This window comes from Alligator mississippiensis, chromosome 6 (genome assembly GCF_030867095.1).
Source record: "Alligator mississippiensis isolate rAllMis1 chromosome 6, rAllMis1, whole genome shotgun sequence".
NCBI lineage: Eukaryota > Metazoa > Chordata > Crocodylia > Alligatoridae > Alligator > Alligator mississippiensis.
This window is the reverse complement of record NC_081829.1, coordinates 68,947,825-69,921,023: the sequence shown is the minus strand read 5'-3', so window position 1 is coordinate 69,921,023 and position 973,199 is coordinate 68,947,825. Positions and strand designations below refer to the sequence as shown.

The following is a 973,199-nucleotide window of genomic DNA, read 5'->3' as shown; positions in this document are numbered from 1 at the left end:
CTTGATGGGTTTATTGCCTTTTTGCCTGGCCCCCTTTACCTCTCTACCTTCTCTCCCTCCCTCCCTTCCCTGTCTTCTGTATTCAAATTTCTTATTTTATATGCTGCTGTATGCATGTCCATTTACAGCAACTGATGAAGCTGGACTCATGAAAGTTCATGCAAAACATCTCTAACGTAGTTAACCTGTAAAGTGCAAATCTACCCTGCTTTCTGCCTGACTTCTTCCTGCAAATCTACCCTGCTTAGTTAACATGGCTAACTACCTTTCTTTTAAAACACTAATTAACATCTCCACATTAGTATCCCTTCTAGGCCAGACAATTTCAAATGACTGACTATCTCAAAGTGAAGGCAGTGTGATTGCATATCCCAAATCTTGTGATAAAGTGAAACATTCTAATATTTTAAATAATATTAATATACTAGCTGAAGTACCCATTCTTTGCCCAGGTTGTTATTTTTGTAATTGTAGTGTTTGTTTATTTTTAAAGAACATAGTACAACTTATTTAATATTTAACATGGAGCAAAAGAAAAAAGATAAGCATCAATATAATAATGACAGTTGACTTGAGAAAAAGGCAAGTGTCAATATAATAATGACTATTGAACTGAATTCACTGCATCCAAAATGGAGTGATACCAGTTTGTTATCTGAGAAGCAACGCAATCACAGTCAATGGATGCCCCAAACAGGATCAAATGAAAATTACCCGCCTATAATTTCCCTTGGGTGTGGCATTCAGTGATTTTGGAATGTTTAGAGTAGATGGGACCAGCCATTCTCAAGTTATAAGCGAAGATACATACATACAGACATACACAACATTTTATATATGTACACATCAATATTCCTGTTAAATAATCTGAGAGGTTCAATATGAATTGAACATTATATTTGTACTTAAATATTTTAGTTAGTTGATCTAAGGAGCTTTTATGATTTAGTGCAAGTAATAAAGACCATGTTCTAAAAGCACTGGTAATTGAGCATCTTTATGTTAGCTGAAGATCAAAATTTAAGAATACTTTTAAAATTTAAAAAAGTTTCTAATGCAAAATGATGTGCAATTGAAAAAGCAGCTAAAACTGTGTACATTAGTTCTATATATATCAGGACAGAAATTACAGTATGTTTTTTAATGAGAGCCACATAGCAACCGCAACTGTTTTCAGATGCCAAGATGGCACCCTGAACCCTGTCAACTCCTAACAATTTGCTTCTCTGTGCAAGTCTATTACATTCTTATTAGGGGGGTGTCTCTGGTAGGTGTTGTAAGGCCAGTTCCACTGCCCCTACCCAACTCTGCTGCCTGTGTCTCTCCGCCGGTGCTCTGCCTTTCCCCACTTGGCTCCGTCGCCTGTCTCTTGCTGGCAGCGTCCTCCCCTCTGGGCAGCTGGGTGTTTCCCCAGCTGCCTTTTAAGCAGCCTGTGCTGCTTTTAGGCCCCACCCCCATGGCTCGCCGATCCGCAGACTCAGGCAGTTGCAGAACTGCTGAGCCTGCATCGGCGTGTTCTCGCAGCTGCTGCTCGTCCTGGTCCCTGCGGTGAGTATCAGGGCTTGTCAGGCGGGATCCCTGGACAGGTTGGGAGGGGGGCTTCTGCCTCCCCTCCCACAGGGTGTGTGAAACAGGCTGTATTCGATTCGGATTCGGCCTGAATCAGGGACAGTGATTCGATTCGTTGATTCAGATCACTGTCCCAATTCGATTCAGTGAAATCCGAATCTGAAGATCTGATGCTGATTTGGAGAATCAATGATTCAGCCATAGATGCAGCTTTAAATGCTTTTTCTACATACCTGGAGGTACCAGGCACAGCTTATGAAAGCTGCGATGCTGGGGCGGATGGAGAGTCCCACAGGATGCACCTGGAAGTACTTCTGGTCCACTTCTGGGTCCACTGCCGAGCCCATGCCCCCCCCCCCCCTCGGCAGTCTGTCACGGGGGGAACCTGGGTGCCCCTCCATACCCAGGAGGCACCAGTCATTGAGCTAGGGGGCAGGTCCCCGCATGTTCCGTGGCAGACCCAGAATCGGACTGGAAGTGCTTCTGGTCCACTTCCAGGTCTGCTGCAGAGCACGCTGGGGACCCCTCCACCCCCACACACACTCCCATGGGACGCTCCATCTGCCCCATGTTCACGACTGCCTGGTACCCTGAGGTATGCAGAAAAAACATCTAAACCTGTGTCTAGGTCTGAATCAGTGAATCTCTCTGAATCAATTTGGAGGGTTCCAATTCGATTTGGAGACATGAAAGGGTCTCCTGATTTGATTTGGATTCAGAGTTTTGGCCACCGAATCGGGCCAAATCTCCACTGAATCGAATCAGTAACCGAAGCTTTGCACAGCCCTAATTCTTATCCATCTAAGCTCATCTTCGGTGAAACCTCCTCATTGTATTACACAACTGTCTTATTTGCCATATGCAAATAGGTCTTTATGAATGTTCATGCAAGCAATACAATAAATGCCTTGTGTTCTGTTATTCCACTGAAAACCATCAGGGACACGCACATTGTTATATTATAAAATGTGAAGACGACAATTACCCTGAACCACACAAATATTTAAACATAATCATGTGTCACTGAATAAGGAACACAGAAACAAAGAATGCTGTGTCTTTAAAGCATCTTATAGAAAATATATTCTCCCTCCATCTACAGTATAGCAGGAAGGAAAGTTCAGTATAAAAAGATTTTAAAGATGGTCTAAATATCTTATCAGTTTGGACCTGTCATATGCTATAAATTGTATTTATGCATCTTATTTTGGTATTGTTCAAATGACTATACAGGCCAGAAAGTTAAGCTATATTGAACAAAATGAAAGACTGAGAACAAAAAGCATTATGAGAACGGAGATTTTACCTTAATCAAAGTATTTTTACAGAGTGTCAGAATTAATGTTAATACAAACTACTGTCATAACACAATGGGACTACATAGATTGATTTCTATATATGTAAAATATCAACTTTAATGTGGCCTTAACATTTTATTTCTCTTCTTTGGTAGCAGACACATCTGCCCGGCTACGTGGACTTTCATAGGTACTATTCATAGTGTGTTCTACTAAAAGGAAATATGACAAAAGGCTTAAACCAATGACAGGCAAGCTTAGTTACATTTAATAAAATCATTCTGCACTAATTCACTCTGTCTTTCCTGAACATTGAGTGACATGTGTAAAACAGTTTGTTCACAACATTAAAATTCAACCAAATGTGATATGGATGCCCATAAAACAAAGATTATAAAATTTACCTTTCTGTGTGGGAGATGCTTGACATTACTGAAGAAAATTAACTTTCTGTCTGGATCTCACCAGAGTAGTAGCAAGCAGTAAGACACGATGCATTTGTCTTTGCATGTTCCTGCCTTTACTTTGAAATAAAGCCATAACAATTGACAGCCACCTACTTCTATATATAAAGGAGACATTTGCAGAACTACTTTGCTCTTGATCAATGGAGCACATATTATCAATAAATGTTATGTGAGAACAGTAGAGATTTCACAGCACACACGGCAGACATTTCCATTTTAAAATGGATGCCAAACTGACCTATATCAGCACCCACTGTTTTCAAAGAATGATGTCAACGATCCTTAAAAATCACTACCTGGATGATGACGTAGTGCTCATGGAACTACAAAGACCATCAAAAAACCCCACTGCACTACAACACAGCAGCGCGCAGGTACTGCAATGGAACTGAGCTAAATGTTGCTGCAGACAAGATTTGTCCTTCCTTGGTCATGTAATTTCACAAGATGGACTAAATCCTGATCCAGATCATGTCACTGAAGATAAACAACCATCATCAATGGCAATCCCTTGATTCAAGCATGATCTCTACCACTGCTTATAGATGGGTCTTCAGATCACTTATTAAGAGTCCAATCCTTAAGCCACAGACCATCCACAGAATTTATAGCTCTTTCTGTAGAGAAGAGTAGGCTGCAGACTGGCTCTTTTCCCTTCCTCAGCTCTTTCTTCTCTGATGCAAGACCAAGATGCTTTAATCAACCACAAAAAGGTTATATAAACATTATATTATTTTTTTGTGCCTTACATCAAGCTGTGCAAAATAAATCCCTGCTTTAGTTATAGAACTGCTCAGAACAATATTTTGTGGAACCTCATGTTTGTCCTGCTCACCAGTTACACAGTCCAGTTTTAAAATTGAAAACTTTTGCTATGAATAGCACAGTGCTTATATTGTTTGATCTGCATAACCTGCACTTGTGACTATGAATAACTCAGACTATGGACCTGAAACTGTACTTACTCAGATCCATGATGACAACAGGGACTATTTAGAAAAGCTGAATGTGTACAAGTCCATGGGGCTGGACAGGATGTACCCAAGGGTGCTGAGAAAGTTGGCCAATGTGACTGCAGAGCCACTGGCACACTGGAGTTCTTTAAAAACTAATGGTGATTGGGAGAGATGCCATATGATTAAAAAAAGGCAAATATAGTGCTCATCTTTAAGAAAAGGAAGAAGGAGGATTCAGGGAACTACAGACTGATCAGCCTCACTGCAGTCCCTGGAAAAATGGAGCAGGTCCTCAAGGAATCCATTTCTAAGCACTTGAAGGAAAAGAATATGATTAGAAACACTCAGCATGAACTCACCAAGGGCAAGTCATGCTTGACCAACCTGACTGCCTTCTATGATGATATGACTAGCTCAATGGATGTGGTGTACCTTGATTTTAGCAAGGCTTTTGATACTGTTTCCTGCAACATTCTCGCAAGCAAGCTAAGGACGTAAAAGGACCAACTCAGAGGATCATCATAAAATTCTAGTTTATTAGGCAGGTGCAAAAGTCAGATCATAAACCTTGGGGCTGATCCCCTCAAACACACACATTCACGCACATGCACCCACTCATAGTTGCTAGCTATGAACACTAAGCACCGATGTCAAGATATACCTATCCCCAAGTGCTGGAGTCCGCCGTCAATGGCCAGTCAAGGCTTCTTTCAGTGTGATGTTGCTTCAGAAGGGGGTTACCAGCTGGTCCTTCTGGCTGGGCAGTCAGGGTGCTGGTCAGGTCAAAGAGGGCACCATTGGGGGTCATTCTTTGCTGCCTTTTATCCCTCTCTGGCAGACTTTGGGGACTCCCCAATTCTCAGGCTTACCCAATCCAGGGTCGTTGACCTCGTGGGATGTCCCCCTCAGTGGCTGTTGGATGGCGCTGTCGGCCCTAGGGGTCACGTCCACAGGTACATGCAGTCTCAGGAGTCCATTGATGAAGTTTGATTAAGTCACTGCAGTGATAAATAGAGCTCTGGAAGTGGTTGATCAGGGGAGGGAATGGGGGGAGGGGGGTAGTATTCAGTCCCAAGAGTCAGTCTTCGGTGTTGATTAGTTCAAACTGGGGCTTCTGTAGCTTTAACAGTGAAGTTTCAGGGAGCTCCTGGCTCTGTATTGATCCTTTCCTCTCATTAGTCCGTGGTTTCCTAGGTGCTAATTGTTGCCCCTTAACTTGTTATCCTGGCTAGCTATTGTGTTACGGCAATCAACCATAATTCATTCAAGGACCCGCTCAATACAGACAAGCTGTGGTTTGATTCCTGCCCTTGGTAACATTGTTACATGGTACAACTTACCTTTAAAATTAAAGTACATTTGTTACAAAGTTAAAAAGCATAGAATATAAACACAAAGGGTGAAATGCCATGGCACACACATCGAATAAACCAAATACAATGAAGGGTGGGGACATACTGATGTAGAATACTATTTTATACCCATAAAAGCATCTATAAACTATATTTTAATTACAAGTACACCTTATATTTTATAATAATAATAATAATAAAAATAAGAGGGAGGAAGGAAGAAAAGGTAGAAAAGAGAAAGCATCCCCAAAAGGGGGCAAATACTGCAAAAGGGGGTTTTGCCATATGGATGGGGCTTCACATGGGGGGGAGGCAGGCAAAGGAAAAAAAGGTTTCTTGCTACAAATGGACTGTAAAGGGGATAGAAAACTGGCTGGATCATCAGGCTCAAAGGGTAGTAGTCAATGCCTCAATGTCTAGTTGGCTGCTGGTATCAAATGGAGTTCCCCAGGGGTTAGTCCTGGGGCTGGTTTTGTTCAATATTTTCACTGATGACCTGGAAGATGGGATAGAGCGCACCCTTAGCAAGTCTGCAGGTGACACCAAGCTGGGGCAGTAATAGAGGGTAGAGCTAGGGTTCAGAGACACCTAGACAAATTGGAGGATTCGACCAAAAGAAATCTCATGAGGTTCAGTAAGGATAAGTGCAAAGTCTTGAGCATAGGAAAGAACAATCCCATGTGCTGCTATAAACTGGGGACCAACTGGCTAAGCAGCAGCTCTGCAGAAAAGGACCTGGGGGTTACAGTGAACAGTAAGCTGAATATGAGCCAACACCATGCCCTGGTTTTGAAACAGGCTAATGGTATACTGAGCTGCATTAGTGGGAACAGTGCCAGCAGATCAAGGGAAATGATTCTTCTCCTCTATGGCACTCTATGGTGAGGCCACATCTGGAGTACTGTGTCCAGTTTTGGGCCCTACAGTCCAGAAAGGATGTCCACAAATTGGAGAGAGTCCAGCAAGGGCAACAAAAATGGTTAGGGGGCTGGGGCACAATTTCTGAGGAGAAGCTGAGGGAACTGGGTTTATTTAGTCAGAAGAAGAGAAGACTGAGAGGTGATTTAATAGCAGCCTTCAACTACCTGAAGGATTGCCTGGAACAGCAAGGGAAGTTTAAGTTAGATATTAGAAAAATTTTCACAAGGAGGGCAGTAAAATACTGGAATAGGCTACCCAGAGAGGTTGTGAACTCTCCATCTTAGAAAAAGCCTTGGCTGGGATGATTTAGTTGGGGATGGGTCCTGCTTTGAGCAGAAGGTTTGGACTAGATGACATAGGTGGTAGAAGGGGGTGGGGGGAAATGGGTTTTACCCCCCCAATGCAGGGCAGTTGTGGGGTCACAAGGCAGCCTGGCCACAGGCTTCCGATGACTGCAGCAAGGGTGAAGAGGGGTGCGCGTGCAGCAGTGAAGGAGTGGGGATAGGGCTAGGCAAGGGGCAGGCGCTGAACAGCTGGGGGGGCACAGGACTAAGCTGTGAGTGGCTTATCTGGGGGGGCATGGCTCCTGCTTCTATAAGCATCCTGGGAGGCATGGGGGGCGTGTGCCCCCGGATTTGCACGAGGCAGGGCAGGCTGTTGCTGCAAGCTGGGGCTGGAGCTGGGGCTGCACAGGGCTCTTTCTGACAGGGGGGCCTGGGCTGGGCTACAGTTGGGGAGGACAGTGGCAACACTGGGAGGGGGGCTATGTGGTGGGGGGGCTGCAGCCACCCGAAAATTCACCATAGTCCCCCCAACCCGCCCCAAGTGCAGCCCGGCCTAAGCGCCCCCCCCCACCAGGAAGAGCCCAGTGCAGCCCCAGGCTGCCCAGCCTACACCCTGCACAGATCTGGGAGCACCCCCCCATACCCTCTTGGGGCTTGTGCAGCAGTGGGAGCCGCCACCCCATCCCCACACCTCCCAGATGAGCCACGGCTCTGTCCCATGCCCTATGCTTCCCTGCCCTTGCTGGGCAGTGCGTGCCCCAGCCCCACTCCCTCCCCCCACCCCGCAGCCCTTTCCCTTTCTCCTACTCCTCCCCCCAGACTTGCCTGTGCACACACACTCAGACCCCTCCCCCCAAAAAATTTCTCCCTCTGCCTATGCTGGATGACCTCCTGGGGCCCCTTCTAACCCTAGTTTTTTATGATTCTAAAATGGAAAGAGATGACTGCATTTGCTTCAAAAACACTTGCAGAAACTGAGAAAAAGTAGTTACCTGCTGAAAGGAAAACATTTGCTTGTGTATGGACTACACATGCACACACACACAAAAAAGAACTTATCAATGGGGACTAAGACTCAAATTGCATGTGTAAGCCATAGCCCTTTGACAACACCACTAACAACAAAAGGACTTGGATGAGTGGGACTGTAAATTGCCATATGGTCAGCAAGTCTATCATCATTTACACATGACATGAAGTAGACTAGGAATAAAAAATGTGACAGCCAGCATATTGCTCGTCTTCCCTGCCATTATTTTCACCAGATTCCCAAACTGATGATTATGAAGAAATAGTTGCACTTCTCACAGGTACACTTTCTACAGTTGCTGAAGAACAAGCTTCTTGTTTAGTATGTCTGATTCAACAAAATGTTTCACAAAGTGATGACTAGACATCCTACCAGGGACGTCCCTTGAGGGGGGGGCAAATTGGGGGCGACTGCCCCAGGCTCCGTGGAGCTGGGCGGAGCACCGGTGATGCGGAGCTGGGTGGAGCCGTGACTCCACATCCAGCCGCTCACTACCTCCCCCACTGCCCCAGCTTCTTTGGATCACTACCCCCAGCCCCAAGCTTCTTTGGGCAACTTCTTCAGGTCCATGGCCTGCGGGATCGGAGCAGGGGCAGGGCCCCACGTGGGCTAATTTGCCCCAGGCCCCGCACCCTGCTCGGGTCGGCTCTGCAAACTATCAAAAATGAATACCTAGAATGATAAGACACACTCACTGATTTCTTATTCCACAGGAGCTACAGGCAAAATGTATACATCTTATTCATGATACGAACCAAGAATTAGAACCCAACCAAGAATTATACTATTGCCCAGCACAATATCTGGTGTTACATGTCATCGGTAACAAGACAGGATTAGGAAACCTTACAACCTGTCCCTTTTCCCCAATTCAGCATGGGAAAAGCTTGCACTTGATATTGGGGACAATGCTCCAGTTGACTGATGTTATGCCATCACCCTTAGAGACTACTTGGGTAAATCCTCAAAGGTAATGGCTACGTCATGTCACCTCTGCTACTATAATTTTGTTCCTGTCTACTATTTCCAGCAGGAAAGAAACCTCAAAGAATTAGTATTTAACAACAGATCACAGTTCACCTTAGAATCTGAAACTTTTCCTGAGAGAAGAACATCATAGGTTCATAAGGAAGTAGGGCTGGAAGAGAGCTCACAAGTGATCTAGTTCAGTCCCTTGCTTAAGTTAGAATTAGCCCTGACTAAACCAACCTAGCCAAGTATTTGTCCAACTGGCTCTTGAAAATTTCCAGGGATGGAGATTCAACAATTTCTCTAAGTAGCCTGCCTCTGTGCTTGACCACCCTCATAGTCAAAATTCCTCTTAATCTCCTACCTCAATTTCTTCTACTGCAGTTTATGTCCATTTCTCCTAGTCCTGTCCCCTATGGCCACTGAGAAAAGCTTATCTCCATCCTCTCTATAATCACACTTCAAGCACTTGAATATTGTTATCAAATCCTTCCCCCCTCCCCCCAGCCTTCTTTTCTCCAAGCTGCTTAACTTTGGCTCTTGCAGCCTTTCCTCATAAGTCTTGCTTCCCAGGCCTCTAATAATTTTTGTCACTCTCTGCTGGACTCTTGCCAGTCTGTCCACATCTGTCTTGAAGTGTGGGGCCCAAAACAGGACATGGTACTCCAGGTAAGACCATGTCAGTACTAAATAAAGAATCATTTCCCTTGATTTACAAGGTGCACTCCTGTTAATACAACCTAGTATACTGTTGATCTATTTTGCAACATAAGCACAGTGTTGGCTCACATTCAGTTTATGATCTGAAAATCAAATGTAGTCTATTTTGTGTGCGTGAAAGATTGTAAAGGAAAAAAAAAAAGCATCTTACATTTTACAAGATGTCAGAAGGACAGATGTAAAATGTCACTCACTTCACATATATTTACTAGGGGTGTGCAAAATGGGCCCTATTCAATTCAGATTTGGCCTGGATTGGGCACAGTGATTCGATTAATTGATTCGGATCACTATCCACAATTCAATTCAGCTGAATCCAACTCCGAAGATTCAATGCAGATTCAGAGAATCAGCGATTTGGACATAGACACAACTTTAAATGTTTTTTCTACATAACTCCAGGTAACAGGCACAACTCATGACTGTTGAGATGCTGGGATGGATGGAGTGTCCCACAGGAGCATAGGGAGGCCCCCCACATGCTCAGTGGCAAACCCAGAAGTGGGCCAGAAGTACTATCACACCAGAAGTACTTCTGGACTAGAAGTACTTCCGGTCCACTTCCAGGTCTGCCAAGGAGTGCACCGGGGGGCTGCCCTGCACCCCCCCCCCCCGGGCTCAGTGATTGGCTACAGGTGAACCCCAGGTGCTCCCCCAGACCCAGGAGGCACCAGTCACGGAGCTGGGGGGCGGAGGCCCAGCATGCTCTCCAACACAGCTTCTGGTCTACTTCCAGGCCTACTGCTGAGAATGCTGGGGAGCCCCCTGCGCTCCTGTGGGATGCTCCATCCACCCCAGCATCGCAGCATTCACCTGCTACCGAGGTATGTAGAAAAAACATTTAAAGCTGTGTCTATGTCCAAATCTCTGAACCTTTCTGAATCTCTCCAAATCAATTCAGAGAGATTAAAGGGTCTCCTGATTCGATTCCGAGATTTGGCTACTGAATTGAGTCAAATCTCCGTCGAATCAAATCAGGGACTGAAGCTTCACACAGCCCTAAGATTTACCAATGGCAAAACAGAGACACTGAATGATATATCCTTAACCAATGACTTGACTTTACCATCCCAAATACAAGGCACCATCCAAGAGGCTCTCTTTGATAGATGTGCTAAAGGAACTAGATAATCACCTACATGGTTTGGAGACTAAATTGCATGAATACTGGTACTGAAAAAAAAAAAAAGAGTTTGGTCATTAGCAGGGATCCTGGTTTTCTTTGATTTAAAAAAATCCCAAATTTTCGGATTAAAAAAAGTAACCTCAAATCCACATCGTTCCATGTTTAAAATGAAACACCACTACTATATACCTATGTTTCATTTAAATGGCAGAAAAATGTGGATTTAGGGTTACTTTTTTTAATCTGAAAATTGGGGATTTTTTTTAAATCGGAGAAAACCAGGATCCCTGGTCATTAGTCATAATTACTTTTTTGGTTCCTCATTACTGATTACATTAATATAACAGAAAGCCATTTCTTTTATGCTATTCTGTAAAATGGGGCTGTGCTTTCCTTCAAGTATAAAGGAGGCCTATGTGTTAACACTGCCAGGAGCAGAAATACACAAGGCTGACACTTCTCTTAAGTATTTTGAATCTCGCATGTTGCTGTGTAAGCTCTGCCCTGGTCTAGCTTAAAATAAACAGTGTGTTAAACTCATCTGGTTGCTGTTTCCTCTCTTGACTCTAAACACATCACCCTTCAGGAGAAATTAAGTGTTTGGAGACTTTAAAAAACTACAGGAATACATAATAGATTAAAGCACACCTCATGGTGGCCAGTTAGCACCTACATATTGGACTTATTTCCTTAATTCAGAATTTCTTCCAGACCCTTATAAATTCAATGGGCTATTCTGAAGTTTCTAATTCATTGGCAATTGATTTCCCAAATAAAGAGCTGCAAGAGAGTGGGACTATGTATTTCTGAATGTCACATTTAAAAGTCCACAATGATCATCACATGTGGCATGACAAACATCATTTAACTTTCTGAAATGTAAAACATTAAAGATGGCAGGCTGAGTCACCTTGACTGGGCACAAATTAAAACATTCTTGAGAAAAGGTTTTCCAAATACTCATAAACAAGTTGTAACAGAACAGATCATTGCAATATAGCACCTAATGCTTACAAGGATAACATCCCTTTTGTAATACTGTGCCTTTGGCTGGGACTCCAGAGGTATCTTTAGTGGCATTTCTAGCTGGAACCCCAGCTATCTGTACAGCATTTCAAAGAGGTTTCATCTGTTCAGGGGAATTTTATCTTGATTGGAATCCACAGTTGCCTCTGTGCATGGTTTCCAGAAGTACATGGGGCTCTTTGTAAATCATGGCCAAACTAATTTACATATACCATGCTTCTGTAGTAGCCTCAGGCACAACCCCAGTGCAGCTTTTCTTAGTAAGCTTACCTCCTATGAACATTATCAAAGATCTTGTTGCAACAGAATTTCAAGAACCTCCAAGACAAAAATAAGTTGACTCAGGTGCATCATTGGAATGTGTCCCAGACACAAACACATAGAAATAAGATGCATGATGATGATTGTAATCGACCTTGGGTCTCTGAACTTGCTATGAGGTACAGTTGCAAACAAATGTTCTTGTGTGTGTGCCAGCAGTTACACAGATGGGAAAACACAGGATGACAATACCCATAGAGTAGGCAGATCAATCTAGATGTAAAGCAAAACACTAGGAAAGAGCAGTGAGAGGGCTACATAAATCAACCTATGCAATTCTCTGTGGGGAGGCACTAAAACCTCATAGAGGTATAATTCTATTTTGGAATTAATCTGCTCTGGAAGCAACATGATTACAGAAGACCAACAGACAGAGGAGAACAAAAATAATTTGTGAAAGATTTTGGGCATCTTTCTTAAAAAAACTGAAGATAGAAGGTAGACAAAGCTTCAGTAACCTTGGAACCTACTAGCTTGGAAATTTACTGTAATGATAAGGAGTCAACATTCCTAATGCAAAGAACCCAAAGCACTTAGCAAACACTGAACACATACAACACACCTGTTAAGTCAGTAAGTATTATTTACTTATTGTAACACAGATGCACTAAGTGACTACCTACAGTCCCAAACAATCAAGCTTTGCACTAGACGATAAGCAAACAAAACTAGATGACAAGCAAACAAGTCTTTTACTAGGTCAAGTTTTTACCAGGAAAATGAGTACCCCCAACTTCTCACGTTACCCCATCCAGGACATCCTCCATCAATTTATTTTTCCATAAAGTAAATAAACAGACCTATCCACATCTTCATTGAAACAGTTTCTGGTTGTCAGAGGAACATAAAACAGCCCCTGTCTTCTGGCATAAACAAAGCACATTCCCTATCTACTAGAGAGAAGACAGACAAAGACTCGTGCCCTTGCTTCAGAATAAAACAAACACAAAAGCCCCATTTTGTCCCGAAACTAACAACACACGCTTGAAGTCTCTCCCCAGTTATTTTACGGGAGCTAATGGATTTTCCCTTACTGATCCTAGGCTTCGTCCATTTCCAGATGACGAAATCTAAGTCTTTCTCTGGGACTAAACATGCAGCCTAACCTCGTGTTCTGTGTTCCCAAGACACCACAACTTGGGTTGTTTCTCTTTCCCCTGCCCAAAGACTATTAACCATTTCTGTCAAGGCCAAGTACACATTTTGCATAGCTCACAATATCTATATCAATATAGTGAAGCAGTAATAAGCCAAGGGTTGACCAAGTTAGGTTATATAAAGGGTAAGAATTCTGGTACCTTGTCTCCATCAGAATTTTACTTTTTTTTATTTTTTTCCACTTCAAAGGGTTAGCGAGCAGGTGGATGAGAATACTTATTGAGCTGAATGGATCAGCTAGATATCTGCCACACTGATTCATCTAATAACATCCTACTGAGATGAATTAGAAACGTCACACTTCTGCAATCCTGTGCTATGAGAGGAGTTAGCAAAACCTCTTCTCCCCACTTTGACTCCTGGGCTAGGTATGGACAGTCAAAAAATCCAAGGCTGAATTGATTCAGTCTTTGCAGGTTAGTCTAAAATATACAGGCTAAGTTGAAATAGAAGTGAACAAATGTTTTATCTTTGATTCAGGAAATACAGTCACATGCCTGCAGTGGCTCAAGCCAGCAAGGGTGGCGGGGCTCTCTGGCTGTGTGTTCACTTCCTCTTCATGCTACCCGAGAGGTCTCTGGGATTTGCAGTCCAGAATTAGAGCAGCAAGACTCTGCAGGGTTGCTCATCATCACTTTCTCTTCCTGCTTCCCAGTGCCTCTGGGAGTTGTAGTCCACAGTCACAGTCAGCAGTGAGTTTGAGAGGGGGAAGCAGTGTTTAAGCCAGAAAGTGAGGGGGGGGCTCCCTGGCCCCAGATTCTAGCTGGGGTTGGCCTGTGGAGGGCAGTCCCCTCCACAACTAGGATGCATCCCCAGCTGGGCTTTCTTCCCCTGCTTGTCAGTCAGCCCTCACTGCTCCAGCTAGGGAGCAGAGGGGTGGGACCAGCCCTGCTCTCTGAAGCAGACAGCATAGCTCAGCCCTGAGCTGAAAAGCATGCTGGGGGTCTGTGATTTAACTTGAACCAGGAAGGGGTCTGGGACAGAAGTTTCATAAACCAGTTTGACCCAAATCAGTTCAGTCTGATACTACATTCAACCAGGTTTAACTTCAGCCTGTTTCAGCCATTTTGAAACTGGTTTATGTGTACTGAGCTTCTGTTCTGTTACAGGCTTAAATCAGTTTCTGATCACTTAAATCAGTTTATGTGTAACTCCTGTCCCTAACCCTGAAGTGCAGCACAGCATCTGTGGTTTCCTCCACTTCCTCTTGTCTCTAACTAGCACACACATTACTCACATCCCATCAGTTACTACCTTCCTTATTCTTCACAACCCCTCTATCTCTACTGTGGCTATTGACAGTCTGCAGTTATACTGCAAAGCAGAACCATGCTGAGACACACATCAGATACCCAACTGAAAGGAACGTAGCTGCCTCCATATGGTGCTACATGCCCCACTAAGTTGTAGTGCTGTGACCAGAACTTACTGGCATGCATGCAGCACACCTCATATGGCAGCTTCCCAAACAGAAGCAGTGTAGTGGCACATGTGGACCAGAACAGCATGTCTCAGAACATTGCTTTAGGCCATACCCAGAGACACCAGGAGAAGAGCAGAGCTAACTGCTGAGCAGCAGTGAGGTGTTCCTAGAAAAGCTCCTTGTGCCCTTCCACAGTCCCCTCATTACCACCACTTCCTCATAAGGGAACTTCAGTGCCAAAAGCATCATTAACTCTGGATGAACCATAGGTAAACCCTTGCAAAATCAGGAACTAGAGCTTTAATATATACACCCGCCCTGTTCTGCAAACTCAGTCTTCTGGGAAATGCCCCAACACACCCCTGAAAGGAGCTGTTGCACTCTAGCCTACCAGAGGGCACACAAACTGTCAGACTACATTAAGGTAAAATTTGTGTTTAACTCAGGTTTAGTGAAAGTACCAATACTTAACCACTTCAACTACTCTGAATAAATAACTCCAGGGCTGCCTGCTGTTACAACCCCTGAGCTTTCCCCTAAAGATTCCTTCTAGTAGTGCATGTATACTACCAGTCTGTTACAGAATCCCACAAGAACAAGCTGTTGAACACCTCTTCCTGAGTGAATGACAAAACTCAGTGCAGAAATGAGAGTCCTCCAATACATTTGGGTGAATGAGCTCTGGCAACCTGCTCCAAATAAACTCTGTACCACCAAATCAGTTGTCCTTAATGCAGTGAAAAGAAGTTGGGGTGTATACAAAGGAGCAAAAGGAACACAAGGCACTGCCAGGCAGCCCTCAGTCTGCATTAACCAAGCACTTGGGCAAAGAAAAAAATGACTACATTAAGGTCTAGAGAATCTGGCTTTCTAAGGTGCTTGAGTAAGTGATTCTGGGCAAGTAAATGTTTGAGAATCTTCACCAGGGAACTGATCTGACCTGCCCAAATTCACACAGAAAGACAGTGACAGAAGTGAAAGGTACACAGTCTACAAGAAAGGACTGCACTAGAAAGAGACAGTGAAGCATGCTATTCCCACCTGAAGCAGGGACAATGTTACTGCCTGGGTGCAGAGCTGGGCCAATACGCAAGCACTGATGCAATGATATTACATCTCTTATGGGTTGCTGTGCATAGAGCAAGTGCAGGGCATCTCATTGCCATACTCCCTAATTTAGACATGCCTAAAGACTCTCCAACAGCCATTACTTCCAGGTCCTTATTCTAATTCCTAGACTACATTCTATCCTTCTATTCCAAGGGCTCATCTCTTCACCATTCCCCCAGACTCCTCCTCATGGTGGATAAAAAAATACTTCACTTTCCTCTTAAGTACTTTTCTTTTTTTGGAACTATAGTTGTTGGTGTGTGTTTTGTAAATAGCCATATAGTTAGACAAACCACTTATTTCCTTGTGCAAAATATTTTTCCAGGGGAGTCCCACCATGAGATCCTGTGAGGTGGTATGCAGTGAATAACTCATGTCAGTATTCTGTTTTTTCCAGGAAAAATATGATCTTCTTTTATATCTAGGGACAAGGTGATATTCTTTAAAGATGAATAGAGAGCAATTCTGTCACGTTTCCCAGCACCTGCTTTTCTTCAGTAAGTATTCTAGACAAACAAAAAAATAGCAATAGCCAGTTGTTCCCAGGCCTTTCTCTTTTTCCATTGTGCGTTTTCATTGTGTTCACCTTTACTTCAAAGGGGTGAAACACAGAATCTTACCATCCTCTAAGGTCAATACATGGAGATGCTTTATACTTTTCTCCAAATAAGATTTTTATCTAGACTCTCACTGTAACTTGTCAGCTTCCATCCAACTTCCACTTAATCAGAGATAAAAAGAGCTAGAAAGGCCCTCAGCAGACTATCTAATCCAACTCTGTGCTCATCCATCCCAGACAGATGTTTAATGAACCTGCCTTAAAACCCTCCAGTGACAGAGATATCACAATCTCTCTAGGTAATCTGTTCCACTGCTTAAGTTTTTTCATACTGAAAAAGTTCTTCCTAGTATCTAACCTCATACTGTCTTATTTAAATTTAAAATCCTTGCTTCTCATCCTGTTAGTTGACACGGGACAATTGAGAGACATCCTCAAACTCATAACCCTGTTTGCCGGCTGTGTACACTTTCCCCAGGCTCCAAGGGTGACAAGTGGTGACCATGACAGAGCCCTAGCACCTGCTAGTCTGCCTGTGATCCAGAAAAAGTTGCCTACCTCTGCTTGCCAGAATCAGGCTCCAATACATTTAGGATAAATCCTGACCGCATGTCAAACTTTTTTTCACTATGCTTGTACCTAAGACAAACCACTCTTAACACCATGCCTGTTTTTATGACGTGGATATCTGGAAGAGGCTGCACAGAATTTACCCTGATAAATGGAAAAGCACAAAACTTGTACTTCTGTCCACTTGATATCTGCAGCCACCTGTGCTGATGGCTGGCAAAATCTCAATGCAAGCTGATCTCCTTTGGTATTCATTTGAGTCTCAAGGCAACATCTCTTTTGGTATTCATTTGAGTCTGCAATTAGGTAGGCAGACATCTGCTTTAAACAATTCCAGCTACCAGTTTTATCTACATTTCACAACTTTATACATTGTAAGGCCACCAGGATCTTCTAGTCTGGCTCTCTGCATATCCAATGTTATGAATGCCATGCACTGATTTCTGCACCTAATCTGAGAACAGCTGAATAAATTGTCTTGTCCTTGTACTTTATCTTTACAAAGTACAGCTGGAGCTACTTGAAGATCACAGATTATTTCATGTGAAGAAATTTTAAGTAAAACTGATTTAATTTCCTTAGTGGCAGGGAGAGAGTCATTGATAGCTTCTACATGAAAACTGACTCTTTTTGCCACACTTAATTAACAGGCATATGCTATTAAAGGCCAACATTTTTGGATTCCTTGTATATGCCATTATTAGCAGCTTTGGTTGCCTGTTTCTCTGTATGCCTCGACTACTCATGTCAAGTATGAGGTACAGGAAGTACGTGTATGCAAAATCCTACTGTGATTGCTTCCAGTCCCCAATTAAGAATATATTGGTAGCAAAAATCCTAATAAAAAGGAGTCACTTCACATGCACTTCTGCATGTGGAAACCTTAACTGTTTCCAAAGCAAATATGATAGCATATAACCAAGTCCATTTGAAGCCAACTCAAATGATATAAAGCTGTTTACATACTTTGAGGAAACATTTTGTTATCTTTTATGATGTTCTCTTATCTGTAATTTATACACCTCACTCCCAGTGTACCTAGATCATCTCTGAAGAATCAGGAGAGCATCTTCACAGAAAGGGAAGTGGTATTTCTTCCCTAGGTTTAATCAAGAGCCTTCAGAAATGTCTATGTCCAGAAAAAATCATTGGATGGTTTTGTTCCCTCTGCACTACAGCCTTTTTACCTGAGTTTTAAGAGTGTCTTGGTGTGAAGAGGCATGTGCTGCCTGTGGTCACTTAGCCAGGGGTGACCAGAAATGTGTGCAGAGCCTCATCCCTATGGCATGCAGGAAGAAGCCCAGCACACCACGGGCTCAGGTGGGGACCAATGACCACATTCAGCACTGCACCTAGACTCCTGGCAGCCTCAGGGTGAACTTTTAGTATCAGGCTCCCCTTCACCAGAGATACTGATAATGATAATAATAAATCATTGCCTTCACCATTTTCGGGCCCCCTTTCTGTCCAGGCTGCAGGTGACCCCCCAGTTTGCCCATGCCTGTGTCCGGCCCTGCCCACACTCCTCTATGCCATGTCAGGCTGAGGGTGGTCGTATTTACAGTTGTATGGGCCGGGTGGAGAGGGCAGGGGGCCGGACTCGGTGACCTCCCGGGGTGTCTTCCAGCCCTGCTTCTCTAGGACTCGAGCGGTGTAAAAGCAGCCCCGCTCAGCCGGGACCTGTTTGTGAGGCAGCTCCGGGGATCCCCGCGTCAGGTCCCGGCATGAAGGCAGCGGGAGCCCCCACCCGCTGCCGTGCGAGCCGCCCCGGGGCAGAGCGGGAAGCCCGAGGCCCGGGGCGGCGCCCCTCAGCCGCGCGGGCGGGAGCGGCAGCGGGAGCGGCAGCGCCGGGCGGGCAGCGCGGGCCGGGCTCCCCCGCCCTCCCCCGACGGCGTCACCTGCGGCACCTCGGGCGGCGCGGCCACCGCCCGCCAGGGCTCACACCCGCCGCCACTTCCTCGTTGCGCGGCCGGCGCCGCACGGACACGCGGGGCGCGGAGGCGGCCGCGATGCGCAGCGCGCAGGGGCCGGGCGGGGTGGCGTCCCCGCCGCGCCGCGGCTAGCGGGGCTCGACGGGGCGGGCCGATGCCCGAGGCCGGGAACGGCACCCGCTTCCCCTTCTTCTCGGAGGTGAAGGGCGAGGCGCACGTGGCGCTGAGCGCCCTGGAGTCGGCCGTGCTCGGCGGCGTCTTCGTGGCCGCCCTGCTGGGCAACGCCCGCGCCATCGCGCTGCTGGTCCGGCGCCGCCGCCGTCGCCGCAGCCTCCGCGCCGCCAGCGGCCTCGTGCTCAACCTCTTCTGCGCCGACCTGCTCTTCATCAGCGCCATCCCGGCCGTGCTGGCCGTGCGCTGGACCGAGGCCTGGCTGCTGGGCGACGCCGTCTGCCACCTGCTCTTCTACGTGATGAGCCTGAGCGGCAGCGTCACCATCCTGTCCCTGGCCGCCGTCAGCCTGGAGCGCGTCGTCTGCATCGTCCGCCTGCGCCGCTCGTCGTGGGGCCGCGGCCGCCTCCTGCCCGCCGCGCTGCTGCTCATCTGGGGCGCGGCCGCGCTCGCCACGCTGCCGCTCTGCCTCTTCTTCACCGTGGTGCGCCAGCCCGTGGGCGGCAAGGTGAGCCGCGAGGGGCTGGGGCTGGACGGCGGGGGCGCTGCTTGGCCCTCGGGGCCGCCCTCCCCCGCCGTCTGCGGGACAGAGCGGACTAGCCAGCAGTCGCGCCTCCGCGGAGGGCTCCGGGGCTCGGGCCGCCACTTACTCTCTTACTTATCCCGCCCTGCCCGTGCCCGTGCAGTGCCTCAACTGCAGGCAGAGGCCTCCCACAGCTCCCCCTTCCCGCACGCTGCCCCTTGCACAGCTGGTGTCCCGGCCACGGCAGAGGAAACGCGTGGGTCCGGCTAGGAATTCATGGAAAACCCACGCAGGCATTGAGGCAGGTGAAGCTACAGCGAACAGCAGCTGCCTGGCTGATTTCTGGTCCTTCCTGGTCTAACCCCATATTTCGCACAAGTGAATCAGAAATGAGGGTTGGAAGGGACCTCAGGAGGTCTAGTCCAACCCCCTACTCAAAGCAGGAATTTCCATCTGAGTATCATCCCTAGCATAGCATTTGCTGTGTAACTACAGCAGGAATTCAATTTTTTGCATAGCATAGCTTGCCAACTGTACACCTGCCACTGTGTTAAAAGAAAACATACCACCCTGAATGAGTCTTTTGTTCTGATTAGTAATAGTTTCCATAGCTCCAGTTACTCAATGGCCAATTATTTTAATGGGACGAGGGGCTAACTTCCTTGATTTACATTTTAGCCTTGGTGTAAAGTTCGCTATGGATTGCATGCTAATTATCTTCTTTTACTCTTCGCAAACAGGAAATACAGGTGTGCACCTTGGTTTGGCCCAGCGTTGCAGGAGAGATATCTTGGGATATAACTTTCAGCATCATCATCTTTGTAATACCAGGATTAATCATTGTGATCAGTTATTCAAAAATTTTGCAGGTATCGTTTCCTTATAGTTTTCTTACACAACTATTAGAATGAAGCAGTGTTTAAATAACAAGTATGATATCTGAGTGCCCAGTAATATGGGGAAAACTGAACAGAATAGACTGTATTTGCAGAAAGAGAAAAATACATAACATAAATAAGCAGACAAGGTTCCTTGGGTGAATTTGATAGCTTTTATTAGACCAACCTAAATAGTTGGAAAATAATTATTAAGCAAGCTTTTGTGTTCAAAAACCCTTCATCAGGCTAAGGAAGTTACAGCAGTTGGTGTGTGCTTTTCCTGGATGGAATGAAAAGTAAAGAAGCCAGTGGCTGGGCTGGCACGCATACAAGACAGGTAGTCAGTGAAAATGTAGATTGAGGAGTCAATGGGTGAGAGACAGGTGGGAGGGGCGGGGTGGGGGGGAGAGAGAGAAGGGGATGAAAGTGGTGAGATACCTGGGGAGTCAGCTGTCAGGCAGGTTATAATGTGTCATAAATCCAATGTCTATATTTAGTCCATAATTTTTAGTATCCAGGAGGTTGATGAAGTGGAGTTCATAGGCTCGTCTCTGGGAAGTGTTTTGTAAGTTTCCTTTGCGGATCAGGACTGAGAGATTGGAGAGAGAGTGGTTTTCTTGTGAGAAATGTGCCCCCACAGGCAATTAGGTATTTCTGTCTTTGATAGATTTCCAGCATGCGTTCATTCTGGTGCTCAGTTGTTGTTTGGTCTCTCCTACGTATTTTCCATCAGGGCATTTGGTGCATTGGATGAGGTATATTACATTTCTGGAGGTGCAGCTGTAAGATCCTGGGATGCTGATGGCTCTGTTGTGGGGTGTAGTAATAGTGGGGGTGGTGATGTGTTGGCAGGTTTTGCATTTCTTGTCATGGCACGGTCTGGATCCTTTTGGTGTGTTTTGGGCTTGAGGAAGTTTGCTTCTGGTGATGAGGTTAGCGAGGTTCGGTGCTTGTTTGAAGGCTAGGATGAGTGGCTCTGGGAAGACATTTTAAGAATAGGGTCTCTTTCTAGTATGGGTTGCAATTGTTTGAGGATGTTCAGTACAGGTTCAAGGGAGGGGTGATATGTCATAACCAGCAGTGTGCGATTTGTGGGGGGGTTTCTTCTGTACTACAGCAGTTCTTCACGTGGTGTCCGGGTGGCTCTTTCAAACGTGCAATCTATCTCTCTGGAGGAGTATCCTGGTTGGGTGAAAGCCTTTTTAAGATTGTTGAGGTGGCAGTCCCGGGTGTTCTCTTCAGTGAAAATTCGGTGGTATCTGAGGACTTGGCTGTATATCACTGCTGTAACTTCCTTAGCCTGATGAAGGGATTTTGAACCCAAAAGCTTGCTTAATAATTATTTTCCAACTATTTGGGTTGGTCTACTAAATGATATCAGATTCACCCAAGGAACCTTGTCTGCCTATGTCCTTAGAGCAACACGGCTACAACCTACACCCTGTAACATAAATAAGGCACTTCCACCTGTACCTTAAAATAAAGTTAGTTTCACATACACTTTGGGGCATCTTATGTATCACAATTTAGGGCCCATATCAACCTGCTAAATGCTACTAGAGATTCAAACATCTTGAACAGCTGAAAACTACTGTTGGCCATATTCTTGTACCCTGAATGCCAAATGGCTTTAATAGAAATTGTAGGACAGCAAAGGAATTGGGACAGGGACCTAAAGGCCTTAACTATGTCCCCTTTCTCTATTCTGTCCTTCTCCTGCTTTTGTTTTGCATTTCAATGATGTGCTTTTTGTTAGTATGTAGTTACTTCCCCCAGCTTTCTCAACAGTTAATGGTGGTCAGCAAACAAAAGCAGAAGACAAAACATTTGAATCCTACTTGTAATAACACGTTTGGTTATCTGTAGGGCTGTGCAAAACGCTTGTGTTTTGTGTCGGTTTTGGATTTGGTGTTTCAACAGGACAGCAATTGGTTTCGGCATTTCGAATCGCTGTTTTGTTTCATTTTGGCCGAAACCGTTTCAAGTTTCAACACTGTTCCGGTGTTTCAGACATAGGCTATAATGAGGAATGACTAAAATGCCTATAACTTTGTCATTTCTTGTCTGACTCTGATGAAAATTGCAGGAATGGGAGCCCCTTCTGAAGGCATGAAGCCTGCCAAGTTTCAAGGAGATAAGTACAGGGATTTCTGGGAAACTACACCTCAAAGTGCTGAGAGCAAAACTCGTGTCACGTGTGTGTGTTAAGGCAGAGTGGGGTGAAAACAGCAGGGATAGTAGCCCCTGCTGAGGCCATGAAGCCTGCCAATGCTCTGCATGACCTCGCTCACCTTAGGAACACGCCCCGCTGTGTGCCCGCCTTTCCCCCACTGGTCAAGGGTAGCCTGGCTCTGCTTTGGAGGGAGGAGTGCTTTCAAGTGAGATGGGGACTTCTTTTTGGGCACGCTTCCACTGGTGCCAGGCTGAGGAGGACCAAGCACAAAGGGGTGGTGCCTGCAGAGATGCATCAGCATCCCCATGGTGCTTGTGCATTTTGCTCCCTGGCCCCAGCTTGTCTTGGCTTGGCAGTGCAGGCAGATAGCATATGTGGGATCATCTGACACCTGAAAATGATCCCAGACCACACTACCCGCTCGCTTCTGGGGTGCGAGTGGGGCTCCTGCCTTATCCCCCTCCTCAGCAGGCAGAGGCACAACAACAGGAGGGGCTGAGTCAGCTGCCCCAACAGCCTCCTCTGCAGTCTCTTCCAGGGAAGGGGACTTGGCTCTAGGGGAACTTTGAGGGGGTGGAGCACAAACTCTTCTTCCCCTCCTGCCCCAGAATTTCTTGTGCTATCAAGTTGAGGTCCCCTACTTCAAGACTGAGCTCCTCTAAGACTGGGAGTGGGAGGCTCATGCTGGGACTTGCAGTTGGGGTGGAGGAGACTGCTGCTGGTGCTGCTTGTTGTCATGCTGCTGGTCCTGGGGTTTATTACCACAACTGGAGTCAGAGCGGGTGCAGCTGCAGGCACTGCTGTGACCTCCTTGCTCCCAGTACCAGCAAAAGCCTCATGGTTGGTTGAAAAGAGGCTTTGTCTCAGCTTGGGCAGTGGGGAACTGACACCTCTCCCTCTGCCCCCCCTCGCTCTCCTCCCAGACTTGGCAGCACTGGCCGTTCCAGCACACTTCATGTTTTCCTGTGTTGGAAAAGGTGTCTGACTGTGTGTAGTGTGTGTATATGTAGGTGTCTGTGTGTGTAGTCTATCTATTCTATGCTGTGCTTTTCTGAACAGTGCCTAGTGATCACACTGTCAGGCAAAACAGATTTTTTTTTCTTCAGGTAAAAAAAAAATAATAATTTTAAAGGAATGGATATAGAAAAAAAAGAAATGATATAGGGATAACAATACTAGTTTTGAAGTTAGGCTTGTATAGCTAAGCTGTGAGTGTAAGCTGTATCCTATCCAGTCCTTAGCAAGTAGAACACACACTCCCCAGGTAGACAGTAGCAGCTAGGAAGCAGTCGGAGTCAGTGCCTTTTAGATGCTGCTCTCTGGTGAGAGACAGGCTGACAGTTTAGGAACTCACAGGCTTATATGCTGTTTTAAAACTTTTTAAGTCCCTCCCACAGAGCACAAGGATTGGAAGGGACCTCAGGGACAGTTGGCAGACACTGGCCAGCTGCATATGTCAGTCTGTTTCCCTCTCATCCCCCTCCCTCTCCTTACTTTCTCTTTCCCTGCAAGCCCAGGTGTGAAACACCTTTGAAACACTGAAACATCTTCAAAACATCTTTCAACTTGTTTAGTTTCATTTTGAACATTTTGACATGTCTCCTGTTTTGTTTCGGATTTGGGATTCTGAGCATCTAAACGCTTGAAACACTGCTGAAATGAAACGGCGGTCGAAATTTTGCACAGCCCTAGTTATCTGCTAAAAATGGGTCTGGGAGTCAGAAGCTGGGCAGTATCCAGCCTAGCATGAGTGGTAGATGCCTAAATACTTTTAAAACTGGGACTAGATTAAAAAAAGGACTTGAGAACCTATAACTTATTTGCCAAGTCACCTAACCTCTTTAGTCATCTGTTCTCCCCTCCTTCCCTGAGTAAATTCTGGAACTTTGGTGTTAGGTGCTTCTGCACAGGGAGAGTAAAGTATTTCAGAGTTGGATCCAAAACACCAAGCACTGGGCCACATCATGTTAGCCAGTGTGAAACACTGAGCACAGATATCTGAAATCTCAGAAATGTAAGCATGTGAATTGGAGCAGGAAGATTATCCAGTAGAGAGCCTAGAACCGTCTCCTACGTCTGTTTTTTGAAGATGGAGGAGGGCTCACTGTGTTTGTTTGGGGTTTTGTTTGTTTGTTTTTTGTAAAAACCCAAACCAAACAAAAAACGCCCACAAGCAAAGGAAGAGGTGTTTGTGCTGCCACTGCTCCTTTTTATTACAATAAACTCTCGAGTATTTGTCCAGGAAATGGGAGATCTGAGTTCAACACCCTCCTTAGCCAAAGGAATTTCAGATTATTTCTATTTATTATCCAGCGACTGTTCAATGTAAAATAGCTTATAACTTGGTGGTTATGGCCCTTTCCTAGGAAGCAGAAGATATGGGGCAGTTCTATGCATATCCCAGAACAGAAGATACCTAGGGATCTCTTAGATTGGGGTGGGCAAAATATGGCCCGCAGGCTGGGTCAGCCAGCCTGTGAGGCCATTCTATCTGTCCTGCGGGGCCCATAAAAATTTTTTGAAAATTAAAATGTATCTGTCCTTGGTTCCTGTCAAAAATGACAGGAACCAGGAGCAGTAGGACCCAGGAAAATCTTCGGCGAGCTCCTGCAACAGCAGGGCCTGCCTGGCCCTGCCCCCGCAGCTGGAAGCCCCAGCAGGGGCTTCTGGCCTGGGACCACGTAGCTGTCCCAGTGCGGGAAGCTCAGGTAAGTGGGGGGGGAGGGCAGGGAAGGAGCTGGTGCAGAGTGTGGGGAAAACCAGCCCCTCGCCCGCCCCAGGGCTGGCGCTCCCTGCTGCAGCTGCTCTCAGCCTGTGCGGGGCTGTCCTGAGCAGGCACAGGTAGTCCCACACAGGCTGTGAGTGGCTGCAGCACGGGATGCCAGCCATGGGGCGGGGGAGGGGCCGCTTTTCCCCCACACAGCACCATCTTGTAACCCAGCCCCGCGCTGGCTCCAGGCTTGCCTGTTGGGGCTGCGCCGTGGCAGTAGCAGCTGCGGCCCCCCGACTTGTTGCGCTTGGCAGCATTTGCTGCTGCTACTTGAGACCTTGTGGTACACATGCTGCAGGTTAGCTACCCCAAACTAGTTTCCCTGTGTGGCCTGCTGTTGAAGAACCAGTCTGGTTCTAAGGGCCCACTACTACAAGGTGTCTATTGAAGTTAAAAGCAACTGAGAATACTCAGAACCCATTAAAAATCATGTCTTAAGTGCTAGGGTCTTGATCCAAAGAAGACTTAGGTGCCTAAAACAGAACTTAAGTGGACTTAGGCATCTAAAGTCCACAACCTGTTATCCAAAAAAACCCAACTCTGCTTGCAAGCTGCCAACATCTGAAGATACCTATTGTCACTAGGTGCCTTCCTATTTGATCTAAGACAAGGGCAGGCAATTATTTCGGGCAGAGGGCCACTTACCCAGTTTTGGCAAGCTGTTGAGGGCTGCATGGGTAGCCCTGCCCCTTGACAGGTGCCCCGCCCTCTGGTCACCCTCTCAGGACCAATGTCCCAGGGTCAGCACCGGTGGGGCCCAGAGCCCCGTTCCGGCTCTGGTCTTGAAAAGAGCTGAGCACAGCCCAAAAGGGGCAAAAGTGAACAGACGGGTAACACCTGGGAGGCTTGGGCATGGCTATGAAGGGAGAGGAAGAGGCCACGTAATAAGCCCTTAAGGTGATGAGTAGTGGAATGTGCTAATTAGTACAAGACCTGGCTCCAGAATCCCTGGGGTCGCCTCCTTTTTGACAAGTACACATTATATCAAGGTGTGGCAGGAAGCAGAAGGGGAGGATCCTTAAAGGGATAGTGAGAGACAAGGGCCGAGTGGCAACTAGAAGGCATCACAGCTATTCCTGGGGCCAGGCTCCACCTACACTTACCTTCCCTAAGGTTTTTTCTATTCCTGGGGGCAGGCTCCACTTACACTTACCTTCCCTAAGGTTTCTTCTTTTCTTGCCATTCTCTAGGTTTCTTCACAATCCCATTTCCTTTTGGGTAAACACTCCTTTTTTGTCTGAGAAGAGATACTGGGTCTTGTGACTGGATACTTTCTTCTGATGAAGGTTTAGTCCTTGGCATCGTTTCCATCAGCCCTGGGAGCTCTAAAAAACAGCTGACTTTGTCTGTATCTTCAAAGCTGTGGTCTACTTAAAATGCTGCATTTCTTTTATGCTGTACCAATCCATGGTTCCTTGTGCCCCACATTCCTACTTGAAGTACAGATGTCTGTGTGGATGCTGCATAATGGATGATGGATTTCAAAGACTGTGTCCCAAAAGAGCATGATAGCAATTCAGGTGTTATAGTTTCAAACAAGAGATCACTTATAAACAGTGATAGACAGGAGACGTAGCATTGTTTTGCAATGGGAAATATTTCTTTCTGCCAGAGCCCAGTTTTAGTTCATCAAACAGACCAAAACATTTTCAGTATCCCAAGCACTATGGATTTGTCAGCACCAGGGATCCAGGTTTTCTTTTCATCACTGAAAAATGTGGTAAAACCTGAATTTTCTCATTTTAAGGAGATAAACCTGGATTTTCTTCTGCCTTGTGGCCATGTGCATGCGAATGTGCGTACGTGCACTTGGCACCCCCTGCTGACTGCCCTCTATGTGGGGGCCCTGGGAGCTGGGCTACAGTGAAATTTGGGGTGGCTGCAGCTATCTCCGTAGCCCCCACCAAGAAGAGCCTGGTGCAACCCCAGCTCCAGCTCACAACTGCAGCCCACCCGCCCTGCCCCAGGCAGATCTAGGGGCACACATCCCCACCTGCCTATGCCCTCCAGGGTGCAAGCAGCAGCGGAAGCCACCCCCCAGATGAGCCGTGGCTCCATCCCGCGCCAATCCCCACCCCAGGTGGGCAGCGCTTGCCCCTGCCTCCCCCACCATGGGGGGTGTTGATTTGCCCCCCCACACCCCTTCCCTCCCCTTCCACCACAATGGACCTACCAGCTGCATGCAGCTGTATTGGAAATCGGACGGTGTTGGCTGATATGCCTCCTTAAAAATCGGCTGTCATTATCGGCCCCCGAAATCTCTATCAGTGCACCCCTATTAAGCAAGGATGCCTCTGTTTCTCCATGTATGAGTAACTGGTATGCTATCTAGTTAAACAGGAGTTATTGGTGTCCTTATATTGGGAAAAGATGGTTCTAGGAAAGCATTTCAATAGGTTTCATTTCTGAATATGCCTTCTCTCATCCTTAGCGTGAAAAAATAGATAAGTTGCTAATACAAATGCAGGTCCTCACAGTTAACACATGCATGCTGTATTAACTTCTAAGAAAAAAAACATTTTTAAACCAGATGCCACCCAGGATTAGAAACTCCAGACTAAACATTGTTTTATATGAAATAGCAGCCTGGCCTTTGAAATAACCTGATTGTAATCATTCCACAGCTGGTGGAGGAGCAGATCAAAAGCAAATTAATACTGCAATGCTTCATCAATCAGCCTTGGGTGTGTGCACATCAGTGATTTAAAGCAATTATAAGGAAGACAGAAGTATGGCCTGCATTTACAGGCAACTTTTTATAACCAAGGATTCCCTAAAAAAATCACCATTTCCAACCCTTGCGCACAACCATAAGGCACAGAAACATTACCAACACCTTACAACATGCTACTGGTGAAAAAGCAGGAGAGACGAAGGGTACCACCAGTGCCCTGCTACTGGTGATGGAGAAGTCATTGGTTAATGTATGTTCAAAGGACATGATGAAGAGAATAATTCTGACAAGGCAGCTTAATGTATGTACCAAGCTACTGAAAAAACCCTGTGTATAGTGTCGTGGAAACACACACAGAGTACTTTTGGGTCAGGTCAGCAGAAGCTTTTATTCAAAAGAAACTACAGCTGTAGGGGGAGTTCCAAAGTGACATGGATTTCCCAAGCACTTGGAAGGGGTCCCCCCCCAAGAGCAAAATCAGGAGGCTTATATACTTTTTAACAGTCGCTTACAACTCACCTGATCATATAGTGAAATTAGCATGAAAAGCGGCTATAATATTACTTCATTATTTCTTTGCTGTTATCAGGATGGGAATTATGGGGGAGATAGGGTTAGTTCACAAACCTCCTTCTTGCACCTGGAAATCTACTTTGTACATACTTTTTTTTTTTCTTCTACCTCCAAGGCCGCGGTGAGCGAAGCATTTGCAGAAGAGTTACAAAGAACAAACACTTGCCCTTATCTGTTCTACTGTACCGAGCCAGCAATTCTACACAAAGCGGTTATGTCATCTTATAACTAAAATAATCAAAGTTTAAGGCATATATTTTTTCTGATTCCACAGCCCCCCCCTTTGAGACTATTTAGTCTCACTTTAGCCTTAAATTTCCATTCTCATGAGCCCCTCTATTTCATCATGCAGCCTTTCATGTTTTCTTTCAATCTGCTCACACTTTTGTAACACCATTATTCTAGACTCTGCTGTGGGTTTTCTTGCCTTGCTAAAGCTTCCCCTGCTGGCTTTCACGCAGCAGAGGATCAGTTGCATTAAGACATAGAACATTATCAGAACTATCAAGACAAACAATATTCCATACAGGATTTTCTTGCCAAGGGCCCCGAAATCTGGGAGCCAGGAGGTTAGCCAAGACCACATTTCTTCTAGACCCCAGTCAGTATTTTCTGAGGCCACTTGATGTAGGACCCTTAACTGATTTCGGATTTTGCGAATGTCAGTTTCGATTCGCATGTCCTGATTGACATAGACACAACAGGTGGAGTTTACTAAGGCACATACTCCTCCCTGGGATACCAATAGGTAATCTAGGGCTATGCAGTGTTGTATAGTTACTTGTGAGATCTGGGAGATCTCTTTTTGCAGAGCCTGAATTGCATCCGCAGTGGCATTTCCCATAGCTTCCATTGTGGCTGAAATGTTAATTATGGCTAGTTCCAATTCTCTTACTCCAAGCCACGGTATGAAGGTTCTCACAAATCGATGGAACCCTGTGTTTCTGGTAGCTAAGGGGTTAACCGCCCTTTTCATGTGATGGTTGAAATTTTTTACTTGTTCCAGATATATTGCACTATGCATTTCGAAACCAGGGATAACACGTCCAAGAGTGCATGCCCCCACCCAATTCCAGGGCAAGATTTTATGAGCCCTGTTTCCGCAGAGCCAGTAAAGGCCTGGGGCAGAAAGGGTACTCAAATCTCGGCAGTTGTTGTGCCCTATCCGGCACTTTCGATTGATATGCATCGTATAGGACGGTCCACGTTCAGCTGTTATTCTGCTGGACCGAGATATATTACAAGAAGTAAAATTGGAGTGAATGTAAAATTCTGATCTGTTTGCAATGAGAGCAACATGAGGTTCCTTAGAAAAGTTGTAGACCATGAATCCTGTACAATTGAGAGAGGGTACGTTACCCAACAGGATTCCACTGGTGCTACTAGGGCTATAATCTAGAGTAGTTAGGCAATGAGGGTAGTGTCCTACAGGTGTGGCTTTATTATAAGCTCCGGTGTTGTTGGATCTGTAACAGAAAGGCGCCTCTACTCTTGGGGAGATTATCCAGTTAGCAGGGGCGGCCCTCCATTCTTTAGGAGCGGACCGATGGGCAGCTAACGAGTAGTGTCTAACGAAGCCGCCGTTTATTGTTCCCCATTGCTGGAGGGATATTGGTACTCCGATCATTGGGATTCCTTGGTGTAGGTGTGCTGGGCTGTGAGAGCATATCCAGCAGTCACTTTTATTTCCAGCTTGAGCCACCGCATGGGAGATCTGCAAATACAAATTTTTCTCCCACCCCCCTTGGGTGATACTGAGATACCCAAGTGTGATATATAAGGATATCAGTGCCATTTTTAGATACAGGAGGGACAAAGAATCTTAACAACAAACATAACCAGCACCAGTAAGAAAAAGAACACTACCAGCCAAACCCAGGATGGCAGCCAAAGTCTTTCTTCGTCCTCTGGGCTCAAGTTACCTAAAGGACTGATAATGTCGGCTCTTGGTCTTGATCGAGGTGGTGATCTTCCGAATGGGAGCATTCACTTTCTTCGAGGCCGAAGATGATATCTTCGTTCTTCAACTGATGAATCCGGCTGGGCTGAGGTGTTGGGTGCAGGGGAGAGGTTACTAGCACTTGCACCCTGATGCTCCTCACTTGCCTGAGTGAGGTCCTGAGGGTCTTTGTCCTTGGCCTCAGGGAAAGATCCCAACCTTGGTTGGAATACAACTGCTTCGGGGTCCAATGGAGGTGATACCTTCTTGCAGTGTGAGGCGTGAGTCCACGTTTGGTGACCTTGGCAACGAACAGCAGAATTAGTGGTTAGAAGTACCTGGAAAGGTCCTTTCCATCTGGGTTGAAGTGCGTTTTTCCGTTGATAGACCTTTACGTAGATCCAATCCCCTGGTTCGAGGTTGTGACAGGGAACATCCGGTGGTTGAGGTAAGGCTTCTTGGACCTGTGAATGAACAGACCTGGCATACTTCATTAATGCCTTGCAATAATTTAGTACAGTTTCATCAGTTAATTGTAGGTCTGTTTGGTGAGGGGCAACAGGTGGTGTAGCTGGCATCCTCATGGGTCGTGCCATGAGTATTTCATAAGGGGTTAGGCCATGTTTTCTGTTAACAGTGTTTCTAATGTGCATAAGAGCAATGGGCAGTGCATCAGGCCATTTGAGGCCTGTTTCAGCACAAATCTTCGAAATGCGCGTTTTTAAATCAGAGTTTTTACGTTCTACAGCACCACTTGACTGTGGATGATAACTACAGTGTAGGTGTTGCTGTATATTGAGTGCTTGGCAGATGTTTTTTACTATCTGTCCTGTGAAATGGGTGCCACGGTCACTATCTATTGTGAGAGGCAATCCAAATCTAGGGATGAATTCTTTGAGCAATTTCTTTGCTACAGTGATGGAATCAGCACGTACGCATGGGTAGGCTTCCACCCATCCAGAGAACACATCAATAATAACAAGAATGTACTCATAAGAACAGCACTTAGGTAGCTGCACAAAATCAATTTGCAGATTTACAAACGGTCCCCATGGAGGGGGATGGGCTGCGGGTGTCGTTTTTACCCGTTGCCCAATGTTGTGAGCTAAGCAGATGGGACAGGAGCTACAGTACTGTTGTGCCATGGAAGGAAAATTTGGGGCAAACCAATTTCTTTGTACTGTAGCAATCATTCCTCCCTTGCTCGTATGGGCCACAGAGTGGGTTAAACGAGCAAGATGTGGCAAAAGCTCTCTAGGCGCCACCAGGCGGCCGTCCGGGGAGCGCCAGAGAGAGTCGGGGTGCAGTGAACATCCTGCACGCAGCCAGTCATTTATTTCCTTTTTTGGGGCCTGATTTTGAAGAAGGGCCAGACTTGAAAGGCTAGCCAAAGGAGACTGGTCTGCTGAAAAACAAACAAAAACAGAGTTAGGAGCCTGTGGGCCAGAAAGGGCCGCATTTCTGGCAGAACGGTCTGCCAGATCATTTCCTCGTGTGACATCATCAAACGGTTTCTCATGAGCTTTACATTTAACAATAGCAATAGCAAGAGGCAATTGAACAGCTTCTAAGAGCGCTTTTACATAACAACCATGACTGATTTGGGTCCCTGATGAAGTGAGGAACCCTCTTTGTTTCCAGATTTGTCCAAAATCATGAACAACACCAAAAGCATACTTAGAGTCAGTATAAATGGTTGTGGTTTGATTTTTTGCAAGAATGCAAGCACGTGTTAAAGCAATGAGTTCAGCAACTTGAGCAGAACGAGCTTGGGGTAAAGAATAGGCTTCCAAAACAGCATACTGAGTGCATACTGCATATCCCGCAACTAATTTGCCTGCATCATTTCTAAGACAGGAACCATCAACAAACAAAACAAGGTCAGAGTTTGGGATAGGAATGTCCTTGAGGTCAGTTCGAGGGGTTAACAATTGAGTTGTGATAGACAGGCAATCATGAGGCTCACCATCAGAGGCAATAGGCAGAAGTGACGCAGGATTCAGAATTGAACAGCGATTTAAGGTTACATTTGCAGCTGACAGTAGAAGTTTCTCATATTTAGTAAGACGGGAATTGGAAATGTGCTGAGTTTTGCCCTTGAGCAGAAGGGCCATCACAGCATGTGGAACTGCAACGGTTAAAGAGTGTCCCAAAACTAGAGAATCTGCCTTTTCAACCAACAAGGCAGCAGCTGCAACTGAACGGAGGCAAGGAGGAAGTCCCGCAGCTACGGGATCAAGGGCAGAGCTGTAATATGCAATTGGGCGATGCTTTTCACCATGCAGCTGAGTGAGTACTCCTAAAGCGATTCCTTCCCGTTCATGACAAAACAAGGTAAAGGGTTTCTTATAATTAGGAAGTCCAAGAGCAGGAGCAAGAGTGAGGGCTTGCTTAAGGACCACAAATGCTTGTTCGGCTTCAGGAGTCCAAGGGAGGGGCTCCGGGGTGGTATCATGAATGAATGCTTGCAAGGGTTTTGCGAAAGCAGCATAACCCAGGATCCACTGTCTACAATAACCCGTTGCACCTAAGAATCCCCTCATCTGTTTTCTAGTCATAGGTTTGGGAATGTTGAGGATAGCTTCAACTCTACTAGGGGAAAGGTGTCGTTCTCCTGCTGAGATATCATGCCCTAAATAATGTACCTTAGACTTGCAGAGCTGCAATTTAGATTTTGAGGCCTTGTGGCCTTTCTGAGCTAAAGCTGTGAGGAGTGTCAAAGTATCTTGCTCACAGGCCTCTAAAGTGGGTGAGGCTAACAATAGATCATCAACGTACTGAACAAGGGTGGACCCCCCTTTGAACGTGATAGGATCCAAATCTTTTTTTAGGATCTGGGAAAACAGGGTTGGGGACTCTGTATATCCCTGAGGGAGTCTTGTCCAGGTATATTGAAATCCCTGATAAGTAAATGCAAACAGATACTGGCTATCCTTATGAACGGGGATAGAGAAAAAAGCAGAACAAAGATCCACTACTGTGAAATATGTAGCATCTGAAGGGATACAGGAAAGAATAGTGGCAGGGTTAGGGACCACGGGGAAAGCGGGTAACACAGCGGCATTTACAGCTCGAAGATCTTGCACAAAGCGATACGTATCTTTACCAGGTTTTTTGACAGGTAGGATAGGTGTGTTGCAAGGGGAGCGTATTGGGACAATAATCCCTTGCTCAAGGGGTGAAGAAACGACAGGCTTGATCCCTTCCTCAGCTTCCTTTGAGATGGGGTACTGTGGGACACGAGGAAGTGGCTTGGCAGGGTTCAGGATGATACGCACTGGTTCAGCACTCAGCATGTGCCCCACTTCATTCGCATGGGTGGACCACAGCTGTGGAGGTACTCGTGCCAACAGTTCCTCTTGCAAGAAGGAAGTGTCAGAATCAGAGTACTCCTGGGTTAGCAAAGCCACAAGCTCGGTTTCCCTATGTTCCGGTACCTCAAGGTAAACACCATCTGGGCTACAATAAATCACGCATCCCAGTTTACACAGCAAGTCCTTACCAAGAAGGTTGACAGGTGCACAGGGGCTAAGAAGAAAGGCATGATTCTCAGACAAAGGGCCAATAGAGATGGAGACAGGTTCAGAGACGGGATGTGGGATAGGTTGTCCGCCTATACCGACAGCATTTACAGTTTCAGGAGAATAAGGTAGAAAAGGAAACTCAGCAGCCTTTAGCGTGGAGCGGGACGCTCCGGTGTCGACAAGACAGGAGACAGGTTTACCAGAAATAAGGCATTCAACAAACGGACCAGATTGGTCAGTAGCAAGCAAAGGAGCAATGATGTCACTGTCCCTCAGGCTGTCCTATTCAACACTGGGAAAATTGACAGGAAGTGGAGGTGGGGGCTGGGGTCTGGGTCCTTGGCCGGGGCGGTTGGGGCATTCTGATTTCCAATGTCCTTCTTGCTTGCAATAATGACATTGGTTCCCATAGCCTGGGTTTTGTGGGCTCAAGGATCTATCTCTTCCCCTGAATCTACCCGGGCCTCCCCTTCCCCGTCCTCGTCCCCTTCCTCTACCTGGACCCTGCAACTGAGAAATCTGTAAGGCCATTAACTTAAACTCGGCACTGTCTTTAGACCGTTCCAATTTGTTATGAAAATGGTTAGCCGCAGCAAGGACTTCGGTCAAATCTTTAGTTTCCCAGCCAATAATTACTGTTTGAATTTTCTCAGCAATTTTAGGGTTAAGTCCCTGGACGAATGCTGCCACTATTGCTTGTTTAGCATTTCCGACTGGGTTATCCATTCCTGAGTATCGTTCAAATGCCTGTTTGAGGCGTTCTAAATAGTCACTGGGGTGTTCATTTTTGTTTTGTTTACAGGTATTTATTTTGGTCCAGTCTGCCTTTTTTGGGCAAATTGTGAGAACTGCCTGAACCAAAGCATTTCTCTTGTCAATAAAGTCTTGGCCAATCCCTGGGTTTTGATCTGGCCAAGTACAGGCAGCGTACAGACGTAGCATAGTCTCCTTGGGCAAAATGGATCGCATGAGCTGATTAATGTCAGCCCATGTTGGATTATAACAATTTATAACAGTCTGCAATTCTTCCTGAAATTTTTCTGGGTCTTCCCTGATTTTTGGGAACTTTTGAGTTAAATTGTAGAGATCACCTGGAGTCCAGGGTGCATGCACAGTTACTATATTTTGTCCATCAGTGCCAATGCCTGGCATTTGTCTTAGGGGGTAAACTTGTGCAGTTCGGGATCTCAGATTGATGGGAGATCTTTCCATGCCTATTCCCATTCTTCTAAATACACCTGTGGTGGGTTGTGACCCAGGAGTAAATTGCCACACTGGTGATGATCGAGTGGCAGATATGGTGGATGAGTCCGGACTATTAAGCTCCGTGGATGGATTTACTGAAGGAGCTTCAGCTAATGGGTCACTAGCCTGGGCTGCAGCCTGATGTTGAACCGGTTGTTGCTGATGTGGGAGTCCCAGGAGAGCGGGGTTCGAACAAAGGTCAAGGATATCCTCTGCTGGCTCCAGTGGTGGGGGCGCCTCGGGCAATGCTGGATACATTGGAGCGGTGGCCAGCGTGTAATTTGGGGGAGCAGCCAATTTCTCCCGAACAGCTTTTAACTGCTGTTTTAATTTTTCTTGAGAGTCTTTTAGGCTCCTAGTTTGAGATTCTGTCCGCCTTTTGGACATCTCATCATACCAATAAAAGAACGCGTCCCACTGGTTTTGTGGTGTTTTGGATCCACGGGACTCTAACGCCCCTCTCAAGTGCACTATTTTATCCTGATCAAATGTTCCTTCCTGTGGAAAATGTTTCACAGGATCATCCCTAGTATACCAGTTCCACTTATCCAGGTACTTGCAAGTCTCGGGAGAATAGTGTGTGTACATAAAGTACGCCGGAGTCCCCTTAGGGGGGACAGGAACCTGTTTAGACTGACTTGTTCCCATTTTCAGTCACACAGGGAGACGTAGGAGAGGCTTATTTAGGATGTCCGGGCCGCTCAGTGCCTTGCCCCGCAGTTTTTCACTGCCCAGACAAAAGGCTTCTGACCCGACACCGGCTCATAAAATGGAAATGGGGAGGGAAACACTAGAGGGATCCTTTCACTCCTGCTTTCGGCAGAAGCTACTGGGACGAGGGGTTTGGAAAAGACAAAATCACTCAGACGCCCTGTCCACTGGGTCACGAGGTTCCAGTTGGGTCCCCTTGCTTTCAAAACTGCCCTGTCAGGCAGAATTGGGGCGGCTGAACCCAACCGTAGTCTCAGTCCTGGTCAGTGGCTCATATTTCTAAATACACACACACATTCATTCAATAAGCCCTGTCCACTGGGTCACGAGGTTCCAGTTGGGCCCCCTTGCTTTCAAAACTGCCCTGTCAGGCAGAATTGGGGCGGCTGAGCCCAACCGTAGTCTCAGTCCTCGTCAGTGGCTCATATTTCTAAATACACACACACATGCACATTTATTCAGTCAGCCAGACCTCCTAACCCACACCGCCTTAGTTAATTAACTACAAGCCCGATGTGCTGTTGGATGAAGGTGCCTCAAACAGTTTCTCCCTAAAACGTACGTTACCAGACACAAAATGGGATCCTTTACCAGACAGAAAATTTTAGCCGGCAGTAAGGTTCAGACTGACCTGTTTTAACAAGGTTCAGATCCAGTTACCACGGCCAAGTTGGGAGCCTACAGGCAGTCCTCCTCCGAAACCCCAATAGAGATTTTGAATTAGGTCTCTTACCTCTCAAGTTTGGCGCCTCAGGGTTCGGGGGGGGGGGGTAGCCTGCGGTCCTCCTTCCTCAGCCTGTGTTCTGGATCCGAGTCACGGCACCAGGAATTGTCGTGGAAACACACACAGAGTACTTTTGGGTCAGGTCAGCAGAAGCTTTTATTCAAAAGAAACTACAGCTGTAGGGGGAGTTCCAAAGTGACATGGATTTCCCAAGCACTTGGAAGGGGTCCCCCCCCAAGAGCAAAATCAGGAGGCTTATATACTTTTTAACAGTCGCTTACAACTCACGTGATCATATAGTGAAATTATCATGAAAAGCGGCTATAATATTACTTCATTATTTCTTTGCTGTTATCAGGATGGGAATTATGGGGGAGATAGGGTTAGTTCACAAACCTCCTTCTTGCACCTGGAAATCTACTTTGTACATACTTTTTTTTTTTCTTCTACCTCCAAGGCCGCGGTGAGCGAAGCATTTGCAGAAGAGTTACAAAGAACAAACACTTGCCCTTATCTGTTCTACTGTACCGAGCCAGCAATTCTACACAAAGCGGTTATGTCATCTTATAACTAAAATAATCAAAGTTTAAGGCATATATTTTTTCTGATTCCACAATAGGGATGGGCTTGGCCCAAGTCTTCAACTGAAAGACTTGGTAAGTGATAGAATCTGAACTGAGAACCACATTTTGAAAGCATCTAACCTTTACAATAGGATAAACATGGACTCTGGATTCAAACAGCTACATGCTTCAGGCATTAACAGCTGGATCCACATTTTTCATTTAAGCCTGGAATCCTGAAGTGCAGCTCTGTTCTGAAAAGTAACTGCAAAAATGGCTCTGCCCACTCAGCAGATGTGTTCCCTTAGTGTGTCATATTTTCTGATTAAAAGAAACTGCTTCTACTTTTTTACTCCGCAGAGCCAACATGGCTACACAAATTAACTGGATTCTGTACCTTCTTGTGAATCATCAGGCTCATTAGCTAGTTTCCCATTTACACATGTGTAAAAAAAAAAAAATCGATGGGTGTACACAGATGTCATAACCCAAGTCATAATTTGAAGGTAATGGGATTTCAAGGGTAATTAAGGTCTTAATTTGGCCTGCAAAGTATTTATTGCTGGTGATGAAACATGGGGGATGGGGGAAGAAGAACCAATCTTAACTACCAGATTGATGTTGAGCTTCACAGCTGGCACTTAGGACAATATCTTTATGCTTGTAAATTGAACACATTTGAAATGGAATCATTGAGGGGCAATAAAGATGGAACTCTGTAATGTTTTTTTTAATGATCATTTCTTGGGGTAGGGATATGATATGCCAACATTTACTTCAGCAGCTTTTAAAACCTATTGTTTCAATTAAAATAATTTTGTTTTCTCAATGCAGATTACAAAAGCATCAAGAAGAAGATTAAATGCTGGTTTAGCCTACTCAGAACATCATCAGATTCAAGTTTCCCAACAAGATTACAAACTATTTCGAACTCTGTTTGTGTTGATGATCTCTTTCTTCATCATGTGGAGCCCAATAATCATCACTATTCTCTTAATTTTAGTTCAGAATTTCAAGCAGGATTTGAACATTTTGCCAACATTTTTTTTCTGGATAATGGTCTTCACTTTTGCCAATTCTGCTGTCAACCCAATTTTATACAATGTTACCCATTTCAGACATGAATGGTACCGAGTTTTTTTCTGCTGTGCAACATCTTCAGAAAGGACAGCAGCCGGTACGGACACGATAGTAAGAAGACATGACCACGAACAACCTAACGTGTGTGTTATTTCTAAATAATTATTTGATGGAGGTACAGTGATTGAAAAGTAAGAGCAGAATTGTACTCTGCAAGGCAGATTTTTACCTAGTGAAAACTGTATTGACTTTAATACAGCAAAAACAGTTTATAGTGCAGACCCTTAGCTAGTATTTTTATTATTTATTTTTTTACTAAAGATAGAAAGCAAGTTTTTACACCCCAGTTAAAGAGTTACATGGATTTGTAGTATCCTAAGCAGCAAAAAGAAAAAGTTCATATACATTTTCGTGCACAAACTAACTTGTGCATACCTGAACATAAGTTTGTGTAGACTAGTCTGTTTTTTGCAGCAAATTCTAATCTTAATATTCAAATGTGGATTTTTAGAGTTCATGACTTTGCTGACATCCCAAGTTTGGAAATGTGACCCTTGGTGTTACTTAAACTCAGGCACTATTTTACTAGATCCCACAAATAAAGTTACAGCAGGCAGAAATGTTTACTGTTTTTACAGTTATAACAATCGGTTCTTTACAAAATCGGTTCTGTGTCAGTCCAAAAGAAATCTAATAAATTAAAGCTATTTTGTGATGTGATTAATAAACATCTTTTTTTCTTTAAATATTATTATGCTTTCCCGTCAGTCCAATAAAGGAGGCAGAAGTTATTTCAAGAAAATTTAAGATATTTTAATAACTAGCAGATTTTTTAAAATTTGTCTACAGGGCTCTTAGTAAAAAAAAAAAAAAAATCAATAACAAAATTGAAAGATTAACACAATACACGACCATTCAAATTCCTAATTTTAACTGTTGTACTATAATAATGTTTTGCCAATAAAACTATCATCCACATATGTACAAATTTGCACTCCAGACGATATGTACTCCCTGTAATTCAAGTTTATTAAAAGGTTTCACTGCTTATTGACAAGGTGAACTGCAGAGCTCAGATAAATATATTCAAAATTGGAAAGTTGCTTAAAAGATTTAACGCTTGGATGGTAAACTTTTTATCCATACTGCTATTACATACTTTGCTCCCAATACTTTAGGATCTCCTTAAGAGCAGTATCCTGAAACAAAACAAAATTATGTTAATATATTTCATGAGCAGCACTAGGAAGTTAAAAAGCTTGCACACATGTACTGATATATACTTATTTCTTTTCAAATTTTAATAATAACTAATAATATCAGTCTATTATTAGGGACCTACCTAATTCGTGGCAGAAGCCTGCAGTGCAGCACCACCTTGAATCTCACTCTTTTTGCTGTACACCCCCATGTGCTGCTGAGTGGCTGAGGGGCAAAGCCCACAGCATTAACTGCCACTCGGCAGGGGGGAGGAGGGGTGTGCAGTGAAAACAGGGATATTAAAGGTGCCACTGCCCCATGAATTTCCACTGCAATTTAGGAAGGTCCCTGTTTATTATTAGTAATGTTATTCTGTTCTGTAGATCTGCCACACAATTCCAGAAGAATTTCAACTTAAGTTAGGACCACATTTAATTCAGTCTGTGGCAAAGAACATGCTGGCTCTTGGTTTAGGCTCTCCCAGGATACATTTACTTTAGCAAGATATAAACTATTTTTAATTTAAAACTTGTCATTGGAAATACCCTTGCCCGTTTAACCTGTAAGATGTCCTATTAATTTGAAATTTCTACAGTGTAAACTAACTGTGCTCAATAGTGGCACTATCTAGACTGCTGTGCTGTTCCACACAAGAGCCTCCTAAACCAGAAGCAGTGTCATTATTTCCACATGGTGCTTATGGACAGACTAATGAGCATAAGGCAGGCAGGGTTCTTTGAGTAGACGTGATATCTTTTATTAGACCAACTGAGCAGTTGGAAAAGAGTTCTTGGCAAGCTTTCGGGCACAGTCACCCTTCTTCAGGCATAGGGAGTCTCTGCTGTTCTGAGACTCCAAGGAATGAGAGAAGCTAAAAGTGTGACAGGATGACAGTGAGACTGTAAATAGATAGAAATTAGGAAAACAAAAAGTAGAACAGTGAAGGGAGGAGGGAAAAATAATGAGCATGAGGGCACCTAACTGGAATAGTTGCTCAATATTGCTAATTAGCACCCCCAAAATACCAAACAGATGTAGCTACACTGCTACTGGTAGAGGCAGTACACCCGAAGCAGCACAGCAGGCCTAAGAGTGATGCTTCCATGCACGATAAATTTACTGTGCAGACATTGTCTTAATTCCCTTAATGACCTCCTAGGAAAATTCCCAAAGGCTTTTTAAAGTCTCAGAGTATCTAAAAGTTCTCCATTCTCTCCTGTATCACTGACATACTTGAGAAATTCAAGTAGATTAGAGACACATACTGGATTTACTCCATTAGACCATTTTTTCTTCCCCTTTTAACAGGGGGTGGAAAAAGCCCCTCACCTTAAAATCGAGCCCAAGGATGCAGGGGGCAGGCAGCTGCTGTGGCTCCATCCTCAACCCAGAGTTGGGGCTGAAGCTGGTGCTGAAGCCACAGCTGCTGCCTGCCTCCTCCCCACAAACCACCTTTGCACACCCGGTCGTTCCTCCCCTGAAGCCCCCATTCTCCTCCCCACACCATGCCACTTCTTCTCTCCCCTGATCTGCCACCCTCCTCCATACTTTTTCTCCCTGCTGGCAGGCTCCATCCCTGCTGCAGCCTGGCTTGGAGCATGGCTCTGTACCACTGCTATGAGGGTGGGCTGGAGCCATGCTCCATGCTCCAGCCAATGCAGAAAGGTAAGGGGAAGGAGTGAAGGAAGGTGGGGCGGGGACCTGAGCAGGGTGGGGGAGAATGGGAAGGGGGAAATCAAGACAGCTTGAGGCTGAGGGCAAGAGCATACACAATGCGGGTTAAGTGAGGTATGGGGACAGGCAGCAGGGGCCAAACTGCCTGCCTCTCATTGCCTGCCTCACTGCTTGTTCCCTACTACCTTCCCTCCTCCCCTCCACTGCTTGCCTTATTACTATCCCCCTGCCTGCTCCACTTCATGCCCCCCCACTGCCTGCCTCACTGTCTGTCCCCACCTGCAGCCCCATTACTGCCCCCTCATCACCTCTCCTTCAACACCTGCAGTAGTGGGGGGAGGGTTTGAATTTAAGATGATTCTTAAATAATCAGAATCCATACATGGAAAACTAATACATTTATACATTTTCCATGTGTAGAATTTAATTACATCTTACATTCAGGGTAATCTAGTATTCAGGTAAATGGGGTACTTTTCCTTTAAAGGAGTTGTGATCACTGTTCCCTGCCATATTAATTTAGGGGTTTCACAACTCTCTTCTCAGGATTGTATCAACTCATGTGATGGGCTACTATGGAAGCTGTACCCACAGCTCTCCTTTAGCTGGATGAAAGGAAAGGAGAAATCAATATATACAAGACCTGGAGTTTTTACTAAGAAAAGCAGATAATATTGCAGGTTCCAAATGTTGTGCTTCCTACAATCTCCCTATAACAGAGGAGTTTCCTAGCACCAGTCATTTCCTCCCCCCAAATAAAATTTCTGTAAGAAGGAAAAAACTTACCGTTATGAACAATAAGTCTGTATTTTCTGTCCAAGCAAAGCTCAACTTGCCTCTGCCTGACAATTCTCTGTGCCTCTGGGGATAATCCATTAATGTCCCGGGAGAACACGAATGAGTAGCTATCAGCACAGGTGCCGTCATCATTTAGTTCCCGGCAGGAGTAATGAATTGCATAAGTGTCATAATCTGTGTCCACTATCCAGTGGTCATCATCTGGAAGTCAATACAGAGAAAGAGCAAAGACGTTATGGGGATAGAAGGAAATTGCACTTAGAGAAGGAAATCTTCACTTGCAGCATTAACGATTCTAGAATATCATACAGTTCAGTACTAATGACAGAAAGTAGTTCACAGTGGGAACAATCCTGGAAGTCAGTGGTTCTCAACCTTTTTTTCGATTCAAGGCACTCCTCAGAAAATTCCAGCTCTTAACTTTCATTCATTTTTTTTTAACTTCAGAAAAATAGAGTAATTCTCCCGCTATAGAAAAACCACAGAAGGTCAGCATGTTTTTAACTTTGTGGACTCTTATTACAACCTCTGAGTTTATCTTGTGAATCATGTTTGCAAACCTAATAGTGCAACATTTCATGACACTCTGCAGCACCCTTGAAAGGATCTCAAGGCACCCCAGGGTGCCATGGCACCCTGGGAGAGAATCACTGCTGTTAAGGCATAGAACACCCACAATTCTCACCTGAATAATGAGGAGTTGCAGTGTCTCCTCATCTTGGGATCAGAACATGGACTTTTAACAAAAACAAGTTTTGGGACATATTTAGTCATTCAGAGGAAATAAATAAGCAAGAGTGAATTGGACAAAGGAGCTGTGCACTCTGAAAAGGCATTTGTTCATGGACTCTTTTTGTTAGACAGGAGTGACGCTGTCATTCAGGGCAAAGAATCATCTTAGAATCATAGAGACCCACTAAAAAGTATTCCTGATTGACTGACATTCAGTTGAACCTGCCAGCTACATTAGGATTCACGGAGCATGTCTGCATATGCAATTAATGGGCATTTTTATATGCGTCTTGGGACACAGTGCCGGGTGCTTTAATTAGCAAGCTGTGCTAATTAAAAGCGCCCGTCCATCGCATGCATCAGTATCCCTGCACTGAAAAAAGTGGCTGTGGGGCGCTTGGAACTAAAGCTCATCGAACGTGTTTTATTTCAAAGCGCACCACCATCATTTTGTCAGTGCAGGGACACACAGGCACGTTGATACATGCAACGTGGAATGCTGCTGGAATGTGTCAATTTTCATCTGCCAGCAGACTCAATTAATCGTGCTGGATTTCCAGTGCACTAGAGCAGGCTCCCTGCACATCTATAAGAGCCAAATGCAACTAACTAAACTCCTGTGCAATTTGAGCCAAAGTAAACTAATCCTTGCTTCACTTTAAAGGCATGTGTAGACAGTGAAGTTATTTGCTCCACCGTTGGATAGTACCCGTGTCTGATGAGATTATCTGACAGTGCTGTAAATTAGTCTACACCGGCCCAATTGCTGCACATGTGTAGACAGTAATGCTTTATTGCTTAGTAAAAGTAGTCTACTGTTCAGGAAAGACACACCCATGGAGGTCCTCAGCATCATGAATGACGTGTGCCCCTGGTGGCTGGGCGGGCATGGCAGCAATGGGAGCGTGGAGCTCCCGCAGACACCACCAGCACTGATGGCGATGGTGGGGAGGGAGTGGGGGTGGCAAGCACTGACCAAGAGTCAGCGACCACCTGCAGATGCTGCTGGCAGCATTGACCGCAGCCAGTGGCAATCACTGACTAGCCGTAGATGCCATCACTCGTGGCAGCGTGGGGGTGGTGAGCAGCGACTGCCCACAGGCGCCGCCAACAGTGTCATGGCACCTTTTCGTAGAGGATGCACTGCCACGCTCAGGGGTGCGTGTGCACCCCCTACACGTCGACAGCGCTCAGCATCATTCCAAATGCTGCATAAATAGCACCAGCATACTTCCACCTTTTGGAAATGGGACAGGCTTAGACAACAGCATACTTAGGAAACAAGCATCATCGGTACTAAAAGAGAAATTCAAAGGCCAGCATTAATGCCCATATCAGACAGAATAAATCAACAGTCTTTCAGACAATACAAGCCCACAGAAGCTGAAAGGTCAGATTCTGTGGCAAGCTGACTGATCCAGGACAAAGGGACATCCCTTTCCTCCAAAAAATGCTTCCCATGAGCGAGCTGTCAATTTGGCAATATGAGTACAAAAGAGGGGGAAAAAAATCATTATTTCACAACTAAGAAAATAAGGCTGATTTAGTGAAGCATTAATATCACTCAGGGTGTTAGACAGGAAATTGTAGTAAAAAAAATTGAGAGCTTCCTTTGTACTTCATAGCAAATAATCTTGTATAATGGTTCTTATTTTGTAGCTGTTTTGTCTATTTATAGCAATGCTCATTTAAACAAAAAAAAGTTTTAAAAGGTCAAAGACAAAAAAAATGAAGGAAATGAATGCACTCCCAGTGATCATGCACCATATTACACAAGGATCTCCTAGTCACATTGCTTCTGGACAGTTCTGTTTTCCTACCACAGAAATATTTTCAGCTTTTCTTCAGCATGGAAGAAAGTTATCATCCAGTTACCACATGTATTTATTATAAGTGACCTTGCTAACTATGTCCAAAAAGAAAAAAAATAGAAACCATATTCCCTATTCCACAACTAGAATTTCAGGTGGGTCTCAGCCGTTTAGCATCCAGCTCTTGCTCTCAGGACTGTGTGTGTATTTTATGTAAGTCAGTCACAGAGACGACACATTTAGACCAGTGCATCTCACATCAGTATGCATGCTAGTGTAAATTACACCACTGTTTCTAGCAGAGAAACAACCAGCTCTCTGGAGGTAGCTATCTGTGGTAGGTACTATTAAATGACTTGACACTAGGTGGCAGGAAGGCTGGTAATAGCATGTTTGCAACTGAGGTAAAATCCAGAATGGAACTGATTAGTGCTGCAGCTACATAACCCATACAATAGTTACCCAAATCCAAGGCAACCAGAAGCTCCTGCAGCATGGTCTAATCTTGGGGCGCGGGGGTGGAGTCTGGATCCACCCCTGGACATGGGAGATACAGGGTTGAATCTCTTCAGACTCAAGAAGGCCTAGAACCCAAGCACTGAGAACCTACTTCCTGAGTGATTGCCCTACCCATAAAGCTACTATGCAAAAGGTGGCCACTATCACCCTGCCATGTTTTTGAGTAAGAGTCACCACAGCTACTCTACTTTATACCAAACTCAGTGTTGCCAATGTGAGTTAGGTGCTCTGTATGTACCTAGATCAAAAAAAAAGCTAAACAGGCGGTAGTCATGGGGGACCTAAACTACCTGGGCATCTGCTGGGAGACACAGACAGCAAAGTCCCACCTCTCACGCAGGTTTCTAACCTGTGTACAAGACCTCCACCTGACACAGGAGGTACACGGTCCCACTAGGGGGAATGCCATACTGGATCTGGTATTGGCAACGGGGGATGACATGGTAGGGGACCTCCAGATCTGTAGCCATCTGGGGGACAGTGATCACCTAATAATAGAATTCACCATAAGACGTCGAGTGGGTAAGGTAACTAGTAGGGTGAAAATGCTACACTTTAGGAAAGCTGATTTCAATGAACTCAGGCGATTAGTCAAGAATGCACTGCAGAGTAGGAGTTTTGAAGTGATGGGAGCCCAAGAAGGGTGGCTGTGCCTTAAGGAAACGATCCTTCAGGCACAAAGCAAGACGATCCCCGAGCGAAGCAAAAGAGGGAAAGGGGCCAGGAGGCTTCCCTGGCTGACCGCAGAAATCCAGGGCAGCCTAAGGGACAAAAGGGGAGCACATAAAAAGTGGAAACAGGGAGAGATCACCAAAGATGAATATACCTCCTCTGCTCGTGCTTGTAGGGAGGCAGTTAGACAGGCCAAAGCTACCATGGAGCTGAGGATGGCAACCCAAGTAAAAGACAACAAGAAATTGTTTTTTAGATATATAGGGAGTAAAAGGAAGGCCCAGGGAGGAATAGGAACTCTGCTAAATGGGCAGAAACAATTGGTGACAGACAGAGGGGACAAGGCTGAACTCCTCAACGAGTTCTTTGCCTCAGTGTTCCTAAGCGAGGGGCGCGACAAGTCTCTCACTGGGGTTGTAGAGAGGCAGCAGCAAGGCGCCAGACTACCATGCGTAGACCCTGAGATGGTGCAGAGTCATTTGGAAGAACTGGATGCCTTTAAGTCGGCAGGCCCGGATGAGCTCCATCCGAGGGTGCTGAAGGCACTGGCCGACATCATTGCAGAGCCACTGGTGGGAATATTTGAAAGCTCGTGGCGCACGGGCCAAGTCCCGGAGGACTGGAAAAGGGCCAATGTGGTCCTCATTTTCAAAAAGGGGAGGAAGGAGGACCCGGGCAACTATAGGCCGGTCAGTCTCACCTCCATCCTTGGCAAAGTCTTTGAAAAAATTATCAAGGCTCACATTTGTGAGAGCCCGGCAGGACAAATTATGCTGAGGGGAAACCAGCACGGGTTCGTGGCAGGCAGATCGTGCCTGACCAATCTAGTCTCTTTTTATGACCAGGTTACGAAACGCCTGGATACAGGAGGAGGGGTGGATGTCGTATACTTAGACTTCAGGAAGGCCTTCTATACGGTATCCCACCCCATACTGGTGAACAAGTTAAGAGGCTGTGACTTGGATGACTACACAGTCTGGTGGCTGGCAAATTGGCTGGAGGGTCGCACCCAGAGAGTCGTGGTGGATGGGTCGGTTTCGACCTGGAAGGGTGTGGGCAGTGGGGTCCCGCAGGGCTCGGTCCTTGGACCGATACTCTTTAATGTCTTCATTAGTGACTTGGACAAGGGAGTGAAATGTACTCTGTCCAAGTTTGCAGATGACACAAAGCTATGGGGAGATGTGGACACACCGGAGGGCAGGGAACAGCTGCAAGCAGACCTGGACAGGTTGGACAAGTGGGCAGAAAACAACAGAATGCAGTTCAACAAGGAGAAATGCAAAGTGCTGCACCTAGGGAGGAAAAATGTCCAGCACACCTACAGCCTAGGGAATGACCTGCTGGGTGGCATGGAAGTGGAAAGGGATCTTGGAGTCCTAGTGGACTCCAAGAGGAACATGAGTCGGCAGTGTAATGAAGCCATCAAAAAAGCCAATGGCACTTTATCGTGCATCAGCAGATGCATGACGAATAGGTCCAAGGAGGTGATACTTCCCCTCTATCGGGCACTGGTCAGACTGCAGTTGGAGTACTGCATGCAATTCTGGGCGCCGCACTTCAGGAAGGATGAGGATAACCTGGAGAGGGTCCAGAGAAGGGCCACTAGTATGGTTAAGGGCCTACAGACCAAGCCCTACGAGGAGAGACTAGAGAAACTGGATCTTTTCAGCCTCCGCAAGAGAAGGTTGAGAGGCGACCTTGTGGCTGCCTATAAGTTCATCACGGGGGCACAGAAGAGAATTGGTGAGTATTTATTCACCAAGGCGCCCCCGGGGGTTACAAGAAATAATGGCCACAAGCTAGCAGAGAGCAGATTTAGATTGGACATTAGGAAGAACTTCTTCACAGTTAGAGAGGCCAGGGTCTGGAACGGGCTCCCAAGGGAGGTGGTGCTCTCCCCTACCCTGGGGGTCTTTAGGAGGAGGTTAGATGAGTATCTAGCTGGGGTCATCTAGACCCAGCACTCTTTCCTGCTTATGCAGGGGGTCGGACTCGATGATCTATTGAGGTCCCTTCCGACCCTAACATTTATGAATCTATGAATCGAGATCAAGCCTCTGTGGGATTTCTGTAGGGTTTTGGTATCTCACTAGCTCTGAATGAGACTGGAGCAGTGTTTAGGCAGAAACGAGGTGCCCAGAAGCTCAAGATATATTGCTTCTGAACTTCACAAACATCCAAGGTTCGGTATCTAGGGAGCTTTCCAAGTAAATTTAGGTGCCTAAGTGGTTTTGCTGCTGCTGAAGTGGAGTTGATCTGGATCACTTTGTGACTCAAAATCCTAAATTCTGCTTACCTCCCATTTAAGAGCCTAATCTACATCTGAATCTGGCCCATAGCAACCCTAGTCTAAAGGCACAAACAGAAATGCAGCTCCCCAGTCTAACTCATGATGCTTTATAGAAAGCACCATGAGTTAGACCAATCCTCCTGACCCAACAGATGTTAGCTTTTTTAAGCTGATCCAGAGAGAGAGCTGCATCTCTGCAGCCTCTTCCCCTAGCTCTGTTCCACCTCTCCCAGCCACCAGTGGTGTCAGCATGGCAGGGGGAGAAGGCAAGTGAGGAAGGTCCATTTTAGGGTTTGCGGTGGTTTGGGGGGTGGACTGGAGGCCCCCCCCCCCCAAATCAGGGGTGTGCCTGTCTAGTGCTGGCTGGGCAACCCTCAGAATGAGCTCCCTCTGCTCCCTTCCCCACCTCCCATTCTGAAAACAGCACCGGGAGCAGGCCTGGGCTGATGCAGCCCAGGCCTGCTCCCAGTGTGCACAGACACAGATTAGTTAAGGTGCTCCGCTTTGGTTCAGATTATTGCAGGATCAGGCCCTTTTAAAGTGCTCTGCAGCCATGCACTCATGTTAGGTCATGGATGTAGACCACTTACTGGGGCCAGATTGAGCAAAATTTGTCACTTCTGTCTGTGCCTTAACATTACTAGATAAAGAAGGAAAATAAATTATGTTTGGTGAACAAAGTCTTGCTTTCACTCAGAAAAAAAGCTTCAGTAAACTAACACATGCCTTGTCTACCCTAGGATTTCACCATCTGATTGTTACCATCTAGTAAAAGACAGAGAAGCAAACAAACCTTTTCCCTAGTGTGGAAACAAAGTAACAAGGTCTGTTAAGCAGTTCTGGGTCTTCCATAGCAAAAACATGCCTCAAGTGAATACTCACTTCCCCTCTGGAGGTATGCAGCCACTCCCCAGTATTTCATCTTGAATTTGGCAGGATCTTCAGTGTCAGTGAAAGAACCAATCATGTCAGCACATATGTCCCAGTTACTGCAGCCAGGAAGAAACAAAAATATGATCAATTCAAATGTGACAGCCTAGACTTGGGTTCCATGAACACATGGTCTCAGGAGTAGGAGCAGAAAAGAGAGCAAACCAGAAGCACAGGGAGATAGAGAGATAGAAGCGAAAGAAAAGGGAGGATGCTAGGGAACTGACTTGAAAAGTCGGACTCTGCCCTTTGCAGTCGCGCTCATCTGCCCGTACTCATCTACAGAAAACTCGGCTACCACATTATCTTGCAGAAACAGCCCTTCAGGGTCTTTCTTGGCCATGGCGTACCAGATGCCGCTGTACTACAGGGAAAGGAGAGAGGTTCTGGTGAGGCCTGGTGAGCATGGGAAGCAGGTAAAAGATGGATTTATGTGGATTATGCAGGATGAACCCTTCTGATCTTTTACCCTAAGGGTTGCACACAGCTATTGTCCACAATTAACAAAAAAAATTACAGTCACAAGTTACAAGCAAGCAGACATCCTAGCCCCTTGCATATTTGGGCACTTGGTGCCCAAATATGCTGTTATGACTGACGGTAGTTCTAGTCTGTGATGCCTTATAGGGGAGGACACCTATTTGCTTATTAAGCGCACCCAGCAATTCCCCTTCAGGGGATTCCCATGGTGCCTGCATCAGGCTGCCTCCCCGCAACTCAGGGCATGTGTATCATACTGCCAGGCTTCAACCTAGGCACAGGTCTGCAAGTGAGGGAACCCTGACTGAAGCAGGGACCCAACACAGCAGCATAATGGCCCCAAATAATGTCTGTAAAAACTAATGAAATGGCCCCAGACAATGTCTGTAAACACTAATGAAGCGGAACAACTGTGCCAGGACACATCCCACCACAGATGATCCTGCTCCAAAGATAACATCAACTGTACCCTCGAAACAGAGAACAAGTCCAGCTGCTCCTACAGTACAAAAACATCAATGCATCCTGGAGCACAGGCACCACAAAAACCTGGATCTGCCATCTGGCTCTTCCTAGATTCAGTTAGTTGCAAGCCAGTCTTTTGTAATGATGAAACAGGAACTTTATTTCTCCCCTTAACTAATAGAAGCGTTTACTCTGATATTTAATACTAGAAGGATCCTAAAAGACCCACTGATGAGTCTGGGTTTTCATAGGCCAGTTTGCAGCCGGGCCTAGAGATTTTGATGAACTGAGAGCAGCTGGAATTTTTCACTTCCTCTAGTGCTATCAGCCTACGGTGCATGAGGTGCTTTTCCTTCCAACAGATCCCTGGGGCAGTCACACTCCCTCCTCCGCTGCTTAGAGTCTACTGTTTGGAGCCCAAAGGTGCGAAGAGCCCAAGGCCCAGGCAGGTTTTTTGCACCACCCCAGAGCCTGGATCCAGACGCGCGGGTACAGCAGAAGTGTCCGACTTAGGTCAGGTCTGACAGCCTGGGTCTAGCTCGGAAGGCCCCGCAGGGGAGCCGCGGGCGGCTGGAAGCTCGGGAGGCCGGAGCGGGCAGGAGCAGGGCGGGCGGGCAGCACCTACGCGAGCCTTGTCGAAGTTGTCCTGGACCCTGAAGCCGCTCACTCTGCAGTCCCGCTCGGCTCGGCCCCCGCGGGGCAGCGGCGCCAGCAGCACCAGCAGCAGCAGCCCGGCCAGCGCGGTCCTCGCCCCGGCCATCTCGTCCTGCAGCGACAGCAAGCAAAGCCGTGAGCCCCGCGGCAGGGGCAGGTCCCGCAGCGCCCGCCCGCCCGCCCGCAGCCCGCAGCCCGGCCGGCGGGGCCGAGGGCGCCTCTTACAGCAGCGCGGTGCCGGCCGCGGGTCGCAGCGCAAAGCCCAGGGGCTGCGGGCAAGGGCGCCTTATATAGGGCCCCCGGGCCGGGCCGGGCCGGGCCGTGCTTTCGTAACGCCGCGGGCAGCGCCCGCCCGGGCCCCTCCGCGGCTCTTGCACAAGAGCGACCCGCGGGGCAGCGCCGGCGATCTTTAACCCGGCCGGAGCCCCCGGCTCTGCCCTGGCGCCGGCGGAAGGCGGGGCCCTGCCCCTGCCCCTGCCCCTGCCCCTGCCCCGGGCCGTGCCTGGCGCTGGCGCTGGCGCTGGCGGGCTCGGCGCAGCTCCACCCCAGCTAGGAAGCAGAATTCCCAGCGATTCCTCCTTCCTTGGGGGTTTGGGGTTTGTTTGGTTGGGGGGCGGGGGGTGGTTATATAAGAGCCGTGTTGTTGTCCTGTCCGCGTGGGGCCTCTCGGTCAATATTTGTTCAGTGGTTTCGACATCTTTAGAAGCATCTGAAAAAGCCCGGTTAAACATTTTCCAGAGAGGAGCCCACAGAGGGGGGTGATCATTGGCAGCACAACCGGCTCCCCCCATTCTTTCTAGGAAGTATTTTTGAAACGTGGGGGCCATGCTGTTAGTTGAAGCCAGCTTCACGTTCTCATAAGTTCCTGCGTTAAAAAAAAATCCAAATTCGGAGCAGTCGAGAAAAAGAGACGGACTTGAGAGAAGCATTTGCTAGACTGGAGTTAGCCCCCAAATCACAGCCTTCCCCTGAAGCTTATTGGAAGTCTTTCCTTTGCCTCCTCTCCTCTCTTCTCCCATCATTTGCTCCAACTGGGTCCATCTCTGAGACGTTAAATGTGCTCTATTTGTTTTACTGAGCAAATCCCTTCATGTATTAACTTCTCTTCCCAGTTAAATGGCTTGTCTGGATTCTAAATGTATTCCCCCTTTCCTGGGCATCAGGCTATGAGACCTGCTGCCCTAAACTTCTATTCTTAGTTTTTAGTTTAGCTCCTCAAATCCTACATAATTACAACTATGCAGGTCAGTTGCCAATTTTCTCTGGTGAGAATAAGCTCAAACACTTGAAGTCATTGCTCATAAGACCTGTCTCAAGGGTTTTATATGAAACATTTGATGTAAACAAATATTTGCATAAAGTACATGTAAAACTTTTAAAGAGTTGGTGCATGTTATTTTTCCTCATGTATTTTAACAGTGAGCAAAGACTGAAATTTTCAATGCTGAGTGCAAGAACTGGATGGGTAAATCCTATTCATATTAACGAGAGCTTGGTAGTCAGATCATCTGGATGACTGAAAAATCTCACAAGGATTCCTGTTAATGCAGGTGGGAGACAGGCACATACATGTAGCAAGATGGTTAACCCTACTAGGCTCTATCTCCGTGTTTAAGTTCAGAACCAAAGTTGGTTTGCTTTGTCCAGCTGACTACAATATCAACAGTAAGAAGGAGAGTTATAACTAAATTTATATTCCTTAACAAACCTTGAATGCCTCCTTAAAAACAGAAAATATTTCTATTCTTTCCCTCTGAACCTTGCTAAGCAGTATTACCACCCCTCACCTTGATTTTGACCTATGCAAAACCTTTATACTTAGTTTTAATCCCAAGTAATTTTCCAGGATCAAGTCCACGCCTCTTAATATCCCACTAAAATATAGCCTTGCAACCATTGTGCCTGGCATCTCCAAAAGGGTCTAAAAGGGTTGAGTACCTCAGTCAGTAAAATTGAATGAAATATGTGCCTCCACTTACCTGGGCTCCTTTAAAAATCCTGTTAGTCCTATTACAATTATTAAATGAATCCCTGGCATTTTTGGAGATGCCCAATGCAGCTTTCTCTGAAACTGAGTCAGACTAATGTCATCTGCATGAAAGAGGTACATAATCCTGTATGAGCCACTACCTCATTTTCTTAATTGTACCTCCTTCGTGGGTGCACCTACATGAGACGCTGACTGCTCTCACTGACACATAACTGGCCTAACTGACCTCTTGTGATCTCTGGACCCTCTGCCCGCGAACCGAAACTCTCTGGTTCCCTGCAGGTGTCTCTCGAGCCCTGGCTGACCTACTAATGTCTAGCTGGCACTATTCTAAGCCAGTGGTCAACATCCTTGGCCTTATTGGCCCTAATTAAGTCTTGGGGCTCTTAATTATGGCTCACTGGCTCTCTCAGGCCTGGGAATACCTGACATGGCCCATAGCCCCCGCTCCTTGCCAACCTGAACTGGCAGGAACGCTTCTCCCTGAACAGTTAGGGCTGTACTGCCCCTCTGTCTCAGGGACCCAGGCTTAAATCCCCTGGGCTCCTCCCCTTCCTGTTAGATGTACTCCTGACTGACTGTAGATGTATCCTTTTAGCCTCTAGAGCAGCCTACTGCTGTTTCTTTGGCCATTAGTACAGCATAGTAGCATTGCGTGGCAAAAACTGTGATGTGACGTTACTGCTCAGTAGTATTAGGCTACTGTGCAGTAGCATCACAAAAAAGCCATTCACTGGCAGCATCTCCCATAGATGCAGCCAGCAACTCCTATACTGTAACATTAGTCAATAGATATATTTTGAAGGTGCCCAATCATGACTTCTTAGCTATATTTGTGCTCCAAATGTCCATTCAGTCCCTTCAAACCTGTACATCTTATATGCTATATGTGCCATCTGTTTGAATGGAGAAAGTTTGTTTGCCTGTGCCCTACTGCCACAATCCTGCCTTCTGTGGAGCCAGGGTGCCAAGGCATTCTTCATTAGCTACTGGGTTGGTCAAGCCTCAGGCATAGCAAAGGGGAACCTTGTGTAAGTTAACATTGACTAAAACCCATCACACACAGACTTTCTGTCAAAGCTATACTATATGCAAAGTCCTCAGGCTGAAACGCAGCATATACAGGGAAAAAGGTGTTTTGCCGACGTAGTTATACAAGCTACCTGAATGACACAAGCAATATAGGCAAAAGGTCTCTTTTGCCAGCACAAGTTTCATCTTCATGAGTAAGCCTGTTTGTTGACATAGCTATGTCAAATAAGGGCACAAGTTTCGTACACTCCTAACTGCCACATGCGTGTCAGGTAGACCTGGACTTAGTGAGATTTATCATTGGCCTGAGCCATGGGTTTGGCGGCAGGTTGATGCCTTAGAGCAGTGCTTCTCAAACTATCTGATGTGGCGGACCGGCAATTTTTTTTCCAGTGGGCCAGGGACCGGTCGGTGCCCGGTTCAGCCGGTGGCAGCAATTGCGTGTAACAGTGCTACACAAATGCATGACTGGCTGTTTCTTTCTCTTTCCTCACCTCGCATGACGTGACTTCACCTGGAGTGTTGGAACGTATGAACTGTGGCGCTATGACATATCAATGTTATGCTTCTGAAAATATATTTCTTTCTTTCCTGGCAACTCACTGCGCACCAGCGACCGGTGGCTCGCAGACCGGCACCGGTCTGTGGACCACCACTTTGAGAAGCACTGCCGTAGAGGATGACCATCTTCCAGCTTCACTGAATCTAGATCCTAAATATATAGCAGGCTTGTACCTCCCCTTGCTGCACTACAAGTGCAGTTTCATATGCTGATACTTAAATGTTGACAGCATAGGGTGGTGATTGTGGACATCTATTTGAAACCCATTATGTGTTTGTTTCAGGTGCACTTAACTAAGGGAAAAGCTATTCTATTTTAAAGTTTGTAAAGAGACCAAATAAGGAAGAAGTGTCTGGCACTAATTTTCCAATAAAATGTTTTTATATGAATGACCGGGAAATGTAATTAGTCTTTTCCACAATGAACAGAAATAGAAAAATATAATGAAAAGGTCAGATTTTAAAGGAAATGGGAAAAGAAAGCTTCCACTGTTGGACTTATTTAGCTTCATTTATAACTTTATAAGGAAAAACTTAGGAAAGGAGAAAGGCAGAAAATTATTATTTAAAACATGTCTGACACTGGAGCATTTGAGTTTAATATTTAAGAGTTAGAACTTTATTTATGGGGATAATGGCAAGATTCTAGTTCTTAGAAAAGCTGTCTCAAAGGATTGGCAGTAGGATATGGAGCATTTAGTGTAAGTCTGGATAATTTTGACAAAGATGACTTTTTGTTACCACGTTATGAGTCTTTGGGAAGGAGGTTTATTTATAGAAAGTTCTTCATAAGCACGGGTGTCTTCTAAGAGGCTGAGCAATGTCCTCTGAGGCCACAGCAAGACAAGCAAGCATGTGCCTGTTGTGGCAGCTTAGAGCAGTTTGAGACACCACAGGAGGCATGCTAGGGATGAAAAAATGATCCCCACGCTGCATATTTGCAGCATGGACTCCAAGTTTGATACTGGCAAATTCTGGTATCCCAAAAAAACACGCTAGAAAAACGTGGTACAGGGTGCACTCCTGGAGCATTCCCTGAAGCAACCAGAGGCTGGGTCCTCCAAAGAGCCACTCTGGTATTGACTTGGGGTTTTGCTACGCTGGCACCTGGCCAGAGCACCTCTATGCCTAGCAGGTGCCCCTGCTGCTCCAGCATGTTGGAACAAATAGAAGCGGGGCAAGGCTTGTAGCAGTCTCCCTGAGCTGTCTGCGCCCAGGCTCTGTCCCCAGTAAGCAGGAACATGGGGATGAGAGTGGAGCTGTGTGTGGGGAGGGGGACTGTGTGGGAGGGGTGGGTTCTCTGCCCACCCCCACGGCACACAGCCCCCGCTGCCCTGCAGTAGCAGCCAGCAGCGGGCCGTCGGGGCTCTCATGGCCCACTGCTGGCAGAGACCCCCAGCAGCATGCAGCACCACCTGAGACCCAGGGGCTCTATGTGGTGCATGAAGCCAGCCGGGCCCTCTGGTGCTCACATTCGAACAAGACCAGGCCAGCTCCTGCAGTCACCTGGGGCTCCTGGCACTGCACACAGGAGCCGCAGGCCATTGGGCTGGGCCAGCTCCTGCCTCCATGGACACAGAAGCTGGCCCCATGGACACAGGAGCTGGCCCAGCACAATGGCGTGCAGCTCCTGCCTGCAATGTCAGGTGCCCTGGGTGACTGCAGGACCTGGCCTGGTTCTGTGCAAAGGCATGCACCAGTGGGCCTGGTCAATTCCGTGCCTCACGTGGAACCCTTGGGTCTCAGGTGGTGCTGTGCACTGCCAGGGGTCTCTGCCAGCAGTGGGCCATGAGCACCCCGATGGCCCACTGTTGGATGGTGCTGCTGTACGTGGGAGCTGTGCTGTGGGGGGGGGGCAGGCAGGGGACCCCCTTGGTCCTCCCCATACCTACAATCCCCATACCTACAATCCCCAAACCCATGAACCCCACCACAATCCACCCACAAACCCCACACCTTCCCAACCCATGCCCTCATCCCCCCACAATCCCCACACACACACATCCATAAATCTCACACGCCCTCCACACCCCTTCCCCACCAAACCCCTAGAGGGATGGCAGTTGCTCCTGCGGCTGGCAGGAGCCACAGCTGCAGGAGCAACTGCCACATTGTAGCCCTGCCCCATCATCACACCAGTGTTGGGACATGCAGCCCTAGTTTGGGGGGGGGAAGGGGGCTCCTTGTCTCAGGAACCACTTGGGGGTGTAATGGGGAGGGGTGAAAATGGCAGCAGGTGTGTGTGTGTGTGTGAGAGAGAGAGACAGAGAGAGACAGAGAGAGAGAGAGAGAGAGATGGGGGTCAAGGATGCGCTCTAGGTAGTGCACCAGAGCCCCCGTGCCCCGCTAGAGCAGCCTGCGCAGGGGGAGGCCAGCCTGGAAGGGAAAGGGCATGCCCAGCCTAGTCCCTGAGCCCTGTTCAAGGGCTTCTCAGGAACAACATGGGGATCACTGGGGCCTGGGCACAGGCACAGGGAACAGAACAATAAGGACCGGCACTGCCACAAAGCAGCAGGTGGTACAGCTGCAGCTGGACTCATGTCCTGGTGCAGGGACAGAGCTGGTGGGGGGCAGTCAGGGGCTGTGGGTCAGGAGTGAGGGGCAGGGGCGGGCAAGGTACTGGCATCCCTGAGTTGCTCAGTGCCCCACAACCTGGGGAGTGAAGGTGGAAGGGGTTGCTCTGATTTTTCTATGAGAAAAAAAAACAAAAGCAAATGCCAAAGTGTATAGATATTTAAAATGTGTTTTATTATGATGATAGAGGCAACGGTAGGCTTCTACATTGCTTTAAAGTGATAAATATGTAAATAAAACATTTCCTGACTGATCTCTCTCTATATAGTTCATTTTAATCATGGAAGAACATGGATTTTGGGAAGTTTAATAACATAATTGGGGTTTTTTTATCAGAACATTTGCAATTTTTAAACAGGGAACACCAAGATCCCTGCTGGTGAGGGAAGTGGCAAGACCCAGGTAGAGGAGCCTGCCCAGGGCCAGCATCAGGGATCTATCTGAGAGGCAGCAAAAGTGACTGACCTCCTGACCATTGGCACCAGGAAGACACGCTTCAACAGTTCAAAGCAGGCCACCACAACAAGCACAACAAGCACATCTTCAGGGCGATAGCTGCCCAGATGGCAGAGCAGGGGCACCAGAAGACTTGACAGCAGTGCCACACGAAGGCCAACTGTGCAGCTATGTCCCAGTGGCAGCTGGCCCAGATGTGTAGGAGGTTCTGCTACAGTGCCCATACCACAGCCCAGGTAGTTGTACAGTCCCCATCTGGTTCTGGCAGGCGCACAGCCGTGGGGCCACAGGTCCAAGGGAGTGGATGCTGTTGCAGGCGGCAGAAGGTCACAGCCAAGCAGCAGTCCCCACTGCCAGACTGCTGCAGTGGGTAGAGGGTGGAGGGGCCACTCCAAGTTAGTGCTGCTTCAGCAGTCCAGCTGGTACAGGGGGTAGTGTCCCCAGATACCAAGTGGCCAGGCCTCAGAAGCTCCTGAGGGCAAGTAGCCCTGAGCTGCTGAACAAAGCAGCTTTTTATACTGCTGGGTGCTGGCCCCAGCCTTCAGCTCCTCCTGTCTGTAGATCCGGAAGGAGCTGGGCATGTTCAGTTTGCCCCAAGTGGTAAAATTTGCCCCACAGCAAAGTGTATGTTCAGGCATGTGTACTGAGGCACAAATCTCTGGCACAAATTTGTGCCACTGCTATTTGAGCTGCTGCAAGTGCATGTGCCTGCATGTGTGGACACACCCTAAGGCTGCATCCACATGTGGTGTGGGTGTTTGGTTCCCCAGGAACAACTAGCGGCAGCGCACCTTGTATCGCCGCTACTTGTCCCCAGGAATGTCTGTGCCATGCACGGTCTGGCATGCAGCAAGTTACCACGGGGGCAGTAAGGGAGGCTGGGCTGGCCACAGCAGCCTTACCTGGGAGCCTCCCAAAGCGGCAGCAGTGGCAAATCTGTTGCACAGAGCCTGGCTGGCAGCCACAGTGCAGCTCTAGGAGGCCCGGCTCTGCTTTTGATCAGCGCGCGCTGCCCATGTGTGCACTGCTCCGCTTTTTTCTCCGCAGGTTTTTTTGACCCCTGAATATCCAGGGGTCAAAAAAACCCTCCACAGTGCTCCCTTGCAGCACAGAGAACAACTGAATGTGAGGAATGTGGCACCACAGATGTGTCTACAGCACCACATACCGCACGACTGCACTTGTCTGGACACAGCTTAAGAGGCTGACCCTGAAGTGGGGCAAGTACTTCTTTTAAAGTTCAGTGGATTTGAGGGTACTCACTATCATATAGGAATGGGTCCTTAGTAGTCAGAGGCAACAAAATGACAGGAAATGAACCAATAGATCAGTGTACGTTGTAGGGGACACAGCCATATCACACTGTCACCATCAGGGCTGCTCCCTTTGGTGGCAGTCTGAGTACACAGGCCAAGGACAGAATGAGATAGAATGTTCTGCTAGTTCCAAACTTGTTTTGTGGTTAAATGACTTCATCTTCCAAAAATGTGAGCCCAACATATTGTTTGAGCAATACAGTTGTTTAAACTCTTAAAAAGAACAATTAAATAGACTTGTTTTAAACCATTCACTTCCTTATCAGTAGCAAGGTGGTCCCCTTCTAAGGATGGTAATTTTGTGTTCACAAGTTTCTCATCTAAACTTTTTTTTTAACAAAAAAGAGAAATGTACATCTGCCCTTACATATTATTTTAATGAGGTCTAATATCTCCTTTAGATTCATTTCTAAAATGAAACCAAACTTGAGACAATTTATTTGCATGAATGTTCATTTGAATTCTTATGAATATCAAACACCCCACACTAATTTGTTATGGTTTGTCAGATACACTAAATCTGACTACTTTTTTAGTGGATGGAGTACAATGGTATCTGTACTGGTGTAAGTAGAATTTTCAGGACGGGCTACCGTGGCAGGACGGGCCCTGGGGTGGCCGTAGTGCCACTTCGGGGACACCCTTATCCTGCCTGCACTCCCAGTCCTCTGTATAACCTCCCTTGTTTATCTCACGCACCACACCTTGATGTTCTTTTGGTAAATTGAGAGGCTCCCCCTAGGTCATGGAGCACTCTCACTGACATATAACTGACCTAACTGACCTCTTGTGATCTCTGGACCCTCTGCCCACTAACCAAACCTCCCTGGTTCCCTGGGGGGTCCCTCGAGCCCTGGCTGGCCTACTGGTGCCTAGCTGGCACTATTCCAAACCAGTGGTCACCATCCTTTGCCCTATTGGCCCTAATTAAACCTTAGGGCTCTTAATGATGGACTCCCCCATAGTCATGCCCATGCCTCACAAGTGTTGCTCTGTTGCGTTTTGCTTTCCTGTATAGGCTTCAGCCCTCTTGGCCTTGGCCTACAGGTTACTCTGGCAGTGAACTTCTAGCTTGGACCTACTTGCTCTGGCCTGGCCTTTCAGTCTCAGCTGCTCATCAGCCACAGCCTGCCTGTGTCACCCTCTTGTGGCTCAGGCTCTGACCCTCTTGGCCTCAGACCACCTCTGTTGGCCCCTCTGGGATCTGGCTGCCAGTGTCTCACTCTTGGGGTCAGGTTCTGGACTTCTTTGCCTCAGTCTGCTTCTGTGTCTCCCTGTTCCTGGCAGGGCTAGCATGCCCATCAGGCACCCCTGTGTGGCCTCCTTACCTCTCCTATCAACCAAACCTGTTCCTCCAGACAAACTAAAATAGAAATGGAATCAACTTCTTTAAACTCTACACAAAGCACCCCGTCTGGGTTATCATACCACTGCCAGCCACTTCCCCACTCACTGGCTCTCTGAGCCCTGGGAGTACCTGACATGACTCATAGCCCCCAGTTCTTGCCAGCCTGAGCTGGCAGGAACACTTCTCCCTGAACAGTTCAGGGCTGTACTGCCTCTCTGTCTCAGGAACCCAGGTTTATATACCCTGGGCTCCTCCCCTTCCAGTTAAATGTACTCCTGACTGACTGTAGATGTGTCCTCTTAGCCTCTAAAGCAGGCTACTGCTGTTTCTTTGGCCAAGCTGCAGTAGTGCCCTTTCTGCCTAACCAGGGCTCTCTGCCTTACTGTCCTATTGCTAGGCAGCTCACTATGCAATAAGTGGGTCCCTAGCAATAGGTGGCTCACTATGCAATAGGTGGTTCACTATGCAACCTATGGATCTCTAGCTGCCCACTCTCTTGCAGCTAGCCCAGAATCAACTGTCTTCCCATGCCTGGGGATATACATGCTGCAGTTTCTCCCCTAAAGTAATAGGGGCCTTTGCCTTCCTGTTACAACTACTAGTTGGGAAGAAACTAAATCTATTGTGAATTAAGTGGAAAGAGGAACTTTCAGAAGATTTTGATTTCACTTAGTCTTTCTCACCAGTATTTTGATTGCCTGGGTGAATCCTTAGAACCTGTTTAGAAATCCCAAGCATGTCTCCAGTTCCAGTTAACTCCCAGAGGCCACATCCAGCTGGGCAAGCATGTGCCTGTTGCAGTGTTTCAAAGCAGTATGAGACACTGCAGGAGGCACACCAAGAATGAAAAAATGTTCCCCACACTGCGTATTTGCAGTGCAGACTCTAAATTTGATACCAGGAAATCCCAGTGTGGCAGACCCATGCTCACCATGTTGCTGCTGGACTGCTCTGCCTGCCTAAGCATGTTGCACCAGTGTCTACTTGCCTGCCATGACTTGATGTTACCTGAGGTTCCACTGGAGGATGTTGTTCAGAGTTTTCTAAAACCCTGGGCACCTCCACTGGTGCTTCTTCTGTGGGGTTCCTCACCTCCCCTTCACGCACTCCTTTCCACTCAGGTCTTATAGGTTGGGTCTCAGTGGGATCTGGATGTGCCTCCTGGGTGGTCTGTATCTGTCCCGCTCACCCGGCTGGTGGTCCAAGTGTCTCCAACCAGAAAATGAACAGCTCAACAATACTCAAACTGAAATTCTCCCAGGGGTGTGAGTGAGCAGGGTAATGATGCTCACCACATCAGGTGCCTCATCTTTGGCACTTCCCCCCACCCCCATGTATGGGGTGCACTGTGTAGCTGTAAGCTAATTCCTGCATCAGGGTTGTGTCCCCAAGAGCACTGGGCTCTGCATTGGCTGGCACCTGGCCACGTCTTGCAGCACCCCGTGGGGCAACTTTCCATGCCTGGTGCTGCCCAACCATGGGTCTCAGGGCCTGAATGTGTATTATCATGGTAGGTTCTGTAGCCCGGCTCCCTGGCAGGATTGTTCCCCTGGCAAGATCCACCAGTGCTTCCTGGACCACCTCTGTCCTGCCTCGGTTTCCCCGTGTGTACCTGAGGGCTGTGTCCGGCACAGGTGTAGTCTTGGTGGGTTCTGGGACCCTGGGTGACTGCCCTCTGCTGAAGTCTGGGCTCTTTCGTTCCACATTCTGGTCTGGTTCATGTGGGCTCCACGCCTTCAAAGAAGTACAGCTCAGATGTGGCAGGGAAACCCTTGCCATGGTCTAAACTGCCAGCTGCCCAGTGCCCCTTCTGCTTGCAGAACCACTGGCCCATGCCCACCACAGGGAAGGCTTCCAGAGGCACCATGGGTGCTCCCTCCTTTCTGCTTCTCCCAGAGCATGGCCATCTGGCTCCTTTTGTCCTGGGAACCTCAAGGGGCTGGACCAGTAGTGTGATGAGGTTGCCAGAAGGGCAAACAGAACTCTGGTGTGCATCAACCGATGTATTGCCAATAGATTTGGGGAGGTGCTCCTTCCTCTCTGTTCGATGTTGGTGAGGACACAGCTGGAGAAGTGTCCAGTTCTGGGCACTGCACTTCAGGAAGGATGTGGATAAGCTTGAGAAGGTACAAAGAAGGGCCACCTATATGATTAGAGGCATGAAGGCCCTATGAGGAAAGACTGAGAACTGGGCCTGTTCAGTCTGAGTAAGAGAAGGCTGAGAGGCTTTGATGACTTAATAGCTGCCTACAAGTATGTCAGGGGTGAGCATCAAGATCTAGGGGAGCACTTTTTCAGCAAGGTACCTCAAGGGAGGATGAGTACCAATGGGCATAAGCTAACAGAAGGTAAATTCAGGCTGGACATGAGGAAAAACTTTTTCTCTGAAAACGTCATCAGAATCTGGAACACGCTCCCAGCAGAAGTGGTGCAGTCACTATCCTTGGAGGTGTTGAAGATGAGACTGGACAAGCACCTTGTTGAGCTTGCCTGAGCCCAATAACATCCTGCCCATGGCAGAGTACCAGACTTGATGATCTTGCAGGTCCCTTCTGGTCCTATGATTCTATGATTCAATCCATGGTCCTGCTTCTGGCCGTGGGGTGCTGCCCTGGCCAGTTGCAGACCAGCCACCTGGAGCTTGGAGACACGGTGAGTGGGGAGCAGACCTGCCACACCCAGTATGAACACCCCCCCCGCATAAAAAAGTGGCACAGGGCATACTCTAGGAGTGTGCCCTGAAGCAACTGGAGGCTGGGTCCTCCACAGAGATGCTCTAGCACCCGTCAGAGCATCTCTATGGCTACTGTGTGCCCCTGCTGCTCCAACACACTGCCTCAGCATGCTGGAGCAAATAGAAGTGGGGCAAGGCTGCAGCAGCAGCTGGGACCCAGGCTCTGTCCCCAGTAAGCAGGGACTGTGGGGGTGGGGAAACTGTGAGGTTTGTGGGGGGGAAGTTGTGGATGTGGGGTTTATGCGGGTAGATTTGAGCGGGGGCTTCCACGTGTCTGCCCCTCCAACCCCCTGCGGCACACAGCCCCTGGTGCTGGCAGCAACAGCCAGCTGGGTCATCAGGGCACTCATGGCCCACTGCAGGCACAGCCCCACAATGGCATGGCACCACCTGAGACCTGGGGGCTGCACATGGTAAATGCAGCCAGCCCAGCCTGCTGGACCACACCTTCTAACAGAACCAGGATGGCCCCTATCACCATCCATGACTCCTGCCACTGCATCCAGGAGCCACAGGTGGTGGCAGAAGCCATCCTGGTTGTGTTTGAAGGTGTGGTCCAGCAGCAGGCCGGGCCAGGCTGGCTCCATTCATCATATGCAGCCCCTGGGTCTCAGTTGGTGCCACAGCAGGGGGGCTGTACCTGTAGCAGACCATGAGTACCCCGACAGCCTGGCTGAATGCTGCTGCCAGTGCCAGAGTCTGCATCACAGGGGAGTGTAGGATATGGTGGGGTGGGGGAGGTGACGGCCTCCCCCTTAAACCTCTGCAACAAACCCCACTCCTATAAGCTCCTCACAAAGCACACATACCCACCCACAAATCCCACATCCCCCCACACACCCACCCACAAACCCCAAACCTCCCTCTTACTCACCCCCCCAATCCCCCCATACTCACCCCCCCACACACACACCCATGAACCCCACACTCCCCCAAACCCCTTCTCACTCCCCTCCTGTAAACCCCATATCCCCCCCACATCTCACACTCTGCATGGCCAGCCTCCAGACAGGGAGCAAGGGGCAGGCATAGAGACAAGGCTGGCTACCAGAGCATCTCTTTGGAGAACTCCAGTTGCCTCAGGGCACAGTTCTGGACCATGCCCTACTCCACTTTTCTTTTAGGGGGTTGATACCTGCATTTCCAGGTATCAAATTTTGAGCCCATGCTGCAAATATACAGCATAGGGAACATTTTTTTTATTCCCAGTGTGCCTCTTGCAGGATCTCAAACTGCTTTGAGATACGGCAACAGGCACATGCAGGCTCATCTGGACACACCTGATGATTTCAGAATCAGGCAGAAGGCAGGGTAGATACATCCCTTACAAACTACTTAAATAAAACTTTTTCAGAATCAGGGCAATAAGTGTTGGCTGAACAGAGTTATTCTGGACTTACACTACTGTATCCATGAGAGTTCATCTCCCATTGTGCACTTAAGAATGATTCATATCACTGCCGAATAGTCTATGGTTTTCTTTTTGGCAGCCCTAAGAATGGTATACCAATATGACTCATGAGATCAGAATGTATTTCAGTGCCTGTGCACTGACCATTTTAGGGGGGAAATTTACTGTGTCAAATTAGCATCCAGACTAGAAAAAGTAACCAAGAGTAACCACTAGCATTTACAGATGCCAGGATAAATCAAGGATGAATTTCTTCCTGGAAACCCTTTTTTGTTTTCCAGGTTTCCAGTCCATTTCCATCTGGTGTACTCTAAATTAAGCACAAACATATTCCACATGTGAATTTGTTAACACACAATACTGTCCTTGCAATGTCCAGACAATGAGAACTTTTTATCAATAATTATACTTGTTGCTTAATAAATCATTGCAACTCAATTTTCTATGAAGCTTCCTATGGGGAGCTTTGCAATTACTGCCCTGATTAACTAACTGGTCTAAGTTCTACTTTTTTCAGTTAAGTGTGAGAGAGAGCGAGAGAGAGAGAGAACAGGTGAGAAATTATTTGCACATTGATTTTAAAATCATAATATGCATCACCGCCATAAAACTGTTTTGAATCAAGAGATTTATTATAGATTTTAAATGTTTTTTAGATTAGATAAGCGAACATGCTGTTTGCAAGATAAGAGAAAGAGACTGAGAAAGAAAGCATTAGATAAAAATGGTAAAATAAATAGATGTTTTTGTCCTGCCCATTCCCTCATGCATACTGAGGTGCTAAGACCTTCAGTATAGTATTATAGATGCAAATTCACCAACACCATATCAATAGATTATAATATCACTCATCCATTGTATGGTAAGCCTGTATAAGTAGTACAAAAGTACATTAATCTTTTGGTTGCCATATCTCAATGAAAATTCATTTTTAATTTCCTTGTGATCATATAGAGATCTTCCTTAGCATTATTATTTTCCATATACCTCCCTTTACTGAATGGCTATGTTTTAGATAATTATTTTCCAGATGTATTTTTTCATTATTTGTGGATGAATCTGATTTTATTTCTTGTCCAGGCCTCTGACCTATTGAGAACCATTTGTATTTTTGTCCTAGGTTGTGTTCACAGTGCATCCCAATTGAGTCATCTGCATTCAGTTAATTCATTTTTTTATCCTTTTATGTCATGAATAATGTTAAACAAAACCACAGCTAACATCAATTATTGTAGCACTATTCTGGACCTATTGCCCTTTCTCTGTACATTATCTGATATCAATACCTTTTATTTATCATAAGTCTACACGTCAGCCTCCATATTAATGATCTCACGTACTTCCTTTCATTCACTGATTTCTTGCCTTGGATTGTTCTTCATTTCATTTTTATAAGAATAAACTATATTAGAAAAATAGATGGACAATGTTATGATATTATTCTTATTGTGTTGATGCGTTCTGGACCATATTCCAATAATACCCAGATTTCACAAAAATGTGACTCTGGTGGTACTTTGTTGCATTAATATTCTGCCAAATTATTACTAACCATTTTGAAAATTGTATTAACAATTCTGAATATTAATTTCTTGGCTCAGGCACATTACCCTGCTATATCAAGACAGTTGCCTCATAACTACACATGTAAGAACTTTTGTAAATGAAATGAACAAATTGCATCTATTTTTCCCTTGAAAATTGGAGATAAATTAACTATATCATGGGTGTCAACATGGAAAGACATGCTGAGACACAAACACTAAGCTGAACTGGGAAACCTTATAAATACGTTGCCATTTATGTGCTACATTAATCTATTTAAATAACCACAAGTCTATCAGTTATCCTTCTTAGGAAATTTCATGCATCACAAGAGCTCAGGGTTGGTGTACTACTAAGAAATATGCCATAAATAGTTGTATTTGCTGTAGTAACGGTAAATGTCAAAGGTAGACTACATCATGTGTGTTAAAATAACAAATCCCCCCCCCATGTCAGTACTACTCTGAAATAGCAACAACGTCAAGAATACGACAACTAGCTCGTCAAGGCTTTAAATCAAATTATATCAGTATGGAAAAGGTTACAAGTCAAGCACAGGTACTATTTTTTCCTTTAAATGTGCAGTGAAAATGATTATGCAAAGTGAGCTTTTAATGTTAAGCCTTTTTGTATAACAGCTTCTACATTAAGCCTCATATTTACTAAAAATGAGTTCCCCCTTGACAATTTTTAAGCAAACTGATATTCAAATTTTAATCAGCATATTGGATTGCTGGGAACATCTAAATTGGTGTCTAAGATCATTTTTAGATACAACTTGTTGTGATAGATTTGTATTTAAATGTGGAACTGTATTATTAAGGACTTTTTAAAAATGCAGAAATGAAGGAAAAAAGTGGTCATTCTGTAAAAGAAACAGGTGGCTCACTGTGGCATAATGAAATTATACTCATCTAAAACATTTGAGTGATTTTAATTTATAGATCTCAATAAAAAACAGTACATAAGCAATCACTTTTTCTAAGTTTTTTAAAACAGTTAACACAAATGTACAGATACAAAAGTGAATGTTAATAACATTACTTTTAAGTTATCAAATAATTTAAAGAAAAATGCAAAAGATCAGCCATATCACATCTGAAATGAAGGATGACCTGTGAATTCACCCTGTAGGCAACATGATTCATTGTAGAGAAGCAGGTATACAACACCAAATTCAGCAAAATTAGCAAGCCAGTTTACATGCACTTAGTGAATCTTCATAAAAATAGGGATATGAAATTATTACACAGCTAAGAAAACCTTAACTGCTGTGAAACTAGAAGACGCTGCATGCATCTCTAAAGCCAGTCTAAAAGAAATATTAAGATTTGCGCTCTTTTCCTATGCAAAGGAATAGCAAATGAATCCTAGCAATTCTCCTATAACAAATGGTGTAATATTCAAAGAGCTTGAGAGTCACAGAAAATAAAAGCTCATAAGGCAGGGGTGGGCAAAATGCGGCCCGTGGGCCAGATGCGGCCTACCAGGCCCACGGGGCTCCTAAAAATTTAGAAAATAAATATTAATCTGCCCTGGGCTGCCTGTCATCCGGCCCTCTATGGCTTGCCAAAACTCAATAAGCAGGCCTCCACCCAAAATAATTGCCCATCCCTGTCATAAGGTCATAAATCAGAAGCAGAATAACAAGCTAATACTCAACCCTTCCAAATACTGATCTCTCATACATAAAACTGATATTCTGTATATAACAGCAACACCACAACGACTCTTGGTCATACAAACAGCATATTCAACTACTACTGCAAAAATATTTGTTCTACTGTACTGTGTAGCTGCCTCATAAAACCTAAAAAATGATAAGAGTAACTAGGATACTCAAGTGTTTAATATTAGTAGATGGCCCAGGATTTTTACTGAAAATAATATTAAAATATTTATATTTTATATTAATATAACTAACTAACACTTAGAACATTCTGTGTCATACAGAAACAGTAATATTATAGGTCAGAAGGAGGGTTGGGAGACCTTTGAGTTCACAACTGTCTAATTTGAGAGTGACTGCAGCAATTAATCTACAAGAGTGATTTTCAGCCAGGGAGCTGTGATAAACCCAGAGATTTTAAATAGGACTCTATAATGTCAAAAACAGTCTGACCTGCTGTTGTCTTTCTGAGCTCTTTGCAACAGAAGAATTGCTTTATTATTTTTCCACCACCCCAGTCCTGTTTGTTTTACTGCAAGTACTAAGCTAAATCCTAAAGCTTGATTTATGTTATCTTTACACAGGTAAAAGCCTATTCGCTATACTCTGTTTTCTATTCACAAAACATCTACAAACATGTTTCTGTGTGCATGTGTGTGTGTGCACGTGCATGTGTCTGAAAGAATAATAAGCATGTGTATGGCACAAAGATATCAGGACATTCTCCATGTTAATGTCATTGGAAGCACTTAGAACATTTAATAGAGCATTTGAAAATGAGAGTCTATACTTGCACCTACTTATACACTATTACTCTGTTGCATATAGCCTAAGAATTGATTGGTTAATTTAAAATGATAAAGTGATTCCCTTAGGATTTATGAGCTAAAAGTGCTCAGGGGTTTAGTGTCCTGACATCTCTTTAATTAGCAGTCTCCAAGATCCCACACTAAGAAGACACTAAGCCAGTGCCTTCTGTCATATCTCAAAGGTTTCAGAGGCTTGGAAGCTACAGAGCAAGAGTGCAGTACTATCCATATGAGAGATACAGTATGTGCAGCGTGTCATTTTCCTGCTAACACCAAATTAGGACTCTTTGTTTCTAGGGTGATGCAATTTTAAAAAGCCACAAGAAAGATCCATACAAAAATGGGAGAGATAAGTAAGGATGATGTTGAGAAATACTTAGAGAACAACCCCCAGTTTGCCAAGGAATACTTCGACCGAAAGATAAGGGCAGAAGTGCTGGGAAGCATCTTTAAAGTCAGCCCTGGGAAACTGAAAGCTGGAGTTTCTTTCAAAGAGATGTCTCAACTGGAGGAGTCTCAATTGCTCTTTGAGCTGCTAACTGAAATCCAGGATGACACAAACAGCATGGAGAAAATAGTGCACAAAGCCCTGCAGAGGCTGGCACAGCTGCTGGCAGCTGATCGGTGTAGCATGTTTATCTGCCGCGCCCGCAATGGCATCCCTGAACTGTCTACAAGGCTTTTCAATGTTACCCCTACCTCTAAGTTTGAGGAGAACCTAGTGGTCCCAGACAGAGAGATTGTTTTTCCTCTGGACATTGGGATAGTGGGATGGGTTGCTCATACCAAGAAGTTTTTCAATGTACCTGATGTGCAAAAGGTAAGTGAGTAATAATTGAGACTTGTTCTGGGGACTGGGACTCTGTCCATTCCTATGTGGATTTTCCTGTATAAACTTATGGCACAGCATGAAGTAGTTCTGAAACAGAGTTGTGCTTCAAAGTACCAAACCCCAAACAAAGGACAGAAACCCTGGACCAGAATATGAAGTTTAAAACCAGGTGGGCTTACTTTATCTAGTATGATTTGTTACTTCAAATATCCTGATGCAACTTTCACAATGTACTTACTGTATTATGAGGAGGAAAACATCAGATAAGTATGGTGCTGATGCAAAACCAGGCCCATAATGAACAAAGCAGGATCCAGCTCTGTTGTCCTAGGCCTTCTGGCAAGGGTTCTCCCTTATCATCCCATAGTCATCTTTACAGGAGATTCCCAAATTGATCTCTAGGATTTTATTGCTACTGGGCAATGCTTGTCTGACATCAGACAAGAAGCAGAAGAACTCCCTGTAAGGAGGTAAATGAGCTGAAAATAAAAATGGGTTTAGGACACGGTATTCAGATCCATAAGTGGATCTAGGATTTTGAAAGGGGGTGGGAGGGTGCAGATGGTGTGGTGCATCATTACATATACATGTAACACAACACACATTTCTCCAGGTAAAAATAAACTAGAGGCACTACTAATATACTAGAGGCCTAGGGCTATATTATTCAGTTTACAATCAAAGCAAAAAAAAATAACTTTATTGGAATGTGCATTAATTAGCAGCATCATATGTATTGCAAAGCACAAGGAACTAGGCAAAAATAATCAAAAGTTGTTGTTTCTCTAGTCCTGTCATCATTAGAATTAAATGTACATTTCTTTCCGGGTCATAAACCAAAATCAAGCCTTCTTGAGCATCTTGATGGTGTATCCAATGCTCAACTGAAAATTATTTCCATGCCTGAGTTAATGTTTTTAGCTAGAGTTAAAAATAGTCTGCAGGGTTGTGAAATAAGAGCTATATTACCTGGAGCCACTAACAGACAGCAGAATTGTAAAAGAAAGAATTTCTTCATTAATGGAACATTAAGACTGTTAAAAAAGGAAAGAGGGTCATGAACACCTGTGGAATGGTGAGTTTAGAAGGAACCAGGCAGATTATAATGAGCCACTAAGTCAAGCAACTCCCTCATTGCTAACCGAATAAAAATGTTACTGTCATTGCTGGGCAGTTTAGTTTAAACTTTGAGTGGACCAGGAATCAAAGGGGAAAGGGAGTACAACTTCACCACTGCACCCACCCCCATCCACCCCTGTTCAGATCCAGATTCAATACCCTCAAACCTCCAGACTGAGATTCAGAGTGTTGATTCAGATGCATCTCTGAGAAGTGACCAGTTTTCAAAGCACCTGAACTACTTTCACAAACTCATCTTTTAAAGTTTTGCAGAGCTTCTATCCCCAGTACATAATTAATTAGTTATAAATATAATTACATTATCCATTAAAATAGCAAGTTAGAATTCTTGTAACTAGCATGACTCCAGTTCCAAAGGTGTGAATGAGGACATTTTTAGAATGCTTGCTTTGAGGAAACTGAGAACGATTCAGCATTTGACTAACTGCTAAGATGCTTTCTTCAGCTGCTATCTTTGTGACAAAGTGCATCTGACTTACTGCCTCTTACTACCAAATGGAAAGATTGGGGATAATCCTTCTAAATTCATAAGACTGATTACATGAGAAAAGATCAAGAGGATCAAGAAAGATGTGCACTTCTTCAGACAATGCCACCATTCATTTAATAATATTATGAGTGAAGGCCAACTGACAGAGAACTGCCCATTGAATTCTGTTGTTGCAATAGACTAAATTTATTCAATGTCTAAAAAAATTGTGGCAAGTTAAAAACAATGTGAATTTGTTTAATTAAAAGGACTCTGACCTTTTTGCACCAGTAATGGTGCCATGTGTCTTTTGTACATGCATAAGAAATAAAATCTGCTAAATACCTATCCAATGATGATCAAGGCGTCTCTCAAGGAACTTAATACAATTAATGAATCATTGTATGTCTACTTATACATGAATTTATTAGAACAATAGAAGTCTATCCCAATAGATGCAGTGCATAAAACTTTAGGTCTAAATCCAGGTGTTATTGAAGTCAATTGCAAAGTTCTCATTAAAACCCCAATGTTCAAGATTTTAAGTCTTTAAAATAACCATGCACTTCTAGAAATTGTTGGTATTTTCTTTCTCTTAGAAAAATAGTTAGGAGTCCATATCCATGCTTCTTACTCAGGCGAAACTCCAACTGATGTCAGTGGGAGTTTATCCTTATCAAGGATTGTGGGATTGAGTCTTCAACATGTATTAGGTGATGGGTTATTTATATTAGTGAAATAAACATGCCTGCTGTTCTACCAGAATTCTTATAACATTCTTAAAAAGGGAGCAGTTCTCATTCAAAATATATTGTGTGTGCTTCATGGCACCATAAATACTTTTATCCTTAAGTGCTAAGCAAAACAATTCTGAAGCTAGGGGCTTCAAAAAAAATAGCAAAGTAATTAAAATGTATAAATTGATATAATTCATTAACTGCATTGGCATAAAATCTAGCAGTCATGTTTTCTGGGGTATGCATATCTTGATTCATGACTCTGCCCACTCTGTACTTCTGGATTACTTGAACTTTTGTTAAATTATATTTTCCCACTATAAATAATTGGCAATACATTTGTGGAAAAGTATTGGATTTCTACTTTATATGTAAGTTTATTAATGGTAAATCATTTATACCTATAAACAGTTTAGTTTTCTTTAATCAGTACTTCTAAGGAGAAATATGTATTAATGGAATCATTCCATTCTGTGGACGTAACCATGGAAAGCAATGAACAGACATTTTCATTTATTGCTCATTTATGAGTACTTATTTTGTGACTTAATAGGCAATGAACAAGAACTGAAACTGGTCAGCACTTGAGAATCCCTCTCTTAAGCACTTACCTGTGTATCACTGTTCAAGAGAAAGGGGCTGACATCATTCCTAGAATAACTTTATTAGACTTAAAGAAGTTACACCAGCAATGAATTTGGCCCACATTATCTGTTAAAAGTACAAACTCAACAACTAATAAATCAAGGCTGCCACATAGCTTCAGTATATTACATCTAACAGATTCCAGTGATCTCACAAATCATGTATCAAGAGCAGAATATTTTTAAAATGTCATGTGATCACTACAAGAAATCACCAATATTTTAAAAGTACATTGCACTAGCCAGTGCTACATAAAATGGAAACCAAAAAACATAGGGTAATACATGATTTCCTGGCCATCACAGAATGAATGGAGTCCATTAAGTCGGTATTTCCAGTTCAGTAGTAACACAAGGCTGGATTCTATCTCCTGCAGTAGATAAGGAATAATCCCACTGACACTGGCTATTTGTGGAGTAATTTATGTTTCAGCCGGACAAAGGGATACCAAATCATTCCCCAAGGTTTAGATTCTTCTCCAAGACATGGTTTTCCCTTGTTTTTGTTTTTAACCTTTCTTTCAAGATGGGGATGACTAAAATAGCAAATGACAATATGCAAATAGGGAAAGACACTGATTTAAAAGTGTTGTGAGAGTATGTATAAACACACACTAATTTTAAGTGTTCATTGCTTTCTGAATTCATATTGATTTACATAATATTAGTATATCTTTTTTTCTCCAAACAAACTGGCTTGGTGCTAGATAGGAGGCAGCACAACTATAAGAGGGACCATGGAACACAATCACAGCAATAAATGATTATTTAATGCATGGGATTTTTGAAGGTTTTTCTTCATCCTAGAATGGTATAGGTAATGTGAGGAAACTTCTCATTCCAACGGTTCGGGGGAAAAAAATCCCAAAGGAAATCATTCAGACCTTCTATAATTAACTTAGTAACAGCAGCAGTTCCCTCACCCAATAGGATTAGAGACCTGTTAATTGCAGGCTCTTAATAGTGCTTAATCTAGTATTTAAAAGCAGCAAGAAACAAGAGGTGAGGCAGGTCTGATGTTCTGATAAATGGTATTTTGTTCTTCTCACTGACTGGTAGGCCATATTGATTTAACACAGAAATACAAAATAATGTATTGTAATACATTCTTGTCTCTTGAGTCCCCCATTTTAACACAAGCCAAGAAAAAATACAGCAAGTATATCTGATAATATTGACACACAACTGAAAGGCAACACAGTGCCCAATTATTTATCTTAGACATGCATGTCTCAGTGCCAACCAATCAATACATCTGAATGCTGGATGGGAACAGCTAAGCAACTAGAGCAGCTGTGGCAATTTACACATCCTCAGGGTCCCAGCAGACAATCAATACATGAGGAATTCTGGCATGATACAGCATGTACTTTAATTCTTTAATTTAAACAAAGAAATATTTAAGATAAATTAGTGGTTTTTTATATAATTTCATAGCTAATTGAAGACAACATTGTCCTGGGAATTAGCAACTCAAGAAATAGTTCCATATCAGAATACAGAAATACACACACACACACACACACACACACACGATTGAGGTCAGGGTGGTCTTGGTTTTGGCTGGGAGTCAGCTGAGGTTAAACAGCTTACCATCCATTTGATAGTTTAGCTCCATTCCGGCTGGAAGCTTGCTGGTGGTCAGATGTAGCATTGCAGCAAGGAGACAGATATATATATTCTAAATTCTAGATATATATATTCTAGATATCTATCTATCTAGAATTTAGAATCCCCTGAGTGGACCTTGTGGCGGCATACAAATTCATAAGGGGAGTACACTAACCTACTCTACCAGGGGCTGGTTGGGCCACGAGGGATCTTTAGCATAGAGCTAGCCAGCATGTAGCCCCTGCACTTAAGCACCTTCATGCCCCAGCCAGCTTCTCCAGCTCCTCAACATGCGTTGCTGAGTTTTTTACTCTGCTCAGGGTAAATTAGTTTACTCTAGTCTAATAGGGGCACACATGTAGGCACTGAGACATTTACTGCACAGCTAATTAGTCTACTGTGCAGTAAACATCTCATTTACACATGTCCATTGTATAGTAAACAGGTAGTATTAGGCCTCAAGGGTGCCTAGACATGAGCAGGGAGGCAGCTCTGATGCACTCTAATTACAGTGCGTCAGAGCAGACTCAATTAATCGAGTCTGCTGGAGTGTGGTAATTACTGTGCTCCAGCAGCCTCCTGCGTCTCATGTAGCAGTATCCCTGTACTTTAAAATGGCAGTGGGGGTACTCATTGAAAGAGCTTTAGTTCAAATGCCCCTGCCACCATTTTTAAGTGTGGGGATGCTGGTACACAAGACACTGCCACGCTTTAATTAAAGCAGCTCTCAGAACTGCTATAATTAAAGAACCGCCTCCCCCCCACCACCACCCCAGAGCATATGTAAAACTGCCCCAAGTTATTTAATTAATCTAAAAATGAACCAAAACTTTGTAATGTGTGCATCATGCAGAACTCTACCATCCAGAAGTCAGGGGGCTATATCACCATTTCCAGAGTCCATAGTTTAGCACTGAATTGCACTTGTTTACACAAGGCTTGAATTCCTCCATGACTTCACTTGGTTTTCTTTCTTCCATCATTAAAACAAAGACATTGTCTTCACTGAGTTTAGATCTGTACCAGATTCCATTCAGTTCCATACTTTCACACCATCATAGACCAGTTCAATGTTTATTTAACAGCAATAGGGGGCAGAAGGCTGGGGCTAATGAGGCTTAGCCCCTCTCAAACTTTCCGCAGCAGCTGGCAACAGCAGCAGCACCATGGCACTACTGTCCCACAGTGCCTGGTGCTACTTGCCATGCAGCTGCTCCTCTGCCACATACAGCACTAGCACACACTGGGCCCTGCAATGGCCCTGAGGGAGGGTGAGGCGGGGGTCAGGTGGGGCTCAGCCTCCCCCCAATAATATTTTCCCCCACCACTTATGTTAATAGCTATGTAAGTTGAGCAGAAAAGTAAGTGAATATAAATATGTATGAGAATAATGGTGATATAGCATACCAGCTTGGTGGACCTTAGTGCTTAAATTTTTATTTTAAAAGTCTGAATCACTACAAGATAACACTGCCAGTCATTGGGAACATAAACTAAGTTATCACAGAGATAAAATGGGGAGAATGTATATCAGAAAGAGGAACTAACAAGAGGATGTAATGTAAAGGAAGTAGGTGCTATCAGGATAGAAAAAGCCAAACAGGACTCCTGAAAAGAGGACTCATATATTCTTGCATTATTGTGAGTTGCTTTTCCTGCTACTACCTTTTACCTTCTCCCCTCTGCTGTAATAAGTTAACTCTTTTTCAAAACCCCTTAAAAGTTAAATTAGTATAGGTGTCAACACACTGCCACTTACAACCATTTCCTCATTTTCTGATTTGGGTTACATCCAATAAATAATTTACATCCTGAATTTTGAAAAACTCTTCCCTTAGCTCACAACCTTGATGTGATGAAGAGGCTTGTGTGCTACCAATGACCTTCAGAGTGATGCTGTCCGGAGTTTTGTACTCCTGGTAGGGTCACCCATGGTGATAAGGTCAAGGGTGAAGTTTCTAGACTAGCAGTGATCCAAAACCAAAAATAAGAGTCCTCAATAACAGAGCAAGCAGATGAAGCAAGAAATACCTCACAAGAGCAGCAAAGCAAGATGAAAGACACAGTGCAATATGCAGCCTTCCTATATCTAGGTTTTCCTTGTCTTTGGATCAAGGAATCCTTTGTCCAAAGCATTGTGTGGTTGCTGATGCACAAGATAATCCCCATGTTTTAAGAAGACAAGTGCAGGCATCTTCTTTCAATTGCAACTCCTATGGCAATAGGTATGTGGTGACAGGGGCTGGTATTAGTGATTACCAGAAGCCCCTAGTCATGAACCTGCATGAAGGTGATGTTTGCATGATAGCTGTTTTGTGCTTGGCACTGAGACAGGTACGCAGTTCGGCAACTGCAACCATGACTGACCAGGCCTACTTAGGATCCACTCTGCTCACCTCATATGGAGAGGGGGCTAGAAAAGGTGCCTTAAACATAGGGCATTTCTCATTTCACCTGACTGGAAAATTGCAACCAGTGGGAGCACTCTATCTGGGGTCCAAATCACGTAATGAAGTTTACAACCTGGAACATCCATACTATGATGGACAACACTAACAGTGACCGAGTGTGAAGGACAGTATTAGTGGCCAGAAAATGGGAATGATTTGATATTGACATTAGGGCTGTGCAGAATTTGAAAGGGTGTTTCATTTCAAAGCTGTTTCAATGTGTTTCAAACTCGAAACAACAAAACAAAGGCTTTGAAAACAAGGACACTCAAAACATTTTGAAACTTTCAAAATATTTCAAGTTTTGAAGCTGGGCTTGCCGCAGCTAAACAGAAACTAAGGAGAGGGAAGGGGAAGTGGGGAGAAGAACTGCTCTCTGATATTGACATCTAGCTCCCTGTTCGATTCCCCAGCTCTCTGATTGCTTCCCCCAGCTCTCTGATTGCTTCCCCCAGCACTCTGATCATTTCCCCAGCTCTTCAGCCTGCTGAAACCCAGTGCACAGATCCAGGGGCCTGTTCCCCTGGGAAGAGCTGGTGAAGCAATCAGAGAGCTGGGGAAAGTGGTCAGAGAGCTGGGGAATTGAACCCCAGGAACTGGTTGGATTCCTCAGCTCCCCAATCTTTCCCTCAGCTCTCTGATCACATACCTCAGCTCTTCCCGGATCTGTGTGTGGGATAGCAGCAGGCTACTGCTGCCAGCTGGAGCCAGCACCAGCACTGGGTTCTTCCCAGTGCTCGGTGCAGGCTGCACTGGGCAGACTTGGGTTTTGGCATTGGCCCCAGCTGGCAGTGGCAACATGCCATCATCTCACAAACAGGCTTGGGGGCCTGAACCCCCCAGGAAGAGTCTGGCACAGCCCTGCAACCCTCCTGGGGGTCGTGGGCCCCCAGATCTGCACGCGGGATGACAGCAGGCTGCTGCTGCCAGCAAATGATACAGGTTTTGCTTTGAACAGTTTGAGGTGCAGTTTCCCAGGAACCCCTGCACCTATCTCCTTGAAACATGGCAGGTTTCATGCTCTCAGAAGGGGCTACCATCTCTGCAATCTTCATCCAAATTAGTCAAGAAATGAGAAAGTTATAGGTATTTTCATGATTCCCCATTATAGCCTATGGGTGAAATGTTGAAACGCATTGAAACAGTTTCAACTAAACGAAACAGAACAGTACTTTGAAACTAAATGAAATGAAACAACGAAATGAAACACTGTCCCTTTGAAACAGCAAAATGGAAGTTGAAATGAAACGGTGCTGTTTCACACAGCCCTACTTGACATAGCTGTGCTTAGTAAGACATGCAGGAGAAAGGCAGCTCACAGAGAACAGTGGTGGCTATACCTTCTTTTAAAAAGGAAAAACTGAAAGGCAGACACATCCAACAGTGCTGGTTTTGTTATCAAGACTAGGATTGTTATTTGGATGCTGAAATGTACAGTTGGCATTAAAGAGCATCTCATGACCCTTCATCTTCAAATGACCAACAGACAACATGCAACAGTTATCACTGCATACGCCCTAACCCTAAGTTCTATTCTAAACTCAACCAAATCCTGTCGTCTGTATCCCTTGTAAATCAGAACCTTCATATCTATTGTTTTTTGAGCCTCAAACACATTAAGAAAACCCATGAAACCCCTGAAAAAATTTGCAAGCCTTTTTGTTTCAGTTTACTTAAGGAGTTACAGGAAGATGTCTAAAAGCAAGCAAAGAAGGGGAAGGAGTGTCATAAAAGCCAAGGCCTGTCAGAAGTGTGCTGCAATGTTAAGAAAAACAAGCAAAAGCCTCTCGTCAAAGAACCTTTCCCTTGAGACAGGAAGAACTGCTCCAAACCAAGTCTTAAACTAAAACTGGATTTGATGGAAATGGTTGTATAATTACAATTGTTCTGGAAAATTCAAGTATAGATTTAGGTTTTTTAATTTATTTCAATTTCTCTAAGAAAATCTGGGAGCCAAATTATCTTCTCACTTATACTTATTGCCCCAATGGTGAACCTACTACAGTACTCCTAGAATTAGAGAGATTAGAAAATAGTCCCACGTATGATAGCCAAGCCAGAATATAACTTCACAGGTTGACTCCAGATTTGCAGCAGTCTTATGACACCCATTTTCAGAAATAGTAGGCCTGACTTTCCTGTCTGGTTTTATCAGGGTGTAACTGAATTTCTTTCAATATAACAAGTGATTTACATTGGTACAAGGAAGAAGAACATTGGGCCTATTGGCCATGTCTGGATGTGTGTGAACATTTGGCTCCCCGGGGACACACTTTGTACCGCTGCTAGTTGTTTCTAGGGAAGACCCATGCCATGCACACTCAAGCAAGCGGCAAGTTACTCCAGGTGGGGTAGGGGAGGCTGGGGCCTCCTGGAGCTGCAGCCACGTCATTCCTGCCACATGGAGCCTAGCCAGCAGCAGAGTATGGCTCTGGCTTTGGGCTTCCAGCGCAGAGAACAACAGAACATGCGGTGTGTGGCACTGCAGACATGTCAGCTGTGCCACATTCCTTACAGCCACACTCGTCTGGATGTGGCCATTGAGTCTATAGGAATTTAAAACTTGAGGCTAAATAATTGGTACATAAATTTATAGCAATATAATGAAATGTTCTAATTTTAGATGATTTAAGGGTTTTCCCTATTAAAGTATGATAATTGTGTTTCATGATGCCATGAACTTTCCATGAGGTAAAACTGGGATAACGACATAAAGAATCAGGATAACTGACTTGGCTATTGATTTTAGTGACACAATATAGATATAGAATAACTTCACTAATGTATCATGTTTAGTAATTTATATCTGTGTGACAAAGAGCTAAATCTGTCCCCTTGGCCCCAGTGCATTTGCTATTCCAATTTTAGCATGATGAAATTTAGGTTATATTGACACTGAAGTCAGAGCAGGGACTGCAATGTATTGTAGGGTACCACTTTACATTAGCTAGCTCAGACACAGATAATCATTTAGACACAGAAACATGAACTCTATACTAGCTAATTTACTCCAGTAAGAAGCAAACAAAGGCTGTCACAGTAAAGGACTCAGGATACAAAATAAAACCAGCATCATCATCTATCAAAGCTATATTTTACCATGCTGGACTTCTCATTATATCTGTGTATATATTTGGCATAATATACTGTATTTACTGAAATGCAAGATGAGGTCCTCCCATCAATATGTGGGTAAAAGCCTCATCTTGGATTCAAGTACCAGCTAGGTAGGAACAAAAAAGTTGAGTATGTACTCTAATAGTGGCCGAATTTATACAACATTGTGTCTTCTTCTAGTTACCTAGAAATTTATTTTTAACCTATTACCCATGATGCCTGCATGTCTTATTTAGCAAGTGTCTGTAAAATAATGGATATATGTCAGCTGTGCAGATATTCACTTTTTACTGCAACTGCCAGATTTTAAAACATTTCCATTATTTTAATAGAATTAAAATAGCACATAGCACCCCCTTATAAAATGCTGAGCATCTTGCTACTCGCTTCATGTGGATTAAGCATTCACACCCCATGTAAATGCTCGGGCTTGCATCATGAAGGTCTTTCTGTTTTCATAGAGCACGTTTCCAAATTATTTACCTATTTCCACAATTCTGTAGTTTTTTTCAGGTAGGAGTCACTGAACTTGGGGTTTGTAAACCCAGGTTTGCAATCTTTTGCACTCATATGTTCCACTGTTAAACTGATATCAGCAGAGAAGCACTAACACTCTTTTTGGCTTGGAGTAGTTATACTAACTTGGGGTCTACCTCCTACAGGCAGCAGTATGTGAAATGTTGAACTTTGGTGTTTGTCTTTGCCATGCCCTTTTTGGGAGGATACTCATAGGCCTCTCTACACATTACAGGTATCACACAATTAACTGGTTAATTGAGCAATTACCTTGAGAGCAGCTGCACATGCGAAGTAGCTATCATGCCATAAAAAGATCCAACAAGCTATAAAGCTAGACCTCAAAAATGTGCAGTAACTTTATAGCTGATTGCTACAGAGCTTTAATTTGTGTGCATAGCAGGGTCTCCCCTGAATCTGGGAGCCGGTTCCCAGCCACAGGGGTGTACCATGCCCAGCCAGGGCTGGGAGTCCTGCAACTGAGGGGACACATAGCCCCAGCTGCTGCCGACTCCGGTTCCCGGCAACTGGGGTCCACAGCTGCCCTGGGGGTGCGTAAAACCCCTGCAGCTGGGGAATCGTGGATCAACTGAGGGGATTCCCAGCTGCAGGAGCTTGATTATGCAGATTGTGCATTAAATCCCATCGGGGTGTACTTGGTAGCCATGTTGGTCTGAGACAAAAAGACATACAAAAAACTAGAACTCTTGGTTCCAAAATGATACCTTTTATTAGACCAACTGGAAAATGGCAAGAAAATTGTCCTTTTCTGCAAGCTTTCGGGATCAAAGTCCCTTTGTCAGGCTCTGGGAAAAGTGTAGATGGTACAAGATGGTAAAAAGTCCCCATAGGTCGGAAATAAACTTCATTTTTGCAGACGGAGCTGAAGATAGAAGTCTGTCCCTCTGGGTCCATGAGAGCGCCTTTACCTGTGCATGTAGAGAGGATAGTGGATTGAGAGACCAGGCATATCCTTTTGTTTGGTGATTTATTTGTGGTAACACCTAAATGCTTAGATAAGCAGGGTCCTTATTCTGCTAGATGCTTTGCAAACTTACTGAGTTTCACATAGGAACTCAATTAGGACCAAATTCTCCATATGTTTTCTTTATTTCAAATGGCTCTGGATAAGAAGCTTGCTCTGCTCATCATTGGACTGCCTCAGTCTGGCCCAATCTCCATTTTTAGTTTCTTGAACAAAGCATCACTCTTTATGACTGGCCTCAGACAACTCTCTCAGTCTTTCACTTTGGGGTTTGCCCTTTCTCTAGCATTTGCCAACTGTTGGCCTTTCCTGAAGTGTGAACCCCTTTCTAGCTCCCTTGACTATCTAGTTCTCCACACTCAGTGGGTCCCTTCCAGACCTGCAGTCTTCTGTCCCCTTTGTTGTGTTGTTCCCTGGGCTTACTTGGCCCTCAACATAGTTCACTGGGCCCCATGTCAGTCATGCCTCAAGCCTATTGGGCCCCCTGTCAGCTCTGCTCCTCATTCACTAGGCCTCTTGTTGGTCTTACCATGGGTTCACTGGGCTCTCAGGGGGGGCACATAGCCCCCTGTGCCACCCCTATGCATCACCTATACAATTAGCAGTCTCACACTGGGCCCCAAGCCCGCAACTCAAAATCAGAGTACCTTCCCAGGCACACACAATAGCTTTCCTTCTTCCCTACAGCTATACCATGCCTTGCAGCCCAAATGGTTAACAAGATGCTCCAAACTAGAGCACTTGCATCCTCTCTCTGTCAGCTGGTTTTCTCCAGCTCTCTGGGGTACTAACATTTGTCTAAATGTTCTTTTAGCAGCCCATGTTCACAAGAACTCAAAGTTCAAAGCCAGCCCCCATTGCCTGGTTCAGAATCCCTGCTTATAGTACCCTGGGCTTCACCCTATCCAGTCACATGGTCTCCTGAACTGGGCATAGGGGTTTACTCTCAGTTCATTAATCAGTCTGCTCCTCTCTGCAGCAGTCTGCTCATCTGCACTTCAACACTAAGTTACCTGCTTGTAACACTGCCCTAGTAGTAGTTTATTGCAGGGCAGTTTGCTCTCAGTCCATCACTTGCAATTCTGTAGCTTCTGCCCCATATTCCCTGGGCTGCTTACTTGGCCCCTAACTCCGTTGCCTGAACCAGCCTGAAGCTCCATGCTGCCGTCTCACTCTTAAAGTAACAGGAGTTATGAGCCTCTGTTACAGCACTCAATTCAAAACAGTGGCAATTCCTAGTGTTTTAATACTTGAGTTTACAACCTTAACAAAATTATTTTAACATAATTTGTGTGTGTAACTTCCTAGGTTTTAAAAAAACAAAACTAAACTAAAATACCCCAGAAACTCCATGTGACAACAGCCTGACACCTGCATGATTAATTATCATGGCTAGGGTTAGAAATTACACAAACTAGAATTAGTGATTTAAAACCAGTTCAGATCTGTAACACAACAGAAGTTCAGTACACATAAACTACTTTCAAAATGGTCAAAACCAATTTAAGATAAACCTGGATGGATATATTATCAGACTTAACTGATTTAGGTTAAATCAGTTTATTGAACTTCTGTCCCAGATCCCCTCCAGATGCAAATCAATTCGCAGTCTCCTAGCATCCCAGGATGCTTTGTACCTCCCCTGAAAGTGCCCTCACACAGGCTGGGCAGGCTAGCCTTGGCCAACTGTAATGTCTCCCTGCTTCTGGCCTGGGCCCCTGTAAGCGTTGGCTGCATTTCTGGAATCAAAAGTGAATGTCTATGCACTTGCTTGTTGGTTCAATCTACACAATTTAGACTAACCTGTGAGGACTGAATCAATTTAGCTTCTGGCTTTTTGAATGGCTGTACTTAGCTCATGGGTGGAGCCTTGGGTTCCATTCCAGCTTCTGGATTGGTACTGACTCCCTTCTGTCCCTTTCCCTAAAGGTTAATCTCCAGCCTGTCTCCAACCTACATGTAATACAGGTTAGCCTTCCAAATACTTGCATAGTCCTACTGTTTTCTTTCTTTGTTCATTATCTGTTTGTCCTATTGTTACTTCCTTCTGTTTGTCACAGTGCTAATAAGAGCCTGCATGCATCTCTGATACAAAATTAATATTAAAATTAAAGGTAACTGTATGCATAAGTACTTGCAGGCTTGTGTTCATATGCTCTGTAATGCTTGGAATTTATCTTTAACTGTACTGTAAAATTCCATTCATATTTATGGAATATATATATCTATATCAATAAGAAACAAATATTAAGAACAGTAACCTAGCCTTATAACTAAATATGATGTGGGCTTTTGTGTTTCAGAATAACCATTTTTCTGACTTTGTGGACAAACAAACTGGCTACACAACTATCAACATGCTGGCAATGCCTGTCGTGCAGGGTAAAGAGGTTCTTGCTGTTGTGATGGCAATTAACAAATTAAATGCCCCTGAATTCTCTAAGGAGGATGAAGAGGTAACTGCAGACAAAAAAACCAAACAAACCAGGAATACAATTGTTACTGTAATAACTAATCTGACAATCTCATTCTTGATTTCCTGTGTTTTGTCTTATTTGTGTTCTCTATCAATTCCAGGTCTTTAAAAAATACCTCAATTTTGTTTCTCTTGCCATAAAACAAAATCATATCACATATCTTCACAGTTTTGAATCCCGAAGAAGTCAGGTAAAGAAATATTTAATTATAGCCTTAATTTGTTTTTCTTAAATGAAATTATTACTTTTATAAATTTTCACACTGTTCTAGAGACAACATATAAAAACAAACAGTATATATTTGTTAGGTGAGAATGGTGTCAGCATACATTAATCATTCAACCTTTAATAGCTGTGACTCATGAGGTTATGTTTTCGCTTTCATTCTATTCCCCACTTAAGTATTACCCCTTTTTTAATTTATTTTCAACAGATGCTTTTGTGGTCTGCCAACAAAGTATTTGAAGAACTTACAGATATTGAGCGACAGTTTCACAAAGCTCTATACACTATCCGAATGTATTTGAATTGTGAAAGGTATTCTGTTGGTCTGCTGGACATGACCAAAGAGAAGGTAACCATTATTTTACATGTTACTTTAATATGTTTAAATTATTTAGCTAATGATCATCATAAAAATTTACTTCTCTACATAATCTGTCTGTCATGGATATTTATAACATACCTCTCAAAATGATCACTGTGTTATGCTTTCTAAGTATGATACCAGACTGCAAGAGGCATGTTCTGTGCTAGACTCAGAAAAATCACAAAAATTACATGGGAGACATATAAAAACAGGGTAGGTATCTATCCAAAATTAACACAAGGCTTAATCCTTTAGCCCTTATTCACATGAGTAATTTCATGTGAATAGAGTATAGAGATTAGGCTCCATGTTCTTTCCGGCGGTTTTCTATCTACATTCAATCCAAAAGTCAACATTAAGCACTGGATTTTACATTATTCTCCAACTTGGAAAATTTTTGCCTGATATTTATTCATCATTGCTTTCTTAATACTAAGCATACCACATATGGCTAGGGAAGAGGAAAGGACAGCATTACAGCCATGGATTTCAGGTTACCTGTCAATATATAACTGTATTGTAACTTCTTTTATTAGCTTGTGTGTGGTTTTATTCTTAGGAATTCTATGATGAATGGCCAATCAAGCTGGGAGAATTAGAGCCGTATAAAGGCCCAAAGACACCAGATGGCAGAGTAAGTATAAAATATTTCTATTTATGAAGAATAACATTTGGAATGCCTTTGTATAGGTTTCTACATGCAAAGGTTTCTATATGTTCTCCTCTTTTATTTAGGAAATTCACTTTTATAAGATTATTGACTATATTTTACATGGAAAAGAAGAAATCAAAGTCATTCCGTAAGTATTCATTATCAGCTTAATTGTGTAGTAATTAGCTACACTACTTAGACAAAACAACATTTATGTCCATATTGCTAATTTACTCTCATTCCTTTTCTAAAGGACACCTCCTGCAGACCACTGGTGTCTAGTCAGTGGGTTGCCGACATATGTTGCTGAAAACGGATTTGTAAGTTAAATGCAAAAATAAAAGTGACATGTTATGAAATATTTTAATCATAGAGCATGTATCTATACATGCCGTTAAGATGATGTGATAAACACTGGCACAGTTTGCACTAGAGTTTATCATGACACCTTAATAGCACGTTTAGATGTTCAAACTGCTGAGGTCCAGGGCATACATGCAGATGCTGTACCCCAAACTGCAGCAATTTGAGCTGGGGCAGAACAGCCCTGAAGGGCCAGCCCTGGGCTCCGAGAGGCAGCAGCAGGCAGTGGAGGGGTTGTCTGGTGCCCCAGCATCCAGAGCCCTATGGCTAGGCAGCAGGCAGGAGTCTGGCCCCTTGCTGCATAGGCTGACTGGGCACAATATATGCCCAGGTCAGCATTTACATGTGCATTTGGTGAAGTTATTTTCATTGCAGTAAGATAATACTGTCCCTGACAGTTCTGTTTTACTGTGGCAAAAATTAGTTTGCTGTGGTCTAATAGCTTCACATGTGTAGACTGATTTTTACAATGCAGCAACTTGATTTACTGTGCAGTTAAGTGCATGTGTAGATTCACTCAGAAAGTCCCAAAGCTGTTAAAAACTTTTGAAAGCCAAATGATTGGAAATACAGTAAGTGCATACATGGGAATATCATGCCAGCCTTAGCATCATGCAGCCCTGGAGAGTGGTTGAACTAATTAATGACTGGAAGGAACAAGCCTCTGTACAGATGACCTGGGACCCGGGGCGGGGGGGGTGTTGTTATACTCATTGCTTGAATTCAGTTTAGACATCCTAACAACACAACAATCAATCAGCAACTTAGCAAACAAAAACTTGTAGAGCTTTCTGTTAAGTCCTCGTATGGGATTATAACTAAAAAGATATGGTTTGGCCCCAAATCAATACAGAACCAAGGCTCCTAATGGTGCAAGTTATTGTCTATCAGACAAGATATAGGCCTCAGCACATCCTAGTTACTCCTGTTCCTAAAGCACTTTTTGTATCACGAGGATTTAATTTTTTGCTCATGTTTTTCTCTTCCCAATATTAACTGTGCAGTTTTAAGTTGCATACAATATCTTTACTTTTTCCCCACCACTCACATGAAGTCTTATTGCACACTCTTAAATAGCTACTATGGTTAGTAAAATGCATTATGAGGCACTATGAAAAAGGACGGGTACGGTCAGTGCTTCAAAATACATACAATAGAAGAGCTAATTATATTATAATAACAACATTGTGATATTTGTAAAATGATGTGGTCCGCTAGAAAATAAATGTGCATTTTTAAAGTGGACTCAAGTGTGTATACACCATCTAAATGATGTTCTTCTCTTTTTCTTCATACCATAGATTTGTAATATGATGAATGCAGCAGCAGATGAATATTTTCAATTTCAGGTAATATCTTCATAGTTCTTTTACTGTAATTATTATAAAGCAAAAAAACGTAAAAACGTATATTTTTTTACTTACAGTAAAAAAAGGATTATACATTCACACAAATTCATTGCCATGGCCAATAATTTTGTTATTGTATTTTATTTATGATCTTTTTGTCCCTACTATTGCATTTGCAATGAGTATAAAACATTGTATTACTATTTTTAAAGAAATATGCAGTATTTACTGCTTTTCGGCTTTGTTTGCAGAAAGAACCTGTGGATGAAACAGGCTGGCTTATCAAAAATGTCCTTTGTTTGCCCATTGTCAACAAAAAGGAAGAAATTGTGGGAGTAGCTACATTTTACAATAGGAAAGATGGGAAACCATTTGATGAATTTGATGAACAGATCACCGAAGTAAGTTTAAGAAAATGAAATATATCCAAGTAATCATGTGTTGCTCAGCAAAATCTGATTTTTATAAATGCTCAGTTTGATTTATTAACATATTTTTACACTGAAAATTTGATACATTTTTCATTACAACAGTTATGATAGATGATTTTTTTCAGTGGTGAACAGAGAAATCTGATACAATATAAAATCATTCCAACAAACAAAACCCCCCATAATATTAGATTTTCTACCCATAGTCAATATCCTTTTGTTGACCCAGAAAGGTATTATTATATCAATTTATACCAATAATATTTATCATTATGTCACAAGTATAAGGCCAATCAATGCATCCCACTTCAAAAGTCCAGATCCTGTGAAGAGCTCCATGCAAGCCAAGTCTATACTTGTGGTATCAGTGGGCTCCCGCATGGGTGGAAAAAGTCCATCCTTATATTAGGAAAAAAACTTAATTTTTAGGGTTCGCATTCCTCTCTTCAAAATGGGGATAATGCTACCCCCATTGTATGGATGCTGAAAGGAAAAATGTAGTAATTTATGAGGTGTTCAGAAACTGCATTAATGAACAGCACATATATACCCTTCTTCTAATTCTTTATATTAAAGGGTGCTCTATCAAAAACTGATTTTTCTTTAAAAAATTCCAGCTGCCAGTTTCCCTTTAATATGAAAACAACTGTGTTGCCACTTTATTATCCTTCCTCTGCTTGGTTCCAGACTCTTACACAGTTCCTGGGATGGTCCGTTTTAAATCCTGACACATATGACAAAATGAATAAGCTTGAAAACAGAAAAGACATCGCTCAGGAAATGCTCATGTACCAGACAAAAGCCACACCGAATGAAGTTGAATCCATACTAGTGAGTGTCTGCCGCAGTACCACGGAGCAGAACTAGGAATCTTACCTCACTGAAACTTAATTTTTCTTCCATTTTCAATTTTAGAACTACAAAAAGAAATTAAATGAGGATTACATTGAAAACTGCGATGAGAAAGATCTCATCAGAATTTTGGTAAGTAGTTAAATCTTAAAGATCCAAATAGTATATTTACTTTAGATAGTGAGAGATTGCCAGACACTATATACTATAGCAGAGTAAAGTACTCTGCCACAATGCTTGTGTAGAGAGTGATGGGTTTGGCTGAGGCATGAGGGCGCTATAGTGTGGGGCTGCCTGCCAGCTAGCCCTGCACTGTAACACCCTTGTGCCCCAGCCAACTCCTCCATACCACAATAAGCTGGGGCAGATCAGCTTTGGGCTGGCAGGTTGACCCTGGGCTCCCTCCCAGCAGGGGCTGCGCCACCCTGACTCAACATGCTGTGGTCATCGGCACATGTGTAAACGCTGTGCCTGGGAGCAATAAACTCTGACATTTATTCAGGCATATGAATTTCACATGTAGATGACCCTTTATTGATCAAGTGGAATTGAACCAGTCAGGCAGAATTATATTAATATTCTGACTCAAAGATAATGTAACAAATTCTGCATTTGACTGTGTAGTGATATCCCCTAACTGCTTTGCTTGCTCTACTGATCTTCAGATGTGGATAAACAGGACATACAGCAACATCAGAAACTAGTATAAACTGAATGTTCACAAAGTAAAGAACACAAATCTGTAAGTGTAGGGCACAGGAAACAATTGCTAACAGTAGAACTGCTTTACATGATACCTTTGAAAAATCTAAATCAGTTAGAGAGAGGAGAACAAGGATGTTACTGGAGAAATTTGTTAGAGGCTCCAGAATAAACAGTGACTAAAGATGTAGGACAGGGCAGGCAATTATTTTTGGTGGAGGGCCACTTCCCAAGTTTTGCCAAGCTGTTGTGGGCTGCAAGGGTAGCCTGGCCCCTTGACAGGTGCCCCGCCCTCTGGTCACCATCTTGGGACTGGAAGTCCCACCCCTTAACTCCTGACCTTTGCCACCAAAAGTCCCTCCCCGTGCCCCTAGAAGTACTCCTTTCAGTAAGGGGGCTTGCCATCTCAGAACCAGAAAAATACCAAATTATATTCTAAAAATCAAACGTACTACAACGTTCATGAATTTGATTTAAAAAATATTTTTGTCCTGATTTACATGTTTGTGTAGTATACATAGAGGTGATTGTATAATAGCTTAAAATGAAGTCTTACTCTTATATATCGGGGGAAGGGTGTGGGGGTATGGCTGGGTGGGTAAAGGTTTGTTGGGGGCTGTGGGTGTGTGAGGGAGGGTGTGTGTGGGGTGGATAGGCATGGAAGGGGGGTGGGTGGGTGGGTGTGTGTGTGTGTGTGTGTGTGTGGTTAAGTAAAGAGCTTGTGGGGGGGGGGAGGGTGGCTGAGGAGGGTTGTGGCATGTGTGGAGGGGGAGGGTTTGCCTCCCCTGTCTATCTCTGCCCCCCGTGGCAGGCAGAGCCCTTGCCAGCACTCCTCCAAGCCCAGGCTCCACACTTTTGCCAGTTCTGGCCCCAGGTCACCAACATGGGCCCCGTGCTCCCACTTGCTGCCCCTTCCCCCTCCTGTCTGCCACTGATGCCCTTCTCCTGCCACTTCCCCATCCCCGCCCAGCTCTCCACTCTGGCACCATGTCCCAGCTGCAAGGCCAAGACCAGAGGACACAGCAGGAGCTGGACCAGCCCAGCCAGCACTGCATGGGGCCAGCCAAAAATCGGAGGCCAGACCAGCTCCTGCTGAGTCCTGCAGCCCAGCAGTGCAGCTGGGAACCATGTGGTGCCAGAGAGGCAGGTGACCAGATGGAGAGGAACAGCATCAGGCAGGAAAGTGAGAAAAGGTGGAAGCAGGCAGCAAGGGAGTAGCAGTGAGCAGGCATGCAGGAGCGCAGCAGCAGCTAGGCAGGAGTACGGGGCCCACGCTTATGCACCAGGCCAGCACCGGCAGGGACCCAGCGCAGGGTGGCAGGACTGTGGGGCCCAGACAAGCAGGAGCTCTGGAGCCAGGCTGGGCTGCGCCAGCAGGGAGAGGTGGGAGCCAGTTTGGTTCCATAGAGCCTCTCCAGGCCATGCCCGGCCAGCGCTGACCTTGGCTCACCAGCACAAGCCCTGCACTCCTGCCCAGCTGTTGCTGTGCTCCCATGTGCTCGCTCGCTGCCACTCCCCCACCACCTGCCACCGCCATTTCCCCATTTTCCTGCCTGCCACTACCACCGCTCCTCTCCACCCTCCCACCCACTGCTCCAGCACCTCATGGTTCCCAGCTGCAGTGCTGGGACCTCAGGAGCCGCCCCAACCTCCCCTACCGTGCACAATTGCCCCAGTCCTTTCCTGCCTCTCCCCCTCCCCCTTATTATCTGAAATTTTCTCACCAGTGGAGGGAGGCAGGAGCAGCCCCAGGGGCCCAGGCCAGAAGCCTCTGCTAGGTGAGGTGGGGGTGGGGGCAGGAACGGGACCCAGTGGGGCTTGCTGCTGTGGCTGCTGGGTCCTGCCACTGGTTCCCACTGGGTCCTACTGCCTTGTCATCTTGGGTCCAGACAAATATTTATTTTCTAAATAAATAAATAAATATTTTTCTAAATAAACCTGCAGGCTGGGTAGAATGGCCTGACAGGGCAAATCCAGCCTGTGGGACATATTTTGCCTGCCCTGATGTAGGAGACAATGAGGCTAATAGCACAACTCTTATTTTGCTAGACAGATAGCACAGATGAGTTGCACCAGGAATTTAGTATTTTTATTTCTTTGTAGTGTTGTAATGCCTAGTCACCTTAGTCATGAATGTGTGGTACAACACACAACTGTATAAACATGAGCTATTTTATATCACAGTGGGCATGTTTACACATGCATGTACTGTGCAGTAAGTTACAGCAAATCTATTCCCACTTCCCTGCACATGTAGATGCCTGTCCAGGAGTGTTTACCGTATTTTCACACATATATCCCGCGGGGTATACACGATTTTGCAAAAAAACTGGATGGGTGTGGGCTATACGGGGGTGCGGGCTATCCACAAACTTTCTTCCCCCACAGGGCCAGGGCCGGGGCCCAGCTGCGCTGCCACCGCTGTGGTGGCTGGGGCCGGGGCCGGGGCCAGGGCCAGGCTGTGCCACCCCTGCCACTGCTGTGGGGGCCGGGGCTGGCTGCGCCGCCGCAGGGGGAAGGGGCCAGGGCCAGGGCGGGCCAGGCTGCAACACGCCACTCCCCGCTGGGCCCCGGGCAACCCGGGCTGTGCTGCCACTGCCGCCGGGGCTGCTGAGGGGGCCGGGGCCAGGGCCAAGGCGGGCTGCACTGCCTCCCCACTGGGCCCAGGCAGGCCGGGCTGCACTGCTGCTGCTGTGGGGGCTGGGGCCATGGAGGGCTGGGCTGCGTAGCCTCCCTGCTGGGCCTGGGCAGGCCGGGCTGTGCCGCCGCTGCTGGGGCAGGCCGGACTGCGCCGCCTCCCCGTGTATACACTGCCGCGGGAAATACACGGGTGCGGCGTATACCTGGATTTATTTACAAAAATACAATTTCCCACGGGTTATACGTGGGTGCAGCTTATACCCGTGGGCGGGGTATATGTGCGAAAACACGGTACTCACAAGCAAACTGATCCTGCATCCAATACACATGTAGACACACCCAGTAATCATGAGTAATGGCATGAAGACAACAAGAAAAACAAACAGCATTGAACATCTTTAGTGTCTGGACAGATTAATTATTTTGGCTTTGATCTTGCACACATTCTAGGCACAGACTTAGCTAACAGAACTAGCTCCATAGAGTGTTTTGCAGATGCTTAAGTGTTTACAGAATCACGGTCTGACTTCACAAAAAGATGGACCTGTTTAACAAGGGACTGCATATGTTACTGCTGGAGTGTGAAGGAGATTCACTGCTTTGTTAAAATGCACTACTATTTGCTACTCTCAAAAAAACTGATTTGATTCCATTTGGATTATTTTACAATTATTTGATTATCCTTATTCCCTATGCAGTCAGAATGAATTAATACTATACCATATTTTACATGTGTATCTACTACATCTAAGAATGCAAAAACTCAGTATAACACATTTTAAATGCAAGTATGTTTTGCTATAAAAGGAGGAAATTTGTTAGAGGCACCAAAATAAACAGTGACTAAAAATGTAGGAGATAATAAGGCTAATAGCACTGAAATGTTTCAGCAATCTGTTGAGCGTTTGAAAAGTTAAAGTTAACTGGTATTTAATATCTCTGTCATGTAACAAAACTCTATTTTTACAGTCATAATTATATGGAGAAGTAACTCTCCTCCCCTCTATCACTCTTTCCACTAAAAATGTGCAGACATCAATTTACATAAAACAACTACATGCAATTATAGTTTTTATAGTTAAACAATCTTCTTAAACTACATTTGGTTATATGTACACACACACTGGTGTATGGTGGATACAGTGTAGGGTCTTCAGTTTGGCATGACTGCATTACTCAGAAGTCATGTACAGATCCTCATATAGCCCCTTATATACCACATATTTTAAGATCACATTTTAAAGTAAATGTTTTTTAAATTAGTTGAGTGTTAAATATTTAAATTGCCATTAAATTTTAACATCTCTGACTGTAAAACAAGGTGCCTTATTGCTTTCTGTGGACTTCTGAGTGGAAAAAAAAATACTGAAAAGGATTTTTTAAATGGGTAGCAACTAAACTAAACTAAACTAAACTAAACTAGTTTATTTAGATATTGTGGCATACTGGATATAAGGTTTAGTATCTCATTTAGTGCAAGGGCTATATACAAATGCTTTATCCTATTTTAAGGCCAGGAATACCAGCTCACTAATGGGATAAAGCAGGTGCATCTAGAGTTGATGGTTCACAAAGCATTGGACCTTAAAACTGCAAATACTTCACATTGAAAATTCCTTTGAATTTGATCTCAAACCAGGTAAATTTGAAGGGAAATTCCATTTGGGAGAAAAGGAGGAAATACATTTGCGTGAATGTTAATTCACAGATAATCTCCAACCAACCAAGGTACTGCAATGTAACCTTAGCACTAATCCTGATCCAATTCATCTCCATGAAGTGGGCCCCCTGATTTGCTTAAAAGCAGAGAAATGAAATATAAAATTACAAAATTAATACATTACAATGGATCTCTTTTTAAAGAGCCATTCAAATCAATTTTCATCATAACATCAGTTTACTAGTTAGAGCAGTAATGGTGAGTGACTCCAGGATGGATTTAGAGTTGGCTATAGTAATCTTTATAAACACTATATGTTCTGTTTATTTGTCCTACCATCCTAAAGATATTTACTTTATGCATATATAGGGTTAATTCAACAACCAGGTGGTCAGGAAGCTACCCAGGAAGATAAACAATAGCTTAGATAAGAGTTCCTCAGCAAACATTCAAGCTATTAATTCTCATATGCAACCTCTGTCCCTACCTGGGGCTTTCTTGATGGTTTTTCCAGGACTCAATTACCCCCACTGGAGAGAGGGGAATATCAAAACATGAAAGAGGAGTTAAAGAAACAGTCCCTGAGAGAGAATGACTTTGTGAGATGCTCATGGAGGAGAAACCCCGCATCATCCACAGATCTCCATATGTTAAGGATATGTCAAGAAAGCTTAGCCTGGCCAGGGTCTCTGACTAGGAAAGGCAAAACAAACAGTGTACATGCAGGCATTTGTTGTTTTAAAAACCTTGTATCTTGTTATGTTGTTTTCCTACTGTTAAGATAAAATGATACTTTATTTTAAGAAGATTGGTTTCGGTCACTGTACTCAAAACTAAGCACAAACTCCAAAAGGGGAAAAGAACGTGTCAAGTCTATTCAGGTCTTCTGAACGGTGTACAGGGTACTATAGAGAGGTAGTTAGCCATATTAGTATAGAATCAGGCAGAATGTAGGGTAGATTTGTACCTTATAGACTACTAGTAAATCAAAGATGCATAAGCTTTTGTAAGCAGCAGCTGACTTAGCATTTGGTGAAGTCACTGCTTAAGCAAGCTGCTGCTTACAAAAGCTTATGCATCTCTGATTTAGGTAGCGTATAAGATGCAAATCTACCCTGCGTTCTGCAAAGATACTATAGCCCAGCAACTGAACTAATACTGGGAGAATCACAAGTTTCCCAACTAACAGCAGAGAACTTGAGGCTTAAAGCTTGGAACGGGGTCCCCTCAAAAGAAACTAAGAAAAGGATCAGAGAGTCACAGAGATGTGCATCATGAGAGAGAGACTTTTGCATCCTCATCTTTACACCCTCCCTCAGCTGCACTGGACTTACTGGGTGAAGTTGATAGTTTACCCCAATGGTTTACTAAAGCCTCACAGATGAGGAGTCCAATAATAATCTGAACTACTTTACTAATGATGTGACATTCAAAAATAGACTCTAGAAAAAAACCTATTGGTTTACCCTGTACATAATGAAACAAACCAGAAGTACAACATGGATTTTATTGGATGCATGGGAGGAAAAAGCACCAGTTTGCAGGAAGCACCGAATGTTATCTGTTTCCTTCATTTGAGAAGAAAAAAGTAGCAATGACCTACAGCAGTGGTTTTCAACATTTTCATTTGCGGACCCCTTTGGAAATTTTGAATGTAGGTACAGACCCCTTTGAATTGTAAGTGTGGGTACTTACATACTTCTGATTGATCATAGACATCTTTCATGGGTCCTTTAGACAAAGTCTGCAGACCCCCAGAGGTCTGTGGACCATAGGTTGAAAACCACTGATCTACAGTACAGCATAGTAGTTTAATAAACACTAATGAGAGTAATGATGGGCCTGATCCCACCATTTGTATGTAGGCAAGTAAAAACTGAATGTAGTCTTCTCTTACAAGAAAAACTGTTAGTCTTTTCTTTCTTCCTAAAAGAAAGAAGAATTACCTGATCCAAAGGAATTAGAACTTTATGAATTTCACTTCAGTGACTTCCCTGTTACAGAAAATAACTTGATAAAGTGCGGCATACGATTATTCTTTGAGATAGACGTGGTTGAAAAGTTCAAAGTCCCAGCAGAGGTATGATTTGTTTTGTCCTTTTTATGTTTTTTTAAAAGCCCTGCACCACAGTTAAATGTTTGAAGCAATATTAGAACATTTCCATCCCTAGCTAATTGAATGTAAGCCGATATACTTTTCTAGTATTATATTTAAGTAGCTATTTTTATATATTTATACATTTTAAAAACTAAACAGTAAAATTGTTTGAGACATAACTAAGAAATTAAGCCAATATGAATTTAAGATTGGTGTCTTGTTGTTATATTTATTTTAATTACAAGTAATGTTTCAGCTTTGGAAAAGTTGCAAGTCTTCCTGTAAATGGATGAAGTTCCATCTTAATTTTACTTCCAGATTTTGTTAAGGATTAATAGCACTAAGTCTCAACTTCTTTTTATTTGTACCAGGTACTTACAAAATGGATGTACACAGTCAGAAAGGGGTATCGGGATATAACTTACCATAACTGGAGACATGGATTCAATGTGGGACAGACAATGTTCACGTTATTAATGGTATGCTTTGTTAATAAATATATCTTACATTTTTAGTGATTAAAATACTTAATATTTTTTTGTCAACCTGATTATAATATCCAAGCAATTATATACTCAACAGAGTCTCTCCTCCTATATAGACAGGTAGACTAAAGAAATACTATACTGATCTGGAAGCCTTTGCCATGGTTGCTGCTGCTTTCTGCCATGATATTGATCACAGAGGAACAAATAATTTGTATCAGATGAAGTAAGTTTGGATATAGTCATATCTGTACACCCCCCCGCCCCATATATCTATAAGATTTATATTGGTAAATACAAGATGTGAACATGTTACCATCTGCAAAGAAACAAACTACTTATTTATCACCTAAACATGGACAATTCCTTTAGAACCAAGCAAAACAGGGCTAGCAAGAGAATCTCTGTCCCAGGGTATTTATAATCAATATGAAACGATATGAGAAGCACCTCAGAAGGAATTCACATAGCTAATGCTTTCACAAGTTAATTCTCAAGAGAGGGAAAACTTCTGTCAAGTATGGACATTCAGTTCTAAGGGGGCAGCATAAAAGGTTGGATGATAGTAATAGAAAAAAATGTAGTAGAGCTCACACTGTTGACAGAACAAAGCAGGTGAGCAGAAGCACAGCAGGATACACGATGTAAGTCAGACTAGAGCTATGTAAAATGCTCTCACTAGGGGTTTATATTGGCTCTCACTGAAGTCAGCAGCAAAACTCCCGCTGACTGTAAAGGGGGAGGATCAAAGGTGAGAGTTTTCCCAACCTCTTCTAGTCCTTTCATGTCAGACAAGAGACCCTACAAGCCCCATATCCGATCCCAGGCCTAAATTACATCAAGGGCCTCTCCAGGCTTAGAACTGTCCAGGATTTGGAATTAGTTTGTCTTCTTGCTATGCTACAAGGTTTCACTCTAGAAGTATAAACTGAATGCTTTGTCTACACAAGACGCTACTGTGCAGTAGCATCTGAAAAAAACCGGTAGGGACGGTACTGCACAGTCTGCCACTAGTATAGACGCTGCCTAAGGGGAATTCAGTGGAGCAAGTCTAATAGGGCTGAGTCAAGATAAGATCAGTAGCCAAAGGGGTAATATTGTTGCAAAGGGGAAACATTTCAATGGCAGGTATGGCAAGATGAATATCAGGAAGGCTGAAGCAATTGAGGATCTAGTTGTTAGGGTGGAAGTTTAAAGCACTTACTTAGAGCACCATGCTTCATAATTGTCAGGATGGACAGGAAAAATGGATTTTCAAAATATTGCAGAGAAAACAATGGCAACATTTAATGGTAACCTATATATGCAGGGAGCAAATTCCTAAGGACACTGTACTGACTGGAACACTAACAAAACCTCACTGACTTATTTTCTTTTACAATCTGCCAATTCATTGTAATATTTTGTGTGTCCCTTTTCATGTTACTGCCATCAGCATTACCTTTCAACAGTAATAAACCAGCATGATATGGAAATACAACTAAAGAGATTTCAGATTCTTAATGTTAAAAGATGACTCAAAACTGCAGGTGGTAAAAGATTAATTTTGAAGACGAGCAAAAATATTGTCCTCGTTGGTATGCTACCAAAATCTATTTTCCCAAAATGAAATGAGCTAAACCAAGTTGGTATAAATTAAGATAGCTCTGCTGCCCTCACTCAGGCTGTATCAATTTGCCTGAATGAGGTTCTGGCCCTAATATTTTTGGGCCAGATTAAAATGGACTTTGGAAGAATTTACCTATCCAAATACACACCTCTAATCTTGAAAACCCCCACTCAGCTGGAACCAAATGCATAAACATTTTAGTTTTTAACACAAATGTTGCCCACATGCTTACATTTCTACTTCTGCACATGTCCAAACTGTTTATGTCTTTCACATTTAACAGTCAATGTATAAAGGGCCATACTTACTGGAATCCAAGACAACTTCGCTTTTCAAGACAACCCCAAATGCCTAGAGTCTATACATGGAAAATTATTACATTTTCTGTGTAATTTTCCACGTATAGAATCTAACTACTGGAGGGTTGTTTTAAAATTCATCTCCCTCAACTGTAGCAGGGAAAGTAGCAGTAGTGGGGTAGACATCAGTAAATCAAGTAGTCTGATCTCTTGCCCCAGACCTGAGCAGGACCGGAGCTGGAGCCATGGACAGTAAGCAGCAGCAGGAGGGGCAGAGGAGGTAGCAGGGAGGCAGGTAAGGAAACAGAGACTACAGGGGCAAAGCAGCTTCTGTGGCTGTTGCTCCAACCCCAGGTCAGGGCTGGACTTGGAGCCACAGCAGCCACCTGTACCCATCCTCCCCCATACTCATATCCAAGATGAGGAGCTTTCCACCCCATGTTAAATGGGAAAAAATTCCCTTGTGTTGGACTTTTTGTGCTTATTATAGCACTATATAGAATAGAAGCCTCTATTTTCATCTATATGTCAACAAACCTTTCAGGCATGTTTTCACACAGTTTGTGCTGTGCATTCCTAGAGTTTACTTCTGTGCCAAAAGAGTCCCTAAGCTGTCATCTGTGGCAAGAGGTTATAATCATAATCTTTTAGAGGATTTCCCCCATACTTAGTATCTGCAGAATAACCCTACCCCCTGCCCTCTTCCATGAATGGAGTTTCAGATTGTAGTCTGTGGCTGAGACATTAGGGGATTTTCTGATTACTGTTGGGGATTCTCTAAATGACGTAGGGAGAGATACTGATTCTTCTGTAACTGGTTGTCACTTCAAGGAGATGAGGCCAAATCTTCTTAATACAGCCTTTCCTGATTGAGAGGTCCATTCACAAGATCAGCGAGAACAAGTCATCTCTAATAGTTACTGGGATTTAATATCGTGTACACATTATTCTTTGATTAACTTCAGAAACCGAACCGTTAACCAAGGAAAAGAAAGAAGATATGCATAGCCCACAAATTCAGAACAAACTAGAATAAAAGTACCATTAGGATTATTTGCCTTTCCTCTCAGTACTGTAGTCTAAAATTGGAATGATCTGTTTTTAAAACTTAACCCAAGGTAGCTGGAGCAGGCTGACCATGTCTTCTAAGATTTGGACAGTCCATAAAACTAAGTGTTTTCTTCTGGAGAGGGCCCAAGGAGCACTATCCTGCCGCACAGTTAATTAGATGACTGTGCCCTAATATCAGTGCATGCATAGACTGTGACGCTTTACTGTGGAGCTAATTAGTCTACTCCATAGTAAAATGCACATGTAGATGCACCCACTAAGTCAGAAAAGCAATGGCATAGTCCACATTGATTACCAAGCAGAAGAAAGGTCAAAAGCCATACAAAGCAATAAATACTAACATTGTGAATATAAGTACTTCTCTATACGTGGAAGGCTCAATGATTAAAGCAACACCACCAACAAAATAAGCATACAGGATAAAATAGGATAAATGTTCAGAAACACAAATGAGGACTAGGCATCTAGCTCCCACTGATTTTCAGCAGAAGTTGGAGGCATAGCAGCTGTTTCTGAAAAACTTTTAATCTTCACCCAGTGATAACACTGAAGTTGTGCAAATATTTTATTGTTTTACTGGGTATTAGTCTCATTTATATTGTTTTATTGTTAACTAATTTCTTTGTGGAATATGCAGCTCAACTTTAATACTACTAATTTAAAACAACAATCATGAAAAAATATGTACTTTGAAATATTGTAAACATGGCCTATTTTTCAACAGGTCAGGTTCTCCACTGGCAAGACTTCATGGATCTTCCATTTTAGAAAGACATCATCTAGAGTATAGTAAAACTCTGCTACAAGATGAGGTTTGTATATGTATACCATCTATTAAAAAGAATTCAAAAGCTTGCATAGGTTTTGACCTGTCAAAGCAGCCTGGGTTGACTTTTTTTTTCTCTCTGACTCATTTCTTATTCTTAGGTTGTAGGCTAGATATTGTATTTGAATTATATCTCCTATAAAGCACTTTCAATTAGCCATATTAAAATAGTGATAAGACTAAAACTGACTATAGCTACAAAGTTCTTTAGTTAAAGACGAAAGATTTATGCGACTTGAAGAGAAACCAGAGTATAAACTCTCGCACAACACCATATAAACTCTCACACAACACTCTCGCACAACAGAGTATAAACACTAAACTCTCGCACAACACCGAGGCAAATTGCAGTCACTCACACTCATCCAACTCCATTGATAACAACAGGATCTTTGCCTGAATACTAGGCTGAGTAAAAGCTTTCCCTTTATACTTTTTCTGCTTTCATGGAATGGCTAACGCTGAATGTCAACTTGAAGTAAAAGGAGGGCTTTATGATTAAGGTGGGGTAGAGTTGCACTTTATAGACTAACCAAATCATAGATGTAGCGTATAAGCTTTTGTAAGCAGAGGGCCTTATTCATCAAATGCAGCATCACAGTATAATACAATTCAAAGATAATTTTGAAAGGGAAATTGAATCTCTAAACTTTTCATCTTGCAGAGTTTGAACATCTTCCAGAACCTGAATCAACGCCAGTTTGACAATGTAATACATTTATTTGAGGTTGCAATAATAGCAACTGACTTGGCTTTGTATTTCAAGTAAGTACTAAATTCTATATAATTTTCTACTGAAAAAATAGTAAACAATTTAAACTGCTTTCCCTATTATAAACACCATATGGAATTGTTTTTAAATTAGATTGTGAAATAAGCTGAATTTTTTAAAGCTTCATGTAAATAGCAAAATATATTTTTTATGTCAAGACATGAATCATGAATTTTCCCTCATGTCCCGTACTGATGTTAGAATACAGTAAAAGCTTTGTTATCCAGCACCCATTGGGAATGCGGGGTGCCGGATAACAAAATATGCCGTTTAACTGAGCAGCCTGAATAGGCATCTTTGCCTGTTTGGGCCACTATTTCTCCTGCCGCGTCCGGGGCATCGTTACCCCTCCTGAAGGCCCTGAGGGACAGGGAGGCGGCCCCGTGCAGCCTGCTATGCCCTGGGCTGTTGGGGCTCAGAGAAAGCTGAAGTGCCATGGTGGGCACTTCCGGTTTCGTTTTACCTTACAAGCCAGCATGCCGGGTAACAGAACGTGCCAGCTTGTAAGGTGCCGGTTAACGGAGCTTTTACTGTACATTAATTTGGCCATTCAAATGCACTCTCTTTTGCCAAGCATGCAATGCATTAAACAACATTAAAACATTGATATTGTAAGACCAATCGTAAAGGTGTGGGCATGGGCGTGGTTTGATATTCCAGGTACCCTATTAGAATCACTCATACTAACGTTGTCAAAATGCTGTCACAAAATTCAATATGGTATGACTTATGGCATGGAAACTAAACTGATAAAAAAGAAACCAGAAACATTAAAAGTTTCCAGTGTAAAATGTATGAAAAATTTGTGTGTTTACTACCACACTAAGCTGATTTAGCACCCATTGCATTCAAGAGAAAAATTTCAATTTACTAAAACGGATGCTGGATGAAACCCTAACAGCAGCTACATTTTTCTAGAAGTCACGATCTTTTTTTCTTTAGCGGTCTAAAGGACTTTTGACCTGTTAGAGCTAGTAGATCATAGGAAAGTCAATTATCCATATATAATGCACTTTTTATAATGAAGAGTAAATGCAATTTCTAATTACATTAGAATGTTTCATGTATATTACTACTTTTTCCAGTGAGGTAAAATCTCTAACCACAGGGGATGAGACAGAAATGTCTCTATAACACCTCTCATGAAAATTACACAGCATGTTACTTCAAACAGTTTATATAAATGATAATCATTTCAATATTTTCCAGTTCATTACTTTAAAGAAACAATTGAGAATGAAGATATATAAGCCCAGTAATATTTAGATAATATCCAAGAAACAAAAATATCACAAGATAATTTAAATATACAGATTTGAGAAACCTGATGCTTTTCACAATGAAATGCAACACATATATATATGTATTGCACAGTGAGAATCTATGGCAAAAACTGTGTGTTATAGAAAAGCTAAGTATATTGAAGTCAATAAAATACTGTCTTTAATTTAATTCAGTGGGATTTAGATCACAAGCAAAACAAATCTGCTCGTTTAGGAAATCATTAACATATGAAATACCATTTTTGGTAACAGCTCAAACATATTTGTCTACCAATACTTCATATATATGAAGTATCTACATGTTTTTACAGGAAAAGGACTATATTTCAGAAGATTGTGGATGCAGTTGAAAAAATGGAAACAGAGGAGGAGGCAATAAAATACATATCTATTGACCCAACCAAAAAAGAAGTTATTATGTATGTACTTAATATTTTACTCTTTTTTCAATAAGTTATCTAGGTGTATTTTTTAGGATTTTCAGGTTCCCACTAATTCTATATTGGTTGGGTGTCTAATTGGTGTTTAAAGGCATTTTTTTTAAAAATGGCTTTAAGTACCTATTAGACACCCAACCAATCTGGAATTAGTGGGAACCTGAAAGACTTTTTTTTATATGCCTTTAAGCACATATCTAAATATTTAAGTACCTAAAAATTCACAGTAAATAAATTAATAAAAATTGACCCCTTATTTCCTTCTTCATTCTGACATTTGTTTCTGTTTCCTGAAAGGGCCATGATGATGACTGGATGTGACTTGTCTGCTATAACCAAGCCTTGGGAGGTGCAAAGCGAGGTAAGTATTTTCAAGAATACTGTATAAGCATATAAACTATTTTTATTCCATGTACATAAAATTGTATTTCTATCTGTCTCATTGTGAACATTATTCAAAACAACTAATTGTATATTGCAAATCTATAGATACTTAAATATAAACCAGAAAGTCTATAAATGATCCCTGAGAACTGGAAACCATTTTCTGGTAGTAAGGCCAGATGAAAATAATCCAAGGTTTAGGCAAGCCCTGCCAAAGGGTATCCAGTGGCACCACCCTCCTACTTGTGAAACAGTCAGGAGAAATCCACACATTTGTATGTCTCTAGTGGGTTATGGAATAGAGAAAATCCCACACAATTTACTGATTCGTTTGATGCACTGGCTGGGGGAGTAGTTAGTTGATTGCATGATTTCACAATGATTACACACTTAATTCATACAACACAATTTTATTTTAAAATTCTTTGCTACGCATATAACACTGCTTAGCTTTAAGAAATACCACAAACATTAAGAACACAATAATTACATATATCAGAAACAATGCTCCAAATGCACTTCCTTCCCAAACAATGCTATAAAAATTAGTAATACAAAAACAACTACAATTACAACTAAAAGTTAAATTTGAATCAATGCTATTATTTTTCATAATATACTTACAATCCTAGAATTCTGAGAAGCCAAACACCTAAATATGGTTTCATTCCTCAGCAGTGCAATTTAATGGGTTGGCCTCAGTAGTACGGTTCAATGGGCTCGCCTCAGCAATACGATTCAATGAAGTGGCCTCAGCAGTGATAGGACTAAGTCCCCTTTGAGCGCTCTGCAGCTTCAGCGTGAACTAAGAGATTCGTGTTCATGGAGAGGGTGGTTCAGGTGATCAGTCTGATCCGGCCTACACTTGCGATTCTTCCTTCGTTGTTCTGCAAGTGAGGTTACCTCCAAATTGGGACAGTAGGTTACAGTTTTTATTGAGTGAGTTGCCATCTTAGGCCCCTCCTACCCAAACCTGTCAATACTCCCAAATTTGGGCTCGGATCTTTCTTAACAGATTCTTTTGCTTGGTAATTAGTTTCTTTTGTTGACCATTTTAATTACTTTGAGGAATTTCCATATCACTGAATTGATTTTTTATTTCCAATCTTGTCAAAAGGCCCTAGGGTTTGATCTCTCGGAATTTGGGATATTTGCTTAAGGGTCATTTTTAGGTTCTCTTTGTTAAAGGCCTCTAAAGATAAAATTCAAGAGTTAAGACTTTGAGCGAAGTCAGGACCTTCCGCACATAGACCAAAACAATGGCCTAAATAAGAAGATAAATCTTGTCTTCTTCCTGAAACTGGCTAATGGGCAACTATTACAAACATTCAAACTATTTCATTCAATATGACATTGTAGTTAGTACAAAGTTTCCTTAAAATGAGGTTCTCTGTTGCATGCTCTTATTTTTGTTACCAAATCCTTGTTTTCCTTCTGACAATTTCTAATGGCAGGTTTTCAATTACGTGATTTGAACTAATTTGGTAGGTCATAAATCAAACTTTAAGCACACAGACAATAGAAAATCCTTGCTCTATTTCAGTACAACCAAAGCACTCTAAAGTAGATTCTATAATATGAAATGCTTTGAGTGCCTAGTTTTCTACATCAGTATTTAGAAATGTTGCCAGTGTTTAAATAATGTATATTCCTACAGGCATTATGGCTTTATCACAGCTGATCTCTTAGGGTATTTCTTTGAGCTATTCTAAGTATAGAATTTGAGTCCTTTTAAGATTCTGCTGGTATTGAAGATATTCTACATTAATTCACAGTAACACATCTTTCAAGCAAAGAATAAAACCCTGTGTATTTCCCAAAAGGCATCCAAGCAAGTTAAGAGTTTAATGGTCAGGAAATCCACTAATAGCCAGAGGTGAAGGTAAATAGGTAAGCAGGTAGTGTGGATCTTTGTGAGACGGTCTGGCTCATGGACATCCATTAACCCATAAATGGCTGTTTTATTAAGATGTCATTGGGAGACCACTGCAGGAGGCTCAAAGGAATTAATGTAATGTGCCTTACAAATTATTAGGAGATTTTATGATGCTGGCACTATTTCTTTGGAACATTATGTGGATGCCGCTTTCAACAATCAGCCCCCAAGTGCCATCAAAATGGCAGATATGATTTACTAGCAAAAGCCTCACAAATGTAGAGTACGTGCTCTGTAACTTGCCTTTCCAATCTGTTGAAAAAATGTGCAGATCAGCTTCATGTTTACACCTCTGCAATATATAAAATGTGGTATTCTCTCTTCCTACCAATCATTTTTAAGCATATTGTATGGTTAGCAAAAACACTTGCAGGAGGGGAGCTGGCACCAGTATTTAAGCAGCTTAATAGGTTGCCAAAAGCACTCATCTACTAGTTTACACACACTACTAGTACTCTTTGCTTCTAGAAACTTGATATTCCAAAACCTAGAATGTGAAGAGTGCTTCTTTAAATATTTTCTTTCAATCTTGGGTAATTTGCTTCAGTTGATACCTTAATCAGCTGCACAAACAAAAGTATAAGCATTGTAGCAACAAGATAGACAATTCAGTTAAAAATAATTAAGATAATAGGATTTTATTTTTTTCTGTCTGTCTGACAGATCTATGTTATTGGATGAATCTCTCTCCTGTCTGAGAGACCAGTAATACTCTAAGATTGATACTTTGTAAGGAAATTAGGTTTTTTTTAATGATGTATTTAAAATAACTTGCACTAGATTTCAATTAATTTTCATTTTCATTCAATAGCTTCTAAAAAAACTTGAATGAATTCCAGCTTTGTTCTAAACATGTACTGTTTACTATTACAATGTCAGTAACCCAGCATATTTGCATTCTCAGGTTGCCCTCATGGTTGCAAATGAATTCTGGGAGCAAGGTGATCTAGAGCGAAATGTGCTGCAGCAACAGCCAATTGTAAGTTTTTTTTGATATTATAAGCTGTATTACATTCTGTATGTGATAACTACTGAAGCCAGGCTGGTCAGTTAAAATAATTGTATTATTAAGTCAAAACGCGTAATGTAAATGCTGATATTCTCTTCTAGCCTATGATGGACAGAAACAAAGCAGATGAACTACCCAAGCTTCAAGTTGGTTTCATTGATTTTGTATGTACATTTGTATACAAGGTAAGGAAAACAATTTTTATTCTTTCTTGGTAAGGTTCTGAATGACAAAAAGGTCAAAGAGCAGGTTTGATTAAAATATTCTGGATATTAGCTGGGCTGTCATATTCTTTGACTAGCTACTATTATAAGGGCCATAATTTTAAGCTTTTCATGCATAGAAGATTTTGCTCTTGCAAGTGCTGGAGTTTGTGAGCACCCTCAAGCTCCAATGAACACTTCAATGGAATCTGAGAGGCTCAGCATCTCCTAGCAGTTGCTCAGTACCTTAAAAGTTTGAGTTAACTGCTGTCTGATTTACACAAACCCATCTAATGTGAAGACAGAACATGCGGATATATATGGAATTAATTAAAATAATGTCCTAATTAGCAAAGGGAGTAGGAGTCCTGAAGTAGTCTGCATCATCTGAAAGGCACTATAGTTGCTTCAGTTACTGCACCATACGGCTAAGGCTCTTCCAACAGGTCAGGTAAAAGAATTAGATGGAATAAAGTAACCCCAACAGGTAAATGTACAAGTCTCAAGATATCAGGACAGTTATTCTAAACAGGAATAAAGCCAGACTGGGAAAGTGGTTAAGGACAGGGGAAGGAGTAGGAAAGAATTAATAATTTACAGCACATAATTTAGCATGTATTAGTTTGATACACTGAGGTATTAGTATACCAACTTGGTGTTTTTGATAGACGCCCACTAGTAACATGACAGAATATGCTACCAGTCATGGAATGGTACCAATGGCTGTGTCTACACAAGTGTGGATGTTTGTGTCCTGGAGGAACACCTGTACCACATGCCCTTTAGTGTGCAGCAGGTTACCCCAAGTGGGGTAGGGGAGGCTGGGGCCAGCAACTGTGCTGCCCCAGCAACCTTACCTGGGGTTTTGGGAGCCTCGGGGAGCTGCAGCCATGGCAATCCTGCCACTTGGAGTCTGATTGGCAGCCGGAGTGCAGCTCCAGCTGGCCAGGCTTCGGTTCTGGGCGGTGCACACTATCCATGTCCCCCCTCCACCATGTGCTGCATCGCTTTTTCTACGTGGAGATCCCAGGGTAAAAAAACCCCACTGCACTGCTACCTTGCAGCATGGAGAACACCTAAATGTTGCGGTATGTGGCACCACAGATGGGTCTGCAGTACCACATAACGCACAGCTGTGCTCATCTGGATGTAGCCAATGGGTGCATCTATACTGCTTAACTGTGCAGTAGACTAATTTGCTGTAGTGTAAAGCATGACAGTCTACACGTGTGATGCAATTAAGCTGCAGCAAACTGATTTTTGGCACTGTCTACTATCTTACTGCAGTGAAAATAACTGTGCCTAAATGCATGTGTAAATGCTGACCAGGATGTACACTGCGACCAGTCAGCCCAGGCAGCAGGAGGTCAGATGCCTGCCTGCTGCCTAACCACAGGGTTCCACATGCAGTGCCCCAAACCAGCCTCTCCGCTGCCACCTCCTGGGGTCCAGAGCTGACCCCACAGCTCCCTGCCAGTCCGGAGCTGCTCCACCCCAGCTCAAACTGCTGCGGTCCTGAGAGCAGCACTTGCGCATGAGCTGTGGACCAGAGAAGTTTGATCATCTACACGTTCCGTTAAGGTGCCATGCTAAACTCTGACACAAACTATGCCGGAGTTTATAATGTTACCTTAATGGCACCTGTAGATGCACCCAGTAAGTACTGCAACTGCATTTAAGCTTTTCCATGCAGTAGAAAATACATCTAGTTAGACATATACCAATGAAGCATGTGCATAGCACATAAAGCAAAACAAATCTCTCACTATATGTGCCACATGCTGAAATGTCAGGAACTACAGAAAAGTGAAAGCACAAATGGGTTGCAGGGTTGTTACACCTATTAATAATATTTTATTCATCCATTTTTAAACTTTAAAAACATGATGCGTTATAAATAGGTAATTTACTTATTCAAAAATTGTTTGTTTAGGAATTTTCAAGGTTTCACAAGGAAATTACACCTATGCTTGCCGGTCTTCAAAACAATAGGGTACAATGGAAAACACGTGCGGACGTGTACGATGAAAGGATGAAACTTATCGAAGAAGAAAAGAAAAAACAGGAAGAAACAGCACCCAAAGGTTAGGCATGTTTAAGGTTTCCATTCCCATGCAAGGCAGCCACTTGACACATTTCTATTCCTATTCTACAAGTATGTGAAATGCACGTTTCTTTCAGTATTTATGGCAACATTCAACTGAATTGCAGCTAGTGCTGTGCCAGTCAGAAGTAGCAAAATTGTCTCTATTTTTAGTGAAGAGATGAATAATTAATCAAAGTTACACAAAACCAGGAGACACTGCCCTGATGATTTAGGCTGCTATGCTGGAACAAAGAATCTCCAGTCATGGTTAAAGTCAAACTCTTTCAATAGCACTTAACAGAAGATAAAATGTTGCTTACTTGAGGAAGAAGCAGCTATAAGCACCAGAAAGACTGGAGGGGCCTTTAAAGCATAAACAGCTTAAGTTTCTCTGGCTACCCTAAGAATGGAAAGCAAGCTTGATGTGGCTGGGCATACTGGGCGTGTCTACACATGGGCATTAAAGCACAGTAGCCCAGTTTACTGTGCATTAAAGCGTCACATCAAAAACCATGCTAATACCCAGTAAAAATAGGCTACTGCACATTAAGCACAACTAAAAGACCATGTGCTTTTCCTACTGTGCAGTAGGGCAGCCTAATGTGAGTTTATTTAGTACCTCACATTAGAGGTACTAAATTTAATGCACATTAGAAAACCTGCATTAATGAATGTGTAGACACGCCCACTGTCTGAAATCTTAGTTGTCAACATTCCCTTATAAGAAGCTTGGATTGAGCTTCTTTCCTGACACCTTACATTAAGTTTCTTGTCTAAAAAAATTATATTCTTCAACCATAAAGTCTAACACATTCTTCAGTCTTCCACGACAACCCGATTTTGAAACTGAAAATACATTCTTAGGTGTAAGAAAATGGTGCTACATCTGAAATCTCTTAGCCTTCTATTTTTGAAATTTTACAGGCTACCTAGGAAAAAGTCAGGAAAGATACCTGTAATGAAAACAAGTTTACTCAAAGATATTGATTAGGCCTAGTAATTAAATATCTTGATTATTAGAGCAGCTGAGGATTTTTCTTCTTATGAAATAACCTTTAAAATAATCTTTCTAGGAACATCTGCCTAAAAACTTTACTTTGTTTAGATCCTTCCAAATATGCAGAACCAGTAACCTCAGAATACTTTACCCAGAATACCCATAGAAGTTGGTTATGTTTATTTGCTGTTGGTTCACAATCTGTACTGGCATTGGTGACAGCCAATAGGGGGTGCACATGGGTGCATGTGCATCCCCTGAGCTTGGCGGTGCTGCCAACACTGCTGGTGGCATCTGCGGGTGGTGGCTGTTCACCACCTCCCGTCACCGCTGACACTGCCAGCAGTGTCTGTGGGCAGTCCCCAATTGCTCCTGGCTGCTGCCGATGCTACCGGCAGTGTTTGTGGGTGGTTGCAGACCACTGGTCAGCGTTTGCCACCTCCCCTGCCGCCAACGGCACCACAGCTGCCTGCAGGAGCTCCCTGCTCGCTGCCACCATGCTCCCACTGCCAACAGTGCTATCACCACCTGCGGGAGCTTGCCGTGCCTCCCCAGCCTCTGGGGGCACATGGTGTTCATGTGTATTGGTCAATGCCGAGTGCTGGCTGGTGGTTAATTAACCTGGCAACCTCAGGAAGTGCCAATGGCTTTGGGAGGATGAGTATCTGAGGAGGGTAGTGGAATCCTTGATGGAGGAAATGCCATCAAAAAGTGGATGAGCTTAACCACTCTGATTTTGCCAGTGGTATCCAGACAGGGAAGATTGGGCTCTGCCGCCATAGCTGGCAACCAATCTAGGGGTGGAGCCCTGAAAGGCAGGCAGATGGAAAACCTTGTCTGTACTGGCAACTCCTGCATTGTAGCTGGTTCCAAACATATTGACTTCCATCCTTCCTTTGGAACAAACCAGTAAAGCTGAGGGAGACACTAATACAGGGGCAAAGCAGCATCTCCAGATCAACTGCTCAGGCTATTGCAGCCACAACACACAGAGAGAATACTCTATCCTTGCTGGCATCGTGGACACAACACAGAAGGTGGCAGTTACAGGTTAGAAGCTCTCACTTGATTGGTATAGAGGGCACCATGGGTCACCTTCAACAGTGGGAGGAATCATCATGTTCCACTTGTCAGCTACCTCCCACCATAATACTGGGCAGCCCCCAGACAGTGAGGTGCTGCCCCGCCGCAGTCTTTCTGCCTCATTGAGTGCCTGGGACTAGGCTAGAAGCTGAAAAGCAGAGGGAAACCTCGCACCTGGCAAAAAGAAAAAACCAAGAACTTTCCGGCTTGGAAGCTGGAACATCAGGACCATGTGGCCTGGCTTGACAGATGATGACTACCTACAGTACATGAGCAGCAAACGGAAGTCAGTCTGGATTAATCCTGAGCTATACAAACTCAATGTTGATATTGCAGTGCTCCAGGAAACAAGACTTTCAGATGCTGGTTCTATCCAAGAAGACGTTTATACCTTCTTTTGGAAGGGTAAAAGCGCTTAAGAAAATTGTCTGCATGATGTCAGTTTTGCCGTGAGTAACAAGTTGGTAAAGCTTATAGAAACACCCATTGGGAGGTCAGAGCACTTCATATCACTTAGACTTCAGATGATCATCAGTTCTGTGAACATTATCAGCTCCAGGCCTGAGAAAAAGAATACATTTTACAACACTGCACCAAGTCATCAAAGTGATACCATCAACTGAGTGATTATTCCTCCTTGGAGACTTCAGTGCAAGAGTCGGCACAGGCAACAACTCATGGCCAGATTGCCTAGGACAATTTGGCATCATTAAGATGAATGAAAACAGCTAATGACTTCTTGAATTCTGTGCCCAAAACCAACTATGCATTACCAATTCATATTTTGCTGGAAAAGATTGTCACAAAGTGTCATGGCAACATCCATGATCAGGCCACTGATACCAACTAGACCTTGTTATTCTTAGGTTGAAAGACTTACCTTCAGTGCAGAAGACCCACACGTTCCACAGTGCTGACTGTGACATGAACCACTCCCTAATCATTAGCAAAGTGAAGATTACAACCAAGAAACTATATAGAACAAAACCTAGGAGCAAGCCCAAAATCAATACTACTAACACCATGAACCAGAGGAAGTGAGGAAAGTTTGTGAGGACTTTTGAATTCAGCATGCTTGGAAAGTCACTACCAGAGAAGGCAGAGGAAATTTGGGAAGGTTTAAGAACTGCAATCTATGAAACAGCTAAAGCTACATTTGGGGAATACAGACCATCCAATAAGGACTGGTTGAAAGAAAATGTAGAAGAACTATTACTTCTTATCAACATCAAGAACACAGCCTATCTGGAACACAACAAGAAGAAAACAGTGAACACCAAAGCAAGACTTTAACATGGAAAAAATGAGGTACAGAGAGTGTGGCAGTGCACTTGCAGTGCCTGCCACTTTAAGGGCTGAGTCAGAAAGCCAGCAGGCGCTTGGTTGTGGCAGCCATTTTAGAACACTGGCTGCCTATATAAACATAGCAGTTTGCTGCTGCTAGCCCAGGCAGAAACATCACCTGGCTGAGCTGCATGGAACTTCTAGCAGGTAGGAACTAGAGGCTCTTAGTCCTGGGCATGACCTAAAACTGCACCCTGCCAGGGAAGGGTGGCCTGGTGGGGCTCCTGGTGGCATTGGAGTCCCCAGGAAATGCCAGGCCAGTTACCTCCCAGTGAAAGGCAAGGAGGTGTGCCTTAACCTCAGCCCCCATCTTTGGGTGGGCTTTGGAGGCAGGAGGGGGGCCAGGCATGGCTGTGGCCACCTGAGCCCATAAGAGGGGTGTAAGACCCCTGGGAGTGAGTGCAGTGGGGCCAGGCATGGCAAATGGAGTGCCACCTGAGACTATGGGGGTGGTCCCCCCGAGGCCCTGAGAGAAGGCAGTGTAATGAGGCCCAAGGGAAGAGGGCAGAGTTGTGTGGCCACGCACAGAGTAGGGCTGAATGGGAGTAGGCCTGAAGGAGCACGTTGAGCAGGGCCAAACTGGGACTAAGCTTGAAAAGCAGCGCAAGGCCCAGTCCTGTGAGTAGTTGATTGGGAAGATGATGAGCAGACCTCAGGGTGGGGTGTGGTGCAGGGGCCCTAGAGAGGGCATGATAGGAACCCCATGTGAGGGGAGTAGGCCAAGGTATGTCTTCGGATGCCTTAGGCCATAGTTTGGGCCAGAGGCCAAGTAAGGGGGCTCAGTCAGAGATAGGGGGCAAGTCCTGACCCTGATAAGTCCTCTACCACAAGGAGGCTGAGTATAGGTCGAAAGTAAGACCTGTAGTTGAACACAATGACCTGCTGCTGGGGGGGGTGGGGGGGGGAGGCGGTGCGGAGAGGAGGGAGTGAGAGTCCCTGTGAGACCCTGGAGCACTAGTGATGGTGTGAGTTAAGAATATCATGTGGATGCCATCTGTGAAGCCTGGGCTATGGTGTAGGCAAGGTCAGAGCCACAGATATTGCCCCCTGGCATCGGGGCATGTAATGGACAGTCTCCCATATTTACCATCTGTTTATGGGAACACCAAAGTTGTGGCAGGAGAGACAGGGTGGACTGCCCCATAAAGACAGATGGGCAGGCCAGCATGGGACCTGACCCCTAGCTTGCCCCTTGTCACAGAGAGCAACCAGGCATTGTGCAAATCAGTACTGGACTAAGCTCTGTGAAGAGATGCAGACAACCTGAGACACAGGAAACCTAAAAGTCATATATGATGGTCTGAAGAAAGCTCTAGGCCCTACTGTCAACAAAGTTGCTCCTCTCAAATCACAGAGCGGTGAAGCCATTACAGATAGAAGCAAGCAGATGTCTCATTGGGTTGAACACTACTCAGAGCTATACTTACAAAAAAGAAACATCACCAGCGAATCACTGGACCAAATACCAACTCTACAGGTCATGCCAGAGTTAGACGTGGAGCCCACTGTAGAAGAGCTAACCAAGGCCACTGATTCATTATCAAGTGGCAAGGCTCCTGGAAAAGATGGAATTCTCAAGTGTGGGAAAGAAAGCCTACTACCATATCTTCATCAGCTGCTGCTCAAATGCTGAAGAGGGTGAGGTACCACAAGACATGCATGAAACAAACATTGTCACTTCGTATAAAAATAAGGGAGATAAGGGTGAATGCAACAACTAAAGAGGTATCTCACGACTAAATATAGCAGGAAAAGCTTTTACAAGGGTCATCTTGGTGCACCTACAACAGCTGGTGAGTTGTGTCTACCCTGAATCTCAGTGCAGATTCAGGGCCAGAAGATCAACCATAGGCATGATATTTTTCCCTGCATCAACTTCAAGAAAAGTGCAGAGAGCAAAACTGACCATTGTACGTTGCCTTTGTGGATTTAACCAAAGCATCAGATACTGTCAGCAGAGCAATCCTATTTGCAGTCCTAGAAAAGATAGGATGCTCACCAATCCTGCTAAGTCTTACACATTCCTTCCACGACAACATGAAAACAACTGTTCAGTTTGATGGGTCCACATCAGACAGCTCTGAGATGCAAAGCAGAGTGAAGTAAGGATGGTTTCTTGCCCCTATGCTCTTTGGAATCTTCTTCTCAGTACTTCTGAATTTTAAGCACGTTTAAAGATATGGAAGGTGGAGTGTACCTTCACACAAGATCAGATGGTAAACTCTTCAACCTATCATGACTCAAGGCAAAGACTACAGTTAGAAAAGTGCTTATCAGGGAGCTTCTGTTCACTGATGATGCTGCCCTTATAGCCCACGAGGAAGATCTACTACAATAACTCATGGATCGCCTGTTAAGAGCTTGTTGGGCATTTGCTCTCACTATCAGCATAAAGAAAACAGTTGTGCTAGGACAGGGAGTTCCACAAGATCCATCAGTCACCCTTAATGAGAGCCAGCTAGAAGTAATCCAAAAGTTAAGATACCTAGGTTCTAGTGACCACAAACCTCTCACTGGATGAAGAACTTAATGTTCACATTGGAAAGGCGGTAACCACCTTCAGCAGACTAACTAAGGGATCATGGAGCAACTCAAAGATTACCATCAAGACCAAAATGCTAGTGTACAAGGCTTGCATACTCAGCACTCTCCATGGTGGGAAAACATGGATAACTTATGCACACGAAGAGAAAAGGTTTAACAGCTTCCAAGCTTACACCGCATATTCAACATCAAATGGCAAGATAAAGTTACCAACGCAGAGGTTCTATAAAAGGGCAAATTTACCAAGTGTGACAGTCCTACTCAGACAAAGATGACTGTGCTGGCTAGGCCATCAGAGCAGATTGGAAGATGGACATATACCCAAGGACATGCTATATGAGGAACTATTGGGGAGAACAATAGGACACCCCAAGCTTTGCTATAAAGACACATGCAAAGAAGATATGAAGGCATTTGGAATTGATCCTGGCCAATGGGAAACCTTGGCAAATGATCAGAACAAGTGGTGGTGCTGTCTCCACCAAGTCATTAAAGTCCATGAAAGGAATTGGCTCCAACAGCTTGAAAAGAAAAGTCTCCAGCACAGCCAGAGGTAAGCGGGGCCCGTGGAGAGAGAGGGCTAACCCTTAGTGAGTGATAGGAGGCGGCTGAGTGGAGCCGGGCTGGGTCAAGCCCCGCCCAGGCCCCTACTTTGCCCAGCCCCCCAGGGAGCCATGCGACCGGAGCCACGTGAACAGGCTGTGCAAACAGGCGCACTTCTCTGCCGGCGCGTGAGTTAGCGCGGAGTTTGCACAGGAGGGCATACGGGAGGGTCCAGGACCCTGCCAGCGCACCCCCCAGGGTAGACAGTCCCAGCCATAGCCAGCCTCCAGAGGCATGACATGGATGGGCACGCGCCGCACCACTCGGGTCCCCTCGGGCTCCACAGCCCCCCCTTCTAGCACCTCAGAGATGGCCACCCAGACGGAGCCCCTGGTTCCAGGCTCCACGCAGATGGAACCCCTGGCTCTCGGCTGCGGGGGCTGCCTGCCCCTTTTTCAGGCTCTGGGGCCTGGGAGCATGGTGACCTCCCCTTGTGGGGTCTGCTCCCTTTTGGGGTCTCTGGCGCGCCAGCTGGAGGAGCTCCAGGCCACAGTCCACAGACTGCGTGCCATCAGGGGCTGCGAGCAGGAGATAGACTCCTACTGCCAGGCCCTTCTCCCCCGGGAGGCGGAGGGTAGACCACAGTCTCCCTCCAGGACAAGGGAGGACTCCAGGACCTCCCATTCTGTCCAGTCAGGGGGATGGACCAAGGTGGTCAAGGGACCTAAGGCCTGCCGCACCAAGGCCCCTCCCCCGCCAGAACTGAGCAACAGGTACGCACCTCTTGCTGCTCCAGCAGAGCCTGCTGAATTGCCGGCTCCCGCAGGCAACATGGACCCAACTGCAGCTACTGCCTCTGCTCTCCCCAAGACAAAACGTAAGGTGTTTGTTGTGGGAGACTCCCTCCTGAGGGGGACTGAGGGGGCAATCTGCCACCCCGACCCCTTAGCCCGGCAAGTCTGCTGCTTCCGGGGGGCCCGCATCCAGGACATTGCAGAGATGATCCCAAAACTCCTCAAACCCACAGACCACTATCCCATGCTCCTTATTCATGTGGGCACCAATGACACAGCTCAGAGTGCTCCCAGCCGGGTCATGAGGCGCTACAGGGATTTGGGAGCGGGGCTAAAGGGTCTGGGGGCACAGGTGGTGTTCTCATCAATCCTCCTAGTCTCAGGCTATGGGCTGAGGAGGAAGAGGAGTATCTACGTGGTCAACCAAAGACTGCAGCGCTGGTGTCGTCGGGAAGGCTTTGGCTTTCATGACCACAGCCCGCTCTTTGGTGAGAGAGGCAGCGAGCTGCTGGGAAGAGATGGCCTCCACCTCTCTCCCCTAGGGAGGAGGCTCTTCTCAGCCAGACTGGCTGACCTGCTTCACCGGGCTTTAAACTAAGCCCACTGGGGGATGGGGGGACTACCGCCACTGCTGGCCCACTGAGCAATCCTTGCAAAGCCAGCGGATCACGGCACTCAAGGGAGCCCACCCCAGCCCCAGCCCTGGTAAAATCTGTGGGCAGGGAAGGAGCCCCCAGGGGGCACTTGCCTGCCTGTACACTAATGCCAGGAGCTTGGGGAATAAGCAGGAGGAACTCATCCTCCTGCTCAGTGCAAACAATTATGATGTCATAGGGATCACGGAGACCTGGTGGGACTCCACCCATGACTGGACCACGGGTATAGATGACTATACCCTGTACAGGAGGGATCGTGTAGAGAAAAGGGGCGGGGGTGTAGCTCTCTATGTTAAGGAAAGCTACACGTCCCTGCAAGCTGATATTGGCAACCAGGGTGGACGACTGGAGACCCTCTGGGTTAAAATCCGTGGGGAACACGGCACAGGGGACACAATGGTGGGAGTCTATTACAGACCTCCCACCCAAAGTCCTGAGCTTGACCAGGAGTTTGCCCGGGAACTGGCTGAGGCAGCATGCTCCAGGACCATGGTTGTCATGGGTGACTCCAATTACCCAGACATCTCGTGGGAGGATCGCTCAGCAAAATTTGAGCGGTCGCAAAGCTTCCTCTCATACGTGGATGACCTCTACCTGACTCAAGAAGTCTGTGGGCCAACGAGAGGCAAAACGCTGCTCGACCTGGTACTGGCTACTGGGGATGACCTAGTCGGCAACCTAGTGATCGATGGGAAGCTGGGTGACAGCGACCATGAGCTGATCACCTTCACCATCCGCCAAAAAGCTGGCAAGTCAGTCAGCAACACGGAAGTCCTTGACTTCAGGAAAGCCGACTTTGACAAGCCCAGGAGGCTTGTCAGTGAGGCCCTAAGGGACCGTGACCACAGGGAGAGGGGAGTTTCATAGGTTTCATAGGCATTAGGGCTGGAAGAGACCTCGGAAGATCATCGAGTCCAGCCCCCCGCCCAAAGGGCAGGACGTCAGCTGGGGTCATAGGATCCCAGCAAGATAAGCATCCAGTTTCATCTTGAAGGTGTTCAATGAAGGCGCTTGAACAACCTCCGGTGGCAGGCTGTTCCAGACCTTGGGGGCTCGGACAGTAAAGAAATTCTTCCTTATGTCCAGCCTGAAACGATCTTGTAGTAGTTTGTGACCATTCGTCCTCATCATCCCTTGGGGCGCTCTGGTGAACAAACGTTCCCCTAGATACTGGTGGTCACCCCTGATAAACTTGTAGGTGGCCATCAGATCACCCCTGAGCCTGCGCTTTTCCAGGCTAAAGAGTCCCACAGCTCTCAGCCTGTCACCTGTTTTCCTGATCTCTGATCATGCACGTGGATCTTCTCTGGACTCTCAAGCTTCTCCACATCCTTTTTGAATTGTGGAGCCCAAAACTGGACGCAGTACTCCAGCTGCAGCCTCACTAAGGCCAAGTACAGGGGGAGAATGACATCTCGGGATTTGCTTGAGAAGCATCTATGGATGCAAGCCAGCGTTTTGGTCGCTTTACTAGCCGCAGCATCGCATTGCAGGCTCATGTTCATCTTGTGGTCAATGATGACCCCCAAGTCTCTTTCTTCCATAGTGCTAACCAACATAGCACTGCCAAGCCTATAAGGATGCTGCGGGTTTTTTTTCCCCAAGGTGGAGAACCTTGCATTTATCGGTGTTGAACACCATCAGATTCTCATCCGCCCACTTGCTGAGCCTGTCCAGGTCTGCCTGGATCATCCGCCTGTCTTCTGGTGTGGATGCTTTGCCCCAAAGTTTGGTGTCATCGGCGAACTTGGCCAGTCCGCTTCTGACTCCAGTGTCCACATCATTAATGAAGATGTTGAACAGTATGGGTCCAAGGACAGAGCCCTGGGGGACCCCACTGGTCACAGGACACCACGATGAGTGACTTCCATCAATTACTACCCTCTGGGTCCGACCCCAGAGCCAATTTTCCAGCCAGTGGATCGTGCTGGACCCAAGGCGACAATTGGCCAGTTTCTCCAAGAGACAATCATGGGACACCAGATCGAAGGCTTTTTTGAAGTCAAGATATATGACATCAATCTCATCTCCCTTGTCCAGGTGATATGTCACCTGGTAGTAGAAGGAAATAAGATTGGTCAAGCAAGACCTACCCGCAACAAACCCATGCTGGCTATCCCTTAAGATGTTGGCGTCGGCCAGTCCATTAAGGATAGCCTCCTTAATAAACTTTTCTAAGATCTTCCCCAGGATAGAAGTCAGGCTGATGGGCCTATAGTTAGCCGGATCCACTTTCCTCCCTTTCTTGAAGATAGGCACCACGTTGGCCTTCTTCCAGTCTTCGGGCACTACACCAGAGCATGTCATAGGGACATCAGAGAATCTGATGGTGTTCAACGCCGATAAATGCAAGGTTCTCCACCTTGGGAAGAAAAACCCACAGCATCCTTATAGGCTTGGCAGTGCTATGTTGGCTAGCACTATGGAAGAAAGAGACTTGGGGGTCATCATTGACCACAAGATGAACATGAGCCTGCAGTGCGATGCTGCGGCTAGTAAAGCGACCAAAATGCTGGCTTGCATCCATAGATGCTTCTCAAGCAAATCCCGGGACGTCATTCTCCCCCTGTACTCGGCCTTAGTGAGGCCGCAGCTGGAGTACTGCGTCCAGTTTTGGGCTCCACAATTCAAAAAGGATGTGGAGAAGCTTGAGAGAGTCCAGAGAAGAGCCACGCGCATGATCAGAGGTCAGGGAAGCAGACCCTACGATGACAGGCTGAGAGCCCTGGGGCTCTTTAGCCTGGAAAAGCGCAGGCTCAGGGGTGATCTGATGGCCACCTACAAGTTTATCGGGGTGACCACCAGTATCTGGGGGAACGTTTGTTCACCAGAGCGCCCCAAGGGATGACTAGGTCGAATGGTCATAAACTACTACAAGACCGCTTCAGGCTGGACATAAGGAAGAATTTCTTTACTATCTGAGCCCTGAAGGTCTGGAACAGCCTGCCACCGGAGGTGGTTCAAGCGCCTTCATTGAACACCTTCAAGACGAAACTGGATGCTTATCTTGCTGGGATCCTATGACCCCAGCTGACTTCCTGCCCTTTGGGCAGGGGGCTGGACTTGATGATCTTCCGAGGTCCCTTCCAGCCCTAATGTCTATGAAATGTATAGGACGCAAGCAGCTCCCAAACCACCCAACCAAGATGCATACGTTTGCAACCACTGCCACAGATCATGCAAATCTTGGATTGGACTATTCAGTCACATGAGATGCTACAAACCATCTACATCATAGGCTGCAATATCCACCATCTCTTGCAGATGAAAGTATGCCATTGATTGAATTGAGGATAATTATTGCCAGATCTCTTTAACCAAGGGGTGCTCAATCTTTTGACCCCACAGGCCAGATGAGTGGCCCGGAGCTCATATGTGGGCTAGACCAGGTCTTGTGGCCTGGCATTGCTCTCCCCTTGCCCCGCATGCTGAAACTGGGTCCTTGGGGATCTGACACTGCCCCTGCCCAGCCCCTTACACTGAAAGTGGACCCTGGAGATTTGGCAACAGGAGAGTGGTGCCACTGCTCTCCCACCACCAAATTTCCAGACCTGAGGGCCAAAGGTTGAGTATCCCTGCTTGACCAACCCCCACCAATTCTTCATTAAGAAAATCATCTTGCCTTTTTCCCTCCCTGAGTATGGAAAATATCAGTATCTCCCTGCTGCTGGAAAGAGAAGCCAAAGAAATAATTCAGTATATGGTCTGAAACAGGTGAACTCCCAAATGATAATATCTGAATAGCTTGTTTTTCTCTCTGGATAAACAGAAGACAGTTCTAACTCAGACTAGTGCTTTTTCTTCAAAGTATGACCTACCTGAAAGGACTTCTGATTTTGTAGAAGCTGGTCCCACCCTAAAAGGGGTACAAGTGTGAAATAAGGCACCTATGGGGAAGTTACTCGCATCTTATCCAATGATAGTGACTTGATGGGTTATCTTAAGGAGTTCCTGATGCCCTGTCTAATCCATAATACAAAAATAAAACAAAATTCATAAGACTTTAGTGTAAAGATGATTAAAACAGTTTGTAAAACACATAAATTATTCAACACAGATTTTTTAAATGAATCAAGGGTTGCTTAGGAAGACCATGCATATAAATATGTTAAAAAATTACCTTTTCAAAATAGAGTTTCAAACGTGCTATACTTTAACTTACCATGCCAGGTTTAACATAATCACAAAAATATGTCACCTTGTGTGTAAACATGCAACGATTACTTCAAGAATAATTCATTCTTGTACCTTACACATCTTTATAGGAATGGAATGCATTCAATTTTCTCCCAATTTCATTAATGGAATAGCTGTATATTTTCTTGTACTTTCATAACAATTTTGTTTCAGTTCTATTGAAAAGCACTACAAGATGAATGGAACTATAAGCAAAGTATGAGCATATGGAATCTATAAACAAAGTATCTTCTTGATGTGTTGGGATTTAAGTTTTAGAAACTACTGACAAGATTGTCACATGGTGTAAACTAGCAGAGTTCCCTTGCAAACAATAAAGGTATATAGCATATGCCCTTCCCAAATAACAACAATATAGCACTATAGCCCTTAGAGCAGGGGCAGGCAATTATTTCAGGCAGAGGGCTACTTGATGAGTTTTGGTGAGCGGTCGAGGGCCGCATGGGTAGCCCCGCCCCTTCACAGTTGCCCTGCCCCCTGATCACCATCTTAGGACCAGAAGTCCCTCCCCCTAACCCCTGACCTTTGCCACCAGAAGTCCCTCCCTTTACCCCTGGAAGTATTCCTTTTGGAGAAGTGGCCTTGGAACTGAAAGTTACGCCCTGTCATATGGTCTGTGTCATAAAGACCCACCCACCCAACACCAAACTGCCCTGCTTGCCATATCTGTCCCAGAATCCCCTGCCCTCATCACATGATCCCTGACATCAGAAGGTGTACCACTTGACTGGGAAACACTGCCCAACAACAGGGCCCACCCTCACAGTGCGTAGCCTGCTCCTGGGGTCCCAAGAGTTCTGCCCGACGGGCCATGAGGCACAGGCACAACTTACCAGGGAGCAAGGGGTTGTTACCCCTCTAGCATCCTGCCCCAGCAGTGGGGTTTCAGGGGCATCAGACCTCCCCCAGAATGGAGCCAAACCAATTGAGTCAAGGACTGCACACACAAAAGCTTTTTTGAGGGCCCAGAAGGTAGAGGAGATGGGAGTCCATGAGGGGTGGTTGTAGCTTAAGTGGGCGATCCTCCAGGCCCAAAGGGTAACAGTCCCTGAGAGAAGCAAGGTGGGTAAGAGTGCTCAGAAACCACCTTGGCTCAGCTATGGCATTCAGGAATGCCTGAGGACTAAAAGGGTAGCATACAACCAGTGGAAGGGAGAAGCTATTACCAAGGAGTACTCCTCCTCTGCCTGGGAGTATAGGAGGGCTATTAGGAAGGCCAAGGCAGAGATGGCACTCAGGCTAGCATCCAGGATTAAGGACAACAAAAAGTCCTTTTTCAAGTACATTGGGAGCAAGAAGAGGGCACCAGGCAATGTAGGGCCCCTGCAAGACTCAAATGGTAATCTTGTGGCTATGCCAGATGAGAGAGCTGATATTTTTAAAAGTTTCTTTGCCTCTGTTTTCTTGAACAGGGACCAAGACATCCCTCCTACCAGAGGTAGGGACAATCTCAGGGATAGCTCTGTCAGGCCTTCGGTCAGCGATGTAGTTAAGTATCTTCTGGAAGGGCTGGACATTTTTAAATCTGCAGATCCAGATGCCCTCCACTCGAGGGTGTTGAGGGAGCTGGCAGGGGTTATCGCGGAGCCCTTGGCCTGGCTGTATGAGTATTCATGGTCATCTGGCCAGGTGCCCAGGAAACTATAGGCCAGTCAGTCTTACCTCGGTCCTGGGTAAGCTTTTTGAGAGAGTTATCCTGGCGCATGTCCACAAGGGACCAGTAGCATACCTACAGGCTGGGGCACTCCCTTCTCGTCAGTGCAGAGGCAGAAAAGGATCTTGGAGTCATTATTGAGGCCAAAATGAACATGGGCCGACAGTGTGGGGACGCGATCAGGAAGGCCAACCATACCTTGTCATGCATCCACAGATGCATCTCAAGCAGGTCCAAGGCGGTCATCCTCCCCCTTTATGCAACACTGGTCAGGCTGCAGTTGGAGTACTGTGTCCAGTTCTGGGCACCCTTCAGGAGGGATGTGGACAACATGGAGAGGGTCTAGAGGAGAGGGTCCAGTTCTGGCTGCACTTCAGGAGGGATGTGGACAGCATTGAGAGGGTTCAGAGGAGGGCCACCCACATGATCAGGGGGCAGCAGGGCAGGCCCTACGAGGAGAGGTTAAGGGACCTGAACCTGTTCAGCCTCCATAAGAGAAGGCTGAGGGGGGGATCTAGTGGCCGTTTACAAACTAGTCAGAGGGGACCAGTGGGCATTGGGGTAGTCCCTGTTCCCCCGAGCACTACCAGGAGTGACAAGAAATAATGGTCACAAGCTGACAGAGGGTAGCTATCAGGAGGCGCTACTTTCACTGTCAGGGCAGCTAGGATCTGGAACCAACTTCCAAGAGAAGTGGTGCTGGCTCCTACCCTGGGGGTCTTTAAGAGGAGGGTGGATGAACACCTCGCCGGGGTCATTTGACCTGAGTACTCTTTCCTGCCATGGCAGGGGGTCGGACTTGATGATCTGCTCAGGTCCCTTCTGACCCTACCAACTATGAAACTGATTGGAAACTAGCTAATGTGGTCCCAATTTTTAAGAAAGGGAGGAAGGAGGACCCAAGTAACTATAGGCTCGTAAGCCTCATGTCGGTGCTCGGGAAGATCTTGGAGAGAATCATCAAGGACCACATCTGTAGGGGGCCAGCATGGGATATCATACTCAGGGGCAATCAGCATGGGTTCATCAAAGGCAGGTGCTGATAGGCCAGAGTTGCAGCCCAGCTGATGATTCCCCTCCCCAGTGCCAGCCCAGCCTGACCCTGCACGGCCTGATCAGCATGGCATGGGGAAAGCCTGCCCAGCAGCCGCTTTCCTGAGCTTACCTGCAGGGCAGGGCTCTTTCTAGTCCTGTGCAGGAGGCAGAAGCTGGCCCAGACATGGTCTCCACCTCTCTCTGCTGGGAAGGAGGCTCTTCTCAGCCTGCTCCACCAGGCTTTAAACTAAGCCCGCCGGGGGATGGGGGGGTCTACCGCCACTGCTGGCCCACTGAGCAACCCTTGCAAAGCCAGCAGGCCAAGGCACTTAAGGGAGCCCACTCATGCCCCAGCCCTGGAACAACCAGTAGGCAAGGTAGGGGCCCCCAAGGGACACTTGCCTGCCTGTACACGAATGCCAGGAGCTTGGGGAATAAACAGGAGGAACTTATCCTCCTGCTTAGCGCAAAAAAGTATGTCATAGGGATAATGGAGACCTGGTGGGACTCCACCTATGACTGGACCATGGGTATACATGGCTATACCCTGTACAGGAGAGATGGAGTAGACAAAAGGGATGGGGGTGTAGCTCTCTCTGTCAAGGAGAGCTGTGTCCCTGCCAACCGACATTGGTGACCAGGGTGGATGGCTGGAGACCCTCTGGGTTAAAATCCAGGGGGAACACGGCACAGGGGACACAATGGTGGGAGCCTACTACTGACCTCCCACCCAAAGTCAAGAACTTGACCAAGAGTTTGCCAGGGAATTGGCCGAGGCCGCATGCTCCAGGTCCATGGTTGTCATGGGAGATTTCAACTACCCAGACATCTCATGGGAACAGCGCTCAGCTAAATGCGAGTGGTCGCAAAGCTTCCTCTCCTGCGTGGATGACCTCTATCTGACACAAGAGGTCTATGGGTCAATGAGAGGTAAAGCGCTGCTCGACCTGGTACTGGCAACCGGGGATGACCTAATCAGTGACCTAATGATCGAACAGAAGCTGGGTGACAGTGACCACGAGCTGATCACCTTCACCATCTGCCGTAGAGCTGGCAAGTCAGTCAGCAATACAGAAGTCCTTGACTTTAGGAAAGCTGACTTTGACAAGCTCAGGAGGCTTGTCGGTGAAGCCTTAAAGGACCATGACCCCAGGGGGAGGAGAGCTCAGGAAGAGGGGTTGCTCCTCAAGGGAATGATCCTCGATGCACAAGCTAATGCTATTCCATCTTGGAAGAGAGGCAGCAAAAGGGTACAGCAGCCACCTTGGCTCTCCAGGGAACTAGTGGACCTCCTGCGGCTAAAAAGAAAGGCCTACAAAAGATGGAGGACAGGATCCACCTCCAAGGAGGAAAATTGCGCCCTGTGACCAGTGGGGTCCCCCAAGGCTCTGTCCTTGGACCTATATTGTTCTACATCTTCATTAATGTGGTGGACATTGGAGTCAGAAGTGGACTGGCCAAGGTTGATGATGATACCAAACTCTGGGGTAAAGCATCCACACCTGAGAACAGGAGGGTGATCCAGGCTGACTTTGACAGGCTCAAGAAATGAGCAGATGAGAACCTGATGGTGTTTAACACCGAAAAATGCAAGGTTCACCACCTTGGGAGGAAACACCTGCACCATCCTTATAGACTCGGCAGTGCTACGCTGGTTAGCACTACGGATGAAAGGGACTTGGGGGTCGTGATTGACCACAAGATGAATATGAGCCTTCGATGTGATGCTGCAGCTAGTAAAGCAAGCAAAACGCTGGCTTGCATCCATAGATGCTTCTCAAGCAAATCCCAGGACGTCATTCTCCCATTGTTCTCAGCCTTGGTGAGGCCGCAGCTGGAGTACTGCGTCCAGTTTTGGGCTCCTCAATTCAAAAAGGATGTGGAGAAGCTTGAGAGTCCAGAGAAGATCCACGTGCATGATCAGAGATCAGGAAAACAGGTGACAGGCTGAGAACTGTGGGACTCTTTAGCCTGGAATAGCGCAGGCTCAGGAGTGATCTGATGGCCACCTATAAGTTTATCAGAGGTGTTCACCAGGATCTGGGGGAACGATTGTTCACCAGAGCACCCCAAGGGATGACATGGTCGAACGGTTATAAACTCCAGCAAGACCGTTTCAGGCTGGACATAAGGAAGAATTTCTTCACTGTCCGAGCCCCCAAGGTCTGGAATAGCCTGCCACCAGAGGTGGTTCATGCACCTACATTGAACGCCTTCCCCTCACGAGTGCTACAGGTTCTGCCCCAGCCCCTCTGCCCCTCTCAAGCTGCAAATGTGGCCTGAGCCAAGGGCAGGGCGAGGCCAGCTGGGTCAGGCTGAGGTCAGGGTTGGTTCCCTGGGGTTTAGATTAAAGGAAAGTTCCATTTCCCATCCCCGTTGAAAAAAAAAAAAGTCTCAAAGATTATCTTGTTTGGAGGGGGAGGATTAAATATGTATAATTGCTGAAACTGCAGAAATATGGGTTCATTGTATTTACCCTTTAAAAATGCTGAGAGTAACAGCAGCAGCATTAATTAATTGTATGGGTTTTCAATATTCTTTTACCAATAACGCATATATAAATGCTGAAAGTATGTTCAGTTTTCAGATTGTCAAAGTTTTTATTTTAATGCGTGACAGCCATACCACAATATTAACACTTGTAAAAACTAAGACTACTTATTATAAGAAAAGAAAATATTTATGTTTGTTGTTTTTTTTAGATGGACCAAATACAGGAAAAGGTGCTGGTGGTGGAGCTGCAGATGATGGCAAATCAAAAACATGTATGATTTTGTAATTCTCTTTAATGACACTAAAATGGCTTTTGATACAGACAAAGGACATCTAGAAAGAACTTCAACAATTCTTAGTGGATTTCTGTACAGTATAGAGTAGCATAGATTAAGCAATCCCCTTAAACATCTGCCATCTGTTGGGTGTCAATTTGGAGTATCCATTGAAGACTCGGTATCCATTGAAAACTAATAATCCAGAAGGCAAAATGGAAAACAAAAATATGAGTTATGGTGCAAAGCTAGTTGTGTGTTAATTTTCTGGCATTATTTCTTGTCATTCATAACTTCATACATAGTATTTTTATTAAAATGTATGAATGCTGAAAACTCTAAAAACTATGCTTTTTACAATAATTTATGCTTTGTGTGATAATTCAGTCACTTCAGTCCAGATCAAAGTTGTGCAGACTATAAACCAAAAACCATAGTTATTATAACTGATAGGACTAGACTTTTAAATAATGTTTCTTTCTTTTACAATATATATGCTCCTCTTTTTCTTCACTCTCAATATCAGGTGCAATAGCAGAGTTGTCATTTTCATTATTTGGGAAAACCTAGACCAGTGATTCTGTACCATTTAGGGCCAGGACAACCCACAACTTTTTTGAATGTGGTGTTACCTCTGGTAGAGAACCACTGTTGTGCTGCCTCAGTGATTCTCAATTGGGTAATGCTGTTTCCAGATAAAGCTGCATGCCTTCTGCATAGTAAGACCAGGGAAGGCTGTGACATGCACACATGTCCTGATTTATTAGGGTTCTCCAATATGCTTAAAGCAGGCTGGAGAGCTGGCTCATGCTTCTCTGAGTGACCTTGCACAGTGTCTCCTGGAAACAGAAGCATGCAGGGCAGATAGAAGTGTCCCAGAGACTTTCCCAGAGGAGTATGGGGGTGGGAGGGTGAATCAGGAAGGGCTGCAATACAAACCAGCTCCCCCGCCTACTTTGTAGTCATCAGAGAATCCTAATGCAAGATGAGCATGCACACATGCCGCAGCCCTGTGCAGAGGCTGGTTTTTCCTGGCCTTTGCGGCACCTCAGCTGAAGATCACTGAAGTAGACACTACCACCCCTCTTGGGCCTACGGAAAATTCCACCTGTGGTGTACACATTGGGTGCCTATATACGTGCAGTGAGGCTGCTCTGATGTGCTGTAATTGCAGCGTGTTAGATTAACTGAGTTTACTGGAATGTGGTAAATTACCGCACTCTAGCAGACCCCAATGTCTTGTGTATCAGCATCCCTGTGCTGAAAAATGCTGGTGGGGTGCTCTAACTAAAGCTCAAGTGCCCTCATTGTCATTTTTCAGTGCAGGGACAGTGATACAAGAGACACTTCTGGCATTTTAATTAGAGCAGCTCTCAGAGCCTCTCTAATTAAAAGTTCCCCTCCCCCCCTCCCAGAGCTTGTGTGTAAATGCCTATTCTTTCTAAAGCTACCAAAGAACTTGTAAGTTACAGAAATGGCTCAATCATCTTTTCTCCATCGACCAATTATTCCGTCTCAGGCCCATGAACTAGGCATCTGTTAAAAGCAAACCTCTTTCTCAATGTAAAACTACAATGAAGGCAACAAGAATTATAATAATTTTAATTTAGAATGAGTAATTTATCAAGGAATCTAGACCAGGATGTCAGAAGTAGAGGTATACATTCAACTGTAATGTAACAAGTGTACAAAATGCTAATACAACTTTTTCTGAACAGAACAAACAAGCAGAATTATGTTATTACTACCCAACAAAAGATATGCCAATTGAAATAAAGGGAAAAAGCCTCTTCATGTATTTGCCTCTAGCCACAGCTTGAAAAACAGACTGTACTAATGGCTTATTCCAAAGAAAGAAACCAAAGAATAGCAGAGGACTTGCTCCACAGCCACTATGCAAGGTCTTGGGCTGCAGTACACTCAGAGGAATCTGTTCCTTCCCTACATGGGGAAAAGAGAATGGCCAGCATTATTTATGAACTGAATATATGTATATCACTGAACTGAGCCCTAAACCTAAACACAGAGGTGTAAAGAGTAGTTCTTAAATGCACTGAAGTTACCCACTTTATGTGCAGGCTCCTCCAAATCCAAACACCCTTCCTTTTCCCTACAATACAGAAATATATATGTCCTACTGAATGACAGGCCCTAACACCTCCTAAGGAGGGTAAAAGATTTCCTCTACTATAAATGTTTTAATTGTATGTTAAATTTTCCTCCAGAGTACAGAAGGAAAGAAACATTTCAGAATTCTTTCATCAATCCTGATCTGCAATAAGTGATGAAAACCGCATTATTAAACTTGTTGCATTTATTTTTATATGTCTATTCATTAACAACTTTTACCTCAATATGCACAGGTAGCACCCATATTTTTCTGTATGCACATTATGGTGCTCTATATCTCCCTCCACTCTGACCTCTCCCATCACATTCTAGGACTCACTTAAGAAGAGGTAACTGAAGAATGTTCTAATATAAACTATGTACGAATACTGTGCAACTATAACAAGAAATAAAACATTCTTCCATAAAATTTCCTGTTTGTTATATTCCCACTTATATAGGTCAAATATAGCAAATGTGCCATGAAATTCACTATTATATATAATTTTCCCATAGTAAATGCAAATATAAGGAGGATATTCCAAGGTTATTTTTATCAATTACATTTTAAATTTAAACTGTGTTCAATAAAAATGTATTTAATATGTATACTATATACACATGCCAACTGTATTTGCAGTAGCAAACACAGCAACAAACTCTACCAAAGCTCCTACAGACAAGTTATAGAGTTGTAATCTGATTGTTGAAGACTAGATTTGGCTCTCAGCCAAGCTTGCAAGATAAGACAATTAACCTTGAAATCCATCTTCTTTCCAAAAAAGGTCTTTGCATTCACAAGCTACCTTTATTTGTTATTAAAGAACACCTTAAATCTGTCTATCTACTGTCATCTATTATGTATGCATGTACTGTTAAAATATAATTAAGTAATATTAAATGTAAATAGATATATGTTGACATCCATACAAATTGTGCACATATATTATAATGTTCACAATTATATTATAGCCATGTCTACAACTCTGTTTTCTATATCAAGTAGTTTGTCACATCTATTGTGCCAATTCTTACCTAAAAATACAGATCCATTAATTCTCCCCACATTACTTAAAATTAAAATTTCACTAAATTAACACAAATTGCACATATCTGAAGTAACGTTCCTTTATAAATCAGCTGTCATTGCAATTATTTTTGTGCAAACTGTTTCTTTGGAAACAGGATAAAATTTGTTTAAAAATATGCTGCAGTTGAATAGGAAAGAACAGTAAGATTCTCAACTGCATGTTCTCATCTTGGGTGCTCAGGATTATGTTTTAAAGCAAGATAACCATTTCACTGTGAAGGAGATCAGAAATTAAAGATGCTAAAAAGTATGCTTTTCTTAGTTGTAACCTATGTATTTTACTTGTTATAACAAATATTATAAACTGAAAATTTCAATTAACAATTAGAATGAAGAACAGAGTGACTACAGGGATTACTAAACATTCATTTGAAAGTAATTTTTAAAATAGAGGTAACAATAGGATAAATTTTATAAAACAAATAAAAAAGAAAACACATTTTACTTCTAGGACGAAAACAATTACTTTATCCAAACAAAATGTGTTCTACAGAATTTGAAACTTTTCTAACGCTATTTCCAAAACATTTACACAAACAGACACCTGAATATTCAAGGTTGCATGATTGAGGAATTTGTTTTAAATCCATTAATTTCAGGTAGTGTGATTTAAAAAATATATTATTTCCTTTTCAAATTATTGAAGTGTTTTGTTGTAAACGGATTTGGGATGCACCTAAATTATGGTTTAAAACATCTGTTAAAAAGCCCAATATGGAAGAAAGTGCTTCAAGTATCTGAAAATTGATAAACACTGGGAATGTCTACATGTGCATTTGCTGTGGCACCAGTTTACTTATGAATAAATTACTCGCAAGTAAACAGTGCTGGACAGGCATCTACACGTGCAGGGAAGTGGGAGCAGATTTGCTGGTAATGGTAGTAAATCTGCTTCAGCTTCCTGGGGCCCTGCAATGGGCCCCAGCTGCCATCGAGGAGCACTCCAGACTCTGGCTGCAGCTGCCAGCAGCCCTCTTCAAAAGGCAGCCCCACTCGCTGCTCTCCGGTCAGTCACTTCTCTAGCCAGGAGCAGCATGAACAGCACAGGCACAGCACGCAGCAGTGCTCTCCTCATTGCCTGTGCCTTCCCCCCATGCCATGGCTGCTCCTGCCCCTGCCCCTGGCAGTGACAACCAGTGCCCCATGTTCCTGCTGACCGCCATGCTGGCCCTGCTTCACTGACTGCCAGCTGGTCCATGGCCATCTCGTCCCTCCTGGCTCCCCGACATGCAGTGATGGCCTGCCCACCTGCTACATGCACCTTCCTCATGAATCCTCATCCACCTGGCTGGACCCAGGCACGGACACCGACAACAGACTCCAGGGCCACCGTCACCCTCCTGGATCTCCAGCCCCACCACCTCTGGCCACCAGGTAGGGGCTTGGGCTCAGGCAGGCTGCCCATGTTGCTGTATACAACACAGCTGTGGCCTGGGTCCTGGGGTGCAAGCATGTCCATCAGCTGTCACATAAAGAGTATGGACTTACAGGCACTCCCCAGCCAACAGCTGTGGTTGGTAATGGCAACCCACTGTCCCCACAAGGCCTTGACCTTTATGTGGCACTGCTGCACCAACTGGTTGTGCCTGCACTCTCACATCTGGCCTGACAACCCCACATAGACATGGGTGTTGGAGCCCCACTTGAAGTGGTACTGTGAGAAGAGGTGGAGATGCAGTGCCATGAGGTCACCAGTCTCCTTCTGCAACCAGCTGGGGCCCTGAGTGGTGGGCATGGACATGAGCATGGGTGTCAGTGAAGACGTTGCCATCAGGGCTCCCGCACCAGCTCTTTGGGCCTCCAAGCAGCTGCCCCTTTACTGCTGGCTCTGGGCAGCTGCCTGAAGCACCCAACACAGAGCCCAGCATGGGACTGACAGCTGCATGGCTGAGGCAATACCCTGCAGCACCTGCAGGCCCCAGGCTGACTACTGGGTTTGGGCTACAGGCAGGTGGAGCTAGCCCTGGCAGTCAAAAGCTGCCTGCAGCTGAGCCTGGGTGCTGGCAGGTCTGGCTGGAGCCTGCAGCAGCCTGCAGGCCTGGACATGGGCCTGGCAGGCGCATGGCACTGCAGTGCCAGGCAGCAGCGCCAGGGTGCAGACAGGCTGGTGCAGGTAGTCACAGGGCCAGTAGTTGCCTAAGGCTGCCTGCCGCTGTGCCCCAAGGCTCAAAATGCCTGCAGGCTTTTAAAGGCCTGAGGCAGGAGCTGCCATAGAGGCAGCCCAGCCCTGGGTCAGGAGAGGCTCTGAGCCCAGAGCCCTAGGGCTAGCCTTAGGCCGGCTCCCTGCTGGCAGGACTGACCTGGGAACAAATCTGTTCCCAGGTCGTGTCTACACGTGCATTACTGGGCAGTAACTAACTGCAAGTAAATTTGATACCTGCATTTGCAGGTATCAATTTACTTGCGATTAAGGGTTTTTACTGTGCAGTAAGCGTGTGTATGTATGGAAGTGTGCGTGTACTGTGCAGTAAATTACCCTACTGCGCAGTTCAGTGTTTCGTGTAGACATGCCCTCTGGTAAGGAAACCCAGTTGAACAGAAATTACATTTCCTTCTTCATGAACATATAAAGGTATCATATTCAATTGTTTAAGCTCCAGTCCTGCAATTGGCTATACCTGAGCACACCCCAGTGTGCTCTACATAAATGAAAGTGTGCATCAATGCACAGTGAGTTGCAAAGCATAGCCTTTAATGGTACTTCAACAGAAAACCAAAAAACATTTGGAATCCTACGTCTGCCTTGTTACCCATACTAGAATAAGAAAATTCAAGGAGAAATCTACCTAGGGTTCCGCAGGAAGTTTCAGAGAAACAAGTCTTGAAAGTACTCATCAAATTCTTCCTCCCTATAAGAAAAAGGAAAATAAAATCTGTCAAACAATGAAGTGCTTTAATTTGTAACCGCAAAGCATCTAACTCCTTTTACTGCAAACATTTAAAATATGTGGTTATAAGATGAACCATACACATGAGGTATACTTAGTTCCATATTTCCCGTTCTGTGAAATCAAAGCTGTTTTTGCAACTAAATCACTGCTGAGTTAAGTACATTATATGATATTACTCCAGGATTGGGCAAACTCCACCAGGCCATTCTATCCAGCCCGTGGGGCCTCTCCAAAAGACAATCATTACTGGCCCACAATTGCCCCTCTGAAAACCGGTGGGAGGAGCAGGCTTCCAGAGGTTGTATGCTGCTAGGCCGGGCTGGCTCTGTGCCTTCACTTCTGGGAACCGGCTCCGTGCCTCCACTTCTGGCAGCTGTGCACCTTTAGGCCAAGCTGGATCTGTGCCAGCACGTGGGGCTCCCAGCACTACAGCCAGGAGCTGCATGCCACTGTGCCAGACTGGGATGGCTCTGTGCTTCTATGTGCAGTTACCTGCTAGTGTTCTGGGAGCCCCACATGGAGGCATGGAGCTGGCCCGGCCTGAGGGCACACAACTCCCTGCAGCTTCTGGCACTCCAGTGGGGAGCTGCACACCATTGAGCTGGGCTGGGTTGGCTCCGGGCTGCCACATGTAGCTCCCACAACTCAGATGGGGCTGTGTGCCACCAACGGACTCCACCTGCTGTGGACCATGAGCACCCCAAGGGCCTGCTGCTGCCGGTGGCCCGGGCAGTGGGCCATTGGGGGGGGGGGGGCAGAGCATGTGTTGGGGCCCCACATATCCATACCCACACCCAGACCCCCCACACAAACTCCACCCCCCCATCTACCCACACCTGCTAAACAAACCCCACACACACACTCCTCACACCTTCACAAATGCCCATGCCCCACACAAACGTCACCCCACCTCCTTAGCCACACCCTGCATACAATATACAAGCGAAAGACTTTATTTTGAGCTATTATGCAATCACAGTTATATACACTATGCAAACACATAAAACAGAACAACATTTAAAAAAATAAAATTATGATATGCTATTTGTTTGATTTTTAGTATGGCAAGCCCTGCCTCCCAAAAGGATTGCTTCCGGAGGCAAGGGGAGGGACTTCTGGTGACAAAGGTCAGGGGTTAGCATAGGACTTCTAGTACCAAGATGACAACCAGGGGACGGGGCACCTGTCAAGGGATGGAGGTGCTTCGACCCTCAACAGCTCACCAGAAGTTGCTGAGCAGCCCTCCAGCTGAAATAAATGCACACCCCTGTTTTACTCTTATCATATCAAGTATTAGGTTGCATGGTACAGAAAGGATAAAACATTAGAGCACCTTCTCTGAGTCCACCATTTGCTGATAAGCATCTGTGGGGAAGTACAGATATGGGAAACAATGTATCTATCTGGGTTCAGGTGGCTGTTTACGTTTCTATTTATTCCTATTATCCATAACCTGACATTTCTTGACTTGCCACTAACCCAGATTAGCTCTCAAAATAGATCTCTTAAGGCTAAACCCTGCTTAGGCATGCTTACCTTAGTGGCAATCATGTAGCCACATAACTGTAATGTTTTGCTCTTACGCACAGTTAGGATTCCATGAAGCTTGCCCTGAAAGTCCCAACATTTTGGTTGCAGAAAAGCCATGACTAGCAGTTGTTTGACCTTTTAGCCAAACAGTGCAGAAGCTAAAGCACTTGCCCAGGGAGCAGGAAACCCAGATGTTCTGTCCCTCGTCCCAGTACACTCCCAGATGGGGTCTGAATCTGCATCTCTTGCTTCCCAGCAATGTACCCTAAACAACAGATTACAGAACGCCACAACATTGCCCAGAAGGAGACCAAACCAGAGGAAGGGTGGCTCAGTCAGGTGGCTGTTGCACTGGAAAAGAAGCAGCCCTAGGTTCTGACCTTAAATGGGGCAAGAACAGCAACATTTTATTCACAGCACTCTCTAGCCCACTTCTTGAGGTTGGCCCACTAGGCAGCCAGGAGGGGAGGAAATGTGGGACCAAGAGAAAGAGAAAGTCAGAGGGAGGCTGGCTCAGCAGTATGGATGCTGTGCTGGCAGGAAGAGGATCCTGGGTTCTACCCTGGGCCCCTGCTGCCAGTAAGGCAGAAATTATTCCAATACTATTTATCCATTTATCCAATGACTGCAAGGTGCAATGGGCCAGTTTCAATACAAGGGCTTGGTTATGGCCTAGTAGTTAGAACACTTTGGTGAAATACCCAGAGGGGGCTTGAAGCTGCAATTCTGGCAAGGGAAGGGCTAGAACCTGGGTTTCCCACTCTCTGGGCCAGTCCTCTAACCACTAGTCTATTCAGCAAAAAAAAAGTAGGAAGCCTTTTTCTTCTCTACTACCACTAATTTATTTTCAGAAAGTACACACACAAGTTCAACCTACTCTACCACAGATAGAAAATTGCTACTCCAAGGTGTGTAAGGATACTAAGGTGTGTGAGGATAAAACAAGACTTATCCCTTATTGTTTGTTAACTGCTAAGGCCATCAGGTCTTGTATATTATTCTACTGATCTCTGTAGGCTGGAGCTTCTACTGCAGCCTCATCACTGGGAGATAGGAAGATTTCTCCAAATTTCACATGTCCCCTCTTTCCCTCTCTCCAGGAGTACATTACTGTGCTTGGTGAAGGGAAGAGGATTTGGCATTGACTTTAAAAGTTGGAATAGTTATAATAAAAATCTGAAGAAATGTATAAATAAAGCCACATTTTTTAATAAGTATAATTATAAGGTATAGAACCTACTGGCATCAGAACTTACTGTGATTTTTCATCTGTTTCTTGCAAAGGACCTTTCCAAAAGTCAGCATCTGAAGGACCATCTTGTTCATCACTGTTGTCTAGATCTATTAAACATTTAAAAAATACTTTAAGAAAACTAATTTTCAAAGAACTGTTTAATCTGATTTTACATTGTGCCACTAGAAAATGTATGTGAAACAAAATATATTTTTAAACACAATTAATATAAAAAACTATTTGCAGCATGCGTGTACAGTTTCCCAGTAGATGACAACAGCATGTCTACCTCAAAAATTAAATAAATGAAGAACAAAAGAACTTATTTCCTACATTATTAAATTCAACATTCATTATTCAAGATACATGAAAGACATCAAAAAAAGGTTCAGTTAAGTTTTCAGGGCTCAATTTCCTTCTTGCATATTTTTTGGACCAGCATGGCTACAATATTCCAGGCCTAACATTGTAGGCTTTGTAAGTTTTTAATTATCTCGTGTTCTTTAAATATTAAAGCTAGGGCTGGACCGATAATGATTTTCTTGGCGGAAACCAATAGCTGATTATTAACCAGCCATATCAGCTGATACTGCTCCGATAACCGATTTACAGGAAAGCAGCCCAGCAGCTTGGAGACTAGCATTCTGCCAGTAAGTCTGTAGGGGTGGGGGGGCATGGGAGTGCAGCTCAAGGCTCCCACAGTGAGGTAGGAAGTAGGGTAGGAGCAGGCACTGCCCAACCAGGGCAATAAATGCAACTCCAGGGCCAGGAGTGGGGTGGAGCCACGGGCATCTCATCCAGGGAGCACAGGCAGGAGTGGCTCCCCAACACTGCATGCACTCCTGAGGGGGGCATGGGGGGCATATGTGCCCCCCCCCCCCCCAATTTGTACATGAGGCGACAGCAGGCTGCCCATTGTGGGCACAGGGCCAGGGGCTGTGCCACCCTCTTCCCAGCAGGGGGGCTGGGCCAGGGCTGCTCTCAGAGCGGGTGGGACCGGTGCAGGGCAGGTTCAGCTGTGTAGGGTGGGCAGCAGCAGCACTGGGAGAAGTGACTATGGGGGAAGCTATGGGGAATTCTGAGGTGGCTACAGCCCCCCCAAGCTCTCCTCTAGTGCCGCCCCTGTTCAGGGCACTCTGCTCTGTCTTTTTCTCAGGAGCCCCACACTGAAGCAGGGGGCTCCCAAAGGAAAGGCAGCAGACCAGAGTGCCCTGAGCAGGGGCAGCACTGGGGAGGGCCTGGGGGGCTATAGCCATCCCAAAATGCCCCACAGCCACCCCTCCCAGTGCTGCCAACACTGCCTACCCTGCACAGTTGAGCATGTCCCACTCCAGTCCGCTCCAACAGCAGCCCTGGCCCAGCCCCCCTGCTAGGAAGAGGCTGGCACAGCCCCTGGCCCTGAGCCCACAGTAGGCAGTCCACCCTTACCCCACACAAATCCAGGGAGGCCCATGCCTCCCCCAGGGTGGGCACAGAGACAGAGAGTCCCCCCTGGAGCAAGCCACCCATGACTCCATTCTGCTCCCAGTCCTGGGGTAGCATTCACCATCCTGACTGAGCAGTGCCTGCCCCACTCTCTCCCTCAGAATGGGGGCCTCGATTTGCCCCCCCACCACTTCCCCCCACAGACTTGCCAGCAGGACTCTGCTCTCCAAGCTGTCAGGCTGCATTCCTGGCTGCATGCATGCATGCGGCATTTATCAGCGACATTATTGGCTACACCTGCCAAAAAAAGCCAATGGCTGATCATGTTAATTTTTCTTTTACCAGTGCCCATTCAATATGTGACCAATATATTGGTGCACCTCTAATTAAAGCAACCTTACCTGTCCTTTTCTACAATAAATGGAAGTATTTGCCGAAGTCTACTACTTTATTTCCAGTAGGTATACAAAGGATATACAATACTGCATAGAAACAATGCCGTATCATTATTCATTGATCTCCATCCTAAGGACAGCAACAGAGATACAGCAAAAGTATTTGACAAGCTAGTTGCCTGACAGCCAGAACTGTTACTTTAAGATTAGCTATTTAAGAAAAACATTACTGCTTTGACATGGCATCGCCATGGACTCTGCTCCACAACACTGAACCTTGTGTCAACAGCTGTGTCAACACTCTGTTCCTAAAATTAAACAAAGTAATGCTGCACCTAGTCTGCATTGGTGCACACAGCCTCATAAGATGAGAGAGAGAATTATGTGTCTAATTATTTAAAAACAAAGATATGATACATAAAAATCAGACACACTGGCAAATGCATCAAGACTCTCAACTGATCTGTTTTACTCCCACCAGTAGAGACCAATGTAGGTATCTAGAGTTACTGTATTTTGAATCGGGATGATAAAAGAATGAAATAAAAATGCAAGATTTGAGTCAAGTGCTGATTTATATCAACTGAGTAAAAACTGTAATATGGTAGAAAAATTCTCCTGGCTTACATGCACCTACAGTTTTACAATTTAAAGCTCAAAATATAATAATAGTGAGTGCATCTATATGAGATGTGTTAATGAGCATTAGCTTAACTTAACGAGCATTACGGGCATGTGTCTACATGTGCACGCCCTTAATATGCATTAAAAATGGCAAAATTAGGCTAATTGTACCTAAATTTGATACCTGTAAATGCAGGTATCAAATTTAGGTACATTTAGTTAAAGCACATTAATGCCCAGTCCCTGCACGTGTACTTACCAAAAAATATGTAATGTGTATTAGCTTAATAACCATTAAATTTAGTTGCACTTAAATGAACGTGTAGACATGCCCAATAATTACAATCAGACCCCAATAGGGGTGGAAGGAAGATTAGAGTTCTTAAACCAAAACTTCCATCTAACATACTTAGGAAAGAGACCCCTATGGTTCCCTCCTGGCATCACCAGGTGCAGCCTAAATTCTGACCCTGAGGAGCAAGGGAACAACTTCAGGAATCACTGGGTACACCTACGTGTGAAATTAATGTGAAGTAATAAACTCCAGAGCAGTTTGAGCTAAAGTAAACTCCTCCTGGAAGCAGCATTTACACATGCACTTGGGACAGTAACAGTTTGAGCTGAGGCAACAGAGGCTGTAGGCTGGCGGTCTGACTGGGTGTAATTTACACCCACGGTCAGCATTTACACATACATTTCAGCACAGTAAATTACTCCACCATGTGATAGTACTATTTTACAGCAGAGTTAATTAGTTCACTGCACCCTAATACTGGTGCATGTGTAGACTGTGACACTTTGCTATGGAGCCAATTAGTTTCCTCCACAATAAAGCGTGTGTGTAAAAGCACCCACTGTGTTTAGCAGAGTAATAAAAAGCATGGAGAACACCCAAAATCCTATATTAAAAAAGAAGATTAGGTAAATAGGAGGTATCAGTCTTTTTCAAATACGCTGCAGCAAGAAATTAGGAGACCTAGGAGGGCAAAGTTCCTTTAGCAAAAACAGCTATTAGACAGCAGAATTAGTGGCGTGCACCACTGCCAAAATAGGCACTAGGACCTATCTTTCTTCTTTGTACCAGAAGGCTCTCTGAAATAGATCAGGTACAAACTATATTGGACTTTGGTTTAACCTTAGATCATATTGAGCAAGTCATGTCCTTACACAGTTCTCTTATCTATTTTGTGTAGCTATTGTACATACTTTTTAAATTTCTGAGAATTCTACTAGTGTATGCTTAATAGTACAGTATTATTACTATTCTACTACTATTCTGCTATTACTAGAAGCACAGTATTACTACTATAAGATAGTATGTGCATGTATATATAAACAAAACCCCTATAGTCAATAGTGTAATATTTCCTTTCATTTTTCTACTCTTTCTTCCATAAAATTAACTATGATTTTACACGCATTTCAATTCTATTGCATTTCCCTCAGACTTCACATTTTTCCTTTCTGTAAATTTCAATAGGGTTCCAGTTTTGAAATCTCCCTAAGTTTACAATTGATCCTTCCCATACATTTAAATGTCATCTTTTTGTCATAAGTCTCAGATGTCTGTTTTCACACAATATTTTTCATGTCACTGTAAGCTGACTGTAATGGCTGATGAACTAAATTTAAACCAAGGACAAATCAATTGTTATTTAAAAAAATTAGAAAGCCATATAAAACCATTTACCTTCATCACAATGATCTGAATCTCCTGAGGAAACTTGATCTGAAAAGAAAAAGGCATTTACATATAATTTGCCTTTTTTGTATGTGTTTAAAATATTTTACAAGGGTATATTTATGACCACATAAATATAAATTATGCACATGTGGACACACACAGAGTAATAATGCAAACACTGAAGTAAAGAAGTATTTTTCTACAAGAGTACAAGGGTCATCAGTTTAAAGCAAAGCAGGTTATCCTGTGATCTGTGATGTCAATAGGGTTATCCAACATTATCAAAACTTGCAACCACAAACCTCAAGAGATTGATCGTTTCAGCATTCTTTCAGATATACAGGGTTATGTCCCCATTCTTTGACAGCTCTTCCTTCAAAACACTAAAGGGTACTAGACGTTTTCCCCTTTTACGTTTCCCAATACAATCCAGTTAATGAAGCAGTGAAATCCAGGTACATACATAGATTCATAGATGTTAGGGACGGAAGGGACCTCAATAGATCTTCGAGTCCGACCCCCTGCATAGGCAGGAAAAAGTGCTGGGTCTAGATGACCCCAGCTAGATGCTTATCTAACCTCCTCTTGAAGACCCCCAGGGTAGGGGAGAGCACCACCTCCCTTGGGAGCCCGTTCCAGACCTTGGCCACTCGAACTGTGAAGAAGTTCTTCCTAATGTCCAATCTAAATCTGCTCTCTGCTAGCTTGTGGCCATTATTTCTTGTAACCCCCGGGGGCACCTTGGTGAATAAATACTCACCAATTCCCTTCTGTGCCCCCGTGATGAACTTATAGGCAGCCACAAGGTCGCCTCTCAACCTTCTCTTGCGGAGGCTGAAAAGATCGTTTCTCTAGTCTCTCCTCATAAGGCTTGGTCTGCAGGCCCTTAACCATACGAGTGGCCCTTCTCTGGACCCTCTCCAGGTTATCCGCATCCCTCTTGAGTTGCGGTGCCCAGAATTGCATGCAGCACTCCAACTGCGGTCTGACCAGCGCCCGATAGAGGGGACATATCACCTCCTTGGACGTATTCGTCATGCATCTGCTGATACACGATAAAGTGCCATTGGCTTTTCTGATGGCTTCGTCACACTGCCGTCTCATGTTCATCTTGGATTCCACTAGGACTCCAAGATCCCTTTCCACCTCTGTGCCACCCAGCAGGTCATTTCCTAGGCAGTAGGTGTGCTGGACATTTTTCCTCCCTAGGTGCAGCACTTTGCATTTCTCCTTGTTGAACTGCATTCTGTTGTTTTCTGCCCACTTGTCTAACCTGTCCAGGTCTGCTTGCAGCTGTTCCCTGCCCTCCAGCGTGTCCACTTCTCCCCATAGCTTTGTGTCATCTGCAAACTTGGACAGAGTACATTTCACTCCCTCGTCCAAGTCGCTGATGAAGACATTGAAGAGTATCGGTCCAAGGACCGAGCCCTGCGGGACCCCACTGCCCACACCCTTCCAGGTCGAAACCGACCCATCCACCACGACTCTCTGGGTGCGACCCTCTAGCCAATTCGCCACCCACCGGACTGTGTAGTCATCCAAGTCACAGCCTCTTAACTTGTTCACCAGTATGGGGTGGGATACCGTATCGAAGGCCTTCCTGAAGTCTAAGTATACGACATCCACCCCTCCTCCTGTATCCAGGCGTTTCGTAACCTGGTCATAAAAAGAGACTAGATTGGTCAGGCACGATCTGCCTGCCACGAACCTGTGCTGGTTTCCCCTCAGCATAATTTGTCCTGCTGGGCTCTCGCATATGTGAGCCTTGATAATTTTTTCAAAGACTTTGCCAAGGATGGAGGTGAGACTGACTGGCCTATAGTTGCCCAGGTCCTCCTTCCTCCCCTTCTTGAAAATGGGGACCACATTGGCCCTTTTCCAGTCCTCTGGGACTTGGCCCATGTACCACGAGCGTTCAAATATTCCCGCTAGTGGCTTTGCAATGATGTCGGCCAGTGCCTTCAGCACCCTCGGATGGAGCTCATCCGGGCCTGCCGACTTAAAGGCATCCAGTTCTTCCAAGTGATTCTGCACCATCTCAGGGTCTATGCATGGAAGTCTGGTGCCTTGCTGCTGCCTCTCTACAACCCCAGTGAGAGACTTGTCGTGCCCCTCGCTTAGGAACACTGAGGCAAAGAACTCGTTGAGGAGTTCAGCCTTGTCCCCCCTGTCCGTCACCAATTGTTTCTGCCCATTTAGCAGGGGTCCTATTCCTCCCTGGGCTTTCCTTTTACTCCCTATATATCTAAAAAACAATTTCTTGTTGTCCTTTACTTGGGATGCCATCCTCAGCTCCATGGTAGCTTTGGCTTGTCTAACTGCCTCCCTACAAGCACGAGCAGAGGAGGTATATTCGTCTTTGGTGATCTCTCCTTGTTTCCACTTTTTATGTGCTCTCCTTTTGGCCCTTAGGCTGCCCTGGATTTCTGCGGTCAGCCAGGGAAGCCTCCTGGCCCCTTTCCCTCTTTTACCCCATGTGGGGATCGTCTCGCTTTGTGCCCGAAGGATCATTTCCTTAAGGCACTGCCACCCTTCTTGGGCTCCCATCATTTCAAAACTCCTACTCTGCAGTGCGTCCTTGACTAATCGCCTGAGTTCACTTAAATCAGCTTTCCTAAAGTCTAGTACTTTCACCCTACTAGTTACCTTACCCACTTGACATCTTATGGTGAATTCTATTATTAGGTGATCACTGTCCCCCAGATGGCCACCGATCTGGAGGTCCCCTACCATGTCATCCCCCATTGCCAATACCAGATCCAGTATGGCATTCCCCCTAGTGGGACCATGCACCTCCTGTGTCAGGTGGAGGTCTTGTACACAGGTTAGAAACCTGCGTGAGCGGTGGGACTCTGCCGTCTGTGTCTCCCAGCAGATGTCTGGGTAGTTTAGGTCCCCCATGACTACCGCCTCTTTAGCTTTTATGGCCTCCGTGAGCTGCCTCTGGAGCCCCGCATCTATTCCTTCCCCTTGATGTGGGGGTCTGTAGCAGACCCCTACCACCAAATCCCTTTCTCCTTGCCCCCCATGTAGCCTAACCCATAATCCTTCTACTTCCTCATCCTTGGATTCCATCTTGATGAGGGTTGACGTATATTGCTCATTGACATAGAACGCAACCCCTCCCCCTTTTTTCCCCACCCTGTCCTTTCTGTACAATCTATAACCCTCATAATGTACCGCCCAGTCGTGGGACAAATCCCACCAGGTTTCCATTAGCCCTACTAAGTCGTAGCTGTTTTGTGGAAGCAGGAGCGCTAGTTCATCCTGCTTGTTTCCCATGCTCCTAGCATTAGTATATAGGCACTTGAGCCCTACATGTATTCCAGGTAAGATCTAGCTAAACATTCAACTATATTTGTATTAAATATTTCAAGAATATAAATAGTTTTAAACTTTATTTTACCGTTATGTCTCTTTCTCTTAGACTTGTGTTTTTCTGTATGTGATAATCTAGACTTCTTACTATTTGGTTCTTTAGAGTCTTGTTCATGTCTTTCTCTCTTCTTGTTTGGTTTGACTTCTCTCCTCCTTTATAATAAAAATAAAAACAGAAGTGTATTCCTTCCCCAACAGTAAATAGATCAGAAATCAGAAAGTTTACACTCTTTTCAAAATGTTTTTTTTTGTTTTTACAAATCAGAATAGTAAAAACTGCATGCGTATTGAATGCAAAAAGCGTTACTGCAACATCAAGACTTTATTTATTTTACACAAAAAAGCAAAAAAAGCAAAGGCTAAAATTTCCTGAAGAACCTTGATGCATCCTCATCGCAGTTTTTACATTTAATAATCAAATATATCAGGTGGGCCATGTGACCAACATAATATTTCTACTGAATACTTACATATTACAATACACAATCATAAACTATAGTTTCCTTTATTTAAAAAAAATAGAAATTAAAATATGAAAAGTGCCAATAAGCATAACTGATTTCAGCAAAAATGTGTTTTGCAATTCTCTATATTAAAAATGCTAATGAGGAGGAGGATAATCTTATGAGACCTGAGAGAACAATGTCCAATTGCCAGCTTTGCTAAAGACTCCCAACATGACCATGGTCAAAGCACTTGAGGTCTGTCTACATAAGGACCAAATTAAAATTAATCCACATTAACCAAGAGGGTAGACAGAAGTAACTACTGAAATGTTTCCAAGTGTAACAGACTTGGAAATGCTGCAGACGGGTAGTGTTTCAGTCAGGGGACATATGCACAGCTCCTGTCATACTCAGAGCTAAAGTGATTCCAAATCACTCTGGCTGCGTGGAATTGCTTCCCCTCCTGCCAGGGCACTACAGGAGGCTGTAGAAAACTGGATATGCAACCAGCCCCCTCCCTCCTAGACTGAGAGCCAAGTGGACTGTCAGTGCCACTCCACTCCCAAATGTTAAGCAGAGTACTCAACTTCCCCCACCAGAACTGAAGAGGTATGATGGTTGAGGGATGAAGAGTCAGAATTCCAGTGGCAGTGGGGAGTTTGCCAGAAAGGGCAAGCAAGGGTTTGGCACAGGGCATGGGAGTCTAGAAAGAGGTCTGAGAAGGGCAGCAGAGGTGCCCCACTGCCAGGATAGCCAGCTGTAAGGCTCCCAATTCCCAGCCTCTCCTCTTTCTCCTCTCCCCAAAGGAGAGGTAGAAGGGATGTGGGGCTGGAGTAGTCAGAGTGAAGGGAGTGCTCCATTACCTGGGAACCCCAGCACACGGAGCATTCCCAATACTGGGAACTCCAACAGGGGCTGGCAAGGGAGGGCAGGGTTCCCCAGCCACCGGCAACCAGGATTCTGACTCTTCAAACCCAAATCCCCTGAACTGAGCCTCCCCACCCCTTGAAAGAGTGAAGAAGCAGAAGCAACTACAAGGAGAGGCTCGTACTGGCAGCAGCAGGGTGCCCATGAATCAGACCCACCACCTGGACTACCTGGCAGGCTGTCAGTCTACCTGTTAAACTGTCTACCCCCTTCTGGTTCCCCTATTGTGATATATAAAACAACCATCTAATATAATAAAGGGTTTAGTGTGTCTGTCTGTCTGTAATGCATTTGGGCAACTGCATATGTGCTGCCGGGAGGGCCAGTGATGACTGGCTGCATGGGCTCTGCCTCCTCAGGCAGGGAAGGAAACCGCTGCTGCCTCAGGCAGGGAGGTGGGAGCCCTGCTGCTCCAGGGGAGGAGGTGGAGGTGGGCAGGGGGGAGGGAGCCACTGCCACCACCTTTGCAGGAGGAGGTGAAGGCAGATGTGTGGGAGGGAGCCACTGCTACAGAAAGGGAGATGGGGGAAGCCCCGCTGCTCCAAGGGAGGTGAAGGAGGGTAGGGAGAGGGAGCTGCCGCCTCTGCCTCAGGTGGAGGGAAGCCCCGCTGCTCTGCAGGAGGAGGCAGAGGCAGGCAGGGGGGAGGGAGCCTCTGCGCTGGAGGAGGCGACGGCGGTGGTACAGAGACTGTTTACATGGCCGGCCCTGAAGGGTGAGTGGGTGGGGGGGGGGATGTAAACGCTCCCTAAAACACTCCATCATTCATGAAGGGTAATTAGCTAATAATATATAAAACCACAAAAAAGTAGATATATGATTACAGATGTGCAATTCAATAATGTAGCAGACAACAACAGGTCTAAAAAAGAACTATTCTTATATAGGGGTGTACTGATAAAGATTTTCTTGACAGATACAGATGGACAATTATTAACCAGCTATTTTGGCTGATACCCAATTTACAGAAATGCAGCCCAGCACTTGGCAGCGTGGAGAGCAGCCTCCTGCCTGTAAGTCTGGGTGGCAAAAGGAGCAAGCGTGGCAAATCAAAGCCTCCGTGGTGAGGGAGGGAGTGGGGCAGGAGCAGGCACTCTAAGGGGTGGCTATGGGGTGGGCTATAGCCACCCCAAATTCCCCATAGCCACCCCTCCCAGCACCACTGCCCACCCCGAGCACAGCCCTGGCCCAGCCCCTGCACTGGGAAGAGGCTGGAGCAGCCCCTGGCCCCAAGCCCTCAGCAGGCAACCCTCTCTCCCACCATGCACAAATCCAGGGACTACACGCCCCCCATGCCCCCCCCCCCATGGTACGCAGAGCAACAGGGAGCTGCCCCCACTCCAACACCCCCACAGCTCCATCCCACTCCTGGTGGGGTCACATTCACCACCCTGGCTGGGCAGCGTCTACTTCTGCCCCTGCCCCACTCCCTCCTTCACCATGGACAATGAGTTTATACCTTGCTTATTTCAGGGGGGAAATAATTTTCATATAAACTTCCTGTAAGGAGAATTTTTTTTTCCTTTAGACTGAAATATAGCATGGGAAAGCTCAGTCTAAAAGGCAAATTTAAGATAAATTTAAGCAAGCATTATAGTTGTACCTCCTATTATGTTTTTAATTAACACATACAAGCATAAAATACTCAGGAAATCTAAATAAGATGTTTCATGAAGATATTAAGGAAGTAAGTATAAAATAACATTCTAATATGCATTTTTCCAAGCTGCTTACTAAATCTGTTAAATATATTTATTATTTATTTAATCTGCATGTTTTCCAAAATCTCCATTACCTGTGATGAAAATTTAATTTGTACGAACATTCTGGACACAGTCCTAAAAAATAGAAGAGTAAAAGAAAAGAACCTTGAATATCAAAATCTTGCACTTAATAAAAACAGTTAATAAGATTTATCAATGTTGCTGTCCCAATGTAATTTATAAATTCTCCTTTCATTTTCTTCCAGCAGAATAATTTCAGTACAGTCAGGTGTAACTGAAGGAAAAATAGCATGAAGAACAGGGAAATTTGGAGTCTCAATACTGGCAACTGCTCACAAAAAATAAGTAATATTTACTCTATATGGTGATTATGTAAAAATATGGTTTTCATGTACTTTTCTGAACAGAATTAAGACAGGATTATATATATATATATATTAAAAAAAATCACAGACAAACCTAAGGCCTCTCCACAGAACGTATATTACTGCACAGATGGACACCTAGTTGAGGAAAAATGTTTATTTCATGCTAACTGTTTATTATCAAAAGTTTCTTATTGGTTGCACCTATCAGTATGGTTTTAGATGCACGTATTTGGAGGGATGATCTTATTTACGAGATTCGGCTTGGTAGCATTAGGATTAAGCTGAGCGCTAGTAAAGACTTTTTTTGAGGAATATATCAGTATTAAAAACAAAATGTCTCCCATGCCAAAAATACCAAGAAGCTTTATTTCAGCCATAACACAATAGAATGGAATTAAAAACTAGATAGTAAGAAGTGTTAAAACAATAAGCTATTTTTTGACAATAATTATTTCTACAAATCAAGGCCATTATTATAATTAATCCACCGAAATGGCATCACATCTTCCCCCTTTGTCTACTGTGGTTACCTAATTACTGTTTCTAGTCCTTCCTTTATAGTCTTTAAAGAGTAAGATATTTGCCTTTAAGTTTACATTAGAGTGAAGGCCAACCATAGTAAAGGCTGACTTACTCAATTTTACAAGTGCGTTCCTCTTTTCACCATGTTCAATATAACCAAAATTCACTTCCCAGCTCTTCAGTCCTTCTCTCTCATCACAGTGTTTATTCCCGCAGGAAAAATGACCTAAGGAGGTCAAAAAAAGCAAACCATGGTTAAATCATTAGCTCATGTGGATTTGAGGTTGTTCTTTCCAGTTCTTCTCAGTGTTAAAAAAAAAAGCTAGAAATTAAAGTCTAAATAAAGTAAAGTATTAGGAGCAAGTAATACTTTTAATGACATAACAGTATTTGTTTTATTTGTACCAAAAAATAAACACACTGAAAAACTTACGTATGTCTTTCATCTTTGCCGGTATTTTGGAGGACATGAAAGGATAAAACTGACAATACCGAACTTTAGAAAAGTTTCCATTCAGGGTGCATACAGATGTTTGAGGAGGTCAGATTGTGTTAAAAATGGCCACCCTATCTAACTTAATTCACCCAGGTGCCAACCTTGCACTTAGATCCCTAGTTAGGTCAATGTAAGTGAAACCTATATAGAAATTCAAAACAGTTAGATAGGTCCAAAAATAGCTGAACTGATCTAAGTTAAACCTACCTCCACAGTGGTCTAATTTAGATTGGGTTGGACATTTTTATACCAATCTGTCCTGAACTTCTGTACAATTCTCAGTGCATCCCCAGGGTTAGGAAAGCGCAGATATAAGTTGAGATGGGGGAGGAGGGGCAGGCAGGATACGATAGGGAGGTAGGTTCACTAAGGTGGATTGTTTGTCTGAGAGCAAGGGGCAGTTGGGGAGCTAAAAGTGGAGCCCCCCATCCCCTCCTCAATCTCTAACCCCCACTCCCATGGACTCTGCCTGCCCAAGGACTCCTTGTCCCATAATCCCACTTGTGGATCCCATCTGCCCCCCAAATCCCCTAATCCCTCCCAGCAGACCCTGCCTGCCCTCCTAATCCCCCTTGGAACCTGCTTGCCCCCCCGATTCCACCAAGCCTCCCCCACTGGTGGCCCCCATCCTGACTCACCTTAGATCTATCTAATTTCCCCCTAGCCTCCCCAAATGTCTGTATGCACACCTAATGATCAACTGAACATCATTAAGCTATTAATAATTATATAGTTAGTGGAGGGTAACAGATCAGAAAATGCCAGTCAGATAGATGTGTGTATATCTTATATTATTATTACAAGATATGTTAAATAAGTTATATACAAAAATAACATTCCTACTACTGATTAATTTACAAGCCCATCTAATCTCATGGGCAAAGAATATGTGCTCTAAAACTCTCAGAATCTTATTTCTTTCCTTAAAGTGGTATAAAAAAATTAAGACTCAACATGTGAAAACTAATTTTTCTGCTTGAAATAAAACTACAGAGACACTGTAAAAATCGCTGCTGTTGCTTTTCTTTCTCTCCCCCTCAGCCAGTCGTATGTAGGCAGGGGCAAATTTGGTCTACAGCAGCAATTAGTTTTAACCTTTTCACACACACTGCAGAATTGGCAACAGTTTTTGACTAAGCAGCCAAGAACTGCTGCAATTAAGCAGCAGCTCTGAGAGTATTAAAAATGTAGCTTTTGCCTGAGTTGGAAAGGAAGGGTGAAAGAACTGAAGATTAGGCTCTGTCCCGGCTCCATGCAGCCATAACTCTGGAAAAATCTTTTCTTCTTCATTCTGCCTTCCCAAAAAACAAGGCATGTATCTTATTTGGGGACACGTGGTATGCAAGACAATACATTGTTGCTTTGGTGAACTTGTCAATACTACTTATACACTTTTAATAACAGAAGTAAAATAAGGAAAAATCTGCATGTTAATCTTTCCTTTTACTGTATATTAATGATATATTGAAGTCTGATCAACTCTGCCAAGGAAATTATGTTACCTATATCTTTACAGAATATATACTTGAAGTAAAAAAAAATTCTATTTCTAATATCTTTGTAAATTGCTTTGCATAATAAATTTTTAAACCGTAGTCTAGCATTTTTTGTGTTTTAAAAGTACAAAAGAAACTCAGTTAAGGAGTTAAAACACTTTTTTTTTTTTTTTTTTAAACACACAGAGTACAGAAAGCAATGCATTTCAGAAAATGTCTAGTGCTTAGCTCATTTTTGCACTTAAATCTTCTGTGCATACAAACTTTAAAAGCATTACTTCTTATCTCTACATGATCTATCTACATTATATTTATGTAATTATACATGCTAAGATATGCACTTATATTTCTTCACAGTTAAGACATGTAACCATTTCTCTTAACTATGAAACACTCCTTGGGGATTTAAGCACTTTCCCTTGAAATAACATACTTCCACTTGATTTAATGTGCATCTAGGGCCTTCTCCATCTTAGCTGCCTAGCATGTACCATACGGTATCTAAAACTTGGGCAATAATTAAAGAAAGTGAAAAATATTAATGTTTCCTACTGCACAGCATAGTCAAAAAAGCTCTCTCATTTCTTGCATTGCAAAAGGTTAGTGAGAGTTTAAAGCGGGGCTGTCCAGCTGGCTGCCAGTAAGAGGCATGAGGCTCGGCAGCACTTAACATGCAGCCCAGGAGCCCCAGAACCACCTCTTCTGCTACCATACAGAAGAGCAGGGCCCAAGGATCCATGTGCTGCCTGCTCAGCTTGCTTGACAGAGGGGACTGCAGGCTGCAGGCCACATGCTGCTGGCACAGCTCACATACTGGGGAAAGGTTTTGGGGAAGGCGGCTGTCCCCTCCACATGTGCCAATCCGTCAAATACCATTTGTGGCCCTTGCCTCCTGTGAAGTTGGACAACCTTGGTTTAAAGTACAAATTCTGCCCACATATATGGGTCAAAAGAGTATTTTTTTTTGTGTAGTATATCACTGAAACTGGGCATATAAATTACAACTATTAATAGTAATCAAGGCTACATCTTTGTCTGATTTAGCTGAAGACGTATTTGGGGCACCAAACAATTTTCCTTCTCAGTACCCAATGAAGGTGACTGAATTAAAAAAGGTACAGTCATGGTTTTCATGGGAGAAATGTAAGTTATATTGAAATCAGGGGAAAATAGGGAAAGATAGAAAGCCTCAACAAATATGTTTCTGCCCCTCACAACCCCCTCCCCCCACTTCCTACTCATAAACCATAACCTTAGAATAAATTATCCTTATCGCTACTATTTCCGAGGTCTTAATAAAAACCCATGTCAAGCTGATGTTTTTGCAAGAAACGACCTTTTTAATGCCAGTTAGCAAATATTCATAACTAATCATGTTGATATGAAAAAGTTATAGTCCAATTCAGTTACTTACCTAATATTACCAAATTAAATTTGAGAATCCTAATAAAATATACACTGATCAAAGTTTTTAGAAAAGAGCTGTTGAATGACTTCACTTGGAAAAAAAATCACTACTACACTCTGTAATGTTGAATTCTTGTGCCCCTTAGTGGTGAACCACATTTCTGCTCAATACATCTTAAATTATTGTCTTTATGGAAGCGGTTCTCAACCTTTTCAACTCAAGGAACCCATTAGAAAATGCCAGCTCCTAGCTTTCTTTCATTTTTTGAATACAGAAAAATACTAATATTTTAAATTAATTAAGTATATTAATTTATCAAATGCTTAAACTAAAATTCCTATAGATTTAAAGTTACTCTTAACATAAAGCTGGAAGTAATAAACAGTAATACTTAAAGTTGTAAATGCCTCAAATTCAGAGGTATACACATTATAGTTGACAGGTATATACATTCTAAAGGCAAAGTACAATGTAATACGAGTTCCTAGACACTAGGGGTGTGCAAAGCTTCGGTATCCAATCCAATTTGGAATAGATTTGGCCCGATTCAGGGGCCAAATCTCTGAATCCAAATCAAATTGAGAGATACATTAAAAGGTTCGAATTGAATTGGAAGCCTCCAAAACAATTTGGAGATTCAGGTGGCCCCCGTTTGCTGCCGCAGGGAGATGGACCTGGGCTCCATGCCGGTAAGTAGGGGGCAGGGGGATGGAGGAGGAGGAGAAAACCATGGGGGGACCCCCACCTGGCCCCATCCCCTGTTGGTTCCCCCAGCCCCCTTGAGCCTCCCCACATCCTGCCCCGCTGCCCGCTTGTTCCCCCAGCACCCCCATGGCTGCCCCAGCCAGCTCAAAAATATATATTTTTAAAAGCCCCATACTCACTGGCTGTAGCAGCAGTGATTGGGGCCTCTGGGGGTTCATGGCAGAGCCACCCCTCACACCACCAGCAGTCGCGTGGCAACTGTCGGATCGTGAGGGTGCAGCACACCTCAACAGGGCTCCTCGTGCTGTCTGGGAGCTGGGGCTGCAGGTGACTGTTGGAGCCACCCCAGCTCTGGGAAAGTGTGCGACGCCCTGCCAAGCTGCGCTGCACCTGCACTATGTGACAGCTGCTACATGGGACCCAGGTGGGGGGCGGCAATCCCTGCTGCCACCTGCTGCATGGGGGGGGCTCTGTCACAAGCCCCCAGAGGCCCTGATCACCACTGCTGCAGCTGGTGAGTGTGGGGTCTTCTTTGGGATTTTTTTTTTTTGTTTTTTTTAAGTGCCAGGACTCTGGGACCCCGCTCACCGCCACTACACCCCTGCTGCCACCACCTGTTCGATTCAGAGGAGATTCAGAGGCCAAATCTCCAAATCCAAATTAGTCAAATCGAATCGAGAATGATTTGAATCACTGAATCAAATCACTGTCCCTCTGAATCAGCCGAAGCCGAATCAAATACTTGCTGATTCGCACAGGCCTACTAGTCACCACATATATTTTGAAAATGAGACAATTTTAAATGTTCACTAACACATTCTGTTTATTGTCCTTGTTACTGGAAACACTGAGTGATGGCAACCACTGGCTACCCTTGGAGCGATCTATTATTATTTAATTAAATAATTATTATTAATTTTAATTAATTAAATAATAATAGCATCCTAAGAGAACTCAGCTACAAAATAAATAGTTCTATTTGCTGAATTATACTAGTCAACAAGAGTTTCAGTTCAATCACTCAAACTAAAAAGATAGCAATAACTGAACCTGTGTAAGCATGATTTCTTTAAATGAAACGAAAATGCTGCACTTTAGGACAGACTTTAAAGGGCAGAGGCAGGTAGCTACCAGGTGCCTGATGAAGGCAGCCATTTTGGGAACCCTAGGTAGCAGTTTGCTGCTGCCAGCCCAGGCAGAAACATCGCCTGGCTGTGCGGCATGGAACATCTAGGAGGTGAGAGCAGGAGGCTCTTGGTCCTGGGCATGACCTAAAACTGCACCCTGCCGGGGAAGGGTGGCCTGGTGGGGATCCTAGTGGCATGGGAGCCCCCAGGAAATGCCAGGCCAGTTACCTCCCTGGTGAAAGGCGAGGAGGGGCACCTTAGCCCCAGCCCCTGCCTTCAGGTGGGCTTTGGAGGCAGTTGTGGGGCCAGGCACAGCCAGCGGAGTGCCACCTGAGCCCAGCAGTGATGAAAGATCCCAGAGACCCCAGTAGTGAGCAGAGTAGGGCTGAAGTCAGAGTACACCTGAAGGGCTGTGCGTGTGAGGGGGCTGAGTAGGGCTGAAGTGCGAGTTCACCTGAAGGACAGTCCCAGGGGTGCGCTGAGTAGGGCCAAATAGGAGTAAGCCTGAAGGCCAGCTCAAGGGCCAGCCCTGTGAGAACTTGATTGCAAGCTTGAGACAGACCCCAGAGTGGGGCATAGTGCAGAGTTGCCCAGTGAGGAGCTTGGGGTATAATCAGCCCAGGGTTTGGCACAAGGCTGGACCACACAGAGTAGGGGAACTAATGGGAACCCAAGGACTGCGTGGCAAAACCAGTATGCGAGTAGCAAAGCCTGATGGCCCAAGAGGGGCCACTCGAGGAGCAAGGGCAGTGGAGCATGGCCCTGTAATGGGCTGTATGCCAGAGGCCCCGGTAAGAAGGGAGCAGAGTGTAAGAGGCCTCCTGTAAGAGGGGTATGAATACATGGGTGAATGGAGCCCAATTTTGAACTGGATTTGCTACGGTGTCAGACCAGGGAGCAATACTAATCTGGATGCCATATGCAAGGCATGGGCTGCAGCGTAGGGGAGGTTTGGAGCTGCAGATAGCGCTCCCTAGCCTCAGGGTAGTCTCCCGCATGATATCATCAGTTTCTGGAAACAACAAACTCGTGGCAGGAAAGATTGGGCAGACTGCCCCATAGAAACAGGTGGGCGGGCCGGCAGAAGATTAGGCCCCAAGAGCTGCCCCGTCACAGACAGCATTAGATGAAGTTCTAAAACATCATTAAGCAAAATATCTAAAACTTCTGGAATCACAACTTATTTTATAAAGTTAGTAACACTTTATTCCTATTCCTCTGCACCCTCTACTATGTTTGCATAAAGACAAAATATAAATTATTCACATATACAACCTGATGAGAAAAAAAAAAATAAAAAAAAAAAAATCACACATTGAGTAGACTCCAAAGAAATTAGTCGCTTGCAAATGACAGGATTCCTGATTTTTCTTTCAGACAGAGAATGGAGAAATTAAACTCTGAAATTCACAATAGCTCCTTTAGAATGACTGTGCACAAGCCCCAGTGGAGACAAATATCCACATTAATTCCTCAAATATATGCTGCTGCTGCTGGTAACGGGTGCAGAACCATCTGCCCTGACAGCTCCCAACTCCTGTCCCAGTGTCCCAGAAGTAGCAGCTGTCTGTGTCACTGCTGCAGATGGGTGCCAGCTGTCTCCACTGTCCCAGAAGCAGTAGCAGCCATCTTTTCTGCCACTGCTGTGAACAGGGCAGGAACTGTCCCCAAAGCCCCAGCAGTAGCAGCAACTGACTTCTCTGCCACTGCTGCCTCAAGGAGCAGCAGTTGTCAGAGCAACATCAGCAGCCCTTTCTCTAGTGTTCCAAATATAAGGTGTGTCCATGACCTTAGTTAATTAAGGTCAAATAAGCAAATAAGGTTCCTCAAACTTTCCTAATTTTCAGTAACAATTTACATAATGTTTTCATTGTTTCAAAGGACACAGGAAGAAAAGTATCTGTAAGTCTCAGATCCTGAATAAAATAGGTTTTTGTGGAGGAAAAACAAGGCAATGAAGTAGTAGACTAGACTAGGCTTTTACAGCATAGAGAGAGATAGTGTTTAACATCTGAACCACTTTTTAAAGAAGAAAATTTAGTTTTGAACATTAAAAAAGTTTAAGGAGAAAACAGTTGTCTGCAGAACCTCATATAACAAATATTACTGCATGTTAGTTATCAACATCAGTCTCTTCACCACACAAGATACAGAAGATATCCCCTAACTTCTTATCATTTACTTCTTACTGTCCTCTCTCAGGCCCCCTCTGCACATGCAGGTAAAGGTACATCTGGATCTAATGCATGATTCACACAATTGTGCCTCCTGCCAAGCCGCATTGTAGGAAGTGCAATTGTGGGATTGTGCATTAGATCTCATTGCACCTCCCTGCTGGTGCAGGGGAAGCCCAATACAAGCTCTCACAGCTGGAAGCCCCCTCAGCTGAGGGGACACCCAACTTCAGGGGCACCCCATGCACCCTCCATTGCTGGGAAATCACTGCTGTGGCAACCTCCCTGCCTTGAGGGTGCAGAAAATCACTGGGGCAGAGAGATCACCACAGCAGCCATCTCCCTGGCCCCAGGGTTTTCAAGTACTTCTCAGGAAGAGACAGCCACTGCAGCGATCTTCCCACTTTAGGAGATTTCAGGCACCCCTGAGGCTGGGAGATTATAGCTGCACCCTGCCGCTGTACCACTGGGAAGCATGCTGTAGGCACCCAGAATCTGCAGCTGTGTGACTCTGGGCAGACCCTGCTACACATGCCAATTAAAGCTCAATACCAACCAGCTTTAAAGTTAGGACACATTTTCGAGGTCTAACTTTAGAGCTGGTTGGAGCTTTTTAGTATGGTGATAAGTACTGTGCACATGTAGCTGTTTTCAAGTACAGACATTCTGGGGCATTAGGGTGAGGTTAAATCAGACCAAAATGGCTGCCCAATATCAGGTGAGTCAGGATGGAAGGACTAGCAGTGGATTAGGGGTCCATCAGGCTGGAGGAGATTGGGGCTCCATCAGGGATTTGGGGGGGGGGGGCCACGACCCACAGGTACGGTGCGCGGAGCAGGCACAACACACGGGTGGGGTGGGTGGGCTGGGGTTCCCCCCCAATGAACCTACACCCCCATCCCTTCTGTCCCTCCCCCCACTGGGACTTATTTGCTCGGCTCCAACAGTAGCAAACACTGATAAAAGTGGCTGCACCCAGACCAGCTTGTAGAATGGGGGTTGAGAGGGTTGGCTGGTTGGGGGGAAAGGAAGCAAGGGGCTGGGGGGGGGGGGGGGGGAGGGGGGCAGGGCAGAAATAGCTCAGGTGTGGGACAGGGTGTGAAAAGAGCAGCCCCAGGGTTGAGGCCAGTGGCTAGGTTTTCCCAGCCCAGGAGCTGCACAGAGAAAGTTCCATGCACTGGTTGGACCTAAATCGAATAAGTTTGATACTACGTAGATCCAGATTTATCTTAAACCAGGTTCTGCAATTTTTAGACCAGTTTGTTTTCATGGAGCTTCTCTACTGTTACAGTTTTAGACTGATTGTTGGTCACTGAGACTGGCTCTGTAAGTGTAAGGTCAGCACCAAAATGAGCCAAGTTTAAATCAGGAAGCCATTTTGCATTCAGTTTAATCTCCCAAAATGTCTGTACTTAGCCAAGGTAATTGCGCAATTAATGAGTTAACGGTGTGATACCTGTAATGTGTAGAGAAGGCCTCAAACAGACAATTCCAGGTTACATTACTTTATATCAGTGTTTCACAACCTTTTTAAACTCAAAGCACTTCTCAGAAAATGCCAGCTCTTAGTTTCATTTGTTTTTTGACAATAGAAAAATAACAGAGCAATTCTTCTGGTGCAAGGAACTCAGAAAGACCATAACAGGTCAGGATGTTTTACACTATAAATTCCTATGTGAAATCCCTGGGTTTATCCTGTCAGTCATATGTAGGTGTTCATCCACTTAACAATGCTAATATTGAGTAGCATCTTGCAGCACCCTTAAAAGGATCTCACAGCACCCTACTTAAGAATCACTGCTCTACATCCAAGTTCAGTTGCTTCCTCCTTCCTATTGCCTGGATGCCAGCAGAAGCAGCACTGGGAAAACAGAAAAGATAGTCTGCCCTTAGTTCTTGTGCATGACATCATCATGACCTGAAGAGCTGGAAGAGCAATTGAAGGGAAAGTTCTTAGCCCCTACAGTCCTGGGCTAAAGCAAATTCAGTTCAGACAAAATCTTCAGAAAATAGAGCTACTATAATTGCTAGCAAGTCTTTAGTAGAGCATAGCTAAATTAAGATTTATAAATTTTGGCTGAACTTGGTGGAGAGGCAAGGTTTACAGGAACTGTACATGGTATCACCAACAGCCTAAAGCCTGGTGAAATTTTAGAAACTGAAAAAAGGATCTTAAGATGGGAAGTGCTTGGTAACCTGAATTTGAGTGCAAAGTAATAAAATAGTGCAGAATCAACTGCTATTCACTGACTAGTCTCATGTAAGAGCCATACTCATGAAATTCCACACTGGAAAAAGCATAATGAAGTTTTTTTGCTACAAAAATTTTGCAAAGAAAGACAATACTCATTATTTCTGTATTCCTGTAGATCAGTAAGCATCCTGAAGTACAAAATGATATGAAGAAGGAAGTGCTAAGTACGATTAACTATTAAAATTTCCAGGATATGGACAAAAATAGGTATACTAATGATTTAATCTTGTCATACAAGAAAGCCAAAAAGCAACAGAAAATAATCAAGTATAATTACAATACCAAAAGAAAGGCAGTATTACCTTTTCCAGAAACTACTTCTTTCTCATGTCTCCATCTAAATCCAAACTGTTAAAAAGATAAAAACTGAAATTAAGTTCTGAACAGTCAAAAACATTCAGAAACACAAAAATTAAATTTCAATTGCTTGATGTCCCCTCACAGTCATTCTCAATTTAGCGAAATATTAATCTCTCTCTTGTTCAATAAAAAACTCCCAGATTTTGGTTATCTTATTGTCCACTGAAATTAGATCCCATCTTCATGTGATTCAGTAATCAGCACTGAATCAATGGTGTCCAAAATTTCTTGTTAGCAGGGAGAAATTAAAAGAAATTACAAGAAAAAGATTTTAATTCTTCTTTGCATTTCTACATGGAGAACAATGTGGAAACGACTGAAACTGGAAATGGAACTCTGTTTCAGCAGTCTATTTTCTACTTCTTCCACACAAATTCAAACAAAAATAAATGTATCTAACATATTTATTTTTATTTCTAGATTTTATCTATATGAAGATAACCCAGACCCCTTTTCCTGTGCCCCGTTGCCTGTTTTTCAGCCTGCTTTCTTAGACCAAACCGGCACTACCACCCAAGGGAAGACAGAGTTCAGCAAGCAAGCCAGACTGAAATCAGAAAAGGAGGTAACACAGAGAAAACAGTCTATTTTAAATTTAAAAAATTGGGAGTGAGGACAGAAATCAAGAGCATATCATTTACCTAGAAAGAAGGAATTAATGTGAAATTCCTAGACACTTTATGACAAAAAAAAAAAAAAAGTAAAATTCTCTTGTGCCCAGAGCCATGTTTTCACATAACTGGATGACAAAATCCTCATCTTGACTGGGCCACTCGATGGGCATTATGGTGTAAATGTTTACTGCTAATAAGTCAGAACATACACACTCTGTATTATATGTATGCATGTACATGTACACACACATGAATGTACACATATACATGCATGCACACACATTTAAACATGCTATAAATCATCAAGAAAAAAATGCATGGCATTTTGAATACAATATTTCCAGTACATATAAGTTGATCTGCACAGTATCAAACTCAGATTCCATAATCTGTTTTCTCTGGCCTTATTTACAGCAGCATACTTTCTTTCTACCATAATTCACTCTGACTATAGGATCAGTAAGGCTTAGGCATTTTTAATTTTGTATCTTGTTATGCTGTAGAAAAGAAATACTTTAGACCTGGCTGTCTAGAGGTTTCATGGTTAATATCAGTGGTCCAACGAATTATGAATATGAAACAGACAAAAAATAATAGTTACCAACAGAAACGTCTGGAGCAATAGTTGGGGGATGTGTTATCCCCCTCTATTCAAAGGCAATGCCTGTCTTTCATAGCTTTAATTTTGAAGTGTAAAACAGGGTGGCCTACTCTCTCTATAGTTATGGAGGGTCAGCAAATCCTATAGAACCAGCTAAGAAATGATCAGGTAGAGAGAGCTGTGATAGGGGTACAAGCTCCTGCAGTAAAGCCTGAAGCAAAAAAAGGGAAAGGAAAGGGCCTCTGAGAGCAATATCACAGGGTAGACACAGCAACCCTTTTAATTGACATTTTTACATTGAAAAATACAACTTTGCCTCAAAAGAAACTTGGCCAGGGCACCGAGTCCTTTCTGGCCCAGCCACTTACAGAGTCCTAATGCACCGATTCCTGTTCTATGTAGTAGCTACTTATGAAGACCACCAAGAAGTTTCAGTTCAGGGTTGGATGATCTGTGTCACAGATCCCAAGTTAAAAACCTCTCAATTACTAAATGTACTCTTTCATTCAATACCTTTACAGACATTTTTTTCCATATAACCCTCCACTTGAGGGGCAACAAAACTTGCAAAAAACACTGTGTAACAAGATTACTAGAATTATTTAGCTACTCTATACTAGGCCAGATACTATACCACTTTACATCACAATGATAAATGTGGGTCAGCTGGCCCAGGCCTGGAATACTATGTCCTCCAACAATATTTAACCAGTGGAACAACCTCCAAAGGAGCCTGCTAGTCAGAATAACTTAAGAGCAGTTTTGTCCATTATCTTGATTAATTCATCATAGGCCAGTTCAGTTGTCTAAACTGGCCCAAGATTTAAAGAGGCATAACGGTAGCTCAACGCCATGCTATTGACATTCCCCAATTTTCGCTTTATATATCTAAAGATCGAGTATACAATGCTTGCGTTCAGGTGTAACAGTGCAATCTCAAAATATATTTAGATGTTCCTTGTTTCAATAGAGAAAATGCTGTAGAGAAGTACAGGTTTGTTTTTTTTAATTGATCAAATGATTATGAACAATGATTAGCCAAGAGGATTAGAAGTCAAAACGATATTAACAAAATAGAGAAATGGATCTCAAATAGAATTGCTAAGTGCAATTGTAATGAAAGGGGCCTGAAAGACCCCATAAGCAAGACCCAGATCAAGTTGGGAAGCGCCAGGCTGATGACATCAGTCCCCGGTGCCACAATGAGAGATTTAAAAGACCCCTGGAGTGCCAGGCGGGAGAGAGGAGAGCCTGCCTCTGTGCCAGTTACAGCAGAAGCTGCAGCAGGTGCAGGACACCAAGGCAGAGAGGTGTCAAAGCCCCAAGGCTCAATATATACCAAGCAGTATAGGCTTCGTGCTCCCAAGGCTAGGGAGCAAAGTTTCAATTACTAAAGAAATCCAGCAGCTCGAGTGAGCTGGGAGTGTTGCCAGCAGGCTGAGACGGACATCAGCCACAATAGAGGCAACCATCCTAGGAATTAAGTTCCTCTTTGTTTCTTTCTTTTTTGGCCTTTTTTTTTTTCTTTTTTTGAGAGAAGGCTGCCTGGGACTGGCAGAGTCTTAGGTCGGGGCTTAAGTTCAAGATTAACCCCTTGTCAGCAAGGGAGTAATAGAGCAATCTGGACAAGGCTAGGAAGTGCCTTCAGAATTGCCCCCTAGATCAAAACCTGGATCAAGCCAGGATCCTGCATCAGTCCATCGTCTCAACACCAAGAGCTGGATTGTGGCTGGGGGTGTAGGGGAGGTGGATCCCCCTTCATCAGACACTCTCAGATCCGTGAGTAACCCAAGTGGGACCCCTGTATTAAACAACACTGAACCCCTCTTATCAAACTGTGTATCATCAAAGTCATAGCAGGCAAGTTGAGGGGAGGCCTAACTTGGCAGGAACTCGAGAAAACCCCACCCTTGGATAATTGGGAGCATTACAGCAATGTACTCCTTTTAGGAAGGAATAATACACTGCAGAAACACAAGATGGGGAACTGGCCACACCCCAATTCTACAGAAAATAATCTAGGGGTGACACTGAATCACAAACTGAAGATGAGTCAACCATGGAATACTGTTGCAAAAAAAAGCAAACTCTGTGCTGGGATGTATAAACAGAAGTACCAGACAAAAGGCATGTGAAGTAGTGCTGCGTGAAGCTTCACCAGCTGTTTCATTTCAATGCTGTTTCGACTCGTTTTGAGCTTGAAACTGTGAAACCGAAACAAAACAAAGCCAAGAGCTTCAAAACAGTCTCTAAATGAAATGAGGCCTGTCAAAATGTTTCAAAAGTTTTGAAACATTTTGAATTTTGAAGCAGCCTGGCGGTGGGAGGCAAGGGAGAGCCAGGGCTGCGCTCTGAGCAGCTCTGCAGCCCCAGGTGGCTCAGCTTCACAGGAAGCGCAGACCTGACTCTCCCCGCCTCCTCGGATCAGCTCTGGTGCAGGGCCCGGGGAAAATCAGCTGGTGTGGGGACCCACCGCCGCCTCAGGATCAGGGCAGTGGTGGGTCCCCGCACAAGCTCATTTGCCCCAGGCCCACCAGCTGCTGGCCCCAGCCAGCAGCACCAGCCTCCTGTGATCCAGGAGGCAGACTGGGGACTTGAACCCCCAGGAGCAATCTGGCACAGCCCCCGCAGCCCTCCCGGGAGTGCGGGTGAGCTCCCGATCTGCCTGCCAGATGACAGGAGGCTGGTGTTGCTGGCTAGACACAGCCTGTGCTGGGAAGATTGGTGCTGCCACTGGCCCCAGCCGGTAGCACCAGCCTCCTGTCATCTGGCAGGCAGATCAGGAGTTCACCCGCACCGCAGGGAGGTCTGTGGGGGCTGTGCCAGATTGCTCCTGGGCGTGCAAGTCCCCAATCTGCCTCCCAGATCACAGGAGGCTGGTGCTGCTGGCTGGGGCCAGCGGCACCACTGATCTTCCCGGTGCTGGCTATGGGCAAAACAGATCAAAATAGCCAAAGAGTTTCAACAAAACAAAACAGAACAGCGCTTTCGAAATGAAACTCAAAACAAAACACTGTTCCATTGAAAAGGAAGTTGAAGCAGAATGATGCTGTTTCGCACAGCCCTAATGTGAAGTAATCCTTCTACTCTACTCATCAATGATAAGGTCTAAACTAAATACTGTACCCAGTTTTAGGCACTGCACTTCAAGAAAGAAATTGATCAACTAAAGGCAGTTCAGAGGGAAGAAAAAAAATTCTCTCGAAAACACGAGCCATGTCAAAAGACTGAAAGAGTTGGCTTTAGAGGAGACTTGAGCCATGGTAAAAGTCTTCAAATATACACAAGGTGACAAAGAGGGAGGTCATTAACTATTCTTCATATCAATTGGGAAGCAAAATGGGGGGTAGGAGGGAGAAGGGGAGGGCAGCTCCTTAAATTGCAATAAGGGAGATTTAGGTTAGATATCACCAGGGGCAGATCTGGGGGGGTAGGGGTGCTGGATGCTACAGTTATAAATCTTTTTATTCCTCCTCCACCCAAAGTTTAAAACAAACTCTTTGGCAGGGACAGTTACATTTCTATTTAGGGAGGGAGTCAATTGACTTCATTATTATGTCATTATTATCTACTTGGCTTCTGCTAATCTCTTTACTCCATAGGTATTAACATCCCTATATATTCCACTACCCAAGCTATCCTTTCCTTCTACAATTCTTAGTAATGTTTCTCTGCTCACTTGCTAGGTTAACCAATAAAGGTTTGCCACTGTTTAGGAATGTGTATTGGGTGGCTCTATTCCTAGGGGGACTCAAACCCACAACAAATCAGAGAAAGTGAGGAGGGTCAGAGCTGAAAGCCTGCACAGCTATTTAGTGGCAGTGATGCATGGGGCAGCATGAAGGGCATTGGCTGATGAGGCAGCATGAAGGGCAGTAGACAAGATGATGGCTGCCCCTTTATCGCTCTAGCCCCCCCCCCAAGATGGGGCATCATGAAGGGCAGCCATAAATCAAAGTGGCAGCCAACCCCTCATTCCTCCTTCTCCACATGACATCTCTGCGAATCAGTGCTGAGGGGCGGGGCCAACATGAAATGCCCATGAAAGTGTCTCTGTGCACAGTGAGCAGGCCATGAAAAACACTGTTTTAGTGTGATTTAAGTAGGTCCCTAGTTATTTCAGTGACCCTTTCCTGGATTATTCATTGCAGCAAATGATGGAAGCTGAGCCAGTGGTGCACCCAGGGCAGCAATAAGCCAGGCATGGGCAGACCCAGAGAGGCTGGTCTGAAATGAGGTGCAAGGAGGGTTGGAAGCAAAAGTGACTGTAGATAAGGTGGACCCCAGGGGGTGTGAGGGACTTCAGTAAGGTTTGGATGCTTAGAGGGGCAGGGGAGGGCTCACAGGGGTGTTAGGAGGATGGCAAGAGGTCAGAGGGGCTGAGACATGATGGGGATGAGTCTGTGCAGGGTGCAGTAGGTTCAAAGTGGTATCAAGGGGGAAATGGGGTAGTAGTTAAGTATGGGGGATGTGTGGGATAACAGAAGACAGAGTACAGCCAGGAAGCATTTTTTGGTGGCAGGGCAATACATAAAGAGCAGTAACGGGCACTTTGGGGCAACCATAGAATGTCTGGGGGACCCATATGTTGGGGTGCAGGGAACAGCTCTGTCCAAGGCCAGGTTGGGGATTACCAGCTGTACTCCCCTGGCACAAAGTGCCTATTCCACTGTAGTGCTAGTAGTCAGCCATCTCCAAACTCAATTATATTTGTTTTTCCTTGGATCTTAAACAGGATAATATAGCCCTAAAACTCTACCTACCATATTAGTAAAGCTTCTAGTTTCTTTTCAACTGGAAAAAACAATGCATTGTGTTATATGATGATTCACCACAATACCTGCCACCCACCTTTCCAAAATCCTAGATCCTCCCGAGGCCATCAATTAAAAAAAAAAAAAAAAATCCTAACATTCAGGTCAGTCTTAAGCACTGGAACTGAGTACACTGTGGGATCTCTATTAGTGAAGGCATTTAAGGTGAGGTTATACAAATAACAGCCAAGAATGCACTGCCAATTGATCCTGCCTTGGTGCACAAGGATGAACTGACTGAATGATCTTTCTAAGTTTCTTCCAGCCCTATTTTCTACAATTACATTATTACCATAAGAGAAAAAAAGCATGATGTTCTCATGCAAAAAATGCCGGATCCTAACTAATGAAAAGCCATATACTGAAAACCTGATCTTTGGCAAGTTGTTTAAATTCTTTGTACCTTAAATCATCCCAGCTGGAAAATTGGGCAGAGTGACATAATCAATATTCAAATGTTCCATCTGTACTGAATTTGCCTAAGTAAATGCTTTATAAAGAAGTTCCTTAACAGTGCCAGTTTAAGTGAATGTTTTCTCCTTTTAATTATCACATTATGGAATTTAAGACAATATAAATTTGAACAATAAACATGCTTTTCTTTTGGTATAAATAGAACAACTGTATGATAAACAAAAGACAACGTTACATATTATACTATTTATACTGACAATTTGCTAGGGAAGGAACAGCTTGCACTTGGCCTACTCAGCAATCTGCAGTGCAGTCTAAGTAAGTTTCATTTGAGCTGCTTATGCTTTCAGCTAGCAAAAAAAATCAATTGCAAAATGCAGAAACTGCATTAAACAGTTCATTAAAACAGAATGGAAAAAATGTTTTTAAGTTTAAGATCCCTGAAGAATCCTGGATTTCATGGTTTTTAATCTGTTTTAAAATAACCACAGTCTAACTAATGTACTGTTGCCTATTTAACACAGGCTTGCAGAACACTGTTTCCAGATAAACAAGTGGTAGTAAAATGTCTGAATTATAATCATCCTGATGTCCTAATTGCTTCCATGAAATGTTAGCTACAAAGCTCCATTGTAATTTGCATCTTAGTGTTTAAGTTGTTATGTCCTTCTGTATATCAAATAACTCTCACTGATTTCATTAAACTGCTTCCAGAAAACCAACAGACAAGCTAGGTTCTAGGCTGCTTTTTTATTCCCATATTTGTAAGAGTTTGGACCCTGCAAAGTTAACTACTGAATTTCCAGTACAGGAGTTCAGGCCTACTCTATTGCTTCATAGTAACCTGTCCCAAGTAATTTGTGTAGCAATTAAACAAAGAGGGCACATCCAGACAAGCGCGCACGTACCTGCTGCCCCGCCTCAAACCCCTTTGAGGCGAGGCAAGAGGCACGTGTGGGAATGAAAAAATGTTCCCTGCACTCCAAGTTTGCAGTGCAGAGAGAAAATTAGACCCCTGGATATAGGGGTCTAAAAAAACTGCTCTGCAATAGAGTGGAGCAAGACACGGTTCAACACCGTGCCTGGAGCCAGTCCTCCAAAAGAGACGCTCTGGTTTGGTGCTCCCCGGCCCAGGCCAGCATGCAGGGACCATGCGGAGCTGAGCTGTGTCCCGCTGAAAGTATCTTCAGACCACTGTACAAAACTATCGTATGTTCACATTTTGGATACTGCATACAGTTCTGTTTTCAGCATCTCAAAAAGGATGAATTAGAAAAGATACATAAAAGGGAAACAAGATTATCAGGAATATGGTGTAGCTGCCATACAATACCTATTAATAGAGCTGTCAGGGATGTATTCTTTGGCATCTCTAAGCCAGTGATGCTGGATGCCATGGAGGGTCTGACAAGGGATAAATGAGTGTTGATCACAGGGTTAGCAACCTTTTACTCAATGTGGGCCACTCCTTTCAACCAAGGACTTTCCATCCCCTACTGTGCCCAGTTGTTCCTGTTATGTACAGAGGGGCTACTCTCTTACTCCCCCACCCCCTCTAGCCTCCTCTAAATTGTCTCTTGCTGTGTCTTTCAGGGTAGCTAATTCAGTGAGCAGAGGCTGCAGTGTGGCAGGGAAGAGAGCTGTCCTCTTCATGGAGCCAGAGTGGAGCCAGAGCCGCAATGGGAACCAAGATCCTATAGAGGCCTTTGGGCAGACAGGGGTTTAGCTAGTTGTTAATAAAATGCAACATACTGAATCTGGACCAGATCCCATGGGTAAGCTGCAACAGGGCTTCCATGTGAAACTGGTAGAACATGGACTGGATTGTGGGCCAGATCTTATCTCTGCAAGAGGGATGCAGTTCATAGACTGTAGATTGCTAACCCCTGCTCTATGCTTTCCCTCTCACCAGCTGGACACTCCTGCTTTGTGTGTGGGCTGCATGCAGCCCACATGGGGTTAAGTTACAGCCCTTGGGCTCCTGCCTAGTGGCCACTCCCCTCATCACCAGCTACAATAGCAGCTGAAGTCTCTATGTTTCCCCTCTCTTCACCAGCTGCAGCTTCCTGCCTCCGCACCAGGGGGCATGGCAGTCTGAAACACTAAGGGTGAGCCTCAATGGAGGTGCAATGTTGGGGTTGGAAGAAGTCAGGAGGGATCTCAGATTCATGGTGCAGCGGTGGGGAGGCTGCACGGTAGGGGTGTGCAAAGTGGGCTATATTCGATTCCGAGTCGGTCCAATTTGGGGGACAGCAATTCGATTAGTTGATTCGGATCACTATACTGATTCAATTCGGCCAAATCCAAATCTGAAAATTTGATGCCGATTCAGAGAATCAGCGATTTGGACACAGACAGCTTTAAATGATTTTTCTACATACCTCAAGGTACCAGGTGCAGCTCGTGAACACTGAGATGGTGATGCGGATGGAGTGTCCCACAGGAGCATGTGCTCCACGACAGACCCAGAAGCGGACTGGAAGTACTTCTGGTCCACTTCTGGGTCCGCTGCCAAGCCCACTGAGGGACACCCCCCGCTATGCTCCCGTGGGACGCTCCATCCATCCCACCATGTCAGCCAACCTGATACTTTACTGTGCTTCCATCATGGGTCAAATATGTTGAAATTATATGGGGCACATAAGGGTTCTCTGTCCCTAGTCACTACCATTTATACCAGTAATTAACTGGACTGAGTATGGTTTCTAAAAAACATGGTTCCTCTTGACAAGACACCAGTTGAAGAATCTCAGTGCATAGTGCTATAGAAAAATTAGTTGATTAAGGCCTCAACAGAATAAGGAAATTTTTTAATAGACACGAGGTGATAAACCCCATCTGCAACAACAAATACAGGAAGTCATCTCTACATTGCATCTTACCCCCCCCATCAGCTGGAATTCAAAGGCAGATCCAGAATGAAATGAAAATCTACCTTCTTTTTGGATATCATAAAGCAGCAAAGGAGTCCTGTTTCCACCCCCAGTTCCTCTCTGCGCTCAGAACGGAAGCAACCGTTGTTATGCTAAGCAGATTATGTAACATATGAAAAAGAGCCTGGCTCTTGCTGGCACTGAAAATGACTGTAAATCCAGGAGAGAATTCTACTTCGTAAACTGAGTAACCATCCGAAAGAATATTGTAGGTGTTAAAGTCATGGTTTGCAAGCTGCTCCTTTCTAGAATATTCCACTATAAATGCCTGTCAAAATAGCTAAGGCTCTGGAAAAAAATTCATGTGAAGAACTAGTGCAGGGGTGGGCAATTATTTTGGCTGGAGGGCCACTTAACAAGTTTTGGTGAGGCACTGAGGACTGCAAGGGTAGCCTCGCTCCCAGTAGCCATCTTGTGACCAAAGCCCCGCTCCCCCAACCCCTGACCTTTGCCACCAGAAGTCTATCCCCTTGTCCAGGAAATACTCTTTGGGTGGGTTGCTAGTATATTGTGTAGAGGGGTAGGAGGGTGTATGCGGGGCGGGGAGCGGAGGAGGGGGGAGGGATGTGTGAAGGTGTATGCATGGTGCGGGTAGGGTATGTGGGGACGTGGCAGGTGTGTGTGGCTGAGGTGTGGGGTATGTGGAACAGTGTTGGGGGGGGTGTGCAAGAGTACATATGGGGTGTGAGGTTGGGGTGTGGGTAGGTTGGGTGTGCATGTGTGGGGGCTTCCCCCCTACCCACTCTTTGTGATGTGGCTGAGCCCAGCCCTTCTGCAGGTGGGGGGAGGGGGAAATCAGCACTTCCTGCCCGGCTCGCAGCACGCTGCAAAGGGCAGGAAAGCAGGTGCTAGCACTGGGCAGCAAAAGAAGTCCCTAGGAGAGGGGACAGGGAGCCGAGCCTGGCACACTTGGTCTCTGTCCCATGCCTGCCCAGCAGGGCTGCAGCCGAACCTGCACAGGCTCCTGCTGCTGCTCCCACCCCACCTTCCTGTCCCATGCCTGCCCAGCAGGGCTTTGTGAGCAGCCAAGCTCCTTTACGCCCCCCTTCCACCCACATACTCCCCCATCCTGCCATGCATAAGCAGGACCAAAGTGAGCTGCAGGCAGAGCCCACCCTGCTCCCCTCAACGCTGCAGCTTCCCCTCCCTACCTGCTGCCCAGAGCACAGCAGCAGAGACAGGAGGAGTCATTGCTGGAGCCTGGAGGAACCCAGCAGTTCATCACTGGGCAGCTGCAGCAGCAGCCCTGCCTGGAAGCTGTGCCTGCTGACCAGGGTTGGCACCCTCCGGCAGAGGAGGCTAGGAGCGCAGCATGCGCTGCCCCAGGCAGGGGAGGATGGAACTCAGCCCCATGCACACCCCAGCAAGGGCAGTTGACTGAGTCTGCTGGAGTGTGGCAATTACTGCACTCCAGCAGACTCCAGTGTCACATGTATCAGCATCCCCATGCTGAAAAATGGCAGTAGGGTGCTTTAAACTAAAGCTCATTCAATGAGCTTTAGTTCAAAGCACCCCACCACCATTTTTCAGAGCAGGAATGCTGATACACGTGAGGCTTCGGGCGTTTTAATTAGTACAACCCTCAGAGCTGTGCTAATTAAAGTGCCGCTCCTTGTCTCCCAGAGTACATCTACAAACACCCACAGCCCTTGAATACCCTTGGAAGTTTTCATGAACAAATTAAACTAATACTCATCCAGATACAGATGATCCTGCTCTGAGTAGAGGGCTGGACTAGATGGCCTTTTGATGTTGCATCCAGCCCTATTCTTCAATGATTCTAAGATTATTTTCTGTAGCAGGAAGGGACTGAAGAATATAGTATAAAATACAGAAAGATAAACTGAAGATCCACAAACAACAACAACAAAAAAAGCACTTTTCTGTTGTTGAGGTTTTTAAAGAAAGCTGTTGTTCTGCACGGAGCAACAGAAAAAATTAGGTTAAATCCTGCAAACATTTGCTATTTACCAAATATCTTGAAGTGCCTGACAGATCTGAATATAGGTTGTATTTGAAGGATTGATCCATTATTATGCATTGGCCTCTATCAGCTTATGTCCACATTTAGCATAACTTTTATACAGCCACAATACAAAAGCTGGCATTGATACCAGTTCTTGACTGAATGCAGGAAACCAAAACTTCTACGACTTGCAGACTACTCCAGAGGGTGTACTGGTGATATTGTCTGGTTGTTTATTTTAATGAAATCCTCCTTACTTACAAAAAATGAAAAAAGCTTTGTCTCTAGGCTCAGGCAGGTGGTAGTATTCTAAAGTTCATGAATCTTCTCCACTTAGATTTTTAAAGTAAGTCTGAAACCTCAGTCTTACTAATTAGATTCTCTTAGGTTCCTTAAATATGGAATTACCATAGTGATACAACTGGTACATCAAGGCCATATCTCCAGTGCTTGTTCAGGCTTTACCTAGTATTGGTTTGCAGCTTTCTCTCTCCACTTCTCTGCTTTTCTTACACAGACACAAAAATCTTTTCAAAACAACAGAAAGCATGTGACTTTCAAGCCTTCATTATGGCCAGTGATGTGTTTGTGCTTGGACTGTGAGCCTGTTTCATAAAAGCATTTGATTGTTTCTTACTACTGCCTTAAATGAAAGATAATGGTTTAATCAAAATGATTTATAAAACATACCTTATTCTCTTTGTATCTACTCAGATCTGCTATGCAGTACTCTTTGAATAATTTATCACAGTATTTCTTTGCAAGCCTCTTCTCCCTGTAACCAGAAATGCATTATTTTGATTAAGTACGCTGAATAATACAGAGTGCAGTCAAATAATACAATCCATTTTAAATAAGAAGATAAAATGAGTATCTAATGACAGAATACAAGAAAATAAAATATAGTTCAAAAATATATTTTAAAATCACTACAACATAAATTATAAGTTTATTTCTGAAGTTGTAGTTGGAGTTTTGGGAATAGTAGTTTAGTTCAGACAGACTGCACAGACTAACTATGTTTGTTCTTCACTACTAAATCACCATTTCATTCTAATGCAGAGCCCTATCACAATATTTCCTACATTTCTTTCATTTTTAAATGCATCAAAATTTGAAAGCACAAAAGTAAATATGCAAAGCAAAGTGAAACAAATGAATAAAACATTAAAAATTACATGCAAAAAGATCTAAAAATAATGTTTTATTATATCCCAAGTTACCAATTCATGTCCACTTCATCATTCTCTTTCCACAGGAATCTATGGTTTTCTCTTATAACATCAAGATCGGTCTTATCATTTGCTCTGTGAAAAGGGATATTTTTATTAAAATACCATTATAATGAAGTTTTATACCGCTGTAAATAAAAGAATCGGATGACGTTTGGCAAACATTGGTGTTTTTAACTGCTTCTTTCATTCGTTAAGTTGGATATTGCAAGGTACTGTGACACATCAAAAATTGTTCATGATAACAAGTATTATAACCTGACATATTTTTTCTTTGGATGGGTGGTTGGCAATATTCCAGATTTCATTAGTATCTTCAGCTGAGATTTTTACAGTAAGTTGTTACTCTGAAATGTTCAATTCTAATAACAAGACACTCATAAATTAGTTAAGTTTGGTAACTATCTTGTAAAAATTATATTATGTTTCAACTGGCAAACATTTGCCAGAAACTGTTCCAGCACTTTGTAGTACAATGTAATAAACTGAATATAAGAATGCTAATTTCTACCCTCATCACCACAGGAATGAGAGATTAATACTTAGCAAACACCATATTATGTTATATGCATCATCCACATGCTCTCTCAACATAAAAATAAAAACTTCCAATTAATTTTATATAACTTTTTATGTCAGCCATACAAAGTTAGGACAAAACAATTGTCTGCATCAAAGTCACAATTTTCCAGAGTCTGTACATGTCACTACAGAGTTAAAAAATTGATACAAGAACAAAGATCTGGTCAGAGTTCACAATTTTAATAACCCAGAGAAATGATCGAGAATATATTTAATAGTTTTATATAACAGATTGTGTTCCAATGGTTCTCACCCTGAACGTTGGAAGTCCTCCTTTTTGCCACCGTAGTATAAAATGTAGTCATTCACAAACTTTTTGTGTCTCTCATACTGAATAAAGCAAAATTAAGGACTCATTTTCAGTATTTTCTCTCACTATAGAAAATAGCTGTTTTCTCTCTCTACTCAGTTTTGATAAGCAATACAACATAAATTTCTAACTATAAGTTATTTCCAAAAATTAATCTTACCAGAAAAAATATATGAAGGGCAACTGTTACTTAATAATCTTTTATAAATTAAACAAACAAGACAAGAATGTTAACACAACTTTCAAAATGCTACCCCAGCCACATCCTCAGAAAACCTTCTTTCTTCTTTGAAGAAAACTCTATAAATGGGCTTGAACCTAGCTTTTATTGTGTACTCAACTGTAACTCAGACTAGAGTTCTATGACATGATAATTTTGGTTCAAAATATATCTATGTAATGCATAATGCAATCTATATAAAAGCATACAATAGCTAATGCTTCTTTAGCATAACCTTATGATCAAACAAGAGGCACAGATCATGAAGAAGAAGGTGGTCTTGCATTCAAAAGCTTGTCTAATTCTATCCCAACTATGCAGTTTGTCCAATAAAAAAAGATATCACCCTAAGTAATCCTTGCCTCTTGCATTATTCTTGGACCAAGACAATTACAATATCACTCTAAGATTACCTTAACAAAGAAAAAACTAAAAGACTTTTGTTTTGGACAGCGATACTAAGTCACAGGAAATTATGTTTCTGCTCGGACATTCTGTCTTAGAGACATAATGTGAAACATATTTTATAAAATAAAGCAAGTAGCAAAGCAAACACATGGGGACAAATACATCGCCACAGATCAACTTCAAATAACAGTATAACAATGGATATTTAAAAGTACATAAAATTTAGTTAGTGATATTTATAGATGTTGAAACTTGGGTAATAAATTATCTCTTGGTATGTCTCAAGCAATACGTTGAATCTAGTTCACTAAGAACTTATTTCTATCAATATACTGCCTTCTCTTACAGTAAAAGGATTTTATGGGCAATACATTGTATTTTTGTTGGAAGGTTCCAAATATTAACTCAACCTCTGCCTGTTTCTTTTAAAAAAATGACAGACTTATGTTCAAGGATGCAGTGAGGAGCTTTTATTTTACACGGGTAAAGGAAACTACTTAACATGACAAAACTAAGGTTGATTAATTTCATGGAACCTCACTTTTTTCTCTCACTGTTCTCCACTTCTATCACTCTAGTTCAGTAATTCTCAACCAGAGTGCTAGATCCTGTGGTGTGATGTGATAAGCAGATAAGCTAAGCAGACCAGCCAAGCTCAGGCTTGTCCTTGCGTGGACAATCCTCTACCCCTACTGCCCAGCCTCTGTATAAGGAGGTAAGCACTATAAATGTATAAATTAGTTTTTGAAATTGGCTGCCACTCAGTTCACAAAAAAGTTATGCAGAGGTAGTCCAGTGGGGGATACCTCAAGTCCAGAAAAGTTGAGAACCACTGCCATAGATAAATGACTTACCCTTCAAACAGAAAGGAAAAAGCAAAACCAAAAACAGTGAAATGTCCAAGAAAGTAGAAATAAACCAAAATCAGGCTAACTATACAATCAGGCTAACTATACTATATATATGTTCTAAGAAAGCAAAAGAAAGTATAGGGAGAATCAATTCTGCTACAAGCTTTTTAATCAGCCTTTGCTATTAGTGTTACCAAATGATAACCGCAGACACATGACAATATATGGAAAACGTGCAGGAAAAATAATGTAAGGACAGAACAGCAGTGTTAATTCCTTTGGTAGAGCTCTTCACTTTGTTATATAGCATAGCTCTCTCCTCTAGGACTTAATTATCATCTCATGGTCAATGCAGCAACTGGCCTTCAGCCAGGACATCATATTATTACAAAACATGGATTCATAGAAGTTAGGGGCTGGACGGGACCTCAGAGATCATCAGCTCCAGCCCCCCTGCTCAAGGCAGGAAAGACTGCTCTGGTCAGATGACCCCAGCAAGGTGTGCGACATGTAGAGCTTTGTCAACTAACACAGCACTTAAACATATGGCAAAACCCCCACCCCAAAGAACTGACAACCTAAATAATATAGGACAGGACACAACTTAAAGTTCAAGAGAGTTCAACTCAGGACATCTCTACCATATAAAGTTAATGTTACCTTTGTTTCAGTTTGATTTATAAGAGAAACATGACTGAGATCATTCCACACATTTAATCTCACGTTCTAATTTGTGTTACTTCCTGAATAAAATTTGGTAGAATTACCATATCAAAATGGTTGAAGTCCTAATGTCTCAACCTAAAAATTCTTCATTAAGAAAATAAAACAGAAATCAAATCAAAGACTCTTATAGATTTTGATAACATAAGAAGGTATTTCAGAGCAAATAAACGTTTCTGTGGCTAACGATCTGTCCAGAAGTTTGTGATCACACTGCTTTTCATAAAAATGGGTGGTAGACTTACTGTTCAGACCAAATTTGACCTTTTTGCTTACCCACAACTGAAACACAAACATTCTGTATTTCTATGCAGCCATTCTGCAGCAACAAATAGTTCCATTATGTATTTCCCTATAATGTAAGTAAAGAATAACTTCTCCAGTTAAAGAATCCAGAGATGAGCTGTAGATCTAATTTTTTTTTTTTTTTAAACACACTTTTGGCTAAACTATATTCAAATTTCCCTTTTCAAGACCGTCATTGTCCACAGTGAAAACTGAGCATATTTATATGCGTTGAGCAAGTTAAAGTAAAATGACCTGTTCCGCACCAGCAGCCTGTACTGCCAGCCCAAAAGGAAAATTACAGTTATATTTAGGGACCCACCAAAATCGCGATTTTGCCATTTTTGCAGAAAATACCATTTTAACCATGCCCCATGAAAAAGCATGGGGTCCACACTTTTGGCAAGCTCCCTAAAAACCTCACCAAAATAAAATGTTGGCTCCCTCTGGGGAGCCAACAGTCTTTGTAGCCACTGCGGTACAGCCACGCAGCCTGCCAAAGAGGGGTAAAGGGGAGCTGCTGGCATGGTAAGATGGCTGCCACCCCCCTGCCATCTCTTGCTGCTGACTGTAAGGGCTGTCCATCATATGGCCCTGCCCCTGCCCCTCACCACCAGCCAGTGGGAAGGAGTGGTGCCATATGACAGTCCTTGTAGCTGATCAGCAGTGAGGGGCAGGGCCACTGAGGCTCCACAGCCAGTCAGAGGAATGGTGGGGGCCTTATGCACTCTGCCCCTGAAAATGGCTACCAGGCCTGCAGTCTGCCCGTGAAATCAGTTTCAGCCGCCTAGTAGACCCCTAATTATACTAGTAGTACTAGTAAACTACTAGTAAATTCAGTACTAGTCCTGGAGAACTGTCCAACTTTCAGAATTCGTGTTTTGCAAATTCACTTAACATAATCCTCAGTATAGTTTGCCAAACTGGACTTTCCTTAACTATTCTGAGAACAGATGCTCAGTCCCAACAGAATAAAAATTAATTTGATTGAAGGTTTCAAAGCTGGGTAATAGGTGGCATTATTTTTCACTTAAATTCACTAGACCAGATACAAAAGTACTGACAGCACTGTTTTCAAGAGTTCATTGTTTTTCATGTATACTGTACATGTATTAGGGACAGGCATACTTAATCTTTGAGTCTGGCCGTAGTGAACAGCCTCAAGAGACAGTTATTAAACAAGAACAGTGTATACTCAGAGAGACTGGCTCCCCAATAATGTAAACAGCCATTGCACTGACATAATAAAAAGTGTTCCTGATTCCACTAAAGAATAAAATATTAGGGTTGCACTGATAGAGATTTTGGGGGCCGATACTGGTGGCCAATTTTTAAAAGGAGGTATATCGGCCAATACCGATCCGATTTCCGATACAGCTGCATCCAGTTGGTAAGTCTATTGTGGTGGAAGGGAAGGGGAGAAGGAAGGGGCATTGGGGGGCAGATCAATGCCCCCCGCATTGAGGTAAAGAGTGGGGCTGGGGTAGGCTCTGCCCATCAGGGGCAAGACGGGGTGTGCAACAGAGCCGTGGCTCATCCAGGCAGCGTGGTGGGGGGGGGGGGTGGCTCTCACCATTATGCGCATCCTGGGAGGGCATGGTGGGGAAACGAGGCTGCAGCTGCCCATCCCACCCATGCAGATCCAGGGACACACCCCCCTCCATGCCCTCCAGGGGTGCACATAGCAGCAGGAGCCACCCCCCTCTCCTTGCATGCCCCTGGATGAGCTGCAGCTCCATCCCGTGCCCAGCCCCAACCCTACTCCCTCACCACAGGGGTGTTGATCTGGCCAAATTATTGGCTACATCAGGCCGATTTCTGATACAGTTAATTTTCTTTATGTGGGTGCTGATTTGATATCGGACCAATGTATCAGTGCACCTCTATAAAATATGTAAAGAAAAAATGAAAACTGCCTTGAGTTTAAAGTATTGTCTGTCACAAGAAAGATTTGAATAGACACTAGTTTCTTGAAAATGAAGAGTTGGAGAAAGGGAAAAAAAACACACCAACACTTGTCAAATTAGTTGATGGGTAAATATCAATTAAGTGGCAGAAACTGATGAACAACAGTCACTTCAGCTACTGGGAAGCTAAATTATGATAAAAATCAATAATACTATACTTACATAGAATTCTTTCAAATGTTGACAAGTAACAAGGAAAGATTTCGGTCATTTTTCTGTGCTTGTGAGTCGGTGTCAAGCAGTCTGGCTGGGTTTTTAATACATGTAGAAAAAATATAACTCTTTTCAAAATCTTCCTATTCTATTTTGTAGGATCCTGAAACGGATCCATATATGCTGATCATAAAAGACCAAAGTAACCATAACCATAAACAAGTCAGAATGTAAAGACCATCATAGACAGGTCTTGTAGTATATATTTACCAAGCAGACTAGCAACCCATAAAATACAATACATTACTAACAACATATTCCAGTGTGACAAATCACAAAACCATGTTTTGTGGGTCACATTCTTCTTAACTCAGGTGAATGGGTGTAATGGACCACAAAATGCTGCATTCTCTACTGCTAAATTTTCACTTTCCCCCCTGGCAGGGGCCTGCAAGCTTTTTCAAGCTTCAGGCTGGAACAATCCAGCCCCTGTCCAATATGGGCCAAGTGGCTTTAGCAGCGCAGCAGCAGGGCTCTCCCTGCACCCCCACCAGAGCCATACAGCTGAGAGTTGCACTTGTGCCACTGCTGATTCCCCAGCCTCCTTCTCCCTAGCTACAGCATGAGCATAGCTTCTGGTAGAGGGGAGCTGCACCAGAGCCCAGCTGGAAGCTGTTTCCATACTGCTGCCACTTCTTCCCTTCTGCACCTCCTAAAACCAGCTCGACCCTGGCGCACACACCACTGGCTAGAAGTGTGCTCAAACAGCAGCCTTTGGGTGGAGGAGCAAAGAGGGGGAAAGGTTGCAAGAAGTGTCAGCAGCACAAGCACAGCTTCCAGCTCCCCTCCAGCTGGAAGATGCACCAGTGCTGCAGCCTTGGAAAAGGACAAAAGAGAGAGGGCAGAGAGAAGCAGCAGCAACATGGGCATAGCTTCCAGTTCCCTAGCCTTGGAGCAGCTCCTTGCTGTTCAGCCCCAGCACAGGCCCTGTGGCTCTGTGTATGTTGCTGACCCCTACATTAGAAGATGGTTTCATCACTGAAATAATTATTTCTGTGATAAACTTCATACAAAGAGAAATTATTTTTACAGGAGACATTTTGTAATTCAGCAAAATAATAGTTGAAGACTGAAGTACAAAAATAATCAGACATGACAGTCTGGCTCAAAAATATTGTTAAATTGGTCTGTAGCATAATTTGTGTAAAAGGAATTAGCTAAAATTATGCTTTGTTGAATAGTTTGAACTAGATACTGGGTTTCTGGTCTTCCAGGACGAATAAGTATACTTAGATAATGTTCGCTTCACATGAAGTTACTTTCTGGGTACATTCAGAAGAAAGGGAAATTGAAGGACCAAGGCTGGTTGTTACAACCAAAATGAAACCTGTTCAATGCATGTAATAATCTAGTCAGAAATATGCTGCGGCTTAAGCACTGATTATGTTAGGGTGAATTTAGAAACACCTTACATAGGCAAATATGAAATACCTAGACCAGGGGTGGGCAAAATACAGCCCGGGGACCAGATGCGGCCTGCCAGGCCATTCTATCTGGCCCGTGGGGCCCCTAAAAAATTTAGAAAATCAATATTAATCTGCCCTGGGCTGCCTGTCATGCGGCCCTCAATAGCTTGCTGAAACTCAGTAAGCGGCCCTCTGCCCAAAATAATTGCCCGCCCCTGACCTAGACCATAATGGCAAAGAAAAAGTTATTTGAAACAACACCCAAGCTCTGCAACTGCACAAAAATTTTCCAGGTAACTGGGAGACTCGCATTAAATTTTTCTGGCAAGAAGATTTACCCCCAAGTGAAAAACTGAGAAAAAACTTGTTTTTGCTCTTGTAAACAAAAAAATTAAAGGATACAGCATCCATGGATATCAAATGAAATCTCCTGTTTCTTGCTTCTTCCCTAGGAGCAGAAATAGTTATTTTGTTTGAGTAAATGTTCCGTTTTTATAAAAACAGTCTCTGATAAAAGTGACCAGTACCTATCCCATTCTTCTGCTGCAACTTGTCGGTGTGCCACCTTGCACTGTTTTACTTTCTGGAATGGCTTTACAAGAAGAGCATCTTCATTACTTGTTCTATGGGGGAGGAAAAAGCAAAGAATTAGTCAATAATTTCCATATACGATATATTCTAACACACCATATGGAATTTTGAAACCCACCAACTTGAACATAAAAAGTTTTAATGATATAGCATTGTTGTACGGTGTAGCATCATCTGTCTTATTAATTTCTGTGTTAATAAAATCAAATTGAAAGACAGTGGTGAGTCTGGATTTACGTCATTAGGTTCGTATTAAAAATCAAGTCTAGAAAGGCACCCGCTTCTAAGTGGCAGATACAGAATCCCTTAAGAGATCACCTTTTATTTTCCAACAATATTGTCTCTTTCAGAATCACTGCCTAAGAGCCACACAGCCAGTGAACCATATGGAGCATCTGCTGAGATAGCAGACCTGTCCAGTTCCTTCAAGATCTATATTACATAGGCCAAGGACAGAGCATCTCATTTAATACTCCCTTGCTTCTCTCTACCTCTGAAGTCCCTATATAGACCTATGTTCCAAAACAGAGAAGAGAAAGGAAGGTTCTAGAGAACTAACATGTTTAGAGACAAATTACTGTCAATAACGCTTTTTTTCTTCCTCTTATGGTATTGTCCCCACAGAACTCCACAGTAGCAGATTTACTAACACTGACCCCTCTGAAGCTGTGGGCTGATAAGCACTGCTAGTTCCTAAACTGAAAATGTTTTTAAAAAATTAACAAAATAGTAAAAAATAATAAAATGGAGGCCTTTTTAGCCTAAACCTTACATATTTAGTTAGACCTATTGGTCCATCATTTTGGGCAAAGGAGTAATTAGTTTTATCCTGGCCCCAATTGTTGGGCAGAGAGGAAGTCAGAGACCCATGAAGCAGGAAGCAGAGTATTTGTATTTTTAATCTATGGAATACAGAACTTTAGAGAATTAGATGCACCAATTGCTCACAAACATCTTGGACTATGTGGGTGGGCAAACAATTCCTACTGCAGGGAGGGATGGAAGCAAGGAATGGCTCCACAAAGGCAATGCCATAAGGGAGATTTTATAGATACTTTTGCAAACATGGGAATACATTTCAACACAAGGCAGTGAACCTTCATTAGAACATTACTGAGAGCCAGAAAGAGTATGCCAGAACAAATGGTAAAGAAGATGATTTCTTTGAAACAGCTCCCAGTGTTGAATATTTAATTTGGCAATTTGCATGATGTAATGCATAATGGCACTTACAAAAAAACAAACTAAGACTGAACTAAAACCTTGAATATTTTTAATAGAGAACAGCTACAAAATCTAAAACAACCCATCACAATGGCTAAATTTCTTCTAGTGAGTTAAGCACTTTGAAGGTCAGGCCCAAAATGAATCCAACATAAAACATTTCCCTTCACCACCATTAAAGAAAAAAAAATGCATTGTGCTCAAAACCTTATTGTAATCGAGTCTGATAAGCAAGGAGAAGGCTTGAAGAATAAAAGAGTCCTTGAGGAAAAATAAAGCTCAATACAACCAAAAATTTTAGTACTGTGGACAAATGGTTAGGGAAGCACACTTACATAGCACCAAAAGTTTCCCCAATAAAGAAGGCAGTAAAAATGCAAAGTTCAGTGGCAATTTGTATAAACCATTGAAGAAATTAACAAGGAATTGGATTTAAAGAAGGGAATTTTTTTTTATTTATTTATTTTTTTTACATCTCAAGGGCTAAGTACAATTTGATCAATTTCCTAGGTCTCTTGAATTCAGGTTTGTCACAGAAAATGGGCTGGAAAAAATGAAGTAACAATCAAGCAGCATCAGCAATAATTCATTTTCTTCAAGCAGGTGTTTTATTCCTACAAAGCCTGCTGCCACCTGGCCTTGGCTGCTTTGATCTCTCCGAGCAGTTCCACAGGTCCTGATGGGTGTAGAAAAATGATAGGAAAGTAAACAGAGCAGCCAAACCCCAGCAGTTGATGCTAATGCTTGGAAAATTAAGCACTCAGCTGTGAGAAACAAGAGGCATAGAGACACCAGATGGATGTAGCAAAACTGATATTTCTCAGTTGCTCCTTGAAGACAACAGGCTCTGACAAGCCTGAGGAGCAAGAGACACGGGAATCAAACGTTTCGTCTTATTTTTCATAAACAGTTTCAATATCAGAGTTGACCCACTATGCCAGGGTCTCTGGTTTACAGAAATGTCTTTTTGAAAAAACAAAACAAAATAAAATACAGGGTCAATTACCTTTTGACAGATTTCTCTCCTTTCTCATCATCACTAAAATCAGAATCATAGCCATCCCGGCTCTGTACCTGAAAATAATTTAAAACAACATGACCAGTAAGCTTAATGAAGAAAAATGATGACAGCATAATAATCACCATGGTGCTTCACTGCCAATTTAAGAACAACAACAAAAAATAATGCAGTTGTTACTTTCTAAACAGGGCTAAACTCATTGGACAAATACATGTATTTCCCCTCCCATACACACACACAATATAATGCGAAATGACTATATCCTCTTACAGACCTCTTCATTTTACCACATCCTCCAAATCATTTTATACATGGATTTATTTAATCTTCCCATACACCTAGAGTATTTAAAAATAAAAGACATACTTGCCCCATCAACTCAAGTAGTCTCTCCAACCCAATAAGAAAGCTGACTACTTTCCCCAAATTTTACCTACAAGTGACTACTCCAAAGAAGTGTTCTACCTATATTTAAAAAAACAGCTTTTGGGGTGAAGGGAGTTTAGAGGCCTGTAAATTCTATACCTGTTCCCGGCTAATTTTTTGAAATGTCAATAAAAATGGTAAAAGGAGGACATCTGAAAGATTCTGATGTAACCAAGTCTAACTAGCAGTTTCTGCAAAGGAAAAGCATGTCTCACTAATGCCTTAGTATTCTACAAATAAGCCAAGAAATAGTAGAGGAAGGAGAACCAGTCCACATATTTAGATTTCCCACCCCCCCACCCCCCCCCCCCAAATTGACCAGATTCATGGAAGAGGCTACTAGAAGCCTAACTAGTCATGGGATGAAAGACGAAGTATTTTCATGAATGAAAAATTAGCTGAGGCAGAAAGAAAATACAATTAAATGGTGAATTTAAGAACCTCAAAGTCTTTTACTACATTCTGGGTATTGTTCAATACATTTATTAATAATCTGGAAAGGGGAGTAACCAATAAGGTAGCTATATTTAGGGACAATGACACAGAATCAATTGAGGTTAGCTAACTCTAGTACAGTCTTTAAAGACCTTCAGAGGGACTCAGTCAAGCTAGGTGAATGGAAAAGACAACAGCAAATGACATTCTACATTGATACATGTAAATTAATGGGTACTGGATGGATAAAATTAAGCTATGCATATACATTAGAGGATTTTAAATTAATTTTATCATCTAAAAAAGGAAGCTGGAATCACTGTGACCACTCAATGAGACCTCTGCACTGTGTGCAATTGTGGTCAAAGACAGCTAGAGGTGTTAGGATGCAAAGGCACAAGATGATGAATAATAAAAACAGTATTACAATGCTTTCATATAAATCAATGGTGTAGCCACAGCTAAGATAATGTGTTCAGAACCAGTCATCACATCTCAAAAAAGATACTGCAGAAAAGATAAGATTTAGAGAAGAGTAATCAGAATGTTCAAGAACATGGAAAAAGGCATATGTAGAGACTGAAAAAGCAGCAATTTAGAAAAGAAACAAAGTAAAAGTATATAAAACAGTACATGGTATAAAAACAGAGACTGACAACTTCTGATCTCCCTGTTTCATAATGCAAGAACAAATGGACATGCATAGAAAATGAAAGATTTCTGAACTGAAAGAAATTAAAAACCTATCAAAGGAAACATTTTTTCCATACAATCTGGGATTAAACTGTGAAATTTGCTCCTACAGAAACTCACTAAGACCAAGACCTTAACAAAATTAAAAAAGATACTGGACATTTGTATAAATGTTAAGGAGACCCAAAATTCTCAGAATTAGTGACATCCCATTTTGGAAGAGATAATAAATCTTGTTCAGCCAACCTCTAACTCATAGAAATCAGAATGATACTTATGTAGGGACAATTTTTTCCAAGGTGTTTCTGTACCTCCTTTGTAAGCATCTGATACTGCTTACTGTGATATACAGGATATTGGACCGGGTGCCAGGTCCTACATCCTGGGTATGTCTACACATACAATTTACTGCAGAGTAGACTAATCAGCTCCTCAGTAGAGCATGTGCTGGGATTAGGGAGCAGTAAATTAACTCTGCCATAAAATAGTATGGCAAAGTACTTGCATGTGATCAAGCACGCATGCATATTGTAACAGGAACTGGCTGGGGCACAAGTGTGCTAAAGTGTAGGGGCTGCCTGCTGGCTAGCTTCAGCCAGCCCCTCTGCTGCCCAGTGCAGCCACCCAAAGCCTGGGGCTGACCCCCTCAGTCCCCTGCTGGACTGGGGCTGCTCCACCCTGGCTCAACATGCTGAGGTCCCAGGTGCATGTGTAAACACTGCACCTGGGAGCAGCCAACTCTGGTACAGTTAACTACATTGTATTAATTGCACATGTGGATTCATCCCCCTACAACAAAAACCTGAGAGAATAATTACTGAATTGAAGAAAATTACTGAATCTGGACTCTTCCACCAGTTTGCAAATTCTTGTTGTTTTCATCAACCATGGCAATTTTGCCAGGACAGCCTCTTAAAAAGACAGAAACAAACCACAGAAGAGTTTATAGACCAAAAATGACACTGCACCAAGTAGTAAGTTGGAGGTGAGCACAGGCTTCAGAGTAGATGTGATATTCTCCCTACAATTAATACAATAATAAGACATTTGCAAATGGTCACTCTTCCTGTATCTTAAAACCCTTCTCATATTCTCTCTCCTCTACTGAAAATTCTTTGGAGCAGAGATTGACTGTGTGGTGCCCAGCTCAATAAACCCTGTAATAATATATTGCAAACAACTAACAGAAATAGCACCACTTCAAAAGGAGCAGGAAGGCAGGAAGGTACAACTTACCCTAGCTGTAAAAAGAAATTCCTGCCTACCAACATTACTTCATGAAGATTATGATAATGTGTGAGGGCTATGTCCTCACACTTGCAAATATGATACTGGAGAGTAAAAAGTATCATTTAGAAGTTTTGCCAAGCCATTGGTGGGCTTATATTTTGCTGAATACTGCTATCTCTACATGGTTACTCAAAGTTGTTAAAAACCTTAATTCCTTAGGAAAGGAAAGCTGGAAGAGACCTCACAAAGTCATCTAGTCCAACCCTCTGCTCCAGGCAGGATTATCACTGACTAAACCATCCCAGCCAACTGTCTGCTCTTAAAAAGTTCCAAGGATGGAGATTCCACACATTCTCCCGGTGACCTGTTCCAATACTTGGCCCATCTCGTATTCAGAAAGTTCATCCTAATCTCTAGCCTCATTTCCCTGCTGACTCTTGAGGGACTCTGTTCCTAGTTCTGTCCCCTACAACCACAGACAAAAGCTTAGGCATTAGCTGCAGCACTGCTGTAAATGAAGTATACCAATGAGGTATATGCACTGGGGATGTACATAGTGTGTATGAATTTCCTGAAGAGCTATTATTTCCATCCCCACTATAATTGTCTTTCAGGTATTTGAAGACTTTTATCAAAGCCTCCCTCAATCTTCTCTTCTGCAGACCAAACCCCAGCTCTTTCAGACTTTCCTCACAAGTCATGTTTCCCAGGCCTCTAATTATTTTTGTTGCTCTCTGCTGGATTTTTTCCAATCTATACACATGCTTTTTGAAGGGGGGGAGAGGGGGAGGCAAGAATGGACATAGCACTCTGGGAAAAGCCTCAGTGCTGAAGGGAGTGGAAAAATCACTTCCCTTGATTTGCAAGTGACACTCCTATTAATACAACCCTGCACATAGTTGGCTTTTTTTGCAACAAGATCACACTGTTGGCTCATATTCAGCTTATGGTCCACAATAACCTCCAAGTCCTTTTCTGCAGCCTAACCAATCATTCATTCCCCAACCTGTATTTGTGCATGCATGCAAGTATTTTGTCCCATGTATATGACTTTGCACTTGTCCTTGCTGAATCACACTGACCTGATTGTGTCCAAATTTCCAAATTATCTAGGTCATTCTGTATCCTAGCTCTACTCTTTAGAGTGTCTGCAACTCCACCCAACTTAAGTGTTGTCTTCTGGCTTTTTTTTTTTTTTAAAGCCATTCGACTTTTTACTTTTAATGTTGTTTTTTCCTCCTGTTCTTGTTTTGAAACTAGTTTGTCTCTTGTCTTTCTCATGCTTCTTTCTAAGAGAAAGAGGAAGAAATATGCTGGAGAGATCACATCCCTCCAAGATTTTCTATACAACCCAGTGAATTCCCCCTTCCCTTATTCCCTCATAACACAACAGATCTCCCACAGATGCATCACTTCTTGGGAGAGAAACAGAAGCTTACTGAAATATTACCAAGAGGTAAACAGATTTACCAAATAATACCAGGTGGTATGAATGATCGCCTTTCTATTTAATCAACTTCCTAATAATCTTGTTCTTTTCATATTGCAGAGGCATAGATGTTGCTTAGGCATTAGCTGCAGCACTGCTGCAAAGCCCAATGAGGTATGTGTATTGGGGAGGTACATCATGTGTATGAATTTCCTAAATAGCCATTATTTACATCCTTTATGTAAGGTGTATGCTCAGGAGGAGGGCAGATAAAATGCTTCAAGGACATCCTCAAGGCCAACTTAAAAAAACGCAACCTATGTCAACTCGTGGGAGACTATCACACAGGACCGCTCTAAATGGAGCTGCATGGATCTCAGTACTTTGAAACCCCATGACAATAACAGGAGATGGAAGAGTAGGAGTGGCAGAAGCAGGGTGTCCCAGACCTACACTCAAGAATCCAGTGTCACCCACCCCAGACATAAATACATCTGAGCTGCAGTAGAGACTGTTGAACCCGGATAGGCCCTATCAGGCATCTTCAGACACGCAATCATGGAAGACAGTCATCTTCAACTGTGAGGGATTGCCAAAGACATCCTTTATATTTTTCAGAAGAGTCCTCAAGAGACAAAGGAGTCAGAAAAATATCACAGATACCAATCTGCACTGCTGTGGTGCCCAAATGGTGCCACAGCATGCCCTGATATAGAAGCAGCAGTAGCATATAAATCCTCCCAACACAATCCCATCACTCTAGTCCACATTTTGTTGGCAGTTTTGATAGCTCAGAGCACAGGTTCCATCTCCTGTCAAGCTGCTGACCGAATGGCATACGCCAGACCCACAAGAGCTAAGATGATTCATAGATTGTAGAGTCGGAAGGGACCACAACGAACCGTGTCTGACCCCCTGCCCCTGGCAGGAAAGAGGACTGAGATCAGATGACCCCAGCCAGGTGACTAGCCTCCTCTTGAAGACCTCCAAGCTAGGTGATAGCACCACCTCTCTTGGAAGCCCATTCCAGATCCTGGCCACCCTTACAGTGAAAAATTTCTTCCTAATATCTAACCTAAATCCACTCTCAACTAGTTTACACCCGTTACTCCTAGTCACTCCCTGGGGTGCCTTTGGAAACAACGCTTCCCCTATTCCCCACTGACATCCCCTAATAAATTTATAGGCAGCCACATCTCTCCTCAGCCGTCTCTTGTGAAGGCTGAAGAGATTCAGCTCTCTCAATCCCCCCGCATAGGGTCTATCACAAAGGCCACTAATCATGCGAGTGGCCCTCCTCTGGACCCTCTCGAGATTCCCCGCATCCCTCTTGAATTGAGGCGCCCAAAACTGGACACAGTACTCCAACTGCGGCCTGACCAGTGCCGCATAGAGAGGGAGCATCACTTCCTTTGTTCTATTAGTCATGCACCTGCTAATGCACGACAAGGTGCGATTGGCCTTGTTGATGGCCTCGTTACACTGCCGGCTCATGTTCATCTTGGAGTCAATTATGACTTCAAGATCCCTCTCTGCCTCCAAGCTGCTGAGAAGGACACTCCCTAACCTATAGGTGTGCAGGGCATTCCTCCTTCCCAGGTGGAGTACCTTACGATATTCAGCTGCAAAAGGCTGTGGCATTTCCAGGCCACTTCCTGAACTCTTTCTAGGTCGACCAAAGAAGGGAAGCAAGCTACACTACCCGGCCAGCAGCCCTAAGATTTAGGCACAGCACACAGGTGGCACTCACACGGACAGTGCCTGATGAAGGACTGGCCAAATAAAAATTAAGTCTTCATCCTTTTAAGTCCCCAGCTGGCTGTGTTGGTGGGGGTCCAGCCCCCAGTTTCACTAAGCTCAACTTGCCCAGGCTTTTCCCCAAGGTGCTCAAATGAAACACAGCCAGTATTTCTGTGACAAGAGCAGCCTGGCTAAGGAAAGGCATCGCTTGGGGTGGCTGTGCGGGTCAGACCCAAGGGCAGGGTGTCAGGGAAGGATGAGGGGAGGAGGGCACGGGCCCACAACCACCTCCTTCCTGAGCCAGCAGATGCTGAGGGAAGAGCAGGGGGCCCTGGTGTAATGGCTGTGCACGGGCCGGGCCTCGCGCCGCCCTGAGACCCGCAGCGCCGCCGCCCCCGAGCCGCACAAGGCGGCGGGCGATGAGTCCCCGGCCGCGGGGAGGGGAGGGGGAGGTCGGGTACTCACGGCCCCAGCGAGCAGCAGCTGGGCCGGCCCCATGGCTGCGAGGGGGGTGCGGTGCGGCGCGGCGCGGCCCACCGGCTGCTGCAGCCCGGAGACAGCGACTAGGGCCGGCTCCCGCCGCGTCCCCCAGCGACAAGGGCCCGCCCGGAAACCGCGGCCCGCGAAGCAGAGGGCCGAGCCGAGCTGGGTCTCCCGCGCTGCAGGGGGAGGGAGCGGGATCCTCCCTCGCTCAGGGCAGGCGAGAGCGGGCGGCCCCGGGATCGGGGCTGCCCCCGGCAACCCCGCCCGGGCCTTGGCCGAGGGACAGCGGCCGGGTGCGGTGCTGCGGGCCTGCCGCCCGGCCTCGCGCCGCCGCCGCGGGCACTGCTCGCAGGGCAAAGCCGCAGGTTTGTCCGCGGTTTTCTTCTTTAATGGCACGGGGCGGCAGGGCCCCCTCTCGGGCCGCACAGCACCGCACCGAGGAGCCTCCGGGGACTTCTTTGCAAGTCCGCCGAGCAGGTGAGGCTCCCCTGCCCTTCCCCTCGGGGCTCAAAGGCACCTCCCTCTCTCCCCTCCCCTCCCCGCTCCGCTGCTGCTTTCTCGGCTGTCCCGGGAGCTCGCAGCTGCTCGGTCCGCTCCAGCCGGGCTGCGTCGGAAGCGTCTGACAGCGGTGAGCAGGGGAGCGGGAGGGAGGACGGGACGTGTCTCTGAGCTGGGAGGGGGGATCCGTCGCTGCTTTGGGGTCTTGGAAAAGTCCTCGGAGGCGCCCAGCCTGCGCGCACCAGCGGGGGGAGGCTGGGACGGAGGTGCAGCCACCCTGCAGCACCCCCTTTGCCAAATCCTGGATCCGTCCCTGGTGACTCTGTCTTCAAGGATGACAGTAATCTGCTGATACCGTTTGGGAACTTTGGGCTAAGAGGTGCATTGCCTTCCATGTAGGTGGCTCTTTAAAAAAACATCTTTTCCCTCTACAGCTAATTGCATGTCATCTCAGGGGGGAATCCCTGGTCCCCAGCGTTTTGACACAGCTAGGACATGCTTGTCCAGGTGCTGACTTTTCTCTTTCCAAAGTGGCTATGCAGTGCCTCAGCCAGCACCTACCATAGCACAGCCAACCCAGCCAGCCCTGAACCAGAATCAGCCTTTGGTTGTAGGAGTGATCTCCACGAAACCCCTGGGAATTCCAGCTCCCCCCAGCCTTCTCTTGGAATAGATCCTTGTTTCTACCCGAGATACTGATTCTTGGAGTTCCAGATACAAATGTCGAACATAGAGTGACTTTCATTATCAGTAAAACACGCTGATCTTTATCTAAAAACAAAATACATTTTAACTGAATACTATAGTGTACACTAGAAATATCATGCAGCCTTGATAGGTATTCTGTACCTAACTCCTAGTTTATGAATTTCATTTAAAAAAAACAAACAGGAGCACTTTTCTCGAATAGATCTGACTCTGTCGTTTATTGTAAGATATAATTCTGAAAGGATATGAGGGTGATGCTTATGTATCCTAAAGAAAGAAATGACAGACTAAATTCTCTCCTCATTTATATGTATCCAGTATTTCATTGAAAACTTACTGAATGTGGCCCATTTCGTTTAAAGGGCAATGACTATCCCTTGCAAAAATGGCATTGTCTTAATTAATAATTTAAATATTTCATAATAAATAATGTATATATACCAAGCAGTAATAGCAATCATCTTCTTTTCATTGTTCCACTCTTAAGGAAATATCAGTCTGTTTTAGTATGAATGAATCCTGACATGATTCTGGAAACTGGGCCAACATCATCATTGATTATGATGATAGAAAATGGGGAAAGGCAAAAAGATGCAAGATTACAATTCTTGAAACTCTCTTCATTGTACTGTGGCCATAAAAGTTTGCACAGGGTCAAGATAAAGTTCCCAGGATAAAGGAAAATTCTATCATGATGAAAACTGCCGTTGCTATTCTTATTTATTAAGCTATTTTAGAAATTAATGTAGTAACCAATTTTTTCTAAGAATAACTAGAAAATTTCATTTTAAAAAGGTACACTTTCTGACTGATTTCCTTGACACTGGGCCTGATTACTTTTCATATTAAGGCTTCTGTGGCTCTAAATAAACATTTTATCACAGGATAAGGTACAGTCATTCAGACATTTGTGTCTGTTGTCCTGCAATAAATCCTAAGAAGTCTCACAGGATAAGAAGTACTAACAATTTATGACAAAGTGCATATGAATAGTTGTCTCAGGATTTCATCATTGAGTCAAATAAAAGCAGTGATGCATTCAGCTGCTCACTAAACCCCATTTAGAAGGGTGATGCATATATGTGCCAATCCCAGGATATTTTTTTTCTAGGACAACCATAGGCACAACTTGTCCAGGGACAAATGCAACATCTGTTCCTAGCCTATGAAACTGACATAGCATTAAGAAGTCTTGAATTAAGTAGAAATAGTCTCTTCGGGCTGTCTTCTGTATAGGAAGTTTCCATAACCAAAAGGAATGCATTATGATTTAATAATGTAGGGTTATGGCCACACCCCGCTGCATTTTTTCTTTAACGTATGGGAAGCAAAAAGGTAACTCTGAGACACTTTGGGTCTCCATTTATTCCTGCCCAATGAGGAACAGAGAAATTGAGACTCACTGCATCCAGAAAGCATAATTCAGATGTTTATTTAAAACATTTAAGGGAAAAAAGGCTCCTTTTGGCTTAGTTTTTCAAATCCTTCACAACTTCTGTGTACACAGGCAGAAGATCAAATAGACCTAGACTGTCCTTGACGCATGCTTGTTCTTAAAAGCCTCCTAAAATGGAGATTCCTCCTGTTCCCAAAGTACCCTGTTCTGGTGTTTTACTACCCTTATGGCTGAAAAGTTTTTCTTAATATCTCATCTAAACCTTTATTGCAAATTGAGCTGATTTATTCTTGCTGTACCTGCAGTGGATACAGGAAATAATTTATCACCATCCTCTTTACAACAGTATTTTTCATATTGTAAGAATCAGCATGTCATTCCGTCTATCCCCCCGTTTTCTCTTTTCTAGACTTAGCAAACTCACTCCTTCTGTCTGAACCTCTATCATTCTTGTTGCTGTCCCCTGGAATGTCTCCAGTTTGTCTACATCTTTCTCAAAGTGTAGTGCCCGAAACAGGACACAGTTCTTCAGTTGATGCCTCAAAGAGTGCTAAGTAGAGCAGAATAATTACCTCCTGTGTCTTACATACGACACTCTTGTTAATACACCACAAATGAGACTGGCCTTTTTTGCAACAACATCACACTGTTAACTCATTTAGTTTGTGATCATCTATATTCCTGGTAGCCCCTTTTCTGTAGTACTGTTGTCTAGCCAGTTACTCCCTATTTTTGCATGTGCACATTTCCTTTGGTTGTGTGTCTCTTCTTCCCAAATGTAGTACTTTGCACTTGTGCTAACGGAATTCCAGGTTTTTCATTTTCCCCTCGATTTACTGTCTGCAAATTCTGTAAGTGTACTCTGTTGCATCTTCTATGTTAATAATATAATAAATGGAATATAAATGAATATAATAAATGGAAACATGCCCAGGACAGACCCCTTTGGTAGCTCAATTGAAATGCCATCCTAGTCTGACAGTGAACTAATCTTAATTTGGAATTTTCAATCCATTTCATACTCACCTTACCTTGATTTCATGTAGACCACATTTTCCTAGTTTGCTTATGGGAATGTTGTATGGGACAGCATCAAATACAGATGCAGATGTATTTGTTTGGCTGATACACATTTAATAAAAGTTCCCCTTTGTACTTCTTTTTTTTTTTTTGTAACAAAATGTCAGGCAAATATCAGGTGTATTCATTGCTTCTAGAACATTTGTGCTGTTTTTTATGTTATCTTGAACTGGCATTTTTTACCTATTTTAAAAAGTGTTTATAGTCATAAAAGTGACTTTGTAAACATCGCAATATCTTACTCAACAAACCTGCCCTCTAGTCCAGAGACCAATTTCCTTGTTCTACTGACAAAAATAATTTGTACAGTATTGGCTTTTACTTCTATTAGTGGTATCAAGTCAATAAAGCTACAGCTGAGAAAATGAGCCAGGTTCTATTCTGACTTAAATACTGCTAACAGAACTGATATCCAAGTTCCAGTTGCAGTCAGATTTTTCTCTGAGTTATTCCTGTTCAGCACCTGAGAAGACAGAAATCAAACATACTGGAAATATAAAAAGCCCAATATGCTAATGGCCAAATTTTCAAAACAGTTCAACACCCATTGTGCTTATCGTGCCTTCCATTGTGACACTCAGGAAAGATGTCAGACCAGCTGTGTATCCAACATGCTCAACAGTATTGAAAATTTGGCATCTTATTCTGGTCTCTGAAAAGGAAGACTTTTTTGAAAATCTGTATGGGTCAGAGTTGGAAGACAATAGTATTGTGTAGGGATGCTTGAGGCAGAATTTGGCTCACAGAATCTTTTTTACAGATAATGCAAAAAGTATACAGAATATACTGACATTCCAATTCCAGTCCCTGTAATGCCAATTGTTAGGAAACACCATTTTTAATGAAAAATTAGTAAATTTGATCTCAGAGTAGCTGAGAAACAAAAATGGAACCGACTTAGCCATTCTTAGTCAATTTAAAAAATAGAATCACATTTTTGGGCCAGGTCCTTATCTAGGGCAAACGGGCTTAAAGATTCTGCCCATATAACAACAGTTCATAAACCAGATATTTTTTCTTGCTGACAGACTGGCAGTTTTACTCCTGAATATCCTGGATTTTATTATAAGTTACATACTTAATGTTATCATACTTTTTTCTCACAGAAGCATCACTTTTATAGGACATTTCCTTTAACACAATAAGGCAGGTGTATATGAAGCATTACAGTTCTACTTCAGAGGAGCTCTACTTAGGTTTCTCTTAGTCTAATATGAATATGATGGTGTTTTGGAAGCCACTTTATTTAGTAAGCATACAGTTGAGTCTGCTATACTCAACAGAACTATCCTACATATTCCTAAAAGTTCTATGAGATTTCCACATCCCAGCTAGAATCATTAAAATAAATTAACAGAGCCATGAGCTAATGCCATTTTTATACAGTAGATAATGGCAGGATGGCCCAATTCAGATTATTTCAGCTGCAGTAATGATGGTCCCTTTTTATTCAACAGTAGTTCTTGAAAGCAGTTACCAAAACAGTTTACAGTGTTATAAAGTTGATATTTGTATATAAACTTATTCAATAAGAAAAAAGAAAAGTATCTATCTATTATGTACTGGTACCTAAAAAGATGTAATGGTTGTTTTGTCACATAAACGTGTCTAGCATCATTGCACTGTCACCCTATCTGCCATGTTTGTTCTGTGACAGATTATTTCAGTCTCCTGAGTTTTCAGTCTGGTACTTAAATTAGTATTAAATCCAGTAAAATTATACAGAGGTGTATGCAGACACAAAAAATATAGTGGATTTAGCCAACTAAGAATTTAATTAAAAAGTAATTATGAATGTGCATTAACTGCTCTTTTTTATCAACCTACATTGAAATCAAAGGAATTCAAGAGCTAACACCTCCTGTGTATCGGGAAAAGAATTAATTAAAATTTCATTTGGAGAGACTTTAAAAGTAAATTATGTTGAAAATACCTAAGCTATTAAAGTTCTCATAAGAGAGCAAGGAATGTGTAAATATATTTTTATGTGTAGAGCCGCTTTGCTGGAAACCGGCTGATGACAATCCCCCTGATAAAAAAACACAGGGGGAAGAATTCTGCTTTCCAGTTCTGTATCAGAAGTTAAATTGTAGGCAAAAGAACAGCAGAAAGTAAGCTATAAGCACAGAAGCCATTAAGGCACGGTCAGGTGAGAATTCCAACAGCGCAAGCATTGTAGCATAGTTTATGTTCTCTCTAAATCGTATTGTACTGGATTTGCTTTGTGCAGGTGGCACAAAGCATGTGAGCACATTTCACTATTAAAGCGCAGTGAAAAAATACATACAGTCATTTCCTTGTTTCTTGATATAAAGGTAGTTTTGTGTATAATGGCTACAATACAGATACGTATTAATAATTTACATTATGAACATTGAGAGAAGCTATAAAGCACTGGCTATCAAGTGTATGCAATCTAGAAATCTTACATAAAAAAATAGAATGACAGGTCACTATCTTTTCAATAGCCCAAGGATGTGTCAGTATTTTTGTTATATTTATTATTTATTTGTTTGGCACTCAGTGCCCTTAACCTTGAATATAGTACATGGAAAAGACATGGTCTCTACACCAAAAAGTTTACAATCTAAACAGCAATTCAGCCAAGTAGATTCTAAGGTTCCCAATTGGCTTAGTGGAGACTAAAGCAATTACATTTGTTCCAGTAGATGCTTGTGCTTACAGCAAGAAGTTAAGGTACAAGAAGTTCCTTAAGAAGTTAAGGAATTACTGACTTACTTTCTAGGGCCTGTGTTATTAAGATTAGACAAGTTAAATATAATATTTTCTGGCTCTTTTCCCTTAGATACTACAGATTTTTATAGCAGTGATGATTTTGTAGTTTGTAATAGCAAATGAGAGTGTTTGAGATCAGACACATAGATCACTAGAGTATTTTTTTAAATTATGCAAAATAAAATTTTACCTTGACCCTTTTCCACGTTCTGGTTTCAATGGGATTGCTCGGAGGTTAAAGTACTACTCAGCGGGTGCATCTATGCAAGACTGGCTAATTAGTTGCGCAGTAAACATTACATATCTAATTTACGCTGTAGTAGTGCATGAGTAGATGCTGCCCTGACTTGCAGGGGCATGATGGAACTTTAGTGCAAGGGCTTCCTGCCAGCTAGCCCCACAGTGAAGCATCCTCGTGTCTCAGCTACCCCTCCATAGCATGTTGACCCAGGAGGAGAAGTCCCAGGCTTGCGGGTTGTCCCCAGACCCCTTGCTAGCCAGGACAGCTCTAACCTGGCTCATCATGCTGCACACAAATAAACTCCAGAGCTTATTGCAAATGTTCAAACAGTGTACCCAGGAGCAATAAACTCCGGAGCAATAAGTACATTAATTGCTTATGTAGATGCACCCAGCATGTATAAAGTTGGCAGTGGTCTGAAATGACCAATAGCTTGTCGCAATTGAAGGTCAGAGTTATGAAGACTATTCAGTGCAGTGAAGTGGAATGAATGAATAAAATTCCTTCCTGCACCTACTTATAAAGCTGCTTATACAGTACTGTACTTGATCAAGCCTTGATTTAATAATACTGACTGCCAACCAGACTACAATTGATTCTGTGCTAGAACGGTGCACCACTGATTGCCAGATAATTAAAATAATAATCGGTTATATTTCAAATAAAATACAATTTAATATTATTTCATGACAAAAATAATTCAGAAATTAAATATTGGTATTATCTATCTGTGCAAAGGGTTTTGAAGATGCCTACCACATGATGGCATTTTAGGTCAGTGTAGGTATCTTATAAAGGGGACAAGACAGTTAAAACTTCTAATATAAAAATATCAAACTATAGTCTTTGTACACAATATAAATGGATTCCACAAGGTCCATAACTGTGTAAGAATTAAAATTACATTCCCATGAATTATATTGTTAATGAAAGTATATATAGCACACAAAAATATTTCAGACAGATACTGTAGGTGAAATCCTGACTCTGTTGAAGCTGCATTCAGTTTTTAAACAAAATACTCAACTATTAAGGAAGGATTGCATACCATCCTGCCTACCCCAGCCTCTTCCTTTGTGGGCACTATACAGAGGCTATAAGATCACACCACTCCCATCACTCCACTTTCACCTAGAAAGCGAATCTTCTGTATGTGGATCTCAACCAATCTGTGATTTATTCTAAACCTTCAGCATACTACCCTAGTCTGCGGAGCCATGGATGACTGAGTAGGAAGGAAATATAGCATGGAGTACAACATGAAAGGATAGATGCACTTGTTAAGGTAATTGTGTGAGAACCAGGTGCTATAGGTTCCAGTCCCTGTTCTGTCACAGACTTTCTATGTGATATTGAGGATATGCATACCCAGCACAGTACAGTGCCATTTACCCATCCAGCTCAGGTACCAGAAACAGCATAGGCAAATTAGTGCTTTGCTCATGGGCATAAACAGATTTAGGATTTTTTCGAAGGGGGATGTGGATGGTGTGGCACTTCACCGCATATAACATAACATATTTTTCTCCAGAGCAGAGGCTTTACTAATATGGTAGGGGGGCTTGCACTATATTATTTAGTTTAAGATCAAAGCAAAAAACAAATATAGCTATTAGAATGTGTACTAATTAACTAGAGTATATATAAAAGTTTAAAAAAAAACACTACAAACCAGGCAAAAAATAGTCTATTAGTTCTTTAGTAGTTGTACTTAAATGTACATCTCTTATTCAGATTCATAAAACAAAACCTAGCCTTTCTGAGCATCTTTGTAGCAAAAAGCCCCCTTTTCCTCTTGCCTGCATTTGCTCTCCCTTCTTTGGATATGTTTCTCTTTTTCTACCTTTTCTTCCTTCCTCTCTTTCACTTTAAGATAAGGAATTGTGTTTTAAAATTTGTGTGTGTGCATTTTGTATCTCCCCTTGTATTTTGGTATTTTTATCTATTTGTGTGCCATGGCATTTGTAGCTTATATTTTATACTCCTCACCTTTCGACTTTCAACTAAATGTGTTTTAGTAAGTTATACATTGTAACAATGTTAACAAGGGTAGGAATCAAACTGCCCTTCCTTGTATCAGGTTGGCCCCTGAAAGAGCGAGTGAATCAGTGATTGAATGTGTAACATGATTGAATGTGTAACATGGAAGCAGGCAGCAATTAACACCTGGGAAGCTGCAGATCAGCCAACGGAAGAACTCAATAGAAGACAATGTAATAACCGGGAAATCTCTAAACATCACTGATCAAGGGCTAGAAGCCCTGGCCTGAGTTAATCAATGCTGGGGACCAACTTTTGGGCTGAATATCTCCAGATCGACCACTCCCAGAGCCCTATTCTAAATTCATCAATGGACTCCCAAACCTGCACGTACATGCGGACGACCCCTGGGGCTGACAGATGCTGTCCAGTAGCCACCGAGGGGGGAAGTCCCACGAGGGTCAATGACCCCTGGATTGGGCAAACCTGAAAACTGGGGAGTCATCAAAGTCTGCTAAGGACAGATAAAAAGCAGTGAAAAGTGACCCTCAGTGGCGCCCTCTTGATCTCCAACTCGACCAGACCTGTCCAGCCAGAAGGACCAGCCGGTGACCCCCTTCTGGAAGATAACACCACGCTGAAAGAAGCCTCAACGACAGACTCCAGCGCTTATAGGATAGGTATACCTGACTCTGTAGCCTGCTACTGTGTGTGTGTGTATGTGTGTGCATGCGTGCATGTGTGTATGTGGGGACCAGCCCCAAGGTTTATGATTACAGTGTTTCAATCCGCCTAATAAACTAGAATTTTAAGGATCCCGAGTTGGACATTTGTAGCCAACATCTTGACAGTGCATCCAGTACTTCAGTGTCAGTCATTGCTGCACCTGAATGACTATTACCACACTTGAGTTAAGGCTTTTAACTAGAGCTAAAAACAGGCCACATGGCTGTAAAATAGAAGAGAGACGTTACCAGGAATGCCTAACAGATAGTAAAATTGCGGAAGAAAGAATAGTTTGAATAGTGAAACATAAAAAATATTTAAAAGGATAGAGAGTCTTTAATACTCATGGAGTGAAGTGAGATTAACAGGAATCAGGGAGATGATAATAAGCCATGAAGTCAATTGACTGTCTCAGTACTAGCTGTATGCTGCTGCCCGTCCCAGCCAGTTTAAATCTTGAGTAGATCAGGAATCAAAGAGGGGTGCAATTGCACCACTTAACCCCCTCACCCCCCTCCCCGATTTGCCCATAGAATCATAGAATCATAGAAGTAGGGTCAGAAGGGACCTTGTAGATCTTCAAGTCCGACCCCCTGCCTGGGTAGGAAGAAAACTGGGCTCAAATGACCCCAGCCAGGTAGGCATCAAGCCGCTTCTTAAAGACGCCCAGGGTAGGAGCCAGCACCACTTCCCTTGGAAGTTGGTTCCAGATCCTAGCCGCTCTGACTGTGAAGTAGTTCCTATGGATGTCTAATCTAAACCTACTCTCCAACAACTTGTGGCCATTATTCCGTTACCCATGCTCCTGGGTAAACTAGCCATAGGCATTTTCTTAATCTTCTGTGCTTTGGTTACTTTAGCCATGCACCCTGTGCTTATTCAGGTTCTCTCTTTCTTCTTGTCAGTCTCTGATGTTTCTAGTGCTACTTTCCTCTCTCATTGACATGCCTACAGATACACCTCTACTCCAAACAACAGCCAGCAAAGCCCCTCCATCCATGTGCCTCTGACTAACACAGCAATATGTGTTAACTTCATTTTATAGTTACCTTTGACCAGCCTGCCACTGTCCATGACATTTTGCACAATTCACAAGAAAGGCTACGGTAATAAACTTCCTGAGACTCGCATGGCCACCAAAGTATGATTTAGCACTAGGTATCCCAGGCACAGTTAGAGTGATTGTCTCATGGAAGTGATTTGTAGCAAGCAGTTTAAGTCCAAATATTCACCTATTTGAATACCAACCTATTCAAGAAGGAGAAAATCCTTTGGCTTTTTGAGTAGCCATAGCTTATATCCCTCTGTTGCTAGACAGCTTAGCATTGCATTAAAAACCTAACCACTGCTTAGATATGACTTTGCTTTAGTTCCTTTACTGCAGAGGAAAACAGCCGGCAGAAAGATGAAATTTACTAGAGATTTGCAAACTTTTTGCTGGTTTATAAGCAAGCAGAGGCATATAATGGACTTATCTCAGTCCTTCCCTTAAGGTGGATCTCTAGCGCAAAGAAGAAAGGAGGGAGGGAAGTCATGCAGCTTGGGAGGTCTAGTATTTTCTGGAGACAATGATTGTCCCTCCCATTCACAGCCTGAAGGGAACACTGTTGTGGAAACCTTCCAAACTATAAAGGGAGGATCACTGCTTTCTAAAGGGAACTGGAATGCATTCATAAGAAAGTAAGGTCTTTTTTAAAGCTTTCTTTAGGGTGTTCCAAACACTGGAGACCACAATAATATACTTGAGACTCCATCGACAGAGCCTCATAAAATTAGCTTACCCTGTTCGAAAGCCTATCTTCTGAAGTCAGACAAGGTTCTTTGGGTAGATGTGATATTTTTTATTAGACCAACTACATGGTAGGAAAAATTGTTCTTTGCAAGCTGTCAGGCACAAACATCCTTCTTCAGGCATATAGAGTCTGCTGGTGAATTGTGTGCTCTCCTGGGTAGAATAACAGCCAAGATGCAACTTCCAAAGTATCATTTTTATTCATGAGACAACATGTGCCAGATGAAGCAGGTCCTTTGCAGTGGTTAGTTCCGTTACTTCAGCTGCCTTTCAATAGTCTCTGACTTTGACTAACTGAGTGACTTATACTGAGCCAGGATTTCTCTTGCTGTGTCTTATTCAGGACATAATAACCCTGTTCAATTTGCATGTAATATTAATTACACAGTCACAAATATGGAACCTTTTGTCCATATTTTTGACAGAATAAAACTGAATTTCAGAATACTAATTTTTGGTTTTAATGACTGGAAAATATTTCCCCAAAAGCTGCTAATTCTGCTACAGAACAAACCAAACAACAAAAAAACAGAAACTAAACTAACATGTAAGACATTTTATGGAAAATGCTAAAGAAAGACTATAAATTCCATACAAATTTAACAATAAACAATAACAATAAAAATTATGTCAATTTTGCATGGATTAACCTAATATTGTATAGAAAATGCACATAGTCAATAAAATAGCAGAGTCAGGGGAAGGATTTTTCATTATTCTTGGCAGAATTAAAGAGTTGGAAAACTTTAGACCATGGACTGTTCTTGACAATTAGATGGTATTTAGCTCTAATGCCACTGCTCAGTTGTTTTGGGCTATGTATAAAGCATTGAATTTTATGGAGGAATTCTGGTATATTTTATATGACATTCGGGGTCCTTATGGGATTTGATTTCCATCAATTCTTTATTTGTATTGCAGGTGCTAAAGATATTGCACACCTCCCTCCTGTAAACACCTAATAAATTCATGGATGGATAGGAAGGGTGTTGGCAGAGTGAGGATCATGGTTACCAGTCTCTGGTTAGTCTTATGTAAGCTGTCTGAGATTTTGTTCTCACACTTGGGGTTAACTATTAAATAATAAAATATAAATGTTAAAAACTTTTATGATCATGTTTTTCCATGTTTACTTACAGAAACCTGTTTGATCTTGAGTAAGACATTTTGCCAGTAATGCTGTGTTGTGGTACACTTGAGCATGTGTGAACATTTTTTCTGCATGATGCATTTCACTCCAACTTTTTATGTTTGCAAACCTGAAGCAAAGCTGAATCAAAACAGAGCTTCTCATTTCATTGTGAAATCACGTGTATCCATATATACACAAAACTGGGTGCAAGTTCATAGATTTTAGCGAACTTAAATTCAGACCAGCTGGTTGCCAAGTTAAACTATGATATGAGCAGTTAACTTGCTGGCCATTTCATCTCTTGCTCATATGTCCTTCTGTGCCACTGAATAAGAGATGTGAATGCAGCTTTGTTCTAACCTCACAACCAGCAATCCAGTTTCATCCACAGCACTTCTACTGCCTCTAGTAAAAAACTATAACTTTCTCTTCAAAAGTCACCAGACCATTTCCAGTTCTGAATTAGCTATAGCTTTATTCAAGCAAATCATATCTTAGTATCTAATTATGCCACTTAGAAAAAAAATAGAAAAACAGTTAAATATGTAAATACACCATTTCACTCTCCAGAGAGTTCAAGAGATAACACATCCATCTTTCAGTAGAGTGCTTATTATTTCTCAGAGGGTTAGAGCCCAGTCCCATTGGAGTCAGTGGGCACACTGCCTGACTGGAAGCTGCTTCCTCTTTAATCATGTGGTCATGTGGTGTATTAGAGCCCATGTGAGGTATAGGTAGATGCTCTTAGAAGATTTTGAGAATACAGAAAAAGGCAACCTGACATATTTCTTTGAAAAAGCTTTCCTTCCTCTCAATATATTTTCATGTACAGGCTGTGGCTGTGAAAAAATCCCCCTCTATCTATCACATTGCACTGGGTCATTCCGGTTGCACCCCTTTCTCTTTCACTTGCTTGCTATTTGGTCCTGGCTGGTCAACCAGGTGACCTGGCCAGATCAGTTCCTGAGGGAAGAGGTCTTTATCTCCTTGGGCGGATTCTAGAAAAGCCACAAGATGCATGCCTCCAGGTACTGCCTGGGTAAATCCTTATGATTCACCCAGGTAAAGACCTGGAAACTAGATAGTAGGTTAGAACTAAGTATAGATAGACACGTCTTAAAAGGGTCACCATACCCAATATCTGTAAAGGCTCAACTTATTTTGATTTTCTCAAAGTGTATTCTGACTCCTTTGGTCTACCCTCCCCCCCCCCCCCCCCAAATAAAGGTATTGGGTTACAGCATGACTGACTGAATTCCTGAGGGGAGAGAGAGACGCCTTTATTGCTCCCTTTGCTAGGCCAGCTATATTGGACTTGGCTTTCCATTTTTCTCCAATGCTGGTGGCAATCTTTGGATGCTTCAGGTTGAAAGAGGCACCCCAAAATATTACTAGTGAGCAAAGCACCCCCAAGGCTTGCAGGGTCTGTGTACCCCAGGCTACATGGAGCCCTAACAGATACCAGTACCAGGGTGGTGGCAGTGTTACCCCAGGCTTGTGGGTGTTCTCCAGGAAGGGGGATGACTGGCCATAGGCTCCCCAGGGGAGACTCCCGAGCGTGGTTTTGGGCCTGACACAGTGAGGTGGGTGGCTCTGCGTGTAGCGCTTCCTACCGTGCCGCCAGTGGTCCCATCCATTTACATTTTGTGAATTAATACAGATTCACACAGGGTCTTTGAACTCTTCTGAACTCTATGCTTCTACTTGTGGGCATGTATATCTGCTGTGTACCATTTAAAACAAAGCAAAACAGAAATCTTTCTTGTCTCTGAATGTTCATTGTTGGGATTTTTAAGGCAAAACATCATTAAAGCTACATCTGGGTAAGAATAATTAGCACTCAAGTAGATCAGCTAATCTTGTTTTACAGGACCGTGTGGGATATTCCTTTGAGCCCTGACCCAGCAAAGCACTTTTATACATAATTAACTTTAATGGTATTGCCAAGGCCAAGCATTCAAAAATCATGAGTTAGGCCTCCAAAATCCATATAATTTTTTAAAAACAGTAAAATATTGGTTGTTTATACTTTGCTTTTGCAGCTCTACAATTCACATTTTTTACTTTTTAATATTAAAATTCCTATTGTTAAAAATAAAACTAGGAATCATGTCTTAGTTGCACCAGTAACAAAACCTGAACATAGATGAATTTTGCATAGTTTCAGTGTTGGTGCAAATGTTATATAGATTTGCACAATTATTACTAAACAAACTAAAAAGAAGAGTGTAGGTTACATGTTTCAGCATTTCTTTCCTGTTATATTCAGATATATTTCTGTCAATGATAAGAAGATCAGACTGCAATATACCAAATCAATCTGATAACATTAAGGCTACCTGTGTACATATTAAGGTAACCAGTACTCTGCTTCACTACACAGGTTTGACAACCAGAAGTAAGGCACATTCTTCTTTCATTTACTTCACTTATAGGTGAGTTGTCTTCATTTACACAGTGGAAATTAAGAGTCAATCTACTGTATCATTTGACTTATTTAAGCATATAACTGGTTATCATCGTCAGCAGTCCTTCAATATGAGGATGACAGTCTTCCAGTAGATAGGGAAAGTTATCCGTGAGTCCGGAGATGGCTGAAGAGGCTAATCTGAGATCTGCATGTTCAATTGCAAACATGGCATATAGTTTCAGAAGGATGAAGTGGATCCTGGTGAAGTTGGGTCACAGCTCTTTCCTTTCGTCTCTCTCACCCATTTGCCTCCGTAGCGAGACAAGTTTGTTCAGAATGGTCGATGCTTTGTTGTACTTCAAAGTGCCATTGGGAACGATTCAGTGCTCAAGTCACCCAGGTCTTGATATTAATCAGAATTGTTCTTTTGCCTACCTCTAGACCAGTGATCACTTTCCTTTCCTGTTTCATGTCATTGTGATGAGGTATTTAGCAGGATTTGGATTCATTGGAATCTGACAAGCCATACCATGAGCACTTCTGCTATGGCCTCAAACTTGCAACCTCTGGGCTGTTAACCATGCACCTTAGTGCTCCTTAGTGCTCATGCCTCTCCAGCCCCCACTGATTTTATTGAAATACACGCAATTCTTAAAGTGACTGCTATTTCTTTGAGTGTTCCTATCCTGTTTTTATTCTCTTTCTGAAAGCATAAAATAACAGTTAATGAACATTTGTTTTTCACAGCATGCTCCCATCTAAACTTGGTAGACATCCACTTGGAAACATGGAAGCAAAACATGTTACAACATTTATACTCTCCATGCAGCTTTTATCCTCTTCAGAGACAGACAAACAGGAAGTTAGAGGATGCATGACACATGAGTGATACCAAGGCCGTCCCTAGGGGTTGCAAATCAGGGTGACCACCCCGGGCCCTGTGCTTTGGGGGCCCCGTGGAGCAGGGAAGAGCAGCCGCAGTGATTCCACACTGCCGCTGGCTTCACTTCCGGCCACTGTGGGCACCCCCCCTGCGCTGCTGAATCCGCCGCTGGTTTCCTTGCATTCAGGGGCGGGGCTCCGCACAGGTTGATTTGCACCGGGCCCCGCACCCGGCTCGGGTCGTCTCTGAGTGACACTAATGTAAAGGGAGTGACAGCCCCATTCCACGTAATCTGCAGGACACTATTTTCCTGTAGATGGCTAATTCCTTGGCCCTATTCTCTGCATGCCAATGACCATCTTCACCCTGAGTGACGGTTCCTGTAATATATTACAAGTTATCTTACTTTTCAGCTTCTTTCACATCTTCCCACTGGAAATGTTAAAATATTCTAAATTAGAAACAAACTGGATCCAGTGAAAAAATTCAAATGATATTTCATACAATACATGCCAAGAATTGTTTTACAAACTTTGAAATACAGTATTTAATAAAATGTATTGTAACTATGTATACTATTCCTCCAGAATCAATTCAGAGTTTGAAAGTGGGTACACCTATATTTCCAATGGTTTCAGATTTAAATGATGTATAATGGCAAAATCAGTAAATACAGGGCCTCTCAAAACAGTAATTTATTTCTAAAAAAACCCTAAAAAACAAAAACCCCACAAATATGATAAGGTTAATCAAAAGATGTATTCTTTGTACTGAACACACTTCTTTAGGAGCAAAAGACAAACATTATTAAATCTTATATTAATAGAAGCACAGTTATATCAATATTGTAACAGTGTAAAGCTTGCACACTTGTAGGTGTGGAAGGATGGATGTGCCAACAAAAAAAGTCTCAGTATTTAAAATGACTTATTTGGAAACTATTTTATTCATAAAGCTTTTAAAAATGCCCAGCCAATGGCTTTGGATGCCTGTTTTAAGGCGTTCAACATAACATAACCTAAAGGGACGTGGTTTTTTTAAGATTTGGTGTCTGAAAGATCAAACCCTTGTATGCAGTTTCAAGGTGCATGTTGAAATAGGTCATGTGGTGCCCAGAGAAAACCGGCAAGAAATGAGTTTTCAGGTTACAAATCATTCACAATAAGGAACTAAGGGCATATCTCAATAATGACCACTGGCAAGTTGGAAATACAGTAGCTTTGTCAGAAACTGGTTGTCAGGCATCCTAATGATGTGTACTGTCCAATGGAGCTGGTGCTATATATACATGGCTTCAAAGCTGGTTGTGTTCGCTTGAGCCAGAATGCTGGTAATTGTTCTTCTGCCCTTCCAATTCATGTGAAGGATTTTCCAAAGACATCACTGATAGTAATATTCCAAAACTTTTAGGGTTTCCAATATATTGTCCAGGTTTCACACCCATACAACAGAGTTGGGATGACAACATCCTGGTAGAGGAGAAGTTTGGCTTAGGTCCTGCCTTCCATTGAAGACACGATTTTGGACACATCCAAAGGCAGCACCGACAGATTTTCTTTGGTGTTGAATATTATCATCTACATTTACTTTTTGGGAAAGATAACTAACTACCCATGTAGGGACAATACTCAACCTTCTCCAAGGACTGCCCTCTAATTGTAATATTTAGGGGAGCAGCTGGCTGGTTTGGGGTAGTTTGAGTAAAGTATTTTAGTTTTTGAGTTGACAGTGAATCAAATCATTTCATACACTTCACAGAAGCAGTCAAGAATAACCTGCAACTCTCTAGTTGAGTCGGCACACATGACACAAGCATCAGCATATTGAGAATAATTAATGGAGGTGTTTAGTTATCTTGGCTTTGGAACATAACTGGTTGGTATTAAAGAGATTCCTGTCCATGCAATGGACTGACTCTTAACGTGCCAGTAAATGAAAGAGACTGACCTAGTTTGCCTTTCTTCTCAGCTGGCAGCAGATACAGCAGCAGCTTACTCAGCCATTAGACCCCAGGATTGTCCTGGCTGTTCTGCAGTTAGCACAATGCCTGGAACACAGCATCAATCAATCAGTCAATCCTAGGATGTTACTGAGATGGGAAAACTGGGAGTAAATAGGGGCCCTGCACAGAGGAACTCTCAAATCATAAGTCAGAAGCATCTTTGTGATAATCCCTGGGCTACTGTGTTATGGTGTAAAAATAGCTCAAGCCTAGTTATATTTACCCTACAAAAAGAAGAACAGCTTTTTAGAGTGGATGTTGGTAATTGCACCATCAGGAAGAGCAACCCTTTCAGAACTGGTTGAAATGCAAAGGAATTTTCTGTTTATTGAGGGTGAGGTAAAACAGACTCTCTGCTGGTTTGAATTTGGCATTTGCTGTAGAATTTGTTAAAAGGACAACACAAAGAACGTAAACCCAGAATCAGGAGAGAATCATAGGAGTCTTCAGTTTTAAATTTTTGCATTCTGGGTACAAGTAGAACACAACCATGATAAACTGCTGCTTAGTAGCCCCTCTAGATCTGGGTATTATGGTATTTTGTGAAATAAAACATGCAATAATTGCTGTTTTCTATCTGCCTGGCAAAACATGATGAGCCTGATGTAGAATCATTAAAATAAATCAGAAACTTGACACTGACATTGGTGAGCTTTGGATCAAGTTTTACATGCCCAAATTGAGCACAGAAGACAGACAGATTTTCCAAATGCAGAATAAAATAAGTGACAACTATAGTAGTTCTCATTTCTGCCAAGAGAAATGCAATCACCATCAAACCACAGGAAGCGTATTAGAACTTTGCGGCATGTCACTATTAACGACATTGTGCCAATGTGAAAATACAAATATAGTCAGTTGAGCAGAATTAATCCTCCAGAAATGTATGAAGTTTGGTAAAATCATAACTCTGGGTATACTTCCTGACTTTTTGCATTTGGTTTCCTCAAATAGTCTAGTAAACAACTATGATGATAAAAGCATGGAATACAAGTGAAAAATGATTCTCTTACTAGCAGAGAGGAAAACAGAAGCAGAAAACACTGTCACAAGCTGGTTCAGGTCTCTAAGGACTAGGCTGGCCTCATTCCACCTTCTTATTTTTTAGGGTTGCTTCTCTGTCCTGCTTTAGCTGCTGTCATGAAGCTAAAATAGAGCAGAGTACAAAAGTAACCACTATATGCTTCCTTCAAATGTGTAAGTTAAGGCAGGTGCAAAGCAATTGCTAAAGGAAAAACTACCACCAGGAGTTAGCAGCTAAGCCTTAAGTGGTTGTGCAGAGTGTAGATTACTGCAATTCTCCGTGTTGCCAGGCTACAGTAGCCACCTAGCAGTAGTGGGAGTGGAGCAGAACACAAACGGAATACAGTGAAATTCAAATCTCGCAATCACTGACTGCTTAGGAAGCTCCGTCAGTTTTAAGAAACATTTTCTAGAAAAACAAGCAGCATATTACTTGCCCACTGGTATATATGGTTCTGCAGTTGATCAGCTGCTTCCATTTATAAATATCACACTGAAAACAAATTAGAGGGAAGAGAAGCCAGCAGCATAGTGCAAGCTTATCCCTGCCCATTCTGAAACATGTCTGCCAGCCTGCACTGCCATTGCACAGCAAGGTGAAGATTTTTCAAAGTACTGAAAACAATGCTTACGTGATCCGAGAGAGCTCTGATAAAACATTTCATAACTCTTCAATTTATTCTTACAAACCTCATGGAAAACAAGGAAACAAATTAGGACTTTGTTGTCTAATCAGAACCTGAATGGTAAAGAAAAACATAGTATTAAGGACCTAGAAGGAGATCAGGCGCTCTGATGGAGACGCAGCAGGCAACTGCATGTTCTGTTGAGCCAGAAAACTAACAATGATTGCAGTGGTAATGGATAAGCCAAATACGACAATCAATGAAGCGTGAGTATACTACTGAAAATCCACAAACCACTTTGTTTTTAAAGAATTTTATGGTAAGAAATCAGATAGCTTGGTGCAAGTGAGGTCTGGGAAATGTAATTTATCCCTCTCTTTTGACAGAACTAACAAATATCTATCATTTATATAACTGGTGAAAAGTTGTTTTGGCACATCATTTTAAATGAGAAGCCAATGTTCAAGAAGCCCACCGTGCGTAAAAATTGGTCATGTTACTGCTCTACTGCAATATATCTAAAACTAAAAGAAATCTTCCTGAAAAATCTGCAACATCAGCATGTTTAATGATATTACCAATGTGGCTAGAATATAGACTCCAAAAAAAAAAAAAAAAGCTAGGCTATTCAATGGTTGAGTTCAGTGCAGGAGTTCAAAATATGGAACATAAAGCTTCATTGTTAAGGGCAAAATATTTGGAATGGATAGCTTTTCTCTTACATAACACTTGAAGAATGACAAGTAAGGGTGAATCTTTTTGGCTTGCCTACTCGCCCCTATAAATGTTTTTGTGTGATGACTCTCCATTGAGCAGGTTTGACTCTCCCAGAGCACAGGGTGTGTAAACTACCTTAGTAAGTTCCACAATTCTTGCCTCCATCTCAACCACACAAACTTTGCAAGCAGGAGCCTCTATCCCTGATACAACATTTGACTCATAACAATCCAGGGCTATGTTCTAGAGTAATCATGCCAGTTTTTATTGATGGTAGTCTTTTTTTCAGAATTAAAGCAGCTTTGGGTCACTACACACTGAATTGAACCCTACTTCAAAAACAGCTGTTGATACTGAAGGTTTGTTGTAGAAGTAAATACTTGAGCCTGTCCTTGGCATGCATCAGTTGTATAAAAGAAAAACATAACTATCAAATTTTAAAAACTCTAGTTGTCAAGGAGCACATTTATAACCATCTGCCATGTTGAGAATTCTCAACCATCTTGTGAGTCAAGTATATAGAAACTTGACCCCAAAATAGGATAAGATGTTTGTGAGTCTTAAGTAGAATCTTCTAAACAGACTGCTAGTTTGAGGACTCCATCATCAAGAACAGATTCTCCCTCTCTTGTTTTTATGAGTGATAGGGTTAAAAGAGCACCAACAATTTAAGTAGATAGATCAGAGATTGGCAACCTTTTGGGCCAGAGCTTGCAACATGTACCCCTTCCACAGATATTCACCTCCCAGAGAGTTCAAGACACCTATATTTATCTTCGCTGCAGGCACCCAGTCTGCAGCCAGGGTAAGCATAGGCACAAGAGAGCACGTAGGAGGACTGTGGAGAGGGTGGGGAGCTCAGTACAGCTGCATACTGCCTGATCTCCATGCCACCCCAAGCCAGGGCAGACCTTCCTTCCAGGCCTGGATCCAATCTCTTTGTGGTCCAGATCTAGTCTCTGGGCTGTAGGTTGCTGACCCTTGACCTAGGTTGCTTATTTCAGTCTTATATTGCTTAAAGGTAAGATCCATTGGAAAGGACCATGGGATCACTGCTATAGTTGCTCATACTGAGAGAGACAAAAAGGGAAAGCGAATTCAGCCATATGAGACAGACATGCGCCTTTCCTTTCAATAGATGCCCCTGGTTATCACTTTGTAATTCAGTTAGCTTTATAAAATCCATTGTATGCTATATATCCATTCTATAAAATGCACTAATGAAAGGTAGTCAGCAGAACTTTGCTTTTTCTCCTGGGTTTGGAATAGCCAACAATAGCTTTATGCAGATTGGATCAGACATTGTTATGCAGTACAGAGAATACTGGATGCTAAAGGCTCGTTGCTTTAGCAGAGAATAGCATAAGAAAGAATAGTAGCTGGAAATTTAAAGACAGATACATTTTACATTAGAACTAAAGAATAATATTAAAACCATATCTAACTATTGTGAAATACTACCAAGTGAAGTGATGGATTCTCCATCTCTTAAAAATGTTTATATACAAGCTGGCTACCATTCTGGAAGATGTGTTAATGAAACATAAGGTTAACACCCCCCTCCCCCTTCCCCCCACGCTGGTCCCTTCTGGTTTTAAAATCTATTAGTATTATACACTAAAAGAGGTAAGATTACATGAAGGAACTTAAAAAACCTAAGTGTTCTTTCAACCTTAGTTATCTAGATTAGCTATGAACTAATCCTGGTGACTAGAGAAATACAGTTGTATTAACTTCTCTAGTTTCGCTTTTTCAGCCATTATGTTAACTGCTATATTTTCCTATGTGTAAAATGGAGATAATTGTATCTATGTCACATACATGGGGGGTAGGGAGGAAGTAAATGTATCCTGTTTCCAAAACCCTTTGGGATCCTCATATAGGAGTGCTGTCACTGCAAAGCATAGCCATCAAATAGGTCCTTCTAAATGTCTGACAATTATTTTTATTTTACTATTCTGTATAACTAAGCTCTTTTATTTTAAGATTCTCTAGTGTAAGCTCTTTGGGGCAGAGACCATTTCTTACCATATGTTTGTGCATGTGTTACATATGTACTGAGCACTAAAATTTCAACAGGAGACTCCAGATGCCATTGTAACATTATTAATAATAATAAAGATAGGTCTCAGTCTTGCTTTTACTGAAATATGGTGTTTTCCTATTTATAATTATAATATATCTCAGTGTTGTAAATAATCTTTTCCTCTTCTAAATATGATCAAATCAGGCACTACCCAAATACATTTTGAATTAAGCAGTACTGGATATATTGTTTTCTTAAACAGTGGCTAATGCACCTTATTCATCAAGCTCACAAACAGGTACGGGTGTTCTTTAAAAATGCAGCCTGGAGGCTATTTTGTATGATTGTCATTTCTAAACAAAATAGTCAGTTGTGAGCAGTCTCTTATACATAGTAATGCTTTCCATGTGTGCCTGCTTGTTTTTCAGTGGTACAAACATGTTCAATAAAGGCTGCGGGTAGAAATTAATCTAACAGTTTTTCTAGTAATTATTTTGATGATTTCACTTGATTTCATTTTCCGATATTGGCTTGTTACTTCTCTTGTCACTTGCAATATGTAAAGCACAATTCCCAAAGGTTTATGAGGTTGTAGGGATCCAGTAAAAGATGACTGATTTCTCCCCATACACACATGAACACTCCACCCCACACCCACTCACCCACCCACCAGCAAAACATAATGCTGTACTATTTTTGGTAACAAGGAAAGGGCCTCCCTCGGAAAACAGAAAGCAGTGTATTTTCTCAGTTACATCACTTCACAATCTAATGCTGTGTTGTGCTTGGTGTTTTTGTGGTGATGCAAGTCTTTTTTTTTTTTTTTTTTTTTTCTTACAGCCAGTTGGATTTTCCCCATCTTACAGCACCTCGCAGGTCCCTTCTCTGAGCAGTACATTGCCTGAGTGAGTAGAAACACACAGATCAGCTGCAGGTTTCTATCTACAGAAACAGAGTGAAAGAAAAAAAAAGGGTTGGAGAAGGAGAGACAAATATTGACTTGGCCTTATAAAAAAGACATCCAACGGCTGAATAAAGAAACCCTGTTCATGTTTTGGGATATTCTTTCAACTGGCTGGAACAAGAGTGGATCAAAAGAATGGGAAATGCCAGCAGACCCTTTGGAAGAATTGCTTATTTCCTATGCCTTTTATCTGTGCTTTTGCTGACTGAAGGGAAGAAACCAGTGAAGCCAAAATGTCCTGCCTGGTGTACTTGTACCAAAGATAATGCTGTATGTGAAAATGCCAGATCTATTCCACGCAGCGTTCCGCCTGATGTTATCTCAGTGTAAGGGCTGTAAGCATTTGGTTATTCCATTTATGATTTAAAATTAACTGGTATGTTTGACGTTTTCGGTACATGCTGAAGAATGCTTGCAGTAGGGAATCCCTCCAGCATTCGGAAACATCAGATAAAATGTTAAAATTGTGTTGCATCTCTAAATCCTGTTTTTACATGTTTTTTTTTAATCTCTCTATGCCTTTTTACATGTTTTTCTGCATTATATGAAACCTATGACTGCTTGATTTGTTTTTGTAGTTAATAGTAATTATGTAAAGACATTATATTGTGATGTACAGCTCAGTGTTAAATGATGATTATATCGGATCGCATTAACATAAGCTTGTGTTTTTTCTCCTTTCTTTTCAGATCCTTTGTGAGATCTGCTTTTACTAAAATCCCAGAAGGGAGTTTTTTGTTCACACCGTCTCTGCATCTTCTGTGAGAAATATTTATATGATACGATTATTTGTTACGAAACGTGTATCTGCAAGCCCTACACTCAGGGTCCCACTGTTTATTTTATAAGAAATAGCAAGTGTGGTTTCATTATATCACTACTAGTATCTGAAGTAAAGGTAGTTTTGAAAGATAGATCATGATTAATGTTGGTTTTTAACTGTTTGTAGTTACTTCATGGCTTAGGTTTTAATTTTTGCTGTCGATGCTACTTTGTATAGATTAAATTCTGAGGACTGTTCTCTGTGACAGTGCATCTGTTATCCTTTTATGTATCATACTTTAATGGATGTTAGAAAAGGCATCTCAGTGTTGCAACAACTATTCCTGTATTGTTTCTGCAGTCTTAGGGCCTGATCCCAAAGTGTGCTATACACTTGTAACTCTTATTGCTTACGTACTCAGGACCTGTCAGGATCAGATCCCTAATTTCAGTAAGAAAGATCCTGAAGTCTTTACTCGGGCAAAACTGCAATTGACATCAATGGAAATGTAGACCCTTCAATGGGATTTTGTTTAGCTGGGGGTTGGATTTGACACATCATTTATTATTCCTCATTCTCTTAATCTACATTTAATGTAACAAGTTTTTTAATAATCAGAAATTCTTGAGCAGTCATTCCAAAGTCAAATATGGTGACAATGTATGCACTGACCTTTTTTTTGAGATGTAGGTTCATTGCTCTGTAAAATATTACAGGTCCGTAGCAGAATTGGCTACTTAGAAAACCATGGAAGTGATTATATAATGACTTGCTATACAAAGATATTGGAGAGAGAAATCTGAACTGTTCATACTTTGCTTGGTAGCTGTTTGAAACGTATCCAAATTTGTTTCAGAAACTTGACAAAAAAGACTTTTCAGAAACCAAAAATGAAATCAGACACCTGTCTGTGGCTGAGTTAACATATACAGTGGATCTGGTCTGAAGTGTAATCTTGATTTATTGGAGCCTTAAGGCTGTTACATTAAACTGTTGGTGCACTGATAGTTGAAGGCATGACCCGAACTGTACTCTGCTACCTCAAGTGGAGCTGATAAGGAGGTGCAGGCATACGTACAATTTCAGATACAGGATGAATAGGTAAATGTAGTTACTATGGAAACCTAAATGCTGTTCCATTGTGCATTATCTTTGACAAAATTTTCCCAGGTGGTAACATCACAAAAAGATAAATCTCATATAACTCCTGTGCTGGGCCTTCCAACAGGAAGAAAATTAAAAGTAGCAGCATTTGTATTGTGGAGCTTGTATATTAGTAAATGAAAAAAGGATACCACAAGCCTCTGTCTTGGCTATGACATGCTATCTACATTTAACAGTTCTACTACTCATGTAAGACAGACAGAACAGGTTAGCTGAAGAAGAAGCAGGGACTGCCTTTCATTCAATATTTATCTAGTATGACTGGGTTTCCTTTCATTTGTGCCTTTCACTTAGCTGCCACACATTCCTTGTGCTGCTGCTAATAAACTGGTGCACTAGACATGCCAAACTTAGAAAAACAGTTTTTGTTCCAGCCTGGGCTTTGACAGGTGATGTGCTAAAACAAGTGGTACAAACCAGCCACAAATATCTCATGTAAGAAACCTAGCATTTCTAAAAATAGTGCTGAATAGCTATCCAGATGTCTTTCTCTATGTAGTCTACCTGGGAGCTGACCTACTTGCCATGTTTGGAAAAGTCAGACTTTTGGTCTAGGACAAGTGAGAGCAGTTTCTTCTTATATAACAGAGAACACCCAAGCAAACTTCTACAATGTAGGCCCTGTGCTTTAAAAAAAATCTGCCACTGGTTGAAGAGGTAGGACAGAAAACAAGAACAAACAAAATAAAAATAACTAAAAATATAAACTAATTTAAAGCTAGTTATGGGTTTGTATGTGACATCTACACTGGTGGTTTCAGTTTACCAGGTATGTAAAGAGTAGTACATATTGCTACTGGTTAAACAAAAGATCACGAAATTATACATCCAAGGTCCAACTGTAACTTGATCTCTTCTAAATGTCATGTGATTTCTGGATGTGATGCACATCTGTCTGTATTGTAATCATTTATCATTATTTGAGTTGCACATAGCAGCATAGATAAGAATCTTGGTCCTATTCTCCGAAATGCTATGCTAAGCTCCCATTTCTCAACTCTAAGAACAGTAATATGGAGGGACTAGACATGGAGAGACTCTAATTTGAGGAGACTTGTGTTTTTTTGCTCTTTATATAACCAGAATATTATGAAGAAAAATACAGGTGCAGTGAAGTCCAAATAATGGATCATAGCAAAATATCCCCATTACTTCTTTGGCCAGGTTCTGACAATTTTAAAACATATAACAGGATGACTGCCACTAGAAGGCCCACAAACTACTTAAAGAGATACTACCCTATTCCTTTATGCTACCAGGAGGGTAGATTGTAATAAGATGATAATTATCCTGAGAAGTCTGTTAACAGAAAAATAAATTGCAGCCAGGCTATTGATGCAGATATACCATGTGATTTTTATGGCAGGATTTGGCCTCAAGAGTTTGAAATAAATATTATTTACTATCAATAATAATTAAAACAATAAGGAAATTTTCTAATTTAAACCACTTCTGTAGCTACATATCAAACTCTTATGTGGAAGAAACATAACCTACTGTAGTAGAGCAAGAAATAATTGAACTAGAGATTAGGAATACAGGCTCTTGAAAAGAAAAGGAAAAAATTAACTCATTAAGTAGATTAATTTAAGCTTTAAAATTTCAAATCCTTGAATGCCTGAGGATATTGGCATATAAGTTCATGAAACATTTCACGAATCCAACTGACTGCAATGTACTTTGCAGCTACAATTCCATTTGGAAAAGCAGAACTCATCTTACTTGGAAAATACCTAGTATGAGAGATGTGATTAACTTTGAACAAGCAGGTTCTAGTCCCTCATTACTAGCAGAATTAAATGCCAACACAGTGCCCTAGAGATGCGTTTACATTTCAGTCTACAGGAGATGTTTTCAGTGACACTTGGGGAGTCCCATTGTTTTAACAATTAGTTTGTGCTCGCTGCTGACACCACCAGTGGCGCCTGTGGGTGGTTCACGATCGCCACTTGGTGTCGCTGACACTGCCAGCAGTGTCTGTGGGCAGCACTCGCCATTCCCCGCCCCTGCCCCCCCCACCTTGCCTCCACCATGTGCCATCGCCGCCTGAGGGAGCTCGTCATGCCCCACCAGCCTCCAGGGCCACACGGCGTTCATGGCCTTACCTAGTGTCTTGGGGAGCTCCTGGGGCTGTAGCAGCAGCAATCCTGCCATTTGGAGCCTGGTCGGCAGCCAGAGAGTAGCTCTGGCTGCCGAGGCTCCGGTTTTGAGTGGTTTGTGCTGTCCCTGTATACACTGCTCCACTTTTTTTTGCACAGGTTTTTTTGACCCCAGGATATCCAGGGGTCAAAAAAACCCACTGCACTGCTCCCGCACAGCAAGGAGAACAGCTGAATGTGCAGTATGTGGTGCCTGTCTGGACGTGGCCAAAGAGTTCAGTTTAACCCTATGGTACCCCAGTCTTTATACAAACAATTCCTTCAGGCACTTGGTGGGAATCTGGCCAACCTGGAACTGCTGGACCATGTTCAAAAGAATATAATAATCAAACAGTTTTTAAATGTTGTATCTTTTCATGCAGGTTGTTTACATCAAACTCTTTTGATGTTATCAGTGATGATGCTTTCATGGGCCTTCCTCATCTAGAATATTTGTAAGTGAACAATGTTTTTTCCTAGAAGTACTGAGTAGGGTGGGTAGGTTTTCGAGTTACAAGCGTTGCATTGACCAAAATGAATTTATTACCCATTGCAGATTTATTGAGAACAACAGCATTAAGTCAATTTCAAGAAATACTTTCCGAGGACTGAAATCTTTAATTCACCTGTAAGTACAGTGGTTGCATACCTTATGTGGACTGTTTAATTTAGTAACTGAATCATGCAATGTTGTTTAATTTAGTATCTCATGTTATATAATCATTGATGATTGTTGTATAAATAGAGTTAATATAGATGTTAATCTTTGCATGTAACCTATTTTCAGCTGTTTAGCTTAAAAAACTGTCTATGTACTGTGGCATGTTTGATCACAGATTCACATAAGTTTAGGAAGGGACTTTGTGAGGCCATCGGGTCCAGCCCCCCTGCTCTGGGCAGGAAACTGTTGGAGTCAAATAACCCCAGCACAGTGTGCGTCCAGTCTACTTTTGAAGATCTCCAGGGTAGGTGCCTGCACCACCTTCACTGGGAGTCTATTCCAGAGTCTGGTCACACAAAATGTGAAGAAGTTTTTCCTTATATCCAGTCTGAAATCTTCTAGGAGTTTATGACCGTTGCTCCTGGTTTTCTCCTGGGGTGACCAATTTTTCTTCCACTGAAATTGATAGTCAAATAACTGTTGACTTCAGTGGAATCAGCATCAGATGGTTATGTTAAAATTCTAGCTGTTCTAAGCATCCAAGTTAGAATGAGACATGACAAGGGCCTGTAACTCTATCAGGCACTAATAATGTGGTCCATTTAACACTCGCAATTATGGCTGCTCAGCCCTTCAGCTGTTTGGAAACATGGTGAGGACCCGGCCCTCCTACAAGCTTTAGGACACGAAGCCAAAGGTAATGGGGGAAGTGTATTTTGTTCCTTTTTAGAACAATAGTGAGAAGCACTCCAGAGTAAACTGGATTGAATTTTTTCTATAATTTCACCCATGCAACCACACTGAAATTAACGGGATTGTACCAGTGTAAATGAGGATAAGATCTGTTCTGTTCTCCACAGTTCATCTTAACTTATTATGTCCTACATAGGAAGAACAACCCACCTCTGGCCATTTGCCCTGCATGCCCCAGCACTGATCAGAAAAGTCCATTCAGATTACAGTCTTGCTGTTCAAGAATAACTTTATGATAGGCAATCGTCTGAAAACATGCTGTACTTTGAAGCCAAATTAGAAACAAGAATATAGAAGTAACAACTAAAACATGTAGGGGAAGGACCTTCACACACAAACAAAGTATGTCTAAATTGCCTAGGGCAGTTAGATATGTTTATACTAAATTAGCTTTAAACAAAATAGCTCAGATCTCAAAAGCAGTACAACTGTATTAGCTGAGCAAGGCAAATTAGTCTGAGCAGGCCTCTGTGCTAACACAACTGTAACTGCTTCCAGTACCCAAGTTAGCATCATGTACTGTAGATAAAGGGACATACACAGTAAACTAACATCTGCAACAGAGTACTATTTGCATTGTCTAACTTATCAAAGATAAGCTACTTTCAATTTAAATCAAAGTGTTTTTGTTATTTTCAGCCAGTTTTTGTTATACATACCCATGTATCAAGTTTAGTTACTTTATTATTTTCTCTAAATACTGTCTTTAAAAATACAATTACAGGGGAAATCTTTTTCTTCTATAAAATAATGTATGGAAACAAGGGTTTGTTATGTAGACTTTCATATCTATAAAGACTAATTAATTTTAATTGGCTAAAATATATTGCTGTGCCTGACACATGCATTAATGCCCTACTTTATCATATTAAGTTACAGGCATATATCTTGGAATATTTCTTATAGGCAAGGGGAATGTATTTTGACCTTTTGGCCTCAACATAATAGATTCTAAAAGGGGTCTGAAACAGGGTCACTTGGTTTTTTGGTTCAGATATGGTCAGCCATAAGGGAATGTACAATTGCAGCTATATATTTTAAATGTAATTCCAGTTAATCAAGTTATAAACTGTAGGATACTTTGCCATTCTCTACTTGCATGATGTAGACCATATCCCCAGTTGGTTTAAAAGGAGTTCACAGTGACTATTCATATATAAAGTAATTCACATAACGTTCACAAAATTAAGGAAAGAGAGAGCAGGAGCAACATAGAGTACATGTAAACATATTGTAAAAATCTGTATTACATTTATAGGCTAACTATAGCATAGTTTAAAATACCAATATTCTACAAAAAAGTATGCAGATAAATAGCCCCATTCAATTTAATATTATTATTTTATTATTTTGTCGCTGTAGTTGTCAACGTACAAGCTGCTTTTTTCAAAACGGAAAAACACAGAGCATACTATGTATCTGTGCACATCATACAATCAAAAACAGCATCACGTTTGACTGGTGTGCTGGCTTCTGGGGCCCACTCAATAGTTTTGAACGAGTAACCACATGTAGAATATGGGACAATAAGCAGCCATTGTTGTCTGCCTGTAGTTGCAAGAACACTTTAGAACATGGATTTATACATTCTACAGTATATATTTTGGGTTTTTTTCCCGCTTGCAGAGCTAATTTTGAAGACAAAAGCAGAATAACTAGAGGTCCATAAACTACTGAATGTGACGCACTCGGTTGGTCATCCATCCTTAACCTATAATATGTCTATGTCTGCATACTGGGGGCATTTGCATGTGCGCATTACTGCAAACTTGACTAATTAGCTCTGCAGTAAAGTGTCACTGTGACACGTGCACTGCTATTAGGCAGTCCTGGGCACACGTTTAAACTCTTCACCTGGGAGCAGCACGAACTGTGCCAGAGTTTATTCAGCCATGGTAACTGCAGGTGTAGATGCACCCACTAAAAAGAACAACTAGACTCTCTGAGGCAGTTTAACTTGAAGAAGAGCAGAATATTATTGTTGAGTAAACATATAAAAGAGATTAACAGTAATTATGTGTACTAATGAGTTGCATAAAGTGATGGCAAAATATCACCTTTGTTTTTCTGTATAATCTGCCCACCTCCTTTTCACTATTGTATTTTTACATTGCAATAAAATTATCCAAATAACCACATTTTTATTTATACAATAATTTAATTGTGTCCTCACTAAAACATAGAGGCATTTCATGAAATTCATAAAAAAGTAGGTCTGGAAGGGACCTTCATCAAGATAATTCATTTTTGATTTAACGTTGAAACTAAATACATATATGTATGATTGTATTTTGATTTGTTTAATGCCACAATCCTAAATTGCAGAATATTTTAGCATAGGAAATTATTTCAGGCCACCAAATGTAATTCTGAATGCATCTTTGAAGGTTATCATAAAAGCAGAGCATCTTTCAGAGTTTTAAAATATCTCTCTTCAATCATAGTTACATATTTGATTCAACATTTACCCCCTCATGAGCTAAATTAAAGTTTTCTGAATGGGTATCACTAAGAGTGCCAGGTAGAGGTAAGAAAATAAAATGTTATTAGGTGTTTTCCAGCAATGGAAGGTATAAAATGTGAAGCTTTCATCCAAGAACTGGATTTAGATCCTTCTTTAGATTCTTTTTTGTCCGTTTAATTCCCACTGCAGTAGGAACTCGTATCTCTATGTCCACCATGTCTATTTGCTTGAAGTAATCAAGCTCACATATGGCTCTGATACTGCAAATCCGGGCTGTCCAACTGGTGGCCCACATACAGCATGCAGAGGGTTAATGTGCAGCCACTAGGCTCATACCTGATTGCCACTCCCCCTTTTGGTTTGGCTGCTGGCACAGCTGGGCTCTCTGGGCCAGGGATTTTCAACCTTTTTTGAGCAGTGTACTCCCAGCAGCCAGTCAAGGGGCAGGGGTGCAGGAGGGGAGCAGCAGCCGGTCGCAGAGCGGGGCAGGGATAGCAGCAGCCAGTCATGGGGCAGGGTGGCAGTGGTCGTGCACTTGAGCAGCAGCGCAGGGTGGTGAATGGTGGTGGCAGCCGCCACATAGAAGCTTCTCCTCCCACACCCATCTGTCTGGGCAGTGCTTGTTTGGCCTGCAGAGTGGCACTGCTGCCCTTGCCCCCACCACTAGCCCTGCTCCTGTGAGGTGGTGGCACTCTGTCCCCACCTGCCCGTGTGTGCCCCCTGGGACCTTTCAGAGTACCCCCAGTTGACAACCCCTGCTCTAGGCCTTTCCCTCCTTCCCTCAGCTTTCACTTCCTGCTTCTGCACCAGTGGGCAGGGTGGAGAGGCATACCCCTCGCAGCTGGCAGGGTGCAGCCCAAGGGGCCATGGCTCCCACTCATGCAACTTCCACAAGCTTTGTGGCCTCAAAGTGCTTAGAAGTTGGAGAGCCCTACCGCAAACGATCATAAATCTCTTTATATTCATCCATCCAAGCGGTTGCTTTAGCTTCTATAAAAATACTCTTCTGCATAAATGTAACCTGTGCAAAACCTTATGTTTATGTTTATACATTGGTTGCAGTAGGCCAAATATGTATATTATACATACACAAAAGCAATATTAAGATGCAGTTCTTTAAGAAGTAAGTAAAAAGCAAAAATGGTATAATGAGGTTCTATGTTTAGTAGAAGCAATTAAAACGCCTCAGTAGATGCTTAACTTTAAGACTGGAGGTAGTCCTATTGATTACAGGAAATTTTGTCCCATGGTTTAATTTAAGCACATGCTTAAGTGCATTTTGAACAGAACCATTGTGACTAAATATCTTCTTGTTGGATATGCTCAAGTTACAAGGAAAAAAAAACAGATGGGAATTAAAAACAAAAAAACCCCCCAAAAAACAAAAAAAACCTAACAAGGATCTGTCTGAAGGACAAGTCAGTTTTTTTTTTCCTTTTTTTACGCATCATAACTAAAACAGAGGTTTTATTCAGAAAGTGAATAAATGAAGTGAACTGCACCCCAAAGTAAAAGAGAAAAGAAAGTGTGAATATATTTTATCAGAAGGAGTCACAATGTAAATGAGAGAACCTATAAAGGAATCCTGTAGAACTAAGTGCTAAAGTGCATTATTGTTCTTAACCAGAAAAAAAACAATATCACATTTTACTGAAAAATACCATCTGATGACTGACATAAAATATCTTCTCTTACAGGAGCCTTGCAAACAATAATCTCCAAACACTTCCAAAAGACATCTTTAAAGGCCTGGATTCTTTAACAATTGTGTAAGAAATCAGCAATTTCTTTGCTTCCTGTGTTACCGAGTAGACAGTAAGCCAGTATAGATAGTGGTGGAACCTATCATTTTGGTGGGGCAGAGGTAGCAGAAGTAAGGGTGGATCCAATTTATGTCAAGTGTTGTTAATACTTTGTTTTGATTGTGTAATATTTTTCCAAGCTATCAAAAACAGTGAAATATTTAGAACCAAGATTAAATTATAATATTAAATATTAAGAAATAAGAATTCAACATGTTCATAGTCACTGTGATACTTGTGTATGGTTCCCTGAAATAAGAAAAATAGTTATCTTAAATCTTAAAATGTATTTTTAAATATAGAAGGGGAATAGCATGAAGGTAGGGAGAAGACTGCTTAACCTAAAATGTTCTTATTTTAATTTCCAAAATAATCTCAGATGAGTCTCTATTGAAAGTAATTATCATTTTAAACCTCTTACTGAGTACTGTACATGAGATGCTAACTCTAATTGCAACTAAAAAAAAAAGGAAGTAGTTACATTTAAATAGGTAAAACAAAGAATATTTCATGTTTGTAAAAGTACAAAGTATATTTTGAAATATATATTCATTCATTCTACTGGAACAGCTCCTGTTAGCAACATACAACATTCTGGCTGCTCCAACATGAGAAAGCAGGTACAAAAAAAGGCTCTTCTCACTTCCTCCACTACAGCTGCTCAGGCGTTAGTTTTAGGACATACCCAGTATTTCCTGCTATAGTAAATGTTGGAGCTGACTGCACATCCATTGAAATGCCAGTCACGCTAGGCATAGCCCAGCCGCAAGACGAGACCACTTCTGCTAGTACCTGGCTGCAGACACCTTGGGAATTTTGCACCGCTAGCATGTGCAGGTGTATTTCAGTACTACAAAATAATTCTTTGTCCACACCGCTAGCACTCTCCTACAAAAATTAAGAGAATGCTCTACAGCACTTTTAATTACCCAGTACAGTCCCACATTTGCCCCGTGCTCTTCACAGGGGTGTTTAGTACAGGAAGACGCTTGACACCTCCAGATGGGTGCCAAACCTTATAAATTCCATTAACAAGAACGGTAGTTGAGGGTCTCAACTGCTCTTCAGGAGTAATCTGAATTTTGCATAATTAGGCCCAAGAGCAAATTTTGATAAATTTGATCTGAAGGGAGTTCTACTTGTATCTACCGTGGGCCTAATTGATTGCATCAAAATGAGAAAGGAGAAAATAAACCAACTTTATCACTGTTATTTCCTACCCTGATCGTGGGTAAACAGGGAAAATCCATGTTTTGGTTCAATGACTGTCATGTTGCAATATTTGCCATTTTGTCATCTGTAATGTCTTCCTGGAAAATGCTAAACTGAGAAACGAACCAAAAAAGGGCCAAGCAGTTTGGCAAGGATTTGGGTATCTGTAAATTTGGGAATATCAGCAAAGAAGAATTGGTAGAGGAGATAATCCTTCCCACTGATTATCTGTAATGAATGGTAATCTATTTATACTGAATCTATTTAAATTAATGCAAAGAATTTTAATATTTTTTTTAAAGTAAGTTCAGGACAAATCAATTTAGGGAAGCAGCAGCATGAAGGTTGACATTTCATAGAAATGTTTATTGTAGCCTGTCATGTCATGGAAAAAACAGCAGCTAATCCATGTATTTCAATGAGTGGTTTATTTGTTATAGGGATCTTAGAGGGAATGCATTTAATTGTGACTGCAAACTAAAATGGTTAGTGGAATGGCTGGGCAGCACTAATGCAACAGTAGAAGATATTTACTGCGAAAGTCCACCAGAATATAAGAAGCGTAAAATCAATAGCCTCTCTCCAAAGGAATTTGATTGTATTATTACAGGTAATGTGTTCCAAATTTATTTAATTTTGTTTCCTTACAATCAAAGATACAGTCTCAAAATTTAGAGCCCCTTTGTATTCATAGCCTATATAAAGACTGCATATACAGAGCCCCTTTCTATTTATAGCCTAAATAAGGACTGCAACAGACCTATAACTGTTATAGGTAACATTTTTAATTTTAACAGAATAAAATAAGACTTTAATATTTTCTCACACTAACAAGAAGATCAGCTACTGTTTAAATGTATTTTTAATGAAAAGGTATTGATTAAATAGCTCTTTTTAATACAATGGAAACGCATAAGAAAAGAAATGCTACCTTTGGTTACCACGTGTTGTGTGCACTTTTGCAGAATTTGCTGTTTATCAGTCCCTCCCATATCAGTCTCTGTCAGTAGATACTTTCTCATATATGAATGATGAGTATGTGGTTGTTGCCCAACCTTTTACTGGAAAATGCATCTTTCTTGAATGGGACCATGTAGAGGGGACGTTCAGGAATTATGACAACATTACAGGTATGAATAATGCATGTCAAATCACATTATGCTACCTGATCTAAAGGCCGGTGCTAATGTTGTCTTTACTTTACTTTTCTTTTTGTAGGTACTTCAACTGTGGTGTGTAAGCCCATAGTTATTGAGAGCCAGCTATATGTCATTGTTGCTCAACTTTTTGGAGGCTCCCATATCTATAAGAGAGATATTTTTGCTAATAAGTTTATAAAAATTCAAGATATTGAAATTCTTAAAATCCGAAAACCCAATGACATAGAAACGTTCAGGATTTCAGAAGACTGTTTTTTTGTTGTAGCAGATAGTTCAAAAGCTGGGTTTACCACAGTTTACAAATGGAATGGAAATGGATTCTACTCTCATCAGTCTCTGCATGCATGGTATAGAGATACTGATGTGGAGTATCTTGAAATAGCTGGCAAACCTCATTTAATTCTATCAAGTAGCTCCCAACGACCTGTCATATATCAATGGAACAAAGGAACAAATGAATTTGTTAAGCGTTTTGATATCCAAGACATGGAAGATGTGTATGCAGTAAAACACTTCACAGTGAAAGAGGATGTATACATTTGTTTAACTCGATTTATTGGTGATTCTAAAGTAATGAAGTGGGGAGGTTCCACATTTCTGGATTTACAAAGAATGCCATCCCGAGGATCAATGGTATTCCAGCCTCTTCAAATAAACAATTATCAGTATGCCATTCTTGGAAGTGATTATTCTTTTACTCAAGTCTATTATTGGGATGCTGAAAAAGCAAAATTTGTGAAGTTTCAAGAATTAAACATACAGGCACCAAGATCTTTCATACATGTTTCCATTGATAAGCGAGATTTTCTCTTTGCTTCAAGTTTTAAGGGAACTACATTGATTTATAAACATGTCATAGTTGACTTAAGCGCATGACATCCATAATTCTGAGATTACATCAGACTTTCTACCATAAGTGGACAAAATGAACTAAATGCATGACGATTCTCTTTATCCTGCTTCCAGATGAATGCCTTTAAAAGTTGAGATTGCTAGAACAAAGTATTACTAGTATCTTCATCTTTAATTGTCAAGTCTAGTGGTGTTGGAAGTTGCATTTTTTTAACAAAAATAAATTAAATGATTAACTGTTCTTTGCATCCACAGTATGTAAATATGTGTGCAACTGCATCTGTTGCTATGGAAAAAAATACTAAGATGTAATTTTCCATTTATTTATTCACCTGTTTGAAAACAACTGCCAAATAAAATGTTTACATTTTCTGTCTTTCACATTCCAAATATGATTATTTGCAGGTGATACTTTTCATTTGTGTATATATTATACACACATAAAATAAACACAAGCCGTGTATTGTCCACGGCAGTGTTTTGGTTAAATGTTTCTCTTACTATTATAAACCACAGCAGCAACGCGTGAGTGGTTTATACATACAATCAGAACTTCATGATTAAAATCCACTATCACACCCTGATCCTATAAATATTCCTAGGTGGACTGACTCTTGCACTCATGTGGTGCTCTTCTGGCTTATACAGTAATGCACACAGGCATAAGGTTCATCCATATTGATCCAAGTACAGCATGGGGCTTTATGTTTGTACCGTTGGAAGAATTTGATTTTTTTTTTTAATAATGTATGGAAAAATCAAGAGAATAAAAGCTTGTTGTTATAGCCTTTCTAAACTTTCTAATGACACATCAGGACAAGTGTATCAGGTGTGTACAGGTGGTGAAAACTCGGAGCATATCTTAGTTTTTAGCTAGCATCTTTCCTATAGCTGAAGTTCACACACCACTATTTCAGATTCCTATGTAATTCTATCTCTGCCAAGCCTTTCCAGCAGAGTTGCAATTATTTCCTCTTCAGTAAATGTCTCCTTTCCTCTGGATGTGGCTAACTGAAGATGTTTTTCTACTATCCTGCACTAGAGATCAGTAACCAACATCCTCAGGGAGTTTTAACAGCACCAGGACAAACACAAAGCTGCTATAAGCATTTGTAGCACAGTAGAATTGACTCTCCTACCTGAAGTTCTACCAGTTCTAAATTATTAAAAAGGCAAAGATAATATAAGCTTTTCTGTAAATATAGTGGATATTTAGTTTGCAAGACATCAGGGCCCAGGTTCCATTGCTGAAGAGTACAGTTGAGCAAGAGAATACAAATGGGTTTCAGCTATTCCACCTTTACATTCCTTTTATGCTGGATCAAACTACATTAGGCCAGTTCCCTCTGAGCCACTGTAACGGCCCAAGAAGCCATTTTGGCAGCAGGAGATCACTAAAGCATAAAAAAGTGCTAAGACTATTCCCCTTCTTCAGCTACACCCATTACAGTGAATCTGTTACCCAAGAATCTAACCAAATTGCAGAATCTTCCCAAAACAAAAGCTGTAAATTTTAGGGCAGACTTGCATTGACAAAGTTGCAAATAACAACAATGACAATTACTCTAACACAAGAATTGTCAAACTGGTTTGAGCACCTGGGCCAGATCTGGACTTTGGGGCTCCAGTCAGACCTGATCCGGACCCACCTACAGTGGCAGGGCAGGCAATGGCAGCTGCAGGATAAGTAGCAAGAGGGAGCCACAGGGGCTAATGCTTGCTTGCCTCCTGTCACCAACATGCATCCCCAATAGGATGCTGTACCCCAGATTTCATTGGCAGGCCCTGCCCTGCTTCTTCTGCCCCCAAATTCCCAGCCCCTCTAGGAGCCTTCTAGGCTAGATGACATGGCTCTGTGGGCCAGATCCAGCCTGCCAGGCCATATGTTCAATACCCTCTACCCTTGCTCTAATAAATCTTAGGCCGTGGCCTTATTTATCCTTATCCTAGCTCTGAGTGTTTAATACATTAGTTATAAATCCATGAAACTTTATTGACTTCTGTGGGATTTTATGACTATAAGTGAAGAATTGGACCCTGTAATTTTGTCCCTTGTTTAAAAACATTACCTCATGCTTGTTTTCAGGCCCAAGCATGTATAGTGCTGAGTATTTCCTAATGTTGCAGGATTGTGCTCATCACCCAGAATTCCTGTAACATTTTAAAAGCTGAATTCCTGTAATGCTTTCCATGCAGTATTCCATCTCCCAGATAGTTTCTGCTAAATGACAAAGTAGTGTCATAATCATGTTGGGAGGCTGCTGTAGCTGATATGCGAGACACAAGGATTTTTAGGGGTGGTATCTTCTATTTGGAGCCTCTGCATAGGTGGGAGAGATTGTAGACAAGCTTCCAGGCACCGGTTACCCTTCCATACCTGAGGATATTATTTCTTTGTGTAGAGTTTCTCCAAGATCTGAAACTAACACTACTGAAATAATGATTTAAATTTCAGATTTACTCAGCAGTTTGTAAATTCCAAAAGCCGTTTTTGTCAAATATCCTTAACTCTGAAGATCTGGTAAAGGTTTCACTTTGCACACAACAGAGTATTATTTTGGTTTAGCATTTATGGCATTGGAAATAGTTTAATTCCACTGACATTTGACTGATGCTGACTGGTCACAAATAGTGTTAGTTCTAGAAAACAGGCCAATTTAATCACAATTGTAACTCGGTTGACTTCAGTAGAATCAGGCTAGTACTGGACTTTGACTAAGAAACTAAGAAATTAGAAGTGGAATTTCATGGGGTGGTATCAAACCAACATATTACAGCTAGCATAGATTTTTGTTTGAATACCTATAGGGAGTCATGTGGTCTTGTATTTTAATACCCATCTCTAAGATATATACATGTATATATCATTTATAGAGTAGACAGAATCTATAACCTGTGCAATAGGAAGCATCTGACTGACAAGACTTTTCATGTTATGTGTCTTGTTTAATCCCATGAACTGAGACTGCAAGTGTTCTGGTCTCCAGCATCCATGGAGCCCAAAGGAATGAAGACTGAAGCAGCTTGCAAGATTGAGGGCTCAGTCATGTTCTCTTCCTTGTGTACTGATGCTAATAGAAGGACCTGCCAGTACAGTAAAAAGCAATCTTTAACATTGCAGTATATTCTTTAAGAATAAGGCAATATATGTATGTTGAAAAGGAAATATTTTATGCTTCTACATTTAAAACTATCACTTTCTACATTAAAAATGGCTTGATTTTAAAAGTAGGAAAGATTAGTCTATGTAAACAATATCACTGAACAAGTTATGATATATTGGAACCCTTTATTTCTCTAGTGACTATAGAAAGATGACTGAGGTATGCTCAATAACAACTTCGCACCTGGTTCTGAATTATTCCTTAACATATCCACAGTATTTGGAAATACCATAAACTATCTTTCCATGTTTAGAATATATTCAGATATTAAAATATTTTCTTAACAACTAGCCATTATAAATCTCATCTTGATAGGTAAATGACTAGTTTACCAGATTTGCTTTTATTATTTTTTAGCTTGATTACCAGAATGATGGTATTTTTAACCACAAATGTAAAAAAGATGCTTGATTTCATCATTGCAAATATTGGCTGGTACATCTCTAATTGAGGATTCAATACATGATGCTTTCCTTCAATCCACCACAAGTGGCAAAGGAGCTGATTGGAAGTTATGAGACTGTCTAGCAAATTATGTAATAATTTCTATCACATCTTGTCTTGTGTTTTTAGTAAACCCAAGTTCCAAGATATGGAACTAAACAGTACTGAAATAATGACTTAAATTGGTAGAGTTTCTCAGCAGCCTGTGGATTGCAAAAGGGAGTAGTCTTTGTCAAATATTCAGCATTTAGTCACCTCTTGTTAGAACTTTTAATCAAGATTTGATTAAATGATAAGGTGATACATAAACAAATATTACTTAGATTTTTCCCCTTATTAATGGTAAATAAATAATGTCACATATTGTAATATTTTATGCTCCCTACTATGAGTAGCATAGCTGAATTTAACAGAGCTGGGCAGGTGTGAATGTGCCTTTATTCATAGGTACTTTATTCATTACCCAATTATGAGCTGGCCTGATGTCTTGTCATGTAATTGTGCCTTCTGAAGAATGTGTTTTAGAGAGTTATATCTCAAAACTAGTCAGCCACATTGTCAGTGCTGAAGTGGTATAGCTGTATTCTCAAGTTAGCACTTCCTGGAATGATATAATGGGATCTTACTGTTACGCTTTTGTTTAGGGAGTTTAGAAAGAGTGGAACGGTTTGAAAGACATCTCTGTGCAATATGTTGCAATTTTAAAACTATAGGAAACCCTCACTATTTGCGAACTCTGGGTTCATGGATTCAAATATTTGCAGGGGAGGGCAGAGCCGGGAGGTGGGCAGAGAGCGAGCGCTTGGGACGTGGAGAGAAGTGGCAGCGGCGGTGGCAGCATCTTCTCCCCTGGAGAGAGCCGCCACAGCGATCAGGGGGAAGGGGTCGGTCCCCAGGTGCTGCTGGGGAGCCCCAGGGGTGGGGAGGGAGGCGGCAGTGGCAGCAGCATCTTCTCCCTCACCGCTGCCAGAGGCAGCTGCGGTGACACGTGAGGAGAAGGGGTCGGTCCCCAAGTACTGCGGGGGAGCAGGAGATGGCTGTGGGGCTTGAAGGGGAACCTCATCAATCTCACAGGGAGCCCCATCAGTATTCACGGATTTTGCCATTTGCAGGGATCTCCAGAAAGTATCCCCTGCGAATGGCGAGGGTCGCCTGTACTTGCTTAATAATCCATCTGCTAGTCATGTAAGTTTGTTGTTGATCTGACTGTTCCTTTAAGAATTTTACCTTTAGTCAGCACTGGTGATTTGGAAGATTTTAAGTAATATCTGAGAGTTTCCAGCAGTTAGATGAGTCAGCTAGTTAGTATAGAACTCCAGCCAAAATTGATCTCTTAGGAAAAGCATTTTCTTTAACTAACTTATGTCAGATGGTGTTCATAGACATTACACTTGGTTTCTTACTGTACATGGGACATTTCACTGCACCATGTAGAAATGGTGTATTTTTAGCACAAAACTCACAGTACCTGGGCAGCTATTAAAATGCAGGAGAGTAAAGGCTGAGTAGGTAACTCCTGCTTTATACTCATAACTTTAAGGGACAAGACACCTTATAGGACTATTCTGTTCTGGTCCTTGCACAGAAGGGCCCTTGCATTACCAGTGATGTCAATGGGAGTTCTAGAATAAGACCCTTTGCCAAGTAATAAATATGCTTGAGAAGAGCAGGGATACTGATAATTACTGATGTAACTAGAGATCAGTTTTCTTATATAACTCTTAACCCTTGATGCTACTTAGTCATTTTAAAGTCTCAGACACAAGACTATTGGGGGCACTGTGTTGAATACCTATCATTGTTTTAGCATAACTAAATTTTAAAAAGTGCAGAGCTATAAGGGAATACACAAAGCACAATCTCCTTACCTCTTTTGGAAGGGAGGTTGATGTATACAATACTTCCAAAATATCTGTGGTTATGCCATGATTTACCTTTATTTGATATAAACCTGTGACTTATCTCAATTATAGGGGAAATAATGAATGATCTGACCAACTACTCATTTTAAACTATTTTCAATTTTCAACACTTAACAATTTCAATTTTCCCACAGAAAATTCACTTACAAGAAGTTCTTAAGGAAGTTAAATGAATTGACATAAATAACAATAAATTGTATTCTTTGGAAAGCTCTGTGTAAATCACATTTTCATTAGAATTTTCTTCAGTTCTTCTCTTTTATTTCTTCTCTTTTTCTCTGAATAGGTAATGATGACCATAAATCTAAGTATATTTCAGGTTTGAAATAATTATTAACTGTTGATAAAATGTGTAGTATGTTTTGATATGTTCTAATGGGAAGCTAATGTCTGTTTAAGGGCTGTATTTATGTACATATTCATTACAATATGTTGTGTTAGTACTTACTGGAAAATAAAGAATATTTAAACTATATAAATATCATTAACAGTCTTTAGGCTGTTATTGGACATTACTGAGAATGGCACAATGAACAATCAGAAAAATTATGTCCAGAATTCTAGAGCCAACAAGTGACAGAACATGAATGTGCTATTGAGAGTCAAGAACTCTGGTATTCATCCATGTCAAAGAAATGCTTTTCTCAGAAGCAAACAACAAAATGTTTGATACATTTCCAGCCCAGCAATATTTCCCAGAAAACCCCAAATATCAGCAGTGCACAAGAAATATGGTAAGACATGAAGATACACAGTCCTGACAAATCCTATCTACTATATGTAGGTTTTATCAAATTCTGATAGTGATACAAACTCTGTGAGACGTTAACTCTGTTACAATGTTCTCTAAAGCATAGCAGGTGCCTTGTAGAGTACCAGAAATGTCAGGCTTCTATCAGTAAATGGTAGAAACTGGAATCTGCAAAAGGAATTCCAAAAGGAAGGCTGCTCATGGTGTTATCTCCCAAATCAGAGTCTGTTACACAAATCAAATCATTGTCTAAAGGCAGGGGTGTCAAACATCTGGCTCGCGGGCCAGATCTGGCTCACAGAGCCATGTGATCCAGCTTGTTGATCTTGAACTGACCGTGCTGGAGCCAGCACATACAGCCAGTGCTTCCACGTGCCATATGCAGTGTGCATCCCGTGCTGGTCCCCTGTGCCAGGTACAGCATGCCCATGCCAGCCCCAAGGCTCACTGTGTACATGACACAGCGGCTCAGCACAGGGTTTGCATGGCATGTGGTACATGGGCTGGACCCAGTACTGCACACAGCACAGGAGGTTGGTCCGGGTTGTGGACTGAAAGTAGAGCCCTGCAAATTGGCTCTGCGTGCTAGCTCTGGTGCTCTTGTGAAAGGAAACAAAGAGTATATCTATGTGGCTGCATGAGCCTGGCCTCCTGTGCCTCCTCTCTAGCCCTACCCCACCAAACCATCAATATTGAAAACTTCACCCACCCTCCATTTGTTAACAGCCAAGTCCTAGAACAGGGATAGGCAACCCCTGGCATGGTGACCACCTTCTCAAAATGGAAAGGCAAGACACATGCCTGCCTGTCCTCCCTACCCCCCTCTCCTGTGCCTCTGCCGGGGCACAGCCAGATCAGAGCAGAGCAGGGTGTGGGTGGATGTGGGCTGCCTGCTATGGCCTCATGGTTCCCTGCCCTGCTGGCCTTCCCATGGGAGCCCAGATGGTGCCCGCTCAGCAGCACAGGGGGAGGGGCACAACTCTCCACCACTGCCCCTGCTGCTGCCAGGCAGGGAGAGGGCACCTCGCCATGGCAGCGCAGACAGTGTGGCGCTCCTGGGGGGATGGCAGCAGGGCAGGGAGCTCTGAGGCCACAGCGGGCAGCCCACCCTGCCCTGCACACAAATCTGGGGGATATGTGCCCACCATGCTTCCCTCCCCCACAAGAGCTGCCCATGGGTCTGTCCTGCTCCCTGCCCTGGTCCTGGGCCCCATGCACTGTCCTAGCTGAGCAGCACTCACAGCCCCAGACCTATTCCCTTCCTCACCGTGGGGGCCTCCATCTGCCTTCCCTTCCCCCTTATGCCCCCCCCCATAGACTTACCTGCGTGGAGCTGCTCTCCATGCTGCGTTGCTGTGTTCCAGGCCATGTGCATGTGTGCAGGTGTGTGGCGCCCCCCATTAGTGATGCATGGGGGGGCATGGGGGTGCACATGCACCCCCTGAGAACACCGGTGCACCCTCTGATCGGCTGTGCTCACTGCTTAGGCAATGGGCAGGGGGGGCAGGTGGGAGCACCAGTACCCTCCCTGCAAGTGCTGGCCGATTGCTGCGATAGCTGCAACTGCTCCTGGGAATGGCTGCAGCCGCTTCTGGGAATGGCTGCAGCGATCAGCTGGTGCTTGCTCCCAGAAATGGCCACAGCCACTCCTGGAAGTGGCTGCAGTGATCAGAGCAATTGGCCACAGCAATTGGCCATTGTGGGATCACCCATGCAGGATTGGCCACAGGGGAACTGCCCCCCACCCAGTCAGCAGGACTGGTCGCAGGGGGGGCATGTGCTCCCCCTTACTAAGGCAGCACCAGTCACCCATGGCACCCACTGTGTCCCACTCTCAGAAGCCCCAAGCAGCCTGTAAGAGTGAACCTGCCACTTCCCAAACCTGGACCCCTGCATGACATTACAAATCTGAGACAAATGCTGTCCTGGAGTTGTGCAGCCTGGGACCGGGACTTGAGGTTCCCATTCCAGGACTGTCCTGCCCTGGTAAAGATGGGCGGTCAGCCTACAGCATGGGTGCCAGAGCATGACACACAAAGGCATTTTGCTTGGCGCACACACCTTGAGGCAGATGGCAGAGAAGGAGCCACAGTTGTACTGCCATAAGGATCAGGCCCTTTGCAGATCTCCTGCCATCCACCTCAGCACAACAATATCTTACAAGCTGAGGTTGCAGGTGTTTTTGGCACTCTGCCCAAGAATGTTGCCAACTCCTGTCCTAGAAGCTCTCCTGAGCACTAGGTCTTGAGACTGAGCTTGCCCCTCACCCTTACCCCAGGCTCTCCAGCAGTGGCAATGCATAGGGGGCGCATGGGGGTGTATGTAAACCCCCTGAGAACACCAGTGCCCCCCCTGCAAGTGCTAGCCGATCACTGCAACCACCCTTAGAAGCGGCCGGATCACTGCAGCTGCTCCAAGCCACAGCCGCAGCCACAGTCACAGCCACAGCCACTCCCAGAAGCAGCTGCAGCAATCGGCCACCACAGAATTGGCTGGGGGGGGTGGCCCTGGGAAGCAAGATCAGCTGTCAGGGACTCCTCCCTGGGCAGTGAGATCGGCTGTGGGGAGACCGCCCCCCAATTGGTGCTCACCCAAAATGAAGGAAGAAGATGTAGTCTGTCTATGGGCCTTCAGCACTCCTTTTCCTGTCACTACAGTTTCACAGTGAGAGCAAACCAAAAAGGAGAGACAATTAGGATGCTGGCTGACATGCAGCTCCCCAGTGGAAACTCAGACATTCACTATTGGGTCCAGAGGGAGAGGGAATTGAGCTTCACTTTGGAGCTGATCCAAGAGAGGCTGTGTGTCTGCAGCCTCTCTCCCTTATTCCCACCTCCCTCCTCCCAGCTCCAGTGCTATCTGGAGGATGGGAGGGGGAGAAGGGAGGAAAGGGAGCTCCAGTCTGGGATTTACCCAGCCTGTGCTGGGGGGGGGAAGTGGACTCCAATCCACTCGTCCCCCCTTCCAGCACAGGCTGAGCAAACCTTAGACTGGAGCTCCCTCCCCTCCCTTCTTCCCCTCCCATTCTGCAGACAGCACCAAGGGTAGGGCTGGGCTGAATTAAGCCAGTTCTGTTCACGTGCAGGGACAAACAGAAGTTAATGAAGGTGCTCTGCTTCAGAGTGCCTTCATCTGAACTCTCATTTAATGAGGGTTAATTTGTTGCACAATCAGGCACTTTTAAAGAGCTTTGCAGCTATGCCTTTGTGTCAAGGCACAGCAGTACAGCACATTCAAGGGGCTGATTGCATGACAGATATCACTTCTAGGCCTGTGCGAAGTGGCTAGTATTCACTTTGGATTCAGATTCGGCCGATTTGGGGGGCAGCGACTCGATTTGGTGTCCCAATTCAATTTGCTCAAATCTGATTCGGAGATTTGGCTGCTGCCGAATCTCTGAATAAACCAGGCCCATCCCCCACCCACTCCCTCAGCCCGGCAATGGCTGCCCTGCCCACCCCAGCTCCTGGCACTTAAAAAAAAAAAGCCCCGACTCACTGGGTGCTGCCAGGCAGGGGTGGTAATCCCCGCTGCCCCCCACTGCCTCATGCTGCATGGGGGGGCTCTGCACAAGCCCCCTGACCCCCCCCGGTCCCGCAATCCCCCCACAGGTGCCCCGCCTGACCCAACTCCAGCTCTTTAAGAAAAAACAAAAATGAAAAAAAACCTCAGACTCACCATTCCTGCCGGCAGAGGAAAATCCCCACTGCCCCCCATTGCCCTGCACTATGAGTCAGGGGCTGTGCATGAGCCCCTGAAGGCCCAAGGCCACCACAGAAGTGGTGAATCCCGGGGCTTTTCTCAGTGTTTTTTTTTTCTTAAAGGGATGGAGCTGGCCTAGGCGGGCCACCTGTGGGGGGACTGGGGGAGCGAGGGCAGTTGGGGGGCTTGTGCAGAGCCCCCCATGCAGCATGGGGCAGTGGGGGGCAGCAGGGATTGCCCCCCCTCACCTGGCAGCACCCAGTGAGCACCAGGGCTTTTTCACCCCCATGATCCCCTCCTCACTTCCCCAGTCCCCCTTCCCCCCTAGTACTTACCAGCTCAGAGCTGCCTGCAGCTCCCTGCTGCAGCAACTGGGGACTGCCCAAAACACCAAAGCTCTCCGAATCTTTTCCAAAGATTCAGAGAGCTTTAAATTGATTCAGACCTTTAATTTGGTCCTCTGATATGATCTGGAGATTCAGCCACCGAATCGGGCCAAATCTCTGAATCAAATCACCACCCGAAGCTTCGCATAGCCCTAATCACTTCTGTCAGTGCCCTTAGTGAAGGATTCCGAAAAGGATTTTGTCTGAGTTTCATATTCGTCTCTAGCCCTTCTAGGAATCAATGTACCTACTACTTGTCTTTCTTTCCATGGTTTGTGTGTGCATAGTAGTAAAGGAACGCAGATTGGAATGGAAAACTGTTGTAGGTCTCTATGGTCAAGGGTGACCCTTGAAGTTCCTCCAAACAGTGGTATAAACATACCTGAAGTGAGGGAATAATTTGATCTGCTGTTTTTTAATATATTTATACATGATCTAAGACAGGTGATGCATAGTAAATTGGCAAAAGTTCCAGAAGAGACAAAGGTAATTTAAGTTAGTCAAGTGAAAGTCAGTATTCATAAAAGCAAGAAAACATCAGCACATTTGAAGGATACATATAAACTATTCATACTCTTTACAGGTTCTGAATTAGCCACATTAACTTAAGAGGGTGTTGTGGCATTGTGGTAGATAGCTCAGTTTAAAACAAGTTCAGGTCAGTTTGCAGCTGCAGCAAAAAAGCCAAAAATGTAAAGATGCATTCAGAATTGCATATAACGTTCACTGTATAATTCTCTACTACCTTTATATAAATAAATGACGCTGCCTCATCCTGACAATACTAAACATTCCAACTCAAAATAAAATATCATAGAATTAGTAAGGCTATTTAGAAAGGAGACAATTAGGAGGGGATATAATAAAAAGTATATAAAATAATGACTAGTATAGAAGAGTGAGATCTTGGGGACATTCCATTAAATTGAAAAATGGCAAATTCAGAACCCATATAAGAAAATATATGTAGGGTTAAACTGTAAAATTAATTTCTATGGAAAACTGTTGAGGCTAAGGACTCAAATGAAAAAAGGGATTGGACATTTATGTGAATATCAAAAATATTATAGTTATCATTATTAATTACATTGATTTTTTAAAGTTATTTTAAACTTCATTTTCAGGTCTTCAGATAATCTCTAAAATGGACTAGGAGATTTTAAAATCATAATCTTAAGTACTTGGTGCTGGCTACTATGGGAAACAGGACAAAACTAGAAGGAATATATGTTTGGCCCACAGTAATGGTACCAATACTTATTCTTTGAAAAGATGATAGTTTGGTCAAACTTAGTTTAATGTACTACAGTAAAACTCTCTGTGCGATATATATAGAATGTACATATGTACTGTATTTCTATCTGTATTTATAAAACATGCACCCATCATATAAGCTTTCAACAGAATTTATAACTTTAAATACTCTGTGAATCTGGAAGGTGCTAGGAACATATGCTTTGGGAGTGACAACAATTAGAACATTTTGGCAAACTTTTCACAAATGCTTGGAAATATAATTATACAAGAACTTCATTTGGATTCTGCTATGTAAATCATGCTAGACATAGCATCCCATAAGAACAATAGAACCATATCTCTTTGTAACCAATTGTTAACAGAGTTATTCTTAGATATTGGATAGAAATTGCTCATCTGTAAATCAATTTATTACTGATAGGTTAATGATAGTATCCCTTGAGAGGGTAATTTCTGAAACACCATACAAGCTTGTTAATTATGAAAAAAAAGGGAACATTTCTTAGAATTGTGAAACTCGTATCCCCATCCCCAACACACACACAATAAGAAAAAACATCAGTAAATAATAATGCTAAGTGGACAGAGTCAGATGTTGCCATGGTGTGCATAAATTAAGGAAGAAATGAACACAAAGATAAAACATTAATAGACAGTTCAGTCAGGGATTCTATTTATTTTGAGAAAGTTTTATTATACGTGAGAAAGGAAAAAATGCCTTGTATACATGACATTACTTGGGGGGATATACATGCTTTCAACACTGTAATTTCAGTTATCATAAACTGTATTGATTATATTTTGTAAACCTCAGTAAATAAAATATAAAAAATATTCCCATACTGTCTTTTAAAAAGTGCACATGCCCAGATACTATTCCAATTTTAACCCTTCCTGGAATATGCCTTTAGTGATACTGAAAATATCACCAAATAGTCTAATTCCAGGCTTTCTCCTGAGCTTAGCAATTCCTAGAATTTTCCTCTACAGGGTTTTCCTGCCCTTGCCTCCTCTGCTTCAGAGACTCCTCTGAGTTGAAATAAATAAGGCCCTCTTAGTATGGATTCAGGGATGAGTCTATGTTAGAGTTTTGCATTTCTATGCAGTCCTAGCACACAACCACCTGTTACAAAGGTAAGATAATTACATTGACCAGATTGATGTGCATGTTTGTTCCGGAACTGAAGGCTGATATTACAGAATTCCTATATAATGATTTTGAGAACAGTGGCATTATTAAATTAACTAAGGAAAAGCAAAAAAATAAAATTGATAATGCTTCAGACTAAAAGCTTACTACATAAGTGGGTATTATTGTTGCCTAAAAACACATCTCTCTTAGCATTAAAAAGCTGGAATGATGAAAAAGATATAATTCAGTAAACCACAGAGCCACCTTACATATTTAGTAAAAAATCTATAGTTACATATATGAGTCTTTTAACAGATATTAATTATATTGTGTGAGACCATTGACTATAATAATAACTGTATTTAAGTCAACCTGCTCTGATATTACTAAAAATAAGCAGAGGTGGACCAATACAGTAATGCTTTGCACCTTATGACTGCATACCAATAGAGAAAAGCATGCAGGTACATGTGGCTCAGGAATGGATCTTGCAACAGGTGTTGGTATGAGCTCCACATGTGAACAGATAATAGCTTTCATGAGGTACAACCAAACACTTTGGGTATTCTCCACCTCCCCAAGGGACAGTTAAAAGCACCCTTAAAATTCACTTGCAAAATGTTCACTTAAAAATGTTCCTGGTTTTGCAAACATCTCTGTGGCAGTGATCATTTTATTAATGAAGGGTAATGAGATGTGGCAGAAGTGGTATCTGAAAGTATGTCTACACTGTAGTTGAAGCTGTGACTGCAACTAGTATAGACATACCAGAGGTAGTTTTAAACTAGCCAGTTCAAATACCAAAAATGATATAACCCACAGCAGAATGGAGATGCGTGAAATCTCCAAACACAGGCTCTGTCCACCTCTCGTGGCAGAGTTTCATTGGGCAGCCTTCGATATAGGCTCCCTAGATATATTCAAGGAATAGTGGGCATTAACTAGTGTACTCTGCTTGATGCCCCCCTTGGAACTCTAATAATTAACCTCTGACCCACACTTCTGTTGCTGTTTTTTGATGTTGCCCCAGTATTCAGTTGTTGCAGTTAATGGCCTCCCTCTAACCACTGGAGGGGGTTTGTCGTTTCCTGCTGAGCTTAAGCCCACCGTTTGAGTGTAACAAATAAGCCAAACTCATCAAACACCTTGAGTAAGTGCAGAGGTGGCTAGTTCATACTAAGAGCAGTGTACTTACAGCAGCCCAGATATTAGTATTTGAGCTGTAGTCATACCTTTCACTGCAGTGCAGATATGTGATCATAAGAAAGTAGAGCTGCAAGGGACCACATCCAGTTCAGCTCCCTGTTCAAAGCAGGATCATTCTTGACCAAACCACCCCAGCCAACTGTCTGCCCAACCTGCTCTTGAAAACTTCCAACTACAGAGATTCCAGTTTCTCTTAGGTAGCTTCTTAGAATGCTTGACTATCCTCATAGTCAGAAAGTTTATCCTAATCTCCAACCTCAAGTTATCTCCACTGAAGCCTGAGTCTGTTGCTCTTAACAGTCCTGTCCCTTATGGCCACAGAGAAAGTCCCATCTCCATCCTCTATATTATCATTCTACAGGTATTTGAAGATAATCAAATATCCCCAGAGTGTCTTCAACTCCACCAAATTCGGTACCATCCATAAATTTGCTAAGTGTACGCTTGATCCCATTATCTAAATCATTAATGAAGATATTGAACAATACTGGACCCAGAATAGAACCCTGGGAAACCCCTATTGACACTTTCTCCCAACTACACATTGAGCCACTGATGACTACTCATTGAATTCAATGATCCAACCAGTAACGTATCTACCTTACAGCACTTTCATCTAGTCTGTATTTCCTTAGCTTGTTAATGAGAAGGTCATAAGAGTCAGTGTCAAAAGCCTTGGTAAAGTCAAGGTATATCACATCCACTGCTCATTACCCATTCCAGAGCCTGTCACCTTATCATAGAAGGAAATCAGGTTGGTCAGGCATGACTTGCTCTTGGTGAACCAATGCTGGCTGTTCCCGATAACCTTGTTTTCCTCAAGGTACTTCATTGTCAGCTTCCTTGAGGGCCTGCCCCTTGATTTTTCCAGGTGTGGAGGTCAGACTGACTGGTCCGCAATTCCCAAAGACATAGACTAAGTCTCTTACAACACAGACATAGACTTGACTGGAGCTGGAAAAATGTGTTTATATGTTGGATAAGACATAGCTGGCATTCTCTGGGCACATATCTGCTGATGCTGCCTTCCACAGTCCTTCCCTAACACACTGCCTCTGGGACTGCAGTTCACATTGCTGGTAGTAACACTACCATCATTATCCATCATTGTGGCAGTCATGCCACATGACTGCCACAAAAATAAAGCTGCTGGTTGTCCATATGCACTTGGGTAGGGCTCCTTGTAACTTTTCTCTCTCTAATGAGCAGGGCCAGACATAGTTAAGCTTCAAAATATGATGTGCACATTGCAGTTCCTAAGAACAAGGAAACTGAAATTCTTGTTCCAAGGTTAATGGGAATTTTGCTAAGAACTTCAAGAAGATCAAATTGCATTTTACAGTAATTTATTTTTGTTTTCACAACAGTAACAAAAAACTTACTATCAGGACTGCTGTTCTTGCAGATCTGAAGGATGTTCCATGGTAATTTGTATTTATTTTTAACTGAAGGCTTGATTATTGATAAACAGAAGGGATGTTAAAGCATCTATATATTGCTGGACATTCTTTTCCTCATAATTGCTAAAAGTATATTCCACTTTGGACAGGCCATTGTAATTGTATCAAGGGAATGGATACTGTACAGAAGTGCTAGAAGAAGATTAAAGGAGCGCATGCTGATTTTTAATGCTTTTTAAGCAACCATATATACATTATAGATTCCCAATGGACTGAAGCTGGCACATTATCAGTGACTATGTAACACTGTACATTGCTTGCAATATTTGTTCAGGGGAAGAGAGAGGTTATAAAGAATGGTTCTTTCTAAGTAAAGCATATGACTGACTACCAGATAGCTTGGAGAAATGCAAGTGAGAAAATCAGCCACACCCACTTCAGGTGCCTTATGTAGTTGCCTCAGGTGATCAACTTGATGTATGTTATATACTATTTAATTGCTCACATGAGGATTAGGGAGCAGATTTGCACCCAGTTCCCTGCAGCCCTGCAGCGGGCCCCTGCCACCAATGGGAGAGCTTCAGGCTTCCTCTGGGTGCTAGCCCAGGTTTTTGCAGTGAGCACTGGGCCAGGAGACAATGTCCCCCTGCCCCAGCAGCAGGGAGCTCCTGGCCCTGGCTCCCAAATCAGGGGCACAGGGCTTGGAAAGAGCTGCAGGGGAGAGGCAGGTCCCAGACCCCTACCCCAATCCGCCAGTGGTGCAGCTAACAGCTGCTTGCTGCCCCACTGGTAGATCAGGGCAGGAGGTGGGACCTATGCCACCCCTGCAGTTCTTTCCAAGCCCTGTGCTTCAATCACCTGATCGAGGCACAGGGCTGGGACCTGGCCCTCACCAGGACAATTCCCAGCTAGCCCCCAGCTGCATGGGGAAATCTGCATGTGCAGCTTGGAGCTGGCTGGGGACTGACTGAAACAGGACAGTGCCCAGCCATCTCCAGGCTGCTCATGCTTCCCTACACAGCCTAGGGCTGGCTGGGAACTGTCCCAGCCAGGGCCAGATCCTAGCCAGCTCCAGCCAGGGCAGGGAACTGTTCCCATGCAGGGAGTTTCCCTGCCTCTGCTCTGCAATCACAATTGTGATTGTGTAGCGGAGTCTGGAAAGAAGCTCCCAGCCTGTTACTAGCCCCAGCTCCATGATTGCAGAGCAGAGGCTGGGAACAAGCTCCCAGCCCCTGCTCTACAACTGGGCAGTGGGAGCTGGAAGCACCCTGCTGCAGGGGTAGGAGGACATTGTCCCCACTTGGGCATGCAGGGTGGGGGCTGCTGAGCTTGTTCCCTGCCCAGGTCTATGAGCGTGACGATGGGGGGTGAACAGGCTGACGATCTTGTTATCCTCTCAGCTCCATGCTCATGGAGTTGGGTGGGAACAAGCTTCACAGCCTGGTCAGCAGGGAGTTCTCAGTGTTGGCTCCACAACTGTGGGGCCCATATTGGGAAACCTTTATCTCCCAGCCTGAGCTCCACTGTCATGGGGCTTGGACTAGGAAATAAGGGGCTCCCAGCCTGAGTCCTGCAACCGTGGAGCTCAGGCTGAGAGATAAAGATCTCCCAACCGCCGCTCCTTGATTGCGTTCTCAAAGGAGGGGGCTTGGAATTCCCTGCTGCAGGGACAGGGGGCTAGAGCCCACCTGGGCTCCTCTGGGAGAGGCTGCCTTGGCAGAGGCAGCTCCTGGGGGCAGGGAGCTATCTCCTGTCCCCTGGTGGACGGCTCACCAGAAGCAGATTTTGCTCCCAGTCAGGTGTCTCTGTGAGCGCTACGGTGCCATTACTAATCCTGAGTAAATGTGCTACCTGCATTTGCAGCAAATTTACTCAGGATTACAGAGGTTTACTGTGAAGTAAGCATGTGCACGTGCAGAGACACATGCATACTTGCTAATGTAAAGTTAAGCATCTCATGTAAACGTGTCCAGTTCCCATCAACAAGCCATACAACTGAATGCAGGGGAGAATGCATGTGTAACAAAACCACAGAGCAATACAATAAACACAATCTTCCTAAACATGCACTGCATTTGAGAGTCTTTGCTGTTGCAATGAGAGCAATCTTGCTGTACTAAAAGACAGGGTTGTTACTGATTCTGTTTAAGATAAGCAGTTTTATTTTACTTTCATTACATTCACTCTTTGGCATACTCTCTGCAGAAAAACTCAGACAGTATGATGATACCACAGACTGCTGATCAATCATTGCTATTGCTGCACAAACCTGAACCAGGACTTGGTTGACAATCAGACAAGAATTTGGATATGGAGTTCAGAAAACCATGTCTGAAATTATTCTAGATATTTTAGCCTAGCTTCTAATGAGATGCACAGGTTCAAAGCAATTCTTCATCAGTTATTCTTACTAATTAACCTCTAAATAAAAATGGAATGTATAGGAATTAATAATAGAAACAAAAAGAATAAGAAAACATGTAGGAGGAGGAGAAAGTAACATTTTGCCTAGTGTTTTCTCACTAATTTATACATATTTTTCCCCTTTTTAAACCTCTATGCAAAAATAAATAGGCACACGAGAAAAAAAATCTGATTCAGCCAGTCTTTATTTTTACTATTTGTTCCTGTACTGTGTCTATTCTTAGTTCTTGACAATAGATGGTGCTAACTTTAAACACCATAAGTATTCAAGGCACAGTTCTGAATGTATTAAATATTCCCAAGCTGCAGAGGCCTACTCACAAAGTCCTGATAAGGTTCCCAATCACATGAAGACATTTGGTAGAGTCACAATTATAAAGAAAGTCACATGGTTATTGCTAACAGAAAAGATTATGTAATACTAATGTAGGGTTGTATTGAACTTTGCACTTAAACAGGATAAAATCGTTGTGCATAGTAAAGGATAAAGAGTCACTACCTTTCACCGAGGAAACATTTCAAAATACCCCGTACTTTGTCCATGTTCAACCTCCTTAAAACCCTATCCCTGTTGTGCTTCTTAGAAATGTTCCTATTCCCTATCTCTGCCTACTTGTCTGTTTTATACTGTGAGCTCCTCAGATGAGGTGTGATCCATTTTTCTTATGTTTGGAAATTACCTAACACAGTAAAAATTCAAAGGTTCTCCTATGCCTAATAGCCCATCAGGCCTGTGTAGCTAAGACCCAATAAAATCTTCTATAAGCAATAGCCCATGAGAAAGTGACAAAGGTTGCATCACAACTCACTGCCTTTGACACATCAGTCTAAATGACAAGATATCCATTTACAGCTGGGTCAACCATGGGCACCCTTCCATGTAAATCCAGGGTGAGGCTTTAAACTCATGCCTTTTCGAGACATAGCAGGATACCTTAACCATTCTGCCATCCCATATATGTACCAGGTGTGGCTGACTACCAGATGGTTTGGAGTGTCTGTAGACTTGCTGAAGGCTACAGAAATCAAAGTTTATAATACTTTTCTGTCAGAGCAGAGTTTCTCATATATGGAAACTCTGTGTTAACATGATATAGATTTTTCCTATTAATTCCAATACTGGGAGAGTCACAAACAAATTATTTCTGTTAAAAGGAGTTAAGGTTGAATGTAGGTTTCACTGGAGAACAGCTAAAACCCCCACATTACATGCCATTTATGAAAACTCTGTATCTTTAAAAAAAAAATCTGTTAGAATGTCTGCAGATAAACAGTTAAGGGATACTGCTAATTTCCAACTGCTTTATAATGTTGTCAGACAATATTTTCTTAGCCTGAAAACACAGTGTAGGAGCTCACTACTGCCATCTTTTGGTGAGCAAGGAGATGGATGGTCCAAAGCAGCTTAAGAATTCCCTGTAAGCAGGGGAGAGGAATGATTGATGTGGGAGCCCCAAGGTAGAAGGTCTCCTTTCATAGATTCATAGATGTTAGGGTCGGAAGGGACCTCAATAGATCATCGAGTCCGACCCCCTGCATAGGCAGGAAAGAGTGCTGGGTCTAGATGACCCCAGCTAGATGCATTTCCAACCTCCTCTTGAAGACCCCCAGGGTAGGGGAGAGCACCACCTCCCTTGGGAGCCCGTTCCAGACCTTGGTCACTCTAACTGTGAAGAAGTTCTTCCTAATGTCCAATGTAAATCTGCTGTCTGCTAGCTTGTGGCCATTATTTCTTGTAACCCCCGGGGCCGCCGTGGTGAATAAAACCTCACCAATTCCCTTCTGTGCCCCTGTGATGAATTTATAGGCAGCCACAAGGTCGCCTCTCAACCTTCTCTTGCGGAGGCTGAAAAGGTCCAGGTTCTCTGGTCTCTCCTCGTAGGGCTTGGCCTGCAAGCCCTTAACTATACGAGTGGCCCTTCTCTGGACCCTCTCTAAGTTACCCGCATCCCTCTTGAAGTGCAGTGCCCAGAATTGCACGCAGTACTCCAACTGTGGTCTGACCAGCGCCCGATAGAGAGGAAGTATCACCTCTTTGGATCTATTCGTCATGCATCTGCTGATGCACGATAAAGTGCCATTGGCTTTTCTGATGGCTTCGTCACACTGCCAACTCATGTTCATCTTGGAGTCCACTAGGACTCCAAGATCCCTTTCCACTTCCGTGCCACCCAGCTGGTCATTTCCTAGGCAGTAGGTGTGCTGGACATTTTTCCTCCCTAGGTGCAGCACTTCGCGTTTCTCCTTGTTGAACTGCATTCATTGTTTTCTGCCCACTTGTCCAACCTATCCAGGTCTGCTTGCAGCTGTTCCCTGCCCTCCGGCGTGTCCACTTCTCCCCATAGCTTTGTGTCATCCGCAAACTTGGACAGAGTACACTTCACTCCCTCGTCCAGGTCCTTTACTTGATAGTAAGAGCTTTGTTGGGGTTCCTGTGTACCACTGATCCTTTTCCTAAGACTAAAGCAGTGCAAAAGTAGGTTCAGGATGCTGACCTGAGTCTAGGATGGCCATCAAAGAGGACATTCCGGTTTTCTGCTACTCTGTCCTCTGTCCTCTATTGATACGAAACTTGACGCCTTTATGTTCTCTATTTTTCATTGAAGAGAAAAATAGAGGACATAAAGGTGTCTGGTTTTGTATCAGTCAAGGACAGAGGACAACCAGACTGTCCTCTATGATGGCCAGCCTAGCTGAGGTAACTTTGGAAAGATAGCTGAGATGGTGCATTAGCAGCTGGCACAGCTGTGCATATGGAGGCTACTTTTAGCTACTTGAGTTGAGCTCACTTGGATTGAAGTTACAGAGACTTCAATAGCCTAACTAAGGAATTCAAGTGTGGACCTCTGTTGTTCCAGCAGCAGAACTATAATCACCTCATCTGGAACAGGTGATAGAGTCCATAGACGAGTAAATCCCTTAAGGGTGAGAGATGGACCTGCTCAAATCTGGATTCTGCAAATTCCAGGCAGCAAGCTGTGAAGGGAATATAATGGAGGAAGACAATAGCAAAGTGTGTCATTGCTTGCTTGCAGTCATGAGAGGAAGACCTGGGTTAAGACTATTGCTAAGATACCTTGTAAATGAGAAGTTTACCTAGTATTGTGGATTTATTCATTGCAAACTTTCCCAAGTTTATTCAATATCTCGCTTCCTGCCCTATAAAATTCTCTTTGTCTAAACCAATGATTCTCAACCATAAGTAGATAAACACTGTCTCAGACTTACCTCTGACTGAACGTTCCCCCAGTCCCTCCGGAAGGAGGCAAGTGCTGCAATATATATGTTAGTTTTTTAAATAGGGTGCCACTCATTTAAAAAATGTTAGGGAGGGATGCCTCAAGTCCAGAAAGATTTGAGCCCCACTGCTTTAACCCCTTGGACAGGTTGGTTGCAGGTAGGTAAATATTGCTCATCATAGATACTCAGATTATTTAAATTAGTGTCCCATATTTCTGGGTGGGAGTTGAGCTGATGTTACTTATGCAGTCTTCAGGAAGAACCTTAGCTACTTGAGCCTGGCCCCTTTTCTGCCAACAGTACCTGGCAGAAGGATTTTGTGAGTTAGTGTGTTAGTTTAAAAGAAAGAAACTATCATTTTTTTCAAGCGATGTGTGGGGTTTGCTTTGTAAGAGCAATATATTGAACAAATTAGCAGGAAGGGACCTTTCAGACTAGGTAGAGGGATTCAACTTTACTTTTAAAGATACTGTACACAGAAAACAACTTCACAGCTATATTGCTATCTGCACCTCAAACGACATTAATGAACTGGCAAAACCACAGTACAAGAGCATTTCTGAAATATTTGCTTTCATAGTTTCATAGTTTCTCGGGTCGGAAGGGACCTGAACAGATCATCAAGTCCAACCCCCCTGCCCTGGGCAGGAATGAGTGCTGGGATCATAATACCCAGCCAGATCCAACCTCCTCTTGAAGACCCCCAGGGTAAGGGAGAGTACCACCTCCCTTGGGAGCCCGTTCCAGAGTCTGGCAGCCCTAACCATAAAATAATGCCTCCTGATATCAAGCCTGAACCTACTCTCAATCAATTTATGGCCACTGTTCCTTGTTATCCCAGGTGGTGCCCAGGGGAACAAAGCTTCACCTATTTTCTGCTGGTCCCCCCTGGTGAGTTTATAGATGGCCACCAGATCCCTTCTCAGTCTTCTTTTGTGGAGGCTGAATAGATTCAGGCCCTTTAGTTTATCTTTGTAGGGCCTGGTCTACTGCCCCCTGACCATGCAAGTGGCCCTGCGAGTGGCCTTCCTCTGGACCCTCTCAAGGTTAGCCACATTCCTCTTGAAGTGCGGCGCCCAGAACTGGACACAGTACTCCAACTGCGGCCTGACCAGTGCCACATAGAGGGGAAGGATCACCTCCCTAGACCTGCTTGTGATGCATCTGTAGATGCATGACAAGGTGCAGTTAGCCTTACTGAATGCTTCCTCGCATTGGCGGCTCACGTCCATCTTAGAGTCAACAATGACTCCAAGATCCCTTTCAGCCACTATGTTGTTGAGAAGGGTGTTCCCCAGCCTATAGGTGTGTTGCAAGTTCCTTCTCCCTAGATGCAGCACCTTGCACTTGTCTGCATTGAATTCCATTCTATTCTCACTTGCCCATCTCTGTAACCTGTCTAGATCTGGTTGGATTCTGCCCCTCCCCTCCAGTGTGCCCACTTCTCCCCACATCTTTGTGTCATCAGCGAATTTGGACAGCGTGCTTTCCACACCCACCTCCAAGTTGCTGATAAAGAAGTTTTTTAAAGATTTTTAAAGATGTCTTTCTCTTTTTTAATGTGCTGTTTACATTGGTGTCAATGCTAGCATTATGCCCTTTTCATACATGTACAACACAATTCCATTAAGTTGTTTTGCTGTGGACTTCTAGTTGTCTTTCTCTGATTTGTTTTTCTTTTAACTCACTGTACACTTTTTTGCTCACTGGATGATTTGACTCTGTTGAAGTAAACTTCTTCAAAGGGAACAGAATTTTATAGTTTCATAGCTAATACCCACAATGTTATCACACTCCAATCACTAATATAGAGCAGTCATATCAGAAAATACAGCAAGCAAAAAAGAACACTCCAAGGTTGTACACAGTTGGCTGCTGAAATGACCTCATTAAAACTAAACAAGGAGAGAAGACAGTTGCTGAGTGACACTTGTAAGTCCAAGTTATGAGAGTAGAAAAAAATGCATGTGTTGCTTTCCTGGAAAATCCTTTTAAGCAAGATATATTCAACCAATCAAATTAAACAATAACATCCAGTGAAAAACTTCACTTGCCAGAAAAGAGAATGATCTACATTTTACTATTATAGCCTACCTGACTGCTAAGCCAAAGTTAGCATTCAAATCATAGAGACTTGTTTGAGTAACTTAACAACTTACACTTAAGCAAGTGGTCCCAGGACTTTTAAACTTTTATGAGTTCAGTTCATTACATTCACAGTGGGTGTGTCTACATGAGCCGCCCACTGTGCAGTTGTTACTACACAGTCATTTAGTACTTGCATAACCAAGTACTAAATGATTGTGTAGTAACCAGCATTACTGTGCAGTAGCATCCCAGCACGGTTGCCTAGCGACACTTACTGTGCAGTAGCTCATTTCTACTGCACAGTAGCATCACTTTACAGTTCATGCCCAGCAACGCTATTGTACGATAGTAATGAGCTACTGCACAGTAAACGTCTTGTGTAGACACGCCCAATGTTACCTCCTGGAAAGTAGGATTTTAATCTGAGCTGTCATTATATTACTACCAGAGTACTTCTTTCATCCCTACCTATGTGCGTACAGGTTTCCACTGCATCATTTAATTTTAAGATGGTATGTTGCCATTGCCAAACTAAATTGCTTTTGCTATGGGTGAGTGACTACAACTTTATTTATAAAGTTAGATTCTTCTGTACATACAATCATGATTCCTGAATTCTTGTACACACTACAGCCATTTTCCCCAAAGATCTGTCACAAATGATTCAGCTGTATTGAGATTATACAAATGCACCGTTACATGATGAAGTGACACATTTTGGAAAGTATTTTCAAAAGAGCATGTGCATATTGCCATGCTTTATTTGTATGTATGTATACATTTCTATATATGTATGCCATGTCTGTGATTGTGATGATTGATTTTTGAATGTTCAATTAACTATTATTAACTATGCATAACTGGCTAGTTACTTATTTCTTATCTTAATCTATTTGGATTTTTACTAAATATAATAAAAAAGCACCCATCCACTGGTCTGTATGCAATCTAATATAAGTAAAATTTTGTACAATCACTGTATTTATGCATACAATTAAGAGATTGAGGGACATCTACGTTATTAAGCATGTGAATAGGTAGTCATCATTCCAAACATCTGGCTTATGAAGCTGACGAATACATTTTACCTTTTTTAAACAAAGTATAATACTAGCTTTACAAAAACAGTGACCCTGTGTGTGCAGTACAAGAAATGCTATTATTCTCTCCTTAATTAACAGGAAGGGACCTAATAGGCATAGATAGTAGCAATGCACAGGTAAGGTTGTTGTGGCTCTTATAAAAGGTAACTTGCACAAGAGAAACAGAACTTCAATGCATTCTCCTCTCTGCCAAACAGTTATCAAAGTGTATTGATAATGATTCACCAAATATCTCTTTGGATACAAAATGGTAGTAAGACTCAAGTCTTTTAAATATCTCTTTGGGCATTAATTTAATGTGTACTTTATAAAAGAGCTGACAGTGAGAGAGAGGGGGTAAATTCCTTTTTTATTTTGAGGATTTGAGAGAGTTATTTTATCCAAAAAATACTAGCAATAACAGCTTTTCCAATCATGTTTGTTTGCTTGCTTGGAGAGGACCCAAAAGTGAAAGGTTTTCAGTTCAAAAGTAAAAAATTAGATCTGTGCAAACTGTTTGAACGTGTCTGCCCAATGTAGACTTAAATCTCTTGCAAAATTTGTGGCTGCTTACAAACATAGGACCCCTCCCCCCCAGTGGCGCTTTCCTTTAAACTCCATGCAACCCCATGCCGAACCCAGCATGTGCCCAGAAGAGGCATCACATTAGTTGGGCCTGGCTTGTTGTCTGTATAGATTGGGTGCTGCAGCAGGAATTTTTTGGCACTTTTACCTAATAGCTGATTCAATCAGCTATTAGCTAAAAGTCCCCAAAAAGCCCCACTGAAACTCCTGACCTATACAGACACTGAGGAGCTGGGTCGAACTAACATGCTGCTTCTTCTGGTAAAGTGGGTTTGTTAATTTGTCTTCCATGTTTGTCAGTGCCCTGAAATACATAAACCACATTCTCACCCCTTTTGTATCTGGTTTGCGTGCAAATATCTGAATGAAACAAGAGCTTGGAGAAAGAAAATATTAAGTTGTGGTCTCCAGGGTACACAGAAAATTAATTTAAAGAATCTTTCCATGAGCACTAGCTATAAAAACCTAATTAAACAGTAAGTGTTATGCTTATTCAGTCACAGACTAGAAGCAATACTATGTGATTTTGTGGGATCAACAACTAGTAAGCAGCTCAGCTTGAATATTAGATTGAGACCAGAATAGCAGGAATGGAGGAAACACTTGAATCACTTTTTAAAAATTGTTCAGTTCTACATGGGTCAAAAATCTTAGCTCTTATTCCAATTAAAACCCCCTTATTCCAACTTAACTTTTCCCTGTCTCGATATTTTCAGTCTCTGAACAGTAAGTGCTAGTAATGCATTCTGGAAAATACAGTTAAACAGATCCCCAGGATCTCTTCTCTAAAATAATTACTATAATCATGGGATTCCCTATTATTATAGTGTCCTTTCCTATCTCCTATTATTATAGCATTATTTTGCACCAGCTCCACAGGGAAGAGAGAGGCTGCACTGCTCACATGCTCAAAACACCCCCTTTGAAACTAATATTCAATGCTGCCAATACAATGATATGCACACATATGCAGTAGCATTTTGAGGGAACAGCAAAACTAAACGTTACTGTTGCTCTGGTTTCCTGAACATATTTACACATTTGCTGTAGTAGTGAACCTGAATAGTAATGTTATGGGAATGTTTTTACACATATCTTTGGAGGAGAGAACTGCCAAGGAGTGTAGTGGAGTTCCAATGCTGCTGACCAGTTCATAGAGAGAAGCAGGGAATCTGGACTTCATTTCAGAGAGGACTTTATTTGTCTTGATTTCAAAGGAACAGTTACTGTATTTAGCCTAATTTCTCTGAAGCAAAGTTTGAAATCCCTCCTCTCCTGCTTCCCTTGCTACCTGGAGGCACAGAGAAGGGGCAGCTAGGTGAAAACTGCATTAAAAAAAATTAGTGTTACATACTATATTAAACAATGTTTCAAATAACTTCTTTGGTTTCCCTTGTATGTTTTCATTCTTCATTTTTGCCTTTTCTGAATATCTTCTTATCTTATTTCTCCTAGTCATTTTCTCCTTTCCCATCTAAGTCTCATTTCATCCATTCTTTTTCCCCTTACAAAACTTCCCCACTCTTTCTCTATCCCTCCCTCTTTCCTCCTTTACTTCTCATGTTCTGTCCCACTTTCTCCTTCTTTTGTTTTGGCTCCCACCTTCCTCCATCCAAACCACATTGTATGACACTTATGACTAGTCTTCCCTTACCTAACTTACCCTCTTTATTCTCTCTCTCTCTCTCTCTCTCTCTCCTTTGATGGCTTTCCTCTCCTCTGGATGTGGGAGAGCACTCTAGCAAGGCTTTTGGCATTGTCTCTCATAACATTTTCATCAACAAGCTAAGGAAATACAGACTAAATGAAAGTACTTTAAGGTTGATACATAATTGATTGGATCATCATACTCAACAAGTAATCATCAATGGCTCAACGTGTAGTTAGGAAGAGGTATCAAATGGAGTTCCCCAGGGGTCTGTCCTGGGTCTGGTATTGTTCTGTATCTTCATTAATGATTTGGATGATGGGATCGAGTGCATGCTTAGCAAATTTGTGAATGACACCAAGTTAGATGGAGTTGTAGATTCTCTGGAGAGTAGAGCTAAGCAGAGATGATGGTGGGTGTAGGTGTGTGTGTGTGTGTGTGTGTGTGTGTGTGTGCGCGCGCGCGCACGCGTGTGGGTAGGGGGGTGAGGGTTTGTAGGTGGGTCTGGGCCCCCCCACCATATACCCCCTTGCTAGCAGCAACATGGCCCATGGTAAGCAGAGCCTCCCAGTGGTTCCAGCTGAATCCCGGGAGCTGAATCCCCTTGTCTGGCCTGGCCCGCTGGCACATGCCTTCAAGCCAGACCTGGCTGGCTCTCCATGGCAACATGTGGGGCTCCCAGTATTTCAGGCAAGAGTCTCATGTTATCAGGCTGGGCCGTGTCCCCACGTGGGGCTTCCAGCAGTCCAGCAGGGAGCCACACATGGAGGCATGGAGCCTGCCCGGCTCAATGATTTGCGGACTGGGAACCGCAGGGAATCGCACACCATCAGGCTAGGCTGGCTCCATGCCTCCACATGCAGCTCCCCGCTGGAATGCTGGAAGCCCCATGTGGGGGCATGGAGCTAGCCCAGCCTGGCCCAATGGCATATGGCTCCTGCCTGCAGTGCTGGGAGCCCTATGTGCTAGCATGGAGCCAGCCCAGTCTGGTTCGAAGGCACACGCCAGTGAGCTGGGCCAAGTGGGCTCTGTACCACCATGTGTAGCTTGAACACCCCAAGGGCCTACCTTCTGCTACTGCTGGTACAGCTGGTGTGGGGGGGAGAACTGTGCACCATGTGGGAGAGCATGTGGCAGAGAGCACCACACCCATACCCACCCACCCCACAGCCACCTACACACACTCCCACACTTACACCCCCCACCCCACCCCCACACACAATATACAAGAGTAAGACTTTATTTTGATAGGCTTGCCATACATCTGGGTTTTCTCAAAAATGTCCTCTTTTTGAGTCCTCTCATCTCCGTCTGGGTGGTTTTTTAAAATATGATGAAATATTTGGGATTTTGGTCAGCTCAGCTTTTAAGTTTTTCCTGGCTTGCCCTAGCAAGTTGCTGCCTAGGGCTAGGAGAAGCAGGGGAGGACAATTTGGAGGCAGGGTGCACATGCATGTAGCCAGCATGCAGCCAGGCAGGGGGGTGGGAGCAACCCTGGCAGGTAAGTCTGTGGGGGGAGAAGGTTGGAGGGCCAGGGCTTAGGGACTGTCCGGGGAGTATGTGTGCGCATGTGTTCATGCACATGAATGCATGTGCATGCGTGCTTGTGTGCGCGTATGTGAATATGCGTGTGTGTGTGCATGTACATGTAGGGATGGGTGTGGAGGAAGAGGTACCTGCCTGCACTTCGGAAAGCTGTCCAGTCACTGGGGCTGCAGCAGGGGAAGGGAGGCAGGGGGGAAGTACCTGCCTTTCCAGGAGGTGAAGGTGGGGGTCCTGTCAGGGCAGCAGGGAGCTGCATGGCCAGGCCAGCAATACCGGGGTCAGTGCCCTTGCTTGCAGTGTTGGGGCAGCTGGGAGATGCTGCAGGGTTGGGGGGAGCGGGGGGCTGCAGGTTGGGAGTGAAGGGCAATGGGGGGACAGGGGACCATGGGTTGGGAGTGTGGGGCACTGGCAGTGCCAGAGAGCTGCAGGAGTGAGAGGCACCAGCATGGCCAAGGGATGTAGGGTACTGTGGGTTGGGCATGAGAGGCACTGACAGGACCAGCAGTCTGCAGGCTGGGAGTAAGGGACAGTAGCAGGACTGGAGAGGGCTGTGGCTTGGAAGTGAGGGGCAATGGAATGGGCAGGGGCAGGGCATCGGCATATCACTGCCTCACACAATCATATACCCTTCCTCCCCCCACCCCCGCGTGACAGTTGTCCACTTTTTTGGAACTGGAAATATGGTAACTCTAATTTTGAGCCATTATGCAATCACCTCTATATACACTATGCAAACACATGTAAATGAGGTCAAAAATATATTTAAAAAAATTAAAATATGTTATAGCAGATGTTTGATATTTAGTATATGATTTGGGCTTTTTTCCAGTTCTAAGATGGCAACCCCCCCTCCCAAAAGGAGTACTTCTGGGGGCAAGGAGAGGGAATTCTGGTGGCAAAGGTCAGGGGTTAAGGATGGGACTTCTGGTCCCAAGATGGCAATCAGGGGATGAGGCACCTGTCAAGGGGCAAGGCTAGCTTTGTGGCTGTCAAGAGCTCACTAAAAGTCATTAAGTAGCCCTCCGAATGAAGTAATTGCCCACTCCTGCCATAGGGGAAGCACTAGGAGTAATGGGGTCAAGCTACAGCAAGGGAAATTGAGGTTGGAGACTTGGAGGAACTTTCTGGCTATGAGGATGGTCAATCATTGGAAGAGACTACCGAGATAAATTATGGAATGTCCATCCTTGGAAGTTCTCAAGAGCAGGTTGGACAGACCATTGCCTGGTTTAGATCGAGATGATCCTGCCTTGAGCAGGGGGGCTGGACTACATGACCTTGTGGGGTCCCTTTTAGTCCTACTTTCCTACAATCATTTGTCCCTGTCTTGCCAGTTCCCTTCCAAGCTATTCCCATCCCTACTTCATACCTATCAATCTCTTCTCTCCTTTCTCCTTCCTCTTCTCTTGCAATGCCCAAGTATTCTCCCTCAGATTCTGTCCCATTGTTACTTTCTGGCTTTCTATAACACCAAGTTGTTTCCTCCCCTGTGAGATATTCTAAGTAGTCTGGTATCTAGAACAGCACCTGAAGTGAGTTTAAGAGCATATGTGATAAACTAGTTAGCACTACTGTTAAATGGTCAAAGATCTTCCAACAAAAATCAGGGTACTTGCTGCTACGGCCTCCAATTTTTCCATAAACAGCCATAGCAGAGATCATAGATAACCACAGTTCCTCTAAGACAATCTATGTTATCTTTGCAAGTAAAAAGCTAAGCCCTTTGAAAAAGATTAGCTATCTGGGGACAATGGCAGGATGGCCCTTTTCTACTATTGTCTCTGTCCCTAATGTTTCTAGCATCCATGATATTGATGTAACAACATATACAAACATACATTTTTGCGCAAAAGAAAATGACTGGGCTATGTTGATCCCTGAAGTAAACTCATCTTTAGTTGTGTTACACTAGAGATTAAGTATCCAGTCATCAAAATGCATATATTGCACTAGAGGTGCACCGCTATATTGGTGACATATCAGATCGGTACCAATAAAAGAAAAATTAACATTGTCAGCAATTAGCTTATTTTGGTCTGTGTAGCCAATACATCACTGATAAATGCTGTGTCCCATGTGTGCAGCTGCAGCATGTATGTATCCAGGAACGCAGCCTGGCAGCTTGGAGAGCAGTGTCCAGCCAATACGTCTATGGGAGGAAGGAGCATGAGAGAGGGAAGGGGTGCTGGGGGGGGGGTGTAGATTGATGCCCCCATGGTGACAGAGGGAGTGAGGCAGGGGCAGGTGCTGCCTAGCTGGGCAGTGAATGTGACCCTAGGAATGGGATGGAATTGCAGGCGGCTCGTCCAGGGGGCGTGACGAGGTGGGAATGGGGAGGAGCTCCCCACTGCTGTGCACACCCCCAGGGGAGGCACTGGGGGCATGTGCCCTCCCCCCCCCCCCGGATTTCTGTTTGGGGTGAGGATGCGCTGCCCACTGTCATTTCAGGGCCAGGGGCTGCGCTGGTCTCTCCCTGATGGGGGGCTGGGCCAGGGCTGTACTCAGGGTGGGTGAGGGTGGGGCAGGCAGCAGCGGTGCTGGGAGGGGTGGCTATGGGATGAGTCATAGCCACCCCAGAATTCGTCATAGCCACCCCTCCAAGCACCTTGGTGCTCCCCCCAGGATGCACGCAGTGGCAGGGAGCCACCCCTTCCTCTCCCTCTCCCCCCCCCACCATGGCCCCAGGACAAGCCACCCACAGCTGCATCCTGCTCCCGAAGAGGTTGCATTCACTGCCCTGTCTGGGCAGCACCTGCCCCTGCCCCACTCCCTCCCTCACCATGGGGACCTCGATCTGTCCCCCCATACACCTTCCCCCCCACAGACTTACCCACCAGACACTGATGTCCAAACTGCTGGGCAGCATGCCTATAAATTGGCTATCAGATTGGTATTCTCTGATATGGTTGGTTAATAATTGGCCATATGTATTGGCCAAGAAAATCTTTATTGGTGCACCCCTAGTTTGCACCAGTGGCTTGATCCAAGGGCCACTCTGGCTAGTGAGAAGAGTCTCCAGACTTCATGCTGCTAGACTTCACTTCTCAGCTTTGACTTATTTCCCAGAGGAATAAACGGAAAATCTGTAGATAAGTTGTTCTCAACCTCTTAGGCTCAAGGCACCCCTCAGAAAATCCCAGCTCTTAGCTTTCACTCTTTTTTTGACTATGAAAAAATAACAAAGCAATTCTTCTGTTGCAGAGAATTCAGAAAGCCCACAACATATCAGAATGTTTTTGAAACTGTGATTCCTGTTTTAAATATATGGATTTATCTTTAGAATCATGTTCAGCTGTTTGCATACCTAAGAATGCTAATATTAAGTAGCATTCTGTGACTTCTCCCCCTCCCCCTTTAAAAGCAGTGGTCTCCGACCTTTTGAAGTAGATCACCTTTGGCATTTAACAGCAACCCAAGATCTACCATGCGCCACTGCCACCAACACCTCCCAGCAAGTAAGTCTGTGGGGAGGGAAGGGAGGGGGCAGATTGGGGCAGAGGGAGAAAAAATTATTTGGGAGTGTGCCTCCCCAGCAGGTAAATCCCACCCAGCTGGGGCCCCACTCAACTAACCCTTGCTCCTCCCTCTGCAGCACAGTCCCTTACTGTGGGGGCCTCGATGTAGCCCCCATCCCTTCCCTCCCCCATGGACTGACCTGCTGGGCTGGGGTGCACATGTGCATGCATGTAGGCACTCAGCCCCCCACCCCAGCCTCAGATCAACTCCAAGAGAGAGATCTACCTCAAGAGGCTCCAAGATTTACCAGTGGATTGAGATCCACTGGTTGGTGACCACTGCCTTAAAAGGATCTCACAGCATCCTGGTTAAGAATCATTGCTGTAGACAAAGCTAGAACTTGCTGCCAGGCTTTGTGATTAAATAATTAGAATTAAGTTGGCTAACTAGTTTGCCAACTAAAATGTGCAGTTTGCTGGCCAGACAGGTTTTTCCACCAGTCATAGCACCTGTCCTAACATGGAATTTCCAGTTCTAACTGGCAGGAAGAATATCAGATTCTTGACTAAGAAGCTATCAGTTAGGAATTCAAGTTTTGTCCATTAAACGAAATGTATCTAATACTTTCTTTTATGAATATAACCGGGGAACACAACAAGAGACATCATTTGTAACCTTGAAGTGTTTGACCACCAACCTGCACTAAAATCCCACAGGATTATTTGAATAGTTAAGAGTGTCAGTTTCATTGTTCTGACCAAATAGGTGGAATTCCAACTTGGGTAATTATATTTTTTCTGCTTACCTGAATTCCCATCTAGTTACATCTGGATATAGTATTCTCAGTCTTGCTTTGTGCTGTGCTGCCTCTCGTGCTGAAGAGGAACTTCCCATAAACATCTGCAAATAAATGTGCCTCATTATCCTCTGCCAAAACTCTTTTTGCCATAATGCTTACAAAATCTGACTTCTAGTCTGCTAGTGTGGTAAGGTGCACTTTATTATGCTAACCTATAGTATCTCCTTGTGACTTATATTTTAAATTGTAAGCAGTTTTTAGCCAGGGTTCTTTTTGTTTCATGTTTGTACTGGCAATAGCAGTGTCTAGAAGGAGCCACCACCACTGGGGCTGCTGGGAAGCGAGTCTGGCCACCATGTTACCTCAGCCCCACTGTGCACCCAGGGGTGGTGGGACCAGCTGCACTTTCATAGATTCATGGATTCACAGATTGCAGAGTTGGAAGGGACCACAATGGATCATAGTGTCCAAACCCTGGCTGGAAAATTGGCTCCGGGGTCGGACCCAGAGGGTAGTAATTGATAGAAATCACTCATCATGGTGTCCTGTGACCAGTAGGGTCCCCCAAGGCTCTGTCCTTGGACCCATACTGTTCAACATCTTCATTAATGATGTGGACACTGGAGTCAGAAGCGGACTGGCCAAGTTCGCCGATGACATCAAACTTTGGGGCAAAGCATCCACACCAGAAGACAGGCGGGTGATCCAGGCTGACCTGGACAGGCTCAGCAAGTGGGCGGATGAGAATCTGATGGTGTTCAACGCCGATAAATGCAAGGTTCTCCACCTTGGGAAGAAAAACCCGCAGCATCCTTATAGGCTCAGCGGTGCTATGTTGGCTAGCACTATGCAAGAAAGAGACTTGGGGGTCATCATTGACCACAAGATGAACATGAGCCTGCAGTGCAATGCTGCGGCTAGTAAAGCAACGAAAACGCTGGCTTGCATCCATAGATGCTTCTCAAGCAAAGCAAATCCCGGGATATCATTCTCCCCTTGAACTCGGCCTTGGTGAGGCCGCAGATGGAGTACTGCGTCCAGTTTTGGGCTCCACAATTCAAAAAGGATGTGGAGAAGCTTGAGAGAGTCCAGAGAAGAGCCACGCGCATGATCAGAGGTCAGGGAAGCAGACCCTACGATGACAGGCTGAGAGCCCTGGGGCTCTTTAGCCTGGAAAAGCGCAGGCTCAGGGGTGATCTGATGGCCACCAACAAGTTTATCAGGGGTGACCACCAGTATCTGGGGGAACGTTTGTTCACCAGAGTGCCCCAAGGGATGATGAGGTTGAATGGTCATAAACTACTACAAGACCGCTTCAGGCTGGACATAAGGAAGAATTTCTTTACTGTCTGAGCCCCGAAGGTCTGGAACAGCCTGCCACCGGAGGTGGTTCAAGCGCCTTCATTGAACACCTTCAAGACGAAACTGGATTCTTATCTTGCTGGGATCCTATGACCCCAGCTGACTTCCTGTCCTTTGGGCAGGGGGCTGGACTCGATGATCTTCCAAGGTCCCCTCCAGCCCTAATGTCTATGAAATCTATGAAAACCCCTGCCCCTGGCAGGAAAGAGGACCGAGGTCAGGTGACCCAAGCCAGGTGACTATCCAGCTTCCTCTTGAAGACCTCCAAGCTAGGTGATAGCACCACCTCTCTTGGAAGCCCATTCCAGATCCTGGCCACCCTTACTGTGAAAAATTTCTTCCTAATATCTAACCTAAATCCACTCTCAACTAGTTTACACCTGTTATTCCTAGTCACTCCCTGGGGCGCCTTTGGAAACAGCGCTTCCCCTATTCCCCATTGACCTCCCCTAATAAATTTATAGGCGGCGACAACATCTCCCCTCAGCCGTCTCTTGTGAAGGCTGAAGAGATTCAGCTCTCTCAACCTCCCCTCGTAGGGTCTATCACGAAGGCCACTAATCATGTGAGTGGCCCTCCTCTGGACCCTCTCGAGATTCCCTGCATCCCTCTTGAAGTGCGGCGCCCAAAACTGGACACACTACTCCAACTGTGGCCTGACCAGTGCTGCATAGAGGGGGAGCATCACTTCCTTTGTTCTATTAGTCATGCACCTGCTAATGCACGACAAGGTGTGATTGGCCTTGTTGATGGCCTTGTTACACTGCCAGCTCATGTTCATCTTGGAGTCAATTATGACTCCAAGATCCCTCTCTGCCTCCGAGCTGCTGAGAAGGACACTCCCTAACCTATAGGTGTGCTGGGGGTTCCTCCTTACCAGGTGGAGTACCTTACATTTATCTTTATTAAATTGCATCCTATTTCTCTCTGCCCATTGATCCAGCCTGTCCAGGTCAGCCTGAATCTGCTCCCTGCCCTCCGGTGTACTAACTTTGCCCCATAACTTGGTATCATCAGCAAACTTGGAGAGGGTGCTCTCCATGCACTCGTCCAAATCGCTGATGAAGATATTGAATAATATCGCTCCGAGGACCGAACCCTGTGGGACCCCACTGCCCACCTTCCTCCAGGCCGAGAAGGAACCATCCACCACCACTCTCTGGGTGCGGTCCCTAAGCCAGTTGGCCACCCACCTGACCGTGTAGGTGTCCACTCCACAGTCAGCTAGCTTCCCAATGAGGATAAGGTGCGAAACTGTGTTGAAGGCCTTCCTAAAGTCCAGGAAGATGACATCAGCCTCGTCTCCTGCATCCAGGCAGTGTGAGACCTGGTCATAGAAGGCTACAAGGTTTGTCAGGCAGGATCTACCTGTGACAAACCCATGCTGGTTTCCCCTCAACATTGTTTCTCCTGCTGGGCCTGCACAAATGTGTTCTTTGATTATTTTCTCTAGCATTTTCCCAGGAATAGAGGTAAGACTGACTGGTCTAAAGTTACCCAGCTCATCCCTTCTCCCTTTCTTGAAAATGGGCACCACATTGGCCCTTCTCCAGTCCTCAGGGACCTGGCTGGAGCACCACGAGTGCTCGAACAGCTGTGCCAGCGGCTCAGCTATGACACAGGCCAATTCTTTCAGCAGCCGTGGATGGAGGACATCCAGGCCTGCTGACTTGTACCCATCCAGCTCCTCCAGGAGCTCCTTAACTATTTCAGAACTAACCACAGGTGGACTGGTGCCATGTGGACATCCGTCAATGATCAAGGTGGGGGAATTGGCTTGGTCGGTACTTAGAACCAACTTAGAACCACTTGTCATGGCCCAGGCTGCCCCCACCCCTCAATGCCTGGACTGGGCAGGGCTGAGGGACCCATCGTGGGCCAGACAAAATTACTGTCTGGGCTGGATTCAGCCTGCAGCCCACATTTTGTCCACCCTGGCATTAGATGCTATGAATGCATTTGCAGAGAGCAAGGGTACTAAATAAAAAAATAAGAAATTTTTGCATGGCAGGGGTAAGGAACACATAGTCTTCAAACTAGATCTGGCCTACAGACTGAAGGGCTTTACCTGTGCCTGCACCCATGCCTATGCCAGGGCCAACAAAGAACTGTGCTGGGGCTGTGCTGGGGCTGTGCTGCTTCCAGCTGCTGCTGCTTCTCCCTGCCCTTCCAATTCCAGCCCAACACAGGCCAAGTGGTTTTGGTGGTGCATCAGCAAAATGGGGATTTGTCTGCATCTGTGCTGGGGCCAGTGGGAAGCTGTGCCCATGCTGCTGCCACTTCTCCAGCCCCCTGCTGCACCACAGGTATAGCTTCCAGCACAGAGGGAGCTGCAGAGACCAAGTACCTACAAACTGCATTTATACTAACACAGCTTCTTCTTCTCCCCAAACCAGCCATGGGTTGGGCGCAGCTTCCAGTTGGTGGGAAGCTGTGCTGGGGCCAGGCAGCTTCCAGCTGTGTCCACACTACAGCCAGGGGAGAAGGGAGATGAAGCAGCAGTGCAGAATGCAGTTTGCAGATACCAGATCCTGGTGCACCTCCCCACTAACTGAAGCTGCACCTGCACTGCAGCTGAAGACCAGGTCATGGAAAAAGCAGTGGTGGTGTGAGCATAGCTCTCTCCTGCCTAGCTCCTGTGTGCACACAGGGAAAGCACCTGCCACTGACACACTGCTAGGGTGGCCATCATAGAGGACAGTCCGGTTGTCCACTGTCCTCTATTGATACAAAACCTGATGCCTTTATGACATAAAGGCATCAGGGTTCGTATCAATAGAGGACAGAGGACAGAGTGGCAGAAAAACAGAATGTCTTCTATGATGGCCACCCTACATGCTGTCTAAGACACCTAGTCCATGCTGGATTAGAGCTAGGTTGTTCCGGCCTGTGCCTTATAAAAGATTGCCAGCCCCCTTTGTGTGGTATTCTTACATGGTGGTAAGCATCTGTAACTTTGCAGCTGTAACTTTGCAACAAAGAGATGTTGAGCATACCGACATTTAAGTGTTTGGTATTAAAAGACTTAAGAATGATGGAATCTGTGTAATTATATGGCTGTTATTTATTGTAAAGAAATGTCAGCTGACTCAAGGTCAATTGTTTATAAACAATTATAAAGAAGTAGATCTTTTTCACTGGAATTAATACATTTCTATTATTTTTAGAATTTACACGGCATAATTCTGCTGTCACACAAGAATGTGAAACTAAACTTTTTTCATGGTCAAGTCAAATGAAATGCAAAAATTAATCCAGCTGCAGATGTGGTAAAAACACATTCGTTTTAAAATTACCTTTCATTTTAATAATCTGAGGTACTAATGACAAACAAAAAAAATACGGAAAAATCTTTTTGAATTTGACATAACATTTTCAGCCTTGAAATGCTTCAAAATGCATGTTTATCATTTTTTTGCAATTTAATTTTGACAAAGCATGCATCATTCATGTATACAACTTGAAAAGCACCTTATACAACATTTGTGTCTTAATTAGAGAACTAAACTGTTTCCAGTTCAACCTGTTTGACTGTGTAAGTGGAAATAATTCACTATGTCAACATGAGCCCTGTGAAAACTGTCTTTCCTTGGTTGCTAATAGCAACAGGGAAAGCAATTTGGGGCAAAGAAGTAAATGTTGTGGTAGTAAGGGATTGCATGGCAGTAAGCTATTAAAACAGGTTATCAATCAACTAATTTACACCCATGGTGGAAATTAGAGTAGGGCCCTGCTGCTTTAACTTTTAACAGGATTCAATATGTGAGGGTCAGAAGGATGAAGTTCTGCATAGTCTCATGGTTTTTAAAGGGTTTTGTGATCAAGCTGGCAGTGGGTTGAGGTACCAATCAGTTCTTAGATCAGTCAACTTCTCTAAAGTAGGCAAGGCTGAATGTGAACTTGAGAGGTTGCTTATAAAGCTCTCTTGTCCTGGTTATGTTCATACATCTACTAGCTTTTCTGGTCTAAGGCACTCTGCCCACAAGTTCCATTTGACTCCTGGTTACTTTAGGCACCTACAAACTACCCTGACAAATCTCACACCCTGCATACCCAGCTGGCCATGTGGGATGGGAAGGGACCTGCTGGCGGGAGCTCAGGCTGCAGGAACACCTGCCATGCTGCAGCCCTTCCCCGTGCCCATACCAGTGCTGGGACATGTGGCCCCATCCTTGGGGGGTGGGGTGCTCCTGGACCCAGGAGCCACTTGGGGGTGTGATAGGCTGGGGGGAGGAGGGGAGGTGGCAGCAGGGGTGTGTCAGAGAGAGATGGGGTTTGGGGGTGAAGGAGTGCTCTGGGTAGGAGAGGCTGTCAGAGCCAGGCTTAGAGACCTCCACCCCCACCCCCCAACTACAGTAACCTGTGCAGGGGGAGGCTGGCCTAGGAGGAAAGGGGCCAGCTCAGTCCCTGATTCCCAGTTAAGGACTTCCCAGGATGGGGCAGGAAGCAGAACAGCAGGGGCTGGCTCTGCTCAGAGCCACAAAGCAGTGGGTGAGACAGCTGCTGGACTCATGTCCTGATGCTAAGACAGAGCTGTGCTGGGAGGGAGCTAGTGGGGGCAGGCAGGGGCTTTGGGTCAGGAGTGAGGGGACTGGGGCAAGCAGGGGGCTGGGAGAGGCTGTGGGTTGAGAGTGAGAGGCAAGGGCAGGGGCAGAGCACTGGCATATCAGTGCTGCTCAGCGCTGCACATTTTGGTGAGCAAAGGGGGTAGGGGCAGCTCTGCTTTTTCTATGACAAAAGACCCAAAAGTAAATGCCAAAGTGTATAGATATTTAGAATTTATTTTATTATGATGATAGAGGAACTGGTAGGCTTCCAAATTGCTTTAAACTTGTAAATATATCAATAAAGCATTGCCCAATCGATCTCTCTATATATACTGGAGTTTCATTTAAATAGCGGAAGAACACTATTTTAGGTTTTTTAATGAGAGAATGTAAGTTTCTTATCAGAGAATTTTCAAGAGGACATGCTTTGACAGTTCAAAGTGGGCCACTGCAAGAAGCACATCTTTGGGGCAATAGCTGCTCAGATGGCAGACCGGGGGCACCCTATCCAGGTCTGGCAGGCATGGGGCTGCAGGTCCAGAGAGGCAGATGCTGTTGCAGGTGTGCAGCAGGTCACAGCCAGGCAGCAGCCCCCACTGCCAGACTGCCGCAGTGAGTAGAGGGTGCAGGGGCCACTCCAGGTTAGGGCAGCCTCAATAGTCCAGCTGACACAAGAGTTAATGTCCCCAGATACCAACTGGCTGGGCCTCAGGAGCTCTTGTCTATTTATCCATTCAAAATTGCCATTAAGGCCCTGCTTGGTAAACTAGTAGTCCCCAGTATATGGGGGCTAATAGATGAATAGAACAACTGATTTCATGGGACAACTAAGGAAAAAAAAAACAGGATAGGAGTGACATGGGGGTAAAAGGGTCAACATGCGAAAGTAAGTGCTCTGGAGGGGGACACCGAGCAGAGCCCCCTGGGCCACACCCACCGGTCCTCAAAGGCATCCAAGGAGCTGGTGGATGCTGCCCACTGGTGCTCCACCCGGAAATGTGCACAGACAAGTGAGAGGAAAGTGGCCCACAGTCTCTGGGCACCTTCCCAGCCACAGCCTCCTTCTTGGTCAAGTACAGGGCGCACTTGGCCAGGGCCAGGAGGAGGTTGACCAGGAGGTCCTGGGACTTGGTTGGCCGTGGTTGGGGTGACCAAAAACAGAAAGGTGGGGGGTGAAGTTCAACCAGAATTTCAGGAGGAGGTTATGGAGGTGGAGGTAGAGGGGCTGCAGCCTGGCACACTTGAGGGTCATGTGCACCAGGGTCTCCCTCTGCCCATAGAAGGGGCAGGAGACTAGGTGTCCATGAAGCCAGTGGCAGCTCCACAGAGAAGCCAGCAGCCAAGGTCTCCAGTGGTTCGTAGGATGAGGGTGGAGTACAGACTCAGCCACTGGGGTTCCCCAGCCACACCCTCATGGAACAGCACTTGGTGTTTGGGCAAGATGTAAGGGCGGCATGATGGATCATGTGGCCCATGAGCATGCAGAGGTGGCAGTGATGGATGATGGAAAAGCAGTCTGGTGTCCTCCAGCCAGTTCGGGTGATGGAGCAGGGAGCGCCATGAGGCTGGGTGAGGCGCTGGCCCCACAACAAACTCCCATGAGTTGTAGGACATGGGGGGTGGCAGGGAGAGTCACCATGCAGAACCTGGTCAACAAAGGCAAGGGTGTCGGGAGGTAGGGCAGATTTCACCTCCTGGATCAGACAGCAGGTCACATGTGTCACGGGTAGACACATGTGCTGGGCCAGTGCAGTGGGGTCCACTCACTCCTGCCTATCATAGTTCAAGAGGTCTCCAATACAGGTGACACCAGCCAGGATCAACTTCTGTTGCAACCAGGGTGCCTCTGCTGTTGGCACCTCCAGCTGGGGTTTCCAGAGGAGGGGTTCAGTGAGCAGGTCAGTGCCCTGGGTGAGTGTTGCAGGGAACCTGGAGGCAGAAGCCAGCTTCCAGGCCCAGAGGAGGTCCTGGTAAAAGTCTGGCAGCCCTCGCATGTCCTGAGGGAAGAAACCCCATAGGCCGAGGAGCTGACAGTCGTATCAGAGCCCCCAGAAGTGGCAGAGGAAGGTGCACCCCAGGTGGCCCCATGCCGCATGGCTACCAACACTGTATAGCAGTCATTTCAGGGCCTGAAGGCGGAATGTCAGGACCTGGCTGTGCAGGCAAACCAGGTCCCGGCTGCCCTCCGCAACGGGAGGCTTAGGACCTCCACAGTGATCCAATGCCATCTTGGCCAGAAAAGCTCCAGTGCCTGTCTCTGTAGCCCTGCCAGGACCTCAGGGAGCACAGGCATGGTGTGTGTGTAAGTGGTGCCAGAGCATAAACAGGACCAGCTGGTTCAGCACCAGCACTCTCCCACGCAGGGAGAGACACCTCAAGAGCCCTGGCCATGCCTGGAGCTGAGCCAGGCCAAAGCTCTTGACCCAGTCGACCTGGGCAGAGGAGGCTGCCAAGTACAATGCCTCCACCTGCGCCAGGTGATCTGAGTCCTGGACTACAAGGAGTATGTTGTCAGCATATGCCTACAGGACCAGCCACACTGCCAGCTCCCAGAGCATTAACCCTGCCACCCGCCTTCACAGGGGGATGAGGAAGGGCTTCAGGGCCAAGGCATACAGCTGGCCCGACAGTGGGCAGCCTTGACACACTGAATGGGATGGGCTCCATCAGGGTCCAGTTGAGCTTGACCAAACACTGCAGAGGCATACAGCACCTGGAGAGCCTGCTTGAAGCGGGACCTGAAGCCAAAGGCCGGCAGCATGCCCGTGAGGCACCCGTGATCCATTCTGTCAAATGCCTTCTCCTGGTCCAGGGGTAGGAGGGCAAAAGACAGGCCCTCCCAGCGTGCTAGCTCTAGAAGGTCCCGAATCAGATACAGGTTGTCGAAGATGAAACATCTGGGCACCATGTACGTCTGGTCAGGATGGATCACATCTGTCAGCATGGGCTGCAGGTGCAGCGAGATGGCCTTCATTGCTACTTTATAGTCCATGCAGAGGAGGGAAATGGGATGCCAATTCCTCAAGTCGTGGGGATCCCCCTTCTTTGGCAGGAGGGTCAGCAAGGCCCTCTGGCATGACAGGGGGAGTTCCCCACTTCCCTCAGATTTGGCCCCAACCATGGCAAAGTCCGGGCCAAGGATGTCCCAGAAGGCCCGGTAGAACTCCGTGGTCAGCCCATCAATGCCCAGTGCCTTGTTGCCAAGCATCAGGTGGAAGGCGGCCGAAAAACTCAGCCAGAGTGAGTGGAGCCTCCAGCTGGCCCTGGTCACCCGTGCTAACCTGCGGGAGTCCCTCCCACACAGTCTGAAAGGCTTCAGCATCGGTCGGATCCAGGGGGAAGAGCTCTTCATAGAAGGCCCTCACGCATCAGTGCATCTCACCTGAATCTGTGAGGGGGTGCCGTCACCAGCAGAAGATGTACTTCTTGGCCCCCTGCCTCCTTCTAAGGCATAGAAGAAGTGGGAGCCACGGTCCATCTCCTGAAGGAACTGGACATGTGAGTGGACAAATGCACCATGGGCATGGTGGTTGTCCAGAGCACGAAGCTCTTCCCATGTCTCTCAGTTCGCTCCACAGAGGGATGGGTTGGTTGGGTCAGTGGCCGGATGCCTCTCCAGCTTTAGCACTTCCCGCTCAAGCTGCTCCCAGATCGCCTCCCTCTGCCAGGTGTACCCCTGAATGTAGCTGCGGCAAAAAAGCCAAATGTTCACCTTCCCCACATCCCACCATCTCTGAGCCAAGGGATAAGATGCCTGTTGCTCCCGCCAGGCCAGCCAGAACTCCTGGAAGGCCTCCCAGAAGCCCACATCCTCCAGCAGACTGGCATTGAAATGCCAATAGGCTGACCCTGGATGCCCAGACAACATGGTGATTGCTGAAAGGTGTCAGCCAGGTGCCAGAGGAATGGGCTTGGGCAAAGTGCAGCAAAGAGATATAAACCCAGTCCAACCGGGAGTGGCATGCCTGCTTCTTCCTCACCCTCACATAGGTGAAAGCAGGGGGTGGGGGGACAGGGGGCAGTTTTGGTGGCAGGCATGCCAGACACCCACCACGGAGTAGTCTGTCAGGATCTCCCAAAGGACACCCTGCTTACGCTCCCTGCCCAACCAGTCTCATGCATCTAGGGTGACATTAAAGTCTCCACCAAGGACCAGGCATTTGCAAGGGCTGAGGATGCCAATGTAAGTGGCTGCCTGGCAGAAGAAATCCACCAACTCTGGGTCTCTCGCAGGGCTGTACATGTTCAGAAGGTTCGGAACCAGCCCTTGCACTTGGACCTGGAGGTGCAGCAGGTGGCCCAACACCATCTTAGTGTCTTGGAGAATCTCCGTCTGCAGGCCTGGGGAGAATGGGTAGCCATCCCGCAAGAGGTGTACGAGAGGTGACTAAAAAAGACCTGCCTCCCCACTCCAGCCACCAATTAGGCTCGTTGGCCTGAGTCATCAGGGTCTCCTGCAAGAATACCACAGGGTACTCTCCCTCCTGAAGGAAGGAGAGCACCTGGCATCTTCAGAGACCCTTGCTGCAACCGTGGACATCAAGGGTCACAATCTTAAATGATCTCATAGTGGGGGGTGTGGAGTAGACAGTTCAGCAGGGGCCTTGTGCATCTCAACACCCAGTGTGGGGCCCGGCGGCTCACACAACACCTTCCCTTAAGTATAGAGGGCATCTACGAAACTGTGGGCCCACCTATAGATCCGGGCATTGCAGCTTTTGGGCCCCTTGCCTTCCCCTGCCAGTGCCTTCGCAGTGGCAAAGACGCTGTCAAAATCTCCCTGGCAGTCCAAGGCAAGCTGTACCTTGCTGGTGGACCAGCAGATGCAGTTGCGGTCAAGAAATGCAAGTAGCTCACCCCTGGGGACCACCAAGATTGAGCGGTCAAGCCTGCCAGTTCTCAGGCATCCTCCTCCTGGTCCTGGAATTCAGTGGGCTCCTTAGGTACCAACTGAACCCCTTGGTCAACTAAGGGGTGGGATTGGAAGAGCTCTGCAGCCCCTTGGGATGGGGGTGGGGAAAAGGGGGGGGGTTTCCCTCACAAGATGTCAGGGCAGAGCTGCAACCCTGGGGGGTCTGCATGGGGTCCCTGACAAGATCAGACTGTTGGTCCGGGGACCCCACCCCAACCCTCTCTGGTGTGGAATCATAGGGTGGGCTAGTAGCAGGGTTTGACTGGGAGGTGGGGAGAAGGAAACCTGTCAGGAACCGGGGTGGTATTAGTGCTTGTCTCAAGGTCCTGGGAGAGGGGATTTTCCCCCTCAGAATTCACCAGGGTGAGTCCCAGGACCCCCATCTCCCCTAGAAAGTTGGAGAGGGAGGGCTCCACTGATGGACCTTTCATTGGGTCAGCCTCGGCACCCATGGTCTCAGGGGATAGGCCCTGGCCAGTGGAGTGAGGGGCCTCCTCCATGGGCTCCTACTCAGGGCTGTCCAGCAGCCCCAAAACCTCCTCCATGGGGACCATTCATTTGATCTTTTCTGGGGTTGGGGTGTCAAGAACAACTGGGGAGGCCCCTGGAAGCTGGGCTGCTCATTTCCCCCATGAGGTGGTCTTGGGAGGGGGCAGGAGTCTTCCATGTCAAAGGGCTCCAACTGTGCCTAGGCCTTCCTTTTGGCTTTGCACCCAGAGGGGACCTGCACCCGCTCAGCCATGGGGTGGTCCTCAGGTGGACAGGCTCCAGTAGGAGAAGGTGAGGGTTGTCGGGGGGGGGCAGCTACAGCAGGGGCATGACTAGGGATATGGGGGCCCCCACTCCCTCTCTCCCCTTGGTGGCTGCTGCCCTCCCCAGGACTCTGCCAAACTTTGTTTGGGGGTGGGGTCCCCTGATCTCACAGGGGGGCTGGATGATGTGGCTGGGGTGCCAGAGGTTCCCAAGAGGGGAGGGGTACTGGTGTTAGGGGCACCCCTCTCACCAGCAGATGCCCTCTCCTCCTAGCCCATGGGATACTCATTATGCAAGTGCCCCAGGGCACGGCACCGGAAGCATCGCAGGTCCCCCAGTGTAGAGAAAACCCTCACCAGGGCCCCCTGAAAAGGAATTGTGAGGCACCCCTGAACCTCCAGCCGCATTCCCGCCACCAGCTGGATCATAACCTGGCGACAGAAAGAGCACTCGTGACGGAGGCTAGGGTCTCGGCACCCCAGCTAGAGGGCCTCCACTGGGGAGATAACTCTCCTCAGGGTTTGGAGCTGGGGGACCAGGGCCCAATTAGGAATATAGGGAGGGATGGAGCCAAGGACCACCCTGGTCTCCAGCTCTTCTAGGGGCTCAAGGGAGATGTACTCACACTCCACCATGAGCCCTCTCTCCACTGCCTTTTGTGCAGTGGCCTCTGAGGCAAGGAAAAGGTCCCCCTTGCCATGAAAGCAGGAGGCCACCACAATCTTGGGGGCCCCCACTACCCAAGCCAGGGCCTGCACCCAGGTCTCAAAGTGCAGGTTTCCCACTTGAGTAGTTAGCATTTCACCCTGTGCCTGTGGGTGTGCCAGAAAGGGGGCCTTGCTGCCTGAGCTGGAAGAGCCAATGGTGGAGGGTCCAGGCCCCACAGCTTCAGGTCGCCCCACAGCTGTCTATGCATAACTGTAGTTCCCCTGCTGGAGGGGTGCGTTGGTGGGGCTGGGGCTGGGGCTAGGGCCAGGGTCAGGCTGAGTGGGTGTGCTGGATGGGGTAGCGCACCTGGTCCCCTCAGGCACTGGTGGTCTAGGCTTGGGGTCAGGGCCCTTGCCCTTCCCACCCCCAGCTGTGGAGGCTGAAGAGGAGCCCTTCCCACTGCCCTTGCCCTTGGTCCCTGATAACGGGAGATGGCGCTTAGAAACCCCTCCAGGGGGGAGGGGCCTGGCCAGGGGAGATCCCCTGGCCCTGTTGGCTCCCTGCCAGAGTCCTGCCTGCCCTTGCAGTGGAGGTTGCAGTCTTCTCTACCCCCAGAGAAGGTTGGTCAGACTCTGCCTCTGGGTGGGGGCTGCAGGGGCATGTATCCCCTTGGGGGCTTGGTTGAGATCTGACCCCATAACTGGGCCTGCAGGAAGCTCTATGGGGGCACCTGCCCCCCCCCGAAGGTTCCTGCCCTGCCATTGCTTCATGTGAGGGTGGGGAAGACAATAAAGTAAACCAAATATCCAGTGGGGCTGGTGTATCTATTAGGGGCAGGCTGGGGTTGTGGGGGGAAAGGAGGTAGGGAGGAAGGGGGTTGAAGCTCACTGAGCTATAGCCCCACGGGAAATAAAAACCTGAGAGGGCTATGTTTGGGGAATGTGGGGGAGGGGGAACACACAAACAAGGGCTGGGGAAACTCAAGCTGGCTTACTCAGCCACACGACAAACACTAGGGCAGGGATAGTGGACCACAGAACTTACCAAACAAGGGCAAAACCACACTTTTGTGTGGCCTTTAGGAAGGCCTTCAACACTGTCTCTCACCCCTTTCTCATTAAAAAACTAGGGGACTGTGGCATCGACACCTACAGAGTCAAATGGGTCACTAGTTGGCTGGAGGGCCGCACCCAGAGAGTGGTGGTGGACGGGTCTTATTCAACCTGGAGGGATGTGGGCAGTGGGGCTCGGCAGGGCTTGGTCCTCAGGCCCGTGCTGTTCAACATCTTCATCAGTGACTTGGACGAGGGAGTAAAAAGCACCCTGTTCAAATTCACAGACGACACTAAGATGTGGGGAGAAGTGGGCACGCTAGAAGGGAGCAATAGGCTGCAATCAGACCTAGATAGGTTATAGGGGTGGGTGGATGAAAACAGGATGGGTTTCAACACTGACAAGTGCAAGGTACTGCACCTGGGGAGGAAGAACCAGCAGCACACCTACAGGCTGGGGAACTCCCTTCTCGTCAGTTCAGAGGCAGAGAAGGATCTTGGAGTCATTATTGAGGCCAAAATGAACATGGGCCGACAGTGTGGGGACGCGGTCAGGAAAGCCAACCGTACCTTGTCGTACATCCACAGATGCATCTCAAGTAGGTCCGAGGAGGTGATCCTCCCCCTCCATGTGACACTGGTCAGGCCGCAGTTGGAGTACTGCGTCTGCTTCAGGAGGGATGTAGACAACATGGAAGAGGACCACCTGCATGATCGGGGTCAGCAGGGCAGGCCTATGAGAAGAGGCTAAGGGACCTGAACCTGTGCAGCCTCCACAGGAGAAGGCTGAGGGGGGATCTAGTGGCCATTTACAAACTAGTCAGGGGGAACCAGCAGGAATTGGGGGAGTCCCTGTTCCCCCAAGCACTACCAGGAGTGACAAGAAATAACGGTCACAAGCTGGTAGAGGGTAGGTTCAGGCTAGATATCAGGAGGCCATACACTTCACTGTCAGGGCAGCTAGGATCTGGAACCAACTTCCAAGAGAAGTGGTGCTGGCTCCTATCCTGGGGGACTTTAAGAGAAGGCTAGATGAACACCTTGCTGGGGTCATTTGACCCCAGTACTCTTTCCTGCCCAAGGCAGGGGGTCAGACTTGATGATCTGCTCAGGTCCCTTCTGACCCTACCTACTATAAAACACACAAGGAAGGCTGCCGAGGTAGATATAAAAGATGTCTGGAGCGGTGGAGGGGCTTTGTTTGTTGAAGATCAGTTCAGGAGCCCCTCAGGTCTTTAGCCAAGCACTGAGTAGCAGAGCAATGGGCAGGAAAAACAAAGCAGGACCAGGTGCAGTGAGGCAGCTGCGGGGGAGGGCAGGAGCAATAAGTCAGTTAGGGAGTAATCCAGTGCACATGTGGTGTCAGGTGGTGAAGGAGGAGGGAATCTCTGTCTCTCCTGAGAGGAGGTAGCAGCAGAACAACATCAGCAGCAGTGGTAGTAGCTCTCTAGTTCAGCCACTTCAGGTGAAAGTGGAGGTGAAGGCAGGGGGTGGCCTGCCAAGGCAGCTGGGGCACCCAAGGAACCTTGAGGCTCTGGCAGTGATGGTGGGGGAGGGGCCCACAGACAGCACGGGCTCCCTCCCCAGGCTGTCCCCTGACCATGGCTTGTTGGTGGGATGGGCTGCAGGCCAGAACAGGGGTGCAGTGCTGGGGTGTGGTGCAGTGCAGTGGGCTCCTCCCCAAGGGGGACAGCGGTGTGCAGCAGAGGATCCCTCCTGGGGGGTGGGCAACAACAGCAGCAGCTCAAGGCAGGAAGGGATGTGGTCAACTTGACCCCAAAAGCTCTGAGACCAAGCCAGCAGGTAACAGTAGCCAGAGGCAGGAAAGGGCCTGACTATCTTCTCCCCAGAAGCTCCTGAGACCAAGCTTGCAGCAACAGCCTGCAAGCCTGGGACAGGAAGGTGTGTCCCAACAGCATGGGACAGGAAGGTGTGTGGCCAATTTCCTCTCAGAGGCCCCTCACCCAGAAGCTCCTGAGGGCAAGTAGCCCTGAGCAACTCATCAGGACAGGTTTTTATACTGCTGAGGCCAGCACAGGTGCTGGCCCCAGCCTCTAGCTTCCCCTGGCTGCAGATCCAGGAGGAGCTGGGCAGGGTCAGTTATGCCCCAAGTGGCACAACTTGCCCCACACCAAAGTGAATGTCCAGGCACGTGTGCTGAGGCAAAAATATCCAGCACAAATTTGTGCTGCTCCTATTTGAGCTGCTGCAAGTATACATGCCACACATCCACATGTGTGGACGTGCTCAGGGAGCCTATTTTGCATAGACATTCTATATGATAAATGTCTATGTCTGTATTATTAATAAAATGTAGACTCTGGGCCTTTGTACACTCCACAAAATTGGCCTTTAAAGTGACTTAAATGCCCTTTTGCCCTGCTTTAATGGCGTTCCTGTTTGCACATTCGGCAGCATATTCTGCTTTAATAGTGTTCCTGTTTTCACGTTCAGCAGTGTATTCCGCTTTAATGGCATTGCTGTTTGCACACTCGGTGATGTATTCCGCTTTAAATGATTTTGGTATGTAACAAGATAAAACACCTCTGAGGTATTTTAGTTTGCTACCTAACAAAGTGCAACAGTACACAGAGCGCTGGAAGCCTATTTGCTCAGAGCTTGGTGGGCCCCACATATCTCAGAGGCAGCCCGTGCAGGCAGGCTCCACTGAAGAAAAAAAAAAAAAAGCAGGGAGCCTGATCTCTTTTTTTGTTTTCCTCCTCAGAGCCTGCCTGCCTTCCTGTGTTGTGTGGGGGCCCGGTGCTTCCCTCCGCAGCTGTGGGGGCCGGTGCTACCCTCCGCAGCTGCAGCACCCCACCACAGGCCTGCCTGGGATGGGTGCCAGCGGGCGGGTGTCATCTGCAGGGCCCATGCGCAACTCAGGGACCACTCGGCCCGCCGGCAGCTTGTCCCCCTCACCCCCACCACCTAAAGTCAAGTAAGGATCAGGCCCCCACCCTTGTGTACACGCCACAGGGGTTTAGTTTGGTTTAATTCTCCCTAAATTGAAGTGGTGTTTTTAAAAACCTACCATTTCAATTTAGGGAGAACTAGACTGGATTAGACCCCTGTGGTGTGTACAAGCAGCCACTGTTCCTATACATTGTAAACTATAGAATAAGGTGGTGATCCTGTCCTCATTAAATGCATGTGAAGCAAGTTAGCAAAACAGAGGCATAACTAGGAATTTTGGTATCCTCAGGGGAAAAGGGCTGTGGAGCACCAGAGAGCCTGGGCAGGGGAGGGGAGGAGGAGCACTGCCAGTGCTGAGTGCTTACCCATATTGGGGCCTGTAGCTCAGGCTACTGTTGCCCTGGAATTAGTTCTCCAAACAAAGTGCAGGCAGCAGCAGTGGTGGCATGGGCTCCCTGGGGGCTGCTGTTTTGGTGTCCCTTTGAAATCAGTACCTGGGGATGGTACCCCACTCATCCACCTCTAGTTACGTTTCTAGGGACAAAAATTTTATTCAGTGAGCTTTTCACCAGTTTCTATCGAGAGTTACACCAAAATAATAACATGCATTTGGTTTGTCAGTAATCATTATAGCGTCAAAGCCTGTTTCTAGTGTTGTCTCAGCATCCAGATTGCTGAGGTAAAATGCTGGCACTAATGTCTTGGCAGGATTAAGTTTTAAACACCAGTACTGTAAGCATTTCTCAGTCCTTTTCAGATCTTAGTTGAGAGAGGTTTCTATTTCTTTCAGCGTGAAAGCTTGTGGTGTTAGTGCCAGATCATCCATGTAGGCAGATTTATGACTTACTGCAGTGGGCCCATATAGCTTATATGCCTGTTAAAAAGGGCAACACTAGACCTGAACCATGTAGAATCCCATCAGGCAAGGTTCATGCTTTGTTCATCTGATTGCCAAAATTAATTCAAAATCAACTGCTGGTGAGCAGTGTCTTAATAGGTTGAATTGTCTGGGTACACTACAATATGTTTGACATGATCAGCAGGAGTCCTTTATGCCAAACAGTATCAAAGGCAGATGACAAATCCATAAAAGCTGCCTCAGTCTTTAATTTATTTTGAAAGTCCACTTTGATGTATTATAAGCACTTAATCATAACTCCATCCTAGTATGAAATCTGCCTGCTCTGGGGGGTATTCTTTCTCAAAGTAAAAATGTCAATTGGTGATAGCTTGCTGCACTAATGGCCAGTTTATCTGGCTTGAGTATGACCATTAATTCTGATTTTCTCCAAAAATCTGGCAATGTGCCAGAATTTGTAGTAAAAAGTGTTGCCAGCAAGTCTTACCTTTTGGGTTTAGATGTCTTATGAAGACAAAGAATACCATCCACACAACTGCTTTCACCCCTTTTAACTGAAAGAGCAGCATCAGCCCTTAGACCCAAGAATAGTTTCAGTTAGTATGAAGGAAGGTATACTTCATTAATGTTTTATGAAAGAATTTAATCATTTCTCTCTTTATGGTGAAGCTATGATTTTAAAGTGACATAACAGGTGGCCAACAATGCCATTTGTAGTAACTTTAGGTTTCCAATGTTGTACTTGCACATGATCTCCAAGATGTCTTTTAAAAACTCCATGTTTTCAGATTTGCATGTTCAAAATCCATATTTTTCCATAGTCTTGGGTCATCGTAGCTGTCTATCAGAATCCAGGTACTCTAAGGGCATGTCTATACTGGAGCAGCAATGTGCATTGGCCTGGATGTTTCTAAGTGTGCCCTGATCGCCTGTTACATATTCAAATCCCAAAAATGCACTAGCAAAGGTTTGTCCCCAGCTATTGCCCTCCAGCACACAGGAGACTAAGATTTCAAGAGCAACTGCAGAGGGATGTCCTGGGGCACCTTGACAGCATATTTATGGGTCTTTTCACCATCACACAGAGCAAAAAAATCTCTTTATTTTGTGTTGAAAAGTGCATGAAGATATTACATTAACAAGTTGCTTCATCAATTAATGAGCAGCCCCAGTCACTATTCTGATGAGAAAGGTCTCTTGGTGGGTAGATTATAGTCAACTTGGAGAAGCCATAGCTGATAGGCTGCTTATAAATATTATTTGTTGCAAAGTCATGAACCATTGGTGATATGGTTTAATATTAAAAATTATGGATGGAAATACCATATTTGGGGTGGCTTTTGGTTTATAATAAGGCCATATCTAGGTATGTTAAGATGCAGTGGTTCTCCTTCAAAAGCAAGCTTTTCTTGGGGTGAGAAAGAACATCAATATTATGTAAACCATCAGGAAGAAATACATTGTTATCTGTTTTCAGGTACAGCTGTGGGTAGACCACTACTGAAAGAAGTAAGAGACAAGTCTACAGCCCAACTTTTTACTGTTTGTGTGCCTGCCTGGTCTCAAGGAGGCACTCTCGTGCCACCTTGGAGCATGTGTCCATGATTGGCTGTTGCACTTGTTCCTGCGGTCTCAGAGAGGGCCCACCTTCTCCTTGAGGGAAACCCAGAAACTCTCCTGCCACGACTTTGATCTTTCTTTTAGTGGTAAGGGCCCCTCCTGTGGTCCCTCATGGATCAGTCACACTACCTGGTGGGTATTCATGGGGCTCCACCTCCCCTACGTCCCATCCGTGCACCAGCTTCTAGGATGGCCACTTGATGGTCGGATGGCTCGCCCTTCAATGTCAACTCCCATTCTCTTCTCATCGGCTGGGCTCCAGATTACCTCTCCCAGCCCTATGTCTCTTTGGGACACTAAGCCACCCCTGCTCTTCAGCCAGGTCTTTCATTATGGCTTGGCTCCCTGCCATGCTATCCTGGCCACTCCTAACCCTGAAGTGCTGCCCGTAGCTCTGACCCTCATCTCGGGGTGCCTCTGGCCGGGGAGGCTGGGCAATCCATGAAAGTAAAAGAAAAGGAAGAAATTAACAGAAAGGACAAGGGGGTAGGGCCTTGGCCCATCCCCACTCACTGGCTCAGCATCTGTGGCTCCTGCAGTCCCTCAATGACATCCTCGCTCCTTCCCCTTGCTGTGGACCCTTCCAACGGGTCTGTCCCAGAGTCCCTTGATGGTTGCCAGCACCGTCCATGCCCAGCGTGAGAAGCACTTTCGCCACCTGCTCCCTGCAGTGCTTCCACCATGGTCTTCTTGTCCCTGGCTTTTATTTCGGCCAGGCGGTGTCCTGAGATTATGTCATCCATCTGTGCCGCTTTTAACCAGAAATAAACATGGCTCACAAACTGCATGGGTGCTCCGTCCTAGTGCAGCTCGCCCGTCTCTTCCCAGTTTCAAACATACACTTCAGTTACATTTCAAATGAGAAGTCTTATAGGGAAGATGAAACACATTGGCAGCAGACCTCAATGCTCTCTAATATCCACCCCCCCCACTCATAGTTTATCTAGCAAATATTTCCTATATTTCCTCCCAAGGTACACATGCTATATGTGACATGAAAACTGAAGTAGACTTCTAGATGGTATAACTACAACTTGCATTTGCTACTAACAACTAAACTTAACAGTTCCCAACATACTACATTTTGCTTAAACATCAAGACCATACATTATAAGCATAAACAATTCCCAGACACTACACCTAGCAAAGTATTTGCCTATATGCTGTTTGCTATGGACAAACTCAGAGGTGAGTATGAGGGCAACAGTATGTCAACCATGACACTGAACCCAGTATTTAGCTAGACTTGTGCTACCTAGAAGACATCCCAAATCCTCCAGGTAGGCAACAACATGAGGGCTGCTAACACCTCTCCTCTCAAGTCAGACTCAGTAGAAGTTGTAACCATCAACAGCATATTAGACAGTTGAGCTACAGTTATAACCGCTAGTTAGATGGTACTAGCTCAGGTTATGATACTATCGTCTTTGAACATTGTGGTTAGCCTTAGCATTAATATGTCTCTTATCAATACCCAGTGTAATGCTATTCTGCATTTTGTTACTTGAATGTTAAAATCAACTCCTCTTCCATGGTTGCAAATGCTTGCACATAGTCCCCCCTTTCCGTTAAGAAATATCACCTTTGTCAGAAAATAGCAAAATTTTGGCTAACCCTACATCTCAAATTTATCAGGAGCATGAATATATACCTTTAGTTCATCTCAAGACTTACTGACCTTTTTGGATCGTGGCTGAAATATTAATGCCATCTAATATGACTACAGCAGAAATATTGTGGAAGTAATGAACGGATGTGAAATTAAGAACTATAACTCTTGGTACTGGCCCTACAGCTGAGGCTACTGGTGTCTCTGTATCCCATGGAAGCAGTGGGTGATCATTACCATCAAATGGCAGATGTGCATACCTGATACATAAATGAAGGTTTAAAAAACTCCATTATGTGACTGTGACAAACTTCAAACAAATCACTGAGAATTTTGCTTCAATGTTGCCCAATGCATCTGTCACAGGGCACCTTAGTGCCTGCTCCTAGAGAAGAGAAACTGCCAGGGAGAGAGCCCTGGCAAAGCTAATTGAGCACAGCTGTGGGTTGCCGGAACAACTAAGGGGAGCCAGCTGCCTGTAGGGGGCAAGGCCTGGCCCTTATAAAGCCCAGGGCCGAAGCCAGGCTGGCAGTTCTCTGCCAGCAGCCAGAGAGGCAGGAGCTCCCTCAGCTGAGATATGGGAAGGAGACTGAGTTGCAGGTACAGCTCGTGATAGCCCTGGAGGCTCGAGCTATGATAATGAGTTATGGCCATGCGGCTTGTGGTTATGTTACAGCCTAGGGGCTTGTGGTTTTGCGTTGTGTTTGTGTTATTACGCCCGGAGGCTTGGGTGAGGCTGTAGGGGTTGGAGGAGGCCTCAATCACAGGGACCCCAGAGAGTGTGGGGTGCCCTAGCGCCAAGGGGGCGCATTATTTTCATAGCACCAGGGAAGGCGCAACTCGCACGCCAGTGCGTGAGCAACTGGCGGTGAGGAGCGCGGCCAGTGGGTCGCGGGTGCAACCCGTAGGTTGTGGACGGGGATCTAGACCCCGGATTGCGTGTGGGGGAACATAGACCCCGGCCCCAGGAAAGGGGCGGTATTATTGAGTAGCCCAGAGTGGGCACGGCGAGCCCCAGAGAGGGGAGAGCGCCATTGTACGTTATTGAGTAGCCCAGTGTGGGCACGGCGAGCCCCAGAGAAGGGGGAGCGCCATACTGAGCAGCCCTAGAGAGTGGGGCCATACTGAGAAGCCCGAGACGGGCATAGCGAGTCCGGCCGCAGGCTAGTGCGGCAACACCCCTCAGACTGAGGCAGGGCGCTGCGGCTGCCCCGAGAAGACAGGGAGTAGCAGCGCGGAGAGCCAGGGTCAGAGAGGGTGCCCGTGCGGTTGGCCCATAGGACTGGGGCCCGCTAGGGAGTCCCTGAGTGGGACCATACCATCAGGGGAGGCCCAGCGGGAGGCTGGGCACGAGAGAGACAGACCGGACAAAGTCCATTACATCTGCAAGGCTTGGGGCGTGGTATTGGGGGTTGGTAGGAGCCACGCATAGCCCATAAGGCTAGGGTGTCCGAGGAACACCCACTGTATCGGGAGACCCCCAGCGGGTCCGGAAGAACCACGGGGACAGAGGTCCCGAGTAGCCGGGCCCAGAGAAGACACAAGGCAGCCTCCCAACATTATATTGACCAACAAGACGTGGCGGGCGAGAATTAGAGGGTGTCTTGGGCCGGCCTGACACGGAGCGAGGGACCTCAAGGAGATCACGGCCCTCCGTGAGGACCCCACCGTGACAGCATCCTTTACCCGGAAAAGTAACGGAATTTCATGAGGCATTTGCTGCAGCACTTGACTGCTTATCAAAACTCAATCTTATTGTTTAGTTGTTACTATTCTCCATGAAAGCGGGGTAAGGGGAGAGCTCTCACTGGCAAAGGGAAGTATACAGTGCTCTTCCCTGAGCCACAAGGGATCACCATCTCCATCACCAGGAAGGTAGGCAGTATTTCCAGTACTATCTTCCCCTGGAAATTTCACTGGGAGATGGCAGTCCTATCTTATGGCTAAGGATCCTTAGAAACATAAATAGTGAAGACTGCTCAGGTGATAAAAGGAGTTATAAGCTGTTAGGAACAGAACCATATTTTGTATAGTACTTATCAACATGAGGCCAAATACTGCTAGAATAATTTACAGTAAATTAACTAAATTAGGAGTCAAACTCATCTGGTCCCAGATCTATTGCATGCAGCACCCCTGTGACCAGCCTGGGACCCAAACTGCATGAAGCACCTGCTCCAGCCAGCTCAGGAAATGTGCAGTATTGGTCCCAGACTAGCTGGAGGGGTGAAGCACAGGGTGAAATCAGCCCCCATGGGCAGTGTGGTCTTGAACCAGCTTAGACTGATGCCATGTGCAGCACGGGTCCCAGACTGGTGAGAGACTTCATGTGCAGTGTGCATCCCAGAACCTGTATAGTGGGTTCAATGGCATTTGGAGCTACTCTGAGACTCAGGGGCAGCCTGGGGGTGAGATGAAAAAGCTTTATGGGGTGTATTTGGCCTGAGGGGCACATCTTTGCCACCCTGAACTAAATAATACTAATCTTGTGCCTGCAGCCATTTTTGGGGAAGTTTGGGGTTGTGCTAACTTCCTGCTCTTGTTTCCCAGGCAGCATGTCTCTTGATTTACCACAGCTTTCCTCAGGACAGACTTGTTATCACAAGTGACTGCACTGATCTATGTTGACAGCAGTCACTATAATGCCACCCTTAACTGGTCCATCATATACTGTATTTACTTATTTTTGTGTGTTAATAACAAAATTATTTTACATAGTATTTAAATTAAAAAGTGAAAGAGAAACCCTCTTTTAAAACACACTATTTCTACAAAATTCCTTTGAGATCATTCTCATTAATGATTTATTTGATAATGTATGTAACTTGATAGGAATAGTCTGTGAAAGAATTCTCATAATAAATTAATGCTAGATCCTAGATGATGAAGTATACCCTCTGAATAGGCTAGCTTAAAATAGATCATGTGCTAATTCAGAGGCCAGGAAAGCCTGAAATATTCTGTCTGTGGCATTTACCAATGTAGTGGTATTTTATAATTTTTTGGCTAACCAGTAGGGTTCATTTCCTGATGCTGTGCGATCACACAGCATGTAAACTGTGTAACATACACAGTTTAAGGGTTACACTGTGTAACATATGCAGTTTAAGGGCCACTGTCACATACATTTCATATCTGAAGAATAGTTCCTTCCTACATCTATTACTGCCAACATCTTAGATTGTGCTAAATTAAAACACTTTTAAATTAAGATTTATGCTGTTTATTTTTTTAATTGTCTCTTTGTATAATGCAAAGAACCAACTCCATTTCACTTCTGTTTTAATTAGTTTCACCTTCTGATTCTCATGCACTGGCAAAATGGTGGCATCTTGATTCAAAATACGACAGGGCATTGATTAAACATCTCTTGTACTCCACTAAGAAGCTTTAAAATATTTTAAAGCCATGAAAACATTTCTCCTTCCATTTAAATTCCTAGTGTCAGAGAGAGAGAGGGAGAGAGATCAAATTGAAGGAAATGTACGTATATGAGAAGCATAGGGTGAAATCAGCCCATAAGTGAAATTTGAGAACAGGTTCTGGTAATTTTCTGTGGTAGCAGTATATGAAGTGGAGTGATCATCAACATGGGAAAGTCTAACAGTACACAGAAACTGAGGCTGAGAATAGAATAAAAAATGAATCAGGAGACACATGGACTAAACCAAAAGCTAATTAATATCATAGCATCTTACCCTTGAATTTATTGTATTTTTATCAAGCCCATTTTGACTTTTGAGGGGGGGAGGGGGTCAAACACTTGCATCTCCCAACAACATGTCTGTCAGAATCATATTTTGAACTCCTTATTGCTTGGAGTTCTGCCAAAGAGGGACTGAACAAACTGTACCTGCTGTAGTGGGCCTTGATGTTGCATCAAGAATCACATACTGGTTGGTGATTAATGTCCCCGTAATGTAATCATTATGTCCTTTCACAAACTGTCTCTTTGTGTCATGCTCTGTTGATAACAATGCTCTCCCATTCTCTTAATTCAGCAGTTGCTTAGTATTTGATGTGTATCCTGTTTTCTTCTGGATTATTTAGCAGGTCAGGATGTAGCTCTGTGTTCTTATATTCAAAACACTGAAACATTATTGCTAGATGGTTGATCAGAGGTTTTGTCCAGCTTCATTTGGAACTGAGGGAAGCAGAGATGAAAAAAACAACTCTGATGCATAATTTGTAAAGATTTTGTTATTGGGTGCATGCCTGATAGTGCCTGCTTTGCTGCTGCCATGTTGCTGGTGGTCATTCATAATGCACAGGAACATGCTGATCCAGATAAAAGCACTGTCTAACGTTTATAGAAGATAGTTGCAGCTGATATCATTGTTCAGTGGCATGGCAATTAAATTGTAATGTGACTGTGGAAATAAATATCTGCTACTTGAATTGGTGCAGAAATTGGATTAGCTGGTGTTTGATAGGCTTCCTGCTGTGATACATGCTCCATGGGGGGATCCCCCCCCCAGATAAAAGCCAGACTATCCCCTCTTTCTGACTACAAAGGTTTCTCTCTCATGGGCGGATTGTCCTGTGGCTGCAACTGGCATCCAAACAGGTACAGCCTGCATGAAAAATAAATGAACTGGATTCGGTCCCGGGGAGCATATCTGAGTGCCTCACAGCTACAAGGCGCTTGCAGATGGGAAAGGCTTTATCTGGCGGAAATTGGCTGTCTTGTTTGTAGGGGCTTTCCCGCGAGGGAGCCCCCAGTCCCCAAGCGGCGGCGGACGAGGACCCTGCTCCGCTTCACCCAGCGCCCCCCGAGACAGCCTCGCCCCTCGCAGGCCCCGACCCCCTGGGCTCGCGTGGCACTGCTGCTGCCTGTCGGGCGCCGCAGCCGGGCTCAAACCAGGGCCGCCCCGGGGGCGGGGCGGGCGCGTGCGCAGGCGGTGCCGGCCGGCCGGCGAAGAGGCAGTGCTGTGCCATGGAGTGCCCGGGCGGCGGTGCCGAGGCTGCTCCCCTTGCCGGCGGGGGGGAGCCGGGGGCGCCGCGGGGCGCGGAGGATGCGCGGGGAGCAGAGCCGGAGGAGCCCCGCGGCTGCTGGTGCTGTTGCTGCCGGCGGCGCGGCGGGACGGCCCCGGGTGAGGAGCGGGGAGCGGGCAGCAGGGCCCGGGCCCGGCGCGCGGGGAGAGGGCACTGCCGCCCGCCCCGCCCCGCCCCTTTGCATCCTGTTTCCAGAGACCCTGGAGGTGCCCTCGCCTCCCTCCGCCCGGGGGGTGCAAGGGGCGGGCGGCTGGCGGGGCTTGGCCGGGGCCGCGTAGCGATGCCCGGGGCGCCCAGCCTGGTCCCGGCCAGCATCCTTCCTCTCCTTCCCGGCCGCCTCCAGGAGCGGCCCCGGTAGGGTGCGGGACTGGGGGCAAGCAGGAGCGAAGGGAATTTGTTCTTGGATTGTAAACTGCAGGTGCCACGATTGAACTTTGAGCAGATGAAAATGGCTCTGGACTAGCAGCCGAGGAACTTTGGCCAAATGAAGGCTATTTTCTAAGGAGGTTATTCATCCTGCTGGTCATAAAGAACTATAAGAAAAAAAACACACCCTTGCCAAAGGGCGTAATGGTGCCCTAATCCGAGTATTTTACTCTTGTTGCTTTGTTTCATCTGTTAATCTTTGAGATCAAATATAAAATAAAATGCAATAATGCATCACATTGAATTTGGAGATGTATGTAGTTGCCGTGTTGCTCTTAGAAGAAAAGAATTGCAAAAGTCTAGAACTCTTGGTTCCAAAAATGATCCCTTTTATTAGACCAACGGAGAAATTTTAAAAACACACACACACGCACACACCCTGGCAATTTCTCAGCTGGTCTAATAAAAGGGATCATTTTGGAACCAACATGAAATGCGAAAGTCTAGAACTCTTGAAGTCAACATTTTTTTAAAAGAATGAAATGTTCATAAACATGCAAACACATGTTTGCAGTTGGCTATTTGGGATTTATCTTTGAAAAAGGCCACAGGTGATAATAAATAATCTCTAATGCCACAATCCTGTAAAGATTTACCTTAAATTTACAAGTAATCTTACTGTTAGTGCTCTTGTGCATCCATGGCAAAGATGAAAGAGAGCATTTGTCATCTAAAGCAGTGTTTCTCAACCTGTGGGTCATGACCCAGAAGTGGGTTGCAACAGTATATGAAAGGGTTGTGAACAAACTTTAAAAATGGATCAACAAACTTTAAAAATGAATGAAGAACAAAAAAACCCCTGGGAAACAGTGGCGTTTCCCTTGCAGGGGTCAGAGCCCCAGCCTGCAAGGGGCTGCTTGGGGCTCCCCATGCCCCACACACTGGGCCTGGACTGGCCATTAATCTTTACAAATAGGTCCTGGTACAAAAGAGCTAAAAGGGTCCTGCTAAGCTTAAAAGGTCTGTGCCTAGAGTTGGTTCTATTGACTTTAGGAAGTTACAGTTATGCTTGTTTAAATGTCCTGATATCTGCATAAGAACTTTCCTCCTGTGTACATCCAGAAAATTAAAACATAGAGGCTATATTCTGGGCCTGGACATTATACATTTTCAGTGTAGCAATTATGTATATAAAACTTCAAATATTTAAAGGTAAATGCACACAGTTTAAAAGAAGAAAACTAGATGGGATAAGGAACAGGATCTATTTGTCTAGGCCTAAAAAAAAAAAAAAAAAAAGGTGGGGGGAAGAGAGACTGAAGTGCTTGAAAAGACCTGGTCATGAAATAGACCCAGGGAGACCAAATAGCTGCTGAAACACTGTCTGCTCTGCTTAAATCTTTATACACCCAGCAGAAAAATCTTAAATGAGGGCCAGGCTTGCTTTCTGTGGTACTTGGATCTTTTCAGACCGCTAGTACAATCATATTTTGTACTGAAAGCACAGGTTTTTGGCTGAGTGTCCTGATGGCGATGGGCTAATGCTTAGAGAGTTATACTTAGGGATGTACTTAAATCGTGGAGCCTGGGGCCAAATGTCATGGACTTCCCACAGCCCTGGGCTCCAATTTCATGGGCAGATCTGGCTGCCCTTCCCCCATGTATCTGATTGGTCTGGGGCAGCTGGCAGACGCATGGGCTGCCACTGCTCCATACCCAGCTCTGGACTGCACAGTGGGGACAAATGAGCCCCCAGCCCCTTGTAGGCATGGGGATGGGCGGCTGCTGCCCCCCAGCTGGGCCACACTGCATTCCCCCGCCCCCCCCCCGGCCTTCCCCGACTGTGTTGGGATGGGTTGCTGCTGCAGGACCAGGCTCCCCACCTTCAGCCGAGCTCCACTCCCTCCCCCAACGTGGCCTGGCCATGCTGCCCTCCTCCCCTTCCTGACCCCACACAAGTATAGGGATGAGCCACTGCTGCCCCCCAGCTGGGCTCTGCTACCCCCTCCTACCCCCAGCCATGCCATGCTCCCCACCCCTGCCCTAGTCCAGCTCTGCTTCCCTCACCCTCCACCCTACACAGCACCCACTTCCCGCGAGATGTGCCCAGCTGGTCCACACAGCTGTGGCTGCCGATGGGGGTGGGGAGGGGGAAGAAAAAAGCAGGGCTGGGCCTGTCCCTGTCTGCCCAGGCTGCAGGGCTGAGAGGCTGCATGAGGGCAACCCTCTTGTCCAATCAGGAGCCAGGGGCAGGGAAAGCAACCATCCTGGCTGCTGCCCAGAGTGGGAAAATAAAAACTTTTTATTTTCACACGGAGCCCCACTTTTCCCCACTTTTTTGGATACTTTTTTTCTCAGATTCGTCTGATTTTTATTTTTTTTCCCCACAGAAAATGCCTGATGTCATGATTTTCGCAGAAAATGAGAAGTCTCTAGTTATACTTTATGAAGTGAATATATTAACTTACTTATTTCTTTTTAAAGTTTACTTTGAAGGAAAGGTCTCTTGAGCAACTTCGTTAGAGAAAAGATATATTTTAGAGCTGCACCAATACATCAGTCCAATATCAGATTGGCACCAGTATAAAGAAAATTGTCTGTATTGGAAATCAGCCTGATATGGCCGATAATTTGGCCAATAAATGGCCCGTGCATGCGCACAGCCACAGCACAGCACATAGGCAGCAAGGAGCGCCGCTGGGCAGCTTGGAGAGCTGCGTGCAGCTCGTAAGTTTGGTGTGGGGAGAGGGAAAGGAAGGGGTGTGGGTGGGCAGATCAAGGCCCCTGCGGTGAGGGAGGAGCGAGGCTGGGGCAGGCATGGGACAACTGCGGCTCATCTGGGGCCATGGGGAAGGGGGTGGGGAAGCTCCCACTGCTTCGCACTGCTCGTCTGGTAGTTGCTGGTCCAGCAGCCCATCCAGTGCTCGCCCTCTTGTCTGGTGGCTCCCACCACTCGTCTGGGAGGGCATGGGGAGAGTGCGCCCCCAGATCTGCGCAGGGTAGGCTGGGGCTGGAGCTGCACCAAGCTCTTCCCAGTGAGGCAGGTAGCGGTGGCACTGGGAGGGGGCTATGGGGAATTTTGGGGTGGCTTCAGCCCACCCACCCTCGCAGGAACCCACTCCCAGTGCCACTGCTGCTCACCCCGCCGGGAAAAGCTTGGCACAGTCCCAGCCCCAGCCTGCCCTGCGCAGATTTTGGGGGACACGCCTCCCCCATGCTCTCCTGGATGAGCAGCGGGAGCAACAGCAGGGGCCTCCAGACGAGCCACTGGACCAGTGGCTCCCAGACGAGTGGCGCGCAGTAGCGGGAGCTGCCTGCGCCAGCCCCACTCTTCCCTTGCAACAGGGGCCTTGATCTGCACCCCCCTCCCCCCACACCCTATATCTTTCCCCTCCCCTTCCACCACAAATGACTTACTGCTGCATGCAGCTGTTCAAGCTGCCAGGCTGGTGTCGGAAATCAGATGGGTATTGGCTGATATGCCCCCTTAAAAATTGGCTATTGGTATTGGCTCCAAAAATCTGTATCAGTGCAACTCTAATATATTTTATTTTTAATAGGAAATGTAAGTCCACTTTTCTCATTGCACACTGTACTTGCGTGGGCAATCTGAGATACCAGTGTTGTCAATTCGATACCTTTTTTATTTTCTGACAGGTCGTTGTTAGGACATAAATTACGCTTCTTGGACATACCTAATATATTGGGTATTTTACAAAATTTAGGAGTTCCCAAAATTGTATTATTTTTCCAGTCTCTTCAGCCCCTGCTATGCATTACATATATTATGCAATTCACTAGTTAATCTTGCAATAAATTTAGTTCAGCCCACATGTGCAATGTAATTAGCACATAATAAAAATGACTACTCAGCTATAAAAAGAGCTAACCAGCTATAATGTTAATGCTTGAAAATGCATAACAACTCTATAACTGGTTTCTATTCAGTTTTAATCTGAAAGTGTGACAGGGCCCCAAGTCAAAAGTCGGTGTCATCGTTGCAGTCCTCATTGGATGTTATTGATGTGTTGTCAGTGTTGAAGTCTCAGGGACTTCAGTGCCAGCAAAAAGTTGTATCCAGGAGATCCCAGTACCAGTCTTGTCTTAAAGAATGACCACAGACTTGGTTCATTGGCAATGGCTCAGCCAGGTTTATTGCCTACGGGGGCGTGGCTGTAACACACTTGTGGTCTGACAGACAAGGTGTTAACACATGTATGTCTATGACAAAGTATTGGCACAATACCATGTAGGCTTCCCCAGGCCGATACAAAGTTCCCATAGTATCCAATCTCCTTGTATATTGTGGTTAAAATAGATTGTATATTACATTGCACCAGTATTTTGACTGTCTTAAGCCATCCTGAACCATTGGCTTGTTCCACATCCTGATCTGGGTGTTCCCATTCTAGCCTTATCACCCTGTTACTGAACTATCCTACACCTTGTACAGGCATCTCCCCCTCCCATCTTCTGGTAGGAGTGCACATCTGGCCCATGGGCCAAGCTTTGCTTGTGTAAGGAGTTCACACATTGGTCAGGTCAGGCCTACTTTGGCCAGTGCTTTAGTAAAGCCTTTTTGCGAGTGATATATATATATATATATAGAGAGAGAGAGAGAGAGACTGATGTTCCAGTGAGGTCTACAGTCAGATGGTGCTGAATGTACAATGCCTTTTATCTCTCTATTTCTTTTATTTAATTTTATTGAATATGCACTTCATTTATTTAGTTTGGCTTTATACTGTAGTACTCAAACAAGGAAGCATGCAGGCAATAAGAATTCATTCTTCTCTCTGTGTGCTTTCCTCCATAAGCCTATCCATGTCTAGTTTTTTAGACAATGTTTTTGTCTTTTGGCATTTAATAAGATGCCTTATGTTGCATGACAGAAAATTATATATGCTAAATTCTGATTTTTGAGCAGTGTTAAAAAATGCTTAATTTTCTTTTAGAAACCTTCTAAAGTATGACCAAATGTTTCACTGTTGACTGAAGGTGTAACCCACCTCAGCTAATAAAGAAAACGTGATTTTCAAGAGGCAAGATGATGATTTGATATCCATGCCATACTGGATTTCACATCGATAGCAAAGAAAATATTAAATATGAAAGTCAAATATACTTTCAATATGTTTACAATAAATACAAGGGGTAAGGGTTTTTTGCTTCCTTTACCTTCTTTTTCCTTATTACAGGAAAAACTACAACAATTGGATACACACATGTTCTTTCTAGACCCACTTCAAAAAGCTTCCAGGAATTAAATGAATTACTAACTGGCATGTATTATATGTTACAGGAACAAAGAAGAAGGCTGCCTGTCCAGGACTTGGCCTGTTTTATACCTTATTGTCTGCCTTCCTTTTCTCAGTGGCCTCTTTATTTCTAAAAAAAATTGAAGATGTACATTCAGTAGAAGTCAGTGCATTTCGATGCATTTTCCAAATGTCATTTGTTCTTCCTGGTTTAATATACTATGAGTAAGTATTATGCCTGAAAATTTTTTTTTATGAAATACTAGCCTTCACCTGACACCTTATAGCTAGTATTATATCTGGTTCTCTCATACACTAAATTTGAGACTAAATTGGACATCAAGTATTTTAATTTAGATTTTAACTGGATCAGAACATGCTCTTGAGCAATATTTGTAACTTCTACTTAAAGAAATCGCATTGTTTTATTAATGAATTTCAAGAAACTTTTTTTGAAAAAAAGGGTCTCTGTATCACAAGAGAATGAACTATTCTAGAAGTACTTAGAGCTTTGAGAGAGCCTTAAAATCAGAAGGTAATTAGGTGTTACTTGCATTTTTCCTTGGGATATCTTCCAAGCAGTAATTCAATGAGTCCTTAATTCTAATTTGGATGTCTAAGTGTTAATGTAATATAAATACGTCTTTACTAAATCAAGTATTTCAGACAGTTTCTTGATGAAAAGTCTCTTACTTGTAAAGAGTACAGTTAAGTGTAATTAAACGTTTAGTTATAATGTCGCCATGTCATGAAATTAATATGTTATATTTGTTGTTCTTAATATTCAGAACAGGTTTTTTGGGACCAAAAGGTAAACGAGTTTTTCTTTTCCTCCGAGGATTCCTTGGCTCTAGTGCAATGATTCTTCTCTACTACGCTTTCCAAGTAATGCCTCTGGCTGATGCCACTGTTATAACTTTCAGCAGTCCAGTTTTTACATCATTGTTAGCCTGGATATTTCTCAAGGAAAAATACAGTCTTTGGGATCTTCTTTTCACGCTCTTCACAATCACCGGAGTGGTGCTTATTGCTAGACCACCCTTTCTGTTTGGATCCGTTGTTACAGGGATAGAAGGCAGCTATACAGATCATCTTAAAGGGGCAGTAGCAGCTGTCACAAGTGCAGTGTCTGCAGCTTCGACTTTTGTTATACTACGAAAGATGGGGAAATCAGTGCACTATTTTTTGTCTATTTGGTATTATGCAGTAATTGGATTAATTGAATGCATTATAGCACTGTCTATAATAGACGAATGGAGCTTACCACATTGTGGTACAGACAGACTTCTTCTAATATTAATTGGAATCTTAGGGTTGGGGGGTCAGATATTTCTCACAAAAGCCTTGCAGATAGAGAAAGCTGGTCCTGTTGCCATCATGAAAACAATGGATGTGGTGTTTGCTTTTATTTTACAGATTCTTTTCCTTAATCATATACCATCTTGGTGGACAGTGGGTGGTGCTCTTTGTGTAGTAGCTAGTAGCTCTGGAACTGCTGTTCGTAAGTGGCAACAAAATTCAAAAAAAGCTAAACAAAATAAAGTCTAGCAAGCTAAACACTCATTACAAGAACAGAGATTAGCGATCTTGGGAAATATTTACCATAAAATATTTATTTTATTTATTTAAAATAATGTTTTTAACTATATATTATTGAGTTATCCCCAAGAAAAAGAGTGAGCTGACTTGTGTGGAGTACTGAAGATGTTTTAATTAGTTGGTTTTATATGTGCTTTTCTGTGGTGTAGAATCATAGAAATTAAGGGCTGGAAGGGACCTTGAAAGATCACGGAGTCCATCCCCTCTGCTCTGGGCAGGACTACTGCTGAGATCGAAAGATTGCAGCAAGGTGCCTGTCCAGTCTCCTTTTGAAGACTTCCAAGGTTGAGGATAGCAGCACCTCCTTGGGAACTCTGTTCCAATTCTGGTCACCCTTACCTGTATTTAATCAGGAAAGATCTATGAAAAGTTTCCTCTTTTCTGTCTTAACAGGGAGTAACTTTGATAGAAGCTTTTATTTTCCTTATGCAGGAACTACTATTGTTCCTTATAATCCTGATTCACCACTTATACATGTAGTCATTAGCATGTCTGCAAAATGGGAATAGAAGACTACCATTCTAATTTGGGAGTCTTTTGTACTCGTTTTGTAGAGGGAACTGAGTGAAAGATTGAAGACAGTGGAGAATTAAGTTTTTCGTTCTCTTTCCATCACTAACTACATAAGCTTCTATTTTTTTAAATGATGTGGTGACTGCTTTATAATTACGTATACTCAATAAAGTGTCAGCTCTGTTCAACAAAAGGAAACCAAAAATTCTCCACAGCACAGCAGACTGGATCACAAGGCTGACACACTTAGAAGCCTTTGACATTTTTTTGCACAAAAATAAAGCCAGGTGTGTAAGAATTTATTTTAATTTTCACTTTGGTCTTAAATGAATACAGGCCATTTAATCTTTCTGAATTTTTTTTTTTAGGGAAATGTTGTGGTTTTCTAATCAGATTTCTTTTTTACCAATCTAAAATCTCCTTTCAGTAGCTTAACTCACACTGTGTCAATTTAATGTTACACTTGTGAATTTTTTATGGTATGGAACATTATGCTGTAGTTGCACTTTGCTTAATTCTATGCAAAAAGATATCTTATATTTTGATTATATAAGTATTTAAAAATAGATTATTTTAAATGCTGTACACCAATGATTTTATTTAAATAATTTTATAAAAAAATCGTACGTGCGAAACAGTTGCATTCTTCTTTGCAGTAAGCCATATATTGATGCTTTTTCATAAGAAGCCCTCTCATTTTTTATGTTTTTGCTGGCTAAGATATGAGATTTTGAAATTCCAGAGAAAACACTGGTTAGCCAGGATCACAGTGGAGGTTGTACAAAATGTATTCTGCACTCATTGCACAGTCAGTCATTTTGGTAGACTACTTATTGATAGAGATATACTAAAAAAAGGCTTACATTGTGGAGCCCTGTCTTCCACATGTTTGAGCAGGAAGAAAATGTTAGTATAAAATATAGAGGGTCTGCAAAATGAGTTCTCTTTTGGGTCTCAGTCTAACAGCGATTAAAGAAGTTTTATAAGGCCCTTTACTCTGGGTCCTGGGGCATTTTCAGTCATTTACAGTGCTTCCTCTAAAAGAGGAGAATGTTGTATAACTGTGTACAGAATATATCTCACTAGTAGATACGTTTTACTAATGGCTATGTTCTTATTGTTAGGCATGGATACTTGTGTGTGTAACATCACTGTGAAATAATATTAAACAGCTGCTATATACCACCTTGGTATAGTTTGGGGATAAAGTGCTTTGACATGCTTCTCTGGAAGGAGCAGTATTTATTTTCCTAGGTTGCTTTTATTGAAGCCAACATCAAAACTCTAGGAAAGGGAATTGGAATTATAATTAAAAAAAAAAAGCAAAATATAACAATTCCTTTCCAAAGTAAAGAATAAAAAACAGTATACAAGTTTATTTCTTATAAATTATGTTGAAAATATTTTTGTTTAAATCTGTGCACTATAAAAAATCGCTCTTTACACTTTAATTGCCTGCACTACTTGACTGAAGAGAGGTCTTTTGTTTTATTATTTTATTAGGCTATTTATTCTAGTGTTGAACATATGCAGATTTAAAACAGGTGACTTGATTTAGTAACTTTGGAAATGCTTTTTCTTGAGTTCTTTCTCATTTAAAACTTCATCCAGTCTTAATGGAAATTTCATGAATACTTTTCAAAAACAACATAATTCTTGCCAGTTAGCTAACAGTTGAGGGAAAAGGGTTTTTTTTTTTTGTTTTGTTTTTTAAATCAAAAGTTGCAGGATTTCTTCAGTATTCTGCCCAATAAAAAACTCAGTGTGCTCTCTGTTTTGTTAAACCAGGTATTTTGAGATCTGATTCCTGAATATCATTAGCTGCCATTTAAACCTGTACCGGTTTAGGCCATGTAACACCTTGTTAGATAAGGTTTAACTTGATTCATAAATTATGTAAAATAATATGAGGAGATTTCAATTTTGTATTACACTGTATTATTATTTAAAGATACAGTACTCATATTTTGATTTTTAAACATACTTTAGATCAAATAAAGTAATGATGAAAACCTTAATTACAGTGATATATATAATATTGATGTAGTTTGTTCTGTATATAAAATATGGTTTCTAAGAATTTACAACCTGCCTTTCCAGAGTCATTTTTAAGAATGGAAATTACTTCAGCTGGGTATGTTTTTAAGCACCTCAAACTGGATTTTAAAAAACAATTTTAAATGTTTTCCTGCATTTTATTGTCATTTTAAAGTAATTCCTTTGATTTTTCTTAGCTTATTTTAAAATGTAATAATAATTGAACATGTTTTTCTTTTATTGTTGTGCTGGATATGCAGGCATCTGTTTTTAACGGCTTATGTATCAGAATTTTAGCCTGAAACTTGCTTTGAATTACCATATAATTTTGTCCCAAGTCTTTTTTTCTTCCTCGTCTTTTCAAAGAAACTGTTACTCTGGAATGGCAGAAAAATTCTCAGGGTTTTGGGTTCTGTTTCAGTAGGTTTTGAGTTACAAACATGGTATTCATTTTTAATTATATTAATGTCCTTTAAAACATTTTTTTTAGAAAATTGGACATTGTTCTGTCATTTTTAAGAGTCATTTTTCCTTTGGTATGATTTGTAGTATTGCTGCATATAATTTTTAGTAAAGAAAGTTATGTTATAATTAACAGAACATTTGGAACTACCGATTTCAAGAGCTTCTCAATTGAAAAAATAATATATCATACTATGTTGCATTGCACAAAAATACAGGGTAGAAACTTAAATCATTGCTAGTGCATCAGGATTGATGTGTATTTTACTATGCAAAACCACAGTGTAATCAGTTGCAGTAATGTCTGTAGGACTTGACAACCTCAGCACCTCATCCACCTGAAAAGCCTTATCTACCACCTGAAGCTAATGGCCCAAACATCATAACTCTAGCAAGCCCAACCTGTCAGGGGAAATTTGGTTGCCAAAACCCCAAGTAAATCAAATATTCCTATAACAAGAATTTAAGAAAGTGCATGGGAATGTCAATGAAACTTCTCATATGAATTGAGGGCCTGGCTGTCTTCTCCAAATGTACTTCTAGCACAGCACAGGATTTTGAAGTTAGTGCAACAGTAGGGTTCACTAAATCCCTGCATAGCACAATTGGTCAGATATTTGTGTTTTCCAACTTCTGTTGGAATCCTGTATTTCTGTATCTGAATGCTTTTCTAAGATGAAGAGAGAGCTTCTTCTTGAGTTCACTGGTGATGTAGAAGTACATTTTGCCACTTCTAATAGTTTGACAGGAGGAAATGTCTCCATTTTCCTCTCCTTTGCTGAGCTTTATTCAGTAATGACCTTCAAAAAATGTTAGTATCTAGCTGGAATAGTCTCTTAAAATGTCTTTATTTGATGCCTGGCATGGGTCAGACAGGAAGATTCTGTTTCCCAGCTGCATTTTAACATCCCTAGTAATATTATAAAACGCATCAGATAAGATGTGTACTCATAGGTTGCATAAGATTCCCAGCATCAATCCCATGAGCACAACTGCAGGTATTCAGGGAGGTAGAGTTAATAATATTGATATCAGATGTGCAGTTCGGACTTCTGCATTGCATAGCTGCTATCAGTAGAGTCATTTGCTAGACTATGACTATGTTCTAAGAGAAAAGAGGTATGTTTGTAAGACTGTAGTCATGGAGGTGATATGGGGACTGTATATACCCTAGGGCCAATATACTCATATACTGAAGTATTTACACTCATGCAGTTTTTTAGTAGGTAATTTTATATTTTGTACTGTAGTTTGACAAAAAATCTGAGAGAAAATCAGATATCTCCCTTTACAGATTTTAAGAATGTCTACAATGTCTAGATTTATTATGTAGCTTGTATTGTTAAAGGTATGTGAAATTATGTCTTGTAGAAGTTACTGTTTTTGATGCATAGCAGTATATTTTTAAAGATAAAGTAATTCCTATATCTTGAAATGTTAAACATATTTTCATAAGAGGTTTATATTTCATTATTGCTAATAAAAATAATTATGAAGAATACATGTATGGTTTTAGTTGATTAGCAGAGCAAATCTGAATTAAATAAGCTTTCCCAAAAACAATGAATCAATTATAATCTACACGGGGTATAGATAAACATACTTTTTGACACTTTAAACTAAGGGTGGGCAAATGTGGCCTGCGTCCCAGATATGGCCTACTAGGCCATTTTATCAGGCCCATGGGGCCCCTCTAAAATTTAGACTATTATTACCTGCCAATGGCTGCCTGTCTGAAAGCTGACGATGTGCCAGTGGAAGGAGCCGCTGGCTGCAGCAGGCACCAGTTGTAGCAGCAAGCAGCTTGGGCTCTGGTTGCTGTGCGACCACCCTGGCCCCGCCCAACCGCACCTCCAGCCCCCAAAAGCTTCTGCCTAGCTGAAACTTCTGCCCTGACGACCCTGTGGCTGTTCCCTACCCCTCCCTCCATCCAAGAGTGGAAATTCAGTTAAGAATGGGTGGGGGGCCGTCGGTGATCTCCCCACTCCATGGGGTTTGCAGGCCTCTGGCTCCGTGCCTCCACGTACTGCTCCTGACTAGAATGCCAGGAGCACTACATGGAGAAACAGAGCCAGCCCAGCGGGGCTTCCCACACCTCCTGGCACTCTAATGTGCCACCAGGTCAAGCCGGGCCGGCGCTGTGCTGTGCTGTGCAGGTCCTGGCCTTGCAGCCCAGAACCACACACTGCAGCTGGGATGGGATGAGTGGGTCTGGCACTGTGCAGGTCCCAGCCATGCAGGGGGGTGGCAGAAGCATGGAGTTCAGATGGGCAGGGTGTGGGTGTGAAGGAAGGTGGGGTGGTAAGGGTACCCCCAAACCTCCCTCCCCCACCCCACTAACAGCAGCAGCAGCAGGTGGGGGCATTCGCGGCCTGTGCAGGCACTGCTGCCTGGTGGTACATGGCTCTAGCCAATGCTCCATGTGGGGCCAAAGAGCACAGCCAACCCAGTACAGAATGGTCTCCTTGAGGTCACAAGAATTCAAGTATTGTCACTTAAGAAGTGCAGCAGGTGATAGACACTAAGGCTGATACTCCAAGCCGTTCAGGGACCTAACTCCAATTAATATCAATGCACTAACAGTTAAATGATGGAAAATGCTAGAATGATTGTTACTTCTGCAACCCTGATATGACACCTTTCTGCCTTGATTTGTTCAGTGGATGATATGCAATTAATGAGCAACTGTTCAATACGTTGTTTTATCTTTATTGTTCAATGCCTTATTTTTCTACCCTGTTCAAATGCTTTGAAGACAAAATTATTATATTCCCGATGGGCTTTCTATAGTACTCTACCACTTTTTCTCTTCAGGTCTCTGCCTTACTCAGTATACTCTGTAATTCTAAAATAAAGGAGGCAGACACCAGTCTCCTTCATTACACTGCCACAGTTTATTCTCTATTCACATTAATCTTATACCTAAGCACAGACATCCTTAAATCTGTGCACAATATTTATACTGCTATGTACTTGCTTTGAGCATGGTCAAACGGTGGAACTGGTGTACGAGATACAATGAACCAGCACATCTTAACTGCCTACTCTGCCGCTTCCCTTCACTGGCTGCATGCTGGCCTAACAATGGAGAAGGTGGTGGTCTATTCATCCTATCGCTGCCCACTACTTGGTACCCTCAACAGTTACGGTAGTTTCTAAACTACCAATAATCTTTGGTTGGAAAACCGAAAAAAAAATACCTATTATTTAGTTTCCTAAACTAAGACAATTACTTTTGTACATGCTTTCCAATCTCTTGCTATTTATGTAACATTTAAGAAAACATTTTTATCCTAAAAGTTATTCTTAATTTTACAACCATTCTAAAATATCATTTTTACTTGTTTCATAGTAGCTAGGGTCAGGAGGGACCTGAACAGATCATCTAGCCTGACCCCCTGCCACAGGCAGGGATGAATACTGGTTCACAAGACCCCAGACAGGTGATCATCCAACCTCCTCTTGAATTTGCCCAAGGTAGGGGCGAGGACCACTTCCCTGGGAAGTTGGTTCCAGATTTTGGCCACCCTAACTGTAAACTATTGCCTTCTGATCTCTAACCTAAACCTATTCTCCATCAGCTTATTACCATTGTTCCTCGTCACCCCAGGTGGTGCTGGGGAGAAAAGGGTTCTGCCTATTTGCTGTTGATCTCCCCTGATGAGCTTGTAGGCAGCCACCAGGTCCCCCCTCAGCCTCCTCTTGCTGAGGCTGAACAGGTTCAGGTCCTTCAGTCTCTCCTCGTAGGGCCTGTCCTGCCCTCTCACCCAGCAGGTGGCCCTCCTCTTAACCCTCTCCAGGCTGGCCACATCCCTTTTGAAGTGCGGCGCCCAGTACTGGACGCAGTACTCCAACTGCGGGCTGACCAAAGTCGCATAGAGGGGGAGTTTCACTTCTCTGGACTGGCTTGAGATGTACCTTTGGGTGCATGACAAGGTATGACTGGCCTTGCTGGCTGCGATCTGGCATTGGTGGCTCATGTTCATCTTGGAGTCAATAATGACTCTGAGATCCCTTTCCGCCTCTGTGCTTTCAAGAAGGGAACTCCCCAGCCTGTATGTATGTTGTGGATTCCTTCTCCCAAGGTGCAGCACACTGCATTTGTCTATGTTGAACGCCATCCTATTCTCGTCTGCCCACTTTTGTAGTCTAAATCTATTTGCAGCCTCTCTCTCCCCTCAAGTGTGTCCACCTCGCCCCACATCTTAGTGTCATCATCAAACTTGGACAGTGTGCTTCTGACCCCCTCGTCCAAGTCGCTGATGAAGATGTTAAACAGTGTGGGCCCGAGGACAAAGCCCTGGGGTACCCCACTGCTCACATCTCACCAGGTTGAGTACAACCCGTCCACCACCACTCTCTGGGTGCACCCCATCAGCCAATTTTTTACCCATCCAACTGAGCAGGCATCAATGATGCAGTCACTTAGTTTATTGATGAGGATGGGGTGAGAGACAGTGTCAAAGGCCTTCTTAAAGTCTAGAAAGACTGTCCACAGCAACACCATCATCCAAGGATTTAGTCACTTGGTCATAAAAGGCAATCAGGTTGGTCTGGCAGGACCTGCCTTTGATGAACCCATGCTGAATGCCCCTGAGCATGATCTCCCCTGCAGGCCCCCCACACATGTGCTCCTTGATGATTCTCTCCAAGATCTTCCCAAGCACTGAGGTGAGGCTTACAGGCCTATAATTACTTGGGTCCTTCTTCCTCCCCTTCTTGAAAATAGGGACCACGTTAGCCAGTTCCAATCCCCTGGCCAGATGACCACAAATGCTCATACAGCCGGGCCAAGGGCTCTGCGATGACCCCTGCCAGCTCCCTCAACACCCTGGGGTGGAGGGCATCTGGATCTGCAGATTTAAAAATGTCTAACCCTTCCAGAAGATCCCTAACTACATCTACGCTGACTGAAGGCTTGACAGAGCTATCCCCAAGATTGTCCCTACCTCTGGTAGGTGGGATATCCCGGTCCCTGTTCAGGAAAACAGAGGCAAAGAAACTGTTAAAAATATCAGCTTTCTTGTCTGGCATGGCCACAAGATTACTGTTTGTGTCTTGCAGGGGCCCTACACTGCCTGGTGCCCTCTTCTTGCTCCCAATGTACTTGAAAAAGGACTTTTTGTTGTCCTTAATCCTGGATGCTAGCCTGAGTTCCATCTCTGCCTTGGCCTTCCTTATAGCCCTCCTACACTCCCGGGCCGAGGAGAAGTAGTCCTCCTTGGTGATAGCTGCTCCCTTCCACTGGTTGTACACCCCCCTTTTAGTCCTCAAGCATTCCTGTATGCTCTTGCTGAGCCAAGGGGGTTTCTGAGCACTCTTACCCGCCTTGCTTCTCTCAGGGACTGTTATCCTTTGGGCCTGGAGGATCGCCCCCTTAAGGTATGACCATCCCTCATGGACTCCCATCTCCTCTACCTTCTGGGCCCTTAGTGCCTCCTCCACTAGGCTCCTAAGCTCATTGAAGTTGGCCCTTCTGAATTCAAGGGCTTTAGCCTTGGTGTGAGCCCTAGACGCCATGCGTTAGATAATGAAATCCAGCAGCTGATGATCGCTATTGCCCAGGTGGTCAAGGACCTGCAGTCCCCTCATCAGGTCATCCCCCGTGGCCAGGACCGGGTCCAGCAAGGCGTTACCCCTAGTGGGGCCGTGCACTTCCTGGATAAGGTGAAGGTGACAGGAACCTACGCGAGCGGTCAGACCTGGCTGTCTGCTCCTCCCAGCAAATGTCTGGGTAGTTTAGGTCACCCATGACAATACCATCCTTTGACCTAACTGCCTCCATAAGCTGACTGGAGAAGTCCTGGTCTAGCTCTTCCCCCTGATTGGGTGGTCTGTAGTAGACACCCACCGTAAGGTCCCTTTCGCTACTCCCCCCTTGTAGTTTGATGCATAGTGTCTCTGCCCGACCCTCCTCTAACCCAAAGCTAATCCTTGATGATGTGAGTTGTTCCTTGTTTCTCCAACAGTGTTTCTTGGTGTTGTAAAGAGTGAGTGGACAGTTACATGGCCGGGCACATGCTTGAGTATGTACTGGAGAGTAATGTACATCCCTTCCTGGGTGTGGCTGTACTTGGCAGCTATGAGAAGGCATGTCCTGAGCTCTGGAGACCTAAAAGAGAGGACAAGGGAAGAGACAGTGAGAGAGAGAAGGGTAGTTACATAACAGGAAATTATTAATAGAATCATTAGTCTAGCTACTCAATACCACTCTTTCATTACCCTGCCAAAATTTATCACATGATTTCTTGTTACCATTTGTCTCCCCCTACTTTTTGAGTGTGCAGCATAACCCCCACGGAGATGTCTGCCATGAGTACAGGCATGAGGAAACAACCTAGGTCATGGATCCACTTGAGACTTACTCATTTTGCAATCCGCCCTTTGGAGCTGCTCTTGCTACAGTCTATGAGCCAATCATAACAACAAAATGTCTTTTGAAAGTAAATCCAGAGCCATACAAAACACTTGTCAGATATCTGGATAATTTGTAAATAAGGAAGATTTTATTAAATTGATAATGATTATATAAGAAGATATTTTGAAAATTTGCTTTTCACATGCTTTTATCAGCTGGTTTGGATGATGTGCAATCTAGGAAGTAAAAGCATTTGCAAATTCATTAAACATGGATAGTTATTTTGGACAATCCTGGATAACAGGGAACTGCCAAAAGGTTAAGAAAAAGTAAATGTGGCAATTTTTTTTAGGAAAGAAATGAGATTCTTCCAATTTTACAATAAAACCAATTTCTATCACAAAACGAAAGAAAGACTTTTAATAAATAACGGGACTGTGAGCAATACAGTTTGTAAAGAGCAAATCATATCAAACAAAACTGATTTTTTTTTTTGGTGGAGAGGTGGAAGAGACAAGGTGTGCACAGTATTTCAACAGTAGTAGAGGAAGTCGATGTAATAGATATAATATGCAGGTAAACCCTTTGAAGAAGCATTTAGTTGGATCTTCTGTTTAATGACATAGTGGGTTTTTTTTCTGACACTACTGTGCAGTAGCAACAAGCTACTGCACAATACCATCACTGAACAATTAGTGCCTAACAACATTACTGTGTGGTAGCTACTTCACAGTAGCTTGTTGCTACTGCATAGTAGCATCCCATGTGGATGTGCCTACTGTCTCTGACCCAATCCTCACAAAATGCCTAGTAGCTTCCCCATGTTCTTCCACAACAGAACAAAGATTATTACTATTAAATTAATTGTGTTGTCCTCTGTAGTTCTATAACTCTTCAGCAGATTCATCATGCAAACTCTATTTCAGCAAAATGTTTAAACCTTGCCTTTCTGTTGAGCCTAGACAGGGGATTTCTCTGGCTGGATGGTTGGGTAGTTAGGTAATGTCAACACTATTAATGAAAACTGTGAAAAATGATGTAGTAAATGAATGTGAATGCCAAGTGGGTTTGCATCATGTCCTTGGCTGATCTGGAGGTGGGGAGCTCAGAGCTGCTCCTCCCCCACTAGGAGCCACAGGGATCAGCTGCATGGGGAGCTGGGCTCAGTTGGGGACAGCAGTGAAGGCATGCAGTTTCCTCCTTCCAGCCCCTTCTTCTTAACCCGCTCCGTGCAAGGAGGCCCCACTGGCTGGGAACATGTGCTAGAAGGAAGAACCTATACACTGCTGCTGCTGTCCCTCGCTGAGCTCAGCTCCCTGCACAGCCATTCCCTGAAATGTGGGGAAGTGGATCTGGAGTTCCCCTGTGCCTGCATCAGCTAGGGACAGCAGCCACAGTGAGCAGGCTCTTCCTTCTAGCACCTGCTCCTGGTCAGCAGGGGACAGTTGTGGGGGGGATGAAGGGGGGCAGGCAGGAAGCAGGACCTGGAAGGAGGAACCTGTACACTGCTGCTACTGTTTCCTGCCAAACCTGGCACCCTGCAGAGCTACTGCCCATGGCTAAGAGCAGTGCAGGAGCTTATCTGAGGTTTCCCCTGTGCCTAGATTAGCTAGGGACAGCAATAGAATGGGGATGCCTGCAGACCACTGCACCCACCTGGCTCTGCTTTTGGACCTCTACCATACATTTATTATATTGACTGAAGTTTAATTATTATATTTGCAATCAACATGCATTATTTAAAGAATAATGAACTAATTCTTTAAGGAACTTGTTTATGTTAAAATGAGAGAGCTGTCAGAGCAGAAGAGAAATGCTTGAAAAGCACCTTATGGATTGTGATGAAGACAAGCCTGCTTACTGGCACCAGCAGGTGTCACTATAATCAATAGAAATTAATTTGGGAGTTGGGAAGCAAAAATTCATGAAAGAATAAAATCAGTAAATTCTTTGATCATAATCTCTTGCTCTGTCACACAATGTGTACTGGGAGACAAGCGCAAAAACAAGCCACTTTAAATTTTCGTTTCAAAAGATAAATTACAAGAGGAAATAAACACTATCTCAAATCTAATCACAGTCAAGTTCTTAACAGGAAGTGAAATAAATGGCTTTATTCTTTAAATAAACATATTGATGAAATCACATAGTAATAAAATGGCTTTATTTTGTACAATATTTTTTAAAAGTCTAAATTTTCAGTCAAACTTTTAATTTTGTTCAGAAGTCATTATACGTCAAAGGAAAAGTTAAAATGCTGCCAGTTTCAGTATTTTTACAATCTTGGTTTGATTTAAAGTTATGTTTTTTTACTGTCTTCTGCAACAGGAAAATATCTAAACCAGAAATATTTTTGCACTAAACCAGCTCTGTATAATGCTTTGATTCAGACTGTGAAATGTCATGTCATTAAATAATATTCTATTTCAAATAATTGAATATAATGTATAATACATAATCATGTAAGGTACATTGGAAGCTTATATGAAAACACTGTTAGACAAGATTCATACTCTTGGCATATGGCAAAACACTCTTCATTATTAAAGAAGTAGAATAGAAAAACATTTTTATAATCATAAGAGCCTATAGGAGAACTACAAAGAAAGACAGTATTTTCATAGGTCCCAGAAGCCTAGTTCACTCACTAGTCAGCTATCAATCTCACTCTTTATCTTTGCCTGCCAGAGTTTTATTTTCACAGCAGTTCATTAGCTTCCACTCTATTCCAGAAAATGTACCTATTTCCTTCTCATCAGGGCCAGGCTCAAGAATAAGCAATGCTAGTACTAAGAACCATACTATATTGTGGGCTGGAGGGGCAAAAGTGTAAAGGGGAGATATGTACAAGGTCTAGAGCAGGGTACCATGCAATGTTAGTGTTAGTTATGCAAGCATGAGTCACAAGATAAACTCAAGAGATTTCAAATAGGAATCCACAGTGTTAAAAATATTTTGAATTGTCATCTCTCTGAGCTTTTGCACCAGAGAAACTGTCTACTTTTCCACTGTAAAAAAAATGAGTAAAAACTAAGAGCTAGCATTTTTGAGAGATGCTTCAAGTATGATGAGGGGCGGCTGGAGTCTTAAAAAGGTTGACAACCACTGGTGGATAAATCTGTTCTCCTTCTGCACCAGTAGGTTTTGAGGAGGAGCTTAGAATTTACTGTGCGTTTCCCTTTCTCTGCAAACTTAGAACTTTCCAACTTGTAGGATCAGACTTGCTTTCCTAAATTTAATTGGGAAAGGTTTCTGTTCCTTTGTTGGGAAACATCCCTCTCTGAGTTGGTTTTCTTGTACCCTGCATGTGTGATTAGCTAGAGATTTGGGAGGAGGAAGAACAGTTCGTTCTCTTCCTGCTTTGTAGGAATATTCTTGAGAGCTTGTTGCTCACTTTTAGATGACAGCTCCTGTCCCAGGAATAGGACAAAAGGAAAACCACAATTTTATTTCCTCAATGTTTGTGAAGGTTGGAAAATCTATTCTTGTTTAATTCATCTTAGTGAATTTGAAGGTTTAGGATTTTATATGTCAGGGTGTCAGTCAACCTATAAGAAGCTCTTTTATTTACTGGTTTTCCCAAACTAAATATACTTTGAAACACAATCCATTCTGGTAGTGTTCTAGATCAGTGGTTGTCAACCTTTTTTGTACCAGGACCCATTTGTAAACTTCGATGGCCAGTCCCGATGCAGTACCCCTCACACCTGACCTGCTGCCTCCTGCGCCCACGCTCCAGCCCCACAGTGTGCAGGGCAGGGGGTACGTGTGTGGGGCAGGGGGGTTGTGTGGGGTATGAGGAGCCCCAAGGAGCCCTTTACAGGCTGGAACTCTGCCAGTCTGCAAGGGAAAAGCTACAGTTTCCACATTTTTTTCCTTTAAAGGAGAATCTGTTTTTAATGTTTGTTTGTAACCCTTTCATATATTCTTGTGACTTACTTTTGGGTCATGACCCACAGGTTGAGAAACGCTGTTCTAGATTACAGTTATGCTGCCCTTCAAAAGTTTACGCTGTCCTCAGGGTAATCTATAACGCATTTTCTAATTTGCCTTTTTTCTTGCACACAGTCCTTTTACCAGACTTAGTGGGCTGCATTTCAGGGTTAGATTATCTTTCTGCAATTTTTACCAGCTTCGGTTTTAGTGGAAAAAGATCAGGTTTTCTTCTTTTATATGATGAATTTCCTATTATAGTAGATATCATGTATTAAGTACTGGACAGGTAGTACCTATTAGCTATGCAGACTGAATCTCACATAAATGCTTATTTTCAGTGCGACCTTCTAGGCAGAAAGAAGAATCACAGAAAAGTAGGGCTGGAAGGGACCTCAGGAGGTCATGTTGTCCAACCATCTGCTGAAGGCAGAATCATTCCTGGGTAAACAATCCTATTTAAGCATTAATCTAGCCTCCATTTAGCAACTTCCAAGGATAAAAATTCCACAGTCTCTCTGAGTTGCTTGATTCAGTGCTTAACTACCGTCATGCCCCCAGAAGTCCTTTTCTGCAGTGACACAGCCAAGCCAGTTATTTCCCCAATCTGTGTTTGTGCATGCAGTTATTCAGTTTTTAGTACAAGACTTCGCACTGGTCCTTATTGAATTTTACTTGATTAATTTCATACCATCATTTGTCCACTTATCTAAGTCATTTTGAATCCTAATCCTGCCCTCCAGAGTTTCTGCAAATCCACTGGGTTTGTTGTCATCCATAAATTTGTTAAGTGTGTGCTCAATTCCACCTTCCAAATAATTAGCAATGATATTAAACAGTACCAGGGAAAGACCCCTACAGAACCATGCTCAGTACCTCCTATCAACTGGACACTGAGCTGTTGCTGAATGCTTTTTGAACACGATGAACAGTTATGTATCCATCTACAGCAGAGGCATAACTGGCCAGGACTGCACCTGGGTTAGTCCCTCCTCCCCCCTCTGCTTGTACCTTCTTTTAAAAGCTCTTGCTCTGGAAGCTCTGATAGTGAGCACTACGCAGGAGCAGCATGGTGGGACACTAATGGTGAAGGCATCTAGAGTTAGAGCTGGGGGAGGAATTGCATGGCCACCAGGGAGCATCATGGCTAACCCTGGGACCTGAATCTGTCACAGTGGGCTTGATTACCCAGCTTTTGGGCTTCATGGCTTGGTGCCTCCTACCAGTGGAGTATGCTCTTTCTCCTTTGATGCTACAGCTTCATACCTAGTCTTCACTTGAATGGCTATGGGTTCAGAAGAGGAGCACTTTCTATTACCAAAGATTACCACCTTCCAACTTCCTGAGTATCTAGCTCATTCTTACACTCTAATACCTTATTTAGCTTTCTCTCCTCCACAGTCCTGGAGGCCTCCTCATGCATCATGTTGATGAAGTCCTCATGCTCTTGAGTCGAGCCAGTTCCTCCTGCAGCTCTCTTACCTGGTTCCTCATGGAATTGTCTAGAAGGCTCCTCTCGCACCACAATCACTCCCCCACTTGTCTGTCTTTGGCAGGGACATACAGGCCACAGTCTCCACAAAGCCAAACTAGGACTTGGGTGGAAGCGTCAGAGCCTAGTGGCCCTAAACATAGTAACATGGATAGAGCCCACATTGAGTACAGAGGAAGTGGCTTTAGCATTGCGACACCTTCCAGTCATCTCTCTGATTGTTCTTCATCATAGAAATTTCTTCCTTCTCCCTTGCTTGCGGGTACATACCAAGCTTACACCTTTTTGTTAAGACACAGTGTCCAATTCTATGTTCACTTAAGCCAGGAGGAGTCTTCAGGCCTAAAAACCTGAAGGAATCATAATGAACTTTTATAGTTTTTTGCAAGTGTCCTTGAATCTGTGCAATACTTGTGCATATCCCTATGTATACATGTTTTTGAATATATATCTACTAACCTTCATGGCTTTGCAGATACACATGACAATTGGAATTGATTACATGCAAATCCAAGGATTTACAATTCCAAACTACACATGCATGCATGTGTGTGTGTGCAATTTTTCATCTGCACAAGTGGAGATTACGGGCTAAACATTTACCTCTATGGGTCCTATGCTCCCCATGCACTGTAAAATGCAGATGAGTGCTGAAAGAAATAACAAAAGAAGATAGCCCTCTGATTTTGCAGTAGAAGTTGGATGGACTATTCCCTTATTGCCTTAAGCAAACTGAAATTGCTCCTCTATGGCAATTTCATATAGGTAGGGCTGGGAAGCAGCATCTGTATGCAACAGGTTTCTGTTGCAGCCTTATGAATATGCGCATGGGAGCTAAAGTAGCTATTAGAAATGCATCTTTATAGACAAAGGAGCATTGTGTGAGTGAAGGGGCCACTGGTAGTACATTTAGTAAAGGATCCTTGTAGCCAGTCCCCAAGAAAGGCCAAACTACATTGGGAATTACAACACTCTTGTATATTTGGAATTTTTTGTCCCTGAATATTATCAGGATCAATAAGATTTGGAGAACTTATCTCTCACCTTCTACATGCCTCCAAGGCACCCCTCAAAAGTGAACTTTTCTCTGGAAGCTTCACAGGTTAAAAGAAAAGGAACCAAAAAAGGAACTAAAACATCAGCTAACCAAAAGCAAACACTGTCAAAGGCCAAATTGGAACAGAAAGTAACAGATGGACACTATACAACCCTCTAGAAAATGTGCTTCAGGGAAAAATACTGCATTGGCTGGACAGAAGACAATTTGCCGTGCTAACAACTTGATTCTATATAAAATGTTTAACTGAATATGGTATGCAACAACAAGAACATCTTTGCATAAAAAGTAAAGCAATCCATGGAAGTTGGTTAATTATTTTTATAAGTTATAGTTATGTTAAAAATACATTATAACATTATGAGGAATATTGACTGTGTCAGGTGATATTTCCTGTTAGTGTATTAAACTCCTCCTAATCTGTGTGTAATGGGTTGTTTAGCTTTAGTAATTGTTCCATATTATAATCAGTACTTCAGAGTTATAATGTAATGAGAGATCCATAAGAAAGCATTTCATATAAATATTTTGATGAAAAGGAAATCAGGAGCTTTTTGTAAAGCTGAAAGCTGCTCAGCAGATGTGGAAGGAATTACTGCAAAGGAACCTCAAAAGACTTATAAAACAGGAGCTACAGTTTTTTTTTATTATTATGAAATAGAAAGAGACCATTTTAGTGGGATTCTGTTCCATTTAAAATGATCTGGCTGCACAGTATTATTGGAACAGAAGAAAATGATCCAAAATTGAAAAAAATAGGTTGGATTGTCTGGGTCTGAATATAAAATTCTGTGCAGTAATGGGACATTATAAATAGAACAAGACAAGTTTTCTTTAAATTAATTTTAAAGTAAAACATTTTACATTTTTATGTTCATATTACTTGGGAAAGTCTTACTGGAAAATGGATTGCTGGTAAATCAAATGATGGGGGAGAGGGTTATTTTTTTTGTACACGTGGTGATGACTTCTCATAAATCAAAGTTCTTTTTAATTATACTAGCAATGTGCAACACAGGCATTGTCCTTTTCTGCAGAATGACTCTTTGGCTAAGTGTATGGAAAGCCCTGATCGTGTACACTTATTCTTGAATAACCATTATAAGTAACTGAAAGTACTCCATATTCTCACATTCTAAACACCTAATCAGCCAACTGGACTTGGGAAAAACAATCGGTTCTTGGAATCCAGAGTGGAGAAGGCTCAGGTGACTAGTAGAAAAAGTTTGAACACCCTTACATTGTTAAAAGCTGCATTTTACAATTTATTTTCTTTTATTTTTTTCTATGGTAAAACCATGTTGGAGTTGTAGAAAAGCATGAGTTACTATTCATCACCCTTTATTTTCTATTCTTCCCTGAATAGTCAGGGAGATAATAAACCCTTTCTGCTGCTAATATTTGATCTCTTGTCCATAAAACATTGTTGTGTAGAGTAGGCAGACAAGGTTCCTTGGGTGAATTTGATATCTTTTATTAGACCAACCCAAATAGTTGGAGAATATTTATTAAGCAAGCTTTCGGGTTCAAAAACTCTTCATCAGGCTAAGGAAGTTTCAGCAGTTGGTGTAGAGTAGGGCATTCTATATTGTAAAATCTTTGTTCAATAATATAAATAAATTGTGGGGCACTGAATGCTGAAACCATATGACCAAATAATGGATTTCTTATGTACATATCCTGTATTTGCAATGATCAAAGGGAGATTGTTGAATTAATGTATGACTTGGGTGCTATCATAAATGTAATCATGTACAGTATACATGCCAAATAGCAGATACTGTACAGGAATACAGCAATCGTAAATGATAGTCTACTGCATGTCATTATGCTCAGTTGTAATTATCTTAATCTAAAAGGTCTACTGCCATTAAAATATAAAAGAACAAAATATAGTCTTCCAAAATTGATGAGAAAGGTACATTATTGGAGATATCACTTTATAAATTATTAAATTTATTCTGAAGATTCTTTGAACAGTAAGAATGTGGAACAGTGATTATTGTTAAGTCACTGGTCAGAATGAGTTCTTTTTCAATGCTTCCTGAATAAATGTGTTAGCTAATGCCCACCAGAACTGCCAATAGTAAATAATAATTCTTTGTATCTGCCAATCATGTTTCTTAATAAAAATTGACTTGTTTTGTTCAATTTGCAATAAAGCATCAGTTCAATAGCTTTTAGTGAGAAAAATAAAAGTATTATGCTGTCTTTCAAGAATCAGATTAAAATAAGACTTTCATCGGTTCAGACTTTTTACCACTGTGCTATGCAGCCAGAAACTTTCGAGATCTCTGAACTTTGTCTACACTATAGCTTCCATTGTAAAGCTAGCATTTGGATCTAGCACTCTAAAGACACAAAGGGCACATGTACACGTGCCTGGAACTGCATATTTGGTACTGCGCAATCCTGGCAGTGCACAGTTATTTTTAGACACTATGTCGCAGAAGCGATGAGTTACCGTGATGTAACTTGTGACTATGACAACATAGTGTTGGCGTCACAGTTTGTGCCCACTGCTACATCGCCATAGCGATGAGCTATGTTGCCAGAGTGATGAGCTACATCACTGTAGCTCATCGCTATGGTGACGTAGCATCTCGTGCAGATGCGCCCAAAGAGTAACAAGGCCTAATCTATTTTTGAGCTCTGCGATATTAGAGCTAGATTTCCAAGATTAGCCTTCTCCATGCCCCAGTTAAATCTTGGCAAAAGACATACCATGTACAGTGTACATCCACAAACTGCCCGCTAAAAAGCCTTATGAAAACTGGGCCAGGGTGAGTATTGATTCTGGGAATGTTACTTACCTTTATGGGTCACCTATCATTTTTACATTGTTAATGTCCCTCCATTCTTCTTTTACCTGGTGACATAATTCTTTTTAAATTTTATTGCTGGTAGTATAGTACTTTACTATGAGGTAGGTGGGAGATGTTCTCATATTGTGCCATGGTACAGCTTCCCAATGACGGTAACAAATGTAGTGCACATAGTTTGTAGGATAAGCATATGTCTAACAGCAGGTTTACAGCTGTACATGTTCATTTGTATACTGCTAGTAAAATTAATTTGTATTGCCAAGAGTAATTACATTTGGGCACACCTTTTATAATAGGTAGTTCAGCTCTTAGTACAATTAGTTTGCATTGTCAATAGTAAATCAGAATTAAAAAAGTTTACAGGTAATGCCATTCCTATTTACTCACCATTTAACATTTTGCTAAATCTTGACTTACTGATTCATTTAGAACTTTAGAAACTTATTAGAGAATAGCCTTAGCTTTGAGCTGCCATGTTGTATATGCCATCATATACAGGCATGTTCTTCAACACACAGCACTGAAAAAAATCTATAAGTACTATCCTGTGTTCGTCTACATGTTCATTAATGCACAGTTGTAACTGCGCATTTAGTTTAGTATTTGCTTTATTATCTACAGAATCAACATCTTGAGAAACAAACCAGCAACCAGCACAGAGTATAGAGCACTGTTGTTCTGCTTCTCTCAGAGTTGCCAACTATCCATAAATTTATGGGCAGTGCATAAAAAGGGTCTGTACCTGTCTGTAAAGTCCATAAAAATTGGAGCTCAAACAAGGGGTTGAACTAGATGTCCTCTGAAGGTCCCTTCCAGCCTTACTTTTCTGTGATTCTATATGATTGTTTTCAAAGAGGTATTTAATGTTCTAAATCCAATGTCTCTATAGCACATAGGGCACCTGAAGACAGCATCTTTGATAAGGGTCTTACTAGAGTTGAAGTCAGAGAAATAGACATAACTCCAAAATACAACAGCCCCTGAAATCTCCGTCTTTGGTTTCTCTAAATTCTTGTTATTCTTAGTAAATTAATTATTGTATTGATTGGACTGGAGTACGTTGTTGTTGATTACTCTTAGCAGTTAAACATAATCTGTTTGTGGGATTCTGCAGGAATCTGCAAGGGTTGTCAACATCCTACATCCTTTTCAGGATGATGTGGTAGAAGTCCCACAAGGAAATTGTCACTGAGATTTCCTGCCCAGAAGCTCTTCCCTGCAGTAATACTATAGCTGAAATAGAGAACACATTATCTAAGACTTTTTTTCATATGCTTTTAATTTTATTAAAAAATTGTCATGTTCATGTTTAGTCTTAGCCAAAGGATAAATTTTGGAGGAAAGCCTGAATGAAGAAAATCACCTACAGTGTTTTTGAAAGATAGGAATGTAAAAAAATGAGTTTTTAATTAATTAAAAAAGTTAAATTGTTTGAAAATATTGTTATAAAAATGTCATATTGAAAAACAAATCTTAAATATCTTTCTTTATACTTCAAGCTGAACATTTTAGACAAGTGATGGGTAATTTAGAAAGGCACAGGACTCAAAGTCAGGAGCTCCCACATTCTAATCCAATTTCTTTACTTATTTCCCCCCCGATATTGAAAAAAACATTAATGTAAACTCACTTTGCCTTAATTTTCTGACCTGTGTAATGGGAATAACTATCCACATTGTAAGGGTATTGTGGCACTTAATTCATTAATATATATCACATCAATGTTGATGTGCTTACTTGGACGATTATAACTGCAACAAGCCAAAGTGACATTGTTGACATAAGTCACATTTATCTAAAAATGTTCCTATTAGTACTATATATAATATCTAAAATTCATAAAACTGCAAGAGTACAGTTAATTTGAGTCTGCAGTTTATTATGTTTTGCTATGTGCTGCTAGCATTTTTCATATGGTAAACCTGAGTTTAATCTTTCTACATCCTTGGGCCTCTTACAGCATGGAACATTGAGCTGGCAGTTCTAAAGTTTGTCACTTTTAGTTCACCCATGAAACAGTGCCTGTGAGGTGAGGTTTAAAGAAGATAAAACTGAAATATCTTCAGTTCTGTGAGGGATTCCATGGATTTACATGGCAGAAAAATTGTATTTAAAAATGGTGATCTATGAGCCCAGTCCAGCAGAAAATAGTTTTCACAGCTGCATAATGCTGGATTAGAAGCTGTCAACCAGAAAAAAAGAGCTCAGGCAGCCTAACATACTTTTTTTCAAAACTTACCAAAGAAATCCAGCACCAGGAGTAGAGGAATTAGAGCTGCTGAAGGAAATGAGTAACTGCGCAGTGCTCCCATTCCTAGTAACAGATTACTCTTAGAAAGAGCCTGGAGAGGCAAGTTTTCCCAGATCTCTTAGTTCAGAGGTTCCCAAAAGTTTTCTTGTTGTGTACCCACTTCCAAATTTACCACCTGCCCGCATACCCCTACAAACATGGAGTTTATATTTCAACCCCTTAAATGCCAATTATTATTATAATGAAAATTAAATCTGCCATTACACAATTCTCCCACAAACTCCCCAAAGATGTCTTGCATACCCCCAGGGGTACATGTACCACAGTTTGGGAACCCCTGTCCTAGCTGATCAAAACCTTTTTCCTAATCTGGATGATAAGAGGTTAAATACAGAGTGAGGTTTCCCCAGTGGATGTTGTGGAGGGGAATTATTCCTGTCATACATTGGAGAAATTCACAGGACTATATAACCAACTGGTAGAGGAAGAAGCCATCCTGAAAAACTCCAAGTGATGCTGTATTGTTGTTAAACTGATCTTTTGAACACGTTCTTCTCTCTAGGCACATTTATAACTTGCCACCAAGAAGCTGATGATTATATTTATAAAGAACCTTTTCTTGGATAAATCAGCCTGAAACAGCTTGTGCAGTTCAGAAGGCCATATATACTTTTATTTGTGCTTTCACTGCAAAACTTGTCTTTTTCTTGACACAGCCTCCAAGCTATTTTTTCCCCTAAAGAAAAAGGATGTGAAAAGCATAAATGAACATGGAGTTACAAGAACTTAATTTGTAGACATATGTATGTTATTCTTGTATATTACTATATATTTTTAATTTGTAACACTTTTCAGAAACCTTATTTTTGAGCTAACAGACACATAAAAGCAGTATGGGGAAAGGACAAGGGGGACTCAGGATTCAATAGTTCTACAACTTCAGGGAAGTTAAATAGTGAGGAGAATGTGTCCCAACCCAGTGGATATACTTAATCTCTTGTGTTTATAGTGTAGTGTGCATATTACCATGGACTCTGACATAGGAATGCCACTATGTTAGCAATTTTCCATTTATTAAGGTACTTTTGTGTCCCCAATTGTCATTGCATCTAAGAACCTCATAAATATTCATTAATTCATCCTCACAATGTTCCTGTGAAACATTGACATTTTATTAGCCTCAATTACAGATGAGGAGATAGGTCCAAGAAATATCATGTTTCCAATCAACAAAGTTTTTAAGCATATGCTTAACTTTAAACTTTGAAGCAACTTCACAGATATTTTATATACTTAAAACCAGACACAGGCCTAATGGCTTGCTGAATCAAGCAGTAGTTGACTGGCCCCACATTTCCATTTTCTTAAATGTATCACCTAATATTGCTTTTCAGTATGATATACATCATATTATTATGCTTTTGTCAAGTTATTCAACATCAAGAGCTAACATGATGCAAGAGATAATAGCAAGTATATTTTTTCAGTGGAATAATGTGATAATTTTTCCTGCATTTACTGAAACACCTGAAAAACTAGAAAGGCACCGTGGTAAGTTGTTTCATAGAGCGGCTGTTATTACCTGTACAGTATAATGTCAACCCACTGTTGCTTTAGTATTTTTGAAGCAGCTATCATTCCTCCTCTAATAAAATGTATTTTAAATGTAAATTGCACAGTTTTCTTATTAGTTTCAATTATACACACTATTACTATAGCTGCAAATATGAATACACTTGCATTCCACATGCAACACAGTATTGAAACAGTATATGTGTGATATTAATACATTTTGAGCACAGAAATGATGGGAACAGGAACAAGAATAACTTTAATATTTAGATGTTACCTATTGCATTGTAGGTTGATATGGTATTATTCTTACCATATGCAGTACATGAACTCTGAGTTGCAAAGAGCTCAGAAAGACCACAAGAAGTCATAATGTTTTTGACACCATTGGATTCCTATTTGAAAACTCTGGGTTTATCTTGTGAATCATGCATAGCTGTTTGCACAACTAATAATGCATGGCAACCCATGGCACCTTTAGAAGATCTCATGGCTCCCAAGGGTACTGTAGCACCCTGGTTGAGAATCACTCCTCTAAATATAACATGCTTTGACCTTATACTATTAGGAAAGATGAGGTGGTCTTTTGTGGCTTGCATTATTTTATCTTTTTCTACTCTCTATCTCTAAGGTGATAATCATACACTTTAATCTGTTGGAAGTGTCAAGTAAAATAGTCAATATTATGTATCTGCAACACAGTGTTAACTGAGTACTGTATTACAAATGTCTGGTTGCAGTAGTATAAAATAATCAAGCTATGCTTTCTAAAAAATATACATCTTAAGCTTTTCTTTGCTAGACAACTACTTTTATTCATTTTTAAAATATTTTAATAACACTTAAAAATCTTATTACACTTTGATTATTTTCTAAGTTATACTTCATTATAGATCCAAATACAAAATATTTACCTCTGTTATACTCTTTATTTTTTTTAAGTAACTGTGTATAACAGATGTCATGAATCTATAGCTATAGATATATAATAGTAACTCTGACTCTCAGGAGTGCAGATTTTTTTTCCTTAGAAAATGTTATGATGAGTTCCCTAGGTTGGAAGGGAATGAAGTAAATTAACTGCTAGTTTTACAACCAAGTACTGGACATGAACTCCACATACCTTAGTTATGAGAATTGGTGTTCTTTATATAAAAAATTCCAAAATAAAATTGCATATTGCCTACAGCCAACATTTGCTTCTTTGAAAAATTAAAACGAAAGTTCCAACAAAAATTATTTTTATGAGCCTGTTTTTCTCTTTGTTTGACTTCATACAGAAAAGACTGTGAAGCCTTGCATGCAAAGACACAGGGCTGGGTTCACTGAAATTGTATTTTTCCATAAAGTAGATGGAAAGCGTACAATATTTCCCCCCCTTTCACAGACTTTCGTGAACAGTCTTTCTTCCCATAGATAATGGTTGGCAGCCATGCACAGTGCAGAGGTTGTGTGCTGCACTTCTGAACAAAGTCCTGAATCGAGCCATTGTTTCCACTGAGATAGCCCGCATTTTTCACTGGACAGAGAGAGCAGGGTGTAAAAAAGGCACCTTGTGTGCAACTGTTGGCAAGGCTTGGAAGTGAATTAAAATGTGCACAAGGTCTGGGCAGCGCAGCGCTTCCCGGGCCGGAGCGGCGAGCAGCACGGTTAGCTCAGACATTCCAATGCAGTGAGGCAGCAGCGGGACGCGGCTCCGCGCCGCAGCGCCCGGCAGAGGCGGCTCTTTCACAGCGGATTCGCCTCCACACTGAGCTCCATTCACAACGCGGCGACACGCGATGGCGCGGCACCAGCTCCCGCGCTCCGCACATGAGGGCTCCGGAGCGCGGGGATGCTGAGGCGCGGGGCAGCGCCGCGTGGGGAGCCGGGCTGGGTGCCCGAGGTAAGGGGCACCGGGCACTCCTGAGCGGAGGGAGCTCCCCGTTGTGGCGGGGAGGGCGGTAGGGAAGGGGGCGTGAAAGGGGCTCCTTTGGGGCTTGCTTCCTACCGGGCGCTTCCCTCCCCCCCGCGCCTCGGACCTCTCCCGGGGCAATCACAAGTCCAGAAAGACCCAAGCCCGCGCGGCAGGCGCGCCCCGTGCTCCGCCCCGGCCTGCACGAGACCGGAGGGGCCGAGCGGCGGCGGCGGGAGAGCAACCCCCTCCCGTGCCAGGGCCGGGCTGAGCCGAGCCGAGCCGAGCCGGGAGGCAGGTCGGCGGGCGGCGCGGACGGGGCCCCCGGGAGGCCGCCGGGCGAGGGCGGAGCCGTCGGGGCAGGCCCGCGCGGGAGGACGGCGCCCCTGGTGCAGGTGAGCCGCGCTGCCCCGGGGCTGGGGCGGGGGGCACGAGGCCGGCGGCGAGCGCCCCCCACCCGGGGCAGACAGGGCCCCCTGCCCCGCCCGGGCAGCCGGTGGCCAGCGGAGCGGCGCCGGGAGGATGGGAGGGCAAGACACAGCAACACCAGACACAAACTAAAACCACCCGCTTGATGCTATTGGAATGGGTCATGAGTCTGATTGAAAAACGGGGAGACAAATTAGAGCGGGGAAGTCATAAGAATAAAAAGAAAAGCAAAAGAGCAGGCAGTCTGCATAGAAGTTAGCAAAGAATTGCTAAATTCTTCCATTCGTTTAGTCATCTCAGTAGAAGGAACGTACTCATATTTTGCTGATTTGAGAACACACTAACGGCATCATGTTTTAGAGATTATGTTTTCACTTTCTCACTGTTGAGATAATTTTGCAACTGGCTTTGATCCGAGAGGTCACCACACTTTAGGCTAAATCTGACATAATGGCAGCTGCTCTCAGCTCCTCTTGGACTTTTCTGTGATGTGCACTGAGCAATTCCCTTCTGTTGGTTCAAGCCAAGTGAATGATGCTTAATATATTATACATAATATTTTGTAATTAAAATTATTTTTACGTAGTTTGCTCACAATCCTGAAGATATGTAAATAAAGGCAAAGTAAAATCTATTTTAAGTACAATAAAAATAAGAACCCCCCCATCAGATAATAAATGATTTCCCTAAAATGTTCTCATTAGAAGTAATGGAATGGGCTTAGAAAAGACTGATAATGGAATGATACAAGTCCTGAACACCTGCTTCAGTGAGGGGCTGAAGATGCTTGACTTATTTAGTTTATCCCAGAGAAAGTTATGAAATGACTTGAACGTGATTTACAATGAAGGGGACCACACGTCCGGATTTGGCTAGGACACTCATGGATTCCATAGCCCAGTCCTGGCTGGTTGGTCAGAAGCCCTGGGCTGGAGTCTGGCAGGGAGGCACAGTGGCATGGTGCACCAGGCAGGTGGCCAGACTGGCACCGCCACTGCGGGCAAACTGGAGCAGACACCACCTCGCCCACACGGGGCACGTCCTTGCTCCCGCCCAGCAGCAGTGAGCCTGCTTGGCACATCATGCTGCTCCACTTCTGTACCGGATGCCAGCTCGGGACTTCTGACCAACCGGTTGGACCAGGCTATGGAATCTGCGAGTATCCTGACCAACCCGGCAGTGTGCTCCCCTACTTTATAACCCCAAAAAGGGAGATGACTTCTGATAGCAGAGAGCTGTTTAATTTAAGGGTGCAGACAGAAAACAGTTTTAGTAGGACAGATTGTTGTGAAGTTTTTACTGGATCCAAAATGTATGGCTTCAGATGCAGACAGACTTGTTGATTTCAAATGCTATTCATTGAGCAGTGGCATGCAGTGCTACTGCTTCACCACTAGGTGGTTGGTGAGAGCACACATCCCAGCATGTTTTGCCTTGGCCTGGTCCCCAGAGAGTCCCAAGGTTGCCTGAACATGGAAGAAAGCACCAACTGGGTAGCCCCCCAGGGACCCCACCCCTGCCCTTGTGCTGGGAGCGCCTGCTCGTTTTATGCTCTGGGCAGCTTTTCAGTTGTGCCTCTAACCCTGAGAATGCTGGCCCCCTCTAACCCCTTTGCTGCGGGCCCCCGGTTGCCCAGCACTGGGAGCTCCTGATCTTGCTGCACTGGTCAGAGCACAAAGCAGGCTCAAACATGGCTTCAACCATCTGCGCTCTGTATGAGCTGGCATGTTTGGGAATGTGGAAGACCACGTGGCCAGGGACATGGGAAGGTGTCTCCTTAACCTCCTTTACTTTTTTCTTCTCTGGCGACACCATCAGATGAGCCTGAGGCCGTATGACACACCATTGTGTCTGGGCTGCTTTAGAAGCAACTCCAAACTGTGTAATGGTATTTCTGGTCCAGAGAGATGAGCAGGAACGTTCTGGGGGAAGTGCATTTGCCTGGCCACCTGGAATGATGAACATTGGTGGATGAATTTCTGCATGCCTTGGGCTACCTCCAGCTGAAGCAGCAGGCCTGGAGATCTGTGTTAAGTTGTCCCACAGCCTGGAGCAGCAAACCACTGGAATGAGGGAGCCCCTGACTGTGGAGAAGCATGTGACCATTGCTGTATGGAAACTTGCAACTCCCAACAGGCTCTAGTTTGTGACCAGTCAGTTTGGTGTTGGCAAGTTTGTGGTGGGATTGGCAGTGCATGAAGTATGTTTGCTGACAAATCCAGTGCTGCCACCCCAGACGCCCCCACCTCCCTTGCTGATTGGCAGGAGGTTAAGGTTGGTTTGGCCCTTATGGTATTTCCAAGATGGCACCCACATCGCCACCCTATGCCCTGTGTAGACTACATCAGGCAATTTGCACACATCAGTGCTGGCTGGCTGGGCATGATTCAAGATATCAGGGTTTTCCAGAACTCTGCCCTGTCTATCCTGGTGGAATGGGGAGAGTTTGTCCATAGGTGGTTCCTACCATTGAAAGTTATGAGGGGTGACTGCCTGTGACTTGTAATTGAGAACATAGAGATAATGAGACCCAGTGACTAGAAGCAAGAAAAAATCAGGCTAGTAATTAAGTATAAACTTTTAACAGTGAGGGTCATAGGCACCAACTTTTATTTTTATGAAGGTCTTAAGATGATGCCCTTCCCATGTGGCATGGCTGGAGCATAGCTGAGTGCAGCCCATGGTGGGGAGTAGGGCAAATGTGGATTGCTCACTGTGGGCTTGGGGCTCCCCACCTTGCTGCCCTCCCCCTGGAAGCTCTGTGCTGGCCACGCTATCATGCTGTGGCACGCCCTGCCCACTGGACAACAGTAGGGGGTACAACTCCATGCCACCTCCCCCACTGCTGCTTGGTGGGCAGGGGGGCGCCTTGCTATGGTGGTGTGGATAGCATGGAGCTCCTGGGGGGAGGGCAGCAGTGTGGGAAGCCTCAAGCTCGCATTGGCCCCTGCCCCATGCACAAATGTGGGGGGCATGTGCCTCTCCATTCCCCCCCCTCCCTGGGAGTTTGCACAGTGGCAGGGAGCCTCCCTGCCTCCTGGATGAGCCAACCTTGGCTCTGTCCTGGACCCTGCCCTGACCCTGGTCCCCATGCATTGCCCAGGCCAAGCTTCTGCCCCTCTCCCTCCTTCACCATGGGGGCCTCAATCTGCTTCCCCCTCCATAGACTTACCTGCAGGCAGCTGGGGGAGCTGCTCTTCACTGCTGCCTGAGGCTGTATTCCTGGCCATGTGCATGTGCGCACATGCACATGCATGTGGTGCCCCCTGCGTCCTGCTTCCTGCAGCCCCTTGAAGGCTGGAAATCTGCCAGCCTGCAAGGGAAAACCCGCTGTTCCCTGCAGTGAATGGAAAACCTGGATCCCTGCACCATACTAGGAATCCAGGACAAATGCTGTCCCAGAGTCATGCAGCCCAGGACCGGGACTTGATGTTCCTATTTCAGGACTGTACTGGTCCCACCCAGTTAGGAATGGGTGGTCACCCTCCTCTCTTCCTGAGAGGGACCAGGGTCCTTGGGCCCCCATGTACTTGGCACCTAAGGTGAGAGCAATTAACTATTGGTACAATTGATGAGATCTTGTGATGGATTTAATATCACTGAAAACATTTAAATCAACATTTTATGTTTTTTTTCTAAACGAGTTGCTCTAGTTCAACAATTCCTGTTGGAATAGAAACAGTAATTAATTCATCAAGGTTCCATGGTGTGTGTTACACAGGAGGTCAAATTTAATTCTCAAGGTGTTTCCTTCCAACTCTATAAACAATGAATTACTTCATTAATAAACCAACTGCTGCTGAATAATCACTTTCACTGTACATTAATAATCTTCCAATTAAAAAGGTGCTTTCTTCCTGATTTCCACGCTTGCTTTACAAACAGGAAACTTTGGAATAGGGAATATCTTTTTTGTTCTGTATCCATGTAATATCTAGCATAATGGATTAGGGTTAATGATTAGGACTCAGGTTTAATAACATAAAGATGACTGCCTTTTTATTATTATGTGTTGAAAAAACTAACTCTTAAGTAGCTCAACCATGTAACTTCAGCATGAACAGAATTTATTTATGTATATATAAGTAATCATGGTGCCATCACTGGTACTCTCAAAGTCAGGATTGCAGAATTGGATCCATAATCTTTTGAAATATGAAATATGAATTTGTAACATATTGCAGTTGATTTCTTGATTTACTTTCATTATAGAAAGCTGGTAATGTGCAAAAGGCATGTTTGTCATTAGTGGTCAAACTTTACCCTTTTTAATCCCATTTAAATTAGTGTTTTTGCAAGTGTGTACTTGAAAGATTAAGTGACTGAACACACATTATTGAAGAATAGTATAATTTGCTTTGCTTGCCTTGGCAGCCCTTGTGCAGATCTGAGTGTGGGTGGGGTTTTCATAATTGGGGTTTTGCCAGATGTCAGTTATATTTCACTCTTGATTTTTGAGCAAAACTCCCATTTAGGTTTATGAGAATTGTATGGAGGAGATGAGGGTAATGTTGTTTCCAGGGTGATTATTTTACCATTACCTACAAAGAGGTAATACATTTTTTTATTCACTAGGGACAGACTGGTTCTCTCTCTTGAAGAAGGCAGGGTAGATTTGCACCTTGATGGACTAACTAAATCAGAGATGTATATAGCATAAGCTGCCGTAAGCACAGAGTGTACTTCATCAGATGTGATGAAGGGACTGTAGGAAGCAGAGTGGCTAAATAGAAAGCAGTGATTAGAATATAAAGGGTAGGGAGGGAGGGAGGAAAAAAGAGGGGGTACAGCTGAGAGGAATGGTGGGTAGGAGAGAGAAGAACAAAGCAGTTAACCCATTGAGGGACATAGGTCCTATAAAAGCTAATCCAGGTAATGGGATAAGAATCCATAGTCTTGGTTTAGACCAGGAGTGGGCAGTTATTTGTGCCCAGGGGCCACATAGGGAATTTTGTTGAGTTGTTACGGGCTGGGTTAGTATGCCCCTCACCTCCCTCCCTTGCAACAATTCACCAAAGCTCCCTATGTGGGAGTGGGTAGATAGCGAGAGATGTTTAGGAATGGGATGGGTGGGCGAGACTGGGATTATCATGAGGCAGGGTTGCAGGGGAGGAGGGGGTGACAGCATAGGGCTGGGGCCTGGGGCAGAGGCACAATCTGCTCCCTGCATGCCCCTGCCTGTGTGTGTGTGTGTGTGTGTGTGTGTAAGGGGTGGGGGCTGCCTGGGTGCTAGGTTCTGAGAACTGGCAGGGGTGTGGGGAGGGAAGAGGGGGCAGGGGGCACATGTAGCAGAGCTTACCTAAGTGGCATGGTATGCAGCTATCCCCATGGTGCTCTGCATGGGGCTGAGCCCCTCCCATTCCTACCCAGGGCAGCCAGCCAGCACCTTGCTCCCACCTGTGACCACTGGACCAGCCCAAGCCAGCGTGCACAGCTTACTAGTGGGGCTGCTCCCAGTGCCTAGGTGCTGCTCAGCTCCCCTTGCTTCCAGCAGCAGTTCTTCCTTCTGCCCCTTCCAAGCCACTCCAGGCAAGAAGGAAGCTTCAGCCGGATGTCTTCTGCCCCATTGTGTGGGGCTCCAGCTCCAGCTCCCAGCTGCCTTCTATCCACTTTGCCCACCTGGCATGGACAGCCAAGCAGGTGGGAGGCAGCCGGGAGCTGAAGCCAGAGTCCCACACACTGGGGCAGGATGCGCCTGGCTGAAACTTTCTCCCCACCTGGAGCGGTGCGGTAGGGGCAGGAGCAGGAGGAGGAGCTGCCACTCAAGTCAAGGGGAGCCAAGCAGTACCCAGGTGGCTGCAGCTGCACTGGAGCTGCCTGCCGGGAGCTGTCACGTTGGCCTGGACTGGGACCAGTGGGCATGGGCAGGAGCACAGCACTGCCTGCCCCCAGTGCAGCTCACCATGTGGGGAGCTGCAGGCAACTAGGACCTGGAACCAACTTCCAAAAAAAGTGGTGCTGGCTGCTACCCTGGGGGTCTTTAAAAAAAGGCTGGATGAACATCTGGCCGGGGTCGTTTGACCCCAGTACTCTTTCCTGCCACGGCAGGGGGTCGGACTAGATGATCTCCTCAGGTCCCTTCCGACCCTACCAACCATGAAACTATGAAACTATGACCCGACCAATTGTTGGGAGCCCCCACCGTGGGTCAGATCCAATCAGTAGGCAGGCCAGATCTAGCCCGTGGACCATATTTTGCCCACCCCGGCTTAGACCATATTGAACCCATACTTAACACAAGCCAGTCTGTGGATGATTTCTTGGTCCACAGTTTCCCATTCAAGTTTGTTTTTAAAGGTTTGTTGTCTAAGAACAGACACTCTGAAGTCAGTGATGCAATATCCGGGGAGGTTAAAGTGTTCGGTTACAGGCTTGTCTGTCTTCTGTATTGATGGCAGCTTGGTGTTCATTCTTATATGTCTGTCCAACGTAGATAGCAGAGGGACACTGTAAGCAGGTGATAACATATATGATATTCATAGGGGTGCAGGTAAATGAAATCTAGGTATGTAATTTGGTGCAGTGATGATGTGATCTGTGTTGATGAGGGGGTAGAGCTGGCAGCTGAGCTCAGAGAAAGATCTTGTGCTTTGGTGAGAAGTGTAGTTAAGTAGTGTGTTGTTGGAGAGATATTGTTTGAAGTTGGGGAGCTTCCTGTAAGCCAGGATATGTTTGTCCCCCATGGGTATCGTGAGATGTTTGTAATTTTCCAGGAGGGGTTGGAGGACATTAATAATGTGTCTGAGGTGTTCAAGCTGGGGGCTGTAGGTGACAACTAAGGGGATTCTGTTGCCCTTGTCTCAGGGTGGGTGTTGTGACAGTTTGGAGTGGGGTCTGGATCTGGCTGTGTTGATTTAGGATTGCATTGCGATTGTAGGAATCCTGCTTCAGATCCTGTTCGTGTGCATCATGATAAGTGGGATTAGAGCAGATACAGTTGTAATGCAGAGCTTGACTGTAGATGATGGATCCAGTGGTGTGCTTGATGGATGGGAGCTGCTGGCGTGGAGGTAGCTGTAGTGGTTGGTTGGTTTCCAGGACAATGTGATGATGATATGGCCATTACAACATTTCACAGTGATGTCTAAGAAATGAATTTGCTAGGAGGAATATTCCAGAGTCTATTTGGTGGAGGAATGGAAGTTTTTGAAGTCCTAGTAGAATTTCCCATATGTCCATGTAATGAAGAAGTCATCAGAGTACCTTTGTATGCCACAAGGATGAGAGGGTAGCTGTGGAGGAAGCAGACTTTAAGGTCTGTCACAAAAATATTGGCATATTGGTGGCCCATAGTAGTACTGTTCGTTCATAGGTAGAGAAGCGTGAGATGGAAGCAGAAACAGTGTCCTTGTTGGGGATAATGTTCTTTATGGCTTGTAATCCATCCTCATGGAATATTGGTGTATATAGAAACATCCATAGTAGCTAATATGGTGTTAAGTGGAAGCTTGTCAGCGGATGCTATTTTCTTTAGGAAATTTGTGGCATTTTGCAGATAATTGGCAGTTCCTTTAGCTTATGGAAATAGGATTGAATCAACATACCTAGAAACGCCCTCTGTGACGATGCCAATGCCAATGCCAGAGACAATGGGACACCCTAATTTGCCAGATTTGTGTATCTTGGGTAGTAAGCCCTCTGTGGGAGGACCCCTGGGACCCTGGGAAGTGGAAGCTTTAATCCTCTCCTTTGTTTCTAGAGGTAGTTTCTTTAAGAGTTTTGGTTCTTTTGGTATTGTGCCACGGGAGCCTTGGTTAGGAGTTTGTAAAACTCAGTGTTGGAAAGTTGCCTATCAGCTCCTGTATGCATGCTGTATTATCCATAACAACTGTGGCACCCCTTTTATCATCCTGTTGTATCAGGATGTCAGTATTGTTTTTTAAGGCTGAGCATAGCTTTCCATTCTGCAGGACTGTGGTCATAATATAAGCATTATTTTGGGGAGTCTCACTGGGTGTGGAGGTGGAAACAGTTCACGTACAGGTCCAGAGTGGGGCTGCTGCCCTCATAGAGTCCAGGAGCTGTCCCTCTTGTTCTGTGTAGGGTTCAGGTCTTTAGTAGGTTGATTGTTGTTTGGCTCCTTGTCATGGAAATATTCCCTTAGTCTTAAGCAGCAGAAAAAAAGTCTTGAGGTCGTCACAGAGCTGCACCTTATTGAGTTCTGTAGCGTGGCAGAAAGAAAGACCACAGGATAGTACAGACATCTCAGCTGGGCTGAGGGCATAGTTGGATAGATTGATATTACCTTGGATTGTAGGGCTATTGTTGGAGCATGTAAGTTGAGAGAGTTTTGTCTCCTTTATCTTTAAGGTTTGAAGGTGTTTGTGATAGGCTTTATGGCTGGATGCAGAGATGTCCTCTTGGTAAATGGCTATTATGTCTGGGTGGCTCAATCCTGTTAGTTTTCCAACTCTGGTGTTCATCTCATTTGCTTTTACACTGGTAAGGTGGTGGTTACTCAATGAGTAAAGCACAGCTTATCAGAACAGGCTGTATGTAGAACAGAGAGGTTTGGTCCCTGGAGTCCCGTAGGTATGATATTCATCTACCTGCATCTGGTAAGAAAGAAGATATCGGTACATATCCTAAGGAAGTTTGGTTGCGGCCCATTTTATTCCGCTGTGTGGTGCTGTCCATTAGCAGAAAGAGGTAGTTATCTGTGTTAGTCTGAAGTCAGGCAGAAAGCAGGGTAGGTGAGGGTAATGTAGACTCTGTTTACATTTCTTTATTCATTAGGAACAGAATGTTGATACCTCCTTGAAGAAGGCAAGGTAGATTTGCACCTTTATAGACTAATTAAACCAGTGGTGTATAACAGAAGTTTCTGTAAGCTGAGCGCATGCTGCATCAGATGCTGTGAATGGACAACAGGAAGCAGAACTGCTAAATAGGAAGCAGTGATTAGACTACAAAGGACAATGAAAGGGGGAGGAACTGCTGAGAGAAGCAAGGTGGGTAGGAGACAGAAAAACAAATCAGGTAACTAATTAGGGGACACAGGCTTTATAAAAGGTAATCCAGGTAATGAAATAAGATCTCACTGGAAGTCAACAGAGTTAGTTCAGTTTTATGACATTATGGGACCAAGATCTGGCCTTTAAATATACATTCTACTCCCTCACTCTAGCATTTAGGTGCATGATATAATTGGATACAACTAGATGTTAAAACAAACCATTCACAGAACTCCTTCCTGAGCTATCCTAACCATTCATAAATAATCTGCCATAGTCAAAAAAGTGCTAAAGCAATGCAACATCTTGCAGCAATGTCTGAACATCTGTAAAGATGAGCTGTCAGATGAGTTTCAGGATCAAACTCTTTTCACCAAAATCATACTATTTCAAGACTCTCAGAGTATGCATTTAGGAACTATCAGCAGTGGTATTTCAGGTGACTTTTACTGTGATGGTGAGACATGGTGTTTAAACTAGCCAGGACCTAGATCTTACAGCATATTATGATATATGTCAAGTAATTGCATTCTGTGTTCTTTTGTATGCAAAACTCTAATTCAATTCAATGTAAATTTTGGGTGTACAAGAAATCCAGGCTGGCAGTTCAGCTGTGACATTTTACCCAGAGAAGTCTGTGGCATGCTTTTGTAGACTAAATAGGTTCTGGACTCTGGAATGCATTTCACTGTACATTGCTATCAATAGAAAAGCAATTTTTAGTATTTTGGTAAGATGTGCAATGGAAATGCTTGTCTCTTGAAAAGTAGATGCTTCATTTAATTTTTCAGTTGCTCTGTGTAATGTTTTATAAATGTTAAACCTAAATTTTAAAATATTTTAGATATATAGTTAGCTTTTGAATAATGTTCTAGCTGTGATGTTTTAGAATTTTTAAGTACTTAACAACTTTTGTTTTAATTTTTGTTATTCTTAACATTCTCATTTTAGGTTAAACAGAAAAAGTATAGATTTTGTATACCCAACTAAAGCTACAGTTTTAACATTTATTTTGGGACAATGTTTTAATTCCATCAGTGCGCACAAGTGGCACATAACTTCATCTAATAATAGTATGTTTTGTTAAGCAGATGACTCTCCAGTTGCATGTGACCTTGCCTAGTGTTGCTGTCTGTTGTTTCAGACAATACTCTGAAGTGGGATCTTTCCTCCCACTGTACTTTTCTACATCTGTGCTGCAGCATACAGCAAGAATGCCATTGAAGTGAACTCTGGTTTTCTGAGGTTTTTGTTACAGTACATCTTTATTCTAACATTTTTATCCTGCATTCCTTTATTCCAAGTACAAAACTCAGTGCTCAGATTGGCTGATTTCCTCTCAGAGCAGCACAAGTAGTTTCAAGCAGCATTAACACCTGATTGAATTTCCGCTTGGAATTCAGCAGGGTGTGGAGAGGATTGTGGCATAGAAAGTAACTACTCCTCCTTGGTTCTACTCCATCCTCACTACACTTACTTCCCTTATGGAGCTGCAGTTGAGAAACTTCCATGATGTCACTCTTTCATTTCTCTGACTAGGATGTGCTTGTTTTGGATCCCACCTGCTTACCAAACTAGAGGAGAGCAAATTGTCTAATGGTTTTAATATCCATGCTAAGAACCCTTCTTAAAATAATATTTCAGTTTTTTGTCTGACATTTTTCATATTTCTCAAGGACATATTTACAACTAGACTTGTTTATTCAGATGAGTGAATTGATAAAGATATATGCTTTACAATGGTCTATTTTAATAAACATATTACTAAGAGGGAATTGTTTAATAATTGCAGTTTTACCAATTAAGATTCATTTTCAATGGCTTTGAAATAAATTAAGCACAGTTTCTCTAGGCCCATAAGTATGTGGAGGGAGCAGCTAATCTAAACATTATTTAATACTGTAAAAACTGCAGGTCAGCGCATTCTCAGCCTATAAACCAAATGAGATGAAGGTCTGGGGTAAGCAAAAAAAATAGGGAAGCCTGTATCCAAGGCTTCAGCTCAGATTCCTAGCTATTACCTCTACATTCCTCTTTAGGTCCTGCCAAGCCTGTAAGTCCAGACTGGTTACAGGTGTGTTCTGTGAACTGTCGGGTGCTGGTAGGTCAAAGAGTAAACAGGGGGGATAATATCACTTACAGTCCTTTTTCTGTGGTTCTTCCATCATTCTTAAGAAAAAGTGGATTGCCTAGTGGTTCCTTCAGAACTTTTTATAGGATATGAACTATTTAGTGCAGCTGCCATTCAAGTTCTCTTTTTTATGCAGTCTGTTGGTTGCAGTTTTGAGTTTGTTTTTAGTTTATATGTGCTTCTGTTTTGTTTCTTTTGTAGAAAAGATTGAGGTGGATATGCGGAAGGGGAACATGCAACATTGCTTGTCTCCTCTGTGTGTGAGGTTGTACCATGTTTTTTCTGTACTCACTTCCCTTCACGCAAGCAGGTTGAGGAGATGATGAAAATCTGAGCCTTAGAAAGTAATCCAGATAAGTGTATTAAAAATGTCATACAGTGTAGAATCTTAATGAGGCTAAATAGTTACAAGTATGGAGGGAAGAGTTTTTGCTGTATATTCTACATTATGAATGGGAAAGCTCACAGCTTCTGTTGTTGTTGTTGTACTCTTGGGCAAGCTCCCTGGCAGCTGCTTGCACCAACATTATTGTAGGTTTAAAATATCTACATTCCGAAACATCATTAACTTGTTTTGAATAAAGGTCTATTTCTCTCCTTTCTGCAATAATTGAGGACTAAACAAGAAATCCCACTTACATTTTGTTGTCCATTCAGCACACATACAGACTGAACATAGAAATGTTTAAGCTACAGCCTTTGTTGTACCATAACTCCCAAACTGCATGGCCATGCCTTAAAACAGGTTGTCAACCTTTTGCAAACACAGACCACAGCTTGCAACCTGGCTGGTGCCATGGGCCACAATTCCCCTCTGGCTGCTCCAGCAATGGGGACAGGGACTGCAGTGAGGAAGAGCAACCGCCCATACTGGCTGTACCAGCTTGCTGGAGAGGTCAGAGGTGATTGGTGTGCCATTAGCAAAATGTGGATTGGATCAAATGGCTGGGGAATGGTCCCCTAGTAAAATGCAGACCAGATTGGACCCTAGCAGGTTGAATCCAACCACTTTGTGGCTGGCATCTGACCCACAGACCATAGGTTACTGACCCCTACATTAAAAGTTATTTTTACTCACGTTAACGTGGCTCACTTGAATATTCATAATAATTAGTCTGTAGGACCTTATTTTTTTATGAAATGCATTCTAAAGCAGCTGTCATCATATTAGTTAAATATAATTTATAATTAAGTATGATATACTATTCCTTCTTATACTCTATATATCCTCACAGTATATAAAAATATTATTTTGGCTAGTTCTTTGGTAAAGGCCATTGAAGTAGGTCATGGTCTCTCACTTTGCTGGTGTCCCTTTTTGAATGATTTGAATATCCAGAACAAAACTACAATCTTTGTAGACAGAGGTACTAACTGAGGGCACTCCGTTACAGGTGTAGTGTAGGGAGTGGTTTTGGCTGGCATTAAGAATCAGAATCTCTTGGGAGGGGGTAGAAAAAAAGGCTTTTTAAAATGGATTTGATGCATAAAATGTTCCTTGCTTTGCTTATTATCCTTCTCCAAGGTCATTTAGAAACCAAACTGAAGGAAACCTGCTGAACAAAATTTTTAAAGTACTGATTGTAGGAATATTTTTCTTTTGACTAGATTCCAATAACCCTGGATACAGCAGGCAGCCATATGTCATGGTCTTGGATTGTTGGTCCCAAACTGAATTATAGTTCTCTTTTTCTGACTAAGCAGCCATATATGGCAGCGGTTGGCAACATTTTTGAGCAGTAGGACCCAGGTTGGTTCCAAGGTGGACTGGCATTAGGACCGCAGTTGTCAGTGCTGCTTCTCCCAGAGGGTTGGCTTCAGCTCAGGCAAAGCTTCCAGCAGCCCAGCCATGGCAAGGGTGAAGCTCCTCACCACTGGAACACCGCTGAAGCTCCTTGCTGCCAGAACACCATTGAAACCCGCTGGTTCTGTGGGCCATATCCAATAGCTCATTGACAGGATCTAGCCTGCAAGCTATAGGTTGCCACCTCCTGATCTATGGAGACGTAGATGTTATCTAATAACGTCTCTCCTTATACCTATGTCCTCATAATATCTGTGTAACCTAAATCTTTTCCTTCAATTTCCCTTCCAAACATCCTTAAAAATCTCATTTCTAGGTTGCTAATAAACATCTTACCCAATATCCACATCCTATTCCTCGTTAATCTTCTGCATAATGATACATTTTAATTTTGTTGTTTGATTTTGTATTCTTTGAGCTAACTTTAAATATCTGTCTGCATTACTTTAGAATAAATTACCTGGGACCAAATTTTTGAAAGCAGTTACATGGACATCTAAAACATCAGGTAGCCTCGTTGACCAAGACTTTTAGAAATTATTCTATGTGCCTTGGTTTTTGAGTGGTGAAGTTGATCTTTGCCTTGTTTTTGCCTCTAAATTTGGGAAGAATAAAACCCAACAACAGGGTTTCGTACCCTTTATTGTAATTGTAAAGCATTTTGAGTTCTTGGATGAGTGGCATTATATACTATAAGCACCAACTGAATGTGAACACACATACATTTGGAGCTGTTTCAAAAGGAGTGGAGAGACTCTTGTTTTGAACTGTGCAACAGCTGTTACAATCTAACAGTTACACCTAAACAATCTGGGAATGCTATAAACGTAGCAAAACAGCTTCCATTTTAACACTGCTTCATCCAGGTTTAAAGTTGGAGTAGTTTTGCTACTTTTATAACAGCGCTCTGGGCTTGTCCACATAATTATTTGAAACTTAACAGCTACTGCATACTCCTGATCTACTCCCCTTCTGAAGCAGTTCACTTTTGAAAGAGCTCGAAATTTGTGTGTGTCCATACACTATCAGAACTATGAACTTAAATCACATTAGAAATATATTAAATTAGATCTGATTTAAATATTAATTGAAGAATATTGCAGGATAGGAAAATGAAGAGTATTAGCAATATGTTTTTTAGAACTAAAACTTGGAAGCAGATATAACAGTTATATTCTATGGAGCCAAAAGGTCCATTTGCTTATGGACCCAGAGTCCTGCAAGAGGATGCTAAATTCACACTGGTTGCCTGACTTAGATTTTTTTTATCTATTTACATGATTTAACAAAAACAAACAGAAATTCTATCTCTGTTTAGTGTGTAACTGCCTATTTTTTGAAGAGACTGAAGAATATTACTTTAGCAGATTCTTATTTATGCTGAATAAGGCCTCAGTCCTGCAAGTTACTCTATAGAAGGGGGCTCTTGAACCTTTTTTGTTAACTTGCGAGATCCAAGTTTCAGAGCTGACACAGACTCTTATGGGGTGACAGGATAAACTTCCAGTTGCTCTTCTAAGACAAGGCTCATTGTTTTATATATATATATATATATATATATATATATATATATATATATATAGGACCATATTTGATCCAACCATATAATTGTTGTAACCATTATATATACAGAAAGCTTTTGGAAGACTAAGATGGCTCTCAGTTCCTCAGATGGTTCTTATTGTACTTTTTGGAAATCTGTAGCATGGTTTGGAAATCTGTAGCATGGCTTATACTTTGCAAACTATAAACATGCTGTTGATTTTAATAATGTTTAGAACAGCATTTCTCAACCCATGGGTCTCAACGCAAAAGTGGGTCACAAGAATATATGAAAGGGTCACGAACAAACTTTAAAAGTGGATCAAACTTAAAAAGGGGTTATCCTTTAAAGAAGAAAAACGTTGGAAATGGTGACTTTTCCCTGGTAGGATGGCAGAGTTCCAGCCTGCAAGGGGCTGCTTGGGGCCCCTTCTACCCCACGCACCTATCCCCTATCCCACACACTGCAGGGCTGGGGCCTGGAGACAGGGGGCAGTGGATCGGGAGTGAAGGGCACTGGGTTGAGAGAGGATGAAAACCATTGGTTTAGAACTAAGTAAAAAGCTCAAGAAATAAATACTAAAATATTTGGAGATGCTTGTAATTACTATAAAGAAGGTTAAAGTTAATACTGAAAATGTACTTGCAAAGTGCTGAGTGCCTCTGATTCTCATTGGCCTTAACAAGCAGCAATAATAAATATGAAAACCTCTTATGAGACACTTGTTAGTTTGTCGGAAGAGGCCAGATTATAATAAATCAGGATTACAAATTGTCTATTTTTGTTTTATTGGATGAGGTGTGGTAACAACAGAAAAAAAGGATAATTTTTAAATTAGAAAAAAGGACTATTTGTAAACATGGGAAACTTCAAGATAGTTTACTGAGCAGTAGACAACCTTGGATTTAAAAGATCTGACTATTCTGCTGTGAACTGTGCTTCATGTATATGCTCATTTACATGCTGCTGTGCCTACACCTTGCTCTAGAGTTTTGGATACCAATTTTACCCATTTGTTAGATTTCTTATATTCCTTGTGTTGGTTTGCAGTGACCCAGTCAGTAATACGCAACACTTGTAATCAGAAACAGACTGGGGTAGAAGGCTTCTGACAAGATGTGCATGGTGTGGAATGCCTGAACTGAGAAATTTCCCTACCCCATTTTTCTCAGTTGCTATCAATTTTTCCTCTTCTTTTTGCCTGTTTCTCCCTTAGTCAGTTTTCTAAAGCTTAACATTAAATTCTTTGTGCTTCTCAATATTACGCCCCAAAAACAAATCCACCTTTCCCCCTCAAACCTAACTTATTCAGTATTCCATTTGTTTCAAAGTCTTCAATAAACTGTTTTTTCTATCTATTGAAGAAAGGAAATATTTTTCCATAAGTATTAATTTTATATGTTGTATACTATATTTACAAAATGTCATCTTGTTTCTTTAACCATGTTAGCCAACATCACTTAAGCTTACATTTCAATTTTATTCTTTCAACTTATCATTGACACTGTATAATGTAGTCTCTTTGCTTCAATCTTTTCTTATTTAATGTTTGCTCTCCAGTTTAAACAAAAATAATCTTACATGTAGATTTAATAAGTTACTTTTATTGTTTCTTTAAGTTGCAGTAGTCTATTTTTTTTATAGGTCATATACAGCCTATAAATTTAATGTGACTAGATAGGATCAGCAGAGGAATAATTTCTTAGCTGTAAATTTGTCCTTTGTGGCTGAGTTACATCTTTCTGGAACCTGTCCTTATTTCTTGAAGTCTGTTTGTAGCCGTTTGTCTCTTTTCCCTTATAAAGGAAGGAAAAATTACTTTATTTGTTTCTTTTATTGATAGACAGCACTATAGACAATGTAGTAGTTGGAAAACATGAAACTTGTGTAGTCATCTTTCTAGTTCAGGGGTGGACAAAATATGGCCCATGGGCTGGATGCAGCCCACGGAAGGACTTTGTCTGGCCCACAGCGGGTCTCTTGGTCCTGCCTGGCCCACACATTGTCCCACAGTGGTGTGTTCTGCCACCTCCTGGGCATGCAGTGAGGCTAGGGCAGCTCCGCGTTGGACTGACTTTTTAGGCAGCTGCTGGCCCCAGCCCTGTGGTACTCTCAGAGGCCTGCACTCAGCCCCACCCCGTGCCTGCTGCAGACTTGCTTGCTCACACTGAGCAGCTGCAGCAGCAGCAGTGCTGATGGAGCAGAAGTGTGCTTAGCACAGGGTAAAAGCACCCTCCCCCCTTACCACTGCCCAGAACTTCTTGCAGCAGCTGTGCAGAGCCCATGCCAGGCTGCCCTGCAACTCCTTTGTGCTGCTCTTGCTGCCCTGCGGGGCAGTTTGGAGGTGGCGGTGACAGCGCAGGGCAGCTTCACGTGGCTGCCACAGGAAGCTCTGGGCAGCGGTGAGGGGTAGCGGCTGCTTTTCCCCTGCACCAAGCCCACTTCTGCTCTGCCGGTGCTTCTGCTGCTGCAGCTGTTCTGCGTGAGCAGGCAAGTCTTCAGCAAGAATGGTCAGGTCAGGGCTGCGTGCAGGTACCTGCTAGTACCATGGGGCTGGGGCCAGCAGCTGCTTAAAAACATAGTCCAGCGTGGAGCTGCCCCAGCCCCTCTGCGTGCCCAGGGGTTGGCAGGGCATGCCAGGGTTAGCAGGCATGGGGCCTGGCTTGGGGCTGTGCGTGTGTCTGGCTGATCCACTCCTGCTGGAGTCAGTCTGGAGCGGGTGGATTTTTATCAGAGAAAACCAGGATCCCCAAATCCATAACACTGCTTGACAGTGTCCACAGTAGAAGTATAGACATACATCATAGAGAGGCTAAAACATTTACTTTTAAAACTAGGCTGTGAGGATCCCCAGGCTGTCATAAAAATGCTGACCTTTGAACTGTAGCTTTGTGCTGACGCTGTTATGATCAGGGAGATTGCACAACACCGGGTCAGTTTCAGCTCCAGTATCCTAACTGCAGATAGCCCTGAGGATTTCAGGGCCATTGCCTATAAATGACATGTTATGCGCCTTCTCAAAACATTGAGTTAAAAAGACTGATTGAGTTTAATAAAGAACACTGTTAAAGGTTACCAAAATCTATGTGGTTGACTGGGGGTGCACAGGTGTGTGTGTTTGTGTGTGGGAGCATACTTTGCATCCGATTACTGGAAATGAACCCCACTCAGTGGGGTACCATGCTCATGTGGAGTGGGAGTGTGATGGAGGTTGGAAAGGTTGCCAGATTCTGTGAAGGGCTGGGTGACCCCCTGCTCTTGGTTTCCAAGGCAGGGCTGGGTGCTTTAGGGGAATCCCCCCAAAACTCCATTGCTTTTCAACCTCTGTCCTGAAAGCCATTTGAGCAATTTCACTTCCCTGTACAGACCCTATGCTGCCTTCCTAGGTTCAAGTGAGGCAGGATGTGGTGGGAGTGGAGGGTAATCCAGGTTGCTGAGAGGGTTGTGACCCTCTGCTTGTGGTACCCAGGAAGTTGGGTGCTCTGGGGGCTCCCCAAGATCTTTGCTTTTTTTTTGTTTTTGCAAGATTTGGATTGGAAAGCATGTTTGCCAATTTCATGTCCCTGCACAGACCTTGTACTGTATCCCAGGCTCATTTGGGATAAGAGGTGTGAATGGAAGAGTAGCCAGATGCTGGGGAGTGGTTGTGTGCCTGCTTGTGATGTCCGGAGGCATATATGATCTGGGTCCCCCAAGTTCTTTGCTTTTTTGCCTGCACTGGAGAGCATTTTGTAAGTTCTAGTTCCTTCATGGATCCTCTGCTTTGAGGTTTAAGGTCCAAGGTTCCAAGTCTGGAGCAGGAGGTGGGGGTTTCCTGGTGCTGGGGGGGTGGTATGTGACCTTGCCCCCTAACTCTTGGTTCCTAGGCAGCCTAGATGTTCTGCTCCCCCTTCCCCCCCCCCCGCCCCAGGGCTTCTCAACCCCTGCCCTGAAAGGTGTTTGTCAATTTTAGCTTCCTGCTGTAGGCCCTGCAGCTGTGCATGCCAGGCTCATTTGTGATGCAGGTGGGAGTGGAGGGGTAGCTAAGAGCTAGGAAAGGCTTGTGGTGCCCAGGGTCTGTAGTGGGGAGGTGAAATTGGCATGGTTTCTGTCCAGGGCAGGAGTTGCAAAAGTCATTGAGTTCTTGGGAGTGCCGGAAGACTCTGGGAATCATAAGCAGGAGGTCACACACATACCCAGAACCTGAAACCCCCTCCATTCCCACTACTGTCTACCCCAAAAGAGCCTGGGACCCTTGCCCAGTGTCCCTAGCAGGGAAGTGAAACTGACACAGAGGCCTCTACTTTGCAGACTCTGGTTTCTGTAGGTCATAGATTCCTGGCTGCATTCCAGAGAAGCCCCCTGCCCTGCATGTGTTAGGTGGGGAAGTGAGGAATGGTACAGTTTGGGATGCTTGGAGGATTGACAAGATGCTAGGCATTAACTGCTCTTTGTCTGCACATAACACTGCTGGTTCAGGAGGACTGGCTCAAAATAGTGCTTGATTTTTCCAGATGTACTTTTAAAATGTTCCAGGAAGTTTAAACTGGTCTTAAATGGTACGTACTGTGCGGGCCGGGGGCGAAGCGGGCCCGTTTTGTGCACGCGGGCTGTGGCCAGCAGCCCAGGCACGCAGGGTCGGAGAAGACCGGGGGCGAGCTAGAATTAGTCACGGACGCGTAGTGGTTGATTTAAAGATCGTTTCCTTACACCAAAGGTGGTCGTGGTGTAGGCTGGACAGTTTTCCGGGCACAGCTCTGCTTAAATCCTCATTTGAGGATTACGACAAGTTCGCTCTCTCCCACGGAGTTGTTGAAGCTCCGTGGGCCCGTCTCTTTTGTACGCAGGAAGGGATACGTCTAGGAATCTATCGGCGATGGGGAGAGGCCAGAGGCTGGTCAGGCCCCTGTTGCCTTTTAAGAAATGCGTTGGGTCCGTAAGGATCCGCAGCACTTAGAGATCTTCACACAGCATGAAGTCTCCTCCTCCTGATGTTCGTGGAGTCCTCCAACTTGGGCGGAAACCACACAAGCTTTTTATACGGCTAGCAAGCCAATCGCTAGCTGCCACGTGTGCATAATTTCACGTGAACCAATAATGTGGCTCGAATTTTAATACAAATGGCGGGAACTCTTTGCACCGAGCATTTCTTAGATGCAAAAAGAAATGCACCATGCAAAGATACAAATTGGCAGGAAATTCTCCGTTGCGCCGGGGTTCTCTTCTGCAGCAGAAAACTCCACCGTGCAAAGAAGCTGCAATTTAGCAGGAAAATAATTTAGCAGTGCCGAAGCACACACAAAACAAAAATCACAACTTTGGGTTGTGACACGTACGTCTAGGCTCTTACATTTCAAGTGTTTTTAGAATGTTCTAAGTATTATGTCTGTCCACACCCTGGCTGTAAATGGAAGGAGATTAGCAACAGTTCTTGTTAGCGTAGTGGTCCAGTCAAAATAATTTAATTCAGAGGTTGGCAAGTTTCTGTCTCCAGAGCATCCAGCTGCCTGTGCTCACCCTCACTGCTGATCCCCAATACCTGTGCAGCAAGAATAAATGCAGATATGGCAGAACAGCAGGCTGTACAGTGGAGGGAATGGGTAGCATGGCATAGCTCTGTGCCACTGATCCCCAAGGCCACAAAAAGGTCCTGGATCTGGCTCAGAGGTTGGAGGTTGCCAACCTATTATTTAATCAATCCTGTTCTGTTAAACTAACAATACATAGTAGGGGTACACCAATAGAGATTTTTGTGGCTGATACTGATAGTTGATTTTTAAGGAGGCATATCAGCCAATACCAGTCTGATTTCTGATACCCAGCCCAACAGTGTGGAGAGCTGCCTCCAGCTGGTAAGTCTAGTGTGGTGGAAGGGGAAGGAAGGGGCTGGGGGGCAGATCAAGGCCCCCACAGTGAAGGAGGGTGTGGGGCTAGGGCTGGGGCAAGCGCTGTCCAGCCAGGATGGGGTAGGCACAGTACAGAGCTACGGCTGGTCTGGGGAGGCACAGGGAAGCAGGGAGCAGCTTCCTCCATTGTGTGCCGCTTGGCTGGGAGCCACTCATCCAGTGGCTCGTGCGGCAGCATCTGCTGCTCATCTGGGAGGGCACTGGGGGACATGTGCTCCCGGATCTGCGCAGGGTGGGCTGGGGCCAGGGCTGCACCAAACTCTTCCTGGCAGGGCGGGGCTTCACTGTGAACATGCTACGGGGGGAGGGGAGGAAAGTACTGCAGCCACAAATTCGCTATGGCCCCTTCCCAGTGTAGCTCTGCCCCACCAGGAAGAGCTTGGTGCAACCCCGGCCTCAGCCCACCCCGTGCAGATCCAGGGGCACACCCCCACCCGTACCCTCCTGGACAAGTGGCAGGAGCTGCTGGACCAGTGGCTCCCGGCCAAGTGGTGCGCAGCAGCGGGAGCTGCCTGCCCCCCACCACGCTCCCCAGATGAGCTATGGCTCCGTGCCACGCCCGCCCCTCCCCAGCTGGACAGCGTTTGTCCTCACCCTGGCCCTAGCCCCACACCCTCCCTCACTGCAGGGGCCTTGATCTGCCCCACCAGCCCCTTCCCTCTCCCCTCCCCTTCCACCACATCAGACTTACCAGCTGGAGGCAGCTCTCCATGCTGCTGGCCTGTGCTCCTTACTGCCTGTGTTGCGCTGCAGCTGCATGCATGCATGGGCCATTAATTGGCCAAATTATTGGCCTGATAAGGCTGATTTCCGATATAGTAAACTTTCTTTATATCGGTGCTCATACGATATCAGACTGATGTACGGCTGCATCTCTAATGTGTAGTTCATACAGGGTGCTTGCAGACATTTAAACCCCCACTTCCCAAAATGGCACTTTAGTTAAAATCAGTGCATTCCCGTGCCAAGCCCTGCATGTGCCTAGAAGAGGTAGCATGTTACCTCAACCTGGCTCTGCAGCATCTGTAAAGATTGGGCACTTCAGTGGGGCTTTTCGGGCACTTTTATCTAATAGCTGATTTAATCATTTTTAGCTAAAAATGCCAAAAAGCCCTGCTGAAGTGCCTGATCTTTACAGACACAGCAGAGCTGGGTTGAAGTAATGTGCTGCTGCTTCTGGTAAATCACATTTTTTTTTAATGTCTGCAAGATGCCACAATGTCCTAATTTCCAGGCGTATGTATACCAGACAACTTTCATTAAAAAAAAAAATGCCTTTGCTAGTCTTTCAAATTTTACTGTAATAATGCTATTTCCCTACCCCTTATTTCCAAGCAAGACAGGATATTTGAAAAGCAAAGATTCACTCTCGAACTGTACTTTTGTGTGTCTATGTTTTCAGAGAGATAACATCCAATTATCTTATCCAATTATCTTATCTTATACCATCCTTAATGTACGCTAGGGTGCTGCTTAGCCCATCCTAAAACTGGCTGCCTTAGGAGACTTTTGTCTCATAATTTTACTGTCAAATTCACTGCATGTTCAAAGGTTACTGGAACTGCATTTTTCTTTTTCAGCTAAACATATTTAAGTGTAATGTAATATATTTTAAACATAACACATAACACTGTTAGCTTTTCTTATTCCTGAAACAGGAGCTGAGGATGGCAACCCAAGTAAAAGACAACAAGAAATTGTTTTTTAGATATATAGGGAGTAAAAGGAAGGCCCAGGAAGGAATAGGACCACTGCTAAATGGGCAGAAACAATTGGTGACGGACAGGGGAGACAAGGCTGAACTCCTCAATGAGTTCTTTGCCTCAGTGTTCCTAAATGAGGGGCAGGACAAGTCTCTCACTGGGGTTGTAGAGAGGCAGCAGCAAGGCGCCAGACTTCCATGCGTAGACCCTGAAATGGTGCAGAGTCATTTGGAAGAACTGGATGCCTTTAAGTCGGCAGGCCCGGATGAGCTCCATCCAAGGGTGCTGAAGGCACTGGCCGACATCATTGCAGAGCCACTGGTGGGAATATTTGAAAGCTCGTGGCGCACGGGCCAAGTCCCGGAGGACTGGAAAAGGGCCAACATGGTCCCCATTTTCAAAAAGGGGAGGAAGGAGGACCTGGGCAACTATAGACCTGTCAGTCTCACCTCCATCCTTGGCAAAGTCTTTGAAAAAATTATCAAGGCTCACATTTGTGAGAGCCCGGCAGGACAAATTATGCTGAGGGGAAATCAGCACGGGTTCATGGCAGGCAGATCGTGCCTGACCAATCTAGTTTCTTTTTATGACCAGGTTACGAAACGCCTGGACACAGGAGGAGGGGTGGATGTCGTATACTTAGACTTCAGGAAGGCCTTCGATACGGTATCCCACCCCATACTGGTGAACAAGTTAAGAGGCTGTGACTTGGATGACTACACAGTCCGGTGGGTGGCGAATTGGCTGGAGGGTCGCACCCAGAGAGTCGTGGTGGATGGGCCGGTTTCGACCTGGAAGGGTGTGGGCAGCGGGGTCCCGCAGGGCTCGGTCCTTGGACCGATACTCTTCAATGTCTTCATCAGTGACTTGGACGAGGGAGTGAAATGTACTCTGTCCAAGTTTGCAGATGACACAAAGCTATGGAGAGATGTGGACACGCCGGAGGGCAGGGAACAGCTGCAAGCAGACCTGGACAAGTTGGACAAGTGGGCAGAAAACAACAGAATGCAGTTCAACAAGGAGAAATGCAAAGTGCTGCACCTAGGGAGGAAGAATGTCCAGCACACCTACAGCCTAGGGAATGACCTGCTGGGTGGCACGGAAGTGGAAAGGGATCTTGGAGTCCTAGTGGACTCTAAGATGAACATGAGTCGGCAGTGTGACGAAGCCATCAGAAAGGCTAATGGCACTTTATCGTGCATCAGCAGATGCATGACGAATAGGTCCAAGGAGGTGATACATCCCCTCTATCGGGCGCTGGTCAGACAGCAGTTGGAGTACTGTGTGCAATTCTGGGCACCGCAATTCAAGAGGGATGCGGATAACCTGGAGAGAGTCCAGAGAAGGGCCACTCGTATGGTTAAGGGCCTGCAGACCAAGCCCTACGAGGAGAGACTAGAGAAACTGGATCTTTTCAGCCTCCGCAAGAGAAGGTTGAGAGGCGACCTTGTGGCTGCCTATAAGTTCATCACGGGGGCACAGAAGGGAATTGGTGAGTATTTATTCACCAAGGCACCCCCGGGGGTTACAAGAAATAATGGCCACAAGCTAGCAGAGAGCAGATTTAGATTGGACATTAGGAAGAACTTCTTCACAGTTCGAGTGGCCAGGGTCTGGAACGGACTCCCAAGGGAGGTGGCGCTCTCCCCTACCCTGGGGGTCTTCAAGAGGAAGTTAGATGAGCATCTAGCTGGTGTCATCTAGACCCAGCACTCTTTCCTGCTTATGCAGGGGGTCGGACTCGATGATCTATTGAGGTCCCTTCCGACCCTAACATCTATGAATCTATGAATCTATGAATAGATTCTTTGACTATAGTAAAGGTGGAAGCTTGATTAAGATTCTTTGTTAATTTGCAAAGTTTCGGGTGGGGACCTCATATGTAGTTTAACTTATTAACTGGATAGTTGAACCTATTTATACACATATTTTTCTTTCCTGCCACGCACTGGAGATCAGCCACTTCCAAAGCAGACTTGATTAATTGAGTCTGCTCTGCACATGAGCTGAAGCGAACTGCGCCACGCCATATTCAGTTGTGTGAGCGGCAAAATGTGTATTAGCGTGCAGAAAATGGCGGCAGTACACTTTTGAACTAAAGCACCTCCGATGTGTTTAGTTCAAAAGCACGCTGCTGCCATTTTCTCAGCGCTGACGCACATTTTGCCACTTACACAACTGTATGTGTCACAGTGCTGGGTGCTTTTCAAAGCACCTGGCAAAAGGGCCTGGTGCTGCAGCACTTGCATGTGTAAAAATGCCCAGTAGTGAGAATAGAGTAAATAAGAATTCTAATTATTTTTTCATTAAATAATATAAATTACATGTTGCATAATATTTCTGATGCAGTTGCTGCTGCTGTTTTAAGTGCCATTAGGTAAGTGCTTGGTTAAAAAAAAAAAAAGTACCAAAAGAGAGCCAATAAGTGCTACTGAAGCTGAAAAAAGTGCTTATAGATATCCAAAAAAGTGTAACGGCAGGGGTGGACTAGGGATAAAACCCCCTTATGTTACTTATGAAACCTGTGGATTAATATCGCAGTGAATGACTTACTATTTTTTACCTCTGTAGGGCTCTTTTGCTGCCATTTTCTTCCATTTCCTAGGTGTCTTTTCCTGTCCTGCTAATTCCTGTATTTTAGCTGAAGAAAGCATGGATTCATTAGATAAAACTCATGTTACCCTTCTTTTTGCTAGGAGCATAACAGAAATGGTAGATTGGTTACAGACAGACATTTAGAATGGGAATTTAATAATCATGGCAAATTGCTGTAATGTGAGTAGCTTTCAGCCTTGACTGAGAAAAGAAATAAAAAAAAAATGCAAATTGTGGTGTATTTTTAAATAATTTTGCATGGGATTTTTTTTAAAACTCTGTCTCTAAGTTTAAAATAGAAGATCATGGTATAACAACTTTGCAAATGCAATTGAAATAATTAAACTTAGTAGCCTTCTAAAACAGATTTAGTTTGTGTATGTCAAATTCCTTACTACACTAACACAAGGATAAATTGTCAAATACAATTTAAAAGTGTTATTTTGTTCTTCCGTAGTTAAATAAATTATCTTTAAGTTGGGTAAAGACAACTGGAAAAAAAAAGCAAGATGGAAACTGGCAAACACATTGGGGCTTCTTTGGGGTTTCTGTTGTCCTAGAAAGAAATGCTTACAAGGCAACTTATTAATTGTGATTCTTGGATATCATGTTATTTGCAGGTTCTATGGATTCAACAGATCTAATTGAATTAAGCATGTTTATGATTTGAATTTACACAACTTACATGAATTTACAATTCCTACTAAAGTTGTACATGCTAAAACTCTGTCTCATTTCATTTAATCCACTAAAGAAAATTGGTCTATGGTTTGTCTTGATTATTGTCACTTAAGTTAAACCAGAAAATATCTTGCAACAGAACTAAACTATTACTTTCAGTTTTACAGTGTTTTGCTGGTTGAGTATTTACCTCTAGCAACAGCAGATCTCTTGGAGATGACTTAATGGCTGAATGAGTCAGATGTCAGGGTGGGCTTCTTCCCAAAGACTGATGCAACTGATAAAGCTATCCTAGGCAAAAATGAGAATAAGTTTTGTTTGCTGTCCATCTATTATTTTCAGTAATTTAAGCTGTGCTGCTGTTAATAGTATAGTACATGCAAATGCTTAAAATCTTCAGAATTGATTATTATTAGAATAATTATTTTAAATATAATGTTGCATAAATGACACATATTTCTCACTTAAATTCTTAAATCTCTTGTAGGGAAAATTAGTTTTGCTTCTTGCATCCTTTATCAGGAATAGTCATGAATAGTGCATGCCCCTGGCAACTGGGGGGGCAGAGCTGCGCTGGTAGCAGTGGGAGCTTGGTGGCAGTGAGCAGGGAGCTCCCACAGACGCTGCTGGCACTGTCGGCGGTGGGGGAGGGCAAGCGCCAACCAGGAGTTGGCAACCACCCACAGGTGGGTGCACTGCCACGCTCAGGGGGTACACATGCACCTCCTACATGTCACCCCTGGGAATGGTGATAAAAAGCAACTAGAGGCCAAAATTCATAACAAGGGGAAGAAAACAGTTTAAGAGAATCTGAATGAAATGATTCAATTTGATTAAGTCAGGGCTGGCATACAAAAAATGTATTCTAAGATTTGTTAGGGTCTGGACATAATTATTTATCTTGTAGGGGTGGGGATTTACTGAAGGCCAACTGCTCTCCAGTAACTGTCTGTGCATGTATTCTTCCCTCGCTGTAGCTGAGAGCTAAATAAAGTACCTTAGCTTCTTTGGCAATTGGAAGTGGATATGGGGAAAAGTATTCCCTAAGGAAGCTGGGGAATAAAGATTTGGGCTCAGAATGTCTGACACAGCAAGGAGACATCACCCTTAGCCTTTTTACAAAGGGAGGGAAATGCTATCCTGCTATCCCAGATATGTTCTGGGGATCAACTGTGGAAAGGTAGAAGGCTAATGGCACCACTCCACCATGTGGAAATGATTAGGGATACAATCATGACTTACTCTGTAGGACTTATTGCCAATAAATCCCAGATGAATCAAGTTAACAAAGGTGTGGCCTAATTAAACCAGGTTCCATGCATCTTGTTTATCTTCCTGCATGTCTAGTACAAGCTTCAGCTGCTGTTCAGTTTCTTGACCTCACATTTGGCTTAAAGGCGAATATTCCAGTAAACTCCTCAGAGTGGAAGAGAAACTAATAGCCTGCTAATAAAATGATCTTAAACCCTAATGACTACAAGGGACCATAGACAATTATGGTGTTTTGACTAAGGCTTTTCTGAACAGTACAGTCATTTCCATGTTTCCTGTGTGTATGTGCTATGTAACTGGAAAAGTGATAATGTTGAGCTTATGATGTTGAGTTTATATTGCTGATGCCTTTAATAAAAGCTTATTTCCTGGGATACCATGTTTAGGAACTGGAATGGCTTTATCTTTGTGTTTTTTTGCCTTCAGGTCTCCTAATTGTTGCTTCCTGATTGACTTATATACAATTGTACTGGATACTGATGTGGTGCCCATCATAGTGCTGTATGTCTCCCATGTCCTTGTTATGGGATAAAACTGGTGCCAATTTGAGAATAGCTATGAAAGGGTTAACACTGAACTATGCCCCTTTTTGCTTCCTGGAAGAGAAAGAGAACTTAGCAGCAATCTTAAAACACAGTATCCTTTTGTGCCTTGATGCAGTGAAGTTCTGGTGAAGATCAGCTTCTCCACTTAAGATGCACCCTCCAATTTTGGAGGAAAAGGGTGCATGTCATATACCCCAACTCTAGTATTGTTGTGTACACACATGCTCTCACTCTCTCATATACAAATAATTGTTTAATAACTGTAGTTATGTAAATTATTTTAGTAAAGTTGAAGCATTTTGAAATTTGTTTTGATCCTCAGGAAAGAAGTCTTTGGTGAGATAAAGCATGTGGTTACGTAAAGAGGAATGTAGGTAATGATGCACTCTATGAAAGCAGTAGGATTTGCTTCTGTGCTCAGTATGAAACATACAGCAAGCAGAATGGAATAAAGAGGTGGTTGTGTTAGCTGTCTGAAGTCCGGGAAGTGTAGCATCTCTGAGAGACTGTAAGTGCTTCAGAGAGACATATGCTTTTGTAAGTGACAGCCTACTTTGTCAGAGGCTATGAATAGATTGCAGAAAGCAGGGGTTCTAAATAGAAAGAATCCAGATATAAAGGATAAAGGGAGAGGGCACTGCTGAAAGAAGTAAACATGAGTTGAATAAGTCAAACAAAGGATAAACAAAGTAAATAATCCATTGAGGGACAGGATAAGAATCCACAATCATTTGTGGCCACATTTAACACATTCCAGTTTGTGGACGATATTTTGTTCCACAGTTTCACGTTCAAGTCAGTTTTTAAAGTTTTGTTTAAGAATGGCAACTCTGAGAGGTAGTTAGCCAAGTTATTCTAAAGTCAGGCAGAAGGCAAGGCTGCGTGGCATCATAGAACTACCTTGAATCAGTGATAGACTGTCCAGGGAGTTTTAAGTGTTTTGCCACAGGCTTTTTTGTATTTCTGGGACTGATGTCAGATTAGTGTCCATTCATTCTTTCACGTATGGATTCTTTCATCTATCAAATGTAAATAGCAGAGGGGCACTGTAATCAGATGGAAAAAGTATGGATAAGGCTTACACCAGTTCATTTGTCATCTAAAAACTATATTATGTTACTGATTCCTGTGAAGCAAATGGTAATACTTAAATCCTGCAAAATTGTTGAATAATAACTAATCAGGATCCTAGTGGTGCATAGGTGATTAGCAATGAAATTGACATAGCCTATCAGCCTTCTGTAAGTAAGGGTAATATTCATAGCTGTGTTTAAAATTAGAGAATCAGGTGAAAAGGAAGAGAGTTTACAGTATCTGTGTATTATGATAATTTGGGGGGGCTGTTATGTAAAATCAGAAATATACAGTAAATTCCATTCTGAGGCTTCTTCCCTCTGTGTGGAGAGGCATCCAAAAACAAAAAAACAAAAACCAAACGAAATGTCTTAGCTGCAAATCTTGTTGTGAGGATGGCTTGGTTGTCCTCACCAACTAAATCCAAAGGGGTTCAAAATACATCTAGTGATCTTGGGTCAGTTGTGTGAGAAGTTGGATTTCACTTACTGGATTTATCCATATTATATCAAAGAGTTTCAGAAATACAGGATTGGAAAGGACTCCAAGAAGTCACCTGGGGCTTGTCTACCCTGATGCTATAGGGGTGACTCAGCTGGGACTCGAACTCCCTACTCCCCAGCTCCCACAAGCATATATTAATCCTGGAAATATGCTAATGAAGCCCTGGGAATGTGTGAGAGGCAGGAGGGAGTCCTTCTGTGGTTGCTCTCAGTCTCATGCATGCTCATGAGTGGCTGCTGGTGATGATCCCAGAATAAATTCAACAGCATATTTTTGGGTTTGGAGTAAGTCTGGGCATGGATGAGTTGCTGCACTTACAGCAGGAAATGCTGCCATCACAGTGTCCTCAATCTGCTCCCACTTCACTGAGGCACTATTTGTATCTCTAGACCAGTCATGCTCAATTTTCTGGCCCCATGAGCCAGATGGGTAGTGTGGAGTCAGTCTGCTGGCTGGATGGGGCACTGCATGCCAGAATCGGACCCTGGGGCCTCATGCTGCTCTCACCCAACCCTACATGCTGGGATTAGGCCCGGGACCCCACACAATGCTACCCCTGCCTGCTGGAATTGGGCCCTGGGACCCCATGCTACCCCTGCCCACTGTAATTAGGCTTCACCTATCAGGAGCAAGTCCTGGGCCCTACTATCACCCCTGCCTAGTCCTGTGCTCTGGGAATTGGCTCAGTGCCATCCTGCATACCTGGTCTATTGTATAGGACCATACTATTCAGCCCATGGGGATCCCCATGGGTCTGGAATTTTGGCAGGAGGGGAACAATACTACTGCACCCATGCTATCAAATGTTCAAGCCCAGAGAGAGCCCTGCAGGCTGGATGACCCAGTGCCAGTGGCTGAATCTGGCCCACAGGCTGGGGATTGAGTACCCCTACTCTAGACTCTCACTGGAAATTGCTTGACTACCATGTTCTAAAAAACATAATATTCCTCTAAGAAGGAGATTCCTCCTTATATAGTCTGTTCTAGGGCCCTGAAGGACCTTTTCCTGTTGCCTTTTATCTAATTAATAAATTAAGTCCCATCTCATTAATAAATGAAGCGATTGTGGCATTCATGCCTACACAGTTGGATGGGTAAAAAACTGGCTGATGGGGTGCACCCAGAGAGTAGTGGTGGACGGGTCGTACTCAACCTGGCGAGATGTGAGCAGTGGGGTCCCCCAGGGCTCGGTCCTTGGGCCCGCACTGTTTAACATCTTCAACAGCGACTTGGACCGGGGGGTTGAAAGCACGTTGTCCAAGTTTGCTGATGACACTAAGATGTGGGGCAAGGTGGGCACACTTGAAGGGAGAGAGAGACTGCAACTAGATTTAGACAGACTACAAAAGTGGGCAGATGAGAACAGGATGGGGTTCAATGTAGATAAATGCAGGGTACTGCACCTTGGGAGAAGGAATCCACAGCAAACATAAAGGCTGGGGAGTTCCCTTCTTGAAAGCAAAGAGGCGGAACAGGATCTCGGAGTCATTATTGACTCCAAGATGAACATAAGCCGCCAATGCCAGACCACAGCCAGCAAGGCCAGCTATACCTTGTCATGCATCCAAAGATGCATCTCAAGCCGGTCCAGAGAGGTGATACTCCCCCTCTATATGACTTTGGTCAGGCTGCAGTTGGAGTACTGCGTCTAGTACTGGGCACTGCACTTTAAAAAGGATGTGGTCAGCCTGGAGATAGTTCAGAGGAGGGCTGCCTGTTTGGTGAGAGGGCAGCAGGACAGGCCCTACGAGGAGAGACTGAAGGACCTGAACCTGTTCAGCCTCAGCAAGAGGAGGCTGAGGGGGGGACCCGAGAGTGGGGCTGAGGGGGGATCTGAGGGGTGGGGGGCCTACAAACTCATCAGGGGAGATCAACAGCAAATAGGCCGAGCTCTTTTCTCCCCAGCACCACCTGGGGTGACAAGGAACAATGGTAATACACTGATGGAGAACAGGTTTAGGTTAGAGATCAGGAGGCAATATTTTACAGTTAGGGTGGCCATAATCTGGAACCAACTTCCTAGGGAAGTGGTCTTCGCCCCTACCTTGGGTAAATTCAAAAAGAGGTTAGATGATCATCTGTCTGGGGTTTTGTGAACCCAGCATTCCTTCCTGCCTGTGGCAGGGGGTCAGGCTAGATGATCTGTTCAGGTCCCTCCTGACCCTAGCTACTATGAAACTATGAAACTGTAATCTGCTATCTGTAGCTAGCACACTAACCTTTCTGATTTTTTTTTAAGTCTCCCCACAGTTTTGCTGTTCCTTTGTATTCTTTAATCATGTGTCCTTGTTTCCACTTTTTGTACAATTTCAGTTTTGATTTTCAGGTCCTTTGAGAGATCCTAATGCATAATAAGATACCTGTCTTCTTATGATTCCATCTGTCCTGTACTCCCTATATCTCTAAAAAATTGTCTCTATAGAGCCTTCTTACTGCTTTCCTGATTTATTTCAAGTCTGCCTTTTTGAAATCCATTGTCTTTAATTTGCTGCTCTTGCTCCTTTCTTCTCTTAGATTCATGAACTCCATTGTTTTATGATCAGTTCTTTCAGCAACTGTGGGGAAAAGATGTGCAGTAATAAAATATATATTTGCTCAACCTTGAGATTGCATGTGGCATTTTCTTGGTTCTGTGATGAAAGATAGCCATAGAGAATGGAGAAGGAGACTACTGATTTTGGTGGCCATGGATGACTTAGTACATGGATATTGTTCAGTTAGTGATAGAAAGATCCTGTCTGTTACACTAGAATATATTTAATATAATAAAATTTAGTACTAAACTACAATTTGTGGATCATGAAGTTCAATTAAAAGTGCATTTGAATAAATGATTGTAACTCAGATGTTAAAAACCCTCAAGAACTTCAGTTGTGTCAGGTGGCTGGTGCTGCCAGACCCCTTCCGCCTCCTGGCTAGGATGGGAATGCATGACTTCCCATGACTCAGCAGCCCTGCTCCCAGCCTGCATGAGTCCCCCACCATCCCTGACTTGATCCCAGTCTTCCCAGGAGAGGGCAGTGCTGGGAGGCTCATTTGAAGAGGCTGGCATGGGGCCAGCTGGCTGGGTTTGACTATGGGGCTCCCCACGACCTAGCCCTCTACCACTACCACTATTCATTAGCACATAAGAGAGTCTTCATTTTTAAAATTTCTTTTATATAAAGAAGATTGCACCTTTGCACCTTTACCTGCATGTGTAGATGGGCCCAAAATGCCATCTGGCTGGCCCCTCCCCATCAGTGTCCGCTGGCCGTGTGCCCTCTCCCCCGTCTGCTATGCTGCGGTGCTTGTTTATGTAGGTAAGCGTGCCATGGGATGAAAAAGGTTGGGAAAGGCTGATGGGCTATTGGTGCCTCTCGAGTCTGGGGGCGACCCAGATCGCCAACCGGGGGGAGGGTCCTCCAGCAGCTGATCGCGGAACCACCAGTGGCAAAACTGGAAGTGCACTTCTGCCAATACTTTTGGTTTTGTGGCTGGCGCTTCCACAGGGTTCACGGCCAATCTCGGGGTGCCGATGTACCCCCTATGCTTCGCCAATGGAAACGCTATCTTAACCATTGTGGATCAGATTTGTTTTGCCCATGTGTTCTCATTTGAATGAATTATTTCAATTAATTCAATTTGACTTTTTCTGTGTTTGAATTTCATTATGGTGTTTAAGGTTACCAGCTGTGACGTGGTTGGCTCTTATGCCTGTGGACTAAAGAGGCTGACAGTTTCAATGCTATGTGTCTCCAGGCTTTTATTATACCACCCACTCAGCTTCCCTTCACACTTATCACTTGTCACTTAGCTTTTTCCTTGACCGGGCTGAAACCTGTATATTATAAGACAAATCATATGACCCATGTACTTCCCCTGAAGCTTTTCCTTATTATAAATAAGAGGTCCAGTCCTGAAAACTTACTGAACATGTCTACAAGATATGCTTTATGGCACATTGGACTAATTTAATGCATGAGCAGGACTTACTGCCCAGTAAATTAGTCTAATACACTGTTTGATAGTACCAGGAAATACAGGTGCTAGATTAGTGGTGCATTAGCTACTGCACAGTAGCACATGTGTAGACATTGACCAGGAGTAATTTGCTTCTGGTCAGCCCAGGCATCAGGGGGCCTGCTGCTGCCTGGCTAAGCCTGATGCAGGGGGGCTGTGCTGGTTGCAAGATGAGCTGTCTCTACCACATGGGGATCAGGAGTGTCATCCCAAGCTGGGGCTGCTGCATCCCAGCCACACGGAGCTAGGGTTGGGACCCGTTTTCTACGTGGCTGGGACAGCTCTCCTGGCCATGTGGAGATCAGGACCATCCACTGTGCCCCCTGCCAGCCCTGGGAATCATGTGGGGCACCCATTCACATATGTGTGGGGGGTGGGGGGCACAGTTTAAAGTGCTTGAATTTTCTGTGAAGAAAATTCAGGCACATTAATTGCACTTGTAGGTGCACCCACTGATTCTTAACCAAGCATAACTTCTACTAGTTTTAATAAGAATTTATAAAGAATTTAATATTAGAGACTCCTGTCAGCTTTGTGGAATTGTCTGCTGTTAGGTTGTTAGGGGTACAAACATATTATACTAAGGCTCATTTTGAGCCTAGTTTTATGTTTTTACCTGTTAAATGTGAAATTACTAAATAATAATACCATGTAGCACTAGCTGGCACTTTAAATCTTCAATTTTGCACCAGATAAGCAAAAGTAAATGAAGACATTGCATAGTTATATTGGTTTCATTGTTCTATGCTTCTGACTTAAAATATTGTGTGAATACAAGTGCTGAATGATTTCCAACTGTTTGTTTTCATTATATATTTGTCTTTCTTGGCCAACTTTTGTATCCAGGGTGATTCATCAATGCTGGATCTAGTTCACCACTTGTTTACTTTTCTGTACTGATAGAAAGAAAATATTACATTTCCGATCTAACTTAGTTTCATAAAATGTAGTTACTATTGGATTTCATTAGGATATTTAGTAGCTTTAGAAAATGCAAGTATGTGTTGACTATAACTTCAGTGAAAACTTTTATAAAGTGTTCCATGCAGTTTTATATTGTAAATTATTTGCAAATCATAATGTTTTGAGTGTGTTTTTAATAGAAGAAAATGAAAGGAAATAATTTCAACATTGTTTGCATATTTCTCCATAGCTTAAATTGACAGAGAGGATCTAGCCCAGTGATTCTCAACCAGGATGATGTAGCACATTGGGGTGCCCTGAGATCTTTTCAAGGTTGCCATGGAGTGCCACGCAATGTTAGCATTGTTAGGTGTACAAACATGATTCATAAGATAAACCCAGAGATTTCAGATGGGATTCATAGTGTCAAAAGCATCCTGTCCTGTTGTGGGCTTTCTGGGTTCTTTGCAAAAAAAAAGCGGTGTTATTTTTCCATAGTCAAAAAATGAGTGAAAACTAAAAGCTGGCATTTTCCAAGGGGTGCCTTGAGTCTAACAAGGAATGCCTTGAGTCTAAAAAGGCTGAGAATCACCATTCTAGCCCAAAATAATTACTTTAATTAAATATGTCACTTGGTGAAAATTTTCTTATGGTAATGAAGTTGGTTTAATGTATTAAAAAATTCCTGAGCTAAATAAACATATAGGCAGCATTTTAAGAGCAAGCTAATTGTAAGCAGGAGTTTTAAAATATCAATTTAATTAGGGTATGTCCAGCAATAAAGCTGTTGGTAATTTAGAAAGATGACTTTTTTTTTTCAGAAGTCAAGATTTCTAACAAGCATCCTCTTTTTGATAAATATCAGGGCTTATACTCTGCTGCTTTGGATATATAGATCACTGTATATTGCCTTAGTCACTATAAATTACAGTATATTGCCTGTGCCAGGGGTTTTCAACCTTTTTTAACAGGTGTACCCCTTTTCTCTCAAAGTTGCAGCCCTTTATATTTTTTTCTTGTTTTTAAAGAGGAGGTGGGTGGGTATATCAAGGCCCCTGCAGTGAGGGAGGGAATGGGGCTGGGGCTGCACAGCCGCCATTGGGTGGAGAGCGGGATGGAGCCACAACTCATCTGGGAGGCATGAGGGGGAGGAGGTGGCTCCTGCTGGTGCACGTACCCCAGGAGGATATTGGGGCATATGCCCTCTGATCTGCGCATGGGGTGGGGCAGGCTGGCCCAGTGGGGGTGGAGAGGAAGTGGGGCTGGGGCATGGGCTGCAGAGCCAGGGTGGGGCGTGGGACTGAGCTACATGGGGTGTAGCTCCCACAGCTACATGCACCCTGGGAGGGCATGGCGGGGTGTGCCTCCGTATCTACGTGCAGGTCAGGACAGGCTGGGGGCTGGGCTGGACTGTACTTGGGGCGGCCGGTGGTGGCACTTGAAGACAGGGTTGGGGGGGCTACAGCAAATTCTGGGTTGGCTGCAGCCTCTCCCAAAGCCTCCCCTCCTGCACGCGGCATTTATCAGCCACATTAGGTCTGCATACCCCCGAGGACCTTTTTAAGTACCTCTAGCGTTACATGTACCCCCAGTTGACAATCACTGGCCTATGTTACTGTTATTGCTGTGACTAGTTTGAATAGTTAACATTAAACTAGTAAGTTTAGGTACACTAGCAGTGCAATTGTGAAAGAATGAAACTCCGTACAGACTACAAAATCCACTAGAAAAATATTCAGACAAGTGCTAAACTCTGCTACTGCTGCTACAATCCTAGCATCTGGCCTAGTTAGTTTAAATCTAGTACCTGTATACCTATCCAAGCTGCATTTCTGATCCTCCCTTAGAATAGCATCTTCTGGACATGTCCATCAGGTGTGTGTGAAACAGGCCTTATTCAATTTGGATTCAGCTCGAATCAAGGACAGTGATTCAATTTGTTGATTCAATTTGGCTGAATCTGAATATGAAGATTCGATGCTGATTTGGAGAATCAGGGATTCAGCTATAAAAACAGCTTGAAATGTTTTTTCTACATGCCTCAAGGTACCAGGCATGGCTTATGATCACTGTGATGGTGGGGTGGATGGAGCATCCCACAGGAGTGTGGTGGGGCCCCCTATGTGCTCGGTGGGAAACCTGGAAGTAGACTGAAAGTACTTTCGGTCCACTTCCAGTTCTGTCTCCAAGTGTACGGGGGGCCCCCCTGCATTCCCCCAGTTCGGCAATCAGCTGCAGGGGGACCCCAGGTGCCCCCCAGACCCAGGAGGCACTACTTGCCGAGCCGGGCGGGGAGGGCCCTGGCCCGTTCCCTGGTGGACCCAGAAGTGGACTAGAAGTGCTTCTGGGCCACTTCTGGGTCTGCTGCTGAGTGCACTAGGGACCCCTCCCTTGTTCCTGTGGGATGCTCCATCTGCCCTACCATCTCAGCATTGATGAACTACCTTGTACTTTGAGGTATGTAGAAGAAACATTTAAAGCTGTGTCTATGTCTGAATCTCAGAATCTTTCCGAATCTCTCTGAATTGATTTGGAGGGTTCCAATTCGATTCAGAGAGATTAAAGGGTCTCCTGATTTGATTCGGATTTGGAGATTTGGCCACCGAATCCAGCCAAATCTCCACCGAATTTAATCAGCAACCAAAGGTTTGCACAGCCCTAATGTCTATTTCTTTGACAGTTTTTTAAGTGTGTCTCCTTTTCTGTCCTGTTTGCCAAGTTCCTTCCATTCTCTTTTTATGCATCATATCATCTGCTGTGCATGGTTTTGTTTAATAATTCTGTTTTGATAACTCTTCAATATGATATTTTGCCCACTAGACCTATGCACCTCCTGCTCAGCCTACAGCATGCACCATAAGGGCCAGGGTCATATATTTCCAGTACAGCTGATCTGGTGGGGGGTTGCATGCTATTGGCACAGCCCAGGCAGTAGAGGTGGGGGCCCTCTGGCACCACCTGCGTGGCAAGGGGAGCCCAGGGCACTGTCCCTCAAGCATCTGGTCCCCAGCTGTGCCAAAGTAATCATTTCAAGAAACTCTGATTCTACTTTTCTAGACTGACTATCCAGTTCTGTGTGATGGCTGTCTTTAAAACTATAGCAGTAGAAATATCTATTTTGAATAGAATTTTTACTCAATTTAAGCAATTAATAGATAACCATTTTTACTTGATTCTAAGATGAAGTTTGTTTCTCCCATTTAACATGGCAGGGGAGAAGCCCCTCATCTTAGAACTGAGTATGGGGGCGGTGGGAGGGGCTGGCAGCTACTGTAGCTTGGACCTCAGCCTCTACCCAGGGCTGGGCCCTTAGCACAGCAGCTGCCTGCCCCGCTACATCTGCTGCCTCTTCATGCTGCATTCCCCCTCGCCATATAGCTTCTGCACCCCTGCCTGCTTCTCATTCTTCACCCTTACCCTTGCTCCATGCCAGCAGGCTCTGTCTACGTTGTAGCCTGGGGCACTGAGTCTGGCCGCAACCGAGCCCCATAGCAGTAGTGTGCAGCTTGAATGACTGCTACAGGGGCTAGGCTAGAGCTGTCCTCTGTGCCTCAAGCTAGAACAAGGACAGTAGCCTGCCAACAGAGATCACAGGAGTGAGGAGAGCAGAGGCTGGTGGGGGAGGGAAAGCAGAGGCTGAGAGGGGAGCAGAGGCAGGAGGGGAGGAAAAGGGGAGAGTAGAGAGGGAAGGCACAAGACAGGCACAAGTACCTGCTCCCCCACTGCTTGCCCCCCTGTAGTGGTGGGGGGATGAATTAAAGATGACTCTGCAATGATTACATTCTATATATGGAAAATTATAATAAATGTATACATTTTCTGTTTGTAGAATCTAATTATTGAGAGATCATCTTAAATTCCTGGTCATCTTAGATTTGAGTAAATACAGTATATTAAGTGAATGTTTTGTTGTTGGCTGTCATGATTTCAAATTCAATTTAAAATAGGCTTATTTTTAAAAATAAAATTAATAAAAAGGCAAATTTAAATAAAAACTTATTTTTTAAAAATTTCTTTTGAAATCATAAATGGTTATCTGCCCTGATACATCTAGTCTTTCTTCTCTTCTTTGCTTCTCTATCTCTTTTGTTGCACTCATGGCAGCAACCTTGGCATAGCTTTTTCTGTATTTCTTTCCATGACAGTCTTTCTACATAAAGGGCATAATTTCTGAGCTTTTCCAAAAAGCCATCACATATACTCAGATCTCCTGTCAAGGCTCACTTCTCTCGTGATTTCTCATGAAGTAATGAACTAATAATGGTAAGGTTGAAAGGCATTTAACCTAACTGCACAGTCTTGTTAGTCTCTTTAGATTGATGAAGGTGCTATGTACCTTCTTCATGATTACACATGACCTAACATCACAGGAGCATCTGAAAACAAAATATAAAACTGTAATCATGATAGATTTTATTCTGAAAACAAAAATTATCCTATTTACTTTTAAAATGGGAACATCAGTTTAAACCTGACCTTTTCTATCCCAAAATATGTCATTCTGTCCTGGTTATAAGTAAGAAAACCCAAGAACAATTATATATTTAAATATATAAAAAAGGATTTCCTCTTTTCTTTTTGATTGCATGTATATTTTGTATATTTCACTAGTTTAGTTATTTTCCCTGTTCACATAGCTTTCTCATACTTCTGTACTAAAACTATTTTTAACTTGGGGTCATCAGGTCATTAGATTGTAATCTGATTACACTTTATCTTCTGTGGTCTCCATAAATTGCATGCTATGAATTCTCTTTAATGGATTTTTTTTGTTTGTTTTTCTGCAGAGAAATAACCTCTTGGATCTTATGTGGTGAGATGCATCTTTGGGATGGATTATCATTTCAAACATGGTCTCTGTCTACAAAGTGGCAACAAGATATACCCTGCATATGACAGAGATGTTAACTGTAGGAAGCACATTTTGAACGTCTGTATCGCACTACAAAACTGCTTTAAGAACATCTAAATTTCATGCCAGTAATCTACAGGCAGGAAAACTTTATAGCCTGTTAATAACATACATGCTTTGTATTGTTAAGAAAAAAGGATTTTTTTAAATGTGGTTGTTTTCATTCAGCACTGACTTTCTACACTGAAATCATGAAGATCAGTGAAGAAAAACAGAACAGTCTCTAAAGCCTGTGTGTCAAGATGACCTCTGAGGAAAAGGCAGCTTCTGTGCTTGTGTCTGTGGCACAGGGTAAAGTGATATCTGATCAGTCAGCTGGAGATGAAAATAGTGAAAATGCTTTGGACACCAATGTTATAAAAAGACATATTGCTAGTCAAGGAAGGCAGACTACACACAGTCTCTCGTACTTACACAGACTTGAAGAAGAAAATCTTCGGGGCTCACTGCCCAAAATTTTTTCTTTGGCAAATGAAAAAATGAATGATAACAGAAGCAATGAAAACTTATGGGAGAGAAATGCATGCATCCCAGGTTCAGTGGAGTTTCTTAATATTAACTGTAACATTATAGAGAAAAGCAGCAAGAACAGTATTCCATGTAACCAGTTATATAAATCATGTGATTCTTTAGTAGGGGAAGACATGTGCTTGGAAACTGGAATTTCTACTTCAATGGAAAGAACTATGTTTGCTGAAATTCAGCTGAAAATGGATGGACCTTCAGTAGAGATGAAGTCATTAAGAAACCAGTCAATAGTAAATAAAAGTGACACAGACGATGCTGATAATGTAGCAGTTTTCCACTTTCACTATGCTAATGAAAGAAATATATCAAGAGCTCTGTGTGCATTGCACAACAGCTTCATTTTGGATGACCATTTACAGCCAGTAGATCTTGGCAAAGATCACATGAGTGATTCTGCAAGTTGCACTTGTAAGTTAATGGAATTGGCAAGTAATTCTAAATATAAAAATGGACAAATGCTTTGTGGTAACTTTGACCCTTTAAAAGATAAGTATTTATGTTTAGGAAGAGCACGAAAAGTTAAAGTGGCATGTTCAGATCACAGTTTCTGTGGAAATAACTTTACTGGAAGAATGCTCTCAAAGCCTTTTCTGAGTCATTTTGAAGATTGTAGTGATGACTGTGATGAAGAGTTGGAGGAAGATTTCTTTAGAAATAAAAAGGAGCGTTCTACCTTACTAATAAGACGGTTTTGTAAAAATGATAAGGAAGTTAAAAAATCAGTGTATACTGGAACAAGGGCAATTGTTAGGACTTTACCCTCCGGGCACTTAGGAGCTATTGCTTGGAATTTTGTTGAACAGAGGAGAAACAACAATGGTTTGAAGCATTGTAGGAGTACAACGGAAAGTTTAACAATAGTTCAAGCCTTAATAAGACAGAAATGTAATTCCCATCTTGTGAAATCCATATGGTGTGAGGTAAGCTATTTTCATATTATTTTTTCCTTCTGTAATCATATTCTGTTCCTGATGATCTCTTATTTAACAAAACTTTTATATGTTTTATTCATGAGGCTCTTGAAGCGTATATTGGAAACTACCTGATACAGAAAGCTCTGAAAAAAATTGTTATAACACTACTATTACTACTGCAAGAACAAATTTTAATTGAGTAACACTGAGATGTATTTTATACATACTGGTTTTCTCTCTCATCCTAAGAAGCTCTATTATTGTTTAAAAATTGTCATAAAAATTCCTAATTCAGGGGTGAATTAAAAGGATAAACCTTTTATTTGTGTTTAAAGGCTTTTGTTTTAAATGAACCATTGATATTCTTAATATATTAAAAATATTATGAATAAATAGTATATAATTTTGATGTATTAATATTGATTTATACATTGATCATTTCCAAAGTTTGAATTGATAGAGGATGATGTTATGACAATACAGTGAAGAAATACTGGTTGGATCAAAAGGTTTCTCATGTTAGGGCTTCCTTTTGCTTTAAAAATGTTAAATATTTGACCTGCATTATCAACATTTATAGACTGATTCTTCAGATATAAATAATACTTATTTTTATGATTTACATCATGACAGTTGCGTACTACATATTGACATGATATAATTGTCCTAACTTAGGTTCTCTTGAGTAAATAATTCCATGCATACTTAAAGCTTCAAAATGTTGGTGTCGAAGTGATGTCCCATGTACCAGATTATTTTGAATAGAAACACAAAGTGCTTCTAGATCTTTAAAATTCTCCTGTTCCATGACAGTAGAAATGGAATGAGAAATTACCCTTGATGGTGGAATTTATAAAAAATAGCTGTTTTTCATATTGACAAAATAGCAATTTAGAATTACACTGCTTTTCTTTGGTATCAAGTGCAAGCAGCCTCTTATGTTTGTAGGATATTTTATTTTAATTTTACAACTATATGCTTGCCATGACATTTAAAACAGTTGTACATAAGCATGCTATAAGAGCTTGTAAATTAACTTGTACTTTATTGATGAGGGCATTACACTAGTCTGTTTAGAATAGGCTGTTTTCATACCATTTAATTTGCAGTATTTTGTAACTTGGAAAATATATCAAAGGTGTAAGAACTTTTATGAAATGTATTCTCCATTTTGAAGTACTTCCTGACTCTCCTGTTTGCCTAGACAGCTGTCATTTTAACATTCATTTTAGATAACTGATTCTGGCAGAATGTCAGAAAGCAATGTAAGCAAGAACAGCAAATGTATCTGAAGATTTGTGGAACCCTGCAACCAGACACAGATGCAATAGGGGCAGAACCATGACTACTCAAAAGATAAACAATAAACTCTTGGTAATTCACCTATGGGATAATTTGTCACTAAGATTTAATTCTTTCCTCTTCCAGTTTCTTACTAGTGTTCTTCTCCCCATTTCCCATATATATTTACTTTCCAAATTATATATGTCCATACATACATATATCTATCGATCTATATCTATAGATCGGGGGCAGGCAATTATTTTGGGTGGAGGGCCGCTTAATAAATTTTGATGAGCTGTCGAGGGGGCACTAGAAGACATGACAGCAGTGCTGTCCAAAGGCCACCTGTGCAGGCATGGCTCACTGGCAGCTGGCCCAAAAGTACAGGAGGCTCTGCTGCAGTGCAGGTGGCTGTGCAGTCCCTGTCTAGGTCTGGCATGTGTGCAGCCATGAAGCGGCATGTTGTCACAGGTGACAGCAGGTCACAGTCAGGCAGCAGCCCCCACTGCCAGACTGCTACAGTAGGTAGAGGGTGCAGGGGCTACTCTAGTTTAGGGCTGCTTCAGCAATTCAGCTGGCACAAGGAGCTAGTGTCCCCAGATACCAACTGGCCAGGCCTCAGAAGCTCCTGTTTATTTGCATCTTCCAGAGATCATGCCAGATACCAACTGGCCAGGCCTCAGAAGCTCCTGTTTATTTGCATCTTCGAGAGATCGTGGGCCTTAAGGCCCACCTAGTTAACAATAGCCCCCTAGTTAATAATAGCCCCCCTGCCATGTGGGGCCAAAGTTTGAAAGGTACAACTGATATTTTTAAAATTTTTTTTGGTGAGACAACTAAGGAAGAAAAGGGTAGGAGTGACATGGGGGGGTCAAAGGTTCAAATTATGAAAAGAAGTTCTCTGGAGGGGTACACTGAGCAGAGCCCCCCGCCCCCTGCCCCCTGCCCCAGGTCACACCCACTGGTCCTCAGAGGCATCCAAGGAGCCAGTGGATGCTGCCCACTGGTGCTCCACCCAGAAACATGCAAGGATAAGTGAGAGGAAAGCGGCCCTGCCATCTTCGGGCACCTCCCTGGCTAGAGCCTCCTTCCTAGTCAAGTACAGGGCCTACTTGGCCAGGGCCAGGGCCAGGGCCAGGGCCAGGGCCAGGGCCAGGGCCAGGAGGAGGTTGATCAGGAGGTCCCGGGACTTGGTGGGGCTGTGGATGGGGTGACCAAAAACAAAAAGGTGGGGGTGATATTCAACTAGAACCTCAGAAGAGGTTATGGAGGTGGAGGTGGAGAGGCTGCAGCCTCGAGTGCAGCCTGGTGCACTCGAGGTACATCAGCTCCTTTTCCATCTCTGTTGTTTCCATCTGATGAGCTACCTCCTAGTGTAGAGCAGGTAACTAAAGGCTGGCCAAAACTTGTTTTTCATTGGAAAGGTAAAGATGTAGAAACATTTGCATTTATTTCTAAAAATAGAAACACCCTAGGCAACACTCCAAAACTTTAACCTTCTTGAAGTTCTTCTCAAATAAAAGAATCTTACAGTACTTCTGGAAAATGTCCAGACTTGGGCTGTGATGGAGCACAAGGGGGAGGAAGTTCCAGAGCTGAGGAATGACTACAGAGCCAAGTCAACTTGTTGCACAGTTGGTGTTTTAAGTGGTTGTTCTCAGCTGACCTTAGGAATCACAAAAGAACAGGGAGAAGGCAGTCCTGTAGTTATTCAGGGTCTTATAGGTCAAAACCAACATCATGAATTATACCCAGAAAGCTATTGGAAGCCAGTGCAGACTAGAATACCGGAGTAATGTGCACCTAGTGTGGGTCTCCCTCCTCTCCCTAAAGTTAGAAGGTTATCTGCCACATTCTGCACCACTTGCAGCATCCAGACAGTTCACAAAGGCAGCCTGACATAGAACACATTGCCCTAGTCTAGCCTTAACGTTAGGAGATCATGAATGATGGTGGCAACATCTGAATCTAAAAGAAATGTTCACAGTCTTCTCACTAGTTGGAGTTAGTGAAAAGAGTTCCTAACTGTTGCAGCTTCCAAGGACAGTTCTTCTAGTCTCGCTGCTACAGGTTCACAAATGAGTAAAAGGAAACAAATAGAAATCAAATATCTTTTTTTTTACCGTCAGTTGGCCGACCAGTCCAACTGACAGGAGATAAATCCCAGGGTACACAAATCCAAAGCTTTCCTGAAAACATATACCCTTATCTGTACATTATTTTTTGACTCACACAGTCACAGGCCAACATATTGATGCATACAGCTAAATATTATTTATTTTTCTTGCATATCAGTGCATTACCATTTCAATCCATTTTCCATGTTCTTTGGCTGTCTGGTAAACTCCCAAGTTACTCAGGAAGTTGCACCTTGACTGAGAATATTTACAGTCAGTCCTAACCATTTAATGTTTGGACATCTCCCACTCCTTCCAGGATATTCAACACATCCTCATTACGTTCACAGGGTGGGTTTGACCATCCTAAGGCAATCCATACTAACCACTGATGCAACCTGAGAATCCAGATGCAGTAAAGGTTTCAGGATCACCTCAAGGCTGTAAACATGAGTGATGAGGGGAGGCTGAATCTCACTGGTGATGTGTGTCCCACATGACTTTCTTGTGAGTAAATTGGATAAATGTGGGCTAAATAAAATTACTAAAATGTTGATAGATATTGTTTCAATCACCATGGGCAAGGGTCATCATAAATGGATAAATGTCAAAATGGCAGAAGTTTTGAGTGGGGTTCCACAGTGGGTTGTCTTGGCTCCAGTGTTGCTTAACATTTTTATTAATAATTTTGATGCTGAAATAGAACTTCTGAGCAAATTTTCAGACAACGTAGAACTGGGAAGGATTGCAAATACATTGGAGGGTAGGAATGGAATTCTGAAGGCTCTAGAGAAATTAGAAATCTGGGCTGGAGACAACAGGATAAGTTCAGTGAAGTGAATTGCAAGGTGCTACATTTGGAAAGAATAATCAAAGGCACAAATACAGAATGGGAGGAAACTAGCTGGATGGCAGCATTGCTGACAAAGATGTTGGTATTTTGGTGGATCATGACTCGGCAACAATCAGCAGTGTGGTGTAGTTTTAAAAAATCAAATGCAGTTTGGGCACTAACTTCAACTAGTGAGAACTGGAGTATTAGGTGTAAGACACGGAAGCTGAATGCCACTATACATCTAGAATGCTTTGTCCAGTTCTGGGCTCCACATTTAAAAAAAGACATGGATAGGTTAGAGAGGGTCCAGGGGCAGGTGACAAAAATGATCAAGGGGTTGAAAGGCAAGCTGTGTGAGGAAAGGCTGAGAGAACTAGGCATGTTTAGCAGTGAGTAAGGTAGGGATGTGATAGCAATCTTCAAATATCTCAAAGGTTGCTGCCATAAAGTGGGAGAACAACTTTTCTTCCTTGCTGCAGAGGGTAGGATGCAAAGCAATGGCTTCAAATTACAGCAAAGTATATTTAGATTAGATATCAGGAAAAAGTTCCTATCAGAATAGTAAGGTGTGGAATAGATTGCCCAGGAAAGTTGTGGAATCTCCTTCATTGGAGATTTTCAAGACGATGTTGGATAGGCATTGGTTAAAAATGGTTTAGGAGGAGCATTTTTGCATTTGTGCAGGGGGTTGCACCAGGTGAGTTCCCTTCCAACCCAATGATTCTGTGAATAACAGGGTACAATTTCCCCTTAGAGAACATTGGCACCCCGCCCTCCTGAAGGGAGCTGTTGGCAACCCCCACCAGCAATGGCCCCAATCTCTCTCAGCTGGCTTTTCCAAGCCAGGATGGGTACCGGTTCAGTTCACAATGGATGCCCACATATCCCTGATCACATTCCCTGGGCCAGTGGGTGACAGCAAGTGAAACTGATCCATGTAAACTTGATGAGACCAGGTTCCCCCAACACCAAACTCTGACTGTTCAGCTGAACTAGCAGTTCCTAAGCTGTGGCAGATATGAGTGATTTTGTTATTACTAAGTGCTGCAGTGCCTGACTTCTGAGAACCTGATTACAATAGCAGAAATGTTAGCCCTGAGTCCAGATTCTTTAGGCCCAGTATTCAGTTCTAGAATAATATTAGGCACTTTATGTACGAATCCAGAACTGATATTTTCATTATTATCAAATTCTATATTTGACTTATTATATAGAATTTGCATCAGTCGTTTTCAGTATTATTTTTCTAAAACAGTCTAAAATATAATAGACTTTTAATACAAGATGTGTTTTCTTTAATAATGCTCGTTACGACTTTTAAATGTGTGTCTAGTGGATGTTTTTGCATATTTGTAAATCTTCTCTGTATATTAATCAGGTGCTAAATATGTGCTTTGAGTTAATGATTTTGGGGAATTTAAAAATCTAAAATCGTCTTTTTTTGGAACAGTTTAGCAAACAGTGGTACTGTTATCTATACCAAACAATTCAGTTCTCATGGTTTAATAACTTTATCAGCGAGCATAGTACTTTCTCTATTGTGTAAGAAAGATGCGGATACCACGGGTATACATCTTTTGTTATGATTACACTGCCAGTTTAGAAAAGGCACCAATTTTTTGTTGTTTTGCTAAGATGTTTTTCTGTTCGCTTAGAAAGATGATGGAATTGAGGCTTCAGATGAGCTGATCCCAAACTTTTTCTGTTTGTGATCTTACATAAAGTCTGATGATTTGTCTTCCCTCTACATACTAACATAAACAACACTGATGCCATAAAAATAACTAACTTTGACAATCAGAATGCTTTATTAAGTTGTTTCGGAGGTGTTGGTTATAGCTGTGTTGGTCTAAGGACATAGGTAGGCAAAGTTATTTGGGTAAATGTGATATTTTTTATTGACCAACTGAATAGTTGGAAAAAAATGTTCTTTGTGAACTTCCAGGTACAGGCACCCTTTTTAAGGCATAGGGAGAGTCTGCTGGTGTTCTTTCTGGGGTCGAATAGAAGCTTAAGCCAATCTGCAAAATGCAGGTCTGTGAAAATGCAAATGCATGGCCGGGAAGATCAGAGGTGATAGGAGTTAATGAGTGTGAGACAGGTTGGCAGGGAGGGAACAAAAGAGGGAAATGTTGACAGGTGATAAAATGTAGCTGGTAAAATGTAGAGAGGTTATGTGGGGTTATTGGGTGGCAGGTAGGTTATAATGTGCCATAAATCCAGTGTCTAAATTTAGTCCATGATTTTTTGTATCTGGTAGATTTATGAAGTGAAGTTCATAGGCTCATTTATGAAAGGTGTTTTGTTAAGGTCCCTTTGAGGTTTGGAACTGAGAGATTGGAGAGAGAGTGGTTGTTTTGTGAGAAATATGCCCCCACAGAGAATTGGGTATTTTTGTCTTTGATACATTTTGGGGGTGTGTTCATTCTGGTATGCAGTTGGTGTTTGGTTTCTCCTATGTAGTTTCCATCAGGGCATTCAGTGTGTCACAACCCAAAGTTGTGGTTTTTTGTTTGTATGTGCTTTGGCACTGCTAAATTATTTTTCTGCCGATTGTAGCTTTCTTTGCACGATAGAGTTCTCTGCTGCGGGAGAGAACTCTGGTGCAACGGGGGATTTCCTGCCAAATTACAGCTTCTTTGCAGGGTACATTTCTTTTGCATACTAGTAATGCACGTTGCAAAGGAGTTCCCGCCATTTGTATTTGGATTCGCGCCACATTATTGGCCAGTTCCAAATGTAGGCACACGTGGCGGCTAGCTATTGGCTTGCTAGCCGTACAAAAGGCTTGGGTAGTTTCCGCCCAAGTCGGAGAGGGAGAGGGAGAGAGAGAGAGAGAGAGAGAGAAAGAAAGAAAACTGGAGAGAGCTGCGTGAAGATCTCCAAGCGCTATGGACCCTTGCGGACCCAACGCGCCTCTCTCAAGCTTAATAACCGAACCCGCGGAGCTTTCGCTTCTAGCCTCTCCCCGTCGCCGATCGCAATCCAAGACGTATCCCTTTCCTGTAAACCCAATTTTCGAACCCACAGAGCCTAAACAACTCCAGGGGACCAGGGAACCGAACCGAACCCGCGGAGCTTAAACAACTCTGTGGGAGCAACCGAATTAGTCGTAGTCCTCTAGCGAGGATCTAAGCGGGAGCTGCGCCTGGAAACCTGTCCAGCCTACACCACTACCATCTTTGGGTGTAAGTAAACAATCTTTTCAATCAACCACTACGTGTTTGTGACTAATTCTAGCTCACCACCGGTTTTCTCCGACCCCACGTGCCCGGGCTGCTGGCCACAGCCCGCGTGCGCAAAAGACGGGCCGCAGATTGCCCCCCGCGACTCGCACTTGGCGGCGGGATTGGGGCCCAGCCCACACACAGTGCACTGGATGAGATGTATTACATTTGTGGAGATGCAGGTGTAAGATACAGGCGCAGTGATTGTTCTATTGTGGGACGTAGTTATTGTGGAAGTGGTGGAGATGTGTTGGCAGGTTTTACATTTTTTGTCAAGGAATGGTCTGGATTCATTTGGTGTGCTTTGGTCTGCAGGAAGTTTGCTTCTGGTGATGAGGTTGGAAAGGTTTGGTGCCTCTTTAAAAGCAAGGATGGGTGGCTCTGGAAAGATCTCTTTTAAGAACTGGGTCTTATCATAGTGTAGCAGGCTCACCTTTCAGAGCTTGGGTTGAGTCCCAGGCTTGAGATCCTGCTGTTTTGATTGGTGGAGCCCATCCACCTATCAGGAGGCAGCAAGAGAAATAAAGTCACACCCCTTTCCTGAGGGGAGGGGGACAAGAGCTCCCCCAGACCTGATTGAAGACTGTAAACTGCCAGATCCTTGTCTTCAGGGGCGGAGCCCTGGAGCGTATAAAAGGAGCTGCAGGCCCAGTACGAGGGTAGATGCTGCAAGGGACTCAAGAAGAGTGGAGCTAAGAAAAGCTGGGGAGCTCTTCCCCAGTGGGCAATAGGCCCAAGGCTCCTGAATCTGCCACTGGAGGGGCAGCCTTGGGAGCAGTACGAGACCACTCAGGCTGTTGTCGGCACACAGGGATGGTGTGCAGAGACCTGGCCTTCGGAGCGGTGTGAGACTGTTCGGGCCCATCACGGTGTGCGGTTTGGTGCACGGAGCCTAGGCTTTGGGAGCTGCAAGTGGCAGCTTGAGCCTGCAACCCTGGCAGGGCCAGCAGGCCACACAGTGCATGGGGCAGCACACGGGGGAAAGGCCTTGGGGCTGCAGTGAGACAGCTCAGGCCCCATCTCCTGGCAAGCAGCCAGGTCCCACTGTGCTCAAGGTGGTGCACGGGCCCGAGCTTTGGGAGCCCGGGAGCAGTGGAGGCTGCTTGGGTTAACCACCCAGCCTGAGGACAGCTGGCTGGAGCCTGAAGGGCCTGGACTGTGCTAAGAGAGCCCTCAGTGCTGAGCCAGGGCACAGGAAAATGGTAGTGCTGCAGTGCAAGGCCCAGCACCCAGGAGCCAGCAGCAGTGGTGCAGCAGTGGAGAGGAGCTGAGCCCTCAGTGCCCAGAGCTGGGCACAGGGTGGGGAGGAACCCAGCAGTGTAGAAGAGGCCTGGAGAGGCGCTCCAGCAGAGGAGACCCCGTCAAGGTGCACACTGACCACCACCACCTGAGGAAGCATGAGTCATTGGGCCCTTGGGTCTCACGGGGGAAATACATTTGGGGCAGGCAAACCCAGAGAAGGGGCTGGGTGAACAGCCCCCTGTCTAGTCAAGGTTCTAAGGGGAGGGGCCCTTGATGCTTTCTGGACACCCCCAAGGGACCCCATTGGAAGAAGAACTATCTTTTGCCATGGGTCAGGGACTATATTAAGGAATAGATGATATTAAGATTATTCATGTTTGTGCCTTGAAATTGAAATGTTGAAACTGAAATGAATTGAAATGAAATTGAAATGTTGTATTGTGATGTTCTAAATAGTGTTATTTAAGGGTTTCACCTTGGTTATTGGTTAGTGTTCACTGTGTAAATATATGTATATGATATTTAGTTTTATGTTTATGGATATTATTACTTAATAAATTGTATATAGTTAAGAACTTTGGGCTTGGGCTAGCTCTATAGAGGAAAGAGGAATCTGCTTGAAATTCTGTCATCCCTCTCACAGCACCCCCTCCTCCCTACCCATCCCATTCAATTGAGAATAGGGCACATCCTTGGGTGTACCCATCTTACAACAGAATCATATATAATTAGGCTCGGAAGGGACCTCAGGGTCATCTAGTCCAGCCTCCTGCTCCAAGCAGGACCATCCCCAACTATATTGTTCCAGCCAGGGCTTTGTCCATCTGGGCCTTCAAAACCTCCAAGGATGGAGATTCCACCACCTCCCTGGGTAACCTGTTCCAGTGTTTCACCACCTTCCTAGTGAGAGTTTTTTCCTTATATCCAACTTAAACCTCCCTTTGCTGTAACTTGAGACCATTGCCCCTTGTTCTGTCATCTGTCACCACTGAAAACAGTCTAGCTCTGTCTTCTTTGGAACCACCCTTCAAGTAGTTGAAGGCTGTCAAATCCCCTTTCAGTCTTCTCTTTTGCAGACTAAATAAACCCAGTTCAGCCTCTCCTTAGAAGTTATATGCCCCAGCCCTCAAAATATTTTTGTTGCCCTCTGCTGGATTCTCTCCAATTTGTCCACATCCTTTCTGTAGTGGGCGACCCAAATCTGAACATAGTACTCCAGATGTGGTCCCACCAGTGCAGAATAGAACAGAATAATTACTTCCCTTGGTCAGCTGGCAATGTTCCTACTAAATGCAGCCCAGTATGCTATTAGCCTTCTTGGCAACAAGGGCACACTGGTGACTCATATCCATCTTATTGTCCACTGTAACCCCCAGGTCCTGTTCTGCAGAGCTACTGCTTATCCAGTTCACCCCCAGGCTGTAGCCGTGCATGGGATTCTTTCGTCCTTAGTGCAGGACTTTGCACTTGTCCTTGCTGAACCTCCTGATATTTCTTTTGACCCAATTCTCCTCTTCTAGTATGAGTTTGTTAGGGTAACTTGTCATATTTTATGCTTTAAAGTTGAACCTTGTTTTGAGGATTTTCCTTATAGGTTCTATTGACACTGGTTTTTAGGAACCCAGTTTATACCTTAGTTCCGGGTGGGCACAACTCTCAGACCAACCACAACACCAGCAAGTTGATACTAGGCGAATCTATTGAAACAGAGTGATAACAAAAAAGCAACAATACAAGCAATCAAACAATTCTACATCAACCAATCCTAGGGCTTTTGTCAGAATCAAGGTACATGTGGCCAGAATGCAGGCTTCACTTCTGAGGCTGTTTCTTCAGTGTCAGATGTCAGCATGCCATGTCAGCAGTCTGGAGGTGGGATGCCAAGGACAAAGCCCCCCTCCAGTGGGGTGCATGAGATGGGCTGGTGGTATGCCCTTTGTCCATGGAGGCCTTGGGAGCCCTTCCTGGGGGATGGGGATGGGGGTGGGGACTCCTCTCAGGGAGCAAAACGGGGAGGGACCCTTTGTTAATCTCAAGTCTCTTCTTTTGTGTTCTCCTTCCCCCTTGATGAATCCTGATGACTCTTCATCCATGGCTATCTCTGGTTGGCTGTCTCTCTGTGGTCACATTACCACGTAGCCTCCTGGGCCTTCTCCTAATGTGGTCTGTTCCCCACAAACCAGGACTCAGCCCCACTGCTGCTCTGGGGCCTTGTAGCTGGTGTCTTTTATCTCATGTTATGGGACAGTATGGAATATACTTCTTCAGTTCCCAGGCTATATGTCCTTGTTGTGTTAGACAACCTGTCCGCCTTGAAGGCTATGACCTCCTGTTATGGCATGCCCCCTCAATATATTACAGCTTTCTTGGTGTGTCTAGGGTGGTTGCTGGTTCTGTGTTAATATGTATGTTGGTCTGTGGGTTTCTTGTATATGGTAGTTTGTATTTCATCATTCTGGATATTGACCATAATGTCTAAAAAGGAAATGTTGGTGCTGTAATAGTCCAGAGATAGTCTGATAGAGGGGTGATGGTTATTAAATTTGTGATGGAAAGTTCCCTGCCAGACTGTGCCAGCCTGGAGCTAAACAATAACTGGTAAGCTAACCAGTTATCACTGGGGTTATCAGTTAAACCAGTGGTTGTCAACTGGGGGTATGCATACCTCTAGGGGTACTTAAAAAGTTCCTAGGGGGTACACAGACCTAATGTGGCTGATAAATTCTTCATGTGTGCAGGTGGCCAGGAAAGCAGCTGGGTCCAGCTGATAAATGTGTTTGTGAGGGAAGGGGCGTGGGGGTCCAGATTGAGGCCCCAGCCGTGGGGGAGGAAGTATGGCTGGGGCTGGGGCAGGGGCTGCCCAGCCAGGTGGGGCCCCAAATTGAACCGCGCGGGGGGTGGATCCTTCCACTGCATGTACCCCAGGAGGGCCTGGGGGGGGGTGTGTGCCCCTGGATCTGCGCGTTGGGCAGGGTAGGATGCCGCTGTCAGCTGGGGCCAGGGATGCATCAGGCTGTTCCTGGCGGGGGGACCAGGCCGGGCCGGGCTGTGCTATTCTATGCTTGGGGCAGGCAGTGGCACAGGGAGTGGGCCTACAGGAGGGGCTGCAGCCACCCCATCATTTGCAGTAGCCCCCTCAACCCCTCTTCCCAGCTCCACCATTGCCTGCCCTAAGCACAGCCCAGCCCAGCCCCCACTGGGAAGAGCCTGACGCTGGCCCCAACCCGCCATGTCCTGTGCACAGATACGGAGGCATATGCCCCCCATGTGCTCCTAGGGTGCATGTAGCTGCAGAAGCCACCCCCTCTGTACAGCTCAGTCCTGTGCCCCGCTCTGGCTGTGCAGCCCCTGCCCCAGCCCCACTCCCTCCCCCACTGCTGGGCCAGCCTGCTCCACCCTGTGCACAGATCAGGGGGCACATATCCCCATGCCCTCCTGGGGTGTGTGCACTGGTGGGAGCTCTCTCCACCCCCCTTCGTGCCCCCCAGATGAGCCATGGCTCCATCCCATGACCCACCCTGCCCTGCCCCGGCTGTGCAGCCCCAGCCCCACTCCTTCCCTCACTGTGGGGGCCTCGATCTGTCCCCCCCCCCGGGCCCTTGTAAAAGCAAGAAAAAAATATACAGGGGTACATGAGCTGCAACTTAGTAAGAGAGTACACTAGTTAGAAAAGTTTGAAAACCCCTGGGTTAAACAGTTAATCATTTAACCTTTCACATTCCTACCTTGAAGTATAATCAACTAGTATGGGTGTTTACACAATGTAAACTGCAGTTGATCTTTTTTCACATTAATTGTTTATCTCAGTGGTGCTCAACCTATTGTCCCTGTGAGCCAGATGAGTGGTGCAGGGCCAGTCTGTGAGCAGGGCTGATCCACAGGCCTGATCCAGCATGAGGTTAGCCCAGGAGGGTAGATCCACGGATGTGATCCTGCCTACTGTCTCATTTTGTGTGCTGGATCTAACTATTCGTGTTTGCCTGATGCTATGTGTGGGCTGATTTTGCATGCTAGGTCTGGCCTCATGCTGGAGTGACCTTGCATGGAGGCCCCACCATGCACCAATGTGATCTAGCATGTAGGGCAGGGGTGGGCAAAATGCGGCCCACGGGCCAGATGCGGCCCGCCAGGCCATTCTATCTGGCCTGCAGAGCCCCTAAAAGATTTAGAAAATTAATATTTATCTGCGCCTGGCTGCCTGTCATGTGGCCCTTGATGGCTTGCCAAAACTCAGTAAGCGGCCCTCCTCCCGAAATATAATTGCCCATCCCTGATGTAGGGCCATATGTTCTAGCTCACAGGACTCCCTGGAGGCTCAGAAATTTGACATCAGGGGAGTAACAATTAATGCTGCTGCCAAATTTTTGGACTAGTGGGGAGATCCGTGGGCCAGATTATATGGCCTCATGATTGTATATGGGTTGTGGGCAGAGGTTGATCACCACTGGTTTATCCCATTTGAAATAGAGCTGTGAATTTTTAAAATCAGTGTATATACTAAAAATAAATATTTAAAAAGTTTAGTAACTGGTTTGCAATTAAAGTGTACTCCAGTGAATAAAGATAGCTTGTGTGCCAAAACTTCAGTCACAATGCACAGTTCAAGTAAAATTAAGGAATTTACTTACATTCAAGGAAAGATGTTGAGGAACAGTTGCATGGCACAACTTCATGTGGCCTGCTGACTGCAGTGTAGATATATCACTAGTCTGGGAAAAAGAGTGTTATGGATTGGTGCTATCTCCTTACATCAGCTCTGAGGTTGGTGTATCCTTGTTATGTGTGGCCTTGATAGGTATAACTCTGAAACCTCAATGATTTGTTCACTGTTTCCCCTTTCAAACAGAGGGGCAAAACTCCCCAAATGATTCTCATGCTGCTGATTTCCCACAGGTTCTAGAAATACTGCGTTTCTGAACTTGTCAAATTACAGATGAAGCTGAAGGATTTGATCTTGAACTACTCATGTTTACGTTAAAATCAGTTTAGAACTATAAAGTTAATCTTCTTAGTTAATCACCATTTATATGTATAATACTGTGGGTTACAGCTTTTTCTTGTGCTTTCACACTTTTGAAATACAATTCCTTCCCAACACTCTGAGAATCATTTTCCCTGAATACATGGAGTGAAGCAAATAATGTACAGGGGTATTTCTGTCTCTGTTGGGAAATAATCATCCTTCTCTAATTTTTGTATTACTGCGTACAAGTATCTTATATGTTATAAATGGTGCTTCAGTTTCTAAGTTAAAAAGGCTTCTATTCAAAAGTTTAACATATAAGGAATAGGCTGCTGTTGCATTTTTATCGTCTTGAACATGGTGTTTTATGAATTTTGTTTACTTGTGCAATATTAGGAATGCTGAGGTGTCTAGGACAAGTTTTAAAACACAATTTCATGAGCAAATGTTATTAATTGGGGGAAAAAGGCAGTAATGTTCAAGGCAGCGACAGTGAAGCCAAGTAAGCATGAAATGATATTTCCCTTTTGGTAAATGTTGTAAAAATTAAATTGCTTAAATGCTACCTTATACCTCTGTTTGCTTTAGTATGACTTCCTCCCTTTTTTGACTTGAATACAGACATTTTATACTGTGTTTGCATAAAGTAGTTAGTTCTACCATCATGTGTGATGGACTTAGCAATAAATGTATTAGCACTTTGTGTGACAGTAATTTAGTAGCATTATAGCTTCAACAAAAGATCTGAAACCAAGTTATGAACAAAAAATATTTAGCTGTGAGCACATATATGCATTTGGAGCCAACAGAGTGGGAGTCTTGGCAAGAGCAATATGATATATTTTCAGTTTTTCCAGCTTTTCTGATTTTCTTTCTAGTGGTTATTTCTTAGCTATAAAGAAGCATAGAGCTCTACTTCAGATAATTTCCCTTGGTCCTTCATTATTATTTTTGTTTAAAACTTATTTGTGTAAAAAATATTTCACCTGCCTGTCAGAAACTATCCAGTCTATGCTGCTCTGTGTAAAGACTACTTTAGAGCAAGGCTGTCCAGTCGATGACTTGCAAGCTATGTGTGGCCTGTAAGGGATTAAATTGTGGCCCTGGGTTCTTGCCTGGCCACAGCTCCCCCTATCACTCCAGCTACAACAGCAACTAGTTTTCAGGTTCCCTCTCCTTCCTTCAGTTTCCACATATGTGCCTGCTGTGGACGTGTTGTGGCACAGCATGGCATAGCACTGGGTGCTCAGGCTGACGTTAGGGCCATATGGTGCAGTAGTTGGGGGTGGGGTTTTTGCAGTGCTGGTGATAGGGTGTCTGCATGGGAACACACTACAGCAAGGGGGATATGGCACAAGAGGGGTGAGCATCTGTGTGATGTGCAGCTTTGGTGGTCTGTGACCGTTGCAGGGTGTGTGGATATAGGTAGCACAGCCTGCAGAGCATGCAGCCCCCAGCTACTTAGAATTGGACAGCCCCCCCTGGCCCTGCCAGTGCCCCTCACTCCCAACCCACAGCCTTCTGGCCCTGCTAGTGCCCCTCACTCCTGACCTGCAACCCCTTGGGCCTGTCGATACCTCTCACTTCCCACCCACCCACACCCCATCCCCAGCCCTGTCGGAGGGGGCACCCTGCTTTCAGGGCTATGGGGCCAGGGTCCAAGAACTTAGGTCCACAACCTCCTGCCCCCCGCAACAGAGCCCAAGCCCCAGCTTTCGCCCATGGGAGGCAGTGGCTGCTGCAGCCTGAACAGAGCATGAAGCTTATCTCCTTCTCCCCTGTGAGTGGTACAGCTGGAGCAAAGCCCAATGAGGGGGGGTGGATGTGGGCTGGCAGCTGTGGGCTCCGGCCCTCCCCCCGGGGGCCCCCGTAACTCAGCAGGCAGGACTTGGCATAGGAGGTAGAGCAGGGTAGGGAGGCTTGGTGCTGCTGCCGGGAGCCCTACGCTGCCATGGCAAGGTGCTCCCTGCCCACCCAGCACCAGCAGGGGGGCACAACTCCTTGGTGCCACCCTTGCTGCTGCCAGGTGGGCAGAGGGTGCCTTGCCATGGCGGCGCAGAGTTCCTGGCAGTGGCAACGAGCTTCCCCACCCTGCTCCATCCTGCTATGCTGGGTCCTGCCCACTGGACTGTGGACAACCCCGGGAAGCAGGAAGCAGGGCAGGGAGCCCCAAGCCCTCATTGGGCAGCTGCATCTGCCCCTGCCCCATGCACAAATCTGGGGAGCATGTGCCCCCCATGCCATCCCAGGAGTGCGTGCAGTGGCAGGGAGCTGGCCCCCCCACTGCCCCTCAAACAAGCTATCCATGGCTATATCCCACTCCCCAGCCAGGCCCTGTGGCCACAGATTCCTGTCCTGGCCTCAGACCAGCACTCTCAGCCCCAGCCCTGCCAAACTCCCTCACTCCTCTCACTGTGGAGGCCTCAATCCTTCCCCTCCCACACTTAGCTGTGGCAAGCTGCTGTCACGCTGCCTGGTTGCTATGTTTATGTGTGTGTGCATACATCCATGTGGTGCTCCCTGCTTGATCGCCTTCCTCCTGCTCCTCCTAGCCCCTTGCAGGCTGGAACTATGCCAGACTGCAAGGGGAAACCCACCATTTCCCATGTTTTTCTCCTTTAAAAAAGAAAATCTGCATTCTTCTTAAAAGAAAAAAATCTACATTTTTCTCCTTAAAATGAGAAAAGCTATGTTTTTCCATGTTTTTCCAAGTTTTTCCATGGTGAACGGAAAACCTGGATCCTTGATGATGACTAAGGAGGGCATGGCAACTTATTTCTAGCATTTTTAATGCAGGATCTAAGATTGGACTAGGAAAAAATTCAGTCTCTGGCACTCATAAACTCACTTTTTTTTTTCCTGTTTATGCCTAATAACTTATCCTAAAATTGGTGTGATTAGAGGCTGTTATATATGCATAAGACATGTTTACAATACAGTTGTTATTATTTGGATAAAATACTGTATTATAATTGGCCATTTTCATATTTTAAAAGCATACCCAGATATTCTTATTATTAAACTGAAGCTCAGATTTTGAGGTACGTTTCAGATCCTTGTTTAAACCTCTAGTTTTAATAGACTCTTATAGTCATGACAAAGGATCTGTTTGGCTGGTATCTGATAATTCTTATTTATGGTTGATATTATTATTCTCTTTCACATTCAAGTAGATATTGGTAGTTAAGATTTGTTCTAGACGGAGTACTTAATATTAAATGCTATTGTTCTGTCATTGTAATAAATGCAGGGTTTCTCACATACCACATACCCCCCAAATAAGACACGCACCTTATATTTGGTACTTTTGGAAGGCAGAATGTAGAAATAAAGATATTTCCAGAGCTTATGGCCTATGTAGCAGGGAGCCAGGTTCCAGCCCTGCTACACTCACCTCTGCTGGTGAGCTTGACCCGGAAATCCAGCAGCAAAGAGTCACTGCTATGGACATAGGCCTGGCACTGCTCAGCCTCAGTGACCTGAGCTCCCAGACAGTGTGCAGCGCACTGCTGAGCTGCGCTGCACTGGTGCCATGAGGCAGCTGCCATGCGGGCAGGGGGGTGATCCCTGCTGCCCCCCACTGCCCCGTACTGCACAGGAGGGCTCTGCCATGAGCTCTCAGAAGCCTTGATCTCCGCTGCTGCAGCTGGTGACTGCGAGGCTTTTTTTTTCTTTTCTTTTCTAGGGGCTGGGAGGCTGGGGCTGGGTGGGGGCTGGGGATGGGCAGGGCAGCCATGGGGGCTTCTTCCACAGCTCCCCCCACCCAGGGAGAGGCAGGCACAGCCAGAGGAGCTGCAGGAGAACATGCCGCCGCCCAGCTGTACCTGCCTCTCCAAATCTTTCTGTATCTTTTCTGAATTGATTCAGAGGCTTTGGATTCAATTCTGACCTTTTAATGTGTCTCCTGATTTGATTCAGATTCAGAGATTCAGCCACCAAATCGGGATGAATCTCCTCCAAATTAAATCACCAACTGAAGCTTCTCCCAGCCCTACTTTTCACTGACTCTTAAATTGGCAACAGTTTTTGGCTGCTCATTTGGCTGCTTGGCCAATATTTGCTGCCAGTTTTTAAGTGGCTGTGGAAGGGTTAAAAATGGGCTAAATCTTTCCTGCTTCTTGCCTGAGAAAAAAGCTGGAAGCCATTTTGCAGCACTGCCTCTCCATGCTTCTTTTCCAGCAAAGAAAAATCTGTGTTTATACTTAGACCTTGCATTCCAATTTTGGAGGGCTGATTTTGGGGGAAAAAAGGTCATGTGTGGTATGCAAGTAAATACAGTATTCAAACATAAAACACAAAATTTGCAGTTATATAGCTAATAACTACTCTAAATATAAGCAATATCGAAATCTATAAACAGGTACAGAAATGTTTTTTATTCTCTATCTGTACCAGTTGCAGATCTTATTGACTAATTGGATTTTCACAATAGTGAGCTGAAGAGATTCTTTTAATCTAATTTTGTCCAGTAAGTGCACTGTTGATTCTTTATATCTTCATTATATTCTTGGAACTTTGATGGAAATAGAACTTGAGCCCCATTGGAGATGACCATGAGGAACAGGCACTAAAATATTTATTTGGATAATTATTCTTTTTTTTCTTCCTTTGGACACTGTGTGTGGCAGGGCACCTTTGGTGCCTGCCACTTTAAGGGCTTAAGCAGGCAGCAGGGCAGCCTGCAGGTGACTGCAGTGCCTGTCGGGGGGGGGGCCACATCACCATCAGGGGGCTGCCTGATTGGAGGAGGGCCTGGCTGCTGAAGAATAAGAGCAGGCCCTGAGTAGTAGAGCTGGCATTTGCTGCAGGGAGCCAGAGGGATAACATTGCCTAGCCAGAGCTGCTGCTCCCATAACACCTGGTTTTTCAGGGTAAGAGCTATGGGGATGGAGGAGGTTCCTGGTTTTGGGGAGTGACCTAAAAACTACACCCGGCTGGGGAGGGGGCTGTTTGTGGCAGGGCAGTCCTCAGGAAATGCCACACCAGTGCCTTGCTAGTGAAAGGTGATTATAGGGCACTGGAAAGCATCAGCCTCTGCTGCCTTGTGGGTACCCTGTGGAGCAGAAAGGCTAGGGGGGCACAGCCTGACAGAAAAGCATATGGGCCCAGGCTCACTGAGTAGGGCCTGAGGCGGGGCCCAGGCCTGTTGAGTGGGGCCTGAGGCTGGGTCCAGGCATGTTGACAGACACCTGAGGCCTGAGTGGGCTGTAGGCTGAGTTGGGGGGCCCAGGTAGGTCAACAGATGCTGGAAGCCCTAGGAGCATAAAGCCCAGAAGCCCCAGTGAGGGGGCGGAGTAGGGCCTTAGGGGGTCTGACGTACTGCACATATGCTGACCGGAGTAGCCAGAGTGGAGGCCCTAGTGAGGGGGTGTGAGTTGAGGCCCCAGTGAAGGGACATGAGGCCCAGGCATGTCTGAGGACATCTGAGCCTAAGTTTGGGCCAGAGACTGAGTGGGCTTCATTGACAAAGCATGCAACCTAGGCATGTCTAAAGATACCTAAGGCCAAGCTGGGCCAGAGGCCAAGTGGGGCCCAGTTAAGGGGCCGGGGGCGTAATAGTAGATTTTGGATACCATCTGCAAGGCATGGGATATGGTATAAGGGGAGGTTCGGAGCTGAATATCATGCTCTAGGCATTGGGGCATTAAATGAGCATCCTCCCACATTGTTACATTTGGTATTATTACAGCAAAGCATGGTAGGTGAATCGGGCAGACTGCCCTAGACCGGTGGGCGGGCCGACATTGTGACCGACCTCGAGATGGCCCCGTCACACACTGCTTAAATTGTTTCCTGGGACAAATCCAAATGGAAACACAACTGCATTTGTAAGAGCTTCACAGAAACAATGATGTCCTTGCTACTTCTAATTTTCCTACCTGTTATGATCTTACTCTTGAATGCTATTAGGAACACAAACTAATGTCCAGTATAGCAGCATTAATAAAAGTCAAGAACTTCTTAAATGGAGTACTTGTACAAAAATCTTTTCAAAATTCTGAGTCCAGTATTTAACTCAAAATCACTTAGGATATTATTGGTTAACAATCTAGAAGTTTATCAGTCCAGAGAGTCAATACCTAAATACAGCAATCTGGGATCTTTTTGTTCTTTAGCAGTCCGAAATTATAGGGTTTGTCTTTTCTTACCAGCAGATTAAAAATAGCTATTAAAAGGATCTGTATGCTGCCCTTGTGCAGTAAAGTTAATTACATTTTCATCTTTAGGAGACCTCTCTGGAGCATTTCAGGTTTGTTCCAGCTTGTTCAGTGTATCTGTATCTTTTCTGTGGAAAGACTGTAAATTCAGTGTTTGCAGGTGACTGATTAGTTTTGTGTCACTTTCAAATTTTGGAAACATTTATCTCAGCACTTTTTCTGTAGCCAGCTGTTTCCTGTTTTTCCTCTTAGTGGCTCAGATGCTGTAGAGATAAATGCAGTAGTGGTGTGTTTTATAATTAATATTACTCACTTTTGCATAACGATGGATGATAAAACATAAAAAATGGACCTCACAACAGTTTAGTTTGTAGAGAAATTCAGGAGAGAAACAGTCATTCTTGTTTCACTTATAAGATCTCGGAATGATTCACTCAGCTGTTACCCAGTACCATATTATAAAATTGTTTTGACTATGGTACAATCTCTCCTGATGAGGTGAAAATTACTACTCTTCAGAAAGGCTCAATTAAATTCTGGGCTTGGAGCTCTCAAGGTGTTAATTCGATCCTTTTCAACTGGAGGTTTCAGGTCTTAAAATGTTTCTATCTGCATGGCAGAATTAGAGCCTAAACTTGAATTTGCTACACCCTTTATTTATCACTCAATGGCCTATTCAGAACCAATGTGAAACTCCTTTTTAGAGAACTAGGGATACAGAGTACCATCATCAGGACTTGGTTGACGAAACAGCTCATGTCTTTGTCTCTGTGTTAGCCTTGCCAATGAAAGTTAAATTCTTTAGTGATCTTAACCTTTAAGCTTTTTACTCCATGCTTAAAAGGGAATTTATCACCAAGAAAAATGGCTTTATATAAAAAACAAAATTAGTTGAGAACATTAGTGTGCATTATTTATTTGCTAATAGTGGACTGACTATTACTTAATGTGTATAACACACAGAGGGTGCACCTATATGTGTAATTAATGTGCACATGTGCCCGGAACCACAGCATGTTGAGCTGGGTTTGAAGCAGCCCTGACTGGCTGGCAGCCTAGGGCTGCTCTGACCTAACTCAGTGTGTTGCAGAGGGGCTGTCTGGGCACAAGGGTGCTCCAGTGCAGGGCTAGCCGGCAGGCAGCCTCTGCACTGAAGCACTCTCATGACCCAGCCAGCCCTGTCAGCTCCTACACATGAGCTGCTGCACCCTAAATAATGCTGCCATGGGATAGCACTTGTATTTACAAGTACTAACTTCTACGGCGGCATTTATTGGTTTATTGCGACCTAATATGGCTGTGTGTGTAGATGCAGAGACTTTACTGTGGAGCTAGTTAGGCACGTCCACAGTAAATGTCTTGTGTAGATGTGCCCACAAATAAGGGCAAATCCTTCCTCAAGGAGCTTAGTTTGACAAACACTGGAAAATGTAGAGCATCCATTTACTATTAAAATAGTAGCAAATTTCATGGAGTTTGGTTTTCTGATTCTTAAAATTGTTTTGGAAATGTGGAAACTAATTGGAACATTTTACTTATTTTAGACTTATTTTACAACTTAAGCCACTTTTCAACCTTTTCAACCTTCTGGTGGGTACACCTTCTGGCAGGTACCCCTTCCAGATGCGGAGCAGAGTGGGGAGGGGTGCTGACAGATGGCTGGGTGCAAAGCTGGTGGCACGGGGAGCTTGCATGCAGTCACTGCCACCATCTATGCAATCAGTGTCACTGCTGGACGTTGCTTTCCTGCACCCAAGTACCCCCCACTTCTCCACGCCATCAGCTTCATGTCCAGCTGGCCGGGGAGCTAGGGGAGTGGAGGTTGCTGATGGCTGGCTGGATGTGAAGCTGGCAGCATGGAGAAGCGGGAGTACCTGGTAAGCAGCAGCACGGGAGACTTCGTTGCGCTGCCACAGTGCGCCGGTGGGGGGAGGAGGTGCTGATGGTTGGCTACATATGAAGCTAGCGGCGTGGAGAAGTGGGGATACTTGGGCACAGGAAAGTGGTGCCCGGTAGCGGCATGGAGTGATGGATAGCAACAGCCGCCCTGCCCCCCACTTTCTAGTTACCCCCGCTTCTCCACACTACCGGCTTCACATTCAGCAATGCCCACCTTACTCCCTGGCTGGCTGAATGCAGAGAAGCAGGGCTACTTGGGCGTGGGGAAGCGGCGTGTGGCAGCAATACGGAGTGATGGATGGTGGCGGTGGGCCCGCCCCCCGTGCCACTGCTTCCCAAGTACCCCCGCTTTTCTGCGCCACCACTGCGTACCCCCTGGAGCTTTTCCAAGTACCCCCAGGGGTACGTGTACCCCCAGTTGATAACCCCTGCTTTAGAAGATACTTCATTTATGAACATTAAAAAGAGTTATTTACTAACTAAAGAGAATCTTATCCTACATATTAAGGCTAGCCTTCCCCCCTCCTTGGGTGGAAGTGAAGCTACTATAAATGGGACCCTGCTATTAGATAGAATAGTAGAATGTTTTACTGCCCTATGTGGCATATTAGGCTACCTTTCTCTGATATCCTGTGCTAGTTACTGCCCAAGACTTGAAGTCATCTGTTTGTCTTGTGACTTAGGCCTCTGGAGAGATCACATTCAATCTCATTTATTTCAGCATAACAAGAGTCCACAAACAGTAGTCCCCTAACTTTAGATTCAACCTTTGTTCCCAATTCTGGGCCCAGTTGTCTTTACATAACCCCCCTTGAATCAAGGCTTTCAATATTCCTTCCTCCTTGGATGTGAGACTTTCACATAACTTATTTCATTGGCAGTGCAGGAATATTGGCCCTTCTTTTACTCTGGGCCCTATTGCAAGCATCCAAGGTCTGTTTCTCGTACTATCAACTGGACCAAAAGTGACCTAGACCTAGCTGGGGTCATCTAGACCCAGCACTCTTTCCTGCTTATGCAGGGGGTCGGACTTGATGATCTATTGAGGTCCCTTCCGACCCTAACATCTATGAATCTACGAATCTATGATGAACTTGTGCTCACCCTTGAGACTTCACTGTATGACAGACCATAGATGAATTTGTAACACTAAACCACTGAGGGAGTACTCTGTATGGCTGAAGATAGCCTGTTGGTCCAAAAAATGTGACCCTGTGAAGGGAGGTGGGGGAGAGGGGTTCATTTTTCTGGTTATGATATAAGATTGATGAATGATTTTCTGCCCAGTGCCTTGTGGGACCATGGATGCTTATTATCTTTTTGTTTGTAATATTTTTATAGTAATGGTCTAAAAAAGTGAAAAGTCTTTTTTTTCTTTTAATTCCTCTCTATCTCTCTGTCCCCTAAAAGTGTGACTGCATGAGGGTTGCGGCTTCATTCTCTGGTTATGATGCAACTTTGATTTGATGAATGCTTTGTGGCCCGTCCTTTGTTGGGTTACATGATTTTTACCTTTTTGTTTTTAACATTTTCATAGTAAAGATCTAAAAAAAAATCAGTTTCTTGGCTTCTCTGATATTTTTACTGAATTTGAATATCCTTTTCATCACATTAAGCAGGTCTTGCCATCACATTTTGAAGCTGTTTGGTTTCAGTTCTACCGATTAGGAAAAAAGATACTGGTGTGCTTGCTTCATATGTCACTTCAGGAGTTAATGACAAGACTCCTTTGACTGTTTCTTAAATTCTCTAGTGTGCCAAAAAGCACAAAGACAACAGCTGCCAAAATGAACACAACTGCAAAGGAAATGTCCACATGGTTGTGATTCAGTGGATCCAAGAAATTGAAAAAAGGGAAAAAAATAAGTAAAGGACACAGAAATTTATTTAGCAGCATTGTACAGAATTTGCTAATGGGACATGAAAGGTGGTGATTAACTGAAAGAACTGGTGAATAGAAGCCAGTATTTTCAGGGAGGAAAAATTGGAAGAAAAATAAAAGAAATGATTGACAAGAGTTCCTTGATTTTCAGAACTTGAAAATGAAGAGAAAACAACACAATTTTTATTTTCAATTTAAGAAATAAATGAATTGTTGTTTCTTTATTTAAATGAAACCTAAATAGATCAGCATTCTTGCAAGTTTAGGAGGTTGTCCCACCTGCTAACACAATACCTTAATTTTTCTATAAAAGATGCATAAAAGCAAGCAATTGAAATATTAGGAAAATCAGAAAGAAATGAATAAGAGTTGTAACTACCCATCAGTTGCTCAGCACTGGTGCTTGGCTCCTACCTCTGGCTAGTGCTGTGAGGAGCACAGACCCCACCGGGCCGTTTGTTTCCCTGCTGCTCCTCGCACTCATGGGGCACAAGAACGAAGCCCCAGGCACTGGAGCAGGCTGGGGTGGGGAAAGCAGCTGGCTCCCTCCTGTGCCCTATGAGTGCGGGGAGTGCCAGGGAAACAAACAGCCCGGCAGGGGCGGCGCTCCTCACTGTGATGTGCAGTACTTACCAGAGCCAGGCATCAGCGCCCCCACCTGCTGTTGCACCATAGGGGGAGTGTGTGGGGGGGGCCCACACCCCTCCCACCCTCTCACACCCCACACACCACACAGACACATACCCCCCCACACATACCCCAGTGTTGCCTGTGTTGACTGCAGGAGAGGACAGTGTGTTCCAGAGACCAGTGTGTTCCAGCACCACACGCCCACACCCGACAAATGCCACAACCCCCCAATATACCCTATGTCCCTCCACACCCAGCCACACCTCCTCACAAACTCCCCCCACACTTCACCACACACACACACACACCACCCCACCATTCATCCACCACACATGCACATGCCCCCCAACCCCTCCCACACAATATAAAAGACTAAGAATTTTTTATTAAGTTGTTATGCAATCACCTCTATATACACTATGCAAACACAAATCATGACAAAAATATTTTTTGTAATAAAATTAAAATACGTCATAGTAGGTATTGACTTTAAGGGTATGATATGGTTTTTTTCTGGTTCTAAGATGGCGACTTCCCTTCCCAAAAGGAGTATTTCTGGGGGACATGGGGAGGGACTTCTGGTGGCAAAAGTCAGGGGCTAGGGGTTGACCTTCCAGTCCCAAGATGGCAACCAGGGGGTGGGGCACCTGTCAAGGTGTGGGGCTACCCATGTGGCCCTTAACAGCTCACCAAACCTTGTTAAGCGGCCCTCTGCCCAATGTAATTGCCTGCCCCTGGGCTAGAGCCATGCAACTGCTGCCAGGTAGGCTCTGCACACTTGAATTGCTGCTGCTGGAGCCCCAGTGGGCCCCAGCACCCCAGGTAAGGCGGCTGAGGTTAGCCCAGGTGCTGGCTCCAGCTTTCCCTACCCTACGCAGACCATTTTTATGCATGCTAATCCCAGGCAAAAAGCAGGGGCACAAATTTTTGCCACTTCTTTTTTCCCCACAGCAACCACATGCCCCTGCTTGTGGGGATGTGAACATAGAGAGCAATTAGAGCACATTCTGTCTTCCATTAAAGTACTGCAGTCTCAGTGGAGTACACAGGCTTCACAGAGCTCAGAATACAGCTCATTATTTGTCACTTAAAGTAGCTATTTACAGCTTGAGCAACTAGAGTAAATATTGTGATTTGCACTGCTACAATACTAAAGTTTTTCAAAGAAGAAACTGTAAAAGGGAATAAAATTTATCCAGTCCAAAAGTTTTTGCTAACATAAACACCCAGACAAGTTGATCTGTCTCTCAGTATGATAATTTTGTTTTAAAGATTTTTAAAACATTATTTGACTTAAAAGCTTAGCAGTAGTATATGATGTGTCTATCACTCATTTGACTTGTGTTGTTTGTGACCAATATTTTTCTACAATCTAAGTGGACTATGTGAAATGGTTATGGCCTGTCAGTTCAGTTTCTTTTGCAACCATTTTTCAATGAATCCATCATTGTAACTGACGTTACTTCTTGTTCTTGGTTACAGTGACTACACTCCTCCTCTCACCTATAGAAGAGTTAGGGTTAGGGTTGAAGCACATTGGCAAGATACAGTGTGTGACTGAGATGGGATTAGCTGCTGCATGTTCTGAGCCTCTGTATCAAGGAGCTTCTGGAAGTTCTTAATACTTGAAAAACTGTTACTTTTAAAGAAATATTAGGGGTACTATTGCAGGGAAAAATGTATGGCTTCTTATGGCTGGGAGGTAATAGAGCGGTTAGTCAAAGCTAATAAATATATAGTAGCAGGATATTTTTGTTTTGCAGTGTTCACTCCTGTATACTGTTTATTTCTTTTTTGATCTTTGTCTCAGAAAATGTTTAGCTTTCTCACTATCTTTTATTGTAAGGAATAGAAGTCTGCCAATGTAGAAACTGATTTAATATTGAAAGATTTCCAACTTGAGATTGAATCTGCAATATCTCCAGGTGTTAACCACTGGATGTGCCACAGGTTTTTTGCTTTTTTTCCCCTAATTGTATTTGATTTTTAATCTATAAATTAAAGATTATACCAAAACCACTTTATATTTGACATGAAACATATGCTTAGTGAAGAACACTAAATCTTTTTCTCTATCTCTTGGCCTGTCATGATATGAAAACTTTAATAATATGGAGATTAACAGATGTGGTCCAGCTGTTGCCTTTTTAGCTTATTCACTAATAACATAAATAAGGACAGAGGATATAAAATAATTCTCTTTTATCTTTGCTAACTAGGTCAAGTTAACTTTTAGGTTAAACTTGGACCAACTGGCTCTGGGGATTAGTAATGGGCCACAGAACCTTCATTATTATGTTTGATTTATATGCCGCCCCTCTCAACAGTAAGAAAACAGAATAACTTACAAACAGGAGAGCTATGAGAGGATCAGAACAACTTAAAAGGGAATTAAAACATCAAGATAAATGAGACACCCCCTAAACAGTGCCTCATCCTAGTGCTGGTTGGTAAATGCCTGCCTAGGTTGGAAAGTTTTACAGCACTTCCTAAAGATGTCTAGGCTCAAACTCTGGCGAGCCCCAGGAGACAGGGAGTTCCAGTGCTGAGAAGAAATTGTGGAGAACAACCCATGTGCTTTTGCCCAGCAGACTTGGTGTACTTGTAGGAGTTTGCTCTCCACTGACTGGATCACAGTGGGTATTAAAGAGAAGGCAGTTCCTTAGGTAGGTAGATCATTTAGGATCTTACACGTCAAAACCAGCATTTAATTGTGCTTGGAAAGCTGTTGAGAGCCAGTGCAGACTCTGGACTACTGGAGTTGTGCTCCTAATGAGTGACCCACTCCTGCCAGAAGGCAGGCTGTCACATTCTGAACCAGGTGCAGCTTCTGGACACTTTTTAAGGACAGCCTGACATGGAACACATTACAGTAGTCTAGTCTTGAGGTTACAATGCATGGATGATGGTGGCCAGATCAGAATCTGAAAGAAAGAGTTGCAGCTATCTCATCAGATGGAGTTGGTGAAAAGTCCTTAGTTACAGCTGCCATATGAGGATCCAGGACCACCCCAAGGCTGTCAACCTGAGTGACAAAGGGAGGTTAAACCCCACCAATGATACGTGTTCCAGTCCATCCCAAGCCAAGTGGTCTGCCCATCGCCATTACCTCTGTCTTGCAGATTATTGCTTGGCCAGTTTACCAATAAATGCAAGTTGCTGCCGTATGACTTGCTCTGGATTTTACATCTGGCTACTGCTCGCCATCAATTTAAATGGACAGATACCAACTTTGTGTTTGGTAGAAGTCAAGGAGACATGGAGTTTTTAACTACAACCCTTGTGCACTGAATCCAGTTATATGAAAATATCACATCCCTAATAACTGATATGCTGGAAAACCCTAGTGTAGACATAGTCATTTTGCCAGTATAGCATATTTTATTCAGGTAATGTGAGATAATGTATACTGGTAAAAGAATTCTTTGACAGTGTAAATTCTTTCCAGTAAGAGTAGAAACAGATGTCACCTGATGTCACATTTATGTCACCTTAAAAAATGTTATGGTGGCACAAGTGGGAAGTAAATAGATGTCCCTACCTTTTGTCATGCCAAATCAGTAGTGTTATCACTTTATTGCAACAGGTGTCTTTTTGCTCTGTGGTGGGGGAGTGTGGGCAGCCCAGAGCAACCCAAGCTCTGGGGGCTTGAGGTGCCTGATCCTGTGCACCTTGGGTCCCCTCAAGCCTTGGGAGCACATGCCCTGGTTTCTCCACTTACAGAGATGCATCCCAGAGAATCTCAGGGTGCCTCTCTGTAAGCAGGAGAGGTCAGGGTTCCTTGCTTACAGAGTCTTGGGTGTCTCTCTAAGCAGGGAAAGCCCACATTGGTCCCAGCATTGAGACATTGGACTTGGGGATCCCCGGTGCCCCATGCTTCTAAGCTGGGATCCATGCCTGTGCCTTTGTGCTGGATCCTGTGCAGACCTATGCATACATCCACATGAAACATGGGTTGGCGCAGGGCAGTGAGGGATGCAGGGAATCTCCAGGCAAGGGGAACACATCGCCCATTGTTTAAGCTGTAGGAGAATCTGCTGGTGGTGCTCTTCCAGCAACCACTTTATGTGGTAGAAAATGTTTGGATTTCAAGTCAGTACACAAGTTGTTCTGTTGCTTTCAAAGGTGAAAACACATGCGTAATTCTGTCTTTATCACAGCACATATTTTTTTCATCTCATGTTACATTAAAATAGCATAGTAACATAATCTATTCATCGGTAAAATGTTGAAAGGAGCAGAAAAAGAAACAGGCAAAGAATCTGATATTCTTCTTCATCTGTCCTATGAAAATTTGTGAATATTTTCATTACAGCTGGAATACGTGTGCCATCTGGTGGATAAAGTTATTCATGCAATGGTATTGCAGATTTTGCTGTGCTTAATGAATCATTTCTTTTAGCAACATTTTTGATTATTTTTGTTTGTGTTACCCATTATAAGTAGATCTTAACTGATACCTTTTTTTGTAATTAGGAGTAATGTAGAATGAATTCAGCAAATTTATTTTGTGTAGGCATTCAGCAAATGGCACCTAAATGCTGCATGCCTTGATATATAATGATATATAGTGAATTTAGCATGCACGTGTTATGATCCCAGCCCATATTTCTAGCATATGTTATGATCCCAGACTTGTTTCTTTCTTATATGCCAAAACTAAATAATTTTATATTGTGTGCTTCTGTGTTATAAACACATTACTGTAGGGATTTATTAGAACTGCACAGTACACTTGAAACATAATACTATAAATTAAAATATAGTGACTTGTCTACTATATTCCTTAGCCTAACACTTGAGTACTGCATTTTAAAAAATTAATCCTCTTGTTAGCAGGACAAAGCAGGGATAGTTTTAGGTTTACTCCAAACCTATGTTTGAATCCTCTCATTAAATTACACCCATGTAAATCCAATATAGTCAGTAAGGGGGAGGTATCATTTGGGACAGGATTTGATCCTACATGTGCATTCTTTCATGTTTCAGACACATGTACCATGCAGTTCATTCTGTTGTAAAAAAAGATGTTCTGTTATATCACTTTATGCTGTAATAGTGAGGTTTCAAACAGCATTTTAAGAGCCTTTTAATGGTACTTTACTAATAAGAGTCAGATACTAACGGCAGACTGCATTAATCCCTCTTTTCTTTTAGTTGCATTTAGTGCTGATGATAGATACCAGATTGATAGTCTTGGAAACCAAAAGGATTTATTCTACATCAGCACTTCTTCCATTTTAGAATTGGAGGATTCAGATACACAAGAAGTTCAAATATTAGGCTATTGATTTGAAAAAAAAAGTTTTTGAATGGCATTATCCCTAGTGGCTAAATTGTGAATATGGACTCTCAAAAACTTAGGGCACTTTTACACATGCTCCGTCCGGGGGTAGGGAGTGGTGCTTTACAGCAGCTCTGAGAGTTGTTTTAGTTAAAGTGGTGCAGTGCCTTGTGTATCAGTGTCCCCATACTTCAAAATGGTGGGTTTGACAAGCTTTAGTTCAAGCACTGCTGCTGCCATTTTGAAGTGTGAGGTCACTGATACACAAGACACAGGAGGCTGCAAACTTGATTAACTGAGTCTGCTCTGATGTGCTGAAATTACAGTGCATTGGAGTAGCCTCCATACTGGTGTACAGGCACCCTTAGTGTTCTTAAAAGTAACCTGGTCTAAAATTCAAACTCAAAATAGCTGATCCAGCTTCTCAGCCAGTAAGGTCCCAATTCAGGTCAGCACTTATTCAACACTTTGGTTAAATTGTGACAGACAAATTACACTTGTGGGTTGCAAACTTCCAAGCTTTGCATTAGCTAATCTTAACTGCTAGACAATTGCCTGGATGTCTCCAAGAGCATATGTTTATGGCTCATGATAGTAACCCCTCTGGTTCTGGCCACCACATGTAGGTGTCAGAGCCCCCCATGGCCCCCCTAAATTCCTTCCAGACATGGCTTTTTAGACTGGGCAAAGCCCAACCTCCTTCTTACTCAGAGACCCTTGCCTTTCAGTACTTGACCCTTCCTGGTCCTCTACAGCTCTTCTATATGGGAGGAAAGGGACATGCCCCAGCCCTAACCTGGCTGCATGGTGAGATGGGGAAATGGCCCAGCCCCAACCTGGCTGCACAAGGTATGCAAAGGGGCATGGCCCAGCCTGACCTGACCTGACCTCTCCCCCACTACCACATTTCCTGACCACGGGGAGCCTGTGGGCTAGCTGCCATGGCCCTACAGACTGGATTTGGCCCATGGGCTGGGAATTAAGCACCACTGTTCCAGGTTACTGCCTGCCACCCTGTTTTCTGGCTACTTCATCCATTGTGATGCCCTTAGTTTCCCTAGAGGCCTCCCATCTCACCTTGTTGAAGTGTCAGCAAAGCTGTTTAGCTCCTTGTAGATGGATGTGTCTTCAGTCATGTAGGCCAGATAACTCTGGCTTCACTGTCTCTTACTCTCCTTTTCCTCTCCTGTACAAGTAAGGCAGTGTATCTACTTCCATGCACTGTCCTTTCACTGTGCCTTGACCCTGATGGACTACTGTTATAGACTGACTGGTAGTTTATATTCTGTTGATTGTCCTTAGTCTGTCTGCTGAGATTGCCAACACTAATGTTAAGTGTCCTGTTAGTTTTCATGATGTGCCAGCTTCTCAACGGAGTGCTATTTAATGGCTATAATTTTAGTGGACAGTTTGTTTGTTTTTTTAATCAGTACTGGGTGTGTCCACATATGACGCTATGTTGCCTTAGCAATGCGCTATGGTGACATTGTGTCAGCAGGCACAAAATGTGATGCCGCAGCTACATAACTGTAGCAACATGCTCCCTTGGTATAGTGCATCACTATGGTGATGTAGGGGCTAAAAATAACAGTGTACCACTGGCAAGGTGCAGTAATGGCTTTTACTTACTGTTCCGTCATTTATATTTCCAAAAGGAAGTACTAGATGACAGTACAGTAACAACGGCACTGTAGGGGTACATGTAGATGCACCCACTGACATGGACCTTTGAAAAGTACCAAGCCTTTGAGCCATCCAGTCATGTGAAATGAAATTGTCAGCACCTTACCACATATTTTTGATGGAATTAAAAGGCTTATTATACAATCACCTTTAATAATAACTAGTCAACTACTTTAAGAGTTTTTTTAAAAGGCATATTTTTCTTGACAATAACTTTTTCAGAGGAAACTTGAGACATTACATTTACTGTCTTTCTCTCCAGTGTTGATGACCATATTATTGTTCTTGATGCTGATTTATTTCAGTTTTCAAAGATAAATGAAAACAGAATTCAAAAGAGCAAGAGTTCTTATGACTTAAAAAAAAAAAAAGGAATTAAAAGATTTTGAGCCTGAGTGCAACAAAGACACAGAAATCCTTGAGACGGCCTGAAATAAACTGTTTTACATACTTTGCTTCAATTCAAAGCAGCACGTGCAATATGTTTATTAACTGCTTTGAATCCTTGCTGAACATCACCTAAATAACTCTGATGAACTTCATTTGATCCTGTATTCTTTAAAATGAATAAAAAAAGGTCAAAGGTCCATCCAAGCGTGGTAGCCTGGCAGCCTTATGTGGGTAAGGCATACCAGTGGTACACACAAGGGAGTAATATGTCTAGTGTTTTCTGGTTGACTTTTGACTCCCCCATTCTGAATGACCATTTCCTATTTACAGCTTGATTTGACTGGAGGTGGTCTTAAGTATGTCTAGAACAGAACTCAAATTCAAACCTCTAGAGTCTTAATGAGAGTTAATTGCTCTACCACTGTAGCCTGCCTTTAAAAGGAATGCTGAGAGACAAGGTATTTTGCATATTGATGGACCTTATAGAGCTAAAAAGATTATTTATCTTCTGAAATGCACCATGTTTGGGTTAATGCTTCTTCTGAAAAGATGCTTCCACTTCAGTAGTGGTCACATAATATTGCTTCAGACATTATAACAGTTACCAGTTCTTTACAGGAGATGTTCATTGAGCCCTGTTGTAATACAAGGAACAGGTTGTCCCAAACCTGACTGAATTTTGGCCAGCCACAGGAGAAATATAAAGGGGATCCAGTATGAAGAAAAGTACTGCATTTTCTCACATACACATGCTTTAAGTGTATAAGTGTTTTCTTTATTGGAAAAGAAGGAAGCCTGGAGACACTCTGCATTCCATGAAGCTGCCAAAATGGGTTAACAATTTCACAGCCATAGGTATTGGCTGAAAACTGTAGTTTATGGCTGAAATAGCAAGTGAGCTGATGGTAGTATCTTGATGAGGGTTGTGATGCAGAAACAGCACCATAGAACTTCATATAAAGAACTTTCTTGCTACTACCCTTACAAGGGTCTGGGACCTAACTTTGTGAAATCAAGGCTTCATACAGACATTACAGATAGCAGTTTGGGGTATTGGATTGGGCTAAAAATGGTCTCCAATCTAAGGTAAGTCAGGGTAGGGGGAGGGTGGGTGAGATGGGGGGCTAGTGGGGTGGCTTGGGAGGATTGGGGAGCTAGTGGGAGGGTTTGGGGAGGATCAAAATCAGCCCTGAGGCAGGGTCCACTGGGGGCTGGAAGGGATTGGGAGGATTAGTGGGACATGTAGGGGGATTGGTGGGGTCTGGGAGGGTTTGGCAGGAAGGGGGGGTGCTAATGGGGTCCACATGGGAGGATTGGGTGGATTGGAGGGATCAGAGAGGCTCTTTAATCCTGCCAGCCCCCAGTCCCTCTGATGCCATGAACTGCTCCTGGAGCTGTTTTTTTCAGCATTTACCAGTCCCGGGAGCCTAGCTGAAGTAAGTCTGGGTGGGGGGAGTGGAGGGTGCATCAGGGGGGCTGGTGGCTCGATGGAAAGGGGCTCGGTGGGATGTGGGGGACTGTCTCCCACCTTAGAATTAGGGGCTATTTTTAGCTACCAGCCCCACAACCCCCAGATGAACTACTCCCCCTGGGAACCAACCCTCCCCCAATCCTGCCCACCCTTCCCCCCACCCCTACTTACTTCTCCAAGCTCCTGGCACAGGTAAACACTAGTAAAACTGGCACAAGGAGCGACTTGCAGGATTGAAGGTCTTGGTGGGCTTGGGGGGGTGGCTGTTCTGCAAGGGGAGTAGCTCATTTGGGGATGGGGGAAGGGCCAGGGATGTTAAAAATAGCTCAGTGCTGCGGGGGGGGGGGGGGGGGGAGGAGGGGATAGGAAAAGGTCAGCCCTAGGGCTGGAATGTATATGGAGGTTCAGTTAGTTTGGTTTAGCTACCAACTTTGGTTTAGTACATGATCTAACTTAGTGCACATCTGAGATAAAGTTAACTTAGATTGGCTTGGGCATTTTTTGACCAATATAACCTTTCTGGTTAATTTTTTGTACACTTCTCACTTGGACTGACTGTAACAGGTGCCTGCTCTGGGCCGATCTAAACGTGGCCTGCTCACCTGTTCCTGGGCCAACCGCCTGCCTTCTCATCTGCCACGGCTTGTTGTTAATTGATTAATTGATGTTAACTAGCGGGAGGCTGCCCTTTTACTGCCCCGATGCCAGGGGGCGCTATCTGTGGCTCCATTTCCTCCCCTACACCGCAGCCCATGCCTTGCCAATGGTACCACTGTTGTTGTCCAGGCCTTGTTGTAATCTGGCCCCCTCATCCTCACTGGGCCTTCTGCAGCCCTGCCTCACTCTGTGCCTTCACTGGCATTTGGGCTCTCCACAGCCCTGTCTGGCACTGCCCCCTCTCTCTGGGGATTCTCCAGTGCTGCCCCCTCTCTGGGGCTGGGGTCAGTGCACCCTGAATGCTGTGCCCTCACTGGCACTGGTGTCCCCACACTACCGTGAGTCCCCTTCAGAGGCCTCCTTCATCCCCCTATAGCCTCTCCCAAGCCACCGGTAACAAACAGCAAAACAGAACACAAGCCCTTGGGCTATAACATAAAATCTAAGCCATCTGGCTCCAACCTCATCTTGCCACACCCAAGTGGCTTCAGCTGTCCCCAGATCTCAGGCCATACCTGCAGTCTGGCCCTTTCTCTTTGGCTCATTCCAGCAGGGCTCCTTGCCCCTTGGCCACCAGCAGGGAACTGCCTCCTGGCCTCCAGCCTGTGGTTTATATAGGAGCCAGGCCCTGCCCTTCCGGTCAGCTGACCAGGGAGGTGAGAGTCAGTAGCTCCCTCTGGTTACCCTAGCAACCAGCACCTGCATAATTACTCTGGCTCTACAAGTAGCAGGCACCTTAGTGCCCTGCTACACTGACCTAACTAGGGATCTAAGTGTAAGGTCTGCACATGGTCAAATTAAGTTAGAACAGGCAGTCATTTTTAATGCCATCTAACCTCACTGTAACCTCTGTAAGAACACATAGAGTAAGCATAGAGTGTCCAGGAAGTGAGGCATCCTTAGAGATAGTCTGAGTGAGGCATCTGGCACCAGGAACTTCCTGGTGCCACACTTGTTAGACATGCTGTGTTTCCAGAAGGACTTTGTCAAACACTAGGCCATGACAGGAAAAATAGTTTTTTCTTTATTCTGCCTTCCAAGAACAAGGTGTGTGTTTTATTTGGGGATGTGTTATGACATTTAGAAGGCATTCCCATCAGCAGACAGATGATAAGTGAAGCCCTTCATGATTGCTAGTACAGAATTAGGCAGAAGTGTCCTCTCATTCTTATTCCCAGATAAGGAGTTAAGGCATAAGAACTAGGTCTGTGCAAAACAGCGTTGTTTTGCTTTGACTTCCATTTCGACGGAACAGTGTTTCAGTTCGAGTTTTATTTTGTTTCAAAAGCACTGTTCCATTTCGTTTTGTTGAAACTGTTTTGCTGTGTCAGTGCTATTTCAACATTTCGCCCACCCGGTGCTGGGAGGATCGGTGCTGCTGCTGGATCAGCCTCCTGTCATCTGGCAGACAAATTGGGGGCCCACACCCCTGGGAGGAGTCTGTCTCAGCCCCTGCAACCCTCCTGGGGTTGCGGGTGAGCCCCCGATCTGCCCACCAGATGACAGGAGGGTGATGCTGCTGGCTGGGGCCAGCGGCAGCACTGATCTTCCTGGCATGGGCTGCATCCAGCCAGCAGCACCAGTGTCCTGTCATCCGGCAGGCAGATTGGAGCTGCCTGCACACCCAGGAGGGGTGGGAGGGCTGTGCCGGACTGCTCCCAGGGGTGCAGGCACCCAATCTGCCTCCCGGATTGCAAGTTCTTATTAGGGCTGTGCAAAATTTCACCCAGTGTTTCATTTCAAAGCTGTTTTGATGCGTTTCAAGCTCGAAACAGCAAAATCTAAATGAAACAAAAGCCTTTGAAACAGGTTCAAAATGAAATAAGGGCATTCAAAACGTTTCAAAAGTTTCAAAACATTTCAAGTTTCAAAGCCAGGCTTACTGGCTTCAGTGCCAGTCCCAGCTGGCAGCAGCAGCCTCCTGTCATACAGCAGGCAGATGGGGGCCTGCTTGCACCCCTGGCTGGTGCTGCTGGGTGGGGCCAGCAGGAGCACTGATCTTTCCGGCTCTGGGTGTGGGTTACGCCCAGCACTGGTGTCAGGTGGCAGCAGCAGCCTCCTGTCATCCAGCAGGCAGATTGGCAGCCCGCACCCCTGGGAGCAGTCCAGCACAGCCCCTGCAGTCCTCCTGGGGGTGCAAGCAGGCTCCCGATCTGCCTGCCAGATGACAGGAGGCTGGTACTGCAGGCTGGGAAGATCAGTGGCAGCACTGATCTTCCCAGCACCAGCTGTGCCCAGTCAGCAGCACCAGCCTCCTGTCATGTGGCAGGCAGATTGGTGCCACCCACACCTCTAGGAGGGCTGCGGGGGCTGTGCCGAACTGCTCCTGGGGGTGCAGGCCTGCAGTCTACCTCCCAGATCACAGGAGGCTGGTGCTGCCTCCTGGGGCCAGGAGCAGGCAGGCCCGGGGCAAATCAGTTCATGTGAGGACGTGCCCCACCCCTGGAGAGGGCTGCAGGGACTGTGCCAGACACCTCCCGGGGTTATGGGCCCTCAATCTACCTGCCAGATGACAGGAGGCTGGTGCTGCTGCCTGGGGCCAGCAGCAGCACCGATTTTCCCAGCTCTGAGTGTGGGCTGCGCCCAGCACTGGTCTCAGGTGGCAGCAGCAGCCTCCTGTCATCCAGCAGGCAGATTGGGTGCCTGCAGTCCTAGAAGGAGTCTGGCACAGCCCCCCAGCCATCCCGAGGGTGCGAGCAGGGCCTGTTTTGCCTGCTGTATGACAGGAGGCTGCTGCTGCTGGCTGGGACCGATGCTGAAGCCAGTAAGCCTGGCTTTGAAACTCAAAACTTTTTGAAACTTTCGAAACGTTTTGGGTGCCCTTGTTTCATTTTCAAGCTGTTTCAAAGGCTTTTGTTTCATTTTGATTTCATTGTTTCGAGCTCAAAATGCATCGAAACAGCTTTGAAATGAAACACCAGGCGAAATTTCACACAGCCGTAATAAGAACTTGTCTTTTATTCTAGCGAATGGAACAAAAATGTTTTAGTAGAGATTGTAACTCATGTATAAATTATAGCTACTCCCACAGAATGCAAAACCTCAAGGGAATAAGATGAGCTGGTCCAGCCCAGGGTACTGTAGCACAGATGAGAGTGAGCTTCTTTTTATGACTTATTGTCCTCCTGTGCCTGCCTGTGCGTCTTCACGGAAAGGTTGTGAGTTATTGGGTATCAATCAACCCTTCCCTCTCTCATTATGAAGAAGGGGAAAAAGGGATAAGGCCTAAGAGAGAATTCAGGCTGGGAGGTGCCACCCAGGTAGGGATGTAAGAATGGGAGACATCAAAGAAAAGGCAGAAAGGCTCCAGCAATGCAAGGGGAGGAGCTCCTGCTAAAGAAGTCTTGACCACCAACAGTATGGTTCTGGGATATGAAGGTAGGAGACTGAGTAGTCCTCGTGAAAGACCAGGGGCTGGAGGAGACCTAACAGGAGGACTGCAAGGAAAGGCTGAGGCTGGAAAGGACTCAGTTAGGAGTGAGTGGGTCTAGGGAAGGCCAGGGCCCATGGGGCCCCATAATGGATTAGAGATATTGGGAGGCATGGGACTACTGTGAAAAGGAGATAGGAGACTATCTATAAAAAGTTGTTTTAGAGCTCCAGACAGCAAATGCACCTCATCCTAAAGAACAAGGCCTTCTCTTAGTGACTCAAACACTGAAGGAATAAGGCAAGGTAGGCAGGGATGTTAAAGGTGGGCCCTTGACTGAGGGATGGGCCCCAAGGGCTTTGCCTCAATTTGAGGAGGTTCCAGTCAACACCTACACTTGGTTTGATATTTTCATTGCTTTTCTATTACAAGCCAGACAGAATCTTTTCCTGACATGCATATGCCAGTCATGGAGTCAAAATTCATATCATTCCAGTGGCTTGGAATGGCTTGGAAAGACAGATATTTTCTGCTGAAAAGAGCATATAGCTCAGGAAAGTTGAATTATATTAAAATAAGTCAAAAGGAAGATTTACCAAATTACTGTCATGTTGTTGCTTAAACTGTACTGTTTTCCTTTATTTTATTCATTTATATGAAATGCATGCAATAAAATATAGTTGCCTATATATAAAAATGTTGCTCAGGGTGAAATTATAAAGATTACATTTTTCATACTATGGAAAACATTCTTAGTATGATAATGGAAACACCAACAGAGCTAAAACATATTTTATTTATATAGATTTAATAATAAAATTTTGACTTTTCAGTCTGCATTATTATATTTCAAGTAACTTTAGCAGATGCAGTAGCCCTTAAAAGGGCATAATCAGGTCTTGACAAAACTGATATGTAAAATATGTTTAAATTTTAAATGATCAGAGAGTGACTTATGTTATAGTCTGTACCAATCTGGCCATGGGGTAAAATTTCTTCCTGACTGCAGATATAGCAATCAGTCTGACTCTAAGTGGAGGGACAAGACCCTCTAGCTAGGAACCTCCAAGTTTTTTAGTCCCAATAGGAGTATTGGCACACCCCAGTCAAAAGCTTTGGCTTACAGGAAGGGGAAAAAACCCCAGACTTGTATAGTCATGTACCAATACTGTCCTTTAAATTAAATAACTCTTCTCCTTTCACTGTCCCCTGCCCCCCCAATGTATTTATAAAGAGAAAAATTATCTCCTCTACCTTTTTTCTGTTAAATTAAACAATCTAAGCTCCTTTAATCTCCTTGTAAATTCTCTCTGCACTTTTGTTCTAGTTTATTTTAATTTTTTTTAACATAGTTGACCACCATTCTAAGCAGTGGAGGCATAGCAAGGCAACTTTGCATCTGGGGAAGCATTGATGCCATAGTGCTAACTGCTGTGACACAATCTTCTGCCATTGTGGTGGTGACTATTTTTGCACCTCTTTCTTGCCCCTCTCCCCTCACCAAGCCTGGTTATTTTTCCTCAGTTATGCTATGGCTAAATTGGGTCTTACCAGTGCCTTGTGCAACGGTATTGGTACTCCTACATCTTGACCAATGTCACCCTGCTTACTACACATAATAATTGCATTAGTTTTTTTTCAAAGCCACATCATACACATGCCTCACGATAAATCAATACATTGGATTAAATAAAGTCAAATAAAATTTGATTGTATTTTCCTCAGTGTACTAGCTAGGATGAAATAGGGAATCTTGCATATTGACCTGTCAATATGCTGAACAATAATTTAAATAAATATCATTTAGCAGCCTTTAGTTCCATTATCAGCAGATTCTTTAACTGTTGATTACCAAGTTTCTTGATTTCTATTGTGTGAGGATAAGTGCTTTTTTGTGGTGTTTCCTGTACCATTGCCAGGATTATAGAAGTTAATTTTTCTTACCAGCAGATGGAAACAAACTAAAATCTTAAGTTTTCATTCCATAGTTGAACTTTGTTTTCTCGGCCAAGGGAAATAGTTTTAGAGCACCTTCAGGTTTAAAATTCTCAAGTAGTACAGTGGCAGCTTTCTTAACCTCCCTCTCCTGAAAACAACTGTCAGACATACATAAAGATACCATATCTGTTTAAGGAGGAGACAGCTTTGATTTTGTGTATCAGCAGGTTTTGTAAAATACAATATATACCTACTTCAGTTTATGGTGTTCTGTAATTATGTGATGATTACTGTTTTAGGTTAAGAAACATCCCTTCATCTGCTTGCTTATTACAGTTAGTTTCATATTTTTCTGAAGTTTCTTATATTTACAGGCAACACTCGCTTAGAGCTCTTAATTGATTCCAGAATAACTGAGTGCTAAGCAAAACAGCGTTAAGTAAAACCCATTTCTCCATAGGATTTAATATAAATAAATATAATTGGTTCCACACAACCTACTGGCCCAGACCCCACGCTTCTGCTGCCCTGCCCTGGGCCCCACCGGCCAGAGATTTACAGAGAGAAGGCAGCAGGGCTCTGGCCGGCATGGGGGAAGCAGTGGGGCCACCTGCCCACCAGCACCTGCACCCTTCTCTGCCCAGTGAGGGCTCCTGCCAGGGCACCCAGCACTGGGATTATCTGCCACTGCCTGATTCCTGCAGGCTCAGAACAGTGTCCATGCCCTGCAGGTGAGTGAGTGACTGGAATGGGTCATGGGCTGCAGCCCAGGGGCAGGGGGAGCTCTGCAGGCTCAGCCCTGCTGTAGCTTGGAGCAGGGGACAACGCGCACGTGTCCTTCCACCCTGGGCCCTGAACTCCTGCTGCCACACCAGCCCAGGCCCCATGTTCATTCCCCTTCCCCACCTGCCCCTTCTTGCTGCCACCACCACTCCTCCCCACCTGTCTGCTGGCCACAGGCTCCTTCCACGCTCCTGCTGCCCTGCCCTGGGTTGTGCTGGCCTTGGCCCTGGGCACTAGCTGGGCTCCAGTCATGCCGCTCATCCCCCTCCCCACTTTTCACTGCCGCTGCTCTTCCTTGCCAACTCCAGCATCATGTGCAGAAGCAAACCCCACTCTCCTGCTGCCCTGCCCTGGGCCCCCACTGACTGTCACTCACCTCTTCACTCGCTGCCACTGCCATCGCTGCTTCTCCCCAGCCCTGCACTGAGCCTTATAATGAAACGCTCTGAGTGCTAATTGAAAACAGGTACATATTTTAAATGAGTGCTATAGTGAAATCTTGGTAAGCAAAACTGCGTTAAGTGGGGGTTGCCTGTATCCCACTTACAAATTTTACGTGAGTGAAAGAAAAAAAATTAAATATGACAGTAAATCAGATCTACTTGCTAGGCAGCAGCTCCTTCCCGGTTAATTTTTTCATCACAGAATATTAAAACTGACATCATTACAGCTGCAGATGTTGACCTACAGAACCTAAAACCAAAATTTCAAAAGAGCAGCACAAGGAGTGAACTTTTATAAACAATATTTTAGTAGCTGTGGTTAGGGACAGACATTCAGAAAGCTCAAGCCTGAATTGATTCACTCTTTGCAGGTTAGTCTAAGCTGCACAGTTTAAACTGATTAATAACGGGACAGATATTCTGTTAAACAAAAAATGCAGCCACATGCCTGCAGTGGCTCAAGCCAGAAGCTGGGGGGCACCAGAGCATGTGTGCCAGCCACTGCCAAAGGGGAAGGAAGAGAGATGCCCTCCAAGGCTCTTACCCCTCCCTTCTGAAGTGGAGGGGGCATGGCCAGGCACCAACAGAGGCTAAGGCAACATACAGGATGTCAGCCACCAGCCAGGGGTTGTGGGGAGGGGCAGCTGCTGCCAGACTGAGGAGTGGGGATAGGGACAAAGTCCTTTCTTTGAAGCTAGCATGTATTGAACACAGCAACTTGCAAAGCATACAACAAGGAACTACCAAAAATCTTCACCTAAGATACAGCCCAGTAAAACACACTATATGCAACTTAGTCTAACTGAAAATGTAAACCAGGAAGACAAGAATTAGCTTTACTAATTCTGAAGGGAGAGTGTCTCCCTACAGCCAGGCATTCAGAAAGGTTTTGTTCAAGTATGTAGCTGTCTGCATTCTTTGGTGAAGCTATCTGCAGCTTGCCTTAACTACATCTCTCGCATGTGTGATGATTGTCAGGTCTTTACCAACACTTCCCACCTCTCAGTCTGGCTCTGCAGGTCTTAGCTCTGGGCTCACAAGCGCAGGGCTTGGATCTGCACACAGGGGCCTAGCTTGCTTTTCTCCCCACCTCTCCCCTTCATGACACACTGTGGAATAATCCCCTCCCAAGCTGCAGAGACTGAAGCCAAATCCCCAGGGATTCTGGGGGAAGAGGGAGGAATTAACTCCATCCCCGCCTGGCTGCAGGCAAGCCATGGTGGTGCAGCTGGGGCTGGCAAACAACAGCTGTGGTCCCTAGGGTTTGCCAGTGGGGCAGGGGGGCAAGGAAGGTGGGGAGGAGAGGGGATGGAGGGAGGAATTTGCCTCAGGAGCCATGGCAGGCCAGCATCTGCCACACCCGGCCCCCGCTTCCACTAGAGAACAGAGGGGAGGAGGCAACCCAGTTCCCTGGACCAGAAAACAGAGCTCTGCCCAGCCCAGAGAGCATGCCGGGGAGCTGGGGAGTCTGATTTAATTTAAACCAGCAAGGGGTCTGGGGCTGACATTGCATAAACTGGTTTGAGCCAAATCAGTTAAGTCTGATACTGCATTCAACCAGCTTTATCTCAGACTGGTTTTGGCCATTTCAGAACTGGTTTACGTGCACTGAATGTCTCTTCTGTTACAGATTTAAATCAGTTTCTGATCACTTAAACCGGTTTATGTGTAATGTATGTACTTAGCCAGATGCCATTCTAATATTAATTAATATTAATTTTCTAAATTTTTTAGGGGCCCCGTGGGCCAGATAGAAAGGCCTGGTGGGCTGCATCCAGACCCCGGGCCACATTTTGCCCACCCCTGCTTTACTGTGTAGCTAATTAGTCAACTTTGCAGTAAAGCACATGTGTAGAAGCACCCACTATATGGCAATCTGTGGCATCCTTTAAAGGGTGATCTCAGGGCATCTCAGTGTTCTGTGGCACCCTGGTTTCTTGGTCAAGCAGCAAGGTAGACCACAGTCATGACCTTCTAGCGCAGTGTTGCCCAAAATGTAGACATCTACAAGCAGAATTGCTGAACTTTCTAGTTATTGGGAAGCCCTTGGAATGTTGGAAAGATGTGACTTCTCTTCCAAGGATCAGAATGATAACAAATGCCAGTTGTAGGGTTTGGCTTTGAGAAACAAACCTACAGGTTCATTAAATACAGATGAGAGAGATCCTTGTAGTAAATGTGCTTAGTCTTCACGCAGTTTGACTGACACATTAACCTTGAAAGAGCAAGTTGGAAGAGGGTTTTTATATTAAATGTCTCTTCTGGGCATATGCAGTGTGTGGAAACGTGTCAAGTTTAAAGTAAAGCGCTGTGTGGGGTTTTTTCATGTCTCCAAGTGACTTTCTGAGGAAGGCTGAAAATGACTTTGAAATGATAGGCATCAGCACTGGAACAATCGTAAGGATGGATAAGGAAATCAGGAGCTTTTGCTAGGTTTCATGCCATCATATCAAAACTCATGAGAATCTGAAGATTCTGACAGCTGAATATCTGCATATTGTACAGAGATGTAATTTTGTCCCGCCTCACATTAAGCTGTTGCTTACCTTGTCCTTTGTTGCTTTCAAAGTAGTCTATTTGGTGGTTTTTATCTCTCCCACAAGGGTTGGAGAAATAAGCTGCTCTGACTTGTTATCCTGTTTTCATTTTCCATAAAGATAAGTCCTTAAATCAATTCTCCATTTTGTTCCCAAAGTTAATTAGGAATTTCAAAGGGAACAGACATTTAAACTTACTATCTTTCGGCCCAGCCCTTTCTTTGGCAGGTTCTGGATTTAGTTAGAATGACAGGCGTGTAGGCTGAAAGAAGAATATGTTCAGGTCCTTAGGGACACAATGATCCTGAATACAATTGATGAGGTCATTTCCAAACCAAACACAGAGTTTCATAGGATCTTGGATGTTGTTTTGTAGTCTTTCTGTTCAAACCTAAAGTCCCCAAAGAGGAAAGGGAATTTCATTGTTTATATGCCAGAAATGCACTTAAATTGTGTTTGAACAAATCTGATTGACTTTTTGTTTTGCTGGGGCTGCCAAGAACAGATTGGCTGCCTTGAAATCTTTCATTGCAAGGTGGATCATACTGCACAATAAAGAAGCTTAGAAAAATAAAGCAGTTTTTGTACTAGGTGGTATCAGAGTTCACTCTATAAGGATAATAGTGTGGTCATAGGCACTCAGAGTAAAGTTTTTATTACTTATCTCTGCAAGCTTCCAATATATAGCTCGAACTAGACCTTCTGTTTAGATACTTTGGCGTATATTTTCAAGGAATACATTGGAAGTCAGTTATTACTGTAATGCATTTTAGTGGTATGGCAGCTCAAAGAATGCAGTGTATCTTGCTGAAAATTTAGAACCCATAACAGGGATATGTTTCAGGTTTCCATACCTGTTCAGTTCTTCCTACCTTCCTCATGAGTTTAAATTAATTGAAATGGGATATTTTAAATGTATTGTTCTTTGTGTCTCACCTTTTTGATAATAAACAAAATTACCAATTGTCATTTTGGTAATAAACAGCTGGTTTTATTCTTTAAGCTTTCTGTATGTATAAAACTCATTGAAAACCAGTGTCAAAGGTATACTTGAAAACAAATAACTCACAATTATTCAAAGTTATTAATGACTTATATTTTAACTTAGTAATTACATTCATATGTTTATTCAAAATGGCTGCTTTGACTTTAATTTACAATAGCATTGTTGTTTGTAGAGGTGCACCTCTACATCGGTCTGATATCAGATCGACACTGATATAAAGAAAATTATCTGTATTGGAAATCGGCCTGATATGGCCAATAATTTGGCCGATAAATGTCCTGTGCATGTGTACAGCCACTGTGCAGCATGTAGGCGGCAAGGAGCACAGCCCGGCAGCTTGAATAGCAATGTCCAGCTGGTAAGTCTGGTGTAGTGGAAAGGGAGGAGGAGAGAAGGGATGTGGGGGGGGGGCCAGATCAAGGACCCCATGTTGAGGGAGGAGTGGGGCTGGGGCAGGGGCTGGGGCAAGCACTTCCCAGCCAGGATGGAGTTGCGGCTTGTCCAGGGTTGTGGGGCGGCTCCCACCTCTGTACGCCGCTGAACTGGGAGCCACTTATAGTTTCATAGTAGCTAGGGTCAGGAGGGACCTGAACAGATCATCTAGCCTGACCCCCTGCCACAAGCAGGAATGAATGCTGGGTTCACAAGACCCCAGACAGGTGGTCATCCAACCTCCTCTTGAATTTGCCCAAGGTAGGGGCGAGGACCACTTCCCTGGGAAGTTGGTTCCAGATTTTGGCCACCCTAACTGCAAACTATTGCCTTCTGATCTCTAACCTAAACCTGTTCTCCATCAGCTTATTACCATTGTTCCTTGTCACCCCACGTGGTGCTGGGGAGAAAAGGGCTCTACCTATTTGTGGTTGATCTCCCCTGATGAGTTTGTAGGCAGCTACCAGGTCCCCCCTCAGCCTCCTCTTGCTGAGGCTGAACAGTTTCAGGTCCCTAAGTCTCTCCTCATAGGGCCTGTCCTGCTGCCCTCTCACCAAGTGGGTGGCCCTCTTCTGAATGCTCTCCAGGCTGGCCACATCCCTTTTGAAGTCTGGCATGCAGTACTGGACTCAGTACTCCAACTGCGGTCTGATCAAAGTTGCACAGAGGGGGAGTATCACCTCTCTGGACCAGCTTGAGATGCACCTTTGGATGCATGACAAGGCATGGCTGGCCTTGCTGGCTGTAGTCTGGCATTGGTGGCTCAAGTTTATCTTAGAGTCAATAATGACTCCAAGACCCACTTGTCCAGTGCTTGCCCATTCATCCGGCGGCTCCCTCCGCTGCTCCTGCCACTTGTCCGGGAAGGCATGGGCAGGGCATGTGCCCCCGGATCTATGCGGGGAGGGGAAGGGTGGGATGGGCTTCTCTCAGCTGGGACTGGGCTGGGCTGTGCTTGGGGTGAGTGGTGGTGGCTCTGGGAGGGGCCTATAGGAGGGGTGCAGCCACCCCAAAATTTGCCGTAGCTCCCTGTGGCAGAGAAAATGATCCCACCATGAGATGAAACTCACCAAAGAGGCTGAAATGCTGATTATGTGGGCAGCTGACCATGGGATCGGCACAGGCTGTAGAACATCTGTCGCTGGCATGGGAACACTCTGTAAGTGCATGCTGGGGGGAACCCACATGACAGGTTAAAGCTGGCCCAGACCAGCAGAGCAGGGGAACCAGAAGTTAGTTCCCCTCATCTACGGATGCCATGTGGTGAGATAGATTGCCCCGGCAGGGGCGACTGGTGAAGGCCGGAGATGAGACGGCTTTACACCAGTGATGACTTGGAGGAATCAGTGTACTCACAGGAGCAGCAGACGTGGATGCCAGGGCCAAATGACCAGAGTTGGAGTGACAAGGGCACTGGAAAAACAGACAGAAAAGTGGCAAGACCGTGAGTAAAAGGGGTTGTGTAGCACTCTTGTCAGGGTGCCTATACCCTACTTACCATGGGAAGGGAGATTTAAATTGGATTGAGTGCAGTGAAGGGAAGAAGGGCTATATGAACATTATAATAGAAGACAGAGCCTTTACCCCCTTGTCGGACACTAGTTTGGTTAGAGATACCTGAGAAGAGCTGGTTGGACCATACTTATGAGAAGTGACTTTGGAACATCAGGTTGGCGCTAGGCGGGGTGTAAGGGAGGCAAAGCCCCAGGTCTGACAGCACTATATGCAATGCCAAGAGCCACCAGGGAAGGCAGGGACAAGATCTTCCTCCCTTACCTATAACATTAAAGACGTGGCAGGAGAGAACCCTTGGTATCTTTAAGAATGTACATAGCAGTCCAAAGTGTTGGCTTGCAAGGGTGTAGGTTGCAGCCATGTTGGTCTAAGGATGTAGGCAGACAAGGTTCTTTGGGTGAATCTGGTATCTTTTATTAGACCAACTTAAATAGTTGGAAAAAACATTTTTTAAGCAAGCTTTTGGGTTCAAAAACCCTTTGTCAGGCCGAGGAAGTTTCTGCAGTTTGTGTGTGCTCTTCCTGGATGGAATGAAAAATAAAGAAGCCAGAGGCTGGTATGCATACAAGATAGGCAGTCAGTAAAGATGTAGATTGAGGAGTCAATGGGTGAGAGACAGGCTGGGTGGGGGATGAATAGTGGAGAGGTACCTGGGGAGTCAGATGTCAGGCAGGTTATAATGTGTCATAAATCCAATGTTTATGTTTAGTCCATGATTTTTAGTATCCTAGAGGTTGATTTCATAGATTTCATAGACATTAGGGTTGGAAGGGACCTCGTGAGACCATCAGGCCCAGCCCCCTGCCCAAAGGGCAGGAAGTTGATGCAGCAGTGTGGACTGCTGGTTACGCATGGTCCAGGTCTGGATTTCACAATGATGGGGCAATGCTTCAGCTCAGTTCCAGAGGCTGGGGCCCTGAGCACAGGGGTGAAGGATAGCCTTACCCCCTCCTTGGGGAGCCCCTGTGCCATTAACTCAGCCTCTGAAGCTCCTTATTGTGTAAGTAGCACAAGGTGCAGTTCCATTCCCTGGTTCACCCTTCCTTCTCTCACACTCATTTGGCATGGATTCCTGGGCCTGCTGTTTTTGCTTACAGGATTTTCTTGTAATGCTGTTCTCAAGCAACATCAGGCATTCTCCCTACCTGCATTTTCCCCATCAGTAACTAGGGCTGGGGGGTGACTGAATGCCCCATATGTTTACAAAATGTCAAACTTTCCCAGTATGCTCATGGAGGTGACATGCTATGGCCCAAGGACTGCACCTGGTATGTGGCATAGCCTCTGCAAGATCTGAATTCCACCTGGTCCTGCAGAGTGAGCAAAGGCTCTAGCAGCAGCTGTTGTACAAAGGCGAAGCACCTGCTTGTTGTTCAGAGAAGGGGTGGGGGGGAAGGTTTAGAGTCCCAAATGGGGCAAAGTGCCTAAACCCTGCCCTGCACTTGGAATGGGAGTCAGAGCAGGCTGAACGTGGAAGCACCAAGGTGTCAAACTTGGGGCCCCTCAACATTTGATCCAAAGTCACTGTGTGATGTGGTTGGGGCATTGCAGCAGTGGAGCAACCTATCCTACGAGCCAGTTTCCTTTCCCAGAAAATGGGCAGTGAGACAAAGTTAATCACTTCCACCTGCTCTCCTGATTCTCACCTAGTACATGCACTAACCAACCTGCTCTGCACATCAACAATTCAATGGAGAAAATGCCAAATGAGTCTAGGACTTGCCCAAAGAGAAATATGTAGTAGGCTTGGGAAGTGCTGCTAGGGTTATGGTCTTCATCTCCCTCTCCAGCCACTGACCACATTTAGTCCCAGAAGCAGACTTGTTCAGACTTCCTACACAAGCTGCAGAGGACAGGGCTGGTTTTCCTTCCCTGTGGGCTTGGTGCAGGACTTCCTGCCTCTCCCCTGTAGGCAGGACAGCTCTGGCAGTCGTAAGCAGGAAGATAAATGGTGTGTCATGGAAGCTGCACAGCTGGTTGCACTTTAGGCCATGACTCCAGGCAAGTACCAAGCTCCCCACTAGATCACAGAGCTCTGACTAGGCCCCGCAGGCTGCAGCACTAGGCCTGCTGCATGGGCGGCTCTTGTAAAGGATGAGCCTGCATTGCCTGTGTATTCAGTACATTACGTGCACTGGTGTTGGCTGCAAATGTCCAACTCGGGATCCTTAAAATTCTGGTTTATTAGGCGGATTGAAACACTGTAATGAGTTAAATCATAAACCTTGGGGCTGGTCCTTCCACACACACACACACACACACACACACACACACACACACACACACACACACACACACACACACACACACACAGGCAAGCTACAAGAGTCAGGTATACCTATCCTACAAGCGCTGGAGTCTGTCTTTGAGGCTTCTTTCAGCGTGGTGTTATCTTCCAGAAGGGGGTCGCTGGCCGGTCCTTCTGGCTGGACAGGTCTGGTCAAGTTGGAGATCAAGAGGGCGCCACTGAGGGTCACTTTTCACTGCTTTTTATCTGTCCTTAGCAGACTTTGGTGACTCCCTAGTTTTCAGGTTTGCCCAATCCAGGGGTCATTGACCCTCGTGGGACTTCCCCCGTTCGGTGGCTACTGGAAGGCATCTGTCAGCCCCAGGGGTCGTCCTCATGTACGTGGAGGTTTGGGAGTTCGTTGATGAATTTTGAATAGGGCTCTGGGAGTGGTCGATTTGGAGATATTTAGCCCAAAAGTTGGTCCCCGGCATTGATTAACTCAGGGCAGGGCTTCTAGCCCTTGATCAGTGAGGTTTAGAGATTTCCCAGTTGCTACATTGTCTTCTATTGAGTTCTTCCATTGGTTGATCTGCAGTTTCCCAGGTGTTAATTACTGTCTGCTACCGTGTTACACATTCAATCACTGATTCACTCGCTTCTTTCAGGGGCCAGCCTGATACAGGGAAGGGCAGTTTGATTCCTGCCCTTGTTAACATTGTTACAATGTATAACTTACTTATGAAACTAAACACATTTAGTTGAAAGTTGAAAGGTGAGGAGTATAAAATATAAGCTACAAATGCCATGGCACACAAATAGATAAAAATACCAAACTACAAGGGGAGATACAAAATGCACACATACAAATTTTAAAACATGATTCCTTATCTTAAAGTGAAAGAGAGAGGAAGGAAGAAAAGGTAGAAAAAGAGAAACATATCCAAAGAGGGGAGAGCAAATGCAGGCAAGAGGAAAAGGGGGCTTTCTGCTACATTATTCCCCCCCCCTTGACATCGACCTTACACAAGGGTGATGTCACTATGCTATTTGAACACCATTGTTCAGCTATATAGACAGGAGGTGTGTCATCTTCAGCTGGTTTGAAGTTAAAACAAAACTTAGGCAGTTAAAAGATATTGAAAGAGAAAAGCCTTGGGGGATGGAGAGAGAAAATAACATAACGAGGTTGATTTGAACAGTTACAATGGTATAGTTGTCTCTTTGCTTACTAAAATATGACTTCAATGCAGTTTTTTTACACACATCTTGTTATACTGATATTCTAAATAGCATTTAAATCCTTAAGAGAAGTACAGAGAAAAAACAAAAACAAAACAAAACCAAACCCAAAAAACAAAGTACACATGACCTTTAATAAATATCCTTTTGTTAACCAAGTGGAATATAAAACCTTTTGAGATTTGCTGCCCTTGTTTCAAATATCAGAACAACTTTCCAGTCCAACCAGACAGAAGTGTTCTGGTCTGGGATCCACAGACAGGTTCAATTTTTAGAGGGGGGTATTACCAATTACTCTTATTATATTTTTATGATATCATATGTATTTAAACTGTGACAACGTAAAACAAACCAAATAAAAAAACACAAAACATATAACAAGACAACACAAACAGACAAGACAATTTTTGCTATGGCTGTGATGAGGAAGATGCTGCTGGTGGTAGTGAGGTCTCATGGTTTGTCGGTCACCTTTGACTACACTGTGGTTTCTACAAAAAAAACCAAACACACACAAACCTGCCAAGGAAAACTCCTTGCAGTGGCTGATTATTCATATTTACAAAGTGCAATGCTGATATGTGCAGTGTCAGTGCACACAGCATTTTCCATTCTTTGGGTGCTTTTCTTTTATAGAGAAAAAGTGGAGCAGTTACCTACAGGAGGGTGGCCATCCTAAGTTGAGGATTTTTTTTGGCCTTTTCCTGCCTCAGCATCGGGGTGGGCACTGATCAGCCTGTCCGATGCGTATTTTCCAACGGCTCAGAGCTGTTCCTTCCTGCTAGCCAAGAAGGGTGGCCGACAGGATTAAAAGACTGGTTACCCTGTTTCTCGAGGGTCAGGTGGTTGGTGGCTCACTTTTTTCTTTTTTTTTTCTTTTCTCCAAGCTGGGTCACTGGGATGCTCTCCTCATGACACAAGGAATCCTATTAACAAGGCTAGATTCAGGGTTAGATCTATTCTGCCCCCTTAAACAGTTTCAGTTTGGAAACATGTACCCATTTTCCTGATTTAGGTCCCATTTCCTCCCAAATACATTTAGCGCAGCTCTGGTGTCCAGGAGTGCACTGGTGTGCCCTTGAGTTCCCACTGTAACAGGTATTTGGGGTCTCCCTCCTGGATCCCAATTGAGGGTCCCCAATTTCTCCCATGAGCCAGGGCTTTGCTCAGGGGTCCCATTACGGGGGCTCCATCAGTGCTCTTCGGAGACCGGGGCTGAGGCTGCTACCCTGTTAGAAAAGGGAGGTGCTGCTCCCTCTCTAGTCAGCTCTGCCATTCTGATAAGCAGCTCGGCTACAGGCTTTCCATGCCATCTCCCTTTCGGTTCCCCATGCTGCATTAAAAACTTCCACACTGCTGACCGAATCCCGTTTTCCCCCTCTCTTTCCTTTGATACCCTCGGGTTAACCCAGTGTGGGCTGGGGCAATAATTTGGACCCCCAACCCCCCTATCAGGTTTGGGGTATGCACTTTCATTAGAATAGGTAACCATATAATTTGGTGTATCATTAAGCTTTTCTCTGAACTGGGTGGCTGCAATCGCCCCCCCTTGACATCCAATTAACCTCTCTGCATCCTGAGCCCGGGCTAGGACTTCTCCCAGCACATATCTCCCTGTCTCTTGGAGCGGCCCCATCAGTCCAATTATGGGCTGATGCATGCTTTCCTTTACCTCCTTCCAAAACCCAGGAGGGTAATCTATACTTCTTATGTCCGATGTCCGTTTGTTCTCCTGGTCTAGGGGCAGAACCGTCCCTGATAGCAATCCCAACATAACACACCGAATCACATAGTCCCTAGCAGGTTCCCCAGGTGTCTGGTGGCTAGCCCCAAACTGTCCCTTAAATGTCTTTCTCCCCAAACTGATCCCCAAACTCTCTATGCTCCGGAGAATATTGTCTCCCCCAAAGCTGTCCTCCTGATCCATAGCTGCCTGAATCTCTGGGGTGGCGCAAGCCCTTAGTAGGCGGTGCCATTCCCGGACACTCAGGGTTTCACAGTCCACTACATTCAGGGATTTCTGCAACCACTGTCCCAAATTCCTAATGTTAGCAGATCCCAGGGTCTTGCCCAGGGCTGCTAGATCATCTCCATTGAGGGGGACCGTTACCTGTGTGGTTTCTGTGGGTTTTCCCTGAGCATCCTGAGTGACTGAGGTCCGCGTGATTGCACTCACCTCAGGCACCAGGGTCCTTTCCTGATCTGACTTAGGGTCTTCAGGAGAGGGCTCCCCTGCATCCTCTGGATCTCCCCACATCTCCCCACCCCAAATCTCTCCTGGATTGAAGGGGTGTCTGGATCCCTGGCTTGGTATTCCCAGATGACAGCTGCTACTTGTAGGCTGCGCTCCTGGAGTTCCTTTTTTAAATGGTTAATGGTATTTAGATAGGGGCCATGGTTGACCTTGGCTCCCTTCTCGGCTTGGTCTTTAGCCGTTGTCTTTACCAATTTTTGCAAGGCTTCTCGGCTAGCATTTTCTTGGTCTAATAATTCCAATTGTTGGGCATTGTCTTGATTTATTTTTCTCAATTGCTCATTTTCATTTTCCAAGTTCAGAGACAACCCCTTTAGAGTCTGATTACTGGTTTCCAATTGAACACATCTATCTTTTAGAATTTGGATTAGCTCCTCCTTTTCCTCAATTTCAGAGGCTTGCTGAGCTTTTTCCTCAACTGCTGTTTTTACAGCATGCCATAGTAGCCAAACCAAGGCACTGTGTTGCCTTTGAAATGAGGGTTTTTCACAAAGGCAAAATCTTTCAAATTGGGATTCAATGTCCCCTATGGAAAAGCCTGGGGTGCATACATCCTCCCTCCATGGACTGGGTCCACCCTTCAGAATCTCCCTATGGAGAGGGGAAATTTCCTCCCTCCGTACCCACTTATCTTCTTGGCCTCCTGCTCCAACCTTAGGGGTTTTTTTTCCTAAACAAAGACATTTTCCTCAACATGCCTCAAGCCTGTCAGTTTACTTGAGCCCTTGTGCTCCCAACCAACTCTGCCTCTGCACCTGCAGTTCTACAGCCAAATCCCTTCCTTGGGATATGCCCACCCCCTTGGGTGACAACTAAATCCAGACCTTCTATGAGTCTGCCCAACCCCTTGGGTGAGTCTAAATCCTAATCCACTCCCTTGGGTGACTATTGCCCACCCATCTCCGTGGACATGGGTTCTATCTGGAGACACAGTCTCCCCAGTTACCAATCCGCTAATAAGCCTAGAATAATGCCCGCATTCTCCACCAAATAATGTTGGCTACAAATGTCCAACTCAGGATCCTTAAAATTCTGGTTTATTAGGCGGATTGAAACACTGTAATGAGTTAAATCATAAACCTTGGGGCTGGTCCTTCCACACACACACACACACACACACACACACACACACAGTAGCAAGCTACAAGAGTCAGGTATACCTATCCTACAAGCGCTGGAGTCTGTTGTTGAGGCTTCTTTCTGCGTGGTGTTATCTTCCAGAAGGGGGTCGCCGGCTGTTCCTTCTGGCTGGACAGGTCTGGTCAAGTTGGAGATCAAGAGGGCGCCACTGAGGGTCACTTTTCACTGCTTTTTATCTGTCCTTAGCAGACTTTGATGACTCCCCAGTTTTCAGGTTTGCCCAATCCAGAGGTCATTGACCCTCGTGGGACTTCCCCCCTCGGTGGCTACTGGATGGCATCTGTCAGCCCCAGGGGTCGTCCGCATGTACGTGCAGGTTTGGGAGTCCGTTGATGAATTTTGAATAGGGCTCTGGGAGTGGTCGATTTGGAGATATTCAGCCCAAAAGTTGGTCCCCGATATTGATTAACTCAGGCCAGGGCTTCTAGCCCTTGATCAGTGAGGTTTAGAGATTTCCCGGTTGCTACATTGTGTTCTATTGAGTTCTTCCATTGGTTGATCTGCAGTTTCCCAGGTGTTAATTACTGTCTGCTACCGTGTTACACATTCAACCACTGATTCACTTGCTTCTTTCAGGGGCCAGCCTGATACAGGGAAGGGCAGTTTGATTCCTGCCCTTGTTAACATTGTTACAATGTATAACTTATGAAACTAAGCGCATTTAGTTGAAAGTTGAAAGGTGAGGAGTATAAAATATAAGCTACAAATGCCATGGCACACAAATAGATAAAAATACCAAACTACAAGGGGAGATACAAAATGCACACATACAAATTTTAAAACATGATTCCTTATCTTAAAGTGAAAGAGAGAGGAAGGAAGAAAAGGTAGAAAAAGAGAAACATATCCAAAGAGGGGAGAGCAAATGCAGGCAAGAGGAAAAGGGGGCTTTCTGCTACACTGGGGGTGCACAGGCACACCCCTGCACATAGGATAACAACACTGTCTCAGACTGCTCTGCTTCCAAAGGAATGAAGTGGAGTTCATAGGCTTGTCTCTGGGAAGTATTTTGTAAGGTTCGTTTGAGGATTAGAACTGAGAGATTGGAGAGAGTGTGGTTTTCTTGTGAGAAATGTGCCCCCACAGGTAATTGGGGATTCCTGTCTTTGATAGATTTCTGGTGTGCATTCATTCTAGTGTGCAGTTATTGTTTGATCTCTCCTACATATTTTCCATCAGGGCATTCGGTGCATTGGATGAGATATATTACATTTCTGGAGGTGCAGCTGTAAGATCCAGGGATGCTGATGGCTCTGTTTTGCAAGGGAGCAGAAGGAGCCAGCCAGTCAGGAAAAAGCAAGCGATTGACCAGAGAGTGGCATGGCAAATTACACCCCCCCCGTACCCCCTCCCAGTGCCGCCCACCCCAAGTGCAGCACAGCCTGGCCCTCACCGGGAAGAGCTAGACCTGCCCTGCCCTGCCCTGCATAGATCCCGGTGCACATTCTCCTCCCCCCCAACCCCCCATGCCCTCCCAGATGAGCAGTGGGAGCAGCGGCAGGAGTTGCCAGATGAGCTGCACAAGCAGTGCACAGTGGTGGGAACCACCCCCCTCCCGTACCCCAGGACAAGCCATGGCTCCATTCTGCACCTGCCCTGCCCTGCTCTGGGCAGCACTTGCCCCAGCCCCTGCCCCAGCTCCACTCCCTCCCTCACTGCGGGGGCCTTGATCTGTCCTCCACCTTGTCCCTTCCGTCCCCCCTCCCCTTCCACCACACCGGACTTACCAGCTGGACACTGCTCTTCAAGTTGCCAAGCTGGTATCAGAAATCAGATTGGTATTGGCTGATATGCCTCCTTAAAAATCGGCTATCAGTGTTGACACCCCAAGTCATCCAAGTCACAGCCTCTTAACTTGTTCACCAGTATGGGGTGGGATACCGTATTGAAGGCCTTCCTGAAGTCTAAGTATACGACATTCACCCCTTCTCCTGTGTCCAGGTGTTTCATAACCTGGTCATAAAAAGAGACTAGATTGGTCAGGCTGTGCCTTAAGGAAACGATCCTTCAGGCACAAAGCGAAACAATCCCCATGAGAGGTAAAAGAGGGAAAGGGGCCAGGAGGCTTTCTTGGCTGACCACAGAAATCCAGGGCAGCCTAAGAGCCAAAAGGGGAGCACATAAAAAGTGGAAACAGGAAGAGATCACCAAAGACGAATATACCTCCTCTGCTCGTGCTTGTAGGGAGGCAGTTAGACGGGCCAAAGCTACCATGGAGCTGAGGATGGCATCCCAAGTAAAGGACAACAAGAAATTGTTTTTTAGATATATAGGGAGTAAAAGGAAGGCCCAGGGAGGAATAGGACCCCTGCTAAATGGGCAGAAGCAATTGGTGACGGACAGGGGGGACAAGGCTGAACTCCTCAATGAGTTCTTTGCCTCAGTGTTCCTAAGCGAGGGGCATGACAACTCTCTCACTGGGGTTGTAGAGAGGCAGCAGCAAGGTGCCAGACTACCAAGCGTAGACCCTGAGATGGTGCAGAGTCACTTGGAAGAACTGGATGCCTTTAAGTCAGCAGGCCCGGATGAGCTCCATCTGAGGGTGCTGAAGGCACTGGCCGACATCATTGCAGAGCCACTGGCAGGAATATTTGAACACTTGTGGTGCACGGGCCAAGTCCCGGAGGACTGGAAAAGGGCCAATGTGGTCCCCATTTTCAAGAAGGGGAGGAAGGAGGACCCGGGCAACTATAGGTCAGTTAGTATCACCTCCATCCTTGGCAAAGTCTTTGAAAAAATTATCAAGGCTCACATTTGTGAGAGCCCGGCAGGACAAATTATGCTGAGCGGAAATCAGCACGGGTTCGTGGCAGGCAGATCGTGCCTGACCAATCTAGTTTCTTTTTATGACCAGGTTACGAAACGCCTGGATACAGGAGGAGGGGTGGATGTCGTATACTTAGACTTCAGGAAGGCCTTCGATATGGTATCCCACCCCATACTGGTGAACAAGTTAAGAGGCTGTGACTTGGATGACTACACAGTCCGGTGGGTGGCGAATTGGCTGGAGGGTCGCACCCAGAGAGTCGTGTTGGATGGGTCGGTTTCGACCTGGAAGGGTGTGGGTGGTGGGGTCCTGCAGGGCTTGCTCCTTGGACTGATACTCTTTAATGTCTTCATCAGCGACTTGGACGAGGGAGTGAAATGTACTCTGTCCAAGTTTGCAGATGACACAAAGCTATGGGGGAAAGTGGACACGGTGGAGGGCAGGGAAAGCTGCAAGCAAACCTGGACAGGTTAGACAAGTGGGCAGAAAACAACAGAATGCAGTTCAACAAGGAGAAATGCAAAGTGCTGCACCTAGGGAGGAAAAATGTCCAGCACACCTACAGCCTAGGGAATGACCTGCTGGGTGGCACGGAAGTGGAAAGGGATCTTGGAGTCCTAGTGGACTCTAAGATGAACATGAGTCGGCAGTGTGACGAAGCCATCAGAAAGGCTAATGGCACTTTATCGTGCATCAGCAGATGCATGACGAATAGGTCCAAGGAGGTGATACATCCCCTCTATCGGGCGCTGGTCAGACAGCAGTTGGAGTACTGTGTGCAATTCGGGGCGCCGTAATTCAAGAGGGATGCGGATAACCTGGAGAGGGTCCAGAGAAGGGCCACTCGTATGGTTAAGGGCCTGCAGACCAAGCCCTACGAGGAGAGACTAGAGAAACTGGACCTTTTCAGCCTCCGCAAGAGAAGGTTGAGAGGCGACCTTGTGGCTGCCTATATGTTCATCATGGGGGCACAGAAGGGAATTGGTGAGTATTTATTCACCAAGGCACCCCCAGTGGTTACAAGAAATAATGGCCACAAACTAGCAGAGAGCAGATTTAGATTGGACATTAGGAAGAACTTCTTCACAGTTCGAGTGGCCAGGGTCTGGAACGGGCCCCCAAGGGAGGTGGTGCTCTCCCCTACCCTGGGGATCTTCAAGAGGAGGTTAGATAAGCATCTAGATGGGGTCATCTAGACTCAGCACTCTGTCCTGCCTATGCAGGGGGTCGGACTCAATGATCTATTGAGGTCCCTTCCGACCCTAACATCTATGAATCTATGAATTAAGTAACGGGACAGGCCACTCTCATGGACAATCTTGGGACTATGTAAGTGAAGGTGTCTGAGCCATATCTTATTATTTCTAACAGTATTGAAGCCAGGATGAGTAAGGAATGACAGCTGCCCTGTGGCCCTTAGTTGCAAGACTGAAGAGAAGGTGAGGAGTTGATCTATGTTGCAACTCTGACTTGGTTGGAGGAGTACCGGCAGTGTTCCTTGTAAGAAAAGAGCTTTGAACTGCTTTGCTGGAGGTTTCCAGGAGATCCATGGCTTGGACGTATGTTCCTCCAGTCTGAGAATTGATAGCTGACAATTAACATGACAGGCTCTCTTGCCTTAGACATACAAGTGCTAATGTTCTTGAGTTAACCTCCCTTTGAGCCTCCTTCCAGTCTTATGTTTTCACCCCCCACGCACCGTTCAGACATTAATGTCCCATTCATCTTCCCAAGTAACCAAGGAAATTTGTGTGTGGAGGAAAATATAGGTTGGGATATCTTTCCATACCCTTCTGTACTTGCCATATTTAAAGTATAGGAAGTTCCATAAACAAAAACTCTTGTTTAACAGAATTATTTTCAGTTAAGTGTGATGATTCCCAGACACAAACACTTAAAACAAGGAAATAAAAAATTGTGGGATACCTCTTAACCATATCTTAGCATCCACATAAAACATTTTTAGTGACAAACTATTTTCACAAGAAATTTACTTCTACTTCCAGCTTATGGCCTCTACTTGTTCAGGTTGTCACAGTGAATCATTATGTATTGACAAAGGAAATGCTTTACACTTTGTTTTCCATTTTATATTATTGTAAATTCCACAATCAAAGGTGTTTCTGGGATATAATCTGTAACATTTTCAGAATGTGTGTTCACTAGAAGTGTAAAGTACATTAGATGACCTTAAAGCTGTAACAGGATAGTTTCAGGTCTTCAGTAGTGTTGATGTAATCTTGTAGCCATGATAGTCCAGGAAATAAGTGAAGCAGGGATTTTTTGGGGATATTTTTATTGGTTCAACTGTATAGTTGGAAGGGATCTTAGATAAGCCTTTGGGCACAAGGTACTTTTCCTCAGGTATGGCAAAGAAAAAGACAAAAAGACACAGTTTGAGCTGAGTAACAAATAGAACAATGGCATGTGTATAACTACATATGTAAATAAAAACAGTCTGCTTAAATGGAGTTCTACACAGGCCTGGCCCCAGCCTCTCCCCTCCCCTCCCCTCCCTGCCTGCCCCCTCACCCATCCCCAACTCCCCCACACAGCCCGCACTCACTGGCAGCAGCAGTGGCTGTTAGGGCCGCTTGAGTCCCCATGGCACAGCCCCCCCCACATGGCACAGGACTTGACCTTGGCCACTTGGTACCTGCACTGCTGCATCGCACAGGTCTGGCCTGGCTCAGCAGGATTCTGTGTGGCACCACACGCTGTCAGGCAGCTCAGGGCCACTCAGGCTCTCACCTGGGGCCCAGCGGTGCTCAACCTGAGCCGCCCCAAGGTGTCCAACAGCACGCGGCACCGCGCAGCACCCTGCTGAGCCAGGCCACACCTGCATGATGTGGCAGAGACAGCATGGGTGCTAGGCGGCCCGGGCTGAGCCCTGCTGCCCTGCACTTCACGGGGAGGGTGGGCTGTGCCCTGAGGCCCCAAGAGGCCCTGACGGCTGCTGCTGGTGAATGCAGGGGGGCTGGGTGAGAGAGGGGCTAGGTGAGGGGGCTGGGGCTGGGTGGGGGAGGGGCTGGGCTGGGGCCGAGCGGGGGGCATGTGGGCCCTGCGGAGGGCCAGTATTCTTTCTTCCATGCTTGCTATCAGGGGAAATGGCTATCCACAGCATGTGACATGATGCAGAAGAGCCAACAGAAACTGTGAGATCAGAAATTGAGAGTGTTTATTTTTCTTAAAGATCTATTTTCCTAAAATAAGATTATTTAATATCTATTTTCTACTGCTCTTTGCAAAGTTTTCTAAGGATTTCTTTTTTCTTTTTGTCAGAATTGGAACAAATTAATCCAGATACCCTATTCAATAGAAGAGTGAATACCAAGTTATTTTTGTTTCTGTTTTGGAATAGTGATAAAACTTTATAGTAACATTATTTGTAATGCAACAAAATTCTACATCTGAATGCTGCATTTAAAATGGTCATTAACTATTGTATTCCTGAAATATTTAATGATAAATATCTGCTACTTGAAGGAGGAAAATTTTGTTTAGAATAGTTCTGGAAAACACTTCTAAGGTTAATAATACATATAGGCATTTTGACTCTCTTCAACACATGCATGCTTCTTATATTCATGTCAAATAATAGTCTATAAATATAAAACACTAATATAGTTTTAAGCATTGAAGTGTAAAATTAAGTTTATAAGGAAAATTAATATGAAAGAAAGAAAAGTAATATTGCAGTCATTAACAAACTGTTTTCAAATAATCTTTAGAATACAATCTTTTAATTTTTTATCTTGCTCATAAAATGTAGCAAATAAATGTCAGAAGTAAATGTTCATTCATGGAGAAATGGACTCTGTTCTGTATTTCAAGTTAGAACATCTCTCCCAAAACATACCTTATACTTGAAGTGTGAAGAACAATCCAAGTGTATTTAGCTTACACAAAGCCACATTACAAAACAGTAATTTGTTCATCCCACACCATCCTGCAAAAAAGGACAGTCTCTCAAAACTGCCCATTTTTCAAATAGTTTGGAAGTCTATTGAATATATTGGAGTAATTTAATATGGGGACTATACTGGAATAATCTAATCTATCATCATCTTTCCCACATCCTAGGCCAAAAAACTGTACAGATCTTTCAAAGCAATCTGGAAGGCCACATGGTTATTGACCCATGTATTTGCTTAATGCTAAAAGTAGATTGAAAAGCTTTCATGGATGTGACCTTTGGCAGAAAACTTCTGCAAGCTATTTTACCTTAGCAGATAAAATAAGATTGAGAGCTGTATAGACCAGGGGTAGGCAATGTTTTTTGGCTGGAGTGCCAAAACCCCTGACAATGCCTACCTTGGAAGGTGCCGGAGTGCCGGCATGCCAGAAAAACAAAATGAGGGTAGGGGGTACATGGCAGGATGCCCTGCTTGTGCCCCTTGCCTTCCACCCAAAGCCCCAGCCCCCCAACCCTGCTGCCTCTGCCCCCAGTCCTGCCGCCCCTTGCCCTCCACCCAAAGCCCCTGCTCCCCAGCCCTGCTGCCCTGTGCCTCCCACCCAAAGCCTCTTCCCCCAGCCCTGCTGCCCCTCACCCAGAGCCCCTGCCCCCCAGCCCTGCTGGCCCTTGCCCCCCACCCAAAGCCCTGCCCCCCAGCCTGGGCTCTGTGGCTGTCAGCAGCTACCCCAGCTCTGGGTAGCTGCTGGAGCCCGGGCTGCTCCCAGCAGGGCTTGCAGCATCCCAGCTGCCAGCTGGGAGCAGCCTCGGCTCCCGGCTGGCAGCAGCTACCCAGAGCCAGGGCCGGCTGCAGCCGGGAGGCTGCAAACAGCTGTGCTGGGCTCCAGAGCCCCGACATCAGCTCTGTACTGGCACATGCAGGCATGCCTTGGAGTGGGCAGTGGGGGAGAGGCCTGAGGCAGCACAAACCCGGTCTCTCCCCCGCTCCCGGCACAGAGCTAGTGACTGGGCTCCGGAGCCCAGTGAAGGTGTTTGTAGCCAGGCTGGGCTCTGGGCAGCTGCAGCAAGCAGTGGGCAGGCTGCAAACAGCTGCACCAGGCTCCACAGGTCCAGCATCAGCTCCATGCATGCGCAGTCGCTACAAGCCCTGCTGGGAGCAACCTGGGCTCCATTGTTGGCAGCAGCTACCCAGAGCTGGGGCTGGCCATGGCATGCTGAGTAAAATGGCCTCATGTGCCATGCTCGGCACATGTGCCAGAGGTTGCCAACCCCTGGTACAGACAGATGCAAAATATAATGTTTCTGTCTGTCAAAGGCTTCATGCACTGCTTATAAAATCAGCAGTTTTAAGCAGATTGAATCTTGTCTCACTGAAAAATAGGAAACATTTTCTGTACTTATGTGAAAATCTCCTTTCTTCAGATAACAAGACCCACAGATAAAGTATACTGTGAAGAGTTTGGAACTGTTAAGGAACAGCTAATAAAAAGCGAGAAACTAATTTTTGTTGCTTTTACAGTAAGAATATGTTCTTTAATGCTCATTTAAGATAAGTAATTGAAGTTAAAATAACTAAAACCCTGAGCTTGGATGGTATCAAATTTGCAGGCTTCTTTCTCAGTGATATAAGAAGGTTGAGGATCTGATATTTGGATCTGTACACTTCACTATTTGGAGAAAATAGAATATTCAGCTCCAGAGAACAGTCTGTTTAAAAATTATTCTTCTATAACTTTCTGAAAGCATCAGAATGTTCCCAATAACAAATCTTTGAGTGGAATCTTGACTGCGATGAAAGATAGTAACCACATAGAACACTTCTTTTGTGGAGGATATATGTAGCTAGCCTTAGGTGCCAGATGTGTTTTTCAGTTAGGAAATACATTTTCTTAGGAAAATCCTTAGGAAGTACAGCTTCTGAATTTGTATAATTTCTTTACATTTGAACAACCAGTTTTCTTTTCTGAAAAGATAGCAATTTTAGTACCACCATTGTGTATAAGCCACTCAAAGATTGTAAAACAATGGTGCTCAACCTGTTCACCCCACAGGCTGGATCAGTGATGCAAGGCTGGTCCATGGGCCAGATCAAGCCCAGTGCACCAGGGTCAGGCTTTGTACTGCATCCTTCCAGCTCCAAATGCCCAGATTGGGCCCTCCATATCCAGACTGAACCCCACCTACATGTTTAGATTGGACCCTGCATGCCTGGAATAACTCCCACACTGCTTCTGCCTACTTGTGTGTGCTGGGATTGGGCCCCATGCCACCTTGACTAGCCCAAGTACCCAGATTAGCCCTGTGCTGCCTCTGTCCAGCCCTGCACACCCAGATTAGAACCCATGCTGCCTCTACCCAGCCCTGCACACCCAGATATGGCCCTTTGTTGCCTCCGCCTGGCTCCACAAACCCAGATCAGGCCCTGTGCTGCCTCTGTCTGACCCTATACACCCAGGTAAGGCTGTGCATGTCAGGGTTGGCCCTGTGCTGTTTCAGTTAGCTCTGCACTGCTTTTGCTTGGATTGGGCCCTGTGTGCTAGGATTGGGCCTCACAGTTACTCCTCTAGGCTAAGTGTAGACATTCATGGGGGTTAGGAGGATATTAGATTGGTTTAAAAATGGCCACCTGATCTAATTTAGTTTACCCTGATCCAGATCTTACACTTAGACCCAGTCTCAGTGATTGGAAATCAGTCTAAACCTGTAACCGTAGAGAATTTCTGCACGTACAGACAGATCCAAAAATGACCAAACCCAGTTTTAGATAGACCTAAGTCTATGTACACTCAAACTTAATCTAAGTTAGACCAGTGAATTGAACTTCTGTACAGTTACTTCCGCAGCCCCAGAGCTGTGAAAGCTGCAGCCCCAGGCCTGAATTTTTCCTACCCGCCCCTCTGGCACCCAGCTATTTTTATCCCCCCATTTCCCTCCCCATGCCAGCTTCCCCCAACCACCCTTTCTACAAGCTGCTCCAGGTGCTGGTTTTATCATTTTTCATTGCTGCTGGGAGCTGAGCAAGTAAGTATGAGTTGGGGGGGGGGAGAAGGTGGGGAAGAGACGTGTGGCTAGGTTTGCTTGGGGGAGGTTGGTTGACTAAAATAGCACCTGGTCTCCCCAAGTTCCCCTGTGGGCCCTCTGAGCCCTCCTGATCCCGCCAAAGCCTCCCAGACCCCAGTAACCCACCATGGATCATGCCTGCCCCCTCTATCGCTCCCATAGATGCCACCTGCCTCCCAACCTGCCTTATAACCATGTGCTTTAATCCTTCTGTTTAATGGAAAACTCCTTAGTTACAGAAAAAGAAAATGCTATAAAGTGAATTTAGTTATACATCACTCTCATTTCAAAGCATATCCATTCTCTGCTGTGTTCTGTATAGCATGTTATTTTAACCTCTTTAAAGCAAGCCTATGATTTCAGTGACAAAATGTTCTGTTAATTGAGATGGATTAGCATTAAGATCTGTAGCTGTAGGTTTCTTCATTGTAATTTATGATAAAGATAAATATAATTTTGGAAGGCATGAACATTCATTTAACCAAAGCCACATGCCCAAATTTGTTATCAAGTGTTTGTGTCAGAATTCATTGAAGTTCACTCCAATTCACACTGAGCATTGTGTTTAAGTAGGTGCTGGACTTAAGTCCAAACTTAACATAGTTTTGTTTCTCATGGAGGTTGAGGGTAGTTAGCTTAGTATTTTAAAAGCAAAGTTTTCCCTCTTAGTAGAGTAATCAGTTGACAGAGATACAGGATTAATTGATTATTCTGGTTTATCTTATTGACCCCATCTCCCCCGCCGGTGCATAGGCAACAGACTTGCTGGGTTGCCTCCCACCATGCTGCTCTGCCCTAGAGACTCTGGCTGCTGTGGCAGGTGCAGCAGGAATAGGGGAATGGCAATTGGGTGGGGGCCTGTGGAGTCCTCATGGGCCACCAGTTGGACAGCCCTGACATACACTGTTTCTCTCCTGTTCAGGTTTAGTCTTTTTTTAAACTATTTCTGGTAAAGCTATCACAAAAGCTCTGAGTCCTAAATAAAACTGGTTGGGGATTGCTGCTTTGAAAGGCACTAATTTCCCACTTACACTAGTGGTGCCGCTGTTCCTGTGTTTGGGCATTGTGCTAAGAAATGTCTATGAAATCTATGAAGAAGCAAAAGTATGGAAAGTGTCCTGGCAGTCTGAAGTACTAAATTCAGGCAATTCTTTATGGTAAAATGTTTTAGTTTTCCTTATTCTGTTGCCTCAGAAATGAGCTTTCTATATTTTAATGAACATTTTCCTAATATAACATTGCTGATGGAATGAGCCATGATTTTTGCTGTATTCTAATTGCTGCAATTAAACATACTGAGTTATCGTGGTACAGTAGAACCTTGATACATTGTGTGGTTAGGGTCTTTAACATTGAAGATAAAGGTTTGTGAAGTGTGCATGGGTATTTAGAGCTGTGCTGGACCTCATTAGATGCTGCACTGTTTGCTGAAGCTTTTATTTACAAACAGTGCCACTTCTCTAATCAACTATGTGGACTAGAGCTGTGCTTCAGCTGCTCACAGAAGTGGCACATTTGGAAGTAGCTTATCATTCATTTGGCAACCCACTGAAAATTAAGCAGGTTGTAAACCAACTGGACACAAATGATCTGGCTTTTACTGTATTTTCTATTTCTTTTTACTGAGTTTGCTAGATTAAATTTATATACTTGTAAAATAAGCTTGCAAAATAGTTTATGTTATTGTCTTATACTGTGTTAATGGGGCAAATTAGGAACAGTGATGCTTGTAACCATTTACCTTTTTTCTGTACTGTTGCTTGTGGCTTATTCTTCTTGGTCCAGAACAGAAGTTCCATTAACCAGTTTGTCCCAAATCAGTTGAGCCTAATCCTACATTCAACCAGGTTTATCTTAAACCAGTTTTGGCCATTTTGAAACTAGTTTATGTGCAATGAACTTAAGTTCTGTTACAGGTTTAAGCCGGTTCTTGTCCACTTAAACTGGTTTATGTGTAAACTCTGTCCCTAGTCCTTATGTGAACATTGTCTTAAGCTTTCAAGTTGTATTGACTCCTGAGGTCTCTGTGTTTCACTTTAGTGCAAACTGAAACAATTGTAAATAGCTATAGCTTATCTGTCTGTAGAATTTCTTCTCAATTTTCTAAAAGCATAGCCTTTTTTTTACAATAATGATGGTTAAAGACAGTCAGCGACACCTAGTATTATTTATATAAAAAATACTTTCAGTGATTTGGATCCATCAATCTTTGTACATCTTTTTGACCTTTAAAGCCCATCACAGATGTTAATTTGTGTGATGTGATCAGAGGAATTTTATCCTAGAGTCCAAAAATCATGTTTTTCCATCTCAGATGTTCAAGGTCTAGTGCGCCAGAATATCTGATAGTTGGGGCTTGGGATAAATTTCCTCATATCCCATTACATGTCCATTGAGTCATGCAGCTGGCTGCACACATGGCAGGCACAGGGAGCTCTTTAGTCCCCCCTGCTCCCTGTGAAATGGACCTTTAATTACTGTACCTGCAGCTGGCTGCACTGCACTGGGTGCAGGGAGCTGGGAATTGGGGAGTCCCATGCCACATGTTCGAATGAAAGCATGATGCTATTTTTATTGTTTGATAAATTGGTTGAACATGTGGCATGTTACAGTGTATCAGATTACTAATACATTAGTCATGAGATGAATGTAATGTCTGACAGGAGCCAGATACTTTTATCCTTGTTCTCCATGTACAGCTCTTTCCTCTCACTTTTTGTTATTATTTGGTGCATCTTGCTTATAGCTAGGGGTTGTCTACACATGAAAACATTCAAAGTAGTTTTGTGGGTTAAGCTAAGCAGGAACATGGTACTCCTAATCTGGAATAAATGTGTCTACACACTGATTTACAAAAAAGCAAATTTAGTAACTCTGGAAATGGGCTTGTAGAATGTAAGCTCCTCAGTGGGATTGTACAAATGCATAATACAACAGGGTTATTATACATTGGGCCTTTGGATGACATTACAGTACAAATATAGTTATTATTATTGATGATGAGGAAGTTGCCAACATCTTTGTTGGTATAGGTTGATATTTCCTTTCAGTATTCTTTGAAGGCAGCATCCTAACTACATCTCTGCACTACACTGGTGGCCTAGCATGGATGCACTCTGTAGACAACTGTCAACCAGGGAACTAGTCATTATTTCTCTACAGAAGAATTCTTTGTGTATGTGTTCGTACTTACCAAATTTAACTAAGATTTAAATCAACAAAGAGGAAAACTTGATTTAAACAATTTATTATTCTGCATCAAGAAAGATTCCTTCTCATTGGCCTCATCTACATCAAACGCTATGGCAATGTAGCATTGGTAGGCACAAATCATGACACCACCGCTACTGTGCAGGAGCTTACTGTGCGGTGCCGGGAGTGTGCAGTACCAGTGGTACTTTACAGCAAGTACTAAATGATTGTGCAGTAACAACTGTGCAGTCAGGCCCATTGATTGATAGAACCATTATAAAATGTGTTGATTTGTAAATGTACCCGCCTCCGCTCTAGTAGGTGTTCCCGCGCCACCTTCGCCCGAGCCCTAGATCTTGCAGGCCCCAGGCTTACGGGTGGACCCTGGAGGCTACCCCTGGTGAAGTCAGGAGGACCCCTGAACTCGCCTGTCATGACTTTGAATGTAACTTCAGTGGGGGGTCCTTCCTTGGGGTAGCTCCTAGAGTTGGCGCAGTTCCCCGCGGGTAGTCTTGGGGCTCCGTCCTTCCCTACACCCCAGCCACTCGCCATCTATAGCTCTGCCTCTCCTTGGCTTCCACGGTGTCCTGGGCCTGCCGCTGTCTTACCCCCAACCTGCCAAGCATCTGTAAAGGTCCTCGGCTCAATGGGCCGTCTGCCGGGGTTGCCAGCCCAGACCTTCCACCTCGGCTCCTTCTTTAACCTGGCTGCTGGTTTCTTCACCGGCTCTGCTGCTCATGAAGCAGCCAGTTCCTTCACCGGCTCTGCTGCCTGAAATGCGGCCGGCTCCCTTGCTGGCACTTCTGACCACAACGCAGCCGGCTCCTCCACCGGCTCTGCTGCTCAGGTTGCCACCGGTTCTCTCTCTGGCTCCGCTGCCTGCAATGCAGCCAGTTCCCTCCCTGACTCCGCTGCTCCCAACGCTGCCGGCACCTCCACCGGCTCTGCTGCTTGCAGCATCGTCAATTTCACCCCTGGCTCTGCTGCCCCCAACGCCGCCGGCTCCTCCACCGGCTCTGTCGCCTATAATGCAGCCGGCTCCTTCACCGGTTCTGCCGACAGCTTTGGAGCCGGTTCCACCGTCAGCACGGCTGCCGGTTGTGCTGCCGGCTTTCTTGGAGCCCGCTCTGGCTCCGCCCCTTGCACTCACTGCAGCTGGGTGCGGCGGCTGATCTGCTCCCCGCAGGAGCTCACTCCCCTCGTCTCTCATCAGCCGCCCCGCTGCCTCGGCGGGGCCGCTTTTTGTTTGTTCCGGGAGGCGTCCTCCACCCCTGCTGCTCTGCCGCAGCTGGATAAACGCCCAGCTGATCACCCGCGCCGGCGTCCTCGACGTATGCGCCTCCCCCGACTTTTCCGGCTCTGCGGGAGGTAAGTATGACTCCTTGCTGCCCCGGGGTTCCTTCGGTGTCCCAGCTCCCCTGGGACAGTAAACAAATACACTCTTTATGCTAAATCTGGTTCTCTTTTATGCTCATTAGGATCAAGTACACTATATGTATAAAAACAGTTATATAATTAAATATACACTTATTCAGATTAATATATTTATTTTTTTATATTTTTATTGTTAGAAAATCTTTTACTTTTCCCCAGTTTGGTTCCCAAGACTTCCAGAAGCTGGAATGTGAAGGCACAATGGAGTTTAAGGTGTTGGTTATAATTATAAAGCTCTCACTGTTCTGGGGCCCATATACCTGAGGGGTCACCTCTCTCCACCTGTCATACCATCACAATTGTATTTAGCTAAGGTGCATGAGATGGATCCAACCTCAAACTGATAGCTCTGAGACTCTGGAACTTACTTGGTTTGAAACATTTCTCTTGGACTCAAATACTGTGATGTTTTGGACATTCTATAGAGGATATTTGTTTGATGTGGTATTATTAAGAAAGCTTTCTATTTTGATAAAAGGGCAGAAAGTACTTACACTACCCATGGTTGTTTTTGGTCCTTCTGAATTTATAATGTCCATGCCGCTGAGATTCAGATATATTGGTAATAGTGTGTTAGGGCACCTAGAGACTAAAAGAGGTATCTTTTTGTTATTCAAATAGAAATAAATAGACTAGCTATAGTATTCCGTAATTGGTGGCTTCTATATTTATTCTTATGGACAACATGCAAGGATGTTATATGTTGCTTCTTTGAAAACACAAGCTGGATCATCTCATTAGGTCTCTGATGTCTTCTTTTGTCCCTGATTTGTTGATTTTACTATTTATGCTGTTGCCTCACAATCCTGCTCATTTTATCTCTTACCGAAGATTATTTTTTTGATTTTCTGCATGGGGCTTGACCTGCAGTTCTTTGTTGTAAATGGCTGTCCCAGGCTGTTGCCTAAGGATCTGCAAAAGGACAATTAATGAACATCCTTATTTCCAAATATAGTAAACATGGGTTGGTTATTGGAAAATTCAAATAAGCAAAAAAAAAGATAAGGTTGGGGGTTGAAGTGCTAACTTTCTTCAATGATTTTACTTTTTAGGAATTCATACGATACCATAAGTCTGAAGCTACTTTCAGATAAATTTTACATTACATCATTTAATTTGCAACAATGTAAGCATTAGCAAACATGCAAGTTTAAATAAGTACATTTCAACAAAACGATATATTCCAGATTTCTGTGTGTGTATTTTGACTTTTACAAGGAGTAGATTTAAAATAGATTATAAGAGAAATAGGAACTGAAGAGGTGAGGCAGCACCATGTGAAATTCAGCAAAGAGATTAAGATTTGGCACCGCACTTCATTTCTCTGCAGCCTCTTAGGCATAGCCTCTGTAGACGAGAACAGACTGTCATCTTGTACAGCTGAATGCTATTTGCTTGTTTTGGGTGTCTGTTTTTTTTCGGACTGCCATACTAATGCATCAAGTGGATGTGATATGGATATAGATGCTATGCAGAACAAGGGAAAAAGGTATGTTTTATGTAGTATAAATGATCAAGAAAAATTTTCTTGTTGTATAACAGAAGGACCTTTCTGTAGAGAGGAGTGAAATGTTGAAGAATAACATTCTTCTTTTGCAACATGAAACAGGGCATTTCTTCTCATTGAAACATGCTTTTGTTTTTTTCAGTCAGCAGTTACTAATCTCTGAAGATGTAAGCAATTAATAATGTCCTAATGTCTTTATGTTTATTTTTTTAACTTTAAATTGTGGACACAGCGTTGCTGGAGGATTTCCTAGCCTCTGTCTGGTTAATTCATTATAAAGGAACTTGTAGTATTTTAGCATTTACAGTGATAAAACTTGAATAAAATTCTAAATGCTTGTATCATTTGGTTAGTGAAATGTTTTATCCTAGCTATATAAATCCTCATATAGCTGCTGAACTTACTTTGTCCATATTTTTGTTTTGGTAAACAAAGTTCTTGATCTCAGAACATGGTTTATAATGTCAGCATTAAAATCCCCAACAGATACTTTACTGATATTTTAGACCTGTACTGAAAGTTAATCAAGCAATAATGCATTTACAATTAGTATTTGGTAACAGAGATATGGACTTTATAAGTAAAATGTATAAAACTCATAAAGTGAATTTAGGGAGTCATTTTGTGTATTTTCAGCACCTCCACCCAATAAATTCTATCCCTGATACTACACACAGTAGTTGATAGAAAAGATTGCAAAAGGGACATGATTAGGACCCACACTTTTTTATTACACATTTCTTTATGAATGCTAAAACCAGGTTTTTGGCTAACTGTCCCAACGTGTAAAATTAAAAATATTGTTACTCTCTAGTAATCATTATTTCCTTTTCACTGCTGTTAGTTAAAATTGTTAAATAAAACTTGAAAATTGTGTAGTGTTTCAGAGTACTTGGCTAACCTTGCAATAAAGTACTGTATTTCAGGAATTTAAACTATGAACACTTCTTTTGACTTGGTCCAGACAATTTGCTTCGTAATTTGGTTAGAGGAGCAAGAATACTTACTTTTTAAATAATGTGATCATTTTTAAAGTGAAGGAGGCTGTGACGACTGTCATTACAGAACATAGATGCCGAATCTATGTACTACTCTGTCTCATTTTCATTTGTATAGCAGAGACTCTTGTTTTTCTAAAGCCAAAGACTTCTAGTACACTTTAAGTACAGCTTTATTAATTGTGCTACAATTGGGTAGGCTGGAAATGCTATTACAAAACTTGGTGGTCTTTGGTATAGGGTTAAGATACTGGCTTTTTTTTTTCTTAGAATAACTGTACAGTCATAAAACCAAGAAGCAATTTCAAAACAAGACTATTTTATACTAATGCTAAATTAGTGTTATTTTAACAAATTATTTATGTTGTAGAAGTACCCAGAAGGCATTAGTATCTGGGATTTGATGTGCTGAGAGCAAATGCATAGGGTCAAAACATTAGTCTTGCAAAGAGCCTTCCGGAAAAAAGAACAAACAATGGGATATATAGACAAAACATGCACATAAATTATCATAATGATTAGTAGGCTTATAGGGATTTTCGTTGATTAATAGATTTATTAAGGCCAAAGTGTTGTGTCCAGTGGGAGTTTTAATGTAAGTGAGGAAAAAAGAAGGGGGAAGAAGGAGGCAATTGAGGGGAAGGTATAATGAACTGAGATCAAAAATAGGTTGGTGGCAGGAGAGTTGCAAGAGAAGAGAGAGGACTATCCAGATTCCAAGTGGTACAATGTAGTAATCTGACTTCGGGCTATTGTGGGCTATGAGGCTATACCAGCAGTCCTAGTCTTAGTGCCATCAGTTTCCATCTTTGCTTCTTTGTTCCCTGTCTTTTACCTTTGGAAGCTATTATTTTTGGTTCCAAGAAATTTTTTAATCAGTTTTATGAAGACACCAGCCTATTGCTTACATTCTGAAAAGACTCTGTACTACTAATCTTCCTTCTTTTCTTTATCTTTATTTTTCTTAAGCTTCAACAGATCCATAGTCACAAATTGTGGACCGCTTACATTTAGAAGTCATTGTAGAGATTTCAGGTGAAATATTGAAAATACTGGAATTGTGAAATAGTGTGCTTTCCATCAAAGATGTTGACCCCTAAATCCTGCTGTAAAAGCAGGTCTCAGTTTCAATACAGAACTGACCTTTGCTCATTTTATGGAAGTGTATGTTTTTGCTAGAAGGTTTCTGTAGGTACATGAAATAGCTTGATGTTTAATGACATTTCTATAACTGACAGCATGTAGAGCCTTTGGGTTCACTGAGATTTGATATTCTTGATATACTATTTGTGAAATAAAGAACTGTAAAAGTACATTTTAAAACTCTGAACTACAGCAAGGAGCAGTGGAATCCATGTTACCTCTGTGGGTTATTCTAATTATTTTGGTCACAGATGAGACAAACCCATATTATAAACTCCAGTGTATTCTATTCACATTCTTGTACCTCTTTCAGCATAGTGTTATCTAAGGGGGTAAGTTTGTTTTCAGTTTATTCTTCGGATAATGATACTGGGAGAGAAATAAGGTTGTTTCACTGATCATAACTGTATTTATGTACTTTAGGATAGCTGGGCATTGTCAAATGAAATTCTAACTTGCATTTCCAGGCAGCCATTCAGGCTTCATGAAAAAATGGAATGTTCTTAAGGGTTTTCTGCCCTTGGGCAGCTAATAATGTTTTAAATTTAAACTGTGAGGTTAATTGTTTTTACTTGGGATTTAGTTAGATTAAAAAATAAACACAATGTCAAAGCACCCACCAGCAGTTCTCTCTGTCTTTTCTCAGGCACAGCTGGTGAACTCCATAGACGAGAGTTCCTAAAGCTGTGCAAGGGAAGCCGAGGAGAACCTTTAGTTCTGTAGGATTTGGAAACTACGCAGGCATTATTAATTCCTAATTCTCTCCTCCTTCTCAAGTAAATGTTAAACATGCATCTTTCTCATTCTTGCTTTTAGTGGTAACATGAGCCACACAGGCTTATTATGTGCCTGAAAATTATGTGTAGTTAATAATAGCTAAAGAATTCCATACCAACCCCCCCCAACCAATAATTCCATATCAAAACTAGTCTATCAGTATTTCTGTCTAGAATCAGGCTTTTAAAAAGATGCATCCCAATTTTCATGTGTGAAAGTTCACATAAATCTAATTTGTGACACAATTAAGGAAGTGGTGTCAAAATGTTTATTGTTGGGAAACCAGTTTTAATCTTAGACTTGGAGAAATCAACATTTATACATTAAGTTATTCATGTATTTACTCAATGTAATATTTTTGCCATTTATGAAGATGGTTGCATTGCAACAGAAGTGGCCATGAATTTAGATAAGGAAGTTGTTTGTATATACGAAGTTCAGCTGAAACTAACACTAAAGCAAAATAAATCTCATGGATGCCTAAACTGTAGTCCCTGGGTCTATAGCAATCCCCAGAGAATAAGGATATTAATTTAAAGTATTTTTGTTCTTCTGGTCCTAATCCAGATGTTTTAAATTCGGAAAATAAAGCCTTAAGTGACATTCCACTCCAATGGGAAATGACAGAAGGACATATACTTTAGTTCTTTACTATCACAGTGCCTAGTAAAAGTTAAATTTCACAATTTATATTTTTTCCAGAAAACCATGTTTACTTTAAAAGTCTTTATAGAAGTGATGAAAGAATTGGAGTCTGATAATTTGCAAAATGTTAAGTTGGCTATTTTATGTGCTATGGGCTATTAGAGTGTCACTGGCAATAATATTAATGTGTGTATTGTTTTCCTCACTTCTCTGGATCTCAGAAGAGTGATCCTATGATTTCCATTGGAGATAGCAGAACCTGATAAACTGAGCAATTCCCTCTTAACCTGGCAGTTTTTACCACTAGTTAATTGTCTTGGCAGAATTAAACACTAAACATTCATGACTCCCACTGCCAACCATTTCTGGAATTACAGCTTTATTTTGATTAGAAGGGTTTAAATTATTTGTCCTTATGTTAGTACCAATATGGGTTCCTGACCTCTGTTGACATATTTTCTCAGTATACATGGCAGTCAATGTATAGTTGTAGTCCACAGTCTGTGCTTTGTGTCACTTGCATAAGCAATGTAGAGATATGGCATATATGACAGTTGAATATGCTTCCTCTCTTTACTCAGAAGTTTTTTTTCCATCAAGTACAAGGTTAAAGAACAGTATTTTTACCTGGTCCCAGCTGCTGCTTCCTTACAGCTGCAACTCTTCAATATTCAGACCTTCTCTTTGGGCATAGAACATAATCTTATACAAATGTTTATGACAAGGACAATGTTACAATGTAGATTGAATAATATTTATCTCCTATATTGCTGTGCATGTTCAAGGTGCTTCGTAAGGTTAAGTAACGCATAAGGCCCCTGCAGCATGGTGCCCCCACCATGGCACACTGCAGACTAATTCAGAGAGGCATTGGTGCCTGATGCAGGGATCCTGGTTTTCTCTGCTTAGAAATGGTAAATTCTCCAGTCAAAAAAAAATCCAAATTCTCTGATTAAAAAGCCCCAAATCCGCATTTTTCCATGATTAAAATGAAATGCCACTATATAGATATCAATTTAACACAATGGTGTATTAATATCTTTAGCATTTTAAAGCAATTTGGAAGTCTACCAGTGCCTCAATCATTATAATAAAATAAATTCTAAATACCTATATATTTTGGCATTTGATTTTGGTTTCTTTTATCATGGAAAATCAGAGCTCTTCCTGCCCCCTTTGCTCTCCAGGATGTGGGTCCAGCTGTGGCTGTCTCTCCCCCTGCTGCTTTGTGGTACTGAGCAACCCATATATGCCAGTGACTTGTCCCTGCCCTTGCTGTTGTCCCTCATGCCCAAGCCACATTCCCCCAGCCTTGCTAGTGCCCCTCAATCCCAACCCAGAGTCTCCCACCCTTCCAGGCCATACGGGTGCCCTTCACTCCCAAACCCCAGCCCCCCAGCCCTGTCAGTGCCCCTGCTGGTAATCCTCACTTCCAAACCACAACCTCTCAACCCCTTAGCCCTGCCAATCCTCCTCACTCCCATCCCACAGACACCCGCTCTTCTGGTGCTCCTCACTCCCCAGCACCCCCAGCTCTGCCAGTGCCCCTCTTTCTCAACCCACAATCCCCTAATCCCCCCAGCCCTGCCAGAGGGGGCCCCCAGCTACCCCTGTTCCACCCAGATCAGAGCGTGGCAGCTGCAGTAGCTCTGACTTGTGTCGGTGACAGCGGAGTGAATCCAGCCCTGGCATGGGTGGAAGGAGAAGTTAGAAGCTTGTGGCACCCCCTGCCCTGGACTGGGGCTCCCACACTGTGCCAGGTAACCTGGCCATGGTGCACCCCACCCCCCGGGCAGCATCTTCTGCCCCCGCTCCCACGTGAGCATGGGCAGTGACCCCGATGCTGCCGGCCTGGCCACACAGCTCCCTGTTGCCCATGAAGGGCACCCCCCTTCCCCTGCTGGAGGGGAATGCGCCTCCCACCTCCCCCAGCCTGCCCCAGTGCCCAGACACCTTCCATCCGTGCCAGCAACTCCTGCCCCTCCAGACTCATCCCTCCACATACCCCTGCCACGCGCACGCACACACACACACACACACACAGATACTCACATGTATCACATAGTTCTCTGGACAGTTCCCAAGCCCTGGCCCTCCAACCCCCGCCCTGCCCCCGTCCCCATAGACTTACCTTCATCCAGCTGCTAGTGCTGCTCCCACCACCCTGCCTAACTGTATGCTGGCAACACGCATGTGCATGCTCACACACAATGCCCCTGGCCTCCAATCATCCTCCCACCAGCCCAGAGTGGCTTCTTGCAGGCTGGAAAGCTGCCAGCCTGCAAGAGGAAACTCAGTTTTCTTCTTCAAATGAGACAATCCACATTTTTCCTCAGCAAACAGAAAACACAGATCCCTGCTGATGAAGTATACAGTGCCCAGGGATGTCAAACATACTGCCCATACAGCCACTCTGTTTGGTCTGCTGAACTACTAGTAGGCCAGCAGAAGTGATGGGCATGACTAGGAGGTGTTGCCTGCCACAGAATCTAGGACCATTAATCCTGGTGGACATGGTAATTGGTGGCAGGAAGGTGAGCCATGCACTTTGTGTTGGAGCTGGAATTGCCACTGTGGCATGGGGCATGTGGCAGTGGCAACTCTGACTCTGGCATGGGGTTCATAGTGGTGGCAACTCTGGCATAGGGCATGTGGCAGGAGTTGGAGCTGCTGTTGCATGCTTCAGGTCAGAGTTGGAGCTTCTGCTGCAACCACATGCTCTGAGTCAGAGCTGGAGCTCCTGCTGCTGTCGCATGCTTGGGGTCAATTGGAACTGCTGCTGCCACTACTTCCCCACACACCAGGTTGAATGCAGCCTGCAAGAACCTCCACAGTCCAGATCTGGACTGGGGCACAAGGTGAGTTTGACACCTCTTCTATAGCTTAAGAAAGCTCATGTCTCTATGAATTAATTAGTCTATAAGATACCATACTGCCTTGCCTTCTGTCTAACTTCAGCCTTACATGGCTTTTCCACCTTTTTCTAGTCAAGCTTAAGTAAATTAGCACATCATTTGCTATGTGAGGCTAAAACCCTTATTTGGATATTTGAAAGTATGAAACACTTATTAGCAAATACTGAACTGAATAGGCCTAATAACATAGTCAAGTGCTTTGCTGAGTTGGAGCCAGAATATGCAGCTTCTTCAAGATTCAGCTTTAAATGAGAAGTGGCCTAGTAAGGTGAAAATGTTTAGGGTCAAATTTAACCTCCATTGAAAGCTTAGTATTATAACTACAATATTATAACATTACTTACTGTAGTTAGTGCGCTGTAAAAAGTGGGGAGGAACTTCCAATTCAATAAGGGCTGAATATTAAAAAAACCAAAACAATTGCATTACCCATTTTGGATTTTAGTGTGCATAATGTTATGCAGCTGTACAGTTTTATTTATGCTTGAAACCTATATTGTGTTCAATTTGTTTCTTTACCTAGTTTTCAAAGGTTAACATGTAAAAATAAAAAATACAAACTTTTACATGGAATAGTAGGATCATTGATCCCTGAAATGTTCGATTTGAGAAGTACTAAATGTAAAATTGGGACTGAAATATCTTTGTGCTGTTCCTTTAAATATTGAAATCTAACAACAGTAAGCATTTTAACTTTAAACATAAAATTCTTCTCTTGAAAAAAATCAAAAGTAAACAAGGTATTTTTTCCTGGAGGTGAGAGATTGTTGGGAGGAATTTTTAGTAAGTGTTCATAATCAACAATAGTGAATTGGAGGCTTGAGGTCATCTTGTAGAATTATATGAGGACTAAAATATAATTTGAGTATAAATTTATGTGAGGTTATTGATATTCTGATATTAGTTTGGGGTGGTACTTTTACTATTTCTGGTTAATTAAAAAAAAGAAAAAGAAAAAACCTTTGAGTGGAAAATGCCTCTTTATAGAACAAAGTTATTTTGTTTCATGAAATCATGTTCTGTAGCCTGACCTAAAAGTCTATTAAACAACTCAGTCATGAAAACTCTGAGAATTTCCTGGCCCCTAAGTACTAACCAAAATAATCTTATAATTATTCATGTGACCCTATGAACCCAAAAGCTGAAGAACAAGCAAATAAATAGACATGGATTCAGAGTCCACAAAATTAGAAAATGAAAACTACATTTCCTGTGTTCAAGAAAATGATCTGTGGTGCCTACTTATTATAAATGTTCTAAGATGATTGTTCGTAAGCTTTCCAGTAACAGTATTCTGCCTAACATTTGCACATTACATAATTCATCATAAACCAAAATATTTTGAGCATTAAGCAATTATCATATGACTTTAGTTTTGTATAGTATTTTATCTCTCTAAGTTTGCACTGTACTACTATACAATAATGTGTTGACTTAGAATAGACTGCAAACTGTTTGAGGCAAGAATGGTTTTTCAGTATATGTGTGTGTTTAGTAGAACCCCTCCCTAGTGGGGTAGGATACCACTAGTATGAGCAGGGCCCTGGGCCATGCTGGTAGTAGTAAAAAAAAAAGAAAAAATTCTGTTGCATGTAAGATTAGGCTGGAAAAAGTTGACTTGGGGGAATTTGTGGAAACACTTCATTTTCTTATTTATTTCTAGTAGAGAGGAGAAGATGCGTGTATTTGAGTTCGCTGTCAGTGTATTAGAACTCTGTCCCCAGGGTGGGATTAGGTAAGATTTAAGTTGTTACAGTTAGATAAAATGCAAAGCTGGAAACAGTCCCACACAGGGCCCTAGTACACAGTGCATAGCACTGTGGGGCCCAAATATTGGTATTATTGTAATGTTAATAAAATAGTAATAATTGATGATAGTGAAAGTCTATGCAAATGTAAAAATCCTTTATAGCATGTGCCCATCTTGGTATTAATTCACATATTAATTATTACATTGTAAGGGGAATGTATAAAGTCCTGTACGGCTTGTTGATTGCAGTACTAGTGTTTAAAACACTGACATTTTCAAGTATAAAACTGAAATGCTTTGAAGACTTGACTGCTTTCTTACAGTGCACTCACCTTTCACTGACCTCAACTAATTTAACCTATCCTGCAACATGTAGCTTAGTGAGATGCAAGGTTTGACTCCTACATCCTTACTTAGAATTTAGAGCTTGATACATTTAAGAATCCTTTCATAAATACCTTTTAAGTTGTAGCATTAGCTCCAGGGTGCAGAATAACATCTGAAATTATCCTGTACTGTGATAAATGAGTCCTAAACCCTGATTAAATTTGTGTGCTGCCAAAGGGAGTAAAATCTAATAAATAGGCTCTTCTGCATATCCCACCACAGTTATAATAGTGTAAATAATGAAACCATGATTTAAAAAACAAACAGATAAAGCCACAGTTTTGTAGAAATAGTGAAATAGCTAAAACTAACTTTGGTGAATAAAGAATATTTAAAGTAGTAGAAAACAGAGCTCTTTAGCTTTTTGACTTTTAATATTGAATCTGTTAAAACATTAATAGTAAATAATAATATGTTATTAAAATGTTTTATTTTGCCATATCCAGAGCAAAAAAACAAGATTAAAGAAGCTTCCAGGAATCTAAGGTGGCAGAATTTGTGTAGTTCCAATCTACTGATGTTAGCAAAGAGCTGGGTCTGGACCTCCTGGCTAAGTACAGGCAGTCAAAAAGCCCAAGGCTGAATTGATTCAATCTTTGCAGATTGGTCTAAGCTACATGGACTGAACTGATAAGCAAGTGAACCGACGTTCACTTTTGATTCTGGAAATGCAGCCACATGCCTGCAGTGGCTCAGGTCAGAAGCTGGGGGGTGCTAGAGTATGCCTCCCTGCTTGGCTCAAGCAGACAGCTTGGGTAAAGGCTTTCCTGCCCACCCTACGATGGGGTAGTGGGGTTTGCAGGGAGGTGCAAAGCATCCTGGGATGCTGGGGGACTGTGAGTGCAGATAGAAGTGACAATTTTCATTTGATCTGGCCACAAAAAGCAGTTTATAGTTGTGACCAAACACAAGTGCACAGATGCAAACAGCTTTAAAATGGCCAATTGGGTAAAAAAATCTGACCTTATTGCATTGAGGTATCAGATAAAGATGTTACAAACTGTAACATCTTTTGTAACTTGTGTTTGCAGAACTCCCAGCCTATTATGGTTTTCAGAATGGGAGGAGGGAAAAGCACCAGAGGCAGTTCAGCCTGTGGGTTTTCAACCCCCCGCCCAAGGGTGGGGCTCATGTATTGGAGCCATGGGGGGAGGGGGAGGGTTCCAACTCACCCACTTCACCCTTCAGCACCAACTGGGGAGCCCCAAGAATGAGCTCCCTCTGCTGCCTTTCCCCCCTCCCATTCTGAAAACAACAAACACTGGCAGAGAGCCCTGGCCACTGCTATGGGAACCTGGCTCCAGGCTCCCAGCTGCAGCTAGATTCCCCTCCCCTCTGGAACCAAGAGTGAACTTTTGTTTGGTCTGGGGTGATGTTGTAACTCGGAACACTTTGCAAAAAATCATTCTGAGTTACAGCTGGGAGCTGTACTTCTGTTTGCACCCTGTGAGTTAACTTGAATATGGAGGGGATCTGGGACAGAAGTTCAATAAACCAATTTAACCCAAATCAGTTAAGTCTGATGCTACATCCATCCAGGTTTATTTGAAACTGGTTTGGGCCATTTTGAAAGTGGTTTATGTGCACTGAACTTCTGTTGTGTTACAGATGTGAACCGGTTTCTGATCACTTACATTGGTTTGTGTGTAATTTCTGTCCCTAGCCACTGTGTCTGGGAGCACCAGAATGTGACGCCAGGAGTAGGAACTAGAATATCCTATGGAAGAGTTTCCTTGAATGGGAAGACTCCTCATAAGCTAAAATTACATGTAGATTGTTGATAATAGGTAGGAAACGGTAGGAGAAAAACAAAAATCATCTGCATTAATGCTGCAGGTATGGAATAATGATAGTAAATTGACATAAAAATGTCAGGATATGGACATTCCAAAGACTCCCTTAAAGGACAAGACTGTGACCTCCTCATTGAAAACTAAGTATGTTTTAATGTGTCTTGAACAGTGCCCATCACACTGTTAGTATTTAAAAAACACTTAGTAATAAATTATATACGGTGAGATGTATATACCTAGAACTAATTCCAAAAAGTCATCAATGCTAGTTTGCAAAGAAAGTATGAATATTATAGTTAAAGATAGAAAGCTGTGAAATCAATGTTGTCCATTCAAATGATTATTTATAATTCACATTATAGGGCAGACAACTCCCTTTTAAAGTTGGTGGAACATGTTGCTAGAGTGTGTACAGATGTAGACTAAAAAGAGGATTTTGGCCAAAAACTTTATTCAATGGTGCATCTACACAAGATGCTGACTGTGCAGAAGCTGAAAAATACTGTGCAGTAGCATGTCACAGCACGGACAGTGCTAATACGCTACAGCATAGTATTATTAGGTTACTGCACAGTAGCATCATGTAAAAGACATTTGCTGGCACTACTGTGCAGTAACTCTGGTTACTGCGTATTTATTTAGTACTTGTATTAGCAGTACTAAGTAAACGTGCAGTAGCATCTTGTACACATGTGCCCACTGTGTTAATCTTGTTTTTCATTCAGTGACACAAATGATAGTTCATTGTATAAGTATCTTTACTGCAATGTTTCCTACCAGTTGGCTCTCTGAGATAGCATGGAATTTTGCTAAGTTAATAAATAACATGTGAAGATCTGGAAGTTTTATCATTCTCCTCATGAAGGCTAAAGCAAATAGTCTTTTGAGAAAGACTAATCTGCAGGTCCAGATGGCCTCCACCCAAGGGTGTTGAGGGAGCTGGCAGGGGTCATCACGGAGCCCTTGGCCCGGGTGTATGAGCATTCGTGGTCATCTGGCCAGGTGCCGAGGGATTGGAAACTGGCTAATGTGGTCCCAATTTTCAAGAAAGGGAGGAGGGAGGACCCAGGTAACTATAGGCCTGTAAGCCTCACCTTGGTGCTCGGGAAGATCTTAGAGAGAATCATCAAGGAGCATATCTGTCGGGGGCCTGCAGGGGAGATCATGCTCAGGGGCAATCAGCCTGGGTTCATCAAAGGCAGGTCCTGCCTGACCAATCTGGTTGCCTTTTATGATCAGGTGACTAAATCCTTGGATGATGGTGTCGTCGTGGATGTAGTCTTTCTAGACTTTAAGAAGGCCTTTGACACTGTTTCTCACCCCATCCTCATCAATAAATTAAGTGACTGTGGCATTGATGCCTACACAGTTGGATGGGTAAAAAATTGGCTGATGAGGCGCACCCAGAGAGTAGTGGTGGACGGGTTGTACTCAACCTGGCGAGATGTGAGCAGTGGGGTACCTCTGGGCTCGGTCCTGGGGCCTGCACTAATATCTTCATCAGCGATTTGGATGAGGGGGTGGAAAGCACACTGTCCAAGTTTGCTGATGACACTAAGATGTGGGGCGAGGTGGACACACTTGAAGGGAGAGAGAGGATGCAACTAGATTTAGACAGACTGCAAAAGTGGGCAGATGAGAACAGGATGGCGTTCAACGTAGACAAATGCAGGGTGCTTCACCTTGGGAGAAGGAATCCACAGCATACATACAGGCTGGGGAGTTCCCCTCTTGAAAGCACAGAGGCGGAATGGGATCTTGGAGTCATTATTGACTGCAAGATGAACATGAGCCGCCAATGCCAGACTGCAGCCAGCAAGGCCAGCCATACCTTGTCATGCATCCAAAGGTGCATCTCAAGCCAGTCCAGAGAGGTGATACTCCCCCTCTATGCAAATTTGGTCAGGCCGCAGTTGGAGTACTGAGTCCAGTACTGGGTGCTGAACTTCAAAAGGGATGTGGCCAGCCTGGAGAGGGTTAAGAGGAGGGCCACCCGCTTGGTGAGAGGGCAGCAGGACAGGCCCTATGAGGAGAGACTTAGGGACCTGAACCTGTTCAGCCTCAGCAAGAGGAGGCTGAGGGGGGACCTGGTGGCTGCCTACAAGCTCATCAGGGGAGATCAACCACAAATAGGTAGAGCCCTTTTCTCCCCAGCACCACGTGGGGTGACAAGGAACAATGGTAATAAGCTGATGGAGAATAGGTTTAGGTTAGTGATCAGAAGGCAATAGTTTACAGTTGTGGCCAAAATCTGAAACCAACTTCCCAGGGATGTGGTCCTCGCCCCTACCTTGGGCAAATTCAAGAGGAGGTTGGATGACCACCTGTCTGGGGTCTTGTGAACCCAGCATTCATTCCTGCCTGTGGCAGGGGGTCAGGCTAGATGATCTGTTCAGGTCCCTCCTGACCCTAGCTACTATGAAACGATAAGCAAAACTTGAGAAAGAAAATGAAAGAAGAGACCTAGGCTCTGGGAATATTGCTGGTATGAATGCTTGGCCTTTGGTCTGCTGTAACTAAAAGAATGCAATTTTTTTTCACGAGCAAAATTACTGGCCACAACTCTACCTACTGTTGGGAAAGTCCAGGGCCAGGGCTGCACTTTTTGAACCCCTCCCCATACTATTTTTAGCCCCCTAACCCCTCTGCCTACCCCTTATCTCCTACCCCAAGATGGACAACACCCCCCCCCACGAAACCAGTTAGCCCCCCAAGCCTGCCTACCCTCCCCCCCAATCCTCCAAACTGCCCCAGTGCTGGTTTTGGAGGCATTCACCAGTGCCGAGAACTCTGGCTTGATTAGGTCAAGGTGCGGACAGGGTCATGCAGGACAGGGGGTATACAGGATTGGGGGGGAGGGTGCGGGTAGGGTTGGGGGGCTACAGATAGTCCCTAGTTGTTGGGAGAGAGCCCCCCTGATCCTACCACCCCCCCAACCCTATCATGCCCCCTCCTCGGAGCTGCTAGCCCCCTGATTTCGCCAAACCCCTTTGCGGAGCTGCTAGTCCTCCATTTGCCTGCTTTTTCCCCCACCCCATCTGACTTCAGTTGGGCTCCTGGGACTGGTGAACATTTGTGAAAATGGCACCAGGAGTGGTTTGCAGGATGTGGGGCAGGCTGGGAGGACTGGAAGTGTTGGGGAGCTGGTGCTACAGGGGGAGGGTTTGGCTGGATCAGAGATGTTCTCCAATCCCATCAAGCTCTTCCCCCCCCCCCCCCAGGACCCCACTACTCCTCTGAATCCCCCCCACCGATCCCCCCTCTCCGATTTACTTCTGTTGGGCTTGTGGCACTGGCAAAGGTCTGTAAAACTGTCACCTGATCCACAGTTATGCAGCTTAATGCAAGTTGCATGACTTTAGATCAGATTCTGGGAATGTCTGTACAGTTCAAGTAAAGAATCACTCAGATGGGACAGCCATTTTTTTACCTCATGTGTCTCCCTGAACTTCAAAATATAACATATACTCACTTACAGGCACTACTTGCAGTATGTCAGCATGGTGAAGGAGTGACCTGCCCTGAATTTGATTGACATAGTCACAAAGAACAAATCTAAAACTGCTGAACCTTTCCACATTTTATAGATAAAGTGAAGGATTTTTTCTTTTTCATTAATGCTTTGTTAAAATGTTAGATTTTAGACATCTATGTTGGCATAAACCAGAAGTAATAGTTTGGTTAGAACATGGAATTGATAGTCAAGAGTTCTGTATTTGATTTTCAGCTTTACTTTCAACTGTGACTTGGGACAATTCTTCACTCAGTAAGCTACCTGCAGACTGGGAGAAAATAATACCAATCTTCAATACTTACTGAGGTGTTTCAAAACTTAATTGATTTTAAGCACTGTGATATTCAAAATACATTACCTTCTCCTGTTCTTTCTTGGTCAATAACAAACTAAACCTGTGTTGCAATTCTTATTTCTTGTAATGAATATTTGTTTTTAGAATCATGCTTTTTAACTTTTTTGGAATGGTATTAAGACAGTTTAACAAAATATATTCTTCTATTTTAACCATTGCAGGTAGTAAATTTAAGTCTTTTTTACTGACCTTCTTATCTCTTTAAAAACCACTTTTTGCACACCAGCAGTTTTATGTGAATAGAATTTGTTCCACTTTATTGGAATCAGTTAGAAGTTGCTGAATGGCGGGCAGCAAATATCTTATGATGGTATATATGTTAATAACGATGATTTCAAAACAAGAGTGCTTGTAATATTTATGACATTGTGTAAGGACTCTGCACCATTCTAAAAACAAACAACAAGCACTTCCTATCCACATGATCAGCTGTTCTAACAGTAAACTATGTCACAGGAGTAAAACTGTCATCTGTTCAGTAAAGAATGTGTGTATTAGGCTAGCACTTATTTTTAGAATAAGTTTCAAATATCTCAGTTGTATAAATACAGTAGATTTCACCTAACATATTGATATAATACATAAATGTAATTTGCTATAAAAATTGAATAAATAAATTACTGAGAAGTAAACTAAATTTTAAAAAAATAATAAAAGAAATAAATATCAGCAGGATGAAAGACCAAGACAAGCAACAGAATTAGCTACCTAAGTTTAAGCATAGGAAAAATTTAAAAAAAAAATCTATAGGAGAAACATGGCTATAGGTAACTTCATTCTGAAGGAGATTATAAGAGAACTTTGTCGAGCAGTGGAATAACTTGTATTTACAATAAAAATAATACTAATACAATGTTTATTGTTTTATTTACATTTCACAGATAAACTTTGTGTCCGTTAAAAATGAGACAGAAAAAATAGGCTCCTTAAGTCATGAGCATTTTAGTACTGGTACCTCCCAGCTCTATAGACCCCAGAGATCTTGGTCACTGTCATAATTTGTCCTGACTTTGTCAGGAATGTGTTTTTACCAGGTTAGTAATTCAGATTAAGAGTTCTTAAGTCTTGCTTAGTCTGATACCTGTATCTTCTCCTGGGTCTACTTTAAGGTGAAATACCATAAGACATCTTCTAAGAGATGCTTAAAATTTGTTCTTCTTCTGCTTTCCTAACAGCATATCCTTTCCACCAAACGCTTTTAGATTTCTTTACATTTACTTTAAGTATTTCTTTAGAGACATTCCACAGTTCCTTAGTTCATCTTGTTCTCTACAGATCGCTTTCCCTTATTGGTCCCCAAATGCATCTCAGTACTTTATTTTCAAAAGTATTTTTTTGATCTTTTTTCTTCTTAGGGCCTTGTTACACAGTAATTTCACGTGACTCCTGCAGCTCTTAACCCCTGGATTGTCCACATACTAACACCTGAAATTGGTTTTAAGCACTTGTTATTAGGCTTCAGCGAATAGGGAAGTATTTGATTTGGATTCAGCCGATTCAGACAACAGTGATTCGATTCGGCGATTTGAATCACTGTCTCCATTTGATTCGGCTGAATTAGAATCAGAGATTCTGTGCTGATTTGGCGCCGATTCAGAAATTCAGATCAGCCGGGGAGAGCCAGGCACAGCTGGGTGGCTGCAGGTTTTCCCACGGCTCCTCCAGCTGTGCCCGACTCTCCCCAGGCAGGGGCCAGCCTCCTGGCACTTTAAAAAAAAAAAGAAAAAGAAAGCCCCACACTCACTGGATGCAGCAGCAGGGATCAGGGCCTCTGAGAGCTCATGGCAGGCCCCCCCCCAGAACAGCATGGGGCAGTGGGGGGCAGCGGGGGTTGCCCCTCCCACCTGCATAGCAGGTGCCCCATGGTGCCAGTGCCATGCAGCTCAGCAGGGCACTGCATGCCGTCTGGGAGCTGGGACGGCTCTAGCAGTCAGCCGGAGCCTGGCACCACTCAGCCTCAGTGGTCTCAGCTCCCAGACAGCATGCAGTGCCCTGCAGAGCTGCGCTGCATCTGTGCCATGGGGGAGCTGCTGCATGGGTGCCAGGTGGAGGAGCGATCCCTGCTGCCCCCCACTGCCCCATGCTGCATGGGGGGGCTTTGCCACAAGCCCTCAGAGGCCTTGATCCCTGTTGCTGCAGCTGGTGAGTGCAGGGCTTTAATTTATTTATTTATTTTAAAGTGCCGGGAAGCTGGGGCCAGACAGTGAATGAGGCCGAGTAGGGTAGCCATGGGGGCTTCTCCCGCAGCTCCTCCTGCCCAGGGAGAGGCAGGCACAGCCAGAGGAGCCATGGGAGAACCTGCAGCCGCCTGGCTGTGCCTGCCACTCCCTGGCCAATCTGAATCCTTAAATCTCTCCAAATCTTTTCCAAATCAATTCAGAGGCTTCAGATTTGATTTGGACCTTTTAATGGGTCTCCCTATTTAATTCAGATTCAGAGATTTGGCTGCTGAATCAGGCTGAATCTCCTCCAAATCGAATCGGTTACTGAAGCTTCACATAGCCCTACACATTATGTGGCTTAAAGTTATACCACTTCAGGGCAGGATTATCTCTGAACTTCATTACCCAGCCCACATTGCACTAAGTTGTGACCAGTCTAGGCTACACCTTAGTGTAAACACCACACTCACACCCCCTCCTCTGCTGGCTTGGATTGGGTCCACTTCCCCACCTACCCTCTCCAACAGCCCAGTTCCTGCCTGCCCCCGACCTCCCTCCTCCATTTACTTGTGGCTGCCAGCACGGTCTGTCCTGGGAGAACTCTTTTGCAATCCCCTGCCTCCTTACCATCCCCTACAGCTCCTCCAGATGATACCAGCAGCCCTCCAGCCAGGCAATGTTGTTGCCTGACTTCCAGCAGCAGAACTTCCCTGTTTATATGCGCAGCCCTAGGTTCAAAATGGCTGCTCTCATCAGGCACCTGGCAGCTGCCTGCTCCAGGCCCTTAAACTGGCAGGCACCTGCAGTGCCCTGCCACAGGGCTCCATTCCTTTTGCAATGGAAAATTAGTAAATTAGCTGTTGTAAAATGGAAGTTTATAAAAGTGGGCCTGAAAGGGTTTGTAAAAATCTGGACTTGGCTTTAGTGGTAGTCAAGTCAACTTTCAGTCACATTTGGGGAGGATGCAGTGGTTTTTCATTTTCTTTCAAAATTATCTCATAGTTATTTACTTTTAGGTAGAAACAAAGTTTGTCTTTTTTTTTTTCCTCAGGAAAAATGTGAGAAGGAGATTTCTTTTATGATTCTTGAATACTTGATTCTTTGATTTCTTTTTCAGGCTCTGGGGCCTGGAAGCATGGTGACCTCCCCTTGTGGGGTCTGCTCCCTTTTGGGGTCTCTGGCGCGCCAGCTGGAGGAGCTCCAGGCCACAGTCCAGAGACTGCGTGCCATCAGGGACTGCGAGCAGGAGATAGACTCCTACTGCCAGGCCCTTCTCCCCCGGGAGGCGGAGGGTAGACCACAGTCTCCCTCCACGCCAAAGGAGGACTACGAGACCTCCCACTCTGTCCAGCCAGGGGCATGGACCACGGTGGTCAAAGGCCCTAAGGCCCACCGCACCAAGGCCCCTGCCCCGCCGGAGCTGAGCAACAGGTATGCACCTCTTGCTGCTCCAGCAGAGCCTGCTGAGTTGCCGGCTCCCGCAGGCAACATGGACCTAACTGCAGCTCCCACCCCTGCTCTCCCCAAGACAAAACATAGGGTGTTTGTTGTGGGAGACTCTCTCCTGAGGGGGACTGAGGGGGCAATCTGCCGCGCCAACCCCTTAGCACAGGAAGTCTGCTGCTTCCCGGGGGCCCGCATCCGGGACATTGCGGAGAGGATCCCAAAGTTCCTCAAACCCACAGACCACTATCCCATGCTCCTAATTCATGTGGGCACCAATAACATGGCTCGGAGCGCTCCCAGCCAGGTCATGAGGCGCTACAGGGATTTGGGAGCGGGGCTAAAGGGTCTGGGGGCACAGGTGGTGTTCTCATCGATCCTCCCAGTCTCAGGCTACGGGCCAAGGAGGGAGAGGAGGATCCACGTGGTCAACCAAAGACTGCGGCGCTGGTGTTGTCGGTAAGGCTTTGGCTTTCATGACCACAGCCCGCTCTTTGGCGAGAGAGGCAGCGAGCTGCTGGAAAGAGATGGCCTCCACCTCTCTCCCCTAGGGAGGAGATTCTTCTCAGCCAGACTGGCTGACCTGCTCCACCGGGCTTTAAACTAAGCCTGCTGGGGGACTGGGGCACTACCGCCACTGCTGGCCCACTGAGCAATCTTTGCAAAGCCAGCAGGTCAAGGCACTTAAGGGAGCCCACCCCTGCCCCAGCCCTGGCAAAATCTGTGGGCAAGGAAGGAACCCCCCAGGGGGCACTTGCTTGCCTGTACACAAATGCCAGGAGCTTGGGTAATAAGCAGGAGGAACTCATCCTCCTGCTCAGTGCAAATAATTATGATGTCATAGGGATAACGGAGACCTGGTGGGACTCCACCCATGACTGGACCACAGGTATAGATGGCTATACCCTGTACAGGAGGGATCGTGTAGAGAAAAGGGGCAGGGGTGTAGCTCTCTATGTTAAGGAAAGCTACACGTCCCTGCAAGCTGATATTGGTGACCAGGGTGGATGGCTGGAGACCCTCTGGGTTAAAATCCATGGGGAACATGGCACAGGGAACACAATGGTGGGAGTCTATTACAGACCTCCCACCCAAAGTCCTGAGCTTGACCAGGAGTTTGCCCGGGAACTGGCTGAGGCCGCATGCTCCAGGACCATGGTTGTCATGGGTGACTTCAATTACCCGGACATCTCGTGGGAGGATCGCTCAGCAAAATCTGAGCGGTCGCAAAGCTTCCTATTGTGCGTGGATGACCTCTACCTGACTCAAGAAGTCTATGGGCCAATGAGAGGCAGAACGCTGCTCGACCTGGCACTGGCTACTGGGGATGACCTAGTTGGCGACCTAGTGATCGATGGGAAGCTGGGTGACAGTGACCATGAGCTGATCACCTTCACCATCTGCCGAAAAGCTGGCAAGTCAGTCAGCAACACGGAAGTCCTTGACTTCAGGAAAGCCGACTTTGACAAGCCCAGGAGGCTTGTCAGTGAGGCCCTAAGGGACCATGACCACAGAGAAAGGGGAGTTCAAGAAGTGTGGTTGCTCCTCAAGGGAGCGATCCTCAATGCACAAACTAAGTCTATTCCATCTCAGAGGAAAGGCAGCAAGAGGGCACAGCAGCCCCCCTGGCTCTCCAGGGACCTAGCAGACCTCCTGAGGCTAAAAAGAAAGGCCTACAAAGGATGGAGGATGGGAGTCACCTCCAAGGAGGATTATTCTGCACTGGTCCGGTCCAGTAGGGAGCAGACCAGGAAAGCCAAGGCTGCAACTGAACTGAACTTGAGCATCAAGGACAATAAAAAGTCCTTTTTCAGATATGTGGGGAGCCAGAGGAAAAGCAGGGGCAACATTGGACCCCTGCTGAACCAGATGGGGCAACTGACAACTGACGCCCAGGAAAAAGCCAACCTATTAAATAGGTACTTTGCGTCGGTCTTTCATCAGTCCCATGGGACACCCATGCCCACTACGGGACAGGGAAGTCCGGATGAGGGTGATCCTCTGCCCTCCATTGATGCTGACTTCGTGAAGGAACATCTTGAGAAGCTGGATACCTTCAAGTCAGCCGGCCCTGACAATCTTCACCCCAGGGTACTCAAGGAGCTGGCGAGCATCATAGTCCAGCCTCTAGCACGGATCTTTGAAAACTCTTGGTGCTCTGGTGTAGTGCCCAAAGACTGAAAGAAGGCCAATGTGGTGCCTATCTTCAAGAAAGGGAGGAAAGTGGATCCGGCTAACTATAGGCCCATTAGCCTGACTTCTATCCCAGGGAAGATCTTAGAAAAGTTTATTAAAGAGGCCATCCTTAATGGACTGGCCGACGCCAACATCATAAGGGATAGCCAGCATGGGTTTGTTGCGGGTAGGTCTTGCTTGACCAATCTCATTTCCTTCTACGACCAGGTGACCTATCACCTGGACAAGGGAGAAGAGATTGATGTCATATATCTTGACTTCAAAAAAGCCTTTGACCTGGTTTCCCATAATCACCTCTTAGAGAAACTGGCCAATTGTCGCCTTGGGTCCTCCACGATCCACTGGCTGGAAAACTGGCTCTGGGGTTGGACCCAGAGGGTAGTAATTGATGGAAGTCACTCATCGTGGTGTTCTGTGACCAGTGGGGTCCCCCAGGGCTCTGTCCTTGGACCCATACTGTTCAACATCTTCATTAATGATGTGGACACTGGAGTCAGAAGTGGACTGGCCAAGTTCGCTGATGACACCAAACTTTGGGGCAAAGCATCCACACCAGAAGACAGGCAGGTGATCCAGGCTGACCTGGACAGGCTCAGCAAGTGGGTGGACGAGAATCTGATGGTGTTCAACGCCGATAAATGCAAGGTTCTCCACCTTGGGAAGAAAAACCCGCAGCATCCTTATAGGCTTGGCAGTGCTATGTTGGCTAGCACTATGGAAAAAAGAGACTTGGGGGTCATCATTAACCACAAGATGAACATGAGCCTGCAATGCAATGCTGTGGCTAGTAAAGCGACCAAAACACTGGCTTGCATCCATAGGTGCTTCTCAAGCAAATCCCGGGATGTCATTCTCCCCTTGTACTTGGCCTTAGTGAGGCTGCAGTTGGAGTACTGCGTCCAGTTTTGGGCTCCACAATTCAAAAAGGATGTGGAGAAGCTTGAGAGAGCCCAGAGAAGAGCCACGCGCATGATCAGAGGTCAGGAAAGCAGACCCTACGATGACAGGCTGAGAGCCCTGGGGCTCTTTAGCCTGGAAAAGCGCAGGCTCAGGGGTGATCTGATGGCCACCTATAAGTTTATTAGGGGTGACCACCAGTATCTGGGGGAACGTTTGTTCACCAGAGTGACCCAAGGGATGACGACTAGGTCAAATGGTCATAAACTACTACAAGACCGTTTCAGGCTGGCCATAAGGAAGAATGTCTTTACTGTCCGAGCCCCCAAGGTCTGGAACAGCCTGCCACCGGACGTGGTTGAAGCGCCTACATTGAACACCTTCAAGAGCAAACTGGATGCTCATCTTGCTGGGATCCTATGAACCCATCTGACTTGCTGCCCTTTGGGCAGGGGGCTGGACTCGATGATCTTCCGAGGTCCCTTCCAGCCCTAATGTCTATGAAATCTATGAAATCTATGATACTGTGAGGAAAAAATTAAAGAAAGCTTCAAGATTAAATGGACAAATATCCACTTCATTATCAGAATATTTTTCTTTCTGATGCTGTCTGAGTTACAGAGCCCAATTTGAAAGATTAATTGATATTTTTACATTTTTAGTTCTATATTGTGTCTGTATTCTGTGCTTAAGTCAAGTCAATTCAAGTCAAGTCAGTCCTGAAGCTGCACTGACCATTGAGGCATCTTTGATGTAGCGGTAACTTTTCTCCATTCTTCCTGCTGTTTAGTTTGTACTGTTAGATTAATGTGTACTGAAAAAGCCTCTTCCTTCATAAGATGCAGTTCTTAGTACATATAAATTTCTAGGATAATATATATTCTTTACTCTTGATCGAAACTATAAATGTTCTTGATGTGAAATTATTGTATACCAGTATTGATTTGGGTCTATTTGTACCACACTCTGCACAATACTTTAGCAGTTGTTCAAATGCTATTTACACTGCTTTGCATCCTGCCAAGGACCACTATTCTACTTACCTGTGTACCTTCCTCAGCTCCCACTGGAGCAACTTTCATTTTCCCGCCTCACACAAAGTGACTTGTTCAGTGGCCCAGATCTAAAACTTTATGGCTAGGGACAGACATTAGACATAAACTGGTTTAAATGATCAGAAACTGGTTTAAATCTGTAACAGAACAGATGTTCAGTACACATAAACCAGTTTGAAAATGGCTGAAACTGGTTTGAGATAAGCCTGGTTGAATGTAGTATCAGAATTAACTCATTTGACTCAAACCAATTTATGCAATGTCTGTCCTAGACCCCTTGCTGGTTTAAGATAAACCAGACACCCCCAGCATCCCAGCATGCTTTCTGGGCTGGGCAGGGCTCTCTGCTCCCCTCTGCTCCCTGGCTGCAGCCCCAGACACTGCAGTCTGCTTCCCCACTCCCCTCACCACTTGCTGCTAAGCAGGAATTCCCCCCCTCCCCTCTGCCTTGATGAGGAGGTGTCTGTATATTAGCTAGTAGACCACATGCTGGCTACAGTCTGTGCTGAATCAACAGGTAGAATCAACAGGCAGAATCAATAAGTAGCTGGTAGTGTCAATCTGTTGTTTTCTTAATTGGTTGATAAATACTGTTATCGATTCCCTGCTGGGCTAATCACAATGTCCTGCCAGAGCCTGTTAAATATTATGTTCCATTTAGTAAAAAAATATTATATGATTCCTCGCTTCCATTCATTTCCATTCCATTGCAAATCTTCAAACCAAGAAATAATGTTGTAGAATCTTTTTGAATTAACTACACCTTCTTGTTTTTAATAACTCACTGGGAACATTATCAACTTCATGGTTACCAGTACAATTTCTTTAAAGTTAAGGATCGATTTACAAATGGCTCACACAACTGGAATATGGCTATTTGTTTGCACTTGTCCATCTTAGTATTTAAAAGAATACAAGTAGTCCCTCCATCTTTCTATAATTGCACTCTTTGTCATTAGGGATTCCATTCCTTTTTCAACAGAAAATTAGTAAATTAGCTGTTGTATGACCACAGCTCCCTCAGCTCAGTGCTGTGGAAGGCCTGAGCCACTTCAGGCATATGCCTGCATTTCTAGGATGTTTGTCTGGTTACAAAACTGACTTAGCCTAGCCAGGTTAGACTAACCTGCAAAGATTGAATCAATTCAGACTCACGCTGTTTGATGACCTATCCCTAGCCCAAACACACATATACACATTAATACATAAAAGTGTGTGCACAATATTTCATATTAAATATATTATAATTTAATAACATATTATAGATGTGAAAATTGAGGAGAAAATGTAAAAATCCATAAACATTTTGAAAAATATACTTTTATTTAAATTTAGACATAATAGATTAAAACAGATTGCCATTCCACAATGAGTATAGCCTTAAGTGTCACAAAGAAAAGACTATAAATTTAAAATATGTTTATACTTGGCTTCTGTCTATTGCCAGGCAGTCAGTTTATTTTAAAAAATCCGGTGTGTTGAGAGTACTATCAGAGCAGCTATATATTAATTAGCTCCCACCGTGCTGCCACTGACTCCTGCATGCCTGTTCATTCCCAGTGCCCTCACCCCAGCCTTGCTATACAGGCAGGGATGAACATGCAGCCCTGACCCTGCATGCCCTGCACTCGCCTGTCTGGACTAAGCAGCAGTGGTGGGGAACGAGCTGGTGCTCAGTGCAGGGAAAAAGCGCCCCCCCCCCAGGGGCCGGCACTCCCTGCTGCAGCTGCTTGCAGTCCACGCAGGGCTATCCTGCATCTCTGCTGCATCTTGGGTGGCAATGGAGAGCAGGCACAGGCAGCCCTGCGTGGACTCCAAGTGGCTGCAGCACAGGGTGCCAGCTAAGGGGTGGGAGAGCGTCCACTTTTCCCCTGCACTGAGCACCATCCCCACTGCTGCTGCTAGCCTGGGCCCCATACCAGCTCCAGGCTTACCCATTGGGGCTGGGCTGTGGTAGCAGCAGCTGGGCACAAACTGCTGCTCGGCACAGAGGAAAGCAGCCCCCCACTCATCGCCACCAGGCAGTGTTTGCTACAGCTGCCTGCCTGGAGCCCGGTTGCGCTAGGCTGAAGTACAGCTGCTTCACCACCACCTCTGTGCTGCCCAGGAGCTGTTTCACATGGCCATTGTTGCTGCACTGGGCAGCGCTGATGGGTGAGTGCCAGGCAGGCAGCAGCAGCAAAAACTGCCTGGTGGTGGCGAGCAGGGGGACCACACTCCTCCGTATCAAGCAGCAGTTTTCACCCAGCTGCTGCTGCCATGGCTAAGCCCCAGTGGGTCACCCAGAGCCAGTGTGGGGCCCAGGCTAGCAGCACCAGCAGGGATGGTGCTCAGCACAGGGGAAAAGCGGCTGCTACCCCTCCTCATGGTCAGCACCCTGTGCTGCAGCTGCTTGAAGCCAACACGGGACTGCCTGTGCCTGCTCTCTGTTTCCACTGCTGGGATAGTGGTGACATGTCAGAGAGGCAGGACAGCCCCGCATGGGCTCTGAGCAGCTGCACAAGAGAGTGCTGGGGGGGGGGAGCGCTTTTCCCCCACACTGAGCACCATCCTCCAGACTGGAGAGCACAGGGTGCATGGGGTCAGTTGGGGCCTCATGCTTATCCCCATCTGTACTACAGGGCTGGGGTGGGGGCACTGACAGTGACTCCCACATGGGAACCAGTAGAAACTAGGTGGGAGCATGGGGCTTAAAGCAGGGCAGCAGGAGCGCAGGGTCCCAGCCAGCTGGGGCTCTATGGAGGTGGGTCAGCTCCCCTCTCTCCCTGCTGTTGCAGCCCATCCTGGCTCCACAGACCCTTGCCAGCCCACAGCCTGCACTTCTGCATGCCACTCACTTCCACTTCTTCCCCCGCCACTTTCCCCATTTTCCTGGCCTCCCACCGGCCACTCTGCATTACATGGCTCCCATACCCATGTATTGACACATCCCCACAAACCCTCATATGCAATCACTTCTGCATAATAACACAAGCACACACAAATCAGGACAAAAAATATTTTTTAAATTAAATTAAAATATATTATTATGGGAGTTTGATTTTTAGTATGTAATTGGTTCTCCCCCCCCCCCAAGATGGCAAACTGTCTTCCCCAAACGAGTACTTCCAGGGGCAAGGGTTGGGACTTCCAGTGGCAAAGGTCAGAGGTTAGGGGCAGGACTTCCGGTCCCAAGATGGTGGCCAGGGGGTTGGGCACCTTTCAAGGGGCGGGCCTACCCACGCAGCCCTCGACAGCTTGCTAAAACTTGGCAAGCGGCCCTCCACCTTAAATAATTGCCCTCCCCTGATTTAAACATGCTATTTTATAATTGGACACTGGAAAATTTTATCGTCACAGCTTTAATATCACATAAGCATGTTTTATATACTTTTTATCTCAAAGTAATTGTTTTTACTATTTATTTATGTTGTATATAGACAGATAGTCATCTCATGTATGCAAAATTAGAGACTTTGCCAAGCAAAATTTATGTGGCGTTTATATGTTTTGATATGTTTCCTAGAAGTCAGACTGAGAACATAAGCTTTTTTGCAAAATATCTGCATCGTTTTAAGCAAAATGAGCAAGTAGTCCTCACTTAAAGGAATAGGGACAAGAGAATTCCAAGAGAAGCACCTGTACACTGAGTTTGTCTAAGGTGTTCTCCCTTTCCTGCACTCTTTTCCTCATTGAGACTTCATAGCCCCAACTGGTTCCTGACACAGCTTGTGAGCTCTAGGGTACCAAAGACTTAGTATGAAAGCATTATACTGAAGACCTGATAGTTATGGCATGCAGAAGTGTAACTGGCCAATACAGTATCCTGAATAGCATCAGAAGATGCTGGAGAAACTGCAGCTGGAGGTTCATTGCTGCTGGGGGAGATGTCACCTTCTTCTTTTGCTGCTGACATGCACATCAATCGGCCAAAAAAATACTTGTTTTCAGCAGGAAAAAAACTGGTGACATCTCCCTCAGCAGCAGCAAGCCAATGGCTGCTGCTTCTGCACTGCACACTGCTGTTTCCCTGCCCTCCCTACTTCTGGAGTTAGAGCCGGAGCCACTGCAGGGAAAGTGTATGGGGAGGCAGTACAAATGGGACAGCAGACTGAGAAGGTGAGGCACCCCCTCCTAGCTTCATTCTGGCACCCCTCCCCTCACTCAAACAGCACCTGGGGCCCATGCCCATCCATTATTCTTCTTGCCCATCCATTATTAAATTACCAATAGCATGGTACCAACTCCTTGATTCCAGAGGGTTTAGCTGGCAATTTCATTGTGGCCATACTGGAGTCCATGGGCCCCCTGTGTCCAAGGGGGCCCACAGCTAACAATTACCTTAAAAGGCCTAATTGAAAGTGGGCTTCTCAGTCAGCTACCTCTTCCACCCATGCTACTTCACAATCCATGCTTCTCCACCCATTCTCTGGCCCCTACAATAGGACAGACCATTTGAAATCCTGCTCCAGCATACAGATGCGAGGGCCCTACTCCAATGCCCTTGTTCAAAGAAGATGATGATGAAGAAGATGATCCAGCTGGTACTCCATAACTGAATGACTTTAGCTGACTTCAAGACCTTTTGAAAAAAATGGTAATAACTCTAAAGGTCTCTAGAGAGGAAGCTGCATATTGTTCCCCAAACTATAGGACATTCTCCAGCCTAGTCCCATGTGAAAAATAGTGTTGCTCATAAGAAAAGTGGCTAGGCTATTCTAGCTAGGTCCCCAATCCAACACAATCACTGGCTACACCCTACCTATGCAAATTTGAAGAAGAAACTGTATTTATTTGGTTGTAAGGAATATTCTCTGCAAATTTTTAATTTACAGTTGCCAATTACCAGGTGTGTTCCAGCCATGACTTCTTAATCTAAAAGAAGTTATCTTTATTTGCTGGGAGTATACCACCAGATGTTAGAGAGGAGTTAATTTTCTTGGTGGCAGAGAGCCAAATGGTGATAAAAAGCAGCTTGAAAGTTGGCTTTGATATAATACACTTGACTTCTTATTTTATGGTTAAAGAAGTATATCCCAACCATGGCTGCTGAGATCTGACTGCTCTATAGGAAATGTAGAACAATGTGGAAGACCTGCCATTCAAGGGAAAGGAGTTGTTCAATGTCAAAATAGATAATGTCCAGATTGGTTCAAGAAGGACTAAGAGTGATTTTTCACTCTGTCAGCGAATAAAACCTGGCACTTAAAAGAAAACCACAGCACACACAAATTGTATACCCCACAGAAGCCAGAAGGACTGTGGATCTACAATCAACCTCAGCATTTCAGTTATACTGGCCAATATAGGAGACACAAGCAATGGTTTTGATAAGACTATAAATAGTTTGGAATGAAACCTTAAGAATCCAGAACAAATATCATGTTCTTTCAGGAACTATGTGACCCACTTCAAGCATGAATGTCACAATAGGGTGGGGCGGGTGAAATGGCATATCCAACCAGCAGCTTGACTCCATTTCCCAGCAGCCCCTTCCTGCATCTCTGCAGCTGGTTTCCCTGGTGACACCAGGGGTCATGGTTTCCATGGAGACTGGCCCCAGCAGCACTGGCAGGGCACGTGGCTGGGCAGGGAGCTGCTCTGGGGCCAGGGCTGGGATTTTGCAGTGGTGATGGCATGATATTGCACACCCCTGTCTTGGGCATGCAGGCAGCAGATCACAGCTGTGCCCTGGCTCTGGACCATGCTGTCATTGCCACAAGATCCTAGCCCCAGAGCAGCTCTCTGCCCAAGAGTATGCCCTGCTAGAGCTGCTGGTGCCAGTCTCTACGGACACCCTGGTCCTACTGTCACAGTGCCATCGCTCTTGGAATCTCTGTGGAAACCAGCTGCAGCAATCCAGGTAGGGGAAATGGAGTCCCCCACAGGCCCAATTCAGCCTGCAGGCCAGACCTTGCCCACACCAGCATTAGGGTCACGCACTCCATCACAATAAAGTACTTAATCTAGTTTCACTCAGTATCCTGCTTCCTTATGCTGCTTTAGGAACCCTTCTCAGGAAGCCCTTCTGACAAGAGGTACTCTCATTCCTCTCAGTAGGGATGATAGAAGAATTTCCTCAGTAGGTAGGGGGGTTCTATAGCAGTTATGTGTTAATATCATAAAGTAAAGCAGCAGAAAAACCCACTTGAAACACAAGAAGCTTAACACATTCAAATGCAAGTTGAAGTTCATAATTGTTACACCCAATAATACCCTCGTGCCTCAGGGGACTGGTTCACATCACTCAACCTTTAGAATACATGTCTGAGAAGAAGTACACCAAGAGTTGTAAACCTGAGAAGCAGCAGTTTTTTGGTAAGGGTGCACCAATAAATATTTTTTGAGGCAATACCAATGGCCGATTATTAACAAGCTATATCGGCCAATATTGATCTGATGGCCAGTATGCAGCCTGGCAGCTTGGAGAGCAGTATCTGGCTGGTAAGTCTGGGGGGAGAAGGGGCATGGGGGGGCAGATTGAGGCCCCTGTGGTGAGGGACAGAGTGGGGCAGCGGCAGGGGCAGGGGCAGGTGCTGCACAGATAGGGTGGGGTGTGAGACAAAGCTGCAGCTTGTCCAGAGGCTTGGGGAGGTGGGCAGGGAGTAAGAGGCAGCTCCTGCTACTGTGAGCACCCGCAAGGGAGACACGAGAGCCATGTGCCCCCCTGGATCTTTGTGCAGGGTAAGGGCAGGCTGCCGCTGCATGCTCAGGGACAGGCTTTTCCCAGTGATGGGGCTGGACCAGGGCTACACTTAGAGTGGGCAGTGGCAGCACTGGGAGGGCACGGCTATGGGGGAGGCTACAGCCACCCCAAAATTCACTGTAGCCCCTCTTCCAGCACCACTGCCATTTGCCCTGCCTGCCCTGAGTGCAGCCATGGCCCAGCCTTCTCCAGTGCTGGGAAGAGTCTGGCCCTGAGCATACAGTGGTATCCCGTCCTTGCCCTGTGCCCAGATTCAGGAGGGGATGTGCCCCCTGTGCCTCCCCTGGGAGTGCGTGCTATAGTGGGAGCCTCCTCCCCCACATACACCTCCAGAATGAGCCTTGTCTCCATCTTGCGCCCTGCCCTGTCCCACCCTGGCTATGCAGCACCTGCCCCAGCCCTAGCTTCATTCCCTGCCTCACTGGGGGGCCTTGATTTACCCCCCTCATGCCCCTTCTCTCCCTCTGCCCCTTCCCTCCCACAGACTTACCAGCCTCAAAGGGAATTTACAAAACACCTTTTGCAGACAAGCCTACAAACTTCACTTCATCAACCTACTGGATACAGAAATTCATGGATTCAATATAGACATTGGACTTATGACACACTATAACCTGCCTAGCATCTGATACCCCAGGTAACCTCTCTACTGTTTACTGGCTATATTTTTATCAGCAGGTCTACATTCCCCTTTCCCCCCTCCCTACTCCTCCCATTTGTCTTTTACCCATTGACTGCCTCAATTGGTATTCTCACTGAGTGGCACTCTTGCATGCATACTGCCCTCTGGCTTCTATTCTATTCCATCCAGGAAGATCACAGACCAACTGCAGATGCTTCCTCATCCTGATGAAAGGTGTTTGTACCTGAAAGCTTGCAAAGAAGATTTTTTCCAACTATTTTACTTGATCTAATAAAAGATATTGGATTTACCCAAATAACCTTGTCTGTCTAGATAAGACAAGATACACTTCAGGCAGTTCTGAATCCTAATAAGGATCTTATTAACCTTTCTTTCTAGGAGTACAAGCTAGTCAGGGAAATTGAAGCATGCAGCATTACAACATGAACACATTTAAATCAGAAATATTTCAACAAAACAATCTGCCACATATAACAACAGAAATGTATTAATGTTTTGATAATGTCATGTTATTTGTCATCAATCAATAAATCAATCTTAAAATGTAGAGTGCAGACTGAGTTTAGAACTATTATATTAGAACACTTCATTTTGAGCACTTTAGGGCAAGCTTGACAAATACAGCTTTTATGGACTGTATCTGGCTTGTAGAGCTATGTCATGTGACCCAAAAGGCATCTAGAAGGGTTGGGAATTTGGGGAGAGGGCAAGCAGGGGATATAGAGCCTGCCATGAACAGCGTGTGGAGCTCCATTGGGAATGCATGTCAGCCGCATAGCCAGCAGCATAGCAAACAATAGCTGTGTTAATCCCTGCAACTCCTTGACATTCTACCACCCCTGCCCTATGGGCCAGATCCAGCTCCTGGGGCTGGGTGAATTTGACACCCTTGCCTTAGGACTGGGGTTCCCAAACTTTGGTGCCTCTCTGAGGGGCACACAGGAGAGATTGTGTAATGGCAGATTTAACTTTTATTATAATAATAACTGGCATTAAGGGGTTAAAATATAAAACATATGCTAGTAGGGGTATGTGGGAAACTGGTAAGTCTGGAAGGGGTACGCAATGAGAACAAGTTTGGGAACCTCTACCTTAAAGATATTAAGCAACTTTTCTACAAAATGTGTCATTGAGACTTCCAACCAGAAGATTTTGCTTATTCATCATATAGTAGTTAGAAACATTTTTGTATACTCCGTTTTACCTGGAACTTTGGTATATACTATGTACCCTTATGAAATTAGAAAAAAGGTGCCCTGTGTTAAGCTACAGAGTCATCTTGGACTACTTCTTGTTTCAGAGCATTCTGGGGTTTACACAAGGACCAGCTGTTAGATATTTGGCAAAATGATTGCCTTCCCCAAGGTCCTAAGCTAAATACCTGAGCTAAAACAAAAAGGAAAGAAAAAAGAAAACATGAAAAAGACACAGCTAAAAACTTATTTAACAAACATAAGTTGTATGGAAGCTTTTTAAACAAGAAAGAAATACAAGTATTCTTAAGAGCATAAACAGGTCACTGACCCTACTGCCTTAGATAGACAAGTCAGCTTTGGTTTCAGATTCTCAGACCAGTTTATTCTACACACAGTAATTTTGTTTCCATAATAAGCAGAACAGGCAAGCAAACCACATCTCTCGCTCTTACTTCATGTATAAGATAGGAGACAATCTTAACACTAAAATTCTATCTCAGAACAACAATGTACCCTTTCCTCCCTTAGCACTTTCTCCTGGAGTACTTAAGCTTCCTGGTGGCTCCATCCTCATTAGTGAGTTATCACGTACAGCTGGCTCCCAGCCAGGAACACTGTCATCTGTTGACTGCCTGCGTCTGGGTTCCCAACTGTTGAAATTTGGAGCACCTCCTTACAAGCCTCAATATCTATATTCTGAATATGGCAATGCTTGTGACTTTCTGCATAATCTTGGAGGAACATCGGTTGTATCACATGTTGCTGGGTTTTTTGTTGTAGCTGTGTTGGTCTAAGGACATAGGCAGGCAAGGTTCGTTGACTAGATGTGGTATCTTGTATTAGACCAACTGAGTAGTTTGGGAAAAGTTTTTTGCAAGCTTTCAGGTGCAGTCACCCTTCTTCAGGCATAGGGAGCCTCTGCTGTTCTAAGATTCCAAAAAAAGTCTCCAAGACACTCAAATCAGCAGAGACTCCCTATGCCTGAAGAAGGGTGACTGCACCTGAAAGCTTGCTAAGAACTTTTTCCCAATTACTTAGTTGGTCTAATAAAAGATATCACATCTACTCAAAAAACCTTGCTTGCCAGTTGTATCACATAGCACTAAAGACTGAAACACTATTTAAGTTTCTGCTTCTCTTGTATGGCACACCTACAATACCATGTCTGTGAAAAAGTAAGAATCTTCATAATTTTATAGCCAAATAGATAGAAAAATAAGAATTAAGAAAAAGATACTCAGTTCTTTCAAGCCCAAGATAAAATGAATTTGTAGTTATAGTTAATTTTTCAAGAATAATTTAAGGAAATATGTCTGTCACTGTAAAGAAGTATATCAGTATGCTCACTTGCAAATGCCATTTTTAGTTACTGGAAACAAGGCTGAGTTGTTTAAAATTTTTTTGGATACATTAGTAACAGCAGAATGATCTTTTTCTTACCAGTTATTTTCCAGATATGGATTTGTTTCTGTGACTGTATGGGTAGAATTCCTGACTTTTATCACTTTTTAAAAATTCAGTTCTATTTTATAGTGGGAAATCAGTTTTCCTTTTATGTTTTTTGGTAATTTTATATTAAAATTGTTTTCTCTACTATAGAATCATAGAAAAATAGGGCTGGAGGGGACCTTTGGAAGTTATATGGTCCAACCCCTTGCTCAAGGCAGGACCATCCCTGACTAGTGTTTGTCTAATGACACCTGAGATCGACCAGGCTCTTTGGGTAGCCTGTTCCAATGCCTAAGCACCCTCATAGTGAGAAAGGTCTTTCTAATAACGAACCTAATTTTGCTTGCTCCAGTTCAAGAGTATTGCTCCCTTTCCTGTCCAATGCAGCCACAGAGAATAGCTTATATCACCTTCTACATAGAAGAGTAGGGCAGCATGGCACCTTAGAAACTCATTCAGAGAGGCCTAAGTAGGGGTCTACTTAAATCATGGTTAGACTTACCAATTTTCACAGATTGGTCACAGCATAAAGAACAAATTCCTCAGGTATTCTGTGGATGTGCCCTGGTGGTCCCACCCCTAGAGCTGATTCGCATAGGGGGGGAGAGGGGCAAAGGGTCTGCTGCCATCTTGACTGGTGGCTGCCTTTCATGTGGCCCTGCCGGTTAGTTCTGATTAGCAGAGAGGCTCTGGTGGGGAAGGAGGAGGAATCTGCTTCCCTTCATGCTGCCCCTCCAGCCGGCACTTCCTCCTCTAAACAGGCTGCAAGGCTAGGCTGCAGTAGCAGTGAGGACCTCTGGCTCCCACTGGGGAGTCAGCATTTTATTTTTATTAAGTGGTTGGTTTTTTTATTTGCAGACAATCCTGGATTCCATGGTTTACGCAAAACTGCAATTTAAGTAGACCCCCTAGGCATAAGCTTTGGTAGGTTATTGCCAACTTTAGCTTCTGCCAAAGGTATAGATTGTTACCATGAAAGCTTATCCTCTTCTCTAAGATGCCACCTTATCTTGCTTTTTGCTTAAATTCAGACTTACATGACTAATTATCACTTTCTCCTATAATCACCCTTCAGGTATTTGAAGATTTATCAACTCCCCTCTCGGTTTTTTGTACTCTTGACTACATAATCCCTGCTCTTTCAACTTTTCCTCAGAAGTTGTTTCCTAGACTTCCAGTCATTTTTGTTGCTCTCCACCGGCCTCTTTCCAGTGTTCCACATCTTTCTTGAAGAGTGGTATCCACATGAAGTGTCAATAAGGTTATTCAGTTCTTTGTTGTTAGAGGTCTTGTCTAGCATTTAGGCAGCTCTAGCTCCTAGTAAGAACCCAATTAACTAGGGCAGTGGTTTTCAACCCTTTTTATTTGTCGACCCCTAAAACATTTTGAAAGGAGGCACAGACCCCTTTGGAAATTTTGAATGGAGGTACAGACCCCTATGAATTGTAATTGTGGGTATTCACATACTTTTGATTGCCCATAGTTATCTTTCACGGATACCTTAGACATAGTCTGGGGACCTTCAGGGATCTGTGAACTACAAGTAGAAAACTACTTAACTAGTGTGGCCATATTATTTTTAAGGAAATCTGAGACACTGCCTCCCCCCTCGAATTTTCATCCAACTAGCCAGGATGCTGAGATGGCCTACAAAATCCAGGACTGTACCTGCCAAACTGGGATGCATGGTCAACTGCCAATTAACCCTTCTTTCCCCTGTGTGCAAGCTAGTCAAGAAAATTGAAACATGCAAAATTTTTACAACATGAATACATTTAAACCTAGGGTTGCCAACCCTCCCAGATTGGCCAGGAGTCTACTGGAATCGGGATCAAGCTCCCAGTGATTAATGAAAGCAATCTGGGAGATTGATATTGTGAACAGTTGAGCGGTACAATTAATGACCAGGGGTGCACTGATACATCGGTTCCATATTGGATTGACACTGATATAAGGAAAATTGACATTATTGGAAATCAGCTTTTTTTGGCTGATGTGGCTTATAATGTCACTGATAAATGCCCCGTGCAGGCTTGTAGTCTCAGCGCAGCATGCAGGTGGCCAGGAGCACAGCTTGGAAGTGTGGAGAGCAGCCAGGTCTGGCTGGTTAGTCTGTTGTGAAGGAAATGGCATGGCAGGGTCAGATTGAGGCCCCCACAGTTGGGGAGGGAGTGGGGCTGGGGCAGGGATAGGGGCATGGCATGGGACAGAGCCATGAGTGGCTCATCCAGGGGGCATGACTCCCACTGCTTCATGCACCCCAGGAGGGCATGGGGGGCATGTGCCCCCAAATCTGCATGTGGGGCAAGGGTGGGCTGCCACTGCAGGCTGGGGCTGGGGTGGTGCTGGGCTCTTCTCAGCAGGGGGGTTGGGCTGGGGCTATTCTTGGGCTAGTTATTGATACCTAATATCAGCAACAGAAAAACTATCTAGAAGAAACATGCAAACTGATTACATAAAATGCACAAACATTTTCGTATTACTAATGATCTGGTCCTAGAAATGTACATGTGGACAAGTCAGTGACTGTGGCCACTGCCCCAGTTCAAATCTGGCCCACAAAGAGCCCCTGTGATCCAGATCTGTCCTGAAGGCCAAGGTGAGTTTGACACCCCTGATGTATATATAGTACCAGTCAGTATTTTAAAGCAGGAGTTATGCCTCCAGTGCTTTAACACATCAAAACAGACAGTATTTGAAAATGTTGTATGAAGCGCAGAGTCTTTGGAGAGTCACTGCCCAGAAGTCTACTTTATACAATAGAGATTAACACCATTATTCTATATATAATCTCCCCAACAAAACACTGTCGCCTGTTTCTGTCAACAAATGGCTTCTTTGCTTTGGTAGCTGAGAGAAACTTTAGTTTAGTATAGGCAACAAAACATGCCTTTATGAATTGCAGACCTATTTTTAAAAATATTTTGGAAGGTGACTACAGTATTGAGATATTACATTATTTGAATTAACTAAACATATTTTTAAAACAAACTAGGAAGATGAGGTATGTCTCTGTGGATCCAGCATTTTTTGGGAATGGTGTGGTATATGCTTAACTCCTTCTTCCATACCACCACTGGAGTACGGGGGAGGCTAGGGCTATTTTGAACATATCCTATCCAGACAAAGCTCCCTCTTGGGTTTCTTCCCTGATTTCTTTGATTCTTTCTTCCTCGATAGAGACTAAGACAAGTTGTAGACTGGGACCTGATGTTCAAGCTTGCCACGATTGAACAAACTAACTTTGTACTATTATAGATTGCATAAAGTTCATAAAAGCTGCTGTTAGAGTGACCCTGTTAAAACCTAAGTGCTGCAATTTACTTGTTTAAAAAAAAAGTGAAAAATGAGCTGAGGGAGAATACATTATGGGAAGCTGACAAGCTTTCATGCTTGTGTTTCAGTATCCTATTACAGTCATGCTGTTGTGAAAAAGAGGAAATCCATGGAGAGAAATTTGTAGTTTATATTTTGTATTAATAAGCATAGCAGTTTCTGTCCAGAAGTTATTAATTATATTACTATTTAAGTGAATTTCTGTAATTTAATTCAAATTGAACTGCTTTCAAGAAGTTGTAATGCTGTGGATAAAAATTTAAGATCAAAATATTTATACTCCTATACTAGCAAATTTCCCATCAAGAATGGCAGGGGGGTGGGGGGCGAGGACAGAGTGCCGCCACCCACAACCTCATGCTGCTGCTGTCTCCCAGGAGCAGAGGAGGGGGGCTTGCCCTGCCGTCCCCTCTGCCACCCTCTGCCAGCACCTTGCACCGCCTTCAGAGCCAGAGGGAACAGTGGGGATGGAGTGGGGCAGTGGAGCACCACTGGGATGGAAGGGATGGAGCAGGGGCGGGGTGAGGCCAGTGCCACTGGCCTCGCCCCCCCACTCCATCCCTGCTATCATGGCAGCACTTTGCTGTCGCACTTTGTCCTGACTGATCCCTTTGTCCCCCCCCACCAGCACCCTGTGGCACTGCCACCTCCCTAATCCATCCCCACCGTCATAGCGGCACTTCGCAGAGCACTCTTCTGTGTGGAGCATGCTGGTTGTTTCAGTAAACATTGTGATTGGCTGCTGAGACAACCAGTCAGAGAACTCCAAGAGCATTACAGGCAGACAGACAGACACAGACAAATGGATGAATCCCCTTATATATATAGATATTACATTATATTTGAGTCCCAAATGTTAGGACTCAAAGTGAATTCTATCATATTAATTGGCTCCTAAATTTTACAGCATGTAGCCAAAACTTCTTTTGCTTTCAGCATATATTTTTGCCTGAGTGAAGAACTTGCAGGACTGCTTTCAGGTGTCAGAAAAATACCACCAGATTAATTTATATCTTTCTATGCATGTCTTCAAATCACTTTTAGACTGACTTTTAAGCATGTTATAACCATGCACATAACTATCAGTTGAGTCCAGTTGTAATATTATAAAACTGTGTTCATAATGCCACATGACAAGGTGAATGGCAATAAAGAAATAAAAGGCAGATCATTACTGTTTCATTCCTCGTTGTTACAATATATTTAAAGACAAAATGGAGCATGAGATGCCATTGAAGTAAATCAAAACCTTGTGCACACATTTATTGGCAGAATTTTGATCAGTAAGTGTAACATGAAATCACAGGTTAAAAAATGACACACAAGGGCAGTTCAAGTAAGCCATTTGTAGAAGTCATCTAGAGCAGTGGTTCTCAATCTTTTTTGTACTAGGACCCATTTGTAAACATCGATGGCTTGTCCTGACCCAATGCCCTTCGCTCCCAACCTGTTGCCCCTACCGCCAGGCCCCAGCCCCACAGTGTGAGGAGCATGGTGTGGGTGTGGGTCGGGCAGGGGGAGCCCCAAGCAGCCTGTTACAGGCTGGAACTCTTGACAACCTGCAAGGGAAAAGCCACAGTTTCCCAAGTTTTTCTCCTTTAAAGGAAAATCTCTTTTTAAAGTTTGTTTGTGACCCTTTCATATATTCTTTCAACCCACTTTTGGGTCGTTAGTCATGGGTTGAAAAACAGTGATCTAGAGCTCATCTAGTTGTGGCAGTTGGGGGGAGGGGAAAATGTGAGTCACAGCATCATCATATTTCTTTTGTACTTCTGTAGCATTCAAAGGTCTTTATCAAGGTTTGTTTATATATCATTATTATTTCAGATTTATATAACTGTATAAAAGAGAAAACAAGAGGAAGAGTTAGGCCCAGTATAGCTCAGAGGGAAGCAGCCACTTTGCCTAAGATGGTAATACAATAAATAAAAAAAAAATCTGAATAGATCTGCTGGTAAAAAGGGGAAACAAAGTGTCAAGTACCTGACCTCTGTACTCTTACACTGAAACCTGAAGGTAATGATGGAAGATTCTGGTGAGAGTAATATGCAGGAAGGGGGGCCTGAAAAAGTTGTCTCCAGGCTTATCAAAATTGACCATCTGAGAGGGCGGAGGGGAAGGAGAACCAAAGTTAATGTAATAATTTATTAAAAGGAAAACAACTAAGTCTGTATCAGTCTCATACTTGTAAAACTGCCTCCTTAGTCTATATTATGTTTTTATTTATAAGATTATATTCAATTGATTATAAATTGGCTAAATGTGGAATTTGGAATTAACGATAACAAGTAGAGTAGATTTCTTAACTAGCAGTACTAAGTTAACTGCAAAAGTGTAAATAGCACATGTTGCTATGTGTTTTGTATCTTACCATCAATACAGATAAGTATTAAATTGAGCTTTTGCTACATAAACTTTTGGTTATCTAATTCACAGTATTTAATATCAGAAAGTAAATCATTAAAGTAAATTGTTAACATTAATTAGCAAGCTAACCATATAAGAAAGTAAAAGATCAAGTGTTTCCTTACATATTACATAAAAAGATTTCTGGCAGCGTTTTGCTTTGACCATTATTAGCTCTATAAACTAAACAAAAATTACTTAGTTGTTAAGCCACAGACTGAAGTTCATTACTATTTGAACATGACTTGAAAAAAGAGTACCAAATCAATATTAGGGAACTAGTGCATATGCTAGGTGTAGGCTAATAAGCTGGAGACTAGATATTTTGAAATATTTTTCATATTGATTAAACTATTTGTCTTAATCCATTTTAATCTCACTTCAAATAAAAAGCAAACTTTTAACTGCTGTGGTGTTGTTGTTATTGATATCTGTAAGCCTTTATTGATAACATAACATAATGTCTAGTCTTATATAATAGTATACTTAATAATATTAATTATATTTCATTTAAATGCTGATTGAATTTGTGTCATACTTTAGCAATATAGCAGTCATTAAAACCTGTTTGATTAGAAGGCTTTAAAGCACTATTTTTAAAGCACCCTGTTAGAAAACACCTTTATTTAAGTAGCCAGTTTAAGATCCCTAATAAAATGATTACAAATCAATTATGGATTCTTAAAATTTTCCATTTAATGCATAAATGTAATGTTTTAATAGAGTGTTTGCTCTTTAAGCCCATTGAACTTTTATAAGAAATCGTGCTGGTATTTTTTTAGCAGGTTCAACTTATTGCCATAATTAACTGGACTAACATCTACTACATTTTTATTTTTTACAGATCTTCAGTGCAGTGAGAGAAGAAGAGGAAGCAGGAGATACTCTTAAATATTTTCCTTATCCTCTGAGAAAGCTTCCGACGTTAAATACAGTTTGTAGATGCAAAGATGATGGCTATTGTGTAAAAACATGTGTACAAGGTGCTCACTTTCAATACCGTACCACTTTACACAGGACTTCACTCTCTAACAGTATTACTGGTGCTCTACTAGAAGCAACTACATTACTGGGAGCAAGAAGTGGACTTCTAAATATATTGGGAGGATCAACTGGAAGGGCAATGCTTAAAGGTAATTAAGATTTAATTGTTTTGAATTTTCACACGATCATTTAACTACAGAAATTATATATTCTACAGCAGGACTGTCCAGCTGATGAGCTGTGAGGTGACTTGGCCCGCCTCTTCTCCCACTATTCTTGCTGCTGCTGCACCCCTTCCATCTCCCAGCTTCTATTTCCTGTCTCCATCCCTGTGGGACTTGTGGCTTGACCTGCAGAGGCACAGGGAGCCCGTGGCCCATGTGTTGTAGGGGTCATGGCTAGGAATAGGGAGAGCCCACACTGCCCATGTGGCTCAGGGGTGGGGGCCTGATGGCCTACATAGTGTGTGGTCCCAGGCATTCAGAAACTGGACCTCCCTGTTCTATAGAATGCGGATCTTTGTACTGTACTTTATATTCTTTTATGTGGAACAGAGAGATACAAAAAATACTACATGCTTTCTATATGATTCAGTTGGTAGAGAAATTACAATCTGTTCTACTCTGGTGAAAAGTTAAAGGTACTAGTAATATTGAAATATTCTATTTTATAAAAGAAAGCACAACAACTTTAATTTTTCATTTTCTTTAGAAGTATTCCAGTCTCCACCGAATGATTCATGTTTATGACATTGTGTCAAGAAGATAAATATTTCTTTATATTATAATATCAAATATTTAGATAAGAGCTCCTATTTATGAGCTGAATGGACTCATGACTTTGGACAAGTGTCTGTAATATTTAATTGTTATTGTTGTCCTTATTATTTACATAGTACTGCAAAGTAAGTGTATACAGATCATTATTTATTTACTGATTTTTTTAAGGCCTTCCTCTATGTATTGTTTAAGCATGCCAGATATATCAGGGCTTGTCTGCATGGGAAAGTATCCCAGAAAAACTGTTCTGGAATAGTTGTTTCACACTGGCTTCCCATTTTGCCACACTGGTTTTACAGTAAGAAGGCCTTAGGTTTGGAACTGCATTAAGGTAAAACACAGAAAGGTACTCTTACCATTGAATATGCATATACACATGAGGAGTTAGTATGAAATTGTTATTAGATTTCAAATTCAGACCCTAAAAGCTTCCATATGTCCACAAGTCCTTAGTGGCTTTATCTTCATGTTGTCGTATAAGAGAAGTAAGTATTATTTTTAATGGAGATTTGCAACACTGAAGTACACAGAAACTGAGGCTTACCCAAAATCATGCAGGAATCTGTGACAGAATTGGGAGCAGAACCAGAATCTTCCAAACTCAATTTACCGTATTTATTTGAATATAAGATGACTCCCCAATAATTAGATTTTAGATATGAAAAAATTATAAATGTGTTATAATTTTCCAGGTGTCATATATAAGAGTTGCCTTAAATTCATCCCCTCCCGCTGCTACAGCAAGGAAAATAGTGGCTCCAGGGGTCAGGTGGCCCCCTTGCCCTTTGCCCTCCCCACTTCTTTCCCCTGCAGCCTTCCTCCCCCCCTGTCAGACCCTGCTCAAGATCTTTTCCCTCTCCAAGCACAATGGAAGGAAGTGAACTGTACATGATAGTAAGCCCAGGGGGAAGAAGAGAGGAAGAGGAAGAGGTGGGCCTGACCAGCCCTTATCTGGAGTCAGAACCACAGCAATAGCCTACTCCCCCTCCCCCCCTTGTTAATTTGAAATGCAAGGGGCAAAAACCCCCCTGACTTCACAATAAATGTATCCATAGTAACTTGCATATATGAAAATTACTATGGGTAAGTTCATCCAGAATTCATGCATTTTAACTTGTTACAAACTGCTTCAAGTTTCAACATAGGCACTCCATAAACACACTGCTGAACAGCATTTTTGTACCTACCTATACATAGTACAAACTATGCATGATAATCTTTGGCAATCCCTCACAGTTGAGGATGGTTGTCTTCCATGATTCTTATCTGTGTGTCTGAAGATGGCTGATGAGGCCTATCCAGGATTACAGTTTTGTCATGTGTTTCCATGTTGGGGGAGGAGGGGGGTGCTGGATTCTTGATTTGGTTCATGACATGCTGTTTTTGCCGCTCCAACTTTTCAGTCTTCTGTTGTTGGGAGGTTTCAAAGTACTGAGATCCCTGCAACAGATTCTTCCTCCGTTTGGAGTTGTCCTATGTGATAGCTTTCCCTGAGTTGACACTGATGTTGCATTTTTTTACGCTGGCCTTGAGGACATCCCTGAAGTGCTTTCTCTGCCCTCCCATTGAGTGTATGCCTTGGGGGATGATATTAGTCCAGAATCAAAAGGCTCATGACTTACCATATAGTCCATTGGGCTGGACCAGCAGAGTCAGCAGCAGTTCAAGCCATGGTAACCCCACAGCCTAGTGCTGCTTAGTACGAGTCTGTACTCCAGATATCCCACAAAGGATCCACTTACAGCTGGAGCCAGGTGTTCCATCACAAGTCCTGGGACTCACCAAAACTTTATATGTAGTTGAGGTGCAGGGCTGTCTGGTCTGTCTCCACCCTATAGAGGGCAGGGCCACACTAATCACATGCAGCCGGCTGTGAGAAGGGGTGACAGAGTTTTTTAGCTACATGGAAGTTTGGTGATGTTTGCTAAATAGTTAAGCTGGTGAAGAAACAAGAATCTTTGGAAATGGGAAAGAAAGGCACAGCTCAGCCATGGGAATGAAGAGAAAGTTTAAATGTATTTGATATAGTGGCTCACCATGACTTGTAAAAGAGATGGTGCTGCATGGGACTAAACACAATGAACATTATATCTTAACTAGATGGGCTGCACTAACCTATCCTTGTGCTAGACTCCCAATCAACATCTCAAATGTAGCATTTTTGGCACCAAGAGGAGGGTATCAGGGTTGGCTGTGGCCCTCCCTGTGCTGGCCTGGTATTGCAGTACCTCCAGGCCTGGTGCCAGTTCCCTGCAGGGGGAACACCCACCTTTTTTTTTTTAAGGATCAGAAAAAAAATGTTTCCCATTAGCATCTCGGCCTTTTGGCCAGGATTAAATCTAGTATTTTTTCACACCAAAGGGAGGGTGTCAGGGCTGGCTCTGGCTATCTGGTGCCAGCGTGGTATTGCAGTACCTCCGGGCTTGATGGCAGTTCCCCATGGAGGGATTTGTTTTAAAGGGACATACAAAAAAAAAAGTTCCCATCACTGTGTTTGCCCAATGTGGGCCAGGTGTTTTATGGTTATGCTGCGCATGGGCTGCATTCAATCAACTTCAGAGTTGTTTTCCATGACTGAGCACATACTGCTTCTAGCAACAGTTTAGTGATAGACAATGTATTTAAGGGATAGGAGACAGGGTTTGCTGGTATGTGAATATAAGATGAGGGGCTCCCCCCCACATGCTGAGTGAGGGAAAAATGTAATCTTATATTCAAGTAAATACAGTAGTTACTTAGTTCAGGGACCATCCTCCTTCTCTTTCCAAACAAGTAATGACACAGTTCCTACAGAGAGGCTACCCCTGATCTAAGTTGCCACCCTGGCCTGCCTTCTATGTGTTGACTGCTGTACTTGGTAGTGAATTCTGTACTGTTGTCTGCATTAGGCTTGTGATTGTAAGGCTCAGGTGCCTCTGGGGACTTAGGTGGACTTCAGATACCATCCCACCTCCATTCTTGATCACCATGGAGCTTTTATAGGAGTTTGGCATTCATATCCTCAAAGTGGGGCACTTCATGTGTACATAAGCCTAAGTTTTGGTATCTTGGGAGTGTGCAGTAAAAAGGGTAAGAGTTAAATTAATTTAACTGCCAAAGATATTTTTAGTTGCCTAAGAGAGACACTACCATTTGCATTTATATGTATTCAGATTTCTGATAAATAAGCAGGAATTATTGGGTATTAATACATTAGACTTTAGAGGACTTTTGTACCATTTTTGCAGATGATATTAGGTCATACAAGGTGCATCTACACGTGCGCGTTTTTATGCAGTTGACTAATTAGCTCCACAGTAAAGCATCACAGTCTAAATGCACGCCCGTATTAGGGCACAGTAAATTAATTAACTCTACTATAGGATAGTACTGTTAGGGACAATACTATCCTATGGCAGAGTAATTTACTCTGCCCAAATGCATGTGTAGATGGTGACAGAGGCTGGCGGGGGCACAAGGTGCTGAAGTGCAGGGGCTGCCTGCTTCCTAGCTCTGCACTTTAGCACCTTTGTGCCCCAACCAGCCCCTCCACTGCTCGATGCCATGTCCCAAAGCCCAGGGCTGACTCCCCACATCCCCTGCCTGCCTAGTCTCAAAGGCTGCTCTGCCTAGACTCAAAGTGCTGCGGTCCTGCGCACACATGCAGATGCTGCACCCAGGAGGTTTTTTCCAGTGTGAACTGCACCAGAGTTTATCACATCAGATTAATTTCACATATAGATGCACCCACACAGATTTTCCTCAGTAAGTTTTTCCTCTCGTGGAACCAATGTATGTTTTTCTTCTCCTGTACTAAGGTTTGTTTGTTTGTTTTCCTGTTTCAGCTCTTTATATATAAAAGGCAAAAATAGTGCAAAAGGAAACTGCTACTTTGGTATATGAGGTTGTTGGTTGTAGCTGTGTTGGTCTAAGGACATAGGCAGGCAAGGTTTCTTGGGTAGAAGTGATATCTTTTCAGAGTCTCCCTATGCCTGATGAATCTTATGCCTGAAAGCTTGAAAAAACGTTTTTTCAACAATTTAGTTTATCTAATAAAAGATATCACATCTACCCAGAGAACCTCGCCTGACTTTGGTATATGAGTCTCTATAAATGTAACAGAGACAAAAAGTTTTATAGAGTTCTCTTGTAAAAGATATGCTGTTTGTCTCTTGTATTAATTAATAATGGTCAGCTAGTGCATAGATATGAGACCATTGGGTACATGCATGCACGGATGGATAGCTGTACTAGGGATGAAGTGCAAAACACTTAGGCTAGGGACAGAAGTTACACACAAACCAGTTTAAAGGATCAGAAACTGGTTTAAACCTATAACAGAACTGAAGTTCAGTGCACTTTAAACCACTTTCAAAATGGCCAAACTTGTTTAAAATAAACCTGGTTGGATTTAGTATCAGACTTAACCGATTTAGGTCAAACTGGTTGATAGAATTGCCATCCCAAATTCCCTCCCAGTTCAAGTTAACTCACAGTGCCCCTAGCATCCCAGAATACTTTGCAGCCCTGGCCTATGCTGTCTGCTCCAGAGTAGTAGGTTTGCCTCCACCCCTCTGCTCCCTAGCCTGAGCACTATCACTGCTCCAGCTGGCTGAGAAGGGGGTGGAGGGAGGAAAACCCAGCACCGGACCCCAGCTGGGGTCTGTCTGGGGTGGGGAAGCAGCCCCTTCCAGGCTTTTCCTCCACTCCCTTCGTGGGTGGGGTGGGGGGTATGACCAAGCCCTGGCCAGGGCTGGCACACTGAGGCTGGGAGGGGGGAGCTTAAACCCTCTCCCTGACCACCACTGAAACCCAGCTGGGGTCTGCCTGATGGGGGTTTGGGGGAAGGAAAGCCCTCCAAGACTTTCCCTCTCCTACCCCTCCAGCTGGGAGTCCCAAACCCCATCCTCAGCTTCCCAGCCAGCTGGCTAAGGAGGGGGTGGGAGGAGCATCAGAGAGTCAGAGAGCAAGCTGACTGTCTGGACCACCCAATTGACTGATGGCATGGGCAGGCATGCCCCAACCCCTGACCCTTCATCCGAGACCCTTCCTGATGCAAAGCCAGAGACTTGAAGGATAGACTCAGAGTAATTGCTCTCATTTGTGAGTTGTACTGGCCCCTTTGTCCTGAACTGCCTGCACCCTGCCATACTGTCCCACCATCCACACCCAAGAATGGAGACCCAGGACATATGACATGTCTTGCTTGTTACCCGGCTAACCTCTCACCAGAGACTGGGACATTGTGCACATACACCTGGACATGATGCAGCTGCTTGTCACCATGGCATACACCTTCATGTCCCTAACCCAGCAACCAGCCATCCCATGTGGGGCCATCTACCACACCCTGCACCCACCAAGCATCTTGGACTATGCCACTGACTTTCACATGGCCGATGAGGATGAAGTACCATGGATACCATGGTGCTCTGGCACCACCTCCAGACTATCAATTGCCAGTTCTGGCCCTGCATTCCCAGCACCAGTTGGTGGGAGTGGATTGTCTTGGGCACCTGGGGTGATGAACAGTGGCTCCAGATCTTCCGCATGCATTGGGTGACCTTCCTGCACATTGTTGCCCAGCTAGCCCTGCACATCACATGCCAGAACATCAGCATTTGGCCATCCCTCACTCATGTGGCCAACACCTCACTGTTGTTGGAGGCACTGGCACCACACAGTGGCATGCAGTCCAGACCCATGAAGCCTTGGCCAACTATCTCCTAGCCCTTGAGGACCAGAAGCCCTCCTCAGATGAGTAGGACCAGAGGGCATCGAGGGCCCATGTTCTTGCAACAAGCCATGGTTCTCTCCTGCCCTGGGCTCCTCTGGTCCTGCATTCTGGGCCTTGCTGCCCACAACCAAGGCTGCCTGAATGCTGTTCCCCTTCCCGTCCCCTCCCCCACTCACCCCAGGGGCACACACCAGGGTGGGTGGCAATAAGGTGTGAGAAAGTGACGTGTCATGAGTTCAGATATTGCAGATGCTGAACTGTTCTTGTGTTTAATAAAGAAAACCTGTTAAACATTACCCATAGCAGAATTTGGTCTCTCTTCCCATATAATAAAAACCAGCAAACTGGTGGGGGTGGGCAAGGGAGGTTTGGGAAAGGGGCAAATCAATCTGAAAGGGGTGGTTAGGATGATGAGATGAGCAAGGACGTGTTTTGGTTCTTTGGTTTCTCCAGCTAGCTTGAGCATCAAGGACAATAAAAAGTCCTTTTTCAGATATGTGGGGAGCCGGAGGAAAAGCAGGGGCAACGTTGGACCCCTGCTGAACCAGATGGGGCAACTGACAACTGACGCCCAGGAAAAAGCCAACCTATTAAATAGGTACTTTGCGTCGGTCTTTCATCAGCCCCATGGGACGCCCGTGCCTGCTACAGGGCTGGGAAGTCCGGGTGAGGGTGATCCCCTGCCCTCCATTAATGCTGACTTTGTGAAGGAACATCTTGAGAAGCTGGATACCTTCAAGTCAGCCGGCCCTGACAATCTTCACCCCAGGGTACTCAAGGAGCTGGCGAGCATCATAGCCCAGCCTCTAGCGCGGATCTTTGAAAACTCTTGGCGCTCTGGTGTAGTGCCCGAAGACTGGAAGAAGGCCAACGTGGTGCCTATCTTCAAGAAAGGGAGGAAAGTGGATCCGGCTAACTATAGGCCCATCAGCCTGACTTCTATCCCGGGGAAGATCTTAGAAAAGTTTATTAAGGAGGCCATCCTTAATGGACTGGCCGACGCCAACATCTTAAGGGATAGCCAGCACGGGTTTGTTGCGGGTAGGTCTTGCTTGACCAATCTCATTTCCTTCTACGACCAGGTGACCTATCACCTGGACAAGGGAGATGAGATTGATGTCATATATCTTGACTTCAAAAAAGCCTTCGATCTGGTGTCCCATGATCATCTCTTGGAGAAACTGGCCAATTGTCGTCTTGGGTCCCCCACGATCCACTGGCTGGAAAATTGGCTCCGGGGTCGGACCCAGAGGGTAGTAATTGATGGAAGTCACTCATCGTGGTGTCCTGTGACCAGTGGGGTCCCCCAGGGCTCTGTCCTTGGACCCATACTGTTCAACATCTTCATTAACGATGTGGACACTGGAGTCAGAAGCGTACTGGCCAAGTTCGCCGATGACACCAAACTTTGGGGCAAAGCATCCACGCCAGAAGACAGGCGGGTGATCCAGGCTGACCTGGACAGGCTCAGCAAGTGGGCGGATGAGAATCTGATGGTGTTCAACGCCGATAAATGCAAGGTTCTCCACCTTGGGAAGAAAAACCCGCAGCATCCTTATAGGCTCGGCAGTGCTATGTTGGTTAGCACTATGGAAGAAAGAGACTTGGGGGTCATCATTGACCACAAGATGAACATGAGCCTGCAATGCGATGCTGCGGCTAGTAAAGCGACCAAAACGCTGGCTTGCATCCATAGATGCTTCTCAAGCAAATCCCGGGACGTCATTCTCCCCCTGTACTTGGCCTTAGTGAGGCCGCAGCTGGAGTACTGCGTCCAGTTTTGGGCTCCACAATTCAAAAAGGATGTGGAGAAGCTTGAGAGAGTCCAGAGAAGAGCCACGCGCATGATCAGGGGTCAGGGAAGCAGACCCTACGATGACAGGCTGAGAGCCCTGGGGCTCTTTAGCCTGGAAAAGCGCAGGCTCAGGGGTGATCTGATGGCCACCTACAAGTTTATCAGGGGTGATCACCAGTATCTAGGGGAACGTTTGTTCACCAGAGCGCCCCAAGGGATGACGAGGACAAATGGTCACAAACTACTACAAGATCGTTTCAGGCTGGACATAAGGAAGAATTTCTTTACTGTCTGAGCCCCCAAGGTCTGGAACAGCCTGCCGCCGGAGGTTGTTCAAGCGCCTTCATTGAACACCTTCAAGATGAAACTGGATGCTTATCTTGCTGGGATCCTATGACCCCAGCTGACGTCCTGCCCTTTGGGCGGGGGGCTGGACTCGATGATCTTCCGAGGTCCCTTCCAGCCCTAATGTCTATGAAATCTATGAAATCTATGGAAATGCCACAGGGGCTAAACTCAAGAAACACAGAACCTTGGAGAGGAGGCATGGGTAGCGGGGTAGGAGGCTATACACCTGGCACAGTAAGTCCTGGACTAAGAAGTGAATACCAGGGACTTATCTGTGTAGAAGCTAGACAGATGTGTGATCCCAGACCTACTGTCTGCCTGAGAGGGCTGCACGGTGGGTGTTGGAGGTGGCTGCTGGGCCAGGGAGAGGAGAGGCTGTGGGGAGGGATGGATCAGCACAGTGGGGGCTGTGGACACCTGGCTCCCCCTCACGGGACCCCCTGCCCTTTGGCCCCTGCTCCTGGGGCCCAGTCTTCCTGTTGGGAACCCTGGGGCCATGACACCCAACCAATTCTGGGGGGCTCACGCCACCCAGAAAGATCAAGGCTTGGGGGTGCCTATCCCCACCAAGGTGGCACTGCTACCTCATAATGGGACCTGGGCCATAAGGGGGGCCATGGGAAGTAGAAGACCCCCTTCCCTCCTGGACATTCTGCCTTGCAGGTGGATGAGCCAGGGCTGTCAGGCTTTGTTGCCAGATGCATTCCCAGGGGCAGCCTGGTCTGGCAGGGCTGGTGGGTTTCCCCTGTCCACCCTTTCTGAATGCTCTTATGCTTCTTTAGGACTTTCCTGGAACTCTTGCGGGGGGCCTGCCTCCATGGGGTGACTGCCAGAGTGGGGGGAGAGGGGGGAGCAAGATGGGTCAGCACTGGGAGAAGGGTGATTTATTCCCTGGCTCTGGCATTGGAGTCCAGCCTGCTTGGTCCCACTCCCCTTGCCCACCTCTGTCTGCTGGAGTGAGGCCCACCTGGTGAATTTCTGCCTCCCTGGACAATGGGTCATCAGCTCCCTTGTGACAGCCCTCCCATCCTAGGTCTTTCTTCTGCTTCCAGAGCTCCTGGCCAGGGTGAGGTGGGGAGTGTTCCCCCCTGGCTGGCATCCTCGGGCCCCTCCCATGGGATTTCATGGGGAGAGTACCTGAACTGGGGTACAGCATGCTGTAGGGGGTTGGGAAGCAGGGTCTCCCACCATTCCTGGCCATGAGGGCTACAGGCTCTCCATGGGAGGCCATGCTGGCACCAGTCAGGGGTGTCACAGCTGTCCCTAAAGTTTCTGTTCTCATGCTGCAACTCTTCTCAGCTCAGCAGTGCAGGTTTCCATCTCCAAACAGTGGGTGGCCATATCAGCCCCCTGTTCATGCACCTTGGCAAACTGAGTGCAGGCATCCCCTAGACTGTCTATGTCCCCCTCTAAATCTCAAGACTGTCCTCATGCTGGTCCCGCAGCTCCTGGCACCAGGAGTCAGCCATGTGTGCCCAGAGCTTGGAGTCAGCAACCAAGGCCTGCAGCATCTCCTTGCTTTTTCAGTATTTACTGTGGGCATCCCACATGCATTCTTCAGTTGTGTGGTCCACTGGTCTTGGACCGCCACTGTGCCCTCTCTGCAGAAGCCTCCTTTGCACAGGTGATGTATCTGAAGTCAAACAGGGCCAACAAAGAGCCTTTGAAGGAAGTTGTTACTCTTGCTTCTAAAAATAAACTACAAGGGGAGATGTTTTGGACCCTCTCTGCTCTCGCCTGGGTATTCACATGGAGACACTGAGGCAACTATGGTGAGCCCTTGTCTGAACCCTTGCCCTGTCAGATTCATTTCATTCCACCTAAGACAGCAGGGACCAGGGTCCTGTCTGTGGGCCCTAGGGGTTGTGCTGCAGCAATGGCTTCTGCGCTGGTAGTGGTGTGGCTGGGAGGCATTGTGTGCACCTGGAAGCAGGGCACTGAGGTGTCTGAGGATTGTGTCCATGGCAGTAGTGTGAGGAATGGTGTCCCAGGGTACATGTGCTGGACTGTGGTCTATGAGGTTGAGGACCAGGGTGAGGGGAGTTCCCTTGAGATGGAAGGCACGGGTTCAGGCTCCAGGAATTGGGTGCCAGTTTCTGTGTTTTCAGAGCTTTCCCATACCTCATGGGTGCCGTGCCCCCTACTCTCAGCCATGCCCAATGCTAAGTCAAGGGTGCTCTGGTCCAGATGTAGGAGCACCTCTGCTCCCACATCTTGTGATGATGCAAGGACCAGCTCTAAGGGGACCAACTCTTTGTGGGTCAACCTCAGCAGCTGTGGTCTTGACCAGTGGTCCCTGGGAGCCAGCTCACAGACATCTGTTTGTTTTGCTGTCCCAGGGCCCTGCTGCACCTTCTTCTTTGATTGGGTCCCTACCAATGTCTCCTGTCCTCCCCACCTGGTGGTGTCTTGAAGACCCTGTACTTCATGGGAAGTAGGACAGCTCCTCATAGAAAAGCATGGCCTGCCTCTGGGCCCCAGACTTTTGGTTAGCATCATGCACATTCCTGTACTGAATCTTCAAGTTCTTGGTCTTAGCACAGCACTGCTCCCAGTCTCTTCTGTGGCCCCATACCTGCATTTGCTGGGCAATGTACTCAACAACACCTTTGTTGTGGTGGACTTTCTGGAGCTGTTATTGGACCTCCTCCTCAACACAGATGATGAAGAGATCCTTCACTTCCCCATACTCCCAGTTGTGTGATTGTAGTCTCATGGAGGAAGATAGGATAGAGTCATCCATGGTTTGTGGTGGTGCCTCTGGCATCTGGGTGTTGGTAAGTGTGTGAAGGTCAGGCTCCGAGGGGGTGGATGGAAAGATGGAAGGCAGGCAGGTCCACATGTATGGTTTTCCCTCTCTCTGCAGCTATGTGTGGTCCCTGATCCAAAGTGATCTGGGCTCTGCTGGTCAGGCCACCCCCACAACCTGGAATCTTCCAGGCCCTGCAAGCAGGCTGGGGGCCAGCATGAGTCCAGCAGGCTCCACCCCTCCCATCTCTGCCAGTGACTGAGGAAAGCAGCTGACAAGGGGAGGGCAAGGGGACATAATTCCCCTCAGCTCCCCCAGACTGTGGGGGAGGGGGAAGAGGGGACCGCCTTCTGACCCTGGAGACCCTGGGCTGGAGGGATTGGTCCCCTGCCATCTGTAAGCATGGGGCCAAACTCTGCAGAACCAGACTGAGAGGTGGGGGTTTTTGGCAAAGACCTAGCATAAACATCACATTTATGTGCTAGAGATGGAGCTAAGGGAATAGGAGAGGGTCCCAGACCTTTGTGACCAAAGAAAGCAGAGAACTACATTTACATTATAAAGCAGAATCTGTAAAAGGTGAGAGACTGGAATGCCTAAGAAGAGACAAAAGACACTGAATGCATGAGAGTCCTGCTATAGGTGATATAGGTTACAAGAATACTAATGTCAAGGCACCCAAGGGGGACAAAGGAGTGCAGGTTTGCCTATAACAGGGGTCGGCAACCCTTGACACACGTGCCAAGCATGGCACACGAGGCCATTTTGCTTGGCACCAGTTGGGGCCGGGGAGGCAGCAGGTTTTTGCAGCCTCCTGGCTGCAGCCGGCCCCAGCTCTGGGTAGCTGCTGCCAGCCAGGAGCCCGGGCTGCTCCCAGCAGGCAGCTGGAATGCTGCAAGCCCTGCTGGGAGCAGCCCGGGCTCCATGGCTATCAGCAGCTACCCGGAGCCGGGGTCAGCTGCAGCCAGGAGGCTACAAACAGTTGCTGCCTTCCTGCCCTGACCCCGGCCCTGGCCCCAATGGATGCAGTGCCAGCACCTGCTTCCTTCCTGGAGCCCAGGGCCAGGAGACACCTGGGGCTGGGGCTGGGGCTGGGGCCGGGGCCGGGGCCAGGGCCAGGGCCAGGGCCAGGGGTGGGAGGACAGCAGCTGTTTGTAGCCTTCCGGCTGCAGCCAGCCCCAGTTCTGGGTCACTGCTGATAGCCACGGAGCTGGGCTGCTCCCATGGAAGCCCTGCTGCAAGCGGCCCTGGCTCCGTGGCTATCAGCAGCTGCAAACATCTGCCTCTCCACCCCAGCCACAACTCCAGCCCCAGCTGCCTCCCAGCCCCAGCCCCAGCCCTGGCCCTGGGCTGAAGAGGCAGCACATACTGGCAATGCTCCCCACTGTGTTGCCCTTGGTGCTTCTGCAAAGCAACATTGGAACCTGGTGCGGCAAGGCACAGCAGGGGGCACAGAAAGCTGCCTGTTCCCAGCTCCCCGCTGCACTGACACACTTCCCCTGCAGGCAGGGGCAGCAGCGAGGGGCACAACCCTGTGCTGCTTCCCACACTGCTCCCGTGCAAACAGGGAAGTGTGGCAGGGCAGTGGGGAGCTGGGAGCAGGCAGCTTTCTGTACCCCCTGCTGTGCCCTGCCACACCAGGTCCCACATGCTGATTTGCAGAAGCAGTGAGGGCAGCACAGCAGGGAGCATTGCTTGTATGTGCTGCCTCCCCAGAGCCCAGGGCCAGGTCTTGGGCTGGGAGGCAGCTTGGCCCGGGGCTGGGGCAGAGAGGCGGCAGATGTTTGCAGCTGGCCCAGGTTCTGGGAAGCTGCTGACAGCCACAGAGCCTGGGCTGGGGGACAGGGGCTTTGGCAAGGGGCTGCAGGGCTGATGGGCAGGAGCAGCAGGGCTGGGGGGCACAGGGCAGCAGGGCTGGGGGGCAGGGGCTTTGGATGGGGGGCAAGGGGCACAAGCAGGGCATCCTGCCATGTACCCCCTGCCCTCATTTTGTTTTTCTGGCATGCCGGCATTCCGACACCTTCCAAGGCAGGCATTGTGGGGGTTTTTAGTACTCTGGCCAAAAAACGTTGCCTACCCCTGGCCTATAAAAACCCAAGTAGAGATGAGGCATATGGGATCTCCCCTCCAACACCTGAGACCACCTGCTGATTCTCCCGGAAGGACTTTCTGAATACCTGGCTGTAAGGAGACACTCTGCTCTCAGGATTGTGTAAGACTTGTGCAAGGCTTTCTCTTATATTTTTGGTTTATTATATTGCTTTTTAAGTTAGACTGAGTTATGTATGCTGTCACTATGTCTACTGGGCTGTGTCTTATCTTAGGCAAAGGTTTTCTGTTGTTCTTTGTCATGTGCTTGAGGTTCCAGATTGCTGTGTTCAGTACATGCATGGGTATTTGGTGCCTTTTGAGTCGGGGGGGGGGCACATGTCCCCCTGACACCGGTCAGCGACTGGGGGGTGGTCCCTGGCAGCCAATCCCACTGACCAGGGGGGTGGACAGAGGACTCCTGTGGCCACTTCCGGAAGTGGCACTGCCACTTTTGCAGGCAGCCCCACTCACCAGGCAGCGCTCGCATGGGGGGCACCAGTGCTCTGGCCTGCCTCCCTGCCCACCAGCTAAACAGGGAGCGCGGCCTGACAAGGGGTCCACTGGCACTCTCAGGGAGTGCATGCATCCCCATGCACTCCCTACGCATTGCCCCTGAATACATGCTTGCTTCAGAGAATGGACTGTTCTTGTTCAAGCTTGTAATTCAGTGCCACCACCTTTTTTCCCCACTCACCCCCTCCTTAGTCGGCCTGGCTCAGCCTGAGCCTGGAGCCAGGGGCAATTACCCCTGGCTACAACCCTGACTCCCTGATCCCATAGGGTCTGGTGTGGGCCAGGGCAGGGATTTAAGTCCCACTTTGCCTCAGTATGCCAGCTCAAACCAGAGCCTGGCCATGGCCCTGCTCTCCGCTGGAGCAGGGTGCAGGGAAAAGCCTGGGAGGAGATGTTCTCCCCCCAGGCAGACCCCAACTGGGTATGGCGTGGGCAGAGAGGGGGTTTAAACTTTCCTCTCCCACCTCTGCCTCAGTGCACTGGGGCTTGGCCATGTCTCTCACTCTCTGCTCCTGCGGGGAGCTGGAGAAAAGCCTGGGAGGGCTTCTGCTTTCTTTTGGAACAAACCCATGGTTTTTTCATTGTATTTTTATGTTTTGGTCTGCCACAAATGGGCAAATGTCTTTCAGGCAGCATAAATTACTTCACTTGTAGTTATCTTGTACCAGTGTAATTTTAATGTTTGTCTTGTATGTCTTATACAAATGATCAGTAAGAAGCAAAGTAGTAGTAAGGACTTAGAAATAGAATTGGCTGCAAAAAAACTCACGGATTATGCAATTTTCCCTATTTTTAATATTATTCCTGTTAAACTTTTACTTTTGTGAAGACCACAAACACTAACTAGCATCTGCTGTTAAGCCTTGTGGCTTTCTCTCCAAATCTACTCCAAATGCTTAGGACAGAATAATTATAATAAGAGTCTTGACTCACATATGAAGAACATGATTCTTGTGTGATCTGGATGATGTTAGGCAGGTTTGTCAGCTTTGCTTTGCTGTTCTTCCAGTTATAAAGCTCCATTGTTTTACTGATAGCATTTACTGCACTGCTGATTCTGTGCAGAGACCAAAATAAAGAATCAAAGAAATAAAGAGAGTAGAAAGAAGAAAAGAAGCAAAACTAAACATAAGAGCGATAAAAGGAAATCTGCAAATCTGGTAATGTCTTGGATCCAGTTGATGGTCCTCCTTTCAGTTCCAGGATGCTAGTGGGAAACATATTCAGTATAATTTCACCTGGGCTAGAGGCCGAAGTTACACATAAACCAGTTTAAGTGATCATAAACTGGTTTAAACCTGTAACAGAACAAGTTCAGTGCACATAAACCAGTTTCAAAATGGTCAAAACTGGTTTAAGATAAACCTGGTTGAATGTATTATCAGACTTAACTGATTTGGGTCAAACCGGTTTCTGGAATTTCTATCTTAGACCCCTTCCTGGTTTAAATTAAATCAGAGTCCCCCAGCATCCCAGCATGCTTTCCAGCCCTGGGCTGAGCTATCTGCTCCAGAGAGCAGGGCAGGCCCCACCCCTTTCCTCCCTAGCTGGAGTGCTATCACTGTTCCGGTTGGCTGAGAAGGAGATGGGGGACTGCAGTGTCTGGCAGGCTCCCCCCCTCCCCCCCCCCCTCCCCAGCTCAAGCAAGGATACCCCCTCCGGCCCCTCTCTGATGGCAGGGACCCCAGCACATGGACCCTGGCATTTGACCATGCCTCCCATGCTAGCAAATGCTAAGAGGTGTCTGTGTGGGTCTCCAATTTCATTGGACCAAAGGCATACAGCTAGTAGCTTGCAAATGCGCCCTGAAGATAAGAAGAGCTTGAAACTAATGAGATAGATGTTTTCTTTTGTAAGGCTTGATGGGCTGATAAACTTTGTTTTCTGATAAGCACCCTGCTTGCTGTTGGCTGCAATCTGTCAGTGTTCAAGAGGGGACAGAGAGAGATGTTAGAAATTACCTGGCTTGCAATAATTTGCTGCAGACAGTATGAAGAAGCAGGGAGAGGGAGATTGAAAAGCTCAGTATCATCAACATTCAGTGCACACAAACAGTCCCCCCCACCCCACTTGCCTCAGGGTGCTAGTTGAGAGCTGGGGTCTGGCAACACTACCCACTTCTTGAGCAGCAACTAGTGGGGAAAAGCCTGGTGATGGCTGCTTTCCCCTCCCCCTCCAAGTACACCCCATCTGGGGACTGTGCAGGCCAGTGTGGGGGTTTAAACCCCTACCTAATCATAGCATCCTGCTAGGGCCTGGCCATACCCCCCCTCAGCTCAGGACTATGGGAGGGAAGAGAGGTCTGCTCTAGCATCACCCGACTTCTAGCCTGAGCCACTGCAGGCATGTGCTTGCATTTCCTGAGTTAAAAGGGAATTTCATAGATTTCATAGACATTAGGGCTGGGAGGGACCTTGGAATATCATCAAGTCCAGCCCCCTGCCTGAAGGCAGGAAGTCAGCTGTCTATTCACTTGCAAATTGGTTCAGTCACTGCAGGTTAGACTAACCTGCAAAGATTGAATCTATTCAGGCTCCGGCTTTTTTAATGTCTGTCCCTAGCCCCACTCTTTCTACTCCTCAGCTTTTAAACTTTACTGTGTTCCTCAGATATGATGCTCAGAGCATCCAGAAGTTGAAATATTTACCAAAATACAAACCTTCAACACTGGTACATGGTTGTGTTTTTTTATGTAATGGAGATAAGCACCTTTATACCACCTTTATATGTGAGTTTGCTGTTCTGAAGGCAATATAAATGACTGATTTTACAGTTTGGCAGCCAAACACAATTGAAATTTAAAAAATTGAAATAAAAAGTGCCTAGTTGAAATTGAATTTAACCTTTATTCTTTTTTTTTTTGCTCCTGTTTAATCCACATTTTGTCTTGAGCTGCTGTGACAAAAGCAAAAGAAATGGTAGATTAATAATACTGCAGAGGGAATTATCATCCCTCTTTTGTCTAATTCATATTCCTTAGGCTTAGAGTAATCACCAAGGATGTGGAAAACCCAATCAAAATCACAAGGCTGTTATACAGTGGGGACTTTTGATCTTTCCTTTTAGGTGTTACACTTTGCATAACTGATTAAACATCCATGGTTAAGAGTCTCTATGGATTTGTCTACATTGTGGTGGTGCCACTTTTCATCAAAGACAGGTTTGAACTCTGCCTACTTGGATCCACAGGCATATTCTAAAACTGAAAGTAGGCCAAAAAGGCTGCTCCAGGCTCATCCCTGCATTCCAGCACATTGGAAACTGAGGGCTTGAGAATGACTTCAGTGAGGCAACTCAGGGGCATTGCACTGATGAACTTCTGCTTTTGGGTGTCCTAGTCACGATATCCGCTGGGCTTGCCCCCATCGATTTTTCAGCAGAAACAGGCTATTTTCAAGGCATAGGCAAGGTAGGTGCTGTAGTCAGTTTGTATAGCTGAGCTCCTGCTTCAAGGGAATTTTTCTGTTGATGTAGTCTCTAGCTCTTGATTCCACTGATAGAAAGTGGGTTAACTCAGGCCATAAATCTAACCGATAGATTAGCTCTCTTGTAGGCAAGGGAATGAAGTGTGTGCTGATGTGTCAGTGGTGGATCGCTAAGAGATCTGCAGCTTGTGTGCAAACAGTGATGCTAGCTTTAAAACTAAACCTTGTATGTTTTTATGAAGATTAATTAGTCTTTGAAAAAATTAAATGGGATTTTAAGTGCACATAGTTAATCCTTCCAAGTGTGTTTAACTAGTTTATTATTTTAAAAGCTTGAAAATTTGTTTGAACAAGCCTTATAAAAGTAATGTCCATGGGAACAGTTATAGTGTAGAATGGAACTTGTTTGGTGTGTTTATGTTAGCGTGTCAGTCAGAAGAAAAAACCCCCCAAGGACCTTGAGAGTCATCACTGAAGATTTCCTTGAAGTTTTGTTTCCAGCAAGCAACTATGAAAGAAATCAACACTATAATTATAATAAAATGCTCTTTTACTTATGATTTGATGTAAGACTAGGATTATTAATTTATTGCCTTTGGGTTAAACTCTAAGACAGTCTATATAGTTTTCTTTATTAAAACAAATGAAATTCTGAATTTGTCTTTATTCTTTCAATTGGATATTTGTTTTCAAAGTGTACTTAAATTCCCATAATTTATCCTGTGATCATGAGAAATATTTGCTTTGATTAACTATTTTATAGTTTCTATTCATAAAGAAATGATGAGTAGTAAATTCATATTAATTGATAAAATACCATTAATAAAATATATCTATCGTGTCCATGATGACTCTTAGATTATAGTATTTAATCTGAATGGTTCAAAAATGTAGATTTAATAGTTTTTCATTGTAACTTTGAAACTGCACCAAATGTACACGTTTCAAGTCAAAGAAAAGGAAGTATGACAAATTTATTAAATGGAAAAAATGTAGCATAGTCATGGCCAGACTCCATTTCCAGTTCCCCAAGAAAAAGTCAGCAGAGCATTGCCAAACAAAAATAATATTCAGTGTATAAACAAAACAGCCTGAAGTACAGAGTTTGCATTTCAGATCTATATAAATAGTTTCATCAATCTTCCTGAACAAAAGGAGGGAGGTTTCTTATGGCAGCTTTTTCTTAAGTCTTGTCTACCATAACATATTTCCTACCCCTTATTTTTTAGTGGTGTAGCTTTGCTGCTGTTAGCAATGGCCAGGGCTGTCCAGCTGGTGGTTTCCAGGCCACCTCTAGCACTCAGGGGCTTAATATGAGACCCACAGCTGCCCGCCCAGCTGCAACTCCCTCTTGTTGCTCCTGTGACATCTGGGGTGTCTGGGGCAGGGTAGCATGGCAAGAGGGCACCTGGTGGACTAGATGCCCATGCAGTGGTGGTGGGAGTTTGTGCTGCCCGTGTGGTGGCAGCAGCATGGGGTCTTGTGCTACTTATGTGGTGGCAGCTGCAGTGGGGTGTCCAGCTGGGGTGCAGTTCAAACTGCCTGCACTGCTCGGCGGTTGGACCATCCTGATGTAAGCTATAGGATAGAGAGGATTGTGGTTAAGGTGAGAGGAAAAAGTGATACAAGTGTGGAGTCTGGTATTAACTATTTCTATTATCTAGGGAAGAATTATGATGTCAATGAGCTTGCTAACATAAACTCTGTCTATGATCAGCGTTGTCATTATAATCCCATTTATTATTTTTTGCAGTGAATCAGACTGCCTGAATGATTAGGAGTGGGTTTTTTTCTGCTTTTTTGAGCCATGAAAAGAACTCCTTTTGTCTTAGCTTAGGCTTTAGCCATTTCTCCCAGTATATAAGCTAATACCACCTCACCTTATCAGTGAAACAAATATAGGAGTGCATAATGGCTCCATAGCTAGGAAATTAGTTATAAAGAAACCCAACCAACAGTTTTTGTAGTTTCAGGTAAAATTTCCTTAAGCAAAACTAACTCAGCTTAAAAACACAGCTAAAACAGAATTTCACTTAGGTAAAAGGTCACGTGTAGACAAACTTGCTTCCTATATAAGACATTTAAAGACAAAAAATCCAACAGAATTACAGTTTTTTGTATTTGGGTTGCCAAAATCAAATGCTTTTAGTTTGACCACAGTGTTTGCTACTCTTCGGGTGCATCAACACATGCATATTATTGTACTACAATAAACTCTGGTGTTTATTGCACCACAGTTTATTGCTCCCAGGCACATGTTTACATATACACCCAGGTTCACAGGATGTCGAACTGGGTTGGAGCAGCCCCAGCTGGCAGGGGGCCCAGGAGGTTGGCCTGCCAGCCCAGGGCTGCTCTCTCCTCAGCTCAACGTGCTGCAAAGGGGCTGGCTGGGGTATAAGGGTGTTTCAGTGTGGGTCTAGCTGACAGGTAGCGCCTCTACTGAAGCACTCGTGTGCCCCAACCAGCTGGGGAAGTGTCTACACATGCACTGCTGTGGAGTAAATTAGTTTACTCCAACCTAATAGAGGTGCACGTGTCAACATGCAATGTTTACTGCGCAGCTAATTAGCCAACTGCACAGTATATGTCTTGTGTAGCCACACCCTTTAAATGCTAAACTTCTTCCCATTTGAGTCCCAGTGCTTCAACTTTTTATCTTGGGAGGTGGGTAACCTGACCTTTTAGCAAGCAAGCCAAATGCATGTCTTCTTCGTGACTTACACAAAGCATGTCAGTTATGCATTTTGCCGCAGTTTGTTGCTTTAAACTGAGCAGCTGCTGCCTGACAGTTAGTTTGGACAAATGCAGCATGCTGTCATTTTGTGGGTCTGAAGTACCTGCTCTTCTGGCATTTTAGAAAGAAACAGATTAAATGAAAGATACTTTTGCTGGTAAGATTTGTATTTCTGTGATTTGTAATACATGGATCTAATATCCTTAGAATTCTAAAGCAAGACTATGATTTTGAGACCTAGTAGTTGTACCGAATTACTTTTTAATCTCCTCTCAGATCTTGAGTATCTACACTTTAATAATCAGGCTTTGAGGACACTCATATTATTGCCAAGGTGAAAAATAGAGAGATCATATAAACAATGTTAAACGTGAAGACTCCATTCCTGTAAGTGTATATTTTGTAGTTCAAATTATATTTGAAACGAACAAAATAGAAAACTTTCTGTGATTTAGAAATAAGTTGTATTGGTTTGGTTCCCATTTAAAATAATTTAGGTTGACAGTGAGGGATATGTCATTATTTGCTATTCTATCAAATCAAGTAACAATTATGAAAATATTGGAATAAGTACATGTCAGTTATCAGTATATTTTTCACACTTTAAACAAGTGTTTATTTCAATCAGATGTCAGAACAAGCAACATATTTGCGATATACACATTAACTTCTGAGTTTGTTTAGTAATTGTGGCCTCATTTTAGTTCTTTATAATAATACTAATTATGGCTTGCAGTAAGTTTGTTAGTTATGACTGCCTAATACAACTAACAATTTTTCCTTTCCTTATGATAAATACCTGACTGCAAAACAGCATGTAAAATATGTATGGGTGGGTTTTTGGTTTTTTTACTGATTTCTCGTATAAGCAGAGAAAAACATCTACTGTTATATGATTAGAAATGCAAGTATTAGTACATAGGTAATATAAATACATTTTAATATGATTTTTAAATATATACATAGTCCAGGCACCTTTTATATTTTTCCCAACACTGACTGTTAAAGACTATGTAAAACACATACCATTGAAAGAAGTAGTATCCTATTGCAAAAGGAAAATTATAAGTACTGTCAACAGCTGCATTTCCACTTTAATGATTTACAGTGCACAATATAAAAGCTCTGATTTGAATAATGTTTGTATTAATTCCAGTGTAATGAACTTATGAATAAACTTTAAAATGTTCTTGGGGTTGTGATTAAGGGGTACTGATGTGACAGAGATTAATTTTTAAACAGCATATTAGATTTTTCTTTTAAATTTGCCTACTCTGCTTACTTTGTAGAAGAGATTATATTGCTTAATTTTGGTAGTCCTAACCCAGTTAATTTTATCTTTCCATTGCCAAAGGTACCTATATTGCATTGAGCAGATAGAAAATGATACATATCATTACTTGAATGACAAAATAAATTTTCACATAAATTACATCACAAAGTTGTTTTAAGGTAAAGAAACTGAGCAATGATCAGAGATCTACAGCCTGAAAGCCATAGCAAAATTTAATCCCAGGTAACTACCATATTTTCTCTCATATATTCACATTTTAGAATATAATACATATCTTGTTTTTGAAAGGCAGAATGAAGAAAAAGACTATTTTTTCCAGAGTTATGGTTGCATAGAACAGGGACAGAGCCAAATATTTAGGTGACTCACTTTCCTTTTCCTGCTTAACTAAAGCTAAAGTCTTAGCTGAAATCTGGTTTCCATGGGTAGACCTATGGTACTGAAAAGAGCCAAAGGGTCTCTAAGGCTGTGAAATAGGAGGAGAGAGACCAGGACCAGGTAGCAGACAGCAGAATTGCCTTAAGAAGGGTTAGCTTGATTAGTAGAATATTAGTACCGTTAAAAAGGAGAAATAATCATCAGCACCTGTAGAATGAAGAGCAATGAGCCATTAAGTCAGTTGATTCCCTCAGTTGCCACAACTGTGGCATTTGCCACTGTGAAGCAGGAATCAAAGCAGGGTGCTTCTATTCCGGGCAGAAAATCAGTTTCTCCGTTTCATATACATACCCCATGCTGTGGAGGAGAGCTGGTTTTGAGGAAAAGGATGTGTTGCATGTGAGAAAATACAACAATTCAGAGAGCGACAAAGAATTTCAGCTATTTTACCTGGATAAACAGAAGGGGAGGGAGGAAAAATACCTTAAGTAGAGGTTGTCCAACTTCCAAGCTCCTAGGGGCCACACCAGCAAGGGCCACATGCTATATGGGCTGCACCAGATGAGCCATGGATCATTGAGCCATGTGGATGCTGTTCCCTGCTGCTTTGCATGCCCACACAAGTGCAGTACCCCTCATTGTAACACGTGGACACCTTCCCACTGCTGCACCAGATTGCACCACTTGTGGTGCAGTTTCTTTCTCCCCGATGCGGCTCCAATCCCCTCATTCTGCCTGTGCCCCAAACTAACCTTCACCTCTTCATGCTGGAGTGGAGGCAGGTAATGATAGCTAGACAAGAGAGGTGGGGAGCAGTGACTCAGTGAGAGCCATGGGGAGGTGAAGGGTGGGGAAGGGGCATAATTTAACATCTTGCACCAGTTGAACAGCCCTGCCTTAAATTTAAAGAAATTTAAATTTCTAAAGTGTAATTCAGGAATTAGATACATGTCAGATACATTGCTACTGCATAGCTTTTTATTTGAAAGGCTGCCACATTAAGCACAGATTGTTTAATGTTTATGTACTATTTTCTGTGCAAATAGTTGTACGTATCTATTTTATACGTAAAACCTTATGTTAATAACTTCAACATAAGTAAATAATGGATGTTATTTATCATATCCAAACTACCAATAACATGGTGCTCTACTTATATAAATATCTGAGCCTCAACATGTGTTTTTAGTTCTTTTGTTGTTACCCAAGTGCTTCCAGAAGTTCCCTGAAATTATTGTTAAGAATATTGGGATTTGCATGATCAGGGCCCAGTTCTAAACTGAAACTATTAGATTTATTCGTATCTGATTTTATATGGATACAAGACTACAATGGTTACAAAATTACATATACATTCTTTTCTAATTCAAATAATGTAGATCTTCTCCAAAGCATTTTAGATGTAATGTTACTGCACTAGCTCTTCCATCTTTCTAAAATTATCTTTTGTGTATGTAGCATTACTGGCCATAGTGAAAAAACCTGCCTTGTTATTTCACACATTCCCCAAAGGCAAAGGATATATTTATGGTGAAGGTCAACTTACAAAACGTTACAAATATTTGAATGCTAAGTAATTTCAATTTAGTAAATTATTCATGTGCACATGCACAACCATACATAAATTCTAGTTTCTGTATTGAGGGATTAATGAAGAAGAAAGTTGCTTTTTTCATTGCAGCTCTGGCCCAGCCCCACCAGCCAGATGTGGCTCTGTGACAGCTCGGCCTGTTGGCATGGGTGGCAGCTGGCTGGGCAGTGGCGTGGAGGCAGGCGTCTTGCAGGCAGGCGCCTTGGCAGCCAGACTGGCTGCATGGGATGTGTTAATCAGGCCGGTGGGCTCGTATGCCTGCAGCTGCTCCCACATACCCTGTCCATCACAGTGCAGCACCTGGCTAGCTGCAGCCACACCAGAAACTTAGAGCTGCCTGGGGCCAGTGGGGCTGTTCTGCCTCCCTCACTTCCAGCTGTTGCTGCTGTTGCCACCTCTGCCCCTGCTGCACCACTCTGGAAGCTTCTGCCCGGCAGCTTCTACCCAGTGCATGCAACTCTAGCTCCAGCTCCTGGCCACCTTCCATCCACTCCGCCTGCCCACAGTGACACACGGGGGTACCCCGCAGTGGCAGCAGTGGCGGTTGTGGATGTGGGCACACGAGCCCCCACAGTGGGTGGCTGCTGGGCTCTGGGCCTGCTGGTGCCTCTGAGCCTGCCTGGGCAGCTGTGGGCATGATTAACACATCCTGTGTGGCCAGTATGGCTACCAAGGTGCCTGCCTGCAGCTGCAGCAAGATCGCCTCTGCATCACTGCCTGGCCAGCTACTGCCTGTTCATGCCAGTCCAAGCAATCATGGAGTCATAGGTGGCTGGGAACGGCTTTGCCCCCATGGTCTGGTCCAGGCTGGCCCCATTGGACCCTTCTCAGCTGGCTGTGGCTCCATGACAGCCCTGCCCAGCCTGGGCATGGGGAGCTGGAATCAATCTGGCTGCACAGCTCCCACAGCCCCAGCCTGCTAGGAAGGGCCCTGCCCCCACGGCCCAGCCCAGGCTGGCTCCTCTGCATCTGCCCTCAGCAGTGCCCACAGGCCAACCCAGCTCAACCCCCCCACCCCAATCCTGCAGCCCCAGCCTTAGCCCTGGGCGGATGGCGGGGCCATGCTGCCTGGCTCTAGCCAGGCCTCCCACCACATGAGTGGCTAGCAGAGAAGAAAGCCAGGCAGACCCTGGCTGGGGTCCCCATGACCATGCAGAAGAGGGGAAATGTGGGAGTTTAATCCCCTTTCCTGCCCACCTTTGCCTGAGGCACTGCTTGGGCCACTGTCTGGCCACAGCCACCCTTAGGGACAAGCCTGGCAAGAACTGCTTCCCCTTCCCCCCTCCAGGCACACCCCAGCTGGGGTCTCTGCAGGCCAGGGTGTGAGTTTAAACCCCTCCTCAGTCATACTTAGTAGCCTGCCAGGGGCCTGACCACACCCCGCAGGTCAGCTTCTCTCCAGGCTTATGGCTGCTGTGGAAGGGAAGTTGGGGTTCACTGTAGCGTCCCCCTGGCTTCTAACCTGAGTCACTTCAGGCATGTCCCTGCATTTCCGGAATCAAAAGTGAATGTCTGTTCACTTGCAAATTGGTTCAATGTACGCAGGTTAGACTAACCTGCAAAGATGGAATCAATTCAGGCTCAGGCTTTTTGAATGTTTGCCCCTGGCCTTGCACTTCATTCTTTATTTTACAACATGTTATTTAACAGTAAAACTATTTCATATTATGTTTTTAAAAAAGAGTGCATTAGTCTTTTGATACAAGTTCTGGTATAGAGATGTTCAATCACTGACTGAAAAAAACATAAATGCAAAAAAGTGTTACTTACTCTTTTAGTAAAGTAGATTTAGAAGTAGCAGGATGCTCAAAATGACTGTTAACTCTTCAAATTGAAATGAAACCAAGAGAGAGAGAAAATCAAAATTTCTTTCTGGTTCTTGTAAGTATTTTGGACTAAGTTATAATTCCCAGTGGCTGCATCTACACAAGACATTGACTGCACAGTAGCTCATTACTACTGTGCAGTAGCATTGTGTGGCAGGAATGTGATGTGACGCTACTGAACAGTCATAATGAGGTACTGCGCAGTCAGTGTCACCTGAAGGCAGTTTGGTGATGCTACTGCTCAGTAACTCCAGTTACTGTTTATACAAGTACTAAATGACTGTGCAGTAACAACTGTGTAGTCAGTGTCTCATGTAGACATGGCTAGTTTGTGCTTCAAAAACTTCTCAGCAGTGGATCGAGGGAAGAGCTCTTTCAAACACACATACAAAAATGCAGCCAAATTCTGGTCCATAGGTGACAAAATTTGACAAATTGTGGAAACTACTATAGATTGAATTGAACTCTCTGTTCTACTACTAATACACCAAGTTTAGAGGGATCCAGCCAATATGTATTTGGAATACTGAGGGAAGAAGGGTGCTTGCTTCCACTGGCTCATTAATTATTTTATTACCTTTACTTAGGAAAGGCAATAGCAATAGAATGAGGATTTTGCTTCCACACAGCTTTTAGAGTCAGGGGAAAAAATGTTTTCAGCAATTTATTGTAATATTTTATGCAATTAATTTCTTTCAAAAAACAAAATGAAACTCTTAAGATATGCCTGAGGTGCTAAATTAGGTAATCATGGAACCAGAGCTGTATGACTAACGTATCATTTTTTGACCTAAGCTAAAAATTGAGTGTCGGGGGAAAATATTTTGTTTTGAGCAAAACTTGTTTGATCCAAAAGGAAAAGTTTGGTTTGGTTTGATTTGGTCTTTTGCTTTAATATAAATCTCAAAATAAAACATCATTTCAGAAATACAAATTTAAATGTTTTATTTTGAAAATGTCAAAATGAAACTTCTCTTTTTTTGGTTCTTTTTCAGTTTTTTTTCAACCAAAAGTTGAATTTAACACATATTCCATAATAGTTTGTTTAATCCAAGCATGCGTCTTTCAGTGAATTTGTTTTATCCATATATATCACCCAGATTTGCATGGAGCTTGACAGTTATTTTAACACAGGAGTGTCAGATTCATTTGGAACCCAGGGTCAGATCTGGACTGTGAGGCTCTTTTGCAGGCCTGATCCAGACATACCTTCAGTGGTGTGGTGAGCAACTGCAGTGTTTGGAGCCCTGGGCTGTGGGAGTTAATGCACCTGTCATTCATACCCCATTCATATATGTCCCCAGCAGAGCTTCATATGTTGACATTCAGCAGTGGGCTCTTCCCTCACTTATCCTGCCCCTGAAATCCCAGCCCCTCTGGGAGCTCTGCAGCTGGATGATATGGCTCCATGGGCCAGATCTTATCTTTGACATCTCTGGTTTAACACATTCAGTTTCTCAGTCAGACCTGAGGAGGAATGTCTTGCATTCAAAAGTTTGCCTAACTTTAACCCAGTTACATAGCTGGTCCACTAAAAGATATCACCCTAAGAAATCCTTGCCTCTTGCATTCAGTTTTACAAACGCTTTATCCTTTTATGAGCTTAAGAAGCAAAAGCCATGCAGGAAACTGAAAATGGCCATGTGTGATTTTAATTTTGTGTTTGAATGAGTGTGGATTTTTTGGGGTGTGCAGTTCTGCATATTTCATAGTGCTTAGGGTCAGAAGGGACCTAAACAGATCATCAGGTCTGACCCACTGCCCTGGGCAGGAACATGTGTGGGGTCATAACACCCCAGCCAAATATCTGTCCAGGTTCTTCTTGAACACCCCCAAAGTAGGAGAGAGCACCACCTCCCTTGGGAGTCCATTCCAGAGCCTGGCAGCCCTAAGTCCTTCTCCCTGTTGCTGGCTCCTTCTCCCTCAATTTCTCAATCTCTCATTGATTTTAACTCTTTTAACTCTCACATTGAACCCATTTTCCTTAAGATCTATTCCTAAATGATTTAACATTTATAAAATTTCAGGACTTCTGTTCAGGTAGATTGTATCTTAAAGTTAGATCCCATTAGAGAGGGTCAGGAGAGGACATATTTTGGCTGGAACCCACAGATATATTCTGGTTAAATTAGCAGGAATTCTTTATGGAATCTTAAAGGCAACATATGCTCTATTGGTGGCTCTGCAACTAGGGTACAGATGCTCTATCTGATATAATGGGTTTTGCTCAGTACTTCACAAAAATAGTTAAGAAGAGATGGTCCTTTCCTCAAAAAGATTTAAGATTTAGGACAAAGCATAGGTGGATGTAACCAACAAGTAGGAATTGGGGATGGACAAGAAAGGTGACAGTGATAGGAAGATGTGCTTACACTGCCTGACCAAGTGTACAGTTAATTGATTTCAGTTAGTTTTTTTAAGAAGTACATTCAGGTGAAAAAGTAATTATACAAATAACCTGTACTGGCTACTCTACTTGCATCAACATCCTTTTTGAATAGCTTTGTCTCATATGGGAATGTAGTCTCTCTCAAACCAAAATCTTCAGTTTCGCACCAGTTGGGCAAGTAGTGTTCAGTTTTTCCTTTGCTTGCATATGAAATCAGAAAGCTCTGCAAGACATCACTTGGATTGTCTGTCTAGTAATATTTTCACTTTGTATAAGCAGCATAACATTCTGTTGCCCCTGTGAACTTTGATTTCTCTATCCATTCTTCTAGTATAGAGAAGATGATATGAATGTTTGAATTCTTAAGATGATTGTAGAGCTTTGGTGGTTACTTGTTTCATATTCTGAGGGCACCCATTAGGTATGTCCCATTTAACTTTTTGTTCTGTTTCTTTAGAGACAGGTTCTTTGGTAGTTGATTTTCTGAGTAACTAATGTTGATTTGATACTTTTAGCTACTATAACAGTGGTTCTCAACCTGTTTAAACTCAAACCCCTCCTTAACTTCTCTGAATTCGGCAGCAATCTCTGCAGTAAGGGAGATGTACCCTGCACCCCCTTCTGGCTTTTGCCTTGATTCATGAAACCCAGAGGGGCTCCAGATGAGAATTGATTTTCCACAAATGCTGAGCCTGTGCTCCACAGATCAGGGCTCCTGTCTTCAATTAAGGATAGTCATGCCTCACTTTACTATTTTTTAAATCATTGGTAACAAGGTGCAGACTCCCTTGCCTGCCTGCCCTACATGCACTTTCTCATCCTCTGTCACGATGGATTGTGGGACACTTGGGGATCAAGATGGCAACACGGTCAGGAGGAATGGGATGGATCCAGGGACAACCTGGATCAGGAGCTAGGAGGTCAATCCAAGAACAGGGTCTAGCAACAATCCAAGTCAGTAAGCTGGGATATCAGACAGAGAAAAGAGTCAGAGAAAGCCAGGTTGAGAAGCTGGGAGAGCAAGCATAGAGAGGAATCAGAGCTCAAGCCAGAGGGAACAACAAAGCAGTCTGGGATCAGAGTGAGTCCTGTTGTCCAGGCACTTTCTGTTCCTGCTCAGGAGCTTACATGGAAGAAATGGAGGGTCCTGATTGGCCACTTCTGGTACAGGGAGTAGACAGAGGGATAAGCTCTGATGGAGGCTTCAGGCCAGCCTTGGCCACTCTGCGTGGTCAGTTGTAGGTGGCAGACCCCGGCCTGAGACTCTCTCCACCTGATACAAACCCATTTTCAGCTACATTTCTGAAATTACATAACAGAGCAACAGGCAGGGAGAGCAGATAGGGAAGGAGGTCTTCTGGAGCTGCCTTCTGCTCTAAGTGCTCCTGTCCCTTAGGAACCCTCCATCCCTTCATGGACTTTGATTAATGAACAGGGAGGCCACCTTTTAGCAGCATTCTGCTGCTGAGGCCCTCTGCTGTCATCCCACCCAGGGTTGTTCCTCCCTGTGCTTGGGACCACAGCACTATTCAAAGCGTAAACCAGCCCCCAATTGTCCCCACAAAGCAGCCTCCCTAGATTGCCATCAGACTCTGACTTCCCTTGCAAGGACATGCCTCTCTTCCTGCAACTGCCACTACTCTGTTGTGCATCCCACTCCTGAGAGCCATCCACTCCAGGGACCAGCCAAGGCAGATAGCCCAAGTTGTTCCTCCACAGTACCAAAGCAGGTATGTTTGGGGGTAGCAGATTCAGGGACCTCTGGGGAGCCAGGCTGTCCAGCCCATTGAATGCCAGTTGCAGTGTGGCTCTGGGATGGAGTGAGCCAGCTCAGGAGCACACAGACTCTGTCCACAACCTATCCAGTCTGTCCCCAACCTATCCAGTCTGTCCTCACTGTACTCTTCCTGAAAAGAGAGACACTTCATGGTTTCACGTGCCCTATGTGCTTCTGGTTCCAGGGGTTACTGTGCAGGGTCATACTGGGAAGGGCAGCAGCCAGACTAGGTGCTTCTGACTTCTTTAGGTTTATCAGGTAATCCTAATGCAGACAAGATTGTGTGCTGCTGATGCAACTGCTTCCTGATCAGCTTGTGTATGAGATGCACAGTCCAGTTCCATGTGGCTGCTGCAGCAGCAGCACCCATGCTACAGCACCCTGAAAGGGTCTTGCATTACATCGGGGACCACAGCACCCATGTTGAGAGCCATTGTATTGGAAGCTTAAATACGATTATGACTGTTTTATCTGATAGAAAAAAATCCTTGAGGAAATTTCAGATAGATAGGTGAAGATGTGGGAATACACAGAGGGGGACAGATCTGGAGAGGGTAGATATGTGAATATTTTGAGTAGAGATAGTTATGAACATTCTGACAGTAAGGCAAATACATAAAAAATTGTCCAGGACAAAGCCTTGTATTAGCCCCATCAAAGGTGGGAGAGAGAAAGAAGAAGACATACCCTGTCCCTAAGAAGACAGTGTCAGGGGGATAGACTTTGAAGGAACACTGAGAAAAATAGCATTCAAGCCTGCCACTTTTTAAGGGCAGTACTGTAAGTGACTCTTGAAGTGTCACAAACATCTTGTGTTCTAAGCATAAATGCCATGAATGAGCTACATGTTGGCTCATTGTGGAAATACTAGAGTAGCATGAAGTATGTTGGGAGTGGAGTGCAAGGATGGTACATACCTGAGGGTAAAAGATGCAGTGAAAAAAACCTTAAGGGAAAAGGAGTTCTGGGGGTATAACTTGGGCATGATAAAGACCAAATGGTTGCAAGGACAAGAGAATATATATGAATATACAGTCTGTTGGAAAAAAGAATGAGAGGGAAGCCATTCTGCTGTCACTGACCTGGAATGCAATGAGAGACATAAATTCATACCAAGAAACTAATTAATCTCATGGTTCTAATCCCGTATTTGTACAGTTAACACACAACCTCATGTCACGTTTACAGTATAGTAATGTGCTGGTATAGTTGTGTCAGTTTAGGAGTGTAAAGCAAATTACCTCTAACTGACACCTATGACAGCAGAACCCTCTGTCTAGTCAAAATCTGTAACTTTCCAATTGACCACTAGGCTCCATCTACCATGGAAAAAATGAGTTGTTTTGAAATGTGTTAATTAGCCCCTTAACCACAAATAGCTCATACATATTTTTAATGGAAATGCCTTTTACTACATTGCATATAGATGGCATTGAACAATGAACTCACCAAAATTGTTAGTTAACCTCTTTTCTAATACAGTTAATTTTCCCGTGTTAACATCTTAATTACCACATAAATAATTTTGACTGAGAATTTTGTAGAAGAAAACAACTGTTTAAATTGTAAGTTAGTGCAGCTTCTACTTTCTAAATGTTAAACCTCCAAATTTGTAAACAGCTATAGCAAAGAGAAGTGAAAGCTAAGTCTTTTTTCTTTCTCACATTACGTTTTTAGACTTAACAAAACTACTATTAAAATCAGACTTTGGCATTGATTATTTTGGGATAACAAATGGGGTTTAGAACTAATTGAGAAAGTTTTCATGGTAGTAGTTAAGAATTGCAATCACCTTTTCTAAAATAATCTGTTAAAAGCTTGCAACAAGGAGACAATTCACTTACTGTAAATCTTGTGACTGTTTAGGAGAATTCTTAAGTAGTAAATTTATTAATCCTATGAAAAATGAAAGAACTAAATACTTTCTATAAGAGCAGCTGGTGTAATCAGATAATAATCCTATGTGTCATACCACTATTACACAGTGTTAAAGGAAAATGTAATCTTTGCAAATGGAGCAAGTGAAGCTCCCTGAATTTCTTGGTCTGGACAAGGAATCTGGCACAGTTCTCAATCTAAGACTAAGTCTGCTGCCAAAAATGTGTATTTTTACAGCAAAATAACTCTTGTGATTTAGCTATCCTGTTGTAAATTATATCAGAGACAAGGATTTGTTGTTTTTACTGTGATATAGGTAGACAAAGTCAATGGGGGGGAGGAGGGGGGTCATAGCACTGACCTCCCTAGCTACATTGTGGTACAAACTATTTGTACCTTGTCTTCATTAGGCTCTTATACTGAGATAGGTTGCAAGTTATTTAACCTTGCTGTACAATAAACCTGTTTGGGGAGTTTCAGGAATTGTTTCTACAAAAAAATGTATCAGTTATGCTGGGAGAGTTACATCTGCATAGTTATATTGGTATTTTCATTTTATTGCTGGAAACAAGTGATAAAATGAAAAATTAGAGAGGCTAAAATCTTGACTGTTCCTTGTTACAGACCTAGCAATATGGTTAATATACAATATACTCCATTTGGTGCAAGAAGAAGATTGCAATCTGCAAATCAAGTCAATAATTAAGAACAGTATAATGCAGGTGTAGCCAATGATCTTGCCTTTCATGGCTTTCAAAAATGTGCCTGCCACAATTTCCCTACTCTGGCCAACTTGCTGTCTTGCTTTGCTGGTCTTTCTACCCAAAGCATTATAAGACATTAGTTCAGATAAGGCAGAGCCCTCTGTCTAAGACTCAGAAGTCTACCCCCTCCACAAGTGTAAGGAATACAAAGAAACAAAAATCTTCCAATTCTCACCTGAATACTTAAGATGCCTATACACATGCTTGGAGGCGGACAGCAGTTCCCAGAGAGCTGCTCTAATTAAAACAGATCACTGTCACATGTATAAGCCCCTAGTTCAGTCTCTGGCACAGACCCCTGTAAAAAAGTCAAAACTGACTAAGGTAACCACCTGTATTTAAGAAAACACATGTGAAAGGAGAAAAAAAAACCTTGGGTAGACTTCACCATTTGCTGCACAAGCATAGGAGGGCACCATCTTTGAACATGGCAACAATCACTCTTTGATGGCTGGTATCTCATCTTCTAAGTATGGTACAAAGGTAATCTTGGTGTCTAACCCAATATTTTCAAGGTCAGACAATATAATAAAGATGTTTCCAATGTCATAGTAACAAAAAAGTAGGGTTCACAATTCTCTAAAGGCAAATTATCTCAACTTTATTTTATTTATGAAAATTGTAATTACAGACCAGTTGAAATCTAAATGCTGTACATAAAACTGGAATATCAATATGGAATTAATAAGAAGTGCTATAACATACAACATGATATTAAACAAAGTAATGTGATTATTGAAAGAATTTTTCTTTTAATGTTTTAGGATGACCCAACACATCATCCATTAGACTACTTGGTTTTCCTTATAGAGTTTTCACCACATTTGCAGTATTCAGTATAAGAAATGTAATTTTTTGACACTTGCATCTTGCAGTTTTGCATGTTGCACAGTTACATGTCAGCAATAATTCATCAGGAATAGAATGCAGACATTTGTCTAGAAAAAGACCTCCACTTGGGTCTTCATACCAGCCAAAATCTTTCCATTTTAACTTGCTTCTGTAACTCCTATCACCCAGGCTAAAGCATTCACATGGCACAAAGAAGCATCTCTTGAGATGTCCATTTTGAAAAGAAAAAACAGTGGGAGAAGCTGTGAGACTGCCTTGTGGAAGGGGAGGGAGGGCTGCTCTAGCGCCCTCCAGCTTCTAGTCTGAGCTGCTGCAGGCATGTCCCTGCATTTCTGCGATGTCTACCTGGGTTATAAACTGATTTAGCCTAGCCAGGTTAGACTAACCTGCAAATACTGAATCAATTCAAACTTAGGCTTTCTGAATGTCTGTTCCTAGCCATAAAGTCTACAATTATCACATTTTTTTTGTTTATGTTCTGATAGAAATTGTAACCAGATGGCTGCAGTTTCTTCTCAAGCTCCCCTAAAAGGAATGACTTGGTTGGTTTAGTAAGAAGGCCACAATCATCAAAAAATAACGTGTTAGATGGCAGTAGGTCATTCTTCAATGTGTACTTAACAGACTTTCCTCAATCCTTTGCTATGTGTAGGACTTCCTCAGCTTCAGAGGAGGATTTCTTTTCAATGCTGTAGTTGGTTTATGTTTTTCTTCCTGTTTGTCTCCATCAGAAACAAATCCTAGACATTTTACCTTCTTAATGGTAATCTGAAAAGATTCTTTGTGTTCTTAATGAAACATTTGTCTCTAAACAGCATATAAGCCTCCTTTGCATGTTCTGTGAATGAAAGCAGTCTTTCAGCTTTCCTCTCCTGGGACACATTGCTTGCTTACAAAATTGTGAAGTTGCATCAGACTGGATGTGTTATGTGGGTTCCTTCTACCCCCCATGAACTAGATCACACAAGAAACATTTGATGCAATATTTGAGGCCAAACTCCCAGACAACTCATGGTGAGTGGATGTCTCACGATATCTAGTTTTGTCAGATCCTGTTAATTTCTGGAATGTATTGGTGATTGCAAGAATTTCATGATAAACATGTTCCCATTCATTAACATATTTTTGTTGCCCAGTCCCTCCAATTATACCTCTACCAGGGCTTTTTTGGGATCTCTGAATAGTTTGTTCCAGCTTCATATCAGTAGAAACTGTACAGAATGACCTGTTTTGTTATCAAACAATAAAATGGCCATCTAAATTTTTTTTATACACATCTGCATGTCGTGCCTGGAGATCTCTCATAAGCCCATGCTAAGTGCCAGGCTGCTGTGTTTAGACTGCTACTCTAGACTATGCTATAGGCCCTGGTAGTATAGATATACCTTTAGGGCGCATCCCCATGAGCAGGAACATGCATTTCCCTGGGGACAGCTAGCAGCGGCATATATTTGTGCCATTGCTAGTTGTCCTCCAACATGTCCTTGCACACATGCTGTGGCACACAGCAAGTTGCCCTAGGTGGGTTAGTGGAAGCTAGTTTCAGCACTTGGGCTGGCCCCAGAAGCTTTACTGGGGGCCTCCCAGGGCTGCAGTGGTGGCGATCTGGGTGTGTGGAGCTTGGCCAGCAGCTAGAGCATGGCTCTGGCTAGCCAGACTCCAATTTCGGGCAGTGGATGCTGTAGTTACATATGCCACACTGCTTTTTTTTGGTGTGTTTTTTTTACACTGAGAACACATGCACATGCAGCACGTGCTGTTTTTGGCACTGCAGACATAGCTCCGTTAAAGTCAAGGGATTATCCTGTATAGTAATTGTGAACTTGATTTATTGGCTAAGTACAGAAAGTCAAAAAACCCAGGACTGAATCAATTCAATAGATTGAACTAATAAGCAAGTGATCAGACATTTGCTTTTGATTCCAGAAATGCAGCCACATGCCTGCAATAGCTCAGGCCAGAAGCCAGGGGGCACTAGAGGATGTCTCCTTGTTCAGCTGGAGCAGACAGCTAAGGCCCAGGCTAGCCTGCCCACCACACAAGGTTTTTGTTTGGGGGGGGGGTTGTGGGTGAGGTACAAAGCATCCTGGGATGCTGGGGGACTGTGAGTTAACTTGAATCTGTAGGGGATCTGAGACAGAAGTTCAATAAACCAATTTAACTTAAATCAGTTAAGTCTGATACTACATCCATCCAGGTTTACAGTAAACTGGTTTGGGCCATTTTGAAAGCGGTTTATGTGCACTGAACTTCTGTTGTGTACAGATTTGAACCAGTTTCTGATCATTTATACTGGTTTATGTGTAATTTCTGTTCCTATTAGGTAGGTGTGTGTATCTGTTCACTCATGAAAGAAGGAAGGAATAAAGCCATTACCACTGTTCAGTCACATTATCCTTAACAGTATATGTCTTTTACTCATTTATGTTTATGTTTCTCTGTATAAAATGAGCCTCTGCATCCTGTAAAGTAAGTCTCTGGCATAGTCTTTGTGTTTCCAGAAAGGCAGCTAAGAATAGCTTCCTGGTAGCAATGCTTTTCTAAAGAAATATTGGCATGATATAATGCTTATATAATATCACAAACATGAGCTTCTGTGATGGAAAGCTGTAAAATATGTTATTAAAATAATATATAGATTTTATCTACTTTCTCAGGAATCCTCTCATTCCGAACTTATAAGAAAACCATCTCAAGTAGAAAGCCCTTCTCTTACCATTAATAAAAATGTTTTCTTTTAATTGCTTCAGTTAGATTTTTACATACCTCCCCTATTAAAATCTTCAGCAAGCATGCTTTAAAAACAGCTTAAGATCAGAGGACTTAGCTGTTGTATAAGAAAAAATTTCATTTAATTTGCCATGTCCCAATGTAATCTTGCATTTAAGCTGATAAATTTAGCTAGTAGTGTTGTTCAGTACCAAAATATTGTTTTGGCACAGTGGAAACTTGGGTTCAAATTGCAGCTCAGGAATAAACCTGCACCAAGAATGGTTAGAAACATTGTTAAACTGAGATAGGAGAGTGAGCTTTGCCTCCCCCAGCACACCAGCATTTTAGTACCGGTTCAGCTTCTGCCTTGGATTTATAATTTTGTAAAAACATTATCATTTTGTTAGTATCATGTGTCATTTATAGATTGCTCAAAACCACAGAAACATGTGCCTTACCTTTATTTAATTTTGTATGAGTAAATTTTTACATATGTTCCTCCTTACAGTCAAATTGGAACTCCACTGCAGAATTGTATATTGTACTGTAAAATATATTTCTTTACAGCAACACAGAGTTCATTAGTTGTGTGAACCATCTATTAGGTTTCTAAACATGTTTTAAATCAGGTGCTATATATAGCAACACTTCAAAATTCTAAGTTTTTTGAGGTTAGTTTTGTATTTTTGAATGTTACAGCCATCAATGACACAATAATTATAACAGCAATTTAAAAATATTTTAAATATATTTAGAATAATTTTAATAGATTTGAACTGATGCCTGTAGTGTTCTGAACCTACCATTTGTTGTTCATTCCAAAAACCAAACCACTTTAAATTCATATTCTATTCATATATAGAGACATTCTTATTTTTTTCATTTGAAACAAAGTGCCTCCTCATACAGCAAAATAAAAATTATAGCTCTTTTAAGAATAATTCTACATTTAAAAATTGCTCACATCCATAAAATAAATGAAGAATCCAATAAAATGATCACTAAAGAAGACGTTAAAGTAAAACAGTAAGGATACATGAAAAACTTCTCTGCCCGTTATGAACAAGTGAGGAGTAACAATTGGGAGAAAACTCTGGGTTTGTATCAGAGATGATAGAAAACTGAACATAGTTCCTCTTCAAAACATGCACTGAGATCTAGGGAACAAAAACACATCAATCAATTTTATTTTCTCCAGGCATCTCTATCTCAGATTTATATTTTTGCAGATAAATCTCTTCAGAAGTGCTTGTCTAGAGGACAAATCCCAAAATGGAAAATGTTATTTATTACCCAAGTCATTACCAGAAGTAGGATAGAATGAGACAGAGACCTCTGAATTGACAAAAAGTGTTTTTAAAACTTTTCAAATGTTGAGTTAAAAGGCTCAGATCATGAACATTTAGGCTAAGTACAAAACAGTCAAAAAGCCTAAGGCTGAATCAATTCAGTCTTTGCAGGTTAGTCTAAGCTGCAGATATTAAATTTAGAAATAACAAGGAGACATTCACTTTTGATTCAGGAAATACAGCCACAGGCCTGCAGTGGCTCAAGCCAGAAGTCAGGGGGCACTAGAGCACAGCTCTCTGGCACATAGCCAGGATGGGCTGTGTGTTTGCTTTCTCTTCCTGCTGTCCCCCAGGTGTCTAGCATTTGCAGTCCAGAATCACAGCAGCAGGACTCTACAGGGTTGCTCATCACTTTCTCTTCTTGCTTCCAGGTGCCTCTGGGATTTGTAGTTCACAGTTATAGCCAGCAGTAAGTTTTTAGCATGGCAGGGCAAGGCAGCTCTGTACTCAGGGGAAGGGAAGCTTAACTCCCCTCCCTGGCTGCAAACTTCAGCTAGGGTTTGCCCAGGGGGGGAGTTCCTGCCTCCCCCTCCAGCCCTTCTCTGCTGGAGGAGACAGCACAGACCAGACCAGGGCTAGAAAGCATGCTGGGATGCTGGGGGACTGTGATTTAATTTGAACCAAGAAGGGTTCTGAGACAGAAGTTCCATAAACTGCTTTGACCCAAATCAGTTCAGATTGGTACTACGTTCAACCAAGTTTGTCTTAAACCAGTTTTGGCCATTTTTAAACTGGCTTATGTTCACTGAACTCATAGGCGACAGCAAGCCCCTGACAGCAAGTTCTCCGGATGGTAGGGGAACAAGGAGAATGCTAGTGCCCCTGCTAAAATTGGCTCCGGTGGAGGCACTTCTGCCACTGCCATGCCGCATGCGGAAGTGCCGGTACTTCCACCACCACCGTGTCACATGTGGAAGTGCTGGCACTTCTGCTGCTACCGTGCCGCTGGCACGCTCGGCAATCGGGTGCTGAGGGACCCCCTCCCTTTCCCCGGTCACCAGCTGGTCGCTGGCGGAACCCCCTCCCCGGTCATGCCCTGCTGGTGCCCCTCCAGATTCAGGAGGCACCAGTCACCCATGACTGAACTTATGTTCTGTTACAGGTTAAAACCAGTTTCTGATTACTTAAACCAGTTTCTGTGTAACTTCTGCCCCTAACCTTAATCAGATGTTGTCATTTTTACTGAATGCAGCTTGTATTAGTTTCCTGTTCCAGTTATCAATAAGTATAACAATTGAAATGCTTCCTGTGGCAGATATTCCACAAAATTAGCTTCTGTAGCATTTATTATCATGCATAGACAGACTATGGTTGATATTCAGACTCAAAAGATAAGATTCACTTTTTTTAGAGGAACCAATAACTATGTAGGATCTCTTCCATCTAAAATTCCGAAGGTTTTCAGCTTTTCAGATCTGAAGTCTCAAGTTATTTTGTGAAACAGCTGTCATTGTCATACATGAGTCTTTTTAATTCCCAGTCTTCATAATTTTTTCACATGCCGTAGAGATAAGTACTTGGCCCTGATCTTGAACAACTAAAGTCAGTGGGAGCTTTGCAATTGAGTTCAGTGTGCATGGAATCAAGGTCAAAGCATTACACTTTAATGCTTATTGTTTACCATGATTCTGAAGTACTTCCTGGAGTGAAGGAAGTTGCAACATTTAGATAGACATACAAGATGGAAGGAGAAGTTCCTACCCTTGTCCCTTGCCCTTGCACAGTCTCTTAGTTGTCATGTGTAATCTGGCTGCCAGCATGTATTGTACCAGTTTAGGAAACTGATTTTTATACATTGAAGTAATGACATTATATGGTATGGTAACCTGTTTACTTACTCTACTCAAAAGGCTAGAAACATACGGTCTGATTCTCTGTAGCCTTGCACCTAGTTTAGTCATTTGCATGTATGCAAAACAAGTGTAAAATGCTACCACTCTGATGTAATAATATTTTATGTCCACTTTGCATCCCTTCTGCCTGAGGTAAACCAGGTCCCTAGTTTCAGATGCAGGACTAAAGTAGTAGGGCTGTGCGAAATTCGACAGCTGTTTCATTTTGGAGGTGTTTCGGCCCATTTCAGCACCCAAAACACCGAATCTGAAATGAAACGGAAGGCTCTGAAACATCTCTGAAATGAAACAAAACCATCTGAAATATTTCAGAAATGTTTTGGATTTTTTGGATGCTTCAGAGCTGGGTTTGTAGGGAAACAGAAACTAAGAAGAGGGAGGAGGAGAGGGGCAGAAGGATTCCTCTGATATTGACATCTGTAGCTGGCCAGTGTCTGCGATTTGTCCCTGAGGTCCCTTCCAATCCCAGTGTTCTGGGGGAAGAACGGCAGCCTGCTGTCATCCCATGCACAGAACTGGGGACCTGCACCCCCCGGGAGGAGTCTGGCACAGCTCCACAGCCCTCCTAGGGGGCAAGGGCCCCCGATCTGCACGTGGGATGACAGCTGGGCCCCAGCATCCCAGCACTTAAAAAAAAAAAAAAAAAAAAAAAAGACCCGCACCCACCATCTCTGGCAGTGGCAATGGGGGCCTCTGAGGGCTTGTGGCAGTGCACCCCCATGCAGCATAGGGCAGTGGGGGGCAGCAGGTATTGCCACCCCAATCTGGCACCTGCATGGCAGCTGCCCCATAGTGCAGGTGCGGTGCAGCTTGGCAGGGCGTTGTGCACTGCCTGGGAGCTGGGGAGGCTTCAGCAGTCAGCTGGAGCCCAGCACCCCTAATCCCTAGCAGCCCCAGATTCCAGCCAGTGTGTGGCACCCTGCCAAGCTGAACTGCACATGCACCATGGGGCAGCTGCCAGAGCCAGTGAAAGTGTGGGGCTTTTTATTTTTTTCATTTTTTTTTTAAGTGATGGGACTAAGCTGAGGCTGAGTGGTGGATGGGGCCAGGCAGGACAGCCATGGGAGCTTCTCCCATGGCTCCTCCCATCCAGGGAGAGGCAGGCACAGCCGGAGAAGCCTCAGGAGAACCTGCAGCTGCCCAGCTGTGCCTGCCTTTCCCTGGCCAATCCAAATCTCTGAAACATTGTCAAAACTCCACAGCAGATTTGGTCGAATCGAAATGGAACAGTGATCCAAAACACCAAAACGAATCAGTGTCCTCTGAAACAGACGAATCCAAAATCGAAATGAGACATAGCCATTTTGCACAGACCTATAAAGTGGCTCTATTGGTTAAACTTTGCTTGATTTTGTGTTGAATTTATGAGAGTTCCAAAGCCAGAAATACAATTTGGAATTATGCTTATAATAAGAAATAAATCGGTAAAAGTTATGCTGCCAGCAGCAAGCTGCAGCAAATCATTAAGTGTGTGCATCTGTAACATGAAAGAAGTGTGCTTTATGACTGACGACAAGGCACTTTAAATCAGATTCAGACTTTCAAAGTGATTTGAGCACTGCTTCTTTTGCAATTTTAAATAAAAATTATAATAAAGTAAATTATAAATGATGGGGTTTTTAACAGCCACTTGCAGATTGTTTATCATCTTTGGATTTTATAAAACTTCTATAAAACATAAAAAAGGTGATGCTACCTTGAATAGTCCCCTCCCTTTGACTTCCATAGGACTTTTCACACTTTTAAAACCAAATATGTGCATTGGTGTTTAAATTATTTGTATTTTTAAGGAAAATTTGTCTTTTAGTTGGATAAAATCTGTCTTAAAAAAACAATAGTGCTTAACTGGTAAAAGTTATTTAAACTTCTGGCATAAAAAATATTGTGAATTTTGTATCCAGACCAAAGGTTTAAAGAATAGGCTGTGTTCAGATGAGCATGGGTGTTCGGTTCCTTGGGGACAATTAGCGGCTGCAGAAAATGTTTCTGGGTAATGCCCATGGCACCACTTGGCTGCCACTACTTTTCCCCGGGGAACGCCTGTGTCATGTATGCTTTGGCTCATAGCAAGTTACCTCAGGTGGGGTAGAGGAGGCTGCTGGCCCCAGCAGCCTTACCTGGGGTTCTGGTGGCCTCCTAGGGCTACAGCAATGGAGACTCTGCCACACAGAGCCTGGCTGGCAGCCGGAGCATAGGTCCAGGCAACCCAGTTCCGCATTTGAGTGGTGCGCACTGCCTGTGTGTACGCTGCTCTGCTTTTTTTTCAGAAAAAAGTGGAACAATACACACACAGGCAGTGCACCCTTGCAGCATGGAGAACATCTAAATGTGCGGCATGTGGCACTGCAGATATGTTTGTGGCACCACATGCCTCACAGCTGCACTTGTCTGGACACAGCCATAGGAGCCTGAGTGTAGGCTCCTAAGCTCATATTTAAGAACCTGTTTCTCTGCAGAATTAACCTAGATTCTTATCTTCGTTTTACTCAGTTTCCCCTACTGAACATGTAAAAAAGCTGTCTTGGATGTAGTATAATGTTAAAGCTCATGCCATCTTGCCTAACTAAGGATAGAGGGCAGAGTGTGGGTTCTATTTCAAAATGTGCCGTAACCTGCTTCTTTGCACTGTGAATGCAGGATATTTAATTTGAGTGCTGGTAGTCATCTAGCCCCATAAAGGATTGTATTTTCTACCCTTTTGCCTACTCACCTCTCCTGCACTCATTTCTACTGTGAACATGTCACTTTAATTTTTACACTGTTCATTTAGTATGGAATAATATATTTCAAACTGATGCTTCAGTACTTCAGCAATGATACTGAAAAGGAAAATCTCCCGCTGCTAGCTGGCCAGAGGCTTATACCAATGTTTTGTTGGGCCCCTTTGTTGTGAGCTTAGTAAGGAAAACGATCTGGGGAGATGCATTTGAAATCACCACATCTATGGGAATATGTCTGAAAAGGCTGAGAGAGATTCATCAGGTAGGATTTCAGTGCTAGGGAAAAATAAGAGCCAGAAGAATGTGTACCACAAGATGAAAGGCTCTAACTTTGTCTGATAACATACAGAAATCTGTTCCTGGGATTTGACCAGATAATTGGTACTATCCTAAATACAGGTTCCACTCTCATGCTGCAGGGTCTTTGAAACCATGTGGCAATTTTACCTGAATGGACACAGTCAGGATGGAGTCAACATCTTTGTTATTGTTATGTGCCCTATTGTAACGTAGCCAGAACTGCAGAAATGACCAATCATCAGGCCCTGTTACATGGTTATTTTGGGTGGCTCCTGGAGCTCTTAACTGCTGGATTGTCTGCACATTAACACCTGAAACAAGTTTGAAGCACTTGTTAGGTTGCTCAAAGTTATGTCACTCCAGGAAAAGATTATCTCTGATTCATGTTACATAGCTTGTGTTACACTAACATGTAGAAACTCTAGGCTACACATCAGTGTAAAAAGCCCACCCACCCTGCCTCCCCCGCTGGCCTGGATTGGGCACACTACCCACCTCTTCACCAGTACCCCAGATCTCCGCTCCTCCCTGCCATCGCTCCACTTATTTTTGACTGTCCATGCTATCTGTCTGTCCCAGGGGAGCAGGTAGGGAAGGGTTAACGTGCTTGCCTGGTCCCCTACTGCCACCACTGTTGGGTTGCTCCTCTTGTCTTGTTTAAGCCCAGCCCAGCCCAGCCCAGAAAGCAGTGGCAGTGATGGTGGTGACCAGGAGGTAGGTTAACTCTTTTCTGCCTGCTTCCTTGGGACAGATAGACAGCATAGGCAGCCAAATGTAATTGGGGGGTGTAGGGGGTAGCCCTGGGGACAGGGGGGAGCCCTGGGGGTCAGAGGGAACTGCAGGAACCCTGGAGGACAGGGGGGAAGCCTGGAATGGGGGGGGGGGGGGGATTTTTTTACCTTTCATTCCTCCGGGCCCTTTCTTACCTGAACATGTGACTGCTCCACACTTGAGTTGGCACTAACACTGACCAATGTTTGTGTGGCATACCATGTAATAAGGCCCTAATTTACTGTTAGGCAGCTATTACATGCTTTGAGATAGGTCTTCTGTTCAGTTTCCCTGTGCTCCACTCATGGCCAAGATGGATTCTAAGTAAGAGTATGTGGGCAGGGGGAGGGGAGCGGGGCCAGGAAATTAAATTGATATCTTTTGGTTTAGTGTGGCTAACACTGTTACGTATTAGTATGAGCACTGGGGCTTATGCAGCAGCAGCACATATGTTTATAACCTTTATTGGCTTGAGCAGATACATAAATAATGCAGTGAATACACACATACATGGCAGTATTTTTGTCACTGTACCACTAACATTAAGACACTGTGGGCACAACTACACAACATTAATGCGCCAATTACGGCACATAAAGTTTAGTACCTGTAATAACAGGTAGTAATTTAATTACCTATAATTGGCGCTATTGTGCATCAGCACAAATGAGTACTTTTTTATGACACTTAATGCTCATTCAACTAGTCTACTGTGCATTAGTGCATTAGCAGTAGAATTAGTCCAGTGGACATTAAGCATCTCATGTAGATGCGCCCTGTCAGAGCTAGCCTGGCTCTTGAATCCCAGTAGGCATGACTAGGGGTAATATTAAATCCTGAGCAATTACAAAATCTCTTTGTTCTTCTGATTTTCTGTTTGATTCCTTCAAATGGAACTGCAAACAGAAGATATTTTACAAAGATTCCTCAGTTGTAAGGAGGGCTGTTTGAATAACTGATTTTTGTTTTGATAGCCAAACTGAAAAACTGGGAAAAAATTCATTTTGGATTGATGCAAAGTTATAGATAGATAGATAGATAGATAGATAGATAGATAGATAGATAGATAGATAGATATCCAAAACAAGACAACAATATATTTCATTTCAGTTTAAACAAAATAAATTTTTCCTTTGAACAAAAAGGAAATAATATATGAGTAATTGTAATTAATGTCAAGGAATTAAACAATCACATTCAGAATATGAAAGAGGTGGTAGAGCAGGGGTGGGCAATTATTTCGTGTAGAGGGCCGCTTACCAAGTTGTGGCAAGCTGTCGAGGGCCACATGAGTAGCCCCACCCCTTGACAGGTGACCCACCCCTTGCCAGGTGCTCTGCCCCTGGTCATCATCTTGGGACCAGTGTCCCAATGTCTTGGGACCAATATCCCAGGGCCAGCATCGGTGGGGCTCAGAGCAGGGTGCAGGCTTGCAGAGATCTGTGGAGCCAGGCTGGGCAGCACCAGCAGGGTGAGGGGGGATCTGGCCCAGCTCCATAGAGCCCCTACCAACCAGGACCCTGTACTTCTGCTGCCCTGCTCTGGGCCCTACTGGAGCTGGCCCTGGGACATGGGTGTGGGCCCTGCTCCCAAACCCGCTCACTCCCAGTGCCCCTCCAGCCCCGCGGTACCAGCGGGGGGCAGCACACAGCCCTGACACCCTGCTCGCCAGCACGGAAGGAGCTGGTGCAGAGTGTGCGGGAAAGGCGGCCCCTCACCTGCCCCGTGGCCAGCGATCCCTGCTGCAGCTGCTCGCAGCCTGTGTGCTGGGCAGCAGCAGCAAACGCTACCCAGTGCAGCAAGTGAGAAAGCTGCAGCTGCTGCCTCTGTGGTGCAGCTCCAGCAGGCGGGTCCAAAGCTGGTGCAGGGCCCAGGCTGGCAGCGGGGCGGGTTACAAGCTGGCGCTGAGTGCACGGGAGGGGAAAAGCGGCCCCTCACCCACCCCGTGCCTGGTGCCCCACACTACAGCTGCTCTCAGCCCCATTGGGCTGCCTGTGCCTGCTCAGGACAGTCCCGCATGGGCTGCGAGCGGCTGCAGCAGGGAGCGCTGGCCACAGGGTGGGGGAGGGGCCGCTTTTCCCTGCACTCAGCACCAGCTTGTCTCCTGTCCTTCCCCCACCCCTTACCTGAGCTTCCCATGCCGGGGCAGCCACATGGTCCCAGGCCAGAAGCCCCATCTTTGACAGGAACCAAGGACAGATAAATTTTAATTTTTAAAATTTTTTTAGGGGCCCTGCAGGCCAGATAGAATGGCCTTGCGGGCCAGATCCAGCCCGCAGGCCTTATTTTGCCCACCTGTGTGGTAGAGGATGCAGAGGAGAATGTGTTCTGATACCTCCACTTTCTCACAACTTTTGTGAATTGAGCCCTAAAAAACTTATTCTCATTATAAAATTCTGCATTCTAAGTTAGGATTTTTTTTTGGCCTTAATTTTAGTTCATTCCTGTGTAACAACATATGAGAGCTTTTCACAGAGGAGGAACTCCAAACAGTCTGTCAAATTTCTAGACAGAGCAGACTTTGCTTGGCCTTTCCTGTAACTAACTGGATTTCTTCAGTTTTATATTTGTTGCTTTGTTGATCAGTCACTAGGTGATGGCATAGATAGATTGTCGTCTATCCAAATCCTGGAAAAGTTTTTCTCCCTTCAGTCTAGAGGTGATGGCATAGATGGATTGTCGTCTATCCAAATCCTGGAAAAGTTTTTCTCCCTTCAGTCTAGATTCTTGAGCAAAAAAGCACCTTTCACTGCCTGAAATAATGAGACCCAAATCATCACTAATAAAATGTCTCTTCTATATACAGCTTTCTTGTGAAGATTAAAATCTATTGGTGAGCTTTTATTTAAATTAAACTAAGCATAGATAATTTACCACGGTCCTAATGAGTGGGAGCTTTGCTGAAACTGCATGTGAGCAGGGAAATTCAGAGAAATGGGAAGGAAGGCATACCCAGGAAGATAAAAGTTGTAACTTTTGACCTTGCTGTTATACAGAAAGTTAGAGCAGAGATCTTTTTTTCTCTTTTTCTTTTTTTCCCCCTTTGGCACTGAAAAATAATGTGCTCCTACATTGCGTTTATCTGGTGGGAAGCCCCCAGCCTGGCCTCTCAACAAGTATCCTGAGCTAATGGGAAAATGAAAAAAGGTGAAGGATGACAGGCTTCAGATAATTTTGCAGATTTCCTTCTCTTTATTTTATGTTAGCTACCGGCCTGTGGTGTTGGTGTTTCAGAAATTGTTTTATCACATGAACCATTAGAGAGTAAATGCTTGGGAAACAAGAAAAAAACACAAGGTTCAGACCAAACATTTGAATAATGTCACAGATTAGTAATAAAACAATTCTACAGTACAGCTAAATCACATTATATTGTTTGATCTGTGAACCAAGATGTGGGCACACAAGACATCCTTTTCTTTTCCTGGACCCAGCCCAGTTTTCAGAGGTACATTTTCTGTAGGGAGCCTGAAAATGAGCACTGTCTTTGACCCACTGAAGGTGAAAGTTCTCTTCCTTAGTAATGTAGTTGTCATGCCACATACCAATAATATTACAATGTTATATTATACACCACTGGGTGCATTACACATGTGCTTTACTGCACAGCTAATTAATTAGCTCCACAGTAAAGCAGCACCATCTACATGTGCTAGGGTTCTGTAAACGAATTAACTCTGCTGTGAGATAGTACTGTTGGGAATGTTACTATTTTACAGCAGTCTCAAGTGCGATCAAATGCATATGTAGATGGGGACTGCCAGGCACAAATTGTGCCAGGTCAGCCCCTCCAGCTGGGGGCCAGACCCCCAGTTCCTGCCATCCCCTCCATCACCCCCACCCAGAACCTGGGCTGACCATCCACCCCAGCTCAAGTGCTGCAATCCTGGGTGCCTGTGTTGACACTGTGCCCAGGAGTAGTGTACTCTGGCTCAAAGACCTCTAGAGTTTATCACATCACATTACTTGGATGTGTAGATGCACCCACTGACATCCATGCACAGATCTAGGATTTTGAAAAAGGGGTGTAGATTGTGTAGTGCATCATCACATATAGCACAACACATTTTTATCCAGTTAAAAAGGAACTGGAATGTTGTCTCCTGAAGAATATTGCCTTGAAAGCTTATCTAAATCTCTTCTAATATGCAATATAAGATATCACCCACAAAAATGCTTGACTCTTGCATGTTTCTCAGGCCACTGCAGCTACAACGTCACTCTGACACTATCAAAAGAAAGAATAGTTTGATTAGTGGAACATCAAATCCATTCAAAAGAAGGGAGGGTTGTTAATACCTATGGAGTGAAGAGACATTAGCAGGAATCTTGTAGATTATAATGAGCCATGAAATCAGCTGAGTCTCTCACCACTGCCTGAATGGAAATACCAGTGAAGGGCAGTTGGTTTTAAACTTTGGGTGGAGAAGGAATCAAAAGAGGGTCCACCCCCTCCTGCTCTGCCTTGTTGACATTTAAATGAGTTTATACACAATACTATTGTGCCTTCATTGTGCCAGATGCATGTCCTTTATTATGCCAAATGTACCACCGTCCTGCAATTGCTTAATGGGTATGTCTACACAAGATGGTTTACTGTGTATTAAACTAATCTAATGCACAGTAAAGCATCAGCTTCTACACATGTGTAGGATTTTTAAAAAGCCTTCATATGGCCTGATATTTTTACTCTATAGGCTTACTTTCCGCCTTACCCAGGTTTTACTCAATGCCATATGTCTGTCCTCACACAAAACTCTGGACATACATTCTCTGAGCAATTGTTTGATTGCCTGCCTGCTGTGAAGCTGAAAGTCCAGCTTTTGCATTAAGCCTGTGTACACATGTTCAAATGATCTGAGAAAATTGCCTGGTTTTGTTCTCCTGGTAGAAGAATTTACCCAGGGACACCTGAGCAGATGTTCAAATGCTGATCCCCTTAAGTGCAGAGAGTCCACTCTGCAGTGAGGATGCAACCAAAGCTGGGAAATGGAGTTTAGGCTTAGCCAGCCATCCTGTGCTAGCTCGTTGTTCACCAGATCTTTATTTTTCTGAACCTTTCTTTTTATTCACTTTCCACTTGCCTCTTATATGCATTTACCCTTGCATTCTATACAGTGTGCTCCTTTTCAGCTGTACTCAGATCTCAGCTAAACCTCAGACCTCAGCTAAACAGCCCTCAAAGATACTGTCCCAGTGTGCGGCAAGCTAGCCAGATGATCAAATGGTTAATCTTTGGTATGTCTACAGCAAAGAACATGATTTGGGGAGATGAACCTAGTATAAAAACATCCCAAAGAGTCTGAGACAGGGATCAAGTAGGTAGCTGTCTTCTGTGGGAAGTACATTAAAAACCTAAAGGACATCTTGCAAAGCAAAGGTTGGCAACCGCACACCTGGCAACTCCCCAAATTCCTACCCTTACTAGGAGGAGTCCTACTGGATGCTTTCTACCACTCCAAGTACCAAGCTCACAGTCTTGCATTCAGGCCTCTGAGCAGAGATTATCCGATTTTTAGAGTGGTGGCAAATGGGTTTGGAATGTCACCCAGTGGGATTCCAGTGAAAAGGTACAGAATCAGGTCCTGCTACAGACTACAGTGCTGGAACAGGCTGAATGAGCTAGGGGGTCTTCTGGGGCCATGGTCCAAGGATCTGTTCAGCAGTAGCCCTAGGAAAGCCTGGAATGGAAGTATTGCCACAGCTGCAACTACAGCTAGGTAAGTGGCTATCACCTTTATTGTTGTTATTAAAGGGGAAATGGAAGTGTAAGTGGGAAGGATTTCTATACTATTACCGAAAAGGCTTGTTATGAAGGACATTATGAGCAGTGGAATGGCTTTAGCATCAGTTGATGATGGAATCCTACTACTTTCTTTTCCCCTTGTCCTCACCTCTCATCTCTTTCATTATGTGTTCCAACAAGGATTCCAAATGGGAGGGAAAAAACCTTTAAACATGAAGCTGGTGATTCATTATTACTAAGGTTGAACTGATTAAAATAGCATTTGATTGCAATTACAGGTTTAGCAAGGGAGTGCATGTTTCAGCATATATTGTGTCTTTGTAACCCTGTCACACTGGTGACCATTACTGTTACAGAATTAAACAGTTACTAGTATTAAAGCATTGTTCCAAGCAGCCTGGAATATAAATTGCAGTAGCTGTATTTAAAAAAAAAAAGGCCCTTTGAAACAGCATTTTTTGGCTTCCTGGTTTTCTTCATTCATGGCAGGTTGTTTGTATTGAGGAATGAGTGTTAGGAACCAGTTCTGTTGTTAGCAAGCCTTTTCATCCTAGTTCAGCATATCATTAAACACAAGCCAGCGGTGAGATTCCTGAGGAGGCCTAATTTCCAACAGCCACTTTGTAGTTTATAAACCCTTTCCATTCCTTCATATACTGTCAGTCAGTACACAGGGGAAAACCTCTTTTGCATTTATAGATGGCATTCCAAACTAGCCTGGAAAAATTGTTTCCTCTTCCAGTCAGGGATGTCCAGCAGATTAAACTTGTCTTCAGAAGATTAATATTAACATTAAGACTTCCCTAGCCTGAAATAATGTTAAAAACAGTACTGGTGACAAGATCTGAGTCTGATTTTGTTAACTCCTTCCGCTCAATAGGATCCAAAACATTCTTATTTTTTAAATTAATGATACCTAAAATCTTTGCTTCCCAATGGCATGCCTATGGAACTAGCTTCTTAGTCAATGGGTACACATGAAAAAGAGACATACCAATATGAGGCTTTGCCATTACACCGAATGTAGAAGGGGATTCTTTTCTTTCTTTCTGTGAATGAAACTAATTTGCTTTTTTAATTTCGTAGGTAGGATCTCTTATTTCTACAGGACTGAAGAAGCTACTCAGGCTTGTTGGGAAGAGAATGTGAAATGGCCTGGTAAAAGAAACAGGTGCAGGGAAAACCTGCAGTGTGAAATGCATAGCAACCTTTAATGCATATCAGATAACAGCTGATATGTATTAAAGTAGACTACTGAAAGGGAAAGGAAGAGCAGAAGAGGAAAGAAAAATGCACTAATTTGTACATGATCAGCAGACGAGAGGGCAGCACCTGGCAGCTGCACAAGGAGCTTCTGTGAGTGTCTGCTAACTCTCATGGCCTCAAGGGTACTGCCACCAGCCCCTGCATCAGTCCCAGCTATTCCAGGAACTGGTATAGGCAGATGCTTCTTGTTCAGTCTACCCCCATTCAATTCTCTACCCCATTCTTGTTCAGTCTTTGCTTATTGGCACGGGTTTTTACGTTTCCACTTTTTTAATTTTAATTGTTGTTGGTGATCAGGCGGGATGCCTACAGTGGTTTTCAAAATACCTTTTATAATTCTAATTTATGTTCCTCTTAATGAATTGATTTTTGTTGTATAGTGGTATGCAAGCACATGGGGAAGGGGAGTAAGAATGAGGAGATTGTATCTAAAGCTTTTAATAAAATATCAATTTTTCTTACAAACACATGATATATTGCAGCTATATACAGTATTGCATCATACTCCTCCCATCCCATCCTATTATGCAAGGATCTGGAAGCATAAGGCATCTCTTAAATCTTTTGCTCATCAGGACCTACCTCTAGTGATGACAAATACAATTTTTGTGTGCCAGTACTAAGCCTGCAAATCAGCAGTGTCAACTCTCTGTGAAACTTATCTTTGTCCTTGCAGATATTATGCAGGGTGAGTCTGATCACCATAAAACAGAAGGCATTGGCCCCATTGGCATTCAGTATTTTTATAGGCAGTGCCATCTTGCCTTTCACATCCCAAATAAACACTCTACCACTGTTCTGCAACTTCTAAGTTTGTATAATTCTGCCAGGTTTTATGAAATAATGATATGGCTTCATGAGCCTTGGTAGTAAATGGTATTTGAGGTCCCTTAAAATAACTGGAGACACACATCACATAAGCATTTTACTTGGAGGGAATAAGTTCCCTTGTTGTTCCAGAATGTAAAAGCCTGATCCTCCCAGCATACTAGTGTGAAGTACTGTGTTATTACATCCCTCATCAGTGGTCATAAACCTGCCTTTATGATCAGCCAAGTCTTGCATAACAACTAAATAGTACTTTTTCAGTTGTCCTCCATTGATGGCCCCAGAGCAGTGTGGAATGCCCATTCTCCCAAAGACAACTATTATTTTGGAAGCATTAGAAATTTTAAGCTGTAAGTAAAACCCAGAATTAATTACCTCACATACCTCCCCTTACAGCACCAGTAGTTGGCCCAAATGGCAATTGGTTAGCTGTGGACCTGAAGAGGTGTTGTGTGCCATTAGCAGCCTGCTTTTGGATTGACACAGCCTCCCTAATTTGGTAATGTAATATCCTTGTAGTGGAGGGTCAGGAAAAGTTCCTCCCACAGCTCCTCATGCAGAAGCTGTTGAGTGATTTCTAGTTTTTCCAGGTCTGCATGATGATGTGATCCCACCAAAAAAAAGCTAGCTTTTCTGAACCAGAAAGGATATAGGGTGCCTATAGCAACTATTTTTATTTGACTGTATCAGCATCCAGAGAAACTCTAAAGAGTTTCCCTCTGAAATTCATCACTACCTTGCAAGGCTCAGAAGTTGCCACTGACATGCTTTCCACTATCTTCTACACCCTCTATTTTTATGCCCAATTAGAGTGCATCCACAACCCAGAGTAGCCATCTACCTGCCTTAGATCCCATGAATATTGGGCAGAACTGGAAGAGAGCTAGAAGTGCTGTGACTAAACCTTTGCACACAGTTTGAGAAGAGCAAACATATTCTCCCACAACACACTTCAGAATAATTCCTGGAGTGGCTCAAGTTAGTAAGGTGCTAGAAACCTTGAGTACATACCCAGAAATCTGAGTGCAAACAAGAGCAACTATGTATGTTGAATTTGCAGTGTAGAGGCTCATAGACAGGGTTGGCATTCTCAGATATTTATGCTTGGGAGCTTTGACTTAAGTACAGTGTGTAGTATAAACATACCCTGGGTGCATCTACATGTGCAGTTAATGCACTGCAAGCTTACGGTGCAGTAAAATACTGTGCAGGGGGTGCATCTACAAGTGCATTTATGTTGCACTAAATTTATTGTCCAGTAAGTGACTGCGCAGTAAGCAGAAATAGGCCGATGCTACACATGCTGGCATTAAATCACATTAGCACTGTGTGTGGTCTGACTTGGGACTAAAGTTAGTCCCAAATCAGTTATGCATGAACCCGTCAGGAGCAAGTTTACTCCAAATGGGACCAGTTCAGGGCAGGGCTAATCCTGCCCTGCTGTGCTCCCATATGGCAGCCAGGGGGAGCTCTAGGCTCCTCTGGGTGCCAGTCCCAGGGTGGCAGGGGGCACCAGCATCAGGCCTGGGCACCAGAAAGTGGGGGGAGCTGTCTGCTGCCCAATCCCTGTTCCCATCTCATAGTGAGGGCTGGGGCATTGTCCTCTGCCCCAGCAGCAGGCAGTTGCCAGGCCCCAGCTCAGAGATTAGAGCTGGGGCTGGGATATTGTCCCCTGCCCCAGCAGCAGGCAGCTGATGAGGCAGGGGACAGTGTTCCAGCCCCATCTCTGATCAGCCAATTGGAGTGGGGGCTGGGAAGCAGGCAGCTGCCCTGGGGAGGGAGCAGTTCTCCCACCTCCTGCTGCCTGGGCTGACCAGGAGCAATTTGCTCCCGGTCAGCTATGTACCTGTGCACTACTATGCATTAGCTAACGCACAATAAATCTACTACCTGATTTATAGGTAAAACTATACATTATCCTATTTTAATGCACAATAGCTGCTGCACATGGTTACAAAGTGATGCTTTACTGCACAGTGGATTAGTCTATTGTGCAGTAAAGCATCTGGTGTACATAGAGCCCCTGAGGACCACAAGTTTTGTTTTCTGCAAATGCAGGTTCTAATGGAGAGGTATAGCTTGATTGAAGCAGACTGCTGGAAGTTCAGTCTATTGAAGGATAAATTTGTGGATTGTTGGTGGGTAGAATAGTAGTTCCTCCTGATATTTAACATAGGATTAAAGTCTTTCTTTAGGCTTACTTGTAATTCAACTTGAAAGTAGAATGGAATGGATATTTTTTTTCATCCTGTATATGTTATCCTCAGTGACAGCATTTCTGCACACCTGTTACAGTGAAAATAAAATGTTTTTTCATGCTCATATGTGTTTTCTTTGTAAATCTCATGAACTTTGACCTATTCATATCCTGATATGTAGATCATGTTAACACTTAGTTTGTTTTAAGTCAGAAATAGTGTGGACAGGTTGTCCTTCAAATTATAGTTACATTTCACATACATGCATTAAAGGTCTTTTCATGGAAATGGGTCAAAGATATGATTGCATTAACAGCTCTAAAGAAGGAAATATGTTCAAAGACTGGTTTTTAGAAAATGAACACATTTTCTATCCTTAAAATAAATACTGGTTTTAGAAATATAAAATTGTTTGTAAATTGCTGTTATGTTTACTAGTGCTCCCAATCTTTCCATCTGCTGAAATCCTGTATGCTGGTCAAAAGATGAAACAGTATTGTTTGGCCTACAACAAGAACCAAATCACTGGCAACATATAAGGGGGTGTACATGGGTGCACATGAACCCTCTGAGTTTGGCAGCACACCCCATACAATGCTCACTATCCCTGCCATGGCTGGCAGCATCTGCGGGCGGTCAGCGATCACTGCTGGCCACTGCCAATGCTGCTAGCAATGTCTGCGGTTGGTCGCCAGCCTCTGGTCAGTGCTCATGCTCACCCCCCCTTCCTTCCCCCCCACTAACAGCACCAGTGGCATCTGCAGGGGCTCCCAGCTTACCACCACTGTGCTCCCGCCACCACTGCCGCCACACTGCTGCCGCCCCCAGAGCTCCCGTGCCCCCACCAGCTGCCGGGGCACACATCGTTCATGAAATTAATTAAATGAAATATCAAATTGATGGTTGCTTTTTACAAGACTCCGTCAAATTTCGTTTGAGAGAAAGGCATAAATTTACATAGGTATAGTTTTGCAGGGCTTCTGATGGTGATGTGAGGTTCAGTAGGTAGCCATCATAAACACCAGTTACTTTATTGTTTCACTCGTCTGTTTGGCTGTATAATTTTATTTAAAAAGCTTTTAATTTGAAAATGTAAATTCAACTTTTATCTAATTAAGCAAATAATGCTAAACTGTGAAGTAAAGAAATACATGACGGTATATCAGAACTGCAGAAGAGTCTAGAGTGCTTAGAAAAACAGGTTGATCTTGGTAGATGATATTTTTATGTATCAAACTGTAATATACTCAGGCACAGATAACTCACAGGACAGATATTAAGCAGAACACTGTTGCTTTATAAGCAATGGGAATTATGAAACATAAGCCAAATGAGATTGCATTATAACACTGATTATGAAAAAATTACTGCCATTCTTCTGTGTATACATATATGAGTACTGTATTTCTTGTGAAACTGTGGGAGTGATTACTAAAGGTCAGCTCTCTTTATTATCTGCACCTAATTCAAAGTTCAAAATCCATTATTTACAGTAATCCTTTCTTCTATTCATTTCCCTCAATGTCTAGTCAAGGCATTGGAGCCCCTCAAAACCTTCCCCCATTTGAATTCTGCTTTGTAAGCATGTGTACACGTGCTTTTACACTCACCTAAACTTATGTGCATTAAGCTAATGTGCATTAAGGTTATTTAGGCGTGTGTCTACACATGCACATGCTAAGGTGCATTAATGTGGATGTGCAGACCAACCTGGGACTAAAGTTAGTCCCAAGTCAATGGACACAAGTCACATTAATGTGCATTAGCGCATCTATGTGTTCAGTAATCTGATTTAAGTATTTGTGCATGAATTTAATACCTGCTTTGAGCAGATATCAAATTTAGGCTTGAATAGCCTAAAATTGCCATTTTAAGGTGCATTAAGGGCGCGCACATCTAGATGCACACTCTTGATGCACCTTAAATTGGGCTAATTCACATTAAATTTGCATGTGTAGAGATGCCCAGTGAGTCTCAATTTATGTTAAGAATGAATTTTATTTATTCTGAAATAACTCAAGAGTTTCCTTCTGTAGTAGTCTGTGGCTTATCTTGGTACTCAGAGCACTGACAGATGTGCAGCACCCTGCTGTAGCTCATGACACTTCATAGCATTCTTCTGGACCCAAGAGACGTTCACTGTTCGGTCCAGGAGGTTCATAGATTCATAGATGTTAGGGTCGGAAGGGACCTCAATAGATCATCGAGTCCGACCCCCTGCATAAGCAGGAAAGAGTGCTGGGTCTAGATGACCCCAGCTAGATACTCATCTAACCTCCTCTTGAAAACCCCCAGGGTAGGGGAGAGCACCACCTCCCTTGGGAGCCCGTTCCAGACCTTGGCGACTCGAACTAAGAAGAAGTTCTTCCTAATGTCCAATCTAAATCTGCTCTCTGCTAGTTTGTGGCCATTGTTTCTTGTAACCCCTGGGGGCGCCTTGGTGAATAAATACTCACCAATTCCCTTCTGTGCCCCCGTGATGAACTTATAGGCAGCCACAAGGTCGCCTCTCAACCTTCTCTTGCGGAGGATGAAAAGATCCAGTTTCTCTAGTCTCTCCTCATAGGGCTTGGTCTGTAGGCCCTTAACCATACGAGTGGCCCTTCTCTGGACCCTCTCCAGGTTATCCGCATCCCTCTTGAATTGCAGCGCCCAGAATTGCATGCAGTACTCCAACTGCGGTCTGACCAGCGCCCGATAGAGGGGAAGTATCACCTCCTTGGACCTATCCGTCATGCATCTGCTGATGCACAATAAAGTGCCATCGGTTGGGGGGTTGAGCTCCAGTTCAGAGTAGCTGCAAATCAGCGGGCACTCTCCCCTAGCACCACCACTCCGCCCCCCCCCTCCGATCCAGTGCTGCCTTCAGAATGGGAATGGAGAAAGGGAGGGGAAGGAGCTCAAGCTGGGGTTTGTCCAGCCTGCACTGGAGCATGGGGCAGGTGGCTTGGAGCCCCCTACCTCAGGGGATGGGGCTCCAAGCCAGCCGCCCCACCCCCTAGTGCTAGGCAAATGCCAGACAGAACTCCCTCCCCTTTCTTCTCCCCCTCCTATTTTCAAGATAGCTCTGGGGGTGGGACTGGGCTACATTAACCCATCCCTGCTCCTGGTGCACTCTGACAGAGGTTCATGAAGGCGTTCCACTTTGGAGGTCTCAGATTGTCTCACGATCAGCTCTTTTAAACACTCTGCAGCCAAGCAGTTCTGTAAGAGCAGGGCTGTAGAGTAATATCAAAGGGCCGATCACGTGACAAATTCAACTTCTGTTTGTGCCTTCAGTTTTCAGAGGTGTCCCAAAACACAAAATTTTTAAATAGAAATTGGTCTAAACTATGGAGAGAGAATGTGCTGGGCTGATGAATCCTTCATTATTTTAATAAAAAATGGTTTTAAGAGGAAGTCGGACCTATCAATTTCAGTTGTGTCTTCAGTGAAGTTTACTCTTCCAGTTGAAGTCTTTGGTGCACTTTCCTTTGAATTTAGTAGGGCCAGGATGAATCCTTTTGATCCTTTTGCCTGCAGTGAGGTTTTTTAATTTGAAATTGATAACAGTAGATTCAAGTTCATTAAAAGAGAGAGAGAGAAGTGTTTTAATTACATGGACAAGGAAGAGGAAATTAATATACACTTCTTAGTTATGTTACTATGGTACTGGGTGATTTAACATCTTAGAGACAGCAAAAACCTCTTTCCTTGGTTATTCCATTCTTCCTCTGAAGCCAATGTTTGGGTTATCCATCACACACAAAAATTATTTTTTCTGGATGAAATGCTTTATATTGGATCAGTTCCCCAGATAGTCTGAACAACAGTTTCATGATATTCCTGTTAATATACAGTGTTCAGGAGTGTCTATTCAAGGTTATTACCAAAACTGCAAGTAGAGACATTATTTTTCTCAGAAGCAAAACCAAGTTGGAATTAAAGGACACAGTGAAATTTTGCTTGATAATAATCAGGAGTTTTGCCATTGACTTTAGTGTAGCTGGGATTTAATTACAGCTTTCTGATAACCTTTCACTGTAAACATTTTATATAAAATCTCCTAGGTCTTTGGGCTGAAACTTAAAGCATATAAATAGGTTGGATAATATATATAGTATTGCTCAGTAAAACTGCTATAATTATTATATTCTTTCTACTGTGACAAGGGGCTGATTTTTTAGTAAATCCTTTTTTAGTGTAAAATGCTAATGATTAATGCACATGCTGCCTTTTAAGAACAGTTGAGAAACAGAGCTTACAGATTTTGTATTATGTCATTTAGAGTAGCAGAATTTAGTAGATGCAGGGCACATGTACATGAGATACTAACTGCTCAGTAACCTAATAATACTGCGCAGTAACGTGTCACAACACAAACAGTGCTAATATGCTTCTGGGTAGTATCATTAGGCTACTGCGCAGTAGCATCACTAAAAAGATGTGTACTGGCACTACTGCGCAGTAACTCCAGGCTCATTACTTTAGTACTTTATTATACAAGTACTAAATTTAATGCACAGTAATCATTGAGCATTAATGAACATGTAAACGCACCCACATAGTCTGCTATTAACCAAGAGAGTTCTGTTTGATGATTCTGTTACAAAGCTTTATACTGAATCAAATTATTACTTTCATTAACAAGTCTATGGTAATCTTCCTGTTTTAGTTTAGAACAAATAGTTTGTCAAAATCACAAAGCCTTCTACAAAGCAGCCTTCTTAGAAAATAGGCTCTTTTTGGGGATTATAAATTTCTTGTTTTTTCTGTCTTTGCATTACTGTTTTTATATTTGAAGTATTGTTTGTTCAGAATAGATGTTAGCATCAGCAGCAATTTAGATAGCAAAGCTAAGATATAAATTGTATGATCTCAATTAGGAAGTATACACTTGTATAAACTTATCAAATCCTGTTGCAGAGTAATTTTCACCTCTGCATGAGATTCACTGTTTCCAAGTTATACTTATTTTTTCAGTATAGTTGCTTTCCCCTAAACATCCTACCTCATTATGATTCTGCCCTGCACCTTCTTTAAAGAATAAAATGTAGGAGTTATTAAATTGGAGTTTGGACAATAAGCTCTTATTTAGATAAATCTCACATGGGAGGCAATGTGATTTGACCAAAATAAGAAAAATACAGTTGGAGACCTAACATTTTAAGTAGGATTAACACTATTGATACCAAGTGCACTCATGATTTGGACTGAGCATCTATTCTTTCTATATTTCTGTAAAATCCATATATGTTATAACATTTTTCAAAACCAACTCTGAAATTTAGTTTGCAAAAAATTTATGCCGGGGGCCCAGTACTTATGACAGACCATACAATGATATGTCTCTGTGTGTAGATGATAAAGCAGTTTTAATAGGCAAATGGATTTTAATTTCAGGTTTACAAACATAAGATGTAACAAAGAGATAATTTATCTTATGTTTGGTAAAAAAAAGATTCAAATAGATTATGTAGTTACAGTCATTAATAGAATATATGAGCACAGAAAATGATAGTCAGTAACCAGTAGTTAACAAACTGGTTCATTTTCCTTCTTATCCACAATTTTTTAATTTATTTTTTTAAATGTGTTCTTCAAACACAAAAATTATACAGAGCTCAACACGAAAAATGAAGTGAGCCAAAATGAACTACATTATGCCTTTTCTGTGGTATTTAGTATGTCTGTAAAACCTGTCAGATATGTATGCTTGGGTATATATATGGGGGTGTGTGTATATATTTTTGAGGTGTGTACATATATTAGTGTTATGTTCCTTCTGTGAAATTTCTTGTATATATCTTACATCTACAAAATGTTTGGAAAGTTTAAATGATACGATAGAAACGATTGCCTGCTTGTTCAGTTACCAGGAAAGTAAACTGTTGTTGGAATGACTTTAGCTATTTTTATTAACGTCTGATGATATCATTCAGAAAAATCATCTGCTACTACTGTGGTGAATGTTCTTTGTTGGCTGAGAACAATTCTAGGTAGAGGCATTTCCAAAGGCAAGATGCTTTTTATTTTGCTCTCAGTTCTAAGTAAAGAATTCCTTTAGTCGAACAGAAAAATAATATAAGCCTTCCCCTCCCCAGGTTTGTCAGCAAAATTTTAACCCAGGGATGTCAAAGGTATGGCTGGTGAGCTGAATCTGTCCCAGAAAACTTTCTCCAGCCTGCTAGGCTTCTGGCAGGCAAGGGAATTTGGGGGCAGGGCTAGTGGGAAGGGGTTGAGGGCACAGAATCTGAGGCCCTAGGGCTCCATTGGACACGGTTGTTGGCAGCAAAAGAGGATGCAAGGGCTGTGCTGAAACAACCCTGCTCCTCCCTCAGCTGCTGGGTCTACTGCTGTTCACTCTGCCTCAGCTAGCCCAGCTGCAATGAATGACTGCTTGCCCCATCACCACTGTCACAACTTCTTCCACAGTCACTAGCCCCACTGTGTCTGCCACTTGCCTTGTGGGTCTGGCCCATGAAGAGACCTGTCATCTAGATCTGACCGAAGGCATAGAGTTTTGATATTCCTTAAGCTAACCAATGGGTTCTCTTTAAAGCTAAGAAGTTACCTTGTTTAATTTTTTTTTAATTGAACATTTTCATTCTGTTGTTGATTAGCAACAAAGAAGATGATCTTTTTAACTAGTGGCAATTGCTGTTATTAAACAAGATAACCTCTTTCAATTGCCACATTTAGTTAAAAAGATCATCATCTTTGGTTGCTAATCAACAACAGAATGAAATTGTTCAGTTAAAAAAATCTACAATTTGTAAAGGGGAGCTCAAAATACTTTTCAGTCTAATGTAGTAGGTTTTTGCAATATCCCTACCACTTCAGAACTCAAGAAAGATGCAGTCTCACTGCCCTAGCACCCAGTGATAATGATTATATTTTGTGTTAAGCCCAACAATTTCTTCATAAATGATTCAATTCTCAAGGCACTTCATTCAGAAATTATTCTTGAGCATTATACTGTATGTGAAATACAGAAGATAAGTGTTCTTTCTTTACAGACCTTAGGTTGACACAGACATAAAAAAATAGGATAATTTATGTTAGAAAGGGCATGAAAGCATGTTGGTGAGATTAGTTTTAGGAAGTTTTAAACAAGAAATAGCTTTTAAAGAGAGATTTGAAGAAAGGCAGAGAAGGTGTTAAAATGTTGAGCAAGAAGTGAGGGTCTGTTCCAACTGTAAAGTAGGATAGAAGGCACAAGTCCCATAGCGGGAAGAGACAAAGTAAACAACAAGGAGAAAGTTTGGATTTAACTGATGCAGTAAGATGAGGAAAAAGAAAAGGTAAGGGCAGAGATCTGTGTGGAAAGCTGAGGATGAGGACCTTGAATTTCATGTGGTAGAAAACAAAGTCCTCAAGGAGGCAGTGGCCTAAGCAATAGTTATATAGTATGACTGTTTCTCCAGTAGTTATGTTTTTAGTCTAGAAGAAGATATGAGCAGAGATCCTGATTTTCCCTGATAGAAATGGCAAATTCTCTCATAAAAACCCACAAATCTGTGATTAAAATAAAAGTGCCCCCCCCAGCCCTGCTGGTGCCCCTAACTCCCCTCCACAGCCCCCTGGCCCTGCTGGTGCCCCTCAACCACCCTACAGCTACCTGCCCCCCCCCAGCCCTGCTGGAGGGGGGCCCCCAGCTGTCAGAGCTATGGGGCCAGGGACCTGGGTCCACAGCCCTCTGCCCACAGCAGGAAGCAGCAGCTGCTACAGCAGAGTGAAGCCCAACTCCCCCTTGCTGCTTGCCTGCTGCAGGCTAAGGTTGAGAAGGCCAGCTCCCTACTGCTGTGTGCATTCTGCAGGGGGAGGGGAGACCTGCACCCCCCAGATATGAGCACAGAATGGCAGCGTGTGCTCAGGGGGTGCATTGCCAGGGCAGCATGGAGCTTGCAATGACAAACAGCTTCTTCATGCGGCCCCACTGTTTTTTGCCATGTTAGGTTGTGCCCACCAAGCTGCGGAGGCCCCAGGGTAGGGCAGCAGGATGGAGCCTGCAGTCTGCGCCTGCTTCCACCCCTGCCCTGCGCACAGCTCTGGGGAGTGTGGGTCACCCCTGCCCCCGGGAGTGCACACAGTGCCAGGGAGCTGCCCCCAGCATCCCCCCAGATGAGCCGCCTGCAGCCCCATCCCGCTCCCTTCTGGGGCCCTGCAGCTGTGCATTGCGGCCATGGGCTGCAAACCCCATGCACCCCCAGGCTAGGCAGCAGCCACAGTCCCAGTCCCAGCCCTACCCAACTCTCCCCTCCCTCCCTACATGGGCTCAATTCTTCCCCTCCCCACCCCACTTACCTGCAGGAGCTGCTCTCCAGATGGCCTGAGGCCATGTGTTTGTATATGTATATGGCGTCCCCTTGGCTGCCTGCCCTCTTCCTGCTCGCCCCAGCCCTCTACAGGCTGGAACTCTGCCAGCCTGTAGAGGGCTTATTGCAAAACTGCAAAATTAATAGTTCATTTCTAGTAAAATGAGAAATCTGCGTTTGCCTCCAGTAAAAGGTAAAATCTGTGGTTTACTCCATTTTTCCATGGGAAACAGAAAACTCGGATCCCTGGAGATGAGACATCAGAAGCTAGAGAGATGAACTTGAATGTAATTGGGCAAGCAGTAGTCTGAAGTATATGTAAGGGAAGTAGTTATAGGAATAGAGCAAAACAGATAATAAAAAAAGAAACTGCATTCTTGTGCTATCAGCTCCTAGATCCAAATTTTATCCAGAATCCTGGAGTGTTTCAGATTTAGTGCTTTGCAAGGCTATGGAAATCTGTGCCTCCTACTGTTCCCTGGAACAGTTCAAAATGGTCATGAAGGTGGACAGCAAGAATCCCTGCATGCCTTTTGGCCTCTGAAGCTTCCTAAGGTACACCAATATATTGGCTGCCTATTGGATCAGCACTGATAAAAAGGAAATTTACATTATCGGCTATTGGCTTTTTTTGGCCATTGTAGCTGATAATGTTCTCCAGTAATTAATTATGTCTTCTGGCCGGTGCCCTTGGATGCCTGGGTTCCTTCTCACCCATGGGGCTAGGGCCCCTGGACACCTGGGTTCCTTCTTGCAAGCCAGGGTAACCCCAGATACACCCTGATCCTCTCACCGGTGGGCCAGGCTGGGCTGGAGTGGAACAGCTGCCACAGTGTCCTGGGCACTGGTGTGGCGCAGACTGTGGGCTGGGGCGGGTGCTGAATGCTACAGACGACGAGTGGTGTGACAGGGTGCCATCTTCGGCTGCCTTTTCTTTTCTTTTTTTTCTTTGAAGGCTGACGAGCGGATACCCGTCAAGTCTTACTGTATTTTCCTCCCCTGGGGATCAGCTTCCCCCCTTTTACTTTCCTGCCATGATTTGATGTTACTTGGTTCTTAAGAAGTGGGAGGCTGATGCAAAGGTTCCAAGACATGCTCTAAGCTCACCACCTGTAGGATAATGAGCTGTTGCCTTAAGGGCAAAATGTGTGCTCCTACCTTCCCTTGACATATGCCCCATGCCTCACAGATGTTTTATAATTCTCTTGTTATGTTGGGGTCTCAGCCACTGTGGGCTTACCCCTCTCTCTCTAGCTAGGCCTGTCAGTCAAAGCCCACTAAGCAGAGCTTGACTCCAAGGCTCTAGTTCTCTAACCTGCTCAGGCTCACGGCCCTCCGTTTTATACTCTCCACGACACCAGGCCTACTGGCCCTTCTACACTGTGCCTTTGGGCGCCAGGGCTTCCTCTAGCTTTACCCTTCTTTCTGTAGTTAGGGCCATTCGCCTAAGTCCACCTGTCTCTAGTGGGTTATGGAATAGAGAAAATCCCACACAATTTACTGATTCGTTTTGATGCACTGGCTGGGGGAGTAGTTAACTGATTGCACGATTTCACAATGATTACACACTTAATTTATACAACACAATTTTATTTTAAAACTCTTTGCTACGCATATAACACTGCTTAGCTTTAAGAAACACCACAAACATTAAAACACAATCATTACATATATCAGAAACAATGCTCCGAATGCACTTCCTTCCCAAACAATACTATAAGAATTAGTGTTACAAAAACAACTACAATTACACCTAAAAGTTAAATTTAAATCAATACTATTATTTTTCATATTATACTTACAATCCTAGAATTCTGAGAAGCCAAATACCAAAACATGGTTTCATTCGTCAGTAGTACTATTTAATGGGTTGGCCTCAGTAGTACGTTTCAATGGAATGGGCTCGCCTCAGCAATACAATTCAATAGGCTGGCCTCAATACTGATAGGACTAAGTCCCCTTCTTTCAGTCCCTTTCAGGCGCTCTGCAGCTTCAGCATGAACTAAGAGATTCGTGTTCACGGAGAGGTTAGTTCAGGTGATCAGTCTGACCCGGGCTATACTTGCGATTCTTCCTTCGTTGTTCTACAAGTATAGTCACCTCCAAATTGGGACAGTAAGTTGCAGTTTTTATTGAGTGAGTTGCCATCAGTGGGCTCCTCCTACTCAACCTGTCATTACCCCCAAATTTGGGCTCGGATCTTACTCAACAGATTCTTTTGCCTTTGTTGAGCATTTTAAATTACCTTTGGGAAACTTCCATATCACTGCAAATGCCCTTTTCTTACCAATCTGGTCAAAAGGCCTTAGGGTTTGATCTCTCGGAATTCAGGATATTTGCTCTCTTTGCTTAAAGTCTTAATTTGAATCTTTTAGAAGCCTTTTACAAAGTCAGGACCTTTTGCACGCAGTCCCAAAACAATGAACTAGATACGGAGATAAATCTTATCTTCTTCCTGAAACGGGCTAATGGGCAACCTTTACAAACATTCAAACTATTTCATTCAATATGACATCCCCCCGTGTCCATTAGGCAGTTTGATTACAATTATATTTCATTACTAAGCCTTACAAACTTATTATGATGATTCCATGACAACATACACAAAATTAAATTTTCCTAAAATGATTAACCCAAACAATCCTATAATGCTTATTATAACATATATGACCCATTTTCCCGAAAATACAGTCATTATAGTGTTCCATAGTTGTTGTCCTATCGATCCTATTTCATGTATAGTAGATTTAACACCATTCCCCACTGCATTTCCAATCGTGGCTAGTCCTTCTAACACCGAAGCTGATGGTGCATTGAGGATCTTACTGGCGTTGAGTAATTTCAGATAAGTAATATGTTCTCCATAGTCCTTTGACAACATCACTAATTGTCCAGTTTCCAAGTTAAACGATATACGAGTCAAATTTAATTCCTGCAAGTCAATGTCCCACGCAGCTAGTTGGGAATGCACCTTACTCTCCTCAGTCGTGCTCCAATTATCTGCAGCGATCCATGGGATACCTGTTTTGGACCAAAGTACTACCTCCATACTGGAGTGTAGATCATTAATTTTTGGCTCTATTATGCACACACATTTCCTTGCAAATGTGTCTCTCCATAACTGAGCTCCAGGCTCACAGGGTGAGACTTGAGGGATATTATATTTTATTTCCATTATTTCCCCTGTATCTCTCCAGAACTGACCCTCTTGCTTACAGGGCTGGAGTTGAGGAATATCATATCCCATTTCTGCTATTTCATAATACTGGGTTGCTTCATCTTGGGGTGTTAAGTCAAAAGCATAATCATAGTTTAATATGTTTACTTGAACAGTTTTAGTGTAGATTTTACATTTGCAATCAGTACATTGCACAATATGGGTTTGATTCCATGCTTCCAATTCAGAACATTTATCATTTAATTTTACTTGGTTGGTGTTTACTTGTGTGCAGTTATGCTTAGTACACCGCATGGTGGGTAATGTACCTGTATGTTTTCCTCCAATGCGGGTATGTACTGTCCAACCCATTAGTGGGTTCACTGAACAAAGCCATTGTACACTTCCCTGATTTTCGTGACTAAATAGCATAATTATTTGAATTTCTTCTTTAAATTTGTTACAATAAGTTGTTCAAAGGTGCTGGATTCATGAAATTGTGTACAGGTGATGAACTGTAATCTAGCTTGGATTTTCTTCATGTTAGAATTAGTGATATTTTCATTTTGTTCAGTTAATGTTATGAAATTTTGCATTCTTTGTGTAATTTTTTTTGCAATGGTCACATGTAGTGGCAAATCCCAAAAGTGACATGAATTCAGGTTTTACTGTTTCTTCCCATTCTTTATCTTGATTTTGCTGTGCCCAGTCCGTCCAGACTGACCTGCGCTTTCTTTGTGGTTGCGTGCAGTTAATGTTATATGTAATGCGCATGGCAGTGTGGGAATATTCAGGAGATTTAAATGCCAGGCTATTGTGCTTTGTTCTTGGTGTGGTGGATCCCTTATAATTAAGAGATAAGGTAATATCCCTTTTCTAGTATGTACTATAGTCCGACACCAAGTGCTAGTGGTAAACCGGCCACTGTTCTGGACAGTGTTAGGTTTCCAGAAAAGTTTATTCCACTTACATTGGATGATACCATAGGGGTCTACTGTAGCATTTTCAAATAACCCTACTGGGATAATAGTTAATTTTACCCCAAATACACCTTTTTCTGGGTGTGTTCTCACAAAACCCCATGGTGTTGGATAGTATCACGAGGATTTAATAATTTGGAGGGGTTTCATGGTCCTTCCCAAGGAATATTACATTTAAGAGAATAACCTGGTATTGTGAGATTCCATACATCAGCATTATATCCCAGAATCACGTTGGGTGGTCTATGTCCTGGTTTGCATAATGTTGCATTGGTTAGCCACATCCAGTTTTCATCTCTGGGATCATTTTCATCCTTGATCTCCCACTGTTGCCACTTCAATCCTTGACACCTGTAACAAAATTAAATGATTGCTTAGGTCCTTGTGAGGCCTAGCTTCGTGAGGTTAGCCAACTTTGGTGTACTAATATTGTTTGATTTTCCTCAGTTAAACAAAAATAAGTGTTGGGATATTTCCCCAATTGATCAATTACACCTTTTATTACTTTTTCTTCTTTGGGTAGGTGTATCCACACTTTATCACCTTTTTTATACTTATATGTCCACACTGGAAACTCTTTCTTTTCGTGTTTCAACCACATGGTCTTATTATTGCACTGAATTAAGGTTACATGCAATACTGCATCCCAGTTTTTAAAAGAAATTGATTTTAAATTTGTTTTCAATTGTGTCTTCAAAATACCAATGTGTCTTTCCACAACCCCATTAGATTGTGGATGATAAGGAGTGTGCACATGGTGTTCTATATTGTTAATTCAGCACCATTCAATAAATCGTTTACTTTGAAATGGCGGACCACCATCTGTAGCAATTTGTTTTGGGATCTTCCATGAACCACCAATTTTTTCTAATGCCTTTACAACATCATTAGCTGTGGTATGTTTTAGTGGAACACAATTAATCATTCTTGTTCCCATATCCACTACTACCAGTTCACTTGGGAACCTTTTTGCATCTGTTAATGGCCCCATTAGATCCACTTGCCATGTTTCACCTGGGTTGAAATAGTCACTTTTAAGATAATTATATGCATACTGATTTTTGGGTGAAGTCTTGAACTGGTTACATACTTCACACTGTTGTCTAATTCTTTTCCTTAGATTATAGGCATTTATTGGCCCCCATCCATTAACTTCTAAAATTCGGTTTTCCCGTACTTGGTTCCAATGCCCACTGTATTCATGTAACCATGTAAGGTATGGTTCTAATTCAGCTTCTTGGTTCTTTTCTATGCTAAAATTTTGTACTTCTTTATCCAAAGCTGCATGATGTTGGTTAGTATTTTCTTGTATGACTTTTGGTGTGGGTAACAAATGTTGGGATTCTATGTGTAGTTAACACCTTCAAGATATTTTCCCAAATTTCTAAATGTGGCTTAGCTCCCTTTGTTAGCACTTGCCAAATGTACTTACTATCTGTTACCAACTCCCAGATGTCTGAACCATGATTCAACATACAATGTTGTATTAATGCTTGCATCCCCTTCAATTCTAATAATTGGGCATTGCAATTATTAATGTTATTGGTTAGGTGAGTTACCTGACACTTGGTACACTTCCAACCAAATTTATACCCATTTTTGGTTGAACCATCACTGAATCCCCATCCTTCCATAAACATGCCTCCATCATGTGTCCATTGTAGCATTATTTGTTGGCTGTCATTTGGGATTCTTCGCCCTTGCCAATTCTTTCCCCAGTTTTGCATCAGGCTAGAGGCTAACTTTACCCAAGTGTTCTGATTTCCTTCAAAATCAACAGGTGGAGCATTAAGATTTACAAGCTCTCCCCCTGCAGGATGGTAGATCTTTGCATTCTCTGTTAACTCTTGGCTATACCTTTTATAACAGTAGTGTAACCCAAGTAATACTTTACCTGAAGTTCCATATCTAGCTTCAGATCCTTTAAGTGTGAGACTCCATAAGTCTATCACGTTACTTCCTTGGACTGCCTTTCCACTTACCCAATCTATACCTGTCCTGATGTATAATTCCACTGGTAACTGATTATGTATTCGATGTAAAGTTAATTGTTTTGAACTTAAATCTGCTACTATTCTTTCTACTTGGCCTTGAGCTGCTGCTGACCAGTGCTTACTTTTTATTGCTGCCCTGATTAGCTTGGTTTGTACTGTGGCATTTTCAATCCAGTCTCCTAACCAATTAATAATTCCTAATACTGCTTGCATTTCAGTTACAGTCTTTGGAGGTTTTTCTATTGCTTTCTTTAAAGCTGTTACCCATTTATCTTCTGGGGTTATTTCCAGAATAACTATTTAGAATAACTAAATGTGAGTCTGCCTTCCTGATCATATTAATTTGTGCCCCTGTATCCATTAGGAAAGTTGTTCTCTCTAATCTTAAATCTTTGGGATTCACGCATTCTAAGGTTACATAAGGGCGAGAATCTCCATTCAATTCTTGTTGTTCTGGCATAATTTCAGCTGTCTCGGGGGAGGGACAGAATTTTACTGGCTCTCCCCCTGTGACCCGTTTTTTGGGTTGCTTTGTTTCTCAGCAGTCCAATCTTTCCAAGGTTTCCATCCATGGCTTATGGCTAACTGCTTTTTTTCCTTCAGCGTATTCTTTCTTAATTCTTCCCTTTCAAACCCTTTACTTAGCAAGAATCCAAACATAGCCTTATCCTCTTTGGTTGGGGTAGGTTTGTTTGAACCCTTTCCTGTTACATATACTTTGGGCTTTTTCTTAATTTCTTCCTCCTGCACTATGGTTCCTATTTGATTAGCTACTTCCCAGGGTGTCTGCCCCACCAGTGGCAGTAGCCAGGCTTTTACTCCTGGAGTTTTCAGAACATTTGATACTACCTCTAACGACATCCTGTTGCAAGTTATTTGTTCAGGAGTGGTGATAAACAAACAATCATTCCTTAATCTCTGTTGTACTGCCGATAGGGTGTTTGGGGGTGCTGTCCAATAGGCAAAACTAATTCCCCATATTATGTACCTGATGCTATTCATACCCCCTTCTAAATTTTGGAGAAAGCTTAGAGCTCCCAAATGATTTTTCACCCCGGTGGCAATTAATCCAGCTAAAGTTATGGGATACATGCCTCCCAGAATAATATTCATGGTATTTGTGAGAATCGCCCCCTTACTCCATCCCGAATTTCTTATTAGTGGAAGGGCCTCCTCTGAACTTAATAGGGTCCCTATTCCGTTTTCTTCCTCTATAATCCTTCCTACCCACACATAGCAATTTTCATTAGTACGTCGTGCTGTTCTCCTAGCCAAATCCTCTATTTCCTCCCTGTTCCTTTCTCTATAGATATTCTGCCTAATCACAGGATTTGTGCCTTGTTGTTTCCAACTAGTAGTTACTATAGGACATGCCTCAGGTATTGGCTCTGCTCTACCTTTAGCTACTTCTCCTACCTCATAGTCAGCTTTTAATTCTTTCAATTCTACTGTAACTTCTGCATATGGTGGTGGAGTAATTGGAGAGGGTGCAGTAGGTTGCACAGATATTTTACTTGGTTTCTCTCCATGCTCCTCTGTTTCATTCACTTTACTCTGGTTCTTAACCAATTTTAAAACATTATTCTCGGCTGCTAAATTTTCTACCTCATGCAATAAGTGAATGATTCCCCAAGCTGCCTCTCCTAAGAGGGATGGGTAATTAGGTTTTTTCAAAGGACCTCCTGCTGCTTGTTTGCAACTTACTTCTAATTCTCTTAGTATCTCTCCTGCTCTTAAACACGTTATCTCCCTTGCTAGTGGCAATTTTAACTGATCGTAAACTCCTTTCCCTAACACCTTTTGCATTCTCTCTCAAAAACCTCCCTCTTTTCTACTTTCTTTCTTCCTTCCTACACACCTTTACTTCTGGCTTTACTTCTTTATTTTCTAAACTCCAATCTAGTGGACCATATGATTTCTGAATTCCTCCCAGACAGCATCTTAAACTTTCTTGTGTAAACATAAAACTATACGTGATTGTTTCATTCTCATTATTAAAATCCCTTATATTTAACTTCCAAGTTCCCTCATTATCATTGTGGAATGTGCAATGCTGCAACACATTCATCCCATTTTGAAGTGGGCAACCAGCGCATCCTGTTCGTGACACCATGTCTCTAGTGGGTTATGGAATAGAGAAAATCCCACACAATTTACTGATTCGTTTTGATGCACTGGCTGGGGGAGTAGTTAACTGATTGCACGATTTCACAATGATTACACACTTAATTTATACAACACAATTTTATTTTAAAACTCTTTGCTACGCATATAACACTGCTTAGCTTTAAGAAACACCACAAACATTAAAACACAATCATTACATATATCAGAAACAATGCTCCGAATGCACTTCCTTCCCAAACAATACTATAAGAATTAGTGTTACAAAAACAACTACAATTACACCTAAAAGTTAAATTTAAATCAATACTATTATTTTTCATATTATACTTACAATCCTAGAATTCTGAGAAGCCAAATACCAAAACATGGTTTCATTCGTCAGTAGTACTATTTAATGGGTTGGCCTCAATAGTATGGTTCAATGGAATGGGCTCGCCTCAGCAATACAATTCAATAGGCTGGCCTCAATACTGATAGGACTAAATCCCCTTCTTTCAGTCCCTTTCAGGCGCTCTGCAGCTTCAGCATGAACTAAGAGATTCGTGTTCACGGAGAGGTTAGTTCAGGTGATCAGTCTGACCCGGGCTATACTTGCGATTCTTCCTTCGTTGTTCTACAAGTATAGTCACCTCCAAATTGGGACAGTAAGTTGCAGTTTTTATTGAGTGAGCTGCCGTCAGTGGGCTCCTCCTACTCAACTTGTCATTACCCCCAAATTTGGGCTCGGATCTTACTCAACAGATTCTTTTGCCTTTGTTGAGCATTTTAAATTACCTTTGGGAAACTTCCATATCACTGCAAATGCCCTTTTCTTACCAATCTGGTCAAAAGGCCTTAGGGTTTGATCTCTCGGAATTCAGGATATTTGCTCTCTTTGTAAAAGGCTTCTAAAAGATTCAAATTAAGACTTTAAGCAAAGTCAGGACCTTTTGCACACAGTCCCAAAACAATGAACTAGATACAGAGATAAATCTTATCTTCTTCCTGAAACGGGCTAATGGGCAACCTTTACAAACATTCAAACTATTTCATTCAATATGACACTACCCACTAGGACTTGGTTTCAAGGCTCCTATACTCCCTTCAAGCAATTCTGGGCTTGTGGCCCTGGTGCTGTATCCCTAGTGCAGCAGGAGCTCTTGAGCCCTTTATCACAGTGCTTCTTGGTGCTAATGAGGTCTCCTCTTCCCCTACAGCCTCAGCCACAAGCCACCGGCCTTACTGTTAAATGTAAACCATAGGCCCCTATGGCCATACAACAAAAATAAAAATAGGAGAGGCAAACTGCCTGCTTACATGCAATTGTGCTTGTGTCTCACAGTGTAGCGCATTCTTCCCAAAGAGGCAGCCACAGCTGCTCCATAGACATCAGAAATCCCCTTCTCTACTGGCCCCCTGGCCTTTTCTGCTTGAGGTTTATATAGTTCTGGCCTTTCCCTTCCCTCACCTGACCAGCTGGCAGGGCTCAATCCTTAACCCATGCTTGACTGGATGGCTGTGCCCAAACGGTTCTGGATTTAAAGGGTCCTCTCTGCTTCCTGATAACAGGGCTAGGGCTCCCTGTTACAGGGCTGCTCTGCTTCCTGGTAACAGGGTTAGCGTTCCCTGTTATAGGTGGGGAGGGATGGGTGGAGCTGATCTGCCTGGCTTGGCCCAGCCTGGCCCAGTTCAGTGTGATTCAACCCACAGTGCCCAGGGGTCTGTGTCCTAGGAGTTAGGGGCAGAGCCTGGCAGGGGCAGCTGCTCTGCCCCCCGCCCCCACCTGCTGTGTACAGCAGGGTCCTTCCTCTGGTGGGGAGCCTGGCCCAGAGACCCCCCAGCCCAGGGCAGCCTCAGGCTTAGGTAGCTGCCCCCAGGCTGGGGTTGAAGGGAATAACCTGCAGCTGGCATGGGGCACTTTTACATGTGCTCTGGAAGTGAGGGTGAGATGCTTTAGCTAGAGTGGTTTCAAGAGCTGCTCTAATTAAAGTGCCCCCCTGTCTCCTGTATCACTGTCCCCATGCTTAGAAGTGGTGGTAGGGGCACTTGAATTAAAGCTTGCTTGACGAGCTTTATTACTAAATATCCATTATTGGATCAGTATCAGCCAATATGGCTGGTTAATAATCAGCTATTGGTATTGGCCAAGAAAATCTTTGTCAGTGCACCTCTACTAAGAACAGCTGAGCACACAAGAGAAAACTTGCTGACTCCACCTCACTCTCCCCAGTTAAAAGGGTGGGTAGCAGAGCCCTGTGGAATGCTGGAGGACCACAGGAAGGTGTAGACATTTCAAGAAATGCTTCAAGGGTCTTTTCTGAAGTACTTCGGCTATTTTGAAGCACTTCTTTGGCCTCAAATGTCTTTATCCCCACTGTTTAGAGCACTTCAGAAGCACATGCAGTGCTTCAAACAGCACATCCGCCTATGGCTTGAGCTTGGCTTCTGTGAAAATGTCCCTCCTAGTGACAGCTGGATTTTTACAGTAGAATGAAGCTGTCTTTTGAAGTCATTGTTGTGGAAGGAGAGACTCTCTCTCATGTAATTACATACCATGCTCTGAAAATCAGTATAGTCACCCTTAACTGGATTCTTTCTTCAACAGGCAGCCAAAGTTGGGAGTAGCAAATTGGGATGACAGGTTCCTAGTAACCTCTGAGACTGAGCAAATAAACTATTAAACTCTTGTTCAACTACAGCTTCTTCAGTGTGCTGGGCCTTATTCTTAGATACAGGACATTTCAGGTATATTGAAGTATGTAAGGAGAATTCAGTATCCAGAACAAATACAGGCTCATGAATCATCTGATAATCTAAATGCAAAAATTTGATGGTGGTGGACATAACAAAAAATGTATGTTTCTGAACACTTCCCTCTGCAGAGCATCACCTCATTCTTACTAGAGTAAAAGTAGCCAGGGACCAGCTCACCTACCTTCAGTCAGCCATTGTCTTGATCTGACACTCACATTTAAGGTAAACTGTTCCATCTGGAGTACCCTTTTCTTATAAAAAATAGTATTTCTACCTATTGCTAACACCACAGCTTCCATATTCTTCACAATCTATTCTCTTACCACTTGAAGAAACAGAATAATTAGCTTCTTTTCTCTTCCCCTACACACTTATGGTCAAAATAATAATAATGCATTTATTATGCATAATAATAATAGCAGTATACATAACTTAAATATATCATCTTACTACATCTACGTGATATAAAACTAATTACATTTTTTATTTTAGCATATGTTTATGTCCTAAAAATGTTGAACAGTTCTTTGGATAAGCTTTTTAAAGCTTCTTGTTACTGAACTTCTGAGCCTTTCATAATTGTTTTTCCCTCTACAATATAACATGATCATGAAGGAAGGAAGGATCAAGGAAGAACCATACATAGGATAAAAATAGGATGCTTTCTCAAAACTTCCTACAGGGCCACTGGTTTTCACAACCGTAATAAGTTTGTTTTGACATTCAGTGCGCTATATAGGGCAAGTTTAATTTTTGATTTCTTGACAATCTATTGCTTAACAATGGCCCTTGCTTAAACAAATGAAACCCAAAAGTCTCATACTGTATATTTATGTGGTTGATTATAATATAACAATGAAGTGGTATCAGTCATTATTTGTGTAGAATGATTGATTGTATAAAAGTTCTATCTTCCAATTGTGTAGAAGTTATATCTTCTGTGTGTGTGAAGTAGTTTGCTCCTATGAAAAACATTAACATAAAACAATGATTCTCAACCAGGATGCCATGACACCTGGAGTGCCTTGAGATCCTTTTAAGGGTGTCGCTGAGTGTAATAATATTAACACTGTTAAGCCTGCAACCATGATTCACAAGATAAACCCAGATATTTCAGATAGGAATTCATGGTGTTAAAAATATTCTGACATGTTGTGGTGTTTCTGAGTTCTTTACAACAAGAAAAAATGCTCTGTCATTTTTCTGTAGTCAAACAATGAGTGAAAACTAGGAGCTGGCATTTTCTAAGTGTTGCTTCAAATCTATCAAGGCATGCCTGTCCATAAAGAGGTTGAGAACCACTAATGTAAAAGATAGGTCTGTTTATGTCTTTTAATTTCCAAGGCACCACTACTTGTATATCATAAAATTATAGTGACTTTCCTTTGTAATGATAGCTAAAACATACACCCTTGCAAATACATACAGAGGAAAGACAAATGAATTTTATCTCCAAACATTTTGTTATATGAAAAAATACAGTGAACACAATTGAATAATAACTTTTAGCGATGCTATTAATGAGAAGAATCAGAGGGAGAAAATAAGACAAGACACAAATATTGTTTTATTTTTAAATGATATATATTGCAATTATGTCCAGAAGGTCCAAACAAGGACCAGAGCTCCTTTGTGTTGTCTGATCTACACACAAACAAAATAAAGCAATCTCTCCTCCACAGAGAACCATATTTTCATAGATTCATAGACATTAGGGGCTGGAAGGGACCTTGTGAGATTGAGTCCAGCTCCCCTGCCAGAGGCAGGAAGTCTGCAGGGATCAAATGATCCCACCACGATAAACATCCAAGCGCCTTTTGAATGAGTCCACAGTAGGTACTTGCACTACCTCTGGGGGGAGTCTGTTCCAAACCTTGGACACTCAGACTATAAAAAAGTTTTTCCTTATATTAAGTCTGAATAGCCTTCTAAAAGTTTGTGGCCGTTAGACCTAGTTATCCCTTGGAGAGCCCTGGTGAACAAGTGTTCTCCCAGATCCTGATGCACCCGCCTTATAGACTTATGAGCAGCCACCAAGTCCCCCCTGAGCCTTCTCTTTGCCAAGCTGAAGAGTTCCATGTCCCTCAGCCTCTCCTCATAAGGCTTGCACTCTTGGCTTTTGATCATATGGGTGACTCTCCTCTGGACTCTCTCAAGCTTATCCACATCCCTTCTGAAGTGGGGGACCCAAAATTGGATGCAGTACTCCAGGTGCGGCCTCACTAAGGCCAAGTAAAGCAGAAGGTTTTGCTTGAGATGCATTGGTGGATGCATGCCAGAGTTTGGTTTGCTCTGCTGGCCACGGCATTGCACTGGGGGCTCATGTTCATCTTGTGGTCAATCAAGACCCCCAAGTCTCTTTCGGTTGCGGTGCTAGTGAGCATAGCACTGCTGAGCCTATAAGTATGATGTTCTTTTTTTCTTCCAAGATGAAGTGCCCTGCATTTCTCTATGTTGAATGCCATCAGGTTTTGGTCCACCCACTTTGCAAGCATTTCCATTGCAAGACTGAAGAAGTGGATAAAACAGAAATGAAGATTGGGGTATACATTACAAATAAAAGCAAGAACATTTTGCACCCATCAGTACTCTCAGTGGTCCCACTAGACCCAGGTCACTAGCTGCCTCACTAGTTCCACACAATATAGTTTTGTAGGTAGACAGGATAAGGACCAGAACAATTTGGTGAGTTACTTAAATATAAAATATGTAATCCTGTATTATTGTTTAATTAAATAAACAATATAAAAGACTAAAAATAATCATTTCTTTCATATGGATTTACACAATTTATTCCAGTAAATGAAGGCAAAAGGCTACATAATCTTATTTAATTTGTTTTTGTTTTAGAACGTCAACCGTGCACATCAATGGCTGGTTCAAATGCTGTCCCCTCCAATGTAGCTGGTATCAGTAAAGAGCTGATAGAACTGCAGCACCTCATCCAGTTTCCAGAGGAAGTTGCAAGTATCCTGACTGAACAGGAACAGGATCTCTACCGAAAGGTCTTACCCATTGACTACCTATGCTTCTTAACCAGGGATCTGGGTAATGCTGAATGCCACAGTAAACTTCCATGTATAAAAGATTCCATATCTATGACTATTCTTTCGTCCCAAAATGGTGAACACAATGCTGTCGAAGATCTTGTAACACGATTTAATGAGGTAAGACAAGATATTTTATTTACTTTATATGTAAATTATTTAGCTTTCTGATGCAATATATGGGTCAGTTTTATTCCTTTGTATCCAGGGACAGAATTTAGGTCTGTGTGTTTGTATTTTAAAAAGGTGGCTCGGAGATTTTTCTATATAACTTCCATTGAAATTAGTGGAAGTTACATAGCTAACCTCCCTAAACAGACAGAGTTAATTAACTGTATTAATTTGAAGTTAGGCAGAAGGTAGAGCACAGGTACACCTTATAAACTAATTAAATCAGAGATGCATAAGCTCTTATGAGTTCAAGCTCACTTCATCAGATGCTGTACTTCCCTAGTCAACTTTGAAAATGTTAGTCCAGGGAATCTCAGGGTGCCTCTCTATAAGTAGGGAAATAGGGGTTTGCTGCTTACAGGGTGTGTCTACACATGCATTTACTCCATCTTAGATTTACTGAGCAGTAAACTACTGCAGAGTAAGGGTTTTTGGGTAGGTGTCTACACATGTAGGGATTAGGGAGCAGATTTTCTCTGAGGTCCCTGCAGCTGTTCAGTGCACCCCTGTGGTCACTTGGGAGAGCTCCAGGCTCCAGGTGCAGCTGCCAGAACCTGGCAGCCATCTTTAAAAGACAACCCCACTCTCTGGGCAGCCTCTTCCTTGCCTAGGAGCAGCATGGCAAGTGCAGAGACAGCATGCAGCAGCTTTCTCCATGGCCACCCTGCCTCCCTGTGCTATAGCTGCCCCAGCCTCTGGCCCTGGCAGCTACAACCAGTACCTCGGGCTCCTGCTGGCCACCGCAATTGCCCTGTTGGCCCACTGTGCCGACTGCTGCCTAGCCCACAGCCATCTTACCTGAGGCCTCAGCTCCCCCACAACCAGTGAACATCTGCTCGCCTGTAGCATGCCATCCCAGGACTACTGCCACCACCACACAGCTGCCGCCACCAGGGACACCAATGCAGGGCTTCTGAATACCATCACCAGGCCTCTGTTGCTGTCCTGGGCCTCCAGCCCCACTGCCTCTGGGCCCACTACACCAGCCAGCACTGGTGGCTGCACCTCGTCCAACAGACCTGGGATGATGAGCAGCGGCTGGATGCATTTCAGCTGACCCAGGCCACCTTCCGGGACCTGCTCCACCAACTCCAGTCCCACCTGGAGCAGCAGGACACCAGCATGTGCCCGACCCACCCTGCTGACCCCTCATGCTTCTGAAGCTGGCCATGCCTGCCAGCCTCCACTATGTGGACACCTGTTTGGTGTAGGCAAGGCTACCACTGGGGAGGCCTCCTGGAAGTGTAGGAGGCCCTCCAGAATGTGCTGGCGGATTCTGTGCTCCACGTCCATGACCCTCTGGTGATGGTGGTTCCCCCTGGATGGGACCCACATCCTGGTCACCTGCCCGCCCCACAGAGACCGTCTCTATTACAGCCATAAGGGATTTTACTCCATGGTCCTGCAGGCTATCGTGGACCACTATGTCACATTCACACATGTAAGTGCTGGCTGGGTGGGCACAGCTCATGATACTTGCATAATTTGGAACTCCAGCCTGGTGGGACTGGTGGAGAGCAGGTGCTTTGTGGTGGGGGTGCTGGACCTGCAGCTGGGTGCCATTGGTGTCCCACCCCTGCTCACTGGGGACTTGCCTTCTGCTCCTGCCCTGGCTGATGCGGCCCTACACCGGCTACCCAGACCCCCTCCAGGCCCACTTTAACCCTAATCCTAACCCTAACCCTGGGCCAAACCTGCACCCTGATCAAGTGTGCCTTTGGCTGCCTCAAGGACCACTGGCACACCCTTACTGTTTGCCTCGAGGTCACCAAGGAGAACCTCCCCTGGATCATTGTTGCAGCCTGCATGCTGCAAAATATCTGCAAGGCCCAGAGGGGGCTGTTCTGTGAAGCCTGGGCAGAGGAGGGGCAGCGGGCAAAGGCTGCCTGGCAGTGGGAGCACCACCTGCAGTGGCAGATCCCCCTATTCTGCCTCCCTCCCCCCTCAATGCAGAGAGCTCCCTCCCCAAAAAACAGAGCCACTCTACCACCTACCTCACCCACCAATAACAAAAACCCTCTTCCCAGTAAAAACTATGTTCAAAGTGGGTTTTTTGGTATCCTAGAGTGGGGTCCATGGAGTTGGGGCCTCTAGGAGGTAGAGACTGTGGGCAGTTGGCCAGTACCCCGGCCTCCTGCTGCTGCTCCATGGGTGCACACACCATGGCATGTGCGGTGGGCGAAGGGCTCACCTGGGGGTGATGGTGACCGCTGACCCTCTGGCACAGGCAGCTCCCCCTTTGCCAGGGGCTGTCCATGGTCAGCAGAGCCAATGTGGGGTCCTGTCCCTACTGCTGGCTGCTCCAGGTCTGCACCCACATGGAGCCAGGGTAAGTGACAGGCCTGGGCCCAGGTGGGGGAGGGTCTCTGTGACCGACCACAATCATGGTTTGGCTGTGCCCAAAAAACCATGCCCGCAAGACATGTCACCAGAGGAGGGACCCTCAAAAGTGCAGCATCCCATCCTGCCCAGCTTCCTGGCTGTAGCCTCCACCAGCAGCTCAGGGAGACCATGCCCTTTATGCAGCAACTGACCCATATTTTGGCACCCTGGGACCCAGGTTGCAAACGTGCAGTTTATACCAGCACAGGCAGCCTGCCTGAGTCCCACTCCCCTGCCAATCCCTGTGCCCAGAAGGCCTTGATCTTTATGCGGTATTGCCATGCTGACCGGTCATGCCCTCACTTCTGCATCTTGCCCAACAGGGCCTCATAAATATGGGTGCTGGAGTGCCTGCCCTGCTCAAATTGGCGCAGCACCTCCATGTCACTCCAGAGTGCCACAAGGTTGCCAGTCTCCTCCTGGCTTCAGTTGGAGCCCCAGGTGCAGGACACGGGCTTGTGTACGTGGGTAGTGCTGGGCCTGTGTGGTGAGGATGAGATCACGCTGGGTCCTGCACTGGCTGTCTCAGCCTCTGCCCAGCTGCCCCAGTATTGCCAGCCCTGGACATCTGCCAGCAGCGCCCAGCTCAGTTGTACAGCCAGGAACTGGCAGCCACGTGGCAGAAGCTATACCCCTGTAGCACCTGCAGGCACAGGGCAGGATGCAGGGGGTGTGCAGCAGGGAGGTGGTACTGGCCCTGCTGTCAGAAGCAGCCTGCAGCCAGCCCTGGGGAGCTGACAGGGCTGGCCAGGGGATGCAACAGCTTGCAGCACTGTTCAGCACCCAGGTGGCCTGACAGCAGTGCCCTGGTAGCTGTGCCCTCAGACTCCCTGTGGTGTGTGCCCCAGGGCACAAAATGTTTGCAGACTTTTATAGCCTACAGACAGGGGCTGCCAAAGAGGCAGACCAGCCCTGAAGCAGGAGAGGCTCCTAGGCTGCATCCCTGGGGCTGGCTTCAGGCCAGCCCCCTACGTCAGGGCAGAACCAGGAGCAAGCTTGCTCCTAGGTCACTTCTACACAGGTACTGCACAGTTAACACTCATGCTTAAATTTGGCAGCATATTTAATCACGATTAAGGGTTTTTACTGTGCAGTAAGTATGCACACATGTAGATGTGCACGCTTACTGTGCAGTAAACTAGGCAATGGTGCAGTAACAAATCTCATGTAGACACCCACAGAGAGACCCACCCATAATCCCCAAGGGGCAGTCTTTTTAAAGCACCCTTGTGCCCCCATGCTTCCACGTGGAGACATTACTACTAAGACTTGTCCCTGGAATCTCTGGGGATCACCTGAGTAAGTAGGGAAAGTGTGGCTTTCCTCACTCACCCAACCCACCTCCTAGGAGATCCTAGGAGCAAGTCACCATTAGTGAACAGGACAAAGGGCGATGTGTGTTTAGTCCAATGAAGTGGATCATTTGTTCTGCAACACATCAGCTTCATTCAGTGATATCTATTTCCAACCTCAGCTTGGAAAAGTAAACAAGAAAAAAAACATACAATCAGTACCTATACTTCTGTCATACATTTATATTGGTATTCTGAGTGTATTTTCAAACAGTTTATTACTTTGTTCAGAGAATAGAGTGTATTGTGTTTGTTCATTTGTTTGTTTTCATTGTTTTGGACTAAGCATGATCTTTTTGGTAGTCAACCTGGAAGTACCCCACTCACTCATCCCTAGCTACTCTACAGAGGAAATTACATTAAAATAACAGTTATTAAAGGTATAAGATATAGTAATTTAATAGGTCTGTTTGAAATTTTAAAAAACAAAAAAAGGTAATTATTAGGGGTGCGCCGATAGAGATTTTTTGGGCCAATACTGGTAGCCAATTTTTAATGAGGTATATTGGCCGATACCAATTCGATTGCCGATATGCAACTGGGCAGCTTGGAGAGCAGTGTCTGGCTGGTAAGTCTCTTGTGGGGGAAGGGGCATGGAGGAGGGAAGGGGTTGGGAGGGGTAGATCAAGGACCTCACAGTGAGGAAGGAAGTTGGGCTGGGGCTGGGGTAGGGGCAGGCACTGCACATCTGGGGCAGAGCCATGAGCGACTCATCGGGGGGGCAACTCCTGCCACTGCACACACCCTGGGAGAGCATGGGGGCATGTGCCTCCGGCTCTGCGTGTGGGATGAGGGCAAGCTGCTGCTGTGGGCTGGGGCGGGGTGACACTGGGCTCTTTGTGGTGGGGGGGTTGCACTAGGGCTGCACTCGGGGCGGGCGGCAGTGGCACTGGGAGGGGGACTACGGGGCTGCAGCCACCCCAAAATTTACCCTACCCCACCTCCCAGAGTTGGCTCAGTCTGCTGAGGTAGCCCACCCTTTCCTCATGTGCAGATCTGGGGGCACATGTCCCCCTATATCCTCCCAGGGTGTGTTCAGCAGCGGGAGCCCCCCCTCCTCCCCCCGGTGCCTCCTGGGCAAGCCGTTCATGGTTCTGTCCCACACTCTGCCCCTGCTCTGCATCACCTGACCCTGCCTCAGCCCCACTCCCTCCCTCCCTGCTGGCGCCTTTATCTGCCCCTGCCATGCCCCTTCCCTTACAATAGACTTACCAGCCAGACCCAGCTGCTCTCCATTCTGCCAGGCTCTACTCCTGGCCATCTGCATGCTGCACTATGGCTGTGTGCATGCATGGGGAATTTATCAGTCACATTATCAGCCAAATCAGCCAAAAAAAACCAATTTCCAGTACTGTCAATTTTCCTTATATCGGTGCCAATCCAATATGGGACCAATGTATTAGTGCACCTCTAGTAATTATGCTTTAACTCTATCCTTCTCATATTCTTTCACATACAGCCATAAAAATAATTTGTATTTTTAAATGAAAGTTTAAAATCAAGTTGGTACTCAAAGGAGAGCACAAAAATAAGAATGTGGATCAGTCCAGGTATTAATCCCAAAATGAATGTTCTGGTTTGCAGGTACGTGGGATCCGTTTTGTTCAACATGTTTTTAAAATCATGCCTTTTTTTAACCCAGGTTTCTTGGTAGTGTGAAGAATCTTAATGCCATCAGATAGAACAAGTGAAGGGTACTTCTCCCTTGGTCACTAGTGTAGACACTGAGTATGGCAATTGAAGAACCTAGAGTGGTTTGTGCTTTCTTACGACCTGGCAAACCACAGTTGCCAGAATAGTTACCTTTGGTATTTTGCAGTTAGCTTCTTATGTATCCCATTTTGATACTGCTGCTGATCCTTTCATTTCACAGTACTTTTTGGCCCTGCTGTAGGACTAATTCTTCATGCCACTGTAAATTTATTTCCTGGCTACCCAGTGAGTGTGCTAAATAACAGTTAGTCAAAAATCAATCCCAGGCTAGTAGTCTATTGGGCTAGTATGGTTACGTTTCTGTAGCCAGTGGTGCAAAAGGGAGGCTATTCTCATTTGACTCACCAGTCCAAATTACCTGGTACCATTGTTCAACTGGATCAAAATGGTGGACTTTGGTATGAGTCCAAAAACAAAGCTTGAACTTATCACCTCAGTCACCGCTGGAGTCATAGTGAATTGCCTTAACTGCTTTGCATCCTTCTTCCTACATAATACTATGGTGTATTATTTCCAAGTATCATTTGAAATAGACTTCTGACAAAAATTGAAAAATGTTGTGTTTAAGTGGAATTACTGTACAATATGTGCTGTCTGTAATAAATCAGTATCTTAGTAGCTGCTTTATTTTACGGTTGAATATATCAGTTGTCATAGCTTATCAGTTAAGAGTGGACTTTCTAAATGTCTTTGTTTATAAATATACAATAAAATTCCTGCACAAAGAGTCATGCTTTTGTTGGCAAAAAATAGTGAGTGCTTGCTGATTTTCTGGCATTGCCTATAAAAATAACGGAGTGCCTTTATAATGCGGGAGCCAAAATATATTCAAAATGACAGGCTTCTGATATATAACAGGAGAAATTATTTTATACCATTGTTCTTTTTTTCAGTGATCAATTATTGCATGCAAACTATTTTTCATATAGCATATTGCTTTTAGTAATTTTTTCTGATAAATGTAACCATAGCTTTATGCAGCTATTTTAACAGCTGCTGTTTTATGATAAAAAGGAATTTCAGTATTTGCTCTAAAGACCAAATCCTGACATTCTTCTAAGAGTTTCCATTAGATAAGAAATGCAGGACTGGTAAAATATAATAAAAAATTTGCCCTTTAGATTTAATTACATAGGGCTAAATCAGGATCTCATTCATATTAATTTGTTGTTATAATTTAAATTAGAGTGACATCCACAGACCTCATTCATGAACAGGGCTGCAAACTTCCATTGACCTGATGGTGCAGGATCAAGCCACTGAGGGTGGAAGTGTCATCCATTTCCTTTATATATGAATAATATGAAGTGCCCTTGTTATTACAAAGCTTTTGCTTGCTAGCTATTATTTAAATACTATCACTGGAGGACACAGACAATACAAAAGTGTTATTTACTGGCAGTTTTATTTGCTTTGATTTTCTTAAATCATGCTGCTCATTTGAATTATAATATTTGGCCTGAGGAAAAGCAAAGGCTATCAAAGGGGAAAGAGTCTGTGGTACATGGTTACCATGAGGCATTATGAAATGGGAGTGATTTATAAACTGCTGACCAAGAGAAAGGAGCAGAATCAGAAACCAGCTTTCCTATGCAACAAATACACATGGTGACCCAGTATATTTTAGATTCAAATAGCAAATGGTGGTGTGAGTAAAGGCAGACTCTTCCTGCTCTCTGTATATGTGAAGCATATTACTAGATGTACTGGTTACTAATGACAAAGAAGAAAACATTAATTCTCTTTTACTAACATGCCTACTGTATACTGTATATGGTTGTTCATTTCTGTTGGATTCTGGAAGCGGTTCTGGTAGTAATGATCACTCATCAGGAATGCTCTCCGGAACGTTCTGCCACTGCAAGACAGGATGACAATAGTTGGAACTCTTGCCTTGTGTAACATTTTATTAGGCATCTATTTGTTTTAATGTGGATCCAAAATAGTGAGCCTATGATTCCTGCTTAATTTGTGGGAGACCTTAGGTTGACTGGGTCTGCTTGTGTGGGAGTGTAAATCTATTTTTGTCAGCTATTCTTGTCCTAAAATCACAGTGTGATAATCTTGTTATATAATCCCTTGAAAGTGGAAAAAAGTAAAAATAAATAAAAATTAACAGCCAAATATAAAAAACTTGCAGAGCAAGTGCCTGGCCTTACTATTAATATAACATATCAAAAGAAAACTGCTGTTTTTCTCCCAGCCAGAAGAGAGTTGAAGGAGATTACATATTATGTAGATGAAAAGATCCTAGCAGTGGGTTTAAAAATAAAAGTAATTAGTTTAAAGATAGAATAAGTGGTTAGGAAAGATCCTTGCTTACTATAGTTTCATCTTGAACTGGCTCCCAGACTTCTGTAGAAATGAATACTACTCAGAATTTCTTCAGGATTTCTTGAAGGATGTTGAATACCTGCTTCCTCAGGAACCATGAATGATTAGTTTTAACTTTAGACAGAAGTAGAGATTATGACTTATGCTATTTCTTTGGTTCTCAACCCTTTTAGAATCAAGACACCCCACCAGAAATTTTCTGAATTTAGTGGCACCCTATTTCAAAAATGTTATAAAAAATAAGTAGTGACATGTTTATGAATGTCATTAAAACTTTTCTTCTAAAGTTCCTTTACCTTAGATTAGATCTCTTTTAAAAAAAAAAGAAAGAAAAATGTTTAGATTTTTAGATCTATATCTTTTAAATTTTTAAAACCTTAAAAATATGGAAATAAAGTAGAAAGACTGCTTTTAAGGCAATGTTACTGTTGAGAAGTTCTTGAAAAATACTGGAAACCCAAGAAGTCAAAAAATGAAAACACTGCAGGGTCATCACCCCATAGTTACATGGATACTAGGTAGGGACTAGCACTGTGTGAATTTTGATGGGTGTTTTGTTTCGAAGCTGTTCTGACATGCATCAAGCTCAAAAACAGTGAAATTGGAAGGCTTCAAAACAAAGCAAGGGCACTCAATCAGCGAGTGGGGAATCAAACTGGGAGCTGGAAAAATGTTCAGGTCCCTGAACATTCCCCCAGTTCAATTCTCCAGCTCCCTGATCTTTCCCCCAGCTCTCCCAGGGGGCTGTGGGCCCCTGGATGATAGCAAGCTGCCACTACCAGCTGGGGATAGCAGCAGCACTGGGCTATTTCCCCAGCAAGCAGCAGCAGCCTGCTGAAACACTGCATGCAGATCCAGGGGCTGCACCCCCCAGGAAGATCTGGGGAAATGATCAGAGAGCTGGAGAATTGAACCAGGAGCTCTGGCTGACAGGTGAATTCGTCCCAACTCTGGGACAGTGCACGGCACCCTGCTGAGCCACCCTGCACTCATTCCATAGTGCAGCTGCTATGTGGGTGCCAGGCAGGGGATGGCAATTTTTTGTTGTTGTTGTTGGGTTTTTTTTAAACTCCGCACTCACCAGCTGTGGAGTATGTGGATAACAGCGTGCTGATGGCTGGGGCCAGTGCCAGCACCTGAGTCTGCCCACTGCAGCGCGTGCCGAGTGCCAGGAAGAACCCTGTGCTGGCGTTGGCCCTAGCTGGCAGTGGCAGCCTGCTGTCATCCTGAAGACAGACCTGGGGGCCCATGCCCCCTGGAGGGATGTGGGGCTGTGCCAGACTTTTGGAATTATTGTTTCAAAAAAGAGTAATTGTGAAGATAAATTTGGAGAAATCTTGATCTTACCGAAATCAATAGGAGTGTTACCATTGACTTCAACTGGGCCCATGTTTCATCCATTTCTTTTAAACCTTGTTTTACCAATCCTAAAAAGGAAAACATGAGTCTTTTGCTGGCAAACTCACAATGAAGTACCTTAACACTTTAAAACTTCCTTATAATTTGTGTGTTCCAGAGTTGGATTATATTTTTAGATTAACAAAATATAAAATACTTTGAGATTGTAGTTTTAGTTATTGCCATTGCCTGTATTTTGTCCTTGTTTCTTGTACATGTGAAGTATATACAAAATAACAAAGGTACAGTAGAATAATTTTAATGGATTTCAAAGGGAAAATAATGCTTCTTAATTTAGTTTTCTGAGTTTCTTAACACATGACAAAAAAAATTAGGCAGTAGAATAACCAGGCAGTTTTGTTTTTTCTTTTCTCTTTCCTCCTACAGTTGGCTGAGGTTTATGATTATTTCATTAGAGGGACATAACATTTGTAATGCTTTTGACCTGCTTGGCTTGAAACACTATTTCTTTTGTATGTGTACTTGTATTTTTCCTATGAACTGTGCATTTTTCACACATAAATTTTAATGTTCCTGTCATTAAATAATTTGTGAGGTGGGATCTTTTGTGAACTGTTAGGGCACAGTTGCAAATTTTCAACAATGGCAAACTAAATAATACTTAAAAATTGTGCATGAATATTCTGTGAGTGTTCAGAATCTGCTCCCAAGTACTAGGCTCTGACATGACAGTCTCTGTCGCTACAATATGGTGAAAGGAGAGTATTTTATAAAAACACAGGAAAATTTAATTGCATTATTAAAAATAATAAATCTTTAAGTTTGAAGGTGATTTAACATAGGTATTAGCATAACTTTAATTCTTTTATTGTGAAAGGAAAATCCTTCAGAACCTGTAAGAATGTACATCTAAATAAAGTTAAGGTCATGTGTAAATCTTTACAGGAACAAGGCCTTGGATTGCAATTTGTCCATGCAGTTCTGTAAAGAGCAAAGAGTCAGAAAAATATGTTCTTACTAAAAAACTACGGTTGCACTGATATATTAACTTCTAAAGAGTTCGAAGAAAATTATGGGTCTGACATCTCCACTCATTTGTACTACTTCTATACCATTGTAACTTTGTTTAACTACTTAAATTAATTTTATTTTGACAGGTCTGAGAGGTAAATCAGGCATTAGATTTTTTAGAATATTCTGAATTATTTTGAGCCTTTTGTGTATAGATATGCTGCCAAAAGATTTTAACCTATATTGTAGCCTATGCCATATGCTTTTTGGTATGTTCACGATTTTAGTCCCTACATGAACATTCCAGGCCACACGCATTCAGCGTCTACCTATAAATATGAATTGTGTGTAGCAGCTGCATATAAAAGCTATGCTCTTTAAAAGATTGATTAAAACTTAGTTATGTGATACACAGCCCTTCTGAGCACAACTTGTACCCATCAGAAAAGGTACAGCTGATGTTTCATTTCCTTCTAATAATATCCCAGGATATTGTAGAATCAAGTACAAAGCTCTGTCAAGAGTGGTGCAGTGGATCAAGTTAAAGGTACATATTCTTTTCAATTATACAAGTTGCTTATGTAATTAGCAGTGATGGCACTGGGATTAGAATAAATTATTATAAAATGTCTTTTATTTTATAGGAAGAAGTAGTTAGCCATATTAGTCTGAAATCAGGCAGGAGTCAGCATACAGATGCATTTTCTAGACTAGCGGAATCAGAGATGCATAAGTTTTCACAAGCTCACTTCATTCGGTGCGTAACATCTTATGCATCTTAATTCATGAATCTTGAATTCAGTTAGTTAAAAAAGTGCATCTTTACTCTGCCTTCTGTTTGGTTTTACAGTTGAATGTGAATGGTGAGGCTTTCAGTTCAACTTAAAGTGAAAGATGATGATGATAATTTGTGTTAAGGTAGAGCGCCAAATCCCCAATCAATATTCTGTTCCCATTATGCCAAGATAAAGAGCAATTTTTAAACTAAAAGTGAGGGAAAGCTGAAAGGCATCAAAGAGCACACAGGTCAGATTGACACAGTGCCAAATGGGGACATCATTCAGATTCTGTACTGTCTTGAGGAGGATAGTAGGGGAGTAAGAGGTATAACTGTAGATAATTGTGTGGATAAGTCAAAACATCTAGAGTTACAAACAAATAGTGTGAGAAGAAACAGGCAGCAGAGCCAGGACAGAATTTATAAGTGCTTCTACACAAATGCCAGAAGCCTAAAAAAAATTAAAAGGGTGAACTAGATTTCCTGGTATTAAATGCTGACTTTTGACATAATAGGCATCTCAGAGACTTGGTAGAAGGACAGTAATCAATGGTATACTTTTCTAACAGGTTAAAAACTATATAAGAATGACAGAGCAGGATGTACAGGTGGAGGATTGGCACTGTATGTTAAGGATAGTATAGCTAGCATAGATAGTACAGCATAAAAATCCCTGTGGGTAGAAGTTCCATACGTAAGTAAAAATAATATAGTACTAGGATTGTACTATTGACCATTTGAATAGGAAGGTGAAGGGAATTACTAAATGCTCAGGTTGATTAGAGAAGCTGCTAAAATGGGACAAGCAATACTAAGAGAAGTTCAACTATCCTCACATAGATGAGGTAACCATCTCATCAGAGCAAGATGTGGAAATAATTTCTGAATGTGATATATGACTGCTTGCTAGAAGAACTCATCTTGGAACCCACAAGAGGAGAAGCAATTCTAGATCTAATCCTGAGTAACATGCAAGACTTGTGGTTGTTTGTGACTCCCTTCTGGAGGACACAGAGGCACCAATTTGTCATCCAGATTTGGGGGCCCACGAGGTGTGTTGCCTGTCTGGAGCCCAAATTCAGGACATCACAGAGAGTCTGCCAAAGCTCATCCATCCTTTGAACAACTACCCTTTCCTGCTTGTCCATATAGGCAACAACAATACTGCCGGGAATGACACTGACCAGATCAAAGGTAACTATGAGGCTCTTGGCAGGAGGATTAAGGACTCTGGAGCACAAGTGGTGTTCTTATCAATCCTTCCCATGGAGGACAGAGATCCAAGCAGAGACCTTTGTATCATGTGACTGAGGTGGTAGTGTCTACATAAAGTCTTTTGCTTCTTCAACAATGGACAGATGTTCTTGGGAGGAGGGCTGCTATCAAGAGATGGGATCCATCTGCTTGTCCATTGGAAGAACATCTTCGGGCATTGTAATAGAGTCCCGGCTGTGACTCTGTTACTTAGAAAAAGAAACAGCTGAGGAGGAATAGCGCAGCTGGGAAACAGGAAACACCCTATCCCGGGAAACCAATAAGGACCCAGACGGAAGAATAAGAGGGAGAGAAGATTGCCCAGAGTTGCCTGCGGGCACGGACTGAGATGTAAGTCGGACCGAAGAGGTTGCTCAGGGGAAACTGAGAAGCACCGACAGGGATAGAGACTGCTATCACCTCTGACGACAAGAAACCGGGATTGCCACGACCCGACAGGTCGCTACCTACCTGAAGAACCCGCTCCAGTGGTGAGTCATGGGGATGAAAGAGGGAAGAGGCAACAGTTGGTGGTCCCGAGGTGGTTGCAATCAGCAGAGGAAAAGAGAGAGAGAGAGAGAGAGAGAAAAGCGGAGCTAGCAGAGAGCTCAGGAGAAAGATGCTCCATTCGCAAACTCAAGCCGCGGCCAGGGGGAATCCCTGGTTCCGGCGTTAATTGACCGCTAATAGGATAATTAGCAGCAGACAGTCAATTAACTGCTAACCTACAGCCTGTAACCATCCCAAAGTAATTTCTTGGTGGTTCCTGGTAATTGGCCCTCGGGCAGGGCATTCAGGGTCAAAGTGAAACCAGCTGTAAACAATAAAAGGCTCGTTAACCTGATAGCAAGACAGCGTAGTTCTTCCCGCGGGTACTGACACTTAAGATCTCTTCCTCTCCAGAAATTAGCAAAGATCAAAGTCGTGGCAGGCAGGAATCACGGGAAAAGTCAGTCCCAAAGGCAGACACATTGACAGGCATCATATGGCCAACCTGGTAAGGAGGGCTTTAAACTAGGTTCCAAGGGGAATGGTGATCAAAACCCTCCAGCAACTGAGAATGCAGTGCAGAGGAAAAAGGACTCAAAGAAGCCATTCAACCCTAGGAAAGGGCCAGAGAGATACAGGACTGCAACAAGTGGGCACAAAAGGGAAGCGAAAAAGTCAAAATGCAAAATATGTTCAATGCATGTATACAAATGCAGGGAATATGGGGAATAAACAAGATAAGATGGAAACCTTTGAAAAGCCTGTGCAAAGAATTATAATCTTTGTGACAGAATACATGTTTGAGGTCAGGTCTCAACCCAGCCCACCCACCTCTCTGTGGGGCAGTCAGCCCAGTCTCATCTGCCATGACTTTGCTATTACAATAAACTGGTGGTTAATGCTGGAGGCTTCCCATTACATGCCCTGATGCCAGGGTATGTTATCCACAGCTTCGTGCCTCCCCATACACTGTGGCCCGTGCCTCACAGATGGCATCCAAGATCCCGACCTCAAGCTGGGCAAAACCTAGTCCCCCACTAGTCCTCACACACACTCATACTGCCCCCCTCTCACTGGGGTCTCTCGCACTCCACCCCTTCTCACAGGGTCTCTTGCTTGCCACACCATACCGTGCCCCCTCCACTCTGCCCTGCTGTCTCCTGGAGTGACCCTTCTGGCCATCAGGCTTATCCGAATCATGGCTTAGCTGGTGACATGCAATCTCTTGGACCTCTCCTGTGACCCTCACCTGGGTAGTACCAGCCAATTCACCAAATGGAGGGCCAACTTCACTCTAGCTCCTCACCAGGCTTCTTATACACAACACCATGATCTTGTGGGGGTTGGCCCATGTGCTGTCCTTCTGGCCATCCTTCAGCCCAACTCAACATACCCCCTGGGGCTGCTCTTCAGACCATCCCTTCAGCTGTACTCAAGCCCAAATTACTCCCAGTCCTTTAGGTCGTTCAGATGTACCCTACTCTGGGTGGACCCACCTACACCCCTGCTCTCTCAGGGTCTCTCAACTGCCCCCTCTCTGGGGCCACACAGTTGCCCCCTCTCTGGGGCTACACAACTGCCCCCTCTCTAGAGCCACACAACTATCCCCTCTCTGGGGCTTCCAGGGTCTTACACCCCTGTGGGTTCAGGTGGCCGCAGCTGTGCCTGGCCCCACTTCTCCCTCTTAGTAACCCACCTGCAGGTGGGGCCTAGGGTTTAGGTGCCTTGACACGCCTTTCACCCAGGAGGTTCATGGTCTTGGTATTTAAGTGAGGTTGCTATACCACCAGTAGTCCCCCCAGGCCTCCCTATCCCAGCAGGATACAGTTTCAAGTCATATCCAGGACCAATGAGGACTCCTCTGTCCCTATAGCCTCACCCTTACCTCCAAGGTGTTCCAGTAGCAGCTCAGCCCAATGTTGTCTCCCTGGCTGCTCAACATAGACTGCTGCCTTTCTGGACTATGTTTGAAAGTGACTGCCTTCATCAGGCACCTGGTGGCTGCCTGCTTCTGCCCTTTAAGTGGCAGGTGCCAAAGGTGCACTGCCATAATCTGATAGCTGTCACCAAGACCTAGTGGGACAGCTCCTATAAATGGTATGTGAGCGTCAAGGGTTACACTCTGTTTTGGAAAGACAGGGTTGGGAGAAAAGGTGGTAGTGTGTATTGTCTTGTATGTCAAAAACACATATGCTTGTTGCCTGGTTCAGGAAGAAGAAAATGGCAAAGCAGAATGAATTTGGGTGAAGATGAATGGTGAAAGACGCAGCACCGATATAATGGTGAGGATTTATTATAGGCCACCTAATCAGGAAGAGGAAATGGATGAGGCAGTCTTCAAGCATATGACAAATTATCCAAAAGCTGATGGTACTGATGGCAGAACTTCAATTTTCTAGACGTCTGCTGGAAAATGCAGCCAAACATAAAATGGCAAGCCAGTTCCTAATGTCTATGGAGGACAAATTTCTCTTCCCGAAAGTGGAGGATACAACTTGAGCAGTGGTCTCCAACCTTTTTATGGTGAAAATCACTTTTTGTAAGCAAAGTGCACCCCAGGATCTACTGTCCCTGCCCAGTCCCCCCTCCCCACTCTCTCCCCCCCCTCGCCCCCCTGCCCCCTGCCCCGCTGCCTGGGCTCTGACCCCATTCACCCAGCCCAGCCACATGCAGCAGGGGGTGTTGCTCAGCCCAGCCACATGCTTCCTGCCACTCCATATCGTGGAGCCTCTGACAGACTGAGATTGACTGTCACATCTCCGTGATTGACCAGTCGATTGAGATTGACTGATTGGTGACCACTGAACTAGGGGATCATCTATCTTGGATTCTGTCCTGACCAAAGGGACCAACTGATGGAGGATGTGCAGGTGATGGGTAATTTGAGAAGAAAGCATCATGATATCCTAGAATTCCAGATCCTAAGACAGGGAATGCATGAGGTCAGCAAAATTAGGATGCTAGATTTCAAAAAGGCAGATTTCATCTGCCTCAAGGAGCTAATAGGCATGGTGTCATGGGAGGATAGATTGAAAGATAAAGGCACCCAGAAAGGCTGGGAGCTTCTAAGGGGCACAATATTGGAAACCCAACAAAAAACTGTCCTGACACAGTGGAAGCACAAGAAGAATGGCAGGAGACCAATGCGACTGCACAAGGAGCTTCTAAAATGTCTCAAATGCAAAAAAAAGCATACAAGCAATGGAAGAATGGGCAGGTCACCAAGGAAGTGTACCAGGAAATAGCAAGAATCTGCAGGGACAAAATCAGGAAGACAAAGATAAAAAAACGAGGTACACCTCACAAAGGAGGTTAAGGACAACAAGAAGAGGTTCTATAAGTATGTTGGCCACTAAAGAAGAACCAAGGAAGCTGTGTGTCCTCTGTTAACAAGCCGGGGGGAACTCCTAACTGAATATACAAAGAAGGCAGAGCAATTCAACAACTACTTTGCCTCAGTCTTCACAAAAAATTAAGTAATTATCTGGATAATAGAGATTATGTGGATAAGGAAGGGGGCAAGCTCAGGGGGGAGATAGCAAAAGAAACAGTCAAAGAGCTTTTGTTGCATCTGAATGAATTCAGGTCATCAGGGATGGATGAGCTTCATCCTTGGGTCATGAAGGAACTGGCAGAGGAGATCTTGGAGCCCTTGGCAATGATCTTTATGAAGTCGTGGGAGGCACCAGAGGACTGGAAAAGGGTCAATATAGTGCCCCTCTTTAAAAAAAGGCAAGGAGGACCTGGGGAACTACAGACTGGTTAACCTCACCTCAATACCTAGGAATTTACCAGAGTATATCCTAAGGAAGGCCACTTGCAAGCATCTGGAGGAGGAAAGGTTGATCACAAGCAGCCAGCATGGATTTATGAAAAACAAATCATGTCAAACAAGTCTAGTCTCCTTCTTTGACAAAGTAACTACATGGGTAGAGGAAGGGAATGCTGTGGATATAGTGTATGTGGACTTTAGCAAGGCTTTTGACAAGGTCCCACACAACCTTCACATAAACAAATTGGAGAAATGTGGGCTGGGCAAAGCCACTGCAAGGTGGAAGGATAACTGACTCAATAGCCACTAGCAAAGGGTAGTTATTAATGGGTCCATGTCAGAATGGCAGGAGGTTTTGAGCAGAGTCCCACAGGCACTTGGGCCTAGTGCTGTTCAATGTGTTTATTAATTATTTGGATCCTGGCATGGAAAGGTTCTTGAGCAAGAAACTTGGGAAGGCTTGTGAACACATTCATAGATTCATAGATGCTAGGGTCGGAAGGGACCTCAATAGATCATCGAGTCCGACCCCCTGCATAGGCAGGAAAGAGTGCTGGATTCAGATGACCCCAGCTAGATGCTTATCTAACCTCCTCTTGAAGACCCCCAGGGTAGGGGAGAGCACCACCTCCCTTGGGAGCCCATTCCAGACCTTGGCCACTCGAACTGTGAAGAAGTTCTTCCTAATGTCTAGTCTAAATCTGCTCTCTGCTAGCTTATGGCCATTATTTCTTGTAACCCCCGGGGGCCATTATTTCTTGTAACCCCCGGGGGCCATTATTTCTTGTAACCCCTGGGGGCGCCTTGGTGAATAAAACCTCACCAATTCCCTTCTGTGCCCCCGTGATGAACTTATAGGCAGCCACAAGATCGCCTCTCAACCTTTTCTTGCGGAGGCTGAAGAGGTCCAGGTGCCCCAGTCTCTCCTCATAGGGCTTGGCCTGAAAGCCCTTAACCATACGAGTGGCCCTTCTCTGGACCTTCTCCAGGTTATCCACATCCCTCTTGAAGTGCGGCACCCAAATTGCACACAGTATTCCAACTGTGGTCTGACCAGCGCCCGATACAGGGGAAGTATCACCTCCTTGGATCTGTTTGTCATGCATCTGCTGATGCACGATAAAGTGCCATTAGCTTTTCTGACAGCTTTGTCACACTGCCGACTCATGTTCATCTTGGAGTCCACTAGGACTCCAAGATCCCTTTCTGCTTCCGTTCCACTAATCAGGTAATTCCCTAGGCAGTAGGTATGCTGGGCATTTTTCCTCCCTAGGTGCAGCACTTCGCATTTCTCCTTGTTGAATTGCATTCTGTTGTTTTCCGCCCATATGTCTAACCTGTCCAGGTCTGCTTGTAGTTGTTCCCTGCCCTCCGGCGTGTCCACTTCTCCCCACAGTTTTGTGTCATCCACAAACTTGGACAGAGTACACTTCACTCCCTCGTCCAAGTCGCTGATGAAGATATTGAAGAGTATCGGTCCAAAAACCGAGCCCTGCGAGACCCCACTGCCCACATCCTTCCAGGTTGATACCGACCCATCCACTACGACTCTCTGGGTGCGATCCTCTAGCCAATTCGCCACCCACCAGACCGTGTAGTCATCCAAGTCACAGCCTCTTAACTTGTTTACCAGTATGGTGTGGGATACCGTATCGAAGGCCTTCCTGAAGTCTAATTCAGAAGTCTGAAGTCTCACATTGGAGGATATGAGCTCAATTTAGAAGGATCTTGATAGATTGGAAAGTTGGGCTAGAGTTAACAGGATGAAGTTCATTGCAGACAAATGCAAGGTGCCACACTCGGAAGCAATAATCAAAAACAAAAATACTAAACATGGGACACATGGCTGGATGGCAGCTCTTTGGAAAAGGACTTGAGAGTCTCAATATGAGTCTGCAGTGTGATACAGCTGCACAACAGACCAATGTGGTTTTTGGGCTGCATCAATAGAAGCATTAGATACAAGACATGGGAAGTAATAGTGCCTCTCTACAGATTAGGCCTCATCTGGAGTACTGTATGCAGTTCTGGGCTCCACATTTTAAAAAGGACATGGAGAGGTTAGAGAGGGTCCAGAGGCAGGCAACAAAGATTATCAACAGCTTGGAAGGCAAATCATAGGAGGAGAATCTGAAGGAGCTAGGTATGTTCAGCTTGTGGAAAAGGCACCTAAGAGAGAACATAATAGCAGTTTTCAAATACCTGAAGGGCTGCCATAAAGATGAGGTAATCTACCTTTTGTGTCTTGCTTTAGAGAGGAGGACATGGACCAATGGCTTGAAGTTCTGGCAATATAAGACTAGATTGGATATCTGGAAAAAAAAAGTGTGAGAAAAGTGAGGTAGTGGAATAGACTGCCTATAGAAGTTGTGGACTCTCCATCACTGGAGATATTCAAGAAGAGGTTGGACAGCCACTGTTTGGGGATGACCTAGACATAGCCATGCATATTTTTTTTTTTTTACCATAAATATTTCCCATGCTTCTAGGCTTTTCTGGTTGCTCCCCTTCCCTGCTCCTCCCCCCCCCCATGTCTCTTCCCCCCTCCCCATATTTTTCTGCTGTATGTATCAGGGTGTTTTTAAGCCTTCTCAGAGGTGCTGGGTGTTGGCTACAGCTAAGGTTGGGGACTTCAACTGGGATGTTCCAATTCTCCTGCTAGGAGCAAACCTGAGGTTCCTGGCTAGAGGGTTTTGCCCCTGTGCTCAGGGTCAGGCTGATCACCATGTTTGGGTTCAGGAAGGAATTTTAGCCCATGGTCAGATTGGTATGGACTGTGGGGGGTTTTGCCTTCCTCTGTAGTGGGGGGCATGGCCCTCTACCCAGGACCTCTTGAGCATATATTGACAACATTTTATAGAAGTAGGACATTGGCTGCCATGGTTCCCCTGATTTACCTGTGGCAGATTAGTGTGTTAGGTCTATGTTGTGTCAGGGTTGATGGTAGTCTTATGTAGAGTTTAGATTATGGTTGTATGGGATGGGTTAGGGAAGATCCTGCCTCCCATGAACGATGCATGCCCCTGGTAGATGGGGGGGCATGACGGTGGCAGGAACGCAATGGTGGTGGCGGTGGGAGCGCGGTTGTGATAATCTGGGAGCTCCCACAGACTCCTCCAGCAGTGGGGTTGGGAGGGAGGTGGTGAGCACTGGCGGCAGCCAGCAGTGATCACTGACTGCCCACAAACACCACGGGCAGTGTCAGCGGCGGGGGTGGTGAGTAGCAACCACCTGCAGGCACTGCCAACAGTGTCAGCTGTGCCTTTTCATAGGGGGTGCACCACTATGCTCAGGGGGTGCATGTGCACTCACATGCACCTGCTACATATTGCCAGTGCTGCCTCACGCAGAAGGGTGGACTAAGTGACCTCTGGCAGTCCCTTCCAGTGGTGAACCACTCTGTAATAGTGACCATAACATAATCCCATTCAACATTTTAGCAGGGGAGAGTAAGCCAAAAAAGTCCACCACTCCAATATGCAACTTTAGGATGTTAGAAAGAATACTAAAGGAACAATCAAAAATGTTTAAAGCCTGTTTAAAAATACCGTATTAGAGGCTCAGGAAAAGTGTGTGCCACAAACTAAAAAAGCTACCTGGTGGGATCATTAAATGCCCAGGGTATAAAAGGTGCACTTAGGGATGAAAAAACTGTAGCACAGAAGCTAAATTAATTCTTTGCATTGGTATTTACCACAGAATTGGTATTTACCACAGAATATACTGGGAAATGCCTGTGCCAGATCAGTTCTTCCTAGTAGATGGGTCTGGAGAGTTGAACCATATTAAAATGAAAACAAAGGAATTTTTAAAACAAATCAATAAATTACATACTCATAGGGCAGCAGGATCAGATGGCTTTCACCCAAGAATTCTGGAGGCACTCGAAGGTGAAATTGTAGAACTTCTGGCAATAGTATGTAATTTGTAATAGTATGTAATTTAAAAATGGATTATTTGCCAGAGCCCTGGTGGGTTGCCAACATAACACCCATCTTCAAAAAGAGTTCCAGAGGTGATCCTCAGAACTGTAGACCAGTGAGTTTCATTTCCATCGCTGGCAAGTTGGTAGAATCTGTAAAAAGAATAAAATCAGCAGTCTCATGGACTACTATGATTTTCTGAGTAAGGCTTTTTTAAAGGGAAATCCTGCCTCACTGATCTGCTGGACTTCTTTGAGGGTGTCTACAAGCACGTGGACAAGGGCAATCCAGTTGATATTATATATCTGGATTTTCAAAAAGTTTATGGCAAGGTCCCTTACTAAAGGCTTTAAAAAAATTGCATTGGCATGGGATTAAAAGGAAGGTTCTTTTGTGGGCTGAGAGCTGGTTAAAAGATAGGAAGCAAAGGGCAGGACTAAATGGTCACTTTTCAGGATGGAGGGAAGTTAAAACTGGGCTCCTGCAGGCTTTTACGTGCTAGGTTAGGTTCAACATTTATCATCAATGACCTGGTTTTCAAATGATACCAAATTATTCTGGGTAGTTAAGTCCCAAGATGACTAAGAGGAGCTTTAGAAAAATCTCACTAAGCTAAGTGAATGGGCAAAAAAGTGGCAGATGAACCTCTATGTTGATAACGGCAAGGTAATGCACATGGATAAAAAACTAACCTCAACTATAGATTCACAATGTGGGGCTCTGAATTAGCTGTTGTGACTCAGGAAACAGACCTTGGGGTCATTGAAGATAATTCTCTAAAATGTCAGCCTAGTGTACAGCAGCCACCAAAAAAAAGCCAGTAAAATGTTGGGTATCATTAAGAAAGAGATTGAAAACAAAATGGAGAAAAGCATCATGCCATTATATAAATCTGTGGTGCCCCTACATCTTGAATACTCTGTTCAGTTCTGGTCTTTGCCTATCAAAAAGGATGTACTAGAATTAGAAAAGGTATGGAGAAGGACAAACAAAATGGTCAGGGGCATGGAGCAGTTGCCATACCAGCAGAGACTAAAAAAGCTAAGACTCTTCAGTTTGGAAAGGAGAAGGCTGAGGGGTACATTATAGAGCTCTATAAAATCATGAAGAGTGTAGCCTGAGTGAACACAGAACTGTTGTTCATCAAGTCCCAGAATCCTTCTTCACTAAGCCCTAGGTGACAGGTTTAAAACTAACAAGAGAAAGTACTTTTTCTGCAATTCATTGTTAACTTGTGGATGTAATTGCTACAAGAGGTGGTAGAGGCAGATAGTATAGCCATTTTCAAGAAAGGACTAGATACATTTATGGATGATAGATCTATTAACAGCTGTTGAACAGAATGGTTGGAGATATTTCCTCTGCCATCTTTGAACCAATAATGGCAGATGCCAGAGAGGGTATTGAATAGGGGATAGATCACTCTAGATATATGCAGTTCACTGGTCTCCCTCTATAGCCCCCACTTCTGCCATGGTCAGAGACAGGATACTGGACTAGCTAGATCAGGGATGGGCAGTTATTTTGGGCAGAGGGTTGCTTACTAAGTTTTGGCAAGCCACCAAGGGCCACATGACAGGCAGCCAGGGGCAGATAAATATTAATTTTCTAAATTATTTAGGGGCCCCGCGGGCCGGATAGAATGGTCTGGCAGGCCGCATCCAGCCCCCGGGCCACATTTTGCCCACCCCTGCGCTAGATCATTGGTCAGGCACAGTTCCTTTCCCTTCTTGTGTCTTTGTGACAAGTTGTTTAGCAGAATTTGCAGATTCATTGATATCTGAAAGGGCCACACTGTAAACGCTTCTGCTGTAGCCTCAACCTCTGGGCTTCCAGCCACTTGCCCCAGTGTTCATGCAGTGTGGCACTTCTTATGTAACATACTATTTCATAAGTAGACATTAACTCAGCTCTCAGAAAAAGAATATATTTTCTTTTTTATAAAAAAAGAAGTATGGAAAACAATAGATGTGAAAGGAGAATGAGGAGTTCTGGGATGTTTCAAAGGATATAAAACTAAAGGCAAAAAAATCCATTCAGCATTTAGAAATATTATCCAGAGGAGGATTTTTCCTTCTTTCTTCAAGTCTCAGGTTTAGGACTCATACAAATACTCAGTTTCTCCTTGGAGAGTTGCTCTCCTAGGAGAAACCACAAGTATACTGATGTTCAGGCTTTTTCTCCCAGGGTAAAAATGGCCACTCCAGGAGAAAAATAACCTGGGAACAACCAAGAGAAACTCAGGAGAGTTTCTCCTAGGACAGTAAATGTCTGTGAATGCCATGGCTTTTCTCAGAAGAGAACATAGTCCTCCAGCTTCTCTCTCTGCCCCCAGGGGGATAGTATGCTGCTTCAGAATTCTCCCCCTTCGCAATTCCCACATTGCACTTCAGGGAAATGCAAGCTGATTGTGAACAGTCTAGGTCAGCCAGTTAGAGCTGCCCTATGCACTACTGTAATCTGTCAGCAGGCAGAGTAAGAAAGTCTGCAGAGCATGCTGAGATGTGTGCACAGGCCCCCCTACCCCGGCTCCTTGGCTACATAGTATCAGCACAGCAAGGTCTCCACTCTTCAGGGCCTCTGCATTCAAATCTCTGTACATGTGGCTCAGGGTAAGTTTTTCTACCCGGAGAGCAAACCTGGGAGAATTCTCCCAGGGTATTTGAATGTGTGTTTGCAGCACTAGTCTAGTTTCATGAGTGCAATATACTGAACTCATGTATTTGTCAGTACATTTGTCTGCCTGATGTAGAACATATAACTAAAAGTGCAATAAAAAAATGACTGGATTTAGAATGTTTTCCTTCTGAAATTACAAGTAATGTTTATTAGGGCTGTGCGAAATTTCGACAAGTGTTTTGTTTAGAAACTGTTGTGATGCGTTTTGAGCTCGAAACAATGAAATTGAAACAAAACAAAAAACTTCAAAACCACTTCAAAATGAAATGAGGGCACTCAAAACGTTTCGAAAGTTTCAGAACATTTCAAGTTTTGAAGAAGCCCAGTGGCAGGTTGCGAGGGAGAGCCAGGGCTGTGCTTTGAGTGGCTTCACCAGCCCCCTAGAGCTCAGCCCAATGGCAGGAGGTGGGGGAGGGCCAGTGGTGGAGCCACTCCAAGTGCAGTCCTGGCTCTGAGTGCACCCCTGGCCAGTGGCTCTCCCCCACCTCCCACCGCTGAACTGAGCTCCATGGGGCTGGCGGAGCCACTCAAAGGATAGCCCTGGCTCTCCCTCGCCTCCTGCCACTGGGCTGTACTCCAACCAGCTCCACCAGCCCCATGGAGCTCAGCCCAGTAGCAGGAGGTGGGGGAGAGCCAGGGCTGTGCTTCACCACCCACCACCGGGCTGAGCTCCATGGGGCTGGCAGAGCCACTTGGAACGCAGCCCTGGCTCTTCCCTGCCTCCCACCACTGGCCTGTACTCTGACTGACTCCATCAGCCCCACAGAGCTTAGCCCAGCAGCAGGAGGTGGGGGAGAGCCAGGGCTGAACTCCACCTCCTGCTGCTGGGCTGACCTCTGTGGGGCTGACTGAGCTCATCAGAGAGCAGCCCTGGCTCTCCCCCACCTCCTGCCACCAGGCTGCACTCCAACCAGCTCCACCAGCCCTATGGAGCTGAGCCTGGCAGCGGATGGCAGGGAGAGCCACTGGTCAGGGCTGCGCTCCGAGCATCTCCGGGACTGGTTCTCCCACTGCCTCCTGCCACCAGGCTGAGCTTCATGGGGCTGGTGGAGCGGCTCGGAGTGTAGCCTGGTAGTGGGAGGCGGGGGGAGCCAGGGCTGTGCTCTGAGTGGCTCCATCAGCCTTTCAGAACTCAACCTGCCCTCCCAGTGCTGCTGGACTCCTCCCGGGGGTGCAGGCCCCCAGATCTGTGCACGGGATATCAGGAGGTTGCCGCTGCTGCCTGGGGCCAGCGGCAGCACCAGTCTTCCCAGTGCTGGGCCCGTGCTGAGCCCAGGTGGCAGTGGCAGCCTCCTGTCATCCTGAGCACAGATGTGGGGGCCTGCACCCCGGGAGGAGTCTGGCACAGTCCCACAGTCCTCCCAGGGGTGCAGGCCCCCAGATCTGCATGCGGGATGACAGGAGGCTGTCACTGCCAGCAAGTGACATGAGTTTTGCTTGTCAGCACCTTGAGGTGCAGTTTCCCAGAAACACCTGAACCTATCTCCTTGAAACATGGCAGGTTTCATGCTCTCAGAAGGGGCTACCAATCCTGCAATTTTCATCCAAATTAGGGATGAAATGACAAAGTTATAGGTATTTTCATGATTCCCCATTATAGCCTATGGGCAAAATGTTGAAACACCTTGAATCAGTGAAACAGTTTCAATGAAACAAAACAGAACAGTGCTTCAAAACAAAACAAAACAATGAAATGAAACACTGTCCCTTCGAAATGGTGAAACAGAAGTTGAAATGAAATGGTGTTGTTTCGCACAGCCTGTTTATGTAGTAAATTTTGCATAGAGTAAATTTACATGGATCATTGTCTGCTTTTCTTTGTTGACTTATGTTATGGGTTGATTTCATACCAGTTTGTTTTACATTTGTAAGTTGTCAAAATGATTAATTGAGTGGTCTGAGAAAGATATTTTTTGCTCTTGATCTACTTTTTGTGGTGCTTGTGTATCCCTGCTGATTTTCTGAAGTTCATTAAGTTCATATATGTCATGACTTTGTAACTTTATTAAGCAGTAACAATAAGTCATTGTCTGTTGTCAAGAATACTTATATAAACCAGAGTATTTATGACAATACTGCGCACAATGTAACTGTAAGTTTTATTGATCAGGCATTTAATAATTCAGTTGAAATAAGTTTGCAATTTTGATCATAATAAAAATTATCATAAATTAAAGGAATAGATCAAAGATAGTGCCTTATATATTTTTATTAGATGGCTCATGCTATAAAGTGAATTCATACATTAAAAATTCTTAATCCCTTGTTGCTGAGAAGATTAAGAAATCTTTCAGCAACCAGTATTTCTGGAGTTAGTCTCTCTTAAATCTAGTATATGAGAGACAATTTGAAAATCAACAAATGCAATGAAAATAACCCGCTGCACCTTTGTTTTCCACTGATTCACTTTCTGCATGTCACTAGTCTTCATGAGGAAGGAAGGACAACTTGATTTTTCATGTTTGGGCAGTGGCCAGTCCACTGAAGTTGTACTATAATGCAGAGTTGAGTGAGATGACTGACTGATGAAGAATTAATGGCAAAGGAGAAATGGCTGGATCCCAGTTCATTTCTGTTATTATAATGATATTTTTAAGGAGTCGAATTTTTGTAAACAAAGAGCAAGATGATTCCAGAGGAATACTCTCAGAGCTTTAATTTCTTTTTAATAACTTTTTGTTTGTGATTTTTTAAATTTTTCTGGCATCTTAAATGAGCACCAAAAAATTTAAACTGGGTTGATATATAAGACATGCAGGAGGCGATCTTCAGGCATATCTTGTTTGAATTAGGTCCTGCAGACTGATCAAGGCCATATAGATAATATGTGGGAAGTAGAGTTGTATCTGAGTGAGATATTGTTATGGTGGGGTCTAGATCTGAAAAATGTATTAAAATGGGTTTAAAAATCCATTTTAACCTGTTGCTCCTTACATGTCTCCCAGTTTCCTGTAAACCTCATTCCATGTTTCTCTTGGTCCACTGCATCTTCTTGCTTTTCATCCCTGTCTTCATATTCTGTCTATTGTGCTACTTCCATGTATCCCAGTGATCATCAAGGATCCTGGTTTTCTGTGTTTAAAAATTGCAAATTCTCTGATAAAAATCCCAAATTCTCTGATTAACCCCCCAAATCTGCACTTTTCCACAATTAAAATGAAACACCACTATATATACATAGGTATCAGTTGAACACAGTATTTTAGTTTTAAAGCAGTTTAGAAGCCTATCAGTGCCTCAATGATTATAATAAAATAAATTGTAAACACCTGTGTATTTTGGCATTTGATTTGGGATTTTTTGTAGAAAATCAGAGCTTCCTTCATTCACTATGATGCGGGTCCTGCTGCAGCTGTCCCACCCTCCTGCTTTGTGGTGCTGAGCAGCCCTGATGTGCCAGTGCCCTGCCCCTGCCCATGCTGTTGCCCCTTGCTGCTGACCCACAGTCCCCCAGCCCTAATGGTGCCCCTCACTTCCAACCTACAGATCCCTGGCCCTGCCAATGCCCCTCGCTCCAGACCCAGGCTCCCCCCAGTCTACAGGTGCCCCTCACTCTTGACGTGCAGCCCCATGGCCCTGCCAGTGCCCCTAACTCATGACCCACAGCCCCCTGCCCCATGCAGCCCCCCCATGTCACCACCCCCACTACTGCTGGGCAGGAAGGGGGCACCTTGCCATGGTGGCACAGCTGACATGGGGCTCCTAGCAGTGGCACCAAGCCTGTCCACCCTGATCTGCTGCAGAGGCCCCAGGGGAAGGACAGAAGGGTGGGAAGCCCTGAGGGTGCAGCAGGTAGCCGACATCCATCCCCACCCCTAGCACAAATCTGGGGGGCATGTGTCCCCCCAATGCTTCCTTCCTTGGGAAGGAAGCAGCAGGGAGCCAGCCCCACTGCCCCAGGGATAAGCCACTCATGCCTCTGGCCAGCCCCTGAGGCTGGACCCCATGCACCATCTCGGCTGGGCAGCGCCCTCAGCCCCAACCCCAGCTCTGCCCTACTCCCTCCCTCCCTCACTGTGGGGGCCTCAATCTGCCCATTCCCACCCCTCCAGCATAGACTTACCTATGGGGAGCTACAGGAGCTGCTCTTCACACTGCCTGGCTGCCACTAGCATATGTGTGAGTGCACATGCACATGATGCCCCCTGCCTGATCACCCTCCTCCCTTTCCCCCCAGCCCCAAACATCCCCTTGCAGACTGGAACTCTGCCAGCCTGCCAGGGAAACCCATTGTTTCCTGTGTTTTTCTCCTTTAAAGGGGAAAATACATGTTTTTATTTTGAAAGGGGGTAAATCTGCATGTTTTCATGTTTTTCTGTGGTAAATGGAAAACTCAGATCTCTGGCGATCATGCCTCATATATTCATATATGATCCTACAAATTTAGTGCTCATCAGGCTATTTCCGTCCTGAGACCCTACGCCCTTTTTAATGTTCCTCATTCAGACTTTTGGCCCTCTATATTGCCTACCCCAATCCTTTTCTTCTACTTCTGATTCAGGAATACAGAATGAAGTCAACAACAAGACAGTTTGTGTTTATTAACGCTTGCTTTATTTACTCAATTCTAAGATGATTTTTTTCCCATTTAGTAGAGGGAAAGCCTCTCATCTTAAAATTGAGTAAGAGGACAGTGCATGGGGCAGGTGGCTGTTGTGTCTTGGGCTCCAGCCCTTACCCAGGGTCAGGACCATAGCTGCAGCTGTTACTTTTGGTCCCTGCTGCCTCTGCACCCTGCCATCTCCCTTCTGCAGCTGCTTCTCCCCACTTCCCCCACACACACAGCCTCTGTTCCCCTGCCTGCCCCTCTTCCTCCTACTTTAGCCTTGCTTTGTGCCAGCAGACTTTGTGTATACTATACTGCTCCAGCCTGGCCTGTACTAGTAGTGTGAAGCCAATATGGCTGCTACAGGGGCTGGGCTGAGACCGTGCTCAGTGCCCCAGGCTAGAAAGGTGAAGGAGCCAGCCTGTGTGGAGCAGAGGCTGTGGGGAGGGGCAGGCATTGGCTGGGGGGGAAGTGGGAAGCTGAGGCTGCAGGGAGGCAGGCTGGGGGCAGAAATGGCAGGGGGGCAGGCCCAAGCAGGGGGCAAGCTGCTTGACCTCCCCACACCATCTTCCCCACACTGCCTGCTACCCTGCAGGAATGGGGGGGATGAATGAAAGACAAACCTCCAATAATTAGATTGTATACATGGAAAATTATGTTTAAAAATTTATACATTTTCCATGTATAGAATCTAATTATTGGGAGGTCATCTTAAATTCAGGGTCTTCTTAGATTCAAGTAAATATGGTAAAATCATTTTAGGCATATCTTTGGATGAACATTAAAAAGGTTTTGGCCACAAACTCTACTAATAGAAGAGAGATAAATACAAAAATAATCAATATAGCACATTATTCTATTTCAAAGCAAACACACCTCTGCAAAAGGAGCAATATTGCCAAACAATGGACAGCTTGCTTCAGCCAAAAATGCCTTTAATTTACAAAGCCTCTTGAATCAGTATAACAAGTTGGTTAATTCTCCAGTTGCCCCTTGTTCCCAGCCTGGGCAATGAGTTTAGTGGCCCTGTTTCCTGCCTGGATTATGGAAAAGATGGTTAAGAGCCCTCCTATACTTCTTGATATCCCTACTCTAAGGACCATTTAGCTCATTCCTTCCCTATTTGATTTAGTAGGATGTAAGTACATCCCTACCTGAGGTCTTCATATCATGCATTCTTTGTTATGGGGTTTTTTGCATGTTATGTATGTATGTTGGGTGAGATTTAGAGCTCTTCACTTAGTAGTGCATCCTTAATAAAAAAAATGACACATAGTAAGCTATTTTTGATCATTTATAATTCCTTTGTTTTTCACTCAGTATTTTTTAAATTAAGCAAGTAATGTATTCCACTTTGAGGTTTGTGTACACAGCCAGTGCAACATTTTAATCAAAACTTGATTCAGGTAACTAAATATAGTCATAGTGTATTTAATTAAACTTATGGGCTGAAGGCAAGAATAAAATATTTCTGCACAAAAAAGGATTTATTGAAACTCAAAAATAAGGTATGAATGAAAACTTTCTGAATTTCTTCTCTTGTATAGCATTGCAACTATGTTTCTATAATTATAAACTACATTTGATTTGCCACCAATTTATTAAAAATAGAACATACTTTCCACCAAAAGACTGATTATTGATCAAATTGAATAAAGACTGATATTTTATTTTTATGGTATAAAATGCAGGTTTTATTCACTTTCTTTCAAACATATATTTAAAATCTTGTCATCAAAACATAGACATGAACTAAACCTATCATTTTACTGCAATAATGGAATGTAAATAAATATTGTTGTCTTCGTTCAGCATTTTTTTTGCATTGCCTAAATGGGGTTGCATAATACTTGAAAAAAAGATTGTTTGTACAAATATCAAACTGTTTCCAGTCCTTGTTTGGAATAGGGTATAATCAGATTAAAAATTGTGAATGTTCTTTGTAAGGTTATTCTGTTTCACCCAAGCATGTAAACTGAACCATCTGTGCATAATAAGAGAGAAATGTTTAAATATTGCATGGTTTTTTTTTAAATCAGGGCAGAAAATTATGTAGCACATGTAATACATAAATTCTGAATGATTTGAATCTTTAGAAAAAAATGTATAAATATTAAATATATATCCTTAGTTTTACCACTATGCCCTGACCAGTTTGTGCTCCCTTAGTAATACAAAATACCTATAAACCCACCTTGACCAGATGATTAAACCAGATTTATAGATGTATGTCCCCAAAATTGCCAGAGGCAATCCAAATATATTAGTTGGATCTGGTCCACCAAGTTTCGGAAAAAATAATACCCTCAGAAATATTTTGCCTGCAGAGAACAACCTGATAAAATTGCAATTGCTTGATGTGCAAAAAAGAATTAAACAAAATAAATGTACCATGAATTCTACTTTTCAGACACTAGAAGAGACTTTTCTCTCCTACCACATTATCTTGATAAAGATTTTTGTTTTGCATACCTAAGATTCTCATTTGTTGCCTAGACTTTGTTGAAATTCATTCTTTTATTAGGGAAAGTCATTAACAGTGAAACAGATTGGTTACATACAAGATTATAGATTGCTGTGTTCATTCTTTGGATTATAATGAAAAATACACCACAATTTTAGAGTCTTTTGTGTACGCTTAATTACTGTGTCAGTATCAAAATAGCTTTCTTTCCTACTCCATTGTGTTTGTTAAATCAGTTCTATTCTATTACAAAAACATGTTAATTGCTTTTTATATATATTAAGTGGAAGAAGTGTGCTATAATTTTATCCTCTATAAACCTAGAAAACCTATAAATGTAATTCCTTGGTTTACTAGCAATTACATGATATGCCTAAATGTGGTAGGCACCATTTGTATTGATTTTAGTTTTTGAAATACATTATTGCTTCATCTCTCTAATACTGTAAAAGAAGAAAAAACACACTAACAAATTGAGAGGAGATAATTTCCTCTATGCAGCATCAGTCTGTGATGCATATGTCACACAAACTTGGGAAACTTTAGGAAGTCTTGTAAGCATATTTGTGGGTGACAGTGTGGTTGGATAACTAGGACACTAGCATGGAAGCCAAGAGAGTGGAGTCCTATTGCCAGCCCTGACAGCAAGCTGATCACATGACCTTGAAAGCCACTCATCTGTCCTGTCTATCTGTATTTGAAGCCCTTCGGCATATGGACTATCTTGTGCTATGCTCAGTGGAGTTCTGGTCTCAGCTGAGGCCTCTAGATGTTACTATAAAAGTAATAATATATAACAATAATAATTACTTTTGGTGCTAAACATACCTCTGTGTGACAGTATGATTCATATTGTATTTGAATTTTCACACCAATTTAAACTAGTCTGACCCCTAAACTAATCCCATAGTATTATTCAAACAAAGATATTTAGAAATGAAGTATAGCAGCAGCAGATGGGTGTTTGCTATATTATTTTAATTTCATATTAACTATTTTTTTAAATTGAAATAACTTATTTAAATCATTATATCAGAAAAGCATAAAAGTTAGTTGTAATTTGTGTAAGTGTACCATGATGGTAGTCTTTCAACATGACTGATGTGTTCACTCTGTGGAGGATTTAAAATGTATAAATTTTTACATATGCAAGCTATCTATTTCAGTTTCATGTATGTCCATTTTCAGGCAAATAAAGTTTATTAGTACTAGCTGTCTTTGTGTCAAGTTCATGTCTATCTGCTGTTAATTTTTAATATGTCAAAGATCTTGGCAAATGGCAGAAGAGAAAAGTACTTGATTCAATCATTTCTTAAAACTGGAGATAAATTTGATATCCCATGCCTGAAAATCTCTTGGACTGCTTGCAGACATTAAAAAAAACAAACAGAAAACCATGCTCTACCGGAAGAAGCAGCATGTTACTTCAACCTGGCTCTGCAGCATCTGTAAAGATTGGGTGCTTCAGCAGGGTTTTATGGTGCTTTTAGCTGAAGCTGATTCAATTGGCTATTAGATAAAAGCATCAAAAAAGCCCCAGTAATGTGGCCAATCTTTACAGATCTGCAGAGCCGGGTTGAAGCAACGTGTTGCCTCTTCTGGGCATGCATGGGGCTCGGCATAGGAATGCACTGTGTTTAAAGTGCCGTTTTTGTGGGTGGGGTTACGTCTGCAAGCATTCTTGATTTCTTGAAGGGGGGCACATACAAGCTGTTATGAAAGTTGCAGACTACTTGGGCATTTGATACACTTTATTCACGATAAATTACTCTTTTTATATCTATTTCTGTTATTGTAGTGGTAAAGCATTAAATATTTTTGAACCCACAAACATAATTGTTTCTTTTTCATTAATGTTTCAGTCTGGAAGAAACATTTTGGATGGGCTTCAGATTGGTAATCTAGACAACACAACAGACTGTAGGCAGATTTTAGGTATCTAAACCATAGAAAGTGATCCAAAATACTTCTACTCCAGTGGGTTAAATTAATTTAGCAACTACTTTTTTATTTTCAAAACCCCCCTCCCGCCCAGCACCTAACATTATCTTCTGACCACGTACAGAAGTGCTCCAGTTTGGGGAGAGGGGGCATGGAGAGGCATCATCTAAAATTCAGGGTCATCTTGGATTTGGGTAAATACACTATTATAATAGTGCAGGAGCTAACCATTAGTTATCAGGTGTGGACAAACTCAGTGTTCCTTTTCCTTACATGTTCTACATCATAACGATGTAAAGCTCTTGCCTTAAGTCACCCTAACACTTTAAAAAATGCCTATAGGGAACAAGTGGAAGTTGTTAGGTGTATAGAAGCTATGTTATTATTAAAGTAATACATTTCCTGATTTTAAAAGATTTAAGGAGGATTTGTTTTGCTTTTCACTAATAGGATACAATTTATTTTTAAAAAGATAATATATTTTCAACTGTAACTCTGCTTTTAACAAGGATTTTATTCAAGATTCTAGCTATAGGAATTGTAAATATTTCTCTATATATCTTTAAAATGTAAATATTCTCAAAATTCGAAAGAAATCTCACAGACTGTCCTGGAATTTCAGATGTTGAAAATTATTAATTTTGTTCACTTTAAATAAAAGTTTTTGCTTACCAAAGTATATTTCACAGTAGCTAGCTGGATCTACATTTGTCAAACACTGCTTCACTTAAAAAAAAGAAGAAAGGCTAACTGAATCTCATTGATTAAAAAAATTCAAAGGTGTATTTATAGATTAATACTTTAATTTTTCATTTAAAATATAAGGACAATAGTACATTTAAAACTACTCAAAAATAGCTATTTGCATAAAGAAACCACTAATAGCAAAACACTATAAAAAGCGTAACAACCTAATAAATTTTTTTGAAAACAAAACAAGAAGACTATAGTGTATTTTATAATCATTCAAGAAAAAAAATATAGTTAATGATCAAAATCAAAATATCTAAAGTATATGTAAACGATACTGAAACAAAAGATATTTTACTGTTATCTCACAAGACCTTATGGCAAAAACAATTAAATTTTCCAATAAACCTAAACCTTATAGCTCTTGCATACTGTTATGCTTGAGATTATTAAGATGATGTTTACAGTGCCAGGATAACTGATAACAATGCTGTTGTGCTCAGAGTCAAATTAAAGAAGGCTCTTGTACCTCTGTGAACAATTCTAGTTGAGGTTTCATATTCTTTCCACTATAGCTTAAATTTGGCACAAAGCTCTCCTTGCTTCTCTGTACTAGATCACATGGAAATATTATTTATATCTTAACCAGTGATCTATTTAGTTTTATTTTATTTACTTAGTCTTAATATCATTTTTTGTACAATGATATTAATAGACCCATTAATTTTTTTTACCTACCTGAAAAAGCAATACTTATTATCCATCTGTTAAAGTGGCTTGTGTTTCAATTTATGACTTTTATTTGGCTGTTGTGTGGATTATAGTGATCTGCCCAAGATACATTTTCTCATCTTTTCTCAACTCAGCAGCACTGCTGTGAGAATCTAATAATAGAGTTACTATAATGATTCCTGTTTTGGGGGAATAGGTTTTATAATAACGATTATATAAGCAGAGGTAAAATTGAGGAATTCATTGTAAGTAGTATATTTGAACAGTGTGCTGTGAAACTAAAGATGTGTCTAACAGGAACTTCAGGGAAGATCACTTATTCAGCATTGCATGACACTTGATGAATGCCTGGAGCTCGATTCTGATTTTAGAGATATGCATCTGTAACAGGCTTTGCTGAGTTCAGAATTATTTATGCATTTGAAGACTAACAACATCCTCCACAGATTCTTCCATCTTCCAATTATGCATGACCAGCATACTTTTGTTTAAGAACCCCTAAATAGGATATATAGAATCATAGCATCATAGAAAATTAGAAGGGACCTCAGGAGGTCATCTAGTGCAATACCTTGCTCAAAGCAGGAGCATCCCTAACTATATCATCACAGCCAAGGCTTAAAAAACTCTAAGGATGGAGATTCCACAACCTCTCTAGGTAGCCTGTTCGTGTTTTATTACCCTCCTCCAGATGTGGCCTTACCAGTGCCAAATAGAAGGGAACAATCACTGCCCTTGATGTGCTGACAACCCTCCTACTAATGCAGCCCAGTATGCTGTTAGTCTACTTTGCAACAAGGGCACACTGTTGGCTCATATTCAGCTTATTGTCCAATGTAACCCCCAGGTCCTTTGCTGTGGAGCTGCCGCTTAGCAAGTCAGTCCCCAGCCTGTACTGTGGATGGGATTGTTCCATCCAAATGGCTGGACTTTGCACTTGTCCTTGTTGAACCTCATGACTACTGTGTCCAGTCTTGGGCCCCCCACTACAGAAAGGATGTTGACAAATTGGAGAGAGTCCAATTGAGGGCAACAAAAATGGCTTGTGGGCGAGGGCACATGACTTATGAGGAGGGACTGAGGGCATTGGGTTTATTTAGTCCGCAGAAGAAAAGATTGAGATGGGATTTAATAGCAGCCTTCAACTACCTGAAGGGTGGTTCCAAAGAGGATGGAGTTAGACTGTTCTCAGTGGTGGCAGACAACAGAACAAGGAAAAATGGTGTCAAGTTGCAGCACGGGAAGTTTAGGTTAAATACTAGGAAAAACGTTCTTAAGAGGAGGGTAGTAAAGTACTGGAACAGGTTACCCAGAGAGGTTGTGAAATCTCTATCCTTAGAGGTTTTGAAGACCTTCCCAGACAAAGCCTTCACTGGGATGATATAGTTGGGGATGGTCCTGCTTTGAGCAGGGGGTTGGACTCGATGACCTCCTAAGGTCCCTTCCAACCCTAATTTTCTATGATTCTATACTACCCCTCCTAGCTTGGTGTCATCTGCAAACTTGTTGAGGGTGCACTCCATCTCATCTTCCAGATTGTTGATGAAGATATTGAACAAAACTGGCCCCAGGACCATATAGTTTGACCAAAAGTAAGATGTGTTAACTCTATACACTGAGAGAGGGATCATCAAAGGCTTTGTCTATACTGCAATCTAGAGCTATTCCTAGGCTCACTGCATGGCCCAAACTTGCTAACTATTCACATTACAAACCATTTAGCTTGACTCTAACCATGGATGTCTGGTGCCTCTTGAGTCGGGGGGGCACATGCCCCCCCGACACCAGTCAGCAACTGGGGGGGAGGAATCCCCCGATGGCCGATCCCACTGGCTGCGGGGGCACTGATCTTACCGTAAAAGTGGCTGTGCTGCTTCTGGAGCTCCACGGTCACTTCCAGAAGTGGCACTACCGCTTTTGCTGGTGGCCCCGCTCCCTGGCTGGAGCTCGCAGGGGAGAGACTGGTCTTCCTGCCTGCCCCTCTGCCTGCCAGCTACACAGGGAGTGTGGCCTGACAGGGGGTGCACCAGTGCTCTCAGGGGGTGCACATGCACCCCCTATGCATTGCCCCTGACCAAGGGCATTATCAAACCTGCTCAGCTTCCATCTAGCTCCACAGACCTGAGTCCCAAAGGGTCCATCTACACTGCAGCAACACTACCAGGCTCACAGACCAGCCCCACATGGTAGATTCAGCACATAGAGCTGGTATGGTGCAGGTGCCACAAGTGCCGCAGACTGGCCCTATGTGCTACATGCTGCATGTGCATTAGATGTGGTCCTGCATGCTGCATGCATGCCAGAACTCATCTCATGTGCCGCCATACTCCCTATTTAGCTGGCAGGGAGGGGGGCAGGTGGGAGCACCAGTACCCCCCCTGTGAGCACCGGCTGGGGTGTGAGGCCACCAGCAAAAGCAGCCGTGCTGCTTCCAGAAGTGGCTGCAGGAGTTCCAGAAACTTTTACGGTGACTGGGATCGGTTGTGGGGGACCCCCCCAACCCCCGGTTGCTGACTCAAGAGGCACCTGACACCCATGCCATTGGTGCCTAAAGAAGCAGATAAGGAACTAAGTACATTTTGAACATCTAGATCTTATTTCACACATTTCTATTTAATATACAAAATTAAGGACTATATGTCAGGAGCTTTATTGACTGTCTGTTATCTATCCAGTGTATTTTAATACTAATATACTTAAGAGTTATCTAAACTGCCATTAGTGGCTACCTGTAAGGCTATATGTCTGTTTACACAGATTGGGTGTATACACACATGCAGGCACATGCACTTGAAGCAGTTCAAATAGAAGCGGTGCAAATTTGAGCAGGGGCTTTTTGCCTTGGCATATGTGCCTGGACATGCACTTTGATGTGGGGCAAATTGTGCCACTAGAGGCAAAATAACCCTGCCTGGCTCCTCCCAAATCTGCAGCCAGGGGGAGCTAGAGCCTGTGGGCAGCACCTGTGCTGGTCCCAGCAGTATAAAAAGCTGATCTGTCCTGGCCCCAACAATATAAAAACCTGGCCTAGCAAGCATCTCAGGGCTACTCGCTCTCAGGAGCTTCTAGGGCCTGGCCAATTGGTATCTGGGGCCACTACCCCTTGTGCCAGCTGGATTGCTGCAGCCGCATCCCAAATCCATTTTTTTAAATACCCCAAAATCCATGGTCTTCCACAGTTAGAACAGAAGACCACTCTACATATTTAGAGAGAAAGAAAGAGAGAGAGAGATTGATCAGTTGAGCAATACTTTATTGATATATTTACAATGTTAAAGTGATTTGGAAGCCTACCAGTGTCTCTATCATCATGATAAATTAATTCTAAATATCTGTATGTGTTGATCTGTGCTTTTGATTTTCTTCTCACATGATGGGTATGTGATGGGGGGATGTTGGGTTTGCAGAAAGAGGGTGGGTGTGGAAGGATGTGGGGGGATGCAGGTTGGTGTGTGGGTAGGTGTGGGGGGGTTGCAGGGGACTGTGGGTGTGGGGGAGTCTTGTGGAGGGGCTGCTCAGGAGGAGCGGGTCCCCTGGCCCCCACAGGGTGCAGCCCCCACACACAGCACATGGACTGCCCCCCGCCCCCCCCGCAGCGCCCCAGCTCCCCCTGGAGGGCCAGAGCCCTTATCCCCTGTAGGATCCCAGGCACCCTGCAGGGTCACATCCCCCCCCCCCCACACACACACACACACAGACACACACGCAATGTTCCAGCCATCCTGCAGGGCCACAGCCCCATGCACTAGCAGGCTGGGTCCATTCAGCATGTACAGAGCCTGGGTGTCACAGCCACACTGCCTGCTGCTGCTGGCGCTCTGAGGGCTGGGTGGGGGGGGCAGGCATGTGGCAGCCCCCACTCGAGCCCCTCCACACACACACCCACTGGGACATCCCCCCACCACTCCCCACACCTCCCGACATCCCCCCTCCACTCCAGACGCCCCCCTGACATCCCCCTTCAATCCCAACACTCCCCAACAGCCCCCTGCCACTCCCCATAGCCCCTGACATCCCCCTCCACTCCCTCCATTCCCCAACATCCCCCCACCACTCCCCATGGCCCCCAACAACCTCCTCCACTCCCAGCACCCCCAACATCCCTCTGGCACTCCTCACACCCACCCATGTCACCCCCCATACCCCTCCCCCCACATCTCTAACTTGCCCTTGACAGCGCCGGGGGCAGCAGGAGCACTACAGAGACACTCTGGCCAGAAACCAGAGCATCTCTCCTAGCAACTCCCAGGCTGCCTCCAGGCACGGTCTGAGACCACGTCTTGCCCTGCTGTTCTGCGGAACATTTTTTTTTTACCCCTGGATATCTAGGGGTCTAATTTTGCCCCTGTGCTGCAAACTTGCAGTGTGGGGAATGTTTTTTCATTCCCCCACATGCCTCTTGAAGCATCTCAAAGGGCTTTGAGCCGCTGTAAGACACACGTGCGCATTTATGTGGATGCATCCATTTTGGCTAATTTAGAAAAACAACAATATTTCATGAAGAATTTAATGTAAAAAACTAACTATTCTATTACAGTGGTCCTCATATGTATATGATATGTATCATTTTTTATATTGGTGGCAGTTATAAATAATATTTTTAAATTAATAACTTACCCAAGGCATTTCAATATAACTTAATATTAGAACCTTATAATATTATTTTTTGTGCTGAAGTCCATGGTCCATTACTTCAGGTTGCTTGGGTCCTCAGGGCAGTACCTTGGGTCCTCCTGCCTATTGAAGTAGCTTCCAGCTTCTTTGCTCCCACAACAGCTGGTCGTGTCAAGCAGACTACCTTGTCACAAAATCTTTCTTGCTAATTTCCTTTTATTTTAAATTTCTTAATAACAGTTCTGCTGAGTAATGCATCTGACCAGTTCCCAGCTAATTTAATTTTACGGGAGATTGTCTCCTAAATTCCATGTCCCTTCTGAGGCATTTACTTCAGCTGGTTCCTCTTCCACTTCTGTGAGAGATGACACTTGAAGGGTAGTATACACAGCACAGGCTATCTATGCCCTGGAGCACAGTAAGGGGCCATTGAGATCATTCCTTCCTTCAGTGTGAACCTCTGTGGCAGGGCCTCTACTTCCAAGGGAAACCAGCTCATTTACTAGGCTGCTGAAGACCCACGGGAAGACAGACCTATTTGGTGTTTATGAATCCTGCGTAATAGAAAAGCATAGAACTGGCTGCCTGTCTTTAAGCCCCAGACTGAGGCCTTCTTGAGAGAATGGGCCCAGGTGCTAGAAAGGAGAGAAATAAACCCACCCTCAATGAGGATGGGGAAATCAGTAGCTAGGGGCCAAACATTTTGGCTGGTATGCTACAGATTAAATACATGTCCTCCCCATATGCCACTCAAGTCTCTTTTCCTTACCCCTTACTTTGTGCTCCATGCCTTGTGCTCCCAAACCAAGCTGCTGCTCTTCTTTTGTTTCCTACCTGGCTTCCTATCCTGTGCTCCCTGCCTGATTTGGTGCTCTGTGTGCTGCCTGCCAACATGTCACACACAGAGGCTCCCCGTGCCACAACTTGGTCACCCCTGTTTTAGAGCAACCTCTGAGCCCAATTTTACTCCCATTGCTAATGAAAGATTTTTGAAACAAACTCCAAAATGGAAATAAATTGACAAATCAGTGTGGACACCTTCACAGAATACAGCTGTATGGGTTAATTATTTTTGGTGCTGATTCCCCTTTTGCCCTTCACAGAGCATAGCAAAGAAGATAATGCTCAGCCCCTTGTTTCCCTGCTCACCTTTATGAAGTACAGCGTGGCACATCAACGCAAAAATTCATAGACATATGCATCTCTTGCTTCAGAGCTGTCATAAGGTCTTCTAGCCACACATCTCCGGAGTTCAAGTACTGATTAATGCCACATTCAGTTTGAGAGCAAAAGAGTACTAAAAGCTTTGATCAGTTAAAGTCAATGAACACTGTGCAAAAGCTGTTAAAAACCTAGAAGAACAGCTATGTCTCATTCCCAGTTTCAACAATCCTTGGAAAGGTCACGCTGTTATTGAAATCTCCTATATTCTACTTCACTTTCTAAAGAAGGCTTTATCTTTAGTTCATTCCTGGTTTTTAGCTGTCTCATATAGTTCTAATCTTCAGATAAATGGCAGTCTTTTTTTCTTTTTCCAATTTTGATTGTTATCATTTGATATCATTTGTGTTCCCACAGTCTCCTAGAATCACTGCAGCAATAATATTAGCTTTAGGAAACAGGGCAAGTCATATATATTTTCTTGAACACTTTTTTAGGTTTTAGATCAGATTTCTGAACACAGAGAGAAAGCTGCCACAAATACAAAGATGATTGCTGGAGTGCCTAGGCCTGAGCTAAAAATAAGTCTAGTAGGTACAAGGTCTCTTCTCAGAAGACTGTTAAACAGTCAGAGTGGAAAACAAGCAGCATCACAGTAACAAAAATCCAATTCTTATTGGTGCCTGCTGGCGACAATTATCTCATACCCAGATGTGATCCAGAATTCCTTTCCTACTTATCCAGTAATTCCAGGAAGCACATCTACATCTTATCCCATTACTTCTATTAGTATACATATAGCTTTATTGTTTCTATTCTCTGTTTCCATCACTAGGGAATGTACAAAATCAGATTTATATTGAGGAAGTGATTCTACTAATTCACTTGCAGGAATGGAATCTAGAAAGAGAGAACCCAGCATACACCTCCTAGGACTCAATGATTCACTGAAGTCTTGGAGCAATGCTTCTTCCACTGATAAAAGACTAGTTCTAATTGTGACAGTCAGTAAGTCATAAAGCATTTTCATAAAACTTAAGAAGATAGAGCAAACTTCACCTGTTAACAGAAGAGCAAAGTTTCCTTTTTCTGTGTGTGCTACCCAGCACTGAAAAGCTGAATACCAAGACTTAAATAATGTAGCATAAATCAGATTAGCAAAATGCTTTCTATATCTAAAATTACTACACTCATCATAAATCAGTTTGGTGAGCGAGTAATTAACCTCTTTGCATCTGGAAACAGTGATGTGGCCTGCAGTTTGTCTTTGTGTCAGGACCCAGAATGTGAAGTGGTGAATGACATTTTGCAGAGCTGGGAAATGTATCTGCTATATTACTAGCAATTTTTTGTACTGCTCCTCAGGACAACACAAAAAATAAGAGTGAGAGAGCAGCAATGATACAGTATATTCCCTTCTGGCTGAGGAGTCTATGGCTTTCAGACTCATTTAGATCTATGGATTTCCCTACCTTACAGTAAAGGTGTTATTAAAATTACAAAACTACAAGAACAATCCTCCAAAGGGCTTTGAAATGAATATTTGGATGAAGTGGTATATGAGAAACTATGTATTTATTTTGTATTCTCTTTTCCAGTCAAAGAAATGTTAGCTATATTATTTATGGTATAACTTCAGCATTGTTCATTTTATGTCATGTTGCCCATTATTGTTCTAGTCTATGTTTAGTCTGGTTAAAAAATAGCTAGATTGCCCATTTTGGATTGGAGAGCTAGAAGTCTTTCCATAGATTTCACTGGGCTTTGGGTTATGCTATGTACATAACATAAGTGTAATAGGTATGTAGCTAAAAAAAATAGATTATGGACTTGATACCCAGAAAATATTATGTGCTACACAGATTGACTAAATCAGGGATTGGCAAACTTTTGTCACCGTGGGCCATTGCTTGTGACCCAGTCCTTCTCCCTGTAACCCCCCCCCCCCCCCTTTCAATCAGCAGATGCTGAGAGGGAATAGATAGAAAAAAGGCAGGCACTAGCACCCTGCAGATGCCTGCCTTGCTGCAACAGAGAGACTAAACTGAACATGGACCCTGGGGGCACCTCCTCTGTTGCTATGGCTGGAGCATGCTGCTGATTCCCTGAGCTGTCCTGGGCTGGATCCACTGCATTCACATATCAGATCCAGCCCTCAGGCCATAGGTTGCCAACCCCTGGACTAAACGACAGAGATAATCATAAAAGGCAGTATATAGTTCTAGGTTTGCAGTTCATGAGTAGTGTACTAGAGCTTCAAATTTCAGGTCTGGTTGAGTAAAAATTCCTGGTGGTCAGGAAGTACAGAAGATACGTGGCATAAGGGATAAGCTGGGCATGGGCTGGAGATAGGGAGAGTGTTCAAGTCATGGGGCAGTAGTGTATAACTCCACATTGATGTTGGGAAGTGTTGCTACCTATAGACAAATGGGGAAACCATGTTGTAAGTTACACACCCTTGATGACTGCCTAATTTATGTAGCCCTTGGACCAATCCAAGGGTGTACAAAGGTAGTTCATAGCACATTAGCTTTTTTCTGCCTACACTTCGAGTCCTGTGTTGCATCACATAAAGGCACAGAACAGAATCTTGGTCCTTTTTCAAAATATACTTACATTTATGACACACTTGAAATAAAGAGCTGTTTTTACTGTTTGAGTAAATTAAACCCATTTTTAAAACACTGGAAATATATATGAACATTTGTAGCACTATATTGACCTACTTTCCTTTTATTAACTTATTTAAAGAAAAAGAGGTAGTTATAAAAAATAAAATGGAATAATCCTGAACTTGTGACCAACAAAATGATCTTTTGGGTTTTCCTCCATCCCTCCCTCCCTCCCTCATTTCATACCTTTCTCCCTTCCTGCAACTGGATTTACAGCAAACCCATAACTTAATCTTCTGACTTCTGCTAGTTTCTACTATGATCCAAGTATAATTTAAACATAGGGTCTCACTAATATTATATAATATTAATACATTTTGACATTAAGAAAACAGTGGAACTTGACTTTGTTGTGCTTGCTTAAATTAGGCATCAGAAAGATTGAAAAGCAAGATAATTCTTATCTTGGTCTTGCTCTTATTATATTTATTGTTCTCATCATACAAAATGAGAAGTTTGGAACACTGTGGGCCAAATTCCATTCTATCTATCAGGCACATAAGTGGACTTAGGCATTTATGTGAGATTGTGTTTTACCCAGGTTTAGTCCCTGAAAAAAACTATTAATGAAAAAGGTGGGTGTGTCCTCCTCCTTGCTGCTTTTTTGTGACTCAATCATAATGGTCAGATGGCAGTGTATTATAAAAGTAGATGTAGTAATGGGTTTTCAAGGACTTTGTCTTAGTGGGGTGTACCCAGCAGGGCAGTGCCGGTGTAGTGACACCCCAGGAGGCATCCCCTACGGCTTTCAGGGACTTAATGCTAGCCCGATGAAGGTGCATCATGGGCCATACTTACCTGCAGGGCTGGCAACGATGCAGGCGGCAGAGCCACAAGTACAGTGGCAACCCTGGGTCACCAGCTTGTGCCAACTGCAGTTTGGCCAGCGCACTGGGGCAGATGTCATAAGCGAGCACTACGTGCCGGCAGGAGAAGTACTCCAGGAAGGTGGAAGGCAGGGTTCGGAGCTCAGCACCATCAAAGCCCTGATAGAGGCAATGCGAAGGGGTAAAGGAACCTGCTCACCAGACTGGAGGCTCAGAGGAGTCTTCAGCCCCAGAGATCCAAACTCTGGAGTGGAGCGAATGAGGCTTAGCCTGGGATAAGCCCCAGGGTTTGCGGCTTCATCAGCATGAGTTGCTGAAGCAATGGATGTAAGTTAGCTGGGAGTGCTTGGGATTGAGAGCACATCAGTTGTTTGTCATTAGAAGAGAATTGATCGTTTGAGATTGGATTCACTTTGGTTCAAAGTAGACTGGATTGACCCACCAGTCAGAAGCTTTAAAGACCAATGACTGGAATTGGAGTGAGTTAATTAACTCAGGTTAATGAATTGCTTGGGACTCATGGGAGCAATTTATTCTAAGAGGACTTGACATATTTGATTTCCCTGAGGGGGTGAATGGATTGCTGCCTCCGACCAGTGCAGAGGGATCTGAAAATGAATTAATTAGGACTTGTATGAACCATTTATTTATTGAAGGCTTGAGTTTAATTCTGCCTAGAGGAAATTAATGAGTCACAATCGCCAGAGGGCGTGGAGTGATCTACCTCTGAGCTACCACAGGATCATGTAAATCTTTAGTTGATTTGAGGGGACTAAGTTGAAATCTTTAGCCTAAGGGCCTTGCAAACCTTTGCTGAACAAAGTGAGTGGAGTTTTTTACTGATTGCATTGCTATTATGGGACACTCCTGTGCAAAGGACCATAGTCTGAACCCTCGTAAGACCTGGTTGGCATATGGATGGGGTGCAAAGTGGAGAAGAAGCCCCGAGAACCAATAGACACTGCTCATAGGAGTACCCATTGATGAGCAAGGACCCTCTCTCAATCTCAGAAGATCAAGGTGTGGCAGGAAAGTCAGGGGGTGTGCCCTGCAGATGGGATGTATTATAGGTCAAACTATCTGGTCCCAAGAGCTGGCACCCTAGAGGCTGGAGTGCATGGACCTTGTGACAAAGTTGACTTGGGCACCACCACTCACAGACTTGAACAGAATGGAACAGAATCTCACTTAGATGCTTAATATGTGAAATAGAATCTGGCCCCGTGTCTGCAAAGGTTTGGGAAAATATAGTAGTGTTTATAACCTATATGTACATCCATATCTATTTTCAATGAATTCAAGAAATGTTCAATTCATTTCACACATTTAGTTGATGTACTTAATTAGTAAGACAGTAATTAGTAGCTTTTTGAGGGAAAGCTAGTATTTTCTCATTTCATGTAAAGCTCTCATCCTTCTAGTAATGTCTGTTAATACATGAATCCTTCAGGACCAGAAGGAAAGTGGAACTCAATGTCAGTAAACAGATTGCATTTATTCTTTTATGTTGACAAGTGTTTATTCGGTGACAAAAATCAAGCCCTTGGGAATCGTATTATAAAATGGAACACTTGGTTTAAATTACATATGCATGTGAAATATATGTTTTTTCTGGATGTTGTGGGAAAGTAAACTGAAAATGTTTAAAGTGGTAGAAAGTAGATAACTATTCCTGATTTAATTTTTTAAATATAAACAGAATCATGTAATAAATTGATTTTTTATTTTGGCATTACAAAACATGGAAGTATAGTCAAGATTGAAAAGTGCAATTTGCTTCTTCAGTGCTGATCTAGCAAATAGGTACAGTAGCTAATTATTAAAAATATATGGAGCATATTATAGTCACCGATTTTACACATCATGAAAAAATATATACAGTAAAGTGAGCACAACCCAGAAATAACCTTCTGATTTATTACTGCCCCTTGTGTGGGGCTGGTTGCATTTAAAAAAATAGGCTAGTTACACCAAGACTTAGATTTTCAAGGCTGTCATAGAAACTGGGATACCAGTTGCTATTAATTTTGTTCTTGCAAATCACTTTAGCAAGCTTTGAAAAAGCTTAACCTTAGTTTAAACAGCCCATGTTGTTCAATAGCTTAAATGTATACAGAACATCTGCTTTGTTGTTCAGCATTTTTGGTTATAACAAATACTTTAAAAAAAGTCATTTGAGATTTAGATAATTTTAAGTTTATATATATGTGTGTGAACGCAGACTATGTAATACACCAAGGGTGTGTCTATATGTGATTTTCTGCATGCCTAAACTTAATGTGCCTTAGCTTAAAGCTCATGAAGATGATTTAGGCATATGTCTATACATGGAGGCCTTCAAGCACCTTAATGCTGCTCACTGGAGCTCCTGCCCAGGATAGCAGGTGGTCTGGGACTGCATCTGCCCCCAGTGCCAGGTACAGCCTTCCCTACTGCATCCACCTCTGTCCCGGGCAAGTGCCTGGCCTCCATGCTGAACACTGTGGATGGGAGAGGTGGCATCAGCTCCTGGGGGCTCTGTGTGATTTAGCCTGGGGCAGGCTGGGTTCAACATTGCTTTGGGCTTCACTGTCTCCTTGGACTGCCTGATCCAAGGCCGAACCCTCAGTTGCATTGTGCCCAGACTGCCCAAGCTCAGCTGTGCAGAGCCCCCAGGAGCTGATGCTGTCTCTCCCATCCACAGGCTTCTAAGGGTGCCTGAATCCTAGGCGGGCAGCAAGGCATTCTGACCCTGCAGGGCTGCATTGCCTGGCCAGCAAACCCATCCCGAAGGAGAGGCATGGGGGATCCACTAGCAAAGGCCCTTCCTGCACTGCACTGCTCCCTTCCCTTGCAGGGTATCACAGCAGGGCCTTTCACCTGTGCTTTGACAGGAACCCTCATGTCACCTGCCCCCTCTGCCAACTTACCACACACCAACAGAAACTGCTGCTGTGAGAACCGCTGCTCCAACTGCAGCGCCTGCACTTGCAGAACAGCACCCACTACTTCTTTATCTTGGTGGTGCCCAGCAGCAGTGCAGGGCCCCATGGCCTCAGCTCCAGCCTGCTCAGTCAGATAGCAGTAAGGTGCCTTACTGCATCTACATGTGGGTTAAGGCGCTTTAACTAATTGCACCTAAATTTGATATTTGCTTTAAACAGGTATTAAATTTAGGCATGATTATTTCATAGACATTCTTTCAGGCTGGAAGGGACCCCGGAGGATCATCGAGTCCAGCCCCTGTGCCAAGGGCAGGAAGTCAGCAGGGATTATAAGATCCCAGCAAGATAAGCATCCAAATGTGTCTTGAAGGCATTCAAAGTGAGTGCTTGAACCACCTCTGGTGGCAGTCTATTCCAAACCTTGGGGGCTCGGACAGTAAAGAAGTTCTTCCTTATGTCCAGCCTGAAACAGTTGTGGCGGAGTTTATGACCATTTGATCTTGTCATCCCTTGGGGCGCTCTGGTGAACAGATGTTCCCCCAGATACTGATGAGCACCCCTGATAAAATTATAGGTGGCCATCAGATCACCCCTGAACCTGCGCTTTTCCAGGCTGAAGAGTCCCATGGCTCTCAGCCTTTCATCATAAGGTCTGTTTTCCTGACCTCTGATCATGCGTGTGGCTCTCCTCTGGACTCTCTCAAGCTTCTCCACATCCTTTTTGAATTGTGGAGCCCAAAACTGGACACAGTACTCCAGCTGCGACCTCACCAAGGCCAAGTACAATGGGAGAATGATGTCCCAGGGTTTGCTTGAGAAGCATCTATGGATGCAAGCCGCCTTTTGCTCACTTTACTGGCTACAGCATCACATTGCAGGCTCATGTTCATCTTGTGGTCAATACTGACCCCCCAAGTCCCTCACATCCGTAATGCTAGCCAGCATAGCACTACCAAGCCTATAGACATGCTGCAGGTTTTTCCTCCCAAGGTGGAGAATCTTGCATTTTTCAGTGTTGAACACCATCAGGTTCTTGTCAGCCCATTTCACGAGCCTGTCAAGATCTGCCTGGATCACCCTCATGTCCTCAGGTGTGGATGCTTTACCCTGCTTCTGACACCAATGTCCACATCATTGATGAAGATGTTAAACAGTATAGGCCTAGGAGAGAGCCTTGAGGGACCCCACTGGTGACTGCGCACCATCAACCACAACCCTCTGGGTCCTACCACGGAACCAGTTCCCCAGCCAGTGGATCATGGCGAAGTCAAGGCCGCAGTTAGCCAGTTTTGCCAAGAGGTGATCATGGCATACCAGATCGAAGGCTTTTTTGAAATCAGGATATACAACATCAATCTCTTCCCCCTTGTCCAGGTGATAGGTCACTTGGTCATAAAAGGAAATGAGACTGGTCAAGCAAGACCTACCCGCAACAAACCCATGCTGAGTATCCCTCAGGATATTGCCGTCAGCTAGTCTGTTAAGGATGGCTTCTTTGATAATCTTTTCCAATGCCTTCCTCAGGATAGAGGTCAGGCTGATTAGTTTAAAATTGCCAATTTTAAGGCACATTAAGAGCACACATGTATAGACCTGTGCCCTAATGTGCCTTAAAAATGGCTAACTTGCCTTAAATCACCACGTGTAGGTGCTCCCCAAGTGTATGTGTGTGTGGGGAGCACACACTGCATTGAATCAAAAATGGTCTATGGTTGGTCGGGATGAATACCCCCCAGTGTCTCAGGATGTGCCCTGCAAAATACCTCATGAGGCAAACAGTTTTGGATTCTGCATCGGTCACCAGCTTACAGATCAGGCTCGTATACTTGGCCCACAGGAACAGGAGGATGTCTGGCATGCCTCTGCCCCCAGCCCTCTTCTCCTTGTGCAAGGTCTTCTGGGTGACCCTTTGCCATCTGGAGCCCCAGAAGAAAATGCACATGGCCCTCTGGATTCTGTGGGTGACATGCTTAGAAGGGGGAAAGACCAGTGCAGTGTACAGAAGCACTGGTAAAAATACTGCCTTCACAAGGACGAGCATCCTCCCCCCCCCCAATGGAGAGGGAGTGCATGTGCCACAGCCCCAGTTTCTGCTTTACCTTTGCCTCTGTCTTCTCCCATGCTGTCCTGCTGCTCAGCTCAGGGTTGAAATCTATCCTGAGGATCCTGACCCCCTCGTGGGGGACAGAGACCCCCAGAGACTCCAGGTCCCCAAGCTCGCCCATGGCCAGGCAGGTGCTCTTGCTCACATTGAGCTTGGCCTCCACTGCCATCTCCTATACCTGCTTGTGCACCAGGGCTCTCTCTGCTGACCCCTTGTTCCAACACAGGATGTTCAAATCATCCATGTAGGCCAGGACCTTGGCTTCTCAGTTGCTGCTGCCCAGGATGCGGACTCCGTGGGTCCCTGGGTCCTGCCTCAGGCACTGGGACAGAGGCTCAATGGCACAGATAAACAGTATCGGGGAGAGTGGGCAGCCCTGCTGGACCCCCAACTCCACCGTGATCCAGGTGCTCAGGGAACCGTTGATCTGCACTTCACTGCTCACTTCCGTGTAGAGGGTCCTGATCCATCCAGCGAAGGTTGAGGGGACTCCCATCCACTCCAGCATCTGGAAAAGGACCGATGGGACATTCTGTTGTAGGCCTTCTCCAGGTCCAGGTTTAGGACAGCGGTGGACGTAGTCTTTCTGGACTTTAGGAAGACTTTCGACACTGTCTCTCACCCCATTCTCATTAAAAAATTAGGCGACTGTGGCATCGATGCCTACACAGTCAGATGGGTCAGAAATTGGCTAGAGGGCCACACCCAGAAAGTGGTGGTGGATGGGTTATTTTCAACCTGGAGGGATGGGGGCAGTGGGTCCCCCCAGAACTCGGTCCTTGGGCCCGCACTGTTCAACATCTTCATCATCAACTTGGACGACCGGGTAAAAAGTACCTTGTTCAAAAGATGACACTAAGATGTGGGGAGAGGTGGGCACAACAGAAGGGAGGGACAGGCTACAACTAGATCTGGACAGGTTACAGGGGTGGGCAGATGAGAATAGGATGGGATTCAATACTGACAAATGCAATGTACTGCACCTAGGGAGAAAGAACCAGCAGCAGATCTATAGGCTGGGGAACTCCCTTCTCATCAGCACAGATGCAGAAAAGGATCTTGGAGTTATTATTGATTCCAAGGTGAACCTGGGCCATCAGTGTGAGGACATGGTCAGTAAAGCTAACCCACCTTGTCATGCATCCACAGATGCATCACGAGCAGGTCCAAGGAGGTGATCCTCCCCCTCTATGTGACATTGGTCAAACCACAGTTGGAGTACTGTGTCCAGTTCTGGGTGCTGCACTTCAGGGGGGATGTGGACAGCATTGAGGGGGTCCAAAGGAGGGCTACTTGCATGGTCAGGGGGCAGCAGTGTAGGCGCTACGAGGAGAGGCTATGATACCTGAACCTGTTCAGCCTCCACAACAGAAGGCTGAGAGGGGATCTGGTGGCCATCCATAAACATACCAGTGGGGACCAGCAGGGAACAGGAGAGACCCTGTTCCCCCAAGCATTATCAGGAGTAACTAGGAATAATGGCCACAAGTTGATTGAGAGTAGGTTCAGGCTAGACATCAGGAAGCACTACTTCACAGGGCGGCTAGGATCTGGAACCAAGGAAAGTGGTGCTCACTCCTACCCTGAGGGTCTTCAAGGGGAGGCTAGATAATCACCTAGCCGGGGTCATTTGACCCCAGCATTCTTTCCTGCCTATGGCAGGGGGTCGGACTTGATGATCTGCTCAGGTCCCTTCCGACCCTACCAACTATGAAACTATGCTCTGTCTTCTCTCCCTCTCCAGCTGGAGTGCATCTCTCAGTTACACCAGGGCTCCGTGGATCTGTCACCCTGGCACCCTGCATGACTGGGCCTCATGGACAACTGTATCTAGGATGGATTTAAATTGCTCAGCCAAGACTTTGGCCAGCAGCTTATAGTTGAAGATCAGGAGGGTGATCGGCCTCCAGTTCTTCAACTTTTCCCTCGGTCCCTTCTTGTACAGAAGGGTCACGAGGCCCTGCTCCATCTCTGCTCCCAGTTGGCTCTCCTGCAGGTGCTCTCAAAAGAGCTCCAGCAGGTCTATGCATGACATTAGTCCAAAGCCAAAACGTTCATGAATTACAAATAGTTCGTTGGGCTGGGCCCCAGCAGAGTCAACAGCATTTCAAGCCATGATGACCTAACGGCTCAGCACTGCTCAGTATGTATGTATACTGCAGATATCCCCCACAAAGGATCCACATTCTAATTAGCCCTCCCTCATGATTGAAATCAGGTGTTCTTATCATGAGTCCTGGGATCCTCCTAAGTTTTAAATACAGATAAGGCATAGGGCAACCTGGTCTGGCTTTACCTCATGGAGGGCAGGGCCACACTAATCATACATGACAGGCTGGTAAAAGTGGCAACAGCGGGATCTGGGTGAAATGTTGGGGCCCAATTTGGTGATGTAATCCAGACATTTAAGGCTAGTGAAGAAACAGGAATAACTTGAAATGGAAAAGAAAGGCACAGCTCAGCTGTGGGAGTGAAGAGGAATTTGCAATGTTTTCAATGTAGTGACTCACCATGACTTGAAAAAAGAGTAGGTGCTGAGGGGGATTGCACTCAATGGGTACTATTATATAGTTTATTTAGATGGGTTACACTAATCTGTTCTTATGGTAAGTTTCCATGCTGATGGATGTAGCAGCTGTAGTTATGTTGGGGAGGGCCCTTTGCAGGCCAGCAGTCCCCCTGCTAGTGTTCAGGTGAAGCAGCTATCTCCCCTTCTTGCATGATCCCTCCAGTAGAAATAACCCAAAAAAGTAAGTTTCCATGCCTGATATGGAGCATGCATTTTATAGTCCTGCTCAGTGTTGGCCACAAAATTAATGAACTTCATAGTAGGTTTCCATTATTGAATATATGCTGCTTTTAGCAGCAGTTCAAAGATAGACAGTGTATTTTAATGAGGTTTCCTTGTGTGTATATGTAAGGTAGGCAAGGTTCCTTGGGTGAATTTGATATCTTTTATTAGACCAACCCAAATAGTTGGAGAAAAGTTATTAAGCAAGCTTTCGGGTTCAAAAACCCTTCGTCAGGCTAAGGAAGTGTCATTAAGGTAGGGGCTTTCTTCCTCATGCTGAATGGGGAAAAAAACCTGTCTTATATTTGAGTAAATACGGTATATCATTTATCTGGTAAGTGTATGTGAATTTATTATCTGTATATAGATATTGGTCAAATATCTATATACAGATATCCTGTATATAGATATCCTATATATACAGATTTCCTATATCTATATAAAATACTTTTATGCCTGATAGACGTAATCCAAAATTTACAAATATTCATTAAATATATATTAACTTGCCAAATAGCTGTGGCTGATTTTCTGAACTGTATGGTTTGTTTTCTAAGGTGAGCTCTTGGGTTACATGGCTGATCCTGACTGCAGGTTCTATGGAAGAGAAACGAGAAGTTTTCTCATATTTAGTACATGTGGCACAATGCTGCTGGAACATGGGCAACTACAATGCTGTGATGGAGTTCTTGGCAGGACTCAGGTACTGGTAACTTAGGTTTTTTTGTTCTTTTACATGAGGAAGTTTCAGAAACAGAGAGATTAAAATGCAGCTTCTGTTAAGCACAATTCTTTTTCTGAAGAACAGTTTATGGCATTATCAATCACAGTATTAAACAGAATGTTGTTGATAAGTCATGTCACCTCATCTAGTAAATTTCTGATAATCTGGAAAAATTAAAACACAGTGAGAGACGGACATTTCTCAGAATTCTTTGGAGATGTCATGATTTATCTTGGTATGTGCTAAATAGTTAAACTGAAAATATGACTGTACATTTTTCAAATAGCAGTTTCAAATGAGAAAAGATAACTAAAAAAACCAGTTCTATTTTGGCTCTATGGAACCAAAGAGAATAATTATAATTTCAGATTGGACTTTATATAATACAGATGAAACACATATTAAACTAATAGTATGGTTATACCTTAAGTCAAAATGAAATGTGAAATGAAACACTTCTGTATCCATTCCATTATACCTACACTGACAGCTCCTACTTGACAGTGGGCGTGTCTACATGTGCATTTACACTTACTTAAATTTACTGTACAGTAAGTTACTGCTTAGTATGCAGAAACAGGCCAGTATCTACACATGCAGGCATTAAAGTGCATTAGTGCTGTGTGTGGTTTGACTCAGGACTAGAGTTAGTCCCAAATCAGTCCCCACACACAGTGTTACTGCACAGTATAGCATCTATATGTGTGTTACTGTGCAGTAACTAATTGGGTATAAATTTGATACCTGAAGGATACAATTATCAAATTTACACTCAAGTCAGCATAAGTCACCATATTTATTATGAAGTATGGGTGTGCACACGTAGATGGGTGCCCATACCACTCAGTAATTTTGGTTACTGCGCAGTATATGTGCACGTGTAGATGCACCCACTATGCAGTGAATTTCTCTGTACTAGGAGGGGTTAAAGCCAAAGTTCCAGTCTCTTAACTTTGTATTTTGTGTTTATAAGTCAAAGTTTTAATGTGTTTTTACTGTAGCTATTTGTGATTTCCTAAGAATTTGTATTGTGCTATTAGTTTACATTTTTACTCACAAACACAAGGAGTCTTGTCTGGCAAAAAACATCCACAATCTCCCAGGCCATGTAAATTGTAGCAGGGATGCAGAAGCGTAAAACATTTTAAGGGCCTATAAGCTTCCCATGAGCTTCCTGTGCATAACTGAAGGAAGCAAAAGAAAGGTAATGGCAGACAAAAAATGTTCCTAGAAAAAGTAGAGAGCATGGGGATAGAAACATAATAATGTCATTAGTTTCCCTATAGAACAACAGGAACGTTGCAGCATTGCATTAGTGCCTGCAAGCCAGAAAGGTTCATTGTCCAATCTGAAAGAAATGCAAAATTAAATAATCAGTATTTATGATTAAAATAAAAACAGTTTTTAAAATTCTCTCATTTTTGCTACTTGAGGGATTGTTCATAACACTGCAAAAGATACTTGTTATGTATTCTGGCATTGTTCCTTTAATCCTCTCTCTAATTTCCTTCCACTTCTATTTTAAGGCAGTGTCACAATAAAAATGTGAGAGATTTCTCTTTTCTTTTCCAACAGTACTCCCTAAGTCTCTCTTGAAAATCCCAGATGTAGCTCAAGCAATACTGAGATCCTACTACTTACTTTCCTCATTTGCTTTTATGTTCAGCACCATAAAAGAAAAAAATTGTCCTTTTGTAGAACTACCAAATATGATTTATTTAACTTATTTTTTGATAATGCTAGTGGAAACATGAAAAAATTCCTTTATTTGGTAGATTTCAGGTGTTGAACTTTAATGTTAACTGTGTTTTTTATTTTCTTCTAAATAAATGTTTTGTCATACATTTGTAATAGGTCTAGAAAAGTTTTAAAAATGTGGCAGTTTATGGATCAGTCTGATATTGAAATCATGCGGAGTCTGAAAGATGCTATGGCACAACATGAATCATCTTCTGAATACAGGAAAGTGGTAAATCGGGCTCTGAATATTCCAGGCTGTAAAGTCGTTCCCTTCTGTGGTGTATTTTTAAAGGAGCTTTGTGAAGTTCTGGATGGAGCAGCAAGTCTCATCAGACTTTGTCCACAGTATAATTCCCAGGATGAAACATTAGAGGTAAAATGTTAAGGAGTAGTATTGATGTTCTATCATAGGTTCATGTTGGTATGCAGCAAATGAGGCTTCCTATCAAATTGTAGATGACTGTGAATGTATTGTATAATTCTAATTGCAGATAGAGTTTACTGACTCTTTTTCTCAGTGTAGTTGAAAAAATTTCCACTTAACTCAGTTGAAGTCACTTAGGACCTTAAAAGCACAATTTAGAACCCTAGTGGATGAGGCCCTTATGTATGAACATTCTATGCAGTCTTTTTGCTTTCTTTCAAATAAGACATTCCTCTTACATTAAGGCTGAAACTTTCAATGAATCTAAGGGAACTGTTATTATTATTTGTACTAGCAAATTGCCTGTCAAGAATGATGGGCAGGCAGGGACACAGGCCCATGTCTGGTCCCCCCCGCTTAGGGTCCAGGTCCAGGTCCAGGACTGTTCCCTCTGCCCTCCAGTTCAGGTCCAGGCCCACTTTGGGTCCAGACCTGTTTCTCCTTCAACCCCCACTGGTTTGGGTCCTTGCCCATTCCCCCCTCCCCCTGCCAGTCTGGGTCTGAGCTTGTTCCCCCCCACCTCAACTCCGGGCCCATTCCCCCCCGTACTCCGCATTGTGCCATGCCTCTGATTGTCCCATGACCTGGCCCAGCCAGGGCCCCAGTCAACATGAATGGGGCCTCATTTGGGCCAGGTTGTGGGGCAGTCAGAGCCCAGCAGGGGTGTGGCATGGGGGAGCCAAGGAAGGGTCCATGGCCCCATGGTCTTTTCACAGGGCAGGGGCAGGCTGCAGCTGTGGGCTGTGCTCAGTCTCTGCTCTGTGCCTTGCTGCTGATGATTTAATAGCAGCACAGCACCATGTGCCTCACTGCCCGGCCCACCCCATGGCAGGATTCACATGGCACTGTACCAGTGTCAAAGCAACGGCAGTGAGGCATGGAGCAGAGGCTAAGCACAAGCTGCAGCTGAAGCTTACCCTTGCCCTGTGCACAGACCAGGGGGCCACGCCCCTCCCTCCCTTGTCATGTCACCATGCCCCTGAAGGAGCCACCAAGCTCCGATTGCCCCATGAACTGGCCTGGACAGAGCCCAGTCACCATGAACGGGGCCCCAGCTGGCCTGGGTTGTGGGGCAGTCAGAGCCCAATGGCTCTTCCAGGGTCATGAAGTGGGGATGCCAAGGGGGGGGGACATGTGCCCCTCTCCCCCAGCTCTTCCCATGTCCAGCCCCATGTGCTCCCCCACCACCACCTCCTGCTGCTCCACCCCGCGGTGCCTCCCAGGAACATGGGGGGAAGCTTGCACACGGCAGCTATAGCCTCCATCCTGTGCCACACGCTGTGCCCGCTTGGTGTCTGGCTGCATGCAACCACCCCCCACACTTCCCCTCCCCCTCCTTGGGTGGAGGCAAGTGGGGGCCAGGGAGCAGTGCAGGTGGTCAGGGTTGCGGCAGGGTGGGACGGGGTGGGGCATGCTGCCCCCTCCTCCTCTTCCCTGCCACCTCCAGCTCCCTGCCGGCTGTGGTCTGGTGGCATGCCACACCTCCTGACAACAGGTGGCAGGGAGCAGAAGGTGGCAGGGAAGGGAGTCCACACAGTATGGTGTGCTGTACCACATGGCAGCACCCCACTGCAGGAAGCTCACTGTGCCCCATGGTAGGCAGTGCCCCGCAGCAGGGAGTGCGCCACACTGCATCCCCAATCGCCTGGCCCTCGACTGCCTCTGCCTCCACCTCCTCCTGTCTGTCTGTCTGTAATGCTCTGGGTCAGCCATTCACCATCCACCCTATGGGCAGCGCATGCGCAGTTGGCCCCGAGTGTTATGGACAGACAGACTGGCAAGGCTTTTATTATATTAGAATTAACCATAGTATCTGTGATTCCTAATCAGGGACCAGAATTAAGTGTCCTATTCACATTGAAATTGGGAAATATGTGCCCCGTACTGGTAGGTTCCTTTGAAAAATCTCTAAACCTCTAATTCTCTAGGTTACTTAATACAGATTTCTCACTGTTATTGTATTAACTCTTTTGGGAATTTTAGTTTGTTTCAGATTACAATGGGCAAGATAATTTCTTGCAAAGAATAGGCCAAGATGGTTTGAATAATCCAGAAAAAGAATCAACAGCAAATAGTATCTTTCAAACTATTCGGAGCTGTAATCGCAGTTTGGAGTCTGAAGATGGAGAAGACAATTTTAGTGAAGGGAGCAACTCGAGAAAAAACTCTTTGAAGGACAAAACCCGATACCAGTAAGTTTAATATTTTACAGATTGTTGAGCTTTCTGTGTGCATTTAATCTTTTTTTTTCATATATAGTTGGTGTTCATTGAGACACATTTATGGTAACATGTAATTTATGTGTCCTTGCATTTGGCCCCTACCCAGTTATGCTTGGTAGTATGACACTTGGGATTTCTCATTCAGTTTTATTTTCCTCATGACATAATTTCTTCTAGGCAAATGTCTTTCATCTCACACATAGAGCTTTAAAAACCCACTGTTACAATGTAATTCTGATCTGTGGTCCTAGGAATAGCACCAGGCATCTCTATTATCAGAGCTTAGAACATTATATCCAGTGTGTTGGAACAGCATTCTACCCCAGACTATTGTACGTAAGCCCACTACTTTTTAAGGACATGTTCATTTGAGGCTCATAAATTATCTCAGGAAGAATTCTTAGAAGTCATTAAACACTTTGAATTTTCACACAGGATCAATTTAGTTATTTAGCACAGGTGTTTCTTTAATTATGACACATGGGAAATCTCTTCAGTGACCTGATTCCTACTTCTACTTGTGCAATGAGGGATCCAATAATAGACCAGTGTCATACTAGTTTATAGTACATTATCAACAAGCTAGTGGACATAATGGAAAGCCTGCCAAACCTTTTGGTCTTTCAGAGTGTTGCTTTGTTTTTCTAGTTATTTTTGTGTATGTCTTCACTTTGTCAAGGTGTGACCACAACTTAGGTAAACATACCTGAGGTAGCTTGGGTACAGAAAACAGTGTACCAGCAGCAGGATAAAATGCAGCACAAGCTACAAAATCCACCCAGGAAGCTAGGTGAATATTCAGACAGTGAGGTCATGCTGACTCCATCCTACTGCAGCTACACTGCTGGCAGTACTCAACAGAATTAGTTTAAAGAAACATGAGTATGTGTCTGTGAGGTGCAGAGTAGACACCTCCTTGGATGCTGAACTTGTAAAGAGAAGAGTGTTTTAAATCAGGATCAAAAGAATTTCATAGAAGTATCTTCGAATTGGAGAGAAGTCTTCTACACAATGACCAAGTGCATTTCTGGGTATCTACAGTTAATAAAGTACATAAACTGATGAAGAATGCATCTGGACATAGTAAGATGATGTTTCTCTGTCCATCAAACATTTACCCCCCAAATAAGTGTGGATCTATCATAAAGAAAGGAACTTTGGATTTTATTAAATGCTTTAGAGCAGTTTACACTAGAAATGAGTACACTAGGTGATGGTTAAAAGAGAGTGTGCTTCTGCTACAGTGCTAGAGTCACACAAGTAGTCTCATTTGCATGACAGGTAAACAGAACTACCCAGATGTTTAGAGGTATTCAAACTGGTTCAGCTGCCTATATGTAAAATCCAGTAAGTGAGCCTCAGGGAAGGAACTAATATCTTCCTGTTTTAAATGTGCTTATTACGTTTACATGCAGTTATAAATTTAATTTTAAACAAATAATCTTTGTTTCCTGAAAGCATGGTTTCTAATAGAATTATTAACATCTGGCATTGGTTCCAGTGGAGAAGCAGCTGATGCCGGAAAAGGCTGTCCCACTTCACTGTCCACTTGCATCATTTCTTAACAGCACAAGAGTGCTGTAATAATCTGCAGAAATTTTTACATGTGAAGTGCTTTCTTTCAGAAATAATTTTTCCTAGCTTATATCTAATATTTTAAAACTAGAGTTTAAATTGCAGCTCAAATCGAAAAGGAACATAGGAAGTAACTATTTTTGCTTGTAGAAAACAAGCTGGAATTCTAATATATATTATTTTTTGGCTTTATACATATATACACAGACAATTGAAGGGATTAAATTAACAAAACTGCAAAAAATTACATTAGCCATACTGAGCTAATACATGAGCTAATAATGCTCATACTGAGCTAATACATGAGCTAATAATGTATGAGCCATACATTTAGCTCATACATTAGCTAAAGTCAGTATTGAGTTAGATGGGACAACTTGCAGAAGAATGCCTTTGAATTGTTTTTTTTTCTGAAGCACATTAATTATTTTGAGGTCTCATAATCCATAGATTTCATAGATTTCATAGACATTTGGGCTGGAAGGGACCCCAGAGGATCATTGAGTCCAGTCCCCTGCCCCATGGGCAGGAAGTCAGCAGGGATCATAGGATCCCAGCAAGATAAGCATCCAGATGTGTCTAGAAGACATTCAAAGTGGGTGCTTGAACTGCCTCCGGTGGCAGTCTATTCCAAAACTTGGGGGCTTGGACAGTAAAGAAGTTCTTCCTTATGTCCAGCCTGAATCGGTCGTGGCGGAGTTTGTGACCGTTTGATCTGGTCATCCCTTGGGACGCTCTGGTGAACAGACATTCCCCCAGATCCTGATGAGCACCCCTGATAAACTTATAGGTGACCAACAGATCGCCCCTGAGCCTGCACTTTTCTAGGCTGAAGCGTCCCATGGCTCTCAGCCTCTCATCATAAGGTCTGTTTTCCTGATCTCTGGTCATGCACGTGGCTCTCCTCTGCAGTCTCTCAAGCTTCTCCACATCCTTTTTGAATTGTGGAGCCCAAAACTGGATGCAGTACTCCAGCTACGGCCTCACCTAGGCAGAGTGCAATGGGAGAATGATGTCCCAGGATTTGCTTGAGAAGGATCTATGGATGCAAGCCAGCATTTTGCTCACTTTACTAGCTGGAGCATCACATTGAAGGATCATGTTCATCTTGTGGTCAATCATGACTCCCAAGTCCCTTTCGTCTCTAGTGCTGACCAACATAGCACTGCCGAGCCTATAAGCATGCTGCAGGTTTTTCCTCACAAGGTGGAGAACCTTGAATTTTTCGGTGTTGAACACCATCAGGTTCTCATCCGCCCATTTCATGAGCCTGTCAAGATCGGCCTGGATCACCCTCCTATCCTCAGGTGTGGATGCTTTACTCCAGAGTTTGGTGTCATTGGCAAACTTGGCCAGCCCACTGCTGACACCAGTGTCCACATCATTGATGAAGATGTTAAACAGTATAGGCCCTAGGACAGAGCCTTGAGGGACCCACTGGTGACCACGCACCAAGACGATTGGCTTCCGTCAACCACCACCCTCTGGGTCCTACTGCAGAGCCAATTCCCCAGCCAGCGGATTGTTGAAGGTCAAGGTCGCAGTTAGCTAGTTTTGCCAAGAGGTGATCACGGGATACCAGATCGAAGGTTTTTTTGAAGTCAAGATATACAACATCAGTCTCTTCCCCCTTGTCCAGGTGATAGGTCACCTGGTTGTAAAAGGAAATGAGATTGGTCAAGCAAGACCTACCCACAACAAACCCATGCTGGGTATCCCTCGGGATATTGCCGTCAGCTAGTCTGTTAAGGATGGCCTCTTTGATAATCTTTTCCAAGACCTTCCCCAGGATAGAGGTCAGGCTGATGGGTCTGTAGTTTGCCAGATCTACTTTCCTCCCTTTCTTGAAGATAGGCACCACATTGGCCTTCTTCCAATCTTCGGGCACTTCACCAGAGCTCCAGGAGTTCTCAAAGTTCCATGCCAGGGGCTGAGCTATGATGCTTGCCAGCTCCTTGAGTACCCTTGGGTGTAAACCGTCAGGGCCAGCTGACTTGAGGGTGTCCAGCCTGTCAAGGTGTTCCTTCACAAGGTCAGCTTCGATGGAGGGCAAGGAATCTCCCTCACCTGGGCCTCCCTGACCCACAGTGGGCAGGGGCGTCCCATGGGACTGGTGAAAAACTGACGCAAAGTACCCATTTAACAAGTTTGCTTTTTCATGGCCATCAGTTGTCGGTTGTCCCATCTGGTTTAGCGGGGGTCCAACGTTGCCCTTGATTTTCCTCCAGCTCCCCACATAGCTAAAAAAGGACTTTTTATTGTCCTTAATATTTATAGCCAGTTGGAGTTTCATCGCAGCCTTGGCTTTCCTGGTTTGCTCTCTGCAGGTCTGGACAGAGCAGAGTATTCCCCTTTGGTGGTGGTTCCAGTCCTCCATCCTTTGTAGGTCTTCCTTTTACAACACAGGAGGTCTGCCAGTTCCCTGGAGAGCCAAGGGGGCTGCTGTGCCCTTTTGCTGCCTTTCCTCCGAGACAGGATGGACTTTGCTTGCGCATCCAGGATTGCTTCCTTGAGGAGCAACCACTCATCCTGAACTCTCCTCTCCTTTGGGTTGTGGCCCTTTAGGACCTCACTGACAAACCTCCTTAGCTTGTTAAAGTCAGCTTTCCTGAAGTCAGGGACTTCTGTATTACTGACTGACTTGCCAGTTTTACGGCAGATGGTGAAGGTGATCAGCTCATGGTCACTGTCACCCAGCTTCCCTTCGACCATTAGGTCGCTGATTAAGTTGTCCCCGGTTGCCAGTACGAGGTCAAGCAATGTCTTACCTCTCATCGGCCCATAGACTTCTTGCGTCAGATAGAGGTCATCCTCGTATTGGCACAAGAGAAAGTTTTGCGACCGCTTGGATTTGGCTGAGCGCTCCTCCCACGTCTGGGTAGTTAAAATCTCCCATGAGAATCATGCACTGGGAGTGCACGGCCTCAGCTAATTCCCTGCCAAACTCCTGGTCAAGTTCTTGACCCTGGGTAGGGGGTCTATAGTAGACTCCCACCATAGTATACCTTGTGCCGTGTTCCCCACGGATTTTAACCCAGAGGGTCTCAAGTCGCCCACTGTGGGTGCCCCTGTCAGCTTGCAGGGATGGGTAGCTTTCCTTGACATAAAGAGCTACACCTCTGCCCCTTTTGTCCACTCGATCCCTCCTGTACAGCGTATAGCCATCTATACCCATGGTCCAGTCATGGGTGGAGTCCCACCAGGTCTCTATTATCCCTATGACATCATAGTTATTTGCGTTTAGCAGGAGGACAAGTTCCTCCTGTTTATTCCCCAAGCTCCTGGCATTTGCGTATAGGCACGCAAGTGTCCCCTTGGGGGCCCTTGACTTGCCTACAGATTGTTCCAGGGCTGGGGCAGGGGTGGGATCCCTTAAATACCTTGACCTGCTGGCTTTGCAAGAGTTGCTCAGCGGGCCAGCAGTGGCAGTAGTCCTACCATCCCCCGGCAGGCTTAGTTTAAAGCCCGGTGGAGCAGATCAGCCAGTCTGGCTCAGAAGAGACTCCTCCCCAGCAGAGAGAGGTGGAGGCCATCCCTTCCCAGCAGCTCGCTGCCTCTCTCACCAAAGAGTGAACTGTGGTCATGGAAGCCAAAGCCTTCTTGATGACACCATCACCTCAGTCTTTGGTTGACTACCTGGATCCTCCTCTCCCTCCTCAGCCCATAGCCCAAGACAGGGAGGATCGACGAAAACATGACCTTCACCCCCAGACCCTTAAGCCCCACTCCCAAATCCCTGTAGTGCCTCATGACCCAGCTGGGAGGGTTCCAAGCTGTGTCATTGGTGCCCACATGGATAAGAAGCATGGGATAGTGGTCAGTGGGCTGGAGGAGTTTAGGGATCTTCTCTGCAATGTCTCGAATGCGGGCTCCCGGAAAGCAGCAAACTTCCTGGGCTAAGGGGTCAGGGTGGCAGATTACCCCCTCAGTCCCCCTCAGGATGGAGTCCCCCATGACAAACACTTTGTGTTTTGTCTTGGAGAGAGCGGGGGTGGTAGCTACAGTAGCGCCTGTGTTGCCTGCAAGAGCTGGCAACTCAGCAGGCTCTGCTAGGGCTACAAGAGGTCTGTACCTGTTGCAAAGCTCCAGTGGGGTGGGGGCCTTGGTGCAGTAGACCTTGGGGCCCTTGACCACCTTGGTCCAGCCCCTGGGCTGGACAGAATGGGAGGTCCCTGAGTCCTCCCTTGTCCTGGAGGGAAACCGTGGTCTGCCCTCTGCCTCCTGGGGGAGAAGGGAGTCTGGCTGTAGGAGTCGATCTCCTGCTCACAGTTCCTGATGGCACGCAGTCTCTGGACTGCAGCCTGGAGCTCCTCCAGATGGTGCACCAGAGACCCCAGTAGGAAGCAGACCCCACAAGGGGAGGTGGCCATGCTCCTGGACCCCAGAGCCTGAAAAAGTGACAGGCAGCCCCCGCAGCCAAGAGTCAGAGGTTCCATCTGTGTGAAGCCCAGAACCATGGGCTATGTCTGGGGGGCAGACTCTGAGGTGCCGGGGTGGGGGCTGCAGACCCTTCAGGGACCCTCGGGGTGCGGCACATGCCCATCTGCATCATGCCGCTGGTGGGCTGGCTACGGCTGGGACTGGCTTCCCTAGGAGGGCTCACAGGTAGGGCCGCGGGCCCTCCCACTTGCCCTCCTGTTCAAACTCCCACGCTAACTCGTGCGTCGGGCCTAAGAGCATGCCTGTTTGACTGTGCTCAACTATGCACATATGTATTAATACACCTTATGGTGTATGTTCTTAAGTTCTACATCTTATGAAAATATATACATTGATGCATTGTTTCATTGATAGCCCTGGTGGTGGTTCTCACTTGTTCTTCTAAAGAGCTTACCTCTGACTCTTCTCTGGGGGATCTCTTAAACCAACTCTTTTCCCTTGTGGTTTCAAAACTTTCCTTATAAATACAGTTCACCCTACAACTTGTCCTGTTTCCTCTTCACTCGTTATCATCAAAATCACCCTAACACAGGGGCAGGCAAAATATAGCCTGATGGTGAGAGACTCCCTGTGGCTTGTGGTCCGTGTGCCATTGAGCTGGGTGGACTCCGTGCCTCCACGTGTGGCTCCCCAGTGAAGTGCTGGAAGCCTCATGTGGAGACATGGAGCCAGCCCAGCCCAGTGGCTCACAGCTCCAGCTGAGTCCCAGGAGCTGTACATGGTGGCATGAAGCAAGCCTGGTTCAGCCTGAATGTACACGATGGCTGCCTGGGCCAGGCGGACTCCGCGTCACCATGTGCAGTTCCAGGACCTCAGCTGGAGCCACAGTGGGCCTCTGCCCAGTGTGGGCCATGAGCACCCCAAGGGCCTGCGGCCTGCTGCTTCACTGCCATCAGCAGGGGATGTGCACTATGAGGGGGGCATGTAGCAGGGGGGGCCCACACCCATCCACACAATCTCCCACACCCCTCACAGATGTCCCCCCAAACCTCACACCACCCACAAATTCCAAACACACACCTTCCCCACAAACCCCACATACACTCCCACCCTCACATCTCCCCCCATACTCCCACACTGCCACACTCAGCCCCCGCACACACAGGCACTGCCACAAACCCCACACCCCCCAACCCCACCCACTCCCAACCCTACACCCACACCTCCCCACAAACCCCACACCCACCCACACACACACCTGACAAATCCCATCTCCCCAGGAGTTTTTGGACATGCCAAGTAAATGTTAAGGATTCATTTTTATTATAGCATCTTTTGTAAGTGATAAAGCAGGCTCAAATAAGTATCAAGACATAAAATTGCTGTTCCAATATAATACCTTGTTTGCTCCTCTGATGGATATTTTTCCACCATAAAATGATTCCATATTTCAGACATACAAAAAACTAGAACTCTTGGTTCCAAATGATACCTTTTATTAGACCAACTGGAAAATGGCAAGAAAACTGTCCTTTTCTGCAAGCTTTTGGAATCAAAGTCCCTTCGTCAGGCTCTGGGAAAAGTGTAGATGGTACAAGATGGTAAAAAGTCCCCATAGGTAGGAAATAAACTTCATTTTATTGAGGGAGCTCCCTCTGTGCAAAAATGAGTTTTATTTCCTACCTATGGGGACTTTTTACCATCTTGTACCATCTACACTTTTCCCAGAGCCTGACGAAGGGACTTTGATTCCAAAAGCTTGCAGAAAAGGACAGTTTTCTTGCCATTTTCCAGTTGGTCTAATAAAAGGTATCATTTGGAACCAAGAGTTCTAGTTTTTTGTATGTCTTTTTGTCTCGGACCAACACGGCTATCAAGTACACCCCTTCTATATTTCAGAGCATTTCAAACTTGTGACATTGATATGTTTTCAAAATCCAACTAAATCAGAACAAATTCAAATGGAATCTCATTTTGATTTCTTATTTAATTAACTCATGCAAAACAACATATAGCAATGAGGATCTGTAAAATATGCCTAGCATTAGAGAAGGAAAATTACAAATTCACTTCTAATTATGGTTCCTTGAAAGTGTTACAGCTTCTAGGATCACATTCCCTTGTGAATTCCACAGCAAGAATGGGAATTTCAAAGTCTTAGAATTACATTGATTCTGCATGAAGAAAATCCTCTTCCCCTTAGGGGTCTGATAAAATAGAAATACTCTTCCAAGGCTTGTTAACAAACCTGTTCATGACCAGGTTCTGAACTTTGCTGCATTATTTCTATAGTTCAGTCCCATCTGCACCTTCAAACTATCCCAATTAGAGTTTTTCCTTCTCATGTGTTGCTTCCTTGCATTATGTTCTAACCTCTCCTTTTATCCTTTTTCATTCCTAATGCTACTCAGTACAACTCATGTAAATAAAGGTTCTGAGTCAAACTGAGTTCTGTAAGTTTGTTCTGAGAACTTCCTAGCTATATTGTTTCTGCTAGCTGTTGTCATAGAGGAAATGTGTATGTGTGTCTAAGACAGCATTTCACGTGGCTATTTCCTGTAAATCGGAACCCTTCCTATTCTATTAAATGTGACTTGAGGCCTGAATAAAGGTCTGCTAGTCTTGTCTATTATGGGCCACTCTCTTGTTAAATCTGGAAAATATTTTTTAGTTTATGTATAGAGGTTTGTTTTTTTAATGTGAAAGTGTTAATCTAGTATGGTGTTGGTAAATACTTTAATATACAGATATTGGGTAAGGTGTATTGAAACCATTCCCAATTTATACTAGCTGAAGATCTGAGCTTAGCTTTTTTTTGTTGCTTTTTTACATCTATTACTGCTATACTAAAATGCACTAAATTGTATTAATTACATCTGTACACACCCACCAAATGCTTTCAGATGTGGAAAAAAAAACCCAAAACAGCACTTAACTTTCAGCTTGGCGCACCACTGCACCAAGCGCAGCGCATGCCCAGAAGAGGAATCAGGTCAGTTTGACCCAGCTTGCCTCGTGTCTATATAGCTCAGTTTTTCCCCAACATCTGTCAGCACTCATGTAGATGTTTTAAGTTGATTGAAGAAGTTCCTGAAGGGAGGAGCTTTTGTGTATGTGCATTCTGTTTCCATAAACCAAATTTGTTAATTTAAAGCTTGCAGCACTGCAGTTGCTAAGTGCTAAAAAAAATAAACATTTTTATACTGGTACCTACAAATTCTCAGGTTCAAAATGCATGTTATTTATATAGTGTTTTACACTTCTAGAAAGAAAATATTAAATATTTAATCTCACAACACCCTTGTGAGAAAGGGATATATTTTTGCTGCTATTTGTAATGATAATAAGACTCAAACAGGTTAAGTAACTAACACAAGTTCAGAGTCATTCAGAAACAAGCATTCCTGTCTCTTTAAGTCCCAATACAAGTTATGTATTATAAATTACTTTTAATGCTTATTTATATATTGTTTTCTTTAATGTGTGGGGATAAACCTGGAAAAAATAATTAATATTAATAATATTGTTAACATACACTTTCATGTCCTATCTGTATTACTTTTAGATCAGTTATAAGAATATATATATTAATTGATTAGTTTGTGCAAACTTACAATAAATAATATATAGATATAATGTATATATTACATATATAATATTGTGAAAGCTTCTGAGTACAGAAACAGTAGTGTCCCCAAACAGTACAGTACTGTTCATCTTCTTTTGAAACTAAACTGTAGTAGAATAGGTATTAATCAGCAATTAATACATCAGCACACATGAGATGCTTCACTACATATACAGTATTTGTACAAGATCTTGACAATGTAAGTACTGTATTCTACTTCATGTGCAGGTTTATAATTGGAGATATCTCAGATTCAGAAAGTGACATTTTTGAGCAACTGAAAGAGTGGGAAACTAATACAACTGAAGAGCAGCAGAAAGCATTCAGCCATGGAATAGAGCTTATTCCCTGGTATGTGTTATCAATCAGAGCCGATGTCCATCAGTTCATGCTACAAGGGGCAACTGTCATACATTATGACCAGGAGACACATCTCTCAGCTCGCTGTTTTCTTCAGCTTCAGCCTGACAATAGTACTTTGACCTGGATAAAACCCACCACAGCTTGTCCTGCAAATACCAAGGCAAAACTGGGCATTCCAGTTAGCACTGCAGAGCTTGGTAAATTCCAGTTTCTTGGCAATACTGGATTAAATGCACTGGTAGAAGGTTCCCTGGACATGTTTTTAATAAAGGCTGTGTACATGGGACATCCTGGCATTGATATGCACACTATGTGTGTTCAGAATAAACTTTGTGGTATGTCCCTTGAAGAGAATGGCGTAACACTTCTGTATGGACTTCAGACTACTGATAATAAGTTGCTGCACTTTGTGGCTCCCAAATATACTGCCAAGATACTATATGATGGATTGCTGGAATTAACAAAAGCTGTAAGAAAAATGAGGAAATTTCCTGATCAGAGATTGCAGTGGCTACGGAAACAGTATGTCAGCCTTTACCAGGTAAAATGTATTGTGATAACTAAATGGAAGCTTCTATGATCCAACAGTCTGTCAATATGCATATTAGTATTTGTTACAGGTGGTTTAAGACTAAAGACAAAAGACCTGATTTTGTGTTATGTAACACCGATGAAGTTGGCATTGTCACAGTAGCATAAAGCTAATGTAATTAAATGGAAAATGTAACTTTTGATATTATATTTCTTCAAAGGTTTCAGCTGGTATGTTTTTGGCACTCTAAAATTATATATATGATTAGGCCACCAGGGTTAGTATTCAGCTAAACACAAAACAATGTCCATACATACACAGGACCTGAAATACTGAGCAGTGAGAGGTAGGGGAAAAATAATAATAAGTAAAAGAGTTTACTAATAACTAATTATATTTAGTAATTATTAATCATTACTAACTTATAAAAATGGATTATATTTGTACAATCAATAAAAGTTGCCTTTCTATTATGTACTGTCTTTCATTACTTCATAGTACCTACACCAAAAAAAATGTTTGGGCTCTTTGATAGTGATTTATCTAGCCTTTGTTTTATAACATTGAGAATTTTTGTAGGAGGATGGCAGGTTTGAAGGCCCAACCTTGGCCCAAGCTGTAGAGCTGTTTGGAGGTAGGCGCTGGAGTGCAAGAAACACAAGTACAGGACTTACAAAAAGCACTGAGAAACCCAATATGCAGAGAAACAACACTCTGGGGATAACCACAGCAAAGAAAAAGAAGAAAGTACTCATGAGGGTAGAATAATTTATTATTCATATATCAATCTTGTTGCTTAAATATTTTAAACTTTTTATCTGTATAATTATTGTATGGCTAACCATGTATTCTGAACCAGATAAAAAAGTGCAATGCTATAAATGTAAAACTTTAATTTCAAGTTATGCTCCTTGACATTGTACCAAAAGATTTCAAACAGGTTGTGCCCCTCTGTACTAGCTACTGCCCAAGACCTTGGAATAACCTTTGTTAGGAAAAACAAGCTATTCCTAAATAAATACTATCTCAGCATAAAAAAATAAATAATAAAATGATGGTGGTGATGATGATGATGATGACTAGTGAATAGGTAACATGCAAGGCCTATAGACAAGCTCTCTGGAGTTTGCATGCACTTTTCTCTTGTTCTGACAGGGGCATAGAAATTTCCCTAGCCACTGTCCTTTCTTCCTGGACACAAATGCTTACACCAATTGCCTGGAGAAGTGATTGTATAAGAACTTCTGTGGCAGTACTATACTATTTAATTATTCTTTTTTAGGGAAGAGAAGTCCTCAAAATCCATCCTTTTCAGCTCTTCTTTGTGCTGGTAGAATAGTACAAAACCAAATAGACCACTCCAGACAATTATGGTTGTTATGTGATGTTGCATTGTGGTGACATTTAGTATTCCTACACTCCTTTATGTAACCTTGATGATAGTTAAATGATCTTTTTTCTCCGGGAATAGTTTCACTTAAGATGCAACCGTTGGCATTACAGTAGTCATTACTAGTATTTACCTGATTCAGGTCTCACCTTTATAATTCTTAAAAATGATTTGGATAAAATTTGTAACACTTTTAAGATATTTATCATGGTGTTGGCTGTTTCCAGGGTGAAAGTGGAGATGCCACAGATGATGAGATGGCAACTCGTAAGACAAAAAGTTATAAAGAATATCGTAATAGAAGTGGTTCGGATCCTCAAGACATTGAAGAGCAAGAAGAATTAGGTAATGAATATGGGCGAATTAATAGAGATTTTTAAGGTTTTGTTTTAATTTTTTTTGATACAGAAATTACCCTGGCAGCCAAGGGTTCCCCACCCCCCGCCCCCCCCCTCAACCCATCAGCAGAGAAGTACCCGCTTCACTGGGTTACAGAGTCACATTGTATAAATATTGCAATAATATACAATATCATTATGAACTTTATAGGCATTTTTACACATGCTCCTGGATGCAGTGCTGGGCGCTTTAATTAGTGAGCCACGCTAATGAAAAACGTATGCACATCACGTGTATCAGCATCCCTGCACTGAAAAAATGTCGGTAGGGCACTTTGAACTAAAGCTCATCAAACATGTTTTATTTCAAAGCACCACACCACCATTTTTTCAGCATGGGGACACGTGGGGTTGCTGATACACATGATACAGAAGGCTGCTGGAGTGCATCAATTTCCATGCTGACACACTGGATTTCCAACACATTTGAGCAGTCTCCCCACACATCTGTAGGAGCCCTATGCTGCTAACAAAATCAAATACTCATGCAAATGCAGTTCAACATATATATTTTGAGTGGTACAGAACAGATACAGAAATGTTTTAGAGTTGGTTTAAGTTATGTTGTTGGCTGGGAAAAGCCTTGTCATTATGTAGACAGAAGCGATGCTAATAATGGAAAATATTATTTTCCTTCTTAGATCAAAATATCATGATTAATGCCTCTACCTCTAACACACTGCCCTCTAGAAGAGCTCAGTCCCTGACTGCATCTGGATCTCCTAACTTAGTAATTGCAGCACCTTCACCAGTGAGACCAGTTTCCTCTCCTGTAATGTCATCTGCAAGCAAGAGTCAGTCTAGGTAGGCACAACTCTACTTATAAAAAATCAAATGATTGGTTTACAATTGTGTTTGAGTGTATTCTTCTCCCTTTTCATGAAGAACTGCAAAGGGAGGTGACATTTGCACAAACCTGTGTCAGAAATCAGTAAACTGCAATGTATCATCCTCTTTGATAGGCATGCCAAATACATGGTTTAGAACATCACAACATGGCTAAGCTAAAATGCCTTGATCTGTAGAAAAATCACAGAGGAGAAGGCTGCAGTGAGTCAACCTATTACAAAATGTGGGTTGGGAAGGTGTTTGAGAGCAACGTAATCATGGAACCTACCTTCTCTAATTCTTTGATATTCTAAACCAGCACAGATATAATTACAAATGTCTTGCATGTATGGGGAGTCAACAGAAATGTTTTAACTGTGTAAAGGGGTTTGTATGTTGCTATGCACAAGTTATTTCTGCCTTGAAGAACTGAATTTGCCTTAAGATTTCTGGTGATAGTTGTTATTTTTTTTTTTTTTTGCCAATGGAGTGATGATAGGGATATGTTTTGAAACCTTTCTTTTTCCACAGACTTCTCCCCCCATGACCTATGTTGCTATTCAGTCCTTTTTACATGCAGCAGGTCAGGCATATGATTATGACATGGTATTGTGCAACAATTCTATTATTAATAATATAATAGTAATTTGGCATGTAGCCCCAGAGTACAATTTACAGTGCTGTGTGGGCTACTTCCTACACAGGAAACAGTATATTTGTTTCCACATGGCACTTCAGGCAAGCTAACTAGCACAAAGGCTAGGTAATTGCCAGTGTCTTTCCACAGCGTTTATTAGCTCATCTGCAGTGCCGTGTGGATGCTTACAGTTTAAGTGAAGACCTTGTTTGGAACAGCAGCGTGTACATAAGATCACTGCTGCTATGCATGGTAAATTTAGTGTGTGAATAAGTCATGTCCAGGGGAGCCTTCCAATCTAAATTAGACAGATAAGGTAATGAATAATGTGGTTGGGGATGATAGAGAAGGAGGGAGAGATAACAATAAGCAATGAGAAGGAATTATTGCAATTGGTGCAACTTTATATTTAAAGAAAAACAGCTTGTATATTTATCTTATATTGTGTATTTCTTAGGGTTTTTAACATTTTCTTAAATGGTCTGGAGTAACAGTGAGGGTAGGTTACAGTGTTGCAGTCAAGTATCTGTAGCTGCTTTTCCTTTGTCCTTTTCTAAAGCCCTTATTGTGCCCTTTACTTACAGTTCTTCACCTCATCGTGCAAGATTAATGGGTGTATATGTCATAAAAGATTCATCTCCATTACATGGCATTCAACTTATATTTTTAAAAGACTGTAACAATTTTAGTTCACAGAAAACTGAGGAAGCATCACAGATTGATACTCAAGAGATACATCTACATGTGATCTTTACTGTGCAGTAGACAAATTTGCTGCTCAGAAAAGCATTGCTGTCTACACGTGCATGGAAATTAGACTGGTAGACTAATTTACTGCACTGTTGGATAGTCCTGTCAGATACAAGTACTATCTGGCAGCAGAGTAAATTACTGCGCTTAAACATAGTGTAGACAGTGACATCTGGATTGGTTTACTCTGGCTCAGATTGCACCAGAGTTTATTCAGTTGCATTAGTTGCACATGTAGAAGCACCTAAGTGGTGGCTTATCAGTTTTAAAAATTGGTATTTTCTTTAATTCACCATAATATTTGTTGTTCCCTAACTGTACATCCCTGAAATTCTGAATTATTCCAAAATAGCATTAACATGGTACGGTTACAAAAAATGTGCAGAACCCATATTGAATTTTTAACATAGTTTTTCACAATTCCATTCTTATTTTAGACTAAATCCCGAGGATCTATAACCCCCCGTGACTGTAGTGGGGGTTGCAACTGTTCAGTAGGTTTTCAAAATGTATTAAGATTTGGGGTAAGATTATGTGCTGTGCCTCCAATAGGCTTATCTTAGAACTCACAGCCCAGGAGAAGTTGCTATAGTGTCTTTAAATCATTCCAATCTTGGGCTGTTCTAGGAGGTATAGAGGCCTAGGGAATTTCATAGATTTCATAGACATTAGAGCTGGAAGGGACCTTGGAAGATCATCGAGTCCAGCCCCCCGCCCAAAGGGCAGGAAGTCAGTTGTGGTCATAGGATCCCAGCAAGATAAGCATCCAATACAGTAGATAGCTACAGAGATCTCTCTGAGTTCTAGCAGCCTTTTCCCTGGCTGTCTTAAATGCTGCAGAACTGTCTAGAATACCTGGAGTGCTGCATATTATATAGGGATGTGAGAAGCAGGCAATATTCGATTCAGATTTGGATTCGGCCCAATTTGGGGGACAGTGGTTTGATTTGCTAATTTGGATCATTATCCCAATTTGATTCAGCTGAATCTGAATCTGAAGCTTTTATTTTGATTTGGAGAATCAGCGATTTGACCATAGACACAACTTTATATGTTTTTTCTACATACCTCGAGGTACCAGGTGCGGCTCATGAATGCTGAGATGGTGGGGGCAGATGGAGCATCCCAAGGGATTGCTCCCATTAAACAAGCCACTAAACTACATAAGCAAGGATTCTTTGTGATATCTTTTATTGAGCCAACTGTGTAGTTGGGAGAACTGCTGGATCAGTTTTTGGGCACCGAGTGCTCTTCTGGTGTGAGAGAGAAGCAGACACAGGCTAGCTTCCAGCTAAATGGTTAGTCCAATAAAATATCCTTTCCTCACAAAAAATCCTTGCCTTGGACATTTCCTGGACCATCATGGCTACAGCACTCCAATTGTACTACTAATCTATAGAGGTGCACTGATATATCGGTCCATACCAGATTGGCACCAATAAAAGAAAAATTGACATTATCGGCAATTGTCCTTTTTTTTCTGATGTAGCTTATAATAACACCAGTGAATGCTGCATGCATGCGTGCAGCCACAGCATGTACACAGCCAGGAATGCAGTCCATCAGCTTGGAGAGCAGTGTCTGCCCAGTAAGTCAGTGGTGGAGGGAAGGGTGTGGGGGAGAGAAGGGGAATGGGGGAGGTGGGGGCAGATCAAGGCCCTCATGGTGAAGGAGACAGTGGGGCAGGGACTGGGGCAGGCACTGCCTAGTCAGGGTGGGGCAGGGCACAGGATGGAGCTACAGGCAGCTTGTCCAGGAGGCTTAGGGGGGCAGATACCCACCACTGCATGAACCCCAGGAGAGGCATAGGGGGCATGTGCCCCCCCAGATTTGTGCTTGAGGCAGGCTCCCCACTGTAGGCTTGGAGCTAGGGGCTGTGCCAGCCTCTTCCCAGAGCAAGGGCTGGGCCGAAGCTGCTCTTGGGGTGGGGCGAGTAGTGTTGCTGGGTGGGGTGGCTATGGGGTGGGCTACAGTCACCCCAAAATTTGCTGTAGCCCCCCCTCCCAGTGCCACTGCCACTTGCCCCAAATGCAGCCCTGGCCCAGCCCCCTCATCAGGAAGAGGCTGGCACAGCCCATGGCCCCAAGTCCACAGTGAACAACCTGCCCTCACCCCATGCACCAATCCAGGGGGGCACATGCCCCCCATGCTTCCCTGGGAGTGCACACAGTAGCCGCCCCCCATGACCTCAGGATGAGCTGCCCATAGCTCCATCCCCCACCCCGCCCGACCTCCATATCCTGTCCCTGTCCTACTCCCTCCCTCACCGTGGTGGCCTCGATCTGCCCCACGCTCCTTCTCCCCCACAGACTTACTAGCTGGACGCTGCTCTCCAAGCTGCCAGTCTGCATATTGGCAATCAGATCATTATCGGCCGATATGGCTAGTTAATAATTGGCTATTAGTATCGGCTGATCAAAAGATCTTTATCGCACCCCTGCTAACCTACATAGTTACACTCCTTCTTCCCTGTTTCCTGGACTCCCTGTTCATTTTATGTTAGGCAGTTGTTTAGAAACATAGCAGGAAGAGCATACACCAACTTCAGATGCTTCCTCAGCCTGAAGAAAGGTATTTATACCCAAGTTCATCTAGTCCAACTTTCTGCTCAAAGCAGAACCAGCCCCAACTATATCATTCCAGCCAAGGCTTTGTCTAGCCAGGTCTTACTACCCTCCTAGTGAGAAAGTTATTCCTTATATATAACCTAAACTTCTCTTGCTGAAACTTGAGATCATTGCTCTTTGTTCTGTTTTCTGCCACCACTGAAAACAGTCTAGCTCCATCCTCTTTGAAACCACCCTTCAGGTAATTGAAGGATATAGGCGAGGGGCATAAATAGAAGCCTACACATAGGCTTCTACAAATGTATTTGAATCAGACCTAAATCCTTTACTGGTTCTGAATTACTATGTGTATAAATGGTTATATCTCACTTGCTAAGGATACATGTAGTACATCACCATACAATATGGCTACAGGGGTGTAGGTTGTAGCTGTGTTGGTTTAAGGACATAGACAAAGTTTCATAGTTGGTAGGGTTGGAAGGGACCTGAGCAGATCATCAAGTCTGGCCCCCTGCCATGGGAGGAAAGAGTGCTGGGGTCAAATGACCCCGGCTAGGTGATTATCTACCCTCCTTTTGAACACCCCCAGGGTAGGAGCGAGCACCACTTCCCTTGGAAGTTGGGTCCAGATCCTAGCTGCCCTGACTGTAAAGTAGTGCTTCCTGATGTCTAGCCTGAACCTACTCTCAGTCAACTTGTGGCCGTTATTCCTAACCTAAAGGTTCTTTGGGTAAATCTGATATCATTTATTAGATCAACTCAAATATTTGGAAAAATTCTTCTTAGCAAGCTTTTGGATTTAAATACCCTTCTTCAGGCTGAGAATGCATCTGCAGTTGGTGTGCGCTCTTCCTGGATGGAAAGATAGAAATAACCTCACACGGTGAGGGAGGGAATGGGACAGGGACAGGGTGCTTTCTCAGCCTGACAAATGGTATTTAATAGGGCTACGTGAAACAGCACCATTTCATTTCGACTTCGGTTTTGCCATTTCAAAGGAACATTTTTTTGTTTTGATATTCTGAAGCACTGTTCCATTTTGTTTCATCAAAACCATTTTGCTATTTTGACATGGTTTCAACGCGTTTTGACGTTTTGCCCACAGGCTATAATGGGGAATCACAAAAATGTCTATATCTTTGTCATTTCTTGCCCAATTTGGATTGTAGCCCCTTCTAAGGGCAGGACGCCTGCCAAAGTTCAAGGTGATAGGTGCAGGGGGTTCTGGGAAACTGCACCTCAAACTGTTCAAAACAAAACTCATATCACTTGTCAGCAGCAGCAGCCTGCTGTCATCCCGCATGCAGATCCAGGGGTCACGCCCCCCCAGGAGGGGTACAGAGCTGTGCCAGACTCTTCCCAGGGGGCACAGGCCCCTGCATCTGCGTGTGGAATGACAGCAGGCTGCTGCTGCTGACGGGCCAGTGCCAGCACCTGAGTCTGCCTGGTGCAGCCTGCACCGAGCTCCCAGTTTGATTCCCCAGCTCCTTGATCACTTCCTCCAGCTCTCTGATCATTTCCTCAACTCTTCCCATGCACTGCCCGGGAAGAGCTTTGGAAATGATGAGAGAGCTGGTGGAAGCAATCAGAGAGCTGGGGAATCAAACTGGGAGCTAGATGTCAATATCAGAGCAGTCCTTTCCCCCTCTTCTTCCTACCTTAGTTTCTGTTAGCTGCAAGCAAGTCGAAACATTTTGAAACTTTTGAAACATTTCAAGTGCCCTCGTTTTTTTTCAAACCTGTTTCAAAGCCAAACAGCTTCGAAACAAAACACCCATCGAGATTTTGCATAACCCTAGTATTTAAACCTGAAAGCTTGCTAGGAAGAATTTTTTCAACTATTTGAGTTGGTCTAATAAAAGATATCAGATTTACTCAAGAACCTTGTCTACAATATGGCTAGGAATGGCAAAATTACAGTGGGCGCATCTACACCTGCCCCTGTAGCACCATTGTTACCACACCATGCCAACGATGCATGGTTATTTTTAGCCACTACATCACTGTAGCAGTGCACTGTAGCAAGGGAGCATGGTGCTATGGTATCATAGCTGCAGCATCACATTTTGTGCCTGCTGACACTGCGTTACCATAGCACATTGCTACAGTGACATTGCATTTCATGTAGGCATGCCCAGTAAGTTGTAATTTACTTGTAGGTACAAGATTGTATCCAGCTTCCTTTTGATTTTTTCCCTTTCCTACCTAAGTCCCTTGGGAATCCAGAAGCTTAGTCCTCTAAGAGGACCAATTTCATACATGTATTCAGAGAACACTTAAAACAGATCAGTCGGATAAGGCCTCTTAGAAAAAGCAGTGACAACTACTTTCTTTTTAAAGGAAAGAAAGAAAGAAAAAGCAGGGAATGATATTGGGTTTCAGTGCCCACAGCCAGAAATGTGGTAATCAATTTGCTCTAAAAACACATTGGATATAGAGGTCTTAAGAATGGCCAGGAAGGGTACTCCTGCACAGCTCCACTGATGAGTTTCCAGGTTCTGTGTATACCAGCAGGTGCAGATCAGTTGGGCAAACTCAAGAGAAGGTGTCCTAACAGAGCCAGGGAAATAGTGAAAATATACCCTAACTCTCCAAATGTATTGAATAGGGAGCCTACCTCAAGGCATTAAATTGTAGTAGGTGGCAGAGCACCTATAAGGAAATTTAAGTCTCCCTTGGGGAGCTAGTCCCTAGTAAAATGTTCCTAAGCAGTTCCCAATTACCATTCACATTTTTTGATTACATTCTGTCCTCCAGCCTAATTGTTTTCAGCTTTGTGAAAATGGTCCTCTTGAAACATCAAGTGCATGCATGCACATGTGAATGCATGAGTGTGTACATGCATATATGTGTGTGTTACTGGTTTGGATATAATTGGCTGCACATAACAATGTAGTAAAGGCATGATGGTTGTACCTAAGTGGACAGTAAACTTTAGTTCAGTTATCAATTCTTCAGTCACCTATCAGGAAGATTTCTCAGCTTAAGAAGCAGAAGGAGCATAGTTAGAGAGGCCATATTGTTTTAAGGGGAAGGATAGTCCAAATGCTGCTTCTCCACCATGAGAATCTAAACCAGGAGTGGGCAATTATTTCAGGTGGAGGACCATTTAACGAGTTTTGGTGAGCTGTCAAGGACCACAACTGTAGCTTGCCCCTTGGTCGCCATCTTGGGACCAGAAGTCCTGGCCCCTAACCCCTGATCTTTGCCACCAGAAGTCCCTCCCCTTGCCCCCAGAAGTACTCCTTTTGAGAAGGGGGTTTGCCATCTTGGAACTGGAAAAAAAACAAACAAATTATATACTAAAAATCAAACACTGACAATAACATTTTAATTTTATTTTAAAATATATTTTTGTCCTGATTGGTGTATGTTTGTGTGGTATATATATATAGGTAATAGCTTAATAGCTCAAAACGAAGTCTTACTCTTGTATATTGTGGGGGGTAAGGGGATGGGGGGGGTCTGTGGGTTTGTGTGTGTGGACATGTGGATGTTGGGTGTGGGAGAGGGTGTAGGGGTGTGTGTCGATGTGGAGGTGTTTGTGTGGAGGTGTGGCTGGGTGGGTATGGGGTTGTGGGGTGTGTGGAGGGGAAGGGTGGCTGGGGGTGTGCATGGGCAGGTGGTTATGGGGTGTGTGTGGAGGGGTGTGGATACATGTGTGTGGTGCGGTGTGTGCATGTAGTAATGAGTGGGGCTTCCCCCCAGAGGTGCGCAGGTGTGTGTGGGAGGGCGAGTGTGGGGAGGAGTGTGGTGGGGTGGTATTTTTGAGGTGTGTGATTGTGCGCAGCAGAGGGTGTGGTTGTGGGGGAGGGTTTGTGGACATGGTGAGATGTGCATGGGAGTCCCTTGTGCATGCCTCCCTGAGCTAGTCAGCACCTGTTCTCACCCCGCAACAGCCTGGAGCCCTGCAACTCCTCCCCACAACTGCCAGCAGCCCCAGCCCTGCCCTGTGCTTGCTCCAGACTCACCCCCACTGGAGCAGATCAGCCAAAACCTGAGCATAGCCCTGACCTAGCCCGCCCTGCGCCTGCTCTGCACCACCCACCTGTGCAACGTTGTGTCTCCCCCTGGGCACACAGTGGGGCTGGGGTGGCTCTGCAGCTGGACTGCCTTTCTCGGCAGCCCAGGTGGCAGCGGCTCCTTCCACCTGCTGCCACTGCTGCTGGCCCCAGCCCCACAGTTCTGGTAGGGACCCACGCTGCACAGCCCTGACTCTACATGACCCACACCTGCTCTGGATTCGCCTACCCAGTCTCAGCAGCAGCAGTATGGGACAAAAGCTGTTGCTCAGCACAGGGGAAAAGTGGCTCCTCCCCCTCGCTGCTGCCAGCCATTCCTGCTGCAGCTGCCCAGAGCCCATGCCAGGCTGCCCTGCGTCTATGCTGCCATCACCACCACCTCTGGGCTGCCCTGCCCTGCAGGGCAGCAGATGCAGGGCAGCCCAGCATGGGCTCTGGGTGGTTGTAGCAGGAACAGCTGGCAGCTGTGAAGGGGAGGGGTCACTTTTCCCGTGCACTGAGCAACAGCTTCTGTCTTGTGCCGCCACTGCTGAGCCTGGGCAGGAGAACCCAGAGGAGGTGCAGGGCACACAGGGCCGGGGCTTTGCAGCATGGGTCCCCAGTGGTGCTGTGGGGCTGGGGCCAGCAGCAGCGGAAAGAGCCACTGCTACCTGGGCTGCCTAGAAAGGCAGTCCAGCTGTGAAGCCACCCCAGCCCTTCGGCGTGCCCAGGGGTCAGCAGGACACACCACAGATGGACAGTGCCTGGGCCAGGAAGGACCAAGGGACCCGCCACAGGCTGGACAAAGACCTGCTGCAGGCCGGATGCAGCCCCTGGGCCATATTTTGCCCATCCCTGGTCTCAGGCCAAAGGGAAAAGCTGATTTTAGCTTGCCTTCTCTGCCCTGTGGTTGGTATTCCTGACTTCTTGAGAAGTGTCTGCTTCTTTTGCTAGAAAATCATGCTCTGTTTCCCCTATTCTATGTTACTTGCATGCAAAGGGGCTAGGGCACCTATAAGGGTGATCACTAGAATCTGCAGACAAGGGGCCTCTCCTTGCCTCATCAGTGCTCCTAGCTGTTATATGAGAAGCCCAGATGTATAAGTGAAACATTTATTGCTCTTACATAACCCAGTTAAAATCCTTGATTTATTTCACTAGTTCTATGTTTCAAGACAGTCTATACATGTACAACATAATTCTCATTTTAATTTTTTTGCCAGTAAAACAGTAAAAGCAAACCTGAGGACCTATTTTTCAGGCTCTGTGCTACAGTTATATTGAGATTATTTTGTTAAAAGAAAAAATGTAGAACTCCTTTTGGTTTATACATATCTAAATTAGGTCCTTCCATGCCTGGAGAAGTTTTAAATAGAATTTCTGTTTTATTTGTTCTGCAAAAGTTTAAAGTGGTCTTGAAGGAAGTGACCACCTAATCTGAAATACAGAATCAGAATACCAACTATGATTGTAGCCAATAAAAGGTGTTACTTTTCTTTACTCTTTTCAAATATTGATAATAAATATTAAAGAAAACTGAGAATTTACTTCAGTGCAGTGCTGCCTAACCTTTCAACTAGTGGATATGAAGTGTAATAAAACTACATTTTGTTTTAGCACATGGAGCAGCAGTAGCTGGCATGGCCGAGTTAAAGGAGGATTGAAGGGGTTTCAGAACTTCATGGTTTCTGACAGTAACATGAGTTTTGTTGAATTTGTAGAACTCTTCAAATCTTTCAGGTAAAATCTATTTTAATTGTATTTTTATTGATCTCATTTACCATTTCAAAGATGATAAAAATCTATAAAAGACACAAAACGAACTTTCCTCCTGTATTGTAGTGTTCGCAGTCGCAAGGATCTTAAAGACCTTTTTGATGTCTATGCTGTACCCTGCAATCGCTTGGGATCTGATTCTACTCCACTTTATACCAATCTGAAGATTGATGAAAACACCAGTGGACTCCAGCCTGATTTAGGTTTGTTAAGAAAATACCACTTAGAAAGAATTGATCTAGTTTGAATAGTGGGCTTAAAGAACAGTGCATTACAACCTTAACTAAAGGGTGGCTACCACATCCCCACAATAACAGTTCAGCCATTCCATCTATGCAAACTTAGCTCGACTAATTTAAGAAGCTTAATAAATGTAAAGTGTTTATCAGAAGCAAATCAGGAATAGTGTGTGGAATCACTTTCAATTGGAAATTTCCAAGAAGAATGTGAATAGGCATCTGGCTGAGATAGTTTAGAAACAACCAATTACAAGAACTCAGACTAAATGATTCTTGGGCCATGAACAGACATTACACTTTTACTGGTATAAGTGATCAGAAACAGGTGTATTCAGGGTAACAGAACAGAAGTTTGGTGCACAAAATTGGTTTATAAACATAACAGAATAGAAATTCGGCATGTCTAAACTGTCTTAAAAATAGCGGAACCCAATCTAAGATATGCGCCCCTCCTCCTCCCCCTCCAAAAGATCACGTGTGTTCTGTTTGCTACCAATCTAAACTATACCACTTATAGAAAACTGCATAACTAAATCCTTGGATGATGGTGTCACCGTGGACGTAGTCTTTCTGGACTTTAAGAAGGCCTTTGACACTGTCTCTTACTCCATCCTCATCAATAAATTAAGTGACTGTGGCATTGATGCCTGCACAGTTGGATGGGTAAAAAATTGGCTGATGGGGCACACCCAGAGAGTAGTGGTGGATGGGTTGTACTCAACCTGGTGAGATGTGAGCAATGGGGTACCTCAGGGCTCAGTCCTTGGGCCCGCACTGTTTAACATCTTCATCAGCGACTTGGACGAGGGGGTGGAAAGCACACCGTCCAAGTTAGCTGATGACACTGAGATGTGGGGCGAGGTGGGCACACTTGAAGGAAGAGAGTGGCTGCAACTAGATTTAGACAGACTACAAAAGTGGGCAGATGGGAATAGGATGGGGTTCAATGTAGACAAATGCAGGGTGCTGCACCTTGGGAGAAGGAATCCACAGCATACATACAGGCTGGGGAGTTCCCCTCTTGAAAGCACAGAGGTGGAAAGGGATCTTGGAGTCATTATTGACTCCAAGATGAACATGAGCCACCAATGCCAGACTGCAGCCAGCAAGGCTAGTCATATCTTGTCATGCATCCAAAGGTGCATCTCAAGCCAGTCCAGAGAGGTGATACTCCCCCTCTATGCAACTTTGGTCAGGCCGCAGTTGGAGTACTGTGTCCAGTACTGGGTGCTGAACTTCAAAAGGGATGTGGCCAGCCTGGAGAGGGTTCAGGGGAGGACCATCCGCTTGGTGAGAGGGCAGCAGGACAAGCCCTATGAGGAGAGACTGAGGGACTGAACGTGTTCAGCCTCAGCAAGAGGAGGCTGAGGGGGGACCTGGTGGCTGCCTACAAGCTCATCAGAGGAGATCAACAGCAAATAGGTAGAGCCCTTTTCTCCCCAGCACCACCTGGGGTGACAAGGAACAATGGTAATAAGCTGATGGAGAATAGGTTTAGGTTAGAGATCAGAAGGCAATATTTTACAGTTAGGGTGGCCAAAATCTGGAACCAGCTTCCCAGGGAAGTGGTCCTTGCCCCTACCTTGGGCAAATTCAAGAGGAGTTTGGATGATCACCTGTCTGGGGTCTTGTGAACCCAGCATCCATTCCTGCCTGTGGCAGGGGGTCAGGCTAGATGATCTGTTCAGGTCCCTCCTGACCCTAGCTACTCTGAAACTATGAATTCTGTACCTAGCCTGAAGGTCTTTTCTAATGCTGATTTCACATGGGATTTACAAGAACTGCATTATCTTTGTCTTTTTGAAATTGTCATCTAAGTTTCAAATTTAAAAATTAGTTTAAAAATGAGAGGAACTACATGTGAGGGATATGTATGTGTGTGTATAAGTATTCTAGGATTTGGTCCATAGCTATTGAGAATTAGGACTTACTCCCTGAGTGAATAATACTTTACTCCTTTGAGTAATAGAATAATTATTTATAATTTCAGGTCTAACTTAATATTTCTAAGCATTGAAATTCAACTAATTGAATATTTCCATTTTATCTCTTAGATTTATTGACCAGGAATGTTTCGGACCTTGGTTTGTTCATTAAGAGCAAACAGCAACTTTCAGATAACCAGAGACAAATATCTGATGCTATTGCTGCTGCTAGTATTGTAACAAATGGTACAGGAGTAGAAAGCACATCGTTAGGAATATTTGGAGTAGGCATTCAGCAGCTTAATGACTTCTTAGTGAACTGCCAAGGAGAACACTGCACCTATGATGAAATCCTCAGTATTATCCAGGTCTGTAAAACAAACATCTTGCAGTTTGTCTAATCATTTTATTAGGGATTTTCTTTCTTCTATGTTTTCCTCTGCAGATGTTTGTTCTTTGTCTCCAAATCACCACCTGCATAGATATCGGACTACCTCATTGGAAGACTTCAGTTTGTTTAAAACTGGGTGCATCTACACGTGCATTTTCTTCAACCTAAATTTACTGTGCAGTAAGATACTGCACAATAAGGGGTTTTGGGTAGGTGTTTACACATGCATAGATTAGGGAGCAGATTTGCTCCCAGTTCCTGCAGCGCACCCCTGGGGCTACTTGGGGGAGCTCCAGGCTCCCCCTGGTTGCTAGCCCAGAGGCTGGCAAGGAGCATCGGGACAGGAGACAACTGTCTCCTGGTCCCGGGGGGCTGCTTGCTGCTGGGGCGGGAACAATGTCCTCCTGCCCTGGCAGCAGGGAGCTCCTGGCCCTGGCTCCCTGATCAGGGACATGGGGCTTGGAAAGAGCTGCATGGGTGGGGCAGGTCCCAGCCCTCTGCTTCAATCAGCCAGTTAGCAGCTAGCAGCTAGCTCAGTGCTAGTTGCCCCACCAGCAGATGGTGAATCTGCCCCACCCCTGCAGCTATTTCTAAGACCTTTGACCCAATTACCTGATCAGGCCATGGGCCTGGGACCTGACCCTGACTGTGACAGTTCTCAGCATTGGTGACACATAGAGGGTGCATGCGGGTGCATGTGTACCCCCTGAGATTAGCAGTGCACTCCCTGCAAAGAGCGCTGCTGACACTGCTGATGGCTCCTGTGGGCAGTTGCCACTTGCAAGGCCCCTCCCCCCGCCCCACCACCACCACTGACACTGCCAGTGGCATCTGCGGGCGGTCCCCAATCACTGCTGGCCGCCTCCGGTCTGCGGGTGGTCGCTGACAACCAATTGGTGCTTGCCACCCCTTCCCCTCCCAGCCACCAACACCACTGTTGCTGCCTGCAGGAGCTCCCCATTCACCGCTGCCACGCCCCCACCACTGCCACCACCACTTGCGGGCAGTCGCTGTGCCCACCCTCACCCCCCCCCAGCCTCTGGGGGCATCCATTGTTCATGGTTCTTAGCCAGCCCTGGCCTGTGCGGGTGAAGTCTGCACATGTAGCCCAGAATTTGCTGGGGACTGCCCAAAACAGGACAGTCCCCTACCACCTCCAGGCTGTACATGCTTCTCCAAGTAGCCTGGGGCTGGCTGGAACTGTCCTGTTCAGAGGCAGGTCCCAGCCAGCTCCAGGCTGGGTGGGGAACTGTCCCCATGCAGGGAGCTCCCAGCCCCTGTTCCATGACTGCAATTGTGATTTCAGAGTATGGGCTGGGGAGCTTATTCCCTGGCCAGCTCCATGGGCACAGAGCTGGAGTGGGGAACACGGGACCTTGTTTTCCATCCAGCTCTGTGCTCATGGAACTGTGTGGGAAACAAGCTCTCCAGCTTATTCATCCCCAGCTCCATGCTTGCAGAGCTGGGTGGGGAACAAGCTCTGCAGCTGACCTTGGGGCTTAGGCTGAGAGATAAGGGTCTCCCAGCCCCCCACTCCCTGATCATGATGGTGGAGTGGGGGCTGGGAGATAAGGATCTCCCAGACCTCACTCCATGATTGCAATCTGGGAGTAGCCGCTTGTAGTTCCCTGCTGCTGGGGCAGAGGGACATAGTCCTTGCCCAAGCTCCTGTGACAGAGCCCGCCCCAGCAGCAGGCAGCTCCCAGGGGCAGGGAGCTATCTCCCACCCCCTTGTGGACAGCTGACTCGGAGCAGATTTGGTTCCTGGCCAGGCATCTACACAAGTACTATGGCACAGTTACTAATGACAAGTAAATTTGCTATGTAAATTTGCAGTTAGCAAATTTACTTGGGATTAGGGAGATTTACTATGAAGTAAGCATGTGCACAAGTAGATCCACATGTTTACTTCACAATAAACTATGCCAATTCACCATTAAGCACCTTGTGTAGACCCACCTACTCTTCGGTAAGGACAGGGTCCCAAATAGTTCTCTTCCAAGAGAGCAAATGCTTTTATTTCACTAATGTTCTTTATTTCCATTAGATATGACAAAGAGATGTGAATTTAGTACTGTGTTCATTGTGTGTTATAAAAATAAGGCTGGGTATCATATTGTAAATTCTTAATCTCTTTATGTTTGTCTAATGTAATCCAAAATTGTACTCCATTGAATTTAACAAAACTATCAAAATATTTTGAACAGTTTACATGCTAGCAGGTGCGTCTACACATGCATTAATGTGCCTTTGCTACTGTGCCTTAAGTTTAGTACTTCTAACACAAGGTACTACTTAAATGCATGGTACCTGGCACTAATGTGTAGTAGCAAAGGTGCACGGTCTTTTTGTAATGCTTAATGTGCAGTAGACTAATTCTACTGCACATTAGTGCATTAGCATGGTTTTTGCCATGATGAGCTAATGTGCAGTAGAATTAGGCTACTGCAGATTAAGGATCTCATGTTGATGCGCCCAGTGTGTACAGTACAAACTCACAGCAGCGTTCAAAAGTCAGAAAGCAGAGAGGAGTCTCAGAATGACACTTCAGAATTTGATGATACAAGTCAAGCTGTCACTGAACACTGGTAAATGCAAATAGTAATTTTCCTTTATCATAATAGGAATTCAGTATTATTTAAGGACAAGAGGCAAGAAAAGGGTGCCTGATTTTAGGTCCGTATTCTGCATTTGTAAGCTCTGTTCCATTTCTAATTTTGTATTTTAAAAACTTTAAAAATTTTTGCAACATCAGTAATCACCATCAATTATCAGTATGGTGAAGAGACCTGAGTAATCAAAACATTTAAATAGGGACCTATTCAAATTACAGTTTTGTGATTTTTGCAGAAACCGCGAAAAACAGTGGTTTCTGCAAACACTGCGAAAAATGGCAGCTTCTGCAATTTTTATAGAATTGCCAGGGGGAAAAAACTTGCTAAAAACAAAATGGTGGTTCCCCAGCAGGAACCGTTAGCAACTGCAGCCCAGGCTCACAGCCCATAGGGGGGAGAAGCCACCTGCACAAAGGGGAGCTACCAAGATGGTGCCTAGTCCATCTACTGCTGATTGGCTGAGAGGGCTGCCTTTTGTGCAGATGTGCCCCTCTCTGCCAATCAGCAATAAGGGGCAGGGCCACATGAAGGGCAGCCTTCTCAACCAATTGGTGGTGAGGCCAGGGCCACATGAAAGGCACCCCTCTTGGCCAATCAGTGTAGGGGTAGGCTCACTGCAGAAGGACCTTAAAAATGGCGCTGGGTGCTGTAAGTGGCTCGTGATATTTCCTTCGCCTCAGTGCACTTTAAATAGATCCGTGCACATAAATACAGCTTTCAGATACCAACCCATTGGTTTGATATGCAAATGGTAAATTGTAAAAATGTCAGAAAGCATGATTAAAATAAATATCATTCTGTTACTACTTCTTACAGAAGTTTGAACCCAGTGTCAACATGTGCCAGCAGGGACTGCTTTCATTTGAAGGATTTGCAAGGTATTAAACATATTATATCTTACTATACATGTGATGTTGTTTACTTGTCTTTTGTGCTAAATACTCACCACAAAGTAACATTTTTTCTTTTCTAGATTTTTGATGGATAAAGACAACTTTGCCTCCAAAAATGATGAATCACAAGAGAATGTTGAAGAATTACAATTTCCACTGTCATATTATTACATTGAGTCTTCACACAATACTTACCTCACAGGCCATCAGCTTAAAGGAGAATCCTCAGTAGAGCTTTATAGCCAGGTATACAGAATTAGATCGTTGCTTAGTTTTCAACATGAACTCATTTTACTAGCAAGTCACAGAAACATGACCTTTTTGCTTTGAAAACTGAAATGTTCTAAACCCCTGCTTATAAAATGTTGGAAAACATGTGTGGGAAAGCTGCTTGTATGCACAGTTGTGCTCAAATGCTTTTTTCTAAAACAAAAAATGGGTTTAGTTTAAGATTCATAGCTTTTAGACACTAGTCAGTCTGACCTAACCTACTAAAATTAGACTTTCCCACAGGAAAGACGGATCTAAGATTTTAGTTCATTTAAATGTCAAAAACACTATTCAGATACTGTACATTGTAGTGAAAAGACAAATTTCTAATAATATTAGATTTTCTGATAATATTACTTCTAGGAATATGTTACGGTTTATAAGACTCTGGTGATGAACAGGAAAAAAGGATTTTTCTCTAGAGGGTTTTGGGTCTGTATTTTTTTATTTTTAACAAATACCCCAAAAACATCAAACTTTCTGTGAATAGAATTTTCATCACTCAGTTTATTAAGGATAAATTCATCCACGTGTGAAAAGCTTGTTTGGAGTTCTCTGTGCCTCTTCTGTGCTATGTTTGGAGGAAAGGGTTGGAGGCTGTGAAACTATGCATGAGGAAGCCCTGCATTTGTATTATACTGGATCCTATGGAGGAGGTTTCTGAGACAGCCCCACATAACAGCATACAAGTAGGGTTGGGTGTAGGCAGGTATCCATTATCTTTAACACTTGCAATTGCTACAGTGTATAACAGTGGTGTTCAACCTATTGCATGTGGGCCAGAACCAGTGATTGGACCTGGCATACAGCATAGGGGATCGCTGGCAAGCAGCTTGGCCAAACATGTTCCATTGCTTACCACTGATCTCCTCCATAGCTCTCTCCCTCTTTCTCTCCCCACTTCCCTTTCCTCCCTCTGACATTGGCAGCTATCTCCCTCTGCCTTCCTCCCTACTCACCTTTCCTACTGGAGGGGAGAGATGGGCTATGGTGCAGCTAGGTCCCAGGCACGCAGCCCACTGCTCTTAAATGTTGAGATCCACTGGTCTGTGTTATTTCCCTGGGGAAGATTTGGATTGTGTTTCAGCCCAGTGCCCCAGACTCCTAGGTGGGATAAAGATTTCATCCACCCATGATACAGTGCGCTTAAATATACTTAGGAGAATTGTATTTCACCTAATCATTTATGGTTTTTCCAGAAGTTACACTGATTCAAGAGAGCTCTATTTGGAACACAAGGTTACAACGATAAAAAAGCTAATAGCACTTACATTAATAGATTATTTAAATAATGATAGAAATAGCAAGAATGAACAGTCTGAAAAAAATGTTCAGGCTAAAACCTGCTTCAAAAGTGATTTTGTAAGGCGTCTTGTGAAAAATTATGGGCTGGAAGTCAGGCTAGGGTACCCAAGGAAGCTTGTTTCTTTCTCAGGCCAAACATCCTCATATGATCTTCAACAAGTATTATTTTGCTGTTGCCAGGTCATCTTTTCTCAAAACAAACAAACAAAATCCCACAGAAGTCTTGGCCAGAAAGATTCAGTGGAGTGGCCATCCCCTGGTCTAGATAAGATTGCTGTGTAGTTTACACACTTGCTCTGACAGGTCCCTGTAAAAACCACTTAATACAACCAAATTTCCAGTTTCCTTGGCCCCCACAGCAATACTGTAAACTTAAAAGTTTCTCTCTATTTCTCTTGGGAACATTTTGTTTTCTTCCCCCAATGTGTTCTTCATTTTCCCTTTCTCTCCAAATTTGTTGATTGCAGCTGCTGGAACAGGAGCTTCGGTTGTCTCCTTTCAGTCCTCCTCCCAATATTCCCTGCCCCCCCCAGGATGGTGACCTTATGGACAACCTGCTCAAGCAACTTCTCCCCATCCACCAAGTTGCTGTTTAATACTGCAGAACCCTTTTTAGTTTTGAACATTGCTGGTCACCTGGGATGAATTATTAATTTCTGTTACAGGTTCTCTTACAAGGCTGCAGGAGTGTGGAATTAGACTGCTGGGATGGTGATGATGGAATGCCTATCATTTATCATGGACATACACTCACAACTAAGATCTCTTTTAAGGTAGATTGATCATTTTTATCCAGAAAACAAAAATGAAAGAACAAAATTAATATTTTTCCTTTATATGAGGATACTAGCTTGATTAAACAAGAATTGTCCTTCAGAAGAATACAAGTTACTAATGGATTGCTAATTTACACTACACTTGATACTATAGTTGAATCATGAAATCGAAACTCCCTTGATTGGTCATAATCAAATAAAAAGGATGTTGTGTTTTTCACATTTGAGAACTGTGCCTAATTTTTTAACATTTATACTACAATATTCCACATTTTTATTTTACCTGTAACTACAAGTATCTGTATTAGTTTTGTCATAACAGGACGTTAAGGGCTGAGTGGAAAGCTAGGGACTCCTGCTGCTTAAATTGTGGAAACTGAAGGCTGGACTGGGAAAGTATATTCCTCTTCAGCTATTCATGATCATTTATTTATGGACATAATTACAAGCTACTTATGTTGTAGAAGAACTGAACCATGTGTCCTTATCAAAATCTTTTGGTCTTGTAGGAAGTAGTTGAAGCTATTGATCGCAATGCCTTTATCACCTCTGACATGCCAATCATCATATCTATAGAAAACCACTGTTCATTACCTCAGCAACGCAAAATGGCTGAAATTTTTAAGGTAGGCCATAAACTGAACTAAATTATTCCAAGCACACAGAATGGACTTTTTTTCATGATATCTCACATATTCTCAATATTTCAGAATGTGTTTGGAGATAAGCTGGTAACTAAATTTTTATTTGAGAGTGACTTCTCTGATGACCCTATGCTCCCATCACCTGACCAACTGAGAAGAAAAGTTCTACTTAAAAACAAAAAACTCAAAGCCCATCAAACTCCAGTGGATATATTAAAGCAAAAGGTAAAATTCTTAACACATTTTGATATATACATGGCTATTTAAGGGGGGGAAAGCACTAATGCACTGTCACTTTAAGGTATACAGCAGAACCAATCTAATGTGCATTAACAACTGGAAGACTCATGGTATATTGCCAGAGTTTGCAAATAAGGAAATGGGTGCAATGAAAAGATATAGGTATAGCATCTTAGAATAGTATGGCATTTTGGTTTCATGATACTTTCAGTATTCTAGATAACACAACATGATATTTTTGATAAAAGTAAATGGGGTATACTGCAAGTCCAGGACATCATCAATACATTTTGACTGAGAAATGGAGAGAGACCTTTAGGGTTTTGTGCATTTTTTCATTTATTAAACTATTTTTTTACTGTATTCAGATCAGGTGTTTTCCTACTAAACAGATATTTTCATTTTGCTAGACTGTGGAAGACTGTAACATATTTTTATTATATGACATTTCCAATATAGGCAGCTATATCTATTTAAAAAGCTGCATTTAGTAGTTTAAAGATCTGTTTCCTTCATGAAATGGTCTCTATCTTTTTTAATAGATGCAATGAATGAAATGCTCTTCCAGAAATGGAGTTTATGTCCCAGCAACAGGCAACAAAGTAACATTTTTGTTACAGGCAACAACAGCTCAAACTTCCTCAAGATTATAGTCTCTTTTATTTTACTAAACCAATCTTCAGCCTGTCATTTTTTTCAATGGACTCTATAATAACTCTGTTACTAAAGGCTTGGTATTATCATTCAACATGGAGTTAAATTGATTATTTAATGGAAAATGGAATTCCACTAAATTTCATTTGTGGATTGAATTCACTTCCCTCTCTCATCACTTTGGGTTAATGTAAATTCTGTGGCTAGGTAGGTGGGTGTGAGCAATGCCTTTGCTAGAATATACATGCAGATCTATCTTCTACTCCATATGACAGTGTGCAAGATACACAGCAGTTCCATTCAGTAAAACATCATTACCAGTAAATATGCCGTTTTGAGATGTAGGAGGAGCTTAGTTTCTTTGGAATTTTAGGGATTGTCTAAACAAAGTTACAGCAGTTGTAATTATCCCTATATCAGCAGAGCCATACCACTACAACTTCCAGTGTGGAAAATGACTTCTCCTAAACTGTGAAAAGGCACTGTTACACCAGAATAGGAGTGTCAGCAAGGGAAATTATACCTGTATAACAATAGTGGTTTAAATTCACACATTACATTAAACCTTTTTTACTAGTATAATTTTTCTGTGTAAACAAGTTTTAGAATGCTATTTTATCTTGCTCATGACAATCTGTTTTTTCCTCCTGGGAAAGCAGAAAACCAGATTATCTGTCATATGAGAAAAAGAAGACACATGCAAATAAGAGAAAGTTTAATTTTTAGAAATATTTATGATCTTTTTTAATTACTTTGATGCTATAGGCACACCAACTAGCATACATGCAGGCACAGGCTAGTAATGGTGCTAATGTTGTTAACCCCACAACTAATGAAGAGGAGGAGGATGAAGAGGATGAATATGACTATGATTATGAATCTCTCTCAGATGGTAATTATGTTTGTGAATTTTTTAAATATACAACTGTAACAGTTTTCCATATGTTCTATTATATCTTTAAATCAGTTAAGTTTGCCTCAGTCAAAAGTTGAAACATAGACCTGGCACCACCACAGGATACTGCAGTAACCTAGAGACTTTTGTCCAGGGCAAATGGTTTATAGTCACAATCTAGGCCTAAATGTCCAAATGTCTCTTAAACATGCCATTTCCTTGGCATTCACATTGCTGGCATCCAGAAATCAAACTAATGATTGTTGTATTATTGGGTTAATTGTGGTAGCCAACAATTAAGCTGGTTTTTACAGACAGTCTTCAGAGCAGGAGCAGAGTGTCATTTTACTGAGCGCTTGCTGCTGCTGCTGCTGGCCACTGCAAAGGTACTTGTCAGAGAAGGACTGAGTATGTCCCTAAGGTCAGTTAAGTTACACTAGGGATGTACTAGCCTAAGACGTTCAGAAGTGGCATTAGCTACTGATTTCAGACATTATCAGAAACTGTGTCATATAAAGGTACATCACAACTGGCTGCAAAATTCATACCACCCAGACATATAGCAAAAGATTGAAATATTTTATTTATTAAAACTAAGGTCCTGTGATGCCTGGCCTTCATACAACTGCTGAAGTTCAGAAAGTTTACCAGGTTCAGCTCTCTTTTCAGTGAAGTACTTGTGTTCAGCTGGCACAATAGAACCTGTATTTAAATAGTTCTTTGTTTCTCTCATAGAGATGCTAAAAAAATCAATTTAATAAGCAGACTCAGTAATTATTTCTCTGTTCAGTGCTGCATGTAAGTTAATTATGGGTGAGATTCTAGTGCCTGCTCCAGCGAGGCAGCTAGAAAGCCAACTTAAATTGTCACTTGAGGATTCTTCTTGTGGGGAAGAATCTGTAAGGGACATATGTAAAAATATGCTGGTCCGATGTAGATGCTTCTGATTTACTGGCCAGGAAAATTTTACAACTTTTCCACATTAAGTAGTACTTAACATTAGTCAGAAGAAGTTTTGAAAAACTTGAAACAACAACTAAAAATTTGCACAGTGCATTAGACAAGGTAACCTGTGCATGGTTTACTGCTTCATTATAATGGTTACCCTTTTGGTTTTGTTATTTTAAGTTAAAATAATCTCTGGCAGAACTAATCTAAATAATAGTCTGAAAACTTTGGGAGATTTTTTATTTTTAACAATTATAGTAGTTTTATATAATGCTTCTGATTTTACAACTGACACTTAATTTTCATTTCTTTCACTGTGTTTCTTAATTTCCTTTATTCTTATTCCCTTTCTGACTCTTTTCCTATAGCTGATGTCCTTAATGCTTCCCCTGCTCCTAACAGCCAGGAAGGTAAAGGCCGTTTGGTTGAGCATTTTAACTGCATGGATTTAACACTGTATTTCCAACTTACTGCAAATGCATAGTATTATTACATGATTCCTTGTTTTCATTAATATAAAATGTGGTAAAATATTTTCATAAGGTAGGGACCTGCATTAGAAAGCATATATATTCTAATAAGCTACCAAGGCACATATGACATACTGTAGATCTAGAGTGAATTTAAAATACCTGCTTTTGGGACAGTTTTCCATTACTTTTCCATTACTCAAATAAACCAATTAGGCTAAGTTTCTTACAAAAACATGAGGTACTCTTCTGCTTGGACGTGAATGCTTCTGCTATATCAGAAAGGGGTTATGTGTGTGTGCATGTGTATGCTAACAGACAGGGGAATGAAAAACAAAATATAGAATGTAAAGCTAACTTTAAGATAGTTGAGTAGTAACTAAATTAAATTTGAACTTCTACAATTCAAGAATATTGCCTTTTAATTTAGATGGCTAGCCAAGAGTTTGGCTTCTTGCTCTGCCAAAAGAAAACCTAGAACCGTTTTATTTCATGGTTTATGAAATGGTTTTATGTGGTTAACCTGTACTGAACAAAAAAGACAGGGAAGAAACTTTCATGAAAGAGACACATGCTAAGAAGAACAAAACTACATTTTTAAAAATAGAATATTATCACTGACAGAGAAATGCTTTGACCAGTGAATATATTCTTTTGCCATCAGATTAATCAGATGTGTCATTAGGAGCTTTATCCTTTATCCAATATCATGTTAGTTGAACTAAAATTTGCAGCCATAGTTCTTTGCCTGAATGTTATCTAAACATCAATTATTAATTAAATGCTGTTAATTTACAGATAACATTCTGGAAGACCGACCTGAAAGTAAGTCAACTGGAGATAAGCTACAGTTTGAATATAATGAAGAAATTGCCAAGAGAATAAAGAAGACTGATTACATTACTTACAGCAATAAAGGAAAGGTAATACTGCTTTTTCCTTTTCTTTTCCTTTCCTTTCCCCAGAACACAGACCAAATTCAAGAGGTTTTGGATTGTTTAGATGACTGGATATGTGTCTCAGCACTTTGTAGCACTACAAAAATATCATGCTAGGGGTGTAAAAGTGTTCCAGCTCCCTTGCTGGAGAGCTACAAAGTCACCTCAAAAGCAAGCTCTTCAGTCAGGAGCAAAAGGGGCTGCTTCTTGGGTCCCCTTGCCCACAGGGAAGCCACCCTTCCATCTCCTCTCCAGGGAGGAGGGCAGGCTGTCAGTGATCAGCTGGCAGCTTCTGAAAAGTAACAGCTGCCAAAAACAGTGCCAAAACCAGTGCCTGTGGAGTAGCAGGGGTAAGAAGAACAGTTCTGGCAGTGGGAATTTGCTAACCCTTGCTCCTTTCCCTTCTCCCCCCTAACCAGCTGCCTGCATGCTCTACTAATCAGGTGATTTGCAAAGCTGGGCAGTTGCACAACTACTATACCCAGCAAAGCTTCAACTGCAACAGTGACAGAGCCACCACTGCCCAGCTCCACAAATCAGTTGATTGGCAGAGCCGGGCATGTGGCTGCTGCTGTCAGCTCCACTGATCAGCAGTGGCTCTGTCACAGCCCCAGAGCTGCAGCCATCCTGGGACTCTTGAAGCAGAAAGAGGAATTGCTGCCTTGGCTATAGGAGCCCTGGCTCGTCCTACTACCAGCTCACTTCTGGGCAGACTATCAGAGAGCCAGCTGCTCCCCCTTGGAGGGAAGGATGGAGGGAGAGTAGGGGACTGTGGGATACTGGGGGGCCTACAGACCCCTGCAGTGCTACATGTAACTGTATGGGCATTACTAATAGCACTACAAAATGTAGCACTACCAAAAAGTTCCTCTTTGAAAGAAGTAACATTTTGTAGTACTTTTGCGCTCTTTGTAGCACTAGAAACAGCCTGAATAGCTGTTCACTCATATTTTGCAATGCTTCAAGGGTGTATTTAGCACTATACATGTAATGCCTGTGTATGGCCTGGGCCATCAGATTGCAAATGTACTTTTTATACACAAACAGCTAAAAGAAAAGAACCAGGCTGGAGAAAACAAAGTTAATGGACCAAATATCTAGCAAAAAAGGGTTCAAAAGTTATTTTAGGTGTAACAAACAGATCATACCCTCAGACATCAGCAATAAAAATAGGCAAACACATTTTAGAGGCCGCAACCCAGTGTCCACATGAAATCAGTGAGAATCTTTCCATTAACTTTAATAGTGATTGGATCAAGCCAGCTTCTGGCATGAGTGTACCTCTTTTACAGCTAGCTTGGCTATCTCTACAGTGCAGCCTGCAGTTTAGACCTACCCATAGTTAGTTGTACTAATGGCAAGATAGCTGATAGTAGCAGCAACTCTACTGAAGAATTAAAAAGCATGAAAATAATTGCTGAAACTGCTAACAGGTAATTAAAAAAAGATATTAAGGACATTGTGTAAGTAATGAAGGCCCAATTCTGTTCTCCATTTAGTTCTACCTCCCCGCTGCAGGTGATAGCAGAGCTGTGCCACCTTGGAGTGAGAGGGGAGCCAAAAAGCAAGTTGTGACTGAGAGTCACAATGGATTCTTGGTCTGCTCCTGGCCCAGCTTTTCAGGGGCCCTCCCTACGGACTAAGAGAAAGCGTTCAATTTGGCTTATTTGTAGCAATAAAAAAAACAGCCAAAACTGTAAGGACTTCATGTTTAAGATTGCTTTTATTTTTTCACATTATTTCAGCTGATTCATCCCCTTTTTTCACAGCCCATTTCTATGCATGTTCTTATTGTGAGAGTTTGCTGAACTCTGTAGATATCTCTTCGCACATTTACTGTGCCCTGGAGGCTGCATTTTCTTAGTTTCCCACCCTTCTTATTCTTTCAGATATATTCGAAATATTTAATATATTTCAAAATATTCTTTTTTTTTTAAAAAAAAAAGCACTTTTATTATTATTTTTGCTCAGTTAAAAATTTCCTTCTATGGAATTTTCTTTCAGATGTTGTGCTACATTTCTAAGCTTTTTCAGTTTTGACATTATCTCTCTAGCATTGAATGATAAGCATCAGAATTATAACAGATGGGGCTAGTTTCTCCTCAGTGGTTACACATAACTCCAGGGACAGTTAGCATGTATCAGGGTACTCAACCCCACTCCCATTAGCCAGATCCAACCTATACAACTGTGTGATCTGACTTATGGGGCTCCCCAAAGGTCTGGAAATTTGGCAGTGGGGAGCAGTGACAGTGTTAATAGCTGCTTCTCTTCAGCCAAATTTTTGGAACCATGGGGAGCCCCACAGGCCAGATGATGTAGCCCTGTGGGCCAGACTGAGCCAGCATGTGGCCAGATGCAGACACTTGGGGTCGGGCCAGCACACAGCTGGATCTGGGTGCATGGGATTAGGCTGGTGCTCAGCAGGATCTAGGCACATGGGATTGGGCCAGCATATGGGGTTGGGCCAGTGCATGGCCTGATCTGGGCTCATGGGTTTGGACCAGCATGCTGGATTGCACCCATGGACTGACTTCATGTGCTGACTTTGACCAGCCCACACCACTTGTCCATCTCATGGGAGTGGTAAGGCTGGGCAGCACTGAGATAAATCACTCTTGTTCATAAAGGAAAACCCACACTCCAAATTACTGCATCAAGGTCAATTTGAGCACCAGCCCTTCTTGTTGAACTCCCAACTCTGCACGTGTGTGTGTGGCACGGCACAACTTACCTGCACGCTGAAATAATGGACTCTCACTTTTTGTCAAATTAATAAATGAGAAACCAGCTTTAGGAAATAAATCCTTTATCTTTATAAGTAGCATGTATGCACTGCTGCTTCATGCTGATTGAATTTGCTGATAAGCATGTACCAGAGGTGGCTAAAAATAAAGTTTTGGAGAGACAGGCTTGCTTCAGGATCCTGAATGGCAATTTCTTGATATATATGTAAGGCCTTCATTCTGCAACTGCTTGTATAGTGCTTAGTGGTCAGCCACAGCAGCTAAAGTAGGTGTGCATGGAGAATTCATATATCTGGAGACACATGGGCTACAGCCTCATCCTCAGGATGCAAATATGTTGTGTTGCTACACATTCTCCACTCAGACCTCACTTCTGTTAATAGGTGTACATCATTAAGAGCCAAGTTTTTTCAAGTCATTTAGGTAGCTAAGATGTAAAGAGATTCCTAATGGGCCTTTCAAAATCAATGAGGTACCTAAGTCTCCCTTTAGAGATATCCACTACAACCGAGATATTTGAAGTTGTTTAGGCACCTAACTCCCACTGAAATAAATGGGATTAGGTGTCTAAACAGAGTTAGATACTTTTCTGCATATTTCAGTACTTACCCAGTTTTGAAAATCTGGTGCTTGGCTATTGCACAGCAGAAGTGCCATTAATGCAGGTTCACATTTTGCTGCAGTCATGTCTTGTACCTCATATTTATACATATAGCATCCCATACCTGAATCATACAAGATGAAACCCAAAATGTGTAACCTGTATGGGTATGTGCTATGTTCCCTGGCACAGTTGAACATTAAATCTATGGGAAGTTACTCAGATAAATAGGATATCAATCCTCTTACTCATGATTGTGTATTTAAGATGCCATATATCCAATATGAGCATGCTGTAGTAGTGTTGCTCAACCTTTTAAGTAGCAAGTACTGCCTAACTTCTGAAAATTTTAATAAGTACCCCAATACTCAATTTTCCAGGGAATTTTATATTTACAGAGTACTGTGTGCCATATGTTGGAAGAAGGGCTGCATATATAAGGCCATACAAATGTCTGATCTGGTGTGGGTAGGGATGCTACCTTTTACACCAGGGGTGCTCAAGAATGTACCTGGGCTAGAGGTGATGTTGGCCAAAGCTAGGAGGGCTGAACCCAGTGTCACACAAAGCGTGGCATGCCAAATTATTGTTGGGGAATTTAAAGCTCCGCACAATGTGCGTTGCACCAATATTTTTGCCATAGTTTTGAGAGGAGGAAGGGGTGAGAGAGAGAGGAAAAGAGGGCAAAAGAGAGAGACAGACAAGGATAAAGGGCGAGAGACAGAGAGAGACAGGGAAGTGGGGAGGGTGAAGAGAGAGAGGGAAGGGGGAGAGAGGGGGTACAGGTAGCAACTGTAATTGTGGAGCAGGCAGGTGGTTGGGGTGATGGGGAGAAGCAGAGGCCATGATGCAGTGAAGTAAGTCGGTAGGGCAGGGGTCGGCAGCCCCTGGGGCATATGTGCCCCTGCTGCAGCAGCCCCTGCCTGCACCAAAATTATGGTTGCTACCTGTCCCCTCTCTCTCCCCGCTTCCCTCTCTCTCTTCACCCTCCCCCCTCCCATCTCACTCTCTCTCTCTCCCGCCCTATATCCTTGTCTGTCTGTCTGTCTGTCTGTCTCTCTCACCCTCTTTCCCCATCTCTCTCACCCCTTCCTCCTCTTAAAACTATGGCAAAAATTTGAACATCCATTTCCAGCAGAACAAAGCCGAGCAGAGGGCAGCGACCAGATAGGCCTACGAGGTTGTGGTGAAAGCCATCTCTGGGGACCTGGCACAGAACTACTCCCCACAGTCTGTTCCCAGGGCTTTGTCCTGTTGCAAATAACTCATGTGTGAGGGCACTGAGCACTTCCCAGGGGAGACTGGCCTGGGAAGGGTTTCCAATGCACTGATTAGCCTTCGCTGCAAAGCTTCCAAATATTTCAGGCCTTAATAACACAATAAGGAGCAGAAACACTAATAAGCAAATTAAGAGAATGTTCACGCTATGCTAATGAGCATGGCATGTGAGGCCATTTTGCTTGGCACTCCACTGCTAGCCATGGAGCCCAAGCTATTCCCAGCAGGTGGTTGGGAGACTGCAAGCCCTGCTGCAAGCAGCCCGGGTTCTGTGGCTGGCAGCAGCTAGCCACAGCCTGGGCTGGCTGCGGCCAGGAGTCTGCAAAGGAGCTGCTCCTACATCCCACAGCTCCAAGTAGATGGGGAAGGGAGCCCTGAGGCAGCGCAGCCCAGAAAAGCCCTGTGCCACCACTGGCACTGCCTGTATCCAGCCTGGGCTCTGGGCAGCTGCAGTAGGGAGGCTGCAAACAGCTGCACCGGACTCCACAGCCTCGGCATCACCTCCATGCCAGCGACTGCACATGCCCCTCAAAGCAGAGAGCAAGTTTGTCCCTGCTCTCTGCTCTCAGGTACACTTGCAGTTGCTGCCAGCATGGAGCTCATGATGGGGGTCGGGAGCTGAGTACAGCTGTTTGTAGCCAGCTGGGCTCTGGGGCAGCTGCAGTAAGCAGGCTGCAAACAGCCATACCGGGCTCCGCAGCCCCGGCATCAGCTCCGTGCTGGCGGCAACTGCACACACACCTCAGAGCAGAAAGCAGAGATAAACCTGACCTCTGCTTTGAGGTGCACATGGAGTTGCAGGCATGGAGCTGATGCCGAGGCTACGGAGCCCGCTGTAGCTGTTTGCAGCCTGCCTGCTGCAGCTGCCCCAGAGCCCAGGCTGGCTACAGGCGGGGCTGGCGGCAGGACAGGGCTTTTCCCTGAATTCAGCAGCAGCGGTGCTGGGGGGGCAGGCAGCATCCCCCCTCCCATCACCACAGCCTGCCCCAAGCACTGGGAAGAGACTGGTGCCACCGCCAGCCCTCCCGCCCACAGTGAACTGGGCCCCAGGCAGGCCAGGTCATGGGGCCAGTCCCCACAATGCAAGAGGGAGTGGGGCAGTGCCCTGCCCCTCCTGCACTCTGGGGGTCTTGGTCTGCCCCCTCCCAAAACCCAGGCAGAATAAAAAAGAAAGAAAACTTACCTGCCTGTTGGTGGGGAGTGCGCGGGTATCTGTGTGCCCGCCCTCCCCCTCCTAAAAGAAGCCTTTGGCCAGCTTGGGGGTTGGGGCAAGCAGCCAGACATGAACCTGGCGGTGGCAGGGGGAGCAGCGGCACACAGGGGTTTTCCGCTGCAGGGGTTTTCCGCACCTGTGTACTCTCTGCCTGTGTCTCACGTACCCCCAGGGGTACGCATACCATGGGTTGAGAAACTATGCTGTAGTACAAATGTAGTCACAGAGAACTAGATAAACACTAGAGCTGTGTGAAATTTCACCACAGTTTCGTGTCGACACTGTTTTGATTCGTTTAGAGCTCGAAACAGCAAAATCAAAATGAAACAGAGAGCTTCGAAACAGCCTCGAAACAAAATGAGGCAAGTCGAAATGTTTCAAAATTTTCAAAATGTTTTGAGTTGCAAAGCTTAAGCTGGGCTTGCCTGCAGGGAAACAGAAACTAAAGTAAGGAGAGGGAGGGGGAAGAGCGGGGAAGGGGTGCTTTCATCATTGACTGTATAGCTGGCCAATGACTGTGATCCTTCCCGGAGGTCCCTTCCAATCCCAGTGCTCTGGGGGAGGAATGGAAAAACTGCATAAGTTACTGAGCTGTGTGTTCCAGTTTTGCCTGTCAGCAGCTAGAGGTGCAGGGCCCCAGAATCCAGAGCCCCTGCATCTATCTCCTTGATAGCTGGTGGGCTTCATGCCCTCAGAAGGGGCTACTGTTCCCATAAGCTGCATCCAAATCAGGCCAGAAATGACAAAATTATAGGTTGTTTTGAGCTTCCCCATTATAGCCTATGGGCGAAACGTCAAAACAGCATATTCAGTACATATTTCAGTACAAATTAAACAGAACAGCGGTTTCGAATTTTGAAACAAAATACAAACCACTGTTCTGCTGAAATGTTGAAACGCAAGTTGAAATGGAACAGTGCCATTTTGCACAGCCCTAATAAACACCTAGATCCATTATGTGATAATATATATGCACTATGACAAAAAATTGTGGACATATATCAGGTGTGGTAAATACTTTTAATTTTCAGTAATTTTCATATTATGCATCATTTGAATTGTCACTTAGGTTTATGATATGGAATTGGATGAAGAATTTTATCTTCCACAAAATAAGAAAGAAAGTAGACAGATAGCACCAGAGCTTTCAGATCTTGTCATCTACTGCCAAGCTGTGAAATTCCCTGGTAAGTGTACTTACCTACTTAATGCTTTAAATTTTCTTATTCTTTCCAATGTTACAGTGATCTACTGCAATTCTGCAGTATAAGTAATTTTAAATTGTAATATATAAGGAATATTTATTTCTATGCTGATATATTCTATGTAATGGCTGCTGATTGAGAAATAAATGTGTGCATAAATTCATCAGGCACGTAGGACTGGAAAGGACCACTGAGCCTAGACTTCTATGATTGCTAGCAACCATGTAGTGTTCATTTAGTCCAAAGAAGTCTGCAAAAATGTCCATTCTAGCCCATTCTATACACCACAACCTTGGCACCCCCATGACAAACTTTGGATCTTTAATACAAAAATGTAATAATTTCAAAAAAATGCAGAGTGCCACAGGGAAAGAGCAGTGGAAGGTCATTTGTTAGGTTACATGAAGATGTAGTTTGTCACATATATGATTATTTGGAAACTGAAAACTTCATTCTTTATGACTTGGAGAACTGGCTAATCCCTATGTGAATAATAGCGGAGTGTGGGCTTTTTCATAAGGATTCTGAGTTTTTACTTACTGTGCCAGCGATGAGGATGAGCTTCCAGCCACTGGCAGGTGGAGCTCATCAGCTCATCAGGACTTTTCTTAAGAGTTAGCTCCAGGTTAACCTGTCTCATGATTGCCAGAAACTTTCCTCATGATCTGCATTCTAAGGAGTTAAACTAACTCACAAGACTCCCCCTGCTCTTTCTCTTCCAGCTCACTTTAGGGAAACCCCCTCTTTGGATACCTTTCTGATAGGCAATCTGAGGTTAGAACAGCTAATTAGGGAAGTTGCAAGAAGTCTCCCCAAACCAGGAGCAGTCACACAGAAAGGGTAGGGGAAGAGCAGAGGAGAAAGACTAGATGCAATATTACTACCTCCTTTCCTATCAGCAACATATGGCCTGACAACCCATCGAGGCCTGGGAGTGGCCTAGGTTCAGCAAGAGGATGTTGGGAGATGACAGCACAGATGTGAGAGCAGGTTGACTGAGCAGATGTAGGGTAGAATTGAGGAGAGGTGGGATATAGGGATAGAACTGACTGAGAAGCAGAACTGGTATGAGGACTTCGGGGTGCGTTGAACGGTTGTGGCAAAGAGAATTGTTATGGGGCCTTGGGAGCCAGAATTGATTTAGAGGTTAAGAGACAGAATTTGATATTGGGCAGGGAGACAGGCAAATGTAGAGATGAGAATTCCTGCAGCACAGGCTAAAAGGACTATATATGGGAGATTTGGTAACATTAATTTTGACACATACATATCCTAACAACCCTCCCCACAGCATCATTTCAAAAACAAAAAACAGACAAAAATTAAGGGTGACATGTTTTTAAGTATGTTATAACTGCATCTCTTAGCAGTTATAACTGGCCAATCTCTTCTATTTTGGTGATATGCCTCTTGATTCAGGGCATTGCCAATATTACTATCCATGTCATCCACAACCAACTTTTTTGGTTCAACAGCTAAGCTAGTAATCACTTGGGCAGTGGAGAGAGTCCAAAAGAAAACTGATATGGAGTCAAGAGTAGCAAACATCTGGAGAGTGGGCCAGCAGGTGGGATAGAGGTGCAACTGGGAGGTGAGATGAAACTGGGCCATGACAGACATGTAGCAGTGTTTCCTGGGAGAGTTACTTGGGAGGTGCTTCATTTGGTAATGGAAAAGGGACAGCAATTGGAGAACAAATGGAGGGGGAAAGTTGAAGATGCTTATTACTTCCTTTTCGTCATGTGATGTAGAACACTAAGGATGAGGGGGTTGTGGTTGACATGCTAAATGTACTGTACTCAAATTCCTTTTAATTGTGAATTCACTGCTCATTATTGGTTCCTTTAGCATGCTGAAATTAAAATCAAGATTTTTTTAGTGTAATGGTTCTCTACAGAAATATTGACAGTTGTTTGCTCATCAAGAGTTAATACAAACAAATATACTCAAATCAGCAAAATCTACTCAACACAAAGTGCTGTCCAATATACAGCGTAAATTGGAAACTGAAACATTTGTCTCCTGTCTCTTAGTTGTAATCTGAGGTGTCACTTGCTAAAAAATTATATTTGTGATTTTAAATGGGATTCTGTAGATTAGGTTAGGAAAGAAATGCTAATCAAGTGTCTTTTGCTTTAATACAAGACACACATAGGATAAATAAGAAAATCAATTTTCATGCAAATGACAGCTTATAGGTATGAGTAGAAACCTTACTTTTATATGCTTCCTCTTCTGGCAAAAATACTACCTTCCCAGAACACATCTAATGATCCTTCCACATCTAGGGTGATGCCACTGTGAAGAAAGAGGAGGGGAGGCGAGGAACACTGCACAGGCCCCAGCTAGTAGAGAATATTGGGGTTTAGGCTATGATGTAATGAGGAAGACTCGTGACTGCAGTGCTAATGCAGTCCTTGCGTGTAGGTGAGATGGGAAGAAGAATGTGAATCCTGTTGGGAGTTTAGACACCTAAACAACTTGTGCTGTCAGGAGAGACTGAATTAGGAAGCTGTGGGACCAAAGCAGAGGCTCTTGGGCATGTGTCTCAGATGGCAGGGTAACTAATATGGAGGGAGGGGATGTGCCATAATAAAGACCCCAGCATGCAGGTCTGTAGTGGTTTACATCCCTTTCTCTGCTTGTTTATCTTTGGAAAAATGGAAATACATTAGTTGGGAAAGATAGGTTTGTTTTAACCAGTTGCCAGTCACAGGCTCCTGTCAGAAAGAAGGCCACAATTACAGCTGAGCCTGCAGGGCTACCACGCCATGCATTCAGTCTAAAGATAATAAAGCTCTAACACCTCTCTTTGCTGTACAAGAGGGGAAGAGGAGAAGGGAAACACATCACCTGTGAGATGTCTTTGTGAGGGAATGCTAGGGTACAACCCACCTTGTGTAACTGTGGCATTATGGTGCATGTAAGAGGTGTTGTAGATGGAAATCCAGTCTAAATTGGAGTGAACCATGGAATTTCACTCTGGGAAAGAGGCCTATTGCTTTCCCTAGGAGAGAGGCTGAGGGAACCCCACCTCCTGGCGTAGCTCACTCCTGAGCTATTGCATATGATTGGAGCTCAGTTTGCTCTCTTGTTCTGCTAGTAAGAGCAGAACTATCCTATTTTCTCAATGACTGGGGCTCCACCCAACTATTTTGAAATAGATCTTGCATGCCAAATACTTTTCTCCATTGAGAACACCTACACGTGATTCACAAAATAAACTAAGAGATTTCAAATAGGAATCCACAGTGTCAAAAACATTCTGACCTATTGTGGTCTTTCTGAATTCTTTGCTACAGAAAATCTGCTCTATTATTTTTCCGTGGTAAAAAAAATTAGTAAAACTTCAGAGCTAGCGTTTTCTAAGGGGTGCTTTAAGTCTAATGAGCAGTGCCCTGAGTCCAAAAATTTGGGAACCACTGCTCTAGTGGTATCAGTGAAATTGCATTGGCATAAAACTGGAGTACAGGTTGGAATTTTTAAGAAGTAATGTGTGCGCTTTGCAAACTTTTCTCTCATTCCTAGTCCCAGGATGGACAGGCATGCTGCATGTGCTATCAGTCACCTGTAATTCTCAGGTGAAATGTCTTGTTTACCTTGATTTGACTGTTTATGAGGCCAGTTCCCTGTTTGCCCTTGAATGTTCAGAAGCTGCAACTCATTCCTTTGTCTCTCCAAATCTGTACTTGTCTCCACGTTGATGAACTGTTATTTCTGTTAACTGTCTATGACAGGCATCAGCAGTATATGGCCTGAAGACCTGCAGAGCTATTGGATCTAGCCCGCAGCACTAGGGGAGCTTTGTCTGTGCCTTGCTGCACTGCAGCTGGGTGGGTGGGCAGTGGGGAAAAGTGACACTGGTGGCATAGGCCCAGATCAGGAGCACTAGCCCACCACGGACATGAGCTAGATAGATCTGGCTCATCACTTGAAAAGCTTGCCTAGCGTCTTAGATTCTTTGGGTGTGTCCAGATGAGCATGGTCTTGCAGTATGTGGTGCTGCAAACACATTTCTCCATGCTGTAAGGGCGCACTGTCTGAGCATGCACTGCACCCCGGATATCCAAGGGTCAAAAAAACCTGCAGAAAATAAAATGGAGCAATGCACGCTCAGTCAGTGCGTGCTGCTGAAAAGTGGAGCCAGGCCACCTGGAGCCACGCTCCACTGCCAGCCAGGCTCCATGCTGCAGAATCGCCACAACTACAGCCCTGGGAGGTCCCCAGGGCCACAGGTAAGGCTGCTAGGACCAGTCCAGTGCTGGCCCCTACCTACCCTACCCCACCCAGGCCAATTTGCCACGTGCCAAAGTATGTATGGCACGGCATTCCCCGAGGACAAGTAGCAGTGGCAAAAGGTGCACCGCCGCTATTTGTCCCCAGGGAACCAAACGTCCATGCACATCTGGATGTGCTCTTTGGGTTTATCAACCTCTCTATAAAACTTTCACTTATTAATCATTTAGGAAGTATTAATCCTTTCTGCTTGGCTGGCTACTTCTAATACTCATTAACTGGCTAAGTATCTGTCACTTTAGTAATAGGTCTTCATTATATCAACCTATTCTCTGGACACTTTATCATTCTGCTTTCTGCCTTCACTAAGATGTCCCTTAACTCATTAATAGGACACAACAATAGTAAAAAGTAAACTCATTTAATAATACAAGGGCAAGGTCATGTACTTAAGGACTAACAAGAATTTCTGTTATAAATAGACAGCTCAAGAATGTGGAACCATTAAAACATAGAACTGGATTGGAAGGTGCTTCCTCAGCCATGAAGTCCAGTCCTCTCCTTTTACAGACAATTCTTATTCAAAGGAGTCCCTAAAATCACTACGTCAAACCTTCACCCTTAACTATAGGAGAGGAGAAAGACTGAAGTATATTAGTTGAGGACAGGATGACTATGAGCCCTCAGTGTCATGCAGCCATGAAAATGGCCAATATGATCCTAGGATGTGTTGGGCAAGGTATTTCCAGTAGAAATAGGGAAGTATTAATGCCATTGTGAGCCCTCATCTGGATTAGTGTATATAATTCTGGTCAACCCTTTTGAAGAAAAAATCATTCAAATAACCAACAACGGAGGACCGTGAGGAAAGATGATCAGGAAAATGGAAAGCCTAAGCCTATCTTATGAGATGACACTAAAAGAGCTTAGTTGCTTGAAAACTGAAAAGATACATTTTTGTAGATTTTTTCCAAATCTTACTGTAAATATATTAAGGGGGTAAACATGAGTGAGGGAAAGAACAGAACTACTTTAACAGAAGGAAAAGTTTTAGTGGTGGCTTAAGGACAAAAGGTTATAACTTAGCTATAAATAAATATAGGCTAAATATTAAAAGTTTCCTAGCAGAAGAGTAAGTTTTTAAAGTAGCTTTCCTGATGGAGTAGTGGGGGCAAAAACCCTAATTAGTTTTAAGATGGGCCTTGATCAATCTGCAAAAGGGATTATATAAATGGTTTCCTACAGTTACAGGAAACTTGGCTTATTTTTCAGGATGCCCATCCAGCTCTATGTTTGTTACATTACATTGCACCTCCAAATGAACCATGGAAGTTCTGTACTGGCTGTTAATAAAATCATGGGTCACTTCATCTTAATTCATCTTAATACAACACTGATACCTGAAAGATCAGTTATATTTGTCCTTCTCTGTGGAAGCCTGTGGATAAATTAAGTCAGGGGGATAGGTACTCTGTTTCCAAATGGAATTTGCAACCTCAAAATGCATGCCAAGGAGAGTTAGGCACCTAAGAATGGAGTTCACATAAGATGGTGTGTTGAGTAAGGAGCTGCCCAAACTATGCAGTAAGAAGTGTTGGTGAGAGAGAAGGAGGTTGAGCACCTATATCCCTGAGAAGTGTAGGGCTTCTGCCCATTTGGGACTGGCAATCCTGAGCCTTCTCCTACATAAAGGCAGATAAGCTCTTGTTGAAAAAACTGTGGAGGGACTGGTCCTGTTTAAATAATGAAAATGAAGGTCTTTCTTCATTTACTACTTTTACTTTTTTACTTCTTTCTTGTTTTACTTTTTATCCCTTTTTACTCTAACCACTGGTTAGAGCACTAATCCAGGGTTCAGGTAGACAGAAATGTGGGAGACTATTCCACCCTTATGCCCAGAGCCTTGTAGTCAGTTTTGATTTGATCAGGTCCCTCTGACAGTATCATTAGAGCCAACAACGATGAGCAGCATGAGTTAGTAGTCTGAGGCCCAGATGTGTCTCTGCAATCTTTCTGTAACATCTTGAGTTTGGGCCCATGAGATGACAGGTCCAGTGAGCAGATGGGGGTGGCTCTTTCCACTGCAGAACAGAGTTGCCAAGCACAATATTGAGAGAATACGGTATAAAAGGAGCAAAGTAATGCTACTTCTTACTTGCACTCTTTCTGGTCCTTTATGGGTGTGTCTACACATTGTCGTATGGCAATGTTGCTACAGCACCATTTTTTAGCACTTCTTTTTGGAAGTACTAAAACATGGCGCGGTATGGCCAATTACTGTGCTGTGCATGTGGCTTATAGTTAGATTTCACCACTACATCGCCATAGTGGCACGCTATATCAGGGGAGTGTGCCGCCACGGTGATGTGGCTGCCAATCACATGTAGACCCATGTGATCGCTACATCACTGTAGCACACTTGTTGGCAATGTTGCACGTTGCTCTATCACCGTAAGGTGACATGTAGACGTGCCTTATATGTTGCTTTTTTTTCTGCATAGTAGTCCAACTCATTTCAGTAGTTTTATCCAATTTATTTTAAATTCTTAAGTTACATTTTTGTATTTTTTTTCAAATTTATAACAAAAAGGAAAATTGTAAATTAGGACTGTATCTTGGTTCTAAGGACATCCCTCACATCACTTTCATGCACTATACTGATGTCAAAAGAACTTCATGACACTTCTTTGTATTTATATTGAACCAAAACCAGTTTGGGTCAATAGAAAGGAATTGAAATCAGTGGCAATTGAATCCATTGCTTTCAGTTGAGTTTAGATTAAGATTTTAAATGGTTATTTTCTCTGAGTATACAAGTATGAGTATTTTTAGAGCAGGCTTGTCCAACATGCAGCCCGCCAAGCCGTTTTCTGTGGCCTGCGGTGCTGTGACGGGAAACGAAGGTAAACACGGTTTACTTTCGTTCCCACCCCTTGTCTCTCCCCTAGCCCCTCAGCAGCTTCCTAATGGCTGCTGAAGGGCTGGGGAAGGGACAAGGTTCCCACACGCACCGCGTCAGCTTGACGTTGCTGACGCGGTGTGTGTGGGAAGAGTAGCCATGTGCCGCTTGGGACAGGATGAGCCCGGCTGGAGCATCAGAGGCTCAGCTGCACTTTCCCCCTACCTGCGCTGGTCAGTCCCGAGTGGCACACGGCTCCACCACTGCTTCTGCTGGCTGGTGCTGACCCAGGCAGATCTGTCCCATCTGGAGCAGCATGCAGCTGAAGCCAGATTCCCACGTGCTGCTGGGGAAGGGAGGAGCCCGGCTGGGTCGGCACTGGCCAGCAGAAGCGGCAGTGGAGCCGTGTGCCTAATCTTGTATCTATACCTGCCAGGAACCCAAGTAGTAGGTGGTTGATACCTGGTAAGCTCATGTGAGTAAAGACTGCTTATTGCTTTCTGTGTGGCCTTCAAAATGTTTTTATCCTACTAAAATATGCCACACTTTGTGAGAGTCATTGCCTCTGTATGAGAAAGCAGAATCATAGCCACTGAACTAAATTCATGCCCCATGGGAATAATCACAATTCAGCAAAATGGGCAGGAAGGAAAAGCCAGAGTTCTAAGTGTGCACCCTAAAAGAGGCCATGAAAGAGTCAGAAGCACAACCTTAGAACCAGGAAAGCTAGCTGGTGACGGCAGTCCAGGAGGCATGATGGGAATCCTCTACTCTCATGAGATTTAGGAAAGCAAGAGGACATGAGAACAACATGTAGGCAGAGACAGTGTAGGGCCTTGGAGCCATGTTAATAAGTGAGGACAACTGTGTTCCCACTCTGGTCAGTGACTAATTGTGGGTACATCTTCACTAGCTTCAAGCCACTCAAATCTTCTGCCAAAAAATAAGCCCTTCCTACCCACTTATACTTTACCTGCTCTGAACTGTAAAAGAGGCAGTAAGGGCCCTTCTAGGGTGGTCCAAGGACAGTAGAAACAGATCACACATAGAGAGTGAGAGATGTTCCCAGAATGTCCTCACCACCACATTTCTTCTGAAAAGCAGGGATGTCCTGAGGTTCATTTAATGTTTGTAAAATGCTTGTAGAGCCCCACATAGATGCACTGCATAGAAATGCAAAATATATTTTTGCCTATTTGGTTGGCACCTTGGGCTGAGATTTTCAAAGCTGAGTCAAAAGGCCAACTTCCATTAAAATGAATCGGACTTAAAGGTCTCCAAATCTTTTATGACAACTTTGTAACATATCTATCTACCCCTTTTTGCAAATCTCAGCCATAGTTTGGAAGCTCAGCCAAAGAACAGAAGAGCATAAAAAGTGCCATGCTTGGTCAGCCCAACGGTCCATCTAGCTCAGTATCCTGTCCTGAACAGTGGCAGAGGTGGATGCTAGAGGGAGAGTTTTGAACTGGTTAGACCCATTTCATTGTCACTTCCTGCAACTTCATTGGTGTCAAAGGTCATGTGACATCACTTCCTGATGTGATACCCTTCCTGTGAGGTCTTTGAATGTAGCTTGCTGGCCCACTGGGTGATAAAAAGTTCATGATCCGGCCCCACATTCAAAAAGGTTGGACACCCCTGTTTTAGAGCATCACAAAACACATCAGGCATTAAACAGTTAATAGAGTTGGCACGTGTGTTTTCCATCATTGAAATGGAAATTATAAAGATCAATTTTTAATAATAGGACATAATATAGAAAAGAATTTGGGTCAACTAGTAAATGAGCCTGCAGTGCTTTGGGATTGTCCTTTAGGGTTCTCATGAAGTCTTGCTGTTGGGTTCACTTGAACACGTAGCAACATTATGTCAGGCGTCCCCGGATATCCTGTACCTTTATGTCTTAATTTCCCAGTATAACAGATTAGTTATGTAGGTAATATGCTTTAGGTCTGGATTTATTGAAACTATTATTATAGCATTTGTCTTGATGTTGATTGGGGCTGTTTGGTAATAGGAGACAAATACTAATTTCCTGCTTTACATCCAAGGATAAATATTTGGTCAGTTATATCATAAATTTTGTCTCTGTTGCATCTGAATTTCTTATTTATGCTATAGGTTAAGTGTATTACATTAGTGGGAATAATGTGCTAGTACCCTATGCAGTATAGGACAGGAGTATTAGTGCTTCAAAAATAGTGTGAAAAATTATGGAAAATGTCATGCCCTCTTGGTCATGTTTTTTGGCTCAGTTGGTTTACTTTCTGGGAACAGGCCTGTCAACTCTAAACCCATCTGGCTCTAGCAGAGGAAAGGAAAGAAAAAGCAGGAAGTCCATTTTTGGAAACAACCCTGGCAGGCTGAGCCCTGGGGAGTCAGCAACACTTGCCAAAGCATCTGGAAAAGGTAAATTCAGCATCTTCTTTCACTGGGCATGTGATGTGGAATGACTCTAGTCTAGCACATTTACCAGGCCAAACAGTTAAAGATCTACCACTATCTGCTTCTGTATGGTGCTTTCATACTCTGGAATCATTTTACATTAGCAGGCAACAATTCCAGTATAAATAAAGTACTGATTATCAAGTAATGGAATATTAATTAGGATTAATTTGCTAATTAATTAAATTAATTAATTGCTCATTTGAATGACAGAAAACTAAAACATATTTCAAGTAACATGCCTTATACTATAAAGACCTACATTAGAATCAAGTTTATACCTTAAAGCAGGAGTGTCAAACTCATCTGGCCCCACTGGCTGGATGAGTAGCGTGGTGCCTGTTTGTAGGCATGATTGTGCCCACAGACTGACCCCACGTGCTGGATCTAGTGTGTGGGGCTGACCCTATGTGGGTGCTGTGTGCAGGGTATGCACCAAATCCAGCCCCACACCAGGTGCTGGCTCACATGCTGGATCCAGCCCCATGTCAGGTGCTGTGTATAGCACAAGTACCAGATCTGGTCCTGGGCTAAGTGCAAGCATGTGCCCTAGATCTGGCTCCACACCAGGTACTGCATGCAGCATGTACACCAGATCCAGCCCCCTACCATTTGCTCCATATCCAGTCCATGTCCTGCAGACAGAAGGGCAGGCCAAATGATAGGGCTTTGAGGGTTGGATATGGACTGTGGGCTGAATTTTGATACCTCACTTTAAATTATATGGGAGATTTTCAAAGGTGAAAGTGGCCTATGGGACTAGATTTGAACAGAGAATTAAATTCTGTCCAAGCCAAAAGTTATGACCATGAAACCTCTGCTCAGATGTTGCCTAACCATGGAGCATCTAAACTCCCCAGCTTCTACACTGGTGACCTTTATGTTCTCTAAAAGTGGACTTGCAGAGTGAACGTGGGAAGAGAGATACCACCCCTTTGCCAGGATCTACATTTAGCAGTGAGGAACTTATCCTATTTAATACCATATATAGGTTTAGCTCTTGGCACCTATGGAAAGGTGATAAATCAGCCAATTATATTTGACCTTTCATCGTTTACTGAAAACATATTAACGTTTTGAAAAAAGCATAGTAGCATAAATAAGTAGCCTTAAAAATAGTTAATATTTTTTTCCTTTTAATTAATAACTGTATTGTAAGTAACTCACGGTATTGTAAAGTTTCCTAGCAGTGGATTAGGAAACGAGACTCATTTTAAACTGCTCAACCATTCTCTATTATCACATTAAATATGTTGTTTCATTCATGTAAGTGATTGATATTCAAATATATCTTAAATAAAATAACTACTAATATCTGCCTGGTCACAGTATCATTTAGGGTAGAGACAGATATAACAATTGTATAAGTGTCAAATGACACTGGTATAAACTGCTACATCTACATACTTCTATAGCGCTACAAATGTAGCAAAGCCATGGGAACATTAACCCTGTTTCATCCAGGGTAAAATTTATAGCAGTTTGCCTCTCTATGGTATCACTATAGGAACATGCCAACATAATAACATAATTTGCTGGTGTGCACCAACTGGCAACTCCCCCTCCCCTTTTAAAATGGTTAAAAAGTTACACCTTTCTTCAGTCTTAGTATTTAATTATGGGCACTTTTACACATGCTCGGTTGAGGGCAGGGGGCAGCACTTCGGTTAAAGCAGCTCTGAGAGCTGCTTTAATTAAAGCACCACTGTGTCTCCTGTATCAGCATCTCTGTGCTTAAAAATGGCAGTGGAGGCACTTGAACAAAAGCTTGTTTGAAAAGCTTTAGTTCAGGTGCCCCTGCTGCCATTTTTAAGGGCAGGGACACTGATACATGAGACATAGGAGGCTGCTGTAGCATGGCAATTGCCATGCTCCAACAGACTTGATTAATTGAATCTGCTCTGACACACTGGAATTCCAACACATCAGAGCAGCCTCTGCGCTCATATATAGGTGCCCTATGTTATCTTTCATTACTTCTTTTACTGTGTAAGCAATATGATACATATTTGAACTGTGTGGTTTCAGAGATCATTTATTTTTATCCTGTCCAAAATATACACATACATTGGTTCTTGGAGACTTTGGATCTACAGCTGTAATTTGAATGTAATGTTTATTTTTCAGGTCCTTTTGATGTTGTGCGGCAGACCTGGGAAGAACCTTGTTCTCCTTCGTTCAACCCTACAACTTCTCTCAGTGCAATCATAAGGACACCTAAATGTTATCATATCTCCTCATTGAATGAAAATGCTGCCAAACGGCTGTGCAGACGGTATTCTCAGAAACTGATCCAGCACACTGCCTTTCAGCTATTGAGAACATACCCTGCTGCCACACGCATTGACTCGTCAAATCCCCATCCTCTTATCTTCTGGCTCCATGGAATACAACTAGTGGCACTTAACTACCAAACAGATGGTATGGGTAATTTTTCATGTATACTGGCTTGTTTTGCATAACTTATAATGGTTATTAATGTTTTTAATGGTTATTAATAACAGGGGGGTGTATGTATGTATGTATGTATGTATGTATGTGTGTGTCTGTATAAACAATGGTTTTTATATCTATATATATATACATACACACACACACACACACACACAAAACCATTGTTATAGTCATCATATAACTATTGTATATAACCATATATATAAAACCATTATTAATAACCATTAATAACCATTAGAATTTCTCCCTCAATTATGGATTTGTATTTACCATGCTCCTTTACTTACTATGATTGTCTGTGTTCATAGATTTATAGAGAGAGATACAACACTTGCAATACAGCCAGTTATAAACAGAAAAAATACACATTTGTAACCTATATTGTGGTTTGAAGGACTTGAAGGTTTGAGTAAATATGTATGTGCATGATAATATATAAAGGACACGCACATAAGAGGAGTTGCATAAGAGTAGTGACACAGAATAATTAATTGTAAGATAGAGGCAGGGATTTTACTAGGCATTGGGGATGTATGAAGCAGGCCCCAATTGTCTTGGATTCGGATTTGACCCCCATCAGGGACAGTGATTTGATTTGTTGATTCGGATCACTGTCCATGATTCGATTAGGCTGAATCCGAATCTGAAGATTCAATGCTGGTTTGGAGAATCAGCGATTCGGAGACAGACACAGCCTTAAATGTTTCTTCTACATACCTCCAGGTACCAGCACAGCTTGTGGATGCTGCGATGCTGGGGCACATGGAACGTCCCACAGGAGTGCGGGGGGCCTTCCATATGCTTGGCGATTGGCCGTGGGGGGACCCTGGGTTCCCCTACAGACCCAGGAGGCACCAGTCGCTGAGCTGAGGGAGGGTGCGGGGCTGGGGAGAGGGGGAGCCCAGTGTGCTCCCCTCTGGACCCGGAAGTGGACCAGAAGTACTTCTGGTCCACTTCTGAGTCTGCTGCTGAGCGCGCTGGGGAGCCCCCCGTGCTTCTGTGGGACACTCCATGTGCCCCAGCACTGCAGCACTCATGAGCTGCCTGCTACCTAGAGGTATGTAGAAAAATCATTTAAAGCTGCATCTATGTCCGAATTGCCTCATCTTTCCAAATCTCTCTGAATTGATTCAGAGGGTTCTGATTTGAGTCGCAGAGATTAAAGGGTCCTCTGATTCGATTCAAATTCAGAGATTTGGCCACCGAATTGGGCCGAATTTCTGCTGAATCCAATCAGGGACCGAAGCTTTGCACAGCCCTACTACATATCAGCTACCCCATAGTAATTGCCTGTATTTATCCTCCTACCTATGGTAAGTGGAAGCTATGCCATGATAGCTTAGCCCTCAATGAAAGAAGGGTAAGTTACCACAGCTTATTTTGCACTTACCATGGGGTTAATATGTACAGTTGGGCAGTTATTACGTGTCTCTGGCCATGTACAAACATTATGTGCTGATAGAACAGCCTTTCTCCTGGCACAGAAAGGGCTGTACAGATGTGCAAGAATCATAGAAAATTAGGGTTGGCAGGGACTTCAGGAAGTCCAACCACCTGCTCAAAGCAGGACCATCCCCAGCTAGATCCTCCCAACCAAGGCTTCATCTAGCAAGGTCTTAAAAACCTTGAAGGAATGATGGAGATTCCACAACCTCTCTCAGTAACCTGTCCCAGTGTTTTACTACCCTTCTAGCAAGAAAATTATTCCTAATATCTAACCTAAACTTCTCTTGTTGCAACTTGAGACCATTGCTCTTTGTTCTGTCATCTGTCACCACTAAGAACAGTTTAGCTCTGTCCTCGTTGAAACCCCCATGCAGGTAGTTGAAGGAAGGCTGCAAATGCAGGTAGCAAATTAACCATGCCATAGTTACTGCGCAGTAGCACACATCTAAATGCCTACCCAGGACTCGTTTACTGTACAGTAAATTCATGCACAGTAAACCCATATAGCATTACTTGCCTGTGTAGTTGTACCCTCTGTGTACATGTTTGCAGGAGTGAGCAGATACTACAGAGTGCTCAGTGTGCAGACCAGTGATCTGTGTAAAACTCATGTTCAGTAGAAGGGTTGTAGGGGGAACTTACCTTCTTTTATTCCTGAGTGCAATCATGTTAAGGCTAATGACAATCTATCCTTATGTAAAAGAGGACTTCAGGAGTATCGACAGATATGACAAAAGGTTTTAGACACCTTTGAAATGCTTCCATGGGCCCGGCCCACTGGCTAATAGTACCCCTTAGTATAATAAGGTATATTGAAATATTTTGAAGTATTTCCCTTTTGGTTAGGGCTGCAGGTAGAAAGCAGGGAGAACAGGCAGGCAAGCCTGCAAGCTGTGCAGCTTTCAAGGCCTGCTCCAAGTCCCAGGCACAATCAGGTCCCTGTTGGAACCTGCAGCAGTACCAGACCCACAGCTGGGCTTGTAACATGCTGACTCCAAGGCCATTGTCAGAGCCACACACACCCCTTTATTGAGATGGGGAGAGAGGAGGAAGAAGAAATTGGACATGGAATGTCAGAATCCCATGGACAGACAAGGTTTTTTGGGTAAATCTGATACCTTTTATTGGACCAACTTAAGTAGTTGGAAAAATTCTTAGCAAGCTTTTGGGTATAAATATCATTTATCAGGCTGAGGAAGCATCCACAGCTGATGTGTGCTCTAACTGCAGATGCTTCCTAAGCCTGATGAAGGGTATTTATACCTGAAAGCTTGCTAAGAAGAATTTTTTCAACTATTCGAGTTGGTCTAATAAAAGATATCAGATTTACCCAAAGAACCTTGTCTGCCTGTGTCCTTAGACTAACACGGCTAAAAACCAATACCCCATAATCCCATGGAGTGTCAGGAGCCCCTGCTGCCCCCACCCCCTCTCAGCTGGCATTTAGTTCAAATCTCAGAGAACTTTCTAAATACTGTAAATAGGTGTGGCAAGGCCCTGAATAAAGCAAACACTAGAAAATGGGGAAAAACAGCTAAGCAAGTAATTACAGAATTGAAAAATGTTTAAAATAGTAATTTTATTAGCTTTCCACTGGACTTTACTGTTCCTCAGTTTTGGCTGCTTTCCTTTTGCAGATCTCCCTCTGCAACTTAATGCAGCAATGTTTGAGGCTAATGGTGGCTGCGGATATGTTTTGAAACCTCCTGTTCAATGGGATAAGAACTGCTCAATGTACCAGCAGTTTTGTCCTTTAGAACGTGATCTGGATAATGTGGAGCCAGCAATCTACGCTTTAACTGTAAGTTCTTTTAAAGAAATGTTGAAAAGTCCAATATAGAAATTAGGCAGTGTGTAACTACAGCTTTTAAGGGAGGCTGCCAATTTGACCACCACACTTAGTGTACCCATAACAGTTATGTGTCATAATTATGATCAACATAATTAGGGTGGGAATGTTAGTTTTAATGGCAGCACTGTATTTACAGAAATGTCCACTGTTTCCCCTATGCTGTCATCAATTGGGGCCCGAACCTGCAAGCATTTAGAGTGAGACTGTCCATTAAAGTTACACAGGTGCTTAGGTATTTTCAGGGTTTTGTTTCCCCTATACTGAAAAGACTTTATACATATTTGTATCGAGCAGTAGGAGAAAATGGAGGTAAATAAACAACCCACCCCCACCAACCCACTGCCTAAATAATTAAAAAAAAACCAGAATTGGGCAATACTACTTAGCAGCTGCTATGTCAGAAACTGTTCTGAAAATAATGCCTTTGTTGGAATGTTTCACAAAAGCATAGGAGACCCCTAGAACTCAAGTCATCCATTTACATCAGAGCAATACTGTTGAAGGTGGTGGCGTTATCCTAGAATAAATGAGGAAAATTTGATCCTATTTTTCTAGACTACACGTTCATTCTTTCTGGATCAAATTTCATTTACTTTGCACAATACCATGCTTGATTCATGGTATATTTTTCAGAGAGGAAGGTTACCCTAGCAACTCTATTGGGGTTAAGATTTTCTACTTCTAACATTGTTTTGGCACTTAGAAAGCATCAGCAGTGTTGCAGGTAGCTCAGCGTGTCACACACTAGCCTGTGATCCCTTTCATATGAAAATGTAACATAAAAAAGACCCCACTCAGTGGTTACTTTGTGTACTTCCTGGCTGCAGATTGTGTCTGGACAGAATGTTTGTCCAAGCAACAGTACAGGAAGTCCCTGCATTGAAGTTGATGTACTTGGGATGCCTTTGGATAGCTGCCATTTCCGCACTAAACCCATTCATCGCAATACTCTCAACCCTATGTGGAATGAACAGTTTCTCTTCCGAGTTCACTTTGAGGATCTGGTCCTTCTTCGATTTGCAGTTGTGGAAAACAATAGCTCAGCTGTAACTGCGCAAAGAATCATTCCACTCAAGGCTCTAAAAAGAGGTAACACACTTTGCACACACTTTGTACACAGTGACCAGATGCTGAGCAAGCTGCAGGTGCTCAGCACAGATCATGTTCAGTGCTGCGGCCAGCTGGTTCATACATACATATGCAGGCTGCCCATTGTCCCAAGGGGCTGTTGCAGCAAATGGGATCAACCAAGGCAGAGGGACGGCCTTTCTGTGCTCTGTGTTCCATAGGTGTGCTTGAAAGGAGGATGAAAAGGAAGGTGCTGAGGCTGCCACAGTAATTTCATGTCACACAGGACTTCCTCTACAGAAGCAAATATTTTAAAAAGCATTTAAATTGATTAGTGATGCAACATAACTCTCAAGCAGTTCAAAGCAATCTTTACATGCCCAGGGACATTCATCCATCACCCTGGATCAAAGTAAATGCTGCAGTCCTGTCTACAGCTGCAGTGCATTTTGTGCCTTTGTGTGTGAATGTATTTTGAACACACCACAAGGACTGACAGGGTGAAAAGGGTGTTTCAGTGCCTCCCCACTGCCTGATGGGCATTCCATGGGAATTTTAATACAGCACTATTTGATCAATAGGCTGCCCTTCCCAGCAGGCGCAGGGCAGATTACTGTGAGAGTTACGACAGAACTCCAATACCAAATGCTTGAACATTCATGTTTTCAGCTCACTAATCATGTATCCTGCTCTAATACAGTAAGGTTGACCAGTGTTTGTTGCTGTCCCAATTGCATATTCTTCAGGATATAGACATGTCCAGCTGCGAAACCTGCATAATGAAGCCTTAGAAATCTCAAGTTTGTTTGTAAACAGTCGGAGGATGGAAGAACATTCCTCTGGAAATGCTATGCCTGCCTCCTTGGTAATTTATCTTTTGTAGATGTCAGGTGTATTTGTTCATGTATTCCTAATGAGTAATTGTTTATGATGGTATGTGGACAACTAGAACCATTGTTTAGGCAACTAAAATTGGAAATGGGCATTTGATGGGCTTTCCAGAAACACCTACAGGTTAAATCCTATTATTTCAGCCACTAAGTACAAGGTCTGATAAGGTCCTGATGCAATGACCCCTATCTACCTTTGTAGTTCCCTGCTACTTTTAAATAGGTACTAAAAGTACATAGCTTGTGCACCCCTGGAAGTAAAGTCTACTTTACCTCCCCATGGGGGTCAGGCATCCAGTTCTGTCATTCATTTCAATGGGTAGCACTTCAACACCCTCCCCCCGTGACCTCCAAGAGACAAATCCTCAGGTATTGATGTGCTGCTCCATTTATTCCAATGGGGAATATTAGCCTGTGCTAAAACAAAGTGTCCAGCTACTCAGAATCCTACTTCTCTGACTGAATAAAGCATACATATCTTACCAGACTTTGTATTATTTGGGCGGGCAGCTATATGTCAAAGATGCCAATGTAAGGCTCGTCCCGCATATTGCCTAGCAGTTAGTACACTTGCCCAGGACAAATGTCTTTGCACCCACCTTTCTGATATCCTAGCATAATGCCCAAACTTCCAACCTGTGGGTAGAGACAGTTGTTTCAACTGAAGCTGGTTCACTGGGCAGCCAAGAGCAAGAGTCATGAGTCCAGACAGTGAGCTTGCAAGCAGGAGCCTAACTTGAAGGGCCTAGCCCTGGAAGGGGAAGGGGGTGAGGGTTCTAGCCTGTTTCCAAGGCTGTTTATGCATTTTTACCCAATGACTCCTTAATGACAAATGCAACACAGCCACTGGTACATACAGTCATGCCAGCATATGCACTAGTCTAGCTTGTATTTCAGTCACAAGAGGAGGTGCTAGCCCAGTAGAGTTATTTCAGTGCAAGTGGAAAGAGACTGTAGCCTGGAGGGCCCAAGGTGATCTGAAAACAAATAGTTCCACAGTCCTTGGTTTGCCCACCTCCATCAGCTTGAGCAGGGGGAAGTTCAAGCATGTGAAGGTTGTCTATGTCCCAGTTCCATATATGCTTGCGCAGCAACACCATAATGCAAAATGTACAATCATGGAAGCAAAGGTTCATGTGAGAAGCTGGCTCCCTGAGTCACATGCCTAGGCTATATAATGTATTCACCTTCTGTTCCCTCTTAGCCTCAGCACAGGCATGCTGTCAAGTGTGTCCTAGTGATTAGGCTGTTATTTTTTAGTGTGGGCAATCGAAAGTCAAATCCCCACAAGTGCAGGTGAAGCTAGAACCTGGCTTTCCCAGATTGGCTTTGTCGTGGGTGGGTGCTCTAACTACTAGGCTGCTGGGCAAAAGGTGGGATACACAGACACCCATCTGTCAACTAGTGAATGGCTGTCATTTTTGTTTGACTTCAGTTGCAGAAACTTGGGTGTCGTGGGAACAGTACTGAATCACTTCCAAGCACACGCAGTAGGCATTAAGTTGTATAGGGCAGGATTGCAGTTGCAGAAGACATTTAGCTATGTACATGCAGTTCAGGCTATGGTGTGTGGCTGCTGGGGGACTTTGACTGTAAAAAAAACCTGCATCACTTACACATCTTTGCAGGAAAATTCTGTCCTATGAGTCTAATCCCCACTGATTTCCATAGGAGTTAAGTGCCTAAATGCTTTTGAAAGTCTATTTGCAGCTTAAGTGCCTAAATTGACCAAAAAAAAAAAAAAATCTTGACTTTAGTGCATATCTAGCAATTGCTCCTTATGCTGTATGTTTCACTAGTAGCAACTTAAAAGTGGTATTACAGGTAAAACTTAGTTTGATCCTTAAATCTGATTGCGTTCTATCGTGACTAGGTTGTCCAGTGTCTGCCTGTTTCCTCACAAATGTATCAGAAGCAGTTCATTAGAGACCAGAAGTGATTTAAGTGAGGGGTGACCAGGCTAGGGCACATGTGCCACAAGTGGCACGCGCAACCTATGTATGAGGCACATGGCAGATCAGGGAGTGGAGCAGGCAGAGCAACAGATCCAGGATCTAAGTGGCATTTGGGGAAGACACAGGGCTTAACTTGTGATATGCCTACCAAAAAGGGTGGCCCCCACTGCTCTGTCTTCTGATTCCACCACTGTGACAGAACTTGTTTCTGAACTGGGTACAAGCTGTGATACAGTTAATTTATGGCAGGCAGGAGCACTGGATTTCTAAATTGATTTGTATTTATTTTTAAATGCTTATTAATCTGTTTGCTGCTGCCTAACATCTTCAGTGTGTCAAGTAATGTGTATCTGACAGGCAGCAAACAGATTAAACAGGGAATATAGTCTGCAGCATAAGCCAATACAACTTCATCCAGTAAATTCTGGATTCAGCCAGAAAACACGCATCAAGTAATGGAAAATCTACCAAATCCCTGGGGAAGCTCTTCCACTGTCTAGCTACCCCCACTGTTAAACATATTTGCTTTATTTCAACTTTTTCTGTTTTCAACTGCCAGCCCCAGTTTGCAGGTTCTTTTAATGCATAGATTAGGAGTCTTGAACTAATCAGAAAGCTCCCTGTGCAGGTTCTTCTGTAGACTGGGTTTTCATTGTCTGTATAATCCAATATTTTAAAAACAATTAAATAAAATTGGTCAAAATGTCTTTTGAACAGCTGTTTGACACAGAGGAGAGGAGAGCTTCAATGACATACAAGGTTACAATTCATGGGATTCTAGGCCCAGAGCCTTTTACTGTTTTTAATATAAGTGGAGGGACCACAGCAGCACAGCTTCTTCACCAAGTAAGTTTGCTCAACTTGCCTTATATTCACCAGAATCTACAGTATCCAGTTGCATGCTGATCACAATCTAAAATGCTTATAATTAGAATCACTGCATGCAGTAAAATTGTTACTGATATTTTTCTTGCTATTTCAGAGAATAACATGTTGCTTTGTAAGTCTTTTTCCCAAGGAATTAAATACCTTCTATACCTACACCATCAGTGAAGCTTTCCAATACCTGGCCTCTGGTGAATGACATTTTAACTATGAAATGCAGTTCAGTAACATTTCTTGCTGCAGTCTGCAATCTGTATTAGTTAGTTTAATAAATAGTTTGCTAAAATTATTTGGAGTTGCATGCGGTTATTTAGTTAAACTAGAAATTCCACATGAGAACATTTCAGGTATTAACAAATTCAGTTCTTCAAAGATTTCCTCCTATCTTTCATGGTTTTGTACAGATTAGATATAAGAGCTTTTGCAAAGAGCATGATGAGATTTTCTTATTGCTGTGCTACCTTACCCTACAAAAGCTCAACAAGGGTAGAACTCAACTTGGCCTTCACTTAGAGCAGGGGCGGGCAAAATACAGCCTTCAGGGTCATTAAAATATCTAGAAAATTAATATTTATCTGCTCCTGGTTGCCTGTCAGAGATGACAGAAGCCAGGGGCAATAGGACCCAGGGAGAACTGACAGGATGCAGCAGCCCAGCCCCACTCCACCCCAGCCATTTTCCTGCTTACTGCCCCTGCACTGCTCCAGCACCACATGGCTCCTGGTTTTATCGCTGGACCGGGGAGCATGCACCGGTACCTTGGGGGGGGCAGGGTGTGGGAAGGGAGAGAGAGAGAGAGTGTGTGTGTGTTTGTAGGGTGAGTCCCACAAGCACACCCCACCATACACATGCACCCCCCCCACACTGCCATACATACAGACCCCACCCCCACACCCCAGGCACCCTCCCCCCACACAACCCCCCAACCCCATACTCAGCCACCCCCCTCATATCCACACAAACCCACATGCTCCCTCACCCCGCACCCACACTCTATACCTATCCACCCCCCACAGACACACCCACACCCTCCCTCACACCCCACACAATATTTAAGAGTAAGACTTCATTTTAAGCTATTACATACTCACCTCTATGTACACTACATGAACACATGTAAACCAGAACAAAAATATTTTTTGAAATCAGATTAATGAATGGTTTAGATGTTTGCCCTTTAGAATATAACTTGGTATTTTCTGGTTCTGAGATTGCAAAACCCCTTGCTGAAGGAGTACTTCTGGGGTCAAGGGGAGGGACTTCTGGTGGCAAAGGTCAAGGGTGAGGGGGCAGGACTTGTAGTTACAAATGGTGACCAGGGGGCTTGCCACAACTCGGTAAGTGGCCCTCTGGCAGAAATAATTGCCCACCCCTTACTTAGGGGGAACACAGAGAGTTGTAGGAATGATGGTGATTGATTGGTGATTCTCTAGTTGCTCTTCTTGAGTTGGTGTTGAGCCACATGTGGTAGGGGTGTGTGAAACGGGCCATATTCAATTCAGATTCGGCCCTAATCAGAGATAGTGATTCGATTCATTGATTCAGACATAGACACAGCTTTAAATGTTTTTTCTACATACCTCGAAATACCTGGCGCAGCTCCTGAACACTGTGATGCTGGGGCAGATGGAGCATCCCACAGGAGCTCAGAGGCCCCCCAGCGTGCTCGGTGGTGAACCCGGAAGTGGGCCGGAAGTAATTCCGTTCCACTTTCGGGTCCACCATGGAGCGCTCTGGGGGAGCCCCTCCACGCGCCCCCAGCTTGGCAATCAGTTGTGGGGGGGCCCTTTCCTTCCCCCCCCCAAACCAGAAGACACCAGTTGCCAAGCTGGGAGGGCGCGAGAAGTAAATCAGAAGTGCTTCTGGTTCACTTCCGGGTCTGCTGCTGAGCACGTTGGGGAGCCCCCCGTGCTCCTGTGTTACACTCCATCTGCCCCAGCGCTGCAGCATTCACGAGCCACCTGGTACCTCAAGGTATGTAGAAAAAACATTTAAAACTGTGTCTATGTCCGAATCTCTCCGAATCGATTTGGAGGGCTCCAGTTCGATTTAGAGAGATTAAAGGGTCTCCTGATTCGATTCGGAGATTCAGCCAAATCTCCACTGAATTCAATCAGGGACCGAAGCTTCTCACAGCCCTAGTATGTGGAATATAGTAGTTTGCTCTTGGAGATTCCTCTTTCAGTGAGACAAAAAAAATGAGGCTAGAACCCCTCATAATGAGGACCCCAGGCCATTTTTCATAATTAAAGGTGTTGCAATATATTTCTATTTGCATGGCTATCTACATAACTTATAGTTTACACAGGGCGTGTCTACACTTGCATTTACAGCATCTTCAATTTACTGTGCAGTAAGTGGGAATAGGCTGGTGTCTACATGTGCAGACATTAAAGAATATTCACGTTGTGTGTGGGCTGATTTGCAACTAAAGTTAGTCCCAAGTCAATCCACATACACAGTTTTACTGAGCAGTAACTATAATCCGGCATAAATTTGATTCCTGCATGATGCCAGCTCAAGTTGGCATAAGTCACTATATTTACTATGTAGTATGGGTGTGCATGTGTAGATGCAGACCCATGTAAATGAGTATGTGTAGTCACACCCCCAGTGTATCTAATTTGGAGTCAGTGGGAGCTAGTGATATAATGCACATTAAAACATCATCTATTAATTGTAGAAGTTTTTCCAAATTACCTCCAGAGAAAGCATTGAGCTATTTGAAAAGAATTTATGGCCTGGCCAGAAACAATTTCATATGAAAGTCCACAGACCAAGTTTTTTCTAGACTTGAGGTTCCAGTAGCTCTGAAATGCATCCGAATTTTGAGATGCCTTTTCTGTTCTTCTCGTTGCTTGTTTCAATTCTAACCCATAGTATGTGGATGTGATAAATGCTGATTAAGACAAAAATATAGTTATACTTGAATTTAGTTCACAGAGAGGTTTAGATTCAGAAAAAGTGTAAGCAGGAACAATGCCTGCTGACTGAATTTATTTCACAATCTTCATGTTAGTGTGTTATTGGGAAATTGTTTTAATAACATGAAGGTGTTGCGAAGTAGAACAATAACATGTTAATTTTTATACTTGTCTTCATTTCAAGAGCTCAGAGCTCATAATCCTAACAAAATACAGCAATGTCTCTGCACATACAGTCAAAGATAAGGTTCTGTGTTCTGGAATGATTGATCTGCATAGTTTAGGGTATTTTTCCTGGTCTTTAGAAACAGAGCACTGTTTTGGTCTGGAACAGAATTGCAGGAGCACAGTGAAACTTTTCTGTTAACACGCTTTCATTCAAAGGCTTGCAATAGAGTGGTGTTCAACAGCTACACAACCTAGTCACACTTATGTCAGAAGAATCAGCTGTGCCTTCCTGCTGCCAGTGAGGCAAAGCAGGTATAACAGAAGCCAAGATCTGGCTCACTGCATAATTATTTTGTTCATCTCTCTCAGCCCATTTTCAAACTACACAATGGGATGGCTGATGCTTTGGCAACCTTCAGTCAAAATGTCACATCATTCTTTCGGTTTGTTGTAAATGTTAATAGTTAATGGTAAGCTTAAGTACTACAAGCTTTGATATAACAAACACTATTGTCCTATCTTCCAGTCCTTCCCCCCATAGCATCTCTTGTCTGAGATTATTGTATACTATTGCTTGACTGAGTCAGTTTGAGAACTACCAACAGAAGTTAGTCACCTGTGAGCAACTGAACAATGTTAAAAGTTGAACTGTTAAAAGCAAGGGTTCTTCTCTGGTGCTGACTACTTGCTCAGGCAGCATATTCGCTATTAGTATTTCAATGTTTAGCCCACAGATATGAGAAGAAATTTTTTTCCAAATGACCGGCTAAGCTGGTTGCCCTTGTCACAAGGGCAAAGCTTTTCTGTGTAACTGTTTATGTAAGAACATCATAGAAATACAGAATAAAAGTTAGAGGGCTAAGTTCATGAGTAGAAAAACCTAAAACCCATTAACTCATCAGGGTTTGTTATTCTAGCAGTGGGAAAAAACTGTACTGTCCTGGGATTATGAATAGATTGTCTGGCCAGCCAAAATGCACAGAAATAAGCTTAAGCTGTATTGCCTTGTCTGTAATAACTGAATTACTCAGTCTAAAAGAATGATACATTACTCTAGAATAAGAGCACTGAATAACAAACAGCACATCAGAAATGCTTGTGCATGTCGTGGTTATTGAACAAGTGGTCAATAAAGTGTGTTCTATGCAGATTCATTCATAACTACTGAATAGTGTTTATGTTTAGTATTCAAATTGCTGTGTGTTCTGGTTCTGTCTCAGATCTTGGCTTCCACAAAGAGCACTGAATCATCGTGTGCAGCAGACTATTTTCTGATGGAGGAAAAATCATTTATATCTAAAGAAAAAAGTGACTGCAAGAAACCGCCATTCCAGAGACTCATTGGTCCTGAGGAAGTGCTGGTACAGATTTTAAATAGTTGGTTCCCTGAAGAAGGATATGTTGGAAGAATTCTCTTTAAAACCCGAGAGGAAGTAAGTCTCTTCTGCGAAAATTGTCAGTTACACATGTAGTTAAAAATGATGACCTGAAGAGAGACAAAAGGAGCACGATATCCGTTTTGATAACTGGAAGTTAATCCCATTGTTATGTACAAAACTGAAAATCAATGCAACAGCTGAACAGTCTCCTCCCCCGCCTTGGGCCCGGGCCCACTCCTTCCCCACCCCCATCCCCCGCGTTGACCCCAAGCCTGCTCCTCCCATCCCTGAGTGGGCCTGCAACGGCCTAGCTTCTTCCCACCCTCAGGCCTGATCCTGCCCCACATCGGGCCCGGGCCTGCTCCTCCCTTCCCCCCACCGCAGCAGGAGGGACGGAGGAAGGGGCCCGGGGCTCCCCCACTCATTCTTGACAGGGAATCGCACCCCCCCCTGCCGTGCTCCCTGGAGGTGGAGACAAGGCCAGCAGGGCTGGCTTCACCCCCCCTTGCAGGTAATGCGGGGGGGAGTGGACCCAGGCCCAAGATGGGGGGGAAGAGAGTGCGCCCGGGCCCAGTGCGGGGGGGAATGGGCCCAGGCCCAATATGGAAGTGGGGGGCAGTAGGCCCAAGCAGGGGAAACGCTGGCTTGCCGTGGTGGGGGAACTGCGGGCCCAGCCCAATGTAGTCGCAGCAGCAGCCAGGGGGCGGGGGGACCGGGCCTCCTCTTCCCCTCAGGCTCAGGCCCACTTCTCCCCCACCCCTCCCCCATGGGGAGGAGGAGCAGGCATGCTGTGGCATCGGCACTGACGCGGGGCCAGGGGAGGACTGGGCCCGAGCCAGGGGAAAGGCCAGGCTGCTGCGGCACTTGCGGGGGGGACAGCTGTGAGGGGAGGAGCAAGCCTCCTCCCTGTATCGGGCCTAGGCCCACTCTTCCCCCACCCCCGCTCCCCCACGTCAGCCCCGAGCCTGCTCCTTCTGTCCCCCCCCGCTGCCACCCCAGCTTCTCCCCACCCGTGGGCCTGGACCCCACGCAGCAGGACGAAGGGGGAGCCAGCCCAGATGGGAGGGCCCAGGGCTCCGGCCCTGCCCGCTCCCCCCGTCATGCTTGACGGACAGCCAATCAGAGTGCTCCAAGCATGGGGGAGCACCGCGCGGAGGACCGGACAGAGGGTGGGCTGGCTCACCCACCCCGGTCTCTGCAAGAGGCAGAGCAGTGGCAGCATGGGGCATTAGGTGGTGGCACCCCATCCCAGCCTCCTCCCCCCATCATTCTTGATGAGCAATTGTCTAGTAATTCCATATTTGTTCAGTTGCTCTCCATACAAAGCTCAAGCTCTTTTTTCCCCTAAAAACATAAGCTAAAAGCCATCTAGGAGCAGCTGAGGATTTTGTTCTAGAAAACACCAAAGCATAGCAATCTCTGTTTTAGGCAATGGAAGTACATGAAGAACTGCCTGGAGAAAATTTCCAGTTGGGGTGCTGACACATGTGAGCTTTAGGGAAAAGGAAATGGCTCTGGCTCTTTCCCCAACCAGCTGTTCTCTCTTTAAGACTGCTTACCAGCTAACTTGCAGTCTCAGGACTAGAAACAAAGTATCTGCAAAGGTACCAGGGAACAAAAAGGCTCAAAGCACCTTCCTTTCTCCCTGGCAACTGTACAAATTAAACATTTAGCTGGAAGAACATATATAGGAGAAAAAAAACCCCAAGCCATCTGGTCCTCTGCCCATTTCTGGTTCTGCACAGCACTACAGGTTTCAGAAATGCACATTGAGAGTGTTAACTTGGCCAATGTTTATAGAGAACAATTGTGTTTACTGAAATGCAGCCATAGAAACAGCAAAATCTGAATTCCCAGGATGTGATAAGAGCCTCCTCTAAATTCAATCATTGGTACTTTTCTGATCTCGCACATTTCTGATTTTTTCCTTCTCTTCACATTTTAATGCAGAATTTGAATGAGAGAAACTTCTTCCAAGAGGAAAAAGAAGAAGCAAATATCAGCTCTGAGGATGATAGTTTCTTTGTTCAAGTGCACGATGTTTCCCCAGAGCAACCTCGCACTGTGATCAAAACCCCCCGATTTAGCACAGCTCAAGATGTCATACAACAGGTATGAAACATATCTTCCTGCTTCTTGTTTCCAGTCAGTAAAAGTTCCCTGTCCGTGTACATAAGTTTGGTTTCATACAAAAAGTGGGTTTTTTCATAGTTACTGGGCTAGATCTTCATTGAAGGTCCCTCATTTCTGGGAATCTGCCCAGTAAACACACTGGGTTCCTTATGTTTTGCTTTCCTTTTCTTTAAACAGACTCTTTGCAAAGCCAAATATTCCTACAGCATTCTGAACAATCCCAACCCGAATGACTATGTCCTCTTAGAAGAGGTGACAAAAGAGCCAACAAACAAAAAGTCTTCAACACCTAAACCGTCTCAGAGGATTCTCTCTGATCAAGAGTGTGTGTTCCAGGCTCAGAGCAAGTGGAAGGGAGCAGGGAAATTTATCCTGAAGTTGAAAGAACAGGTTCAGGTAAATGATTAAAAACCCTTCTGTAAAATACACAAGTGGCATGTGAGCAACATCTGAGAATGGCAAATAACATGTCCTAGCAAAAGGAACATGGTGAGAGGTCAGATCATGTTTTGTTTCATCCTGAAAGTATAAAGTTGATTCTACTTCATTTTTGTACAAGCAACATGGCTAAATTATGTAACTCATCAAAAAACGCCGCGCCCCCCCCCCCTTAACTGCAGAATTGGTCATTCCAAGCTACCGAGAAGACAGAGTGGGAATGGAAGGCTGAATATTTTACCCATTGTAATATTATAAAAGCCTTAATCTGTCTGTCTGTCATTAACACTGTGTTTACACTCTGATGGGCTGTCTGAATCAACCGATCAGAGTACTACAAGAGCGTTCGGGACAGGAGGCAGTGGCGGCACTGTGCCACCATAATGGCAGCGATGGAGCAGATGGCCTCACCCATCGCTCTTCCCCTTGGCCTGAGGCAGCAGTGACAGAGCAGACAGAGAGGTGAAGCCCTGCCCTCCCCCCCGGCCATGCTCCCTGGAGGTGGCAATGAGGGAGTGGGGAGGGGGGGCAGAGGGGATGGCGATGCAAACTTCCCCCCCCCACCTCTGGGGAGACGGCAGAGGGGCGGTGTGGTGGGTGGTGGTGCTCCATCCCCGCAGGGCCTCCCCCCACCCCCATCATTCATGGGAAGGTGAGGAGCATGTGGGGGGGGGGGAATGGTGGCAGACCCAAAGGAGGGAGGGGGAAGCGGGCCTGGACCTGATGCGGCTGAGGGGAATGGGGCCAGATGTGGAGCTCTGTCCCCCCCATGACAGCGGGGACTGAGGTGCCAGAGCGGGTGGGTGAGGCCAGCATTGCTAGCCCCGGGTGCACGGGGATGGAGGTGGATCCAGCCTTGCCACCACATACAACAGCACCCCATGCCACTGCCGCCTCCGTGCTGGCGGCGCAATGCTGGCCTTGCCCCCCTGCTCTGGTGCATGGGTCCAGACACAGGGTGGGGTGGGGAGTGGGGTATCATGGGGCACGGGGTGGCGCCACTCTGTCCCCGCCCCTTCCCCCATCAGTCATGACAGACAACAACAGGAATGGACTGGGATGACAGCACAGGGTGGTGGGTGGTGGCGTTCCATCCCCACCCACCCACCCCCGTCATTCTTGATGGGCAATTGGCTAGTATGATATTACAGTACAATGAGCAAACTCCTGCTGTGGAATGTTTTCACAGGCAAGCTCCCACACAGGGAAAGCCTACATGTTTATCCAAGTAATACTACTACTGCGAGTGAGCTACCTTTCCATCCTGATTCTGCTAGAGGCTAAGTGTCCTAACAGATGTTCATTTCAACGTTCTACTGAACTCCAGAATTCAAGGCTACACAAGCACTTCTAAGAGACACCTCTTCATTTGGCAGGACTGCAAACAAAATAAGTCACTAAGGGCTCCTATACATTTGCAGGGAGGCTGCTCCAACATGCTGTAATTACAGTGTGTTGGAGCAGACTCGATTAATCAAGTCTGCAGGACCATAATAATTACTGTGCTCCAGCAGACTCCAGTCCCACATGTATCAGTGTCCCTGACAAATGGTGATAGGGCGCTTTAAATTAAAGCTCATTCAACAAGCTTTAGTTCAAAGCACCCAGCTGACATTTTTCAGCACAGGGACGCTTATACACATGACACATGGGGTGCTTTTAATTAACACAGCTTCCCTTCGCACCCCTGCCTCCCAGAGCTCAGGGGCAACCAACATGGGTTCACTGGGGGCAGATCCTGCCTGACTAACCTGGTTTCCTTTTATGACCAGGTCACCAAGTCCTTGGACGTGGGCACTGAGGTGGATGTCGTCACGGCCTTCAAGAAGGCCTTTGACACTGTTTCTCACTCCAATGTCATAAAAAAACTAGGCGACTGTGGCATTGATGCCTACACAGTCAGAGGGGGGACAAATTGGCTAGATGGTCGCACCCAGAGAGTGGTGGTGGATGGGTCATTTTTGACCTGGAGGGATGTGGGCAGTGGAGTCCCCCAGGGCTGTCCTGGGGCCTGTACTGTTCAACATCTTTATCAGTGATCTAGATGTGGGTGTGGAAAGCATGCTGTCCAAATTCGCTAACAACACCAAGATGTGGGGCGAGGTGAGCACGCTGGAGGGGAGGTACAGAATCCAGCTAGATCTAGACAGGTTACAGAGGTGGGCGGATGAAAATAGGATGGAATTCAACGCAGACAAGTGCAGGGTACTGCATCTAGGGAGAAGGAACCAGCAACACACCTATAGTTAGAGAGAAGGTTCAGGCTGGACATCGGGAGGCATTACTTTACGGTTAGGGCTGCCAGGCTCTGGAATGGACTCCCAAGGGAGGTGGTGCTCTCCCCTACCTTGGGGGTCTTCAAGAGGAGGCTGGATAGATATTTGGCTGGGATGTTATGACCCCAGCACTTGGTCCTGCCCGGGGCAGGGAGTCGGACTTGATGATATGTTTAGGTCCCTTCTGACCCTAAGCACTATGACACTATAAATGCCTAAAGACTGTAAACAGGTGTTGCATTTCTCCCAGGAAAAAGCCTTCTGTGCCAGGATCCTACAGACATTCACATCCATTGTGCCGCTTTGTGCACCTGTGCGGTGTGCCAGAGAAAAATGCTGTGTCTGTAAGTTACTGCAGCTCATTTAGTTTAATTGCGGTTTGTTCCAGGGACAAGCCTGCCAGGCTGTGGGCTCTCCCTAGGTGGTTACTGGCAGAGGAGCAACAATGCAGCTTGGAAAGGCTCTATATGCAAAGGTCTGTGCCACTGCTGTTTTGATTCAGGTCAAAACCACCTCAAATGGGACATCTGTTTACAGGCTAAGTCTCCAAGATGAAATATTTCTTCCATCATTCACTTCACTGAATAGAGATCACTTACTTGAAAACCTGCTGGTTACCTCAATGCTTATTATCTTTCAACTGGCTGCCTTGCCCCCCAGTAGGATTCTACAGACCCTCTGAGTCTTAAACTCTCACCACCATCTTTCTAGTTCTCCTACTGTTGTAAAACAGAAACTTCAGACAAGGACAGCTTCACAATGATAAATGCAAGTTCCTGACGTTTCATTTCTTGTTACTTGCTGGCTACTGGAAAAGGTAGCAGTGCTGATGTATCTGGACCACTTAGAGAGACCTACACACTGGGTGCAGCCACAGCATGGAAACTACAGTTCCCTTTCCCCAACAGACATTAATATTTCTTCTGCATTGTCCTACAAAAAATATATCAGGAGCAAAGTTTGAATACAACATATCTGATATTTATAATGCACGAGTCATTAGTCTAAACATATCAAACTTGCATGTTCTTTCTCGTGATTCTTGTACATTTATTTTGAAAATTGCTGCTACTTGCTTTCACATGAAATTAAAACTATATTTCCAGTTTGAACTACTAGCAAGATGATTTTTTTGTTTTTGTTTTTTTTACAGGCAGCACGGGATGATAGAAGAAAAGGCATTTCATTTGCTAATGAATTTAAGAAGTTAACCAAGTCAAGCAGGCAGTATAGAGGTTTCATATCGCCCCCTCTGCAGACTTCACCAGATGGTACCCAGAGCAAAGATGAAAAATCTGCATGTAGTTTGACATTTAGTGACATCATGGAATAACACCCACAATTAACTGCAATATGCTCTATTCAGGTACAACATCTCTACTACTTGTTCGTTAATTGTACGCTTAATTTTCAAGGCATAATTTGTACCATATTTTTTTCAAAGGGGTACTTAGTAAGCCATAGTAAAGTACAAGAAGTAATCAGAATAGTCCATTAAAATCTTATGGGTTACTGCATCATACTGGCATATAGCCATCCATGTTTCTGTATTCTGGTAGTGCTATCTAGTCAACATGATTTTAAACTAAGATAAATTAAAAAGTGCTAGGAAATCTGCTTTGACTCCTGTACCTGCATAGTCCTAAAATCTGTGGAGTAACTGGTCTAACAATAATCCGCTTTTAAAAAAAGACCAAAACAGGACCACTTAGCATGCTGCCTGGCTTTACAGTGCACTGTCCCAGCAAATTCCAGGGTTCACATACTGCTCTAAAAGGGGTTTAAAGGCAAGTGTTTAAACATCCTCTTTTGCATTATGGGGCAGATTAAACAGGAGCATCAAGATGAACTTTTCTGTTTCCTTGCTACAGTTGTTTCCAAGTACATTCTTCCCCTTTTAATTTCATTTCCTTTGTTTGTGACAGCCTAATGCTGAATTGTAGCTAAGGCTGTCCTTTTTATGCACGTAATGTTATAAGAGAGAGCAGTATTTTTTTAATGTAATGTTGTTTTAATGGAGAATAACTTGCCATTTTGATTACTTGTCCATTGGTTTACAGTGACCAGATATTTCCATGGGACTGTCCACAATAATCCCAAGGGATTTCCTAAATTTGCAACTGATTATAAATGGACAAGAAACCTGTTTTTGGTAATCCCACTGCAAGTGAATCAAAGTTCCCATATTTCCTTTCCAGTCATGCCCAGCTATCCAGATCCTGCTTATATCTATGTCATGCTATCAAACTTCAAGCAACAACATTTCATTTACAAAATTCCTTGCAAGATTATCTCACTGTACACAGCATGTGTTTATGTACTTTTATTTAAATTAAAATGCCACGTGGTCTCTCCCTCTTTCTAGGTGATTATAAAGCCTTAGAATGGCAAAACCAAAAAGTCAGATGGAAGCCATGAGAAGCAGAGTAAGTGATGAAGACAGATCCCGGTCATATTCCCTCTTCTTCCACAAGCCTTTTCCCTTGTTTGATAACTGGAACCTACATCACTGATTACTGAATTAACATCCCTTTCTGCAGTCGATGTGAAGGAAACTGCTTAGGCCTAGACTACTCAGCAACAAGCTGACCTGCACTAAGTCATTAGTCCAGACTATGCTTCCAGAGGCAGGCCTGGGAATGCAGAGTGGCATGACATTGTTCCTAGTGTTTGGAAGGATGACTCCAGCATTTGGGAGAGATTTCTTTCTGCCCCACTGTCTGCAGAGTCTGGAGAGGAGGATTAAGCAGGCTTTTGGATTGCTTGTATGTAAAGCACGTGGCTTTTAACAAAAGATATTTTAGTAAATTGCCTCAAGGGAAACTAAAGGCAGAAAATTAGAACTAGACTGTTCTGTTTTGTGTATTATAGTAAAATAATGCACTTTTAACTAAAGGCTCCTGTTAAACACTGTGCTAGGTGACTGTAAAAAGATTTTAATATGCTGTAACTTTCTTGGTATCACAGATTTAATTTTGATGAATATATACAAAATACTTCATAGTTATTTATGGATTATTTACTTTCACAAAAAATAATAATAATGTATAGCAGCTATATACACCTAACTGGTAGTGATACTTTGACAAGGAACAATATTTTCTTTATCCAGCTTCTAGTTTTCCAGACCTGTTTAAAATAAAAATGAATATTTATTTTCATGTTGCAAGGTATGTGCCACTATGTAATATATTTATCATACCTTACTTATTAAAATTGAAGAATTCTTAGAGAAAAATTATTCACTTTTCTAATGTTTCTTTTCAAGCAAAAAAAGTAAATGTACCCTTTTAGTAGCTAAAACTGACCCAAATTTAATGGCATCTGGAAAAATAAAATTGCTTAAAATTTCACTTCTGAGTTCACACTAAAATTGTTTCTTAATAACATAATGGAATGGATGGAAAAGTAATTTAAAATTGTTCATCTGTAACATTAGTAGTGCAGTTCTCCAAGGTATTTTTTTAATTGAAGAAAAATTTTTCTTAAACCCAGAGAGTATAAAGAACACCTGGACTATTGGATTTATTTTTCAATATAAACCTTGCTGTTTTTGTTTACATAGAAACACTGTTGTAAAGTTTTGTACATTTGCTGAAATACTATTCTTTCAATATTTTAAATAAGTTGTTAGCTATGGGTGTCTCTTTTCCTTTTGTGCAAGTAATTAGCATGCTAAGTGTTATTAACAGTAATTTATACCAACTTGTACACAGCTAAAACATCCATCCTAACAGTTTAACTGTGGTGACTAACTTGCTCTGCACACGCAAGTCCCTGAATGGCATTTAGGGAGATAAGTCATGCAGTGAGCATTCATTTCGTCAGAGGTCTTCTGTCCCTCAACATGCCCTTCAGCTCTAGCAGAAAAAGCTGCTGTTTCTAAGGAGATCACATGTAGTGCAGTTAAAGAGATGTTTGCTTATCACTTGGAGAAGAGTAAAAGGTCCTGATTGCAATCTTGTAACAATCCAGACAAGATAAAGAGGTACTGAATCCAATACATTTAAAGTCAAACAGAAGAAAGCAAAGTCATCAGTATATTTCTAAACATAAAGGAGAAGCTGCATGCTGCCACCACAAACCAATGTGGGAGTGACCATCCCCTTGTACGTGCGCAGAAAGTGCCCCCTTGAGGCCATTTCCAACGTCTTTAAAAAGTTGAATTAATAAAAAAAAGCAAACCTGCTCATTGCTGGCCTGGCAGCTCCTTCAGCAACTGGCTCCAACACCAAGCATCAGAACTGAAAGATACTATTTGACAAACAACTTATTGGGAGATTTAAATCTCTCATTAGCCCACTTGAAAAATGCAGTAAACTACTAGCTAAGCCTCTTCCAGTATCTGATTCCATTTTGAAATTTAAGGAATGAGCAATATTTTCAAGTAAACCACTTTAGTTTGCCACTTCTCTAAAACCACTGAAGAAGATTAAGGGTAAACTTTTCCAAGTGTCTCAGGAATAATGTAGAAACTTATGTCAGTGACTTTACACGAGATTTAAGTACCTAACCTGCTCAGGTTTTTATTTAAAAAAAAAAGTATCTGCACCGTTAGGTGCCAAAATACCCTTAAAATCTGGCCTCTGGGTGCTTGTGTCTATTTTTAAAATGGAACTTAGTCTCTTAAGTTATTTAAGCATGCTTGAAAATTTTAAGTGACATCTTCAGAATCTGAAGCATCTTATTTGTTCACTGGCAAAATGAATAAAAGCAGCTTTCCTTCCCTACCCTGTTCTTCTAATGCTTCTAAATTGGATTCTAAAGTAATCAGCCCCACTGCTTGTGTGATGTATGGGACATCGGTCTCCACAGGATTTGTACAATGCAGGACTGAGAACAAGTAAAATGCTAATGTGACAAATCATGCATAGTTCTATATGTACCTTGCCTTTTCTTTTGGGTCACATTTGTATTGATAGATTGCACAGTTTTAACTACTGTAACTTTCATATGACCTTTGGATATAACTCAGAAGAAGGTCAGATTTTTTATTTTATTTTAGAGGTTCTAAGTCTTTTTTCCACTTCTATCACAGTGGCAGTTTCACACTATTTATAACTTTTTTTTCCTTTATTGTTTGAAAAATGCCTTTTCAAGCATGACTATTTTTTCCTGTAAAGATTTTACACTTTTCCATTTGGTTAATGGATTTTTAACCCTATTTCTAATGGCAATGAAAACTGGTTTTCAAAGATGACTAGTTCCTTCCTTCAGGATCTGGGAAATATTATCATTAGTGTCAGCACAGGGCTAGGAGAAGCATCTGTTCATTTACTAGAGATCTGGCAGACAGAGCACTCCCATGGGCAGGCATATTTCAAACATTTTCAGTTCCCATTGATGCTAGAGTTAGAAAAAGAGGGTGACCCTCTCCAGGTTTTAACATATAAAGCAGGTAAAATACTAACCTAACATCTGGTAACCATTAAAGAAGTGATGGATTCACACTATTCCCAATTAGCGCACACTAGCAAAGTGTAAAGTGTGATCTATTAATAAAGATACTTTCCTTTGATGGTTTAGTTAGCCATGCACTATTGTCATGAATCAGCCAAAGAATAAAAGCAACTTACACTGCTGCACAATCATGGCAACAAGAAGAACATCCTAATATTTTGCTAATACATTTAAAACTAATATGCATTTAATTAGAGGATGGGCATGCATATTTTTTGTGAGGCTATTAATGTAATTTCCAGTTTTCACCCCTCATTAATGTACATAAATGGTGTTGTTTAGTTTTAAAGAGTCACCAGCCAGCCACCAGCTGCATTTTTTGGTCAGTGTTTTCTTTATTTTTGGACAGAAGAAATCAGAGGGAAGCATTCAGTCCCTTAAAAAAGACTGTATAGCAATAGTGCCTAAGTGTTAAAGAGACTTTTTTAATGTTTTATTAATACAAAGGTAGAGTTGACACTGAGCTGTGGGATAAATAGTAAAACTGATCTTGCTTACCCAAAGGATTTCTTTCTTCAAGATTCATGTCATGGCATATAAACATTTCTGGTTCTGTCTCCTTCTGCACTTCAGGCTGGGTGCCTGGTCATGGGAACCTGTGGGTTTAAATTAAACACATACATTCTTATTCTTTCTTACAAATTACAGGAACTCATTTTTTATAGCACAGTTGCAAAAAAAATGTAAATCCAGCACAAATAATAGACCCTTTAAACAGCAGGAACCCAATTTTTCATTGTGATGATGCAGCAGATTGACTAATGCTTTTGTAACTGAACAGCCTCTTTTAAAGAACTTACCGCTCAGTCTCATGGGATTTATTTATAACAAGGTTGAACTGTATATACCTCCCGGAAACATGCAGCTGACAAACAACAGCAGGATTGAACATACACAGTCCAAATTTGAAAAATCACACGCTCCCTGCTACTTTGTAAAGAAAACATTTTATTTTTCATTAAACTAGTTTAAAATATTTTACTTTCCTACCAATGCTTGTATATATTTGTTTTATTTATACTGAGTGGTAACATCAATGCATATTCAGGACTGAGCATTGGTATCTCGAACTCCTGGCTCTATAGCTACGCAACGGTTTTCAGAATTGGATTAGAACATGGTACAGGCGCTCAATGGAGGTTTTTTTTTTATTATGACCATTCAAAAATATGGGCTTAATAAAATATAAAATACTGTCAGATTTTTAAATACTGAAACCTAGATCACTTTTGTTTGTAGTTTTATTACCACTGACATTGCTTGGGAGTATCTTACTAACCATCTCTTGACAGTGACCTGCTTCTAGAGACCACTGTTAAGTTAGGAAAAATAAAATATTTTAATATGGAAGTCTTTGAACATTTTAAGTTTACATTCTCTTTAAACTCACAATTAAGCTTTTAAAAAGAGAATTATCAGTAACTTTTAATTTCTGCATGAAGCAGTGTCTAGTCTGAACAATTTTAGCTCTAGCTCTCACAATGCAGTTGAGCTTCAACAGAAGTTTATTGTTTTTCACTGTGTTGTTTTTAAGTCTTGTAAAATTTAAATTTCTTTCAAGGTAGCCCATTAGATGTAATGATGGTGAAGTGTCACCTGTCCATGATAAATATTTTGTAAGTGTTACAGTGCTTCATATTTAGTGAAGTGAATAAATAAAATGCAAACAAAAATAAATGCAACAGCAGTAAATATTTCTCTATCCAATATATATATAGGATATTTCAAACTGATTTCCTATTTGTGCAGTTGTCTTCATTCTACTACTTTAAAATACATCAGCTTTTTGACAATGGAAAAGTACTTTGTGCCAGTCTTCATATAGTTTTGAATTTATATAAAGCTGTATTTTAAAACTGACTTTCCACCTGGACTACTTTCGCTATGCCAACTTGAAAAGTCAACTTGTATTTGTATATGTTGGAAGAATAAATGGTTTGAGATATCGATTTCTATTTCTGCTTCTCCAAATCAAGAAAATTATTGGTAATGGGATGCTCATTCTAAATATTTTAGAACTTAAAATCACAACTATTCTGGAGTAATTTAAGAACTAAAGAATCAGAGCTACTTGCATGCTAAGGAGAGGCATTTTACCCAGAAAGTAAAAAGTGCATGGAGCACACTTTGTACAATGCTGCACATATTAAACAGGCCCTTTTTTTACAATCACAGTTGAAGGAACCTCAAGGGTCATCTGGTCCAACCCCCTGCACAAATGCTACTCCTACAAACAGTTTACATGGTGAAAAAATACATTTTAAGATCTAATTTATGGCCACTCACAAAAATGTACTTTAAAAATAAAATCTTTGTGCATTTGTGTTGTATTATGTAGAATTATTTAAGTTATTTTGATGGAAAATTAATGGCATGGTGATAAAAAAATGCTTCCTACAAAATGTCACAGTAAATATATATTATTATTTACATCAATAACATTTAAAGGCCTCAAATTAGGTCCTAAAATAAACAAACACTTTCAAAGTACTGCAGGTTGTTTGGTGCATGGGAAAAAACAGCACAGATTTGAAACAGTGCCTCAGTGGGATACATCACACGCTGCATCTGTAACAGGCCTATGCTACAGAACAGTTCTTTGGAAACAGTGACTTTCACTTTCAGATTATTTCATGTATTGTAAATGTTATCTGGAAAAAGCTAACATAAAAATGATTTAAAACATAGCTGCTTCTAAGCTAGAGGTTCCCAAACTTTTTCTTATTGTGTACCCCCTTCCAGATTTACCAGCTGCCTGCATACCCCTACCAGCATACAGTTTGTATTTTAACGACTTGAATGCCAAATATTATTATAATGAAAATGAAATCCACCATTACATAATTTCTCCCATGTACCCCCCAGAGATGTCTTGTGTACCACTAGGGTTATGCATACCACAGTTTGGGAACCTCTGTTCTAAGCCAACCCATCAAATGCAGTAGTAGAAAGTACTCTGAAGACATAGGGCTTTAAATCTTTGCCTTGAGCCTCTCCAGAATCCTTGCCATGGTGCTAGTTTATTGAAGGTATCAATGAATGCTTCATTCACCAATGTCCAAAACATCAAAATAGAGTAGGATCCCTTCAGCCTTTGGAATGGGATGCCCAAGTACAAAGAATTCCAGTGGACCGGTACATACCAGAGGGATTTCAGTGAAAGAAAACAACAGTAAAAAATTAAAAATCTTCTGAAAGGGTGACGTTCATGAGTAGGACCAGTCAGAAAAAATAAGTACATAAATGCACATTAGTTACTGCTCACAGACATAAGATTCCCAAGGCATTTTAATATAAACAGCAAAGAATTCAGTCCCATATTACTATTTTGTGAAATATATTTATTTGTCAACATAAGCCAATGACCTTTAACAAAATATAGATTTACATACTGCATTACAAAAAAGAATTCCATAATCAAAAATTATCACAATAATGTACATCGTCAAGCAGTTAACAGTCAATTGTTTGCAGCCCTGCCTGCCTCCAGGAATGCTCGCCTGTACATTTCTTTGGGGGAGTGAAACCTGGATATGCAGTCCAGTTACCCCAGAATGGTCAGTGCAGAATACACTGCTTTACTCTGTACCTCAGCACTGCACTGCATTACCAGCTCCAAAACAAGAGTTTATGGGAAATCCTCTAAAGACGTTTAGTATCAATTTCTTAATTGTAACTATTTCTTCCCACAATGAAGAAACTGATCACGCTGGCTATACTACTTATGATGTAGATGATTCCTTTAAGTGTTTAGCAAAATCCAAAGTTCTATGAAGAGAAGGCTGGCTGAGATGTGCCTGAATCAGTTCCTTCAAATCTTCATGCAGGAAGGAATTGCCTGGTGAAAATTTATCCTGAAATGAATAAAATGGTAAATTGTATAAAGCTCAGTAAAGTCAAAGTGGTGGTTTCTCGAGTTGTCTTTTTACCTTCCCCTCTTGAAATCACTTACAGAGAAAGGACTTGTTTTCTAGACAGAGAAATTTTTCCCTTCTCTGTAAATAAGGGGAGCCTGCCACTCTGACCTCTTGCTATGAATTCAGACAAAAATCACACCTGCCATTTGAATTTAATCCAATATTTTTAATAAATCTTAAAAAAATTATTGGGTTAAGATGTTACATGCAAATACAAGAGAACAAAGGCCATCAGGCCCAAAGGAGAGGATGAAAGAAGTAGTCTGAAGTCAGGCAAAGGTAGAAATAAAGGTGAAAGGTGTGTCTTGATTCAGACTCCCCATTCCTGGGCAAAGTCAAGAGACTGAATATAAGTCTGCTGTCATAAGGACTGAGGGAAGACAGTCAGAAACAAGTGGACCACAGCATGCTAGAACTGAGATACTGCTAAAAGTTTGTTAGAGGAACAAGTATAACCCACCCTGTTATAAAGGAACAAGTATAAGCCCCTCCCGCACAGTTAATGTTATAGATGTGATCCACGTGAATATATAAAACCACTTCCAAATGCCTGATTTGAAACAATACTATGTGCTAGGCATTCTCATTTGATTACTACTCTTCAACATCCATCTGACATTCCTGGTGCTATCATCCAGAGTTGCTGTTGACTCTAGGAGGGACAAACAAGCTAGAAGGCCTTACAAAAGGACAGAAATAAAAGCTAGAATTACATTCTCAGTAGAGCCCTATTAACTATGAGGTTAATAGTTGCCATGTTTGCACAGGAGAAAATCAGAATGAAGTATCATTTTTGAGGAGAGGACATTCGCAGGACATTCAGTGGGAGCTGTCAGCTGGGTCATGTCCTACACTGAGGTCTGCTACATAATCCCTTTTTACATCCCAGTGTTGGGTTGCTTTAATATTTATATATTTTTAGCTATAACTTGGCAACGATGGACAACATTTTCTCTTTGTTAATACTGAACCCAGGGCTCTCAGATCTTGGCCATCCTGCCACCTTCAACTTTTGGAACAAGAAAGCATTTCTACAAAATACAGTTCATCATTAAAGAAAATGACAAACTTGCACTGAATCACTGGAAAGTATGAAAAGATCAGAAAAAGGAAATACAAAACACTCTTGTTACTATGTGCGTTGGCACTCTGGGAAATGAAACTTTGCTTCTCTCTTTTATAGCCGCTATTATCTGGTCCCAGTAAAAAGCTAAGAAAGCACACTGGGTATAAAACCAAAACAAACACATTTGCTCGTGACTGCAGCACAGGGAGCCCCAAGCTCCGGTGTCTATTTGTAAAATATATGCATCAGAAAGGATGCTCAGGGACCTTACCTTTTTTCTGGGTGTAAATGAGGCAACAGGAGGATTGAAAGTCATTCCTTTCATACTATAATTCCCAAAAAGTTCTGTAGCAGACCTATAAACACATGTTTTACACAATTAAGGAAACAGAGCAATATGTGTATTTCCATAAGAGTCTCATTTTAAAACTAAATGAACTGATGGTAACGTGCTTGAAAATTCCATGTTGCAAAAGAGACATGCCCAATAGTACTGAACAACGATGTGGGAAGTGATATAAATCAGACAGTCAGGAGAGTCAAGATAATGACACAAATTAAGAGCAAGGAAAATGCCCTTAAATTATTATAGTGATTTAAATACCTAGCTGAGTTACAGGTAGAAAAATCAGAATCCACAGAGGCTGGGTCTGTAGATTCAATGGTCCCAGCAGGCACTACCTGCCACACAAAGAACTTTTACTCTCTGCATATCCTGGCAACAGGCCCTGGAAAAACAGCATTCATCTTTTGCACTTATAAAAGAACCAGTGTGTTTTTGTTCTTCAGAATTCACTTTCTTGAAGTGCGTGGAAACTGAATTTCTGGGAAATTATAAAACCAGAATGAGCACTGGTTTACCAGTCTGTGTTTTTCAAAAGAACTTATGCATCTCACCTTCGGCTCAAGTCAGCCTTGAGAGCTTCTGAGCCTTCAGCTGGAGCACCAGCAATAAGATGAGCTGCAAACTTTTGCACAGTTGGGTGGTAGTGTCTCTGAAAGAAAAAGGGTAGCTGGTGAGAGATACAAAGAAACGAACATGTGTACTGTACCAGTCAGGGCAAACTTATACTTACACTTACAGATTCAACAGAAAACTTTTGGTGTGTAAACCCCTTTCCCATTTCAGCATGAGAGCTGAACACAAGGGTTAGTTGGTGTTCTAAAAGTCAACCCCACAGGTCTACCAATCACACAGCTATTGTGTCCCCAACACACGTCACCATAGTTAATCTTACTCTTCTTTGATATTGCTGTAGCCAGGGCTACAGAACAACAGTTCTTTCACAGTAAGTATTTTCCATTTAATATAATATTCACTGTAACGTGATAAAACAGGACAATTTAATGCTGGTACAACTCTTTTACCTGGCCATTCTCTGAGGGAGACAAGGTCTAACACCCAACTATCATGTTTCTGTTTGCCTCACAGAATAACCCTGGCATGTCACATGCAACCAACTGCAAAGTTGAAAGGAACGGTCTCGATATTCACTGGCACAGAACTCGTAATTGTGCTGCCAATCAGAACGGTAGAAACGCCCAAGGCCCAGGAAAATTCAGACCCTTGAACTGGCTGATGTCACCAGCAGAGAAATCTTGCTGCTGCCTACATGCCAGAAGCAGCAGCAGCTCAACTCGGTGCATGGGAATGTTGCCTTTGTCAAGAAAGCCAAAAAAGGAGAGAATGGAGAACTGGAGTGTGCAAAGGTATGTGGAGGAAACACAAGGACCAGAAGGACGGATGGGACAATGAGTAGGGAGCACACAGGGACCTATAAAAAAAACCAAATGGGATGTGGACTAAGGAGTGGGATAATATGGGAAGCAAGGCCCAGGGTGGAGGAAATGCTTGGGTGGGTGTGGAAGCAGGGAACCATAATGGGGTGGAAAACACAGAAACCTAAGGGCAGGAAAGTGGGAAGGGAGAGACAGGGATCCTGATAAGGGGAAGGGTGGGAATGAGGCACTGCCATTTAAAGGAGGAAAGGAACAGGAACCTCGCCAGAGAATGACAGGAGGAGATGCAGATTCTCAGCATGAGGCATGTGGGCAAGGTTACAGGAAAAGCAACAATTTTGCTATCTCATGCAATCCACAGGCCTGAGTAGGTATCCAGACTCCCTATACAGAGCATCAGATACCTCAAAATGGGACCCACCAAAAACACCAGGCTAAAAATGAAGCCCCTCAAGCTGGCCAATAGGAAATGTGGAGAGAGGGAGAGGAAAGGAAGAGGCGTGGGGCCCCACCTTTCCTTGTGGTTACCATCTTCACTCCTTAGGATGAGGGAGGCCTGGTTTCAAAGCACTACTCTGCCAGAGGAAACATAAGCCCAGATCTCTTAGTCCTAAACTGAATGCTCTAACCACCAGACTATAGGCTATTTCAAATGCAGCTCTCAATCTCACCTGTTAAAAATCAATCCACTTTAAAAGGGAGAGTTTCTCCCCCAATTCACCCTTAATTTAAGTTCCATGAAAACCCTACACTGTAAAGTGAAATAGGGGTCCCCAGCACTTCTCCTGCATTTTGGGCAGGTCCTGATTCTAGGGGTGTGCTCAGAGTGTCCCACCACATAAGGTCCCATAGGCAAACAAGACATTCCTCCACCTAATTCATGGATCTCAATCTCTCTCAAGCATGAGATGCCTAGTCCCTCAGCACCATCAGGATACAGGCCCAGAGCCACAGATGAAGGTACTCAAGGAACTTTCTGGTGGAAACTTAGGAGCAAAGTGACTTCAAGCTTTCCATGCTTAAAGTGGCAGATGAGAAGGGTTTTGATTACGTACACGTTGGATTTAGGCCCTTACAACCACTATTAAGGAAGCAGGTAGGCATTTAAAGCAGGTAGGCATCCTGATGTGCGTGTGTCCTAAAGCCCACAGATTGCTAAGAAAAAAAAAATCATACCTTAACTTAGCTCTATATTTAAGTAACAAAACAATTTGCCAGCTCCCCAAATTATCCAGCCAACTCACCTTCAGCAAGTGCAATTCCCACAGAGCTGTATTCTGAGCGTTGCAATACTCCGGCTCATCCAGTTCTGGGAGATAAAGTCCACTACCTTGAGATTCATTGTCTAGCAGGAGGTCTGTCTTGGGGAACGTCTGTTAACACCATCACCAGCAAAAGGGTTACATTCTATACACAAGTTAAATATAAAATATAAACACTCACACTATCAGTCTGAGCAGTATTCAAGGAAATATTGCGTAAATCAAAACTGTTTCAGATACTTCAAATCATTTCTTTAATACATTTAAAATTTTAAAAAAATAAAAGTCTGAGAAGCAAGGATTTTGTGTTATCTTTTGTTGGACCAACTGTATTGCTGGGAGAGCTGTTGGACAAGCCTTCAGACATCAAGTGCCCTTCCTCCGGTATATAAAAAAGCTTGTCCAATACCTTCTCATCTACAAAAATGGTTCAATAAAAGATAAAGCATGAATCCCTGCCTCTTATACTCTGCCTGGACCATCACAGCTACAACAACAATCCAATCCTACTGCAGCAAAAACTTACTTGCATCAACACTCTGTTGGATGCTAAGATGCCCACACTGGAGTCTGGAAGGACATGGAGAGCAAGCGTGGAAAGTCGCTTTATGAAGGCCAGGGCTCGTTGCTGGGAAACCTGTTTTCTTCGTTTGGCAAGCATTACATCCAGGCACTGAAGCACTATTATCATATCATCATTTGTTGCGCCTTAAAAATAGAATTTTAACGGAACAAATAAAATTCCATTTCCAGGAAAAAATGCTTTGTGAAGGACATTAATAAGATATTAGTGTCTCTGAACACTGTACTAAAGCTTAAATGGTTCTAAACTCAGTAATTAACATCCTGATGAAAACCACTCAGCCAGTTTTATAAAATTATGCCTGCTATAGGCAGAAACAATACACCTATGACTCCTTTTATACTATCTTTCTAACGCTATATTTACTGCAATAAGAAAGCTTAAAAATTATGAAGGGTGTTTTGGTCCTAACTGCACCAATTACTCTTTCAATTATTTATATATTTTTAAAAATGCACACATACTATACGATTTAGTATCACATACACCCCCCAACTCAACAGTCCATTTCTGATCTCCTTCTCAGTCAATACAAGTTAATTAAATCTATTTTACTACTTAAATTCTAAATATCTAAAGTGCCTATTAAGAATGTAAATATAGAACATATAAACTGCAAAGGACCAATTAATGTGAGAGATCAGTTGCTGATGCAAGGTCACTCACTAGTCCCTAATGAAATGGCACTGGTTGAAAGTGGTGCTATGCAATACAATTATAATTATTACTATCTGCATTAAGTTAATAAACACGGCACTACCACAGGAGACTGCCACCCATTTTAGAAGCATAGAATAAAAAATATCTTAAAATTGATATAATATATTAAGACTAATGCAAAAAAGCAAAATAAGCATCATATACATTCAGGTGTTAAAATACGTTACCTGCATGTAGCCTAAATAGTGTCTTGTAAAGATGAGTATAGAACTTCAAAGGATCAATATTAAGAACATCACCTGTTTAAAATAACCCCACATACATAGCTTTATTCAAATATATCAACTCAAATAAAACAATGAAGTTTATTTATAAATTATTTATTTATAAAGAGATCTCACCTTGACCAGAAAGAATATAAAAAGCAGTGAGAATGCAATGAAGGCTCTCCCGATAGCTTAGGTCCTGGAAATACAAAAGAACAGCTGATAGGCACTAGGTAAAATGTAATTTTATGAAAATATCAAATCAGTGCAGGTGGAAAAGGCTTAACTTACACCAGAGGCAATCAGAGAATGCAAAACCATCAACAGGTCATCAAAAAATTCCACATTTATCAGATGAGCAAACCTAGAATCAGAGGAATTTTTATTTATTTATTTTTTACCTCTATACAACTTTATCTGCAAAACTCTTTTAAAGTAACCCAACAAAAACTGAATCTTTAAGCCATACTTTCATCATCTGCTCTTTTAACACTTCTCCATCTAACCACAAATTGATAATTCACCCCCAAAATTCATCACAACCTGCCACCAACTTTAACTGTACTAACTAGAGCAAAGAATGATTTTCAATTTCTTTAGAAGCAGACTAGAATAAATGATGCACAATCACTTTGTGCCTCAAACAGTATTTCTTTAAACCCTGCTTTGGCAATGACATAAGATTTAGAAATACATAAAAAGTACAAAAACAGGATTTTTTTAGGGTTGTTTATTTCTATTTATCTTACATTAAGTGCTCAAACAAAGTATTTTTAAAACACCTTTTCAGCATCTTATTTTTTTAATATGTAGAAAAACATTAATTTATGGCTCTTACTTTGCAAGACCTTCCAGCACCGCAGGCAATAGAGGCGATTTCTGCGCTTTCTTCAGTATTCTAAAGTACGTTAAAAATACTATATTCAGGGTCTCTGTGTGCTGTGGATAAAAGTATGTAAAATAAAATTAATAAGCAAGGGAACCAGGAATTACCAAACTCAAAACTTTCCTTTTACTCTTAAACAACTCTTCCAAAAAAAATGTGAATTAGAAGCATAGCTATCCCAAAATTTGACATGAAATAATCAATACGTATTGGTTTAAAGGATAAAGTTGCATATTAGGAAGTGAACAGATGGGGCTGTGTTCCAGGGAAAAAAAAATGGCAACATTTCCATATTTGGCTAAACAACAAACAACGCTTCCAATTTTAAATCTGACCTACCACATCACCAGGGACTACTTTCAAAATATAAATAAATGAAAGGAAGCATGTGACAGTGAACAGATCCTAAACTATTGTACACCCTTAAGAGAACTGTGTTTGGAGCCTGCAGTGTCAGGTTCCACGTGTACCAGCACCTTGAGATCAGTATTATACAACTTCTGTGAATGGTGACATCATAGCCTTCTGGTCTGGTGTCTAACAGCAGCACTCTTCTAAGAAATGCCAAAGAAAGCCCAAGGACAGATCTTAGTACTCTCACTTTTGTACCTTACTAGAATGCCTTTTCTATAGACTGGTCTGTCATTTTAGTGGCAGTTGTCACTGCCCTCTGCTTACTCTGCACAAGTGCTGTGATAACTTCAGTCACCTCGGCACAGCTATATCTGCTCATTACAAGATGTGACTCCATCCCACCTCTCACCTGGACATGCCATGTTTTTTATGCATGAGAAGCTGTGCATCACCAGCCTGTTACTACAGGCTTTACCCAGCGAACCAATGTTCCAAACAAAAGCCACCAAATTAGACTGTAGAGGTCTCATTTTATTTCCTTACATAAATAACTGCAGCAACAAGAAAGGAATTTCTGAAATTCCCTACCAGTTTCAGTTTTTTTTCTTTACTCTCTGAGGCTTCTGCTTCCAGGAGTTCTCGTTCCAGTTTTTCTTCTGCTTTCTTCCACTGAAAATACAGTTATCTTTAAGACATCAAATATTCTGGCAAATTAATTTCCCAAAAGCCTGAAAACCCAGAGTCCGGAGCTCCCTTCTGTATCAGGGTTCTATGGCCCTATGCAAGTTGTAGAGTGGCCTGAAGTTTCTTTAAGGATGGCAGAAGAGTAACTACTTTTCTAAATAACCCCTTCTCCCAAACTACTACATTTGGGGTATTATCTGCAGCACTGGAAAGTAATTAAATAGGGGAAGACGACAGAATTAGGAAGATCAACTCAATCCTTCATTGTGTACCAGATGCACACTATACTTGCCAAGGCAACCAGATTACCAGCATCAAGAAATAATAAAGGTAAACCTTTGCGTGCACTACAAGCAGATGATAAGAAATCACAAACCATACCTTTCTCTGCATTCTGGAAAGATTTTTCCTTTTGTCTTTACAGGTCATAAATTTTTTCTTTGCAGTAATGTCTTCTGTGTCTTTTTTCATTTCTACTTCCTTAATTCTTAAGTGAAGGAATATTTTTAACACCTAGAATGAGAATAACTGAAATATTTAGTGGCTGGAATCAAATGAGGTCACATGCAGTAAATACAATGATAGAAGCTTAGCAGCTACCTGCCACCAGAAAATAAGAAACAACTGTTCATATAATATTCCATGTACTGTAGCTGCTGTGCTATATGGTATTTTATTTTACATTGACTAAACACACATGCACCAAGATAGCTATGTTCAAAGAATGCTGAAGTGGCAAAATCAAGTGAATCAGAGTTGTGCAGTCAAGATTTTTGTCTGCAGAATCACTCCCTTAGCTGTTGCAGGAGTTGGCTGGGAACTGCAGGAAGAGAAAGGAGGGTCTTGAGTTAAAGCCATCAAATGCTGCCCCAGAGAACAGAATCTATCCCTGCATTTGCCACAGTGCTCCTATTCAATGTCAGACAAACTGAATAAACTAGCTTTTCACAAGTGGTCACTGGCACCTGATTTGAGTCCTTCAGTCAGATCTGCAGTGTATCAGACATTCATATCTTCAATGAGTCAATGAGAATTCAACTTTCAGCTATGGTGTTTAATATTCTGAAAAAATCAGGAACTAGACATCTCAAACTAGGTTCTCAAAATCAGTGGATGCTTTTGATGCAAATGTATTTATGCCAGAACTTCATCATTCATTAAATGGTTTTAAATACACTCCTCATCTCACAGGCATCTAGATTAGCATTCCTGAAGCCCTAGAAAAAGTAATTCTCACTCAGAGTAAGGTTTGAATACTGTGCAGTTAATAAACTATGGTGTATGGTTACACTTGGAACAAGGAGAATAAAATAAAATACTGAACATTTGCTCATTAACTGCATCATACATCCCATGCAATGAATGAAGCAGGGTTCAGTGCAACTGGATAATTAAAGGCTGTATCATGATGCAAATGCCAATAGTGGCTACATTAAGGTTGTACTAATAATCTTAATTCCTGGCTATTTTAGCTTCTGAGTGCTTGACTTTGCAACCTTAATGCAACCTATAAATCATCAGCAGGGCTAGTACTTCCAGATCAGCAACTCAGATTCCTGCCTCTTCAGCTAAAGGATTATAGTTAACAACCATATGGACCACTGAAGGGACATGAGACACATACCTTCCCAGTAGGGTCCTCAAATATTTGAGACTTGCGAATCCTAGCTTTGACTCCGGCCAGAAGGGGAGCATGCTCTACCAGAAACAGGCATTTCTGATTGTTACTTTCCAAATATGACCTCTTCTTCCTGTGTTCCCTCCAACCTGTCTCATTGCCAACCTAGTCTCTCTTGTCCCCTGGCCTCTGGACGCAGTTGAGAATGCATCCTCACCTCCCTACAGTTCCTCAATCCAGTTCCTGACTTTTCTCAGCCAGACTTGTTATCACTTCCAGGCTCCTCAACCTCCACACATTTCCAAAGTCCCTCATTTCAATCTTCTTGTCCAGCCAATCCTAATCTCTCCCACGTTTAGTTTCGTACCCAGACCACTCCATCTAGATACTGTCTGGCAATACAAGACTTGAGGCATTTAGTTATGTATCACACTAACAAAAAATCCTTAGTGTATCAGGAAATTTTCATCAAAATGATTTATGACAGAAAATGTAGTTCCTATAAAACCTAAGTTTTTGGAAATTCTTGGTAATATGTTCTCAATTTCTGCTGGGGTAAGGGAGGGAGTTGAAGAGGGATTTTGTTTCAAGTCAGTTTGAAACATCAGTTTGAAGTGAACTGAATGTTACATTCTGATCCACTATCACATCAAGCTGCTTCTATCTATGGTGCTCTGGTACCCCAGAAAAGTTAGAGTTTAAGTGTTTCATACCTCTATTCTTTCCTATATTTTGGGATTCCTGTCCGGATCACATTTCAGATGATACAGTGAAGTGTCCTCCCTTTGACTAAAATCAGGTGCCATGTTTTGGGCACATCTACACATGCATTTAGGCGATTTTCCTAAAGTGCATTAAATTTAATATCTCCAATGTGAGGTACTAAATAAATATACATTAGGCTGCCTCAATGCGCAGTAAAGAACGCACATGGTTTTTAAGTGACACTTAATGTGCAGTAGTCTATTTTACTGCACATTAGTGTAATCACACATTTTTAATGTGATGCTTTAATGAGCAATAAAATAGGCTACCTTGCATTAAAGCGCGTGTGTAGAAATGCCCTATGAGATCACATGAGCATGGTGGATCAAAGACAGAAACTCAGAGAGAGAAGACAGCAAGGTTAAGAGGTGCTGTGACATCACAGGAAGACTATCTCATGACAGACTGAAATGATTTCTAAACTGATTTTCTTAGCACTTTTCATTCTGTGAAAATGTTCAATATTTTGACTGCTTGCCCTTTTTTAGGAAAAAACAAATGCTGAGTTATCAGAAAGTTAAGAAATATAAAACAGACTCCCCCCCACCTTGTTTTAAGGGAAGTCAAAAAGCCCTAAGCTAGTTCTAGGCTCAGTGAAGGTAATGAAATACAGCATGGCAATGGGAAGAAGTTAGATCATTTTACTTCTTACTTTTTTGCATTTTCTGATACTGTCAAAAGAAAAGCACAACAAAATACACTTACCTCAGGTCTAACATCATAATTTCTGCTCTTCACTAGACCAGATATTACTTTAACTACACCCAAGGAAGCAATGCCAAGTTTGTCTTGTTTAAAGAGCTGCTTCACTGCTTCACAACACATTTCTGAAATCTGAAAGTTAACTAAAATGTTTATTCTGAAGAGGCAATATGAAAGAGACCAACTTGTGCCAACAGTTGTTTGTCAGTTACAACTAAATAATCAGAACTCTTGAGGAGGTGATATCTTTTAGCAGACTAACTGGATAGCTGCAAAAAATTTGCTTTATTTGCAAGCTTTTGGGCACGCACACCCTTCCTATGGCATAGGAGAGTACAAAGATTGTAAAATCAATTACAGCTATGCTTTTTATGACAAAATTTACAAGATGTGACAATGCAATATTTAAAAACAATGCAAAGACTAAGATACTGATAAGGGATATACAAGCAATATGGTTGCCTCAAAATGAATTTTCAAAACCAAACATAAAGAATTTCTGGTAAAATCATAAGAAATAATAACTATGCTCACCTGCTTTGATGTGTCATTCATGAGGGGTACAACCAAGACAATAATGTTATTGTGAAAGTTGAAATGAGGCAATGCGACAAGCAGCTCACAGAGACATTTCACTGCAATCTCTGCCAGACCTTTATATGCTTTTAATGAGATCACGTTACTCTTCTTCAGCTTTCTTTGCTTCCAGTCTATAAAGAATGACTTCTGTTATTGTGGAAAACTCACGGGAACTACTTTACTTTGAATAATTTTCTGTTAGTTTTCCTAATATTTTGTTCAATAAAATAAATCTTAGTATACAGATTCCTGTGAAAGAGTCAGATAAAAGATGCAGAGCAGTATTCATTCTGAATAGAAACATTTAGGCCTCAATACTGCAAACATCTGAATAACCTCATGCATGCCACTAGCTCTGACTTCAGTGAGATAATATGGGTGTAACTGTTGGCAGGATCAAGATCTTCTGTCTAGAAATGTACATTAAGAAACAAGGAAAACTCACACTATACCTTTAATTGTTTGTTCCAGATTTTCCAAGTAAAATTTATACTGGCTCACAAGACCTTCTTCAAATTCTCTTAGTTTCTGAGTTTCTTTTTTAACCTGCAAATACAATACAGATTAGATTTTCTTTAAAACTGTTAAGTACTGCAATTAATTAATATTCCCACACCGAAGTTGAGATGTATGTTCATTTGCCAGGGCTTTTCTAGGGATATACTGCAATTAATTAATATTCCCACGCCAAAGTTGAGATGTATGTTCTTTTGCAAGGGCTCTTCTAGGGATATATTTAAGATAACTTCTGTCTTTACTATTGTGTAAATTTTGGTATGTAAAAGAAGTCTCCCGTCTTCCCCACCAGATCTATTTCATTAGCAGGGTTTTAAGTGGGATGTGATGAACTTTTTGAAATTAGTTTAAAAGCCTCAACTGTGCCACCTCAATTGAAAAGTACCTTTCAAAGCAACCTTATACAACAAGTCCAGGAGAATGAGGTATCCTATAGTTGTTTACTGGTTAATTAAACATACAGGCACAAAGATCTGAGCCAATTCTGGATACTTTAGTAATATATTCTTTGTGATAACTTTCAGTGATTTATAATTTGTTCTAGTTCCTATGTCAAATAGGGAAAGCTGTTTTGTTCCAGTGTTTGCAGTATTGCTGAAAATTATATATGTATCACACACCCCTTAACCCAAAGGGGTTTTTTAGTGTCCACCTGGTTTAAAAGATGGATGCATAAAACATTTTGGAAATGGTATTAACAAGTCCTCTCAAAGTTTAATATTTTATTTCCGTCAATTTATCATCAGCATCTAACCATACATTTGTACTTTAACAAACTGGACAGATTCTAGAAGTCAGAACTTAAGACTCTGCTTAGCATTAAAAATGACTGTTTACATTTGTTCAAAAAACAGACTAAAATTAAGCATCTGTTTTAGCATCAGAAATAAAGTCAAGGAAGGTTTCATAAGACTGCATAAAAAAACCTGAAGCTTAACCTTTGTAGCTTTTTCTGCTTCGGTCAAAGGCCGAATTTTGTAAGAAGGAGTTATATCTTTGAATATCTCCATCAAAGAAACCAAGACCAGCTTCCGAACAATGACAGCCACATTGGGGTCCTGTTCCATCAGCATGACACGCAACTCTTTCAGCTTTTTAATCTGTTCAAGGAAAAACGAGTGAAAGGATCAATTATGAGTTACCTACCAAACAGAAATAAGTTTGTACACTTTTATGCAAATGGGAGGAACAAGAATGCCACCCTAATAGGAAACAAAACCGTTATGGTGCAGTGACACTAACATAATGGAATAATAAACCCTATTAAGTACAAGGAAAGCCAATAAACCCCAAAGAATCCACAATGGAATAGTTCAGTAATGTTATATCTACCAAGTCACTGCAACCTTAAGTAGAACGATAGAAAAATATTTCTGCATACTAAAATACTAAGTAAGAATCTAACAATGAGTCTGCAAGCAAAGCCTAAGGGTTAGGACCCTGTGAACAAAGCAAGTTGACAGAGTAGAAGTATGGGAGTCTCATTCCCAATGTGTAAGACAGACCTAAGGCAGTCATGGAGTTTCCAGCTACTGAAGGGTCTGGACAGAATCAGACAGCTACATGGAACCAGACTCTCTGTACACATGATAAAAGCAAACATTTCCCTCAACTCTGCAGAGGGAAACATGGAGTTTCTGTTGCTTGTGGCTCTTCCACAGGTGCATGACACATTGCAGACTCTGCCACTGCTCAATTACTTCAGAACTTTGTAACTGATTGATTTGCAGTATCATACCCACAGAGTCTAATATTACCTACATTATTTTCTGGGTCAGACAGAATGGCAGATGCTAGACCTGCAATCTGGGTTTTCTTCTCCTGCAGCTTTATTTTCCTTTGAACAAGTAGTTCCTCAGTAGAGAGTAAAGGCAGGGGTTCTTCCCTAGATACTGGAACAAATTAAGAGTTAGCTTTTTTCCTTAGGGTCTCCACACTTCTTCTGCACATTAGTTATCACTTAACAAGTAGCATGGTGAAATCCAGATCTATATATTTCATATGCTATATGAAAATATACTACATATAATAAATGCAGCTGTATAAAACCCTTTCTGTGGTTTATACCTATTACAAGATTCAATTCACCTCATCCAACCTGTATTTCACATTTATAAAAAGAAACAGCACATGTCTGCTATAAACTTGAAAGTGGTTCTCTCTATTATACCATATGACAATATACAAACCCAATGTGTTACAGCCAGTCAAATTACAGGCAGTCCTGTAACTCCATTTGCTTTAGAACAGTACTTCATTTTAATATGTCTAACTATTAATAAGGACATTTGATTACCTTCTGCCACCTCCATTTCTTCCATATCCTCTTCCTCCTCTTCATTCTGTGCAATGTTGCTAACTGCAAGAACAGAGTGTATATTTGCAACCTGACAACAGGCAAAATAAATAAAACACAACATATTTAGTTGCCCTGTTATTCCAATTCCTGCGACTGTTTCTTACCTGGCTTTTCCATGGTTTGCGGAATAATGCCAGTCTTGTCTTTGATAGGAAGCAGATGGATAAGTTCTTTTTCCGGCTCAGTCTGCATGCGTCTTGGCATTTTCTCATATTTGTCAATCACACTTTCCTGTTTTCGTTTCTTGGCATGAATGGGTTCACTACATGATGCAAGATAGACTCAATCAAGTCATCAACAAATTAAAAGAATTTAACTGTAAATAGAAGTCTGCTGTCAAGATTAAACACCCACACCTTAAACTCATGCAATTTTTCATTAACCGGAACATCTGAGTGAATTTACTCTAAGTCTGTCAGTTGAAGTTACCACTTTAAAACTGGCAGTTTTATGAATTGTCATACAAACTCTCCTCATTATAAACAAAATCTATGCCTACAAAGCTTCAACTTTTTTTAAATAAACTTAGATGTGAAAAATAATAGTTAACTTAGCATAAGAAGCGAGTTCAGTTATTGTATGATTTCAAAGTTATTCCACTACTCCCTTAGCTGATGTTAAAAGTTTGTCTACTCAAGAGTGTTTGCACTGATTTAGTTAAAGCAGTAAATGGTGTAATTCCCTAGTATGGGAAGACACATCAATTTAAAAGCATTTATCTGTTTAGCTTTTTCAATAGTACTGTGTCCACATTAAGGGGCTGCAAGATAAACTGCAACCACTGGGTATAAATAAATCCTAGCAATGGAAGGCAGTGCCCACTAGAACTATGAAAACCACATTAGTAAGACTACCATTAAACAAAATGGTTACAATCTTGGCCCAAATATACAAGAGGCCAGGAAGTGCAGAACAGAGAAAAAAGGCCCCAATTTCATATCCTTAGCATCCATTCTCTGCCAAGGAGCGAGACAGGATACTGTCCCATGGTCTGACCCAGTAAATAGCAGGTCTTATGTTCTTATGTTAAGTTCATAAGCTATTCCACACTGACTGGACCAGCATTAATAACATGTACCACCTTCTTTTACAGCCTACCATAAATTGGTGCATACATTTGCTGTTGGTTAAAGTTAATTTATACTTGAGCATTTATATTCAGAGCAATTTACCCTGTCACCCAAGCAACATCTTCTAGGCCAGACGCTGATGAGGCTGCAGTAGTAGCAATGGCTAATCGGGCAGCAGAGACCGTCTAATTAACCATTGCTGCTGCCACTTGCAGACAGCCCAATCAGCTGTTGCCACCAGACAGCAACAGATGACAGGGCTGTCTTTCAGCTGCTGTCATGGTGGCTATCACTGGGCACTGGAGAAACTACAGTGCAGTCCCCTTCCAGCTCTTTGCTGCAGAGCACACCTTTGAGGGGACTATGTAGCATTCTAGCCAGAGGCTTTGCAAGCGTGCACACCTCATAGCATTCTATTTTTGTAGCATTACAAAGTGCCACAAAAGCAATGTGTCCACAGCCTTGGCACTGAAAAGAACACAAAGGTCCCTCACACAATCATTAACTTCCTAGGGAAGTGGTCCTCACTCCTACCTTGGGTAAATTCAAAAAGAAGTTGGACGAACACCTGTCTGGGGCTGTGTGATCCCAGCGTGTGCTCCTGCCAGTGGCAGGGGGTCAGACTAGATCTGTTCAGGTCCTTTCTGACCCCAAACTACTATGAAACTGTGAAACGTACTAAAATATTTAAGAGACAATGGCTAGAAGCCCATGCACATGACCTCTATCGTACACAAGACCTCTATTATACACAGGAATCAAAAAATTGTTGGATCCTGGGAAATTCCATCTGCTTTGCATGAAGAAGCAGAGATGAAAACTTGGCAGAGATAGTATCTTGCTACAGTATCTAGGGCTTAGCCACAGGAGTGCTGGTGAGTGTATTCTGATTGCACTTTATTAAAGAAGGTAAACACTAAAACTAAAGACACCCAGGCACACAACTGGAATAAATCTCCTGGGAATTTTTAATGTTACTACTGCCAATTTATTGCCAAGAAAAACAGAGAACAGTTACCTAGAAGAGAGGTCTCTTGTTAGAAATGATGCTTTTTGAGACAAATCTTCCATTAATTTGAGGTCATCTTCATCCATCATGTCCAGAGGAAGAGCTTCCTCTTCCTCTTCTTCCTCTACTTTTTCAGCTGCATCAGAAGACAATGGATGGAGTTGTAAGATGCTGTACACATATACAAACTTGAAATGGACCATTCTTGTACCCATCACATGTGTTCAGCTCCACACGTTAACGCCAGTCCTGCAAACATTCACATGGGCTAAACTTTACCTGTATGGTTTGTCTTGCTAACATTAATTGACCATCAAACATATCCCAGAAGATTACCTTGTGCTTCTACAACTTACTGTATATATGAGAATATGTTGCTTGCTTATTGCTCAACCCCCAATCTCAAGGATCAATGGGACAATTTTTGCCTGTCCCCTACTCTCATTCTATCTGGCTTGAATGACCCTATGGGTAAGGATCTCCATAAATCACACCAGAAGTGCCCCCCACAGAGGCTCCTTTTATGTTTTTCATTTTGCTTCTCTCCACTCCCTCCCCGCCCCACAACCCCTGCTCCATATTGGTGGAGGGGCCCCACCAGCTGGGCCATTTGCTGCTGATCACTGGGGAAGCAAAAAACGCAGCTTATTTAAAACAGTGGGATCCCGCTTCCAATCAGGGGCAGGGGACGAGAGGGGGCACAAACACTGAAATGAAAACATTAAAGAAGCTGCTGCAGGAGGCACTTCTGGTATAATTTATGGAGATCCCTACCTATGAAGTCTTCTGCTAAGAGACATACTGGGGCTCTTGAACACACAAACTTTCCGAGTCTACTACAGATACAAGCACTCTCAGAATCACAGCAACATTCTTCACGATTCCATAATTAGTATCTAATACAATGGAACCTAATCTGTACCAACACGTTATCACGACACTCTCCAGTATTGTTTGTAGCCACAGAAAATGAAAAAGTCTAAACTGAGGCTCACAGGGAAGTGCAATGTTATTCACAATACATTACTTGCTCACTGTTGCTATCCAGAGGTCAGCAAAGGCTAGGCACTGTCTATGTATTTAAAAGGATGCAGTCATCCCTAGCATGCCAAATACATCTGACTTACACAAAAGGTCTCACCTGAAAGGGGTCACATTAGGAACTCATGCCTAATTTGTTCCTTTTATTTCTCCCATTAAGACAGTGCGTATTTTTTTTTTAAAGGAGATAAAAACTGGTATGGGTATACTGTATATTCTCACATATAACCTGCCCCTGAATAAAACAGGCTGATTTTCAAAAGGTACCATAAAGAAAAAAGACCTTATTTAAGTTAAGTATCATGGTAGCAGCAGCTAGGGAGATGAGCCTGCTGCCAGCCCAGTGCACTGGATGGGGCTCACTGACTGATCCAACATGCTGGGTCTAGGGCTACGTGCCAACTCCAACCCTGCACAGTAGTTCTGGGGCCATGAAGCAGACACAATCCTGCATGGTGGGTCCAACCCCATGTGGCAGGTCTGGGGATGCACAGCCCAAGAGGATGCCAAGTCTTGGACCACCCACCAGCTCGAGCCATGTGCTGGGTCTGGCCCTGGAGCCAATGGACAGTCCCAGATTTGGAATACCAGGTTTGATCTAGCATGCAACCCCAGAACTGGTGCACTGAGTCTGACCCCAAACACCAGCCCAATCCAGCACCTGGATGAGGAGGGGGGCTTCCCCTAGGTCTGGAAATCTGGTGTATGGGGGGGAGCAGTGGCAGTATTCATTCCCATTACTCGCGGAGCTGCAGCAATTAATGCTGCCACCTCTTCACTCTCCCCATCAAATTTCTGGACCGATGGGGATCACTTTTCCTCATATGTAATGCACACTGTAATTTTCCTCAGTTGTTTTTTGGGGGAAAGGTACAGGGTATATGTAAGAAAATATGGTATTCAGCAAGCTATCATGTGCAAGTTATATCATGAAGAAATTTATGTAAACAGTTTTGGCATGCTTAAGTGATAAGTGAGCTTGGTCTAACAGCACTGTTCATATTGGAGACTGCAGGGTAAATTAGCCTGCAAGTTCCTTGATTTCACAGCTAGAATGTTTTTAGTGTAGAACATTTCTAACATCTAAAGTAGTTTGGTTATCTGTACAGTACCTCACAGGCTCCCTAAGAGGGTAGTACAGTTAGAAACCCAGGCTCAATGTAGCTTCTGAAGTTGTCTATAGAAATATACAAATCCAACAGCTAGAAAAAAGAATAGACACAAGAAATAGTCTGGAATAAGAGGCAGAAATGTGAATAGTGTTGGTCTCAAAGATAATACTGCAAATATACTGGCCCAAAGGGTAACAGTGACCTGAATCAATGCTGACACTCTTCACAAAGAAGTATAAAAACAGAAAAATCAGAGAAGTTGGGATTTTTTTTAAAAGTGCAGAATGCCAATATCTAAGCATGTTAGTTTTAAAGTGGGAAACACAAACTTCATCCATTTTCTGCAGTCTACCTTACCAAGCAGTATGTGCTACAGGCTCTGATGTAATCAGTAAAGCATAATATCATATGTAAAGCATATTAAAATGTTTTTGTTATGTACCACGCAAGTAGCCCTTGTCACTGAAGAGCTGGTTGTGAAAAATAAAAAAACCCACTAACACATGTGTACATACTCACTAACTTCAGTCCTAGAATAAAGAAAAATTTGTATGCTATTGATTTAGCTCTGGTTTCTTGATATACAAATTAGGGTGAAGCATGAAAATATTCTGTAACTCTGGTCCCCACATCTATAATGAATGCATCTAAAGCTTTGACAAATTCATTACCTGACAAACAGGCCAACAATTACCTGCATGTTTTTTCTTGTGTTCCTCCAACGGAGCAGGTGTTTTGGAGATCACATCTCGGACAGCTTGTCTTAGCTTCCTTTGCTCTTTTCGGTATTTCTTTGCAGTGCTCTGTTGCTTAAACTGTTTGTTCTTTAACTTGTTGTCAAGTTTGACTTTACTAGTTTTCAGCAACTTGCGAAAACTTGGGACTCGTTTTGTATTTTTTCTCTAGAAACCAAAAGAAAAAGTATCGGTGAACTGGGTCATTCATGTTTACTCTGATTAAAATGAGTGAGATTTTCCTTTAATACCAAAGATGAAGTTTTTTAAAAAGGACAAGTTAAAAGCTGTCATTACTATCAAATAAACTGCAGTTAAGCATAACTCTTTCTCCTTAATTTCAAGTTTATCCCATTTTTACTAAATGAAATTACCTGCATTCACCTCCATGGAAAGAAGGTGGACAATAATCTGTCGGAAACTTTTAACAGTTCGAGCTCTCTAACTGCCATATCCAACACAAAAAATAATTTGGTTTAGAGAAATCTTATAGCTGTCCCTATTTTAAGAAAAATTATTGGAAAAGGCTCATGGATTATCTAGCCACCCCCCACCCCTTTGTCTAAATTTAGACCTGAATACAGAGCCAGGACCTTATTGATATGATCTGTTTCTAGTGATGAATCAGGATAAAATACCCACATTATTAAAATTATTGACAACCTTTGAAGCCAACTGACCATCAGATACTGACTGGCTTCTCAGAGCTTTGTGGGGGCAGTAAAGGGAACACTACAAATGTTTGCTCCTTTCTCCCAGAGACCAAAGCGGATGGTTATCAGCCACAGCTGCTTCTTCACATCTGAGGTTGATCCCACCTATTTCCATCTCATCTCATCCTTCTCTATGTGCATGGAAGGCCAGAGCCTGGAAGTGTTACCAATACAACATTTCTTTTTACATTTCTTTTCCACGGTAGCCAGTTCCATAGCTTCAGACAGCATCTCGTGTAGAGAGGGCCTGTTTGATATTTCAATTAGTTTAATGTGTAATATTTTTAATAGTTTTGGGGGTTTAATAGTTATAGCAGTCGTTAAGGTTGTGAGGGTTCCTTCTTCCCCTGTCATACACTCTGCTGTAGTTGAACGCACTTGCGAGTGGGGTCCTCTGCTCACCTTAAAGCCCTCAGCCACAGTTTGTTTTCTCAAGCTTCTGGCTCCAGCCAATTGAGAAATTTGGTGTTAAACCCCTAAATCTGAACCTGGGCCCTTTACTGCCAGCTGGGACCCAGCAGATAGGTTTCGTGACCATCTGGACTGAAAGCTCCGATTCAGAAACAGGGTGACAAGGCAGCTCCCGCTGTGACGGCTCTGCTGCAGGCGCAGCCGTGTCCCAGCAGGCAGCACCCCGATGCAGCTGGGGGACTGCCACTGCCGTAGGGAGCTGGCTTTGTGTTTGGCAACCACAGCAGCTACTTTCCTTCATGGGGGGTCAGGCTGGCGCTTCGGGCCCCACAGATTCTTAGTCCAGAGCCCAGGCCTCCTGGCTCCCCCACCCCATCCCTGCAGTGCGCAGCAGAGTCTGGGTCCTTCCTTTCCTCTCTCCTGCCTTCAACTGCCCCCTCCCAGACCAGCCTCCACTGCTGACAAACCCCTCTGCTCTTGGCCTCAAAGTCTCAGATCAAACGTAGTGGCTCCTTAACCTGGCAGGGGACATACCATGTACCTGTGACCAAGAAGGCAGTTTTCCCAAACCACTTTGCAGGAGAACTGCTCTTCTGGTGTGGCTCAGGACCTGCCAAGATGCAACAGTTTTAAACCCAGTTTATGGAAGTGGGAAGCTCCTCCCTTGCTTGCTCTGAGGGCCTTATGGCTAAGGACAAGCAAAACTCAGGGGCATCCGAACCCCAAGCCTCTGGGCTTGGGCCTGTAAGTAGGATGTCCACCAAAGGTTTTGGAAACATCTGAAGCCCGGGTGCAGGTGGAGGATGTTTGCCGGTAGCAGGGCCACAGAGGACAGCAATGCAACTGGACCTGGAGACAGCGAGAAGGACTACGACTGGATCAGCAGCAGTGGAAGTGGCAGCGACAAGGCCAGTGAATGAACCAAGACCGTAAACCCCAAACCGGGGTTTGGACGACAGGACCATCACTTGGGTAGGTGAGGGGGGGTGCAGGGGAATAGCTTAATTTATTGTAACAGGAAGCGTTTCTTAATTAAAATTTCTTAATGTGGTTTTAGGGTATGTGATGGAAAGTTTATGATAAAGAATATATATCTATAACTCTCTCTAGAAATATATTTTAATTCAAAAAAGAAAAAAGAAAAGACAGGCCTCTTCACTCAGCAGGGGACCAGCTGGTCACCCGGCTAGCGCACACCTCCACGCCCCCGGGCGCCCATGCACACGCTGCACGCACAGGGCCGGGAACACGCGTGCACACGCGCACTGACCCCGCCCGCCCCAGGGGCCGCCCCCGAGCCCCGCGGCAAAGCTGACCCGTTCCCCGAGACCCCCCGGCCCGCGGCGGCGGCAGCTCTCACCGGCTTCATGGCGGCGGCGGCGGCGGGTCTGGGCCTCCGGGGACACGTGCGGCGGCGCGGAGTAGGGCCCGGAAGTTTCCGCCCCCCGCCCGGCGCGGCGCGGCGCGGCCCGGCTCGCAGCGCCCCTGGCGGCGGAGGCCTGGCCGGCAGCCGCGGAAAGGAGACGCGGGGAGGCGGCGGCGCGGGGCCCTCGCCCCCTCTTGCAGCAGGAGAAGCGGGCAGGGGCTGGCGGCGGCCGGGAGGAGCCCGTGTCCCGAAACCTGGAACGAGCCGGGCAAGCCTGGGCTCTCCGGCCACGTGTCGGAGTGAAGTCCTCGCCCCGCGCAGGCTCCGTGTGAGCGGGCCCAGGTACAATCCAACGGTAAAGCAGGAGAGAGAGAAAGAAATGCACGTCCTCTCCCTCCGGGCGCTCCCTCTGGGGCACAGGCGTAGGCTTTTGACACTGATAAGTTACCAACTAGTAATACCAGTAGCAGAAACAGACTCCAGTTCATCTCCTTTTTAAAATAATACCACAACTGATGTAGGGATACGTGTTGTAATTACCTTGCACCTTGACAATAGGAATCAGCTTGGATATACATTTATTTTTTTTAAAAAGCCAAGGAAATGCTTAGAGATTTCTTGTAAAGGCTCATCACTGATAGCAGAGTTTAATCCACAAAGCATTAATCTGTTAAAATATACTGCAGCTGTGCAAGTAAACTGGTGGGAGAAGCCACTCGCATCTCATCCTAGCTGTTTGGCTATCCCCAATACCACAGGACCAGAGCACTGCCCGCCTCAACGTAAAGCCCACGTCCAAGAGGCAAGTACTATTACTCTCCATCACAAGATTAGAGCAGCGGTGTGCAATCTGGTACACTAACCACCTGTCACTGGCACACATTAACAGATTTATTATAACTACTTTAAATGACAAAAAATTGCTGGTGGTACTTAGGGTTGTATTGTTTTATAGTGGTGGTGTACAATCTGTCAGAGTAGAGAGAGCTCAGTGACTTGCCCAATAGTAACCCAAGGGAGTCTGTGGCCAAGCAAGGAATTGCACCCAGGTCTCCACTATCCTAACTAGCACCTCACCCTTCTCTTTCTGCTCTTCAGGTACTGCTGCCAAGTGTCTAAGACTAAACCTTCTATTCAATTTTTTTTTTTTTAATTCACAAAAATCAAGAGGTGCTCCATGAAAACAATTACTAATGTCTAACAAGGCCAATTTCTGGATCAATACCTATACTAAACACAAAGAGCATCACACTGATCCTTTGTACATAACTTTAGCTGGAAGATGGCAATGATACACATCTCCTGGAGTTAACTACATTTTACAATGGGTAAGCTGAGAGGGTCACCAGCATACCCATTTGACTCAAGTTTTCACTCTTGCTTTGAGCTCAAACAGAACTTATGAATGAAAAGACGACTCCCCCCTCCCTCTTTTCCCCACAAAGAGAAGAGCAATGCCCCCTGGGAACACATCCAACACCTGCTTCAGGTCAAGCGGCTCACTATTCTGAGCCATATTTTTTCCATCCCAGGGCCAAGAATCAGCACTGTGATACTTCAGAGCTAGATATAAATACACTTCAATTTTCATAAGTTAAAAAAATTGCCTAAAGAACTTATTTGATCAAACTGAAAAGGAGACTAATTTACCATAAGGACAGGCAAGGTTCTTTGGGTAGATGTGACCTCTTTTATTAGACCAACTTGAGTAGCTGGAAAAAAGTTCTTAACAAGCTTTCAGGTGTAGTGACCCTTCTTCAGGCATAGGGAGTCTCTGCTGTTTTTCCAATTACTCAGTTGGTCTAATAAAAAGATATCACATCTACTCAGAAAACCTTGCCTGCCTATGTCCTTAGACCAGCACAGTTACAACCAAAACCCTATAAGGGAATATTTTTAGGCAAAACCATTCAGCAGTATTGAGGATGTTCCAAAAAGAAGTGTGGGGGGGGGGGGGGGGAAGCAAAGACACCAGTACTTTTTCTGCTATGAGTTTTATTTACACAGAAATTGTTACTAGTGGTCTTAAATGAAGGCAAGATCCTTTCTATGTACAATTATATATACAAGTTTATACTTGAAAAGTAAGAAAACTGTACAAGAGAACACAAAAATAGAAGACAGATCCAATTACAGTAGTGTATACAGAAGTTAAGAAAAGTCTCAGACATTTTAACTTCAAATTGCATGTTTGAGTAGTATATTTAAATGTAGTTTTAAACCAGATAGCAACATAAAAGTTACACCACACTAATTCAAATCTTTAACCCAAATGAATTATGCAGACTTCTGTTAACACTGGACAACTGAACCCCCCCCCCCCCAATTTAAAATAGGCAATGATTAATTTGACTTAATTTCACAGAGAGACCAGTTACAAAAATCACATGTAAGCATTTTATTTACATTAAATACTATTAAAAAATGGACTGAGAAAGAGCAAATGTTTCTTTCATTTTCCAACCCCCAGAACAAAAATTGTGTTTTACAGTATTATAGAGAACAGGAAATGTTGAAATATCTGTTTGTGATGTGTGTAGTATGATCTTATATCCCGGGTAGAAAATGAAAAACCACCTCAAACAAATAACCCCAAAGTATCATTAAACAATGCACTTTCTGAATTCTTCAGTATTGCACACTATAAAAATTTAGAAAACTAATCCCATGTCTGCATTTTTCCTGGACTGTAATTTTCAAGGTCAGTGCTCTTTCAAACACACAAGGACTATCATGACTAGTACTTGTCAGTTTTTCTAGTGTTTACCACCACATACAAGTGAACCATTAATTTTATTATGAATACCTCAACTAGCTAACACTCCTCCTGTGGCAAAATCTGTGTGTGGAATGCCCATGTAAGGTCTTATCCAATGTAAACTGCACAACCAATACTTCAGAAAACAAAGGCTTGAAGTAAATTTAGAGATTATGGGCTGCAAACAGTAGCCCCTACATAAACCAGTAGGATTTTTGCTATAGCAGGATTGGGCACACAATACTTTTGCAGTTCCTGAGTTAATTACATTTGCCTAAACTGAAGAATGAAGCTGAACTTAAATAGCTAAATAAGACGTACCCCACCAAAGCTTCATGTTATCTGACACAAACATACCAAACAAACTCTTTTGGTCCACAATATTTTTTATCTCATTAATTTCAGAGGTAATATTTGTATGAAAGTGTTTGGTTCAGATAGCAGTTTTTGGGCCTTAATATTAAATATTTCCTTCACATTCCTTGCCCCCAAAAAGTGCCTTTGTGGTATTTGTAAAAAAAGTTGCGCCTCAAACTTTTAAGTACCAACTAAAGTTATTACAAATGTTTATTGCATTAAGCAGATTCTTTTAAAATGTTAAATACGTGTTCCCCCACTTTCTCAGTTTCATAAATTTTAGTATTCTGTTGTCTTTGTGAAAATAATCTTCCCACAAAAAAACTAATACTGGCAAAATGGTGACAATTTTATCAGTTTCTGCCATTCCATTCAGAGTCAAATACTGTCTCTCTCTTCGTGTTTAAGCTCTTGTCTAGTGGTTTTCACATCAAAATGCTGTGAAATTTCCTTTTTATTCATCAAGTGGTTTTCTACATTTTCAATTGACTTCTAAATTATGGAGATTAGCTTTTTAGTGCTGGGCTATGATTCTTGTCTCCTTCTTTGTTGTCCTTCATTAGTGAGGCAAACACCTAGAAATGTAGGTTAAACGAGTCACAAGTTAAAAACATCAAATATTGAATAAGCATTTATCATTGTGTCCACTACCATTTGTAAAAGCATAATGCCAATCTTTTCATAATTACAATTGTTGTAAATAATTTAAAAACTTAGGGATCCCAAAAGGTTTTCACAATTTCTAAGTTTTAAGTCCAATGTTATAATTACCAGATCCCCAAGACTGAATACCACTTATAAACTGATTCCTGCTGGTTACACTCAGGGCACTTCTCACACTCTCCCATCCTACAAAATACTCCCACAGACTCAGCTTCACCCAAAAAAGCATACAGCATTGAGGTGTCAGATGCCTGCGCTCAAAGTGCAATAGCCTAGGCCCGCACTTACTACTGCTTCATTCATGAATTTGTTCCACATTTCTCAGTGACCAAAAGACCTGGGCCATCAAAAATGAGTTTCCCCCAAACCCAGGCCCTTTTCATGGTTTGAGACAGGCTTCAGCAGCAGCAGCTGAAAACACTGCATCTTAAAACAAAGCTTTTGTCCTAAGAATTTTACAGAAAGAATTTGGATTCAACTATAGTAAAAAGTATGTGCAGCTCTTAACTACAGAAACTCACAAGAGATCACAGTGTCATAACTTTGAAAACTGTACTGAGTGGGAGAAAAAATTGCTGAAATGGGCCCTTCATAATAATTTGCTATATATCCTATGCTTCATCAAGTTCAGGGGCTGAATAGAGTCCAGTTAAAAAATATGGATCTAAGAAGTGACTATTGCCTTGCTGATCTTGCTCTTACATGAAAAATAAATCTATGCAATAACGTAAAGATTCCCCACCATTCTACTGTTTCCCTTCTAGAGCTCTATAACCAAGGGAGGTAGTTATTTCCATTTTCAAGGTATTTTTCGATGGAAGAGTAGCAAGCCATCTGTCTCCATAAGCAAAAAATGAGCTGCTATTTAAATATGCAAGTAAAATATGCTCCAAGTGAAACCATGGCCATTCAAGGATAACCCTGGATGTTGTGTTTTTTCCCCCCCACTAGAAACCAGACTTCCAGCACAAAAGCAGGATCTATAGTGAAGTTACCCCACCAGGTTTTGGTGTTATACTGGCCACATCAATTTATTCTGAGAAACACAGCCACTCACCTGTGCCCATTTTTTGTTACTGTTCTGCATCTGAATAGCTGCAATACAACTAAAAAGTTTTTCTGATGTGATATCTTCAGGCAGTTTTGTTAGAAACTGTGCTATATGAATGAAGTCCATTTGTAGGAGGATATCTTCATATAATCGAAGGATTCCTAACCCTGTCCTAAACAAAAATTCTTCTCCGTCTCTACAAAAGACGTCCCAGACTCGACAGGCCAGATCAAGTGGTAGTGATTTACTGTAGAGGGTGAAGATCCTAGAATTTTGCAAAGGTTTACTGGTTAGTGGTATTGCATCTGCTTTGGAAATACATTTTAAAATCTAGTCTCAACTTTTAGCTGTAAGTTATCAAGTGACAAGTCAGTATTCACTTCCAAAAGCATACACCATTTAGGGTTTATTACCATTAATAATTTATTTCAAACTGCTACAGTTTTAAAGCTTAGCGTATCCCAGGGCTTTTTGAAGGTCCCTGAAAAATCATCCAGTTCCAATCATGAGTGGGTGAGCAAGGGCTAATTAGTACATGGCTCCTTTGTGTGGGGGGGGTGGGGAGGACAGGGGATGTAATCTGGAATATATATACACACACAGTGAACACAGCTGAGCTGTGGGGTCACTGTGCCTTGAAATGCTGTTGACTGATGGGGCCCAGCTCAATGAACTGATAAATCATAAGCCTTCGGCTTTGGACTAAATACCATGCATAGTTTGTACTATATTTAAGTAGGTGTCAAAGTACTGCTCAAAAGTGTGCTTGTGGAGTAGGTGTGCTAAAACTTGCAGCAGTTTTTGTTTTTTGTTTTGTTTTTTTTTTAAACTGCTGCAGGTTTTGGCTCTGTTAAAGACAAAAATATTGAGTTGATGTGCAATGAGTAGCTGTAATTTTGATGCATTTTAGAAAGCTATTCCCTTGACACATGTTCATGGAATTTTGGTTGGTTTTGGAGATTCCCGAATCCTTGATGACTCACTTCAGTAAAATGCATTTTTTTTTTTTTTTTAAACAGTTGCCTGAATGGGGTCATTGTAATTGATGTGTATTGGGACCTAGGAACACAATCCTGCATCAAGTAGTTTCCTTCCTCTGTCCCATGGTCTAGCAACCATAGGGATGACTTGTGCTCTCTAGTTCTCCATTATGCTCTGGCTTCCATATCAGCATATAGTGTCTTTATTTCCCAGCATTCTGTTCTGTTAGCTCTCCATTTCTTGTACAGTCTGCCTCTGCCTTTTGCTTTTGATAGGGCTGAAGAGCCTGGTCTTTAGTAGACAGTTATCTTTCATCCAAGATGGAGGATCCTTCTTATGGTTGCACAAGTGATTCTTTTCGATCAATTTTGTGCTAATATTGCTTGTGATGTCGTCTTGCCAGCTGACTGCAGTCAGTGCCCTACAGTTCATTTCAAAGGCAAGCAACCTGAATGGATTCCGATTACTGTATTTACTTGATTAGAAGACAACCGTGATAAGATGACCCCCAATTATTAATTAGATTCTATATATGGAGATTTGTTTTAATTTTTCCAGGGATATAATCTAGTTATTGGAGGTTTGCCTTGAATTTGTCCCCTTCCTGTTGCTACAGTAGGAAAAATAAATCTGGGTAAGGAGGGGAGTCAGGTAGCCCCTTTACTCTCTGCTCCCCCACCCCCCAACTTTTCTGCTGGCAACCCCTTCCCTCTCTCCTTACTATCCTACCCTGCTTCCACTGAGCACATACAAGTAAAGAACAAAATTTGAAAACAATATCTTTGAAATTAAATATGGCTACGGCAATTTGCATATAGCTCATCCAGAATTGGTGCTTGTTACCAACTTACCAGTCTATCAAGTATATGTCTGGAGTTAGATTGTATGATTTGAAATGAAGAAACAGTTTAGGGAGATTTTCTTCAAAGAAAACTTCAAAAGCTGCAAAATATTTCAGCATCTGTACAGGGAAACATAAATGCTTACTAAAAAGTGACCTCCAGCGGAATAAAAATTATCAGTAAAATGAAAGCTTAACCTTCCAACATAGCCACATAGATCCAAAGAACAAACTTACTTTGGCTTTTTCGTCAAGAAAAAGTATTATTTTTTTTTTTTTTTTATGTCTTAGGTAATTAAATGCACTAATTTGATTTTCTACCCATAGGTTTAAATAATCCGTTATTCTAAAGAAGCACTAGCAGATCACCAATTTCATGAATATGTTCCAAATCATGGAAGAAAGTTTCAATGAAGAAAATATTAAAATATTTTAGAAACTGTACACATACCATGTTGTGATCCACACGGAAGAAGGCTAGCTGGCATGGCTTGTTCAGGAGGTTAGCAAAGGCAATGAAAGCATCTGCCTCTTCCAGATTGAGAATGAGTACGGCAGCAATGAAGGACATCCCTTGTACCTTAGGTGGGGGGAAGCAAATAAGCACACAAGATAGAGTAGCCAGGCACCTCTTAGATGTTTGTAAATACAAATATTTCTGAACTCCTAAATGTTGTTAAAAACCACTAGAGTTACAAGAGCAATTAGACTAAGTAAAAGAAACATATTTAATATTAAGAGAGCAATAAATTTACAAGATTCTTTATCTATCTACCAAAAAACACCAGCAATATAATTTCCAAGAAAAAAAAAATCAGGCACTTTCTGAAGATGCAAGTTGTGGACATCTGATATGGAGTTCCATGAAGAGTTGGACTCTAGCAGGTCCTGTGCAATCAAAAGGTGGTCTAAGATTTGCAGTGCCCAGGCCCTTTAGCCGGTGAAGGTAAGAGAATCACAAGGAAAAATTTTCATATGCAGCTAATCACAGTAGAATGGAGGCAATACTTCAGTACAGTAAACTGAAACAATCCCATTAACCAACAGTACTTGGGGTCACATGTATCCTACCCCATCTATCTACTAAGAAATTAGCTGCATTTAAAACTTCATACACTTGTTCTTAGGGGTGCACCAATAGAGATTTTTGGGGCTAATACCAACAGCCAATTTTTAAGGAGGCTTATTGGCCGATACCAATCTGATTTCTGAGGCACAGCCCAGCAGCTTGAAGAACAGTATCCGGCTGGTAAGTCTGTTGTGGTGGAAGGGGCGGGGGAACAGGGAAGAGGCCCCTGCGGTGAGGGAGGGAATGGGGCAGGGACAGGAGCTACCCAGCTGGGGCAAGGTGAGCGTGGGAGGAGCCACAGCTTGTCCAGGGAGTGCAGGGAGGGTGGGCCGGCTCTCACTGCTGTGGGCTGAGGCTGCAGCCACCCCAAAATTCGCTGTAGCCCCACCTCCCAGCACTGCCATCACCCACCTGGAGCACAGCTTGGCCCAACCCCCCTACTGGAAAGAGCCTAGCACAGCCCCAGCCCGCCCCACATCGATCTGGGGAGCACACACCTTCCCCTCCCCTCCCCTCCTTGACCTCTTCAGGTGTGCACAGCAGCGGGATCCACCCCCCCCCCCCCCCCAAGACAAGCTGCATCTCCATCCTTGCATCCCACCCCAGCTGGGCAGTGTCACAACCCAAGGGTGTGATTTTGTTTTGTGAGTGCTTCAGCACTGCTAAATTGTTCCCGCCAAATTGCAGCTTCTTTGCACGATGGAGTTTTCCGCTGCAGAGGAGAACCCCAGGTGCAAAAGAATTCCCGCCACTAGTAGCTTTCTTTGCAGGGTGCATTTCTTCTTTGCAGCACAGAAATGCACTTTGCAAGGAGTTCCCGCCATTTGTATTCAAATTCGTGCCCCACTATCGGATAGTTCCAAATTATTCCTACGTGGCGGCTAGTGATTGGCTTGCTAGCCATATAAAAAGCTTGAGTGGTTTCCGCCCAAGTTGGAGGACTCCACAAACACCAGGAGGAGGAGACTTCACGCTGTGTGAAGATCTCCAAGCGCTGCGGATCCTTATGGACCCAACGTATTTCAAGCAGGCAACAGGAGTCTGATCAGCCTCTAGCCTCTCCCCGTCACCGAGCGCAATCCTCGACGTATCCCTCTTCCCTGCGTGCAAAAAGGATCCACGGAGCCTAGCAAACTTCGTGTGAGTCTATTCAGAGCTCTTTGTTTCGTGTACTTTCTTCGGTTGGCACGATGGGCTCACGGTTTAGAGCCTCCAACCGGATGGGCTAGAAGAGTGTTCACGGGAAGGAACTCTAGTCTGCCTCTCTTCTTTTCTATCTGCAACTGTAACTCAAGCAAGTTTTCCTGCCTGCACCGCGACCATCTTCGGTGTAAGTAAACAATCTTTAAATCAACCATTAAGCGTCCGTGACTAATTCTAGCTCGCCACCGGTCTTCTCCGACCCCGCGTGCCCGGGCTGCTGGCCACAGCCCGCATGCGTAAAGACGGGCCCGGCTCACCCCTGGCCCACACAGGCAGCACATGCCCCAGCCCCATTTCCTCCCTCACTGTGGGGGCTTTGATCTGCCCCCACTTCCACACAGCCCTTCCCTCCCCCCCTCCCACCCACCACAGCAGACTTACCAGCTGCATGCAGCTCTCCATGCTGCTGGGCTGTGCTCCTGATTGCCTACGTGCTGCTCTGTGGCTTAGCGCATGCACAGTCCATTTATCGGCCACATTAGCCAATTTCCAGTCAGCCAATTTTCTTTATAAATCAGTGCCGGTCCAGTATCGGACTGATGCATTGGTGCACCTTTACTTTTTCTATTTCTGATGACTAGTTTTAAATTTCCAGAAAGCAGCAACACTACAGAATATTAACGAGGTTGATTGTTGATAATGCCTAACAACTTCTGATTTGAAATTATTTTAATGACATGAGAACAAGAGTGCGTTTAGCTGCAACAAAGATTATAGCATTCATTTCTAAAGGTACTTATCGGGTTGGTTTTTGCCCACAGTTAAAAAAACAACATGAATATTTAAACCAACTAGGAAAGATAATATCACATACGCCAAGTCCAATTTTTCCACTTGAGGAATAAACTGAGATTACAAACAACGCTTTAGCACTGTTACCAATATTAGTGCAAAGCATGGCCAAAAGCAGCCAGCCAGGCTGACTGACTGACTGGATTCCAGTAAGAACAAATTCCAAAGCAAAGGGACTAAGAAGCATTCATTTGCCTTTTAAGAATTCCACTTCTGCAGTTTGTAACTCCAGTGAACAAGTCACCTGAAAAATGGGATCTGGATAATTTAAAGTTAAAAGTTGAAACCATGTTGAACATCATCCAAGTTCAGACTGGACAGCTAATGCAGAGCCCCAAGCAAGTGCACTGAATGCTAACTGTTGTTTTGATGGTTTTGAAGGGCAGTCCATTGGAAAAAGCTGGAAAGTATGGACATACATTTATCATGGGTAAAAAGCAGCAGGGCTTTACTATACATCAAATGTTCCACAATAGCTGAGTACATGCATGCTCATAACCCTGTAGGAAGTGGAAGTGGTAATTTAAGCCAAAAACAGGCATTCATTTCTAGTGCTGCAAGTTTCTGGGACAAAGGTGGGGGGGGAGGGAGGGACGGGCACATGACATATAGATGTTCCAGTCTGCAGCTGCCCTGTTCCTTGCTCCCCACATGCTCCTAGACCAGGTGACCATGGACAGATAAAGGCAGGGGACCAGGTGCTGCTCACTCTTCCTGATCCCTGGAAGTAGCTGACCAGCCTCTGGTTCCTCAGGTTTCCCACACTAACATCACCTCACTCCAGGGAAGATGCAAGGAACCTTTCCCTGGCATGCCACTCCACTCCCAGTCCAAGGCAAGCAGAGCAGCAAGTGTTCCCCAGACTTCCCAGATTTGGCTGAACCTAATCTAGTGAAGCACAGGGTACCTTCCCTTTCTGCTCCACTCCTTATGGCCCCAGAGAAGAATAAAGCAGCTGCTGCTCCTCCCACCTCCCCAGCCTAGATTTAGTCCTCTTGGTGCCTGGGAGGAGTGGAGCAGTTGCTGTTCCCTCTGTGTTTCCCAGACAAGGGTCATCCCTGGTCAGGAGATTACAAGGGAGCATTTTTCCCCCGCTTTATTCCTGGTCTCTAAGCTACAAGCACTCATTCCTGTTCAAGGTTCTTTGGGTAAATCCAATATCTTTTATTAGACTAACTGAAATAGTTGGACAAATTCTTCTTAGCAAACATGTGGGCACAAACACCCTTTGTCAGGCTGAGGAAGCATCTGCAGATGGTTTGTTCTGTTCCTGGATGGAGTGGTAAAGCAGACAGAGGCCAGTACACATGCAAGAAAGCCAGTCAGTTAAAATGTAAATTGAGGTGGTCAGTAGGTGAGAGAAAGCAAGGGGGGGGGAGGAGAGAGGAAGGAAGGGAGAGTGAAAGTACCTATAGTCAAAGGATGAGACACAGGGGGGGCGGGGGGACGAGAAGCTGGTAAAAGTGGAGGGTTTACCTGGGGAGTCAGATGTTAGGCAGGTTATAATGTGTCATAAATCCAATGTCTATATTTAGTCCAGGTATCCGGATTGTAGGCATATTGGTCTAGAGGAAAAAGCAATCAGGACTAGTTGGTCTAATAAAAGATAATCACCTCTACCATGAGTCCTGATATATTTAGTCCATGATTTTTTGTATCCAGTAGATTGGTGAAGTGAAGTTCATGGGCTCATCTGTGGAAAGTATTTTGTAAATTCCCTTTGAGGATTGGAACTGAGAGATTGGGAAGAGAGTTGTTTTCTTGTAAGAAATGTGTCCCCACAGGTAATTGGGCATTCCTGTCTTTGATAGATTTTCGGTGTGCATCTGCAAGTGCTGCCTCAGCCTAACAAACGGTGTTTGTGCCCGAAACTTTGCTAAGAAGAATTTTTCCAATTATTTGAGTTGGTCTAATAAAAGATATCGTATTTTCGCACTTATACCCCACGGGGTATACGCGATTTTACAAAAAAAAAAAAGGATGGGTGTGGGCTATACAGGGGTGCAGGCTATCGATGGACATTTTTCCCCCGCAGGGCCCAGACAGGCCGGGCTGCGCTACCACGCGGGCCGGGGTAGGCCAGGCTGTGCCGCCTCCCCGTGTATACACCGCCGTGGGGAATACATGGGTGCAGCGTATACACGGATTAATTTATAAAAACATAATTTTCCATGGGTTATACGTGGGTGCGCCTTATACCCGTGGGTGGGCTGTATGCACGAAAATACAGTAATCAGATTTACCTAAATAACATTGTCTGCCTATGTCCTTAGACCAACATGGCTACAACCTACATTCCTGCTCAAGGAATTCAGACAAGATCTTCCCTGTTGAAAGAGGAACATCTTTCTTCTGAATATGAAATGTTTTCTGTGGGAGAAGCTGGACAAATATCTGTACACTCCCAGCTTCTAGAAGGAGAAAGGCATGTCCCACTAAAATGCAATGCCTGTCTTCACCCAAGGAACCTTGTCTGCCTATGTCTTTACCCTTAGCATTTGCTCTTAATAAAGAGACACTCCCTGCATAAGAGTCAGAAATACTCTCAAGCCCACTCGGTACAGCCTGCAGCACATGGACCGGGAGCTGCACACTTGAGATTCTAGATTTCAAATGACTGTTAGAAAACTGAGGAAAGCATGAACTTCTGATTTATTAAGTAGATATTAGGCTGCATTCCACGGATGTTTTCATTTCCTTTATTTTCCTTCTCTCTCTCTCATGATCAGGGATCCTGGACTTCCCTGATAAAAAAATTGCAAATTCCTTAATTAAAACCCAAGATCTGTGATTAAATTAGAAGGCTGCTATGTATAGGGGTATGCCAACTGTATGGGTATCAGTTGAACGCAATGTTTTATTGATATATTTACCGTGTTAGAGCAATTTGGAAGCCTACTAGTACTTCAATCACTGTAACAGAATAAATTCTAAATACCTAATACATTTTCATATTCGATTCCACGTTTTTCCATCATGGAAAAGTGAGCTTTTGCTGTCCCCTCACTTACCAGGACACAGGTCCAGCTGTGGTTACCCCCCCACACTCCTGTGTGGTGCTGAGCAGCCCAGATATGCCATTGCCCTTCACTCCCTAGCCACAGCTTCCCCTCCCCACCCCCTACCCCTGCCAGCACCCCTCACTCACTCCCTTCCCGGCAGCAGCTCCCCCCATGCACCAGGATGTATGTCCAACTGTGGCCGTCCCCACAGCTGTGTGGGTCCAACTGTGGCTGCTCTATCGTAAATCCTGCAATTTCTATCACACTTTTTTTCTCTTTCACTCCTTTAGTCTATATGCTTAACAGAGAATGGAGTTAAATGTACATAAACAGCTGTAAATAAATACTACTGCTTTCTTAGTGGACTCTTATTCTTACAACCACTTACGGTCAACTAGTTCCAAATGCCCACTTCCAAAGTCTGCTTAACACTCTATGCAGTTGTAGCATGTAGGAGGTGGAGAAGGAGGGGGGCAGGCAGGCTCCTAGGATCTGTGCAGGGGCTGTGAAGAAGTCTCTAGGCAGTCCTGTGGGAGGGCAGGAGGGGCAGGGTGGGGGCTGTGGCCACAGCCAGGATCACTCTGTACAACCCAGGGAATTATGTGCAGAAAAATTCAAAATGATTTGCAGAAAAGCTCAAAATTATGCATTTTTTTTGCCCCACAAATTAAAATAAATACAATACTATTTGAACCTTCTTTAGAAATATATACAGGTACTTTGTATGGATGGGGGGGGTTGGCGTGGGGTGTGTGGCAGGGGAGATCTGTGAAGGTGTTGGAGGTGGATTCACAGTATGTGGGGGTGTGGGCATGGGAGTATGGGGTTTGTAGGCAAGTAAAAATCTGTATGCGGGAAGAGGGGGTGGGTATGGGAGCTGCACACTATTGGCCTGAGTGGGCTCCACATCTATGTGCAGGAAGCTGTGCACAGAGGTGTGGAGCCTGCCCAGCCCACCCTGCAGCATGGGGTCCAGGAGCTACATGCTACTGGCCCAAGCAAGCTGCATACCTCCTTGTGGGGCTTTTGCACTCCTGTAGGAAGCTGCACATGGAGGCATGAAGCCCACTCGATCCGACCTGCAGCAGGTGGACCAGGAGCTGCACACTATCAGCCCTATGCCCTGCCCCCCACCTGCCTTGTCCCACTGCCCCACAGCCTTGTCCCACAGCCCCCAACCCCATCCCCCAGCTCTGGCAGTCACCCACACCCACACCAGGCCCCACCCTCCGCCCTGCCAGTGCCCCCATCTATGACCCACAACCCCCCAGCCATGCCAGAGAGGGCCTCCAACCCCCTGCAAGCCCCAATTACTTTACAGGCTCCAGGAAAAACAGTGGGTCAGAGCCAAGCCTTGGCTGACAGTTTCAAGCCCTGCCCTTCCCCCCCTCTCCCTCCTCCTCCAGACAGGGTTGGGAGTTTGCTGCCATTTTTGCAAAAAACTCTTGCAGGCTGGAACTATGCCAGCCTGCAGAGCTCTCTGCAAAAGTGGGAAATCCACAGGTATTTCTGCTAAAAGGAAAAATCCATGTTTCCTTTGATAAATGCGGGGAAATCCGTGGTTTTCTCTGTTTTTCCGTGGTAAAAGAAAAACCCGGATCCCTGCTCATGATGGCTTTCACTGAAGACAAAACTACTGCCTTTTACTTGCACTTACTGCAGTGTAAGAGCATGCATATACGCAGTTCCCATGGAGCAGGTGATGGACAATTGTAACACAACAAGTTGTTCATATGTCCAAACTCTTAGTCATCACGTAATTTAGTCTTGAGGTGATTCAGACATGGATAGCTCCTGTAACATCTATCTTCAGGGAAAGGACTTTTTATACTGTAAAAAAAACATTTTCTTGAAAACCTAGTAGAAATTGTAACGCCTGCAAATTTTTTCAGCAGTCTCCAATGGATCCAGTCAATCCCAAAATTGACTTTTTAGACATTAAGATTCCCACTGATTTTTTGTGAAAACTAGAGACATTTGGCTGTTGTGGTTTATCATTTAAATTCAAGTATTGGGCTAACTTGCACCCAGTGTGGGATTGTGATACTGGAGGCATCTTGAAGCTGAGGTAACATGGGGGGGAAGAAAAAAAAAAAAAAGAACCTTGAGATGATGGTGGAAAAAAAGGATGCACAGACAGATTTAAGGGTGGGGAAGAGCCGGTTTGAAGTTTTCTGATAAATTAGAAATTCTGTTGGGAAAAGTTAGTTGTAAATGAAGTATTCATAAGGAAACATGTCAGTTTCAACAAAGTTCCATTAACAAGAATGTTTGCAGGGACATTTGTGAACCAGAAGGCCTAGAGTTATTACCATAAAAATGACTGTGAATGTAAGTCGGTAATAATTATATATATTTATTTTATTTTTTTTAAGAAGCGCTGGTAGCATAATTTAAAGTTTAGAAAAGGAAAAGTTCTAATATGCTTCAATTTTAGTAGCTATACCATGGTAAAACATGTTAATGTACAAAACAAATACTTACATATCCCACATCAGGTCTGTAACATGTATATGCTCCCAAGACACTATGCAGGAGATCATGATATGGACCTCCCTTTAAAAGGAACAAATAACAAACTGAGGACTCTGGAAAAGTGTTATTCTATCTAAATTAAGCAAATCAAATCATTGTGTCAAGACTCAAGGTATGTTTATTTCTGAATTTCCTGAAATCCGTTTTAGAATCTAAATTTATATAAACTCCCCCCCCTCCAAATATTTACAAGCCAATAATCTAGTAAGAAACACAAAATACTATGATTATTATGTATATTGTATATACATAGAAGCTGCAGCTCTAGAAGGCAAAATAAAGATGGTGCAAACGTACCTTATTTAAAGGGCACTACAGGCTCTGTCTCAGACCATGCAGGATAGGATATGAATTCAAAAAAATTAACTGCTAAAATAAACACGCTGTGGTTGTGATTTCATAACTATTTATATAGCCTGTATTGCACCAAAATACAAAATTTGTAAGGATTACCTATCTTTGACAACTTCACAGAAGCAGTTTGAGTTCATCCCCCCCTTTGCTGCAAACAACCAGCTTGATGCACATCAACAACAGCTGCATATATTTATCAAAGAAAGAAATAATCTCTTTTCATGTAAATTATTAGGCAGTACAACTTCATTATTTGATCGAAATGAATGTCAGACTGTTTATTCTCTTACTGAAAAAGATGTAGTAGATGCAAACATTGCTGTGAAAAGGGGCCAATTAATGTTTATATTCTTGCTGCTTAGTTTTACAGTCTTATTTGTTTGTGATTGGTCAGGCTCAGGATTGATCACATTTTTGTTTATTATTGGGCATGTTCAAAAAACTGATTTTAAAACACCTTACCTTCTGAAAAATATAGAGAGATGGAAATGTTCGGGATATATCCAACTTAATTAGTTCCAGGCTGGCCTCACGATCAGCAGCAGATGCCCCTGCATCTGACGACAAACAAACAAACATACATTTATGAAGCTAGGTACTTTACAGATGTAAGACAAGATCAAGTCACATGCAGTCATGTCAAGGAGTTGCCATAGTGCAGAAGTGGGGAATCTTTAATTCTTGTTCTTCAAAACTGTACTGTTACAAAGCCACGCAGTGAGAGCTATGGGTTTGGGACACACAAAACTGGAAACTTTCTGAACAACAGTTGGCAGGTAGTGCACACACACACACACACCCCCCATCAAAACTTGAAGATATGACCAGATTTAGTGTGCCAGCTGGGAGGGGAAAAGAGGCTAGCTGCAGCAGTATGAGGCTTAGAGGTATGGCTGGGCAAAGGAAACAGCAAGGATAGAGAAGAAAGGGACATCCAGGATGCTGATTTCCACTAAAATCAGGCCCACAGTTTCTCCATTAGAAAAAGGAGGCAGGAGTCTCTCCAGAAATTCTGTCTTTATATCCCCAAACCTGACGGACAATGCTTTGTCCCTGTATCCAGATCCTACATATTCACAACAATTAATTAGCAGCTTGGCCTTACCAAAAAACAAAACAAAACCAAAATAAAAAACCAACCAATAGGGTTCTACCTCCTAGACATTCATTTGAAGTTCATCCAAATTCCAAGTTACATCAGGTCAACAGGAAACAAGGAACAGTAAGATTAATTATGGTAATTCCTGCTGTCTTGATTTCCACACTATACAATGCTTACAGTTTAAAGGATGCCTCTTACTCCCTTCTCCACACCCTGACTGCTAATGAGTCATGTTTGTTCTCCACCCCCAAATCTATTCCACTTTGGTCATCTCCCTTCTTGCCACCTCCTCTCTGGCTCTTAACTCCCCGCTTCCTGTCTACATCTACCAGAATGCAGGCATAACCTTATTTAAGTGACTCAAGTATCTTGTTTTGGTCAATTTTGGGGAAAACCCAAGACTACCTAATACTATGAGGCCCATATTTTTAAAAACTAAAGAAACACTTCTTAGCCTAAATTTGAGCAATTGACTTACTGCATGTACCTGAATCCAAGAGGAAACCCCCTCCCCATAAGTAACACTGGGGAAAAAACATTCCTTGGATTTGAACCCGAGGTGGTGTAGGCAGCAGGCAGCTGCTGCAGTTCCAGCCCCAGCCTGGGCTCAGGGCCAAAGTCGCAGCTGTGGCCTGCCTCCCCAGCAATCTTGGGCTTCCTGCCCCTGTCTTCCCCTTCCTCTCACAGCCTCTGTCCCCTTCACTCCCAACTTGCTTGTTCCACTCTGGCAGACTCTGTCCCTGATCCAGTCTGGTACATGGAGGCAGGCCCAAGAAGCTGCAGGGGTGGGGGGTAGAGGGGGAAAGGCGGCAAAGGCAGTACGAGATGGATGAGTGGCAAGCTGCTTAATACCCCCTCCCCATGCATACTCCCTTGCCACTGCTTTCCCCACTACGGCAGTAGGTGGGATGAATTTAAGACAACCCCACAATAACTGAATTCTATACATGGAAAATTATAACAACTTTATAATTGTTTCCATGTGTAGAATCCAATGATTAAGGGGTCAGCTTAAATTCAGGGTTGTCTTTGATTTAGGTAAATATAGCATTTGCATCCATTCACAATTACAGTTTTTATTCACACTTTGGAAAAAAGGAAGTTGGTGAAGAGCAATCTGGAAGAGGCAGAATATTTATAACCTGGCTCTATAAAACAGTGGACACAAGCCTACTTCCTGGAGCTCTAACTGCCAGCATTTGTTCCATGGCCACATGGCTAAACACACAAGACTCCTACAATGGGACTCTGTAGGCAGCATCATGACAGAAAACCAGAATTAACAACTCTCACATTAGTAATTCAGGAACTGCCAGCTAGCAACCACCAGCATTCTGCCAAACACTCTGCCATTTAATGCCCTGATGAATTGATGTTAATCTTTTTAAAGAGAAGTGTAAGAAACAGGCTTGCCAAGAAATGACAGGAGCAAGTAAGTTTGAAATAAATCAAGTAGAATGGAAAAATGGAGTTACTAGTAACTGGAGTACAAGATGTCCTGTCCACATACATATTCTTATTTGTGGGTCAAAGCCCCTGAGCTTTAACTAGAGCCATTTTGCTTTTACATGCCACACTGAAGGCAAAATGGGTGGTATACAATGCCTGCTCCTCAGTTTTCTACTACAATCCCACTCTCTAACTTCAAAGAAAAGGAGAGAGTGGGATATGGGAGGGGGGGGGAGCAGAAAGAGTAATGGAGGGGCAGAGGAGAGAAGAGGGAGACTGAAGAACATGTCTTGAAATCCAGTTACTGAGTAGTAACTGAATTTTACTTCATATTACTACTTGTGGACAACTCCAAAGCAGCAGCCACACACAAGCACATATCTGAGCCAGGTCCCAGAGTCCCCTAGGTAAACAGTGAAATATCTGCCAAATATGGCATCTTGCTCTGAGGCTTCTGCAATGGCATGGCAGTTAATAAAAGCTACATATTGATCTTCCAAGTTTTCAGTTGCTTTACAGTGATCGCTAAGACAGTTGCACAAGCAGGCTATGGAAACTGCCACAACTCTGGTGGGGTGGGCCTGAATCACAAAAGATGGCTTCATCTTGATAATCTTGTAAGTTTTATACAGCTTGAGAACCTCTTAGTCTTTGAGCCAAGACCATTGCACCTGTAGATCTCAGCTACAGAAACAAAGAGCCATGGAGGAGTTGTAGAATTGCCTAGGTTCCATCTCCAAGATGCAAGACTCACTTCTAAACATTGCCTCTCCTGCTTCAGGCAGTCTCTCTCAGCTGCAAAATCTGGGAGATTGATTTTGGTGGCTAGGTCACCATGCAGTGAAGTCACGAAATTGTGCCTCTATGAAAATGGTGATAATTAGCCTCTAAAAAGAAATGAGGCAGACATTAAAACAGAAAAGCTAAGACGTGAACCCCAAAATGGCAACACTGCAATGAAGCTAAAAGTAACAACAATGGTGGGAACAAGGGGGATTTATACATGGGATGAGGCGGAGGGGTTGGGAAGGTGGAGTGCTTTAATTCGAGCAACTCCAAGAGCCACTAATTAAAGCGCCCAGAGTGTCTTGTGCACTGTAACTAATGGCGGCGGGGGCACTTTAACTAAAGCCTGAATGAACTGTAGATAAAGCACACCCACCGCCATTTTTCAGTGTGGAGACACTAATGCACATGATGCTGGAGTCTGCTGAAGTGTGGAAATTACTACACTCCAGCAGACTCAATTAAACTAGTCTGCTCTGATGCGCTATAATGTCCAAACAGCCCCGATGCATGTGTATAGGCACCCAAGGATACTAACCTGGAGGTTGAAACCTCCATGCACTCTGAAAAACGTTAAGGAAAGAAGGGATAACTAAAAGGTAACTAATAAAGAACAAAACTATAAGGCAATGAAATCAACAATAAAAGGAAGAATTACATGGGTTGAGTAGCACACAGACCACAAAGCAGACTGATGAAGAAATGCTCCAGCTAAGAGGAACTAAAGAATATAAAGCGTGCACTGACCTTCAGTGCAGCAGAGGCAGGGCTGAAGCACTATAGATAGTGCTAAGGGGTCAACGTTTAGGGTCATGAGACATGCCCAAATGGGACTAGGTATATGGACAATTAACTCTACGAAGAACTAATCTTTCTGTAATTTATTCCAAGTTAACAGCATTAAAAGGAAAGAAAACAAAAGCCTTACTGACCTACAAAAAGTCATTTAGAATTTTAATTATCTCTTATTAAAATGTTTGTACAAAATTAACTTGTGTCAAGCTAGTGCATACAACATGGGTATTCACTGTTATATTCTATTTCATAAAAATAAGTACTGGATAGACACTGGAAGCATCAGATATGTGGGCAGGAAAAACATGCACATATACATAACTTGAAAATACTTGGGCATAGCTTTCTAGAAAATCCTCTGAAAGGATGATTTTTTCAGTAAATTAGGGATAAACCAAATATATTAACATAAATAGAAAACAAAAAAAAAACCTCTGGTATTTTCTGAGCTTCCTACAGAAAATTTTGATCTAACACAGGGGATCTGCCTGCTCTTGAAGATATAAAAAAAGGGAACACTGACAGATACTTCACAGCCATTTGTTGAAGTCTTCCCTGGACAAGAGCAAGAAAAGCAAAACGTACACAATAAAATGGAGCTAGTAATTTCTCTTCCTCTTTCAGAGTCCTAGAATAAGTTACTAAGTATTCTGCTTGAAATTCAGGTGATGCACACGCAGATATCAGACATAAAATACATATGCCAAAAAAAAGAAAAAACTGGCTTAGTCTCATGTTCATACATACATTTGAAAAAAAAAAAAGTTTGTCTTAGATAACTCACAGATGTGGATTGAGAAATCTCAAGTAACTTACTGAAATCAACTTTAAGAAAGATTAACTAATGTGTTTTTCCAAAACACACCAGCTCAAAAATTAAACTATTATGGCAAAAAAAAAAAAAATTAACTTCTAAAATGTTAGAACACGTTACAGTATAAAATTAGAACTCTGAGACACTATTGTCCTTGCTATAATAATTTTATAATTCCAACAGCACAAATGAATATTTATGACAAAGATATTTCCAAACATAAAAGTTACACGTCTCTGCCACAAGTAACTATAGAAATTGGTGTCAGGGATATAAAAAGCAAAACCAGCAAAAACATAGGATTTCAAATGAGACAGTTTTATGTAACGAGTGCTACTGTTCCCATTTTACAGATTTAAGACTACTGGTCTTGTGGGTATGTTTTCCATCTCAGTCCTCCGCTTCTTTCAGTAAAAAGAAAAGAATACCCTTTTCCTCTCCCAGGGCACAATTCATTTGTCTTCAAAACACTTAGGTTATGAAGGCTGTACAAATAAGGCTCATCAACCACCATGATGATACTACAATGCATATCTTTCTGGATCTCCCTTTTTGTACATTACCTACTAGGTTTTTGTTTGTTTTTAAGTTGTGGTATCCCATGGTCTGAAGTTTCAAAAACTCCAAGAAAATGCTAATTTGGAAATTAATTCGTTTTTTAATGAATTTCATATTTTAACATGAAAAGGTTTTCTGCAGGTATCCCTCAAATTAAAAGTGCTATTAACTATCTATTCAGTGACCTGCTATAAAAAACACAAAGTTTTAAAGAAAGAGCAAGCCTGAAGCACACAAAATTTGAAGGTAGAAACACTTATCTGAATTGATCTTTTAAGTCTTTACATGTTTATCAGCACAAATTATATGAAACTGCAATTAATCTTTTGTATCAATATAAGAACACACCTTCTATATCATTCTCTGAACTTGTCTCACTGAAGCTTTTCCATCGTTCCTTTGCTCTGGATAAGAAGATTTCATATAGTTCTGCAAAATATCACAGCAAAGAAATGCAGCCCAAGCTGCACCATAATGAAACTTACAAATACAGTTTTGCTATCTTGCACCTAGGATCTTATCACTAAAATTTCACTTGCTATTCCTACTACACATAGCACACACAGAGTTCTGGCACAAGTACTGCAGTAAGTTTAACCCAGGATAGGTGACAGAAGACTAAGTCCCAGACACCAACTTAGAGGGAGCAGTAGAATGAAGGCTCCCTGGGGAGTCTGCACTTTTCTTGCCACCAAAACCAGCATTGCCCATTGCCACCAGCAACAATCAGCAGCACTTCAGGCAGGCCTGATGGCAGTGGGCTCTGGCCATGGGGAGATGGGGTAGGGCTCCATTTTTGCCAACAGCAGTCTGATATTGGGAATAGCCACTACTCGAGGGGGAGGTGCTGACTTGACCAGCAGCTAGGGAGTTAATGCAGCAGCTGCCAGGCATAGGGACCTTATAGCTGTGCCCCCACTTTAGCAGCCACTTTTCTCACCCTTGAAATCATCACTGCTGATTGTTACCAGCAACAACAAATGGGTGCAATCTGGGCAGGGGTGAGTTGCAGCAGCAGCTGCAATAGGAAGATGCAAGAGGGTCCCTGCACCCAGCAGCTGCTGCATGAACCCCCAAGCTGTTGTTTTGCAAAAGCAGGATGTTATAGGCAAAATGTGGCCCAGGGCACACACCTTACTAGTTATGCCTCTAGTATACTGCATGTATAAAAACCAAGACTAATAAATTTTAAAACTTTTTCCCCCTTTTCTCAATAAGCTGGAAGAAATGTGGGTACATTAGAATCAGTTATTCAAAGAGTCATTACTAGGGACCTACCAAAATCACAGCAGAAGTGCACTGTGCAGTAGCTCCTTTAATCTTGAAGTTTCCCAGGAGAGCCCCTCTGCCAGCCCCTTCCCCCACCCCCAGCTGATTGGCAGAGGGGCCTCACCTTTTGCTCCTGATCAGCAGGTAGGCAAAAACCCTCAGCTTTAAGTATGGGGTAGTTTTTGCCTCACAGCTAGTCAGCACCAAGCAGCAGGGTCACCACGGCCCCTGGGCCAGTCAGCAGTAGGAAACAAAAACTGTGCCATATCTTAAACCACAGTTCTTGCCTCCCTGATGATCTGGTGTGAGCAGCCAGTGGTGGGGCCCCTCCACCAAATTGGGAGAGGGAGCGCACAGGAGAAACTGCACAGTTAAAGAAGCTGCCATGCAGCACACTTCTGTCATGATTTTGGTAGGTTCCTAGTCATTACCCAAGTGTTTTCCCATGAAATGCAATGAATTTAGAAACCTCTAGATCTCACCTCAGATTTTAATCTAAACACAACTGAGTTGTGCTTTCTTACATATATGGGGAGAGTATACTTTAATACTGAAGTGTAAAAAGATTGTATAATTTTATGTATGCATTAATAGGTATAAGAGAAAATATTTAGAATGAGGATTTTTTTTTCTCATGGCTCAAACTGCTTGTAAAGCCCTGAAACAATATATCTGTAAAAACTGAACATATACTAAAGATTTGTTTGGTTTTCTTTGGATACAACTTTTCTTCATACTAAAATTCAGTCTAGCGATCTGTTTAAAAAAAATACAAATTCAAATAGACTAACATAATCTACAGCAAAGTACAGGAACTCTGAATTATCTGATCAGCATCACAGAACACCTTATCAGAAGGGGAGCTGTTCTAGTTTGAATACATCAAGTAAAGGAATTCTGCATAAAAGTATGAAAAGATATACATACCAGGAGTGATATTCAATTCATTTCCCACAGCTAGACTCCAAACTTTCCCACGAACACTTGGGGGCAAGCCTTGCCACCACAGCTCTCGAACTCTTCGGGTAGAACGCCTGGGCAAAGGACAAGACAGAAGGGCATTAGAGAAGTCAGCTATCTTGTTTCCTTTGCATACTGGGCAGTTTAGAGGTAACAACACACAACTCGGGTCAAAATGAAAAACATTTGTTTTTGGATTTACAAGGGCCGAGACCACAATGAAAAGTGACGTTAAAACACCTCCAAGAAATCTCTCATATTTCTCTCTAATGACTTCTCATCATATCAGATGCATCAGCAATGAGTTATAACTTTCTTTGGCAAGAAGGATCTATCCAATCTGTGGCCAAGAGTAGGGAAAAAGAGGGCAAATGAGATTGTGGCTCTTCTGTGAGCCAAGAGGGAAAAAACAAGTTACTTTTGAGTCAGCTTTACAAAACAAAACTGTTTACTTACATGCCTTCCCAGTTAGGTAATATTTCATTGATCCAAATCACCATAGCACTAGCAATATTCTCCTCCTGCTTGAAACGTTCTTTCATTATTTTTTTCCTTTTATGTGCTTCTTTAATTTCTGTTAAATATATTATATTGTTTTAATGCATGATATCCTAGGTACAATCAGCTGACTAATTCATTATTTACAATAATCACTGGAAGAGGAAAACCTAAGTTTGGCTCATATACAAGTACCATATTTTTCATATGTCCCATGTAGAGACTCAAAGTAGAGATTATCAAATAAATTCTTGAAAAATGAATCTATTTAAGGAACAGCAGGTCTCTTAAGCAGAGACGCACAGCCCATTATGGAGAGGGAAAAAGGTCAGGCTGGCACCTAGAACCAAATCCCTGAATATTCCTGTGCCATTGGGCAGCATTGTACTCAGATGCCATGCTGATCTGAAAATGCTACCTCCTGAACAGGAAGCAGTATGTACTGCTTACATGTGGTACTAGAAGTGTCTCTAAGTGTCTTAACAGAGACACTTCTAGTACCACATGTAAGCAGTACATACTACAGAGTTAAGAGACTTCCCAGGTGCAGCACCTGCTAACACCATCATCACTACCACACTAACTACAGGGAGTTGCAGAATCTAAAGTATTTGGAACCAGTGCCTAGAAGGCAAGCCACATACAAATACAGTGTGCTACCTGATACTAATAGACCCCCTTAGCTTAAAATGTAAGCCTGCTCTGAAAAGCAACTGTTTTAAGTGAATGATTTCTAATCTCAAATGCAACACTCAGTTTGCCTGTGAAATATTTTCTCCAATCGCCAAACATGCTGTCAGTCTTGGGACTCGAGATCCAAACTGTATCTTTCTCCCCCAACCTTTTACGCACCACCTCCAAAAGCTTGAACTTGGACAGAAACAGGTATTGGTTGCCTTTTCAAGCAGTACCTCAAGCAGCACAGGTTAGTTTCCAAAAAATAAATACCATTCACACAGCTAATGCAGCTGTTCAAAACTATTAAATACATACTGAGCTCCACTAAGTTCCTTCAGCTTCACTCTGTCACTGGGGGGGGTTTAAGATAAAGTGGCTCTGTTGGACAATCTGGGGTTAGTTTCTTCTTGCTGGGTCAAGATGCCCCTGTAAATGTCCCTAATTTAGTTCCTCATTTTGGCATGTACACGAGTGCATGAAGTGAGATTGGAGAGAAGGAACAGAAACAGTGGTATCTCCACCAAATACTACAAACTCAGTGCCAGAAAGAAATGAATTTGTTTGCTGTGAAGGTCTGTGGATCCCATTTTTCCTTCACTGCATAATTTCATGATCATTCAAATATTAATAAAGTTGACATTTAAAATTACCAGGCATCTTTACATGTACTCTTGGGAGCCTCTTCAATTAAAATGCCCACAGCGTCTCATGTATTCGGTGCGTCTGTGCTTCAAAATGGCAAAAATCCCCTGCCACCATTTTGAAATGTGGGGATTCTGAATACATTCAATGCAGAGGCTGCTGGAGCATTTTAGTTAGACTTAGATTAATCAATCAATAAATTAATTAAATTAAATAGAGTCTGCTTCCATGCATTCTAATTAGAACGCACTGGAGCAGGTGTTGGGCATGTGCATAGGTGCCCATCATCATTGGGTACCTGAGTTAAATCTCACTTAGACAGATGAAGCACTTCTAAGTTACTGTTCCATACTCAGCCAGACATTGCTATATTGCTCATATTTTGAAGATTTTCTTCATAATCATGACAATTAGAGATCTTAACAAAAAAAAGTGGAGATTTTGGAGCCCAACATAACAGGTTGGAAGAGGTTCCAGGACAACATGCCACCAGAGGCACCAGTCTAAATCCAAGCCCTGTCATCATCTGGCAGGTTATGTAGGCAAAGTTATTCCTTCAAATGGATATCTGCAGTTCCAAGAAAATGAGCACAGTGAGCCAGAACTGATTTTATTCTCCACTGAAACCTTGAAAACAAGTCTGTTGTTAAGATTAGCTCAATTCTGCTGAGCTAATAAGCAGAAGAACATGGTTAAAGCTCATTTTTGTTAATTAAGTCAGACAAGACCAAATATACATAGGAAGCATATTGGTTTCAAAGGACCAACCCTGGGTGTGCTCCAGAAGTGCGATGGGGGCAGTTGCTTGAAGCTACTCCAATTAAAGCACCTGCAGCATCTAACATATTCAACTTTCCCACTCTTCAAAATGGCAGTGGGGGCACTTTAACTAAAACCTCACTGAACAGGCCTTAGTTAAAGTGCCCCCGCTGCCATTTTGAAGCACAGGGACACTGAACACATGAAACGCAGAGGCTGCTGGAGTGCACTAGTCAGTATGCTCCAGCAGACTCGATTAAATCTGGCATTCTGTAATTACAGTGCATCGAAGCAGCATCCCCACACATCTCCAAGCACTCTTTCAGTACAGAAAGTGCACTTTGTACAATGCCACATAAAAGCTCCAAACTACTGCACTTTACACAGGGTTTTGATTTCATTCTTGTCTGAGGGGGACGCATCTTGGTACCAGTTACTGTGTATAAAAAAGTTAATTTAAATGTAACAGAACTTCTTTTTAATAATATAAACAGTGGCACTGCCTGTTCAACCATCACACACCTTGTCAAATCAGCAGATTGTAAACGTAAATGAACTCGTCTTCTTGAATTTAGAAAGCAACCGACAGCCTTCTTGGCTGCATAGCTATTTAGAAAAGGGTAGTCTGCTACCTACCGCTTGCTTTTTCCAAGTTTTTAGAATTTTAAAAAGTGAGATTTCGCTTAGAGCCAGGATTAAAAGTATAGGGACACAAGATCAGCAATCTTTCTTTTCAGATATTATCAAAATGCATGGTACTACAAAGCAATAGACTAAAGTATCTGACAGAAAATAATCTCTTAAGAAAGTTAATAGAGAACACATGTAAGCAAAAAAGCTCTCTTGCAACAAAACCTTTGAAAAAGCAGAGAACTATGAAGTCTCAAATGAAGTTTATCTTATTAAATAGTGTCTCCAGATTAAACAAAATTTAAGAATCTACTCAGAGGCTAATAGAAATAAATTTAAATGAAATAATGATTATAAATCTGATTAAAATTATATACAAACAAGCACCACTCTTCCTACTATATATGGAAGGCCTAGTAGAGTGAACTTTACACAACACTGTGCCAACAGTGTTCTTTTTACCTCATTTGTAGTTGTGTGTCATTAGCATTTGAACTTTACAGAACTTCTCAAATATTTAAGAATTTCCTTAATCTCAGCATCTCTAAGGTAATCTACAACATTTGCAATAATAGTTAGTTAAGCTCATTATCTAAACATTCCCATTCTAAATTCACTTTCAATTGCTCATCATTAACTGAAACTTTTATTTACAGGTTCTCCACTGTTGCTTTTCTTGTTTTACAGTTGGTCTCTTTTGGGGCAAGAATTCCTGCTCTCCTCAAATTTTAGCAAAACCATCCAGTGATTATTGACTGAGAAAGGGAAAAAAAATGTATTTTCCCCATACTGAAAAGGATCCTTATAAGCTTTTCTCTCTTGAACAAGAGCTCTAACATTAACAAAATGAATGCAAAATACTGGAATTTGGTCTAGCATGGAGAAGTGGCGTGAAGATGGCATGCTCAGTGAAGTAATGTCTTGGTTTTAATCACTTTTACCAAAATTGAAAATATGGTAGACAGTAGAGCTGTGCGAAGCTTCAGTCGCCAATTTGATTCGGAGATTTGGCCCGATTCAGCAGCCTAATCCAAATCGAATCGGAAGACCCATTAAAAGGTCCAAATCAAATCCAAAGCCTCCAAATCGATTCAGAGAGATTTGGATCAGCCCAGGAGGGGCAGGCACAGCCGGGTGGCTGCAGGTTCTCCTGCAGCTCCTCCAGCTGTGCTTGCCTCTCCCTGGGCAGGCAGAGTGTCCTAGCCACCAGCGGAGGGTTTGGGATTGAGAGAGTGGTCGAGGTTAGAAAGGTAAGAAAGGTTTATTGATTTAATAAACACACAACTATGCGTAGTAACAAAACAACAAGGTCTGACAATAACAATTTGCGTTGGCAACTTATTGGCAGTCCTCTTTGACGCCTGATGTATGACAAGTTTTTTTTGTTGTTGCAAAGCTTAGTGAAGTTAGGCGTCCTTGATTAGCGTTGTCTGAGGGGTACTGGGAAGGACCCTCGTATATAGCCCTTGGGCTTCTTGTGATTTACTAGCCTATGAATCCAGGTTAGCAGCTAATTTTAAATTAGTAGCTTCTTTTATAGAGCTATGTTTTCCTTTTAAATGATTTCTGGATGTGCAGCTAATTTATAATTTTTGAGCTATGCTGATAACTTACAGCCATACAGATTTCCTTACTGCAAACTTTTCTTAGGACTGACCAATAGCAGTACAAGCCTTTGCACTCTTCTGATAAAGGTTAATTTTAACTATGCCACAAGGCTTAACTTACTACTTCTTCTACAAGGCTTTGCTAAATTTACTAGGCCTTACTACATACAAGGCCTCATTACTTTCACTTTAATTAGGCTCTTAGCAGCAACAAACAGCTTATAATACATGAACAAATGATAAGAAACACCTGGTCTAATCTTCACAGCATTCGGCAAGCACCTTAGACAGTTTTCAGCAGTCACACTCTACCTCTTGCTTGCTGAAGCACTGAGAGCTACAGTTGAGATGCTAAAGGTATATGTACTACATCAGGGAATGGGGAGGGATCTTTAAATTTAACTTGCATAGTATGAACAAATTTATGACAACGGTTAAAACACTATTTAGCTGTTGCTACTAGGGTAATACAGAGCACCATGACATTAAGATGGTTAGCCACATAGTTGAGGTGATACTTGGTGACATGTGAACAGTGTAAATTAGCATTGTACTATGTCTCTGTGTAGGTATAATTTATAAACCAAGTTATTACATAGTTTTAACCTGTAGCACGCCCTCCCACCTGGTGGGCTTTACACCATCACTGGAGAGTGTTGTCAGCCACAGGAATGGGAGGGGGTAGACTTTTCTATAAACACAGTGGCTTAAGAGGCTAAACAGATGCAGAATACACTATTGGGGGCACAGACTCAGGGGTGTTGAGCTGAATGGGTTTGGTTTTTTTTTTTTTAGGAAGTATGTAACAACAAGCTTATAAATGAGCAGAGCTACAGCAATTACCTCCCCTCCCACAGTTAGCCATTTTAGCCTTTAGATAGGGAATGTACTCAAGATAATAACTGGTGCCACATGTGTACTGACAGTTACCATTTTGCCAGTTAATTATCTTGGGGTTTAGGTTTTTTGGTTTTTTTGTTGTTTTTTTTTTACTTGGAGACTAGGATTTTCATAGATTTCACAGACATTTGGGCTGGAAGGGACCCCGGAGGATCATTGAGTCCAGAGTCCTGCCCCATGGGCAGGAAGTCAGCAGGGATCATAGGATCCCAGCAAGATAAGCATCCAGATGCGTCCTGAAGGCATTCAAACTGGGTGCTTGAACCACCTCCGGTGGCAGGCTATTCTAAACCTTGGAGGCTTGGACAGCAAGGAAGTTCTTCCTTATATCCAGCCTGAATTGGTCGCAGCGGAGTTTGTGACTGTTCAATCCTGTCATCCGTTGGGGCGCTCTGGTGAACAGACATTCCCCCAGATCCGGATGAGCACCCCTGATAAACTTACAGGTGGCCACCAGATCACCCCTGAGCCTGCGCTTTTCCAGGCTGAAGAGTCCCATGACTCTCAGCCTCTCATCATAAGGTCTGTTTTCCTGACCTCTGATTATGTGCATGGCTCTCCTCTGCAGTCTCTCAAACTTCTCCACATCCTTTTTGAATTGTGGAGCCCAAAACTGGATGCAGTACTCCAGCTGCGACCTCACAAAAGCCGAGTACAACAGGAGAATGACGTCCCATGATTTGCTTGAGAAGCATCTATGGATGCAAGCCAACATTTTGCTCACTTTATTAGCCACAGCATCACATCAAAGGCTCGTGTTCATCTTGTGGTCAATCATGACCCCCAAGTCCCTTTCATCTGTAGTGCTAACCAGTGCATCACTGCTGAGCCTATAAGCATGCTGCAGGTTTTTCGTCACAAGGTGGAGAACCTTGCATTTTTCAGTGTTGAACACCATCAGGTTCTCATCTGCCCATTTCATGAGCCCATCAAGATCTGCCTGGATCGCCCTCCTGTCCTCAGGTGTGGATGCTTTACCGCAGAGTTTGGTGTTGTCGGCAAACTTGGTGAATCTGCCTCTGACACCAATGTCCACATCATTGATGAAGATGTTAAACAGTACAGGCCCTAGGACCCCACTGGTGACCGCACACCAAGACGACTGGCTTCCGTCAACCACCACCCTCTGGGTCCTACCACAGAGCCAATTCCCCAGCCAGCAGATTGTGGCGAGGTCGAGGCCGCAGTTAACCAGCTTTGCCAAGAGGTGATCACGGGATACCAGATCAAAGGCTTTTTTAAAGTCAAGATATATGACATCAATCTCCTCTCCCTTGTCCAGGTGATAGGTCACCTGGTTGTAAAAGGAAGTGAGATTGATCAAGCAAGACCTACCCACAACAAACCCATGCTGAGTATCCCTCAGGATATTGCCGTCAGCTAGTCTGTTAAGGATGGCCTCTTTGATAATCTTTTCCAAGACCTTCCCCAGGATAGAGGTCAGGCTGATGGGCCTGTACTTTGCTGGATCTACTTTCCTCCCTTTCTTGAAGATAGGCACCACCATTGGCCTTCTTCCAATCTTCGGGCACTTCACCAGAGCACCAGGAGTTCTCAAAGTTCCATGCCAGGGGCTGGGCTATGATGCTTGCCAGCTCCTTGAGTACCATTTTTTATTTGCTCTGGGGTGGCGGGTTTTTTTTAATACAGATACTGCGGCTGGACTACATGAAGGTCATCTGAGCACATTTTTGGGGGATGCTTTTTAGGGTTAGGCCACTCCTTTAGGTCTTTAGGAGCAAGTTTATGAATATTTGGGTAATAAGAAAGATAGTAGACACGCCTTACCTAAGAAACACAATAAGGCATTAGTAAGAAGAATACAGTTATAACAGTCCACCACTTTATGGTGCTAGCTGATTTAGACAGGTGACAGAGCAGGACTTGTCTTTAGTGGTAGGCTTAATTAGAAATGGTTATGGCTGCATTTGTGGACAGATTTAATTTGTAGGAACAAGACAACAAGGAGCTTGGTTCCTATTAGATGAATCTGACTTAAATACCTACCATGTGTTATGCACACTTTTTGCCAATACTGTCCCCTTCTATTTATTTCTTTGAGGATGCTTATTACCACCTGATCTCCTGCCTGGAGCTTTCCCAGGTCACCACCCTTAGGTTGCTTTACTGCTGGCTTGCGGGGACCACCCAATCTAAAGGCCTGTTGCACAGGGCTACCTCCTGGACGGGGTTGGTTATTAGCCCAATTGATAGCTCGATCCAGGTGCAAGTCCTAGTCCTTAAGAGCTGGGCCAGTGGCCAACCGCAAATTGTATTTGAAGATATTAGTGGAGCTGTGGGAGAAGCCCCATCCCCTGCCCAGCCCCAGCCTCCCAGCACTTTAAAAAAGGGCCACATTCACCAGCTGCAGCAGCAGCAGCAATCAGGGCCTCTGAGGGCTCATGGCAGGAACCCCCCCCACCGTGCGCAGCACAAGGTAGTAGGGGGCAGCGAGGATCGCCGCCCCCAACTTGGCACCCACACAGCAGCAATTGTAAAGTGCAGGTACAGCGTGGCTGGGTAGGGCGTCGCGCACTGTTGGGAACTGGGGTGGCTCCAGCAGTGTCAGCTGGAGCCCGGCACCACTCAGCCCCAGCACCCAGACAGCACACGACGGCCTGCCAAGCTGTGCTGCACCCGCGCCATGGGGCAGCTGCCACTTAGCTGCCAGGCAGGGGGGTGATCCCCACTGCCCCACACTGTGTGGGGGAGGCTCTGCCATGAGCCCCAAGAGGCCCTGATTGCTGCTGCAGCCAGTGAGTGCAGGGTTGTTTTTTGTTCCCCCCTAAGTGCTGGGAGGCTGGGGCCAGGCAGGGGATGGGGCCAGGCAGGGCAGCCATGGGGGCTTCTCCCACAGCTCCCCCGCCTGGGGAGAAGCAGGCACAGCCGGAGGAGCCATGGGAGAACGAGCAGCCGCCCAGCTGTGCCTGCCTCTCCTCAGCTAATCCGAATCAGTGCCAAATCCCCAATTCTGATTTGGCCTAATTGAACGTGGACAGTGATTCGAATTACCGAATTGCATCACTGTCCTCTGAATCGGAGTCAAACACTTTCCTATTCGCACAGGCCTAGTAAACAGCACATTTTATCTAGTGTGCAAAAGGGCACGTGCAAAAAAAACCAACTCAGCTGGGGTCTGATATACTTTATCAAGTGCACAAATTAATAAAAACAGGGTCCACGGAATCCTAGCATCCAGTAGTGACTAAGATGAACTTCTGCAGTCACCCGCCCTTTCAGTATGCAAGAAATAGAGCTCACCTTGCATGTTTACAGCTTTGCAGACCAAAACAGGTAGAAGAGTTTTAAAAGACCACCACTACCACCACCACCACCACCACAGAATTCAGCTACATTAAAAAAAAACAAAAAACAACAAAACTCAAAAAGGTCAGTTTTGTCCTACATTTGCTTTAAGGATAGGCTAGTATAGGGGTGGGCAAAATACAGCCCGCAGAGCCCCTAAAAAAATTTAGAAAATTAAAATTTATCTGTCCCTGGTTTCTGTCAAAGATTACAGGAACCAAGGGCAGTAGGACCCAGGGGAAGCCCTGGAGGGCTCCTTCAATAGCAGGGCCCACCCAGCCCCTCCCCCCAGCCGGTACTTCTGGCCTGGGACCCCACGCCGGAATATCAGGTAAGGGGAAACAGCCCCGTGCCGGAGCACAGGGGAAAAGCAGCCCCTCCCCTGCCCCATTCCCAGAGCTCCCTGCTGCAGCCACTTGCAGCCTGTGTGGGGCTGTCCTGAGGAGGCACAGGCAGCCCCATGCGGGCTATGAGCGGCTGCAGCATGGGGCGCCAGCTACAGGGGCGGGGCTGCTTTTCTCCCCTGCGCTCAGAACCAGCTTGTGACCCACCCCCGCTGCCAGCCTGGGCCCTGCGCCAGCTCAAGGGTCGCCCATCAGGGCTGTGTGCAGCGGCAGCAGCTGCCCCCCACCCCCCTGAGCAGTGTTTGCTGCTGCTGCCCAGCGCATGAGCTCCAGGCAGGCAGGCAGCAGCAAACAATGCCCAGCACAGGGGGGGCAGTGGGGGGGCCGCAGCTGCTGCTGCCATGCACAGCCCCAACGGGTGAGCCTGGAGCCAGCGCGGGACCAGGCTGGCAGCAGGGGCAGGTTACAAACTGGTGCTGAGTGCAAGGGAAAAGCGGCCCCTCCCCTACCCCATGGCTAGCGCACCATGCTGCAGCCACTCGCAGCCCAATACACCAATTCTGATTGACAGCATTTGATGCTACTGCAAGGGAAAGTGCCTTGTGTGACCATTATATACTATAAGTAGGTGAGTAGAGCCAATGTTTATATAATTTGATGTAATACAAATGTGCCATAACACAATATTAGCAGTAACATCTCAAAAAAGGCTTTCTACAAACAGCTCATCTGCTCGAAAACAAAGAGATCATATATTTAGAATGAATATTTGTTGGGATGATTGAACATTAACAATAACATTGGAGAACGCAAGAGCAAGAAAAAGAGGTTTATGCCTTCAATCATTAGCATAACAAGGGTAGGGGTGCACTGCACCAGTTCTGAGCACCCACTTAGAGGGGGTACCAGAATGGTGGCTTCCTGGAGAGTCCATGGTGCTGCAGCAGCAGCTAGGTGCAGAAATATGGTACATCAAAACAACCACCAGGACTGGAGAGACAGCTCTATACCACCAGCCAGGAACCAAGTCCCTGGGTCAAGACTGCCACCCCCAAATACACCTCCCCAACAGAGTTAAAAGCCAACATAATTAACATACCTCGTTTTTTTGCCTCTGCCACCATTTCATCATATTCTTGTCGATGACGTAAAGCCTCCTCTATGGATTTGGCAGGGAGATTTCTGAAAACAAGGGGTTCCTGAATCTAATATGCAAATGACGTTTTGAACCATTTAAAAAAAAAAAAGTCTATTTGATTTCTTCCTTTCTAAGGTGAACTTACTGCTTCTATCACTTGCTGAGTGTCAGCAACAGTTACTGAAATTTGCTATTTATCCATAAACATTTACTTTACCATTTCTTGGCTCAACTTTGTTGTCCCTGACTAAACCAGAACTGGAAGCAAAACATGTAGAAGAGCGAACTTTAGAGAAGAGACACTCCCCAACCCAAATTGAAAATCACCAGTTTTAAAGTTCCCAAACACCTTCTGCAATGGCATTTTTGTACAAAAATATCCACTAAGGGTTGGTCTACCACAAGGGTGGGCAATTATTTTCGGCAGAGGGCCGCTTACTGAGTTTTGGCAAGCCAACAAGGGTCACATGACAGGCAGCCAGGGGCAGATAAATATTAATTTTCTTAATTTTTTAGGGGCCCCCATGCTCCTGTGGGACACTCCATCCACCCCCACCTTCTCAGCATTCACGAGCCACCTGGTACCTTGAGGTATGTAGAACCCCCCCCCCCCCCCCCCAATATAAAACGGTCTATGGTCGAATTGTCGAGTCTCTCCAAATCGAATTGGAGGTTTCTGATTAGATTTGGAGAGATTAATGGGTCCCCCAATTAGATTCAGAGATTCAGCCGCCAAATCAAATCTGCGACCGAAGCTTTGCACAGCCTTAGAAGATACTACGTAAACATTTGGTATCTGGTCTCTAACCATCTACTCTTCTTCACATTATTTATGCTGTGGCTCAGTTTCATGGGTGTACTAAAATGAACCTCTCCTTCAACTCCAGAGAGAAAACTCATTAAGACCTGTAACATTTTCAAAGAGTAGAAAAATCAGAAGTTTCCAAATAAAAGTGCTGCGCAGTGAGACGCTGCTGAAGTTGAATACCAAACAAAGCATACATCTGAGAGAATTCATAAAAGGTGCAGCCTGTGCGTTTTTTGTTGTTCTGAATTCTGTAAGAGACTTGGGAGTTCCTTTGCATTTCAAATATTACTACAATCTCGTCAAATCTATCAACTGCCTATTTTAATTCTTATTACCAAAAAAAAAATTAAATAAATTTGTAGTTTCACCATCAATGAAAATAAAATGCATTTATATATAGTTTCACATTATGTATCCTTGTAAATTTATCACTATTTAAGATGTATGGCAAGCTTATTCAGTGGTGTGGAACTGCAAATTTGTAGTGTTCTCTCTGGCTGTGGAAGAAAACTCAAGATTTATACACCCTTGGGAAATCAACTATAAAACAGGACATGCCATGCACAATGTGTGCTTTAGTACCGTAATAAACTTGTTCCAACTGTCTAATTCACTGGTTTTCAGCCTTTTCATCTTCAAGGCACCTCTCTGAAACTTGTTAACTGAGCATTAGCCCTTTTTAAAAGTGAGGGAAGCAAAGGTGGGGGAACAGATGAGCAAAGAGCCTGAGCTTGTGCTAGTCTCAGCTTATCTCCTCACACCTCACAGACCCTTCAAAAGTACCTGGCAGCAACCCAGGGTACCTCAGCACCCTGGCTAAGAAGCATTGGTTTAATCTTTGGAAGAGTATACATAGTCTAGCTACATCAGAAAATGACTTGCTGCTTAAAAGTAGTTATCAGAAAGAGGCCCATCTGGTACCTCAGAACTGAACACTGTCTGGTCATTCATAGAGACCACACAAACAATTTTTGTTACTCTAACTCTACTAAAAGTGATTGTGCTCTCTACATGAAGACTACATGGCTGATCAACAACAATTTTAAGGAATCAACATTGTCATTTGCTGAAAACTATTTTCTACTGGCAAAAGGTTATCTTCCTGGTATAGAAATAATTCTGAACTACTGAGTCTTCATCCTGTATTTCATGCAGAAAGCACATTTTCACAATGGCCATGTTTAGTTTGTTTTTCAGATCCCAAATTAGACTTTTGTACTAACTGATATGACCAGTAGATAAACAGCTGCAGGTGATGAGTCCTACTTAGCAATCCAGCAAATTATATATCTTGGAAACCAAGCAGTAGAGAAATAGGGTTTTGGATAAAGAGAAAATCTACAACAGACTGAGATTTGTTGAGTGAGCATGTCTAAGAACCTGTCAAAGGCAACAAACTAATGGCCCTATGGAATAAACATAATGTGAATCCTGGCCTTAAGGTAAATGAGAGAGTTTAGCAACTGACTTTAACAGGGCCAAGATTTCATGTGAATATAGCTACAGTCTTAAGACTGTTTTAATTGGATTACTGTAATATTTGGAATAAGAAGCTTGAATGTCCTATTTACAATTTGTTAGGCATGTGTATATATTTACTCCATGGCAGAATTACTTTCTGTACTTACGATGGTCTATCTTCCAGAATAAGAGCAGTGGTAGAAAGGGGTTCAAATTCAATATTTTTTCGTCTTGATGACTGAAGTGGTGGCTTGCACATTCTTCCTGTTCGTGCTTCATATTCCTAAATGAAATTATAAAAACATGCAAGTTACATAATGAAACAAACAGCAAGAAACTAATTAATACCAGCTTTAAAATGAATTACAGCACCCAAACAATGCTACCTTTTCAGGACTGTAAGGGAGCAAACATGAACAGCAAACATGAATTCTAGCTGATTTACTTGGCCACTCCTGATCAAGACCAGTTTCTAAACTGTGTGTATGCATGCGTGCGCATATACACAAAAGACTAAATGACATGTTTTATATCAATGCAAGTATGTTTTCTTAATTGGAATGCAATTCTATTTGAGCAGAAATCTGAAGAATTAAAAAGGAGAGTGCTAGTTGAGATTAAGCAAAAAAAAGTAACATCCCTCCACAATTCTGCATTTCCTTCCTTCTTTCTTGATTGCAGGTAACATGGTTAGCATGTTGCTCTCTTTGTTTGATTTTCACTTTAATTCCACCTTTTCAGCATCCTTCTGAATCCCAGTAAGAACACATAATTCTTACTGTCATTCAAATGTAATTATGGTACGTGTCCTCTGTGTACAAAAATCTTACTTTTTTCACTGTTCTATCACTTATTGATATGCATGTTTTAAACTGTGTTATGATGAACAAGAACAAAATAAAACTGCCTACAGATACCCCTACCTATTCATCAGCAAAGAACCTTCACTCCAAAATGATTTAAACAAGGATTTCTTGGGAGTTTCAGACACATATAAAGCTCAGATTTAAAACCTTTAAAACAGGGAATTGGAGAGTGCTATTTACCAGAGCACCCCTAGGAGTAACTAGGAATAATGGGTACAAACTAGTAAACAGCAGACTCAGGTTAGACATTAGGGAAAAAATGTTTACAGTAAGGGTGGCCAGAATCTGGAAGGGGCTTCCAAGTTAGGTGATAGTACCACCTCTCTTGGAGGTCTTCAAGAGGAGGTTTGATAGTCACCTGGCTAGGGTCATCTGACCTCAGTCCTCTTTCCTGCCAGGGGCAGGGGGTCGAACACGATGATCCTTTGTGGTCCCTTCCAACTCTACAATCTAAGAATCTATGAATTTGGCACAGAAGCAGCAGCACTTCTACATATAATCAAAGTTAGGTTTGCTCCTACTGATAAATACAGGTCAAGCGTTTACAGGAATGATGGCATTTTACTGCTTAACCAGTAATTTATCAATCTAGTGTCCAAGATGCAACAAGAATAACACTTTTCATAAACTTCTTTAAAAGCAGTTAGATCTTTTGGCTAAGTGCAGACATTCAAGGAGGTTGGATCAGGTTAAAAATGGCCTCCCAAATATAAATTACTTCACCCAGGTGTGGGCCTTACACTGAAACCCAGGCTCAGTGACTGGAAATCAAGCTAAACCTGTACCTATACAAAAGTTCCATACCCAGAGACTGATTTATAAATGGTGGAACACAGTCTAAGAGAGACCCGGACTGAAATACACTCAAATTGATTTAAGTTAGACCAGTGCATTGAACTTCTGTACAGTTACATACGCAGCCCAAAAGGTGGGAAAGCCCATCCCAGCTCCCCCAGGCCCCTCCTCCTCCCCTCCCTCAAACCAGCCAGCTTGCCTCCCCACCCCCAACGCTGCATCACATAAGCTGCTCGTGGTGCTGGTTTTATCAGCATTCACCACTGCTGGGAGCTGAGAAAGTAAGTATCAGTGGGGGGAGAGGCAGGAAGGAGGGTTTGCCTTAAGGGGTCAGGGAGCTAAAAATAGCTTCTGGTCCCCTCAAATCCCCGATCCCACTAAACCCATCCAGTCGCCAGCAACACCCCCACCCACCCCCGCCCATGGACTGCCTTCCCCGCCCCACCCCCATTGCTCCTGCAGATGCTGCCTGCCTCCCCAATCCGCACCCCTCCCCTGGAGCCTGCCTGCCCCCACATTCTGCAATCTTCACCCCACTAGTCCTCACCCCATCCCAACTTACCTTAGATTGGATGGCCATTTAACATGATCTAACCTTCCCCGTAACCCAATCTGCTCCTACTGACCAGATGTTTCAAAACTGGACTGTACCACAGACATTGACATTAGACATCAGGGCTGGAAGGGACCTCGTAAGAGCATCGGGTCTAGCCGAATTGGTATTAGGTTCCAAATTTCCTGCCTAAAAAATTATTTGTAATTGGCTTAGGACCATCTGTTCATGGGCCAACATTGTTCTTTAGTTTAGATGGTACTTTTCACTGCTGTGTTTACCACCACTCCTCCCATTACATTTGCACACAGCAAATCACAGTCCCTCTAAGTCTTTGCTTTGGTCAGCTAAACAACTTAAATCTCACTTTGTAAGAGAAGATGACAGGAAAATGGAGAGCCTAACAGCCTTCTTTGTACTTGTTCCTCCTGCAGATGATTCTCTTAACCCCGATTCACATGCACATATTTTTTATCTTCAAATGGCTGAGAAACATGAAGTTCACAATTAGGCTGTCTAATATAATCTGCCTACCTCTTTAGAAGTGCATTTAAATTGCTCTAGGTCTAACTGGCCTGAAAAAAAGATATGAAGCAGCAAAAATAGCTGAAACAAAAAAACAAAAAACAAAAAATGATTGCAGTAAGAAACGTTATTATGAATCAGAGATAAAAGTGATACAGGAAAAAGAGCTCAATTATAAACAGAATTTTTTAAATCCCTAATAGGTCTTTGTTAAATATTTTCACCTAATACCTCACTATGTAACACACAAGATTTCTAATGTTTTACCTAACTCAACATAAGAGCAATAACATTTGAAAGCCATTAAGAATTCTTACATGTCCCTCCCTTCTAATAGTATCATGTCAATGCTCTAAGCAAACTGTAGAGTATTAAGTTTTAATAAGTCCTTGTTTCTTGCATGAATTCTCTGAAGTTTGCAATTGAGATTTTTCAAAACACTTGGTTACATAACACTAATTTCTGAGGAATGAGTGATTAAATTGTGAGAAGAAAAGTACAGTACAGTACTTGAACAAACATTTGCTAGTGTTCCAATTAAGATCATTCAGATTTTTAACAACCTTTAACATCTGAAGCCTGCAGAAAAGTAGCATGAAGATTAATTCTCCCTCATTTCTTTTCTATGAAGAAAGTTATTTTTATTGGACTATTTTATAAAAATTGACTTCTAAGTTATATAGTAACCAACTTACATGGAGATTCATTTTTACTGTGAACCAGACTTCAGCTCTCTCAAATGGCATTTACTTTTATCTTAAAACATTCTATTTACATATAAAACAGACTAAGTACTAATGACTAAAAGTATTAGTTCCTCTAGTTCAGTTTCTTTCATGTCATGCAATTTAACAAAGAATATTAAAAGGTGGAGCATTACATTGAAAAAACAAAAAGGGAAAAAGTGTGGTTTCAATATAGCTAACTTTCTAAAATACATTTGTTCCCAAGCAGCCAAGAACACTGTTCAAATGCTCATAAAATTTGTCTAAAAAATTAAGTTTATGCCTGTACATATTTCTGCATACTGCCCATTCTTCCTTTTTTTTTTCCCTGAAACAATGTTTTACACTGAATGCACTCCTACAAAGAGGACCTGTTCATCTTCTCTGGATAAGCCAATAAACTGTTAATTGTAAAGTTATTAATTTGACAATATTGTATATTCCTGATCAAGCACCTCAAAATTTTCTGTGCAATAGAACTGTACTTTTAGATCCGTTTCCCCATTAACAATAGGGCTAAGTACAGACAGTCAAAAAGCCCAAGGCTGAATCAATTCAGTCTTTGCAGGCTTTTGTAAACTGTCTAGATTGAATTGGTAAGACAGTGAACTGATGTTCACATTTCAAACCCAAAAGTCATCCACACACCTGCTGTGGTCCATACCAGGAATTGAGGGGCACTACAGCATGCCTCCCAGCCTGCTGGCCACTGCAGAGAACTGGGAGACGGGCGATTCCTCCCGCCATGCCCCATCTTCAGCCCGCAGCCATTAGAGGAGGGGTGTGGGGGGAAGTGACCCCTACTCAACCCCCAGCCAGGGTCTCCCCAGAGCTGGGGAAGCCCCCACGGAGGCATTTCTCCCTTTCTCCATCATGCCCAGAGCTGGTTCCCTTAACCATGCTCCCTCCTCAGTCCAGGCCACCCGAGGAAGACATATTGGGGGGGGGGGGGCACGACGACGACACCCTTCCCCCACCTTACATCAGACCTCCAGTCACGGTCTCCCCAGCACAGGGCTAAGGAGCTTGGGGGGGGGGGAGGGGGAAGCCCCCAGGGGGCCATTTACCATGCTTCCCCTGCACCCAGGGCCGGAGCCAGGGCCAATCACCCAGCCATGCCCCCTCCTTGGCCAGCTGTGGAGCGAGTGGTGGGGGAAATGCTCCCCAACCCCACCTGGCTCCAGCCCCAAGCCAGGCTGTACTGGGTATGGGGGGGCAGGAGGGGAACCCACAGTGGAGGCCATTCTCTGCCCTACTCCCCCCTAAGCCAACCTACCAGCCACAGAGGGAAAGTAGCCAGGTGATGGCCCCAGCTCCCAGCTCAGGTGGAGTGAATAAAGCCCTCACTGTGGGCTTCCCTGCTGCCAGAAGCCAGGACCATCCCCTAGCCTTGCCCCCTCCTTGGCCAGCAGGCCAGCTGAGGAGGGAGTGAAGATGGAAAGAGAGCCCCCACCCAGCTCTGGACCCCCAGCCAGGCTGTGCCCAGCATGGGGAAGAAAGCTCGCAATGGGGGCCATTTTACCCCCCTCTCCTCAGCTGGTCTGCTGGCCAAAGAAGTGGCATATCTGGGTGACTGCCCCACCCCTGCACAACATGGCTGGGGGGGGGGGTCCAGAGCTGGGGAGGGCTTCCCCCCCCACTCTCTCCCTCCTCAGCTGGCCTGGGAAGGGCCATGGCCAGGTGACTGTCCCGGCTCCAAGCTTCAGGGAAGCCTGCAGTAGGGCTTTACTCCTCCCACCCAGCCTGGGAGCAGAGGCAATCACCTGGCCACGTTCCCTCCCTGGCCAGTGGGCCCTCTGAGGAGGGAGGGGGAAGGGAAAAAAAGAGCCCCCCTATGCCTGGCTCTTAACCCCCAGCTGGGCTGTGCCTGGTTGCAGGGTGGGGGGAGCCTGAAGTGAGTGCTTTAGTCCCCCAACCCGAGCCAGGACCCAGGGCGATCACCTGGCCACACTCCCTCCCCGACCAACGGGCAGGCTAAGGAAGGAGTAGGGGGTACCCTCCCACACCCCTAGGGCTATGCCCAACATGCACCAGTTTATGTGCAACTTCTGTCCCTAGCCTAGAAGTGGTTAATCTCATTGCCTATAATCTATCCACAGACATTTCAAATTCATCTGGAATAACGAAAGTAAAGGAGATTTACAACAATGTGATAGCTATTTTATACTGACACCAACTCTTACAAGAAAATGAAAACAACTTCAAAATCCCAAAGCACAGAAGGATATCCAAAACCTTTGGGTAATACAAATGATAACTGGCAGGTTTAGAAGTCTCTGATTAAAGTCCTTAGACCAGTGAGGGAGTAATGTCTAAGGACTCCATGCTTACATTTCCTCTACTCTTCCCAAGTATGCTCCATGAAATGGCTTCAAAAAACATAAAAGTTCAGGTTAACTACTTTGTCTTAGAAGTGGTGGCTCCATTATATCTTTCGCATTCTCCAGCTGACAATTTCCATCTACAGGTCTACTTCTGAATTAAAGTCTTCTCATTTTTATTCCTGCTGCATGTAGAAAATGAGGGATATGACAGAATAAGTGATGTAGAAATGAGCTTCCACATTCCTGACAAACCTCTAGAAACCAGTCTACTGAGACTGGAAGAGCTGAGCAAGACCATTTCAGTGAACAGAATTTGAGGATAGAAACAGAAAGAGAAGTTTCAGTTCTCCACAGGAAAAATACAAAGCACCACCTTGGCATGAAAATAAAGGGAAGTAAAAGTCAGAAAGCACTCTAACTAGCAGAGAGGGAGACACGTAATGATTTATTTTTTTCCCCTTCCAGAATCAGTAAGGGATGTTGGTTACCTCCAAATTAACCTAAGGAGGATGCAAGGCATCAGCAGATATCTAGCACTGACATACTATCACTGAGAACCAGGGGGTCTCCAGTTAATCACATCAATCACCTTGGGATGCTCTCCCTTCCCGAAGGAATTTCAGACCTGAAACGTGGTTAAGTAATTGTTGGGTAAATTTTAGCAGCATTTCATTTTTATAAAACATTATGCAGCTGAACTATTATTACTATTATCTGCAACTAAAAATGAAGACCTCTAAAGTTTAACCATTAAGGAAATTGGCTCTCTCATCTTGAAGTGACAGAAATCTACTGCTCTTGTTTTCATGGTTCATTCACTCAAGAAGGCAAGTAAAACTCTCTAAAAGTCAGAACACATGCATCCCGTCTTTTCCCTCATGTTTCTGAAGAATAAAACGATCATATTTCAAGGATCAGTATCTAAATCCCTTGTAAAATCTAGTTTAGATGTAGCAGGATTAAAGACTGGCTTTCCCCACTTGGTATCATTTCCCTTTTCAACAGGGCCTTTCAAAATGCCTGACCTAAGGACTTCTTGAACATGTGCTCCCTGTCCCCCACTCCAGAGTTCAGTAAACTTCAGTTATTCTTGCTAGAAATCACTTAGGGTCTTGTTATACTTAGGGGTGCACTGAGATTTTGGGGGCTAATACTGATAGCTGATTTTTAAGGAGGCATATCAGCCAATACCAGTCTGATTTCCGATGCACAGCCCTGCAGATTGAAGAGCTGCATGCAGCTGGTAAGTCTGTTGTGGTGGAAGAGGAGGGAGGAGGGGAGAGGGAAGGGGCAGAGAAGAGAAGATCAAGGCCCCTGCCGCGAGGAAGGAGTGGGGCAGGTGCTGCCAAGCTGGGATAGGGTGGGGCGCCAGACGAAATGTGCCCCCTGATTTCCGTGAGGCAGGGTAGGGTGGGCTACAGCTGCAGGCTGCGGCCTGGGCTGCGCCGGGCTCTTCCCAGCAGGGGCTGGGCTGGGTTGCACTGGGAAGGGCTACGTGGGCTGCAGTCACCCCAAAATTCACTTTAGCCTCCCCCATAGCTCTCCCTCCCAGCACTGCCACCACCCACCCCCAACACAGCCTGGCCCAACCCTCTCTCCCTCCCCCCCCCACATGCCAAGAAGCGTCCAGCACCGCCACAGCCCCAGCCCACAGCGGCAGCTCACACCACCCCAGCCAGATCTGGGGACACATGCCCTTCCTCCTGTGCCCTCCTCAGGTGCACGCAGTGGCAGAAGCCTCCCATGCTCTCCGAGTGAGCCACAGCATTGTCCCACGCCCCAGTCCCAGCTGGACAACACCTGTGCCAGCCCCAGCTCCAGACCCACTCCCTCCCTCACCACTGGGGCCTTGATCTACTCTCCCCCCCATGCCCCTTCAATCCCCCCTCCCCTTCCACCACAACAGACTTACCAGCTGCACGCAGCTCTCCAAGCTGCCAGGGTGTGCTCCTTGATGCCTATGTGCTGCCTTGCAGCTGCATGCATACATGGGCATTTATCAGCCAAATCAGGCCAAATTCTGATACAGTCAATTTTTTTTATATCTGTGCCAATCCGGTATCGGACCAATGTATCGGTGTACCTCTAGTTATATTAATTAATCAGAAAGCCACCACTTTAAAATAAACTGAGGGTTAGGTTGTATACAAGTGGCAGGGCAAAAGAATAAGGAATCTGAGATTATCTTGACTAGTACAACAAGACTACCTGTTTAGAAGCATCATGTGGCACCACTTTGCATTCTCCGTTTCAATTCCTTAAAGCATTTGAGAAACTGCTTCCTGGGAGAAAAGCAAAATACAGAAAGGTTCAAAGCTGTCTGCATACCTTTAGGGTCCTATGACAGAAGTCTCACACCAACTTCCTTGACTGTTCAAAGGGTCGAAGCAAAAAGTTTAAAGAGAGGGTAAATGAACTGGGCAGCACTTTCTGCTTCTTTCTTGGCATTCTTCCATGCAGAGTAGCAGGAGTCCACAATGATGTCCAATTGAGTAAGTGGAAAAGGCAGGGCAAAAAAAATTAAAGATTAGGCTATCTATAGATCATTCATGCTAGAAATCTGTTCCCAGCTACTCCTGTAGAACTTCAGACAAGTGATCTAGATAAAAGTCCAAAAAAGTGTTTTCTTACTATAGTGAGCAATGGTTCTTCATCAAGATAGGAACCCTGACATAAGCAAGCTTTTTCTTCTCACACCAGATCCCATCTGGGGCATGTGGCTGCAGTTGTGGCAGGCCTAGAGGTCAGCAGGTTCACTGGTAGCTGTGGTAGGGCCACAGGTGCTGGCAGGGTTGATTATCAGCTGTGGAGGGACCAGAAGGGGCTGCAATGGGACTGGAGGGATCAAGGATGGCTGTGAGCATAGCAGCAGCAATAAAAGAGGCAAGCAAGGCTTTCTGCCACCAATGTAGCCCAGCAGCCCTGGATTTTATAGCAGGTCCCATACCCTCCTAGCCACACTCCCCAAATTCCAGTAACCTGGAAGGCCAATTGAAGTGGCTCTGCCAGCCAGATCTAGCCCATGAACCATACTTAAATTTTATATGAACTTCGCTAGGTTAGGTTAGCCAAGCTAACCTGATCTGGTTCTCAGAAACAGAAAAACCAATACATATACCACCAAACAAATTCTGTACTAGAGCAATTGTAGGTACGAAGCACTTTTATATGTGCAATATTAATATTGTCGTCTTGGGGAAGGAAAGCAAGTTAAAAAAAAAGTGAAGAAAATGTCGTTTTGTCTATATTTGACTAATTTTATGGATTTGACATATGTATGTGAGAAAAATTAAGATTTCATTTTAAGTGCTGTTCAAGTGCCATATTACTTTTCATTTGAGCATGTGCTTCTCTAAAAAGAGTTTATGGGGGGGAATATAAAATTGAGAGAGAGATCTAGATATATACAGATATATAAAAGTATATATTAAAATATATAAAATATTTTAAAATGCGAGATCACCCTTTTCTAGGGTGGATAAAAATAAAACAACTATTTTAATTGTTTATTTAAATCACATTTTTATTTAATTTTTTTTGTTAACAAGGTTTTTTTTAAAAAAAACCTATATATAGTTTTAATGTAAGATGCGTTATAGTTCAAAGATATTGTCATGGAATAGAGATTATAATTTCTAATTATATACTATTTGAAATAATATATTCATGTAAATTCAGGAAAAAAAACTGAACTCCCGAATGCCTGCTTTGCTTCGGTATTTCACTAGACCAAGGGGAAAGACAAGCAAGATCAGGATCACAGGGGGCATGGTGAGAGTGACAGCCTTCCCACTGTGGATGCTGAGCCAATGCAAAACCAGCTAGAAAAGCTAGACATTTATAAGTCAGCAGGACCAGATGGACTTCACCCAAAAGTGTTGATGGAGCTGGCTGAGGTCATCGCGGAACCCCTGGCAAAACTCTTTCAGAAATCGTGGCATACAGGGGAAGATACATGAGAATTGGAAGAGCGTCAAAATTGTGCCCCTCTTCAAGAAGGGGAGGAGGAAGGGCCCAGGCAACTATAGGCCAATCAACCTAACTTCCATCGCAGGGAAAATCCTGGAAAAACTCATTAAAAGAATCTATGTGCGATATGCTTGTTGAGGGTAAGATTCTGAACCACAGCTAGCATGGCTTCATCACAGGTAGTAGGTCTGGTCTTACCAATCTCATGTCCTTCTACAAACAGGTCTCTCACCACCTGGACATGGGAGAGAAGGTTGACATTATATACCTAGACTTCCAAAAGGCTTTTGATCTAGTATCTTATGATATCCTTGTGGAAAAATTTGAAGATTCTGGACTCAATTGCTCAACAGTTCAGTGGGTGGAAAACTGGCTGCATAGTAGGACCCAGAGAGTTCTCATGAATGGATCCGTGTCGTCCTGGCACAAAGTGGCCAGTGGTGTCCCTCAGAGGTCCGTGCTTGGATCGGTGCTTTTCAACATCTTTATCAATGATTTGGATGTGGGGATGAAAAGCTTGCTGGCCAAGTTATGGGGGAGTGTGTTCATGCTAGAAGATAGGTTGCAGATACAGGTGGACCTGGGCAGGCTGGAGAGTTGGGCAAACGGAACCAGGTGAAGTTCAACATTCAGCGTAAGGTGCTCCATCTGGGGGCAAACAATCCCTAACATACCTACAGGCTCGGTGGCAACAATCTGACTTACACCATGGCCAAAAGGAACCTGGGGTAGTGATCAACCATCGCTTGAACATGAGTCGGCAGTGCAATGCTGTGACCAGCAGGGCAAACAACATGCTGGCATGCATTAACTGATGCATCTCATACAGAACTACAGAAGTGATGCATACTCCCACTGTACTCCGCACTGGTGAGACCACATCTGGAGTACTGTGTCCAGTTCTGGGTGCCACACTTCAACAAGAGTGTGGAAAAATTTGAGAGGGTCCAGAGAAAAGCTCAGGGATTTGCAAGACAAGTCATAGGAGGAAAGGCTGAAGGACTTGGGCCTCTTCAGCCTACAGAAGAGAAGGCTGAGAGGGGACTTCATAGGGGCTTACCGCTATACTGGGGAGTACATCAAGAACTGGTGAACACCTGTTCACCAGGGCACTCCTGGGGAAGAGCAGGAGCAATGGATACAAACTCCTGGAAGGCTGCTTTAGGCTCAATTCCAGGAAAAACTCCTTCACAGCCAGGGTGTCCAGACTGGAATAAACTTCCTGGTGGTGGTGCAGTCACCTACCCTGGAAATCTTCAAAAGGAGACTGGACAGTCACCTCGCTGGGGTCACTTGAACCAGTTGTCTTTTCCTGCCTAATGGAGGGGGACTGGACCTGATGATCTACAAGGTCCCTTCCAGCCCCTAACAATCTATGAATTTTTTTAGAAGAGTTTTGTAAATGGCTGCGACAGGCCATGGACTATATTAGGGGCCCAACCTTATGGGGTTCCCAGGCACTCCTCTATAGATTAGTAAAGATTAAAGAAAACCACTCCACCCAATGGAACTTAGTGCTCAGTGGTTCTCAACTATTTTCCTACTGGGACCCATTTGCAAAGATCCATGGCCTGCCCCAACCCACACTCCCCTGGCCCTGCTGGTGTCCAACCCCCAGTTCCCTGCCCCCCAGGGCCATGCTGGTGTCCCTCACTCCTGAACCACAGCCCCCTGCCCTCCTAGCCCTGCTGGAGGGGTCCCCTGCTGCCCCTGTCCTGTTTGGGCCAGAGCATGGTGGCTGTGGTGGATCTGGCTCATGTGGGCAGCAACAGACCCAGTCTAGCCCCAGCATGGGCTGGAAGCAGGAAGAGAGGCCTGTGGCAACCCCCACCCCTGCAATCCATGCCCTGGGCTAGGGGTGCTGCGCCGCACCAGGCAGCCTGGTCATGGCCCCTCCAACCCCCTGCCTCCCAGCAGCATCTCCCAGCCAGTCTGCCCGCATGAGCGCAGGCACTGGCCCCAGTACCACCAGCCTGGCCATGCAGCTCCCCCACCCCGCTTCCCCCACTGGAAGGGGCAGGCACCTTCCTGCTGCCCTTCTGCTCTGCCGCAGCTTGTGACCCTTTGAAATATTCTTGTGACCCACTTCTGGGTCACAACCTACAAGTTGAGAAATGTTGTTCCAGAAGGTCCCACTAAGCATCTCTGTGATGCTTAGTTTCAGTTCTCAAACTGTGGATTTGGTGTCTAAAAGATAACATTCTTGTTAACAGCATTATACAGAGATGAGAGAGAACAGACCTGATTACCTACCCATCAGCCCTCTTGTCTCTTTGCAAGTTTGTGTACAGTCAAGCCCTTACCTCTCTAAAAGTGCAGTTTCAAGAAGTTAAATGAGTAAAGAAAAATCAAACAAGAATGACATTTTTGTAGAAAACAATGATTAAATTGAGGCTTCCTGACCAGTGATTTAAACTGTGATTTAAAAATCATGATATAAAATCAAATCCACCCTGCCTTTCTCCCTCTCCCCCATCCTCCCTCCCCCTCCCACAGGCTTTTTTGGACAGATAAAAGCCTGATAAACAAAATCAGCTCTACTCAGCTATTCCGACCAGATTAAAGTATGTACTTTGGAAAGAATGTACCTTGGAATAGATTTACTATAGTAATATACTAAACTTACAATCAAGAATGGGCCAAAATAGTCATTTAACAATAGCTACATGGAAACCACAGAGCCAAAGCACCAGAAATTTCAGTTTAAGCTTAACAGAGAATGGATAGGGAAATAAGAAATCACTAAGAGAAAAATGAAAGCCTTCAAAGCTTGGCAGAATGACAATAGTTCTAACCAGAAGCAAGACACTTATCAAAGCACTGAAGTAAAGACCTAGAGGAAAATTAGCGTGAAATAACATGAGGTGGGAGGACCAAGCAAGAGATTCAGAAGTTTGCCAATAGCCATGATGTGTGTAGTTTCTTTTGTGTCGCCAAGCTATATATGGACCAAGCACACAAAAAGTTGTCCCTCCGAGGCTCAAGGATGGAAAAACACCCCTTAAAAGATGGATCTACCATCACCACATGGTGGAAGGACTACTTTCAACTGCTAGTGAACCCAAGATTCTAATGTCAAATGACAATTCTATCACAGCCATTCAAGAACATCCTATTAAGGCAGGGGTGGGCAAAATACAGCTCACACAGACGAATCCAGCCCACAGGGCCCCTAAAAATTTAGAAAAATTGTTATCTGCCCATGGCTGACCATCTACAGCACCAACACCAATAGGACCAAGGAGGAGGAGCCAGTGGCAGGATCCAGCAGCTGCAGCAGCAGCAATGCCTGCCTGGCCCTGCCCTACCCCTAGCCCCCAACCAGAAACCTCTGCCCAGAGTCACCAGGCCAGAAGCCTCTACTGGGGCTGCTCCCTCCCTCTGTCCAGGAGTGCAAATCACTGAGAACAGCCCTGCTCCATCCCCTTTGGAAGGTTGCTATTTAACACCCCTCGGTCTTCTCTTCCCCACACTATAAAAAGCCCAGTTCCCTCAGCCTCTCCTCAGTAGCTGTGCTCTAGCCCCTTACCTTTTTTGTTGTGTTCTGCTGGATGCTCTCCAATTTATCCACATCCCTTCTGTAGTGGGGTGCCCAAAACTGGACACTATACTCTAAATATGGCCTCACCAGTGCTGAAGAGAGGGGAAGAATCACTTCCCCTCGATCTGCTGGCAACGCTCCTACTAATGTAGCCCAGTATGCTGTCAGCCTTCTTTGCAAGGACACCCTGTTGGCTCATATTCAGTTTGTCCACTGTAACCCCCAGGTTGTTTTTTGAAGAGCTGCTCCTTATTTAGTCAGTCCCCAGCCTGTACTGGTGCATGGGCTTTTTCCATCCGAAATGCAGGACTTTGCACTTCTCCTTATTGAAACTCATGAGATTTCTTTGGTCCGTTCCTCCAATTTATCAAGGTCTCACTGAAACCTTGCTCTACCTTCCACCACATCTACTACTCCCCCCAGCTTGTTTAAATCCTGACAAAAGTATCATCCCTCCACTGATCTCCCTACATCCTGAAAAGCAACCATTTAGTCCCATTTTTGTTTCTTTTAAGCAGTTCTAAATCCATGAAAGAACTTTCCCTGCAAACCCATAGCACCTAAACTAAGCATTCAGCTTAGATTAAGGTTCTGGGGCATGACGGTTGTCCCAAACAGTTCCTCAGCAGTTCCCAGACTCTGACAGATTGTGTACCACCAATTTAAAATGATACAACCCTTAAGTAACACCAGGTGTGGGGGTGTGAGTGAGTGTGTATGTTAGGGGGTATAGCTATGAGTGTGTGGGGAAGCATAGGGTATGTTGGGGAGTTGTGGGGACACTACTCATTGCCCCCAAGGTGCTCAGAGCGCCCAGCAGGGCATGGCTCTGGCAAGCGCTGCACATTGCATCCTCCGTCAGGCAATCTGTATCACCAGTGCTCCCTGCACTCGCCAGACCTGGGAGGGAAGCCCTATGTAGTGGAGCTGGCTGCCTTCCCTGCCCCCAGGGGCTTCCCTCCCACGTCACAGTCCCCCAACAGGAACGGCAGCTGGCTCCAGGGCACAATGCTTTCCTCCGGTGCTCGGCAAGTGCAAGAGCTGCACATGCGTGCAGGGAGCGCTGGTGATAGAGACAGTGAAGCAGAGGCTGCGCCCCTCACTGCAATGTGCAACACTGGCCAAAGATGCACCCCATCGAGCGCCTACGCCGGGTACGAGTGCCCCGAGTACCCATGCCTGCTGCTGCCATGTACCACTGACAAGTTATCTGTGTAATGCTGGTGGTACATGTACTACAGATTGGCAACTGCTGTTCTAAGACATGAAATGGAATGACAATATAATTTGTTAAAAAAAAAAGAGGGGAGGGGGAAAGAGACATTGGCTTCTGCTGGATGTTTGCAAAATAATGTGCAATCGTCTAGACCAGTTTCAGACACTCATTCTAATTAAACAAGGAAATGTATTATAAGGAGCTTCTAGACATGTAATAAACCAACTGTTCCTTTTCTAGACTATTTGAGATTCTCTGGACACACACTTAATAGTATCTGGAGTTTTGTAGGACAATTCTACTGAGTGAATGATTAACTTCAGTATTTAATAATGTTGTACTGCTGATTCAACTGCAGTGTCAATATGCTAAGATACCACAGTATGCTCAAAAGACACTAAATAGATTTTAATAATTACATCCTTTTACCTCTTTCAAAGTGTTAATGACCATAGGCATAGAAAAATATTTATTTTTATCAAGACTTTCATTTGACTGTAGTCCAATTTATATCTTCTGTCATTTAAAAACAAATTAACTATACATCAGTAAAAAAGCAGCAGTCATAATCTGTATCTTTTTTTAAATTATATTAAGGAAATAAATGAGTATGAAATTTACTTTTAGCTAATGGTATCTAATGACTTTATGATTTAGTGCTATAATATTCATGGTAGTGTGGAAGTGTGATGTTGGTTCTATTTTTAAAATGAGTGCTATAGTCCCATGCATGGCAGAATGTGACTAGGAAAAAAAAAATTATACATATATATTAAATTCCATACCCCCATGTTTAATAGATTGAGAGAAGATACTGATGTAACACTGCCAGAAAGGTCATCCTAATGGGAGAAACAGAAGTAAAGCCTTAGTGGAAAGAACATTTAAAAATCATAATAATATAGCAATATACATGCTAAAAATGTCCATCTGCACAAAATGCTCTCTATTTCTAAAATACCTATCCTGTATATATGAGGCACGCATCTTTTATGTTCCAATATGGGCTCCCCCCATTTTCCCAAAATATACCAGGCAATATATAGATTGAGCTCTTGTATATATGGAAGACTTTGGTCTGTGTGGTCAGCAGAGGTCATTGTGCTTGCATTTCAGAAACCAATCCTTCCTCTGCATTTTGCTATTTAGCACAAACTATTTCCCCCACCTCACCTCAAGATCAAAATTTTGTGAGCTTCATACAACAACTCTGCAGTCAAAGTATAGGTTGTTTCCTAATGGTAGTATAGGTTGTTCCAGTCATAAATAGTGCACCCCTGGCATCTATTAAACTTGCCTGAGCTCCATAACAGCAAGCAGCAGTCACATACATTTACAATTTTCAATACTGTCATTAAGACAGGGTTTACTTAGACACTGAACTAACTATAGAACATTTGTTTCCTTTGAAAGCAGATTATACTAAGCAGAAATAAAGAGATGCTCTTATTCTGAGTAGGAATACACACACGGCTGTTCTGAAATTGGTACTTCACTCAAAATATTTGCACTGTCTTAAGCCAATTCAAATTTTCAAATACTGAAAAGCCCCAAGTATGAGCAAAGAAGATTCACAGGATATTAACAAAACTGTGAACCTGAAGAAGTATTCAGCATCTGGTCTAACAGTCAGCACTAAAGATTAACCATTAAATGTCAAATTCATTATGTTGCGAGTGTCCTCTACTTACAAGAAAATCTATGAAGGGACTTTATAAATTTGGCTTGTGATTTTTTCCCCCTTTTGCTTCTGTACAACTTGCAAAAGAAGTCTGGAAGCTTTATAATATTAAAAGTTTATATATGCGTGAACACTGTGAAGCATTTCCACACCCTAGTTTTGTTGGAAAAATCGACAGGAGGTATAAGAAATCTGTAAACCAAAATTTTAATAGCAGATCAATACTTAACCTCCATTTAAGGGCCTCCTTTAAATAGTTATTTCAGTTAAAAAAGGCAATGAAAGTGTTCAGATCTTAAACAATTGACTAAGAGCCCTTCCTCTTCATAACATCTTTCACTTCCTTGTTTATCCTGGTAGTGCCTAGTGAGCAGCCAAGCATGCCCCCACTACATGAAACCTTGGACAGACCCAGAGCAGGCAATGAGATATCATTTACATTCACTCCCCAATTGACCCAGGACCTCCATTTCTAACATATCCAATTTTTAGCTTGTTTTTCCACACACACAAATCTTTCAGGCTTTAGGGATAAGCATCTAAAAAAGGAAAGAAAAATTGGGGTGCTGGCCCTTTCTTCCTCATTTCCAGGTTCACAAAATACAAAGCCTCATCAGCTTCCCTTTCTTCACATGCAGCATTATTTTTTTTTTTTATTTATTGTGATACTAGAAAACCATACTATAGATAAAACAGATCTTACAAGAATTTACAAAACACCTTTTGTAGATGAGCCTAGGACCTTCACTTCATAAGCCTACTGGATACAAAAGATCATCGACTTAATATGGACATTGGATTCATGACATTACAACCTGCCCAACATCTGACACCAGATATCCCGCCTCAAGATGACCACTTGCATTTCTTTACACTCTTCCCTCCCTTCCCATTTATCTCTACCCTTTGTCTTCCAAACTTCCATGCATTTGCACAGACTTATTTACTTTACCTTCTTTTCTACCTTGGAAAACTCATAAGAGCAGCAGTGTCTCCCAATGCCTGAAGGGTGTTTGTGCCCAAAAGCTTGCAAAGAACTTTTTCCCAACTGTTTAATAGGGTTATGCAAAGCTTCAGTAGCCGATTTGATTCCGAGGAGATTCAGCCCAATTTGGGGACCAAATCTCCGAATCTGAATTGAACTGGGAGACCAAAGTAAAAGCTCTGAATCAATTTGGAACAGCCGAATTAATTTGGAAAATCTTCAGAAAAGATTCAGTTGATTTGGAGATTTGGCCATAAACTAAACAGGAAGATGGACAGCTGCCTCCAACTGGTAAGTCTGTTGGGGTTGGGGGAGAGAAAGGGTGTGGGGGAGGAAGGGATTGGGGCTGGGGCAAGCTGTCCAGCTGGCGCAGGGGGGGCACATTAAATCAGGGAAGGGGGTGGCGGGTGCAGGTGTAGCAGTGCTGGGAGCAGCAGCTATGTCCTGCTGCTGCTTACCCAGCTGGGGTGGGGTGGGGGGCTGGGATGTGGATGCAGCTCGCTCCAGGCAGAAGGGAGCAAGCGGCAGCAGGGCATAGCCCCCACTCCCAGCACTGTTGCACCCACATCCCATGCCCTCCCATACCAGCTGGCAAGTGGCATCATGGCAGAGCCCCCATTCTCAGTGCTGATGCAGGCGTGGTAGCACAGGGAGGAGGGGCTATGCCCTGCTGCCACCTGGACCAAGCCAGCTTGCATCATGCCCCCACCATGCCGGCTGGGCAAACAGCAGTCCTGCAACGCACCAGCAGAGATCAGGGCCTTGGGGGACTCGTGGCAGAGCTGTCCTGTGCAGCATGTGGCAGTGGGGGCAGCAGAGATTGCCACCCCCCCCCAAACTTGGCACCCATGCAGCAGCTGTCACATTCAACAGGTGCAGCGTGGCTCAGCAGGGTGCCGCGTAGGGTGGCTCCAGCAGTCAGCCAAAGCCCAGGACCACTCAACCCCAACGGCTCCACCTCCCAGACAGCGTGCAGCACCCTGCCAAGCCATGCTGCACCCACGCCATGGGGCAGCTGCCATGCGGGTGCCAAGTGGGGGAATCCCTGCTGCCCCTCACTGCCCCACGCTATGTGGGGGGACTCTGCCACAAACCCTCAGAGTCCCTCACAATGACAACTGCCACAGCTGGTGAATGCAAGGCTGTGCTTGCTGCTCCCCAGTCAATCCAAATTTCTCCAAATCAGTGCCGAATCTTCTGAAGCTAATTCAGCCACAAAAAAAAACCGATTCAGGACAGTGACCTGAATCTCTGAATAGAATCGCTGTTCTCTGAACTGGACCAATCTGAATACTTCCCTATTCGCACAGACCTACTATTTAGTTAGTCTAATAAAAGATATTAAATCTACCCAAAGAACCTTGCTGATTTATGCATTTAGAATTTGTGTCAATTCCATCCCGTATTATTCAAAACTACGTAGTATAGTTTACATACATAATAAGCATCTTACAAGCATAGTGTAAATCAGACTTTTGTATTCTACAAAAGAGGCTCTGAATTCTAATTTAAATTCAAATATTAATATAAAAAAGCTGAAGTATAGCTCATGTTGTTTCATATCAGTCCGAGTCTCTCAAAATAGTTAATGAAAACCCAACCTTTAACAACAGTCTTTGCCAAAGAGCCGCAACAAATATAAAACCCAAAATAAACAAATAAAACCACAGTGTACTAGAATGGTAATTCTACTTGTCAGGAAAAAAAAATCTTTATAAAAAATGTATAGGTACAAAGTTGACTCCAAAGGCTAGCTTCAGTCCTTGAACCCAAAAAAACAGCTTTGGAATAAGTGCTTAATCAAGTTCTTAGATGTTATAACCAAGTTTTGCATTTCTCCATTTTTTTCAAAGGTTTTCTTTTAAAATATAGATCCATAAGAACATGGTAATTACTATGCTAGGTCAGAGCCCACGTTCATCTACTCCAGTATCCTTGCTCCAACAGGGACCAGTACCAGAAGCGTCTCAGAAAGTTACAATAATGAGATGTAATCCAAGGAGCTAGGGACTGATTTAAGCTCTGAAGCATGACGTTTAGTTTCCCTTCCAAAGTCTTTTAACATTAGTTAAATAGATAAAGCATATAGTTATAAAATTCTAAAACAACTGGACACTTAAATACTTGGCCTCAATCACCTCCTGTGGCGGAGAGTTTCATAGCTGAATTGCATGTTGTATAAAGAGCATTTCCTTTATGGATTACGAATGTAGTGATTTAATTGCATTGAACGTTCCTAGGTTGCGAGACAGGAAGAAAAACACCATTTGAGTTGCATTTTCAGTAACATTATGTCAAATAACTAGATGATGCTCCCTTTTGTTTAAAGGTAAACTATGCTAATTTTCTCACTCTAAGAACAATGTTCCATGCTGCTTATAAAAATATTCCACTTAGACCAAGTCTATATAATGAAATACCATAAAACAGAATATATACATACACCCACATCCCTACTCCCTCGCACCCTCTGAAGCATTATTTAGAAGTCTTCCTAGACATCACCCTCTTCTTCCGCCCTTGAATGCTCACAAATGACATATCTCAAAGTGAATCATGCGGAGCCAACATCACTGTAGCTGCCTTGAAGCAGAAATTAAAACAGCTCTAGTAGCTAGGACAGGGGCGAGCAATTATTTTGGGCAGAGGGCTGCTTGATGAGTTTTGGCAAGCTGTTGAGGGCCACATGGGTAGCCCCACCCCTTCAGTTACCCCACCCCCTTATCACCATCTTGGGACCATTAGTCCTGCCCCCTGACCTTTGCCAGAAGTCCCTCCCCTTGCACAACTTACCAGGTAGCAAGGGGTTGTGACCCCTCTAACATCCTGCCCCAGCAGTGGGGTTTCAGGAGCAGACCTCCCCAAGAACTTTCCCCCTACCTATGCCAGCTGGTCCCAAAAGGAGGAGGCTCCGCTGCCACTTCTGCTGGCCAGTGCCGACCCAGTTGAGCTTGCAGCGCCTGATAAGCTGGCTTCAGCCGCGTGCTGCTCTGGATGGGACAGACCTGGCCTGCACTGGCAAGGAATGACAGCATGCAGCTGAAGTCCGCTCCTCACGTGCTGCTGGGATGGGAGGAGCCTGGCCAGGTCTGCACCAGCCAGCAGAAGTGGCGGCAGAGCTGTGTGCCACTCGGGATGGAATGTGCCCAGCCGGAGCAGCAGGGGCTCAGTTGCACCTTCCCCCTGCCTGTGCCTGTCAGTCCCAAACGGCACACGGCTCTGCCAACACTTCTGCTGGTCAGTACAGACCCAGCCAGGCTCCTCCCATCCCCAGCAGCACGTGAGGAGCCAACTTCAGCTGCATGCCACCTTTCCTGACCTGTTCAGACCCAGCTGGGCTCCTCCCATCCCCAGCAGCATGTGGCTGAAGCCACCTTCTCACAAGCTGCTGGGGACGGGAAGAGCCCAGCCAGGTCTGCAACGGTCAGCAGAAGCGGCAGCAGAGCCACGTGCCACTCGGAACGGGATGAGCCCGGCCAGAGCAGCAGGGGCTCAGCTGCACTTTCCCCCTGCCTGTGCCGGTCAGTCCCAAGCAGCACATGGCTCTGTTGCCACTTTTGCTGGCCGGTGCTGACCCGGCTGGGCTCCTCCCGTCCCCAGCAGCACATGGGAAGCCAGCTTCAACTGCATGCTGCTCCAGATGGGACAGGCCCTGCTGGGTCTGCACCGGCCAGCAGAAGTGGCAGTGGAGCGGTGTGCTGCTCAGGACTGACCAGCACAGGCAGGGGGAAAGTGCAGCTAAGCCCTGCCGCTCGGGCTGGGCTTGTCCCACCCCAAGTGGCACACAGCTCCGCCACCGCTTCTGCTGGCTACTGCAGACCCAGCCGGGCTCCTCCCATCCCCAGCAGTACATGAGGAGCCCACTTCAGCTACATGCCACCTTTCCTGGCCTGTGCAGACCCGGCCGGGTCTGTCCCATCTGGAGCAGCACGCAGTTGAAGCCAGCTTCCCACGTGCTGCTGGGGAAGAGGCGAGCCCAGCTGGGTCTGCACCAGCCAGCAGAAGTGGCAGTGGAGCCATGTATCATTTGGGACTGACCAGCGCGCGTAGGGGAAAATGCAGCTGAGCCCCTGCTGCTCCAGCTGGGTTTATCCTGTCTCAAGCGGCACTTGGCTCCGCTGCCACCTCTCCTCCCTGGTGCCGACTGGGCCGGAGATGCAGCCCAGCTGCTGCTTCCCCTTGCCAGAGCCGGCCCAGCTCGACCCTGCAAGGCCCGAGTGGCGTGGCACAGCATGGGGAAAGCCTGCCCAGCAGCTGCTTTTCTGGGCTTACCTGCAGGGCAGGGCCCTTTCCAGTCCCACGCAGGAGGCAGAAGCTGACCCAGACACTGTTTCCCCTCACCGGTGCCACAGGTTCTGGCCCAGCCCCCCAGCCCCTCTCAAGCTGCAAACCTGACATGAGTCGGAGAGGGGTCAGGCTGAGGTCAGGGTTGGTTGCCTCGCAACCAGAACCCAAGGAAACAGCCTGGAGGTGCTGCACCTGGTGGCTGGTGACACCACAGGCTTTTAGAGAGGCAGCCGCCATCACATGGGTTTTGAAGGGGCTCTGCAGGCCGGAGGGAAGTGCTTGGCAGGCCAGATGCAGCCCATGGGCCATATTTTTCCCCACCCCTGAGCTAGGAGAACACTTGAAATTACTGGTCATCTGGTTCAAGCGTCATGAAACCACAGAAAAGGGTAGCAGGTACCCCTAAAGAGAACGCCAATACATTTAATCCATACTGATGTATCTCCTTCCTGTTTAAAAACATACTACAAAAGTTTTTGGAGAATTTTCCTGGGCTCCCCATGTGCCAGCACGTTCAAAGGGCACATGTGCAGTCTTTTAAAGGTCTGTGTGCATAGGAAACCAGAAATCAGGGAGCTCATACCAAATCTCGAGTTCCCCATAGGCCAGCATATTCCAAGAATGCACACGCAGCTAAGGGCTGCTCCCTGGTGCCAGGTCCCCTGAGCACTGGCAGGCGCATAATGGGATCCAAGAAATTTTATCCCAGATACCAAAAAAAAAAAAAAATCATGCATCCTGCCAGACCTTGAACACCTGGCATGGCAGGATGCACAACTTCTGTGATTTAGAATAAAATGCTTCAGATTCTACCACACAAATCAACATCTGGCAAGGGCCTATGAAACCCAGGCCAAAATTTGGGGCTCTAATAAAGTCCATAGGAATTTTGCCTTTATTTTCAGAGTCCAGATTTCATTTGGGTGCGTTTCTTGAAACATTTTTCAAGTGAAACCCTCTCACAGTATACATTTGATTATGAGCTCTAGCATACAATAGCCATTTCCCAAGACATAACAAGAATCCTAAGGAGTATTTTTAGATATCAGTTATGGAAAATAAGCAAACAACCTGCAAGCACAAAGTTACTTTGATCAGGTTAGCTTTCTAAACAGTAGCACCCATGGTTATCAAAATGTGATAACAGGAAGAGGGCTGCTCAGACTCTGCAGTGATTTAGAATTGTTTTCCTACTGAAACCATTTTTTACATGGTGTCAAAGGCTCAGAATTACAAGAAATCAGTTTTCTAAATACTAAGGCTGCTAGGGACTGTATCTGAACCAACACACAGATACTTCAGGTTTCGCTTAGAACATGGACATGTCTTCTACCCCTGATGATGCACATCAGGTGCATCAATACTTAAGAGTGATCCTATTCCACCCTGCTCAAGTCCTTGATAAAAAAAAATTAAAAGTGCACTTACTTTTGTAACATTCTATCATTTTAGCCTTAAGATTAAACCACAAAAGGCAGCAAACAGGAAAACCCATCCTTTTTAAATTGTTTTTCAGGGACTTGTGCAACAGGGGTCCAAGAGTGATCCTTCTCTGCCCTGCTAGTTCATTTAATGGTGCAACTGGGATCTGGAACACCTTTTCTCCCAAACCCAGCAGTCGTGCCTCCTGCCATACCACACATTCATGGCAGAAAACAATTTTAGGATCAGTGATAAGATCCTGAATGTGCTATTATTACAGACCGTGCAGAGAGAGATCATGCGCCTAGGCTCCCCCTGCACCAGCCAGTTGAAAGCTGATTGTCTGGTCCACATGCAGAACACGTTAAGACACGGCCAGACAGCCCAAGGTTAAAGTCCATACCCCTGTGATTGTGGGCCCCAGTCGCCCCAACAGCCCTGAGGCTGACAATCAACCGATACATTCAGTTTAAGGCACCATACAAACCAGCCACAAGAAGTGTTCTACATTAATATGGTACATTTGTGTATCAAATTACACATTACTTGTGTCACTTGGTACATTTGCCATTTTATGGCACCTTAAAAATCAGGGGCACATATAGCACCATTGCCATTTATGCTATGATTAACATTATTTATGGCATAAAAGTGTAATATGTAGAAGGGGCCTTAAACACCTAATAGGTGAAACAGGATCAGGCCCAGCATGTCCATTTTGTAGTTTAAAACATGTTTCTGGAACCACTAAGGTCTCCTTTAAAAAAAAAAAAAAAAGTTACAAAAATTAAAAACCAGGCAGAAGGCACCACGGAGTTGCACCTTTAACTGAAATCAGAAATGTGTAAGTTTTTGTGAACAAACTTCACTCAGCATGCAAAGAAATGAGCTCTTGCTCATGAAAAGCTTATGCATTTGTGATTCAGTTAGTTTATAAGGTGGAACTCTACTCCAACTTCTGCCTTACTTTAGACAGACAAGTTAGCTACTGCTAAGACCAAATGAGTCTTGGAAAAAAGGAAACACACTCCATAAAAGCACAGAATTTAAATAATTTAGTTATATCAATTCAACATTTTTAAATCTCAGTGATTGTATCTACACAAGGTGCTTTACTAAACAGTTGACTAATCTACTATGTAGTAAAGCATCACTGTCTGCACATACACACCATTTACTTCACAGTAAATTAGTCTACTGCAGTTAGCTACTACCTGTAAATATAGGTAGCAAACTAATTGCATAGGAGATACTGCATAGTAGCATGTGTAGATGTGGACTGGGAGCCTGGGGCTGGCCAGGACCTGTCCCTTCTGGGGTAGCTCCCAGCCAGCTCTGGGCTGTGCAGGGACAGAAGGGGGACAGCCCGGAGCTATCCCAGAACAGATAGTTCCCAGCCAGTCCTGAGATGCTTGAGGAAATCCCAGTGCAGCCCACAGCTGGCTGGGAGCTGCCCCAGAAGTAGGGCAGCCCTCTGCCAGCCACAGGCTATGACGGGAAGTCCTACAGGAGACTGGGCTTGTCCCCATTTGCAAAGGGCCAAGAGAGCTCTACAGCAGCAGAGGTCTCCCAGCCCCATGCACATAAGGACCCCACCCAATGTGTATGGGGCAAGTAGACAGCTGCCACTGTAGTTGTAGTCGGCAGATGTCTCCTAGCCATTCGCATGAGGACTGACCCCATGCTCCCTGCCAGCCTCTAGGCTGGCACCCCAGGGGAGCCTGGATCTCCCTCTGGCTGCTGCAGAAGGCTAGAGCAGCGTAGGAGCACCCTGTACTGAGCTGCTCCCATTGGGAGCAGATTTTCTCCCACAAGTTTACAGCATAGTATTTTACTTCACAGTAAACCTTTATAGCTTTAATAGCACCTGTAGGCAGTAGTATGCAAAATATTCAATTAATATTGTTATTGTGAGGAAAAAGAAAACAAGAGTTGTACTTCATCTTTAAAGCTGATCAGCCGATTCAGTCACTGCCAAATGAAGTACATCACACTGAAACCATACTGCAGCTTCAACCTAGTTTGAAACAAGTTTTTTTTGCTGACCAAAGCATATGACAATGATTTTGTATGAGGTAATAAATTTAACTGCCCAGTGCTTTTGCAAATCCATACCAGGTCTTAATAAAAAGCCAACAAGTATGTGTAGTCAGTCACAGTTTTATCAAAATAAAAAAAAACCTCTCTGTATATCTACCAAAAGCATGATACTTAAGCTTGCTATTTTCCCCCTTTTTTAAACAGAAAGGAAGGAAGCACAGTTGGTGGGAGATGTCCAGCAAAAAAGAATTGGCTTCAATCACATCCTGCTTGGGCAGTTTTAAACCCAAATGAGAGCTGGGACCGCCAACAGCTGCAAGCTGAGAGAATCAGGCTGCCAAAAACTTTCAACCTTTGACCCAAGAGCTCAAGAAACTAATGAAAAGGATACTTTCAATATAACTGAAAGGATGGCAGTCATCTGCAAGTTGCTGCACAACAAGTATAACCAAGTCATCAAATCATACAGTCTTACTCTTTAAGTTATTTCTTTGTAAGTTTCCAAACATGCATAGGAACATTTCTTTTTCCCCTACTCCCAGTTCTCTGAAGAGAAGACCTACTAGTACAGCCCAGTGCCACAATACTGTGCTCTGCAAAGCTTCCAGACTGAATTAAACAAAATATATATATTTTCAAGTATCATCTACTGCTCAGACCAGTTGACTATAATTTAACTGAATTCCTGACTGCCACCAACAAAATTAACTTGGCTCAATTTCTGTCTATGTACCAATGGGAAGACCACCTTATTTTACAAAGCAGCTGCAAGAACATGTTCAAAACAACAACTCATTATATTTAATATTCAAGCTATTTAAAAAGTGGACTTGATATTGAACAGCTAATAGAACCAAGCAAGACAGTCCCCAAAATTGCCATTCTGTGAAAGATCCCATTTCTTTTTAAGCCTGCAGTATAAATCAAGCTGAAATAACATTTTGTGAAATGATCCATAAACATCTGAAGTTGTTAAAATCTTTTAACATGTTCAATGAAAGTACAAAGCCAGGAGGAATACATTTTTTTCTTGGTGATCCAAGTAATACTTAATATATGGAGTAGGGTTGGACTGTTGCGATGATCCAGGAAGCATGCGAGAAGCAAGTGTTTTTTTTTGGAGACACCTTTTATTAACCTAACTGCATAGTTGGAGAAATGTTAGACAGGCCTTTGAGCACAAAATGACCTCATGAAGGGCACTTTTGACCAAAAAGCTTGTAATACAATTGGTTCAACAGAAGGTATCACCAGGAAAAATAGCAAAAAGCGAAACAGTGTTTCTTTCCAATACAGAAGGAGGCAACAAATACTGGAAAATTGATTTTGAATGCGTCATTTTGGAACTGATTATTCAAATGATTTATCATTAGCCTTTTAAATGAAGTGGTAGCAAATGAACACAGGGATAAGGCCCAGAGGTCCATTGCCCCTATTTACAGTTCCAAGCACACACGGAAAAAGTAGAGCAAGTTATATCCCCTGAGATGGTTTTTAAGAAGTAGTTCTGCACAAAGCACGCATTTGAACAATCAAATATAAATAGGAAAAAAAATCTAGACATTGTAAAATCTTTAGGTACAGTACAGCCAAATATGAATATATCTTTGTCACTTTCCTCTGGATCCTATCCAGTTTCTCCACATCCTTTTAGGCTGCTTAGCCCAGAATTGCACACAATACTCCAGCTGAGGCATTAGGCAATGCTGAGCAGAGAGATAATATCATTCAACTTGCTCCTGTTAAACGCAGCCCAAAACTGCATTTTTTTTTATTTTTTTACAACTGTTCCATATTGCTGGCTCATGTTTGATCTTTTATTCCCCAAAACCTCCATATATCTTCTCCAACATCAATTAGGCAGGAGCACTTATCCCCCATTCTCTATTTGTGCATTTATTTTTCTTCTTTAGTTATAACAACTTATATTTGTCGTTCCTGAATTTCATACTGTTGTCTATTGCCCAGCTAGCAAGGACCTTTTGAACCATAATTCTGTTCTCCCCCCCCAAGATCTATGTCATCAGCATACTTGAAGAGAAAGCTCTGTACCCTTGCATTAGAGGTGCCAAGTATGTAGGGGCCTGAGGGTGCTGAGTACGTAGGGACCTTGAGAAGAAATGTCACCTGAAAAGTATAAAACTTCCCACATGTCCAGCATCTTAGACCCCCTCCTTCCCCCTGGTAAAAAATAACAGTTGGCACCCATGTCCTGCATCCCAATCATTTTCATAAAAGTTTTATATGTCTGGCCAATGCCCACATGGATTCCAAAAACAGTCATCTAGAAAACATCTAAGATTTTGGAATCTCAAGTTAGATTTAGATTCTAATTTTCAAAATCTCTTATGTTATAAAACCCTGAATGACACTGACAGTGCACTCCGATGAATAATAAGCTCTCATTAAATATATCAAAGGTAACTCATGGAAGATAGCTAATATTTTTAGTTAAGGTGCTATTATCTATTTATTACTCAGATTATTATAAAGCCAGAAGGGACCACTGTGATCAAGTCATATGACCTGTATAACAGACCAAATTAATTCTTGTTTTAACTATATATATTCTACCTCCAATAACAGAACAGGGACACAATCAATATATGAAAAAATTAAATTGAGACAGATACTGACTACAAGTAACAGAAACTAAAGCAGATATTCACCAAGGCCAGGTACAGACATTACACTTTTACTGGTATAAAAGATCAAAATCTGGTATATACCCAGTGTAACAGAACAGAAGTTTGGCGCACAGACTGGCTGAAAAAATGATGGAACCTGGTCCAAGATTTACCAGCCCCACACACAAGCAGGGGGGGGGAATGATGATGATGTGTGTTCTGTTTGCTACTGATCTAAACTACACCACCTACAGAAAACTGCTAACTTAAAACTGATTCTGCCTCAGGCTTTTTGAATGTCTGTACCTAGTCTGAGTGGGGGGAGGAGAAGGAAACAAAAATGCCAGTCTCATGGGACACCTATACACATGACAGAGCACTGCTCTGACATGTGCTAATTAGCACACATTGGAGCAGACTTGATCAAGTCAGCTGAAGTGTGCTAATTAGCATGCTCCAGCAGCCTTCGTGTCACATGTATTCAGTGTCCCCATGTTTCAAAATGCAGTGGAGGCGCTTTAACTAAAGCTTGTCAAACGAGCTTTAGTTAAAGTCCTCCCACTGCCATTTTGAAGTGTGGGACATTGAATACATGTGATGCTGCAGGCAGTTTAATTAGAGCAGCTCTCAGAGCCACTCTAATTAAAGTACTCCCCCCTCTAACCTGGAGCACATATATAGATAGACGCTCACGGTTTATTATCTGTCTCAAGAATAAGTTCTTTCACTGTTAGGAAAGGGTAACTGATCATTGTAAACCATGGAGTAACATATGTATTCCTCCAGTTCTGTTCCCAAGACGGAACAGATACATCTGGATTCTTAATAGACAGTATTTACTGGAGACCAGCCTTAAATCAGCTGACACCTAGGGAATACTTTCTACAATAATTAAATGAAGCCAGCATTAATATTAAAATAAAAGGAGTCAATACCCTGGAAGCCAAATGGATGCCTTCAAATAATACCCCATGTACAATACTTAGAAAATATATAAAACTTTTCCCCCTTAACTAAGAGAGAATGAAATCACATTTTGGTTTAATCACTTGTGCTTACATAGAATTCACTTGGAAACCGATAAATAACTAGGTACTTCAGCTTTTTAGCAAAGGTCGGGGGGGGGATCACAACTAGAGGATTGTTTGTATAGGGGTTGTTTGTTTTTAATAACACTTTCTTGCTCAATTGGATCGACAACAAAAATGCTTTAGGACTGTTATTTCCTGCTCTACCAGAAACCCTTCAAGCTCCAAACTTCCAATTTTTTACTTAACTAATCCTGAAATGCCTCTCTTGTCAAAAGATTCAGACTGAAAACAGCTTCTGCTCTGCTCTACCAGATGCATCTGTCAGTGGAAGAATATGGTGCAGAAGCCAGACAGAGGAAAGACTCTGCTCCCAGGGACTCAGGTTACTGCCCCCACCAGCAGAAACAGGATTTGTATGGTGGCTTTTCAGCTGCAGGCACAGTCAGGATCAGAATATAAAGGGTTATTTTTAAATAACTGGTAATATTGCATAATTGTAAGTAGCACTGTTCTCACTTAGTAGTATAGCAACATTTAATCATGCTAAAAAACAATGTACTGAGATGAACATGAAGACAAGATCCAATATCAAAGTAATGACAAACAGTTCAGTCTTCTTTAAATGATTTTATTTTTAGCTATCTTTTTTTTTTTAGAACCCAACTGCCTTCAGGTAACAAACTCCTGAATTTAAAATTGAAATGTAGTGGAACAGTTATTTCTACCAGATTTAACCAAGTTACCTGCTAAAAAAATTAAACAAAAGACCTGCTTGTAGCAAACATTTCTTTTAAAGCTCTTAGCCATTTTACTGAATGACTGGATTAAATGGGGAATCTGTAGTAACCTTGTCAAATATGTGAAATAATACACAGAAATAATTTGGATTTAAGGCAATTTACCAGAGTTGAATAGAGGTAGTTTAATTGTAACTAAGTGAAGCAAAGACTTAAATACATTTTTAAAAAGGGATAAACATTGTTAGATCAGCCTGAATCAAGGATCCTAAAATGTACAGAAATCCTGAATGGGATTACTCATATGCACAAGTATGATATAATTTAACTAAAAATAACATCCATTTGATAATAAACTTTCTACAAAGAGAATCTAAAAAGTAAATTTACATTAAAATGACTAGCACAAAATAAAATTAGTAATATCCCAACATACAACCATACTACTAAAAATGACAATGAACATGCCAAACTCAATTCGACAGTCAGTGATCTAGCTACACCAAATCAAGGATCTGTTACTGCTTTTAATGATGGGTTATCACTTTTAATTATGAAAATGTAAGATGTCAGTTATTTACAGGTATAACAACGTAATTTGATATTTGCATGTGTTATATGCAGAATTGTCGTTTAGTAAAATGTGCTCGAATGAAACTTGTTTCTACAAAGATAACATCAATTTAGTAGAGATGAGACATAATATCAATCATCCTGTTTCACTGACAGATCATTTCCTAAATTTGCTTTGCACAGACAATTGAACATACATGTTTTCACACCTCCCTGTCCAACCCTGTGCCATACTTTCACACACAATCTCAGATGTGTGGCAGATAGTAGATAAATTTCAGGCTTGTGAAACTAAAAAAAATGAAAACAGCTACACTCAGCTAACCACATTACCTTTTTCCGCAGTTTTTCCAATAATTTTCTCTTTAAATTTGAGAAGATTCCTAACTGCTCTCCTCTGACTGCCAAATGGACTGTCAGTGGTAAGTACAGAGGACACCCATCCATTAAGGAAATACTATATATAACTAGAAATGCATTCAATTTTCAAACAAATCAACTTTAATGAAGTTTCATACCTAAAACTATGCAATATACTCCCTCACCTGTTGAATTATTTTGGAATCTTTCTGAAGATTCTCTCTGGGAGGGACTTTTCCAAATAACTTCCAGCCAGGAGCACTTTGAACAGCAGGTTTGAGTTCCTTCATCCTTTTAGTGAAAAAGTTTCTGGAAAACAAAAAAGAGGATTTTTTTAATTTATAAACACTAAAATTATTAAAATTTAGATTTGTTTTAATCCAGATCATCCAGATTTGCAAGGATATACTATTCAACACATCTTGTTTGTCTGCATGCTAAGTTTCTTTCCTCATGTTTTTAAAAATGTGAATAATATATGGTTAAAAAGTCACATGCTACTGAAATATGCTTGAGGCAATTATGACATTATGTCCTGACATTATGTCCAATAGTTTTAATAATTATTTTTGAAGTTATGTACAGTTGGCTACAAATGTAATACATATACTAAAAAGTAAGTCAGTAGGGATAAATGGTTATAGCACCTAATGTCAGAGTGGCTACATCCAAGGACTCATTCTCTGGTAAGCACAAATAATAGCTGGAATGTCAACTGTGGAATCAAATATTTAAATTACTAAGAAAATGAAAGCAAAGCAGAAGAAAACTGCTCTACAATAGTAGCGACAAATTCTAAATTAACTATTACCTTAAGACTTGCTCTTTAAAAAGAAGAAACTCTGCTGCCACAAAATATAGTATACTAAATTTAATACTGATGAATTAAAGATTCTTCATAAAAAGATTATTTATTTGAGTTGACAGTGGTATCCTCCACTATTAAAATGACAGCCTGACTAAGTTTAAGGCAGTAGCATGAACTCATTCACAATCCCTACAAAATATGTAACATCAGAACTTCAGTTACTACAGACAATGCTTTTCCCTTCTTTCACACCTTTTGGTAAGACTGGACTCCAAAACTTGAGAGGTCTATGGCTTTAGAATCACAATAAGGAAGATGCAGGAACATGTACCCTTCCACCCCCCAAGATTAACAGATACCCTTAATCAACTAATAAACTAAAAGAATCACATTCAGAGAGATAGGATGACTGTATTGTTCTGCTAGTCCTTAAAGTTTATGACCTCAAGGGTGTTAGTATGTTTGGTTTACATGCATGCCTGCAATCATTCTAGACTCCAGGCAGTTTTTTGTTCACAGCATTTATACAGTGCATATCATACAGATTCTCCAAACACTGTTCATCAAAACAAGTTGATACATTTGCATAATTCAAATTCAGAGTTATGCAAACTGCTACACAAACGATGCTGATTTGTGCATTTATGTATGTCACAGTTGTTGACCTGTCAAGAGCTTTTGACAGTATAGATAGAAGTAAACTTTGGGAGAAATTGTTAAGTTATGGAATTGACCCTTCTCTTTTGCATCTACTGATAGATCATTGTAAGGACACACGGGCACAAATTAAGTGGGGCCCGAGGGGCAAACTCGCACAAAATTTCAGACACAAAAAGGGGTTTGACAAAGATGTATTTTGGCCTCTTTGCTATTTAACCTTTATATGAATGACATCGTTGGAAATTTGCAGGACGCTCATTTTCATTCCCCAAAATTACTAGCAACCCCAATTCCTATCTTAATGTATGCAGATAACACTGTCATACGGTCAAGAATGCCCATTGGATTACAAAGAGCAATTACAACTTTGGAGCATCTTTGTGGACAAAATAACCTAAAAACAAATTATGATAAATCCAAAATAATGTCTTGAGGAAGCTGTTTGACAAAATATCCACGGAACATGGAGGGAATCAAACTTGAAGTTGTTAAAACTTATTAGGTACTTGGGTGTGATGTTTACAACTTTTCCATCATGGAAACACCACATTCAAATGATGAAAAGTAAGGCAGCTCGATCAGCAGTGGCTATAAAGAAATGTTATGAGATCACAGCAGGACGATCAGTCCAAGCTCCCATATTAGCATATAAAGCTAAAGTTGTGTCTCAGATCTTGCATGGTGCTGAAGTATAGGGCTATGACACCAGCAATGATGTGGACATACTTCAGAATAGCTTTCTCAGGGCTCTTCCTCCCTCAACTCCCACATCCTTCTTGATATTTGAGATGGGATTAGATTCCATTTTAACTAATATTATCATTAGAATGGCAGGATTCGGGTTCAAAATCCTGCCTCTTCTACTGTCTTGCTTGCTCAAATTGTGCTATAGAAGACATCAATAATTCCCCTTCTTCAATCTCCCTGGCTAGCTGTTCTTTCCTATACTTTTGCACTTTCTGGGATGGAACATTATGTCAAGGACAACGAAAGACTCTTCCCCCCCCCAAAAAAAGATACAGGTTTTCCAGAGGTTCTGAGATATTGCCAGGCAGAATGATTTTGCAGTGGCCCCTCTATATATTCTTCGGAAATTAGATTGGGGGGAGAAAGGTGTTTACAGCTGGATCTCAACAATAAGTTGCAAACCTCTTTGACTAGACTCAGGACTGAACAGATGCCCACTGCTGTTTTGGCTGGACATAGACTCTTCAGTCCAAGGACTAAAAGACGTTGCCCAGCCTGTCTAGGAGTTTTGGAAGATACTATCCACGTCTTAGAATGCTCTCTATACAACAACATAAGGAGGAAGCATTTATCACTGTTCTTGCAGAAACAGACATACTTCTCAAATAGAGAGAAATTAATATGGTTCCTCCAGCAAACATCCATATTTAGTAAACCATCTTGCAACCTCTGCTTATATGGCTGAAGCGATCAGAGCTAAACATCCTTTACTGCTGACATGACTGAAACTTTATCACTATATTTGTTTTTTACTATGTCGATTGTGGACCTATGCACAATATTTTTATAGGTCTTTGATCTCATTTATCAGCATATTTGTATTTGATTATGCTAATTTTAGGAGTAAAAAGAATGGTTTTATAATGGTTAGCTCTATTTTATTGTTATATTTGTATTTCTGTTATTTTTGCTTAAATTTATATTATGGTTTTATGCCTTTTATGTTGTTTTTGGGAGCACTGGGTTTAGCCAAAATCCTGAATAAATTTAATTAAATTGCTACTCGCACAACAAAGCAGACTTATTTTACCCATCTCAGGGTTCATTTTCTTGAATTATGTATTTGTCATCCCTTGAACACAACAGTAGAGCCTAGATACTGTGCAGGGTTAGGCTCCTTATCCCCTGCAAAGATTAAGTTTTGTGACCCAAATAAGAGTATGTGTACCCACAAACTATGCACACAATTACTGTGGTATTCTAGCTGATGGTTACAGAGCTCCAGCTGAGCAGAGCAGCAGTGGCTGTTGAAGTAAAAAGCTGCTGCAAAATAAATTGAGCAACTTGCCCTTCATCTGCCAACCTACTGTGACCTATTCAGTAAAAATGATCTGTAGCTCTCTCTGCAGAGAGCCTTGCACCTCCTGCCTAAGAAGCCTTGTATTGAAGGTAGAGGAGTGGGGAGGGCAGGGACAGTTACCAGGATAATCTCCCAGGGAGCCTGGTCATCGGGCAGCGCTACCCCCACCAGAACACAGGTTCCCTTGCCCCTGTCTCCCGTATCCCCTCTGCCCACAATCTACAGTGGGTCAGCATACCCTCACCCCTGGACACTCCATGAGCTCAATATGCCTCTGCTGTACAGCATCTTTTCTAGGATCCAAGCCACATTTGTATCAGTACGCTTGAGCAGATCCCTGAGCAGCACCAGCCCTATCCCCCACCCACACCTCTGAATCTCAACATGGGGGATGATATCATGTATGTACTGCCCTCTAGATGTTCTTCCACACACATCAGAAAAAGGAAACGAGTGAAAAAGCCAAGCTGGATATTTGATATTTTGGCTAAAAATCAAACATTTTGCCCTGAAACAAGTGTAAGGCAACACCCATGTGCCAATACAGGCTCCTGGCAAAAAGAATAGTATTTAGATACCGAAATTTAACATCATTTAATAAAACAAGACAAAAACCAAGCATGCCAGCAATGGGTTACAGAATTAACAGCTTTAAATAGGGCCAAAATAAGCATGGAAAATGAGAATGAAAGAGAAACCAGAAACCAGAAACCTGCAACATGTCCAGCATGGAAAGAAGATGCTACTGAACCAGGACTTTTGCTGAACTAAAAGTACATTACTGGGAAAGGACCTATTTTTTTTCCTTTTTCTTTATGCAGTATAATCATGCAAGCTGATGCTACCTATCAAAAAACAGGTTCTTCCACAATAAGAATCCCATACATGATGGATAAAAATTTTGCTAATTTATGGGGAAGCAGAGGAAGATAATTTCGTCTCATTTCCCCTACTGGCTGGAGTCTGTAATAGCCAGCCATGCTTGGATCAATGTAGTTATTACCATTGAATATTGAAAACAGTGTTTCCCCTCTAGATATAACCAAATCTAATAATTGCAGAATTTGAGCATAGTGGTAAACTGGATTTCCTAGAAACAGACATGCAAAAGACTACAACTTGGTATTACTTTTGGAAATATATTAAGGATTCTAGGTCAGGAACTGTGTTGGGAGTTGAGACTCACCACCTCTCACCATCACCAACACTCACAAGTTTATGGCCATGTCAAATTATTTTTGCAACGAAGAAACATTCAGCTTTAAAATAGGCATAACCAACAGCAACAATGTAATCAAACACATTCATTACTTATATTTTAGCTGTGCATGGATCTTAACTGACAAGGAGTTTAGCAATACTACAGAAAGGAACAAAAATAGAAGTTTTTTAAAACCACTCTCTACCCCAAGGCCACAAGCCTTGTTCTCGATATTATGTAGCAAAGTGGATTATAATAATTTAAAGTGCATCAATTCAGCTGACACAGTAACTTTTAGTTTCTTTCTAAATACCAACTACAAACACAGGATTTAAGCTGTATTCTATTTATTTAGTGTATTCCATTTTAAAAATGCACTTCAGCTTTTCCATACAAGAAGTCTAGTCAGTGAATAAATCAGGCTCCATACAAAAATTCTAATCCGATAGTATCATATTTACTCAAATAAGATAAGATTCCTCCTCCCCACCCCCTTCGCATAAGGAAACCTCACAGAATCATAGAAAAACAGAGTTAGAAGGGACCTCAGGAGGTCATCTAGTCCAACCCTCTGCTCAAAGCAGGACCATTCACTAGATAATCCCAGGCAGCTCATTAAGTGCATCGCCTATCATTAAACTGCTGTTCAGCAATGAAAACCAGTTATGAAGTTGATTAAATGCAGCCAACACTGAGACTGACTATAAAAAAAACCAACCAAACAACAACAACAACACATGGCCCTCATTTGGCAAACATACTGATGGGAACCTTTCTTCTTTTTTGTCATAATAATAATAATCATAAAAATAATAATAATAGGCTGGTGTTCCCCACTCAGGGAAGTGACACCAGGACTGGAAGTACTGCCTACCAGGCCAGCACCTGGAGGGCTAGAGCTAGCCCTGACACCATCCCCTTAGTACCAAGAAATTGCTGGATCCTAGCCAAAAAGCTGAAATGCTGTTGGCAACCTACCACAAGGTTAGGTTAGCACAGCCCATCTGAATAAGAAATACAGTAGTGCCCACTATGCTCAGTCCCCCTCAGCATTGACTCTTTTTCAACGTCATGCTGAGCCACTACACTAATTTCAACTCTCTCTTCACTCTCACAGCTGAGCTGCACCTTTCTTTCCCATTTCTAATGATCTGTGTTTCTTCACTAGCCTCACATGTTTGGCAAACATCAAACAGGGCCCTAAACAGTTCACCCAGAATCCCCCCATCACCACCCCCCCTCAGCCAGGCACATGTGATTAGTGTAGCACTGTCCCCCATGGGGTAAAGTTAGACAAGGTTACCCCATGTCTCATCTGCCTATACATTTTTGGAGGATCTCAGGACTCATAACAAAAACACCTGGTTCCTATATTGCATAGTTGGCAGCCAGTGTCAAGTGGAGTGACCCAGGGATCAGTCCTGGGGCTGGTTTGGTTCAATGTCTTCATCAACAACTTGGAAGATGGCAAAGAGTGCACCCTCAGCAAGGTTTGCAGATGACACCATGCTGGGGGGAGTAGTAAATATGCTGGAGGGTAGGGCTAGGATTTAGTGACCTAAGCAAATTGAAGGATTGGGTTCATGAAGGCTCAACAAGAACAAGTGCAAAGTCATCCACTTTGGCTGGAACAATCCCATGCACAGTACAGGCTGGGGTTGACTGACTGGGCAGCAGCTCTGGCAAAAAGGACCTGGGGGTTACAGTGGACAATAAGCTGAATATGAGCCAACAGTATGACCTTGTTGCAGAGAAGACTAGTGGCATATTGGGCTGCATCGATAGGAGTGTTGCCAGCAGGTCAAGGGTAGTGATTATTCCCCTCTATTCAGCACTGGTGAGGATACATCTGGAGTACTGTGTTCAGTTCTGGGCCCTCCACTACAGAAAGGACATGGACAAATTGGAGAGGGGCCAGGGGAGGGCAACAAAAAAAATGGTTTGGGGGCTGGGGGACATGACTTGAGGAAAGACTGAGGGAACTGGGCTCCTTTAGTCTAGAGAAGAAGACACAGTAGGGATTTAATAGCAGCCTTCTACTACCTGAAGGGGGGTTACAAAGATGGAGCTAGACTGTTCTCTGTCATGGCAGATAACAGCAAGGAACAATGGTCTCAAGTTGCAGCAAGGGAAGTTTAGGTTAGATGCAAGGAATAATTTTCTTACTAGGATAGTAAAACACTTGAGCAGGCTAGCCAGTTCTCCTGTACAATCTCCATCCCAGGAGGTTTTTAAGACCCAGCTAGATAAAGTTTGGCTGGGATGATCTAGTTGGGGATGGTGCTGCCTTGAGCAGGGGATTGGACTAGGTGACCTCCTGAAGTCCGTTCCAACTCTGATTTTCTATGATTTGTCTATATGCAAATTACTACAGGCATGTTTATTTCAAAGTCAGTATTTTCAAATCTGTCCCTCACTTCCATGTGCTAAGGGAGAGCAAGGTCTGACACTAAAGGTGAGGGAGAAGGGACTGCAGGGGGAAGAAGTTGGAGGTGGAGTCAGAGGGCACGGGAGCCATCTGACTACCCCTCTCCAATTTAAATTTTCCCTGCTGTAGTAATGAGGGGGACAAAATTCAAGGGAAGCCTCCAATAAATTAGATTCTATACCTAAAAATGGATATCAAATTGATACATTTTCCATATAAAAGCTGTTCAATATTCCATAGTCAGGGTCATCTTATATTTAGGGACCTACCAAATTCTAGGCAGGAGTGGGGTGCACATCAGCTGCTTTTTACTCTTGCAGGTTCCCTTATACACCTCTCCCCATCACTGAACGGTGAAGGGACCCCATTGCTCACTGTTTGCTCCTAACTGGTGAGGAGGCAAAAGCTGCAGTTTTAAATATGGCACCATTTTTGCCGCTCACTGTGGACTGGCCGAGGGGACCTGGCAACCACTGTCTGTTGCTGACTGGCTGGGAAGCAAAAACAGCACTATATTTAAAACCCTGGTTTTCACCTCCCCGCTGATCAGAAGTGAGCAGTGGGGTGCATGACGACTCTATTTTGCAGGTTCCCCTGCGCATCACTCCCACTGCTTGCTGTTCACTCCTGATCAGCAGGGTGGCTGAAACCAGTTTTAAGTACAACATTGTTTTTGCCTCCCAGTTGGGAGGCAACAGACTGCATGGCTGCCAGGGCCGCTTGGCCGATCAGCAGAAAGCAGCAAAAAATGGTGCCATATTAAACTGCAGTTTTTGCCTCCCTGATTTTTGCCTCACTTATGAGAAGTGACCAGCGGTGGGTGGGGACGGAACGGGACCAGACGACACACACACAAGGGAACCTGCAAGATTAAAGGAGTCGCCACACACTCCACTCCTGCCATGAATTTGGTAGGTTCCTACTTATATTTGAACAAATATGATAATTAGTGACAGACCAAGTTAAATGTGGGGGGGGGGGGGGGGGGGGGGGGTTATGACCAAGACTGAAGTATTATATCCTACCTTAAAATAAAGAAAGATTTACTCTGGAAGATAACATTGATGCATTTATCTGATTAAAACACTAAATCCTTGAATAAATACTTGCCCTTTTAAAACCAACACGGAAACTCTTCATCCAAGCAGAAAGAACATTAAAGAAATTATTCCTCCCATAATTAATCCAACGGAATATACATTGTACAGTAGCAAGATACGAGCCTCCCCCTCAAGTTCTGTAAAGACTAACCATTTTAAGGGGAAAAAAAGAAAAAAAAAAAAACTTAAGAGTTTAAATATTTTTTTCTTTTTAAAGGGATGTAAATAGTAGGGCTGTGAGAAGCTTCACCAGCTGTATCATTTCGACATTGTTTCAACTTGTTTCAAGCTCAAAACAGCAAAACTGAAAAAAGAAAGGGCTTCAAAACAACATCAAAACGAAATGAGGGCAGTCGAAACTTTTCAAAACGTTTCAAAATTTCAAAGCAGCCCAGTGGTGGGGGACAGGGGAGCGCCAAGGCTACGCTCCAATTGGCTCTGTCAGCCCCATGGAGCTAGGCCAGGTGGCGGAAGGCAGACAGAGCCGGTGCTGCGCTCTGACTCCCACCACCAGGCGGAGTTCCACGGGGCTGTGAGCCACTAGGAGCTGAGCCTGGTGGAGGGAGGCGGGGTACAGCCCCAGCACTGTGTTCTGCCTCCCTCCACCGGACTCAGCTCCCAGAGGCTCACACCCCGTGGAACTCAGCCTGGTGGCGGGAAGCGGAGCACAGCCCCGGCACTGCACTCCACCTCCTGGATCAGCTCCAGGGAGCTGCGCTGGGTGCAGGCAGTGCCTAACACAGGTCCCAGACGACAGCAGCAGCCTCCTGCCTAGACCCCCGGGAGGACTGTGGAGCTCTGCCCGACTCCTCCTGGGGGTGCAGCCCCCGATCTGCCTGCCAGATGACAGGAAGTTACTCCTGCTCCCCGGCTCCTGCTTGTCAATACCTTGAGGTACACTATCCCAGAAACCTCTGCACCCATCTCTTTAAAACATAGCAGGCTTTACGCCCTCAGAAGGGACTACCATCCCAGCAAGTTTCATCTGAATGAGGATAGAAATGACAACTGTCAGAACCCAGTACGTTGTATGCCTATGGCACAGTGGAAAATTCCATTGGTTTGATACATGTGCCACAGTGGAGAGTTCCGCTGTGTCAGAGCCCAGTGACTAGATGCTGCATCACAGTGGAAAAGTACAGCTTAGAAAAAAGTTCCTGCCAACTTTATGCAAACACGCACACCACCATTGGCCGGTTCCAAATTATTCATATTTGGTGACTAGCGATTGGCTTGCTAGCCATATAAAACTTAAAGCAGTTTCCGCCCACATTGGAGAACTCCGCATATTTCTCCAGGTTGGAGAACTCTGCACATCTCGAAGTGAACCTGGCGGACTGATCACCCACCAGTGACTCCCCGTCACTGACCTACCGACGTATCCCCCGCTCTGCATGCCCATTAAGCTGTTCACGGACGTCTCATTTCGTTTTCAGAAAGCTTTCATCTTGTTCGGTTTGCAACTGTAACCTAAGTCAGTTTCTTCTTCCTGCGCTGTGTACATCAACAGCGTAAATAAATAATTTCCTTGTTCAACTGATACGCTTCAGTGCCTAATTCTGCTCCATCGGTCAAAAGTACCCGCCTGCCGTTTCGGGGCTACTGGCCACAGCCTGGCCTACCACTCGACCGCCACAACAACGTTATAGGCTGTTTCGTTCTTCCCCATTATAGCCTATGGGTGAAGTGTCAAAACAGTTTCGACGAAATGAAGTGAAACAAAACAGTGATTTCAAAGCTAAATGAAACACTGCTCTGTTAAAGCAGAACAGTGCCATTTCTCACAGCCCTAGTAAATAGCATTTCCTGTTAGAAAAAATGTGGATTAGAAACACTAGTCACCTACTGATGCAAACAGTTTACATATGCTTGGTAGAACAACTGCATATTTTTGGACTAGTTCTTGTAAACTATACTGAGAAGTACACGCATATTCTAGGGTAACAGTCTGCCAAAATATAAGTACTGCTTGCAATTAGTGAAACTAAGAAAGAAGCGGAAGGGGGGGGGAAAAAAAAAATCTTTGAAAGAAGCCATTTTCATGGTGCTCGTGTGTCAAAAACATGATCCTAATGTTGTTACAATTACATCAGAACATATATACTCGCTCAAGTGAAGGAGAAGGGGGGGCGGGGGGTGCTAGGTTTTAAAAGGCTTATGCATTAATACTCTGGGTTCAAGGACTCTGGCTCACAGAGTCGGGTACACTGCCAGACAAGCCAATATTCTAAACAAAACAAACAAAACTTTAAAATGTTAGCATTTTTCTGGCTGCTGTTCAAGTGCAAGAGTGGTATTATAGTTGCCATTTTTGTCACTTATATACCATATTTACCTGAATCCAAGATGGATTTGAATTAGATTTATAAATTTTCCATGTACAGAATCTAATTATTGGGAGGGTGATCTTAAATTCATTACCCCTTACTTCTGACAGGTAAAAGGGGGGGCCAAGGGCTGGAGTCTGCTATTTCCCCCTCCCCTCATCCCACCACCTGTACTTTCCCCTTCCCACTCTTAACCCATGCAGCAGCTCTGGCTTGAGCCATGGAAGCACAAGCTGGCTTTGGCCCTGGCCTCAGCCCCAGCAGGCAGCAGTAGCTCTGGCCTCAGGCCTGGGTCAGGGCTGGAGCCGGAACCGCAGCAGCTCCTCTGCCACTGAATGGTCTCCCCTGCAGTCCCCATGACCACGTGGTCTACCTTGTGCGCCCCCTGCCACATGAGCCACCACAACCCCAGCACAGAAGCAAATGACAGTTGCAGCAGTAACCTGCCCCAGGTTAGTATTTAAATCCAAATAAGTAGAAACAGTAATTCAGAGTGAGGCTGGGGGGGAAGAAGTACATAACTGTATGTGCAAGTTATGGATATTCCTTCCTCTGACAACCAAACAAACATTTTCAAGATACTTAGTAGATGAGCTTCAGTAAAACTGGTCAATGAAGGCTTTGAGTGCCTCAGTCATAACAATACACAAAGTTCTAGGGCCAGACAAGATACCTTTTATTACTACTAAACTAAATAGTAGCCAAAAAATTCCTTTCTTTGCAAGCTTTCAGGCGCACACACCCTTCATCAGGCTGAGGAGAATTCAAAGATTTTAAAAGTCCTCCTAGGTAGAAAATAAACTCCATTTTGTACAGGGGAGGTAGAGACTGGAAGTGCATCCAAGCAAGCCTAGAACCATAAGGATTCAGGAAGATTCTTGCCCAGTTTTCAAACTCAGAATGGCTCAAGATTCTGCTGTGTGGAAGTGGAAGAAGGCATGAACTTCAAATGTAGAAGATGTGTGGCCCATGTTGGGAGCTCATTTCTTTTCATAAATGAGTAAAAGAATCTATGAACACAGCCCAGTTTAATGTAGTTCACAACTTTCACTGCATCTTCTCCAGCTCCACTAATAAACCTCTTTGCTATCACAATCTCCTAACAAACTAAAAAAAAAAAAAGGATGCCCAAATAGCAAGGCGTAGTAGTTTGTATTCTATTCACAAGGCACAGCCAAAGAAAATACTAAGTCAACCGTGTTACAAGAACAAATCACTAGAAAACTTCAAGGATGCCCCCATAGTACATCCAACAAAAAGTTATGAATATAGCTTTAAGCAATGACTCACTTGAACATGTGACCATCTCATGAATTTATCAGAGTGGAATACTGACAACTGACTGCATCAAATCAATGTAAGGTTTATACTGAAGACATAAACCATAACAGGTCACAATTACAAGGCTCATCTACAATAATACTAGCTGTGAAGTTGACTAATTAGCTCTGCAGTAAAGCATTGCTGTCTACATGTGTAGCACTATTAAACCAGATTATACTAATTAACTTCACCACAACACATGCGTAAACAGTGACTGGGCTTGGGGGGGACATGAGGGTGCTACAGTGCAGGAGCTACCTGCCAGCTAGCCCCACACTGTAGCACCCTTGTGCGCCAACCAGCTCCTCCCCAACATGTTTGGCCAGGGTGGAGCAGCTCTGAGCTGGCAGACGGACCACCCAGGTCCCCTGCCAGCCAGAGCTGTGGTGCCACAGCTCAACATGCTGTGGTCCTAGGCACACATGTAAAAACTGCACCCAGAAGCAATAAACTCTGCTGTGATCTAATTGCACATGTAAATACATGCAAGGAGTACTAAAGAGCAACATATTACCACGTAACAGTTTGAGAAGACTTTTCCTAGAAAATGCTTTAGTCAGTATAGTACAATGTCTGGGCTTGGGAAATAATAGTTGACTGGTAGGAGGGCATTCTACCGCAGCTTTCAGATGGCCCTCAGTAGCTGCAGGATAAAGAGCACTTTTCTGGACATGTGTAAGGAATGTACACCCAAAACTCTAATTTTATTCAGAAATAAAAAGCAACAAGTTTAATAATACTGTGAGTAGCATATGCCCTCTCAACAACAGCAATTCATCCATGTTATAAAGGGAAGTCTTACCTACTTCAAAGAAACGGCTTAACTTTTTGGGTGTGCTTTTCCTGATTAGTGTAAACTGCAATATCTTTGTGGGATATGGCAGTGCTAGCCCAACAGGCTATGGCCCTGTACGGGGGAAGGAAGCAGATCTATTTACCACGTGGGGCATTCCACGACCTTTCTGTGCCATCATTAAAGAGGAGAGAGCAAAGCCTTCACACAAAAATAAACCGCTTAGTAAGCAACTAAAACGTTTGAATAGAACCATACATCCTTTCTGTAAAAAGGATACCATTTGTAGAGCATCTTCCTAGTTAACAGAAAAAGACAGAAATTAACCCTTCCTTCCATGCTGCTGGGTTTTTGGTTGTAGCTGTGTTGGTCTAAGGTCGTAGGCAGGCAAGGTTCTTTGGGTAGATACGATATCTTTTATTAGATCAACTGAGTAGTTGGAAACAAGTTCTTTGCAAGCTGTCAGGTGCAGTGACCCTTCTTCAGGGATAGGGAGTCTCAGCTGTTCTTTCTTCCCATGCAACTTGGAGCCACAATGCATAGAAGATTCTTATCACACAGACTAAGTAACAAGCAGTAATGGGCAGCCAATAGTGCTCTGGGCAGGCTGGGTTGCTCTTTTGGAATGGTATTTCATATTTGTGGGTCTGTGGCCCTGGTTTTGGGGGCAAAGCCAGCTATTCACATTTCCAGATTATGGCAGGGGAGACTGATGGGGCAGGCTTATTGTAGTTTGCATTTTTGCAGACAGCCCTAGATAGACACTTCCTTTATCAATGCAATCTAACAAAGAAGGTGGTCTTCTTCATTTGCTGAACAAAAAGGGAGTCCAGCAAGACATTCTTTGGTGTTATTCACTAGAATGATCTCTCCTGCATTTGCTAAGACTAGCAGAACAGCTCATTTTGGAGCAAGAGATAAGACAGACCTGTCCTGTAGTGCTACAGACTTACTAGAACATTTTCTATAATCAAATTCATGCTCCCTGCAGGCACACTTACTTAGTGTGTTCTGCAGTAAAGAGCAATTTGCAATGATCACTAAGCAGAGTGTGGAAACAGTGTTAATCCCTGGTTTAATAGTACTGTGCAGTGGATAGCTTTCCTATTTAGAGTTTGTTTACTGCTACAATATAGGTTTATCTCTTGCTTTGCCTTTGGGCTGAGAAAAAATTTGCACTAATGAACTGAATTAATGTCTTGCTTGATCAAAACACATTATGTTCTTCAGAAGAGAACATTCTGCTATCAGCTATTTCTCTGATAATTTTTTTTTGAACTGCTGCAGCTAGCATTTGAACATTTGGAAGATGGTCAACACTTGGTGGAGAAGAAAAGATCAGGAACCTGTGGCTGATAGGATGACCATAACAAAGCTATAGGCTATTTTTGCCAGCATAGAACAGTTGCCATTTGACTGTGCAGTAAAGGGGAGAAATGAGTAGGGAGCAATGGGTAGAGGAGGCTATTATGTTGTGGAAATTGAAATGTTTAGCACACAGAAAAGAAACTGAAGTCAGAAGGAAGACTTAAGAAGGCTATTAGTTCACAAACACTCAGAGGGCAGAATCTAACTCCAGGAATAAGCACCAGGGATATATTTTTATTGTGAGCTGGTATTCAGTCTAAAAGACATCTACAGCAATGCTTAGAAGGCTTTTCCACAACACATCTCGCAGCTCAAGGGCATTGAAGAATAAAGATCTGGCTGCCAAAGGGACTGAGAATTGGGGGTGCAGGCCAAAAGTTGGGCTCGTGTGTGTTAAAAAGCTCCTAGCTTGAATAAATTTTGTCCAGGATCACAGCCAATCCCACAGTTCTCACATGCATAGGCAGCTTTCAATTCTTTAGACAAGTGCTCAGCAGCCACTTTCATAAAAAGTGATGTCAGATCCCAAACCTCTTAGGCACTTCAAAAATTCTAAATTATTTCAGAAGGTCTGCAAATTCAGGAGGTAACGTCACCTTACAACTACAAGAGGGGATGCTCACTCAACAAGTTCCCATATTCTTAATAGCACCTTGGAGTCCTAGGGTGCCTACACATGTGCTCCGACACGTTCCAATTAAATTTCATAGATATTAGGGCTGGAAGGGACCTCGGAAGATCGAGTCCAGCCCCCTGCCCAAAGGGCAGGAAGTCAGCTAGGGTCATAGGATCCCAGCAAAATAAGCATCCAGTTTCGTCTTGAAGGTGTTCAATGAAGGCGCTTGAACCACTTCCGGTGGCAGGCTGTTCCAGACCTTGGGGGCTCAGACAGTAAAGAAATTCTTCCTTATGTCCAGCCTCAAACGATCTTGTAGTAGTTTGTGACCATTCGATCTCGTCATCCCTTGGGGGGCTCTGGTGAACAAACGTTCCCTCAAATACTGGTGGTCACCCCTGATAAACTTGTAGGTGGCCATCAGATCACCCCTGAGCCTGCGCTTTTCCAGGCTAAAGAGCCTCAGGGCTCTCAGCCTGTCATCGTAGGGTCTGCTTCCCTGACCTCTGATCATGCGCATGGCTCTTCTCTGGACTATCTCAAGCTTCTCCACATCCTTTTTGAATTGTGGATTAATCAAGTCTGCTCCCTGTTCCAATTGGAACACTCTAGCATTGCCACAGCATCATGTGTATAAGCCCCTGTGGGTTTAAAAATGGCTGCTGGGGCACTTTAACTAAGGCTCCAATGAGCTTTAGTTAAAGCATCCCCTGGCCATTTCTAAGTGGGGGGGGGGGGGAGGGGAAGGCATTTTAAACATGTACATGACAATGTGGTGCTTTAATTAGAGTGGCTCTCTGGGGACCACTGTAATTAAAATACCCCCTACCCCTAGACATGTATAGGCAGGCTAGTCATCTGCTCCAAGTACATTCTGTCTCCCAGAGCTAAGAAGAGTCCCAAATTCTGCTACTATGCAGCAAATAATTGGGTAATGCACTAGCAACAGTGTGTTATATCCCCCCACCCGCCATAAATTTCTATGTTGATAAAGTTCTTCCTCAAGTAGGAGAGGTCTCTGTGATGCACTGAGGACTCCTAAGTTGAAATGCCACACTGCTGACCCTCAATTAAATCGAGAAACAATGATCACATAATTAGCATCAAAACAAAGACATGCCAGAGGATGGAACTGAGACATTTCCAAACTTTATCTACTCCAAAAAGAACTGTGGTTTACAAAAAAATAGAATTAATCTATGACAAATTCATAATGAAGTTCTCGAAAATATGGCACCTGTATAAATGAGCCAAGGTACTCAGCATAAAAGTAAAATTCACAGCCAAATGCAGGTACTACAACAAAAACCCTCTCTCAGGTAGTAAGCAAATTTCACAGGAAACAAAACAGGCGAAATTAAACTTGAGCCACCTTTCCATGGAGAATTTTATATGGCTCTCTCCCCCTTCTGTGCTGGCAAATGCACTGTCAAACATTTATATAGTCAGTCCAGTAGAACCTTATTAATATTCATTTTTCTAATCCATATGCAAGACAATTACCTTCCTATTATTTGAGATTGAAGAGGTTTTAAAGAAAAACAACTACACATTTTGGCAATATATTTCCCTGCTTTTATACTGTGCCAACACGTGAATCAGTACTGTGCAAGAGTTAGTAAATCTGTAACTCTAATTAAATTATGGCATAGCATCAGTTATGCTATGGTTCAGGCTGAAAGGACCCCTTTCTTTTCAAAGCATTTAGAATTAACCGTTAAAACCTACCTACTTAACTCCAATAGCCTTAAAACAAAACAAAAAAAAAACCTGAGCACACCTCACGAAGACACAGGTTAGGTTTATAATTCCTAAATCTGGAAACATTTAAACAGAGTTCCCAAAACAAAGTCTATCAGTGTGCAGCTTTTCATCAGGCTGCCAGATTGTACAAAAAAGATCCAGCGCAGAATTTTAGGAAGCCATGGCTCTGTTCGTACCCAAAGCAGTTTTAACTGCTCAGTTGCTCCAGCACTATGGCACCTACTGCCCCTTTTCATAAGACTTGGGATCTCTGTACTTCTATCTATTGGCTCACAAACCAAAAAGATGTATTTTGTACATGCAGACGAAGCCCTTGTTTACATTACAAAAGTCTGCTACCCAACACAGCCATGCCGGAGTGAAGAGACCATAGCCTATGGTAGTGTAGTTATGTTGGCAGAATCCTTGGTATGGACACAGTTCTGGCACCAGAAGCTGCCTTCTGAGAAGCTACTAGCTCTGACAGAAAATGCTTCACAGACCATCAGATCATTGTATCATGGTTGTTAAAGCAGCAGCAGTCCCACAGTATAGCTTAAGCCTACATAACCAAAAAAGTTTCTAGGCAGTAGATTCTCTCATGAATTGAACGGCTCCAGGACATAGTATCTAGTGCACCTGACCTACCAATCAGTCAATGTCTGTTCAGGACTTGACAGAAATCAGAAGTGGGCAGAAGGCAAGAAAGGTTACTATGATCTGTCACTGGGGACAAATATGATTCGAGTACAGCAGAAAATTCACAGGGTGCTCAAACTATTAAATCAGAAAAAGATTATGTACATGCATAAAAAATGCCCTACTCGCTCAGACCCCAAGTCCATCTAGCCTAGTATTCTATATCTTGAAGTGGCACAGAGTGGCTGCTAAAGGGAAGAGTTTAGTGCAGGACCTATCCAGACTAATTTGTCCCCTGACTCTTTCCTTACAATATCCAACATTTAGAGGGCCAGTCCTACTTCGGGGCTGCACCCGTAACTATAACCTGTAAGAGCAATTTATGGACCCATGTTACATGCATCTACCTAATCCTCTTTTGAACCTATCCTAATGCTTGCTGGAAGAAGGAGAATTGAGAGACAGAGAAGGAAGGAGGAATCTGAAAAGAAAGGTTTAGGGCTGTGGTGAGGGGAAGGGAATATTGTGTTCTAGGAATAAGTGTGAATGGATAGAGAAGTGAAAAAGGTTAGGGAAACTGTCAGATCCACATTCTCTTCTCACGTGCATACCAGGAGATAGGGAACCATAACCCCACTGCCTTGCCTTCCCTATATGAACTTTGCCATTCTGATTTCTTCTGTGTGCCCCCATGTGAGTCAATCCAGGAAGACTTGCCCCTCGGAGAGGAAGAGAACAAACATACTGGAAACATGCACTGAGCAGGTAGTGCTGGGAAACCAACATTGACCACTAAGGAGAGCGAGTGAGGCAACATTACTAGGGTGACCAAAGAAGTTCATACCCTCAGAGCCATTTTGTCAGGCTATGTTCATCTCTTTGGGGTGTTCTCATTCACCCAAGAGCACAACACCAATACAACTGGGCCATTTTACACCACCTCAACTCTGGTGCTGAAAATCCACAAACTTACTCTGATCTGAAAGTTTGGTGGTAGACCAATTGTTCCTCCGAGCATCTCTCCTCTTGCCCATCCCCACCCCCCCTCACAGAAACCATTTGGGGGAAAAAAGGGAGAAAGGAAAGCATCTCCTTTGCATCTGGGGATGCCCCCCCCCCAGTGTAATCTGACTCTCTCACGGAGCAAGAATAGCAGAAAAAGTTCATAAATCACGCAGCTTCGCTAGATCCATCTTAGTTTTCTCAAAATCATACTTAGAACTCAAACTCATAAATAAACTGAGTGGTTATGACATAGATGATTACATGGTCAGGTGGGTGGCAAATTGGTTTAGGGGTCACACCCAGAGTGGTGAGGGGTAGATGGGTCAGTATTAACCTAGAAAGATGTGGGCAATGGAGTCCCACAAGGCTTGGTCCTTGGACCTCTGCTGCTCAATGTCTTCATAAGTGACTTGGACGAGGGTGTGGAAAACACTCTGTCCAAATTTGCAGATGATACCAAATTATGGGTAAAGTTAACACATTAGAGGGTAGGGAACAAATCCAGGCAGATCTGGACAGGTTGGAAAAGTGGATAGGACAGAATAAGATGCAGTTCAACAAAGACAACTGCAAAGTGCTGCACCTACGGAGAAAGAATCACCAACACACTTACAGGCTGGCAGATGACCTTCTCAGCAGCAGAAAGGGGTCTCGGAGTCATAGTTGACACCAAGATGAACAGAAGCAATCAGTAAAGCTAACCACACCTTATCATGCGTTAGCAGATGCATGACGAACAGGTCCAGGGAGGTGATACTTCCCCTCTATGTGGCATTGGTCAGGCTGCAGTTGGAGTATTGTGTCCAGGTTTTGGGTGCTGTACTTCAAGAGGAATGTGGACAACCTCGAGAGAGAGAGACTGAGGGACCTGGATCTCTTCAGCCTCTGCAAGAGAAGGCTAAGAGGTGAGCTTGTGGCTGCCTACAAATTCATGGGTCTTTAAGAGGAGGCTAGACATGCACCTGGCTGGGGTTATCTAACCCCAGTGCTCTTTCCTGCCCAGGGCAACCCCTTCCAACCCAAACATCTATGAACCTATCAAACCTTAGAATACATCATCCTCCTTGCTCTTCACCATTTTTAATCAGTGATCATTCTTACACTGATGAGATAAGCTTAGAAGCATTACCTACACAGGAAACATGTATGTGAGAATATGGGGTATTGACAATAATACATAAAACTTGTTCCCTTAAAACTGGAAATTGTAGTGCATATTATATGTGAGAAATGTGGTAAAAAATTCTTGCAGATTACTGGACAAAAGTGAAAGTAAGCAAGGGGTAGAACCCAGAACAGGTTCAACTCCCTACCTGCTGCTACTCAGCTATTACATGAAAGATTCCCCTCCCTCCCACGCCCCTTCCATTCAGCCTTCCAAAAAACAAGGGGCATATTTTATTCCAGGGCATACTGTACGTGAGAAAACACTAGTTCCTTCCTCTGGTTTTACCTTCTGCATTCAAGAATATGTATCCTGGCAATGTAACATCAATTAATTTCTGTCTGTAGGAATCTTTTAAATTGCAGCAGACAAATGTTGCAGAAAAAAAAATGCAATTTTAAAAAGTACAATATTTGGCAGGGGAAATCAAAAGGCAAATGTAATTTTTATTTATTTTTAAATCATTCTACTTTTTGGATGGGATCAGACAACTGGATGAACCTGAGCCTACACAGGTTGGACTAGATTGGAAAGTGGAAAATACCTGTACCAGCTTCACAATACCGCTATTGCAGAAATGTGCTCAAACACCAATTCATCGGCAGCCCACTTAAACACAACCAGAAGACTTCACTCCATTTCACCAGATTTGGTTCATGCCTTTTTCTTGGTGTTCTAGGTATTGCACCTTGGAGTTATAAGAGCTGAAGTGACAATTTTGGGGATTCTTTGGGCAAGTGATTGTCTGTGAATACAGTGGACTGGGCCCAATCTGGGAGGACCCTTTCACAGAATCTTACATTTCTATGAACTTGGATTTACAAAGGTAAAAGGACTAAAACTATATTTTATGCTGACAAATTGTTTGAATGCATATGCACATGCATTGCTATCAGTTTCACAAGCTAATCAAAACTTTAGTCAAGGAGTGTGCAATTATTTCACCTGGCAGGCCACGTAGAGTTTTGGTTAGCTGTCAAGGCTTGCACATAAAATCTCTCAGAAGGTATCATTTTAACAAGTTACAGGTTAAGAAAAACAAACTACACAAAAAAAATATCAAGCATTTACTATAACAATTTTATTTAAAAAAATATTTTGTCTCAATTTGTGTTTCAGTATGGTATATAGATGCAATTGTGTAATAGCTCAAATGTCTTACTATTGTGTATTTTGTATGTGTAGGGAGGAAGTGCACATGTGTGGGGGTGGCACCCTATACAGTAGGTCCCAAGAGCCAGCCAGAGATGGGAAGCAAGGGGTGCATGCAGCAGAGCCTGCCTAAGCTGTGCAGTGAAGATGAAGCTGCCATAGCACTCTGCATGGGCCAAGCCCTGCCTGCTCCCACCCCAAGTAGCCCATGCCACACTCCCACCTGATGATGACCCCGGCCCCAGCCAGGGCACTAGACTTCCCAATGGGGCTGCAGCCACCTGGGTACTGCTCAGCTGCACCTGCCACTCTGGGCAGCAGGTAATGTGGGGAAAGGTGGCAGCTGTGGGGATGTATGCTGGGCACCATACTCTCAGCCAGACAAGGGGGAAAAGCTACTGCAGGGTGGCTCCTGCCCCAGTGCATTGGGCTCTGGCTCCAGCTGCCTTCCACCCACTCAGCTGCACACAGGTGGCTACTCATCCCCTACGCCTGCCTTAGTCTCATTCTTTGTCTAGGCATTTATAAACAGGGTCCTCAGTACAGGATCTGAATACTTTACAAATAATGGAAACCAAGCAGATTAATAATCTCCCTCTCCCTATTTATCTATAGGAGAAGATTTAGTTCAGCCCTCAGTATACACACCTTTTTTCAGTCATTAATGTCAAGTGCCAACAAAAGATGGTAGCTGCTAAGAGAAAGCACGAGCAACAGGTTGAGAAGCTGAAGCAACAGACAGCTAAGAACTAGCAGACAAAGGGGAGAAAACCAGAGCAGGATTCATCAAGTGCAGGTTGGGATGCAGACCAGAGGAATGTTGTGACAATCAGCTAGATCAAGAATCACATCTGCAATTGGATCCCCAAAAATACAAGACAGCAAAATATGCTAAGACTACTGTATGGCATGGATTGGAGCTACTTCTTCATACAATAGCTAGCCAGACAGGCAGAGCATCCCATATGGGACCAGGTACAAGAATGTTACCAAGCCATGACAAATAGCTTTTATAACTTTAAAAAATGGGTAAGATGTGTAATTGATTATTAATCAAAGGCAAACCAAAGAGCAGTCCTGAAGCAGATGACTGTGGCTGGCATACAAAGTAAAACTGCAGCAGTAGGCAGTGACCAGCAAAACTTAAAGAGCTTATTTTTTATTTTTTTAAAATAACGTACGAAAGCCATGAGATATTCCAATTTAATTCACAAGTTGCTTTTCTTTTTTTTCTTAACTTGTTTTGAAGCCTTAAAATTAGGAAAGCATATTGCTGTTAGGAAACTAAAGAAACAAATAAAAACAGAACTTCAGATCTAATTTTAAATAGGAGAGCATTTACTTAGTTTCACTCTTGAAGATGCTCATCAGATAAGTCCAAGGCATCATTAGTTATTTCACTGTGGTAGCACCATAAATGCAAACAAAGTTGGTAAGTAAAAAGCCTGCATTCATTTACAACAAGCACCAATTCCCAAAGTACAGATAAAAGCTGAAATGCTTTAACCCAATGATATTTCCATCAAGGTCAACAGTACAAAAAAAAATCAATGGAACTTGTATTCCCAAAGCACTTAAGAGCCAGTGTGTTACTTAATTCACATAGTTGGATTTATTTTACAGTGACTTTTAACACTTTTCTTTAATAAATGGAAACAATTTGGTTTTAAACTCCAAATGCTATGCCACTATAGCCGTTAATGCTGCAAGTGCTTATGTACATTCCTATGCTTACTTGCATGAATAATCTTCCTTACTTTGAAAAGTTCCATGTAAGGAGCTGGAAGAAAAATAACTGTTCACTAGAGTATTCCAGGGGACGACAAAGAGCAATGTCTATAAACTGTTAGAGCAGTGGTTCCTAACTTTTTTCTGCTGCGACCCTAAATTGGCCACCAACAGGATCCCCTGACCCGATGCTGCAGGGGCTGCTGGGAGCAGAGTGCGGAGGTGACCAGGAGGTGGGGGAGTCGCCCCCTACCCCCTTTGCACACAGCAGCCTCACCCCGCCCGCCTGCCATTCCTGGGCTGCGCCCTGAGGTTGGGAACCAATGTGTTAGAGGATGGTGTCAGGTTGGATGCAAGGAATAACTTCTTTATGGTCAGGGTGACCAGAATCTAAAATAGACTTCCCAAGGAGGTGGTGTAGTCCCCAACCTTGGAAGTCTTCAAGAGGGGACTGGATAGACATTTCTGGGATAATTTGGGGTTGGACTTGATCTTCTGAAGTCCCTTCCAGCTCTTCATTTCTATGATTCAAGTAAGAGACCTTATTAATAGTGGCCTTTTGGAGAAAACATTTCTAAATTAGTTTATGGAACTTTTCAAATCTAAAGCTCCACTAATACAAGTCCTGAAATTAGTTTTTAATCAAGCCTCAATTTTTAAATAAACAAACTCAGGACAATTCAGGTCACAATTATTTAAATTGATAAACCTTGTTATAGGCCCTGCAGTCTGACTTTTAAAAGGGGAAGTCTTCAGTGTCACTTTAGAAACTACAAAAGAATTTTTAAAAAACTGACAGACTATTCACAGACATCTCAAACACAGAGCTCAGAAATGAGCCATGGCTCGCCTGAGCTAGTTTAGCTAGACCAGCGATTCTCAACAGGAGTGCCTTCGCACCTTAGGCCACAAAATTATCCCTAGGGTGCCTTGACATCTTTTCAAGATTACCATGGATCGTCATGTAATATTAGCACTGTTAGGTATGCAAACATGATACACAAGGTAAACCCTGAGATTTCAGATATTTTTTTCTTAGTCAAAAAATGAATGGAAACTAAAAGAGCAGTTTTTTATTACAAAAAAAACTAAGAATGAAAAGAAAAGTTCAGAATGTTTTTAACACTATGAATTTCTAAAAGCTGGCATTTGCTGAGGGGTGCATTAGGTCTAACAAAGGGTGTGCCTTGGGTCTAGAAAGGTTGAGAACCACTAAGCTAAATTAATTCCTAAAGGATCCACTGTTGCAATGTGCAACACATACATGAACAACCCAGCAGGGCATCGTTCTTATTCCAAGATTAATTATGGGCCCCTAACATGACAGAATCCCAGTGGAAATGAGCAATTCATAATATTCCGATATCGACAACTTATCCTAGGATTTTCTTATGCAACTAAACATCATTTCTCACTTGCACTGGGCTCCCTCTGGATTTAAAAAGTTATATATATGGTCACTAAATACATATTGGACTTTGATGCATTGCAAGCAATGCTCAGTCACATTTTGGTCACAGCCCATCATCCATTAAAAATGAACTAACACGGTTTTGATCACAACACTGGTACCTTGGGCAAATGTGTGTGTTTTGGGGTATACCTCTAAGCAATTCAAGCCAAATCCTTTCCAGAATGCACTCTTACAGCAACATTCAGAATTATGACTGCATTAGAAGAGTAGGACAACCCCAAGTGCTGAAATCCGGTACAATGAGACGGCACTGCTGGCATCTATGGAGAGAGTCATGTTTAACAGGCTTAAATGCTTAGAAATGTTTAGTGTAGTTTGGGATGAGTTTAGGATATTTTGGAAATTAAAGTGTTAGTCCTCTCACACTGCTCTTTTCTTCCCTCCTCTTTCTTTCTCCCTTTATTATTTATTGATTGTAACAGACATACATACCATAGTTCTCCATCACATTATTTTTTCTGATTTTTACATTGCAATTGGGGAAGAAAAAAAACCACACACACACACAACAACTGAACCCCTGTGTTCAACCCCCAAATTCTATTACCCGTGTTAGAAATCTCATCTGATTCCCATCTCAAACTGAAAACTGACAGCTTATAAAAGCCTTTATTTGGCAAGTACATAACTTTAGCTAACTCAAGGTGCTGAGGAGTCTAAAAAACACATGCTGGCTGCAGTCTTGTCTGTATAGTTGTACCAGTCAGTGTGACAAGGTGCATTACAAGCTCATACTGGAGATGCATTTATCTTGGCAAAAATTCCAATTTTGCCAGTATAGTCCATTTATTCCAAGCAAAGAATGTTTTCTGTAAGTACAAAGCACAGCATAACATGCCAACACTGCTCTTTGCATAGACATGATCTATTAAGATATAGAAGTCACAGCAAAAAACCACCATGGATAACAATGTCTAGACGTAAGAGGTAGGATTTTTGTTACCTAAATGTTTGTACTTACTTAACAGCTTTGAAGCTTACCCCACTTTATGGGGGCTCCGGATTTGTAATATTTACTCAGTCAGAAACGAGCATTATCATCAGAAAACACAATCATTACAGCCTGCATGACAATAGAATGGTTTCCAAGTAGCTTAACACTGATGGTAGAGTAGCATCCAAATACTGAACCACTTTGGTTCCTGAAGTTATAATTTCAAAATGAAATACCAGTAACATTCACTTGAACTATGACTCCAACATAAAGAAAATAAATCTTAAGGTCATGTAAACCTATGATATTGTTCTGTTATATTCCTTCATTTCCATACAAGAATTTATTATTCTAAAGTAATGACAACATTGTAAGTATTTGATTCACATTTCCATTTTATCACTAAAAGCAAGAAAGCACATTATGTTCTCATTACATAGTTTGCACATTTTAGTCTCTTTATTGTTAGACACGCACGTTAAAATAATGAGGCAAAGGAAAACATTATTGTTAAGACAGGAAAAAAGTAGAATGATTACTTGCAACTGGCTGAAGTTCTAAGGAGTATATATTCCCATGATTTCAACAAGTGGATCTCACTTAATAATTTATAAGCTTAAAATGTAACTCAGCACAAGCTATAAATAATGAAACAGTAAGAGGATCTTTCAGATGACCTGTAAGGCTAGTAGATGGTTAACAAAACGCAGGATTCAGAGTTAAAAAAAGTTAAAAATACTGCCTCCATGGGAATAAGCTAGAATGATCTAAAGAACAAACACACATGGAAAGCCCCGGGAGCTAGTTTTGCCTGAAATCTGTTACTTAATTCAGTAAGCATTAACTCACTGGGACAGGGTACACCCTGAAACTGCATATTATGGAGAAATTTGGCATTTGATCAGAAACAAAGTATTATTACTTGTCTAGTAGTACAGATTTAGGATTAGTTTAAAAATATATAGATATATATTTTTAGTACACATGCAAACACTAATCACGCCTGGAGTGAGAAAGGGTATACATCAAAACATTTCTTTAATATGAATGGTGGCAAAATAGCAAGAATTATCCAACTATTACATCCAGAAATGAGCAACTGGTTTTAATCTTACACTGAATTCAATGCAACTGCATATACGAAAAAGTGTTTAAAAAAAATTAAATAAAGTTTATGTTGTTAAAGTCAGATTTTTAAGTCTCTGCATAAGATGCCCTATTTGTATTTATTTTAACTCAACTAATTAAAACAATTTCACACCAGAAACTCATTTGTTCCTGGCTTGGTTAACAATTTACCATGAAACTTGCATTAATTAAGGCAATTGTCTATCAGATTAATTAACTAATATTGCTTCAATTTAGAGAAGCAACCTGGTTTGTCCCTTTATATATATGGGGACATATACATAAGAATGCATATGTATATATACACACACACATAAGAATGCAAGGAATTTCCAAAATAAAAAGGTGACAAATCACTCTAACAAATTAGAATATTCACAGCTTAAAAAGGTACAGAGCACATTTTTCCAAGTATTGGCTACTACTTAACTTGAAGTGAGAAATGTAGGTCTCTGGAATGAGGCTTTTCAAATCAATCTACAGAAAGGAAGTTAAGATGTACTGTTGCTTTAAGCACTTATACTCTCCATTCCATCATCAGTACAATTCAAGTCACTTCCTAACCACCACTTTTTCCAAGTTCTGCCTGTATCTCTATAATATAAAACAGTAAAATATTTTAAATGCAGCAACTTTTCTGTAATTATCATAAAACAACATGTCGAACCCCTCTCCCCCCCATAAGTCAAATCATATTTCCAAAAGTTTTTCTGTATAAAAGTTACTCTGTGTACATGTGTGCCCATTTTAATTGTGGCAAGAGAGATTCCAGCTAAGAACAAGATCTTGCTCAAGAAGGATGATGAATGCCTGCACCTTAATGAATGGTGCAGACCTTCCTGCACTGAAAACTACCTATCAAATGAAGTCTCAAGCATAAGGCCTGCCTATAACAAGCTGCTAGAGAGGAGCTGACTGGTGATGACCACTTTGGGATGACTAGAAACACTGCAGTATTGCTTTAGAATAGCTCATCAAAATGGAGTAGCTGTACCACGAGCTGCGAGTTGACCATTCTTGAAGCAGTTCAAATTGAGCCAGGTCTGGCTGAAATAGCTAAACTAGTTCTGAGCAAGCCTTAGAACTGCAACAGTATTTGAAGCTCAGAAGTGTTCCAGTCATCTGTTAGTAGATGGTATTTTACCACTTGGAATAATGCTCTTCTTGCCAATGTTTTCTAACATAAGCCAGCCTGATAGTTTCCAGTATTCAATATTTATAAGTCGGCAACTCCCATAGCATAGACACAGCCTGACTAAACCACAGTGGCAATACTGAGGCAGCCTGGCCTGACCCAGCCTACAGCGTGGCTACAGCTCTACAGCCAAAAGTTTTCCACTCATGAGAGCTACAGCAACTTGCAACATTAACACTAGCAGAAAAACTGCATGCAGACTAGAGATTTTACTGATAAAGCTACATCAGATGTGAGGTATGCTCTTTTCACACCTAAAGCCAATGTAGTTTAGATATTAGGAAGAAATTTTTCACAAGGAGAGTAAGTTAACCCAGAGAAGTCATGGAAACTCCATCCTCAAAGCTTTTTAAGACCCAGGTAGACAAAGCTTTGCCTAGTATGATGCAACTGGGGACAGTCCCACTTTGAAAAAGGGATTGGACTAGATGACCTCCTGAGGTCTCTTCCAGCCCTAATTTTCTATGATTCTATCAGTAATCACCTGAAAGGGTCATTATAAGCAAAGGGCATATCCTCTTTGCCAGTCATGAGTGGAAGAAGAAAGCCTCTCTAGTTAGTGATGCAGACTGCACTAGAAACCACCAATAAAAACTACAGGACAGCAGAACATTTTGGCTAAGGTTAGATGTCACTAACTGCTGGGACAGTTACCAATTCACCATTCTGGAACTAGCTCGGTCTTAGCTGGATTAAAGTTTCAGTCTAGTGTTGGCATTGTGGTTCAAATCTCAAATATCTGAAGTTCTGTCAGTGACATTCAACCTGATTGGTATGACAGGCTCTAAACTTAGAGCAGCTGCTTAGTGTTCCTATGTAGCTGCTCTAAACGTACATCATTACTGCTCATGTCTAATGCAATAGATTATTTGTATTCTACATAGCACCATCTCTGCACTTTAACTGTTAATAGTTTGCATATTAGCTATCAACATGTAAGGAAGTACATTTTCTACTTGATATGTTAATTCTTTCTTAATTACTTAGTACCTGGGGGAGTGGAAAAGAAACTCCACTCTAGTACACTATCTGCTGCTCACCAAACTACATATACGATTATAAAAGTCACAGCATGCAGCTTCATAATCACAAGTTTTTTGCCAGTCCCACAGGACATTGAGGATTTGACTTTTTGTACACCTATAACCAGATAACAAGGGATAACAACACAGAGAACATAAGATGACTTGCTTATTCTGCAGGTTAACTGCACTTTGGCGTTTATACATTTTTAGTAGCAAACTTGCCAAAGGTATTTCAATGAAAGAGAAAACAAAGACCCCTATCCATGCTATATGAACTCAACTTCAGAAACTTTACTTCAGATGATTCCTGATAGAATGGTGTCTGTGAAAGTTAATGCAATAGACCAGTGCAGCAACCTATGGCCTGTGGGCTGGAGCTGGCCCACAAAACCACTTGAATCAGCCAGCAGAGCCAGAAGCCTTGGAGGTGTTCATAAGCAGGGACTTTACCCATGCTGCAAGCAGGCAGCGACAAGAAACGGAAGCAACAGCAACAGCCAGGTTCTCATGCTGATGCTGCTTGTACCCAAGCTGGGTTATTCTGCAATGCTACCCAAAAGTGTTGACAAACACCACAACAGACAAAGAAATTTCAAGACTGTGCTGCCATGACAGTTTATTTGCTGGATGCAGACAACCTCACATGTCAAAATAAACAAAAAACAATTTTTCATCAATTAAGTGAAATGAACTGTGCTTGCTTTATGTTCCATCAACATAACACATTGCCCCTACAATACTTGTTTCAGGGATAAGACTATTGCCAAGTAAAAATGTAATAAATCATAGAGAAACTTTCATCCAAGAACTTTACAGAGTTATTCATACTACAGACATGAGAACTCATGCCATGAGGAGCAAAAGCCAAACAGATTTTGAAAGCAGTTTCTAAACATATTACAAAGTTGCTTAGTTTAAAGCAGGGGCAGGCAATTATTTCAGGCAGAGGGCTATTTACCCAGTTTTAGCAAGCTGTCAAGGGCCGCATGACTAGCCCTGGCCCTTGACAGGTGCCCTGCCACCTGGTCACCATCTTGGGACCAATGTCCCAGGGCCAGCACCAGTGGGGCTCAGAGCAGGGCACAGGCTGGTAGGGGTCTGTGGAGCCAGGCTGGGCTCCACCAGCAGAAAGAGGGGGGAGCTGGCCCAGCTCCACAGAGCCCCTGCCAGCCAGGACTCTGTATTCCTGCTGCCCTGCTCTGGGCCCCGCCGGTGCTGGCCCTGGAACACTGGTGTAGGCCTCGTGCATCCGCTCACTTCCGGTGCCCCCCAACCCTGCAGTACAGGCAGGGAACAGTGTGCAGCCTTGACCCTGCGCTCACTGACAGGTAATGAGCTGGTGCTGAGTGTGGGGAAAAGCGGCCCCTCCCCTGCCCCATGGCCTGCGCTCCCTGCTGCAAGCAGCTGCAGTACAGGGCACCAGCCACGGGGTGGGTGAAGGGCCGTTTTTCCCTGTGCTCAGCACCGGCTTGTAACCTGCCCCCACTGCCAACCTGGGCCCCGTGTACCTCCGGGCTCACCCGTCAGGACTGCACAGAGCGGCAGCAGCTGTGGCCCCCCAGCTTGCTGCACTGGGCAGCATTTGCCAGCCAGCACATGAGCTCTGGGTGGGCAGCAGCAGCCAGCACTCCCCAGTGCAGGGCCGGGTTACAAGCTGGTGCTGAGTGCGGGGGAAAGTGGCCCGTTGCCCGCCCCATGGCTGGTGCCCCGTGCTGCAGCCACTCGCAGCCCACCTGGGGCTGCCTGTACCTGCTCAGGATAGCCCCATAACAGGCTGCAAGCGGCTGCAGAAGGGAATGCCAGCCATGGGACAGGGCCACTTTTCCCTGGGCTCCTTCCCTCCTCCCCACCCCCTTACATGAGGTTCCGGTGCTGGGGCAGCCAGGTGGTCGCCTGCTAGGGCTTCCAACTGGGGGGGTGGGGCCTGGAAGGCCCTGCTGTTGCAGGAGCCTGCCAGGCTTCCCCTGGGTCCTGTCAAAAATGACAGGAACCAAGGACAGATCAATATTAATTTTCTAAATTTTTTTAGGGGCCTCGTGGGCCACATGCTGCCCACGGGCCACAGTTTGCTCACCCCTGGTTTAAAGTCACATTTACATTAGCTGCAATCAGTCACTAATCAGATGCACTTGGAAGGCCAGAGCCAGGCCAAGAAGTAAACATAGAACAAATTACTGGCTCCTTTTACACGTTTCAAAGGTCTCCAAATATTTTTATTGGACTTAATGTTCATGTTGTATTATCTAGCTTGTATTAAGTTTAATTTAGCATCTTTTGCCTGAATTACAGCTATTCAGAGTTTGTCACAATGACTACTACAACACTTGAGTGTAGCAACTTTCCAATTAGGTTCTTTGAGCAACAGTAATTCAAGGCAAATATTTACCTTTTTTTTGCCAGAGACCTATGAAAAGGTCTTTGTTATTTTAGCCATCACAAAGATAACTGACTGTGTGAGAAAAGGAGTCTCACACTTCTCTACTTGATAGGCAAGCCTCATTTCTCACCCTAGGGAGCCCCTGATCTAGGTATTATGAGAACTGCTCTCATGTCTCTCTGTAGTGATTACTGCAGGAACATAAAGGGAAGATCAGGGCCTTTCAAGAAGCTACCTACTGCTTTCACCAGGCATGTAGCTACAAGGTTGTACAGTTTTCTCCTCTTCTCCCAGCAGCCAATCTCACCAATCGGGAACTGGCTGCAGCATTTCATCCAGTGCTCCCGCCTGCCCATCGCCTAAGCAGGGAGCACAGCCTGTTAGGGGGTGCATCAGTGCTTGCCAGGAGTGCACATGCACTCCCATGAACACCCTATGCATCACCACTGATAACAGCATTAGCAGAATGAAGCACTTAGCAGAATTCACCAGCTCCAGAGTTCCCTTATTTGTTGCCAAGGTAGAAGGAAAGTAAAACTTATTTCACTGTCCTCATGTCAAAACAGAACAGAGAAGTTATTTGCTTGCAGAAAGTACTTCAAGTGGAAATCCAGATATGCATAGTTAGAACCATCTGCCAGTCCAACTTAAAGTTTTGGGACCAGCACCATTTAACATTTTGTGCTCACCTACAAGAAATAATAAAGAAAGAAATAATAAAGTAAGAAACCTGCCAAAAAGATCTTATGTTCAGAAGGTTCACAATAGAACTTAATGTGACTTACATCATCACTGGGCACAAGACAATTTTAAAACAGATAAAGTCACCTTCGCTTGAAACAAAAGCTACTAGTCCTTATGAACAGAACTTGGAAATATCTTCAATCCACAGTACATGCCGTCGGCTTCTCTAAGCACTTTTATAGATTTTAACTTTATAACTGCAAAAAGAATTCAGAACAGAACAACATTTGACACTTGCCTATCCCAAAGCTGGGGGTAGGGGTCAAGGAAAATCACTTTTCCAAGCTATAGCTGAAGACAGTCAGACAAAGTTTACATTAGAAAAGGTTTGTCAGAGTAGGCATATCAAAGTCCTTGTGAGCAAGAGCGCTTTCATTCGTTTAGCTCAGTGGTTCTCAACCTTTTCTCTACCGGAACCTACTTGCTTGGCCCGGCCACCTCGTACTGGCAGAGCGATGCCTCGGAAAGGGATGAGGATTTCATAAGAACACCACACGCGCGCACACGCTGATGGCCCTCACTTCCACCCCACATCCCCTTTTCCCCCTAGCCCTCCTGGAAGGGCTCTCAGCTGCCCCGTCCTGCTTGGGCTGGAGTGCAGTAGATGCAGCAGCTCCAGTGGCTCTGGCTCATGTGGGCACCAGCAGGCCAAGCAGACCAAGTCTGGCCCCAGCATGGGCTGGAGAAAGGAGAAGGGAAGGCCTGTGACATCCCCGCTGCCCTGGACAGGGGCTGCCGCAGATACTCGTGGGGTGGTCGGAGTATCTCCTAGCTGTCCCACCCCCATGAACACAGGCACCAGCCCAATGCCACCAGCTTGGCTATGCAGCTCTCCCCACCCCTTCCCCTGCTGGAAGAGGCAGGTGTCTTCCCACTCCCCTTCTGCCCTGCCACAGCTTGCAACCCGTTCAAATATTCTTGCAAACCACTTTTGGGTTGCAACCCACAGTTTGCAAAACACTGGTCTATCTTATACTGGTTGCCAAAGCAAGCTGTTCCACAAAAGAACTCATTATGGCAGCAAAGTTCACCCAAATTAGTTTTTGTCAAGTTGTAAGAACAAAAATGTACCCCTTACACCGACATACTGGTAAGTTTCTAGAGTAGACCTTGCCCATGATCCTCTCAACTGCTGTACAAACAATAGTGTATTTCACTGTGCTAGGGCCTAGTTAGCTAAAATACTGATGCTACTAATTTTGAGTACTCTAATAACCAAAGCAGGGGAGGTTGAAAAACTGGAGATGAAGTGATATGAACCAAGGAGATGAGACAGCAACAGTACCACACACTCCTTGGAAGCTGGTACCAGACCTCTTCCTTTAATCCACCTCTCCAAGAAGGATATCATTTAAACAGGATGGAAAAATCCCAATTTATCCAACATCTACTACTTTCTGCTAAGACCAATGCAGAAGCCAAGACAACACCTTTTCAGGATCCTCTGCGTTTTCTCCCTTAGTAGCTGAAGTGAGGAATCCACTTCTCATTTAGGGACTGCCTCTGGAGCATGAACAGCTCTTTCATATCAGTCTTCAACTAGGATTATACCTTTATAAGACCTCTTGTAAATCAGACTACAGGGGTTAGGGCATATGTGCTGCCAGCTAAGTAGTACACATACGCATGAACAGAAAATACAGAGAACGAAGGCACCTTATAGAGAAGAGGGCAAAAAGTTCTTGTGTGCGCTCTTATATGCAAGTCCCAAGACACATCACCTTCTCTCAAGGGATGCAGGAGAGCACAGTGATGCAGCTCAGCCCCATAAAAGCCTCTCTTCCATGTCCCATCAAGCCGGCAGTGGTTTATCAAGCCCAGGCCTTAAAGACCCCCAAGAACCGAGACTGCACCACCTCTCTGGGTAACTTGTTCCAGTGCTTCACCATTCTCTTAGTGAGAAAGTTTTTTTCTAAGATCCAACCTAAACCTCCCTTGCTGCAACTTGAGACCATTGCTCATTGTTCTGTCATCACTGAGAACACTCTAGTTCCATCCTCTTTTGAACCTCTGTTCAGGTACTTGAAGGCTGCTATTAAATCCTCTCTTACTCTCTTCTCCAGACTGAATAAGCCCAGTTCCCTCAGCCTCTCCTCATGAGTTATGTCCCCCAGCCCCTTGTCTTTTTTGCTGCCCTCCACCGGACTCTCTCCAACTTGCCCACATCTTGTCTGTAGTGGGGGCACAGCAGCAGACACAGTAGCCCAGTGGGGTGCAGTAACTTCCAGGAGCCTGGGCAGGAACTGACACTTCCCGGCAGCCAGGTCTGACCCCAGGGAAGGAACCGTCCTCACTCCTACACAGGTAGAGCTCGCCCGCTGCCCGGGGCTTTCCAGCCAGGGCGAGGCACCACACCTGTCCCGCCCCAGCTCTGGCTGTGGTCCGACCCCTGGGCCCCGCGGGCGCCACCCCGCCCGCGCAGAGGGCGAAAGAGGGTCCCCGGGGCGCCCCCGCCCCCGCCCCGCGCTACCTGCTGAAGAAGTCGGCGAGGCTGGCGCCGGTACCGGCGATGGCGAGGCCCGGCCTCGGGTTGCCCTCAGGCGGGTCGGCGGACGGCGCGGGGCCGGGGTCGGCGGGGGGCAGGTGCTCAGGGGCGCTGCGGCGGCGGCTGACGGCGAAGGTGTTGCGGGCGGGGCCGGCGTCCGCCCAGCCCTCGGGCCCCGCGCGGCCCCCGCCGCCCTCAGGCCCCGCGCCCAGGCGGCAGCTGCGCAGCGGCTCCTCCAGCGCCGCCCCGCCGTTGTGCAGCCGCTCCCGGCCCGCGCAGGGCGGCGGCGGCAGCAGGAAGCCGGCGTCGCCGTTGGTCATCGCGGCGCCGGCGGCCGCTCGCTGCGGGCAGCACTTGCAGCCCGGCCCCGCGCTCAAGCCCCGGCGGCCATCCCGCTCTCCGTCCTCCTCCTCGTCCTCCGCCGCCTCCGCCGCCGCCGCCTCCTGCCGGCCCGCAGGGAGCAGCGCAGCGCCACGCCGCGCCCCGGCATCGTCCGGCCCCACCATTTGCCGCCGCGCAGCCCGCGGTGCCAGAGGCGCGGCGCGGCGGGGCCCAGGGGGCGGGGCCGGGCCGGGCCCAGGAGGGCGGGGCCAGGGTCACGCACGCGCAGAGCGGCGGAGCCCGCCACATCCGCTACCATCCAGGAGCGGGGGGCCGCAGCACTGCACCGTATTCCATAGAAGAGCTCCTCGGCACGGGGTAGGTCGCGGCGGCCGTATTTCATCTGAAAACTCCCTCGGGCTGCGCCGGAGCCCGCCGGCAAGTGCAGCCGCCTGCCCGCGAGGCGTCACTTCGCTGGTGCAGGTGCTGCCGCCTCCAGCGACTGGCTCGGCCGCCTCGTACTGGCGGAGCGATGCCTGGGAAAGGGATGAGGATTTCATAAGAACACCACACACACACACAAAACCCCAAAACTAAAAGGAAAAGAAAAAAAATAAAAATAAATCAGACACACGCCAAAAAACAAGCCCCCATCTGCACGCACAAGTCATCCCCAGGGATGTCCCAGCATCCTCGCCGAGGGGGCCCAGCCAGGGAAGGGTAGGCCCAGGTCACATACAGACTTTCTGCACCCGTGGCTGCCCCACCAGGCCCAAAGCCGGGGATGTTCAGCGACAAAGGCCGATTTGGGCTTCCCAACCCTGGCCTGGTTTTCAAAACGCTTGCAGCTTCACCTGACTCCTGTTAGTTCCTACCGTAAACTATGTTCACATCCGTACGTCTGTGTTCACAGCATTTAATTTAATTTCACATAAAAATACAAGAAACAACAACAAGAATCAGTATAGAAAGGCCTACTTTGAAAAAGAAAGGCAGTCTTTGAAAAATCTGACGCTATAACCCTGATCAAAGACCCCAGTGTAAATATAGGGTAGCCAAAGAAGGATGTTAGTGGTTTTCAACCTATGGTCTGAGGATTGTTGGGGGTCTGCAGACTATGTCTAAGAAATCCATAAAAGATTACTATGATCAATCAAAAGTATGTGAATGCTCACACTTACACTTCAAAGGAGTCCACACCACCATTCACAATTTCTTAGGAGTCCACAAATGAAAAAAAAAAAATGTTGAAAACCACAGCTGTAGATTATGGTTTGTGGTAGAAAGGTTGTTAGAGGCAGTCCTTTGACAGCCACACTAATTCAGCAGTCATCAGGAAACCACGAAGCCAGAACCAATAAACAAGGTTTTAGATGCCTCTTCCTGGCTCACAAGGGTAAAGGTATACCCACTGAGCTTGGTGGGAGGAGATAACAGCATAAAAAGGGGAACTGCTGGTCAGAAGCTGAATTGATTATTGCTTCCTTTCTTACCTGATATGATCTGCTCTGCTCTAAACCCCAGTTCAGCACTTTAGACCTCAGAAGTGGTTTGTGTGGGAATTTAAGAGTGCTTGGTTTTGATACTAAGCAAAGACAAAAGAGAAGTTGAGAAGGGGAAAGGAGGCAGCAAAATAGAAAAGTCAGCAGCAGAAAGCAAGGCACAACAGGCTACGGAGGAGAACTTTTGAAGAAACAAAGCAGATAGCACATAGGAACATCTAATTGGGATGCAAACACTAGAACAGTATAAAGAATATCCTGCAAAGAGTCTTGAAGACAAGAAAAAAAAAAGCCATGGGGAGCTATAAACAACACTGCACTAAGGAGAGGCAAGGCTGTGCAGAAACCACAACTTCACACAGAGTACATACATGAGTTCATGGGCTTGAGGTAAAAGTGCCAGTCACCATAGTAGAAGGCAGAGCAGATTTTCACCTTAGAGAGTAACTAAAGTACTATAGATATATTTCATATAAAGCATGAGCTTCAGCCAACAAAAGCTTATTTCACCAGATACTATGAAAGGATGTGCATAAAGCAGTGTATAAAGATAGAGAAATTTGAATACAAAGATACAAGGGAGCAGGGTAATGCTGGGAGACACAAACAAGCAATAAACCCATAGGCAAAAGAAGTCACAAAAGGAGTCACAAAAACTAATGCAGGTAACAGGATAAAGAATACCTGGCTCCCATTTAAAACATACTTAACACAATCCAGTCTCTGGATGATTTCTTGATCCAAAATTTCCCTTTCAGACTGGTTCTTAAAAGTTTGCTGCCTAAGAACAGTTGGCATAGTGACAGAAGGTAAAGGTTACATGCTTAATTTTAGCTAGATAGAAGAAGGGAAGTGAAAGATTAAGAATGCAGCATAGCAGGCAAAACAATGAGGTGTTTTCACAATGTAGACAAGAAGAATGGGAAGATTTCAGGAGCATTACAAAAGGGGAAACAACATAATAAGTCAACAAACTGTATATAAAAAGAAATGGAAAAATCAAATTAATTCCCAATACGTAGATGTGAGTAATGAAGAGGATACCATAATTGTGTTTTCAGCAGATATGGAAAGGGGAAGCTAGGAAGAGGAGTTGGATAAAAGGTTCAGTTTTTGTTGCATGCTACTTTAAAGAAACATCAAGACATCTTTTAAAAGATAGCAGAAGACACAAAAAAAAAAATGATGTAAAGAAAATCAAAGGTGGAAAAGTAAAGTGGAGCCTTATTCATCTCAAAGCTAAAAGAGACTCACCCATAAGGTCACACAGGGAGAAAGCAAACAGGTAAACATAACCAAGCTCCTAGCAAACCTCTAACAGAGCTAGGTGGGGAATAAGAAGAGAATTTCTTCAAATATGGTGCACTAGAGAAAGAACAACACAAGAAGAGAAATGGGAAAGGACCCAATAAAATCCAAGACAGAGGAGGTCTCAAAAAGTAGGTAAAATCAACATGTTTAAAAAGATCAAGAATGAGCCCAGATAATTGACCTTAGAGTTGAAAAGGAAAGATACTCCTTTCTTTTTGCTATTCTTGTGTGGACAATGTCAGGGGAGGAGAGGGGAGAGGAAAGGGTTAACACCAGATTAGAAAAGTGGAATAACAGTTAAAGCAAAAGGTTTAATCACATACATGAATACTGTAGGTTCCTGTGAAACTTCTAGGTAGAAAAAAAATACTCCTGTGACAGGGTCTTCATATGCTAATCACATATAAAACTACAAATTAAAGAAATACAGAAAGACTTTAGGTTTATGGAACAGCAGGTTCCAAGGGAACATATCAGGCATCTTTAAAGCAGCACCATAACACTTTGTTTTTCCTGACATTTTGAGGGGTTTAAGGGTTGTCAACAAGATTAGAGGAGAAGTCTTGAGAAAATGCAAAAGGATTTTGCAACCTGTTCTGGTTAGTGCTGGAAAGCCTAGGAAAGTTCCTGCTAAAGGTATTTGAGGAACAGGATCAAGGGAAGGAGAAGTTAGCACTTAGCAAGCCCTATTCAAACAGCAGTTCTGTGGACTTACAGGCCCCAGAGATGAAATATGGCAGCACTACTTTCCTTGTAGTATTCTCTAAGCAACTAGCTTCCCTTCCTAAGGAAACTATCAAACCTAAAAAGCTAACAGCTTTCTATAATAGGCAAAGCTATTCAAATAGTAAAACAGTATTACTAGACTTACGTTTCAGAAGGGAAAAAGCTTAGTTCTCTTAGCAACTCTTGGCTAGAGAAGACCTCCATTTAATAACTCTACCTCTAAAGTTTCTCTAGTTTACAGCTTGCTAAATTACCTACCTTTAAAGGCAACCAAGTGGAGCATGCTCAGTATAAGGTAGAGAGATTCTTTAACACAGCTCAAGAGGGATTTTTCTTACATAATTCCTTCTTCTACTAATGGGAGTTTTGGAGGAAGAAAAGGTTTAAATGAGAAATAATTAAAGCAGACTCTCTTTTTAAAAAGCAGTAAATGCTTCTTATTATGTGAGCCACAAATCACTATTAGAGTTTTGGGTTATGAAGTTTCTGGGGCTAGTTTTGATAATAATGATTGTAATGAAGTAGGTGTTTTGGTTTTGCTTTTTTCTTCTCTATCTCCATGCCTTTCAAGTAATGCTTGAAGCAGTGTGTTTTGCGCTTAGGAGGAGCAGACTTGTTTGACATAAAACAGTTCTTTGAGCAGATAGCAAAGCTAGGGATCTTGTATGTAGAAGGGGAAGCTAGTGATAAGATCAGGTGTTTCTGTGATACACTCTTATTTATTTACAAAGAACATTAACATTTCAGTTTTCTAACAGGAGAAGAAACTGAACCCACCACAGACCGTTTTCTTTTCCCACAGCACCAGAGATCTTTCAACCAGCCAGCTTTTCAGCTTTTCCCAGGACCACCCACCTTGTTTGTTTAGTCTCTATTAAAACTTCCTTCTCTCTTTTTCTGTGACACTTTTTGCCTCCCAAACTGAACTCTTTCCAGCCCCCTATTCCCCACAAGCTATATCCAACAAAGCCAAGTTGCCAAAATCATACAAAGTCCTAAACAGGTTTGTGCTTGCCTTTATTTTGGAGTAGTGATGTATGCTTAACTATCTCTTACAGATAACTGAAAACAGGAGTAGCAGTTAAACCTATCAGTTTCCTTGAGTTTTTTAACCCGATTTATACCAGAACTTGGCAGTGAGTTGAGATTTCCAATTCTCCTCCTCAGTAAGCCAGTTTAAGGTTCCAATCCTTGTATTTCTGTATACCAGCAGACCCGGCTTACAAAGCAAATAGATCTTCCCCCAAGGAAAAGCCCCTGTCTCAGTGTGTTACTTAGTGGCACAGAGCTTTCAGTCATGACCCAGCACTGTAATATCTTGCAGTACCTTTCAGCAAAGGAGCATGAAGATGGGAGGAAGGAAGACTATCCAGAGCACAACTCTGCTTCAGAGATTCTGGGCTGTTGAAGTAGCCCATGCAATTGTGAATTAATTGGAGTGCTATGTTTGGATCCCATCACCAATGCTATAAGTAAGATTATTTGTAGTCCTTGGCTTAATTTCCTCAACAATCCCTAATTATGTTCTATCTTCCTACTTTATTAACCTACATGTGCAAGCAAGTCAAGGGCCCAAATCATCTCATATTTCTAATCATGTTCTTAAGTGATGAAGAGTTAGCAGTGCTACAATCAAAGTGTTCTCAGCTTACTTCTGTTAGATCAGTTTCTCCAGAGCCACATCCAGCTCTAGGGAAACTGATTTACAGTTGGCTGATACTTATTCTATGATACCATCCTATTATAGTGCCATGCCCGAGGCTCTGGTATCTATATGGAAAGGGTTTGGATTCCAAGAAATGTTGTGATCTTGAAGAAAGAGATACTTAGAGGCAGAATTATCCTAGGAGAACTAGCATTACTGGCAGAGCTATTCCTAGGGCATGGAGAATTGGGGTGACTGCCCCGGGCCTTGTGCTTTGGGGCGGCCCCACAGAGCCAGGTGGAGTGGCCATGGCCCCTCCCTCAGGGCTTACCTGAAGCTGGCAGCTCAGCCCTGCGCTGCGGAAGAAGCATTGAGACCCCCTCCTCTTTGCGGGGGTACCATGGCCCTGCACAGTGTTAAGGGGACCCCGCACAGGCTGATTTGCCCCGGGCCCCGCACCCCACTAGAGTCAGCTCTGACTACTGGTAACTACTAAATTAGTAGTACTGTCATCTAGTTAATGTGTGAAAATTTCACTTTGGATATGTAAGAATTTAACTATCAACATCTGAGGCTGGTTAAAGAAAATGTATAGTTTTTTGTTACAGGGGAGAGAGCTTTATAGCTTCTGAATTTAACTCAAAAACAACCACCAGATGTATTTGCTGGGGGGCATGCATCACTAAGAGCTTTAAAATCTCATAGTAAACCCAATCTCTATCTGAGTTCCTAAGCAGCTGTCATATTGGTGGGAATATCAGGTCTTTAGGTTCTGCATTTTAGACGTGGGGTCTTGTTCCCAAGTCTTGAGAAGAAATAAATATGATGTGTTCTCCATGCAATGCCTCCTCCATGCAACATGCAGCAATACTGTGGTTTATGAACAGGATACAACTGGACCTGGACAGGTTACAGGGGTGAGTGAATTTGAATAGGATAGGATTCAATACTGACAAGTGCAGGGTACTGCACTTGGGCAGTAAGAACCAGCAGCATACCTATAGGCCGGGGAACTCCCTTCTCAAAAGCCCAGTGGCAGAAAGAGATCTTGGAGTCATTATCAATTCCAAAATGAACATGGGCCGCCAATGTGAGGACGTGGTCAGTAAGGCCAACCACACCTTGTCATGTATCCACAGATGCATCATGAGCAGGTCCAAGGAGGTGATCCTCCCCCTCTATGCAACACTGGTCAGGCCACAGTTGGAGTACTGCATCCAGTTCCGGGCACCGCACTTCAGGGGGGATGTGGCCAGCATCAAGAGGCTCCAGAGGAGGGCGACTCACATCATCAGGGGGCAGCAGGGCACACGCTACGAGGAGAAGCCATGGGACCGGAACCTGTTCAGCCTCCACAAGAGAAGGCTGAGAGGGGAATCTAGTGGCTATCTATAAACGTACTAGGGGGGACCATAGGGGAATGGGAGCAATCCTGTTCCCCCAAGCACCTCCCAGAGTAACAAGGAATAACAGCCATAAGTTGTTTGAGAGTACATTCAGGCTAGACATCAGGAGGCACTATTTCACAGTCAGGGCAGCTAGGATCTGGAAAAAGCTTCCAAGGGAAGTGGTGTTGACTCCTACCTTAAGGGTCTTTAAAAGGAGGCTTGATAATTACCGAGCTGGGGTCGCATGAGCTTAGACTTACCAGGAGTCATATGAGACCAGTATTCATTCCTGTCCAGGGTGGGTTGGACTTGATGATCTGCTCAGGTCCCTTGCAACACTACATCTATGAACCTATGAACCTATAGGCATGAGCGCCAGCGGGGAGGTCTCTAAAGTAGTAAAAGTTTGTCAGACACCCTTGCCCAGTGCACTGAGTGACTGAGCACCAGTCTTTTCTTATACTAGCATAGTTTCTCAGAAAGCCCTCTCAGTGAGTTTCTGCTTTCAGACTCAATAACATAAATAGAAGAAATAAGCAGCACACTGAGCAAATCTGTCCTGCAACTTAATTTTTTTCTATTTATCTCTAATTTTTCCTTCTATAAAGTCAGTTTATTTGGTGAGGCTGATAGATGGCTCTTTTATCTCACAGTAAAAAAAAACCCAATAAGATCTAATGGTTGCAAGATAAAGCCAGACTAATTTATAAATAATCTATTTTAATCTGTTTAATGAATTTTAATAGAGAAGATAAACTGTGCTAGGACAAACTACCTAAGGATATGTTGGATTATCCATCACTGAAGCCTTTAAATTGAATTAATTTTTTTTTAATGTTATAATTTAAACAGAAGTTATGAACTTGATGCAAAAATTACAGCATAAAATCCTGTGGTCTGCGGTATACAGAGGGTCTGATTAGATTATTGCAATGTACCCTCTGGGCCTTAAAGTCTTACAGTCTATAAAGTTATTCACCAGCTGTCTTCAGCGTTGGTAATCCTCTTCATCCAGGTGCTGGAAGTAATGTTAGATGACATAAAAATGTATACCTTTTGCACCATTTTCAAGGACAAGACTAGACATATCAGATGTCTACTCAAACCATATAGTAAAACTTCAGACAGATTTAATGTCATAGATTACTAAAAGGTTTTCAATAGAGTTTCAAGATTAATTTATTGCTTTAGTTGGGCTTCATTGCACTGATTGTGGCTTGAGTCTTTGAAGAACAACCTGTTTTTGGAACTTCTGAAAATGTGGATTTTGTTTTGTTCTACATTAGTGAGTTAAGGTGAATGTCATACTGGGTCAGACAACTGGTCCATCCTGGTTCTCCAAGTGACAAAGAGCAGATGCTAAAGGAAAGAATATTTATGTAAAGCAGTGGTTCCCAACCCCGGGTCACAACCCAAATGAGGGTCGCAGGGGCAATCCTGGCAACGCTGCGCAGAAAAGATGAGCTTCCCCGCCCCAACCCCTGAGCCGCCACTACCGCAATCTGCTTCCAGTACTGGGGCGCAGAAAAAAAAAGGGTGGGAGCCACTGATGCAAAGTCCATCCAAACTAATCTGTCCCCTGCCTTTCCCCACCTACAACACAGCACTCACAGCCAAAGTCCTAGGTTGCCTGCAGTCCCCACTTTTGTTCATATGTCAAGTCTCTGTAGATGAGTGTGTCTTCTATCATGTTTAATAACCGTTGACTGATCTATGCTCCATTAATCTGTCCAATCTCCATCTGAACCTGCTTAAATTACCAGCCTCCACAATTATAATTGACTATGGGATTTAATGTAATATTTCTGTTTTAAATGTATTCATATTGCTATAATGTACATGACTCAGTTTACCAATAAAGCTAGTACATGGGGAAAGAATGGGTTAAGGGGACAATGAAGCCAGAGTTGCTGACCCCTGCCTGGCAGAAGATGCATCCATCTACAGCAGTGGTGGGCAAAATACAACTTGTGGGATCTGGCCTGCAGGTGGTTGATGACTCTGGTTGCCCATGGTGCTGAGCAGGCAGCAATGCTTTTTTTTTTTTTCCCCCAATAAATGCCTGTACTGAACTGGAGGTGTCTACTGGTTGGAATTTTGGGTTGTACTTGTTCTCCTCAGCAAAAGATACGAGTCTGTCTCTCAAGAATAGCACTGGATTCTTGCTTCTTAGGTTAAGATCACAGAGAACCAGGAAAGGTAAGGGAATGAAAGGCCAGGGTCTCAGAGTAGGAAGGAGCCAGGGCTCCCTGGCTCTAGCTAGGGTTACCATATGTCCAGGTTTTCCCAGACATGATTCTTTTTGACCCCCTGACCTCATGCCCAGGCAGGTTTTTAAAATGCAAGCAAATGTGCAGGTTTTTGCTTTGCCTCTGCTTTTCCCAAGCACAAGCAACTTGGATGCTTGGGGTTGGGAGCAGCTGGCAAGGTGATTGGCTGTCAGGGAAAGGTCACATGGTCTGTGCACAGGCCCCGCCAAGTAAGCGAGAGCATGTATGTCTGTATGTGCATGTGTGCAGCAGGGCCTGGGGGACAGGGGGCTCTGGGTTGGGAGTGAGGGGCACCAGCAGGGCTGGGTGGGCAGGGGGCTACAGTTCAGGAATGTGAGGCACCAGCAGGGCTGGCAGGGGCAGGAGGCTGCAGGTCAGGAGTGAAGGGCAGCGGCAGGGCTGGGGGAGCAAGGGCTTAGGAGTGAGGGGCAGAGGTAGGGCATAGGCATATCACACTGTGCCCTCCACAGTCCCTCCCCCCCTCAGGTGTCCTCTTTTTTGATCCTGGAAATATAGTAACCGAACTCCACCCAAGATCAGCTATGGCCATCTTACCATGCAACCGTGCCTTCTACATTGTGATCATGAGGCTGCCCAGGGCCCTGGGCAGAGGCTGGAAGGGAGTACTTCACTTCTCCAGGAAGGAGCCCTTTGTTCCTGGGTCACCCCCTGCTCCCTTGGGCCTGAGGTGCCCCATGTCTTGCTAGGCCCTTTGTGGCTGGCTCTGGGCCCTGGTGTAGCTGGAGATCTCATGGTTGGTGGTCCCATACAGTATCCTGCTCCATGGCAATGGTCCAGGGCTCTTACCAATTTTTTTGTTTCCGAAACCACCGTCCTCCCTGAGAAGTACTGTACAGGTGTAGCATAAGGCCTTTGCAAAGCCAGCCCCGTGTCCACGTACTGCCTACCCTGCCTTGCCCAGACTTTCAGGTGGTCGCATGTGTTGTGTGTCCCACCCCCTGAACTCCAAGCCAATTGTCAATTTTTTTAGACCAGCATGTTTATGAATAGAGGTGTTTCCGGAGCTGGCTGTGTCCATTGCTGTCATTCACCTGAGCCAGTCTGGCCTGCAGAGCTAGGAGACAGGAAACAAGGGTGGTTCCTGGGCCCTGCAGCCCCTGCAGAAGGGCTTAGCCCTGGTCTGGAGCCTCCAAGGGCTCAGCACAGTTGGACATCATGGTCACAGCCTCCAGCTCTGGAGGGCTGGGCTGTGTGTGAGGCTGGGCCCCCCTTTTTGTGATTCCCACCAGTGCTGTCCCATGAGCTCCTGTCTCTGGCCTGCCCAGGCCCCAGGAATCCAGAAAGGGCAGTCATAGGCCTCACTTTTTCTACTGTCCACTGTGCTTAACCGCTGTGCTGAGGCCTTTCACAATGGATCCAAATCCATGTTGGCATTATATTTGCCTCACTAAATAAGTACCCTTTGTAGTGACAGGTGACAACACTAAATCACACAACAGTGGTAATGACTGATGATATCATTAACAGTCTGATGTATATTTCCTTTTAAACATTAAAGGTTTCTATTCAATATAAATATATAGTACAATAAAACCTTGCTGCTTTGTGGGTACTCCTTGGTTACAGATAGGCAAGGGGACATCATCCTGAGAGAAATGCGCCCTTGCTGAGGTGTGAGGCAGTCAGCAGCAGCTCTATCTATTGCTCTCTGGTGGAAGCTACATCCATGGAGGTACTGAACTTCTGGACTCAGTCTGGCCTTTGGACTCTGTCTCGATGGTCTGAGTGGGGGGCGGTAGGTCCACGGCAGCCTCTTGTGCTCCATCCTCTTGCCTAGGTGCATGCGCTGGTGGTTATGGTGTGATGGTCATATAGACCACTTGCATGTAAACCGTGATCCAGGTGATCAACAGTTGCCAGGACAGTACAACATAAGATGTACAGACCGGTGCAGCCCAGACTGACTGCCATTTTTGCCCTCACAGGGATGGCCCTTCTCTGACTCTCTGGCAGTTTGTCTGTGACCTCGTGGCCCTCTGGCCTGACATGCCATTTGTCCTGGGCATGACATTAAACTGCATCCTCTGCTGCTTTGTGGACATTTCTTGGTTAAAGAAAGGCTAAGGGACCTCATCCTGATAGAAAAGGCGCTCACACTGAAGCAACAGGCAATTAGCAGCTCTATTCAGGTTGCTCTCTGGCAGCAGCTACCACTTCTGTGTCACTGAATGTCTAGACTTGTTCTGGCCTTTGGATTTTGGCTGTGATCTTAAGGGGGGATCTATGGCAGCCTCCGCTCCTCTATGACTCTGCCTAGGCCTAGGCACTGAAGGTCTTGGCAAAATGGTTACAGGGATTGGAGAGAGGAATAAGGGCCCTGAGGCAGCTACCAAGATTTCCAAGCAGCACTGGTTAAAGATGGCTTGCTTGCCTCACATAAGAGTGGCTTTAGAAAAGGTGGGTCAAACAAGGCTTGCCTCACTGCTTACATCCTGGATCAACTGATTTTATAAGCAGAATTGCTTTTTGGAATATTCAGACTCTGACCCCTGGATATGACTCACATCTGGATTCAGATCTAAGGAAAATGGCTATGTTGAGTAATGAGCTTGCACATTTCAGAATTTATATTGCAGGTGTTTTGGAAACTTGGCTCTGTGACACAGGCTTCATAAAAGAGGACTACATCACTTCCTGGCATGGCAAACCTGAAGGAATAAGGAGAGCATGGTGTAGGTTTTGCTATCAGAAATTAACTTATGTTATCATGTGAAGCGTTCCTACATCGATTTCAGTATCCATACGTACCACAACACTGCATTAGATTATGGAAGGGTTTCATCAACCCTGTCAGTGTCTATGCTCCCACCTTGCAGGCTAGTGATGAGGAGAAGAACAGCTTCTATCAACAGCTGGAAGAACTGATCAGCCAGATTCCATGGAAGGAACCCATCCTAGTAGTTGGAGACTCCAATGCAAGTGTTGGATCCAAGTCTGAGACCTGGGCTGGGATTCTGGGCAGGCATGGCATTGGACGTATGAGTGACAATGATCAGAGAATTCTTGAGCTCTGTGCCAGTCAAGACTTATCGGTGACCAACACCTTTGCTGGTAACATCAGAAGAATGTCATGAAGACTGGCATCAGCTGAATTTGTTACTGAAAAAGCATACACATTTGAAAGACAACCTGCATACAAGACCCTTCCAAAGCGTAGACTGCAGCACGACCACTCCCTTGTCTGCTACAAAGTGAAGTTTCAAGCTAAGAAGCTCCACCACAATAAAACTGCTGGACAACCTTGAATTGACTTTTGCCAAATCAATAATCCTATCAAGAAATAGCTTTTCATTGAAGAAATAGCAAATCAGCCAGAATGAATGAGACTGCATCAGCTGCATGGGAAATCCTGAAGATAACTATGTACAAATGTGGCAAGCAAAAGTTTTGGAAAGAATACTAAGAAAAATGATGACTGGTTTGCAGACCATTTGGAAGTATTGCTGCCATTCATTAGCTGGGAAAACCTATCCTGAGAGCCAGTGTGGCTTCTGGTTGGAAAGGTCCACAATAGAGATTGTCTTCTCTGTAAGACAACTGCAAGGAAAGTGCAGAGAGAAGCATATCCCACTATGGCTTTTATAGATTTAACAAAAGCCTTTGACACGGTTCGTTGGTCAGAGCTTAACACTGTTCTGAAGAAGCTTGGTTGTCCACCTATACTGCTAAACCTTGTGAAATCTTTACATGATGGCATGAAGGCAACTGTAATGTATGAAAACCAAGGGTCTGACTCATTCAGCATCAACAACAGAGTGAAGCAGGGCCGTGCACTGACTCCCACATTGTTTAACATTTACTTCTTACTAGCCTGTCAAGAATGATGGGTTGGGGAAAGGGGCTGGGATGGACTGCCGCCACCTAATGCCCCATGCTGCCACTGTTCTGCCTCTTGCAGGGAGCAGGGTGGGGAAGCCAAGGCCAGCACTGCTGGCCCTTGCTCCCCCACCCGTCCGGTCCTCAGCGCGGCTTGCAGGGAGCAGGATGGGGGAGCCGAGGCCAGCGCTGCTGGCCCTGGCTCACCCACCCTCTGTCCGGTCCTCGGGATGGCTTTAGAATCATGGCGGTGCTCCCCCATGCTTGGAGCACTCTGATTGGCTGTTTCCATCACCCAATCACAGTGTGAATAAAGCATTACAGACAGACAAACTTAGACTTTTATAATTAGAATTCCTGTTTCAACATGTGTTCCGTGATGTTTGAGAGGGTGTCTTAACTTGGCACTAGACATGATGTAGGACTGTTTGGTCTCCTGCTTGACACTGGCAGGGGGAGCGCTCCAAGCCTGGGAGGAGAGAGGCCAACACGATCTTCACAGTGCATCCAGGTCACTTGCTCTGCTCCTCTGTGGGCCACGTAGGCTTTTATAACAGGCTCTAGGATGGACCAGGTGAGAGGGGACAGTCACCATGCCACCACTGCCCTGCCCTGGGCACAAAAGATCTGAGTCCTTCATGCCCCTGGAACCCCACAGGGCCCCCCTGGCAGTCCTGGTTTCTGAACTCGGCTCACCCCACCTCCAGGGGCATGGGCGGCTGGTGGACCTACCTTTCCCCACACAGACATATTAGGGGTCGCTCTGGGCCCTGCCCTCTCGAGGATGAGATCCTGTTGGGTGGAAGGATGAGGGAGTCAATACAGGGGACACGGGTCCACACACCTGCATGCAGATGGCAGCCATGAGCACAGGCTCGCAGTCTCATATAGGTTGTTGGGGACTGGGGCAGCAAGTATTACTTGGGGTGCAAAGGGCTTCAGTCCAGGACGTGGCCAATCTCTTGGCCTCCCCAGGCCCTGCTGGGGTGTGCAGGGTGCTTGGTCCCTTTGGGCCACACTTGTCTTCCTTGGAGACTCCAGCTTGACCCTGCTTTGAGGGCTTCTGTCAAGACCCTAGGAGAGAAGGAGATGGGACAGTCACCATGCCAGCTGTGCCCTTTGCTGAACACTGAGGGTCCGAGCCCCTCACATCTGTGGGCCCTGTAAGGGAGGAAGCCTGGCAGGGGACCCATCTGGTGCCCCAGCCCCTGGATTTGGCCCACCCCAACCTAGGGCACTGCTGGTTGGGGTACTTACCACTCCCTGCATGACCAGCTTGGGTAGCTTCTGTCTATGCCTCAGGGTCTCAGTGTGGAGCGGCTGTAGAAGGAAAGAATGGGGGAGTCGTTGTGGGGAGCAGTGAGTACCTGCTAGGGACATGGCCTCACACACATGCACACACAGAGGCCAGTCACCAGTATGAGCTCACGTGTATATGTACACACTCCACCCCACTAGACACACACACATCCCACCTGATGGACACCTCTGCTCCTCTAGATGTCTCCCCAGGGCACATGGGCATGCCTGTCCTGCCACCCCCCACCCCCCAAGCATACATATCTGCACAAACCCAGGACCTATGGTGGGCAAATCCCTCCACAGTCTGTGTCTCCATTTCCCTTTCTCTATCAGACAGATAGCAGAGGTCCTAGCCCTAGGAGATGCTTAGAGGCAGAGTCCAGAGAAGTCCCAGCCTGGCCTCTCAGGGCATCTGGGGATGCAGGACTCCTTGGGGAGAGGATTTTAGATTGCTCAGCCAGGAAAGAGCACAGAGAAGGCTGGACAGGGACTGGATTAATCCTCATGGCCAGGGCGGGTGTTCATACACAGCAGGGCACAGAGCACTGTCTCCTCCCAGGACTGCAGGCAAAGACTCTGGAAAAGGGGGGGGGGGGGGGGGGTGCCAGGTTAGGAAGCAGACAGGGCCCAGCAAATCATCACCCCCCTCCAAGGTGCAGGGCGCACCTCACAGCCTCACCTGGTTCTTGCCTCTGGACATAGCACTGGTCCCCACGTCTTCATCTTCTTCCTGTTGGCATGGCGGGTGCACCAACATGGGGGCCCTCACCCAGGCTGGTCTGTTGGTCAGCCTTGGTCTACCAGGAGGCGGCTGTGGGGTCAGCTGCACCCCAGATCCTCCCTGAAGCTGGGGCAGCTAAAGGAGGAGAAGAGCTGGGGTAGGTGGAGGCAGTGCTGGGAGGGATCTATGAAGGGGGCTGCAGCCACCCCAAAATTCACTGTAGCTCCTCTTTATCCCCCCTCCCAGCACCACTGCTGCCCGCCCTGAGCTCAGTGTGGCCCAACTGCATCCTCCACCCTCCCTGCCAGGAAAGGCCTGGTGCAGCCCTGGCACCAGCGCACAGCGGCAGCCTGCCTTCCCTTGTGCAGATCCAGGGCCATAAGCCCCCATGTTCTCCCAGGGTGCGCGCAGCAGCAGGAGCCACCACCCCCTCCCCATGCCAGGTGCCCTCCGGACAAACTGCTCGCAGCTTCATCCCACGCTGCATTTGAGGGGGGAGGGGGCCGCTGAGCACACTCACATGCATGTATATGTTCAGCTCCCCCACATAATTTTTTTCTCCCTCCACTGATGAGCACAGGGAGTGGGAAAAAAGCAACCCCAGGCAGCAGCACAAGCACATGGTTCCCCATCGTGGCAGCAGGAGGCTGGAGCACCAGGAACCCTTTGCTACTCCCATGCCAGCCTCACACCTCATTGCAAAACCCCAAGGTGTTGTCAGCCCCTTACCCGCACTGGGCAGTCTTTTGGCTGTCTCTCCCTGCCACCCGGGCCAGAGCAGCTGGTCTGAAATGGGAGAGGGATAGGAGCAAACAGCCAAGTGCTTGGACCACGAGGCCCTGGGGACCTAGGCTCTTCCCTATGTATCATCACTCCAAAATCTATACTAAGTATTCTATCTATTCTATTCCACTATCTCTATGTATCTACTCTTTATCTCTTCCTTCTATCTGGTCTCCTATCTACTATAGTATCTAAAAACTATCTAATCTAATCTCCTAACTCTAATGATTTCCAACAAACAAAACCTCTCCCTACACCTGAGTCTCTTCGGTTGCGCTGAGACTGATCAGAAAGCACCGGTGGTTAGATTTATTCCCTGCCCATCCCTGGTTTCCATGGTGATGGAGTGACATGGGAGCTACATCACAAAGCAGCTTTGTGTCAGGCTCTGCACATGGCAGTTGGCCAGGGACCCTGGGCCATATCCTGCCTGTCTTTCCCCCTCACCCCCAACTACAAAAGGCCTCTCACTGGGCCTCAGGTGTCCAAGCATGATTTGATTCTGTCCCAAACCATTAATATCAAGTGGGTCCTTCTCCTATCTATGGGCAGACACTGGCTGAAAGCTCGGATGGGCACAAGGAGCCATGGGCACGGAGTTTCAGGGTCTATACCAGGCTGGGGTGGGACCCCATGCAGATCAGAGTCCTAGCAAAGCTGGGCTAGCAGGGCCCTCAGGAGTGCTTGTCTAGTCCAGCCCCTGCTTAGGGCAGGATCAGTCCTGTCTGAACCCTCCTAGACAAGGCTATGGAGTAGCTGGTTCAGACATGCTCAGCAGCAGATAGAAGACAGATCCCTCACAGCAAAGGAGGCCACCCCCTTCCCCACCACCCCCAATGATCTGACCAGAGGGCCCTGGCCCATTCAGCACACTCCAGAGCTCCCCGCAGTTGCTGGTGTAACCCTGGGCGAGACGCTACATGCACCCTCACCTGAATAATGGGATCCTGGGGCACCTGGTAGCCAGTAGCCCTGCCCAGCCCCCCTGGGAAGCTGCTGCAGTGCCCCCGAGCGGAGAGCCTCCCCTTACAATCAAGCACCCTTGCAGATAGTTCTCAAACTATTTACAAGATTTAATTATTTACATCATAATAAATAATCATTAAATAAGCACACGGATATACTGTCTAATAAACCCTCAAGAACTTATGTACACAGTCTCTCACTTGCACACGGTGTACTGGGGATCCCGTGTGCACTGCCCCTGGCGGGGTATCTCAGGGAGCAGGACTGTCTGTGTCCCTGCACATGGTCTGTGGACGCTCCCTGGCACTGGTGTCCGTCTCCGTGCTCCTGGGGTCTCTGAGCAGCAAGCAGCGGCTCCTCTGCAGTCTTCCCCTGCCTTTGCCCCCTTCCCTGGTTCTGCTGTGAGCAGTGTCTGGGCTGCAGGCTATAGCAACCCTCCTGCCCCCCACAGCCTCACAGCCACGGCAAATGCAGCCCCTCCCTGGGCTTTGCCTGCCCCTGGGGCCCCTCCCCCTCAGGGAAACTAGGGCAGACTCCGGCAGCCCCCACCCCGGCTCTGCTGCGCTCACCCAGCCACGCGGCTGCAGTCAGGTCTCTCCACATTTGAGTTCTCCACACCAGCAGTCCCTGCCTGCTCCTGCTGCCGCAGCTTCTCCACTCCGTTCCTGCAGGCCTCTCTCAGGGGCTCTCCGAGGGACCACTGCGCTGAGACTCTCAATCCGGTCTCCAGCCTGTCCCTCAGCCCCCCCCCCCTTTCTTTTGTTCCCCACTTTTATCTCAGCCAATCCCAGCTCAGGGCCCTTCCCAGGCTTTTGCTAACGGCTCTGTTTCAAAACTTTTCTGGGGTTACATCACCCCTCCCACTTCCAACAGGGCTGCTCCCAAACAGCTTCACTTGCCCTCAGAGCCTACAGTGTCCCCTCTGGGACAAACTCTGTGTCTGCCAGGCAGCTCTTCCCATTCTGTTCAGGTGGGTCCATTTTTTAAAGGCTGCTACACTGGGTTCATGAATTGGCTTGGCCAGAACAGAGGTTTGTGGGATTAGGAGAAAATGGGCATAGTGAGCTGCAAGGCCTGAAACACAGCCATTATATAAGACACATGCAGGAAGGGCAGTCTGAACTCCTGCTATGTACAGCGCAGGTACGGCTGGTGAACTCGGAGACAGGTGGGGCCGGTGGCATAGGTGGAGGGAGAAAAAAAAATTGGGGGGGACTGAATACATGCGTGCATACATGCGCACCACCCCCCAGGAAAATCTGCGGGGGCGGGGGGAAGGGCCATAGAGGGAAATGGGGCTGGGACTGGGCAGGGAGCAGAGCAGAGCCAGGGCCAGGATTGGGGCCAGGGTTTACTACGCCTGTCCCTTCCTCTGCACCCAGTCATTGCCCAGCACTGGCTGCCCCTGTAAATTCGCCACCCCACACCAGCCCTGACTCCACACTTCCTGCGGGGGGGGCCTGGAAAAGGGCCAGCCTTGGCTGCACTGCCAGGCCAAAGGGGACAGAGCCTGTGGGACCCCCATGCCTGCCCTGTGTCATCCCCAGGAAGAGGCCAGTGGCTCCTCCAGGGGTGTGGTACCGGGCAGCAAAGGTGGACCCATGGCCCCCCGATCTTTGCACAGGGCACAGGCAGGCTGCAGCTGCCAGCTGCACTCTGCCTGCTCCATGCCTCGCTGCTGCCTTTGAAAGTGGCGTAGTGCGGTGCCATCTGAGTCCTGCCGCTGGACGGTCCAGCCAGGAAGGCACATGGCACCGTGCCATGCCGCTTTCAAAGGCAGCAGTGAGGCATGGAGCAGGCAGAGCGTAGCTGCAGCCCTCCTGTGCCCCATGCAAAGATCGGGGTGGGGGAGCCATGGGCCTCCCTTGGCTGCCTGGTGCTGTGCCCCTGGAGGAGCTACCGGGCTCTGATTGTCCCACGACCCAGCCCAGCTGGGGTCCCATTCACTGTGAACAGAGCCCCAGCTGGGCCATGTTGTGGGACAATCAGAGCCTGGTGGGTCATCCAGGGGCATGGTGCCCGGCTTCCCCACAGTACATGTGGCAGTGGGAAGCCAGCCCTCCCCTGGACAAGCCACACCTAGCTCTGTCCTGCTCCCTGCTGGGACCCTGCAGCTGCACATTGCAGCCCCAAGCTCCATGTGGCTAGGCAGCAGCCCCAGCCCTGCCCAGCTCCCTCCCTACACGGGCCTCAATGCCCCTCTCCCCCACTTACCTGCTGGAGCTGCTCTGGAGGCTGCCTAGGGCCAGTGCATGTCTGCACATGGCACCCAATCTTCCACCTTCCCCCCAACAGCTCTTTACCCAGGCTGGGGCAACAATACAGGTGCCCCACTGCCCATTTAAACAAGTAGCTATTTCAGTTATTCAAACTGGTCAAGTGATTCCATTGCACATGCATCATTGGGGCGGTAAGATTGCCCCAAGGTGCCTTACTGCGCATGTGTGTAGCGGACTGGACCAGCCTGCATAATCATGACATGATTGATCATGTCATTTTGAAACTGGTGGAGCAGCGCCTGAGATCCCCCTATTGACCAGCAGCCTCTGGTACAGTGTGGCAGGGGCCAACCTGTCGTGGTGCCTTTTAAGCCCATCCTGTCAGCTCTTCTGACTATGTCCTCGAGTCTGGTGACCCCTCCCAAGACACTGGGCCATCAAGTCTCACAGCCAAGAGAAAAATACACTTCTTCTCTACAGTCATCTCTGCTGCCTCCCAGGAACTCTGGGAGGAAACGAGGACAAAGTAGGTCCTTCTACATGGGCCATCAATGTGTTCTCCTGATGCAAACCTCTGGCAAGAGGAAGCTCCTATTCTCCACCAAGTCTAGAAAATAAGCTGGCCAGTAACAATTAATAATTGATAATAATAGTCCCAGGGAGCTGAGAAGGGGGAAGCAGGAGTCTTCCTGGGATGGGTGCCCCAGCTTTTTAAAGCATTGGGCAAAAGAATCCTAATGTCCAGGAACAAGTGATTTGGGGCAGCACCTTAATGAGGCAAACATGTAGCACAGGTTGAAATACAAATGAAAACAAGACAGAATCAGCAGCACTTCTGAGGGTTATTCTACTTGCATGTCCCTGCTGAAAAACCCCAAGAGAGGCAGGCAAGGCTCTTGTCAACTCTCCTCACCTGTGGTAGTAATGCACCATTGTATTACCCCAGAAAGGTTCAGTGCACCACGAGTTATTGCAAATCTATTTAGTCCTTAGAGCTGCTTCAGCACCCCTCTTCTGATGCATCTTCAAATTCCTGGCAGCTATTTCTATATCTCGGATATTAGCTGTCTTAGCTCTATTGTTTATCACTTACCCTAAATCCTGAGGCATAAGGTCATGTAGTTACTTTTGTTAATTAGGCCTTAGGCAGCCTTTATACTGAAGCTTGAACTACATTTGCTTTGTTCTGTCAGTTCCCTGCTTGTATTACAGCTGTTTTGCCACTACCTCTAAAGCTACACAGACAGTCCTGACACTTCTAGGATGAGAAGCAAAAGAAAACCCTTTAAAGAGAACAAAACACTCCTTCCAGGCTTCTTCCTTCTATACACACAGAGAAAAAGAGCATAAGACAGCAAGGCAGTGGTTCTCAACCTTTTTAGACTCAAAGCACCCTTATGCTCAAAGCACCCCTCAGAAAATGCCAACTTCTAGTTTTTACTTGTTGGACTACAGAAAAATAATACAGCAATTCTGTTGCAAAGAACTCAGAAAAACCACAAAAAGGTTAGAATATTTTTGACACTATGGATCCTTATTTGAAATCTCTGGATTCATCTTTTGAATCATGTTTGCCATACTGGGAGAGAGACTTGGGGAATGGCATGAGGGGAAATGGATCCTACATGAACTAGACTGGGGTATCTCTGTGCAGTGAACATTTGTATCAGAGGCCAGGAGTTCTGCCAGGCAGCAGATCCTGAAAACCTGTATTATCACTGAAAATGTTCCTAATGGACATGGTATGGGCTGACATTGGGTGCCAAATCAGGATCATCACTTCCCATCACACATGCAGTTGATGCTCCAGGCATCTCAGCTCCCTTCGCCTTAAATTGCCAGTACTTCCAATGGAGAGCCAGTCTGCCTTGTATATGGTATGAAGAGGTGGTCTGACAAAAAAAAAAAAAAAAAAAAGCTGTGCCACACATACTTTTGTAACATGCCCCCCTCTTTTTTCATTTGTATAAAGAATCCAAAATTAAACACAGGAGAGACTGAAATGCAGGTGAATGTCCTAACTTCCTCACTAAAGAGTCATTCTCTGTTGCAATGAATATTAAGTAGTGTGTGCAAAGTTGGAAAGTTTCATCCAGGAACATATGCTACAGTATCTTACAGCCTTCTCCCAGGAGACTGCAAATTCAAATCCCATCAGACAGACTAGGGAGCTGAACTTGTGTAACCCTTCTGCTGAGCACCTGTCAGCAGCAAAAAAGATCTGGGTTCAGTTTTGGGGTGATATTTTACCTTGGCTCGAGGCCCACACCCAGTCTACCTGGGTATAATGCTAATGCTTATCAGCCAGCGATCTTTCCCTTTCCAGGTACCAAAATGAGTAGCCGCTTCCCTCAACTTGCCTGCCACAACTTTATTGATATGAGATTTCAAGGGAGGAGTTCAGTGTGATGGGAATAGAGAGCCACACTTCCTGGTGCAGTCAGCATTGAGGCTCCACCTCCCCTATACTGTGGCCACACACCAGGGAAGTGCAGGGTTCTGGTCTGAATTGATTCCCGTCTTTGGTGAATTCCAGGCAGTGTTCCAGGCTCTGCCCCTCCGCCTTAGGGGCCAGTGCTGTCAGGCCTGTGAGTGTACTCTTATCCTCTGCCTGAGGGTCCACTGAGGACTGAGAGCCCACTAGCTTCTCCCATCCTCTTAAGGGACCTCCTCACGATTCAAAAAGGAGATAATGCAACAACAACAACAAAAAAGAGGAAAAAATAGAGAAGCAGAAAAAAAAAAAACCTCTGCTCCAATGGGGTTGACTCCCCTGGGTCCACTATCCCTCTTGGACCCTCACAACCCCTCAACGTCCCAGGGTTTAAATCCAGGTGGGAAGGGGAGAGGAGGGGAGGGGCACCAGCTCATTCCTTCAGCCGGTGAATGTGAGCCTGTCATGGCACAGGGTCCTGCAGGATGGCCGTGATCTCCCCAAGGTCCCCTTACCATGCCAAGTTGTCCCAATGGGCACCCTCAATTCTTGCCCGCCACATCTTTGATGGTAAATATATAATAGGGAGGCTGCCTTTATGTTGTCTTCGACACGGTTTTGCTGTACTTTCTGACCCCATGGGCTCCTGGACCCCTTGTGGGTCCCATTCTGCAATGGGTGTTTTGGGGCACCGTAATCTTATGGGCTATGCGTGGCTCCATCCATCCCTTTACCACGCCCCAAGCCTCGCAGATGGAACTGACATTGTTTGGTCTGGGCCTTGTTATAGTTTGGCCCCCTGGTCCTCCCTGGGCTCTCTGCAGCCCTGTCTTGCACTGCGCCTTCACTGGTGCTCTGGGCTTTCCGCAGCCCTGTCTTGCTCTGCGCCTCCCTGGCACTTGGGCTCTTCACAGCCCTGCAAAGTGCTGCGCCCTCTCTGGTGCTGGGGTTGGTGCACCCCAAGTGCTGCGTCCTCTCTGGCGCTGGGGTCGGTGCACCCCAAATGCTGCGCCCTCTCTGGTGCCGGGGTCCCCACACTGCCTTGGGTCCCCTATGAGGCCTCCTCCATCCCCTAATAGCCTCACCCAAACCACCGGTTTTAAACAGCAAAGAAAACACAAACCCCTGGGCTTTAACATCACCAGGGGTGCTCCATCCCTCACCAGTATCAGAGGCTGTACCTGCAGTCAGGCCTCTCCCCTTTGGTTGTTCTGGGAGAGCTCCTTCCCCCTTGGATGCTGGCAGGGAATTGCTCTCCTGGCCTCAGCCCTGGGGTTTATATGTGAGCCAGGCCCTGCCCCTTCTGGTGAGCTGACCGCTGGGAGGTGTGGGCCACTAGCTCCCTCTGTTTGCCCTGGTAACCAGCAGCTGGGGCTCCCCACTCACTGCTAGGGCTCTTTCCCCAGCAGTTTTCTGCTCTTCAAAGGAGCAGGGCACATAAGTGCTCTGCGATAGAGCCCCCTATGTCCCCCCGGTTGACTGGGCTCTCCACAGTCTCAGTGCCTCCCTTCCACAGGGCTCAAAGGCTGCCTCAGCTCTGGCCCCCACTGGGCCAGGAGCAGTCTCTTCCCCCCTGCTACCAGCACTCTGTGCGCCTTTTATCCTTCCCATGGTGGCGCCAGTGACTGACGTTGTGGCAGAATGCCACCTCTGTCTCTCCCCAAAAACTTTGCTCTGTGACAATTTGGTTAACATGGGCCCTGCAGAGGGCAGACATCTAAACTCTTTAGGTAACCTGAGCTGGACACATTCCTGAGGGAGGGGGAAAAACTGCTCCCTCTGCCTACATGACTGGCATCACATACCTGGGTGAGGGGCTTACGCTCCCTATTGTTCTAACCAATGCCAACCTGACTGGGAGCAGGCTATAGACTCTGCCAGTCTGCCCAGCAACCAGTGATGCATTTCAAATTAGTTGGTTGGCAGCCAACAGGTGCTGGTCTCCATTGGACCAGGTCAATGAGGTCATAAGGTCTATATAAGTTAAGGACTGCTCAGGAGGAGGGGCAGTAGCCATGATGAAAACTCAAAGCGAGAAGAGCTGGACCATCTGAAACTCGCTCTCTCTCTTGAAACTCATGATCAATGAACTGCCTGCCTCCAGAGACTACCTGAAATCCAATTAGATATATAGCTTGCAGTAACTCAGATGCATGATCAAGGCTACCCAGCCATGCCAGTTTGCTCTATGGGATTTCTCTGATATTGCTCTACTCTGTACCCTATTCCAGACCTACTCCTTGTAACCAATAAAGTTCTCCTTTGTACCTAGCGTGGGAGACTTATTGGGAAAGAGGCTAGATTATGCCTTGGGATCCCCTTGGTTCAGCTAAAGGAGACCACTATTTGTGCTTCAGTCTGAGGGAAGCACCCCAAGTTCTTGAAGTGGGTTGAGTACCCTCAAGGCCCTCTAGGCCTTTGTTTCCCAGGGGACACAGTGCCAAGATCAAGCCAGACTCTGGGTGGTGGTGGCGCTACCCCCCAGGCTAGCAGGTGTGCTCCAGGAAGGTGGTCAGCCAGACATGAGGTGCCCCCAGGGAGGCACTTGGAGCCTGGAAGGTGGTCAAGAGCAGTGAGGTGGGTGGCTCAGCACAGGAGCACCCCCTACTGGCCTGTCACAGACGTCATCAGCTTAGCATCGCCCAGCTTGATTGACAGCTGGCTTTTCAATCTTGGCGCAGACACCACGCATGGCTGTGACTTTGCCATTTGGAGCCTCCCACGTAAATCTTTCTGCTAGGGTTGGGGGTCTTGGTTTGCCCACGCAGGGCCCGCAAGCGTGTTGACCCAGGGTCTCGGGCCCCATTTGTCACACTGGGAAACACTAAATGAATCACTAGGGTGTCCAATAAAACCAACACCCGTTCCTCACAAGCAGTGTAAACATAAAATCCAAATGTATTAGAATAAAGAAAAAGCAAAAGTAAACACTAATTAATTTTAAAACACTATAAGTGACTAAACAGAGTCTATAGGTGGCACTCTCTTGGGGAGATTTTACCCATACCCAGGCAGTCTAGGACTTGGGACTCCCCAAAGGGTAGTTCCAGGGGCCTGCACCCCTACACCTGCTCTTCAGCAATGGGCTGGAGAGGAAGACCCACACCAGAGAGTCCTGAGATGCTCCATGGTTCCATTGTGTTGCAGGGAACTGCTAGCAAGTGTAGGTCCTTCTGTATTGCAAAGGTCAGCCTGCACTAGGGAAGAATACACTCATGGCATCATCCCACTCAAGACCTGTGTAGCCAAAGCTGTCAGCAAGACACGCAGCTGGGGTTCGGTGACTTATGAGAGAACATGGAGGCTCTGAGGGAGTTGGGGGAGGGTCATGGAGAAAGGAGTGATCCCAGATACAATGTAGAGATAGAAAGAGCAGGAATCTGAGGGTGGACAGGGAAACTGCATCTGTATAGTACAGACTGCTGAAGCAGAGTCTTCTGTGCTGTTTGAGACATCAGCAGTCTGATCCCACATACTTGCAAGAGGCAAACTCCCCTTCCCAGGATATGAGTAAAGAAGGACCCCTCTGAGATAGGAGTGCTATGGATTGCCAGGGAAGCCAAGTGAAGACTCCCATGGTCTTTGGGAAAAATTTGGGTGAAGCGTTATTAAGCCTTCTTGGTAGGGTCACCATACATCTGGGTTTTCCCGGACATATCCCTTTTTGACCCTCTGCCCTTGTGTCCAGGCAGGTTTTTAAAATGTGAGCAAATGTCCAGGTTTTTGCTTTGCCTCTGCTTTTCACAGGCACAAGCAGCTTGAATGCTTGGGGTTGGGAGCAGTGGGCAAGGTGACTGGCTGTTGGGGGTCATGTGCTCTGTGCGCAGGCCCCAGCAAGTTAGAGAGTGTGTGTGTGCCTGTGTGTACACAACAGGGCTGGGGGGATAGGGGGCTGTGGGTCAGGAGTGAGGGGCAAAGGAAGCACTGGGGGCTTAGGTGTGAGGGGCAGAGGCAGGGCACAGGCATATCTCTCCCACCTGCCATCTCTCCCCCCCCCCCCCTCCCCCCGATGTCCTCTTTTTTGATCCTGAAAATATGGTAACCCTACTCTAGCTCCCACATCTGGACTGGCTTTTGGGGTGGCACTCAGAGTCCAGATTAAGCTGTGTTGTTCCCAAGCAAGTACCCCCTTGTGGAGATTCCATGACAACAATATCCTGTCAAAATTAGTTTCAAGGGCAGTGAATCATCCTTATGCACAGTCATATTCTCTTGGCTTTGAAGAAGTGATGATTGGCAGTGTCAATGGTAATTTTGATGCCCTGGGTAGAGGTGCTGGAGAGCAGGGGTGGGTGGGGCAGAGAAAGGTGGGGCAATCCATTCCCCTAGAGATGCCAAGCACTGGAGAAGTTGGGCACAGGGATCCCAAGCAGCAAAGAGTCTTACCTACTGCTCCATAAGCCATTTTGGTGCTCCTGCAAAATCCACAGCTTATAAACCTCAGTGGTGATAAACCTCAGTTGCAGGTACCTTGCTTTATTTTTGTCAATCATTGAAATTATAAACAAATTTTACCTCTTGTTCTTTAATCAAGAACCTAGGAAAAGTTGCAAAGACACCAACATTGTAATTGTTTTACCTGGTCCTACAAGCACTTAAGCATGATGGGCAGCATGCACTAGGCTGAGGCTCTGGTTCTTCTCTTTTCTCTTCTGTGAAGCAGAAAGAGAAAAGTGGCTGCACCAATGAACCTCTTGAATTCTTCTATCCTGGTCAAACAGCTGGTTGAGCAGGCTGTTTCAAGGATTTTATAGATTTCATAGACATTAGGGCTGGAAGGGACCTCGTGAGATCACTGAGTCCAGCCCCCTGCCCCAAGGGCAGGAAGGCAGCTGGGTTCAGATGACCCCAGCAAGACAATCATCCAAATGCTTCTTGAACGTGTCCAGAGTAGGTGCTTGCACCACTTCTGGGGGGAGTCTATTCCAGACTGGAGACTCAAATGGTAAAGAAGTTTTTCCTTATGTCCTGTCTAAAATGGTCTTCTAGCAGTTTGAGACCATTAGACCTTGTGTCCCCTTGGGGTGCCTTGGTGAACAGATGTTCCCCCAGATCCTGATGCACTCCCCTGATATAGGCTGCCACCAAGTCCCCCCTGAGCCTACACTTCTCCAAGCTGAAGACTCCCATGCCTCTCAGCCTCTCCTCGTAAGGCTTGCTCTCTTGACCTCTGATCATGCGTGTGGCTCTCCTCTGGACTCTCTCAAGCTTTTTCATGTCCTTTTTAAAGTGTGGAGCCCAGAACTGGATGCAGTACTCCAGCTGCGGCCTCACCAAGGCCAAATAAAGCAGGAGGATGACATCTTGGGACTTGCTTGAGATGCATCGGTAGATGCAAGCCAGGATTTTATTTGCTTTCTGCTTGCAGCATCACATTAGTAGGTCATATTCATCTTGTGGTCAGTCATGACCCCCAAGTCTCTTTCAGTTGTAGTGCTAGTGAGTGTATCACTGCTGACCTTATAGGTACGATGTGGGTTCTTTCTCCCAAGGTGGAGCACCTTGCATTTCTCTACGTTGAAAGTCATCAGATGTTGATCGTGCCGCCTTGTGAGCCTGTCCAGGTTGGTCCGAATCTCCTCTAGTATGACCGTGTTTCCTCTTAGCCAGTCCACTTCTGACACCTGAATCCAGATGATTTATGAATATATTAAAGAGTACTGTTACCAAATTTGCCCATTACTTTGGGGTGTGCTCATTTACTAGGGATAGCTTCTCGGGTCTTGGTGATTTTGTCAATGTGCTGCTTGTGTTACTATACGGCACTGTATCTCTCCCTTCTGCAAGCCCTCACCCCCAATGGAGCTATCTTGCAGGACTCAATCTCAATGGGACTGGGTTCCTCCAGTTACCAAATCAGTCATACACACAAACACACACAAATTAACGTGACACGCCTGACCTGGCCGGGTTGATCAGCATGGACAGGCTGACAACCTCATATGCCAAGAATCAGTTCATAAGAGCAACAATAAAATGCAGTCAGACACAAGCACACAGGTGAACAGAATCCCTCTGAATCTGGCTGGGTGTCCAGCTGACACCCTCATGGGCCAGCATTCAGTGTATAGGGCACGTCTGAGTCAAACTGGGACAATCAGCCTATACAAGCTGATCCCCTTATGTGTTTCAAACTCAGCACATCCCAATCTTTGGCCTCTTGATGAGCAGACCCCACAATAATTTTGGGCTTCACAGGGATCTTTAGCTTAGGTAAAAGAACCGTTGCTGCAGAGCACGGGAGGAAAGAGAAGCAGAGAAGAAAAAATGTACCCAGTTACTACCAGTCTGACTATAAAAGTTATTTATTGCTAAGCATATGAAATATATAATAGTACTAGTAGTAATAGACATGCAAAAGAAAAACAAACACAAACAATTACAATACTACCCTGGTTTCGCTAAGTATTTGGGGAAACTTAGCTCAAGCTTAACTGATACAGTTCAGGTTCAGAAGTTTATGCCTAGAGAGAAAAGAGAGAGAGAGCGCTGGGATCTCACCAGTCTGAGGCACTCAGGCTGCAGAGCTGGCAGGCACAGTCCTTGAAGGGAGATGATCTGTTCTTCCAGTGTCCCAAGAACAACAGGGGAAGGTGTCAGCACAGGAGTTTTCTTCTTCTTTCCTTCCTTCTTCTTTCCTCCTGCTTCTCGAAGCGCACACACTTTTTACAGATTTTTATACCCTCAGTTCAGCTGCTTTGAAGCATCCTTAATTGTGTAAATCATTGTCTTTTCTATTGACAAGGGGTTATCTGGTTTGGAACATCTCAGGAAACTGACTGATAGTCAGGAAACACATAAGATTAGGGAGTAACCAAATACTTGGGAGCCAGCTTGAAATTCCTATGGATAGCAGATATACTGATGGGATATCTCATGGTTTCTTCAGAAACAATAGATAGCTTGCAGCATCTGGATTTGGGATTTTTACTTGTTGTGCACAAGCCTCAGCTTAGCATGACTTTTCCAGATCTTAGTCTTTTAACAGACTTAAGATAATTATTGGGGTGCTCATAACCTTTTGTGGAGAGGACTCCCACCAGTTGTCTCGGGAAAGGTATGACAACACCTGTGATTAGGGTTCCAACGGGCTGGACGTTGTGATGAACCCTTAACCGTTGTTCAAATGTTGCCCATACCCGCTCTGACTCGGTCTCTTGCCTCAGCATTCCCTAACCCAGCAACCGAGCTTTAGTCAATCAAGTTTAAATAGGCCTCCCATAGTGGGACTGGGGAATGTATGGCCCGAGATGCCTATTAAACTTAGAGGTGTGTGTGTGTGTGTGGGGGAAAAGTCCTTAGTAAATGCAGATGAGAACTGGTCTGATAAATGCTGATCTGGATGTGTGTGAACATGGGTTGATTAACATTTGGAGCACAGATTCCCCATCATGCAGTGCTCCCCTGCTTCTCTGGTCCCAGAATTCACTGCAGTTTCTGCTTCAGGCTTTCTGTTCTCCATCTCTCATGTAAATGAATGGTCATCTGGTTCCATCTCGGATGTAAATGAGACCTAGGGCAGTTGGTTCACTCTTGTCACCCTTATCTTGAGGGTCTTAGGTGCGTCTCTCACTGCATCTTAATCAGTTTCATTTAGGTGGGGGGGGGGGGTGAGTCCTTTGTGAGTCAGACTGACTGCATCCTGTGCCAGGGTTGCCCAAGAACACACAGGTGAGACGTAACAGTACTGGTCCGAGTACTGAACCCTGGGGGATGACATGTGTCACCACGCACCATGTTGACTTGGTTCCATCGACTATCACTCTCTGGGTCTGACCACAGAGCCAGTTCCCTAGCCATCGGACCGCAAGGTTGTTGAGGCCGTAATTCCCCAATTTTGCTATGAGGACATCATGGGAGACCGAGTAAAAGGATTTTTTGAAATCCAAGTAAATGACATCAACCTCTCCTCTCCTGAAGAAGATGAGGTTGGGTCAATGCCTGACCTACCCATAAGGAAGCCATGCTGGCTCTCTCAGAATGATGATTTCTGTTAGCCTGTTGTTGATCGATTCTTTAATATTTTTTTCCAAGAGCTTTCCAGGGATTGAGGTCAAACTGATTGGCCTGTAGTTCCCTGGATCTTTTTTCCGTACTTTCTTGAAGATAGGCACCACATTGGCCCTCTTCCAATCTTCAGGAACCTCTTCTGAGAACCATGAGTTCTCAGATATCATTGCCATGGCTGTGCTATGATGTCAGCCAACTCTTTTAGCACTCTTGGGTGCATTTCATCTGAGCCCACCGACTTATGGATACCCAGCTTTTCAAGGTGTTCCCTCACAAGTTCGTCACCAAATGTAGGCGTATGGTCACCCGTACCCTCATAATCCTGTGTCCTGTCAGGCAGGGTGATCTCCTTGTGCTAGTGAGGAGCTGTAAACATGGTAGCATCTAGGGAACCTTTCTGCAAGGGCCTCCTCTTCTTCTCCCTCTTTGTAAAGAAAGTCCTTCTCATGAGGTTGTGGGAGGAGGCAGATTTGGTGCAAGATCACTGGAAATGTCTGCAAAGCGGGAGCATTACTGGACCTCTCCTTTGTGCCCTTTCACTGTCACTACAGCTGAAAGGGTCAGTCCTCTGTAGTTTCCAGTACAAGCATATGTGTACACGTCACCTCAAATACTTATTAGGCACAAGAAATTCTGCCTGTTCCTCTCCTGAAACCTCTCCCATGGACTACTGTGACCTGCAGAATTTTCAGAAAAGGCCTAACTACATTGTTCTTAATAGTGTCCTGCTGTGTATTTATGAGTTTAATGACTTTCTGTGTTCAGGAAACAGTGCCCCTTTTAGTTAACATGTTCACTGATTCCTTTAGGGTAGCAATCACATGGCATATTTACACCATCCCTACGCCCATTCCCTGAAAGCCAGCTATTATTTCAGATGCTGTCCTTATGCCAACAGCCTGCAGGCAAATAGCCTTTACAATAGCATCACAACACTCCATACTCCCCCTTGACAGTGGACTTTCCAACTCTGAACTGGTTAGCCACAGACATGTGGCAGTCTAGGATAATTACAGAGTGCTAGTGTATATGGGGAAGACAGGACAGCAATCACAGTATTCATCACATCTTCCACACCTGTTTTGTACCCTCAAGCCCTCCACATATAGCACTCCTGAATGTTTCTATAACTCCCAAATGACCTTTCAGCATCCCTCTAAATGACTGTTCTGAACCATAAACAATCTTCAGCCATTTGTTAATACAGCTTAAATATATCCCTGCAAAAAAATCTGTTTAATTTGTTGGTTCATAATGAAATTGACCCTCCTCCCCCGCGCAAAAAAACATATTTTGCACTTATATAGTACCTTTCATTGGCGATGTCAAAATGGTTTAAAAATGTATAATAGTATGATCCCTACTTTACAGGCAGGAAACAGAGGCACCAACTGTTAGTATTAAAGTCAATCATTGAAATTTTGGAATGATGCCTGGGTCTCTTGACCCAGGCCAACAGTCTACGCCAACTGCTAGGCCATGGATTCAGATACTATTTGACCCTAGCATTTTTGGAAAATGCATTGTAGAGTTAAGAGGATTTCAGGATTCTCTTCTGAAATCTACTATTTAAGAATGATTTAAAATACAAAACCACTCTCCATGGGATCTCCTTTAAAATCCTGTAATACAGCATGGCATTATTTGGCTGTTTAATAGGGTTGTGCGAAGTGGACCCTATTCAATTCGAATTTGGATCCGGCCCGAATCAGGGACAATGATTCGATTCGTTGATTCAGATCACTGTCCCTGATTTGATCTGGCCAAATCCGAATCTGAACACTCGATGATGATTCAGAGAATCAGCAATTCGGACATAGCCACAGCTTTAAATGTTTTTTCTACATACCTCAAGGTATCAGCACGACTTGTGATCGCTGCAATGCTGGGGTGGACAGAGCATTCCACAGAAGTGCAGGGGGACCCTCCATGTGCTCAGCAGTGAACCCGGAAGTGGACCAGAAGTGTTTCCAGTCCACTTCCAGGTCTGCTGGGAAGCACACGGGGGGGGGGGCTGCACCCACCTGAGCTCAGTGATCAGCTGCAGGGGGACCCCGGGTGCCCCCCCAGACCCAGGAGGCACCAATTGCTGAGCTGGGGGGCATGGGCAGGGCCCCAGTGCACTCCCTGGCGGACCTGGAAGTGGACCAGAAGCCTGGAAGTGGTCCACTTCTGGGTCTGCTGCTAGGCGCACTGGGGAGCCCCCTGCACTTCTGTAGGACACTCCATGCTCCTCAGCATCGCAACAGCCACAAGCTGCGCCTGGTACCTCGAGGTACGTAGAAAAAGCATTTAAAGCTGTGTCTATGTCTGAATCTCCGAATCTCTCCAAATTGATTCGGAGGCTTCCAATTCGATTTGGAGAGATTAAAGGGTCCTCTGATTCGATTCGGAGATTCGGCCCCTGAATGGGGTCGAATCCCTGCATGAATCAGGGACCCAAGCTTTGCACAGCCCTACTGTTTAACAAGACCCCAACTATTAAAAATCAATGCAAGTACAATGAATGTAGAAGCTGTATTTTGTGCAAGACAACCTACTGTCCTTTTGATTCCCAAGACAACTTTAAACTACAGAATGTAGCCTACTGCACAGACTAAAACAAGTTTATCTTGTTGAAGCCAATCTTTTGCAACAATCTCATGGTCACCCTTCATTTGGTTTGCTTACAGACTTCATTGTCTACTGGTTCTTTTACTGTGTTGTTCAGGATTTTTTTGGTTTCATATTTAAAAACTCAGATTTCATAGGTTTAAAATTCCAGTCACGAAGGGAACATTCTGCAGAAAGTTTACATAAAACCTATGTTGGGAGTTAGTAAATTTTACCTTCAATTTAAAATCCTTAACAATAAACCTTGGGTACTTCTGTGATCCACTCCTGAAGCAATGTGCACTCCTTCACAATGCCTGAACAGCTTCACAATTATCCAAACTTCTGCTACACTCCTCCTAATGCCAGTCACACAGGACATAGTGTATTTCTGCAGCTATGTTTCTATAAAAAAAAATGGCATCCAGCCAGAATACCAGGGTACTTACAGAAGCTAACGTGAAATTACATCCATTCAATCCATTTACCACAGGACATGAAGTTTCCATTTCAAAAGTGGTTAAACAACACTAATTTTGGTTGTGTTACCACTTTTAAAAAATTAATCACTGCCTTCTCCTTAGCTGTATTATTGGAGCCTTGGCCCCTGCCACAGCTATGAATAATTAATGTCCTAGTGTTTCATGGCAGAGCAGGGAAAACCTCTCTGACAGAAAGAAAAATGCCTGGCCTGAAAGAGGTGCAATTGATTTTACTTAGTGGTTCTGGCCTGGCCTCTCCTCTACTTCATTGCAAATACCACGAACCACAATGTTGCTTCCCTCAGGCTCCCTTAGAATGGCCAGAAACCATCCCATTCTGCTGTTTTAACATACAAGAATACAGATTTAAATATACAATGTTTGTATGCTCATATAATTTTGTATTGGAAAGTCTCCATCAATCAGACACCTAGTTAAAATAGATTGGTATGTGTGTGTCCATCCATCCGTGTGTCCATCCCAGAGGGGGAGTTGACAGAGCTCTTTAGGAAACAAGACTCACTGGAAAGGCAGACTTCAAATTATGAGCAATGAAACTGCCTACTTGTTGCTTGTTCTTACTGAGTTTCAGGAAATGGGACCCGTGTACTTTTTTTTGTAAATATGCAGGACTGTATAAAAAAATACCTACGTTATATACCACAATACCACCTCCCACATGGTCATAACAAAGCAAGGCCCCCAATGATGACTGACAACCTATGGCAAAGAGCAACAATAACTTAAACATATACTAGAGGTTGCAGTTTTGCAGGCTTAAAATCCCCTGTACTGTCTTATCACCTGTGTAAATAAATATGGATTGTATTTTTGATGTTCATTACATCGTTATGCATGAAGTAACAACATCTGAATACCACACTTTCCCCCCCAAAATCTGCACCACCAAAACTGGGGTCTGTGTATTAAGCAAGGAAATAGATTTTCTGATTGGGGTAGAAGTACCCTGCCTTGATTCCTGTTCCACAGTGTAGCAGCAGTTGCATTACTATTCAAGCAGCTGAGGGTGTCAGCTGATTTTATGGCTCATTGTTCTTCACTCCATAGGTGTTAACCATCATCTCTCCTGTTTAACAGCCTTGATATTCCAGTAACCAAACTAACCTTTCCTAGGGCAATTTTGTTGCCTGCTCTCTGCTTCTGGGCTCTCACCCCCTACTTCACAGCCTTGGAGATCTTTTAGCTCATTTTAAAATCATGATAAACCCATGGGCTAAGCACAGACAGTCAAAAAAGCCAAGGCTGAATCTATTTAATCTTTGCAGGTTAGTCTAAGCTGCATATATTGGACCAACAAGCAAGTGAACAGATGCTCACTTTTGATTCTGGAAATGCAGCCACATGAATGCAGTGGTTCAGGCCAGAAGTCGAGGGATACTAGAACACACCTCCCTGCTCTGCTGGAGCAGACAGCTTGGGCCAAGACTAGCCTGCCCACCCTGAAAGGGGGGGAAGGGTTGTGGGGAGGTGTAAAGCATCCTGGGATGCTGTGCGGACTGTGAGTTAACTTGAATCTGGAGGGCACCTGGGACAGAAGTTCAATAAACCTATTTAATCTAAATCAGTTCAGTCTGATACTACATCCATGCAGGTTTATCTTAAACCAGTTTGGGCCATTTTGAAAACAGCTTATGTGCACTGAACTTCTGTTGTGTTACTGTTTTGAACCAGTTTCTGATCATTTATACTGGTTTATGTGTAATTTCTGTCCCTAGCTATGGAGACCATTCTTTAGCAGCAGCTAGGGTTTGAGTTAAAGTTAAGCAGAAAAGGGAGGGTGAATCAGCTGAAGTTTAGACTCTGCAGCCATAACTCTGGAAAAATCTTTTTTGCCTCTTCATCTGTCTTTCAAAATGATGTGAGTATTATATTCTGGGGCATGGTATATGTGATAGAATATGGTATTCATAAACCCTCAGACAGTCCTTTATATATGGAATAGTTATACATATTTGGCACTTCACCGAAAGGCTTTAGTTCCTCTGAAACTGCTATTCTGGCAAGAACATCTTAACGCCCCAATAATAACAGTTTGCACACAGAATACAATACCTTCCAACTGGGGATCTCGTCACACTCTGCAACAGACCATTAATTAAAAAAAAAGCACCATGTGTCTGGCAGACTCCCACACAGAGCCAACCTGTTCTTAGAACAGTATTTTAGTCCCACAATTGAACTCAATTGCTTGTGGACTAAATATGACATACCTGTGTTAAAATAATTTAGCCTTTGACTACTGTTCAGCAGCGATCCTGGTTTTCTCTGTTTAAAAATTGCAAATTCTGTGATTAAAACCCCGCAAATCCTCTGATTAAAACCCCCCAAATCCACATTTTTCTGTGATTAAAATGAAATTATATATAGGTATCAGTTGAACATAATGTTTTATTGATATATTTACAATTTTAAAGCAATCTAGAAGCCTACCAGCACCTCAATCACTATAATAAAATAAATTCTAAATATCTATAGATTGTGGTGTTTGACTTTGGGTTTTTTATCATGGAAAATCAGAGCTCCCTTTGCCCCCTTTGCTCACCAGGACACGGGTTCAACTGTGACTGTCCCTCCCCACTGCTCTGTGGCCCAGAGCAGCCCTGATATGCTAGTGCCCTTCCATGCCATTGACCCCCAGCCCCCCCAGCCCTGCTGGTGCCCCTCACTTCCCACCCAGAGCCTCCTGCCCTACCCCTGCAGGTGCCCATCACAACCCACTCACAGTCCCCTGGACCTGCTGGTGCCCCACACTTCCCACCTACAGCCCTGTCACCTCTCCAGTCCTGCCAGAGGCTGCCCCCAGTTGCCAGGGCCAGGGACCCAGGTCTGCAGCCTCATGCCCCCCCACCCCTGCAGTAGCTCCCGAGCTCCAGCTGCCACCTGCAGGAGGTGATGACTAATGCAGTATAGCAGAGCGCAGAGCCCAGCTCCCCCTCCCTCATGGGTGGCAGAAGCTAAAGCAGAGCCCATGGCAGGGTAGCGGATGCAGGCTTCCCACTGCAGGCTTGGGGCTTCCCATCCTGCTGCCCTCCCTCCAGGGCCTCTGTGCCCCAGTAGGTGGGACCTAGTGCAGCAGGGCAGAGCAGGAAAGCTCCACACTGCTATGGTGAGGTGCCCCCTGTCCACCCAGCAGCAGCAAGGGACACAACTGTGTACTGCCAGCCCCACTGCTGCCAGGCATGCAGGGGGTGCTTTACCATGGTAGCATGGGGCTTGTGGCAGTGTCACCAAGCTTCCCCGCCCTTCTCTGCCCTGCTACACCAGGTCTCACCCAGGCAGCAGGGTGGGTAGCCTGAGTTTGCAGAGGGCAGTCCACATTCACTCAGGCCCCACACACAAATCTGGGAGGCACATGTCCCCCACTACCCTCTGGAAGTGCATGCAGTGATAGTGAACCAACCCCTTTCCACTCAGAGGTCGAGAGAGGCCTGGGCCACTTCCATTTTTTGAGGCTCAAAATACAATGCAATAATTTGTAATAAATGTTCTTTTTTTATTTAACAAGTGGAAGGAAACTGCTGCTCTGTTTTGCTTCAACCCCGGTGGCATTTAGGCTAAGGGCTGCATACTTCATATCCAGGATTCTAAATTGTTGTAATCCAACCAAGATGTAAGAACAGCATGAATAACTAAGGACAGATTATCCACCACTAGGATGGGTCTGAGTTCTAGCCAGCTAGGGGTGAAAAAAAGCATTACTTGTGGGCATTTTATATAAGAGTTTTGCCTGCAAAAACACAAGAATACTTCTAAGCTACAGATTGAATTAACTAATTGTCCAAACAGAGGAGGATATCCTGTAGCTATGAACTCTTCAAAATTAGTTCATCTGCCCATAATCATCACTTCTGTCTTGCTTGGGTTCAGTTAGATCGGGGGTGTTGACCTTTTTGGCCCACAAGTGGGAGACTGAGCACCCCTGAGCTAAACCCATCTGTCCTTTAATCATGAGCTGATCTTCTCCAAGTGCTTGGCTTTCTTAGGGATAATGTAGTCATAGGTAATAAAGGAAAGGACAGCTATGTCACCTGCAAATTGCTGGTGCTTGAGTCCAGTCATCTGATCAGTTCAACCAGTGACTGCACACAGATATTTAAAAAGACTGGAGAGTGAACTGATCACCTCAGAGGGACTCCAGAAGTTGGGGTATAGAGGTAGAGGATCAGTTTTCTTCATCACTATTTGTTTGATACTGTAACAGGTTGCCCTCCCCAGCGGCATTTTTTTCTCTTATTTGCTATCTACGGCCTATGAGGGGCGCCCTTGAAATCCCTTAATGTTTTCCTCCAAATCTTTTGTCTTGTATCCCACTTTTACTTTCCTGCCACGTCGTGATGTAAATATTATACAGATGTTCTTACAAGTGGGAGACTGCCTATTGCACTTCTATGTTGGGGTTCCCAGCCACCATGGGCCTTGCCCCACTGTCTTTCTCTAGCTAGGCCTACCAGTCTAAACCCACCAGATAGGGTTTGACTCTGAGGCTCTAGCTCCTTAGTCTTGGGGCTCGTAGCCCTCCTTTTGCTTCCAATATGGAGCCCAGGCTCACTGGCCTCAGAGCCAGAGGGCCGCAAGTTCAAGGCTGGGCAGTAGCCCCAAACCCCCGCTGGCCCAGCTTAAAAGTCCTGCACCCAACTCTGAGATGCTGGCCCTATACAGCTGCACACACTGGTGCTCTAGGCCCCTTTGGCCTTTTATGACTGCGCCCAAGGCGCTAATGAGGTCTCCTCCTCCCCTACAGCCTCATCCACAAACCACCAGTGCGCCAAGCAGCCTTGCAGCCAGGTGATGTTACTGCCTGCCCTGCCGGCAGCAAAATGCTCTGTTTATATAGGTGGCCAAATATCTAAAATGGCCACCACAATCAAGCAGCTGCTGGCTGCTTGGTTCAGTTCTTAAAGTGGCAGGCACCAACAGTGCCCTGCCAGAGATGCACTACTCCATTTCAAAATAACTAATTTTAATACATTCCCCTCAACCCCCACCACCTCTTTTAGGTGAGACAGCAGTATCTCCTGGTCAGTAGCATTGAATGCTGCAGAAAATAAGACAAGAATGGATGCCTACTATCTATCCACTGAAAGGAAGAAATCATTGGTGCCTTTAAGGGAGTTTCAGTTCCATGATGTGGCCTGATGCCAGACAGTGCTAAGTTTTGAATAATAGTTTCAGTATGTCAAGGGTGTAAAGCACAATTTCCATAACTAAATGAGCAAGCACAAAACAGAAGAGGCAAGAGCAATCGTCATACACTGACTTTTTAAATTATATAGTTACATATCATTCCAGAAAAGAATGCATTTCTTTTCCTAGTGTTCACTACTTGAAAGGGAATCTGCAGACACTGGCAGAAGTAGACTGAAAAATTGTTCATTTTCACTATAGCTTTTGTAAGCATCAAGTATCCTCCCCTAAAATATTATTCGGTATATTTGACAGACAGAAATAATAAAGATAGATAAGCTATTACCTTACTTGATGACTGAATAATTAAACAGGTTAAATTTGTAGTGTCTTCTGAAATAAACCAAGAAGATATGTTGCCAACATTTCAGCTATTTTTTATCTGAGCTGGAACACAAATGCCATATTTAGATTGAAGCCTGAAAGTGATTTTGCATTAATTCTGCCAGTTGTCAGGTATGTAGCAGAAACCCCCCTTTTCCTCTTGCCTGCATTTGCTCTCACTCTCTTTGGATATGTTTCTCTTTTTCTACCTTTTCTTCCTTCCTCTCTCTTTCACTTTAAGATAAGGAATTGTGTTTTAAAATTTGTGTGTGCGCATTTTGTATCTCCCCTTGTATTTTGGTATTTTTATCTGTTTGTGTGCCATGGCATTTGTAGCTTATATTTTATACCCCTCACCTTTCAACTTTCAACTGAATGTGTTTAGTTTCATAAGTAAATTATACATTGTAACAATGTTAACAAGGGCAGGAACCAAACTGCCCTTCCCTGTATCAGGCTGGCCTCTGAAAGAGCGAGTGAATCAGTGATTGAATGTGTAACGTGATTGAATGTGTAACATGGAAGCAGGCAGCAATTAACACCTGGGAAGCTGCAGATCAACCAGCGGAAGAATTCTATAGAAGACAATGTAACAACCGGGAAATCTCTAAACTCCACTGATCAAGGGCTAGAAGCCCTGGCCTGAGTTAATCAACGCCAGGGACCAACTTTTGGGCTGAGTATCTCCAGATCAACTGCTCCCAGAGCCCTATTCAAAATTCATCAACGGACTCCCAAACCTGCACGTACATGCGGACGACCCCTGAGGCTGACAGATGCCATCCAGTAGCCACCGAGGGCAGGGAAGTCCCACGAGGGTCAACGACCCCTGGATTGGGCAAACCTGAAACCTGGGGAGTCACCAAAGTCTGCTAAGGACAGATAAAAGGCGGTGAAAAGTGACCCTCAGTGGCACCCTCTTGATCTCCAACTCAACCAGACCTGTCTAGCCAGAAGGACCAGCTGGCGACCCCCTTCTGGAAGATACCACCACGCTGAAAGAAGCCTCAACGACAGACTCCAGGGCTTGTAGGATAGGTATACCCGACTCTGTAGCCTGCTACTGTGTATGTGTATGTGTGTGCACGTGTGTGTGTGTGTGGGGACCAGCCCCAAGGTTTATGATTACAGTGTTTCAATCCGCCTAATAAACCAGAATTTTAAGGATCCCAAGTTGGACATTTGTAGCCAACAGGTAGAGTGAGAAAAATGATACTGCAGGTTTCAAAATCATGCATCTTTCATTTTTAAAGTGCTGTGTGTGCCATCTGTTGGAAGCACACGATAAACTGCATGTCTCCAAATATTTTACTTTCAAAGTTGCCTTTGTAAATTCAATAATAGTGAGTGAAATATTTCCAAGTTAAAATATAAAAATTACATCAGTCTTAATTATTTCAAACTGACTATTTTTCAACAGTTTTATGCTGAAGGAAGAGAGTATACCAATCTACTCCCTCTCAAATCTGGAATCTATGCACATCATAAGAAAAATAGTTACATAGATGAATTTTTAAAGGTACCACCTGCAAGGAGCTTTGGAAGGGACCATTTACTTGAAACACTCCCAAAAGATCTATCTCCATGTCAAGTAGGGGCTTCCCAGGAAACTTCCTTCTCTCCCTGTCCAGGGAACTCTTCTAAAATTGTTTAGCATCCTTTTGATCACTAGGTTCCCAAGCTATAACTGGACCCTGGAAGTAGCATCTTCACCACTATTAGCTCATCCATTTTCATGTGATCACTCCCCAAGAGTTTATAAAAGGCAGATTATATATAACTGTATTACCTTCCTGCTGTTTTTTCTAGCCACTTTGGATTAACTTGAATCAACATATTGATAGATAAATATACAGTACTAGCCAATTACCTGTCAAGAATGGCAGGGCAGGGCACGGGAGGGGGCTGGGATAGAGTGCCGCCACCTCATGCCCCATGCTGCCACTGTTCTGCCTCTTGCAGGGAGCAGGGTGGGGGAGCCAAGGCCAGCACCCTCTGCCTGGTCCTCGGCGTAGCTTCAGAATCATGGCGGCACTCCTCCATGCTTGGAGCACTCTGATTGGCTGTTTCCATCAGCCACTCAGTGTGTGAATAAATAGTTACAGACACACACACACACACAGACTTAGGCTTTTATAATATTAGAATCTTTAAAAGGAACTGTCTCACTAACCATGTCACTTACAAGGTTCATAACATTATTACAGATTATTAGATTATTATAGAACTCCACATGTGCCACAAAATGCACCAACAAAATTTGTGCCTGTGGCATAAATATGCTAAAAAAGAACCAACCTCTTTCCCTAGAAACAATTAAAGTATGTATTATATAACTTTTGTTGTTTGGTTATTCAAACAAACATACAGACATTCAAGATCCGATCTACTAATTTACACACAACAAAACTGTTTTGAGAACCATTGTGGAGCTTGCGTCCTCCCTCTCGCCACCCAGTCTCTCGGGGTGTTGCCCCTCCCCTCAACTCTCCTGCCACGACTTGGATGTTAAACGCACTTAAGAGGGGTCTACAGTGGAGATCTTAGCTCGGATGGGCCTCCCGATAGATGGTGGTACTCACGGTCGTCTGACACGGTGTTCCATGGGGCTCTGCCTCCCCTACACCCTGTCCACACGCCAGCCAATGGGTGACGCATTACAGATGTTTCCTGGCCTTGTATGATGGCCTCAGACTGGTTCCCAGGGTTCCAGTCGCTCCCCTCCCCCCTTGGGGAAGATTTCATTTTTTTATAGAAAATATTCCTCTGAGTCCAGAGGACCTGCAGGGTTATCCCCCTTACTCCAGCTCCATCTCGGATTCTCAGCTGTTTTCTCTCCCCTACCACAAGCAGGGAGCTCCCTTGCCTCCTGAGTGTAAGCCCCTTCAGGTGGCTGAAAGAGTGCATCTGCTTGCCCTCCTTGTCTGCCTCCTGCTCTGCCTCCCGCAGAAGGCTTAAAGCCCTTCCCTGGGCTGCCTGCTGGAGCCTCGCAGTTTGGGTCGTCTCCTTCCCGTGCCGGAGCTCACCTCATGAGCTGCCAGCCCGTGCTCTCTCTCTCCAACTCTTCTCTCCTCCCCGCTCTGCCGGGGTTTTTAAATCTTCCCACAGCAGCCGATACAGCCGCTGGGATTGGCTCAGCTGTTCCCCTCGCCAGAAACAGCCGATGCCACAGCCGGCGTAATGCCAGTTCACGTGGCCATGGCCGCGAACGCGGCTCCTGCTCCTGCTGCTCTCCAGGAGGTACATACGCCCCTCTGGGGGCTTGCTCTTGGGGCCTGGGGTCCGTGGGCTCTCTTCTCTCTCCCTCTAGAGCCTGTGGGGGCACCTCGCCGCCACAACCATATTCATTTTACATTACCTCTGTTAAACCACAACAAATTAAGTATGTATTTGATACTTAGCTATTGCTTTCTTTAACTCATCTAGACAGTTTCTGCTATGAAACATACACTGGTTTCCAGTCCTATTGTGCAGCCAGTCCAAATTTCAATAGTAGAAAAGTAATTTATTTTCAACACTGAATACTGTATAAGTATATTCAGCAGTCTGCTTACATAAGTGTTTCAAATATTTTACTCTTTCCTGGGATGCTACCCAATATCTTCCAGGACACTTATTGGTCAGTCACAAATAGCAGTTTTAAAGGTAATTACTGACCTCAGTTTAGTCCATCCCCACAATGTTCAGCAATGCAGTTCACATCTTCAGACTGCAATATAAAAAAAAGTAACTCAGAATATCCTTTTTCCTATGCTTTAGCTTATTTTTATAGAGTGCTATCAGTGGTCACATTAAAGTAACAACACAGAACTGGTGACAATACTAGTAACCTACAACTGAAACAAAAGAACAATAAGTAAATATAATAGCCCTGAAGATTTATTTGACAAGTCAGAACAAATCTAGCCCTTTACTGCTCAATTAAAGCAAATTAAGAATACATGGTACCTGATAAAGAAAGCACTAATCATGAGAACTTTGGAATTACTAACCTCATGAGACCACTCTATGTAAGTTAGATTTGCAGCTAACCTGCACATAGCATGTAACCAGAATGGCTAGAATTCATCACTAATCAACTCCAGCATAATCCCCATTATTGGGAGAAGATGTGAAAGTCTAGGGCACAGAAATTTCAGTGAGGGCAGGACTGGGCAATTAAATGAAGGTCACTGTAGATAATGGGCAAAGGATGAACGGATCATCGTCCTCTAACCCAAGGGAAAAAAAGACTCCAGCATGTAGCAACCTAAAATTGACTCCCAGTGTGCTAAGGCTCTCTCTAAACCACAAGCTTACCACACCAGGCTGTGGCATCTTCAAACATGCCATTCTGCCTTGCACATGTTGTCTGCTGGACCAGAAGCTGAGTTTCAGAAATAGAGAAGGAAGACTGTGAGGAAATAGATTTTAGTCTTTAACAATGCATCAGTGCATTTGACTTAAGATTTACCTGGAGAGTGATTTGGCCTTGAGGAAATTTTTAAGAATGCTTAAAATATATATTTAGCATCAATGGTTAGCAAGGCTCTGTATAGATTTATTTTAATACCTAGGTGGGATGGACCTGTCAATTCTTTAGAACCAAGAGGGTTGCTATAATAGTTTTGTTCAGTCTTTTAATAATACTGAATGTATGTTTGTCACACATATCCCATTCCATTCAGGACTTGAACAGCCCAATAAATGCCCACAGGCCATAAAATCAAAATGTGCAGCACTTTTACTATACTGCAACCAGCCAATGTTGTATAGCTGCCTCTCCTCAGCCAGCTTTGGTGGGGACCTCTTCCATCCTCTTCCACTTCCAACAACCTCATCTCTCCACTGGTTCCCTGGCAAGCTCCTTCAACATGTCCAGCCCAGGAACGAAAGTCAAAAAATGTTTCTATTTCTGTGTCTAACAGTGATTTACTAGATGACTTTGGATCACTAAACAATCTGTGCCTCCTTCTCCCCATCTGTAAAAATGAGAGAGAGAGAGAGAGAGAGAGAGAGAGAGAGAGAGAGAGAGAGAGAGAATCCTTAATATCTCAGAGGTGTTAAAAAAGCATGTTCAGATCCTTTGGCTAAGAGAGACCAAAAAAGTGTAAAGCATTACTATTTTTTTTATTCTAATAAAGACGTGCTAGCCCAGCTGTCCTTCCTACCTGCTTGATATTCCAAAACAATGCCATCAACATTGTTTCTCCCTCATTCCAGGCCTGCTGAGTAACATATACTGCCCCAGTTCTGCCTCTTATAATTCTTCACAGGACTATTCATTCTCAGTCCATTTTATTAGTTGGTAAATAAAAGCAAATATCTCTAAAGCGAACAAGAGAAATGTGTGTAGGAGTTTCACGCAAACTGAAGATCTGTCCAATTCCCAGAAGAGGATTGAAAATCTGTGCACACTGTATAGTTTGAAAACCTTGATAAAACTCCTGGAAGTGAAGCCACAGATGGCTCCACATAAAATAAATGTGTAGAGTGGGCTGATATTTTAGAGGCCTGCATTATCTTTGACAACTAATTACTATTTTTGGGGTTTGTTTCTTCAAGTGTGATGTTTTAGCACAGATTATTTTACATGTATTAACTAAATTACAATGAACAAGGATTTATGCTAAAACACACACACAAGAAATATACTTAGAATTTTTGAGCTGAGGTCAGAGATAATATATTTGATTACATTATAAGAAACCTGAAATTACTAAGGTACAAAACATCTTAGAATATTTTTTAAAAACTGACCACATTGTTGATTTCTAATGCTCTACCTTAATCCAGCTGCCTTTTTTTTCTTTTTGGGGGTTTTTGGTTTGTTTTTTTTAATTAAGATTCTGTTTTGTCGAATCTCTAAGAGAGAAGTTCCCAAAACTTTTCTTATTGTGGCCCCCCTTCCAGATTTACCAGCTGCCTGCATATACCTACCACCATACAGTTTGTTTTAACTCCTTAAATGCCAGTTATAATGAAAATTAAATCTGCTGTTACACAATTTCTCCTTTGTACCTCCCAGAGATGTCTTGTGTACCCCCAGGGGTACACGAACATGTTTGGGAACCCCTGCTCTAAGAGAACAACCTGTCAGTCTCGTATTTCTAACCATGCTCACAGAAGTGCTGCGTTCCCTGTCCCAGTCACTACAGGGACATTACAGGATCATGGAAATCAGATGCGCAAGGTTTAAAGAACAGTTTTCTGTGGCACAACTGAAGGAACTCGATTTAATTAGCAGGTAAACTGAAAGACATACCATGGCTAGTCAAATATGAAATAACTATCTGCAGTATCAGTTTCATTATGTGAACTTACTTTTTTCCAAACTCTATTTTATCTTATATTTTGGGTAAAAGAATTGCCCGATGGGTCCTCCACGTTTACACTAGGGTCTTCAGCGAGTGCAAACGGGCTGCAGCTAGGTGCGCGATGCTCTTGCCGCACTTCTCGGTCTCGCACAGCTAGCAGAAGACAAGGAAAACACGGGGGGGGGGGGGAGGCTGCAAACAGAGCCTGGCCGGGGCTAGTCCTTCCCCATCCGGCCAGTCCGAGAGCCCGAGCTGGACGGACTCGCTCTGCTGAAAGCTTTGAAGCAACCCCCCCCTCCCCAAACAATAACCCAGCCCCCGAGCTAGGGCAGCACTGCCTTGTGCGCGGCGCCGAGGCGCGGCCCACGCGGCTCCTGTCGGCGTTTCGAGGCAGTCCTTCCCCAGGAGCTGCAGCGGCCGCACGGCGAGCGCCGTGCGCTGGGCCGGGAGCCGGGAGCCGGTGCCGGGGAGCTGGCGGCGCGGGGCATGCGGGGCGCGGCGCGGGCGCGGGCGCGGGCGGGCGCTCGGCGCTTGTCCGGCGCTGCCGTCGGGCGGGCGCGGCGCAGGTGAGCGGCGCGGATGGCGGGCGCGGCGCGGGCGCTGGCGGGCTGCGCGCTGGGCGCGCTGGTGCTGGGCACGCTGCTGGGCAACGCGCTGGTGTGCGCGGCCGTGCTGCGCTGCCGCCGCCTGCGCGCCCGCCTCACCAACTGGTTCGTGCTGTCGCTGGCCGCGGCCGACCTGTGCGTGGGGGCGCTGGTCATGCCCTGGCGGGCGGTCACCGAGCTGGCGGGCGGCGCCTGGCTCTTCGGCAGCCGCTTCTGCGACACGTGGGTGGCCTTCGACATCATGTGCTCCACCGCCTCCATCCTGCACCTCTGCCTCATCAGCCTGGACCGCTACTGGGCCATCGCCAGCCCCTTCCGCTACCAGCGCGGCATGACCCGGCGCCTGGCCGCCACCATGATCGCCTTGGCCTGGGCCCTCTCCCTCCTCATCTCCTTCGTCCCCGTGCAGCTGCATTGGCACCGGGCCGGCGGGGACAGGGACGCAGGGCCACTGCCCCACTGCGACACCCGCCTCAACCGCCCCTACGCTGTGACCTCCTCCTTGGTCAGCTTCTACATCCCTGTGGCTGTTGTGATCGCCACCTACGCCCGCATCTACTGCATCGCCCGGGCCCAGATCCGCCGCATCTCCTCCCTGGAGCAGGCCGGAGGGCGGTGCCCGTCGCAGGACGGGGAGCCGGCCTCCTCCCTGCGCAAGGAGGTCAAGGTGCTGCAGACCCTCGCCCTCATCGTGGGTGTCTTCGTTTGCTGCTGGCTGCCCTTCTTCGTGCTCAACTGCCTGGTGCCCTTCTGCCAGCCCAGGGATGAGGAAGGCCCCCAGGAGCCATCGCCCTGCGTGGGCCAGACCACATTCAACGTCTTTGTGTGGTTTGGCTGGGCCAACTCATCTGTGAACCCGGCAATCTACGCTTTCAACGCGGACTTCAGGCGAGCGTTCGGCAGCTTGCTGGGCTGCCCGTGCTTCCACCGCTCTGCGGCCAGCTCAGGTGTGGAGAGGGTCAACTTCAGCAAGGAGCTGGTCTCCTATCACCGTGCTGCCACCTGCCACAAGGAGGGGGTTGCCACACCTCCGCTTCCTCCCCCTGCCATCACTGCCTGGGCCCCACCAGTGCCCCATGATATGAGCCTGCAGAGAGAAGAGGAGAGTAGTGAGGGTCCCCCTCTGGGGAAGAGGCCTGGAAACTCTCGTGCAGGCTGCCCACAGCAACAGCCCCAGGAGTCTCCACCTGCCACCCCTTCTGCAGTTTGAGTGTGAGGCAGAGGTATCCCTGGAAACCATCGCCCCTTGCACAGGGCTCACTGTTACCCCAACCCAAAGGGATAAGATCTTCCATTCTTCACACACCTAAAGGAAGGTCCTCCTTGCACACACATATCACTCCAGCCCACAGGATTCACTGCTCCCTGTACCCTGCATGTACCCAAGACCCCATCGCAGAAGTATGAGATAAACACAGCCTGCCCAGACAGATAACAGCCACGTATTAACCATCCTATTTCACCTAAAATGGGTGCTCATCCTTAATAGGTTGATGGTTCCTTGGCACTCATTGGTTTACAGCACTTCAAGCAAACCATCTGAATCTGGGTTTATGCTTCTAAATAAAAATGGCTAGATTTTCAAAAGATGTGCAGGAAATGCAGATGCCCAGCAAGTTGACAGGGGCCATAGGTGCTCAGGATTTCTGACAACCAGCTGCTCTTATTTAGGAGTCTGAAGATGGGCTCTGGCACCTAGCTTTGTTATCCAGGGTTGAACATTTTGAGTTGTGACTTTTGTGATCTTAAAGAAGTTAGAGAATTCATTATTGTATCAGGCTGCAGTTACAGTACCTCGGGATGTGATGTTTGATGACTCATCTTAGGGCGGGGGCGTAGGGTGGGGGAAATGGTGTCAGCTTCTCTCTTCCATTCCTAGGTTGTGAACTGTTTCTTACACTAAAGGTCAAGGTGTTAGAATCCTTGTTTTCATGTCATCACCTTCAACTATTCCCTTAAAGGCCAATTCATACAATTAAAGACTTCTAGTTCAGATTGGTAAACACCTTTCTTTTCTTGGTGGTTACCATTTTCTTGTAAATTCATGCCACACAGGAAACATTTATCTCCACCCAAACCACACATGTATTATAGGATTGTTGGACTTCCCCTTACTGTCACCCCAAAACAAAGCCACAACTTCATCCTAAAGGTGTAATAGAGTCACCTGACCTCCTTCAACACACATTCTGGAGAGAAACTGCTTCAACCGTCAACACACTGCCTTGGAGGACTGCTTTCCTGTTATCTCCCTATCAGCATTCCCAGATCCCCACCCTGGAGGGTAACTCCACTTTCCATTTCTCAGGGGCTTAACTCCTCCTGCCGACATGTTACTGCAGGGGTCATGTTCCTCAGGGTTAAGCAGTCTTCTAACAGCCAAACGCCAACATGGAATTGTCATTTCCCACAGCTTCTCCTCACCAGTACTTCTACATTCCCATTACAAATATAAGAGCTGTTAATTAAATGAAGGTACAGATTCTCTACTCACACAGTTCATTTTCCATATGAGAGCTATCTATCCCAGGAAGTCTTTTTGAGTTAATAAATGTAGTAGTGGGAATTTAACATATGGTAAAATGAGTTGGAAAAATTAAGTAATTGACACATTTAAATACCTGGCATCTGATCTGTGGTAAACTTTCTCTTGAGGATAATCATATGTGCATAGGATATTTGACTTAGAGAATAGCATGTATACTAGGAATGGGAAAGCCTGTCTCTTTATACCAGTACAATTCAAACAAGGTACATAAATGTGTCAAGATTGTATCTAGAAATAGATATTTACTTATAACAAAAAAATTATGGCTTTGTACTCAGTTTTTAGGGGCATATTGTAAAATAATTATTTGAAAGTGATGTGAAAAAGGACTGTTTGTCACAGTCATTACCAACATGTGGATGTCATAAAATATTTTAAAGGTTTGATGTCCATTGTGGAATTTCTAAAGTCATCCCATGATAAGTTTTAGAAATCATGTGTTATAAAGTGTTTCTGTTTATGTTAATTTGAAGTGATATGTAACTAATGATAAAGCATTGCTTATGCTACACTATATATTGTCCACCTAGACTATGAGCTGCATCTTCTGCTACTAATAATTTAAGCATATAACTCTTAGTACCACATTTGTTTCTGTTTTCTTCTGAATTCCCATTCTCAAGGTGAATGTATGTGAAGATAGGGACAACTTATGTGCCGCAGAGTCTGGCTACAAAAAAGAAACTGCACTCTGCAAGAAAGAAGAAATTATTAAGACTCAGGAGGAAAGCTTTCTAGAGCTGCAGGAATAGCAGGAGGAACAAGAGCCTCCTTGTCTTCTGATCAAGAGCCCCAAGACTAGCTGCTGCCAATGTGCTGCTATCACAACTGCCAAATGATACTTTCAGTAAGCAGTTACTTGAACATTTATTTAAAAACAAAATATCACCAGTCAAATGCCACCCTGAACATATATCTATTGTTGGTAGGTGAACAGGGAGGTGCACAAGGTGTACAAAGATTGTTTTGAGCACCTGGTTACTAAGGAGCTTTGGTGTTGTTTCATGGGCAATGTTTTTTAAAAAGCAAAAGTATCTCACACAAAATATACTCCTTTGCCATTAAACAAACTTTTGGGGGTTTTATGGTTTGTTGTGTTTCTGTGGGCCTTGATCTTGCAATTCATTAATTTGGGGAAGTTGGTGTCTCTGCACAGAGCCCCATTAGAGGTGCTTTGTGTAGGCACAGCAGTTCATCTGCATGCAGGAGCTCTGTTCACAAAATGGGGTTCTTTGACTGAGCGCCAAGAGTACAGCATGTCCCACAACAGGACTTAAAGGCTTTGGGGTTTTCCAAGGTTAAAAGGATAAATAATGGAAGAATGTTTTAGGCCTCTTTTCAGCTTTGTCAGCTAAAATCCAAATAAAACTACACCAAATAGACTTCAGATGTCATCTCGGATTCTTTCCCTTTTAAGGTTTCCCCATTGAAGTGGGCAACGGGGAGCTTAACAGCTTGCTCTTACAAGTTCAAGAGAAACACATGGCACTCTACATTTCAGGGGCAAGAATGGCTATACCCCTACATTCTCCCCATCGCTGCTTCTATGCACGTTCAGAAACAACTCCATCATGCAAGAATAAGAAAGGAAGGGAAAGGGTAATTTAGACTTTTAAAAACTACAAATGACTGCATTGTACAAGTCTAAGGAGCCAGATGGAAAAAGCACAGTTTATGACAAGGATGGGCAAAATGCGGCCTGTGAGCCACATGCAGCCCGCCAGGCCATTCTGTCTGGCCCGTGGGGCCCCTAAAAAATTTAGAAAATTAATATTTATCTTCCCCTGGCTGCCTGTCATGTGGCCCTCGATGGCTTGCCAAAACTCAGTAAGCAGCCCTCCTCCCGAAATAATTGCCCACCCCTGGTTTATGAGGATTCAGCTTTATTTGCATAGAAGTTTCTGTATTCTGGTACCTACATGTTATGGTGATAGGCACCCTATGCATGCATTTGATAATTATTTCAGGTTTTATATATTTCATAAAATATTTACAGAGCATTAAAAGATATTTTTTCTAAATTTAGTTTCCCTTTGTTTCAGAGGATTTAATGTATTGTTTAGATGGATATAAATTATGTAACATGGTCATGTTATTTTCTTTCGGTTAATTGCTGCATATTGGAACATACTGACTCATAAACATAAAGAAAATGTTAAAGAAAAGAATACTTTCACAAAGAGTTACTTGTGCAAATTGTACAGTTGCTAAAGGTATGGTTACTTTTGTGCAAGTGCCATGCTAGGGATAAAATGTGAAAGTTATTTATAAAAATATATATTTCGGTTGAATGAAGCACCATGTATATATTTAATACACATAAATTCTAAATCTATGTGGTTGTGGCAGTGTCAATGAATACATGATTATACCTTAAGTTTATGGATTTGTTTCTTATCTTTCTAATACAAAACTTATATCTGAAAAATCCTTTAGCTAAAATTATTTTCAGTTAGAAACAGCTGACCTGGTTATCAAAAGAGAAATCTGTTAGAGCAAACTCACTTGTTATAAGCATCTGCTGTTTTATTTTTGCCAAAATCATGCCTCTTGTATTTGATTTCAGATCATTACACACCTACGAATACCATATTCAGCATATTTCTGTCAGCAGCCTGTTTCTCAGTAACAAAAATCCTTATGAACAAATGATTTTCTCTTCCTTGCTAATTCTGGGTTTTTGAAGGTGAATTAAGACAAAACAAAGATGATTTTCTAAAATTAATATTTGGAAGGGGTATTACTAGGGCTGTCCCTAGGGGGGCCAAATCAGGGTGACTGCCTCCGGCCCTGTGCTTTAGGGGGCCCCACGGAGCTGGGTGGAGCAGGGGCAGTGTAGAGCCAGGCGCTGCTCCACATCCAGCCACTTGCTGCCTCCCCCCACACCCCACTGCCTCCAATGGTAGCAGCAGCAGCTTCTTCAGATCTGGGATCAAAGCAGGGCTCTGCATGGACTGACTTGCCCTGGGCCCCACACCCTGCTTGGGTCATCTCTGGGTGGTACCCACTAGGGCTGTGCAAAGCTTCAGGTGCTGATTTGGAGGAGATTCGGCCCAATTCGGTGGCCAAATCTCCGACTCTGAATTGAATCAGGAGAGCAATTAAAAAGCCCAAATTGATTCAAGGCTCTCCAAATCAATTCGGAAAAGATTCAGAGAGCTTCAGCAATTTGGGCAGTCCCTGCCTGCTACAGCAGGGAGCTGGATGCAGACTTGGAGCTGGTAAGTAGGGGGTGTCATGACCCAAAGGGTATGATTTTGTGTGTGCTTCGGCACTGCAGAATTATTTCCCGCCACAAGGAGCTTTCTTTGCACGGTGCAATTCTCAGTTGCATAGAGAAAACCCCAGTGCAAAGGAGTTCCCGCCATTCGCATGTAAATTTGTGTCCCACTATTGGCTGTTTCTAAATTATTCCCACGTGGCAGCTAGCGATTGGCTTGCTAGCCATATAAGAGGCTTGAGCAGTTTCCGCCCAAGTTGGAGGAGGAGGACTCCACATCCATCTCGTGGAGAACTCTAAGCGCTGTGGAGCTTAACAAACCCTGCGTGTGCCTTAGAGGAGGATACAGGGGCCTGATCAACCTCTAGCCTCTCCCCGTCGCTGCCTGATCCCTTGACGTACCCTTCCCTGCGCGCTCGTGGAGAGTCACCTTTTGGACTCTCATCATGGTATCCAGAGCTCTGTCCGGGTTTAAGAGGCTCGAGTTTTCTACGGGTCTTGTTCGTGCGAGTTTTCTTTTCGTTTGTAACTGCAACTCAAGTAAGTTTTCCTGCCTGCACCGTGACCATCTATGGTGTAAGTAAAATAATCTTTAATCAACCTCTATGCGTCCATGCCTAATTCTAGTCTGCTGTGCCGAATTCCCCGACCCACGTACCAGGGCTGCTGGTCACAGACCGCCGCGTACCCCCAAAAGCCTCGGACCGCTCCCGGCCCGCACATGGAGACAAGGATGGGATCCGGGGAAAGCACGATGGAGCTAGAATTAGTTAGGAACTGCCCTTGGCGCAGTGGAAAACGCCAAGTAGAGAACTTCATGGAGCTGGTGGTGCATATCGCTTACCACCAGGCGGGCGGAACGGGTGAGAGGTTTATCAGGGGATGCCTTTTGCTGAAGGGAGAAGAGGGAGCTTCTGAAGATGGAGCCCCGAGAGAGAGGGAAGTGTATCTTCACCCCGCAGCATTTGGGTGTATAATGAATAATGAACGGGTCCTGTTTAGGCCCCTCGACACTGTGTCCCTCGCCAGAGTCAACCCAGCAGGCGCAGTAAACCCGACCCTCACCCGGGAGTGTGCCCGTTGCCTAAGATGTGCTCGGGAGAGTGAAGAACCGGTGCTGATCGACTGGTTCACCCCCTTTATGGTAGCTTCTAGATTGAGGGGTCGCGAGCTTCCATCCGAGCTCCACGAAGATCTGGAGACGGAGGGATGTGCCGCAGATGAGAGGGTGGCCCTGAAATACGACAAGGGGGGAGTGTTAACTGCAACTTTTTGTACTGTAACCGATTTAATGCAAAAGAATTTAAGTTTGAAAGCCCAGCTGCGTATGGCCATTCAAGCGGTCAAAGAAGCAGCTGCGAAAGAAAATCTTGAGACGCCACGCCAAGATGGCGCCGAGCAAGAGGGAGACCGCGTGGAAGAACCGGAAGAGAAGGGTGGAGCTTCGGAGGAACTCGTGAGAGTTTGGCCGGTGACCCCGCCCATCGACGCAGCGTCACTTCCGGCGACCACGCCTTCTTGCCGACGGAAGGGAGAATCGAGTGGAGGAGTGCATCCGCCCCTCCTGCCTGAAGCAATAACAGCAGCATTGACTCCCGAAGTAACAGATCAGCCTGTAGCAACAACCAGCCAAGTTGCTACTACCTATTACACTCGCACCAGAACTGAACTGCAGGATTTGTGCAGAGAATCAAGAATCCAACCTGAAGAAACTCTAGCTGTATGGTTGGGACGTTTGGTCGTGGAACTTGGGTCTGACCTGCTGAACAAGGAAGAAGCAAGCTTCTTGGTCAGACAAGCTTCGTGGAGTAGAGGACATGTCACTGACATCGACATGGTGGCGTTTAATGTTCACTGGCCTATTCCACTGCCAGCGCTTGTTGCAGGACTGATCGGTCAAAAAGCCCACGCATGGCATGATGGACGGCCAGAACATACAGGCGCAGAGCAACTCATGCTAGCGATTATCGGAGTCTCGTACTGTGCCTGGAACCCCAGAGCATGTGCACTAGGACTGACATCACTCCAGCGAATAAGACCATGGCCTCACCGTCATCTACGAAATCCTGGAACCGTTCCAGTGACCATTCACAGCATAGATAGTTGTCTTGAGGTTTATGGACGAAAGAACATCTCTGTCCTCCGGATTCTGCTTAACCCAATGGTTAACCAACCTGTGAGTAATCTTCTGTGCCAGTTGCCACGACTGCGTATCCTGATGGAGCCAAGAATATCTAGTGATCGGGAACGTCGACACCCGACCGAGGCTCAAGGCGCAAGACATCGCGAATCCGATCTTCCATCGTTGCCACAGAGAACACCAGAGGAGCGATACATGTTTGGATTTCTCCTACAGCGTTCTGGACTCAATAAGTGGCAACTTTAGATTTTAGGGGATGCAGGCCAATGGCAACTGGCCTATGAGTTAGGTTTTCATTATCTGGAAGAGCTAGACGACGGCTCCTCGACGATTTCATCCAGTTGAGTGTGCAAGAGATGGTTGTCCGGAGTAGCAAACACCTGTATTATATGTTTTAAAAATGATAGTGTGGTTCCATGTGAATTTTGTAAATATTAGTGAAATAACTGTTTTAAGAGAATTCTTTTCACAGATCCGGAATTCAGAGTGCGTGGCGGAGAGAAGCCCCAAGAAGGATAACATCATCAGCGGAAGTGAGGGCTTGACGCGTGACTTCGCCATGATGCCCACTGAAGCCCTGATCATGTAGTTTTTTGTTATGAATCTGGTTATGTATGTATGTATTTGTGCCGGCTATTATTTGATTCAATTCCTGGAGGACGAACTTCTTATGTTAGCTGATTTTGTGTTTATCTGTTTAGTTCAACGACCCGTTATAAGAGCTACTGGTGACCCGAGTGACGAACATGTGGTATAATTCAGCTGTGCCTTCAGCAAGGGGGGATGTCATGACCCAAAGGGTATGATTTTGTGTGTGCTTTGGCACTGCAGAATTATTTCCCGCCACGAGGAGCTTTCTTTGCACGGTGCAATTCTCAGTTGCATAGAGAAAACCCCAGTGCAAAGGAGTTCCCGCCATTCGCATGTAAATTTGTGTCCCACTATTGGCTGTTTCTAAATTATTCCCACGTGGCAGCTAGCGATTGGCTTGCTAGCCATATAAGAGGCTCGAGCAGTTTCCGCCCAAGTTGGAGGAGGAGGACTCCACATCCATCTCGTGGAGAACTCTAAGCGCTGTGGAGCTTAACAAACCCCGCGTGTGCCTTAGAGGAGGATACAGGGGCCTGATCAACCTCTAGCCTCTCCCCGTCGCCACCTGATCCCTCGACGTACCCTTCCCTGCGCGCTCGTGGAGAGTCACCTTTTGGACTCTCATCGTGGTATCCAGAGCTCTGTCTAGGTTTAAAAGGCACGAGTTTTCTACAGGTCTTGTTCGTGCGAGTTTTCTTTTTGTTTGTAACTGCAACTCAAGCAAGTTTTTCTGCCTGCACTGCGACCATCTACGGTGTAAGTAAAATAATCTTTAATCAACCTCTACGCGTCCGTGCCTAATTCTAGTCCACTGTGCTGAATTCCCTGACCCACGTACCAGGGCTGCTGGCCACAGCCCGCCGCGCGCCCCCGAAAGCCTCGGACAGCTCCCGGCCCGCACAGGGGGCAGGAGAGGGGGAGCTGGAGGTGACCATGGGGGGGACCCCTGCTAGGTCCCATCCCCTACCTGATTCCCCAGCCCCCCTGAGTACCCCCCGACCCCCATCTGCTCTCCCAGCCCCCCACCCCAGCTTCCGGCCCTTTAAAAAAAGAAAAGAAAAATAGTCTGCACTCACCAACTGCTGCAGTGGCTTTGGGGCTTCTGGGGGTCATGGCAGAGCCCCCCATGCAGCATGGGGCAGTGGGGGGCAGTGGGGATCACCTCCCTGCCTGGCAGCAGCTGGTCAGTTGCAGCTTTTTGTTGGGTTTTTTTTAAGGGCTGGGAGCTGGGGTGGGCTGGGCAGCCATGATGGGGCTGGAAGAGTGGGTGGAGGTTGGAGGGGGCCCATGGCAGAGCCCCCCACATGGCATGGGGAAGTGGAGGAGGCAGCAAGCATTGCCCTTCACCTGACAGCAGCTAGTGAGTTGAGGCTTTTTTTTTTTCAAAGAGCTGGGAGCTAGGGCCAGGCAGGGCAGCCATTGCTGGGGTTGGGAGAGTGGGCGGGGGATGGGGCCTGTCTGATTTAGCTGATTCAGCAGCAGCTGAATCTCCGAACCAGATTCAGGCAAATCAATTTGGGACAGTGATTCGAATCACCAAATTGAATCACTGTCCCCCGAATTGCCCGAATCTGAAGCGAATACTAGCCACTTTGCACAGACCTATTACCCACCCTGAATCATTTGATACTCATGTAGCAGGCATTTAAATGAGTTCAGTACAATGATTACTAGGCTACCACTATATAACTCATAACTTGTGGTGAACTTTCTTCAGCCCATCCTTATGATTCAGCTCACTATTCTGGATCAAACCCCACTATGAGGGGGATGGAGGGTACTGAAGGGGGACCTCTGTCTGTGAAGATTTCAGGCCCTTCACTTTCTTGCAGTGATTTCTTTTGGCATGTGAAGCAAGGATGTCAACAGCAGCTTGTGGTGGGGGAAATGGGTATTATTTGGCAGTGACTGTATCACAAATTACACCAACTGCACTTTGGCAGCAGAGGGAAGTGGCAGCAATGGGAAGCAGCAACGGTGGCTAGATCACAAGCAGTGACCTGCTTTTAGATCTAACCACCACACTTTTAAGGTTGCCAACCTCTGTCCTAGATCCTACACCTACAGTTTTCCTATGGCACCGAAACACTTGATAAACTGAAGATACCCACCTGCCCCACTAATATTAGGATTATCTTAAGGGCCTAAGTAGAAAATAAGTTATCTTCCGTGCAAGTGGTATGGCTACTTGGTTGAATCTTTCAACCTTATACCTTGGCTGTTAATTTCCTTTCTTTAAGTACAGGAATTTATCTCTCTTGGCACAGAATCTCCCTGTCTGATGTCACTACTGTGCTAATGGCGCCTTATTACTTGAAGTTTATTTCTAACTCTATAGTTACTTTTTGCTCTTAAAATATTAAGTCATTCACAGCTTTGATTATGGCTAAAAGAACAGGCCAAAATAAATAGTTAAAAAGCGAGGATTTTTTTATTGAGTTCAAATAGTTAGCATAGCCTTCCAAAATATCTAAAGTAGTCCCAAACAGAGCTAGCTTCCTTCGTACAATCATTCAAGACACATTAGAAAGTTCTGTGAATTTTACATGACCTTTGGCTCTTAGACCCCTACTGCATGTTCAAATTAAAGCTGGTTAGAAAGCAGATCTATAGAGCTGTTACACCTTTTCAAGCAGTAACTTTATAGCTGGTGGGCACTTTTCATAGCCGAGTAGTTATTTTTATCATGTGCACATGCGGCTGGTCTAAATATATTGCATGATTAGCCGGTTAATGATGTGATAATTACTTTGCACCTGTGGCTGGTCTAAATTTATTGTGCAGTTAACCAATTAATTGCAAAATATATGTAAAATATCACAGGGGAATAAGATATTTATCAGTGTAGTAATGTAACTCACACAAACAGTCCCACTGATGTCCATAGACTAATTCACCAGAGCAAGAAAAGCAGGATTTCACAGAAGTCTATTTTCCTTTCTTATAATCACCGGAGTCAATAAAAAGACTCCCATTGCCTTTTGTGAGTACTTTATATGTTTTTACTTCCCTGTTACTTTATTCCTTAAGCTAGTTCTAAATAAATGTATTTACTAAAAGCTAGAGGCAAGTATTTTTGTGAGCAATATCTTTTATTGAACCAAATTTATGCCTGGGATAGACTTAGATAAGCTTTCAAGCACAACAGTACCCTTCCTCGGGTCTCTCATTTTATAAAAAGTTCTAGGTTTTTCACACCCTAACTTATATTGGCACCTCACTATTTCACTGAAACCCCTTTTTTATAGGGTAGAGTTATCAAGTCTCACTTTTGTGAAATGGAAGGCAGTTTTTTGGTGCACTCAGTCCAAATTCAATGCAGAATTTAAAATCTGAATATTATTTTCATGTCAAGTTAACAGTGATGATGATGGGGAATAATACCATGGAAATGATTAATATGCTATCACTGTCTTCATGGGGCAGATGTCAATTTACTACAGCCGGCTTTCTGCCCCTCTGACTTCAATATAAGCTAGTGTAAGAGAAATACAAGGACTAAACAATACAAATCTTGCTTTATAAAAAATGAACTATGTTCTTGCAATGAAGCCTGGGAGATTTATGTGGAAATCTCTTGTTAACTTTTTGGGAAGTTTCACACAAAACCCCCATATATTGGTAGGAAAACAAAACCTAAATTTTCAGGAATCAGCAAAAGGCAAAAGGAAAAAGTGAAACATGAGAAAGGGATTATCTGTGGAAGGTAATTAGAATCTCCAGGCATGGGCAATACTAGGAGGGGGCTTAACTATAGCCACCCCAAAATTTGCCTTAGCCCCCCCATAGCCACCCCTCTGAACATGGCCCCCCACCCAAGCCCCTCTTCTTTCCCCCCAGGCTGCTGCTGCTTGCTCCATGCACCTGAACCCGCCCCGCTCCCACCTGCAGCTGGCAGAGGCACAGCGCTCCTGGCCCAGCCCAACCTTCAGGGCTCATGTCCTGCCTTTGTCTGTGCAGCCCCCACAATTTTCTGTCTAGCCCACCTCAGCTTCCCCACCAGGAAGAGGCTGGCGCTGCCTCATCTCCAGGCCATAGCATCCCTACCAAGTCTACTAACAGAGACATTATCTATTGCTGAGGATGGTTTCTATGATGTGAGCAACTACTCATGAGGAAATGGACAAAAACCACTAGTATTTCATATATATACCACCCAGTAGGTTTCATATAGACGGAGCGTTCAGTCACTTCCAACCACAATAATAAATCAAATTCAATTTATTGCACAAAGGGGAAGGAGAATGATGGCCCAGAAAAAAAATTGTTACTCCTGGAATAAAATCTAATAGAGGGCAAGCTTTCAAGAAATCCCTCACCAGATTTTATTTATTAAACTAAACTGAATATTTCTGGGTAATACAATATGATGACCTGGGGATTGTCTGCATATGAATTTCAGTTTGAAATCATAAAGCCTATTTGGTCCAAACTCCACACACTATTTTGATAATGAAGTTTCTTTGCATTATCTAGTTCCTTTTTACTTCCACATAGGACTGAAATTCGAAGGACTGCAGAAACAGGTGTAACAATGGAGGGTCACTAACCCTTGACAGCCCACTATTCATATAGAAACATACTTGGACAAAAGGTTGGTTAGAAGAACCAGTCTGCTCAAGAGGGTTGGTAACTAAGCAACAGATCATCTAGTGGGAGACTTTGGCTATCTGGTAAAATAAATGGTGATGAGGATTGTACTTGACAAAGGAGACTGACTGGCAATGACAGAACAAGTTTCTTTTCTAGCTGTTTTAGAGAGAGGGAAAAGAGACAAGTCAGACATGTAGAATAGAGCAGAGGATGAGCACAGTAGGAATAATCGCCTTCCTACTATTGCCGTAGAATTGTTGTATGACCAATTAATAAAATTAGATGTATACAAGTCAGGAGGACCAGATGATCTTCATTCAAGAGTACTGAAAAAGCTGTCCAAAATCATTGTAGAACCCCTGGGAAAACTCTTTCACAACTCATAGCGCTCTGGAGAAGTCTCTGAGGACTGGAAGAGGGCCAATGTTGTGCCCATCCACAAGAAGGGCAGGAGGGAGGACCCGGGTAACTATAGGCCAATCAGCCTAACTTCAATCCTAGGGAAAATCCTAGAAAAGTTCATCAAGGAGTCTACCTGCAATAAGCTTGCAGAAGGTAAGATTCTGAATGACAGCCAGCAGGCAGGTCTTGCCTTACCAACCTCATCTTCTATGACCAGGTAACTCACCACCTGGACACAAGACAGCAGGTTGACATTGTATACTGTGACTTCCAAAAGGCCTTTGATCTAGTATCCCACAATGTCCTCTTGAGGAAATTGGAGGATTGTGGGCTTAACTCCAAGACAGTCAAGTGGGTGAGAAACTGGATGAAGGATAGGACCCAGAGAATTGTAGTGAACAGATCTGTGTCATCCTGGCGAGAAGTGGGCAGCAGTGTCCCGCTGGGGTGGTGCTCAGTCCAGTATTTTTCAACATCTTTTTTAATGATTTGGATGTCAGAGTGAAGAGTTCACTGGCCAAGTTCGTGGACAACACCAAGTTATGGGGAAGTGTGGTCACGCTTGAAGATAGGTTACAGGTGGATCTAGACAGTTTAGCAAGTGGGGCGGATCGGAACCTGAAGAAGTTCAACGATGAGAAATGTAAAGTGCACCACCTTGGGATAAGCAACCCCCAACACACCTACAGGCTTGGCGGCACCAAACTGATTAGCACCTTAAATGAAAGGGATCTGGGGTAATAATAGACCACAGTATGAATATGATCTGGCAGTGCGATCCTGTAGCCAGTAGAGCAAATAATACTCTGGCATGCATCAATTGATGCATCTCCAGCAAAGCCAAGGAGGTGATTTTTCCACTCTACTCAGCACTGGTAAGACTGCAGCTAGAGTATTGCATCCAGTTCTGGGCACCACACTTTAACAAGGATGTGGACAAGCTTGAGAGAGTCCAAAGAAGAGCCACCCATGTGATCAGAGTCTTACATGGCAAGCCATACGAGGAAAGGCTGAGGGATCTGGGACTCTTCAGCCTGAGGAAAAGAAGGCTGAGAGGGGACCTGGTAGCAGCTTACCACTACACTAGAGGAGTACATCAAGGGCTCGGTGAGCAACTATTCACCAGGGCACCTGAGGGGAAAACTAGGAGTAATGGCCACAAACTCCTGGAAGATCGATTCAGGCTCAGCATTAGGAAAAACTACTTCACAGTCAGGGTGTCCAGACTGTGGAATAAGCTTCCTTCAGAGGTGGTGCAATCACCTACCCTGAAAAACAAAAGGAGACTAGACAGTCATCTTGCTAGGGTCACCTGACCCCCAGTTATCTTTCCTGCTTGGTGCAGGGTGTTAGACCCTGACACCATGCAGCGCCCAACGACTAGGGAGACGACAATTCAATTGCTCAGGGATCCCATTGCTCAGGGAGCAAGCAGGGAGCAAACACCAGCACACATTGCTCAACAGCAGCTTTATTCAGAATGGAGACAGCTTCGGGCAAAGGTCCAACAAACCAGGGACCTGCAGTGAACATTAGTTTTTTTCCATATTTATGCACCTTGGATCATACTCATTAACATTTACTCCACCTTTGTTCCACTCATGTTTCTTCCTATCTCAAGCTCCACCTCTGTTTACTGTTTGTTTCATTGTTCCTATGCATTTCATTCATTTACATGCCTTTTTGCTATGAGCACATGCTCAAGACCTTGAACCCCGCTTCTCCCAGTCACTTGCTGTTTCTTGCTGATTCCTTCTTCATCTCCAAGGTCTTACTTCTGCTTTATCTCCTGACGATAGCTGGTGGGATGCATCTTGTTCCTTTTACACAATGAGTCATATGTCCCATACATTACCATATCGTTAGGAAGATGCTTGCTTAAGTATTTTGCAATGTTACTTTTAATAGATCATTCTGCCTTGTGGTCAGCAGCTTTGCTGAGCCACAGATTAAAGCATTTATTCAGCTGCAAACCCAGTGCTCCCCAAAATCCAAATGTTGTCACCCTAACACAGGGGGCTGGACCCAATGATCTTCCACGATCCCTTCCAGCCTTGCAATCCATGAATGTATGTTCTGGAGGATAAGCTACATGCTTGAGGGAAGGGTGGGGAGGGAATGAGCCAAAGAGATTAGAAGAAGAGACTGTCATAGCCTACTAGGAAAATTTAAACACTTGGGTCCAGAGGGTAGGACTCAAATACAAAAGACTGGTGAATGCCTCGCAGCAGTTATGGCTCTGGTTACCAGAGTAATGTTATAAAGCAACAGTCTGCAACGTTTTCCAGTAGCAGGCTGGAATGACCTAGCTCAGGTCCAAGTTAAGCTGGCACTAGGACCCAACTGCTGCTTCTGCTTCTCTCCACTGGTGCATCTCCAGTGCCTCACCAACCTAAAATTTAGAAATATTGAAATATGACTCAGGGGTGTGGGGAGCCCTAAGGCCACTCCTGCCCTGCTCCAGGTACAGACTGCAGGGAATGGTTGGGCAGAGTGCTGGCTAGGCTGGGGACAGCAGAGGGTGGGAGCTTGTAGCACACCTTGGAAAGGCACCTTTCAAGCCAATGTGTTTTGGAAAGCCCAGGCCACCCTTAGGGAGTCGTAGAAGGCATCTGCTACCTACAATGCATTCTGCCCCCCATCCCTCCCCCCTTTGGCCATCAGGAAACAAAGCAGGAAATCTCTGGGATTCAGAGAAGTGAATGCAGGTCTTTAGAAGTAGAGCCCAGCATCCTGACCCATGGCTATCTATCTGTTACATATCATATTGTAGTGCATGAAGAAGCTGCATTAATCAACAGGTTGCATGGATGTCTTTATTTCAGCATTTCTTAGCTATCGTGTGCTCGACTTTGCAACTTTAATAACAATCTTTTAAAACAGTGTATGTTAAAATTAAGTAAACAAAATGTCCCTGGCTAGGACCATTCTAATATTATAAAAGCCTTATTCTGTCTGTCTGTCTGCTCGTGATGCTTTATTTGCACTCTGATTGGTTGTCTCATCAGGCAGCGAGTCGCCGGTTGTCTCCCCAGAGGCGATGATGATGGAGCAGACAGAGGGGTGGGGGAGCGAGGCTAGCACTGCTGGCCTCACCCCTCTGGCCACCTTGCTTCCTGGAGGGGGCGGCAATGAAGTGGACGGAGCAGCCCTGCTCCCTGGAGGCTGCAGCAGCATGGGGTGCTGGCTGAGGGGGATGGAGGGGACAGTGGGGCAAGCTTCCCCCACTGCTCCTGGGAGGCCACAGTGGCACAGGGTGGTGGCGCTCTATCCCTTCCTGCTTCCCCCCCCACCATCATTCCTGACGGGCAATTGGCTAGTCTACTTAGAAGAAGCATGTCGTTGCAGCAGTGGCTCTAACTTACCATAAGCCACAGATATCTGTAAGTCATCTTTTACAGAGTTCATTCATAATGGAAGATATACTCTCTCTCCTCTGGAGATACAGTGGTTTGGATGTGATTAATAGAGTTTTAGGTTTGATCAAATTTTTAATATAAAAAAAGATTAAATTCTGGCCCTCCCTTCATATTATACAATGCCATACACTACAGGGGATACTCACTAGGGCTGTGTGAAGCTTTGGTAGACGATTCAATTCAGAGGAGATTTTGCCCAATTCGGCGGCTGAATCTCTGAATCCAAATCAAATCTGGTGACCCATTAAAAGGTCCTAATCAATTAGGAAGCCTCCAAATCGATTTGCAGAGATTTGGAGATTTTGAAGGCTTGCAGGAAACAGAAACTGAGAAGAGGAAGGGTGATGGGATGATCTTTCATATGTGGAAAAGGCTGAGAGGGGCAAAGACTGCTTTGATTTGACATCTGTAGTTGGCCAGTGACTGTGATCTTTCTCCGAGTTCCCTTCCAATCACAATGCTCTGGGGAGGGACATAGAAATAACATATCAAGCTGTGTCTGAAGTGATCTGTGCCTTTTGTGAGCTCTCTCTCTCTTGGACCAGCAGTATCTGAAAGGCTCTGGCTTGCTATCTAGTCTCTTGGTAGCTAGTCTCTCTTCTTCTGTGTTTTACCTGACAGTGTGTCATCACTGTGCAGGAAAGTACAACATATATTACAGACACATACATTTTGCAGCATACCAAACATTATGAAGTATGCTGGAAAGGTAGGTGCCAGGTCTTCTGGTAGAGGAGGGAGAGGGGGTAGAGGGAGAGCTGCAAGTTTCCTCCGCCCAAAACATAGATGCATCCTCTTTCCTGGCAGTGATAAGTCTTCTGCTGCTAGTGGGAGCAAGGATGTGGTAGCAGTGCCTACACCTGCGCCACCACCACTAACACCACTAACCAGCAGCAGCATGACATTCTCCACCCGAAATTCAGTTCCCAGTATGAGCGTTCCAGTGCCAGAGGAGGAGCTGGATCTGGAAGCAGAGGAGCTCAGGGCCATAGCAAAAGAAATTCTGGGGAAGGAGGGGGAATCTGAGTTTGTGCTCCACACACCCCTCAAAGTTTCCCTAGAGGCAGGTCTTTTCTGGAAGGCACTTTGGAGGAGGTTGTGGGGGCAGGTGACTCAGCTCCTCCTGTTGTTGTGCCTCTTCCTGGTGATGAGGGGCATAAGGCAGGATTCTCACCCTCAACCCAGAAGCAGGCGGGTAGTGTAGAGTGGGATCATTTTGAGGTGGCAGATGATCCCAGGTATGCTACCTGCCAGCATTGCTGAAGGCAGATCAGCCAGGGCAAGGATGTGAAACACTTTGCCACCATGGCAATACTGCTGCATCTCAGAAGGCAGCACTCCCTTGCCCTTGTTCCTCCTCAGCCTGGCACCAGTTGGAGCATGCCCCGAAAGAAGTCCCCCTCTTGCTCCAAAGCCCCCATCCCCACAAAGCAGAGACAGGCCACCCTGGATCAGTGGGGGCAAGCTGCAGACAAAGAGAGGCATGTTCCCAAGTTAAGTGAGGTCACCCAGAGCATTGGGGAGATGCTTGCTCTGGATGGCCAGTCCTTCTCCTTTGTTGAGCATCCGGCTTCAGGCGGCTCATGGTGCTTGTGACCCCATCGTACCAAGTGCCTGAATGCACCACAGGATGGTGGTGCCCTCCCTGTATTAGGCATGCAGGGAGTACTTGAGGGAGGAGCTGTGCAACACAGGTCTGCGGGTAGCCTTGCCTTTCACTTCTGACATCTGGAGCAGCCGGGGTGGAGATCATGCCTACCTGTCCCTCACAGGGCACTGGTGCGATCAGTCAGGGCACTGGTGGGTTCTTCTTCAAGCAGAGGTGATGGACGAGTCCCACATGGCAAGGGAGATATTGGTGGCCATGAACCACATGGTACAGGGGTGGCTCATAAGGCAGGGCAAGCTCACCTGCGGGTTCATGGTCACTGACAACGGGGCCAATATGGTCAAGGCAATGCGTGATGCCAACTTTGTTGGCATCCACTGTGTGTCACAAAAGTTCTGCCTTGTAGTCAGGGACACCTTGGAGGGGGACAGCGCCATCACTACCAGCCAGCTTATTTCAAAATGCAGGAAGCTGGCGGGCTACTTCCACCAGAGCATCAAGCGGGGCAAGATGCTGTGGGACAACCAGGCAGAGCTGAGCATCCCACAGCACAAAATCATGCCAGGTGTGGAGACTTGGTGGAACTCCACACATCCGATGTTGGAAAGGCTGGTGGAACGACAGAAGGCCATCCATGAGATGGCCTTGGTCGGGGAGGTTGGGATCAGCGGCCCTCTTAACAAAACAGTGTGGGATACCATCTACCAGATCTTGGTGGTCCTCAAGCAATTCCTTGAGGCCACCAAGAGCCTTAGCGCTGGTGATGCCCTCCTTAGCCAGGTGATCTCCATAGTGAATGAGCTTGAGATGAAATGAAGAAGTCCCACAGGTTCAGTGTTCCTGGCTGGGGCAAGCCGCTTTCACCAGAGGTGCAGGCACTGGTGAAGCAGCTGAAGGAGGACATCAAAAAATGGCTGGATCTGTTGCGATCCAGTACAGTCCACATGCTGGTGGGCATGTGCGACCAGAGGGTGAAGGAGACGGTCTGCAGCAGCAAAACCCTCGATCACTGGACAGAGGTGCTGGTGAACAGAGTCAGGGAGGCAGAAGGGCAGAGATGGGGGGGGGGATGTGGAAGATGGGGGATCCACTTTTCCGTGCCAGCACTCCAACCACAAGCCAATCTCCTCCCATGGCCACTGCCAATGTGGGCCAAGGGCACCAGATCCCACCATCCGGCAGGTAGCTTAGAGGTCTTGGTGGCTACCTATCTTACCGAGGATGTGGAGCCACTGCAATGAGACCCCTGGGCCTATTGGGCAACCTGCAGCCAGGTGTGGCAGGATCTGACCAGGGGTTGCCCGGGAACACCTGTCCTGTGTACCAACCAGTGTTCCAAGTGAGAGGGTGTTCAGCATTGCTGGGGATGATTGCTGCACCTGCTTGGACCCTGTTTTGGTGAAGCAGCTGGTGTTCCTGAAGGTGAACATCCTGCTGCTGGGGTTCCCCAAGCTCCATGTGCAGATGGAGTGAGTGCCACCCTCCTCACTCTGCACCTATTTGCTTTTTTTATTTGCTTTCAGAACCTTGAGGTGCACTTTCACAGAAACCCCTGCACCACCTTGCCTGAAATCTGGCAGGCCTCATGCCTGTATGAGGGGCTACCATCCTTGCTGCATTCATCCTGCTCTGCCTTAACACACACAAGTGATATGAGTTTTGCTTTCAACAGTTTGAGGTGCATTTTCACAGAAACCCCTGCACCTACCTCCTTGAAACTTGGCAGGATTCATGTCCTCAGAAGGGTCTACCATCCCTGCTGTTTTCATCTGAATCTGCAAAAAAATGACAAAGCTATAGGTATTTTTGTGATTCCCCATTATAGTCTATGGCCAAATCTCTGAATCCAAATTGGCCGAATCGAATCAGGACAGTGATCTGAATCACCAAATGGAATCGCTGTCCCTCCGAATTGGCCAAATCCAAATCCAAATTGAATACTTGCTGCTTCGCACAGGCCTACTCACAGCATGTGAGTGGCAACTGCAATGGAGAGAAGTAGAGCAGCTTCTGATTTGGCCTATGCTTCCAGCTAACCTCTGCTTCTTTTTGTATTAGCAAATTGAAACAAAATAAAAGACTATTTGATTTCCTTTCAAATGTCTTGAGGGCTTGTTGGTTTCAGTCAAGGCCTTTAAAAAACAACATGCAAACAAAACATGATAAAACATGTATCTATCCATAGCTGTACTGTAGTGTAGAGCCCTTCATCACATCAGCAAGTGCCCACCCATGTGTACACATCCTTTGACAGGTCTCCTAGCATAAATGAGTGGTCACCAGGGTGCTAATAGCCTTCCTCCCACTTCCCTATCACTCTATGTTTAGACAGATGAGAACTTAATTACACCTACTGGCAAACAGAAGCCACCATCATCAAGCCAGCAGCATTCATGTGGACACTCCTGATGACTCTTCATGACTTGTCAGCAGCTGCATTGCCAAAGCACAGAGTGTGCGCACTCTGGGAATGCACCACCTACCATCTGGACCACAGCAACTAGCTGGCAGCAGCTGGCTGAAGGCACTGGAATGTCTACGCACACTTTCTGCTGGCTGCAGGATGGCGGATGCCATCAGAGTAACTCTGCTGAGAGAGTGGAGGGTTCTGTCACTGCAAAGACACTACAACAATAAATAAAAATGAGCTAGTCTTTTATAGACACATCTTTGTTTCTTCCTCCCTTGGTAAGAATGGGGAGCAAGCAGAGCCTGCAAACCACACACAGTATTAGGATCTACTGGAAACATGGCCCTAACTACACAAACTGTACTTCAGGAGGAAAGGAATTCAACACCAAGGCCTTTCTGTAGCTGTGCATCTTGCCCACTCTGTGGGCATTAATAACACTGTAGTACTGATCCAGGCAGTTTGGACCCGTCTACCCTTTGTAAATGAATGTTTTTTAGGAAGACATGTCAGAGAGAGCAGCTACTTTCTGCTTCTGTTCTCCGCCTCTTGGCCAGCCTACACCTAGAATTTCTATAGAATCTTAACTATTTTTCATGTGCAGTGGTTATCACTGGCTTAGGAATTGAAATTAAATTAGCATCGTAGTATTCATTTAGCACTAAAAATCTGTTTGGCACTCTGTATTGCAAAACAATACAGGCAGCGCCTGGCCCAGGAATCCTTAATGTATCTGCCAGTCTTCTCCTGCCTTGGTTTTGTGGGACCTTTCAACACCTTTGTAATTACTGCACTCATATCTTGGAAGAGAGATGAGCTTCTAGTTCCATGTGTGCAAGCATTTTGCAAGCTTCCTTACCCAGTCCTGGCCACCTTCCTAATTCAGAGATCAGGAGATGCCAATGAGAGGATATTATGCCATGTCCCATAAAGAGAGTGCGTAAGGCTGTTTCTAGGTAGAACAACTTACAACATTTAAGCCATGAGAAAATTTTCCTGTACATGTTTCTTAATGGTCACACACATCTGAATGGGACTGCAGCTGCTCTGCCCGAGTCTCAGGCCAATTGTACAAAACACCCCCCATGCTTTCGGCTCTAGGAGAAACACTAGCAAAACTGACTGGCACTCATCCTGGAAACACTGGTTAGGAGCTGCTTACACTATACATAAAGATACTCATCACCATTGTTGTGTCTTGCAATCAGCCAACATATGCTTGGTGTGCCAGTTGTGTCTGAGATAGCTTTGATTTCCAGTCATAATAAAGGCAGAAAAATGGCAACTATTTCAGCCTCCAGATACTATGTAGGATTGTGGTTTATGTCCTGTGGGACAGCGGGAAAGAGCTTACAGGAAGGAGAAATCTTTCCAAGATTCTGTTGTCCTAACTAAGGGAAAGGAGCAACTCCCCCTAGGCACTGAATGGACTACAGGGAGCAGCAGTGTCAAGCAGTTGCCATTCCTCCACCACCCAAAGACAAAATTGTGCTTGGAGAAAGGCAGGTGGCAAGTTCTCTGTGATGACAGCATGTAGGCTGCCGACATGGTCAGTCACTGGCAGACTACACCGACAGGTAAAGATTGTGGACCTAGCACAATATGTCCTTAAGCTTGTATATAATCAACAATAAATGATTTTGCATTTGAGCCATAAACAGTAGCCTAGGAAAATAGAATAAGAATCTGTTAATTAAGGCCATTAATGTTAGGCTAGGACAAGTGTGAATGACTGCCTTTTTGGAAAATACTTAAAAGCAGTTTGAATAAAAATTAATACTTTGCCTTTTCATAAAAAGAACTGGATTGTACATAGGCAGTCCTATTGAAATACTAATGTGCCTTTGTTAATTGAATATGATACAACCAAAACGTATATTATGCGTACAAAAGAAATGAAAAAGATCATTAAAGGTGCTTTAGGGGATGTAATTCACAAATACAGAGGAACAGAAGGAATCCAGCACCAGAATCACCTGGTGCCAGCCTTGGCTACTTTCAAAGAATTCCTACTGAGCTGCAGAAGTGTGGCTAAAGCAGAAGGCCCCAAAGCCTGTTTGAGAGTGAACCTTTACAGGTGTTGCAACTAGCCTGGCCAGCAAAGTAAAAGAAACAGGGCATGTCAAGTACTGTTTCTAGATGGTGAGGGAAAGAGAAGAATCTCTTTCAGAACTGTAATGTTTACAAGAACAGAAGTCCAGCTAATTGGCATCTTCCAGGTTGACAAAAACTCATTCAGTTCAGTTCCCAAAGTCTCAGTGAAACAAAGAAATTTGAATAAAAAGCAGTCAGAAAATATTTATTCAAATAAGCCATACAAATATTGAGTGTAAAGAGGGCGTATTTTGGAGAACTCAGATTCAAGACAACCTGCTGGCAATCTTTGCACCATACTCCTACTCTGTCTGGAGTCTCTCTAGCTGGTATAGGTGAGAATCTATATTGTACTGGTAGCTAGATAGGCATTGTCTCTCTAAAAATCAAAGAGCCCCAAGCTTTTGGTAACACATGGGGAAGAATATGAAGGATCACCCTAAGAACATAGGACAGGAAGGACCTCATAGTCACCAAGCCCAGATCCCTGCTATCATAGGTAAGCATCTCAGTGGATGCATCTACATGAGACATTTACTGTGCAGTTGACTAATTAACTGCACAATAAATGTCTCTGCATCTACATGTATGCCCCCATTAGGGCACATGAAAATAATAAACTCCCACTGGCTAGCCCCAACACTGAAGCACTCTTGTGCCCCAGCCAGCCCCTTAACAGCACACTGAGCTTGGCTGGAGCAGCCTCAGGCTGATCTCTTAGGCCCCATGCCAGCTGGGGACTCAGCTCAACGTGCTGCAGTCTGGGCACACATGTAAACTGTGTGCCCAGGAGCTTCCCGGGACCAATAAATTGCAGCACAGTAAGGTCTGCAGTTTATTGCTGCACGTTAGTGGCACATGTAGATGCACCCACACAGTCCTTCCATAAACTGATCAAACTTTGACCTGAAAGACAGATAAAGAATTTCACTCTTCTTACAATCAGGAATTTCCAGTCTTTATTCGTGGCAGGTTTATACCCATTTCTGCTTATATCAGCTTTGTCCTTCATCTTAAGTAGCTCTTGAATAGTGATGAGCTTCTACATCACTATTATTTGCCACTGTTTTGGAGCTGACCACCTATTAAGATCTGATGAAATTCAGACAGTCCAGGGCTGCCTTCTTTTACTTTCTACTCTACTGCCCCTTACTTTCTGTTGTCTGATGAGGAAAAAGTGTTTGAAGTTTTTACACCCCATCATCCTTGCCTTGGATAGCATCTTCAGCGAATTCTATTCCTGGTATCTTTGGGAGAACGGGAGAAGGGGCTTGTGATTTGCTTGCCTCCTCTTTCTTCCCTTACAATCTGCTCTTGCTTCCCAATCTGCTATTGCTGTGCCACTGATTCTTTCAAACACTCTGAAGCTGAAGAGGTCAATTTGAAATGCAAAGAAATAAGATTACGTGTCAGCTAAATTTGTTAGCTGGGTCCCCTAGCATAACCTGAAGGGAGAATTTAGCCCAACAGTGTTATGACTATAGGATTTCTTGTTTGGCTGTGTGGAAACTTTAGGTGTCAGGCCTCCTTTTCCAAAGACTCTCATTCTTTATGCTGTTTTATTTAGGGCAGCTCTGCATCTAATAGATCAGCCTAGAGGTCCACTCAGTTCAAGAGTCCCCCTTTGACCAGACTCTTTTCAAATCCCTGTTTATATTTGGGCTTAGCCCCCGATTGTCTTTACTGCCTGGGTTGCTGCTGGGCCCTAATGATCTCTGGGTTTTTGTCTAATGCCCCTTTTTGTGTGGGGCCCATTAACCCAGACCCCTTGTTTACACACAATATTTTATATGGACTATTTTAATAAATATTTTCTGAATGCTTTTATTCAAATAATTTCTTTGTTTCACTGAGACTTCAGAAACTGGACTGAATCAGTTTTCTATCAACTTGCAAGATGCAAATTAGCTGGACTTCTGTTCTTGTAAACATTACCATTTTGGAAGGGATTCTTATGTCTTTCCCTCACCACCTGAGGAAGCTACATGCCATGTCCTGTCTATTTTACTTTGCTAATTGTATCAGGCTAATTGTCATATAAACCCCACACAAAATTGTTGTGGCGGACAGAGATAACTCAGTTGTTATGCTAGGTAAAGTCCTGTTCATGCAAGGTATGCAAGCTACGGTAGCAAAGAATGAATGAATGCAAGTCTGATGCTAGTGGCATATTTCTCTGCATGGCACAGAGAGGAGACAAATCTGATGCTTTCCTAATTGGGTATTCATTTTGCTTTTTTGAAACGTTATGGAGAAAGATACAGATTCTACTTTGACATCTGCTCTGCCACAAATATAATTTTTCCCCCCTTACACTGTATAATGATTCCAAAACACAGAAGTAAAGGTTAGTAAATGGGATGACCACCTGATTTGGGGGTTGGCCTATCTGATTTTTTTACTATTTTAATTTGCTAGGTAATATTAATTAACATCAGATAAATGGTATATGTTTTTCTATAAATATTTATAAGCCTTTTAAAACAAATTGCCTCAGTCATGCTCTCACCCCTTCTGCATTGGTTTCCCAGAAGTATTTAAGTGACTTGCATGAATGTTTGAAAAAAGTGATCTTCAGAAGTCACACACGCATTATTCACAAAAAAGTGACTTCTTATTGCTACATGGACATTTGCATGTTCCAGCCAGTAGCAGAAATTATATGCTATGTGGAAAGCTCTTGAGCATTGGAGTATTCAGAAAGCAACTCCTAGGTATTCCTATACTTGGGCTTAAGAGTTCAAGTAAGCCAGGTCCTCGAATGGTGTAATTTCAACTTGAGTAACTCCAATGGAGCTATGCTAATTTACATCAGTTGCATGTTTGACTCGGTGCCTGGAGATAAAAGTTTTCTTGCTCTTCTGTATATGAGGTCTCCATATGTTATCTGTTTCCAATTAATAAAGTAACTCTATCATTACGATGATCTACTCCAAAGAGTAAGTACAGTCCAAGGATTAGCTGTTTTTTGTACTGTGATTCTAAGAGGTGATTTATAATTCTCATTACGAAAGCATCAGTAAGTCCCTGAAGACAAACGGCAAAATAATTTGTAGTACTGCAGAGTAGAAAAATGATAGTACCTATTCAAATATATATGACCATGATATGCTGCATGACTGAAGTGATATTTTTCTCAAGAATCTGCCTTTTTTTGCTGCTGTTAAAAATCTAGAACCTTATACCATAAGGCACTGGGTGATATCACCAACATGGATTTCTAGGACCCCCCAGTCATCATTTGTCTCTAGAGGACTATTCCTGCTGATATAATTTAGAATAATCTCAGAGCTGCTGTCTGTTAAAAGAAAGAAATACAAATGTTCTTGATGTGCATACACTTTGGCTTAATAAAGTGACTAATTACTGAAATTACATATTGTATTTTACAGAAGCTGATGGTATTTGGCCAGCACTAATACTGTTTCACAAGTTAGCTATCTCTTACTACATTGAGCTGACATTCCAGTCTGGAGATTTATTTTAGGCTATATATTAGAAACTATGCAGCGAAGACAATACATAGTGGCCCTGCATCTCTTTTTACATGGGACAAGCCAAGAATAAATTCACTCAAGTCAGTGGAATTATACTTGTGTAAAAAAATCAGCATAAACAAAGGTGGAGTCAGAACCAAAGTACTTTATAAGGCCACTTGCAATAGCACAGCTAAACCGGGTGAAAACAACAGTATAATAACAGGCAGTGAAGAATCAACATCAATACACATCACTCTGCATTTTAAAACTGTTGACAAGACTGATTTAAATAACCAGAAATCACATTTGGAAAAAGGTGAAAAGGTAACAATATTTGCCTTGCAGCCTAGAGTCTGATTTGATATTTTGTTCTAGAACCAAATTTAAACTGGAAACCAAAATATAAAAATTATTCTACTGCTCAGTTCTGAGACGGAGAGAGTTTCCAGGAAATAAAAAGAGGTACATAAGCATTGTATGAAGTGAAAAGAAAAAAAAAAAGTCTTACTAAGGTTTTTGGTTGTAGCCGTGTTGGTCTAAGGACATATACAGGCTTCAGACTTACTAAATAATTTCAAGCAATGAATGTGTAAAATAACAAAGAGTACAGTAATGAATACATAAATAATGCATCTACCAGTGAGAAACCCAGAAAAAATAAATTGTTTTCTTGGTACAGATTTGTTAACGCGAAGAGGCAGTTTCATAGCAGAACTGGGTTTAGAAGTAGCAAACTAGTAATAAGAGGCTTTGTCTCATTTTTGTTCTGGGGTGTATAGAAATGTTATCTCTACTCCTTTTAATTAGCACTCCAGACTACAGTGTAATACTGATTGCTCTAATTAGCTCTCATCATTTTCACTCTTGCAGGCGTGTTCTGCTTGTAATTATCAACCAGTTTTAGGACCCATGAATTACAGTAGCAACTGAGTGGTAATTTAATTTCTCTTTAGTGCACTTCCTTCAAGTTAAAATTCTAGATATCTTAGAAAAGAAATTACTGTATTATAACCCAGAAAGTATGCTATCAATACACATACTTTTTGTCTTTCTCTCTCCCACTGATATTTAAATGTTCTGTTCTGTCAGCATATTCCTTTGTTTCACAAACCCATCACATGCACGCATCCTAATTTGGTTATTTACCAGCTTCTCCTAATTTGGTCTATCTATCAAAACCAGAAATCCCAAGAGTTCTGCAGTTCGGCACTGTAACCTGCAGAGTCCCTTATCTCTGTCTGGGTACACTGTTCAGGTTATGGACTGTGTGGTACCTGTCTTTAATTTCCCAGCCTGTGTGTCTACTTGCTGCATCAGACACAGTGAGCGTTGAAGGAAACTTTGTCAAAAACAGGCTTTTAGAAATCACTTAACTCTTGTCATTGCCCTGGATCATTATTCTAAGTGTCTATCTACTTTATCTACAAGCCAATTCCCAAAACCAAACCTTAAATACCATTTTCTAGCCATCAGTCTGAGAGTTGAAGTGAGCATACTTACATGGAGGCTATTTATAAAATTAACAATCTGAATCTTGTTTTTCTTCTCCATTTGGCTGCAATACACATCTGCCCAGCAGTTTTGGCAAAAACCTGCTGCTCTTGGGGTGATTGTAGACAAGATTATGAAGGTCTAAAGAAAAGCTCAGAATGGAAATGACTTCTAAATTAAATAAGAAATATTAAGCAAAAAAAAAAAAAAAAATTCATGCCAATATCTCCTGTTAACTAAAGTGCTATTGTTACTCTTTGGCAAGTATGTGGAAGAGGAGGCATGTGTAAGATGGATGGAAGAAGAGACTGCAGGAAAGGAAAATGGATCTACATAAAATGCTTCACCCATACCTCTCTTCCCCATGCCAAATCTTTGTTTCAGGCTGCCAGCAGACTCAGGAAGAGGACACTCTAAAAGGCTTCACTCAATCCACAACTAGAATGTTTTCCTCATAATCAGGGTGTTTCAAAAAAACCCTACAAACTTCATTTATACAGAATCTGAATAGGTCAGACAGGCCGTATAAATACAGCAGGTGGAGCAGATCCAGCCTCAAAATTTGTTACTGCAGGTTAAACGACCTGAGCTACCCCTCATGCTATTTGAATTTCAGCTTTCCTATCTCTATGATGAGAACAGTATTCACTTACTTCCTTTACTGGGTAATGAGGATGAATTAGGTAGCATTTCCATAGTTCTTAGAAGCTGCCAAATATGAACACAGTTATAAAGCAATCAACAGAATAGTTCCTTTTTCTCTTTAAATTAAGGAAACATTCCCTTACCCTATCATTTATTTTGTATTGTGGTTCAGAAGTAAGAGAATAAATTTATTTTTCTAAATAGACCAGTGCCGTCCTGTCTACCTAATCTCTTGTTATGCCATTATAGGAGATGTTTGGCTCTTCTTTGTAAAGAGCCTCTTGGCCCACCTTTCAAGGATTATTAAGGACAGCAAGTAACAGCAGGGAAAAAATATTATTCTGTGTTGAGAACAAGATAAAACTAGAACTAGATGGGACACTAATATTTTGTGTATGAATTCCCTCTTGTAATGTCTCACCTCCCCAGCACTGATGATATGTCCTGTTACAAATGCATTAGAGCTGCCGGGTTAATGGGTACACATAACATCTGGAGTGACTATATGACTACCCTGGCTACAGAGCACTGGGATCATTACATGTCTGAGGGAGTTGAAGCCAGTGTACTTACATGGAAGCTGTTTATAAAATTAACGTTCTCAAAAGGCTTCTATGCTACCATGTACTCTGTCCAATTCGGTGAGCAGCTGGGGGAATGGCCATTTCTTCATTCCTCTCTCTGGCCATAATCCTGCATTCCCTAAACACCAAAATCCCTACTGCAGCCATGTGAAATGTTGATGGTGCAAGAAGCACATTAAGGGTTCCTATACACATGCAGAGAGGTTGCTTCAATGTGCTGCTCTGGAGCACATCTGTTACAAATACCCTAAGACTGACAGAACCAAAATTAGTTCTGTTTTCCCTATTTCACCTCATCCCCACCCAGCTGTTCCCAGCTGTCAGTTCAGAGTCCTGGAGTTCTGGATGATCGATAGTACACCTGAGATACTGGAGGGCTACAAATGGCAGTTTTACCTCAGATGAACACCCAGAAATTAATTTAACTCAAGCTAGGTAACATAGCTGAAAAATAATCACCCAAAGTGTCTTAACTTTTTTAAGACTCCTAAATGGCACTTAGCACTTGTTAATGAGCCTTAATGTGGAATCATTCAAGTTTTAAGTGCTTTTAAGATGATCTCATTGCAATGTGTAACTCTCTTCCCCTGAAGGTGAGAATACAGCCAAGCCCTCAGATACCACTGCATCTGTACTGAAGAGAACACCAGGGATCGCCACCTCACCAGTCTTAAAAAGGCTTTCACCCAGCAAGGACACTCCTCCAGAGAGGTAGATCGCACGTTTGAAAGAGCCACCTGGATACCACGTGAAGAACTGCTGCAGTACAGAAGAAAAACACCCACAAATCGCACACCGCTGGTTATGACCTATCACCCATCCCTTGAACCTATACGGAAAATTCTCAAAAAATTGCAACCCATACTAGAAAAAGACCCTATTCTTAAAAAAATCTTCCCAGAGCCACCCATCCTAGCCTTCAGATAAGCACCGAACCTCGCCAACCTCATCACCAGAAGCAAACTTCCTCAGCCCCAGAAGACACCAAAAGGATCCAGACTGTGCCATGACAAGAAATGCAAAACCTGCCCCCACATCTCCATCACCTCCACTATTACTACACCCCACAACAGAGCCATCAGCATCCCAGGATCTTACAGCTGCACCTCCAGAAATGTAATATACCTCATCCAATGCACCAAATGCCCTGATGGAAGATATGTAGGAGAGACCAAACAACAACTGTGCACCAGAATGAACGCACACCGGAAATCCATCAAAGACAGAAACACCCAATTACCGGTGGGGACACATTTCTCACAGGAGGGCCACTCTCTCTCCAATCTCTCAGTCCTGATCCTCAAGGGAAATTTACACAACACATCCCAGAAACCAGCCTATGAGCTCCATTTCATCAACCTGCTGGATACTAGAGATCAGGGACTAAACACAGACATTGGATTTTTGATACATTACAATCTGCCTGGCAACTGACTCCCCAGCCCAGCCTCTGGCTTCTTTACTTTTCATTCCATCCAGGAAGAGCACACACCCACTGCTGAAGCTTCATTAGCCTGACGAAGGGTTTTTGAACCCGAAAGCTTGCTTAATAACTATTCTCCAACCATTTGGGTTGGTCTAATAAAAGATATCAAATTCACCCAAGGAACCTTGTCTACAATACAGGGATGCATTTGGCTTGTATATAACGTGGATAGCTTTAGAAAATATGACCGCAGACTGCAGCTGAATGACTCAGGGAAAGACCCAGCTGTCAGCACAAAAACTGGAAACTTTTTTTAACCCATTCTATGTGCAGTATCTTCCCAAGTAAACCCAGGATATTAGTATTTATTATTGGTCTGCGTATAACTATAGGGCTAGATCTACAAGAAAATCAGAAAAAAGCCTTGAGTATACATCTATCCTTTTGGCACTCTCAGCCCCCTTGAGCATGGCAAAAGGGGAAGATTTACTTCATTGAGTAAAGACTCATTGAACAGCTCCAGCATTGCTGACATTTGGTGTATGCAAAAGCTGCAGATATTTCAATTCATTCTTCTCTCCGGAATGCCCGGATTATACTTTGGGTAATCAATTTGTCTGTCATTCGTGAACCGTGACACTAGGTGGCGGTGTCGGGCTAAGCAATGGCTCGCTCTATGCAGCACGTGGAGAGAAACAAAATTTCTAATAAGGAAAAATGTGCTTTTCTCTAATGTCATACTGCCCTCTGAACTGGCCTGTTTATGTTCAATACACAGTGCAACATATATAGTATGTTGTATAGTAATGGTCTGAAACCCTGTAATAGAGTATTATTACTAGTCTCTTGCATCACTAAGGTAGAGTACTTGACGTACTTGATTATTTAAAAAAATGGGATATAGTGGGCATGTCTACATGAGACGCTGACTGTGCCAAATAATACTGTGCAGTATTGTGTCACAGCACTAACAGAGCTAATACACTACTGCGCGGTATTATTAGGCTACTGCACAGTAGCGGCACTTAAAAGACATTTGTCAAAGATGTTCACTGGTGCTACTACACAGTAGCTGGAGTCACTGTGCATTTATTTAGTCCTTGCACAGGGCTTTCTTGGGGGAATATTAGCTGGAGAGAGACACAAAGGAAGGAAGAGGGGACTTTGAAGGGATGGGGTCAAGGAAAAGGAGAGTAGAGTGGAGGAGAGTATGAGGGTAGGAACAAGAGGGAACTGAACAGCCAGAAGGGAGAGACTCTTCAGTGTGAAAACTGAAAAAAATCCCATCAGGTGTTGATAGGCCAGGATTATTTTTGGTGATACTTTTTATTGGATCAAATCTATAGTTGGGAGAGATGTTACACAAGCTTTCAGACACAGTGCCTTTCCTCAGGTCTGGGAAAGAAGTAGACACAGCTTTGTCTAACATCTCTTCCAATTGTACAGTTAGTCCAATTAAAAATATTGCAAAAAATCAAATAAAATTCCAGCATCCAGATGTTTCCTGAGCAGCACAGGACAATATATACTTCCCTGGGCTCTTAAGCCTGTTGACACGACTAGGACCACAAGGACCCTAATACCCCTGAAAAGAGGCCAGCACCTTCGAACCAGGAACAAACAACCATGTAGTTTTGCAACTACTGAAGATTGAAACTGAAGGCATCTTGGGCTTAGGTTCTCTCAGTCTGCAGCCACTACTATTAGTATGCACAACTATTCGAACAATAACAAATGTAACAAATGGATAAAACATCTGGCTTCATACAGTGGCACAGCAGTTGCTCTCCAGCTAAATAACTGTACAGCTCTCATTTCCTATTTTTCTCATACTTATTGATATTTGTATGTGATGGCACAGAACTGCCAAGCTTTCAGCGCTAGGGATAAATTTTGAGGCACCTTAGTCTTGCAATGAAAATGTTTTTACTGTGTTTTTTTGTGATTTTTTTTTGCAACTTCATTTACATTTCAGTTATCACAGCTATTGCTAACTATTCTGGAGTTTCTACCACTAGTGCATGAGAAAGTTCCGCTAAAAGAACTGAGAATAAGGGCTGCAACCCAGCATTTTTCTGTGCTTTTATAGCAATACATACAATGGGCTCTTGACTTCCCACTGGTACTCCCAAGTGTTTCAGTCACACTAACAACAACAATAACAAAATGCTAAGCATAAGCAGGATCAAAAGAAATAGCCAAAATGAATAAAGGGACAAAATGTTAAGATATTAAACACTTTGAGGAAGGAGCATTGCAATTAAATATATGATCATTCAAAAATATCTAAATTGTAGGAGATAAAAAATTTCTTGTTGACACATGCTAGATGCTTTTAGGCTTTTGAGGAAGGCTGGCAGTTATGAAGCTGCTATGATCTCTGGGAGCATGAATTTTTAAAGATATTTTATTCGGGATTGATTTGTTTTATAGATTCAGGCTGTGACCTGTTTCTATCATGGTTTCACATATGCTAGGCATTTTACATTTGGTCTCAGTTCATAAACTTTTACAAAAAGTCACTTTCAGTCAAATTCAATAAACGAGTGTCCACAGAAGAGAGATGCCCACAAGTTTATAGTGAGTAAGTTCCTTCACAGAAGACAATAAGCTCAGTGATGGAACTGTGGTGGGGGTGGTCGCCCACAGGGGCATCAGCACCAGTTCATCACTGTAGGGGGTCCCTTACTGGGGCTAGATACAAAGAAGGTAGTTTGCAGCAGGAGGGAACGGATAAGAGGGCAGGAAATTTAAATTTATGTAGATTAAGTGGCCCTAGCTCCTTATCCAGTTTTCCAGAGAAAATGCAATCGCAGCTGTTGCTGTACGGTCTCAAACTGCAGTAGCAGCTACAGGGCCATTCTGTCCTGTTGTTGCGCTCTGGCCCAGGTTAGGTGTAGATATTAGAGTCCCAATCTCTCCAAAGTTCATCAGCAGGCATTGGCTTTATGCAGGTGAAGTCCAGCCTGCAGCAGTAAAGCAGCACTGAATAAAAATGGAGGCCTAGGGAGCCATTGACAACAGCCACCAACAACAATCAGTTTCTAACTTTAGTTTGAATCTCACCTTTGCCTGTTAAATACTGAAAGTTTGAAATGTGCCAAAATACGTATTCGAGACTCAGCCCTGAGGTTGACACTGTTGTGCTAGATAGACTAAGAATGCCATTTCCTGGTGTTAGTTTAGTTCGTTTTTATACACCAAAGTCTCGCTCTGGAATAAAAACACCCACGCCAGGAATTATTTCAGAATAAACATCTAAGAGAAGACAAGCGAAATTCTGTTTGTTTTTTTTTGTTTTGTATTACTGGCGTCTAGTTTCCTTACACAGGTTAATGTGAGAATCAATTGCACCCTACCATCCCAAGTGAGATAAGTACCAGGGAGGCTGTCATACAGAGCAGGGCAGCGGGGGGGGGGGTTCCTAACTGAAGGGCAGGGTGTCAGGTCTGTCACAGAAGATCTGCTTGGCGGTCTGGCCGCTCCCTCTCGCAGTGGACGGGGCTGTGCGTGTTTGCATTCATCAGGCTGGGGAGGGGCATAGCCCGGGGTAGCCCCTCCTGTGCTATTGATAACACATTCATGCTCCACGCAGCCCGCTAACGGGGCAATCCCCCATGCAGGCTGGCCCGCGCTCCTGCTAGCCGGCGCCACCTCCACCTCTACGTCTCGCGGGGCGCGGTAAGTGTCATCGGCAGGGCAGAAAAGCGAAGGGAAGCAAGCCGCGCTGGGGAAGACGAGGCTGGACCCTCTGCCTGCCCCGCACCGCCGGGCTGCCCCGTGCTGCAGTGCCGCGCGGGCCGGGCCGGGCCGGGCGCGGGAGGGGGCTAAGCGCGCGTGTGCCCGTCTGTCCCCGCAGGAGCCCGCGGCGGATGCACGGAGGCAGCTGCATGAGCAGAGGCGGCGGCGGGCAGCAGCGGAGATGAGGCTGCCCGTGGCGCTGGCGCTGGCGGTGCTGGGCGCGCTGGGCGCGGCGGCGGCGGGGGCGGGCGAGGCGGCGGCGGGCTGGGCGCGCTCGGGGCAGTTCTCCACGCGGGAGCAGCACCTGTGCAGCTGGCGCCTGCTGCCCGCGCCCGGCGCCACCGAGCTGCGGCTGAGCTGCCAGGCGGCGGCGGGGCCCGCGCAGCAGTGCGCCTACCGCGGGCAGCCCGAGCGCTGCGCCGCCTACGCCGCCAAGGGCCGCCAGTACTGGAAGCAGATCCTGGGCAAGCTGCGCCGCAAGCGCCACCCGTGCCAGGACCGCAGCCCGCTGCGCGCCCGCCTCTGCGCCGCCAAGCAGGGCCCGCACGAGGCGCAGCTGCACCTGCTGCCCGCCAGCCCCGGCCCCGGCCCGGGCCCCAGCGCGGCGGCGCCCGCCCCGGGCCAGCCCCGCGCCAAGGAGCCCGCGGAGAAGCGCGGCCGAGCGGGCAAGAGGAAAGCGCGGCCCGGCGCCACCGCAGCGCCCGGCGGGCAGCGGCCCAGCGCGGCTGCAGACGGCTCCGAGCCGCCCACGGGCCTCAGCGAGGACCTGGCCGCCACCTACTGCTCCGAGAACTGGCACTCGCTCTGCTCCTTCCTCGTCAACTTCTGGCACGGCTGAGCCGGGCGGTGGCCCCGGCTTGTAAAGCGCTTCCCACCGCGTGGGAATAAAGATGCTGCTGTGCCCCCACCCGTGTCCGTGGTCGCTGAGCGGGGAGCCCGGGGCCCTCGTCGTCGGGCTCATGGGGCAGCGTTTCTGGTAGAGGGGAGTGGGCACCGGCGGGGGGCTCCTTTCGGTGCCCCACCTTGGGGCGATTGCTGTCAACCCCTGTCCCTGCTATTATGAGCCGTCCCAAGGATGCATTTGGCACACAGGTTCACAGAAAGTTTAGGGCTGGAAGGGACCTCGGGAGATCATCGGGTCAAGTAACCCCAGCACGGTGTGCATCCAGTCTCCTTTTGAGTTGTTGCTCATCAAATAGGCCTTGGCATGGCTGCAGCTCCCAGGCTGAGCCAGCCTGGCTTCCCCCTCTCCTCCCATCTTTCTCAGCTGCTGCCACCCCTTGCCTAGGAGAGTGTTTCCTCAGTCCCATCACCACATAGAAGAAGTGGGGAATCAGTATCTACATCTTGATCATCTCCCCCTACCTCCATTTTCATGCTTGGAGCCTTTCTCATTCAGTTCTGAACCTGTGTTTCCTGCTGTGCCCTCTTTTATTCAGATCATTGGCAGCCGCACACATTATAAAGCTTAATCCTAGAAACCCTTCACCATCACACTCCCTGCTCTTCCAGCCCTCCCAGAAAGGTCAGTGGAAACCAGGAGAAGTGAGAGCCCATTTGGGCACGACCGACTGATGCCTCCTGAATCTGGGGGGGCACCAGCAGAAGCAGCCAACAGCAGCAGCCCTGTCAGGGGGGCACCAGCCCTACCGACAGCATCACTGTCAGCTGTCGGGGGCACTGGCCCCATCGGGGGGGGGGGACACATACACCCCGTGCACCCCCTACCAGTCGTCTATGCATTTGGGGGCGGGAGGGAAATAATCTAGGTCCAATCCTATCGCATTAAGGCAATGAGAAAAATCTTGCTTTTAGGTTTTGCTTCTCACAGCTGCGATAACAATTCTCAAAAGATTCTTTAAAGCAACCAGAGTTTAAAAACTCAGTTTGTAGCTTTGAGTTTTGACATTAATGGGAGTTTTGTTTAAATAAGGATTTAACATCTATCACTAGAAAGGAACACTTACATTTGGGGGTGAGGGGAAATGCTCTTACATTATCCCATCTTTTCAATTGGGAACATTTTTTGTCAGAAGAAATATATTGGGTTTAATGGCTGGGCTCAAGGTCCCAGGTAATTTGTGTGGGCTGGTTTAAATGAGGGTGTCAATGGACATGTTCAGGACTCCATTTAGGAACTCATGATCATAGACTTGAACCCTGTTCCTCAGTCGTCATAGCTGGGAAGATGGAGCTGTGCACATTCCCCAGAGTTCTGAGGCTAAGCCCTAATTTCCTTTGAGTCCATAGAGGGAAAAGAAAGGAAAGGCAAATAAATAAATGGTCTAGACCAGTGAAACTCAACTGCGGTGCCATAACATCCTTTTAAAGGTGCAATGGAGGACCATGCAATATAGCACCGCTAGGTCTGTTAACACCTACACAATTAACATGATAAACCCAGAGATTTCAAGTAGGAATCCATTGGGTAAAACATTCCCTGATCCGAGTTCTTTGCAACAGAAGAATTGCTCTTTTATTATTGCATAGTCAAAGAATGAGTGAATACTTAGAGCTGGCATTTTTTGTTGGTATTGCCTCCCACCCAATGTTTGTCTTGCATCATCAACTTAATTGACAGCATCTCCTCTAGTTTTCAAATAATGGTAATTTCGGAAATGTCACTGGCAATATAATACCACCCTCTGTGCTGAAATGTAGTTTTGTAGAGGTGCACAAAGGAAGAGACTATTGCTTAACATTCAAAAACTGGCCATTTATGGTTTTATTTTTTAAGTTTTTCCAGAAAAATTTCAATTCTTATTGAAACATAACCCTAAATGTTTGACACTAAGAATGGAGTTATAAATGACACCAGCTATATAGGGAATCTGCGCTGGTAGTTATTAAAAGGCTGCCATTTCTTCATATAAAACTTGATATCTCTAGAATCAGTATTCAGGGCTTAGGCATATAGCTCTTAACAACAACAACAAAAATCACATGCCTCTTAATAGCTGAGTAATGTGTAAAGAAAAGTATTTCCAATAGGTGTCAGCATTGGAAGACGCTTCTGTTTCTAGGGTGCAGACAGCTCATAGACAATACAAGCATGTTGTCCTCTTAATGCGCTAATGTCTACGGTGAATATACTTGCCAAGCTAAAAGGCACTGGTTCCCTTTTTAAAATAACTGTAAAATGTCTCCTGCTCCCATACAACAGTACTCCAATGGGAAGCAAAATGTATCAAAATAGGCTATACTTCAGATAGAACTAAATACCATTGAGAGCGCAGGTTATTTTAATAAGTTTTGTGCCAAAGACACATGGACTAGCTAAAATAGTAGCTACTACAATTGTTCCAAAGTGTACCACAAGTGACCTTGTGAAACCTCTCAGAATTCCCCACTCATAGGAGCTAAACTGTAAACCATGCTGTATGTACTCAGAGGGGAATTGCAGATAAAATGGTTCAGAACATGAAGAAAGGATTGACAGTATGATTCAAAATAACTAATATTTCTGCTTGAAAAACTAGCTCCCACTGAAGTCAATGTCAACTGATTCCTATCAACACTGAAGGTTAACAAGATTAAATCCTAAACTTCCAACAACAAAATCACAAATAACTCCTTAATTATAGACTATTTTTAGTGAAATGTAGCTAATAACTACAGGGACAGATTAAAGCATAGAAATAAGCAGTTTAAGAGGTAAAGAAGCATTACACAAAAGTCAAACTTTCAAATCAGAATAATTCTTAATGAACTAACCCAGGAAGTCTGAATTTTCTTCCTACTTCATAGGAATAGTCTCCTTTGTATTCAGAAAAAACTATGCCATTTTCAAGCCAAAGATATGAATGCACTAGAAATAACTTTATATGGTACAGGTTTCCCTCACTTTATGCTGTACATGTGTTCCTGGAAAACAACACATAGGTCAAATTCTCATAAAGGGCACCCGCTTTACAATGTAATAAATAGGGATATGTTCCAAGACCTCGACTGCACTGATCCATTTCTACCGCTTTTACAAGACAGCTTTGGTACTCACCAACAGCACACAAGCACAGGGCACACACAAGCATAGGGCACTATCATAATGGGGTTGGCAACTACAGAAACACGTCACAGACAATGAGTGAGGAGCACAGATCCACACAGGAGACTATATTTTGGTGCGTGTCACTCCCACAATGCATTGCACAAAGCAGCTGACTGCGGGTTTCCACCACACCAATCACATAAGAGTGAATTTACCTTGCATATAACGAATTTTTGGTATAAAAAGGGTCATCACATAAGAGTTAATTCACACATACAGAACCAGCATAAAGAGGGAAAATGGTAATCTGGTTAGGAACCATATAATCCATGCTTATGGAAGAAACATAGGTGTATTTTGAAATATGTATTGACCAATAATCTGGAACAGGGGTGCAACTAAATCTGTAGATGATGGAGAATTATTTAAGCTTGTGTGAGGTTAAAAACTGTGAGGAAGGTCTTAACAGACATTTGAAAAGCTGTAAGAAGGTCTTAACAGAGATAAGTGAACAGGCAGTTCACTTAATTGGTGATGGACAGGTGGGACAAGGCTGAACTCCTCAACGAGTTCTTTGCCTCAGTGTTCCTAAGCGAGGGGCGCGACAAGTCTCTCACTGGGGTTGTAGAGAGGCAGCAGCAAGGCGCCAGACTTCCATACGTAGACCCTGAGATGGTGCAGAATCACTTGGAAGAACTGGATGCCTTTAAGTCGGCAGGCCCGGATGAGCTCCATCCAAGGGTGCTGAAGGCACTGGCCGCCATCATTGCAGAGCCACTGGCGGGAATATTCGAACGCTCGTGGTGCACGGGCCAAGTCCCGGAGGACTGGAAAAGGGCCAATGTGGTCCCCATTTTCAAGAAGGGGAGGAAGGAGGACCCGGGCAACTATAGGCCAGTCAATCTCACCTCCATCCTTGGCAAAATCTTTGAAAAAATTATCAAGGCTCACATATGCGAGAGCCCGGCAGAACAAATTATGCTGAGGGGAAACCAGCACGGGTTTGTGGCAGGCAGATCGTGCCTGACCAATCTAGTCTCTTTTTATGACCAGGTTACGAAACGCCTGGACACAGGAGGAGGGGTGGATGTCGTATACTTAGACTTCAGGAAGGCCTTCGATACGGTATCCCACCCCATACTGGTGAACAAGTTAAGAGGCTGTGATTTGGATGACTACACAGTCCGGTGGGTGGCGAATTGGCTGGAGGGTCGCACCCAGAGAGTCGTGGTGGATGAGTCAGCTTCGACCTGGAAGGGTGTGGGCAGTGGGGTCCCGCAGGGCTTGGTCCTTGGACCGATACTCTTTAATGTCTTCATCAGTGACTTGGATGAGGGAGTGAAATGTACTCTGTCCAAGTTTGCAGATGACACAAAACTATGGGGAGATGTGGACACGCCGGAGGGGCAGGGAACAGCTGCAAGCAGACCTGGACAGGTTGGACAAGTGAGCAGAAAACAACAGAATGCAGTTCAACAAGGAGAAATGCAAAGTGCTGCACCTAGGGAGGAAAAATGTCCAGCACACCTACAGCCTAGGGAATGACCTGCTGGGTGGCATGGAAGTGGAAAGGGATCTTGGAGTCCTAGTGGACTCTAAGATGAACATGAGTCGGCAGTGTGACGAAGCCATCAGAAAAGCCAATGGCACTTTATTGTGCATCAGCAGATGCACGACGAATAGGTCCAAGGAGGTGATACTTCCCCTCTATCGGGCGCTGGTCAGACCGCAGTTGGAGTGCTGCATGCAATTCTGGGCGCCGCAATTCAAGAGGGATGCGGATAACCTGGAGAGGGTCCAGAGAAGGGCCACTCATATGGTTAAGGGCCTGCAGACCAAGCCCTACGAGGAGAGACTAGAGAAACTGGACCTTTTCAGCCTCCGCAAGAGAAGGTTGAGAGGCGACCTTGTGGCTGCCTATAAGTTAATCACGGGGACACAGAAGGGAATTGGTGAGTATTTATTCACCAAGGCGCCCCCGGGGGTTACAAGAAATAATGGCCACAAGCTAGCAGAGAGCAGATTTAGACTGGACATTAGGAGGAACTTCTTCACAGTTCAAGTGGCCAGGGTCTGGAACGGGCTCCCAAGGGAGGTAGTGCTCTCCCCTACCCTGGGGGTCTTCAAGAGGAGGTTAGATAGGCATCTAGCTGGGGTCATCTAGACCCAGCACTCTTTCCTGCCTATGCAGGGGGTCGGACTCGATGATCTATTGAGGTCCCTTCCAACCCTAACATCTATGAATCTATGAATTAATAATAATAATAATTTCATAAAAATAAATAATTTCATTTATTAGTATCATTGCTGGTCTCTAAATCAACCCTGGTGCCTTAAGAAAACAGGGCATTATTGTACAGACCTCAGCTAAAGCTTATGCTCATTGTGCAATAGTGATCATAAAAGCAAATTTTAGCATGCATAAAGAATACAATATACATTAGTGAAAATATTATAATACCATTACATAAACCACCTGGAATACCATGAGTAGTGTAGCTCTATTAAATCTCAAAGAAATATACTAGAAGTAAGAGAGACTGATTCAGAGATGGTTGACAAGAACAGTTAAATCCATAGAGAAACTTCATTTTTAAGAAACTGTAAAAATTGAATTTTCCACTTCAGGGCTAAACTATCAATATGGAGATCAGAGATAAAAATAAAGCATGGAACAGAGAATGTAAAGCTAAGTACTCATTTTTATTCTAGCCTAATACAAGAATAACGGGTTGCTCAATATTCTTGTTTGAAAGCAACACATTTAAAACTGATAAAAGGAAGTATTCAAGAAAATGACCCATGGATTTCAACAGTATCATGCCCAATGTATAGAGACTTTAAAAAAAGGGTTAGTCATTTATACAAATTAAGCCATTTTCAGTTACTGTAAATAGGGTCATTTAATTTAACTGGCTTTAAATCTTCTTCATTCAGGACATAACCAGTGACTACCAGATAGGGCTTAGGAAGAAGCTTGTGGCATGGACTTTCTTCCAAAGCCTCCAGTCTTAGCCAATGTCAGTCTGTATACTGGATTGCATGGACTATTGGCTTTATCCAGCACATTGGAAATTCTTATACTGGAATAATTTTGCTATTTTAAGGTGTTCTTGTTTTAGTGTTTTCTGTAACAGCATCTCAAGTAAGTAAGAAGTTAGAATGCAGCATCAAATACAGCTGAGCAACACAAAAGTAGAGTGTTATTGGCAAGCAGTGCTCTAAACTATGTAGACCTCTAACTTGCTCCCTGGTAATTTAAGCCCAAATTTAGTCTTTGGATGCTAAGGCAAGTGTAAGGTTGTTGCTCTGAAGCCCCTACTGGGAATAAGTTGAAAGAAGCTAAAAACATCAAGTGTTAGTTGTTTTAGAACTGTCCTCAGGAGCCACCTGTGGATCCCAGCATAGGTGGTTCAGCAGAATGGTCAGGTCTTGACTATGTTACAACAGTGCAGGGTTTGGGTTTTTTGGTATTTTGTTGAGTACATTCCTCAATGCATTCACCTCTCAAGTTGACCTATGTGACAAATATGGAATTATACGCTGAAAACATTATCGAACAAAATGTGTAGATTTAATCTTACTACATTTCCACTTAATTAACATTTTCTAATTTGCCTACATTTTTATCTTCCAAATCAAACAGTTCAGATTTTTCAAGCCAAAAAAGGAGGGAGAGTCAGCTTGAAAAAGAAGCATTTTGGCTCTGAGAGCTGATTTACATCTGCACACAATGAACTTTGAAAATTTTCCAGAAATGAAAGTGTGTAAATCACTCTAGATGAGAACATGAGAAGGCTTTTGCAGGATTTTAACATTTCTTTTGTCTCAGAATAAAAGACTCTGAACAGAAATGTACTGAACAGACCCTGAAAAGTTCAAATGCTTCTGAAAATTCAAGATATCTTCGTACCCATGGGAAGAACTTCAGTTCCTATAATTTACTTCCTGCATGTTACTAACTCATGGCCAACAAGCTGTCAAGCACCAGGAGCATTTTCCAATGGTTAAAACTGTGGAGTGGGAACAGAAAAGCTATGTTCTCTTCCCAGCTATGCCAACCTAAACTGCTTGGCAAGACATTTAACCATTGTAAGATTATTTTACAGATAGAGAAACTCAGACACAGAGATTATTGACCTTCGCATATGACACTACAAAGCTCAGTTAATCGTTGTAAAGGACTAAAATACTAAGATAAAGAGATACTATATGGCTAAGTGTGAAATATCTTTATGGAGTTCTGAAAAAGACTAACGTGAGGTATTCCCCACTTTTTAGATTTTCAGCACTTGTAAGAGGAAAATGTTACTGAGAAATACTAGTCATCTTCCCTTCCACCCTAGTCATCTTCCATTCAAGATCTCAAAGCATTAACAAGTATAAACAAATCAAGCCACACAATACCCTTATAAAGTAGATTAGCACTATCCTTATTTTAGTAATGCTAGGGAAGTATCCAAGAATTCCAGGTCTCTTAACTCCATCCCTATTAATTTAAGCATGCCTCCCTCAGCCCCTAAGATATGAACAGTGTTTGAAGGTGAAATGGTTAAAAAATAATAAAAAAAACAGGGCAGGGGGAGCCGTCAAAACATGACCATAAGAGATTTAGGTTAGATCTACACTATAGTCAGGGATGCAGTGAGAAAGCAGGTAAGGTGCCTCAGTATAGAGCCAGAGGAGTGTGTTTGATGATCACTCTGGGCTCATGCTGAAGGATGCACAATCAATTAGGCCTGTGTGAAGCGGATAGATTTGTTCCAGATTTGGATTCAGCCACTTTGGGGGACAGTGATTCGAATCACCAATTCGAATCACTATCCCCCAAATCTATTTGTCCTGAATCAATCTGGCCGAATCTGATTTGGAGATTCGGCTGCTGCCGAATCAGCTGAATCTCAAAATCACACAGGCCCCATCCCCCACCTGCTCTCCCAGCCCCGTCAATGGCTGCTTCTCCCGGCTCTTTGAAAAAAAAAAGCCCTGACTCGCTGCTGTCAGGCTGGAGACAATCCCTGCTGCCCCCCACTGCCCCATGCCACATGGGGGAGCTCTGCCACGAGCCCCCTGACCCCCACCCGCTCTCCCAGGCCCCCCATTGCTGTCCTGCCCACCCCAGCTCCTGGCTCTTTAAAAAAAAAAAAGAAGAAAAAAAAAGCCCCAACTCACTGGATGCTGCCCAGTGGGGGCACATTCCTGCTGCCCCCCACTGCCCTGCGCTGTATGGGGGGGGGGGCTCTGCCATGAGCCCCCAGAAGCCCCAAGGCCACTGCAGTAGCCGGTGAGTGTGGGCTTTTCTTTTTTAAGGGCTGGGAGCTGGGGCAGGTGGGGCAGCCATGGGGGGGGGCTGAGAGAGCAGACAGGGGTTGGGGAGCTCATGGCAGAGCCCCCCACATGGCATGAGGCAGCAGGGATCACCTCCTGCTAAGCAGCAGCTTGTAAGTAGGGGCTTTTTTTTAAACAACTGGGAGCTGGGACTAGGTGGGGCAGCCATGGGTGGGGGGGGGGCTGGGAGAGCGGGCGAGAGTCAGGGGAAGCTCAGGGGGGCTGGAGGATCAGGCAGGGGATAGGGCCTAGCACCCCATGGTCCCCTCCAGCTCCCCCTCCCTCACCCCCTACTTACAAGCTCTGAGCCCAGGTCCAGCTCCCTGTTACAGTGGGTGGGGATTGCCCGAATTGCAGAAGCTCTCCGAATCTTTTCTGAATTGATTCAGAGAGCTTCGAATCGATTTGGACCTTTTAATTGGTCCCCTGATTCAATTTGGAGTTGGGGATTTGGCCACCAAATTGGGCCAAATCTCCTCTGAATTGAATCAGCACCTGAAGCTTCGCACAGCCCTACAATCGATCAAGCTGTAAATAGCTACCTTGTCCTTCCAGCTGAGTAGTCAAAAGTGGTCAGACCTGATGCCAGCCTCAGCACTCCCTTAGCTACAAAAACTGGTGTCTCTTATCAGTGCAAGCCCATGAGCTATTAGGCTGGGGTTTTTGACCAACACCACAATTAGATATGTCTTAACAAATAAAGCTGAATTTAAAGTGCACCGCAGCATAGCAACACATCCATGACAGAGTTCAGAACAGGTTAACTGCCCAAGACCTTTCACCTGGATCCTCTGGGGGCTCATTCAGCTGGTGCTGAAGCCTGCACCCAGACTAGCCAGCAAGTTAAAGTAGGTCTCTCTGTGCTACAGTTACACCTCTGACAGCAGTATAGACACAAAACGCTATATCTCTGTATGTCAGAATGGAGAGAGATGTCAACATCTGAAAGTCTATAAATATGAATGAAAGAGCAGATTGGCCAAAGGGAGGGAAAAAGAAAAGCCTGTCTAGTTTATATGGATTTTCAAGGAAAAAATATTTTGTAAATTAAAAATAACTCCCCCAGGCATGGGACATTGTGAAGCTGCCTGTAATATTTTGTGGCAGTGAGAGAAGATGCTCTTCTTCACCAGTGTGGCAGAGCTGCCTTTGGTCTTGAATTAAGAGTTGCAGCTACACAGCAGCACAGGTGCAATTCCCCCTCCCCCCAGATGACTAGCTCTCCCCTCTCTCAGAGCATTTTAAAATGCAGGGAAAGATTTATCTCAAATTCCTTCCTAACACTGATGTGTGCAAAAGGAGGGCAGGGACCATCCTGTATTTCATACCATGCTGCCTGGAAGAACACAGCTGCTAGCAAGAACCAGTCCTCTCAGTGACCATGGACCCTGATCTGAAAGGCTCTGCCAGCTTCACCTGCCTGGTCCATAACCACAGCCCTGCCGCTGGCTGGAAGCAGAGGCTGAGGCCTTGCATTTTGGCATTACCAACCCCAAAGGGTTAAAAGCCAGGAGTCAATCACACAAAGTCATCCAGGGTTTAAATATGAAACTGTCCTGTGCTTTCTGATCTATTCCCTCCTCATGCAGGAAAAGGTCTCTGACAGCACCTCTCACTGTTCCCCCCATTGTTACGTCTCAGCTGTGTGTTCTTGGGCAACCCTGGCACAGGATGCAGTCTGTCTGACTCACAAAGGACTCACCCCCCCTCCCTCCCCTCCTCTACCTAAACGAAACTGATTAAGATGCAGTGAGAGACGCACCTAAGACCCTCAAGATAAGGGTGACAAGAGTGAACCAACTGCCCTAGGTCTCATTTACATCCGAGATGGAACCAGATGACCATTCATTTACATGAGAGAGGGAGAACAGAAAGCCTGAAGCAGAAACTGCAGTGAATTCTGGGACCAGAGAAGCAGGGGAGCACTGCATGATGGGGAATCTGTGCTCCAAATGTTAATCAACCCATGTTCACACACACCCAGATCAGCATTTATCAGACCAGTTCTCATCTGCATTTACTAAGGACTTTTCCCCCCCCCCCACACACACACACACGCACACCTCTAAGTTTAATAGGCATCTTGGGCTGTACATTCCCCAGTCCCACTATGGGAGGCCTATTTAAACTTGATTGATTAAAAATCGGTTGCCAGGTTAGGGAATGCTGAGGCAAGAGACTGAGTCAGAGGGGGTATGGGCAACATTTGAACAACGGTTAAGGGTTCATCACAACGTTCAGCCCATTGGAACCCTAATCACAGGTGTTGTCATACTTTTCCCAAGATGACTGGTGGGAGTCCTCTCCACAAAAGGTTATGAGCACCCCAATAATTGCTTTAAGTCTGTTAAAAGACTAAAGTAAGATCTGGAAAAGTCATGCTAAGCTGAGGCTTGTGCACAACAAGTAAAAATCCAAAATCCTGATGCTGCAAGCTATCTATTGTTTCTGAAGAAACCATGAGATATCTCATCAGTGTATCTGCCATCCATAGGAATTTCAAGCTGGCTCCCAAGTATTTGGTTACTCCCTAATCTTATGTGTTTCCTGACTATCAATCAGTTTCTTGAGATGTTCCAAACCAGATAACCCCTTGTCAATAGAAAAGACAATGATTTACACAATTAAGGTTGTTTCGAAGCAGCTGAACTGAGGGTATAAAAATCTGTAAAAAGTGTGTGTGCTTCAAGAAGAAGAAGAAGGAAGAAAGGAAGGAAACTCCTGTGCTGACACCATCCCCTGTTGTTCTTGGGACGCTAGAAGAACAGATCATCTCCCTTCAAGGACTGTGCCTGCCAGCTCTGCAGCCTGAGTGCCTCAGACTGGTGAGATCTCAGCGCTCTCTCTCTCTTTTCTCTCTAGGCATAAACTTCTGAACCTGAACTGTATCAGTTAAGCTTGAGCTAAGTTTCCCCAAATACTTAGTGAAACCAGGGTAGTACTGTAATTGTTTGTGTTTGTTTTTCTTTTGCATATCTATTACTACTAGTACCATTATATATTTCATATGCTTAGCAATAAATAACTTTTATAGTCAAGCTGGTAGTAACTGGGTATATTTTTCCTTCTCTGCTTCTTTTTCCCTCTGTGCTCTGCAGCAATGCTTCTTTTACCTAAGCTAAAGATCGAAGCCCAAAAATACTGTGGGGTCTGCTCATCAAGAGGCCAAAGATTGGGACGTGCTGAGTTTGAAACACATAAGGGGATCAGCTTGTACAGGCTGATTGACCCAGTTTGACTCAGACGTGCCCTTATGAACTGAATGCTGGCCCATGAGGGTGTCAGCTGGACACCCAGCCAGATTCAGAGGGATTCTGTTCACCTGTGTGCTTGTGTCTGACTGCATTTTATTGTTGCTCTTATGAACTGATTCTTGGCATATGAGGGTGTCAGCCTGTCCATGCTGATCAACCCGGCCAGGTCAGGCGTGTCACGTTAATTTGTGTGTGTTTGTGTGTATGACTGATTTGGTGACTAGAGGAACCCAGTCCCATTGAGATTGAGTCCTGCAAGATAGCTCCGTTGGGGGTGAGGGCTTGCAGAAGGGAGAGATACAGCGCCATATAGTAACACAAGCAGCACATTGACAAAATCACCAAGACCCTAGAAACTATCCCTAATAAATGAGGACACCGCAAAGTAATAGGCAAATCTGGTAACACCATCACCTCCCTGCACATGCCTGAGCCATCCCTGGCCTCACCTCCTCTTTTCCAGCAGCTTCACCCCCACTCTGAGGTCATAGTTGAGCCCCTTCACCTTCTGCTGCAAATGGACACAGCTCTGATGGGTACCGGCCTCTGGGCCTGGGGTTAACATGAGGAGGGGGAGTGAGCAGAGCCATACCCAGGGGAGGAAAAGGGACCAGGCTTCTCCAAATGTCATCTCCTTTTTCTGCCCCTTCCCTGCACTTGTGAGGCAGGGAGTGCTGCCTGCCTCTTGAGTGCTGCTTAATTGCTGTGCCCCAGAGGGTGCCAGGAGTGGGGAGGGCAGCAGCCAGCCAGGCCTAGCTAACATGCAGTGCAAGTCTGGAAGGGGTTGCTACACTGCTAGACTGGCCCCTGCAGGAGGAGCAGCTTCCCGACCCCACACCTCCAAAAATCCCAAGACTGACTTAAAAACTGCATCAAGAGTGTTTTAAAATCATCTTTAGTGAGACATGGTGTTTACCTTCTGGCTTATTGAGGAGAAAAGTGTCTGCCCCAAAACACACCACACCTCTGTGGGTGCATTTACACATCACCCTGGGGTGACATTGTTACTGCACCGTGATTCAGTACTCTTTTTAGAAGTACTGAAGCACGGCGCAGTAACTACCCATACTGCACCGTGCGCTGTTTTAGCCGCTACTTTGCCATAGCAGTGTGCTAAAATGGGGGAGTGCGCCAGTATGGCAAAGTAGCTCCAGTCACATGTAGACTCGCATGATTAGTATATCACCGTATCATGTCGTACGGTGATGTAGCGCATTGCTATGGCAATGTGTAGATGCTCCCAGTATGTCAGAAAGCCTATAAAACACCAGTGAAAGAGCAGATTCACCATGGGGGAGTGGGGGGAAGGAGAGGGAGAAAGACCTGCCTAGTCTGTATGCAACTTCCATGGAGTTTTAATTTACAAAAAATGTGTTCCTTGAAAATAACTCCCCCTGGTATGTGATAGTACGCTGCTGCCTACAATACTTTGTTGCAGTGAGACATGCTCTTACCTGTGTGGCAGAGCAGCCTTTAGCCCTGAGTTGAGAGTTGCAGCTGCACAGGTGAAATGCTGCCTCTGCTAACTGGCTCTCCCCTCTCTCAAAGCATTTTAAAATCTAAGGAAAGATTCTTTTTGAATTCCTTACTAACACTAATGGATGCAGAATGAGGGCAGGGACCACCCTGCCTTTCACACCATATAACCATGAAGAACACAGCTTCTGGCAGGACATACTATTTTTAAAGTAACACATAATAGCAGGACCTTCACTCTCCAGCTATTGTGTTTCAGTTCTTATCTTGAAGGACCATCACTAATAAACCATGAGTATTTCCCTGGCTTATAAACCGAAGCTGACAGTAAATGAGGCCCCTTAGTGTTGATTTTGTTTGTGGTTGCTACATTGCAGACAGTTGTCCAATAGAGACTAGATTAAAAACATCAACTAATTTCACACCAGTCAGAAAGATAAGGGATCAACTTTTACCCCAAAGGAGTTTGCATTTTTGTTAATGGGTTACACTGTGCCAGTTAGACATGGTTCTCATGGATAATGCTTTGGCAGTGTGGAAAAGGGAATGAACTAGCCATTTTACTTTACTGGGAATTTCCTCAGTACAGGTTGATTCCTCAGTTGGCAAAGGCCCCAACACAACTGCTCCAGCTGCTCCAAGTTGGGCAGGACACAACTGGTCCCAGGCCAGCACGTGGACCCTTTCCTACAAGGGAAACTGCAAAAGTGGCACAATTTCTTCCTCTCCTTGGTCAGATGCTGCTCTGGTATAGCTGGGTCACTGTTTCAATTCCAAAGTGAAATATGACTTTAAATATATAGTTCTAAGGGAATTTTCCTGTCTGAGGATATTTACGAATCAAACACTGGTGCGTACAATATGTATGGCCTGTTCCCACTGGATTTGATGGGAAGCAGTGATTTCCCTAGTAGGAATGAAACCAGATCAGGAGATGTGTCTTTTATCAAGTGACACTGGGCAAGTTACCTTCTCTTTGTGCCTCAGCTTGGACATCTGTTAATCAAGATCTCAACCTCCTTTTTAAGAGGCTTTGAACTCTATGGATGAGAAGCACTGTATGAGAGATAGGTATTAAGTTATGAAGTGGGATTCAGGACTATTATATAAAGGATTGACACTACAACTTGTTCAATAAGTGACAGAAAGGGTTTATTTACTACAACTATGCACTATTAAATGAGCCTAAAGCAAAGCAAAATCCCATATATTTAGCTGTGAAAGTGATAGTATTTTACCAATACATGCAAAGAGGAGTTCTTAGTTTTGTCAGCTTCTCAAGGCATGGATCCATTCACCAGAAGATCAGCTGGGCTCAGTAGCAGTTCTTTTGTTGAGTGATTTTTCACTCTTGAAGTGCCCTGCTAGCTGCTAGCTCTTTTATACCTTTCAGTTTAGCATCTTCAAAGCATTCTTGTAGTTGTATAAATCAAGAGAGAGACCCAAGCAATAAATAACAGGGAAATCCTGTTTATCAAACTGTTCATTATTGGTGGTCAGAAAATCCTAATTTTGATTGAATTACTTTGCGCAGTAACAGGAGGTTATCAATTTCTACTGAGTTGGAACATATCAGGAAATTGATTAACAACCAGGAAAACCACAAGGTTTCTGAAGAGTTGTCCTTGGAAGATCAAGGATACCACTGAGGCAAAACAAAAGTAAATCAAGAGGAGACACCTGTAAAACCCCATATGGAGAATGTCTCTTCCTGCATATAAACACGAGTTAATTACAAATAAGTATTTACTATAATTAATCAAGGATGGACATTTCACACAGCCATATACCAGACACATAGGAGCCTGCTTAAAATCATCATAGGTATAATAAGATAAGCTGGAAATTATGCCTTATTACTTTTTTTCAGAAGGTTCAACTGCAAACTTACATCCTCTTGCACTATTCAACTGTCAGCAATATTTTGTAGTTTTAACTTCTGGGAGTAGGCACAGCTCAGCTCCAGCTTCACAGTCATCAGGAATATCAGTCTGTATGGGCCCTTTTATATGTGCTCCAGAGGTGTGTGTGTGTTGGGGGGGGGGGACAGTGCTTTAGTTAGATTGGCTCAGAGACTTTGCTCTAATTAAAGCACCATAACGTCTTGTGTATCAGCATCCCCACACTTCAAAATGCTGGTGGGGGCACGTGAACTAAAGCTTGTTTGACAAGGTAATTACCACACTCCAGCAGACTTAATTGAATTTGCTCAGATGCACTGTAATTACTGTGTGTTGGAACAGGCTCAACGCTCGTGTACAGGCACCGTATGTTTTGAGACGGTAAGACACTTTAAAAGCTAAATTCTATTTTTCTGGTTTAGGGGACCAGTAGCAAGTCTGGCCATATCCAGAACAAAGGTTGCATGGATTACATTGAGGGTTAGCACTGAAAGGCTTTGGAAGGGCCATGTATTAGCCATAGACCAATCCAAAAGGAAAGCAGTGTTCAGTGCTGGGAGGTTGGTGAAGCCACATGACTGACTGTTGTGTAGCAAGTCCCATTCAGTAAGTAAGGAATACAGTATTAGGCATTCAAATCACTGGATCATTTGCTCCCAGCCACTGTTCTATGTGAAAACATGTGATAGCCACGTGTGTCTTGTACCTGGGGTTTATTTGCATATCTGGTTTAAACAAATCCTAGTAACTGATTTAATTTTATCTTCTTATTTCTTAAACTGCGGGACTTGGCATTGCTGCGCTTGTGCATGCTAGATCATGGGATCAGAGTCACATCAGCCTGCTGCACTGATGCCCTAGGCCAGTGTTTCTCAGTCAGGGTACTACAGCACCCTGGGGTGCTGTGAGATCCTTAAGGGTGTTGTGCAATATTTAGTGTACAAGCACCTACACATGATTTACAAGAGAAATCCAGAGATTGCAAATAGGAACCCATAGTGCCAAAACACATGTTGATCTGTTGTGACTCGAGTTCTTTGCAACAGAAGAATTGCCCTATTATACCTCTGTAGCCAAGAAACAAGTGAAAGCTGAGATCTGATATTTTCTGAGGAGTGGGTGCCTTGAGTCTAAAAAGTTTGAAAATTACTGCCCTAAGCCCAAGTCCAGCTAGTTTTTAAGCAGGCACTACATAACCTGCACATTCAGCCCCTGTCTCCATCTAATCTAAACCTGGCATCTAAAACTAAAGATCATTTCTTGATCCACTAAAAGGAAGCAGCGATAAGATTTTAGAAGTCCCAGGTCTAAATTCTCTCGACAGGTGCTGGCAACCCAATATGTTCCTGAAACTGTAAGTCCTGTTGATGGCCTATGCAAGAAAAGTGTTCTAAGTCTTATTCTCTACTACATGTCATACATCATTATTAGGATTCCAGCAAAATGAACTTGTTTTTTTTCCTGGTTTTTAAAACTCAGCCTTTAAATCTAAAAATGACTCACTTTAAATACATTATTTCTTTATTCTTTGTTTAGCACGGACCTGTTTTTTCTATAAAATTAAAGTGACAATGACCATCTTCTTTGTTATGTTTTATGACTATTTTAAACCATTAGCTAGCTATATCTGGGACTATGTTGCTGGATGCAGGCACTACCTATGTTCTCAGGAGTTGCAAAGTTTATAATGCTGTAACACAAAATAAACCCTGGCACACCTCTCTGCTTTCAGTACTTTTGACTCCACAAAAAGGTTTAATTGAACTTTGCCTATCTCCCATTCCTGTAAGCACTTGCAACTTCAGAGTTCAAGAAACTAGCCCAGAGCTCTGTATGTACTTCTGCTTAAACTCAGCTCACCTCTTTCCAAAGGTAGAAACAAACCGCTGAGAGAACATGCTATTTTGATGACTTGATGTGGACAAACAAAGGATGATGCTTTAAGAAATGAGAACCTCTATGCCAGTACAAAATCACATTAGCAGGAAAAGCATTCTGAAGAGGTCAGCTGAAGAAAAACCCCACAACGAAGTTGAAATGGCTGAAGTAGAGACACTTTTCCCCCAAAACTTGAGTGTCCATGAAATGTAAAACAATGTAAATGACTGTTGGGAGCTGTTGCTAGGAAACTACTGCTCCACATGAATGGTGAAGAAGTTCTAGACCAGTTTATAGTTTGACAGTTGCAAGCTCTGAGATGGCTGGTCACATGACAAAGTTTGGGCTGCAGACCCCAAATCTTTGATCAGCGTGTTCTTTTGTTCTTGTGCACAATAACTACAATAGGAATGATTCTTTTCTGGGTCCTGCACTGAACACTTAGGCAGTGAAAGTGCCTAACACCAGGGAAAGGGGGAGGGTGGAGCTGGGGATTGATGCCCAGGCAAGATGCCGCTATTTATTTCTTTAACAATGCAGAAATGTAGTTCCTATTGAGTGTCTCGGGAATAAAATGTTTGTTACTATTAGTATAATGGTTCTGTGGGTCCTTCACATTCTGTTTGCTGTCAGCCCTGCTTGGAAGCGCTGACAGTACAATGAAGAGTGTGACTGAAAAAAAACACATTAAAATCATGCCACCAAGTCTCTAATTGTCCAGTATAAATCTCAGAATGCTACTGCCAGTGCATTAGTATGAGAGAGCACCATGGATCAACTAAATCTCCGTATGAAAATGCAGCAGTAGAGTCTATGGGGTCTTACACAGTGAGCAAATGCTTTTTATGTGTGGGTGGCTTCACGGGCAGGACAGGACTTGCAACATATTGAACTCCCACTGCTTTTAGTTAAAAAATAAATGCCAGTATCTATACAAACAAGGGTCCTATTCTATAACTCCCACTAAAACACTTAAACTGCTCACTCTCCATTAGGAAACTGAAATCTGTCTACACAGAGGGTGACCCATACTTAATAGAAGGAGTTGTGCTCAGGTTTTTCTCTCTTCTTTCCTTATGTGCAATCTTACAGCACTAGCAGTTGGTGTCTCTTTTAGAACAGTTTAAATGTGTTTCAGTATCACTGACTTCAGTACTTGGTTGAACTGGGGTCATAACCAAGACAGTGAAGTCCTTTCATTCTTAAAGTCAGTGTCACAACTTTTTACGTGGAAAGGGGAATTTGGTGCCTTTTCTGATTAAGATGGTTTATGTTTAGCCTATATAAAGGTTTATGTAAGGAAATTCCTGCATAAGACATGACTCCATTTGTTTCAGCAGAATGCTAAGTAACATCTTTGCCAGACCTAACACAACCTAACAGATGAATTCAGCTCTATCACTTTTCTGAACAGCTTGCAGTTATCTGGCTGAGCTGGGTGGTCTGTGTCCTCTTGGTGTGCACAGAAATTGACCATCACTCTACAGTTTGGAAAGTGTGACCACATGCAAGATAGTGAGAGTCAAAGGGAAACTTGATGAACTGAGGTTAAATGGCAAAATTCTGAAACACAGACACAAGCTGTGATTTGAATGGTTTTCCTGTAGCCCTGGGAGAAGATGAGAGCTGGTTGTGAATGTCTGTCTTATTACCTTTGCAAATTCCTTTGCACAGATAATACCTTTGACATATGAAAGTCAAAGTCTTATTACATTGTCTCTATTCAGAAACCTCCTTACTGTACAATAGCACATGTGCAAGTAGTTCAAATTAATGTTATCTACATGGGTTCCAAATCCAACTGTTTTAGTAAATATATTTACATAGAAAGTCAAAATTCTGGAAAACTGGGTTGTGGATGGGAAAGTAGAATTTGGCTATTGATAAAAATAAGGTAAGGGCACAGGACAACAACATTCAAACAGAACTTTAAGACCTTAAAAATTCCTCACTAAATTATTGCTTTATCATGTATTGTGAGGCCTACACTGAAACTCCCTAAAGAGTACAAAGGACATTTCAGTGGCATGCTTTTCAATTTCTCATAAAATCTCAACCAAGTTACTTCTAATAATTTGGATATCTAAAGTTTTTTGCTTATAATTACATTCAAGAGGCTTTTAGACAGAAAGTATTAAAAGACTTCTGATTAATTCCTACAGTGTTTCATTAATGGAGAGGATCTATCAAGTACAATCTTGTATAAAATATTATACAGCTTTAGAAATAATTCAGAGTCTTACGGCTTAACATTGCTTGGTATGTGCCTTGCTTTGTTAGGTGGGTACAGTCTACGTAACCCACAGGGCAAGGAAAATATGTTGTTTTATTTATTTCAAGGATTCAGAAGGTTAATGATGCATGTGTCTTTGAGAGGGAGAAAGGGCGTGAGAGGGGAGGCTGCACCTTCCTTAACTCAGCCCACATTTTGGCTTTCTGAATAGAGGAAATGGCCTGACTGCTGTGGTGTGACAACAAGTCCCTCCTCCTCCTGGAGCACACCATGTGCGTCCCAGTCACATTACATTCCACTCCACTCACACAGACTTGAATGATTACAAAGAGCAATGCAAGCATTCTCATGGCCCTAGTGTATTAAGGAAATACACAACTTCTTGGTCAACAGCAAAAATAACTAGCTTCATAAACACATTTTTATTGTTATGTCTGATAAACTGGGAGCTTTCCTTATTTATGCTCCAATCTGAACACTGTGTGTCATTCTAATACTAGCCTGTGTAGTATAAAGGGGACTCTGCAAACAGTTGTTTGCTGTGTTGATTTTACAGCCTAGCAACACAGTTATTAGCTTAATACTAGCATATGTATCTTTCAATTGACTCGTGAAATACGTGATATGTAACACTGTAAAACTATTACATTTATATAACTGGACTTATTTTTGGCATGTACATTATTCACATATGAACCATGATGAAGATTTATTTAAAATTCACCTCCAATCACAGAATTCTGTTGGTTCACTTAGATAAATTCCTTGATCAAATCTCTTTTATAAAACTATTCAGGAGTAAAACTGATCTGAATTTCAGATTCCTATCATGGCTATATTTTCTTTTTGAACTTTCACAAATAAGAAAACATTTAATGAAAGAATCATTACAAATACAAAATTAAATGACTTATTCAAAGTAAGTGCATACATAAAATATGCATTTAAGAAACAAAGTAAAACACAAATTAGGTCCATAAAAGAGATTAAAATCTTAAACTGCAAAGAAATGCTTAACATCTACTCAGAAACTTTACATGGTCTAATTCTGCAGATTGTATCTGTAATCCATATTCCACATAAGGAGTCCTACTGAACTTAATGGATTTACTTACATGAGTCAAGATTTCAGGATCTGGCCCTTGCATCTGCAGAATCAGTTCTGAATCTGAACTAATTCTCTCATAGCCCTGCAAACCTGTGCTTAAGAGTACCACTTATTGTATGCAGCCACCAGCCTTGGAACTATCAACATACCCAATCCACCAAAAAATAAAATAAATCTTCAGCTAATCTAGAGAAATTGGACTTTTCCAAAGATTAAAAAATATGTAAATATATACTCCCCAAGATTACCATTTTAACAGTATAATGATCTGAAGGAAGACCACAGCTAACAACATTTGCACAGGTTTCACTCAGTGTGCGCGCATGTTTTGTTTGCTCTTTTAAGAGAAAAAGTTTAAAAATATGAATACATTTATCATTAGTATTCTGTTGAAAGGAAACACCTATAAGAAGGCCCCACAGTAGAATATCAATTCACATTAGCAGAGACAAGACATTAAGGATTTAGAAGTAATCTTTTGTTTCTTTTACAGGACAAACAGTATAAAATTTATATGCATGCTTTTCTCTTGACAGCAAAGGACTTCCACACAACTTTTATTGAGGGTTAATAGCTCTTTGAGATTCTACTCTCTAATGTACCTTGGCATGAAATGGTCTCTTGAGATTCATCTCCCCTTTTAATAGTAGCTCCAAGACTGCAAGCACTTTTTTTTTAAGTTCTTTTATCCCTAGCTGAAGCAGTCTGCATTTTCATTGGATCTGAGACCACATAGTGTGAACATTTTTTTTCTTTTTGGTTCTATTCTCTTGCAGCCCTCAGCAGACATTTAGACAAACTGAAGAACCTATTGAACATAGGGCATGATGTCATGCCACCCAGAGAGGGACCAATGAGGAATCTCCTTTGGACCACCACAAGGAGAAATGTACATATTGACTCTATTTTCACAGCTTCTAGGAGTGTGGTAAACTTCTGCTACTTCACTCTAAATAGTTGAAGAAACTTAGGGGCTTATTCTATTTGGCTGTTTTCCTTATTTACTTTTTCAAAGGCAGGTTCAGGATGCAGTAGCCCTACCATAAAGTTAAATATTAGGAAACAAACCACTTTTGCTTTAAAAAAATAGGTAAACTCCTAGAAATATAAAGACAATAAAGGTACCAATTCTAGCCTCGGACTAAGGAATGGCCAGTACAACTCAGGAAGGGCCAGATGTGAACATAGCTCTAAAGGCCAGGTCATCTGTGTGGCAAGATGAGAACAGACCAATGTACACCTGACTTATACTGGCCACCAAATCTATCAGGGCACAGAGAAACTCTGGTTATCCCTGTATGTAGGGAGGCAGAAACTATCAACTGAGGCTATGGCAAGAAGTTAGCTGTAGCTGGTGGATCTGTCTGGTAGTTACAGCACTGTCACAGTTTTTGTTGCATATAGTGCCATCACTTATGAAGGTCTGAAACTACAAACCAAATTCTGAAGTCCTTGTTCTTCTATCTGACTTGAATGGAAGTGCTGCTGCCAAACTCTTAGGCTTTGATTCCAAGTTTCACTATATTAAGTGTTTTGATTAAAGGTCTAAATCTGGGAATGAGTGATTTTGGTGGAAAAAATATTTTAATTTTAATTAAATAAAAAGTATCTAGCCGCAATGATTGGAGAAAAGTTGCAAATATGAACCCCAAAGGAAGCAAATAAGAAAGCAATGTAGTTTCTTTCTAAATGTTTTATATTTTAAAGCTAGTTCAGTGCAGTGGTGATGTGTAGGGGGTGCACAGGGTGCACATACACCCCGAGAGCGCTGGTGCACCCCCTGAGAGGCTGAGTTCCCCATTTAGGTGACGGGCAGGTGGGGCAAGTGGGAGTGTTGGTGCCCCCCCGTGAGTGCCGGCTGGGGAGTGGTAGCTCTGAATGAAGTGCCGCTGCCACTTCTGGCAGTGTTGTGGCCACTTCCTGGTTGGCGCGATCAGCTGCGGAGGGACCCCTGCCTGCTTGGTTGGCGAGATTGGCCATGGGGGGACCCCCCCAGTTGCTGACTGGTCACTGGGGGGGCATGTGCCCCCCCCACTAAGGTGGCATCAAATGCCCATGGTTCAGAGCTTCTGGGGGGGCCAAATCAGAACTTCTGAAAGCTGGGCACTGCCAATAATGATAGTTCTGCTTGAGCAAAAACTTCAGTTTTTAGTTGTACAAACAGAATCATGCAGAAATGTAGCCATGTAGTTATAGAATAACATACAGTTTCTGTGCAACACTTAGAAGTTACATTTATTTGGAGACAAGTCTATTGTAGACAAGCAATGAACCAACTTTTCAGGCGGATCTAAATTCCCCACTCGTTATCCTTTCCTTTAAAACCTTATTTTGTAGGTAATTGTAGGAGAGGAGGACTAGATAGAGTTCTCCACAGAATCCATCACCACCAACATGGGCAGCTAGATTCTGTTCCTCCTTGCACATCGATACTGTAGAGCCATCAACCATCTACCGATCAGTTACATTCATCTAACACAGGATAGCTGAACCTTTCAGAACAGTGGGTTTGGTACCTGTCACTCACATACCACCACAGGCCACGACTTCCCTCCAGTAAGGAGGGGGGCTGCCAATGTCAAAGGGAGGGGAGGAAAAGAAGACAGGAGGACAAGAGGAAGACATCTTACCTTGGTAAACAGTGCCTGCCATAAGGAAGAAAGGAAGGAGAAAAGGAGGGAGAGTGCTTGCTGTAGGGGAGAGGAAAGGGAGAGAGCAGGAAGGACTGCAGAGAGCATCAGTGGCACAGCACATGGCAGGGAAGGGGATGCACCGGGTTGAGCTGTTTGCTGCTGATTCCCTCAATCACTGGGCAGATCCAGTTACTTTGGTGGCCAGATCCAACCTGTGGGCCACAGGTTGAACACCACTGGCATAACACATTCCTTCTCTGATTATGACTTTTCCCCACAAGCCAAAGAACAAGCGGAAATCATAGCACTCTTGAATTGTGAGGAGATTAAAAAAACTCTCCTTTCATTCTCAGTAGGGTTGGAGTGTTGTGGCTGTGATGGTACAAGACATGTATGGGGGGGTGGGGGAGGATCTTTTCTTGGACCATCTGTAGAGTTGAGAGAGAAGTTTGACATAAATGATCTGGATTCAGGTGTCAGAAGCAGACTAAGTTCACAGATGACACTAAATTATGGGAAAGTGCAGTCACTCTAGAGGATAGGCTAGCAATTCAGGCTGACCTGGACAGGCTTGCAAGGTGGGCAGATCGAAACCTGGTGATATTAAACACAGAGAAATGCAAGGTGCTCCACTGCAGGAGAAAAAACCCACATCATACTTAGAGGCTTGGCAGTGCTGCACTCACTAGCACTACAACCAAAAGAGACTTGCAGGTCATGATTCACCAAAAGATGAACATGAGTTACCAATGCAATGCCACAGCCAGCAAAGCAAATAAAACCCTGGCTTGCATCTGCCGATGAATCGCAAACAAGACCCAAGAAATCATCCTCCTGCTTTATTTGGTCTTGATGAAGCTGCAGCTGGAGTACTGCATGCCTGAACTTTAGAAAGGGAGAAGCCTGAGAGAGTCCAGAGGAGAGCCATGCACATGAGTACAGGTCAAGATAAGCGGCCTTATACGGACAGGCTGAGGGACATGGCACTCTTCAGCTTGGAGAAGCAAAGGCTCAGAGATGACTTGGTGGTAGCCTATAAGCATATAAGGGGTGTGCATCAGGATCTGGGGGAACGTCTGTTCACCAGGGTTCCCCTAGGGAAGACAAGGTCTAACGGTCTCAAACTGCTGGAAGACCGTTTTAGACTGGACATAAGGAAAAACTTCTTTACCATCCAAGTCTCCAGAGTCTGGAATAGACTCCGCCCAGAAGTGGTGCAAGCACCTACTCTGGATACGTTCAAGTTGCGTTTGGATGCCTATCTTGCTGGAGTGATCTGACCCCAGCTGACTTCCTGCCCCTTGGGCAGGGGGCTGGACCCAATGATCTCACAAGGTATCTTCCAGCCCTAATGTCTGTAAGTTTTTTGATCCATACTGTCTGTGGTGTCTTCAGGAAGGACAGTGTGTGCTCAAAAGCTTGTCAAACTTCTTTCCCAACTATATAGTTGGTCCAAGAAAGATTATCACAACCGCCTGTAAAAACAAAACCTTGCCTTTAGTTTTAGATAGCTCTATCCCCAGTCATAGCAGTTAATTTCTGAAAGCATAGTCCAAACTTAGACATGAATATATTAGGTACAGCTTCTCTGTATAATAATCATCTCAAATACATATAAAAACCTCAAAGCCATAAAGTCCCAAAGGGTGGTGCAGTTATTTTAAAGCTTTCACAAACAATAACTTAAAACGTGCACATGTACTGTTGCTCTTCCTACTAAAGTAACAAGCTGTACTTTCTCCCTTGAATTTCCTCAGCGACTGCATAAATTGAACCCCCACTCCTCCCGTAACTATACACCGCTGGTGATACTTCCTTCTCTCCTTACAAGCTTGTAGTTGCTCATAAATGATTTGGAGGAACCTGAAGTCTGACAGCACGTGCCATGTGACCAACAGTTTCTTGGCACAACTCTGTCACCTGCTTATTAGGAGAGAAGCCTCCTACTGGCAGTGCTTAAACTTTGCACAGCAGGCCTAGCTGGAACACACGGTCACGCCACACAGCTAATTTATTCTGGGCTGTTTGGGGAACTGCTGCTACCTTTTCAGCTGCATAAAACGTGTGTAGCTAACAGCTCTCTAGAAGTCACCTGCCTTAAAACACTTTTCAATCAGCTGCTCTTAAATTTCCCTGCAGTGTCCTACTTGCCTTAGGACATCACCATCACCAGAGCCTTTTTGTATTCCTTAATGAGCATCACAGAATACTAGTTAAGAGTAAACCACTTAATCTCCCTCTTCTCACATCAACCACAGATGGGAGTCAAAAGTATTCCCTCAAGTCTCAATTCAACAAGCAACAGTGGTGCTGGGCTGGAATTGCTACCCACAATAATGGAATAGGTGTGCTGCTTCCCTAAGGAAGCAACCACTTGACTCAGCAGTGAGTGGTACAGCAAAGGAAAAGCAGCACTGTTAGGCTTTGAAGAGACAGCCGATTCTCTTCCAAAGTAAGCTCTGCAAAATGCCAGTCCTTGAAGGAGGGCACACTTGAGTTCAGAATCAGGAGCATGTAACATAGTTTTAGAACAACGATGATCAACTATTTGGTCCCATTGGCCAGGTGAGTGGTGCAGGCCCAGCCCACGGGCCAGATCGGATCCTGTGCACCAGGATTGATGCCACACACCCTGGGCTAGCTTGTGCCACCTCCACCTGGCTCCACATGACAGGATCAGGACCCTGTGCCGACTTGTGTGTCCCTGAAGCAGGCCCGGAGCCAGAGAGAGGGTAAGCAGTGAGGGGGTGGGGAGGAAAGGGGCAGATGGTGGAGGTGGCAGAGGCAGCAGAGGGGTGGAAGGAGCAGGTGCGGGACAGAGGTAGTGGCTGCCTGACCCCCATCACCTCATACTTAGATCCAAGATGAAGGGTTCCCCCCCCCAATGTTAAATGGGGGTGTGTAGGAGGACAAACCTTGTATGTGCCATCAGCTTAGACCTCTCCTGCATTTTCCCACTTGTGGTCTCAGAACAGTCCTAAGCTGCTTACAGTGAGAATTGGCACCAGCCTAGACCAGGGATCAGCAAACTTTTTAAGAATGCCAGGCTGCCGCTTGTAGCTTGGCCACTCTTGCAGGCTGCTGCTCTCTGGTGCTCCGCAGCCCTCCCTGCTCTGTGCCAACACCTGATCTCACATCCCCCTACTGCAGTCTGTGCTTACCTTCGCTACCTAGAGCTGCTGACTGATTAGCAATAGCGATGGAGAGCACCAAGTCTGGCAGTGACGGTAAACAGAAAATGGTGGCAGGGTGAGAGCAGGCCTCAACATAAAGGAGGAAGGACTAGGGTAGCATTAGGTGGCTTGGGTACTGCAGCAGAGGAATGCACAGCTCAAGGGAAGAGAAGGTGCACCTACCGCTGTGTGGTACTGGTCCTTCCTGCTGCAGGCCTGATCTAATCTTTTCTGCCAGCAGGAAATAGGTTGCCAACACCTGCTCCAGGATATTTGTTCTTTAGTATCTAAGTGGGAGCAGCATTCTCCTCCTGGTATGCCCAGTCCCCACTCTCCTAAGGGCCCTGACAAACTCTCTTTTCTTATTTTTGATGCATACTACCATGTTGCATCTCTTGCTAAAGGGTTGAAACCCAAGTTTGAAAGCTGAATTTAAGGTGAAGTTCTGCTCTGGATATAAGATTTCTATTATAATCCCCTTCTATTAGCCTACTTTTGAAATGAACAAAACCAGAACTTCTGTTGTAAAGTTTCCAACTGTTTTAGAAGGTGAGGTATACTGCACGCAAAAACCACTTAAAGAAATGCTACTAAGGTTGTAATGTCAAACACTCAGAAGGTAGGAAATGCCAGGTAAGTGTGCCTGTGCAGCCTTCCTTCTCTTCTCTGTATATACACCATGGTAAAGTCATGTACTATTTCTTCCATAGGATGGATTGCGCTAATTAATGAGCAGCTATTGGGGATTTTATTTTCTCTGTTCAACCAGTGATTCTTAACCAGAGTGCTGCAGTACCCTGGGGTGCCATGAGATCCTTTCAAGGGTGCCTCAGGGTCCTGCACAATGTAACTGCTCACAGCACGTACTAACTTCAGCACTGCCTGACATGCCTTAGATTTAGCACATGCTAACTGTAATGTGTAAGTACACCCTCAGTCTTCTGGGATTTTTTGATTTCCACCCTTCGCCCCAATGAGGGAAAGATGGGAGTTGCAGGACAGAAACCTAATGCCAGAGAATAAAATCACAAGAACTCATTTAACCAAACTGTGAATGCAATGATTTTCACAACACTATATGACCACTTATGCATCTTTTTGCATGCATTTGGAGCATTTTTGTACTTGGGAGAGGGATATTTCTAAGATGTGTTTATTATTATTTAAAACATCTTTTAATTAGAGCTAGATATTTTGCATTTTATCTTATTCCCTCTACCGTCCTTGGGAGAAAAATTATAGCCAATTGTAACTGCTAGCCACTATCTGTTGCAACTCTAATAAAACTGCATTATCCATGCTTATACTAAACCTTTCTGGAGCTTGGAGCTATTGAAACGCATCCATCCCTGAATGACCAGATCGTTTACATCTAATACTTTCAGTTAACATTAATATTCTAACTAGAAAATGTCAGGACCAAAAGCCTTATTTCTTCTTAGAATATTAAGCGTATATTTCTGCATCACTCCTGGCAGTGACCGAAAATAGTAGGGGGCAGACAGGGAAAGACTAACAGAACTTATGTATTAAAATGAGCCATAAAGACACAATACTGATGTGGTGAGTCAGGGCAATATGCAAATATCTGCATGTCCTAGAAAGTCTAATCCTATCAAGAATGTGTAAGATGTTAATTTGACCATCTTTCACAGCTCATAAATCTATCTGCTGCAAAGCCAGGCTGCCAGATGCCATCAAGTAGCACTTCTTTCAGGTTGGCAGCTTCAGCATAGATGCCTAGATCATGCCTCAGTAAAGACTAATGAAGAGCTTTGTATGCGTGGACTTGAGAGCAGCTTCTCACATTTTGTTACAATAGAGCAAAACAGTGGGAAATGTGAATGACTGATTGTCAGAACTGGTGGTCTCTCGTGCTGCTTTTGACACTGTGCTATAGATTTCACATTCGTTTAAAATTGTTAATATGCGGATAAATCTATCTGGTTTCTTAACAGTTAATAGCAGACTACAAGATTAGTGTATTTAATCCTCAACTATAAATACAAGTTGAGCATAGGTCTTTTCATGTGTGAAATAGATACTTCTTTTAAAACGCTCAACTGTTCTTTACTCTGTTGTAGTTTTACTCCTCCCCTCCCCCATTCCCTGATTACACTGGAAATAACCTCTTTTAGAGCAAAGAATAACATATGTTGTTCTCTACCATATGTAAACATTTCTACCATTTTCAGATCATGTTTAAAAGTGACATTAGCATTTTAAGCATTGGTAGTCTCAGCTTTTTTCACATGACCCTGCCTTGCTTTACCTTTACCATGTTGAACATTGCAGTCCAACCTCCAGAAGGTACAATCCTCCAGAACAGGTAGACAGGCCATCCATTTCTCATAAGATTCCCCAGCAGAAGACAAAAGTTGGTGTCTTGTCATCACATAAACAGTATGCTTGAGATACAAAAACTGGCCACCTGGCCTGTAGCTCCACTGCTCTTTAAAAATCACCCAGTGGGAGGGAGATGAGCCATATGACCTTCACTTAGCTTTTTGGTAAAAGAAGAGTGTGTTTTTTGTTCCTCAAATATCAGTGAGTTTAGGAAGAGGTGGCAGGAACACTTGAAACCACTGCCCTTAGCTGTGCATCAAGTGTTGAGGCAGAAGGACTGCTCTCATTTACCCCACTGACACCACTGAAGGTGAATGTGTATGGCCCTATATCTTCTGTTATCTTTATCTTAGTCTTACATGTCCTGCTTTTCTGTGTTCCTCTAATTCTTACACTTAGGTATGCAGTTTAACTCGAGGATTTGCTATGACTGTTGCTGGTAATCAAGGAAATCAGGAATTGAGTCTGCTTCCTACTCCAGCCATAGGACCACACCAGGCTGCACCACTGACTGCACAATACCCTGCTTCGGTGACAAGCGAACTAGAGGAACTGCATTAGTAACTGTCAAGTCCTCTCTTTGGACATGAGCACAGGCAGCTACAGGTGCTAAATTAGAGACCTGTTCATCCTCCCTCTCACTTCCTGCCATTGTGTAAGTCAGGATACTGGGCTAGATGGACCTATAGCCTGACCCAGCAAATGGCATTTCTTATGTCTTTATGACATCACATCAGTGGCTCAGTATCTCTAGAAGTCTATTCCTTGACAACTTCCATGCACGTTAGATCCGATGGTCTCAGTAAAACCTTATCCTGATGTCAAGCAGAGGAGGATGGAGATGCTGAACCGGTATGATCCCACAGATATAATTTGAATTTTTCTCTATAAATTTAAAGAAGTTTGTGCCTTGAAATAAAACATGACATTCTATATTAGCTGAGCTGGTAATCTCAGGGACACTAGATACCTTGACATCCCTGGGCAGCAACTTTAGGTGATGAACTAGAAACAGCAAAGTGGCCTTAGTCTCAAAGTGACCACAAAAGGTACTGAACCAGTCACATCAGGAAGAACTTGGACTTTTATTAAATCAACCAGCAACATGAAGCTGTTGAGGCAGTAACTACAGAGATCTGTGACACAACATCAGTACAACAGCTTTTAGTTGCTGAGCTAGGATTTAACTAGGGGGAATTACATGGGAGTTCCCTCTACTTAGTTAAACCACTTTTCCCCTCTTTTTGCTTCTCCTCACTACTGGGAGAGGCAGAATATGGCAATTCATGGCTCCAGTCCTTCCTGACAGACATTACAGGAGCCTCCTTCCTATACAGGTTACTCTTAACCCCCTTTTTCATATTCATAAACAGATAACACTACACTCATCAGAAATTATAGCCAATGCATCACTATTTCCTCAAAGCTCTGCAGAGATGCTTGCTAAAGGAACTGCAAATTTAATTAAGAATTAAACCTCAGGGCACTTGTAATATTTTCAGAAGAAAGCTGATAGTTATGGTTTTACTCCATTAGTACTGGGCAAGTTGCTAGATAAGTGGTTATGTGTATTTTTAAAATTCCAAATGTAAAAGGTGTGTCAAAGAACAAAGGGGTTTGAAAAGTTTTGCTATGCTATATGGGATTTTCAAAAGAAAAAATTTCTTAGGAACGAAAATCCCATTGATTTTAATTGGAACTTGGACCCCTGAATCACTTACCCACTTTTGAGAATGCCACCTGCTACAGCCACTGTAAATACTTGCTCTCCTGCCCTCTAGTGGCCACATTTACGATAAACCACCTCATAAGTATAAGCATGTGTATGCATAACAGGTGCTACTGGAATGCATCATGTACATTGTTGCTGCAATTAACCCTTACTTTTTCCACCTTGCCTACTTTTTGGAGTTTTGCAATGGGGTCTTAATTTTAGAGATCTGAAAGTAAAGCCTCATAATTTAACAGGAAGCTTTAAGATTAATCTCTGGCATAAAAATCTACTGATTGAAATTAATTCATGTTAAAAAGTGTTCCCCACATTCAAAACTATATTTAATTTCCTTATAATTAAATACATTTGCTGCAGTAGTCATATGTATTCCTCAAAAACGTTGGTCCATATACAAGAAGCTATTAGTCTGATGCTACCAGAAAACCAGTGAATTCAAATTTATTGTTAATTGGGTATGGAATGTTGTACAGTACACATAAGATACTTCAAGATGAGTTAAAAGTTTCACCTCAGAAAGTCAAAACCATCAAACCATTACAGCTTCCACCTTCGGAATGTAAGGTATGTCATGCAAAAACTAAAACAGACAAAACCAACATTGTGGTACCACTTAATGCTACCATACCACAATATTTTACAAGACATTACATAATCATTCATACAGAATGAAATATTTTAGCAATGTAACTAAAATATTAATGTTTAAACATTTAACAGATTGCGCATGAACACCAATTCCTGCATTACAATGTTCTAAGGAATGGGCAACATGCCAGGAGAAAAGTACCTCTAAGTTCCTTTATTTACTGTCAGTATTGCTTTCTGCAACAGTTAAATTGTATGATCTTGTTCAGCACTCAGATTTCCCACATGATCTCATATGGTTCAGTACACTTGTCAAACAGAGCACAATTACATAACCACCAAACCAGAAAAAAAGTTAGTCATTTTGACTGATAATTACATTAAAACCATAGCATGATCCCATGTCCCACAGGCATATTATCCAATGGAACAGAGTCCTAGGTGTAGAAATATAACCAATTAAAATATGCTCTTATTCCATGTAAAATTAAACCCATGCCAACTGTAATTTGTTTGCATTTTATTTACACGTTTAAAAAAAGTGATGCAATTAAAAAATGCAGATAAATAGATATACAATATGCAGATGAATTAAGATGGGGTGTAAGAACTGGCAGTGCCTTCAGTTATCTGATGTGCCTTGAAGAGGTAGTCTTCCTCTACTTCGTTCCTTTCCTCCAGAAAGATTTTCAAGGGACAACTGTTGCCAATAAGTTGGGAGAGTTGGTTTCTCTGCTTATGGGAAAATGCTTAAGACAGCTAGTTCCATGCAAAAACATTAGGATCCTGCCCTCAGCTTCACTCAGCAAGAAGTATTGCAGAAAATGTACTTCTACACTGACAGAAACTCCTACCTTTACTGTAGCTACAGCATGAACATAAACAAAGAAAGAGACAGGGCTGGTTTGAATATTTCTACCCCATGTACAACCACAAGTTAATGGGCTTACTTCAATGTGTCATACAAACATTAAACTTATTTACCCTCATCTGGTATTATGTATTCAACTTCCTTGGCTTAAATGTAAATAAGGAACTTGTTTAGAAATATCTCCTTGAAGTTAGCTTTCTAGCTACATTCAGAGAAAATAATTTACTAGCTATCACTAGCAGGATATACTAGCCTTGAACCATGGCCACTCATTAACTACACCTATACTTAAAATACAAACTCCAGGAGACAATTTAATGAAGTGTGAAACTCTGGCAAGTAGGTGGGAAATCATCTTGGTAGCCCTACTGGAGTGTCTTAGTTTCATAGATCATCATCTCTCAGGAATGCATATTTCATAAATAAAGTTAAAGAATGAGCATTTGAGTAATTGTTTCAATATTGGATCATTCTTGACTTTTTAATTAAAATCAAACATATTCTTCTCTCCCCCAAATGACAAACCCTGGGATCAAACAGGCTTTGCCAATCCACTATGCATGAGGAAACAAGCAATGCAATGTTTGGGAAAACACTTTGTACAAGATTGCAGTTCTAAAACACTTATATTACAAAGCAATGTAAATAAATACCAGGCTAGTACAAAAGCTCTTATTTACAGTTTTACAAATGAATTGTATTCAGTGTAAATGTAGTGTTTTAAAGAACACAGTATTAGTAAAACAGGTTTGTGTATAGAGCATAACAATTTCTGTTTGATATCAATGTAGTATTGTATAAAAATGATAGTTCAAGTTATTTTTTGTGTATAATTTAGTACAGACAAACCCAGATTACCTGGAATGGCATCTGTTAAAGTGCTGAAAAAGAGGAAGTTTTTGAAATTTTAGAAAACGTACTGTACATTATTAAAGCTTTATGAAGTCAAAATGCTATATTTTGTTCACATTTTCACCGCATCACTTGTGGGGAAAAGATTTTCAACAATTCAGTATCATTTAGAAGGTGTAGGTTGTTGGTATTTTCATCCTCAGGTCTGATGATTTCCAAAAGCAATCTGTCTCAAGCTTCTAGAGTGACTTCTGGTTTCATAATCTGGTAAGTAATCAAATATTCTGGATAAGCCTGAAAAGAGAAATTAGTTAGGCAAATGATTCAGTAAGACCGATATTCTCAGCAAATTCATAACACTTCTTACAGGATTATTTTCAATCTGATTTAAAATGAAATACTTATGTCAGATGAGAATTGGCAATCATGTCAGAAGTTCTATGTAAACAACGACCTCTGGTTCTCAGGTTTAAAACGTTGGGCTCTGTCTATATAAACTGAAAAGCAAGCCCTGACATCCTAAAATAGTGTCCTATATGCTACTGAGGGAAAATAATGGGTGGTTATTAAAATTTTTTTTTTTTTTAAAGTAAACCAAAAAACCCACTACCTGTTCTCCTCTGTAAATGACATACTCTGCTAAAGCTAGTCCATTTACACTTGGTCGACCAGTAACTGAATGATGTCCTGGAGGAGAATGAGCCATTTTCATTGCACTGAACTGCAGGAAAGATTTGCCCAATGTTACGCGGCAAAACAGCAACTGCCTGTATTAAAGAAAAAAGCCTTTACAAATAAAAATGTTTGGAAAAGAAGAAAAAACATTTTTTGGTAATTCAAAAATTTTATTCAGTGGGATAACCATTCAACTCTCAACTACAACAGCAATTTTTCATATTCAACAAATTTTGAAGTCTTAGTCACAGTGTTAGGAATGTAAAGTGTTTTTTACTCCCTGGCTCCTTTTCCTAACCTAAAGAGATTTTTCTATCCAAGCATATGCATATTATAGTAACAGCTACTGGAAACAGAATGTTAACAATTACCTCAAAAGATTATCATCTCAAGTCCTTACCTTTTTTGGAAAAAACATTAAATCACCGATATTGACAGAGGAAACCTACATAAAACTATGCATTACTGTATTTCCTCAAATTTACGATGACCTCCCCCCATAACAATTAGATTCTAGATATGGAAAATATGTACATTTGTTATAAATTTTCAGGCTTAGAATCTAATTTTTGGAGGATCATCTTAAATTCATCACCCCCCACTACTGCTGCAGTAGGGAAAGCAGTGGCAGGGGAGTCAAGTGGCCTGACCCCTGCTGCATGTTGCCCACCCACACTTACCCTCCTGGCTGCCTGGCCCCACCCCCATCCCTATACTCTCCCTGCTCTCTAACCTGCACTCTGCTCACCTCCCCCTCTGCCACCACTTACCTTATCCTTGCAGCTTTGGCTTTTGTTAGGGCCCTCCTTTAGCAAAGGATAGGGATAACACAGTACAGGGTGCCTCTGGACCTAGCCTAGCCATGCAGAAGCTGCTGCAATGGCAAACAGCTTGAGACCTGGCCTTGGAGCTGGAGTCAGAGCTGTACCTGCCACTGTACGGCTGGGCTGGAGACAGGATGGGCTCCTTGGCCTGAACAGAGCCCTGCTAGAGCTGCCAGAGTAAGTTAAGCCATAGTAAATTTAATAAATTTCAAAGAAATAAGGGCTGGAAGAAACCTCACGAGATCATTGAGTCCAGACCCCCTACCCAAGTGGCAGGAAGTCAGCTGAGGTCAGACCCCAGCAAGATAAGCATCCAAACACAACTTGGACATGTCCAGAGTAGGTGCTTGCACCACTTCTGGGGGGAGTCTGTTCCAGACTGCGGAGACTCGGACAATAAAGAAGTTTTTCCTTATGTCCAGTCTAAAACGGTTTTCCAGCAGTTTGTGACTGTTGGACCTAGTCTTCCCTGAGGGAGCCCGGGTGAACAGATGTTCTCCCAGGTCCTGATGCACACCCCGATGTACTTATGGGCTGCCACCAAGTCCCCTCTGAGGGAATTACAAAGGCAGAGGGAATTAGAAATTGCAGGGGGCAGGTGGCCAGGAGGCAGTGACTGAGGCTGAAACTCTGACCTCGGAGTGAAGCTGGGGAAGCCTCTTAAAATGAAGAGGGACATAAGATTTGGAGGGACAATGAGACAGATCTCCAACCACCATCCCATTCCTCTGAAACCTGTGAGAAAATGGTACATGTGGATTTAATTTCCTCTCCTTTTCTGGTTGAAGTGGTGGCCTAATGAACACTGTAGGGCAAAATAACTCAGCCTGTGGGTCCAACTGATTTAGCAAAAGGTGCTCACTTTCTCAAACATGAGACTGAGGATTCACGGGAAAGTTAGAAACATACCATATTTACCAGAATCCAAGACAACTTTGAATTTCATATGACCCCCATTTCCAATAACTAGATTCTACACACGGAAAATTTAAAAATTGTTATCGTTTTCCATGTACAGAATCTAATTATTGGAGGGATGTCTTAAATTCATGCCCTACAATTGTGGCAGGGAAAGCACAGGGGAAGGGCAAGGAGCCAGAACCCACCTCTTTGTCCCACCACATACCCCCTGAACCTACATACCTATATGCTTGCCCCCTGCTACCTATTCCCCCCACTTGCCTGTGCCTGCTCCCCCACTGCCTTCTGGGCTGCTCTGGCTCCAGCTTCAGGAAAGTCAGCAGCAGTATCAGCCCTGGCCCATGCACAGCCAGGCAAATAGTGGCACAGCTCTGGGCTGGACCTGAAGGTAATGGAGGGGGGGGAAGAAACACTTCAGTCTTCTCCATGCTCCTCCCTGCTCTGCATGGTCTCTCTCCTGCACCCCCACTACTTCCAGTCTCCCCACAGCTACTTACCTTCATGCTGTAAGACCCCTCCCCCACTGCATGCCCCATGGTCTGCCCTAGGCTGGTACTCAAATCTAAAACAAAACTTTTCCCCATGCCTATGCTCTGGGGGGGGGGACGGACAATTAGTCTTGGATTCGAGTAAAAACACTAACGGACATTTTACAGAATAAGGACATACTCCAAAACCTAGAAACAAGCAGGATGGGAGGCTGCATAAGTCTGCCACACCACACCGAAAAGCACTAAAGATCAATGTCCAAAAATGCAATGAGTGTCACCTAAGCCTTACTAAACTCAGCCTGCAAAAATTTCAAGATGGCCATACTTCTGGTTTATCTAGGTGAAATGTCTCACTCCCTGTATCAGGCACAGAAGGCATATAAAATCTGAACAGAATGCAGGTATACTGCTAGTCTAGAAAGTATCTGGGTTTGTATATTATATGGCAGGAAAGAAGGGACTGATTACTTTTCACTTTACCTTTCATACATACACATTTCTACGTTCCCTTAGCTTTTTTGATTTCCAGGCTAAATAAACCTAGTTCTTGGGGCTTATAAGCAGACAAATTCAGATAATGTCTTTAAACATCTTCAGCATTAAGTTTCTTAAAGCTTTGTGAAAGACTGGCAGCCAAAACTCATGTTAGCACTACCTGCTTTAACTGTTAGTACACGTTGAGAAGGTACACCTACTGAGTTAGTATTTTGGCCTGCTGCATTTGATTGCACCAGGCAAAATCTAACTGCTTTGCATGAACAGATTCAGCAACAGCTATCCAACTCACCTGTGGCAGACATAACAAGAACGGTCTTTGTGAATTGGGCATCCAGTGCCGCCTCCAATTCCATACACATACTGATTACTTTTAGAAGAGTTTTCAGCGAAATATATCCCAGCTCCAAACATCCCACCTATGTAGGCATGTCTCTCATCAAAGCCTTTATGTATAATTGCGTTCACAAATGGGGAGCCTAAAGGAAAGTTAAGATGAAGTACAAGAGTGGTCAGAAAAAAATTTCTGGCTTATACAAGTCTGTCATCAGTTTAGGTTTGCTGTTAGCTTCTTCATCCTTGGGAGCTACTGCTATGGTAAATGTATTAATAATGGGAAAGAAACTGCCAGGAACATGATCCCTGACAACTGACTCTCAGAAAAGATACCATGTTTTACAAATGTTTACATAGTTATAGAAAATTAGGGTTGGAAGAGACCTCAGTGGGTCATCTAGACCAATCGCTGGGCAAAAAAAAAAAGAAGCAAGAATGATACATCTATATTATCCCAGCCAAGGCTTTGTCTAGCCGGGCCTTAAAAACCTCCAAGGATGGAGATCCACAACCTCTCTGGGTTACCTGTTCCAGTGCTTCACCATCCTCCAACTGGAAAAGTTTCCTTAATATCTAACCTGTACCTCCCTTGTTGCAACTTAAGACCATTGCTCATTGATCTGTCATCTGCCACCACTGAGAACAGTCTTGCTCCATCCTCCTTGGAAACACCCTTCAGGTAATCAAAGGCTGCTATTGAATTGCCTCTCAGTCTTCTCTCCTTCAGACTAAATAAGCCCAGTTCCCTCAGTCTCTCCTCAAGGTTAAGTATAGACAATCAAAAACCCTGAGGCTGAACTGATTCAATCTTTGTAGGTTAGTCTAAACTGTACAGATTAAACCAATAAGTAAGTGAACAGATATATAACCACATGCCTGCAATGGCCCAGGCCAGAAGCCAGGGGGTGCTAGAGGACACTTCACAGTTCAGCAGGAGCAGACAGCTTAGGCTAAGGCTAGCCAGCCCACCCTGTGTGTATGTTTGGGGGGGGGAGGAGTTGCAGGGGAGGTGAAAAGTATCCTGGGATGTTGTGAGTTAAACTTGAATCTGAAGGGGATCTGGGACAGAAGCTCAAAACTGATTTAGGTTAAATCAGTTTAAAGTCTGATACAGTATCCATCCAGATTCATCTTAAACTGGTTTCAGACATTCTGAAAGCACTTTATGTCCACTGAACTTTTGAAATGGTTTCTGATCACTTATACTGGTTTATGTGTACTTTTTGTCCCTAGTCCATAAATTGTGTGCCCCAGCCCCTAACCATTTTTGTTGTTTTCCGCTGGACTCTCGCCAATTTGTCCACATCCCTTCTCCAGTGGGGAGCCCAAAACTGGACACAGTACTCCAGATGTGGCCTCACCAGTGCTGAATAGAGGGGAATAATTATTTCCTTTGATCTGCTGGCAATGCTTGTACTAATGCAGTCCAGTATGCCACTAGCTTTCTTTGCAAAAAAGGTACACTGTTGGCACATATTTAGCTCATTGTCTACTGTAACCCTCAGGTCCTTTTCTCCAGAGCTGCTGCTTAGTCAGTTGGTCCCCAACCTGTACTAGTGCATAGGATTGTTCTGTTGTAAGTGCAGGACTTAGCACGTGTCTTTACTGAACCTCATGACATTTCTTCTGGCCCAATCCTCCAATTTGTCATGGTCTCTCTGAATCCTAGCCCTATCCTCCAGTGTATCTAATACTCCCCACAGCTTGGTGTCATCTGCAAAACTTGCTGAGGGTGCACTCCATCCCATCTTCCAAGTCACTGTTGAAGATACTGACCAAAACTGGCCTCATGACGAACTCCTGAGCACTCCACTTGATACCAGCTGCCAACTAGACATTGAAAAATTGATTACTACCCTTTAAGTCCTACAATTCAGCCAGTTTTCTATGCACCTTACCAGTCTATTCATCCAAATGATATTTCCTTAGCCTGCTTGCAAGAATGTTGTGGAAGACTGTATCAAAAGCCATGCTAAAGTCAACATTTTGGATCACTGTAAAAATAGCTAGCTTTAAAAGAAATGTTTACTTACACACACACACACACACACACACACACAGAGAAAATATTAAAATTAGAGATGTTTAGGATCAACTAACTGTCTTGATGTATATGCATGATGCAGAACTAAGGTTAGGCATGCAGTCTTAACTCACATTTTGAATTTTGATTAGTCCAAGAGACTCTCCTAACCTATTTTTTTACTTAAAAAATTCCATGTTAAAATAGCACTGAACTATTTTACTTCAAGTAACTTACAAACTCTGCAGCAAGGAGCTGTTCAGTTTTTACTTTAGTGGATGCAAGTAAGTTTTTCATGACACAGCTAACATAGCCACTTAGTGAAGCAGAATAAACTGTCCTTTTTCCATGTCTAGGAGATTATTTTCAGTAGATTAAAACTATCAACACAAAACCAAATCTTTACTGAAATTCGAGAAAGCACATCTGGAAAAAAAGCTGGCTTGCCAAAGGTAAGTGTACTCTGTGCCTCCAATAATCTTGCTATCTGACAATAATAGCAAGAATTTAACCAATTACAGAAGTAATATTTTGTCCTCTTCGCATCCACTTCAGACTTTGAACTGCTTTTGCTGTAACTTTGAAGTCATCTCTGGGTACACACAAAGCTACACGATGAAGGGATCCAAAATGTACAAAAGATACTGAAAAAAGTAGTTTCAGTTATAGTGATGAATTAAAAACTGGTAACAAAGTTGCAACATTTAGGAGCACATTAACTTTAATTTACTTTATTATTGATGATTGAAAGACAAGAAAGAAAAGCATTCTCCTCAAGTATAACGGCACTGAAAATGGAAGAAAATTTGAAAATCAAAGACCTTACCATGAAACAACATCCTTTCATTAGCATGGTTATGGTTTTCTTCAGAAACTTCTTTTCTCCTATGAGTATATCTTTCCCATAGTTTTTTGTTGCACACTTTTTGAATCTGAAACAAATTTGAATCTAAATTCCATTTTTTCAGACAACATCTATTATTTGCTTTATCACTTGACTGACACTTGGATATACAGTAGTTTTACCAGAACAGAACCATCTCAAATGGTCACTTACACAAGTGATGTTTAATTAAGTTTTAAGAAAAGAAAGAGAATGAGGAGGATCTAGTTCTTCTAGGTTGACAGAATAAATTTAACTTCCACCATATAAAGCTAGGGTTGAAAGCCATTATATTCTAAATCTCTGACGATCTTTTACCTTCTTTTGAATTTAATCAGTCCTAGTAACAGTTTGATTTTTACTGGAAAGTTAAAAGATGAGTGCAATCCCTTTATTCCTGTTCACTTAAGTTCTGCTAAAATAACATTTTTCATCAAAAAAAAACTTTATTCTCCTGCTTCAAATTTTTAATAGACTCATGCCTTCCATATTACACCTTATGATCTTTTCCAAGACCATGCAAAAATCCACCTCTCCCAATCCAAGTTTCTTGGCAGAAGGGGGTATGATTTTTTCAAAAAAAGTCTGGGCGTTTTCATTTATGTTAAAAAGTATAAAGGAAAATTATGATTAAAATAGTAATTTAAATTTTATTTTAAGTAAAACTTGCAATCATGATAATCTGTATAGTAGGGTTTAATTTACTATAATCCATTAGTATTGAAATGAGATAAATAATTGTTATATGAATAAGCTCTCTTTGCATTTTAGCAAATTGAAGAGTGCTTCTTTTTAAATTATATAGTGAATCAAGAGGAAAAATATGTAACTTTCAATGTCAATTCATATTTTATAAATAGGCGGCAATATTACATACTTCTTTAATTATCTATTTTTAGTTTTTAATGTAGGGAAAATGTAAATACTGACATTTACTTAAATATATACATGCAGAAAAGCTTTTAACCTGTTTTCAGTTTAGCTAGTCCATCATCTTCATCAGGAGTACTTCATTCAAAATTGAGAAACCAATGGAATCGAAAGAGCACAAATGGGAAATTTCTTGCCTGATAATTTTCTTACTATTAACAATATCTCCCATAATTGAGAAATACAAGCTATAAGCCACCTTATCTACAGTTTCTGGGGCTATTCAGTGATGTAACAGTCCCCACTGTTTACATCTCCTTTTTAGGCTTGTTGTCAGATTAAGTCAAAGGTTAGGTAGAAACTGTCAGAATAAAACATAGTAACAAAATCTTCAATGCCAATGAATAATCTATACACCCAAGCTTACTAGCCTATATAATAAATATATAAAAGTTAAAATTTTTCCTTTTGGCTAAAATCCTTTCTAGAGAGGGCAGAATTACAGAAGATACTACTAGCAGGAAGGAAATTATCAAATGAGAAATTTTCTATTCAACAATCCAGCGCTCTCACAATTTTGATACATATGAGAAATAGCAAGTAATAAACAAAGTGGAAAGGGACAAATATGTAAGGAGCACCTCCCCTGAAATAGGGAGCATCTCCCACAAATAGGCAAGCTGCTTTTGGATCTTTGAATACAACAAGAATCTCAGCTGCAAGGAGACCCCTTACAATTTTAAGTAAGGTGTTGCTGTAGTGAAAATCTCCTCAGGGCCTGCAAAGGCTGCTTTTACCTGTATAAATCAGTTACTCTCAGCCAAAAGTTCCAGAGCACATTCATCATTAAGAACTTCAGAGATCTGAATAGTACCTTTAGGATGTTGTATCTGTTGAACACTCCGCCAGCATGCCCACCATCTCTGTGCTCTCGGACTGTGCTCTGCATCTGAAGATTGAGACATTTAAGGCTATAAATGCTGAACAAACAAATACTCCAATACTGGCCTGTGGCATGAGTGTCACAAATGGCATAAGCAACTTCTGTGTGTGTGGCATGCAATAGATCAGGGAAAGGATAAACAGCACAGCAGCAGATAAGGCAGGAAGCAGAAAGTAAAGCAGCAGATCAGGCAGGGTGCAGAGGGCTGGGAACAGAAAACAAGGCAACAGATTGGGAATGGAAAGGGTATCAGAGTGGCACCTGGGAAGGGTGAGAGGCTAATGTGGCACACCTGCCAAAAAAGGTTGGCCCCACTGCTTTAAACCATTCTGAAATCAAAGCAGTTGGATCTGTAAAAATAAAGGTTCATATGGAAAACTACATATTGTCATTAGCTAAAGTTAGCACTGGATCCATGAAGAACAGGTTTTGTGATATTTCTACAGAAGCTAATGGAACTTGAATACTTTGCTTGAATATAATATGACCCTGAATACAAGACAACCCCTAATAATCAGATTCTACATGTGGAAAGTTAGTTATAATTTTCCAGGAACAGAATTGAATTATTAAAGGTTTGACTTGAATTTATTCCTTTCCCACTGCTACAGCAGGGAAAATAAATCTGGTGGGGGGGGGTCAGGTAGCCCCTATGCTCTCTGCCTTCCCAAAGCAGCTTCTTTCCCTCCCACCCTTATTGTTAGACCCTACTCTCCTCAAGCACATGGAAGTGAGGAGCAAATTTGAAAACACTGACATTAAAACAAACATAGCTGTAGTAATTTGCAGAGAGTACCCCATAGACTTTCATAGTTGTTAGGGTCGGAAGGGACCTCAATAGATCATTCCCCACCCCCACCCCGGGCAGGAAAGAGCGCTGGTTCATTTATGAATCAATTCTGGATGAACTGTTACATTTTTGGAAATTTTTGCAAGGTTTGGTACAGGTACTCCCATAAATACATTTTCAAGCAGCACTTTGTACAAACAATGCACGATAAAGCCAAAAGGCTCATGATTTACTATATAGTTCATGGGTTGGGGCCCAGAGTCAACAGCATTTTAAGACATGACGACCCCATAGCTCAGCACTACTCAGTATGTGTGTGTACTCCACATACCCCCAACAAAGGATCCATGTGCTAATTAGCCCCCAGCTCATGACTGGAACTGTATATTCTAGTCATGAGTCCTAGAATCCTCTAAAAATTTGTATGCAGATGACGTGCAGGCAACCTGGTCTGGCTCCACCTCATGGAGGATGGGACTATGCTAATCATGTGAGCCAGGCTGAGAGATGGGGTAAAAGAGGGATTCTGGGTGAATGCTTGGAATCCTGTTGGGTGATGTTTCCCCAGACATTTAAGGCTGGGGAAGAAACAGGAATTATTGGAAATGAGAAAGAAAGGCACAGCTCAGCTGTGGGAATAAAGAAGAAATAGACACGTATGCAATGTAGTGGCTCACTATGACTACAAAGAATCAGTGCTGAGGGAAATTGCACTCAATGGGCACTACCATATAGCCTATCCAGATAGACTGCATCCTGTGAGTCTCCAAATGCAAGGCTCTCAGCTATACAATTTAGGGTGACAGGGGATCACCCCTGGTCTTGGTCAGGGTTGGGCAATTATTTTGGTTTGAGGGCTGCTGAATGAGTTTTGGTGAGCTACCAAGAGCCAGAAAGGTGGCCCCACCCCCTGGCAAGTGCCCTAACTCCCTGGTCGCCATCTTGGGACTGGAAGTCCCACCCCCTAAACCCTGACCTTTGCTGCCAGAAGTCCTGCCCCTTGCCCCTGGAAGTACTCCTTTTGGTAATGGCATTTGCAATCTTGGAACAGGAAAAAAACCCCCAAATCATATACTAAAATTCAAACATCCACAATAATGTATTTTAATTTCATTTAAAAAAATGTATTTAAAAAATATATATATTTGCCCTGATTTGTGTTTGTGTTGTGTACATAGAGATGACTGCATAATAGCTCAAAATGAAATCTTACTCTTGTATATGGGGGGGTATGGGGTTTCTGGGGGGCATGTGTGGATGTGGGTATGGGGGGTTTGTGGGGAGCTGTGCAGTGTGTGTGTGTGTAGCAGTGAATGGGGCTCCCCCCAGAGGTCCGCAGTGTTTTTGGGGTGTGGTTGTAGGAGAGTGTTTGAGGGTATGGTGGAGTGTGCATGGGAGCCCTCCCGTGCGTGCGTGCACCTGCTCTGGACTTGCTGTCCAGGCTCAGCAGCAGCAGCTGCCAGGCAGAAACTGTTGCTCAGCACAGGGGAAAAGTGGCCCTTTTCCGCTGCTGGGCAGTTCTTGGTGCAACCGCCCACTGCCCGCACAATAAAGGTCTATTTCTTCTCGACTCCCACAGCTTAGCTGTGCCTTTCTTTCCCATTTCCAAAGATTCCTGATTCTTTCCCAGCCTTAAATGTCTGGGGAAACATCACCAAACAGGACTCCAAACAGTTCACCCAGAATCCCTCTGTCACCCCATCTCTCAGCCTGGCTCACATGATTAGCATCACATGATTAGCATAGCCCCATCCTCCATGAGGTGGAGCCAGACCAAGCTGCCCTGCACCTCATCTGCATACAAATTTTTAGAGGATTCCAGGACTCACGACTAGAATATACAGTTCCAATCATGAGCTGGGGGCTAATTAGCACACGGACCAGGCAACCCAGGGGCAGTGGTGACGGCAGCAGAGCTGCAGGGCAGCCCAATGCGGCACTGGTGGCTACACCAAGAATTGCCCAGCAGCAGCAAGGGGGAGGGGCTGCGTTTCCCTTGTGCCAAACAAGTTTCTGCCCAGCAGCCACTGCTGCACCTGAACAGGTGAGTCTGGAGCAGGTGTCAGATGCGCCAGATGAGGGCTGCATACGTGGGTCCCCACCAGTACCATGGGACTGTGACCAGCAGTGGGCGGCGGCAGCTCTGAAGGAGCCATTGCTATCTGGGCTGCCTAGGAAGGCAGTCCAGCCACAGAGCTGCTCCAGCCCCACTGCATGCCTAGAAGGCGGCAGGATGCACCACAGCCAGATGGGACCAAGGGACCCACTGCAGGCCAGACAAAGCCCCTTCGCAGGCCAAATCCAGCCTGTATGCCATATTTTGCCCACCCTTTCTCTTGGGTGGTCCCTCTAGCTTGCTCCTTTGGCCTTTTGCTCAGAGGCAAGTGAGATGAGGGGGCATCTAAACTCCAAGGCCTCTGGGCTCAGGACTTGCACGTAGGATATCTCCCATGAATTTGGAATTATCTGAAGCCTCAGGCTGAAGAGTCTGGGAGGTAAGATGCTTACTGGTGGTAGTGCCACAGACTTGAATGACTGAGCTCTGCTTCATGAACAGAATTCGGAACAGATTTCGCTGATTTTGCCTGAGACACAAATGCTGCTTACAGATGTGGACCCCCCCCCCCAAATAAATCAGTGTTTTACTTTAAGCTTGGTGTGCCCCCTCGCCAAGCACAGCACATGCCCAGAAGAGGCATTGCGTTAGTTTGACCTGGCTCACCCAACATCTGTATAGATTGCACACTTCACTGGGCCCTTTTGGTGCTTTTATTTAATAGCTCTTTGAATCAGCTTTAGATAAAAGTTCTAAAAGCCCTGCTGAAGTGCCTGATCTATACAGACACTGGGTTTTTTCATGTCTGTCAGCAGCCAAAATTAAAAAAAAAAAAAAAAAAGAGTGTCGTTTCCCATCAGCATGTCTGCACAATACAGGGCATGCATTTTATAGTCATGCTCAGGATTGGCAGCAGTTAATCAACTGCATACATGGTTTCCATTACTGAGCACATGCTGCTTTTGGCAGCATTTTAGTGATTGACAAACGTATCTAATCAGGTTTCCTTGTACGCAAAAGTAAGACAAGGGGCTTTCCCCTCCCCTCCCCGTGCTGATTTGGGGGAAAAAAACCTCATCTTATAATTGATTAAATATGGTAGTTCTCAATTTACATTGGTTTGCCACTCTTCAACTGATTGTGTTTACTTAAGAATTCTATACTGGGAAATATTTCAACCCCTGAGGAGAGAATACAGAGGAAGTAATAAATTATTAGAATCTAGCTCTGGAATACAGGAAAATGGCTACAGTGACCATTTCTCTGTTGAAGAAATAACCTCTCCAGTTGAAGGCAAGCTAAGTTAACTAGTGGTGACATATGTAGGAAAGGCAAATGAGTTATAACAACGGACAGTGGAACAGCACAGATAAGAAGGAAAACGGAAGTGTCTTGATGCAAGTTTTAAATCATTATGCTTGGTAACTTATCAGTGTATTACTACATAGTTCAGGAACAATCTGTGTATCCAATTCTTTTGTCACTGGCACTTCATGGAGAGACTAGGGAGCAGCACATACCTCCTCCTCCACTGACTGAAATTCCTTATCTTCAGGAGAGAGATCTATGAGAATTGTTCCACTCCCAGAAGTATTCAAAGTGAGATATGGGTTAAGACCTATGAATACCATGAACATAAGAGTTTCAGATATGGATTTAAGAGAACAAAATTAAAAACACAAACAGCTCAATACTGAAACACCATTTACAGATAGAGGCAAGGGGGAAAAAAACCTCTACTTGTCGTTTAAAACTTTCAATTTAAAATTAAGATGAGACTTAAGTCCCATTTCTGCTGCTCTTCTAGCACCTTAAGCACCTTATATTTTAGTGTTTTTAAAAAAATCAAGTTTGCAAGATATCTTTAGAAGGGCAGAATTACAAAAGGCTCAGCCCTGGGTCTCAGCTCCCTAGCTGAAGACAGGCAGAACTTTCAGTTTCTAAATGCTTTGGTCCCCAAGACATCCAGAGATGGCCAGCTGCATAAGCCAACTTCTCTCACCAACCCAAGGGCTTATGCACCTCCTTGGACCTCTAAGTCCTCTAGTCAATTTAGTGATGATCAGAATGCAGATTTACTAAGCCTCACAGCAATATGCTCAAAATATACTGCATTACTTCATGCACATTACTACTTCAAACTGGAAACAGGGTAGCACATGCCCAAGCCTGAATGGACACTGTTGGCACAGGATCCAGTTGGGAGTAGAATGCACAGAGACTCAAAGTAGCACCTCAAGTTTTCCTGTTTCCTTTGCTTTGTCTGAACTCTTGCTAGCAGGAAAAAACTAGTATACATACACATTTGAGCATCTCTGCAGTAAAAAAGACGTGTCTTGCTAAATACAGCTCATTCTGGATGACATGAGTTGTTTTTCTGGCTCAGACCATGAATTTTCCTGCATCAGATGGGCAGGAATACAATCATCTAATGCCAAATCGCATATGTCCAACTTGTGTATGTTGTACAAACTACACCACACAGTCCTGGGCATGATAGCATCTTCTGCCCATAGGCATATCTTTGTGCACTGCTGAAACACCCTGAGGCAGAAGGGCTATGGATGACGTATTCCTGATAGGGCTGCCACACTGTTCTTGGCAGATACCCGGACTATTTGAGACAGTACTACTGAAATCCAGTCACTGTGATAACCATTGCAACCAGATCCTCTGTGTAAAAGGTATCACAAACCTCTGGTATTAAAGCTGAAGGACATACACAGGAGTAATTGACTCTTGAATTGCAAGCTCTGACCTCTGCACAGGAACATACTTGCTACACTGAAATAATTGGGTCATTTATCTCATCCACCACTTTGGTACGCAAGCATTTCACCTCAGCACTTGGGGCAGAATAGGAATGAAGCTGGCACTGACAAAAATGTAAAAGCAGTCCTCAACCCCAGGAGGCCAGAGCCTGATGCTAATTCGCCAAAGACAATTTTCTGTTGGAAAGCTCTGAATTTCCAAATAAAGACAGTGGGATTTAATACAGAGGCTGTTGCCAGTTCTTTATCAGGAATTACATGCGAGTTGGAATGGGGATGTAAAAATAGAGCCAGATGCACGCTAGGTGGCTTTGTAAAATGGCCTGCCCAGGATATACTAGCAGGTGGCTACAGATGGATACCGAGGGTCTTGGTAGCAAGCTGCAGCTCAACACAGCGTATTCCACCAGTACTTTTAAAACATGCAGGTTTGTGGGAGAAAGAGTCAGTTAATACTTTTCAAAGTACCTGCACTCACTGGTCTGAGGTTGGAACCCAAATAGCTATGTAAAGGGTTTAGAAACAAGAAGCTTTGACTTAAGGAAAGCTTCAAAATAAAACTCCAAAAGAAAGTTTATGAAACAGTGGCTATATTGTATCTAGGGAAGGGTGCCAGAATACTAGTATGAATGTGTGCAAGCACCAGAACCCTAGGGACTAGAAACCAGAGCTTAATCACCAAAATAAATAAGGCTTTGAAGCACTGCACTGAAATACTGAGGTAAGGTAGCGAGCACTTATAGATGGAAATAAAGGCCTTTTAAGGCAAGAGAGTAAGGGCATTTTGACATGCATTTCTGACATGGTGCTGGGTGCTTTTCATTAGTAAGCCATGCTAATTAAAAGCATCTGGAACTGCATCGGGAACACATGCATCAGAGGCGCAGTGCGCCTCCACGCTGAGAAAATGGCAGTGGTGCACTTTGAACTAAAGTGCATCGAACGTGTTTTAGCTCCAAGTGCACCACCACCATTTTCTCAGTGAAGAGGTGCGCTGATATGTGTATGTGATGTGTGAGGCTGCCAGAGTGCGTCAATTTATGTTCTCCAGCAGAATCAATTAATTGAGTCTGCTCCAAAATGCTGGATTTCTAGTCCGTCAGAGCAGGCTCTCTGCACGTGTGCAAGTGCTCTAAAAGTCCTCAAAATCTTCAGAGCTAGGGAAACTATCTGAACTAGGCTTCGGAATGGCCATTGATGCTTTCTGACCGCATTTAAAAAATCAAAATCAAACCTAAATGGAAGACAAGAATACCATATCAAAACCTGCAGAAGTTTAAAGCTCAAACTGGATACTGGGCTAGATTGGCAAATGAAGAGTTACAGCTCCTGCCTAGGACGCTGAATGCAAGTTTTAAAAAATAAGTTATTGAAGGTCCAGGTAAATACATTACATTACTACTACAGCTCTTAAAGGCAAGAAGTCATTTAGTGCTTGAGAAGTTGTACCTCTCTCATTGCTAGGGAGCCCAGACTTCAGAGTGAAAATTCACACACAGATGGTGTCTTTAGAGAAATAAATCCTAGCAATTCTAACTAATTTATTCTATTGCTATGAAACCCAGCAAGACAATAGCAGCCAGTGTTTCTTCAAGACAGGAAAAAAAAATAGCATGCTCTTTTTTGTTTTCTCTGCAGTCATAGTTAAATGAAGCATGCTATTCCCAGGATTGTGCTGGCATCAATGCGGCACAAATAAAAGATTTTAGCATAAAACTCAGTACAAGCTGAAGCCACTAAACAAAGCAGCTATGTTAATTTCAGCTCCACTGGAAACATGGACTGTACTTTTTAAGAAAAAAAATTAAAACTCCAGTCATCCTTCTGAGACAATGAACACAGTGCCTCCAACAAAGTGTGAGAGCATGAACAGTAATTGTATTGAGACCCCTGGAATACATTTATCATGAGATGCTACATCACCTAAGATAGGCACTTTACACTGTTTGTACAGCACACAGTAATACAGGGGCCTTCATCCAGGACTACAGTTTAAGTGCTGTGATAATTAAAAAAAATAAAATAAATATGGTCCCAATTCCAAAAAGCTTAGAAGTCTACCAGCTGCAACAAACAGAAGTCAATACAGACTCTGCTCATGACAATGTATTAAAAAGGTACTAGGTACTAAATACAAAATATTAAAAATTGTTTTGAATTTAGTACCTTTTTATCACCAAACAATGCTCTCATGTGAACTTCAGCTGAATGAAACTTTGGTCATATATTGCCAGTGAGCACCATTTTATATTTGATTCATATATATTCCACATTTGTTTTATAGTTGCATTACCAACTCTTTTTTAACATGATAAAACCAAGAGTTTATAAAAAATGGCCTCTGTTAAAGCAGCTGCATTTTATCTTGAATCAGTGAAAACATACCTTGCTGTCCAGAAATCAATCTTTCAACGCCTTTGATTATTTTATGTCTATGACCATAAGCATTGATTCCAATTTCCTTTAATTCTTTGTGTCCCATTTCAACCAATACATCCAATGTTATCTAGAGCAAAGAACAATATAATTAGTTTAGACTGCTGCATACATTTTAATGAACACTTAGTAGTTTCACTAAATACAAATATTTCAAAAGAGAATTAACAACATAAACTACTCAAGTGGCATAATGTTAAATCTAAAACAGAAATGTGCAGATACGTTAGCAAGCCAATTAGAAAAACAAAAACATAAGGGGTTTTAACATAAATGTATTAAATTAAAATCAGAAGTCACAGAAATGTAGGGCTGGAAGTGACCTTGGTAGGCTGTCTAGTCCTTCCCTTGCTCTGAGCCAGGACCAATTATACCTAAAACTATTTGTAACAAGATCTTTGTCTCATACATTATTGGAATAGAATGGATATCACACAACTTCCCCAGGTACCAGTTTTAGTGTGCAATTATTCTTATACTTACTAATTCAACTTTCTTTTGTTGTAAATTAAAGCAATTAATTGTCTTTCTACCATCAAGAGAACTATTTACTATCCCCTTTATAATGAACTGTAACATATTTTATGAATGGTTTCCCCCTTCCTAAACTAAACCAACCTAATTCATTCAACTTCTCAAATTTTTTTTAAAACTCCTATGACTTTTGCCTTTTTAAACTTTTATGACTTTTGTTTGGTCCCTCTAGACTTTCTTCATTTTGCCCAATTTTTTTCCCAGAGCATGGTGTTCAAAGCAAGACACCGTGCTCCAGCTAGGGTCTCATACAGCTGAACAGGGAAGCATTACTGAGGACAAGCTTGTTAAAACAGAATGACATTGCCTTTTTGGCAACAAGTAACACTGGTTGCATTCTGAATGTTTTAATGACACTTCTCCCTGGCTTTGCTTCTCTGATTTTTCCTAAAAAGCTATTTATGCTATTTGAAAGCAAAAAAACAACAAGGATCAAGATAGCCAATACAGTGCTAGGAATCATTAGGAAAGGAACTGAAAACTAAATGGGAATCATTACCATGTTATTTATATAAAAGTTGTTGTGCATTCACATCTTAAGTACTGTAATTACTCAATTCCAAGATGAGGTGTGTCCCTTTTCCATGCCCAATTCAACATGGGGGGAGGAACCACTGTCCTGGATTCGAGTGCCTCCTGCTCTCCTGCCACTTCTCCCTGCTCAGCTGCTTACCCTCAATTGTGACTTTGGCTCAGGGCACAGAGCACATGGTAACTCTGGTACTGGTCAAGCCATGCAGCAGTGGCAATGACAAGCAGCTCTGGCAACCCAGGGCCAGAGCTCCTGCTGCTGCAAACCCTAGTGCATGTCCTGGCTGGAGCCTGAGCTACCACATGCCCTGCATCCCAGATCAGAATGGGACCAGAACTATGATGGCTGTAAGTGGCTGTGGGGGGTGAGGCTGCAAGGGATGAGAGGCACAGGACCAGGAGCTGCAGGGCAGGCAGGCAGCAAGGGGTGCCGATGGTGGGGTGGGTGGGGGCACAGGATAGGATTCAGGCCAGCAATGCCCTCATTCCTGAAAGCCATTACTTTCCCTGCTGTAGCAGTGGAGAGGATGGAGGAAAAATTTAAGACGACCCCCCCAAATAGTTAAGATTCTATTCATGGAAAATTGTAACAAAATTTATAAACTGTCCATGTGTAGAATCTAATTATTTGGGGGTTGTCTTAACTTTGAAGTTGTCTTGGATTCAGGTAAATGTGGTTCTGATCGCTCCATCTCAAAAGGATATAAACCTAGAAAAGTTCACAGAACGACAAGAAACAAGGTGTTTTTAGTGGGATCTTTACTGAACCAACTATCCAGTTGGAAAACATGTTAGACAAATTTTTGAGTACTGAAAAACAAAACAAAAAACCTTGCTTCCCACATATTTCGTGGGCTATCACAGTTACAGCAACACTCCAATCCTACTACAGAGTAAGGTAACAAAGATAATTGTATGAAATGGCTTCCATGCAAGAAAAGAATGAAAGGACTAAGACTTTTTAGCTTGGAATAAAGACCGAGGCAGGATATAGTAGAGGTTTACAGAAATCACAAATGATGCAGAAAAACTGAATAGAAAACAACTGCTAAGTCTCATAAAACAAAAACTAGGGGGAGCTTGGTGAAATTATCAGAGAGGAGGTTTCAAACAAACAAGAGGAAGTACTTTTTTTACTCGTGTATAAAAAAGCAAATGTGTAATTAACTTGTGGAACTCACTGTCACAGGCAATTGTGGAGGCTCAGGCCAATAGCCTAACTGGATTCAAAAAGAGATTAGACAAATTTATGAAGAACAGGTCCATCAGGGACTAATTAAAAAAAGACAGTCAGGCTTAGGACACTCCTAAACCTTTGACTGATGGTAACTTGGAAGGGTAAGAGAGGGGATGGATTGTTTTGTGTGTTATGTTCTTATATTCTTCCTCTAAAGTAGGGGTGGCCAACCTGCAGCACATGTGCCACAAGTGGATGGACAGCTTGTGTGTGGGACACATAGCAGATCAAGGAAGAGCTGAATGCAGAGCAGCAGATTGGGCAAGGAGCAGGAAGCAGTGCGATGGATCAGGCAGGGCAAGGGGATCAGAGTGGTACTTGGTGAGGGCACAGGGCCTAATCTGTGACACCTGCCAAAAAGTTGGCCCCACTGCTATAAAACAGTGATTCTAAGCCAGGGTGAAGGGGCACTCTAGGGTGTTGCAAGATCCTCTGAAGGCCACCCCAAGGTGTGAGGAAATAAATCAGAGGAAAAAAAAAAGTGGAGGCTCAGGCTTGTCTCTGCCTGTCCAATTCCGTCCCCCAATGACCAGCCCCTCTGCAAGGAGGTAAGCACTGTAATATATACATTAGTTTTTTTAATTGGGTGCCACCCAATTCACAAAAGCTATGGAGGGGCTGTCTTGAATCCAAAACGGTTGAGAACCACTGCTCTAAGGCATTTGATCACTGTCAGTGACAACAGACAGGGCTAGATGAATTTTTGGCCTGATCCAGTAAGTACGACAGCATTAATACTATGATCCCTAGCAAAGTCCTGTCATTCCTCCTTTTTAGGCTGAAAAGTGGTGCACAGAAATACTACTTACCTGCTCTCTTTCAAATATGTCAATCAGATGTTCAAGGCCAAGATTCCTCACAAATTGATTTATACTAAAATCTACACCTGGAACTGAACATAACAGTTTATAAGTTACATTCATAACTGTACTTTCTACAATGCTGCACGTTATACTGTTGCAATAAGGGGAAATACAAGAATTCTTAAAAAGTGAACAAGCAAACAAACTTGCGAGCTTTAAAAATAAATAGTCAAATTCCTAATGTGACAATTATTGTTTCTCATGATATCCAACCAGAATGTGCTAGGCTCTTTAAAAAAAAAGGCAACTCTTCAGCAACCAATATCGTATTTCTATGCAGTGAACAAAAGCTACATAAGCAACCTTCTCAAGACTGCCAATTTAAAATCAATTGTTTAGAATCCAGGAATTAATTGTTTACAAAAAGTCTATACCAATAAAAGTACTGACAAACTTGGTTTCTAGCAAAAAAAAATCTTATTTACCTGTAAGAAGGTTGCCAAAAGGGGTGGGGAGTGGGGGTGGGAATTGAAGACATTTTAAAGGTCTCCAAAAATATGGAACTTTTAGACCTCACTCATCAGGTTAAACTTGGAAAAAACACAGAACGGATGGGGATATAAATACAGAACTAGAAATTCTGTTAACAATTAAGGAATACCTAGAAAACCCACTCTAATTAGATAAAAACACTGAAAATCTTCTCAATGAATGATGAATGAATGAAGCCCGTTTCCACTGAATACCTTAAACGATTTAAGAGGCAATAATTCATATCTTAGAAAACCTCACCTTCTTTTTTTTCTAACACTGTAGCCCCTTCTGCACCATTTGTAGCAACAATGGATGGGAGTTCAGAAAAGCTACCAGACAAGTTGTCAAGGCTACTAGCAGCTGACAAATTGGATGGGCTGGATGGAACGGAAGACAAGGATTCAGCTGTGGGTCCAGTAGTTTGAGATACATTTATAACCTGAGGTTTGTAACAAGATGGCAATGCAGAAAGAGGCATGGCTGCTGTCAACAGTGCGCTAACATCGTCTGCCTAAATATCAAAAGACAGTTTATTAAAATGAAGAAAAACTTTCTATTCAAAGATTTTCCTAGGAAAAAAGCTAATGCTGAAAGCAATTAAGTCCAAGCATCCTACTAAGTATCACATATGGAATGGAAACATTTCAACTAATTTGCAAGTGAGTTTTTATACAAATATTTTTCTATTTTAAAAAGCTCTAAACAAAAGTCTAGCATACACCAAGATGTAATCCTTTTTGCTATTTCAAAAAACTTGCATAGGGTTACACACAAGAGACAACAAAACTCATTACTCATTTACTTAAGGTGCAGCATTTGATTGCATTATAACAACATCTTAAACAGCCACATCAAGTATTATAAAATGGGAAGGATATTATAACTTTTATAAAATTTGTTTAAATTTTACTGCTAAAGCAATTTTCGTGGTCTAGTGTCAGGCAAAATAACTATCATAAGCAAGACGTAGATGTACTAAGTGTAAATTCTGGAACAAAATTAACCATTGATTTTCTTTCTTCATTATGCAATTACAAGAATTTTATAGCAGTCTTTAGCTACAGAACAGAAAAAGTAGATAAATGAAAGTGTATTAGGCCTTTGGAACCAAGCCTGTATAAACACTAGAGTATCTCAAGTGTTCACATATTGCACAAAAGCTCACTTTTTTAAATTTGGTGCCAGGAAAAAAGCTGAGCAGCCATTAACAGCAGCTAACCACAGATCTCCCCGAAGATCCCATCACTTACAGTGACCAGGTCTAAAGGTGTTTGTCCTTCTTGGTTTTTCAGAGTAGGATCAGCCCCATGTGCCAATAACAAGGCACAAAGTTGTGTCCTTCCTTTCTGGGCTGCTTCATGCAAAGGTGTGAAAGCCCATTTGTCTGTAGCATTCACACAGGCATTATACTTTATAAGTAAAGCTGCTACATCTACGTGCTGGAAAATAAAATATCCTGTTACCTTCTGGAATGCTAATTTAATATCTTGTAGCCCTCAGAATTATTACACACACTTTTGTGTAACTTTTCATCTGATTTTCCTAGAACTGATCTGAATTGTAATATGAAAAAGTAAACTCTCACAAAACAGAAGAGCTTAGTCCTAATGTACCAATGTACAGTTAAGCCATTTTCTTCTGTAAACACAGAGATGGGACCAAATCATAACTCCAAATCTGAACTTCTTTGAGGTGGGGGTACTTTAATTCAGATCCCTGGCTCTAAACGGACTTCAACTATTTTGATTCCAGGCTGGTTCCAAACACGGAAGGGTCCCATTTTATATTTTGGGTTCACATATGGCTCAAATCTTACAAAGATCAGTCACACAAGTTAAAAACCTCACCAGTGAAATTCTAGCAGCATGCACACAGGAAAAACAAATTTACAAGATGTCTCCAGAACTGCTTGATTTTATAAGTTTCTGAATGACCCCTTCAAGCACAATACATTCCAACAACGTTTTCACAAATTTAAAGTCCCCACATTTGCAGTCAGCTAAGTGTGTGATCAAGTTATAATTTTTAATTACAATGAAATTATATAAAAAGGTAAGGTTTTTTTTTTTTTAAACAGATGGTCAAACAAACCACTTCATTCACATGAATAAAAGCAGCATCTCACTCCTGTTTTTAAAACTTCAATTTTTTTTCAAGAAGGTGAAAGGATAAAGGCACCTACCCCATATGATGCTGCATTATGTAAAGGTATCAGGCCTCCTTTATCCTGTGCATTCACATCAGCTCCATGCTGTAACAGGTACTCTGCAACCTCCAAATTGTTGTAACCAGCTAACAGGTAGTAAAGAAAGAGAGAATATAAAAGTCCTCAGAGAAACCAGTGTCATAGTTATACCAAGTACACTTGGTTGTTTTTAACCATATTGGGGTAGCAAGCTCACCAAAAAAGTGGCCAAATCCACTTTGTTCACAGAATTCTTGGACTATTCTCAGTGCTAGTTGAAGACATTTAGTTATGGGTTAAATGAGTATTATGCCAATCTATCACATGATTTTAATACTTGAATAACTAAAACATAAGGAAAAAAACAAACAATATCTTTGAAAATCATGGTGTGAACAGCCTGCACTTAAGACTTCTGATTCTGAGTATAAAGCTTTTCCATGGCTAGGGCTGAAGCTGCTAATACCGCTGCTGCTGTCTGGCCAGGGCAGGTCAAGATGGCCCATGGGAACACAGGGGAGGGAACACAGAGGAGATCATGTGGTACAGGAGAGGGACAGGGCGTCCAAGGAAAACCACAGAGTAGTAGGAACGGCTGACTCTAGCTCTGGCTCCAGTCTGGAACTGGAGACTCTGGTTTAGACCCAACCAGGAGCTGGAGCCACTGCTGCTACCTGGCTGGGGCTGGGGCAAGAGCTGCAGCCGGGAGAACAAGTGGATGGGTTCATGGTGCAGGCAGGGGGGCCCAAGGGATGCCTGCCAAGCTACCTGTTCCCTCACTGAAGTGGGGGAAAGGGAGGTGGGGGGTGGGGACAGACAGAAACAAACAATCTTCCACATAAAATCTAATTATGGGGCAGCATGGGCATCTTAAATTCAAACTCATCTTTGATTCAGTAAATATGGTAATTTAATGGGCAAAGCAGAGGTTGTCTATTAACTTCTCACTAGGCTTTTTAATTGCCTGAAAAAACATTTAAGCATTAGATGTCTCAACCACATGCAAATTCACCTAAGTCCTTTTCTCTTCATCCCTTAATTCCTCTGGAATGGCAGCCTGTGGCAGGTTTTTGGCAGTCAGAAAGTTTGGAGTTGTGCCTGTCAGTGGGATTTACCTGTCTGTCCCCTCTCCCATGTAAAATCTAGGGTCTGGAACAACGAAAAGATAACAACAGTTCCTGTGTCTGAGCATAAGGATGGGCAACAGAAGCTCTTCTCTGCCTCCTAAGATCACAGAAGCTGTCTTCACTAAGGGAAAGTTGGGCTTTACTCATTTGACTAACAGAAGTGCTGGCACCCTTTGGAAAGAACAGCCTAAATATGCTCCTTATTGTAATGTAGAGAAATAGTGACTGATTTAAGTGATGGGAGCACAGAACCTCAGTTCCACTAACATCAACGCACGATGGTGCTCATTCTAGTAACACTCACCAGTCAACACAGTTACAATACTACATTTTTTCTTTAATGAACGTGATAAAATCAGCTGCAAAATCAGCTGCACGTTTATTAGTTAAAAGCTCTAACCTGCCAAATGTAGCGGTGTTGAGTGTCGTCCTTGGGTATCACGACAATTCACATTGTCAGGTGAACACAGCTTTTTTACTCGGGCCAAACAACCCTTCTTGGCAGCATCTAGCAAAGCTGCATCTCCTCTAAGCAGGTCCTGAATATCTGTATCACCATCTTTAACAAGATCCAAAGGAGTATTTCCATCTCTGTTTTTCTTCGTTGGGTCAGCTCCATGCTGTGAACAATAAAAAAAATCTGGAGGGTGCTGTGTACTCAATCATTTTTCACAACTTTTTCAAAGCAGATATAATCAAAGTAAGACTTCCTTGTTCTTATACGTCCAAGAGTGCAAAAGACTCAACACAGTGTTCAAAGGAAGAACGGTGTTCCTTTTAGCTGTATTTCATTTTTAAAATTTACCTGTTTAATAATTATCACTTGAAACCCTCAAAATAAAATGTAGGTTCTTAAAGGAACCCTGCCAAAATTATTCAAATTAAATGTTTAAATAATGTAAATTCCATTGTTAACCTCCCTCTCCTTAACATGCAAAGTACCTGTAATAGAAGTTTGCAGATCTCATATTTCCCTTTTGCTGCAGCTTCATGTAAGGGAGTGAACTTCCACAAGTCAGCTACATTTACAACTGCACCATGTTTAACAAGGAGTTCTGCTACTTCATAGTGACCATAGGAGCAAGCATTGTGCAATGGGACAAGCCCACTAAAAAACACGATTAAGCAAACATTTCTTAATACATGTTACATTTAGGGTTTACATTTTCTATCAAAAGAAGCTCTAATTTGCATTTTCAATATTTGATATAAAACAAACCTCATTCTTAGGAACGATGCATACTACCATAAATATTCTACTCTACCGTTGACATAATTATTTTTATGCACCTAGGGCATAAAAATATCCAGCATACCTGCTGGCTGGAAAGTGAGCCTCTCAGCAGCACAGAAGTGGAAAGGAATCTTGGAGTCACAGTGGACTTCAAGATGAACATGAGTCATCAGTGTGACGAAATCACCAGCAAAGTTAACCGCATTTTATCATGCATTAGCAGATGCATGACAAATACTGCCAACCAGATGATACTTCCCCTCTATGCGGCATTGATCAGACTGCAGTTGGAGTTCTGCATCCAGTTTTGGGCACCGTACTTTAAGAAAGATGTGGATAACCTCAAGAGAGTCCAGAGGAGGGTCACTTGTATGGTTAAGGGTTTGCATGCCAAGCTCTATGAGGAAAGACTAAGGGACCTAGATCTCTTTAGCCTCCGCAAAAGAATGCTGAGAGGTGATCTTGTGGTCACCTACAAATTCATTAGAGGGGTGCAGCAAGGAACTGGAGATCCTCCATTCACCAGGGTGCCTCTTGGGGTAACAAGGAAGAATGGTCATAAACTGACAGAGAACAGATTTAGGCTGGACATTAGAAAGAACTTGTTGACAATGAGGGTGGCCAGAATTTGGAATGGGCTTCTAAGGGAGGTGGTGCTCTCCCCTACCTTGGAAGTCTTTAAGAGAGGCTAGATAGGTATCTGTCTGGGGTCATCTGACCCCAGCATTCTTTCCTGCCCAGGGCAGGGGGTCAGACTTGATGATCTGTTGAGGTCCCTTCCAACCCTAGCATCTATGAATCTAAGTACAGTAAAAGCTCTGTTATCTGGCATCCCCTGGGAATGGGGGATGCCAGATAGTCAAATATTCTGGTTAATCAAATGTGCGCTGTCTGGTGTACCCCCCGGTGTCAGTGTCCCAGGGGACAGGGAAGGGGGCCCTGAGCAGGTTGCTTTTTCCTGCACACGCTGCTTTGCCCTGGGCTGTGGGCTGAAAAAGTGGCAAAGAAAAGCTCAGTTTGCGGCGGCGAAACGGGAAGTCCCCCAGAAGTGGTACTTCCGGTTTCACTTATGCTGCGTCGCTTAGATGCTGATTAATAGAGTTTTCCGGCTAATGAAGTGCTGGTTAACACAGCTTTTACTGTATACAGAATATGAACCAACTAGCAGAACTCAAAGGTTTATAACTAACAAAAAAAAATAAATTAACCACATCTGCCAAATAAACATAAAATGAGTAAAATTAACCACATCTGCCAAATAAACATAAAATGAGTACTCACCCTTTATCTTTTGCATGAACATCAGCTCCATGCTGAAGAAGATACTCAACTACAGACACCCTATTATATCCTGCTGCAAAGTGCAGCGGTGTGGACTGGCGCCCCTCAATGTCCCTGCAGTTCACACTCTGAACTGTACATAACTTCTGTGGAGGCCAAGAACCAAAACATATATCACTATACATATAGTTGACATTCAAACATGCAAATACTAGTTATTCTGCATATTCTTTAAAAAAAAAAAAAACAAAAACACTTTTCCTCCCTAAAATAGAAAATTTAGCATCCCTTACTATAATACATAGATAAAGATTAATATCCCCTGACATTCAGGATAAAGTCAGGATTAATTGCCATAACCTTCATTAGGGGGATTCTGCAACTCCAAGAGCAAAGAATTAAAACAATTCCTTTCCTCTCTTTTAATCTTTTAATCCACACCTATGGACAATACTAAGTTCTTTCCAATTAAGAACTGAAGACTTCAGAATTGGCCCACATCAAATTGTTTTTTTATTAGATGCAGCTTTTGCGCAACATGAGGGAATCAGGTAAAAAATTATGGTTCTATGGTACTTAGACAGGAAAGCTTTTTCCTGTTTTAGAGAATATTGTCATGGTTTGACAAGATATGCCCTTGCGTAGATAGCACAAAACACAGTTGTAACCTTACTTTTACAGTGTCCACATCTCCAGCCTTTGCAGCTTCTAGTAATTGTCGATCTGCATCCGAATTACCTAATGGGATACCTTCTATAAAAGAAATGAAGGTTACTTGTCTCTAATTTGAAAACTTCTTCAGCAAGAATAATCACTTAAAATCAGATTAAATAGTATTTCAGGATCTGCCCTTTAACACATCTCAAAACATACCAGTCAATTTACCACACATATACCTCGAAATGTAGCTGGCAGTTGTAACCTGGTACTTACAGGTTTCCAAAGCAATATTACATTTGCTTTCAGCATTATTTCTGCTATTATGAAATACTGTAGAACCAGCCAATGACATGTTCAGTTTGAGAATGTTAGTGATCCGGATGCTTATTTATTGAGCTTATTACTATTCAGGTTTTTATTTAGTGAAAAATCTGAGAACTGTGTATACCCGTTATCTGTGGTCACAAAAGTGGCCACTATTGACTTTCACTTTACAACTAATAGGTTTCTCCTCACTGTTCCTTCAACTAGACTCTAGGTGGCAGATACCACTGTTAGAATAAACTGCCAATTACTGTAATACAATCCCGGTAGCTGACTACTGTGGGATAATACAAGGACCAGCATCAACCACAGCAAACAGCAGCAGCAGCACATTACATGCAACTCTGGCTGTAAGAACGAACTCTACTAGACTTACATAAAATCTAGCCATTTTCCTTCTGCAGGTGAGCCAAGCATACAAACTGCCTCTATAATTCATCTCAGTGCTATCCCTTACTGCCTACCGATGCAAGTGAAACAAAACATTACACCATTTTAAACAAAGTACAGTAGTACCTTGTAGTAGTTGCTGCACACTCTCGTTCCCCATTTGTAAAGCTGTGAAACCCTGTAGTGACACAATGGATGGATCACATCCAGAGCTCAACAACAACCTGCACGTCTGAAGATGGCCACAATGTGCAGCTCGATGTAGAGAAGTCTGACCAAGATTATCCAACGCATTAACCTAAAGAGAACAGAGAACCTTAAGAATGTCTTTGGACAGGAATTAAGTCTGCCAAAAAGGCCTTATATTCACAAATGATCACATGGAATTTTAGACCAAACATGCTGTCAACAGATCTGACCTTCAGGCCCTTAAAGAGTATCTTGGTTTTTATTAAAAAAGAAGTTTGATCCCTGTTTCCACGCAAAAATACTCTGTAAAGCATGAAAATGTAATTTAGCCACTAATGGTAAAAATGATACAGTTGGGCCTCTACCTCTGCTGTACACAGCTAGTAACAACTGGTGTTTATTGACAGATGAAGGGTTGGGAATCATTCCATAAAATGAGATCTGTCAAGTTGAGGTATGGTGCAGAGAATGATTTTTCTAAACATTTCCCAAAATCTTTAGTCTGGACCTATACATAGTGGTAAGAAAATAGTGGAAAGGAATCAATGCCAGAAATCAATCCTGACAACATTTATTCCAACTCTCCAAATTACCAACTTTACTTAGTTTTAGTTCTCACTGAGTTTGGGACAGAGCCAGCTGCTATGCTGTAGCTGTGCCAGTCACTGTCACAGCACTAGTGCAGGAGGAACACTGATGATAGTCCTCCCATCCCTTCTACAACTCCAGAAGCATAAAAGGACAAGAAGTATGATTAAAGTACTGAGTGAAGAATTTCAGGTACTATCAACTGCTTGGTGATCCACTTGTTTCATAAGCTTCTAATGGGGAGCAGCCCAGACCTCTACTTCCACTGACATTATGCAATGGAAGTTTGTTTTCTGTTCGCTTCATAAATCAGCCAAGGGAGACCTGCCAACTTAAAAAGCCAAAAGGGACAAAGCCCCTGAATGACTATGCAGTCCACCATGAGACAGAGTGCCCACTCACTACTTGATCAACTCCCTACTATCATCACTGTTGCTAGATAGAACAGCATATTCTATATAAGGTGCTAGGGAAGAATAAGTGTGGGGAGTTCAGAGTGGTGAGGATAAGGGTAACTTATAGAAGCGTAGGATAATTCCCCCAGTACAAGACCTGTGGCTCTTTTTAATAAAGAACAGTTATGTTCAGAATTTAAAAAGCAGCTTTCTCCTCAACACAGAATTTAGACTAGAATAATATGCAGAATCTCTCTCTGACATTCAACCTTAAGCTAGACAGCTCTTGAAAAGTACCTGAAGCTTCAGAAGAAAAAATGATTATTAAAAATACAGTGAAGTTAGAGGAATGTTGGACTACTGAAACGTAACTTAGAAAGCATACAAAAGTAAGTTGTTAAAATTCTCTACTGAGAAGATGCAGCTTTGCTAGATGCTGCCATTCTGATATAAAGAGATGTTCCAAATATTTTTCTTAACCTTACAAGGAGGTTACTGAATTTCAGTAACACACTGAATCTACCCAAAGGCTTCAAATTAAAGGCAGCCCCCACAAATAATTAGATTCTACACATGGAAAATTATAAATCTGTTATTATTGGAGGTGATATTAAAGTTAGTCTCCCCACCAGCTGCAGTGGTAAGGGAAAGCAGTGGCAGGGGACTAGCAGCAGGGGAGGAGAGATGGGAGGGGCCAGGTGACCTGCCACCCTGCTCCTTGTCCCTGCTCCCCCTGGCTCCTGTGCCCTACTTCCCACCACTTACCCTATGCAGCAGCTCTGGCTTTGTCTCCAGCCCAGGGCAGGCAACAGCTGTGGTTCCAGATCTAGCCCTGGAGCAGCTGCTGCCCCAGGCTGGTACTCAAATTCAAGATGACACACTCTTGCCTGGGGGAGGGGAAGCACGCGAATGGGGGGTGGGGGGGAGGGACACCTGATCCTGAATTTGAGTTTATACAGTATTCAACACTTGAATGAAATGGAGGAAATTTTGAAAGACTGCTCAGAAATTGCTTTTTTCCCTGAAAACTGCTTACACTGAGCAACCAGAATTCCGTTTCATAGCTATCTATGAACAAACAGTAAATTAAGAATGCTTGGTTAAGTCCCAAAAGCTGCAAATTTACCTGGCCCACAAACCAGAGCCCCAACTCTTACTTCGGCCACCTCCTGTGACTGAAGTATGATACAGTGGATCCTATTTCCATTCTTCTCCTATGCAAAAAAACCTGACCAAATTACATGTTACAGCAGGTTTGGCAGGCTGCTGCTTGTGGCCCAGCACCTGCCATGGGCTACAAGTCTCCATATTCTCTTGTAGAGAGAATAGATGGGAAAAGGTGTGCAGGAGGACCCTGGTGCCTTCTTTGCTGCAGCAGAATGAATAAACCAAATTAGGCAGGTAGCAGTAGCCTGGTGATGTCTCTTCTGCTGCCCTGGCTGCAACTCACTGCCCATTCCCCAAGCTGCAGGGGAGGGGTGTGGGGTGGAGGAGGGCAGCTCTGATCTGTAGACCATAATTTGACAACCCTTGTTATATAACTTGTGCAGTATATTGACTTCATCTTAATTTTTACAAAACCATTTCCAGCTCTCTTCATTTTCTCTTCATTTAAGATCCAGACCCCTTGCATGTTATTTTCACTCACTATCTCCTTCTCTCCAGTGCATTCTTCTAGAACAGATTCACTACTACTACTACTATTACATAATAAAGAACTAAATACTTTTTTCATGCACTGTTAATGATAGTATCAGTACTGAGTATAAACTACCTTGTATTCTATATAATGGAATGTAAAATCATGAAACCTATACAGATAATGCTGTATAAGTGTCTGTTTTATGTATATAAACATGTATATTTTAAGAAGTAACTATATAAAACTCACAGGCTGCAGTCAAGTTCAACATTACCTATAAGATGTGTTTTAGCATAATCTTAGCAAACAAAGAAAAATAATTAACTCATACCTTCGCTTCATGCTTTACAACCACTTCCACTACATCATTATGAGCCTTTTCTGATGCCACATGGAGAGGTGTCAAGAAGCTTTTAAAAACAAATTTTTGCAATTAAGTTGTATTCTAAAAAATTCCTTCTAATCATTTAAAAGCATTCATAAGAACACTCACTCTTTTGTCTTTTCATTGATGTTGGCTCCTTTTCTCAGCAGTAATTCACATACTTGCTTTCTCTTGGGGTATGGAGATGCAGCTGCACAGTGCTAAATATTATAAAAACTTTTGCATTAGGAATGCTCATTACATATATTTTCTTTCTTGTTCATTAAGTACAAATTAATTAATTAAGTAATTAATTAAAGCTAGATTGTGCATTGGGATCTTTATTGTGTGTCAGGATCTATTATAAGGCTGACAAGAGGCCTATTTGTTGAATTAAACTGCTACATAGGCTCAGGAATTTGTACTATTACTCCCCAATCTAGCATTAAGGCCTCAATTTCTAACTCTTAGAGGTGAAACTACTGAATTGAGAATTAGTAAACTAAAAGTTAACTCAGGAAATGAATAAATAACTGCAGGTAAAGAAGCTAGGTAACAAAAGGAATCACTTTTAAAAGAGAAAATAGGATAGAAAGGTATAACCCTTTTTTTAGCCAACACTGGTGTTTAGCTATCTTTAAGGAGATCTACTGCTGCCAGTTTGGGAAAACTATTTTTAAAGCAGCAAACACTGTGCTGCCATGATTTATATTGTACTAAATAACTTATATGGGCTTTTGCTGTCTTATGAACATTGAAAATATCAAAAAGCAAGCATATACTTTTTGTTAGTCACATCTATTAAATCAATCTTTTTGTATCCCAACTAGGCTGATCTGTTCAGTGGTAGAGTTATGTAATCACAAAAGCAAATGTTATTGCTTTTACACTTGTGTTATACCTTGCTCCCATAGGACTGGTAATTCTTAACACACCAAACTAACTATGATTTTACTAACTAGAATATAAAAAATAATGAAAGATAAATATGGGCATGTATATAATAAGGTGACACACTATGGAAATCTCTCACAGAAACTGATCTCAAAGCATTTTAATGCAATTAATTTAGCCTCAATACTCATGGGCAAGTGACCATCTTTATTTTAAAGACAAGAGAAATAGAGAGAGATTAAGTGACTTGCTCCAAATTACAGTGAATAACTGTAGTGAAGGAAAAAGGACAAACATCTCCATGTTCTTCACCCGAACTTCCAAACAACCCATACTGTAGCCCAACAATTAACCACAAGTGTTTATCTCCACCTTGTTAACAGTTCCAGAATAAAAAAAAAAAAAAATTACAAGTGTAAGCGGGGGCAGAGGTAATCAGTAGATAAAGAGCTATTGTATATTTAATGAGCTACAAAAAAGGATGCCATGGTTGATATCAAGTCACCCTGCCCCTCCTGCTTGCCCCACCAGGAAGCAGTCTAATTTTAGAGCATAGGTGAGATTCTCATTACTTGGCTGAGTCATAAAGTTTGGTACGAGTGCACTGAGGACTTTAGGATCTTGCAGTTTATGTTCATTACACAGATGGAACAATGATTTGCATATCCTGAATGAGATCCTCAGTGCAAAAAAAAAAAAAAAAAAAAAAAAAAAAAAAAAAAAAAAATCAATAGCACTATTGCCAGTGAACTGAATGGAACCAACATTTTATATACTATATTTTAATTGAGTATCAGACCACAAAATGTTTTAGGCATGAGGGCTGAACTCTTATACAACTTTTAAATAACTACCTACGTTTATTTAGCCCATTTCTTACAAAAACGTATAGGGAAAATAATCTAACTCCAGGCTATTAACACTTGACTAGACTTAGGAGACAAAATTAATTTTATGGTATTCAAAAAGGCACTGGAAGAAACAGGAGTTGGTCCTACATATACCACAGCTGAATGTGAATACTGTTTTCATACAACTATGAATGCTATGATGGGCTTATGAAATTTTACATAATATTATGTCTTCTGTGCTAACCTTTTTTTCTTTTACTTACTTGCCATTTCCTCTCCTGTATCCCCAATATTTATCAGCATGCAAATGCAAGCAAGATAAATTGTGAAAATCAAAGTCAGATTGGTAATGATCAACCCAAAATTCTATAATTAAAATAATTACTATAATTAGTAGATGAAAGCGTTTCCGAATACGTTTATATTTTACACCTAGATCAAGAACTGGCTGGGTTCTAAACAAAGTCAGGATGATTGCCCATGTCAGGAATGACATGAGGAATAGGGAATGTCTACTGTTACGCTGCAGCAGCTCCTACTGGGAACGGGTTTATCATTATTACCTCAATTCAGCAATTGAATTTGAAGAGTATATGAAATAAAAATGTGATGCAAACTTCTAAAGTGACAGAACTACTAAAGCCACCTGAAAGGATTAGAAAGAGAGGCAAAAAGTGAAGAAAAGTTTAACTTTAAAAACATGCACACTTATACTTGATCTTAGCTAAAAGACTGATAAGTGATACAAAAACAAGAGACTGAAATGTTAAGTATTTCGTGGAAGGAAATGAGAAGATGACCAGTGAAGGAGGAAACCTAGAAAAAAGAGGCAGACTAGATTCAAATTCATTGATATCATGGGAATGAGTTATCCTGTAAAAATTGACAGGAATAAAAATGTTAAAACAAGAACACATTTACTGTTCTGATTATTTATTTATTATATACTAGATTCCCCAGTCTCTTTTACCTGAAGGGGTCAAAAAAATCAGGGATCAACAGTTTTAAAGTATCCCTTACTTTTTCAGTCAGCCACAAAATATCTTAAATCAATTAAAAAAAACACATCTGAAATATTACCAATGCTGTCTCATGAGTTTGAGGATGCTTGAAGTTCACTGTCTCCAAAGACAGATGCTTTTTGATACGAGCTACATCTGATTCTCGTGCAGCCTGTAGTAGCGAGTGACCTTTGAATTCATCTAGAAAAGAAGATTTTTTTTATATATTGGTGTGAAAGGAATCAAGAGAACGAATGGGAAATACTTGTTTCAGATACTGGGAGAGAACTTAGAAAAGTACTTGTAAGTTAGCTGAACGACTAAGTCCATTAAATGGATACAGCACAGCAATTTTAAGTATTCCAGAAAAATCACTGTTTGTTCACTCAGACCTTTGACAGATGTTACACTTAAGACATGACTGCCTAGTAAATCATGTCTTGAGTAATAGCCCATGCAAATTTATGTACAAGAAATTAATGGTATGATAAAACAGGAAATAAGCCACAAAGTTATTGCACAAAATGTATAACAGCTAGGCTGGTTCTCATCAAGCCTTATATTGAGCATGTGGCTACTCCCAAACTTAGAAGCACACTGGAGCCCTTCAAGACTCTGGTGTGCTACTGCAGCTGGGAGCAAACAGCTCACTGACACTCCAAGCCACAGAAGCACCAGTCCCCAGCTTGGTACTTGCCAGTGCAGGAAGAGCCCAAGGTTAGGGAGCACTTGGTATCTGAGCCCCAATTGTGCTTCCTGCCATTCATCTGTGCTGTGATAGGAGCTGTGACTGTTGGGATCGCAGCTCAGATCCTTAAAACTGAAGGTCTGCCAGGGTTCTCACAGGACATAAGTACAATTCCTTAATTATCCCTGATAGAATCCTTGCTTCAATTTACCACTTTAGAACTCAATAAAAACAACCAACAGTAGCACTTAACATCTTCAGCATAAATTTATTTAAGTCAGGGATAGGCAACACTTGGCATGTGCGACTTGGAGCAGACTGCAGAGGAGCTGCAAGGGGCCTGGTCTTTGTTGTGGCAATAGCAGCTCCAGCCTCTTTACTGTAGTCCACTTCAAGGGGTGCGTGCACCCACTTACCAGCAATGAGCCAGGCCAAGGCACCATAGACCCCGGTGCAGCTGCATGCAGCCTGCTTGCTGCCTGGTATGAGCAGCCTGGGCCAGCTGTGGCAAGCACCTGGGAAGCTGCAAGCAGCTGCACTGGGGTCTGCGAAGCCCCGGGCAAGCATGTTGCTGGCAGTGGGTGCACACATGCCTTGGAGCAAATGGTAGGAAAGAGGCCAAGACTGCAGCTCCCCTACCATCCTGCTCAGCATACCAACACCTTATAAATTGAAGTTGCAGGTGTTTTTAGCACACTGCCCAAAAACACTGCTGACCCCTACAATAAGTAATTCATCTTTTTCTTTTGTTCAAATGCAGCTTGCTGAAACAAATCAGGAGAAAACTTGAAATGATTTTAAGGAGAACAGGTTTTGGAGAGATCATAGGGAGAGTTTGCAGGGAAAAACCAGTTTCAGGGAAGAAAATCCACACTTCATTTCAGCAAAAGGACTGTAAAACTGAACTAAAATACGTTGAAGGCTGGAGGAACTGCTCTGTTTTAAAAAAGAAAAATAGTTTCAAGTCAAACTAAATGAAAACAAGTCTCCTGGCAAACATTAGACAGTTATTTGCAAAACGTGAACATTTTTTTTCAAACCTAATATTGGTGTGATACGTTTGTGAAACAAAATATGCAATGCAAAGAAAGAAATGGAACACAAGCTACAATATGTCATCCATTCTATTCCGTTTCAGGTTCACTTTATACTCACATGCCAATCGTTCTTTTAACTGGGGTGTCGGGGCCAAATCAATGGTGCTTTTGTTGTGACAGTTCAATAGTGTTGGATCAGCACCATAACTTAACAGAAGAGAACATACTTCCACCCTATTCTTAGAAGCTGCTTCATGCAGAGGAGTGAACTGCCACAGATCCATTGCATTCACACATGCTCCATGCTGGGTGGGGGAGACAGACACAAAAGTAAAGGCAGACCATTAAAGAAAAACTGTAGTCATTAACTGTAATATAGCAGATAGTTAAGTGACTGTTATATACATATATACATAGATAGTTTCCAAGATCTTTTCCAGAAATATAGATCTTCAGTACTTAAATGGTCTAGCAGTGGAGACCCTGTAAGTGCAAAACAAACTGCACATAACAACCTTTAATGAACACAAAATTAATTTCAGGCTCATAACCAAACTGAAGTTGGAAAAAAATTTCTCAAGAGAGACAATCTTAAAAAGCCCAACCCATTTACACAAAGTCAGACACTTCAGCAACTGAATTAACCAAGGAATTGCATTCGTTAGTAAAAATGTATATGCCACAGAAAACAGCCTTTAAGCCCCAAGCCTGTAACCTTCTGCAGACAGCTGTGCCAACACAAAGATTTCACAGAGGTATGTAGTTGTTTCTTTCTGCATTCAAGCTGTGACAACAGTAAGCACTGAATGATAAGCCATCAAGGATGACAATAAGGGAAGCTTTGCCAGAAATGTTTATACATGAAGACTAAAAAACACTGTCTTGGCATTTCTACAATATTTTTAACCCTGCTCAACTAAGAACTCTTCTTAAAAGCACTTGTGACACATCTGTAAGTTTGAAAGCAAAAGCAAATGTTTTCTTCCGCCACATTCACAACCTTAAGATAAACACTGCTCAAGTTTTAAGAAGTGGCAGTCCATTCTTATATATGAACTCCTGGCAGATGTTACACTCATGACCACCTAATATTAATTAATTATTACAGATCAGTTAATCAGGTCATTAGTAGTAATTCAGCCTGTGACAGCTGAAAATTATGTCTGTGTGATAAAGGTGCTTGCTGAAGGCTCTGTGAAGATTAGACCAAGGGTTTTTCTGTCATTTGTTCAGAAATTAAGCTATACGTTGTTGTTAAAAGCCTAATTAAAGTAAAAGATGTAGTAAGGCCTAGTAAATTTAGCAAGGTCTTGTAGAAGTAGTGGTAAGCTTTGTGGTGTAGTTAAAATTAACCTTATCAGAAGAATGCAAGGCTTGTACTGCTATATTGGTCAGTCCTAAGAATAATTATAATGGGAGAATCTGGATGGCTGTAAGTTACCAGCATAGCTCAAAAGTTATAAATTGGCTGGCACATCCGGAAGTCATTTAGAAGGAAGATGCAGCTCTGTAAAAGAAGCTCCTGATTTAAGATTAGCTGCTGGCCTGGATTCAGTGGGCCCATGGCTCTTGAGGAGCCCAAACAGTGGGTACCAGGGTCCTTCCTGGTATTCCTTGGACAGCGCTGATCAAGGACACCTGACTTCGCTGAGCTTTGCAGAAGAGAAACTTGTCTTACATCAGGCATCAGAGGGGACTGCCGATAAGTTGCCAACATGAATTATTATAGTCTGCCCTTCTTTTGTTATTTACGCGTAGTTGTGTGCTTGTTAAGTCAATAAGCCTTTCTTACCTTCCTATCCCCGACCACACTCTCAATCCCAAACACTCAGCAGGTGGCTGGGACACAGCCATACATCCATGCCATTAATGGCACAATAAAACAGAAAATAAGCTACAAAATTATTACACAAAATACTGTAAAGATTTTTTGTAATAACTTTGAGACTGGTTCTCATTCTGCTTTAAATTGAAATGTGCATCCAACACTGATCAGGGCTTCCAGATTCAGGAGCACGCTGGAGCCCTTCGAGACTCCCATGCACTCCTGAGGCTGGGAATGCCAGTCGACTGGCACTTCTAGCCATGGAGGCACACTGAAATGTAGGGCTCCCAATGCACCCTGTGCCTGGGAGTGATGATCTGCTGTCTGGCACTCCCAGCTGTGGGGGCACACTGGTGACCTAACTGGCATACTTAATTTATGCTGAAAAGGAGGATAGAGTTAGCACACCTAATATTAAACTGAATCCCTGAAACTTGATGTTAACTACAAAATAAAATAGGAATGATTTATGATAGAAGAATCTTACCTAATTTGAAAAAGGAATTAAATTAAAGACCAACCTTTACTAGAAGTTCTGTTACTTCATAATGACCATAGGAACAGGCATTGTGAAGTGGCACCAAGTCCCTTGGCAGTGAGGAGGGAAAACAAACAAACAAATTAAGATTACTACATATATCTTGCCCCAGTATATGCCAATTTAGTACATTGCAAATTTCACAACTATGCTGCCTCTTAACAATTCCTCAAAGTTAAAGACTCACGTGGCTAACAAAGGGGTAGGAAAAAAAGAGACAGAAGAAAAGAAAGAGTTCCAAAAATATTCAAACCAATCTCTTTTTAAAAAGATCAAAGAAAGAAGAATGGACGTTGTATTGTTTGTATAAGCAACTTGGTTCCAGGCACCTTATCAATTTAAAGGATAATTAAACGGAAAACAATACATCAACACAAGTTATTTCAAAAGATGACAAGTTTGCAAAACTTACATAAAGTAAAAGCTGCCTTAACCGGCACCTTACAAGCTGGCATGCTTTATTAATTGGCATGCCGGCTTGTAAGGTAAAAGCAAAACTGGAAGTGCCACAGTGGGCACTTCAGGTTTCGCTGAGCCGCCATGGGCCGGGGCAAAACAGCCTGCGCTGCTGAGTCCCCATGGCCCAAGGCACAGCAGCCAGTGTGGAGCCCATGTCCGTCCCTCAGGGTCCGTGGAAGGGGCAGTGATGCAGCGGAAGGGGTGGTGACACTCCAGACTCAGCAGGAGAGGTAGTAGCCCGAACAGGCAAACTGTTTGGGCCTCAGTTAACAGGCATATTTTGTTATCCGGGGATATATTTTGATTCATGGGGAATCTGGACCATTCCCCATGGCTGCCAGATAAAGCTTTTGCTGTAATTCAGTGGTGCTTAACCCTGGCCCACTATCTGGATCCAGCTTGCACAGCCATATCATCCAGCCTGTAGGACTCCCTAAAGGTCAAGCTATTTGGCAGCCGAGAGGAACAGTAGCCGTGTTAATTGCTCCCAGAGCTATGGAAATTAACACTTAGAGGGCAGCCTAGGCGACAGTGACCATGAAATCATTACGTTCATAGTCCATCGCAAGTCTGACAAATCAGATACCAAGCTAAAAGTCTTAGACTTCAAAAATGCAAATTTTAATAAGCTCAGGTCACTAGTAGAGAGTGTCCTGAGAGACCAAGGACCACAGATAAAGGGAGCATGAGAAAAATGGTCATTCCTTAAGGAGACAATCCTTAAGGCTCAGCAAAAATCCATTCCCTTATGGAGAAAAAGTAGCAGAAGGGTCAAAAAACCCTCTTGGCAAAGCAAGGAAGTTGCAGCCCTCCTACAGAAAAAGAAAGAGGCATACAAACATTGGAAGCTTGGGACAGCCTCTAAGGAAGACTACTTGACAATGGCCCACACCTGTAGAAACCAGATTAAGCAAGCTAAGGCAGAAACTGAACTAAAATTAGCTACAAAAATCAAGGACAACAAGAAGCCCTTCTTTAGCTACATAGGCAGTAAAAGGAAAACTAATAGGAGTGTGGGGCTGCTACTCAATGCCTCAGGATAAAACGGAACTCCTAAATGACTACTTTGCCTCGGTCTTTCACAAGACCAAGGGGAACAACATGCCAGGGAGGGCACAGAACAAGCAGGGCGGGATTGACATCATTCCCACCATTGCCACAGAACTGGTGTATGATCAATTAAAGAAATCAGAAGTATATAAAATCAGGAGCAGATGAACTCCACCCAAGAGTGCTGCAAGAGTTGGCTGAAGTAATCGCATAGCCCCTGGCAAAAGTCTTTAAAAAATCATGGGCCCCCGGAGAAATCCCAGAGGACTGGAAGAGGGCCAATGTTGTGCCCATCTTCAAGAAGGGGAAGTGTGAAGACCCAGGAAACTACAGGCCAATTAGCTTAACTCTATTCCAAGGAAAATCCTAGAAACATTCATCAAATAGGCTATATGTGACAAACTTGCAGAAGGCATGATACTGAATGACAGCCAGCATGGTTTCATTGTGGGCAGGTCTTGTCTGACCAACTTCATATCTTTCTATGATCAGGAGACTTGTCACCTGGATGAGAGAAAAGTGGTTGACATCATATACCTTGACTTCCAAAAAGCCTTTGACCTGGTATCCTATGAGGTACCGATCAGAAAACTGGAAGATACTGGGCTTTACTGCGGGACCATCAAGTGGGTGCAAAACTGGTTGCGGGGTAGGACACAGAGAGTCCAAATGAATGGATCGGTGTCACCGTGGCGAGATGTGGGCAGTACCCCAAGGGTCGGTACTTGGCCCAGTGCTGTTCAATATCTTCATCAATGACTTGGATGAGGGGGTGAAAAGCCCATTGGCCAAGTTTGCAGATGACACCAAGACATGGGGTTGTGCGGACACACCTGCAGATACAAGCAGACGTAGACAGGCTGGCATGCTGGGCACAACAGAACTAGATGAGGCTCAACGTAGAGAAATGCAAAGTGCTGCATCTGGGAAGGAAGAACCCCAGCACACCTAAAAGTGTGGCATCATTAACCTGACCAGCACTACAAATGAAAGGGATCTGGGGGTAACAACAGACCCCAGCATGAATATGAGCCGGCAATGAGACGCAGTAGCTGCTGGGGCCAATAAAACTCTGGCATGCATCAACTGATGCATCTCCAGTAAATCTAAAGAAGTGATTCTTCCACTTTACTCAACATTGGTGTGGTTGCAGCTGGAGTACGGCATCCAGTTCTGGGCACCGCACTTCAATAAGGATGTGCTAAAGCTCAAAAGGGTCCAGAGAAGGGCCACCCGCATGATCAGGGACTTGCATGGCAAACCATGAGGAGAGGCTGACAGATCTTGGACTCTTCAGGCTAAAGAAAAGAAGGCTGAGAGCGGACCCGACTGCAGCTTACTGCTATATCAGAGGCATACAACTGCTCACCAGGGCACCCTGGGGAAAAACTAGAAACAATGGCCACAAACTCCTGGAAGACAGTTTCAGGTTGAACATTAGGAAAAACTTCTTTATAACTAGGGTGTCCAGACTAAGGAACAAGCTCCCCTGAGAGGTGGTGTAATCATTTACCCGAGAGGTCACTGTGTGTTCCAGATGACATGGCCCACATAACTGGACTGGTTGGATCTGGTGTGCAGGGCCAGACTGGCACACAGAATTTAGCTTGCAAGGCCAGTTATGTTGAGTACCACTGATCTAACTGGTTGGTTCTAAAGTCACTGGACATGACTGTATGCTGTGTATTTAAGAGGCCCAAAGACCTTGCAATCCAGAGAGAATGGAATGGAAGATGGCTGGTAAAAAAAAGTTTTCTATACTCCCACGCTGGAGGTGGGGTGTGCACAGACACTGTCAGGAAAACTTAGAGAAATCAGAGAGATGAAATGTCAGGGAGGCCTGATTGAAAAGGGTTTCACCTTTGGTCTTTCATTAGATGGATATTGTAGGTACCTTTAAAGTGTGTGTGTGTGGGGGGGGGAGGGAAGGGAGGAAAGAGTTAATAAAAATTCAGTTTTCCAAAATCTTGGCTTATTTCAGTCAGGTTTCTCAAATCCTTATACAATAAGAGAACTCTTAGAAATATGCAATCTAAAAATCAAATAAATGTGAAACAAAGTTGTTCTATTATTTTATTACAATTTTTTAGGGAACAAAAATAATGACAACGAAGGGAAGTGAAGTGAAGACTTGATCAACTACAGAGGCATGTCCTGAATTTTAACAGCAATGATATAAAAGCATTTCTATTTATCTAAAAATCACTTCACATCTTTTGAACATTCAGCAGTTGTCTGTTTATAACTTAGAATGCAGCACAGTTATGGCCAATTTAGCACAAAAGGTTATTCTTAAAATTGGGACCAAAACTTATGAATTTACAATGTATGTTAAAAACAGCATATCAACCTCAAAATTTCTGACATGTGACTTGGTTCAAATTTTTTTTTAAATAAGGGTTCTCTATTGCATAATAAAGTCTGTTATTGATACATAACAAACAAGTGAATTACAAGCTTACCCTTTATCCTTAGCATGCACATCAGCTCCATGTTGTAGTAACAACTGCACAATCTTAACTCGGTTATATCCAGCTGCTAAGTGCAATGGAGTTGACTGAAAAGACAAAGTTTTAGATAAATCAAAATCATAAATCCAACTAACAGTAAATATAATGAAATATGTAAAAATAATGTCCTCAAAATACTGAATCAGTAAAGAGTGTTTGAACCAGGTGTCTGGCAACTTTTCCCACTAAACACTGAAACAGCAAGGTTTTTTCAATAATACGTTTAAATGATAGCTACCATGAAAGATTTTTGAGCCCTTCAGCCACCTATGACTACTTCTCAGTTCAGTTCTTTCATAAATGTAAATATTCTACCAGTACAGATTGCCATATTATGAATAGGTCTCCTCACCTAATGGCCAGTTAAATTTTGATGTAATCCATGGGTATTAACTAAACTTGAAAAAAAAAAAAAAAGAGTAGGTTTGAAGTAAGGAGGAGGTTGGAGGGAAAAAAAAAAAAAAAAAAAATCACCTTATCCTTCACTTGCACTCCCAAGGCAGATGATTGATTTATGTTCTGTCTAACCAAACCAGATGGGGAAATTTAACAGTGCCCAGTACACAACAACAAGAAGCAACAGACTTTGCACAATGACCTTATCCTTTTCATTCAGGAAGATCATCAGCACCAGGAAATTTTAGTTTTTGGAGACCACACATGTTTTAGAGTAAGTGAAACAGCAGCACCAATATTTTGGAGGCCCCTTAGCACAGGGCCTACCCAGCCCTGATTTGTGAGAAAGTTAGAAACCACAAAGAATGAGCCTACTCAAATATCTAACAGGGCCAAAAGATGGAAACTTGACCCTTCAAAACGAAGTAGGTTCAGCCTAAATGGATTTCTGGATTTCCTGGACAGATTTTGGCATCTGTAGCTTAAATGTGCTTATCTAGTTACCAATATATAAACAATATCCAATTCCTATAAATGACAACATTACCTTAATTTTATGAAGAAGTGATGTCAAAATAACTGATATACCTTAGGGTACATGACTACAGTAGTGCAAAAGAACAGCCAAGGACTAACTGATCAAGTCATTTGATAAATATTAGCATAAAAAAATATGAGGTCTTTTCTATGACTTTGACATTGATGCAGCTGGCGAAAAGGTCAGGCAGAAGTTCCTAAAGAAAAGGTGTTTTACCTGACCCAGGTATGTGAATGGCTGCTTAGAAAACAAAACAAAAAAAATCTTCTGACAACTGCCAACAAGTATATTCCTTATCTTCACAAATATTTAAGTAATTTGAACTGACACCTAATAACCAATAATTCTTAAATTTTGATCAAATGCTAGTTTTAAATATAAAGTAATAAGCTGAACAACATCTGAAAATAAGATTTAGTTAAATGCAACATTTTAACTAAAATACCTTTCTACCATCACTTGCATGACAGTTGACATTTAATGGTGTAAGAAGAGACATCATCTTTTCTTCATTTCCACTCCTACAAAACAAGGTTTTAAAAACACGTCAGAGTTTTGACTGCCAACAGTTAAGGAAGTCCCATATTTCCTTGAATACAAGATTCCCTGCCCCCACCACAAGCAGCATGGGAAAAAGAGCCCCTCATCTTATATTTGCATACAAGAAAACCTCATTAAATACACTATCTATAATTAAAATGCTGCCAAAAGCAGCATGTACCCACAGCAATGGAAACCAACTGTGAAGCTGATTCAATGCAGCCAATACTGAACATAACTATACAACACTTGGCCTACACTGGGCAAACAAACCAATGCGAACCTACCACAAGAACAGATTAGTGAAGGGGTGGGCAATTATTTTAGCTGGAGGGCTACTTAATGAGTTTTGGTGAGGTGTCGAGAGCTGCACATAAAGTCTTTCAGAATATATTTTAATAAATTATAGATTAAAAAATAAATCATATGAAAAAGAAAAAATTAAAATGTTACAGTACATGTTATTTCCCAGCTGTGGCAGGCAGCTGGGAGGCTGCACTGGAGCCTGCAGAGCCCTGGCCTGGCTCGTTGCTGGCGGTGGGTGCACACATGAGCAGGGCCAGGGCTCCACAGACTCCAGTGTAGCCTCCTAGCTGCCTGTCACAGCTGGCCTGGGACCCTGCTGCAGCTGTTTGTGCAGCCTGCCCGCCTCCTGCTTTGGTTTTGGACCATCTGGCAATCTGCAGGGAGTGGTGGGACTGCTGGGGTCACTCAGCCAGAGGCATGTGGGGTGGGAGGCATCACACTCGGCCTGTGAAAATGGCAGCTGGCCCCAGGATCTGGCCATAAAATCAGCCAGCCACCTCATAGATTTCGGTAGACCTCTAATCTTAAGCTTTTTGGCTTTGGACTATTATTATGCATAGTTTGTGCTATGTGTAAATAGGTACAACAATGCTGCTTAAAAATGTATTTATGGAGTACCTGTGCTAAAGCAAGGTGCATCAATTCTGAATAAACTATGTCTATGGGTGCCCGTAGTAATTTGCTGGTATCTGGGGGGCTAAGTTGCCCTTTGGCTTCCCCAGTGTGTGGAAGAAGCTGGGGAGGGGAGAGGGCAACCTAACCCCCCAGAATTATTTTTCCTGCTGCAGCTATGAGAGGGGGAAAAATTTGGCTCCAATAATTAGATTCCACAGGTGGAAAATTATAACAAATTTATGAATTTCCCATATACAGAATCTAATTATTGGGGGTTGTCTTATATTCTGGGTCACCTTATACTTGAGTAAATATGATAAGTATGCTTCTTGTTTAAACCTTTATGAAGGAAAAACTTAAGCAAATTTATATTTACTTCTGTTTTGCTGACATCAACTCCTCTCTCTCAAAAAAAAAAAGGAATGTCTCATAACTGTTTATCAGTTTCACCCACAAGGGACAGCCCTGGCCTTGTACCAAGCCAGCTCAAAGTTAATTTACATACATTATATGAAAAGTGGACAATTCTCACAACACTGCCATATTCATATTTTCCACAGAAATACATACCTGGCACTTTCTAAGAGCTCATCTTTCTTGTATTCACCTGAAAATTAACAGAAAATGGATTTTGTTTATACTTAGACACACACAGTTGGATACTAATTTAGACAAAGAACCTGTCATTTATATTTGAGGTAGCCACATAAAAAATACTTTTATACATAATGTTAACAGCCTGCACAATCCTCAGAGAAGAGTAAAGTGCTGGTATGAAAGCAAACCATTAAATTAGCACAATAATCAGCTTTCCAGAACACATCATGTCGCATGCCTGCATTTTGAGAACATTCAGCCCACAAAATGATTCTGTTTGGAGCTGTAAAAGGTAAATTATGATTAAGTTAATATTAAGAAATGAGAAATCCACACAGGAAAGAATATTTTTCATAAGAATTATGACAGCTATAAGCCAATGTGTACCATTTGAAAATGAATGTGCATCACTTACCAGTCAGCACTGACTTTGCTGATGGATCTGCTAAGTCCAAAGCTGTCCTTCCATCTGTATTACGGATGGTCGGCTCAGCACCATGTTGTAACAGAACTACAATAGCAAAATCCTTTATGTGAAAAGAATTCTGAAAAACCAGGCTTATGCTATGGCTTATCATTCAACTGGGACCCAATAGAAGAGAACAGTTGGGTAGAGGATGTCAGTTTCCTTTGTGTCAAGATCCCTTAAAGCTGTTTTGTAAATTTACCTTCCTCAAAATAATGTGCCTAAAGTGATGATAAACTATTATGTCAGAGTAAAGGTTCAGAATAATATCTGCAGAACTGCATGTCTGAAGCTAAGGGCTCAAACAAATTTAATTTCTCGACTCCATTTTGCCTTTATCGTGCTCATAAATGTTTAGTCAGAACACAAGTTCAATTTAATCTCTTCCTCCTAGTAAAGGCTTTGACTAGCTAAGCAAGAGTAGTGGCACAAAAAAAACAGAATTAATCCATTATTAGTAATAGCTTCCATTCTTAAAAGCATGTCTTCCATGTCTTAAAAGCATTGTCTCAGGATTGGGAAGGAGCAGGTAGGAAAGTGAGTCTTGGGGGCAAACCAATTTTCAAAATGAATCCATCTTACATCCCTCTCGTTCCCTTGACCACATCAACATTAAGGCGGTATCTGAGGTTACAGGGCATTTCTTTTTGTACTTGAGTAACCAACAGGAAAAGTCAAAAGACGTTTTTTAAAATTGCAGCTATTTTATTTCTGAAGTGCAAGTTCCAGTTTAAAATAGATTTTTTGTTTTAGCAAATGTAAGACATTCTAAAATGTATTGGTAAACACAGCTTGATAAAGAAAAATAGGGGCTTTGAAAGGTTTTAGTGCGTCATATGGAAATCAGCCAGCAGCAGGGGAAATTTAAGAAAATTACCTACCTATACAGACATCAATCTTTCCCTTAATGGCAGCTTCGTGAAGGGGAGTATAGTTCCAATTATCCCGAGCATTAGGATCTGCACCATGACGCAAGAGAAGATTGACAACTTCAGCATGACCAAAAGAGCAGGCATTATGAAGAGGAATGAGGCCCCCATCATCCCGTGCATGGACATTGGCACCACTCTGAAGCAAATATTCAACTACATCCTTCCGACCAAAGCCTGAAACAAAGAGGGGATTTTGTATAGCCCACCAAGGACAAAAGCTATAAATAAAGAAAAGACCAAAAGTAAAAATAGGAAATCAAAACACTTGAAGGGGGTCACTACTGTATTCAAAACCAGGACTCCAGCTTTATGCTACAAGTGGTGACTTGCCCTTGCCCTATATGCTAATTTAGAGGTGGCTCATTTCACAGCATCTTTACAAAACCTGTTTCCTTCCTTTGAGTAAGACAATTTCCTCTTATAAATTGTAGGGTACATTAAACAGGTCAGTGTCAACTAACTTGCAGATTTTCAGTAACATATTTGGAAAATATGGTGGTTGTTTAGCTTTTTCTAGAATAAACTGTTTCAACCACTTCCTGTAGCGATTACATCCTTTTTAAAACTGTATCTGTTGCCTTGCGCAGTTCACAGGTCTCTTTACTAGTCCTCATTTTGGATTCTGTTTTGCTAAGCCATACAAAAACCACCCCCTTTTAAAGATGTATTAAATAGTTAGAAATTTAAGTCTTTCAACATATCTTGACAGAAACAAACAAGGCACTTTCCATGCACTAAATAAGCTCTTAATAGGTAATGTCAGCTCGGCACAGGCTAATATGACAGGATAAATAAGGAAAATCCAGATAAAAAGCAATTTTTTAATTTAGTTGTCTTTACTAACCACATGTATCCTGCAAACCATTCACTAGGGACAACAGAATTATTTTCAACTTTCTATCTTCAAACCTGTCAACTATAACAACTTTTTTCTGTGAAACTAATTATAGTCAATCTGTCATCAACAAGAAAAAAATAACAGAAAATGAAATAGCGATCTAAATTCTAGATATAAAATCTAAACATAATATCTGGTCAGAACAATCTAAGCGAAATGAAATGTTTGAGATTTAAAGCAAGTAAGAATCTTGAAGTTCTCTGTTAATAGCGATCAGTTTTCATTTTAGGAGACAGGAAACAATTTTGCCACAAATTCCAATATACAGGATTCCTTTTAAAGGTGCAAGCACTCTGAGGCAAGAACCAACTTTTTGTTCTGTGGCTATACTGAACCTAGATTAGGGCTCCTAAATACTACAATAATTCAAAGAAACGGTAAAATAATGGTAGACCTGAGCTTAAAATTCTAAATTAAATGGAAGATTGCTGCTCACATTTAAATACCAACACACAATCCTCTCTCAACTCACAAATGGATCTATGTCAGAGTCAGGACAAGATATTTAATCATGCAAGCTTTTTATGAAATAAAAAAGCCATTTACTCATGAAAAGCTGTTTTACTTAATCGTAAGGCCTATCATTGTTAAAAAAAAATCAACTGCTCCCAGATAAAAAAAAAAAAAAAAATCTAGCAGAGCTGACATCATGCACTTAACACAGCATACTCAATCTTTTCTTCCTTGGAATCATCACTTAAACCCTTGGAAGAAACATCCAACAGGCAAGTAGCCTCTGAAGTAATTTGGTAGGAGTCTGCAGGGCTGTTATTTAAGGATGTTCAGAATGTCTATTTTCAGTGATTCCTAATATAAGTATAAAGATCTGATTAAGGATGAGAAAAGAATAGATTTTTAAATGAACTCTTAGGTGAGGCTTTACATAATCCTTAAATTATTGGAAAGCAAAATATATGCTTTGTATTTTAATTAAACCTAGCTTGCAAGTAATACTGGCTGAGGGAGTAAATGTTTTCCATTGTCATAAAAGACTATACAAGCAGATAATAATTACTCAGCGAGCGAGTACCAGGCCGATTTAATGTTATCTTGCAGTAACACAAGCTTTGTTTCAAGTCAATTCTGCAATTCATTACCCTAATTTAGCTATGCCAGGATCAGCAACATTTTCTGTCTGTGGGCTGGGATAACCCACCCTGGGTCAGAGGCAGGCAGACAGGCGGGCGCAAGGACCTGCCTGCTGCCAACACTTGTCTACATGGCAGCACAGAGAGAGCACCCTGCTGAAGCCCCACATCCATGGGTTGGATCTAGCCCATAAGGCCACAGATTGGCAATGCCAGAGCTATACCATTAAACATTTTTGAAATTCCCATATATCAACATTGCTAAACATGTCTATCCCTATGTATTAAGTTTTTCTGGTTATGTCTTTTCAAGAAGCTAGGATGACTTCAGGCACTCGCTGAACTTTATTCTGCCTACAGAGCTAAACCTTATAGGATGTAACTGATGATGACGATAAAGGCCCTTGGGGTGTTTCAGCAGCTCTCTAACACAATGAAGAACAAGCTTCACTCCTAAAAAGATCCAAAGGATCAAGCATGAAATCCCTCTCTTGGAGCTGCTAGTCCCCAGACAGATCTTCACATGATCAACACATGTAGACAAAAATTTGACATTCAAATCACAGTACAGATAATTCCTGGATAGCTATCATGCAGCTGGAAAACTCAAGATCAGCTAGCACCCAGATTGATGTCAAAGCCTTGTGATTGCTACTTGCCATAACTTTTCAGAATCCACTGAAACTAGTGTCACACAGTATGAATGCTAACAAAATAGCTACAGCCCCGAACTTCCACTGCAGTCTTCATTAGAACCTGCTGAATCAAGTAAATCTTTTCTGTGAGACTGGCTACAACTAGGATTGCAGCCTGAGGCAAGAACGTCTTTTGGCTCTGGGTAGGCATTATTTAAAATTCAAAAACAAATGAGATGCTTCACCAGTGATTCCTGGAACTTCTGTATGGATTTAGCATGGATTCCTCACTTCCTTGGGGAAGTGTGTATGGGAGAAGGAGCCAATGTGAGTATAGCAGTGCCTCTGATTAACTCTCCCCTTTCAGCAAGGCACTGAGGACAGTAATGTTGGTGGATCAATACTGTTTATTTTTCAATGGACAGCTTGGAGAAGGGAGCCAATTGCCATACATAGCAGTGCCTCTTGCTTTAATTAAGGATAGAAAGAGAAGACTGCCTTCGTGGACAAAGAAGAGGGAGCTTCTACCTATGCAATACCTCCTCTTCAGCATTACCCCACTGCTACAGGAGGGGCTCATCATTTTTCTTTATTGTTTTGCGTAGATATATATGTTCAGTCTCATATCGGATTGGCACTGATATAGGGAAAAATCGATAGCATCAGAAATCTGCATTTTTGCCTGAGGTGGCCAATAAATGCCCCGTGCATGTGCACAGCTGCAGCATGTACGCAGCCAGGAGCATAGCCTGACGGCTTGGAGAGCAGGATCTGACTGATAAGTCTGTTGTGAGAAGGGAAGAGGTGTGGGGAGCGGCAAATTGAGGCCCCTGCAGTAGGGAGGGACTGGGGCAGGCATTGCACAGCCAGTGGGGGGCGTGGGATGAGTCATGAGTGGCTTGACCAGGGGGAGAGGCTCCTGCCACTGCACGCATCCTGGGAGGTCATGGGGGGCATGTTCCCCTGGATCTGCGTGTGGGGCGAAGGCAGGCTGCTGCTGTGGACTGGGGCAGTGCTAGGCTATCCCTGGCAGGGGTGTTGGGCAGGGCTGGGCTCGGGGCAGGCGGCAGCAGTGCTGGGAGGGGGGCTATGGCAAATTCTGGGGTGGCTGCAGCAGCCTTCCCCCTGCAGCCCCTTCCCAATGCCACTGCCACCTGTCCCAAGCGCAGCCTGGCTCTGCTCCCCTCCCAGGAAGAGCCTGGCACCACCCCAGTCCCAGCCTGCAGCAGCAGCCTGCACTTGTCCTGAACACAGGTCACATGCCCCCACAGATGGGTGCAGGGCAGAAGCTGCTTCCCCCTCCCCCTGCTGAACAGTGCCTGCCCTTGCCCCACTCCCTCCCTCACCCTGGGGGCCTCAATCTGCCCCTCCCTAAGCCCCTTCCCTCCCGGCACACCAGACGTACCAGCCTGATGCTGGTGTCCAAGCTGCCCAGCTGCATATCAGAATTGGATCAGTATTGGCTGATACGGCTCCTTAAAAGAAGATTAAATTTGGCCATTGGTACTGGCCCAAAAAATCTCTATCAGTGCACCCACAGTTTTGTGGTACTTATTCCTGACTCTGGAGCCACTTGCAAGACCAAATATTGGAGTTCACATATTGAGTCAGAGACAGGCCTTCTTTCCTTTCCTATCCTCTCCATTATTGTGAGAAACATTCCACTGCAGAACAGCCAAGAGATGCCTCTACCACCCTTTTTTCCAGCTATGACAACTAAGCTTATTGTGTAGATTCCTGTGACTTAACTCCTAGATCTTCCTTGGGATTTGAAATGGTTTCTCTAGCCTTTCTGCATTGAGTTAATAGCCCTTCTACTTACGTTTGTAAGTAGTGTGTTCTTTTGTGTAGTTACCGTAGATGAACAGAGTTTCTGTAAAAAAATTTTATTCACAGGAACAGCATCTAGTTACCATAAACCCCACCAACTCTCTATTGTACTTTTTGGTTGACATGCTCCTTGTCTGCCTGTGTGACATGAAATCTGTTTTTGACAGCTAGATACCACTACCTTTCTGCACAGGGATTGACCAACAGTCTATTTAACCTTCAATACAACTTAATGGCCAGAGGTGCACTTCTGCCGCATACTACAGAGTCCAGATTAATCTTCAACCAGATCCTACTGTCACCGTCTTTCTATCATTATTATGTGTGCTTTAAAATCCACTTTATAAAGTGTCTCTCGTATCAGGAAGAAGACTGGAAATTGCTTTTATTTAAGGACTGCGAGAGAATTCAACAATGTCTGCCCAAAAAAGTTAAAAAAAACCCAAAACAAAACCAAACAAACAAGGACACCTAAGTTGCAATGCAAGGACACAAACCAATTCAAACAGTTCCTTGTGCTGTGGCTTCACCTCTGCGTCAAAGCAATAGTCTATAAAGGCGAACAGATTTCTCTAGAAGAGAATTAAACCAACAAAATTTTCCCAGCACATGCTCTAGAAATGAAAGTACACACCCAAGCTTATTAATAATCGTTTTGCAGTGAATAAGACAGCAGAGCCTTTGTTACCACTTCCTGGAAGGTTTCTCTATCTTCTATAACCTAGTAATCCCTCCAGAGACAGAAAACTGAAGGAGCAGTACTTAATAATATTCAAACCTTAACCAAGGGAACAAAACACAAATTAAAACTAGTGTTCTATATTATATTATAGTCTTGATTTTATTATAGTTCAGGTCACTGTAGAAAAGGCCCAACTCCAGCAGTGGAAGTCAATCTTAACAAGAGACTGGCAGCTCTATCAGATTTTATCAAAGTCTAGCAGGCTGAGCTGTCCTAGGAGGGAAATCATCAGTAACCTCCTTGTAACGCAACTGTATCCAGTAATGAAAGGGATGAGTATAGTCAATTAAGTGACCGCTCAGCGTCTTTACTGCCTAGTGGCACACATCCCCTGTGCCTCTCTCTGTTTAGAATCTAAACTAATGCAACAAGGGTTTTATTTTTCAGATGTAAGAGTTTTCAATTTCCATTTTGCAAACCCAAGCAGGATGATTCTTTTGCTCATGCAGGCATTTAAATGGTACTGTTTTACATGACTACCTCCTCAGAGCTTCGATTTTTCTGTTATCACCTCCATAATGTGCAACAGATGAATAAAGATTTTTGATTAATAATAAAAAACCTTGATGAGTGAAGAATTAAGGGATTGAAAGCAAACAAGTGGGTGCCCGGCTTAATTAAAGGAAAACATTCTCAAGGAAGAATGATTTGAATCAGCTAGCGGGGCACCCTGCTCATGAACACATGGCTCCACGGACTTAAAAAGCCGACTGATCACTTTGGAGGTCAGGATGGAAACCACCCGTCTCAGAAGACGGCAGCCGTGGGGGCTTTTTGTGGGCTAATGCACCTGGGTGCAAACTTCTGAATAAAAGCACTGGGGCCAAGACACTGCTCAACCAGTGCAGGGCCGGTATTTGTGAGGCCCTGCGCTGCGTACAGCACCTTGCTCCCAGGTCCTGTGGCGCGACGCTCTACCCCGCCGTGACCCCCCGGCAGAGACTAGAAGTCGCCCGTGCCAAGCAGCTGGTCCCAGTTACGTGGCTGCCAAAGACCACTCGTGTCCCAGCGCTCGGGGACACCCTGGTGCCGCCTGCCGGGGGCGGCGGTGGCGGCGATGTCGCGGTGCAGGGCCGGCCCAGGCGCGAGGCGGGGCGGGGCAGCCCGGCGGGAGGCAGCGGGCCCGGCCGTACCTGCGGCGAAGTGCAGCGGGCTGGACTTCCTGCCCGCCGTGTCGCGGCTGTTCACGTTGTCGGGCCGCACCAGGCGCTTGACGCGCTCCACGTCCCCGTTGCGGCAGGCCTCGAACAGCTCCCGCGCCGGCTCCGCGCCCCCGCAACCCGGCGCCTCAGCCAGCGCCGCCCCGCCCGCGCACCGCCGCCCCGCCATGCCCGGCCCGGCCCCGGGGCAGCGGCGCGGAAGCCTCCGAGCGGGCGACACGGCCACTGCCTCCCTGCAGCTCCCGGCGGCCGAGAAGGCCCGGCGCGCAGGCGCACTGACAGCGCCGCGGAAGTGGGGGAGAACGAGCGCGAGACCAACGTGCGCGCGGCGCATGCGCTGTCCCGCCGGGCTCCGCTCGGGGGCTTTGGCCTCTGCCCTGCAGGGCCGCGGGCGCTCTCGGGCGCCCCCTGCAGGGTCTGGGTGGCGCCGCGTGTCCCCCTCCCTGTCCCGGGCACTCCCGGCCGTCCTAGACCGGGGAGCTCGTGGGGGCGGGGCCGGAGGCGTCCGCGTTCATGGTGGATCTCGGTCCCTGTCCCGGCAGCACACGGTCACCATGAGCGTGGCTTGTAACAGTGTGCTGGGTTTTGTTTCCATGCAATAGAAGTTTTGCTGCTTTAATTATGCCAATAGCGTGAGTGGTGGGAGTAATGCAGCACCAGTATAAAAGTCCCCCAAATTAGGGCACCAGTGTAACTGCACTGGGGCTTTTACTGGTACAGGTGTGCCAGAAAAACCTCATGTTCTTGACCAACTCTTAGACTAGTAAAATGCTGGGGTGTAGAGCAGCCCGTAGGCTAGGTGCACAGGGCAGGCGGCCACCAAGACTGATTACCAGTGAATGGATCCAACTGCCCAAGCAAAGGAGCAGCCAATGTACAGGACAGTGTCCTGGGCAAAACCAGCCCAGAGGCCCTGGAGACTTTACATCTGATCCCTGGGATATAGCTATTGAATGCTGTGGGCATTAGGCTCATACTCCAAAGAAATTGGGGGTTGCTTAAATGTTGCTGCTTTGAGGGTGTGACGGACAGAGAGGCTAGAAAAATATCATTTGCATTGCAGGATCAGTGTCCCGGCACAGCTGATCTGATTTGACAGGTAGAGACATCACCTGAAGATGTCCTGTAGGGTCAGGCCCCTCCAGGGTCTGCAGGGGCCCAATCCTGGTTCCCAGGTGCGATGTGGAGTGGAGAACCCAATGGGATTCCCTTGCTCTGCAGCATGAAACATGCCCCAGAATCCCCTGCAAGAGAATTCCCTTGATGTGCTTGCAGCCATGTGCCGTAGGGTGAAGAGGGGGCTATGACTGCGATGGAAGCAGTGGCTTGTGGGAAGCGTGGGTTCCCTGTCATTTCATATTGCTGGGGTTGGGCTTTCAGACACCCTTTGCAATGTCCCTGGGCAAACAGTTACCACATTTTTTGTGGCAGCAGATTTTGGGTTTTGTCTCAGACACTGGAAGCGGGGGACCAAGTACTCCCTGAAGGGCCCAGCCAGCAGCCTGCACCCAGGGGCATGTCTGTCCGTCCCCGCCCCTCCCCCCCACCAAAAAAAAAAAAAATCAGTACTCCACTGGATGCCTGTTTCTACCCAGAGAGGAAATATGAGTTTGTTAAGAGAATATAAAATTGGTTCTGTCTCATCTTGTAAGTCAGCAGTAAGCATATTTAGCTGGGATTACTATGAATTTTAAGACTCAGTATGACCAAGTAGTGTTTTAAGGTAAAAATAGTTAGTTTTACAAAGTTTGTCGGTCAATATCACTTGTCATAGGTCACCAAAAGGAGGGAATCTTGGTGCCTGAAACTAAGTCAGATCTCCAGAGTGATAAATGGCTTATATATTGGGCACGTCTATGTGAGATGTTTACTAGGGAGTTGCCTAATGAGCTCTGCAGTGAATGTCTCGGTGTCTACACATATGGCCCTATTAGGTCATAGGAAACTAATACACTCCACAGCAGGTTAGTACTTGTAAATACAAGTGTGGAGTTTTTTCATGCACAGCAATGCATGTGTAGATGCTGATGGAGCTGGCTGGGTCAATAGAGTGCTTCAGTGTGTGGGCTGCCTACCAGCTATCCTTGCACTGAAGCACCCTTGTGCCGCAGCCAGCCCTTCCACAGCAAGTTGAGCTAGGTTGGAGTAGCCACAGGCTGGCAGGCTGACCCCCCCAGGGCCTCCTGCCAATCAGGCTGCTCTGACCAGGCTCGATGTGCTACAGTCCTGGGTGCACATGTAATTGCAGCACTCACGAGCAATAAACTCTGGCATGATATGCACTGGAGTTTATTGTGTTGCATTAATTGGCACATGTAGATGCGCCCATTGGGTAGCATATACTACTGGAATAGAAGCATAAAAATAATGATATTTCTCCCAGAAACAAATCAGGGCAAGTGTTCCAGCACCTGAGGGGCAGTTCTTAAGGACAAAGAAGAGAGGAAGGTGCAGCTAGCCCTGCAACTGTGACCAAGGTCCATTAATTTGTGAGGGCATGGACACATACTAACACTTAGAATATGGCTGAAAGTGAAGTGGACAGACATATAAGCCAACTACACCAGTTTAAATATGTCTGGTAGGCTGTCAATAGACATCTAATTTGACATGGATCTGGTTGTCTCAGAGTTTGGCCCAGATCAAAACAAGTGTGGCACAGCCATTTACACGTCACCCTTCCAAGATTTATTGCTGCTCCTTAGAGACATAAATTACCATGTCAGGAAAAAGCATTAGCACATTTTATCCTGAATATTTCAGAGGCATTTGAAGTGCAACAATGAACTTAGCAGACAAGGTTCTTTAGGTAAATGTGATATCTTTTATTAGACCAAATAAATAGTTGGAAAAATTATTCTTTGCAAGCTTTCAGGCAAAAACATCCTTCAGGCCTAGGGAGAATCTGCTGTTACTTTGTGTTCTCCTGGATGGAATAGAAGCTGATATACAAAATGCAAGTCTGTGAAAATTCAAATACATGGCAGTGAGGATCAGAAGCCATGGGATGGTAGGTTCTGGAATATGAAACAATTATTTGGCCATTTTCTGACTTCTGAAAAAGAAGTGGCAGAGGGAGAGGTGAGAGCTGTGAATGGGAGCAGTAGATACAGTTGCTTTTGATAGGTTTGAGATAGGTGGGTGGGTGAGTAATGTTGACAGATATACAGTGAACTTAACATCTGTTAGATCCTGGGAAAAAAGGCTTTCTCCCAGGACAAATGCAATGTTTATTTGTAGTCAAACAGTTTAAAAGTGTAACTGGAAAATCAAGTACTATTTTGAACCAGTTCACTGTGAACCAGTTCAGTTTTATGGGGAGCACTTTAGACAATGCTTAGCTGCTGGCCCAATGGTTGGAGTATTTTGCTGGGAAGCAGGAGACATGTTCAAACCCCTTGGGCTGATATAACTCAAATCTGCTCCTTCACAAAGTGCCTTGACCTCTAGGCTACTGGGCTAAAAGGAGAGGGGGCAGCCCTCCTAAACACTTCCAGAAGGTAAACATGCAGGGCAATCCTATTTTCAAGGGATGAAAACAGAATCCCAAAGTGTGCGTAAGGGGCAACAACTCCACCAACATGACTACTTATGTGCCACTTGGGCACATGAAAAGGAAATAAGACTTAACATACAGATTTTACAACAAAAGGTGATCTTTGAGAAGAAAGTCTACTACAATCTTTACAACATGGCAGCTATGAATGCTCCCTTATTTAGGGACCGAAATAAGTGGCTTCAAAAGTGCTGAGCCATTGAAGTCAATATGTATATTACCTCACAAGGCTATATGATGGAATTTAATACCACAGGCATTTCTCAGTAGCACAGTCTACACGACACTATTTTATTTTGTGGGGGGGGGGGGTATGCTTTTCTGAAAATGTAATGAAAAAGTTAAAAATAGATTAAAAAACTAGCAGTCTCTTAAAATGTTATGACCTTTTAGATCTAAGATAAAAAACATTTAAACTACATCATGAACATGTCTACATGAGATGCTGACTGCGCAGTAGCCTAATAATACTGCACAGTAGCGTGTCACAGCACAGACAATGCTAATATGTTAGTGTGCAGTATTATTAAAAGACATGCACCGATGCTACTGTACAGTAACTCTAGTTACTATATATTTATTCGGTACTTGCTTATACAAGTACTAAATAAATATGCAGTAACCACTTCGTAGTAGTTGTCTTGTGTAGATGAGCCCAGTTATACTAAAAAGCACCGCTGTTACAAGTTACTTGTGCTTCTGCAAGGCTCTGCAGCAGCTGGAATATGGAACTGCATCATGGTTCACTTTTCTCTGAGAACCTGCAGTAACTGGAATGAAGGGGAGAAAGTAAGTTTTAAATTCATATGTAGTAGGAGCTTGATTCTTTAAGGTGTGGAATGTAATCGACTCTCACTGAGGTGAATGAGTCAAAACCTCAGCAACTTGAAGGACCAGTCCATTAATATCTCCTCATTCTGACTTTTTTCACACTTATTGTAGAACACCCAAATCCAGAAAAACAGCTAAAGTTTTAGCTTTCATTTATTAACCACATCTCAAATTATGAAATAGCAATTAAGACTGTAGCAGATTTAGTAAGTGCAGTGAGCTTTCTCTAAGATACTGGACTCAATCATTTATTTTGAAAACATGCTTGACTAGACACTAGATGGCAGAAGAATGCAAGAGAAAAGTCTCTGTGCAGAACTATTTTCTTGCTATTTTCCAGTTGGTCTAATAAAAGATATAATTTTGGAACCAAGAGTTCTAGTTTTGTGTATGTCTGTGTGCAGACTGACACTCCTGCATGGCTTAATTATGGAAGGGGGAAAATAATTTCCTTTTTCCTTGTGAAAAATAAAAGGAACTCATATTGAGGGATATCTTCTTGCCAATTGGCATGCAAACCCATCCACTTTATGACTTTCAAATTTTTCCTTTTTATTTTTCCTATGGAATTTCCCAAATCTTTCCATTTGTTACCCATAACAACCTGTTTTGCTGTTAGAATCAATGATTACTGCACTATCACCAATAAAACTGTCACAATGTCAAACAGTATTTTTCGCTTCCAAAGAACTGCTGAAATGCATCTTGGTTAGGCTCCTCTGAGGTAAGATTCAGAAAAATAATGAATTCATAAGCAAAATACAGGAACTGTGAAGCAGATGGATAAAGACAACAAAAGAACTTTGGAAGAGAAATTAGGGTTAGAGATTTTTTTTGTTTTATTACTGATAAACAGCATTGTTAGAAGTCTGAATAATCTTCTTACATAACTAGTAAGAGTGGATGATAAATATAAGAGAAAGGATATACAGCAGAGTCAAGGCAATACAGAGGCTGGGCACAGTAAGCGTATATACAAAGTTTTATTTTTTGAGATAGATTTAGGTTTTTAGACCAGGTCTTCCCTCTTGGTCCATCAAACTCTTCAGCCAGTCATCTCAGACAAGCAGAAAGTTGTTCCATTTCTTTTTTGACCAGCAGGTGGGGGGAAAGCAAAATAAATGAGAAAAAGAATAAAATGAGGTTGTAGCTGAGAAAGACCTGAAAGAGCTGAATCACTTCAGGGAGTGAGCCTATGGGAGCTGACACCAAAATGGTTGCTCCAGGAAAAGGGGAAACAGCTATGAGATGTAGACAAGCTGCGGCAACAGGACATTCAGTCATTAGAAATATTAATAACTATGTATGCAGTGACCATGAAAACTAGTCAGTGACCTGTCCCTTAGATGTGCAGGCGGTAGATCACGTGATACACCTAGATACATTTTTAGGGGACAGTCTGTGATCACAGTGCCAAAACTGGTAGCAATGCACACCACCCAGAATTGGAGCCTGGTTGACTGGAGTTACATTCTGGCTGCCAGCAGACTCCCAGCAGGCTCCCAGCTGCAGGAGCATGACAGCTGCAGCTTCCCCAGCCCTCAGGACCCCAGGTAAGGCATCCCCTACCCCACCCAGGGTAACCTGCTGTGTACCACAGCATGCATGGCACAGGCGTTCCCCGGGGGACAAGTAGCAGACACAAGATTTGCCGCTCCTTCTTGTCCCTGGGAAAACAAATGTTCACACATAGATTCATAGATTCATAGATACTTTTTATATGCTCCCCTTTTAGTCTGCAGGCTGCCCTGGATTTCTCTGGTCAGCCAAGGAAGCCTCCTGGCCCCTTTCCCTCTTTTTCCTTGCATCGGGATCGTCTCCCTCTGTGCCCGAAGGATCATTTCCTTAAGGCACAGCCACCTTTCCTGGGCTCCCATCTCTTCAAAACTCCTACTTTGCAGTGCGTCCTTGACTAATCGCCTGAGTTCATTTAAATCAGCTTTCCTAAAGTCTAGCACTTTCACCCTACTAGTTACCTTACCCACTCGATGCCTTATGGTGAATTCTATTATTTGGTGATCACTGGCCCCCAGATGGCTACTGATCTGTAGGTCCCCTGCGTCCTGCGTCCAGGCGTTTTGTAACCTGGTCATAAAAAGAGACTAGATTAGTCAGGCATGATCTACCTGCTATGAAACCGTGCTGGTTTCCCCTCAGCATAATTTGTCCTGCCGGGCTCTTGCAAATGTGAGCCTTGATAATTTTTTCAAAGACTTTGCCTAGGATGGAGGTGAGACTGACTGGCCTATAATTGCCCGGGTCCTCCTTCCTCCCCTTCTTGAAAATGGGGACCACATTGGCTCTTTTCCAGTCCTCCGGGACCTGGCCCGTGCGCCACAAGTGTTCAAATATTACCGTCAGTGGCTGTGCAATGACATCAGCCAGTGCCTTTAGTACCCTTGGATGGAGCTCATCCGGGCCTGCCGACTTAAAGGCATCCAGTTCCTTCAAGTGACTCTGCACCATCTCAGGGTCTACGCTTGGTAGTCTGGCACCTTGCTGCTGCCTCTCTACAATCCCAGTGAGAGACTTGTCGTGCCCCTCGCTTAGGAACACTGAGGCAAAGAACTCATTGAGGAGTTCAGCCTTGACACCCCTGTCCGTCACCAATTGCTTCTGCCCTTTTAGAAGGGGTCCTATTCCTCCCTGGGCCTTCCTTTTACTCCCTATATATCTAAAAAACAATTTTTTGTTATCCTTTACTTGGGATGCCATCCTCAGCTCCATGGTAGCTTTGGCCCATCTAACTGCCTCCCTACAAGTGCGAGCAGAGGAGGTACACTCCTCTTTGGTAATCTCTCCCCGTTTCCACTTCTTATATGCTCCCTTTTTAGTCTGCAGGCTGCCCTGGATTTCTCTGGTCAGCCAAGGAAGCCTCCTGGCCCCTTTCCCTCTTTTTCCTCTCATCAGGATCGTCTCCCTCTGTGCCCGAAGGATCATTTCCTTAAGGAACAGCCACCTTTCCTGGGCTCCCATCTCTTCAAAACTCCTATTGTGCAGTGCGTCCTTGACTAATCATGTGAGTTCATTTAAATCAGCTTTCCTAAAGTCTAGCACTTTCACCCTACTAGTTACCTTACCCACTTGACGTCTTATGGTGAATTCTATTATTTGGTGATCACTGTCCCCCAGGTGACTACCACTCGTGTGGACGTGGCCATTGAGAGCAAAGAAATAACTTTAAAAAATACACAAACAGGGTGGCAAAGTTAAGGAAAAGGAGTTAAATTAAAATAGACGCAAAGCCCAAACTACTGGATAGAGTCTTGTTTCTGGTTGAGAACTTGATGCAGCCGAAAAGGAACCAGGGTCTGGTTACAACTCCTGAATTTGCATTTGGGCTCTGGTCTGTGCGTTATTATAGAAGTAGGATATAAACTAACCAATAAGGTGTCTAGATTTTGTTGTCATCATTAACTCATTGCCATGAGCGCCACAGTGTGTTTCAGGTAGAGGTGATCTACCCATGTCAGAAAAGTCATGTTGCCAATCTGGCAAGTAGCGTGTATAGCTGCCATAGTGCAATCTGAGATGGCTAACATGAATTCAAGTTTTGGTCAATACTTCAGCCCCCACTAGGGTTAGACAATTAATTTGAATGGCAAAAAACCAGCCTTCAATGAACTGAGGAGATCAATCATAACATTTCTATCGTGATAGCCATATTGAAATCCAAGATGGCTGCTGTGAATTTACAGCTTTATTCATTATTATATACCCAAAGAGACTCACCCTTATTGTCCTTAAGCAAACATTACAATGGAGCATATAGGATCACTGAGTTCAGCGAAGTATGGGAGTTACAACTCAGAATCTACAAGATGCATCATATGTCTTGAAGTAGGCTAGCAATCAACAGTTGGCCAAAGTATACCTGCTGGACTTGCACGAATAAATGAAGCACTTGTTCAACCTAGGACAGTCGCTAAGTTTGACACTTTTTATGGCAGTATTCTTGACAGACCATCATATTGTGTTGATCCTGCACTGCAACATTCCAAAAGCCTCAAGTGGCACTGTTCTTGTCACAGTTCTTTTACACACAAAGGACGTATTGAGAGATCATTAAGAAAGTTGCACAAGATGAAAGGAAAACCCTACCAACAACATCAAGTGAAGGAAACACTAGGACAGGTCATGTAATCCAGCAGCTCACTGGAGGATGTACATATTCTGCCAGAAATATTCTAATAAGAGACTGAGTCAAGTGTTGTCATTTGAATCAGCCAATGAAATACATACGCTGGCAGAGAAGAAAGAAGTGTTGCCAAATTGGTGTAAAAAATGTAATAGCGGCTGAAGCATGTTACCATCCTGAATGCAGGCAGAGGAACAATGGAACCAACAAGTCTTTCATTCCTATTCACATATGGAGACTGAGCAAGAAGATATTCTTCTAACTCTTGAAGCAAGAGCAGGGCATTAAGTAATCAATGAACTAGATACCAGTTTTGCATAGAAAAATGTGTACAGTCTGACAGATAAACTTGAAAGATATTGAGATTTAATAGAAGATGGAGGTGGTGGATGTCCTCTGACCACACTGAAGCAAATGAATCAAGAACGTCAGAGAGTCATTCAGTTTCAGCACCAAAGAAATGCAAATCTTCCACTCCTTGTCTTCCAAACTGTGACAACTGGTAAAGCCGTACAAGCAATTGTAACTTTGCATATAAATGATGAGGAAGCCACTGGCCTGAAGTTCAGAGTAGAGTTTTCAGAGATGCAAAATTGTACTATGCTGCTCTCAAGATCAAAGCAGATTTGAAAGTTATAGCCAACATGAAGGGATACAGCAAGCCCAAATGAAGAGTTAAGCCCCAAAAATGCATTCCTGATGGTCTTTATACTTTGATTTTTGATTTTGGAAGATTACAATGATGACATAGATGTTGGAAGCCATGCACAAGATAAGAATCTAAACAGAGTTGTACTCAATATATGTCAAGATTTGATTTACCTGCAATCAAGGGGCAAAAAGCTAATGCTAAAACATGTTGGGTAAGTATTGCTAATGTATCATACAGCTAGATCTAAGAGGCTGGTACAAAGTCTCCATGCTGCTGGATGCAGCATACTGTATGACAGTTCATTGCATTGAGACCACAATTGCTGAGAAAAACTTAATGGAATTGTTATCCCAAGGAATCTCATTCCCAGTCATTTTGTTCAGTTTTCATCGGACAACATTGACATCTTGGAGGAAACACTGGATGGAAATAAACATTTCATTTTACAACGTGAATTGTAGCATTTCAAAGAGGACCGTCAAAACCAATTGAGATTGAAGAAAGCACCAACATAATAGGAAGGAAAAGAACCTTGAGAGATGTACCACCTGAATTTAACAAAATCATCCTGGTGATGATAACCCATCACAAGTCATTGAAACCACCCATCCATAGTACAGGTAGTGACATGAATGAAAAATTCAACAACACCACTGTTCAACAGATGTCAGCAGAGCTACCATGGATTCTGGGTAGAATATCAGCCGACAACCAGGAGAATGTTGCCGTACCAGGTTGGATAGCACTTAACCAGTTTCTTTCTGATGATACTTCACCATCAATTGTTGGATTTTGTTCTAAGATGCTGGCGCAGGCTGTAGAGTATGACACAATTCAAACTGTCATTATACAAAGTAAAACAATTGCAGGATGCCTGGGACAACAGCACACAGTCATAATGTTTGATCAGGCATTGTACTGCAAAGCAAATGAACTTGTGTGGGCTCAGCCAGAAGAGACAGAAAGAGTAGTCATTCAACTGGGAAATTTCCATATCATCATGATTTACCTAACAGCTACTGATCAGCATTCCACCACTTCAGGACTTGAAGATTGTTGGACAGAAAGCAGATTATTTTCAGAAAACACCACCACCAACATAATGAAAGGAAAATTGTACAACTGTGCTATCAGACCACACAAGATAACATTTGAAGCAATATGGTATATTTTGATAAACTAATTCATTGTGTGGTTGTCCAGTTCAAACAAAGGATTATATTATGATGTTGTTGACCAACTTTCCTGTAGTTGTCTTCAGAAATAGCTGTTGTCTTCAGAAATGATGATTGCGAAGCAGGAAGGAATGCAGTGAAAGAACTATTAGTGCATCTGCTCAGAACTGTCACTCTACTTCAAGAATTTGTGGAAGAATACTCCCATCAAGGTATATTCAAGTACAGGATGAAGTATTGGAAATAGTTAATACTCTCTTGTGCTTCATCAGAGATGAACCAGAAGGAAACTGGCATGAACATTTATGTGCCTTTGGAGAAATACTTCTGGTGATAGCTGTGCATGACAATGGGATCCAGTATATCTTGAATGTATGAAGGGTTTAGCGAATTTTGCTTCTATGCTATATGCTGAGTTTATGGAAGGAGGATTCAGGGTCAAGACAACTAATCTCCCATTTGTGAACATTTCAGCTGACCAAGCAATAGAGCACGCTAATAAGGTTTGTAAAATTGCCGGTGGCAAAGTAAACATAACACGCAACGAACCAGTTAGACAATGATGGGAGCTAAACTACAATAAAAGAGGTCACCTAACTGAGATGGTAAATTAAATGTTTGGAATCAATACAGCAACATCTTTCGATCATAACGCAAGACAAAGGACATGACTGAAACAAGAATATGATGAAGTCAAGTTGATACAAAAGCAGTTAAATTTTTTTCACTTGTTTAAGGTTTCCAATTGTCGCAGAGCACTTAGGTGCAATGCTCCTAAGAAAGGAGAAAACTGCTAGGGAAAGAGCCCTAGCAGTGAGTGACGAGCCCAGCTGCGGGTTGCCAGGGCAACCAGAGGAGGTCAGCTGACCAGAAGGGGCAGGGCCTGGCTCCCATTTAAAGCCCAGGGGCTGAGGCCAGACTAGCAGTTCCTTGCCAGCAACCAAGGAGGAAGGAGCTCCCTCTCTCAGGGAAGAGAGGAGAAGCTTGAATGCAGGAGCAGCATCTAACACTGCTGTGGGGTGAAGTATCCCCGGTAGGCTTGAATGGGGTTATAGCTGGGCGGCATCTGTTTATGTTGTAGCCAGGGGGCTTGCGTTTTGTTTGCTTTGTTACCGGTGGTTTGGGTGAGGCTATTGGGGGTTGGAGGAGGCCTCATAGGGGACCCACAGCAGTGTGGGGACCCCAGCGCCAGTGAGGGTGCAGCAGTTGGGGTGCACTGACCCCAGCCCCAGAAAGGGGGCAGTTGAGAGGCCCCAGAGAGAGGGGCGTGGATGAGAAGCCCCAGAGAAGGGGGGCAGCATTTGAGAAGCCCCAGTGCAGGTGTGGAGAAGCCCCAGAGAGAGGGCAGTATTATTGTGGAGAAGCCCTAGAGAGAAGGGGGCAGCGAAGAGCCCCAGGGAGGGGGCTGCATTAACGAGTGCCAGAAAGGGCTTAGGGTGAGACGAGGGCCCAGAGAGGACAAGGGGCCAGATTATAGCAAGGCCAAGACTGAACAATGTTTATTCCATCTGTGAGGCTTGGGGCGTGGTAAAGGGATGGTTGGAGCCATGCATAGTCCATAAGGCTAGGGTGCCCCTGCAGCACCCATTGCAGAGCGGGACCCACAAGGGGTCCGGGAGTCCACGGGGTCAGATATTGCAACAGACCTTGTCCAAGATGATGATGTAAGGCAGCCTCCCATATATTTATACTCCATCAAAGACGTGGCGGGCAAGAAGTGAGGGTGCCCTTTGGGCCAACTTGGCATGGGAAGGGGGCCTTGGGGAGATCATGGCTATCCTGCAAGACCCTGTGCTGTGACACCAATGATGAGCTGTCACATATTTCTACATGAGATGTGGTGCAAGATGATATTGTATTAGATATTCTGAATGCACATGATAACAGTGTTCATAATTTGTCTTCCTTTATCCAGAAATGTCTTACTGCACATGCTACTGAGAGCTTATATGCAAATATACCCAAATCAAAAGTGAAAACCTTCAAGGATGTAAAGTCAACTATGGGATGGTACAGCAAAATGAAACAGATGCAGAATGTAAAGGAGATCCAGCAAAGGCTAGTCACAGTGGTTATAGCAGGTAAAAAGTTTGACATGCACTCTTCCTACAGCATGAACTGTCTGGATACCCTCTGTCAATTTTAAACCCAACAAATCACTCAACATACTGACAACCATCTTGGATTCCAATATGGCAGCTACATGCACTACTTGCTAGATTGTCACCATAACTTTTCTGACATGGGTAGATCACCTCTACCCATGAATGTTGCATGCCCCTGGAGGCTGGGTTTGGTACGGTGAGCTCCTGCAGGCAGCAGCAGCACTGTCGGTGGTGAGAGCATGGTGGTGGTAAGCAAGGAACTCATGCAGGCAGCTGCAGCGCTGTTGGCGGTGGGGGGGGGGGGTGTCAAGCACCAACTATCAGTTAGTGACCACCCACAGATGCCACCAGCAGTGATCGCGGACCTTCCACAGATGCCACTGGCGGTGTCGGTGGCAACTAACCACAGGTGCTGCCAGCAGTGTCAGCGGCACCTTTATCACAGGGGTGTACCACCACGCTCGGGGGCTGCACATGCACCCACGTACACCCCCCTACACGTTTCCAATGCTGCTACCCAAAATACACTATGACCACTTGTGGCGATTAAGGTGCCCATGGGGTGATACCTTTTACCTTCTTTTTTTACCCTACTATAGGCTACATCAGGCTGACAGGCTCCACACAGACTCTCCACCAGGTGAGAATAGCCAGAGCAGTGCTCTAACCCATGATCATTCCTGCCCTGGCATGCACTCTTAGCATTGCCAGCTTTATGTCACCAGCTGACTCCCCTTACACTAGCAAAACTCTCGGCTGAGTCAGATTTCACTGCTCTTGTGGCTCCAGGCAGCTCAGAGGGATCAGAAGACAGGAGGGAATCTTCCCACCTTCACCCCCCCCCCCCCCCCAAATTTATCAATGGAAGAAACTTGAAAACTAACATAGGCAGACTGCAGAGAAGAGAACCTTGAGGTAGTAGGCCTTTCTGAAACATGTTGCCATGACCAAAAAGAGGGTTACCTAGGTTTCTGAGACAGAGTGATTCTAGTGTAGTGGGAGAAAAATTCTTCAAAGAGAGCGCCACGGACAGAATCTGGATAGACTTAAACTTCAAGTCGTATGAAGTATTTTAGCAAAACCTTTTTTTTTAAGTTAGTCTCCAGATCAGTAAAATGACATTGACTATCCAGCGTCAAGGGATGTAGAGACACAACTAAGTCTAATGAGGTAATAATATGGTACTTTGCCTGTCCACATATAAATTGGCTAAATGTCAATATAGGGGCAACATAGGGAGTTTTGACGAATTGTCACAGGCTGGGCCAGCAATCCCCACCCTCCGCAAAAATTCACCAAAACTCCCTATGTTGATGGGGCCGCAGGCAGATGGGGAGCAGTGTTTGGGAGCGGAATGGGTGTGTGAGGCCGGGCTCGTAGGGTGTGGTCATGGCGGGGGGGGGGGGGTACATTGTGGGGCCAGGGCAGAGCCACAATCCAGTCCTGCACACCTCTGCCTGTGGGGGGGGGGGGGGCAATTTTGTGGGGGGCACGTGCACGCGTGTGTGTGTGTGTGTGGGGGGGGGGGGGGGGACTGCCTGGGCACTAGGTCTCAGGAACTGGCTGCAGATGAAGGGAGGGAGGAAGGGCCAGGGTGTGCATGCAGCAGAACTTGCCTGGGTGGTACAGTTCATGGTTGCCCCTTCAACACTTCATATGGGGCTAAGCCCTGCCCACTTCAGCCCGTGCTGACTGGGCTGGCCCTGGGCAGCATGCACAGCTTACTGGCAGGGCTGCTTCCAATGTGGCTGCAGCTGCCTGGGTGCTGCTCAGCTTCCTTTGCCTCCCAGTAGCAGTTCCTCCTGTTCCTGCCCCTGCTCTGCCACTCTGGGCGAGGAGAAAACTTCAGCCAGGCAGCTCCTGCCCCTGCACCTGCTTTCCCCCGCCCCCACCCAGCTCCCTCCTGCCTTCCACCTGCTTCACCCCTGCTCATGCTAGGGTGGAGTGGGTGGAAGGCAGCTGGGAGCTGGAGCCACATGTGCTGGGGCAGGAGCCTCCTAGCCGAAGCTTTCTCCCCACCTGGAGTGATGCAGCAGGGGCGGGAGCAGGAGGAGGAGCTACTGATGGAGGCAAGGAAGCTGAGCAGCACCTGGGTGGCTGCAGCCGCACTGGGAGCAGCCCTGCCAGTAAGCTGCGTGTGCTGCTGGCCTGGCCTAGAGTTAGCAGGTGTGGGCAGGAGCATCGTGCTGGCTGCTCTGAGCGGGGCTTGGCCCTATGCAGAGCACCTCAGGAGCAACCGTGGGTAAGATTTTTATCCATTGGTGGGTGTGCCCTGTGGGCCAGATCCAATCAGTTTGCAGGCCAGATCCAGCCTGCCACTGCTTATTTTGCCCACCCTTGCTTTAAGACAAGACTTAGAGAGGCAATTTTTTCCAACAATTTAAAGAATGGCTTCTTGGAACAGATAGTTCCTTAGCATGGAAAAGGAAAAGCCAGTCCTAAGCAACACTTGATTCAAGAAGTAAGTATCATTTTGCCACGAAGTACTGATACCCCAATATAATGAAGTTGTCATATTAATTATATCCCTTGGGGGATGGATCAAAACCCAAACTTTAGGAAAGGACTTCTTGATATTATTATTATTATTTTTTTTTTTTTTTTTTTTTTTTTTTTTTTTTATTAAGGTAAAATAGATCCTGACATCAAATGGTCCTCATCTGAGAAACACTCAATGTATTTGCCTGAAAGTTCACCCACCAAAAACTTTGGTGTAAGGATAGCAGTCACCCACGAAAACATGTCTGTGTAGATGACAGTGCACATTCTTGGGGCTGGGAGTATGGAATAAACTTGCCCAGAAAGTAAGAACCATCACAAACCCTAGAACCTTCCTCTCCAGGTGCCACACACATGTTTGTTCACAATTCTGCCTTAACAAAGGCAAAGCTCATAGCATAACAACCTTACTAAAACACAACACTGCACATACAATTTGCCTGGAGTGGTACTGACAGAAAAAAGGAACACCATAAAATACATGTTAGTAGAAATACCTACTTATCAGAGAGATAGTATAGAGATGTTGAGGAATAGGTTGGGCTAGTTTAATGAAAATATAGGGAAAGAAAGGCAGAATTGGTACCTAGCTGGTAGCTATGGAAAAGAAAGATTTGGGGAAAGGTATGGGGTAAAATGAATGAAGTGTTTCAGCTAATTTTAATGAGACTATATACTTGTAATAAAAATAAGTTTTAAATGGTCAACAAATTTCATTCAGTTCCCTAGTTATTTTACTTCTGTATGAGCTGCAGACCTGAACTTGTCAGCAAAGGTAAAACCCAACAAGATCCTATTGTTTGAAATACAGTTAACTGTGATTCTTTCAAGCTGACAAGAATAGAAGAGGCTTAAGGTAAGCTGCGCAGTGAGAACTTTCATCTCCAGACTCCAGGAAGTTAGAAATGAGAGACATTTCTTCAGTCCCTGCCAGACAGTTTCCTACAGCTCAAGAGCTAGCTAGTATTTCTTCAGTAGTCAGTTGACAAATATTCAGCTGTAAGAGGCCAGAGGAAAGCAGGAAAAAAAAAAGTGTGCTGTATTTTATTGCCACATTTAAGTCAATAAAACTCACTTTGCTTCTTCATCCATTTGTTTACATATTTCCAATAATTTAGAGTACTGGCTAAGCAGAGAACTTTATAGGAGTCAGATTCACTTCCTAAGGCACAGAGGGTGCATCCAGATGAGCACACATGTGCCTCTTGCAGCATCTCAAACCAGTTTGAGATGCTGCAAGAGGTGTGCTGAGAAGAAAAAAACATTACCTGAACTGCATATTTGCAGTGCAGGCTTTAAATTTGATACCTGGATTTCCAGGTAAAAAAAAAACCACCCTGGACAAAACTGGGGCAGGGCATGGATCCCCAGCATGCCCTGAGGCAAGCCAGGGCTCACCTCCAGCCAGGGTGGCTGTGTTGGGGTTGTGTGGGAGGGGCTGGTCGGGGGGCATGGGTCCTCCACAGGGCTCACAGCCTGCCCCTGCAGCAGCAGTAGCTGTCGGGTGCTCAGGGCCTGGTGCGGGCAGAGCCCCCAGTGGTGCAGCACAGCGTGGCCCCGGCCGCTTCAGACCCAGCACCGCCTGTGCTGCTTGTCACAGGTCCAGCCTGATGTGGTGCAGCATGGGACTGTGTACCTTCAGGCAGCACGGGAGCCACTTGGGCTGTCACCTGGGGCCTGGCACTGCTCACAGGGACCACATGTCATGGCAGACTGGGCCCTGCCTCCATGGAACTGGCCCGACCTGATGGCACACAGGGCCCATGGAGGCAGAACCCAGCCCAGTGCCATGTGTGGTCCCTGTGAGTGGTGCTGAGTCTCGGGTAACAGCTGGAGTGGCCCAGTGCTGCCTGAAGGTGCATGGCTCCGTGCCTTACCAGGCTGGACTTGTGACAAGCAGCATAGGCAGTGCTGGGTCTGAGGCGGCTGAGGCCGCGCCATGCCGTGCCACTGGGGGCTCTGGCCACAGTGGGCCCTGAGCGCTTGCTGGCCGCTCCTTGCTGTGGTGGGGGGGCTGTGGGCCCTGCAGGGGTGGAGCTGTGGCCCTGTGAGGAGGTGCTGTGGCCCCAGTGGGGGGCAGTCCGTGAGCTGTGGGGCGGGGGCGCTATGCCCTGCAGGGGGCAGGGGACCTACCTCTCCCAAGCAGCCCCCCCTCTACACAGCCCCCCCACACTCACAGTCCCTCCCCAATCCACTCACAAACCCCACACCCCGAAGCCACCCCCACAAACCCCTCACCCACATACCTGGCCCTGTGGGTCAGAAGTGAGTGTACTGGGGTGGGGAGGGGGCTGTGGATTGAGTGAGAGGCAGGGGCATGGCGCTGGCATATCAGTGCTGCCTAAGTGTCGCATATCCTGGTGAGTGAAGGGGGTAGAGCGGAGGCATCTCGTCCGGGTCTGGCAGGCATGCAGCTGTGCGGCCACAGGTCCAAGGGGGTGGATGTTGTCACAGGTGGCAGCAGGTCACAGCCAGGCAGCAGCCCCCACTGCCAGACTGCTGCAGTGGGTAGAGGGGGCAGGGGCTACTCCAGGTTAGGGCTGCTTTAGCAGTCCAGCTGGCACAAGGGATAGTATTCTCAGATACCAAGTGGCCAGGCCTCAGAATATCCTGAGGGCAAGTAGCCCTGAGCTGCTCACCAGGGCAAGTTTTTATATTGCTGGGGCCAGTACAGGGTAAGTTTTTATACTTCTAGGCAGAGCCCCCAGTGGCGCCTCTAGCTCCCCCTGGCTGGTTGATCTGGGAGGAGCTGGGCAGGGTCATTTTAGCCCAAGTGACACAACTTGCCCCACACCAAAGTGCATGTCCAGGCATATGTGCTGATGCAAAAATCCCCGGCTCAAATTTGTGCTGCTCCTATTTGAGCTGCTGCAAGTGCACGTGCCTGCATGAGTAGATGCACCCAGGAAGTGCAAATTGCAGTCTTCAACACCTATGAGTGTTTATACATGTGCTCTGGGAGGCTGGGGAGGAGAGGCGGGCTTTAATTAGCACAGCTCCAAGAGCCACAATAATTAAAAGCACATGTAGCATCATGTGTACAGCGTCACAATGCTGAAAAATGGTGGTGGGGCGCTTTGAACTAAAGTTCATTGAACAAGCTCTAGTTTAAAGTGCTCCACCACCATTTTTCAGCATGGGGACATTGATACATTTTCAGCATGGATGTGTTCAAATCAGCAGGTCCAGATGATCTCCACCCCAGAGTGCTTAGGGAACTGGCAGAGGTCATTGCAGGACACCTGGCACAGCTTTACGAGCACTTGTGGTGCTCTGGCGAGGTGCCAGAGGA

The 973,199-nt window shown here is 44.0% G+C and overlaps 12 protein-coding genes, 1 long non-coding RNA gene and 1 pseudogene across 24 annotated transcripts; 8 read left to right on the top strand and 6 right to left on the bottom strand.

Annotated features, from left to right (window-relative positions):
• Window positions 1-18,474: 18,474 nt before the first annotated feature.
• Window positions 18,475-39,089, top strand: FFAR4 (free fatty acid receptor 4). Its single transcript, XM_014607801.3, has 3 exons — window positions 18,475-19,469; window positions 20,225-20,353; window positions 38,093-39,089. The coding sequence occupies exons 1-3, from the start codon at window positions 18,945-18,947 to the stop codon at window positions 38,498-38,500; spliced, it is 1,062 nt and encodes a 353-aa protein (XP_014463287.2). The 5' UTR covers window positions 18,475-18,944; the 3' UTR covers window positions 38,501-39,089.
• Window positions 39,090-39,346: 257 nt separating this feature from the next.
• RBP4 (retinol binding protein 4) lies at window positions 39,347-50,962 on the bottom strand. Its single transcript, XM_006259682.4, has 6 exons — window positions 50,789-50,962; window positions 50,535-50,675; window positions 49,192-49,328; window positions 48,917-49,023; window positions 41,999-42,211; window positions 39,347-39,537 (listed from the first exon to the last, which is right to left on the bottom strand). Exons 2-6 carry the CDS (start codon window positions 50,667-50,669, stop codon window positions 39,524-39,526), a joined length of 606 nt encoding a protein of 201 aa, XP_006259744.1. The 5' UTR covers window positions 50,670-50,675; window positions 50,789-50,962; the 3' UTR covers window positions 39,347-39,523.
• Window positions 50,963-68,191: 17,229 nt separating this feature from the next.
• On the top strand, window positions 68,192-106,800 carry PDE6C (phosphodiesterase 6C). The gene is made up of 21 exons (XM_019484244.2): window positions 68,192-68,828; window positions 82,813-82,965; window positions 83,087-83,176; window positions 83,420-83,560; window positions 84,135-84,209; window positions 84,311-84,375; window positions 84,481-84,547; window positions 85,892-85,939; window positions 86,191-86,340; window positions 87,058-87,201; window positions 87,286-87,354; window positions 94,158-94,304; window positions 94,694-94,801; window positions 94,924-95,033; window positions 98,511-98,598; window positions 99,277-99,377; window positions 100,979-101,086; window positions 101,402-101,465; window positions 104,329-104,403; window positions 104,535-104,618; window positions 106,570-106,800. The coding sequence occupies exons 1-21, from the start codon at window positions 68,349-68,351 to the stop codon at window positions 106,723-106,725; spliced, it is 2,523 nt and encodes an 840-aa protein (XP_019339789.1). The 5' UTR covers window positions 68,192-68,348; the 3' UTR covers window positions 106,726-106,800.
• On the bottom strand, window positions 80,232-183,608 carry LOC102566353 (protein FRA10AC1). 3 transcript variants are annotated; one of them, XM_059729973.1, is made up of 15 exons: window positions 183,496-183,608; window positions 177,063-177,130; window positions 174,769-174,864; window positions 174,644-174,689; window positions 168,112-168,188; window positions 167,268-167,351; window positions 166,735-166,819; window positions 154,645-154,690; window positions 144,795-144,908; window positions 143,864-143,906; window positions 140,726-140,850; window positions 137,326-137,364; window positions 133,214-133,298; window positions 130,323-130,385; window positions 80,232-80,453 (listed from the first exon to the last, which is right to left on the bottom strand). In XM_059729973.1, exons 1-14 carry the CDS (start codon window positions 183,526-183,528, stop codon window positions 130,343-130,345), a joined length of 984 nt encoding a protein of 327 aa, XP_059585956.1. In that variant the 5' UTR covers window positions 183,529-183,608; the 3' UTR covers window positions 80,232-80,453; window positions 130,323-130,342. The 3 variants fall into 3 exon arrangements, with proteins under 3 accessions (XP_059585956.1, XP_006259743.1, XP_019339797.1); XM_006259681.4 differs by lacking the exon at window positions 80,232-80,453 and adding an exon at window positions 124,338-126,278; XM_019484252.2 differs by lacking the exon at window positions 80,232-80,453 and adding an exon at window positions 124,338-126,278 and having other exon boundaries at window positions 140,786-140,850.
• Window positions 183,609-183,794: 186 nt separating this feature from the next.
• LGI1 (leucine rich glioma inactivated 1) lies at window positions 183,795-219,798 on the top strand. Of its 7 annotated transcripts, none has more exons than XM_014607837.3 (11): window positions 183,795-183,990; window positions 195,592-195,704; window positions 198,186-198,237; window positions 206,330-206,779; window positions 207,143-207,214; window positions 210,902-210,973; window positions 211,075-211,146; window positions 216,094-216,165; window positions 217,851-218,020; window positions 218,376-218,540; window positions 218,629-219,798. In XM_014607837.3, exons 4-11 carry the CDS (start codon window positions 206,589-206,591, stop codon window positions 219,444-219,446), a joined length of 1,632 nt encoding a protein of 543 aa, XP_014463323.1. In that variant the 5' UTR covers window positions 183,795-183,990; window positions 195,592-195,704; window positions 198,186-198,237; window positions 206,330-206,588; the 3' UTR covers window positions 219,447-219,798. The 7 variants fall into 7 exon arrangements, with proteins under 7 accessions (XP_014463323.1, XP_014463322.1, XP_059585954.1 ...); XM_014607836.3 differs by having other exon boundaries at window positions 183,795-184,141; window positions 195,592-195,693; XM_059729971.1 differs by having other exon boundaries at window positions 183,795-184,141.
• A 57,015-nt stretch (window positions 219,799-276,813) lies between these two features.
• Window positions 276,814-288,659, top strand: SLC35G1 (solute carrier family 35 member G1). Its single transcript, XM_019484253.2, has 3 exons — window positions 276,814-277,021; window positions 282,592-282,772; window positions 283,336-288,659. Exons 1-3 carry the CDS (start codon window positions 276,865-276,867, stop codon window positions 284,093-284,095), a joined length of 1,098 nt encoding a protein of 365 aa, XP_019339798.2. The 5' UTR covers window positions 276,814-276,864; the 3' UTR covers window positions 284,096-288,659.
• Window positions 288,660-308,352: 19,693 nt separating this feature from the next.
• Window positions 308,353-666,835, top strand: PLCE1 (phospholipase C epsilon 1). Of its 2 annotated transcripts, XM_059729969.1 has the most exons (34): window positions 308,353-308,531; window positions 347,353-348,925; window positions 455,991-456,279; window positions 530,914-531,230; window positions 582,351-582,496; window positions 584,372-584,630; window positions 586,665-586,873; window positions 596,715-597,390; window positions 597,961-598,140; window positions 598,999-599,116; window positions 599,811-599,973; window positions 609,570-609,692; window positions 609,795-609,931; window positions 612,022-612,260; window positions 615,715-615,776; window positions 615,872-616,037; window positions 618,032-618,139; window positions 618,652-618,768; window positions 618,853-619,011; window positions 620,446-620,572; window positions 621,892-621,933; window positions 622,792-622,916; window positions 629,840-629,957; window positions 639,391-639,522; window positions 641,686-641,979; window positions 645,096-645,259; window positions 646,138-646,399; window positions 647,125-647,243; window positions 649,941-650,069; window positions 654,421-654,633; window positions 656,530-656,691; window positions 656,890-657,108; window positions 660,580-660,792; window positions 661,792-666,835. In XM_059729969.1, the coding sequence occupies exons 2-33, from the start codon at window positions 347,720-347,722 to the stop codon at window positions 660,757-660,759; spliced, it is 6,960 nt and encodes a 2,319-aa protein (XP_059585952.1). In that variant the 5' UTR covers window positions 308,353-308,531; window positions 347,353-347,719; the 3' UTR covers window positions 660,760-660,792; window positions 661,792-666,835. The 2 variants fall into 2 exon arrangements, with proteins under 2 accessions (XP_059585952.1, XP_019339799.1); XM_019484254.2 differs by lacking the exon at window positions 621,892-621,933 and having other exon boundaries at window positions 308,354-308,531.
• A 1,371-nt stretch (window positions 666,836-668,206) lies between these two features.
• NOC3L (NOC3 like DNA replication regulator) lies at window positions 668,207-690,392 on the bottom strand. The gene is made up of 21 exons (XM_059729970.1): window positions 690,294-690,392; window positions 687,770-687,977; window positions 684,932-685,058; window positions 682,948-683,105; window positions 682,781-682,843; window positions 682,246-682,376; window positions 681,423-681,584; window positions 680,421-680,514; window positions 679,924-680,099; window positions 679,393-679,521; window positions 676,686-676,817; window positions 676,209-676,289; window positions 675,219-675,319; window positions 674,672-674,744; window positions 674,516-674,579; window positions 674,342-674,413; window positions 673,398-673,579; window positions 672,854-672,982; window positions 670,767-670,864; window positions 670,141-670,225; window positions 668,207-668,740 (listed from the first exon to the last, which is right to left on the bottom strand). Exons 1-21 carry the CDS (start codon window positions 690,300-690,302, stop codon window positions 668,609-668,611), a joined length of 2,406 nt encoding a protein of 801 aa, XP_059585953.1. The 5' UTR covers window positions 690,303-690,392; the 3' UTR covers window positions 668,207-668,608.
• Window positions 690,393-692,274: 1,882 nt separating this feature from the next.
• On the bottom strand, window positions 692,275-790,691 carry TBC1D12 (TBC1 domain family member 12). The gene is made up of 13 exons (XM_006263759.4): window positions 790,117-790,691; window positions 756,852-756,975; window positions 726,577-726,692; window positions 724,102-724,184; window positions 714,095-714,212; window positions 713,606-713,712; window positions 711,758-711,838; window positions 706,368-706,462; window positions 705,501-705,572; window positions 697,402-697,530; window positions 696,961-697,070; window positions 695,135-695,393; window positions 692,275-693,989 (listed from the first exon to the last, which is right to left on the bottom strand). The coding sequence occupies exons 1-13, from the start codon at window positions 790,635-790,637 to the stop codon at window positions 693,921-693,923; spliced, it is 1,884 nt and encodes a 627-aa protein (XP_006263821.3). The 5' UTR covers window positions 790,638-790,691; the 3' UTR covers window positions 692,275-693,920.
• Window positions 790,692-790,733: 42 nt separating this feature from the next.
• LOC109282389 (uncharacterized) lies at window positions 790,734-799,101 on the top strand. The gene is made up of 3 exons (XR_002089358.2): window positions 790,734-790,830; window positions 795,316-795,463; window positions 796,776-799,101. It is a non-coding gene; the product is annotated as an uncharacterized LOC109282389 (long non-coding RNA).
• A 1,573-nt stretch (window positions 799,102-800,674) lies between these two features.
• LOC109282390 (uncharacterized) lies at window positions 800,675-805,285 on the bottom strand. The gene is made up of 5 exons (XM_019484256.2): window positions 805,113-805,285; window positions 804,389-804,451; window positions 804,053-804,205; window positions 803,864-803,923; window positions 800,675-803,691 (listed from the first exon to the last, which is right to left on the bottom strand). The coding sequence occupies exons 1-5, from the start codon at window positions 805,188-805,190 to the stop codon at window positions 803,680-803,682; spliced, it is 366 nt and encodes a 121-aa protein (XP_019339801.2). The 5' UTR covers window positions 805,191-805,285; the 3' UTR covers window positions 800,675-803,679.
• A 29,759-nt stretch (window positions 805,286-835,044) lies between these two features.
• Window positions 835,045-839,953, top strand: LOC102564811 (D(1)-like dopamine receptor; annotated as a pseudogene).
• Window positions 839,954-869,188: 29,235 nt separating this feature from the next.
• FGFBP3 (fibroblast growth factor binding protein 3) lies at window positions 869,189-870,349 on the top strand. Its single transcript, XM_059730356.1, has 2 exons — window positions 869,189-869,402; window positions 869,581-870,349. Exon 2 carries the CDS (start codon window positions 869,644-869,646, stop codon window positions 870,298-870,300), a length of 657 nt encoding a protein of 218 aa, XP_059586339.1. The 5' UTR covers window positions 869,189-869,402; window positions 869,581-869,643; the 3' UTR covers window positions 870,301-870,349.
• A 30,579-nt stretch (window positions 870,350-900,928) lies between these two features.
• TNKS2 (tankyrase 2) lies at window positions 900,929-955,210 on the bottom strand. Of its 3 annotated transcripts, XM_059729966.1 has the most exons (27): window positions 954,925-955,208; window positions 948,548-948,772; window positions 947,616-947,711; window positions 947,174-947,210; window positions 945,588-945,663; window positions 944,161-944,255; window positions 940,173-940,239; window positions 937,945-938,131; window positions 936,181-936,302; window positions 933,485-933,576; window positions 933,323-933,401; window positions 930,304-930,475; window positions 929,477-929,556; window positions 928,804-928,949; window positions 927,231-927,396; window positions 926,689-926,908; window positions 925,159-925,268; window positions 924,227-924,415; window positions 923,235-923,487; window positions 922,449-922,531; window positions 919,287-919,407; window positions 915,651-915,748; window positions 911,216-911,290; window positions 909,415-909,520; window positions 906,522-906,708; window positions 903,434-903,590; window positions 900,929-903,117 (listed from the first exon to the last, which is right to left on the bottom strand). In XM_059729966.1, the coding sequence occupies exons 1-27, from the start codon at window positions 955,118-955,120 to the stop codon at window positions 903,055-903,057; spliced, it is 3,498 nt and encodes a 1,165-aa protein (XP_059585949.1). In that variant the 5' UTR covers window positions 955,121-955,208; the 3' UTR covers window positions 900,929-903,054. The 3 variants fall into 3 exon arrangements, with proteins under 3 accessions (XP_059585949.1, XP_059585951.1, XP_059585950.1); XM_059729968.1 differs by lacking the exon at window positions 903,434-903,590 and having other exon boundaries at window positions 954,925-955,210; XM_059729967.1 differs by lacking the exon at window positions 924,227-924,415 and having other exon boundaries at window positions 954,925-955,209.
• Window positions 955,211-973,199: the final 17,989 nt, after the last annotated feature.

Excerpts from the sequence above, each read along its gene's own strand:
- FFAR4 (XM_014607801.3), top strand. The coding sequence starts at position 18,945 with ATGCCCGAGGCCGGGAACGGCACCCGCTTCCCCTTCTTCTCGGAGGTG. Across the intron at positions 19,470-20,224 it reads GCCAGCCCGTGGGCGGCAAG|GAAATACAGGTGTGCACCTT; the intron begins GTGAGCCGCGAG and ends CTTCGCAAACAG. Across the intron at positions 20,354-38,092 it reads GTTATTCAAAAATTTTGCAG|ATTACAAAAGCATCAAGAAG; the intron begins GTATCGTTTCCT and ends TTCTCAATGCAG.
- RBP4 (XM_006259682.4), bottom strand. The coding sequence starts at position 50,669 with ATGGCCGGGGCGAGGACCGCGCTGGCCGGGCTGCTGCTGCTGGTGCTG. Across the intron at positions 49,329-50,534 it reads ACAACTTCGACAAGGCTCGC|TACAGCGGCATCTGGTACGC; the intron begins GTAGGTGCTGCC and ends CTTTCCCTGTAG. Across the intron at positions 42,212-48,916 it reads TGCATACCTCCAGAGGGGAA|ATGATGACCACTGGATAGTG; the intron begins GTGAGTATTCAC and ends ATTGACTTCCAG.
- PDE6C (XM_019484244.2), top strand. The coding sequence starts at position 68,349 with ATGGGAGAGATAAGTAAGGATGATGTTGAGAAATACTTAGAGAACAAC. Across the intron at positions 83,177-83,419 it reads TTGAATCCCGAAGAAGTCAG|ATGCTTTTGTGGTCTGCCAA; the intron begins GTAAAGAAATAT and ends TATTTTCAACAG. Across the intron at positions 84,548-85,891 it reads ATGTTGCTGAAAACGGATTT|ATTTGTAATATGATGAATGC; the intron begins GTAAGTTAAATG and ends TTCATACCATAG.
- LOC102566353 (XM_059729973.1), bottom strand. The coding sequence starts at position 183,528 with ATGGGGCCGGCCCAGCTGCTGCTCGCTGGGGCC. Across the intron at positions 168,189-174,643 it reads ATTTGATATCCATGGATGCT|TATGAGAGACACAAAAAGTT; the intron begins GTATCCTTTAAT and ends TGCTTTATTCAG. Across the intron at positions 130,386-133,213 it reads GAAACAGATGAAAAATCACA|GGAGGAAGAATTTGATGAGT; the intron begins GTAAGTTCTGAT and ends TTTTTCTTATAG.
- LGI1 (XM_019484249.2), top strand. The coding sequence starts at position 206,589 with ATGGGAAATGCCAGCAGACCCTTTGGAAGAATTGCTTATTTCCTATGC. Across the intron at positions 210,974-211,074 it reads CTTCCTCATCTAGAATATTT|ATTTATTGAGAACAACAGCA; the intron begins GTAAGTGAACAA and ends TACCCATTGCAG. Across the intron at positions 211,147-216,093 it reads CTGAAATCTTTAATTCACCT|GAGCCTTGCAAACAATAATC; the intron begins GTAAGTACAGTG and ends CTTCTCTTACAG.
- SLC35G1 (XM_019484253.2), top strand. The coding sequence starts at position 276,865 with ATGGAGTGCCCGGGCGGCGGTGCCGAGGCTGCTCCCCTTGCCGGCGGG. Across the intron at positions 277,022-282,591 it reads GCGCGGCGGGACGGCCCCGG|GAACAAAGAAGAAGGCTGCC; the intron begins GTGAGGAGCGGG and ends TATATGTTACAG. Across the intron at positions 282,773-283,335 it reads CCTGGTTTAATATACTATGA|AACAGGTTTTTTGGGACCAA; the intron begins GTAAGTATTATG and ends CTTAATATTCAG.
- PLCE1 (XM_059729969.1), top strand. The coding sequence starts at position 347,720 with ATGACCTCTGAGGAAAAGGCAGCTTCTGTGCTTGTGTCTGTGGCACAG. Across the intron at positions 531,231-582,350 it reads TTGTAACACGATTTAATGAG|GTGAGCTCTTGGGTTACATG; the intron begins GTAAGACAAGAT and ends TTGTTTTCTAAG. Across the intron at positions 621,934-622,791 it reads TGCTCCTAACAGCCAGGAAG|ATAACATTCTGGAAGACCGA; the intron begins GTAAAGGCCGTT and ends GTTAATTTACAG.
- NOC3L (XM_059729970.1), bottom strand. Across the intron at positions 685,059-687,769 it reads ACACAAGAAAAAACATGCAG|CTGAAAAAGTAGAGGAAGAA; the intron begins GTAATTGTTGGC and ends CTTCTGATGCAG. Across the intron at positions 668,741-670,140 it reads CATTTACACCCAGAAAAAAG|GATAAATTTTCACCAGGCAA; the intron begins GTAAGGTCCCTG and ends TATTCATTTCAG.
- TBC1D12 (XM_006263759.4), bottom strand. The coding sequence starts at position 790,637 with ATGGTGGGGCCGGACGATGCCGGGGCGCGGCGTGGCGCTGCGCTGCTC. Across the intron at positions 724,185-726,576 it reads ATTCTGGAAGATAGACCATC|AAATCTCCCTGCCAAATCCA; the intron begins GTAAGTACAGAA and ends CCTTGTTTTCAG. Across the intron at positions 713,713-714,094 it reads TTACCTAACTGGGAAGGCAT|GCGTTCTACCCGAAGAGTTC; the intron begins GTAAGTAAACAG and ends TCCTTTGCCCAG.
- LOC109282390 (XM_019484256.2), bottom strand. The coding sequence starts at position 805,190 with ATGTTGGTGCACCCGCCATGCCAACAGGAAGAAGATGAAGACGTGGGG. Across the intron at positions 804,206-804,388 it reads AGCTGGTCATGCAGGGAGTG|GGTCTTGACAGAAGCCCTCA; the intron begins GTAAGTACCCCA and ends CTTCTCTCCTAG. Across the intron at positions 803,924-804,052 it reads TGAAGCCCTTTGCACCCCAA|GATCTCATCCTCGAGAGGGC; the intron begins GTAATACTTGCT and ends TCCACCCAACAG.
- FGFBP3 (XM_059730356.1), top strand. The coding sequence starts at position 869,644 with ATGAGGCTGCCCGTGGCGCTGGCGCTGGCGGTGCTGGGCGCGCTGGGC.
- TNKS2 (XM_059729966.1), bottom strand. The coding sequence starts at position 955,120 with ATGGCGGGGCGGCGGTGCGCGGGCGGGGCGGCGCTGGCTGAGGCGCCG. Across the intron at positions 944,256-945,587 it reads ATGCAAGTGATGGTAGAAAG|TCAACTCCATTGCACTTAGC; the intron begins GTATTTTAGTTA and ends TTGTCTTTTCAG. Across the intron at positions 933,402-933,484 it reads ATCAATGAAAAGACAAAAGA|CTTCTTGACACCTCTCCATG; the intron begins GTGAGTGTTCTT and ends TGTTTTTAAAAG.